Source organism: Lissotriton helveticus, chromosome 1_1, assembly GCF_964261635.1.
Source record: "Lissotriton helveticus chromosome 1_1, aLisHel1.1, whole genome shotgun sequence".
NCBI classification, from domain to species: Eukaryota; Metazoa; Chordata; class Amphibia; order Caudata; family Salamandridae; genus Lissotriton; species Lissotriton helveticus.
The window spans coordinates 1,320,535,023-1,321,688,455 of record NC_136057.1 but is presented as its reverse complement, the minus strand read 5'-3'; the positions used below and the strand labels follow the sequence as shown (position 1 = coordinate 1,321,688,455).

The window sequence follows — 1,153,433 nt, the reverse complement described above, 5'->3', positions numbered from 1 at the left end:
AGAGGAGTGGCCAGCCAGCGGCCTGCCTGTGTTTTTTCTTTCCTCCTACATGTTTAGTGATTTTCAGTGTCGATTTAGCATCATTGCACATGTGGCCTGTCCCATCTAATGTCACCTTGAGTTTTGCTGGGTATAGCAGGGCGTAGGGGATCTTGGCATGCATCAGAATGTACTTCGCTGGCAGCAACTCCCTGTGTGCCACCTGCACCGCCGGTGTAAAGTCTGGGTAGAAAGAGATGGAGTTATCTTTAACATTGATCATAACACGCTCTCGTGCTAGTCTCAGATAATTCAGCAGTTTGGATAAGATCGGCCTGGGTGTCACTCCAACGGGAGGTCTGGGTTCCAGCGCCCAGTTATCCCTCTCAACTGCGAACACCGCAGACAGGCCAGGCCCAAACAGATCCTTCAGGAGATCTGACACATAGGTCTCCATCTTGCCCGTGGCCGTCGTCTCGGGGATACCAGTGATACGGAGGTTGTTTCTCTGAGATATAGACTCCAAATCATCGTTCTTTGCCCTTATGAGGGTTAGAACCTTGTCCATCTGCAGTAGTTGCTCTCTGGTTTCCACTTGAAACTCATTATTTTCAGAGCTCCTGTTTTCAAGGACATCCAGCCTGGTCTCGTGTGTGTCCACTTGTTTTTGACAGCATCAAGTTGGGAGGTGAGGACATCCAGCTAGACTTGATCTCATTTCCAGGAGTAGCGAATGCAAATCTTCCCCTTGTTCTTCTAACTGCGGCACAGATTGACGATCAGCATCTACCTCCCCCTCAGTTTTTGTCAGTCTAGTATGTCTTTTATTTTTGAAGTTGAATTTGGGTTGCTTTGCATCTGTTTTACCCATGGTACTAGAGGACATATAACAGCACCACCTGCGGTTGCCCCATGTGTTGCGATGTTAAATTATTGTACACCTCGAGGTTTAAGCTTTTTGGTTCTCATGTGTCCGATGCAAAGCAATCAGTTCTGCTCACAGCTTATTGTACCCAATATGCCGAAGCTCCACGTCGTTGTTCAGCGGATTCCAGGCCCAGCCCTTGTACCCGGCTTAGTTTGGAGGCAGCGGCTGACCAACGTCTACTGGGTCCCTCTGACTGAAGAACAGCACCGGCTCGTGCGCTACGGGACCAGGCCTCCCCCTGTCAGCGCCCTCCTCAGCAATGTCACCCCAGGCCTCTGAACCGTCCGCCTCCAGTGGGTCACCACGACCAGAAGGGAGCCCCCAAACTCCTGCGCTCCTCACCAGGGCACATGCCTCCAGGGCCACATCGCCTTGCTCTCCAGGATCTGCCTGCCAGCCTCTACGGGGCCTGATTAGCAGCTGCTTCTGCAATGGGGCACACAACAACTTAGGAAAGCCCCGCCAGGGTCCAGGTCGCCACTGCGCCCTTGTCATATCCAAAGTCAGTCTTGCCTGACCTCAGTATGGCGGCTCATCTTCATGCACCGGGACCTCCCTACCTTCTGCGCTGTGTCTGGAGCCACCGGGGTCGTCAGCCGGAATATGCAGCCGCTCACCTGGAAACCACCCAGGGACTCAGGGTCACCTCCGTGGAACACCCGCGCTCAGAACCAAGCGCGCCTGATCCCAAGATGGTGGCTCAGTCTCAGCAGCGTCGGATAGAATGGTCCCGATCCACCGGAGTCAGCCTGTTCCCCGCGAGGGTCTCTTCTCCCGGCAGGATCTTCTGCCCAGCGATTATCAGGGTCAGCCCCAGTCCAGATGTCTCCACCAGTCGCGGAGCGCTCCGATTGCCACACAGCGGGCACACAGCGCTGCCTTCTGTCCGCTGCCCAGGGCACCACAAATTCGGCCACCTCTGCTGTTGCGACTCTGGAGCTCAGGTGAACTGTGTCTCCACACCGTTATTTTCCCCCAGAGGTCCTACTATTACTGCAATGACTCTTCAGGTTTGAGGATTAAAGGAGGATCGTTGCAAGGCCGGCGCAGCTCGCTTACCAGGCGGTCATTTCGCAGCTCGTTTAAGCCCGCTCCCTCCAGTCTAGGTTTAAAAGAGCTCTCCTAGGCTTGACACACAACAGTCTAGGACTGTTAGGGCCCAATTCACAAAGGCAAACTTAGACCTGAAGTCTAACTTTAAACCTGAAGTCTAACTTTAGACCTGAAGTATAACTTTAGACCTTAAGTCTAACTTTAGACCTAAAGTCTATTTTTAGACCTGAAGTCTAGGTTTAGACGTGAAGTCTATCTTTAGACCCGAAGTCTAACTTTAGACCTGAAATCTAACTTTAGACTTGAACTCTAACTTTAGATCTGAAATCTAACTTTAGGCTTGAAATCTAACTTTAGACTTCAGGTCTAAACTTAGACTTCAGCTCTAAAGGTAGATTAGGTCTAAACGTAGACTTCAGATCTAAATGTAGACTTCAGGTCTAAACTTGGACTTTAGGTCTAAACATAAGGGCAGATTTATGAAGGCCTTGCGCCACGTTTACGCCGCTGTTGCGTCACGCAAGGCGGCGTAAACGTGGCGCATCCCTACGAATGATTTACAATGTGACGCATCTAGGCAGATGCGTCACGCTGTAAAGCCCTGCGCCGCTTGTGGGCGTTCCGGCGCAGGGTGGGTGTTCCGGGGCAGGTGCGCCTCGCAAAAGTGGCTGAGTGAAATCTATAAGATTTCACTCAGTCACTTTCAGGCCAATGCTGCGTCAAAAGCCTGCGCCTGCTTGAAGCAGGCGTAGGTCTTGATGCAGCATTGGTCAGATAGGGCACCCCCGAGCCTTGCTGGAGCTGCGTTGCGCTTGCGACGCAACTCCAGCAATGCGCCGCCTTTACGGCACAGATGCGTCACGCATCTGTGCCGTTTTTGCCCCATGGTGCGCCGCATTGTAAATGCGGCGCACCATGGGTGGCGGAGCTGTGGCGCACTGTGGCGCACATTAACTGGTGCATCCCTGGGGATGCGCCAGTTAACATAAATCTGCCCCTTAGACTTTAGGTCTAAACTTAGACTTCAGGTCTAAGTTTACCTTTGTGAATCGGGGCCTTAGGGGGTCATTAGGATCTTGGGCGGATCGCCACCGCCATGCGGGCGGTGGCGATCCGCCAGAGATCCGTCCCCGCCCGCCACCCATTTCCCCCTGCCATATTACTATGGCGGGGGGACCGCGGCGGACGGAAAGACCGTCCACCGCTTTTCTGCCTGGTCAACAAGTCGACCTGGCGGAAAAGAGTCTGTTAGACACCGCCAGCCATATTACTATGGGGGCGGAAACATGCCTTGCGAAAAAGAGTCTGTTAGACACCGCCAGCCATATTACAATGGGGGCGGAAACATGCCTTTCTATGGCGGCATTGCCGCCACAGAAAGGCATGCGGGAATTGCTTGCGGGGGCCCGTTGCGGGCCTCCTGGGACTCTGGGGGGTGTCCATAGAGGTACCTATGGTACCCCCCCTGCATTTCAATAGACAACATGACAGACACCGTATGGTGCCTGTCACGTTGTGCATTGGAATGCGTAACATGCATTTTTCAGCACCGCAATGTTAAATATGCGGGATGCGCCCGCCACTGTGGCGGGCGAATCCTAATTGCCCCCACGGGACCCCCACCCTTATGACGGGCGGTCCCTCTTCACGTCAGGATGGCGGGCGGAACCATCCTAATGAGCCCCTTAGTGTTTAAATTATGTGTGCACTCTGAATCATGTTTAAGCTGCCTGCCCCTGATATAGAACACTATGTATAATGTTGTTTCTTTCTATAGCTGACTTTCTCCAATTGCTTGCTACCTCTGAAAGCCTTCTCCCAGAACAGTCCTAAAACCCTGCATGAAAATTTTACTTTGACGTACTGTCTTTCTTCAGAGTGACCCTCTTCTTACCTTCCATCCTCCACATACCTTCTATTTCTGAGTATAGCCTCCTCTTGTAATTCTTCAATTGGCTGATACCTCATTTCATATATCATAACCTCTCCTCTTCAAAACACTATCCTTGTAATCTAACATTACCTAATCTCCACCAACCTATCTATCTCACCAACCATTTACCTGAAAACACATAGCCCCCACAAATGATCACACCTACTTATTATTAATATATCACAAAGTAACTAGAGTAAATAAATGCAATTTTTTCTTGAGAGAAAATGACTAATCGCAATAACCAATAATACCACTAAATTAACCACTAATCTTGGGTTTCAGAGTAGCGTACTACTCAGTTTCAAAATGCTTTATTCGGTTTGTACAAGTACAACCATATAGCAACATTCATGGATACAATTGAAGTTACTTTTATAAGAGATTAAAGAATGATGAAACTTGCTAAAACAATTACATTAATTCAGCCAATCAAGTTAAAACCAAAAAAATAGAAAATAATCACTAAATATAGCGTCAATTTAAACATAAGGTGCAAGGCATGCCAAGGGCGATAGTACTAAACAAGAAACCTATGCTGGACATAAAGTGCAGTAATATGTGCAAAATGCAAAATTTGGACATAGTATTTTAGCAGCAATTTAGCAAATAAGTACAAAGCATATCACATTAGTATACCATAAAATCACTTATATGTAGCAGCCGTTTTAAGCATTTAATGCAGAGCATGCAAGTAAGATGGTACTAGACAAAAGGCCTATGCTGGGCATAAAGTGCAATAGTATGTGCAAAATATACAAAAAATTGAACATTGTATTTAGCAGAAATTTTAAAGTCTAGTGCAAAACAGGCTAATTGAGGTAGTACAAGTCAAAGAGAGGCCTAAGCTGAGCATAAAGTGCAATAGTATGTGCAAAAATATGCAAGGGGAACTAAAGTGCAATGTCTATAAAATCTCTTACGTATTTTAGCAGCAATTATGTACAAAAAGCACGAGTCCAGAGAGGTACAGAACCAAGGGAACAATCGATACCCGGATGTAAAAAACATAATAATAACCAAAGTTCGTGTATAAGAGAAATGCAAAAGGTTTGGCAATAGCTCACAGTTGGTCAATAGGTGTCTTTCCCAACGGAGATCATATAATGATTGATTTCCTGTGCCCGATGCATTTGAGAACATAAGTGGCTACACGGTAACACACATTTGGGGACGACAGGTCAAACAACAGTTGCATTGCAGCTCTTATATCACACGTACTATATTCTAAAAATAGTTGCTTTAGGTAAAACTTTCTAAAACCAGTATAAAAATTACAAAGTAGTAAAAAGTGGCAGATACTCTGTTTCGATTTCCCATCGCATGGGCACGGGCAAGACCCCGGCTTCTTTACAGTAGGGAAGGCCACCAGATGGTGGACTATACCCAGCCTCAGGCGTGCCAGAACAAAGCGATGGGAGTTAATACTGACAAATGTAAGGTATGATGGGAATCCTGTGCTTAAATTGTGTTCCAGATACAATTTAAAAGTACTTTGTGTAGCATACCCCTTCATTCTAATCCCTTTTGCATGATCCATGTAGATGGATTTAAGGTCACGCTTCGATAAAACTGATTCTGTTGGGGTGTCTTTAAAAATATCTTGACCAAAAAGGGAATTATACCAGTGAAAAATGTGTTTTAGCCAAGGGATTTTTAAGTGCTGGTCCAATTTAATGCAGTCTAAAATTATTTCCTGGGTAAACTTGGTTTCATTTTTGGCCCAAATGGATCGCCAGAGGGAGAGGGGACGAAGTGCAATCAAGTCTGTGGCTTGGTGAATGCCCAGCTCCCTATGAATGATTTCGTTGGAGGCTGAAGCAGGAAGACATAATAGGCGTTTAAGGTACTTATTTTCTTCCTGCTGAATGGAGAGGGCGATCTGCGAGTTATATCCCCATATCCCTGCTCCGTATAGAGCAGAGGACATACACCTGGAGTTATAAATAGAAATCATCTCCCTTATTCTACGCCCCCCTAATTTGGAAGCGAATCTGAAGATGCAGTTTGTATTTCTAATCATCTTCATGCCTATACAGGATTGCTCGTTTACCCATCTCCCATCCCCTGAGAAGGTAATGCCTAAGTAACAAAAATGTTGCACAGACTCAAGTTTATCCCCATCAAGGAAGAATGACTTACTTTTCTTTAATTTCTTCCCACAGGTCATAGTCATAGTCTTGCCCTTATTGATTTTAAGTTTTCTTCCCTTAATAAAAACATTAAATTTATCAATTAGCTTTTGGAGACCGTTCGCGGTCCTGGAAATCAGAACCGCGTCGTCCGCGTATAAGAGGACAGGTATTTGTTTACCATTTATCATAGGGGCATCAGCAAAAGACTCTTGTAGCGACTGGTCGACCTGGTTTATAAAAAGGGAGAACAGCAAGGGTGCGAGAACGCACCCTTGCCTAATCCCTCTACCTATTTTAAAAAAGGGGGTGCATTCTCCGTTTGGTCCGAATCTAACTTTACTTGATAAGCTGCTATACATTCTAGCCAGCAAATGAATGATTTCGGGGGGTGCGCCCATAGCAAGTAATGTTGGCCAGAGCAGTGTGTGTTCCACTAGATCGAATGCTGAGCTTAGATCGGCAAAGCACATGAACAAATTCCCTTCCTTTGCTTTTGTGTACTTGCCGATAATAAGCTCAAGGTTCACACACTGCTCCATGGTTCCTATGCCCCTACGGAACCCGTACTGGATTGGTGACAGGACATTATTATCATCGACCCAGGACTCTAATCTTCCCAGAAGCACGCGACTCAGTATTTTTAGTGACGAGTCCAAAAGGGAAATTGGGCGATAATTACGTGCTTCAGCCCTTGAACCTTTTTTAAAAAGTGGCACCAGTATAGATTGACCCCATGAGGTAGGTAATTCATCCTCAATAGCAGCATTGAAATAGCGTGTTAAAATAGGGGCCCATAAATCAATCTTGGATTTAAAAAAGTCCACAGGAACCCCATCTGGGCCCGGGGCTTTCCCCCCCTTGCTTTTCTCTATCGCATCCCGCACCTCATTTAAAGATACTGAAAACAATAATTTCTCCCATTTAAAATTGATTGGCATTACGGTTAAAACATTAGGATCTAAGACCAAAGTACAATCGAAAGAACAATCAGAGTTAAAAATCCCAGTGAAGTGAGTAATCCAGTCTTGACAGCTGACATGCGAAGTAAGTTCGGGAATGTTGTCGTTCTTTAAGAACGGGCTGTTTACAGTGTCCCAGAAGAGTTTGTGGTCTTTTGTTTCTGCAGCCTGGTCTAATTTAGCCCATGCCTCGTCCTGTAATTCTCTCTTCCGAGTGGCTAGTGCGATTTTGTAATTGCAACGCTCTTCCCTTATCTTACAGGGGTCTCTCGGTTTGGCATCTAGCGAAATTTTTAGCCTTTTTAGTGACTGGGCACAATTATCATCAAACCACACTGTTTTGACTTTTCTTGGCTCCCGTGATTTGCATGTCAATAATTTCTCGACGGTTTGTGTAATGATTAGAAATTTAGACAGCAAAGTTTCTGAGCATGGTGTTGGGGATAGACAATACTCCACTTCTCCATAGCAGTTAGTAATTACATTGGTGACAATTTTGGCAGGGTCAACTTTTGTCCATTTCACCCTCATCCCATTTGGCCTTCCTACGGAGATGTTCTGAATAGGTTGACCATAGGAGTTCCTTTTTGACCCCCAGCCCAATAATTCGACAGATACACTGTTGTGGTCACTGACCGTTTGTTCAATTACCCAAACATTTATATATGTTGCAGAGCCGGATACGATGATGTGGTCTATAAAGGATTGGCTATTCCTTCCATGGAATGTTGGACATCTGACATTGTTTGCATTCATGTTGCATTCAAGAAGTTCCAGATCATATTTAGCCAGTAGGTTATTCAAGGCACTGCCTAGGATGTTGTGCGAAAAATGATTGAAAACACATGTAGTTTCCCTACCTGAATATTCCTCCCTATGACCACAAGCCCCTTTAAGTGCGTAAGTGCACGTTTTGATGTTGAAATCTCCGGCCCATAGGATTACAGCCGGTTTGGAGGAGCTTAATAACATTGCATCGATGGCCTGCTCGATATCAGAGATAAACAACCCCTGTCTGTGGCCAACAATGTTGTTATAAAAGTTCACAATTATTAAGTCTTTAAGTCCGTTATGGGCCACACGCAAAACAGAAGCATAGTCTCCCAAAACTGCATGGTTACTGACCCAGAACTCGGTCAGTGTTGTGGATAGCAGGGTCACTAATCCCCCCTTGGCTCGGCCAGCCTGCGAAGCCACAGCCAGCACGCTGAAGGAGGTATATCCCTCGACATATACTTCAGCTATTACTATGGCGGGGGGACCGCGGCGGACGGAAAGACCGTCCACCGCTTTTCTGCCTGGTCAACAAGTCGACCTGGCGGAAAAGAGTCTGTTAGACACCGCCAGCCATATTACTATGGGGGCGGAAACATGCCTTGCGAAAAAGAGTCTGTTAGACACCGCCAGCCATATTACAATGGGGGCGGAAACATGCCTTTCTATGGCGGCATTGCCGCCACAGAAAGGCATGCGGGAATTGCTTGCGGGGGCCCGTTGCGGGCCTCCTGGGACTCTGGGGGGTGTCCATAGAGGTACCTATGGTACCCCCCCTGCATTTCAATAGACAACATGACAGACACCGTATGGTGCCTGTCACGTTGTGCATTGGAATGCGTAACATGCATTTTTCAGCACCGCAATGTTAAATATGCGGGATGCGCCCGCCACTGTGGCGGGCGAATCCTAATTGCCCCCACGGGACCCCCACCCTTATGACGGGCGGTCCCTCTTCACGTCAGGATGGCGGGCGGAACCATCCTAATGAGCCCCTTAGTGTTTAAATTATGTGTGCACTCTGAATCATGTTTAAGCTGCCTGCCCCTGATATAGAACACTATGTATAATGTTGTTTCTTTCTATAGCTGACTTTCTCCAATTGCTTGCTACCTCTGAAAGCCTTCTCCCAGAACAGTCCTAAAACCCTGCATGAAAATTTTACTTTGACGTACTGTCTTTCTTCAGAGTGACCCTCTTCTTACCTTCCATCCTCCACATACCTTCTATTTCTGAGTATAGCCTCCTCTTGTAATTCTTCAATTGGCTGATACCTCATTTCATATATCATAACCTCTCCTCTTCAAAACACTATCCTTGTAATCTAACATTACCTAATCTCCACCAACCTATCTATCTCACCAACCATTTACCTGAAAACACATAGCCCCCACAAATGATCACACCTACTTATTATTAATATATCACAAAGTAACTAGAGTAAATAAATGCAATTTTTTCTTGAGAGAAAATGACTAATCGCAATAACCAATAATACCACTAAATTAACCACTAATCTTGGGTTTCAGAGTAGCGTACTACTCACTATAAAGCGCTTTCACCTCGTCAGGTGTAGTAAGCGCTATATAAATCCAATAACAATTACAATTTTTGGTACACCCTTTTAGGTTACAAGAAAGGTCCAGGGCCTCACATGGTTAATGACAGGCTGATGTATCTGCACTCATGCTAGATTAGTGTGATGCCCGGGCCAAAACAAAAGTCAGGATACCAGTTTCTTATGCAGTCGGGCACTCACAGCAGAGGTACATGCAACTATACTGGGTAGAGAACATTAAGTCCCAACATTTATAACGCCCTTCCCCAGGGAAATGTAACAAAAGCAGAGCAATTGGTAATAAGTGCATTTATGCTTGAAATTCAGAAACAAAGGTGGAATTGCAGCATAGGCTTTAAACATCTTATTATTGTTTTTTTGCAATTTTAATGTTAGAGCTGTGGAGGCTATATAGGGTAATGAAAGAAAGAGCTGCCTGAAAGATTCCAGAGGCAGATATCCATGGCCTAATTATAATGCTACGCGATCTGCAGCCCGTCATAGAGCAATAGACCAAGTCTACATAGAAAGACCATGAGGCTTTTCAGGAAACTGAAAGAACAGGCAACACTCTTGACTTCAAATCAGAGAGTACAAGATATGCCCATTCTATGCCTTTCTGACATTATATCTAGTGTGAGAGTTCACCTGAATGTACATGGGATAGTCCTACAAAAATATCAGGAAGGATATGATCCCGATTATTTTTTTGTTAATTTCGAAAGGGTAGCTACAACCGCTACTTGGCAACAGGAGAGATGGGGCCAGTATATATCACCTCTATTATCTGGTGAATTACAAGCTGCTTACCAAACAGCTTATCCTGCTGGGGTCACCCCATATGAAGACATAAAAAAGCTATTCAAGAAAGCCTGGGATGTGACCAGGAGTATTATTGGAATCGTTTTCGAAAAGAAAATGGAATACAGGAGATCATTCTAGGTCTTTATACCACCGTATCTGAGACATAGGTAATAGGTGGCTCCAACCCTCCTCTTCGACTATGGAAAAGGTCACAGAAAAAATATACTTGAAGAATATTTGGAGGCCCTCCTGAGTAATACCAGATCCTAGGTAAACAGCACCCTAATCTTACAGTACAGTCAGCAGTAGATCTTGCTTGTTTCTGCGACCTCTCCCCTGATTTCAAAGTACACCCGGTATGCCCTGTGATTCATTTCACCAAACCATTTCCCACGGAGGGGGAATAATAGAGGTGACCAAAGTCTCAACTTTCCCAGTAGACCCCGGTAGGTAGAACGGTACCACCCCTTGGCCCACAATACTTCCAATGTGCCGAGTGTGGGCATATTGCCTGAAATTGCCCCTTAAAATTAACCCGGAGCAAACCTACGAAGAATGGGTCCATTAAAAGTACAGTTTTATTGACAGGGAAGGAAGAACCTACATATTTTAAAAAAGTCTGTCTCAATGGTCACCCCATTGTTGCTTTGTTAGACACAGGGTGTCACCATACCATGGTTAGCCAGGAGCTTATACTTTTTTTTTTAATAATGTTTTTATTGAGTTCTTGACAATCCATTCATAACATACATTACAGAAAATCCATAAAACAGAATGATAAGCTGAAGAACAAATAATCTATTATTACATCATCTCGAAAAAGAGTTAAGCCTGAAGGGGGAAATTTCACATTGAAAACATACATAGGAATTTAATCAAAATACGCCCCCCATATTTTTTCGAATTTGCGCAGTCCCCCAATCCTTTGTGCATATATAAATTCACTTTTCCTTACTCTCTTCATTTTCTCATACCATTCATCTATAGATGGAATTACATCTGACTTCCAATACTTAAGAATCAGAGATCTAGCCACCGCAACTATAATATACACCAGGTTTGCCAGTGACTCAGCCAGATTAAGCTCTGGATCAACACCAATTATAATTAGTCTTTCAAAGTTAATAATCGTACAGTGCAGATGAATTGAAAGCAAAGAAAAAATGCCCTTCCAAAAGGCCCCAATTCGGGGGCAAAAAGCTACTATGTGGGACCAATTAGCCTGATCTGGTCGAGAGCATCTAAAACAGATGGACGGCGTGTTGCTGAACATTCTACACAGGTGTATAATATAGCAGCCATTTACTAAAAAACAGCATTCGCCTCCAGTTAGCGCCTCTCAATACCGAAAAATTTAACTTATTTAAGGTTTTCCACGTATTGACTGTAAGGTTAAGATTTTCATGTTTCTGCCATTTTTTAGTTGCTTTGATACTCAAGTCCTCCTCTCTACTCTGCGCTAGACTTCTTCTCCATTTGCCTGGTTTCATAGATAGTGAAGACCAAAAAAGATCATTGGATAGATCTGAGGCATGACTAATCTGTGCAATGTCAGTTTGAGCAAAAACTTTATATAGTAAATTATATGAGCCCATTAGGAGAAAATTTCCCCCAGTTAGAGAAAGCATCTCGTTAGGAGTTAACCAGGCTTCATTTTCTACAAAATTCACTAGTGATGAAAACCCTGATCTGACCCAATTTTGTATAATTTCTGGCCCCATTTTTATACCAAAGCATAAAATAGCATCACTAAATGGTACAAGAAGGTAAAGAACATACATTAAAATATGTGTTGGAGGAGGAGCCTAGCCTGCGACGGAGATGGCCGCCTAGGATATCGGCTCCGCCGTCCCTAGCGCTTTTCTTTATTATCCTGTTCTCTATCCTGTCCTTCTACCCAGCGACTGCAACAGGGATACTATCCTGACTACGCCGGTGTGTCTCCCGGCGAAATCCGAGTCGTATTGGCGGTGACCCGCCCTTGCTCCTTTCCCGGCCCGGCGCAGCTGGGGGACCGGGGCTTTGTTTGTTGGTTCGGCCGGCCTCGGCCACAGCGGTGGCGGTCAGCGCGGAGGAGGAGGAGCCGGTCGGCTGGTGGGAGGCTGCCGAGTTGTACTCGTCGCTGCAGCGCCTCGTCCCGCTCTGTGATCCTGTGCTCCTAGATACATTGTATCTATGCCATTGCCTGGCTTGGAAGATGTCGGAACAGTTTCTTTGTTTCCTCGGCCGGTAACGGACGCCATTTTCTGCACAGCCCCTCGGCTTCCGACAGTGGAGTCCTCGGAGCTCATTTGGGGGTCCTGATGTTGCCTGAAAACGACTGAGCCTGTACTGCGATGTCCACAGTCGCCCCCATGTCTCTGGCCCGGTGGCCACTGGCGAAAAGTCGGCGCAGTGATCTGTGGGCGGCGAGTGACGATGGCGCTCGGCTTCCCGGGCTGCCTTTCATTAGTGAGCCTGGTGTGGTAGAAGCTGCTCTACTCTCTCTGCCTGAGAAGCCGCTGGGGACCGGTGCTGTCCTGTGTGCTCTGGAGGCGGTTGGGGCTGCTCTTCGTATCCATGCCCGAGATCTGGGGTGCAGGCTTGATGCTATTTCTCCTGTGGGCTGTGGTTGCCCCCCAGTGCTGCACACTGCGCCACACCCTGAGCCGATTCCTGTTGATCTCCATGCCGAGGTGCCTATTGAGAGTTTGGCGGATTATGGATCTGATTTTGCTGAGGTGCCGACCACGATGATCCGGAGGAGATCTGGAATTTGTGGTTTCGTACGCTGGCTGGGATGTCGTCCCTGGGCGCCATTTTCATCATCTCCTTTGTGTGCTGGTGGCGTGACTTTACATCCATTCCTGGGACTGTTGTTGTCGCTCTGGCCGGCTGCTTCCGACTTACAGTTGCACTGCCCTGTTTTTGTTTGTACCACTCCCGGACATGTGACTGTGTTTGGCGTGGACTTTTGTGGGCGACCTCCTATCCTCTGCTGGCTGTTCCGGGATTCTTTCTTATCCGCGGCACTGGCCGGACGGCTGGACTCCATCAACCAACATGATCGCAAGGGGCAAGGTTAAGACAGCTTTTTTGGGTCGCTATTCCTTCCGTTGCTGGGACTGTATTGCGTGAGCGGGACATTGATTACACCGGCCGTTGGTATCCTGTCGGGTGTGGGAGCCGGTAGCGGGCGGCCGGGTACATATTTGTTGGTGGTCTTCTTCTTCTTCTGCTGATCCTTACCACCTTCGTTGTCTCATTCTCTTCTCCTCCATTCTTTGTACTTGTTGTACTTTTTCCCTTCTTTGGGGCAGTTCCGGGGCGACAGGCACGCTGTTTATGGGCTAGGCCGTAGCCATCACAGGGGTGCAGGGTGGCGGGTGTGGGGGGGGGTTTGTTATTTTAGTTTTTTTTGTTCTATGGTCCCTTTCGCTCTTTTCTAGCTTGGGAGGGTTCTTTCCTCTTTTGTAGGGCTGGCTGTCCCTTGGTTTTGTGCCTTCTTTCTTTCTCGGGCGTCTTCTTAAGCCCCTGTCTTTCTCTTACTGGGGTGGGACTTCTGGGGTGATATCTGGGAATGTTGTTTATTGTATTGTGACCTGTTAATTGATATTACCGTCTCGGTTGTCTTGCTTATTTGGTAGTTATAGTCATTGCCTGCCTCAGTTCGCCATCGGGGTATGTCCCCCATGTCTTTTGGTTTTTCTCCTTTTTACGTGAGGTGCAATATCCTTGTTGTGACAGCCCCTACTCTCCTTTGTAATTTAAAAATGAAAACCTAATATCCTTTGTTTTAATCCCCACGACCGGATTTGGTGTTTTTTCACGTATCCTGTTTGCCGATTGGTATGCCTTTCTCCTGTTTATGATCGACTGTTTTGCGGCCGGCCATGATGGTTGTGGGCCTGCGCATGTATCTCTTTGTTTTTTCGAATAAAGGTTTTAAAAAAAAAAATTAAAAAAAATAAAAAATAAAATATGTGTTGGACAAATTCTACTGGTCAGGAGTATATCGAGAAGAAGCTTGTTCTAGGTGCCGGCTGGTTAATCCAGCAGGCCTAGCTAAGGCTCCCCTTCCTATCATTGACATACCTTTTCAGAGGGTTGGAATTGACTTAGTGGGGCCCTTGACTGCATCCACTGAGGACATCCTTATATACTTGTCCTCGTAGGCTATGCCACCCGTTATCCTGAGGCAATTCCCTAAACTAGTATGTCCACCAATGCCATTGCCCAAGCCATGATCTCTTTCTTTGCAAGGGTAGGATTCCCTGTGAACCATTAACATATCAAGGTACACCCTTTATGTCAAGGTTGATGAGTCAGATATGTAAGGTGTTGGATATCCTTCAGATTCACACACCAGTTTATCATCCACAAATTGATGGATTAGTGGAACAGTATAACCGAACCATTAAGACTATGTTAAATAAAATTGTCAGTGACAACAGTAAAGACTGGGATGGGAAACTGCAACTGGTTCTTTTCCCTATTAAAACACACAAACAAAAGTCAACAGAGTATTCTCCTTTTAAACCTAAATTTGGATGAAAAGCTTGCATATTATTAGACTTGGCAGCAAAACTATGGACAAAAGAAGAAGCTGAGGGACAGCCCCTACTGCAATATAGCTACTCCTTAAAGGAGAGGTTGTCGACGCTATGGGAGGAAGTACACCAGAACATGGAAAAAGCCCAACTGATCCAGCAACAAGTATATAATAAAAATATGAAACTAAGAAAGTTCCAAAACGGAGACAAGGTCTTAATCTTACTTCTAACCTTCCAAAGAAATTGTTAGGTCTTCACCAGATACAAGAGAAAATTACACCTGTCACGTATCGAGTGGCTGTACCACACAAGGGTCAGGTGGGTCAGATATATAATGTTAACTTATTAAAAGCCTGGGCAGAATCTATTGCATGACATCTAGATACTGGGAAACCAGTACAATACATAAATACCTCTGAGACCTTAGATATTCCTCTTCAATCTACTCAGAAAGACTGCTTAGACCAAGTAGTTACCAGAACCAAGATTACCTCTGATCAAAAACAATTGCTCACTATAATAAAAAACTATCCAGGTCTCCTATCGGGTATACCCGGATGGACATCTTTGATTTCCCATAACATTATCATACTGGAAAAGCAATTTGTGAAATTGAAGCCATACTGTATCCCAGAAGCTCACAGAAAGACCATAGAACAAGAGGTAGAAGCTATACTTAAGGCTGATATCATAGATACCTCCTGAAGTACCTGGTCATCCGCCATAGTTTTAGTACCAAAACCGGATGGGAACCTTAGATTCTGTATAGACTTTCTCCAATTAAGTGCCATATCAACAATTAATACCTATTCAATGCCAAGAGTAGATGAATTGGTAGAGAGATTAGGACAGGCTCGAGTAATGTGCACAAAAGACCCAACAAAGGGGTATTGGCAGATTCCTCTTTCTCCAGAAGCACAAGAAAAAAAAGCTTTCATAAGTCCCTCCTGACTATACCATTTCAAGGTCATGCCTTTCGGCCTGCATGTGTCCCCTGCTCCTATCCAGACACTCATGAAGAGCCTACCAAGACTATGCAGGAGCGTATCTAGATGATATAGCTTTATATAGCCCAACTGGTAAACCCATATACATCACCTTCAAAATGTTTTGAACTCCCTACGGCAAGCAGGTCTTACAGTAAATCCCCAAAAAATACATTTGTCACAGATAAAATAAACTATTTAGGGTTTACCATACAAGATGGGGTAGTTCTTGGTAAAATAGAAGCCATTCAGAAAACTCCTCATCCAACAAGCAAAAAACAGATACAGTCCTTCCTCAGTCTGGTGGGATATTATCGGAGATTCATACCTAATTTTTCTGAAATTGTAAGTCCTCTTACAGGTCTACTGATACAAAAATACCCTGGAAAACAAGTTGTATGGATTGACGTGCATGAGAACAGTTTTCCACTTTTAAAGAACACTCTATGCCAAGACACCATTTTAATCTGCCCAGACTTTAAGAAGACATATGTGTTTAAAACTGATGCCTCAGGTTAAGGACTAGGAGCTGTGCTTTCTCAGCCTGATTCCCAGGAAGAACTAAAGCCAATATTGTGCCTTAGTCATGTTATTTCCTAGAGAGACCCATTATGCAACAATAGAGCAAGAATGCCTAACCATTAGGTGGGCCATGGAAGCACTACAATATTTTTGCTTAGGCAGACACTTTATCCTTCTAACCGACCACGCTACCCTCAAATGTCATGTCCAACTTAAAAACACTACTCAGAAGGTACTCTAGTCGTTTCTTGCCTTACAATCTTTTTCTTTCCAGCCCTTTCATGCTCCTGGCAAACTTCAAGTCACTGCAGATTTTCTATCCAGATATTTAACCATGGAATGGCCTGATCGTCCATTCTTGACGGGAAGGCAGTGTAGTACGACATAAGATATTCCGGTACCACCTAATATGGCCACCATGGATACACCTGACACATCAACTAATTGCACTCTAGATGAACGGGATACCATTGTCATAGCAGTGGGTGGCATAAAGGAAGGACAGCAGACTTCCAAAGTCCTCAACGGCAAATCAGTAAGTGACGAGGCGGGAGCGGAGACGCCAGAGTACGTTAACAGGAGAGAGGAGTCTTCCGAGTATAAAGACCATTAAGTGGCAACTGATGGAGGAAGAGTGGACCATGTGGACACGAACAGTGAAGGAGATAGCTCTGGAAGCACTGTTCAAAAGTCCAGCGAGCCCTATGTAGGAGTGGACGCTGTGACCTGAGACGCCACGTTCCAGGAGGGTTGTGGTGGCAGGCAAGTCCAGTCGCCCCACGTGGGCTTCTTTAAATGGTGGTTTGGCTGGTTTACAAGGGCACAGAGAGGGGTAAGGTGAGACCCGTACATCGTGAGAACACCAAACCCTAAGCACTCTAGAGGAGGACACTTTACCCTGTGCACCTAAAAGCAATATTAGACATAAGTAACACTGATACGCTGTTGTCCTTTTGTTTGTTTTTGTGGGTCACAATGACGCTTCCAGAGGGACTACCAAGAGAGTAGAGAGAAAATCAAAACCCTGGACTTACAGCTTGAATGTTTTCAAGAAGCTCCTGAAGAGCGGGGCCGATTTGATGGACTGTCTTCTATTTTGATTTGAACTAGTTAACCTATTCACTAACTACTGTAATGCAGAAATAAAGAACCTGGGGCCAGATATACAACTGTTTTTTGCAGTTGCAAATGGGTAATCGGCCCGTTTGTTATATGTTATGTTATATATATTCTTATATAGCGCACGGCTGCCCCAGCTAAGGGGCGTCCCGGCGCTGCTAAGAGAGGCAGAGGAGTCGGCCACATCAGATGGAAGATGTGATAATAACATAACAAAGCAGTCTAGCAGAAAAGGTGAGTCTTGACGGCCTTCCTAAATGACAAAAGGTCATTTAAGTTACGAATTTGCAGTAGAAGGGCGTTCCATAGTTTTGCCGAGAGATACCGGAAGCAACGTCCTCCCAACTGAGCTTGCTTGATACGAGGGACTACTACTAGGTTCTGGCCTTCTGAACGCAGTGTCGGCCGAGGAATGTACGCAGTCAAGAGGGGACAGAGCATAGGCGGTGAGGCAGTTTTCAGGATTTTAAATACAAGGCATAAAGTCTTAAATTGGATCCTTTTTTCCACCGGAAGCCAGTGGAGTTTGGTGAGGGTGCTTGCAACCGCGTGACAGCAGGGGAGCCCCGTCAAGGCTCTAGCCGCTGCATTTTGCACACGTTGCAGCCTTCCCCTCTCAGCCTGATTGGCCCCCAGAAATAGGGAGTTTGCGTAGTCCAGCCGTGAAAGAATGGCAGACTGTACCACGAGTTGCCGCGTGCAGGGATCAAAGAACTTTTAAATCGGCTTCAGGTTCCGGAGGATTCCGAAGCACGTGGCGGCAACTTTTTTAGTATGATGGATAAAATTAAGAGATGAATCGATCCAAACTCCGAGGTTTTTTACCTCGCTTTTAGGCTCAGGGGGTTTGCCGAGAATCTCAGGCCACCAAATGTCTCCCCATGCCGTGGCCTCCTTTCCTACCAGCAGGACTTCAGTCTTGCCAGCATTTAGCTGAAGGTAGTTAGCTGTCATCCAGTTGGTTACTGCTGTTAGGCCCTGTTTAAAGTACTGCGCGTGTAGCCCGGACTCGTCATTCAACAGCTCCACTAACTGAGTGTTGTCCGCATATGAGACTATTGATAGCTCCCATTGTTTGGCGACCTCAGCCAGTGATTGGACGTATATATTAAATAACGTCGGACTAAGCGCAGATCCCTGAGGCACTCCTTGTTTGATTAAGCGTTCTTTGGAAAGGAACGAAGGGCTGGAGACCCGAAAGGATCTTCCAGTGAGGAATGCTTTGAACCAGTTCAGAGCCTGCCCCATAATCCCTGCCTCCTCTAACCAAAGCAGCAGAACCTCGTGTGAAACCGTATCGAAGGCAGCACTGAGATCTAATAGAATCAGTGCTGCCGTCTGACCAGAATCCAAAATGGTCCGAAGGTGTTCCGTCACACTCAGGAGTGCTGTCTCGGTTCTATGGCCCGCACGGAAGCCATGCTGGGAGGCGTCCAGAGTGCTATTGGAACTAAGGAATTTTGTCAAGATGCTATTGACGTGGGACTCGGCCACCTTGGCGGGCCAGGGGAGCAGTGAAATGGGCCGGAAATTCTCGGGCATAGTGGGGTCCAGTGTGGGTTTTTTAATAATGGGGGATACCCACGCCTGCTTCCATCTGGTGGGTATTGTGGCCGTTGTGAATGACGAGTTTATAATATCTCGAAGGGGATTCAGCACCAGCCTATCTGCTGTTCTGAATTGCGCTGGTTTAAGAGGATTCGCAGGAGAACCCGATTTGATTTTCCCACAGAGTCGAAAAAATTCCTCTTGGCTTAGGTCAGGTATGTTCATGAGTTTGTGAGTTGGTACCATGGTAGAAGGAGTAACACATGGTGTTGCTGGAAAAGAGTTGTATATCTTCCGCACTTTATCTATGAAAAATGAGGCCAAATTCTCACAGTGAGTATAGGAGGCAGTTGTCTCCTTAACAGCTTTTTTAGCGCTGAGATCCTTTAGGATTTTAAAAATAGTTTTAGAAGGATTCCGACTAATACTAATCTCATTAGTATAATATGCAGCGCGCACCCTACAGATATTTCTGTGATCATTTTTTTGGACAAGAATGTATTGGGTCTTGAGCGCAGGGTCGTAGGTCTTTCTCCATTTGCGCTCAGCGACTTTACATTCTTTCCTGAGGATGGTAAGTGCCTCATTATACCAAGGGCTGGATTCATGGGAGCGAGCCCTGATCCAGTCTCGCGGGATCAGTGCATCCAGAGCCTGGGTGATCCAATTACAAAAGTTCTCATACCCCCGTTCAGTGTTATCCCCGACTTTGGGAGGAACATCTTTAAGCAACGCATAGAAGTCTTCAAGTCGTAGCTTCCGCCAAGGGCGCTTCAGTACCCGTTGGGCCTGGCTCATATTAGGTGTGCCATGAATAGGTACTGACATGATCACTAGCATATGGTCAGTCCAGAACATTGGAATATGTGCTTCTACCACGCATCCTCTAGATTGGAGAAAATGGGGTCTAAAAGATGGCCTCCTCTGTGAGTAGGGCCTCTAACTAGCTGGTCGAGTTGGAATGCGGCAAGATCTGCTAGTAGGCCCCTTATCTTTTTATCCATTGTTAGATCAAAATGGATATTTAGATCCCCAAAAATATTAAAATTGGCTGTTCCAGTTACCAGTGAACATACAGTTTCAAGGAGGGCTTTGATAAAGCCACTATCCTGTCCCGGGGGTCTGTATATCAAGATCCCCGACAAGGTTAAATGGGGATTTATCTTGATGTTATAGCGAGCACATTCGCTTCCCTCGATGTGCAATTTAGTGAAAAGGCATGAGTATTGGGTCTTAGCCATCACTGCGATGCCTCCACCCCTAGATTGTCTATTTAGCAGGTGGGTAGAATATTCTACTGGGGTAGCTAAATTGATGACAGAGTTCATGTCCTCTATCAACCAGGTCTCCGTGAGGAACAAGATATCTAAAGAATGTTTCTCGAGTAAGTCGTGAACTTCCACGTGATGTTTTACCAAAGATCTAATATTAAGATGTGCTACCTGGATTTGTTGTTGAGGGCAGGTGGTTGTCAAAGACGGGAGTGTCATAGGTTTAGGAAGGGTATGCCCACAGGTACATTTTGCGCAGCCCCTCAGATGTTGTAGGGATTTATTTATTTTATTTAGTGTATCTTGATATAGCGCACAGCTACCCCAACTGGGTGTCCCGGCGCTCCTGTATGATCATATGATAGCTCGATGTTATATAAAAGAGAGAGGTTAACAGAACAAGTGAGTTTTTAAGGCTTTCCGGAAAGATAGTTCTTCCTGAATCAACCGGATGGAATCTGGTAACTTATTCCAGAGGGCCGAGGTGAACACTTGAAAAGTTCTTCCGACAGAACGAGTTTTCCTAAATCTAGGAATGGCAAGTACGTTTTTTGACGAGGAGCGGAGAGTCCGGAAGTTGTTGTAAGGGACCAGACAGGTGGAAAGATATGCAGGACCTTTGCCTCGCAGTGCACGGTGTGCCAATACCAGTGCCTTGAATTCCGCCCTCTTTTGTATCGGTGGGATGTCCTTGTACATGAGGCTCTGCCATATTAAGACCCAATAGCGCATCCCTGGTATAGATTATACTATCCCTCCCCTCCTGACCAGGATCCCTGGCGAGAGGCGACGAACTGGCGCGGACGGGCTTGTCTTCGGCTTGTCTTCGGCGCGTTGAGAGCGCGCCCGCTGCGCGGGTCCGCTGCGCGCATGGGAGGGCATCCTTTTAGCTACTAAGGGCCCGTCTGACTAGTGCAGGATGCACAGCGGAAGTCTTAATCACTTCCGGTGTGTTCCTGTGCTCGGCTTCCCTCCACAACAAACTGACCAAGTCAGCGGTGGACCGGGGAAGCGATGGTGAGTGAATTAAAAAGATCGTCGAGTGAACCAAACAAGTTTAAAAATTACAAATGCCCCACTGCTTAGTCGCAGTAAATACAGTCAAAGCGCTGCGCGCGTCTCCTTACTCTCATTTAGCTTGGAGAGCGGGCTTCTGCTGCTTATGTAGTGCCGGGCCCCTGACTGGTGCAGGATGCACTGCGGAAGTCTTAATCACTTCCGGTGTGTTCCTGTGCTCGGCTTCCCTCCACAACAAACTGACCAAGTCAGCGGTGGACCGGGGAAGCGATGGTGAGTGAATTAAAAAGATTGGCGAGTGAACCAAACAAGTTTAAAAATTACAGATGCCCCACTGCTTAGTCACAGTAAATACAGTCAAAGTGCTGCGCGCATCTCCTTACTCTCATTCAGCTTGGAGAGCGGGCTTCTGCTGCTTATGTAGTGCCGGGCCCCTGACTGGTGCAGGATGCACAGCGGAAGTCTTAATAACTTCCGGTGTGTTCCTGTGCTCGTCTTCCCTCTACAACAAACTGACCAAGTCAGCGGTGGACCGGGGAAGCGATGGTGAGTGAATTAAAAAGATGGCAAGTGAACCAAACAAGTTTAAAAATTACAGATGCCCCACTGCTTAGTCACAGTAAATATAGTCAAAGCGCTGCGTGCGTCTCCTTACTCTCATTCAGCTTGGAGAGCAGGCTTCTGCTGCTTATGTAGTGCTGGGCCCCTGACTGGTGCAGGATGCACAGCGGAAGTCTTAATCACTTCCGGTGTGTTCCTGTGCTCGGCTTCCCTCCACAACAAACTGACCAAGTCAGCGGTGGACCGGGGAAGCGATGGTGAGTGAATTAAAAAGATCGGCGAGTGAACCAAACAAGTTTAAAAATTACAGATGCCCCACTGCTTAGTCACAGTAAATACAGTCAAAGCGCTGCGCGCGTCTCCTTACTCTCATTCAGCTTGGAGAGCGGGCTTCTGCTGCTTATGTAGTGCCGGGCTCCTGACTGGTGCAGGATGCACAGCGGAAGTCTTAATCACTTCCGGTGTGTTCCTGTGCTCGGCTTCCCTCCACAACAAACTGACCAAGTCAGCGGTGGACCAGGGAAGCGATGGTGAGTGAATTAAAAAGACTCAAAGTAGGTCTGTGCAATGTAACGGTAACTTATTACCAACTCGCAAAATAGGGTTTGCAGCTCGCTATTAAGAAGGGGTGTGCCAAGGGCTTCCCTTCCTATTAGCGAGTCACACTTCCATGTAACATTGTTTTGCGACTGCAATCACGGTTGCAAAACACTCGCAGTTTACCACCTACTTCAAAAAGGTGGTAAGCCACTCGCAAATGGGAAGGGGTCCCGAGGGAACGCCTTCCCATTCATGACTGGCAGCGAAAACATTTTTTAAGAGCAGGCAGTGGTCCCACGGAAACATTTTTATTTTTTATATGCATCCTATTTTCCTTTAACCACATCAATGCTATGCATTTTCCCGCTGTGTGCTGGAAAATGCAAAAACACATGTACCATGACGAGCTGGGCTCGTCATGAGCGTGCGAGGAGGCTACCTCATGACGAGCCCAGCTCGTCATGAGCGTGGAAGGGGTTAAGGAAACTGGCTGCATTTTTTTTTAAACTGCATAATTTAAAAAGGAGTCACAGACATGGTGGTCTACTGACCCCAGCAGGCCACCATCCCTGTGAGTGCTGTCCATTTCCAATGGGGTCGCAAATTGTGACCTGCCTCATGAATATTAATGAGGCAGGTTGTTTGCGACCCCATTGGGAATCGCAAACAGTGTCTGAGATACTGTTATACATTCCATTTTGCGAGTCGCAAATTGTGAGTCGCAAAAGGAAGTAATTTGCAACTCGCAAAATGCAAGGGTCGTACATCCGGCCCTGGTTTTTTATATACAATCTTGAGTGTGGTCCTTCCGACACAGGTAAACAATCACACTTACTTTCCAGTCTGCCAAAACAGGTTGCCAGTCTGTCGCGATCGGGGTGCAGCAGTACAGGGGGCCTGGACGAAAGAGAAGTGGAGGGAACCGCAGCCTGAACCCCCCAAAAAAGGTGAGCATTCATGCCTTTTTGTTCATATTCCCCGACTCAAAGTAGGAGGGATTCCTGTTGGAATTCTCTCCAAAAGAAGTCAGAACTAAATACAGATGAAGGTAATCGTGGCTGGAGCACCTGCCGCAATGTCAAACTGCGGAGTGCGACCGCCAGGGTGGCGGTCGCATCCTGATTTGCGGTGCGGGACCGCCGCATGTCTGGCGGACGATCCCAACACCGCGGGAATGGAGGGCAGGCTCAAGTCTGACCGCCATCCTAATCACCCCCATAGTTGTTAAAAATATAGTTTTTTAACTAATGTTATGTATTTTAGTATTTATTTTATATGTATGTGTTGTATGTTTTTTTGTACAAGAATTGTTTGTATTTTTAATATATATGTTAAATATGTTACATGTTTATTATTTATTAAAAAAGAAAATTGGGAACTTTGTGTTTTTAGCTCCTTAGCGGGTTGTGGGTTTATAGGGGAATAGGGTAGGAAGTAATTTGATTATATTAAATGTATTGATTAGTTTTTATGCATTAGCATTTGCGTATTTGCGATGTTATAGTGTTAAATGTGTTAAGTAATTTATTAATAATTCATTAATAATTGATTGTTAATTAATTTTAATTAATCAATTGGTAATTAATTATGGTAATTGTGTAATTAAGTTCAGGTGTGTGTTGTGGTGTTTATAGGTGTAAGGTGTGGGAAGTAATTTATTTTTAATTTATGAATTATTAATTGGTTGTTATTTAATTTTAATTAATTGGAAAATAATTATGGTAATTGTGTAATTCATTTTTGCTGTGTTGTGGTGATTATAGGAGTAAAGGGTGGAAAGCAATTTATATTTAATTAATGAATATATAGTTGTTAATTAATGTTAATTATTTGATATTTTTTTGAGTAATTGTTTATGTTTGTGTGTTGTTTTTACTTTTAAAGGGGTAAACGGTGGGCATTAAATACATTGTAATTACTTAATTATTAGTTGTTAATAGTAATAGTATTTAATATTAAAATACTTTTTAATTGTGTTTTATTATTTTATAGTTTAATTTAGGTGTGTGTTGTGGATATTATAGAGTTAAAGTGGGTGTAGTCAATTAATGGGTATTAGCTGTTTTTATTGATAATATTTTTTAATTGATTATTAATTATGTTAATTATGGAAGCAAATGTATTAAAAAATGTTGAAGTGTTTTGTTATTAGTGTGGTGTTATAGGGTAGGAAATAAAATAAATAACAAATTTTGATTGTAAATATTTTCTAGTTTAAAAAAATCATTTTTTATACATTTCTTTATTATTTTATTTTTAATACTATTTGTATGTGATTGTTATATGTGATTAATATTATAATATGTTTTCTTCTTTATATATTTAATATACTCGATGTTTCATGTTTTATTTGTATGATTTTTTAAAGTTTTAATTTTTTTTTGTTTTAACTGTTTGTTTGAATAGTAATATTTGTCTCTCCACTATCCAGTACTTTCCCTACTGTTGCACTTACCAGAGTGGGAATAGTAATTTCTACCCTTCCGCTATCCAACACTTTCCCTACTGTTCCACTCACTGGAGTTGGAATAGCAATTTCTACCCCTCCGCTACCCAACACCCTCTCTACTGTTGCACTCACTGGAGTGGGAATAGTAATTTTTACCCCTCTGCTATCCAACACTTTCCCTACTGTTGCATTCACCACAGTGGGACTAAAACATTTTACCCCTCCTTTATCTAACACTTTTCCTACTGTTGCATTCAGTGGAGTGGGAATAGTAATTTTTACCCCTTTTCTAGCCAACACTTTCCCTACTGTTGCACTCTTTGGAGTGGGAATAGTAATGTTGCCCCTCCGCTATCCAACACCATCTCTACTGTTACTCTCACTGGAGTGAGAATAGTACATTTTACCCCTTTGCTATCCAACAATTTCCCTATTGTTGCACTCACTGGAGATGGAATAGTAATTTTCATCTCTCTGCTATCCAGCACTCTTCTTACTGTTGCACTCACTGAAGTGGGAATAGTAATTTTTACCCCTCCGCTATCCAACACCGATCCTACTGTTGCAGTCTTTGGAGTAGGAATAGTAATTTTTACCCCTCTGCTATCCAACACTTTCCCTAGTGTTGCTCTCACTAGATTGGGAATAGTAATGTTTACCTCTCTGCTTCCCAACACTTTCCCTACTGTTGCTGTCACTAGAGTGGGAATAGTAATTTTTACACATCCGCTGTCCAACACTTCCCCTACTGTTGCACTCACTGGAGTTAGAATATTAAATTTAATTCCTCCGCTATCCAACACTTACCCTACTTTTGCACTCACTGGAGTGGGAATAGTTATTTTTACCCCTTTGCTATCCAACACGTTCCCTACTGTTGCACTGATTGTATTGTGAAATGTAAGTTTAAAATTTTTTTAAATAATTTTATGTTTTCATTTATTATAGATTTCTGTATTTTTATATTTCAAATCATTAATATATATTGTTATTTTTTTGTATTATTAAAAACTTTTAACAAATTAAAAATAATAGTTTATGAATTGTTTTTAAGTAAATATATATGTATAAAGTATTCTGTTTGTGTTTTTATTTTGTTATTAAGTTTATTTGTTATATTTTCTCAAAATGTATATTACATTTATTTTAGTTTGTTAAAATAATATTTAATATTTAACATATTATTTTATTTTATATTTATATAAATGTCGATATTTTATATATCAATATTTTTTGTCGATATTTGTGTAATTACCTGTTCAAATGTAGGAGTTGATATTTTTGTTGTCTATCTTTTTTAGTCGATATATTCTTTACATCGATGTTGTGTCAGTGAACCGTGTATTGGGCCAGTCTGCAACCAAAGAGATTGGGAGCTGAGCACTAGTTCCCTTCCCTCCTCTGGACACCAGTTTCAGGCTCAGTGATTGGGCCTGAGCCCAAAGTCACCTGAGCTGGTCTTCCTCCTCCCCTCACACCTTGTACAGCTCCTTAAGTTAGGGGAAGGAACCTCAAGGTAGTCATCACCGTTTTGCTAATATGAGCCCTGAGCAGCCCAGAGAGCAAGGCCAAAGCAAAGGTGGGAAGAGCAGACAGTTTCTGTTGTGCAATTTCACTTCAAATCTGTTGTGTATTTTTGTGTGTGCACGACTGCTTTACTTTCTTCCCTTGTTTTCCCTAAACTGTGCTGAGGTTACTAAGGGCCAAGCTTCCCCAGCCCACCCACAAACACAATAAAAATGGCTAAAAAACAAAATACAAACCCTAGTTTGAGTGTGTAAAGACTGCTTATTCGGTTTTCGGTGGTTTGAGTTGTGCTTGGGAATGGGTTTAGCACTCATTTTGGGGTGGTAAGAGAAGGTTTTTTAAATGTGTAAAAATCATTATTTAGTTGCTTTACATTTGGCCTTACCTGCGAGGTGGAACAGAAACTGCTAAGTGTGTATTGACCGAGTCTTCAACCAAAGAAAATGTGAGCTGAGCACCACCTCCCTTCCCTCCTCCCCCTCTGCACACAGGCTTCAGGCTAATCGAATGGGCCTGGCACCAGAGTCACCTGACTAGACATTTCTCCTCCCCTCACACCTTGCTAAGCCCATTAATTTCAAGTCATATGCTCTTAAAGTAAACATTCTATTGGCTGCTGCACCTGCATTCTGTTTGGTTGCTAGAGCTAGAGTTATCATTGGACCTAGAACTCAGATCTTGGGTTCTGATTGGTTGATAGAGTTAGAGTTATCATTGGACTAGGACTCAGATCTTGGGTTCTGATTGGTTGATAAGGCTAGGAGTCTGATTGGCTCCCAGGGCTGGATTTACAAGTGGACCTCGAGCTTAGGGCTTGGAGTTTGATTGGCTGATGGGCAAGAGCTCTGATTGGCTCCCAGGCCTAGGTTTACTAAGGCACCTATGGCCAGATGTGCAATCGTTTTTTGCGGTCAGAAATGGAAAATTAGCCCTTTTGCGACTGCAAAATAGGTCTGCCCTATGTACAAACCCTATTTTGCTAGTCAATAACCTAGTACCGACTCACAAAATAGGGTTTGTGAACCGCTATTAGGAAGGGGCGTGCCAAGGGTGTTCCTTCCTAATAGCGAGTCATACTTCAATGTAAGATTGTTTTGCGGGCGCAAAACACTTGCAGTTTTCCACGCATTATAAATGGGTGGTAAGCTACTCGCAAACAGGAAGGGGTTCCGAGGGAACACCTTCCCCTTTGTGACTGGCAGCAGTGAAAATGTGTTTTAAGAGCAGGCATTGGTCCCACGGACGACTGCCAACTCCTAAAAAATTAAACAGAAACGTTTAGTTTTTTCTTTTTTAAATGCATTTTTTTTTTCTTCACAGAAAATGGGCAGCATTGTTAAAAAAAACTGCTTTATTTAAAAAGCATGTCAACAATGGGGGGAACTAGAAGGGCTATTTTTAACGGGGTCCAGTGTATGAGCCCAAGTACTATAGCAACAGAAGATATACACTGTTCCCCAGAAGTGAGTGGTATACAAAGTAACCAAGCGGAGAAAGCAGCCGGGGGAATCCCCTTTTCGGAACTGAAACCCTCACACACCCAGCAAGCTAGGTGTCATGCTTCATCATTTGGGTTTTGCTCCTCGTCAGACTGGCGCTGCAATGTCTGATGGGCTCCCATAAAGGGGCTCTTTGCCGGAGATCTTTTGTTCCTGCCAGTTGGTGCATGTGGGTGTGAGGGCTTCAGGGGAAGTGGAGACGTGTGCAAAAGGTAAAGATTAAAAAAGGTTAGCAAATCCACTGCAACTTTTTGATGATGGGGTTAACTACCTTACTAAAAACAGTGAGGAGAAAATACATGCTAGTACAAGGATCCAGCAGTGTGTGTTCTACCTAAAGGTCGACATGTTTCATGCTTGTGGAGCAATTCGTCAGGACCTACAAAAAATTAGTGCTACACAGGGAGGAAGGGGCAAATACTACCTTCCTCTTGAAGTAGGAACGCAGGCCGGATGGTCCTGCTGTGTCTTAGTGGGACCCTACTAAAACCAAAGACGGGCTTCACCGGACTTATCAAGTGTGCTGGCACCCAAGTGGTAGGTACCTGTCCGCAGGTGGGACCACACCGCAACACCTACCCGCACGTCAAGGTCAGGGAGAAGCCGGGGCCATTTAAAAAGCAGTCACAGACATGGTGGTCTACTGATCCCAGCAGGCCACCATCCCTGGGATTGCTAGCCATTCCCCATTGGGTTGAAAATTGCACCTGCCTCATGAATATTAATTAGGCAGGCAATTTGCGACCCCATTAGGAATTGCAAACAGTGTCTGAGACACTGTTTTAAACTCCAATTTGCGAGTCACAAATTGCAAGTCGTAAAACGACGCAATTTGCGTCTCGCAAATTGGAAGGGTCATACATCTGTACCCTAGTTCTTAGGAATGTAGTATATTAGCATAGTGACATACTTGGGGGGCAAGTGTATGACAGTGCTTGCACCTTGTGTGAGTCTGGAGCCATTCTGGAGAATATGTGCCCAGAAAACTTGAGTTTGTTTTTGTGAAATTCACACTTTGTGACATTCAGAGTGAGACCTGCATCAGCAAGCAACTGGCACAATTGGGTAAGAGCTTTGTCATGTTCTTTCTGTGTTATCCTAAAACCCAGGATATTATCACTGTAATTGAAAGCTACCATACTATCCTTTTTTGGTACTACTACTATGGGTGCAACCCATAGCGTGGGGCCTGTGGAGTGCTCACTGATGTCATGTTTTAAAAGTGCTTCCAACTCTTCCTCTACAGCTTCTTGTAGATGAAAAGCAACTCTATGATGCCTCTGACCAACAGAGTGTATGTCTTCATTGATATGAAGCAGAGTTTCCCCAAGCCATGGAACAACAATGGGAATCAGCTTATGAGCTCTGACTGAGCACAGAGGTTGTAGTTGAGGGATATCAACTCCATGCCAGCCGCGGTGGCAAAACCTGGCAAACAGGTACTCAATAAAGTCCCTTGTAGAACATGAATGGTGGTTGTGTTGCATTGTCGCTGTAAACATCCCTTGGCTTTGCAATGGCTCAGAAGCTGCCCAGGTATATACCTTTGTGCCTGATGGAGAGAGGCACGGCACTGGACTGTTAAACCTTTCCACTAGCATGATATTAATTGACACACCACTGTCTATGATGAAAGTTATTGGTTGATCGTTCGCTTTCAATGTGAATTTGGGAAAGTGTACAAATGAAGTTTGTTTGCTTTTTTGGTAACATTTCTTTGAATTGTGATCTTCTGTACAGGCAGCTAACCTCATATGTGCACGCCGTCCTTTGGTAAACATCATCATCGCACAACAATCTTCTTCAATGTTACTCGATAGTGACATTGAAGAACCCTTGTATAAAGTGCATGACGACTACTGATTTTGCTTGGTTTCTACTTGTAGCTGATGTCACTTTTAGGTTTTAGTGGAGTGGCTAGAATTCTTCTGGAACGTTCTGGTATACATCTTCTCTAGCCATCATGATGCACTTGATTTTTTTTTAGCTCAGCACACCGTTATGAAATGGGTCTCTTTCCCACAACCGTTGCAGACTTTTCCAAAAGGGCTGGATATTTACCTTCATGGGGAAATGAAAATCCACATCAGAAGTATAGCTTTATTTTCTTTGACAATGTCGGCTTACGTGTAACTTGTTTATGCTTGTGTATGCTTTTCATGGTCAATGCTGATTCATTGTGCGCAGTTCCTGCTTCCACATCAGCAGCTTGTCGGTCTGCTCATTCTTCTACTCTCACAGTTATCAGCATTGTCTCTAGATTATGTTTTTCTCTCAGCATGGGCCTACTAAATTAATCTGAAAGAGGCTATAAATGACTCTGAGGTGCATGGCTTCTTTGTCGGTGAAGTCACAGAACCTGCAATGTTTGATGAGTGCCTCAAGTCTTTCAACAAACTCATCTATTGTTTCACCAACCTGCTGTCATGCTTGGCTGAAGATACAGCTTTCATAGTGGACATTTGCCATTGGATTGAACTTGGATTCCAATGCTTCTTTTACCTTTTGGTATGATTTTACATCAGTCTGTGAAATGTTGTTTCCGCACTTCTTCTAGTCTATCACCTGTAAGTTTTCTTAAATTTTTGATAATTTTCTTTTCATCTTCGTCCTCTAGTGCATCTATGAAGTCATTGAATGTTTCAATCCATGCTGCCCACCAGGCACTAATGTTCTATTTCCTGAAAGTGTCTGAAGGCAATTTTGGCTTCAGTAACATGGCTGCATTGTATTTTGCGCTCCCTTCTGCCGCCATTGTGTTGGCACATGCTCGTCAGACGATTTGGGATGCAGGCTGGCTCTGAAAACTCCTGAAAGCAGAAGTTGCTCGCTGTATGCTTCAATCAACCGTGGTGGTGAGTAAGTTCTTGTGCCTTGCTGACGTGATCATTACTTCTTGCTTTGTCTGATTAGCTGCTCTGTATTTAGGGCGCGGGCCAGCATCTCAGTCGACTGCCTCGTCGGAGGGTTTGGCGGGCGTTTTGAATATGCCCCTCTGTAGGGACTTTAATCTTTACTATGGCCATGTGTGGGCTGAAGCAGGGCTTTAACTCCACATGTGCCAGTTGCTAATTGCTCTGCACCGATTCTGGACACACATGGCATGCACTAGCAGTTTGCTGTACTGTTTCAAACTCTCAGGAAGAGAGGTCTTGTTTTCCTCATGTACGTATCCCCTATTCGTCACCAGTTGTAGCTTCTTCCACAGTCAAGGAGCATGCAGATGAATTACACCACATGGGAGCTGGGGTCAAGCTTTATTTTAATCTTCAGCATACACTCACACAGTACACATTACATCATACTTTCCGTTAACCACACCTTAACACCACTCCGCATATTACATACTTTCCTGTTCAGGGTCCGCCCAGGACCGTGAAGGTCTTAGAATGCATTATATCAATATGCTTCAGTAGGTAGGGTAGGGTTCTGATTGACCTCTAGGTTAAAGGCTCCCATTGTCTCTAGGGTCTAGGATTAAGTTATGCTTTCTTAGGGTTAGGGCTAGGGTTCCCATTTACCCAAGGTCACCTGATCCCTAAAACTATTTAGCCACAAGGCTCAGGGCATCCAGCTAAGGCATCCAGGTAGAGGGTGGCATTTTAAGGGTATTGCCTGGTAGGGCCTGGAAAGGGCCTTGTACCAAAACTCAACATCTCCCTCATAATCAGCCACTCTTAAAGTCTTTATATATTAATACTCAATAAACTCCAACAATACTAAATAAACATCCCTCATATACAATTGCTGAGTGACTTTAACTATTAATTAATCTATCCACCAACCTTCTAAATTTTCCAAAACCCATCACAAAACTAACTCCATGCAATCTATCATACACAATACACCAATCAAAAACCACAACCCAAAGAACTTACAAGCACAATGTCACTTGCCAGAAGGAAACTATAAATCAAGGAAAGGCGCAGACATATGATCAAGAAGTTCCCTAATAGTACCTTCCTATCACAACTCCCCACACGTTACCAAATCACCAGACATAACAGCAGTTAGAACACCACTACCCACCACAAAAAGCCCCCTGACACAAACAGACATATCTCCAAATTCGAATTTCTCTAATCAGACAACCTCCCGTCCATCTCCACCAAAATCTCCATGCAAAATACACCCCAAGCCAGCTACATCACAATGCCCTATGTGCCTGAGTCTCCACCCAAACTACACCACACATCCCCCTCAAAACAGCACAAAATGAAGAACAAAAAACAAAAAAAATGCATACTCTTTAACTCAAAATCCATGAACAAAGATTGCTTTAACATCTTTACCCTACTCTCAGAAACAACACCAGACCTCGCCTTCAATTACAGAAACATGGCTCAACAAAGATTTACAGCCAAATGCCACAAAACCATCCCACTTGAATCTCTCATCATAAACATAAACTGGCAACATTGGAGGAGGTGTGGCTGTCATAAAAAAAACAATACAAATAACAATAATTGAAAAACCTCTCCAGGGACAGTGGTAAATCCTTGATAATAACATGTCACCCCACTCCAACTATAACGGGTTCCTTCCTCTTAATACATAGACTACTACATACCAACTTTAAAGGTGTCTTACTAGGTACAGTGACCAACACCCATTTGGACCACCCAACATATAGTTTGACAAGAAGAATCTAACCAAAACCACAGTTATCAAAACCAACACTTAAACCTTCAACCTCCAACAAATCATTCCTGGACCAAATCACTTGTTCAGGACACACTCTTGATGTTATATGTATACCCTTAGAAGAAGCCACAGTTACAGACAACACCTCCCTAAGCTTGAATGAGTATAACACCATCATGTTTAAGACCAACACACCTATCAATGACAACACTTTAAAGACACTAAAATCCAACAACAACAAATGCTTGTACAGGCAATGGAAAAAACTAGACATCCACTAACTCAACATCCACCATGAAAGAGCTCCAAATAAACATGCAGTTGAAAGACAAACAACCTTCTACAACTAGATCTCCCCTGCACTGGACAAACAGATACCAACAAAAACCACATCAAGGGTTGACCCCAAAAAGACTACCACATGGGTTACTGACATCATCAAAAGAATGAAAATAGGAAAACATTAAAACAACTCAACGCATCACAAATGGAGAAAATCAAGTGACAAAACAACAAAAGCACACTATGCCACTATCACTGAGTCATCACAAGAGCCCTCAAAGCCACAAAAAGACACCAGTGCTCCACACGCAAAATTGAAGCATACTGCCCTCCTAAATCTCTCCATAGCATTATAACAGAATTCCACAAACCAGAGTGCTAAAACACAATACCAGCATAATTACAAGACTTCTGTAACAAACTCTCCAATTAATTGATCTAAAACAAAAAAAATACCTTAAGAAAAACACAGACAACACCACAACACATGACCTAACCACTATAGAAAGAGACACTAATAATCCACTAATGCATATGTTCAGTAAATTGTCACAAACAGATTTCCTCTATATTATTACTGCAGCTAGACCAGCAGGATTACCTTCAGACCAAGCACTGCCAATAATCATTAAAGATACCCTTCACTTAACCATTGCAGGGTAGATGGCCAGATGCCTACTCAACAGATCCCTAGAACTTTGCTCATTCACACCTGAGCTGAAAATCTTCTGCATTAGACCTCTCTTCAAGAAGAAAAACTCCAACACACCTGACCCAGCAAGCTACAGGCCCATATCAAATGGACGATTCTTAGGAAAATGTTTTGAGAGAGCAGTTACTCAACCCTCTAACTTTACAGAACATAATGACTTAATGTCAAACCAGGGAGAGGCACAAAGTCAGCCATCATATCCATCTGGGATTATCTAAACATCATAGTGGACATGAATGGAGAGCTGCCTTGTTGATTCTGAATGTATCAGCTGCATTTGACACTGTCCACCACAGCACGCTACCACAAAGGCTCCACTATCTCAAAGTCCTTTAAAATGCTCTAAAATGGATTGCTTCTTATCTCACAAGGAGACAAAGTGTAGTCTACCTTTCACATGACCTCCTCACAAACAACACTGTGGCGTTCCGCAGGAGCCGATTATATCCCCTCTATTATTCAACATCTATCTAGCCCCCTTATCAAACCTGATTAAATCATTTTACCACACCTGTTATAACTATGAAGATTCCACCAAAATCATATTTTAGAAATGGATAGCCTCAAAGACCTTTATAATTCAAAACGTGATTGACTGCCTTTGTGCCATAAACACATAGATGATGAATAACCATCTAAAGCTCCAAGCCGCAAATACAGAGATTGTGACCTGCAGACAATGACAAGAATACCAGCCTATTGTTGTATGGCTTAAATAAATGAAGGCCCCTCCAACAACATCAAGAGAAATTAGAAATCTAGGGTTACAATGGATTCAGACTTATTTTGAATACCACCTTAACAACATCACAAAAGTGCCTTCTACACAACAAAAACTCTGTGTTGCATTTTCCCACACCTTGAATACCCACATAAACTGCACACTCGTAACCTCTAATCGCCACTATGCTAACATCCTACACCTTGGCACACCTGGATTCATCATACCCAAACTACAACTTGGTGTGTCGTGCTACCCATGTAAAAACAACAAGTGATGGACTGAATGTGGATCAATGTCACACACTCCCCCAGTCAAAAGATCTGGGCCCAAATCCATCGTTTTTTTGCACTCCACACCACCCTGGGTTAGACAATGGCAATATGCAAATCAGCTCTGACCCTGTTGCCCCATGGGAACAGTCCAGTCCGAACTACAAAAGCCATGTCCTTCCCAGAACGGAATCAAGCATCCGAGGACCGGACCGGTTTCGAGGTAACACCTCTCTTCAGCCCGGCTAGCTTGATTCCAGTGGTGTGGAGTGCCTGGGACCCACGTCTGGGCATCCCCAGCGCACTTAGGGCGGCAATTGCAAAAACAACAAGTGATGGACTGAATGTGGATCAATGTCACACACTCCCCCAGTCAAAAGATCTGGGCCCAAATCCATCGTTTTTTTGCACTCCACACCACCCTGGGTTAGACAATGGCAATATGCAAATCAGCTCTGACCCTGTTGCCCCATGGGAACAGTCCAGTCCGAACTACAAAAGCCATGTCCTTCCCAGAACGGAATCAAGCATCCGAGGACCGGACCGGTTTCGAGGTAACACCTCTCTTCAGCCCGGCTAGCTTGATTCCAGTGGTGTGGAGTGCCTGGGACCCACGTCTGGGCATCCCCAGCGCACTTAGGGCGGCAATTGCAAAAACAACAAGTGATGGACTGAATGTGGATCAATGTCACACACTCCCCCAGTCAAAAGATCTGGGCCCAAATCCATCGTTTTTTTGCACTCCACACCACCCTGGGTTAGACAATGGCAATATGCAAATCAGCTCTGACCCTGTTGCCCCATGGGAACAGTCCAGTCCGAACTACAAAAGCCATGTCCTTCCCAGAACGGAATCAAGCATCCGAGGACCGGACCGGTTTCGAGGTAACACCTCTCTTCAGCCCGGCTAGCTTGATTCCAGTGGTGTGGAGTGCCTGGGACCCACGTCTGGGGGGCATCCCCAGCGCACTTAGGGCGGCAATTGCAAAAACAACAAGTGATGGACTGAATGTGGATCAATGTCACACACTCCCCCAGTCAAAAGATCTGGGCCCAAATCCATCGTTTTTTTGCACTCCACACCACCCTGGGTTAGACAATGGCAAATGCAAATCAGCTCTGACCCTGTTGCCCCATGGGAACAGTCCAGTCCGAACTACAAAAGCCATGTCCTTCCCAGAACGGAATCAAGCATCCGACTCAGACATGAGTCCCTTGCTCATTGCACCATCAGGATTCAAGCAAGCCGGGCCGAAGACGGCTGTAATGCCAGAAACCGGTCCCCGGAAGCTTGTTTCCTTCCCAGTGTAAGAATTGGCTTTTGTAGTCTGGTCTGCCCTGTTCCCATGATGCACTGGGCCAGGGACAGACTAATTTGCATACAGCCAGGTTCTGAAACTGGGATGGTGCAATGAGCTAAAAAACGGTGTTGGATCTAGCCCTGATCTCTTGACTGGGTGAGAGTACTCTGCTTAATTCAGAGACTCTGTCCATCACCACCCCTTGTTGTAAATTATTTTGTCCACCCTAAGCGTGGAAGGGTATACTCAGACATGAGTCCCTTGCTCATTGCACCATCAGGATTCAAGCAAGCCGGGCCGAAGACGGCTGTAATGCCAGAAACCGGTCCCCGGAAGCTTGTTTCCTTCCCAGTGTAAGAATTGGCTTTTGTAGTCTGGTCTGCCCTGTTCCCATGATGCACTGGGCCAGGGACAGACTAATTTGCATACAGCCAGGTTCTGAAACTGGGATGGTGCAATGAGCTAAAAAACGGTGTTGGATCTAGCCCTGATCTCTTGACTGGGTGAGAGTACTCTGCTTAATTCAGAGACTCTGTCCATCACCACCCCTTGTTGTAAATTATTTTGTCCTCCCTAAGCGTGGAAGGGTATACTCAGACATGAGTCCCTTGCTCATTGCACCATCAGGATTCAAGCAAGCCGGGCCGAAGACGGCTGTAATGCCAGAAACCGGTCCCCGGAAGCTTGTTTCCTTCCCAGTGTAAGAATTGGCTTTTGTAGTCTGGTCTGCCCTGTTCCCATGATGCACTGGGCCAGGGACAGACTAATTTGCATACAGCCAGGTTCTGAAACTGGGATGGTGCAATGAGCTAAAAAACGGTGTTGGATCTAGCCCTGATCTCTTGACTGGGTGAGAGTACTCTGCTTAATTCAGAGACTCTGTCCATCACCACCCCTTGTTGTAAATTATTTTGTCCACCCTAAGCGTGGAAGGGTATACTCAGACATGAGTCCCTTGCTCATTGCACCATCAGGATTCAAGCAAGCCGGGCCGAAGACGGCTGTAATGCCAGAAACCGGTCCCCGGAAGCTTGTTTCCTTCCCAGTGTAAGAATTGGCTTTTGTAGTCTGGTCTGCCCTGTTCCCATGATGCACTGGGCCAGGGACAGACTAATTTGCATACAGCCAGGTTCTGAAACTGGGATGGTGCAATGAGCTAAAAAACGGTGTTGGATCTAGCCCTGATCTCTTGACTGGGTGAGAGTACTCTGCTTAATTCAGAGACTCTGTCCATCACCACCCCTTGTTGTAAATTATTTTGTCCACCCTAAGCGTGGAAGGGTATACTCAGACATGAGTCCCTTGCTCATTGCACCATCAGGATTCAAGCAAGCCGGGCCGAAGACGGCTGTAATGCCAGAAACCGGTCCCCGGAAGCTTGTTTCCTTCCCAGTGTAAGAATTGGCTTTTGTAGTCTGGTCTGCCCTGTTCCCATGATGCACTGGGCCAGGGACAGACTAATTTGCATACAGCCAGGTTCTGAAACTGGGATGGTGCAATGAGCTAAAAAACGGTGTTGGATCTAGCCCTGATCTCTTGACTGGGTGAGAGTACTCTGCTTAATTCAGAGACTCTGTCCATCACCACCCCTTGTTGTAAATTATTTTGTCCACCCTAAGCGTGGAAGGGTATACTCAGACATGAGTCCCTTGCTCATTGCACCATCAGGATTCAAGCAAGCCGGGCCGAAGACGGCTGTAATGCCAGAAACCGGTCCCCGGAAGCTTGTTTCCTTCCCAGTGTAAGAATTGGCTTTTGTAGTCTGGTCTGCCCTGTTCCCATGATGCACTGGGCCAGGGACAGACTAATTTGCATACAGCCAGGTTCTGAAACTGGGATGGTGCAATGAGCTAAAAAACGGTGTTGGATCTAGCCCTGATCTCTTGACTGGGTGAGAGTACTCTGCTTAATTCAGAGACTCTGTCCATCACCACCCCTTGTTGTAAATTATTTTGTCCACCCTAAGCGTGGAAGGGTATACTCAGACATGAGTCCCTTGCTCATTGCACCATCAGGATTCAAGCAAGCCGGGCCGAAGACGGCTGTAATGCCAGAAACCGGTCCCCGGAAGCTTGTTTCCTTCCCAGTGTAAGAATTGGCTTTTGTAGTCTGGTCTGCCCTGTTCCCATGATGCACTGGGCCAGGGACAGACTAATTTGCATACAGCCAGGTTCTGAAACTGGGATGGTGCAATGAGCTAAAAAACGGTGTTGGATCTAGCCCTGATCTCTTGACTGGGTGGGAGTACTCTGCTTAATTCAGAGACTCTGTCCATCACCACTCCTTGTTGTAAATTATTTTGTCCACCCTAAGCGTGGAAGGGTATACTCAGACATGAGTCCCTTGCTCATTGCACCATCAGGATTCAAGCAAGCCGGGCCGAAGACGGCTGTAATGCCAGAAACCGGTCCCCGGAAGCTTGTTTCCTTCCCAGTGTAAGAATTGGCTTTTGTAGTCTGGTCTGCCCTGTTCCCATGATGCACTGGGCCAGGGACAGACTAATTTGCATACAGCCAGGTTCTGAAACTGGGATGGTGCAATGAGCTAAAAAACGGTGTTGGATCTAGCCCTGATCTCTTGACTGGGTGAGAGTACTCTGCTTAATTCAGAGACTCTGTCCATCACCACCCCTTGTTGTAAATTATTTTGTCCACCCTAAGCGTGGAAGGGTATACTCAGACATGAGTCCCTTGCTCATTGCACCATCAGGATTCAAGCAAGCCGGGCCGAAGACGGCTGTAATGCCAGAAACCGGTCCCCGGAAGCTTGTTTCCTTCCCAGTGTAAGAATTGGCTTTTGTAGTCTGGTCTGCCCTGTTCCCATGATGCACTGGGCCAGGGACAGACTAATTTGCATGTAGCCAGGTTCTGAAACTGGGATGGTGCAATGAGCTAAAAAACGGTGTTGGATCTAGCCCTGATCTCTTGACTGGGTGAGAGTACTCTGCTTAATTCAGAGACTCTGTCCATCACCACCCCTTGTTGTAAATTACCCATGTAGGCAAGCACTTCAGCTCTCCACATGGGGTATTAAGCCATAAAGTAACATGCTTTCAAATAGTGTGCTCCCATGAGATTATTGAAATCTTACAATAGTTGCAAACACATTGGGTGCGATGCTATTTAATTGGCATCCAACCCAAACAAGGTGCGTGTTCCCTTGCCGCTGCAGTTTAGCGTTGGACAGCTCCCTGAATCCCGATCGGCACAAAGGTTGATATTCAGCACTGGACAGCTCCCTTCAGCTTCTTCCTTGTAGATCCCACAAAAGTTACCCTGGTGAACCTAGAATTCCTGCAAAGGAAAATAAAGACGACAGAGTTGTTTTTTAAGCCGTAAACTGATAACACGTTAGCTCCTAGTTGGCTATTGTCTCACCTGTCGAACAAAAGGAATCCAGATTTGGCTAAAGACTTGCCACAGCAAAGACGTGCTAATAAGTTAATTTGTAAATGTGTTTAATTTATGGTAAGTGTTATGTCATTTTGAAATACGAGATCGTGATTGAAAAGGTATCTCCTTCAAATGAACAGCTGCATTTTCAGGTCATCTAAGGAAGATAATGCCAAAAGAAAAGAAACTGAAAGAGAAGTGAAGTGTGACTAGGCCAGTGATTACGATTTTTGTTGCAGAACTTTTTTTTGACTTTGGTTGACACGACCATAATAGAACTTGGTGTTTGCTGTGAGGGAAAATAGGGAACGACAAGTTCATTGGATATTGAGTTAAAGACCTATAATCAAAAGTCGAGATTGTTATACGGAACTCTCAATAATCAATCCTTTCCAGTTGAAGCTAGGCTAACAGAAATGCTAGTGGATAACTCGGTGACAGAAGAACCTCGAGCAGTTATGCTCTCCGACTTCACAACTGACGTCTCCATGCTCTCTTTTTCTATCCTCTTTCACTTCCCGTTTCCCCTAGTGGGTAACTCGTGACCAACAGCTATTGAGAATACAGTGGGAGGTTCAGGGTGGAGCTAGGAGCCTTAGCTTGTCTAGCGGAAATGCTGGTGTCCTTGCAAAAATAAACTAGCCTGTTTCTCAATGATTAGCTAGTTTACAGGAGTCAAATTCGATTAGGTCAGATAATCAATGCGGACACCATTCTGTATTTAGCGCAAGACCTATCTATCCTTAAACCAGGGGTGTTTTCACCTTCCCGAAGTGGAGCTAGGCCATAGGCATCACCAGCAGGGTGCGCAAACCCAAGTTCGTGTCACTCCTCCAATGATACCACTGGCTCATCTGGATGTTTTCTTGATGAGACTGCACACTTAACTACTTTTCGGAATCAGTACCAGTTGCACTTCATGTGTCCAATATACTTTCCGGATGAACAGTCCAAGGTGGCCTTCATCCTGCCTTGTTTGCGAAGTAAGGTAGCCTCCAGGTCAATTCGCTTAGTGGAAGGGAACGATCCGTTGTTATACAACCTCCACAATTTTAAGGCCCGGATGGAAAAAAATCTCTGATAATCATATATGTATGTGGTCAATCAATTCTGAGTTACGAAATTTGAAACAAGGCAACATAGATCTATTTTGCTTTTTAAAATCTTTCAAATGATTGTTGGCAAAATCTGAGTGGCACAAGGAGAAGAAAGCATCTCTCTTTATCATGATCTAAAAGAGTACTTGGAAGTTCTCTTGTCCCAGGTGGTAGACCCTCCAAGATCATGTCTACACCTGATAGACCTCATAGTCAAGTTGGACGATCGTTTGTCAGAAGGTTGAAATGATAGTGGTAAGGCGGAAACTAATGTGGTAGTGTTTAGGGACAAGAAAAATGAAGTGAGGCCAACGATGACTCTAAGCTCATGCAAATTGCTGGGGTACAAGGAACATTGACTAATGGAGCCCAACAACAGCGTAGAGATCATACATTATGCATGTATTGTGGAAATGAGGGTCATTACTTGAAGAAGTGTCGTACCAATTAGAAAGTGAAGCTGGAGGTTCTTATGATTTCTAATGACAGGGTGGAGTTGGAAAATGAGTAATCCTGGTTACACAGAAGACAGCTTTACTAGGGTTGTGAACTGTTGAGTCTTCCATAAGTTAGCATAGAACAGTCCAGATAACATCCATAGACACTCTCATTTGCCAATAACCCTGTCTTGTGCTGGGAATAAGAGAGTTCCGGTTGAAATGTTGTTAGATTCCAGAGCCATCAGAAATGTCATGGGCATCTAATTTGCAGAGTCACTAGGAATTCCTATTATGAGCAAAAGTAAACCAAAAGATGTGTGTACAATAGATGGGTGTTAGACCTGTCAGCCTAAAGGTGGTCTTCCCCAAATGTTTTGCCTTCCTCCTCCATGTTTTTTGCTGATCTCGTTTTAGCATGCCCTAGGTCTCTGCACACTTTACCAGTGCTAACCAGTGCTAAAGTGCATGTAATCCCTCTTTAAAACATGCTAATATTCTCTCATCCCCAAATGGCACATTTAATTTACTGATAAGTCCCTAGTAAAGTAGTACTGCATGTACTCAGGCCCTATAAATTAAATGCTGTTAGAGAGCCTACATATACCTTAAGACAAATATTCACATGGAACTCATTTTCAAGAAAACAATATGGTAATGAAAGAAACCCTGGATAGACAAACTCACAAAGAACATTACTACTTTTAAAGAGAATACATCCTGTTCTGATTTAATCTTAATAGAAAAAAACAACTAGTATTTACAATAAATTAAATTCAGCCAAATCAAAATTCGTTGTTTCATCAATATCAAATCCTGAATCACAAAGCAAAACAGACAATGAGTGGTAAAGAGATCTTCTACAAGAACCCTAGGTGACAAGAACCAAAGCCATGAAAGAAAAAGGTGACAATGTAAGTGAGCATAAATGGTATATTGGTTATTTCTATACAAGGCAGCCAAAAGTTATCACAACTTCTTTAAAACACAGCAGGTAGTGTCCTAGTGTTAATTCACACAGACGTTGTTGGTGTCAACGATTTTTCGACCCTTTGCAGATATCAGAGTCGCATGAGGACAGAGATGAACCTGGGTAACTAACGAAATACTTATAATACTAATCAGGAGTCATAATGTTAAGGGGAGAAAGTCTAATTGAAATTAAGATGGTACATACTAGTGTTATTTTGAAAAGTAGTCTAGGAGCCACTGGAGTTGGCATAACATGCAGCTCCGGCTCAAACACCAGAGGAAGACCTCGAACTGAAGTATGTGGATTGCAAGGACCAATAATTTTGTACTTTCGGGGTTTAGTACATCACCCTGAAAACTTACAGAAGAGGGAAAATTAGAGTCGGGAAGAACAGAGATGAAAAATGAAAGGAGTTGCAAATAAAAGATTCTTACTTAAATGCGAAGACCAATACTGAAATTACAGCGAGGGTATGGTTGCCAGTTTCCTGTGCTGAACCCTGTAAAAAAACAAGGAGGGCACATTCAGAAGGGAACAACAACAGACACTAATAAAATAGTGAAGATCGTTAAAAAGCATCGGTCCATTCTGACCACATAGGATGTTGCATATTTGGGAAGTAGTGAGACCTCTTACTAATATTATACTCTAAACATGTATGCAATAGTATCCCTGAAGCCAAGCACCTTTTGGGATATGTATTAAATATGCTATGTCACATGTAATAGGGCTACCGTTGCTTCATCCACATTAGTGAAGGACCATCACACCTGACACAATAAAGACTAGTATCCTGTTTGGTACAACTATCTCCCATGACATCAATACATTTGAGGTATTGGAGAACCTGACCTTATGGGCCAGGCGGCGCAGGGCACGCCTAAGATCTCCGAGTTCACCTGCCTCGACCGACAGAGACACGGGACACTCTGTTAGGCGTAGAAAAGTAGTTTTATTAGCTGCAGCTAAGCACAGTTATCTAAGAAGTACCACACAGGTAGGTTCTCAAGAGACTGCCACTTCAATCCGTGGCGCACAGTCTATTATATAATCCACATTTGTAAAGCGCACAATCACCCGTAAGGGTCTCTAGGCGCTGGGGGCCGTCGGGAAGATTAAGCAAGCTATTGCCCAGAGTCACATGGTGCTGGGCTAACCTGCCGCCGGAGCCGGGGATCGAACCCTGATCCCCATATTCCAGCGTCAGTCGCCCTGGCCGCGGCGCCACATTATGCAACACAAGTTTACAATGACAACTCCCAATATACACAAAACTGACAAATAGGAATAGTTCATAAACAAGCTATCGGATGTCTAAAACACACCCTCCTTTCAGACCCCGTGTGCTCTCCTCCCATCAGGTTAATCAACACTAGTGCCCGTAATTCAATTTGCACGTGGCAAAACATGTGTAGAATGCTTCAAAAGAAGGGCTATGTAACAAGAGAACACAGAAAGAGAATAGTGAAGGCCAGTTAAATAAGCTAAGGTAGAGAAGAATGGTGGGACCCAAACAGTGGAGTAAGTCACGGATTAATCAGTCTAGACATGGCTTTGCGAACTCGGCCAGACCCTGACATCAGCATCGTACACAAGGACAAAGTTTGTCTTTTAGCGAGAAAAACATGGAGCAGCTGAAAATAGCAGAAAGACCATTTTACCGCGTTAGCCGTGCTGCCTGAGTGAGGCAACATAAAATGGCGACTAAACACGACATGGCGGCTATAGTGAAGCGGGGCCGAAAACTACGGAACCTCAGTATATGTGGAGTTGAGGAAGACAGGTTTCTGCACAGAATAGCCCATTGGTTGTGGCCATGAATCATGTAGGATCCTTTCCCAAAAACAATAGACAAAGCACACCATCATAAACCTTGTACAAAACTTACACCTTCAAGAACTCTCCTTGAGCGTTGTACACAGGGCACCATTAATAGGGATTAGAAAAATCCTGGTTGTAACAAAAAAAGGGGTCTTGTAACATGTAAAACTCTGAACAGAACTTACCCCCTTGTTGCTTCTGTTGGGTCCTCAACTGCTCATCAAGCTCTGGATAGGCCACTGCAAGGATGCAGGCAATTGGGGGGGGTCAGGGTGCGTGGCTGCCCCACACACCTTGGGAGGACATTCCTAGCTGGACTTCTGTGATCTTCCAGGTCTAGTGTCTTAGGTCCTCCCAATTCTTGCGATTTGCCACTGATCCGCTTATAGACCCCAGGGTCCACACCTGTATAGATAGAGAAATAGGAACAAAAAAATATATGATAATAGTTATTCTGTCTCTATTGTTGTTACTTACAATTTCTACAGTTATCAGTACCATAATGCATGAGTTAGCATACAACATGTGTATATTCGCATGCTGGCCTAAACCAATACCCTCACACCCACTTTTGGTTTGACCTGTTGTCCATTCTCCTCCCATGTCATGGTCCATATACACCACGGGTACTCATAGTACGGCCCGGCAAGCCTTCCCTGGTGGCTGCGGACCTTGCAGACATCGTACCTGTGTTTTTTACATTTTCTTTAAAGTGTGTCAGCAGACATTGCAGGTTGCAGCAGCCCAGTCCGACTCTCTCAGAGACTCTGCTCTGTGGGGGCCTGGAGATTCCAGTGATTGTCAGAGTGGAGCTGCAGGGGCACTGAGAAGAGGTGAAATACAACAACGCTTTATTAACATGTAAATGGACTTTTAAAGACCTGTGAAGTACTCGGATGGGGCTGTGTGTGCGCGCGCCGGGGATGCTGTCTCAGCCCTGGCTGCCACACATGTGGGGTGAGGTGACAGAGGGTGACAGAGGAAGGGAGACAGAGGGAGAGGGAGGGAGACAGAGTCAGTGAGACAGAGGGAGGGAGGGAGACAGAGATGGAGGGAGACAGAGGGTGACAGAGGGAGGGAGACAGAGGGTGACAGAGGGAGGGAGGGAGAGGAATGGAGACAGAGAGAGAGAGACAGAGAGTGGGAGAGAGAGAGAGAGGGAGGGAGACAGAGGGAGGGAGACAGACAGAGGGAGGGAGGGAGGAAGACAGAGGTTGACAGAGGGAGGGAGACAGAGAGAGGGGGAGAGAGGGAGGCAGTCAGAGGGAGACAGAGGGAGGGAGACAGAGTCAGGGAGACAGAGTCAGGGAGACAGAGGGAGGGAGGGAGGGAGAGGGGGGAGACAGAAAGATGGAGGGAGACAGAGGGTGACAGAGGGAGGTAGGGAGAGGGAGGGAGACAGAGGGTGACAGAGGGAGGGAGAGGAAGGGAGACTGAGAGAGAGAGAGACAGAGAGAGGGAGACAGAGAGGGATTCAGAGAGGGAGGGAGACAGAGAGATGGAGGGAGACAGTGGGTGACAGAGGGAAGGAGACAGAGGGTGGGAGAGGGAGGGAGACAGAGGGTGACAGAGGGAAGGAGTGGAAGGGAGACAGAGAGTGGGAGACAGAGAGAGAGGGGTGCAGAGAGGGAGGGAGGGAGAGGTAGGGAGGGACGGAGACAGAGGGAGGGAGACAGACAGAGGGATGGAGACGGAGGGATGGAGGGAGATAGAGCGAGGGAGAGGGAGAGGGAGACAGAGGGAGGGAGATGGAGGGTGACAGAGGAATGGAGAAGAAGAGAGACAGAAAGATAGAAACAGAGAGGGAGACAGAGAGATGGAGGCAGAGAGGGAGGGAGACAGAGGGAAGAAGGGAGAGGGAAAGAGGGAGACAGGGGGAGGGGGCAGAGGGTGACAGAGGGAGGGAGACAGAGGGCGACAGAGGGAGGGAGAGGGAGGGAGAGGAAGGGAGACAGAGAGAGAGAGAGAAAGAGAGAGAGACAGAGAGAGTGAGACAGAGAAAGGTAGGGAGAGGGGGAGAGGGAGGGAGAGGGAGACAGAAGAAGGGTGAGAGAGGGAGAGAGACCGAGGGAGGGAGAAAGAGAGCGGGAGACAGAGAGAGAGAGAGGGAGACAGAGAGAGAGGGAGACAGAGATGGAGGGAGGGAGACAGAGAGGGAGGAGACATAGAGGGAGGGAGACAGAGAGAGGGAGACAGAGAGAGGGAGACAGTGAGAGGGAGACAGAGAGAGGGAGACAAAGAAAGGGAGGGAGGGAGGGATAGGAAGGGAGAGAGAGAGAGAAACAGAGAGAGAAACAGAGAGAGAGAGAGACAGAGAGAGGGAGACAGAGAAAGGGAGGGAAAGGGGGAGAGGGAGGGAGAGGGAGACAGAGGATGGGTGAGAGAGGGAGAGACACAGGGAGGGAGATAGGGGGAGGGAGATAGAGGGAAGGAGACAGAGGGAGACCGAGAGAGGGAAACAGAGAGAGAGGGAGATAGAGAGAGAGGGAGACAGAGAGGGAGAGAGACAGGGAAGGAGGGAGACAAAAAGGGGGAGACAGAGAGAGGGAGACTGAGAGAGGGAGGGAGAGAGAGGGAAGGAGAGAGGGAGGGAGGGAGAGAGAAGGAGGGAGAGAGAGGGTGAGAGAGAGAGGGTGGGAGACAGAGGGAGGGAGACAGAGTGAAGGAGCAAGATAGAGAGAGATATGTGTACGCCGGGTCTGGTGGGACAGTGGACAAAGGCGTCTGCTGCAGGGACCTGTGTTCAGCCTCATGGTCACCGTTTTTTTTCTTCTTTAGCCCCGCCCCCTCCCCCTCTGACTCTGCCCCCAACGGTGCGGCCCTCGGCCACAAACCACACTGTAAATTTGGCCCCCGATAGAAAGTTTGTGAGTACCCATGATATACACTAATCCAGGCCTGTGACATCATCTAACCCGAGCCCCCTACATAATGTGTTATGAGGCATACTTCTGATCAGTGCTGAGGATTGATAACTACTGAATGATACACATTCATAAGCAAGTCACAGTGAATAGTGGCCACTATGGATAAGGGCCCTGCAGTTTGGACACTTAAGTTTTTGACATGTGAGTCAAATGAGAAAGTCTGAACTGAAGAAGTCCAGTAACTCTCCCTTTCAACTGTTGTCCATTTAAAAGCATTCAAGGGCCTATTTCAAGCACACCTCACAATTCTTGCTGAAAAGATTTTATGTTCTGGACAGCTGTACCTCAGTGCTTCAGTTGTATGACCCAGTGACTCAGTCCCGGCCTAGCCCAATATGCTGACTGAGCACTGCTTATTGTCAGGCCTTGCTATCTGTAGCCTGATGGTCTGGATGTCACATAAACACCTCCTTACATCTACTTTTTACATTCAAAGGGTCACCTTGTACCCACCCAATAAGTCACTTCAAGGCAGTGTGGTCCTCTGACGGGGTCTGGAAGGTGCTCGTAGCTCTCAAATTACATAATGGAGAGGCCTGATCTAGTAGTTTGTGGGAGTATAGACATAGCTAACATCATTTACCTTGGCTGCTTTACAGAGCACATCCATATCTCCAGTTGTAAAGAGTACAAAATGTGTTTCACATTGACTATGATGGTATTTGACAACTTCTCACACATATATCAAACGTAACCATGGATAGAGCTCTACATACACACAAAATGGCATCTAGGGCTTACTACACACTACACATATTAGTGGTGTTCTGTATTCAACATTGCAGAGTGCTAACTACTCACTGCCATCATTGCCCTATGTCAGGACCACAATATGTGACACTTAGCAGCAATCAGCACACTACATTCTGGAACTCAAAGGGACTTTGGAGCCTGTGAAAAAGAAAATAGCCAGTTAGACTGTTTCACATAGATATTTCTGAGATGTACCTGCTCCTCTGGTGAGCCACAGAGGTGCCTATACAGGGTCAGGACCTCCTCAGTCAGCATATCAGCTCTTCAGTTGAGAAGGCATGGTCCCTGTCACAAGTTTGCACAGGCATCCTTGATCCCAGAGGTCAGTAACAGCAATCAAAGTGGAGGAGGTCTTGATGCCAGCAGCAGTCTCAAGAGGCAAGTGAGGTATTTTTCTAAAAGCTGTGTACATGTACATGATGACACACTCATCAGCGGAGACAAGCGTTGACGCTGGCCTTCGTATTTTGCTTTCACCAATGTTAGCCTATGGCTGTGTCTTTCGTGGATTTCACTTCCCATCTACAAGCTCAAATTCAGCAGAGGCCATTTTATTTAAAATGTCCTGACGGCAAAGTCAGGCTGCCTCCATTTTCGATGGTTTAATCATGTGTTTGTGACTGTTAGAATCGTATCCTCCACTCAAAATGGTGGTTAGTTTGTGTACATGTTCTAACTGCGAGGGACACTCAATTTAATAGTACATATAAATTGTGGTGTGTTACTGTGGATGAATGTGAGAGTTACGCTGTGTTGCCAACACCTTCGCTGATGGTATTTTGGATGGATAGAATTAATACAATAAAATTGAGTAAATAATACATATGAAATTTATTTTGGACACAATGTTTTCTATTATAATAATTGAAGGTGACCATTATTCATATGTTAAGAATGAAGGACAAAAGCAAAAGTGCCTTTAAAATGTGTTGTCAAACCATATATTATTTTTGAACAACATGACATATGTGTTCGTAATCATTTGTGGCACTGTTGAAAATGTTTAATGGGTTCAAATTATCCCCACTACAAACATTTGAACCCTAGGAGGGAGAAGAGATGACAGGCTGTGGTGTACCAGCATTTTCCAGACCTTGCCACCTTGGAAGAAAGACATATCATCAAGATGTTCAAATTGAATAGGCAGACTAAACTTGATTTATATCAACTGCTGGAGCATGATCTTCGGCCTCATAATAGGAATCCCACATATATTATACCAATTGTCAAACTCCTGGCAGTATTTGTTTTGTGGCCATAGGTTCTTTTGAGTACACTGTGGTACACTGGTGGTATGTCACAACCAACTGTCAGCGGTGTGCTACAGCAAGTACTTTCAACAATGTTGAGACACATCGACAGCTACATTTCAGTTCCCACGAGATCAGGATTTGGCCAATGTGAAGGCTGATTTCCTTATTTTTGCATGCCTACCACATGTGGTTGGAGCAATTGATGGCACCCATATTGCCATAGTTCCACCACATGACAAGGAACCAGTCCACCGGAAAAGGAAATACTTCCATTCAATCAATGTGCAATTTTCCTGCTTACCTGACTTATACATCTCAAGCATCTGTGCCCGGTTCCCTGGTTCAGCCCATGATTTCTTTGTACTATGGAACAGCACCGTCCCCCTGCAAATACCACAACTTGAACCTGAGTGGGCCTGGCTTGTTGGTAACTACAGTCTGCCATGACACTGTTTGGGCAATTTCAAGTGGTATGATATGTTACATTTTGTGGTTCTTCTTGTGTCTTCCATTTAGGAGATTTAACCTATCCCAACCGACCATGGTTGTTGGCATCACTGAGGAATCCAACAACACCAGGGGAAGTCCACTTCTATGAGGCCCATGGAAGAACACGGAGGCCAGTGGAGGGGGTTTCTAGGCTCCTGAAGGACAGGTTTTGGTTTCTCAACAAGACTGGTGTAGCCCTCCTCTACTCACCCACTAAGGTGTTCTAATCACCGGGGTTGCTGCATGTTCCACAACATCACCCTGCGACAGAACATCTCTTACATCCCAGATGATGGAGACCATGAAGAGCCACCACCTGAGGACCCTGACATGCCAAATGAAGATGATAGTGGTGATGAGGAAGGAGTTGACTCACGTCAAGATATCATTGACAACTTCTTATCATGCCTGTAAGTATATCTGTAAATTTACACACTTTCACTATTACACCAACTATTGATGTGATGAACAGTGAAGTATGTGGTGTTAATTAGTTAGGAAGGGCAAGCTTAGGGGAATCCAGGTCCAAGGTGTTTGATGGCCCAAGTTGTGACACATTGACTACTGTGTACATTTTCATTGTTTATCTCTGAATGTTTAGTGAAATTGTGTCCTCCAAAAGTTGACTTTGTCATGCGTCTAGTCTGTTATATTTGATCGGTAATATTTTTGTTTTGATCTATTTTAGATTTCACCACCATTGTCATCTTCATTTGGTCATTTCAGAGTTGTGACATTTGCTGGTATATGGTGCTGTTTCAACGGTCAAAGGGAACAGGGAACATGATTCTCGGAGTGTCAGGCACAGATTTTGGGTATTCAAATCATGTACCAAGACAACTTGTACATTCATTGAATGGGAGATTTGAGGACTCAATAGGACTTGTTGTCTTTCAAGTTGTACTAAGGCAAGATGTATTCCATCATTAGCTCAAATCACATGTGGTGGTGGAGGCAAATAATGCTAATCTCCCTTCACATTGGCGAATTTCTCATTGTGTGTAAAGTGTATATAGCTATTGATGACTCATCATTGTAGGACATACCTCTTGTGACACACCTCTGCAACTTGGTTGTGACATTCCACTGGATACTAGAACAGTGTATTTGAATTATGCTGTTGCCACAAAATGGACTACTGCCACGTGTTTGCTTATTGGTGTATTAGATGTGGGATTCATATTGTGAGACAGTAACTCTGATTCCAGCTGTTGATTTCACTCAATGTTAGTTTGCCTATTGAATCTGACTGTTTTAGTGTCCATCCCTTTGCTCCATGGTGCAAAGGTTTGGAACTATATATGTGCAAATGGCACCAGGTATTTTGAGTTATGCATGTGTTGTAATGTTTTGGAACACTATGACAACCAAATATTTGCTACAGTAAAAGAAAAACACTAGTGGTTGAACTATGGTTTGTTTATGTCTGACATATGTGTGACACATTACCTACAGGAAAATCATGTTGGAATAGGCAAACACTGCATTGGTTGACATTACAAAATGTATGATAGCAGATAAACTGACAACAAATTGAGAAGAGGAATACAACAAGTCTTTAATGTTGGTATTTTGGGGATTTATTGGCCAAAACCAAAGCAAATGAGGAGGGTAAAAGAAATAACCAAACAAAATACGGATTTGTCAGTCATGCTAGATGAAACTATCATTGTGGAGCCAGATTTGTTTGAAGTCCAATGTCCAATATACACCTGGCATCAGAAAAGGTAAATATGCCCATGAATAGTTCACAGAGTGAGTGTTAAGCACACACTGGAGGAAGTTAGGTGTGGCATTTCTTACTGATGGTGGAGATCTGGCCTCTCCCTTCTGCTGATAGTTTGGAGTGGACGCCCCCTCCCACTGTGGATGGCAGGGTTGAGATCCACAGTTGCTGCCACTGGGATGGTTGCAGTTAGTTCCTCCTGTGGCAGAGCCTCCCTTTGTGTGGCTGCCACAGATGTACTTGGGCTGGGGGAAGATGGTGATGGGCCACTGGAAGGGCTAGAGGGTGCAGGAAAAACCTGCAAAAATGGGTGAGGATGTCCCGCAGCACCCCAGTCAGGGAGACCAAATTGGAGTTGTGTTACCCCATATGGAGATAGTGCTCCCTTTGCATCTACTTCCCCTTCAGTAGCTCGGTAATGAGCTGGCCTATCATGTCTTGGGACTGTTGGCTGGCTCCCAAGACGTGGTGAATATTGGCCTGGGTGATAGTGGTCTCAGTGGCCTCACTGTCCTGGCCCACAGGTTCCCTCCGGTGTTCACCATCTGTAGCGATTTCAAGCAGCAAATTTCCTTGCAGGGCAGGGTATCGCAATAGCCGCCGCACTACATCTCCCAGAACACCCTGGGCTCTGGCGGTCCGGAGATCACAAACGGATGCTGGTATATAAGCGCCTCCCAGGAAGGGGTGGGTGCTTGTCAATCCTTCCCGATCCCTTGACTGAGGCTGTTGTTCTTCGTGTATCGCAGAGACCTGGTTCCGCGGATGCTTTCTTTCCCGCTGTCTGAGGACGACGCTGCTGGGTTCCACGGACGCTTTCCTTCCCGCTGCTCGAGGACGACGCTGCTGGGTTCTGCGGGCCCTTTCCTTCCCGCTGCTCGAGGTAGGATCTAGTGTGATAGCGCGGCCGTGCTATCTAGACTGCTCCTTTCATTTCGTACATTTACTTTTACTTTCCTTGAAGCCTTTCTTTGCGTAAGGAAATTACCACTCGCCAATTAGACATTTCTTTTCCCAGAAGTGATTGTAACTTCACTTTGTACCCAGGAAACTATTCGAGACGCTCAGAAAACATTGCCTTCCTCTCATTTGGTAGCTGTGATTTAACAGCAGAGGATGGTTGCGGGGTAATTCGTGCTACGGACCGTGTTACCGTGGGGCGGTTCCTAACTCAAACATTGCTGGGCATCTTGTAAGTGTTCTCTAAACTAATCTTGTCTGTATCTGTATGGGTCAGCCTATTGTCCTAGTAAACCAACTCTCCTTTTGTCTCAATAGCTGCTCTGTGCCAAGAAGAATTACATACCTTAGACCAGACCTAGACGGGTGCCCTATCAGCAGTGTATTTAGTTTTTTGTCCCCTTCCCTTTTCCCTGGAGTGCGACCTGTCCTAATTGTGTTTCTCACATTGGGGGAGTTGGCGCTTGAGGGAACTGGGAGGCCTCTCTTCAAGCTGTGGTCCCTGCTGGCTAGAAAGAAAAAGGTTAGTGGCATGTGCGTTTCTATTTTGGGCTACTAACTTTCTGATAACCATGACAGATTGACAAGCCCAAGTTAGACGCCTAGCCTGGACCATGGACCCGGTGCGGTATTAGCCTCACTGCTTGAGAGCTTTAACGCACTACAGCAGGAAGTGCATGCATCTAGGTTAGAAAACCAAGAGCTGAAAAGAGACATGAACACTATGCGTAGAGAAGTCGCAGGCATAGTGCGCAAAGGCCCAGGAGTGGGGTCTTATATTAGGGAGGCTACGCTTCCTCCACCAGGACAAACAGCACCCCTTCCCTCATCCCCGATTGCATCAGGGGGTGGGTTCTTTACCGCTACTACCATTCCCCCGTCCTCCACTGACCATACGCCTACAGTTCATGCGATGCAAAACACGGGTATACCTTTGGCCCCTCCTGAACGGTTCTATGGGGATCCCAAGAAATTAGAAATTTTTTTGAATCAGTGTAGACTCCACTTTCTTTGTAAACCCGCTGTATTCCAAGATGATTCAGAAAAGGGGGTGGTGATGAACAGAGTGTCTGAATTAAGCAGACCACTCTTACCCAGTCCAAAGATCAGGGCTTGATCCATCACCGTTATTTAGCTCACTGCCCCATCCCAGCTCAGAACCTGGCTATATGCAAATTAGTCTGTCCCTGGCCCAGTGCATCATGGGAACAGGGCAGACCAAACTACCAAGCCAATTCTTCACCAGAAAGGAGACAAGTTTCCGGGGACCGGTTTCTGGCATTACAACCGTGCCCTGTTCCCATCATGCACTGGGACAGGAACAGACTAATTTGCATATAGCCAAGTTCTGAGCTGGGATGGTGCAGTGAGCTAAAAAACGGTGATGGATCAAGCCCTGATCTTTGGACTGGGTAAGAGTGGTCTGCTTAATTCAGGCACTCTGTTCATCACCACCCCCTTTTCTGAATCATTTTGTCCACCATAAGCGTGGAAGGGTATACTCAGATGTGAGTCCCTTGCTCATTGCACCATCAGGATTCAAGCAAGCCGGGCCGACGACGCCTGAAATGGCAGAAACCGGTCCCCGGAAGCTTGTTTCCTTCCCAGTACAAGAATTGGCTTGGTAGTTTGGTTTGCCCTGTTCCCATTATGCACTGGGACAGGAACAGACTAATTTGCATATAGCCAAGTTCTGAGCTGGGATGGTGCAGTGAGCTAAAAAACGGTGATGGATCAAGCCCTGATCTTTGGACTGGGTAAGAGTGGTCTGCTTAATTCAGGCACTCTGTTCATCACCACCCCCTTTTCTGAATCATTTTGTCCACCATATGCCTGGAAGGGTATACTCAGATGTGAGTCCCTTGCTCATTGCACCATCAGGATTCAAGCAAGCCGGGCCGACGAAGCCTGAAATGGCAGAAACCGGTCCCCGGAAGCTTGTTTCCTTCCCAGTACAAGAATTGGCTTGGTAGTTTGGGTTTGCCCTGTTCCCATCATGCACTGGGACAGGAACAGACTAATTTGCATATAGCCAAGTTCTGAGCTGGGATGGTGCAGTGAGCTAAAAAACGGTGATGGATCAAGCCCTGATCTTTGGACTGGGTAAGAGTGGTCTGCTTAATTCAGGCACTCTGTTCATCACCACCCCCTTTTCTGAATCATTTTGTCCACCATAAGCGTGGAAGGGTATACTCAGATGTGAGTCCCTTGCTCATTGCACCATCAGGATTCAAGCAAGCCGGGCCGACGACGCCTGAAATGGCAGAAACCGGTCCCCGGAAGCTTGTTTCCTTCCCAGTACAAGAATTGGCTTGATAGTTTGGTTTGCCCTGTTCCCATCATGCACTGGGACAGGAACAGACTAATTTGCATATAGCCAAGTTCTGAGCTGGGATGGTGCAGTGAGCTAAAAAACGGTGATGGATCAAGCCCTGATCTTTGGACTGGGTAAGAGTGGTCTGCTTAATTCAGGCACTCTGTTCATCACCACCCCCTTTTCTGAATCGTATTCCAAGATGAAGCTGCGAAAACCGCTTTCATGATGTCGTACATGGGTGGGAATGCTGCAAGCTGGAGGATACCCCTGATGGAAAGGAACGATCCTTTGCTTTACCAGTTCACCAACTTTTACTCCGCAATGAGGAAACTGTTCGACCGCAAGTCACACATGATGACCCTGGATCGGGAACTCCTTAATCTGCACCAAGGGTCACAGGACCTGTTATCCTACATAACGTCCTTCAACTGACTCGTGGTTGAAACGGATTGGCCTCCAGAAAAGAGAACCACCTTGTTCTACCAAGGCCTGAGAGGAGAACTGAAAGATGTTCTTTCCCAAGTAGTCCAGCTACCACCGACCTGCGAGGAGCTGATCGACCTAACGGTTCAATTGGACCATCGTTTACTGGAAAGGCGAGGGGATCGGAACAGGGGAGAGATACGAGGATGGTACCCAAGACCGAAACCCCTTGCTGAGGAACCCCCCAAAACCGCAGACGGGGCCGAACCAATGCATATCGGTGGAATTAGGGGCCCCCTTACGATGGAAGAACGTGACCGCAGGAGGAAGATGAAGCTCTGTTTGTATTGCGGCAAGGGTGGTCACTTCATAAGAGAGTGCAAGGCAAGGGCCCAACAACCAGAGAGAAACCCGGCTCCTCGAAAACCCACCGTTCTGGGAACAAAGGAGGCGTCAGAAAACTGAAGAGTCCGAACCAGAAGGAGATCACTGGGTTGGGAGAACGACGTACTTCGATCTCCTCACTAATAGCCAATACGTTAATGCGAGCTGTGGCTCATATTAACATGACTGTGTCTTTGTGGGTTTCTTCGGAAACTGCCACCCAAGTGGATGCCCTGCTGGATTCTGGAGCCACAGGAAACTACATGGATATTGAGTATGCGTCCTCCTTGGGGGTCGCATGGGAGAATAAGGAAGAACCAGAGAACGTGAAGGCAGTGGATGGTTCCGCTTTAACTTCAGGACCAGTAGTAAAGCATACCCTGCCACTTTGCATGCAAAAGGGAGCGGAACACTCCGAGTATATCCAGTTCGACTTGATAGCAGCACCTCAATTCCGCCTAATCCTAGGTATGCCCTGGCTGACCTTACATGACCCTGCCGTGAGTTGGACCGCTCGCACCGTGTCCTTGAACTCTGCCTATTGTAAGGAACACTGCAGACTTCCTCTCCCCTTATCCACAGAAGCAGAAGAAGAAACCACCTGTGCATGCTACTTGGCCTCTGCATGTGCAACAGAAAGTACTTGTAGCGCTACCACCCTGCCAGACGAATATTTGGAGTTCCAGTCTCTCTTCAATAAACAGAAAGCCACTCACTTACCCCCTCACCGGGTCTATGATTGCTGCATTGAGCTACTTCCCGGTGCGGCCATTCCCTGCAGTCGGGTCTATGCCCTCACAGAAAAAGAAAATCAGTATTTGAAGAACTATATAGACGAAAACCTGGCCTCTGGTTTTATTCGTCATTCCACGTCTCCAGCCTCCTCGCCCCTATTTTTTATTCCGAAGAAGGATTGTGCCGAGTTAAGAACGTGTATCGATTACATGGCCCTAAACAACATCACGGTCAAGAATCGGTACCCCCTTCCCTTAATTACGGTCCTAATGGACCAATTAAAAGGGGCTCACTACTTTACGAAGCTGGACCTAAGGGGGGCCTACCATTTAGTCAGAGTCAAACATGGAGACGAATGGAAGACTGCCTTCCGGACCAAGTTCGGCCTTTTTGAGTACAGGGTGATGCCGTTCGGGCTCTGCAACGTCCCGGCAGCCTTCCAGTATTTTATGGACGAAGTGTTAAGAGGATTGCTAGATACCATCTGCATGGTTTACATCGATGATATCCTCGTCTACTCTCGTACTCTCCAGGAACACGTGGAACACGTCAGAGAAGTACTGGTTCAACTACAGCAACACGCCTTATACGCTAAATTGGAAGAATGCCTCTTCCATGCTCAAGAAGTGACCTTTTTGGGATACGTGATTAATGCCAACGGCTTTCAGATGGAGAACGGTAAGGTGGAGGCCATCACAAGATGGAAGACCCCTCAGTGCGTCAAATCCGTGCAGAGCTTCTTAGGCTTTGCAAATTATTACAGACGTTTCATCAAAGATTTCTCCAGGATAATACATCCCTTGTCCTGTCTGTTGCATAAGAATGTTCCTTTCGTCTGGAGTGAAGAAGCTGAACAATCGTTCCAATACTTGAAAGAAAGATTCACCCAAGCTCCAATCTTGCGTTATCCTGATGCTCAGCTCCCGTACATACTTGAAACCGATGCTTCCCAATACGCTTTGGGAGGGGTCCTGTCACAACGGCATCCCACAACAGGACAAATCCACCCGGTAGCCTACTACTCCAAGAAACTGAGCCCTAGTGAAATCAATTACTCCATCACTGACAAAGAGCTGCTGGCTATCAAGAAAGGATGCGAGGAGTGGAGACACTACCTGTTGGGAGCCCGTCACACCATCGAAATCTACACGGACCACCGGAACTTGCTGTTCCTGAAAACAGCCAAGGCCCTAACACCTCGACAACTCCGATGGACTCTCTTTTTTTCGGACTATGATTTCGTCATCAAGTACCGCCCCAGTCCACAAAACGGAAAAGCCGACGCCCTCTCCCGGAACCTGGACATCCGAGAACATCAGACAGCTGACAACATCGAGCCACCCTCCATCTTGTCTGAAATGGCTTTTCCGAGACACACTATTGCCTTGCTCACGTCCTCGGACTTCCTTGAGGATATCAAAGTGTCATTGGCGGATGTCGATGTCAAAGCCTGGCTCCAGGAAGAGCCCCAGTGGCGGCCGCAGAACGATGAACTTTTGTACTTTCGTCACGCCTTGTATGTACCTGACCCTGGTCTACAGATGCAAATACTGAATTGGGCACACAACTCCGTGTTAGGAGGTCATTGGGGTGTGTACAAAACCATAGCCACTATAGAGCGCTCCTTCTGGTGGCCTTCCATGAGAGACGACACAAAGAAGTACGTCAGAAACTGTTCTGTGTGTGCCCAGAGCAAGGCGCGACCCACCAGGCCGACAGGGCTGCTCCGCCCCATACCCATTCCACCCAAACCGTGGCACACGGTCTCCATGGACTTTATAGTGGAAATGCCCTTGTGTCAGGGAAAAACCGTGATCTTAGTGCTGGTGGACCACTTGACCAAAATGGGTCACTTCATACCATTGGAGGGTTTGCCGACGTCAGCGTAATTGGCACTGGTTGTATTGCAACATCTCATTAGGGCTCACGGCTTTCCGAGTGTCTTCATAATGGACAGGGGGTCGCAATTTACTTCCCGTTTCTGGAAGTCCGTGTGTAAGACTTTGGACATTGATGCCAGGCTCTCGACGAGTTATCATCCCCAAACGGACGGTAAAACAGAACGCCTCAACCAGACCTTTGAACAATACTTGCGCTGTTTTTCCCTACAAAACTCCGCAGACTGAGTTACTCTCTTATGGTTGGCTGAGTTCACGTATAACAACTCCGAACATTCGACCTTGGGTTGTTCCCCGTTCTTCTGTCTTTGGGTATCATCCCAACATCCTACACTTCGAATGGCCTGTTACCTCCAATCTTCCTAGCATGCAGGAACATCATGCTCATCTACAGGCGGTTAGACTGGATGCAAAACACCACTTGTCGGCCGCTCAGGCTTCGCAGAAACGTTTCGCTGACAAAAAACGCAGTCAGGAACCGATCTACCAAGTGGGGGACAAGGTGTGGCTATCTACCAAACACATACACCTTAGGGGCATTAACAAACTGAAGCCTAAATACATAGGCCCCTACAGTGTGGATGAGGTCATCAACCCCGTAGCAATGAGACTGGCTATCCCCGCTTGTGGCACATACACCCTGTTTTTCATGTGTCCCTGTTCCAACCCTGTCCCTTAGACACTAAATTGCCCGATCATCCCCACCCGGTGCTAGTGGAGGGTTTGGAGGAGTACGAGGTGCATGAGCTGTTGGATTCTAGGTTACACCGTGGCAGGGTCCAGTACCTAGTGAGTTGGAAGGGCTTTGGGGTCGAGGACAGAACCCGGGAACCTGAGCAGAACCTCCATTGTCCTGACCTATTAGCGCAGTTCCATCAGACCCATCCGGGAAAGCCCGGTCGACCGCCGAGTCGGCAGTCCTTGAGAGGGGGCTCTGTAGCGATTTCAAGCAGCAAATTTCCTTGCAGGGCAGGGTATCGCGATAGCCGCCGCACTACATCTCCCACAAATGATCCGGAGATCACAAATGGATGCTGGTATATAAACGCCTCCCAGGAAGGGGTGGGTGCTTGTCAATCCTTGCCGATCCCTTGACTGAGTCTGTTGTTCTTCGTGTATCGCAGAGACCTGGTTCCGCTGACGCTTTCTTTCCCGCTGTTTGAGGACGACGCTGCTGGGTTCCACGGACGCTTTCCTTCCCGCTGCTCGAGGACGACGCTGCTGGGTTCCGCGGGCACTTTCCTTCCCGCTGCTCGAGGTAGGATCTAGTGTGATAGCGCGGCCGTGCTATCTAGACTGCTCCTTTCATTTCGTACATTTAGTTTTACTTTCCTTGAAGCCTTTCTTTGCGTAAGGAAATTACCACTCGGCAATTAGACATTGCTTTTCCCAGAAGTGATTGCAACTTCACTTTGTACCCAGAAACTATTCGAGACGCTCAGAAAACATTGCCTTCCTCTCTTTTGGTAGCTGTGATTTAACAGCAGAGGAAGGTTGCGGGGTAATTCGTGCTACGGACCGTGTTACCGTGGGGCGGTTCCTAACTCAAAAATTGCTGGGCATCTTGTAAGTGTTCTCTGAACTAATCTTGTCTGTATCTGTATGGGTCAGTCTATTGTCCTAGTAAACCAACTCTCCTTTTGTCTCAATAGCTGCTCTGTGCCAAGAAGAATCACATACCTTAGACCAGACCTAGACGGGTGCCCTATCAGCAGTGTATTTTCTTATTTTGTCCCCTTCCCTTTTCCCCGGAGTGCGACCTGTCCTAATGGTGTTTCTCACATTGGGGGAGTTGGCGCTTGAGGGAACTGGGAGGCATCTCTTCAAGCTGTGGTCCCTGCTGGCTAGAAAGAAAAAGGTTAGTGGCATGTGCGTTTCTATTTTGGGCTACTAACTTTCTGATAACCGTGACACCACCCCCCAAACATTGTGCTCTTGAGCCTTTGTGCCCACTCCCACTGGGTCCTGGCTGGATGTTAGTTAGTGTTGGCTGAATGCCAGTCAGGACTAGGGGGGCATAAGATGGTGGTGCTGGTGCTTGGGACACAGGATGTGGAAGCAACAATTGTCTGTGGTGTTGTTGCAGCTGGGGTTGGAGGTGTAAGTGTGGCTGAGTGAGGCTCGCTTGAGCATTCCACCCAGGCTGACTAGATGAGCCAGTGTCCTCCTGCTTGTCCAGACTATCAGTGGAGTACTCGCCGGGGGCCTTGATCTTGAGTTAGGGTGTGGTCACCTCAGCTGCAGCTGTATGCCCATGTGGTCTTGCAGTGGGACCTATTGGGTATGAATACCACAAATTTGTAAAACTCAGGATTTTACATGTAAAATATGTGTAGCTAATACCAAATGCAATCTAAAAGGAAAATAATGTAATGATGATTAGTGGTATTGCAATGATTTACACAAACAGTTTGAATTACATGCAACAAATTTACATCAAGAGGTGAGAAGAAGTTCTATATATGAAAATGGTAGTCCGTAAGTATGCATAAGATATTCCAAACATGTGACACAACGCAGTTGAGGTGAGGATTATGAAAAAAACATTCCAAGGCCTAGCATGCTAGCTATCTGGCAGAGACCCAACTAATGCAGATGTTTGTCATTGATCTTCAAATGAACATTGCAGAGTACAATTTTGGAGGCCACCACTTGTATTCAACATATCAAAGGGAGTACTTTACATGCCCTCAAGAGTCACCTACAGCCTCGCAATCCCAGGTACGACCGTCAACACCGACCCCCACGCATTCATAAACATGCCACGAATTCTACGTACCTGTCGTGCGTGGCCACACCCAGCAACCCTCTGACACCCAGACACATACCAACAACAACGCCCGCTATGGGCTTATGCCAGACGACCTGAGAGCACGAACTCTGTGCTTCGACACGGTGACCTAGACCCCCCTCCTCCCGCCTTTCCCTTACTTCCATCCCTCTCCCAAGTTAATCAGTTCACCCCAATAGTTCCTGGGTAGGATGGCAAACTCAACTTAGACAGAGTGTTACCCTTACATATTGTTCACTGATCGAACTCCCGAATAACGATACCACGGTGCCACATGTTATCGCGAATCACGCCCACATAGTCGGTGCCCCCAGCACCATCCCCATAGTGCCCAAGGCAACACGAGTTCACCCCCCCACGGGTGCAGTTGACAGACTAACACGATCAGGACGGTCCCCCCCCTGGGGGGTGCATACGCTATGATGGGACGTCACGTGGTACATATTACTGTGCACACAGAACGGGGCGATCGACAGACAACAACCCCCGAACTGAGAAGTGCCAAACAGAGACTACTCCTAAAATTGTATCTCTATGACCTCATTTTGTAATGCTCGTTTACCTTGATTGATCATTGTCATATTGTTCATGTAAATGCAACCTAAAACCCAATAAACAAATTCAAACAAAAAAAAAATCAAAGGGAGTACTTTAACATTTATATATCAACACAGTTTGATTAGTGGAACACGTAATCATTTCTATTCCATAACAGGCGATAAACGGGAAAAAAGTGGTTAAAGGAACTAGTAACAGGGAGAAAAAAATACCACAGGGTCCTGTGTCCTCTGGGCCGTCTGCGGGGTAGTGCTGCTGTGGAGTGGCAAATTATCATTGTCTGCTATGGGGTGTGTTTTAGTGGGTAGTATGCTGGTGAAGGAAATTAGCCAACAGACATCAGGTGACTGTATTTTGCAAACATTCACTGGCCAGAGTTATAGTACATTTGGACTGCGTTCCATGACGGCATCCTGCTGTTGGGAAACGGTTATCTAAATAGCCTCGGCGCAATCCAGCCGCTCTGATGGCGATGGACTACCAATCTCCAGCTGAGGAGTCTGCTTTGTCGGCGGCACGTGAGCCGCAACCTTTGCGGGTAACACTGTTGACGCGATCAGCGGCCCAGCCTGCCTGGATCTAAAGACAGCAGGTGGGGGCACCACCTACTCAATGGTGTTTTTGGGACCGTCGCTGTGGCGGTCCTGTGTTAAGATCACCAAGAACGAAAATCGGCCCTTAGTTGTAAATGTGTTAGAATTTATTTGAATGTTTAACAAATCTGTAAAAATATGTAGATACATATATAAAATTATTTTTAAAGTTAAACATTTGTTTTATCTTAAATATTACATATTAAAAAGCAAACGAATTTGTAAAGAAACCCTGTTTTATATTTATTTTGTTTAAGTTATAAATTGTTTAAAATGCTTCTTAATAAAATATTTTAAAACAAAATGAACTGTGTTATCAAATCAAAAGGCTTTATTCAGTTAAAAAGATAACACAACCACAAAGGCATACTGAAAAAGAATAATTATGATCCTCTTCTCAATTCATAATAATCGATACATTAAAACATATCAGAAGTTAAAGATTTTTCTGTACATGAATAAATACAATGAGCATGATACAGTAAATATTTATACCAGAAGATAATTTGTACATAAAGTGCCAAATGCAGTGTATATAGTACATCAGCAGACACAACACCCCTGAGCATTGCAAATCAGTACCTATCCTATCATCTTCATAGAGTAGAGCCTCTAAGTATGAATTATACTTTCTTCTTTTGATTGCCATTTGAATATAAACCGCCACCACATTACAAATTCTTTCGTTTTCTAAATTGCAAATAAAATCAAAAGCAATTTTACATGTGAACAATTTTCCGTTTAAAAATAATGGATGTAAAGTTCTCTTCCTGATGTCTCTATAGAAATCACAGGATAAAATAAAATGTAGTTGTCTGATCCGAGTTGTCATCACAAGGGCACTTAGGAAGATTTTGTTTCCAATTGCCCATTGTTGGAAAAGCTATAAAATAATTAATGGTCCCCACTCTTAACCTGGTAAGATAAAATCTATGCTTAATATTCGAGACTTGGAGTACATAACGCTGTATCCCTAGTCCAGTGGGTCTATCACAGTATACCCTAGTCAACTGTTTTGAGTTTGCCTCAACTTCTCTTAGACATTCCCTAGATTCTATGAGCCCAGTTTTTAGTTCCTTTTTGCTATAACTAAGAATTTGTAAAGGATTATTAAAATCAATATTCTCAGTACATTCTTTTAAAAGATTATGAATATACATCAGTCAGGGAATTTTTTTTCCATGCTCAAGAGTGAGCCAATCCTTAATGATATCCTGCGCAAATTTAGTTCCCAAAGCGGTTCAAAAGGGGGTGGTGAATGTATGACATTGTTCTGCATTCTGTCCATCAACTGTTGTTTTTGCTTTTTTCAAATTTAGTTCCCTCCTTACTCCAGATCCCATGATAAATGCTAAGACATGCACTACTAATACTAATAAAATCATTAATATATGGGTCAGCAGGCTCTTTGGAACAATATATATAGGGGTGGAGTTGGGAACAGCTAATAATCTTCTTAAGAAGATATTTTTTTGAGTCTGAAGGATAGCATAGTTAGCAGTTCCGCAAAGCGCAGCGCCATAACAAATTCAGCTAAGGCACTTACTCTTATAGAGGGTCAATATTTCCCTAATTGGCTTATTCCCCATTTTTTGGGAGAACCTAAAAATTGCCTCTGTAATCAGTGTATATTTTGATTTGCAATTATTAATATGGCATCCTCATAGGCCGTTTGATGTAAATAACAGTCCTATAAACGAGAATGAATGTGTTTCTACAATAGGGACCCCATTTACATGGTGTGTTCTGTTCTTTGGCTACCCTTTTACCGCAGACCATCGTAAAGGTTTTTTCAAGTTGAGAATTAAATCCTTTTCCTGCATATATTCTGCAAACTTCTCAATTAGGCACTCGAGCCCATTAGCGCTTCTGGACAATAAAACTGTGTCGTCCGCATAAAGCATTGTGGGGACGGCGCGGGTACCAACTCTAGGGGCATCAGCCTTTAGCTTTTTGTAGGCATTCATCAACACCGTTTATAAAGAAAGGAAACAGGAGTGGGGCAAGAATACAACCATGCCTGATTCCCAGTGTTAATCTAAAACGGATAGTACACTCACCTCTTGTCCCATATTGAATTCTTGTTGTTAACCGTTTATATATTTGTGAAAGGTAGACAACAATATCACTAGGGGCGCCCATGAAAACCAAGGTCTGCCATAATTTTTCATAATGAACTAGGTTGAAAGCACTTGTGAGATCGACAAAACACATGTGTAAATAGTCTTTTTTTGCAACTATATATTTATTAAATATTATGTGAAGGTTGATGAACTGCTCAACTGTCCCTATCTCCCTTCTAAATCCATACTATGTATCTGTAAGGATTAGGTTATCAGTTGCCCAGGTTTCCAGTCTCTCCAAAAGGATTCTACCCATCATGTGTCAAGAAGGGAAATGGGGCGATAGCATTTAGCATCACCTCTTTCGCCCTTCTTGAAAATCAGTACTATAATACTTTCCGTCCATATTCTAGGCACCAAACCACCCGCTGCAGTATTCCATACTCTTTGTAAAATTGGGGCCTAGAGGCCTATATCAGTCTTAAAAATATCTACTGGGACCCCGTCGGGTCCAGGTGCCTTACCATTTACACATCTGTCTAAGGCCACTGTAACCTCATTCAGAGTGTTTGGGGCCAAATTGGGAGAATCCATGATTATAAAATCTCTATTCTCTGGTAATAGAAAAAGTTCATTGTCTGGATTAAAAACCTGTCCAAAATACTTTAACAAGTCTGAGGGCTGGACCAGACACTCAACTTTTTCTACTGAATATTTTTTTAAATAGTGGTGGTTAATTGTTTTCCAGAATAGGGAGGCATCCTACGTATTAGCTGCTTGGGCTAATTGTTACCATGTCTGGTCTTGTATCTCCCTTTTCCTTCTATTACGCATATGTTTATATAACATCCTTTGTGTTTCTATTAATTCATTATCTCTTGGTCTAACGTTTAGGGAATTTTTTAAGACTTGACTGTCTTTAGTACATTGACAGTCAAACCAACTAATATTTTTAGAAACTATCTTTTTATTACTGATTTCAGCCTCCTGAGATACAGAAGTAATATTATAGAAGGCCCTAATAATGTGCCACTCAAAAGAGTCTCCCTTTTTGAGGATATCAATGTTGTATTGACATTCATGCACTATTTTATCTAAATAGTCAATTGGGTTAACACCTGACCATTTAATTCTGACTCCATTCTCTCCTTGTGTTACAATATTGTAAGCTAAACAAAGTCCCTCCTACGGAATCATGTTAAGTCTGAGGGTCAGGAATAATGGGTGGTGATCACTAAAATGACTTTCTATCACCTCCAACTTCACTATCTGCCCTCATCCAGATTCTGAAATAAGTATAGGGTCAATAATGGAGGGCTGTCCATGTCCCTCAAAAGTTGTTAACTGAGGTTGTCCCTCCACAGTAAACTGTAAACAGTAAACTGCTCCAGTTATTCTAAATTGTATTTATGCAGAGCAACATTAATAGTATCTCCATACAGATTATGTGGAAAGTTGGAATAATTTTGCCATACTCATTCCTGTACCCGCAATGTTCCCCTTCCAGTATATCACATTTCTTTCTTCGAATCCAGATAAAACAAGCATTTGCAGTGCAGTAGGTCTCGCATTTGTTGGAGTTGGAGCTATTGACATTGTAAATGGCAATGTTTTTCAGTTATGTTTTGTAAGTGCAGTGATAATTTAAAGAAACTAGGCTATTGCTGGTGTTTGTAGGCTGGAATACCAAAGTATTGCTGCCCTGAAATCTGTGCTCAGAAGGGATACCCATTACAAAATCAGTTTATTTTTTGCAGGCAGACTATCAATGTTGTCGTTTCTGAATACTTTTTAAAACTTTCCAAGGTATCTCCATCACTTGACGAAATGGGTCATAGCAAGACAGAAAGTCTGTTGTCTTTTATTTACTGGCCGTACCACCCATATTTAGGGATGCCGTAATGCATGTGCTATATATACATGCTTGCTCTTTCGCACTAGTGCAGGTCCCCTCTGTTGTATTCTTCAAGTAAATGTTCTAGCGAGTCTTTAAAACCACCCGATCGGAAAAGGCATCTCTGGTAATATGTGCTGTGGAATTTGTGATATGCCATGCCATGTCTGCACCAGACTCGAATCCTTCTTCACAGTTCCAGCTTATTTGTTTTCTTACCATGGAGAGGGCTCCTGCAGTGACATTGGGGCTTACAGGTCTGTTACAAGTTATACTGTCTATAGCTTAAAGACATGACGTGAACTAATGTAAGAGAAGGCTCGTGGGGCTGAACAGTATTTCTGCTTGAATCTGGGGACTATTGATCTTGCTGCACCAGTGTGGATGCTGCCATACATCTTCCACTGCGATAACTGCACAGTGGCACGAACAGGGCCATTTTTTGCGGGTTTATATTCCGCAAACTCGAGCAAAAGGTATTGGAGTATTTTACATGAGCACCAGTTGCATTATGCAAATTCTTTTTTTTATGCACGTGGCAAATCAGTGGCTTGCCCCTAATCACAGGAAGTTGAGCCAACGGCGATACTTGAACCCAGTTCCACAGTTGGCAGATGTGGTCGTTACGCCACATCCTGTCCCAATGCGGACACGGACAGACAGCTGCGGTACAAATGGGAAGACCAATCTCCTGTTGTGGCATTATAACTGGACAATAATACTACTACTGCTATAAATGCATTGCTGCTTCTGAAATGGAAACGCTCCTGCAAAGGTAACTTACTTTTGCGGTAGCACCAACACCCACGCTAAACTGAAGTAACAAAAAAAAAACACGACTACTCTGCCTTTTGTCTGCCCCGGGAAAAAACAGATTTACATCCTCCGTTCTTTTAACTATCGTGGCATGTATACACTGTACCTGGAAATGATGCCATGTAATCGATCACACCGATTATCGACTTCTAAAGGGTTTCAACTGATGAAAACAAACATGCAACTACCGCCGCATAGCGTTTAGGAGCAGAGATTAACAAACAGAAGTAAACACAGATATAAAGGTGTTTAACAAACTTTGCAGCTAGAAAAGGTTTCCACAATGGCTGCAAGATCGTTAGCACCTTAAAACTAGAACCAGTGCCAGACCTAACGAGACGTAAAAAAGAAGTCACGTATTGAAAAACTCACCGCCACAGCCTGGCTTGGATAGGAAGCCAGGCAACCTGTGTTGGGACTGGGGCGGGGCCAAAAAAAAGACAGGAAGCAGACGGAAGCCTACCCAGCGCTGCTGTGCCCGTGAAGCCAGCTGGAAGTGAGCGTGTGAGCTAGCGGGGCTCCCGTGCTCGTGGAGAGCCCCGCCTGTTGCCGAGACTGACCCGCTGCCGAGGGAAAGAGGGACACGCGGAAAGAGCCCAGTGAGTGGGGGGATGTGTGCATGTGTGTGTGTGCGCGTGTGTGTGCGCGCGCGTGTGTCTGTGTGTGTGCGCGTGTCTGTGTGTGCGTGAGTGTCTGTGTGTGCTTGAGTGTGTCTGTGTGTGCGTGTGTCTGTCTGTGTGTGTGTGTGTGCGTGTGTCTCTGTGTGTGTGTGTGTGTGTGTGTGTGTGTGTGTGTGTGTGTGTGCACGCACGTGTGTCTGTGTGTGTGTGCGTGCATGCACGCGTGTTGATCCATTGTGACTGAACAGCATGCCGGAATCGGAGCGCGTGTTCACGCGTGCAACCTGATCCGATTCCGGCATGCTGCGTGTGCCCATCTCTTGTCTCCTGGGAAGCACAGGCGTTGACTGTAGGTCTCGCGGCGAGACAGCGCTTTGCGCTGTAATCACCAGGGCGAGACCTAAAAACAATCACCTCTAAGTGAATCTAAATTCTTTTCAAGTGCTATTATGACCTTATTTCTGGTATTAAAGGGTATGCTCAGACGTGAGTCCCATGCTCTCCACACCACTGGAGTCAAGCTAACCAGGCTGATGACGGCTGAAAGCCAGAAACCGGTCCTTAGGTGCTTGATTCCGTCCAGGAAAGACATGGCTTGGCAGTTCGGGCTGGATTGTTCCCATGAGGCACAGGGTCAAGGCTGATTTGGCTATGGCCATGTCTGACCTGGGGTGGTGTGGAGTGCAAAAAACGATGGATTTAGGCCCAGATCTCTGTACTGGGGTGAATGTATGACAATGTTCTGCATTCTGTCCATCACCTGTTGTTTTTGCCTTTGTCGCCCCGAGTGGGAGGGTATGCTCAGACGTGAGTCTCATGCTCTCCACACCACTGGAGTCAAGCTATCCAGGCTGATGACGGCTGAAAGCAAGAAACCGGTCCTTGGGTGCTTGATTCCGGTCCAGGAAAGACATGGCTTGGCAGTTCGGGCTGGACTGTTCCCATGAGGCACAGGGTCAAGGCTGATTTGCATATGGCCATGTCTGACCTGGGGTGGTGTGGAGTGCAAAAAACGATGGATTTAGGCCCAGATCTCTGTACTGGGGTGAGTGTATGACAATGTTCTGCATTCTGTCCATCACCTGTTGTTTTTGCCTTATTTCTGGTATTATCACAAATGTTGTTATAGAAATTAATTATTAAAAAAACACTGATTGTCAGAAGTTAAAACCCACAAAAATTGGAAAAAATGTGAGTCAGTATAGGCTTTCTTTAAAAATAAGTCACATGTAACAGAAACCAGAACAGATAGTCCTCCTTTAGCTCTTCCATTCAGAGTGGGAATCGCTGAGGTAGCAGTCATGGAAAATCCATCCATATAAAAAGATTCTGTATGCCAGGTTTCTTGTAATCAAATAATATGACAATTTCTAATTGATTCGAGCCATGCTTCATCAATCATCTTATTTTTTTATGCCTGCAATATTCCATGTTGCCACGGTCACTTTTTTGTGTAGTGGTACTTCAATTGGATCTAGTTCTTGGTTAATTAGATGGTTGATGTTTTGTAAATTATTGTTAAAAGAAGGATTCTGCTCTGCGACCTGGTGAAGTCAGTCAGGATGGCTGCATCTTCTGAGGGGTGAAAATCTATTAGTAAGTGTTAAAGGTACATGCCAATCCGCTGGAGGTGGTCCGTTAACTTTAAGGGTGAATTGGTCGACACCTGGTTTATAGAAAAACCACAAGGGTACTGCAGTAATAATATCATCTTGAAGTCTTATTGGCATTGCCCCTCTGGTGCTAAGTTCACTAATCAATCTTCGTACCTTTTCTGGGAAATAGAAAGTTACCACAATGCAGTCCCCTTGACAGAGTTTTGGAGATTCCCCCACCAAGTTCACTCTTCTTACCAAAATAATATTTTGGAATAGCAGTTTTTAGTAAACCAATGTACAACCTTATTCTTCAAGACCCCCCAGTCCTTGTTATTCTCATCTACTAACTTTGGCACATTTTTCAAAATGATTGTATAAGGTGTTGCCTCGGGGGGAAAAATGCAAGGGCGTCTAATAGTTTTTAATAGTCGAAGAATGGGAGGAGGTTAATCCGTTTGTGATTTATTAACTTTCATAGTGCTTGCTTTGTTGGAAATCTGCAACACAAATGGCCTTTGACACTCATCCATAGTGTCTCTTACTCGGCAGGGTACTGCTGGGTTGATGAAATGACGTTAGCAGTTACCTGCTTGTTAAGTTCTACGACTATACTGCCAATTCTGCCCTTCAGATGAGTTACACAGGGGTTTTTCTTGGGTAGTAATGACTCTGTAAGCTATTTTACAATCTGGGCTACATCACTTTTAATCCCCGTAATTTCAGACAATAATTTCCTTTCTATTGTGTCAATTTTTCCATGTAATTTCTTAAATTAGGTTTCCAGGTTTTGTGGGTGGTTAAAAGTTGATACTCCTGCTGTGCCCTTACATCCCCCTTATTCTTTAATCCATTTTTTTAAATTAGTTATCATCAAATGTAATAAATTGAAATACCTGAGTATTTAAATACTCTCCAATACGCCCCACTGATTTACCATGTAAAGCTAGAATCCATGTCCCTAAAAATACATTTCTATTGACCTTTTTTCATATTATATTGGGTGAGTAAGTCCCCACCAACTCCCCTTATTTTTTTTTTTTTTTTTACATTTATTGTTTTGAAAATAAAAATAATTTGAATACCTTGGCATTAAAATACTCAACATCCATTTCCTCTACAATTCTAGCATCCTTTTCCTTGAAAATTAATTTCTACAGTAATATTTCACATTATATCAGGGTTAAACCACCCAACTGGCCCCTTATTTTGATATGTTATTTAAAATTTATTATTTCTATATTTAATTAATTTAAGTATCTGGCTATTAAAATACTCCCCAAACATTGGGGGTCATTACGATTGCGGAAGGCCCGCCACCACCAGCAATGCAGTGGCGGGACCTCTGCCAACGGAAAGCAATTTTCCCATGCCACATTACGATGGTGGGGGGAATCGCTTTCCGACCGAGGCTGAGGCAAAGACCGCCGCCACAATTCCGCCACAGGCAATCGTACCGATTGCCTGGCAGAGTGGTCAACATGCCTAAAATGGTGGTGGTGCCTAGATTACGATGGTGGCTGCAGCCAGCCTTTCCGTGGCAGGTAAACTGCCATTGAAAGGCTGGCAGAGATTGTATTCAGGGACCCGTTGCAGGCCCCCCTTGTGTTGGGGGGAGGTGGTGGTGCACTGGGGGGGGGGTGGGTACCAATGGTACCCCCCTACATTTCCATGCACTAAGTGGCAGGCACCACGTGGTGCCTGCCACGTAGTGCAGGAATACACACTGCACACATTTTATCATTGCGGCGGGTGCTGCAGCCAGCAGCACCAGCCGCAATGGTAAAGATGCAAGATGTGACTGCCACAGTGGTGGTCACATTGTGATTCTACATGCGGGACCACCGCCATACAGGCGAGTGATCCCAAGCACCACCACGATGGCAGGTGGACTCAAGTCCCCCCCGCCATCGTAATGACCCTCATTGTTCCTACAATCCTAGCATCCTGTACATAAAAAATGTATTCCACAGTAATATTTCATATTATATTTGGCACTAAAGTCGCGTTCAATAACCCTATAATTTATTTAAAGTACATTTTTCCCAAATGTAACTCTTTTAAATATCAACCCTCCATCATTTTTCTATTTTAATTTCAACTAAGTATTTCTAAATTTAATAAATTTAAATACCTGAGTACGGGAGGAGCTACGCTACGAATCAAGATGGCCGCATAAGCTCCCGGCTCCGTCGACCTCCGCCAACAGCTCGATTATCCTGTCTTTCATCCTGTCTGCACACCTGATTTTCTTGTCTATGAAGGTCTACTGCTTCCAGAGGTGCAATCCCGAGATTTCTACCTTATCGGCTGACGAAGATACGCCGTGTTTCTATTCTCGGCCTAACATCGTGTTGAAGCCGGGGCCTCGATTTCTAGACTACCCGAGTCGGAGTTGAACAACATCGGCCGTGAGACCTGGACTGAGCCCGGTCTCCCGAAGAGTGCCTGAATTGTTGATTTTTCTGACGATCCTTTGAACGATCCACACCCGGGACACGCCAGTGTGCCACGCCGGCTGCTGTGGTGGAGGCCCAGCGCCCGGAGCCCTTTCTGCCCCGTGGGGGTCGACGGGCTGGGTCCTCCCTGACGGCGAAGGTGTGTTCTATAAGACGGGAGCGCCCATTATTTGTGATCAGATTTACGTGGCCTGTGACTCCGGAGCAGCCGGCCTCCGGGGTCCGAACCCGGCTCTGTCACCTACCGAGAGGAGATGGAGCGGACGGAGGGCACGCCATCACTACGGGCCGTTGTGGCCGCCATTGGGGCGCTCCATTCGCACACAGTCGCTGTGTTCCGGACACTGATGGTGAAAGTGGACGGTATCCTGGCACCTGAGGACGACACCTCGTTTGGTCTCCAGCTGGAGATGGTACCAGCGATGCATGGCATCTCAGAGGTCGGGGTCCCTGTGCATCGCCCGGACTTTATGATTCTCGACGGTCCCTTATTGCCGGCTAGCCAGCCCGTGCTTCTCACTAGTGTCTTTTGCCTGACCCTGCTGCCACCCATCACTTCTATGGACAAACTTCCATGTGGCCACGAGTTACTTGCTGATGGTTTCGGATGCTCGCTGTTCTTGGACATCTTTCCTAGTTCGAGCCATGTACTTTTATCCTGTTTTCGATCCTCTTATGCTGCAAAGAACTTTTATGGACGCTCTGCCTTTTCCATCAAAATGGCGGCTCGAGTGGCAAGGACTCTTAGGACGGACCGTACTGGCCAGGGCTGAACTTTATCGCTGGGTTCCGATATAATAGCTTTTCTTAATGCCGGGGTTGTGCCTATATTGTGATGGGAATTGGGTGGCTGTTATTTATCCTACCGTGACTGGTTTGTATAATTGCTGAATATTGGTTTTATTGTGTCTCCGGGTGGTTGCTGTTGGCGGTGGGCATGGGAGTCCGGGAGTGTGTCTGCTTTCTCCTCCTCCGCTTTCTCTTTTCTTTCCCTCTCCTTTGGGGCAGTTCCTGGGCGACAGGCACGCTGTTAGTGGGGTAGGCCGTAGCCATTACAGTGGTGTAGGGTGGCGGGTGTGGGGGGGGTTTGTTATTTTAGTTTGTTTTGTTCTATGGTCCCTTTCTTCTTTTTCCGTCTGTCTCTGGGAGGGTTCTTTACCTCTTTAGTAGGGTTGGCTGTCTTTCTTTCCCTTTTTCCTTTCTTATAAGGCTTCTACACTCAACTATGCCTTTAGGTTACTGGGAGGCGAGTTTTCAGAATGGTGCTCTGCTTTATTGTTTGCTGTCGTATTGTTTTTGCTCTAGGTCCACCTCGGCGACTGTATTGTTTTGACAACTGTGTGGTTCATCAACTGATTCTGTTTGCTCTGCGGGGTACGTCCCCCCCTTACCTCTTCTTATTTTATTATGTGGTGTGACGCCATTGCTCCTGCAGCCGTTCCTACTCTACATAACTTTAAAAAAACGAAAACCTCATATATCCTTATGCTTTGCAGTGCGCACTCACACATGACGTATCTATGATATTGCTTTTTTCGGTCGTGTTCTTGTTTCTACATCCTGATTCATTTGATACGCTTGCGGCCGGCCCCTGTGGTTGTGGGCCTGCGCATGTAATACTTTGCAAGTTCCAATAAAGGTTTAAAAAAAAATATATATATATATATAAATACCTGAGTACTACCATACTCCCCACCGATTTACCCTACAACTCTAACACCCTTGTCTGCAAAAAATAATTTCTAGAGCAATATTTCATATTATATTGTGCGAGCATCGACCCTATATAAACCCCCCATATTATTTTATATTTTAATTTGAATTTATTATTAACTAGCAGCCCGTCCCGACCTTGTCTGGGAGCAATCAGGCTTCCCCGACCCCCGCCTACCCCGACATTGGCCAGCAGCCCGGGCCCCCGTCCGCCCCGTCCCCCGGCTGCCCCGACCCCAGCCTGCCCTGACATTGTCCTCCGGAGGCTTACCTCACACAATTATGCCAGAGGCCCAGTGTTGCAGTAGTGGCCAGCAGCAGCGCCTGAGGCACTGGGGAGCTTTCTGGGTAAGTGGGGCTCTGGCGCTCTGTTTGCAGGGAGGCGAGGATGAGCAGAGGTTGCAGGGATAAGAGTAGGAGTTCAGAGAGTATGGAGCGTCCGGCGGGAGTCGGGAGCTTGAGCACAATTATGCCAGAGGGTCCGCCGCCTGTCCCGACCCCCGCCTGTCCCGACATTGTCCCCCGGAGCCTTTTTGTTGTAACTCCCCGTCCCCCGCGTGCCCCGACCCCCGCCTGCCCCGACATTGTCCCCCGGAGCCTTACCTCAGCCGCCGCTCCTCAGTTCGGTGCTCCTCGCCGGTCCGCTGCTGCTCACCGCCTGTGTGCCGCTCGTCAGTGCTCCTCCCCCGAGCTATGTCCACCGCTCAGCTGCCGCTCCTCAGTTCAGTGCTCCTCACCGCTCCGCCGGTCCGCTGCTGCTCACCGCCTGTGTGCCGCTCTTCAGTGCTCCTCCCCCGCGCCATGTCTGCCGCTCCTCCTCGCGTTCCTGGACGCCGCTCCTCCTCGCGCTCCTGGACGACGTCAGCACGCAGGTCGCGGCCGGCGCTACTTCGAGGGGACTACTTTTTTTTAAATGTAATTTTTTATAAATATAACGTATTTTTTAAATTTATATAGCCTATGTCCATCTGCACACCCTGAGGATTCCAACGATGTATCGGGTGTGTGGATTGGCGCTGTGGTTACCGAGTTTACCCGCCTCAAAGCCTCAAAGTTCTTCCTTTATAGTAGTAGTATAGATTAATTAAACTATTCCCACCCACTCCCCCTAAAACTCTAGCATCCAGTAGCTTAAACATTTATTTCCATAGTAACATTTCAAATTATATTGGGGGTAATTTAAAAATTAGATTAGAAAAAGAGTAAAAGCATAGGGGTAAAGGCACTCGGGGTAAAGCCATGCAGGGTAATGCTAATGCAGAGTAAAAGTTGCAGGGTAAAGGTAACATACCATCAAAAACAGTTAAGCATGTGTCTGTATTTTTGTCACATGCATCCTACAATGTGCATGTCCGGAAACCATGGTACCTGTTGTCACAGAGTAGGGTGATTCCTGCCTCTTTATGCATTTCGACCTATCTGCAGCATTTTAACCAGTAACATGCTTATGTACTCTATTGGATGAGGTGGGCATTGGTGAAATGGCCCTCAACTGGTTCATGTCACACCTAACAGACAGATCACAGAAGTTAAAAATTATTCCAGTTTTTCAAAACCAGCTGCCCTATCACAAGGGATCCCTCAGAGATGTATTCTTTCCCCCATCCTTTTTAACATGTATACCAAACCTCTTGGAATCATTCTAAAGAGCTCTGGATTCCTTATCATTAATACACATATGACGCACAGGTATATCTATAGGTCTCCTCTCCAAATAACATCTCCCGCTTAGCCCCTCACTCTGAAATCTATTCAAGAATGGATGACCACCCATCATTTAAAACTGAGTCCATTTAAAACAGAATTTCTTTTTTTCTTTATCCCATTCTCTGCTGCCAGTACTATCTTGAATTGATGCAATTAGTATCCACAACTGCACCTCTATCATTTTGGACAATGCCAAATCCCTAAGAGCCATTTGTGACAAAAAACGAAATCTACAAACACAATTCAACACCATGACCAAAAATGCACCCTTTGAACATCTGATTTGGGGAATTTATCATTTAATTCCAGATCAATATCTTAAGACTCTGGTACAATCACTGGTGTGGTCAAGGTTTGACAACTGCAATTTTCTTCTGATGGATCTTCTCAAAACACACCTAGCCCCACTAAAAGAAGTACTACATGCTGCAGCACGATTTGTATTTGCCACCAAAAGGACTGACCACATCTTACGAATACTTTTAACACTGATATGGCTCCCCATCACAACTAGAGCTGTATCCAAAACAACATACATAACTCACAAGGCCGTACATCTCTCCACGCCACAATACTTCATCGCCATTTAGGGAAATCTGGCAAGAGCAGTCCGGCAGTTGTGCTGAAACCACCAATCTTTAACAAGGAGCACACAATTGTTCAATCTTTTTAGGCAGTTCTGCCATAATCTGGAGCTCCTTGCTTTTGAGCTTACATTACAGTACGTCACTGCCTATTTTAAAATCTGACCTGAAAGCCCTTCTATTTGAAACACATTTCAATTAGTTTCCCTTATACCGAGCAGCATTTTTTGGACTTTGATTTTGAACTGAGCTTTGTCTTGCAGCTTACCTCCTTGATGATACTTTACTTAGCACTGAGACTGTCCTTTGAAAATTGTTTATGAGTCACTCAACATCCTCAAATCCGGCTTCTTTTTTACTGGTGCTCCTTAGTATCTTGGGAACCTTCAAAATTGTCAACCACCACTTCCTGATCAACAGCTTGAGAGATCTAAGATCAAAGTTTCAGTAAAGTCATTCCATAAGGATCGATCATTTCACTGACCATGTTCAACCTGTATCTAGAACCACTAGGTGAAATGCCATGCATTGCACACCGGCCCTTGTAGAGAATGCCAAGTCTCTGACTTTATCCATAATATCTAGCTTAACCTTCAGAGGCAAATCTCTGGCATGAGTAAGAGCGCCTGGTTCCAACTAAGGGTCCGATTTAGATCTTGGGGTTTTACCGCTGTTTTGCCACAACGGCGGTGCCTGGTACTCCGCTGACTCGATGGTCTTTCACCTGCCGTATTTAGATGCATGCATGCTGCCTCCCCGTTCATGTCGACAGAGTCTCCCAACACCAATTGTTGCACACCGCCACCGACGTGGTGAACTCCAACGCTGGCAAATATTACTCCATCTGCATATTTAGATTTCATAGTTGTGCTGCCGATCTACTAGTGGTGGTTCCCAGATGGAGTGGGTCCGTCACGGTTGGCTCTCAACAGTGCAGCATCACTGTGGTCATTGGATGGATGCTTGTAGAACACACCTGATGTCCATTGGCAAAATGGAAACACCTGCATACCACACTACAAAACATTTTTCACTATTTTAGACCATGATCTTTTTGCTTTTCCAACTCCACCACTACCTTTTCTACCAGATGCTTTGCCAGTTAAGTGAGGTTTTATTTATTCATTGTGCCTGTCTCCTGCCCCTTTATTTCCTTTCATTTAGTACATTGTAGTCAATAATTTAATTAATTCACATTTTTGACAAATACCAGGCCTCAAAAATCCATGTTTTACTGAGGGAGAATTGTCAGTGATGGTGGATGAAATCCTAAGAGTAGACCCACATTTGTTTGAAGCCAAAGTCTAAAATACACCCCTATACCAGAAAAGGCAAATGTGGTCCAGAATAGTCAACAGAGTGAATGCTGCAACAAACAACCTGCACACACAGGAGGACATTAGGAAGTGGTGGAACAATCTGAAGGGGAGGGTGCATTCCTTGGCCTCCAAACATCACATGGATGCCAACAGGACTGGTGGTGCTTCTCCCAGGCCCTCAATTTCCACTGCATATTTTCCACAGGTATGTTCCACTAACAATTTTGCAAGTGTTGGGAAGTCGTCTTTGAAATGACTACAACTACCATGATGCCCTGTTTCTGTTTCTCAAAATAATATTGCTATGTCATATTGCTCATTCTCTCTTGTCTAACAGATTTCAACATATGGTAATGAACAATCTCTATTCAATACTTTCTTCTGAAAATGGTTTGTGTTGTTTTCTTAATGTTGTCCTCCTGTTCTTCTCAAACAATTAAATAGATGTCATGAGTTTCACAAATCAAACTGGGTTGACACAAACATTGTCTTATGTAAATTACTATGCTGCATATAAGTAGTACTTGCAAAAATTGACCCTGTTCTGTTCACATGATGACTAATGTCAAACATCCCTCCAAGTTGTGGAAATATCTGTTTTGAAGTCAGCTATGCCTTGGAATTGCCAATTACACATTTCACCTCTCCAATGTGTTGGGATGAATGGTTGGGAGATGTTAGGTATACTCCCTAATCACTTCATGAACATTTCAGGACATCTTATTTCCTGCTCATTTGAAGTTGTACTGTTTGAAACGGATAAACGCCAGGTTAATATGTGTAATACCACTGGAAGCCATCATCACAATAATCTCTATCAATTTTGTCTTCTACATTGTTTGGCTCTAAAGATTTTAATGTGCAATACATACTTTTACTAATACAATTTTTCTCAATTTATCAATAGGTCTAACTGGCAGAGCACATGGCCAGGTTCCCACCACTGACCTTCACTCCAGCCAAGGATCAAGCCGTCAGTGATGATAACACTCCTGGTAATATGGAGGAGCTTGATGAACCTGGTACATGCGGTCAATCTGTGCACACGGCTCCTGTGACAGAACTTGCTCCCATACCAACACCTTCCACTCCAGCTGTAACACCTCAGCAAACTGAAGACTCCACTTCCTGTGCTCCTCCCACTGTGACACCGATTGTGTGCCCCCCAAGTCCTGGTTGATGTTAAGACCACACCACCACCAGCTTTGAATCACCCAGGAACCAGTCGGAAGGGCACTCTGGGGCAGGAGCACAGGGTTGTGGGGTTAGTGGTCATGGGATTATATTTGTGAGTCAGCATACTGAGTCCACGGGGGTCACTCACACCCAGACCACCATCGACCAAGTCTTGAGAGCCTACCATCAGTTTCCTAGACATGATGGGTCAGGGACTCACCAACCTTTGGGAGATGAAGCAGTTACAGAGGGAATAATCTTAGAATGAGTGTGTTCATGAATTATGTACACATCCCTGCTGTGGGCACTCCACTAGGGTTCGTCAAAGACAGACTCCACTATGTTTTGAAGTATATTTATTTAGTGTTCATCAAATGTTAACCTTCATGTTTATTTGATTTCCTTATCCATTGTTTTTAACAGTATAATCTTTTCAAAACGGTGCTCCGATGCATTTCGGGCACGAATCGCCCTTTCTCAAGGAGCCCTGGAATTAAAAATACCATTAGTTTCCTACATGACCCATCGTCCTAACGAAATACATGAAAACATACATAAGAAACATTTATAACATTTCATAACGTTTCTATCAGAATTGCCAATGTTCACAAGTCGTTTTTCGTGCATAATATACAGGGTGAATGTTGTTGGGGTAATGACGTGCTCGCCCAAGTGGAAGTAGCCGTTCGTCTAACACAAGTGTTAAAAGTGAGGTGGGGGGCTGGGGGATACCCATCGTTCGTGTGGAATAAATAACGAAAAAAATGAAAAAACTCACATAATCTCTAGATTCGACATATTCAGCCGTGCTGTAATAGAAAGACCAAGTAAAAATCGGTTCCACTATCACCTTTTGTTTTAATGGCAAAAAAGAGTTCATAAACATTAATACGCAGGCGGGAAAACCCGACTTACTGAAATTGTTGCGGGGTTCCGAATTTCCTCCTTCGGGTTTAGTCAGGTTACGAAAACATAATTCGGCATCCGGGTGTCCTAAACCTGTTTAACGTTGCGATGTGAAATGAACGAAGGACTGTTGACCGAGGGTTCAACCAAGTGTGGTAACATCAAAGATGGACTTACAACCAAAAAACAGTGTCGGCCATCTTGGAAGGGTGCTCAAAGAAAGAATAGCGTGAATGGAGTATAACGTGAATGTGTATTAGACAAAACGATCGCTGAAATGTACGTGATATACTATTGGAAACACTTAATGTGACAATATGAAACATTGGATTCGAAATGTGTATAAATATCATTAACAGTCTCACAATCGAATAAGGTGTCCATATGTACCACTGAGGGTATTTATAAGAAACAACTCAGTTCAATCCGGTCATTCAGACCAAATGGCTTCAGAGATTGCATTCGATATATCCATGCTGTCTCTTTCTGTAACAAAATCTTATTGTTGTCTTTGCCTTCTTTTTTCTCGATTATTTCCAAAACCATGAATTTTAATTGCGCCACATTGTGGTTGTGTTCTAAGAAATGCATTGCAATGCTAGATCTTTCTTGCTTGGTCCGTATGTTAGACTTGTGTACGTTTAGGCGAATTTTTATTTTTCTCTCAGTTTTTCCAATATAAATTTTCCCACACGGGCATTTCAGCAGGTAAATTAAATTGGAAGAATCACATGTCGCATTCACCTTGACTTTGATCTCTGTGCCTTTCATGGGATGATTGATTTTATTACCCTTGATAATGTTGTTGCAACTATTGCAGTTAAGGCATGGTCTTGTTCCTTTGTATTCAGTTTGTAGGACACTGTCTTTGGATAGAATCTCTTTGAAATTGCTTGCTCTGGTGTATGCAAATATTGGTGGGTGTTTGAACAGATTTTTGAATTCGGGTTCAGATGCTAGGATCCGCCAGTGGTTCAGTATGATTTTTTTGTATCTTCCACTCATTGTAGAGTATTTCGACACTAACACCATCCTGGTGTCTTCATTTTTGGTTTATCTTGTTCATGCTTTTTCACGAGTGATGTTTGATACTTTCTTCATAGCGTCATTGATTGTTTTTTGTGGGTATCCTCTCTCTGCGAATCTGATGTTCATTTCATTCATGCGTTTGATGCAGACTTCTGGATTTGAAACAATGCGTTTGACTCGCAACATTTGACTGTAAGGCAAGTGTCGTTTCAAAGAGTTTTGATGGAAGCTAGAATGATGCAGTGTATTATTCCGGTCCGTTTCCTTTCTGAATAAATCAGTCTCCAATCCTTTTTCGGTCCTTGTAATTGATACATCCAAAAAAGTTATCGTGTGCTCGTTCATATTCCAAGTGGTTGGATCCTATTGTCTTTGGTATTCAGCTCAACTAGGGCCTTCTTTAGATTCTCCTTGGTGTCTTTCCAAATGAAAAATAAATCGTCTATATAACGAACGTATATGTGCAAATTTTTCATCCACTGAGGGTTGTCGTAGATGTTTCTTGATTCAAACTCAGCCATGTATAGGTTGGCGTATGTCGGCGCGGCGCAATTGCCCATGGACATCCCAGATAGCTGTTGGTACCACTGTTTTTCATGGGTGAAATAACTATGATATAACGTGTATATCATAAGTTCCATGAGGAAGGTTTGCATGGGGCTAGAGATCTCACTGTTTAATAGGGCTTTTTCCACTGCTTCAATTCCTCCGCCATGAGGAATGGATGTGTAGAGACTTTTAACATCCGCTGTACACAGAATCAGGTTGTCATCTTCTCTAATGATCACTTCAAAAAGTTTGAGTAGGAATTCGGTGGTGTCCTTTACATAAGTTCTAAGTTTTTTTACTACTGGTTGTAAACACCGATCCAAAAATTTCCCTATGGGTTCGTGAAGAGAACCCCTTGTGGAAACTATTGGCCGGAAAGGTGGATCCAACAGGCATTTATGTATTTTTGGTAACATTGTTATTGTTGGACTTCTAGGATGTTCTACCACTAGAAATTTCTTGGTGCGATCATCAATTATCCCTTGCTCATGTGCGTGTGTTATTAAATCCGTTAAAATTGCTTTGAATTGGCTTGTGGGATTGGTTTCAAGTGGCATGTAGGTGTTCGAGTCCGAGATGTGTTCAAGTGTTTTCGATTGATACATGCTGGTATTGATGATGACTAGGGCACCACCCTTATCGGCTTTAATGCATTTTATTGCTTTGTTTCCTGCGATTTTTCTCAGAGTGTCTTGGTCTTTTTGGGTGACGTTCCTTTTTATTGTTTTTTTGTAGTTGATTTTCTCCAAGTCTTGTTTAGCTAACGTTTCAAAAGTATCGATACTTTTGTGGCTGCTTGCTGGCATGTATGAACTCGAAGGACGTAGGCCAAGAAGTTGATCTGGTTTAGTTTCCAATTGTGGTGGAAGAACATTCTCAAAAAAGTGGCGTAACCGTAGTTTACGTGTTAGTTTATACGTGCTGGTTTCTAATTCCAGAAGATTCGTAAAGGTGGTAGGAATAAATGATGTACCTTTCTGTAGGAGACCAATTTCATATAGTGACAGTCTGGTGTCTGAAATGTTTATCACTAGTGAGTCCCTTTCTTTTTGTTGTCCTTTTTGGTACTCCTTGTTGATGGAGCCCCTCTTTCCTTTTCTTTTGCTCCGCCTGGGTCGTCGGTTTCGCTTTGGCCTCTCTAAAAAAGGACCAGATGATGTTGTGTTGTCCTCAAGTGAGCTTAGTGTCTGTTCCTTGTCTCTGTTATCTCTAGTGATGTTAAGATCAAAAGTCGTTTTTTTTGGTGGGCGGCCGGAGGTATCACTTCCTGAGGAGGAAGTATCAGTCTGCTGGCTGTGTGGTTTATTCCGCCGACGCTGGGCGTATATGTCAGTCCAGGTGTACACTTCACCTAATTTATAATCGAGCGTATCACGTCGAAATTTGCAAATTTTTCTTTCATTGATGTCTTTAGTGTGTTTCTCAAGTTGTGTTTTTATGTCTTCTAACATCCCAGATAGTTCCTCTGGTGTGATAGATTCTTCGAGCTCTTTTTCGACTTCTTTGATTTCCTTGGTTAATTCATTGAGGATGGTCGATAGTTCCTCTATAATGAGAAGAATGAGGTCAAGGCTGCACTTGTTCAATATAGCATTCCATTTTTCTTGGAAGTTTTTTGGAATTTTGCAGAGGGAAGGTTTCAAAGCAATCCTGAGTCCTCGGGGTATGCGCAAAGCTCGATGGTACTTAATCAGAGTGTTGGCATGGAGTTGTTGATTTATCCTACGTTTAGATAAATATAATAGGTGTTTGGCACATTGTTCTCCTGTGCGACTGGTAGTTTCCTGTGTTAGATCGTCATTAATTAGGGCATAGATTCGTTCTTTTTCATCGTTTCCATAGGCTAGAAGACTGGCTCTAGCATCAGTGGTTTTTGAAATTTCATCGTACTGCATTTTCTGTTGCATTGCGTGCAACCCACCTTGAGGGCGGAAAAATCAATTGAGTACAAATTCAGTAGGTGCGGTGCACAGCTTAGTTAGGTTTGTATTTTGGAGAGTTTATTGAGAGGTTTACTTATGTATGGGTGCTCCTGCAGGAGGCGTAACCGTCCATTTACGCTGGTGAATAATCTTAGAATGAGTGTGTTCATGAATTATGTACACATCCCTGCTGTGGGCACTCCACTAGGGTTCGTCAAAGACAGACTCCACTATGTTTTGAAGTATATTTATTTAGTGTTCATCAAATGTTAACCTTCGTGTTTATTTGATTTCCTTATCCCTTGTTTTTAACAGTATAATCTCTTCAAAACGGTGCTCCGATGCATTTCGGGCACGAATCGCCCTTTCTCAAGGAGCCCTGGAATTAAAAATACCATTAGTTTCCTACATGACCCATCGTCCTAACGAAATACATGAAAACATACATAAGAAACATTTATAACATTTCATAACGTTTCTATCAGAATGGCCAATGTTCACAAGTCGTTTTTCGTGCATAATATACAGTGTGAATGTTGTTGGGGTAATGACGTGCTCGCCCAAGTGGAAGTGGCCGTTTGTCTAACACAAGTGTTAAAAGTGAGGTGGGGGGCTGGGGGATACCCATCGTTCGTGTGGAATACATAACGAAAAAAATGAAAAAAACTCACATAATCTCTAGATTCGACATATTCAGCCGTGCTGTAATTGAAAGACCAAGTAAAAATCGGTTCCACTATCACCTTTTGTTTTAATGGTAAAAATGAGTTCATAAACATTAATATGCAGGCGGGAAAACCCGACTTACTGAAATTGTTGCGGGGTTCCGAATTTCCTCCTTCGGGTTTAGTCAGGTTACGAAAACATAATTCGGCATCCGGGTGTCCTAAACCTGTTTAACGTTGCGATGTGAAATAAACGAAGGACTGTTGACCGAGGGTTCAACCAAGTGTGGTAACATCAAAGATGGACTTACAACCAAAAAACAGTGTCGGCCATCTTGGAAGGGTGCTCAAAGAAAGAATAGCGTGAATGGAGTATAACGTGAATGTGTATTAGACGAAACGATCGCTGAAATGTACGTGATATACTATTGGAAACACTTAATGTGACAATATGAAACATTGGATTCGAAATGTGTATAAATATCATTAACAGTCTCACAATCGAATAAGGTGTCCATATGTACCACTGAGGGTACTTATAAGAAACAACTCAGTTCAATCCGGTCATTCAGACCAAATGGCTTCAGAGATTGCATTCGATATATCCATGCTGTCTCTTTCTGTAACAAAATCTTATTGTTGTCTTTTCCTTCTTTTTTCTCGATTATTTCCAAAACCATGAATTTTAATTGCGCCACATTGTGGTTGTGTTCTAAGAAATGCATTGCAATGCTAGATCTTTCTTGCTTGGTCCGTATGTTAGACTTGTGTTCGTTTAGGCGAATTTTTATTTTTCTCTCAGTTTTTCCAATATAAATTTTCCCACACGGGCATTTCAGCAGGTAAATTAAATTGGAAGAATCACATGTCGCATTCACGTTGACTTTGATCTCTGTGCCTTTCATGGGATGATTGATTTTATTACCCTTGATAATGTTGTTGCAACTATTGCAGTTAAGGCATGGTCTTGTTCCTTTGTATTCAGTTTGTAGGACACTGTCTATTCGATTGTGAGACTGTTAATGATATTTATACACATTTCGAATCCAATGTTTCATATTGTCACATTAAGTGTTTCCAATAGTATATCACGTACATTTCAGCGATCGTTTCGTCTAATACACATTCACATTATACTCCATTCACGCTATTCTTTCTTTGAGCACCCTTCCAAGATGGCCGACACTGTTTTTTGGTTGTCCATCTTTGATGTTACCACACTTGGTTGAACCATATACGCCCAGCGTCGGCGGAATAAACCATACAGCCAGCAGACTGATACTTCCTCCTCAGGAAGTGATACCTCCGGCCGCCCACCAAAAAAAACGACTTTTGATCTTAACATCACTAGAGATAACAGAGACAAGGAACAGACACTAAGCTCACTTGAGGACAACACAACATCATCTGGTCCTTTTTTAGAGAGAGGCCAAAGCGAAACCGACGACCCAGGCGGAGCAAAAGAAAAGGAAAGAGGGGCTCCATCAACAAGGAGTACCAAAAAGGACAACAAAAAGAAAGGGACTCACTAGTGATAAACATTTCAGACGCCAGACTGTCACCATATGAAATTGGTCTCCTACAGAAAGGTACATCATTTATTCCTACCACCTTTACGAATCTTCTGGAATTAGAAACCAGCACGTATAAACTAACACCTAAACTACGGTTACGCCACTTTTTTGAGAATGTTCTTCCACCACAATTGGAAACTGAACCAGATCAACTTCTTGGCCTACGTCCTTCGAGTTCATACATTCCACCAAGCAGCCACAAAAGTATCGATACTTTTGAAACGTTAGTTAAACAAGACTTGGAGAAAATCAACTACAAAAAAACAATAAAAAGGAACATCACCCAAAAAGACCAAGACACTCTGAGAAAAATCGCAGGAAACAAAGCAATAAAATGCATTAAAGCCGATAAGGGTGGTGCCCTAGTCATCATCAATAGCAGCATGTATCAATCGAAAACATTTGAACACATCTCGGACCCGAACACCTACATGCCACTTGAAACCAATCCCACAAGCCAATTCAAACCAATTTTAACGGATTTAATAACACACGCACATGAGCAAGGGATAATTGATGATCGCACCAAGAAATTTCTAGTGGTAGAACATCCTAGAAGTCCAACAATAACAATGTTACCAAATATACATAAATGCCTGTTGGATCCACCTTTCCGGCCAATAGTTTCCACAAGGGGTTCTCTTCACGAACCCGTAGGGAAATTTTTGGATCGGTATTTACAACCAGTAGTAAAAAAACTTAGAACTTATGTAAAGGACACCACCAAATTCCTAATCAAACTTTTTGAAGTGATCATTAGAGAAGATGACAACCTGATTCTGTGTACAGCGGATGTTAAAAGTCTCTACACATTTCGAATCCAATGTTTCATATTGTCACATTAAGTGTTTCCAATAGTATATCACGTACATTTCAGCGATCGTTTCGTCTAATACACATTCACGTTATACTCCATTCACGCTATTCTTTCTTTGAGCACCCTTCCAAGATGGCCGACACTGTTTTTTGGTTGTAAGTCCATCTTTGATGTTACCACACTTGGTTGAACCCTCGGTCAACAGTCCTTCGTTTATTTCACATCGCAACGGTAAACAGGTTTAGGACACCCGGATGCCGAATTATGTTTTCGTAACCTGACTAAACCCGAAGGAGGAAATTCGGAACCCCGCAACAATTTCAGTAAGTCGGGTTTTCCCGCCTGCATATTAATGTTTATGAACTCATTTTTACCATTAAAACAAAAGGTGATAGTGGAACCGATTTTTACTTGGTCTTTCAATTACAGCACGGCTGAATATGTCGAATCTAGAGATTATGTGAGTTTTTTTCATTTTTTTCGTTATTTATTCCACACGAACGATGGGTATCCCCCAGCCCCCCACCTCACCTTTAACACTTGTGTTAGACGAACGGCCACTTCCACTTGGGCGAGCACGTCATTACCCCAACAACATTCACACTGTATATTATGCACGAAAAACGACTTGTGAACATTGGCCATTCTGATAGAAACGTTATGAAATGTTATAAATGTTTCTTATGTATGTTTTCATGTATTTCGTTAGGACGATGGGTCATGGAGTTCTGGACTTTTTGGTTCCGTCCAGAGGTGTCAGGGATAACACCCGAAGACCCCGGAGTTCCACCTGTCTCGGTGCACAAACAAACAGAAACACGGGCTTCTCGATGGTGGCGTCAAAGACCAAAGGTTTATTACTGCAGGGACACAGAAGTCACAGAAACTACACATGGGCAGTGTCTAGGAGCCTGTTCGATTTGTACAAAGAGGGTTGCTCCTTATATACTAAATATTGGGCTTCAGGCGAATTCTTTACATGTTACCACAGTTCTAAACATTCGTGTCTTAAACAATAAATATTTGGCGTTGCACAGGAATCGTCAACAGTATCTGATGTCAAAACATTACAAATGAGGGGTTCCCACTAGTCCATCATAATCCCATGTCAATTCTTCATTCAAGACCCGGACCGCCTCATCGTAAATTTCGTTACCTCCCCCTAATAAAGGCCCAGAAGGAAAGGAGCAGAGCCAGGTGCAGAAGATAGAAAGACAGGATAAGAAATGTTTGTGGGTCGTAAATGGGCACGGTTACCAGCTTCGGCCGCCTAATCATGATCAGGCCAACGAACACAAGAACCAGTATAGCAGGACTGGCCTCAGGCTGGGGAGGCAGTTCTTGCCGAGTCATGCTGCTACAGCGTTGCTGGCCTAAGGTGCACGTGTCACTCGCAAGGTGAATCGCCGGTTAAAGCCTACGTGTCCTTTAATGAAAAGAGGTCATTGCGTGTCCATTGACTATGTGAGGGCAAGGAATACAAAATGGCTTCCGTGTTCTAAGATGGATGCCACGGGTAGAACAGAAATGTGTTGGTAACCGGAGTGCTCTTGTTCGTAGCATAGCGAAAACACCAGGATATACTAAATGGATCATTTGCGGTTCACTGATACCAAAATTATGTATTTACGACAATGTTACAAACACGAGTAAAATCGTCACGGAACCTCAGACCCTCCTTTTGCCCTTACATAGGCAATTACTCAGTCTATATCAGAGTCAGAGTCTAATTCTATGCTCATTAGGTGAGTGACATGTTGTTGTATCATCATCCTGTCTCGTGCCTTTTCTCCTAATGCAGGTGGTTTTCTGAAACAGGTTGCAGCACAGAGGCTACACAGAGCGGGACCACATTGGATAATAAGACAGCACGAGAACAGAAATACTAGGATGACACCAATGACCATCAGAACCTTCCATCCCCACGCTGATACCAGAGTCCAAAACCACTCCATGAAGGACCAGTTTCCCTTATCTACGTGTATAGAGTCGGAAATCTTATGTAGCTTAGAGATTGCTTCATAGACTGTTGGAGCATTATTTGGAATAAAGACACAACAGCTCGATTGGATCATTTTGCATACCCCACCTCGATCTGCAAGTATTACGTCTAGAACCATACGGTTCTGCAACGTCATGAGACGATCCGCCTGAAGCTCAGCTGTTAAGTTACTAAGGGCACCAGCAGTTTCTGTAATTGTAGATTCAACTACCCGTGTTAGTTGACGAAGGTTTCTACTATTGGCCATAGGCCCCCAAAACGGAAGAAAACCTTTGAAGAAGTCTCCAGCTTCTTGACCAGCGGCATCTTCCTTGCTGAAGACACCTCTTGCTACTCTGGGTTTGTGATAATCTGAAGAAGCAGTGTATGTCGGGGGTAACAATCGAGCAATATAACATGAACCTGAAAAGTCAGCAGGCAGCCATGTATATGCTCTGTCCTGACAAATGAAGTAGGTACCCCTAGCAGTCAGAAAGGCTGGGGAGGAGTTAGACGGAAATACGTAAGTCTCAACGCACTCACTCCTCTCTAGCTGAGCTCTCGGATTTCTCCCATTTCCTTGCAAACAGACCTGACCTCGGTGAGGCACGACCCAAACTGAAGTGGAGCTTTTACGCTTGCTTTCTCCCAAACTAAGGCGATACTCTGTAGAGTTCCAACTCAAATACACCAGTAATTCATCTCTAGGATAAGATGGAGTATTATTGACGTCTTTAATCATATCAATAATTCCCTGGACTAAAGCTTTGTTGGCTGAGTTGTATTTAGTGGACCGTGGTGGACGCGAAGGATAGGTCTCAAGGGCATATGAGAAAATGGTCTGAAAGGCCTGAAATGATCCATTATAGCTGAAAGGCAAGACTAGATAGGGAATGCCTTTATCCATAGTGTGAGGTATCAAGCCACACACCCAGCAGTCTGTAGTATTAACTATCAGTTGGTGTTGATGCAAGAGCTGTACAAATGTATTGTTAATAAATTCTGAGCGTCGAGCTTGTTCGTGTTCAGGAAATGAGTAAAAAGAATGCATAGAAGAAACCGTAGAAGTAGTAGGATCAAGGGAAGGTACTGTAGTTACTGGCATAAAAATCAAATGTACACCAAAGACGATTCCACCCACCAACGTTATCAAAACAATTAAAAATGTAACTGCACATTGCATTAGAAAGCATTTGCTGTGTAGTATTCTGTACAGTCTATTTCTGCGAACATAAATTACATTTTCTCGTTGTAGCTCAGGAAGCTCCATCTTCTACGACCGTTCGCGACCACTGATGATGTGTACGTAGATGAAAATGCCTCTATCAGCCCTGGGAGTTCCCAGAACTAACAGAAAGATCGACCTTGTGTCTGACCCCCGCAGATTCAACTAGGCACACAGCCACGACCCTACGGCTACCCAGACGGCAAGGCAATTTTAAAACAAAAAACAATACAAAGTATTAGCAAACTTCCTGGCCGGAGGCAATGTATAGCAAATTCAAATCTGAAAATAGGCAGTTTCCTGCTTTATTTGTCCATATTGCGAGAACGTAAGTTGTATCTCAGTTTTGCAGGAGCTGTCTGATCTGGAAACAATGTATTTTCAGCTGACGTTGCAATGTTCACGTTCGCAGATGGCAAATGTTCTTTTGGTGCAGATGGCAAACGTTCATTGGGTGTGGATGACAAATGTTCAGGGTTCAAAAGAGCAGTTTCAGGAGGAGAGTCAGAATTTGGTGAATCCGTGATCAGTTCTGCATCGCTGAAAGGTATGAACCTGGGGACTTGTTCCGTTTCAGAGGCACCGATTCCTTTCTTTACCCAGTTGTCGTAAGGAAGTGGCAGAGGCACACGTTTAGCATGTGTCGTATGGATCCAATTTCTCCTTCCGGCCACACGAATAGCAGTTCTCGTTGCTAGCAGGACTTGGAATGGGCCAATGAATCTGGGCTGAAGATTTTTTGTTCTTGCAAAATTTCTGATGACCACCTGATCACCCGGTTTCAGCTGATGGCCTGGACTCTCCGGTGGCTTTGGTAATGCATCGAAAACCTGTTGGTGAATAAGACTCAATTTAGCAGTCGAGTCGAAAAGGTAATCAATTAACATTGGGTATTCCAGCTGCTTAAATTCTTTCGGTCTAGGTACCCCCCAAACATTTGCAGGACGGCCAAAAACTATTTCGTAAGGATTAAGCCCTACTCTAGAATGTACAGTTGCTCTTGTTGATAGCAAAGCCAGAGGCAATGCGTCTGGCCAGGACAAACCCGTGGATGCTTGTATCTTAGCGAGTTTCAGTTTAAGGGTGCCATTGTAACCCTCGACTAAACCCGCGGACTGGGGATGATTCGCACTATGAAATTTCTGTCTAATCCCTAGACCGGCACACACACTCTGCATAACTTTCCCTACGAACTCACTTCCGTTGTCTGACCATACAATCCGTGGCATTCCGTATCTGGGGAAGTATTCTTTAAGAAGAATTTTGGCGGTGGATAAGGCAGTATTGTCCTTTAGCGGGTATGCTTCGATCCATCTGGAGAAAGCACAAACTACCACTAGGACGTATTTCAGATTATTGCAACGATCCATGTGAATGAAGTCTAGCTGGATCACCTCAAAGGGGCAGGAAGGAGGAGCGAAGTGACCTGCAGGTGTGGGGATTCCCTTGCCAGGATTATGCATCAAGCATACCATACAATTTCTCACCACTCTCTCTGCACACTTACTAATCCCGTCATTCTTCCAGACCGGGGCCAACATCTTACAAATCCCTTTTGAACTGATGTGCGCTGTTCCATGTGCCATCGTTACTACTGCAAGCACATACGCATCAGGCAACATCCAACGCTGTTGTTCCGACAAGTCAATCCAACACCCACTCGAGTCCAATTTACCCGTGCTCTCTCTCCATGCAAGTTTTTCCTCCTCAGTCGACTCTTTCTGAATTTCCTTCACGCTTTCCACTGTGTCCTCACACATTCCAGACTCAGAAATCCATCTTGCAGACGTTGCAACATACATTCTACTCATCATATTTCTAGCTGTCTGTTTTGCGATCTCATCAGCAAAAGCATTCCCACGACCAACATCATCCGTGATTGCTTTATGAGCACTGCATTTCACAATCGCAACTTCAGTCGGCAAGGTTAGAGATTCCAACAAGTCATTAACTAGCTGACCATGTTGAATCTTAGTCCCATGGGACGTAATGAAACCTCTTTCTTTCCACAAACGGCCAAAACTATGGGCCACGCCGAACGCGTACTGACTATCTGTGAACACATTCACTCTCTTTCCCTTAGCTAAAACGCACGCTCTTGTTAGCGCGATCAATTCTGCAGCCTGGGCAGAATTCTGACTCACTCTTGCAGTCTCCACAATCGTATTCAAAGTTGTTACTGCATAAGCAGCAGTCACATCACCATTCTCCAATTTGAAGCAAGACCCGTCAACATACAACGTGCCATCTGGTTCTGACAACGGAGTGTCTTTTAGGTCGATTCGTCCTTTTGTTTCTTCCTCAGTTTTGAAACAACAGTCGTGTGGTTCGGAATCACTCGACTCTTCGCTAGTCGGCAACAATGTTGCTGGATTCAATACATTGCATCTTTTGATCTGAATATGACTAGCTAACAGTGTCAGTTCATAACCTGATAATCTAGCACTGGTAAGGTGTTGCGTCTTGGTTCGGTTCATGAGTGTATCCACAGCATGAGGAACCATGACTACTAGCATGTTGTTCATTACTAAACCAGCAGATTGTCGAATGGAAACTGCAGCTGCGGCTGTAGCTCTCAAGCAACTAGGCAATGCTCTAGCTACTGGATCTAATGTTGATGAAAAATACGCACAAGGGCGTTGTTTATCACCAAATTTCTGCGTCAAAACACTCAATGCACAACCTTCTCTCTCGTGGACATAGAGTGTGAATGGTTTACTGTAGTCGGGTGTACCCAATACAGGTGCTGAACACAGTGCATTTCGTAACTCAGAAAAACTCTGCTGACATTCAGCAGACCATGGTACCGGACTCGGAACACCTTTCCCAGTCAAGGCTACCAATGGTTTTGCTAGAAGAGAAAAATTTGGGATCCATTGCCTACAATATGAGGTAATACCCAAGAAGGCACGTACTTCTCTCTGCGTGCTAGGAACGTTCATCTGTGTAATTGCTTTTATTCTCTCTGGGGTCAACTTCCTTCCCTCCTTTGACAAGAGATGACCTAGGTAGGTCACTTCTTGGCAGCAGTATTGCATTTTTGAAGGTGACACCTTGTGATTCAAATCTGACAAGTGATGCAATAAAGAAATTGTAGCTGTTTTGCAAGTTTCCTTGTCATCGGCAGCCACTAGAAGATCATCGACATACTGTACTAAAGCAGAACCACGAGGAAGTACGAAGGAATCTAACTGGCTTTTTAATGCTTGACTGTAAATGGATGGGCTTTCACAATAACCTTGTGGAGCGCGTTTAAATCTAAAACTTCGTCCTCCTAGAGAGAAACCGAAGATATCTCTGCTTTCCTCGGCTATCGGAATGCTGAAAAAGGCATTTTTCAAGTCGACAACTGAAAACCATGCTGCTGTAGCAGGAATCAACGTTAACAATGCAGTAATGTCTGGAACCACAGGAAACTGTGGGATCACAATTTTATTAACCTCTCTGAGATCAATTACGAACCTATATACTGGAGGCTTTGTAGGGTCAGTTCGTTTCAAAATAGGCAGTACAGGACTATTACAGACATTTCCTCTAGTCTCTTCTACAACATCTTTCTTGATCAGGTCTTGTACTATCAGTAGGAGCGCACGCTCGCCTTCATTAGAGATTCTGTATTGTGGAATTCGCGGAAGTTTGACATTTGCTTTCAAAGTTACTACATAGGGTGGAATTTCCAATAGACCTACATCATTAGGACCAGTCGCCCAAAGAGTATCAGGGAGTGAACGCAGCTCTGGTGGGAGCGCATCCATCGACAGGTACATCGGGGATATTATTCTTTTACCCAACGTAAGCTGTACTCCTGCTGGAGAACAGTACAATGTCGCGTACAGGCGTTTTAACAAGTCTAAACCAAGCAGATTTTCGTTACAACCTGTCGTCAAAATCAGGGGTGCTTTCAATTGACGGGGTCCAACAGAAATAGACAAAGGACCAGAAACAGGGTTGTGAACAGGGGCGCCCGAAAAACCTACTGAAACGTTTGTTGAGCCAGACAAAGGTGCGCCAGGGAGTTTCGCATGTATGATAGAACTTTTTGCTGCACCAGTATCCAACAGAAACGGTTCGACTATACCTGATGTTGCTACTGCGACATAAGGCCCACTCTGATCTACTGGAACTGATACTACTCCCTCTCTTTGTCCATGGCTGTCCTAGTACTCACTTTGCTGAATTTCCTCACTAGCTTCATAATAGTCTTCGACATGATACTGTGGAGACCTATTCTGTTGGGCAGATTGTCCATTTCGCTGGTCGAAATAATTAGAGGGGCGATCACTCGTCTGCGGAGGCATAGCACCTCGTCCTCGACCTCTAGAGTTTTGCATAGAACTACCATGACCTCTCTGAGCTGCCGCAGCATTATTTTGCGTTCGAACTGGACACTCACTTTTGTAATGACCTTCCTTTTTGCAATAAGCACATTGATTCCATTGGTATTGTGGCCTTTGAAAATTATAATCCGTTCTTTGATATGACCCTTGCTGCATATTCGTCTGATTCATGCGAGGCGGATAAGCTTGCTGTAAAAGTACTTTAGTTTTTAAATCTTTCGTCTTTTTATCTGATTTTTCCTTCTCTTCTTTATCCCTATTTTCATAGTACTGAGCAGTCGCAAGTATTTGCGCAGTCGTAGAGACAGCCCACGCACTTTCAGAATTCTTTAATTTACCACTAAGTTCTGGCAACAGATTGTGCACAAATTTATCAACAAATAATCTCTGGCCTCCTTCTGTGCTCATATCCTGACCACTATGATCCACGAAAGTCTCCTCGAATCTTGTGAAAAAGTCGGAGACGCTTTCGTCTTTCTTTTGTTTGCACGCGGACAATTTGTCCCAGTTAACGCGTAATGCTGGCATCAAGGTTTTCATTAAATCGATTATTCTACCAGGCAAATTAGCAATTAAAGGTTCAGGTTTGGAACCACCTATTTGTTGACCATCCGCTGCAATTATAGCTGCCCAGTCACCACCTAGGGCAACTGGATGATTCTCTTTACGAATTTTAGCCCAAATTGGTTGCGGTACTACATTACCAAATAGCAGATCTATGTCAGCAAGATTCAATACACAAGCGTCAACTGTTTGAGCCAACTCTTTGTAGTACCCTGCAGGATTTTTACACGGATCTGGCAAGGCCTGTTTCACTGCTAATACTTCAGCTCGCTTCCATGGAATATGTATCCAGACTCTCTGGAATTGGGCCGGAGCGGCTGCAATACCAAGGTTTGCATTAGCTTGCACAGCTTCACGCCAAATTGGTGGAACCTCTCTCATTGGATATTGACGATTTCGTTTCGTACTACGTTTCTCTAATTCCCTCGGTGAACGAAGGGATGAGTCATTCCTATAACTTAAAATCAGTTCCATCGCTTCTTTTATATTTTGTCCAACTATCATACCTGCAGCAAACTCTTTTTGAACATTAATTAATTCTCCTAGATTTGATTCAGGGTCATCCTCTTCCAATTCCTCACGTAGAAGGAAACACATTTCATCGAACACATATCGTTGTGTCGGTTCGTTCCATTGCATAAATGTATCTAATACATTATGTACATTATATCTTCCAACTTTCGAAACCCATCTAAGAGCAGTGGAATCTAATATTCCTTTTTCTTCAGTACTGGGAAGCTGACTACGTCTCTGCACAGAGTCAGAGGTAGGAGTCTTAATCAGAGTTTTATAGAAGGGAGATAGAATATTAGAGACAGAATCAGTGATTCTTCGACGAACAGAAAGCGGAGTCATAATATTAACAGAGGCAGTGAATAGAGTAGCAGTTGGAACAGATAGATCAGGAACAGTAGGAGTAGCAGGAAAAATAGCTTGCCCCGGAGTAGCAGGTGTGAGCGACACAGGCATAGGTAAAGAAGCCGGCAACCCTAGAAGAGGGGTTGTCGAAGGAACATTAATATTGACCACAGGAGGTACAGGAACTTGATTCAGGGGAGCGGGAACAGGGACACCAGGTTGTCCAGCAACCGGTAATTGAACATTCGGTATAGGTGGAGCCGTAGCACCCGGTGCATACGGTGGGGGTGATCGTAACAAGTAAGACAACAGGGGATCCTTTTCAGGGTCCTCTACTATCTTAGCCGTACTCGATGGCAAAACAGGATAGCATTTGTCTATCGCTAAATTACGCTCTCTATCGGCCACCTCCATCGCTTTCTCAGACTCGTTGAGTTGCAGCTGTCTAGCAGACTGTTCTAAAGTCAACTCTTGCTCTTTCTGTTCTTTCTTCAACTTTTTAATTTCTCTCTGTTTAGATTCTTTTCGCCAATAACGGAAAGAATCAAACATTGCCGGCCGGGCTTTCTTCTTAAACAACCTTCTTTCTAGATTATCGAGAACTTCAGGTTCAAAACTACCATGTAGTGGCCAACTAAGGACACCATCTTTCTCTGTGTAGCGGATCCATACCTCGTTATAAGAGATAGGGCCCACACCAAACTTGCAATATAGATCATAAAGGGGAGTTCCAATCGGAGGAACCAAACACGAGTCCTCCAACTGGGAATCACTGTTGCAACTAAAACAAGACAACCTACAATTTTTCCGACTTACCATTTTATAATCCGGAACACAAAACAAACAAGACACAAACAGAAAAGATGCGCACTCGAACCAAGAACTTAGGCCTACCAGAACTGACAAATGTATCGATACCTGAACTGAACAGAATGATTATCGTAACCAGAATAACCAGTGATAACCTTACAGAACTGAACTGAACTGAGAACTAAAAGGATTATCCAAATAGGAGCAACCCTTACAAAATACTTAACTGAGGTACTGAAGACGTCACCAAGGAGAAACCCGTCACGTTTCGCCGTACTGAGGACTGCACCTCGGGTCCAAGACAGGGCGACGGTCAAGGCAACGGACCACTGCAGCCGTCTGAACGGGAACCCTCGTGGAAGAGAACGTCGGGGCCACTTTTGCGATATGCCGGGATCGATGAAGTGGGGCGCCTCCCTCTGAAATCTTCACACGAAGCTCCTCGAACTCTTCAGGCTTTTGGACCGGTACCGAATGACGTCGCCCCACGTTGGGCGCCAATTGGAGTTCTGGACTTTTTGGTTCCGTCCAGAGGTGTCAGGGATAACACCCGAAGACCCCGGAGTTCCACCTGTCTCGGTGCACAAACAAACAGAAACACGGGCTTCTCGATGGTGGCGTCAAAGACCAAAGGTTTATTACTGCAGGGACACAGAAGTCACAGAAACTACACATGGGCAGTGTCTAGGAGCCTGTTCGATTTGTACAAAGAGGGTTGCTCCTTATATACTAAATATTGGGCTTCAGGCGAATTCTTTACATGTTACCACAGTTCTAAACATTCGTGTCTTAAACAATAAATATTTGGCGTTGCACAGGAATCGTCAACAGTATCTGATGTCAAAACATTACAAATGAGGGGTTCCCACTAGTCCATCATAATCCCATGTCAATTCTTCATTCAAGACCCGGACCGCCTCATCGTAAATTTCGTTACCTCCCCCTAATAAAGGCCCAGAAGGAAAGGAGCAGAGCCAGGTGCAGAAGATAGAAAGACAGGATAAGAAATGTTTGTGGGTCGTAAATGGGCACGGTTACCAGCTTCGGCCGCCTAATCATGATCAGGCCAACGAACACAAGAACCAGTATAGCAGGACTGGCCTCAGGCTGGGGAGGCAGTTCTTGCCGAGTCATGCTGCTACAGCGTTGCTGGCCTAAGGTGCACGTGTCACTCGCAAGGTGAATCGCCGGTTAAAGCCTACGTGTCCTTTAATGAAAAGAGGTCATTGCGTGTCCATTGACTATGTGAGGGCAAGGAATACAAAATGGCTTCCGTGTTCTAAGATGGATGCCACGGGTAGAACAGAAATGTGTTGGTAACCGGAGTGCTCTTGTTCGTAGCATAGCGAAAACACCAGGATATACTAAATGGATCATTTGCGGTTCACTGATACCAAAATTATGTATTTACGACAATGTTACAAACACGAGTAAAATCGTCACGGAACCTCAGTCATGTAGGAAACTAATGGTATGTTTAATTCCAGGGCTCCTTGAGAAAGGGTGATTCGTGCCCGAAATGCATCGGAGCACCGTTTTGAAAAGATTATACTGTTAAAAACAATGGATAAGGAAATCAAATAAACACGAAGGTTAACATTTGATGAACACTAAATAAATATACTTCAAAACATAGTGGAGTCTGTCTTTGACGAACCCTAGTGGAGTGCCCACAGCAGGGATGTGTACATAATTCATGAACACACTCATTCTAAGATTATTCACCAGCATAAATGGACGGTTACGCCTCCTGCAGGAGCACCCATACATAAGTAAACCTCTCAATAAACTCTCCAAAACACAAACCTAACTAAGCTGTGCACCGCACCTACTGAATTTGTACGCAGTTTCAGAGGGAGCACAATCAGCAGATGGAGGTCCATAACTCATATATGGGCTCCCTGGTTGGGGTGCTGCAGGTCATTCACACCCATATGTGCAGGGCTTTCCCAGCTCCAGCTTCCCCTCCCTGTGTTCCTACAGCATCAGAGCCATCTACATCTGCCACAGCCATAGGAAGGAAAGCCCTGCCACCAGAAGAACCACCTGCAGCACTGCCCTAGTTCCTGCAACTGTGGATCCCCCATCCACCACAAGAGGGGATGTCCACTCTTATTACTAGGAGGTGAGGATGGTAAGACCTCTAACATCAGCAGCAAGAAACACCAATCCTAAATGTTTTCCATTGTGTGCCTAACATTCACTCTGTGGACTATTTCTGGACACATTTACCTTTCTGATTCTACCTGTATTTTGGACTTCAAACTATTTTGGCTTTCCAAGTATGGTTTCAACCACCATGCCTGACTTCTTCACTTTTTAATTTGATATCTCATTTTGACCCAGTTTGTTTTTTCATGTTTAGTGCATTAAAGTCACTAATCAAAAACTCGTAGACTTTTCTGGTATATCACAACTTTATCAATGCATCAATTTAATTCCATCATAACCTTACAATGACAAAAATCTAAGGATTATGTACACATAAATACTTGCCAAGTACGTTCTGTGTTTCTTAAGTTCTCAACCATGACTCCCAAAAAAGGAATACTATTACATCATCTACTGCTTGGTTCATCCCATTTGACCAAGAATTGTCTGTCAGTATTTGCACTTACATAACAATCCATACTCATTACTAATACTCAGTGCCAGTTTTCACATGCCCAGTTCCAAACCAGTCTCTCAACTAACGAGGATTAAGAGGGTTACATCAGACACAGAAGCCTGTACAGGGTTGATGCATGAGCAATTGAAGCGATACAAGACCAGAGGCTATTCTGAGCACATTTTGTCACAGGCAACACAGAAGGTAGCGTTAAAATCCAGAGAAGATTTATTAAAGCCAGCTGAGAAACAACCCAAAACCCGTGAAGTTTTCGTTTTGAAGCATTCCACACAAGCACCTCAAAATTAAATCTATCATTCGAAAACGTTGGGAAATCATAGATCAAGAACCTGACTTTTTAAATCTTTTTCAAGGCCCTCCGATATTTGCTCATAACAGACCAAAAAATATAGGTGAATTACTGAAACCTACTGCCAAAGTTGAAAAACAAGCGACTAAGGGAATGAGGAAATACCACAATTGTGGTCAATGTGGTAATGCGACTGTAGGGGATGTTTTCACGCATACGCATACAGGCAGAAAAATGAAATTACATCACACATCAGACTGTAACACAGATATGGTAGTATATTCCATAAAGTGCCCATGCAGACTGGTTTATGTGGGTAGAACTAGCCAAAATGGTAGAGCATAAGAGTAGGATTCGGAATAAAAACACAAGTTCTTCACTGGTTGCCCATTGGTTACAGGCCTCACATACTATTCCACAATTGAGGTTTACTATCTTAGAACAGGTAGTTGTGAACTCAGTTATAGATATTAATACTGCATTGGCGCGCAGGGAGACACATTGGATAAAATTACTGGGCACAGTGATCCCTGGGGGACTCAATGACCACTATGAGTTACTGTGCTTTCTTTGAAGACATATCGATCCCTTAATTTTCAGACTTTTGTAAAGGATTTGCACTCTTTCTCCCCACCAACTTTTGATTATTGCACATCACTCACATTTAGCACACTTGCTCATCTTTTCTCTATATTTCTTCAGGAGCTTTTATATAAGCCCCAACAGTCAAGTAACATTATTTAGATTTTTCGATCTCTGATGACTAGAATACATTTATTTTATTCATATATGTATTTCGGTAATTATGTCAACATTGACCTAGAACTTGATTCAGATTATTTTTAAGGACGGCAGTCTGTATTGAGGCAAGAAACTTTTTGCTTGGCAGCATGAGTTAATGTGTAACACAAAAAGTTAGGAAGGGGGGGGCGTGGCTTGGTGGGCAACGATGGCGGTCGCAGCCTTGTAGAGCTCCCGTCGGCCCGGACTTGATCCTTCCATTTATCCTGGCCCCCGAGCCCGCTGTTGATACCCAGTGCCTGGCGCTAACCTGGTGGAGTCCCCTGCCTGCTCCGGTGTCCCGATCCGCTGCCTTGCTCGATCCTGTGACTGCGGAGAGGAGACGGCGACGGGCGGCCCAGAGACCAGCTGGAAGCCGGGGCCCTTGAGTTTCGGGACGCCTGGTGGCGGTCGTGGACTGGCGGGTGGCGGTGGCGTCCGCTGCGCCGCTCTTGGGCCCAAATCCACTGCAGCGGTAGCCTACGGACGGCTGAGACGCTGATTATCCCTGCACCCGGGGCGAACACTTTCCTCTCTCCTTGGAGGTCGGGGAGAGGCGACGGAGACTTGAGGCCTGGTTCCCGGCTGGAGACCGGGGTCCTCGATTTTCGCGACGCCCGGCGGCGGCTGCGGGCTCGCAGGTGGTGGTGGTGCCTGCGACGCCGCGCTTGCCTCAGCTTCACGGCTACAGTTACCCACGGGCCATAGCGGCGCAACCCTTCCCAGTGGCTCAGTCAGCTGCTAGTGGTAACGAGGGGTGGTGGAGGCCTGTTCCGCCTTGGTGAAGCCGGGGCCTCGATTTTCGCGACCCCGGGCCTGTGCTGGCCTGCCCACTTGGGGACTTTGAAGTCGGTGCTCCGCCCCGGGGCCTGGAGCCTCCAGTACCAGTGGCGGTGCCCAGGAGTTCCTGAACCTGGTCGGGAGTGGTGCCCATCCTGCCTAGTGTGCGGTCCCGGTGAGCCCGCGATCGGCCATGACCAGAGGAGGCGGGCCGCCCAAACATGGCCCTATAGATAAGTTCACGGGGCCTAGCAGTGGCTCTGGGGCGGCTGGTGGCAGCGGCGGCCCTGGGCCGGATAATGCAGCGATCCTGGCGGCCATCACCCAATCCCGGGACATGCTCGATGCCAAAATTGGGGCGATCGGAGCCGACGTTACGCTGCTGCGCCAGGACCTCCGCAATGCAGTGGAGAGGATCGCCGGGACCGAATCCCGCATCACAGTGACTGAAACGGACGTGGGCGCCCTGAAGAAGAGGCTGGCGGAGGTGGAGGGTATCCAAAAGACACTGGCGGCCCGAGTGGAGGACGCCGAAGGGCGCGCGAGGCGGAACAACCTCCGCTTCATTGGCTTTCCGGAGCGGTGCGAGAAGGACGACATGGCGCGGTTCTTGACCCAGTGGTTGGAGGGCTGGCTCCCCGAAGGGACACTGTCCGCGTGCTTTGTTATCGAGAGGGCACACAGGGCCCTGTTTCAGCGGCCACCGGAGGGTGAGCGTCCTCGACCAGTCATCGCCCGGCTGCTCAACTATCATGATCGCGATGTCATTCTGCGGGAGGCGAGGAACAAAGGCTCGCTCACCTTTGAGAATCATACCATCATGATCTTTCCTGATTACACGAAGATGGTGCAGCAGCAGAGACAATCCTTCGTGGCCGCTAAGGCCAAGCTGAGGGGTCTGAAGCTTCAATACTCTCTCCTGTATCCGGCCCGCTTGCGAGTGGTGCACCAATCCCGGACGCACTTCTTCGACTCCCCCGAGGAGGTGTTCCGCTGGACCGACGAGACGGTACGCCTCAGGCCACATGCCCAGCCGGGGCTGAACCCGGGCGGGTCTCAGGGATCGTCGCCGGAGCGGATGAATGGCCCGAACAGGAAGGGTCGCCATCGGAGGTCCCGCTCTAGGAAGAGGTCGGCCTCCGCCAGTGCATCGCAGACGGGTGGTGCGGGGGACTCGGAGCACTCTGATGCCGGCAGCTGAACAATGCTGGGACTGGACCTTACTTGCCGTGTGCTGAGTCGCCCTACATTGGCTGGTGAGACTGTTCTATTATGACTTCCTGATGCCAGTCGGTTCTCCTTGAGGACTCCTGTTACTCTTTCTGGGTACGCGGTGGGGCTCGGGGGGCGCCTTTTCTGGGCCTCAGACCCCCGCGGTTGAGTGAGTTGGGGGGGGGGGTGGTGAGTGTGTCTTGATTGGGATGTTGGGATCCATTGGTATGGCGGGCCCTGGGTTCTCGGTTCTGGACCCGGGTCTCTCCATGCCGCGACAGATACTTCAATGTTCTCTGAGGTATTGGGGTGGGGGGAGCGGGGCGAAGGGGGAGGTTTGTTTATTGCTGATGTTTTGGGGGGTTTGGGTCTGGGGAGGGTTGCTGAGTGTTTGGGTTGGGAGGGTGGGACCGCACGTGTGTATAGCTTTTGATTCTGTTGCCTTGTGGGTTGCGCCAGGGTGGGACGAAGGGCTGGATGCTGGACACTGTGTTGGTAATGGCTAATAATACGACTGTGTCTCCTCAAAAGACCCTGCGCGTTGTGACATGGAATGTGCGGGGAATTCTGGATAAAATCAAGCGTGGGGCTGTACTGCGCTGGGGGAAAAGAGAGTTGGTGGATGTCCTGATGCTCCAGGAGACCCACATGCTGGGTACCAAGGCCCTCAGCCTCCAGAGGTTCGGATTTCAGCAAGTGTATCATGCAGGCTTTACGAGGGGCTCGCGGGGTGTGGCTATTCTGGTGCACCGCAGAGTGGCATATGTCCATGAGAGGCAATGGGTTGACCCCCAGGGCCGTTATATCTTCATCAAGGGTCTATTAGTTGCTGAACAAGTGGTGTTTGGCAGTGTGTATGCCCCTCCCCCTCTGCAGTGGGCCTTGTCTGAGCGGCTGTTCGCGCTGTGGGATGAGATTCCGGAGGTGCTGACTGTGGTGGGGGGTGATTGGAACGAGGTTATGGACGTGGGCTTGGATCGCTTGAGGCGGGGGCCTGTTGCATCGGATCCCCCCCCTGCTGTTGCTCTTACCAAACTCTGTGCGACTGTGAGTGGCCTGGGCTGGGTTGATGTGTGGCGACACCTTCATCCCACGGTGCGTGAATTTACATATGTGTCGGCGGTGCATGGGTCCTTTTCGAGACTAGACTATCTGTTTGTGCCGGGTGCCTGTTTGAGTCGAGTCAGCGATGCAGCGATACTTCCTAGGGGCCTGTCCGATCATTCCCCGGTCCTGGTTGCCGTGACCCTCCCCTCCAAAAGACAGCCGTTTCGTTGGCGGATGTCATCTTGGCAGCTGCAGCAGCCTGAGTATGTGCGTCACCTGCGTGAGGCAATTGATCATTTCTGGTGCGAGAATCTAGTGGGGGGTGTGGACGCAGTGGTGGTGTGGGAGGCGCTGAAACCCACGATTAGGGGCATTGATATAGCTTGGTGCGTGGCTTCTCGGCGACGACGTCGGGAGGCTATTGTGGCGGCAGCGGCCCGCGTGGAGGAGCTAGAGCAGCGTGGTCGGCTTGGGGGCGAGGAAGGCGTTGTGCGGCAGCTCCTGCAGGCCCAACAGTTGTACGCCTCCGTCCTTTATGAGGAAGCCCGGCAGGCGTGGCTCGCCACGCGCAGCAGGGTGTATCAGTGGGGCGACAAGTCCTGTACCATGCTGCATAGATTGTGCCAGGCGACCTTCCAGCCCCTGGCGTTGCCGGGTCTCGCGGCGGGTGACGGGTCGATCATGACCGATCCGGATTTGCTGGCGGCTAGCTTTGCCCGCTATTACGAGGCGCAATACGCTCCGAGCGATCATTTGGGGACGGACGAGATATCTGCTTATTTTGACGACCTACTACCGCAGGCCGTCCCTGATGAGATCAGGACCGCCCTGGATGCCCCGCTTACGGCTGAGGAACTGGGGGACGCCCTTGGGCAGTTGAATACTGGTAAGGCGCCCGGCCCGAGCGGCTATCCAAGCGAATTCTATAAAAAATGTCATGTTCAGCTGGGACCCCACTATCGCCGTGCCCTGGAGGCGGCGCGGGTTTGGGGAGAGCTGCCACCAGACTGGCGGCATGCGGAAATCGTGGTCTTCTTGAAGCCGGGCAGGATGCCGGACAGACACGACTCGTACAGGCCGATTTCCCTCCTTAACATCGAGGCCAAGATTTTGGCAAAGGCCTTGGCGAACCGCCTCTTGCCCCACATTGCTGACCTGGTCCACCCTGACCAGGCCGGATTCATGCCTCACAGGGCCACCCGGCATAATATCCGACGGGCACAGGCGGCGGTGGATGCCATGGGTACTAGAGATGAGCAGGCGGCACTCTTTCTGGCGGACATGGACCGTGCCTTTGATTCGGTGAGTTGGGTGTATCTGTTCACGCTGTTGGCTCGTCTCAACCTAGGGCCGGTCTTCTTGTCGTACGTTCGTCTTCTCTACACCAACGTAACGGCCTCGGTCCGCGTGGCCGGAGCTACTTCTGGGCGCTTCCATATAGGTCGTGGTACTCGGCAGGGTTGCCCCCTGTCCCCGTACCTGTTCGCCCTCGCCATGGAACCCCTGGCGTCGCGGATGCGAACAGATGCCCAGGTGCGTGGCTTTGTCTGGAATGGGGACCTGGTGGATAAGATTGCACTGTATGCTGATGACGTCCTCCTCTTCCTTACTGATCTGCGGCAGTCGGGTCCCCGGGTTCTGGAGATTATGCGGGTGTTTGGCGAGGTCTCGGGTCTCCGTCTTAACTTGAATAAATCAACCCTGTGGGTGCTAGGTGGCGGAGTGGTTGCCGACCCCTGGGCGGCAGAGTTGCGAGTGGTAACGGACGGCCTGAAATATCTGGGCGTCTTTCTCTCAGAGTCGCGGGCCGTGGCCTGGGCGCGTGGAGTCTTGCCGGTGTGGGAGCGGGTCCAGGCTGACGTTAAGACCTGGTCTAGAATGCCGCTCACTATTTTCGGAAGATCGGCCATCTTTAAGATGGTGGCGCTGCCACGGCTCCTATACCAACTCCAGAATTTCCCTCATCCCATCGGCCTGGAGTGGTTCCGCCAGGTTAATTCGGTGTTGGGCCGCTTCTTGTGGGCTGGCGGTGCGGCCAGAGTGGCGTTGAAGACGTGCTTTCTATCCACATACTGTGGTGGCTTGGCCACGTCGGACCTCCTCTCCTACTACCAAGCTTCGCAATTACTGGTCCTTAATGAATGGTGGTATTGTGATAGAGGTGATCCGGCCTATGCCTTGGAACGATTGCTTATGGGTGATCGCACGCTCCACACCATCCTTTATTCGGCCCGTCTGCGCCGTGGGTTGCCATCTGTCACCAGGGTGGTCTTTGCGGTGTGGAGACAGTCGCTACGCCGTATGGGATGGTGGGGCAGATTGACGGCTGAGACGCCGCTTTGGCATAATGGTCTACTCCCGGAATTGGCGGCCCTGACCGGCTTTGAGGGCTGGGAGGCCATTGGGGTTACACAACTGGGCCAGGTCATGTCCGGCGCCACCCTCAAGTCCTTCGAGGAGCTCCGCGCGGAGTTCCAAATGCCTCAGTCCCAGTTCTTCCGCTACCTCCAGCTGCGACATGCCCTCGCCCCGAGCGTCGCGGGCCTCGACTCCTTGCCGGAGTTCAGCCCTATCGAGGCTAAGGTGTTTATGGGGGACCTGGGGGAAAAAAAGGTCTCTAAGATTTACCAGACACTTGTGATCCATTGCTCCTCCACCCTACACTCCCTTCGGGAGACGTGGGAAGTAGACGTGGGCCCCCTTGATGAGGACGACTGGAGGGAGGCACTGGAGTCCCCGCGCGGAACCGCTATTGCAGTCCGGCTGCGGCTAATTCAATTTAAATACTTGCACCGCGCCTATTATACGCGTGAACGGCTGTGGAAGGCTGGATTGATTGCATCTCCGGAATGCCTGCGCTGTGGAGCGGTGCCTGGCTCCTTGTTGCACACGGTGTGGTCGTGTGGCCGGCTGACTGGATTCTGGAGGGGTGTGTGGAGTTGCCTGGCTGAGGTTCTGGGCTGGGACCTCCCTCGTACCCACCGGCTGGGCCTACTGCATGTCATGGAAGGGATTGGGGGTAACGTTTATAAGCGCCACCTGTTGCTCTTGGGGCTGGTCGTGGCTAAGCGAGACCTGGCCCGGGCGTGGAAGTCAGTGAGGGCCCCCCCCCTGTCTGCTTGGAGGGCTGGGCTGGATTATTTTATGGGTCTGGAGAGGCCGATCTTTGAAGCTCGGGGCTGCCCGCGCAAACACTACAAAATCTGAAAGCGTTGGGCTGACTACCGTGGCCTGTTCTTGGATCCCCCGGCGGAGCAGGAGGAGGACACTTGATCACAGTGACATTTCTGGCCCGAAGCGGTAAAGCCCTGGTGGCATCACATCTACTTTCTTTTCCGTTGCTTCTGTACATGTGTGGTAGGGGGGGGTGGGGGGGAGTGTTTTGAGGGGGGGGGTAGAGTTGTGGGTTAGGGTGGGTTGCTGGGGAGTTTCTATACTGAGCATATTCTGAGTCTGTTTTTACCGTTTTTTGCTGCCTATGAAACTGCTATATTGATATTGTTGTGGTGATCTTCGAGTGTGGAGTCGCCACATTCTTGGTGCTCATTTGCTCAATAAAATTGGTTGTGAAAAAAAAAGTTAGGAAGGGTTCAAGGGGAAAAAATATATATTTAGAGACCACAAAAACCAGTCTACACCCCCAGTTAACGTGTAGCAAAACAACAAAAGACTAGTGGTGGTCTATATTAAAGAACGAAGACTGAGCAAGAAGACAGAAGCAAGAGCCTTTGTGTCAGAAACCCTATGTGTGTAAATGAAAGGAAATGAATCCCATCAGCCCACCCATATGGCGGAGCCTCATCATCTGGGATTATAAACGGTCAAAGTCTAGATAAGGAGACACACCTGATGATATTGTGTGTATTTCTCCAATTCTCCAAGACCTCCAGTGATGGATCCGACCCAGAATGTTGTGTGTGGGTATGATGGTGTGGGAAAATTAAATTGCAGTGAAGAAGAAAAGTGTAAACAAAAATCAAATGTGCTACTTAAAATTGGCTACCATGATGTAAGGAAAAACTTTAATGGGAATAAATCATGGTGTCAAGATTAAAAAGAAGTGTATGACAGTCCGAAATAATGACTGCCCAAACAAGATGGTATGGTGGACACCATGATTTATTCCCATTAAAGTTTTTCCTTACATTATGGTAGCCAATTTTAAGTAGCACATTTGATTTTTGTTTACACTTTTCTTCTTCACTGCAATTTAATTTTCCCCCACCATCATACCCACACACAACATTCTGGGTCAAATCCATCAATGGAGGTCTTGGAGAATTGGAGAAATACACACAATATCATCAGGTGTGTCTCCTTATCTAGACCTTGACCGTTTATAATCCCAGATGACGAGGCTCCGCCATATGGGTGGGCTGATGGGATTCATTTCCTTTCATTTACACACATAGGGTTTCTGACACAAAGGCTCTTGCTTCTGTCTTCTTGCTCAGTCTTCGTTCTTTAATATAGACCACAACTAGTCTTTTGTTAGCATGAGTTAATGGTCTACAATTTTTAATTTATCACCCGCACATTATTCTTTTGGGTGTTTATTCCGCTTTTTTATCGGTATTGTATTTTTTGCACCTTTGAGCACTTGGGTTCCGTTCCCGGTGATTTGTTTTATAGTAGCAGGCATTTGAGGTGTACGCTATTGTTACCTCCAGTGTTCTACTGAAGGGAACAATAAAGTTTGTTTAACACCAGCATCGGAGTTAGGTATGTGTTTCTTTCACATCTCCTGGATGTTTCTTTGATGTTTCTTTAGATGCGCGCTGCATTCTTGGTACGGCTTCGTACCACGGATACTGGCGTTTGTTCCAACTTTCGGCGAGAGACTTTGTAAGTTCGTCTATCTTTTTTCGGTGAGAAACACAAGGTCGCATGTTTTTGTTTCATGCCTCGAATTTGCCCCATATTGTATGATTCTAATCAATCCTTTTGCGTTTTTATCAGATAGAACCCATTAAGGATACAGAAGTCATTGGTGCATGGTTTTTGCCGGCCGCGTAGCGAAGTAAGAGATTACCCACCGGTTCTCGGTTGTCTTTTTAACTATAGGATTTTCGGGTGTTGATTCTATTGTGTCATACTTCACAGAGACTTGTGGATTTTTATCATAAGGACCTGTGTAACGGGAACATTGATTTTCTCGCCTTATTTGCAATCTTGGGTAAGACCCGCTTTAAGGATATGTTCTATTGTTTACATGATATTTTTGAAGGACTCGTTTGAGTACCATATTGAAATCTGCCTTTCAGCGATACATTGAGTCCTTTGCTTATTGCGAAGGGTTGTTTAGGACATTCTTATGGGTCTTCAGTTACCACGAGGTTTTGAAGGGAATTCACTGAGACTCTATGTTACACGACACTGTTTGGGAATGGCTGCACTTTCTGGTCTACCCCTTTGGGTCTCTGAGTATGCGTTCTCTCGCGCTTCACAAGCGACTCTGCTTACCATTTGCACACTTTTCTGTTCGCGGAATGTTTACACTTTTCAAGTGCAAATCCTAGTCACTTTTATGCATTCATTTGTATTTAACCCGAATGGTTCAATATACATTGTGTGATGAGTTTATATCTATTGTGTTGTAGATTCCGAAGGAGGACTCACAAGACTTGGCACAGTTATTAAATGATGCAATTGATCCCCTGAAGAATGGTTCTGAAAGAACCTGAAATTTATTGGGAATGCTCTTTTTTTATGCTCTTGATTTTGTAAACACGGAGTTGAATTAATTCTTTTTGTGTCAATACAATGTAAATTCACATTTACATTTTCTAGTATAGAATGTTTTGCTTGAGTTAAAAACGAACTGTTTTTGTCAAAACCAACTGTATACATTTATTATCTTTACTGATGAAATTAATACTGATCACATTTTCTGAATATAGTACATTTGTACACACGATTGTTGATGTAAGTGTTTAAAGACATTTCTGTCCTCAGCTGTGCTCCACATAGGCTGTGGTCTTCCACAGCCTCCTTTCGTTTCATGTACTAAGAGGGATTGAGGGATTGAGGGCCACATCCCTCGCCAACGTGGGTGCACGCAGAACTTTGAAAAATTCTGGTTAAAGTTTAGTTTACATTTTTAATTAATTCTTTTGAGATTGGTGTGCTAGCTCACTGTAGGTATTGGCAGTTCCAAACCTTGCCAATATGGAAGAAGGTTGTATATTCAGAACAATCAGATTGAATACGCAAATGATCATTTGGCCATGTCATCAGCTGGAGCCAGATCTTCTGCCTCACATAAGGAAACCCACGTCAATAACACCAATAGACAAAAATGTGGTAGTCCTACATTTTCTAGGCACAGGTTCATTCGAGGCCACTGTTCCAGTATCTGGTGGAATCTCACAACCATGTTTCAGTGGTGTGCCACAAGACATATGTACTACAATGGTGACACACATCAACAGCTACATACACATTATACACAATGAGGATTTTGCTGTGAAGGTGAGAGTAGCATGATTTGGCTCCACTACCACATGTGGTTAGACCCAATGATGGCACACATATTGCCTTATTGCCAACATACAACAAATTACAAATCCAATTTAAACTTCAAATCGTCCATTCAAGCACAGTGGTGCAAAATGTGTACACCCACAGTCTGTGTCTGTCTTTCCTAGGAGCATCCCATGTTCCTTTTTGTAATCATGAAGTGATTAGGGAGTATACCAAAACTGCACTGTATACCATCAAATGTCAAAACTCTGAAATGTCAAAATGAAGTTGTCATAGCAAAGGAGCCTAAAATAGATTAAAACAGAGATTAACCATCAAAATTAACAAGATAGACACATTACAAAGTCTACTTTTGGAGGGACCACTTTTACAAACCAACCAGAGATAAACAATGTAACTAAACACGGTAGTCGATATATCCAAGCGATTGACCTTGTTTCCTCCAGTAAGACTCCTGGCTCAGACGGCTTCCCTCGAGAATACTACATTTATTATTATGACAGTCTCACTCCACACTTGGCGGGGCTGTTTCGGGAGGAGGTTGAAATGGGCTCCTTTCCGCAAGAGACTTACCTGGCCACCATTGTGGTTCTCCCCAAGTCTCAACCACCCTCGCCACGGTGTGCGGACTACCGTCCCATTTCCCTCATCAACACTGAGATCAATCTGTTCACCAAGATCCTTGCCCAATGACTCAAACCACACTTGTCCACGCTGGTTCATCCCGACCAATGTGAGTTTATGCCCTCACGTGGCACTAGGTATTGTGTTCGCAGACTGCAAGTCGCCCTAGCACACCGTCATCTCCTCACTCCCTACCTTGCAATTCTTCTGGTGGACTTTGAAAAGGCCTTCGACTCGGTGTTTCGGGGGTTCTTAGAAGCCGTCCTTCCTAGGATGAGAGTTGGTCCCCGATTTTGTGCAATGGTTAAAGTTCTTTACGCTTCCCCCATGCCCCCGTCTTAGTGAACGGGGTTCTATCGGAGCCCTTCCCGGTTCGTAGAGGAATGAGACAGGGTTGTCCCCTGTTCCCCCTGCTTATCGCCTTGGTGATGGAGCCCCTGGCATCTATGATGCGGTTGTGCAAGAGTGTGTGGGGATGGGATTGGTCCAACACTGAACCGGACAAAATTGCACTCTATGCAGATGACGTCCTCATCTATTTGGCAGATCCTGCCGGGTCAGGCCCACATTGCCTCCGTATTCGACACCTCTTTTAATGGGCTTCGGGCCTAACGCTTAACCCGGATAAGTCGACCTTGGTTCCCATACACTTGTCCTGCGAATGTTTCGACTGGCAATCTAACATTCCTCTTCGCCGTCAATCATTCCAATACTTGGGGATATGGATGACCTTGCTTCCGGAGCTCAGCTGGGCTCTCAACGTGGCCCAACTGGTGAAGCGGTTAAGGCAGATCTCCAGATGTGGCAAACATTGCCCCTGAACCCTATGGGAAGAGCCGCCCTATTTAAAATGATGGTGCTCCCCCATTTTCTCCACATACTACAAAATACCCCCATCGGCTTTTCCAGAGCCTGGTTCCATGAGCTTGACAGCATAGCCAGTAAGTTTTTATGGGGAAAAGTTAGGGCCCGGTTGGCACTCAGCGTGTGTAGGATCCCCTCATTCATCGGGGGTGGGGATGACTCACCTCTACCTATATTATTTGTCCACATGGCTTCTCTCCATACATGATTGGTTCAATGGGGGTGGGTCAGACCCGGCACACAGGCTCGAAGTCGGAGAATTGGGTTTTGCTAGGCTCCAGGCTATGCTATATGGGGCCCCTATTCCCTCCCGCTTGACAGAGGTGACACGCTCTGCGCTGTTGGCCTGGCGGGCTGCTCTGCGCCACACCAAATGGACGCACACATTAACCCAATGTACACCCTTGTGGCAGGCGACCTGGCTCAGAGACGTCAAAGCGCTACAGGAGACGTCAAAGCACTACAGGGGTTTAGAGCCTGGGACTTGATAGGCATTTCGCAGCTAGGCGATGTATGGGTGGGGGAATCACATGAGGACCTTTGAGGACCTTCAAGGCAGGTACTCCTTACAACGGTCACAATTGTATAGGTACTTGCAGTTACACCATGCTCTTCACACCCACCTTGTGACTGGCACGCCCCTTCCTGATCACAGTCCACCTGAAGCCCAGATAATGTTCGGTGACCTGGGGAGGGGTGGAATTTCCTGTATTTACCGTACATTGATCAAAAATGCTCCCACTTTCTTGGATCGATTACTGGCTCAATGGGAGGGTTGGATAGGCTACTTGGACGAAGAGGGCTGGCGCGATGCCCTTATGGCTTATAGGACGGCCACGTCCTCTGCTAGACTGCGCTTATGCAATTCTACTACTTACATGCTGCGTATCTCACCCCGACACGTCTCCACCGGGCCGGACTTAGCCCAACCTCCACTTGTGCCAGCAGTGTTGGACTGTAAGACTGGTGTAAGTTCGTTATTTTGTCAATCAATAAACCCAAAAATGTGTTTATCAAAACAATGGTGGGCCCAATGCAGCCCCATGGGCAGGGTACAGTGTATTTAAAAGGTAGGACATGTACTGGTGTGTTTTACATGTCCGAATAGTGAAAAACTGCTAATTTCTTTTTTCACTATTGCAAGGACTATCTCTCCCATAGAGGAACATGGGGATTGCCTTGAAATATCTTTTAAGTGCATTTGCCCATTGGGAGCAGATACAGATTTGGAGTTTGAAGTATCTGAACAGACAATTTAGAAGTACATCTTTTATTGAAGTTGTTTTTTAAATTGCATGTTTGAAAATGCCACTTTTAGAAAGTGGGGGGAAAAAGACAGCTTCTGTTGCACTCAAATTTTTAACAATCAACATGTAAACCAAAGAAACTACTAGTATAAACTTTTAGTCTCAGTAAAAAGTCTTGGTCTGCAATTGGATCAAAAGCTTACAATGACTCGTGCTTCCCTCCCTCATCATACATGACGACCAGTCCGGTGTCCTCCCGGGACGTAACACGGCACTAAACCTACGGAGGGTTAATAATGTCATGAGTCGACAATCTATCATACAACAATACGCCGCCATTTTATCCCTCGATGCCACAATGGCATTTGACTCGATCGAATGGCCCTATCTCTTCGAGGTCCTGCTTCGATTTGGCTTCGGGCACAATTTCATTAGCTGGGTGCGGCTCCTCTACACAGACCTACTGGGCCAAGTCCGGGTCCACACGTCTCGACAATTCCGCCTCCACAGGGGAGCCCGACAGGGATGCCCCTTGTCTCCGTTGTTGTTCGCCCTCACCCTCGAACCCCTAGCCCACTGGGTCCGCACGGATGTCTCCATCAGGGGCCTCCAATGGAATGATGAGATAACGGACACAATTTCCCTCTATGCCGAAGACATCCTGGTATATGTAGCTTCCCCCGGTCCTCTATTAATAGTTTATTCCATGTCCTTACTAACTTTGGGAAATACTCGGGCTACTCGATCAATTGGACTAAATCAACGTTGTACATGCTACATGGCCCCCCGCCCCGTCTGCCCCGGGGATTTTCCATCGCAGTGGCTCCAGATGGATATAAATACCTTGGTATTTATGTCACGTCAGACCCCAAGATGTTCCATGAACGCAACCTGCTGGGTCCCCTGCACAGACTACACAGTGATGTGGCCCACTGGCGGTCCCTCCCACTCTCCCTTCCCGGCAGGGCGGCCTTGTTCAAAATGCGCTTCCTGTACGCTCTGCAAAACTGTCCTTTTATGATCTCGGACTCCTATTTTAGCACAGTGGAGAGTGAACTCCATCTTCTGTTGTGGGATGGCGGGGCAGATCATATCGCCCTTCACAAACTCTTCCAAAGGTGGTACGACGGAGGCATTGCCTTATCTAACCTCCGCCTCTATTATTGGGCGTCGCAATTGGTGGCTGTTAATCACTGGATTCACGGTTCGCCCCTGAACCCGGCCTTCCTCCTTGACAGATGTCAGACTGGACTGGAGGGGTACCTGGGGGCCCTCTACAGCAAACCAGCCAGGACTAGATATGTCGGGCCCATGGCACACACGGTCGCAATATGGCATAGGGCCAACAAGAGTTTGGGGTGGTCAGATAAACTCACTGAGGCAACACCCTTATGGTCGTCGCAACGCCTGGGCTCCCTGTGCTTCCTTCAGGGTTTCGACAAATGGGACATGATTGGGATATCGATGGTGGGAGACCTTGTTCACAGGGCTAAACTACTGACATTTACAGATCTTCAGGCCAAATACTCCCTTGCATTGACAGAATCTTTCCGATATCTGCAAATCAAACACGCCATCCTTGCCGCCATCCCAGACCTTACATCCATACCCGAGACTTCCCCCTTAGAGGACAGGCTACTATCAGAACCCCTCCCTGTGAAAGCCATCTCCTACACTTACCGCAAGCTCTGTAACAATCTTCCCGATCCCTTCCAGTCCCTGTGGAACAAATGGGAGGGAGACCTGGGCCCCTTAGATGAAGAGAATTGGCGGGAGGCCCTAATGTCCCATAGAGAATCGGTTATCTGCCACAGGTTTAGATTAATCCAACTGAAGGTTTTACACAGAGCCTACATGTCCACTCCTACACTGGCCAAAATTGGTAGACGCCCTGACGCATTGTGTCTGCGGGGCTGCGGCTTACCTGGCATCTTCTATCACATCCTATGGGAATGCCCAGTGGTGCAACACTTTTGGGGTGGGACGATCCCTAAAATGAGCAGTTCTTTGAGTAAGCCACTCCTACCGTCGCCAAAAGAATGTGTTCTCAATATATGGGGGGCCACGGACTTGAATGAACTGGAACTGCAATGGGCGGCAGTGGGTTTTCTACTAGCTAAACACTCCATTGCGATGAAATGGGCTCCCAAGAATAGCCGCTAGTGGTGGGTTGGATGGCTGAGATGGACCGTTGCATGATCGCCGAGAAGACGGTGTACAAAATAAGAGGTTGCCCCAAGAAATGGGACAAGAAGTGGGGACATTGGAACAAGTATCGAGGTGAACTCTGCGAATCTCCGACAACTGAACTAGCCATGGTCCGAGCTGGACCCGTAGGACGAATTGTACGCTAATTTATTTTTCTGCTTGATTTGTACCTTGTCTCAAATGTATCGTGTTGATGGTGACTGAGTTCCTGACTCTGTTTTTCTCTTTAATAAAATCTTATGTTAAAAAAAAAAAAAGCTTACAATGAAGGATCACATTAAAAACACTATAGGCTCTTGCTATTACAGCCTTCGCCTCCTACCTGCCGCTAGAATATCGCAGAACGGTGGTCCAGGCGATGGTTATGAGTCGCCTCGACTACGGGAACGCACTAATGGCAGAAGTAGGTGAGACCCTACCAGCTAAGCTGCAAGTGATCCAAAACACTGCAGCGAGGATGGTATTAAAGCGCCCTCCTGGGTCCCCATCTCTGCCTCTGCTCAGAAAGCTTCACTGGCTTCCAGTGAAAAAAAGATCTTTCTTCAAGATCTGCTGCCTTACTTTTAAGCAATGAAAGGAACGGGTCCCGCCTATCTGCAAAAGAAGCTTTGTAAGCAGGTCTCTGGCAGCAATCTAAGGTCGCATTCCTTAGCTCTTCTGAAGACCCCCCGCATTCGTCTTACACGTACGGGAGGCAGAGCTTTCTCTTATGTAACCCCCTAGTATTGGAACTCGCTACCAGCGGCCTTGCTTAAATCCACCTCTTATCTGGTCTTCAGGAAACAACTAAAGAATTTTTGTTTTAATCCGTTCTCCTCTACATGACCTTCCCATCCTGACCTTATTGTTATCTTCTAGGTAAGCGCTGAGATGCCCCCGGGTGATTTGCGCGTTATATAAGAACCCGCTAACGTAAAGCGTCATTCAAAATTACCCGCTATTCTAGTAATAAATAATACGACAACGCATTGTTAAACAACATTCACATGCAAAGTATCAATAAATTGATCTGACAATTATTTGAAGTGTCGTCAATTCATTCCTTCATGAATCTTTGTTTATTTTCTTAGATTCCTTACAAAAGGAAAATCATGAATAATGGGCGTAAGTCACTTTATCCCAATGCATTTCCGGTGCTGAGTACACCCTTCTTCAGGGGAATCTCCACACCCATATTTCTGTGCGTCAACCGACTTAGATAGGAATCATGTAGGTTCGCCGGGTTAAATTCATAAGATAATATGCCCACTATCTGTAAAGGAATAGAGATGCTGGTGTGAACACTAACTCAAGTTCCCAGCTTTTGATACTAGAATTTCTGGAGGATGGTTCTTATAGAGTCAATATGCGAAACTCAAGGTATCCTTTGTATATCATGAGTTCAGAGAAGAACCTGGAAGTACTCTTGAGCCGTGAGATAGTAGAACCTGTACCAATCTGCCATAAAAGGCATATTACATAATCAGTTGACGTGATACCTGGTGAGTACTCCTAGTGGTTCCCCTTTTAGAAAGTGGGCATTTGTTTGCTTAACCATTCTGCACCTCTGCATGTTTGTAGTATCCATGTCTGGGTTAGGATGACAGTTGGGCTCTTGTGCATTCACTCTACAGTTTCTTCAAAGGGAGCTGAGGTGTGCCTTACATATCCTGATGGGCCATCACCAGGCTGATGGGCCTTCCTGATTTAGAGTGGTGGGAGGAGTTGTCACTGACACCTGAATAGGGCTATGGCTCTCCTCATACAAAGCTGTCTCCACCCCCCTGAAGTGTGTCTGGAACTTTGAAGTTTGCCTTCTTCAAAGGCAGAAAGGGGCATAAGTATTGGGCCTCTGACAACCAAAACTCAGATCACTCCTGAACTGAAGACATTCTGCCAGGAAGAAGAGTTGGATGCTGTGGGAGGGACTGCCACTCTGCCTGTTGCATTGTTGTGCTGGCCTGCAGCTTGCTGCTTCTGTCCTGGGTCTCCAAGGGCTGTGTGTGCTTGCCTCCTGTTAAAAAGTCTCAGGGCCATCAAATACATCACTTACCAAGTCAAGTCAAAAACCACTTTATTCGATTTAGTTAAAAATCATAAAAGCATTCTACATTCACAAAGAAGGGGCAATACAAATTCATGAGAAGTTACAAAGTCAGTATGACAATAATATTTACATATTCACAGTATTAAAAGTGATGCAAAGCATCAATATAATCAATATAATATAATATATTTACAATTTAAAAATACAGCTAAAAAGGAGGAACCATTTCGTTAAAAAAATTTACAAATACACAAAACAATTTACATCACTTACCAGTGCCTGGGCTCTTCTGCTGAGAGTCCCGACTTGCCAGGTGGTGCCAAATCCAGTTTCTGGGCCCTTGGAAGTAGAATTTGGTGAACTGAAGGAGAAAATCAACGCATTGATTCTAGGGGCATAACAAACCCCCCGCAGCCCGCGTGGTGCGGGGGCCACCCACTCTTCAGTATGTGAAGAGAGCTGTGAGAGAGAGGGTTGCTCTAAAGTAGCTGCAGTGTGCAGCCTGCTCTGAGCTCCTCGCACTGAGCCAGGACTGAAGAGAAACAAAGTAACAAGTTACGTTGTTTCTTTTCAGTCAGAGCGTGCCAGGCCCCTGACAAGGGGGGCCTCAGAGGGAGCATTCTTCACAGGGCACAGCCCCTGAGAAGGGACGAGGCAGCCCAGAGCTGGCAGGGGCAGGAGAAGGATTGCAGGATACCAGCTCCAGGAACAGGATCTGCTGGGACGCATTGGAAGGAAAACAAGCATTTGCAAAAAATGGTTTTGCAATATATGCATTTGCATTTGCATAATTGTGGGGAGTGGTATTATGCAGCATGTTGCAGAGTTGTTTTGTGGAGGGTAAGGATGTGTTTTGGAGTAGAGTTTAAATATGTTGTGTGATATATAAATAAACAGTTGAAGTGGAATTATGTGTAGTTGAATTGTGTTGTGTGGAGTGTAATTATGTGGTTTGGAGTGGTATTAAGTTGTGTGGAATGTTATTATGTGATGTGGAATTATGTAGTATGGAGTGAAGTGGAAATATGTGGTTTTTAATTTTTAGGATTGTAATTATGTGGTATGGAATGTTGTAGGGTTACATTATTTGTAGTTGAATTGTGTGGCATGGAGTTATGAGATGTTCAAATGTGCTGCTTTGTGTGGTAGAATTAGCATAGCTGCCAAGGTTTCAGATTGCTATGTGTGACATTTTCATAATTTCAGTGTAATTATGAGTGACATTTCACCGACTATGAGTGACACTGATAGAGCGCGCCGGTCACCCGGCCAATAATTTCACCATACATGTACCGGGCCCATATACTTTTTTCTATTTATCCCATACATTAATCGGGTGACCTTACACTCTACTACCAGTAACCCTGGTTCCTTCCTATTTATTTCTATCTGTGCCCGACTTACCAATCCACCGTTACGGGTACCTAATGACCACAATGGATCAGGGAGCTAGCTGTGAAAGAAAGGTAAAAATACCAACATATACTCTTTTATACTTTCATTAAAATAACCACAGACTACTGGGAAGTTTTAAAGTTTTATCTAAGATTCAGATTCGGAAAGCATACAGTTTACAACCAAAAGGCAATCAATAATCAAGATAACGAACAGCACATAACCATAGAGAAAGTAAATTAGGGCAACCATTTATGAGTTCAATAGGAAGATAAGGACATAAGAAAATGCTAAACAGATTTTCAGGAATGGGACTTAAGAAAGTATAATTATAAGTGGGCAAATTTATGCACGTACTAGAATTTCACTACGGGAAATACTTCAACAGTTGGGTGAGAAGTTAGAAATCCTATACAGCTATAGGAAGGGAAAAAATTGGAACATGCTATAGTTCTAGAAACCTTACTTCAATCAATTCGAGAGGAGAAAATTATAAACCACATCTATATTTCATAAACGGTATGAAGAATTGTGCTTAAAGGAAGGGTAACATAGGAACATGCTAGAAAACGGCGGTAACGTATGAGCTTTCTTACAGTAGTTTTGCGAAAGCATGGAAATCAATTATGCGCAAGAGTATGTCTTTATTAAAGCAAAAGGCAGAAAAATAGAAAGTGCAATATAGAGTTTCAGCACTATATATTTACCTAGAATGGTGTGAAGACCAACCCTGGCCACGGATCAGTCAAGGACAGGAAAAACCACAAGGAAGGACAGTCATCAATGGGACAGCAGGTGCAGAATGGACACCCCAGGACAGGACAGGAAAACCAGATTAGGATCAGGACAGGACCACCAAGGCACGACCAGCACCCGCAGTTTGGAAGCAACGCCTGCGCTCCACCCTCTCTGCAGCTATCGGCCAGAACCCCGATTGGGTTATCGAACTCCCCAGCAAAGTGCTTCGCCAGCACTTAAGGTTTAGTAAAACCTCTTGAGTCTATGGTATATTTCGGACAGAGTGCTCCGCAGCGCACTGTATTCAGTCACCTATTGAGTGCGTTGGGTCAGTGACAGGTCAGCTATTCGGACAAGTCGGACAATTTCTCTAGCTAAACCTAGGCTAGTTATACTGTTTTAGGGTCAGTGTACCACCCCCCTAATGTTGCAAGTGTCAGAATCCCCAATTTCGATTGGTCCCCAAGTAGGATAGGTTAACACACCAATCAGAACAAACTTCTACAAGTCTAAATTACCATTTCTGGGACCGCCTAGCAAGTTTGGGGTTCCCATGCGATATTATACCGAATACAATGAAAACATTACAAATGTAACAATTGCGGTACATTGCAGCACCATCCTGCTGGGTCGCAGGTCACGTTCTCAGGAGCATCTTGACTGTGGCTGCCAGCTGGCTGCGTTCCACTGTTCAAGGTTGTCTTCCCTCTGCCAGGGTGACATGCGCAATAGAGCTTTTCAAGATGGATTCATGTGCGTCTTGCAAACCCTCAAGAACGTGGTACATGAAAAGTAAGCGAAAACAAACTAAAACATAGAAATCAATGAATTCACTGTATACCATGGATAGCTACTCTATACCCCTTTATTTATAATATACTAATGCGTGATTGTTTTAGTGCAGACAGACAATAACATAAAACATCCGCGCAAGCTTCACCATGTGAATACACAGACAGCCATCTTAGAAGCAAGTGCGCAAGCGCAAAGATTCCCACCAGAACTGCAAGTACGTCACGTCACGTGAGTGTGACTAACGCATGCGCAGAAGAAACCCCGCCAAGCAGCGGCCATTTTTAGTTACGAGGGTTAGTGCGTTAGTAAACACATAGGCAAGCGTCACTAGGACACCCCAAATGTCAGAATAAAGGGAGATTAGTAAGACGAACAGGTTGAATTACATGGTTATAAGTTATGCGAGGGTCATGAGTACGAGCAAGCCGCGTAATATGCGAATTTCTTGCTCCATCAATCCCCTCTTTGATGATATTTACTATCATCACAAAATAATGGAATCAGATGCCAACTTTTCTTTCACACTCTGTACATTTCAATTTCTTCCAACATTCGATGACATTTTTCTTTAATGTCTTTGGTAGGGTGAGAATTTTTCACCCTTTTGTAAATTTGATTATTCTGTTCTTCTAATTCAAGTTCATCCACACTCCGTTTCACAACTCTTTTATTAACAGTATATTTCTTTTGGTGTTTGCGACATTTGCAACAGACAAATATAAGGAACATAATAAACCCTATTATGGCAATTGGCATCAGTACCTTAAACAACAAACCTCTACCTAACTGTGCAAACCAATGACCTACAGCGGAGAGACCATCAGTAAGTCTTTTCCAGGCACTGTCAACCTCCAGTGGTTTAAGTTCTTTTCCCAAATTTGTAATGTTCCTTACATACCTTTGGATCCCTACACTTTTGTCAGGGATGTAAGTGCAACAATGTTGCGCTTTCAACATTCTGCAGACTCCGCCCTCTTTCGCTAATAGAGTATCAAGGGCAAGTCGGTTCTGTAAAACCATAGATCTGATCGCAACCATTTCGGTGTTGACAATTTGCAAATTTTGTTTGAGTTCAGAACCACTCCCACTGCAGGTATTATTGCGCTAAAAATATCTCCTACAATCTCTCCAGCAGTTTCTCTTCTAGTGCGTACTACTGTGTTAGTTTCTTCATTGCTTCCAGTGATTTTCCCGACATGGTATATCTTTGGAAAGACAATACCAAAGTAGCAACTGCCATACCAATGGTCGGGCAATTTGAAGTAAGCCTTGTTCCCACAAATAAAATAAATTCCAGGGAACACAGGCTCTGTCCCATCTTTGAAACCCCAACCTCCAATTACCTTGTAATTATGCTCACATTCACTGGAACCGATGAAAACATTGTTATAATAACTAGTCATTTCCCTTTTAAGACAGAGCTTCCCCTTCTTTTCGAAATCAAGGAGCATAGCAGCAGTAGCTCCACCATCTGAGGTGCTCCCTATACTTTCTGCCCATTTAGGAACTTTATGGTTCCTATCTTTAGCTTTCTTTTGGAAACTCTCTCTTCTTTTCTCTACCATGTCCAGAAATTCTTTTTCCTTTTCATGTAAAGAACAGGTCAGGTTATTTTTATGTGCATCATCTATATTAATTTTTCCTACTGTTAGAAAATAATCACTCATGTATTTAGCTACATCTCTAGTCGTCTGTACAGGGTTTAGGTTTCGTCGAACAGGAAGTTCAGAAAATGTCACGTCATAGTTTGAATAGTAATACTGTAAAGGTCCTCTTTTGTAAAATAAGCTAGTCAGTATACTACAGGAAATTCCATAAGTCAAGGGCAAGTGATGATAAGTCACGCCTTCAGCTACAGAAGTAGGTAGCTTCATGCAGACATAGCAGCCGTCTATTTCCATAGTTTCTACGTAATGCAATAACAGGTTTGCGAAAACGTTCAAATGAGTCTTGTTCTTAATTTTGTTAAAGTGTAATGCTTCCTCATCTGGTGCTTCTAAATTTAATTGTCTCAGTTTCAGGCTCAGTGGTTTGTTGTGTGTGACTACTCTTCGTGGTGTCGTTCTAGTGTGTGATTCTACAGTGTCGTCAGGTAAGTTATTATTCGGGTACAGGCTTGGATTTTTACTTATCAGAGAAGGAAGGGTTACAGTCAGTCCTATCCACAGGATCAGTACTATTGCTACGCTACATATACATACTTGGCAGCATGTTTTACAACAACTACGTCTAGGTCTTCCATTCACATTTGAATCAGACATTTATGCTCAGAAGAAGTTCTCAACCCCTCTTTGTAACTTTGCCCAGGTAGCTTACACTGAGCAACTTCAGGTTGGTTCGTCTTCTTCAGCAAACGGATCAGCTGTCTGTTCTTCGTCACTTTCGTCAGTTATATCAAGATCCTCAAATTCCTCCAATATCAAATAAGTCAATTCAGGATCCTGATATTTTTCGTTTAGTCTTTTTATTCGGTCACTCCTTCTTTTGGAGCTTTCTCCAGACTGTTCTGCTATACGAGAACTTCTTCTTTCCTCAAGTTTTTCTTCTACGGTTTTTAGTCTCAGTCTCAGTCTCTTAATATATCTTGGTTCGATATGTTTCTTTTTCTTGAGTCTTTTAGCTGGCACTGTAGTTCGGCGTTCTTCTAATGCTCTCTTATTTTCGTTTGTTTGTGGCACTTCTTCTTCTGCTTCTTCCCTTCCTGGCTGACTAGTCCCAGGTCTTTCTTCAGTTTCTTCTGCCTGGTCACTAAGCTGGCCTTGTTCAGGTGTATATTGGATTTGGCTTTGGGGCGTTTCTATTTCTGTGTCCTGAACACGTTCTTCTAATTCTATCTGGTCCTGTTCAAGCACTTCGAACCTTTGATTTTCTTCCGCTTGAACTTTCGCCCTAATGTCTGTCTGTCCCTTTTCAGTTTCAGGAGTTTGTGGTGGAGTGTCGATCACCTGTTCTGTCCCTATCTGATCTTCTTCTCCCTCAGATTTGACATGGATTTCAATAATCTGATTGTCTTCTCCTATTCCTGTCTCGTCCTCACTATTCCACTCTCTGTCTGCGTAGGTTTGACTTCTTGTTCTGATTGGGTCATCGGTCAGGTCGATTATGGGTATCCACTCATCTTGACTGGTGCTCGGTTGTTCTTCATCAGCTACTTCGGAACCTACGTCTGGAGACTCCTCAGCTGGGCAACCTTCAGCGTCAGTCTTCTTTTCGTCTCTTATTACCTTCTTGGTATGGCTGGCATGGATCCACTTCGGGACAACGTCACACTTCACCCCTGTCGTGGTCACCAGTATCACTTGGCGTTGTTGTCCCCACTTCGGTGCAAGGCAATCTGAACGAGTATGCTTCCTGATTACAACCCAGTCGCCTGGAACCAATTTATGGACTGGAGTTGTTGGATTGGCGACGGTGTCCTCCCCAATCTGGCGAGAGATAGAACGCACTTGGTCACCTAGTTGCTTGCAGTATTCAAGTACCAAATCATCAGAAATGCTTAACAGTTTGTATCCTGGTACCCATGCCTGTCTCATCACTCTTCCCATCAGGATTTCATGGGGGCTCAGGCCTGTTTTTCGGTCTGGAATACTTCGGATTCCCATCAGAACAAGAGGCAAAGCATCTATCCAGTTCATGCCAGTAGATTCACACATCTTTCCTAATCTTGGTTTGATGGTGCCATTTATTTATTCCACCACTCCAGAAGCCTCTGGACGATATGCACAGTGCAGCTTTTGTGTAATCTTGAATGCTTTACAGAGCTGATCGATTACCTCATTCTGGAAATGCCCACCTCTATCTGATTCAATTGTGACTGGAACCCAGTACCTAGGTATCAGCTCTCGTAGTGATTACTTGGCTACAGTCAATGCATCATTCTTTTTGGCTGGTTAGGCTTCCACCCATTTTGAAAACAGGCAGACAATGACAAGGACGTATCTCATTCCTTTACAAAGGGGCAGCGTGATGAAGTCTATCTGTACTCTTACAAAGGGACCTCCTGATTTCCCAATTTTTCCCAATTCAACTACTGTTCTCTTCCCAGCATTATGCTGCTGGCATGTCAAACACCTCTGGCAGAGTGACTCTGCTACCTTCCTGAACTTCGGGTTGTACCATGTTTGTTGGAAAACACGGATCATGGCATCCCTACCAACGTGTGTATCGCCATATATCAGTCTGGCCATAGAAGCAAGCAAGCGTCTAGGCAACACAGGCATACCATCAGGGCCCACAATGATACCATCCTCACTTCTCTGTCGACAACCAAGCTTTCTCCATTTTTCCTTTTCCTTTGCTGGCGCAGCATGCTGCCAGTCTCTCAATTCTTCCCATGTAGGCACATCCTCAAACACCATAAGTTGGCAGCTGTTTCCATATCCCCCCAACTTAACATTAACAGACATTCGATGTCTGGCACAATGTTGGGCCACTTCATCTGCATATCTATTTCCCACTGTCACATGATCAGTGCCAGATTTGTGAGCAGCGCATTTGACCACTGCCAATTCTTTTGGTAATTGGATTGCGTCCAGTAATTCTTGTACAACTTTTCCATTTCTGATAGGAGTACCTGAAGAAGTCAGGAACTCTCTTTGCAGCCACAATTGGCCGAAGTCATGCACAACCCCAAAACAGTATTGACTGTCAGTATATACTGTTATTCTTTTGTTCTTCCCAATTTTACAGGCCCTTGTCAATGCAATCAATTCGGCTACTTGTGCAGACTTCACTCCAAATAAACAGGATGCTTCTATAGTGCCTTTTACCGTGACTACAGCATAAGCAGCACTTAGGCCTACAAGTTCGTGTCTCAGACATGAGCCATCCACAAACAACTCGCTATCTTCTACTGGCAGGGGTACTTCCTTGATGTCTGGTCGTGGTTTAGTACTGAACTCTGTTAGGTCAATGCAATCATGCTCGACCTCTCCCTTTGCCTCTGCAATCAGCGACTCAGGCAACAAGGTTGCTGGATTCAATATGTTACACCGAGTAATGACTACATTTGCAGCACCTACAAGAATCCTCTCGTACTTAGTCAGCCGACTAGGTGTGAGATACTGGGTCTTTGTTCTGGTCAGTAGGATTACAACTGCATGTGGAACATACACAGTTACAGGATGTCCCATAACAATGGACTCGCTTTGCTCAAGACTTGTGCAAGTTGCAGCGACAGCTTTCAGACATCAAGGTACTCCAGCAGCCACTGGATCCAAAGTGGCAGAAAAGTATGCCACTGGACGTCTCGTCAACCCATGGGCTTGGGTTAAGACTGACAGTGCACAATTGTCTCGTGTATCACAAAACAATGAAAATTCCTTAGAATAATCAGGCATGCCTAAAGCAGGGGCTGTACACAGACATTCTCGTAATTTAGTAAATGCTGTCAGGCTCTCCTCATCCCATTCCACTGGATCCTTTGCTCCTTTCTTTGTCATTTTGATCAAAGGCTTAGCTAGGACTGCAAATCCCACAATCCATTGCCTACAGTAACCTACAACTCCAAGGAACATTCTGACTTCTTTCTGAGTATTGGGCAACTGCATATTCTGAATTATTCTAATTCTTTCTGAAGTAACCTTTCTGATACCTTTTTCTATCTGGTGCCCCAGATATTTTACTGACTTTGTACAGAACTGCAGTTTGTCAGGTGATACTTTATGTCCTCCTTCACCTAGATGGTTCAGTAGGGCAATGGTGTCAATAACACAGTCTTTCTGACTCTTAGACGCCACTAAGAGGTCGTCTATATATTGCACCAAAACTGAGTTTCCAGGTAAAGTTAAAGATTCAAGGCATTTTTTCAAAATCTGATTAAAGATTAAGGGGCTTTCTGTGTACCCCTGGGGGACGCGATTCCAAACGAACACATGGCTGTCGAAAGCAAATGAGAAAAGAAATTTGCTATCTGGATGCAAAGGGATCGAAAAGAATGCGTGACATAGGTCAATCACAGTGAACCATTCAGCATCCCAGGGGATCTGATACAGAATCACTGCTGGGTTCGGAACAATAGGACAGCAAGGAACAACGATTTTGTTCACCTTTCTCAGGTCCTGTACTACTCTGTACTTGCCACTAGGTTTCTTGATTCCAATTATGGGTGAGTTACATGGGCTACTCATCACTTCTTGTATGATGTTTGCTTCTAATAATCTTTTTATTTCAATGGCAACTCCAGCTCTAACTTCTGCACACATTTTGTATGGCTTGGTATTGGGGTAAACTGCATTTTCTTTCATGGCTATTTTTATTGGGTCAACGTTTGCCATCAGGCCTACATCTTTTCCCGTAAAGTCCCATACTTCTGGTTTCGCTGTCTTTTGAAGTTCTTCGGGTAAGTCTTGTATAGTCAATTGTTTAATTTCTGAGTCAGGTTTTATTAACATTAATTTGTATATTTCATCTTCGTCTGGGGTTTGAATTTCGACGCCTTTTGGTGTGCAAAAGATGGTGCAGTTCATTTTGCACAACAAATCACGTCCCAACAAGTTTACTGGACTGGTGTCACAAACTACAAATCTATGCATTTCTTTGAAATTCCCTATTGTAATCTCCATGGGCTCAGTAACTGGGGTACTAATCAATTGATTAGATACACCCACTACTTGGATTGCTTCTCCCGAGAGGGGTAGGTTTGGAACGTCTGCTGTTCTCACAGTAGAACGGGTAGCACCAGTGTCCAATAGAAAGGTGACATCATTGCCTTCAACCTTTCCTTCGATGTATGGCCCTGACTTGTCTACCGGCAAGGAGGCGCCAAGTACGCACTCCTCGTCCTTCCCTCTCTGGCCCCGTCAGTAAGGTTCATCACAGAGAAAAGTATCATTCAATAAAAATTGCGAAGTTGCTGCATTTCTGTCCTCGTTTCCTCCCCAGATCTCTATGTCATCACCCTGCGGTGTTTTTCCCTTATAATTCGGTTTAGGTGCACGGGGCAACTGACTTGCCTTTACCTGTTGCTGGGTCTTTCTTGGCCTTTCATTCTGCGTCTGTGGATTTAAATCAGTGTTTTGGAGGTTACCATTCTGTAAATATGGACACTCGTCTCTCCAGTGCCCGATTTCTCCGCACTGATGACAGGGAAATTTCTTTTTAGCTTCTTCTCTACTCATTTTTACTCTGAGCTTCCCTCCTCCCCCAGAACCTTGGTTTTGGGAATTCTTATTCATTTTACCTAATTGCTTTTCCTGTTGTTCCGCTAGTTTTACTTGTGCCCACATAACTTTTTCCTTCAGAGCCTTTCGCTTGTCTGCCATCTCGTCCTCGCAATACTTTGCGTATCGCAAGACTTCATCTATTTTCTTAGACTGCCAACAGATTTTATTGTCTTTGATCCACTGACAAATTTCAGGTCTTAAACCGTTTACAAACCTGTAAATGAAGTGGGTCATATCCTTCATCTCGATGTTATCTATACCGCTGTACATTTTAAACACCTGTAACAGTCTTTCATAGAAGGAATGCACAGTCTCATCTCTTTCCTGTGTAGTTCTATCTATTCTGGTCCAATCAGTTTCCTTTGCAGGCACTTTTCCCTTCAAGTGTAACATCACTTGCTGGTATTTTTTCATTACCTCATCAGAAGGGGCTCCTGAAACAGGATCCCTCAGGTATTCCTCACTAGGCCAACCAATGGCAATTTTACAATCGGTCCATAAATCTACAGGAACAACTATGTCGAAAAACCCATCCAGGTCTTTCCACAGGCATTTTTGCACCTTTACAAACCTTTCCACTTGCCTGTACCATTCCACAGGCTTCTCTCTCAATTTTGGAAAGTCATTTGTAAAGGACACAATATCCTGTCGGGACCATGGAACGTGCACATATTTTCCACCTGGCACTTCTCGCATGGGGTATAACTGTTCTGGCTTGTCTGCTTCCCTTAAAGCAAACTCAGAAGACGTCTGTTTAGATCTAGCCTCATCCTTTTTCTTTGCCCATCTGGCTTTCCACTTGTCTACATCTCCCCATTTTTGCAACACGGTCAACAATTCTCTGATCTGGACCTTCTTTCCTGACACATTCATATTCTCCAGATCTTTGTCTGAGAAATCTGCTCTGTAGGGTTTTTGTAATGGCTTTGATTTTGAAATATCTATTCCCATACTAGCTGCAGTATCTGTTAATTTCTCATGGAACACTCGGGTATCACGGGTAAGTCTCTTACAGGTAAATAGAAGCTCTTCCTCGGAATAGGTATTTAATCTGTCTAACCCCACATTTCCTGCCATCAGTTCTTCTATTTCTATTCTCAGCTTGTAGATGTCTAAAGGTTTTGACTGAGGAGTCTGTCTCTCTAATTCTCGACTCCATCTTTCAATTTCTTCAGGAATCACTAATGTGACACTCTTGGTACCTGAAGTCGATTCCATTTGAATCTCTCTCGTATTGAAAGGATTATGTCTCTTCTGCAGACTCCTCCCTGAGTTCCTGATTGGTAAATCCATTAAAGAAGCTTCAGATTCACATTCACTTGTCTGATCATCTACAATTAAGGGCTCTCTTCGGGGCTGTACTATAGTCGGGGAAATAATTGGGGCTTGTGGACTCAGGTTTTTCAGGTTTTAAAGTCTTTATTTCGATAATAAAATCATAAAAGACATATTTTTTTTAAAAACATGAAGTTTTTGGACATACAAATTATTATAAGAGTTGGTATTACAGCAAACATGATTATAGCTTCAGTTACTGTATACAGATCCGAATTTCATGAGATTCATACATATAAAGTATAACATTGTTTTAAAATTACAATTAAACAGCCTAACAATACAAAGACAAACCTGACCTAGAAATTGAAGAAGATTGGAATTAAAAACATTGGAGTTAAAAAAAAGACAGGATCATAATCATTTCTGCTTACTTCTCATTCTAATCCCCCATGCCCACCCCAAGAATTTGGCTACGCTCACAACAATTACGTCAGAGGTGTTAGTTCTAAGTGCCCAAATAGCCTCAGCGCACCCTTTGTATTTAAGTCTCTTGCAAAGGGGTTTTATCCATTTACTTCGAGGGGCTTGATAAATCGGACAGGCAAATAGAAGATGTCCCACACTCTCCTTATGTCCCGGGCACCAGGAGCAATATTCGCTCACTCCATTAAACCAGTTTTTAGTGAACGAATTCAAGGGCAAGGATCCCACACGAAACTGGTGGTAAAGTTTCTTGTCAAGTGGCCTAGTGATAATGTCCCAATAGTTCTCTAGGAAGGGATCCAACTTATGAGTCAGGAACCTTCCTGTTAAACTAACGGAACCAGAAGCAGTGACCAAAACTTGACGAACAGAGGCCCAATAAAGTGCCTTGGTCTCCTGTTTTGATGGAAAAATATTAGATCCCGGGGAAATCCACAACTGTTCAAGGCCCATTTCAACCAGGATCGATTTTACTGTACGCAGCCATGGAATACTACCGGACCCCCACATTGATCTTACTTCAGCAAGCTCTTTAGCAAAAAGACTAAGGTTGGGAGAGGTCCAAATACGTCTCCAAAAAGCCACCAGTCTGTACCTTGCCATTTCGTTTATTGGGTTACAGCCCATATCCAGACAAAGTGGTTTAGATGGAGAGGATTGGGGTAGACCTACAAGTTTCCGCATGAACTTGCACTGCGTTTTCACCAGAGCAGAGAGATCCATATGTCCCCAGAGATCTGCCCCATACAAAATTGCAGCGTTAACCTTGGTGGTATAGATCCGAAGTGCAGGTTTAACTCGTTTAGTAAGGGACCTTTTTTGCTCTTGTAGGAGACAACCTGTGAGACGCGCAAATTTTAAATGTAATGTGTCCACCTGCGCTTTCCAACGGAGATGATAGTCCAAGGTTACTCCCAAATAGGTCATAACCTCGACTTGTTCCAAACTCTCTCCCTTCATAGTCACTACACTCCTTAGGATGACTCTTAGTGAGCACCATGAATTTCGTTTTGCTCACATTAATCTTAACCCCTTCCACGCTCATGACGAGCTGGGCTCGTCATGAGGTAGCCTCCTCGCACGCTCATGACGAGCCCAGCTCGTCATGAAACATGGGAATGATCAAATCCCAGCACAGGAGGGGAAAATGCATAGCATCGATCTGGTTAAGATCGTTGATGCGACAGAACTCCTCAAACCGGTCCAGTGCTAACTGTAAACCGCTACGGGTCTTAGAGAGGAGTAATGTGTCATCAGCGAAGATGAGCATAGGGACCCTGGTCCCCCCCAGGGTGGGTGCATCAGTGGGGGTACTGGCAAAAAACTTAACCACTTGATCAATGAACAATAGAAAGAGCGTGGGCGCCAGTACGCACCCCTGACAGACGCCCCGTGTTACGGGGAAGCAGTCCGTCACCTGTCCTTGGCCTCCCCATCTAACCCTAGCAAAATTTCCCTTGTGTAATCTGACAATCAGATCTAATAATTCAATTGGCAATCGCAGGTCTCTAAGAACGGACCAAAGTTTGGCCATTGGCACCAAGTTGAAGGCCGACTTCAGATCGATAAACGCGGCATAGATAGTTCCACCGCCCAGCAGCACCACCTTCCAGTAGATCAGACAAAATCTGAAAATCTGATCGATGGTACTTGTACCAGATCTGAAGCCGGCCTGCATTGGGGACAAAATACCCTCTAGCTCCATCCAGCCCTGAACTCTTGCAAGGACCATCCTTGCTATGACCTTTTGAAAGGAGTCTATAAGGCTAATTGGACGGTAATTCCCTGGGTTCGAACGATCACCTTTTTTGAAAATTGGGAGTATCTCAGCCCCCTTCCATGACACAGGGATCCTGGCCCCCTTAGCAATAGTGTTTGCGATCCTGGTTATATAGGGAACCCAAAGTTGGGGACTGTTTTTATATAGATCAGCTGGAATTAGATCCATCCCCGGTGCTTTCCCCCGCTGGGTCAGGCCGAGTGCAATCTCAGTCTCCTGTTCTGTGAAAGTCAGCTCCTCTGTAAGGGCAAACATGGTTTATAACCTAGGTAAACCTGTAGTGGGTTCTAAATTCAAATCCTTGAATTGACTGGAGTAGAACTCCACCCAGGCTTCTGCGGATACATGGTTAGTAGGTATTTGGGAGTCGGGATTTCTGCCCCACTTTACAGTTTCCCAGAACTTAATCGGGTTATTGGAAGTGCAGGCATCCAGAAGGTCAGACCAATAATTATCTTCCCACTCTCTTTTTGCTTTCCACTGGATTTTTTTTATACTGTGCCCTGGTTTCCTTTATGTCACTCAAAATCCTGGACTTAACTGCTTTCACTAATCTACTGTGGGCCTCCCTGCATTGCTTGTTGTACCATTTCTGCCGGGAGGTGTGCACCTTTGGGGTGCCTTTGGTTGGCGGCAGCGTTAGAAGGACCTTGAGCTGGGCGAAGCATTGTTCATGAAGTTCACAAATAATATCAATATCACCCCTAGTGGTGACAAGGGTCGAAATGTCGTTAGCAGTCTTGGAAACCACATTCGTAATGCTATCCAGAATAGACTCGTCCCCCACAATCCTTGTCCATTTGAGCCTTCTTCTATCATTGGTCAGGATAGTGTCCCTGTCGGGTGAACAGCTGGTGGAATCCTTCCACATGTACCCGGAAGTCTCAGACTAGGTGACAAAGGATTATGATCGCTTTCAGGGCGGGGTACTACCTCCATATCTATCAGAAGTGGCCAATATTCCATCTTCAACAAGATATAATCTATACGACTTTTCCTTAGCCCATTGTCAAAGGTGGGATTGCCTCCTTGATCAGAGGCTGTACGGCCATTTGTAGCTCTTAGCCCCCAATTCAGGCACAAGCCCATCCAATGTAGAGCTGCCTCAGTCCCTTTTGTGATTTTATCAACAGACAGTTCTGGGATCTTCCAAACCACATCCTCTGCTAACCCCCAATTATCCCCTACAGCATAGAGGGGCTCAAAAGTACAGTTGAAATCCCCAGCTAGGACAAATATCTTGTCTCTCCCTATCCCTTCAAGATATATGTCCACAAAGTCTACAATGCTAGGGCAACGGCCACCCGGTTGGCCGCGTGCATAGATGTTGATGACTAAAAGGTCCTGGTAGCCATCCTTGCTTAATTTAATGCCCAAGAGATCTGGGTGATCCGCAAGTATTTCAGTTGGATGGTAACCTATAGCCTGCTTAACCCATGTCACAAGCCCTCCTGATGCCCGACCTTTGCTGCCCCTTATAGCTGGTTTGTAAAAGTTTAAAAACCCAGCCCTATAAATTGGATCCGGTGCCCAGGTTTCTTGAAATAATAAAACATCAAATGTATCAATATATTCTAACCAATCCTCAGAATCCATCCGCCCCTTAATCCCTGCCACATTCCAGGAGGCTAGTTTGAGTGTTTCCTGTATTGTTGTTGTTACGCTACGTGGCCCACTCCGGTCCACTGCCATGGGTGCAACTAAGCTCACTTGATGACTCTCCACCCTAGTCGCATCTCGAGCCACTACCACCTTGCTGGTGTCCCCCTGCTCGAACCCCACCCCACCTGCACCTTCTATCACTCCTCCTATAGGTATTTCAGAATTATCCCCCGGATCCAACACCTCCATTCTCTCTTTCCCAACAACCCCCTGTGGCATCTCCAAACCAGCTCCGTCTTCCGGCTTGTGGACTCACTTGTCTATCCCCATACAAAGGAACAACAGGTCCAATAGTTACTGGGATTGTCAAGGCTTCGGGACTTGTATTTAACTGGGAAAGTTTCTGAATTATTTCAGTTCTCTGTTTAGCTAGAGCCTCTCGCTCTTTTTCCTGCAGCATTCTTTCCAGGCTTATTTCAGGTACTATTTGCGGAGTTAATGTTGGGGCAGTCGGATGCGTCATACTTGGTCCTTCACCATAATTAGGTTTTGGGAAACAGCTTCCTGTGTTTAAGGCTCTCGGTCCTTCCTCATAAGGAGGTCTTGACCCAAAATCTCTTTCGCCTGAATATCTTGATTCTCCACTAAATGGAGGTCTTAGACAGGTATCTCTGGCACCTATAAGTCCTAGGCCCTCGCTATAGGAAGGTATTTGACAGCTATCTCTTGGGTTTCCAGATCCACTCCCTTCCTGACACGGGGGACGTTGGGAGGTATCCCCTACACTAGATGATCTGGGTCCTTCATTATAAGGAGGCGGACTTTTCATAAACATGTCATCTAATAATTCATCATCTGACTCCCCAAGGGGCACCCAATGTTTGCATTTTTCTGTCTTTTTCTCTCCCGCAGGACCATCTATTGCCATCATTGGAAACAATCCTTCCACAATCATACTCTGCCTCCACTGTTTCATCTTTTTATCACGGGTCTCTTGTTTTAACTTCGGATAAAATTTTGTTAACCCCTTGTCCAATCGGGGCTTGTCTCTCTCAAAAGCCTCGATCTCCCATTCCTCTAATGCTTCGTACTGCGTTAATCTAGGTCTGGGATGTAAATCATTCATTCGGGTTCTCAAATTAAATAGAATTCTACCATTAAATGTACCTTCTAACGGAAAAGCCAAAATTCCGTCGTCTTTTGTGTATTCCGCCCAATTTTCCAACCATACACACGAGTGGTACCCTTTATCAAACATCATGAAAGATGCGGGGGTATTAGGTGGCGGTATGACAACACCTTCTCTGGTTTTAATAGGTTTGTCCTTTTTGAAATAATTCTTCACTTTATTTACAAGGGACAATTTTCTCTTATTTCCGTACATAATACTAGTGTTATGCCCTTTCCACTGATCGTTTTCAAACCCCAAATGTCATGGATCAGGTCTAGTATTCGGCCTATAAGTGTGCCACATACGACTTCTGCGAGCGACTTTATTTACAAATCACTCCCAATCCAAATGCGCCTTTTATTTTCTTGCAACCAATGAATGCACGGGTTCAAATAATCTCGACCAATGGGTGCGCGGCCTTTCGCGAGACAAGTTCTCACGCTCCGGCACTCACCCCTCCTTTACAATTTCAGCTCCGCTACTCGCCCGCTGTTTCGACCAATACCAGCGCGGCACAGAGTGACATCAGAGCAGCTCCACGACTGACTCCCTCCCTCACAAGGTAACGGAAACTAAATTTCTCTCTTAACGTGCAAGTGCTTTTAGTTATTTAACAACGAAAACACATTCGCCACTGTACTCGAGTGTCTAGAAAGGAAAGATACGTTTTACTGCAAGTAAACCTCTTCTGTCTACTTTTCACACACTACGGATAGATCTCTTCCGCCTATCCTTCACTCAAGCATTAGGGAACCTACTACTCCTTTTGACTCATCCACTTCTTTCCGGGATATATACTAAGTCTAAAGTTTCACTAGCGAACCCCTTTGCTTTCACTCAAGCTCCGACGAACCTGCTACTCTTTCCGGTGTGACCCTTACTAGGTTATATCACAATAGAAGTTTTGCCAGCGAACTCGTTGCTATCATTTATTCAAACATATATTCAGAAAACCCTAATTAGTGCTTCCAGTTCTGCCTAACCTGCACTAATTTTCCTAGAGCCAGTGACCTCAAAGCAAAGTGGATTCTCTTCACCACTCGCTTATTCAATTCCCCGGGATTCCAGACAAACATTTAACATTTACTAACGAGTGGGTTAATACATATATCAGCATATCCGCAGAAAAAACAATTTAAAACATTTCATAATTTCCAAAGCAAAACATTTCACGTGATTGATCAATTCACAAAAATGTTCACCGTTTTAGCAGCAATAAAATTTTTAGCAGCATCTGACCTACCTACTTATCTTAACTAGTCCTACCTAACTTTAACTAGTCCCTAACCATAGCTCTGCTACCAGAAAATTACTGATAGAGCGCGCAGGTCACCCGGCCAATATTTTCACCATACACGTACCGGGCCCATATACTTTTTTCTATTTATCGCATATAATAATCGGGTGACCTTACACTCTACTACCAGTAACCCTGGTTCCTTCCTATTTATTTCTATCTGTACCCGACTTACCAATCCACCGTTACGGGTACCTAATGACCACAATGGATCAGGGAGCTAGCTGTGAAAGAAAGGTAAAAATACCAACATATACTCTTTTATACTTTCATTAAAATAACCACAGACTACTGGGAAGTGTTAAAGTTTTATCTAAGATTCAGATTCGGAAAGCATACAGTTTACAACCAAAAGGCAATCAATAATCAAGATAACGAACAGCACATAACCATAGAGAAAGTAAATTAGGGCAACCATTTATGAGTTCAATAGGAAGATAAGGACATAAGAAAATGCTAAACAGATTTTCAGGAATGGGACTTAAGAAAGTATAATTATAAGTGGGCAAATTTATGCATGTAGTAGAATTTCACTATGGGAAATACTTCAACAGTTGGGTGAGAAGTTAGAAATCCTATACAGCTATAGGAAGGGAAAAAATTGGAACATGCTATAGTTCTAGAAACCTTACTTCAATCAATTTGAGAGGAGAAAATTATAAACCACATCTATATTTCATAAACGGTATGAAGAATTGTGCTTAAAGGAAGGGTAACATAGGAACATGCTAGAAAACGGCAGTAATGTATGAGCTTTCTTTCAGTAGTCTTGCGAAAGCATGGAAATCAATTATGCGCAAGAGTATGTCTTTATAAAGCAAAAGACAGAAAAATAGAAAGTGCAGTATAGAGTTTCAGCACTATATATTTACCTAGAATGGTGTGAAGACCAACCCTGGCCACGGATCAGTCAAGGACAGGAAAAACCCCAAGGAAGGACAGTCATCAATGGGACAGCAGGTGCAGAATGGACACCCCAGGACAGGACAGGAAAACCAGATTAGGATCAGGACAGGACCACCAAGGCACGACCAGCACCCGCAGTTTGGAAGCAACGCCTGCGCTCCACCCTCTCTGCAGCTATCGGCCAGAACCCCGATTGGGTTATCGAACTCCCCAGCAAAGTGCTTCGCCAGCACTTAAGGTTTAGTAAAACCTCTTGAGTCTATGGTATATTTCGGACAGAGTGCTCCGCAGTGCTCTGTATTCAGTCACCTATTGAGTGCGTTGGGTCAGTGACAGGTCAGCTATTTCGGACAAGTCGGACAATTTCTCTAGCTAAACCTAGGCTAGTTATACTGTTTTAGGGTCAGTGTACCACCCCCCAAATGTTGCAAGTGTCAGAATCCCCAATTTCGATTGGTCCCCAAGTAGGATAGGTTAACACACCAATCAGAACAAACTTCTACAAGTCTAAATTACCATTTCTGGGACCGCCTTGCAAATTTGGGGTTCCCATGCGATATTATACCGAATACAATGAAAACATTACAAATGTAACAATTGCGGTACATTGCAGCTCCATCCTGCTGGGTCGCAGGTCACGTTCTCAGGAGCATCTTGACTGTGGCTGCCAGCTGGCTGCGTTCCACTGTTCAAGGTTGTCTTCCCTCTGCCAGGGTGACATGCGCAATAGAGCTTTTCAAGATGGATTCATGTGCGTCTTGCAAACCCTCAAGAACGTGGTACATGAAAGTAAGCGAAAACAAATTAAAACATAGAAATAAATGAATTCACTGTATACCATGGATAGCTACTCTATACCCCTTTATTTATAATATACTAATGCGTGATTGTTTTAGTGCAGACAGACAATAACATAAAACATCCGCGCAAGCTTCACCATGTGAATACACAGACAGCCATCTTAGAAGCAAGTGCGCAAGCGCAAAGATTCCCACCAGAACTGCAAGTACGTCACGTCACGTGAGTGTGACTAACGCATGCGCAGAGGAAACCCCGCCAAGCAGCGGCCATTTTTAGTTACGAGGGTTATTGCGTTAGTAAACATATAGGCAAGCGTCACTAGGACACCCCAAATGTCAGAATAAAGGGAAATTAGTAAGACGAACAGGTTGAATTACATGGTTATAAGTTATGCGAGGTTCATGAGTACGAGCAAGCCGCGTAATATGCAAATTCTTGCTCCATCAACACTTTCTTGTGAACAAAATCAAGCAATGAAGAGGAGGGAAACATAGTAATATCAGAAATTGCTCCAATTTGAGCAACTAGAAACGCTAAGAAAGTCACTGAACTTAAGTGCGCTAACAGCAGGCTACTGAAAACTGAGCAGAGTCAGATTGTATGAATGTCACCCATTATTACAGTTAAATTATGAAAACGTCACACTTACCAATCTGAAATCTTGACATCTATGAGTGAATCAGTGTGAAAATGTGCTCTAATTGAGGTGTATTCCTCTGCACCCTCATGGTGATCAGCCTGTCAGGTGTCTTTGCAAATTTGAAAGCGCCAATCAGTTTTCCATCAGCTACTTGTTAATGTAACTCTACAAAATAAATACATAGGGTGTTCTTTGCAGAAATCAGAGGTTTGCCTGCGCCAGGTTACACTTACTCCCGCACTTTAAAAGTGGCAGTTCATTCAAAGTCCAATCAGGCCTCCCAAAATGGCTGGTTACTCTGTGTAGAAAAATACTGCAAAGTTTTTTTTTAAGTGACAATCTGTGGTCAGATTAAACCTTCCAAAAAGAGCTGCTTTTATCTATGAGTAATCAGTCCGTTTCTGGGATGCTAAAATCACGCTAAGACCCAGTGACCTACCCTCTAATGCCTCCTCAGTGATCTTCTGTCTGAGGTAGGGTGCAACTGGGATCTAACGTGTTTTAGGACTATGTAGTCTAGAATGCCCTGGGCTGAAGTGTTTTGTCCATTTAGTCAGGAGTGTGAGAGGAGGGGAGATCCGAGCCTGAAGCAGTATGTGCAATGGTGCCTCTGATGCTCCCAGACTAGAGTTAGGCCACAGCTCCCTGCACCACGGTAGGCACCAAGACCCTCGGCGCAATCAGCTCGTCTGCAGAGCAAGGTCTGTAGATGCATTAATACAACACCTGCTGGATGGAGGGGCAACTAAGGCCTCTTCTGTGTGTGTGTAAATTGGGCCTCACAGGCCTGCGACTAGCAGACAGAGGCACGAACTTGAGAGGCTGGTTGAGGCAATATAGTAGGCTGTTAGAGCATGACTCTCAATGGACTCTAAAAGAAGAGCATTGAGGACCACAGGATGGCCAACAGGCATTGGATGGCTGTGAGGTGACTGACCCCAGTAACAGGTGGAGCTACGAGAGATGACTGGAGGTGCTAACCCTCTGAGGAGCAATAATTCATGGCAGTAAGGGGAAGGGAGGTTATGTCTATGTACTCCGAGAGTGTATTGTGCAGTATCAGTACAATGTCACCTGGGTACAGTAATGCTTTCGGAAACCATTGTCACACATTTAGCAATTACTCAATGTAACACCACTAATAAGTGCAACTATATATCTATCTTGCATCTGAAGAAATCAACGCTCTGACCCAGATAAGAGTTACCAATACACCTAGGTCACCGGAGCTACAGGACCTTCACAATTAAAATGTTTGTTTTTTATTCCGTTATGTCTGCTGCTGAAAGTAGCGTTTACTGCCATGTGAAAGTTTCAAAGAAAACAAGTAGGAATCAGCCTGGAAACTGACTCCCGCATGTTATTCCTTTAAAACTTACTCCTCGTTATTTCCGGTCCCCCAACATCAAAACAGCAATGAAATTGGGCACTTCAGCGCTGTGGTGTCATCGTGTTTGAATCTTAGATGCCGGCTCCTCCATGCAGAGCGGCTGTTTTTGCACATCGCTCCCCGCAGGGAGGCGGAGGTTATCCCGGGTTACAACATCACCCAAACCTATAAGAACTCTCCCTCACGACCCATTTACTTTAAGGATCTATGTGAAAGATTCCATCTAGGGCACTACAAATCACCAAAAAGACCAATTATTTATTTTTACTTTATTCTTTCATTTTATTTGTTCATCCTTTATGGTTCTTGTAAACTCTTTTTCTCTTTTTTCTATTTTTTAAAACACTATTTTCTTTCAAAAGACAATTGTTCTTACAAATCAGATATAATTCCTTTACAAAATTTACAATATTTCAAAGTTATTTGCACATAAAACCTTTAACAATTAGCATCCATACCTGGGTAGAGAAAACATGCAGCCAGCCTCATACATACATACTACATGCACACACAACATACTCAATCTGCACGAGTTGGCACGTTACAGTTGTTTGTCTATAGATCACAATAGATTCACTACATTCCGTAGGATTCAATAATAGACTTGGTCAATGCGTCTCGGTGGAATAGCGATATTGACAACCACCTTCTTCAGGACCCGTCAGAAAATTGCATAGGGATCTCTAACCCAGGAGTATTCTTGTCTGTGTCTGACGCTTTTATCTTTACCCAGCTTAAAGTTCTGTTTATATTTTTTCTTTTTTTCAACCTTATGTTCCAATAGCTCTTTTCAGCATGAATTAAGTGTAGATTCAGTGTGGTTTTTTATTTAATTCGTTGTTCACTCTTTTGTCAGAATTTCTTCCGTTACACTGGTGTTCGCCCAACCATCTGATAATTATCTTGGGATTGTTCTACCTTCTATCTTTTCCTTTTCTTTGGTTGTAAATCCAAAGCTTCTCCAAACTGCTTAATAATTCTTCTTATTCATTTGGTCATCAGAGCCCGTGACACAGCATCCGTCCACATCCGTCCATGCCTATTTGCATGAGGAAAATACTATATATTTTTTTGCTATCCTTCATTAGTTATTAGTAAGGGAGAAGGAAGAGAAGCGTTCACCGACAGCATTCGGTTAGTCTTAGGGAGACAAAGAATGCTGTGGTCTGTGGTAGATGCCGCCCAGAAGTCATAGGTATATGTATCAGGAGCTGCCATTGAAAGGAAGTGGAAATGCGCTTTAGATGTTGCCGGTATTGATGGGTACTGTGTGTTTGCCAACTGCGCTGGGCTGACAGTGGGTGGGGAAATGCTACGTTGTCACTGAAGGTTTAATTACATGAATTGCGCATTCTCTCTGGTGTTTGTCCTTGGGGTACTTAATGACTGGTGCTACACATGGGATCAGGTTTGCCTTTGACAGGAGGTATGGTTTAGTGGGGTACATAGTGTAAATTAATGTTGGTGTGAGCAAACAAAAATCGGACCCTTTGTACATTTAACATTATTGTGTGCATCATGCAGAGTATGAAAAGTAGCAGGAACGGCTTTGATGCCGTAGAGGCTAGCAGGAAGAACTGTTTTGGGGTGGTCAGTTGAAGAGATTGTTTAACATGTTTTAAACTACTACAGTGGCATTGGGGAGGGCGCAACTGAAAGGCTCTGTCTTTACTGGTAGGCAGTGGTTAGACGGGGACCGGCCATCAGTCTATCTGTCGGTGGTGGACAGGGGAGCAGTGGGCGGCAGTCACAAGTTCACAGTGACACCCGAGGGGTGGTTTTAAAGGCGGGCGGAAAAACATAACTGCGGGTTTCCTAGGGCTGAGAGTAGAGTTAATGGATACGTTAGTAGCAGGCACGAAGGCAGTGGTCTATGTTTGGAGGTGGTCAACTGAGAGGGCTTTGCTTCAAGGTGGGTTATCAAGTAGGAGGATGTGTATGGTGGGCCGGCTGGAGGCAGTGTTATGTAACTTTGCTGGAGGGCGTAGCAGCAGCATTTACCGATGTATGGAAATCGCCCGATGAAAGGGCGGATGTGACCAATGGAGGAACCAGAATCCTTTTTTATGGCTGGGGTGAACCCCTGCAGTACGGTGGGTTGCTGGCCTGAGAGCTCTTGACTGACGCAGAGAATGGGGGGCCCCCTCCATGTACTTGCAGGGGGGGCCCTCAAGTTTCGTTATGCCACTGATTGACTCCCACCATCTGTTTTTATTGATGCATAGCACCAAACTTCAAAGCATTACCACTACCAGCACCGGAGCATGGTTCCTGATTGCCACTTCAACCATGGCTTTCACCACAGGCCCCAGCTTTCCATCGCAGTGTGACACAAGAACTGCTGCAGTGTGAGTTTTGACTGAAGTCCGTGACACACCCCTCCAGCTCCGATGCAGTGCCTGCTTCATTGCTGTGGAATCGATGCAGGGCATCTGGATTTTCGTCCCTGGGCACCGTTTTCTTCATCGATGTTGCCCAGCAGTGAGGAACTGAGGCAGTGTGTCCATAGATTGGTGCATCACCTCCCCTTCCAGTAAGTAACCGATGCATCACCTCCCCTGACAGTAAGGAACCAATGCATCATCTCCCCTGGGAGTAAGGAACCAATGAATCACTTTGCTTTTCTGGTGCCTCACCTCTCCTGCTCCAGTTTTGTCTTTGAGTTTTGACGCATCTATTGATTTCCATCGACTGAACTAGCTTAATCTTTTAAAAGTGATATCTTTACTGGTGTTTGCTGGATTTTTGTCTTTTTGGCCTTATTTATTCAGATAAATATTGGCTATTTTTCTAAACTGGAGTTTACTCCTTTTGTAGTGTTTTCACTGTGTTACTGTGTGTGTATGTACAAATGCTTTACTCATTACCTCTGAGTTACGCCTGACTGCTCGTGCCAAGCTACCAAGGGGGAGAACAGGGGTTATCTTAGCTGAGCGACTCCCTTACCCCGACTAGAGTGAGGGTCACTACTTGGACAGGTACAAACCACTGCCAGCTAGAGAACCCATTTCTAACAACCACTATCATCTTCATTTGACATATGAAGGTCCTCACCAAGTGGCTCTTCATGGTCTCCATCCTTTGGGGTCAAAGGGATGTTCTGTTGCAGGGCGATGTTGTGGAGCACAGGCATGGCCCTTGCAGCTAAGAACGGTGCGGCGAGTGGGGCTGGGTGCGGGTGAGTCAACATAGGAAGACGAGGGAAACTTAATTTTATTTAAGTTTCCCTCGTTGTCCTAGGTCGAATCCCCCCCAACCCCGCCCCACCGTTCTTACCTGCCTGGCCGCGCCAGGTGAAGCATGCAGCAGGCCACGGTGATTTGGTAAACCTTATCGGGTTAGCAGAGGAGGGCTCCACCAGTTTTGCCCAGACAGCAAAATCTGGCCTTTAGGAGCCCCAAAGCCCGCTCCACTGGCCGCTGTGTTCTTCCATGGGCCTCATTGAGGCTGACTTCCCCTGGCGTTTTTATATTCCTCAGCAGTGCCAACAACCAATGTCAGTTGGGATAAGCTGAGTCTCCTAGAAGGAAGACAAAAAAGGGCCAAAATATGTAACACAATTTCAGATTATCACTCTAGAAATTACTCAAACAATAACCTGACAGATTGTACTTACCATCAAGCCAGGAACTCTCAGGTCTACGTTGTGACATTTGCAGGGGTATAGGACTGTTCTGTAGTACAAAGAGCTCATGGACAAAGCCAAGGAAACAGGCACAGACGCTTGTGATGTACAAATCTGTTAAGCAGACAACTTGCACATTGATTGTAGGGAAGTGTTTCCGATTCCGGTAGACCTGTTTTCTGGTGTGTGGTGACACTAAGACAATATGTGTGCCATCAATTGCTCCCACCACTTGTGGTAGGTGACCCAAACCGTAAAAACCACCCTTCACATTGGCTAAATCCTGCTGATGGGAAACTGGATGCTATCATCTTCTTACTCTCCCTGGGTTCATATGTCTGCATTGCAAAAAACATGACATTTCTTTACATCATCTACAGCAACCTTTGATGAGTAACACACAAGTTATGTATTTTGTCAAAATAAATATGGTTTAATACATATTTTGAACCAATATTTGCTTCTTGTCCGTTATCCATCACAAATTTTAATTGTGGCCTTGATATGAATCTTAAAAATAAGTGTGTAAATAATACATTTCAAATGTATTATTTACACATTTTATATGTTTTAAAATTTTTACCTCCAAAAATCCCATCAAAGGGGTGTAGACAACACCATGTTAATATCGCGTTTCAGCACAGTAACACACTACACATAAATGTTTCTTTAAAAAAAATAAGTGTTCATCGAAGTGTGATTATATGAACAAACTAGCCCCCATTTGGAGTGGCAGTGATGCACTTAACTGTCACTAACACACTAGTTTGAACTCCTAAAATGTCGGGTGCCTGACCTCGCTGGTAGGGCATTTTTCAATCGGATGGCGGCAGCGGAAGTCGACTGCACAGTGTGCGGTAAACTCCACAATGGACACAGCCATAGGCTGATGTTGATGAACGTAACCGTAGAAGGCCAATGGCTGTGCCCGCCACCGCTGAAGAATGCGTATGCTGCTTACATGTACGCGGTAGTTGGGGGAAAATGCTCATCTGCCTCCTAACACTGCTGCTATTAATACCTCCTCCACTTTTGCTGCTGTTTGTGACCTCTGGGAGCAACCATGCCAGGTCAAGTAGGTGAGAGGGCCCCTGCCTCCATGCCAGAGGTGTTGGAGTGGCTGGCAAAGGAGGTCCTTTCCTTGCATGGCCAGCTCTATGGCTCACAAGTAGAACAGGTATGTGTCTGGAATACACATGTGAATCTGTCTAACTGGCTCATTTCCATTTACACAGGCTACAATGTCCCTTTGAGTTCCAGAGTGAAATGTCAAATAAACAACACCATCAATATGTGTTGTGTGTTTAAAGCCCTAGATTCTATTTACTTTGTATGTAGAGATATATGCATGTATCCGTTTGATGTACTTATGATAAGTTGCCAAAAACCATCCTGGTAAATGGTAAACACATAATATACTCTTTTTACCTGGCAATATGTATGTGCTGTGTAAAAAACAATTGAAAATTATGTTAACTATGTGTATAGTCACACAAATCACTCAGCCTAGATCATGGCTCTCCAATGTGTAATTTGTGAGCTACCAGAAGCTCCTAGGCCCCTTCAGAGGAGCACATGCCTTTGCAGTCACTTATTGGATGAGCACAAGGTGACCCTTGTAATTTAAAAGTAGAGGAAAGGCGGTGTTCATGTGATATCATGATGATCAGGATGCAGATATCAAGGCCTGTCATTGAGCAATGGTCATTCAGAATCATGGGCCAGGCTGAGGCTGAGTCACAGGGTTATAAAACTGAAAAACTGAGGTACAGCTGTCTAGAACATATATATTTTGCATCTCAAAATTTGAGGTGTACTTAAAATATGCTACTGAATGCTTTTAAATGGACAAAAGTTGAAAGGGAGAGTTCTCTGACTCCTGTAGCAAACGCTTCTTTTCAATTTACTTATGTTTTAAAGAATGTCATGTCCAAACTTCAGGTCCCTTATTCACAGTGGCCACTATTCATTGTTCCATAATTATTCATGTTTAGCCTTCAGTAGTTCACAATCTTTTGCACTGATTAGATGTAGGTCACATCACAGATTATGTAGGGGCCCTTGGGCTAGATGATGTCACAGGACTGGGAGCCTGGGATGTCACCAAAGGAGTGAACTTCTAACTCAGCATCCTAAGGAAGTTCAAACCCTTTCTCCCTGCTCATGACCTAAAGGTTACAGTGCAAGCATTAGTGATCGCAAAGCTGGACTATGGCAGCGAAACACTTTGTGGCTTGCCCAGAGTGAAAACAGCTCCTCTTAGGGTGGCCCTCAATTCTGCTGCTAGACTCTTAACTGGCACTAAAAAATACAACCACGTCTCTCGCGACCTGCTGGCTCTGAAATGGCTCCCATATGAAGCTTGGATACAGTTGAAAATTGCATGCATGGCACAGAAAGCCATCCACTTCGAGACCCCGATGTACCTCGTTCAGAAACTGGAGTTCTCATGTGGTTCAAGAGCCTCCAGAAGTGCCAGCAACCTTTTACTCAAACCACAAAAATTCAAGAAAAAAAGACCTATAAAAGAGCCGTCTCAGGTATGGCGCTGAGGATATGGAACTCTCTCCCCCCCCAAAGTCAGGGAGATCATTTCCACTGTCTTCTTCAAAATAGAAGTTAAAGGGCTCTTGATGAAGAAATATCTGCCTCAGTCTGCCTTCCCCACTTGACTCTGGGACTATAGACGCTGTTTTGTCGCCCAGTGGCTTGGCTCGCGAGATTGTTGGACATTTTAGGACTATGTACTTTTTGCTATGTTGAATCTGTTTGTTTGCCTCTACCCTTCCTGCTGCATAATCTGTAAAGTGCTCTGATACCCTCTGTGGTCATGTTCGCGCTATATAAAACTTTCTAAATAAATACATTAATTGTTTCTAGAGCATCTCTGACCTCGATTTCTGTCACATTGGGAGGATGGTTGTGTTCCCTGACCTTAACTACATTTGTTTCTACTGTTGTGGCTCTCCCGTAGCAAGAATTGGAGTAGTATTGACTACATTTCCAATGTGTTTTGTTTCCAGTTATTTCTTCTTGCGAATAAGTGTAGCCCATGTAGCACAGAAGCAGTTTTTCCTTTTATGATGTGATGACATTTTTTCCTTCTGCCATTTGTTTTGTCTATCTGTGAATATATGTGTATATATGTATATATATATATATATATATATATATATATATATATATATATATATATATATTATATATATATCTATACTACTATAATAAAGTAAGAACTTTCAGGCTTTGAGGCGGGTAAACTCGGGAACCACAGCGCCAATCTACACACCCGATACACCGTTGAAATCCTCAGGGTGTGTAGATGGTTATAGGCTATATAAATGACAAAATAAAACGTTATTTGCAATATTTATATTTTTAAAAAAGTAGTCCCTCCCAAAGTAGCGCCGTCCGCGACGTGCGTGCTCACGTCAGCACGGGGAGGAGAGGCTTCCAAGGAGCGGTGGACATGGCGCGGGGGAGGAGCGGTGACGTGAGGCCAGCGGCGGTAGGAACAGCGGAGAAGCGGACATGGCGCGGGAGAGGAGCGCCGGCGGACAGGCGGTGAGGAGCAGAGCGGCGGAGCGGAGAAATGAGGACCGGCGGCTGAGGCGCGAGGAGCGGTGAAATGAGGACCTGAGGCTCAGGTAAGGCTCCGGGGACAATGTCGGGGCAGGCAGGTGTCGGGCCAGGCAGGGGACGGGAAATCGGAGCAGTGAAATCAGGACCTGCGGCTCAGGTAATGCTCCGGGGACAATGTCGGGGCAGGCGGGTGTCAGGCCAGGCAGAGGACGGGAAATTACTAAAACAATGATCGGGGTCGGGGCAGGCGGGGGACGGGGCGGGCGGGGGCACGGGCTGCTGGCGGGGCGGGCGGGGGCACCGGTTGCTGGGCAATGTCGGGGCAGGCGGGGGTAGGGGAAGCCTAAATGCTCCCGGACAAGGTCGGGACGGGCTGCTAGTATATATATATATATATATATATATATATATATATGTATTAATTATAAGGCCTTGAATAGTAAACATGTTTGTATAATTATTACATTTGAAATAAAAACTTACATTTGTCTTGCTTTAATTTTCTTGTTAGATATTTTATCGATGGTCGTGGTTGATTCACTGGTTTCTTTTTTTCTGTTGGTTTAAAAGCAAAATGTTATTTTTATCAAAGTGTTACATTTAATTTGATTATTTTGTTTATTTAGTTTCCATTTTTATTTAGGTGAGAGAAAAAAGACTTACTATTTTTAGTTGATTAAGTTTAATTCGTTGATGTATGTTGAAATTTGTAGAAGCTGTGAAAAGAAAAGTATGTTAGTATTATTTTTTAATTTTTAATTTTTATTAGTCTGTTCTATTTGTTGGTTAATTTATATACGTATTTAGTTTTATATTTTTGTTTAAGATTGATTTTGTCCTTGTTTTCAAAGTTAATCCTTGTTTTGAGTTTTATAGGTGGAGCTTTAGTGAAGTGTAAGCTGTGAAACATAAAAGAAAACGTTATAGTTTTAGTTAACTTGATTATTTCGATTATTTAGACTCTATTTTTATTTTGTTATAAAAATAATATGCTTACTATTTTTAGTTGATGAAGTTACTTTCGTTGATGTTGTGGTTTTGTTGACTTCTGTAGTAGCTGTTAAAAGAAAAGTATTTGTTAGCTATGTTTTGCTTATTTATTACATTTATTAGTTCGAAATAATTTACTTTATGTGTTGGTTAAGTCATATACTTACTTTGTGATATATTTTTTGTAATGTTGATTGTATTGTTGCAGCGGACGTAACTCTTTGCATTGAATTTTCTAGGTGTATTTTTTGTGAAGTTTAATCTGTGACATATAAAAGAAAACATGTTATAGTTTTAGTAAGACCATTTTAAAGCTCCTTTTATTTATTTAGTTGCAAAGTGGCTGATTACGAAGGCGGTGAACCTGCCACCAGCAGGCTGCCGGTGGCGGGGGGTCACCGCCATCGTAAGGCCAATCACCAGCCACCAGATTAGGATAGTGGACAGTGTGCCTGGCGGGCGGAAAGCCCGTCTGCCATGAGTCCAACAGAGGCAATCTGTATGACCCGCCCCGCATCCACAGAATGGTGGTGGTGCCTGGCACGCACCATCCGCCAGATTTGGATGCTGGATCCCCGCCAGCCTTTACATGGCGGTTCTCCTGCCATGGAAAAGCTGGTGGGGATTGACTTCAGGGTCTGTTGCGGGCCCCCCTGTGCAGGGGCACTTTATTGTTACACTTGGGGGGCACCATACCATTTTCCTGCACCATGTTGCAGGCACTGCATAGTGCCTGCCACATAGTGCAGGGAAATGCAAATCCTGCATTTTTTCCATTGCAGCGGGTGCTGCAGCCAACAGCAGCCATTGCAATGGAAAACATGTACAATACGACCGTCACAGTGGCGGACTCATTGTAATCTGGCCTGTGGGACCCCTGACACTATCGGCCCAATTCCGATCTCGCTAGGAAAGCCATCCGTACGACTCGGATCCGGAGGGCTTTCCGAGCGAAACATGCTCCGGAAGTCCAAACGAACAAGTATGATCCTGCCATATGCTTTTGAACTTGGTTCGCCCGGACTCCCATTGAACTCTATGGGAGTCTGTGTAAAGACGCCTACACAGGCTCCCATAGCAAAAAGGGGTGGGTGGGGGAAAAGCGTAAACCCTGTGGCGGGTACCCCATGGTCCTTACCCCACTGTACATGCCTGGATAGGGGGGACCCATGGGCACACCACGTGCCAGATTCGAAGGGCCTCGGGTGAAGGGGGGCCTTCTATGGCCCCCCTAAGTACAATTCCGACAGCAGTTTCACCTCGCTGAGACCGAGGTGAGGTGGCTGTCTGAATCATGCATCGTATTCGCTCGGTCAGAATTCGGCTCCATTGCGCTGCACGATTCGGCTACAAACGAGTTGTACGGACAGGCTTGGGTCCCGGAAATGATTTGGTCGACGCAATCTTTTGATCATACTTGGTCGTTCAGACCTGTGTGCGATTCTGTCAGAAACAAGGGCTACGAAGAGGATCCGGAAAAGTCAAATCCAATTCAGAGGCCTTCCAAATGACATCGGTATTGGGCTCTATGTTGAGTGGTCCACATCTCTGTTAGGGTGGCTGTCATCCTAATCAGGCCCAAAGTTTTGTTCTTACCTTTAATGAAAGATACTCAGAATAGTAGTTTGTGTAGTTTTTTTTCGTGTTATTTGTTTTGTAAAGCTTTGTTCTTCCTCTGCGTTTGTCCGTTATACAGTGAATGCTGTGTTAATCAATTGATTGTTTTCATAGTGTTTATTTAATTAGTTAGAGTTTTCTATTGGTTTGTGTTGCTGCAGTTTAAATGTATTGGTCGAGATAGCTTTTTAATTTTTTTTAGCAGTTACCTTTTAATTTGTTTAATATTTATTATGTTTATTTAATGTTTGTTTTTATTTTGTTTATTATTGTTATGTAAATATATATGTAGGTAAATGGGATATATTTTTATATATGACTAGCAGCCCGTCCCGACGTTGTCTGGGGATGAATGCGTGTGTGATTCACGCTGGTAGTTTGAGTGCTTTTAGGCCCCGCCTGAGCCCCGGACTGAATTTCAATCGTGAAGTGGCTTTTATCGTGTTTTACGCTGCCTACCTTGAGTCTCTGCCGGAGCCGTTGTAGCGTCAATAGCGCGCTGAGTGAATGGCGCGCTTGTGCGCCCCTTTATTTTTTTTTTGTGCAGCCCCCTCTGACAAAGCTGACGGCCAGAAAGGAGTAAAGGTTTGTATTTGTTTCCAATTTGCCACGCAGTATGGCAAGGTCCGTGAATATGGCGCACGTTGGTGTGTGGAGACGGCTGGGTCAGTAGTCAGCAGAAAGCGAAGGTGGAGCGTGAATGTGCACGCACATTGCTTGTGAAAGCCGCGCCCCCTTTTTTTTTTTGTCCAGCCCCATCTGACAACGCTGACGCCCACAAAGGTTGTGCCGCACTATATATGAGTAATGCCGCCTGAATGTCAATGGGCGTGAATGCAGCGCACCTTGGTGTTTGGAGACGGTCATGTGATAACTGAGCACAACGCCAACGCACAACATTGCTTGTGAAAGCCGAGCTACTGAACTCCGCTGCCATTTTTTTTTTATATTTGGTCCACGCCCCTCTGACAACGCTGCACGCCCACAAAGGACTAATGTGAAGTGTACTTTGACACGCCCACGCCAACTTTTTATTTGTGCCACGCCCCTCTGACAACGCTGCATGCCCACAAAGGAATAATGTGAAGTGTACTTTGACACGCCCACGCCAATGCCCACAAGGGACTACTTTACCCCTAAGGTTCTTTGACCTTTGTAATGTATATGGTGGGCAGCTGTATAGCCTATGTCCATCTGCTGCAACTCCCCTTTACAATGATGTATTTGGTGTTGGGATTGGTGCTGTACTTCTTGAGCTTACCCGCCTCAAAGGTTTCAGCTCTCTCTTTATAATAGTAGTATAGATATAGATTGTATATATATATATATATATATATATATATATATATATATATATATATACATTGATACCCCTCAGTTCCTTTTCGCCAGAATTTGCAGCGCTCTCTCACCGGTTCGTAAATCCCCGCGGCAGAACCACGCTGCATTTAAATCCACAACCAATTCCCCCAGCTGGGAGAAAAACGGGACAAACTCGCATTTGTCTTCACTTATGTGCTTTTTTATTTAATCCTCACAGCATGGAGTTTCTCAAGCAGGCAGGCACAAATCTACGTGTTTCGGGATAGCATATCCCTTGTTCACGATCAATTTGGCTCCAGGCTCTCAGTCTCAATATAGTGAGTCACATTATTACATCATTTCCTGTTTGATGTTATTTTGGCCCTCGGCCTTCTGGATGATGTAGTTTTTGGCAATTTTTTAATACATTTTTTTATCCGTCTGCATAGCCTATGTCCTTCTGCTGCAACTGCCCTTTCCAACGCTGTATTGGGTGTTGTGATTGGTGCTGTGGTTACTGAGATTACCCGCCTCAAAGGTTTGGGCTCTCTCTTTATAATATTAGTATGGATATATATTTATGTGTGTTTATTTTTGGTAGTTGTGATTGTTTTATGTTTTTGGATTTTTTGTGTATTTGTTTTAATTAATGTTAATAATTTTGTAATTTTTTAGTGTATGTTTAAAATGTTTGGAATATGTTATGTTATTACATTATTGAAATTAGTTTATTTTTATGTCTAAATTTTATTTCTGGTATAATTTATATGTATGTTATCCATGTTTGTGCTGTCGATATTATTTATATCGATGTTTTTGTTGTGTTTCATTTTATTTTAATGTGATCAATATTTTTGTGTTCTTTATTTCTGTTGTTGATATTTTTGTAATCGAGATTTTTTAATCGATATTTTTTTATTTATGTTTGTGTAATTACTTTTTTATGTATTGGGTGTCGATATTTTTGTATACGATATTGTTGACTCAATATTTTTGTTCGATGTTATAGGAGTCGATGTTGTATCAGTGATCCATCCACAATCAATGAACTGTTCTTAACGAACAAATAGTTTCCTAAATTACACATAAAAATCATGTTTTATGATGTCATGGGGACAGTTGTACCAAACAGGTAATAATCTTTATTGTGTAAGGTGTTATGCTCCTTCACTGATGTGGATGATGTATTGGTAGCTTTAATACAGGTGACATAGTATACTAGGCACTAACGATCTAGTGGAGGTACCAAACGTCACTTTGGTAAGTTGGGATTCCACACAAAAAGGAGTGAGCATGTGAGCCAAAATCACAGGTGACATTAGTATTAGTACCTACATATTGGATTCTAAACATATCTCAAATGGTGTTATGCATCAGACCTTCTGGTTGATACATGTTTAAAGTGTCAGATTAGTATGATGTCTCACTTTTTCACAAATATGTGTGTGTAAGCCAGTCTGTGTTTTGACAAATAATTGTGATAGGTATACAATTATTGTGGTAACATAGACAAGGAATGTGTACACTTTGGTGACAGAGTAACACATACGCTAAACCATTTCACAATGTCCTTTGTTGTGTCCAGATGATGAAGCAATGATAGAGATAAATGACGTGCTTACAGGGATTTTGCAAGATGGAAAGTCCCATCACATGTATGTAGGCGTATTCAATCAGGTAAACTCAAAATCATGCCAGACTCATGAATCATTAGGCCACTGTTGACATGCATCAAGGTGTAATATGTTGCCTACTCTGAATTATATGGGAGTGTTTGAAGTAAGTATTACATGGGAATTAGTGTACGTAAAAACCTACTGTGATGTTCTAAAACATTTTAGACTAAGCAAAAGGTGCCATATTTAATGGAACCATTTCACTGAGATGCAACAAACTTCAAATAACTATAGACATGAAAGGTGAGAATATATTTGCTCTGTACTGAAGTGTATTGGGAATGTTTCTAGGGCTATATATTTACTTATGCTGTAGAAGTCATTTGTCAATCCCCCAAATGGTTGTTTCTGACTGTCTTCAACAGTCTAGGTATCTAAATAGTATGTGATACATTGCTCTCATTCAGTGTAGAATGCATTAATCAATTTGACAGAGGACATATACTTTAGTGTTTTAGAGTGAGTGTTATTGTGAAATGTCCACTCAAAGGTAACCTGTTTTCAGTTTATGATAATATTGGTACAAAATTTCAGTATTTCTTGACCCACATTTAAAGATAGTTTACTTTTTGAAAAAGAACAGTATGCAGTAATAACATAACTGTGACAAAATATTTTCAGAAAAGGTTGCAAAAATGCACTAACACATGCTAATGTTGAAGCAAATTTTGAGACCCTTGAAGCAGGTGAAATGTGAAAACTTTGAAACTGTTTTGTGATCAAAGGTCATAATCAGTTGTGTTTAAACAGATTCAATAAACGTATTGTATATGTCTTTTCAGCATCATCTGGGGCAAGCGAGTGAGAAAGGACCAACATTGGTAGGGAAGCAGCTAGCCACAGTGGTTCTGGTGCTGACAACACTGACACCGAGGGAGCCAGTGGCCCGGAGGGTGAGGGGGCTGTGACGAAGGATCTTTTTCTGAGACATCCTCCAGCGAGCACTCCATTGTGGTGGAAGACCTGAAAGGAGGTTTGACAACTACATCCTTGTCCGCCACCCCCATTAAAATCACCACCCTCTCTGTTGTCTCCCACCCAGTTGTTGCACCCCTAAGAGGGCTGTTGTCTCCTTCGCGCCAGGCACCCCCCCACCCATGTCCTCCTGGCTGTGCTGAGTGAGGAGGGTATTGACCTATTCAGGAACATCTCTCTAGATCAGACTGTCCTACTGAATGCTATCCAGGCTGCCATATTTAACAAATGGTAGCCTACCTGGAAGGCATTCACAGTGCAATGTCTTGCCTATAGAGGTCTTTTCAGAGTCTAACCTCCTCACTCACTGCAGCCTCCCGCCCATCCCAACCTTGTGGCTCACCCCTTCTTCATCCCAATTCTCTATTTCCAGACCTGTCCCAAGCACACACACACACAAATATGCATGCACCCACTCAAACAGACACAAGCACACACCCACACAGAAACACAAACCCCACAAAAAAATGCAACTATCAAAATATACAGACACCACACCCACAGTTACCACCCCCACCAACCTATCATCCACAGATTGCACTGTCCCCACCATGGCCACATGCACTACCCTCACCCCAGCACATCCACAGCCACACCCACATGCACCACCCATGCTCCCAGCACAACCACAGACACCACCACACCCCTATACCTCACCCACGTCTCCAGAACATCCACAGACACCACCACACCCATCTGCACCACTCACATTCTAGCACATCCACAGATACCACCACACGGACATGCTCCACCCACGCACCCAGCACATCCATAGACAACACCACACCCACATTCACAAACCCATACACACAGCACATCCACAGATGACAGATGCCACCACACCCACATGCACTGCCCACCCCCCCAGCACACCCACAGACAACACAGACACATTTACACCCACGGGCACCACTGCACCCACTTGCACCACACCCACAACCAACACCTCTACAGCGCACCCATCCTCAGACACACCTACCTTACTGTACACACCCAAAAACACACTCACAATCAAGCACACAATAGAGAACTTACGACACATTACACACCCAAACCTGCCCAAGATACACCACACCCACAGGCAACTGCACTCACAACAGACACATGCACATCAGACACTGTCACTCCCTCTACTTACCAAACCCCACTCCCTCCCACACAACCTACCAGGCTTTCCATCCAAGATCCCTGTTTTACCCTTGCCTCTAACCCCTCCCAACATCCAACCACCCCTACCAAACAGCAATGTATCCCTCCCACGCCACCAACCCCCATTCCACATCCCAAACAACCCCCTAAAAAACATCAATGCACCCCTTCCACTTCCCAACCCACCCCTTCCAAATGGAAATCCACTCATTCCACTTCCCAACCCACCCCTTTCAAATGCAAGAACGCCCCTCCCAAACCCAAGACCACCCCCAAACCCAACCTGCCTCCTATGTAAGGTATGTGAGGTGCCTATTCTATCTACTGGATGCCCCTTCCTGAGGTGTTTTTCCCTGGCAGTGTATTAGGAGGCACGCTTTATGCCACTGCACAGAAAATTGACAATTGTGGAGTGCTGATTGGCTTAAAGTTTAATTTGAGAGACGTATCTCATGGTATTTAATATATTCATTATTTAGATTTGACAGAATTTGCAAACTTGCTTTTCTTCAGCCTTCAAAAAGTCCACTTGGCTACTCTTAGAGCAGTTCTGCATACAGCGACTCATTTTATTATAGGCCATAGGATTTTGACCACATCATTCTCATCCTGCTTACCTTTGAATGTTTCCCCGTTAAATCCAGAGCTCAGTTTAAAACTGTTTGCATCAGCACAAAGCACTACATGACTTCCTTCTACTTGTCTGGAATACTGAAAATGTCTGGTGATCCAAGCACTTCAAGAAACACAGAATCCTTTCTGGCACATCCCACATTCAAGCAAGAACTTTTTTTCCTTCAGTTTTATATAATGCAAACATCGTCCAAGGGCTGTAGAGTGCCTTACATGAGAACAAGATTACATTACACGTTTTTAGATAGACTTGGGGAGATTGAGTGATTTGCCAACAATTATAGGTAGTTGAGTCGAGGCCTGGACCCAGTTTCAAGGTCTGGAGCTCCGGTCTTTAGACGACACCCCTTACTCAAAAAGCCTAAAAGGATTTGTAACTCCTTCCTCTTTGCACAACACCATCATGCAACATTTTATTAAACAAACTAACAACCAAAATTTTTAAACGTGCCTTTCGTCTGCCAAAATCAGCTTCGCCAGCCCAAGTTTGGCTCGAACTGGGCCTACTGGATCATCACGGCGTAGAGGCTGGCGCGTTTATAAAGTTCAGAAATAGACTGCGCCATCTAAGAGAGGGCTCCCTGGAGGCCAGACTTTGGCAAGAAATAGCGAAATACCAGACCAGCCAGACGTTTCGGCAACACCTGGATCACAGCCTAAAATTCCTGGGAGTCAAAGAACTCTGGGCAACAAATTCCTCCCAGCGGGTGCTAAAGGCTGCTATCAAGAAGAGTGTCAGATTGTGGTCTTTTCATTCAGACAGGGCAACCATGTCAAAACGGAAACACGCCTGGGCAGTAATTTCCAATTTTAAACCAGGTGTTGAGTTGCCCACTTATCAAGCACATTTGTACTTTATTGGAAACAAAGGTTTTTAGCTCTGAGGATGGGCGACTGGCCATTTTTAAAGAACCTGCCTGAATGGTGCCATTCAGGTAACAACAATGAATGCAATGGAACACATAGTTTATGCATGCCCCGCTATGCTCACAGACATACTGTTACTATTGCGGGGCGAAAGGATCAGGCTAGGAGTTCGATCATGCCGCCAGGCCATAATAGCTGCTCTAAATCCTGAAAACCTCAAGCTAAACATTGGGCTTACCAAATTTGTTAACAAGGCGTCAAAACTGTTGGAAGACATTAGTGCCGCCAAATCTCCTTTACTTCTACAGGGCGGCAGCCAGTCAGCCGGCTCAACATCAGAACCCTTTGCTGCTAAATATTAGCCAATCCTTTCCAGATCCCCCAAGTGAACATTATCTACCTGATCCAGTAGCCCTATAGAAAATATGTCATAAGCTACACTACCTAACTCCACAATACTCACCATTAATCATAAATCAATCACAAGGCCCATAAACTAACATAACATATTTTGAGCAACTGAATCATGTGACCTAATTAATAAACCTATTCACAAAATATATACATCTGCAGAAAAACGACTTCATCACACTTGATAAACCCTATAATTAATTAAGCCACTTTGGCAATAGATCTGCTAATGGTAACCTAGACACATGAAATAACAAGTCCAGCTTGTTTTTCAAAGATTATTATTTATTCAAAGTAAGTGCATTAGAAATCTTTTTATTCAAGCTTTATTATTAAAATTTTAGCAAAGGTAATGACAGTTTCAAGCTAAATCAAATAGCATAAATCAAATTGGAATATAGTTTGGCATCATCTAAACCCTAAGTCCCTAGCTACACTTGCCCCATTAAGGAAAAAGGGAGAAAGTCTTTAAGCCTAGAAGGTTTCTTACGTGCTCCAAGTAAAGACCAACAGCACGATACGCCCTTCTGGAAAACAGCAAACAGCAGCGTTCCCCCTCCCAGAGGGACAGTTTTTATACCTTTCTGACTAACTAATCTAAGTAAAATTAAATACTTTTCTGCCACTCAGAGTTCTCATTGGCTGTCAAATGACAGACCATAGTGTCACCACATTCTTTGGAGCCCAGTCCGACTCTTTCTTAGAGTCTATTGTCCTTTATTTACGAGTCACGTAGCTTCCTCCAGTTTGCAACATCTAAATACAAGTGTCCGCGACTTCCTTAGCTTGTCAATCGCTCTACCGGTTCCTGGCCTTGGCGACGCTGACCAAAAGTACAGTCAGTTGACTTGAACAATCACGTTTGTATTTTTCTTCTTTTAAAACTTGGCAGGGATTTTTCCACACTGGGCTCTCGCTTTCTCTGAGCAAAACTTTGCCAACTGCACATTTAGACGAACTAGGCCTCAAGCCTCTTTTCCAGAAACGAGTGCATAAACAAACACAAAAGAATAATTAATGCAAGAAATAAAGTTCGTTCTGTTACCCACCCACCTTTGCTAATTATTAACCCATTAGTCTATGTTACCTAGCAGAAGCAAATAAAACAACAAACAGATTCGTGCAACATTTAAGACAGGAAAGAATAAAACATGAGCACATAGAAATAAGCACGTGCCATTAATAAACAGCCGCATTTAGTTTTGAAATGACAATAGACAGGATTAATTCATTATTTTTTACACACATGCAAATGCAACATAATGCACGTTTATGAGCACAGATATTAGTTTCCCACGTGTTCATGTAAATGCAAATTTTAATCTAGGTTGGTTAGCACTTTTCACCACACACTTTATTAATAATATTAATTTATTATGGAAGTTTAAACTTCGCGAGCTGAACTAAATGTATTTCCAAATCTCGCTCCATCAACTCCCTCATCTGGTGATTTCAAAATCACCAAACCACACCCAAAAATTTAACAAAATTTTTATCTAAGATGAACATGATTTGTTTCACTGTGTTAGTATCCCTAGAGACTTGTCTCAGCTGTCTGTTTACAACTTTCATATTGAGCTTTACGAAACTCTTCCAGTTCTATCTCTTTCTCTTGTTCCTTTCTGATCTTGTAAATTCTCTTCTTTTCCCTCATGTATTTCTTTCTCTTGTGTAACATGCAACTGATCTTCAACAAAAGTATCACAAAAACTATTACAAATAAAGGTGTTAGAATCTTGCCAAGAATTGAACCACCAATCTCTTGAAACCAGGTTTTGATTGCCTGAAATCTTTTGGATAGACGTTCTGAAAAATCATCCTCTTCTAAAGGAACAATTTCTGAATGCATCTCTGTAATATTTTTGATGTACATTTCAATGTTTCTACTCTCATCAGGGATATATGTACAACAGTGACATCAATTGGATTTTGCTGCGGGTCCTGTTGCTGGCGCACCTAGCTCTCACCTCTATACCTCGCGGAACCCGCTCCGCAGGTCCCGCAGCGCCGTGTCAGCCTTCCTTGAGCCTGGGTTTGTACCTGTGGGTGTGTGTGCGCGTGCAGGGCTGCGAGCGTGGGACCCGGACTCCATATCCCAGGAGTCCTGGTCACCGGAGCCGCCTGCCACCTGGCCGCTCTCCCTGCTCGCCCCATCCCACCAACAGCCTGAAAAGACACTGCCTGCTAACGGACCTGGGACATTAATTGGATTTTGCTGCGGTTCCTGTTGCTGGCGCACCTAGCTCTCACCTCCATACCTTGCGGGTCCCGCAGCGCCGTGTCAGCCTTCCTTGAGCCTCGGTTTGTACCTGTGGGTGTGTGTGCGCATGCAGGGCTGCGAGCGTGGGACCCGGACTCCATATCCCAGGAGTCCTGGTAACCCGAGCCGCCTGCCACCTGGCCGCTCTCCCTGCTCGCCCCGCCCCACCAACAGCCTGAAAAGACACTGCCTGCTAACGGACTTGGGACATCAATTGGATTTTGCTGCGGTTCCTGTTGCTGGCGCACCTAGCTCTCACCTCCATACCCCCCGCAGCACTGTGTCAGCCTTCCCTGAGCCTGGGTTTGTACCTGTGGGTGTGTGTGCGCGTGCAGGGCTGCGAGCGTGGGACCCGGACTCCATATCCCAGGAGTCCTGGTAACCCGAGCCGCCTGCCACCTGGCCGCTCTCCCTGCTCGCCCCGCCCCACCAACAGCCTGAAAAGACACTGCCTGCTAACGGACTTGGGACATCAATTGGATTTTGCTGCGGTTCCTGTTGCTAGCGCACCTAGCTCTCACCTCCATACCTCGCGGAACCCGCTCCGTAGGTCCCGCAGCGCCGTGTCAGCCTTCCTTGAGCCTGGGTTTGTACCTGTGGGTGTGTGTGCGCGTGCAGGGCTGCGAGCGTGGGACCCGGACTCCATATCCCAGGAGCCCTGGTAACCCGTGCCGCCTGCCACCTGGCCGCTCTCCCTGCTCGCCCAGCCCCACCAACAGCCTGAAAAGACACTGCCTGCTAACGGACTTGGGACATCAATTGGATTTTGCTGCGGTTCCTGTTGCTGGCGCACCTAGCTCTCACCTCCATACCTCGTGGAACCCGCTCCGCGGGTCCCGCAGCGCCGTGTCAGCCTTCCTTGAGCCTGGGTTTATACCTGTGGGTGTGTGTGCGCGTGCAGGGCTGCGAGCGTGGACCCGGACTCCATATCCCAGGAGTCCTGGTAACCCGAACCGCCTGCCACCTGGCCGTTCTCCCTGCTCGCCCCGCCCCACCAACAGCTTAACTGCCTGCCTATAACTACAAGCATCACTCCCCGCGGCGCGGGAGCGGGCGGGAGCGTCCCGGGAGAAGCCCGGGACTAGGGCGGGACCGTCTGTGGCCGTCAGGAGCCGAAGGAGGCTGGGCTGGGCCCGGTCTCTAACATCTACACTCTGCCAACTGTCGTATTCAGGTCAGCCGGTCTCCGGGGCACCTAACATACTAAAGTCTTCCATAGTCATGTCTAGTTCACTACCCTCCTGTGTTGGGGCCTCGATCCTCGGGCCCCTTGACAAATATTTTGAGAGGGCAAACAAGGAAATCGACAAAGAACTCCTACTAGCGGAGAAACGTGCTGAGCGACATCGAGCAATAGAACAACTGAAAAAAAAACACCGACTTCCCCGCTAGATTTAATTACCACACAAGACTCTGGAAATATTGGTAGGTTGGATAGAGATACTGATCTATTCAGTACTGACCATATCCCCAGTATTTTTCGTGACCATAACACATCTGCTATTAATTCTGGTATCACTAGTGAGGACAATTGTAACAGTCTGCCTATTGTTTCTAATAGCCTTATTGACCTTAATACCCCAGTAGCCCCAACCATAGCCCTACAACTCCACTCAACCTTGTCTAATCACTCAATAGATACAGTAGCACCCACTGAGATTATTCCGACACATAGCAAAAGTGGTACCGGAACTAAGCCCATGAATCTACGCAGGGTTTTTCGCTCTCCGCCAAGGAAGAAAAGGAGAAAGGGCGGGGCCAAAAGAAAAGGTCCTGACCACCTGGGCTCCCCACCTTTACTAGTAACCCCCAAATCCAAACCAACTATCCCTTCTGAGAGGGAGGTTTCACTAGGTATCCATACCCATTCCTCCTTACCCCCTCTTGAAGGAACTTCATCCATGTCAAAAAAAGAGTCTATAGAACTCTTCGAACAAATTATAAAATCCTATATGCTCCCACTTATGGAGAGAGTTAGGATTCTGGGGGAAAAAATGGATTGCCTTCTAGCAACTGCTGATCCGACCAAAAACCCTAATTTAATGAATACTAAGGATCAGTCTCAATCGAAAGGCAAACCGAGGGGTCGATTAGGATGGCGGACGGAAACGGGTACTGTCCGCCATGTTCGGGGAAATTTTACTCCCGGCCGCGCCGCGGAGAATCCGCGGTTGCGATTAGGATATTCATGTCACGAAACTCCGACCGCGGCGGACGGATCATAACAAACACCGTCCGCGGTGGACAGAACACATCTAACTCCGTCCGCGGCGGACGGAGCCTAATGAACAGCCACGGGCGCGGACGGCAATGACCGCTGAAAAATACACATCTACCGCCATACCTGTGAAAACTCCGTGTCCGCAATTAGGATAAATCCGCCTGTACCACGGTACGCACAGCCATCCACGTCCGCGGCGGAAAGAATGTAACGATAAACAGTGCATCACTGCGGAAGGCCAATACGCACAACATCCCTAACGTCAAACAAATGTCAGAAAGTGTACCGCAAGTAATTAGCAAACACACGAAAATTGACAACCCCCCCACCTGATACACCAACACCAACCACAAGCCACCATGACACCCCCCAAGTACCCAATAATGCACACCAGTCAACACGCCCACCTACCACCTGACTGCCAATCAACCATTGAGACACGACTATAAAATGACCCCCACCCACTACCACAATCCTTTGCATCACAGCATTGCTGCTAGCAAGAGGCCCTAATCGATATACAGCTCACTCAAATAGAAGAAAAAACAACCACCACCCTACCACACCCACCACACAAACACCCACCACACCATTCCTACACATCACACACCACACACCTGCACCCCCCAACTCACTCAACCCACACACTGAGCACCACACACCATGGCACCCAAAAAAAAAACTACATTCACGGAGACGGAGTTGAAGGTAATGGTAGATGAAATCATCCGTGTTGAGCCCCACATCTTCGGGGCCCAAGTCCAGCAGACTTCCGTGGCGCAAAAGAATCACATGTGGGACAGAATCGTCAGTCGGGTGAATGCGTCAGGGACCGTGCCAAGGACGAAGCACGAAATTCAGAGGCGGTGGCATGACCTGAAGACCAGGGTCAAAGGCATCCGCGCCAAAAACTATGCAAGAGCCAATCATATTGGCGGTGGAACACCCCGGAGCCCATACCCTACACCGATTGGGAGGAGAAGGTGCTGGTGATACTTCACCCAGAGAGCCTAGACGGACTTGATGAAGGAGAAGAGGCTGGTAAGTACAAACCAAGCACCACGATCAGTACGACATGGTCAGGCTCACAAAACTGAGAAGACACATCTCCTGCGCCTCAACCCATGCACGTCGGACACATACTCACCAATATGTACATGGCTACCAACATGCCCCCATGTTCACAGGGAGGTCGGTGGTGGTGGTGGGTGGGGTGTGTGAGAGCTCACAACTACAACTCCCAACAGGCCCCCATGTTCACGGGGATGGCGGTGGTGGTGGTGGGTGGGGTGTGTGAGAGCTTACAACTACAACTCCCAACAGGCCCCCATGTTCACGGGGATGGCGGTGGTGGTGGTGGGTGGGGTGTGTGAGAGCTCACAACTACAACTCCCAACAGGCCCCCATGTTCACGGGGATGGCGGTGGTGGTGGTGGGTGGGGTGTGTGAGAGCTCACAACTACAACTCCCAACAGGCCCCCATGTTCACGGGGATGGCGGTGGTGGTGGTGGGTGGGGTGTGTGAGAGCTCACAACTACAACTCCCAACAGGCCCCCATGTTCACAGGGATGGCGGTGGTGGTGGTGGGTGGGGTGTGTGAGAGCGCACAACTACAACTCCCAACAGGCCCCCATGTTCACGGGGATGGCGGTGGTGGTGGTGGGTGGGGTGTGTGAGAGCTCACAACTACAACTCCCAACAGGCCCCCATGTTCACGGGGATGGCGGTGGTGGTGGTGGGTGGGGTGTGTGGGGTGTGTGCGACAGGACACAGAAATGTTTACAAATCGATATGAACATGTAATATCCACATCACTGACCAGTTCAATCTTGTCCCTCAGGTGATCGTGAACTGACTGGGGAAACCAGCACCCGGCCGCAAGACTCGCTCCCCACACATACCGGACTCTCTGGGGACGATGACACAGGCAGCTCCGGTGCGGAGGATGGTGCGGGGCCAAGCAGACAGCCAGGGCCATCTGGCTCACAGGGACTCCCGGGCCCGACAACCGTCGCATGTGTGACTCCAGCGACACCTGCCTCAGTGATCTGCAGAATCCCCACCACCACCACCACCACCAGTACCACCAGTACCACCAGTACCACCACTCCTGCCTGTGCCACCCTGCCTAACCCAGCGCACGACGCAGGTCCATTGGCCTCACACCCAAGCAGGGTGAGTGGGCCACAAAGGAGAGAGGCGACGGCACATCAGGCAATCAGGCGACCCACACTCCGCCGTACAGAGGAAGGACAGCTACCCCATCCTGTGGGAGAGTCTCTTCAAGCCCTAGCCAGGTGCCAGGTATCATACGACCGTTCCCAGGAACATGCAGATCGTGCACACCAGGACTCGGTGGACAACACGAACATGTTGCGCGAAATTTCGGGGTACCTTGGCCAGATAGTGCACATCATGGGCCAGCAGACAACAATGTGGAGGGAATGGATTGCCCGGAACAACCCCACCCCCCCTCCACCAATTGTCGTTGCGCCACCGCCACCGTCACCTCCACCTCCAACGCCAGCGTCACCTCCACCTCCACCGCCACCGCCACGGCCACCACCACCTGTGCCCCTGGCGACGGATGTGGCCCATGAACAACCTGCACCCCCAGCTGACTCAGTTCCACCTCAAAGACGGAGGGGCCGGCCGAGGCTGGAAGTGTGTGAGAGCAGTGTTGGAGCGCCATCCACACGATCCAAGAGGGGCCGCCAATGACTTTGTCACTGCCTGTGCCAGACATTCACCCTGCAAAGTATCCTGTCCTACATAGACAATCATTGCCACTGGTCTGCTGGACTCGCCTGACACCCCCCAATGTGGTGTCAGCACGGACATTTCATCTGCCATTACCTTCAACTCCAACTCCCCCCCCACCACTTACTTGTAAATAATCACCTGCACAAATGCACAACCTGTAAATAAATGTCACTTACACACTCAATGATGTTTAGCCTCCATGTTTAATCACATGATTGCCTTCCGAAACAGACCTAAACAGGTGCAGGGATCCTAGTCGTACATAATCATGGCGCTGCGGGAGTGACCTAGGGAAAACAGAGACAGCAAACACACATCATGAAACAGATTCTCACACATCACAACACACTGCACAGCAACATTCCACAAACTACACTCATCAAAAAAGCATGGGATTAGAGGACACACATCATGGAGACATGTATGTCCAAAGAAATGAAGACACACATATGCAACCATCACAAACCAGAAGACACAGCTGATGCACCCCACATCCACACAACACCAGCAAACATACATAAGGCATTGTCAACCGGCACAAGAGGTAGTTACTCACATTCAAGGGAAGTAGCGATCAGTGAGCTAGCGCCTCTGGTCCACACCTTCCTCCTCACCACTATCCTCATCAGTCGACATGGGTGGGATGGGAGGCCGAGGAACTTCTTCGTCTTCAGGGTCCAAGAGCAGTTCAATGTCATTGCGCACGGCCAGGTTGTGGAGCATGCAGCAGGCAATCACGATCCTGCATACTTTGCCTGGTGAGTAAGGCAGGGCCCCTCCGGTCTTATCCAGGCACCGAAACCTAGACTTTAGCAGTCCGAAGGTACGTTCAATCACTCTCCGTGTCCTTCCATGTGCATCATTGTAGCGCATTTCACCCGCTGTTGTAGGATTACGTAGGGGACTCAGGAGCCAGGGCCTGTTTGGGTACGCCGAGTCGCCTATGTAGGGGGATGACAGACACAAATATCACAACAAGATATGGTGGGTACCCCATGCCACACAGAGATCACAAAAGTCCCCACTGCACACTCACCAACAAGCCACGCTTGACCGGGTCGCAGATTTGCCATCAGTTGGGGGACAATGCTGCTCCGCATGATGTGGGCGTCATGTGCGGAGCCTGGAAATCTTGCACACACATGGGAGATGATGTTGTTTGCCAGGCACACCACCTGCACGTTCAGCGAATGGAAGTGCTTGCGATTCCTAAAAACCTGCTCACGTGCCCGTGGTGGAATGATAGCGATATGTGTGCCATCAATAGAACCCACTACGTGTGGTATCTGGCCCAGTGCATAGAAGTCTGCTTTGACTGCTGGCAACTCTTCCGGCCGTGGGAAATGGATGTAGTCATTCTTGTACAGCATCATAGCTCTTAAAACATCCCGAAGTACCGTGCTGAACATGGACTGTGACATCCCCCCGGCATATCCAACTGTGTACTGAAAGGTGCCAGTAGCAAAGAAATGTAGTGCCGCCATAAACTTTGCTGTGGGTGTAATAGAACCAGGATACGTCCTTCGTGGCTGCAGATGAGGAGACAATTGGGCAACAAGCTCCATCAACCGACGTCGATCCAGCCGGAATTTCCTAATCACCTCCTCGTCAACCATGTCCTCCAGCACAGTGTATGGCCGATGCACATTTGGAGCCCTCCTGTGTGGGAGAGAGATGCAACTTGAGTCAACTTACAAACGACGCATACGTGTGCAACTCCATCACATGTAAGCCAACATTAGCAAGAACAAAAATGTTTAGGAGAATGGTCATATGTGTGACATCTCTGATAGTTAATACAATACGGAGTGGCCCTTTAACAATGTGCAGCCACTTGCAACAGGAAGTGTGTCAACACGTACAACGCAACTTAGTAAGATGTGAACATTACTGACAATACGTGTGTCTTGACCCTAATGTTTAGAAGCCACATCACAGACACACATGCAAGTGCATGCACACTAACGATAATGATACACACACACCATGTCATCATGCACCAATGCCAACACCAATAATGTTGAGCATACGGTAATTACATGCATGGTGACACAACATCCAAGACACATACACTGAATGCATGTGTACCACCACCATTGTAGTCACCTCGCCAGAACCACACACTGACAACAGATTCCTAATGTGGCCATACAGCCGTGATGTACTGTGTAGTTGTGAAGATGTAATAACGTCTGTAGGGTCACACCCGACGTCAACACGTCAAAATGCACATCTGTTGCACATTGTGTGCCCACCGATGGGCATAGTATGGACACACATGGAATAGTGAATGACATATGAGGTTTCCCTATCACGCTTACAACCCTCATGACGCAACTGCAGACAACACATCACGGTGCAGCGTCTGACAATCTAAAATCATTGGCGCCGCCATGGCGGTGCACAGCTTCCGCTACTTTCCAATGGCCATACGCGGCCAGCGGCCCTCTTCCCATTGGCTGCATGTGCACGACCGTCACGGGCACACATCGGCAATCGCACGTGCAAGCTTCAGGCACGGATGCTTCAGTTGCAACAATGTTCTATCACTGGCGCCACCATGGCGGTGCACGTACTCAGCGGGGGAGGTGCAGGCCTATACACCCTTTAGATGTACTCAATGGACATGGCAGTTCATGTCCCCTCTTACAGTCACATTGCATCATCCACCGTACAGCGGCCGGACCGGCCGGGCCTAGGACGGCCGTGCCGGCCATGTCCACAACCGCCGTGCCAGCCATGTCCACAACCGCCGTGCCAGCCATGTCCACAACCGCCGTGCCGGCCATGTCCACAACCGCCGTGCCGGCCATGTCCACAACCGCCGGGCCTAGGACGGCGGTTGTGGACATGGCTGGCACGGCGGTTGTGGACATGGCCGGCACGGCGGTTGTGGACATGGCTGGCACGGCGGTTGTGGACATGGCCGGCACGGCCGTCCTAGGCCCGGCCGGTCCGGCCGCTGTACGGTGGATGATGCAATGTGACTGTAAGAGGGGACATGACCTGCCATGTCCATTGAGTACATCTAAAGGGTGTATAGGCCTGCACCTCCCCCGCTGAGTACGTGCACCGCCATGGTGGCACCAGTGATAGAACATTGTTGCAACTGAAGCATCCGTGCCTGAAGCTTGCACGTGCGGTTGCCGATGTGTGCCCGTGACGGTCGTGCACATGCAGCCAATGGGAAGAGGGCCGCTGGCCGCGTATGCCCAATCGAAAGTAGCGGAAGCAGTGCACCGCAACACCAGGGCCAGTCATTGGCCCTTTTACGAACACGCATCCAGGGCTGACCAATTGCTGGCGACGTATGCCACTGACACGTGCTGAGGGCCCTATATATGTGTGTTGTCCAAAAGCACACATCCTACCCTGGGAACCAGTGCTGCCTGTTCACCTCGACCTTCTGCTGAGCTGACCACCGACTGCTGCCTGTGACCATCACCTCGACCTGCTGCTGAGCTGACCACCGACTGCTGCCTGTGACCATCACCTCGACCTGCTGCTGAGCTGACCACCGACTGCTGCCTGTGACCATCACCTCGACCTGCTGCTGAGCTGACCACCGACTGCTGCCTGTGACCATCACCTCGACCTGCTGCTGAGCTGACCACCGACTGCTGCCTGTGACCATCACCTCGACCTGCTGCTGAGCTGACCACCGACTGCTGCCTGTGACCATCACCTCAACCTGCTGCTGAGGTGACCACCGACTGCTGCCTGTGACCATCACCTCGACCTGCTGCTGAGCTGACCACCGACTGCTGCTCTAGTGCCATACTCCGTGATCTTGCCATGTCGAGAGGCAAAGAGATCCGGTCTCGTCCCTTCACTGCCGCAGAGCTTGATGTCCTCGTGGACGGTGTGCTCCGCAACTATGGACGGCTCTACGGCGCACCCGGACAGGTGGTAAGTGCAGTGTGGGACATGTTGGTGTGCATGAGGGGGCCAATGACTCCTGGCTACTGCAATCTTAGCTGTGTAGTGTGGGCTCCACATATTTTCAGGATTGTGCATGGCGGATGACAGATACGTGTTGCCCCTATCTGTGTGACAGGCCGACTGTCCACTGACTTACACCCTTTTGTCTCCCATCATGGTAGGTCAAGCTGCACCTTCGCAAGGACGTGTGGAGGAGCATTGCACGTGAAGTACGGGCATTGGGGGTGTGCAACAGACGACATACACACTGCCACAAACGCTGGGACGACATTTCCAGGCTGAGCAAGAATGTAGCGGAAGTGACACTGGGGATGATTCCAAGGACGCCACGTCTGGCCCGACGCTCCATGACCCCTCTCATGCACCGTATCATTGCTGTGACGCATCCTGACCTGTCCGAATGGCTGAGTGTCGATCAACAGCAAACTAGCGGTGAGAATACTGTCTGTGTAGGAATCTTGTGAGTGCAATGCAGGTATTGGTGCACAGACACAGTATTGAGTTCCGTGGTGCGTATGTATCACTGCGATGCCATGTTGGTCCCATTGGGTGGGTGTAATTTGACATCCAGGTCCGGCATGTTGACACGCCACTTGCTTAGTAGTTGAGTGTTGAAGCACATGCCGTAGTGGTCCGTGGCCCCATGGCAAGACATGTGTGCAGATGTACGTGCTCCTGCCCTATCCGCATGCTGTACATGTGTCACGGCCACCAACGCTTATGTAATGTGAGGATGACTGGTAGAGGTGGGCCGTGTGCAGGATGGGGGCTACAAGAACTTTGTGAGCTATGGAATTAGGGAATCCTTGTCCTTCTGTACGTGAGTGTGCCCATGACTTACACCTCTTTTATGTGCATTTCAGCTATGACAGAGGACACTCAGCCACAGACGGAGGAGATTAGTCGAGGCAATGAGTCTGGGTCAGACTACGCACACACGCAGACTGACACAGAGGAAGGCAGCGCCGGAGAGGGGGACAGGACCGTCCCTGAGGACTCGCATGTGGAGACACCATCGTCCTCATCTTCGGAAAATCTTGGTGAGCCAGCACTGTTGTCACAGACTGGGAGTGGGCAATCAACACCTTCTGTCGGAACACAGCACACAGGGCCCACACTTCCGCCAACTGCACCATGTACTGTTCGTGCACGCAAGAGTAGGGGGAGCAGAGTGGCGTTCGGTGCAGGCACCGCTGCCCCTGCCACGGTGAGCCAAAATGCACTGTGTGCTGAGGCCGTTGATCTGCTGCGACAGCTGTGTGTGGGGCAGACCAATATGACAAATGCTTTCCAAGACCATGATAGGAAGTTGGGGCAGTTGGTGGCATTCATGGAAGAGATGCATGGCGATCTTGCTGCTCTACACAGGACAGTGCAGTCATTGGCAAGCAGTGTGTCGTCTGCAATAGTACAGTCGCATGGACAGGGTGCTACTTCTGTTTCCCCATCTACACCACTGGATGTCTCAGGGGGTAGTGAATATTCTGAGCAGGACTCTAATACAGGTTATTGCACTAGAAGCAGCGTCAGACAGCACGTCAGGGCACCGAGGCCACAGATGGCCTTCTCAGATGGTTATATTTGTGAAGATGAGTATGTTTTTCTCAATAGAACAACTCCCACCACTTCTGTTCTGTATGGTCTCCCTAAGACCCACAAGTCAGAAATCAACCCACCAATGCGACCTATTATTTCGACTATTGGTTCTTGTACTGAACCACTGTCAAAGTATGTGGATAGATTCTTGTGCCCATTAACTCAGAAATATGCCTCTTATATCCGTGACACCGGGGATATAATTAACAAAATAGAGGGCCTGCCATTCAACCCCGACACAGACATTCTAGTGACGCTCGACATTGAGGCGTTATATACTAACATCCCTCAATGTCGGGCGCTACAGGCGGTGTCCAACCTTCTCATGAGACACCCCTCCGATCGGCCTGATGCTTTCATTCTCCAATGTTTGGAGATTGTACTTATGAATAACTTTTTTGAATACAATGGGAAGATCTTTAAGCAAATTCAGGGTACCTCTATGGGGGCTTCCTGTGCCCCGAGTGTGGCCAATACATTCATGGGGGAATGGGAACTAACTAACATTTACAACGAACTGGCTCCATTTTTTGAGAATATTTCTGTTTGGAAGCGTTTTATTGATGATAATTTTTTTTATTTGGAAAGGACCAGAAGAACAACTACAAGCTTTTTTCCTTTGGCTCAATGCAAGTGACACCAACTTGAGGTTCACTATGAACCGTAGTAGTCTAAAAGTTGACTTTTTAGACATCAGCATTGCAGGGACCAATGGATTCCTCACAGTCAGTCTATTTAGGAAAAGCACCGCGAAAAACACCATTTTGGAATTTGGCAGTTACCATCCGACCTGCCAAAGGGAATCGATACCTTTCGGCGAATTCTTACGAATTCGCCGTAATTGTACAGATATTGGCTCATTCCATCAATATGGAGATGCACTCAAAGAAAGACTAATCAAACGGGGCTATCCACATCGCCTTGTGCGTCAAGCCTACAAAAGGGCCAAATATTATGATAGATCTGCACTCCTGCGAGGTAATTCCCGAACCAAACATGATCGAATCACATGTGTGATCAATCATTCCACATTGAACCACAAGGTTCGTAATATCATCAATAAAAATTGGAGAATTCTGAACTCGGATGAGAACGGCTCTCCACTTCCTCTCCCCATGTTGGCTTATAGGAGGAACAGAAACCTGAGGGATATGCTGGTTCATGCCAGACCCCCCTCGAGAAATTCTCAATTGAACAACCAGCTTTCTATTACTGGACTTCCTGCGATAATGGGTAATCACAGATGTGGCTCTTGCCACGCCTGTGATTCAGCGATTACATCTGACACAGTGACTTACAATGATAAAAAGATCAAGCTGCGCTTTCTCACAAACTGTCGCAGTAGCAACATCGTGTATATTCTATTCTGTGACTGTGGTCTGGCTTATGTCGGTGAGACGGGTCGTGAGTTTCGCGTCCGCTTCAGCGAACATAAGTCCGCTATTAGGACCAATAAGTTGTCAGCTCCATTAGTCCAACATTGCATTGAGAAATCTCATGGAGAGAATGAGATTAAATGGTCTATCCTTGAAAAGGTTACAACTAAAATGGGACAATCGAGCGAAATCACGCGTAAAAAACGTGAAACGTTTTGGATTTACCATTTGGATAGCGTCAAGCGAGGGTTAAATGAAGAGTTATCCTGGTATGTGACCAAGTAATGAACCCTTGCCTTAACTCTGCATGTGCCACCTTGGCATCTGACATGGAACACCTAGAGTATATATTCTGCCCCCTCATTTTGGGAGCGTTCGCTGTAACAATTGGTTCAGTAGGGAGTGTACGATATATGATCTCTACCTCCCTCTCTTTAGTGAATTTGACTTCTGACATGCATTGATTCATTAATGATACATGTTATTTACTTGATTCATGAAACCTTTTTCAATCTTTCCCATCTCATCTAGATGGTGGAATTACTCCATCTCTTATGATTCCACACTGGTTAGATGGACGTTACTTGGGAGTCTTTTCTTTTTCTTGTATAGTATATTGTCCCTGTCTTTGATGGGAGATTCTTCTAAACTATTACGTATTTTTCATTTCCTTTGAATTATAGATGTTTTGATCCAAACTTCTTTAGTATCTTTATATATTTAAATTTTTTTATTTCTATTGTTGTTCGTGTTGACCTGATATTCTGGCATGCTTATAATTGTGGCTTGATCGGCACTTATTGTCAAGCATTAGTGAGATGGACGCTATCTTGCAGTCCTCCTTCTATGACTATGATGGGAGACTCCCACTATCTGTTACGCACCTTTGGAAACTTCTCGCGTGATTTTAGGACCTATCGCGGAAGCTTTAAAACATGACGGGCCTCTGTGATCTTCCGCTGAGGGCCTCTTCCGACGTAGAGGGTTCACGTCGCACTGCTGCGAAACACCAAGTAAGCAAGCTAGAGTTTCATATTTTTGGATGTAAGAATTTGGAATAGTTATCGCTCTCATATTAGCGATATGGGTTTAGATTTGTCCAAGTTGTTAACATGCCCTGTCGATTTCAAATGAGCCACTCGCTACCGATGTGTTCTTCTTGTAAATGCGCACGCACCCGGGGGTTGTGTAAGTTGTGTAGATCGCAGTCACCATTCTTCATCAGGGCTTGGACCGCCATATGTTTTAATATGCTTTGGTATGTGTTCTTGGCCGAGGTTATTTCTGCAAGTAACAGCGCATACTCCTCCATAGTAGACCCTTGTTGTATGCGGCACGCATTTAACGCCCGTACTTCTTTTTAACTTTCAGGGTCGCTGGTGTTGGAAACCATACCCTACCTACGGATGGCTTACTGACCATACTCAGAAGTAAGCTTATTTACCTGTTGCTAGGGTTTAGAAGTCTCGAAACCGTGTACCGGTACCGGCACTAATAGGATTTTTCTATACATTTTTTTTCATCCATATTTAGATCGAGATGCAACAGAAATTATCTCCCTCGCCGCCCTTATTTAACTGAGATACCCGTTTTTGATAAATATCAAGGATACTGATACATTGAGAATCATTATCAGCACGGATATCCTGTGACTATTTGGGTATGTCAATCGGTTAACCTGACTATCAACAGTATTAAATGAGGAGTGATCTGTTAGGAGGCATTTACACAAATCTTGGTGTTTTCCACATATGTCTCACACCAAGTATGACCCCCTGGCCTTGTATGCTTTTTCTGCAGCCAGCAACACGGAACAGTCTGATTATCCAATCCATTATTGGAAGCGTTCTAGCTTTTCTGTTCCCTGTTTCCAGCGTGTGTGGAACCATTGGTAAGCTTTCCAATTGTGGAATATACATGAGCTTCAGCCAGTCCCTTGAGCAAACTTTATTCTAAAGGCCTTTTTTAATTTTATGTAGAAGCTGTGCACTGGATTTCATCCTACTCTTGATTTTACTGACTATATATTCCCTTTGGAAAGATACCCGTATGTTACAGTGTAAGTATATCATTACGTGCCATGATGTGTCACTATTAGTTTAAATTTCTTCGAACTAGATCAGGTTATGCTTTGTGGCCCACTTCTCTTTCTCTTTTTTGTATATATGGTAAATCTTTGGTTGTAATCTTATCCTTGCCTACGTAGGGATCACCAATAGGGTTTAAGAATGATTGGTTACTATTGACCTTTTAAAATAATGTCTTCCTTTTTGCCACAGTTTTTGTGAATGTTTGTCTCGTTTCTTGTGAAGAGTCAGACTTATAGAAATATTTCTTGTGAGATGTAGGACTCTTTTTCTATGGTCACGTTGATGAGCTCCCAGAGTCTTACCTAAACAGTGTATGCCTAATGTTTTTGTATATATAATCTTTGTGTATTTTGGAGTGACAGACTTGTTTTCTCCCCTTTTCCTTAGGTTATTTTTTCCTTTGTTTGTTCTGATCCCCTGGTATCTGCACTTGATGATGTACAAGGTCCTGAGGAAGGTGGCTTGAACCACCGAAACGCGCGTAGACCTGCAGCAGGGGCCGACTGTTACATCTGGTGGCCCTTGTGTAATATTAGCGTTGTTATCTAGCTAATTGGAATCCAGTTCCTTCTCCTCATCTTAGTATGTGGTATGGTTGTGGTATGATTGGTAGCACGTAAGTGAGTTGTTTGGTTGATTTTTACCTAGGGGTATTATTAATTTCCGTTTACTTATATGATTGTAATACATGACTTGTGATCTTTTGTAATTATTTGATGTATTTTCTATGTAATTTTCTAATTCAAAACAGTATTTATATGAATTTATATATATATGAAAAAAGAAAAATAAACACAATTTTTGAATTATCAGTATTCTTTATTAACTTGTTACTGTCACTCTATCTGGACATTTAGAGATGCATACACATTATTGATGTATATGGCCATTGAAGGAACGTTTCTCATATTTTGTGTATTTCTATTCCCCTCTGTTCCTTGGCCACAAATTATTCATTTGAGGGGGTCCCATTATACATGTTACCGAGGCCACAGACACCATCCCCTAGGTCAGCAAAATCTGTTCACGAAGACAACGTCAGATACACTGGAGTACACACACAGGATCCACAAGTGTTGTTGGGGGACATGCCTTCACATGCTACACAGGCATTCAACACAAAAGGTACTCCTAAGGCAAGGGATACTCACAAGTCCATGGACAGTCCCTTGGACAAGGCCACTCAAAAGACAAAGGCACCTCTAAAGAGCAGGGAAAGTCCCAAGGGCAGGCCCACAACTGAGGAAAGGGCCACTCCCAAGGACAGGGACAAGGACAGTCAAAAGACAAAGGCACCTCCTAAGAGCAGGGAGAGTCCCAAGGGCAGGCCCACAACAGAGGAAAGGGCCACTCCCAAGGACAGGGACAGTCAAAAGACAAAGGCACCTCCTAAGAGCAGGGAGAGTCCCAAGGGCAGGCCCACAACAGAGGAAAGGGCCACTCCCAAGGACATGGACAGTCAAAAGACAAAGGCACCACCTAAGAGCAGGGAGAGTCCCAAGGGCAGGCCCACAACAGAGGAAAGGGCCACTCCCAAGGACATGGACAGTCAAAAGACAAAGGCAACTCCTATGAGGAGGGAGAGTCCCAAGGGCAGGCCCACAACAGAGGAAAGGGCCACTCCCAAGGACATGGACAGTCAAAAGACAAAGGCAACTCCTATGAGGAGGGAGAGTCCCAAGGGCAGGCCCACAACAGAGGAAAGGGCCACTCCCAAGGACAGGGACAGGGACAGTCAAAAGACAAAGGCACCACCTAAGAGCAGGGAGAGTCCCAAGGACAGACACACAACAGAGCATGGTCCATCTCCCAAGGGCAGGGACACACACAGAGAGCAGGTGTCTACTGGAGACAGGTACACCACAGACGACAAGTCTGCTGGCAGGAACAGGGCACCGACCAAGGCACAGGCAAAATCCAGAGACAACACTCCACCTACGGATAAGGCACTTCCTACGGACAAGGCTCCTACCATGGACGATGGCGCAGTCAAGGACAGGCATACATCACCCCTGGCTGCACTGCGGCTGATGTTTTCGAATGAACACCAAACAGATGTCTCCGCGGCGGAGTCCCCCTATACCTCCACTCCCATCCAGGCCAGTCAGAAGCAGAGGAGGGAATCCCCTGTTGTTGCATCCCCCATTACACATGAATCTGAGTCCAGGCGGCAGGCACACAGCAAACGACAAGCATGCTCCAGCACGTCCCCAGACACCCGATCCCCGGCTGCAGATGCTCCACCTATGGTGGGTGATATTTGTTTAGAGTCCCCACCACTTGCCAGTCCTGTCCTGTCCAGGGTGCACTCACATATCCCTAAGAAACGCAGACACACACCATTGACACATGCCCACCCCGATGTAGCTCAAGGTCAGCTTTCCCCAGCTCCCAGGGCCACCCTGCCTCCTGGCCCATACAGCCCTGTGGCTCATCATTTCAGTGGTCCCAGTGCCGCAGGTGCTGTTGACTCTCATGTATCAGATAGTGCCACTGGGTCTGTTGTTTGCGGTCATGCATCATGTAGTAGCACAGTCTCAGTTGTGCCCTCTCCTGTTGCAGGTCCTGGCAGTGTATCTGGGTCTATGGCTCATGTGTCAGTGAGTAGATCTGTGGCTGTGTCGCACACTCCTGTTTCTGGTGCTGGCAGTCTGTCTGGGTCAGTGGCTCACGTGTCAGTCACTACATCTGTGGCTGTGTCTCACATTCCTGTTGCTGGTGCTGGCAGTGTGTCTGGGTCTGTGGCCCATGTGTCTGTCACTCGGGCTGTGGCTGTGTCTCACACTCCTGTTTCTGGTGCTGGCAGTGTGTCTGGGTCTGTGGCCCATGTGTCTGTCACTCGGGCTGTGGCTGTGTCTCACACTCCTGTTTCTGGTGTTGGCAGTGTGTCTGGGTCTGTGGCCCATGTGTCTGTCACTCGGGCTGTGGCTGTGTCTCACACTCCTGTTTCTGGTGCTGGCAGTATGTCTGGGTCTGTGGCCCATGTGTGTGTCACTCGGGCTGTGGCTGTGTCTCACACTCCTGTTTCTGGTGCCGGCAGTGTGTCCGAGGCAGGTAGTTCACGCAGTCCACCTGATTCTGTGATGTGAGGTGCTGATCACTTCACTCACATGTTATTTCACATGGTGTGTCCATTGTCTATTGAGAACAGCCTTGCACTGTTGTGGTCCCTGGGACGGGTTGGTTGGGACACGTACTTGTGCTGCCTCTGATGGACCTGCTCTGTTGGGCACATTGCCCTGTTGATGCTCTGATACTGCATTCTGCCCTCTTGTTTACTGCCTCTGATGTACCTGCTCTGTTGGGCACAATGCCCTGTTGCTGTTCTGATACTGCATTCTGCCCTCTCACGTGCTGCCAATGATGTACCTGCTCTGTTGGGCACAATGCCCTGTTGCTGTTCTGATACTGCATTCTGCCCTCTCACGTGCTGCCAATGATGTACCTGCTCTGTTGGGCACAATGCCCTGTTGCTGTTCTGATACTGCATTCTGCCCTCTCACGTGCTGCCTCTGATGGACATGTTCAGTGCTATGGACTGTTGATGCACTTAGCCCCTCTCACGTGCTGCCTCTGATGGACATGTTCAGTGATTTGGACTGTTGATGCACTTAGCCCCTCTCACGTGCTGCCTCTGATGGACATGTTCAGTGCTATGGACTGTTGATGCACTTAGCCCCTCTCACGTGCTGCCTCTGATCGACATGTTCAGTGCTATGGACTGTTGATGCACTTAGCCCCTCTCACGTGCTGCCTCTGATGGACATGTTCAGTGATAGGGACTGTTGATGCACTTAGCCCCTCTCACGTGCTGCCTCTGATGTACCTGCTCTGTTGGGCACAATGCCCTGTTGCTGTTCTGATACTGCATTCTGCCCTCTGATGTGCTGCCTCTGATGTACCTGCTCTGTTGTCCACAATGCCCTGTAGCTGTTCTGATACTGCATTCTGACCTCTCACGTGCTGCCAATGATGTAACTGCTCTGTTGGGCACAATGCCCTGTTGCTGTTCTGATACTGCATTCTGCCCTCTGATGTGCTGCCTCTGATGTACCTGCTCTGTTGGGAAAAATGCCCTGTTGCTGTTCTGATACTGCATTCTGCCCTCTCACATGCTGCCAATGATGTACCTGCTCTGTTGTCCACAATGCCCTGTTGCTGTTCTGATACTGCATTCTGCCCTCTCACGTGCTGCCAATGATGTAACTGCTCTGTTGGGCACAATGCCCTGTTGCTGTTCTTATACTGCATTCTGCCCTCTGATGTGCTGCCTCTGATGTACCTGCTCTGTTGGGCACAATGCCCTGTTGCTGTTCTGATACTGCATTCTGCCCTCTCACGTGCTGCCAATGATGTACCTGCTCTGTTGTCCACAATGCCCTGTTGCTGTTCTGATACTGCATTCTGCCCTCTCACGTGCTGCCAATGATGTAACTGCTCTGTTGGGCACAATGCCCTGTTGCTGTTCTGATACTGCATTCTGCCCTCTGATGTGCTGCCTCTGATGTACCTGCTCTGTTGGGCACAAAGCCCTGTAGCTGTTCCGATACTGCATTCTACCCTCTCACGTGCTGCCAATGATGTACCTGCTCTGTTGTCCACAATGCCCTGTTGCTGTTCTGATACTGCATTCTGCCCTCTCACGTGCTGCCAATGATGTAACTGCTCTGTTGGGCACAATGCCCTGTTGCTGTTCTGATACTGCATTCTGCCCTCTGATGTGCTGCCTCTGATGTACCTGCTCTGTTGTCCACAATGCCCTGTAGCTGTTCTGATACTGCATTCTGACCTCTCACGTGCTGCCTCTGATGTTCATGCTCTGGTGCCCACTTTGCCCCTGCTCACGCATACACTGTGATTATACCCCTATTATGTGCAATAAAGGTAGTCTATCAAGTCTCGTGGTTTGTCGTTGTCATTCATGCTTGCATACTACAAATGTGTATTTCTATTTGCTTCTCATCAGTGGTTTGGGTAACATGACACTCCCCCTCCCTACGTCACGACCCTTGCAGGTATTCCCCTCCATGCAGCCAATGGTTTGTGCCTTACCTGCGTCGGCGTCCATGGTGGGCCAAGACTAGGACGTGGTGGATCGCGAAGAGCATCGGGAAAGCGTGTAGCGCTGGGTCCATGGTGGCGAACAGCTTGTGGTGGGTATCTCTGCTATGTATCTTATCTTCGCTGTGGGGAACCCGCCGTGTTCAGACAGGTTGTTTTTCCGCTGCGGTTTTATGTGTAATTTCCGCCATCTTGTCTTGGGGGACGGTCTTCGACGTCAGTACGTACGGCGGAGTCTCAGGATGTGTTCCGTCCGCCGCGAGGTCGGGTGTAGTTGGGCGGCGGTGCGTGCTTTTCCGTCGCGGACGGAAATTTGACACTGTTTCCTATCCTGATATGGCGGACGGAGTGTCCGCGGCAGGCGGACACGGAAAAGGCATTTTCCGCGTACTCCAGGGCCGCGGTAGCTCCTCCGTCCGCCATCCTAATGAGCCCCTAGTTCCACAACTTTGATTCCAAGTAAACCACCCAAAACCAATGGAAATGTAACCGTTAATAATTCTAATGCTCTCCCAACATCAACCAAACCGACGCCAGTATTTAAGACAGCTAAAGTGAAGTCTGTGCCGGCCTCTAACAAACCGCCCCCGACTATAAATAAGCCAACTACGCTCCCAGGGGTAGATAAAACCAAAATTGTAACCCAAAGTAGATCCTCAAATCGTAGGAACACAGTGGACCTACCTCCAGAATCAGCAAACTTTGTGATCCTTTTAACTGGCGTTCCCCCGATCACAAAGGGAAATCCCGAACTAAATGCAAACTTGAAAAACAAAGTCATCTTTTGGCTTAGAACAAACAGACCCCTCCCAGCTCACTTAAATGGTGAGATTATCTCAGTAAGAAGATGTAATTGGGTGGGTCTTCGTCCGAAAGATATAGATGGAGACATTGTGATCATTAATTTTAAGGACCACAGAGTCGTCTCATACATAAGTGACTGGTTCCCAGGAAATAAGGAAGGAGTTGTTTCAACTCGTAATTTGAGCTATTTTTACCCAGAGGCCCTGCTTAGACCTCTTGTCCACTCCAGCTCTAATAGAAATACTTTCTCCCTGAACATGCCAAACTATACACCCATTTTTTCCCATCCCGCCAACAATTCCAATATATCCTACCCCCTTTTTCCCCGCCGTCATCCTTCCAGTCACTTCCCCATATCAAACAACTTCACTAATTCCAACCGTTATAACGAATATTGGAACATTCCGTTGCAAAATCTGTACGAACCATATTCGGGGTTGGACTTTAACGATTGACTTGTTTCTCCATTCCTAGACCCAAAGGCTAACCTAGATTGTACGCGTATTTCTTTCACCCCAGAAAAGGTTTCCCTTTATGGTGTAACATCAAATGACAAGCCACCGCATTGTGGAAATGGGAAGTATGATCTTACTGGTGGGGCTCGGGGAGGGAAATTGGAAACAGAGTTGGTGGTAGCCCAGGTTGTAGCGACAGCAGAGGCTCATGACAAGGTGATTAGCTATAACGGGGGGTCGCCTAATGGTTGCCGGGTATCTGTGTTGGCAGTTTTTGGTGCGATTGAAACTGTTAAAAGGAGTGGCGATGTACCCCTACAGGATAGACGAAACATCAGGGGTACTTCTGATGTTAATGTAGCTCCATTTTCACAGGATGTTATACCCCCTCTTTCTAAGGCCAGTTCCACTGTCTTGGTGGACTCAAGCGGCACCAAGTTTGGTTGTTGGAACATAGCCGGTCTTGAGTCTCGCATGTGTAACCCGGACTGGGTGGAATGTTTGGTCATTCCAGGAAACCTGGGCACTCTCATCAGTGTTCTCTGTTGGTTACTTAAACTTCAGTAAACCAGCAATTAAAGGTCACAGAGGGCGTGCTATGGGAGGCCTGACTACATGGGTTCGACAGTATGAGGGAGTTAGAGTGGAGGAGGAACCAATTGATAGCCTTGACATATTAATGGTTAGAATAAGATCCTCTAAAGGCCTTAATATTTTATTGATCAACATATATGTTAGGGGCATCCAGGGCGGAAGGGTTGCTCCAACCCTCCGCATTTTGGATGATTTCCTATCAGGTGCCCCAGTAAACGGGTTCACAGTTGTAATGGGGGATTTTAATTCCTGTTTCGAACCCCTGAATGTAGATGATGGATTTCTCACAGAGGTTGAGGATATGACCTGGGGGATTCCCCAGCTTGAGTTAGCCCCGATTGGGAAATGGACGCAATCTGCTACATTTATTAAAGGGCTGTGCCTGGACCAGGGTTTGCGCGCATTAAATGGTAGAGTGCGATCCGATAGGTCGGGTAGACATACCTTTAGCAACGGCAGATATAGTAGCCGCATAGACTATATATTAGTTGATGTAAAGATGTGGGCTGTAGTTGAGGACATGGTGGTCACGACCCGTCCGGAAAGTGATCATGACCCGCTGGTGATGGAATTAAGGGACCACAGCTTTCTTGGGTCCGAGAGCTGTAGGCTAAATGTCGTTCAGGACGAAGTCGAACTTAGTAACGACATGAGAAGGGTACGTTGGCCAAAAGTCTCTGTTAATGTTGAGGCACGCAAGGAGATTAGATCCTTGGTATCTAACTCACTGGAAGAAATCTCCAGTTGTGGGTCTCGGGACGATATTAATGCAATAATCACTAATATCCACACTAGTCTATTTTTGGAACTGAAAAAGTTGTTTGTGAAGACCATCTCAAAGCATGGTAGGAGGGGGAAATTGAAAACTATATCCTGGTTTGACGAGGAGTGTCGCCGAACCCACAGGGATTTGTTTAGATCAATAAAGCAAAAAAACTATAGCCAAATTAGGTCTTGTAGGAAGGCATATAAAGATGCAAAGCACAAAGCCAAGTCCAACTGGGATGAGGAACGGTGGTTATCACTAACCGAAGCATGTAGCTTTCGGAATATGCAACAGTTCTGGCATCTATTAAAATGGGGCAAATCACAGGAAGATCGCCCAAGCCCTGCATCGGTTGGTCAACACTAGTGGGTTTTCTACTTTGAGGAACAATTTAGGAACTGTAGTAGTGCTCAGGTTGACATCCCAAGTCTTGTTCCGATTGCTCCTCTTAAGTTCACGAGTTGTGAAGTGAAACATATCCTGCAATCTATTCCAATGGGCAAGGCACCTGGTCCGGATTGCATTCCAGCTGATCTTTTTCAGCAGGATCAGGATCTCTGGGTCCCCTACATAGTCCATCTGGCTAATGCTTTAGCCTCCGGTGCCAAGGTCCCTGACTCCTGGTTTGGGGCAGAAATCCTGCCAATTTACAAGAAAGGCGATCGGTCGGTTCCCTCCAACTACCGACCGATCAGCCTTATAGATGCGGTACAAAAAATCTCTGCCCGCCTTGTTCTTGGCAGGATTCAGGACTGGATTAGTGAGTTTAATATTCTTACTCCACTCCAGGCTGGCTTTCGGTCGCATGTGAGCACCTTAGACCAGGCCTTTCGGTTTATTCTTCTCTACTGGAAGACTGTCATCCTAGGCAAAGGTATCCTTTACGCAGCCTTTGTGGACTTAAGGTCTGCATTTTACCTTGTCCCAAGGGCAAAGTTGTGGGATTGTCTAGTGAAGCTGGGTATGCCAGCCGCTCTCATATGCCTCTTGGTGAATTTACACGCCCAAACATTCGCCCAAGTACGTTGGGGTAAACCAGGGGAGGTAACAGATAGATTTCCAGTTGCTAAAGGTGTATGGCAAGGGTGTGTTTTAGCTCCTACCCTGTTTTCTTTTTATATAAATGGGGTCACAAATTATTTTGCCAATCACCCTACTGATGCCCCGTCCCTGGCTGGAATGAAAATCCCCTTGCTCATGTTCGCAGACGACACTCTTTTAATATCCAAGACCAGACAGGGTCTTCAACAGGCCCTAACAAGGTTTGAATTGTTCTGCTGCGAGCATGAGCTTGAGGTAAATGTGTCGAAAACAAAATTTATGGTACTACGAGGACACACCCCGATTACAGCTAGGGTCACTATGGGAGGCACATCCCTGGAACAGACCAAACTGTTTACCTACCTTGGAGTTACGTTTAGTGAGACCCTTAGTTGGTCCCAACAGTTTGATCTATTGGCATTAAAGCATGCGCAGATAGGAGGAGCCTTGCTAAAAGAACATAAAAGCTCCTTTACCAGGCCTATGTCCCCTTTAATGAAGATCTATGGTACGAAAGTCCTACCATCTGTCTTGTATGGGGCGGAGCTCTGGGGATACAGTAACCTTGATCCCTTGAAAGTTGCCCAAAATAGATTTCTTAGGATGGCCATTGGCCTCCCTCAGTCATCACCGCGGATCCCACTTCTGTATGATCTTGGGTGTCAGCCTGTGGAGGACATGGCCAGATTGCGACCACTAGCATTTTGGCGTCGCCTCTGGACAACGCCTGAACTTCAGCTCTATGCAAGAGCATGCATTGAGGTTAGGGATCTTCCTGGCTCCCAGAACATAGGTTGGTTTAAAGACTTAAGAGCCACGTTGTGTGCCATGGGGCAAGGAGAACTATGGTTAAACCCCGATAATGCTACCTTCCCCTCCAAAAAGGACTTCAAGTTACAGTATTGGGACTGGGTGGTAAACAATAGACATTCGGGATTGACTGCTAGTAACCTTACTGGTACATTTATTGTTATGAAAGATGCCCCCTGCTTCGAAAAATATTGGGATGTCATAACTAAACCCCAGGACCACAAACTATATCATCAATATAGGAACGGTTCACTGCCTTTAAGGGAGCACACTAAAAAGTGGGGTAAGGGAGGTCCTGGGCACTGTCCTAGGTGTTCAGGACAGGGTGAAAGTGTAAACCATTTTCTTTTTGTTTGCCCTTTGTATACTGCCCCTAGATCAAAGTGGTTAAGCCCAGTTTGTAGAAACTTGGGAACACGCTCAGCAGCCAACGCTAGAAGGATATTAATGACAGATCTGTCACCCATGATTGTAACTGGTGTAGCGAAATTCTTAGGCTGGGCCTGGATCCTAAGAGCAAGATTCATCAAATCGACCGAGGTCCCAGCCTAAATCTATAGGCTTTCCACTGACTATGTGCAAATGTGTTTTCACCTATTGTGCCCGGACTACTATGGTTATTTGACCAAGGATTTATTGTAACTTTTAAATGAACTTTCAATGAAGTTTTGTACAAATGATTTAATAAGGTTTTAGATTGTTTTTATATTACCTTATTCTATTTTTAGAAACTACATGTATTTTAGTTATTGTATATTGTGATGCATGTCTTTTATGATGTAATAATCAAATAAAGAATTCTTGAAATTGAAAAATATGTACAACAGTGTTGGACATGTAAAATGCCACAGACTCCTCCCTCTTTTGCTAGGAGTATGTCTAAAGCAAGACGGTTTTGCATTACCATAGTTCTGATTGCAATAACTTCAGTATCCACTAATTGGGAACCACCAGCTGTGTCAGTTGACAATCTGTCAACAATTGTGGACAATTTTCTGATTCTTCCTGCATTCAGGGTTATTCCTACCAAAGGTATCACTGCCTCAAAAATGTCTCCCAAGGTTTCTGTGAAACTTTCTCTTTTTGTACCTATTTACATGATTACTGATTTCAAATGAGCCTTCTGCGTTTCTGTCAACATGAAATATCTTTGGAAAAACAAGTCCAACAAAACACGTTCCATACCAGTGGTCTGGGAGGTTATAATAGGCTTTGTCTCCACAAACAAAATAAATAAATTCCAGGAAAAATTGGGTCTCTACCACCTTTGAATCCCCAACCCCCCATGATTTGGTAAGTGTCCTCACAATTGCTAGCCCCAACAAAATAATTATCAAAAAGTGTGTTATCTCTTCTAATGCAAAGCTTACCACTAATTGGTTTGTCTATGTGTATTGCAACATTGTCAAAAGATTTGCCATTAAGTTTTTCATCCACCCTTTGCCAGAATTTTGATTTGGTCTGCTTGACCATCTCATTTCTTTTATAAATTGCTCTTCTCTCTTCAACAAGGTTCAGAAAAGTCTTTTCCTCAGTTCTCAATCTGCATGTTAAATTATTTCTAAAAGCATACTCGTAGGTAAGTTCGTTAGTTACTATAAAGAATTCCCTCATCTGTTTCGCTTGCTTATGTTTATTTAAGCTTTTCTTAATTTTCAGGTTTGCAAAAATCTCATCATAATTAGAGTAATAATACTCTAAACGACCAGTCTGGTAAAATAAGCTAGCTATCACACTGCAGGTTATGCCATAAGTAAGAGGAAGCATATTGTACGTTACTCCCTCTGAAACAGAAGCAGGCAACTTCACACAGATATAGCAATCTTTGACTTCCATAACCTTTACATATTCAGCCAGAAGTCTTGAAAAAGTATTGCTAGAAAAATCACCAACAGACCTATCTTGATGAGTCTCTGGTCTGTGATTAATAACCTTATTAGCTTTGCCTGTTGCACTATGTTTGTCTTGTTTAACTGAGGCTTTGCTTGTCATATTGACCTTGTACATCTCCTTATCGATCCCGAAAGGAAAGATGACAGCTAAAACTAACCAGAGCAGAATTATCAAGAGCACACATATCAGAGACATCTTACAACATCTTTTAAAGATGGAGCATCTTGAGCTCTTATTTACGAAAACATTAGGCATTTTCACTAAGTTTGCTACAAAAAGAAAACAAAAATTTTAAAATATCTCAAAAATTCTCTAAATAAGATTCAAATTTTAATCTTTAACACCCCCCTATTTTAAGGTTTTTTTTTTTTTTTTTACTTCTTCAACCCTCTAACAGCTTTTCTTCGACCTTGCGTCACCATTTGTTTTTCAACTGACACAATTTCTTCGACCTTGTGTCACCTAACGGCCTTATGCCAAAAACAGAAAACCTAAAATTTCAACAGGTAAGTATTTCAATCATTGTCACTATTGTCTTCAATCTCTTCCTGACTGCTACTGTTTATCTCAACTACAGGCGGAATGATTATGTATGTCCACTCAGGCAATTTATATTTTAGATTTGGCTTTAGCGTTCTCTTTGTCTTTCTAGAAATAACTTCTATTTTCTTCCCAGTCTCACTTTTCTTTTCAGGATCCTTTTGGCTAGTTATTTCATTGATCTGTTCCATTGATTTCTTTATCAACTTAAATTTCAGCCCTTCATTCTCACTCGGCCAGTTATCACCTTTTCTTGGTAATTTCTTCTTTGGCTCAGTCACATTACATTCTGTTCTCCAAGCTCTTTTTCTGAATTTTCTTATCTGAGAATCTTCATCACTCTCATCAGTATCAGTGTCAGAAATTTCAATTCTGGACTCAGGTTCTTCTCTACTAGGCAGCCTCACTCCGTTAGGAACATCATCTCTATAACTGGTACTTGGCAATTCGTCTTCCTCCTCTTCTTCAATTACCTTCAACTTCCCAGCTTCGGATTTCTTGTTCCTGTATTCAGAGCTTCTTTTCTGCTTTTCAATACTCTCCTGGTCTTGATACTGAGCTTGATCAGACTCTTCTGCTACTTGTTTCTCTAGCAGATCTTCATTATTTTCAGAGTCTACAACTATGATCTCCAAATCCTTTTCATTTGTTTCTTCATTCACAGTTGAATTTTCCAGATGTCGACCAGCTTGTCGATCTTCAGAATCTGGATTTCTTTCTGACTCTTCTTCAGAATCTGAATCAGCTCTGGTATCACTTTCTTCATCAGAATTTTCAGGTGTAGGCACACGAATGGTATGACTAGCATGAATCCACCTTTTTATGCCTCTACACTTCACTGCATTTGTTGTCACGAGAATCACTTGTCTTGCTTTCTGCCACCTTGGTACCAAACAGTTTCTTCTTCGGTGAACTTTTGTCCTCACCCAGTCACCAGGTGACAGATCATGAGCTTGCTCTTTTTCTCTTGACTGTACTTCAGTTCCCACCTGATTAGACACAGAAGTCACGACATCAGAAAGTTTCCTGCAATACTCTAAAATTGCACTATCATTAATGGTCAACAATTTTCCTACTGGTATGAATGCTTGTCTTATGACTCTGCCCATGAGAATATCATGAGGACTTAAACCTGTCTTTTTATCTAGTGTACTTCTTAGAGTCATCAGAACAAGTGGAAGAGCATCTGTCCACTTAATACCTGTAGCTAGCCACATCTTTGCAATTCTGTTCTTTATCGTTCCATTAATTTGCTCAACAACTCCAGATGCCTCTTGTCTGTATGCACAATGCAACTTCTGCTAAATGTGTAAGGCTTCACAAATCAATTTTAACAGTCTGTTTTCAAAATGCCTTCCTCGATCACTCTCAACAGTCACTGGGAAACCATACCTTGGTATAATCTCCCTCAAAAGTAACTTTGCAACAGTAATTGCATCGTTGTGACGTGTGGGAAACGCTTCAACCCATCTTGAAAACAAACAGACAAACACCAAAACATAATGCAGTTTGTTATGAGATGGCATCTCAATGAAATCCATTTGTAACCTGGTGAATGGACCACCCTCCCGTCCTATGGTTCCCATTCCCACAACGGTTTTCCTTATTGGGTTCATTTGCTGGCAAGTCAAACACCTCTGACAAAGAGATTCTGCAATCGTTCTGAATTTAGTATTAAACCAAGTTTCTCTGAAAAGTCTGACCATTGAATCCCTACCAATATGTCCCAATCCATGATACATCCTGGCCATGTCAGCAATCATACAATTTGGTAAAACTACTCTGCCATCTTTGTAAGTCCAAACTCCATCCTCATCTCTCTGTCTACATTCTGCTCTCAACCATGTGTTTTTCTCCTCATCATCAGCTTCATCTTGTAAATCTTTGACTTCTTGCCATGTCTCAACTATTGAAGTTAGCATTAATTAATTCAAAGCATGCTCATCATTTCTTTCCCGGTTAATTGCAAAATCGTTTCTCGCGCAGAATTTGGCTATCTCATCTGCGTAAGCATTTCCTTTTGTTATGAAATCGTTTCCTTTCTGATGTGCTGTACATTTCACAACAGCAATTTTCTCTGGTAACTGAATGCCATCTATTAATCTTTTTATTAATTTTGCATTTCTGATTGGTGATCCTGCAGATGTCAAATAGCCTCTCTGAGACCAGAGCTGTCCATAATCATGTACAACTCCGTACCCATATTGGCTATCAGTTATTATTGTGATTTTCAAATGTATTGCTCTTTCACATGCACGAATTAAAGCAATCAATTCTGCTACTTGAGCTGAACGAATTCCTTCAAGACATGATGCTTCCACAACATCTGCAACTGTGCAGACAGAATAAGCTGCTCTCAAAAAGCCCTCCTCTATTCTCAGACAAGAACCATCAACAAAATAAACACGATCTGAAACAGGCAATGGAGCATCCTTAATGTCCTGCCTTGGCTTGGTACAATATTCCAAAACATCCAAGCACTCATGATCAACATCAATTTCATTTCTGATTTCAGTAACAGTACCATCAGGCAATAATGTGGAAGGATTTAAATTCACACATCTTGCTATTGAAACATTATCTGATCCCAGAATAATTTTTTCATATTTGGTAAGTCTGTTACTGGTTAAGTGCTGCGTTTTACTTCTGGTAAGAAGAATTTCAACTGAATGGGGAACATAGACTTTCACAGGAAATCCCATTATGATTCCTTCACTTTGTTCAAGACTTACACTAGTTGCAGCTACTGCTTTTAAACAGCCTGGTAATGCCTTTGCAACTGGATCAAGAACTGCCGAGAAGTATGCTATTGGTTTTCTCAATTTACCATGTCTCTGTATCAACACAGACAATGCACATCCTTCTCTTTCACTGCAGTACAGCTCAAAATCTTTCTCATAGTCTGGCATGCCCAGAGCAGGAGCTTCACACAAACTTCTTTTTAGATTTTCAAAAGCTTCCATCTCAATTTCTGTAAGGACAATTGGATCTTTTATGTCAGATTTTGTCAGTCTCTGCAGTGGTTTCGCAATTACCAAAAATCCACTAATCCATTTACGACAATAACCAACCATTCCTAGAAACATTCTGACCTGTCTCTGTGTTTTTGGATGCTGCATTCCTTGAATCATTTTAATTCTCTCAATTGTCACTTGTCTTATTCCTTTTGCAATTCTGTGACCAAGATATTTTAATTCTTGTTTACAAAACTGCAATTTTGCAGGTGACACCTTATGTCCCTCATCTGCCAAGTGATTCAAAAGAGTAATTGTATCTGTAACACAGTTATCTCTCCTTTTTGCTGCAACAAGAAGGTCGTCAATATACTGGACCAATGTTGATCTTCCAGGTAAATTTAGATTTTCCAATGATTTCTTTAACAATTCATTAAAGATAGAAGGACTTTCTGTATACCCTTGAGGAATACGGCACCATGCTAGTGTGCGACCTTGGAACCGGAACGCAAATATTTCCTGACTCTCTGGATGTAAAGGAACAGTAAAGAATGCATTGCACAGATCAATGACAGTGTACCATTCTGCATCATGTGGAATTTGGTAAAGAATAACTGCTGGGTTTGGGACAACTGGACAACAAGGAACAACTAACTGATTAATCTTTCTCAAATCCTGAACTATTCTGTATGTTCCATTTGGCTTTTTGATCCCCATAATCTGTGAATTACAAGGACTACTTTCAATTTCTTTTAAAACACCTTGCTTTATGAATTTTTCTATCACAGGAATGACACCTTCAATTGTTTCAGTTTTCATTTTATATTGAGGAATGTTTGGAAATTCTATTCCTTGTTTCACAGTAATTTTAACTGGATCAACATGTTTCATTAAACCCATTTCACTTCCTGACAAGTCCCAAATTTCAGTTTTAACTGTCTTTTTTAATTCTTCAGGTACATTTTCTTTGTCAAAAACAGGAAATAATTTTGTTTTCTCTGCTTCGACCATTAACATTGTTAATTTATAAAGCCCATCTTCCTCCATAGTTTGTAGCTCAATACCCTCCGGTGAGCAATATATTTTGCAGTTCATCTTGCATAGGATGTGTCTTCCCAGCAAGTTTACAGGACTGCTGTTACAAACTACAAATCTGTGTTTGTCTTTAAAATTCCCGATTTCTATTTTCACAGGCTCTGTCAAATCTGTTTTAATATGCTGATTTGTTACACCAACTACTTGGATAGTATCCCCAGAGAGAGGCAGGTTTTCAATTTCCACTGATCTAACAGTAGAACGGGTAGCACCAGTGTCCACAAGAAAAGTGATTTCTACATCATTCACTTTACCATTTACAAATGGACCAGACTGGTCAACCTCAAGAGTGGCTCCAAGTACACACTCTTCCCCCTCTCTCAGGCACCGTCATAAGTAGTCATCAGAATCACTCCCTTGATTTTCTGTTAGCAAAAATTGTCCAGAAGCATTTGACACATTTACTCTTTGTGTTCTAATTACCTGATCACCTCCGCAGAATCCTGTCTCAGAATTAAACCTTTGAACACCTGCGCAGTTTGGGAGAGGAGGCTGTGGAATCTGACCCTGCTGATTCGCTAACTGTCGCTGTAGCTGTTGCTGAAGACTCAATTCATGAAGTTGTCGCTGTAGCTGTTGCTGCAGATTTACATCATTCTGCATCTGTGGATTTAATGATGCATTTTTTAAATTTCTGGGCGGATTTTTACACTCGCGCTTGCAGTGTCCAATTTCGCCACAATTAAAACAAGGCAATTTTTGTTTCAGCTCCTCAATATTAACATTAAATTTAGGTTTATTAAAGTTTCCTTTAAACTTTCCCTGACCCTGATTCTGGTTGAAATTCACATTTTTATTTTCTAAGTTAGCAATTTGATGTTCAGCTACTTTCACTTGTGCCCACATTGCTTTCTCTTTTAATTTCTTCTGTTTAGCTTCTAACTCATCACTGCAGTATTTTGCCTTTCTCAAAATATCATCAACTGAGTTTGATTGCCATCCGACAATATTATTCCTAATCATTTCACCAATTTCAGGTCTAAGACCATAAACAAATCTGTAAATGAAGTGGCTCATATCCTTTTCATTTAATTTTTCATAGCCACTGTATTGTTTGAAAACTAACAATAAACTTTCATAGAATGAATGAACTGATTCTTTTGGCTCCTGGTTTGTTCTGTCTATTTTTACCCAATCTATCTCTTTCCGAGGAATCTTTTGTTTTAACCAGTAAATCACTTTGTCATATAGTCCCATGACCTCTGATGATGGAGCACCTGTCTCTTTGTCTCGAGCTGGTTCTACCTTGGGCCAACTCACAGCAATTTTACATTCTGTCCAAAGATCTGACGGAACAACAATGCCAAAAAATCCATCAAGATCAATCCACAGAACCTTTGATACCTTGATGAATCTATCCACCTGTCGATACCATTCCACTGGCTTTTCTCTCAGCCGAGGAAAATCATTTGTGAATAACAAAATGTCTTGTCTTGACCATGGAACATGAACATAACCACCACCAGCAATTTCTCTCATTGGGAACTGTTTTGCTAACTTCTCTAACCTTTCTTCTTCCTTCTTTTTTGTTTACTTCACCCTCCATTTACTCAAGTCACCTAATTTTTTGATGTACACAATCGAATCTTTTATATGCATAATTCTTCCCATTGCATTGAAATTTCCAATGTCCTTTTCAGAAAATTCTAATCTGTAGTGTTTTCCCAAATTCTTTTGTTTACTAATATCAATTTCTAATTCTGCCGCTAATTATTCCAATTGATCATATTTATTTTTTGTTTTCCATTGAATGCTTTTGCATATGAACAAGAGTTCATCATCTTGATAAAGCTTCAAACTGTCAGGACCAATTGTGCCAATTATTAACTCTTCTAAGTCTGCTTTTAGTCTCGCAACATCAAGCTTTGGAATAGAATCTGTTTTCTCTGGTAATTCAGTATCTGATTCTGCACCCATTGGTGTTCTGCATGATGAATCAGGATTAAAGGTTAAATCAGGCATCCTCGTTTTTTCTCGATGTATTTCAGTTAATTCTGAATAAAAATTTTCAGCTACTTTCTGAATTTCTGCATTTAATGGAATTGTCAAACCTGTTTGCTTAATTTCTCCTTGATCAAAAACAGGTTGAACAGGACCAATAGTTACTGGAACTGTCACTGCTTCCATGCCTTTAGTTAATTGTCGAATTAATTCCTCTTTTGATGGTAAATATTCTGAATTGTCTGTAACGTCCTCATTTCCACTAACTCCCATTATATTTCCAGAAGTTTCTTTTCTCAATGGGGTTTCAGAAAAATGTCTGCTTTCTTCGTAAATACTAGAATTTGTTCTTGTTTCTAACCTTATAGGAGTTTCAAAAGATTTAGAATTATTCGGATATAATCTGGGTGTTTCTTCATTTAATGGAGGAGCACTCGGTGTGGTTCCAGTAGAAACCATCGGAGTAGACCAAGAACAAGCTGGTTTTAAAGGAGTCTGTTTTTTATTTACTAAATAAATATCTTCTAGAACTGGGCCTTCTGATTCACTTTCAACAACAGTATTATTTTTCTTTTGGATATTCTTTTGACCTGGTATTTCTGTAATCATTTCTCTCTCTATATAGAGACCATCACACATGTCTGCCTGTCTCCATCGACGCATTCTATCTTCATGAGTTTCATGTTTAAATTTTGATGAATTTGGAGGTCTTATCATGCCATTTGCTTCCCGCTCAAGTTGAAACATCTCATCCTCCCATTCAACTAAAGCTTCAAATTGAGTTGGTCTAGGCTTCGGTACAAGAGCTGTCATTTTCTCTCTTAAGTTTTTCAAAATTCTCATATTAAATGAACCATCTTCTGGCCAAGCTACAACGCCGTCATTTTTAGTGTACTGCATCCAAGCATCAAACCAAAGGCAAGTATGATAACCATATTCACCTTCCATATAAGCTGCAGGTGTTTTGTATTTATGAAGTAACTTTCCACCTCGCGTTTCAATTTTCTTATCTGGTGAAATAAAAAATTTAAATCTTTGGAGCAATGTAAGCTTTTTCTCCTCTTTTTTATAATAATAACTCATGTTTTAATCAAATTTGTTAAATTTAAAATGATCGTAAATGTTTTCTGGATGTTCCGCTAAACCAGCCAATCCGTGCGCGAAACACACCAACAAGCCAATCAGGTTAAGCCACGTCACCACTTTGCTCAACCAATAGAATTACTGCTTTCTTAACGAACCAGTCAACTATCAGCTAGTCAGAGTCACGTGAACCAATCAGTACGCTAGCTGTGACGTATGTTAACCAATCACAGCGCGGACCTTGTGACGTACACAGCCGCTGCGGCTTCCCGTCTCTCACTCTCAGAGCTCACCCCTCCTTCACAAAGCTTTTCACAGCGCCATTTCAAGAACGCTTTTATTTAATGAAACTCAATTAATAACGACAAAAAGAACAAACCATTCGTCTGTTTCGCTAAAATAAAGGACAGTTTTTACAATTATGCAAGTATTCTTTGTGTGGAATAGACGACGCTACTCGCACAGAATATACATTCGTTGATAAAGTAAACCTTTACTCTACCCTTCAAACAAGTAATAACGATCTTGTTTCCCTTTGAATGCACATAAAGTAGCAATTCAAAATTTGACTCGAACAGAATTACAAAATCATTTACGCACTTTCAAAATGGAAAGTCTCCCTAACCACATATACATGAAATCCTGGCAGGACTTTAACCCACCATAGAAATCCTGAATCGCTAGTAAAATAAACGACGTTATTTTACCCTTCACTCAAGTTTGAATATAATCTATTACTCTTTTCACAGTGAGTTTTAAAAACGGGCTCTCAGTCCCTAAACTCAAAGCTACGATTTCATAGACAATCCTCACTATACATTTTTCCCTAACGCACCTATATCCCTAACACGTGTTGTACGACCACAACACTAGTGATAAAATAATACCACTATTCTGAAACCGATCAAATGTACTGTGAAACTTCACTCATGTCACACCACTCTGTACCGGTACAACTAGGTTTTTTCACACTACAGGAAAAAACCTTTCGACTACATATAACAAGTGAACAAACCGGGCTCTGTTGTTGCCGTATTGCTAAATCGCCGTGACCCGTGACCCTTGACCCGTGACCCCAACGTGATGCGACGCGCCAGAGCGCGAGGAGTGCAAGGAGAAGCCGGCTGCCGGAGCAGAGCTGCGGGCCGCCGAGAATTTCAGCACTGAATGCCGAGGGAAATATCGAGCGAAATTAAAACCAAAGAACCTACATTAAGAGGAACGAGACGAGCGAGGAGCGAGTAGCAAGGCGCCTGGCGCCTGTGGGACCCGTGTGTCCAGGCAGCGCCCTCGCCCTCGCAGGAGTATTGAGCTCGGAGAAATAATTTGAACAAATTGAATAATTAAACAAATAGCCATAAAATCGGCCACAGTCCAGCGAGTACGCAAGCTGGTAAACCGCCCTTTTCCCCACCCCCCCTCCTGCCTGAATTCTAACTGTGCTGCGGAGTTAGAGTGTGGATAGAGGAAGTTGGTGGAAGCTGGTGGAAGCTGCGACGAGATAAGAGGAGGTGAAGGGAGCAGACTCCTGGGTCTAAGCAGTAAAAACAGCAAAAACAGTAAAAAGAGTCATTCCTTTTCCCCTTTGGCTATATCCTCGCTAATCACCATGAAACCTCATGTGAGCTAAAGCTCAGGGTGTGGAGGTAGGAAACTTGGACTAATTGGCAAACCGACCGGCCCAACCCAGGATAAACAACCTTCCAAGGAGAAGCTGAGAAGGGCACGGGGTCACGAGCGCAAGTACATGGCACAACAGAGGTAAGTGGAAGCAATTTTGTATTAAGATTTAAGTTTAATTAAACTAAATTGTTTGTAAATTGAAGCACTTGAGGGATAGTGCTTAAGGACTAAAATGGCCCCACAGAGAAATTAAAGCACTTTAGGAACAATAAGGAAAGCAAAGTCCAACAGCGAAATTAGACAAGATGACCAAGATGACCAAGAGAGATTGACATCACCCGGGGTAAAGGAAAAAAACAAGCGTACACAAAAGAACAAAGAGAAAACCCCTAAAGAAGCCCAACAGAGAGGAAGTAAGGGGAGTGCAGCGTCCCATACAATTAAAGAATTTGTGGGAAAGCACTTTAAAATGGTTTTTTCACCGGCCAAAGCGACGGCTACCGAAGAAGAGGAGGATTTATGGAAAGGGGGCACGTCTTTGATCTTTGATGACTTTTTGGTAGATTCAATAAACCTGGTCGACTGATCAGTACAGTCTCTGCCAGGCCAAAAGGGGACAATAATGTCACCGCGACTTTCATCTTCTCCACGATTGTTTCGACAGACGCTGGAGGAGGTAATTAGTCTGGGCTCGAGGCACAGTGACGAAAGATCACCAAACCCAGATGAAAGTCTTGATGGATCAGAAAAGCTGGAATTAACAAGAAGCAACGATCTTGTAGGTCTGGACAAAAAGGGTGACACAAATGGCGAAAACCAGCACTCGGAGATAAACTTGGAGTCGGCAGAAACTCCAGCATCCTCAATCTTGGAACTGATGTTAATGGTGCAGAAATCGCTGCAAGAACTGTTAGAAGTAACAATGTTAAACCATTATATTCTGAAAAGCCAAAAAATGCACCTGTCTAAAATTGAGGGAGAATTACATGGTATTAGGGATCAAATGCCCTCAATGTTAAGACCCGTCGTAGATCCGGCAGTTACGGGTCAAGGGAGGGAAGGGGTAGAGGAAGGTGGAATTAATAATCCCCCATCTGCAAGTCAAGCTGATTTAGTTCATTCGGGGGATAAACAAGTCTATGTGTCAAGATGGCCAATGCTGGTAAAAAGAAGAGGCGAACGTAGGAATTATGGCTTATCAAATAAAGTAAGAGTGGTAAGAAGGGGTGTGAAAGGAAAGATGAGCAAAAGAATGACAAATAATGATGAAGAAAGCTATGAGTTAACTGAAGCAGTGGTACATGATCCTAAGTTCCAGCCTCATGAAAGGGTAAGAGATTCCAGATTAATGAGAACAAGATCAGAGAATTGGGGCAGGAGGCTATCAAAAGAGGAAAGTAGCTGTAAGAAGCAAACCCACCAGAAAAAGGTGATAAAAAATATAAGACAGGTGGTCCCAGAGCAAGGGTGTGCAACTGCCCGGAAGGCCCCAGCTAAAAAGAAGGTATACTGGGAAAGTAGCATGGAGGAGGGCCGCAGAATTAACATAGAACCACATCAGCGTGAGGCTAAGTCTGGAGAAGAGTTGGACAAAGGGAATAAGGCACTCTACTTTGAACAAGTAAAATTGGGAAGGGGTGGGGAAAAAACAAAAAAGAGCGCTTATTTAAATAGGTCCCACCTACTTAACATATTTGCGCACTGCCCAAATCTAAAAAGCATAGGTACAGAAGACTTGAAACAGGTTGGATTCCAGATAAATGGTGATGGTAAGGAGGTTACTAAGGTACAGTTCTACTCTGCTCTGGTCTTAACGGCAATAATAAAAGCAGAGCAGGAGATCCAAAAAGAGGGGATTAGACTAGTGCCCAAAGAAGAGTTAGTACAAGGCCTGATGGGGCCTCAGCAGAGATCTTTTTTAAAGTACCATGCAGGGCTAGGTAAGAGACAAGTGAAGCTACGAGGAAGAGAAACGGAACAAGGACGGGAAAACTTCAATATAGTGATAAATAATTCGGACCTAGTAGAGTCCTGGAAAAATTGGAGTAATATCGAAAGCCCGGCAGGCCCCTCACAAAGCTATAGGGAGGAATCTGTAATAAATGATTCCCTAAGCGATGTAGAATAGGTAAGAGGGCAGCCACGGAGCACATATATGGTCTCTTGGAATATAAATGGGATGGGTACCCAAGTAAAACAGGAAGCCCTGAAAGAACTTGCAAAAAAGTGTGAAATAATTTGTATTCAGGAGACCTGGCTCTGTGGTGAACCTCCGGTAGTGGAAGGGTTTAAACAAATGTACCGTCCCGCAGAAAAATCTACCTCCGGCCGCCCAGCCGGTGGATTACTTTGATTTCAACATCTTTACTATCTATGGTTTTTCAGATACCCGTGACGTCTAAGTGGCTATTGGCTTGTAGAATACAAACATCATTTGCTGATAAAAAATATGAAAATATGTTGATTCTAAATGTGTATATGCAGTGGAGTTCACGGAAGGAATATGGGGATGAAATGTTATATTTTAAGAATGATATGGATACACTGTGTGATAAGTATGGAAATGATTTGATGTTGTTATTGGGAGATTTTAATCATAAATTAAACCCAAAATTGTCTGATCAGTGGTATACAGAAATTCTAGAGGCTTGTGAAGTAAAAAAAGCCGAATTTCTGGAAATTAAAATACCGACCGATGCAGCCAACTTGGGCAATTTCTTAGCGACAAAAAGTTTATTTTGTCTAGATAGGAGGACAACTCAAGATTGTCCTGCAAAGAAAACCTTTAAATATGGGACCCAAAATTGCCCGATAGACTATATTTTTATGTTGGCTTGGAATTTTGAGTTGATAAAAGATTTTAGGATTGACCCCGCAGAATGTAGCGATCATACAATGTTAAAATTAGAGCTTGTAATCGCCCAACATTTAGAATGTGATATAGTTATCCCTCAAGAGATGGATTATCCAAAGTGGATAACCACTCGGTTAACTGAAAAATATATCAAGAGGTTAACTAGCCTGCAACAAAAGGTTCAATTAGGTCGCCTGTGCGGCCAAAATTTACCTTGGTATGTTGAGAAAATAACGCAAGTAGTGAAAAGCATAAGTGTAGAATTAAGGTATGATGGAAGCGCCAATAAGAATAATGGAAGGTTACAAGCAAAGCGAGGAACTTGGTTTAACCAGGAGTGCTTATTAAAGAAAAGAGAAGTTAGGCGAGAAGAACGTAGCCTAAGGAAAAAATTTGTGCAAGCGAGGGCAGAAAATTTAGTAAAAATAAAGAGGGAGTATACTGCCCTAATCCGCAATGCTAAAAGGACCTATAAAGAAATGTGTTGGGGCAAATTATTGGAAGCAATCGAAGCTAAAAATACACAGTAGTTCTGGAAAATAATCCAGTCAGCAACGGGATCTTCGGTCGCTCCGATGATTTGCGTAGTGGAAGAGGGGGCGTGGGTAGAGTACATACAACAATTATACGCCCCTGGGAGCGGGACTGGAAATGAAGCAACTGGGGACTGGCAAGGTCTAGTAGAGGATCTAAAACAAGAATGCTCAAAAATAAATGTCCTTAGTACAATAAGGACATTGAATTTAACCAGAGCCGCAGGCCCAGATAACCTACCAGCCCTGATATTAAATTCAAACGAGACTTGGTGGGCGGAATTCTACGCAAAAATGTTTGCTTTAAACTTAGATCAAGGGACGATGCCCCCAAACTGGAAGGGAGCCATAATAAGACCACTACATAAGAAAGGGGATGTATATGCCCCGAAGAATTATAGGCTAATCAACCTTTTGGATATAGGAGAAAAAATGTTCTCCAAAATAATCCTCAGTAAGCTAAAAGCTTGGGTGGAACACAGATCTATCATTCCGGTTGAACAAGGTGGCTTCAAAGAAGGCCACTCTATGATAGACCATTGTTTTGCACTGTGGGCATTGGCCAGGAAATCGATGGAACAAAACGGCAAATTATTTTGCTGTTTCGTCGATTTCCGGGCGGAATTTGACACAGTGGACCGAAATAGCCTTTGGGAAGTATTAGAAAACTATGGAATGCCACAGGGTATATTGAACATCTTAAAAGAATTACATAGGGGCAATTGGGCCCAGGTCATTAGAGACATAAAGGGCTCATTAACACATAAAATTCCAGTAAAGAACGGTTTGAGACAAGGGTGCGTTTTGGCACCCTTGCTCTTTTCAATCTTCTTGGCAGACCTCCCAGCGGCCTTGGAAGTTGAAAAAAGTGCGAGCCCACGAATGAATAGCAATAAAGTGTCATGTCTCTTATACGCTGATGACCTTGTGATCTTGGATCAAACAGAGATGGGCATCCAAAGGAAACTAAATGTGTTCAAAAAGTACTGTGAGAAAAAGCTCTTAACTGTGAATATGGAGAAAACAAAGATCCTTTGTTTTGGAAAGAGGGTAAACAATTTTAATTGGTTTTTAGGACAGGATAAATTAGACGTAGTAGGTGAATATAAATACTTAGGCCTTTGGTTTAATAGCTCATTAAAGTGGAATACCCACCTGGAGGCACAAACGGCAAAGGCTTACTCATCGGTCTGTGGTCTGAAAAAATTTAACAAAGATTACGGTGATATGTCACACAGACCGCTTCTAAAGGCTTTTGAAGTTATGATCCCCCCACAAGTGCTTTATGGAGCAGAGGTGCTTTACCTGAGTGGTAAAAGAGGATGGGACAGGGAAGAAGGAAAAATTCTGAAAATGTTGTTGTCCCTACCAAATAGCTCCATGATTCAAGCAATTAGAATGGAGGTGGGATTGATATCATGGGATGTAAAGTCTCAAATATCTTTAATAAGATTTTGGAACAGACAGGAGATTGGTGGTGAAGAGAAGGTTTCAATTTGGTGTAGAGAGGAAATTCGAGTGAGCAGCTTCCGCTGGGCACGAGACGTGAAGAAAACCCTCCAGACGGTAGCTGCGCACTTGAAATTGAGCCTCTCCCCTCCATTGTTAAATATAGTCTGTACAAAAAAAATGCTTAGAGACCAAGGGCTTGAATACTCCAGATCACAAGACATGGACTACTTGAGGCTAAAAAAATCGGTGAATTGGGTAAAGAATGAATGGGAAAAGGAGGCCCAGTTCCCATACTTGGATTTACTGCCCAGTAGATGGTTAAGACATGAAATCCTGAAGGTTCAGGTGGGCCTAAATCCATGGAAGATAGAAAGAAAAATAAGAGCGGCCCTGATCCATCCAGACGGAACTTGTAAATGTGGTCTAGGAGTAAGAAATGATATTTTACATATACTGTTTGACTGTACATGGATTTTAGTAATTCAGAAAAAAAATTTACGTCCAATTTTTTTTAAATATGAGGTGACCTCTCGTGCTGACGCCATTAACCTCCTTACAGAAATGTCATTTTTGGATATCACAATTGCGTTGGGGAAATTTCTGAAAGCGACAAGAGAATACGTAATGGAGGCAACCAAGGAGAGTGGGAGAGTTTAAAATTATAGAGTATCCCAATTTTATGTTTTATGGTTTTTAAAATGTTGTAAATGTTTAAAATGAAATATGGTTTTAAATATTTTATCACTATGTGTGATCCATTGTTCTATGTATGGTTTATAGACTAATGTCTAAATAAACTTTGTTATCAATCAATCAATCAATCAATCAAGTGAACAAAACTCAACATGTGTTAAACATCGATCCTATGTAATTACTATGTAGCATGTTGGTTACCATAGCAACCGTATCTCTGCTACCAGTTAATTGATTCAGCGGCCCTATAGAAAATATGTCATAAGCTACACTACCTAACTCCACAATACTCACCATTAATCATAAATCAATCACAAGGCCCATAAACTAACATAACATATTTTGAGAAACTGAATCATGTGACCTAATTAATAAACCTATTCACAAAATATATACATTTATATACATCTGCAGAAAAACGACTTCATCACACTTGATAAACCCTATAATTAATTAAGCCACTTTGGCAATAGATCTGCTAATGGTAACCTAGACACATGAAATAACAAGTCCAGCTTGTTTTTCAAAGATTATTATTTATTCAAAGTAAGTGCATTAGAAATCTTTTTATTCAAGCTTTATTATTAAAATTTTAGCAAAGGTAATGACAGTTTCAAGTTCAATTCAATTCAAAGAATCTTTATTCGGTGATTAAAAAACACCATAAAAGCACACTCAAATATACATAGTAAAAAGTCATTAAACATTTCAAGGTTCTTTGTACAGTAGATTTACAAAACATAAATACAACAATATAGCCATATTTAACACTTAAAAGTTAGAATAAAAACATTTCAATCTTCTCCTCTAGTAAGCCTTAAACGAAGTGCTACCTTGATAAAATTCATAATGCTACACAGTATTAAGGGTTCCGCAGCTTTCTGTAAGAATACTAGTGCCTCCCTAGCGTGGACCAAATTAGCTTTTTTCAAAAGGTTTACAAGATATCTGCATCTGGGCATTGAGTAAAAGGGGCAGAGTAAAACAAGGTGAAGGGAGTCCTGCGGAGACCTACTGTCGCAGCCGCAGGGCCCCTTCTGTTCTACTGATGTAGCAAATCCCGCTGGTGATGCCAACATAAATGGGAGTAGGTTCAATCTGAAACGGCACATCAAGAACCTATCCTGTGCATTATGCATGAGGTACAAGTATGGCTCCATACCTTCCACGCTCTTCACTAGGCGATGGGCCCTCACTGTCTTTTTGCACCCTTCAGCCTCATCTCTGCGTAGGTTTTTCCGCTCTAGAAAAATTCTCCCTACCTGCAGTTTGTTCTGGGCTACAATAGTTGCAGGATGAGTAAAGAGGTTCCCAAAACCTAGCCCCTCTAGGGTGTTCTTCACATAAAGGAGCCAGGGGATGCGCATACACTTGTCCCTCTCTAGGCAGTCCGATAAGATTTCTCTACTCAGTGTCGCATCAGGGTTGACCCAGATTTTTAACCAAGCAATAATGGGCCTCAGTTTTATCAGATCTTCTATATATAGTCTCCCTAACTCCCTGTGGACAATCAGACCAGCAGTACTTTGTGGTGCCCTTAAGAGTGATTTCAAATATTTATTTTCTTCTCGTTGGATACTAGTGGTATTGACAAAGCCCCATACTTCTGCCCCATAGATTACCTTGGAGCATGATACAGAGCTGTACAGGTTTATCACCTGTTCCGGGGACCATCTTCCTAGCCTCCTGCCATAGCTAGCAATTGCCCCGTTAGATGCAATCATTTTACCACAACGTTCCTCCACCAAGGTATCAAACCGCAGGGCACCATCAAATGTTACACCAAGGTAGGGAAACGTTTTAACCTCTTCCACGATGTGGCTCCCTATTGTGTATGTAAATTTAGAGGTGGTTTTTTTCCCCGCCAGGAGCACATAAGATTTACTCAAATTAACAGAAAGGTCCAGGGCACCCATGAACCTAACAAATCCATCAATCAAGATTTGTAGGCTCCTTGGTGTGCGTGCGATCAGTACCGCGTCATCTGCATAAAGCAGAACAGGAATATGACGCGACCCAACCCTTGGGCAATCTGCCTTCAGACCTAACAAAAACTGCTCCAGATTATTAATATAAAGGGAAAACAAAAAGGGAGCAAGAATGCAGCCTTGTCGGACTCCACTCATACAAGGAAAAGAACTAGTCAGTTCCCACTCCCTATTAAAGCGGACCTTAGCGGTGGTGTAACTGTGCAGTTCCCTCAATATATTAATTAGACCACTCTCTATCCCCATACTAAGCATCATACCCCACAATTTTTCCCTATTGACGTGATCGAATGCTGCTGCCAGATCCATGAAACTCATATAAACGGATTCATCACTAGCCATGGTATACTTGGCAGTCAGCATATAGAGGTTGAGGCACTGGTCGCTAGTGGACCTCCCTGCCCTAAATCCGTATTGAGTGTCCGAGAAGATGTTTTTTTCCTCGGTCCACTCGGACAGTCTATTAAGAATTGCCCTCCCCAAAAGTTTTGCTGACACATCGATCAGGGAGATCGGGCGGTAGCACTTTGGGTCATCCCTGTTGCCCTTTTTGAAAATCGGCACAATTACTGCCGTGGACCAAGACGGGGGCAGGCCACAGGTAATAGCAGTATTAATAACCCTTGTCATTAGAGGAGCCCAAAGTTCGATTTTACTCAGGAACAGATCTGGGGGGATTCCGTCAGGCCCCGGGGCTTTATTTTTAGTCAGGCCCTAAATCCCTGCAGTGATCTCCTTAATGGAGAATTCTACCAATGGAGCCTCAGTTGGAATGGCCGGTAGCTCTACAGTAGAACCAGGCTCATGATTATACAGGCTCCTATAGTGGGTAACCCACTGCTCTGGGAGAATGTTGGCCCCTATATCCGGGGTATCTTTTTCCTGGAAAGTTGGATTATTAATTATTTTCCAGAAACCTGCTAGATCCTTTCTTTCCCCTGCTTCTCGTAAATCTGCCCACGCTTCCGCCTGCAAGGCAAGTTTCCTTCTCTTAATCTCCTTTTTGTAAATATCTCTACACTCCTTAACTTTGTGGGGAACCCTTGGTTTAGTTTTAAGGCAGCTTTTCAGCTCCCTCAAAGCTTTGGAGCAGTCTTTGTCGAACCATCGGGGATTCCCGTGGTTCTTGAGTGGCACACTGGTCTTTAGTAAACCATCGACCAGATTAGCGATCTGGTCGAAAGCTTCCATTATCCTCGACCCGTGGACTTCTGTGTCCAGACAATCATTGATAGCAAGTTTGCCTGCGTCCACCAGGCCCTTGTAAAACTTTTCCCCATCTATTTTAGCCCATTTTAATCTCCTGCCCTGGTCTGTTGCTCTCTCAGTAAAGGTGCGTTGGACTCTGATACTTAGACCCACCCTGTACAACAGCTCCAGGACAAGAGGGTTATGGTCGCTAAAGCCACTCCATTCAATCCCTGCACTGGTTGTCTTATTAATTAGGGACCTTGAGACCAGAATGTAATCTATAAAGGAAGAGCATCCTCTACCCTTAAATGTAGGGGGGAGTGTGCCATCCTCCTGCGTCCCTACCATGTTAATGGTGTGTTCAAGGTCATACTTAAGCCGTAACGTTCTAAAAGCTGAGCCTAACGGCGTGTGAGAGAAGTGCGGTCCCTTCTCCATGGGGCATCGGGACCAATCTGTATTTGTTTGGACCAGTACCGGGCACAAGTGGCAATTATAATCTCCCATGACCACCAACCCATATGACTGCCCCTTTTTTTGGCCTGTTATAACCTGGCCCAACCTATTATCTAATTCAGTGACAAGAGAGATGTTAAATCCCGCTGTCTCATTGTTGTAAAGATTTACTGCAACAAATCTAAGACCTTTCCCAGAGAACATGACTGCCTGAATCCTGTGGGAATTCCAATCAAGACAAGTATAACTTCCCGGAAGGCACAGATCTATATAAATAGCTAAACCTCCCATGGCTCTCCCTGATCTTGATTTTTGAGCGGGTACAAAGAAACACTTGTACCCTTGCAAATGAAAGTTATTCTCCTGGGCACAGGTTTCCTGCAGACAAATCACATGGAATTCTCTGATATAGTCAAGCCACTCTTTATTATTAAATTTTCCAGCCAGGCCAGCTATATTCCATGAGATGATTTTTATTGCCTCACCCCCCTGGACCCCTCCTCCCTGGGGCCCTCCTAGTATTTCACGCCCTTGTTTTCCCCTTTCCGGTCCCTGTGCATCTCCTGTACATGCAATTTCTACAACCCTAGGTTCATCCAGCGCATGCATCCGGTCACAACTCGATGACATTTGCATTACCTCAGGGCTGTGCTTCTCCAGCTCATCATTTAAAACCCCTCTACCCCCTGCTCCCCATATACCACTATCTGTTTGTCAATCTACCCCCTCAAGACCATCCAGGCAGTGAAACCGATTAAATGTGTGAAAGGGTGACTCTGGGCGGCTAAATAATGGCCTGGGATTGAACTTGTGATGAACACCCCTCCAACCCACCCTTTCCCAGTTGTCATATGAACGGGTCACGTGTACAGGGGCTGGGATGGGGGGAAAGAAGAAGGACACATGAAGTGTTTGAATTGTTGACACCTGTGATCTATTCTTTCCCTGGCATATATGAGCGACTGTTCCAGCATCCCTAAAGCTCACCAATATGCAATCCCCTGTGATGGATTTGCGTGTTCTCCCTACCCAAGGCACCCTTCTAACCATTATGATCTCATTATTTAAGTGTGCTGGTAAAGGTCTATTTAGATTTAACCACTTAATCACCCTGCTTTTTAGGACACAGAAATCCTCAGCTTCATCTACCTCTAGCGGTGGAACACCCGCCATGACTACTGTAAAGTCATTCGCCTCTGGTGGTAAATTGGGTCTGCGTGGCCTAGGGGGAAGCTTCATTAGTGGGGTTGGTGCAACACTATCTATAGGCTGTACTGGGGGAGCAGTGTTTGCAGGGGGGATAGGTCCTATGGGGTTAGATGGCTTATTTGGGGCAGGGTTATTCCTCTGAGTTTGTAGTGGGGCGGCCGCAGTTGCAACCTGTAAGGGAGCGAGATGCGTAACACTTTTTGGAGCTGTTGGGGTGGCAGTAGGCTTAGGAGCCCTTTCGTGAGAATTGGCCGGAATTTTCATACTACTTAGTGTAGCCTCAAGAATGGTTAATCTAATTTCCACTTTTTTGATGCTTTCACTAATTGGTAACAAAAGTGACCTGAGCAGAAATTCCAAATTGCCCAACGGGGCAACAGAGAGGGGGGCATTAGCAGTGTTGCTAGCCGGCTCTTTAGTCAGGGCGGGGGCCACACCATCCTGTGCAGCGGGTTTAGGATGTAAGTCATCCACTGTTGTCACAGACGGTATGGAGGGTTTACATGACTTCCCGAAGTCAGAATGGGGGATCTTGGGTTTGTTTTTTGCCTGAGCACACCTCGACTTCCTCCTACGTTTGTTTGGGGGGGGCCCAAATACCCCTTGTGCTCCAGCTAGTTTAGATTTGATTTTCCTAGGCTTCGATGCTGGGAGAGGTTGAGAAATTAGATCAATCGTCCCCCTACTTGGGCTTGTACTACTCACTGGGGTAGAGCTCATAAGTACCACTGGGGGCGTTTTTGTAAGATCCCTAAGCAGGATCGGAACATCTTCAATTAGTGTCAAATCTTCGCTGGGTGTGGGGGGATAATCTCCTAGAGGTCTACCTTTCAAGTTATCTATAGAGCGTCTCCGCTCAGCTCTGAGCCGGTTTAGTGTGTTCTCCTTGTCCCCATCTCCCCCAGCCCGAGGAAAGTAATTCTCTAGAGTCATGTTTTTTGCTCCTCCCTGCCTTATGGGGGTACTTTCCCTTGCCGGGGACGGCATGGTGTCTTAGAATGTAATAATGACTATGGGGCAAATAATCAGCTTATTGTACTAGGGTCCTGATGGCGGACGGCAGAACCAAGAAGGTAGGCCCAGCCCAGCCTCCTTCGGCCCCTGACGGCCACAGACGGTCCCGCCCTTGTCCCGGGCTTCTCCCGGCCCGCTCCCGCGAAGCGGTAACCCTAGTGACTATTATACACAATGCCGTTCTATGATAGGTTGATAGGCGGGGGGCGTGGCCAGCGGGGAGAGCAGCCCAGGTGTTGCTAGTTGGGCGCGCAGGGACTCCTGGACACTGGAGTCCCTGCCAAGAAGCTCGCAGCCCCGCCGACTCACTTGCCTGCCCCGCGCTTTCCTCTCCCAATGTCCAGGCACTCGGTCACAGTTCAGGGCGCTCCACAAGCGCTGCGGGACCCGCGAGGCGGGTCCGGCGAGGCACTAGACGGCTCCCTCACAACGAGCAGGACACAGCAATCCGCAGGCTTCCCACAAGCAAAGGTCAGTTCCACACGGCTCCCAAAGGGTCCCAGTAAGCAGTAGGACAGGTCCGGTTTTACTCCGTTGGCGGGGGGCGTGGCCAGCGGGGAGAGCAGCCCAGGTGTTGCTAGTTGGGCGCGCAGGGACTCCTGGACACTGGAGTCCCTGCCAAGAAGCTCGCAGCCCCGCCGACTCACTTGCCTGCCCCGCGCTTTCCTCTCCCAATGTCCAGGCACTCGGTCACAGTTCAGGGCGCTCCACAAGCGCTGCGGGGCCCGCGAGGCGGGTCCGGCGAGGCACTAGACGGCTCCCTCACAACGAGCAGGACACAGCAATCCGCAGGCTTCCCACAAGCAAAGGTCAGTTCCACACGGCTCCCAAAGGGTCCCAGTAAGCAGTAGGACGGGTCCGGTTTTACTCCGTTGGCGGGGGCGTGGCCAGCGGGGAGAGCAGCCCAGGTGTTGCTAGTTGGGCGCGCAGGGACTCCTGGACACTGGAGTCCCTGCCAAGAAGCTCGCAGCCCCGCCGACTCACTTGCCTGCCCCGCGCTTTCCTCTCCCAATGTCCAGGCACTCGGTCACAGTTCAGGGCGCTCCACAAGCGCTGCGGGACCCGCGAGGCGGGTCCGGCGAGGCACTAGACGGCTCCCTCACAACAAGCAGGACACAGCAATCCGCAGGCTTCCCACAAGCAAAGGTCAGTTCCACACGGCTCCCAAAGGGTCCCAGTAAGCAGTAGGACGGGTCCGGTTTTACTCCGTTGGCGGGGGGCGTGGCCAGCGGGGAGAGCAGCCCAGGTGTTGCTAGTTGGGCGCGCTGGGACTCCTGGACACTGGAGTCCCTGCCAAGAAGCTCGCAGCCCCGCCGACTCACTTGCCTGCCCGCGCTTTCCTCTCCCAATGTCCAGGCACTCGGTCACAGTTCAGGGCGCTCCACAAGCGCTGCGGGACCCGCGAGGCGGGTCCGGCGAGGCACTAGACGGCTCCCTCACAACGAGCAGGACACAGCAATCCGCAGGCTTCCCACAAGCAAAGGTCAGTTCCACACGGCTCCCAAAGGCATAAATCAAATTGGAATATAGTTTGGCATCATCTAAACCCTAAGTCCCTAGCTACACTTGCCCCATTAAGGAAAAAGGGAGAAAGTCTTTAAGCCTAGAAGGTTTCTTACGTGCTCCAAGTAAAGACCAACAGCACGATACGCCCTTCTGGAAAACAGCAAACAGCAGCGTTCCCCCTCCCAGAGGGACAGTTTTTATACCTTTCTGACTAACTAATCTAAGTAAAATTAAATACTTTTCTGCCACTCAGAGTTCTCATTGGCTGTCAAATGACAGACCATAGTGTCACCACATTCTTTGGAGCCCAGTTCCGACTCTTTCTTAGAGTCTATTGTCCTTTATTTACGAGTCACGTAGCTTCCTCCAGTTTGCAACATCTAAATACAAGTGTCCGCGACTTCCTTAGCTTGTCAATCTCTCTGCCGGTTCCTGGCCTTGGCCACGCTGACCAAAAGTACAGTCAGTTCACTTGAACAATCACGTTTGTATTTTTCTTCTTTTAAAACTTGGCAGGGATTTTTGCACACTGGGCTCTCGCTTTCTCTGAGCAAAACTTTGCCAACTGCACATTTAGACGAACTAGGCCTCAAGCCTCTTTTCCAGAAACTGGTGCATAAACAAACACAAAAGAATAATTAATGCAAGAAATAAAGTTCGTTACCCACCCACCTTTGCTAATTATTAACCCATTAGTCTATGTTACCTAGCAAAAGCAAATAAAACAACAAACAGATTTGTGCAACATTTAAGACAGGAAAGAATAAAACATGAGCACATAGAAATAAGCATGTGCCATTAATAAACAGCCGCATTTAGTTTTGAAATGACAATAGACAGGATTAATTCATTATTTTTTACACACATGCAAATGCAACATAATGCACGTTTATGAGCACAGATATTAGTTTCCCACGTGTTCATGTAAATGCAAATTTTACTCTAGGTTGGTTAGCACTTTTCACCACACACTTTATTAATAATATTAATTTATTATGGAAGTTTAAACTTCGCGAGCGGAAATAAATGTATTTCCAAATCTCGCTCCATCAACTAAATGCATTTGAAGGTTTTAAGCAATTTACAAGCTCTGTGTTTCTTTTTTTTAAACGAATCAATTGTGTTGCTAGTTGACCATCATCTGTCTACAATGCTATTGTGGGTTTTTATTCAGCGGTCCTTTTAATGATTGAATAGATCAAGTTTTAAATTGGAAAGGTTTTAACAAAAAAATAAATTCTATAGCAGGACAGGAGGCTCAGATTATGCTTTCTCGATTTCTTTACTACAAACAGCAGCCAATAGGAACATAGTAAAGAAAAACAGGAACTACAACTCCCATGAGCCCTTAGGCAACCATAGAGACTATAAGGTATATAAGGCACCATAGAGGACAACACTTCCTCTTTCTTTGCTGCTTCGCAGCCAGTTAAGTGCTTTTCTACGTTTCTTGTATTGCTTGCATGGTTAATTGCCTATTACCTTGCTGTCCTGTTGTAATTGCTGTACGCCGCTTTCGCTTTGTGCCTTCATTGCTGCCGCTTTGCGTGGGCGCGTTGTGCTACCGCTGGCGTTTTCATTGTTTTTCAGGACATTGTGTTGTGGTTATTGGAGAGCGCGTGTTCGCCTCTCTGGACTTGCGGGCGCCTTGTGCCCGTGTCGGTGTTTCGTGGAGTGGGACCGGAGCTCGGGGACGCGCGCGCGAGTGTCGCGCGTTGCTCCTCTTCCGGGTAGCAGACACGCCACCGCGCATGTGCGTTGGTGACTTTGAAGCTCCGTGTGACAGGAGCCCGGAAACGCTACGGGGCGGCGTCATCTTGCCTTTGCCCACTTGTCTGCCGGAGAGCTCCTTCTGACGCCCTCTACCTCACGGAAGGTTTTGGGCTGTATAATCTATAGAGGCGGTGCCTAGGGTGTATTTTGACGCGAGCTGGTCCCTCCACATTCAATTCTAGTTGTTTGGTCGAGTTCTTGCTCTACCACATTAGCTTGCGTGGGGCTGTCACCCCCCCTGACAGGGTCGCTTGATTGTGACCTGACCTTTGCCTTTTTGGTTTTCTGTGGGCATATAGATATACTTCTGTATATTTGTATATTTTTACCTGTTTTTCCTCAGTGGTGTGCATTGTTTTCGACACCATGGCAGACTACGTCGACGCTGAGGAGTATTATTATGACGAGGAGCAGGAGGAATCATTTGAATATGATTTAGTCGATGCCCTTGACCAGGGCGTTCACCATTCCGTCAATACTGCGTTGGTCCGAGCAATTGGGCCACTGAAACGTCATTTGACTGACTATGCCCAGCAACAGGGTTGGATTCCATCCTCTGCTTCCAAACATTCCTCTAAGTCACCCAGTAACCCTCACAGGTCGGACTTTGTACGATTGGCCAAGTCTTTGTCTGCTCCTGCTACAGTTTGTCACTCTCATCTTCCGCCTCCTGACACTGAGGATACCTCTTCTTCGTCATCTTCAGGTCCCTCTGGTCCCCCTCCGGCTAAAAAATCCCGAAAAGAACATTTTGTTGACGCCTCCTCCCATCCACCGGTCCTGACCTTTGAGCCCAATGATATCATACACCCCAATTCCAAAACTTGGTGCCCTGCTCCAGAGGTTGCTGATTACATCCAGGCACATATACGTGCTTCATTCGATCAGGAGGTGCGTTCTCGGTTACGCTCCGAGTGCCCTCGCCCGGAGTTGGCGGATAAGTTGGCTGACACTCCGGAGGTCGATCCAACAATTTTGACCTACCTTAAAAAGTTTTCTAAGGATCCAAAAAAGGGCATCGATCGCTCTTGGCGCCTGTGTCAGGACAAGCTGCTGGATCTTCTTGGTCCCCTGACAAAGATCCTGGATTTAGGTTATCAGGCCCAGGGGTCGGCGTCTGGCATTGACCCTGATGAGCTTATTGGTTGGGCCCAACGGGCTGTTTGTCTCCTGGGGAACGCAAACTGTGCCCTATCCACCGAGCGTAGACGTTCCATCTTGTTGAAGATGGATCCAAGGTTATCTGAACTTGCAACGTCTGAGTCAGGTCCCCTGGCTCAAGGTCTCCTGTTTGGTCACCCATTTTTAAAGGAGTTGACGCAGTTCGTGGCGACCTTTAGTGGCCTTGACAAGGCACAGTCTTCATTGCGCAGGGCATTCCGCCCGGTTTTTGCCAGGGCCGGATGATCTGGGGGACGTTCGTTCGGCCGCGGTTCTGGTCAGCAACGTGGCCAACAGTCCCACCAGGGAGGAGGCGGACAACGTCAGCAACAACAACAATCTTCCTATTCCGGTTCCAAGACGACCTTCTACCCCTCCCGTAAAGGTCGTGGTCAAGGCAACAAGGGTGGCTACGGTGGAAACCAAGGAGGTCGACAAGATTTCTCCTCTACAGGTGAGCTTGATTCCTTACGACAGTGTTGTTCTGGGGGGCAGGGTGCAATTTTTTCTGGAGAATTGGCGCACGATCTCCAACGATGCATGGATATTGCAGACAGTTCAAGGGTTCCACATCGAATTTTATCACCCTCCCCTTCAAGGTCCCGTCCCTTCTCCCCTTGTTTTTTCCCAACGCGATCGGGAAGTGATCTCCGCGGAAATAGATTCACTTCTTCTCAAAGGGGCCATTGTGCGCACGACTCTGCATCCACAGGGGTTCGTCAGCAATGTGTTTCTGGTGGAGAAGAAAGGGGGAGGGTCTCGCCTTGTGCTCAATCTCAAGGAGTTCAACAACGGAGTGGTTTATCGCCACTTCAAGATGGAGGGCATCCATCTGCTACGAGATCTTCTTCGCAAGGGCGACTGGATGGTTCGCCTCGATTTGAAGGACGCTTACCTGTCCGTCCCCATCTTTCCGCCTCATCGCCGCTTTTTGCAGTTCCAATGGTCGGGGGAATGGTTCGAGTACACGGTTCACCCGTTCGGTCTCTCGTCCGCCCCGTGGTGCTTCACGAAGCTCCTGCGGCCGGTTATGGAATCGCTGCGCGCGCGAGGGGTGCGGCTGATCGGGTTTCTAGTGAATCCTCAGAAGTCTAATTTGCAACCCACTCAGTCGATAGAGTTTCTGGGTTTCCTGATAGATTCGGTTTCTTGCCAACTTCTTTTGCCTGCCCAGAAGGTCAGGGCTATCAAGCGGGAGTTGAAGTCACTGTTGTCCGCACAGAACGTGTCGTTGCGGTCGATCGCTCGAGTTGTCGGACTTTTAGCCTCTTCCATTCAGGCGATATTTCCGGGTCCCCTACATTATCGGGCCCTGCAGCGTCTCAAGATCAGGCACTTGCAGAAAGGTCTTCGTTATTCCGACCTTGTCCCTCTGTCCCAGGATGCGAAGTCGGAAATGATGTGGTGGCTCCATCACATGGAGGCCTGGAACGGGAAAGCCCTGTTCGGCTCAACTCCGGACTTGATTTTGGAGTCGGATGCGAGTCTATGGGGCTGGGGAGCCCGTTGCGGGGACTTGACGACGGGCGGCCGTTGGTCTCCCGACGAGTTGACACTGCACATCAATTGCCTCGAGCTCCTGGCAGGGTCCTTTGCGATCCGCAGCCTGGCCCATCAGGCCACCAGCTGTTGCATTTTGCTCCGTATGGACAACATTTCAGCGGTGAGGTATGTGAACAAACTGGGGGGGACACGGTCGAAATTGCTAGCAGAGATTGCGAAGGACTTCTGGCATTTCTGCCTTCAGAGGAAGATCACGCTTATTGCAGAGTATCTCCCAGGTCGCCAGAATCAAGTGGCCGACTGGAACTCTCGCCATCTGCTGGACTTCAGCGACTGGCGCCTTCATCCTCGGGTCTTTCGCACCCTGTCTCGCCTTTGGGGTCGCCCGTGGCTCGATCTCTTCGCCTCTCGCCTCAATGCTCAACTGCCCAAGTTTTACAGCTGGCGTCCGGATCCGGAGGCTCTTGCCACGGATGCCTTTCTCCAGACTTGGCCTCCTCAGCTTTGCTATGCTTTTCCGCCGTTCGCGATGATTCCGCGAGTCTTGGCCAGAACGAAACAGTTTCTATCGGAGATCATTCTGATCACTCCTCTTTGGAGAGCTCAAGCGTGGTTTCCGGATCTTCTGGAAATGAGTTGCTCGACTCCATTCCTGCTTCCTGCGAAATGGAACTTGCTGTTGGATCCTCTGCTCCATCCGCATCCTCTCATTCTGTCGGGCCAGCTCCGTCTAGTGGCGTGGCGTCTTTCGGGGAACGCTGGAAAGTCCCGGGCTTATCTGGAGACGCTGAGAAGTTTCTCAGTGAAGCTTGGGCCCCCAACACGCGCAAGCGTTATGCGTCAGCTTGGCGTCGGTGGTGTGATTGGTGTTCTGAACGAGATCTGGATCCCGCTTCAGCAGATGTCTCTCTAGTTGTTAATTTTCTTGCTTCCATCGCTTCTTCTGGTTCTGCTTACAGGACCGTTAATTCTTTTCGCTCCGCTCTCTCTGCGGGCCATACTTTAGTCGATGGTAAGCCTATTGGAGAACATCCTCTCATCTCTACATTACTGCGTGGGGTTCGGTTGGCTAAACCGCCATGTCCGAAATATGTCGCTTTATGGGACGTCTCAGTAGTGTTACGTTTTCTGGAAGCTTGGCCTCCCAACGCTTCTCTGTCTCGTAAGCAATTGTCTGCGAAATTGACCATGCTGTTATGTTTAGTCTCTTGTAAGCGTGTTTCGGATGTCCGCGCTTTGGATCTCGCGGGTCGTTCTTTTTCCCCCGAAGGAGTTACCTTTACGGTTTCCAGACGTACCAAGACTAATCTGTCCACTGTCACTTACCCGGCGTTTCCTCACAATCCGCAATTGTGTGTGGTCCGCTGCATAAAAGCTTATGAGGTGAGTACTGCTCCTTTTCGTCAAGATTTATCTGGACAGTTATTAATTGCTTTGCAAAAGCCTTTCAAGCCTGTTGCGCCAGCTACTTTGGCTCGTTGGGTGCGCTGGCTTATGTCTGAGGCTGGAATTGATGTCTCCATTTTTGGAGCTCATTCCGCGAGAGGTGCCATGGCCTCTAAGGCTTTTCATGTTGGTGTGAGTTTGCAGGACATTGTGAAGACGGCTGATTGGTCTTCTGAAACTGTGTTTAAAACATTTTATTTCAAACCTGTAATGACTCTTGCCTCTGTTGTGGTGGACCAGCTTTGAACAAGCATAATCTGAGCCTCCTGTCCTGCTATAGAATTAAAAATTTGCAAACATTCGTGACAAGAATTTTCAATTCTATTAAGGACACGGAGGCGAGGATTATCCCACCCATTTGTCTTTTACTGCATTGTTATATTGCTTCTCTGCTCTCATATGATCTGCATTGTTTCTTGCATTGCTTTCTTCCCCTCCCTATGTGCTGTTACCTTTTCAGGTTTGGGGATATGTGTTACGGCTCTGTTTTTCTTTCAGGTTCGGACCAGAAGTAATCCTTCCTCTTGGTCTTCTGCGATGTTTCCGTTCCTTGGACACTGGATTTGTTATTTCTCCAGCTGCATCTTCTTCGCTGTGGATGGTTGCCTGTTCCTGTTGGCCTCTTGTGCGGTTTACCTTCAGACTTTTCCTTCCGGATGGTCGGCGGTATTTTCCTTCAATGACTTTTGACTGTTTGAATTTCCTGGACAAAGAAAGAGGAAGTGTTGTCCTCTATGGTGCCTTATATACCTTATAGTCTCTATGGTTGCCTAGGGGCTCATGGGAGTTGTAGTTCCTGTTTTTCTTTACTATGTTCCTATTGGCTGCTGTTTGTAGTAAAGAAATCGAGAAAGCATAATCCTCGCCTCCGTGTCCTTAATAGAATTGAAAATTCTTGTCACGAATGTTTGCAAATTTTTAAGTATATACAACATTTAGAAGTAATTCAAAATGTTTAATTTTGAAAGCCAATTTGGCTAAAACTATATTCGCCCTTAAACTTAAATTTCGTGGGCGTAGTGTCTGCCTGTTTAACACTTTTGCATTGTTTTGCTTATATTATTATCCTTGACAGTTATTCACCATCGTTCTCTTGTAAAGCGCTTGAATGCCCATGGGCTACGTTTGAGCTATATAAACCTGCAAGTACAATAAATCATCTGATATTGCATGATACTCGTAATCGTAACTGCTTATTTTTTTATCACTCAATATGTAACACTTGCAAAATGCAGTATTCCTATGTAATGTGCAATTTCTGTTTTAAAGGGCTCTGACGGCTATAGGTATCAGCAACGCCAAATAAAACCACATAACTAAATAATAAATACGACAACTTAGGTCTCGCGAGACCTCGCTTTCGAGTACACTGAAAATGGAGGTTAGCGTTCTAGGCCCTGAGACTGGAAGTAGTTTTAGCAATGCCAACTAAACTAACTGCAGTGGTCCTTCGTCTATGTTTGATTATGAACTGTTCGTCTACGCTCGTCTTAGCGGCACTAGCCACCCCGTACATTTTCATTGGGTAAAGCAGCTTAAACCGCCCCCTCGTGATGATTGACGTGGTGCATTGTTCAATCGCAAACCAATTCGCTGACGACCCAGCGGTTGTGCGGACATGCAGCGCGCGTGCGCAGCAGAGAGGGCTGCTTCATGGGCATTTGGAGTTTGTGAGGCCGCGGGGAAATAAAAGGAAGATGGACCAAGGATACGTGGGTGAGTGTCTCCTGCGACGGGTGAAGAAAACCTGAACCTTTCTAAGTGGAAGTGATTTGACTGAGTTGCTGTTCCTCGACCCCCACCTTATAACACTGAGTGGCTGAAATCCGGCACAGGTCTTATTGTGATTGGACACCCACCCCCGTAGCTTTCCCATGCATTGGCTTTCAGTTGGTCTGTCTGGCCGTCACGTGGTGTGCGGCTTCTGTTGGGACGCGTTTATCTAAAGCTTGTCTACTGTCACTTGCGAATCTTTACAACGTCATTCTTGGTGGAAATGGTGGAGCTTGCGGGTACTTTTTCCGAGATTTGTTGATTGAATATTTATTTATGAATTTTTATATAACGAATGTTACAGTGCTTTAAAAGAAAACAGGTTTCGTTATGAGCGGTAAAAAGTTACAAACAGTTGCTAGTTACAATCATTACAAATGGCACAAAGTGGCGGGTAGATACATAGGGATAGTTGCTCCCGTTACAATGGCACAGACTTACATATTGTTGGAGGATGTACACGGTGTTACATGTGGAGCACGGGGGGCCTCGCGGGGGCATGCTCGCTTGGCAGATGCGCAGTGCTTATGATGCGACACTCGCACACTGCTCAGGTTGGCGGCAGAGCAGACTGCCTAACGCGGTCACGCCCGGTTTATTATAACTATGCTTTCCGCCTTCTGGTGCGAGTGCGGGGCCAGATATTCCCGGCGCGTGTGGCAGGATCAAAGGCTGGCACGCTAACTCACCACATCCAATATGTCTCATAGTTCACTTACTTGGCAGGCAAAGTCTCAGGTGAGTGCTTGGCTGGGGGTAGTTCCTCCAAGCATAACTGTGCTGGCCACGGCAGGCATGGGGGCTTCACGGCTGGCTCACTGGGTGGGGGCGGTGCCTTTGGGTCGCTTCTGGGGGTCTGGGTGGGGAGGCATACTCTGGGTGGTAGTCCTCTGCCTCACCAGATTTCTCTGGTGTCACCCACGGCTCTCCGGGATCGTTTGTTGCTTTGGGATAGTGTGGTGGGTTGACCACCTGTTTGAACCATGGGATGTTGCGGGTTACGACTTCCCCTTCCATGTCGTCTGTCACCATGGTCCCTTCATGTCGGTCACAGTTCAGTATCCATGTTCATATCGGGTACGGAACTCTCCTCCTGGCCTCCGGTCCCTCATGATGACGGTGTCTCCCCGTTGCAGCTGACGAGACACAGCTTTTCTAGTTTGGCTTGCCGTGACGTTGCGTTGTTTTCTCCTCTGGATGGTGCCTTCTTCATCAAAAGGAGGGGGTGTCCATCCTGGCGCGATTGGGAGGCCATTGCGGTGGGAATCATTGAACATTAGTACTTCATCTCCCTAGTGGCGATGAAGTAATTCTCCAGGAGGCCGAGCCAGACCTGCTACACCAGGGAAGGTGTTGTGTGGCAGCCCTCCCTGGTGGTTGCGCCCTTTCTCCCCGGTCTCCCATAGTGCAGGCTAATGGGGTGTCTGTATGTCCGAGCAAGGAAGTAGTGCCCAAAGGAATGGATCTGGCATGTGAGCTAGAGAGAGTGGCACTGTAATGGTCTTGCGCAGGCAGCTCCTGTGGGCGCAGCTTTGAGGCATGTGGGTGACCTCTGCCACGTGGGGTAATGCCTGGGTGCGTCCCTTGTGCGTCGTGCGCAATTTCCCACCGTTAGCGTGTCGTGCTGCCCCCTTGTCAGGTACTCTTCGAGGGCATGTGAGAGGCCCCCTACCTCTTGGCGTCGTCAGAGGTGTCTGGCCTGGTTGATGGTGGTCCTCATTGTGGACTGCACACTGTTGGGGACGTGCTGTAGCAACCCTCAGCAGGGTGCCTTGGCGCGTGGGACGTTACACTCCTCGTTGCCAGTGTTACATGTGGAGCTTGTTGGGGGGCTTCGCTGGGCCGTGCAAGCTTGGCAGACGTGCAGCGCGAATGATGCGACACCCACACACTGCTCAGGTTAGCGGCAGACTGCCTAACGCGGTCACGCCTCGTTTATTATAACTACGCGCTCCGCCTTCTGGCGCAATCGCAGGGGCCGGGTATTTCCCGTGCGTGCGTCATCGTCAAAGGCTGGCAAGCTAACTCACAAAAGCGGTCGCTCCTGACGCTGCTCCCCGGTCTGCCTGGATCCTTTGGTATCGTAGCGCCAGTCTGCTGCTTGCTGCCTCGCTCACACAGCTGCCACTGTCTAATTTAACAGCGCATCTCAGTCGTAGCGCGACATTGCACATTCACCACTAAATTTATTTAATTTATTGACCATTTCGTATCGTAGCGCAAGATTGCCTCAGTGCTTATTTAATTATTAATTGACTGCTCGTTTTCGCATCAGGAGCGCTGGACTGCCCAAGTGCGCTTAAAGTAGATTCATTCATTACTGTGCCGCGCTGCCTGCGATATTGATTAGAACCCTGCTTTGCTCTTGGCGTGCTGCCATTCTGTTTGTCCTCATCTCTGTTGTTGTTGTGCCTCCCGGACCGGATATCCACCCCGCTCCCCGCCTCCCAGCTGACCCTCCCTCGCCCCTCCCCCTACACTATCCACATATGACAGATGCATTTCCGCGCAGCGGTCGCGCCCCATGCGTGCCGAAGGTGCGCCAAAGGTAAGCCCGTCTGCGCCCGTCCGCGCCTGGACCGCGCCCAGCGCTAGACCCCCTGGTCCACGCAACCCCCACTCCACCCACATAACGTACGACGCAGCCACCCTCCTAGCCCTCAACCCCGGACGCACAACGCCATGCTACGAAGCGGCCCCAGGACGTACCCACGGTCCCTTCACTTGTCACTCCTGCAAATTCACCAGCATCAAGACCCACACCAATTCCGCGAACCCCAAAAACAGCTCCGACTCCAACCACCTAAAATGCATCCTGCTAAACACCCGCTCGGTCCACAGACACGCCTCTGAACTCTGGGATCTACTGGACACTACATCACCGGACGTCGCCTTCCTTACTGAAACATGGATGAACGCATCATCAACACCTGACATCGCCATAGCCATCCCGGACAACTACAAGATCATCCGAAGAGACCGCTTCGTCCAAACAGGAGGAGGCATCGCCATCGTCCATAAAAACACCATCAAAATCACTACCAGATCCGACGATATACTTACAACCGCCGAACACCTCCACTTCCAGATCCACACCGACCCTAGAACCACACTCAGAGGCACCCTCATCTATAGGCCTCCAGGAACCCGTATTCAATTCAGCGAAGAAATCACTGACTTCATCAGTCCACATGCCCTCGCCTCCGAGAACTACATTCTACTAGGAGACCTCAACTTCCACCTGGAAAAGAAAAACGACAGCAACACCACCACCCTTCTCGACAACCTGGCCAATCTCGGCCTCAAACAACTGGTTGACACCCCCACCCATGTAGCCGGACATACGCTCGACCCAATCTTCACTTCCAGCAATCACATCTCCTTTGATCACACCACAGCTCTCCATTTGACGGACCACAGTTGTTTACTTCAGCTACAAAACCACCTCGACCCACAACCCCCCTCAATCGATTCCCCGAAGAAAATGGAATAAAATCACCACCAACCAACTCCTAACATCGCTCTACCAAAACCCACCCGCCCTCTCTTCGGACCCTAACCAAGCGGCCATCGAATTCAAACAATGGATCACTCACAGCGCTGACGATTTAGCACCCTTGAAAAACCATCACACCAAACCAGACAGCAAAAAGGCCCCCTGGTTCAACGACGACCTTAAAAAATCCAAGAAGCTATGCCGTACTCTCGAGAAAACATGGAGAATAAACCCAACCACGACAACATGTCCACCTTCAAGGCAGCCACCCGCAAACACCACCAGCTGATTCGATCCACCAAGAAACCAGCTTTCAAGAATCGACTCGACAACAACGCCCATAACAGCAAGTAACTATTCAACATCGTCAAAGAATTCACCAATCCCACCGCAGCCTCAAACGACATCACCCCCTCCCAAGACCTCTGCGATTCGTTATCCTCCTTCTTCTACAACAAAATTGCAGATATACATAACGGTTTCGAAATCTGCTCCAACGAACAATCCTCTCCACCCCCCTCTGAACCTAAACCGCCCTCTAACAACCTCAACTCATGGAACCCAATCACCACTGAAGACACCATCCGCCTAATGAACTCATCCATTCCGGCTCGCCAACAGACCCATGCCCCCACCACATCTTCAACAAAGCTGACTCCATCATTGCACCCCATCTCCGTGATGTCATCAACTGCTCCTTCAACTCCGCTACCTTCCCAGAAAGCTGGAAACATGCCGAAGTCAGCGCCCTCCTGAAGAAACCCACCGCAGACCCCTCCGAACTTAAAAACTACCGCCCCATATCCCTCCTCCCATTCCCGGCCAAAGTAATTGAGAAAGCCGTCAATAACCAACTCGCCGCCTTCCACGAATCCAACAACTCCCTCGATCCCTCACAGTCCGGTTTTCGAGCCAAACACAGTACCGAAACCGCCCTCATCGCAGCAACTGACGACCTCCGAACACTACTAGACAACGGTGAAACAGTAGCCCTCATTCTTCTCGACCTCTCCGCCGCCTTCGACACGGTCTGTCACAGCACCCTCATACAACGCCTCAGCAACATTGGCATAGAAGGAAAAGCCTTGGACTGGATCACCTCGTTCCTTGCGGGGAGAACTCGGAGAGTCCGACTCCCCCCGTTTAAATCAGAGGCCACCGAAGTCATCTGCGGTGTACCACAAGGATCATCACTCAGTCCCACTCTCTTCAACGTTTACATGAGCCCACTCGCCTCCATCGCGCGTCAACACAACCTGAACATCATCTCCTACGCTGACGACACCCAGCTGATCCTCTCCCTCACCAATGACCCCAACACCGCCAAAACCAATCTTCACGAAGGCATGAAAGAAGTAGCCATATGGATGAAAAATAGCCGCCTGAAACTTAACTCAGACAAAACGGAAGTGCTCATCCTAGGATCATCCCCCTCTGCCTGGGACGACTCATGGTGGCCTTCGGATCTGGGCTCAGCTCCCACACCCACAGACCACGCACATAACCTTGGCTTCATCTTAGACTCCTCACTCTCGATGACCAGACAAGTCAATGCCGTCTCATCCTCCTGCTTCAACGTACTTCGTATGCTCAAAAAAGTCTTCCATTGGATCCCCGCCGAAACAAGAAAGACTGTCACCCACGCATTGGTTACGAGCCGACTAGACTATGGAAACACCCTCTACGCCGGAATTACAGCCAAATTACAGAAAAAACTCTCAACGTATACAAAACGCATCAGCAAGACTCATTTTGGACATCCCTCGCCAAGATCACATTACCGGCCACCTGAAAGACCTCCACTGGCTTCCCGTCAACAAGAGAATAACATTCCGTCTCGTCACCCACGCACACAAGGCCCTCTACAAAATAGGGCCCGAATGCCTCAACACTCGACTATCCTTCTACACACCCACCCGCCAACTTGGATCCTCCAATCAAGGCCTCGCCGCTGTCCCGCGCATCCAAAGATCCACGATGGGAGGTAGATCCTTCTCCTACTTGGCTGCCAAGACCTGGAACTCACTCCCCACTCACCTCCGCCTTACACAGAACCACATCTCCTTCAGAAAAGAACTTAAAACCTGGCTATTCGATAAATAATAATTCCCCCCTCCCCCCCCCCACTAGCGCCTTGAGACCCACTGGGTGAGTAGTGCGCTATATAAATTCCTGAACTTGAACTTGAACGGTAGGATGTATGATGTTACAACGCGATCAAAATGATTGCGGTACATTACATCGCTGTTTTTACAACGCAAGTTGTTACACTGACTTGCGCTGTAAGGCGCTGGACTTAGGAATAGCATGATTTACTATTCCAACTCCAGCCTACATACAGTAGGGAATGTGTTGGAATAGTAAATCACACCATTCCTTAGTCTAGAGCGCCCTCCAGTGCAAGTCGTGGTAATGACTTGCGTTGTAAAAACAACAATATAAATGTATTGCGGTGTTTTGACCGCGTTGTTAAGGTCGTTTCCCCACACGGTACAGATTGTAGCAGCAAGGTTAGGTTAAGTGAGAATAAGGTAGTGCAACTAATCGCAGTCATAGGGGAGGTTGGCTGCGCGGCAGCTGGCCAAAATGTATGTGTTTGAGAAGGACTTTCAGCTCTGTTTTGAAGATTGGCAGTGAGGTGGTGGTGAGTAGTTTCAGGGGTAAAGAATTCCATATTCTGCTTTCACTACCCGAGAAAGATTGTGCCTGAGTCGTTGCTTTGTAAAGGTTGGAGGCTCTAACAACATAACTTCAGCATTTCGAGATAGTGGTGTTGGATTCAGGCTCTGCTGGTAGCTAGTGCTCAAAGTCTCACTGGAGCATGTGCTGGTAGGTTGGATGTCAGCATGATACGCCGACATCGGACTCTAGGTTGGCCATAGTCTGAGAGAAAAAAAATCTTGCGTGGAATCAAAGGGTGGTGGGGTGGGTTGCGGGAACGCGGAAGGGATTGTGCGAGGGGCGGTGGTGTTAGTAATAATATGTAAAAAAAAAAACACAAAAACTTGCCTCTATCCACCTCCAGCGTTGCGTTCCTTTTCCTGGTCCTAGCAACCCATAGGACAGACTCCCATGCAATCCCTGTGCTGCACGTGGATTGGCCTGAGGGAGCTAGCAAGAGGAGCTGGCAAGACACACTGTTCAGGCCAGAGAGTCTGTGGGGTTTTTCCCAGCCCGGCTGCTCAATGCAGGGCAGGAGAAACCTAAGTGTGCATGTGTGTTTTGGTCGGCCTGAGACGGCCATTCAAACACATGAACACTTAGGGAGTGCATGTAGTACTACCCCCACACCCCCCTTCAGCACTGGCTCAGAGCCTTCAAATGTAAAATAAAACTATGCAAGAACATAGTTTTATTTTTCACTTTCTGTCTGTGAGCCAGGCAGTGGAACAACGCTCCTCCTCCATTGCAGAGGAGCCACTGCTGGTGAGAAATGTCCCTTTAAACTAAGTACACACAATATGAAGTAGATCGTCTGTTCATGGTGTTGGCTTGAGTGTTACTTTCAGGATAAAGAAAAAAAATGTTAAGCATACTTATAAAATCCTTGAATAGGTGTTTTATTGAGGGATTATATTTTGTCAGGTTTAAAGCAGCTTCTTCTTTTTCAGGCCATGCATCCTACACATGGTACGAGACCTATTGTGGTCTTACCAAGAAAATACAGGGGGGGGGCTGCTCATTGCTTACAATTGGTTGATTTTCCTGTCACTCCCATTTGCGTACCTCTTAATTGTGTCCTAACTTGTCAGTCTAGTGTGTGTTCCTCCCATTGAGCATATCTTCTTTGCCATCTCTTTTAAGCTTCTTTGCTTCCACTGCTTACTCTTCAAGCACTATTTTTTCATTTTTGATTCAGCGATTTTGCACTCAACAAGAGTGCATGTGTTTTCCAGCAGTCTCCATTGTGTATTTCTCTCCCCTTACACGTAGTGCTGTTGTCTATTGCCCATGCAAGATTCCCAGAACCCAAGACAAGTATTTGCAATGCAATAGGTCTCGCATTTATTCGAGTTTCGCTATTGACATTGCTAATAACAATGCCTTTTGTTTTCGTTTTTAAAACACAAATAAAAGGCATTGTAATTTACAAAGCCAATAGCTTAAACTCGCGTAAATGCGAGACCTATTGCATTGCAAATGCTTGTTATATGGGCTAAGAAGCTAGCTAAAGCTGTGTCTAGACCAGTTCTAAAAATTATGTTCTATAAATCTCTCGCAATGCTTTAAAGGGCAATTCATGATTTCACAACTAACCTGCAGCACACACATATAAACAACATGAACCACAACCAAATGCAATTTCAAGTGACTACTTTGACTCTGATAAATGAGTACCACAGATTAGTAAAGTGTGGCCAGTTTACAAAAGTGCTGTAAATTCATACAATGGATGTGAAGCGTTATTAAAATGAGTAACATACATGTGTTATATATTTCAGGTAAGTAATATCCGTCTCTGTTTCACCCATCCTGACCTTTAAGGCCTAGATGCAGTACAGGTTGCCCAAGCGGATTTTTTGCAATGTTCTTTAAATCGACCCAACGCTTTAATCTGTTTACGCCATACAAGCGCACATGGAACGCGTTAAAAATACTCCCCATATAATTTCACCCAATCTTAAAAGCAGTCTTATTTCTGGTCATATCGCTATATAAAGTATTTCTTTTTAAAACCATACAAGACTGCTCCAATAAATAAGAAACCCCATGAAACAGTATGCCAGCATTACAGAAGAAACTACTAGTAACCGCACAATTGGTATTTTCACGAGGAAAACTTTTAATAAGCAAATGTAAAATGGATGCATAATTACTCTTAAAACAAAGGTCGACTATAAAGATAAGGGCCGGAAAACGTGAGCGATAAAATAAGAATTTGGTTAAATGATTATACCATGAAGGAAAAGGAAAGGGACACAGTAACAACTGTAAGTGAGCAAATGAGAGCAAATAAAGCAGGACGGGGTGTGGGATGGAGAGCAGACTGCAAGTTGAGGACAAGACGAGGTGCTTTGAAGGAAGGTAACTTGCCATTTGACGCCAAATAGTTATCGTACTCCACTGCTGCTTCCAGACCTATTCAGATTGGTTCTCCCAGTAAAGAGTGTTTAAAAAAAGATTTAGAAAATTCCTCAAACTCCCTTCAGCTTGCGTGCGCCCTGTGCATCTCCGTCGGTGAGTGACTGATTAATGACATCATGTGTTCCTGATACAGTGTTAAGCTGTGCTCTGTTTATGGACAGTTTTGTAGTACTGTCTGGGCAAAAAATACACAAGATACTGGACTGAGCTGGAACCCGTCACTAGTTACGGAAGGAATACTTTGGTGAGAGTCTGCTTTCACCCTAATGAGTTATACTAACAACCAATGGACACAATCGGAGTTAACCTTCCTGAGAAGTGGCTGGTCTTAGCATAAATATCTCATCTTACAGCTTCTGTTCTCGACTCGTGTAGTCTTTATATCAAACGTCCTGCGTTGGAAAGTGTCTTTTATTTCTTGCTTAGTAAAAGCAACACGTGTTCCTTCACGGACAAAGTCGTGACTGTGAACATACGAAGACTCAAGAAGGTGGCGAGCACAGAATGGCCGTTTCCCTTTGTGACACGCTATGTTTGTGCACGTCAGCTGCTCCGGGGTATTGCGACCTAAAATGCTCAAGCTGGAGCCCACTGGAGGATAAAAAAAGCTGTTGCCATTGCCCGAATGAGGTAAAAAAAGTGCGCATAGACTAGTTAAACGTCTAATGCTGCCAGTAAAAGATCCTCTCCTGGTGGGCGGGGCTAAAAGCAGACAGAGCGGTAACAAGGAGGGATTAAAAAGCCTCCTTCCCAATAGAAAGGCTGCTTTTAGCATAAGCTATGACGCAAGCCAATGGAAAGAAGGGGCGGGGCTTCAAGTCCCCTTCGGAAATTGTATTGATTACAAAAAGCCCTCAGAGCGAGGAGCGCAAGTGCGAGACCTAAAAAAGGGAGCACCTACTTGACCTGTATTTCTTCTACTGTGCTGACTAAGTGCTATTGGTTGTGATCCACTTGTAATATAGTATTACGTATACATAATTCTTTATTAGATCAGGCTTATTATATATTTTTTCCCAAAATCTGAAATTCCATATTCATTGATTGAAAAACAGCATACATATTTGGACTGTCTACAAATATATTTCAACAATTCTTTCTATGTATTGTGATGTAACTGTTATATATCAGAGATAGAAATCCAGTTTTTTAAATTTCTATAAAAGCAAATTCTCATCATTGTAAAACAATTGCCCTCATAACCAATCCTCTCACTCTAGTATCCAGTATGTATGCAGACTCTTTGCCATAGAAAGCGGAACAGAACTACAATCCACAACAGGACATTCAGTATTAAGCCCAGAAGCCTGCCAAATTGACTTGAAGTCTGTAAATGATGACATTTACACAGATATGATTCTAACCTTGTTAGAAATAAAGGTCAAGTGGGTGTTCCCTTTTTCTCTATAGTGTTTCTTTCCCCCTGTACCCGGACCTAGAAGTATTATTCTTAGGAGGTCATCTTTTTTATATTATATTCCCTGAACCCACCTGCCATGTTACACTCATCCTGTGGTCTTTCCCCTGTTGCTTGCTCGCCTGTGTGCTTGCTCGCCTGTGCACTCTACTTTGCTCTGCCCATTGCTTCTTCTCCCCATCATTTGTTGCTCCCTCAGCACCCTCTTTCTCTATTGCCCAGCACTTCCTCTTCCCTCTGTATTGTTTCTGTTCCTCTTCCTTTCCTTCTCCTCTTCCCTCTGTATTGTTTCTGTTCCTCTTCCTTCTCTCTTGCCCGTGGCTTTTCATCCCCACCCCCTGATACTTCACACCATTTGTGCCATCCTCTGTCCGTCATTGCTTCTCCTTCCTATCCTTGCCCTCTGTGTTTTTCTGTCCTCCCTCCCTCCATGTTGCTTCCCCCTCCTGTGTTACCCGTTGCATCTCCTTCCTTTCCTCTGTTACCCCCACCACCCGTGCCCTCCTGTTGCTTCACACTCGGCGCACTTAAAAAAACAAAAATAAACACTTTTATGCATTTTGTTGTTCTAATTGCTGCCCCAACTCAGATTGACAAATAAGGGGGAAAAAGGGGGTTGTCATTTTGTAGGAATGCGCCTACAAAATGACACAGCTGGATGCATTATGGCCTTTAAAAACATTATTTAGCCATGGTGTACAGCTTGGCTAAAAACCGTTGACAAAGTTAATAATGCTTAAGGCGAGACCTACTGGCTTTGCCATTGCTTGTTGTAAGTAGTATCTCCATCTGTGGTAAACTGTCTGGTATTTCTTGTTTGTGCATAGAAACCATATTGGTGCATGAACGATTTTAGTTCTCACATAATGCTAAATTTCTTGTTTTCCCTCTTACAAGCTGTAAAGACTACTAAGCACGTGTATGAAAATTTCTTCATCATGCAGCGAACTACAAATTAAAATTTGGGCACCCAGGAACTGAAACAACATGGCGACCATAGTGTCGTTCTTTGCGTAACCCTTTTTTAAAATATAGAATTGTGCCTACCAGACAGCGCAAGCAGCCCTGCTGAGTATCATGGATTGGGGTTTAGACTAAGGCATTTTATTGGCGGTGTTCAGATCACTGCAATAAAATGCTAATGTCATGCATAATTATAGCTCATTTATACACAATTGTGTGCTATAGCTCTGTGGGGTTTGATAAACTCAGCAGCCACCGTGTTTGCTGCCCCAGGCAGTTATGAGCTGAGCCCAGGTTGAAGAGAGGTGTCTTATTACTAAGTAAATTGTTCTGGCCAAATTGTTCACTTTAAAGTCAGTAGAAGTTGGTTACTTTTCTTGTTACTCGGTCATAAAGTTATTTGACTACAGGGTAGTCGGATCCAGCAAGATGGGATGGCCCTCGAAGAAAAACTGTTTCCCACTATGGGACATCGGAAGAAGGAGGTCTCTATCTCAATAATTTATTTTTAAACCTTTATTGTACAGAGAAGGCTCACAAATACTGGCCTACAACCCAGCGGGCCGGCCACCACAAATAAGAAACAGAGTCAGCAGCACCGAAATGCATACAGAATATCACAACAAAGCAGACAGGAAATAAGGGCTAAAAGCCACATAGGAACCAGCAGGGGCAGGATACGTGAAGGTTGATTTTCTAATATAGAAACGGGAGTAACAGAATAATAACAGGTAGGAAGTCTCGGAGGGCCGTGGTGGGCCGCGAACAAGCTGCGATGGAAGATACAGGATAACGCTATAAATGACATACACATATCGATAAAGGCAGAATAGGAGTCCCGCCAAAAAACAGTGGCAACCGCCGTTCAGCGCCCGCCCACCACAACAAGAACATATCAAATCAAACAGAATCGAAAAAAGCCCTCCGTCACACAACCCAGAGAATAAGGAAACCCCCCCCCCCCACGAGAGGGGGGAGAAAAAAAGAAAAAGAGGGAGAAGGGGACAAAAGGGGAAAGGAAGAGCGCCACCTCAAACACACGCCCCATGTCAAACTAGACCGGAAACCACAAATCTGCATACAGAACCAGTAGTAACCGGAGCAAAATTACGTAGTGAGCCAAAGTCACAGTACGACCAAACGGCTAGTGCATCAAAAATAACCCACCCAGGGGGACATATGCTGAGACCGCGCCCCGAAAAAGAGGACACACAAGAGCCATAGAACCAAAGAATAAGAAAAATGAGGTGAGAAAAACCTCAAAGAAATGACAGGCCCACCCTGCACCCCTGCAGAAGGCTATGGCCTACCCCCCAGCAGCGTGCCTGTCGCCCTAATCAGAACCCGAAATATAGAAGAGCTAAAGCAAGATTGAACCATAAAGACAAAAAAGGGGGGAAAAGAAGGAAGAAGGAAGGAGAGAACACGGGAGAGGGCATCAAAACAGAATCCCAGGCTCCCACCCTCCCGTCCGAAATATCATTGCCCACGGGAAGACAAAGATTCTAAGGACACATTACAGGAATACGATAAAAATCCGACATGTTCATACCGTTACCAACCGCTCATCCAACCATTACAAAACACCAGTCCACAAAGGCAAGATCGTCTCATCCCTGTCCTTGTTTTTCCAAATCTGTGGCAGTCCGCCTCACGAAGAACCAGACCACGAGGAACAGGAGGCTGAGAACAGGGAGGTCAAACTTCAATCCGCCGAAGATGTTTCGCGTACCACTTGGATGACCTGGGACAGTCAGAAACCATTGTACACAATGCAGGCACAGTTCCGAAGATGATCTGAGGAAAGCCGACCCAGCGGAGTCAGCACAGGATCTACGTTCGGCCATTCGAGGAGTCGAAGCACAGGAAGAACCACCAATGCCGGTCCGGACAGGACCCGGCCTACCGACCCACAGCACAGGAGAGGACACATCACGATGGAGGGCAGCGGAACTCCGCAGAAACGGCAGCCACCGGGTCCATTATTTCCAGGATAGTTCCAGTCGCACCCAGTAGCGACGCAGCCGTACACGCCAGGGGGGGCCCAAACGGCCCAGCGAAACGAGCCTCCTCCAGGTCATCAGCGGGTGCGGCCACAGGAGCACCCCAGGAGCGCAGGGCGGCGAGGATGTCGGCAAGTGTAGGAACACCTTTACAGTATCCGGCTTCTGTGCCACATCGTGGACCACCGCCGCCCATCTCGGCCCGGCTGAGATATACAGGGTCGGCCGCCATTTTGGAAGCCCGGCAGGGTCGCAGCGATCCTCGACCCCGGCCCGGGCCACAGCAAGGCAAACGGAATGCAGCCAACCACCAGCAGAGGCACGTCCAGAGCAAGAAGGGGGGCCACCAGAAGGAGGGTCGCAGGCCCCCCAATGCCACCGGCCCCGTTCTCCGAGTCCGGGCGGAGGCACTCAAAATGGCCGGACCGGAGAACAAAGGGGGGGAAAGCCACATCTACGATCAGCCCCGTCAACGGAAGGCAGCACCGCCACCTCAGGCCGCGGGACCGCCTGATCAGGCCAGAAAGCCGCAACCGGCCTCTCTGCACAACCGCCTCGTCGGCCGAGCCCACTGCGCCATCAAAGGCCGGCCATAGCGTAGCGCCCCGTCCGGGCGCCGCCGAAGAGACTCAGGCCAGTCCGCTCCGGAGGCCCCGAAGCGAGCGAAGGCACAGTTCCGGAACCACGGCACCCAGAGACAACTGGAACAGACGGTAAGTGTCTAGAGATCGCCGCAGATCCACAGCGTAGCAGAAATTGTCTTCCCGGGGCAGGATAAAGGCAGGATTTATGTTTCGAACAGGAAAGTAAACGGAGCCGAGCTAAAGCGCGGCCATCTCGGACGCGAGCTTGGCTCCTCCCCTCTATCTCAATAATTAAAGAGTTTTGCTATGATAGCCCGAGGAGGTGCTCCAGGTTTGGGCGGCGGCACCAATGCTCTATGCGCTCTTTCAATGTTGAAAAATTTGGATAATTTCTTGGCTTATTTCTCGGGTTATCCAATCTTCCAAGAACAGTTCTGGTGAGGGGCCCTCTGCTTTTTCGGGAAACCCAACGATTCTCAGGTTGCATCTTCTTGACATCCCTTTGGAATCTTCTGCTCTTTCATCTAACTTTTACAACCTTTTTTTAGGTCTCGCCTGTCAATGCGCATTGAGCGGAGCGAGACTATAGGGGCTTAAACAGACTTTAACTAGACTGGCGATTTGATGCTGTGCCCGTGCGCTTTTAGGTCAATGCGCAAGCGCATTTAGCTAAAATGCGCGTGCACAGCATCAAATCGCCAGCGATCTGTTCCCCAGCTTGGCGCCTCCGCTCCTGCTCTCTCCTGGCTGCTCCTCCCCTAATTATTCACGGCCGGCCGGCCGGCCGTACTTTCACTGGCCGTGTCTCTCGTTTCTGCCGCGCTGCGCATTGGGTCACATGTTGGTTCCTTGTCAGAAACCATTTACCACACTGACCATGTTGTACATCTCTCCCCACCAACTGTGTTCCTGCAGCCCTTCCACTGGCTGACAGGCTTTTTTCTCCATTCACTGGCTTAATTGTCTAACTTGTCTTGTACCAAGGTTTCGTTTTGTTTTGCTTGACAACATTGGCTCAGACCTCCTCTTTGCCTTGATCCCTCGCCTGAGACGTCCTCCGGCCCTCCCAGCTCCCTCCCACTCAGCGCTTACCCCCCCCGATCACGCCCATTCCCACACGTAATGACCATTCTTCTCCACTCCGACCGCCGTGCCAAACGCGGAAGTCGTTTCCAGCCCCGATTAGCTGCTGGGATCGCATACCGGATTAACTCCATACAGTGACAACGATTGAACCAGGTAGGCTTACTGCACCCCCTTTGCCCACCAACCCTACTCGTACCGCTCCGTTTTCCCTTGTACACTAATCACCCCCTGTCTTCCTCCCGCAGGTCCTGTTCGCTCAACTCCACGATCAACCCGATCGCCATCGTATTCAGAGACGTCCGACTCCGGCGCTCCGATCTACATACCCATAAGTTACTACCCCTGCTGCGACCCCTGCGCCCCACCCCCTGCCCCACTCTTCGTACTTGTTGCCGACCAGCACCTTTCTCATTCCAGATCTCCCCAGGAAGACGCTTGCTCGCTTCCCTTTTTTGGATCCATTTTGCCGATCCACTACCCCGCCTTGACTTCCTACCTCCAGGTATGATGGTTCCCGCATCCCTTCAAACCCTTCCCTGCCGTCTCGCTTTCTCATCCGTTGCTACTGAACGATCACGTACACGGCACCCCTCGGTCTCTTAATCTGCCAGCCTGCCTCCCTCCTCCACCCATTTGCACGCACGCCACCTCACTGCCCTCCAGCCTCCTTGCCCGCCGCACCATCACTTCACCCAGTAGCCTCCTTGTATAGATGACACGCCACCCATGCTCCATTAGCGGCCCCCTAGCACTTGGTTCCCGCATCCCTTCAAACCCTTCCCTGCCGTCCCGCTTTCTCATCCGTTGCTACTGACCGATCACGTACACGGCACCCCTCGGTCTCTTAATCTGCCAGCCTGCCTCCCTCCTCCACCCATTTGCACGCACGCCACCTCACTGCCCTCCAGCCTCCATGCCCGCCGCACCATCACTTCACCCAGTAGCCTCCTTGTATAGATGACACGCCACCCATACTCTATTAGCGGCCCCCTAGCACTTGGCATTTTGTCACCCCATTTCCCCTGTGCGCTACCCCCTTGTTTAATTCAACCACCGTGGCAGCAGGACTATTCTTTTAATTTTGCAGGGTGCACACATCTTTCTCTGTAGTGGACACTCTCCAAGACTTTCCTCAAGTCACATCGCAACAGGCTTTCATCTATGGCTACTGCATCTATCTTTTGTATCATATCATCTCTGGTTGTTTCTATGGCCTGTATTACATCAGTTAATATGGGCGTGTATTCTGTGTCCCGCTCAGTTTGGGCTTGCCCACCATTAGCGTCCTCTTCCTTTTTTTCTGGGCCATGGACTATAGGCTGGGCGTAGTTGGAAATTTTGTTAGTCTGTGCCTTGTCTTCTTCATCATAATTGCTTGTGGTTTCATTGCCCCTGTTATTCTGCAAAGGTTGTGCCACCCTACAGGGGACCGCCGGGGTAGGTCTCCAATGTTCCTGTGCATTCATTTTAGGGAGGTATTGGCATCCGCCCTCCTGTGGATTGTTATGGCCTGATCGAGCTGAAGCGCAACCGCGCCCAACATTTCTGACCACCTCTTCTCGGTACCCGGGGTCACTGCTATTTCTGTTGTGGTAGTTTCCACTTCTGTGTTTTTCTTGTGTTCTTGTGCCTCCTCCCTGCATTTCTAGGGCCTTCACTTCTCAAATTGTACTATCTCATAGGGGTCTCACCTCCTACAGCTCACTACCGTCACTACAGGCCTGTTCGGCCCCAATGGATGTTCTCAATGAATAAGCAGGCCCAGGTGCACCGCAGGGTCTGCAGGCCCCCAACCCAGCCGGGACAAAAACTAGTATGGAGCTCTCAATGAGACGCGCTGCAATCCAATGCTCACTCCACTGATGACATGCTTGGCAGTCCGTCCCGCAGGGGCGGCAGGATATCTATTGTCCTTTCCCCGCTTTGACTCGGCTCACACTCTGGTGTCTCACTCAGGTTCCAGCCACAGCGAGGGCCAGAATAATTCTATGCCACCCCTGGGGCTACTACCAGGAACCTGGTACCTTGCGTGTGCTTGGCGACCCTCGTCCGCGGGATATCTGTATCTCTTCACAGTGGATTATGCCTCCGGGATATTTTTCTTCCCCGTTTCTCTACTACTGGGTGGGGTCGGAAGAAGCCAGGATACTTATTGTCCTTTTCCCTGCTTTGACCTGGCTCACACTCTGGGGTCTCACTCAGGTTCCAGCCGCGTCGCGGGCCAGAATAATTCTGGGCCACTAACAGGAATCCGGTACCTTGCGTGTTCTTGGGGACCCTCGTACGTTGCATATATGTATCTCTTCACAGTGGACGTTCGCCTCGGGGATATTGTTTTCCCCGTTTCTCTACTCCGGGGTGGGGTCGGAGGATGCACCAGTTCTGCGGATTCAGGCCTCCCTGCCGTGGCGCCTCGCTGTTGTCGCGGCGGCCGCCGTTTCCGATCACCCTCGGGTGCAGAGGTGTCTCAGTGGGCCCCTCGGTCCTCTTCCTTTTCACTGTTGGCCCACAGAGGTGGGCGGCAGGACTCTCCAATCTCAGCTCCTCCCGATGTGCCTCAGCTTGTTTCCTCAGTATTCATGATGGCGCCGTTAACTCCTCGGTGACTACCGAGTCAATTTTGGTGTTTTTTTGCATTGCTCTCGACTCCGTGATCACGGATTTTGTTGCGTGGGAATCAAGTTCAATCAGGACGTAATGTAGGGCCAGGATGACAAAGGATTTTCTTCACCCACAAGACAAAGCCAGAGGAGTTAAAATGGTGGGCATGGAAAGAACAAAGTTACTCTTGGAACAGTCAACAACTAACCTTGTACTGGCCGGGGATTTCAATATGCATTTAATAGGACCACAATCGAGGGATAACGAGCTGGAGGAACAACTTACGGCGGCGAAGATTCCCATCCAGGTACAGGGCAAAAAGATACATTTGATAACCCAGTCTAGGAACTTTATACAGGATATGGAGCACATAAGCCTTGTGGTACTCAATGGTCGCTTTCCGGGAGACCAACCGCCTGCGGCAACTTATCACAAAGCCATGGCAAGCTCTACAATAGATTACACGCTGGTTACTCTACAATGGTTTAGCAGGATTTCTAGTTTCAGGATTGGAACAAAAAGCAGAGGCATATAGTAATGCAAAAGCCTGCTGGGAAACAATGACTAAACAACTAGGGGAACAAATTGTCAAAAGATCAGGGGGCCCTGTACCAGACAGACGACCACCCAAAATACAGATTGTTAGATCCCAATCTGGAAACCAACTCAACCACCTACCAATCTAGAATATACAAAACCTGAGGGCCCTTAATAAAGATATAAATAAAACTTTACAAAAGCTAAGACAAAGGGGAAACAAAACGACTCTACAAAAAACCCTTGCGCAGTTAAAGGCTACAAAGAAGAAAATGATCTGGCAAAAGGGCAGCAGAAGATACTTTGTGGGCTAAGCTCTTGTTTGACGCAAAGACAAATCAAAGTGCAAAATTTTAGCGAACAATAAATAACTTAGATAATACCTACATGCAGGGCATCAATTCCTACCTAACAGAGGAAATTTGGGCAGGCCATCTTCTGGAACACTTCAATGCAAAAGGGGAAAGCCCTGTTACAGCACAACCAGGGCCAGGACAGCCAGACAAGCTGAGCCCCATGGAAACACCAGCAGGAGGTCAACAAGAGATCTGTATTTCACGATTTTGCAGATTAAAAACAACCGAGTAGCCAGGGTAGGCCAGAGGGGTCACCTGGCCCCAAGGGCACCCCCCCCCCCCCAATATTGTTTAAAACTGATCCGAACTACTGAGCGGCTGCATTATTACCAGTGTTTAATTCCATGGGAGAAGGGGCTGGTATCCCAGACTCCTGGAATGGCTCCATAATATCGGCAATCTACAAGAAGGGAGATAAGAATAAAGCTACCAGCTACAGACTGTTATGCCTAATTGATGTTGAGGCGGAATACTATGCCGGTCTCCTTCTGGACAAACTAGCAGCATGGGCAAATGAAAAATCCCTCATCCCCATCAATCAGACAGGCTTTTCCAAAGGCACAGGGACCATCACAAATCTTCTTGCCCTGACGCTACTGATGGACGGCGCCAAAACAGCAAACCTCCCGCTATTTTTCTGCTTCATTGATTACTCAGCTGCTTTCGACAGTATAAACAGGCACAAACTGTGGGCTAAACTAGCGACGATGGAAATCGCAGCAGCGCTATTAAAGCAGATAATCCACCTACATACTGACACTTGAGTTCAAGTAAAACCAGGAACCGGTGAATATCTGTCAAGGAGAATACCAACAGCTAGTGGACTGAAGCAGGGGTGCGTGTTGGCCCCCCATGCTTTTTAACCTGTTTATGGCAGACCTTTCTTCAGAATTAAACAACAGTACCTCTCATGCACCTAGGCTAGGTGGGCTGCCACTCTCTAACTTACTGTATGCTGACGACGTCGTCCTAATTAGCCAAACTCCAATTGGGCTTCTGCACTTGCTAAATACAACTGTCAATCATGCAGCATCTAACGGTTTAACCATCAACCTAGATAAGTCAAAGATCATGCTCTTCAACCCGAAAAAGAACACAACCAGGTTTCACTGGAACCTGGCAGGTGCACCCCATGGAAGTCGTGGCAGAATATAAGTATCTAGGGGTGATACTTGATGGGAAAGATACTTTCAAGCCTCAAAAAGAAGCCATAAAATGGAGAGGAAACTCCATAGCAGTAGCTCTAAAATCTCTGAAACTTAAAACTGCTGGGCCAAGCTTTTACCCCTTACTACAAGTTCTACAAGCAAAGTTAATCCTAGCTATTACATACGGGACCGCGTGCCTCAGGTGAAAAGATGAAGACACTTTGGAACAAACTGTGCTAAGATCAGTAAGAATAATCTTTAGCCTACCAAATTATGTCACCCGCACAAATCAGGCTGGAGCTTGGTCTACAGTCACATAAAATAGCTCGAAATGCTGCTTATGTGAATTGCTGGTTTAGGATCAGAAGCTCCGATAAGTGCTCTCTGAATTTCCATCTATGGAAAGAGATAAACTTAAGCAGAGCCTGCACCCCAAGAAATGACCGCATCCAGAAACCGTCTAGGCCTGAAGGAGCTCTGGGCAACTATGGGAACGCAGAACTGTTTAAAATCTTTAGTAAATAAGACAGTAAAAAAGCTCTCAGCACTCGAAGACAAAAAAGCGCTCAGGAGAAGGGCTCACGGTGGGTGCGTGCTGCAGAGCTATACAACACCTGGCCTGCAAAACTACCTGCGTGCTGGCTTCAGCAGGAGGCTAAAAGAGAAATATCACCGGTTTCGACTGGGAATACTTCCTGACCTCCAGCATCTTCCACCATAGAAGCGATACGCAGAAATAACTCAGTGCCGCCTCTGCTGGAAAGCAGAAGAGAGCATTATGCATGTGCTATGCATATGCCACGGTGTGGACCTAGAACAGCGCTTGTTTTTTAAAACAATCTTTAACACCAAGAGGATAAGAACCTGCAGGCAAGCAGTGAAGGCTTGCTTTGGTGGAGGAGACATACAGCTGGCATGCCGGTTTGTACAATTCATGGGTTTAGTAGATGAGAAAATGGAGATCCAGCTCCAATTAAGGGCTTACCATCCCTGACCTGAGATTGTTTTTTTTTCTTTTTTATACCAAAATCTTTTCGCCATCACTTTGAAAACTATTGGGCATTGGGAAGGTCCGGTCCTGTAGTATCTCTATTATAAAAAAATTGATACAAACCTGATAAATGAAACTTTTAATTCTGCGACTTTTAAATATAAATGCAATTCATGAACTCTTTTAAATGTTTTTATATCGCATGTTTCGGACTAAGGATTGACCATAGCTCATTTGATGAAATAGACACTCAGTCGGAGGAAGGCACAAGCCAGCTGAAAAGGAAACGCTGGGTTAGGCCAAATTCTCCCAAAGCTCTTTCCTTTTATTGTTTGCATAAATGATGAAATTGCAGTGCATTTTCTTTGAGTTCTTGACTTGAGCAATTTCCCTTTGTAAAGGTTTTTATTAACTTATACAATAAATTATTTACTTTACTTACTGATGTCGTGATGCAGTAACGGAAAACTCGGAGAGGCCCTGAAATGCTGGTAATTGATTTGACTTACTAGCAAGAAGGAGTCTCTGAAAATGTCCTGTTTGACCATATCATTTTACTCCTTTGACAACTGAAACCAAAGGAATGCGACAAGCAATCATAAACTTGGCAGCTATGTGCAAGCTATCGGTTTGCTAAAGATCTATTGTGAATTTACAGTTGGCTTACATCCCGTCCATTCCTTACCATTGGTTGGCCTTATTTTCAGACTATTTTGCTTGCTTCTTATTCAGTAGCATCTTGTATTTGTTTCTCCCCTGGTGCATAGCCTCTTTATCATTCTTTCCTTAGATGACTTGTAGACTTCCACTGTTCACTTGTCTTTTCCCCGTCATACCTCCTGCATTTCTTGTTGCTCTCTTCCAAGTGTGCCATCCCCCGCCAACCCTTCCACGTTCTGCTATTCTTGATTATGTGCTCCTCACCCTGAAAACCACCTCACCCCTGTGCTCTGTATGGCTCTCTCCATGTGCTTCCCCTGCCCCACTCTGTTGTTTTCTGACTTGTACGTTTCCCCTTCCCGTAAAATGCCCCCCACCCGCCCTTTCACTTGGGTGCTTCTCCTGCAACAGTGCAATCTGTGTTGGTCTCCAATATGAGCTCCCCAAAAATACCCCCATGCTGCTCTCTCCCTTGTGTACTTTTCCCACAAAACTCCAGCCAAAAAGGTGAGACCCATTGGTTTTGCAATGCTTGTGCCTATGTTCTTACCTCTGACCTGTTCCTGTATCAAATCATCGTTAGGTGGCTTAGAAGTTCTAATGCTTCAAAATACAGTTAGAGTAAAAAGAAAGTGGGGACACCCAATATACCCTTGGATGCTTGGGAAATATAATTATAGAGCGTTAACTGTGCCTACAAGGGATTTCATTCACAGAGTTAAGTTAAACCATTTATAATACTGACTTCATTGTTGAGTCCCAAAGAGTGGCTAAATCTTGAACAATCTGTACGTCAATTAGCTTACTTGCGTATTGATAAATCATCAATAAACAATTTCAAGCACAGGTGTAAACTTCTCAAATTATAAACTCATTTAATATGAATGGACAAATGAAGGGTACACAGAATATACTGATAGAACACAATGACCGAGGTTGATGGATTGTTTTAGAAATATTAAACCTTCAGGTCATTAGTGTTAACATCTATTCCAGAACAATAACAAAATAGAGAATGAATCTGAAACCAACAGAAAACAATTCCGTAGGTGATAAATCTCTGAATGAAATAGATGAGCTTGTTGACGTTTCGGTCTTGGTGGCAAATATGTCCGTTAGACCATCTTCAAACTATGAAAGAAGAGTAATAATTGACCCTTATGTCTGGTCAAACAAATGTATAAAGCCAGGTGGATCACAGAAATCTGGACTTCCAGGTCACAAACACAGGAGTAAAGACTTATTTGAAGTCTTGATAAGTGTCCCTACTAATGGACATGAAAAACGCAGTCTAAATGGATCTGCTACAGGTGGTATTCGCTTCCGTCAAGCTACACGTGCAGGGCAAACGCTCCTCTAGGATACCGCTATGACTTCAAAACTGGAAACTACTGACTATTCTTATGAAATAGAGGTGGTCTAAATGGGCCTTCGGAATATCCACAATGATTGTTCATGCAAGAGATTTGCATACACATTGGAATATGAGTGGTTAATTGCATATTTATGTGTTCTATTCAAAATCTGATGGTATGCTGTTTCAGAGGAATGTTGGTGAGTGCCTGTAGTTTGGAAGAGTCTTCATCTTTTTGTGTTGACACCAACCACCGGCTCACTTAGATGAACCTTTAATAATGTGCTTTGGTTCTTGTTTTGTTCATCACCTCTACAGCATGGTGGTGTAGCATTCATAGTACGTTCTGTACATAATGCACATATTGTTAGAATTATTGGAACTTACCAGAGTGAGGTTGATTGCATGGAGTATTGAGATGAGCATTTCAAGTTATGGTCTTGCATATAAGACAACTAGTTTAAGCGCTGCTGTTGCCTCTGGCCTCCTGGAGCACCTAGCACCATTAAAATGGCCCACACTGTTGTGCATAAGAACTATATGGGCCGAACAGTTTCATAATAGCTCCTCAGGGAGGACGACTTCGGTAGGTGAAATAATAGGATCTGATGTGTGACGGGTCTTTGTCTGGTAGGTCTGCATGGTTCTCTGCATGCTTCCTATATATTTTGTGCTCATTGTCAGCTCTGGGGATACAGCCAGACTAACCTCGGATGTGTTTAGCTTTGCATTAAATTAAGGCTTCCCTAGGCAAACTCCGTGTCCCATTCTGTGTTTCCCTTAATCGTGAGTTCAGATGAAAATACAGTAATACTTCTTTCATGTGGTTAGTATTAAAAGGAACCTTTAACCATTAAGGAAAGATGCATTTTCAAGTATACATATTTCCTTGACTACTCAAGTAAAGAACGTCTGCATTATATCTTCCGGTAGGGGATTTCTTATTCATTAACATAATTGCGCAGATAGTCACCTGGATCTTCAGGAGGGTCAACTGTGACTAGTAGCACTTTGAAAATACTTTATTTCAATACATTTAAAGGATTGTTTTTTCATTAGCAGTTTGATAAAGTACTAGCTGCCTCTTAACAGTACTTATCAGCGAGGCTGCAACACATTTGTTTCCTAAAATACTTACTGAGCTGGCACTCTCCGGGCAGTGCTGAAGGATGATTTGCCTGTTTGAGATAACGAGGTGCCTTGATTTCCCAAAACTCTGATGTTGCATGGCCTGGATGATGGAGTTAAGGAAGATCCAGTTTATTCACCTATCTTTATTTGATGTCTGTTCAGGCACCTGTTGACTCTTACAGACATCTACCTCAAGGAATTTAATATCACAGAGCATAGTGTGTATGCACAGGCTGACTGACCCTAAATGATTTAATAGTCGTATAAAACATTTGTTTGTTGCCCAACTCAATGGTACTCATTTTGTTGGACTCTAGAGGATGAAAGGCTATTTGAATCCCACAGGACTTGCCCCTGTGGAAGTTCTATTTAGAGGCACCCCACTGGGTCAGTGAGCCAAAGAGGAGTCATGATTCCCATCTTTGAATTCATAGGGCTATATAAGTAAAAGCTGCAAAAAGAATGCTGACTATTTGTCTGTAATGAAGATCTTTCTTATGCCACATTCTTTGACACTCCAGTTATCTGCATAACTGTGATGCAAGGCATATGTGTTTTCCATAGCTAGTCAAATAGGGATGGTGTCTGGGAGAACGTGTTGGTGTCACGTGAAACCAGTCAGTAAGCATGAAGGCAAGAGAGTATCACTAAATCTTTCAAGCGGATACCTGAAAAGGTGTTACTTCTAACAGGAGCCTTACTCTTTTTTGTGCTTAAAATTCTTATAACCTTCAGCAACAAATGTATATTTAATTGTCCTAATTTTGTTTCAATAACGTTACCTCTCTTATAACAGTTCTTGAAATGTCACATATTCTTTTTGTGGCATTGATGTTCCGTAGGTCAGCAGGGAGGGCTTTAATAATTTGGGTTTAAGTTAATGTGTTCTCGTATTGTGAATTAATAGATTCTATTTTGCCCACTAAAGCGACCTCTAGGTCTCGTCAACCCCAGGGATTTTGCTAGTAGGTAGTTGCTTGCTATTAACAAGTATTTCTTGCCCAACTACACGTATTTGGTGCAGTGATTGCGTGATGGCTCACCCGTAAGGACTGTATTTTTCTTCCTCTTGCATGCATTTCAAGAACACAGTTATGCTATAAGCATTTCATAATTGTGACCATCTCAATGGCTGTGTGGTCCCAATCAAAAATTAAACATCAATTAAACATGGATGCTGAAAATATGTTTGGCGACTCAGAAAGATACTTGCTTGTTGCTTTTTATTTGTTATTGCTGGTAGCAAATTTTTATGATAACTTTACAATATTTTCTCTTTGATATTGCACAAAGACATTTTTTACCCCTCGATTTACTTAGCAAGGTTTACTTATATATCCTCATCATAATTGTTTTGTGTAGCCAATTAACGTGTTTTTATGTCAATTGAGATAAAGTAGGACTTGAGGTAATCGGGGATGTTAAAAAAGACAAATCGCTCTCCAGAACAAAAAGAAACTACTCATGTATTGTATGTTATATGTAGGGCTCGTTCTCTGCATTAGGATTATGACGCCTGAAATCTCATATAAAGACTTTTATTGTGGGAATTAGTATTCAGGTTATGGTAGTCAAAAGACTGGTGTGAGAGGTGGGATGGCTGACTAAGTGCTGGCATGTCTTGATGAACAAAACCTTTATGAAAGTTGTCGGGAATTGCGACTAATCAAATGGTAATATGTATGTGAAATGTGGTTTTGTTGCGTATCTTTATTGAAAGGAACTGAAATGTGTGGATTAATGGGGCAACTCACAGGTATCCACAATGGTGTATAAAACAGGCGGATGTTATTTAATTAATAATTTTAACAAGCAATTTTGTGTTGCCTAAAATTGTGGTAGTAAAACTTGAGTGTTGCTATATAACCCCATTGAATATGTTTGCATCGCAAATTTGATGTTTGTGTGTGATTACAGCAAGATTGCAGTAATCATAATACAAGTACATCATTTGCTATTTTTTGAGGGTTAAAGAAGAATGTGATTGTCATTCAAATTGTTAGGGAAGTGTCAGTTATCGGTTTCCCTTTGCATGAATGTTGGTGGTTTGAAACTGTATGCTCCCAACAGTGTTTCTGAGACACGAAGGTCAAAGATCACATTTTGTTAAGATGGGCTTGTGCTTATTTGGTGAATTGTAATATTTTTTTTCTGAATTGACCTAATTTGCAGACGGACAATTATAGTAAATTATCTGCTTGTTTCATCATATTTGAAGCAGTGCTACAGTAGTGAACACTTCAATCAATTTGCTTTGTACCTGCATTGCAAGCGAAGAACATATTGGTGACTTCATTGTGGATGAGTTGTGGGAAGGAGTTTTTTTTAGCTCCAACTGCCCCTTCTCCATCCTTTGATCACATGGTGCTGGGCCATCAAAATAATGGGCAACAAAGGTTTCGTTTATCGAAATAGTTTGCATTTTCCTGGCTCTGTTACAGTCCTAACAGGTGCACCAACATTTTATTTGTGCATGTATTGTGGAAGGTAAGTTTGAGGGCACCATGGAGGGATTCCTTTTTTCCCTCTTGTATTGAGTTGTCAAAGCCTTTGCCCGATTAAGTACATCCTATATTTGGAGGTTACAGGCCATTGGCCTATTTAGATGGAAGCTCCATTTGACTTCCTCGAAACATGATTCTAGCCGTGTTTATTGATGATCTCTTGTTGTTCTCTTATCTTTCACCCTTGAGCATTCAAGGAACAGCACTTTTCAGAAGGACTTCTAAATTGAAGAAGTCAAGAGGGCAAACTTAAGCTCTGTACTTTCACTTCTGACCTGGAAATCTGTGTTGTAAAGCATTCTTTCCACTGTGAGGGACAGACCTATACCTCTCTTGAATGCTTTCAAAGAGCCAGATATTCCCTTTGTAAAACCCCACCCTCTTCTTTGCCTGCCTCCCAGCTACTGATCGTTGGGTTATGAACAGACCTGTACAAAGTCTGTAATTAAAGCTCATTTCCTTAAGAGGTGCCCCTTATCAGGAAGGTGGCGACTAGAGGAATGAGTATAGACACAGTGAATTAGTCTGTAGTATTCACTTCCTGAAGTGTTACAGATCACTTCCCGTCTTTTTAGACAGTACTTTGGGAGTGAATTTTCAGCTACCATGGATTCACTCAGGCTTCAGAAAAGCCGTAATCTTATGAATGACACATTATTCATCCCTCCCAACGATACCCACCTGTGGTGGAAAACATGTGGGTGATTCTGTCTGTTCTCTTACAGCTGAAAAAGGAGTGTGTCACGCGGACTGCAGACAGAATGATCTGAGAGGAGCATCATCTCTGGGAGTTACTTGAGGACGCCACCTTACCACGAGTCTAACCGGAAAGAGCCAGTACTTCATCTTAGGAGCTGGGTTCTTTTGTGGACATTGATCTCGGATGAAGAAGACGATGGCTGCTACTTTCTCCCTTTTATAGTTTTGGGTGGGTGAATCATATGTGGGTTGGTGGTTTTGTCCAGTGGACGATTTTGATTTTAAAAATGTTTGTTTTCTTGATGCATTGGGAGTAATATTCATCTACTTTGCTCTATCTGCCTCTTTGTCTCTCATTTCATTCTTGCTTCATTTTCTCTTCTGTTTATAGTAGAATTGGACCAGTACAGGAACCGTGGTTTAGTCTGGGAATAGCAGGGCATTATACATTAAGGTAGTGGCTCTACTTCAGAAGCATACATTCTCAATTGTATGCTGACATAACATTGATTAAATAGTTATGAATGTATAATTTGATAAAAAATACATTTAGGGGCATAAGATCTGCTGCGGTATTTTGGTACAACTGATGTTAGTGGTCTATCCCTATATAGCCACATTATCAATGGATTTCTAGTAGATGTAATCCTAATGAATTTCATTGAAACAACTTTGATATTTGGGGAAAAGCTGTTACGTCCACCAGATTGTACTTTTTTTCTAGCTCTCTTCTTGTGAGGTTAGTAATTAGGTGTGGCTCTTGCTCTTAGCTTATTGGTTCTTGCTCATAGACTTATATATCCATAAAACCTCAAATATGGTGCAAAATTATTTTCGGCTACCGTAAGATACTAAAATGAATGGATAAAATGGCTTAAGGCATTTTAGAGCCTGCAACCTTTTGGGTACTGAACTACCTGCTCATCTTATGTATGGTTCTTTTTCAGTTTGGACTGCGCCTTTGAGTGGAACATTCAAGGCAATCACCAGTTACCCCCAATACAGACTAATGATAACAAAGTCTCCGGTGTTGTTAGGCAGCAAACTTGTTTTGGAACACGTAGATGTGTTTTGCCTGGGGTTCTTATAGCACAACCAGAGAAGAACTGGTGTCTTGACAAATTATGTTTTGAGTTGGCAGGCGAGTCGAGCAACACTTTTTAACTTAACCAAATGGAACATAGTCAGTTGGGGGTGGGGAGTGGGTGTCGGGAAGGGGGCTGAATTGTACCTTGCTGTATGTCAAGTTGTATTTTTATCAAGCATCTATCCTCTGCACGTGCCAACACACGTGAAATACATGCCTGCTCATAAAATTATTGCTTTTGTAGATGTGTGAGCTTGTTAATCTGACTCAGTGGATGTGTACAGATATTTTTCATCCTCATACCCTGATCCAATTAGGCTCCGTTTTTATGATCACTCATTTATTAAATTATTGATGTTCGTGGCAGCTGTTTAAGAGCCATGGTTTAGTTTTTCAACACACAAGAATAGTGTCCTGCACACTTTTTGTGTTTTACCATATTTTTGACAGGGTAATTTTTTACCCTTCTTCCTCATTTTATTTGATGTGATGTTTATTTGTAGTCTTCATAGAATGTAAATAGATTATCACGAAAGAGACTATCATGCTTTCTCTGTGAATTGACCCATTTGTGAAAGGAAGCAAGCAAAAAAGCTGCATACAGCTCCCCTAGTCTGTGTGGTTTGGTTGCCGAATTCCCACACACGGGAAGACTGTCCTTTGTATATGAAAATGTTTGCAAGAACCTTGACGGTGCCTGGTTGAGTGGAGGATGATCTCAAGAAATCAGGATGCAGCAAGACATACGTGTGAAACTACAGCCAGAGAAGAGGCTCTTTCAGCAAGCAGTGCTCTCTGCTCCCTCAGTTGGACATCCAGGGAGAGCAGTCAGTGCAGGAAGCACTGCTATTCCAGACACTGCCACCCTCTTTCAAGGTCTAAGGCTGATACCCTTCCAAAACTTAAAACCCATCAAACTTGAGATGAAGTTTGGACTACCATTTAATGTTGAGAGCCCCTTCCATGTCAAGCAATTGCCAATTCATGTTGCATCCCTTTGGATATCTGAGCACTCTGCCTGAAGCCTCTCTTCATTTACATCACAGTACTTTGACATTGAAGCCATAGTGTTTGCCAACAATCTTTCAAGATCCTCCCTTTTATGGTAAAATGTACACCCTCCCTAGAATTTGTATACCAAGAGATTAGGTCATTGACTTCAATCCAAACAATGAGAAAAGTATGTCATCGTGCATCTTGTCATGCTTTCTTCTATCGAAAAAAATTATATTTGATGAAGACATTTTATCTGTCAGAGGTTCACAGGTTATTATGCGAGGAACCATAGACACGAAAATTCTATTCATATATGAAAACACCAGTAATGGTTTAATATATATTGCCCACGCCTCATGGAAATTATTGGCACTATCTTTAATCTCCTATGATGGATCACAATGACAAAAATCATTGTACAGAGTATAATCATTATTTAGATAAAGGGCAAAAAATGAAGACGCTTGTCATTAAATCAAAAAATCTTTCAATGGTTGCTTTAACACATTAACACCCCTATTCTGACTAGACTGTATCCTTGTTTAGTCTTATTAATGTTAGTAACCCAAGGCAGAAAAAGTACTTAATGACACACATTTACACATACCTGGAACATTGCTAATAGTCAAGTTTGTCCACTGAAGTCGGTAATTCCATGTCTTTCGCATCTTATAAGACTCTGCCCATATCACTCCCCAGAGACATCTTTCCCTTCTCTGGCTACAGATGTGCAATTCACGCAAGTCAAAAGGTGCATGTGCTAGCTGCAGACTTCTGCATGTTCTTCTGGCACTGGTCCGGCGTAAGCATCTCTGTCCACCCTTCAGATCCCGCCCTTCTCTGCCTTTGAAAGCAATTGCTTATATAGACTTAATCACTCCCCTTAATTAAGCATTAACTCCCCCGAGTTTCACATTGGTTAAGCTCCAGTTAACAATGATCTCACCTTACAATCTGGACAAACATGACTAGACGGGAACCCATTTTGTGATGCATCTTTTAATTCCTGACTCTTCTAGTTCAGACTCGGGTCATGGTACAGTTCAGACTAGAAATGTGACATGTGATTACCTTCTCTGTTCCAGCGTTTGTAATTGTAAAATGCACCTGTACTATCTCAATGTTTTGAACATATCCAAGAATCATGAGAAGCCATTCATTCTGAAGGATGCTTTATGCATAAGCTCTGGAAACCACATTTATAGTATGGTTTACATCAAAAACCTAGGCTGTTGTCCCAGTCCTTCCATGGCTCCAGTTATTACGGATTGTAGTTAAAGCCCTAGAATTCAGAAGGATACTCTAAACCAACTCCGAAATCACTTTGTTGTCATTCTGTTAACCAACTAATATTTTAGTCACGCATTAGTGTTCGGAAAATAAAAACATTTTGTTATTGCAGAAGCTCGTGTTAATACTGGGTCCATAATGCTAAAAGTAAATTTTATAATCGCTTCACCATGCTGTTGTAATGCATAAAACCCCACAGTGTTCTGAAATTTTGCAAGATCTCTACTTGTCCATGGGACAGGATGCTTCATAAATCTAATTGTCCTGTCTGTAGGATAGTTTATCAGCAGGGAGGGATGAGGAATTGAAGCGTCCGTTTCTTTCCCCAAGGGTGAATAATGGATTAATCAAAATTAAAACGGACACTTGTGACACTCCTCGACCATTGGCTAAGAAGTATGTTAGAGTACCCTCAAAAACTCAATGTTGTTGGAATGCGGTGTATATGTTTCCTCTGCCCCACATTGTAGTTATGGCAGTTATCATAGGGTATTCCAATAAGTAGTGATTTGCCAGCCTCATCCAGAGGCACCTCTGGTCTTAAAGTGCAGTGTCCAGAGATAGAAGAGGAAAAAAGTGTGAAATCAAATTATTGGAAAAAAGGAAAAAATGTTGGGAAGGACACCCAAAGTTTTTTAATGGAGGGTGAATTTCCACTGTTCTAAAAATGTTATTACTACATAGAGATCAAGTTACTGGATCTTAGGAGTATTGTGGTAAAATTGTCGACATGTTTCAGCTCCTACGGCCCGAGGGGTCTATGGAGCTTTCGTCAGGACTAACAAAACAGGAAGTGTTACTCACACAATTTGTGTAGTATCTTTTGTTGTGGTCGTTATTCGGATATTTGTTTTGAGTAAAACTGTTCCTCCAAATTCTGTAATGAGAGGAAGACATACATATACATATACACACTTTTCATTTGTATCGTATTGCAATCAAGTGAGGCTGGAAAGAAGTAAATAAACTTATTCACAAAGTAAACATTATGTTACAAAAGCAGTTGGAGGAAGGCGACTACGCCCTGGATTAAGGTAAGTATGCTAAGCAAGGACCCCTGATTTATGGTCCGAATTCATTATACAACATGAATTGATCAAAGATCTTGTATAAATTGGGGGTGACAGTCAGTGTGAAGGCATGCACTTAATCGCTACATATTCGTTGTTCACTGTGTTCTAGGTGATATCGTAGCAGTGATTACTCGGAAACATTCTCGATGGTTGGACAGAATAGGAGAACGAACTAGAGTAAAATATATAGTGACTCTTATGCTAAACACTGTAGCTCATACACCAAGTCATTTTTGAGAGGTTAAAAGGTTCAAAGTCAGCCGCTCGCAATTGTGCGCTAGTACGCCACTTGAAGTAGTTTAATAAGCGGGTTAATCGGGAAAACATATCAAAAATAGGAAGAAAAGGGGAAATCCTACCTGGGTCAGTAGAGCCAGTTTCTTCATCGGGGATTCCGCTAATAATTAGCCAGAGCTGTTAGAAAGGGGTGGGCGAGTTATTATTGGAGTGACTTGCTCGTCTTACCGGTATTGATTGGGAAGGATCTACGCCGCCATTACCCGCGTGTTGGACTTCTTCCAGACTTGTGCTGGCTCTGCCCCCGGATGCAGAGTCTGAACTCAGAGTACGGATTTAAAGGGCACTCGCTGGCGCGCGTGAATGTGAAGTTTTTTATATATTGTCATTGAGACAGCTTTATGTTTACTGAAGGCTGTTAACATTGAAAGACAAACAAGCCTTGTTCAATGTCATATAGCAACGTTGAATTTTACATATTGAAGATACATTAAAAGGTTGCAAAGCAACGTTGACACCAGCTTGGTATGTTAGTGTAGGCAATGTTTTTATTTAGCAAATTGATGCCAGGCGATGGAGTCATTCAGACCTTGTTCATAGGTTCTAAGACGATTTACCCACCTCTGTTCTTTTTCATATAGTATTTTCTCAGAGTTATGGGATTTGTCTGTCAGCATTTCTATTACAGTCCAGTGAAGCTCATCGCAAGAATTATTAAGTTCTGTAAAGTGGGAACATAATTTGGTGGTGGTCTTTTTTTTAATCTGATGTTGCTTCTATGTTCTCCAATTCTTATTTTGATTTTACGGCAAGTCATCCCGATATATTTCTTTTTGCAGGGGCAACTCACCATGTAAATAACATGTGAGGAATTACAATTAGTATGCTGTTTCTGTGTCCATACTAAGGTCTCCGACAGTTGCAGTGTTTTGGACACTGTTGTTGTCTTACATGCTACACACGAACCACAGGGGTAGTGCCCTGTTATTGGTGTCATCTCTCGTTCTGGCCAATTGCTGTATTTTCTGAGGTCGTGTGTGTACTAGGACATCTTTGAGGTTTTTTGTTCTGCGGTTGGCGAATCTTGGTTTAGGCCAATTAAAGAGCCCAGTGTTCAGGATATGCCAGTTCTTATTGACCATTTTTTGCACATCGTAGGAAGATGGGCAGAAGGTTGTGACACAGGTAGTTAGGTCTTGTATCTGTGCTTTTGGATAATTTTGCAAAAGGCATTCTCTCGGTTGGCTGTTGGCTCTTTTTTTGCAGTACTTGATTGTTTTTTCGGTATAGTCTTTTTTCCTTAGTTTTTCGCTCAATTCTTTGGCTTGAATTTGATAATCTTCATTTTTTACTGCAGTTTCTTTTGAGCCGCAGAAATTGGCTATAAGGAAGGTTATCTCTGAGTGGCTTAGGGTGGTAACTTTTATACGAAAGGAGACTGTTCTTAGCCGTTGGCTTAGTGTAGGTTTTAGTATGGAGAACGTTGTTTTCTACAAAAATTGTAAGATCTAGGAAGTCTAGTCTGCTGTTACTAGCTGTATGGGTGAATTTCAGCCAGGGATCTAGCCTATTCAGCCAAGTCATGAACGGTTCCAAATCGAGTGCAATATTCCAAATAAGTATGATGTCATCGATATATCTCTCCCAGTATATAATACTGGAAGAGAAAGGGTTTGTTTCATTTTGGACATATTGGGTCTCGAAATGACTTACATAAAGTCCTGCCACCGAAGGCGCGAAGGCACTGCCCATAGAGGCGCGAAGGCACTGCCCATAGAGGTGCCATAGGTTTGGAGATACAGTGTGTCATCATAAGCGAAAAAAAATTATTTTAGTGCCAATTTGCAACACTCGAGGATAAAGTGTCTGAGTGTATTGTATTGCCAGTCTTCCATGTAGAGGACATCCTCCAAGACCTGGATCGTCTCGTCTTGTCTGTAGGATGCCGCACAGTTTGGTGACAAATTGTGACAGTGTTCTTGTTATATAAAAGCTCTGATGATAGCTTCTCTGATTAAAGCAGGACTCTTATAGCAGGGTTTTGATTGTAGCAAGGCCCTTTTTTTAATAAAGTTTCTCAGATCTTCTTGCTGGTGCTGGCAGTAGTAGGTAGTGGTAGTTCCAGGGTTGGAGTTCCCTTTTGAGTAGGAGCACATTTACAAACTTGAAGGTTCAAGGGTTTTCACCAACTGTTCTCGAATCTCTTCCAGCATTGGGAAAGGTTGGTTTCCAGGTCTACTCCTGTAAATTCTTGTGACTACATGGAAGTCGTAAATCTGCGCTAATGCAAGAACATCTACAATGTACTTACAAGTCCCTAGTAAATTTGTACATGTGTCCAGGGCCTGTATATTGAATGTTACTAGTGCGCCTGTAGCAATTTAAAACATGTTTCAGGCTTGCCATTGCAGCCTGTGTGCAGTTGTAAACTGCCAGTTTGACCTGGCAAGATGAACCTTTTGCTGGCCCTAAACCCTTTTTAATACACATTAGTCGCCTCTAGGACACGCTCTAACCATCCCATAGGGTAGGGTGCAGTGTAATTTAAAAAGTTTGACATGCACTTTTACGTTTTATATGTCCTGGTAAGGAAAATCTCCTATACTTTATTTTCACTACTGTGAGGCCTACCTCTCCCAAAGTATAACACTAGGTTACCTTATTACACTTAATAAGTGCTCCCTTTTGATTAGGAGCCAATAGAAAAGTAATGTTTGGTCATAAAAGAATTGTAATTTAAAACAGTCTTTCATGGTAAAGTTGGATATTCAGTCTGAAAATTACACTTTTAGAAAGGTGGCCCTTTCCTGTCCTAACCATTTGGTGCCTAAATCCTGGGTCACATGACTGCGAAAAGTTGGCAGTTGGCTTTTGTGTATTTGTCACGGACAGTGAGAAAATGGGGGGAATAGGTATAGGCATTTCTCCCACTTCAAAGGCTAGTTTGAAGTATAAATATTGGACCCAAGACCAACTCTTCAGTTCACTCTTGGACCTGCTGTTGACCCACTGGAGGACTGCCCTGCATCTTAAAGGAATGCCCTGCTGCTTGAAGCCTGTCTTGTACTCTCAGAAGATGGCCCTGTTGCTTCAGGCTTGCCTTACTGCTTGATTCCAGGATTACCAGTGTGACTACAATGATTAGTTGGCGGCCTCTTGTTCTAAGCTACAGGGACTCAACAAGCTCCAGTAACCATGAAACTGGACCTTTCCTGAAGGGGGTCCTGCCCTCCAAGTGGTGCCCCCCTAACCCTGGACCCTTGGAAGTAGTGCTAAAGGTGCCCAAATAACCAAAAAACAAAACCTGGGACGTAACAAGTGGTCTAAGAACTGACATGGGACCGGGACCTACCTGCTTGCCAATGTGCCCTAGGTGCATCCCTGGTCTGCCTGACTTTATGGAAGCTTCCACTATGTTCTTCTCTGTGGCATCAAATCCTGTACAGCGGCTCCTCTCTGGAATGGTATCTGGCCTTGTGAAGCCCTCGTCTGCTACAGCCTGCAAATTCGTCCCACTGGAGATTTTCAACTTCCAAAAAAGAGATAAAGTCAGAGCATAGAGCATGACTCCCTGCTCCTTCTAGGATCCTAGGACCACTGACTGTTTTTCCCTGCTGAACTTTATCTTCTCAGATGTTTTCTTTTCTCCTTAACTTTTGACTTTTTACTCTGGTCTCGTGTGACTGGATGTTCTTGGTTGGCGCTCGATTTTTTAAATTTTTTTTTAGCTGCTATATTTCCTTAAAAACTTTTCAAGCATGATGGCCGCCTGAACCCTCGGCTCTGCCGACCCTCTCGTTTCCTCCCGTGTTGCTACCTATCCTGCACGCTATCCTGCTTCTGCACCGACTTTTCGGATCCGGGAGGTGACCCTGATTTCAACGTTGTGCTTCCCGGTGTGTTCTCAGCGGGGGAAGCGAAACGGCGCCCTTACCTTCTCCTTTGCGTTTCATGGCGGCGACCGGGTCCCTCTTCCTCGGGGACGGTCGACCCTGATACAACGCCAGCGGCCATTGTGGCTGGAGCGGAGCCGAACGGTGGATCGTAGCTGCTACACTGTGCTGTCCGCTGCACTTATCCTGCTTGCTCCGCAGCGCTCCATGCTCCGAGATTCAGACGGCCGTGAGTGCTACAAAGTATCCTCTCCCACGGCTTGTAGGAGATCTTCCCAGCTTTCTTGCTGCCCAGTGCTGTGGTGGGTGCCATTTTGTATCGGCCACTTGGCACTCGCAAGTGACGGCCCCGGGCTGCTCCCGAGTATACGAGCGTGCCCCGTTTCTTCGCGGAACTCGTGTGGGTGTTGGTATGGAACCTGCTGCCCCTGTGCCCCCGGCCCGGCTCTACTGTGCGGAGTGGCCGCGAGAGGCTCGGCTGTCCGCGGGGGAAGTCGGCGGCCGGTCTCGAGGTTGCCTCCATGTTTGTGTGCCTGGCGTGCAGGGAGCTGCCGCATCCCCTTTTCCTGGTGAACCGCTGCGGACTGGCGACGTTCTAGGGGCGCTGGGCGAATTGTGTGCTGCCCTATGTGTCAATGCCCATAAACTGGGGGACCGATTGGACGCCCTTTTGTCCGCTATGCCCTCGACTGGCCATGTTTGCTGTCGGGTGCGGGACACTGCGCCACACCCTATGATTACATGCCGTGAGTTGCCCACCCGGATGTTCACGGAGGCATTGATGGTACAAGAGCCTGACTTAGCCGTGGAATTGCCTGTTGTGGCTGGGGCGAGCCCTGAGGTTCGTGGACTTCTGCGCTGGCTAAGGAATCGTCTCTGGACATCCTGTTCGGCGGCTCCTTTGTGGTCTGTTCGCATGACTCATTATCTTCTCCTGGGACTGCCAATACTGCTTTGTCCGGCCTCTCTCGGAGGATTGTTGCGCTGTGTTTTTTCCTTCTGTGTTAACGTGACACACTTGCTTTTGAGTTGTGCGGACTTTGGTGGACAGTCTTTTATTCTGTTGTACTCCTCCCGTCCGCTCGCTCTCTTCATGATGGCCATTATCCAGCTGGACCTTGTCTACACATCGTACCGTAAGGGGCAGGGTTGATGAAGTTTTCTCCTTTTGCTTGCTCACGCTTGTATTGTGGGGACTGTACTGTACACATGGGGTAGTTACACGTTGCTTTTAATGTTGGGTTGGGGGTCCGGGGATGGCGGCCATGATTACGTAAGTTGTTTATTCTGAGTATATTCGTTTGGCCCTCCTCCGGTTCGATATGCTTCCTCCTTTTTTTTCTTCTCGCTTTACTGTCTCTTCTATATTTCGGGTAATCTTTTTGGGGCGACAGACACACTGTTAGGGGGGGGGTAGGCCATAGCCTCTGCATGTGTGTAGGGTGGGAGGTGGAGGGGGGACTTTCTTTTGTCCGTTTTTGTTTCTATGGGCCTTCTTTCTTTTTGCGTTCTTCCTTCTCTTCTTTTTTGCTTTTTCTGGGTCAGTGGGCTCGGTTGGGGTTAGGTGGGTAGCGCTTGGCGTGCTATGTCTTTTGTTCCGGTTTATCCTTTTGTTCTGTTCTTATGCCGCCATTTTGATTATTTCTCATTGCTTGCTCGCAATTCTTCTGAGGTACGTTGCCCACGCATGTCGTTGGTGGCTTATATGTACTCTGGTCCTTCCTGTTTCGTATGCTTTCCTATAATTTACTTATGAAAACCTTTAAAAATGAACCTTGCATTCTCCTGTATTCTCGGTAGTATTTGCATATCCGGTGTAATCTAGATTGATTGTTCTTCTGTACTCTGTGCTACTGAGTTGCGATATAGCTTGCTATAATGCTCGTAAATGTGTCTCGGCCGGCCAGATGGTTGTAGGCCCGTATTTGTTTCTTGATACTGTGCAATAAAGGTTTTTAAAAAAAATAAATAAAAAAAAACTTTTCAAAATCCTAACTCTGGTTCTACTGATTAGATTTAATTAGTTTTGGTGGTGTTGATTTGTTAAAATGTACCCTATTTTTCTAACTTGGCGTGGGATTTTTCTTGTATTGTTTTCACTTTATTCCTATTTGAGTGCTGTGTAAATACTTTAAAAATATATATTTTTATTAACCAAAACAGAAGGAAACAGAACATTTGTTTAAGGAATCATTACAGCATATACTGTATTAAGATCCACATACATAGATGCATTGAGAGCGAGGCAAATCAGATCCCCCCCCCTACTGTCCCATCTTCCCCCCAGGCAAGCAGGCACATGGCTGCAAAACATATATCTTAGGGTATCCACCATGTTCATATTATGGTGTGGGCTGATCAGTTCTGTGTAGGCCATCCTGGCCTTCCATATCATCTCCCATTTACGCGGGCACCCCCTGCTCTGATATGCTGTCTGCTCAGCCCGCTGGCACCAGTCCAAATTGTTCTCCCAGACTTGCACTATTGGGGATGTCTTTGCGCCCCATGCTCTGGCAATATTGCGCTTTGCCACTGCTCCCGCAAGAGCTAGCCATGTTGTGGGCCATTTAGGCCAGACTACGTCCCCAGTCACCCCTGGATATGCCATCTCTCCTCTACCGGGACTGGCTCACCCACCACTGTCGCCATTATTTGAGCCACCTGTCTCCAAAATGTTCGAATCTTCGGACATTCCCACAATATGTGAAAAAACTTTCCTGCTTCCCCACAGCCCCTCACGCATTGGTCTGACGTGTAATGGCCCATGTGGTACTGCGCAGACCGTGAAGCATAGGATCTGTGCAAAATATGGAGCTGAATCAGTCTAAACCTGGCCCGTATAGCTATCTCTCTGGGGCTTTGCATGGCCTCCCTCCAGTCATCATCCTTCAGGAGGCCCACGTCCATTTCCCACGTGGCCCGCAGGGGTCCCAGACAGTCGGGGGTATTATTTATAAGCTTTTTATACTTCAGGGATATTGCTTTGTCAAACATTGGGTCGAGGAGGAGTCTGTCCTCAAGTGGCGGGTATTCCGGCAGCCACGTGCCACAACTGCAGGTACAGAAAGTGCTCAGTGGGTTGCATCTGGAATTCCGCCCGTAGACTGTCAAATGGTATCATTTCCCCTTTTTTCCAGATGTCTCCCAGGAGATCAATACCATTGTTGCTCCAACACTGGAATCCCTTCTGATGGCGAACCTCGCCCAAAAATTCTCCCTCCCATAGGGGGTCTGCTCAGTCAGCCGAGCCTCCCATCCAATCATTTCAGTCGCCTTCTGCCAGGCCATGACCACGGTCTGCGTGCAGGATGGGAGGGACGAGAGCCTCTTTCTTCCCCCATCTAAGACTGAAAGGAAACCACCCTTACCCAGAGCCTGACGATCTACCTGGTAGGCCGGTTCATCAAGTGGTGAGAAGACCCATCCACTGACATTGACCAATTGTGACACACAGTAATACTTCCTTATATCCTGAACCACCAGTCCTCTGTCGTAGACCCCGCCCCCCCCCCCCCCCTTTGTAGTTTCTTCAGAGCGTTCCTGGGACTCCCACCGCCCCATATTAACGTCCGTTGTTCGGATTCGATCACACGGAAGAAAGCCTCGGGAATTAGGAACGGGGTGTTTTGTATGACATATAAAAGACCTGTTAAGGCCATCATTTTAAATAGCACTGCTCTCCTCATCATGGAGACTGGCAGGGGCCGCCATTGAGCAACATCGCCTTTCTAGCTGTGAGTGTACATTCAGACGAAGAAACTCCTCTTTCGTTGTAGTGATCCATATGCCCAAGCAGTGGCGATTCCTCCATGGGGGCGTTTGGGTGCCACCCCCCCTGCTTTCTCGCCGTGCGAGAAGGCAGAAGCAGAATGTCCTGGTTTAGAGTTACTCGAGGGCAGGGGGGAGTGGCTTGCCCACTGTTGTTAATACTGACTGTTTGGGCAGCCTGAGGCCGCCCAAACAGACAGTATTACCAACAGTGGGAAAGCCACTCCCCCAAGCAACTCCCCCTGCCCTCGAGTAACTCTCCCTGTTCTCTCTGTATGCTGCAGCAGCAGAATACAGAGAGAAAATGACGTAGCCTGGGGCAGCCGGCCGCACCAATCAAAAACGCGGCGCGGTGGTGGAGGGGAGGGAGGCTGCCTGCCGCGCCGCCTTCCTGATGACGTGCTGCCTGCAGGACTTGAACCAGGACGGCGGGAATCGGAACGGAGTCTCTATGGACGGTACGTTTATTTTAGTTTATTTATATTTGTTTTCGTTTAGTTTCCAAACCCCTCCCGCCACCCCCTCATCCCCTCAGGTCGTCGCGAGTGGGACCCCATTTCCAAACCCCCCACCCGCCCGTAATGCAGGCCGCGACTGGCCCTTGCTCTACCAGGTCCTCGCCCACACTCCCACCCCACTTCTGTAACACTTCAGCTCCAGCGCGCTCCATTTCGCCCTCAATAGCCTTATCTGTGCGGGTGCCCCACAGTAGCCAAGCCCAGCCCTTCCTAACCGAATGGACGTGCCCTACCCGTTTATGAAATGTTCTTTTCTTTCAATAGCTACTGCTAATAACAGAGGCGGGGTGAGCTATCAGTTCCCATGGGTATGCAATGTTAGCTAAATGCTGCACTGGAGGAAAGCGCTGGTTCCGAATCCATACCATGTCTCGATGCTGGACTGGGGCGCGGCAAGATTTTTTAACCTATGATGTCATTAAGGGCCTACCATAAAGTAAAAGGAAAATAATCAATGTGTCTGACTCTGCACCCAATCACCAACAAGGAATACTGAATGTCACCTGAGCTGCAGCAGCAGGTGCATTAACTCTCAAACCAATTCGCGGCTCGCTCGAGTACTGTTTTTTTGTGCATAATTTATATAGCGCGAACTCGACCCTGTATTTACATTACACATTCAGGGACGGACGGGGAGATTAAGTGATTTGCATGCCCAGAATCACAGTATGCATGTGGACGCGACCTCGAGGCTCGAACCCTGGTTTCAGCACCAGAGTCGGCAGCTTAAGCCGATGGGCCACATCCTCTCACCACGCACAGGGCCTGGGGCTGAGTGTGTCAACACACCAGGGGCTCTGGCAGGAAGCGCCAGGGCTCCATCATTAGATGGTGCGCAGCAGGTGGTGCCGGGGAAGGGTCGCGGCTGCTTTAAAAAGCAGGAGGCTGAGAGGGCCTCCCCCTAGACATCAACAACTACACTGGTGTCGTAGACACTTTACATTGGCTGCCTGAAGTCCCACTCCTTTGTAGTAAGTAGACACTTTGAACAAGATACCAACCATCGGTCTCATTACCGAGTTGAAAACACTGTTTCATTGGGTATCTGTGTCATGCCAACTGCTCTGCCTCAGAGGGCCTAGTTCTTCAACGTGCTGCATGGCTTAAAGAGTAAACAAGTCACTTGGATGTTATTTTAGGCTTCAGAGTAAATTTCCTACTCGAAGTGACTAACAAAACTACAACCACACTAAAAAAAAACACACAGTGCATGCATGTTGTCTATATGGGCACGTCCTATTTTAAAAATATCAAAATGAATTTCCACAAACTGAGGAGTGTTGCTTTAGAATGGGGTTCGCATTATTTAAGATCATGATTACTTCAGCTCTGGTTACATACACAAGTTCCAATCATGCACACCGCAAACCCCCATCGGCTGCAGCCACACACAAAACAGCACCAATCTTTCTCACACACACACCCTTGATTTTAAGCACAAAGCTGAGGCTCGCAGGCAAGGCAAAGTGCACTTCAGAACAAGTTACTTAAGCACAATAGAAGTGCCCCCTCATCACGCATTGTTCCTGGTTGCCTGTTATGAAGGGCTAAGAACAAGAGGAACCCAGCAGGCAGTACAGGCGGCTTGTGGGTATATTTTCTACTTGAGGAGAGCAACGTCAGCCCTGAAGAATTTGTTTGTGTGTAAAGGGCATGCGTACAGTATACATTTTCTTGCCTGGTATGTTGCACAGCAGGGTCCTGGGCACGAGAGACTGAGGTAGAGTGGGGGCTTGGAGTTGGAGGAGAGAAAGGCTGAGCAAAAACTCGGAGGTGAAGGAAAGAGAGGGTGAGCAGAAACTTGAAGGGAGAGAATGAGAGAGAGCAGAGACTTTGAGTTGAAAAGAGAGACTGAGAAAATTCAGAGCCTTAGTGGTGCAGGAGAAAGAGGCCCAAGGGATAGCTGAAACTTGGAGGTAGAGGAGAGAGAGCAGAGGCTTGGATGTAGAAGAGAGAGAGGGGCTGAGGGATAGCCAAGACTTTAAGGTGGAGGAGAGAAACGCTGAGGTGCTTTAGTAACCTTCTTTCTTTCTCAGATTTGCTTAAAAATTTACCATTTCAAATTTTCATAAGGTGGAATCCATTATGCCAGTAGGGCTCGCACGCTATGCTCGCTCGCCACAGGCCACTCGTCCCCAACATTTACTCCTCACCACTTTCAAATGTCACCAGCCGCCACTGTGCCCAAGTATTTGAAGAGATCCCTGTAAACCAACTCCATACAAGCCAACGTTAACGCTGGTGACTCCCCTGCTAGGGTGAACACCAAAGACTTGTCCCAGTTGATGCGGTAACCAGAATACTGCCCAAATGATCGTATGATATAGATTAATCTATGAAAGATCTGTCTGGGTCTATGGGCATACAAGAGGATATTGTCCGCGTACAAGGAGATATGTTCTTCCCACCCCCACCACCCCCAAATCAATCCCCCCTATATGAGAGGAATTCCACACCCTGCCCCATTTAGAACAGACTTTATTCAGCAAATGAGGATAAAGCCCCGTCTTCTGAAGAAAATGAGACAGCAGTGATGTATACGAGTATAAATGTAAAATACAAAAAATATATCAGTCTTCATCTGGCAATAATGATGCCAGAGTTTGCTGCAAAGTCTTGAGCATCAGAGCAATGAATTTCCAAAGCAACTCTGTAGCTTCATCATCAATGTGGAGACAAGATATCTGTGAAACAACATTTGGCTCGGGCAGATTTCAATCTTTTTAAGAAGCAATTGCCATAGAAGTATAATTTACTTGTACTGCCCAAGCAGCAAAGCCAGTTGTTGGGTTGCCATTCCTTGACCCACAACATTTGTTTTAGTTGTGAGTAGCGATGAGAGAATTGATAAGTGGACTGCAGTATCCAGCCTGAAGAAAATCGTTTTTGCCGGAAACTCTTAGGCACCCCAATCTCCACATCACAATGTATTTGCCATAGCGAATTGAATCTCTATTACATTGAATACTATATAAAGGCACGCCCGCCTTATTCTGGCTAGCCATTTGGAAAAACCCAGCGGCGACCCTCACAATGGAAATTATAGGAGATGGCCTTAAATGTGAAAAGGAAATGGATATCCCGTGATTAGCAGTTGTACGCTCAAGTTTAAGCAGGGGTACTATGAACACATTTTTGCAAGCCCAAACGAGGCAGACACTGTTAGCAAAAAAGAAGCTCGAACAGCACTTTACACGCACTACAATAAGGTTAGACTAGACAGGTAGTCCAAGAAACCAACTGTAGCTGCTTTTATGTCAATCGAGAATACCTCTTATCAGTTGGCTAGCTACCTCACAAACCCTATTGGTCGTTGGGAGAGGGGACTCCTTTTTCGCTTAAGTGCGGGCACTGTGAAATTCTTACTTTGTTTCCCCCTCGGTTTTCATGTTAATCTTGACCTCTTGCCTTGCCAGTGTGACGGCCGGAGTGAGCAATCCATACTACGCTTTCTATTCTTCTGCAAGTTCTATATAAAGTACTCTAAATGGCTTTTGATGCCTTTATTTTAAAAACAATTCACCTCGAATTTGCATATAGACCTATTCTCCTCCTGGAAGACAATGAACTGGCTTTCCGTGAAGGCGCTTTTTAATAAACTGCTGTACGAGCCTGTGATACGATGTGCACTTTATGAATAATGTTTTGCTGTACCTGATTTTATATATTATATTATGATGCATTTGTGTATTTTTTATGTTGCAATGTGATTTGTACTTTTATGGATATGCTTTTATCCGAATAATAAGTAATTGAATTGATCAGTCATTTAAGCCTGAATTTGAAGCAGACCCATTATGGATGCTGTCTCTCTGTATCAATCTGGAGACACCTGCATTGACATCACCTCTCTGAGGTGTCAATTCCAAACCATCTCTCACTGAAGTCCTTAGCACAGCTCTTATTGGCTGCACTGCATGCGCACCAGTGAGTTTTTTCTGCTTTGTGTTAATGAAACACTTGTGCTGATGCTAAAGTAGTGGTTCAGGAGTTAACACCAGATTGAGGTACATTCTGTATCCCAGATCCTGCGGCAAATTCAACATTTATCTTATCACACCTTGAGCACCTGAAAATAAGGCTTACCTGTGCTGGTTCAATTCGTTGTAAACTCCGAGCATAGAATTGGACAAGGTATTTTATACATGGGAGCCTGAGGTCCTATCCAGTCCTATTTCGGTATTCACCAACTGATTGGAAGTTCATTTTCTTAGGAATAATAATATTATTATAGTTCTAGCAGTCAAGATGGCAGTGAGTAGTCCTATTGTGTTATGGCAATTCTGTTAAAACTGTTGCTGCGGCCCTAGATATGAAGCGGCTTCCCTTGTGTTGGATTCAGAAATGTAATTAAAGGCTTAAGTCATTTGTAACAGTGTAGTACACTAAGAAACAATTATATATCTTCAGATATACAATACATATCCTATTTAAAACTCAATTTGAATTGTACTGTGTTCTTTACATTTACTTGAACCAACCTGGATTTTTAAAATTACAGTAATTACATTCTTTAGAAATTATGTGTAGTTTAAACCGTGAATCAGAAAACACATTAGGGATATCACTTTGATATGACTGGACCTGGAGTGCTCTGACTCGAAATTAAAAACCCCTGTGATCAAATCTCCCACAGCGATCCAACTCTGCTTGCTTGCTGTAAGGCTCAATTTATGTTCAGAAGGAAGATAATGCTATTTCTAAATCGACTTTCTCCTGTTTTTGTTTCAGTTGTGGTAATTACACTTTACTAAGTTGGTGACTTTGTTTTTGATCCATTACATAAATACATTAATCCATGCAAACTCCATTTATTTCTTGATATTCAACAAAATTCAGAAACAAATGAAAAAAGTTATATACTCCTTGTGTTCTAGAACTAATGTATTTAATATCTTCGGTGCCTCTTATTACAAAATTGAGTTTTCAGTGCTTTTGGCACATCATTGCACTTCAGGAGAATAATATATGAAGATTCAATGATAATTCAATAGAACATAAAATATCTGTTTTCAACGTTCTTCGCATATGATGCATGCCAAAACAACTGCCATTGTATTAATCCGTATTTACTGCATGTGACCAGTTATTTACAATAACGTGTACAATTGTGACCATTATCGATGTATTCAATAATATGACTTCTACATATTCCACACACTAAATTATGCCCAAGCGACTCCGAACTTATGAACATGTTTCAGTTTCATTAACTTTTATTCGATTATCAAGTAAATAATCATAAAAAGTACATAATAAAAAATTTTAGACACATGATTAAGAAACACAATATTAAAAATAAAATTTAAATAGAAAAATAAATTTTAAGATACAGTTCGGTTCCAGAATTAGCTAGAAATGCTGCGACGTGTTATCAAGACTGCTTTAAGAAAGGTCGCTATGTATTTAGCGTCATGCATTGATTTTAAGGATTGCAAATAAAGATATGCTGCATGTGTTTGTCTGTGACCAATGGCTCGGAGAATCGGAATAATCCACTTTTTCCTTGATATTTTATAATATTTACAAAAAAGGACAACGTGGATCGTAGATTGAGGAGAAATTCCGTCACAGGGTCAGTTCAGCAAGTTGGGCGACCAATTATTCGTTTCAGGGAATGTAACTAATCGGAAGAAAATGTTAAAGCGAAGTCTTGTTAATAGAAACCTTTCGTGATTGGATAAAAAATACATCAAATAAAGCTGCATGGATTTTCCAGTTTGTTGGGCGCCAATTTTTTCATTTGATAGTTTAATGATCTCTGTCTGATTCCGTAAATCCCTTAGGTGGTCCAGACACATTAATTTTAACTGCTTCCTAGAGATGTCTTCCATTGAGGGTGGTTCTTCAAAGTAGGATTCACGATTCAAGTCTTTAAAGAAATTAGAAACATAGGTTAACCAGGGGATTTTCCGCCAATTTGCCAGGGTTAAACAGTCAGCAATGAGGGAGCGAGTTAGATGACATTCAGGTTTGCACCATATTCGATGCCACAACAGAATGGGCTGGCATCGGATGGTGTCAATAATATATTCCATACCAAGCTCCCGATGTGAGGCTAATGTCGGAGAACTTTGGGGGAGGGCTAGGATATACTTTACGAAGGCGTTTTCAGTGACCTGTAAGTGGTCGATACGTCCATGACCCCAGATTCCAGCACCATAGGTGGCCACGCTATGGCATTTCGCATAGTATATTGTCAGAAGTTCAGATGGGGCTGGTTTCCCCAGTTTCCTCGAGAAAGATGTTAATGCTAAAGTTGCACGACGAAAGTGGAGATTCCTGGCCTCGATTGCCTTCCGCCAATTCAAAGCATCGTCCACTAGGATACCTAGGTATGGATAGACCCGGGTTTTTTCCAGTTTGGTGTTGTCAACCATTATTGGTTTTGTGGTTTTAGTCCTTGGGCCGAGATGCATTACGAAGGTTTTCTTGATGTTTATTTTGAGACCGAGTGAGTCCATAAAAGCTGTGTACTTGTTGGTTTGGATCTGAAGTTGGTTTAGTGTCCGTGCTAGAATCACTGAATCATCAGCATACAACAGCGTAGGTATTGGGCGATGACTTATCTGGGGGAGGTCCTGACTCCCGTCCAGCATAGCCTGTTCAAGTCCATTAGTGTAAAGATTGAACAGGAAGGGAGCCAGGACACAGCCCTGTCTTACTCCCTTCGTTATCTGGAATGGACGTGACAGTTCGCCACTGATACCATAACGAACTCGACCTTCGGCATTTGAATAAAGTTCTCGTAGGAATGTTGTTATCGGGGGATCCACACCCAGGTCAGTTAGTATTTGCCAGAGTTTCGCGTGCTGGACGCAGTCAAATGCCGCACTTAGGTCGACATAGACGAGGTAGATGTTGCCTCCTTTGGCGTGTACATATTTACCAGCCAATAGAACAAGGTTCAGAGCCTGCTCCACGGTCCCAAGCCCCTTCTGGAAACCATATTGCAGGTCGGTTATGATGTTATTCTCCCGGGCCCAGGATTGTAAGCGGTCCAGGAGTACTCGACCTGCGATTTTGCCCATTGAGTCCAGAAGGGAGATTGGACTATAACAAGCAGGGTCGTTGCGGTCTCCTTTTTTAAAAATGGGCAGGAGGATGGAGGTAGACCATGAGTGGAATAGGCCGATCTTGGTTACTGCTGACATGACCCGGGTGATTATCTGCGCCCAAAAGTCTACATCATGGAGGAACAAGTCCATTGGAACACCGTCAGGGCCAGGGGCCTTGCCAGGTTTGGAAGCCCTAATTGCCTTTATAATTTCATTAAGATGAAAACATATCTTAATTGGGTAGATGTTATTGCTTGTAGGCTGGACCTCGTGAGTTGTGTTTTCTGTTACGGGACCAGGGGCTGTTCCAAAAGTTTGGGCGAAGTGGGAAACCCAGTTTTCCTCCGGTATAGCCACATCAAGATGATCGATATCTGTTTTGTTGGCCAGGAAGGGCGATCTTATGGTTTGCCAGAATAAGGTGCTATCTTTTCTTTGAGCACTGTCGTGTAAGCGCATCCAGAGGTCTTTTTTAATTTGTTTTTTGCGATCTTGCCTTACTGTATTGTATATCTTCCTCAGATAGGAAATTTCTTGAGGATCCCTAATAGGTTTATGCAAGGCGTCTTTAAGTGATGAGAGGGCCTTTCGACATGCGGTGTCAAACCATCTCGTGGTGGGATGCTTAGTCTTGTTTTTTATGATAACGAATAACTCGCCCCTTATTGTTTCCTGGATGCTTTGGAAACTGCTGACAATCGTCTGCGGTGATGCCTCCGGAGACGTGCATTTGGATAGCCACTGACCTGATTTTTCAAGAACCCTTTGTGTCACCTCTTCAGGATCTATCTTGGTCCATTTTACTGTATACCCATTTAGATTATTCATAGAAAGTGTTTGTTGATTGAGGGAGCTCAGTTTTATGGGATGGACTCTTTCCCGTTTGATGTCAATTTGTATACTAAGCGGGTAATGATCACTTATTGGGTTTGACCCAGTTACGAAATTCGCTAGTTGCCCTTTAAGTGAATTAGAGGCTATTATGTAATCTATGATTGTGCAGCAGCCTCGCCCATGGAATGTGGGCTGGAAATCCTGCTGCGGATTAACCAGTTCGTTCGCGTGGGCCATATCAAAAGAGAATAAAATTTCATTGAGTTTATTACCGCAGAGCGAGTGGGCGAAGTGAGGTATGGGGTTCCCAAGTTCATTTTGGAGGCCGCAGTTTCCGTTTTTATAGTTTGAACACAGAGGAAGGTTAAAGTCGCCACCCCAGATAGTGTAATTTGAGGTTTTAGTGTTGTCATTTTGAGACACTGCTAGGGCTGTGGCGATCTCCTCTAAGTTTGACCAGCAGTCCGAGGTACCTAAATTGTTGTAGTAGTTTATGAGAATGTAGTTGTTATTGTCTTTGGATGATGACATCTGAGAGATTTGAAAAATTTGAAATGTTGATGACTCCTTTAATAATTTCATTTTGAGGGGGAGGGTGTTGGCTACGTACGTCATGAGCCCCCCTTTGGGTCTGCCCATATTTCCCTGTACTGCTGTGGTGAAGAAAGTTTTGTAACCCGCGAGGTGGAGTGGGATTGAACACCAAGTTTCTTGCAGGCATAAGATCTGATGTCCTCTGGCCATGTCTAGCCATGGCCCTAGTGTTATTTTTGATAATAAGCCTGCGATGTTCCAGTAAGCAATAGAGATGCTCAGGTTTGTGGAGTCTGCAGGGACAGGAGGCGATTTTAGCAGAGTATTTGCAGGAAAGATGACTTGAGAGTGGTGGAATTCAACCTGCGGGGAGTTAAAAGGAGGATTAGGAGCTAAAATATGCTGGTGGTGCAAACCAGTGTTGATTCCTTCTGAAGCTAAGGAGGTAATCTGGGTAACCTTGTTAGAAGTGTTTGTAGGAACAACTAGTGTTTCCGGAGATAGGTCGTCGATAGTAACAGTATTGGAAAAGCTAAGGGAACCGGTTGATAATTCTTGGCATACATTCCTAAGATTGCAAGGAACTGGCTCCAAAGAAGCTCGCTGCTGAGTGAGGTTCATTTGCGATAAGATGGAAGTGTTTGTGTTCCTAGGTTCGACCCTGGGTGGTCAATCGACCATCTCCAGGCAGTCAAAGCGGTTTTGCGTTGGGAGGCCCTGCCAGCCTTCATAGGATTGTATGGGCCTATCTTGCCAGTATTGCCTTGGCCAGTCTCTCGGGGGATTTCTGCCTCCCTGATCATAAGTGTACTCCTGCTGATTCCAAGGTTCTCTTGGGGTCTGGCGCCAGGATTCCCTAGGGGTCTGGTGCCAATTCCAGGGTGGGGTATATCGATGTTGTCGCACAGGAGGGTAAAAGAAAGAAAGGTGACGAGCGTCAATTCCCCCCTTTTTTTCCAGCGCGGGCCAAGCACAAATATGATCCACTACGGAGGGATCTCTGCAGGTTACTATTACGCAGTCTCCGCGGGTCGTTTTTGTTGTTTTGCCAACCCATACTACCCTGCGGACTGTGGATATCCCTCCCGAGTGGTGGGGTTCTAAAGGCCTGTTGATACTTAACCACTGCATGACCTTGTTTTTAAGGAACCATGCGGTTTCAGGTGTATCATCGGTTAGCTCTGGTACACCGGTGAGTACTAGCGTATATGGAGTGGCTTCTGGGGGCAAGTGGACTGAACGTCTGGTAGCTGATGTTTTATTGGGGTTATTTTTGGACGAAGGCTGGGGGACGGCTGATTTTGGTGACAGAGGTACTGACTTTTTTGATGAGTGGGGTTTGCTGGGTTTGCTGATCACCGGTCCTGGTATATCTTGGGTTACCAGGCCTGTGTTAGATGTTTGCCGATCTAATACCACAGTGGATTTACTCTGCTGCAGTTGGGGCTCTAAAGTTTGTGAAGTTTGATTTATGACACTTTGCGTTTGATTTTTAGGGGGTAGAATAGTCAAATTTGATCGTTTTATTGCTATAGATGATTGTGGATGAGAATGGTTTTTGATGGACTGGGGGGCTTTTCGCTGGCCCTTTATTTCTATGGATGTATTGGTGTCAAGAAGTGTTGCCGACACTATGGTCATCTGGGCTTCCAGATTTCTAATACTGAGTTGAATGGGTTTTAAGTACTGGTACAGCAAATCTTTTACGGTGGTCAGGACTTGCGAGGTCACGTTACATGTTCTGCAGAGGTTAGCAGTCGCCTCGTTCAGAGTTGTTTGATGGAAAGTGTTGACTGCCGGAAGGAGTGAAATGTTTTGTTGGAGGGGATATACTGCTTGGTTTAAGTGATCTGTGGCATGAGCGGGGATCGGAGCCATTTTTGCTACACTATCAATAGGTTTTGTGCTGCCTTGTTTTGAAATGGCTCCTTCCCTTTCTCCTTGTGAGAGCAAGATGGAATTGCACTGGGATCCTGCCTGAGTTAGGGTTTGGCAGACCGCTAAGTCAGGGGTTGCCTCAAGATTGTCCGAAGTTAGTGAAAGGTCAGACTCTGACTGAGTGACAGAAAGGTCTACTGTAGATGGTACTGTAATGATTTCAGAGACTGACATAGTCACGGGTAAAGAGCAGTTTTGGGAAATAAGGTGGATCGGGGATGCGGCAGTTGCTATGGTGCCTAAAGATGAACGCTTCGCGTTCATAAGATCCAGTGACACTCTTTTTTCGAGTAGGGAGATACTCTGGTTTATTACCTCATGAGTACAAGTGATGAACAGATCAATGGGGCCGGTTATTTGTGCTACCTCCTGTGCGTTTTTGGACTTGGTCTTTGTAGTGCTCCTTGTCTTCGGCGGCATATTTGTAATCTGCTAGGAATGGATGCTGGGGTGGAAAAAGGGGTGGCCCGGTCCGGTCTCTACCGGGCACTAACGGGCAACAACGGGCCCGCCCTTGGCCCGGGCTTAGCCCCGGGCGCTCCCGCGCGCTCCCGCGCAGCGATGTGCGCCGCTTCTTATAGGCGTCAGAAAAAGGGCGGGGCGGTCAGGGAGAGCGGGCCAGGTGACTTGGCCTCGGGGTAGCCGGGACTCCTGGGAGAGCGAGTCCCGGTCCCAGCGCTCGCAGCTCTGTCACTCACACACTCACCCAGCAGGGGCCAACAATTGGATGGGCAGCCTCGGCGAAGCGGGACCCGCAGGGAGCGGGTTCCGCAAGCTGCTGGTAAGTCCTTCCCTTCGACGGTGGCAAATCCTTCCTTTCACAACAGGGCAGAAGTCAGTGTGGCGTCCCGGTTTGCTAAACAGGCGGAATCCTTTTCAGCTGTTCTGCTGGGCGGGGGCGGTCAGGGAGAGCGGGCCAGGTGACTTGGCCTCGGGGTAGCCGGGACTCCTGGGAGAGCGAGTCCCGGTCCCAGCGCTCGCAGCCCTGTCACTCACACACTCACCCAGCAGGGGCCAACAATTGGATGGGCAGCCTCGGCGAAGCGGGACCCGCAGGGAGCGGGTTCCGCAAGCTGCTGGTAAGTCCTTCCCTTCGACGGTGGCAAATCCTTCCTTTCACAACAGGGCAGAAGTCAGTGTGGCGTCCCGGTTTGCTAAACAGGCGGAATCCTTTTCAGCTGTTCTGCTGGGCGGGGCGGTCAGGGAGAGCGGGCCAGGTGACTTGGCCTCGGGGTAGCCGGGACTCCTGGGAGAGCGAGTCCCGGTCCCAGCGCTCGCAGCCCTGTCACTCACACACTCACCCAGCAGGGGCCAACAATTGGATGGGCAGCCTCGGCGAAGCGGGACCCGCAGGGAGCGGGTTCCGCAAGCTGCTGGTAAGTCCTTCCCTTCGACGGTGGCAAATCCTTCCTTTCACAACAGGGCAGAAGTCAGTGTGGCGTCCCGGTTTGCTAAACAGGCGGAATCCTTTTCAGCTGTTCTGCTGGGCGGGGCGGTCAGGGAGAGCGGGCCAGGTGACTTGGCCTCGGGGTAGCCGGGACTCCTGGGAGAGCGAGTCCCGGTCCCAGCGCTCGCAGCCCTGTCACTCACACACTCACCCAGCAGGGGCCAACAATTGGATGGGCAGCCTCGGCGAAGCGGGACCCGCAGGGAGCGGGTTCCGCAAGCTGCTGGTAAGTCCTTCCCTTCGACGGTGGCAAATCCTTCTTTTCACAACAGGGCAGAAGTCAGTGTGGCGTCAGTTCATTTGATTTTGGGGGATATCTTAATACGCTCCTAGCAACTTGTGAGTCCAGTCCTGTCCCTGTTTAAAATATTCCTCATGGATCCACAAAACCTTTTCTTCAAGGGGCTGGTTCCAAACACAGTGCCCATTTGAGTCAGAACTTGATTCTTTCAAAAATGAGACTGGTTTTGCTTATCACTTCAAAATAAAAAAAACACATAAATGACTGTTAATCAATATTCTTTTTTAACACAAACTCTTTATTTTCAATGTTACTAACCTCTTTGCTTTTCAACGTCCCTCCAGGCAACTCACAAATGCTTCTCACAACAGGCGTTTTAAGTCAAACCTCTCTGTTTATAATGGACTGTATTAATGACACTCTATCACAGTCTTTCACACAGCATGTACGCAACTTCTGTGTGCATTTGCAAGACCCAGTTAGTCACCTAGTTCATCAAATGGTCCCAGGCTACCTACATCCATCACCTATCTATCTCTATTGCAACATACTGGATGTTTTTTGGATAACCTGCAGATAAATGTAGTCTAGTTCATCATATTTGCAACTGCCTATTGATAAACCGAATCTGTTCGACCCTTAGTGACCACTAAATGTAACATGCTTATTTCAGTTACCACTTCTCTCAATGCCAAAAAACTAAAATCTGTTTTCAATGTTTTGAAGCATGTCAAAACCGCCTTTATGCCATGTTATTAGTCAATCTACATTAATTTAGTGACTACATAATCTTCAATTAATTACATAAATACATTTCAGTATATTCCTACATTCTACCCAAATGAACATGGCCCTTAATTTTGAAAGTGTTTATGATGCGCTCATTTCTTGCGATGTCCTAATATATATATATATATATATATATATATATATATATATATATATATATATATATACATACTCCCAGCACTCCATGAAAGTTTCTGCTGCTTAAATATTTCTGCTTACCATGGGAATCCATAGCACTTTTTCTTCAATAGGATGGTTCCTTAAACAAAATCCTGGTGTATCTTGAGTTGGACTTAATTCTTCTTGAAACCACACTAGTGTGCTCATCACGTCACATAAAAAAGACCATCTCTAACTGTTTACCTGTATTTTACATCTTTGCCTTATCTAATTTCCATATGATAAAACATCAATACCACACTACTTACGTCTGCATTAGACACCTTAGAGGCTTTCTTCCTCAAACTCAAATCTATTAATATAATATTGTATTAATCACATTCCTTTTTACCATCTTGCTCAGAGCATTTACTTGGCTAATCACCTAATTCTTTATTTGCCCCTGGCATCAAAGATCCACTTCCTGTCCATCTCGGTTGCAACGTGTTGAATATTTTGGCCCTGGCCACTCCAATTTTGGGAATTCAGTTTGTACTGGCAAACCATAGCACTGGTTCAGAATCCAAAAGAGACACCTTTTGCCCAAATAGAGCAACTGACTGACAGTAGCTGAAACAATGGGATATATAGAGGAACAAGCGAACATCGTATTATCATTGTCACTTCGACAGAGCCTACCAAAGAACCAGGAATCTATTTAGCACAAAAGTTAGGCAAATTGGAGGTTCTAAGGAAGAAAAGTACTCAACAGATATTTACATGCAACAACACTGGCAAAATATTGTAAGGTAAGAAGGATTCCCCCTGGGTCTCAGAATAAAATGAAACCTACTTTGTACTGATCAAAAACACTTTGTAAGAAAATGGAATGGAATTGTCAGTAAATGTTCATTGGATCTAGTCATTTCAAGAGTAATTGATTAACTGCTTCGACACTTTAGAGAAAGGACGACACCACGAAAGACATACCATGGAAAATGAGTGGAGGAAATATCTGGAGGACATTATGAAGAGTGTGGACAAATACAAGGACACAGAAGCAAGAAAGATTAGGAAATTCAAAAGAGATACTTTGTACTGTAAACTAGATATAGTATACACAAGGCAGGAATACTATGGTAAAAGAGAATACAGCAACACACGAGAAGCAATACAAATAGAAGCAGTAATGACTAGTCAAAAACAAAACAACATAGTAGAGCAGTCCTTAGATTAAGAAAATCCATCAGGAGTTAGTGAGCGACATACCATAGAAGATGTTTCATAACTGGGATGCAGCGAACAATGTGGAATACACACCGCATAAGAGAGGGTAAAACAAAAATGGAAAATGTTTCCCAAAGAGAGAACTCACCAAGTACATTGACCTAGGCCTTTTTTTTTAAAAAACTGTTTTATTTGGATAAAAGCCAAAATATATACAATATGTGAGATGAGAAAAAACACACACAAATTAGTAAGACCAGCTTGTGATTGACATCTCGCTGTAAACCTCATTTCAAGAAAAACATTCTGCGAAAAGGCTCCTCCTGTGTACTATCGTGTGATACAACATTGTTTGAAAGAGAAATGGGAATGAACAGGTAGGTATATGAGAAAATTAAGGCTAAAATGTTTCCTCAATCATTTAAAAAAAAAAAACACTACAGAATATGACCGCCTAGTAGAACAAATCATGTATAGGGAAGTCATACCAAGATCCACATTTAAGGCTCAAATTTCACATAAAACTTTGACCTCTTTGAAACCCGTGTGAAGGAGTTGTAAACAATCTGTTTTTACAGAAAAACTGTGTCCGAACATATTTGTATAATCACGTCAGATGATGGATACTTCTGCCTGTGGATTCCTTACCTTTTGAATATCCCCTGCACCAGCATTCCACGGAAATTATTTCCTAGCTCTCCTACGTCGACGAGGACGTCATAATAGCTCTGCTTCGCTCGCGACTCCCAATGACATCATCGGAGCCATAAGAAGACCTCGTCGGCGTGCTGACGTCAGTTCCCTTTTTTTCACGCCGTCGACTCGTAACGGTTTTTCTAGGACCTCTCCATTTTCTGTGTTATTACTTTGTTTCCTTGAAGATTTCTAATGGCTACTTCTAGGAAGTCTGAATTTAAACCCTGCAAGGAGTGTGGCGGTCACATGTCGATCACTGATCCCCATGAAGATTACCACTGGTGTTTATCTTCTGATCATGATGTCGGAGAGTGTCGAAGCTGCAGGAAGATGAATCCTAAAGCCCTTGAAGAACGTGTGGCAAACTTTATATGGCTAAAGCTAAAAAAGAGAAGAGGGGTCGAAAATGTGCAAAGTCGCCGTCTTCTCACACAAGAAGTCAAAGAAGAGACCTGGTTCTCTGCGCAGTTCGTCGAAGAACAGGGCTTCGAGGTCGCCTTAGCCAGCTAAGCGGCTTCAAAGGAAAGACTTTGTTTCTTCATCTTGTACTCCATCTCCTCGAGCGACTCCGGTTCAATCTCTGGCTCATAGGTTGCCGGCGTTGAAGGGCCCTTTGGCGCCTGAAGGTTATCTGGTTCCAAGTAAGTCTCCGACGCCCAGGGAGTCGCCTCCACTTCGTGTGGCTTCACCTGTGCGGGTGCCGTCTTCTCCGGCTCCGCAGGTTCCTGATCAGCCTCAGGTGATTCAGGAAGATACAGATCCATATCCTCCTTTTCCTGCTACTGGAATAGACCCTACGCATTTTTTAAATGCAATGTTTGGCATGTTTGCCAGGGCTTCTCGTCCATCTGGTGAGCCTTCGGGCCCCGTGGGTCCTTTCGCTTACAATCTGGGTATACCTCATCAATCTGCCCAGGCGCCCTTTGTGCTATTCTTGTCGATCACTCCAGCTTTGCATTTTCCGGCGCCGAGGTCCTTCACTCTGGTTCCTCGGACTCCTTCGGCTGTCAAGTCGACGTAACTTCGGATTCCTTCAACGCCGAGAATTGAAGCTGAAGGTCCTCAATCGATGCTGCTGCCTTCACCGGCCCCGCGTCTGGCGCCACAGTCGCCGATTCTGAAGCCGCGCTCTAGAAGGGAGGCGCAGAGGCTCATTGAAGAGGAGGAATATAGACCGGATCAAGAGGAAGGCGAGATTGTTGCATCTGTGGACGAGTTTGAAGTCTTACAAGAGGCCAGTGGATTAGATACTTCTACTGAGTATGAACTCTCATCTCCAAAGACTGGGGTATTGCATGATGTTGCTTCTTATCATGTCATAATAAGGAAGGCTGCTGAGTTGCTTGAACTGCAATTACCTTCAGCTGAGGTAAAATCCAACATCCTGACTGAGGTTTTAAATACATCTTCAGCAGTTTCTGAACCACTTCTACCCTTCAATGAGGCTTTAACAGAGCCTATTTTAGAGGTCTGTCAAAAACCTTTGATTGCTCCGCCCGTTTCACGGTCCATTGCAAGAAGGTACAGACCTGCTCCTGGGGATCCGGCGGTTCTATCTTCACATCCGTCACCTGAGAGCTTGGTGGTCCAGGCTTCTTGCTCGAAGTAATCTTCTGGTTCATTTCCTAATATACCAGGGGATAGAGATTCTAAACAAAATGGAGCGAGCGGCAAATAAAGTATTTTCTTCTACAAGTATGGCACTAAAGTACACTAATGCTAAATGTCTTCTTGGGAGGTATATCCATGCTCTGATGGTCTCAGTCAGGCAGTTAGCTCCAAAATTACCTGAAGATGACCAGAATAGTTTCCTTGAGGCCCTTTCTGATTCACAGGCTGCAGCCGGTCAAATGATACAATTGGGTCTGGACACTGCTGTAGCTCGTGTAATGGGGTCTTCTGTAGCAACAAGAAGACAAGCTTGGCTCAGGTCATCCGGATTTTCTCCTGATGTTCCGGCAACTCTGCTGGATTTGCCCTTTGATGGGTCGGGACTGTTTTGCACTAAAGCTGACTCTGCCTTGCAACTCGTTAAGGATAGCAGAGCGACTGCAAGATCTCTTGGCCTTTAAAGCAGTCTAGAGGGTACGGCTACACGCGGTATCGTGGTTTTGGAAGGTCTGCTTCCTTTTGTGGCCGCCAACAACCTCAGTAGATCCAGCAGCAGAACCCTTTGTACATATTGTACAGAGGCAAAAATAAAGGACGTATTAGGGGATCTGCCCGGCAGCAGTCCTCCTCCTCTTCCCCCCCCCCCCCCCCCCCCCCCCCCCCTTGCCACTGGTGGTGCCTCAGGGAAGCAGTTCTAGATCCCCCATCTTAGAACATGTTGGTCCTGTAGGGGGTCGGGTGTCCCACTTTCTACAAGTTTGGAAATCGATTACTTCAGACCGTTGGGTTTTAAATCTTGTAGATAATGGGTACGCCCTTCCTATGTTAGAGTATCCTCCTCCTTACCCTCCTTGCCAGGGTTGGTGTTCAGAGGACCACTTACTGCTTTTGTAGCAGGAGGATCTTACTTCGTTACAGAAAGGTGTGATAGAGGCGGTTCCAGAACAGGAGAGGGGCAGGAGATGGGTTAGGGGAGTTACTCCCGGTATTTCCTGATCCCCAAAAAAGACGGTCGATTGAGGCCGATCTTGGACCTCAGGATTTTGAATCTTTACCTCAGGCAGGAAAAGTTCAAAATGTTGACCGTGGCTCATGTTCTTCTTGAGCTGCAACAGGAAGACTGGGTGGTGTCTATCGATCTGCAGGCTGGCAAATTCCCCATCCTGAAGTCGCATCGGAAGTATCTCCGGTTCACGATGGGTCACAACATTACCAGTTTGCGGTTCTTCCGTTTGGTTTGACTTCCGCACCTCGGGTCTTTACAAAGGTGATGGCGGTGGTGGAAGCACATCTCAGAAGGTCAGGGGTTCCTGTTTTCTCCTATCTGGATGACTGACTGTTGAAAGCAAAGTCTCCGGAGATGGTGTTGCGCCACTTGCAAGTGACAATGCAACTGTTGTTCAACTTGGGTTTCTTGATAAATGTACCCAAATCTCACCTGGTGCCTTCTCAGTGCAGCCTGTTCATAGGGGCAATACTGGACACTACTGTGTGTCGGGCATTTCTGCCTCCACAGAGAATTCTCGACATTCAGGAGATGATTCCTTTATTTCACAGGCAGTGGTATCAACACAACGGCGATCTCGGGGAGAAGGTCAGAATCTCCAGAGACGCTGCAGCGGAGCTGACTTGGTGGAGTGTGCAGGGCAACCTGTCTCAAGGCAAGCCCTTTCAGCCTCCTCCGCCGGTGGCCACAGTGATCACGGATGCCTCCACTCTAGGGTTGGGTGCTCATCTGGAGGTCTAGGGTCTTTGGTCTCCAGAGGAAAGGTTGCTTCACATCAACCTTCTGTAATTGTGGGGGAAACGTTTGCACTAAATGTTCTCCTTCCTTCCCTTAATGGTCACTCGGTTCAGGTCCTGACGGACAACACTACCGCAATGTGATACATCAACAAGCGCGGAGGAGTGGGGTCGTATCGTCTGTCGAGAGGCTCTGCGACTCTGGTCTTGGGATCAGGTCCATCAGATTTGTGTGTTTGCAAATCATCTAGCTGGTGTACTGCATGTTCGTGCGGTCAGTCTCAGTCGGTATTTCTCGGCCGATCACGAGTGGCGGCTTCATCCGGAGGTGGTCCATCACATCTTCGAGATGTTGGGGTCTCCTCGGTTGGATCTATTTGCCACATACGAGAACGCATACTGTCCTTTGTTCTGCAGTCTCCAGTATCCGATGCAGGGGGCGATGAGGGACGCATTTCAGTTGGATTGGAGCTCGCAGCTCCTTTACGCTTTTTCTCCCATACCCTTGATTCCTCGGGTTCTGAGGAAGATTCGGCAAGACCGGGCCCAAGTCATATTGATCGCCCCCGATTGGCCAAGAAGGGTGTGGTACACAGATCTACTTCACCTTTCATCGCACCCTCCGTTCCGTCTCCCTCTCAGGGCAGATCCCCTCTCGCAGTCGCAGGGGCAGGTTCTACACCCCCACCTCCAGAGCTTGCACCTTCATGCCTGGAGATTGAACGGGGCAACCTGAGTTCCTTCTCTCTCCCACCTGATGTGGTGGATGTTATTTTATTGTCCATGCGACACCCTACTAAGTCTATTTACTCCTCCAGATTTATTAAATCGTGCGAAGAGAGGTCCATTGAGTCTTTGAAATTCCGTTTGTCTAATATTCTGGAGTTTTCTTTCTTTAGACTAGCAAGGTTGTGCTGTGGCTACAGTAAAGGGATATTTGTCGGCTTTTCTATGTTTGCCAGATCAGCCGTCTTTATTGAAGTACCCCATTGTTATGAGGTGCATTAAGGGCCTTACTAATAGGTTTCCTCCCACTCCCTATATTATGCCCCAGTGGGATTTGAATCTCGTTCTCACCTTTTTAATGGGTGCTCCTTTTGAGCCTCTTCATAGTTGCCCATTGAGGCTTCTCTCTTTCAAGACGGTTTTCTTTTTTTTTTTTTCTTTTCAAAAACCTTTATTTGAGCAAGCATAGAAAATTACAAGAATGGGCCTACAACCTCACGGGCTGGCCGCTAATAATAAGGCACAAGGAAATAAATAGAAATGTACTCCCGTGGTCAGGCACAAATCAAGTACCAAGCATTACTCCAAACATATCACAGAGCATATTGATTTTCTGTTTTATACATAAACACAACAAACAATAAAAAAGGCGAATGCATAGTAATCAAGGTCAGCCCAAAGAACGGAGGGGATGGTCAGCAATCAGGAGAACATAATAAGAGCCCTGAGACTCTAATAAGGTTGGGGGGGGGGGGGGGGAGCAGCGGGGAGAACCGGAAATGCACAAGACAGAATGAAAAGGTTCCGGGAACGCTCGCCTAGGGAGATAGAGTAACATCAGTAGTGCCAACAAGGGGAGGGGTACAGATATCCCCACGATATTCATTCCACTGGCCCCAAATCTTCGTCCACGCCCTGGGTCTGCCCCTGGCCACATATACAGTCTTCTCACGAAACATGGACCAGTCCATGTTGTCCTCCCATTTCGAGACCTCAGGGGGTCTGGATGCGCCCCAGAGTTGCGCAATATCCCGTTTTGCAATCATGTAACCCAAGGTAGCCCATCTGGTCTGGGCTACAGAGTAGTCAGTGGGTTCCCACACATTCAACAGACACCGTCGTGTCTCCGGCCGCAGGGCAACACCAGTCACAGCAGTCATCACCTCAAGCACAGCAGTCCAGTAGGCCGCCACCACTGGGCACTCCCAAAGAATATGTAAAAAAGTAGCACTTGACCCACAACCACGCTTACATAACCCATCCGGGGAAAAGCCCATTGTCACCAGACGCGGACCAGTGACATACACTCTATGAAGGATTTTGAGTTGAACCAAACGGAGACGGGCAGGGATGGCTACTTCTTTCGGAGAAGAGAGTGCCGATTGCCAATCCTCGTCGTCCAGTTCCAACCCATCGCCGACCCAAACCTCCCGAAGTCGGACCAATAAGTCTGCCCGATTATTGATCAGCTTCTTATAGATCAGGGAAATAGTGCTATCAGGCAGGTGGCCATCAAGGACACGATCTTCGAGGGGGGAAGACTCGGGCAGGGTCTCATCAGGAGTCGGGACCGAGGCGAGGGCGTGTCGGACCTGCAGATAACGAAAAAATTCTCTACCATTCAAACCGTATTCCGCCTGGAACGACTTCACACTACCTTTCGAACAGACATCACCCACCTTACATATCCCAATCATATCCCAGCGGTCGAAGCCCTTAGTAGACCAGAGGCACCCCAAACGTTCAGAGGCATAAAGCGGCGTCGCCAATGTCATTCGATCCTCCCATCCCAAACTCACATTCGCGGCTCGCCACACAGTGACTGCAATCCTGGACGGACCCACAAGATGGCGCCCGGCTGATCGAGAATAAAGCGCTCTATTAAAGTCCCCACCCGGCAGCTGGAGTTTATCCATCTCAAATGCAGGATTTCGACCCGGTGAAAACATCACGTGATTAATAGCAGACAACTGGGAAGCCCAATAATATCTCTTGATGTCGGGGAGCGCCAAGCCCCCGTCGTACCAAGGGATGGTGAGTTTCGCGAGGGCAATACGTGGACGCCCGTCCCAAATCAATTGCCTTTGAAGACTCTCGATCTCTCGGAAGTAGGTCTTGGGGATGTCGTCATAGGAATTCTGGAGCGCATAGAGGAACAGCGGCAAGGACATCATTTTAAACAGAGCCGCCCTGCCCAGAGGAGACAAAGGGAGCTTACGCCAACGAGCCACGTCCAGTCGCAATCTAAGCAACGGGGGGAGGAGATTACGCTCAAATCGGAGCGGGGAGTCCAACGTAATGAAGATCCCTAAATATTTGAAGCCAGACTGGACCACCTGTATAGGACGTCTGCTCGGCAATGGGGGTAAAACACCCGAAAGAACATACACGCAGGACTTGGCCCAGTTAATAACGAGGCCTGAGTTGGCTCCAAATGAAGTAAGGACATCAAATAAAACAGTCAGAGATTTACGCGGGGAGGTGAGATATAAAAGAATGTCGTCCACGTAAAGCGAGACGCGGTCCTCAAAGTCCGGTGACCAGCGAATCCCCTTAAGCGAAGGCTCCCACCGAAGCCATGCAGCTAACGGTTCCAAGGAAAGTGCAAAAAGCAACGGAGACAAGGGGCAACCCTGACGGGTTCCCCTGCCAAGGGTGAAAGGGGTCGAAACTCTACCGTTTACCACTACTTGTGCTAGGGGTTCAGCATACAATAACTTGACCCAACCAATAAACTCAGGCCCGAAACCAAATTTCTCAAGAGCCGCCCAAAGATAAGGCCATTCCACAGTGTCAAAAGCCATCGAGGCATCCAACGATGCCAAAATGGCCGGCTCCGTCAGAAGCCCCGCCCTCGCAATCGCACCGTGGAGACGACGTAGGTTAAGAGCCGCGTTGCGATGCGGGATAAATCCGGATTGATCTGGATGGACCAAGTCACTAATGACCGTCAGAAGGCGGGTCGCCAGGAGTTTCGCCAATACCTTGGGCTCAACATTCAGCAGGGATATGGGTCTATAGGATGAACAAAGGTCCCGCGGTTTACCATCCTTGGGGATAACAACTATCGTGGCCAGACGCTGATCATATGGGAGAATACCCCGTTCCCGGGACTCCAGAAACATGGCGCGAAGATATGGCGCCACTCTGTCGGGACGTAGCTTGTACAGTTCAATTGGCAACCCGTTCGGGCCCAATGCTTTGCCCGAACGGAGTGAACGGATGGCAGTAGCTATCTCATCAACAGTAAAGGGGGAATCCAACGCTACACGATCCAAATCGGAAACACTGGGCAGAGCTATATCACGCAACAGAAGGCGAGAGTCAGCCACATCCCTCACAGACACAGGGGTATAAACCACGCGAAAATACTAAGCAAAACAGTCAACTATTCCAACCGGGTCCGTCACACTCTCACCACTCGATGACTGAATCACGGGCACCACACGATTAGCTCTCTCCTTCTTATCCAACCATGCCAGCAATTTACCCGCTTTGTCCCCCACATCATACAAACGACCCTGTTGCTCCCGAAACATCAATTTAGCAGCATCCGTGACCATAGATTTATAGGCAAATTGTTTCAGACCCAGGGCGTGGAGCTTCGCAGACGTGACCCCCAATTCCAAAGCAGCCTCCAATGCAGAAACCTCCCCCTCAAGGTCCACCACCTCCCGATTCCTCGCCTTCTTAGCTTCCACAATAAGGGAGAGGGCCTGCCCACGAATCACCGTCTTAAAAGCCTCCCACAGGGACACCGCAGAGGAAACCGACCCCTCGTTATCCAGAAAATATGCGTCCAAAGACTTAAGCAAAAGGCTGCGGGTCTCGGGGGAGGTAAGGTACCACGGGTTGATAGGAGCCACCCGGCCCACCGCCTCCACTCCAACCTCAAAACGGAGCCAGAGTGGAGAGTGGTCAGAAATGCCCCTGGGTAGGTGTACAATCTCACGCACCGCTGGCGACTGAGCCGCAGGCATCAGGAAATAATCCAGTCTAGACAGACTCCCATGGGCCCCAGAGTGAAAGGTGTATTGAAGCTGAGTAGGATGTAAAAGCCTCCAGCAATCCACCAAGCCAAATGTATCCAAAAACCCACCCAACCACTGTTGGGCCGCAGGAGCATCTCTAGGGGGGTGGCGATCGTGTAGACCGGAGAACACCGAATTAAAATCACCAGCCAGAAATAGAATACTATTAGGGAGGTCCAACAACACACGGCCCAAATCAGAAAAGGTAGAAGTCTGCAGGCCGGGGGGCACGTAAACCGTAAATAAGGAGAGGGCACGACCCTCATAGCGACCCACAAGGACAGCATATCGCCCCCGATCATCCAGAATCACATCATCAATAGCTAGGGGGGGGGAAGCCTGAACAAGGATACCCACACCCCTAGAACCCGAGGTAAACCCCGAATGTGCTACGAGGTGATAGCCCCACCTATTCATCGCATGACAGATATTGCCCACCAAATGAGTCTCCTGCAGGAAAACAATATCTGGAGATAAACGTCGTATGCATTTCAACACCACACTCCGTTTGATACGGTCCCCCAGACCGTTAACGTTCCACGAAACAAATCTCAACCCGCTACCCCCCATCCCACCCAACAACGCCAAAACCCCCCACCAATGAGCATGACACAAGAAACATCATCAAATACAGGATAGAGTCGCCTTGAGAACAGAACACACAAACAACGAACTGCCCAACCGCCCACCCCACAACTAACAAGAGAACACCCCCCACCCTGCACCCCTGCAAAAAGCTAAAAAGCCACCCCAACCTGCAGTGTGCCTGTCGCCCAAGAACCCCCATTCTACACAAAGACCCCGGAGGAGGAAAGGCTCCGTCCCACCCGCCACCCCGATCAAGACCACTAACGAGAAAAAACATACATCAAATCACATAAGCAGTAGAGGAACGTAGGCATACACTCCTGGAAAAAGTTATTCAAGACAAGGCACCAGGCGAAGACGAAATGCTCAGCTCTCTACACCACCTTCAGCACCGCCCGGGTGGGCATCGGACTCAGTTTCAGGAGGTCGGTCAGGCAAGGAGTCCAGCCAGTCATTCACAGCATCCGGCCGATCAAAGAAAAAAGTTCGGTCATTGTACTCAACCCGCAGCCTGGTCGGAAAAAGCATAGCGTAGCGCATCCCCATGTCCCTAAGACGCTTCTTGGCACCACGAAATCCCATTCGCTGCTTCTGGACCTGTTGGGAAAAGTCCGGATAAAAGTTCACCGTGGCATTCTCAAAGGCCACCGGGCCCTTCACACGTGATGCTTGCAGGATAGCGTCCTGATCCCTATAGTGGAAAAGTTTTGCAACAATAGGTCTCGGCGGGGCGCCTGGCTTACCCTGGCCCCCCGGAACACGATGTGCACGCTCCACTGTGAAAAATTTACTCAGTCCAGATGGAGAGAGGTGGTTTTGGATCAGGTCTTCAACCAGGAGATCAACCGAGTGGGGCTCTGGATTCTCCGGAACACCAACCACGCGAACATTACAGCGACGTGCCCTGTTCTCAAAGTCTTCCAAGCGCCGGGTCATGAAATCGTTCACCCTACGGAGATTGCCAATCTCCGTCTGTATCTCAGAGACGTCTGCCGTGAGGCTGGAGGATTTGATGTCCAATGATTTCACCTTTTCATTGGTTTTTGATAGATCGGCTCGAATGAAGTTCACATCAATGGCCACGGTGTCGATTTTATGGGCCAAGGTTTCATATTGTTGGCCTATCGACTCCCTCATGCCAGAAATGGCGCCCATGATGTCCTGCAAGGAAGGCTCCGTCGACGCATCCACGATGTGGTCAGACGCGCTGGAACCGGGCAGGGCAGCTCCGGGGGACCCCTTAGAGTGGGTATAACGGTCCATGACGTTAGATTGGACCGGACCCCCGCGCTGAGGTGTCTTCGTCTTCCGTGTCTCCCGGTCCCCTCTGCCCGCCATTTTGGAGATGCGTCACAAGGAGATTCACCAGAGTCAACGGACCGGGCACCAGAAAGGGAGGCCTCGGGACCAAAGGACCGCCACAAGGGTACCGCTAGGATAGGGACAGCCAAAGAGGAGAATAGTCCAGCCAAAGGCCCGACAGCCGACTAGTGCCCTGGACCCAGCTCTGGCCCGACTCTCTAGCCGATGTCTCAGCCTGAGGCAGAATCGAAACCGAAACTTAAGAGGGGGACCCACAAGTCCAATCCCCCTGCCGTTGTTGTTCAACTCCAAGACGGCCACTGAACCTCACCCAGTCCCGGGCGCACCTCAAGGGCGGAGCCCAAAAGTTCGAGCACCGTAACTCCGGCACCCGGTGTCGAAATAAATTTCTGAAAGGTCCAGGTAGATCAGCCCAACGTCCCCTATACAAATCCTCGTGGAAAATCAGGATTTGTTCAGGATATTATGCCGGGAGTGGCGGGGGTCCGGGGAGCGCTGTGCTCACGCGGCCATCTCGGATGCCCGCCAAGCTCCTCCCCAAGACGGTTTTCTTGATTGCCATTACCTCAGCTAGGAGGGTAAGTGAGCTTCAAGCTCTTAGTTCTAAACCTCCTTTCTGGACTATTCATGTAGATAAGTTGGTTCTAAGGACCAACTTATTTTCCCCTGTGCCTAACTTGCTTTCTTGCCCAGACTTGTTTTTATTCCCCTGAGACGGCTCCAACGCATCCAGAACGCCTCTGCACGCCTGATCCTCGACATCCCTCGCCGCAGCCACATCACACCCCACCTGAAAGACCTGCACTGGCTTCCAGTCAACAAGAGTATAACCTTCAAGCTCCTCACCCACGCACACAAGGCACTCCACAACACCGGACCAATGTACCTCAACAGACGACTCCGCTTCTACACCCCCACCCGCCGCCCTCGCCACAGTCCCCCGCTTCCGAAGAGCGACCTCCGACGGCAGATCATTCCCCCCACCTCGCCGCCAAGACCTGGAACACCCTCCCCATCTACCTACGGCAGACCCAAGCCATACTGACCTTCAGAAAACTCCTCAAGACCTGGCTTTTCGAGCAGTAGCAGCATTCCCCACCCCAGCACCTTGAGACCCTCACGGGTGAGTAGTGCGCTTTACAAATGATATGATTGATTGACCAGGGCGGCTTTCCTTGCTAAGGTGGTTACTCCTTTCCATATGGGACAGTCCATTACCTAACCTACCTTCTATCCTCCCCCCTCACCCTTCCAAGGAGGAGGAGAGACTTCACTGTTTGGATCCTAAGAGAGCTGTCCACTTTTATTTGGACAGAACAAAAGATCTGAGACTGGATGATCAGCTCTTTGTGGGCTACATTCGGAAGATGAAAGGCAAGGCTGTGCACAAGCGCACTCTCTCAAGGTGGATTATCTTGTGCATCAAGATTTGCTACGCCTTGGCCAAGATGGACCCTCCTGAAGGTATCGGAGATCATTCCACGAGAGCTAAGTATTCTTTTTCTACTTTGGCTAGAGGTGTTCCTGTCATTGATATTTGTAAAGCAGCAACTTGGACCTCCCGCCATACTTTTGCAAAGCATTACTGCTTGGATTCGGAGTTTAGGAGGAATGGCCATTTTGCTCTATCTGTTTTGCAAGATTTTTTGGTCTAGTCAGGTGGACACCCTCCTCCGGGAGAGTTACGGCTTGGGGATTCTATTCAAAAGGTGAGGAATCCACAGGCAGAAGTATCCATCAGAAGAACAAGTTACGGGGGCGTGGCCAAGATAGCTAACATGGCGGACGCAGCTTAGAAGAGCTCCGTCCCGCCGATTCACTATCCGCTGAAACATCCTGCCTCTCCCTCACCCAAGGGCGTCCCGACGAGGTGCCGTGCAGCGGAAGGGGGCCGGCGGACCTGGAGCGAAGCTGGGCCGCATCGGAGGTGCGGAAGACCGAAAATCACATTCAGGGGTGGAGCGGCCTTTATTGAGACGAGGCGCCGGGGACCTCGAGTTTCGCGGCTCCCAGTGACTACAGAAGGCCAGCGGGCGCAGTGGTGGGCCAGCGGCGCGGAAGTGGAGTCGCTGACAGTGGCCGATGCCTGGATGGCGCGGACTGCCCCTCGATACGGCAAGACACTGAAGCACACACGACAACAGGGACCGGCTGGTGGACCCGAAGACGCAGCGGTGGAGAGGCCTGGGAGGCGCCGCGCAGCTTGGCCCGGAATTTCGAAAACAGTCTGGCCAGAGGCGGTCGCAGCATCCACGAGGTGTGGCTGGGGCACGACGGAGCTCTACGAACGGTGAGCCGGCCAGGGGAGGACAGAGTGGTGGCCCAGAGGAGTGGTGGGAGCAGAGGGGCGACTAGCAGGGACCCGGCGATTGTGTCGGACCGCGGCGAATGGGGCCTGTGGCGGCTTGCGCTGTGGTGACCCCCCCTCTTCACCCCCACCTCCTCGCTACAAGGAGGTGAGTGGGCCTTTTGCTGGAGGGGCAGTGCGCTGAGCCGGTCGGCGGTTGGAGCGGACTGCGGTGCAAATCTGAGAGAATGCCCTGCAAATCTGAGAGAACGCCCTGCTCGTGGCCAAGTGGCCTGCACGGAACGTAGCAGTGGTGCAATAGACTGGACCGAGCGTGCAGGGGCAGCAGCAGGGCCCGGGGGCAGTGAGTGCGGATCCCGAGTCCAGGGGACCAGAGACGCTTCGTAGTAGGAACCAGAAGAGGAGCTGCGTGGCATCACGAGAGGGCAGAGCAACCTACTGAGACAGACATTTGCGTCTTTGAATCACTGGGTGAGGCCGGAGACAGCAGCCGCTTGACCGTCTGGGACCCGTCAACTGCTGGAGGGGTGGCAGGCGGGCCCGACTAGGCCTTGGAGGACGAGAAATACTGGCGAGGAGCCCCCCCCCCCCCCCCAGTGGAACGGTACTGGGAGTCAGGAGATACATACGGCGGAATCCGGAGGAGCGACCCCAACCGTCCTAGACCATGACCAGAGGCGGGGGTGGTGGCGGCGCTTCGAAACAAGGGACAATTGACAAGTTCACCGGCCCGAGTGGGAGCACGGGAGCCTCGGGAAGTCACCAAGCGCCGGGGCAGGACAACGCAGCACTTATGGCGGCAATTACACAATCTAGAGACATGCTCGATGCAAAGATAGCGGCCGTGGGGTCAGACGTTACCCTATTGCGCCAAGATCTGCGGAATGCTGTGGCCCGTATAACGGAGGCTGAGACCAGAATAACGGGAGTAGAGGATGATGTGGCGATCTTGAAGAAGAAGGTGGCCAGCATGGAAGGGATTCAGAAGGGCCTGGCGCTCTGGGCAGAGGACGCGGAAGGGCGGGCTCGGCGCAACAACTTAAGGTTTGTTGGATTTCCGGAAGGATGCGAAAAGGGCGACATGGAGGCCTTCCTAACTCAGTGGCTGGAGGCCTGGCTCCCGCAGGAGTCCCTCTCTCGCTGCTTTATAATTGAACAAGCACATAGAGCGCTTACACAGAAGCCGCCGGTTGGCGAGTGCCCTCGGACGGTAATAGCCAAAATCCCCAATTACCACGATCGTGACACTATCCTGAGGCAAGCGCGACTGAAGGAGCCCCTTATGTGCGACAACCAGAGAATTCTGATATTCCCACACCACACAAAACTGGTGCAACAACGGCAATCCTTTACAGCGGCCAAAGCTCGCCTCCGGGACCTCAAAATTCAATATGCCTTGCTCTACCCGGCCCGTTTGCGGGTAGTTTATCAGTCCCGTACACAGTTCTTTAACTCTCCTGAGGAGGTATTCACCTGGACTGATGAAACGGTTCGAATCAGGGCGCATACTCCGCCTGCTCGAGACTGTGACTCGTCCTCATCGGCGGCACAGCCGCGGACCCACAGACGCTCACGGAGTAGGAGCAACTGGAGATCCCGACCGTCGAAACGATCTCCCTCAAAAGAAAGGGGAGCTGGGGAGACCGAAGCTCCAGACGCCCAGAAGTTGGATCCGTGAAGGATGGAGAAGTACTCATCGATTCTGTGGCATACTGTGCGAGAACCTTGAGCGGCTGTAAGAGGCCAGGCTGAAAATGGTAGTAGACATTGAAAATCACGGTCAGAGTGGTGTAGAGGTCTATGACTTTGCAGACATGGGATGCGGGTATGGGTGGGGGGGAGCGAGAGGGAGGGCGGATGCATTCCCCAGGTTTAGAGGAGTTCATATCTTAGGGGGGTAAGTTGGGGATTGGGGGGGCTGTTTATGGGGATCCATTGGGATAGATGGTCTCCAGCCTCCCGTTGGGGGTTGGTGATAGCCTATGCCACGACAGGTACTTCAACGTTGCTGAGGTATGGGGGGGAAGGCCGGGGGGGTGCGGAGGAGTTGGGGGGGGGGACGGGGAGGACACCGGGTCCAGAGTTTTGGGGTTGGGGGCTGGGTGAAGGGGGTGGAAGGGGGGTGAGGGAAGGTGGGGGGCGGGTTGCACTGCACACAATTGTCTCGCTTGTTGCTTAGGATGTGTTTATGCCTACTATGCCCATTGCTGAACCCAATGCTATGCTTGCGATTAGATGGCGATTGAGGATCCTGGACTGAGGCTGCCTGCAGCCTCAATGAGAGTGGAATGTGAGGGGGATGTTAGATAAGATTAAGAGAGGCGCAGTACTAAGACTGGGGAAGAGAGAAAGAGCAGACATTCTCCTGCTACAGGAGACGCATCTGTTGGGCAATAAAGCGCTAAGCCTGAAGCGATACGGCTATGACCAGGTCTACCATGCCGGGTTTGTAAGGGGGTCGAGAGGAGTGGCGATTCTGGTGCATCGTAAATTGTCCTACATTCACTCCACGCAATGGATTGATCCACAGGGCCGGTATGTGTTTATAAAGGGGACGATAGGCACGGAGTCGCTTATACTTGGGAGTGTCTACGCCCCGCCTCCACTACAGTGGGCATTGATTGAGAAATTGTATACCATATGGGCAGAAATTCCAGAGGGTCTGGCAATAATAGGAGGCGATTGGAACGATGTTATGCAATGCCGACTAGATCGCTGCAGACCTGGAGGTGAGCAACTTGCAGACACACCCACCAAACCGGGACAATTGGTGCAGGGAATGGGATGGGTGGACACGTGGCGCTATTTTCATCCACATGATCGGGAATACACATATGTTTCTGCTGTACATAAATCCTTATCTAGAATCGACTACATCTTTGTCCCTAGTGCCGCAATGGGGAGGGTTGACTCTGCGACCATCTTACCACGTGGGTTGTCGGACCATTCTCCCGTCACAATAGATGTAACATTGGATAAGGAGAGACAGCCATTTCGGTGGCGCCTCTCAACTTGGAATCTGCAACAGGAAGCTTACCAGCACCATATGGGGAAAGCCATCGCCCACTATTGGGAGGAGAATGTAGGCACGATGACCGACGCGAGAACGATATGGGAGGCCCTGAAGCCCACGCTTCGTGGAGTAGATATTGCTTGGTGCGCGGCGGCACGGCGGAAACGGAGAGAGGAGCTGGTGAAGGCCGCAGCGACAGTGGAACTGTTGGAGACTCGGTGCGGGGCTGCGCGGGACTGGGGGGAAGTAGGACAGCTGCTTCTGGCGCAGCAGTCATATGCGTCCCTGCTACTGGACGAGGCCCGACAAGTATGGCTGGCGACAAGGAGCAGAATTTATCAATGGGGGGGACAAATCGAGAACGATGCTGCATAGACTGCCGGGTCTCAGAGATGATGCTGGGGCACCAAATTTGGCCCCGAAGAAGCTGGCGGACAGCTTCGCCCACTATTTCGCGGTCCAATATGATCCACAGGAATGTCTCCTGGCGCTGGACGTTGACAAATTCATAACCGACCTCCCGCCCCGCGCACTCCCACAGGACGTGCGGGACCGCCTTGAGATCCCGTTGTCGGCCGAGGAACTGGGCACGGCCCTGGGGGAGCTGAATACCGGTAAGGCCCCTGGGCCCAATGGGTTTCCGAGCGAGTTCTTTAAGAAATATCACCTCCAGTTAGGGACACATTATAAGGCAGCCCTGGAATCGGCGAGGGAACATGGCCTCTTGCCGGCGGACTGGCGACACACAGAAATTGTGGTGTTCTGTAAACCTGGACGACCCCCAGACAGGCATGAGTCCTATCGACCAATTTCCCTTTTAAACATCGAGGCCAAGATACTGGCCAAGGCGCTTGCAAATCGACTCCTCCCCTATATCACGGAACTGATCCACCCGGATCAGGCAGGGTTTATGCCTCGTAGGGCGACGAGACACAACATCAGACGTGCGCATGTGGCGGTAGAGGCAATGGGGAGAACTGGGGCCCAGGCGGCGCTGCTACTAGCGGACATTGACAGGGCCTTTGACTCTCTGAGCTGGCTCTATCTGTTTGCGCTCCTCCCGCGTCTTAATCTAGGGCCGCATTTTATGTCGTATCTAAAGTTGCTGTATACCGATTTGACGGCCTCGGTGAGGGTGGCGGGAGCGATATTGGAGGCCTTCCCGATAGGGCGAGGTACTCGACAGGGGTGCCCCCTCATGCCATACCTGTTTGCTCTCGCCATGGAGCCGCTGGCCGCGTGGGTTCGGATGGACGCGCAGCTACGGGGATTCGAATGGGAGGCAGGACCGTCGGACAGAATCGCACTATATGCAGATGACGTCCTGTTTTTCCTCACAGATGTGAATCGGTCGGGACCTAGAGTTCTGGAAATAATGAAAGTATTTGGTGAAGTCTCGGGACTGTACCTGAACCCGCGGAAATCCACCCTTTGGGTGCTGGGTGACCGCACAGAGATTGGGACATGGGCATCGATACTGCAAGCGGCAGCGGGGGGCCTCAAATACCTGGGAGTGTTTTTGACGGTCTCGCCGACGATTGCTTGGGAACGAAACATAATGCCGGTCTGGGACAAGGTTCAGAATGAGATGAAGTTCTGGTCCCGCATGCCCCTCAACCTTTGTGGCAGGTCGGCTATTTTCAAAATGGTTGCCCTTCCACGCCTTCTATACCAGCTGCAAAATCACCCATACACGATCTCGTCGCAATGGTTCAAGCAGGTTAATTCGGCTCTGGACCAGTTCCTATGGGCAGGGGGAGGCGGCGCGAGTGACCCTGCGCACCTGCTTTCTATCCACGTACTGCTGAGGACTGGCGACGTCCGATATGTTGTTCTATTATCAAGCATCCCATTTACTGGTCTTGAATGAATGGTGGTACGGAGACAGAGGGGACCCAGCATATGCCCTTGAGAGATACTTGATGGACCCGGATACGTTACACACTATTTTATACTCCGCAAGGCTGAGGAAGGGGCTGCCCAGGGCACCCCAGGTGGTCTTTCAGATCTGGCGACAGTCGCTGCGTCGTATGGGATGGTGGGGGGAGACTGACGGAGGAGACCCCGCTCTGGCATAATGGGCAGCTTCCGGCGCTGGCATCGCTGCGGGGCTTCCGTGGCTGGGATTTGATAGGAATCTCCACATTAGGGCAGGTACTGAAAGGCACGACACTTGAATCCTTTCAAGAACTTAGTGCAGAATACTGTATGCCCCGAACGCAGTTCTTTAAGTACCTACAATTCAGGCATGCCCTCACGCCCGCCCTGGAGGGACTGGACTCCTTGCCTGAATTCAGCCCGATAGAGGCGAAGATATTCATGGGAGACCTAGAGGACAAGAAAATATCCTGCATTTACCAAACACTAGTCACACATTGCTCTTCCAATTTACAGACCTTACGGGACCGCTGGGTGGGGATTGTGGGGGAGCTAGAGGAGGAGGATTGGCGAGAAGCCCTTGAGGCCCCTAGAGGAGCGGCCATTGCCATGCGCCTCCGCTTTATACAATTCAAGTACCTACACAGGGCTTACTACACCAGGGAGCGATTGTGGCGGGCTGGTTTGATTGAGTCTCCAATGTGCCTGAGATGAGGACGTGAGGTGGGTACCTTCCTGCATGCTGTGTGGAGCTGCGTAGGTTTAGCTGGATTCTGGACTGGAGTGTGGGACTGTCTATCGGAGGTGCTGGGCTGGGACCTCCCTCGTACCCCCAAATTAGGACTGCTCCATGTTCTCAAAGGGGTGGGTGGTAACATCTACAAGAGACACTTACTTTTGCTGGGTCTTACAGTAGCTAAGCAGGATGTAGCTCAGGCTTGGAAGGATCCCAGTGCTCCCAAAGTGGCTGTATGGAAAACAGGCCTAGACTTCTGTATGGGGTTGGAGCGGCCAATATTTGAAGCCAGGGGCTGCCCTAGGAAACATCACAAAATATGGAAAAAGTGGGCGGACTACAGGGGTCTTTGGTTTGAACCCCCAGCACCGTTGGAAGATGAAGCGGGGTTGGTGTGATGGGGACATGGAGGCGATATCATACACACTGTGTTATGAAATGAAATGAAATGAAATTGGGTTTATAAAGCGCATGGCTGCCCTCGAGCGTCCCAGCGCTGTTAAAATAATAAACAATAATAATAATAGCAGAGAACTCAGGAGGGGAAAGATCTAAGATGTATTAGGGAAAAGGAAGGTTTTAAGTGCCTTTCTAAATTTCGGATAGGAGGCTTCCATCCGGAGCTCCCTAGGAAGTGCATTCCATTTTTTTGCCGCATTCAACGAGAACCGGCGACCTCCTGAACGTGCTTTCCTCACTCTGGGAGTGGTGGCCAGGTTTTCTCCCTCGGACCGCAGGGATCGGGCTGGTTTGTAGGGGCAAATCATGTCTCTCAAGGCCGGAGGGCCTTTACCTTGCAATGTCTTGTGTGCGATGCAGAGTGATTTAAAGGAGACTCGCTCCTGAATTGAATATGTATAGACTACAAATTTATTTAAGAATGTAGAGACATTGTGCAGGGGGGGAGGGGGGAGGAAGTGGGCCACAGGGGTGGGGGAAGGGGGTTGGGGGGCAGGGGTTACGTATTATGGTTCGCTGATTATGCTATGATGTACTTGTTGCAGCTCCTTCGGGGTACGGAGTGCTGTGTCTAATGTGCGATCTGTCAATAAAAAGAGTTTTGAAAAAAAAAAAAGAACAAGTTTCTTACCTTTTGGTAACGCTTTTTCTGGTGGATAAAGTATCTGCCTGTGGATTCCTCACTGTCCCACCCGCCTCCACCTGTTTCTACCAAAAGATGCTTTTATTATTTAACATGAGTGTTTGTTTTTTAATATGTCTTAATTATGCTTATGTTTTAATAGTGTGTAATGCTTGGTATTTGCTTTTGCTCCATGCATTTATTGGTTATGCATTTGTATATATATTTACTTCGTATACACGTGAAAATGTGTCGGTCCGCCCGTTTGCCTCGGTGGCACAGAAAAAATGGGTGGAACTGACGTCAGCTAGCTGACAAGGTCTTCTTATGGCTACGATTTAATTTAAAAAAATATATATATTTTTATTGGTTTTTCAAAAAACAAATTGAAATAAAAAGCATAGCAAAATCAAATATTTGACATTTTAGGAAATCTCAAGCTGCGTGTCCCCTTATGTATGTATTGCGACTTATATAGCGCACGTATCACCCGAAGGCATCAAGGCGCTTGCTTAGGGAACCCGTCCTGGTATTCCCCTGTGAGATACCCCGGCAGGGTATCCACAAGGTGAAAGCCAGGCATCCCGCCGCGAGGGGCCGTAGGGGAGATTAAGCAAGCTATTGCCCAGAGTCGCAGATTGTGACCCCGTGAGTCGAGTAGGCACCGGAGCGAGAATTGTCGAGTCCGTGGAATTTTTTAGCCCGAGTCCCGCCGAGGCGGGGAATCGAACCCTGGTCCACGGCCGATCTCAGCTTCCGGGTCTGCCGCCTCTAACCACTGAGCCACACTTCTCCTCTCCCGTCACCCCCTCCCCCCGCCACCAGTGTGCCTTAATTGCTCGCATCATAAACATTAAAGGAACATCTGAGTCTCCTGAGGCAGCCAATTCAACAACAGTAGTGCAGTACAGACAACATACTTAAATTGGAGCTCAACACTTGTTCCACAGTGCATGCACAGATTTATTCTCATAGGCGATGGCATCAGTTGCCCCCTCTTGACCTTCCAAGGCCGAACCCGCCTCCGAACCCATCTCAGGTGCCTGTAGCAGTGCAACTTATGCCTCCCACGCCCTCGCTGCTTCCAGTGCCTTTTCATTATTAGTTTGCAGGGCCTGTTGTAGCCTAAGTGTTCCTTCGCTCAGTGCCCATTTGAGGAATTCCGCCCTCCATCTCCCCATACTGGGCCCTCTCGCTGATTTCCAGTGCATTGTGATCTCTCTCTTAGCTAATATGAGGCCCAGGTCTATAAATTTGCTCGTCACATAAGTTTTAGAGGTATGCGGGAACCAGTGCAATAAACAAACACCCAGGTCTGGTTCTATGTTAAAATCAGTTATTCCACACAGCAAATCCAGCACTTCCTCCCAATACGTTCCCAAACAGGTACATCCCCACATCATATGCTGGAAGTTGGCCCCCTCCAAACTACACCTCGTGCACTGAGCTGCGGCTGTATTAAAGTATTGGTTAATCTTAGCGTGTGTTAAGTATGTTCTAAGCAATATATAAAATTGCACCAATTGAAATCTGGCATTCGTCATGCTTTTCCAGGCCCTTCTAACCAGCTGGGTCCATGTCTTCTCAGGGATTTCCCTGCCGAGGTTTGCCTCCCATTTCCCCTGTAGCAAGCGCAATGGGTCCAGCGCTTCAGTCAGCATGCGCCTATAAAGGCACGTGATAGCCTTAAAGGTTCCTGCGGCCATTACCACATATTCGCATGCCATTGAGGTCTGTGGTTCCGACAACCCCGTGTTCCAGTATTGTTGTATTGCAGAGACTAGTGCTAAATGCAGCAAATAATCCCCCGAGGGAGACCATATCTATCCTGCAGAACCTGAAAGGACAATAGGATTCTGTTTTCATAGAGGTCTCCCAGTACCTGAACTCCCAGCACCTCCCATTCGGCTAATGCTGTCCAGTCCCTGCCATGCGGCAAGGCCGTACACATACCCAGCGGAATCTCCCGGGCATACGGGAGAGCTAACCCAACTCGACGCTGGCTCCGATTCCATCACGATCTCAGCACATAGACCGGTAGCGTCCTAAAATAATACAATAAGCGGGGGAGCGCCACCATCTTCAGGAGCGCCACCTGACCCGCTACCGATAGCGGCAAAGTACTCCAAAACGCAAAGCTGCCCCTAAGCCCTCTTATGGCCCGACCCAAGTTACCTTCCAGCAAATCCTCGGGGAATGATAGATATGAGTGCCTAAGTAAGGCAACCATCGAGGTTCCCAGCGAATGCTCACCACCTGGGAAGGGTTCACCTCTGATGGAGCTATCGGAAACAAGCAAGTCTTTGCCCATTTCACCCCCAGCCCCGAGTACCGTCCAAAGTCGTAAAGCAATTGCCGCTCACTCTCCAAAGCTGTTTCCGTGTTTGCGAGAAAGATTAGCAAGTCGTCCGTATATAGGGAGATAAACAGCATATCCCCGTGAGTTCCAATCGAGGATAATGCCTCCCGAACCTAGCATGGGAGGCCAAAGGCTCAATGGCTAAGGCAAACAACAACGGAGAGAGCGGGCATCCCTGCCTTGTACCCCGCTCTACCAGACAAGAGGAGGAAATCGTCACACCCGTCTGCACTCGAGCAGTCGTTGATCTGTAAAGGATCTCTGTCCTTCCTGCAAAGGATTCCCCAAGTCCGAACGCATGAAGGACCTGGAACAGGTATGGCCACTCCAGGCTGTCGAAAGCCTTCTCGCTATCTACATAGAGAGCCGCTGCAGTGGGGGTCTCACTTTGATCCTCCTCCAGTATTCGGAGAAGGCGGCTCACATTAGTCGCCGTAGTGCGTTTCGGGATAAAACACGCCTGGTCGTGATGGACCAGTTGCGCCATATAGGGAAGGAGCCGGGTCGCAAGAATCCTACTCAATATTTTATAATCAGTTGTTAACATTGATAATGGGCGATAGGCCGACCTAGTCAAGGGATCTTGCACCGGTTTCAACAACGGGATCATAGCTTCTCAAGTGGAAACGCCCCAGGTCCCGGGCCTCTTGATAAACCGCCAGCAGCTTGGGGGGCCAAGATATCAACGTATGTCGAGTAAAATTCAATCGGTAGGCCATCAGCCCCTGGGGTTTTCTTGCTCGCCATATGTTTTATCGCACCAGGTATTTCTCCCACTGTAATCTCCCGCCCTAGCGTATCCGCCTGGTCCTCCTCAATGCGTGACAGTCGCACCTCAGCTAAGAAGTCCTCTAACCCATCACCCGTTTCTTGCAGCTTACTCTCGTATAGGGCCGCATAATATTCCAAGAGCATCCCATTAATCCCCTGCTGGAAAACTACGGTACCCCCTCAGAGGAGGTCAAGGCTAGGATAGGCGTCCCCCTCGGGCCAGGTTGGCCAACTGGGTCAGGAAGGTACTCGCCTTATCCCTTTCCGTTTGCGCCCTCAAAGCAGTGCAACCTCTCCACTTGCGTCGCCACTCCCTCTCTCACAGCCAAAACCTCACCCTGCACCTACGGATTTTCAGGGCTGGCTTTTTCCACCTGCCGCAGCCGCAGTTCCTCCTTCTATATCCTGAAAAAGCGTCCTCCGCACACCCGCCGTTTTAGCAATGCATAAGCCCTGCACCACCACCTTAAAGGCATCCCATTCTAGGGCAAAGGTCGAAGCTTTTCCCTCATTCTCGAGGAAATACTGCTCTATACCCTCCTGCACCTCCGCACAGAATACCGGGTCCTCCAAGGCCTCCGGGCGTAATTGCCAGGTAGGAATTGCAGGCCTCCCTCGGGACCAGTGCAGCGCCAGAAACAGCAGATTGTGATCCGATTTTGTCCTCGCCAGGTACTCACTATGTCACACAATCGCATGAACGTCCGAGGTGCACAATATGGCATCCATCGTACACGCAAGTGATGTAGGGCGGAAAAATAAGAATAATCTTGCTCTCCCATATGTTGCGCACACCATGTGTCTATCAGCTCCCACTCAGCTTGCCAATCCCGTCGGACTTTCGAGAGCCTATTTATAGGTGCCTGTGGCAGTGGCGGGTGTGACCTATCCATCTCCGTATCTGTGATAGAGTTGAAATCACCTCCCAATATTACTGGACCGGTCAAGTAAGGTGCCAATTTCCCTGACAATCGAGCAAAATAGGTAGCCTGTTCCTCATTAGGGGCATACACGCTGCATAATGTCACATCCCTCCCATCCAAACGCTCCATGACAGCCACAAACCTCCCCTCAGTATCCACTATCTGCTGGATTGGCTGGAAGGAAACCCTTACCCTAACTCAAATCAGTGCACCCTTAGCAAATGCAGAGTACGTGGTATAAAAAAGCTGTCCCCTCCACCTGCGCTGTAATGCCTGACCTTCAGCTCGGTCTACATGGGTTTCTTAGAGAAAGGCAATCTGCACTCCTTTACGACCAAATAGGCATGAAACCCTGTGGCGTCTCAACATCGTATGCCTCCCCCACACATTCCACATAATGCATTTTAACTCGGGTGATGTCCCCATTGTGTTGACTATCACTCTTCCATAACTGCACTCCGGCACACCGGTGGCTCCAACTACCGCAAAACAGCCCCCAAACTCTCCCAACTACCCCTTCCCAGAACAGGCTCTAAACAGCTAGTACCCATCCAAATGATCCACTAACAGTCCCTCTGGTACTCAGAGAGCGAAACTAAGGGGGGAGCCCTGGTGCTGAGAAGATCTGGTCTGCAGCCTCATAGAGTTGAAACACTGAACCCCACTATGAGAGAGTCTTCAGTACACTGCACACGCCCCGTGGCCGAAGCCATCACAACTACAATCCCCCCCCCCCCCCATTACCTTCCCAAGGGCAATAACATCAGGGCTAGCCAACCCCTCTTACTGGTCTCATGAATTACAGCGCAAGTTGAGGCATCAATGAGCTCGTCTGCGGTCCTAGGCGTGACGTGCGGCAGAGAGACACTCCCTGCATCCGTCCCGTCAGAATCCGATCTAGCTGACCCGTTTTCCGATTCCGTCGCCCCATCAGCATCGTTCCGCTCGCCTGGGATATCTCCGTCACAGCCTGCAACGCCGCCGATCTCTCCTTCTCCATCTGAGTCGTGGAAGGCTTCCGTGCCCCAAGGTGACGTCGTCTGGTGCGCCTTGTGCGGTATGGTTGGGGCCCCTCTGTTGTCTGTCTCGTACCACCTCCTGCCTCGCCCAACCCTGCACGGTAGGATTCCAACCAGCTCCATGCCTCCTCAGGCTCATCGTGAAAGAACCTCTTGCCATCCAGTGTAACGCTCAAGCGAGCCGGGAACATCAAGGAGTATTGGATGCCTTCGTCTCAAAGGGCCTTCTTGACCTCCAGAAATGAGGCACGCTGGTGCTGCACATAACAGGTGTAATCCGAGAACATCGACACATTGTTATTATCCACTCTATACGGGCCTGCGGTGCGTGCCTTATGCAGAAGAAGATCCCGGTCCTTATAGTGGAGTAGGCGGGCCACCACAGGCCTGGGCGGCCTTCCAGGCGCCAACGGTCTGGCCGGCACCCTGTGTGCTCTCTCCAGTGTGTAGAAAGGTGTCCGGCCCTCCGGAGCAACCTCAGTTGGCAGCCACTGTTCCAGATAGTCTACCATATTGCCCCCCTCCACTCCTTCTGGAAGGCCCATCACCCGTATGTTGTTCCGCCTATTACGCCCTTCGGCCCTCCTCTCCAGTAACTGCAACCTGCTTGTGACTTTTCCCATCCGAATGTCCAGTGCTTTCTGGGAGGGTTCCAGGACCTCCAGGGTGGTCTCAGCCTGCTTCACACGATTGGCCAGCTTCACATGATCTGCCCGTAAGAGACCTAACCCCAGCAACACCTGGGCAATGTCCTGCTGGAGTGCGTCCCTTGTGTCCGTGATAGCTTGGAGGATTTGGTCCACCTGTTGCTGCACCAACCCTTCGGTTGCGAGCCAGCCACGTCCTGCTTCCTTTGCTCCACAGATTCATCCTCCGGCTCCTGGTGAGCCCTCCTTGTCGGCCTCTTGGTTTCCCCATGAATGTCAGGCTATCAGGCCCCTAGTCTAAGTCCCACCACTCGGCGCTTCCTGTACCTCTGCGATCGAGGGCCCCTCCTTCAGCTGGGAAACGGGGCTCTCCAAGTCACCAGCCCCCGCTGTCTGCCACGCCCCGGGGGCTCCATGTCCCTCTACTGTACCCTGTAGTGGCCCAACGGATCTGTTCACTATGGGGCTAATCGTCCAGCAACTAGGTGAGGGTGTTCCAAGCTGCCCAGGCCCAATTCCAGCACAGTTGCCTCGCCGGTGTCCCCTGGGCCGGACTCAGTTCACCAGGTTCCGCCAGTTCAGGGCCCCCAAAAGTCAGTTTGCGCTGTGAGGAAGGCCCGGCAGGCAGTCTCGGAGCAAGGGCCCCAAATCACTACGCGAGGTCGCTGCAAGCTGCTGCAGGTTTTTCTGCCCTGGTCCGCCAAGGCCCCCGCCCACCAGGCCTGCGTTTAGTCCCCGGTCTCCTGCACCTCCGGTGCCAGGGCTCTGCAGGCACTGCCTCAATCAGCCTTTGTATCGCCCACTAGTCCTCAGCGCCTCACCAGGCCCTCACCTCAGGCCCGAGTCGGGCTCCGCTGAAGCCGTCCACCCCCATAAGGGCGCCCAGCAATTCTCGTCCTCGATCTGCCGGCCAAGAATGCGGCCGCCTCCAGATCCACACCGCCAGCAACCCCCGGCTTCTCCACAGTCAAACGCCTGCAGAGTCGCGCAGGGGCCTCCGCCTCACTCACCTGTCCCAGGGGAGATCAGGGCCCCACAGCAGGCAGGCGTAGCTCCCCAGCCTCAGCCAGTCAGCAGCGTCACTTCAGGCCCTCAACGCCAGGTCCAAGGGGCCGATCCCAGTCTCCGATGCCGGTGTCGTAAGGCAAGGGCACTCTCGAAGCGGCTGCAGCGGCAGGAACTCCAGCCAGTCCTCCTAATAAATCCGCCGGGCAAAGCTTTGTCATCCCCAGCGCTCCACCTTCTTCGGCCTCCCACTTTGCTGCAGCTGGGTGCTCCCGGGGATCACATAAGGGCGCAGCGCCGAAATCTTCACCGCCACCCTCTTCGGCCGCAGGGGAGAGCAGGGCCGCCAACAAGCATGCAGTGCCCGTCAATCTCCAGGAGGGTTCACTTGCTCCTCCAGGCCCAAGCTGACACCGCCTCCCAGTCTCCTCCAGCGGACCTACCAGCCGACACGGCCGCCATTTTCTCTATGCGCAGGTCGGACCTCACACTTCCCGGGTCCGTAGAAGAGCGCCGGAGGGCCAATAAACACTTGATCTTGGCCGTAGCAAGCCTCCGCACCTGCATACACCTCCCCAGGCTTACAGGAGGGCCAGTCCGGCTCTCCGTCCTGGATAAATGGTGGGGTCGGCACGGAGCTCTCAGCTCACGCGACCGTCCTCATCTGCTCCTAGGCCACGCCCCCTTCTTATGGCTCCGATGACTTCATTGGGAGTCGCAGGCGGAGTCGAGCTATTATGATGTCCTCGTCGACGTGGGAGAGCTAGGAAAGAATTTCCGCGGAATGCTGGCGCAGGGGATATTCAAAAGGTGAGGAATCCACAGGCAGATACTGTTTCCACCAGAAAAAGCGTTACCGAAGGTAAGTAACTTTTTCGTCCGAACATGTTTGTATGATCACGTCAGTAATAAAAAAGCAAAAGGCAATAAAATGGCAGACAAAGGAAGTGCTGTTGCACTTCTGGGAAGGGGATATTATGAAAAGTTAATTAGGAACATATAGAAGGCACAAATACATATAAAGCACTGTATACAGAACTGCCTCATACGTCCAAACTTAGGCTCCAAACTCAGTTGGAAAAAGCAGTAGAGGATCAGTGGATCACAGAAAATACAAAGTAGTTTATCATAGTAACCCTAGAATACCAATACTATGTATATTACCTTATATCTACAAAAAAGCTGAGATGCCTTCTCTGGAGAGACCAGTCCTCTCGCAGCTTGCTCCTTCCGGAAAACAGTGGTTACATCCAGTAAACAGTGGGACAATATATGGATACATTTCTCAGAAGTTGCTGCAGGATTTCCCAGTCTATGTAAGTAACAAAGTATTTTCAAAAAGAACTTTGGTTATGTACATAAATTAGATGGTTCTTTTTTTTAATGTATATTCATCCTACCTGAGGAAGGATTAGACGCAGTGGAGCCCTAGCTACTGAGAAAAAACCCAGAGTAAAGTAAAGAGTAATATAAACATGACGGAACTAAATATAGAGATTGAGGAGAAAACGCTACATTACCTAGATGTCAATGTGACCCTAAAAGAGAGAGCATGAACCACATCAACATTTTCAAAGTACACAGATCAAAATAAATTGCTACATTCAGAGTCATCACCCTACAGGTCTGATTGAAAACCTACTGTATTATCAACTTCTGAGAGTTAAAAGAATAGTTTCAGTTCTATAAGAATGTGTGAAATTAGAATTGGCAATGTTAAAAAGTTTTAAAAAGACGTTATTCAGAGGAAACGGTAAAACAAACTCAAATGGATGTTGCCAAAATCAAGCAAGCAACCTGGCTTAAAGAACATCAAGGAAGTATCATGGAAAATTGTCTTTTGTTAGCAAGTTCTTGAGCCAAATTATCAAAATTAGACAAATTGTCTTGCAACATTGTAAGTTGATATAAAGTGACGAAGAGTTGAATAAGTTGCTTTCTGTAAAACCAACATTTGCTCATTCCAAGAATAAGAAGATACGTTTTTGTTTATTATTGGGGTGGAAGTACCAGGAACCGTAACACAAAGTACACTCAAAGTACTTTGTAATTTTTCCTTAAGTTGTGTTTATTGTAAAAATTGTATTTAAGGTGCCAATGTGACTCATACAGTCACAGTAGGAGTAATATCCCTGAAACAATTTACCACTTGTGATGCAATAAACTACATATATGTCACATGTTCTTGCGGTAAAGTATATGTGGGTAAAAAATCACGGAAAATCAAAAATAAGACCAAATGAAAATAAGAATAGTATAGAAACCAATAACCCTAAAGCATCAGTAGCAGTCCTTTGGAAGATATCTGAACATCAACCAAATAAGATTTCAGATCCTAGAACAAGTTAATGCACCAAAAAGAGGCTAGGTTGTAGAAAATATTGGTGAGAAGAGAACATTATTGGTTCCAACGTTTAAAGGCTTAATCCCAATGGGCAGAAGGACAACATTTAACTGAAATGATTTATATAGACCTCTTTGAAACTTCGAGGTGTTGACTAAGATTATATACATAATACTTCTATACCAAGCTGAGATGTAAAAATAAAACAAAATACCTTTATTTGGGATTGAGGGAAGTGATAACTGGATTCAGGGGTCACTAAGGGCTGAACAGATTCTGGTTATTTACAGCCTATGGATGGTTGGAAATATGATGACCTAGACAAAATATATCTGCAGAACACAATTCACCAAGCTGCTAGTATATTGTTGTAGATAAGGATAGTTGGTGTATGAATGATGCTTTGGACCGTTTGACTAACTCAGTCTTCAATATACACACAGATGTTGCATGAGCGCTCTGTGAAAGAAGATAAGAGTGTCCTTAATACAGTCCATTATAAACAGAGTGGTGTCTGATGTACAGATTCTGGTGGCGGATTCAGCATGAGTAGTGTGGATGGATGTTGGAGAGAGCACCAATGCATCACATGGAATTAAGATAGCACAAAGAGGTTAGTAACATTTAAAATTAGGAGTTTGTGTTAAAAAATAATATTTACAAATGGGTAGTGATTTTATTTAAAGTGACAAGCAAACCATCTGGTTCTAAAAGAAGTTGACTCCCACTCGAGATACACCAGGACTGTTTAAAAATACAGTCCCTTGAAGAACAAGTGCTGTGGATTCATGTGGTAAGAAGAAATATTTGGACAACAGGAACATAAATGGTCTCCGGGTGTAGAGCGTGTTTTAGGAATTCACAAAAATCAAATGGGCTGACTATAAACAAATTCATAATTGAGTGGCAGATTCATTTGGGCATAAAATAGAGAGGAATATGTAGAACTCATAATCGTATTGAATAAGTTCATAATGATGACAATTGTTCAAATGATGTCAACAATTGAGGAACACATGCAATGAATATGTTACTAATAGCAAGGGAGAAATATTGTTTTGGCATGTATAACATTAATATTATTGAAAACAGATTGGTTTTTGGTCTTTTGAATTATTTAAATATTTTGTTTTTGATTTCTGGTCTTTTGAGATTTCTGTAAATATTTAGTTTGCTGTTTTGTAAAAAAGCAAATTTGCCTTAAATTGAGTTTCCTCTAGAGTGCGACTGAAGTTTTAAAAAATGTGTTTAAAGTATTACACTCCAGTTAGACTACACAGAATTAAGCCCACACAAAGTGCAAATTGCTGGTGGGGCTGCGGGGGAGGGGGACTTTGAAACACTTACTGTGGGACGGCCCTCAGCTACAGCAGTACTGGTCACAGGTATTAGACGACCTAGACAAACACCTGGATACCCAGCTGCTGCATTTCCAGGCCTATGTGTTTCTCCGTCTCCTAAACTCACTCACATTTTCCCTAAAATCTAGAAGAGGATGCCAGATAGACATGACACTGGGGCCGCAAGTCAAAACATTCTCAGTCATTGGGGCTTGGCACACATTCCTACCCACACTCACTGGTTACACAGGCTATGGCACATTTTAGGAATGGAGAAGATAACCATGTCCCTAGTAGGGAGGGGCTCTGAGTTTTCCGACCTGTGGAGCGCATTCGTGTCACTGCTTTCGTAGGAATTTCGAGAACTGACATGTTTAAGATATCTCCGACTATTACGTCTGTCTGAGGTGTCCTCATCCGCAGAACCCTCAGATCACTGAATGAATCTAAGAGTATTTAAGAGTTATTGTCCTGTGTGCCGGTGAGGTGGTGGGGGAATTGTTTTTCAGCACAACATATCGCTTTGTCAGGCGACACCCAGGGTGGTTTGCCCTCTGTGGTTGTGGTTCTGCTGCTGGTACTGTTTGTTTTATCCAAAAATGCTAATAAAAGATTTGGACCATGAATTAATTTAAAAACAGAAGACATTTCAGACAGTGATCAGGCCTCTAAAAATCTACTTGCACTCTTGCTATGGCGAGTTGAATTTGATCAGGGTAGCTATTTTGAGGACTTCTTGGGCAAGCCTGGCTTGAGAGCTTTTGCTGGCAAAGAACAGGCCTCAGTAAAAGAGTGAGCAATATAGATGCCTTTACATTTTGTCATGTTTGATATGTGTTGAAAGACGGAGGTGAAATGTCAGCTTATATCTTCTTACAAATTGCTGCTTATTTTATCCTGGCGATTGGCGTTTGCCTTTTTTTCTATGTCTGGAAAGGTAGTGGGTTTTATAAGTGAACTGTCTGACAGGCGTGCTGGATCACAACATTTAAATAGTTTAATGAACTCTACAAATATTTGAAAATATATTCTAGTAGTTAGGAAAGCCCCTTTTTCTAATTCTGAAGTGAGATGGAAGCCAAGGTTTTAATAGGATCAAAACAAATCAGAATACTTTATTTGGTTTGTAAATAATAAATGGTTGCTGAAACTCTATTTCCGTACATTATGGTTTAAACACTATATAGTTTTATCACAAAAACTACATGTCAGTGGGGGAGATTGTGACCATTTCAATGGCAAATGTCTGTCTATAAATTACACTTCACTACCACATCATGCGTTAGTGATATATTAAAAGTGAGTTTTAAAATATGAACTGAAAATCATCCCAGCCCCCCCCTTAATGGCAATACTATTAGTGAACAAAGAGGCAAGTCAGCTGACATGTGTACCCTATATGTCAAATAGATTTTTATTATATATGGAGCAAACGTTTAGTCTATTAATTGAAACAAAATCATTGTTTGTACAGCCGACATGCTGAACACTCCTATTTTAAGGTGCTCTTGTATGTGATAATGAAGAAAAAGGTGCTTTGGTGAAATAAAATTTGCCTAGGATCAGACCAGTACATTTTTCAAGTCACTAGACCTGCAGTTCTGGTAACATTTTTCTGATTTTCCAAGGTCTGATGAGTATAAATGCCCATCGGTTTTTAAGACCTCATCAATAAAAAGCTCTTTCCTTAATTCTGTGCCTGAATCTCGAAAATGTTCTGTGTAGACTCTTTTAACAGAAAAGTCATGCTTTGCATAAGGAACCAAACTGAAATTTCGATAATTTCATGCCAAGCTGTCATTTTGATAATTTCATGTTTAGACCATTTAGATTTCTTTGATTCATGCAAAAATAACAGTATTCCCATTTTTATTTAGTGAATCGCTGTGTTCGATAATGGAATGTTCTAAGTTATCATGAAACCTCTGTTAGCATAGTTTCCCAACACTGAATGTGTTAGTTCAATAGGGGGCCAGAAAGACACCGGATTTACCTATCAAGGCCTTATGGAAAGAATACAGGACAATGATTGCCAGGTGTGTTCATCCTACACTTGCTCCCATTTCCAATCTCCAAAATGATCTTAACTATCCTGTGGTATTTCTGGTAGAGTGAAGGCTTCTGTTGCAAAGCCAGAATAAAAAGTGTGGAAATTGTCTACTTAAGAGACACAGAATCTTGTGTTAAAAGATTAACAGGAAATAATGTTTCAGAATCTCTTACCTGCCACCTCTCTGATCCCCAGAAACGTCTTGAGTTTTATTGTGCTATTTTATAATTTAAACCCAGAATTTACATAGTCCGTTAACTCTGAGAAGTATATACATTTTTTGTCTAGTGAACAAGGCATTCTTGAAATATGGAAATTATCTTAATACTTAACTCACTCTCAGGTACAGGCACACTGCAGTAACAGTGTTCTAACAGACATGGACCAAGGTAAATCTGTGTAGCAAAAATGGCCTATGTTTTTGTCCGCATTCACATTTGGATACCTTTTAGGAAATGTTGCATATGGCTGAAGATTCTTAAACAGTAGTAGAAGTATCTGGCAAGTATGATGTCTTCTGGGTTATTCCTGAATGCCTATAGAATTTCAACAGTCTCCGTGGGTCCCAGGATTTAAAAAGAAAACTTTTTCCAATAGACACCATCTAAGAACGAATATGCTGTTCAGTTCCGTGTTCATATGTTGAAAATACTGCACCTTGTGTAAGGTAATAAATAGTAGGGTTGCAGTTAAACACTGCTGGGTCCAGCTCATCCAAACCTGAAGAGTATTGTCCATATACTTTTTGAATAACAAATATTACCAGTGTAATCCATATTATGATTCCCATTAGAGCCAAGCTCACTCACCTTCCTCCACGGGGGTTTCGCCTAGAGATAACACAATCTCTTTGATGATTTACACACTCTACTCTGAAGCAGTCTGTTGTTGCTCAGTTCCTCTCTTTCCTCAGGAGTCAGAACTGTTTTCTATTGCTAGCTCGCTGTCAAGTTTTTTCAGCGCAAGGTTCAGGACGTTGTGCGGTTGCTTTTAGAAGTTGAAGATGTTCACCTGGCTGTACATTAATATTCACTTCCAGTTCTTTTTCCATCACTTGATCCAGTGAAATAGACTGCTCACAGATAAGGATTGGTTCTTGAGCAAACCTGTGGAGTTGCTGTTGCTGGAGCTGTCCCACCAAGGAGTAGCTCTGCAATATTGTTAGAACTGCCCATGTGGTAAGGCTTCACTTTGTCAATAGAATATCTCTCTTCTTACTGTTATAGGTAGGGAAGGTAGAACTACTGTTTATGTACTCTTTACAGCTATTATTATTACCTGTTCTCTGTTTGATGGACCACTGTTATTTTCCTGCAAGCTTTTCACAGATTGGTCACCAGCTTTTCGTAGCCACCCAGCAACCTTGCTGCTAACTTTTCTCACATTTCTTGAAAATCCTCCCAACAATTTAAACGTGGTGCTTCACAAACCTCAGTGAGACTGGGAACATTTGGAATAAATATCTTGTTTCCAAAAACATTTTAACAGGTTTATGGTCAAATAGTACTAACTTCTGTAGGTTAGTAATAACATGCTATGCACTTTATAATTATTAGTTAGTGCCATTGCTTATGACCCGTGAAGTTTATATTTGCTTAAGAGTACTGTTGCTTCTGCCAATCAATCCATTATATCCAGGAGAGAAATTGTAGTTCCCTTCACACTTCAGACAAGGCATTTGCTAACACCTTTGAGGTGAATGTCGCTTCCTGATCTATGTGAAAAGATGCAACTCCTTTCATGGCAATCCGATATAATAAATATTTTGAAACAGCGAGGCCCATTGCCTTGCACTCAAGCCATATCCACATAATGATCTCACAACAGCTGCAAATATATATTTACTTTGACAACTGGCACAGGGCCAATATCGATATGATCAGCATAAATCTTGTAAAATGGTTTTGTTTAATTTATTAAAGGAACTTGAGGTGGCCTTGAAATAGCAGAAAATTTAGTAAAATCACAAATTCTTCAATGAAGCATTCTGTAACCATCTTAGGGAGAAATGACCACCATTAGTGATCAGTCAACATCTGAGGGTTTACTGAAACTCGTGTATATGCAGCTCCAGTTCCCAGGATCTGGCTTGATTACATCTAATTTTACTGATTCACTTGGAAGATAACTATCATAAGATCCATTAATATTTGCTATTTTATTTCCTTTAATCCCTACTTAAAAGTTCTATTTCACTTCCAAGTCTTTAGGAAATGTCTTACTCTGTTCAGAAACCGATGCTTTCATTGCTGGTATTGTGTCTCTATCTTAGTCTGAGACCAACAGCTGGATATATCAGAGTACCTGTGCTCTGAATGTATAGATTTCCGCTGACCCAGCAGCCAGCTGTAGTCATTGATCGGGACCGCTGTTTCGAAGCTAAATGTTTCTCATACAGTACTGTCAAAATGGAGATGCAGCCTGTCAAACCTTTAAACTGTTTTTTTCAAAATCAAATTCCCAAAGCGGGATTTTGTTTTTGAATAACCAAAAACAAATGACCCCTACACCATGTGAGTTTTTTCCCAAGATGTGGGGGTCATTTAAATGTTTTTACTGTCCCTTACCCGCCACATTTTCCCCTGCTCTGGGTGAGCAGTTAAATTGCCAAACCTTCGACATCCCTTACTCCATCACTCTGTTTGAGGAGTATGCCAGTCCCACTGTAAATCAGATGGGCAAACCTTTAATTTGCACAAAAGGATACTCTGTCACCATTACGATTGAGTATCCTCTCAACCAAACTCTAAGTTTGCCTCATGAGGTGATAGCGCGCTCTATAAGTACAATAAATAAAATAATAAGTCAGCCCACTAGTTACAGCTTTAAACCTTAATTTTAGCAGCATATTTTTACCATCTTTTTCTGCAACTGCATTACCTTTAATTCATTTTGTCGTGTAATGTGCCAGTGTATGTACATCTAACAGTGGACCCTGACTTAGCACAGAAATACAGTTAATTAGTTGTCTATTCCAAAGTTGTTAAAATGTTATTGTTTTATCTCTTGAATTTATATATCCATTTGGTTTCCAATGGTCTAAGTGTTGTAATATTGACTAAAGAAAGAATAATCGAATTCTACTACTGTAACAACTTTTGTGAGGCCAACTACAAACCCTAAGTGCTTGTGAGACGAGAGTAGAGAAGGCATTCATAATTACTTCATCTCCTCCAGGAGTTTCCATCACTACTTGTGGAGGCTTGTTGTCATTCAGCAAGTATAATATTATATGCTTGGTAAGATAGGAGCAGTAGATTATCCCAATAGTCTTGTTCACTCACATATTTCAACTTGGACTTATACTTTAGTTGTGGTTGTCTTCAGCAGGCACTTCTCGTTGGACAGTTGTTACCTTGGTTGCTCTGTCTAGCACCGCTTTAGCCCATGTCTTGTTTGTTAGAAGAACTCTGTACCGAAGGATTCTTTGCCTGATTCACAGCTAATTTCTTCTTATTAGAATAGGCTTTGTTTACTCATTTTCCCCTTATTATTTTGTAAGCCTCCCTTTAAAGTTCCAGATGATTACGTTTTTTGAGAGTCTTGTTGATGTCATCATCATCATATAGCTTTAGTTCGCTGAATGAACAACAGCAAAAAAGTTTTCAACAAAAAGTGCATTCCAAGTTATTTACAAGATAAGTCATTTATAAATATCATGCATAAAATACAATTAAAAGCACAATCAATAAAAAAAGTTCATTAATACAGAAATAAGTCGATTGACTCTGATCTTACTTATACAGTTCACACTAGTTAATCCGGCTTCTTGTCTTTATAAGAACGAGGCCAAATAAAAACATACCAGGGGATCCAATAATTGCTGAAGGTGATAAAGTGCTGGGTGACATTGTCTAGTATTTAATTTACGAATAAGTGGGAGGATGTATCTTTTCCGTTTGTTCATATACAACTTGCAAAAGAAAACTATATGCAAATCATTCTGAGGAGAATGATTACTGCATGGGCATAGTGAAAGGGCATTGATAGAGTAAGATTTCGGGATATATCCTAACATTAGTGGAATATAATTTAGTCGGAATCTCTGTAATATGTATCTGTTAGAATCGGCTGGTCTCTAGTTGGCAGAGGTATACACTTCTGACAAATAGGGACCAACCTCCTCTAGTCAGGGCAAGGGGATCACACCTCAGATAACCCCTGCTCACCCCCTTGGTAGCTTGGCAGAGCAGACAGGCTTATCTCAGAGGCAGCGTGTTAAGCATTTATGACCACATACAGTAACAAAGTGAATACACCACAAATGGACACAACACAGAAGGTATTAAAAAAATAATGATCTTTATATAAGGCTTAGCACAAGACCAAATAACAAAAATATACCACAATCTCAATAAATACTCTTTGGAAGGAAAAATAATAGTTCAGGTAAAGTCTCTTCTTAGTAAACCGTTCTTTAGCAACAAAAGTAACTCTTCTTCTTTAAAGCACAGTTCTTGGCAAAAATGTAACCCCCACAGGAGTCACACGACGTCGAGGCAAAGCTATTCCAAAGGTTAAGCGTCCGCGGGGAGCGCTACGTCGAGCCCGGAGTCGAAAAAGACCCCCCAAACACAGTACCTTGGAAAATGAAGCAAACGATGATCCACGGCGTCGAGATGTACCGGCGTCGAGTGCTCAGTGTCTGTCGGGCCTCGAAGTCGGGGCGATCTGCAGCGGCGTCGACAGGTGTCCAGCTGGAGCAGCGCTCACGGTGGCGAAGCAGGATACGGCGTTGTCGTCTATGTCGTTGTTGCAAGAGTGAGCAGCGCTCACGGCGGCGAGAAGGGCTGCGGCGTAGAGGCGAACAGCAGCGGCGTTGCTACTGGCGTCGATCGGGCCCGGCGGCCAGCGTCGAAGGTGCGGGACACTGGAGCCGTTACTCACGATGTCGAGCTGGATTCGGTGGCGTCCGACGACGTCGAGATTGCTGGTTTCTTTCAGATGCGCTGGACTCCCAAGTTCCAGCAGCAGGCAATTTTGGCGGATGATGAAGTCCTTTAGCCCTGTGACTTCAACAGGAGGCTTGGCAAAGCTTGAGAGTACACACTCAGTTCCTCTCTCCTTGTTCCTTGGCAAAAATAAAGAAGCAACTGCAGGATTCCCCCCAGCAAACAGCACTCTGGCAGAAGGGGTAGGCGAGTCCTTGGATCAGCAGGCTTCTTGTCCTTGGTATAGGTTTCCTTGTCAGAAGTGATCTAAATTCTTTGGTTCAGGGGTCCTTCTCTTATACCCCTTTTCTGCTTTGATCCCTTTGTCCATACAGGGTAATTTCCCCCATCCTGGGTTTGTTGTGGGTGTTGCCAGGCCGAGGCACCTGACCTTTTCACTGTGCAGGGCAGGGTCTTCAGCCGCCCAGCAGGAGGTGGAGCCAGTATTGTCACTGGCAGGGGCAAGGCCATCAGTCGCCCGGCAGGAGGTGGAGGCCAGTAGTGTGTCAGGCAGGGCAGGCTATCAGGAACTACTCTTCCCCCACTCTAAACCCAAATGCCTCATTCACCCCACACTGACTCATTCAGACCTCTGGAGCCACCCAGCTCCTGTCACACACACCAAAAACTAGCAGAGACCGGTAGACAGTTAGACAAGAAACTAGTCACTTTCTAAAAGTGCTAGTTTCAAACTCAGAATCTAAAAACCATCCATCCTAAAGGATGTGTTATTAAATTCTGAGTTCAGGGATACTAAACTCGACTTTCCACCATGCTCTCTGAGTCTGTTAGGATTATATAGTGTAATAATCCCAGCAGCCCAGACTGGCCTAAGGAGAGCAGGTAGCCTTACAATAGTGAAAAACGAAAATGGCTGTAATTCACTATTAGGACATGCCATACACATCAGGGCTTGTCCTACCTTATGCTTACAATGTACCCTGCCCTTGGGCCTACCATAGGGGTGACTAACATGAAGTTAAGGGAAGGTTTTAGGGACTGGCAAGTAGGTGTACTTGCGCAGTCAGCATGGCAGTACCAGACTGCACGCAGGTTCTTCAATGGCAGACCTTAGACATATTTTTCTAGGCTGCTTCTGTGGGTGGCACAACCAGTTCTGCAAGCCCACCAGCAGCATTTGTATTTACAAGCCCTGGCACTCCTGGTGCACTATACTAGGACTGACAGTAAACCAAATAAGCCAAACATGGAATCCAATTAATGTATCAATTTAACATAGGGAGCACTTGCACTGTGGCACTGATCAGCAGTGGCACAGTGCCCAAAGCAATATTCCAGCAAAACATCGTAAACAGAGGAGGCAAACAGACAAAAAATGGAGGAGAGACTCATGCCAATGATGCCAGGTCTAACAGTATCTATACTAGAGATTCGTTACAAAAGACTGGTATGAGGTCCGAGTATTGTTTATAGTAGGGGCTAGGAGATAATGTCTTCCTGTAGTCAAATTGCAGTTGCTGTCATACCATTTCTTTTCAAAATGATCTAATAGGCGACACTTCAATTCATTGTTGGATACGGTCAGGCATAAATTTAGGTCCTCTTATAATGTATGTAACCCAATTGCATGGAGATAGACCTCAACATATTTTAGCCATTTCATTTTTTGTACCCCTTCTAAATTCAGACAGTCCACCAAAATATGTCTAGTTAGACTTAGGGTTTCTTTCCTCCATGCTGAGTGCCGCAACGGAATTTGGGCACTACGAATTTTATCTATTATATAAGGGGCATTCAACTCAGAGTGCACTATATAAGAGGAACAGGATTGCGGAACACCTAGCAATCGTTTCAGAAAGCCGTCCTCTATAGTCTGCAACTTGGAAATATCCGATCAGCCCCAAACAGCTGCCCTGTATGCAGCGATAGATAATGTTTTTGCCTCTTAGATCTTTTTTACTACATTTAGTGGCTTTGAACAAACTTTCTTTATAAATCTAAAAAGCCCTCCAGTACTTTTTCCCATTAGGATTCCTCTATTTAACACCATATCCACCCCATTATTGTTCCTATTTAGAATGATCCCAAGATAATTAAATGAATTCACAATCTCAAGTGTTTGGCCTTCAATAAACAAAGCAGAGAGTTTCTTTAAGGTTGTGCCTGCCACAAGTACAAATGACTTAGATTGTTAATCCTCATGTCCAGATTGTTCATACATTTTGCATAGTTCTCTGAGTCTCTGCAGTGCGTTGTCAGTTTGCGCCAATAGCACTGCATCGTCTGTATAGAGGAGTATCGGGACAGGATAAGATTTAATGCTGGAACATCTGATGTCGAGGCTTCCAAGGCAGACTCCCCCGCATTGGAATACAGAGCAAATAAAAAGGGGGCGTGTATACACCCCTGTCTGACGCCGCAGGTGACTTTAAAGTAACATGTACATTCTCAATTAATTCCGTAGCGTACACAGGCCATAGCATTAGCATGGATCTCTCTGATTAAATTAATTATCTGGGTCTCTATTCCCATGTCCTCCATTATTGCCCATAACTTGGAATGGGCCACGAAGTCGAAGGCGGCTGATAAGTCCATAAATGCCTTATACAGATGGGCATTCTTGCCCTCTGTATATGTTGCGGTTTTAAGAGTTAAATTGAGGCACTAGTGCACCGTCCCCTTTCCTTTTTTAAAGCCATATTGGCCAGGGATTATTACATTCTTTTCAGAGGCCCACTCTAATCTTTTCAGAAGTACGCGCCCCATTAGTTTTGCTGTCATATCCAATTGGGAAACAAGCCTATAATTTTTTGGTGCTGCCTTATCCCCTTTCTTAAAAATCGGATTTTAACCGACATTTTCCAGGATGCCAACAGGCCTGTACGAACTATGGTGTTAAAACCATTTGTGAGTAAAAGAACCCACACGTCCTGGTTATCCAGGAAAAAGTCAATTGGGTCCTGGGGCCTTAGATCTCTTAGACTGATTCAAAGCGTGTTTAATTTCATCCAACCTTTAAGGGATCTCTAGAATCAGAAATTGGTAAGGCTGCAAACCGGGCTTTTAGTTGCCCTAGATTCCCAAAGAATGCTCCAAAATGTTCAATCCATTCGTCCTCGCCCACAGGAGCATTAATTATGGACCAAAAGTCCCTGCTGCTGTTTAATACTGCTGCTCTTTGTAAGTTCTCCCAAGTCTCCTCTCCAAGAGAATCTTTCTAGTCTTGCTTTTTTGTATTCCAAACGTAATGACTACACTAAATTCTGATCTCTGGGTTTTGACCTTAGGGTGTCATGTAGATTTTTAAGAGCCTTTACACAGACCTTATCAAACCAGCGAATCTTCTTGTGAGTCCCTTTCAGACCTGACAAAACAAGTTATCCTTGATCTGCAATAGGATCCGCTCAAAGTCCAAACAGGTCATAATCTCCTGCTCCATTTTGCCCACAATGCATCCAGTGAACTCTATAGTATCCACTCTTTCCCACTTCAAAACAACTCCGTTTTTTCTTGCTAAAGAGAGCTTTGGTATTATTTTTTCTGATGTTTTGCGCCTTTGAGCTATTGTTGTGCAGTAGGTAAGCGCTGCATGATGGCTAAAAGCATGAAAGTGGGTCTTGGTGTTAGTAAAAAGAGATTTGATAGATTCTGTAACTAAAATATAGTCTAAGGTCGAGAAATAGGATCCAGTAGAAACAGTGGGGACCAACTGGCTAGTCATAACATCATATGGGTTATTTATCTCGAGGCTAATAGCCATTCATGTCGTATTTAGGATATTTCCATAATTGTTATGAGAAAAATGAAAAAGAGGGTCCCCTTCGACATCTGTCAGACCACAAACAATTGTGCCCCCTGTAACAGCTATGATCCAGCCCATCCAGATGATACCACAATTTCTATGTGTTTTTCCCAAAATATCAGTAATGTCTGTTTCCAGGGGGTCCAAGACAATCGCCTGGTTAACTTCGAAGTTATTATTGTAAAAATTAACAAGGATCCAATTATGGCCTTTACATGCCTCGAATAAGCGAACTTGATAATAAGGAGTAGTGTTTAAAATGTTATGACCTTTAATGTTAGCGTATTAGCTACTAATGTTACTAACCCTGCTCTTGCACGTCCAGCCCTGGACCGTAATGCGGGTGTTTCAAAGGACAGATAACCATTTATATCAATCTGGTCAATTTCCCATGTTTCCTGGAAGCATAGTATATCAAATTGGGTCACCAATGCCAGCCAGTTGTGATTAGACTTTTTCTGTTTGAAAACTGCTATATTCCACACAATACCTTTTTATAGATTCTGATTCTCTACCTCATCCCTCACACAGAGGATCCAAAGGAACTTCGACAGGCAGAGATTCTTGGGCCCTAGAAAGGGAAGGGGTTATCCTTTTCTTTGGGGATGCCTGGCGCCGATTTACTCAATCGCACACATCAATATCCCCTAATACAGCAAGAACTGGAGCACTTTTTTGTTGGTTATAAGTGTTCAAGAATGGGGCAAGAATAGCAAGGGGAGCTCCTCTTTAAATTTGCCGTTGTGTATAACCTCAGATGTTTATAGAAGAAACCCAGAGGGAGGGCGAAAATATCAGTGTCAAGGGAAGGAGCATTTGCTAATAATCTCAGCAAATCGCCTACAAGTCGATGGTCATTAAAATTCACAACTATGTAATCACCTCCTATGACCTTTGGTGCAGATCCCACCCAATGGACTCTTCTCGCCATAATAAGATGTTGGTATAGGTCAAACCTTCCTTTTGAAAATTTTGAAAGCCAAAACAAGGCATTATGCATTAGCTGCTCAGTAGATCCCTCTGGTCAGATTTTAATATAGGAATATTCGCTAAAACAATGACAAAAGGGCAAGCAGCCGGGGGGAGATCCAACCTTTCTCATTGTGCAAATGCCATGACCTCCTCACGCCTTAGATGTCCTTTGCCATGCCTTTGAGGGGGCTCAACTGTACCTCTTTCACCAATTCGCCTTAGATGCCCTTTGCCATGCCCTTGAGGGGGCTCAACTGTACCTCTGTCACCAACTCTTTTGGTAACTAGGGTTGGCACAGTACCAGTAACTACCTCCCCCAATCGAGCGCTTTTGTTAGTTACAATGGGGGTGAGCTCTCCGTCAACCAATCACCCATTCCCCCATGTCGCGCAATTATAGTGGGTGCATGAGATAACCGTGTAATGTCAGTAGAGCAGTCCAAAGAATCCGCAGTAGATGATGGAAGCTGAGTTTGTAAAGATCTGGAAGCAGTAACTCCTCTTGAACTGTTAAGCATAGTAGGAATTTTATTACAAAGTAGAGTCCGAGTGACCTCTATTTTATAGACTTTGTTTAAAAGCGGTTGAAAAAACGATGCTAGGATTTGTTCCAAGTTTTGGGAAGGAGCTTCAGTAGTAGAAAGTACAGAGGCTATCGCAGGGGTTAGCAAGTGTGTGTCTACAGGGATGCCTAAATTGAGATTTTTGTCAAGCTTAAGTTTAGGCTTAGGTGCAGACTAAGTTTTTCTTTGGTTTGTTCTCCCTCACTTTCTTTTTTCCGGCGGTTCTTTTCCTGGGCTGCCCTAAGTTTCACATACATGAGCTGTAGAAATGTCAAAAGGGGGGCGGGGGTCATAGTATGTACTGGATTATTGGTTGATAAAGGTGTAGGTGCACACTCCCCTTCTAATCCCACAAGGGGTCTTACCTCCTCCAGGGAGAGGTGACACTCTGTCAACGCAGTTTCCTTAGACTGGACATCAGCCGCCCTTAGTAAGGAGTCCAGTGTATTTATGATCTCTCCTCCTGTCTCCGTTGTTTTAAACTTTTTTGCCATCTATGAGGAGAGGTGTACCGTATAACCAATATTCCAGATGTCAGAGGGGGTCCCAGCCCAGTCTCTCCCGGGCGATGACGGGCCCGCCCTTGACCAGAGCGTGTCCCGCCCCGCCTTTATGCGCAAGTGGCAGGGAGGATGATGGGCGTTTGAGTCCCCAGCAGTGCGGGCAGGAAAAGCACAGCTCTTCCCCCTCAGGTAAGTCTCCATCAGTCACCAATTGCGGCTCCTCTGAATCCCATTTGGATATTCCTTTCCTGATTTTCATTGTAATATTCCTGGTAAAAGGTTTGCTTCTCAAATGTATGCGACTGCAGAGTTTGGGGGACAGACAAGGCACATACACACAGTCCCCAAGCGCAATTTTTTACAGAGGGAGACCAAGATAGAAACAGGCAAAAAAGGTTATGGTTACCCTCTCACTATGAAAACCGATGAAAGAATAGAATCCTTGTGCACTGCACTATCCCTTGTTGAAGAACAGTCCAGGATGATAGAGACGAAACAAGGCAAGGGAAACACAGCACTTCTCCCTCGCTCCTTACAAGCAGACTGGGTACACACAGCAGACGGATAAACAGGCAGAGAAGAAAAGAGCAAACACAGGAGATGATGGACGGAGCGCTGAAACTTTTCAGACACTCACCCCAGTCACAGATCTGGGTGAAATCCATCATCATTCTTTAGCTCACTTCGCCACCACAGTTCAGACCCAGCTATACGCAAATCAGTCTTGACCCTGTACAGCCTCATGGGAACAGTCCAGCCGAATTGCCAAGCCAGGTCTTCCCTGAACAGGAAACAAGCTTCCTGGGACCGGTTTCTGGGTAACACACTTCATCAGCCAGGCTAGCTTGAACCGAGTGGGAAAGTGAGAAAGGGACCCACGTCTGGGCATACCATGCCAACGTAGGGCGAACAAAGCAAACACAAGGAGATGATGGACGGAGCGCTGAAACTTTTCAGACACTCACAAGAAAAGAGCCCTGAAAGCAGCACATCTTAATCCAAAACGACCCTAAAAGTAACACAGTGATGAGCTGCGGAGTACAATCTGTAGGGCGGAATCGGATTACGTTTTTTGAGAGTCTTGTTGATGTCGTCCTGATTTACTTGACGCCTCATAATGTTGACTTGGACATCTCAGCTGCCTTAGAAAGACCTTCCCACCCTAATCCACACCCACAAGCCTCAAATGGAATTCACTGGCAACGTATTTACCAGATTTTTTTCCCCTGCCTTTCCAGTTGAAACCTGCTTGTTCACATGGGCACCTTGAGATCTAAATGATCCTGATCACTTGTGGAGCCCCCGAGAGTCCCATACAATCTCCAGTCATCTTAAACCTCTCTGTGGAGCCCATTGGTTCTCTACCCGCAGATAATCGCATCAAAGTTCACCAATATGTCATTGATATTCAACTCTAATTGAAAGCCTTCTTTGTTCGCAACATCCGAAGGCTCAAACACTATCGGCACCTCATCCAGACCTGGATTTCTAGTGGGTTCCTGAAACTCAACCATCAAGGTGGAATCCCTGTCACTTGCCAATAACAGGCAAGAAATAGTAGAAACCTTGATCAGTGACATGAACCTTGACTGTTTTGAACCCCCAATTTCACCGAATGCCAATTCACTTATCTTCGTTTTCAACAGTAACTTCAACCTCAAGGAACACATTGCCAAACGAAGCCAAAAAAACCAAGATGCTCTGGTACCATCTCTCTTCCTGAAAGAAAGTGAATCAGTTTCTTCCAGACCGTAACTTTCAATCCCTTCTACTCTCACATCTGGATGGAGGCAACGCCAAGCTTCATGGTCTTCTAAATGCCAAATCCCACCACCCCTCCTCCTTGAGGGCATTTTACTTGCCATAGAAGGCTTCATTCAGGGCCTGAAGAAATATGATCACATTATCCACAGCTTGATTGAAATCTGTCATCCCTAGCTGATTTGCACCATTTTCAAAACCAGCTGCATCATTTAAAAAGCCATCACAACCTGCCCACTCACTATCTTGCAGACCAGCTCAACACCAGCTTTCGACACACCCACACCTAGGTCACCATCAGACTAAGACGCTTAAAAAAGAAAAAAACAAGGCAGTAGTCTTTTCCCATCTATATACCTATAATCTGGTACAAAATCTTTTTATCCATCAGGACTGTCCCAAAGCTGCTCCAATTTATAAAAGAGTTGAAGACGAATCCTTTCAAGAACACTACATCACAATGCAGTAACAGTACACTTCTGTTCCCAAAATCCAGCTACAGCTGCTATCAGTCATCTGTATGCTTTGCTTTGACACATACAGTGCTTCACTGACTTTTGGCTAGACACGCTGTACAAATGCCACATACATGCCTCTGATTCCTCGACCATGTGTAGAATAAGAGTATTGCTCATGAGAGTGATATCTTGCACGAGGATTTATTGCCCTCCTACCTCTAAAATGATTGTCACTCTGAGTGGTGTCATCTCTATATAATCTGGTTTTCCTTTATAGATTTCCCTGGTAAGTTTACATTTTTGCTTTTCAGAAGACTTATTTTCCTGTTTCTTAGATTTCAGTTGTGGAATGAACACCTTCTGACCAACCTCCCCCAATTCCAATGAAGGTGAAATTCTCCTAGTTTCCGCTGTTGTGGAGCTAGATATACTCTTGTTTAATAAAGGACCAAAGAGATTATTCTGAGAACTCCGAGAAGTAGAGGCATATATTACCAGTGTTTCTTACTGCAGACGACGGCCCAAAATTAGGATTACAGACCAATACTGGATCTGAGACGATCCAACAAGTAGATACAGCAGGAGGGATTTTTACTGTTTTAAAGTTTAGTGGACCACTGATCTTCGTCAACAAAAGAACACATACAGGATTTTTATACTCACGCATTTCCACACAGTTAATCACTCATAGACTTTAATGCAAACAAATATGAAAGCACTTATGTCTGCCTAACTTTGCGTCCTATTTTGATTCAAAGTAAACACCATTTACGCTGAAGTGAGAAATGTTATCCTGCATCTTAAGGCTGTAACTATGTGATTTTCATGTCACACCAGTGCGTTTGTTCCTTTTAGGAACCCTATATTTAGTATTGCATAGAACAGTCACATTTCGACCAAATCTGAGATACTCTAACATACTGGAGGCAGTTATTAAGCATACTCATAAGGTAGACTGACTTCTGTCCCTCAACATAACTTAAGGTGGAGCCAGCTCTTTTGCACTTCTTACAGTCCCCTTTTTAAAATTGTCTACCAAGTTATCTTAAGAATTTTCATAATTTAACAAAGTACATTGATTCTTTTAACAACCCAATAGTTCCATCTGGTTTAAGCTTCCCATAGCTGACTTGGTCAGTTTATTCAATAGCCCCACTATACACTTAGTAAGCATAACCTCAGCTGTGATGTTGAAAGAGCAAAGTGCTCTAAGCAGAGCGCTTCTACAACTTAAGTAAGTTAGAACACCTGCAGCAGCCATTTGTCCTCAAGTTGCAGATAGTCAAATGGTTTAACCAGTTAGGTCAAGGAGCATCTAGCAATATAGGACAATTTGATACTAAATATTTTTTTTGGGTGCATAAAGACCACCATAGACATGACTACATTTGATTAAGGTCCCCATTTCCCCCATTGTGCGTCTTATAATACGACTAAAAGATGGTGCCCTAGATAGGTAATTGCTAAATATCATTTCAAGGTACTTGTATTGCCTCACTACCTAAAGACACTGCTTATCTAGTGCTTAAATTGATTTGGAAGATTTTTGACCGAAAACTAAGATTTGCATTATGGACATATTTATGCTTAGTTTATTTTCTTAACAATATTCTGCTAGTCTGGTGTTTTTGGGCTGCATGCCAAAGGGTGTTAATCTGGTGGCAGTGGGTTGATCTACATACAGTAATATATAGAGAAAGGTCTCTTTTAATGTTGGACGGAAACACCTAGTTCTCCTCAAAACATCCAGAATGCCAGCCAGAAATATGGAAATACAGGAGTGCAAGAACACCCCTACTTTAATCCATTAGTTACAGTAGTCCTGCCTGAAAAAGCATGTTGATCATCAAGCTGGACACAAACTCTAAATGCAAATGTTTTACCAGGTATGATGCACTGTATGATGTACTCCAACCATAAAGTTTCTTCCACACGGGGCATCATACAGCAGGATAAACACAGCATGAAGTCCATAGAGCGATGTGAACTTGCTTGCCACTATTAGAGTGTAAAATCATGGTGGTCAGTGTTAATTCCTACGCTACAACCGTGCTTGATCTACTGGAATTAAATTATTGTTCTGCGAATTCCAAAGCTTGCAATACAATTAGGCAAATAACTTGCCACTCAATCTAACAAGTGTATACATTTGTAGTAGGTTGGGTCATATTGGTGCAATTTATACATAGGATTAATATTAAACCTCCACATCCTGGTTATGACTAGGATTACATTACTGGTGCCAGTGATAAATCTGAATAGTGGTAGGAAAACAGTAGCCCACCACCTAGCAGATCTATGTATCGCAACACTTAGCATGCCATCCGGGGCTGCAGCACAGATAGATTTCAGGATTCAATTATTTTTGTTATACTACTTGTAGAATAGTACTTTTTTTTATTTGCATTATGCATGCATACATGAAAGACAATGGCACTAGACCTCCTCTGGGAAATAGATATGAAGGGTACAAGAAAGTTTAGTAATGTCCCTTGCCAACAATGTCCAAAACACATCAGCATAATTTCCCTGTATACCTTCTTCTGTTGTCTGCCAACAGCTTACAGTGTTGAGCTGTCTTGCTCAGTTTTATCATGTGTTTAGCATCTGTACAGGACTTTGTGTGCCACAGCTGAAGGTAACTTCTGAAAAATATGATCTTTCAGAAATTCTCACTTAACAGTGCAACGTTCCCTGTCAAACAAAAGAATGCATTGTTTTCTTCCTTCATCTGTATAGCAAACACTAATTCTGAAGGTAGTGACCCAATTCGGGCCACCTGGGTCACCACCCACCTCCTCTCAGCCTTCCATGCTAAATGAAGAGTCAGAGAACCAGTGGAGAATATACCCCAATAATCATTTATTGTATACGCTCAGAGCAGGTCCCTGTCTGCACAGACTCGAGAGAGTGCTACAGAAGGAACTGAGGAACTGTAAGCATAAAGAGACATTATATGCATTGCATTGTCAACTAATAACACGCCCACAATGGAATATTCCAAACAGATGTGGATGAACAGTGTAAAGACAAAAAAAAAGGCTTCTACTCTCGTTTGTTACGCAGCTCAGAACACTTTCAAGGCCGTTCCACCCTGGGCTGCGACCAAACTGCCGGACAGGTGGTAGAGTACCTTTGCAGAGAGAAAGCTATACACTGGCACAGACGATTCTTCATTGTAGAAAAGAAACTTAGCAAGGGGTATTTCTCGGAATCAAACAGGATAGGTTTCGAACTTTACGTAAAATGACGCAAGAAAATGAAAATGACGTAGCGAATGCTAACTTATTCATGACATTAAAGAGCATCTGCGAGCATAATCTAACAATTCTTCCACTGATGTAATCAGTTTTTCAAAACTAACTCTTTTGTCATCGGTCCTTAATGTTATGTTATAGACATTTGTATCGCGCACGGCTACTCAAGAGTGTCCCGGCACGGAAGCCAAAAAAGGAGAGGAGCTGAAAGGCAACTGCAGGTTAGATAAAAAGCAGGGTTTTTAGCCGTTTCCTGAACAATTTAGGGCCCTGAGTATCACGCAACTCGTGGGGAAGGGAATTCCAAGCCTTAAGCTTTAAATGTACTTAATCAGAATTTTCTACATCCTTTAGGGTTTGCTCATTATGTCTGAAAGACGTCTTTAGTGATTTGTGATAGAATATAGATGATATGAAACTGAACATACTGGAGGCAAAATGGTTATTGCTGATCCATGACATTGCTTCAAAATCCTTTCAATGTGGAAAAACTTTGCAATCAATTCCCATGTAATCAATTTTCCATTACAGAAGGCCAGAGCTAAATGATAATCTTGCAGGATAATCAGTCCGAAAACGGCCATTCTGCATACACAAATGACATGCCTTCAATAGAGTCCTAAGAATGCTACTCTCTTGCAAGCACATTTAGTGGAGAATAAGGCTAGAGAAAGGCCTAAGACCTCTTTTGTGGCATAGCTGGGTTGAACAGCTCAATGAATTAATGCATCCACTCCAAAAATGTCTTTCTGTTCGACCTCATGGTCATATGTATGAATCCTGAATGGTCTGCTCAGTTTTTCATCCTTCTGAGGCCAATAAAATGGGTACAGTTCAATTGGGTAACCAACAAAAAAAATCTGCTCTCCTTGCATAGATGCACCAAGAGGAGAACACAATTGAGTAAAAGATATCCTCAAATTAAAGTGTGCCGCCAGAATGTTTTCCATTTGCATTGCAGCTCTTCCAGAATAGATAGAAGAACATTTTTATATATCTTTACCTACTCTACTCCATTGGCTGACCAAAGTCAGCAACACTCAGTGTTGAAGTGTTTTCAGATCAGGCTGGGACTTCTCAGGCTTCAGGATCTTTAAGTCAGTTTCCATGATTCTACATCCATTTTAATTCAAAGGCCAGTGTATCAGGGGGATATTCTGGACACAGCATAAGGAAAATGTTTTGTCTTCGCCTTCAAAGGATACACACTGTAATGGAAAATCAAGTTTTCACTCACCTGGGATCCATGGTTTCATGCAACTTTTAGAATACCAAATGCTAAACTGAACATGAGACTCCTGCAACAATACTTTAGGGTCTTGGAAGTCGGAAGCGGAAGAGTTATGATTGCATCTCCTTCTCTGCAGGAAGCGATCCAGTGTCGTCTTTAGTGACATAGTTTATACAGCCTGATGCTGTCCACTGTCCAATATGTTTCTTTAACAGTTTGCAGGGAAACATCTAGACAGGGGGTTCCAGGTGTGTACCCCAAGAATGAGTCTCAGTCTGCTGGATCTAAGGACAGTTTACTTAGCCCTTAAAACAATTCTTCTTTGATGATGGGTGAGATTCTGATTCAAACGGACAGTACAGCTTCAACTTATTACCTCAAAAAGCAGGAGTGACTGCTCCCACACCTTATCCGGAACCACGAGCTATCAGATGGCTGATTCCAGGTAGCTTGTCTATCAATGTGATACACCTCCCTGGGGATACAAAAAAGGTAGCTGATCTTAGTATGGAAAAACCATAGATGGATCTTACAAGTTTTTACATAACGGAATACATCTTAAATAGGTCTATTTTCAACAGCAGGAAACCTCTAAAGCAGTGATGGAACAATCATGTCCTTTTCGTTAACTTTTTAATACGTTTTCAGTATTACTTCCTCTGATTGCTATGGCCCAACAGGTACATCAGTCAGAGATATCTCACAGAAAGGTCCAGTGGAAACTGAATCTTTTACTCTGTAATGAAAGTGCCTGAACCAAGTATTCCATCCCATTCTGATGTACTTAAGTGTGGCAGCATGTCTTCTGAATATAGCGAATACACTCAATAGGGCTTATTGATCTTATTTTAAAACTACGCGGACTTGATTAAAGAGGCTAGAAAACCTGCCACCAAAGTGACTAATGGTTTTTTAAAAGAGGCCCTTCCATTTGTGGGGCCAAAAGTAGAACATTGACTCCTGTTGCCTGCCAGGAAAAGGTGATGTTGCGTACCTGTTGTAGTTAACCAGCATGGCCGTTGATTTTCCTCTGTTTCTCCTCTATATGTGGCAGCGTCCAAAATAAAATATTCTCGAAAAATTGCAACTATTGTGCAAATTTAAATACAATTTCTCTAAGGTATCATTTAGTAAAACATGATTGATGCATGCCAATACATTAAAAAAATCTTAACAAAGAATCTGTGCAAAACAAATTATTTTGGGAAGCATGAAAATACATGTGGGGCCAGATTCTTACAGTGGGTCACAAAAGCTGGAGATATATGTCCTTACATTGGTGCAGATTTTTGACTTTCAGGATTTCAGAAAAGTTTACAGAAATGTACTTTTTTACTTTCTCCCCCCTCACCCCCTGGAGTTTTATACAGGGCAAACTTGACCTGAAGGTATCCGAGCGCTTTACATGAGCACCAGTTGCGTTACACAAGGACTTATTCATTTTTGTTTGGCATGGGGAGATTAAGTGATTTGCCCAGAATGACAGGATGTTGAGCATCCCTGCAGAGACTCGAACCCGGTTCTCCAGCATCAAGGTCAGCCGCTCTTGCCATAAGGCCACATCCTCTCCCCTTCTTGAAAACTGTACTCCAAGAAAATTTTTATGAATTCCATTATATCCTGATCAAATGTAGACATGTATATTTGTTCAAGCAAAATTCTGGTGAGTGATTCCAAATTGACTTTACCAACATCCTCTCTGTTCTCTATACTGGTGATCGTTTACTGTTTCCCTTGTCTTGGGTACATTTTCAACCTTTTCCAGTGTAGAAAGAGATTGGAGAGGAGTTGGTGAATACCCTTGAACATGTTAGGTTTGTGGGTGCACAGCGACTCTTATGGCATTGCATTGCCGGATCTATTGGTTCCTACCTACTTCCAACCCCTGTATTCAGATTTGCATAAAGTTGCATAACCAGAGCCTTGATTATAATTAAAGAGGCTAAAATCTGAGTTCAGATATAATGAAAATGATGCCATAATGTCTCCTCACTCCATGACACCAAAATGTAGAAGTAGTTATTTTTTTTACGGTACAAGTAGATTTCAGAGCCTTCCACAGCCCTAGTAATTTGAAGTGCCCTGAACCCCACCCTGCTAGTGAGAAGGGGCACAATACTAACTACAGCAACAGAAAATGGAGACAGATGGTGGGCCTTCTAAAATATTTGAGAGGATATCTGCTTAACTGTAATCAATGTGGTCCCATTGGCCCGACTAGTTTGGGTCGACAGAGGGTAGAGTGAGTCAGAGATGTATCTATTGTCAGTGGGCTCAATTACAAGCGTACCCGCAGTGTGAAGTTGGTGAAGAAGGCTCTGCAAAGCAGTGTGTTTGGACAAGTACCAGAGATGCAGGATTGCTATCCTGCTACACCATACAAAAAGAAAGCAATTGGGGGTAAGGCATAGCTCTATATGCCATTGAACCTAATAGAGAATCGGAGAGAAAAAGTGACAAAAGTGAAGATGCTCTGAAAAAATCGAAAAAGAAAAAAATGTCATAGTGGTGTCCAGATCCAAACAGATGAAGAAGAGATTAACTAGGATGGAAGTCATGACATTGGCATTCCACTACAAAGTGCAGGATATTGGGTAGAGGAGTGGGCAGGTTTGGAAAAAGAAATTGGAAGCTATCTGGATTTTAGAGCAAGCTCTTCGAGGTAATACTAGCCTGGACAACAGGATGAAATTATAGCAGATAAGGACAGCTAGTTTTATTAGCAAAACCATCATGGTTGAGACTGCTTGAGCAGACTGTCCCCCAGACATTGTTTTCCCCACTGTAGAAGGCATTATGGTTCCATTTCATTCTATTCACAAATTACTTACCTTTAGAATATCACCAGGTGCCTGACTGGTTTTGGAGAATTTTTCACCAGTGCTCATGTGTGCTGCTAGGTGGTGCCGTAAGGCTCCACAGTGACTTGTACCACCCGAAGTGAAAGAGCAGAGCCGTATATAAGAGCAACATCTGATTTCAGTTTCTTTCTTTTTGCACCCTTTGACGCAGATCTGGAGCTCTGCTCCCTTGTAGGTGTTCCAACAATGATCAATTCTTTTATTGTGTGCAAGGAAACTGTGTCCACTCTGAAAATACATCATTCAAGCCATACTTCTACTATAGGAAATAGATGCTGTGCACAGACCTGTATAAGGTCTGCCTCTTGTGCTTGGACTCCTCGTACGTCTCTGTTGTGTGATAAGTATGCCCTCATGCACCCAAAGGTCATTTTCCGACCAAGAGTCAAAACTACATCCCCGAACACTAGAAGGGGTTGTAGTCGAAGCCCAAAGTGTGGTCATTGTCGAAGTCTTTGTCCCTGTCATAGCACCATTCTTGGGACCTTTTTCACAAACATCCCACTTGCTGCTCGAATTAGAATCCAAACATAAGCATAACAACACAAAGGCTTAACTATGAAGGGTCCTGGGACAAGTTTGTAATTTCTTAATGATAATGCCCTTTGAGCCGATGAATAGCTGCTTCTGAAGGCATTTGTAGTCTTCCTCATTGCCGTCACATCAGCAAGCCACACCACGTACACTGTAGACGCTGTCAGTGTCATTTTTTTCTTTAACAAATTGCTGTTGTCAACATGGGCCCCATTGCTTCTGAAAGATGTGACACCCTTTCACTTTAGACAATCGATCGCTACCAGCATGCTTTGCTCTGCCTCGTCCCTCAAAGGAGGAAGAGCTACTTCATCGTTTTGACCTTAACAGAGCACTTTAATTTTTGTGCAGTTGATGTAAAAGTTTTTTCATTGCGAAAGAAGGCTAGGCAGTGGGAGTCCTTGTCGAGGTTATTAGTCCTTTGCATCAAAATCTGTTATGCACTAGCCAAGAAGCAGCCCCTAGAAGGCCTGAGGACCCAGTTCACCAGGACTAAGGCTGCTGCAACATTGTTGGCAAGGAACTAGATATCTGCCAGGCTGCAGTGTGAGCATCCGTGCAATGTTTACGAAAGAATATTGTTTGGCAGCCAGGTCCAGTAGAAAGGTCACTTTGCTTGCTTGGTTCTGCAGGACCTTTTGGTCAAAGTCTTCTCTCCAGATCCTCCACCTTTGGAAGATATGTCTATGGTTACTATTATAAAGGTGACTAATCTGTGGTTAGAAGTATTAGAAGAACAAGTTGTTTGCATTCGGTAATGCTCTTACTGGTGCATACTCTTATCTAATTGCAGATAACTCACAGCCCTCCCACTTTCATATCAGTGAAGCGGCCTTTATGTTCTAAAGACGTCCGAAGTTGAAGATCCGCATTCCGTCAAGATCAGTTAGTCTACGCTTTGGGTCTTTGGGCATAGATGCAGAAAGATATAAGAAATTGATATTGTGCAAAAGTGAAACTTATACCATGACGTTTGAGATCCGCTTTTATAGACTGTAGCAATAGTCAAACACAATTTACACGTCTAGGCGAATCCTCCTCAACCCAGAACTCAACGCTAGCAGCCATGTGAAGAGGAGGGGACGCTTTTTGTGTCCTGTGTCACTTTCCTCTTGCATGTGGTCTCCACAGATGTCTGCTGGCAGTCATTATAACGCTGTAATTCCTTTTGGTCAGGTAATTTTAACTGCACAAACCAAGTCCCAGGTGATAAGTACCAATTTAAAAAAACTTCTACCTACAACAGGAATTTGGTGATGAATATCTCTACTATTCAAGCCCTTCTCACAAAGGCATTTGGCGCCTGCAGAAATAAATTGCATTTTTCCAAGTGAAAAAATACATACAAATTTGTAAACCTTTATTCTTTGCAGAGGATGAAAAACTCTCACAACTCCTGCCCACTCCGTGAACTGGAAGCAGCAGGCTAACATTTCTATTAACCAGAGCCGATCATTGAAAATGCGTGAGACTTACAGAGCATCTGTGATCAATTTGTTGATATTTTGAGGTGGCTCTACAGCTGTAAATGATGTAACTCTAAAGAGTCTATTAAGCTGAATAGTATTAGTCATAGAAGACCACGATAATCTAGCTCCCTCCCTCATTTATAAATAAATAAATTAATTAATTAGGTTGAAATCAGAGGTAATAATTACAAATAAAGGAAAGTCATTTACATGAGAGTTAGGAATTCCGAAAACTATGGATTGTATAGACCAGTTTTGCTCATGCTGATTCCACGATTTTTCCAAAATGTTTAGCTAGATCGAAGTTTGCCTAATTTGGTATGTGCACATCAGATAGGCTTTGTTCAGACTTTGTAGCAGGCAGCGGTAGCTGTTTTCCAGATATTTTACCTTATCAGAGCCATAAGTCATGGCTTTGTGTTTAGATTAGAAAAGGGCATTTGACAGGTCTGATGGAACTACATTCACTCAAAACAAATGCCTTTGGGAACGTGGGACCTTTTCAACAAAGAATGTGGATGCCATACCCTAATTATTGCATCTCAGTTTGGATTGATGGAGATATTTATACTTTTTCCTCCTATCGATTACACTGAGCAGGGTGGCCCTCCATTGATAATTAAACCCTTTAACTCCGAAAGTAGACAGACACCTCTCTTCTCAGGGATAATTTGTGAAGAAGTAGTCAATACATTATCCAACTATACAAGTTGCAACATTTTGGATAATTCCATCACTTGCAAAACTCTTACAAGTATATGCTAAATATCCACTTACAGAATTTAAATTAAGTTTAGTAATACTGAACATGTGCCTAGCAACCCACACAAAGATTTGGCATACCTGCATGGTTGCAGTTTTAAATTTCAAAAGTCCTCCAGTATCTGATCATTGTCATAATAAACGAGCTAGCAACTATTTATATACATTTTTTAACTAAATCGAGGCAAATAATGGACAGTTTTGCAATGTGAAGAATACTGCTCCGGCAAGTGCGCCAACTTAATTATCTTAAGAGGAGTGCGGTGCCTAAACTACCTCCAGAGGAAGAATCATCAAAAATATTTCATTATCTAGATGGTATCTACATCACATTCTCCTGAAAAGATAGGTAGGCTACAACTCCCTTCTCTTAAATACAAGCCAAGAAATTGCGGCTTGAAAAAACGATGCTAAATGTTTTATCAATCAAGCTGACAGGCCAGCAAGTAAGATTCTATAAAAGCATCTATGCGCTCTCGTACATATAGAAGCCAACAGTTTTGTGCTGAAGTCAATGATCCTTCATTATATCAATAATGTGCTAAATGTGGGGTGGGCTGCAGACCTCTGGGTGGTTTACCCGCACCAATGTTGTCACGTTGACGAAATTGGGGGTGATGGGGGTGCCTGCAGAGCGTGGGAAGGGGGATACAATGGACTTTGTTAAATGTTTTGGATTATGTTCTTCGGGAAGAGGGAAGGGTAATTTGCATGAATACTGATACGGCGAAGAACTGGCATTGTTTGGACGGTGCTCGGAGACTTAGGTGGGCGCGGTAAGCTTTAGTTTTTTTTTTATACAATGGCTATCAGTGGGTACAAAGCGATGACGTGGAACGTCAATGGACTAGGGAATAAAATCAAGAGGGTTCGTTCTAAACTATCTTTGGAGGCTTAAACCCGATATCATACTACTACAGGAAACACATCTTATGGGGCTGCACTGTTCTTTCCTGGGTAGGGGACACTACACCACCCTGGCACACACATGTTTTACCCGACGTTCGCGGGGAGTGGCAATCCTCCATAAAAAATCACCCCCCTTCTGGGTCACCCGACGCTGGGTGGACCCGGACGGCACAAACTTAGCAGTCCAGGGCATCTGAAATCACACACATTGGCTAATTATTAGTGTTTAAGCTCCCCCTGCGTTTCCAGCAGCGTACGCTGGATAAATTGTCCGGCCTACTGTTACAATCTGGCCCCGCTACACATACCATAGGGGGGTGACTTCAATGATGTGAGTGATCCCTCCTTGTATCATACATTGACGCGACCGGGGCTATATGAAACTACCGCATTGGCTCGGTTCCAGGCGACCTTGGGGCTCACCGACCTCTGGAGGAGCCACCATCCATCCATCCATCCACACATGCATACTCATATTTTTCTGGGCCTTGCAGGGTGTTTTCAAGGATGGACTACCTCTTTGCCCCTAGCTTGGCTAGGGGAATCTCGGGCCACTCGCCACTTTATCCACGGGTGGCTGGGAGACGTAGAAGTCAGGGCACAACATGGAGACTGAACGCTTGGGCACTGAAGGACGAAACGGTGGCTAAGGAAATTAGGGTAGACACCAAACTCTATTTTAAAGAAAATGGAGTCTCTGAGCAATCGGCGGTCACCCTTTGGGAAGCCTTCAAGACCGTGTTATGCGTCATGAGCCCAAAATATTATCGCCCACAAAAATTGACGGGAGCTTAAGGAGATTTTGGCGCTGGAACATAAGCTGGTAGACCTTGAAAATGAGGGTGCCCCATCTTTGAGTGAACACACTCTTCGTCAAATTGACATTACTAAAAGGGAATACCAGGTGATGGTTACCAAAGAGGCACTGGCACACCAGCTCGCTGTCCAACATAGGCTGTACGAGACCGGGGATCGAGTGGGTAAACTGTTAGCGTGGTTGGGCAGGGAGGAACAAGAGTCAAGGTGGGTCACTTCTATCAGGATACAAGGCAGGATTTATACCACACCCCAGGATATTGTGGGGGCCATTGCCTGATATTACTCAACACTTTACGCAGCCCCGACACAATCAAATGAGGAACAAATAACCCAATATCTTGAAGGGGTCAAGCTCCCCGGCCTAGCCCTGAATGATCGGGACAGGCTTGATGAGGATATTATTCTGGCGGAGGTCATAGAGGCCATTGGTCGACTGAAGACAGGGAAAACCCCAGGTTCTAATGGCCTCCCAGGGGAATTCTTTAAAGCATATAGTGCCCTGTTGGCCCCACATTTACTTAAGATGTTTATGGCCTCTAAAGAGGACGGGGTACTCCCGGCAGATCTCAGACTGGCAACGGTGGTGGTGATTCCCAAAGCGGGGAAACACCCGGAGGAGTGTGGGTCGTATCGCCCCATCTCACTGCTAAATAAAGAAACTAAGATCATAGCCACTATCCTGGCGACACGTCATCTAACCGTTATTACCTCTCTGATCCACAGAGACCAGTCTGGCTTCATGCCAAAAAGAGCCAGACGCTACAATCTACAACGAGTGGCCAATTGGATGGATGTTGTCAGAGACAGAGAGGAGGCTCATCTCCCACTCTCTTTGGATGCTAAAAAAAAGCGTTTGACACCATGGCCCTTTATGAGACACAGTCTGTAGAAATTTGGATTTGGCCCGGGGTTCCGGGACTGGGTGGCGTTGTTATACAATGCGCCGGAGGTCAGGGTTAGGGTCAATGGAACTCTTGCCGGGACCTGGCTGATCCAGCGGGGGACTAGGCAGGGATGCCCACTCTTCCCCCTTATTGTTCGCCCTTATTTTGGAACCCTTGGGCTGCGTCATCGGAGCCTTCCTAGTGCTGGGTGGTTTTGCAGATGATTCCCACTTGATAGATGAAGAACAAATTTCTTTATATGCGGATGACATTTTACTATATGTGACAAACCCGATGGAGACTCTCCCTCAAATCCTAAGGCTCGTTGAAGATTATGGGAGCCATGCGAGATATAGGATCAATTGGACTAAATCTACCCTATACCGGGGGGGGGGGGGTAGGAGGGAGCCCCACAGTTTCCTTAGCTGCATGCACTGGTCAACAGACAGATTTACTTATCTTGGTCTTTATATCACTCAGGATTTGGCAACTAGAATAGTTCGTAACATTAGGCGGGTCTTCTAAAACTTTCAAGAAGACGTTAAGAGAGGAAGGAGACTTCCCTTGACCATTATGGGGCGGGCTGCCATGTAAAATGGTAACGCTCTCGCAGTTGCTCTATGTACTGAAAAACACCTACATTAAGATTCCAGACACTATGTTTAACAGCGTTGACAGTGAATTGCGCCTATTCCTCTGGGATGGGACTCATCCACACATTGCACTTCAACAGTGCAGAGGAATCTGTATAATGTGGGTTTGGCTTTGCCAGACATTAGATTGTACTATAGAGCGGCCCACCTTATTGCCATTAATGAATGGATCCACACACCTGGGGATCACCCAGCATATAGGCTTGAAAGGCTACAGTTTAGAGACCGTACCCATCTTCATAATATCTATGGCGGTAAGGGGTGTAGTAGATTGTTCCAAGCGACCCAGAGGGCGCTGGAGGCATGGAAAAGAGCTGAGCACCAAATGAAGTGGGACCACAAATGCACCAGAGAAACCCCACTATGGGAGGGGACCAGGCTAAAAGAGATTGGAAAGCTGAGTAGCTATAGGCAGTGGGACTTGATAGGTATTTCTAAAATAGGGGATGTCCTGGAACATGGTGGGTTGGCCTTTTTCAACACACTCCCAGTCAGATATCCACTTCATAACACTCAGGCATATGGTTATCTCCATTTGCAACACGCATGGGGTGCGGAGGGGTTAGACGGGGAGGCAATACCGGAATATTCCCCGCTGGAGTGTCGTCTCCTCCAGGAGGAAATCCGGGCTGAAGCTATTTTGTTTACCTACAAAACATTACTTAATACCATGCCCAATAACCTAGGTCCACTCCGAGCAAAATGGGAAAAGACCACTGGTGTAATGGAAGATATAGATTGGGAGGCCGCTCTCATGCATCCACGGGAAGTGGAAATCAAGGTTGCGTCTCATTGAAAATACAAAATATTACACAGCACTTACTTTGATAAGAGTCAAATTGCATACAATGGTGAGAGCCCGTATTGTCTTCGATGCCACACAGAACATGGGACATACCCTTTGGGAGTGTAATAAAATACAAGCCTATTGGGGAATGATTGTGGGGGAGTTCAACCATACAATGGAGATCCAAATAGAACTGGAGCCAAGGTTTCTCCTTTTGGAAATTTCGACAGATGTAGACATCCCAAGGTGCAAACTTGTACTAGCCAACTTGGGGCTGGTAGTAGCCATACTGGATATAGCTAAATATTGGGGGGACCCGCAAGTACCTATCCTTCACTAATGTAGGGCTAGTCTTGACTTGTATGTGGTTGCGGAACACGTTACATATAAGGCCCGGGGCTGTCCTAGGAAGTTCCGGAAAATATGCACCCCATGAATAGAATACTACGATCTGGATGTGGAGGGAGACACAGAGGGTGGGAATTCTCTGTTCGAAGGACCGGGGGAAGAGCTTTGAAAGATGTACTGTTTGTTCCCACTGTTTGTAGCCTTGAGAAATGTAACTGTGATCCTGTTTCTTTCTGCGCCCAGGCTGCTCAACCCCATTCGCAGATTCAATTCAGACAGGGCCGTTAGAGGACTCGCCCATAGCTCAGAATAGCCTATCTCATTTAGGCTTTTCTTGATGTACATAAGCCAGGGTAACTTCCCTGCCCCCGGTAGGCTAAGCACCTCTTGCAATTCGGCTCTGTACTCCGACAGCTCATTTGTTGCCCACAGACGTCGCCAATACAGGAGCGGACGCCTTGCAAATTTCTTGTGCAATGGGTCTCACCCCCAGGTCCAGGGGCAGCAGGGGGGAGCTTCGCGGGAGCCCTATCAATTGCCTCAGAAAGTTGTTTTCCTAGTTGGTAATTGGCCTAAGATTCGTATGCCCCCAAAGTTCAGCCCCATAAAGAGCTGAGCTTCTGGCCTGTGTTTTGTAGATCTCTATAACCGGGCTCAGGGGTTTATGGTAGGACTTTCTAAAATGTTTAGCCAGACCCCCAGCTGTCTGTATTAATTTCAGATTAGATCTGACCACCTGCGGTTTCCAAGTCATGTTTTCATTTAGAGTGAGACCCAGGTAGTGAAATTCTGATACCCTTTCTAATGGTACACCATTCATACAGAGATTAGAGCTGACATTCTTACTGGGGTTAAAAACCATGAATTTTGTTTTTTGTATGTTGATTTCTAAACCCCTACCCCTACAGAATTCGCAAAAGGCATCCAAAATGTTTTGCAAGCCCATTGGGGATTTTGAGAGGAGCAAGGTGTCGTCTGCAAACATCATTGCAGGTACACTCTTGCTTGCTAGCTTAGGGGCATCAATGTTCTGACATTTGTTTATAGCATCTACTAAGCCATTAATGAAGATGCAAAACAGTGTGGGAGCTAACACGCATCCTTGCCTCACTCCCCTATTAACCGGTATGCGATCGGTATGTTCCCCGTTCTTCCCAAATCTAATTTGGGCAAAGTTTCCGTTATGTAGTTTCCTAAGTAGGGATAAAAGATAACACGGAAGTCCCAACTCCCTGAGCACTTTTCAGAGTGCCTCCCTAGGGACCAGGTGGAAGACACTTTTAAGGTCAACTAAGACCAGATACAGGCTACCGCCCCCCATCGTCACTATCTTCCAATAGAGGAGCTGCAGCCTGAAAATCTGGTCTATCGTTGACTTTTTGGCCCTGAACCCTGCCTGGAGGAGGGAAAGGATGTTATTATCCTCCATCCATAGTTGTAGGCGATCCAAAATGATCCTAGCAAACACCTTCAGGGAGACGTCGATCAGACTGATCGGTCTGTAATTGGTTGGGAGAAGAGGTGAACCCTTTTTAGGTCTCGCCTGTCGATGCGCATGCGCATCGAGCAAGGCGAGAGTATTGGCACTTATCCGCTCTTTATCCACACTGCAAGGAATCGTGGCGATTCCTTGCAGTGCACGAGAAATTTAAGCTCAATGCGCATGCGCATTGAGCTTAAATGCGCGTGCACATGCCCCCAGCCGCCTACTCTCTCTCACAGCCTCCCCCAGCTCCGCCCCTCACTACTTGATTGCACGGCCGCTAGGCCGTGCCTCCCCTACTCTCCTCCCCCCTCCTCCTTTCCTCCCCTGCCTGCCTGCCGCTAGGCCGTGCCTCCCCTACTCTCCTCCCCCCTCCTCCTCCTACTCTCCTCCCCTGCCTGCCTGCCGTGTCGCACCTCTCCCCTCTCCGCCCCCTCCCCTGCCCGCCCCCTCCCCTGCCCGCCGTGTTACGGTGAAAGGCTTGTTTCCGTTTGTCTCTCTCCTTTCAGGTATTCCCTTCCTGTATTCTTTTTCCTCGAGCTTTACAATATTTCTCCCAAGTGCCCCCACCTTCTACCTTTGTCCCTCAATTTAAACATTTTCCTTCGGCCTCCTTTTCAATTATGCTCCTCAATTTTCTGCCTTGAGGTTCAGTCGCCCCCTTCAATGGCCTTCCTCTCCTCGTCCTTCCTTCCTCTTGCCTCTCTCCTCCGTTCCCGGTTCCCACGCTGCCTGTCCCTGCTTCCTGCCTGTCTTTGGGGTCTCCGTCTTCTTTGGTTGTCCCTCCCCTTCCCGCCGTGTCGCATTTCTCCTCCCCCCTCCACTGGTCCCCGCAGCCTCCTCGAGTGAAGCCCCTGCCTGCGCCAGCCCTGCCTGTGAGTACCGCGTGCCTGCAGCAGCTCTCCGAATTCGACTGCCTCCTGCAGGCGACCCCTCCCTTACATGTTACTGCTCCATGTCTGTGACCGCATCGTTTCTCTCCGCCTGTGACTGCTCCTGCCTGCGATTGTTCGTTGACTGTAACTGGTCTCCAGTTCTGTGTGTGCGCTCTGTAACTGCTGCACACATGAGCCTGCTCCTGCGATTGCTTCCTGTCCGACTGTTTCTTGTGTTTGTTTAACAGTTTATTCTGACCAATTGATTTACAGTTCACATTCGGGATTTCACACGGTTTGCGAAGTTACCTGGAAACTAAGTATATGCTGGGGCTTTGTCAGGTACATGCAAACGAGAGCAAACTTACTCAAACACAACTCCAGACCTTCCTGAAGTAAAATCCTTGTCTGACTGGCGCAGAGTTAAAAGAGGCGAACGCGCTGTCGTCGTTTGCGTTCCAACTTAAATATATCGCGCCAAAAGATTAAAAGCAAAGAAGAGCTCACTCACGCGCACACACGCAAATAGTTGTAACTTTTACAGCCTCTTGAATTTACGTAGCAAATCTCGCGTCATTGTTGATAAAAAAACACGTGCTCAATTATACTATATCCAATCCTGGCTGCCCCGCTACAGTATTTGCACTGAATTATTGCTCGCCCATGTCAGGCTTCGTTTAGCGCTTGCAAACGGATGTAGATTTAATATAATGTTACCCGTCTTCAGCCATGGTTCTTTCCTTCGCGTTTTGCCTCGTTGACTCTGCGAGAACCCCTTTAACTTCCACGGCTCAGAACCGGAACGCAGCAGCCAGTCGGATACCAAAAGCAAACGAAGCCATAATCGTTGTCGCCCCACCGTCGCTCTCTTCCACAGGTTTCCCATCTCTTCGGACATCCGCTTCCAGGAACATACAGTTTCCTCTTTTGGTCACCATATAGCAGTGGGAGTCTAATGCTAAGCCTGCCGCTGCGTTTGGGTTTGAAGTCGAGCAGGCTGTGATGTCCTCGCTTCCAGGCACTGTATCTGACCCTCGGGCGCTCTCTGCTAATAGCCAGTCAAGCCCCAGCACTGTCTGCTCTTATTTTTTTCTCACTCACCCTCACTCACCCTCACTCACCCACCCTCACTCACCCTCACTCACTCACCCTCAACCCCTCACCCTCAACCCCTCACCCTCACTCACCCTCACTCACTCACCCTCAACCCCTCACCCTCACTCACCCTCACTCACCCTCAATCCCTCACTCACCCTCAACCCCTCACCCTCACTCACCCTCAATCCCTCACCCTCACTCACCCTCACTCACCCTCAATCCCTCACTCACCCTCAACCCCTCACCCTCACTCACCCTCAATCCCTCACCCACACTCACCCTCAATCCCTCACCCTCACTCACCCTCAATCCCTCACCCTCAATCCCTCACCCTCACTCACCCTCAACCCCTCACCCTCACTCACCCTCACTCTCACTCACCCTCACCCCCTCACCCTCCACCCTCACTCACCCTCACTCACCCTCACCATCACTCACCCTCACTCATCCTCACCCTCACTCACCCTCACTCACCCTCACCCTCAACCCCTCACCCTCACTCACCCTCACTCACCCTCACCATCACTCACCCTCACTCATCCTCACCCTCACTCATCCTCACCCTCACTCACCCTCACCCTCACTCACCCTCACCCTCACTCACCCTCACCCTCACTCACCCTCAACCCCTCACCCTCACTCACTCACCCTCACTCACCCTCACTCACTCACCCTCAACCCCTCACCCTCACTCACCCTCACTCACCCTCAACCCCTCACCCCCACTCACCCTCACTCACTCACCCTCAACCCCTCACCCTCACTCACCCTCACTCACCCTCAACCCCTCACCCTCACTCACCCTCACTCACCCTCACTCACTCACTCACCCTCAACCCCTCACCCTCACTCACCCTCAACCCCTCACCCTCACTCACCCTCAACCCCTCACCCTCACTCATCCTCAACCCCTCACCCTCACTCACCCTCAACCCCTCACCCTCACTCACCCTCAATCCCTCACCCACCCTCAACCCCTCACCCTCACTCACCCTCAACCCCTCAGCATCACCCTCACTCACCCTCACTCACCCTCAACCCCTCACCTACCCTCACCCTCAACCCCTCACCCTCACTCACCCTCAACACCTCACTCGCCCTCACCCTCACTCACCCTCAACCCCTCACCCTCACTCACCCTCACTCACCCTCACCCACCCTCACTCACCCTCACTCTCACTCACCCTCAACCCCTCACCCTCACTCACCCTCAACCCCTCACCCTCACCCACCCTCAACCCCTCACCCTAACTCACACTCACCCTCACACTCACCCTCACTCACCCTCAACCCCTCACCCTCACACAGTGCAATAGGTCTCGGAGCATTTGAGTTAGAGCTTTTAGAAATGTTTATGGCTTTTTTTTTTAATTCTTTAGCATTGGCTACAGGAAACAAAAATGCTAAAGATTTACAAAAAACCCATAAACAATTCTAAAAGCACTAACTCGAATGCTGCGAGACCTATTGCATTTCCAATGCTTGTTGAATATTGGTATCACCTCTGCACCCAGCCAACTCTCAGGGAGGTCCATCCCTTCCAGAATGGCATTAAAGACTACCCACAAATAAGGGCCCCAGATCTTGGGTTCTGCCCGGTACAGGTCGCCAGGAACCTTATCAAGGCCAGGTGCCTTCCCAGGCACTATTCTTTCTAGGGATTTATACACTTCCTTCAGGGTGATCTTTGGGGTGTCTGAATCTGTTTCTAAAAGAGCTAAACTTTCCTGCCCCTGACCAGTACATTCTTCAGGACTTTGGGCATATAGGAGTTTATAATGGGCTTCCCATTTTTCTGCTGCTATATTGGGTTCGACAGCCCCCTGTCCTCTTGCAGTTCCTGAGCTCACTAGATTCCAAAAGGATTTGGGGTCTTTACTTTACAAAGCCTGTTTAAGATTTTGCCCGCTGTTCCTCTCCCCAGGAAATTTTAGCAGCGTGAATGGCGTTTTTGTAAGCAAGCCTTGCCATTTTTATAGTGGGACTACGCTTTGATTTTATGGCCTCTATCAAGGCAATTTTCATTTTCCTGCAATTAAAATCAAGCCAAGATTGCCGTGATTTAAGGGCACCGGTCCTACGACATTCTTTCCAAAAGACATCTTTCAGTCTCAGGAAAACTTGGTGGTTAATTTCAGTTACCTTGGTCACATGGGGTTCTAAGTTATCATAGTTCACATACTCTAACATAGTTTCAAGGTCTGAAATGAACTCCCTATATAATGTTGCAATTTTTTCCTGGGAATTCTCTAGCCATGACCATTTTGCTCTCCTCCTGTGACTGACTGAGGAGTAGCCCATCGTCTTGGTTAGTGTGACCCGGGCTATGTTCGGCCCCAGAGGAGGTTGGAAGGCTGACCATCAGCGCATTGTGGCCACTGTCCTCACGTGGTACAACTTTAAAGTCAGAGGCTAACGACCATATTCTAGTTTCCAAGAGTATGTAGTCTAGAATTTAGGAAGCTGCTCTCCGCTTTTCAAGCTCCTCCTGGCGCTTGCTGCTGGTGTCGGTGGTGGGTGCCGCAGGGGGAGTGTTGGGACTTGTAGTCCTTTGTTCCCTGGTTGTGGCGGCTGTAGGCGTGGGAGCTGGAACTAGAACAGCAAAGCCCCCGGGTACAAATTAGCAGCACGTTGCGGTCTCCCAGACCGAATTATGGCGCGGTAAGTGTCTTCCTTGATTTATAATCAACCCCTGCATTGACACTGGGTCCCAATGGCTGCCCCCTTTTCAAAAGAAAAATCCTGGCCATTCGTTCAAAGTTTAAAAAATTGGCAAAGGCCCAGGGTTGGATTGGGATCAAAAATAGTCCCGGGCACCCCACAAACACTACGGTTCAGTGTTTTTAAGTTGTATGGACAAGTGGAGGGGGTCCTTCCTATAAAAGAGGAGTGGCCAAAAATTGTAACTGATTTATTTCCAAAACGCACTGTGTATGTAATATAGGATGTTTAAACATGTGAACCAAAGCCCTGTGCCTGACCAGTATTTGGAGAGCTGGCTGTGGGTTTTGTGTTATTGCAGTCCAATAGTGTTCCCATGTTCACCATTACAAGGTGAGCAGAAAATGATTACCAACACTATCAACTAGTCAAGCTGCAATTGGAGAGGGAGCAGTAATCTATGCTCCGTTTAACCCTTCTGTCAGGGTATCAAAGTCCCGGCACAAAAACATGTTACTTAAAAGCCTCAGAATACCCATCGCCTGAGAGCGGACTCGACACTTGCGAGTGCAGTTAACATAATTATAACACTGCCAGTATGGGGGTCTGAACCGAACCAGTGACATTTTTATGACCATCATCATGCAGCAACTGCATTAACATACTGGGCTGCCAGTATAGCTGTAAAGAACCCTCAAGCACATGTTGACTTTTAGCATTTGTTTTTGTAGCCTCACTGAGGTAAGCGCAATCGTTGTCAGCACGCATGCTTGTGCATGGATAGGTTCACACTGGTGAACCCCATCTAAACATCAGCGAGGAGATACCAGCATGGTCAGCCTATAGCTGTAGGGAGAGAGCACACCTCTTCTGGGTGCCGCTTGCAGAGCTCTCCAGTTTTCCTGGCCAGCTCATGAATAGCTCATCCAGTATAGATTTATACTTGGCATTCTGGTACATGTAGCCCTGATTGCATGCTGGGATCAGCAGGGCCAGTAATCTTTTAAGGCAGAGATAAAACCTGGACTGAATGACCTTCTCAGACACTCGCTCACAGACACTCGCTCACAGACACTCGCTCACAGACACTCGCTCACAGACACTCGCTCACAGACACTCGCTCACAGACACTCGCTCACAGACACTCGCTCACAGACACTCGCCCACAGACACTCGCCCACAGACACTCTCACACACTCACAGACTCTCACGGACACACTCTCACAGACAGACTCTCACAGACTCACAGACACTCTCACACTCTCACAGACACTCCCCAAAAGGCACTCTCTCACAGACACTCTCTCACAGACACTCTCTCACAGACTCTCATAGACACACTCTCACACACCCTCACAGACTCCCTCTCACAGGCTCCCTCTCACAGACTCACGCGCTCTCACTGACTCTCACGCGCTCTCACTGACTGACTCACGCTCTCTCACTAACTGACTCACGCTCTCTCACTGACTGACTCACGCTCTCTCACTGACTGACTCACGCTCTCTCACTGACTGACTCACGCTCTCTCACTGACTGACTCACGCTCTCTCACTGACTGACTCACGCTCTCTCACTGACTGACTCACGCTCTCTCACTGACTGACTCACGCTCTCTCACTGACTGACTCACGCTCTCTCACTGACTGACTCACGCTCTCTCACTGACTGACTCACGCTCTCTCACTGACTGACTCACGCTCTCTCACTGACTGACTCACGCTCTCTCACTGACTGACTCACGCTCTCTCACTGACTGACTCACGCTCTCTCACTGACTGACTCACGCTCTCTCACTGACTGACTCACGCTCTCTCACTGACTGACTCACGCTCTCTCACTGACTGACTCACGCTCTCTCACTGACTGACTCACGCTCTCTCACTGACTGACTCACGCTCTCTCTCTCACTGACTGACTCACGCTCTCTCTCTCACTGACTGACTCACGCTCTCTCACTGACTGACTCACTCTCTCTCACTGACTGACTCACTCTCTCACTCACTGACTGACTGACTGACTGACTCTCTCTCTCTCACTGACTGACTGACTGACTGACTCACTCTCTCTCACTGACTGACTCACTCTCTCTCACTGACTGACTCACTCTCTCTCACTGACTGACTCACTCTCTCTCACTGACTGACTCACTCTCTCTCACTGACTGACTCACTCTCTCTCACTGACTCTCTCTCACTGACTGACTCACTCTCTCTCACTGACTCTCTCTCACTGACTCTCTCTCTCTCACTGACTCTCTCACTGACTCTCACTGACGGACTCTGTCTCACTGACGGACTCTGTCTCACTGACGGACTCTGTCTCACTGACGGACTCTGTCTCACTGACGGACTCTCTCTCACTGACGGACTCTCTCTCACTGACGGACTCTCTCTCACACTGACTGACTCTCTCTCACTGACTGACTCTCTCTCACTGACTGACTCTCTCTCACTGACTGACTCTCTCTCACTGACTGACTCTCTCTCACTGACTGACTCTCTCTCACCGACTGACTCTTTTCACTGACTGACACTCTCTCTGACTGACCGACTCTCGCTAAAAGACCGACTCTCGCTAAAAGACTGACTCTCGCTAAAAGACTGACTCTCGCTAAAAGACTGACTCTCGCTAAAAGACTGACTCTCGCTAAAAGACTGACACTCGCTTAAAGACTGACTCACTCTCACTGACTGATTATGTCACTAACTCACTCTCTTTCACTCACTGACTGACTCACTCTCTCACTCATTCACTCTCACTGACTGACTCTCACTCTCACTGACTGACTCTCACTCTCACTGACTGACTCTCACTCTCTCACTGACTGACTCTCACTCTCTCACTGACTGACTAACTCACTAACTCACTCTCACTGACTGACTGACTCTCTTACTCACTCTCTGACTGACTAACATTCACCCTCCTGTTATTTATGCCCCCCATAACAAAATAAAACACAACAAGCAACCATTGGGACAGGCAGATGCAAGTTGCCAGCATTGAAAGGACAAATAAAACCTCAAGACATTATTTGTAATACTTTTTTAATATGGTCGTTTAGTTGTACATTATGCATTTTTGGTCATATCTAAGGTAACACAAATGCTTCTGACACTTCTTTATTATAACTTTTCAGCATGCTGCAAACCTTTGTACAGCACAGCTTAAAGACGTAGGTAAAGTCAATGGGCCCGATTCACAGAACTAACTTAAGTACCTAAACTTACTACCATTTTGGTATTCACAGAAGGCACTTACTTATTTCGGTATTCACAGAAGTTAGGAGTCCTAGCTTTAGGACTCCTAAATGCCTTCTGTGAATACCAAAAGTCTTGAAGCTAGGATTTTTCTCGGTTTAGGAGTAGTAAATTTAGGAGTCCTAACTTTACTACTCCTGAACTGAGAAACATCCTAACTTTACTACTTCTAAACTGAGACAAATCCTAACTTTAAGACTTTCGATATTCACAGAAGGCATTTAGGAGTCCTAAAGTTAGGACTCCTAACTTCTTGTAATACTGAAATGAGTAAGTGCCTTCTGTGAATACCAAAATGGTAGTAAGTTTAGGATTTTGTCTTAAGTTACTTCTGTGAATCGGGCCCGTAATCTCTTGCTAAACACTTATAAGTTCCCAAAGGCGAGACCTATTGGCTATGCCAATGCTTGTTTTTTTTAAACAATGAGACTATAACGATTAAACATAAGTTGCAAATATTAAATGGATTAAGTACGAAAAGCATATTTCAAAACAAATGCTTACATAGATACTATCTCTGAACAAAAGATAACAAATCCTGTTGGCTATAGGTTTGTGCAAATACCAATTTAATGGTCTTAGTTTGCTGAGGCACCATTTTCCTCAAATAATGCCCAGTGCTTCAGGGCTGGGCACAGCACTGAATCAACCCTTCTGGGTGTGATAGATCATCTCAGGCAATATTTGGATGAGGGAGGCACTGCTGTGCTTTTCCTATTAGATTTGAGTTCGGCTTTTGACACGATGTCCCACTCTATCTTGATTCATAGACTGGAGTCGATGGGCATAACATATTCAGCCCTTGGGTGGCTCATCTCCTTCCTAAAGAACCATAAGTTTCAAGTTTTTTTATCCAGTGTAAAGTCACAAACACAAGCCTTAACTTCTGGTGTCCCCTCAGGGATCTATTCTAAATCTCTTGATGTTCAACATCTATGTTCGCCCTTTAGCGAACCTAATAGGGGGCTGTGGGCTCACGCTCTTTTGATACACAGACGATACCCAAATCAGAATTCTTTTTGTTGTGGCTTATTCTTGCAGCACAGAGGACCGTGATTCATGCACTAGTTATTTCCCGCCTGGACTATGGCAACATGCTGTGCTTAGGAGCCAATAAGGCGTCTTTACAGCACCCGCCAATTAGCCAGAATTCTGCTGCCAGACTGCTTTATCACTTACCCAGATATGCTTCTGTGTCTCATTTACTGAAAAATACTTCATTGGCTTAAGCTGACCAACCGCATTGAATGCAAAGCATTGTGCTCTATGTTCATGGCCAAATTTAACCTGGGACCACAGTGCATTCAGGAACCTAGTATCCCTCTACCAACCAACTCGGCTACTAGGATCTTTGACCCAGGCTCTGTTCAAGGTCCCCATGTTTTGATTAACCTGTATGAAGGGTCACTTCTTACCTGGTTCCTAAGCTTTGGAACTCTTTACAGGAGGACTTAAGGAACTGTAAATCCTTACTCTATGTCCGTAAGTTGCTGAAAATTAGGATATTTTGAACCTGCATGTTTGGGACAGTTATCGGGACCGCCTTGTGTCGGGAAACCCTGTTTGTTTTGTGTTTTTTTTTGTGTGGATTTTTATACAGCGCAAACTAGACCCGAAGGTATCAGAGCACTTTACATGAGCACCAGTTACGTTACAGACGGACACATTCATTTTTGCTAGGCAAGGGGAGATTAAGTGATTTGCCCAGAATCACAGTATGTTGAGCATCTCTGCTGAGACTCGAACCGGGTTCCCCAACTCCGAGGTCAGCCGCCCTAGCTGTTAGGCCACATCCTCTCCCCTAAATAAATGTTTTTAAATTTCTGAAGGTCATTTGTTCTGAACGGCAAACCAATATGACGACTAATTTGTCTCTGTATTTGCCCACAAAGTAAAGGTGGGCGAGTGTATCAATTTCCGATTTGTTGTATAATCATCTTCACGCAGAAGCAATCTGTCAATTATTTGTTGACTGATAATAATACTACAGTGCTGGCCATAAATAAGACAAAGCCAATCTACAAAAAAAACTTCATGCTGAGAGACATGCTAACTACTTAAGGACGAACTACCCCCGCCCACACACACTTCCTCAACTCAGATATAAATTCATATCTACTGGATTTAAACCTATGGATCCATGAGAAAGTGTAATAGAGAAGCTACATGATAAAATACACAGCAGAGGCACCCCCCCCACATGGTCGCACCACCAGAGTCCCAATAAATTCAGACCACATCCAGTTTCTGTGTATGGAAGAATTGAGGCCGCAGTTTATTAGGCATTTCCAACTTACAAGCGATCCTTTACACACCATTAATTTTTTGTCCAGCGAGCCTGTGTCCTTACCCCATCAGCTCTGCACTGTGCCCTACATTCAGTGCAGCTCCCTTTGCCTAGGTGACCTATCACCTGGGGACGCAAACCTTCCCTCCGGGCAAGCTTCTGCTTCCAGCCCGACCAGGTAACCTTTTACTTCCGGTTGCCACACATTCCTTGGGTAAGCGTCTGCTTCAACCCAACCGGATGACCCTTCCACTTCCGGTGTCCACACACTCCCGGGTAACCAGCCGATTCCCACCCGGCTGGTTGACCTTTTCACTTCCGGTGTCCACACATTTCCTTCCGGTAAGCGTTTGTTCCCACCCCAACCAGGTGCCTCTTCACTTCCAGTGTGTGCCCTCTTTGTTACCTGGGCAAGCCGATGTGCTTCCCGCCCACCAAACCTGGTTGACTGTTCCCCCACCCATCTCTGCGAAGGTGACCCAGTAACTGGTACCCAACTTCCTCCCTGTCACAGGCTCTGCCCTCAGATTTGTAATTAATCGTTTACTTCTGGTGCCCCCTAGGTCCTGACTGCCTCATTTGCGGTCTGTGCCCGCTTGGCAACCTGCTTTTTTGGAATTCCTCTTGGATCACTTTGTAAGTACAGCCATGCCTCGCTGGGAGCTATCGCTGCCAGTGAGGCCCCCCCATGCCATAACTGCGGCCCCATTCTTCAGAACTACCAACAGCCCCTTGCTTTCAATGCTGCTAGCATATTCCGTAGCAGGACATCTGTTCCAGTGTGCAATAGGTACACCCCATCTGCCCTGTAATAGTGCGGCTGCCGTAAGTTAATCAGGGTGCGCCTGATGCTGCCTAAACCTGCCCCCCCCCCCCCAGAAATTTGGCCATGAGGCTGTTTAGCCTCTTTCTTGACAACTCCATGCCGTTTTGGAAGCGCGCACCAGCCCAGAACCTTCTAGGAATGATCTCGGACCATACAACTTATGTGGTATCCATGCTCCTGGCTAAATAGGTGAGATCCTTCTTTAACATGTGAAGTAGTTTACCCCGCCCTATCACTGGAAGGTCATTTGCCCCTAGATGAATTACTAAAACATTCAGGTCTTTTGAGCAGGTGCGGAATTCTTCCATGACGCTACCCAATTCTCTCCACTGCAACCCTGGCTTTCAAACCATCGCACCCTTGTACGTTGAAACTGGAAAGTTGCATTCCACCCAATGGTGTGAGCTCTGTTAGCAGCCATGGACACGTAAGAGTGCCTGATGACCCACACTGTTTTGTATTCTGTGGAGTAGAACAGAAGCACAGAAAGGTTGAGTACGAGTCTTCCATCAGCCTTTTATTATACGTGTAACTTGGTGTACATGAGTTTAATCAAGACCCCTACAACTGAAACCCCGCAACACCTTTCTTTTTTTTTTATTTTTATTTTTGGTGTTAAAGACTTTTATTGCAATCTGCATCATTTACACAGCATGTACCTACAACCCGGAGGCCGGCTGCTATATATTGACATTTCGTTACATATTTCAAACTTTATTCACTTTGCAGTGTCTTCGGCTTGCATTGTACATTTTAAATCAGCAGAAAGTATACGATGAATTTCCCAAATAGTTTTGTAACAGTCTTATTTTTATATTTTATAACTTCAACTAAACGTGTGACTCAGCTAGTAGAGCAGATGTTCGTCTTTTTGACACTCATTACTTCTCATTGCAGTAATCGATGCAAGTGGCTAACATTCCCAACTCGAGACTCCCAGATCTCAACAGTCCTATTACGGGATGAGCGACCAACCCATCAGCGCTGTAACAACTCTATTTGTATGTGTCCAATCAATCTAATTGCGGCTCATTCGACATCTCCCCCCTCCTCAGAACTATCCACATCTTCTGCTAGGGGCTCACATATATCCCCTCTATAGGTGTTCCATGGCAACCATAGCTTGTTCCATTTCCTGGGGTTTGCTCTCAGTTTATATACTGCTCTTTCAATCACTAATATTAAGTCCATGTTTCTACACCATTGTGCCAGTGTCGGTGCCTCTACTGCCCCCCACTTTTGCGCTATATCCCGCTTGGCCACCATTATCCCTATGATTGCCCATTGCTGCCCCTGACGAGTCAAATCATTCTGTTTCCAGACATTCAGTAAACATACACGAGGGTCCGGTGTTAGGGATACTGCCAATGTTTGTGAGATGGTGCGCAGAACCTGTCGCCAATAGGAGGCGATAATCGGGCACTCCCAGAGTGTGTGAAAGAGTGTGCCTGGCTCTCCGCATCCCCTCAGGCAGGTGGGACGATCAGCCCTGTGCATTTTGTGTAGGGCAGTTCTCGTATAGTAGACCCTATGCAATATTTTAAGCTGCACCAGCCGATATCTCGACGAGATACCCGCTTCTTTTGGCGAAGCCATCGCTGCGTTCCATTCCGCGTTGTCCATCACACCTAGCTCATCCTCCCATCTGGCCTTCAATTTTACTAGTGGGTCCTGCAGGTTATTCATTATTTTGCGATAAGTCAAGGAAGTCGCACTGGCTTCCATTTAATCTGTTAAAAGACGGTCCTCCAGTGGGGATGAGTCCGGCACCTTTGTACCGATCTCGATGGCTGCCAGTAGCGCATGTCTGATTTGTATGTATCGGTATGTTTCATTTGGGCTCAACTGGTATTGCCGCTGGAGTTGTTCAAACGGAACAACTCCATTGTTTGCCCACAGATCTCCTACTGTGGAGATTCCAATGGTATCCCACTGCGTGAAGCCCTTACTGTGTCTTAGCCGGCCCAGTTCTTTGACATCCCACAAGGGAGTCATTTTGGTTATGATGCCTCCCCATTTGAGTCTTGTTTGCGCTTTATGCCACAGTGCCACCGTGTGGTGCGTGGGTCCTATTAGTTTTGCAGCGATGCCCTTGTTGTATAGCGGGGCCAATAAGCTGTGGGTACCCAGCTGCGCTCTGTCTGCCAGGTATGCCGGTTCTCCCTGTGGGGCGTGGATCCATTGATTTACGATCTTTAGATGCGCCGCCCAATAATACATCTGCACATCCGGCAGCGCTATCCCCCCGTCACACCAATCTCGGACCAGCTTCACGTTCGCTATGCGGGCGGGTCGATTGCCCCATAGTAGACTTGATATCGCAGCCGTTACTTTTCTAAAGTATTCAGGCGGTACCAGGATTGGGGTGTTTTCTAGGACATAGAGAAAGCGCGGTAGTGCCTTCATTTTGAACAGCGCTGCCCTTCCTAGCAGCGTTAGCGGAAGTGCCTTCCAGTGCTGCACGTCCGCCTTCAGTCGTGTCAGTGGCGGTATTAAGTTTAGGTCGTGGAAAAGACCTCCATCTTTTGTAACATGTATCCCAAGATATTTAAAGGAAGAGTCCGCCACCGCCAGTGGGCAGTTCGCGACCATAGGTGGGAAAGGGCCTTTTAGTACATAGATGATGGATTTCGTCCAGTTAATTGTATATCCCGACGCTCTGCCATGTTTGTCGCAGAGTGCTAGCAGTGCCGGTATGCTCCTCTCCGGTTCCGACAGGTAGACTAACATATCATCCGCATAGAGGGAGATTCTGTCCTCCCAGTTATCTCCCCATGATATTCCCTTCAAAAGCGGGGAGGTCCTAATAACGGCCGCCAGCGGTTCTAAAACCAATGCAAATAGCAGAGGAGATAGGGGACATCCTTGTCTTGTACCTCTAGCCAGTGGTATCTCGCGCGATATATGTCCATTTGCTGTGACATGCGCCACCGGGCTCGAGTATAGGAGTTTTATCCAGGAGAGAAATCTGGGGCCAAACCCCATGTGTGTCAGCACCGCGAAGAGATACTGCCATTCCACCATGTCGAACGCCATTCTGGCGTCTAAGGACAAAATGGCCGCCGGTCCAGTCAGTAGAGGGGCCCTAGCCAGTGCCCCGTGTACTCTTCTAAGGTTAAGAGCCGTACTCCTATGCGGCATGAACCCTGACTGATCTGGGTGAATCAGTTGTTCCAGGTGGGGCGCAGTCTGATAAGAGCTTCGCCAGTATTTTGGCCTCTGCGTTCACCAACGATATCGGCCGGTACGAGGTACACTCTTCCGGCGGCTTGCCCGGTTTTGGGATAGCCACGATCGTTGCCATTCTCTGGTCATAGGGTAGGACCTTTTTTTCTAAACTGTCAGTGTACATAGCCAACAGTGGCTCACTTATGACCTCAGATACGGCCTTGTACCATTCAATGGGGATACCATTAGGGCCTGCTGCCTTCCCGGAATGGAGCGCATTAATTGCTAGCTGTATCTCCTCCTGCGTTAATTCCGCCTCCAGCTCCTCTATTGCTTCTCGGTTCAAGGATTGCGTCGGTACATTGCTAAGGGCCATCTCCGCCATCTCAGGAGTTACCCTGGTTCCAGGCGTATATACCTTTAGGAAGTAGTCTGCTAGAATTTCAACTATTTCTGACGGTCGCGTATGTAATTCACCATCATCACTACGCAGCTGCAGGATATGCCTACCTTCTGCCTGCTTTTTGTCTAGCCATGCCAGAAGTTTGCTTGCTTTGTCCCCTATATTGTAAACTCTATGTGCCGTGTCCTCTATATTTCCCGCTACTCTGCGCTTCAGATGATCAGTGTGGAGCCGTTGAGTCAGTTGCAATGTGTGTAATGTGTCCACCGTCGGGTTACTCATGTGAGCTAGGTTTGCACTGTGTAGTCGTGTCTCCAGGTCAAGTAATTCTCTTTTCTGTTCCCTCTTGTGTCCCGTGATTGTTGCTATGGCCTGACCCCTCAGCACTGTTTTATAAGCCTCACACACTATCGTAGGTGATGCGACTGAATTGGTGTTTTCTGCAAAGTAATGTTGAGTCGCCTTTTTCAATTCTCTTCGTATGGGCCGTACCTGCAAGTATCCCGGGTGAATCGGGTAGATTCTCTTACGAGTTTTTTCTGGGCAGATCAGTGTCATTGTGAGCGGCGAGTGGTCCGAGACGCCCCTAGGTTGAATGTGAACGTTGTCTATGGTGAGTGAGCCCCCTCCTAACGTGAGGAAGTAGTCAATACGTGACATGCTATTATGTACTGTAGAGTAGTATGTGTATTGCTTATCATCTGGGTGCAACTTTCTCCAGACGTCCACCAGTCCCTGAGCTTCTAAAAAATCATGTAGTTTAGAAGGTCTCACCGATTGCACCAGATTCGGGAATCTGTCTTGTGTGTCTTGTGCTACTGCATTGAAATCACCCCCTATGATGAGGTCCCCGTCTGGCAATTCGAGTAGGAATTTCCCTAAATCTGGAAAGGCAAGTGCGTGGAGCGCTGGAGGGAGATATACCGAGACTATATTGACCTGCTTACCCTCCCAGTATCCACACACTGCCGCAAATCGGCCTTGGTCGTCTGTCTTTGTGGAGTGGACAATGAAGGGTGATGACCTCCGCAGCAGGATCCCTGACCCACGTGACCCGGAGGTAAAGGCTGAGTGTCCTATCATCCGGTAGCCTCTCCGATTTAGCTCCTGTGTAGCTGGGCCCTGCAAGTGTGTCTCTTGTAGTAAGGCTAGGGCTGGGTTACTCCTTCGGATGCTTTGCAGGACCAACCCTCTCTTGATTTTATCCCCCAGACCTCTAACATTCCACAACATCAGGGTTAACGGCGTTATCAGTCCCACGTGTTGCTCAACATTTCTATCACTAACCTGTGAATCTCGCGCCATGTTCCCTTTGTGTTAAGTGACGTGTGCCTATCAACCCTTCCTGTTCTAGCGTCGCTTGCCGGCCTACCCCTTCCTGCCTCTCCAGCCCAACCCTTCTGGCTTCATGCTCTTCAGGAGTCGTTGCCGTCGGGCCAAGTACGCCCCGAGTATCATAAGAAACATTACTATTGCATCGTGCGTGAATCTTTCTGGATATCAGTGTGCCTGTGTCCCTCCTCCCACCTATCTGAGTCAACAATGCAAGAAAGAGAAAAACATACCCGTCCCCAACTCCCCCCCTCCCTGCCCCCCTGCTGTACGGGCTCCCAACCGCCCGCCCCCCCCAACTTAGCAGAGTGCTTGACCCATCCCCAATACAATTTACTTGCTCGTCGGGGTGGAAGAATCTCCGGAGTCATCGGCCCCTTTCCTCCTCCCTGGAAGACTTCTGCCCAGTGTCCTTCGGCAGTCTGTTCAGGCGGGCATACTTCTCAGTTATCTTTGTGGGTGCCGGGCGGTCATTGGTCAACAAGTACCTGTTCGTTTACGTTCGAATCATCTGGTGCCGTGTCTTCACTGCCGCTCCTTGACTGTCGTGAGGTTTGTTGTCTACCGTTGCTCTGTGGTCTTCTAGTCCCATTCGATCCACGATGTCTATTAGCTGGTCTCCATCCCTCCAGCCAGTCCTGGGCGATCTCCGGGATGTCAAAGAACCAGGTTTTATTGTCCGCTACAACACGTAACTTGGCTGGGAAGAGCATCGAGTAGGGAATCTCTCTTTTCCGGAGTTCTTTTTTGACATCTATAAACGTTCTCCTCTTGCGCGCGACTTCTGCCGTGTAGTCCGGAAAGAAGGACACCGTTGAGTTCAGGATCTTGATCGGAGGGGAGACTCGCGCTGCCTGCAATATCGCATCCCTGTCGCGGAAGTTAAAGAGGCGAGCTATGATAGGTCTCGGGGCAGCGCCCGTTTGTGGTCGGCCTCCAGGGACACGATGTGTCCTTTCCACTGAGAAAAAGGAGGACAGCCCTTTAGGTTTGAGTTCTTGCTTAATGAGATCTTCGATATACAGGTCCGTCGCCCTAGTGCCTTCCGTTTCTGGAATTCCAATTATGCGGACGTTGTTCCGTCTCGAGCGTCCTTCCTGGTCGTCCAGCCTTTCCCTCAGCACCTTGTTCTCTGTTGATAACTTTACCATGGCTGTCTGCAGTTCCGACACGTCTTCCACTAAAGACTTTGTGACCACTTCCATTGAGCTGACTCTCTCTGACATCTTATGGAAGTCAGCCCTGATCAGTGAGATTTCGGTAGAGATCGTTCCGACCGTGGTCTGTACCTGCGCCAGCGCTGTCATAACATCGTCAAGTGTCGCCTTCCTCCCCCCACCCGCCTCTGTAGATTTGTCGGCCGCCCCTTTGCCGGCACTCGGGGAAGTAGTTCCTTTGTCATATGCAAACTTTTCAAGGCGAGATTGAGTATTGCCTCCTTTGTTGCTTCTACCCGCCATCTCGATTATTGTTTCCGAGTCGTGCCCAGCAATATATGCAAGGGTACCTCTAAGGGTGAGTCCCGCCGTCCTTGTACAGTTCTTTTAGGTGTCTCTCCGCCCACTTGTCATCCGGCCGTGTCTGAGCCAGTGTGCAGGTCGCCGCTTTGTCTTGCCCTTCCTACCGCCCCTGTGGCCGGCTATCGGAGGGGGTCCGAACGTAGTCGTCCTCGCATCACTCCCAGACATCCATGGTGGCCTGACGTAGACGTAAATTCCCTCTTTAGGGCCAGTGTCCGTGCCCCTCACTCGACCGGCTCCGCCTCACAATGTCTCCCACAGCAGTTCGCAACGCGGGGGGAGGAGGGCAGGGGGCCACGGGGTAGCCGGGGTCAGCTGTGTTGTCTCGGAATCTGTCGTCCGGTGTCGCCGTCTCGCTTGACTACCCGCCGTCCACCACCAAAGGTCCGAGGTCTCAAGGCGCCGTTGGTCGGACTCCGGTATTACATGGGGTCATCATCGGTTAGTCGGGCTGCAGCCTGATGTGTGTTGTGCGAATCCTTTAGGCTCTGTCTGTTGCCTGTTGCCCACACTGCTTCAAAGAGAGGGGGGGGCCTCGCTACACCCCGGCCCTCCGTCCGGTCGTTGCCCGATGGTCAGGGTGCATACGGGGCTCTCCTAGTGGAGCTCGCTCTCGGGCCGTTATACTGGGTCCTGCTGTGGGGACATGCAGCTCCAGACGGTCCCAACCGGGGGGGCAGTTCTCCGCCTTCGTGGGTCGATCGCTGGTTTTGCAGCGCAGGCTATGCCCCTCTGTCACCTCCCGGGGTCGGCGCCGGAGAGTGCACTGCCAAGATGGCGGACGCGCATCGGTGAGGGATGCCCTTCCCTCGCGTCCACGGAGCCTGCTGCCCACTTTTTACATGCCTATGCAGAGTGTTAGGCACTTAGTCTATTCCCCCGTGTATCTCGGTGTGGGGTTCCGGAGGGCCTGGGTGCTGCCGCAGGTCGCGGCCGGGTGCTTCCGGGGAGTCTTACCCGGGCCGATTTCACTTCCTGTCGGGTCGCGCTGACATGCAACCTCCCGGCTTGCTGCTCCGGCACTGGCCTCTCTTCCTTGGATCTCTTGCTTCGCCTCCCGGCCTCGGATGAAAGCCGGAGTCACCGCCCTCCGTTCCGCCTGGTTCTGGGCATCAGTCTCTCCAGTGTGAGGTGTGTTGTTGCTCGGATTACTGATCGGATTGTTTCAGGGGCCGTTCCGACTACGGAGCTCCTCTCTTAAGCAGCCGCCATGGTTGGCTGCTAGCCACGCCCCCCCCAACACCTTTCTTTTTTAATCCTTTATCTGTTGGGTGTTGGGCAAATGTAAACCTGAAACCTGTCTGATTCCCATCTTCCTATTTGTTTTATTGCGTTTGCGGACATACCCTCCTGGAAGGCTGTGGTGGCTGCTCCAATGCGAAAGGAATGTGTAGTGTACTGATACCCTTGGAGCCCAGCTATTTGGACCATTGCTGCTAACACCCTTTTAAACTGATAAAGTGTTACCGGGGACCCATCTTTGTGGGTGAGAAGGTAGTTGTCACAGTTGACACCTCCCCGTTCCTGCATGTACCTTGCCAAAAGCTTAACTGGGCAATACGAGCTGTACCCCTCCATCCTATTCAGTGTAATTTACTGTCCCCTTCCCACTTGATCTGTCTTAGAGTGTCGCACCCGTAGGGATACTTGGTGTGTGCCTAGGGATATGTCCTTCACCAACAGGGCCCTTGCTACCAGTTTGCTAATGCGAAAGGCCCCAAAGAAGGCCAGGGAAAACGTTACTCTAAACCGAGTACTTTCAAATTCCGAGTAGCACACCAAAGGGGTGGTCCATTAGAGTTTTAAGTGTGTTAAAATCAATTGGGGACCTGTGATCCTGCTTTTTGCTTTCCCCTTTGGCCCAACCTTTCAAGGCTGCCCTAAGAACAAAACCTTGAGTAGGATCTTCAAAGCCCTTTAGCTTTGAATGGTATGCTATTGCTGATAGGTGCTCTCCAACCCATGGCCTAGATTAACCGGCTCCCCTGGCCCACCCCACGAACTGTTTGACCCGCATCCCCAGTTGCTGAACATTGTCTGGAAGCTCGGAAACATCTGCTGTAAACTTTCGAAAAGTGTCCGCACAACACCGATACCATTGCCTTGTTCCCACCGCTAAAGCCTCTTCAGCCATATTCTGTAGTTGACCTTCTAATGCATTAGTCTTCAATATTCCTCTTTGAAGGGCGTCATTTCCTGCTGCGCCTCTGGCCATTCTGCCCGGAATCTTTCCCACTGCAAGTGATAAAGAGCATCAGATGCCTTGTTCTGAACCCCTGGCAATTAATTGCCTCGACGGCTGCCATGCTGTCTGACCGGATGACCATATTCTTGTTAGCCAAAGTGTCCGACCAGAGTGACAATGCCACCAGAATCGGAAAGAGTTCTAACGCTGTGATATTGTTGGTGAGGCCACATTGTCGCCAAGCAGGTGGCCACCCTTTGGCACACCACGCCGAACCCAATATTGCCCCAAAACCCCTTGCCTGGAGGCATCTGTGTACAGTTGCGACCTCTCATCAGCTGTCCATAGTGATTGCCATATTCTAACCTCATTGAAACCTTTGAGAAAAGACAACCACATCTGCAAGTCTTGTTTCAGCCCCTTATTCAACCTTACAAAGTGATGTTTCTAAGTAATGCCCGCTGTAGCCCCTGGCAGCCTCCTTGAAAAAACTCTCCCCACCTGAATGACCCTGGATGCAAAATTGAGCTTCCCCATTAACTCTTGGATATTCCTTAATGTTGCCTTATGTTTTGCCAATACTTTTTCAATAGCTGCTGCAAAGTCCTGTACTTTTTCCACTGGGAGGCGTGACTCCCCTTCTACTGCATCCAACTCTATCCCCAAGAAAGTTAGCTTCGTTGTGGGGCCTTCCGTTTTCTCTGCTGCCAATGGTACACCCAAGCCCTACGACATGACCGTGAAGGCTGCCAATGCCTGGACACACTCGGGGGGAGTTAGTCTCGCCTACAAACTAGAAGTCATCCAGATAATGGAGCTTGCCACCAACTGGCTGGACCTTGTTTGTTGCCCACTCCAAAAAGGAACTAAGGGGCGTGGCTTGACCGGCGATGTGAGCTGTCGCACTGCTGCGGAGCTCTCGCTGCCGTTGGGCCTTTTATCTGCTATTAGTGCGGAAATCGGGGGTGCCCTTTCCCGCTACACACTTCCCCGGAGCCCCTGACAAGCTGGACGACACCTTCATGAGTGGTGCCTTCGTGAAACGCCTTGTGGGAGGCAGAAACGGGCGGACGGCTTGAACCCGGCGGGGCCTGCCTGTCCGTCCGCCATCTTGCGACCCCTGGAGAGCGGCCTACGGCGGGGTCCGACAGACGCTGGGAGTACCGGCGGCCGCCCATTGCAGGGAGACTACTGAGCCCTTACCTGGGGCTGCGGCGGTGAAGAGGCGGGAACAGGCTGCAGCCCCTGAGTGTCTACCGCGACCGGCGAGCTCGGCTCCCCGCGTCCCAGGGCGGAGCTGCGCGGCGGCGGACACTGCTGACCGGCCTCAGCGGCGACCGGAGGTACTCCGGACATCACCTCCCCCGCGTGCTGTGGTGGAGAAGCGGAGCTGAGGCGGGGAGCGGCGGAAAGGACCCGAGCAGAGCTCCGGCGCGAGCGGTGCCCCCGGGGCGCCTTGGAGAGCAGACGTCGCCCTGCATGGAGGAGCAGTAACGGCGAGGCGACCCAACGACTCCTCTCTGTGGGGGGGGTGAAGAATCGGGGGCTACGGTGGATGGCACGGTCCTGTGCTGGCCCCCTCTGGGAGATTGCTGTCTCCTCTGACCGCTGCCGGCAGGAGCTGAGTGCGAGCAGTGCGTGCTGGAGGCAGGCCTACATGGAGGGGCCGAGATAAGGCGGCAAATCAACGGCACCTCTCTGTGGGTGAGTGGAACATCGGGGACTGCGGCGGGTGACGCTATCCTGTGCTGACCCCCCCCTGGGAGATTGCAGACTCCTCTGTCCGCTGCCAACAGGAACTGATTGTGAGCAGTACGTGGGTTCCCCCTGGTGTGTGGACTCTGTTTCCTGGCCTGGCCGACCTCTGGGACCTGAAGCACTCCCCAGGGCTGGACGGCTACAGCGGAAGGTTTGCTCCGCGTCGGCGCGTTCGACTGCGAGATTCTGTTAACTGGCGATCCCTGGTCTACCTACTCTGCTGTGGGGGGTGTGCTGGGGGCTAGCTACGGCTGGGGGTGAAGGTGCCGAGCCCAGAACCCTCGGGTGCGTTGAGATTTCGCGCCAGTGCCCCCTCCCCCCCTTCGGGCTTTGCTTACACGATCTACCTCGGGCAGGAGCCCTCACATGACCTGGGCGGCCTTCTTTAAACCGCACGGAAGATGACGCGCACAAACAGGGGCAGCAAGGCGGAACCGGCGCCAACCCCCAAGGGTAACCCGGTGACGGCCATGTGGGACAAAGCGGGAGCGCCAGCGGCCAGTGGAGGCTCGCCTGCTGAACTAGTGGATTCACCTCCGGTCACACAGGCGTTCATGGCTGCCTTCATGACTGACCTTAAGACCGAGATCGGTTCCCTACGGACAGAGGTCCACTCATGCGTTACGGAACTCAGGAGAGAGGTCACGGAACTGGGAGACCGCGTGGACAGTCTGGAGCGGACCGCTGACGCACGCACCGAGGACCAGGGACATCTATGGCAGCGCCTGACGGCCCTAGAAGAACAAAATATCGAACTCCAAATCAAGCAGGAGGACTTGGAGAATCGGGGTCGACGGAACAACCTTCGCATCCGCGGCGTGCCACTCGGTGAAGAAGGGGAAGACGTAATGGACTTCGTGGCACAACTCCTCCACGAGGTGCGAGGCGACGAAGATGTATCGCCTCCTACACTGGACCGGGCTCACCGAGTGGCGGCCCCTGCGGGGAGGTCGGGTCTTCTCCCGGACATCCTCACGCGGGTGCATTTCTTTGTGGAGAAGGAGGAGATCTGGAAGCGCGCCCGAGACAAGCCGGATTTACAATACAAGGGCCATAAGATTCAAATCTACCAAGATCTAGCGCCTAATACTCTGAAGCAACGACGCGCTTTTCGTCCGGTGACGGAGAAGTTGCGGTCCATGAACATCTCGTACCAATGGGGCCACCCCTTTGCGCTTGTCTTTCAGTGGGAAGGGAAGCGCAAATCCTTGCGATCCTACAACGAGGCGGCGCGGCTCCTCAACATAGCGGGCTCTCCTCCGGGAAGCCCCTCTAGACACCCTCCACGAAAGAGAACACCGCTTGCCGGACTGGACCACGGTGCCGAGGAGGCAGCGCGCGTCACCTGTTGACGCACCATCATCCAGCCAAGCCAGACAGGACGTCATCGCCCACATTAAAGCGCTGGAGGAGGCGGAGACTGACCATCCGAAGCGCTCCCCGGCGGAGCGGCCCTCTACGCCGTGAGATGGACACCACGCATGTGGCGTGCTACGTGAGGTACTGTTCCCTTGCACCCCTCCGACGGGCAGGGGATAGACGTGTGGCGGGGAGGGGTTGTTTGGGCTCCTGATCCCCTTGTGCTGGGCCTGGGAGGGTGGGGGCTCCATACCTCCTAGTGTTTCCGGCCAGTCATGTCCCACCCGAACTGTCTCCTGGGGAGTGACATCCCGATGGACATTCAAACCCGTGGGTGTAGGGTGCCCTACTCTGGAGACAGTGTATTCTGGCCACACCTTAACGGCCTATGCCGTCAGCCTTACAGGCTGCTGAATGTTTGGTTTCTTCAATTGGCTTTCTTTCTTCTCTTCTTTCTCTCTTTTCTTGCTTTTTCTGTCTGCTGTAGGGGGCTGGGTGGTGGGGGTGGGCGGGGTTGGGAGGGGCATTTGGTTGGTGGGTGCTCTGCTGCGCGTAGCTATGCATGCCTAATCCAGAGATCCCTGCAATGGCGAGTGATGTGACCAGACCCCTTAAGATCTTATCACTTAATGTTAAGGGCCTTAACTCACCTAATAAGCGCCAACAGCTCTGGCACTATTTCCTGCGGCATGACCCGGACATCATTTTTGTGCAGGAGACCCACCTTCTCCAGGCTGATACAAAGCGTATGGCGCACCCTAGATACCCCCTCCAATATTGGGCGGCCGCAGACACGAAAACGGCAGGGGTGGCAATTTTGTGCAAAGCTGGCATCAGGCGGGGTACTGGCAAGCTCTTCCGGAGTGGTGATGGCCGTTTCCTCAGGGTCTCGATCGAGGTGGGGTCTCACCGTCTTACACTGTGTAATGTGTATGCGCCCAACCTGGCACAGGATCGCTTCCTTCGGGATCTACTGCGCGACCGAATCCCCCGGGGTGGGCCCTCGGTTGTTCTCGGGGGCGACTTTAACCTGGTGTGGTGCCCTACGATGGACCGGAGTGGGGGCTCCTTTCATGGAGCGGGGGCGATGTCCTCGGCACTTCGCAAGCAGATAGGCGACCTGGGCCTATTCGACGCGTGGCGCTATTTCTCCCCGGAAAAGCAGGAATATTCTTTTTACTCTAGTGCTCACCGCTCTTACTCCCGCATTGATCATGTGTTCGTATCTCACGATCTGCTTCGCGATGTGGTGGATGCTGCGATGTCAGACATATCCATCTCGGACCATGCGCATGTGGAGCTGCTCCTTAGGGATCCTCGGAGTGGCCCTCCTAGGGAACGGAAATGGCGCCTGCCCCCGCACCTCCTCAGGGATGCGACGTCGGTTGAAGACATCCGCGCGGCCATTACCTCCTACTTTGAGTTCAATGACCTGCCGGAAACGCCATTCCCAGTGGTATGGGACGCCTTTAAGGCTACAATCCGGGGCCATATCACTTCCCTTGAGATAGCGAGGACTCGGGAGAAGAGGGCGGTGGAGGAAGGCTTGGTAAAGGACCTACAGGCGGCGGAGGCGCAGAATCAGGAGGAGTCCACGCTAAAGACGCGTAGACGCCTGGCTAATCTGCGGGGTCAGTTGCGCCTGCTGCGGGCAAACAGAGCGGAGAGCTCTCTCTTGGCCTTGAAGCGCTTGCACTTCGACGGAGGGGATAAAGTGGGGAAACTTTTGGCGAGACGACTGAGGGTCAAGGCGGCCAGATCCCATATAGCGAACGTGATGCTTCCGGACGGGTCTCGAGCATCGGCGGCGGAAGCTAAACTAGAGGCGTTTCGGGACTATTACGCCTCCTTGTATGCGGCGACTCCGCCGGCCCCTGCCCAATCGGAGGAGGTTCTGGAGCACTATGGCGGGACGCGCTTACATCCCGATGCGGCGGAACGGTTGGAAGAGCCAATCTCGCTTGATGAGGTGACCGAGGCCATCAGAGATCTGAATTTGGGGAAGACGCCGGGCCCCGACGGTTTGCCGCTCTCCTTCTACCGCCTTTTCCAGGGACAACTGAGTCCCTATCTTCTCAGACTCTTTGCCTTCTTCGATACTGGCCAGGGTCCTTCCCCGGACATGGGGATGGCGGAAATAGCCCTGGTTCCTAAACCTGGGAAAGATCCAGCGCTCTGCTCGTCGTATCGCCCGATTGCGCTGCTCAATACTGATTTTAAAATATATACGAAGGTCCTGGCTAAAAGGCTCGATCCCCACATGCCGGACCTTGTTGACCCTGACCAAGTGGGCTTCATCCGGGGCCGCCAAGGGGCCGATAATGTGCGGAGGATAGCGCACCTGGTGGGGAAAGTGCACCACTGGCACATTCCGGCGTGCCTCCTGTCATTGGACGCTGAGAAAGCGTTTGATCGCGTGGACTGGGTGTTCCTCCAGGCGGTCCTCTGTAAGATGGGGCTCGGTCCAAAGATGATTGCCAGGATCATGGCGCCTTATGTTGCGCCGCGGGCGCGGGTCAGGGTGAATGGGAGGTTGACGGAACCATTTGCCATTGAAAGAGGGACGAGGCAGGGCTGCCCCCTCTCGCCGCTGCTTTTCGCCCTGGCGATCGAGCCTCTAGCGGACTTGATCAGACGAAACTCGGACATTTGCGGCGTTACGATGGGTGGGCAAGTCCATAAGGTAGCATTATATGCAGACGACTTCATCCTCACTCTCACGGAGCCCAGACAGTCCTTACCGGCGCTCCATACAGTGCTCTGCTCCTTCGAAGGCGCCTCCGGCTTAAAAATTAATCACGAAAAGTCGTGGGTGCTCAACCTTACGATCCCCCAAGCCGATATTCCTTTCCTAGAGCGGTTGTGCCCCTATCGATGGACGGATCAACATATCCGGTACCTCGGTCTCTCCCTGACTCCCTCCCTAGAGGGTTGGTCGGCACTCAATTGGGCAGAATGTCGCAAATCTGTACACGATGATCTGCAGCGGTGGAAACCTCTCATCCCCTCGTGGCTGGGTAGGTTGAATGCGATCAAAATGTCTATCTTACCCAAAATACTCTACCTATTTCAATGCCTTCCTACACCTATCCCTCTCCCGAAGATTAGGGCTTTGCAAAAAGACTGTACTACATTCATCTGGGGGGGAAAGAAACCCCGCTTTTCACAGGCACTCCTTTTGGCGCCGCGCGATCGTGGAGGACTGGGATGCCCAAATCTGGTGGACTACTACTGGGCCGCTCACTTGCGGTTTGTGATTGAGTGGGGCATTAGGCGGAGTGAGAAGGGATGGCTGCATCTAGATCGGGCGGTCACGGGTCGCACCATCTGGAACTTGGCTTGGATCCATAGGGCGGGACGATCCCCTAGTGCTTATTTGGCGGTCCCGACGAAGACGGTTCTGAACGTGTGGGACGCGGTGGCGGAACGGAGAGGCCTGACGGCTTTCCCCTCACCACACACCCCCATAGAGGACAACCCGTGGTTCCCGCCGGCCAACCGCACTACCGCCTTTCGCAGGTGGACGCAGGAGGACTGTAAAGTCCTGACGGATCTTTTTGATGGAGGCTCCTTTAAGTCTTTTGCTCATTGTCGGGACGAGTTCCATCTTCCCCCGGAGGCAGAACTGCAGTATCTCCAACTGCGTCATTGGGCCTTGTCGGATGCGATATACCCAGGGGCCACCCGGGCCTTCACCTCGTTTGAGCGGCTGGCTCGCTCCGGCGCGGGAACGGCGGGCCTCATCTCTAAGATCTATCGAATTCTGCAACATCCGCACACTCCCTCTGCTCACCCGTATCAGCGGCAATGGCACGAGATGCTGGGCACTGATATCGATCAGGCCCAATGGGCCCGCCTCTGGAGGGATGTCCCCAAGATATACCGTAGCATACCACAACAGGAAAATGCGTATAAGGTAATGACACAATGGTACTACACGCCGCAGCGTCTGCACAGGATGTTTCCCTCTGTGCCGCCCAGTTGCTGGAGGTGCCATCATGTGCCTGGAGACTTCCTACACATCTGGTGGACTTGCCCCGTGATCGCTATCTTTTGGAAAGAGGTGCTGAGCCACATTCGGGGGGTGTTGGGATTTCCTCTGCCTGATGCTGCTAGCACAATATTGCTGGGAATTAAACCTGTTGAATTGCTGGCTCTGACCCGCAGTGACTGGACCATAGCGATTCAAATGTTGGGTGCCGCCAGACAACTTATTGCCCTGTATTGGAAGAAGGTGGAGGCCCCCCCCCTAGCTGTATGGTTTGGCAGACTTTGGCAGGTCATCACTATGGAGCTGCTCTCGGCTAGGCTGCAGTCCCGCACGACCCGTTTTGATAAGGTTTGGCGGCCCCTGGTGACTTATCTTTGCAGGAGCGAATATGCTAGGAATATGCCCCCGGCGCTGCGATCGTTGCATCTAGTGGAGGACGCGGTGGTCCCCTTTACTCCTCGCAACCTGTGACATTGGAGTGGACCTCCTGACGGGTGCTCCGCTGGCTGAGCCCTCCCACCCGGGCTCTTGCGTATCCGCTGCCCTGGCTGTCCCCCCTAGCTCCCTCTTCTCTTCCTCTCTGCTCCCTCTGGTTTCTGTCTCTATTCTTTTTTTCTGCCTTCTGACAGGCTCCCGGTTGAGTGTTAGGCCACTATGGTCCGTTGCTTGTTCCTGTTTGAATTGTTGGTGCCAGCCCACTTTTCGGGGTGGTGTTGAATGCGGGGTATTGCTGGGGCATAGTGGACTGCGCCTACTGATCTCCCCTCTGAGCGACTTATTGAGGCTCTGGACTGACCCTGATGGGCACGACGGCGAAAATAACTACACATATCAGCTCACGCAGAGTCTGCGCAACAAGTTATATAACGCGGCCGGCCCCAAGTGGGTTGTAGGCTTATCGCTGTGTCAATGTGAACCCTTTCTTCTGTGTGTCTCTGTACGAGGCTTAATAAAAATAGATGTTGAACAAAAAGGAACTAAATGCCTCAAAATAAGCACGTGAAACGGAACATCCCAGGGGCATACACATGTCGTAGTACAGCTTTTCTCTGAACTGGAACCCCAGCAAATGAAAGCTGTCGGGATGCACTGGTAACAGCCTGAAAGCTGATTCAATATCTGCTTTAGCCACGAGGGCTCCTGTCTCCGCCTGCCTGACTAACTCGATGGCTTCATCAAATGTTGCATAGGAGACTGTACAAATATCCTGGCTTAGTCATTCATTTACTGAGTTGCCTTTGGGATAAGAGAGGCGGTAGATCATTCTGTATTTGCCTGCTTCCTTTTTTGGAACAATACCTAGTGGAGAAATAATGAAGTTGCTTAAGGGGCAGTGGGGGGTGTCAAATGGGCCTGCTATTCTTCCTATCTGCAGCTCTTTTTGTAACTTTTCCGCAACTATTTCCGGAAGTCCCATCGCAGAGCGAAGGTTCCTAGATGACCTGCCTGCTAAAGGGCACAGTAAGGTATTTTAAACCCTTCTTTGAAACCCCAAAAAAGTGATTTCCTCTCCTCATCTTTTCGGTAATGATTCAAAAGTGTTGCCAGCAATTCAAAGTTTATTGGGGATGGGCCTTTTGTTACCAGGCCCAGACTATGCCTGCCCCATGAAAGTGGCGACAGGTGCCATTCCAACGAGGGCTTTGCATGCCAAAGCGGAATGGTCTCCGCTACACCGGAAGCACCCATGCCGAAATCTGCATTGCATCCCCCAGGTGGAATTGCCTGCATTGAACAGGCGACAGATATTATCCCTCGGTTTACGCTGCAGCAGCTGCTTGAATCCGTCTGCCATTTTTGGCACTCGAAATGCCTGCAGCTGCTCCTGGAGTGGCTGCTAGTGCCTCCCCATGATCTGGCATGGCACTGATCCTGGGGCATTTTGTGTTGTCACCATGCCGCCCTGACCTTGTTCCCCTTGCTGCCCCGCTGTAATCTGCCCCATGCCGGCTGAGAACCCCACTGCCGTCAAGGGCTGATGACCCCTTCCCCAGTTGAATTGAGCACTTGATAGCCCATTGTTGCCCTGTGGTAGCTGCCCCCCAGGCTGCATGACGGAAATTGGAATACCCGTGCCTGACTAATGGCTAGGCCCCATTTGTGTGAACTGTGGTCCTGCTGATCTCAATTGCTGTTGTAGTGTTTGTCCTCCAATTACCTGTTGCTGCATGGGACCTATCCACGTAAGGTGCTGCCCCCGCCACCCAGATGGGACTGCAGACACGGCCCAACTACGGCACCTTGATGCTGGGACCCCTCCCTCGTTCCATTCCCCGCATAGATGATCCCGTGTTGAAACGGTACCTGTCCCACTTGCTGCTGTAGGAAGCTTGCCCCTAGTTGTTGACCCAATCCGGATTGACCATTCGCCAACAAATGTGCCTGTGTGTTGTTTACCTGCCAACCCTGTTGTGATGGTTGTGCGACCCACTGCTGTACCCCACCCCCTACCCCCGCTAATCTTAACCCATAACCTGCTTTGGACCCCATCTGTTCCATCCATTCATTCGCCTCTCTTTGATTCCAAGACATCAAGGGTGAGTCCTCCATGCGTTGGCGGAAGTTTAGATCATATTGCAGCCACCCCATGCCTCCATGGCGCCTTAACCTGTCCAGGATAGCTTGGTTGTATCTACTCAATGCTGTTCCTTGCTCCGGGAACTTCTCTAACATTATGGCTGCCAGTAATGCAAAAGCGTCCAACCAGTTGGTAATATTCTCCTCGGGCCTGATCCTCTTCCTATCCTTGCTCTCTTTGCTGGGCCCGGATACACGTAATGTGTCTACCCCCCTGCGCAAATGCTCGAGTAGAGAGAAAATGTCAATGAATTCTCTCTTTCAAACTCTCTCTTTAACCTCCAGTGGGCTATGCCATGCTTCTGACCGTGTCCAGTTCAGTCCCCCTAGCCCTACCTTACAAGATGGTGTGGTGTTTGTGTCACTATCTTGGGTTTCATTTGGCAAGAGAGCTTTTCCCAGTGTTATGGTGTTACTTTTTACGGACTGAGCCGAAACTTTCCTTCCTGCCCCCTCTTGGACCACATGCTCCCTATTCCCCCTTTCCCAGACTTGTATTGGGGACCCATCCTGCGCTCCGCCTGCTGTGATCCCTTTATCACCCACTACCTCCTCCCCATTGTTTTTGCCATTGTGCTTTTGCCAATTATTGACGAGTCTTTTAATTACTTCCGATAACTCACCCAAGGAACCACTTTCCGTTGTTAGTGCCCCTTCTTTGCTTGACTGGTCTTTATCCTCTCCCATTTGCCGATTTGGCACAAACACCCGCAAAACTGCTGCTGCTGCCTGTGAATCCTCCCCCATTATTGCCTTTGTTATGCCCTCTGTAGGCATCCTTGCCTTTTTCGCTCCTGCAACAGAACATCCCGCCCCTCGCCTTCTTTTCCATACCCCGCTTTTCCACACGTGTTGCTGCATAAGTATGGCCATTAATAGGAAAACCGTCCCCTTGCCACTCTTTCCCGTCCTTGCATTGTCCACCACCTTCGGGCCAGGTGATTGCATTTGAGCCATTGCCAGCTCCCACCCTTCCCAATTCTTTTCTGTTGCTGCAAAGCTGGCCCAAAGCTGCTGCGCATCCTGTCCGCCGCAGTACTCCAGTCCTAGGATCACCCGCTAGGTCCAGCCTCTTCATTTGCTGCTAGCTCCAGTGCACCACTGTGAAACAGACCCTCGTCTCCCATCATGCTCGGGCACGTCCTGGAGCAATCCCCTTTTCGTGGCTGACCGAAAATTGAAAATGGTATTAACCTTGCAAGCGGTGGTTGTGAGTACCTTTTCCGTGTGGGGTAGCTATTAAACCCAAACTAGTGCCAGTGCCCTGGCCCAAGTGGTGCCCAGGCTTGCTACGGTGACCCCCCAGCCTCCTCCGCGGTGTTCCTTATCTTTGCATCGTACCGCCCCCCTGTCTTTTGTAAACTTACCTTCCGTCAAGTCCCGACCCCTTAGGCTTGTTCCTGCCCCTTTGCCCAGTCCGTGACATCCACCACTACTGACAACTCTTTGCTCGTTCACTCATCCCTTGACCGTCCAAATGTATACAGTCCTTGCTCAACTCTCACACTCTGTAGCCGCAGCACTTCTCTTCTCCTGACAAAATTCCCCGGAGAAAGAGGGCCTTGTGCCCGGTGCCCAACTTTAAATACCCCTACCAAATTCCTTCCCTTAGATTTACGGCTGAGCTGGCCCAGCCCTATTATCTGGTGGTCCCGCTCTTTCCTTGTCTCCCTTCCCTTATCTCTAGCCAATCCTGTACCTTGGTGTTCGGGCTCTGCTCCTCGGGGTGGCCTCCACTGAGACCCCTGGTCCAGCCACTATCTCCCTCCCCCTGGGGAGTGGGGGGCCGAACCAAGGGGCATTGCATTCAGCAAAGACTCGGACCCCATGCGCAGGAAGAGGAAAAATGACTAACAGGAAGCCATTATTGTGGGCTTACTTTGACCTGCACTTCCCCTCCTGGCTTTACAAAACATAGATCGTGAACTTTCAAGTGTGAAGCTCCTAGGCCACATTTACTGCTACTGCGATCGTGGCCGGTGAATATGTGGTATTCCAACACGGGTGGGGGAAGGGGACCAGGACACTCTCTGGCATATGAACACGTTTCTCCCAGATACACTATGGCAAATGCAGTGAGTGCATGATAACAATCTCTTTAGTTTACTCCCTCTCGGGCCTTAATGATTGCGACTGACTGGGTGGAAACCCATCCAGCGACCCCTCTCATGACGGTTCCAGCACCTTGCACGTACATCCCTTACCCCCGGTAAGTTTGGCGAGCGGTTTTTATAACCTTGTTGTTGACATCCCCAATAACACTGCACCACCAGTAGATAAAGGTTCCTGTGAGGTTAACCACGTTGGAACAACTCAATTTGATTCACCTAGAAAGCCTGTTCGGGTGACCACAGAGGTTAACTCAGAATTTAATGTTCTCTCATGGAATGTTGCGGGGTTGTCGGGAGAGGTTTTAGACCCCTTATGGGTGCAGTTCGTAAGCAAATACTCTAACATCTGTCTCCAAGAGACATGGGCCACTAATTGTAATACTTCATTGGTGGGTTATAAATCATTTTGTGTTCCAGCAACAAGCTCAAACAGCGGCCGTGCATCGGGAGGATTAGCTATCTTTACCTCCCTGGCATTAAGATGCAGCATAAGGGTCTTTTCCTCAGGTAATAGAAACATCCAGGCCATTATCTTGGGGAAAAAAGATAGCAGCCTGTGCGTTATAAACTTCTATAACGCAAGTAACCAGGGCGAGGGATGTAGGATTACAGAACTGCACAATTTTATCACCCAGTGCAGCGGACCAACAAGAAGGAACCTGCTACTTGCAAGCGACTTCAATGCACACCCTTGCGGCGACCCTATGTTAAACACTCTAGCGACTATGGGTTGCCACACGACAACGGGGTTACACTTTGAACACACAAAACAGGGAAATGCGCTGAAACTTATGCTAGATGAGCAAGACCTTTTGTTTACCATGAGTATTGCACCACCATTATCCATACAAAAGGAACCTACTTTTAAGGGCAGAAGTTCTGGGACTATATCTTAGTTTCTAGAACTATTATGAGCCTCCTTTTGGCCTTTTGTATAACACCGAGCTCATACAGCGATCACAAACCAGTCTGTGTGCTGTTAGGAGGGAACCTTATGAAGAAAAGGGATAAAGTTGTAGGAGGAAATATGCTGCAACCTATAAATGGAGGGCGACGCATTAAATGCAATCAGGTCACACCGTCCGATTTCCTTGATAGACTTAAAAAAGATTGCGCTGCTGAACTTTCAACCTGCATTAGCACATAACCCCCATGTGAAGGAGTACTTAAAGCTTTCGAAAGCATAGCCCTTCATGTAGAAATGATGTTACAGGACCCGGGGGGAAAAACCCCATCTGGAGACCCTAAATGCTTCTGTCACAATTGCTCTAAAGCAGCCAGAGACTTAAAGAAGGCCCTTAAAATAATTCCCCGGGACAGATCCATGATCCACACACTTTGATCTATCTATAAAAGTGTGCTGGCTAATAGGAAGAAGGAGTTGAAAAATGAGCTCTGGAAGGAGCTCTTAGATCCTGTGACCCTGGGAAACTGCTCTAGATTTTGGTCCACAATTAATCGTTCACCCTTTTTAACGTCAGGGGCCAAAGAAGTGGGGTCAAATATCACGGAGGATGAATGGGTGTCCCATTTTTCCACAATTTTAAAGGATACCGTTATATGTACAGCCCAACCAAAAGAGGAGATGGGGTTGGCACCTATGGTGTTCTCAGTTGTGGATTTGGTGGAGGGAATTAACAACCTCTCAAAAAAGAAGGCCCCTGGTCCAGATGGCACCCCCCTGATCTATTTAAATTTAGCCCCCTATTCTGGGCCCCAATTCTGACAGCAGTGGGAAACGCCGCAGCGGAAAAGGGATGCCCACTATCCTGGGGATTATCAACAATTGTACCCGTATTCAAGAATGGAGACCGAAACAGTACTTTAAACTACAGGCCTATCTCCTTAATTGATTCTATTGTAAAAGTCCTAGGGGGCATTATATTAAAGAGGTTGACTACCTGGGCGGAGGAGAAAGAGATAATTTCGGACACCCAGTATGGGTTCTGCACAGGGCACTCAACCTTGACGCAATGCCTAAATCTCTATCTGATTTTGGGCAAACCCACCCTTTCACGCCCTGGGACCATCTACATGGCCTTCATGGACCTTTTCTCGGCTTTTGACTGTGTCAACCGGGGACAGCTGTGGCAGCTGGTGAATTTCCTAAAAGATCTACACAGAGACACAAAGATACACCATGGATCTCAAGGTAACAAGAAATTTTAGAACTAGTCAGGGGGTCAGACGGGTGCATCCTGGCCCTCTTTCTTGTAAACCTTTATATAAATGACCTTGAAGAAACATTGGTTGACACAGGGGCGGACTACCCCTATGTGTGTCGTCTGGGACTGCCTGTCCTACTGTACGCGGACGATGCTGTCCTTTTAGCCCGCACCCTGAAAGGGCTACAAACATTACTTGACGCCTTTCACGGATTTATGGCCAGTCGCGACCTATCCATAAATAATACAAAATCCTACGTGATGCAGGTGGGACAAGCAGCAAAAAAATAGTACCCATTTAAAGTAAATGGCATCAGGGTGCCTTTGTGTACCTCTTTTTCCTACCTGGGTGTCTACTTGGATCACCAGCTGAACTGGGCCCCACTCTTGAATAAAAAAAGGGGAGAAGTTATAAGGGTGTGGACTGGGGGTTGCGGCGGACCGGAATAACAGGCGTGGAGGCCGTATGTATTGGGCTATGGTAGATGTTTTTATTATTCGGTGGAACAAGGAAAACCGGAGTCAGTACAGAGGGTTGGGGTGAAGCTGTAGTCGCCTTTCTGGTATACACCGGCTGATGGATCGTCCGGAGGTCTTCACGTCTTCCGGGCGTTGGGATAACCTCGGAGGGAGATAGAGAAGCAGGGGTTAGTCCTTTCAGTATGGACTATACATGTACCGTTACCAACACCAGGGTCGTGCGGGACTAAAGAGGACCGTGAGGATGGGAACGGGAAGGGGGTAGACGGGAAGGGATCAAAGTAGGAGGGGAAAGGGTATAGACGAGGTGCTCCGGTGATGGGTCGGGGTGTAGGGACTATGATACAAGGTCTAAGTGCAGTGTCTCTAAGTTCTAATATATACAGTGCGTAAGGGTGCTCTATCAGTGCATGCAATATCTATACAATTTACAAGTAGATACAGCTATATACAAAGGGGACACGGAGACGGTAACAAGGTACTCACGTGCCCCGCCGTAACTCTCCCGAGAGTTACGGCCGCTCTCCAGCCACCTCCAGAGGACTCCACCACTCCTCGGTCCAGACGTCCTCCAACTCTCCGTCTTCTATCCTCTCACTCCTTCCACTCTCCGCCAAGGGTTCGCTGCGCGCTGTCTCCTGCCACGAGTCGGCTATCTGGAACGTTCTCCTCTCTTCGTCGTCGGCTCTTGTACGTCCAGGTCCTGGGCAGGGGGAGGGACTTCCGGTTTCCCGGTGGACTGCTTCCGGTTCAGGACTTACGGTTCCCCTGTAGGCTGTTTCCGGTTCGGGTTTTCCGGGTTCCGGGTGTTCGGGGTTCTCCGTTTCTGGGACGGGCCGGTGTCTGTTCCTCTGGTCTCGTACCTGCACAGGACACAAAGAAGAAGGACTCCCGGTCGTCAGAGACGCGGGAGGGTTAGAGGTCGTGGTACCCCCACACGGGCGTCGCCCGGTTGAGGTAGGTGGTATCCCCCTTCCACAAAGGGCTAACGCAGCGCTCTTTGATTTTGCTGCGAGAATGGGCAATAGACCAGTGGGGGCCATGCTGAAGGTTTATCGTGCAAAGAGGATCTCGATAGCTAGCTACGGAAGCGAACTATGGGGATACTGTACCTAGAGGGTCTCCAGGTGGTCGAAAATAAATTTCTAAAACAGCTCCTGTGTGTCCCACAGGGGACATCGAATATGTCTGTGCATGAAGAGACTGGTATGCCTTTTATTAGTGACACCCTGTCCTTGCGTCCCCTTATTTTTTGGCTACAATGCTTGCTCAATAAACAGCTTGTCTTAACCCATAGTCTCCTAAAAGAGACATTGAGCCTAGATATGTTCTCCTTATAATTATCGTTCTTGGTTCTAGGTCCAGATTTTATTGTCTTCTAAATCAAAGCTTTGTCTTTTGTACTCGCACTAAAAAAATGACTGGTTGTTGATTAACAATGTGCATAAATTGTGCTTACAAATAAAGTGAATGGTGCCTAATAAATAAGAAAATAGTGATTTAAAAGCAAAGGGGAGACATTGTAGCACATACAGTAAAATTACTCAATGCAGCTTTGCTGGAGCTTGACAATGTCCAGGTTGTGTCTCAATATAAATGTTGTAACAATCCCTCATTTTAGACTGCTGCATAGCTCCTAGCGAGGTACAGAGGCAGGCGCTTTTCCTAATTACGCCTCTACTGTCTGTTGCTGAACATATGCTGCCAGTTTTACAATTGTTTTTTAATTGATCTTAAATACTGTGTTTTTAAGTTGTGTTTTTACTTTCCCTGAAAAATTTAATTTCAAGCCGATTTTTTGGGCTTTTTTGCACTTACCTGCCTTACCGGGATACTCGTGGTTCACTTGGTCATTGCTGCGTGTTGCAGGGTGCCTCAAGTCCACATCTAGCTTTGCACTATTCACTTTGGCGGCCATTTGCTTTGTTTTCACTGGGGTAGGACAACTTTGGGCGCCATCTTGGTCAGCGGTCTAGGTTGCCGCTTGACCTAATTTCCATTGCCTTCTTAATGGCACCCGCGACGCGGACGGCACCCGCGACGTGGACTCGCAGCGGCTCCAAGCGAGGTACAGAGGCAGGCGCGTTTCCTATTTACGCCTCTACTGTCTGTTGCTGAATGCATGCTGCCAGTTTTATAATTGCTTTTTAATTGTTCTTAAATACTGTGTTTTTAAGTTGTGTTTTTACTTTCCCTGAAAAAATTAATTTCAAGCCGATTTTTCGGGCTTTTCTGCACTTACCTGTCTTACCAGGATACTTGTGGTTCACTTGGGCATTACTGCGTGTTGCAGGGTGCCTCAAGTCCACGCCTGGCTTTTGCACTTTTTACTTTGGCGGCCATTCGCTTTTTCACTGAGGTAGGACCTCTTTGGGCGCCATCTTGGTCAGTGGTCTACTTTGCCGCTTGACCTAATTTCCATTGCCTACTTGATGGCACCCGCGACCCGGACGCGCAGCGGACGCACGCAGCGGGCTTCCCTAAGGCAAGCCCGTCTGCGCCGGATCGCGGCCAGCTCCAGCCACGCTGCCCTTTTCCCTCCCCCATGACAGAGTGACTTAGTCCAGAGAGCAACTATGCGACCTGAAGGGGGTGAGTTTCCCTATACCTACATGTTATGATTTCAGTGGGCAGGACCACGATCAGTTGCCTTGCTGTAGCCAATGCTCCTTTTCTATAGGGGGTTCTGAGGGATTAATAAAGGGGAGGTCACCATCGGTCAAACCCTCAATAGCAGGGACAACAGATACCTCTTCCAATATCAAGGCCTGTTTGATCAATTGTAGGTACCTGCCTAAACACACAGATGACATTTGGCTCACTCTTGATTCCGGATCGTGGGACCTTATTTTCCTTACCAAGACCTGGTTAAGGGACTTCTCCAACCCTGATCTACTCCTGGCCATACCAGAAAGTTTTAAGATCTCCACAGTTAACCAAGCTAACAATAGGCTGGGGGAGGGTCTTGCGATTATTTTGAGAGATGGGTGGGAGATCTCTTGCAAAAGACTTGAAAACCTGGGATTGATTGAGGCCATGTCCTTTTCTATTAAAGTTTCCCCCTGGCTTACCATTGCTGAAATTTTGGTATATAGACTCTGTGTCCACTTATATGCTGAAGCTTTTTGACATCATTGCCGACCTGTTGCTAAGATATGCGAATTATGGTGCTCGGTGACTTTAATGTCCATATGGACATGGACAACTGTTCTCTGGCATCACAGGTAGCCGACACGCTTCTGGGGCTGAATCTGACCCAACAGGTTACTGAACCCACTCATTAGGCGGGTCATATGCTGGACCTTATGCCATTAAACTGGGCTGATCACAGGTTAATTCCATTTAGTTTGCCCAGGTCACGAGGAACTAATAGGACCCGGTCCTCTTAAGAAGAGAGGAGAAATTGGAGGAAAGTCTCCATCAAATCCTTGGGTCCTGTTCTTAACAGCACTCCTCCTAAATCGACTGGTGACCCAAGCACTGATGCAGCACTTTTCAATGACTGGGTTATCTCTGCTCTTGATATAATTGCTCCGGTTAAAACCACCAAATCAGCCAGGAACAAGCCTTATGCCCCATAGTTTTCGATAGAACTTCGCAGTGAGAAAAGTGCCTGTAAAAGTTTAGAACGTTTATGGCGCAAAAACTATGACTCCGAAGATAAATCTGCCTATAAAGCTGTTTTAAAAAGAATTCATGGCCTCAAGCGATCAGAAACTGTTGCAAACCAAATTAAGGCTTCTGACAACTCCCCCAAGGAAGTTTTTAAGATTGCACAGGGTTTTATGAAACCGCAAGCAATGAAAAGCACTTTTGACCCCTCTGCCTCTCTGTGAAAATCTTTCGACTTTCTTTCAGGAGAAGGTCCAAGCAATTTATTCTGCCTTTACCAGGACGAGGTCTGACGCTACTACTATAGTGCCTATTACCCCTGCCAAGGGTTGGGATGAATTTCATCCATACTGCTTAAAATCCTCGCTATCAGATCTGAAGAGAGTTAAGTGGGGCTCCCCCTTGACCCCTCTCCGGCAAGCTTTTTAAAACTGCTGGCCCCTCTGCTCAACCTCCATCCCAACTCAATCTGGAACGCCTCTTTGTCAACTGGGTGTTATCCGTCAGCATGGAAACAGGCATATGTATTGTGCATATTCCTAAAAAAGAGGAGGCTGACTCTGCTATACTTAAAAATTTCAGGCCCATATCTTTTCTGCCTGGACCCGCAAAAATCTTAGAGAAGGAAATTCAGCGGCAGTTATCTGACTTTCTGGAGGCCATTAACCACCTCAATGACTCTCAATCAGGCTTTATGGTGGGTTACAATACAGAGACTGCCCTATTAGAAGTGGCGGAAACTATACGCGAATCACCAGGGTGCCTGTGCCATGTTAGGACTTGTCAGCAGCATTTGACACGGTATCACACCAGATTCTGCTAGAAAGACTGGCACTGCTTGGAGTTATGGGAACTCCTTTAGCCTAGTTCTGTTTCTTTCTCACTACCAGGTCACAAGAAGTTTTCCTCCGCCCTCATGTTTCCTCTTCCAGCCCTCTTGTGTGTGGAGTCCCTCAGGGTTCGGCACTGAACCCCACTCTATTCAATGTGTATCTTGCCCCCCTGGCATCAGTAGTTTAGTCCCAATGGTTTCATATGCTGATGACACCCAGTTGGTGTTCTCCTTCAAAGATCACACAGAGGTTGCTTTTGGAAGATTTAGACAATGCCTGCTGGGCATTTCTTCATGGATGACTGACAGTTGCATGAAGTTCTGAAGTTGAATACCGATAAAACTGAGGTGATGTTTTTTAATCAACTGTCCCCACCATGGGCAGATCTATGTTGGCCAGTAGAGCTTAATCCCCTGCCATCCCTGTCACATCTGCCAGAAATTTAGGCTTCAAATGTGACTTTTCACTTTCATGCAAGGTCCAGATTGGGCATGTCTCCGCTTCCTGTTTTTGGAAGCTGAAAGCCCTGCGGAGATTCCTGCATCTTTTGCCGATGGAATGCAGAGAAACGGTTGTTCGCACTCTGTTACATCCCAGCTGGATTATGCCAATAGCTTGTACCTGGGTCTTCCAGCCTATCTGATGAGAAAATTGCAAATCATCCAGAATGCCGCTGCTAGGCTTATTAGAAACGTGCCACCCGTCATCATATCTCCCCTCATCTGCGCAGCCTGCATTGGCTCCCAGTTAGGAAAAGAATAGAGTTTAAGGCTCTGTCTCTGGCCTTCAGAGCCTCTAGAGACAGAGGCCCAGGATACCTGAAGGTGAGACTCCAGAAGTACAGCCAGACTAGGACCCTGCGATCCAGTTCTCAGGAATTGCTCCGGATTCCTTGCTTTTCCAAAACTAGGATTTGTGGGCGAGCTTTCACGGTGAGAACTGCTACCCTCTGGAATTCCATGCCTGATAATTTTTGTAAAGCCGAGTCGGAGACTGTGTTTAGGAAGGCCTTGAAAACTTGGCTATTTGATCTGCCTTAGCGCATCTTGTTCTCTCTGTTCTTCGCTGGGTTTTCTTTTCGCTGATTAGCGCCGAGACACCACCGTTGGTGGTAGCCGTGCACTCTACAACTGAAATGGAATTTACATTCCATGAAAGAACCTGTAGATTCACTCCTACCCTTGTTCCGTGGGCCAGCCCACCCTGCCCAGTGCTGCGCCTGCTGCCATTCAATGCCTGTCCATCCCTGTCTTGACCTAAGTAACCGCTCTTTGTTTTTGTGTGTACCCACTCCCCAACAACAAACCCCATCCCCACATCCTTGTGCAGTGAGTGTGGTACAACCCCCCTCCCCGAATGCTTGAGGCGTCTGTCTCCCCTGTTCATAGGTTTTGTCTCAGCCTGTCTATGTGGCTCAGCACCAGGTAGGCGCTAGGGCTAGCTTTGGTCCCACAGAGTCTCCTTTGCGGCCTCGCACAATCATATCTGCAGTCATGGGGATCACCACAGGCGGTCTCCCCTCATCCGGTTTATCTGCCGTTGCCAAGGTCTCCCCATGAATAGTGTCCTTATCCACCTCCAGTGCTTGCCATTGACTGCCTGTGGCACAGGCCTGGTGGCACTGAGTTTCGGCTCTCTCAGGCTCTGCCTGAGTTTTGGTGGGGTAGGCCCTGGCAAGTGCGGTCGTCCTCTTTTTCATCTCTGCTTTCTCCAGCCTTTAGTGCATTTGCCTTTGAGGTTCCAGTGTAGAGGTTGACCCATTGCTTCCAGTCAGTCCCAGGCCTCCGCTGCAGTCTCAGAAAAGTGTGAGCCCTCTGAGTCAGTTATTTGCAGCTTCACAGGAAACAAGAGTGCATATTTTAAGTTCAGTTGCTTCAGTTGTCACTTGACCTCAATGTATGTTTCTCTTTGTTTCTGCACTTTTGTAGTAAAGTCTGGGTATATGTTCACTTTCCCCCCCGATCCAGCTCCATGGGTGTTCGCTACCTGCACAATACGGTCCCTATCCCTGAGGTTGAGCAGCCACGCCACCATAGCTCGCAGTAGAGTCCCCGGAGGTAGAATTCTGCCCGGCACTAGGTGCCCCCGCTCCACCAAGGAGGGCTGCTCATCCAGGTACATTATAAGCAAGTCAGGCGATGGCCCCTCAGCACGCATTGAGATTGTCACTATCCAGACGTTGTTGCAACATGAATGTTTCTCAAAATTCTCCAGCTTTGCCGTCAAGGCCGCATTTTCCTTTTCCAGCATCGCAAGGCGGCCTTGTCCCCTCCTTGACTGAGGGTGTCAGCTGTGCTTGCTCTACGGCCTGACCCTCTCCGCTGGTTTCTAAAGATCCTCCTGGAGTAGCCCCTCCTTTTGGATCACTGTTTCAGTCTTGTGTTCAAGAGTGGTTTTGTGTCTTTGATGGCCGCCGGGATGGCCGCCTTGTGGGCCTCATGCCTCTGTTCAACGACCTCTGGTGTTTGTTGCCAGTACCACCCAACAACTAGAGGAAATCCTTATTCTGCTCCTGTTTCGCCCCTTTAGTGAGGCCAATCTTCTATTTTCATTCTTGATGTTTGCAAATACATGCTTTCTCTTTCATATGAAGAGCTACGCACCAAGTATTAAATGGTTTGTGGGAAACGTGATGGTGTGACCATATATTGTAAGGAATAAAGTATCTTTTAACGTGCACCTCGGAATTCCATAACCTTATAAAGGAACTTGAACTTCTGCTCTGTTCCTCTTTATCATCAAGATACTCATCAGTGACTTGAAAGTATCCTTATAACATGTGGCGGGGATACGTTATTCTGTCTATCGGAGTTAAAATATTACTTTCAGGTGTTAGTATTGTTGTAGAATTGTTATTAATTTTTTGTAGTATAGTTTATGATTTCAAATGTTTAATTCTTTTGTTTTAATTGAGGTAGTAGTTTATAATGTTGGTGTTAAGTTAGTAGGGTAAAAAATTGGAAGTAAGTTGAAGTATAATGTAATGTTATTGTTAAATAAGTTTGTATTGTAAATTAAATACTTAATTCATTAATAGTTATTTGAATTGTTTAATAGTTCTTTTATGTATTTAAGTTTAAATAGTTATTTTTAATGTATATTTAGTTTTTTTTTACATTTTGATTATTTGTATTGTAGTAGAAGGTTGTTGATTGTTGGTTTGGTAATAAGGTGGAACGTTTATTAAATTAATTTATAATAATGCTAATTTCTTTTATAAATCTTTTTATTGACAGTTCAGTAAAAAACAAATGAAGCATAATTGTGCGCTGACATTTCTTTTGGTTGTACACTCATTTCAATATCCAACTTTCCTGGTAATACTTCCTCTCCATCACATAACTCAGTCGACACTGGCAAAGGATATTGTTGGACCCGATGGCTATTCCACCAGGCCAGTAAAGGTGAAATAATGACAAATGCTACCCCTGTAAACATTCCATTTCCCCCCATTTTCGGGTGAAACCCGACCCTCATAGACCACCCTCTCAGCCAACATACACCAATCTAGATCACATTTCCAGTACCCCAACTGCAGTCTCTGTTCTGCTCCCTATAGTACTGCGTTTTGTAACCAACAGTCCCAATGTCCACCATATTTGTTCCATATTTTCAGGCCTGTTGTGCTCCAGATGTTGAGGAAGCACCATTTCGTAGAAGCGGTCATAGTGCACTTGGTTATAATGCTAATCATTTTTTAATTGTTATTTATGTTACTGATTATTAGTTATTTACAGTGTTTATTTTTTTGTTGTATTGTTTTATTTTTAAACTATTACAGTATATTTAAATATTTGTTTTTGTTGGTAATTAATATTTTTGTAGAGTGTTGTTGGTTTTAGGTTGGGAAGTTAATTAAATTATAAAACAAAATTACATTGATGCTAATCGATTTTTATTTGTAGTCATGTAATTGATTAATTATGTAAATGTTTTTATTTTATTTTCTGATTGTTCTGTTATTTTTTTAACATTTTAAAGTTTACAGTTTTGTTATTAATATATTTTTTAGTATCGGGTTGTTGGTTTTGTAAGGAAATACCGTATTTAAATTAATTGTAAATAATACTTAATTGATAATTATTCATAGATCTCTAATGTTGAAAATATGATGTACATTTGTTTTATTTAATTTAGTACGAAGTGTTTTAATGTTTGTAGAACTTATTTTTTGTATTGAAATGTTTTTTATGTATTTATTATATAAATAAAGGTTTCTTGGAGTGTCCTGCTTTTTTGAGGTAAAGAAGAACATTTCATTGAAATTTAAAAGTACATTAGTATTATGTGTATTGTTTTTTTAGTACTATATGTATGTATTTTTCATTGATAATGTGATTCTTTTTTATTTTCATGTTTTGTGCAAAATGATTAAGAGGTGGAATGTTGTTTGCTGTTCCTCCAAAGACCTAAATATTGCTTAGACTAGTGGGGAATAGTAAATCTAACTCTCCTGACGTCCAACACTTTCCATATTGTTGTGTAGACAGAGTGGAAATAATTAATTTAACTTCTCTGGAGTTCAACACGTTTGACTGTTGTGTGGAGTGGGGTTAGTAACGGTAACCCCTCTGGGGTCCAACACTTTCCCTACTTTCACATACATTGGAATTGAAATAGTAAATCTCATCCTTAGTGTCTAACTCTTTACCTATTGTTGCGTAGTCTGGTGAGGGAAAAGTAAGTTTAACTCTCTGGTGTCCAACACTTTCTCAAATGTTGCATAGACTGGAGTAGGAACAGTACATGTAACCCCTCCATGGTCCAACACTTACCTGAAGTAAGGATGAAGTGGGAATTCTAAAATAATTAATTGCAAGGTAAATACTTCATGTAATGTTTGTTAAACTGCATTTAGAGTATTTATTTTGCTATTTAATATTGTATATTTATATTTATTTAGTTCTATTGTTGGGGTGTATATTATTTTTAGGAAAATGTTTATAAACCAAATTATTTATATTTTGTTATGTATGTTTTTATAATTGTGCTCTTAATTGCTAATTGTTTTTTGAAATTGTTAATATGTTGGTATTTGTTAATTTTATATATGTGTGTGTGTATATATATATATATATATTATTTTGTGTGTCCCTGTTAATATTTAAAATTGCTTATTTTTTATTGTTTTTCAGATTCTAAATGAGCTTTACTTTTACTATTTAAATTTTCATACACTTGAAAAATTATGTATTTACCATTTTTTATATATGAATAACTGAAATGCAGGGGGCCACGCAACCCCCTGCAGCTCCTGGGACCGCCACCTTCCCGGGGCTATATGTTAATGAAAATGTATTGGTGGGGGGGGGGTCTCCAGCCCCACCACGCAGCCCCAAGGACTACCACCTCCCAGGGGCTATTTTTAAGATGGGAGGGGGGCCACGGGGACTGCCACCCCGGCACATTGCAGTTTGCTATGGGGTGGCGGAAGCAGAGCAAACAAGTGTGCTCCACTTTGAGCAAACAAGAGCATTTTGCTCGCGTTTTTATTAAGCGGAGCAAACTTTGCTTTTTACACCCAGGAAGCTGCATGTCAGCAGCTCCCTAGGTGTAATAAGAAATGCGGGAGCCGACTTGAACTGCAGGGGCTTCAGGCTCCCCCCCGTGGTCGCCAACCAACTGGCCATGCCCCGGGGGATGGAGTCCCCAGGCCAAAATCAGGCTGAGGAAGGGGTACGTGCAGCCCCCTCCTTTAAAAAAAAAAAAGAAAGGACTGCTTCTCGGGGGATGGGATCCCCGTGGCCAAAATCGGCCTGAGAAGTGTAGCCACCCATTTCCTTTATATATTATACATAAATAAAGGCCTATCTCTGGGGATGGGGACTCCGGGGCAGAAATCGGCCTTGGGAGGAAGGCCGTGCCCCCCGTTTTATTTTAAATGTAAAAAAATGGGTCAGGTCCTGGGGGATGGGGTCCTCGGCGCCCAAAAAGGTCAAGGGAAGAAGGGCCATGCAGCCTCCCTTCCTTAAACAAAAACAAGAATCAAAAGCCGGCAACTCGCCAGAGGCCCAACCCCTTTCTCTATGACTCTGCAGATGCGCCTCCTGTGGCGCTCTTGGTTGGGGGATGAAGTCCTCTTCGCTGCTGAGGGTCCTTAGGGGGCCCACTAGCCCACCTGTTACTTCCAGTAAGCCCCACACAGTAGGATTGCTGAGAGGTGGTCGCAGGCCACACCCCTTTCTCCACCACTCTGCAGACAGGTCTCTCGATGCTCTGCTGGGGGATAAGGCCTCCTGAGGGCTGCAAGACTAAAGTGGACTTCAACCCACAAGCAGCAGTACGCCAGGAGGCGCGTTAGCAGAGTGGGGACCTGACCTCTGACCACCTCTCAGCAATCCAGCTGTGTGGGACGTACTGGAGGTAACAGGAGGCCTAGTTGGCCCCCAAGGACCCTCAAGAGCCAAGGGAAACTTCATCCCCCAAATAGTACTGTACCAGAAGGCGCGTTTGAAGAGTGGATGAGAAAGAGCGTTTGTTCACCGAAAACCTCTCAAACCCACTGTGTGGGACTTGCTGGAGGTAAAAGGATGGGTAATTGGCCCCCAAGGACCCTCAATAGGGACTTAATCCTCCTACTAGTATATTGCCTTATAGTTGAAGTCCCTATGGCTCCAGCGGGACCTTGGTGGCCAAGAATCCCTCCTGGTACTTCCTGTAAGTCCTACGTAACGGAATTCTTGAGATCTGGTTGGAGGCACAGCCCCCTTTCTCCACCACTCTGCAAATGTGACTGCTAGTTAAAACAAGCATTTGCAATGCAATTGGCCTCGCCTTTGGAACCTTATATGTATTTAGCTATGCAGCACATTAACCTGTGTGCTGAAACATCTACTGTTCTTTAACATAGAGGGAAAGTAAGCACCAAACTGCGTGACACACCAGGTATGGGAACACATGTAGAGGAATATTGCCTTTGAGCTGGACATGGTATAGTCAAAAGCTCTGTTTTTAATATAAAAGCAGGACCTTCGGTGGTCATATCACTGAAAATACAAGATTTGAAAAAAATATTATTGACTTCGGGTGCGAGTGGAAGACAATTTCTTTGGACTGACAGGACGATTCATCTGAAAGGTCCGCAGGCGTGACCTGTGGCCGGATTTACCCCACCCCTAAATACTTGCCGTACACAAACAACGTCCTATCACAATATATCCTGATATTAGTACAGGGCAAAGAGCACACTGTAGCACTGACCGTGAACATAGGCATCCCTCTGTGTTTTCTTCCCCTCAGTAAAAATCCCCTTCCTGAATTCTCTGGCCCAGGGTAGCATGGCGTGTTAACATACCCTGACTTCTGTCGGTGAACTGTGGATGGCTAGCAGTGCCTGCACAATATCTGATGCCCTTCTCCCGCCTGAAGCAGGCACAAAATTATGACAGGTTTACAGATACATTGACATAGAACATGCATACAGGCACGGTGGAAACACAGGCTCGTGTGCATTAGAGGTGCATATGGGTGCACAGATTTAAGACATGCAACAGACACACAGACCAGATATGAGTAGAGAGGCACACACATAGGCCATGCATACAAAACCATGAAATACATGCAGGCACAGAGACATAAGGCATGCATATGGAGACACAAACTTGAGATATATACAGAGGCATATAACATACACTACCATTAGGTCAGAAGCAAGCCATGCATACAGAAGACACACAGGAACAACCAAATGCAAGATAGGGACACCGAAGAGCAAATATAACACATGTAAAGAGATAAAAAGACATGAAAGAAGCATACAGACAAACCTGCAAAGAGACGAATACACGAATACACAAAACAATGTACCCATGGAGCATGTCGATACAAAGTATACACACAGACAGCACCAACATACGCATATATCCACAATGTACACAGGCACGGAGATAACACTTAAACACGGAGAACGTGCAGTCAGACGTTATTCAAAGAGACACTATAGACACTGGGTTCATCTGTACAGAGGGCTGTCCATTGGCACTGCTTGCAAGAGACTGTGGGTGGGGAGTCGTCGTTAGCCCCCACCTTTCTTTAACATTACTCTATAATTCTGCACAGGACAATAAAACAATGCTACTGAGACACAAACCTTAAGTACCCCTTGTGTTTAGACGAGTATTGGTGTTACTACCCAGTTAAGTGGCGCTGTTTTTATTGACCTCATTAGAATGAAGGGCTGAGTAGGCCCTGTTTGGGATGCCCCACTGACCAGTAGTGTACTATAATACACCTACCACGTACTTGCTCTGGACCACTACTGCTCCAGTCTGTGAGGACGCCCAGACTGGAAGTGCTTCGAGTTGTAGAAAGTGCTAAATACAAAAGTCGATAACATAACGTCAAACAACATGACAATCTTATGAGCCGGCAGATACTGGGGCCCGTCGAAGGGCGACAAAGCGCATAGGAATGTGCTTGTCTAGGACAGCGCTACAATCATACAGAGCGATTTCCAAGTGGTTTTTCTCTGTTCGTCCTTTCTAATGAGACCTCTGAAGTCCAAGGGGGTGAAAGTGGGGGTGCGCATCTGCCGTAGGGGTTCGGAGGCCCCCACCTTATTTCTGGTCGGACATGGATTTACAACGGGTAAATAGTAGAGTTTGGCGATGGCTTCCTATTCACAGCCCCCTGGTTACGCACACTCATCTACAGCATGTGCATTGACCTGTGCATGCAGGGATCGCATCCACGAACCCTGTAGCGCTGCGACGCCCCAGGATATCTTGGCACCAGAGACGCCTCTTCTACATTCCAGCCATATCAGTTCGACGAGATTGCCATATAATCCAAGCACTCGAACAAAAAAAAAAGGAAGCTCTTTAAAAAACAAGCAGTGTTAAAATAATTGACACATGTTATTGTTGACAGCGCTTAAAAAGGCAGGGGTGCATGGAGCGCTATGGTGCCCTGCGCAGGCTGCACGTACTTTCCCTTGTTCCCTTTGCGTGGACGCTCAGGCTTCTGCCTCCCCTCGGTAAAGCGCACCGCGGGAAGCACATTTGCTTTACAGCCGCCATGCTACTGCTGACATTCACCCTTCTGCCTACTTTTAGACGCGCTTCCGCTCCCAGGAAACGTCTGTATTGCGCATGTGCTGAGGACAAGTCAGGCAAAATAGAGTGTGAATGCACTCAGCCAATCCCAGGTTCAAACAAGCATTTACACATGCAATAGGACTCGTATTTACGCGAGCCCTATTGCAGTGTAAACAATGTGCAGGCGCCCAAAAAGGCACGAACGGGAGGGGGGTTGTGGTGGGCAGAGAAGTGATGGACTGTGAGAGGGAACGGGGGGAGGCAGGGGAACAAAAGAGTGTTTAAAGTAAAGGGGCTGATAGCCATGGATGGAGAAAACTGACGACATGGTCTTCAGGAGGCGGGACTAACTTCCCGAAAACCAATCACAATGCAGAACTTAATATTTTGGCCAATTAAAAAGGTACACTAGGAGGAAAGTGGACGGAGCTTCCCTCATCATACTATATACAGCATCTCTCGACTAGACAGCGCTTGCGCTGCCTAGCCGAGACCTAAAAAACTTAGAAATTCACAAAAAAAAACAAAGGGTACAAGGACATTATAGTTAGCAAATAGAATTATAAAGAAATTAGAAATTCATTAAAAAAAAAGGATACAGAGACGTTCTAGTTAGGGTCAGATTTTACTCACAAAATTAGAGAAATTCAGCCGTTATAGTTACCCGAGTTAACTATAACCCGCGCCCCTGCAATGCACTGCTTATGACCTCACATATTACATCACTCATGACATGGTCAGTGACATCACTGATGACATTACTAAAGATATTTCAAATGACCTCACTGATGACATCAGTGATGACATCATCCACAGCATCTCTGACGCACCCACTCACACCCCTATAGAATCGTTTCTAAACCCGCTGCCAATCCGACACAGCCCTTCACAACCCCATTCACAGAGCCATACCAACACCTACTCACTGATTCTTATATCTACACACACATCCACTCTCACCCACACTGCCACTCATACACCCACTCACTCACTAATACAGCCATTGACATATCCACTCATACACCAATTGACATATCCACTCATACAACCATACAGGCACTCACACACTGAGTGAGTTGGCCATAGAACTACTCGCACACCTAGACACTTACCCATACAGTCAATCACACAGCCACTTACTCACCCAAACAGTTACACACACACTGACACTCATACAAATAGTAACACATACTCACTCACCTATGCAGTTAGTGACAGAAGCGCACACTCATCCATATAGCCACTTTCATATTCAATCACTCAAGCAAACAGTCACACATATACCCCATCATTCACCTATACTGCCTTTCACATACTCAGTTACTCTCCCATATTGATACATGCACTCAATCACCGACACAGCCATACAGACACTCACTCACCCTTACAGCTTCTGAGATGTGCGCACAGTACCCCATACCGCCACTGACTCACCTACTCGCTCATCCATACAGGCAGTCACAGACCTCTTCACCCACATACCGACAAGCATAGAGGTAGTCAGACAACCAATCAATCACCCATATAGCCATTCATGTACCCACTAACACACTCATACCCCCACGTAGACATCAACTGACACAGATACTCATTTACACAACCTATACATTCACTGAGACACCTAGTCACTCACTTATACAGTCAGTCATGCACCCACTGAATCATCCATACAGACACTCTTACACCCACTGATTCAGCAATACAACTAAGTATATATATTTAAAACTCATAAACTTTTAAAAACAGTCACTGTATGTCATCACTGATGTCATTTGAGATGTCATCAGTGATGCCACTGACCATATCATAAGTGATGTAATATGTGAGGTCATAAGCAGTGCATTGCAGGGGCGCAAGTTATTATCTGACCCTAACTATAACGCCCTGCAACCTTTTTGAGTGCATGCATATTATGTGTGTGTGTTTGTGTGTGTGTGTGTGTGTGTGTGTATAAATCTCCAACCACGCAGGTAGCCCCAAACGGAGTGAAGCCTCGGACACGAAAAATTGCTCTCTTCATTTATTTATTAGCGACTTGCATGCAGGCTGCTGATAGTGAAGAACATCAAAACTCAATAAAATGCCAAAAACGTTTCAGGAGTCTTATCCCTTCGTCAGTGGCGTGTGCTCTTGAAGAAAATCAAAGTTGATCGCACACCTGTCCATATTTAAACAACCCGCCTCAATGGGCGTGGCCCTCCCACGGCCTTCTGGTCGTTGTAGTGTGAATTTTCAATGTCCCCAATGGGCATGCTTGTCTTCACGAAAAAAATCCACTATAGTTCATTGCCCAAGTGGGTTGATGTCATCTCCTGCCAGAAACCTGCTCCGCTTCTCAGGCGCTGATGTGAGTCTCAAGGCGGCACCACCCTGCAAGTAGCACCGAAGCTTGCGTGTGTTCCATAGAAGTCGGCGCCTCATGGAGCCATCAGGGACCCGCTGCCAGCAGTAGGCCTCACTCCACGGCTGGGCATCAGCCGTACATATCCAACCACGCAGGTAGCCCTAAGCGGAGTGCAGCCTCGGACACAAACAATTGCTCACTTCATTTATTTATTAGCGACTTGCATGCAGGCTGCTGACAGTGAAGAACATCAAAAGTCAATAAAATGCCAAACGCGTTTCAGGAGTCCTATCCCTTCGTCAGTGGCGTGTGTTCCTGTAGAAAAGCAAAGTTGATTGCACACCTGTCCATATTTAAACAGCCCGCCTCAATGGGCGTGGCCCTCCCACGGCCTTCTGGTCGTTGTAGTGCAAATTTTCAATGTCCCCAGTGGGCATGCTTGTCTTCACGAAGAAATCCGCTATAGTTCATTGCCCATGTGGGTTGATGTCATCTCCTGCCAGAAACCTGCTCCGCTTTTCAGGCGCTGATATTCACTAAAAAAGGTTACAACGACATTATAGCTTAGCTCAGATATTACTCTTACAAAACCAGAGAAATTCAGCATTATAGTTACCTCAGTCAACTATAACTCGCACCCCCACAATACACTGCTTATGACCTCACATTGTGTGTATGTGTGTGTGTGTGTGTGTGTGTGTGTATATATATATATATATATATATATATATATATATATATATATATATATATATATATATATATATGTATTTATGTGGAGAGAGGGAAATAAATTAAAACTATTTAGTTTGCATTGTATTGTGTACCTAGAACATTTAAAAAATATTTCTTTACAGTTCATAGTTATAAAAAAAATCAACATTCTAACCTTGATTTGAACAAAATTCCCATCCACAATATCCTTGTCACAACATTTTTGCCACAACATTTGTATCAGTCCTATTATGAGTAAAGGTAGACCATATAAAGTTAAACTATTTTGACGTGATATTAGGTGTGTCAAGAAACCAACTGTCAGTCTCCCCATAGCCTGGTGCCTGGACAATAGACACCTTCCACTGTTGGTGAGAATATGCTTTAGGTGTACCCTAGGTCCAGTTGAGGCGTGACTGCTGGTTGCGCAACAAATGCATGGAGCATCTCCCAGATTTTTTGAGTTGTGAGGCCAATAGGTACAAAATATTGAGGTAAGATGAGCCAATGGCTATCCATAAGATATCCTAATGAACCCTGATACTATTTTAGTTTCCATTCCTGGGATATAATGGTAGACCCGATCTTTGGATCATGAGCTTTCTGAGATAACAAAGTCTTCCAGAATGGGTAAGGAACTATTTTGGGCTGCAAGTGAATACACAACTGTTGGTTGCCCCAAAATGTCCTTCACTTCAGTCTCCTCGAAATAAAGCTATATCTTCTGATTCAGAATGAATTGAATAGCATTTATAACATGCATGCTTATCAAAAAATATCACTGAGTTGGGACCATCAAGAAATATGACAGAAACTCTGAGGCTTTTGCTTTATGCATGTCCTCTTCAAATCCAATCCAATACCACTGCAGAGTTATTGATGAATAAAAAGGGGATGTGATCCTCCTTCATCCCAAGTTCAAAATAAGCAAGCAGACAATGTTGAGGCTGGTGCATGATCATCAAAGTGGGATCATCATGAGGAAGCAATTGTAATGCTTCTGTGATGCAATCAACATTCTCAGAATGAAGCTCCTTGCCTCCAATATTAACATTTTGACTTGTAAGTGAGGAAGGACTCAGATATTTCTGTATCCCTACCCCTTCAGTTTCCCTGATCTTGAAATTCTCGATAAGAAAGGAATGGCATTTGATTTTTTTTGTTTTTCTCCAAGGTGAAGCAACCCTTTTATGTAGGACATCCTCGAAATTGCAAGGGCCAAGCTCATGCAAATTTAAAAAGGGGCTACTGGTCTTCCATCTCTGTATTCACCTTGAATTGCTGACCTGATGGCTTGGTTTTGCATCATAAGTGCAGATTTCGATTTACGACTCTCTAAAAAACGAATTCTGGGAAGACTTTTTTCTGTATTTGTAAGCGCAGAATCACCATGCCTTTACTGTTTGGGAAATGCCTTTCATGTGGTAAGTAGATATCTGAAAAGATTTCACACTTCATGTGTATCTTGTGCCTCCCAAGACGTCATGCCCCATTTGCTTAACAATGTCAAGAAAGATGTTGAGACAAAGAGAGGGAACCTGACTTAGAGGTGCATAGCATTTCAGAGGAGACAGCCATTTCAGAGCCTGGTACTGGTTCTCAGTCTACAAAAAGTAATTCTGAGGCCCTTTTTCACATTGTCAGCCGCATGTGGTTTCAAAGAAAAGAGGACCATTTCTGGCATTCCCTAGTCAAAATTAATATCGAAAGGTATGATGCCTGCCTTCAGTGCCAATTCCATTTGAAATGTCATGCTGTCAAGAATGTCAAGACATTCAGTGTGAAAGAAGAGGGTCTTGTACATGTCGGACTTAAAAATATTTGTTACTGAGAACATCACAATTAAACAGATACACAAATTTAAAGTCTTGTACTTTGAGGGGAAAGCACGGAAGATATAGACGCTGATTTGTTCTACACCTTCTCCTCTACTGCCGATGAATAACACAGGCTCTATTTAAGCCCGCCTTGAGGGGTAAATAGAAAAGGTTATGGAGATCACAAGATCCATTCCTCAGTGACTGAAAAGTAGTACTGTGTCTCCTCCATATGTTATCTCCAAATAAAACTCAACTCTAGTTAGGAATGTCCCAAGAGAGCTGACACCCATTATTACACAGAAGAAGCATCATACTAGAAAAAACCTTGGGGTCATCATGGTAACCCTTCTGTAGCCACCTAATCCACCCAGTATATCTACTTATGGCTTATGGCACTGTACATCATTGGAAGAGAACATTATTAGGCTTTTTGTGATGCCCAGGGTTGTATTTCCGACTTCATTTTCACTAAATCAACAAACTTCTCCTATTTAAAACATTCAGCAGTAAGACTTGCCTTTTCTCAGGGTGCAGTGAAGAAATATGACATGGCATCTGGTGTCATCTTCAACAATTGGTGTGCAGAGGTCTACTGGAGTCCAGCTAGGTCACGATTTACCACTATATGGCTGATGGTACAGCGTTTCAATGCATCATTTGTCATGACTCAGATAAACAAACATTACAATTGATTTGCAGGAAATTTTCTTGACACTCCTCTTCACAGAGAGTTCTTTCTATGGCTTGCAAACCAATCATTAATTTACTGACTGAAAGCATTTGTATGTCACCCACTAGGTCAGGGTATGTCTTGGTGCTGATCTTAAAAATGCTGACCTAGCCAACCAAACTGACTAAATAAACTGGCCTTCAACTTTTCTTGACGCTTGTTGTTGAAGATGATAGGAAAATTGCACTCAAATGGGGAGTGGCTTTGGCAAAGCGCAGAGTTCAAATACTTGGATTTCCATCTCGATAGCATAGACACTTTCAATACCCACAAGAGCTTCCTAAAAACCAAAGGCAAAAGCCTTTTTATTTGACTTCATGACTGTGTAACTGTGAGGTCCGAGCCTACAGCCTTTACTTCAGGTGATGAAGGCCAAGGCAAGACCAGTGCTTACTTACGGGAGCAGAATCACCCTGGGTAAAGAGGCTCTCCTGCTAGACAAGATCATTATAGAATCTTCAAAGTAGTATTCCACCTGCCAAAGAGAACGTCACCTGGTCAAATAAGGCTTGAATTCCTCTCACCAAGCACATATGGGCCAGGAGCAGTTCCTATCTAACTTTCTGCAGTACACTCACTCACCCCACAAGCCTACCTGAATGGCCTAGTCTAATAAGACCTAAACGGCTTTAGCCCCCTACCACCTTTAATCGCCACCTTCAAGACAAGCGGAGCTAACTTTCACTTAAAGATGCATGGGAAAAAATCTTCCGCAGTTGGCATTCAAACAATTGTCAACAACTAGTGCAAAAAATGTGGCATGGCTAGATGATAAGGCTGTTCTAAGCAGGTGTTCTTATGCCTAAGTAGTAATCAATTCCTACGAACCATGAATACAGCAGCCATATATCACCTGTACTTACCTGGGGTGACTAAAGTCTAGGTTTGTAGCGCAAAGTTTGGGAGATTGAAATTTGCAGAGTCAGACTGTGGAATGGCGAAATCCCACAAAAAAACAATTAATGTGCCGACTCTGTAATCAGATTAAGGAAACTATCACCCACATTTTGTGCATTTGCCCCTCTGTATTACAGTTAAGGAAAGACCTACTTCGAAGAGACTTTAACCGTCTGGGGGTCCGAACCTGCCGCCAGGCTGTAATTGAAGGCCTAAAGTCTGAGAACACCATGCTAAATGTGAGAATTTTCATGTTTTTAGGTTGAGCCTGGGCAGCTCATGCGCTGCTAGGCAAGCTATGCTGTATTTGAGTATGTACTTGAAGCCTCGCCCACTCTCCGCCCATATTTGTCATTGGTTCGTGTCATTGTCCTTCGTAAATGATGGCTTCTGATTCGTTATTAGGCTTGTTAGTCCCTCCTTAGTACCGCCTTGTCTTCATTTGTAGCCTCCCATGAGGACTGTCCCTTTTATTTTTGTTTTAAAAACCATAAAATAAATAAAAGGAATTGTCATTTACAATGCCAATAGCTGAAACTCGCGTAAATGGAAGCCCTATTGTATTGCAGATGCTTTTTTCAAGCTGTTGCAGCAAAACTAGACACAACTGATAATAGTTCTGATTTGGAAGCTACATTTAAAAACTGATTTGCCAATCTTGTGGCCCTGCGAGGTTGCTCCCATATTATCCTGCCTCCTCTGTTTGCACCTAATATTCTGGGTTGCTGCCACCTTGCTGTCTTTTGCACTTTATATATCAAAAAACAATGGTACCTGTGGAGAAAATCAGACAGTAACAATAATATTTATAATGATGATATTTGTTTAGCACAATGGCACTAGATAGGGAAAAAGATGCTCAAACTCAGAAAACCACTCATAGAGCCCAACAAGTAAATTGCTTTCTTATTTATAAATTCAGTTAAAAATAGAGAGAAGGTGTAAGGTGTCCCAAGTGAAATTAGAACCTATATATCGAAATGACAGTTTACGATATGCATTGAGGTTTCCAAAATACAAACAACTGCCATTTAGTCAATATACAATATTCAAACACAACCTTGCATGATTGGTTCATTTTATAAGCTTGTCGACAGCGTTTCAACCTCTCATGGGGTAGGAGGTCTCATCAGGACCTTACAATGAAGGACACCTGAAGTCAAATAATTTAGGAAAATGGATCAGTGTTCTCAATAGAGTAGGAATGGTAAAAGTTGAGAATTGGCAAAAGGAAGGGCATACTCCATTACTTGGATTTAGAATGTTACTCTGACAGATAAGTGAGTTTCACACCCATACAAAAGTGACTCAAAATGAGTTGTAGGGAGGGAGATTACTTACATGGGGCCCAGCCGGGCCCAATTTGAGAGGAGACACAAAAAAGACACATGGAGTGGTTCGCTGCGGGTGGTAATACCCATGTGAGATAAAATGTTTTGCCTTATTAGGAAGGATAAACTCACCCCTGTAAGTGGGAGGTGATCTGACAGTTTTTCCAGCATGTATATATTTACACGTCTTAGATATAAAAGACGAATCCTAATTCGTATATTACTTCTAGGAAAATTGATCTGTGTAACCACGTTTGGCACTGTCTTTAATCCGATCCGTAGGTTGATACAAAAGAATTGGCACCTCATTAAGAGTATTGATCCAACCATTGAAACTCCCATGTTCGCATACAAACAATGCAAAAATATCAAAGACCACTTGGTGTACTCCTCAACACAAATGAAGATTGGTCAAAAATCTGGAACTTTAAATACCATCAGGGATTTTGCACCTGTTAAAGGCCATTATCGCTGTAACAATTCTGTTGCCTGTGATTTTTCCTATGACTCAAAGGTGTTTGAGCATAACAATATTAAGCAGGATTTACATTTCTTCTCAAATTGTAATTCACGGTATGTGGTATACTGTATCTGGTGTCCGTGTAACCTACCATATATTGGACAAACATCACAACCCATCAAGACAGGCATCTGCCAACACCGAAGCAGGATAAGATGCACGGTCCTGAATGCTCCCCTAATCACTCATTCCACAGAAAAAAAACACCTGGCATAAATAAGATCTAAAATGTCAGTTCATTGAAATGGCCACCATCCCAGAAAGAGGAGGAGACATGGGGCAGATTTTACAAAGGATGGAATGTAAATTGATAGAACGGGTCAACTCAATTGCCCACTGTCTTAACACTTCAGAAGAGAGGCGTGGCTTTGTCTCTACACTAATAAACTAACTTTGCAAATTATGAACATTCTAGAACATGATGCCTCTGGCTGTGACTCTTGGTCCCGGGAATTTAAAATATGAAAAGTGATATATGCATAACGACCTTGTCACGCACACACAGTCATTTTCAGTTTGTATATATGTCTTTCCCTTGCAGAAAAAAGAATAATATCCGTTCCTGTAGGTTGGGCAAATTGAGAATCCCCACACTGAAAATTACTTGGTCTGCCATATGCATACCTATAATTGTATTAATCAATCTAAAAGCGTACAAACTGATCCTTTCCCCTGGTTTTACTGTCTACCCACTAAAAGCACTCACATCCCCTCCGTTCTTCATCCCCTATCAATAGCTGAAATCATGACTTTCATTTTACGAGTATTATAAGAACAGAAGCACATGTATTTTTCACTGTGCCTTCTTTACACCTTGAAATCGCCAGGTAATTTTGGCTTTTCACTGTGCCCGATAACTTTCAAAGATGACAACTTTATTAAGAGAAAATCCGAGTCACAGAGCACAATGTACTGCTAGATTGGCACTCCTGATCGTAGCATGGCCTAGTGAATCGGTATTCTGGATTGCACGCTTGGTCTGCGACCAGCTGCCTACACCATGGTACTCGCTGCAATCGAGTCAGTATTCTTACGGAGGAGGACGGCAGACGTCCTCCCCACAGTGGCACCGTTATTTGGCAACAGCAGTGTTTGTCATTAACTATCTTGATGTCCTTGATGACTTCTATTTAAAAAGCAATCTTCACTTGCGCTAAGAGTCCTCTACTTTAAGTGGATAACGCTAGCAAAGAGTACCTCACTACCTGCACCTCAGACCGATTTTTTTTGCTTATATCTACCTTTTAAAAAAAAAAAATTCTAGAAGTAATATATCAATTATGATGATTCCTTTACACCTAAGACGTGTATGGATACACGATGGGAAAAACTGTCCAAACACCTCCCACTTACAGGGGTGAGATTATTCTTCCTAATAACGCCAAACAGTTTTCTCACATGGGCTTTACCCCCCGCAGCTAACCATCCCCTGTGTCATTTGTGTCTCCTCTCAAATAGCGCCCAGCTCGGGCCCATGTAAGTTATCTCCCTCCCTCAACTCATTTCATCTTGGGCGACCTGAACTTGCATTTCGACGCCCCCTCTAACCTGGCGGTCCGTAGCATCACCGCTGACTTAGAGGCCTTCCAGCTTATTCAGCTAGTTTCGCAGCCTACCCACATAGGGGGTCACATTCTTGACCCCTTATTTACCAACTTGCCGGGGACTAACATTATATCTATCTCCCCAGTAGCATGGACTGACCATTTTCTGGTGACCATTCTGTGTCCCATCCCGGCGGCTCCTCCCACTCCGTCGGTGAGATGTGCTCCTAGGAGGTTGTGGAATCAACTTAAGCTAGAGGATTTGCACCACCTTCTAGCGGAAGATCCGCTGGGTCCGCTGGTAGATGTTGAGGATGGGTATGACCGCTTCTGCTTATGGACTACCAGGGCTCTCGACACTCTGATTCCTATTACATCAACTAAGGTCAGTACTAGAGAGTCGAGCCCCTGGTACGACAGTGCCCTGCGTGCCTTGAAGAGCCTGTAGGCGGGCTGAAAGAGCTTGGCGAAAGACATATGGGGCCGATTTAAAAGCTGCAAATGCCGCATCTACCAAGACTTACCATCGGGCAATTTGCCGAGCTCGGGCAGCTTATTATGCTGCAGAGTTTCGTTGCAGCCCAAACCCGTCGAAGACCATCTTCAAGGCCGTGAAGGATTTGGTAGCGAAGCGAACTTCCTCCGCAGTGGTGAGTTCTATCTCCCACTGTGAATCCCTGGCTGCCTATTTCTTGGGGAAAGTGCAAACAATCTATCAGGCATTCCCCGATACAGGGATTGACTTGGGAAGTTCTAATGCGACACCACACTCCACCACTCTGCTTTCCTTTCCCCCTCTTCCACTAGATGGGTTTGACAAACTCGCTTTGCGAGTTAAATCTGGCTCTCCATCCGACCCAGTTAGGTCTGCTCTGTTTAGAGAGCAGGCCTTTATGGGGCGCACTGCGGTGTGTTCCCTTGTCAACCTATCCTTGGAGACAGGGGTGGTTCCAACTAAGTGGAAACAAGCGGTGGTGTCTCCCATCCTCAAGAAATCTTCCCTTGACCCTTCCAAGCCCGAAAACTATCGACCCATTTCGCTGTTGCCTTGGCCGGCGAAAATCACAGAGGCCCATGTCAACTTGGCCCTGTCGGAGTATCTCACACGAACCAATGCCCTCGATCCCACACAGAACGGCTTCCGTGCTGGTCACAGCACGGAGACTGCCCTTCTTGTGATGGTGGAACATCTCCGTGCGGTGCTGGATGCTGGACAGACGGCGGCGCTGATATTGTTAGATCTCAGCGCCGCTTTTGATACCGTCTCGCACAGCATCCTCCTGCATCGGCTCGAGGAGATAGGTGTCGGTGGACTGGCCCTGCAATGGTTCCGCTCCTACCTTGGCGACCGTTCCTTCTGTGTTTCCATCTCTCCCTTCAAGTCCAATTTCCAACCACTGGCCATGGGGGTCCCACAGGGGTCCTCGCTGAGCCCCACGTTGTTTAACCTTTACGTGAGACCGCTAGCTGATGTCGCGAGGCAGTGGGGCCTAACATTGGTCTCATATGCCGATGACACACAGCTGGCGGTTACTCTCAGCGGGGACGCGGAAGTGGATGCCCCCAGATTTCAGGACGGATTGAAGGCAGTGGCAAGCTGGCTGACAGGAAACTGTCTCCAGCTGAATGCCACTAAAACAGAGGTTATGGTTGTCGGTAGGGGAGCGGAACTCTGGGGTGACCAATGGTGGCCACGTGAGCTGGGACCATCCCCGGTGCCCGTTCTGGAGCTGAAAAACCTGGGTGTGTGGATAGACTCGGGCCTGACTTTTGTAGGGCACACTAAACGAACAGCGGCTTGCTGTTTCGGTCTGTTGAGAGGCTTAAGACCTGTTCTTAAGTACTTTGATGCCCCAACTAGACAGCTTGTAATCCAGGCTACTGTCATCTCTCGCTTGGATTACGCGAGTTCTCTTCTCGCCGGGGCCAACCAGGCCGAACTTACTCGATTACAACGAGTACAAAACGCTGCAGCTAGGGCAATCGTCGGCCTCCCTAAATTCTGTTCGGTCGCGAATGTTCTCCGTTCCCTACACTGGCTCCCAATACGGAAGCGGATTCTCTTTAAGATACTCTGCCTCGCCTTCAAGATCTTGAGAGGCATGGGACCTGAAATTCTGTCTGGCTCTCTTCTTTTCTATGTCCCCACGCGCACTCTTCGCTCCCAGGGCCAGGCCCTGGCGGTAGTTCCTAGATATAGGCTTTGCCGTATGGGTGGCGGTTCCTTTGGAGTAAAGGCGGCATCAGCCTGGAACTCCCTCCCGGTGGAACTGCGCCTGTTAGAAGATCTTATGGCTTTTAGGAAAGCCTTGAAAACATTCCTGTTTTAGTTTTTTAGCTTCAGTTTGTGCTGTGCATTTATGGTGGTCCCTTTGGCTCTTTTAGCTGTGTTATGTTTCTCATGCTACTCCTCGTCAATGCGCCAGGACGCTCCTTAGCTGGAGTAGCTGTGCGCACAATAAAAATCTATAACATAACATAACATTTTGAGTCACTTTTGTATGGGCGTGCAATTTACTAATCTGACAGAGTAACATTCTGAATCCAGGTAATGGACTACTCTATTGAAACCACTGATCCGTTTTCCTAAATTATTTGATTTCAGGTGTCCCTCACTGCAAGATCCTGATGAGACCTCCTACCCCATGAGAGGTCGAAACGCCGTCGACACGCTTATAAAACGAACCAATGTACTCAGCCTTCATTATTGTCATTGAAGGCTGTGTTTGATTATTGTAGATTGACTAAATATTCTTTTTTTTGTATTTTCGAAACCTCAATGTATATCACAAATTGTCACTTGTGTATATATAGGTTCTAATTTCACTTGGGACACCTTACAGCTGCTCTCTATTTTTACCTGAATTTATAAATAAGAAAGCAATTTACTCATTGGGCTCCGAGTGGTTTTCTAAATTGGTTCAACGTTTTCCCTATATATTGCCATTGTACTCAACAAATATAATTATTAGTATTATTGTTACTGTCTCATTTTCTCCACAGTTACCATTGTTTTTTTATACATAATGTATACCCTGGTTCCCTGTAAGTAGGGGTGATCCTTGTCTCTCCTGAACGTGTCTTTTGCACTTTGGCATTAGGCATTTTTCCATTAAGCCTGTCGAGTGTTGTGGCGTTGCTCTTCTTACTGTGTTTTTCACTTTTGCACTTTCTCCACTGCATTTTAACGTTTTAGCCTCCTGTTATTCTGCTGCAATTTTGCTGCTACCCTGCTCTCTACTCAGGGGTGAATGATCTCAAAGTGCGTTAACTCCAGCACTCAATCTGGTTTGGGGTAATCTCACTTGTTTTTGCCATACTAAAGCGTTTTGTCTCGCTGCTAGTCTGTTGCTAAACTACATTTGCACCTCTTATCAAACACTTCATTTACTGCTTAGGGGTGGATGATCTTAAGGTGCAGGAAGATGGTGATAATCGCGGCATCTAACCTGTTTAGAGGTAACTACTTTTATCCCTGCCAAATTAAGGCATTGTGTTCTTCTGCACTTTGCCTCTGGTATTTTAATCAACATCCTTATTCAGAGGAGCTTGAACTTTTTAACTTTTTTTATTATGTTAGTAAATTGTTGGCTATGTTTCTGCAAATATTATGTTTTAACTATTTAATCTTGTATGGCATAGACTGGCTGCGTTTTTTTAAAGGTTTTAATTAATTGAACAATAAACAACTCATTCATTTGTTGAAGATGATAGCTTAATATCTATTGTCATTGCATTGCAAACCAGAGGGGCTTGTACCAAGAGGAGATGGAGAACTTGGGGATGGTAAGAACGGTCTTAGTTTAGCTCCAGAGGACTTTCTTGGGGTTACATCCAGAGACTAGAGGGCAGGTGATGAATGGCACAATGGCTAAGGCATTTAAAGGCCAGCCAAGCACTTTTAAAAGTAATAGTGTGCCACTAGCTGCAGCGATCTTAGACTCCCAAATCCATTATCTCTCTTCTTTGGGCCTCTTTTATATCTAATCGTGTATTTGTGCTTGGTGTAGCAGCTCCACTATAGACTGTTGTAGTCCAGCATTTAAGTTGTTAAAATAATTGAGCAGGGAATTAAGTAGGGCTCTAACCACAACAGCTCAATATTATTTTTATTGCAAACCAGGGCAAGATGGATTTTACATTCATTAGATTAAAATAGCTGCTCGCCACCGCTCTGATCGGGGTAAAAGGAAGACATCAAAGAGAAAGTAGAGGTTTTTAACCTCTCGTGGTTGAAAAGAAAGGTGAAATATGTTAGGAGGAACTAAGGAAAATAACAACCTTCCTTTCTGCCAATGACAAACGTAGATTTAATGAAGGCAGAGTTTGGCAGCTATAGAAGCTGGGGCCTTAAGAACAAAAAAAATGCCTGAGGCTCTAATTCGGGTATTTGGAAAGTTGCTACTAGCAGGGTGTTAACCAGTCATTCGGTCAGCCATTGTCAAAGTGGAGAAGTGTCCTCTATCCAAAAACATGAATTCCTACATCAGTCCTTACCCATTCTGTTAAATGAACAGCCAGGTCAGTTAGCTGGTAGGTTAAAAAGAAATAACAAACACAAATGTGTCTTATCAGTTGTGGTGAGTTGTCAATGCCCCAAGGCTCAGATCTCCAAATGTATCACCAACAATGTCCTAATAATTCCATCTTGACTAATGTATACAGGCCCATTGCGGAGCTTAAGTAGCCAACAAGTGGTTGAAGAAGAACTTTCAGGATGTTACCATTGCAGCAGATTTTGCTCAACTCTAACATCATATGGTGCTTATTTTTGTATTTCTTTTTTTTATGAAGTATACAATCAAGGAGGTTGCAGTTATTTTAACATAACAGCTAAGTATTTCTACAAGTTAAGTCACAATACAAATACACAATACAAACTGCAAATGGCCATTGACCTCATTCTTCCCACAGTGCTTAATCTACTGAACTCCTCGTTAGGTTCAGGTGTGGTTCCAACACCCTGGAAACAAGCGATGGTTAGGGCCCTTTTAAAAAAACCAAATCTCGACCAGTCCGAGCTAAAAATCTATAGGCCCATCTTGTTGCTTCCTTGGATAAGCAAAGTATTGGAAAAACACGTCAACGCCACCTTGGTAGATTTCATCGAATCCAACCATCTACTCGATGTTTCCCAAACAGGCTTTCGTCCCAGGCACGGAATAGAAACTGCGCTTTTGGCAGTGACGGAGGAGGCACGAAAGATCATGGACCAGGGAGGAGCAGCGGCCATAATCCTCCTGGACCTCAGTGCCGCTTTCGACACTGTCAACCACAGCACACTTCTTTCACGGCTTTCTGATATTGGGATTGCGGGCACGGCCATTTCTTGGCTTGAATCGTTTCTCACTGACTGCTCCTTTCAGGTGTTTGAGGGTTCTTCCATCTCCCGAAGTAAATCTCTTCCTTGCGGTGTCCCTCAGGGCTCCTCTCTGAGCCCCACATTGTTCAATGTTTACATGGGGTCACTAGCTGAGGTAGTCCATCCATTTGGCATCAAAATTATAACATACGCGGACGACACCCAGCTGGTGGTCTCCCTTAATCAACCTGACACAAACTTGGACAATTTGAGGACCTGCTTGGAAGAAGTCTCAAACTGGATGACACAATCATACACGAAATTGAACGGTGACAAAACTGAGTTAATGTTTTTAGGCAATCCTTCACCCACTGGCTCTCAGCTCATTCTGGCCCCCTTCTTTAGCGGCGCCCCCCCCTACCTAGGAAAAAAATTAAGAGTCTGGGCATATGGCTGGATAAAACCCTGAGCTTTATTGCCCAAGCCACCATACTCTCGGCAACCTGCTTTGGCCTTCTTAGGCTAATCCGGAAGATCCTTCCTTTGCTTCCTTTTGAAGCAAGGAAAATGATGGTTCAGGGTTTAATCCTATCCAGATTGGATTTTGGGAATGCCCTGTACCTAGGTGCCCCCCAACTTACCCTTAACATTCTACAGGTGACGCAGAAGGCTGCAGCCCGGACTCTCCTTCAAATTCCCCGGCGTCTCTTAATAAAGGCCGGTTTGCGTACTTTACACTGGCTGCCAATTATGCGCAGAATTGAGTTCAAGGCCCTCTGCATTTCCCACCAACCCTACTGGAAAATTGGTCCCCTCATAATCCATCTTCTGATTTCCCCTCACAAACCAGCAAGACACCTCAGGTCATCTTCCTCTTCACTGGCCACAGTCCCTAGGATTAAAAAATCCAGAAGTGGAGGCCGCTCTTTTTCTTATAATGCCCCTAAACTTTGGAACTCCCTTCCTCTCAATTTACGTTCAGAATCTAATTTACTCCGTTTCCGCAAACAGTTGAAAACTGTACTATTCTCTTACCCTGACTAAACTTCCCTGTATCCAGCTTGCACAGTCTGTAGCGCTGGGACGCCTCAGGGTAACCACCACGCTTTATACATTTTCTTTTCATTTCATTTAATTTCATTTCATACAATGCTCCTTGTTCAACCTTAAACTTAATTCATCCCTGTTGTCATCTCAATTACCTAGTAACATGGGAAGTTTTTGTGGTTCACGATGAATAATTATTTGAGTTTCATGCCATTTTTACTAATATTTCCTCTGAAGGCTCTATGTAACGGCATTGCAGTAGTAACATCTTACCTCCAATTAAAAGCAATCTTCATATCCCCCTCATAAAAAACATAGCCACACAAAATACAGTTTGGCAAGACAATGACCTTCATCTGTCTAAAGAAGGAATTATCTGGAAGTGTTGATAGATTACAGTGAGGCAGAAGGATATAATTTTTAGAGGAGTGGGATATCCATTAAGTAAACAAGTTTAATGTCTACTTCTCCCTCATCTAATTGCTCTCATTATCTTGTCAAATGTGAGACTTGTATAAGACCTCTGCAGAAGAGCAATGAAAACCTGTGGAGCCAGGGCTTTGGGATATTGGGATGGCAACGTTTAAATTTGTCACATTTTGCTGTCATTCTCATGGCGGATGAAGGAAAAAAGAACATAAAGGGTTTTGTTTCCAGCGAAGTGAGCCATCCATGTCCGTTATAAAATATGCCTCTCTTCTAGGGTTACGTCAGGGAATCTAATGTGAATATTCAAGGGACGAGAAGCAAGAATCATTGGTTCAAAACTGGGTATCTCACCAGCAAAGCAGTTCATGTGCAAGAGGTACAAAACAAGAAAAGCAGTACTCCAAGAAGAATCAAAGCTGAACTTGAAGAACCTTGATGAAGTTCTTGATCTGGTCTTCCATTTCTGAGGAGAGCCACAGACCTTTTCCTGATGGCTGATAAATACAAAATGCCAATGATTTGAATCTAATTATCTAGACACCAGATGTGAGAAGATGCATTGTAGTTGTCTTTTTAATTTTCCCACTGATTATACGTGATATTGAAAAAGATTATGAAGGGAAAATGCAAGGCACAATTGATTTTAACTTCTGATTGGCCTCACAAATGGTGTTTCTTACATGTGATTGACGTCGAGAGCAGTCACACACAGAATATTGGTGCACAGAAGACAGCTTCTATCCTGTTTGAAGCCAAGATCCTACAGTACTTTGTGTGGTTGCCAAGCTTGGCAATCCGCGCCTAAATTCTTTCAGTACAGGCATATGAGGCTGCCACCATACGACATGAATATTCTCAAGAAAAACAAAATGTATTCTACCTGAACATTATACAGGTTCAAGCAGAAAAGGGCTTGTATCTGGTGTCCAAAGGAGTCTTGTACCTCAATGGAATGTCAGCAAGAAGCTGGATTGCCTTTCCTTGTACATTTTGCAGTATGATTTGCAGTTTGCTATGATAAGGATTCACTTGTGGCTATCTTTTCCTAGAGGCAAAGTCCTTTGAACGGTTCTTTCTTCACTCCCAATGTTAAAACATTTTTGAACGACCTTAAAGTCTTCCCCATTTAGAAAACCTGCTCCCCTTTGGTACTTGAAAATTATTTTACTAAATCAACTGTTTCCACCTTTTGAACCATTTACAATTTCAGTTTAAAGAATCTTTCTTGGAAGGTGGTTGGCCTCTCTTCTTCACAGTTGGTGAGTGAGGTTCGGGGTATCTGTTTTAATGAGCCTCATTAGTTATTTCATAGAAATCATGTTATTTTAAAAATTACCCCCAAAGGTCTTCCTATCCTGATAACAGACTTACATGTTGATCAGAGTTTATCGTCCCTAGTAATTTTTTTCCTCTGTAGCAGAAGGATACCTAAAAACCCTGGGTGTGGAAATGGCTCTTCATTATGACGCAAGCAAACCTAAGGAGATTAGAAAGTCTCGCTTTCACTGGAATATGTCTGTATGAAAACTTGCCACTAAAAGACAAAACTTTCAGGATACCTAGGGCTCAGTATGTGAATGAAAATTCCGACTTTAAGGAGAAGTTACTTGAAATCCTAGTTCCCATCATGATGATCTTAAACTAAGTTATGAACTATTATCCTGCCTCCATGGTCCTTTTAAAGACCTTAATGCAGGCGGGGTGTTGTGGCTGAGCTTCGTGGCCTATTGTGAGTAACATTTCAGAGTTCCAGCGTGGGGCCTGTTCTATCATTCTGGTAGAGGAAATACGTGTACAATAAAAACAGAGGCTCAGACACATTTTGTGCCCTTGAAGTTCACTGCTCGGAAGATGAGTTGGAGACGTCCTCTGTGTGGAACATATGAGACCCTAGACCTCCCATGGCAACCAATATGGTATCAGCCGCACTACACCTCAGTAGGGAAGGCAACTGTGTAACTGTGAACTGGTGGCCCTTTGGTGGATGGGTTACAATATCAGGATAATACTGTTGGAGCCAACAGACAGAGTTTTTGCCAATGGAAACCTGGTGCTCCATCTGACTCCCAATTGAGTGTGGAACTGCAAGTTTGACAGGGCAGTGTGGCCCGCTGACTTACTATGCTCCTCCCTTGCCGCCAAACTCTAAATTAGACTCTAACTTTTTGACACCTTCCGGTTGATCCTCCTCACCAAAATCCTATGTTGTCATATTGGATATTATTTTAATATGTAGCAGTAGAAGATAACTGCAGTGATTCATTCTAGAAATCATGTTGATATATAGAAACTCTATGAATACGTTCTTCGAAACACATGCTAGTTGTCTTTTCAAATGGATTGCTGAATGTGAATTTTGACAAATGTAATAAAACTAGTAGTACTTAACAATTAAATGAATCTTCATTGAAGAGAAATGAAAGTGAAGATTTTGGAAAAAGTGAAGATTCATGAAATTCTTATAGTTTTGATTTTTTTCTGCTTATGCTTGTTTGTAAACTATTTAGGAGTGCTTTGATATATTTTTCAGAGTAATAGATTGGTTCGGGTCTTGGATGATATTCCATTCAGTGCCAAAAATATGTTGACGACAAATGCATAGACTATAAATTGAGGGAGAGGCTTCACAATCCTCAGGAGAGCAATGCTTTTTTAGAGTACGTGCCAAACAGTACACCAGCCCTATTTTTTTCAGTTGGTATTTTCGGTGATCATAGCTTTCATGGGAGAACAATACAGGGAGAGGTGTGGCGCCGCGGCCAGGGCGACTGACGCTGGAATCTGGGGACCACGGTTCGATCCCCGGCTCCGGCGGCAGGTTAGCCCAGCACCTTGTGACTCTGGGCAATAGCTCGCTTAATCTTCCCGACGGCCCCCAGCGCCTAGAGACCCTTACGGGTGATTGTGCGCTTTACAAATGTGGACTTTTACTTTACATATAACAATGCTCTGCAAGCTAGGAACATGAAGGAAGCGCAAGAGAGAGAGAGGCTAACCAGAAGAGAGTGCATGGAAATAAAATGCATCACTGCAGTGGATCTAGGGGACTTTTGTGTGGAGTCACTATGTGATTAGTCTGGCTGTATGTGATGTTGCAATATCTTGTCCTCTTGGTAGATCATGGAGTTTCCTTTGGTTCTGTTTTGAGCTCCATGGTTTGTTGGTCTTGCTATCAGTGTTGGTGTTCTTTGGGCTGCCCGTGCCCTTAATTTAATTACGTCCATGCTAAACCGGGCCATTATTCTGGAGACCCCCTGACTCATGTTGGTTTGAAAAAAATAACCTTGGCTTTTTTTCCCCAAGAGGCATTCTTTACTCTGTACTGGATTCATCTTACATTAACTCCCTGTTGCCATTTCGGGAAGATGCAAGAGAAAATGTTCCATGTTATCTGTCACGTTACCATTGCAGGTGTAACGTTTGATGCCTTGCCTCATAAAAACTTTACATTCCCTACTTTAGGTACTTTTGCTCTAGTATTTTGAAATGTGTATCTTTTATTTTGTTTTTAAACAATGCTTTACAAGCAAGCATTAGCAAACCCAATATCTTAGCTATCGCATGGCAAGACCTATTAGCCTTGACAATGCTTGTGCGACACGGTGCTCTCAAGAAGACATGAAGTGCATGTGAAAAGAGCATGATTGGAATACTTACTTCTCCTGAGTGAGACTATTTGTGAAATGCAGTTCACTATCCCCTTTCCCTTCCTGTGCAATAGGTTTTATTCCTGGTCAAAGGTAATACGCTGAGAACTATGAATGAATGTTTGCATACTTAGAATTTCTAACAAACAGATTATTGTTATGGGAATTACATTTGTGGGTACAGGGATCTGATGATAAAGTACTCTCTCTTAAGATTCTATGATTTCAAGTATTAAGACATGTATGACCTTCATCTAACCTTCACCAAGTCTTAACAGTATATACATTTAACCGTATGGGACATTTTACACACTCATTTTGCTTTGTCATTCATAAATAAAAATAAATTGCCACCATTCTTAAGCCTTTGGTGAACAAAATCTACCCTTACTGCTTCCTTATCTGGTAACAAGGTAATTAGAATCAGGTGGACACAATTGCTCGCACTTCTCTATACAATAACAAATAAGCAGTTTGATCTGCAGCATTTGCTTTGTTGCAGCACATCATGCCTTGGTCAAAATATATTTCTGACAGTGTTCAGAAAGTAATTGTTGATGCTTATCAGCCTGGTATCGGTTATGAAAAAACAACAAGACGATGAAAGGAACGCTGAAATTAATCTCAGCCAGTGCCAGTCAAACTGGGGCTGCATACCAGGCCATAGTTTGTCACTAATTATGCCACTCTAGACAGAAACCAGCCTTATGCAAATCATTCTTGGTTCTGCTCGAATAGGAACAGTCAGCCTGAATCACCACTGGTTTGCATATGGCTGAGTTTAACCTCAGGTGGCTTGTTGGGCTGGGATGCAGCCAGAGTAATTATCAGAATGATTCAAGCTTTCCAGCTATCATTTTTTCTGTACACTTCAATAAAACTCCCTAAGTGCAATGGGTATGCCCCGATGTGGTCCAGTGCTCACTGTATCACTGCAACCAAACTGCACCCAACCGAAGAGTCCCAGATAGGCAGAGACCGGTCTTGGGTTACTTGTGTTCCAGTTTATAGAGGACCTGTCTTGTCAGTTTAGGTTGGACTGTTAGTATTGGAGCAGGACCAAAGCTGATTTTTATACGTCTGGGTTTAATACTAAGGTGGCATTGTTGGCAAAAAACAGTGGACCGGGATGCAGCCCTGAGTAATTGCCAGTGGCTGAGATTATTTCAAGCATTCCATCCATCACTTTTTGTATTCTTCATTGGGGAGGATTATGAAGACATGTCCACATAGCATGCAGTTCATCATTCCACAGTGAGAAAGATAATTTAGAAATGAAGTAAGTTCATGTTGTTGCGAATCTACACATGATTGGGCATTCCCGTCAAATTCACTTCAAGATAAGACCATTTGATGCTCCTAGAGATCACACCGAATACCATAGCAGCATCCAAAGATGTACAGGCTCCTCTCAATACAGTACTGTTTTGTAGTGTAGTTCCTATCATCCCAATAGGCTCTGCGCATTGGAATAATACCTACAGCAGTAAAGGCCTAGACAAGACGTTAACTAGGTCTACTACTGTCGATACTAGACTTAAAGTTTTGGGTTTGCCAGCTTAGCTCAGAGTTCACTAGAAACTTTCTCGAATGTTCAAGGAGGACTTAACTTCCCTGATTAGACAAGAAGGGATTTAGTTTCTGACAACCATAGAACATGACAACTTTGCTCTCCCCTAATCAAGAGTATATCTCGAGAGTCGTGTGAACAAAAGGCAATTTATTTTACTCAGTCAGTACGTGCATTCTTAGTCTCATCAGATTGTAGAGAAAAGGAAGAGACGGGCGTGTTCAATAAAAAGGTGTTATTTATTGATCAGTCTCTTTTCTCATACAAGAGAAATGGATCGATATTATTGCAATACTTATAGTTAAGTAAAGTGCATACATTAAAAGCAATAGTATAAAATAATACTGTAAAAACATTGATATGGTTTCTAAGCCATAAGATGTTTAAAATGAATAAAATATATTACATACACATATACATTTGACTAAACGTACTCAACTGGTGTTTCTAAATACGCCTACCCCGTGTACCTGACCTAAGTCTAATACGTGGGCGGGAATAGAAAGTTACAGTTTAAGTTAAGTTTGTTTTTGCCAAGTGAATAACTAAAGAATTCTCTGTGAGGGGTTATTCAGTTCTGTACCTGGAATCTAGGTTGAATGAGGGATGGTATCTCTCTCTCTGGTCTCGATATTCCAGGCTGCCTGCGAGGGCTACCCGGAAGCGCCGGTGCACGATCTCTCGGCAGGAGAAATCAGTGCGTCTCGTTCTCAGCGCGTCAGGAAGGCGGGGCTGCGCCAGCGGGGTCTGCTCTGCTCTTCGCTTCGGCAAGTATGGCTGCTCCGTCTCGTCACCACGCGTGTGTTTGCATAGGGCAATATCGGTAATATTTATACCTTTAAGGTGCCGAGATTGACGTAAGGATGGACATAGATACGTCAATAAGGATGTCATACGACTTGCTCGTTAGCACATTCTTTTACTGAAGTTCTCGGTGAAATCAAAACAATGGCCGCAGGGTTTTGCCCAGGTTGTCATAGGTTTGATTTGTTATGAGAACTCCGTATGCCTTATCAGGGGCTGGAGGAATATCGCTTGTCTAATTAGATCGCAAGCGTTATGACCTAATCAGATAACACGTTCCTGTGCCGTAGTGTGACTGCGGCAGATAACGGTATCTGCATCATGGGGGTTTTCTGCCTCATGGGCTGATTGCTAGTTAACTTGTTGGTTTGTTTAACCAGAATAGGGTCAGGAATAGGGGGATCGATTCAGAACCTATAGGAATACATCACACCCACTCCAGCTAACTATGGTCATATTTACTAATCTATGCATAGTATAACATAGTACAACATACTATAGAGTATAGTGTATACCTTACCACCCCAAAATACATAAATGCATTTTGAAATTTTCAAATATACGGAAAAATTGCAGTCATATGTATTGTATGCACTCAAGCTGTAGAAAAATGCCAAAGTAATCGCATTTGTATACATTATTGCTATTTCGTATATGAGAATTACACATGAAATGGCTCTTAATACAGAAAAAAAGTTCGAGACCATTCCATCACAGAATAAAATATTTATGAACATACCAGCGGGCAGCTAATGTCTATAAGCTATGTCTATAAGCTATCTAAAATTTAGAAACCTTAGTTCTTTAAGAATAGTTCTTACTTTAAGCAGAAGATAGTGTCCCGAAAAATATGTAAAAATATTTTGGGGCTGCTGAAAAATTGCTGTCCGTGAACTGGAGGGAAAATTGTTCATGTGACTTTATTTTTAAAGTTGAAGGCCGAATTCAGGGAACGCCGTGTGCGAGCTTGTTCAAAAGTCTCTATTTCTGTTCTGGCGAGAACATCATATCATTTAGGCTTTCGAAAAAACTGTCAACAGCTTCCTGGGAAAGTTCCACTAACTCGGATATAGGTGTAATCATGCATTCGTGCGCATGATTGTCTCCATTGACATTCTGATTCACATTGCTGACAGAAGGTCGTACCTGATCGATGCTGCTTTCATCTTGAACTTCACTACCCATCAATCGTAGTGGTGAAGCTTCCACGAATGCCGTCATCAGGATTGGTAGCCTTTGAGGGCAGCACAAAGCATGAACCTTGATCGGGCTCAACAATGTTTCTGCATCCATTGGCGCATCCGATTGTAGCGTCAGACAGGTGTCTAACACGCATTCTTCTCCGCATAGCAGACACCTTAATACAGGTAAAACACATCTTTGCCACATTGGTCGAAATGATAGAAACCAAGTCATGTTCAGGTCTCTAAGCCGGGAGAGTCCCAGGATTTTTGATATCCGGTCCCGGTATCCAATGGCTAGGATTGTTTCTTCCCTTGTCGCAAGAGTTTTGTCTGTGACATGGGTTGCCATAACGAAAAATAAGGACTAAGAATAGGATTCCTGCAATTAGTCCCAAGATCAGGGGAAGTCCGCCAAAAATCGAATGGACGAAATCTGGAAAAATACCCAGTATGGCTTTGAATGGTGTTAATGCCATCGAAAATACTGTCTTAAATACCTTTGAGACCCCATTGGTATCAGAAATATTTAAGATTTCGTTCAGAATTTCCGCGTAATGTATGGGGGAATTAGTTGATAACAATGAATGTATCTCTGCAGTCGTCCTTGCGACTTGTAGATCATACGTTTCTTTTGATGACGTGAGCCTAGGAGGCGTCTGAAGAAGCACTGTTTTCATTCTGCTTAAAGTATCTATTCGAATAGAAGTAATTTTCAAATTGGGCCATGCCCTTGCCTCCCTGTCTGGAAAGGAGCTGGGGAACAATGAGCGTCCACAGCACTTGACCTTCGCAGTCGTAGTTACTAGATAAGGAGTCCCGGGCATAAGACTACAACATCTGCGATCTACAATTAGAATGTAACTCCCATTATAGAGTCTTTGAAAGAATGGTTCTATTTCTGTTGCAGGTGTGCCTTGCTGGTGACATTAAAGGTTGTATGAATTCCCTTCACAGGCTCCATGCAAACTAATTCCGTTACACAGAAGTGTGCCACTTAGTGACATCGCACAATTGTTGCCACTAAGAAATACTTTCTGTCCTTTATTACTGACACATGCATGTGAATAGGGCAGGTTCCATGTTGTTTTAAGGTACCCCTTTCCCAATTTCTCGTACATGCCAGCCTGTATATATTTTTGGCAGTATTGAAACCTGAAGGTTGAGATTGGAATATTTATTATCCCATGTATTATCCATTCACTGACAGGTCGTTCTGACATTGTCACTGGTAATCTTTCGAGTTTTTCAATGCTCAAGATTGTATAATCAGCACCCTTTTGCGCCATACTGATTTGTCTATCAGTAAGGTTAAAGATTTGGAATAGTGACGTTGTGTTGATTAAACGCCAAGGCACATAGCCTGAACGTAGATTTTGTAACGTCCAGCCAAGCTGTACAATAGAGCGCAATTGTGACTGACCGTGTTGTAATAACAGTAAGTCTTGCGACAATATGTCGATTGCTGAAGACACAATGCTGTCCAAAGAAAAAATTCTGGAGGACAGAGTCATTAACCCATTGTCCACTACAGAAAGTGATTTTTCCAAATTAATACGGTCAATTTCCCGTATTCTCTCTGCTGTTTCAATTTGAGTAACCTTCCAGGCCTCATTGTATGCTGCATATACAGAGGCTGCTATGAAACGTTTTTGACGCTGTTTGCGCGGTCCCATAATGAAATCACGCAAGTCAGCACCATCAGTAAGTAAAGTTAGGTGTTGTTTAATTTCTGCCAGTGTGGAAGTTTGTAGCCATTGAAGGCATAATTTGCCCACACTGTAGGTTGTTATTATCCCTGGGTGATGTCTTTGGGGATATCTAGGGTCTGGCCTGGTCATTTTGAACCCCTGTGTTTTGTTCAGGAATCTGTCTTGACAGTTATTAGTATCTGTGGGCCAGATCAACCATTGTTTCCAATCAGGATGTGTTCTGTTTTGGTTTAATACATAATTTACGTCTATCTCTTCATCTGTAGAGCTATTGCTGAGCATTGTTGGCTTTGGAATAGACGGTTTATTTAAGTCTTTGATTTTGGCTAGGCCAAGACAGGTGGTTTGTTGAACAGTGTCATTTAAAAATATCATTTGTTCTGGGATCATGCAGGCTCTAAACAAAGATTCTATACCCTGCACTTGCCATTCTTTTGTACCCCAAACACTTTTCAATTCAACATTTTTGTCCCAATAATCAAAACCAAAAGTATTCATTTGTTCAAAAAATGAGTCTGAATATATAAATTTTGTGTTGGTTATCATGGTCTTTGTCCCTGTCTTGTTTGACAATTTAAAATAGAATGCTTCAGCATTACTTGTGTTAAAACCTGAAAAGTATGAATATTTGTCATAGAAGGTCCTTGAGCTTTCTTTTGGAGGGGTTGCACAATGTTCCCATTGATTATAATTTAAAACATTTCTAGGTTGTGCAGATCTATGTAAAAAATGGTTACCATAGTGGTTATAACAGTACATACTATCATAATTTGTAGAACCCTGCAAATAATCATGTTTGGTAAATTTAGCAGACATTACTAAGTCAGACATCATATTAGTGCTTTCGAAGTCCCAATCATCAGCAAATGAGCTTGGTTTTGCAAAGTCACTCAAGGAGATCTTAATTTGGTGTGGATATTTCAGGATTTCGACCGGACCATAAATTTCATAGTCAGTGTTGTCCCAGGCTACCCCACCCGGTATCGGATTGGCTGTGAAGTTGACTGAAGAAAGTTCTCTTTTCTCGATGTGTGAAGATGTGTGTGGTTTGAGGATCAAGTTGATTTTCTGACTTGCTGTGTCCATTTTTGCATATTTTCCCTCAATGAAGCGTCCCAAAGTTAGGGGCCGATTAGGATGGCGGACGGAAATGGGTACTGTCCGCCATGGTGGGGGAAATTTTACTCCCGGCTGCGCCGCGGAGAAACCGCGGTTGGGATTAGGATATTCATGTCACGAAACTCCGACCGCGGCGGACGGAACACAACCAACACCGTCCGCGGTGGACGGAACACAACCAAGTCCGTCCGCGGCGGACGGAGTCCAATGAACAACCACTGCCGCGGACGGAAATGACCGCGGAAAATAAAACATGTACCGCCATCCCTGAGAATACTCCGTGGCCGCAATTAGGATAAATCCGCCCGTACAACGGAACTCACAGCCATCCACGTCCGCGGCGGAAACAATGCAACGAGAACCACAGCATCAGGGCGGAAGGCCAACACGCACAACATCCCTAGCGCCTAACAAATGTATGAAAGTGCACCGCAAGTCCTAAGCAAACATACGAACATTGACAAGGCCCCCCCCCCCCAGCACAAGCCACCATGACACGTCCCAATTATCCAATAATGCACACAAGTCAACACGCCCACCTACCACCTGACTGCCAACAACCATCGAGACACGACTATAAAAAGACACCCCCACACAACCACAATCCCTTGCACCACAGCATTGCTGCCAGCAAGAGGGCCATTCGAGACACTGCTAACTCACATAAAATCACATAGAAGACACCCACCCACCACCCTACCACACAAACACCCACCACACAAATCCTACACATCACACACCACACACCTGCACCTCCCAACTCACTCAACTCACACACTGAGCACCACACACCATGGCACCCAAAAAAAAACCCAAATTCACGGAGACAGAGTTGCGGGTAATGGTAGATGAAATTATCCGTGTGGAGCCCAACATCTTCGGGGCCCAAGTCCAGCAGACGACCGTGGCGCAAAAGAACCACATGTGGGACAGGATCGTCACTCGTGTGAATGCGTCGGGGACTGTGCCGAGGACCAAGCACGACATTCAGAGGCGGTGGCATGACCTTAAGACCAGGGTCAAGGGCATCCGAGCGAAAAACCACGCCAGAGCCAATCTTACTGGCGGTGGCACACCCCCGGAGCCCATACCCTACACCGATTGGGAGGAGAAGGTGCTGGTGATACTACACCCAGAGAGCCTAGACGGCCTTGACGAAGGAGAAGAGACTGGTGAGTACAAACCAAGCACCACGATCAGCACGACATGGTCAGGCTCACACAACTGAGAAGAAACATCCCCCACGCCCCAACCCATGCACGTCGGACACCAACACACTAACATGTCCATGGCTCCCAACAGGCCCCCATGTTCACGGGGAGGGTGGTGGTGGTGGTGGCGGTGGTGGAGGGTGGGGTGTGTGAGAGGCCCAAACTACAACTCCCAACAAGCCCACATGTGCACGGGGAGGGTGGCGGATGTGGAGGGTGGGGTGTGTGAGAGGCCCAAACTACAACTCCCAACAGGCCCCCATGTGCACGGGGAGGGTGGCGGTGGTGGAGGGTGGGGTGTGTGAGAGGCCCAAACTACAACTCCCAACAGGCCCCCATGTTCACGGGGAGGGTGGTGGTGGTGGTGGCGGTGGTGGAGGGTGGGGTGTGTGAGAGGCCCAAACTACAACTCCCAACAGGCCCCCATGTGCACGGGGAGGGTGGCGGTGGTGGAGGGTGGGGTGTGTGAGAGGCCCAAACTACAACTCCCAACAGGCCCCCATGTGCACGGGGAGGGTGGCGGTGGTGGAGGGTGGGGTGTGTGAGAGGCCCAAACTACAACTCCCAACAGGCCCCCATGTGCACGGGGAGGGTGGCGGTGGTGGAGGGTGGGGTGTGTGAGAGGCCCAAACTACAACTCCCAACAGGCCCCCATGTGCACGGGGAGGGTGGCGGTGGTGGAGGGTGGGGTGTGTGAGAGGCCCAAACTACAACTCCCAACAGGCCCCCATGTTCACGGGGAGGGTGGTGGTGGTGGTGGCGGTGGTGGAGGGTGGGGTGTGTGAGAGGCCCAAACTACAACTCCCAACAGGCCCCCATGTTCACGGGGAGGGTGGTGGTGGTGGTGGCGGTGGTGGAGGGTGGGGTGTGTGAGAGGCCCAAACTACAACTCCCAACAGGCCCCCATGTGCACGGGGAGGGTGGCGGTGGTGGAGGGTGGGGTGTGTGAGAGGCCCAAACTACAACTCCCAACAGGCCCCCATGTGCACGGGGAGGGTGGCGGTGGTGGTGGAGGGTGGGGTGTGTGCGACAGGAAACAGAAATGTCTACAAATCAATGTAACCATGTACTGTCCACATTACTGACCTGCTCGATCTTGTCCCTCAGGTGATCGTCAACTGACTGGGGAAAGCAGTACCCGGCCGCCAGCCTCGCCTCCCACACCTACAGGACTCTCTGCCGACGACGACACAGGCAGCTCCGGGGCGGAGGATGGAGCGGGACCAAGCACGCAGCCAGGGCCATCTGGCTCACAGGGACTCCCGGGACCGACCAACGTCGCATGTGTGACTCCCGCGGCACCCGTCTCTGTGATCTGCACAGTCCCCACCACCACCAGTACCACCAGTACCACCAGTACCACCACTACCACCACTACCACGAGCACCACGACTCCTGCCGGTGCCACCCAGCATGACCCAGCGCGCAACGCTGGTCCAACGGCCCCACACACAAGCAGGGTGAGTGGGCCACAAACACAGGCAACGGGACAACTGCCAATCAGGCGACCCACACACCGCCGGTCAGAGGAGGGACAGCTACCCGAGCCAGTGGCACAGTCCCTACAAGCTCTTGCCAGGTGCCAGGCCTCATACGACCGGTCCCAGGCAAACGCTGATCGTGTTCACGAGGACTCAGTGGACAACACCAACAGCCTGCGCGAGATCTCTGGCATCCTTGGCCAGATGTTGGTGATCATGGGCCAGCAGGCAACGATGTGGAGGGAATGGGTTGCCCGGAACAACCCCCCCCCCTCCACCATGTGTGTCAGCGCCACCGCCACCGTCACCTCCGCCTCCCCCGTCACCTCCGCCTCCGCCTCCACCGCCGCCACCACCACCTGAGCCCCTGGCGACGGATGTGGCCCATCACCAACCTGCCCTCCCAGCTGCCTCTGTACCACCTCCGAGACGGAGGGGGCGGCCGAGGCAGGAAGTTGCTGAGAGCAGTGTTGGAGCGCCAGGCACACGCTCCAAGAGGGGACGACCTTGACAATGCCACTGCCTGTGCCAGACATTCACCCTGCAAACCATCCTGTCCCACATAGACAATCATTGCCACTGGTCTGCTGGACTAGCCTGACACCCCCCAATGTGGTGTCAGCACGGACATTTCATCTGCCATTACCTACAACTCCAACTCCCTCCCTCCCACTTACTTGTAAATATTCACCAGCACAAAAGCACAACCTGTCAATAAATTGCATTTACTCACACAATGATGTTTTGCCTCCATGTTTATTCACATGATTGCCATCAGATACAGACGTAAACAGGTACAGGGATCATAGTCGCACATGATCATGGCGCTGCGGGAGTGACCTAGAGAAAACCAGAGACAGCAAACACACGTCAGTAAAGAGATTCACACACATCACAACACAATGCACAGCAACATTACACAAACGACAACCATCACACAAGCATGGGATGGGAGCACACACATCATGGACACTCCTATGTCCAAAGACATGAAGACACACATGTGCAACCATCACAAACCACACCCAGCTGAATAACCCCATATCCACACAACACCAGAAAACATACATGAGGCATTGTCAACCGCCACTAGAGGTAGATACTCACATTCAAGGGAAGTAGCGATCAATGAGCTGGCGCCTCTGGTCCACACCTTCCTCCTCACCACTATCCTCATCAGTCGACATGGGTGGGATGGGAGGCCGAGGAACTCCTTCGTCTTCAGGGTCCAACAGCAGTTCAATGTCATTGCGTACTGCCAGGTTGTGGAGCATGCAGCAGGCAATCACGATCTTGCATACTTTTCCTGGTGAGTAAGGCAGTGCCCCTCCGGTCTTATCGAGGCACCGAAACCTAGACTTCAGCAGTCCAAAGGTACGTTCGATGACTCTCCGTGTCCTTCCATGTGCCTCATTGTACCGCATTTCACCCGCCGTCCTCGGATTACGTAGGGGACTGAGGAGCCAGGGCCGGTTTGGGTAAGCCGAGTCGCCTATGTAGGGGGATGACAGAGACAAACATCAGAACAAGATATGGTGGGTACCCCATGCAACACAGAGATCACAAGAGTCCCCACTGCACACTCACCAACAAGCCACGCTTGACCGGGTGGCAGATTTGCCATGAGTCGTGGGACATTGCTGGTTCGCATGATGTGGGCGTCATGTGCGGATCCAGGAAATCTTGCACACACATGGGAGATGATGTTGCTCGCCAGGCACACCACCTGCACGTTCAGCGAATGAAAGTGTTTGCGATTCCTGAACACTTGTTCGCGTGCCCGTGGTGGAATGAGCGCGATGTGCGTGCCATCAATTGAGCCCACAACGTGAGGTATGTGGCCCAGTGCATAGAAACCAGCTTTGACAGCTGGCAACTCTTCCGGACGTGGGAAATGTATGTACTCATCCTTGTACAGCATCATAGCTGTTAACACATCCCGAAGAACCGTGCTGAACATTGCCTGTGACATACCCCCGGCACCTCCAACTGTATACTGAAATGTGCCAGTAGCGAAGAAATGTAGTACCGCCATGACCTTTGCAGTGGGTGTAAACGAGCCAGGATACGTTCTACGTGGCTGCAGATGAGGAGCCAATTGAGCCACAAGCTCCAGCAACCGACGTCGATCCAGCCTGAATTTCCGAATCACCTCCTCGTCTACCATATCCTCCAGCTGAGTGTATGGGCGATGCACATTTGGAGCCCTCCTGTGTGGGAGAGAGATGTAACTTAGGTCAACGTACAAACGACGCATACGTGTACAACTCCATCACATGTGTACCTTACTGACATAACTCCAGTCGTCACCCTAATGTATCGTAGACACATCACAGACACTCATGCAACTGCATGCACACAAACGATAAGTTTACACACGCCATGTCATCAAGCACAAATGCCACCACCAATGATGATGTGCATACGGTAATGACATGCATGGTGACAGAACGTATAAATCACATACACGGAATGCATGTGTACCACCACCACTGTAGTCACCTCGACACAACAATAAACCGACAACAGATGCATGAATTGGCCACACAGCCGTGATGTACTGTGTAGTTGTGAAGATGTAACAACGTCTGTAGGGTCAAACCCGACGTCAACACGTACGAATGCACATCTGTTGGCCATTGTGTGCCGACCGATGTCCATTGTATGGACACACATGCTATATTGTATGACATATGACCTTTCACAATCACGCTCACATCCCTCATGACGCAACTGCACACAACACATCACGGTGCAGCGTCTGACAAGATCACATATTTGGCGCCGCCATGGCGGTGCTCAACTTCCGCTACTTCCCAAAGGCAGAATGCGGCCTGCGTCCCTCTTCCCATTGGCTGCATGTGCAGGGACCGTGACGGGCACACATCGGCAACCGCACGTGCAAGCTTCAGGCACGGATGCTTCAGTTGCAACAATGTACTATCACTGGCGCCTCCATGGCGGGGCACGTACACAGCGGGGGAGGTGCAGGCCTATACACCCTGCAGATGTACTCAATGGACATGCCAGTTCATGACCCCCCTTACAGTCACCTTGCATCATCCACCGTACACCGGCCGGAGCGGCCGGCCCATGAACAACCGCCGTGCCCGGCCATGAACACAACCGCCATGGCCGGGCACGGCCATGAACAACCCCGGTCCCGGCCATGAACAACCGCCGTGCCCGGCCATGAACACAACCGCCATGGCCGTGCCCGGCCATGAACAACCGCCGGTCCCGGCCATGGCGGTTGTGTTCATGGCCGGGCACGGCGGATGTTCATGGGCCGGCCGCTCCGGCCGGTGTACGGTGGATGATGCAAGGTGACTGTAAGGGGGGTCATGAACTGGCATGTCCATTGAGTACATCTGCAGGGTGTATAGGCCTGCACCTCCCCCGCTGTGTACGTGCACCGCCATGGAGGCGCCAGTGATAGTACATTGTTGCAACTGAAGCATCCGTGCCTGAAGCTTGCACGTGCGGTTGCCGATGTGTGCCCGTCACGGTCCCTGCACATGCAGCCAATGGGAAGAGGGACGCTGGCCGCATACGGCCAATCGCAAGTAGCGGAAGCTGTGCACCGCAACAACAGGGCCAGTCATTGGCCCATTTCACGATCACGCTTCCAGGGCTGACCAATTGCTGGCGACGTATGCCACTGACACGTGCTGAGGGCCCTATATATGTGTCTTGGCCAACATGAAACTTCCTACCCTGGGGACCAGTGCTGCCTGTGACCATCACCTCGACCTGCTGCTGCTGCTGAGCTGACCACCGACTGCTGCCTGTGACCATCACCTCGACCTGCTGCTGCTGCTGCTGAGCTGACCACCGACTGCTGCCTGTGACCATCACCTCGACCTGCTGCTGCTGCTGCTGAGCTGACCACCGACTGCTGCTCTAGTGCCATACTCCGTGATCTTGCCATGTCGAGTGGCAAAGAGATCCGGTCTCGACCCTGCACCGCCGCGGAGCTTGATGTCCTCGTGGACGGTGTACTCCGCAACTATGGACGCCTCTACGGCGCACCGGGACGGGTGGTAAGTGCAGTGTGGGACATGTTGGTGTGCATGAGGGGGCCAAATGATCAGGCCTATTTATATCTTAGCTGTGTAGTGTGGGCTAGACATATGTTCCTGATTGTGCATGGCTGCTGACAGTAACGTCTTGCCCCTATGTGTGTGACAGGCCACCTGTCCACTGACTTAAACCCTTTTGTCTCCCATCATGGTAGGTCAAGCTGCACCTTCGCAAGGACCTGTGGAGGACCATAGCACGGGAAGTACGGGCATTGGGGGTGTGCAACAGACGACATACACACTGCCACAAACGCTGGGACGACATTTCCAGGCTGAGCAAGAATGTAGCGGAAGTAACACTGGGCCTGATTCCAAGGACGCCCCGTCTGGCCCGACGCTCCATGACCCCTCTCATGCACCGTATCATTGCAGTGACGCATCCTGAACTGGCCGAACGTCTGAGTGCCGATCAACAGCAAACTAGCGGTGAGCATACTGTCTGTGTAGGAAACTTGTGAGTGCTATGCATGTATTGGTGCACAGACACACTATTGAGTTCCGTGTTGCGTATGTATGCCTGTGATGGCATTTTGGTCCCATTGGGTGGTACTCATTTGACATCCAGGTCCGCCATGTTGACACGCCACTTGCTTAGTAGTTGAGTGTTAAAGCACATCCCCTAGTGGTCCATGTCCCCATGGCAGAAAATGTGAGGATGACTGGTAGGGGTGGGCCATGTGCAGGCTGAGGGCTCATGAACCTTTGTCTGCTATGTGATTTGGCTATCCTGTTCCTTCTGTACGTGAGTGTGCCCATGACTCACACATCTTTTCTGTGCATTTCAGCTTTGACAGAGGACACTCAGCCACAGACGGTGGAGAGTAGCCGAGGAAATGAGTCCGGCTCAGACTTCGCACACACGCAGACTGACACGGAGGAGGCCAGCGCCGGAGAGGGGGACAGGACCGTCCCTGAGGACTCGCATGTGGAGACACCATCGTCCTCCTCGTCGGACACTCTTGGTGAGCCTGCACTGTTGTCACAGACTGGGAGTGGGCACTCATCACCTTCTGTCGGAAGACAGCACACAGGGCCCACACTTCCGCCAACTGCACCATGTATTGTTCGTGGCCGAAGGAGTAGGGGGAGCAGAGTGGCGTTCGGTGCAGGCACCGCTGCCCCTGCCACGGTGAGCCAAAATGCACTGTGTGCTGAGGCCGTTGATCTGCTGCGACAGCTGTGTGTGGGTCAGACCAATATGACAAATGCTTTCCAGGATCATGATAGGAAGTTGGGGCAGGTGGTGGCATTCATGGAAGGGATGCATGGCGATCTTGCAGGTCTACACAGGACAGTGCAGTCATTGGCAAGCAGTGTGTCGTCTGCAATAGTACAGTCGAATGAACAGGGTGCTACTTCTGTTTCCCCATCTACACCGCTGGATGTCTCAGGGGGTAGTGATTATTCAGAGCAGGACTCAAATACAGGTTATTGCACTAGAAGCAGCGTCAGACAGCACGTCAGGGCACGCAGGGCACAGACCCCATCCCCTAGATCAGCTAAATCTGTTCACGTAGACGACGTCAGATGCACTGGAGTACACACACAGGATCCACAAGTGTTGTTGGGGGACATGCCTTCCGGAGCTACACAGGCATTCAACACGAAAGGTACTCCGAAGGCAAGGGATACTCACATGTCCATGGACTGTTCCTTGGACAAGGCCAGTCAGAAGACAAAGGCACCTACTGAGAGCAGGGAGACTCCCAAGAGCAGGCCCACAGCAGAGGTAAGGGACACTCCCAAGGACAGTGAGAAGACTAAGGCACCTACTGAGAGCAGGGAGACCCCCAAGAGCAGGCCCACAGCAGTGGATAGGAACACTCCCAAGGACAGTGAGAAGACTAAGGCACCTACTGAGAGCAGGGAGACCCCCAAGAGCAGGCCCACAGCAGTGGATAGGAACACTCCCAAGGACAGTGAGAAGACTAAGGCACCTACTAAGAGCAGGGAGACTCCCAAGAGCAGGCCCACATCAGTGGATAGGAACACTCCCAAGGACAGTGAGAAGACTAAGGCACCTACTAAGAGCAGGGAGACTCCCAAGAGCAGGCCCACAGCAGTGGATAGGAACACTCCCAAGGACAGTGAGAAGACTAAGGCACCTACTAAGAGCAGGGAGACTCCCAAGAGCAGGCCCACAGCAGTGGATAGGAACACTCCCAAGGGCAGCGACACACACAGGGAGCAGGTGTCTGCTGGAGGCAGGTGCACCACAGACGACAAGTCTGCTGGCAGGAACAGGGCGGCGAGCAGGGCACAGGCTACATCCAGAGACAACACTCCACCTAAGGATAAGGCACATCCTACGGACAAGGCATCTAGCATGGACAATGGCGCAATCAAGGACAGGCATACTTCACCCCTGGCTGCACTGAGGCTGATGTTTTCTACTAAACGCCAAACTGATGTCTCCGCGGCGGAGTCCCCCCATACCTCCACTCCCATCCAGGCCAGTCAGAAGCAGAGGAGGGTGTCCCCTGTTGTTGCATCCCCCATTACACATCATTCCGAGTCCAGGCGGCAGGCACAGAGCAAACGACAAGCAGGCTCCAGCACGTCCCCCGAAACCAGATCCCCGGCAGCAGTTGCTCCACCTATGCTGGGTGGTGATTCTTTGGAGTCCCCACCACTTGGCAGTCCTGTCCTGTCCAGGGTGCACTCACACCTCCCTAAGAAACGCAGACACACACCATTGACACCTGCAAACCCCGATTTGGCTCTAGGTGAGCTATCCCCAGCTCCCAGGCCCACCCTGCCTCCTGGCCCATACAGCCCTGTGGCTCATCATTTCAGTTGTCCCAGTGGCGCCGGTGCAGTTGACTCTCATGTATCAGATGGTGGCACAGTGTCAGTTGTGCCCTCTCCTGTTGCAGGTCCTGGCAGTGTATCTGGGTCTATGGCTCACGTGTCAGTTAGAAGATCTGTGGCTGTGTTGCACACTCCTGTTTCTGGTGCTGGCAGTCTGTCTGGGTCAGTGGCTCACGTGTCAGTGACTACATCTGTGGCTGTGTCTCACACTCCTGTTGCTGGTGCTGCCAGTGTGTCTGGGTCCGTGGCCCATGTGTGTGTCACTCGGGCTGTGGCTGTGTCTCACACTCCTGTTGCTGGTGCTGCCAGTGTGTCCGAGGCAGGTAGTTCACGCAGTCCCCCCTGATTCTGTGATGTGACGTGCTGTACACTTCACTCAAATGTTAATTCACATGGTGTGTCCATTGAGAACTGCGTGGCACTCTTGTGGTCCCTGTGACGGGTTGGTAGGGACACGTAGTTGTGCTGCCTCTGATGTACCTGCTCTGTACTCTACAATGCCCTGTTGATGCTCTGATACTGCAACCTGCCCTCTCGTTACCTGCCTCTGATGTACCTGCTCTGTAATGCACAATGCCCTGTTGATGCTCTGATACTGCATACTGCCCTCTCGTTACCTGCCTCTGATGTACCTGCTCTGTAATGCACAATGCCCTGTTGATGCTCTGATACTGCATACTGCCCTCTCGTTACCTGCCTCTGATGTACCTGCTCTGTAATGCACAATGCCCTGTTGATGCTCTGATACTGCATACTGCCCTCTCGTTACCTGCCTCTGATGTACCTGCTCTGTAATGCACAATGCCCTGTTGATGCTCTGATACTGCATGCTGCCCTCTCGTTACCTGCCTCTGATGTACCTGCTCTGTAATGCACAATGCCCTGTTGATGCTCTGATACTGCATACTGCCCCTCTCACGTGCTGCCTCTGATGGGCCTGTTCTGTGCAATGGACTGTTGATGCACTTAGCCCCTCTCACGTGCTGCCTCTGATGGGCCTGTTCTGTGCAATGGACTGTTGATGCACTTTGCCCCTCTCACGTGCTGCCTATGATGTACCTGCTCTGTACTCTACAATGCCCTGTTGATGCTCTGATACTGCAACCTGCCCTCTCGTTACCTGCCTCTGATGTACCTGCTCTGTAATGCACAATGCCCTGTTGATGCTCTGATACTGCCCTCTCGTTACCTGCCTCTGATGTACCTGCTCTGTAATGCACAATGCCCTGTTGATGCTCTGATACTGCCCTCTCGTTACCTGCCTCTGATGTACCTGCTCTGTAATGCACAATGCCCTGTTGATGCTCTGATACTGCATACTGCCCTCTCGTTACCTGTCTCTGATGTACCTGCTCTGTAATGCACAATGCCCTGTTGATGCTCTGATACTGCATACTGCCCCTCTCACGTGCTGCCTCTGATGGGCCTGTTCTGTGCAATGGACTGTTGATGCACTTTGGCCCTCTCACGTGCTGCCTCTGATGGGCCTGTTCTGTGCAATGGACTGTTGATGCACTTTGCCCCTCTCACGTGATGCCTATGATGTACCTGCTCTGTACTCTACAATGCCCTGTTGATGCTCTGATACTGCAACCTGCCCTCTCGTTACCTGCCTCTGATGTACCTGCTCTGTAATGCACAATGCCCTGTTGATGCTCTGATACTGCCCTCTCGTTACCTGCCTCTGATGTACCTGCTCTGTAATGCACAATGCCCTGTTGATGCTCTGATACTGCATACTGCCCTCTCGTTACCTGCCTCTGATGTACCTGCTCTGTAATGCACAATGCCCTGTTGATGCTCTGATACTGCCCTCTCGTTACCTGCCTCTGATGTACCTGCTCTGTAATGCACAATGCCCTGTTGATGCTCTGATACTGCCCTCTCGTTACCTGCCTCTGATGTACCTGCTCTGTAATGCACAATGCCCTGTTGATGCTCTGATACTGCATGCTGCCCTCTCGTTACCTGCTATGTTGTACCTGCTCTGGTGCCCACTTTGCCCATGTTCACGCATACACTGTGATTTGACCCCTATTATTTGACAATAAAGGTAGTCTATCAAGTCTCGTGGTCTGTCGTTGTCATTCCTGCTTGCGTACTGCTAATGTGTATTCGTATATGCTTCTCATCAGTGGTTTCGGTAACATGACACTCCCCCTCCCTACGTCACGTCCCTTGCTGGTATTCCCCTCCAGACAGCCAATGGTTTGTACCTTACCTGCGTCGTCGTCCATAGTAGGCCATGACTAGGACGTGGTGGATCGCGAAGAGCATCGGGAAAGCGTGTAGCGCCGGGTCCATGGTGGTGGTCAGCTTGCGGTGGGTATCTCGGCTGTGTCACCTATGTTCGCTGTGGGGATTCCGCCGTGTTAAGACAGGTTGTTTTTCCGCAGCGGTTTTATGTGTGTTTTCCGCCATCTTGATTTGGGGGACGGTCTTCGACGTCAGTGCGTACGGCGGAGCGTCCGGATGTGTTCCGTCCGCCGCGTGGTCGTGTGTAGTTGGCCGGCGGAGTGTGTTTTTCCGTCGCGGACGGAAATTTGACACGTTTTCCTATCCTGATATGGCGGACGGAGTATCCGCGGCAGGCGGACACGGAAAAGGCTTTTTCCGCCTACTCCAGGGCCGCGGTGGCTCTTCCGTCCGCCATCCTGATCGACCCCTTAGTATCATGATGAGCCAAAGTATGAGGATAAATGCACCAAAACCCACCCAAAATTCAATCCATGGGGAAATCAGATATGTTTCTTTCAGTTGTTTCAAAAGTTCTTTAGCTTTATCTTTAAAGGTTTTTGATGATGGCTGTGTCTTTGATTAACTGAAGCCTTCAGAGGAATCATCGAAGTTCATGAAGTAGCCAGATGCTGTTCTGTCAATTGTTCCAATTGCTTCAGGATTACTGTTTCTTGCATTTTCACTTGGTACTTCATTATAGATTGGTGTGTCTCTGCTAAATGTTTTTATTTGGGTTTTCAGAGGTCTGAGTTCTATTGCATTGTTGCATAGTCCTTGTTGTTCTTCTGTAGGCGTTTCGAATGTGATGATCCTCTTCGTTAGGACCTCTGTACTGGTAGCAAACCTTGGTGTTCTGCTACTTATTGGGAGTCCACTTGGCCTACTGTTTGTTATCGGCCACATGTTGTGGTTTTACCAGGTCGATGGATACAACTCGGTTCTCCTTTTTTCCAGCAAGTGGCGGTAGTACAACTGATCTTGTCCCGTTGACAGACAAGACAGGAACTGCTTTTCTGTAAGAAGGCCCAAATTCCTTCTTTACCGCGATCTTTTCCCTGACTAGATCCCCGACTTTTGGAATCCAGACAGGTCTTGCTGGGACAGGTGGTGGTTCTTCAGTGGTTGTTGGCTGTTGTTTCAACTTTATGTTGCTCAGGTCTTTTCTTGTTTTGTTTAAGTCCTGCAAAATAGCCCAACGGTCTTTGATATCAAAGCTTTTTTCTTTCACCACTGAAGTCTGACTATCAATGTCAGAGATCAACATCCTAGTTCCAAATAATAATTTGTACGCACTGAATCCCTTCAGAGAATTTCTTGGCAAGTTATTTAGACTACGTTGGACACTTATTAGATGTTTGACCCACCCAGCTCCCGAACCTAATATCCTTTCCGCTATAGATTGCTTTATGCCTTGGTTTTTTCTTTACACCATCCCGTACCCTCAGGAAGGAAGTGAGAAGATTCCCGCTGGGCTATGCTCATTTGGTCATGTTTCCCCTCAGGCTGTTGGGCTAGAGTGAAGACAATGGTCAAACGTAGCATGCTCTTAGCGTATATGCCATTTAGACTTGCAAATCTTTGTATAACAGTCCAGACGTCAGCCGAGTGCTGGTGATCTACATTATAAGTGGAACTAGCCTGTATATGTTAATCGCAACCCTTCCTTTTTACTCCTGATTTTTCCTGGAGTAAACCGACGAGGTATTAAACTGTTTTTCTCCCCACTGCGATCTCTGTTGCAGTTTGGGCAGTTTTTTACAAACATGGTGTGACGCAGGCTCATGCCTGGCCACCAGTACCGTGATTGTAATTCTTCCAGAGAATCTTTTAGTTTGAGGTGTCTGAGACCCTCGCCCATATGTGCGTCTGCGATTAACAAGTTTCTCCTGTCCATGTTTGGAATCACCCTATCCCCCACTCCAGGGATTCGAGCAAAAGGGACGGAGTTTGCATCGATTATGTATGTATAATTGAGTGGATAGTTGATCGGTAACGCTGAGCAGTCGCCTTTTGATGACGTTTTCACTGCCAGCACTGTTTCACCGTCAATGTATTTTAATGTACGCTTTTTTCGAACTACGGGAGCCGATTTAGTGGCTGCCGCTGTGCCTGTTTCAGCCAATGAATTCCCTGCAGCGTGAACGCCATCACGCTGATGACTCAGTGAGTGTGTCACGTGAGTCTTTGGTAGTTCTTTTTGTAAAAGAGCTATTTGTTCCCAGAGCAGTTTCTGCTTTATTGGTGCATCTGTGTCATCTTTGTAACCGTTTCGAATCCATGTCTGCAAATCCTTGTTATATGATTTGACGCAGTAATATGAATCTGACACTATAAGTGTCGGGAATTCGCGATCCGCATTATCTAGCGCCATTTTCAAAGCTAATATTTCAGTTTGTTGTTCTGAATTAGTTTCTACTGAGTGTGTTTTTGTTAATAGAGGTTTTAGTTTACCCCCGCGCCACACTTCTTTTGTAATCCCACATGTGGGGTTGTATGCCTGTTCGCCCCAAACGGGGGGTTGAGCATGTCCGTCTGTATAAATTACACAGGCGTAATGTCGTAAAGGCAGAATGTCGATTGGCAGAGGATATGTTTTTTCATATTCTAGATTTTTTAATTCTTCTAGTTCTGGATCAAAGTAGTAGTACACTTTGTCCGTTGTGATTGAATTCACCCATTGTATCCATTCCGGATTCAATGTTGTTGTTGGTAAATTACACGGTGTTGTTAGTGCCTCAAAGGCTGATTCTGCTGTTCTGACTGTGATATGTCTTCCGTCAGCTTGATCTTTTTCTCTAGCTATTGCGGTTTGAACTGCATGAACAATTTTTTCTTTGTTGCTGAATTTCTGTTCAGCTTCTGTGTACAAGTGTGATTTGAATGCAATTGGTACCTTTTCTCCCTCATTAGAGGTCAGGTATGTGAATCCGCATCTCCCTGGGATGACTCGAATCACAAGATTGCGTGTGTTATCACGTGTTTCTAATTTTGTTTTAATTAGCATGTCTGTTTGTAGGGATCTCAAAATTTCTGTGTGTATTTGAGTCCAATTTGGATCTTTTAAAATCTGGTTTTATCAGATCATAAAGGGGTTTGACCCTTTCTGCGTAATTTGCAATGTATGTTCTTCCGAAATTTAGGAAGCCTAGAATTGACTGTAAGTTTTTTAGTGTTCTAGGTGCTTGGATTACGGCACATTCAATTGTCAGCCAGGCTTTTGCCTTCACTTGATAATTCATATCCTAAGAACAGGACTGTCAGATGGGCGATTCTGGATTTTTTAAAGTTGAATTTGTAACCCTCTGCAGCGAACCCAAGTATTATGGTGTTCACTCTTTTCAAGTGAGTCTCCAAGTCATCATCTGTTAAGTAAATGTCATCGACATAAGATAATGCTTCATCATCATATAGTTGTAGTAATTCTGTTACTCTCGCTGAGAATACTCCCGGGCTGTTCTTGTACCCCTGGGCTAACCGACAGAATTGTTTTTGAGTGCCATTTATTGAAAATGCAGTTAAATATCTGCTCTCTGGTGCTATGTTTTGACAAAAGAATCCATTAGAGATGTCTAATGTTGTTTTGTATTTTTTGCGCACTATGTTATTCATTAGTGCAGCACTATGTGAGTTTTGCACTGCAAAAGTTTTGCAACATGTGTTAAGGTGTCGGTAATCCAAAACTAGACGATATGAATTGTCTGGTTTGGAGACCGGAAACAAAGGGTTGTTCATTTGTGAGGTGCAAGTTTCAATCACCCCCTGGTATTCTAGCTGATCTAGTATTTCATTTACCTGTTTTTTAGCTTCTTGCTTAATTGGGTACTGCCTTTGTGCAGTAGGTTGTGATTTTAACTGGATTTTGTGAGGAGGAGAGTCCTCATCCCATCCCACGTGATTTTTATATAAAGCAGGAGCTAGAGCTACTGCCCACTTTCTGGCAAGTGTGTATTTTTTATGAATTGGGATATGATTTGAGAAGGCAGGCATAATTACTTCTTCGCCATGAGGGCACTCCCTGACAAACTCTGGTGGCCAGTCTTTTTCAGCTAGAAGGATATCATAGCCCTTGGAGAGATTATCCCAAAATAGTCCCCTTATTTTCCTAGTCTTATCTCCCTCTATACGCAATGTTATTTCGTATATTTTGTGAGGTTTGCTAATTCTGGTGTCCGCAGTTTCCACTTGAAGATATTCATTCGTGTCCACTGTCTCCAGATGATTCATAAGGACTTTGCGAGCTATGCTCACTTCTGCTGCGCTGTCTAGCATTGTCTGAGCCCATTCTCCGTTTTTCAGTTGTGTCCTCAGTATTCTCGGCATTGTTAACTACCTTGATACTGGCTACCTTCTTTTTTGGAAATTGTAATTTCTGTTTTTTAGCTGAGCAGGTTCCTTGTCTTTGGACTTGGTGTGCTCTTCTCTTTGTTCTGATCGTCCTCTTCTTTCCGATTTCTGCGAGGAAGTCTGAAAAGATTGAGAGGGACGTGTATCAATGTCTTGATATCTATCAGGCTTTTTAATATTATCCCTATTTCTAAGGTTATATCTTTTCCCAGAGGGGTCACTCTGAGGTGACCTGTGTCTTTGGTTCGGAGATTTTTCTCTTCGCCTAGGAGACCTTCCTCGGGACTGGAATTTCTTTTCTTTAGGATTGGATTGTTTGTTTCCATCCCAGTTCTTTTTTGGTGATGTAGAATTATTATTAAAAAATATTTTTTCAGGACTTTCAATTAGTTGCGGTTTTACTGGTATTCCACCTAAACTATCTCTACCTAGTTCCTCATAGGATTTTTCTATGATTCTGGCAATTTCAGCTGGTTGGTCTGCTATATCTGTCTCTTTTAACCTCTGGCGGATCGCCACGTTTGCTGCTTCTCCTTTCATGTTGGCTAATAGTATAGCCGAGACCTGCTTGAAGTCTTTTAGTAATTTCATACCAAGAGTTAAAGCGGGTTCAGGACCATATTCATCTTGAATTTGTTTTAGCACATCTGGTATTACTGAAATGGATGGAACACCGTGCGTTTTTGTGTAGATGGAAGCAAAGACTGTACCCCAAGTGTCACAGTCCTCAATGTGTGGTGCGATTCCCATTGGAAGACAGATAGTCAGAATCCTGTGCTTTTCTAGCGGGGTGGTGTCTGGAAACACCGCCTCTATTTGGGTGATTTTCTGCGCTAGCCAGAATGGTATTTGTTCCCGTTTAGCCGGTACTTTACCTAGGCAGGACTGGATGTTCTGTGGTGTAATTTTATTTGTGTTCCCCTGGTGAGGGGTCAGCTGTGGGAGTTTAATCGCTGGCTGAATTGTTGAAGTCCGCATCACATATTGGACTAATTGTCTGTGTATTTTTATTAGTTGTTTTAGCTGTGTTAACAGCTCTGCTGCAGACATCCCATTGATGTCTGGATGTGGTGTGTATCCGGCTAGGACCGGCCACGTTGCTCCTGGTCTACCTAAAGGACCGAGCCTGGTGATGTGATTATTGTGTTTTAGGGCGCCATCAAATAAGAGCAAATGCTCTTGAAATTTGAGTGGTACTTCCACCTCCTCGAAAGGAGTGTACGTTTCAGGAGGTTCCTCTATTTTGTAATAGTGGAAGTACTTTGTTACAGGATTTGCTGCTGGAAAATTTATCCATGAATAGTATACCTCTGTCTGCCGATATTCGTGTGCCTCAATTACGAATATGACTGTACCACCTCTAGGTGTCAGTCCATTTTCTATAAGTTTTATGGTTATAGATTTCCTTTTGATGACCGGGATGAGTATTATATCCGGGTCTGCGTCTTGCATGGTAGCATCAGCTGCTGCGAGTTCAGTTGCTAATCTAACTGCCTCTCTTTCATCCTCATTGTCTGACATTTTACTGTCCAAAAGGTTTTTTCTTTTGTTTGCAGATCAGGTTTCTTATGGAAACAAAGATTAGATGCACAATATTCTGGAACCGTGTATCCTTCAACGTTGACTTGTACCAAGAACCATACATAGGAGTTCCCTCCTGCGAGGTCTGGCGGATATAACCTTTCACCCACTCCAGACGTCTTTGGAGTATTTGGGAAAAGGGGTCTGAATGAGAAAGCACGACTGAGTTACTCTAAATGTCTTACGTTAGTTTTATCGCCCTTTCCAAACGCGTTGGGCGCCATGTAGTGTAGTTCCTATCATCCCAATAGGCTCTGCGCATTGGAATAATACCTACAGCAGTAAAGGCCTAGACCAGACGTTAACTTAGGTCTACTACTGTCGATACTAGACTTAAAGTTTTGGGTTTGCCAGCTTAGCTCAGAGTTCACTAGAAACTTTCTCGAATGTTCCAGGAGGACTTAACTTCCCTGATTAGACAAAAAGGGATTTAGTTTCTGACAACCATAGAACATGACAACTTTGCTCTCCCCTAATCAAGAGTATATCTCAAGAGTCGTGTGAACAAAAGGCAATTTATTTTACTCAGTCAGTACGTGCATTCTTAGTCTCATCAGATTGTAGAGAAAAGGAAGAGACGGGCGTGTTCAATAAAAAGGTGTTATTTATTGATCAGTCTCTTTTCTCATACAAGAGAAATGGATCGATATTATTGCAATACTTATAGTTAAGTAAAGTGCATACATTAAAAGCAATAGTATAAAATAATACTGTAAAAACATTGATATGGTTTCTAAGCCATAAGATGTTTAAAATGAATAAAATATATTACATACACATATACATTTGACTAAACGTACTCAACTGGTGTTTCTAAATACGCCTACCCCGTGTACCTGACCTAAGTCTAATACGTGGGCGGGAATAGAAAGTTACAGTTTAAGTTAAGTTTGTTTTTGCCAAGTGAATAACTAAAGAATTCTCTGTGAGGGGTTATTCAGTTCTGTACCTGGAATCTAGGTTGAATGAGGGATGGTATCTCTCTCTCTGGTCTCGATATTCCAGGCTGCCTGCGAGGGCTACCCGGAAGCGCCGGTGCTGGATCTCTCGGCAGGAGAAATCAGCGCGTCTCGTTCTCAGCGCGTCAGGAAGGCGGGGCTGCGCCAGCGGGGTCTGCTCTGCTCTTCGCTTCGGCAAGTATGGCTGCTCCGTCTCGTCACCACGCGTGTGTTTGCATAGGGCAATATCGGTAATATTTATACCTTTAAGGTGCCGAGATTGACGTAAGGATGGACATAGATACGTCAATAAGGATGTCATACGACTTGCTCGTTAGCACATTCTTTTACTGAAGTTCTCGGTGAAATCAAAACAATGGCCGCAGGGTTTTGCCCAGGTTGTCATAGGTTTGATTTGTTATGAGAACTCCGTATGCCTTATCAGGGGCTGGAGGAATATCGCTTGTCTAATTAGATCGCAAGCGTTATGACCTAATCAGATAACACGTTCCTGTGCCGTAGTGTGACTGCGTCAGATAACGGTATCTGCATCATGGGGGTTTTCTGCCTCATGGGCTGACTGCTAGTTAACTTGTTGGTTTGTTTAACCAGAATAGTGTCAGGAATAGGGGGATCGATTCAGAACCTATAGGAATACATCACAGTTTGAGTTAATTATTTTACAATTTACAAAAAATAGTGACGAGCTCATGACTTCTGTCTAAGATAGCAGTGAAGCATTAAGCCCAATCAACCGCTCTGGGCCCCCCACCTGGACTTGACCATCCCTAAAGCAGCCTAGGCCTGAGAAAACCCATGTTGACCACCAAATAACCTCTGAGAAACAATTCAGGGGATAAGAAGTCCCTACCAAATTATCTGACCTTCTTTAGCGAAGAATTCATGGTGGGCCTCTGAGAACAAAATGGCAGCCTCCAGTTGAATCCAAGAAGACTGCTGTTTGACAGGAGGGTGGACCTAGGGTCTACCTTTACCTGAGGCCCCACAGGGGTGTGGAATTTATTAAAATATCTACTTGTCCATGGGGCAGGTCGATTCCTAAATCTACTTGTCCTGTAACAAAATCCACTTGTCCCATTGGTGCCATGTTGTGCAGCGACAAATTATGGCAGCAATCTCATTATATAAGAGCTCTGATATAGCCTCTCTGATTATGCCAGGGCTCATACAATAGTAGTGTTTAAATACTAGCATTCCCTTTATGTTGCTACGTTTCCGCAGATCTACATTCTGGGACTGAAGGTAGTGGTAAACAATAGTTCCAGGGTTGGAATGTCCTTTTGAGTCTCTGCACACCTACTAACTTGCATGTTTTAAGGGTTTTCAACAACTTTTCTCTAATCTTTTCCAATACTGAGAAATGTTGGAAATTTACTCCTGACAATGGCAGACGTAAACCTTCTTCCAGAGTTGGGGAAAAAAGTGGTTGGAGGGAAAATAAACTTGCAAACACTCAGGTTTTTTCGCATGAGCAAATCTACATATGCATATTTGCTCATGCTAAAATGCAGTTCACAAATATTTTCTAGGAGTACTATTTCTTGCCCTACTGCTGTAAATTTTTGTGAATTCACGAAAGCCATATAGCTGCCCTTAATGCAAGGACATATACCAAGGGGGCACTTTTGAGACTTTCTTTAATAATTGGGCTCCTAATTTAGTCTGGCGTTAACCATGACCTTTTGTGTTTATTAAAATTCTCTCTCTGTATCGGCTGGCTTCACGGTGAGTGACAGCATTCTGCTCTTTCACAAGGAGCATATCGGCACACAAAGTAGTTTTGTTCAGTGCCAGTAACTAATGTTGCAGTGTGTGCGCTTTGGAACCCAAAAACAATTTTTGCTTTTGCCAATGTTTGTTATAATGGTGAGGGTCCGGCAGCTCTCACATCAATAAGGTTTTACAAAAACCATGCCAAAACAAGTCACGTATTTCGTAAACTAAAAAGCAGACCACCATTTCTGACCTACTGGCTTTGCCAATGCTTGTTTATTTGTATGTTTCCCAAAATCTTATTGAAACTGGTTACACTGATTTTCTAATATGAATATTTTGGGGAAATACTAGCATGCATTCAACACGTTACTAAATGATGCTGCAAAGAAATGGTACCTGAAATTTTACAGTAGTTTAACAAAAAAAATGTTTTCCTACTTTCATCTTTTAGGAACATTTTATATTGAAAGCAAAGAATCATCAATCTTGCTTTCAAGCTTCTGCAAATATTTGCATCTAATCGGAGAACATTCTGGGAGCATTATGCATAGCCTCAAATTGCTAAACTTTGAAACCGTGTGTCCACATTTTTATACTGGAACCACTGTCAGTAGTGCAGACAGAACTTACATTTACTGAGAGCGCTCAGCCTAATAACAAAGGCTCTCAATTAATGAACCATAAATACAAGTTTGAACAGCATTAACATATGCACATAAATATTAACTTAACTGCAGGCAGTGCCCTTCCCTGATCCTTAATGTGGTACTGCAAACTGGCAGCCAAAGGGTTTGTGCTGCAGGGGGTTGGGCCTGCTTGTCCCAAGGACAAAATGCACATTAAAACTTAATGCCCTTGACCCCAAACAATGTGTCTTGGGCGTCGGGCTATAGGAATTCCACATCCCTGCCCCAGCCGGGAGATCAAGTAGCACTTGATGGGAGCAGACCCCTGATTGAGTGTGAGGCTCGAGCTGCTGCCCATGGGAGCTGCGCTGGTCGGTGGCGGAGGAGGCGAACAGGTCAGCAGCAGAGGAGGCGAACCTGGGAATTATTGGCCAAGTCGGGTGACTGGGACCTCCATCGGACTGTAGGAAGTGTACAGATGAGGTCCCCATCCTGAGGTAACCTATAAATGGCAGGAAATTAAATGAAATGAAATTTGTACTTGTAAAGCGCACTTATACCCCAACTGGGGTGTCCTGGTGCTGTAACGCATACCGCTGTGGAACCCTTCCTGGCTTTTCCCTGTGAAATGTCCACTCCTGGGCACCCCCAAGGTGAAGCCAGGCATCCCAGCGCTGTTGGGGCCGTTGTGGAAATTAAGCAAGCTATTGCCCAGAGTTGCAGAGTGGGACCCATGATTAGAATAGGCACCGAGGTGAGAATTATTGGGTCCGAGGAAATTGAGCCCAAGACCCGCCGAGGCGGGAATTGAACCCTGGTCCCAGGCCAGACCTCTGCATCAGGGTCTGCCGCTCTAACCATTGAGCCACACTTCTCCATCTCACAGTGCCCAAATTTGGTGGGGGGCAAAACCAGATTTGAAGTAATAACCGAGTTAGCGCCACATGAAACAAAGCTGAGATTGTGGGTGCTTCCCACACTTTCCCGTGAGACTCGTCCCGAACCCCAACAAAAAATCTAGCAGGCATGTAATTCACTAATAAGGTGGGAGCTGCATAAACTGAGCTGGGTAATGACCTTCAGTTCAGCCACCACGCCACTCAGGTCCCTACACAACAGATGAAGATCCCAGCTTGACTTAGGGAACATTTGGGGATGGAACAGAAAATCAGTGGATCATATCCTCCCCCACCCCGCCCCCCAACATTAGTAACACAGACACAGGTAACATTCATACATTCATGCAGAAAGAAGTACAATGTGGTAGAGGAGAAAGGGAAATCAACTCTTGTTACTGCGAGGTCAGGACCAGATGCCTCACAGACCACTGGAAATGTCATAAAAACAAGAAATGACCCTGCAACAAAGTACATATGTATATAATGCATGTCAATGTTCTAGTACAGTAAATCTCAAAAACAACACAGCATGATAATGAATGACTTCCCAAAGATAAGTAATTTCAGAAACGTGATTGAAGGTGTATTTCATTCTTTATTGTTCAAGATTGTTTAAAACATTACAGAATTGCTTGCTTTGAATTTTGGTGCAGGGTCACTTCTTGTTTTTTTGACTATAAGTGATTTTTAATCACTACTTGGGGATGTATATGGGTCACATCCCAGACTCCATGCACAGAGAATAGAATAAAATAGGCTAACATTAGTAGTGATATTTTGTGCTGGTCTCGTATAGCTCTGACCCTTTGTAGTGCCTTTTTTTCACTGGAAATGTCATCCCTGAGACAAAACAGCTAACCAAAGAAGACTGGAAGGCATGTCCGACAGACTTGGAGAAAGCCTTGGCAGATGGGTTCTCTGAGAACTCAATCAGTGAAATATGTTGCAGATATTTGACCAGACATGCAATCCTTGAATCAGAGACGGAAATCCACAATCAATTAGAAGCAAACTAAGCTGCTGCCCAACTTTTTTATACCTGTTCAGCAGCTCCTGGAAACACACACCAAACTGCTGCAGGATAAATGCATGGACAACAGGTCGCGTTTGCAACATAAAAGATGGAGTGACTGGAGAGTGTCCACTTGTGCCTGGAAAACATCTTCAGTGAAATACTCTAGAACTTTTTTGGAGATGAAATATCCAATTTCGGAGCCCATTGAGTAGGAAGGAATAATAAAAGTTCCATGAATTACCCTAAAAGCATAGCCACAAAGATGCCTGGCTACAAAATAAAGGAGGCAATGATGAAGAGAGCATGGAGAGCTAGAACAGATCCAAGTCCAAGGCACCAAAATCATTCTTTATCCAAACTGGTCTTCCACAGCTTTTGAGAAAAGAAGCCTTAAACATGTAACTCGACTACTTAATGACGGAAAGCTAAAGTACCAATGGAATTTGCGGACAGCTCTACTGTTACTTGAATAGTCTCAGGAAAAAAAACGTATATGACTTTCAGGAAGGCCTTAAACATTTGAAACCTGAGAGCTCATCAGTAGGAGGAGATATACAATCCTCTCTGAGGTTGGAAGGAGAAGAGAGCTTCAACACACATAAGACTTGATTTTTTTTAACGGTTTTTATTGCAGAACCAAATACACAGTACATCATTCAGCATGGGATCTGTTCAAGCAGATTAGTCGCCCTCTGATCTCTGCCCACCTGCATCATACACAGCCTTTCAGCCCACATCCCGGAGGCCGGGCGGCGTCATTTGTTTCGTGGCGCGACTGTACATTGTCCAGCAGTTATAGTCAGTATATGAGGCAATCCGCTGTCTGCTTTTCAAGGTTTCCTCCCCGTCCCTCCCCACTGCTGAACGATAGTCCTCCTGTACATCTAGAGCTATCAGGTAGACATTCCCCCCCCCCCCAGGTGTCGTTGCCTGCGCCTATCGCTGTGATATAAAGCCATGTGGTGGTGGACAGAAGCATCTTGCAATTTATTGGGTGTGTGTGTCTGGTGGGGGTATCAGCACCGTGGTAGTCCCGGTCAGGCCCTCAGGTTCCTCTTACTCCTCCTCCTCTTCCACTGAGCTATCTCGCAGCGCCTGCACCAGCATCTCCCAAGCCATCGCTGCCTCCTGGGCCCACTCGTCTGATCTGCGACAGGCTAGTTGGTATCTGACCGTACTCTCGCCTGCCGCCCATTTTAGAAATTCGTTCAGCCATCTCCGGTGCGTCGGGCTCGTTTTCGACTTCCATCCCTTAGTTAGTTCCCTCTTAGCTAAGAGTAGGCCCATGTCAATGAATTTGCTCGATAGTTTATTTTTGAGCGTGTGTGGGAACCAGTGTAATATACTGACCGCTGTGTCATACTGCAAGTCCCTATCCGCCACTTCATTCAATGTGTTGCCTATTTCACTCCAATACATCTGTAGGTGAGGGCAGTCCCTCAGCATATGCGCTAGGTCCGCACCTATTTTGTTGCATCTGGGGCACGCAGCGTCCTCCACTCCGAAATATTTTATGATTTTGTTCGGGGTGAGGTAGGCCCTGTGAATAATGTAGAAATGAATCAATTGGAAACGTGCGTTTCTGGTGCTCTTTCTAGCCCTCCGTACCAGTTGGGACCACGTGGTCTGGGATTTCCATCTGCAGGTCCATTTCCCATTTGGCTTTCAGTGTCGCCAGGGGCTGTAGGGTCTCGCTCAGCATCCTTGAGTATAGGCACGACACCGCCTTAAAGGTGCCCGCCGCCATCATAGTATACTGGCAAGCCAGTGTAGTCGTTGGTTCTATCAGTCCTTCTCCCCAGTACGCCTGAATGGCTTGCACTACCGCCGCGTGCAGCAAGTAGTCCCCCCTCGGGAGGTCGTAGCGCACTTGCAGAGTCTGGTACGGGGTCATAACTCCGTCATCGTATAAATCCCCCACCATCTGCAATCCCGCGTCCTCCCATAACCGTAGCCTCGACCAATCCCCGCCGTGTGGGAGTGCTGTCACCATGCCCAGTGGGATCTCGGGAACACACATAAGACTGATATGCCACTTACACAAAGGGACAAATCCATGAAGAATAGGAAGTTATTATGTGAAGATAGGTGCATTGATGAATTCTGGCTGCACTAAGGAGGAGCAGGGAGGAGAAGACTGAAAATGAGAACAAAGGCGAAGGGGTGTGGGCTGTATGGGTGGGGTAATACTTGACAGTTAAAGGCGTGAATTCATTTATTGTGGAGTCCGGTTTGGAATTTGTGGGCCACAGGGGACAGGTAAAACAAACTCTTACAGATATAGTCCACACATAGTATTATATAAATCATACAACTTGGGAAATACTAGGAGTGTTAGATTCTGTGGGTGAAAAGAGTAGAATGAGTTGCTCTTTATGGTGTTTTTGTTACCTCCGGTGATACAGAGGGCTCCTCATTCATTAACAAAGCTTCTGAACACCACAGGTCTCAAGTGAAATTCAAATAGACAAACATATTCATGTTAATCTCACCAGATATCAGATGTTTAACTCTCTTTACAAGAGGTGAAGATTTTGAGACTATATAAAACTGTATAATCGGGACCTTCTTTTCCTTCAGGAGACTTCCTTACAACATAAATACCAATTTAGAATAAACCATCAGACACACCTCATGCGGTTTTGGGCAGAGGAGCCTTTAAAATGGTAGGGTGCAGGGATACTGGCTAAGTGCAGTAAATAGGGAAAGAAACTTGTAGGGATTAGAGATTGGGAAGTATATTACTTAAATGTTCAGATGTAGAGAGCCCACCTATCCACTACCTACATAAATATATGCACCTAGTACAGGCCAAGACTCATTCCTAAGAAATACTATTAAATGTATGGAGGAAGCAGCAAGCACAGTGATACTGGGAAGAGAATTTAGTCTGGCATGGCATCCCAATCTTCACAGGCCTAACCCAGTTGGTCAAATTATAGAAGAGGCTTTGAAATAGCTGAGAAAACTAGTGGCAAATTAAGGAGTGGAAGAGGCATGGTGACCCTCACATATAGATCTAAAATATATTTATTTTTCTCCCATGTTCATAGATTGTACATTGACTTTATCTTTATGTCTCAAACCATGATGCGTAGGCTGCTCTCTGCAGATAAGTCTGATATTTAAATACCCGACCATAGGCATGTAGAGGTTACGTGAGACCACAGATCAGAGGGTGAATTAGGGAATTACTGACTATTTCCCACTTATTTAGAGACCTGTCCTAACACGGGACCGAAAGTAAAAAATAGTTGAATTCTTGAAATTAGTGTTGAAAATAACACAATATTGGCAACCTGGTAGAACATCTTTAAGACATCAATAAGAGAGAAAGCTATTGCAACAAAAGCTGCAAAAAGAAGAGAAAATAGATTACTGGAAGGCAGGTTCGTTGACAAGTTTAAACCTCTAGAAAAGCTTGATAAACAGAAATCCCCCTCAACAATTGTAGACAGCTAGGAATATTATGAAGGCACCTGAACATCCTAAGATCAAATCAAGAGGACCAGCAGGCCAAAGATACATAAAAAAGTTAAGTTACCAAGGGAATCACTCATTTGGATAGAGGATGAATGAAAATAATTTTACCAAAAACTATACTCGTGAGTTAGCGGGAAACAAATGAGAGAACACTACCTAAAAAACTGCAGAATCTCCCAATTCCACATTTTTCTCTCTCCCCAAATGGGAAGAAGAACTAGATCAACCTACTGGCATTTTGGAGATTAAAAAAGCAATAAAGGAAATGAGTGCATTTGAAACTCCAGGCCAAAACTGATTTATCAATCTGTTCCATAAATCCTTACTCCCATGCCTAGTGAAGTCTATGGCATCCCTCTTTAACTGGGCATCAGGAGTCACTGCTTCTCTGCTTCAATCCAAGAGGCATATATAACCAATATCCTTAAACCAGTAAAGGACCCTAAGCAGTGCACAGTATGTATGACAATTGGCCTGCTAAACATAGATGTCAAAATCTTTACCAAGGCTCTAGCGAATAGGCTGGCAAATGTTATGACCTTCTTGGTGGACTTGGCTAAGTGGGTTTTATCAAACCTATGCAGATGAATGATAACGTACAACGAGTAGCCCACCTGGTTAAAAAATCCACCTGTAAGAAAATCGCTACAGTCCTAAGTTTGGGCGCTGAAAAGGCTTTGACAGGGTTAGTTGGAAAAATATGGACATTTTATTAAATAAGTCCGGATTTGGTCCTTAGCTAATTATAAAAGCTATGAAGCAAACGTTAGTTAGTTAGTTAGTGGAATCCTCAGAAAAAAAAGTACATTTCAAAGGAGAATGAGGCCAGGATACCTCCTCTCACCTAGCTGTTATAGTTTTTCAATGGGGAGAGCTCCAAGAGGTAGCATTCAGAGGGGAACAATATAAAATCTGCTAGGATGCAGATGATATTTTCCTTACCTGGTCAATCCAAAGGAATTTGATTCTTTACCGTTAGAAGTTAATATATGGGGTGAATTTAAGTGTGTCTCCGATTGTGAATTAACCAAGATAATCCAAAAATGCTGAATCTGACACTCTCTGGAGAGGAAATGCAATAAATAACTGCATTACACCCCTTCAGGTGGGCTAACAGCTCAATTTTAACTATTTGAGAGTCACTTGTGTGTATTTTATTCACTTACCCCTCTCCCCCTCCTGGCACCACATCAGGGCACCAGCTTGCTCCTGGCCACGCCGCGCAGCGGATCTCAGCGCTGCCGCGGTAGAACCATTACAACTCTTGCCGCCATTTCCACGCCTTATTTTCAGAGGCCACGCCCCCCTGTTGCCGGTCACTTCCTATAAAAAATGTGCATCTTCCGTACGCGCAGCGGGCGCGACGTTTGCGCGCCGAAGGCGCGCCTAAGGCAAGCCCGTCTGCGCCAAGGTAGGGCCATGGGCCAGTTATGCTGCCTGTCATGGCCCACACCTCTGGTTCAGCTTCCTTCTGGTCCCCCCTACTCTAGAGAGGAGCTCATACAAATAGGTAAGCACCATGTGGAAAAAGGAACATTTTCCTTGTTACACACGTCGCATCCAAGAGCCGACTTTTTGTGCGATGACCTTTTAAAATGTGGGCTTTTGAATGTTAGGTCCCTGCCTAAACACAGTACGGAGATCCAACTCTTGATTGACACTCATGAATTAGACATCCTTTTCAGGACGGAAACTTGGACTCGCCCTGATTGTTTGGTCGACCCTGGCTTTGCGTGCCCTCCTGGGTTCAAATTTCTTCATTCTCCTAGGCCTACTGGAAGAGGTGGGGGGGTGGGAGTTATTTTTAGAGCACCCTGCAGCATTAAGGTCCTCACTTTAGACCCCACTATAGGTACTGAGCTTCTAGGTCTAGCAATTCAGGCCCATTCCGGGACTTCTGTCACTGGGATAGTTTGCTATTGCTCGCCAGGGGCGTTTAGTCTTCAACAGCAACAAGCGCTACTAACTACCCTGACTAATCTCACCTTTTCTCATCACAAGCTACTTATCCTTGGTGACTTTAATCTCTGGCGCAATGGTACCCTTGACATGGGTCTTGGTAACCTACTTCAAGCCTGCGAAAGTTTCAGCCTCTTTCAACTGGCTAGTAAACCCTCCCACAAAGCGGGTCATCTCCTAGACTTGGTCTTTGCGGCACCCGACCTGGTGGCGATGGGGAAAACCTTACCTATGGACTGGACAGACCACTCACTCGTTAAATTTCTTATTCACACGAACTGCGGTCCCCACAAGGCTCCGGTGTTGATTAGGGATTTTAAGTGCAGAGACTGGAGGGCTCTTACTCGTTTGCATTCCACCGGTGAGGTGTTCCATATGGCTCAGCTCTTTAATGAGAACAAGAAAATTGACGAAAATTACACCTCTCTCTGTACCAAAATCACTGCGGTCCTTGATGCCCATGTCCCTTTAAAAACCCGCAGCTGTAAGGGTAAGGACTCCTCCCCCTGGTTTAACAACGACCTAAAAAACCTAAAACAGGGATGTAAACAAGCAGAGAGAAAGTGGAGACGCGATTATAATGATACCTTTAAAGAGGTGTGGAAAAATAAGATCCTCGCTTACAAGAATCTGATAAAAAAATCCAAAACAGAATACTATTCCTCCCTGATCTGTAATACCACCAACAATTCCAGGAGTATTTTTAATATACTAAATAGCGTCACCAACCCGGATTGTTCCAAGAATGCGATCGTCCCGTCCCAAGATCTGTGCGATAACCTTGCTGTCTTTTTTAAGGAAAAAATTGAACTCATCCTTAAGGACTTGGAAATTCCCCAGGATCTCGCCCCTCCCTCCGACCTGAGACCTGGCTCTTCGGTGGACCGGACGGCTGGCCCTGTCACGGCTAAGAAGGAAATGCTACGCTAGTTTCCACAACTTACATATGAGGCCGTCACTAAGCTGGTCAGAGGGATTGTCTCCGGGTCTCCTCTGGATCCGGTGCCTCCCAAAATTTGTAAGGAGTTTAAGGATGAACTATTCCCCTCTCTCCACCAAATTTGTAACCAATCCCTAGTGACTGGCACCGTTCCAGCCCAATGGAAACGGGCGTTAGTCTCTCCTTTGTTAAAAAAGCCTTCCCTAGACCCTGACTGCTCAAAAAATTATAGGCCCATCTCCCTGCTGCCTTTCCCTGCCAAAGTAGTGGAGCGGTTAGTTAGCAACACCCTCTCCGACTATCTGGAATGTCATCAAGTACTAGATGGAGACCAATTTGGTTTTCGGCCTGCCCACGGAACCGAAACAGCCCTTATCACTGCTATGGATGAGCTTCAAAGGCGTGCAGACAGAAGGCAGGCAGCGTTCCTGATCCTGCTTGATATGTCTGCCGCCTTTGACACGGTGAACCATCAAATACTACTGAGGCGGCTGTTTGAGGCAGGAGTAAGAGGCACAGCACTGCAATGGTTTCAATCCTTTCTGCAGGACAGGCAGCAGGCAGTATCCATGCCACCTTTCCAGTCAGCCTTCTCCCTGGTAACGCATGGGGTACCTCAGGGCTCAGCAATTAGCCCAATACTTTTTAACTTATACCTCAGACCTCTAATTTCACTCGTCAAAAGTTTTAACATCAGGATCATCAATTACGCTGACGACACGCAGATGGTCCTCTCCTTGGAAGGAGAGGACTCAACTTCTGTGGAGGTCCTACACAACTGTCTGCGTGACACGTCTCGGTGGCTACAAGACAATTCCCTTCAGTTCAACGCAGGGAAAACGGAGGTGCTCTTTAGTGCCGGAACTAGGATCTCCCGACCGTTTCCAACTAACTTTTGGCCCCCAGAAATAGGGTCCAATGTACGGCCGGTGGAAGCAGTCCGCAATCTAGGGGTTATGCTGGACCATAGGCTCAGTATGGAGACGCATGTTCAAAAGACGTCTGCCTGCTGTTTTGCTATCCTTCGTTCTCTAAGGAAAGTTCTGCCCCTCCTACCCACCCATGCCCGCGCCCAAGTAGTTAGATGCACCATCCTTAGCAGGTTGGACTATTGTAATGCCCTCCTGCTTGGGTCCCCTGAGTTCCTGCTGGACAGGCTCCAGAGGGTCCAATCAGCAGCTGCTAAGCTGGCTCTGGGGCTTCCAAGAAGATCTCATGGCCTCTCCGCCCTGGCAAAACTGCACTGGCTGCCCATAAGACAGAGGATACAATTCAAGGCCCTCTGCATAGTCTTTAGAGCTCTCCATGGAACTGGCCCAGCCCCCTTACAATCGAAATTTGCCTGGTACACTCCTACACGACAGCTTCGCTCCTCCGAGGCTAAATTGGTAGTCGTGCCCAGATTCAGGAAAGTCCGAGCCGGAGGTAGATCCTTTGAGGTGGCAGCTGCCAGACTATGGAATACTCTCCCTGTTGAGGTTCGGCACCTCACTGAACTCCTCCCGTTCAGAAGAAGGATTAAAACTGGCTATTCCCCTGTTAACTCACCTGTAAGCTCACACTCCCTGTGAATTTTATTTCCGTCTCCTCTGATCTTATCAGCGCCAGGATGCCTGCAATGGTGACAGTTGCGCTTTACAAATTCTCAAATAATAAATATATATCTAGGCCTGGACCTTACTAATAACTTTGAGACATGGTGTAAAGCAAACTGGCCGTACCGAAGAAGACTTTAAAAAAAGGGATTTATAGAAGTGGAATTATCTTTATATGTCCTGGTTGGGCAATGTACTTGTCCTCAAGAGGACTGTTCTGCCAAGTCTTTTGTGCTTGTTGCAGACCTTTCCAAATCTAACTTCTGCAGGTGAGTTTAAATCCCTACAGAGGGACTTAAGAGTCTGGTTTAGAGTTTGGCAGATAGGATGCTCTGTCACAAACGTGACGGATAGCCCGTCTGCTATATTATATGTGCCTATATCCTATGTCACTTGTAATAAGGTGGGCGGGATATCCGTCATGTTTGTGATGGAGTAATCCATCAACGGAACTCTAAATAAAAGCCCATAATGTTCTACGTGCGGGCTGGTAATGGAACCAGATTGAATGTGTATAAGCCACTTGAGATACAGGGACCTTGACCTGCCTGATAATATTGCTTTTTATAGAGCAGAAGTCTCAAACCTTTTTTGTAATAAGAGCTACATATGTTGTATGAAAAATCATCCTGAGCTAGTGACCACAACAGGTCAAATTACATTAGTGGCCACTATATGCAAGATTACTAGCATCGGTCATCTCTGTGCAGCAGAATGAGTTGCCAGCAGTAACGTTGAAAATGCTTTGTCAATTTGGAGTGCCTCTACATTAGTAATACGTATCAGCATTATCTGCAATGCCCCTGACACCAAGATAATAATGATAGTAATACATCTTCCAAATTCCACATCATTTATATCTAAAATGTCAGTTTTAAATATATTTTGCCATTTTTCGATAAACATCAGCTTATTAGTTCTTAAAATCCAAATATTCTGTTTCTTGATATCACTCAATTTTCGTACTCCTATATTAATTCATCCACACAAAAGCTCAACATTTTGTAGGCTGGGCTGCACACAGGATATCAACTTGTGAGCCTTTTGTTGGAGAAACCTGCTACAGAGCAACCAACTTAGAGTGATTGTTGAATTGACTGCCAGACAAAAGAAATGGATCCCTATTAACAGTGCAGTTGTGGGTGGCTATCGCTGTGATCGTGTCTAGTTAGCAAAAATCAATGAGCAGCAGACCTAGATTAGGATCTGTCCCTTAGGTCAAACGGGGGGGGCAAGATTAGGCGTCCCGCTTTTGTTGAGGGATTGTATTATTAGCCCCTGTCTACCCATTGAGCAGGCCCCTAAGGTTACCCATCCCACCAGCCCTAGCTGTACGGCCGTTGATCTAACTTCTCAACCTATCCCAGCATCTAAAGCTGGGAAAGTTAAGCCGAAGCTAGTTGCTGTGGTGTTGCATGGCCCCCCCCCCTAATAAGCGAAGAAGGAAGACGAGGGGAGGGCAGGGTAAAACCAAAATCCCCCACTCCGATTTCGGGAAAGCCTCTAAGCCCGCCTCAATTCCCGACAGAATGATGGTGGATGTGCGTAATTCTCCCCGATAAGGGTAATAATATTATCGATCTTGCTGATGCCCCTGGGAATAATCCGTCTAATGCACTACCCTCTGTTGCTCCTCTAGGGAACCTGGAATTCTTACTTAGATCCTTGCTCCTGCCCATCAGCGAGAGCATAAAGAAAGTGGAGATTAGACTCACTATTCTAGAGGCTACATTGAGTAGTATGAAACCACCGGTTACTACCCAAGGTAGATCCTCTGAGTCCAAGCCCCCTTCCACCATTCACCCTATTCCACAAACCCCCCCAGGTAACTTGGGACCTCCCTTGGTGACTACTGCTATCCCCCTTTTGCAGCCTCTTATGGCTAATCCAGCCCCGACCCATCATAGTAAACCCATCATCCCATCATCACAACCTTCAGGTCCAGCCCCCCCTGTGACAACTTTCGGTGGGGCTACATTCACTGACCGTATTCCCCCCCTACTCCCTGAGAAACTTGCCCCCAGACCCCGAAGACCTGACCTTCCCCCTGAGGCTAATGGTTTTATGGTAGTCATGGCCGGTGTTCCCCCTCTTGAAGTGGGTGAAGGGGAAAATTTCTGCTCACTTAAAAGCAAAGTCATAAAATGGTTGAACTGGAACAGACCCCTCCCAGTGCATCTTACTAATGAAATTATCATGGTGAGAAGGGTACCTTGGCTGGGTAAAACCAGAAAATCAATAATAGGGGATTGTATCATGGTGAGTTTTCGAGATACAAGGACCGTTTCCCATATATGTGCCGGGTCGAATAGATCTTTTGAATCTACCATTCGGACTCTGCCAGTGTCTTTTTTCTTCCCCCCTACACATATGTACCATGATCAAGTCCAAGGTAATTGGACGAGGGTTGATCGGGGGGGGCAGACAGTGTGGGTATACAGTACGACCGGTTTTTCAACCCCCGATGACACCCTTCTATGATCACAACCGTTTTAGTTGTTTAAACGGACTGGATGGTGTAGACTGACTGCCTCCAGCACTAGATCCCAATCTTCCCTCCTCTGACAATGGGTCTATTGCAACATCTGGCAGTAGTTCCTCTCCTATTCCCAGCCCTGCTACGTCCTTTATTGTCCCGGCGCACCTACCCCACCAGGGATTAGGTACCCTAAATATTAACCCAGCTACAGATTTGGGCCAAGGTTCGATAGTTGTATTACCCCCCACTCTTTCTCAGGTGCATATAACTCCGCAGGGTGCTATAACAAAGGTCCCTGCTGTTTTTCCTGTTTCATTGGTTCCCCTAGTTGTCAACAAACCTTTAATTATCACTGCACCAGCGCCCATTAAACCTTCCCCTTGTTTATCTGGTTTTAAGTATGCTAGTTGGAATATTGCAGGATGGAGTCGGCAAACGTCGTCCTTAGGCTGGAGTGAAACCCTTTCTGACTTTGACATCTTATGTTTGCAAGAGACCTGGGCAACTACTGACATTAACCTGGATGGGTTTGTGTCATATAACAATTTGGCACTAAGGTCAGGTATGGGTAGGGCTAAAGGGGGGTTAGTGATTTTATTGTCTGTGAACCTCCCAGTCTGTATGAAATCACACCAACCTGTGGGTCACCACTCCCAAATCTTAATATTAGAACATGTAAAGGGCCATGTAATAATGGTGATTAACCACTATAATAACTTGTTCAATGCTTCTAATACTTCGGTGGTGGACGAGCTGGGTTCCGCCTTGAGCAACATCCGAAGAGATATTCACAAACCAATTGATATCATATGGGGTGGGGATTTCAACCTACGTACCTGTCCCCATTCATTTACTAGAATTTGTGGCTACGACGGGGACAATGGGGAAAATCGGTCACATTTTGTTCACTCACCTTATGGTGATTCTCTTAATTCCCTTATGTTAAGTATGGACCTTATGATTCATCCCCCGGCTGTAGATGCTGATGGCAAACCTGCTCTAACTTTTGTAGGACTAAATTTGGCTTCTGTTATTGACCACCTATTGGCCTCTACGCACCTTGTTCCCTTTTGTACGGTCCCCATTGTCGTCGACCTTGGAAGTAGCGACCACAATGCTATTACCATGTCCATTTCTGCTTGGGGGTCACCAGATATTAGTCATCACCTGTTAATTGAAGATGTCACCCCCTGTAGACGGAATGGTATCCGTATAAAGTGGTGCTTGGACAACTCTGAGAAGTTGCAAGCTAAAATCCTAGAAGCTGGGTTTGCCGAAATTTACAAATGCCTAGATTCTGAGGCCTTTTGTGGGTGTATCATAGCTAATTTTGTGGAACTCGGCATTGTTATAAAAAGGTGTCTTACTATTATAAAGCCCGAATTAAGAAGCAAAATGTGGGTTGGTTTGATAGCATGTGTACCAAATCCCTGCGGGAACTCAAGCAGGCTTTAACTAAACATCCCAGAGACAGGGAGGCTATTAAATCCCTTAGACTTACCTACAAAAACAATCTTGTACGTAGGAAGCAAGAGCTTAGGGAACTAGCCTGGGATGCCTTGAATCAAGCATCGGTATTACGTGACAGTAGGCTTTTTTGGTCTACGGTCAACAGTCCCTTTCTTGCTAATGAAGAGGTCCCTTTACTGTCAGCCCAGGTTAGTGAAGCAAATTGGGTTGCCCACTTTTCTGGAATTTTTAACCCGCCCAGGGAGGACTTTGTCAGTTCCCCTATCTCGATGTCTGAAAAGAGGCTACCCTTGGATATTACCCTACCAGAGGTTGTTATTTCCATAAGTCGGAGTAAAGGGGGAAGGCACCGGGACCCGATGGGGTCCCGGTTGACCTGTATAAATCCAACCCGACTCTTTGGAGCCCACTCCTGACGCAGGTGTTTAATGCTTCAGTCTTGGAGAGTACACCACCTACCTGGAGTGAATCTATAATTCTACCTATTTACAAGAAGGGAGATAGAGGAGAGGCTAAGAACTACCGTCCTATCTCCCTTCTTGACTCCTCCCTGAAGATTATGAGTAGGGTTCTCCTGATGAGGCTGGAGGAATGGGCAGAGGAAAATAAAATTCTGTCTGAATCCCAATATGGCTTCCGCAAAGGACTGGGGACAACAAAGCAGTGCATTAATCTTGACCACCTTATTGGAAAGTACACGAGAGCGAAACAGGGGCTCTTTATTTCTCTGTTTCGCTGATCTTTCGAGTGCCTTTGACCTTTCCACATTATTGGGTATGGGTGCTCCCCCAGCAATCATTCACTGCCTGGCCAGACTTTACAATAAGTTATCAGCCCAGATCCGTTTTGGCCGGGCAGGTGAATGTAGAGAGAAAATTAAGGTTAAATCAGGCATAAGGGAGGGCTATGTGCTGCCCCCCCTGCTATTCTCCCTCTTCATTAATTCTATAGAATCGGAACTGAAGATGGTACAGGCAGACTCTCCCCAGGTTGGTGGCCGCTCTGTACCAGTCCTGCTTTATGCCGATGACACGGTATTGCTCTCGCGCACTCCAAATGGGCTTAAAAAATTAATGAATATCTTTTATAATTTTATTAATGAGCGAAAACTGAAAGTTAATAACTCCAAGACTTTTATTATGGCTTGTGGTAAACGGATGAAATCTTTAATGCCGTTCCATTTTAATAATCATAAAATTGAGGTGGTGGACAGATTCTGCTATCTCGGAGTTACTTTTAATAATAAAGGGACTTGGGCACAAGAGATTTTAAATGTTAACGGTAGGATGGCTAAAAGCTCCTCTGGAGTTTTTCGATTCGCAGCCAAGCTTGGTAGTCGCCGCATACCTGACATGTTGGATATCTATAGGCATAGGTGTGTATCTATTGCACTTTATGGTTCTGGTATCTGGGGCTACTGTCAGCATAGGGAACTGCAAGTCACGGAGAATGGGTTCCTTAAAAGACTCCTTTGTTTACCCCCCTCGGCATCCATTGAACTGTGTCATAGCGAGGTGTGCATGAATTATCTAACGGACTTGATGGGATTGAGACCTCTAATGGTATGGAGGTCAATCTGGGCTAAAGCCGAGACTGACTTTACCAGGCAGATTATTTTAGATTGCCTTAAATTGGACAAAGCCCACAAGATTCCCTGGTTAAACTATGTCTCTTCTTCTTATAGTGATGTTTTTAACATGGACATCGTTAACAACCCCCATTGTGCTGTTACTGTATCCAAAAGGGAACTAAAAAATTTCTTTATTGGGACTAAATCTGACTTACGCAGAGCGAAGTGCAGCTCCATGTCTACTCATGTATTTTATTATTCTAATATGTTGGAAGACAAGGGCATGCCTATGTACCTTAAATTTATAACCAAGCAGTCACATCAATTTGTTCTTACGAGGTTTAGACTTGGTATTGTACATAACTTAGTGGCCTTCCCAGTGATGAAACTCCATAGTCAATCCCCCTGCCCCTGTGATGGCCAATCTAGGCAAAGCACTTTGCACTTTATGCTTATTTGCCCACTTTACATGCACCTTCGCCGTTACTACCTCAGACCTGTGTTTTTAAAACACTCTGTGTATACTACAGCCCAAGCCCTGAAATTGTTATTTGCACTTGATTCTGCAGATATCTGTTTTTTTACCGCTACCTTTTTACTCAAAGCTGTTTCGCATAGGAAAAGTCTGGTGTTTTAATACTTTTTAAATTCTCACACTGTTGAGTTATTGTCCTCACTGTAATGTTTGTATCGTGTGTTTTTATATTGTATGCTTTTGTGATTGTTTTTAATAATCGAATAAAGCTTTGAAATTGATTAGGCTTGTTGTCTTTGAATAATATATGAGCAATCCAAAAGGCTGTACACAAACTTGATTATTGCAGAAGTTTAATTTTCCAAGATATTATGTAACTTGTAGGTTATCAAATCATATCTGAATCTGCAGTGATATTCATGTTCAATCATAAACAAAAAGCTCCCGATGCATTTCGGGCAAAAATATGCCCTTCTTCAGGGGAATATCTGAAAGCCAAAAAGAACAATGCGCAATGTTTCAAGATTATCTGTACATTGGTCAATTGCTGACACCATAGCACCAGTGTGAGGCGAAACATGTGTGTTGGCCATAGAAGTACAAAATGAAAACAAGGAAGTTATAAAGCCCAGTACTTGTGATAAGGAGGTATCGTATGTCAAGCTGTAAAAATGTGAGTCAGGGATTACACGGAGTGACAACCAGAAAAACACGTGGTCGTGTATGGTGTTAGATGGCGACATTATATAGTGCTGTACATCGGTGTGTATATAGAGAAAATTAGGAAAAATACAAGATAGTGATTTGTGCTTAATCGTGAACATATGGTGCGATATACAAGGGGCTGTCCAAATATAGGGAACCGTAAATCTAACTGACCTCACACTGGTGCTATGGTGGCAGCAATTGACCAATGTACAGATTGCTCATATATTATTTAAAGACAACAAGCCTAATCTTGGCCTCCCCGCTGTAACCTAAGGGACAGATCCTAATCTAGGTCTGCTGCTCATTGATTATTCAGTTACACTCCATGGTCTGGAGAGTGATACCTTAGGAGCACGCACAAAATTATCATTATTTTGAACTATTGATACTCCAGCTGTGCGTATCTCTACCTTCTTGTGATACTAGTTAGCAAAAATCCCAGAAACTGTAAAATGCTTAGATAACCTGGTAACGAAGAAGGAAAAAATAAGAACTTTTCTGGCCCCTCCCCCGCATTACGACCATTTATGATAACACGGTCTTCTCTCCAGCTGCTCAGTGTGACACTCAAATGATGGAAAGAGGGACAATTTTGCACAAAATAGCCAATATTTTCAAACAAGGTGAATAGTCTTTTTAGCAATGTAAAAACAGACTTTAAATCTCAGAGAGAGACAAATTGCAATACCTCCAACTGTGACATTTGCTTATGCACTGTTTGAGCAGACTAGCTGCTACCAGAGATCTGACTCCTGAGGAGAAATTCATAAGGACAATTTTAGGACCTAGAAATTTGATCACTGGTATGTATTAAGCTCCTTAAGGACAATCCAGATGGAGTACCTTGGAAGTTTCAGGAAAGGTGGTCACAAACGCTGAATACAGGGATATCTAAAGAAATCTTGGTGAAGACATGGTCAAATATACCTAAAATATATAAAAGTAGTGCGCATAGGGATTTTGCTTATGTAATCCTATTTCGGATTTATGCAAGATATACCCATATACATCTGACGCTTGAGGGTGATGCTCAACAGAAAAAGGCACTTTCATTCATATTTGGTGGGAGTGTCCAAACATCCTGCTTGTAAAAGGTGGCACCAAACCACATAAAATGGGGTAATCGCCTATCATTGCACAGTGGTTTGGTAAGCTTTAACTATTAGCCTATGAAAGATTCATCCATGACCTTAAGTATACTGAAAGTAAAATGTCTAAAAACGTTGTCTCCCTTGTTCACATACATCTCGAAAATAAAACATCAGTGCTTTCTGCCGTGTATTGTACGGGTGCTTTGATTGCCATGATCGTTGAATACCATGAAGAGACAGAGTTGGATGCTGTAAGCCTAAGCTTTGTCATTATAATGGATGCTATGATGGTGCAGCTCAGAGTCCTGAGGATCTAGGGGATAGATGTAGGAAAACTGCAAAAATGATTTCTCTATCTGTTTAATAATATTTTATGTATTTTATATTTTTAATATTTTATATGATTGTTACTATTCTGTATACTGTAGCCTCAATAAAAAGATTAAGGCAAAAAAAAAACTGCACTAGCACTGCTTTTGTGAAAGGGTTGTGAGGAGGAAAACCCAGTTTTCTACAAAAAGAACATTGTGACAAAGCTTAGGTTGTAAGGCCTGGAATCGCTAGATATCCAGGACTCCAGCGTGCACTACAGTGAGAAAGTTTATCAGTCAAGCGTTTTCACAATAACATTTATCAATGATATACCAAAAAAAAGTATTCATTGCAATACATATGCTTTTTATGCGATCATTCAAAATAAACATAACATTATATCATGTACATATGCTTCATAATACAATCAATTCTTTAGAAAAACCCAATGCATTTCGGGGTCCAAGCCCCTTCGTCAGGGGTTTGCATGATTTAAGGGTCGTTTACAGGAATTTGGTGAATATTCCTTTGTTTTCCGGCCAGCCTGGAGGCTTGAAAACATACACGGTGCGAGCATTTTTGACAAACGACACTGAGGCGAAGCGTTGCTAAGCGAGACCATTGGTAACAGCGTAAAGGCTCGCAGATTCACAATCATACCGGCAACTAATAAAGACCCGTTGATATATTTTTTGTAGATACCCTGCAATTACGGCCCAGATTGGCCGGAAAACAAAGGAATATTCACCAAATTCCTGTAAACGACCCTTAAATCATGCAAACCCCTCAGGGGAGCCCATATGTCCTTGGGTCTGTGAGAAACCGGAAGTTCCTCGGCATACAGTTCAAGTTGTTCACGGCAATAAACCATGTCCTTCAGTCACAAATCTACCTTAGGGCTCAAACGACTGTCCCATGTGAATAGCACCCGTCTTTTTGCCAACAACAGGGCCACTCTCACAAACCTCCCCAACACAGCTCGTACATGGGGGACATATCCTAGGAGGCACGACAGCGGTGCGCACTGTATCTCCAATCCTGTCATAGTGCCTAAGAGAGCGAGAACCCCTTCCCAGTATTTGAGCACCAGTTCACATTGCCATGCTAGGTGGTAAAAGTCTGCACTAGCCTGCCCACATCGCTTACAACAGTCCGATTCTCGCAACCCCATTCTGTGTAATTTTTTAGGAGTATGATACACCTGATGTATAAACTTCAAATGGATAATCCTCAAGTTGTTGTTGGATGTCCGTTGCCACGTCAGTTCACAAATGTGTCCCCAGGCTATATCTGTAATGGGGGGGGGGGGGTGACCACAGAGTTCCAGCGCTCCAAGCTGCGGTCGCCCCCGATGGGAGTTTCATTCTGTATTGCCCTGTAGAGTTTGGTAATCAGTTTTTTCCGCTATCACTAATTGTAATGCCTGCTGTGGTATCGGTTTGTCAGGGAAAGAGGTGTAATGATCTTGTATTGCCCTACGTAACCTCTAACAAGTGTCAGTTCTCCTATACGCGGATGACGCTGTCCTCCTTTCGCGGACCGGGGTAGGACTACAACGGCTGCTAGAAGTGTTTGGGAATTTTATGGGCTCCCTGGACCTTAAAATAAATGCTAAGAAGTCCCAGATTATGATTATGGGGAGAAGTTCTAGGAAGAGGCAATCTAAAACTTTTTTCTGTGGTAAAGAAGAACTCTGCAGAGTGTCAACATTCCCTTATCTGGGGGTTACCTTTGATGAAAGAGGGAATTGGGGTCCGCAGCTTAAAAACAGAAACATTTCACTCGCAAGGACCACTTCTGCACTCCATGGTTTTACAAAAAAACTGGGGGCTAGGCCTATAGCAGCATTAATGAAGATCTATAAAGCAAAATGCCTAGCAGAGGCCACATATGGTAGCCCAATTTGGGGCTACATTGCCCCGGACTGTTTACAGATTACCGAAAATAAATTTTTGAGATCTGTCCTTTCAGTACCACAGTCTTCTCCCTCATACACTACTCACTCTGAACTTGGGGTAGGCTACATCTCAGACACGATAAAAATGGCTCCGATAATATGTTGGTTGAAGACCTGGTTAAACCAGGAAATTCCCTTGAATCATATCATACTGAAAGACTGTCTCCATTTGGATAATAACAAGATTCAATGGTTGACATATATTAAAAACAGTCTTTTTAAATTAGGGAGACCAGAGCTCTTTTCGTCACCAGAGTCAATAACATCAAAGGACATTGCACTGATTAAGGGTGCCATGGGTCAAATGTTGAGCCTGGAGAGAGAAGAATTGGAACTGAAAAAACCCACTGTGAGGGCCAACTTTATTATGTCTAACCCACCAGGACCTGAACTTCATCTTACCCTGGTGATAGGTTCCTTCTAACACGCTTTCGTTATAACATGATTCATTTGAACATACAGTGAAACCAGCAGTCTCCTTTAAAAAAAAAAAAACGAGCAAAGGGGGTTAACTTGGGATCACTCACCCACTACTGTGCTCCAGGGGTCACCGAACCAAACTCAGGATTTCGAATCCACTCAACGCTCCATGTTGGAAGCAATCCACCAGGAAATAATCGCGCATCGGGAAGAGACCAGGCAGGACAAACGTAAATCCCAAGCAGCCATGAGGAAGATTAAGACTGTCGTTAGGAAACTTTCAAAGGCATGCGCGACAGTGGACGACAGAGTCTCAAATCTTGAAGAAAGAGTGGTTTCCACTGAAGCTGAATCTGCTGCTGCCACCAGTAAGGTGGAATCATATGGGGCACAAGCTGAGGACATACAGTGGAAGCTCGAGGACCTCGAGAATAGGCTTAGGAGAAATAATCTTAGGGTCCTGGGGGTTCCGGAAGGTTTGGAGGGGGGGGACGCGAGAGCCTTCATTGTGAAAGTATTTGCTAAAGTATTTCCCGAATTGGAGAGCTGGTGCTGGGATTCAGAGGTTCAACGAGCACATAGAACCCCGTTTAAGAGGAATCGAAATTTCAGGGAAGGAGATAAACCTAGGGCAATTTTAATTTTCCTGGGGAATTTCCTTTTGCGCCAGTCTATAGCAGAGAAGGCTAGACCGGACACTTAGAGAACATTTGAGGGGTTTTCATTTTTTGTCAGACCCGACTTCTGCCATGTGACGGTGGAAAGGCGCTGGAGGCTACGACAATTGATCAAACCTTTTCAGGACAAAAAAGTTCAAGTCTATCTTATTAACCCAGCCCAACTCAAGATAATTCATCATGGAAAGACCTTATATTTCTCATCAGAAATTAAGGCGAAAGAATTTTTAAACTCTGTATAGATCTCAGCCGGCGGATCCATTGCCCCTGCAGAACGGTGCTGGGGGGGGGGGGTAGATTTACAGCTATTAGTATGTATCAGCAGTTACCTAGAAATGAAATGAGTTGGTATTTGTGAATGTATAACTAAAGGATGTAGGTATCGCAAGGCTGTCTTTATGGTCTAGGCAATGAAGTGAATTGTCAACCAAGGCATTCTGTTATACTAACTGATCTGTATCTGGATCTAGGAAATTTGAGCTCTGTGGCCAAGCCCATTTAGGCTACTAGGCGGTTTAAGTAGAGTCCTCGCTGCAACGCTGCTCCCATCGTATGCACAGACCTAGTCTGAGCACCCCACAGTGGTGGGTTTGTGGCCAGGGGGCCAGCAGGGGAGGGGGGCGGGGAGCATGGGCAGAGTGGGTGGGGGGAGGCTTGGAGGGTGTGGGGGGTGTGGGAGTTAACAAAAAAAAAGAGCACGTGTCACTAATTTACATATAAATTCAATTCGAAAAGGACAAATGAAGAAAAGTTGTAATTTTGTTTCAAAAAAGTTATTTTGTTGTTTGAGAAGCTGGGAAGGGATGGTCCAGAAAAATGCCTAAACTTAAGATAGGCTCCATAAACATTAATGGTCTGAACGACTGGAAAAAGAGGCTCAGATTCGAAGAATACCTTAAGGGAATAGATATAGATATTTTGGCAATACAAGAGACTCACCTGCCGTGGAAGAATAAGCACTGGCTCAAGTTAAAAGGGTTTGAGATCCTGTCCTGTAACTCTCAAACGTCTACCATAAGGGGTGTGGCTATTATCGGGAAGGTGGGCCTTGGTGGAGCTAAGCGCTGTAAGGCAGATGCCCTCGGTAGGTGGGCTATATGCGAACTGAACCTGGGTTGTACTATCTGTTCAATTTATGGAGCTAACTCGGATGATCCTGGCATTTTTGATTCTATCGAGAAAGAACTGATAGACTGGCCAGCTCCATTAATAGTCTGTGGAGATTGCAATATCTCGGCAGACTTTATTAACGATATCCCATACACCGGACCCAAACGCAGTGTATATAGGTCCATATCCGCGTTACTGCTATCACATGGGCTAAGAGATGTCTGGGGCACTAAGGAACCATTGGACACTGGGTTTACTTACTTTTCACATCCTTTTAACAAATATTGCAAATTAGACTACTTCTTTGTTTCAGCCACAGAAATAAATAAGGTTAAAATCAGTAAACTCCCAATGATAATGTCTGACCATAACCCCTTGGTAATTATAATGGACGTTAATCGACCTACAAAAGGACCAAGACCATGGACTTTTGATAGGAAATTATTAACTGACAATATCTATATTGAACATATTAGAAACTGGTCAAGGGCTTTTTTCGATGCTAATAGATATAGTGCTTCCAGGGGGGTAGTCTGGGACACTTATAAGGCCGGGTTAAGAGGGGAAACTATTAGCTACACTACTAGACAATGGAAAAGAACCAAGTTGGAAAGGGAGCTATTACTGGAAAGTTTGAGTAATGCCGAAAGGCAGCACCAAAGGGACATAAGTCAGGGGCGGCAAGGACTGGAAACTCTTGAGAGGATTAATGCTATAAAAGCGGGTATACAGACTCAATTGGCCAAAAAATCCGCGGCGGAATATCATACCAACAGAACCAGGCTGTATGAGACTGGGGAACAGGCTGGAAGGGCATTAGCGTTGCGTATCAAACAAGTTACGTCAAAAAATATAATCACAAAAATTGAGGAACAAGGGAGACTATATGAGGAGCCTGCCGAAATCTTGGAGGTTTTCAGAAGGTTTTATCAAGATCTATACCAGGAGGAGGTGGTAACAGATACCCCAATTAACAGCTGGGAAAGTATAGGTCAAAAATTGGGTCAGCAGGAGAGGGAGGAGCTGGAACAAGCTATAACCATTGAGGAGGTAATAGGTGGATTGCAAGATCTGGCAGCAGGGAAGGCTGTGGGCCCGGACGGGTTACCACTTGAAATATATAAATGCTTGCGGGAGGAAATATCCCCTCTTCTCTTAGACTTATTTAATGGGATTATGATTACTGGCAAGATACCCGAGTCATGGAAGAGCACCAATATTGTGGTGTTCCATAAAAAGGGCAAGCCCAAAGAAAATCCAGGGTCTTACAGGCCTATTTCCCTGGTCAATGCTGATAATAAGCTGTATGCCAAGATATTGGCTACTCGTCTGGGGAGGATCATCGCGGCCCTGGTTTCACCCTGGCAGCATGGGTTCACTCCAGGAAGAGGTACGACGAATCATATTAAAAGAGCGATTACCATATTTGATATCTGCGCTGCCGGGGGGGAGGGGGCCGCGATGGTCCTCCTAGACGCAGAAAAAGCATTTGACCAGGTGAGCTGGTCTTTCTTATGGAAGGTTTTAGAGGAGAGGGGGTTTGGGCCAAGGTTTCGACAGGCCTTACAGGCAATGTATACTACTCCCTCAGCTAAGATTCAGTTGATGGGTGGGAGTTCTGGGAAAATTAATATAACGAGAGGCACTCGGCAGGGTTGCCCCTGCCCTCCTATCTTATTTGCCCTGTATATAGACCCACTAATTATACAGATATTATCCAACACAGAGATACAACCAGTAATTATAAAAGGATTTCAAACAAAATTGCTAGCATATGCAGATGACCTAGCCGTTATCACGAAAGATCCGGAAACTGCTATGAGGGAAATCGTGAGCATGACAAATCTGTTTGGGAAATTTTCAGGATATCGACTGAACGAAGCTAAGACCCAAATTCTGTGTTCTGAGAATATAACTAAAAAGGATGCTAGGTATGTCAATTCAGTGGTGTATCTCGGTATAACACTTAATTCACAACCAGGGAACATAATTGGAGATAATTTTACACCCCTCTTGAAATCAATGGATCAAGAGCTAAGGAGATTGAATACACTTCATTTATCAATAATAGGCAGGGCTAACGTCATTAAAATGACTATGTTCCCCAAGATGCTGTACAAACTTAGATCTATCCCATTTAAATTGGAAGATAAAATAATAAAGGAAATTGAAGCAATCTTTATGAAATTCCTGTGGCAATATGGCAAGATTAGAAGATCAAACAAGTATATGTCTTTACCTCAGGAAAGGGGAGGGTTAGGCATGCCTAATATCAGGAATTACCACTGGTCCTGCCTCCTCACAGAAATGGCAATCCTCTTCGATCAAGAGAAGGCGACTCAGGAAAGGGGCCCTGATGATATTCCATCGATATTTCAATTGGCATTGGGTGATCAAGCATTTGGGATACTTTTGAGAAAAACGGAAAGAAGGTATTATAAGAAATCACGGTACAAAATACTCGAAGGTATAGTTGGGGTCTGGGCATCTGTGCAGAAAGTAATGGGTATTCCAAGGTATAACCATCATACTCCTTTATGGAATTCCGGTCTTTTCCCAAACCTGTGTATGGATGGTCCCTGGAGACACTGGGAGCAGCAAGGCATTGTAACACTTGGGCAAATAATGGTGAAGGATGCATGCAGATCATTGTCCGATTTAAGGCTGCGATATACATTACAGGAAGGGCAAGAATATAAATATCTTCAGGTGGTAAACACAATCAGATCAGTAAGACCACGGATTATTTTGGAGAAAAGGAGTAATCTATTGGATTATCTGAAGGGAGGTGGGCGGAAAATCAATGGACTCCATAAAATCCTCATGGAAAGCTCTCCAGATGACATGCTTAAGACCGAGGCAGCCTGGGCTGAGAATTTGGGGGATCCAGAGATTGATTTGGATAGAGCTCTTACTTTTGACAAGAGATTTCTGCGCTCCTCTAACCTTAAAGCCCAACACTTTAAAACCCTATTTAATTTGTATTATACCCCATCCAAGTTGTTTGAGTGGGGGATGAGGGCTGATAGTGATTGCCCCAGATGTGGTAAAGGTCCTGCAGACACTGTTCATATGTTCTATGGGTGCGATAAACTCAACCCTATTAAAACTGAGATATTGGCTTTCTTAGAGGGGCTTCTAGAAGTTAAAATAACTTTATCCCCAACCCTATTTATTTTTGGATGCGATATTAATTTAAAATTAAGGATTGAGGAGGAAGCTTTAATTTTTATAGGAGTTGCAGTATTCCGGATATTAATAACAGCTGCCTGGAAAGATTTAGAGGCCCCAACATTTCAAATGTGGATATGTAGGCTGTTGGGCATCCACAACATTGAGGGTGCGCTATATGAGCATAAGGGCTTAAAAACAGGAGAGATGGGGTTACGATTGTGGGCACCAGTGGCCAGATGGAGAACTATAAGGATGAGTGGTCAGGGGAATGAGAGTTAACCCCTTCAGTGCTAATGACAAGGGTAACTCGTCATGGAGTTTCCATTGATTTCAATGGAAAGTCAATGGAAGTGCATCATGTGCCTTAGCAGCCAAGTGGTTAATATCAGTACTGGTTAAGATTTAAAATGACTTAATTATGAAAGTTCTTCTCCTATTGGATGGCATATTTTATTTTTACATGTTTATAATCTGTTTAGGTTTGCTACTTTTTGCTATATTGTATGTCCAAATCTGGAAACAAATGAATATTGTTTTGTATTATGTATACACGTACTCTTAAAAAAAAAAACAAAAAAAATTCATTTAAACCTTGGTTATTTTCCTAATTGGAGTACCCCTGAAAATGCTATGCCGTGTTCATGTGACAATTTTTCCATCCAGAACACTATGCATTTTTTAATGTTCTGTGGTCACTACACGGAATTAAGGTTGAAATACTTGGTTCCAATCCTAAAGGAGACTGGGTTCTTGCAGGTTAAGCCTGCCCTCTTTTACTTGCGATTACTTCAGACCCCGAGGATTATCTTTCATGTTGCTAGTTTTTTAGTGGGTGCTGCTAGGATTAGAACTAGGATAACGACTGATTGATTGCTTCTTGATGAACCCCGATGTAGTTCTATATAATGCTTGTTTAGTGATAAATGGTAGCCAGGGTAACTAAATTGACTGTCGTTTTTATTCTTTTAACTATGATCTTTTTAGATGAATCATTATGGAGCATTTTTTAGGTTCAATATTCTGTTTTTACCGTGTATATTTAATGTATATTATTCTGTTTTTATCGTGTAAAATTAATGTAATTTATGCATGTTTTTGTATAGTACTATTGTCTTTTTATGATATTAATTTATCGAAATAAAGTATTCTGACTGACTGACTGAACAAGTGTATTGGAAAAGTGGGGTGGGATGTTGTATATAATCCATATCTTCCCCTGTGATGTATTTCCCGTCAGGGTACAAATCCTTCAGTGACGTAATGGCCACTTCCACAAAGCCCTGATGGGGCCACGCTCTTGCGCTACAGACAGAGCGGCGTGCCCCGCTATGGGCATCACAGGCACGTATAAAGGTAATTTCTGTGTGCACCGCCCAATTTCCTGCCATGCTGCAATAGTGACATCCAATGTGTTCATCTCAATTCTGGGTGTCTGTCTATCAGTATGGGTGACAATGCCACTCAGTGGTACAGGGTGAGCGGCCCCCTCTTCCACAGCCACATGCGGAATTAAAACATGTGGCTTGAACCAAAAATAGGCATTTTGCACCTGTACGCATATATAGTAAGTGTAAAGATCTGGGGCTGCAAATCCCCCTCTCTCAAAGGGCAATGTCAGAGTACGCCAACTAAGTCTCGGTTGTTTATTCCCCCAGACTAAGCGTAGCAATTGTGTTTGACTTGTTTTAAAAAAATGTTTGGTCAATGAAGTAGGGATATTACTTAATAAATACAGAAACTTTGGAAGGACGATCATCTTGATTATAGCAATGTGGTCTGTTAGGGATAATGGTAAGCAAGCCCATCGATCAATCTGCTGCACCAAAGTAGTGTATGCTCGGCCGCAATTTTCCCTGATCACCACCTCAGGATCGCAGTGTATCTACACCCCCAGATATTTAACAGGGTCTACAGACCACATCAGTGGGTATTCTACTAGAGGTGAAGTGGTAATGCTTGTTAGGGGGATGATAACGGATTTGTCCCAGTTTATTTGAAGACCTGAAAATAGACCAAATCTAATATATTCCCGCAGCACCTGGAATAAGTATCTCTGCGGTTCACGAATATATAGGACCATATTGTCCGCATATAAAGAGATTCCAACTTAACGATTATTAAAATTTAGAGCAGCTTCCCTATGACCTTGACGAATTCTACATGTCAGGGGCTCTAAGGCAATAGCAAAGAGCAAGGGGGACAAGGGACACCCCTGTCTTGTGCCACAGTCTATGAAAAATGGCTCCGAAGTGAGTCTCCCCACTCTAAACCTCGCCGAGGCATCGGTATATAAGATCTGTATCCACCGAAAAAAGACAGGAGGAAACCCCATCCGGCGAAGGATGTGCCACATATATTCCCGTTCGATAGAATCGAACGCTTTTGCAGCATGTAGAACCACCGCAACTGCCAATAGGTCCGGGTTAAGCACATGAAACATACCAAATATAGTCCTCAAATTTAGGGAAGTGGAGCGGTTCGGGATAAACCCGGATTGATCCGGGAAAATAAGAAGGGGCATTAGGGGCAGTATTTGGAGGCCAAGATCTTCGCAAGGATTTTTGCGTCTAAATTAATCAAGGATAAGGGACTATAAGATTCGCATTGTGTGAGTGATTTATCCTTTTTTAACAAAGTGATAATAAGGGCCTGTCGCAATGATGGAGGGAGTGTGCCAGTCTCGTGAGCCTCAGCGTACATTTCCAGCAGGTGTGGCACAAGAAGGTCGGCGTAAGCTTTGTAAAATTCTGCTGTTATGCCATCTGGCCCCGGCGCCTTATTGTTGGGCAGCGACAACATAGCCCCTCTAACATTTTCCTCAGTAATAGGCAGATACAGGTATTTCCTATGTATATCAGACAACCATGCACATGCCGTATCCTCTAGATAAGCATCCAAGGCTTCACCCGCAACCTCCCCACAGGAAGTGTATGTGGAAGCATAAAATGCTCGAAATTGTTCTACTATTGATTGCTGAGAATAATGCAGTTCCCCGTCAGCATCTGTAATGTGGTCTATTGGAGGGTTATCAGATCTGTCACGTAACCGATCAGCTAGTATCTTACCTGGCCTCCCACCCGCGCCATAGGCCCTAGCCACATGTCACTTGGATAAATATTTTATTTCCACTTCCGCTAGTGAATTATATTTGTCGACGTGTTCTTGTATTTGGGCCAGTGTATCTCTGTATGGTGTAAGGTTATATTGGTTTTCAAGGACCTCAAGCTGTCGTTCAATAGTCTGCAGTTGCCTCCTGAGGTCTCATAGGATCCCTGCAGAAGTGCTGATACATACCCCCCTAATTGTCACTTTAAAAGCTTTCCAAAGGACCGCCTGACTCTCAACCGACCCCACATTAAGCTTGAAATATTGTATGATGGCAGTCCTGATAGCTTCAGTATAAGTCGGGTCTGTAAGCGCGTCCGCCCTGAAGCGCCACGTGAACGGTCTGTGTGGATTAGATGGTATAGCTAACTCTAAAAGCACAGGGTTGTGATCAGAAAGGGTACGCGGAAGTGTGTTAACCCCTTCCACCCACATATTAGCCTCGTCACTGAGCAACCAATAATCTAGTCGTGACCAGCTGTTGAATGCAGGAGTAATATGCGTACCCTACAGCCTCCCCACATTACGCAAACGCCAGGCATCCACTAGACCTAGCTCCAACATCAGGTCATTAATGCATTTTGCTATTTTAACCATACATGCACCTTTTGGATTTGATTTATCCACCAATGGATTGAGGTGAGTATTGAGGTCACCCCCTAATAGGATTGCCGCTTCCGGCCAAGTGCGTACCACAGTAAGCATCTGTAAAAAAGGTGAGACATCGTCTACCACAGGGCCGTACATATTGATAATCGCCACAAGGGCCATTCCCAGCTTGCCCTGCACCATCGCCCAGCGACCCTCTGTATATACACTGGTTCGTATAGCTGGAAACTCTACCCCTCTTTTAACTAGGGTGAGTAACCCTCTGGCATAGATGGAGTATGACAAAGCTAGCCTGTAGGCCGCCCATCTGCACGCTATTGTAGCTTCAGTATGTTTACTCAGGTGAGTTTCTTGTAGGAGGGCAATTTTCACATTATGCCTGTCAAGCTGAGCTAACACTTGCCTGGTCTTTTTGGGCGTATTTAACCCTCGTACATTCCAGGTTATACAGTTAAGCTTATCACCTGTCATCTACAATCGTGTTCAAATCGACAGACACGATATACTAGAACCGAACAAACAGGTGTATCTCTACACTGACCATACCATACCATCCATTCCAATCACATCGCAAGTGCTATCGGCTGTAAAGAAAATAACAATCCTTCCCCCCCCCACCCACTTCAGCTTCCCCAACGTACCAAAGGTGCAGCCCGCATGAAACTCCTACCCCATCAAAAACAGAGAAAAAGGGAACATCAGCTGGGGAATACCCATGGGGGATCGTAGGGGCGAATCCACTCCCCGATCTAGTAGGGAGGGGGCTGCCCAAATAATATGTCCAACAGCCCAGCCGCCATCATGATGTCCCTATATATACCCAGCGGAGGACAGTCGGAAGTGACCCCAATATCTCTAGAACAAGCATATCAAAGCATAGAGCAATATATCAATACAATAGCATTACAATCCCACAGCGTGACACTGTTTGTTTCTTACATACTAAAACCTAACTGAAGTGGCTGAATCCTTGTGTACACAGCGCCCGCTATAGATTTCAGCTCACCCAAGTGTGCAGATTATACGCATCACATGTAGATTAACTGACCCCACTTTGCTCAACATGCAAATGACTGTGTGGCCTCCACTACATGTAAATACAAGCATGAGAAACAAAGGTATAAATCCTGGTGCTCACGGACACTCAATCGTCCATATCCGAAGTGTGAGCTGGAGGGCTGTTCCGACGGCGTAGCGACTTGGCTTGATCCATCGCCAGTTTAGCTCTTGTGAAGATCTTGGAATTGGCTGCCTCTCCGATTCGCAACCGCGCAGGGTAGAGCATGGCGTACGGAATCTGTTCCTTCAACAACAACTTATTCACCCACTGGAACTCTTTACGTGCTGCCTGTACTGTGGCCATGAAGTCTGGGTAGAACGTGAGCACATTGCCTTTATAGTTGATGATGCCCTATTGACGAGTGGTTCTTAAAACAGCGTCGCGATCTCTGAAGTTTAGCAGCTGGGCGATAATCAGCCTCGCCGGGGCCCCCGGGTAGGGGCGCGCCGCCAGGGATCTGTGCGCTTGCTCTACCGCAAACATGGGTGACAGGGCATCCGCACCGCTTATGTCCCGCAAAAGAGTCTCAACATAATCCTCGAGGTGCCCCCGGTGGTGGACTCCGGCAGGCCCAAAATGCGCACATTTTTGCGCCTCTAGCACGCTTCGATGTCCTCGTTCTTGGCCTGTATGACCGCTAGAAGTTTCATGATGTTCGCTTGTTTCGTGTTCACTTTCTGCAAGCCATCCTCAGCATCAGAAATTCGCTGCTCCGCTTCCCCCAGTCTCGCGCTGCTTGTCCAGCTTGGAGGAGATGTGGTCCATTCTACCATTTAGAGCCTCTATTTTCCCATCAATAGCATGTAGGCTTGTTTGAATGGCGGCCAGCGACTTCTCCAGTTACATGGGCGCTGGGGCCGACGACTCCAGCTCCAAATCCGAAGCCGCATTATGCAAGGACTTGCCCCCCTTGCGCAGTTCAAACGTTAGTAGAGGTTGTTTTTTTTCCGGCTTGCCCATGACTACCACACCAGAAGAAGCAGCGCGAATCCGCGAGAAATGGCAGGTCCCCGAAAGCAACAGTCTTATATGCCCATGTGCCGCTATTCACGTCGTGTTATGCTCTCTGTAGGCGCTCCGATACCAATGCAGAACCGCTGTGAAGGCTCCAAGTCCACTGAACCGCTGCTATGAGCCGTGCGTCACCACTCCTCTCCCAGCGCTTTTCAGTCTCAACACCCACAGCAGGCGCGGCCCAGCCTTCCCAGCAGCAAGGCCCCGGGCACTATGTCCTAAAGCAAGGGAGCGGGGGGGGGGGGGGGCAGCAGTGCAGTTGGCTCCCACACATCTACTCACAAACTCTGTAGGTAAGGGCCGCCTCACCCCTCACTTCTGTCCGCCAGATATTGGGCTTCGCACTGTCGGTTGCGCATATTCTCCTCCCTGCTGTGCTGATGGGCAGGTGTCCAGGCTGCACCCCTATGCGAAGAAGCCGCCAGTAAGGCCCCTGAGCTGCGACGCTCTGCCTTCACCTCCCGCGGCCCACAGCAGCGCGGCGCTGGTCGGTTGCGGCCTACCGGTAACACTGGAGCCGGCCGCTCACGTAGATTCCACCACAGCAGATGTCGCCGGAGGCCCACCGGAGTCCGCAGCGCCAGTCAAAGGGAGCCGCCGCGCTCACTCGGCCGCCCCCCACTGTGGAGATATCAGGGCCGCCTCTGAAGTGTCCACCGGCACGAAGTGCCGCCGTCGTCGCTCTCCAAGAACAGCTTTCCCTGCTCAGTAGCCTCCGCCGCAGTCCGCCACCGTTTCACGCGGCCGCCATTACCACGCGCGCCGCAGTAGTCAACGAAGATCACCCACTCTCCGGGGGAGCACACCGCCAGGAGAGACCTCGGCAGAGAACTCTCGTCCGCGCTCTGTCAATCCACCGCCTCTACACGCTGGATGGCAGGATTTTAAAAGGCAGCCAGCAGAGCTACACTAGCATGCGGCCATCTTGCCGAGTGCCAAGCCACGCCCCTCCGAGACCAAAATATACTTCAATTGAATTGAATGAGACCTTGAACTGGAGAATGATTTCTGGACTTGAAGATATGACAAAATGTATCATTTTAAGATGGACCAATGCCCTTTCTGGGAATTTTAGTATGAGACCATAGGACAAAGTAAGGAGTGACCTGAGAAAAGCATGGGTTTGGTATTGTGGTTTGTTCATAAACTTGATAAAACAATATAATTGTCCTGGCTGTGTGTGGATGTAAAGTAAATGATCTTTAGATCGTCTTTGAATGTTAGATAGTTCATAAAATGATTTCTAAATATTTTATACACTCCCTTCATTTTACAGCTGGATATGGAGCTTGGAATACTGGGGCCATTGACAACACTGCTGTTCAAGGTAAACGTCCAGTCAGTTTATTGCATCAGTTTTATAGTTTGCTTGTGACACTCAGCTGCTTGAAAGGGAATACAAATAGGCCTTTTTGGGGGCAAGAATGTCCCATGCTTGGTAAACTGGCATGTTTCCCTGCCCCGAGTGCCTGACAGCAGGTGATACTTGTATCCTGATTTTTAGTTTTGGTCCTGCCGTCACACAAATCTGGTGTGTGCGTATGCGCCATGTATGGTAGTCTATGTATGGTAGTCTATGTATGTGTGTATGTCTTAGTACTGAAGCCAGGGTGGTCTGTTTAGGATGCCCCTGAGTGTTGCATGACACAAGATAGAGGGTAAGGATAGCTTCCCTAGACAATGGAAGTGTATTGCCTGCATTCGTGTGGCTGGATGGCGGAGACCCATGCTTAAGTGAGGGGAGTGGAAACAGGGCTACCACAAGGTGTTTGTTACCAAGGGGTCCTTATTCATTCTTTCTGAGCACTGCCATTTAATAGATCATATGGTGAAGACGAGACTGCAATTTCTCTTGCTCAAGAGGAGGGTGTTTCTGGGCCAGGCCTGCTGCTGGAGCTGAGGCAGACACTCAGCTCTTGCTGCAGGAGCTGAGTGTGCCTCAGGAGCCTAGAAACCTTTCAGCACTCTGAGAGAGGGAAGGAGTGTGTCTGGCCCTACAGGAGGACAAACTGTTGAGTGGTGAGGTCTATGTGTTCCCAGGTCCCCCGGTCTCTCTATGTAGTTCATGAAGTGAGCTGTTACCATGTTTGTTCCAGAAACCTCCCCCCCCGTGGCTGCCTCGGGGTTTGACCACCTGGAGCTGCTGCTGCCAGTGATGAGCCCGACTTGCCCAGGAGCTGCCACTGCCTGAAATTATCAACGCAATAAGTTCAGCCTGCGCTCACAACTACCTCCTACTCGTAGCTAGCCCCATTTCAGGTGTGGGTCCATTATTCAGTCCTAACCTTTTTGAAAACAGCACTTTGAATTTTTGGGGTTGGGAGCTTCGCTTTTTCCATCATCTGTACCCTGACATATATATGGCTGTCGTCAGGGCTCTGGCTTACTCCTTCGAACATGCTCTGTGATTACATGCCATTCCACTGCCAGATTTTCACATATTCGGATACCCAGTAGTTTTAGTAAGTTTTTATTTTCTTTAAATGATTGATTACTTTTTCATGGTAATTTTAGAAGTAAGCACAGTTTTTGAAGAGGTTGCAGTTTGTGATGCTTTTCATAACCAATTGCATGTTTCAAAATGTTTACAACCTTTTTGTTCTCAAATAATACTTTTGTGAAAGTGTTCAGAGCCTCAGGGAAATCGTTTGATTGTCATGAATGTGAAAAAGGCACATATGATGAAAGAATTTTGTGATGGTAATTATGTTTTAACAAAAAATGTATTTTATGCAAGGGAATGATACTGCAGGTTTTGCACACATCTACCAACCTTGGCTATCAACCAGTGCCGACGCCACCACCTGAATAAGTGATACTCTGTAGCCACACACCTCTAGCAAAAGGTACCAACCCTGGCTTATAATTGAGAACCACTGGTCTAGTACTGTAGGGAGGTTGTCAGAATCCATGCTAATGAACAACTCTTTTATTGCGATAGCAGATAGATTAGCTCTTGAGCTCAAGCGCTGACTTTGGTCTGCTCGCCATTAAACCTGTCATCATCAGAACTGTTTGAGGCTATCTGGTTGCAGGGCAATATTAAGTCGCCCTCTGTCTCCTGAAAATTATTTGGAATAGCTACACTAGTCATCTTGCATTTGAGATCTCAGGCTGGCCATGACCCTGGCACCATCACTTTTCAGTTGTTATGTGATCTTCATTCGGAATAGTGTACAAGAATTTGCATTTATGCTTTCCGATTGTGTAGATTTGCATAATTTTGTAACGTTGTTTGATTGCTGCCAACATTTCGCACATTTTATAACTTTAATTCGACTTTTTTACATAAGAAGAATTAAGCCGCTCTCTTTCCTCTTTCAAGGTGCTTATGCAACAGATACAGCTAGCTGGCAAGGTAAGCAGTATGAGTGAGGTATTTTAAGCTCATCACAAAGCGATGATATTTGTTTTTTCAGTTGTTATCCGAAAGGTCTTGTGCTCTGCCAGACTCTTACACAGTGTGTTTATTTAAGGGAACAGAATGAAGGAAATGTAGTTTACCATGTGTAATGTCATATAAGTCTAATCGTGGGGAAGTTCTGGCTGGTGAGGGGTCCTTTGTAAGTGAAAGAATTCATTTTGGCATCTAGTCAAGTGGAAGCCTACATCGGGAGCTCAGACCGGGCAAAGTGCTAAAACATAAGAAGCTTGTATTGTTCTGTTCATTGTATCTTCACCAGTAGGCTATTGAAATATTTGCTGAGGGCTTTTCTTACAGTTCCATTACCAGTGTATGAGAACTGTAAGATTCGTACGGAAGTCTCTTCCCTTTGAACCTGCCCAGTCTGCATTCCTTTTCAGGCCTCTCCTATTATAGAGTGCATGTGCTGCCAGTTGCAAGTCATATTGTTAGCTTACAGTGGGCTTAGAACCCACCCATTGCTTACCATTGGTTGTTTTCATTGTCCCTCTTATTTGCTTGCTTCTTATTCATCAACTGCGTGGGTTTTTCTTTCTCTTGTTGTGTTTATCCGCTCTGGAGCGTGGACGCATTAATGTGTCCTTCCATTGCTCACTTTTTCAGGTACTACTTTTAAATTTTTGTTCAAGCATTCTACGACAGTGCATGTGTTTTCCAGCTGTTTGCTATTTCCCCACATCCACCGTGCTTCGTGTTCCATTCTCTCGCCTGTGTGCTTCTGCCCTGTCCCCTAGCATTGTCTTCTTACCCACGTTCTTTCTCCCTGCCAGCTCCACCTTGCTGTCTCTCATCCTTTTCATCTCCCAAACCACACCGCCCTATTGCTTCCGCCCACCTGTGGCCCTGGTTTTGCTTCCCTATCGCCAGCCGTGTCTGACCATATTGCTTAAGCCCCTTGTCCCTTTTATTGCTACCACACCCCACCCTCGTCCCCATGTTGTTTTGCCCCCGTTTTGCTTCCCTTACACCCACTTTAAAAACAGAAGGGTTTCATGCAGAACTAAAAAGAAAAAAAACAATTCTTTGCAAAGCAGTAGGTCTAGCCTTCGGCTTTGCCATTGGTTTTAGCCATGCAGCACAGGATTCCTGATGTTCTGCTATATAGCAGAAGAATTAAACAAAAATGTTTTAATGAGGCTGGCAAAGTAATTTTCTAGGCATGTGCGCCAATCTTGCATGAATCTGCCAAATGACATTTTTCTTTTAATTTACCGATTCGAATTGGTTCAGTAAGTAAAATGGAAAAAATGTAGGAAATCATTCTTTTTTAAAGCTCGTGGGGGGGAGCAATCCTATGAAGGGAAGCAATGCTGTAGTGGGAAGCAACACGGGTGGGTGCGGAAGCATTATGAGGGATGAGAGGTGGAAGTAACGCAAGGGCACAGGTAGGGGGGAGAAGCAAAGCAAGGGCACACGGGCAAAGCAACACAGGTGCTTGCATGAGATAATCAAATAAAAGACAGCAAGGTAGAGCTGGTAGAAAGCACATGGGCAAGAAGGCAAGCTATGTAAATCCGGGAAGAAGCACAGAGGTGAGAGAGAGAGAGACATGGAGCATAGTGGAGAGAGGAGAGAAACGCACGAGGGAGACAGTTGGAAAATACAACCACTCTCGTAGAGTGCTTGAAAAAAGGAAAATAGTAGCGCATAAAAAAGAGAGCTGTGGAAGGACACAGTAATGTGTTCATGGCTCAAGGGGACAGACAAACACAAGAAGAGGAAGGAAATCCCACACACACTAACGGATAAGATGCTAGCAAATGAGAGTGACAGTAAAGCCAAACAATGGTAAGCAATGGATGGGCTCTAAGCTAACAATATGTCTTGCAACAGACAGCACATGCGCTGTCATAGGTGAGACCTAAAAAGCGGCCACGTCATTTTGTAGGCACATGCCTTCAAATGATGTTGTTGGCCGTGTCTAAACCTTATTTTATTTTAAATTCTTTAGCGATGCAGCTCAGCATTGCTGATGCTCTTCCACATAGCTAAACAATCTACGAAGAAAAATCTTTGGACACAGCTGGCGTCGTCCTTTTGTGGGGGCATGCACCAGACATGTGATTGTGTGCAAAATGACATAGTTGTTTAAAATAATTTGCAAAGCTAATAAGTCCCAAAGGTGAGACTTATTAGCTTTGCCAATGCTTATTTACTTATTGGTCAAGCTTTTTGTAACCGCTCTTTTACAAAAACGTGCTTCCGTCTAAACCGGATACGTCTCCACAGAGGTTCATCATTGGAGATACCTTGCAAAAAGTGCCATACTCAGGATGTATGCAGGTTTTGTCCACTCTTAAAAACATCAGTATGATGACTGCTGATTGTAAATTGATACTTGTATAGCGCACTACTCACCCGCAAGGGTCTCAAGGCGCTTGTACGAATACCGCTGTGGAACCCATCCTGGCTTTCCCTGTGAGGTGTCCACTCCTGGGCACCCCAACGGTGGAGGCCAGGCATCCTTAGCGTTGTGGGGATTAAGCAATCTATTGCCCAGAGTTGCAGAGTGGGACTCCATGATTGGAATAGGCACCGAGGCGAGAATTATCAGGTCCGTGGAATTTTTTAGCCCAAGACCCGCCGAGGCGGGGAATTGAACCCTGGTCCCGGGCTAGACCTCTGCATCAGGGTCTGCCGCTCTAACCATTGAGCCACACTTCTCTTGAACCCTGGTAACCCTGTTTGTTTTCAATGCTATAAGAATGGAGAAGTGCATGGCTGTTGCATGTGTACATGTTGGTAATATGAATCGATTGCAGTAACCATCCTTGTCTATTTATGCAGGCTATGAAGGCTATGATTATTACAACACCCAGGGCCTTGCGGCCACTCAGGCAGCCACGTATAATTACAGCACTGGTGCGTGGGAGGCAACCCCTCAACCTGTCACAGTGAACATGCCACCGCCACCACCCCCTGTCCAGGCCAACCTTCCTCCCCCACCTCCACCGAACACTATGAGCAGGGGTGAAAGCGACAGCAGTGACTCCATTGTTGCGAAAATAAACCAGCGTCTCGACATGCTGTCGAAGGAAGGGACGGAGCCACAGGAAAGGTGACCACCTGAACTCATGTTTCTCTCTATATCCTCTTTGCAGTGCTAGAAGACAACATTGTGCAAAACCGTGTACAACCTTAAGCTTAAGAAATGTAACCAGCCTCATTGTTTCTGTAGCTGACAAGGTAGCAATTCTCATTCTATTTAAAAAAAAACTAGTGAAAACTGGTGCTACAGTTTGTGCACTGGAATAAAGTCTCGTGAGTCGTCCCAGGTTTTTAATGGAGCCTGATCTGTATTACTGAATTGCAACAGTATTAGATGCCTTTTCTCTTTGGTTGTACTCAAGCTATTTGTTGAGTCATATTCATTCTTTGATGAAGACACAAAGGAAAGTGAGCTGAATGTAACTTTGAATTTCTTCTAAAACTAAGGTTCTGCATTTTTTTTTTGAAGAGTGGGCACTTCCTACAGTAATTACCATACCCGATGTCAATACTTCTGTAGATGTTGCTTTAGCTTCCTTGTTCTTAGACAAGTCTGAATGTAGCATTATGAAGCGCATGTCTTTGTAACTACCTGTTGACCCATATTTTATTTCCTCTGTGGTGAGGGAGTTTGGATTTGTTTGAATTGAGACAACTAGCAGTTATCAAGTAGATTCTTCAGTAGGGGGAGCACCTCACTTCAGGTCATTACGGACATTGTCTTCAATCTATAACTTTATACATACAGAACATTATTTTTGGTATTCTTGTCTAATTAATTAAATGGAAGCAAAAGAAGACCACAACAGTCATAATGCCTTAAGTTGTCATACGAAATACCAGGACTGGAAACCGTGTCCGTAGTGACATGGGGAGGGGTGGCCACACTCTTCTTCAGATTTAAGGATGTAGTTTAAAAACATTTTTATTATTTTATTATCGATACTTTGCTACCAACATGTTTTATGGATTAATTATTCTATTATAATACGTTAGTTTTTGTATTGCACCTGACCTTCAACGTATCTTTTTATAGTTTCTGTTGGTAGGCTTAGTTCTGTATCATGTTTGGTTTGTCTGATATTCTGTTGTAGTTGTGTTAATTAGCAGTAGAAATAAAGGAATGGTCCTAATCATTGGATTCTTTGCCTACTATTCAGCTCTTTCAGGTTTGACGCTTTCGAATCCTACGATGCAAGGCCTCCCATGAATAACTGCGATATGTTCAGTCCTGGCTTTAATTACCCTGATTCTGGAGCTGGTCATAACAGTTCCTTCGGCAGCCACATAGACCACTCTGGGAACCGCAGGGATCAGTCTTTCAGCAGAGGGCGTGACCGCTTCAATCCTGGTAGAGGAAGGGGCCAGATGCGACCCCGCAATCGTGGAAATGCTTTCAACCGCAATGAACGTTTCATGCCATCTTCAAGTTCAGAGCGACTGTCTGCACGCTGGAATGAGCTGAACTTCATGGGTGGACGTGGCATGGGTGCACATGGGCTTAGTCCAAGTAGGCTCCCATCCTTGTTCTCAAAAGCCATTGGCCCTGATTATGGCAGGATGGGAATGCAGGGAGTAGGAAGGTTTCCTAGCAACATGCCATTTGGAGGTGGCAGACAACGAAACAGGATGCGGGACAAAGACCAAGTGAGTACCTCATCAATTTCATACCTCTCTATTGCAGAACGAGTCTGGGAACAAGTTTCCTTGAATTGAATGGACCTTGAAGATTTAACTATTTTATCCAATAGGATAGGCACCATTAAGTCAGTTGGATGTCTGCAAAGATGTGAATAGGAAAGCAGTTGCTGGGCTGATATTGGTGGGTATCCTTGGTTTTATTGTCTGATTCTCTTTAAACCTGTAGAAGCGGCAAGGTGCTCCATGTTTTCTAATTTGAATAATGTCATTACAACAGAGAATTTGATGTGCTTATTGAGTTGTAGATCAGAATGACTGGGAGAACACCTCTGTAAACCTGAGAGGATAAACACTCTAAATTATGCAGTATGGATGTGGTGCATCCATGTTCTTGCGTTCGTACATTGCACACAAGGGAACTGTTATGTTATCTTTTGTTACATTAGACTAGTTTATTTCTATCACATGCATGCATCCCTTGGTCTTCTTTAGGACATGTGCCTAAAACCTGTGCTAAAGTTAAAGTAGGACATTTTGGAATCCTGCTTATCCGGCCTTGATCGGTCAGTGTTGATAATTTTAGGTGCAAAGCCTTCATTCAGCAAAGCATTTAAACATTATAAGTAATTAAATAACGCACAGAATTTGGTACAGTACAGTTAGTTAAAACACCGTGAAATAACATGTGTAAAGTATCTGATTAATAAAGCACCCAGTAATACAATAAAACTAACACCTCAATTAAGTACAAAATGCAAATCTTTTATTAAAGAAATAAAGATTATACACCATAGGAGCACAGCTGACCCTTTATTAGAAATAAACGAGTATAGTACATTAGACAAATTCACAACATTCCACACTAAACTAGTATTAATGAAATCTACAAAGCATTCTGCATAATGCCCAAATGCAGTTTTCTGCCTGAGAATGTTTGGACTGCGAATGGTGGAGGCCATAGGACGAGCAACAGTCCTGTCTGCCCACTGCCCTTCTTTCTATTCCTGATAGACCACATTTTAGAAGCATTGGAGCTAATCCTAATACCTTCTCCGTTCTACTAGAAGGCAAGCATACCTACTTGGTTTACTAATGAGCACAGTCTGATGAACCAGGGTTTTTTGCTTTTTACTAAAAGTGTCCTAAAGATAGGCAAGTATGTCAAGCTTCTGAACTTGAGCCAGTGCAGGTTCCCTCTGCTCGTCCACACACTCAATCTGATTTCCTACATAGTAGGATCTTCATCTGTGGTCCTAAACGTTAAAATAATTATCATATGTTTCTAATATATAATATGACTATCAAGATGTATGCTCCTGAGTCAACAAAAGATTGTGAAGAGTTTAACATGTCCAGATGTTGCGGATCATCCTCCAAATGCCTATCGCAGGCAGGATTTTCTTAATGTTACAATTTTTGCACCAACAAGTTCTCAAAACGACATTACAGCACCCATGTCATCCACTGCTGCCTATTCATCTAAGCAGTAAGGAAAAGTGCAGCTGTATAGCCATACATTAGAAGAGAGTTGCCTTTAAAGCTCCAGGGTCTACCACTAGCCTTGATGCCTTGTACTTGCAGTTGCCTCTGAGTTAATTCTTTTTCAAGCAAAACAGTGGAGACTAGGATGACGGTTCTGCTGGGCGTCTAAGAAAATATGTCAATGTTTATGACTTCACTATAGATTCCTGCAATGCTGAACCAGGTCTACAAGTAAGTAAAGATTTCTTCTCAAATCGTAGATCTTCATTGATAATCATAAACAATAGAATAGAGTAGCAACCTGAAAACGCCATAACTATTGCAGCTTTTTGGCTTAAGGATTAAAAAATCTATCTGAATTAAACAACTCTTAGGAATTTGCTTGGAGTAGCTCACTCAACACTTCAGTTTGCTTTTATCTCATAATCAAGACAGAATGGACGGATTTCCAAGTGGCCACTTTGAAAATTTCTGAAAAGGTAATGCTTGTCAGCCACAGTGGGGTGGCTTCTTTCTATGTAGATAGACACTAATAACTCCTGACATCCACAGAGTGTAATCAAGTCTCTGGTGGTTTAGGTGGATTGTTGAATTAACTGAGAGAATAAGGGCCTGATTAGTATGAAATACTGATACACTTTAGAGAGCACAGAAGGGTAGACTCTTATTACTATGCCATTTGCATGAAACAATGAATAAGATAAAACTGATATAAGGGCTTGAATCTCACAAGCCCAAAAAGATCGTTATAGTCCATAAATAAGAAATCGTCCAAGAGTAATGCTGCAGTGAAGCTTTGAATTGTTTCAAGTGGCGTGCCTATTACTCTTGACAATTCCAAATTGAGCTCCTAAGGAAGAGAACTTTCTTCATGCCATCCTGGGATTTAAGAAAGGATAATTGATTAGGCCCCTTCCTGTAAGCTGTTATAGCAACAAGATGATCTTTTATGTAACAAAACTGTAACTTTTATTCAATCAATCAGGGGTTTGTAGAGCACAGCTAAAGGGGGGGGGGCTGATCTGTCTGGGTGTGGAGGTTCAGTCGAATAGCCAGGTCTTGAGGTCCTTCCTGAACTGTGTCAATGACGCTGATTGCCTGACGTGGAATGGCAGGGTGTTCCAGGTCTTGGCGGCGAGGTTGGAGGATGATCTTCCTCCGGTTCTTGTTTTGTGGATCCATGGGATGGGGAGGCCAGGGCGAGTTGGGCGGAGCGGAGTTGTCTGACAGGTGTATGGAACGCGAGGCGGTGGTTCAGATATTCTGGTCCTTCGTTGTGTAGAGCTTTGCTGGCATGTGTTAGGAGCTTGAAGGTGATTCTCTTGCTGATAGGGAGCTGGTGGAGTTGTCGGAGTTGTTGTGTCATGTGGATGCGGCAGGGGATGTCGAGGACCAGTCTGGCTGTAGCGTTTTGGACGTCCTGTAGTTTCCTGACCTGTTTCTGAGTGATGCCGGCGTAGAATGCATTGGCGTAGTCCAGTATACTGTTAAGTGCGTGGGTGACCATCTTTCTGTATTCTGTGGGGAGCCATCTGCAGGTGTATTGAAGGAGGCGGTGAGTGTGGAAGCAGAATGAGGGTACTGCATTGATTTGACGGTTTGTTGAGAGCAAGATTTCCAGTTTAATGTCAAGGTTACGTGTGTGGTCTGGAGGGGTGGGAGGGGTTCCTAGTTCAGTCGGCTACCAGGAGTCATCCCAGGCTGAGGAGGTGGGTCCCAGGACGAATTATTCGGTTTTGTCCGAGTTGAGCTTGAGGCAGCTGTCTTGCATCCAGGTAGCGATTGCCTTCATTTCGTTGTGAAAGTTGATTCTTGCGGTTGCAGGTTCATTGGTGAGGGAGATAATCAGCTGGGTGTCGTCTGCGTAGGACACAATGTTGAGCCTGTGGCTTTTGATGGTGGCTGCGAGGGGAGCCATGTAGATGATGAATAGGATAGGGTTCAGGGAGGAGCTTTGGGGCACTCCGAAGCTGATCTTTGTAGGTTCTGAGAGGAACAGGGTCGTCTGACTCGCTATGTTTGGCGGGTAAGGAAGTTGCCGATGCTGGCGTCGTTGAGTCTCACGATCAGAGTGTGGTGGGAGATGCTGTTGAAGGTGGCCGAGAGGTCCAGTAGGATGAGGGCTTCAGTTTCTCCCCAGTCGAGGAGGGAGCGGATTGTGTCATGGCAGCGAGGAGTGCGGTCTCGTTGCTGTGGTTGCTTCGGAAGCCCAATTGGAGGTGTCCAGGATGTGTTTCTCTTCGATGAACTCGGAGATTTGGGCATTGATGACCTTCTTGATTACTTTGGCTGGGAAGGGGAGGAGGGAGATGAGGTCTGTCCGGTTGGTGGACGATTTCTTCAGCAGGGGGTTAATCTCTGCATGTTTCTAGTCGTCTGGGTAGGTGGCGGTTTGGATGGAGCAATGATGGTGCGGCGAAGCTGGGGGGCAATGCAGGCGGCTGCTCTGTGGAAGATGTGGTACGGGCAGGGATCATATGGGGCTACTGAGTTGATGCTCTTCATGGTCTTGAGTGTGTCGTCTGTGGTGAGCAGAGCTCAGTTGAGCACGATCCCCTGGGGTGCTGCATGGTTGCGTGCAGTGCTGGTGGGTGTGGTGGCGCGGTCTTTGGTGTCAAAGCCTGATCTTCTGGTGGAAGCAGGTGCTGAGTTTGTTGCAGATGTCTTGGAAGGGTGGGACGTCTGTGGTCTCAATGTTAGGCCTGGCGCACTACTTGACAATGGCAAAGAGTTCTTTGCTGTTGTGTTGGTTGTCATTTATTCTTTTGTGGAAGGCCATTTTCTTTGTTGTTTTGAGGAGAAGGTGGTGTGACTGGTGTGGTTGAATCGCCTCCTCTTGGTATGAGATAGGGTTGTATTCTTTCTGGTGACAACATAAGCAATTTGTTTTCCATTTTAAGGAATAGAAGGTCCTAGTCGAGGGGCATTTAGCCTACCATAGATCCATGAGGCAGATTCATATGCAAATATGGTATGATCTCAGGAGCCCTACCATGAAATTCAGGTTCGAGTGGAATTTCTGACCCTATAATCTTGTGAGTAGGTTCAGTTTGCATCACCCCCACTTGGGTGGCTTGACTGAAAATCCTAACTTGTCTGGGTGCCGACACTGCCTTGGCCAGTTTGGCAGAAGGAGGATAAATGTTACTCAGCCAGTTCAGAGCTTTAGTATGGCTGTTGGTATAAAAGGGATCAGTGTAAAAGCCCGAAGTAATATCCACTGGAGTAATATCCAGTTACCCCAGGTCCAGTAACCTGAGTGTGAAGTCTTGCCAGTTTTTGTTTTGATATGTTGCAAAGAGTTGTAGTATTTGATAGCCCCATTCTAGGAAAATTCACAGAGAAATGCAAAAGTCCAGAAACCATTTGTTATTTTCTTTGTAAAATCAATTCAGGGAATCTGCGTTTGGGTTTAGGATTCCCAAAAAGTAAATTGCCTTTAAAGTGCCTGACCAAGACCAATGGCCAGATCTTTTGCCACTCCAGTGATAGGTGTCTTGGTCTTGCACTTTCTTGAGAAAGAATGGAGGAGGGGTGACCTTCGGAATAAGATAAGCAAGGCTTGAAAAACAAACATTCCTCTGGTGGTAGAGGGGGAGACCTACCCTTCACACCATACTCTGGACAGGATCACTAGTTCCTCGGTGGTCCCCAGGGAACTCTACTCTCTACCTTCAACGAGGTCATCAGTCTAATTAATCTCTGAGTGACACATTCCTCACTACATCAATACTCCTAAGCTTCTAATCACAAGTGATCCCTGTCACACCTTGACTACATCCTGGTACCAAGTTGGCAGCAGGGTAGACATAGAAATATGGAGTACCTTCCAAGAGGCATCTTCGACGACTCCCCCGTGGTGCCAAAACTCTGAACGCCGGCACTGCGATCCTGCCCTGCTTGGGTATTAGACCCCTTGGATTTAACCAACTGGGCCACAAGAAAGTTTTTCCTGGAGATGACAGACCTCTGTTATGGGTAAAACAATTAATCAGTAGCATCATGTGTTGACTTGTGGGAAGCTTAGGAGGCGGTGCACAGGGTGAAACTGATAGCCCACGTCACCAGGAATGGTAAGGGATAATATGAGAAAAGCTGTGAGATGGAACACAGACTACCGAATGGGAGGCTGATTATAAGCAGATTCCGTCTGCTGAACTGGCCACTCAAATAGAGATGGCAAAGGAAGACAACAAATGTCACGTGATGCAAGACGTTAGTGCCTATTACCAGGCACAACACAAGGCTATACGAAGTGGGAAAGAAGGCAGGGAAACTCCTCATGTGGCTGTTCCGTGGAGAGAAGGGACATAGATGAGCAGAATCCGTCATCGTAGATGGGGACAGGGTGGTTCATTTGGCCGGAGACATCGCACAGCCCTTTGCAGGCTATCTGGGAGACCTGTGTTCCTCCAGGACAGTTTTGGAAGCCAGTGACCTAGACAGTTTTGTAAGATATCTCCAGGATCTCACACTAGGGGAAGACACCAGGGCCATGCTGGACAAAGACGTTGGAGACCCCTCGCAGCTAAAAAAACAGGAAATCCCAGGCCAGAACAGGTTTCCCCCAACATATTTCATTTGCATGAAGAGCCGCATTGTGGGACCCCTAAGGGCAGTGTTTTACAACAATAGAGCCAAAGGAATCCTTCCAGGGGACATTTGGCAGGTAAACATTGTACTCCTGCACAAAACGACGGAAACTGCTGGAGGATTGTGCCTCATGCAGGCAGGGTTCGCTCCTCAGTATGTAGACGAAGGTTTTGGTGAAAGTCTTGGCCAACCACCTTGGTCAGTTAGTAGATACCCTAATTACGCTAGACCAAACATGCTTTCTGCCTTACAGGGCAACCAGTCATAATCTCCGATGGTAATTTGGCTGCCTGACCCTCCGCAACCTCCTGAGAGAACCATGGAGGTCCTAGTGCTGAGAAGTCATTTGACTCCATTGAGTGGCCATACATATAGAAACTTCTTGGGAAGATGGGCTTTGGCCCCTCCTTTGTGAAGTGGGTGAAGTAACTGTGCAACCAGCCGCTGGCTAGGGTCAAAGTTAACAGTACCCTCTCAGAAGCATTTAGAATATGTGGGGGTGACCGCAGGGATGTCCATTGTCCCCTATGCTCTTTGCAGTGGCGTTAGAGCCCCTGGCGGCCTGGGTGAGTTGTGACGCCCTGATCCGGGGTCCGAGGTGGTATCCAGACTAGTAAGCCATTATATTCCAGAATGCAGGCAATATTTTATTGTATCTGATTGACCCAGGTTCTTGATATCCTGGGGTTGTTTGCCAAATGTTCAGGGTACTTATTAACTGGCATAAATCCATCTTCCACCCCTTGACACAGTGGAGGCCCCATACCCTCCACTGCGTCACTTCAATGGGAATGCTCACTGAAATGGGAAAGTAGCAGGTTTACCTACCTGGAGATCTGCATGACAGCCAATCAAGCGCTGTTTTACAGCCACACCCAAATAGAATACTGGAGGAATACCGGAGGGATGTGGGACACTAGAGACTCCTAATACTGGTGGAATACCGGAGGGATGTGGGACACTAGAGACACCTACTCCTGTCTTTATTTGGTAGGGCAGACCTTTATAAAATGATATTCCTGGCAAAGTTTTTATATATCCTACTATCTATTCGAGATTTCCGATCGCTTCTTTCAGTCGGTGGACAAAGTGTTGAGGGTACTGCTGTGAGATGGGGGGAGCAGAGGATATGTTGTCCACACTGAGCATGAAACCCAAGGACGGGAGGGCTGGGGTGGAGCTACCGAACCTCCGCCTCTATTATTGGGCGTTCCTGCTACTGGTCGTTAATGACTGGACCTTTGTCCTTCAGCAGGTACTCTTGCTCCTGACAGACAGGAGGGCAATGGACCTGGAGGGATTTATATAGTTACTGTATGGTAGTAACCGCTTAACGAGACTCTCAAGTCAGATGGCCGTCATGATCCTCATTTCGAGAACAGCCAAGAGACTCCTGGGCTGGGGGGATAGTGATCCTGGAGACACCTCTGTGGGAGACTGAATCCTTAGAAACCTTGAAAAAGTGGATGGCCACCGAAAATGGGACCTCCACTGCATTTCTAAACTGGGAGACATATGGACAAGTGACAGACTTCTAGCCTTCCCTGACCTACAGAGACTCTATGACCTCTAAGGGAGTCAACATCTACGATATCTCAGTATTGACCACATCCTACGTGGCTATGCAGATCTACAGGATATAGCAGAAGACTCCCCACTAGAAAATAAAGTCCTGAGGTTCTCCTGATGAAACATACAATTTTTCAGATCTACAACATCCTGCTGCCACACAGCTTTCCCCCACTGACCAATTTGAGAGACAGGTGTGAACAGGACCATGGGACTCGAGAGGAGGATGCATGGGGTGAGGTATGCTGATACCCCAGAGTGGTGGCCATAAGGGCGGGCTTCTGTCTGGTTCTGCTAAAGCATACTATATGAGAACGAGACTTTACCACCATGGGAGGACAGATACTGAGCTGTGACTTTGCGGCTGCAACCAGAAATGGACACTACTACACACCTTTTGGCACTGTCCCTGAATATAGTGATACAGGTGAGCGGTCACATGCAGCTTGTCATCAGCAATCGGGTAGGATCTGGTCCTCAGCCTACGATTGATGGCTCTGGGAATTTGGGAAGAACAAACCTTAAACACACACACCTGTAGTGTAATATGGTGCTAGCAGTGGTGAGATGAGATGTCATCCGATGCTGGGGGTGGCCGGGGGGGGCTTGTAATTTCCTACCCTAACCCACCGGGAGACTAACATGGAGTGCTTCATGAAGGCAGAGATTTATGTACTCTGCTCAGGCTGCCCCAAAAATTTGCTATGGGTATTGGGTGTGGAGGTGAACTGGCCACTCTACGGTCCTGACGGTCCCTAGGGTTTTTATGAGGGCACTTAATAATTTTATGCATGGCGGACCTTTTTAGTTAACCATGCTGCTAAAAACCCTGCATGTTACCTAGGCCTTAGATTTGGGCCTTCTACTTGAGGCGAATAGTGCACCTTACGGTTTTAGGTCAGACTATAAATCTTCAAAGTAGGCCTCTTAATTTAACATGCTGCCAGAATATCACACCTTAGCTTTACTTGCACTTTATCTAGGCCTTAGAATTGGATTTCACAGCCAAGACAAAGCCTGCACTTTAGGTTTTGGTTGTACAGGGTTTAAAAAAAAAGACTGCTGTTTTTATTTTAGCTCTCTTAATTTTTTTATTGTTGTCCTTTTTATCTGTCTTTTATGTATGGCTTTTTAGATCCTGCATATCAGCACTTAAAGTGATATTGCACTTATGGAAGAACAGGGGAACCTATTGTAATTATTTTAGTAAATTGTTCAATAAAAATAATCTAGCTGCTAGAGTATGGGATCCATAGCAAACACTGGAGGGGGCATCGAGCTGAGGGATAGACAGAGCTGGAAGCGACTTCCTAGGGATTACCATGAAGGGGGCACATACCCAAGTCCAATCACAAAGTAACCAGCAATAAGGCATGTATCTGAGGAGGGGGGACGTCCACTAGTGAACAATATTCTCCCTGAATGCACTCTGCGAGGATCCTTGAAGTGTGTCCTGTCTTTCACGCTTATTATTGGTGATGGCAAATGTAGGTTGTCTGGGACATGGTTATGCCCACTTCTTATAGCAAGTGGTCATATAGGGGGATAGTGACCACAGAGGTAAGTTGCCCATTAGCTACTCCCCTCCCCTAATGCCCCTAAATTCAGTATTTAGAGGAACCCCTAGCACTCAGAAATCAGATCCTGACAACCTACGAAGAAGGACACCGAAGAGCCGCGAAAGCAAAGACTGAAGAAGAGCAACTGACTTGGCAGCAGCTCTGCTGGCCTGTCTGTTGTTCCCCATCAAAGACGTCTTGTCCTGCAAGCTGTCGCGTCACCAAAGCTTGGGAGGCCTACCTGCCTTCAATGAAGACTCAAGAACTCCTGTGGAGTAGCGGAGCTTCTCTGCTACATTCTGCAGGCACACCAAGAAGAACTGCTAGGACTCTGGAACTGCCAACCTGAAGCTGCCTAGCACCACTGTAGCCGAGCCCCCAAGCCTGAGTCAAAATAGGCCAATGGTGACAGCATGGTCCCCAAGTCATCAAGAGACAGAGTCCACTTTGGTTTCAGCCCTTGTGAACTCCCCGACATCGCCTGCAGGCTCCGTTTGCAGGCCTTCTCAACCGTGAAAGCTTTTGGACAAGGAAACCCTACACCTCAAAGACCCTCTGCACCCGGCCACCCTAGTAGATGAGAACCACTGGTGTGCCCAAGTTCCCTAGCAACGCAAGACTTGAATCTTCTGGTTGGTTCAGCCTGATGAACCTCTCAGTCGGAACCTGCAGTCTCTTTTCCCACAAACCGGTCCCAATTGACTAACATTGGGGACCTGGTGCTGTATTGCACTACTGCACCCTGCCACCCTAGTGCCAATGGAGGTGAACTGCTGGACTGCGTTGGACCTTGCTCCATACTCCCCTTAAGTCCCGGAGAGTGGTCTCGTAAGTCATTGTATTGTACTGGAATGCTGTACTTGTTTTTCCTCCCAAAGGATAACATTGCATCTTCTGAAAAATGCACTTAGTGCCGACTTTTTAAATGCAAGAGTATTTCTCTTGAAAAACATACCAGATCGTATTGATTCTGGCACCTAAATAAATATAAAGATACGTTCCATTTTTATAAATTGGTGTGGCTCTCCTTATTGAATTTCAATTTTAATTCAATTAGTCTTTATTCGATTATAGAAAATCATAAAGACACATATAAACAGACCGTATTAAAATACAAAAAAAGATAACTTTTGAATTTTTTTTTTTTAAAACAGACTTTATTCAATTTTCGTATTTCGCACAAGTGCAGCATACGTAGAGGTGTGGCTCACTGGTTAGAGGCGGCAGACCTGTAAGCAGAGAACGGCCCGGGACCAGGGTTCAATTCCCGACGCGGCAGGGTCTTGGACCAGGGTCAACGGACTCGATAATTCTCGCCTCAGTGCCTACTCTAACCAGGGAACACACTCGGTAACTCTGGGCATTAAGCTTGCCTCATCTCTACAACGGCCCCCCACAGACGCCGGGGATGCCTGGTTTCACCCTGGAGATACCCAGAAAGAGACCATCTCACAGGGAAAACCAGGACGGGTTCCCCAGCGGTCTACAGCGCCAGGACACTCGGGTAGAGTAACAGTGCGCTTTACAAGTATCCCACATTTACATTTACATACATATAATCTTATAAAACACATTATAAATGCGGAACCCAACAGTCGGTTGTGACCACATCATGACATAGCCCGCATCTCATTAGCTCGTCTAGACCGACCTTTTCTTCTTCACGAGGAGAGTAGTCCATGAAATGTAGGAGTCATATCCCGTCCGGCTTGTGTCATAGCCCTGAGGGGCTGAACCGTGGTACCCCAAGATTATGCGAGCACTGTCGACACCTATTCACCAGATCAGATAACAAAGAACGCAACCCCGCCCCAACTCACTCCCCCCTACCCTGGTCCGCTCCCATTAGCCCCACCTCCCCTCAGACATGTTGCTCTCCCTAACAGCGCACTTGTTGCACAATATTTATTCCGCACGCTCCGTTGAATTCCCTATGTCAGAGATCCATGTCCCACCTAGGAGGATACATCCACGTTAGTTATCTCCTCACCTACCCTCTCACCCTGCGGCCTATGGTTGTGTTCTCATGTAGTAAAGGGTGACACCCATATCCGGAAGGATCAGTCATCGTCATCAGTCGGATTTTTGTAAGGCTCTCGCCGTGTCCCACAATTTGTCATTGTCAGTTCTCTGAGCCAGCTGGAGCCGGAGGGTCCCCTCGCAGTCCGCCCACTTTATAAATTCCCGCAGCCAGCGAGCAACACTGGGGGCTGTGACCGCCTTCCAATGGCTAGTGATTTGACGTTTGGCTAGGACTAACCCCAGATCCAGGAATTTACTGGTGGTTTTGTTGCGGGCAGTGTGGGGGAACCAGTGTAACAGGCACACCCCTGGAGTAGGCTGCAGCTCCCTTTCCGTCACCTCTGTCAGTTTGGCCAGAACCTCCCCCCAATACCCATGGAGCAATGGACAACCCCAGAACATGTGCATAAACGCTGCGTTTTCCAGTCTGCATCGTGGGCAGGCAGTGCGGGAGCCAAAGAATTCATTGATTTTGTAAGGAGTGAGGTACGCCTGATGAAACACATAGAATTGTATGAGTTGGAATCTCGCATTTTGAGAGCATTTCCATGCTCGTTCCAGTAGCATCTCCCAGGGTTTTGCATCTATAGGCGTTCCCAGATCAGTCTCCCATTTAGTGCGCAATTCCTCTACTGGAGCCCTTAAGCCCTGCGTCAGTCTCTGATACAAACCCGTAACTGCCTTGATTTTACCCACGGAGGTGACCACGTATTGGCAAGGGAGGAAGACCTGTGGTTCCTCCATCCCTTTTTTCAAGTGTTTGCGCACAGCCGCCGTCACTGCTGCATGCAGAAGAAAGTCCTGAGCAGGCAGTTTGTGTCTTTTCATGAGATATTGAAATGGTAAGAGGGTACCATCCTCGTATAGATCCCCAATGGAGGAGATCCCCCAGCTCCTCTCATTCCTGCAGTCGCTGCCAATCCGCTCCGTGAGGTAGCTCCTCACAGAACCACACCGGAATCTCAGGCGCATACGCAGGGCTCACTTTATTTCGTCGCAGAGCCCTATTCCAACATTGCTGTAATACCCATAAATCTCTGGGCACCTCCCTTTCACGCACCAGAAGCTGTAACAGAATACGAGTCAGGTGGCGAAGCCCCAGGTCTCTACCTCGACTCCCAGGTTCCCTGCCATTCGTTGTGTGAACCATTGGAACTGGGCCGCATGGTAGTAAGCCTCAAAATCCGGTACTGCAAAGCTCCCTCCTGGTCTTGGACACATCATAGTGGTCAGCGCCGCTCTACGCCTCCCTGATCCCCATAGAAAACTTGAAACCATTGAGTTGAGTTGGGCAAAGTACTTCCCAGGCACCCAAAGCAGCAGTGTAACAAAGTAATAAAGCAAACGTGGCAGGGTTATCATTTTTAGTAATGCCACTCGTCCCGCAACTGATAAAGGTAGAGACCCACAGAATCCATGATTACTCTTGGTAGTTCGCAGGGCCCGCCCTATATTACCCTCAAATAAATCAGCAGCCTCATGATAAATTCGGACCCCCAAGTAAGGCAAGCAACTGCCTTCCCATCGTACATCGAGCCCCTCCGGAGGATCGCCTCACCCCCCACGCACCGGAAACACACAGGTCTTGGCCCAATTAACTTTGAGTCCTGCCACTCGCCCCAGCCTCTCCAGCAATTCCCGGGCTCCCCGTAGCTGATCATTAGCATTGGCAAGGAACATTAACACATCATCAGCATATAGGGCAATATAGTGCATCTGACCCATCCCCTCTAGGCCCCTATAGTGTCTCCCTGTCCGTGCGCGAGCCGCCAGCGACTCCATTGCCAGGGCAAACAGACGGGGAGATAGCGGGCAGCCCTGTCTTGTCCCCTTGCCTACGTCACAAGCCGCCGAAACCCCCCCCCCGTCCGAACCCTAGCCTTCGAGCGAGTGTAAAGAATCTTCGTCCAGGCCACAAATCCCTCACCTAAGCCAAAGGCCCTAAAACCCAAAACAGATACGGCCACTCTAAGCTATCCAAGGACTTTTCAATGTCTTATCGACAGTACACATGCCTCATCACCCCCTGCCGCCGCCTCGCGCATCAATTGACACAACCTCTGAATATTCATGGCTGTGTTCCGGGTAAGAATGAACCCAGCCTGGTCCTCGTGCACCAGAGTTGTCATGTGCACCATCAGGCGACTGGCCATGATACCGCTCAGGATCTTATAATCAATGTTTAACATTGCCAGGGGGTGATACGCTTTACGGTCCCACTCCGGCTTACCCAGTTTAAGGAGCGGCACGATCACTGCCTCTCTTGTCGAGCTAGGTAAGTAGCCTTTCTGTTTTGACAGATTATAACGGTCACCAGCTGCGGAGCCAGCACGTCGATATAAGTGACATAGAACTCTGATACCCATCGGTACCCGGCATTTTGTTCATGGCCATACGATTGATAGCTCCTCACCCAATTCTACTGGTCGTCCCAGGCTCTCCGCCTCTTTTGCTTCAATCTGAGGTAACTCTATGTCAAGGAAATCCCCTTCTTCTAGCTCTCTAGGGTCCAACTTGCTGCAATAAAGGGTGGAATAGTATTCCAGGAACTGCGTGTTAATGGCCTGCTGTCCGTAGTGTACTGCCCCCCCCCCCCTCTTCCCGTAGTTCAAGAATCGGTGTGCCTCTGCGCGCTGGATTTGCCAACCAAGCTAGGAGCGCCCCAGACTTATCTCGTTCCGCGTGCACCCGTACCATGTATACCCTGTAATCAAAGCACCTCAGCCTCTTCACTTGCGTTGCCAACTCTTCCTTCGCCCTCAGTAGTCCTTCTTGTGTGTCATCCCGTCCCGGGCTCTCCCTTTCTTTCTCCCTGAGCTGTCGTTATGCCTGCTGTACCTCACTCAATAGAGTTCTACGAACTCCCACAGCCTCCCCAATGCACCGTCCGTGTATCACTACCTTGAATGCGTCCCACTCATTATGCAGACTGGAAGAAGCGCCCATGTTGTGCTGGAAATAGTTCTCTATGGCAGTACCTATGGTGGTTCGGAAGACCTGGTCCTCCAAGACCTCAATTCGGAGACGCCAATTTGGAATCACCGTTCTAAGTCGAACCCAGGGGGTTATGATCAGAGGTTGTCCTAGCCAGATACTCACTCATCGTGATCATCATGTGGACATCAAGGGAATACAACACAGCGTCCAGCCTGACATGCAACTCATGGACTGCTGAAAAATAAGAGTAGTCTCGGTCCCTGGGGTGATGGGCCCTCCAAGTGTCCGTAAGCCCCCAGCGCTGCTGCCAGTCTCGCCTGATGTCTGCAAGCCTGCGGGTAGGGGCGTCAGGGAGCTGTGGTTGGGAGCAGTCCAGGTCCACATCAGTCACACAATTAAAGTCCCCCTCCCAGAAGAACAGGGCCCATTAGTTCCCCCGCCAATTTCTGTGAAAGCTCTGTAAAAAAGGAGGACTGTTCGACATTGGGGGCATATATGCTTCCTAGTGTAATGTCCCGCCCATCAAGTCGCCCTGTGACCACTGTAAACCTGCCCTCTGGATCAATCACCTGCCTCACACATTGAAATGGTATCCCTGCCCGCACCCGAATCAATGTCCCCCTGGCATAAGCCGAGTAGGTAGTGTGAAACACCTGCCCTCTCCAGCGACGTTGTAATGCCACCCCCTCCGCCTTCGTCAAGTGAGTTTCTTGAAGCAGTGTGATTTGCACTCCCCGCTGTACTAGGTAGGCGTGTATTTTGTGTCGCCGACACATGGTGTGCATCCCCCGTACATTCCAAGAAATAACTTTAAGGCCTATGGAGGTGTCCATGATTCCAACGCATGCACATGCTCTTCTAAACCCCCCCAGCGACATGTCTGACCCTCCCCCATCCCACCCAACTCCCACACCCCAGGACAGGCACACAAGAACAGGTTCCCATCCAAACCAAACTGCTGATAAAAAGAACCGTAACTAGGAGGTAACGTGTGGCTCGCGCACAATGCCCACCAGAACACCCCTCCCCCTCCTTTTTAGGGACCTGCATAGCTAGCTGGGTCCCCGGCATTCCTGGAAAGTCATCTTCCGCCGTGCTGTCCCACATCAGACTGGCCCCTGAGCCCAGTAAGCGCAACAGACCTTGTAACATTTGCCCCGCATACCCTCTGCAGCCCCATCACCCAAACATCCCATCGGCTGTCTGCGGGGTGACGTCTGGCATCTCCATGTTCGAAAGTCCTTGGGCGCTACCAGATCTTGGGCTCTCTGTTCTGCTCTCCTCAATGTCGGTATCATTGCTCACCGGGCTAACCACTCCTCGACTGATGGCCGCAACCGCCCACACCGCACTGTCGCGCTCCTGACGCTGATCCACCGGAGAGGTGGGCATCCCCCTCAGCGCAGTAGTCTCCTGTCGTTCTCGGGGCGAGGCCTCCCGTGAGGTGCACGCAGCTGCGCCACCGCGACCCTCCAGCCAGTCCCACGCTGCCTGCGGTGTAAGAAAGAAGTGGGTCTCTTCGTCTGCAGTCACCCGCAGACGTGCCGGAAATCGCATTGCGTAGGGGAGACGGAGCGGACGCAGCTTTCTCTCAACAGCCAGAAAGGATGACCATTGACGTTGGACCTCCCTGGTGTAATCCAGGAATATCAGTACCTTCCTGTTTCCTATTTCCAAATTCTGTTGTTCGCGAGCCCTCTGCAGGATAAAGTCCCGGTCGTGATAATGTAACAGTCTCGCCACCAGTGGTCGCGGTGGAGCCCCAGGTTTAGGCGAACGAGCCGGGACCCTATGCGCCCGCTCCAGCGCATAGAATGGGGATAGGCCTTCTGGTGCGACCTCTGTTCTCAGCCAGTTTTCCAAGAACCGGACCGCATCTGCTCCCACCTCGTGCTCCGGGATCCCTACTATGCGGAGATTGTTGTGCCGCGAGCTCCCCTCACTGTCCGCCGCTCTTACTTCCAGCACTTTGACTCTGTGTTACCTCATTCAAAGAGTGGCGCCGGGCTACTACTGTATCTGGGATGTCCTTCATAGTGGTTTCGTGGGTCGCCACTCTCTCCTTGAGTTTCCGATGGTCTTCCTTCAGTAAGGTGAGATCCGAGCCAATGGCGTCCAACCTTTTCTCGAATGCCTCTCGTGAGGCCACAATGGCCTGCATTATTTCACCCAGTGTAGGGTCCAGAGGTCTTCCTGGTCTCTGTCTCCCAACGTCGCCATCCTCGTCCTCTGTGTGCTGCTCCGACTCGTCTAAGCATAACACCTCAAATCCCCTTTTCTTTGACACCCTGCCCATTGTGATAGTCACGCACTGCTGATACTAGTAGCGCCAGGGGAGCCCAAGGTCTCACTCCACACCAGCAAGGCACCGCCGTCCCTCGATGTCCGCTCCGGAACTCTCAGCCCCAGACTCCACTCCGATCATGTGCAGGACCAACCCGTCTGTCGCCAGCCCACCGCAACCAGGTTACTCTGTCACAGATTTGCACCGTGCGTCCTTCTACCAATGCAAGGCTCCCAGAGCAAGAGCGTTGTCCCCGCAGCAGCTCTCCAGGCCAGTTCTGGCCCCCACCGCCGGTGCAGTCAGTAGGGCCTTGCAGGTCGGTTATCGCCGTCTATCCACCCTCCGTCTGCCGTGCGTTAACACCCTTCAGAGAAGATTCACAGTGCCGGGCTGTCTGGCATCAAACAGGAAGTCTCCACGCAGTGTCTCTGGTACACCGCCTGGTAGGAGGTGGCCCAGCCCGCCTCCCCTCTGATCCCACCACAAGTCCGTCACAGGCGCAGGAGCACCAAGACGCACCACCAGCACTGTGTTAGTCCCGCTGTCTCACAGGGCGCAGGCGTCCCACGGATTCGTCCTCTAGGACCACCTATCAGTGGATCCCCCAGCCTGGTGTGCCATCCTCTCCCTCACCGCCATAGTCCGTCCGCCAAGGAGTCCGCAGGAGTGTCCCACCTCGCTCTCCCCCTCTGGCGCCCAAGCCAAGCAGTTCGTGGGAGCTCACACATTTTTATTACAGCCGTCTCTGCCGCCGATCTCGGCTGCTCTTTGGAGCCCCCTCCGCCGCAGGCAGACACAGGGGGGATGCGCAGCCACCGCCACAGAGGCAAGAAGCAGCACCCCCAGAGTCACTCGGAGGTCCAGCTGGCAGCAAGGGGGGGTGCAGCGTCCGAGCAAGACGAGGGCCAAGGGTTCACCCCACCACCCCACTCCGGGGGAACCCGCAGCGGAGGCCCAGGCAGCAGAGGCGCCAATAGCAGCGCAGGCGGCAAAGATGCAGGTCTGTGCCTCGAACTCCGTCCTCCCCTCCTCAGTTCCGAGCCGCTCCGCAGTCCGCTCTGGGCCGCCCCGGCCCACCGGTCATCAGGCGCCAATCTCAAGCTGCAAGAATTAATGTGATTTGCAGGACACATTGACCTTCCAACACTTCAAACCCATCTTGCGGCCTTTTGTTACCTCGGGCTACATCTATCTGACTGTTGCTTGAACATCTGTCGCCCTGAAAAGCTTGCATGGCCCAGGGCATGTCTTGGGCTGTCCCTTCACCTCCCACCTTGGGTCAGTTCCCACATCCCCTGTCCCAGGGGTTGCCACCTGGTGCTAGTGCAGAGTTAAGCTGCCAGTGTGCCTGACCTTCCAGGCTAGCCAGACTGAGTACTAGTTGTGGCTGTCTGTGGTGTCCCATAGCTGCCTACGCTCACTGGTGTCGGGCACTTGTCTGTGCTCCAGCTAGAAGCGATCCCCAGCCTCTGATCTGGGAAAAGATATGGTGCCAGAAACCTCTGTGTGCAAAAGGCCTATCTCTTCCTTGGAGATCCCCTGTGCATTAGGTATTTGCCCAGCTCCCCATGCTTCGGCATCCAACTACAATCCCATATCGGAAATGGTTATCCACTGCATTTAAGCAGTAAAAGAAACTAAACTGAATTCCCCAAGTAACAGAGGTTGAAGAGGTAAGAGCCGAGCATTGGTTCTGTGGCCAACACTGGCTCCGGGGAATGTCATGTACAGAAGACTAACTACCTGGTGTTGATCAGGGGGTCCAAGTCCTTCTGATCGATGCTAACCCTGCAGATGATGCTAGGCCGGTAACAGCCCCTAACATGTTGGATTGGGTCTTCTCGGAGTTGGGTTGCTTGGGAATGCAGCCTAAAGCAGGGTGTAAACTCCATCTAAGGCTTAATACGTCAGGAGACCAATAGTCAACAAGTACCATAAGGGAAAGGTGAAAAGAAATTTGAAGAGATAGTTCAAGTGGCCACCTAACATTCGAAAGGAAAATGGGTAGGGCCTTGCAGTCCACTCAGAGGACTCAACAAAGAGGGAAGACTGGTCACAAAGGTAGGGTGGTTCCTATGCATAGAAACTCCGCCTAGGCTCCCATAGGATGTATTTCATCTGCTCCAGCATGCTGCAGCTGGCTCTGTGTCAACAGGGAATGATTTGGGGTACATGGTGGCTCTCTCCACTATTTAAATCAAAAGAGTTACCTCGCCCTGGCAGCAGCATTGCCATATCTGTGGAGCTCAGTCAGCTTGACTCCCTCCATGCTCTCCCCTAGCAACTGCCCTCACTTATCTCGGGGGCTGTTGGCCGCAGGCAGTACTCTCTGCGCAAATATTGACTGGGGGGGACTTTGTTCAGTGTGCCCAGCCTTATCATGCCAGGCGGTGTGGAGGCTCACACCGGGTGTTTGGACTCTGCAACAATGTCGGTTACCCACCTGTCTTGAAGCATGAACAAAGCACATGCACAAGATGGAGATCTAATTGAAAATCTTTTGCGCAATGAAGGTGAGCCAGAGCAAGCCGGCTGAGGTGGGATCCCTCAGGGACACCAGCGCTGGTTCCCATCCCACCCAATCAAGTGAGGGAGGTGGTGCATGTGTGTGTGTGTGTGATAGGACCCGAAGTATACCAGGGTAGGGCAAAGCCTAAGGAAACTTTGGTGGAGGTCTGTAGCTGTCCTGACATGCAAATTGGTGTCTGGTCTGGGAATGGGGGTGAAAAACAAATCCATCATCTATTAAATGGTTCCCTCTGAGGTTTCCTTAAGGATATCTAGTGCTCCGAAACCCCATTCTTTATGGTAAAACAAATTATTAAACGTCTTTGAGCAAACACAATCTCAACCTATTCTCAAACTTTAAATGACTATGAAGCCCAGCTCGCTGGCGTAGAGCTGGACATTGAATGTGTGTGCCTATTGGGTCACTTTTGGCAAGCAGAATTGATGCTGCAGGATGAATGAATGCCGGGTTAAAGCTATTGTTTGATATAGACTGCAGGACGGTGGCCATCAAAGAGGGAATCTGCTAATGAGTGTACAACAACTCACCTGCTGAATCAACACCCACTGGAAATGGATGGATTGTCAGCCCTTAACCAGTCATCCATGGCTCTGAGAGCTGCATGGGTAAGTTGCAAGAAGTAGTGGGGGTGCTGAGATGTGCATAGAAACCTGGGTGGAGCTGCTGCAGGTTTACATCTTGATAATAGTAGCAGATATTCAAACAAGAATTTTGAAGGCTGAGGTGGAGAAAGGTTTCATGTGCACAGAAGTTGAAAATGGGCCGCTCTGTCATAAGAGATGAACGAGTGCCTTTTAAAAGTGGTGGGCGATGGCCTCTGTTGCTTTTGGCTGATACAAAGGCAGTCTGCTTCAGATCCCCAAACCCAGAGTAGTGGATACTGGTGCCCTCGTGGCATCCAGTACTGTAATACAAATGATCCTGGAGAAGCTGACAGGAGACCTGGGGACATTTCTCTTTTCTTTGTGAGGGCAGCATGCTGAAATTGGTTTTTTCCAAGTGAGGGGTCCCAAGCCTTTGAAAATGTTGCTGTTCTGGTGATGTGTGGTGAGCTCTAACTGGTCCTTGAAAATACCAGGGAAATAGTGTACATTTTCCACAGGGCCGTACTCCTAAACATAACATGTGTATTTGTAAAGCGCACTTTCACCCAGAGGTCTCTTGGTGCTGAATAACAGATGTTTATTGTTACCCAACTCATTGGTACTCTTTTTATCGACCTCAGATGGATGAAAGGCTGAGTGGACCCACCAGGATTTGAACCCGTGACCATGAGGTGGAACACAGGACCCTGTAGTGGATGCATTAGTCCACTGAGCCACCAGACCCGTCATATCCACAGCAGGTCTATCAATTCATATGGATCTCGAAATCCAGAGGTCCGTTATATATTTGCGATCTAATGAAAGACCTATACACAGATTAATTTACCTATTTCAAGGGGAAAAAACTATGAATTAACACCTGGAAATAATGGCATCAGGAGACAAATAAGGTGATTCACTATCCCCGCTATTATTTAATATTGAAATGCATTCTTTACTATGAGATTTTAATTTGGCTCACATGGATTTACCGAGCAAATCACAGCATCTGAAAGAGACAATAAGTAATGGGGTCCTCACCTTATAATTACCCCCAGGCGTCAGACTGGATCCAGAGAATTTTTTATTTCGCAGTACCCCTGTGCGTCAGTAGTTGGTGTCGCCCGACTCCGCATTTTTCGTTGGCATCGTGGTCGCCGCAATGACGTTGCAGTATCTACTTAGATGCCGTCCCTGCACACTGACGTCCGTTCTTTATTTTTCCACGCCAGCCAGCGCAGATCCGGAGAGAGCAGTACCTCAAGTCACTTTTTGACTGTTTTTGCGACTTTTTTTGACCTCTTTTCGAGTCGTTCGACTCCTGGTGCACGCAGGGATGTCCTGTCCTCAAATTGGCTTCAAGGCTTGCAACTCCTGTCACAAATTGATGTCGGTAGCGGACCCGCACCTTGTGTGCCTTTGGTGTTTGGAGCTGGGACCACTACACGAAGTCGTGCTCCGACTGCCGGACCATGAACCTGAAGTCGTTGCGTGAGTGGTCCCGAAAGCTTCTCGAGGCCCGCCAGTCTGCTCCGTGCCGCTCGAGGTCCCGGTCGAGAGGAAGGTTGCGGGACCGGTCACAGAGTCATCACGACCATTCCTCATCGAAGTCTTAGTCTTCGGGTAAGTCGAAACACAAACAGAAGCTGAAGAAGCACCGTCGATTTTCGCGTTCTCCCTGTCCGTCGGCACACATGACGCGGGTTGAGAAAGGTTGTCGTTTCGCCTCCGCCTGCAAAGCCTGCTGGGTTGACCCAGAGCATTCCTCCTTTTCCGGGAGCCCGGGCGACCCCATCCCAACTTTGTAGTTGTTATGAAGACCTCCATTTGATGTTTAGGCAGCCCGACTCTGCCGGCGTACCTTCGGGCCTCACGGACTTGGCTGGGGGCTCTTCGATGCCGGCAGCTCCACAAGGCCCCCAGGGATCTAGGCCTGGATCCGGATCAGCGCCGGTCAACCTCGTGACATCTCCGGCGCTGAATCCCGTGGCGACACCTGCATCTCCTCCGATGCTGGTTGTGTCCCCAACCGATGTCGACCCCAGTCTCTCCCTCGATGTGGACATGGAGCTGGACCGACGTCGACCAACGTCGGTACCTGTGCCGACTGGTACTTTGTACCACTGTTCTCCCCTGGTGCTCCCTATCGCCCTGAGTGGCTACGAGAGGAGGGTGAGGAGCCCTGGGAGGGGTCTAGCAGACCATTTGGAAGAATCGGACTGGAGAGAGGAGTTGGGTGAGGCCAGTAGTCTGGACACCTCCCAAGACCTTGGAATGCTATATTCCCTTATCGTGGCTACGGAGGAGGGTGTGTCATACGCAGTGGTGTTGCGTAGGGCGGCTGAGGCCTCAACATTGAACTTCATTTGGTAGCGGTAAGGACTAACCTTCTGGCCTAGGTGCTTCGACCGGCTGCGGCCTCCTTGGAGCCCCTGCTGTCATTTAATAAAGCCCTCATGGACATCCTTCTGGGCACTTGGTCCAAGCCCAACAAAGGGGTTCCTGTGGATAGGATGATTGCCTGATGCCACCGCCCGGCTCTGGGTGACCATTTTTTCCTTTCCCAACACTTACTCCTGGTTGAGGTTCACTGGCTTTTCGGGTGATGTCCAAGCTACACTTTTGGACATGCACTTTGATGGCCGTCGCTTGTTTGGCGACAAGGCAGACAACGCGCTTGAGCACTTTAAGGACTCCAGGGCTATGGCCAGATTCTTGGGCCTCGCTTCCACCTCCTGCCCAGCGCAGTCTGCTTTTCGTCCCTTTCGTGGCTACGGAAGGAGTGTCCCACCACGTTCCGCCCAGAGCCACAGGCCTGCGCAAGCTGTGCATCTTCTGCGCGACTGGGGAGTGGAGCTCACCGTAGTGGGTCCGGGGGCCAGAGGTCGGGCTAGTCCACCAGCACCCCCTCTGCAGCAGCCTCCAAGCTCTCCTAGTCTGACTTTTCAGGCCCGCCATTCGCTAGTGGGCGGCAGGATCCGCCTTCACCTCCCCACTGGTTCAACATCACGTCGCACAGATGGGTTTCGCAGATAGTTTGAAGGGGCTACTCCCTCCCCTTCAAGACTACCCCTCCACCCATGCTACCTCAATTCCATTGCATGTCGGAGGATTACCTGACCCTTCTCCAACAGGAGGTTACGGCTCTCTTGGCCAAGGAGTAGGTTGTGGTTGTTATTCCCATTACTTTCTGGTGCCCAAGAAGGACAAGGGGCTGGGTCCTGTCTTGGATCTCAGGAATGTCAACCACTTCCTCCGGAAGGAGAAGTTCAAAATGTTGACACTGGTTCAGGTCCTGTCTTCCCTCGACCCTGGAGACTGGATGGTAGCGTTGGACTTGCAGGATGCTTATCTTCACAACCCTGTCCTGCCGGCCCATCGGTCCACAGTAGGTCACAAGCATTTTCAGTTTACCGTGCTCCCATTCGGCCTTACCAGCGCCTCTCAGGTTTCACGAAAGAGATGGCGGTGGTTGCAGGGGTTCCAGTCTACCCCTATCTCTACGACTGGCTGTTGAAGGTGGGCTCCCACCTACAGACTAGGGCCGACCTCCGCCATTCGCTGGGGTTCACCATCAATGTACCGAAGTCACACCTGATTCCCTCTTAGAAGCCCGATTTCATCAGAGCGGTTCTGGACACAGCGCAGTTTTGGGTTTATCCTCCCGAGCAGCGAGGCGGGTTATTGGGGCTATGATTCCGAACTTTCAGCCTCTATCCCGGGTTTCGGTCAGAATGACCCTGAGGTTACTGGGCCTCATGGCCTCCTGCATCCTGCTGGTGGACTATGCCATGCGGCATACGCGGGCTCTGCAGTGGGACCTGAAGTTCCAGTGGTCACAGCATATGGGGAATCTTTCCGATTGCATCCAGATCTCAGAGGGCACTGCATGCCAATTGCAGGGGTGGCTAACGAGCCAGGATTGGGTCAACAGCAGGTCCCTCTCACTTCCACAGTCAGAGTGCACAGTGGTGACAGATGCATAATTTCTAAGGTGGGGCGGCCACATGGGAGAGGCGGGGATCAGTGACCTCTGGTCTCCGGCGGAGTCCGGGCTCCACATCAACCTTCTGGAGCTGCAGGAGATCAGTCTTGCACTGAAGGCATTCCTTCCTGCTGTCAAAGGGAGAGTAGTGCAGGTGTTCCCAGACAACACCACTGCCATGTGGTACTTTAACAAACAGGGCCGGGTGGAGTCGTGGACCCTATGTCAGGAGGCACTTTGTCTCTGGAAGTGGCTGGAACATCAGGGCATGACCCTGGTGGTTCAACACCAGGCAGGTTCTCTGAACGCCAGGGCTGTTGAACTCAGCCGCCGGTGTATGATGGATCGCGAATGGCGTCTTTACTCGGAGGTGGTGCAAGGTCTCTTTCAGCAATGGGCAGAGCTTTGGTTAGATCTATTTGCCAAGGCAGCAGTCGCTGGGCGATGCTTTTCTGATAGATACATCTGCCGTGTGGATTCCTCAACTTGTGAATATCCCCTTGCGTCGGCAACAACTCTGGACTGGGCACGAAGAGTCTGGTATCCCGAGCTTCTGCACATGGCCATCGATCCTCTGATTAGACTGCCTCTTCGGGAGGATCTTCTGTCACAGCAGCAAGGGATGGTCCTCCACCCGAACCTGTCCATCCTCCACCTCCTTGCGTGGAGATTGAGCTGCAACAGTTGACCGCTTTGGACCTTCCTTCCCAAGTCTGTAACGATATCTTGGCAGCCAGGCGTCCCTCCACCAAAACGGTATAGGCCTGTTGATGGGACAAATTTGTGGCATGGTGCGCAGCAAAGGCTGTGGATCACCTTTCTGCACCCCTTTCAGAGGTTCTCCTCTTCATTCTTTCTTGGGCCCAGCAGGGCCCTGCTCTGGGCACTCTAAATGGCTATCTTTCTGCCATTTTGACCTTCCTTCGGCTTCCTGACCATCCTTCTCTTTTCAAATCCCATATTGTAAATCGCTTTCATAAGGGCATTACTCACTTGTTTCCTCCCATCCCTTTCATAGTGCCCCAGTGGGACTTGAATCTGGTTCTGACATAATCTTATGTGCGCCCCTATCGAGCCTCTACATAACTGTCCTCTCAGACTTTTTACAGTAAGACTGCCTTTTTGTTTGCCATCACCTCTGCTCGCAGGGCGAGTGAGCTTCAGGCTCTTTCTTTTAAACCTCCTTTCCTGCATTTCAAGTTGTCCTTCCCACTAGGCCTTCTTTCCTTCCCAAAGTAGTTACCTCTTTCCACATAGGACAGACCATCACTTTGCCCACCTTCTTTCCGCCCCTGCATCCTTCTAAAGAGGAAAGGAGGCTCCACCGTCTGGATCCAAAACGTGCGCTTTCGTTCTACCTGGACCGCACAAAGCAATTCTGGGTGGATGACAAGCTTTTTCATGGCTGTGTGGGCGCCAAGAAAGGTAGGGCAGTGCAAAATGAACCATCTGATGATGTGTTGTTCTTTGCATCAAAATCTGCTATTCCTTAGCGAAAAAGGAACCTCCAGTGGGGTTGCGTGCCCATTCCACCAGGGTGATGGCAGCCACAACTGCTTTGGCACATGGGTTCCCCATTTCATGACATTTGCCAGGCAGCTACATGGGCTTCCTAGCACACATTTACTAAACACTACTACCTGGACAGCCAAGTCCAAGAGAGACTGCTTCTTTGGCCATTCAGTTCTTCAGGACTTCTGGTGTGAACTTGGTTCGCAGACCCACCACCGGGGTTGGTATTGCTGGGGTATCGATTCTAAGGTGTGGAATCCATAACTAATTGTCTCTTTCAGATGAACAAGTTACTTACCTTCGGTAACAATATATCTGTAAAAGACATAGATTAGTTATGGATTGCTCACGGCCCCACCCATCCTCCCCGTTCTGTGAACTGACTTCTAGGGTAAAGGACTTCCCTTCAGGGCCCTAGTTGTGTGCACCAGTGGTCCGTGTCTTGCATGGCTCTGCACTTCTGGTGTGGAATGCCGTGTAAAGAAATGACGTCAGCGAGCAGGGGCGGCGTCTAACTATATACCGCAACATCATTCCGGCAACCATGACGTCAATGACAAATGCGGAGTCGACCGACGCCACCTACAGAGACGTGCAGGGGTACTTCTGAAGAAAGATTCGCTGGATCCAGTCTGACGCCGGGGGGGTAATTAGAAGGTGAGGAATCCATAACAAATCTGTTTCTTACAGATATATCGTTACCGAAGGTAAGTAACTTGAATTTCATTAAAAAAATCAGCAAAGCAACAGGCCTAAAATTAAATGTCAAAAATATACAGGGGTCGTTAGTCAATACAAAGGCACAATTCTGGTGAACAATTGCACACCAAGACATTTTGAAAATAAAGACATCAGAAACACACCTAGGTGACAGTTTGATTGAACTTTAATCCTCACACAGGTCATACAAAAACACCAAAATAATGATAAGAATGGGTTAAGAGCTAAAATAAAAATAGATAACATTCTGTCAATATTTGGTTTCTAAACTGTCATTCAAACTGGAAATGGTAGGACTCTCATTGCACTATACCAAGCTATAAAAAATATGTTCAGTATTATTTCTACCTATCTACAATTATAGGCATCAATAAAGTGAACAACCGATTGTATCTAAGACAAACTCCCCACTTGTACGTTGCTCCCTCCTACATATATGCAGGATTTGTAATAAATTATAGAATCGATGAAATTATCAAAAATCACAACCTAAAATGAACAGACAGATCCCTGGACTTCTTTTTGCAGTTACTAGCACCTTATGACTTGTGAAATGATGAGTTTGAAATTTAATGTATGTTTCACATGAAAGGTTAATGTTCGGAGCTGTTGGAGCCCATTAAGTTTATCATTGGAATATTTGTACAGAATTTAGATAAATGTTATTGTAGATTATTAGGGTTTAATAGAGATATGTGGAGTCTGAAGTTGAAAAATAGCGTATCAAATATAGTGAAATGTTAATGTTGATGTTAGGATCTGTTAGTATAGTAGAGCGCGACATTAGGTTAGAATAGGAAATATTGAAACACTCACTGCTTGATAGGATATGTATAAGAATGCTTGGTCAAGATTCTTATTAGATAATCTATACACATTTAGAATCTATCTATATATAATCTACCTACAGGTCAGCTTATTGTATGCTAATTATATGCTAATCAAATTTTACTCTGCACAGGACTTTGATGATCAGAAGATCTAGAGGTGTAATTAGAAATAGTCAATATTAAATTGCTTGGGAGGTACTAGAGCGTGTACTGTCTCTATTCGATACGATATATGATTCATGTTTCCATGAGGTCAACTTGAATTGTAGTTATACGCCAGAACGATTTTTGTGTTGTTGGAAGCAAGACTGATTTGATGGTAATGGGCAGCAACAATAACTCTAAATAAGCGACCATGTGCTGGTAGAAGACTAGCCAAATGCCTCATCCTCTAATTAGTTATAACTATGAATGGATGAATGAGATTCCCACTGTCCCCTCGTACCATCTAGGGAAACCACAACCAAGGGAATGCACTTAGCTGAATCAGTGGGGAAAGAAGTCTCTATTGAATTTAACTCTAGTCTGGAACTGTGAAGAGACGTGAGGGGTTTAGAATAGAGGGAGGTCCTTCGGACACTGGTAGAATACCACTACTCTTATTGTTTTTTCACTTACCAGGTGAAGTGGGGGCGAGGGCAGTGGGGTTCTTAATTTTGGCTCAAAGCACCCAGCACTCACTGGGTGCAACTCACTCAGGACATAGTGGCAGGTGGGAGTTTGACTGGGTCAGTACACATGTCCAGCAATAATCGAGGTATCCTATAGTGAGTTTAGGGAGGCCAAAAGCCTCACGGAGCAGAATGTATTTAATTTATCTATATCATTTATAGACGGCGACTGGTTTCCTGGTGCTAATGAGTCAACAGAGGTGCATATTATCTATCCTCAAAACATGGAAGACCTTTTTTGGGGAACAGGCAGGTCTTCAAGGCTTTCTGAAAATGCATCAATTCCTTGATAGGTCGTAATGATGGTGAGAGATTATTCCAGATTTGTGCGCAGCTTTAACTGAAAAGGCCTGGCCACCTTGTTTTACCTTCTGTACCTTGCTAACATATACTAAGTTTGCTGTGCAAGAGAGCAAGTATCATCCAGGGTTATATCTTTTCACTTTTTGTCTTAGAAGCACCGGCCCAGAGCCTTGTAGTGCCTTGAACACAATGCACAGATCCTTGAGCACAATCCTCTGCCTCAGAGGCATCCAGTGTAGTACCATCTGAAAGAAACAGGTTAGTATTAGATTCCTTACCTTAGAATATCCCCAGGCGTCAGTCTGGATCCGGAAACTTTTGCGTAGCAGTACCCCTGCGCGTTGGTAGGCGTCGTCTGCAGGCGTCCCCTGCGGCTCCGCGTCCGTCGTTGGCGTCGTGCGCCGTGATGACGTCGCTGGAGTATATAGACGCCGCCTCCGCGCGCTGACGTCAGTTCTTCTTTTTTCCGCGCCAGTTAGCGCAGATCCGAGAAGTGCAGTACTCCGGTCTTTTGACCAAAGTTTTTTGTGAATCCTTGATTCTTCTACGGTGCCGGTAGGATGCCCGGTTTTAAGAACTGTGACGACTGTGACCGCACGATGTCGGTCACGGATCATCACCGACTCTGCCTCCGGTGCCTCTTAAGACGTATTTTATTGGAGTCTGAGTAGCCAATACAAATGCATGATTTCATCTAAGTTTTTGATGATCCCTTGCTCGTAGGCTAGGCAGTTGTCCTCAACTAATTTCCAAGTATCAAAAGTACTAGGAAGGTGAAGACCGGCTCTTATGTTAGGTCTGCTCAACTTATACCAAGACCTTCATTTACTTGTTGGGCCTAAAACTGGTCTGTTGGAGCAGAGATGTTGCACCATTATGTGGAAAGATATGAGAGTCTGATCTGTCCAGTGCAAAGTTTCAAGACGTCCTCCAGTTAGCTTTTCGGTTTCAAAATCACATTTTGGCTAAAATGTCACCATGATGATTAATTCTGAAACCTGATCCAGCCAATGGATCAGCTCAGACTCCCATCCATGAACCATGTCACCATCCAAGTAGGCCTAATTATAATTTCACATAGCCCTATTTATAAGGCTTCCCTTGTCTTAAGTATAGTTGATACAAATGAAGAGCCATATTCAAGCTCCCCAGGATTCACTGGGTTCTGTGAGTCACTCTTAGAATATGCCCTTGGTATCCTTTGCTTCAAATCCTCAGAAGTTGGAGCAGGGGAAGGTAGGGCTGACAGCTTTGTTTCCCAGAACATCAGAAGAGCGGAAGTGGAAGGCTCCTATACTCTCCTTTGGTACCGTTTTTTAAAATACGTCATGAAGGAATTAGTATTGGAATCAAGCTGTAGCCTGCCCTGACACTAGGTAATTGAAAACTAGTGTCCTCTGTCTTTGGAAAGGCCCCCTTAGATACCAATGGAGCTTGCCTGTGGGTTAGCTCTCCTCGCTCAGTCATCCGTGCCAGTAGCATCAGCAAGTGGATACCGCACTTTCCCGGCATTGGATCTTTCATAGATTCACATGCTTGAAACATTAACCGTCATTAGGCTGAGTATCCCTAGTACTTTAAAATAGTAATAAAAAGTGTTAAAATGGTCAGACGCTCAAAAACAGTGTTTATTTAGTAGCTCATCCACCTGATTTCGCAACAAACAACCCAATAAGATGGATTTTTCTCCCATTAAAGACCATCGTAGCTCAGATGTCTACTGCACATCATGTGTGAGGGAGCTTTGCTTCATAAATCTAATTATTATGGACTTTCATAATTTACCTAAACTTTCATGAACCACAACCAGCCCCAATTTAGCTCCTACCATTGATGAGTTGTTGCTGGGGTACTTTTCTTTCTATCACTGGCCCAGGAGAAGTCCTTAAGTCCTTCCAACTGCTGTAATGGAAGTAAAGGGGAACAAATCGCTCTTTACAGCCTGTTCAAACTGCAGACAAAGATATACGTTGATGATTCGCACTTACAGTGCGTCTATCCTCAATACTCTTTTCAGAAACCTTCCATATGCATAATTTGCTGAACTTTTCCATCTAATACCCCGAAGTACCTGGCACATAGACTGGCCTTATATCTCTTTGAAAGGAAGTGAATTTTCCGCTTTAAGGAAATGTCCCTCGATCCAGGTATTATTTTGTGTAAAGTGCTTACCTAAGAATCTCCCAGAACTGAAGTTCACCAAAGAAGTCCTTTTCAGAAGGGGAACAGTGTGCACCCAAAACGGTGTAGAAAACTGATGCTTCTAAGGCCATGTCGGACCTCCTGCTGAAATGAATTGCAGATGAAGAAAATACCCTCATTAACTTCTACACCATCGAAGACAACAACTGCCCTGTTGACCACATCATCACCTGTGAATGTCATCCTGAGGAGCATTCCATCGATTAGCAAGAAGACCTCTTCGACAACACCACCACTGAGCATCCTGTCGGTGGTGGCACTCTCGATAACCTATGCACCAAAGTACTCTTTACCAACCACTACAATGTCAAGGATTCAATGACGGCGAAAAATATTGTTTCACCAACCGAGAGGCCTTATTCACACTTGCGCTAAAAGTCTTTGCACACCTACTAGTCCATATTCTAGATTCAGAGATGGAGCCAGTTGTCTGTGACCAAAAGCAGGCTTCAGACATGGCCTCCAACTCAACTCAGCTGTATGTTAAATACATTCCAGAGTATGAAGAAGAAGATTATGGGCAAGAAAAAGGAGGAACTTTTCTATAAACCACAGATTTTGTCGGGTAGAATCCTCATAATCGCCACCAGAAGTATGCAGATTCAAATGCATTATCCACTGTGGACCCAGATACCACCACACCATAAAGAATCATCTATGATGCAGGTACCAGTTACTTTTATGAACAGCTTGCATAAGATGCTGGAGACATTCCAGAGATTAGTATCTTAACCACAGCTTAACAGAGGCTTTCCCAAGGTCATCCTCAGAAGCATCTTCCAGTAGCATCTCCACCTCCTCTCCACCCAGCACTCAGCAGGAACCACCTGTGCCACTGAACTCCTAGAGCCATGGGCAAAGAAGATTGTTGTAACAGGTAATGTTATGTTTGAGGCATATAAGCTGCAGAATTCATACTTTTGCATAGATCGCCATCTGGTGTTGGGCTCGGATGCTTGCACCTTGTTGTTGTCTTGGAAGAAGTATTTGTAGTCACGAGATGGGTGACTCCTCCCTTGGACGATAGTGCGCATGGGCATCGACTCCATCCTTAGATTGTTTTTTTCTGCCATCGGGTGCGGATGTAACTTCAGCGCTCCGGTACCGTGTTTCCAGACTTCTTCGACTCGCAAAACATCACAAATCTACGGTATTGTTTTGTTTGCGTGCCTCGACCCGATAACTCAACAATCCCCCGGTTCCAGTCGTCGGCGTGGGCCGCTAGGCCTATCGACGCCATTCGGGCATACGGCTATTGGAAAGGACTCCATTTAAAAAATGCCCCTCGTGTGGTGCTAAATTTCCACACAGCGACCATCACAAGGTCTGCAACCTTTGTCTCTTGCCTGAACACGAAGAAAAACATTGCCAGGCCTGCGCCTCTTTTCGATCCAAGAAAACTATCCGTAATCGCCAGGTGCACCAATCGCCACCGGTGCCAGAAGATATCTTCAATGAAGACCCCGTCGTCCCAGAGGCATAGGACTCAGTGGAGCTCGATATCGTATCCGAGGCCGAAGATGACAACTCCAATGGCCACATCACTCCAGGTCAACGAGTGAATACAACTGCCCCTGACCCTACCCCACCCAAAAAGAAGGCTCCGGTAAAAAATTTGCCTGAAGGCCTGAGTCGAGACTGAAACAACACTTCAGAAGCCCCGGGTCCGGCTCCGAAGACAAAAGAAAAGCCTTCCAGTGGCTTGGGACCGAGCAAGCTGCACATCAATGCCCCAAAAGCACCGTCGGTACTGAAAGCAGGAACATATCCTGCTGCCGCTAAAAAGGCCTCGGCGCCAAGTACTTTGGCACCGAAAAACCAAAAGGCCTCGGAACCAAAGACACCTCCGAAACCTTCGGATCTGAAAAAGATTTCGGACTCGACACCGAAGCCGAAGGATATAAAAACCCCATCAAAGGCTCCAGACAAAACTAATCCACGTCACAAACCGAAAAAATTGTCGCCGAAAGTACACACCAACGAAGAAGAACTGTTTTTACCAGATCCCATCGACCCAAAACAGAAAACACTGCACATGGACCCTAAAACAGGCCATATTATCAGTACCTCCTCGAACAAAAGAAAATTAGACACCCCACACATTCCTGAGGTGCCTGTGAAGAAAAAAGACTGTGCAACTTCACCATTTAGACCCTCTTCTCCTGTTCTTCCTACTGAGCCTTTCTCTCCTAAAAGGCTCCTATACTTCCTCCATACTCACCACCACCACAGGATGATGAAGACCTAGGGGGTGGGGGTGGAAATAAGGACCCCTTCAATGATCCTGATGATGACACTGATCACACCTTGTAGATCCTCCAGACCTCCTGATCCAGAGGCATACCCAACCAGACCATCTCCCCCAGATGACAGCATTGGCTTTAGTCCGCTCATTGATAGGGATGCCCAATATCATGGCGTGCAAATGCATTCAGACCCCACAGAGAAGGACTTCCTGGTAGACACTTTTGCACAGTCACAAAGGACAGTACAAACATTATCCATACTTAAAGGTATCATTAAACATGCTCCAGACATCTTCAAAGACCCCGTCAGGACCAGTATTCTTAATCCTCGGATTGATAAAAAGTGTAAACCTGCCCCTAATGATCCCACCTCCATTAAAGATCAACTCCCCTTAGATGCCCTGGTAGTGACCAATGCTAGGAAGCGGGCCAACTCCCAAACCTCCGGTGATGCCCCGCCTCCAGACAAAGAGTCAAAACTGCTAGACGCTTCTGGCAAACGAGTTGCCTCCCAAGCAGCTAATCACCGGAGGATAGCTAATGCTCAAGCATTACTTTCCAGATACGATAGGGCTCACTACGGCGAGCTTGAGGGCCTAATGCAGTATTTGCCTGTAGAATACTAGGCCAAAGCCAATGATTTGATTCAGGAGGGCAAGTTATTAACAAACTCATCCATTAAATGTGCCCTCGATGCAGCAGACACTGCATCTCGATCAATCAACACTAGTGTGTTGCTGAGAATACATACATGGTTGCGCATTTCTGGCTTCAAACAAGAAGTGCAAACTACTATCCTCAATCAGGCGTTCAATCAGGAACAACCTTTTGGCCCAGCTGTAGACACATCATTAGAGAAAATGAAAAAAGACACTGAGACTGCAAAATCTATGGGTGCATTACAGTCTCCGTCTACATGAGGCTCCTTTCGTCGCTCCTTTTATAGTGGTGCATCCAAAAACATCAGTACAGACACTGCTTCCTCCTCCTACCAAACTTCCACACAAACATCCCCCAACAAGGGATATTTCACAGGTGGGTACAGGGGAAATAACAACAAAGGGAGAGGCCGAGGTAACAATACTCGCACCTCCCCCACTAACAAACAGTGACTTCCCTCCAACTCCCTCCAGACCATTCCACTCCGGTCCGAGGGAGACGCTCACAGTTCCTACCTGTCTGGAATTCCATCACTACAGACAAGTGGGTAAGACAAATTATCCAGTATGGTTACTGCCTGTAACTTACTGCAACTCCGCCAAACAGCGTCCAATGTCCACGGAACATCTAATGCTCCTCAAACGGGAAGTTCTCTCACTGCTTCAAAAGCATGCAATAGAACCAGTTCCCCTAGAGCATCAAGGGACGGGAGTTTACTCCTTATATTTTCTAATTCCCAAAAATGGATGGTACTCTCCGAGCAATACTGGACCTCAGACCTCTCAACTTCTACATACAGTCAGATGATTTTCATATGATCACTCTTCAACAAGTCCTTCCATTGATTCAACAAGGCGACTTCCTTGCAACGTTAGATCGCAAAGACGCCTACTTCCATATTACCATACACCCTGCTCACAGGAAATATCGAAGATTCACAGGGGACAGCCAACATTAGCAGTTCAAGGTTCTCCCATTCAGGGTAACCACAGCACCCAGGGTCTTCACAAAGTGTCTCGCGGTGGTAGCTGCACACTTGTGAAGACAGTAAATCCATGTGTTTCCATACCTGGACGACTGGCTTATAAAAGCCAAGTCACACAGTCAGTGTGTTCATCACACTCACCAAACAATTCTACTGCTACACCACTTGGGGTTCACAATCAACCAGGCCAAGTCACATCTACTGCCCTCCTACCTACATCAGTATCTAGGGGCCACAATAGACACTTCCAAAGCTCTAGCATACCCCAATCCAGCCAGGATAGCAAGTATGCAAACCCTCATCACAAAATTTCAACCACAACACTCCCTTCCAGCTCGAGTGTTTATGCAGCTCATGGGAAGGATGGCTTCTTGCATTTTTATAGTACCTCACGCAAGACTTCAGATGTTCCCCTTACAAGAATGCTTAGCACGTCAGTGGAATCAGGCTGAAGGTCAACTTACAGATCTGATGTTGGTGGGCAGCCTCACACATTGCTCTCTGCAGTGGTGGAACACACAAAACCTTTCCAGAGGGCGGCAGTTCCTAGAGAAAATTCCACAAATAGTGCTAACACCAGACGCATTACTCACCGTCTGGGGAGCCCATCTCTTAAACCATACAATTCAGGGCAAGTGTACCACCCAACAAAAACTGCTCCACATCACCTAGAATTACTAGCAATATTTCTAGCTTTAAAGTCGTTCCAAGCACATCTTCTCAACAAAACTGTCCTAGTCCGCATGGACAATATGTCAGCAATGTATTACATACAAAAACAAGGAGGAACACACTTGTTGCAGCTGTCTCAGCTAGCACAAAGTATATGGAGATGGGCCATTCCACAAAATATATATCTTCTGGCAGAACATCTTCCAGGAGTGCACAATCAGATTGCGGATTTGCTCAGTCGTCAGACACAGCAGGTCCACGAATGGGAACTTCATCCTCACGTTCTTCAACCTTTTTTCCACATGTGTGGCCACCCAGACATACATCTGTTCGCCACACACGCAAATGCAAAATGCCCAACCTTCGCTGCCAGGTTCCCACTCCCATTGTCCAAGGGCAATGCGATATGGATGAACTGGTCAGGCAGATTTTCGTACGCTTTTCCGCCACTCCCACTCATTCCACGAGTAGTACGCAAACTCAAGCAACAGTCTCTCAAAATGATCCTAGTTTTTCCCACATGGGCACGGCAACCATGCTTCACAACACTCGTCGAACTTTCAGTAGTTACACACCAAAAGTTCCATCTCTCCCCAACATTGCTAACGCAGAACCATGGAGAGATAAGGCACCCAGATCCAGCACAACTGAATCTAGGGATCAGGCTCCTGAAGTCCTAGAGTTTGGTTACCTTAAGATCCCACCAGACTGTATGAACATTATCAAAGAAGCCAGACGCCCTACTACTAGAGCATGCTAGGCAGCCAAATGGAAACGTTTCGTCATTTACTGCAATCACAACAAAATTGACCCGGTAGATGCTTCAATTCAGAACATCATTTGCTATTTACTGCATCTACAAAGATGTAATCTAGCTTACTCATCCATATGATTACATCTGGCTGCCCTTGTCGCCTACCAGCAAAACAGACAACATTTGTCATTGTTCAGAGTACCTGCTATCAAAGCTTTTATGGAAGGCCTTAAAAGGATAATTCCTCCCACACTCTCCAGTGTGGAATCTAAACATTGTACTTACTTGGCTCGTGGGTCCTCCATTTGAACCTTTACACAAATGTGAACTGCAGTTCCTTACATGGAAAGTAGCTTTCCCTGTCACAATCGCATCTCTCAGAAGAGTAAGTGAGATCCAGGTTTTAACCATACAAGAACCATTCTTACAAATATATCGTAACAATGTGGTTCTTCGTACCAATCCAAAATTCCTTCCCAAAGTAATCTCTGCTTTTCATCCTAATCAATCTGTGGGGTTACCAGTGTTCTTTCAAAACCCAGATTCCGTAGCAGGGAGAGCTCTTCACACACTAGACGTAAAAAGAGCTCTACTTGATTACATTGATCGGACTTTTAGAAAGACAAACCAACTCTTTGTAGCCTTCTCTCCACCACATAAAGAAAACCCCATCCCTAAAGTTAGAATTGCCAGGTGGATAGTTAAATTCATTCAAATATGCTACCAAAAGGCAAAACGCATATTAACATTTCCCCCTAGAGCACAATCAACACGTAAATTAGGGGCATCCATGGCATTCTTAGGGAACATTGCCCTAGAAGACATTTGTAAGGCAGCTACATGGTCTACTACACACACCTTCACCAAACACTATTGTGTAGATGTGCAGGCAAAGCAACAGGCTTCTATAGACCAAGCTGTTCTTAAGACACTTTTCAGAACCACTGCAATAGATACAGGTGACCACCGCTAAGGAAGACACTGCTGTACAGTCTATGCAAAAGTATGAATTCTGCAGCTCATATGCCTCGAACAGAAAATGCTACTTACCAGTATGCATATGTTCTTGGCATGTAGAGCTGCAGAATATCATATGCCCACCCGCCTCCCCGGGACCTGTATCTGTGCCAGTGTTATCCTACTTAGATACATTCACATGGACATCTTTTCTGTTTCTTACAAACTCCATAATTTCCCATCATGGCGAAAAACAATCTAAGGATGGAGTCGATGCTCATGCGCACCATCGTCCAAGGGAGGAGTCACCGACCTATCTTGTGACTACAAAGACTTTTTCCAAGACAACAACAAGGTGCAATCATCCAAGCCCAACACCAGATGGCGATCTATGCAAAAGTATGATATTCTGCAGCTCTACATGCCAAGAACAGATGCATACTGCTAAGTTGCATTTCCTTACCTGGGCTTGGCTGCGTCCAGCCCCATGTTAAACATTTAGAATGTATATATTTCATGGTGCAACAGTTTGTTTTACAGTTGGTGTTGCGAGTTGGAGTCTGGTGGGGATGGTGACCGGCGCTGTAAGGACACACCCTATTTTGGCGACGACCGGACCTGGACTCAAGCGTTCTAAGGATTTAAAAGCTGTCTACTTATGGTATAGGAACCAAGAGTATCAACAACAACCTTCTGAAACCTTGTTAACAAAGAGAATTTAACCAAGTATTACAAAGTAAAGAGTGTCTTGTTGGAGCTACAGGCAAGCCAGTCCCACCAGTGTCCGTGTCAACAGACGGCCCCAACCACCATTGCCCAGCCTGGACATGCTCCATTGAACTTTTAAAATGTTTTTGTTGCCAGTGTGTAAGTGGTGTAAGGCACGCTACTGCCACACGTGGGAGATCAAGCCACATCGTTTTGTGAGATCTACAAAGTTTGAAGAATAAGGCAGTTTAAGTTCACCAAAGTCATCTTTACGTTTTCTACAGAACTGCGCTTTAAGTGTCTTGGTGTGTGCACTGGATCAAGATGTTTTATTACACTGCGACGAGTGAGTGCACGTAACTATTATCAAACTGTGTACGACTTTGATCTGTGGCAAGTTGAAATCAGACCCAACGGGAGGACGTCCTAGGGGCCACACTGGAACGGTGTGGTTGTGTTCATTGATTGCTTTTAAAGCGCTTGGAAAGTTCAGGAACTAGGTATGAGGAATGTTCTAGTAGTGACTAGTTTAATTCTTCGTTGTATGTTCCATGCAGCGTGTCTGCTGTGCCGGCAAATGAAGCAGAACTTACGTGGTGAGGAAACTTTAATTCTTAATGCTTAATGCTGTATTCTTTAAAAAGAAACATCTCAGCTGGGAATATTTTCTCACGTAGTTCCTTACAAGGAAGCCTGTCTGTTGTGTGAGCCGTCTGGTGCACGGTCGTTCTGCTCACAATTTACTTTTAATGTGATTTCACTGCTGACTTTCATCGACTCGAATTATGCTTCCTGTGGTTTTGGAGTCAGTCATGTGACCTATTAGAAGACGGGAAATTGTAATCGTGTGAGCCTCCTGCTGGCTGAGTTTAGAACAACAAGCCTGTAAAACTGTTAATTTTGTTTAACTTGCGAGTTCAAACAAAGCTTATGTGTATATGCTTTGCCCCAGCTAGTCAACTATAATCTGGCACAGTTCTTTCAGTTTAAAATCGTTGGTGTAGTTTTCATTGATTTGGATTTTGTGCATTTGATTGTACGTTCCTTTACAATATGGCTGTCTCATCCATAGTTATCCCTCTGTCCTTCTTTGCCCAGCCAGGTCAACCTTCCATGCCATGAAATTGCAGTGGATTGACTTTTTTGGGAACTACATTGTTGCTCTAGATGGGCTTGAGTTTTCACCTGAAAGGAAAAAAGCACTCCTGCTCGGAATGATTGGAAAAGAGGCACATCGCATTTTAGTACCTCCCCCAGATGCTTGGTAGGAGCAATCAACCGGTTGAAGATGTTTTATCAGAAGCAAAGCAACGCCTTGAGAAAAGATTTCCTAAAGAAGCGAACATTGTGTTATCCGCCTCCCCCCGTTTCGCTCCGAGGCCACCGGTCATCTGCGGCGTCCCGCAAGGATCTTCACTCAGCCCCACCCTCTTCAACATCTACATGAAACCTCTCGCAGCCATCGCACGCCAGCACAACCTCAATATCATCTCTTACGCCGACGACACCCAGCTGATCCTCTCCCTCACCAGAGACCCCGACACCGCCAGAACCTGCCTACACGAAGGGATGAAAGACGTCACCGAGTGGATGAAGGACAGCCGCCTGAAACTGAATTCGGACAAGACGGAAGTCCTCATCCTGGGATCTTCGCCCTCCGCCTGGGACGACTCCTGGTGGCCCCCAGCCCTGGGCACCGCACCCAAGCCAACCGACCACGCACGCAACCTGGGCTTCATCCTGGACCCCTCCCTTTCGATGACCAGACAAGTCAACGCCGTCTCCTCATCGTGCTTCAACACCCTGCGTATGCTTCGCAAGATCTTCCGCTGGATCCCGACCGAGACCAGGAAGACTGTCACCCAGGCACTCGTCACCAGCCGACTGTACTACGGAAACGCCCTCTACGCCGGAACCACAGCCAAGCTACAGAAAAGACTCCAGCGCATCCAGAATGCCTCCGCCCGACTCATCCTGGATGTCCCCCGACGCAGCCACATCTCCAGCCACCTGAGGAACCTGCACTGGCTCCCCGTCGACCAGAGGATCGCGTTCCGGCTCCTCACCCACGCACACAAGTCTCTCCACGACCTGGGCCCCAAGTACCTCAACGACCGCCTGACCTTCTACACGCCCACCGCCAGCTACGGTCCACCAGCCTCGCCCTCGCAGCCGTACCACGCATCCGAAGAGCCACCGCCGGAGGAAGATCCTTCTCTTACCTGGCTGCCAAGACTTGGAACTCCCTCCCCATCCACCTTCGGCTGACCCAGGACCATCTCGCCTTCAGGAAACAACTCAAGACCTGGCTGTTCGAGCAGTAGCATACCCCTCCCCCCAAGCGCCTTGAGACCCTCCCGGGTGAGTAGTGCGCTATACAAATGGCATGATTGATTGATTGATTGATTGATCATGATACAAGTTCTATACCAGACCACAAAGGGCTGACGAGTTTATGGATTTGTTTGTCTCTGTTTTGTGCCAATTATCTATAAAATGCAAATTTGGACAAATGGCAGATGAACTCATTTTAGATCAGTTGATAGTTCACTGCCATAGCAAGAAGGCACAAGAACGACTTTGGGTGGCTAGGAACCCCACTTTAAAGGATGCCATCTCTATTGCCAAAGTGGTTGAGGAGTCCGAGCGGTGCATGCTCGCCATGGGCAAGAAAGACAGTGCTATGGATGATGTAGCTGCTGTTGGATAAAAAGATATTGCAACAAAATTTACAACCGACAAGTCTAATCCAAGGGTCTTTAGAGGTGCAAAGTCCAGGGGCTGCTTTAGGTGTGGGAGTTCATTCCATGCAAGTGATTCAAACTGGTGTTTTGTGACAAAACAAGAATGCAGGAAGTGTGGACGCAGGGAACACTTTGCACGGATATGCAATGCTACAGACAGGTCAAGATTTGCATTAGCAGAGGACTCTAGCACAGACGGTGACAGAGAAGAGCGTGTGTTAATGGTCCTTCCCAGCAGTGGTGCTGAAGGGGAAAAAGCGGCGACCAAAGGCTGTTTTCGGAATCCAGGGAAAACAAGTAGAATTGATGGTGGACTGTGGTTCTCTATACACCATCGTACCAAAGTGGATGTGGAAAAAAGAGTGGTCACAGGTTACTCTCCTGCCTAGGGTCATCAACCCAAGAGGGTCTATTAATGTGCTTGTGGGTTGGAACCGGCTGACTTTTACCATATGGTATGGACGTGTCCGCATCTTACCCCATACTGCAGAAGCACAAGGCTTTACCTACGCAGACTGTTTGGGGTCCTACATACAGTATCCACTAATGCTTCAAACCTGACTGCCCTTTTATCCCTAAACTATAGTAAGGGCGTTGCACGCAGCAACTAAATCTTTGGGATGGGAGGCGGAAGTTGACAGAGATTACCCCACTCTGGGACAGCAAACCGCTTCGAAAAGTGGGCCAACTACGCAACTTCGGTAAATGGAAGTTACTAGGCCTGGACAGATTAGGGGATATTTGGAGAGAACACGCATATATTATGTTTAAAATTTTGCAACAGGAATATGAGTTGGGTCAAGGGGAATGGCTGAAATATCTCCAACTGAGACATACCCATAAGAATCATATTTGTGAAGGGACGACCCTGGTGGAAGCGTCCCCGCTAGATGACAGACTACTGACAGACCCTCTAACAGAAAGAGCCATATCATGTATATATAAGAAAATCCTCAACAACTCTCCTGACCCCTTGGGAGCACTGAGCTTCCTGTGAAAATGACCTAGGACAGTTGGTCGAAGAAGAATGGACAGAACCCATACAAGGACCGTGGGAGATAGCAATTTGTGCCAGATTCTGACTGATCCAACTAAAGATCCTACATAGGGTACACTACCCCCGGACTATACTACATCATTTAGGGCGCATTGAAAGTGGTCAGTGCCAGAGAGGATGCGGGCAAGAAGGGTCCTTCTTCCACTTGTTGTGGAACGTCCTGTGATACAAGTACAATGGTAAGAGATAGGGGAATCATGGCAGAAGTAATGGGGGTGGAGGTCCCAATTGACCCAAAATAGTCACTGTTGATATCGAGCAAGGAGGCATGGCCCACATAGATGAAATTATTGCTTTCACTGGCTGCAGTAATTGCAAAACGGAATATCTCCAAATACTGGGGGCGGTGGCTCCCCCAAGGGTGTCAGACTGGATCTCCGACCTGGACTGGTTCCAGCAAGCAGCTCACAATTTCCGTACGTAGAGGGTGCCCAAAGAAATGGGAGAACATTTGGGGGTTTTGGTGAGCATTTTGGGGCCTATAGAGGTAGGGTGAGGATGGGAGGGTGGTAAAGGGGTCCATTAATGAAGCTTCTGTTTAGTTGCCTCCTGTAAAAGCCTTACGGTGGTTAACTGCATGACTTGTGGATTCAAATCAAAAGTATGTAACTGACATGCTGATTGCTGAGCACGATCAATAAAAGGGGTTAAAAAAAAATAATGACTCAGTGGAGGTACTCTGATTGCAATAATGATTCTGTGGGAGTCCCCGGATTCCAATACTAATTAAGTGAGGTTCCACAGCAGTCAGTAGGTTGACAACCACTACTCTAAGAGATTGACCTAGAGAGACTCTTCTGCATTTGACCTGTCAGGATCTCCTTCTGGGTGCTTCTCCTTTCTAACACTGATATCGCCCTTCAGTGTAACAATGATACGTTTGAATATTCCAGCAGAAAGTCCTTTTCAAGTGCCTCTTGCTCTTCTGGTCATTCCACCATGGTACCCTAAAGTATATTATTGTCTCCTTATGGAGATGCCTGTATGCCCAAAACTTAATTCTTCATTGACTGCCCTATTGCATCAGCCAGCTCCTCCTCAGTCATCACCCGGGCGCTGGAATGGAGGAGATCTCCATCCATCTTCCCTTCATCATTGAAGCATCATTCTTCAGATTCCTATTCTTCATATGCTCCCACATTGCCAGTAGCTTTTTCTTTAAGTTATTTGTCTTTGGATGACATCACCAGGATTCTTGATGTGTATATTGAGAGGTGGAAAAACTGAACATTCAAGTTGAAGTTCCACAGTCCATGGTTTCAATGATAATAGGGAAATTGCAGCCAAGGGCCATACAAAGCCCCCTAGTGCCCTTGGTACCAGACTTTGCTTAGCTCAAAGAGGAAAATATTTTAACTCTGGAAACCATGAAAATGGTGGTTCTCAGATTACTGAAGAAGTAGAAACATTCAGACTAAGTCCCAGTGTCCCTTGGGTAGAAGCCAAGACTAGATTCCGTGATATTGTCAGCGATCTGGAAGAAACACTCTTCTGCACCAGAAACTTCAGTACTATCAGAGAGAGTAAACTAATTGACGCTGAGGGATGTTAAGTGCGTGCTCTGTGGCAATGATCTGTTAGTGCCTTTGCCTTACTAGGACGTTTTGATAGAGCTTTATTGCAATATCCAGCCGCTTTTGCAGGAGATCTACCAAGAGACTGGAGACAGTACTTCTTGGAAACACTGCAGGAGTGTCAGTTGGTTTCCAATCAAGTGATTGTTTGTGTGGCCTTTGACTTGACAGAAGTAGTTGTTGCAGAGTGTTGCCACTGCATCTCTCTCAATCATGCTTCCTGGTACCACTTAACACACCCTGAAGGCAGGCACACAGATAAATCATGAATCTCCATTCAGTTCTTCAGTTCTCTTTGGATCTCATGCTGATCATGAGATGTAACGCATGAAGAAAAAGCTTGAAACTTTAAAGATGGTGAGATTGAAGGAAAAGGAGAGATTTCATAGATCTCAGTACTGCTGCCGAAATCACAGAAACCAACAGATACAGAGGGTTCAATCCCCTCACTGGTCCTACCACCAATAATTATGAAACAACCAAAACAGCCCTCATACTAAAGATATCTACCCAAAGGTAGAATGCAACAACTACAACTACATCAGTGGTCCTCGCCTTTAGAGAAATCCCAATCCCCCAAAAAATAATGGCATCCACAGTGCCTCCCCTCTGTTCGCATCTCTGATAGGAGTGAGTGTTCGCATCACCTTGCAACGTAGAGATTAATAACAACTTACAGATGAGTACTACAAATCATTCAACACAGTAAAACTGCAATGCCTACAAAACGTGTGTAAAGTCTCCATCTGTGCTTATTAATAATGGAAGCCACATCGCTCCTTCACAAATGAGCTTTAAAACCGGCATGTATTCCCGGTATTTTTTCGCCCTCCAAAAACGTCTCAAGAAATAATTCCAACTGATACTTGGACCTGAAACAAGCCAACAAAAACATCAGAAGGTAAGAATGTTCGCTTTGCATCAGATATATTCACAATCTGTGAAAGGAGATTGGATGTGGTCTTTGGATTTACAAGATGCTTATTTCCTTATTGTTAGAACTGGGTGTCTCTAGTTGGCATTGGTATACACCTTTTGACCAAATAGGGACCCTTGCTTCTAGGTCAGAGAACGGGGATTACACTACTGGATAACCCATGTAAATCCCAAAGTACGGCGCCGACCGTGAGATGCTCGGCGTCGGGCCCGGAGTCAAAACAGACCCACAAAGAACAGTACCATAGAAAAGCGGAAACAAAGACAGCTCATGGCATCAGGGAGATGTGGCGTCATTGGCACGTTGTGGCGTCGGTCCTTGCTTTGGGGGAGATGATGCGTCGGGACCTGGATGCTTGCGCAGGCAGGGGAGGCATCGGTTCCTGACCGGAGAGGAGGTGACGTTACGATGGCGCCGAAGCCACAGTTCCGCACGATGTCGATGGATTCTGGACTACCCGCGTTGATGATCGGCTCAGCGATGATGTAGGCTTCGGAGTCGATGCGGCACAGCAGCAGGCGTCGGACCTACGTCGCAAGTCGGAGCAGCGCTCACGGCTATGGCAGGCTTACGATGTTGGCTGGCGTCGATGTAGCACGGCGGCCGGCGCCGGGTCTACGTTGCTAGTCGGAGCAGCGCTCACGGCTTCGATGCAGATAACGGTGTCGCTCGCCGGCGTCGGTGTTGCAGAATTCCTTCTTAGCAGCTAGAACAGCAAGTTCCAGATGCAGGCAAACAGAAGGGGTAAAGTCTGGTATCCCTGAGACTTCGGTCAGGATGCAAGCTCAAATCAAGCCCTTGGAGTAATATTCTGCAAGATGATGAAAGTTCTTTAAAAGTTCCTTCTCCTCTCCTTGGCACTGAAGACACTGCTGTAGGCCAACACAGCACACTGCAGGGGGAGGAGGGGGGGACAGTCCAACTCCTACAGCTTACTTGGTTCTTCTCCTTGGCAGAGGTTTGTCTTGTTCCAGAAGTGATCTAAAGTCTTGGGGTCTAGACCCCATATTTATACTGCAAAATCCTTTGTCCTCTGAAGGCAGAGGGACCTGTACTTAGTCCAAGCCAGTTCTGTGCAGTCCTGGAGCACTTGGTTTACATGACTCCTGCTTTCCTTTGGCAGGGTGGGCCAGGGTCATCAGACACACCACAGGAGGTGGAGCCAGTATTGCGGAAGGCAGGTACAGCCCTATTCAGACCCAAGTGCTACTCCTCCTACCCATCTGCATGCAGATAGGTATATTCAGCCTTTTCAGCCCTTTGCTGACTCACCCCGTCTCCTGAAATCCCCCAGCCCCTGTCACTCACAAAACCAGACACACAATACACACTCTAGCAGAGGCAGGCTGGATGGTTAGGCAAGAAAATACCTACTTTCTAAAAGTGGTATTTTCAAACACAGACTGTTAAAACCAACTTTACTAAAAGATGTATTTTATCATTCTGAGTTCAGGCATACTAAATTAGAATTTCTACCATGTTCCCTGGGTCAGTTAGGTTTATAAGATGTTATAATCAAACTGCCTATTCTGACCTACGGGGACAGGTAGCCTTGCAATAGTGAAAAACTAAATAGGCTGTAATTCATTATTAGGTCATGCCACACTCATCAGGACATGCCCTACCTTTTACATACAATGCACCCTGCCCTAGGGCCTACCTTAGGGGTGACTAAAATGTAGCAAAGGGAAGGTTTGGGCACTTGCCAAGTCGACATGGCAGTACTAGCCTGCACACAGGCTCTGTAATGGCAGGCCTGAGACACACTTAACAGGCTGCTCCTGTGGGTGGCACACCCAGTGCTGCAAGCCCACCAGCAGCATTTGATTTACAAGCCCTGGGCACACATGGTGCACTGTAATATGGTCTGACAAGTAAATCGAATAACCCAATCATGGAGTCACAAATCCATACACCAGTTTACAATAGGGAGAGCATATGCACTTTAGCTCTGATCAGCAGTGGCAACGAGCCCAGAGTCATAAAACCAACAAAAACAGCTCATAGAAAATACAGGAGGAAGGCAAAGAGTTCAAGGATGACCCTGCAAGAAGGGCCAAGCCCAACACTTTTCCACAGAACATTTCTAGAATTCATGCAGCAAAGCTCTCTATCAGTATACAGTACTAACCTTCTGCTTAAAATCACCCCCTATGATGTTTTAAAGTGCATGGCTGTAGCAGCAGCCCATCTACAAAGGCAAATAATGTATACCTACCTTTACCTTGCCTCAATGTATAATCCACTGAACAAATACATCAGGATTTCAACACTACAGCTCCGTTATTAATCTGAGTCCTAATATCAAGCTTGAGAAAATCTGTGTCTACACCTGTGCAAGTTCTGTAGTAGGGTATCTCTGTGTATAGTCATAATCTAGTGAATAGTCCCGCCCATGTGCGTGGACTCTGGAGCAATCAAAAATAATCTCTTAAGCTGTCCTCAGTGCAGACCTGCATAGACACTTAAGAGAAAATGAAAGACAATAATGCAGCCTATACCTACAAGGCTACACTGTCCAGTACTTCAACTAGAAATGCAAAGGATATTCCACCAACATCACATTTAACACAGTCTGTTAAGTTTCACCCATAAAGAAACTTCCCCTTCACAAAATCCTTGGAATGATAGAGAGGATGGGATGGACAGACAAGCCCCCATAGGCTGCCATTATATGTCTGGAAAAGGGATACCGTGCCTTTAAGGAACTCTCCAGAGACCCTCGGTATCCCATGATGCACAGCAAACTCCTTTTACTTTCAGTTCTTTTTTCCGGCTCCTGCTTGCAGGACCCTGGAGCATTGAGCTCTCCCTTTTTGGGTGTTTTACAATTGTTTTGCAATTTTAAAGTGTTTGGAGTGTTTCACTAGACGTCTGACTGCTTCTTCTACCTGTTTCTGGAGTTTTTGGCCAGTTTTGCCCACTCTTTTGTCGAATATGCCAGCCTTGTTCGACAAGTGCCCGGAGTGTGCCAGGAAGAGGGCAAAGTAAGACCCTCACAGGGTGTGTATCCTCTGTCTCCCATCCTCTCATGTCCCTGAAGACTGTGAGATTTGCCAACAATTCTCCAGGAGAACCCTGAAGGACAGAGAGAAGATCCGGCTCCAAGGACTGGAGTTCAGGAGACAGCAAGACCAAGGTGGGTCTGGGCATGGAGGGACTTCGTCCTCTGCCCGTGCTTCGGCCTCTGGGGGGCTCCCCAGTCAAGACAAGGCCAGAAAATGGCACAGAACTCTGTCAACGTCGATAGCCTCGGCGTCGAGGGGCTTGACCACCATCTGTTCCCCGTCGTCCCAGGGCTCTGGGTCGAAGCGACGTCACCGTTCGACGTCGCCGTTCGACGTCGAGTGGACCGACGTCGAGACCTCGGACGAGATCGACGTCGAGGACTGTGTCGAAAGGGGTCCGGGAGACACCGGAGCTCGCCGTGGCGGGGCGACACCGCCGTTTGTCGTCGTCGTCGAGGAGGAGAGACTCGACGTCGAGGGATGTATCGACGTCGAGACGTTTCACGTCAAAAAAGAGGTCGAGGAAAGAGAAGTCGAGGTCCAGGGGACGTTCAAGGGGCAGGACGGTGTACCATGACTCTGTAGTCACCCTGTCCTCTGCGTCCACGAGGTCGCGGCAGCGCCGGCGCTCGTCTAAGAAGAGATCGGCCTCTAGAGCAATCTCATCAAGGCCTGCACAGAGGAAGAAGAGAAGAGTGGTGCGGTCTGCGGACTATTCTCAGACCTATTTGCCATCTAGGCCCAGGACGCCTACGCCTCCTCCGTTGCCTAAGGATCCTCCGTTGCCTAAGGATCCGCCTCCTCGTAATCCTACTCCTCCTCCGCCACCTCCTCCGCCTCATCTTCCTCCTCCTCCTCCACCACCGCCTCCTCCACGATCTGTATCATTGCTGCGCCTTCTATCGCCTCCTACGGGGCCTCCACATCCTAGGCTTCCGGTTCGGCCTCCGCGGCTTACCCCTCCAGTACGGCCAGTGGATCGCTCTAGACCTAGGAGGTCACGGTCACGGTCCAGGTGGAGACACCGTTCAAGGAGTGACCGTCGCTCTTCAACGCGGTCCAGACACCCTCACCGGAGGGACAGGTCCAGGTCCCGTCACACGGACTCTTCCAGTGCCCCCAACTACTCACCCACCTTATCGGATTCACCACTTATGAGGGTGTCACCGGTGGATGACATTGTGTCATTCCAAGAGGTGTTGTTGAGAGGGGCATCGAAGCTGGGAGTTATGCTGACGGTCCCCACACCTTCTACGTCAGTGATTTTCGAGACCCTGCACATGAAGCTGTTGTCTCGGCCCTTGTTGCCCTTGGTGCCAGGGCTGGAGGAGCCAGATATGGAGCTTTTCCTGATTCCGGCGTCGACGAAATCTGCTCCGTCCCGGCTGCAGAAAAAATACAGACTCCTATCCTGCGTTCCTTACATCGTACCCGGTGCCAGATTCAGTGATCGTCACGGCGGCTAGGAAGCAGCACGCTACTGCCCCGTCCTCTACGGTGCCTCCGGACAAGGAGAGCCGTATGATGAATTCCGCGGGAAGAAAGGTGTGTGGTACGGCAGCAACGTCAATGAAAGCCGCTAGTGCCATGGCTGTCCTGGTTCAGTATGACGTGTCTTTATGGGTCTCCCTACAACAGTTTCTGGGGCACCTTCCGAGGGACAAGAGGGAGGATTTTCAGGAAATCATCTACGAGGGCATGATGGTATCCAACCAGATGATCAGCTCGGCTGCAGATTCCTCTCTCCTGGCGGCTCACGGCTTCTGCCACGGGATTAATCTGAGGCGCCATGCCTGGTTGCGCCTGACTTCGCTAAAACCAGAGAGAGGCGCAGCAGAGAGTCGCCAACCTGCCGTTCTCTGGTGCTACGCTATTTGGAAAGCATGCGGATGAGGAGATGGCCCGCATGAAGGCGGAGGCTGATACCCTGACGGCCGTCGGGTTAGAAAAGCCGCAAGAGAAGAAGACCTTCCGCCCATTCCAGAGACGTTTTGATGCCCAGGGTAGAGGGCAAGGTCGTCAAGCTGGGCAGCAGCAACACAAGCGGCAGCAGTACCAGCGGCGTCCATTCCTGAAATGCCAGAGGGGTAGAGGCGGCCAGCAGTCCTCCTCGACGCCTAAAGGCCCGGCCGGGTCTAGGGCCTGAGGTGCTACTTCCCCCTCGTCCGTTACCCGCTCCGGTGGGGGGTAGCGTACAAAATTACTTGGCAGAGTAAAGAAAAATTACTCCGGGCAAGTGGGTGCTGAATATTGTTTGCAATGGATAGAGTCTGCGTTTCGTCAGTCCGCCTCCGGCAATTCCACTGGTTTACTCGCAGTTCCAACTGTGCGAGTTTCAAGTGGAGGCCGATACCCTGTTAAGAAAAAGGGCGATCGAAGACGTCCCTCTGTCTCAAAGGGGAAAGGGTCTTTACTCACGGTTCTTCCTGGTACGCAAGAACGAGTTCAGGCCCATTCTGGATTTGCGACAAGCAAACAAATGGATTCGCAGAGAAAAGTTTTGCATGCTGTCTTTGCACCAGATTTATCCTCAGCTGCAGAGAGGAGACTGGCTTTGCGCGATAGATCTGCAAGACGCGTACTTCGATGTGCCCATTGCACGGAAACACCGGAAGTTCCTGCGCTTCCTAGTCGGCACCAATCACTATCAGTACACAGTACTACCGTTTGGACTGAAGTCTGCAGCCAGGACTTTTTCGAAATGCATGGCTGTGGTGGCAGCGCACCTGAGAAAGAACAAGGTGTTTGTCTACCCGTACCGGGAAGACTGGCTGATCAAAGCCTCCACCTTCCAGGACGCGCAATTGCACTTCAACAGGACGGCCGTTCTGTTGAACCAGCTGGGTTTGCACATAAACATGTCCAAGTCTGTCCCGACTCCTGTCCAGTGCCTACAGTACTTGGGAGCCTCCATCAATACGCTGTCAGCAAGCGTGTCTCCTTCAGAGGAGAAACGCTTATCGATCCTTCGGAAGGCTCAGGCTCAGGCTCTAGCTGTTCCATCTACAATAGCGAGGACGGTGTCTATTCTACTGGGGTCGACGGCCTCTTGCATCTTCCTCACGCCCCACGCACGCCTACACATGAGGCCGCTGTAGGAATGTCTGGAGGATCAATGGGACCAGAAGAGGGGGAGCTGGGACGACAATATCAAACTGTCCCTTCACTCCCTACAGTCCCTGAAATGGTGGTGTTCAGCGGAGAACATCCTCAAGGGGGTTCCATTTCACAAGGACATTCAGAGTCAGACTATCGTCACGGATGCGTCTCTCCTCGGCTGGGGAGCGCATTCAGACCAGCTACAGATTCAGGGAACGTGGTCCCCAGTGGAATCCACGTGCCACATCAACTTCCTGGAACTCAGAGCTGTGCACTTGGCACTGAAGGCCTTTCATCCGTCCTTCCAGACCAACTCCTTGCTTGTGCAGACGGACAATACGACCACAATGTATTACCTCAACAAGCACGGGGGCTCGAGATCGCGCACCCTATCTGAAAGAAACAGGTTAGTATTAGATTCCTTACCTTAGAATATCCCCAGGCGTCAGTCTGGATCCGGAAACTTTTGCGTAGCAGTACCCCTGCGCGTCGGTAGGCGTCGTCTGCAGGCGTCCCCTGCGGCTCCGCGTCGTCGGCGTCGTGCGCAGTGATGACGTCGCTGGAGTATATAGACGCCGCCTCCGCGCGCTGACGTCAGTTCTTCTTTTTTCCGCGCCAGTTAGCGCAGATCCGAAGAGCAGTACTCCGGTCTTTTGACCAAGTGTTTGTAAAACTTAATCTTTCTACGGTGCCGGTAGGATGCCTGGGTTTAAGAGCTGCGACGAGTGCGACCGCATGATGTCGGTCACCGACCACCATCGACTCTTCCTCCGGTGTCTGGGCGCGGACCACGACGTGGAGTCCTGCGTCGACTGTCGGGCCTTGACTGGAAAAGCTAGGCGGGAGCGGTCCCGCAAGCTTCTCGAGCTCCGAGTGTCGGCCCCGCGTCGAGAGCGGTCCCGGTCCGGTCGGAGGTCGAGGGAGCGGTCGAGGGAACGATCGCGGAGCCGCCATGGGCGCTCCGGGAGTCACCACCATTCCTCCGGTTCGTCAGGTAAGCACAAGAAGTCGGGGCGTCGCCATCGCACCCCCGACTCCCCCCGACGCCCGCGTGATGCGGCCGGGATCTCGGGTGGCCCCACCCCCGCGGGCCCGCGTGGGTCACCGACGCCGTCTACCCCATACCCGTCGGTCCCTGGGGAAGGCGCGTCGCGTGAGGAGATCGAGGCCTTCCTCATTGCTATGAGGGCGAGGTCTCCTCCGGCGGGGCCTACGGCGCCTGCGGGGCCGTCGGTCCCGTCTGGGGGCCCGAGCGGTTCGGGTGCTTCTGCCCCGACGCCGCCGGTGGCTCCGGTCCCGGCGCCGCTGGGTCCCTCAGGTTCGTCGCCGGCTGGTCTCCCGGCCTCTCCGGCGTCGGTTCCTTTGGGCCAACCCGTGGTACCGCCTCCGCGTGGTGCAGCGACTCCGCCGTCGGCTCCGGCCGGCGTCGGGTCCCCGGCACCGACGCGGCGCCACCCCCATTCCCTCCCCGACTCCGGACACGGAGTCGGACCGGCGTCGGCCGACGCCGGATCCGACGCCGATGGGGCCCGTTGACCCCGATGTCTATATCGTCGACCCAGAATATGGGTATGATGAGGATGAGTATGGAGAGGGTTGGGAGGGGTCTGAGGACCCTTTATCCCGTGCCTGCCAGTATGATGTGGACTGGGTAGGTGATCTGGGTGATGCCAGTGGCCTGGACGAGTCGCCCAACCCTGGGTTTGTCTCCCCGTCCCCTGTGGCGTCTGAGGCAGGTGCTGCCTATTCAGTGGTCCTGATGAGGGCTGCCAAGGCCTTACACCTTGAGCTCCCCGTCGCGAAGGTCAAACCGAACATTCTGACCGAAGTGTTTAAACCGCAGTCATGCCCCCAGGAGCCTCTGCTGCCGTTTAATGAGGCCCTGACGGATGTCCTTTTGGGCACCTGGTCCAGGCCCGCTTCCGGTGCACCGGTTGACCGGAATGTGGCAAGGCGTCACCGTCCATGCTCGGACGACCCTGCCTTTTTATCCACCCATCCCTCCCCGGAGAGTCTGGTGATCCAGGCCTCCACTTCGCAGTCCGCATTTCCGTCGGCTCCGCCCGATCGGGAATCAAAGCGGTATGACCAGTTTGGTAAAAAGGTCTTTTCCTCTTTGAGCGCTGGACTGCGGTCTTGTAATACCGCGTGCCTCTTGGGCCGCTACACCCACTCCCTGTGGGATACGGTCGAAGAGTGTTTGCCGCAATGCCCCCAGGAAGTGCGGGACAAGCTCACCCGGGCCTTGGTTGAAGGCCGGGATGCGGCGCGGTACTCGATCCGTTGTGGTCTGGACACGACCGACTCCCTGGGACGGGCCATGTCCACGACGGTGGCGATTCGTCGCCATGCTTGGCTGAGATCTGCCAACTTTTCGCCAGACGTCCAAAATACACTCATGGACATGCCATTTGATGGCAGTCGCCTGTTTGGTGACAAGGCGGACCACGCGCTGGAGCGCTTCAAGGACTCCAGGGTTACGGCCAAGTCCTTGGGTCTTTCGACCCAGCGCCAGCAGACGGGTTCGTTTCGCCCCTTTCGTGGCCAAGGGAGGGGCGGTCCCACACGTGCTGCCAGCCACGCGCCGCAGAACGCTCCCCAGCGCGGTGGCGGCCGTGGTTTCCGCCGTGGTGGCGGTAGAGGCCAGCGGCGTGGTCAGTCCACGCCTCCCTCCGCTGCTGCATCCGAGCCTTCCTAGTCCGAGCTTTCGGGCTCACGTGACGCCAGTGGGTGGCAGGGTTCGCCATCACCACTCCCGCTGGCGCGCGATAACATCGGACAGGTGGGTGCTGCAGCTCGTTCGAAGGGGCTATGCCCTCCCCTTCGAGTCCACTCCTCCAGCCATGCCACCGCAGAACCACCGTGTGTCGGGGGACCACTTGACACTTCTGCAGGAGGAAGTTACGGCCCTCTTGGCCAAGGGGGCCATCGAGCGCGTTCCTGGGCCAGAAGTAGGGTGTGGTTGCTACTCCCACTACTTTCTGGTACCCAAGAAGGACAAGGGAGGCCTGCGTCCTATCTTGGACCTGCGGAACGTCAACGGCTTCCTCCGGAAGGAGAAGTTCAAGATGTTGACTTTGGCTCAGGTCTTGGCTGCTCTAGACCCACAAGACTGGATGGTAGCGTTGGACTTGCAGGATGCGTATTTTCACATCCCCGTCCTGCCGGCCCACCGGCGTTACCTGCGGTTCACGGTAGGCCACGAGCACTTTCAGTTTATCGTGCTCCCATTCGGCCTTACCAGCGCCCCACGGGTGTTCACGAAAGTGATGGCGGTGGTCGCAGCTCATCTGCGCCGGTTAGGGGTTTCAGTCTTCCCCTACCTCGACGACTGGTTGTTGAAGGCGGGCTCGCCCCAGACAGTCGTCCACCACCTTCAGACGACGGCAGACCTCCTGCACGAGCTGGGGTTTTCCATCAATGTGCCGAAATCACACCTGTGTCCCTCTCAAAAGCTCCTTTTCATCGGAGCAGTTCTCGACTCTGCGCAGTTTCGGGTTTATCCCCCGGAACGGCGGGTCCGGGATATTCAGGCTCTGATTCCCGTCTTTCAGCCGTTATCCCGGGTTTCGGTCAGGTTGACGCTGCGGCTTCTGGGGCTGATGGCCTCCTGCATCCTACTGGTGCATCACGCCAGGTGGCGGATGCGGGCTCTGCAGTGGGACCTGAAGTTTCAGTGGGCCCAGCATCAGGGCAACCTATCCGACCATGTCCTGATCTCGGAGGGCACTGCGAGACAGTTGCAGTGGTGGCTTACGGACCGCGATTGGGTCAGAGGCAGATCCCTCTCCCTTCCCCAACCGGAGCACGTGGTTGTGACGGACGCGTCCCTCCAGGGCTGGGGTGGCCACTTGGGAGAGGCGGAGATCAGAGGCATCTGGTCTCCGGCGGAGTCCCGGCTCCATATCAACATGTTGGAGCTACGGGCGATTCGCCTAGCACTGAAGGCATTCCTCCCCTTTGTCAACGGGAGTGTAGTGCAGGTGTTCACGGACAACACCACCGCCATGTGGTACTGCAACAAACAGGGCGGTGTGGGGTCGTGGACCCTTTGCCAGGAGGCTCTGCGTCTCTGGCAATGGCTGGAACGTCAGGGCGTGACTCTGACGGTTCAACACCTGGCAGGTTCTCTGAACGCCAGGGCGGACGAACTCAGCCGTCGGTGCTCGGTGGATCACGAATGGCGTCTGAACTCGGACGTGGCGAGAGGCCTCTTTCAGCAATGGGGAGAGCCTTGGTTAGATCTATTCGCCACAGAAGAGAACGCGCAATGTCATCAGTTCTGCGCGTTGGAGTTTCCAAGACGGCACTCGCTCGGCGACGCCTTTCGGCGCGAGTGGAGTTGCGGTCTGTTGTACGCCTTTCCGCCTATACCACTTCTGCCCAGAGTGCTGAAGAAGATCAGGCGCGACCGGGCCCAAGTTATCCTTGTGGCTCCGGACTGGGCTCGAAGGTACTGGTATCCCGAGCTACTCAGCATGACAGTCGGTCCCTCGATCCGCCTGCCCCTTCAGGAGGACCTTCTGTCGCAGCAGCAGGGGACGGTCCTCCACCCGAACCTGTCCAGTCTCCACCTCCATGCTTGGAGATTGAGCGGCGACAGTTGAGGCCATTTGACTTGCCTCCTGAAGTCTGTGATGTTATTCTGGCAGCCAGGCGTCCCTCCACAAAGTCGGTATACGCCTGCCGGTGGAACAGATTTGTGGCATGGTGCACAGCAAAGGCTGTGGACCCCCTTTCTGCCCCTCTGTCTGAGGTTCTCCTCTTCCTTCTTTCCCTTGCCCAGCAGGGCTCTGCTCTGGGCACTATCAAGGGCTATCTTTCTGCCCTTTCCGCCTTCTTAAGGCTACCTGATCAGCCATCTTTATTCAAGTCCCCTATTGTATTACGATTCTTAAAAGGCATCACGCACATGTATCCACCTGCTCCGTTCGTGATGCCTCAGTGTGACTTGAACCTGGTTCTGACTTTCCTGATGTGTGCTCCCTTTGAGCCTCTTCATTCCTGTCCTCTCCGTCTTCTCACTTTAAAGACGGCCTTCCTGGTTGCCATCACCTCTGCCAGGAGAGTGAGTGAGCTCCAGGCCCTTTCTGTTAAACCTCCTTTCTTGTCTGTTCATCCTGACAAGGTGGTTCTTAGGACTAGACCTTCTTTCCTGCCCAAGGTAGTCTCTGCTTTTCACATTGGGCAGTCCATCACCTTGCCCTCCTTCTTCCCGCCTCCGCATCCTTCAAAGGATGAAGAGCGGCTCCATCGTCTGGACCCAAAACGTGCGCTTTCATTTTACATGGATCGCACACGCCAGTTCCGGGTGGATGACCAACTGTTTGTTGGCTACGTGGGTGAGAAGAAGGGAAGGGCGGTACAGAAACGAACCATCTCTCGGTGGGTCGTCCTGTGCATCAAAGCATGCTACTCTTTGGCTCGGAAGGAGCCTCCTGTTGGGCTGAGGGCCCATTCCACTCGGGCTACGGCGGCTACTACTGCCCTGGGCCGGGGAGTCCCTTTGCAGGACATTTGCCAGGCGGCTACGTGGGCCTCGCTGCACACCTTTGCGAGGCACTACTGCCTGGACAGTCAAGTCCGGAGGGATGGCTTCTTTGGCCGTTCGGTCCTCCAGGACTTTCTGGTGTAGGTTGTATTGGTTCGCAGACCCACCACCGGGGTTGGTATTGCTGGGGTATCTATTCTAAGGTAAGGAATCTAATACTAACCTGTTTCTTTCAGATGAACAAGTTACTTACCTTCGGTAGCGATATATCTGTAAGAAACAGTAGTTAGTATTAGATTCCTTACCGCCCCACCCATCCTCCCCGTTCTGCGAACTGATACCTAGGGTTAAGGACATCCCTTTCAGGGCCCTAGTTTCAAATGGCACCAGTGTTAGTTCTCACATGGCTCTGCGTGTTCTGGCGCGGAAAAGCTGTGTGCAAAGAACTGACGTCAGCGCGCGGAGGCGGCGTCTATATACTCCAGCGACGTCATCACGGCGCACGACGCCGACGACGCGGAGCCGCAGGGGACGCCTGCAGACGACGCCTACCGACGCGCAGGGGTACTGCTACGCAAAAGTTTCCGGATCCAGACTGACGCCTGGGGATATTCTAAGGTAAGGAATCTAATACTAACTACTGTTTCTTACAGATATATCGCTACCGAAGGTAAGTAACTTGTTCGTCACTGCAAGCGCAGGCGATCTGGCACTGGCTGCTAGCCAGAGGACTGACGATAACTGCCACCCATCTGCCAGGTGTGCAGAATGCTCAGGCGGACGCACTCAGCAGGCTCGTGCAAGAAAACCACGAATGGGTTCTGAACGATGAGGTACTAGAAGACATCTTCGGGAGGTGGGGCACTCCAGACGTAGATCTGTTCGCCACCGCCGAAAACAGAAAATGCAGAGACTTTGCCTCCAGGTATTACCAACCGGGGACTCTGAGGAATACGCTATCTATCAGCTGGTCGAACAGCTTTCTGTACGCTTTTCCACCCATTCCCCTGATTCCGGCGGTGGTCATCAAGCTGTCCCGGTCCAGAGCACGGATGATCCTCATTGCTCTGGAGTGGCCCGACAGTGGTGGTTCACGGATCTGCTCCTCCGGTCTCTTCAGCCTCACATGCGACTGCCGTGTCGGCCGGATCTTCTCACGAAGTTCGGGGGGCAGATGGTGCACCCCAACCTCTCATCGTTGAGTTTGGCGGCATGGCTCTTGAGATAGTGCAATATGGACACCTGAATCTGCCTGAGGATTGCATGAACATCCTCAAGGAGGCTAAGCGGCCTTCCACTAGGACGTCTTATGCCTACAAGTGGAAGAGGTTCTGTATCTGGTGTACTTCCAAGAACTATGATCCGACGACCTGCAAGGAAGATGTTGTCCTTCCATATCTCTTGCATTTGGCTCAGTTCGGCCTTCATTTTCAATCTATTAAGGTTCACCTCGCAGCGTTAACTGCGTACCGGAAATGTCCTTCACAGACTTTCTTTTTCCAGGTCCCTGTGATTAAGGATTTTTTGGAACGATTGAAGAAAGTGTTTCCTCCTGTTCGGAGTCCTTCGCCTTCCTGGGAGTTGAATGTGGTGCTGTCCAGATTGATGAAGGATCCTTTTGAACCCATTCATAAGGCTTCACTGCAGCACTTATGGTGGAAGGCGGCTTTCCTTGTAGCCATTACATCGGCCCGAAGGGTGATTGAGATTCAGGCATTATGTTGTCAAGAGCCTCATACTATTTTTCATGCTGCTAAGGTTGTGATGCGTACTCACCCTAAGATCCTTCCTAAGGTGATCTCAGATTTTCATATTAATCAGACTATAACGTTACCTACGTTTTTTCAGAATCCTTCCACTCCAGCGGAAAGGTCTCTTCATCCCCTGGATGTGAGAAGGGTATTGAAATTATATCTGGATAAGACTAAGGACATTCGTAGGTCGAACCAACTGTTTGTCAACTATGGGTCGGTCAGGACGGGTCTTGCTACCTTGAAACAGTCCATCTCTAGGTGGATTGTGTCCTGTATCCAGTTATGTTACCAGAAGGCTAATAAGACCTCAGGAGGTAAGCCTAAGGCTCATTCCACCAGGGGCAAAGCGGCTACAACGGCTTTGCTACGTAATGTTCCCATTGCAGAGAGCTGCAGGGCTGCCACGTGGACGTCGGTCCATACCTTTGCTAAGCATTACTGTCTAGACTCTGATGCCAGAGCAGATGCTCAGGTTGGGCAGGCTTCGTTAAGAAATCTGTTTGCACAGTAATGGTGTTGTCTTTTTTTCCACTGCCGGTTAGATTGTTGGGATGGGCTTGCCATTCTATTCACTAGATTATGACTATACACAGAGATCCCCTACTACAGAAGGAGTAGTTTCTTACCTGTAACTCCAGTTCTGTAGTAGGAGTATCTCTGTTATAGTCATAAGCACCCGTCCCCCTCCCCGGTGGAGAAAATGGTACTGTAATGTATGCTACAGGCCTTGCTTTATACACCTTCAAAAAGAACTGAAAGTAAAAGGAGTTTGCTGTGCATCATGGGATACCGAGGGTCTCTGGAGAGTTCCTTAAAGGCACGGTATCCCTTTTCCAGACATATAATGGCAGCCTATGGGGGCTTGTCTGTCCATCCCTTCCTCTCTATCATTCTAAGGATTTTGTGAAGGGGAAGTTTCTCTATGGGTGAAACTTAACAGACTGTGTTAAATGTGATGTTGGTGGAATATCCTTTGCATTTCTAGTTGAAGTACTGGACAGTGTAGCCTTGTAGGTATAGGCTGCATTATTGTCTTTAATTTTCTCTTAAGTGTCTATGCAGGTCTGCACTGAGGACAATTTAAGAGATTATTTTTGATTGCTCCGGGGTCCACGCACATGGGCGGGACTAGTCACTAGATTATGACTATAACAGAGATACCCCTACTACAGAACTGGAGTTACATTTAAGAAACTACTCCTTCTCTACTATCTGGGAGCAACAGTAAACTCAGAAAAGGGACATTATGTTTGCCATTTTGCAGCAGTGTCTTCAACTACTTAGAACACCTTATCCTACAGCATGTTAAGTCTCAGCTATGTTGGGATCAATGACCTTATACATCTGTCATGTACCCAGTGCCTGTCTCCATATTGGACCTCTCCAACAATTTAGGAAGATCAGCGCGTTCAGTGGAAAGACAACTACGAAGACATATTGACCCTATCAGCAGAGGCCAGGGCACCCCTCAAACAGTTGTGCAAAAGATGAACTCTTCTGAAAAGAATTCTTTTTCATGAAGACCTGACCTCTCAAATGCCTTGATGCCTGTGGACATTTGCTGCACTTTATAAATCCTGCTCACATCAATCAAACCATTGTAACAGCTGCATGCCTGTTGGGACTGGGACTGCAAGTATAAGATTTGATTGTGGTCGGCGAAACAACAATTAAATTGTATAAATGTCCTGGAGTTGAAAGCGGTACATCTATCCCTGAAGACTTTCCACCATTCATAACAATAAAAAAACTTCTGATCCAGGCAGACAATATGACCATAATGTGCTACCTAAATAAGCAGTGCAGAACCAGATCTCTGGAGGATCAAACAATTTGGCACTGGCTCATAGCGAGGAAGTTCTTCATCCAAGCAGTAAACCTTCCAGGTCTCCAAAATTGTCAAGCAGACTTCGTAACCAGATACTACACTGACTGTCACAAAATGCCCTATCTTTGCCTTAAGTGTATGAGAACTAGGTTCTATAAGCAGTACCTTTTCAATGAATTGTTCCAACGAATTTCTTTACTCTTTCGTCTGACACCACTGATTCCATTACTGCTGATAAAGCTGAGACATTCCAGTGCCATGATGATACTCAGTGGCTGAGACAGTGGTAGTTCTACAATTACTTCACCATTCAGTGAGACTGGACAAGAAACTGCTGCACAGACCATATTTGCTAATAGGAAAATACTTCACCCCAATGTACAGTCCTTGAATTTGTCAGCATGTCCCTGAAATAATGCTATATTGTCATTTAAACGTGGCGCAGGATTGTCTGAATATTCTCAGGGAACCTAAAATTCCATCTACCAGAATTTTCTTTGCCTTTAAAGAGATTTGTAATATGATGTTTCCAAAATAATAACTCAATTTCTTGTGTACCTAGACAGTGTTCTTCAGAAAACCATTAATAAATCACATTCTGGAGGGTTTAAAGAAAACATTTACCTCAAGACGGCAGCCTTTTCCCCGAAAGGAACTTAATTTGCTTCTCTCCAAATTAATCTTTCCTCCTTTTGAACTTATCCATGTTAGGTTCTGTTGGTTTGTGTAGTGCACTAATCACCCAAGAGGATCTCCAGGGTTTTGGGCAGGTGTGTAGGTGTGTGGTCCCTAAGGTGCTTATACGAAGAACCAGGTCTTCAGCTTTTTGCAGAACAAATGAGGAGGAGGCTCTGATGTGTTGAGGGAGGTTGTTCCATGTTTTGGGTGTGATGTAAGAGAATGCGCGACCTCCAGTTTTGTTCATGCAGATGTAGGGAGTGGTTGCAAATGAGTGAGACAAATCATAGGTGTCTGTTGGATTGGTGAAAGTGTGTGCAGTTGTTTAGGTATTCTGGTCTTGTATTGTGTAGGGCTCTGTATGTGTGTGTGTGAGAAGTTTGAATTGACTGCGCTTGTGAATGGGAAGCGAGTTAAGTTTCCTGAGGTGCAGTGTGATGTCGGTGCAACATGAGAGGTTTAGTATGATTCTTGCAGTGATGTTCTGGATGGTCTGGAGTCTGTGTAGGAATTGTTTGGAGATTCCATTGTAGAGAGTGTTGTAGTCCAGCCTGCTGGTGATTTAGTGCTTGTGTGACAGCCCGTCTGGTGTTCTGAAGCAACCATTTGAAGATGTTTCGCAGCATGCATAGAATGTGGAAGCAGGAGGTGCACACTGCGTTGTCTTCAGCCATCATGTTGAGCTTGTCATCCAGGATGATCCCTACATTTCTTGCATGGTCTGTGGGTGTGGGAATTAGTCCTAGCTTTGACAACCACCAGGTGGAGTCCCCGAGGGTGGTCTTGTTGATGAAGATCAGTTCTTATGTCTTGTCGGTGTTGAGCTTCAGGCAATTAGTTCGCATCCATCATGCAAACATGGTTATGCAGTTGGTAAAGTTGGTTCTAGTGATGGTTGTCTTGTTTGTCAGGGAGAGAATGAGTTGGGTGTCATCAGCATAGGAGATGATGGTGATGTCTTGTGATCAGATGATGTTAGCGAGCGGAGTCATGTATATGTTGAAAAGGGTGGGGCTAAGGGACGATCCCTGTGGGACTCTTAAGTATCAGTTTCTAGTCTCTGATGTGAAGGGTGGAATCTTAACCCTTTGGGTTCTTTCTGTGAGGAAGGAACATATCCATTTGAGAGTGGATCCTTGCATGCCAATGTTGTGGAGTCTTTTGAAGAGGGTGTTATGGGAGATATTGTCAAAGGCCTTGGAGAGGTCGAGTAGTATGAGGACTGCTGTTTCTCCTCTGTCCAGGATGACTTGAATGTCGTCGGTGGCCTGGATGAGTACATAAGGCCTAATTGCTCCATTTTTCCTGTAAGACAGCCATCAAGATTAGTGAACTTTAGGCTTTGTCTGCAGTGCAACTCCAATCTTCCCCCATAATAGTCTTTTGGTGGGCACATCCTTTCTTTCTACCTATGCTCATTTCTGACTTTCACATAAACCAAACAATATCTCTCTTAGTATTTTTAGTAATACTTATACCCCAGTAGTAAAATCATTTCTGATAGATACATCTGCCGTGTGGATTCCTCACCTTGTGAATATCCCCTTGCGTCAACAACATTCGGAAATTCTTTTCGTAGCCTCGCACCGACGTGGACTTGGACGTCATAGAGACACGGCATCGCAGGCGACTCCGCTGACCTCACCAACGCCTATAATAGGCCCACGCCGGCGTGATGACATCAGTTCCCTTTTTTCCGCGTCGTCGACACGAACGGTTTCGGGAATCTCAGTAGCCAACTGGTACTTTGTTGCCTTTTTGTTACCACTTTCTGCTTCTTTGTTTTTTGTCTCTTCGACGATGTCGACTAAGAAGACCGGCTTCAAACCCTGCAGGGAGTGCGGGAAAATGATGTCCATACTGACCTGCACGAGGACTGCATTTGGTGTTTGAGCTCTGATCACGATGTGGATGGATGTTCGTCTTGTCGGAAGATGAACCCGAAGGCCCTGAGGGAAAGAGAGACCAAACTCCTGGTAGCGAAGCTGAAGGCTGGAAAAGGAAAATCTTCGAGGTCTCGTTCTCGAAGGTCGAGGTCGAAGTCGAGATCCGGATCTCGAGAGGAGTCGTCTTCGAGATCCGCTTCAGACCATGCTTCTAAGTCGAAGAGGAAGCATAAGAAGAGGAGGCATGAGTCCCGACGTCGTTCCGGTAAGGAGTCTGGGTCGAGGTCACCGAAGAAGGTACGTTCTAAGGTGGTTGCGCTGGATGTCTCAGATCCTGAAAGTGAGGCCTCGCCTTCGGAGTCGCGGGCGCAGTCGCCGACTCCGGCTTCGAATCCGTCTCAGGCGCCGTCCCTGGCCCGAGATGAGGAAGAGGTTCAGGTGGATGTGGATTCTGCGCCTGCCGAAGAGCCGAATCCGAACCCTCCACAAGACCAGCCTGAGGGTTTGCAGCCTCCCTTTCCAACCCCAGGCCAGGACCCATCGGCGTTTTTGAATGCTATGTATGGCGTCTTTTCAAGGGCGTGGTACCCCTCTGGCGCACCTTCGGGTCCCATGGGTCCTCTGGCCTTCAATCTAGGAGTTCCTCACTCCTATCCTCCTGCTCCATTCATGCCCTATATGCCGGCTCCCACGCCGCCATGGCAATTTCCGGCTCCGCCGAGGTCATTGCCCGCTCCAGATCGACCTCGAGAGCATCCCACTGGGCCATCGGATTCGATACCGATGTCGATCTCGGCTCCGTCGGAGCCGTTGGTGGATCCGGCTGCGAGGCGTGTGAAGGAGAGGTCCAGAAGGGAAGCTCAACGCCTTTTGGAAGAGCGAAGGTATATGGAGTCGCATCCTGATGTGGAGGAAGGTGAATTGGAGGAGGATTGTTTTGATGAACTGGCTGACGCTGGTAGCCTGGATTTCTCTACGGAGTGGGAGTTACCATCAGGCTCTGATACACCTTCTAAGGACGTCCTGCCTTATCATGTTGTGATGAGAAAGGCTGCGGAACTTCTCCAATTTACTTTGCCAACAGTGGAGTTTAAATCCAATCTTCTCACAGAGGTTTTGCATTCGCCTAGTTATGTGGTAGAGCCATTGCTTCTGTTTAATGATGCCTTAACGGAACCCATATTGGAGGTGTGGAAAAAACCACTGTCAGCTCCTGTAGTATCTAAGAGTGTGACAAGAAGGTACAGGGTTGCACCTGAGGACCCTGCTTTTTTGACGTCTCATCCATCACCAGAGAGTCTAGTCATTCAAGCAGCCTGTTCCAAAAAGAATGTGAGTGCCTTTCCTCAGGTCCCCGGTGAAAAGGAGGCAAAGAAACAGGATCAGGTGGCTAAAAAGACCTTCTCCTCTGCAAGCATGGCGTTGAAGTCTACTAATGCCACTTGTCTGATGGGGAGGTATGTGCATGCCCTTATGGATACTATGCATACTTTAGCTCCTAAGATTCCTGATGCCAACAGGAAGGATTTTGAGGAGGTAATTTCGGATGCACAGGCAGGGGCTCACCAAGTGATACAGAGTGATCTGGACACTGCGGACTCGGTGGCACGTATCATGGGCACTGCTGTCGCCACTATAAGATCAGCTTGGCTGAAATCCTCAGACTTTTCGGCAGATGTTCAGGCGACTTTGCTGGATCTGCCGTTTGATGGATCTGGTCTCTTTGGGAAAAAAGCTGATACGGCCCTGGAGAGATTTAAAGACAGTAGGGCGACTGCTAAATCTTTAGGTCTCCAGATCAGAGGTTCTTCGGCCAGGAGATTCAGGGGTTTTGGTCGCTCTTCCTTTCGGAATTACCGACAAGGTCAGCAGCAGCAACAACAACAGCAGCAGCAGCAAAATTCCATGTACAGATCTTACAGGGGAAAGCAAAGAGCGCGTCCTCGTGGACGTCAAGCCTTTTCCTCCTCCACTTCCTCCAGCCTCAGAAAAGCAGTCCTAGATCCGCCATTCAGGATCATGTGGGTCCGGTGGGGGGTCGGCTTACCCATTTTCTACAGGATTGGGAATCGGTTACATCAGATCTTTGGGTTCTCAATCTTGTAGAAAATGGGTATGCCCTTCCCTTTCGGGAATTTCCTCCCAATTACCCTCCTTGCCAAGGTTTTTGCACGAAGGCACATCTGTTGCTTCTACAGGAGGAAGTGCAGACTCTATTAAAAAAGGGTGCGATAGAGGTGGTCCCAGAGCACGAAAGGGGTCAGGGATGCTACTCCCGTTATTTCCTGATTCCCAAGAAGGATGGCAGACTTCGTCCAATCCTGGATCTCAGGATCTTGAATCTCTATCTGAAACAGGAGAAATTCAAGATGCTCACCCTTGCTCAGGTTCTTCAAGCGCTGCTAGAAGAAGACTGGATGGTGTCGCTCGACTTGCAGGATGCGTACTTTCACATCCCAATTCTGAAGTCGCACAGGAAGTATCTCCGTTTTACCGTGGGATCGCAACACTATCAGTTTGCGGTCCTTCCTTTTGGAATTACTACTGCACCTCGAGTCTTTACCAAGGTGATGGCGGTGGTGGCAGCGCATCTCAGAAGGTCGGGGATTCCTGTATTCCCCTATTTGGACGACTGGCTGATCAAAGCAGAGTCGTCAGAGAGAGTGCTCCATCATCTGCAAGAGACAACCCAGTTGTTGTACAGGTTGGGTTTTTCGATAAATGTACCCAAGTCTCACCTGGTGCCCTCCCAGCACATCCTGTTCATAGGTGCCGTACTGGACACAACTGTATGTCGTGCATTCCCTCCTCTTCAAAGGATTCGCGACATACATGAATTGATTCCTTTATTTTACAATGGAGCGGCTGTTCCAGTCCTGAAGGTCCTTCGTCTGCTCGGTCTGATGGCTTCCTGCATTCTGTTGGTCAGCCATGCACGCTGGCACATGAGGGCGCTCCAGTGGTGCCTCCGCAGGCAGTGGTATCAACACAACGGAGATCTCAGTGAGTCAGTGAGGATCTCCAGAGAAGCTGCGGCGGATCTGTCTTGGTGGGGCGTGGAAGGCAACCTGTCTCAGGGGAAGCCTTTTCAGCTGCCTCCTCCAGTGGCCACAGTAATAACGGATGCATCCACTCTAGGGTGGGGTGCTCATCTGGGGGATCTGGAGGTCAAGGGTCTTTGGTCTGCAGAGGAAAGGTTGCTTCATATCAACCTTCCAGAGTTGCGGGCGATACGTCTGGCGCTCAAGGCCTTCCTCCCTTCCCTTCGCGGTCGGTCGGTTCAAGTCCTGATGGACAACACGACCGCGATGTGGTATATCAACAAGCAGGGAGGTGTAGGGTCGCAGTGTCTCTGCAGAGAGGCTCTGCGTCTCTGGTCCTGGGTTCAGGACCATCAGATTTGTCTGATGGCAAATCATCTGGCCGGAGTTCTGAACGTACGTGCAGACGTTTTCAGTCGGCAGTTCTCTGCCGACCACGAGTGGAGGCTCCATCCGGAGGTTGTTCACGACATCTTTCAGATGTGGGGGACTCCTCGGTGGACCTGTTCGCCACTCGCGAGGATGCTCACTGCCTGTCATTCTGCAGTCTCCAGTATCCGATGCAAGGAGCCTTGGGGGACGCGTTTCAGTTGAGTTGGGGAAGACAACTCCTTTACGCGTTTCCTCCCATACCTTTGATTCCTCGGGTTCTGAGGAAGATTCGCCAAGACCGGGCCAGAGTCATATTGGTCGCCCCGGACTGGCCAAGAAGGGTGTGGTATACTGATCTTCTCCACCTCTCCTCTCACCCGCCGCTCCGTCTCCCTCACAGGGCAGACCTCCTCTCTCAGATGGAGGGGCAGGTTCTTCACCCCCACCTCCAGACATTACACCTTCATGCCTGGAGATTGAACGGGGCAACCTGAATACCTTTTCTCTCCCGCCTGACGTGGTGGATATCATCTTGTCAGCCAGGCGTGACTCCACTAAGTCCATCTATTCTTATAGATGGTCAAAATTTGTCACTTGGTGTGGGGAGAAATCTATTGACCCTTTGAGAGCCCATTTGTCTGATGTTCTCCAGTTTGCCCTCTCTCTGGTGCAGCAAGGGCTTGCTGTTGCCACAGTTAAGGGCTATCTTTCAGCGCTGTCTGCATTTCTCTGCTTGCCTGACCAGCCGTCTCTTTTTAAATCCCTGTAGTTTTAAGGTTTTTGAAGGGCCTCACAAATAAGTTTCCTCCTACTCCTTTTATTGTGCCTCAGTGGGACTTAAATCTTGTCTTGACCTTTTTAATGGGTGCTCCTTTTGAGCCTCTTCACAAATGTCCTATGAGGCTTTTGACTCTTAAGACAGTCTTCCTCGTTGCAACAACCTCAGCAAGGAGGGTAAGTGAGCTTCAAGCTCTTAGTTCCAAGCCCCCTTTCTTGACCATTCATCCTGATCGAATGGTTCTTAGGACCAGGGCTGCTTTTCTCCCAAAGGTGGTGACTCCTTTCCACCTTGGTCAATCCATTACCCTCCCTACCTTTTATCCTCCCCCACACCCTTCCAAGGAGGAGGAGAGATTACACTGTCTGGACCCCAAAAGGGCGGTATCCTTTTACCTGGACAGATCTAAAGACTGTTGATTAGATGACCAGCTCTTCATTGGGTTTGCTGGCTGCAAAAGAGGAAGAGCGGTCCATAAAAGAACTTCGTCAAGATGGATCGTCCTCTGTATAAAGATCTGCTACTCTTTGGCCGGTAAGGAACCACCAGAGGGTATAAGGGCTCATTCTACAAGAGCTAAATCTTCATCCTCAGCATTGGCTAGAGGTGTTCCTGTAGAGGACATTTGTAGGGCAGCAACTTGGTCTTCCCTCCACACTTTCGCGAGGCATTACTGCCTGGATACCGAGGTGAGGAGGGAAGGCCACTTTGCGCGTTCTGTCCTCCAGGATTTCCTGGTATAGCAGAGTGGACACCCTCCTCCGGGAGTGGGGACTGCTGTGGGACTCTATTCACAAGGTGAGGAATCCACACGGCAGATGTATCTATCAGAAGAACAAGTTACTTACCTTCGGGAACGCTTTTTCTGGTAGATACAGTATCTTCCTGTGGATTCCTCACTGACCCACCCGCCTCCCCGTTGTCCACTCTTCTATACCAGAATATCTGTTTTGTATTTGTTTTATGGTCAAGAAAATGTGTTATTTCAAATGTTTGCTTTCATTTGCTTCACACTGTGTGTGTTATTTTGACTATCGTGTACTGTGTATACTACGTACATTTCTACTGTCATTGGTCCGTCCGTGTGCCTCGAAGGCACGGGAAAAAGGGCGGAACTGATGTCATCACGCCGGCGTGGGCCTATTATAGGCGTTGGTGACGTCAGCGGAGTCGCGTGCGATGCCGTGTCTCTATGACGTCCAAGTCCAATGTCGGCGCGAGGCTACGAAAAGAATTTCCGAATGTTGCTGACGCAAGGGGATATTCACAAGGTGAGGAATCCACAGGCAGATACTGTATCTACCAGAAAAAGCGTTACCGAAGGTAAGTAACTTGTGCTTCACTCACTTGATGTAAGGAGAGTTTTAAAATTCTATTTAGACAGGACTAAAGATATGTGTAAAACTAATCAACATTTTTCAGTTATGGGCCTGTCCTTACTGAATGTTTATTTCCAAATAGGCTGTTGCTATATGGATAGTCTTATTAGTTGGCTAACAAACACTTGGCGCTCCATGCTAGCAAAGCAGTGTGCATTACACTAAATAACATTTGAAAAAGGCCATAGACTACACACAACTAGCAAATATTCACCATCAACACGCTCACTTTCACTGATGCTGGTGCCACTATCTACCAAGCAATTTTCACCATATGTGTTTAAAATGGAAGATTTACAGCTGCTCTTTGATGACTTAACCAATGGCAGACGTGCTCAGACAGCCATTATTTTTGTAATGCCTACAGTAAATGTTTCAGTGGTGTTGTCATCTTTGGCAGTTTCCCCATTACTTTTGGTTATGCTACTCCAGTCGTTACAGGTCTCCATAGTGCTGTTCGGCCTCCTGCAAAGTTATTTCAATATCCTACTTCAGGTCAGGAGGGAGAAGATAAAGAGGAAGAGCCTGACCTGGATCAGATTGTCTATAGTATATGCTGGATGGAATGCTTAAATTAATCTCAGCTACTTGGAATCACTCAGGGCCGCATCCCTCTCATTATTTTGCACACCATGCCACTTCTGTTTGGGCCCAGCCATATGCAAATTAGTCTTGACCCTGCTCTGATGGGAACAGTCCAGCATGAACTTCCAGACAGGGTCTGGTGCGCCCGGACGTGGGTCCTGTGCACCATGTGTCACTGGAAGCAAGTTGTTTTTGGCTGATGAGCCCTAACCCGTATTTCTTGGCTTCATTCCTATTCTTCCCTTATCCTACCAGCTGAAAGACCACTTGCTGTGCTGCCCCTACTGGTATTTATTGCAGAAACAATCCTCCCTGACCATTTCTCTCATCCTCTAACCTGCTGTGTCTCTCTCTAGCGTTGCTTGATTTAAAGATGAGGCTAATTTTAAAGGGTAAAGTGTTACGTTTGAAAGTATCATTTTTAAGTTCTGTTTTTACGGATATGTGCATGTTTTATGGGATTGTAGTGTGTTTGTGGACAGGGGACTGTTTATGTTTTTGGATTCCAAGGTTAAGACTGTTTGACATCCCAGAGTAATTTGTTTTTCTGAGCTTTTTGGTAATCCTGTTTCATGCACAATATTGACTGCTTATGATTTGTTGGGCATTGATCATGGGTCTTTGAGACTCCAGGACAAAAACATGTAATTTCTTGTTCAGTGGCTGGTGGTTTACCTTTTGTGCACTACTGCAGCATGTTTTCTAATCCTTTGCACAATATTTTGGTCAAGACATTGTTGGGAATCCAAGGACGGAGAGTTATAACCAATTCCTTATCTGCTGCCTACTTCTGTATTTTGTTTGTAGGCAAAGCGAAGGGTATTCCGCATCCGTGGGGCAGGACGTTCAGATTTTGAACAAGGCCAGAAGCGGAAGCTCACTCCAGGTGGTGGTGAACCAGAAAACAAAGTGTTCAAACCTGATTTTGAAGGTGCTGATTCAGATACTGGTATGTATAAGATATTTAAAACAGCCTTCTTCTAGGTCCCAATTATTTGAGGATATTTTGAATACCATTGTACATGTGACTGTTCCTACTGCAGAAAGGAAAATAATTTCTAACTTTAAAATGTACATGAGAATGAATGTCTCCTGCTATCTCTGTCCATTGCCAGGCAGTCTTTCCGCTTTACATTTCTCCTTCCTTTTATGAGTTATCTCTTCCCTTTGGTATGCCACATGCGCAAATAAGTTGAAGAACTTCGAAGGGCCCATAACTTTATGCCAAGCAAAGTAGTTGATGAACCAATGGGCCAATCACAGTTGTCCATTGTTGTAGCTTTTTTAAAGGGCATAAATACTTAATATATTTACAGCAGTGTACAGGATACTGGATTCTCACATGTGGATGGAAAGATAAGTGATCATAATAGATAACAGTGAAATACAGATTTTTAAAATAGAAATTACTGAAATTTGAAATGTTAGTTAATAAAATACTAGTTATGTAAATATTGTCCTTACTGGATGTCATCATTTTTGTACCTCTTAATTTTATGTTTAAAATATTAACATTCTAAGATTGCCGCATTAGTCTTAGCATCAAGACTTTGAGCTAGACTTAGGCTTAAGGTTAACATTAGGTCAGGTTCGGGGCTTCACTGTTCGAATTAGTCCGACAGTCAGGCCACAGGGCTAAGATTAGTATAATGGTTAGTATTAGGCTTAAGGTCAGGACCAGGATTAAGCATAGTGTTGGTTTACAGCTTATAAATAAATGTATCCGTATTTGTAAAGCGCAAACTACTCACCCTTACGGGTCTCAAGGCGCTGGGGGCCGTCGTGGAAATTAAGTGAGCTATTGCCCAGAGTCACATGGTGCTGAGCTGAGCTGCCGCTCGGGATCGAACCACGAACCCTGTGCTCCGATGTCAGCTGCCCTGGCCGCTGCACTACACCTCTCCAGCTTAGGCTCCAAAGTAGGCATAGGTCTAGATGTAAGGTTAAGATTAAGCTTAGGTTTAGTGTTTAAGTGATCGTTAAGCTAAGCTTGGATGTAGTGTTGACTAATTCATTTGACCTTTTGCCAGTTTTTAAGCATTTTAGAATGACTTTTTCAGAATCATAGCCGTACATTCTAATCCGGATTTAAAGTATTTACATTTTAATATGTTTTATGTTCAAGTATATTTGTGTTAGGCATGTGTAGCTGGATGTAAAACCTTACACTACAGTGTAGATTGTCCCGATTTTCCAGAATCGAGCATGGAATTTTCTTCAGCTGTTCGGGTTAGAGAAGGTTTCTCCTCTGAAGGCATTTGTACCGTTAATTTGTTGTTTTTTTCACATGAAAATATAGGTTCTAAAACTGTTTCAAGTTCTATTGTTTATCAGAGATAATACCATGACTGAGAACTAGGATTACAAATCTGTACCTTTTCCTTCTTCGCCAAAGGAAATGGCTCCCATCAAACTCTCCAAAGTTTATAGTACTGCTGATTAGATTTTTTCCCATTTATTTTGCAGATGATCCTTCAGGAGAAGAAAAACATATTGAAGGCGATACAGCTGTAAGTAGATTGACCACTGTCAAGGTTGTCACAAGTGGTTTCAACTTGCATGGACCCACCTTAAATTAGATAATGCACTGGAACACAGTGTCTATCTGTTGCTCATCACAAGGTGCACCTTTACTTAACAATATGGAAGTGATCACAAGATCTTCTTGATGCATTTATTTTCCAGCGTTTTTAGTAGCCATACTGATGGAGTCAAGATTGCCCTGACTAACAACGTGGATGCGCTCATGATGTTATGACTGGCACCAATAGCACCAGAGTTCCCATGTGCTATTCTGCCTTGCACGTGTTTTTGTCAAGTATTGGTGCTTTATCAAACCCTAATACAGTGGTCTTCAAACTTTTTAATTCCGGCACTCCGTGTGCAAAAAAAATTAAATAATAATTGGAACCCAACCGCCCCCCCCCCCCCCCCCCCCCCCCCCAGGATTTATAAACACATTTAAACATTGCAGTTAAGTTCTGTTATCCCTTTTAATAATGCAATCAAATACATGATTGCCAAAGGTACTTCTCTGGTCAGCCAGGCCTTACGCCACAGTGTGATAATCAGAAATGAGGGTGGGGGAGGTTTGACACCTGCCCCCATCCAGGATATAAATGACAAACTATGTTGGTGAGGGCCCATTACAGAGTAGCTTACTGATGTTCATTTCTTTTCATTTAAAACAAAGCATTGTTCTCGGCATCATGCATCTCTTGGCCAGAGCTTGATACCCTCCTTGGGGTCAATTAAGGCCCCCCAGGGGGTCCAGCCCCCAGTTTGAAGACCTCTGCTGTAATACAGATAGACTGTCATTCTTCTGTATTTGCGGGGCTTAACCAGAGCAAACTAGTCCCATTTCCTGTAGTTTTAACATAATATTTTGTTTCTAAGTTGACACATTTTATCGAATTGTTCAATTGTTTATTTCTCCGTTATAGGATCATCTTTGAAAAAGAAAAAACATTTTAACATAAAAAGCCTTTATTTTTCTTCTTCAATATATGAAAAGCAATTGTCTCATAAGAATGGAATACTGTATTGCCTGTTAAAGGTATCATGAGAGCTCCTCTGCAGCAGTATGCGATGAATTGACTGTGAATACCAATTGTCTTTTCTGCTGTGTGAAGACAAATGCTTGTCACTATGCTAACATATTTGTTTTTGATTGAAAATTTATTTTTGAATGGGTATTTATCTTTTATTTATTTAGTTCTTCCTTTTTTAAAGAGTTATGTTTGGTATTTTGTGAATGCTCTGGCTTTTTCGAAGGTCTGAACTTTCACTCTGTTTTTTGGTCTTGCCAGAGGCACCAACGTTTTGTGTGGTATCTATCAGGGACTGGCACAGCTGTGTTACCTGTGATTTTTTGAGGCCTCACTTCATGATCCATTCCCCTTCTGTGCCCAACCTGAATGAGGGCACTTTCAGAGCGTTGCTGTGGTTGCTGCCCTATGGTATGGTTGTGCTATAAAAGCACCATGGATCTCCTCCGTATCTCTCACCGAGGCAAACCAACCTCCTGATGCACACTGATGACCTAACATAGGCCCCAAACTGCAAGAACATGGGACTTTTAGGGAGTGTACCTTTTGCTTCTTCAGATATACATCAAGAAAGCACATTTGACGAGCTAAAGTCAGACATGTATGTATTTATGCAAATAAAATGCATATCCCTGCTTTGCAATACCTTTTTTGCAGCTGCAGAAAAATAAATCAATAAAACACTGGAGATACTCATCCTTGAGGATTGCTACACGGTGGAAGTATTCGTTCTGTCAAAATATGAACAAAAACAAACCTGAAAAAAAAGCAGGATTTGTAATGAAGGTAGAGCATTGGAACACTGGTTTCTACCCGAGGTCAAACTAGACTAACCAATGTTGGTCTGGCTCTACTTCAGGCGTAGTGAAACGCGACACTACTTGCATGCTACTGTACCATTTAGGGTCTGACTCATGCGATCTATATCTGTGTAGAAGCCTCCCTTGATGTTGACACCTTTGCTGTCAGAGGGCACCACACTGTAAAGACATTAAGAATCTCTCTACAGTCAATCAAATGAGACAGAAAAAGGAGACCCTTCTACCAGATTTCGGACTGCCATCTCTGAGGACTCCTTAATATTGAGATCACAAAGGGAGACATCCCCATGAAAAATAGTGTAATTCCCTCTCGAGATCCATAACATCGAGGCAAGAAATAGTGGGAACCTGTTAACCTTTGAAATCTGGATTGCGGTCAAGGGGGCATTCAACATTGACGAAACAGACAGACTTTCGATATCGAAGGAGTCCTCAACATTGAAGTATCACTCAACGTCGAGCCGTACAGAATCATCTGCTTCCTTGTGTCTGTCTGCTGAACTGCATATTGAAATCCAGAAGTGTGCAGTCTACTTCAGACTTGGAATTTTCAAACATTTACTGTTCTACCGGGGAGGTATCACTAACAGTAGAAATGCCAGATTCACCTTTGCCATGAACTCATTGCCTTCGCACTCAGCTACAACAGTGGGCCTCCCCCACCAGGGTCAGCCTCTCTGCTTATTTGAGCACTGTTGACACCTCTTGTAGTTTCATGGGGGCCAAGCACCTCACCTGATGCAGGAACAAGGAGAAAGAGTCCTAGTCAGAGATTATGTCCTTCTCTCAGACCTCAGTTGGAACATCAGAGTAAGCATCACTCTCACCATTCCATGCTGTCTAGGAGACCTTTTCAGTGCTTAATTTGATGAAGAATAACTGCTGGTGGCCAAAGCTCAGCTTAGATGCCCTCGGCTGGCAGTGATGTGGCAAATGCCACGGCTGATAGCCTTAAAATCCCTGTATGCTTCTGTAATCCCCTACCAGACGCTCTCTTGCCCTTTATATCACTAAATAAGTGCTTGTGGCCAAACAGGTAACCACCAAATGAAATTGCAGAACTTATTACGTTTTATCATCCGTTTGATCATGAATATATTTTTCTTTTCCAGATGTTTATCATACATTTGATCATAAATCAATTTTACTTCATAATGAGTTGCGTAAAAGGTGAATAAGAAAGTGGTGTAAGGGGGTGCTTGTGAAGGAAATCAAGTGAAGAACAAAAATATATAAAATCAATATATACAAATTCATATGTAGAAAGCCTATAGGGAGTTGTTTTACAATACTTAACATTTCCCTTAACAATGTTTAGTGTTATTGGCAAAGAGATCAGACAAAAATTTGTTTTCCAGGAATAGGCAGTAGATATGTGTTGACGTTTCGACCCCAAGTAAAAGGTAGGTCAATCAACTCCTTAAAAGGGGCTCTTCATCATGACAGGGTGAAGAGCAAACTATGTAATGAAATGAGATAGGGGAGATAAAATCAATTACCTAAACTTACAAGTGTCTGTGCGGAGTACTATGAAAGGTGGAGTGACTCACCTAAAGGACACCAGTCAAAAAACTGGTGATGGGTCTCGTATGAGGGCCAGCCGGCTCCTGATGGCCAAAAATTCAGTATAGCCAAAACTTCATAAATTCTTTAGAACAATACGCCTACGTTATTATTTCAAAAAGGCGTATTTAATTTCAATCTACCTCGAGCAACGGTTTACGCAATCCTTCCTTTTTCACGCCACCTACACATCTCATGTCCCATAAGATAAACACCTATATACAGGCAGTGATGAGGGATTTGAATAGGGCGATCTCACAAAAAATACATACAGTATTACACCATGAAGGGCCATATGCAAATCAGCCTGACCCTGTGCCTCATGGGAACAGTCCAGCCCGAACTGCCAAGCCATGTCTTCCCTTGACCGGAAACAAGCATCCTGGGACTGGTTTCGGATTCATAAATCTCATTAGCCAGGCTATCTTGATTCCAGTGGCAAAGTGAGCAAGGGACTCACGTCTGAGCATACCCTGCCAACTTAGGGCGAATGAAGCGATACAAAAGAGGATGATGGACGGAGCGTTTGAGCAAATCAAACACTCACCCCCAGTCAACTGATCTGGGTTTAATCCATCACCATTCTTTAGCTCACTCCGCCACCCCTGTTCAGACATGGCCATATGCAAATCAGTCTGACCGTGTGCCTCTTGGGAACAGTCCAGCCCGAACTGCCAAGCCATGTCTTCCCTGGACCGGAAACAAGCATCCTGGGACCGGTTTTGGATTCATAATCCTCATCAGCCAGGCTATCTTGAATCCAGTGGCAAAGTGAGCAAGGGACTCACGTCTGAGCATACCTTGCCAACTTAGGGCGAACAACGCGATACACAAAAGGATGATGGACGGAGCGTTTGAGCAAATCAAACACTCACCCCCAGTCAACTGATCAGGGTTTAATCCATCACCATTCTTTAGCTCACTCCGCCACCCCAGTTCAGACATGGCCATATGCAAATCAGTCTGACCCTGTGCCTCATGGGAACAGTCCAGCCCGAACTGCCAAGCCATGTCTTGCCTGGACCAGAAACAAGCATCCTGGGACTGGTTTCGGATTCATAATCCTCATCAGCCAGGCTATCTTGAATCCAGTGGCAAAGTGAGCAAGGGACTCACGTCTGAGCATACTTTGCCAACTTAGGGCGAACAAAGCGATACAAAAGAGGATGATGGACGGAGCGTTTGAGCAAATCAAACACTCACCCCCAGTCAACTGATCAGGGTTTAATCCATCACCATTCTTTAGCTCACTCCGCCACCCCAGTTCAGACATGGCCATATGCAAATCAGTCTGACCCTGTGCCTCATGGGAACAGTCCAGCCCGAACTGCCAAGCCATGTCTTCCCTGGACCGGAAACAAGTGCCTGTTGAACTGTTGAAGGCAGGCTCATCATAGTCTGGGTCAACCTTTGGAGGACACTCTGGCTTCTATTCTCCCTGAGATTCTCCATCAATGAGCCGAAATCCCACCTCTGCCAGTACAGAGGATTCCATTCACCGGGTGAGTTCTGGACAAAGTAGCTTTCAAAGATTCTAAACCCTCACCCTCACTCCATCAGTGAGTCTAAAACATTTAGAATATAATCCAAATCTTTCAAGCTTTGGACGTATGTTCAGGTGTGGACGGTTTTGAGGCTTCATGGTCTCCGGACCACACATAGCTAGTTGGTGCTTTATGCCAATTGGCCCAAGTCTTGCCTTGGGTAGCTCTTCTGACTACTGCTGATAATTCTTATTGTTAAACCTTAAGGTGCGATGTCCCTTGGATAGATTGGTTAAACACGGATGCACTTCTTTCTCTAGTGTAGCAAGGCTTTGCTGTGGACACCTTTGGAGGCCCTTTTGGCCTTCTTACCTTTTTCTAATCTGATCTCCCTGATTAAACCACCAATTCTGATGTTTTCTGAAACAGCTTATATGATTTTCCTTCTATGCCTTTTTGTTATGCTTTAGGGGAACCTCATTTGGTTCTTAGGTTCTTGCGTATGCTGTTCCATAAGGCTGTTGAACCTTAAGACTGTCTTCCTCACTGCAATTGCTCCTGTATGCCCTGTCAGGGAAATGAAGACATTCTCAGTGCAATAATCATATAACACCTTCTTTAGGGCAAGCTTGTGCTTTGGCATCATTTGCACCAAAGGTGGTATCGCCTTTCCATGTGAGGCATTTCACCACTCTCCCTGCTTCCATCTCTTCCCCAGTCCCTTCTAAGAAGGTGAAGCTGTACTGGTTGGACCTAAAGAGAGCCCTTGGCTTTTAAATTGATCTGACTGCAGAGCACAACGTAAATGACCAACATTTTGTTGGGTTATGGTTCTAACAGGTGGAAGGTAGTCTTGGGACAGGCTTTATCATTACGGATGCATCTCTAAAAAAATGTGAAATGCCTTTGGCAAAAATGAGCCCCTGAGCTGCTCTTTCAGGCTCATTCCTCTACTACAACCTTGGCCATGAGTTGTCTGATGCTGGATATCTGCCAGCTATGGGTGACCATCCACACCTTTCCAGGCATTACTGATTTGTCTCTCAGGTCCTTAGGGAGGATCATTTTGTCCTCTTATTCATGCAGGATTTCTTGGTGGGAAATCCACTCCCAATGACACTACACCTTTTGGGAAGTACTGCTTTGGTATCTATTCACAAGGTGAGGAATTTGCTGTTAGATGTATCCATCAGAAGAACGAGCTACGTACCTTTGATATCAAATTTTTTGCTTGATACTCTATTTAACTTCAGATTCCCTACTGCCCCTCTCAACCCCACTTAAGTATAGTGGACTTCCTGGAATTATTAAGGATCCATGTTAGATTTACTACACTTTTGCAGGTATCATTGTTATTGACACTCGACTTCTAAGGGCTCAGAGCTCTTCAATATAAACTGACATCAGGGCACAGTGGTGCGCCTATACTTGACCCGCACTGTCCCTCCTGGAGGTGGGTTTAAGCAAATGTCTAGTCCGATAGTACCACCTATCAGCTTGTGGAGGCAATTGCTAAAACGTTTCCAGTCTGGTACTTATGTGAATTCAAGCATTCAAAAGGTGAGGAATCTATGGTTAAACAGAGGGTCCCTCAGAAAGAACTTTACTCAAGGTAAGGATCTGTTTTGCCTGGAAGACCAATGGTGACAATAATCCGCAAGATGGAAGAACAGACTTATCCTGACATCTCATGCAGCCCAGTCTTTTCACTGGTGCTGCCAACCGCAAACTCTCCTAGAAAATATGGTAGCCCACCAAGATGTCCCAATGCACACAGTTATGACAGATACCTTCCTGGGCAGCTGGGGAGTGCATGCGGATTATCTTCAGTTGGTAATATGGTCTGGCTAGGAGATGTCCTGTCATATAAATCTACTAGACCTGAGAGTTGTACACCTGGCCCTCAAGGCTTTCCATCCAGCTGCCAGAACAAATTTTCTTCTGGGTCAGATTAAGAATGTGCCATCTATCCACTGTCTGGGAGATGTGATCCAGGGCGCTGTCATAGGAAGTGCTGAGGCTCTGGAGTAGTCCACAGTAAAGAACGTGCAGAATACAGAAGTTCACCTGCAAGTAGTGGGCTCATTCAGTAGGATCTTACAGAAGAGCCATTGGTGAGTTTTGAATGACAGTGTTGTGCACAACATCTTCTGCAACTAGAGTTCTCCAGTATTAGGGGTGTCTTTCATAGATTCACATGCCTGAATCATTCCCCGTCGTCAGAGTGGGAGTCCCACGTACATAAAATAGCAATAATATGCCATAATATCATAGTAAAAACCAGTAATTCCCAACCAGGAAGTAAAGTAGCCCAAGCTACAGGAGAAAAAACTTCCACACTCATGACTATCCTAGTCATTTTGTATAGACCAAACTGTAGCCAATCAGGCGACAGCACCCACCAGAAGGTTCTCCCCAGAGGCTCAGTCTCTCAGTTTCTGCCGCACGTCGTGTGAAGGGAGTCTCCCTGAGCTCTGCTCAGTACTTCTCTATTTTCCTTATGGTATCTAGTGTTTTGAAGATGTCTACCAAGAAATCTCTATTCAGGCCTTGTGACTCTTGTGGTAAGCTCCGGCATTTTAAAGAAGACCCCACAAGAAGTGCATTTACTGCCTGTATCCTGAACATCAAGTGAAGGACTGCAAGATCTGTAGGACCTTCCCTCAGAAGACCCTCAGGGACAGAGAGGGCCGCCTGCTTTTGTGGCTACAAAAGCTCAAGGATTCGGATTATCCTGCTTCTGAGGTAGGCAGTATTGCCTCTGGGTCTACTTCAGCCTCTAGGAAGAGAGCTGCTGATGAGGTTTTAACTTCTCCTGGGGCTAAGGTTGTGAGGAAGCAACAACCTGTTAAGAGGTCTGAGAGGCCTTCCACATTTAAGGCTACCCCCCCTGTTAAGGAGAAAAGTGGTTCATCTACGCCCCCGAGAAAATCCACAAGGAAGTTACCTCAAACATCTTCTGAGAAGACTTTACCTCAGAAACAGACCCTGTCGTCGACGATGCCGTCGTCGACTCCTTCGTCGATGAAGATCTCCGTTGACGCTACATGTACGTCAACGGTAACTTTTTCCTCTCCTAAGCCTGAGATGATTATGTCGACCGCGTCTTCATCGCCGACGATGGTCTATGTTACTGTTAGACCTATCTCGTCGACGGCAGAGTCTTCATCTTCTGCCTTCGTTGGCGCCTCGTCGACGGCTAAACTAAAGAAGATCCCGTCGACGACACCATCGACGCTTGTTCTCCCGTCGAGGAAGAAGCCACCGTCGACGGGATCGTCGACGACTACCACACCGTCGACGAAGACACCATCGTAGACGAAGACAACATTGTCGACGAAGACACCACCATCGACGAAGACACCACCGTCGAAAGAAGCCATTATTGTCGACGATAACTGTACCGTCGACGACAACCTCATTGTCGTCTACCGCCAAACCCAAGTCGACGAGTCCTTTGGTAGAACCCCCGTCGACGCCACAGCTATCTTCTTGAACCACTTTGCAAGTGTGGTCGCCGTCTACGGCTTTTCTGTTGACGCCAAAACCGTCTTTACTTCAGAGACGTGGTTCAGCCTTAGAACCTTTATCTCCTCTACATATTTCACCGCAGAAAATACCTCTACAAGTTCCAGACAAGCTACTGGATTCTGAGGACAGTGATGAGGATTCTTTTATTGAGGAAACCTTTGGAACGGCGACAAGTCCTTCCGAATTGAATATAAAATATCAAGAGGACGACCCAGAAGATCAGCATTCGCCTGAGCAAATGACATCAACTGTGACAAATGTCCCTTCAGCTCAGGTGCCAATAGCATTGCTCACCAATCTTCAATGCATGCTAGATGACTATTACAGGCGTTTTCCGCCATCAGAGTCGGCAGGCTCTGTACTTCCTACACCTGTGGTTTAGACGCCTTTGCCTGACCTCAGACCTCCAAGGTCTCCTCCACCTGAATCATCCAATCATCCGGACGAACAACGTTCTTCAGATGAAGAAGAAAGAGAAGAAGGAGAAGTCGATAACGAGTCATTGATGTCGGAGTGGGATGATTACCAGGTTCAAACTCCTCCGTCGCCACTGGCTACTTCAGATTCTTCTAGTAAAAGTGGGTGGATTCCACCTTTTAATGGAGCGTGCCACGAAACGCTTCCGCCATCATATGGAGCATACAGAACAGGAATGCTTCCTATATGATTTTAAAGACCAGACAAGGAAGCAAGCAAAGTCTATATCTATTATAGATTTCATTTGGAAGGAGGGGATTAAGGTCATGTCTAACCCGGGTTCCATTCCTCCGGTCTTGCCAAGGATTGATAAAAAGTATAAGGCTCCAGAGAAGTCCCCTGCTTGCCTTATAGGACAACCAAAACTGGATTCAGTAAACGTTCAAGCTGCATAAAAGAGATCTAGGAACCCTTCATCTCCAATCGCGGCTCCACCTGATAGAGACGGTAGGCGCCTGGATGCCATTGGCAAGCGTGTTTCAATGATGGCAGCTACCACGGTCCGAGCTGCTAACTCATTGGCCATCCTGGGCAGATATGACCGGCAAATGTGGTCAGATATCTCGCCATACATAGACCAACTTCCAGAACCTTCTAAATCTGAAGCACAAAAGATCCTACAGGAAGGTGAAAGAATCTCGGCTGAGATTATTGGTTGTGCTGTTGATGTGGCCTCAACTGGCTTCAGGCAATTGGCAGGTGCTGCTGTCCTGCGTAGGCAAGGTTGGCTACGCTCCACTTCGTTCCGTCAAGAAGTGCAAACAAAGGTATTGGAAATGCCTTATGACGGAGAGTTTCTGTTTGGTCCGCAAGTGGAAGAAGCCCTGCAGGCAATCAAAAAGGGTGCAGAAACCGCTAAATCCTTGGGCACCCTGCAATTTCGTAAGCTGCCCTTTCGAGGAGCGAGAGGACGTAGATCGTTCTCTAACCGAGGCAGATATTCACAACAGTCCTCTTACAGGCAGGGAAATCAACGCTATCAAACACAGCCTTATCAATCCTTTTATCAACGAAACAATAATTATTCCCAGAACAAGAGGAGACTGGCCTACCGCGGAAAGGATAAACGACAATGAGCCTTATCACCTGCCACCACTTCTGTCCCAATGTCATGCAAAAATTGGAGGACAAATATCAAAATTCTACTCAAAATGGTCATCGATAACATCGGACAGGTGGGTCCTGGACATTGTGGCCAAGGGCCATGCCCTCGAATTCGAACAGTTTCCTCCGAACGTTCCACCAAGGGGACCACCTCCACCTCATCTAAAGGAGCTGTTTATCCAAATCAATTTGATGTTGAAGAAAGGAGCAATCGAGAAGGTTCCTCAAAGGCTGAGGGGGACAGGATTCTATTCCAGATGTTTTCTAATAAAGAAGAAGTCCGGAGAATGGCGTCCAATTCTGGATCTCCGTGCCCTAAACAAATATCTGAAGAAGCTAACGTTCAAAATGTTATCGCTACAGGAAATACTGCATCTCCTTTCGGTTGGAGACTACATGGCCACCTTGGATCTCCAAGATGCGTATTTCCACATCCCCATCTTACCTCGACACAGAAAGTTCCTGCGATTCAGAGTGGCTGGCAGGGATTATCAATTCAAGGTCCTTACCTTTGGACTGCGCTTGGCACCCAGGGTCTTTATAAAGGTCCTGGCTCCAGTAGCAGCACACCTCCGGCTGGAGGGAATACAAATATTTCCATATTTGGACGACTGCCTTATCAAGGCCAGTTCTTACGCAGACACAGACAACTATTTACAACAGTGTCTAGCTCTCTTTCAGTCTAAAGGCCTTTCCATCAACGTCAGCAGTCCCAGTTGGTACAATCCCGAAGACAAGCTTTCTTGGGGGCGACCCTAGACACCCAGCTGCTCCAAGCCTTCGTGTCGGACGAAAGACAAGTCCGAATACAGAACATGGCTCGACATCTACTTTCAAAAAAGTCAGTTTCAGTCCGACGGTTCAAATCTTTTCTGGGGATGGTATCGTCTTGCATTCCGTTGATACCGAATTGCCGTCTCAGAATGTGGCCTCTTCAAGAAGAACTCAGCTTACAATGGCTGCAGGTCTCGGGTTCATTTGAGGACCTCATCCAGATCACCCCTCGCATGCGGGGTTCCCTTCTCTGGTGGATGCAAAGAAGGAACCTGCAACAGGGCTGCGCGTTCCTTCAGGACGCACCAAACTTTACGACCACCACGGACGCATCCCTCGAAGGCTGGGGAGATCATCTTCAGGGACTGACAATGAGGGGCAAATGGAGCCCTCTGCAGAAACGTTTACCCATCAGTCTGTTGGAGCTGAAAGCCATCTTCCTTGCCCTCAAATCATTTCGAGCAATCATTCAAGGAGCCACTGTATTGGTTCGCGGACAATACGACAAGTATGCACTATGTCAACAAACAGGGAGGGACAAGATCGTCTCTCTTGTCTCAGGAAGCCCAGGAGCTATGGACATGGGCAATACGGTACAGAATCAATCTTCTGGCGGTTCATGTACCGGGAACAGAGAATGTTCTTGCAGACACTCTCAGCAGGACAACAGTGTCCACTCACGAGTGGGAACATCATCAGCAGACGGTGGATCGGCTCTTTCGGCAGTGGAGTCATCCAGATCTAGACCTCTTTGCGACCAAGAAGAACAGCAAATGCTGGTTCTTTGCAAGTTGGCATCCCCACAAAGATTCTCAGGGGAATTCGTTTTCGATCAACTGGTCTCAAATATATGCCTACGCTTTTCCACCGATAGTTCCCAGAGTCCTGCGGAAGATGAAGAAAGAACCGTGTCGGCTGATTCTTATTGCCCTCAGATGGCCTCGCCAATATTGGTTCACCGAGCTCCTTCTCCTATCGGAGTGCGAACCAATCCAGTTACGTTCAACTCCGGACATGCTCTCCATCCAGGACGGTCAGATTTACCATCCGGACCTGACAACTCTGAAGTTAGCGGCCTGGAGCCTGAATACCTTGAGTTCGCTCACCTAAACATTTCTGCAGATTGTAAGGAAGTACTAGCCAAAGCAAGAGCACCTGCTACTATAAAGACGTACAGTCTCAAATGGAAACATTTTTGTATCTGGTGTCTTTCAGCTGGAATTCATCCTCTTTTGGCTAAACCAGAGCAAATCATACTTTTTTTCTTACATCTGGCGAAATCCGGATTGTCTCATGCAACCCTAAAGGTTTTCCTGCCAGCGATTTCAAGATACCGACAAGATGGGACCACTTCTCTTTATTCTTCAAGAATTACACAACAATTCTTCAAAGGTCTTTTCAAAATGTTCCCTCCGGTACGTCGTCCACCACCATCGTGGCATCTTAATGTAGTGTTAACGCAGCTCATGCGCCATCCTTTTGAGCCTATCCACAAAGCTGATTTTAAATTCCTTACGTGGAAGGTGTCACTTTTATTGGCTTTGACTACCTCTAGGAGAGTCAGTGATATCCAGGCTTTCACAGTTCATCATCCTTTCTTACAGTTCACAAATGACTCAGTGGTGCTCCGCACGAATCCAAAATGTATACCTAAGGTGCCTTCGGACTTCCACCTTAACGAGCCTGTCACCTTAAAGACATTCTTTCCTAATCCACAATCCCCTGCAGAATGGGCATTGCATACACTGGACATTAAGAGATGTTTAATTTGCAGAGAACTTCTATGTTGCGTAAACCTGATCAACTATTTATCACCTATGGTACGATTCGTAAAGGCCAAGCAGTATCTAAGCAAACAATTGCGAGATGGATCTCTGCAGCTATTGACTTTTGCCATACGCAAGCAGGACGACCTTTGCAAGCAGCTCCTAGAGCGCACTCTACAAGGGCAGTGTCTTCCTCAACTGCTCTTATCGCTGGAGTCCCTCTCCAGCACATTTGCAGAGCGGCGACCTGGGCCAGTCTGCATACTTTCACCAAACACTACTGTTTGGATGCAGCCAGTGAAACCGATTCTTCAGTGGGTCAAGCAGTTCTGCGTAATCCTTTGAAATAAGGTGAGCCTCTGTTTCCCACCTCCTATTACTGCTGTCAAACGCTTGTTATGCTTATTTTGTTGTGCACATGCTCAAGTATTTGCATTTTATCATGCTTGTAGTGATGTGACTAATATATATATTTCTAGCATAGTAATGCTTAACTTCTCCACTAAAGCGCGCTCACCTATCTATAGGTTAGATAATGTTTCATTGTAACCATTATGAACGGTGTATATGGTAGATTTTGACCATTACAAGATGGAGTCCGGACTTGTGGGGAAGTACATAGTCCTCTGTCTATGCTCTCTATGGGGTGTACACGTCATGCGATTTGAATGCTTAACAAAATAAATGTATCTGGTTGGGTGTGTGCATTCACACACTGATGAAGGCAAACTGCCGAAACGCGTCTGTGGTGTAGCTAGCCTGTGAATAAACTACTCCGTGTGAAGGAACCTCCCGAGTGCTGTTTTCTTTCCTGGGGATTGTTGCCGGGATTTGACGAGCGCAGTGTTTCGCGGCTTCCTTCGAGCCGCTGACAGCACCCGCCCACGAGTGCATGGGATTTCGAGGGAAAGGAGCGTTGGACTTAGCGCTGAGACGGTGCACAGGAGACTACTATCAGGAGGATCTATAGGAGGACGGTCCACGCCCACCGTGTCAAGTACGAGAGGACGCCTGGAGGACGCCGGCTCACCCCGGTCTCCGCCCGGAGAACATTCGGAACAACGCGGCGGGTAAGCAGACTCGTCTAAGATCCATGTACCTGTGTTCCTCGTCTAATAACTGAACGAGTATAGCGGTCATTGGGACAGGGCGACAGGGAGAGTTCACTGTCCACGGAGTTATCGCTAGCCACACCTATTTGATTAATGTGCCCGGATTCTACTTCTTAAACGGGCACTTCCCAAACCAGTGCGATGTTTTCTGAAACAGAACGCCGCAATGCGGCGCAGGACATGTTCAAACATCGTGATAGGCGGGAGGAGGTCGGCGACAAAGCGCCATCAGCTGATCCACAGAAAAAGAAAATAATTGAAACGATGGTGAAACTTGAAAAATTGCATGAACGCGAGACGCGTAGGTGGTGGGAGGCCACTAGCCTCACCAGTTACGTGGAAGTTAAGAGGGTGCCTCGCGGTCTCAGGGTCCACACTGTACCTTCATATGAGAACCCTGATCCGCAGCTGCTAGCAGATTGGGAGACGCATACAACTGCATACACGGAAGGAACACTCAAGATATTAATTAAATATGCTTGGAGTGACCGAGATAAAGCGCTGGAAGAAATCAAAAATTTGGAGGATATACTGGAGAAGGAAACGGATAAAGAGCTGGTGCTACAACTAAGAACGCAGATGAAATCGCGTCTTACAAAGTATGAACAAAAAATTCGCACAAGAAAGCAAGAGAAATATGAAAGAGATGAGGCGGACTATATGCAAGGGCGCATATTAACATATGCCAAAAAATATGATGCCTCACGCCTAGCACTCCAATCCAGCGCGGCGCCGACAGTTGAAATCGCAACGTCAGAGTCTGACGCAACTGAGAACGAATCTGGCGATGAACATCAAAATGCAGGAGCGGCGTCTACATCGCGACAAAGAACAAGCACTAGCGCTCCCCACGACAGCGAGAAAACCCCTTTTCATCAAGAATTCGATGTCATCAAACGGGCCTGGCTACGAGGCGGCAAGACAAAACCGCCAGAGATAGTTCAACAACATACAAAAAAACAAGGCGCACAAGGAGATCAGGTGGTGGCAAGCGGCGGCGGAAGGGGCAGAGGCAGAGCGAAGCCCAACAACTGGGGCAACCGAACCCGCAGCAACAAAAAGTAAACCCCGATCAGGATACTAACAAGAGCCACAATCTTACGGTGGTTAATCTGACGGACAGAATTTTAACGAACTGCGAAGAGAATTTACTCAGCCTTGGCCTCACCTTTTGCCCCAACTCCCCCCTAGAGTATACCCAAACTCGGATCGATCTTTTTCGATTCACACGCAAGCTCAAACTACATAAACATTTCAAGTTACGACCTCATCTGAAAGCCACTGGAAATATGGGCACAAGACTTACAGCCACGGATGCCCTAACAGGCAGAGAAATTGAAGCCCTCGAGACACTTGAGGAACTACGCGAAGAAAGATCTACACATGACTGTCCAGTGACTACCAACAGAGCATCGAGGGCACAGGCACTTGGAATTGAGCAAGATCGTGAAGAGAGTGGGTATAAACCTCCTTCAACATTTATCCCCCAGATGCCGTGGGATGCAATTGACGCCTTCTCCGAGGCCATGACTCAAGAACTAATGCAATATAGAAAGGCTAACCATCCTATGAAACAAAACATCACTGAGCAACAGAAACTGGCCCTACACAATCTTATGGAGGATAAGAACATAATAATCAAACCCTCGGATAAAGGGGGGAACGTGGTGCTGTTAACAAGAGACTATTACAGAAACGAAGCGCTACGCCAGCTTTCCAACACTAATTTCTATACGAAATGCACCAATGCTCTATATCAGGACAGTATTCGGAGTTATGACAAACTAATAGGGAAATGGCATGAATGTAACATGTTGAGCAAAGATGAATTTCTCTTTCTCCGAAATAGCCAACCACTTACACCGACATTTTACCATCTACGCAAATTACATAAAGACAATGAACGTCCACCAGGCCGCCCCATCGTATCATCAATTGGCAGCCTTACAGAAAACATGTCACGATTCATCGACAAGTTTCTATTTCCTTTGGTACTAACTTTATCCTCCTATGTTCAGGATACCAAAGATTTTCTGGACAAAATCCGGAATGTAAAATGGGATGATGAATGCCAATTGATTGTGTTAGACATCACTAGTCTGTACACAGTAATAGAACACCAGCATGGCTTGGAAGCGATACAGCATTTTCTGAAATCCCGACAATTGAGATTTACTCAACACAACAATATGATCCTCGAATTCATCGAGTTCTGCTTGTGTAATAACATTTTTCTATTTGAGGATCAATTGTACAGGCAGGTGTCTGGGACGGCGATGGGTACCTGCTTCGCTCCCAGCTACGCGAATCTATTCGTCGGCTGGTGGGAGGAGCAGGTACCCAGGAGCTGCACAGTGGACGGTTCAGAGGGTAGCACAATAGGTTGGTTCAGGTACATCGATGACCTGTTCATCGTGTGGCGTGGCACGTCTGATACAGCACACGCTTATATCAAACTTATGAATGAGAATGATTACAATCTACACTTTTCAGGAACAGTAAGTCCGGTGGCAGCGGAATATCTCGACCTAAAAGTGTTCTCAGATAAATGCCACATCCATACAGCCCTTAACAGAAAAACCACGGCTGGCAATTCTACACTTTTCGCCAGCAGCAGCCATCCTCCGCAGCTCATTAGGAGCATTCCTTATGGGGAGCTACTCCGCATCCGGAGAAACTGCTCAAGATCGGAAGATTTTGAAGTAGAGGCCACCAAATGTATTGGTAGATTTGTTGCCAGAGGGTATGGAGAAGTCTTGCTTAATGACACCTTAAAAAGAGTGAGGGCTATCCCGAGAGATTCCCTACTGACACCCAGATCTACCATGAGTAAGGACCCTAAGAAACTAACCATTGACAGTGGAAAATTCAGACTAATAACTCCTTTTTCCGCTGGAGCTGAGGATTTGAGGGCCATGCTTCGCAGGAACTGGCACATTCTCAAAACAGATACCATACTTAAAGATGACTTACCCACCCATCCGCTTGTCACCTTCAGTAAAGCTAGATCCCTTGGGGATCATTTGGTGACCAGTCACCTAGAGAAACCTCCTCCGAAGAGTAACACCTTAAGAACCATGAGTGGGTTTTATCCCTGTGGTAAATGCAAGGCCTGCGCAGGAAGTAGGAGGGTGCTTTTTATTGAGGTGCCCGAAACTGGTAAGAGGTTGCGGATCAAACAGTTCATTACTTGCAGTACACCTTTGGCAGTATATTGTCTGACCTGCCCGTGTGGCCTTCGCTACATAGGGAGCACTGTAAATATGTTAAAACTAAGGATCCTGGAACATCTAAGGGCGATCGATAAAGCTGACCCATCTTACACAGTAGCTCGGCATTTTGCTGAAAAGCATAATAGAGATCGCAGTAAGCTACAATACTTTGGCCTTGACACTATTAAACATAACGTGAGGGGAGGAGATAGCCTACGACGACTACGCAGGCTCGAATCACGCTATATTATAGATCTTTCCACAAAATGGCCTAAAGGCATGAATAGCGGAGAGGAGATGATAGTGCATCTAGGTAAATGATGTGGGTATTGTGAATAATTCTCCGTAGAGGACCAATTTAAATCTGTTGTATATAATATTTGTATATATGATTGGATCAACTGCAGGATTTGAAAACACTGTATATATTATATGCACTATAGACAATTGATAATTTAGACTGGAGAACTGTGGCCACACTGAATCTAGGCACATGAACGAGGACTCTAGTCTATAGCAATTGGAATGTTAACTTGTAGGTTCAAAGGGCTCTTTGATCCCCAATATAATTGTGCATTTTTGGTTAATTTAATTATGGCGCCTTGGATATTTCTTTTCTTTTCTTTTCTTTTCTTGCTAACCTTCTCCTAGTCTACACATGCGGACATAGATAACTTTCATTTTACTATTTGGTTACACATTCCTGTATATGTATGAGTTGAATTCACCACAAATGAGCTAGAATAATTTTGGAGGACAATTGCCGATCCACGGCTCTTTTTTTTAAATGCATTTCTAGCATAGTAATGCTTAACTTCTCCACTAAAGCGCGCTCACCTATCTATAGGTTAGATAATGTTTCATTGTAACCATCATGAACGGTGTATATGGTAGATTTTGACCATTACAAGATGGAGTCCGGACTTGTGGGGAAGTACATAGTCCTCTGTCTATGCTCTCTATGGGGTGTACACGTCATGCGATTTGAATGCTTAACAAAATAAATGTATCTGGTTGGGTGTGTGCATTCACACACTGATGAAGGCAAACTGCCGAAACGCGTCTGTGGTGTAGCTAGCATGTGAATAAACTACTCCGTGTGAAGGAACCTCCCGAGTGCTGTTTTCTTTCCTGGGGATTGTTTCCGGGATTTGACGAGCGCAATATATATATATATATATATATATATATATATAAATATATATATAAATATATATATATATATATATATATATATATATATTATTTTTTTTCATGGTTCTGTACATCTTATATTACCAGCTTATGCTACAAAGAGCGTCTTCCAGACACGGATGTTTACTGTTATCTACTCTGATTCAGGCATGTGAATCTATGAAAGACACCCCTAATACTGGTGAAGAACAATAGTTACTTACCTGTAATCTATGGTTCTCCAGTATTGGTGTCTTTCATAGATTCACATGCAGCCCGCCCACCTCCCCTCAGAGGCTCTTAGGATACATTGGTTTATCATCACTCCTTGCGAGAAAATCTGAGATCCTGAGCCTCTGGGGAGAACCTTCTAGTGGGTGCTGTCGCCTGATTGGCTGCAGTTTGGTCCATACAAAATGACTAGGATAGTTATGAGTGTGGAAGTTTTTTTCTCCTGTAGCTTGGGCTACTTTACTTCCTGGTTGGGAATTACTGGTTTTTACTATGATATTATGGCATATTATTGCTATTTTATGTACCGTGGGACTCCCACTCCGCCGACGGGGAATGATTCAGGCATGTGAATCTATGAAAGACACCAATACTGGAGAACCACAGATTACAGGTAAGTAACTATTGTTCTTTTCCTCAGTAAGACCTTTCCACAGGTTCAGACAACAAAAAATGGTAATACTTTGACTCTAGAGATTGCCAATTTCGGAGGAAGGGAAATTCCCATCGATTGATTGGTCAGAATGGGTTTTCTTTACATTTCCGTTGATTCCCCTGTTACAAGTAATTATCATCAAGTTGTTGTACTCAAGGGCCCAGATGATCCCAATAGTACCTGAGCGACACCAGCAATGGTGGTTCTCCAACTTTCTTCATCTGTCTAAGACTGCTGCTCCTAAACTCATTCAAAATGGACCTTTAAAACTTCATCCGAAGAGTAGTCATGCTGAAAGGAGTCTAAAATCCATCATTAAGAGGTTGTTATTTGTTCATAAGGCAGAGATCTTGCATTTGGTGTGTATAGATTGATACAAATCCCATCACAAGTCAACAACAAGCGGTACAGTCTTATTTTGATAAGATGTTCTGCAGCTTTTGTCCATGGAGGTACATTTTGCAGCTAATAATACTTGTAGGGAATGTTCTTCACAAATCACTGTTTTCAGAATCCCAGCCATCAAGGCTTTTTTTCAGGGTATTGAAGTATTTTTGCCAAGCACAAGAACTTTCCCTCCTAAGGAACTGAATATTGTTCTTTGGTGTTTCCTCTAATCACCTCACCCATCACCCCACCCCTCCAGCGCTAATAGTATACTGAAGCACGGGAACAGAGCATGGCAGTAACTCTCACCTTGAGCGAAGAGAACAGCCATGGCAACATTTAAAAGGCATCATGCCGTTTCAAAGGGAATATGTGCAGCCTCATACTTAAAATAAGGCTGTGGAAGCTTCAAATTATAGATGTAAACAAGACTGTGAGGCAATAAAACAGATACATGGCGAAAGCCCTTGTCCCAGGTTTAAATGGTGTATGCTGAAATGGCATAACCTGAAACATCCTTCTGTTTTTATGAAAGCACCTCTAACATCCTCCTAGCATGCAAAGACATGACAGAGGTCATTTGGAGGCCCTGAAATGAGCTTGTATGTTATACATCTGGCAAATGATGGAGAACAATATGAATGTGCAGCCAGTAAATGTAACTGAGAGCATGGTAAAACTTAACAGTGGGAAACTAAAGTAGATTCATATGCATTGCATTATTTTGCCACCTTGTTTTGGGTCCAGAAGTATCTCTATAACAGCAAAGTTAACTGGGTTTCGACCAGAGGCCAAGCCTGTTTGACCCATTATAATGTCAGCTCAGCCATATACCGATGATGCACCACTATATAACTACCATTTTCATTGGTGGGTTTCTATGTGTTTTTTAGTAAGCTGCCAAATAAGTAAAGGATTTTTTGAGTGGAACCTCAATTTGAGACAATTTGCAGTCTGAGTTGGAGTTGCAGATGAACTGCCATTGACAACGATACAATAATATTTAGGCATGGACGTAAAATCCGTTCCGCTCGCGGATTTTTTCGGATTTTCGGCAAATTCGCAATCCGCGAACTTGCCGAAAATTCGTAAAATCCGTGCGAAGCGGATTTGTTGCTTGGTCGCACTTGCCAACTAGAATACTATACAATTTCGCGGGAGTAAACACTTGCGAACACGTAGATGCGGCGGGCAGCGACAATCTCGCAATTGCGAGATTACAAAATTTGCAATTTCGCACAAGAAATCCACCAGCAGGCAGCATAAACCTTGAAAATTATGATTTTTATCAGAATAACTCCTCAGGTTGACATTTGCCTGCACTTTTTCTTTGCAAGGAGTCCATTTTGGGGGGGGGGGTGGGAGGAAGGAAGTGCCCCACATTCTCCAACTTCCTGTTCCTGTCCAGAAGGCTCCTCCCAGTGCTTTCTTCATGTGCTGGTCACTTTGATTTGGATCTTGACCTGGAAGGGTTACTTTTTGTGGATGCTGCTGGATATTTGGATTTTTGCAAAACTCTAAGCACTCAGCAGGTGCAAAAGTTCAATCTTATCATTAGTAACCTTTCCCTGTAGTGCTTCCTGAGGGGCCCCTTCAGAGTTCATTTGCCTACTTGCAACTATTCTATGACCCTGCTCTGACCCTCACAGCAGGCTCAAAGAATAGCTACAAGTATACACAAAGGTCCTGTTAAAAAAATTACACTGCAACAGAAAGCAATTACAGACAAAACTGAAAGCACTCAGCAGGTGCAAAAGTTCAATCTTATCATTAGTAACCATTCCCTGTAGTGCTTCCTGAGGGGCCCCTTCAGAGTTCAGTTGCCTACTTGCAACTATTCTATGACCCTGCTCTGACCCTCACAGCAGGCTCAGAGAATAGCTACAAGTAGGCCACAAAGGTCCTGTGAAAAAAAATTGCACTGCAACAGAAAGCAAATTACAGATAAGGAAGCAGGTGCCAGCCAGACTGGAAGTTTAAATTCAGTGACACATTAATCAACCCCAAATTAATTCATGTCAGTTGAAGCAGGGCAGGTGTGCTTGCTTTTTTTCACCCCCATAATCTACAGTGATAAACCAACCAGAGGGTGGCAGTGATGTACCAGAGGGTGGCATGGGTGTACCAGAGGGTGGCAGTGGTGAAACAGAGGGTGCTGTGAACCTGTGATGATGAACCAGACGTAGAAACAACATAGTCGCGGCCGTTGCGAGCCGACAAGTAAGTTCGCAATTGCGAACTGGTACACAACCCTCGCGAACTGGCAGAAACCCTTGCGAACACAAAAAAAAAATTCGCGAGAGTTCGCGGATTTTGCGGATTGCGAATCCGTAAATACGCAAGTTCGCGGATTGCCAATTCGCAAAATCCGCCCCTGCTTAATAATATTGCATAGTCAAGCAGAACATGTTTTATTCTTTGCTGTTTGACCACATCTGAGAGTGTTTACTCTGGAAATTGCTTCCTTTGGGTCACTTAAGCACCATATTGACTGGGTAAGAGATGGAGAAAGCTTTTTTCAAAGTCTGTCCTAATTGCCACATTTCATTTGCTTCCAACGGCAAACACCCTATGTGTGTTAAGCTTGCCCAAGGACCATAAGTCTGAAGACTGCTATGTTTGCTGTTTATTCAAGCCTAAGACTTTAAAGAAGAAGGCAAAGTTAATGCTTGCGTATTGGTCAAGAGTAGAATTGTTGGGGACTGACATTTCAAATTCAAAAAATCAAGTCTCATTGATGCTAGAAATGGGATTTTCAAAAGAGAGAGAGATAAATGCTGAGGCTGTATAAGAGGCTAATGGGAAACAAGAGAATGCATATTGAAAAGGTTTCCTTTTGCAATGCAAATATTGAAAAGTGAATCTCATACAAGTGTCTACATATGTCAGCAAAAGACCCCATGCCACTAGTGCCAAAGTCAAAGAATTCAATTGTGAAATAGTCAGCATCAAAGTGTAGAGAAATATCTATGATGTGGCAGGCTATCACAGGAGACGAAAGAAGTGTTAAAAGAAACTCAACATCAAAGTCATTAGTGGTTGGGTAAAAAAAGAGTGATAAGTCACATTCCTCTGTTTTGAAATATACATACTCCTAGTAGGGATAAGCCAAAGTCCAGCAACTTTAAGATTTAGATGTTAAAGTCATGGCTGAGCTGTCACCTTTGAACTGTAAAGGGAAACCTTTAAAGCCCTTCACATTTCAGAAGCCATTGAGGGCAATCTAGGCATAAGATAGTAGCTACTGAATGCTGAAATTGCTTCACTAATTTTAAAAAATGTGACAGAACCTTATAATGTTTGCCTCTGGTTCCTGGGGTCGAATTATGACTCCAAGGCCAGTAGTTGATGAACCCGAAGAGGATAGGGTACAGTGAGTTAAAACTACGTCACCAGGCAGCGGAAGATTTCACATCGTGACTGGTTCAAGTCTCGGCCTGGTCCAGAAGTCACAGGAGTCGATCTCGAGGTTAATTGTTGTCACACACAAAGTCTTTAGGTAAGTTAAAAAAAAACTATAAAAATCCAAGCAAAACTTGGCTCCTTCGCACCCCTCTCATACTCTTGAGAAGGTGCAAGAGTATCACCATACGTCTCGATCTTGCACCCAAAGTTGATCAACACCAGAGCCCATCCCACAACTTATTTCGGCACAACCCGAGTTTCTAGGGCTGTGTGCGACACCAAGACAAATCCAAGAATTCTGCAAGGCCATGCTCCGACTCTTCATATCTCTTTTGATTCCCTATGGTGTGCCTGCAGGCCCAAAGGTGCAGAGAGACCCTCCATCTGGGATACCACGGGCAGGTTTATCCTCAGCAGCTGTTTGACCCTCTGAGCTCATCACTGGTTCTCTCCTGACTCTCGTACAGACTCAAGCTCCATAATCCACGCTGGCTCCCAGAGCGTCAATGCTGACTCCACTGACACCAGAGGACGATGTGTCCATTGTGCTCTCCGAGTCTGCGCCTCTCTGACCTCGACCAAGGCTGTGATCGGTTTCTGTTGAACCTCATCCTTCTCCATCTGACACAATTAACGTCCCTCCTTGGCAAGGCAGATCTCATACACTACATTCTTTGTTTGGGATGGATTCAGATAATGAGTGTATTGCAGTAGATGAAATTAGTCTACTCTACCACGAAGAAAACTGGTAGTATGACCTCATAGATGCCAGTGGTCTTGGCACCTATCCGGATTCCAGCCTAGTTTCAGCATCCAGGTCCTGCCATTGAATAAAGGGATTCCTTTGCAATGGTCTTACAGAATGCAGCCAAGGTTCTCAACTTTCAGCACCCCACCCTACACGTCACAATCAATGTCCATACTGAAGTACTCCAGCCATGGCACACCACTCCTAAGCCCCTTTTAAAAAAAACAAAAATTGTTATTTCCATTTGAGATAGACAATGTGAATATACAAGTTACATCAGGAGTTCGATTTTGTGGGCCTCATCTATGAATATCTATTCAACAAACATTGCTACAGTAATAGAGTATCGACATTCTGCCAGACAATTATCGAGTTAGCGCCATAAATGGATAGGTACCATCACCTATGTGTTGGCAATCTCTGAGAACATTATCAACTGTATTGGTGTGCACAATATGAGAAGAATCATGTTGTGATCCAACTTAGCCTGTACTAGTGCAACCTCATGCGTCTGTGTGTTTGACCATTCATTATATCTTGGTGCTCTGGGAGCCATGATTGCATAGATAGGCATATTAATAGTGCCTACAGTGTATATATTAGTAAAAAAAGGTTTGAATTCTATTTCCATAGAACAAAATTACAAATAAATCATTGAAGAAACCATAAAGTCACCCGACGCGTATGTCGGCCGGTATTCGGAGGAATGCCTAACAGGATAATTGACCATGGTGTGTAAGTGTCAAGCCGGGGGAGAGGGGGATTGTAAGTCAGCAGATTCTAGCATGTCAACTCAGTTAATCACTACTCTGTCTTGCACTTGTTACTTAGGGTAGACTCCACTGGGGTCCCCGCCGATGAAGCTTTTTTCTGTGTTTCATTTGCCTCATTCTAATGAGGTGTGTATCCCAAGCCCGGAGCATCTCCGTCCACAGCTCCGCTACTGGGCAGCGTCGGAGTCCTCGGGCGCCTTCCCTAATGCGCCTCTCCACTGCCCTGGCCCAGGCCTGTATATCTTTCTCCCATGCAGCGTTTATGGGATTCACCCTAGACATGCACCTTAGGACTATGAGACTTTCGCTAGTATCAATGCTAGGTCTATGAATCTGGTGCCAATCTTGTATACTTTGGGTCTAGGGAACGGGCCGAGCAGACACACCTCTTCCGTATATGAGAAAGAGCATTCCAGAACCCCATTGATCGTGGCAATGACCGCCTCCCAGTAGCCCCTCAGCCCTGGGCACTCCCATATCATGTGAACAATTCCCACATCCGGTACCCCACATCTTGGGCAACTCCTGGGTTCCCCTCCATACATAACCCGGAGTCGGTGGGGGTCGAGTATGTCATGTTTAGGAAATTGAATTGGATATACTTGAAACTGGTGTTCCTAGATACGCTTAGGGCTTTCAACAATTCTACTCCACTCTACATCTGTCGGGTTCCTGTCCAGCAATGATTTCCATTTGGCAGTTATCCCCAACAGCTGCCCTGTTACCATATACAATTGCGCTCTGTAGAGCCATTTCAAAAGATGTTGTGCTGAGCTCTCTGAGCACCTGTTACTTTTTATTGAGGCACTCACTGATACCATTCCACGTGACCTGGACCAAACCTTGCTCTGGTCCCACAGTAAATTGCCAAATTGAGAGGCACCATCGACCTGCTCCCAGTGACCCCACCTATTTGTCTACGCACCCTTCTCCTTAGAGCTTGGTGGTGCAGGCCTCCGCCAGTCAGACAACATCCCAATACTTTCCCCACTGCGTACATGAATAAAGAGTTCAAAAGAATGGAGATCTTTGGGAGGAGGGTATTTTCTTCCACAAAGTGACGGCACTCACCTCTTTGGGGACAAGGTAGATTCTGCTGTGCAGCTTTTCAAAGAGAGCAGAGTTACAGGACGCTCTTTGGGCTGATCTGTCCCACCTTGCCATCCACATTCTCCCTACCATTTCTTTCGCAGTTTCGGCAGTGGTACCTCATACTAACAGCCACTCCAGCCTCTGCAAGTTGCCTAGTGACAGTGACACCCTACAGTGCTCCAGTCAGCCTGCTGCCCCCTCAGCTGCACCTGGCGAACATCTTTAACGTGTCCTTAGTGGAGCGCAGTCACCTGGTTGGAGGCAGGAACAATTTTTTCTGAATTGGCAAGTCATTAGATTGGACAAGTAGGTCCCTGCGACCCCCCCCGCCCCCACTACAAATATTGGAGGACATCCTTACCACTGCTTCATTACACAATTTGGTTACCCGACTCAACTTCACCATGCAAGCCACAATGCCAATCCATATGTCAGCAGTGCGCAACACCTGGGAGACTGACACTGACCCTTCTATCACAGAAGCCTAGTGTCTCTACCGCTGTGGCCAGACTGATGCTCTCTTGCCTAATTAGGACTGCAACCTACACACTTCAAGTTTCTCCATCAGCTCTACCGCACGCCGATACAGCCCCTTGACATGGTTTTGGTGACAGATGCTCGCTGCCTTAGATGTGCTGCTTCTCGAGCTTCTTTCTTACACTTGGCATGGGAATATCCACGAGTTGTAGACCACTGGGCTGGGGTATTCTTCACCATACACATCTTCGCGGGTCACTCTCTCCCACAACCCCATCTGGCTTCTGGTCATAAAGGACATGCCTAGCGGAGACCGCTGACTAACAGCCATGCTCCTACTCATGGCCATGCACTGGGGAATACGACCAGCCCCCACTGTGGAGGTTTGGCTACAAGACGTAACATACTGTCAGGAGTAACTATTTACTTACTAAGTACTCATGCCACTGTGCAATCATCCAAAGGGCAGTTGGTTACATGGTCTCTTTCGCAAATAGGGAGAACCTTGGATCAGTCTGTTAGCACTGCCAAGAAAACACAATGTCAGCAGTTCTGCACGTTGAAGTTTCTAAGCTCCCGATAGGAGACGTGTTCCTCTTAAGGCTGGAACTCTGGACTCCTGCATGCCTGTACACTAATACCTCTCCTGCCCTGGTTCTGAAAAAGATCAGGACCGACTGAGTCCTAGTCATTCTAATGGCCCCGGATTGGGCACAGAGAAAATGATATCCAGGGCTCTTTGACATGAGCATCTGTCCAACACCTGGCTGCCCCTCCGGAACCCTGAAGGATCGGTTTTGCCGTGACTGGCCAGGGTCCTGCACCCAGGACGTCATATTCTCTACCTTCATACTTGGAAATTAGGCAGTGACAGCTGAATACCTTTGACCTTCCTCTAGAGGTGGTTGATGTTATCTTGGCAGCCAGTCCTTCAACAAAGACAGTATACACCTTTCATTGGGTCATATATGTGATTTAGTGCGGCACACAGCAGACTGAGCCCCTCCAGGCAAAGTGATCTGATATTTTGCTCCTTGTGTTGTCTCTCGCTTGGCAAGGGTTTGCTCAAGGCAAGAGTTAAAGGATAGGTTTCGGCTCTTTCAGCCTTTTTGAGGATGCCGGATCAGCCCTCATTATTTGACTCTCCTGTTGTGTTGTGGTTTTGACAGCCTACAGTATATGTTTCCTCCCTTTCCCGATGTCATAACACAGTGGGATCTTAACTTGGTCCTCACATAATGTTTGACATATGCTACATTTGAGCCGCTTCACAGTTGTCTATTGCGGCTTATCAGTCTCAAGGCTTTGTTTCTTGTCCCCATAACATCGACATAGCTGTCAGCACCTCCGTCTTCTCCTTCAATTCAATTTCTTTTTGGCAATGCTTCTACAGTCTCCATTACAATGCACATGGCCAAAAATGCGGACCAGACTCAGAAGGATGCTAGTGTATTACTAATCCCTCAATCTTGTCTTCACAAAATAGAGAGGCAGAGGAGACATGGAGGACAAAGTTAGAAGTTGGACATAGCATGTAAGTGAGCTTCAAGCTCTCTGTGTCAAGCTACTGTACACCCCCTCCTTTCCAGACAAACTGGTTTTGCTGACGTGAGCATCCTTCTTGCTGAAAGTTGTAATGTGTTCTACGCAGTCAAAATATCACCTTACCGGCATTCTTTGCTTCACCTCACCCTCAAAGGAGGAGGAGAGACTCCATTGCTTGTACCCCCAAAGAGCACTGAGCTTTTAAATAAATCGTACCAGAGAATACTGGGTGGACAATCGGCTCTTTGTGGGGTTCCCTGGAGGAGAAAAAAGGCAAGCCAAAGCTACTAGCACTGCGTTGGCATTTGTAGTGCCTGTCCTGGTCATTTGTCAAGTAGCTATGTGAGTGTCATTCTATACTCTCACAAAGGGCTACTTTCTGGATTGCCAGGTTCGCAGAGAGGGGCATTTTGCCAGCTCGGTCCTACAGGACTTTTTGGTTTGAGTCCATTCACACAGATCCACCTCCATATAGGTAGTGGTTTGGTATCTGTTCAAAAGGTGAGGGATCTGTTGTTATGTCTCCCAAAAGAAGTCTCTTTTCATTATATGGGATGACGCATGAGGGGCCAGAACTCTATCAACAAAGTTAATAGCATAGCTTTCAGGTAGAAAATGGCCATTAATGAGTAGGAAAAATACAGTCACAAATCCGATCCACATGAAGAGGAATATCATCGTAAGCACCATCCAGATATATGTCCAGGGTGGGAACAAGTAAGTCTTTTGGAAACAGGAGATAAAACGCTGGTATGGTTATGGGTTCTCTAGGACGGAAGATGACGAGAAAAATGTGTCAGAGGAATAGCTATTGCTAATAACCACTGGACCCCATCTGGAACAATGGACCCCAGCTGGAACAATGGGGGATGTGCTGCATCGGATGTTTCAGGTATGGTACTCTCAGGAATGTCAATTATGACTTCAACTGGAGGAGAAGCATACTCCATATCCACAGATGTGGATGTAGAAGGAAACATGGGCAATAAATCAATTGAAGTTTCCCTCTCCCCTTCTGATTGCTGGGGAATAGCCGAAGAAACAGAAGCCATCGGATTCAGTGAAAGATCTCAACGTGGAATGCTTGGAGGCATACTATTCAGTATTGACCAAATGGTGTAGCTTGACATGTTCAATTGAAATGTAACAATTATTCTTACAACCAGGTAAAGGAGGCAGGATCACAGCGCGGGTGCCTTTCAAACCAAGGACTCTGACCAGTGCACAGTGTGACAAACCAAATTCTTTTTTGCTCTCCACCTTTTCTCGGACCAGATCTCCAACTTTAGGAAGCCAGTCAGAAACAGGATTCTGCACCGCTGGATCTGCGGAAGAGTTCAACTGGTATCACAAGCTTTTTGTAGATCCTGTAACATAGCACAATGATTATCTATGTCAAAGGTTGCAGCAGCCACCACAGCGTCTAGACCATCAAGGTCTAGCACAAACATTTTAATGCCAAAGAGCATTTCATATGGGGTCGTCCACCTAAATATATTCTAGGGAGATAATTTAGTGCACGTTGGTCTCCATATAAATGAATCATCCAACCCCTGCCAGTACCTAGGACACTAGCTGTCAAAGATTGCTTTAAGTCACTGTTCATCTGGTCCACAACTGAATTGCCCTCAGGCCGGTATGGAGACGAGAATTCCACCTGCAGCCCCAGAGACTTCATAGCATCCCGGTAAGCCTTAGGGGCAAACGCATGACCTTGGTCAGAATGGGAGGTGCCACAGGCAAATGTCCCAACAAAGACACGCAAATCCTTAATGACAGTTTGAGCGTCAGCACTACGTTGCGGCCAAACCCAAAGGAATCTAGTGCATAAATCCACTGCAACTAAGATGTGTTAAAAAGCAGTGTTAGATGTCACAGGACCGTAGTGATCAAGATAAATACAGCCACATGGTTGATTAGAGATGTAAAGCTGAGTATGTGGAGGGCATGCAACAGTAGAAAGCTTAATTTGTTGACAAATGTCACAAGAAAAAACATATTTACGTGCCTGTTCGTATAAACCATGCCACCAAAAACGTTGCTGCAAAAGGGAGACAGTCACATTTACACGCCTTCATGAGCGGCAATTATCAAAGAGTCTGCAGTCCTCTTTGGGAATCAGCCGATCCCCAACAGACGGAATAGTTGTAAATGGAATTTGATCAGACAATAAGTGGTATATATAACGTGAAGGAAATCCTTGGGGAATTCTGTCCCCTCCTTTGTCGCAGCTATAGCCCCAAAAATGTCATAATCAATTTTAGTCATGGACCTTGTGACTGCTGCTACAGAACAAGTGACTACTGCAGATTTGGCTGCCTCATCAGCCAGTGAATTACCAACAGCGTGTGCTCCACACGTTGATGGCCCAAAATATGGATAACATGTGTGAGTGGCAAACGCTCCTTAAGAGTTGTATGCTTAATTGCGCTACCTTTAGAATCACAGAAATAATTTTGTTTCTAAAAGAATTAGTTGTCATTGAAGGATTGCACACAGTAAAACGAATCACACACTATAAGCGTGGGAACATCTGGATCAGCAAATTCGAGAGCCAAAACTAAAGCACGTAGCTCCGCCAATTGAGCCGTGCAATCACCAAGAGACTATCTGCGCACCAAGGAGGATTTAAAATCACCATTAACAATTTTCCCTGCCACAATTGCGCACGCTGCCGAATAAGCATGTTTAGAAACAATGGCTGGCTACCCAGATCTATCAGTGTAAATAATGCATTTGTACTGATCAAGAGGAAGCAATGACAGGGAAGGCAGGTGAACATGTTCATATTGTAAAAACTCCTGCTTCTGTAAAGAAGGATCAAAGATGAAATTGATACCAGCCGACGTCAAAGAACTAACCCATTGAATCCAATGTGGATGCAAGGCTTTAGAATTTGGAGCACTAGCCTTTGTAACTGCTTCTAAAGCAGGTACAGGCGAGACCATGAAAATGCGTTTACCCTGAGCCAGAGAGCGTTCTTTCAGAATTGCCACCTGGACAGTTGTCACATTTTTTTCTTTAGAAGAGAAATGCAATTCAGCCGAAGTGTACAAATGCGATTTATAAGCAATGGGAACCGTGTCCTCCTCATTGAACATCAAGTATGTGAAACCCGACGCTCCTGGTACAATCCTTATGACCACATTTGTAGAATTGTCACATGTTAACAGGAAGTTGGTCGCAAGCAGGTCAGACTGCGGAGACTGCAGAGCTGAGCATAATCAGGAATGTAAGTCCTCCCGAAATTCCCAAAACACAGCAAAGATTGTAATTTGTTAAGAGTAGAAGGAGGTTGCAATTGAGCAAATTTCTCCAGAAAGTGGGGGGCCAACCCCCTACCTTCATTGGTGAGTTCGTAACCCTGAAAAAGAACTGTCAAACAGGCAATATGCGACTTGGCAAAGTTGAATTTGTACCCCAAGTCTGCAAAAGACATTTTGATGCGGTCCACACGCACAAGATGCAGTATCAATTCATCATCCTTCAAATAAATGTCATCGACGTACGAGAAATCAGCAGGGTCAATTTCATGTAAAACAGACACTATGCGTGCCGCAAAAGCACCGTGACTATTTTTATATCCCATAGGCCAGAACGTATACCTTTTGTGATTGACGAGGGCGCTGAAGTCTGTCAAGTCACGGCTATCAAGAGCCAAATTGTGACCATAAAACCTAGTGGAGATATCAAGAGTTGTTTTATATTTTTTACAAACATTGTTATAGACGAACGCAGAGCTATGGTTGTTCTGTACTGCAAAGGTACGAACAAGACTGTTCAAATGCCGGTAATTCAAAGCAATACGATATGACCCATCTTGTTTCAATATCAGAACAAGAGGATGATTATTCATGGATGAAACACAAGGCTACGGTACACCCTGATATTCCAGTTGGTCCAAGATTTCTCTTACAGATGCGTCTCGCTTAATTGGATATTATGGTTGGGGTTGTGGCATTGATCGCAAAGGAATTTCATGTGCCGGCAAATCTTTATCCTAACCCACCTGATTACGATATACAGCCAAGCTTGTTTAGCCTCCTCCGAGACATAATGCAATAAACTCGGCAGAATAACATCCTCCCCTTTAGAAGAAGCCAGAACAAATTGGGAAGGCCAATCAACCTCCGCCAACAAAATATCAGAGGAAGAAGTAAGGTTATCCCAAAAGACCACCTTAATTGTGCGTTTGATATCACCTTCAATTTGGAGGCCTATCTCATAAAGCTTATTGGGGGTGCAACTCTTGTGTCCGCTGTTTCCACTGTAATGAACGTGTCAGTTGCTCTCGCCTCCAGACACTGGTGGAGTGCCTCCCGCAGTATGGTAATTTCCGATGCGCTGTGAGGAGTGTTACCGCGCATCTCCAATCGAGGAGCAGGGTTGTCAACATCTGAGGCATACTTTGCAGTCAAAGCGGCAACGTTTTTCTTCTGAAATGGGGCACGATATTGAGGTGGTCCCTCCGATTTGGCTTTTAGGTCAAACTGGCACTGTGGGTCATGGCTCGATTGCGCAGACTCGCCTTCTCTGCGATCCTGATGTCCTCCCCCGCCGTACTGCTGATCCGATGAAAGGAACGAGAAGAACGAGAATCAGCAACCTGAAACCTCTCGGGTGTTTTAATTTTAGGGAGGTCATGCACATTATATCTACTGTCAGAAGTGTCCCGTGGTGATGAACCTGCATGAGACCCAGGCTTCTGCTGTTGCTTCCGCTGATTTTTATTCCATGTCTTTTTAGGAAAGACCGGACGACCCTTCTTTTCCGGAGTGGGCTTATTTTGTACATGAGTATAAGGTCTTACTCCCAAACTATTACGACCCAATGATGTATACACATCCGCAATAAGGATCGTATCTGCCGCTGCCGATCAACGTCTGCCACCGCCAAAAGGCATTAACGCACTTGCAGGCTAACTGCTTCACCTTTGACATTGGCTAGAATCATATCGGAGACAATAGGGGACATGCCCACTAAACCCATCCCCAATCCCAGGGCTGGGCCAGCCCAGTGTTCATCTTGTACCTTCTTTAGAATGCTCTGTAGAACGCTCAAGGAGGGGGTGCGAAAGCACAGTGTATACACCACAGCAAACACGGTCCCCCAGGTGGTGCAATCATCTAAAGTGGGAACAATACTACTCGGTAAACTCATCATAAGAATCCTGTGTTTCTCAACAGGAGTAGGATTATGGAAAAACAGCCTCGAGTTGCTCACATTTTTTTGCCTACCAATATGGCAGATTATCTCTATTTTGAGGACGTTTGCCCATCACCAAATTAATCAGAATGGGACTAATGACAATACCACCACCATGCCCAGGTGGCTGAGGAGCGGCTACAGCCGGACGGAGCCAATTGAATATTATGTGACATAAATTATATGATACTTCTGTGTATATGAAAAGCGCTCTGTTATCCCTTGGGGTCTTGTTCGCGCTATATAAAACTTTATAAATAAAAAATACAAAATTAAACCAGATGATATGCTCCCAGGCTGTCAATGGAACTTCAAGTAATCGTTAAGGGCGATAATTCCACAAAATCGCGGCTGCTGTATATTCATGAGAGAGATTATCATTCCCATCCACTGCTGGAAATGTAACCCAAGAATTGAAAACCTCGAAGCGGTAAGCTGCATCCGCCTCGACAACAAAGATAATATCAGCCCCCGCATTAGGGACACCACGTTGGGTCAAGTAGGCTGTGACCGCGGCGCGGTTATGAGCCGAAATAGCGACTGCCATATTAAAAACCAAATAAGAATAAACCAGTAGGACATTAGTGCCAAAAGAGGTCAGAAAGAGAAGAAAAACATTTACATTTCTAGCTTGAAAAACCTAGAAAACACCAATATAGGATGCCAAGCCCTCACACCAGAGACGTCTCCAAAAACCGGTGTAAGGGGATTGTGCACAAGCACTACTCAGGGGTCTCACGAATAAGTACCAGACCAAACGTTGGTGGCGCCATGTTGCAGGGATTCTAAACAAATATAGGACTATGCACAGGAGTATGGGATCTTTGTGTATAGGGACTGGGTCTTCCTACCACCTTAGTACCCACAAACCCAGGACCAACTAGCTATAGTGTCTCACTTGCACTCCTACTCACTCACGGAGAAGCAAATGATTAAACACACCAGAACAAAACACTCCCAGATCTCTCGGGAATCACGGTAACAAGACACACCCTTTCGCTCGCTCTCTTGTACTTGTCCACAATAAGATCTGACAGAGACACAATACAGTTTAAAATATTTATTTTAACTAACGTGCCCTAACATGCAGTATACGTGCCACAACAAGCAGAAAAATGCATACTACAAATACAGTCAGCATGGCAGCTAGTCCATAAATCATGAAGGGAGATGTCATCTCAAAACGACAATGGAGAAAGGGCTATAGTGCCTAACCTCCCTCCCCTTGCTAAGAAGAAGTATTATTATATAAGAGAAGATCTCTGGGCTTTGTCAGCAGACCCCATACCTTGGCCTATAGATGGTAGATGTACAACATAGGTGCTGTCTCACTCTTCTCTCTGGAAAGGTCCCTCTCCAAATGTGTGTCACCTATTCGTGTACCCCACTAAAAAAAAAAAACTAAAAAAAAACCCAAGTACACTGTCCAAACACCAGCTGCAACGGTATGTTTTGTTTAAGGGCCAGAACAAAATAACAAGGGGCTTTGTTGTTCGACCTTGCACATAAGGTTCAGTCAAAATCCCAGGAACATGCAGGGAGCAAACACAGGGATGAGTTCTTATGTGAAAGTAGGCATGGAAATTATTGCACAAAATAAAGACTTGTAGTAATATGCGCAAAACAGCCGGCAAGCTGTAACGTACTCATGCAAAGTTAGTGAAAAACGACAATGTCCCAATGGGCCACGTGACACTAATGTAACTTTGTATTCCAGGCATACCATGGTGCAGACCACACAGTGATTGAACTTGTGATGCTGTACATGATTTTCTATCTCTCTGAATTTTGCTTCCACTGCTCTTCACTTTTTATTCCTCTTAGATGCTCTCTACAGAGGAGACGTTGTGGACAGTGTTCTGTGTAGTGGTCATTCAGCAGCCTAACCTATACTGATTAGGCCCTGGTTTGGACAGTCTAAATGTGGAGCATTTGACCTCTCTTTGTCACAGTGTTACTGGTGAGAAAATGCCTGCTGTCCAATAAAAAAACTTTTCTATTCCTAGGCTCAAAATTTTTTAATTCTCCAGTATTGTATTTTCTATAAATTCACTTGCTTGAATCTTGCCCGTCGTCATGGTGGGACTCCCACGGTAACAGCAAAATAGCAGTATGAAAATCAAACTATGAAAGCCCATAGAAATGTATACACTTTAGTAACTTGTGACCATTGTTATAAAACATCCAAACTCCAGCTAATCAGAGCTCAAACCATAGAATCTTCTTCCCCTGCAGGACCACCATACTCTCAAATCTCTTATCGCACTTCTTGTGCTGGGGGTCTCCCTGAGCTCTGCTCAGTCAGTGTTTCTTCTACTGCCCTTTTGAACTACAGCTAAAGATTTATCTCTGCATTCTTCTCTCATCTGAGGCACCTGTCAGGAGTGTGAGTACTCTATTTTCTTCATCATTTCAGAGTCTAAAAAAGGTTGTTTAGGCCCTATAAGACTTGTGGAAAGTCCAGACTTTTTCTGAGGACCCACATAAAGAATGCCTCTACTGTCTTTACCCAGAGCATAAGCCCAGAGAATGCAAGTACTGCCGTACTTTCTCCTCAAAGACCCTTAACCCCTTCTCTGCGGGGGTAATTCCCCCGCTGTTCTGGGGGGCGGGGGGGGCACGCACAGCACCCCGGTGCTGATGACGAGCTCAGCTCGTCATCAGCCACAGTGCTCGTGTGCTGATGACGCGTTGACTCGCCTTCTCTGCGATCCTGATGTCCTCCCCCACCGTACTGCTGATCCGATGAAAGGAACGAGGAGAACGAGAATCAGCAACCTCTCGGGTGTTTTAATTTTAGGGAGGTCATGCACATTATATCTACGGTCAGAAGTGTCCGGTGGTGATGAACCTGCATGAGACCCAGGCTTCTGCTGTTGCTGCCGCTGATTTTTATTCCATGTCTTTTTAGGAAAGACCGGACGACCCTTCTTTTCCGGAGTGGGCTTATTTTGTACATGAGTATAAGGTCTTACTCCCAAACTATTACGACCCAATGATGTATACACATCCGCAATAAGGATCGTATCTAACGCTGCCGATCAACGTCTGCCACCGCCAAAAGGCATTAACGCACTTGCAGGCTAACTGCTTCACCTTTGATAGTGGCTAGAATCATATCGGAGACAATAGGGGACATGCCCACTAATCCCATCCCCAATCCCAGGGCTGGGCCAGCCCAGTGTTCATCTTGTACCTTCTTTAGAATGCTGTGTAGAACGCTCATGGAGGGTGTGCCAAAGCACAGTGTATACACCACAGCAAACACGGTCCCCCAGGTGGTGCAATCATCTAAAGTGGGAACAATACTACTCGGTAAACTCTTCATAAGAATCCTGTGTTTCTCAACAGAAATAGGATTATGGAAAAACAGCCTCGAGTTGCTTACATTTTTTTGCCTACCAATATGGCAGATTATCTCTATTTTGAGGACGTTTGCCCATCACCAACTTAATCAGAATGGGACTAATGACAATACCACCACCATGCCCAGGTGGCTGAGGAGCGGCTACAGCCGGACGGAGCCAATTGAATATTACGTGACATAAATTATATGATACTTCTGTGTATATGAAAAGCGCTCTGTTATCCCTTGGGGTCTTGTTCGCGCTATATAAAACTTTATAAATAAAAAAATAAAAAATTAAACCAGATGATATGCTCCCAGGCTGTCAATGGAACTTCAAGTAATCGTTAAGGGCGATAATTCCACAAAATCGCGGCTGCTGTATATTCATGAGAGAGATTATCATTCCCATCCACTGCTGGAAATGTAACCCAAGAATTGAAAACCTCGAAGCGGAAAGCTGCATCCGCCTCGACAACAAAGATAATATCAGCCCCCGCATTAGGGACACCACGTTGGGTCAAGTAGGCTTTGACCGCGGTGCGGTTATGAGCCGAAATAGCGACTGCCATATTAAAAACCAAATAAGAATAAACCAGTAGGACATTAGTGCCAAAAGAGGTCAGAAAGAGAATGAAAAACATTTACATTTCTAGCTTGAAAAACCTAGAAAACGCCAATATAGGATGCCAAGCCCTCACACCAGAGACGTCTCCAAAAACCGGTGTGAGGGGATTGTGGACAAGCACAAGCACTACTCGGGGGTATCACGAATAAGTACCAGACCAAACGTTGGTGGCGCCATGTTGCAGGGATTCTAAACAAATATAGGACTATGCACAGGAGTATGGGATCTTGGTGTATAGGGACTGGGTCTTCCTACCACCTTAGTACCCACAAACCCAGGACCAACTAGCTATAGTGTCTCACTTGCACTCCTACTCACTCACGGAGAAGCAAATGATTAAACACACCAGAACAAAACACTCCCAGATCTCTCGGGAATCACGGTAACAAGACACACCCTTTCGCTCGCTCTCTTGTACTTGTCCACAATAAGATCTGACAGAGACACAATACAGTTTAAAATATTTATTTTAACTAACGTGCCCTAACATGCAGTATACGTGCCACAACAAGCAGAAAAATGCATGCTACAAATACAGTCAGCATGGCAGCTAGTCCATAAATCATGAAGGGAGATGTCATCTTAAAACGACAATGGAGAAAGGGCTATAGTGCCTAACCTCCCTCCCCTTGCTAAGAAGAAGTATTATTATATAAGAGAAGATCTCTGGGCTTTGTCAGCAGACCCCATACCTTGGCCTATAGATGGTAGATGTACATCATAGGTGCTGTCTCACTCTTCTCTCTGGAAAGGTCCCTCTCCAAATGTGTCACCTATTCGTGTACCCCACTAAAAAAACAACCAAAAAAAACCCCAAGTACACTGTCCAAACACCAGCTGCAACGGTATGTTTTGTTTAAGGGCCAGAACAAAATAACAAAGGGCATTTTTGTTCGACCTTGCACATAAGGTTCAGTCAAAATCCCAGGAACATGCAGGGAGCAAACACAGGGATGAGTACTTATGTGAAAGTAGGCATGGAAATTATTGCACAAAATAAAGACTTGTAGTAATATGCGCAAAACAGCCGGCAAGCTGTAACAGACTCATGCTAAGTTAGTGAAAAACGACAATGTCCCAATGGGCCACGCGACACCAATGTAACTTTGTATTCCAGGCATTCCATGGTGCAGACCACATGGTGATTGAACTTGTGATGCTGTACATGATTTTCTATCTCTCTGAATTTTGCTTCCACTGCTCTTCACTTTTTATTCCTCTTGGATGCTCTCTACAGAGGAGACGTTGTGGACAGTGTTCTGTGTAGTGGTCATTCAGCAGCCTGACCTATACTGATTAGGCCCCGGTTTGGACAGGCTAAATGTGGAGCATTTGACCTCTCTTTGTCACAGTGTTACTGGTGAGAAAATGCCTGCTGTCCAATAAAAAAACTTTTCTATTCCTAGGCTCAAAAATGTTTAATTCTCCAGTATTGTATTTTCTATAGATTCACATGCTTGAATCTTGCCCGTCGTCATGGTGGGACTCCCACGGCAACAGCAAAATAGCAGTATGAAAATCAAACTATGAAAGCCCATAGAAATGTATACACTTTAGTAACTTGTGACCATTGTTATAAAACATCCAAACTCCAGCTAATCAGAGCTCAAACCATAGAATCTCCTTCCCCTGCAGGACCACCATACTCTCAAATCTCTTATCACACTTCTTGTGCTGGGGGGTCTCCCTGAGCTCTGCTCAGTCAGTGTTTCTTCTACTGCCCTTTTGAACTACAGCTAAAGATTTATCTCTGCGTTCTTCTCTCATCTGAGGCACCTGTCAGGAGTGTGAGTACTCTATTTTCTTCATCATGTCAGAGTCTAAAAAAGGTTGTTTAGGCCCTATAAGACTTGTGGAAAGTCCAGACTTTTTCTGAGGACCCACATAAAGAATGCCTCTACTGTCTTTACCCAGAGCATAAGCCCAGAGAATGCAAGTACTGCCGTACTTTCTCCTCAAAGACCCTTAACCCCTTCTCTGCGGGGGTAATTCCCCCGCTTTGCTGGGGGGCGGGGGCACGCACAGCGCCCCGGTGCTGATGACGAGCTCAGCTCGTCATCAGCCACAGTGCTCGTGTGCTGATGACGCGTTGAGCTCGTCACGGCCACGCCCGTTCCTTAGAACGCTCAGCACAGCAGGGTAATTATCCCCGCGTATGAGCGTTCTAACGGCCATGACGAGCTCAGGTCATCATCAGCACACGAGCACCATGGCTGATGACGAGCTGAGCTTGTCATCAGCATGGGAGGGGTTAAAGATCGTGAGGGTAGGCTGCTTCTCTGGCTGCAAAGGAAGAAAGCAGCAAAGGACTCTGAATCAGAGGCTGACAAGAAGCCACATACCTCCTCCAAGAAGAGAAAAGAAGAACGTTTTTCTTCATCTCTTAAAGATGCCAGCCAGAAGAACCAGATCCCAAAGTAGGGAGAGTTGAGAAAAAAGGAGGTAAAAAGAGCAAGTCTAGCCCCTCCTCATCTCTTCAGAGGTCAGGATCAGCTCCTCCGTCGACGCCTCACAAGGATTCCTCTGGTGACAAAAAACGTTTGTTGATGGGCCCGTCAACGAACAAAATCACTGTCTACGACTTCCTGGTCTGCTTCCGTGGGCATTCCGTCGACCGCTTTGTCAGAATCATCTACTAAGGCGACCGTTAAACGACGACAGCTAGTGCGTCGACGACACTGGTGATGGTTTCACCGTCGACGACCTCACAGGGTCTATCCCTGTTGACGAGAGTTTCACCGCCGACGAGCCGGCAGGTTACATCACAGTCGACGGCTATCCTTTCGACGGTTGTTACGTCGACGATCCTGTCGACGTTCCCAGCGACAAACCCGTCGTCGATCTTGGCGAAGATGCCGGCTACGATACTGTCGACGAACCCGTCGACAAGGGTGAAGATTGGTCTGCTTCTAAAACCGCCACCTTCCCAGATGCAGGATTTTTTAAACAGTTCTCCTCTGCTCTCTACCCGCCTCCTAGACTTTCAAGTCTGAAGATGAAGGACAGTTTGGTCCTGCCTACAGCCCTTCGCCACTCCAGGTTAAGTGCCAGGACTCAGAGGATGAAGAGAAGATGGAGGATCCAGCTGCTTATATGGAAGGAAATTACTCCTTCTCGGATAGGGACCATCCTGTTTCTCATCATATGGACGCTTTCCAGGAACACTATCTGGATGAAGAGCAGCAAGAGCAAACTCAGGAGCCCTTCATTAATGTTCCGATTTCATTAGTGTCTGACCTCTGTCTAATGCTCAATGACTATTATAAAATATTTCCAGAAGCAAGTTCTGCTCCTCCTCCACCTCCCGCACAGGAAGTTCCCACTCCAGCACCGTGGGTACTAAATCCACTGCAGAAGAGCAGTGTTATTTCAACTCCTGCTCAGGTTCCGGCGCAAAGTCAAGATGACGATGACCAGCAGTTGGAGGAAGGGGAATTACGTTTGGACCAGGATATCCAGCATGAGTGGGATGATTATGTGATTCCCACTCCACCTTCTCCTACTCCACCTTCAGCCGACTCTCCGCCCGCAGATATCAGCGGATTCCACGATCTGCTAGAACAAGCTTCCAGGCTTTTTGATCTTCCCATGCCGGTCAAACAGATCAAATGCTTTTTATATGATTTTAAAACCACTACACAACGCTCATCTCGTTACATCCCTATTGTGGATTTCTTGTGGCAAGAAGGCTTGAAATTAATGAAAACGCCAGCTTCTATTCCTGCTTTAATACCGAAGCTGGATAAAAAAATAAAAGGCACCCGAAGATTCTCCCAAGTGCCTAATCAGACATCCCCGGCCTGATTTTTTTTTTTTTATAACATCTTTTTTATTGCATCACCAGTATAAATGTACAGACAGGGTATGCATCAGAAGTAGCATGACAAGAGCCGACATCATCAAAGACAATTGTTCTCCATCCGGGGAAGTCATCCCGCTCTTGAAATGTGTGGCTCCATAACCATTCTGGTTTCGTTCCTTTTACAGTGTCCGACCGCTTCATTGTGCATACATCCCTGGAATGCTTTCGCAATTTACTCCCCCCCACCATTCTTAATTTCGGTACCCCAACAACCCTCCAATCTAGCTTCCTACCCGCCCTCCCCCGTGGTCGCGTTGCGCTTGGGTAACCATGCATTAGTGCCCGGTGTGTCAAGGAGGAAGCAAACATTCACTAAGATGTGTTCTCCTGTGTAGTGTCAGGGTCCGCTCCATCTAGGTCGCTTTCGCCTTCCTGCCCCCCATCGTCTACATCCCTGAGCGCCTGCACCATCACCTCCCATGCAGTCGCCCTTTCCAGCGCTTTCTCGTCATTCGACCTCCAAGCCATCTGGTATCGTAAGGTACTATCACATGCGGCCCATCTCAGACACTCCCCATACCATCTTTTATACGTGGGCCCCACTTTGGACTTCCAATTACGTGTGATCTCCCGCTTGGCTAAAATAAGCCCTAAGTCTATGAATTTACTCGACAGCGTATTCCTAGGTGTGTGTGGGAACCAGTGAAGGATGCCAACAGCCTTGGTATAGTGGATATTCCTGTCCGTCGCGCCGTTAAGGGCCCGCCCAACTTCCTGCCAATAGTCGCCCAACGTAGGGCAGTCCCACAGCATATGACACAGGTCCGCCCCTGCTGTAGTACACCTGGGGCAAGCAGCGTCGGTCGTCCCAAAGTACTGGCGGAGTTTCCCGGGTGTGAGATACGCCCTGTGGACAACATAAAAGTGGATCAATTGAAACCTTGCATTCCTCGAGCTCTTCCGCGCCCTCCTCAGCAGTTGGCCCCAGGTCGTGTCTGGTATCTCCATCTGGAGGTCCAGCTCCCACTTGGCTTTGAGAGCTGCTAAAGGCTGTAGGGCCTCCCGCTGCATTCTCGAGTACAGGCACGTGACGGCCTTAAAGGTTCCAGCTGCCATCATGGCGTACTGGCAGGCCATCGCGGTGCCCGGTTCTCTCAGCCCATCCCCCCAATGGGCTCGCATGGCGCCCGTGACTGCCGCGTGTAGCAGGTAGTCGCCCCTCGGTAGGTCAAATCTCTCCTGCAGGTCCTGAAATGGGAGTAACACCCCATCTTCGTAGAGGTCTCCGAGCACGTGCACTCCCGCCTCCTCCCACTCTAACAAGCGTGACCAATCACCTCCATGTGGGAGGGCAGTGACCATTCCCAGCGGTATTTCGGGGGCATACATAAGGCGGACACCCGCCCGTTTACGGGCCCGATCCCAACATAGACGGAAAGTCCGTTCCTCTGTCGTCAGGTCTCCCACTCGGAGTTTCTGGTGTAGCGTAATATAAGCTAGAACGTGTCGTGGGGTGCCTACGGCTCTCATGTCTTCGGGGCCTCTATACGCTCTAGCCACTTCCTGAGTAAAAGTCTGCAGCTGCGCGGCGAGGTAATAGCCCTCGAAGTCGGGCACTGCCATACCTCCCTCATCTTTGGGGCGCAACAGCGTATCGAGCGCTATGCGTCTCCTACCCGTGCCCCACAGGAACGCTATAACCAGTGACCTCAGACGTTTGAAAATCGAACTCGGGATCCATACCGGCAGTGTCCTAAAATAATATAGTAGCCTGGGTAAAGCTACCATTTTAAGCAGGGAAATTCTACCAGCCAGGGAGAGCGGTAGAGACGCCCAGAAGTCCATAGACCCACGCAAGGCGTTAATACAGCGAATTATGTTGCCTTCTAGCAGGTCGGATGGGGTGTGGTAAACATAAACCCCTAGATAATGTAGGCAGCGCGGCTCCCAACGGAGTTCCTGAGCAGTGAGTGGGCACAGCTCTCCCGACCTCAGGGGAAACAGACAGGATTTGGGCCAGTTGACCCTCAGTCCCGACAGCCTACCGAACTGCTCCAGTAGCTTCCGCGCCCCCTGAAGGTCGGCGCCGGCATCGGCCAAAAACATCAACAAGTCATCCGCATATAAGGATATGAGGTGTGGCCTCCCCCTAAAAGACAGGCCTGCATAGTGGCGGCCCAGTCTGGCTACCGCAGCGAAGGGTTCCATTGCCAACGCAAACAGCAGCGGGGACAGGGAGCAACCCTGTCTAGTACCACGCCTAATCGGGTATTGGCTCGAGATCAGTGCACCCACCCGGACCCTAGCTACCGCCTCAGTGTAGAGTACCTTGGTCCACCGTATATAACCGTCACCCAACCCAAAGCGACGCATCACCTCATACAGATATCCCCATTCGAGGCTGTCAAATGCCTTCTCAATGTCGATGGATAGGACAAACGGGGAGACGGTGTCCGGCCACTCCGCACCCATCAGTCTCGTGAGTCTACGGATGTTATGAGTGGTATTGCGCGTTGGTATGAAACCGCACTGGTCACCATGAACCAGGCTCGTCATGTGCACTAGTAGTCTGTTGGCCAGAATTTTACTGAGGATCTTATAGTCCGTCGTCAACATAGATAACGGACGATACGAGGACAGTGCCGCACTCTCCCTGCCCGGCTTTAATAGTGGAATCATGAGGGCCTCGCGCATAGAGCCCGGGAGTCGGCCTATCTCCTGCGCCTCATTATATACCTCGCGCAGCCGTGGAGCAAGACGTTCTAGGAATTTGCCATAAAATTCGATCGGTAGACCGTCGAGGCCCGGGGTCTTGTTTCTAGCCATCTGTTTTACAGCACAGCCTATTTCTCCGAGGGAGATGGGCCGTCCTAATTCTTCTGCCTCCGAGTCTTCCACTCGTGGCAACTCCAACCCGTCTAAAAACTCCTCAAGCTCAGCCGTCCCACCCGTTTCACCACTCAGATAAAGCCCTTCATAATAAGCTCGGAACTTGTTCAGGATCCCGGGTTGGGAGTGGCAAGGCTCCTCCCCTGGTTCCTGGATCCTCATGATCGGCCCTCCCCCCCGGATAGGGTTAGCAAGCCAAGCCAACATCGCCCCCGCCTTATCACCTTCCGCATGCGCCCTCGTCACGTACGCCTTATGGTCGAAGCTACGCAGCCGCTCCAGCTCCACCGCCATCCCTTCCCGCGCTCCGCTAAGCTCCTCCTGCAGTTCAGGGTGATTCGGGCGCCTTCTCTCAAATTCTCTCAGCCGCGTCTCAGCCTTGTCTAAATCATCCAACAGAGTCTTTCGCGCTCCCGCCGTGTGCCCAATACAGTGTCCCCGCACCACCACCTTGAAAGTGTCCCATTCAACCGCCCTCGTGGAAGCCGAGCCACCGTTCTCCACAAAGTACCCCTCAATACGTTCACTCAGGGCCTCCCTGAACAACAGGTCGTCCAGGGTATCAGGTTGCAGGCGCCAGGTTGGCACGCAGTTAACAGTCACCATCCATTCCAGAGACATCAACAAGGGGTTGTGGTCTGATATCGTCCTGGCCAAGTATTCCGCCCCTCCCACCGCTGGGAGCACACATTCCGCACAAAGAAACGCATCCAGCCTCACATGCAAATCATGTAGGTGCGAGTGAAAGGAGTAGTCCCTAATGGTGGGGTGCAACGCCCTCCATGCATCCGTAAGGGCCCAGCTCTTCCGCCATTCCATTCTACGCTTGGCGATCCTATGTGCCGGGGACGCGCGCAGCGGGGGATGGGATCTATCTAGTAGCACATCCTCAACTGAGTTGAAGTCTCCCCCCAAAAGGACCGGCCCCGCCAAATAACCCGCCAATTTGCCCGATATGGTAGACAAGAAAGCAGGCAGATCTACATTAGGAGCATACACATTACAGAGAGAAATCATCCTGCCTCTCAGCCTTCCCTCCACCGCCACATACCTGCCCTCTGGGTCTATCGACGACTTCGATACCTGGAAGGGGACCCCCGCCCGTATCCAAATCAAAGTCCCCCTCGCAAATGCCGAGAATGTCGTATAGAATAACTGCCCCCTCCAGCGCCTTTGGAGAGCCGCCCCCTCTTGCTTATTTAGGTGCGTCTCCTGCAGGAACGCTATGTGAACCCCCCTACGTTTGAGGTACGCCTGAATCTTATGTCTGCGCGTCATGGACTGCATACCCCGCACATTCCAGGTCACACATTTCAACGCTCCGGTACTAGCCATTCCCCCCTACACAACCGGACCAAACAGTAAAGAACAGTGGTCGTAGAAATCCCGCGACCACGGGCCCTCCCCCCCATCCCCCCCAAACAGGAAGCCATACCCCTCCAAGAACTACAACCCCCCGAGCAACCCCAACCGCTCGCAACTCCCACCCCCCCAGGACAGGCCCCCCCACAGCTGGAAGTACCCCCATCCAAACCAACACTCCCGACCACCTCTCAAGGAAAGGTGGTAATGTTCGCAGTCTCCACTGCGATGACCTTAGGGGCCAGTAAGGCGCGGCTCAATGCTAGAAAACCTCCAACAAATCAGCCCCGCGATCTCCATCCCACAATCCCCACATTACAGCCCCCCAAAACCTCAGTCAACATCCGATGCGGGTCCATCGCCCCGGTGTCCAACCCGCTAGTCCAGTCCGCCAAACCAGTTCAGCACGCCTCCAGGATTTCTCCCGAGGTCTGCGGCGTCACACTAGGGCCCCGGGCTCCACCAAATTCCGATTGTCCTGTCTCTGAGCCCGTGCCCGGGGCCTCCGAGTCTGTACCCTTCTCAGACTGAGTTCTGGCGGCTCTGGATAAGTCTACCACCGCCTGCAGGGCCGCCTGCCTCTCCGCCTCCGTCTGCGACATCGATGGTTTCCCGGTCCTCTTGCGGTTCCTCCTGATCCGTTGTGATTGCCTGATCGGCCTGTCCATCTTAGCCTCTTCCTCCCTGGCCTTAGCACCGTCCGTACCAGCCTTATAAGTGTCCCACCATTCCCATGCGTCTGCGGAGGACGTGAAGAATAAAGATTTTTCATCCACCACCACTCTGAGCTTGGCAGGGAAAAACAGGGAGTACTTGATGCCTTCCTGGCGGAGCTCCCGCTTGAGGGACAGGAAGTTTGCCCGGAGTCGCTGAGTCTCAAATGTGTAGTCCGGGAACATGGTGACTCTGCTATTTTCCACTTGGAAGGGCCCTGCCTCTCTCGCCCTCTGCAGAAGCCAGTCCCTGTCCCGGTAATGGAGCAACTTGAACACCACCGGGCGAGGCGGAAGGCCCAATGCTGGCGGACGCGCCGGAACTCTATGCGCCCGCTCCAGGGAGAAGAAGGGGGACAGACCTTCAGGCGCCACCTCCGTCCGCAGCCAGTTATCTAAATAGCCCACCATGTCGTCGCCCTCAATTTTCTCCGGCAGGCCCACCAGGCGTACGTTGTTGCGCCTGTTCCTGTTTTCCGCATCCTCGGCCCTCCTTTCTAACACCTTCAGACGGTCCATCACGTCGGCCATCTGGGCCTTTACCGTTGCCTGGGCCGGGGCCAAGTCTTTGATCGTAGATTCCACAGATTTCACCCTGTCCTTCAGTTTGTCGTGGTCGGCCTTCAAGAGACCCAAGCCCGTTGCCACCTGAGCTATATCTCGCTGCAGGGCATCCTTCGTGGTAGCGATGGCTTCCAAGATACGGTCCTGCATCCGCTGTAACGCCGCTTGGTCTCTCTCCGCTCCGTCCGCCGTCTCAGCGTCAGTCACGCCATCACTCTTCCCCTTCGGCTTCCCCATTGGGGCCTGGACGGGTGACGGTCTGCAAGTGCGCACCAGGTCTTCCTCCGAACGTCGCCGGGCACCGATCTCCGGCCTAGTGCTCAGGCCCAGAAATGTCACCAAGAAGCAGGCAGCACCAAGCGTCCGCGGCCCAGCCCGCGCCAGTCGCGCTAGAGGGCCGGGGTCCTCTCCTCCGGGTCCCTGTCGCACCGCTATTGCCCCAAGCCTGAGACGGTCCTCAACCACCGTCCAAGGGCGCGCCTATTGTCCAACTGGCACCCGGGGAGGGGCGCGATGCAGCCACCAACGCCTCTAGCGTGGTTAGGAATGATCTGCGGTGGGTCGCCAAGCAGATGTCTCCGTCTCTAGCTATCTCCTGCCCTCGCCGCCATTTTGGGGTCCGCGACTTCCCGGCCAAGTTTAGCTTTCAGAGTCGAGTTACTGCTGTGGGAAGGCTCGGTGTCGCCCTCCGTGGGTTCCGGACCCTCCGCAGTATCGTCCAGTATCGGATTATGTGCTTTATCTCGGGGTTCAAATGAATTATCAGGATATTATCCGGGATCGGGCACGGAGCTCCGAGCTCACGCAGCCTACCTCCTCGGCATCCAAGCCACGCCCCGTCATCCCCGGCCTGATTCGGTCATTATGCAGGCAGCTCAAAGGAGGTCAGAGAACCCTTCCTTTCTGTGCTCAGCATCCTCTGACAAGGAGGGACGTTGTTTAGACAACATTGGCAAAAGGTTCTCTGCTATGTAAGCCACTGCCATCAGAGCCTCCAACGCTTTAGCTATCCTGGGGAGGTATGACCGCCAGATGTGGTCCGACATCTTAGCTTTCCTGGAATTCCTTCCAGAAGATAAGAAAGGAGCACAGGAGGTGTTGTTGGAAGGAGAAAAGGCTTCCTCTGAAATGATTGTCGTGGCCATGGACATTTCATCAACAGCCTTCCGGCAGATGGCAGGAACTGTGGTTTTGAGACAGCAAGGGTGGCTGAAGGCTACTGCCTTTTGTCCAGAAGTTTAAGCAAAAATTCTGGATATGCGATTTGATGGCAAATTGCTATTTGGAAAGCTTCTGGATGAAGCCTTGCAAACATTAAAAAAGGATACAGACACAGCCAAATCCTTGGCAAATCTACAACAAAAGAGATTTTCTTCTTGCAGAGGCAGGGGTCAAAATCTCTCTCGCCCCCAGCTTCAACAGCGTTTCCAACCCTATCACCAACAAGGTTTTTGCTCTCAGTACTTCTCTCAGCCCTTTCGGCAAACCTCTACATCGACCTATTCTAGACCAGCAGTACGTTGACACCAACCTTCAGGAAGAACTAACGAGTCTTAACAGGAGACAATGAGATTCCACAGGCCCCTGCTACCGCAGTCCCACCTCAATTCGGCTCCACTTACTCCATATTCTTCAATCAATGGAAGCTTATATCTTCCGACAAGTGGGTGTTGGACGTATGTCTCTACGGTCACACCCAAGAATTTGTTCAACGCCCCCCCAACATCCTACCACGAAGGACGTCTCGCCGTCCCCTCTGTGTTTTCAAGAAAGAGGTCCTGTTGCTCTTATCCAAGCAGACGATCGAGGAGGTACCGCCTGATCATCTCAATCGGGGGTTCTATTCCCACTTCTTTTTGATAAAAAGGAAGACCGGAAAATAGAGGCAGATAATAGATTGAAGTTCACTGAACAAGTTCATCATATCCCAACCTTTCAGGATGTTATCTCTCCAGGAAATTCTGCTTCTAATTGATGCAGGAGACTAAATGTCTTCTCTGGATCTGCTAGATGCTTATTTTCACGTTCCTGTATGCCCAAAACATTGTCAATTTCTGAGATTCAAAGTGGCAGGGTGCCATTACCAATTTTGAGTACTTCCTTTCGGGCTGAAATCTGCCCTAAGAGTCTTCACCAAGTGCTTAGCTTCAGTTGCGGCTTTCCTATGGCGAACTGATCATCAGGTATTCCCTTAGCTAGACGACTGATGGGTCAAGGCCCCATCGCTTCAAGCCGCCAAGAGATCGATGGACGCTTGTGTCCAACTCTTTCGGTCCCTGGGGCTCAGGATAAACTGGGAAAAGTCCTCCCTGGTTCCCTCCAGGTCAATAGTGTTTCAAGGAGCAACTTGTACACTTCAATACAAATGTACAAATCAATGCTGGGGATGGTGTCATCTTGTATCCCGCTGATTCCAAATTGCCGCTTAAGGATGCGACCTCTCCAAGAGTAGCTCGACGCTCAATGGAGGCAATCTCAAGGCTCATTCAAGGACGTCATATCAATCACCCTGAAGATGATCTCAGCAGTGACTTGGTGGACGGTGAAAGACAATATTTCAAAGGGTCTTTCTTTCCTCATGAAAAAAACCAAAAATGGTCATGACGTCCAATGCATCCATGGACGGATGGGGTGCTCACCTGCAAGGATTGCAGGTCCACGGAAAATGGTCTTTTCAGGAAGCTCAGTATCACATAAATTTCCTAGAACTCAAAGCGGTCTTTTTGGGTTTTCAAGTATTCCTGCCAAAAATCAGGAAATCCTCGAACCTGATAAGTCCGGACAATACCACCACCATGTTTTATCTGTTAAAGCAGGGAGGGACGAGATCTACAACCCTCTCAGTCCTGGCTCAGCAGATTTGGGAATGGCTAATAGCCAACGAGATATCGATCCAGGTTCAGCATGTGCCAGGAGTCCAGAACGATTTGGCAGACTCACTAAGCAAAGACACAAAGTAATGTCACGAGTGGGAGCTAACCAACGAACAGTTACAAAAGGTTTTTCACTGCTGGGGGTTTCCAACCCTATATCTGTTTGCTACATCTCTCAACAAAAAATGCAGATCCTTCGCCAGCAGGTTCCCTCAACCAGGCTCTTTGGGAAATGCCTTCCACTTCTCATGGGAGGGAGCATTCCCCTACGCATTCCCTCTGTTTCCTCTCATACCAAAAGTTCTCCAAAAGATCAAACGAGAACCTTGCAGTGTCATTCTAATAGCCTTGGCAAAGGCGCAACAATACTGGTTCACAGAGCTGTTTAGCCTATCAAGGTGTTCACCGATTCACTTGCAACCAAAAGAGGATCTCCTTTCCATGAACCAGGGTCAGGTGGTTCACCCTCAGATTCGCACATTCAACCTGATAGCCTGGCTCCTCATCACACAGAGTTTGGCGGATTAAACATTTCTGTGGAATGTCAATCAATATTGCAGAATGCTTGTTCTCCTTCCACGATAAAATGCTACTCAGCCAAGTGGAAAAGATTTTGTATGTGGTGTGCCACAAACTCTCTTGATCCGCGTTCTTCGTCACATGAGGACATTTTGCCTTGACTATTATCTCTTGCTAAGGCTGGTTAGGCGCACGCATACATCAAGGTACACTTAGCAGCTATCTCCAGGTACAGACGGCTTTCCGGTTTCTTGTCCCTATGGTATGATAGACTACAAAAATAATTTATGAAAGGACTTTTTAGGCTCTTTCCACCTGTAAGGCCTCCTTGAGTTCCATGGCAATTAAATATCGTGTTGTCGCAGCTCATGAAATCGCCCTTTGAAACTATTTACAATTGCGACTAAGTATCTATCTTGGAAGGTAGCCTACCTGTTGGCTATCACGTCAGCAAGTTGTGTTAGTGAGAATCAGGCTTTTACCACAACAGAGCCTTACCTTCAATTTTTTCCAGACAAAGTAATTCTTCGGACAAATTCATCTTTCGTACCTAAAGAGCCTTCAGTGTTTCATCTAAATGAGCCAGTAGTTTTGCCCTCCTTCTTAGCAGCTCCTTCGTCACCAGCTGAGAGGGCTCTTCATTCTCAGGACACTAAAAGATGCCTAAAATTCTACTTACAAAGGACTCAGTCTTTCAGAAAGTCTACTCAACTACTAGTTGCCTTCTCTGCCCCCAGGAAGGGTCAGGCTTTGACGCGGGCATCGATCGCTCGTTGGATCTTATCAGTTATTGTTTTTTGTCATGAGAGGGCTGGCCGCACTCTGGTTGCCAAAGCCACAGCGCACTCAACATGTAAGGTGGCTGTTCTGCCCTATTTGCTGGAGTGTCCTTGCCTGATACCTGCAGGGCGGAGTTACTGCTTGGATGCCTGGCAAAAAGCGGATGTAGCAGTTGGTCAGGCTACACTGAGGGGGTTATTCGCTTAAAGGTATGATGTTTAACCCTGTTTATTACTGTATTAGTTAACTTTCTTAACTTTCTTAAATATGTCGCGAATATTTTTTTCCGTTTATTTATATCTATCTATATATATATATATATATATATATATATATATATATATATATATATATATATATATATATATGGGCCAATAAAAAAAGTTAAAAACACGCTGAGCTTTTGCAGTCAGATGCACATATTTTATCGGATGTCCGTGAGGCCTCTGAGGAAGGAGGGAAAATTTACTCTGAAACGCGTAAGGCCGCAGGATTTCACGAAGGAATTGGAAGCTGCCTGTTTTTCGTAAATAAAGGATGTTCCTTTTTTGCTGTGGTGTGCGGCCTCAATTGCTGGGCAATGTTTGGAATATATATATATATATATATATATATATATATATATATATATATATCGCGCTCACAAATCCTTATCCGCTCCGATAAGAAAGACAGCACTCCAGCAGTTAATAGGACACAGCTTTATTCTCAGCAAACAAACGTTTCAGCAATAGCCTTCTTCAGTGTTTCTTACCGGTACCATGCAGTTTTCGAATTTAAATGCAAGTTCGCTAGCAGTGGTAAACAACAACAAGGGACTTTCCCTTCCTTGCGCCACAATGGGCGCCATCTTGGAATGGGTTTAATATCTCCGAAAATCGGAGTATTCTCAAGACAGAAGGGTCTCAAAAGCGATAAAGCCGTGGATCGGCTTGTGTCCCTTTCAGAGTGAGTACCCACTAGCAAACAAGGATCAGGCATATAAAACTGCAAATAAGTGTTCAGCATATTTCCTAACTTGATTATGGAAATTCATTTTTCATTTTTCCTAAATTATTAGATGTACACATAATTACAAATTACGAAATATCCACCTTAAAGCGAGGGCTGTCATACCACCGAAACAACAGAAAGAGAAACGCATATACTAGGAGGCAAGAAAAATTATATGAAAAACATAATAATGTTCATGGTCAAATTTTAGCAGAGAGACTGGATAAAAGAGTGTGTTGTTACTTGCAAACATAATTGATACGTCCGTTCAACAGTTAGACTACAAGACTGCTTAATATGGGAGAGCCCAATCATTCAACGATAAATGACACATATCTCTTTTGATCATAACTTAGTGCAGTATATTGGTATAGAAATACCGATTATATGATTGACATGTTCTCAGGTACATAGCTAACATAATTTGGCACATAGCAAATAACAAAGATGATGGTTGCTACTTCCCCAAGTGTACTGCCATCTCTTCCCCGCTGTTCATACCTTTCGGGTACCTGGTGGACAGATCGATAATGTACCTTGACTCAAGGCGTCGTAGCCTTCTGAGTCTATCTCCACCACGTGGATTGTGTGGAACATGATCTATACCAAAAAACTGCAGTTTGTTGCGATCTTTGTTATGATATTCCGCGAAGTGTCGCACCACTGGGTACGAGGGGTCGACCTTGTTGATCGCCCTCAGGTGCTCCAGCACTCTCAATTTCAGTTGGTTGATAGTGCTCCCGATGTAGCGTAAGCCACACGGGCACGTGAGACAGTACACAGCATAGTTGGTACTGCACGTGATAAATTTCTGGATTTTATTAGTTCTGCCTGCATCAGGGATGTCGTAATGGAGTACCCTACGGCTGTTGGCGCATGCCTTGCATTTGCCACAAGGAAAGAAACCACTCATAGCTCTTAAGGTGTTAGTTTGAGCAGAGGGTACTTCCAAGTGGCTGTGCACCAACATATCCCCTAAGGACCTTGCCTTGCTAAAGGTCACTAATGGGTGTGGTGGAAGATCTTCTCTCAGCACTTCATCTGTTAACAGTATGTGCCAGTTTTTACGCATTAGAGCTTTAAGTTTATCTGCCCCCATGGAGTATGGTGTGATCATCCTAAAGGTGTCTTTTTAAGGGATGCTAATTTCCTTGGGCTTAGCTCTAAGCAAATCGCTTCTAGGGATCTTCCGGACTTTTTTGAGAGTACTCTGCAAAAGTGGCTCATCATATCCTCTTGAGCGAAAGCGTGCCAGGCAATCAGAGGCCGCCGCCTCGAATTCCCGGTCCTGGGTACTGTTCCTCTTCAATCTCAGAAGTTCCCCATATGGGATACTTTTGATTAGCTTAGGTGGATGTCCACTTTTAGCATAGAGGATAGAATTGCCCGCTGTTTCCTTGCGGTACAGCGAGGTCTGGACATGGCCATCTTCAACATACACCCTGAGATCCAAGTAGTTGGCTGCCACCCCACTAATTGTGCCCGAAAGGTGTATGTTGTAGTTGTTGTCATTGAGAGATCTGATGTACTTCTCTGCCATGTCTTTGGTACCCTGCCACACGATGAATAAATCATCTATGTAGCGGTACCAATGTACCACCCTTCCGCTATATATATATATTTTCTTGAGGCATATGAGCTGCAGAATGTACACTATGCATAGATTGCCACCTAGTGTTGGGCCCGGATGTTTGCAGTTTCTTTTGTTGTAGAAATGTCTTTGGAAGTCACAGGATAGGTGACTCCTCCTTTGGATGGTACTGCGCATGGGCATTGGCTCCATCCCCAGATTGTTTTTTTTCCGCCACCGGGCTCGGATGTGTTTCCAGCGCCCCGTGTTGAAACCGATTTCCTTCGGCGCGCAATCCTCACCAACTTACAGGAAATAAGTTTCGAACGCTTTTCCACTCAACGCTATTCTTCAACATCGAATACTTCGATTCCAGTCGTCGTCGACGGCCTTCGGGCCTAGCTAGGTCTCAACTCCAGCTCATGGAAAGGACGCCATTTAAAAAGTGTCCTCAATGTGGGTCGAAGTTCCCCCACACAAACCTTCATGAAGTGTGTAACCTCTGCCTCTCCCCGTAGCATGAGGCCAAAGATTGTTCCGCTTGTGCCTTTTTCCGCTCCAAAAAGACTATCCGGGACCGAAGAGCGAGAAGAACTATGGCTCGATCTTCAACTTCCATTCCGGACGACATCTTTGAGGAAGGCGTCAGCGTCCCAGAACAACATGACGTCGACAGCGGTTCCGAAGAAGAAGAAGAAGTAAATTCGGAAATCGAGGACATCACTCCAGCGCAGCGGGTCGTAAGTAAGACCGTCAACCCCAACCCTTCCTCGACACACCCAAAGAAGGCCCCGGTCACACCCTTGCCCTCGGGCTCGTGCTCGGGTGCACACCTACAAACTGCTTCTACTGCCCCACCTACAGGATCACCTGACCCATGGGATGATTATACCACCCCAGATGTCCCAAATGTCCCTCAGGATGACTTGTACCCCTCAAGGCCTTCCCCACCAGAAGACACTATAGGGTTTAACGAATTAATACACAGGGCTGCACAATATCATGGTGTAGACATACATACAGACCCTGTAGAGGAAGACTTCCTAATGGATACCTTTGATAATGCACAAAGGTCCACATGCATTTTACCAATGCTTATGGGAGTGATTAAGCACGCTTCTGAAGTCTTCAAAGACTCAGTCATAACTCGGGTCATTAACCCTCGTATAGAGAAAAAATATAAAGCTGCCCCTTCAGACCTGACATACATTAAATGTCCGGTACCACTAGACTCACTTGTAGTTTCCAACGCACGCAAGAGAGCAAACTCGCAACCATCGGGTGATGCAGCACCACCAGATAAAGAGTCTAAGTTACCTGACGCATCAGGAAAAAGAACTGCGTCTCAAGCTGCAAACATGTGGCGTATTGCCAATACACAGGCATTGTTAGCCAGATATGATAGGGCACATTATGACGAGTTAGAGTCACTAATGAGACACCTCCCTGACAGGTACAAGGATAGAGCTAACAAACTCATCCAAGAGGGTAAACACATTACAAACACCTCCATTAGGTGTGCCCTGGAGGCAGCAGATACTGCGTCTAGGGCTGTTAACACCAGCGTTTTACTACACAAACACGCCTGGCTACGTATATCACGTTTCAAACCTGAGGTACAAAGTGCCATTCTTAATCAACCGTTTGATGAGCAACACCTATTCGGACCCAATGTCGATGTATCTCTTGAAAAAATGAAGAAAGATACAGACACCGCCAAATCTATGGGAGCCCTGCAGTCGCAGACTCCCAGACGTTCATTTCATCGCTCATCCTATAGAGGTGCCACTAGAGGATATTCCTCAGACACAGCTTCTACCTCATACAAAGCCCTCTCACAGTCCACTTATGGCAAGGGATACCAAAGGGGTGGTTACAGGGGTAACAATAACAAGGGCAGAGGTAAAAATAACAACTCCCGCTCTACCTCTACCCCTGCCCAATGACTCCCTTCCCCTTCCCCCGTCCCATTCCACTCCTGTCAGGGGAAGACTCCAACAATACCTGCCAGCATGGGAAAACATCACATCAGACAGGTGGGTGTTACAAATAATTCAATCAGGTTACTGTCTGGAACTAAAGTCTACCCCCCCAAACATACCACCCAGGCAGCGTCCAATGTCACAGGAACATTTAACATTGCTCAGACAAGAGGTAACATCCCTCCTGCAGAAAAATGCAATAGAAATAGTTCCAGAGCATCAGAAAAACAAAGGAGTATACTCGCTATATTTACTAATACCAAAAAAGGACGGATCTCTAAGACCCATCCTAGACCTCAGACCTCTAAACATTTACATACAGTCGGACCATTTCCTTATGGTCACACTCCAAAAGGTCCTTCCACTACTGGTACTAAACCACTTCCTTGTCACTCTAGATCTCAAGGACGCCTACTTTCATATTCCCATTCACGCAGCGCACAGAAAATATCTCAGATTTGTGCTACCAGTTCAAAGTTCTCCCATTCGGAGTCAGACCAGCACCAAGGGTGTTTACCAAAGGCCTAGCAGTAGTAGCAGCGCACTTAAGACAACAACATATTCATGTCTTCCTGTATCTGAACGACTGGCTCATAAAAGCCACCTCATACAGCCAGTGTGTACAACACACGCACGCTACCATTCAACTGCTTCACGACCTAGGATTCCCAGTAAATCACACCAAGTGGCATCTACAACCCTCACACATACAACAGTATCTCGGTGCTACAATAAACACCCAACTAACACTAGCTTATCCCTTTCCAGCCAGGATAACAAGTGTACAAACTCTCAAAACAAAATTCAAACCGCAACACTCGTTGCCAGCTCGAGTGTTCATGCAGCTCATAGGAATGATGGCATCTTGCATATTTATAGTACCTCATGCAAGATTGCAAATGCGTCCACTGCAAGAGTGCCTAGCACGACAATGTAACCAGGCTCAAGGTCAACTGACAGACCTAGTGTTGGTAGACGGTCGGACTCATCGTTCTCTGCAATGGTGGAACACCAAAAACCTTTCCAAAGGGCGACCGTTTCCTAGAGCCAGTTCCTCAAATAGTCATGACAGCGGACGCATCGCTCTCAGGCTAGGGAGCTCACCTACTGCATCACACCATGCAAGGCAGGTGGGCACCGCAACAAAAGCTACTCCACATCAACCACTTAGAGTTGCTAGCTGTGTTTCTAGCCCTAAAAACTATTCAAACTCAAGTGTCAGGCAAAGCTGTCTTAGTCCGCACAGACAATATGACTGCTATGTACTACATAAACAAGCAAGGAGGGACACTCTCTGCAGCTCTCTCAGTTAGCACAGCAGATATTGAAATGGGCTATACCACTAAAGATCTTCCTATTAGCCCAACACGTGCCAGGAGTACAAAACACTATGGCAGATCTGCTAAGTCGACAAACACAGCAAATCCACGAGTGGGAACTTCATCCACAAGTTCTTCATCCGTTATTTCAAATGTGGGGACAACCTCAAATAGACCTCTTTGCCACCCACGAAAACGCAAAATGCCCAAACTTTGCCGCCAGATACCCACACCCATTGTCCAAAGGCAACGCGATATGGATGAACTGGTCAAAACTATTTGCGTACACTTTTCCTCCTCTCCCACTACTTCCATTAGTGGTACACAAGCTACAGCAACATTCCCTAACGCTCATCCTAATCGCTCCAACTTGGGCCAGACAACCGTGGTAGCCCACGCTGTTACAAATGTCTGCTCAGCTCAACCTAGCGATCTGGCTCCTGAGGTCATAGAGTTTGGTTACCTCAACCTTCCCCCAGAATGTATGAACGTTATCAAGGAAGCTAGACATCCCAGTACTAGAGCATGTTATGCTGCTGAGTGGAAAAGGTTTGTCATATACTGCCAAAACAACCAAATTAATCCTTTAGACGTGTCTATTCAACATATCATCGGATATTTATTACACCTTCAAAAGTGTAATTTAGCCTACACATTTATTAGGTTACACCTTGCAGCCATTGCGGCATACTTGCAAAATAGGTAACATCTATCTCTCTTTAGAGTACCAGCTATTAAAGCTTTCATGGAAGAACTCAAAAGAATAATTCCTCCCAGAACACCACCGACACCAGTGTGGAATTTAAATGTGGTTCTCACAAGGTTATTGGGACCTCCCTTTGAACCATTACATAAATGTGAATTGCAATTTTTAATCTGGAAAGTAGCTTTCCTAGTAGCCATTACTTCCCTCAGGAGGGTTAGTGAACTCCAAGCATTTACCATTCAAGAACCCTTTCTACAAATGCATCATAACAAAGTGGTTCTTCGTACTAATCCAAAATTCCTTCCAAAAGTCATTTCACCATTTCATCTAAATCAATCTGTTGAGCTGCCCGTATTTTTCTCGCAGCCTCAAACAGTCGCAGAAAGAGCTCTACACACTTTAGATGTCAATAGAGCATTACTGTACTACATTGAAAGGACGCAAGCTTTTCGTAAGACAAAACAACTTTTTGTGTCTTTCTCACCACCACATAAAGGCAATCTCATATCAAAATCAGGGATCGCTAGGTGGATTGTTAAATGTATACAAATATGTTATAAAAAAGCCAAGCGTACATTAACAATCCCACCAAAAGCCCATTATACCAGGAAGATAGGGGCTTCAATGGCATTCTTAGGGAACATTCTCCTAGATTATATATGCAAAGCAGCTACATGGTCTACACCGCACACATTCACAAAGCACTACTGTGTAGATATGCAAACTAAACAGCAAGCCACTGTGGGCCAGGCTGTACAAAAAACTCTGTTTCAAACAACTGCAACAGATACTGGTGGTCGCCGCTAGGTGTGGGAACTGCTATGTAATCTATGCATAGTGTGCAATCTGCAGCTCATATGCCTCGAACGGAAAATGCTACTTACCAGTGTGCATCTGTTCTTGGCATGTAGCGCTGCAGAGTTGCACACGCCCACCCGCCTCCCGGCTACCTTTAGCTGTTCCAGTATTATCTTACTTAGATACATATCACATGGACATCACAATCTCTTATACAGCTCCATCACTTCCCTAATGGCGAAAAACAATCTGGGGATGGAGCCGATGCCCATGCGCAGTATCATCCAAAGGAGGAGTCACCTATCCCGTGACTTCCAAAGACTTTTCTACAACAAAACAAACTGCAAACACCTGGGCCCAACACTAGGTGGCAATCTATGCATAGTGTGCAACTCTGCAGCTCTACATGCCAAGAACAGATGCATACTGGTAAGTAGCATTTTCCACATATATATCTGACACCACCTTCGGTCCACTCCGAACCAAAGAAAGGGACACGGCGGGGCTTCACAGGACGTTTATTAAAAAATTCGGCATGACCGGTTTCGGCAATCGGCCTTTCTCAAATTCCTCAGTCCGGCTCAGTGTCCCAGTAAATGTTTATAGAGCTCCTCCCACCGCAATAGTGAAGGGCCCAGCTGCAGCTCGTTATTGTGCCGACACGTCAGTAGTTCTATCCACGAACCACTGGTACCATCATGTACTTCGCTGGAATACCTCGAGCTGCAGTGGGAGAATCCGGTGGATTTGCTAGGGAATGTGTGTGTGTATATATATATATATATATATATATATATATATATATATATATATATATATATGTATATATATATGTATGTTCTTTATTATTTACAATTTATATGCATTATTCTGAGTTCATGTTAAAGGATTAGTTATTCCTTGGGTCGCATGGTGGGCTGGTTCACCTTCCTGCCCTCTTCGGCCAATTTTTCCTATAAAAGTACTGCTTGCTATTCTGATTCAAGCATGTGAATCTATAAAAGATACAATACTGGAGAGAAAACAAGCTACTTACCTGTACACTGTGCTTCTCCAGTATTGATACTTTTTATAGATTGACATGCGACCCTCCCTCCTCCTCTCTTCAGGTTCACCTTCCATACCTTTTCATTACCTTGGGCACTCATGCTCGAAATCAGAGATTATGGTGGCCCTGCAGGGGAAGGAGATTTTATGGTTTGAGCTCTGATTGGCTGGAGTTTGGATGTTTTATAACAATGGTTACAGGTTATTAATGTGTATGAATTTCTATGGGATTTCATTGTTAGATTTCGATACTGCTATTTTACTGTTACTGTGGGACTCCCACCATGACGACGGGGATGACTCAAGCATGTGAATGTATAAAAGATATCAATACTGGAGAACCACAGTGTACAGGTAATTAACATGATTTTTTTTCTTTAGACTGGACTAGCTTGTGTACACCTGTGTGTGTAAAAATGTCATTGAATGCCCAGGATCAGGTCATTATAATATATATATATATATATATATCTCTCTCTCTCTCTCTCCAAAAGTGCACTAACTCCGTGCACTCTCGAACTGGTGCTCTTGCGCGTCGGTGAACTGAGTCCGTGAATACATTTTACTGTAACTCACCCACAAGTGCTCTCTTTTGTACTTTATTTTATGCAAAGCTGGGAGTGGTGATAAATATATATATATATATATATATATATATATATATATATATATATATAATTCACTGAAAAAAACCATAGGTTTAAGGGACGTTATACTTAGTTGGACATTTCACTCGTATAAATCCAGAGAAATTCCGCCGGTATAGTTAGTTCAGCTAACTATAACTCGCGCCCACGCAATGCACTGATGATGATGTCACATATTACATCATTCATGACATGGGCAGTGACATCACTGATGACATCATCCAGTGACTGTGTGTTTCTGTAAAGTTTAAATATGTTTTATATATATATGCCAAGGCGTATTGAAGAATGAGTGGGTGTATAAGTGTCTGGATGGAGGATTTAGTAGGTGCGTGACTGACTATAAGTGAGTGATTAAATTTGTCTTACTGAAGACATGGTTAGTGGCTAAATTGTGTGACTGTCTGTATCAATCTGTCTGTTGTGTAAGCTGCTGCATGGGTTGGTCGGTAGCAACATGAATGTCTATTTGGGTTATTGATTGGTTGCCTGAGTATTTGTATGGAGACTGAGTGTGTGTGTGTGGGTGGGTGGGAGATGTGTGACTCTGTGCATAGATATGTGAGTCGTTGATTCACTGGGTGTATGGGTTCAAGAGTGCATGTGGAAATAGCTGTATTGGTGGGTGAGTGTGTGTATGGATGTATTGGTGAGTGAATGGATGTCTCAGTGGTACATGTCCAAGTAACTACATATGTAAAAGGCAGTGTATGTGAGAGTTGGAGAATATAAATGGCTATACGTGAGAGTCAGTGATTGTGAGAGTGGTTGTATGGATGAGTGTGCACTTGTATCAATGATTATATAAGAGAGTAAGTATGTGTTAGTATCTGTATGAATAAGTGAGTTGGTGTATGTATAACTGTATAGGTGAGTAATTGGGCGTGGGATTGATTCTTTGCATGACTGACTAGGTGTATGAGTAACTCCATGGATGAGTGGCATTGTATGAGTGTCTGTGTAGGTGTATGAGTGCATATGATAGTGTTGTACTTGAGTGACTGCATGTATGAGTGATTGTATGGGTGAAAGAGTGGATGTGTGTGTAGACCCAGGAATCAGTGAGTGTGTATGTAATACCTGTATTGTTATGTCAATGGTTTCGAAAATGGTAGTCTATATTTTACAGTGGGTGTATCAAAGGTTATGTTCGAGTGTGAGGAGGGGCATCAGATTATCACGTGGATGATGTCATCAGTGATGTCATCAGTTATGTCATTTGAGATGTCATCAGTGATGTCACTGACCATATCATGAATGATGTAATATGTGACGTCATCAGCAGTGCATTGGGAGGGCGCGAGTTATAGTTAGCTGAACTAACTATAACGGTTGAATTTCTCTAGTTTTGTACGAGTAAAATGTCCAACTAACTATAACATCCCTGAAACCTATGGTTTTTCCGTGAATTTCGAAGGTTTTTTAAATGCTAATTTCTAACTATAACGTACCTGAAACCTATGGTTTTTTCAATGAATTTAAATTTTTTTTAAATGCTAATTTCTATCTATAACGTTCCTGAAACCTATGTTTTTTTGAGTGAATTTCAAAGGTTTTTTAAATGCTAATTTCGAACTATAACATACCAGTCGCATATCAAGAGTGGTGGAGAAAGTTGAGCATGGCCTCCGAAACACCTCTTAGCAATCCCACTGTGTGGGATTTAATGGAGGTAACAGGACGAGTAGTTAGCCCCCACGTCAGCCTTGGGGGCCAACTATCCCTTTTATTACCTCCAGTAAGTCCTTCACAGCAGGATTGCTAACTACTTTATTCAGGCCCAGCCCCCCTCCCTGCACAACTGTGCAAACGTGCTCCCTAGCATGTTGTAAGTTGGGGGATTAAGTCCCCTTGAATCCCGAGGGTCCCTGGGGGCCAACTATCCCACCAGGTACTTCCAGTAAGCGGCACAGAGCTGCTTTGCAGAGAGGTGGTCCAAGGCCACGCCTCTTTTTACACCTCTCTGCCCCCGGGGCCAGCCTTTCCTTTTCTATTTTAATTTTGGGGGGAGGGGGGGGCCATGTGGACCCCCTCCAGGGCCACTTCTAGCCCCGGTGACCCCATCCCCCGGGGCCTAGCCACTTTGTTGGGGACCTTGGGGGGAGCCCGAACGCCTCCACTGTCCCGCTGGCTCCCCGCCTCCTGCGGGAGCCGGCATTGCTTTTCCACAAGGGGAGCTGCTAACATGCAGCTCCCCTTGTGGAAAAGCAATCTGCTTTGGATTTTGGAAGAGAGAGCAGGAAACCTACTCTCGCTTCCAAAATCCAAACCATTGCTTGCTATGACAGGGCAGGGAGGTCCATAACAGACCCCTGCTTTTCCATATTTAGTGCTGCAGGGAGGTGGTTGTCCCTGGGGCGTGTGGGGGGCTCGAGCCCCCCCACACAGGTTTTAAAAAAAGAAAATAGAGCCCCGGGGAGGTGGTGGACCCCGGGGCTGCGGGCCCCTGCAGGCCCCCGCTAATTAATTGGCAGTGCCCCCAGGGCTTTTTGAAAAAGAAGCGCCGGAGCCCGTGCTTCATTTTTAAAAATAATTTCAGCCGGATCCGCGACCCCATCGTGATTTCCGCAGAAATTATTTTTAAAAAAATGCTTTTTTTGGCCCTCTGGGACCCCCGGAGCAGGACTAGTGGGTCAGGGTGTTTCTACCCTGCCCCCTTTTATTGTTTTTTAACCTATTTCTTCTGTTTTCATGTGACTCGGTTTTACCGAGTCACAAGATGGCTTCCAAAACTTCCTGGTTTGGAGTGTTGACAGCCAATCAGAAGTCTGCTCGTGCTCGGCAGGAGTTGTGAATCCTCGGTGCTCATATATCGATATTTTTCATTTTTAAATTTCTCAGCAACTACTGAACGGATTTACACCATTTAAAAAAAGGACTCTTTCTGAACCAAGGGCTGCCTTTTTGCCAAATTTGGTGTAATTCCGTTCAGCAGTTCTGGCTGTAGCCTGTGCCAATTTTTCCTATGGAAATTAATATGGGGAAAACGCATTTTGGGAACCCCTTTTTTCTCAGCCCCAGCTTGACGAATCTCCCCGAAACTTCCAAGATAGGAGCTGACGAGAGCGGGCCATTAGTTTTGAAAATTCAGCGATGATTCGTCAACCGGCGCCAAAGATATTGGGAAAAGAAAAAACTTTATTTGAATAGAAACGAGATCCTAACTATAACGTCCTGGAAGTGATGAGATTGTGCTTATTTGAAGTTACGACGGAAGTGGGTTGTCTCCGACGACGGTACGCCCTCCCTTGAAGTGGCCTCCGCCTACAACCAAATGCTGTGAGGATTCCGAAGAGGAATATTGAGCAGCGGCCCCCTGCAGCTGTGGAACAGTCTACGGAAGCCAATCTGGGAGCAAGGACGACTGGGTCGGAGGACCCGTTGGCAACGCATACCAGCGGTGAGCAGTGTAATCATACAGCGCGCAGGTTGGGAGGTATCGACTCATAGGCAGGTTGAGGAGAACAGCGGACGCCGACTCTATCAGACGAATCCTTTCCACACCGAACGACAAAAATGTCAGCCAGTTTGGAACGCGAGCTGGAGGCTGCAGCGGAAGAACTGTTTGGCAACTTGCCGAAAGCTAGCACGAACACAAATGGAATAGCTAGTTATAAAAGTAACGCCAATCAGGATACAAGACATTTGTTAAAGACATTGGAAAAGAAAATGAAAGGAGAAATCACGAAGTAGTGGGAACACAAATCCCTCACTAAATACGTGGAAGTTGGACGAGTGCCCAGGGGGCTTAGAATACTGCTGGTGCCCAGCTTTGAGGAACCTAAACCCGCAATGCTAAGAGAGTGGGGAGAAAGCAATTTGTTGGCGTCGATGAATTTGGTCAAAATACTGATTAAATATGCAGCAATAGATTGCCATACCCTGCTGGAGGAAATTGCTAAAATAAATGAAGAATCGGACAAAGTGACCCATATTGAGCAAAAAGATTTAATAACGAAAACCCGTAAAGAGATCAGCGAAAGATTGCGCAAACACGAGGAGAAAACAAAAAATCCGCAAGGCACACAAATTTGCTCGAGACCAGAGAAACTATGAACAAGGGTAAATTTATACTTTTTCTCGTAAATTTGAACACGCAAAAAAGCGAAAATTCAGCAACAATAACAACACAAACACAGCCACAAAAAAGCCGCAATGAAGCTATATCTGACACTGAAGGTGATACAATGTCACTATCAAGTGCGTCAGGCTCAGAGTTCAGCAGTAATGAGGGGCAAAAATGTAATTTGGTGCTGTATCTAAGCGAGGAAATTGATTTTTTAGTGGAGGATCGGAGGCAGACACTCCGCCCCAGAACTCGGAACAACAAAACGGGGAAAGGCGAAATGCGAGGAGAAGAGCAAGGAGAAACTAGTACAAAAAGCAAACCGCAATAAAAGAAAAGAACCTGGTACAGGAAGAAGCGGTAAAGGACTTTACTATCACCAACCTGTCTGATGTAACGTTAACAGCAGCAGAAGAGCAACTCCTCTCATTGGGCCTCAATTACTGCCCAGAAAGTACTTTTAATTATACTAGCACAAGGGTAGATATTTTCTGTTTTATTTGAAAGCTCAAATTAAAGAAGTTCTTCACAATTAAACCGGGCAATACCATCACCGACGATGCCATGAACCAACCCATGGAACCACAAAGAGATGTGAATTTAACACCAGTGGTTCCAGCCTCGGATGCAAGATTATTTGTAACCCTTAACGAGTTAAGGATCAAACTCCAATATGATCCCACCATTGAATGCGACAAATGACATCAGCACACAGAACAACTTGGCAAGAATAGATATATCTCAAAAGGGAGCAGGAGAAAGTCCTTTTAAATCTAAAAGTACCTTCGTCCCCATGATGCCAAAAGACGCCTTGGACATTTTTCAGGAATGCGTAGTCGAGGATTTAAATAAATTAAATCGGAAGGTAATGAACCAAAGAACCAAAAAATCGTACAATGAATTACAATATGCGAACTTAATGAAAAAGCTCAGCGAGAAAAAAGAAATAATAATTAACAAATCCGATAAGGGAGGAAACATTGTTTTATGGCGGAAAAAAGAAAAGAGAGGCTATGAAACAATTGAAAAATGTTGATTGCTACAAGAAATCAAATTTGACTGAATACAGGAAAGCGAAAGAAAACTTTAAAAAACCAACTGTTTAAGTATAAGAGGGAAGGTTTAATATCATCTACGGAATTTGCGTTCCTACATGCAGAAAATCCAGTTATTCCGATTATGTATTTAATCCCAAAAGTGCATAATATGACTGTGCCAACACCAGGTAGACCGATCATCTTGGTGATCAACAGTGTGAGTGAACATATCTCCCAATATATCGATTATTATTTGCAAGATTTTGTTAAGAACATTCCCAGCTACATAAAAGACACTGGTGACTTTATAAATAAATTGAGTACTGTGAGGTGGCAGGAGGGCTGGTGTTTGATAACGTTGGACATCGAGTCACTGTACACCAGTATCAATCATGAAACGGAAATGAGAGCTATCCCGTACTTTTTAGGTAAAAGATCTTGTGAATATTATAGTCATAATCAAATGCTATGTGAATTGGTGAGCTGGTGTTTAAATAACAATTTGTTCATGTTCGGGAAATATATCTGGAGACAAATGAGAGGTGTGGCTATTGGATCCTGTTTCTCCCCCAGCTACGCATGTTTACATGTTGGCTGGTGGGAGGAACAGGTCCTAAAGGCCTCTCCAAATTTTAATCATGTACAGCATTGGTTAAGATTTATTGATGATGTTTTCGGTGTGTGGGAAGGGGATGATACTAGTGCCCATGAGTTTTTTAAGGCACTCAACATCAACAGTTGTAACCTCTTTTTTACATCCAACATAACTAAAGTTGGAACCGAATTTTTGGATGTTCAGATAGCTGTGATAAACCACACATTAGAAACAACTCTGTTCCAAAAGGCCACTGCTGGCAATAGTATTTTGCACCTTATAGAAAGCATCCCGTACGAAGAGCTTTTGAGATTAAAACAAATATGCAGTTCTCCTACAGAATTTGAAAAATGTGCCAAGGAGATGGTAGGGCGATTAAAAGCAAGAGGGTATAGCCAAGTAACTCTTTCCAGGGCACTTACCAAAGCACAAGAAAGATCCAGAGAAACCCTATTGGTGCCAAAAAAAAACACCGAGACAGATGAGGAAGGTATTCCCCGACTCATCACAACATCCAGTAAACAGGAAAGAAAGATCAAGTCAATTATTAAGAAAAATTGGCCGATTGTGCTTGCTGATGGGGTACTGGGCTGCAGACTGCCTGAAATGCCTACTATTACATATAGGAAAGCTAGATACATGCACAGTCAACTGGTGAAAGCAAGTCCGGAAATAGGCATTGGCAGTACTTGGCTCAAACCTAAAGAGGGTTTCTTCAAATGCTCATCCTGCCAAGCCTGTAAGTTCGGCAGAAATACAACCCATTACAGCACTCCATTTTCCGACAGTCAGATAGCCATTTAGGGCAACAATGGCTGTAGAACTGAGTTTGCTGTATATGTTCTGGCGTGCACCTGTGGCTTACATCTGAAAGAGACACGTTAGTGATAGATTCCTTACCTTAGAATATCCCCAGGCGTCAGACTGGATCTGGAAAATTTTGCGTAGCAATACCCCTGCGCGCCAGCAGGCGTCGTCTGCGGCTCCGCGTCCGTCGTCGGCGTCGTTAGCGCCGTAATGACGTCGTCGGAGTACTTAGACGCCCCCCATGCGCGCTGACGTCAGTTCTTTTTTCCGTGCCAGCTAGCGCAGATCCGGAGAAGCTCTACCCCTTAGTAATTTTTTGACTAAACTTTTTTGATCTTTTGATCATTTCTCTACTCGAGTCTTTGACTCCGACGGTGCCGGTAGGGATGCCCGGGTTTAAACCCTGCTCCAAGTGCGACCGACTGATGTCGGTTACCGACCCCCATCGCTGGTGCCTTAAGTGTTCAGGCCTCGACCACGACGACCGCACCTGCTCCGACTGCCGGGTCCTGACGTCTAAAGCTAGGCGGGAGCAGTCCCGCAAGCGGCTCGAGCTCCGGCAGTCGGCCCCGCGCCGCTCCAGGTCCCGGTCCCACAGGATGTCGAGGGACCGGTCGCGGGGTCGGAGTCCTCGCAGCTCCGGGAGTGGACATCGGGCGTCAGGATCCAAGTCCTCAGGTAAGAGGCATGAGAGGTCGGAGAGACGTCATCGTTCCGCGGTCCCACCCCGACGCTCGCACGATGCGGCCGGGGGTTCAGGTGACACCACCCACGCTGCTCCGACGGAGTCGCAGGCGTCGCCGCGTGCCCCACACCTTCGGGTCCCTGGGCATGACGCGACGCCAGAGGAGGTCGAGTGGTACCTCATGGCCATGAGGTCCCTCCCTTCTCCACCGGGTCCCGTGGCGCCCCTGGGCCCAACGGCCCCGGTGGAGGGCCTAGCGGGTCGGGTGCTTCGGCTCTGACGCCGTCGGGTGCTTCGGCCCCGGCGCCGCAGGCGACTTCGGTCCCGGCACCGCAGGACCTCACTGGATCCGCTTCCGGATCCGGTTTGTCGCCTCACGACCTCACCGGCGCCGGCCCTGCGGGGGTCGCCCCTGGCACCCACTGTGGACGCCGACACCAATCCTGCCTTCGGTCCAGCTCTGGCGCCGCTCCCGACGGCCTTTGGAGATTTCTATTTCCATGAACCGGCCCAGTCTGTTGACCCTGATCTGCAGGAGATGGGTTACGAGGGTGATTGGGAGCGGTCTATGGACCCTCTGGCACAAGAATGCCAGTCTCAACAGGACTGGACATATGAGCTTGGGGAGGCCAGTGGAATTGACACTTCGCCAGACACTGGATTTGTCTCCCCTCCCACCGTGGCTATGGAGGAGGGGGCTACTTACAGTGTAGTGTTGACGCGGGCGGCCAAGGCCTTACATCTTGAGCTCCCCGTCGCGGCCGTGAGGACTAACCTCCTCACTGAGGTCCTTAAACAGCAGGCAAGCTCCACTGAGCCTCTGCTGCCGTTTAATGAAGCCTTGTGTGACGTTCTTGTGGGCACTTGGTCCAAGCCCGCCACAGGTCCGCCTGTGGATAGGAACGTGGCCAGACGCTACCGCCCGGCCCCGGGCAATCCTTGCTTTTTGTCCACCCATCCCACCCCCGAGAGCCTGGTCATCCAGGCCTCCACTTCCCAGACCGAATTCCTGACGGCTCCGACCGATCGGGAATCCAAGAGGTATGAACAGTTCGGGAAGAAAGTGTTCTCGTCCCTGAGTTTGAGACTGCGGTCTGTCAATACCGCATGCCTCTTGGGCCGCTACACTCACACCCTATGGGACACGGTCGCGGACGTGCTGCCACAATGTCCGGAGGAGGTCCGGGCTAAACTCGCCCAAGCCCTTGCGGAGGGTCGAGATGCAGCGCGATATTCCATCCGATGTGGGCTTGATACCACAGACTCACTGGGCAGGGCGATGGCAACGACGGTGGCGGTTCGACGCCACGCCTGGTGGAGGTCCGCCAACTTTTCGGCTGATGTCCAGGCCACTCTTCTGGACATGCCGTTCGATGGCCGTCGCCTCTTTGGTGACAAGGCAGACCATGCGCTTGAGCGTTTTAAGGACTCCAGGGCTACGGCCAAGTCCTTGGGCCTCTCGGCCAGACGCCAGCAATCGGGTGCCTTTCGCTTCTTTCGTGGCCACGGAAGGGGCGCCCCTACACGTGCTGCCAGCCACGCACCGCTGAATGTTCAACAGCGCGGTGGCTGCCGTGGAAACCGCCTTGGCGGCGGTCGGGGACAACGGCGAGGCCAGTCCACAACTCCCCCCGCAGCATCTGCCTCAAAACCTTCCTAGTCTGTGTTTTCAAGCCCATGTGACGCCAGTGGGAGGCAAGGTTCGCCATCACCTCTTCCACTGGCGCACTATCACATCGGACAGGTGGGTGCTGCAAATCGTCCGAAGGGGCTACTCCCTCCCCTTCTAGGCGACCCCTCCAGCCATGCCACCGCAATTCCACCGCGTGTCGGGGGATCACTTGCAACTTCTGCAAGAGGAAGTCACGGCCCTCTTGGCCAAGGGGGCCATCGAGCATGTTCCTGGGCCAGAAGTAGGGCGTGGTTGTTACTCCCACTACTTTCTGGTACCCAAGAAGGGCAAAGGGGGCCTACGCCCTATCTTGGACCTCTGGAACGTCAACGGCTTCCTCCGGAAGGACAAGTTCAAGATGCTGTCTTTGGCTCAGGTCTTAGCTGCCCTGGACCCTGGAGACTGGATGGTAGCGTTGGACTTGCAGGACGCTTATTTTCACATCCCCGTCCTGCCGACCCACCGGCGTTACCTGCGGTTCACGGTAGGCCACGAGCACTTTCAGTTTACCGTGCTCCCCTTCGGCCTTACCAGCGCCCCACGGATGTTCACGAAAGTGATGGCGGTGGTCGCAGCTCATCTGCGCAGGTTAGGGGTGTCAGTCTGCCCCTACCTCGACGACTGGTTGTTGAAGGCGGGCTCGCCCCAGACAGTCGTCAGCCACCTCCAGACTACGGCCGACCTCCTGCACTTGCTGGGGTTCTCCATCAACGTGCCGAAGTCGCACCTGTGTCCCTCTCAGAAGCTCCTCTACATCGGAGCGGTTCTAGACTCGGCGCAGTTCGGGTTTATGCTCCCGAACAGCGGGTTCGGGATATTCAGGCTCTGATTCCGATCTTTCAGCCTTTATCCCGAGTCTCGGTCAGGTTGACGCTGCGGCTTCTGGGGCTGATGGCCTCCTGCATCCTTCTGGTGCATCATGCCCGGTGGTGGATGCGGGCTCTGCAGTGGGACCTGAAGTTTCAGTGGGCCCAGCATCAGGGCAACTTGTCCGATCATGTCTTGATCTCGGAGGGCACTGCAAGACAGTTGCAGTGGTGGCTCACGGACCACGATTGGGTCAGTGGCAGATCCCTCTCCCTACCCCACCCGGAGCACGTGGTTGTGACGGACACGTCCCTCCAGGGCTGGGGAGGCCACATGGGAGAGACGGAGATCAGAGGCCTCTGGTCTCTGGCGGAGTCCCGGCTCCATATCATCCTTTTAGTGCTGCGGGCGATCCGACTAGCACTGAAGGCATTCCTCCCCTTTGTCCGGGGGAGTGTAGTGCAGGTGTTCACGGAAAACACCACCGCCATGTGGTACTGCAACAAACAGGGCGGGGTGGGGTTGTGGACCCTAAGCCAGGAGGCTCAGCCTCTGGCGGTGGCTGGAACATCAGGGCGTGACCCTGGTGGTTCAACATCACCTCAGGTTCTCTGAATGCCAGGGCGGACGAACTCAGCTGTTGGTGCATGATGGATCACGAATGGGTCTGAGCTCGGACGTGGCGCAAGGCCTCTTTCAGCAGTGGGTAGAGCCTTGGTTAGATCTAATCTGAAAGAAACAGGTTAGTATTAGATTCCTTACCTTAGCATATCCCCAGGCGTCAGTCTGGATCCGGAAACTTTTGCGTAGCAGTACCCCTGCGCGTCGGTAGGCGTCGTCTGCAGGCGTCCCCTGCGGCTCCGCGTCGTCGGCGTCGTGCGCCGTGATGACGTCGCTGGAGTATATAGACGCCGCCTCCGCGCGCTGACGTCAGTTCTTCTTTTTTCCGCGCCACTTAGCGCAGATCCGAAGAGCAGTACTCCGTTCTTTTGACCAAGTGTTTGTTAACTTTAAATCTTTCTACGGTGCCGGTAGGATGCCTGGGTTTAAGAGTTGCGACGAGTGCGACCGCATGATGTCGGTCACCGACCACCATCGACTCTGCCTCCGGTGTCTGGGCGCGGACCACGACGTGGAGTCCTGCGTCGACTGTCGGGCCTTGACTGGTAAAGCTAGGCGGGAGCGGTCCCGCAAGCTTCTCGAGCTCCGAGTGTCGGCCCCGCGTCGAGAGCGGTCCCGGTCCGGTCGGAGGTCGAGGGAGCGGTCGAGGGAACGATCGCGGAGCCGCCATGAGCGCTCCGGGAGTCGCCACCATTCCTCCGGTTCGTCAGGTAAGCATCACAAGAGGTCGGGGCGTCGTCATCGCACCCCCGACTCCCCCCGACGCCCGCGTGATGCGGCCGGGGGCTCGGGTGGCCCCACCCCGCGGCCCCGCGTGGGTCGTCGGCGCCGTCTACCCCATACCCGTCGGTCCCTGGGGAAGGCGCGTCGCGCGAGGAGATTGAGGAGTTCCTCATGGCTATGAGGGCGAGGTCTCCTCCGGCGGGCCCTACGGCGCCTGCGGGCCCGTCGGTCCCGTCTGGGGGCCCGAGCGGTTCGGGTGCCCCTGCCTCGACGCCGCCGGTGGCTCCGGCCCCGGCGCCGCTGGGCCCCTCAGGTTCGTCGCCGGCTGGTCTACCGGCCTCTCCGGCGTCGGTTCCTTTGGGCCAACCCGTGGTACCGCCTCCGTGCGGCGCTGTGACTCCGCCGTCGGTTCCGGCCGGCGTCGGGTCCCCGGCGCCGGCGCCGCGCGGCGCCACCCCCATTCCCCCTCTGACTCCTGACGTGGAGTCGGACCGGCGTCGTCCGACGCCGGATCCGGCGCCGATGGGGCCCATTGACCCCGAAGTCTATATCGTCGACCCAGACTACGGCGATGAGGACGAGTATGGAGAGGGTTGGGAGGGGTCTGAGGACCCTTTATCCCGTGCCTGCCAGTATGATGTGGACTGGGTAGGTGACTTGGGTGATGCCAGTGGTCTGGACGAGTCGCCCAACACTGGGTTTGTCTCGCCGACCCCTGTGGCGTCTGAGGCGGGGGCTGCCTATTCGGTGGTCCTGCTGAGGGCTGCCAAGACCTTGGGCCTTGAGCTCCCCGTCGCTAAGGTCAAACCAAACATTCTGACCGAAGTGTTTAAACCGCAGTCATGCCCTCAGGAGCCTCTGCTGCCGTTTAATGAGGCTCTGACGGATGTCCTTTTGGGCACCTGGTCTAGGCCCGCTTCCGGTGCACCGGTTGACCGGAACGTTGCCAGGCGTCACCGTCCGTGTTCGGACGACCCTGCCTTCCTCTCCACCCATCCCTCCCCGGAGAGTCTGGTGATCCAGGCCTCTACTTCGCAGTCCGCATTTCCATCGGCCCCGCCCGATCGGGAGTCAAAGCGGTATGACCAATTTGGGAAAAAGGTCTTTTCCTCTTTGAGCGCTGGACTGCGGTCTTGTAATACCGCATGCCTCTTGGGCCGCTACACCCACTCCCTGTGGGATACGGTCGCGGAGTGTTTGCCGCAATGCCCGCAGGAAGTGCGGGACAAGCTCAACCAGGCCTTGGTTGAGGGCCGGGATGCGGCGAGGTACTCGATCCGGTGTGGTCTTGACACGACCGACTCGCTGGGACGGGCTATGTCCACGACTGTGGCGATTCGGCGCCATGCTTGGCTGAGATCTGCCAACTTCTCACCGGACGTCCAGAATGCCCTCATGGACATGCCATTTGATGGCAGTCGCCTGTTTGGTGACAAGGCGGACCACGCGCTGGAGCGCTTCAAGGACTCCAGGGTCACGGCCAAGTCCTTGGGTCTTTCGACCCAGCGCCAGCAGACGGGTTCGTTTCGCCCCTTTCGTGGCCAAGGAAGGGGCGGTCCCACACGTGCTGCCAGCCACGTGCCGCAGAACGCTCCCCAGCGCGGTGGCGGCCGTGGATTCCGCCGTGGTGGCGGTAGAGGGCAGCGGCGAGGTCAGTCCACACCTCCCCCCGCTGCAGCCTCCAAGTCTTCCTAGTCCGAGCTTTCGGGCTCACGTGACGCCAGTGGGTGGCAGGGTTCGCCATCACCACTCCCGCTGGCGCGCGATTACATCGGACAGGTGGGTGCTGCAGCTCGTCCGAAGGGGCTACTCCCTCCCCTTCGAGTCCACTCCTCCAGCCATGCCACCGCAGAACCACCGTGTGTCGGGGGACCACTTGACACTTCTGCAGGAGGAAGTTACGGCCCTCTTGGCCAAGGGGGCCATCGAGCGCGTTCCTGGGCCAGAAGTAGGGTGTGGTTGCTACTCCCACTACTTTCTGGTGCCCAAGAAGGACAAAGGAGGCCTGCGTCCTATCTTGGACCTACGGAACGTCAACGGCTTCCTCCGGAAGGAGAAGTTCAAGATGTTGACTTTAGCTCAGGTCTTGGCTGCTCTAGACCCGCAAGACTGGATGGTAGCGTTGGACTTGCAGGATGCGTATTTTCACATCCCCGTCCTGCCGGCCCACCGGCGTTACCTGCGGTTCACGGTAGGCCACGAGCACTTTCAGTTTATCGTGCTCCCATTCGGCCTTACCAGCGCCCCACGGGTGTTCACGAAAGTGATGGCGGTGGTCGCAGCTCATCTGCGCCGGTTAGGGGTTTCAGTCTTCCCCTACCTCGACGACTGGTTGTTGAAGGCGGGCTCGCCCCAAACAGTCGTCCACCACCTTCAGATGACGGCAGACCTCCTGCACGAGCTGGGGTTTTCCATCAATGTGCCGAAATCACACCTGTGTCCCTCTCAAAAGCTCCTTTTCATCGGAGCGGTTCTCGACTCGGCGCAGTTTCGGGTTTATCCTCCGGAACGGCGGGTCCGGGATATTCAGGATCTGATTCCCATCTTTCAGCCGTTGTCCCGGATTTCGGTCAGGTTGACGCTGCGGCTTCTGGGGCTGATGGCCTCCTGCATCCTTCTGGTGCATCACGCCAGGGGGCGGATGCGGGCTCTGCAGTGGGACCTGAAGTTTCAGTGGGCCCAGCATCAGGGCAACCTGTCCGACCATGTCCTGATCTCGGAGGGCACTGCGAGACAGTTGCAGTGGTGGCTTACGGACCGCGATTGGGTCAGAGGCAGATCCCTCTCCCTTCCCCAACCGGAGCACGTGGTTGTGACGGACGCGTCCCTCCAGGGCTGGGGTGGCCACTTGGGAGAGGCGGAGATCAGAGGCATCTGGTCTCCGGCGGAGTCCCGGCTCCATATCAACATGTTGGAGCTGCGGGCGATTCGCCTAGCACTGAAGGCATTCCTCCCCTTTGTCAACGGGAGTGTAGTGCAGGTGTTCACGGACAACACCACCGCCATGTGGTACTGCAACAAACAGGGCGGTGTGGGGTCGTGGACCCTTTGCCAGGAGGCTCTGCGCCTCTGGCAATGGCTGGAACGTCAGGGCGTGACTCTGACGGTTCAACACCTGGCAGGTTCTCTGAACGCCAGGGCGGACGAACTCAGCCGTCGGTGCTCGGTGGATCACGAATGGCGTCTGAACTCGGACGTGGCGAGAGGCCTCTTTCAGCAATGGGGAGAGCCTTGGTTAGATCTATTCGCCACAGAAGAGAACGCGCAATGTCATCAGTTCTGCGCGTTGGAGTTTCCAAGACGGCACTCGCTCGGCGACGCCTTTCGGCGCGAGTGGAGTTGCGGTCTGTTGTACGCCTTTCCGCCTATACCACTTCTGCCCAGAGTGCTGAAGAAGATCAGGCGCGACCGGGCCCAAGTTATCCTTGTGGCTCCGGACTGGGCTCGAAGATACTGGTATCCCGAGCTACTCAGCATGACAGTCGGTCCCTCGATCCGCCTGCCCCTTCAGGAGGACCTTCTGTCGCAGCAGCAGGGGACGGTCCTCCACCCGAACCTGTCCAGTCTCCACCTCCATGCTTGGAGATTGAGCGGCGACAGTTGAGGCCATTTGACTTGCCTCCTGAAGTCTGTGATGTAATTCTGGCAGCCAGGCGTCCCTCCACAAAGTCGGTATACGCCTGCCGGTGGAACAGATTTGTGGCATGGTGCACAGCAAAGGCTGTGGATCCCCTTTCTGCCCCCCTGTCTGAGGTTCTCCTCTTCCTTCTTTCCCTTGCCCAGCAGGGCTCTGCTCTGGGCACTATCAAGGGCTATCTTTCTGCCCTTTCCGCCTTCTTGAGGCTACCTGATCAGCCATCTTTATTCAAGTCCCCTGTTGTGTTAAGATTCTTAAAGGGCATCACGCACATGTATCCACCTGCTCCGTTCGTGATGCCTCAGTGGGACTTGAACCTGGTTCTGACATTCCTGATGTGTGCTCCCTTTGAGCCCCTTCATTCCTGTCCTCTCCGTCTTCTCACTTTAAAGACGGCCTTCCTGGTTGCCATCACCTCTGCCAGGAGAGTGAGTGAGCTCCAGGCTCTTTCTGTTAAACCTCCTTTCCTGTCTGTTCATCCTGACAAGGTGGTTCTTCGGACTAGACCTTCTTTCCTGCCCAAGGTAGTCTCTGCTTTTCACATTGGGCAGTCCATCACCTTGCCCTCCTTCTTCCCGCCTCCGCATCCTTCAAAGGATGAAGAGCGGCTCCATCGTCTGGACCCAAAACGTGCGCTTTCATTTTACATGGATCGCACACGCCAGTTCCGGGTGGATGACCAACTGTTTGTTGGCTACGTGGGTGAGAAGAAGGGAAGGGCGGTACAGAAACGAACCATCTCTCGGTGGGTCGTCCTGTGCATCAAAGCATGCTACTCTTTGGCTCGGAAGGAGCCTCCTGTTGGGCTGAGGGCCCATTCCACTCGGGCTACGGCGGCTTCTACTGCCCTGGGCCGGGGAGTCCCCTTGCAGGACATTTGCCAGGCGGCTACGTGGGCCTCGCTGCACACCTTTGCGAGGCACTACTGCCTGGACAGTCAAGTCCGGAGGGACGGCTTCTTTGGCCGTTCGGTCCTCCAGGACTTTCTGGTGTAGGTTGTATTGGTTCGCAGACCCACCTCCGGGGTTGGTATTGCTGGGGTATCTATTCTAAGGTAAGGAATCTAATACTAACCTGTTTCTTTCAGATGAACAAGTTACTTACCTTCGGTAACGATATATCTGTAAGAAACAGTAGTTAGTATTAGATTCCTTACCGCCCCGCCCATCCTCCCCGTTCTGCGAACTGATACCTAGGGTTAAGAACATCCCTTTCAGGGCCCTAGTTTCAAATGGCACCAGTGTTAGTTCTCACATGGCTCTGCGTGTTCTGGCGCGGAAAAGCTGTGTGCAAAGAACTGACGTCAGCGCGCGGAGGCGGCGTCTATATACTCCAGCGACGTCATCACGGCGCACGACGCCGACGACGCGGAGCCGCAGGGGACGCCTGCAGACGACGCCTACCGACGCGCAGGGGTACTGCTACGCAAAAGTTTCCGGATCCAGACTGACGCCTGGGGATATTCTAAGGTAAGGAATCTAATACTAACTACTGTTTCTTACAGATATATCGTTACCGAAGGTAAGTAACTTGTTCTTCGCCACCGAAGAGAACGCGCAATGTCTTCAGTTCTGCGCGTTGGAATTTCCAAGGCGGCGCTCGCTCGGAGACGCTTTTCGTCGCGAGTGGAGTTCCGGTCTATTGTACGCCTTTCCGCCTATACCACTTCTGCCCAGAGTGCTGAAGATCAGGCGCGACCGGGCCCAGGTTATCCTTGTGGCTCCGGACTGGGCACGAAGATACTGGTATCCCGAGCTACTCAGCATGTCAGTTGATCCCCCGATTCATCTGCCTCTTGGGAGGACCTTCTGTCGCAGCACCAGGGGACGGTCCTCCACCCGAACCTGTCCAGTCTCCACCTACAAGCTTGGAGATTGAGCGGCGGCAGTTGAGGCCATTTGACTTGCCTCCTGAAGTCTGTAATGTCATTCTGGCAGCCAGGCGTCCCTCCACAAAGTCTGTATACGCCTGCAGGAGGAACAGATTTGTGGCATGGTGCACAGTAAAGGCTGTGGATCCACTCTGCACCCCTTTCTGAGGTTCTCCTCTTCCTTCTTTCTCTTGCCCAGCAGGGCTCTGCGCTGGGCACTATCAAGGGGTACCTTTCTGCCCTTTCCACCTTCTTAAGGCTACCTGATCAGCCTTCCTTGTTCAAGTCCCCAATTGTAAATAGGTTTTTGAAGGGCATCACACACATGTTCCCTCCTGTTCCTTTCGTGATGCCCCAGTGGGACTTGAACCTTGTTCTTACTTACCTAATGTGTGCTCCCTTTGAGCCGCTCCATAACTGTCCTCTCCGTCTTCTTACCCTGAAGACTGCTCTCCTGGTTGCCATCACCTCTGCCAGGAGAGTGAGTGAGCTCCAGGCTCTTTCTTCCACACCTCCTTTCCTCTCTGTTCATCCGGACAAGGTTGTGTTGCGGACAAGACCTTTTTTCCTGCCCAAGGTTGTCACGGCCTTCCACATCGGGCAGTCCATTACCTTGCCCACCTTCTTTCCGCCTCCACATCCCTCGAAAGAGGAAGAGATGCTCCACCGTCTGGACCCAAAACATGCGTTCTCTTACTATCTGGATCGCACACACCAGTTCCGGGTGGATGACCAACTCTTTGTTGGTTACGTGGGCTCTAAGAAGGGAAAGGCGGTGCACAAGCGGACCATCTCTCGTGAATCATCTTGTGTATCCAGGCATGTTACTCCTTGACTAAGAAGGAGCCCCCTGTTGGATTGAGGGCTCATTCCACTCGGGCCACGGCGACAACCACTGCCCTGGGCCGGGGAGTGCCCTTGCAGGACATTTGCGAGGCAGCTACGTGGGCCTCGCTGCACACGTTTGCAAGACACTATTGCCTGGACAGTCAAGTCCGGAGGGATGGCTTCTTTGGCCGTTCCGTCCTCCAGGACTTTCTGGCGTGATTATTGGTTCGCAGACCCACCACCGGGGTTGGTATTGCTGGGGTATCTATTCTAAGGTAAGGAATCTATCACTAACGTGTCTCTTTCAGATGCAGAAGTCACTACTTGTGTAAAGATATATCTGTAAGAGACATTAGTTAGTTATAGATTCCTTACCGACCCACCCATCCTCTCCGTTCTGTGAACCGATATCTAGGGTTAAGGTCATCCCCTTTTAGGGCCCTAGTTTCATGGCACCAGTGTTGGTTCTATCATGGCTCTGCGTATCTGGCACGGAAGAGCTGTGCATCAAAACTGACGTCAGCGTGCATGGGTGGCGTCTAAGTACTCCGACGTCATTCCGGCGCTAACGACGACGGACGCGGAGCCGCGGACGACGCCTGCCGGCTCGCAGGGGTATTGCTACACAAAATTTTCCGGACCCAGTCTGACGCCTGGGGATATTCTAAGGTGAGGAATCTATCACTAACTAATGTCTCTTACAGATATATCGTTACACAAGTAGTAACTTGTGCGTTACGTGGGTAGCACAAAGTTGCAGGTGCATGTCAGAATTTTGGCAGCATCTCAGGGAGATCGTGAACAACGACAACTCATATCCGGTTGCCAGGCATTTCAGAGCCAAAAATGGCAATGAACTGGGATGCCTTTCATATTTTGTTATTGACGCAGTGGCACCCCTTAGGAGGGGTGGAAACTGAGAGAAACTTTTGAGGAAATTGGAGACACGCTATATTCTGTAACTTGATAGTAAGAATCCTAATGGGTTGAACACAACAGAAGATCTGCATCATTTCTTGTAATTATATAGCGATGGAAAGAGACCCTATAGCAGGAATATTTTATCATAAATTAATAACTAAATAGTTATTTTGATGGTTCTTTATTCTTGTCTCTATGGATATTTTGCGCTGTGCAGATGATAAATGTACCTGAGGAAATTAAGTGTGAAGTAGCTACATTCTAATGAGTTAACAACAATAGAGGATTAATAGCAACTTCCCGTTTGCACAAGCTTTTTTAATCACTTTTTTAAAATTTTGTACACAATGTGGGTTTTGGAAAAAGAAAGATTTTACAACAGTCCTAGATATAATGAGCACTGTTAAGCACTTTTTTCATATTGATCGCAATTTTTGCATGTAGCGGTTTTTTGTATAGGCTCATGGATGAATGTTGGAAAGAACGTCAACTGGAAATTTGCCAATTTTGCATTTATGCAGCTTTAAAAGAATAGTATTCAGAAGTTATATATACATTGTTCATTGATGCATTAACTAAGATATGTCCTTAAGTGGATGGACAAAAAGGTTTTATTAGGACCCTGTTCTTTTGCAAAAATGTGCACATTTAGACAAAATTTGCACAAATTACAATATTTTGCACAAATTATTCGTTGCAATAATTCATTTTACTGCACTGATTTTTAGCAATGTGGTCGGATGATGTTATCCTCACAATTTATGAGATATGTGATTCATGAATTGCTGTGTTAAATTGTATATAGATAAGTATATTGTATTCATATGTAACTATTTATTTATTCAAGCATTTATGCTGCAACAATAAGGCTATTGAATGTTTTCTTGTGAATGCTGTAAACACTCAGACAACATGAGAAGTCTTCATTGAGTATTTTCTCTATGTCCATGTATGTGATCATGTGACCCACACCGGGGTGGTACACTAAGCAAACATAAAAAGAATGGCTGATGCAGTATTCGTTGTGTGAACAAGGGCACTTGGTGCTCGAAACACGGCATCAAGAGAAAAGGTCAAAAGAATAAAGAACATCTACCTGTCTGAGCTGCTGGGTCCGTGTTTCTCATTTTGCCTTCCTGGAAGTGATGAGATTGTGCTTATTTGGATATATATAATATATATATATATATATATATATATATATATATATATATATATATATATATATATATATATATATACACACACATATAGGTAGTTATAGTTAGGACCTAGTTTCCATGGTAAAAGCGTTTTTTGATTTGCCAATATCTTTGGCTCCGTTTGACGAATCTTAACGAAATTCTCGAACCTAATGAGGCGCTCCAGTCAGTTCCTGTCTTGAAAGTTTCGAGGTGATTCGTCAAGTGGGGGCCGAGAAAAAAGAGGGGTCCCAAAACGTGTTTTCTCCATGTTAATTTCCATAAGAAACCTTTGTTGTGGCTACAGCCCGAACTGCTGTACCGAATTACACCAAATTTGGCAGAAAGGTAGCTCTTTGTCCAGAGTGCACGCTTTCTTTAAATGGTGTAAATCTGTTCAGTAGTTCCTGAGAGATAAAAAAAAAAAGTAATTATATGTCTGGTGACCGCGGTGGATCCACGAACCCTCCTGATCATGAGCTTAACTCTGATTGGCTGCCAACAGTTCAAACCAGAAAGTGTTGGCAACCATCTTGTGACTCGATAGAACCGAGTCACTAGAAAAAAGGTAACACAAACAAGATAAGGGGGTAGGGTAGAAACACCCTGACCCCCAGGCCTGCTCAGCATTTTTCTTTTTATATTTTTGGTGGAATTCGCGTAGGATCCGCAAACCCCGCTGGAAAAAAGTTTTAAAAAACAAAGCGCGGTCTTCTGCGCGTCCTTGCTTTTAATCCCCAGGTGGACCAGGTCCCGGGGTCAATGTATGATTGTTATGCAGGGGCCCCCGGAACCCCGGGGCTTTGTTATTAACGCGTGGGGGCACGTGCCCCCCCAGACCCAGGACTGCAACCTTTCCGGGGCTTTTCTTAAAAAATGTGTGGGGGGCTCCTGCCACCATCCCGGGACATTATGTAATTATGAGCAAGGGCCTTGCGGGCTCCCCCAAGCCCCGGGGATCACCACCTCCCCGGGGTAAACTTTAATTACGACAGGGGTCAGTTGCGGACCTCCAACCCCGGGGACCGCTACATCCCCTGACCTTTAAATCAGTTGGGAGAAGGAGCCCTTCATGGCCCTGGGGACCGCCACCCCCGAGGGCCAGCTCCAGGAATTTCCTGGGGTGTCTGCCCTGCCACAGTATACACTGCTTTGCTTCGTCGATGCGAGAGCAGGAAATCTACTATTGCTTCCATGAAGCGAAGCAGAATTGCTTTTGGGCAAAGGGAACTGCCCTTTTCCCAAAAGCAATACTTGCTCCCACCTGAGGTGGGGAGCAGGCAGGTATCATGGGGGATTGGGGCTCCCCCCACAGTCTCCATCATTGAGGCCAGGCCCGAGGCCAAAAGTGACCCAGGGAAGGGGGACTAGGCGGCCCCCCTCCCATAATCATATGTATTTTTTTAATTAAAAGAGGCAAGAGTAGCAGGTAGGCAAGATGGCCGCAGTGAGTAGTCGCACTCTTTCTTCCCCCTCCCTTCTGATCTTCGAGGATACTGTAGAATGCTGGTTGTTGCCATTTGGTTAAAGCGAGCACCTGGCTGGGTACTGGGGCACGAATAGTTGCAGTACAGGCTACCCCAACGAGTTACATATTCACTGTCCCACTTATTGAGGTTACGTGCCTGCCGGAGGGCCGATAGCAGAATGGCGCCGAGAGGTCTTAAATCTCAAAAGAAGTAAAAGAAGTCGGTCGATCTGAAGGATTCGCAAAAAGAGGCTGTAACACCGGCACCGGCTCCATCTCTCCGGGGTACAGCGCAAACTCGTAGATTGGCCGCTTAGAACACAGAAGCCTCCGAAGATGCTGTCACTGGCAACTACAGGAGTGGAAACAGAGCTCTCATTGCTGGCGAGAAGGAGTCAGCAGCCTGTGGTACCGTCCGGAAAGAATTGAATCTGCAGGACTGCGACATCAAAAGTAAAGAGAACCCGTTGCGTCAGCCTACCCTGAATGAGTCCTTTGCAGCGGTGTCCGCGGAGCCCTCAGGAACCCTCGAGACGGGAGACGCTGGAAACATAGTACCTCGGGATGATACGTTGTTGCAACACTACGCTGGGCCTGCGGTAAGCCAAAGCAAGGCTAGCGGGGAGCTAACGGATGAGCAGGATGAGCTGAGCTCCAGTGCGGGGGCGGAGGCACAGGTACGATCCGCAGCTCTCAGTCACCCGAAAAGTGGAGATGGGGGTATTGTTCTGATTGAGGCTGGGGGCACAAATGGAGCAAGTAGCGACTCCCGTACAAACATTGATAGTGCTCATGTAGTAGACCCTTCAGGAACTCACCCAGCAACCCCTCTAGCAACCTCAGGGCGGCAATTGCAATTCCAAATCAGCTGCAGCAACAGTTGGATTACCCTAAACCGGTTACTTGGCTTTCCTGATGGTGATTGCTTTTTCCCCCTCAATGAGGAATCAGGGCCGTCGCTTTCAAGTGAGGGCAGTCTCGCCGGGGACTCGGACTCGGCAGTCTCAGCAAAAAACTCTTCAGTTCAAAGGGCACCTGCCTCCCACAGGGCTAAACTTCAGAAAACCAAGTCCAGGTCTAAATCCAAGACTATGGGGAGTCCATCTCATGTTGAGGCTGCCAAAAACTCTTTTGGGACTATTCAGCCACGTCTCAGCTGTATCAGGAAGATGGCGCTGCGAATCCCCAACATCAGCAGAATAATCCGGCTAGCCCTCCACAGACTCCCTCTATGGATCTATTGTACACTACCATGAAGCAAATGCAGGGGCAAGCTAGGTCGGAGAGCCGGAGGGCAAAGCAGGCAACAAAAAAAATTCAGGGTTGTCTCGGGTAAATGAATAAATTGTATGAGAACATGGCTGATAGAGTTACCCAGGTGGAGGAAAGGGCAGGAAGACTCGAGGATGATGTCAATAAATGGCAGGCATTCAAGGAAACCCAAGAGAGGGCCGTAGAGGATGTACAGTGGAAGCTCGAATATTTCGAGAAGCGCCAAAGACGGAACAATGTCAGACTTCTAGGGGTGGCGGAAGGGGCTGGGGGTCAGGATGTCTGGGCTTTTGTTGTCGCATTGCTGAAGGGGGCCTTTCCTGAATTGGCTTCATGGAATTGGGAGAATGAAGTGCAGCGCGCACATCACTTTCCCATGACTCAAAAGAAAGGCTATGTGGCATCTCAAACTTATAGACCTTGAAAACTTTTCGTCTATGTTGGCAATTATCTTTTCAGGCAGGAGCTTATGGACAAGGCAAGACCTGCAGGCTGGCGGTCCTTTGACGGTATGACATTCTTTGCTCGTCCAGGCTTTTGTCACGCTACCGTGGAGAGGAGATGGCGGCTAAGGCAACTGATACCCTCATTCCAGGGCCTGGGCTGCTACGCCTTTTTATTGTATCCATCTCGTCTTAAAGTACTGGTTAATGGGCAAGTTAGGATGTTTTTTTCTGAAATTAAGGCCCAATTGTACTTAACAGAACTGAGGGAAAAGAAGGAAAAAAGAATATCTAGCTCTGCGATGTAAATAGGAATTGAGGGACGGATGTCTCGTTGGTTTGGTGCATTGAGCTTATTTAGTAAAAACAGTATAAAAGATTTTGCAGGGTACAAACAACAGCACAAGCACAGGGTTGGTTGCAAGGGGAGGTGGGGGGACCTGCGACTTGCTACGGGCTCAAGCTGTCACACATAGGTCATGACTGACCTATTTGTCTGTAAGGGGGAGGGAGGGTTCTGGGGGGGTGGGCTCTGAGGGGGGGGACAAGGGTTGGTTGGGGTGGACACAGGGAACAGCACAGTTTGGTATTCGGGAAACACAAGTGAGCACAGGATGTGTAGCATGCCAAATAAACTGATTAAAAATAAAGAAGCCAAGAACTTAGAAGGTATTAAGAGGAATCTGAGCATTGACTTGATGGATATCTGGTTGGGACAGGCACCTGACGTGTTTTAATGAGTATACGAATAGTCACGTTGAATGTATGTGGGCTAAATGATCATCTCAAAAGGCAACGTGTCTCAGCAATCTTAAGAGCAATGCTTTTAGACTTTATATGCCTGCAAGAGACGCATATTGAGGGGACAAAGGGTTATTTATTAGAGCAATAGGGGTTTCATTTAATAGCTTATTCAAGGCAGGGGGCAAAAACTAGAGGGGTGGCTATACTCTCCAGGATGAAGGACGTGGTAGTTATACAAAAACTGGAAGGTCAATGGGGTAGATGGGTCTTGGAAGAATGTATGATTAATGGTGAATGGGTCACCTTGGGTTTAATTTATGGATCAACTGAGGATGACCCTGATGTATTTGAATTTCTGGATTTAGAATTAGCTTCATGGTCTGCACCGGTTATTCTCTGCGGTAATTTCAATATAAATGGGCTTGGAGGTTTGGATATGGAACCAACAGATCAATACCGGGGCCCAAAAAAAAGAACGTGTTGAGCAATCGTAAGCCTGGCAAGGAATAATTCTTTAGTAGATGTCTGGGCAAAGCTGAAACCTGATGACCTTGGTAGCACCTACTATTCCGGCCCACAAAAGATCTCGGTTAGGCTTGATTATTTCCTTATCTCTAACTGTTTTTTGTCAAAAAGTCAGATTGAGAAATTGCCTTGGATTATTTCTGACCATAACCCGATAATCTTAACCCTCGATATTCCAAAGCTAGTAAGGCATGAACGTATATGGACTTTTGAGCGGGGATTATTAAAAGATGGAAACTATGTTCGGCATATGAAGGAGTGGATTAAAGGGTATTGGGAAATTAATAGAGGGAGCACTTCTTCAGGTGTCTCCTGGGATGCATTTAAGGCAGGTATCCGTGGTGAGACATTGAGTTTTAGTTTGTATAGACAAAGGCTGGAGCAATTAAGATCTAGAAAACTGGCCAATGCAGTTACAGATGCTGAAGAGGGGCTGAATTCAGCAATTGTATCTGGGGCACCTCTGGACCAGGTACTTCTTAAAGTTGCTTGTGCAAAAGCAGAAGCGGCGGAGAGTATATCTAGTAAAGTGGCCGCTATTTACTTGGCAAGAAGGGAGCAATGTTACGAATTGAGCGAGCGCTTTGGGCATACCTTAGCAGTTCGCGCAAGGCAGAAAGCGGCTTTAGGCGAAGTCAAAGGAATGTCGGACGGGAGCGGGGGAATACTCACAGATCGAGATGGGATCCGAGAGGTATTCAGGCAGTTTTACGCTGTGCTGTATGATGAGGATCAACCAAGAGATCTCTCGGGAATCCAGGAGTATCTTAGGGACATTTCTGTTTCACTTCTCTCTGAAGATGACAGGGAAGCGCTAGATGCTCCTTTGGCTGTTGAAGAGATTCTCACGACTTTGGCAAGCCTCCCATCCGATGAGACGGCGGGACCCGATCAGATCCCGATTGAATTTTATAAAACTTTTCAGGATGTAATTTTCCGAGATTTGATAGACACAGTGCAACAAGCTCAGCTAGGGATTTCTGTTCCAGGCTCCTGGGCAGGTGCGGACATAGTAGTTATTCTGAAAAAGGGGAAACCATCTACAGAACCAGGGTCTTACACACCAATAACCCTGATGAATTCTGATGCAAAAATCTTCTCTAAGGCTATAGCACTCAGGTTATGTAAGGTTATAGGTGCGCTTGTTAGCTCTACTCAGCATGGATTTATCCCTGGGAGAGGCACCACGCAGCATGTACGCAGGTTCATTACTCTTTTTGATGCCATGGAAGTCCCAGAAGACCCTAGGGCAGTCATGTTACTGGACGCCGAAAAGGCATTTGATCGGGTCGCCTGGCACTATCTTTGGTCAACTCTAGAATGGTCTGGCATCGGAGAGGGCTTCATTAAGGCTATTCAAGCTTTGTATATAGCTCCTACAGCTCGAATTCAAGTGAATGGTGGATATACGGCGCCTCTAAAATTCAAGCGGGGCACGAGGCAGGGATACCCATGCTCGCTATTGCTATTCGCGTTGTATATCGATCCTTTACTTCGCAAGCTGGAGGCAAATAATAGGATTCCTCCTATAAAGACCCACAGCATGGAATGTAAAATATTGGCTTACGCAGATGCCATGGTAGAAGTGGAGTTGGAAGCTTGGCATTTGGCCGGTTGTCAGGATACGCCTTAAACGGGCCTAAGACACAGATAATCAAGAATGATGGGGCGGTGTGCTCCGATACGCGAGTGGTGGACTCTGGTGTCTACTTGGGGATTAATATCCCAGCAGATCTGGATAGAGTGGTGGATAGGAACATCGAACCTATAATAACCAAGGCTAAAAAGGACTTGGATAGATTGCATAACCGTCATCTCTCTATAGTAGGGCAATGTAACATAATTAAAATGATTCTGTAGCCAAAGTTTCTCATTTCAGGCAAAATGGTTCACATTATTAGAGCAAATGATTAATAGATTTATATGGGCACAGGGGAAAACTAGAAGGGCTTTACGCTATATGGCATTGCCTAGGGATAGAGGAGGTTGGGCCGTCCCGGACTTTAAAAGGTATTATTGGGCGGCAGCCCTTCAGTATATGTCTGGCTTACAAGGGGGGGGCGGAATCGGACCCGGAGATCAGCCCAGGGTCTATAGGTATATACTCGTTATTGCTCGGTGGAGAGGCAGAGAACTTTTTTCTGAAGTATACAGATCCCAGCTATTTTAAAAGAACTAAATTTAAGACCCTGATAGCCGCATATAACAACTGGATTTCATTTAGAAAAAAAAGTGGATCGGGCAGGTTCAAAGCTTATACTCGATTGTGCAAAAAATACATTCTCCCAGGAGAACTATTTGCAGACTCTGTTTTCTTAGAATGGGGGTGACGTGGAGTAACGAAACTGGGGGATTTGATGGGCCGAATGGAATATCTCAGTTCTCTGTTATTCAGGGGGTTTATGGTACTGATATCAGGATTTTTTTTAAGTATTTACAAGTTAGGAGTTTTCTAGCAAATAAAAAGGGTGGGCCTGCAGGGTTTGGGAAAAATAAGACAATGGATGTTATCGAGGGCAGTGCAGATTTTACTATTCGAAGGTTTTATGCTGAGCTGTCTCCGATTAGAGGGGACGATCTTGGAAAATACGAAAGAAAATGGTCTGAGAAACTGGGGATTGGACAAGACTGCTTTCATTTCTCGTTAGAGCTAGGGCGAGCAATCCTATGCTCGGCGGCATTACAGGCCCAACACTACAAAACAATTTACTCATTGTATTACACGCCGGCAAGGATTGCACAGTGGGGAGGAACAACGGGCACTAGATGCCCCAGCTGCGATATCTCAGATGCTGAGATAGTTCACGTTTTTGCTTCTTGTCCGCGCTTGCAGCCACTGCACAGGGCTGTAGAATCTTTTCTAATCTTCCTACACCATCTATAATACTGCTAGGGGTAAATACCGCTGATTTGCAATGTCCTCCATGTCATTTTATATTTTTGGGTATGGCAGTCCTTCGAATTTGTGTCGCAACAGTATGGCTTGACAAAATCCCACCAACATTCCAGCAATGGTTGGCTAGATTGCTCTCTGTTCATAATCTTGCGAAGGGGATATATGCAAGGAAGGGTAAAAAAGGGGGAAGATTAGGGCTAGGTATTTGGGAGCCTATTTCTACCTGGAAAGAAAAGCAATAAGTATGTGCTTTTATTCCTTTTTTTTTTTTATATCGTCCCTGGTTTTTGCTTTATCTGGATTTACTTTCTGTTTTGTTCTTTGTGCAACACGAGTTTCTGTTTCTGTATGCATTACAGTTGTTATACTGATTTCAGTATGCTTAATTGGTATGTTGCTGTGCTCGATAAAATGAAATAAAAAATATTTTTTATAAAAAAAGAAGAGGCAAAACCCCGGGGATAGGATCTCCGGTGCCAATATTGGCCTCAGGAGGGGCCCTCCCTCCTTTAAAACAAGTTAAAAATATGTGCCCATGCCCCGGGGGATGGTGTCCCCGGGGCCGAATTCGGCCTCAGGTGGGGCACCGCGCGGCCCCTTCCTGTTTTTTATAATTAAAAAAAAATGTTGCAGGCCCTGGGCGATGGGGTCCTCAGGGCCCACAAAATATTTAGAGGAGTCCACCCCCCCCTTCTAACAAAAAAAAGAAAAAGCCGGCATCTCGCTGGAACCTCCTGGCGCGTTCTGGGTTAGGGGTTTAAGTCCCCTAGAATCTTAAGGGTCCTTAGTGGCCAACTAGCCGTTCAGGTCCCTCCATTAAGCCCCACACAGTGAGATAGTTGAGAGGTGCTCCGCGGCCACGCCCCTTTTTACACTACTCTGCAAACGCTCCTCTTTACGCTCTGCTGGTTGGGCAAGGATGTCCTCTTGCGTCCTGAGGACCTCAGGACTAAAGTGGACTTCATCCGCCGAGCAGCAATGCGCCAGAAGGCACGTTTGCAGAGTGGTGTAATACGTGGGCATGGCCTCGAACCACTCTCAGCAATTCAGTTGTGTTGGGCTTAATAGAGATAACAGGAGGGCTAGTTGGTCCCAGGGACCCTGAGGAAGCAAGGGGACTTCATCCTCAAACCAAGAGCGCTCCAGGAAGCACGTTTGCGGAGTGTTACAGAAAGGGGGCGTGGCCTGGGGCCGCCTCAGCAATCCCACTATCTGGGGCTTACTGGAGGTGTCAGGTAGTCTAGTTGGCCCCTAGGGACCGCAGCATTGAAGGGGAATTTAATTCCCATCCAAGAGCACGCCAGGGATCCCGTTTTCTGAATGGTGGGCAAATGGGGTGTGTCCTGCTATGAGAACTTACCAGCGCTGCTGTGTGGGACTTACTGGAGATATTAGGGTGAGCAGTTGTCCCCCAAGGACGTCCTTGGGGGCCAACTACCCCTCCTGTTACCTGCAGTAAGTCCCACTCAGTGGTATTGCTAAGACGTCTTCGAGGCCATGCCCCCCTTTCTCCACCACTCTGCAAACGCTCCCCCTGATACACTACGGGTTGAGGGATGAAGTCCACTTTTTTTTTTTAAACTTTATTTTTCAATTTTGTAGTGTAATAGTTACAAATTAAAATCCCCCCCAGATGGCATCATAAAAACACATATATACAAATCGACAGCTTATTATGGCACTTTTTGGGCATAAGCTACACTTGGGTATACTGAGATCCATGAGAAAGATTCAATTGACAATTAACTGAATAAATATGCGTTATCGTGAGGAAATAACCAGGGCCCGCACCATGCACTACATCAGACACCCCTCAGGAGTCACCGCCTGCCTCAGACTCCGATCCTGGTGCTGAAAAAAGGTAGTCACTAGACACTTCGGAATCACTGTGGGAAGACTGCTCTCCCATTGTTAATCCTGAGATGCACATGGCTCGCCAAGCTAGCAGGTCCTCTTGCAATTTCCCATCCCGCCTTGTACTCTGCATATGTGTTTCTTCTGCCAGGGTCCATTCTCTGACGTCCTTAAGCCATGCGGGAATCTCTGGGGCCCTCTGTCCCATCCACGTTATAGCTACCCTGCGCCTGGCCAGCACTAACATCAGTTGCAACAATTTATAAGAAAGTTTCCGCTTCCTCGGCCTAGGGACTAACGCCAGTAGGCAGTGTAAGGGTGTCAGCGTAATCCGGAGGCCTGTAGTAGCCGTTATGTGATCTACAACGCTTGCCCAAAAACGCCCTATTAAGGGGCAGTCCCAGGCTAAATGCAGAAAGCCCGCCCCCTCTGCGCTACATCTGGGGCAACTGTTCCCTCTGTTCTCCGAATAGCGACTCAGCCGAATCGGTGTGAGGTAGGTTTGGTGCAAGAAATTAAAATTAATTAGTTTAAAGCGTGCATTGCATGTTACCCGACGTGTCAAAGCTCCTATGCGTTTGCGCTGCCCCTGGTCCAGGGGCGTACCCAAATCCGTCTCCCAAGCCGCCCAGGGCGGAGGGACCGGCAGGGCGGAATCGCATCTCATGGCTGCGTATAGTAAGGAGATCAGCCGGCGTCCCCTGCCGCACTTCAAAAGAATATAAGGTGTGAGTCATTGGGGGCACCACCGGACACTGAGGTCAGACCGATCGTATTAAGTCGCGCAGTCCCTGGTAATGTAGATATTGTCCCCCGCTAATGCCAAAGGTCTCCTCGGCCTGTTCATAAGTCAGGAAGGTCTCCGTGGGGTACAAAACAGCCAGGACCTCACAGCCCCCCTCCCTCCATTCACGAAAGGACATATGTTGTTCCATCGCTACCATGGGTGCCAATATCCAGATCGGGAGTTCCCTATGAAAGGGCGCAGACAGTAGGACTAATGGCAGGGTATTCCAAAAGGACACAGATTGCTGCAGGGACTTAAGCACCCGCTCAATATTGCGTGCCAATAATTGAGTCTCTGTAGAGGCCACTAGAATACGAAAATAATGAAAGCCCTCCAGTTCCCAGCGCAGCCCTAGGTCCGGCAAGTCCTCTAGGGGCACCGACTCAAGACCCGACAACGGAAAGATCAGGGACTTGCTGCGGTTAAGACTCAATCCAGACGCCTCGCCGAACCTGTCCTGGTGATGCAATAATATTGGAAGTGCCTCCCTAGGGGCCTTCAAATTAAACAGGGCGTCGTCCGCATACAGAGAGAGAAGCGGATCCTCAAGGCAAAGGGCTCTATGGCCAGAGCAAACAGGAGCTGCAAGAGGGAACACCCCTGTTGTGTGCCCCGTCCTAGCAGCCACTCCTCTGATCTTGCGCCGCCCAGGCGTACCCTAGCCCGAGGGGAGCTATATAGGATACGAATCCAACTGCAAAAATTAGGACCCAGGCCCATTTCTCTTAGAACCTCCTGCAAATAACCCCAATCAACCGCGTCAAACGCTTTGGCGTGATCGATGGAAACCAGAACCGTCTGTTCCTCACTACCCTGTACTTCATGTTGAATGTGATTCAATCGCCGCAGGTTCATAGCGGTGTTACGCCCTGGAATAAACCCACATTGGTCTGGGTATACCAAATGCTCCATGAAAGGTGCCAAACGGTAGCTAATAGCTTGGTCAAGATCTTGACATGCGTATTAATCATAGTGATCGGGCGATACGAAGAAGGATCATGTTTATCACCCTCCGGTTTGAGGATCATAGAAATCTCCCCTCGTGACATACTCCGACCTGTTCTCGAACACTTCTAAAAAGATTTGTAATAGGAGACCAGACAGTGTACCCCCGAACTCCTGATAAAATTCCAGTGGAAATCCATCACTTCCAGGCGATTTAGCACAGGGCAGGCGGGCCACAGCCGCTCGTATCTCGGACAGCGTCAGGGCACCCTCCAGGTCCTCCCGAGCCGATTCAGAAAGGGTCGGCAGGATCAATCCCTGTAAATAAGGGAGATAAGTGGCTTCGGAGATATCTGGGTCTGCAGTATAGACTCGTTGTAAGTGGGACTGGAGAACCCCTAAGATATCCCGTTCCGAATGAACGATGTCCCCGCTCAGGTCCCGCAGGGCCACGATGCGCTCGGGAGTCTGTTCTTTCCTAAGGATCCAATCCAAGAGTCGTCCCAACTTGTCTCCCTCCCTATGCAATCTCTGACTATATTGGCCCAATGTGTATTTATCGAGCTGATCAAGGATATCATGCAGCTGAGTTCGGGCAGTCAGCTCCTCCTCCCCCTGTAGGGAGTCGGGGGCCACCGAGGTTTGGACATGCAGAAGCGTTTCCTCTGCCTTCTGGAGGTCCTGGAGGAGCTGCATCTGGACCCCGTAAGTGAGTCCCATACAGGCCCCCCTCACCACCGCCTTCAGGGCCTCCCACTTAGTGGCCAGTGAAATGTCTCCTACCTCCCAATTAAGTTCCACATAGTCCCCAAGTGCCGATTCCACGTGGGCCCTCCCCACCTGATCCCGAAGGATATCCACTGGAAGCCTCCAAGACCGCGGGCGACTAACCGGGGCTCCCCACTGCACCGAGCAGGCGACTGGAGAGTGATCAGATAGGAAACAAGCCTGGTGGGTAACCTCAATAGACAGATCAAGCCCCTTGTTTGCTACTAATACCCTATCTAGGCGACTGTACGTATTGTGGGTGGGGGAAAAACAGGTGTACACTTTATGCTTTGGATTCTTCTGGCGCCAAATATCCACCTCCCCTATGTTATCCATGACCTCCTTGGGCTGTGCAGTCATACGGGGTTTTGTGCCCACTCTGGGCGGAGACCTATCAAGGAGTGGGTCAATCACACAATTAAAATCCCCGAACCAAAGGACTGGGGCCTTCAAATCATGTACCAGGACGTCCTGAAGGGTCTGGAAGAAGACTGGGTCATCTGTATTAGGTTCATAAGTGTTCAATATGACAATTTCCCTACCATCTAGCTTTGCCCTAAGGAGCAGGTATCTACCGTGTATGTCCGCTTCCACATACTGAATCGCAAACGTAACCCCAGGTGCCACCCAAACCAAAACTCCCCTGGCATAAGTAGAAAAGGATGAATGGAACAGCTGGCCTCGCCACTTTTTCCCCAACCCCTGTGCTCCCTCATCCACCAGATGGGTCTCTTGGAGGCACGCAATTGATACTCCATGTCTACGAAGAAAAGAAAGAACCCTATACCTTTTCGTGCACGTGCCCAGCACCCTCACGTTCCAGCTCATAAACTTATACCCCATGTCTGACAATGAAGCCTACCCCACCACAATATGAAGTCCACTTTACTCCTGAGGGACTTTGGGGGCGAAGAAGCCCTCCTGGTACCTCCTGTGAGTCCTACGCAGCAGAATTCCTGGGCACTGGTTGGAGGCCCAGCCGCCTTTCTGCACCACTCTGCAAACTTGTCTACTACGTTATACTTATAAATTAGCATTTAAAAATCCTTAGAAATTCTGTGAAAAAAAACATTGGTTTCAGGGACGTTATAGTTAGTAATTAGCATTAAAAAAACTTTGAAATTCACTGAAAAAAACCACAGGTTTCAGGGACGTTATAGTTAGTTGGACATTTCACTCATACAAAACCAGAACAATTCGCCCATTATAGTTGAGCTAACTATAACTCGTGCCCCTCCCCCCCATAATATCTGAGGTCATCAGCAGTACATTGCGGGGGCGCGAGTTATAATTAGCTCAACTCACTACAATGGCTGAATTTTTCTGGAGTGAAATGTCCAATTAACTATAATGTGTTTTTTTCAGTAAATTGCTAAGGTTTTTTAAATGCTAATTTCTAACCATAATGTCCCTGAAACCTATGGTTTTTCAGTATATTTCAAATGCTTTTTAAATGCTAATTACTAACTATAACGTCCTTAAAAACTATGTTTTTTTTTCAGTGATATATTCATATATATATCTCCAAACACCACCGTCCAAACTCTGACAGAAAGATAGGGTACGGATTCCTCTTTTCGTGCCAAACTTCTGTTTAACCGCTCCAGCATGTTTTGGCGCGTTTCGGTCACTGCCGTGACCTTGATCACATAAGGAAGCGTCCATACAGCAGAGTTTAAAACCTTTACATATCCTGTCGCATGGTTTCCACTTGGAGTGAATATGGACAACAGTCTATTCTCATACTTTTTTTGTTGTATTTTAAAGCTCATTTCATAGTGTGTTGAGTGTCAATAAAGCAGGGTTAATTCTTGTGTATTTTCATTACATTCATATCAGTATAAATACATTAGGATTTTGTAACATATTTCATTAAACTTGGACATGAGTTTAGTCTCATTAGGTCTCCCTCACAATGAGAAATAATGCCCAGAGAATGAAAATCCATTACATATCATATATGTGTATATATATATATATATATATATATATATATATATATATATATATATATATATATGAAGTGTACCATAACTTATATAACAATATGAGTATAAATACATTATAAACATATAAATATATACAAAATTGCCAATATACAAGTGTCATAGTGTCATAGTAGATGGATATCCTCTGTATAAAAGTAACTTTGAAGCTTCCAATATACGTAAAATATGTAAATCAAATGACATCAAAGCCAACATCCCACTCCCTTCCCCTACTTTTGCTGAGCCCCTTCCCCCGGCTGTTCACTGTTCTCTCTCTTCTATCCCCCCGCTTACCGAAGAAGTGTTCCTTGCAATACTTCCCAAAGTAAAGTCTGGTTCTCTGGCGGACATCTGTCCAGCCCATATTTTGCAACAGATTTTTTCTGCTTGCCCCAAACCGCCAATTTCTCTTCTCAATAGCTCGCTGGCTCAGGGGGTGGTAATCCCAGCACTTAAATCTGCCACCATAGTGCCCACCCTGAAGAAGCCTGGCGTGGATCCTTCTGCTCCAGCCAATTACCGCCCCATCTCCCTTCTGCCCTATTTGGGCAAGGTGCTGGAGCGACACGTAACATCGGTCCTCAGTGCCCATGTAGAAGCCAATGGGGGCCTAGCGTCCCGCCAGGCAGGCTTCCGGCCTAGGCACTCCACCGAGTCCGTCGTGGTGTCGGTCCTGAATAACCTCAGGGAGGGCATGGACCAAAACAACTACCAGGCTCTGGTGCTCCTCAATCTCTCCGCCGCTTTCCACACGGTGGATCATTCCATCTTACTTTCCCGTGTCGGAGCGGCGGGAGTCGAGGGCTCAGCCCTGGTTTGGCTATCGTCCTTCCTGAGGGACCGCACCCAGGCGGTCCGGTTGGGGGATTTTTCGGCCACCCAACTCAAGGTCACATGTGGTGTTCCCCAGGGTTCTTCTCTTTCCCCTCTTTTGTTTAATCTTTACATCAATCCTTTGATCTTCGCACTTCAGCAACTGGAGGTCACCGTTTATAATTATGCGGATGACCTCCAGCTTATCTTTAATCTTTCTTCTTCTTCTCATTCTATTTCTAATTTTCAGACTATTATGATTTTCATCAGGGACTGGATGAACCACAACCACCTGAAGTTGAACCCCGATAATACAGAATTGGTCCTTACGGGTGGTTCCTCCAGTCCCTGGAACTCTTCATTCTGGCCTCCTTCTTTAGGACCCCCTCCCACGTCCTCTTCCTCAGTTAAGACCTTGGGCATTAAAATCAATAATCACCTTAATCTTCATTCACAAATAAGTTCTGTTGTCTCTTCTTGTTTTCTTGTCCTTCGAACTATCCGCTCTATTTCTCGTTTTTTTTCTCCCCTTGCACTTAAACTAATCATGTCCGCTCTGGTGATTTCCCGGCTGGACTACGCCAACGCCCTATACAACGGCATTCCAGCGTATAGTTTGCGGAAGCTCCAGCTGGTCCAAAACCAGGCGGCCAGATTGGTGTATGGTCTCCCCCGTTCCCATCATTCCACCCCCTTACTGAAGGCATTACATTGGCTACCTGTCAGGGAGCGATCCCTATTTAAAACTGGTTGTATGGTTTTTCAGGCGCGCCAGGGTACGGCTCCTGCCTTCATTTCTTCCCTGCTAAAAGAATATACCCCTGCTCGTGAGCTCCGTTCATCCACCCAATCTCTTCTTCAGGTACCCCGTTACAGACGTAAGAAATGGGGCGTAGCCAATTTTTCATTCTTGGCACCATCCTTTTGGAATTCCCTCCCCGATCACTTACGTCTGGCCAGACATTACTCCGTCTTCCGAAAAGATCTTAAGACTTTCCTGTTCACCCAGGCTTTTCCTAATGCAAACTGATTTTATTTTCTGCTCCCCTCACTAGTATTCTCGTTCCTACTGCTAAATTAGTCTCCACAGCACCAAGAAACCGTGCGGTGAACGTAGCGCTATATAAATATTTTAAATTCAAATTCAAATGAATACCCCTAATAGATGGTTTGCACAGTGAGCCTAACGGACTTTAAACTTATTTTCAGCTCAATACTTGTATCGTCACCTCAACCCTGGGTATACATAACTGCTTAAATGCTTTTATACTTTGCAGATGTATGTTCATCTTACTCCTGCATAAGATTTTGTAACACAAATAAAACCCATATAAAAAGTGCTGTATGTGCAATATCTCCCTAAAGTTCTCAGTGCATACAAAATATATAAATACTTAAGTGTAAGTGTACCCATGTAAAAAATGAAAAGATTTAAAAAAGAGACTTGTCTTGCTTCAGGCAGCTCTACTATTGATGTCATACAAAACTAATAGTATTTCTTATCTCTTTTCAAGGTTAAATCCTGAATAATATTATGTGTATGATCTATTTTTTAGTACTAATGTAATGTTAACACAAAGGATACATAGTACCCTGTGCATGTCACAAATCTTACACATAATGAGACTATTGAGCAACAATTAAGACTACAATGTTCACAGGGATCAGTGGAGTAGTGAACATAAAGTTTTTTTGAACATAAAGTTTTTCTGAGAGGCACTTAATTGTCTATAGCCTTACCTTGACATTACATTTTCTTGAAGGAATTGTGACCACATAGATATAATATGCTGAATCCAATAAGTACAATAAATACAACTAAATACAATAAAGACAACCATAAAAGCCACTCTATAAATGAATGACCATTTCTGGAATATCAGTGAATGATCAAGAACATGCCCTCATAATTATTAAAACATGTAAAAATTGATCCATAATAAAATTCCTATTGTAAAAATCCTCAAAAAATTCTTATAAAATGTATTTTCTTATAATAGAATAAATACAATAAAATTCCCCTAAAAGAGCGCTTTAAAGGTGCAATATTGTAATCAATGTGTACAGTAGGCAGAAACTATAGGAAGTTATACATCTCATCACTTGTTTAATCCATTTGGCATCTTTGAATATAATATGATTATCATACGTGACTCTTTATCAATTCAATTTCCAATCTTTATTTCGACCATTTGGTCATAAAAGATACACAATACAAAGAAGGAAAAACACATATTCGCTTATCTTTACATCTAAAATATGAATACGTAAAAAGGGTTCAGTACAGGGATAAACAACTTTATAGTAAATTTAAAAAAAAAGTTCAGTCACTACCCAACATTTTTTAAAAAACGGTTTCGTATAAACCACACATTGGTAAAAAACTTAGAAAGTGCAAAAACAGTTGGGCCAGTAACATCAGTTTTTAAAACCCTGTACATTGGTGCATATTCCCTACCACCCATGTTCCTTATCAACGGCAGCAGCCAATACTTTCTAGCTGCCCTGTAGGCTGGGCAAAAAAAGACCACATGCAGGTCGTTCTCCTCCCTATCCTCACACACAGGGCAATACTTGCTGGGGGCAGCCGGCGACCAACGACTAGTAAAAGACCGGAGGGGTAGTGTACCATACCGCCACTGGAGATACAATTTTCTTGCCAGTAAGGGAAAAATAGGGTCCAGAACCTTTTCAAACTTATAGGTGTCCTTACTTTGCAGGAACACGGCTGACAAAGACCCGTCTGGCTGGGCAGCTATAGCCCCTGCCAATTTATGTTCGTGGTATAAATTCGACAGAGACTTCTTAGAAATATTGGGCGCTGCCGTGGCCGGGTCTGTCCATAGATCAGGAAGCCCCAAATCCATGCAGATGGCTTGAATATTTTTAACCCAGGGGACACTAAGCACCTTGGGGTGTTTCAGTATTTCGACCAATTCTGCCCTGTAATCCGTAAGATCGTTGCTACTCCATAGTCTGCGCCAGAAGGCTATGGGTCTCAGGCCTATCTCATCAGCTAGTGGTCGTAATCCTAGATCAAGCCTCAATGGAAGAAGCGGAGTGCTCGGGGGGAGAGCAGCCACCCTTCTTATGAACTTGTTTTCTGTTACAGAAAGGCTATGACAAGGCATGTGCCCCCACAGTTCAGCCCCATACATGATTGCTCCCCTCGCCTGGGCCTTATATATCTGAACTAAGGCGCCCAACGGCCGGTACGTCGAGCCGGTCATAATTCGTGCAATGCCCCCAGTAGTTTGCACGAGTTTAAGATTTGCCCTGCTCTGATGGGATCCCCAGGTCATAGTTTCATTGAGGGTTACACCCAGATATTCGAAAGTGGCCACTCTCTCGAGCCGCGCGGTTCCCAGTAACGGACTCTGGCGCAAATTATGACTCGGGTTTAAAACCATATATTTGGTTTTAGTGGCGTTAATTTCTAACCCTCTATCCAGGCAGAATGCGGTAAAGGAGTCAAGTATCCTTTGAATACCCATAGGGGTGACTCTTTATAGTTAGCTCAACTCACTACAATAACTGAATTTTTCTGGTTTTGTATGAGTGAAATGTCCAATTAACTATAACGTCCCTGAAACCTGTGTTTTTTAAGTGAATTGCTAAGGTTTTTTAAATGCTAAATTTTAACATAACGTCTCTGAAACCTATGGTTTTTTCAGTATATTTCAAAGGCTTTTTAAATGCTAATTACTAACTATAACGTCTTTAAAAACAATGGGGTTTTTTCAGTGATATATTATAATCACAACAAAATCCCAAAGCATGACCATCCAAAGGAACGGCGCAACACCAGGATACAGACTACATGGGCAATGTTCAAAATAAGTGTTGATTATTCACACATCAGAGGTCCAAATGACGAGTTTCGGCCTCCAGACATGCGGCCTTGTTCACATATATAATATAATATTTGTATTTGTCTCACCTGGAAGTGGCTATGTCTCATGGAGCCACAGCCTAGTCCTGCCCATTGCAACTCTGTCATCGTACATCAATACCACACATGGGAGGTGGCAACAGAAGTGACACCCCATGGATTCAATCCTCAGTGGAAACCTTTAGATTTATGATGGCTGGATCCTGTTCCAACCTTCGGGTGATGGTGCTTTCTTTGAAGGTGTGTTTTTGGTCAAGCAAGCCACACCATAAGGCTGCTGTACAAGAGAGAGAGAGAGACCCTGTTACCTTGTGATTTGTGTGCTCAGCAAGTGACTTCAGAGCACACAGACCTGATTGTACTGTGTATAAGCGATTCCAGACTCGAAGTTTGAAATCGCTTCTGCACCCACTGCAATCACTGTCCCTGATCTGGGAGCTGCATGAGAGCACAATGGGGACACATCAGTCTGGGCGAACATCAAGCATCCCCATACCGTAAAAGGTGTGTAAATATTGCCTTTAAAATGTCTATATTGCTGGATAGCTGCCACCTATATGGAAGGGCAAAACTGTACAGAACATTTTATCAGCACAACTTAATTATAAATAGCATTTCAAAAGTTTCCTGTTCTCCTTGTTTAATTTTGTTGTAAATGTGTTTACATTTAAGTACCAAAGGGTTTTTACAGGACAAAACGTTTGTGTTATGAAATTATTTCATACATTCAATACACCTCTTAATCTTATTCCCTTCTGTTCATTATGTTTAAGGGTATTCAGGAAGGCACCAATGAAGTAGAAAACAAAGGTAAATAAAACAATCTCCTGCTTGTTTTTGTCTGTAATGCTCAAAACCACTATCTCCTATTTGACATTTGAATTCACTTAGTTGGTTGTATGTAAGATTTTGCTGCAAGCGAGGTCTAAAACTATGCTTGCATGGCTATATGTCAGCTAAAGGCATGCTCATGCAAGTTCTACTTACTTTGACTCTTGGCAAGCGGCCCTTGCTCCCTTCATGTACCAGAGGCCCTGGCTTCTTGACCCAGAAGTACCAGAGATCCCAAGTCAAGGGTCTGGGAGTTCCGAAGACCCCACCTTTCATCCTAACGAAAGCACATGCCCTGATAATGGGATTGTCATAGGCCCTTCTGCCTCAGCCCTGACACTGTCAGAGATCTGGATGTGCTAGATGTCGTCTCCGAAATTCTGTAGATGTCAGTAGACTGGCACATGGAGCCTACATAGGGGACATAGGGCCCTAGGTATGGAATTTTGGATTTACGATTTCCAATCAGCGAATCCATAGAAATCACTATTTGGGAATTGTAAAAAAGTATGTATGTAACCGCCGATTCAAAAAAATAGCGATTTCTATGGGTTCACATTTGCAAATCGCAAAATAGGAAATCACAAAATTGCGATTTCCTAATAGGAAATAGCAAATTAAGAAGCAGAGCTTTCTGGATGCTGAATGATATTAGATCAGGAGGATTACAAATATAGGGTGTGGCCACAACCAAGAGGCATGTCCTGGAAGTAAGGAGTGATCCTGCATCACAAGTGCCAGTTTATTACACCTTTCCTGGAGAACACCATGGTTACAGAAGAGGCGAACAAGGACTCAGGGAGAAGGAAGAGGAAGATAACAGAGAGGGAGCTGGAGCTCCTGACAGAAGAATGTCTCTCCCATATGGATCAACTGTTTGGGAAGGCCACCTTCACAGTTCCTGAGAGCCAAAAAACAAGAATCTGGACTAACATTCTTCAGAAGGTTAAGTCCCTAGGTGTCACCCAGAGGACCATCCCAGAGATCCTCAAATGGTGGTATGAACTGAGGTCTTGGATGAAGGGGAAGGTGGCCAGCAGGATGGCTTAGGGATGTGGAACATGTGGAGGACCCTCAAAACACACCCCTCCGACTCCAAGGAGACATGCATAGAGGTGACACCGGAACCAGAGAGTGTGGTGGGTGTAGCAGACATCGACACCGCCAATCCAGCAGGCAGTAGCCAGGGTAAGTCATCTTCCCTTTTCTTACCTAGCAAACACTAATGTTAGCAAATCCATATATCATACATCACAGCAAGAATAACTCCATTGAGATGCTTGCCCAACCCTGGCAATGCATCATGGGAGTTGCTTGCTGTACTGTGTGTGGATGACTACACCAAACATATCTGTACAGGGCATACATTTAGTTACACAAACTCTTAACCTGTATTTCCACAGGTCACAGTCCAAACGTGTCAGGAACCATAGCAGCTGAACGTGCTACTGACACTGATGTGGTCATCAGGGACACAACACCACCATCCCCTCAGTCCATCATCCTTATTGCAACTGTCAGGAGAACAACAATCTCACCACTGCCAGAGTTTGTGGACAGTGATGAGGGACAATTGCCTTACAGGACCTCACAACATCAAAGGGCAGGATACACAGTCAATACAGAGGCCAAACATCATTAGCTTGTACTGATAACTTGTCAGATGACATGTTGGAGAATTCCCCTATGTATGGTGTATTGGAGCGGTCCATCGTCTCAATGAAGCGCCTGCAGAAAAAACAAATACAGACTCAGTAGACATCTGCTATGAATGTCTAGGTTGATGCAGAAATTGGAGAAAGGGAAGGACCAGTGGCTAACCGCAATAGAGAAGGAGCACCATGTGCAGGGACAGAGGCACAGGCCGTACCTGGCAAGGTTTGATTCATTCACCCAGTCCATCTACCGCTTGGCAGTAGCCACAATGCCAGCAAGGTGGGCTGTGAATATTCAGACTGACATCGGGCACAGCTGTAAGGACGTTGTACATGGGCTAGTGCAAGTGACCACAGCCCTTGGAAATATCCAGACCCACAACCTCAGCATCCCCAACATCCTGCCCCCACCTGAGAGCAGAGAGGGCTCTAGCCTCAGTAGCACATTCATTCAGGAGGCATGCTGTTCCAGAGGTTCACTCCGACACACTTCTGGGACTGACATGTCGACAATCCCACAGCCCAGTGTTACTGACAAGGCACCCAACTCCCAAGGCCTAAAGATGTGAACCACTGTGTACACTTGGTCCAGGCCCAACACAGGAGCTCCTGTGGATAGGATGGTTGCCGACACCGCCTGGCCCTGGGCAACCCCACTTTCCTCTCCCAACACCCTACCCCTGAGAGCTTGGTGGTCCAAGCCTCTACGTACAGGGGCGCCTTCCCTACAGCTCCACCTGATAGGGAATACGAGAAGGTGGACCAACTTGGGAAGAAGATATTTTCTTCCTCCAGCTTGGGACTGAGGTCGGTAAACACTGCATGTCTGTTGGGCCGTTATTCCCACTCTGTGTGGGATACAGTGGCGCAGGTGCTGCCTCAGTGCCCGAAGGAGATCTGGGCCGTGCTCTCCCGTGCTGTCACCGATGGGAGAGATGCAGCAAAGTTTACCATCCGCTGTGGGCTGGATACCGATGATGCACTGGGCAGAACGATTGCCACGTCAGAAGCCCTCTGGCGCTATGCCTGGTTGCGTTCGACTTGCTTTTCTGGGGATGTCCAATCCGCACTTATGGACATGCCCTTCGATGGCAACAACACGCTGTAGCACTTTATGGACTCTCAACCTACAGCCAGGTACTCTGGCCTCTCTACCACCCGCCCTGCACAGTCTGCCTTTTGCTCCTTTCGTGGCTACGGAAGGGGTGCCCCACTATGTCCCGCCCAGAGCCACACGCTGTTCAGCCCCAGCGCGGCCGGGGACGTGGGAACCACCGGAGTGGTTCTGGGGGCCAGCGAGCGGGCCAGTCCAACTCAGCCCCCCCTGCATCAGCCTCCAAACCCTCCTAGTCTGACCTTCTAGGGCCACCAAACGCCAGTGGGCGGCAGCATCCGCCATCACCACCCCCACTGGCGCACCATCACGTCGGACAGGTGGATTCTGCAGATAGTCTGAAAGGGCTACTCCCTCCCATTAGAGACTACCCCTCCCTCCTTGCCACCTCAGTACCATCGCATGTCGGAGGATCACCTGGCCCTTCTCCAGCAGGATGTTTCAGCCCTCTTGGCCAAGGAAGCCATCAAGCCCATTCCTGCCCCAGTGGTAGGTTGTGGTTGTTATTCCCACTACTTTCTGGTGCCCAAGAAGGTCAAAGGCCTGCGCCCTACCTTGGATCTCAGGAACGTCAACTGCTTTTGCCGTAAGAAGTTCAAAATGTTGACGCTAGCTCAGGTCTTGATTGCCATCGACCCTGGAGACTAGTTGGTAGCGTTGGACTTGCAGGACCCTTATTTTCACATCCCCGTTCTGCCGGCCCTCCGGCGTTACCTATGGTTCATGGTAGGCCATGAGCACTTTCGGTTAACCGCGCTCCCCGTTGGCCTTGCCAGCGCCCCTCGGGTGTTCATGAAAGTGTTGGCGGTGGTCGCAGCTCATCTGCGTAGATCAGGGGTTCCATTATTCCCCTATCTCGACGACTGGCTGTTGAAGGCATGCTCGTCCCAGGCAGTCGTCTCCCACCTCCAGACTATGGCCGTCCTCCTGCATTTGCTGGGGTTCTCCACCAACGTACCGAAGTCGCACCTGATTACCTCTGAGAAGCTCCTTTTCATCGGGGCGGTTCTGGACATGACGCAGTTTCGGGTTTATACTCCTGAACATCAAGTCTGGGATATTCGGGCTATGATTCTGATCTTTCAGGCTCAATCCTGGGTTTCGGTCAGTATGACCCTCTGGCTGCTGGGCCTCATGGCCTCCTGCATCCCGCTGATCTATCATGCCAGGTGGCCTATGCAGGCTCTGCAGTGGGACCCGAAGTGCCAGTGGGCGCAGCATCAGGGGAATCTGTCTGATTGCGTCTAGATCTCGGAGGGCACTGCACGACAATTGCAGGGGTTGCTCACAAACCAGGATTGGGTCAACGGCAGATCCCTCTCCCTTTCCCAACCAGATCACACGGTGGTGACAGACCTACTGGGAAGGGGCGGCCACATGGGAAAGGCAAAGATCAGAGGCCTCTGGTCTCGGGTGGATTCCGAGCTCCACATCAACCTTCTGGAGCTTCAGGCGATCCGTCTTGCACTAAAGGCATTCCTTCCCTCTGTCCGGGGAAGAGTAGTGCAGGTGTTCACGGACAACACCACTGCCATGTGGTACAGCAACAAACAAGGCGGGGTGGGGTCGTTGACCCTATGTCAGGAAGCCCTGCGCCTCTGGACATCGCTGGAACATCAGGGCATACCCCTGGTGGTTCAACATCTGGCAGGTTCACTGAACGCCAGGGCGGAGAACTCAGACGCAGGTGTGTGATGGATCACGAATGGCGTCTTCACTCGGAGGTGGTGCAAGGTCTCTTTCAACAGTGGGGAGAGCCTTCGTTAGATCTATTTGCCACCGAAGAGAGCGCGCAATGTCAGCAATTCTGCGCGTTGGAATTTCCAAGGCGACACCCGCTAGGCCACACTTTTCATCGCGAGTGGAGTTGTGGTATTCTATACGCCTATACCACTTCTGCCCAGAGTGCTGAAGAAGATGAAGCGAGACCAGGCCCTAGTCATTCTTGTGGCTCTGGATTGGGCACAAAGAGTCTGGTATCTAGAGCTGCTCAACATGGCCATCGATCCTCCGATCCGACTGCCTATTTGAGAGGATCTTCTGTCGCAGCAGCAGGGGACGGTCCTCCACCCGAACCTGTCGAGCCTCCACCTCCTTGCATGGAGATTGAGCGCGGCAGTTGACGTCATTTGACTTGCCTCCTGAAGTTTGTGATGTAATCTTGGCAGCCAGGCTTCCCTCCACTAAGACGGTATACGCCTGTAGATGGAATACATTTGTGGCATGGTGCACAGCAAAGGCTGTGGATCCCCTTTCTTCTGAGGTTGCTCTTGTTCCTCCTTTCTTTGGCCCAGCAGGGCTCAGTGGGCACCATTGAGTGCTAATTTTAGGCCATTTCTGCCTTTCTAAGGTTTCCTGATCCGCCTTCTCCCTTCAAGTCCCGTGTTGTAAATCGTTTCCTAAAAGGCATCACTCATCTCTTTCCTTCTATTCCCTTCATGATGCCTCAGTGAGACTTGAATTTGGCCTTGATCTATTTGAGGTGCGCTCTCTTTGAGCCGCTTCACAACTGTCCTCTATAACTCTTAACTCTTGAGACTGCATTCCTGCTAGCTATCACATCTTCCAGAAGAGTGAGTGAGCTCCAGGCACTTTCATCCAAGCCTCCTTTTCTGGCTGTACATCTGTACAAGGTTGTCCTAAGAACTCGTCCATCCTTTCTTCCCAAAGTGGTCACCTCCTTTCACATCGGGCAAACCATCACTTTGCCCACGTTCTTTCCGCCTCCGCATCCTTCATAAGAGGAAGAGAGGCTCTACCGTCTAGACCCAAAACGTGTGCTTTCCTTCTATCTGGATCACACCAAACAGTTCCGGGTGGGTCACCAGCTCTTTGTTTGCTACTTGGGTGGCAAGAAAGGTGGGGCCGTACACAAGCAGACAATCTCTAGATGGCTTGTTTTGTGTATTAAAGGCTGTTATTCTCTGGCTAAAAAGGAGCCTCCAGTGGGGCTACGGCACATTCCACCAGGGCGACGGCAGCCACTACTGCTTTGGGACAAGGAGTCCCTCTAAATCACATCTGTGAGGCAGCTCACGTTAACAAAACACTACTGCCTGGACAGCCAAGTCAGGAGAAATGGCTTCTTTGGCCATTCTGTTCTCCAGGACTTTCTGGTGTGATCTTGGTTCGCAGACCCACCTCCAAGTTTGGTATTGCTAGGGTATCTATTCTAAGGTAAGGAATCTATAACTGACTGTTTCTTTCAGATGCACAAGTTACTTGCCTTTGGTAACGATATATCTGTAAGAAACATAGGTTAGTTATAGATTCCTTACCGCCCCACCCATCCTTCCCGTTCTGCGAACTGACTTCTAGGGTTAAGGACATCCTTTCAAGGCCCTAGTTTTGTGCACCAGTGGTCAGTGTCTTGCATGGCTCTACATTCCTAGCGCGGAAAGTCATGTATAAAACTGACGTCAGCACGCGAGGGCGGCATCTTAGTGACCTCCGCGAGGTCATCCCGGCGACCACGACGCCGACGAGGGACGTGGAGTCGACCGACACCACCTACCGAACTGCAGGGTTGGTAGGTGGTGTCGATCCAGATCCAGTCCGACACCTGGGGGATATTCTAGGGAAAGGAATCTATAACTAAACTATGTTTCTTACAGATATATCGTTACCGAATGAAAGTAACTTGTGCGTCAGGTACAGTGTGAGTATCCAGGGACATAAGGCATATGCAGGGGCGGTTCCTCCCTTAGGGCCGAGAAGCGTTGCCCCACCTGCTGCGAGTGCAGCAGCTGTAGCAAACTTGATTCTAATAACATGGTCAATGGCCATTTGAAGTGTACTGTGTCTCTCGCAACTTGGGGACGAGGGTATTCCTTCTGGTGATTGGCAGCATAAATACTTGCTTTCGGTCTAAAGTACGCATGTCGGATTGGCCGGCTGCTCGTCATGCGCACTTCAGACACCACCGATATCAGCTGTGTAACAACTCAACAAACTGCAGGCACAGACTCCTAGTCTGAAAAGGAGCGCTGTGTCAGCCTGCTCAGACCCGTCATGGTACTGCTCTCAAGCTGAGAGCAGAGCTCTGATTGGTTTGTTTGTTGGCTTTTCACTTATTAGCCAGGCTCGTGGTTTCTATGAAAATTGAAATGCCTGAAGACACCAACACCATCCTGCATCTTGAGTGTCTTCCCTGATGTTGGTAGGTACTTTTACTTTAAATTATTTTATTTTTTTAAGGACATTTTTCCTAGTTCTGACTGTTTGTAAGAGTTCCATTAATTACGACAAACAGCCCAGCTTAGATTATGTAAAATGTCCCCATGGCAGACTGTAGAATGCACTTTGACCCCATGTGCACATTGTACATAGTAATAGGCATTGATTTTAAATGTTAGTGAAAACATTTAGAACACGGCTCACTACAATTCGTGAGATGGACCACATTTCCTAAAACATCAACTACAACACTACAAACCCACCAGAGCTTTACGATCAGCCACTCTCAATCAACTGGTCGTCCCCCGCACCAAAACAGTCACCTGGGGTGACCGACGCTTTCTGGTGGCGGCCCCCAGACTCTGGAACACCCTGCCTCTTAACATCAGACAAAGTGCCACGCTCCTCCAGTTCCGTAAACTCCTGAAAACTTGGCTGTTCACTCAATAATCATTTCTTTCTTACAGTCCGTATTAACTAACTGGTTCCTAATCTCACATTTTGTACTTAAATAAATGGTTTATCAGCGCCAAGACGCCCACGGGTAAATGCAGCGCTCTACAAATATTAAAAATAAATAAATAAATAAATAAATAAAGATGGCGCTGAAGCCTTTTTTCTTTTTAGAGGGAATTTTGGTAGGTTCGTTTCAAGTGATGTCATTATTTTCAGTATTTTACCAGTGATTTCCTCATTTGTGTTTATTGGGTCCAACCTTCGTTTTAATTTATTTACCATTCTTAGGTTTAGTGTTGGGAGTGGAAACTTTTAGGTGTAATGGTCTTTCTCAGTCTATGAGTCCTAGAGGCCCTAAGACACTCCTTCCCAGATATTCAGTTTGAATGTCCAAACACGAGATTCTTCTTGTTTCCAAGGTAGTAGGTGAGTTTGTTTACTTTAGCAAAGCGAATACAATTGTTTTGGAGCAGTGAGCATAACTTAGTAAGGCTGAATGCAGTGCGTAACAGTGACTAGCTCATGCCTCCTCCACGACATCTATCCCATAGCGTCTAGCACAGTTCACTGTTGTTTTTATTGTTAATGGACTCATACATTATATGTGCGGGTTATCAACGCTAAGCCACTGCATATGCATTACACCGCAAAAGTTTTCAACTCAAAAACGTGCATTGTAGTCTCACTGAATACCCACAGGCACAGGTGTTTTTAATCGGTTTTTAATTGTTTTTATACCAAATCCTACACCGAGTAACATTTGGTTTAACTTACCCATTCCAATTAGTTTGCTTTTCACTTGAGGCGTCCGCTTGTACACAGGGGAGTGCACATTGAACATTAGCAAAATAAGGTATATTCATGAGCCTTTGATAACCAGGCGTTTTCGGACTTACTCTGTTCACGACAATTCAAATATGTTTGTTTTATTTTCCATACGCTTTTAGTACTTTCACAGAGAGTTATCATCAAGATAAGTTTTCGCAGATTTTGATTGATGTACGATTTCAGTTATTTTGATGATTTTATCACCAGTAAAGGGGTGGTTGGGTCATGCTAAAGCCTGTTACCATAGATCTTGTTCTCTGTGCTTTTTTATTTTAAATATAAATATTTTTATTTTGTTTTGAAAATAAAACAAAACGTCAAACAAAGTATGACTACATGATACACAATGAATGGCAGTCCATAATGTTTTTGTAAGGCAATTATAAGAGCGATATGTCTTTTGCAGGTGAGTCTGTAGATGGGCTCGTACGACCTGGGCGCACAAGGATAAAGGGTCACATTTACATTGTTCGTGATTGGCAACAGTAGGGTTAAACATTACATCTTTCAAGGCTCCTCCCCCAATCTTTCTGGCAGCAGTCCCCTTCCCTCTTCTCCCCTCCCCCCACTTCCAGACCATGGTATTTTATCCATGGTGCCCATATCTTTCGAAGTTTCTGAGGGCAACCCCATGCCTTGTATGTCACTTGTTCCGCAGCCATATACAGATCAAGACTTGCCCTCCATTCATTAAGTGTTTCATCTTTCATGGCCAGGCATTCAGTCTTCAAGTAGTACCTTGACCTCCCCTTAAGAAGAGGGGTGAGATGTCCGAGATACCTCTAGCCAAATATTCCATCTCCTCTACCTGCTTAATCTCGCCAGCGGGGGCAAAGAGGTAATCCAGCCTTGAAAACACCCTGTGAGCCCCAGAAAAGTTTGTGCTTGCACGTGTAGATGGGTGGTGGCGCCTCCAGAGGTCAGTTAACCCAAGGGCCGCCTGGTACCTTCCCGTTATCAGGCCAAAGGTCCCAAATGGCCGCCAGGCCTCGGGAATCTCACAGCGTCTCTAGGCTGGCGTCTGGCCCCAGTTCATCATTCCTCTTCGCCATTGCTGTGAAGCTGCAGTAGTTGAGGGGTTTCACCCGTAAGGCTATGGCCTGAAGCCTCCAGCCGCTGAATGCTCTCCAGAAGACTCGTCTCTCTCTGACTGGTCAGAGTCACCATTGTCGCTTGATCTCCGAGAAGTTCTAGACATTCGTTCCTGGGTAGTATCGTCATCTGTGTGCGATATGGTGGCTTTCTGTTCCCTAAGCCTCAGGGACCTCCCCGGTGTAGCCATGGTAGCAATCCGGTGTTTTAGCACTCTTCTCCGCCACTTTTCCTTAGGTCGTTCCTGACTGGAGTTTGGTCTTTTGTCGATAGGCAATGCAGCAGCCAGGGTCGACCCACGCCTCAGCTGAGGCCGTTCTTCAATCCAGGACCACACCTCCTCCAGTATCTGGAAGAACTGCATCGTACCTTGGAAGATAACTTCAAGTTTGGCTGGGAACAACAACTTGTATTGGATCCCGAGGGCTTGAACTTTAATTTTAATGGGATCAAAGATGCTTCGCAGTTTTTGTACATCTCGTGAATAGTCTGGAAACACCATCACTCTTGTGTTTTCATATTTAATTTACACCTTCTTTCGTATCTCCCTGAGTATGAGATCTCGGTCTTGAAAATTCAAGAACCGGGATATCAGTGGCTTATGGGGAGCTCCTGGTGGCAGTCGGACATTAGGCATCCTGTGCACCCTCTCTATGACAAAGCATGACGAAAACTGTGCCTCCGGGAGAGCATCCTTGAGAAATGTCAGAAGAAAATGTTCCGGGTCAGAACGTTCCGCATTTTCCGGAAAGCCTATGAATCTCAGATTATTCCTGCGGGCTCTATTTTCGGCATCATCGACTCTCCAGAACACTTCCTTCACTGTAGCCAAGAGTCCCGCCACTTCTTTACATGTGGTTCGTGAGGTGTCTTCTAATTCCGAGACTGGTTGTTCTGCCTCTATAACTCTTTTGAAGACTTTTTGCAGGTCTTGGCGCAGGAACGTAACCTCAGTCCGTATCTCTGCCATCTTACCTTCCAGGCTTTCTCGGGACGCATGAATTGCCTGCAGTATCCTAGCAGTGTCTGGGAGGTGGGCTGGACCGCCCTCTGCTCTCCCGGGAGTAGGAGGGACCTTGGTAAATCGGTCCAACTTCTCCTGTTTCAGAATTTTAGGCCTCTTGTCCCTCGCCATCTTAGCCAATCTGTTGGCAGGCCGCAGCCATGCGCCTCTCCCTATTCTCGCGGCCACCGCTGCCACTAGTGATAGGTTCCCTGCGTCTTTCCCCCTAGAGTGCCATGGGGCTCTTGGTACAACAGTGTCAGTGCCAACCAGGCCGCCATGACTTCTGTTATTGTTTCATTATTTCAGATACTGCATCCCCTGATAAAGGGCTTTGGCTCGAAATACATTGGGATGGTTTATTGAAACGAGATGTTGAGGACTGATGTCCTAGTGGAATGATAATTGCGCATTATAATTATAATAGGAACACTTCCCCCCACATGCTTGGGAATACCCTCTTTAATTGGAGCAAACAGTGAAGCTGCAAATGGTGGATGGATGATAAAGTGTAATGTACTGGATGCATGAAACTGGTGGATTTGAAACAGTTATATCGAGACAGGGACCTTAGTAGTGCGCAAGAGGACGTTCTTTCTTTCCCATTTTGGGAGAACGCACACTGAAACATGTTGTACATGTGCCAGTCTGTAGGAAGCTGGGGTTTTGTTGCAGTAACTCCCCCACTTTTTGCCAGGTTTATGATGCACTTTGACTTGATGTGCCCTTGTTCACTGCCAGTCAGGTTCTCAGGGCGTGTGTTCTTTCCCAAAACTGTACCTTTGTGCCCCCAGATGGCAACTCTGGCCACATGTAAGTTCCTTGTAAAAGGTACCGTGGGTACCAAGGGCACTGTGACCAGGGAAGGCCTCTAAGGGCTGCAGCACATATTGTGCTACCATTCGAGGTCCTGTACCTTAACACAAACCCACACTGCAATTGCAGGCTACCTGTTTTGGTGCAGAGAAAGTGAAGAGTCAACATGGCACTCATTCCTGTGTGCCATGTCTGCAACCCACTGCCTATGTTATAGGTAATCATTAGATTAATGGGGTGTCACCCACAAAATCAAAAAGGACCTGGGTATTTATGATATAATAACAGTGGTCCTTGACTATAGATTTAAATTGAATTCATCAGTAAACCAATTTACAATAAACAATGCGAATCGATCTGCATTTTTGAAGACTGAATCTGTGTGGGAGAAAATGTAACTAATTGTTAGGCTCTGTGTATGGCTTACAGAGACAGTACCCAAGGTGAACAGCTATATTTACAAGAAACGAACCAAAAAGTGAAGGTACAATGTCAATTTCAAATTTTATCAGCAGAAAAACAATCACATTTATTTACAGTACCAACAGGAACAGTACTGTTGGTATCCGGCGCAAGTGCTAAGAGGAAAGAAGAGGAAAGAAGGGTGCTCAAGTGTTTAAGTAAGAAATAAAGAATTCATGCTAAAAAACATTCCAATATTTACAACAATATAAACAAGCGATAGCTTTCCACAATTAATAATACAACCAAAAACCTGTTCACTTCCTTCCAGGATAAATAATGGAAGGGGGGGAAAGGGCGGGCTAGACTATGATACAGGCAATTAACAAAATGGGCGTCGACGTTTCGACCCTATTGCACGTGGGGAATTTACTTCCTCGGCTGCGGGTCTTCTTCAGGACATGGGGGGGGGGGGAAAGAAAGACTTGGCCACAATTCACTAGGATTCTGGATGGTCACCAATTAAGCTTATTTGGTCCAGATTCCGTAAAATTGACGGAATCTGGACCAAATAAGCTTAATTGGTGACCATCCAGAATCCTAGTGAATTGTGGCCAAGTCTTTCTTTCCCCCCCCCCCCCCCCCATGTCCTGAAGAAGACCCGCAGCCGAGGAAGTAAATTCCCCACGTGCAATAGGGTCGAAACGTCGACGCCCATTTTGTTAATTGCCTGTATCATAGTCTAGCCCGCCCTTTCCCCCCCTTCCATTATTTATCCTGGAAGGAAGTGAACAGGTTTTTGGTTGTATTATTAATTGTGGAAAGCTATCGCTTGTTTATATTGTTGTAAATATTGGAATGTTTTTTAGCATGAATTCTTTATTTCTTACTTAAACACTTGAGCACCCTTCTTTCCTCTTCTTTCCTCTTAGCACTTGCGCCGGATACCAACAGTACTGTTCCTGTTGGTACTGTAAATAAATGTGATTGTTTTTCTGCTGATAAAATTTGAAATTGACATTGTACCTTCACTTTTTGGTTCGTTTCTTGTAAATATAGCTGTTCACCTTGGGTACTGTCTCTGTAAGCCATACACAGAGCCTAACAATTAGTTACATTTTCTCCCACACAGATTCAGTCTTCAAAAATGCAGATCGATTCGCATTGTTTATTGTAAATTGGTTTACTGATGAATTCAATTTAAATCTATAGTCAAGGACCACTGTTATTATATGTTATAGGTAAGACTCCCCTCTAGCAGGGTGCACTATATCACCGGTGTGTTGCATGAACACTGTACTACTGTAAAAAATGCCCCCCCCCCCCCCCCCCCCCGCTCAAGAAGATTTCTTTAAGGCCAGGGAGAAGAGGGGAAGTGACAAACATGCAATGAGAACATATATTTGAAGAATTAGAGTTAGTCTCTTGGCCTAGAACATTAATATTATGTGGGGATTTTAATATCTCACTGGGGTCTACAGGGAAAAGGCAGACACCTATACATATACTGGACGTAAACCGAACGTTTTTAGAGCCATTAATCAACTTAGAAAGAGCTATGATTTAATAGATATTTGGGATTTTAAACATAAATCGGATCCCGGATACACATATTTTTCTCATCCCCACAATAAATATGTGAGGATTGATTATATATTGACAACAAGAGATTATTCTGCTGAAGCAGAAATTAATAAATGTCCAAAGACAATCTCAGATCATAACTCATTGATCCTCACAATTGATTTAGCCAATTTCAATAGGCCTCGTTCTAATTGGTCATTTGACAGACAACTCTTGGCTAACAGAGACTATATAAAATATATAACTGCCTGGACCCAAGGATTTTTTTTACTGTACTGTAATCGATATAGCGCATCTAGGGGAACAGTATGGGATTGTTTTAAAGCCGCCCTTAGGGGAGAGACAATTAGTTTTGTGGCCAAATGTAAGAAAGAACAAGACAAGACCAATTACCAACAGATGCATGAATTGGCTAAAGTAGAAGAAGAGCATACCACCCTAATAATGTCGGGGGAAGATGGTGGAACCACTTTACGTAAAATGCTAGTTCTCAAAACCGAGCTTAATAGCAGGCTTACCCAGAGAGCAGCAGAAATCTTTCAGTCAAACCAGAATAAAATCTATGAAAATGGGGAAAGGGTGGGAAAACAGCTAGCTTTACGTACTCGCCAGAAGCAGTCTTATAATATGATTCCTGCTATTGAATTAGACCGTCAGGAACATACAATACCGGGGGATATTGTGGAAATTTTCCGACAATATTATCAAAAGCTATATCAAAATGAAGATATGACTGATCAGAATGAAATTAAAGAGGCTCTGAAGGCATGGCTGATTGAGACTGGATCGAATAGGACCATCGATGACACTACCAGAGAAGATCTGGAAAAATATCTTGCGCTCACTGAACTACAACTGGCCCTGTCCGGCCTGGCCTCAGGGAAAGCCGCGGGCCCAGATAAGCTTCCATTAGAATTATACAAAATCCTCGGAGAACATATAACACCTTATTTATTAGATCTATTTATAGGGATACAATGGAGTGGTACCCCACCTGAGTCATGGAAGGAAACAAATATAATAATTTTTCCTAAAAAGGGAAAGCCTCCAGAACTTCCATCCCCATACCGTCCAATTTCACTAATCAACTCAGATTCAAAGCTATATGCAAAGATTTTGGCCATTCGGCTTGGGAGGGTCATCGAACATCTGGTTTCCACCTGGCAGCACTGATTTATTCCCGGTAAGGGTATTACAGATCACACCTGTAGGGTTCTCTCTCTGTTTGATATCATGAGTGCGACGGGGAGCCAGATGTCGATGATCCTCTTTGATGCCGAGAAGGCTTTTGGAAGTTTTTATGGGCGGTGCTGGATCAAAATAACTTTGGGCCCGGCTTTGTTAATTCAATCCAAGCAATGTATCAGGACCTAAAAGCCAAATTGCAAATGATGGGTTTAGAATCTAGATCTTTTAATATACTAAGAGGTACAAGGCAGGGATGTCCATGCTCCCCGATACTGTTTGCCTTATATATAAATCCCCTGATCCTAAAATTAATTTCAACTCGGGCAATAGAACCCATTACTGTTGGTATTCATGAAACTAAGATCTTGGCCTATGCTGATGACGTGGCGGTAGTAAAACCTAACCCTGCTGAGGCAATTGCAGAAATTGAATGCATTACTCAGGCCTTTGGTCATTATTCTGGGTATTCACTCAATCGAGATAAAACAGTGGTTATATGCACTGATAATATTGAGTATGAGGATCCAAAGAAGGTAGATAATGCCATATATCTTGGAGTATATATATCCCCTAGGGTAGAAAACATCAACAAACTTAATTATGAACCCCTAATGAAGGCCATAAAGAATGATCTTATTAGGGTTAACAGTCTTCATCTCTCAATCATTGGCAGGGGGAATTTTTTTTAAATGAATATTCTTCCTAGGTTATTATACCTATTCCGTGCTATTCCTCTAATAGTTGAAGATAATATCATTAAAGCTATAGATTCACAAATGTCCAAATTCACCTGGCAATATGGGAAAAATTAGGAGGGCTATGACTTATCTATCTTTACCTCAGCACAGAGGCGGGTTGGCGATTCCGAATATAATGCTATACCTGTGGCCACTCTCCTTCAGCAAACGACACCGTTATTTAACTCAAATTCACCAATCGAAAGCACTCAGAATAATGAGATACCATCAATATATGAACTAGCAATTGGCAATAAAGCAAAAGTTATTTTGTTAAGACAGTTCGAACCGTCGTATTATAAGAAAGTTAAATTTGAGATCATTAATAGTGCCTGGAAAATATGGAAGGAGTCCCCCAACACCTTGCAATCCCAAAATTTTATAAATATACACCGCTATGGCACTCTTCGGTATTATCAATACAAGCTAATGATGACATTGCCAAAAAATGGGAACATTTGGCGATAGCAACTGTGGGGAATTTCCTGGATGGAGATCCAGACACTAGGTTTTTGAACCTTCAAAGAAATTTTGCTATTCCGAATACTGATTTTTTTAAGTTCATTCAAATTAATACCACTCTTAATTTAAAAACTCCAAGAATTACACTGGAGGGCATTCCCTTTCTTGGACATATAGGGAGAAGATCAACCAGGATAGGCACTATATATGACATGCTAATGGAGAAACAAAGGATGATTTAGAACACATAGAGACTGCGTGGGCGGCTAAACTCAATAATCCCAATGTTGATATTGATATGTCTAAGTTATTTCTGTCATCTAATCTAAAGGCTCAATTATATAACACTATATACAACTTATATTATACACCAGCCAAGTTATATACCTGGGGGAAAAAGAGCCAATGATGAATGCCCTAGATGTGGAACAGGCCCTGCAAATTTGGTTCATATGTTCTACGAATGTCTCAAGCTAAAATCATTTAGAAAAATGCTATCTGAATTTTGGTAGGAAGTATTTGGCCATAAAGTAGCGGAATCACCCACACTCTATCTACTTGGCTATGATAGTACTCTTAGACATAATAAGGAAGAGGAAACATGTCTATTCCTGGGCACAGCGGTTTATAGAATAATATTGGAATCTCGTTGGAAGGAGGCGGATATCCCGAATTTTCAAATATGGCTAACTCGCTTCCTGGGAATCTATAATCAGGAAAAAGCCATTTATGCAGCTAGAGGGAAAAAATCCAGAATACATGGCTGCAAAATTTGTCTGCCAATTGCTGCTTGGAACAACGATATAAGAAATGTTTAAAGATGAACTGTTTCCTTTTATTCTGGTTCCTCCAATAATTATGGATTTTCAGCCCTATGATGTATGATATTCTATGTAATAATGTAAGGTTTTTGCTTCTTAAACTAATATTCATATTTATCATTGTTGATGTATTTGAATAGCTCTATTATCTTTTGTACAATTATTGGAGTTGCTTAATAAAATATAAAAGAAAAAAAAGAGAACACTCCCTCAGGGCCTATATTTCTTTTGTATTCAACATTAAATTCAACAAGGGCTCAAAAATCTGTTAAATCATTTCAATGACATTAACATGCTTGATTTCACCATCACTGTTTATTTAATTTCTTTATATATTTCATAGCATTTAATTTTCTTTCTATTTCATTTTTAAAGTTTTTTTTTTATGTATATAATACAATAAAATGAGACAGTATTTCTACAAAGAATTCAAAAAATATTTACACTGTACTATTTAACAAGAAAACCCCCCGGAAAAGTAAACATACATATGTCAAAAATACAAAACTCATCCAAGCACATACAGACTCGTACAACATTCATGAAAATTGCATCTGGAAAGAAAGGGGGAGACTACGGATTACAAAGTCTCCACGACCAAAGTAGGTGTATATGTTCAAAAGAGACTGAACATGGGGTCGGGGGCGACGTGCGTTTCGGTGGCTTGCGGAGAGTAGATTAACCGCCTTCTTCAGGGCCTATCAAGATACCAGGGGACATAGAAAAACATAAAACAATGAATATTATGAGCCCATGATCAAAGTTTTATTAATTGATTGGACCTTGATTCAAAGAAATATAAAGTTATTTACATAGAAACACCATGATGGCTTTACTGAATTCTTGGAAGTTTGGTAGCAAAATTTCTCATCATAATAAACCCACACTGATGCCAGTGTGAGATTTATTATACAATGCACTCAGAGGGCAACTTAGAACCAGCCTCTGGTGGGTTCCTTGACTAATACACACCAGCCTGCCACCACGAGACATGTGTTTGAGGCATATGAGCTATAGATCGCATACTTTAACATAGATCGCCATCTGGTGTTGGTCTCGGATGTTTGCCCTTTGTTACTGTAGAAGTCTTTGTAGTTACGAGATAGGTGACTTCTCCTTTGGTTAGTAGTGCGCATGGGCATCGACTCCATCTCCAGATTGTTTTTTTCCGCCATCACGTTCGGATGTAATTTGCTGCGCTCTGGGTCGGTGTCGTTTCAATTCCCCTTCGACGCGCAAAGCACACAACGCTCGACTTTATTATTTCAATCGCGATCTCTCGACGTGCATCTACTTCCCAAACAGATTTTCTAGTCCGGTTGTCGATGTGGGCTGTTAGGTCGATCGGCAGCAGCAACCAGCAAATGGAAAGGACTCCATTTAAAAAATGCAAGTGTGGGGCTAAATTCCCACACACAGATCTCCACGAGGTCTGCAACCTTTGTCACACGCCAGAACACGAGAGTCGACACTGCCAGGCCTGTGATACTTTCAGGTCCAAGAAGACTATACGTGATCGCCCAGCTCGACGTCACGAAATATCCAGATCAACAGTCTCAGCACCAGAAGGCATCTTCGAGGCAGGCCCCGACGATCCGGAACCGGAGGCAGGAGATGAACAAGCCAGCGTCTCCAAAGCCGACGAATCAGACTCAGAAGAGCAGTTGATTACTCCAGGTCAACGAACCGTGAGTACTGACGTAGACGCCCCGGCCCCGAAAAAACATAAGGCTCCAGTAACACCATCACCTTCGGGTCTGGGTCGAAACCGTGATACTGCTTCAGAAGCCCCGGCTCCGAAGCACACTAAGCCTTCAGGCAGCTCGGGATCGAGCCAGCCACATCACGGTGCCGAAAAACCCTCTTTGGCACTGAAACATAAGCCCAAGGTACCGTCGACTCCAGACTCTTTGGCACTGAAACCAAAACCCAAAATACCAGAAACTTCGGCACCGAAGCAAACCCCACCCAAAACTTCAGAACCAAAAAAACAGCCAAAAACATCAGAATTGAAAACTCCACCTAAGCAAAAGGGCACACAAACTCCTCCTAAAGCTAAGGAAGATAGACCAAAACACCACTCGGAGCCTAAATCCTCGGCGCCGAGAAAAGACAGAGAATCCAAGGAACTTTTCCATCCAGATCCACCGGATCCTAAGGAAAAGACACAAGACACTGCATATTGACCTCATTACTGAGTAAGGTATCTCTATACCACCTAAAAAGAGGACATTGGACACCTCAGAAACACCTGAGTTACCCTCAAAGAAAAAGACTCCGCTACCTCACCTATGAGGCCTTTTTCACCACTTCCACAGCTTCCAGCCATTATACCTTCTGCAGCACACTCTCCAGTACCTCCTCTATCACCCACACCACAAGATGATGATGAGGATTTAGGGGATGGGGATGAAAACGTAGACCCACCACATAATGATACCGATACTGATGATGACACCCACAGTATTCCACCTCATGATTCTTGGGAGGATTATAATGTCCCAGATGTACCTGAGACAGATTTATACTCCTCCAGACCATCCCCTCCAGATGACAACGTAGGGTTTGTGCAACTAATAAATAGAGCTGCACAATATCATGAAGTTCAACTCCATTCAGACCCCCTGGAAGAGGATTTTTATTAGAGACATTATACAGCCTCAAAAGACAACTAACACTCTCCCTATGTTCAAAGGGATGATTAAACATGCCCCTGAGGTTTTTAAAGACCCTGTCAGAGCTAGGGTTCTCAATCCTAGAATTGAGAAAAAATACAAACCAGCTCCAAGTGAACCAGTTTACATTAAAAGTCAACTTCCTCTGGACTCATTGGTAGTGGCGTATGCCCGTAAACGGGCAAATTCCCAAACCACAGGTGATGCACCTCCACCAGACAAAAAGTCTAAACTACTAGGTGCATCAGGTAAAAGAGTTGTGTCCCAGGCAGCAAACTTCTGGCGTTTCGCCCACTTACAAGCCTTACTAGCAAGGTATGACAGGGCTCACTATTATGAGCTTGAAAAGCTCATGCAGCATCTCCCAGACCAATATAAGACCAAGGCAAACGATCTTATACAAGAGGGGAAATTAATTACAAACATCTCATTTAAATGTGCCCTGGATGCAGCAGATACAGCGTCTCGCACAGTTAATACAAGTGTATTACTTCGCAGACATGCGTGGCTACGCATATCTGGTTTCAAATAAGAGGTACAATCTAATATCCTCAATCAGCCCGTGGATCAGGAACACTTGTTTGGACCTACTGTGGACACATCTTTAGAAAAGATGAAAAAGACACAGAAACAGCCAAATCCATGGGGGCTCTACAAGCAACAACTAGTAGAGGTTCCTTTCGTCGCTCCTCTTATAGGGGCGCCTCCAAAACAACTGGCACAGAAAACACCTCTTCCACCTACAGCCGCACTCAAACTTCCCCTAGCAGAGGATATTTTAGAGGGACTTACAGAGGCAATAACAGGGGCAGAGGACGTGGTACTAATACCCGTAACTCCCCCAACACAAAGCAGTGACTTCCCTCCACTCCCCCCAGACCACTCCACTCCTGTCGGGGGAAGACTATCACAGTTCCTACCTGTCTGTAATTCCATCTCCACAGACAAGTGGGTAAAGCAAATTATCCAGTATGGTTACTACCTGGAACTTACTTTTACCCCCCCACAAACCTCCCAAACCACGTCCAATGTGCACAAAACATCTAACACTTCTCAAGCAGGAGGTTTTCTCTCTCTCTTGCAAAAACATGCAATAGAACCGGTTTCCCTACACCAGCAAGGTACGGGGGTTTACTCCCTTTATTTCCTCATTCCCAAAAAGGACGGCTCTCTCAGGCCAATATTAGACCTCAGACCGTTAAACCTGTATATACAATCCGACCACTTCCACATGGTCACGCTACAACAGGTCCTCCCACTGCTCCAACAAGGCGATTTCCTTGCCACTCTATATCTCAAGGATGCCTACCTCCACATTCCTATTCACCCGGCTCACAGGAAATACCTACGGTTCATAGTTGACGAACAACATTATCAATTCAAAGTCCTTCCATTCGGGGTCACAATAGCACCAATTGTCTTCACAAAATGTCTCGCAGTGGTAGCAGCCCACTCAAGAAGACAACACATTCATGTGTTTCCTTACCTAGACGACTGTCTCATAAAAGCTAAGTCATGCAGCATTTGTGTACAACAAACACACAACACAATCGATCTGCTGCACAATTTAGGATTAACAATAAACCTCACCAAGGGCCCGATGTAGGTAGCCAAATACCAGTCGGTAACGGCCGAAATTCTGTATTTTCGGCCCTTACCGACCGGAATAAGAGTTTCGAGATGTATGTGGAAAAAAAGTGTCCGAATCGGTAAAAACCAGTCGGTAAAATACCGACTCGGTATTTCACGAATCGGAATATACCGAATTCTTATTTACCGAGTCGGTAAATAAGAAATAGGTATTTTCCGAATCTGAATATACCGAATTCTTATTTACCGAATCAGTAAATCAGAAATGGTAAAAATGGCATATCGAGATGTAGGAAACCCAAAAAATACCGAATACCATGAAAATCGGTATTTAAGAGTCGGTATTTACCACGGAATGAAAGCAGGTGGAAACCAGGTGCAGAATATAAAAGAAGGCCCCAAAAAGCAACAGTGCAACCACAATGGCGGCTTTCTACATAAATGACAAGGCGGCTACGGATACAGGCAGCAGGAGAGAGGGTCTGGCTAAGGGAGGAGCAGATGTATAGGCAGATGATCACCCTATTCCAACTGACTGAACCAGAGATCCTGCAAAGGTACAGGCTGCACCCCAGAACCATCCTGGACTTGATCAGGGACCTCCACGCATATCTGGAACACCCAACCCCAAGAGCACACGCCATCCCACCCCATGTGCAGGTGCTGTGCTGCCTACACCTTCTTGCTTCTGGGAGCTACCAGAATGTGATTGCTGTGGCAGATGGGGTGTCCCAGAGCTGCCTGTCACGTTTATTCAGGAAATTCCTTGACGCCATGATGCAGAGGATGGGACACTACATTGAGTTCCCTGACACACCTGCTGAACTAGCAAAGACCAAAACCAATTTCTACCAACTTGCACACTTCCCGCACATCATAGGCTGTATTGATGGCACGCACATCCCACTATGCCCACCTGCAGCAACAGAACGCATTTATAGAAACCGGAAACCTACGCATTCAATCAATGTGCAGGTGATCTGCAACGCTGCCAACATCATTACTGACATTGTTGCCAAATTTCCAGGGAGTACCCACGACTCCTACATCTTCCAGAATAGTGGAATATACACACGCCTTGTTGCTGGTGATTTTGGGGATCGATACCTGCTAGGTAAATAACTGCGAGACACCCTGATAGTCAATGCAGAAGGATCAAGCATGAGTATGTGACTAATCATTATTTATCCAGTATTATAGGTGTCTTTTATAGATTCACATGCCTGAATCATTCCCCGTCGTCGAGATGGGAGTCCCCGGTACATAGAAAAGTAATGTCCTATAGACATACATAGAGAAAAGTAGGCCTAAGGGCCTTGCCTTAGTAGCCTATCTATGTCCTTTTGTAAAAAGGACCAAACTCTAGAAGGTAAGCCAATCAGCTACCACCTCCCTCTAGAACCTTCCTGTCAGGAGCCTCAGTCTCTCAGATTTTCTACCGCACGTTGTGCTAGGGAGTCTCCACCTGAGTTCTCCTCAGGTTTCCTAGATTTATCTCTTTTCCTCACAGAAATTGGATATTTTCTTCAACAAACAACAATGGCTGATCAGCAGAAGAAAGGGCTTTTCAGAGCCTGTTCATCTTGTGGTAAGAAGAGGCTGCACGTTGATGACAAGCATGAAACTTGCCTCTACTGTCTTTATCCTGATCATTCTCCTAAAGAATGTAGAATTTGTAGAACATTCTCTACAAAGACACTTAAAGACAGGGAAGGAAGACAGCTCCTCTGGTTGAACAGACTCAAAATCAGAGATGATGCTCTGTCTTCGGAGGATGGTGTTATGGCTTCAGTTTCATCAAACTATCCTTGAAGAGGCCAAGGGTTGCTTCCCGTAGCCCTACAGACGTTCCTCCTAAAAAGACTACCACAAAGTCTTCTGAGGTACAATCCGTCATGTCTGAAAAGGAGGTTTCCACCTTCAGAAAGCCACCTCAGTCATCGACGACGAGTTCGTCGACGCTTTCTTCAAGAAAAACAGCCTATGTCTCCACATCGACGACCACGGTGTCAACGACGATAGCGTCGTCGGCCTCTTCATCGATGAAGCCACTGTCATCGATTATACTTATAAAAAAGCAATCGACGTTGCTTAAAGTTCCGTCGACGGCATCGTCGACGACGACACCGTCGATGACGAAACAAAAACCGTCGACGCCTGCACCGACGACGAAGGCGCCATCGACATCTGGCGCACTGTCGACGAAGACATCGACGTCGGTAAAGGCATCGTCGACATCGAGGACACCGTCGACGAGCATGCCGTCGACGACGAAGGCCCGTCGACGGGCACACCGTCGACGACTAAGGTACCGTCGACAACCACACCGTCGACGACGAAGGTACCGTCGACGACCACACAGTCGACGACGAAGGTACCGTCGACGACCACACCGTCGACGAAGGGACCGTCGACGAAGGGAACGACGACGACCTCACCGTCGACAATCGAAACACAATCGGCGTCAGCACCGTCGGCGTCAGCACCGTCGACGACAACATTGTCGACGCCATGGAAAAAATCAGATTTGATTCCGCCAAAAAAGAATAATAAAAATCCTATTACGCCAGATCTAACATCTCTAAGTAGGGTACAAAGATTACCCCCATCTTGTCTCCTACAGGATGATGAATCAGAAGATGACCAGTATGATCAAACTACTAGTCCTTCAGATCTCATTGTAAAGTGCCAGAGCACAGATGAAGATGGAGATGATGTCGTTTTTACGGAGGAGACTGTACATGCACAAGTCCAGACACAGGTCACTCCTATGGTCTGCCTTCCAGTATCTATAGTCTCTGATCTTCAATTCTTGATCCAAGACTACAAAAACGATTTCCAGAATCACCAGCGGCCCCTTCAACGGAGAAATCTCCAGCATCATCCAGACCGCACCCATCTCCAAAGACAAGACCACCACCTTTGGATATCCCTCAGGAGAGAGAAACGGTTCATAATGTTCAGTCCTCTGACGACGAGGGCGAGGAACCAGAAGGAGAGGTACGGGACGACCTATCCAATAACAGAGATGATGAGGATTATATCGCTCATTCTCCGGCCACACCTGAACCCCACACTTCGGAATCCCCACGAGTGGACATTGGCGGATTCCACAATTTGGTGGAAAGAGAAGCCACGAGATTCCACATGACTATGGAATCACATGAAACAGACTGTTTCCTATATGATTTTAAAGATCCGATCAAAAAGACAGCCAGATCAATTCCCATAATTGATCACATATGGGAACAAGGTCAGCAATTGATGCAAACACCAGCATCGGTCTCCATAGTGGTGCCCAGACTGGATAAGAAGTATAAGGCACCAACAACAGCACCTACTTGCCTTAATGCACATCCCAAACCAGATTCTGTAGTCACCCAGGCGGCTCAAAAGAACTCTAGGAATCCGTCCTCTCCACTGTCAGCACCACCAGACAAGGAGGGCAGGAAACTAGACGGCATCGGCAAACGTTTTTCAACCACGTCAGCCATGACTATCAAAGTAGCTAACGCCATTGCGCTACTAGGGAGATACAACAGGCAACTGTGGGAAGACATTGTCCCATACCTGACAGAAATACCTGAAGAATTAAGGGAGGAGGTTCAATCGCTCCTAAAGGAGGGACAAACGTCAGCATCAGAAATCATCGATTGTGCTGTAGATGTCGCAATGACAGGCTTCAGACAGCTGGCAGGTGCAGCAGTCTTGCGAAGACAAGGGTGGCTCAAAGCAACATCCTTCCGCCAAGAAGTCCAAACTAAGGTCCTAGACATGCCCTATGACGGACAACACCTATTTGGTGAGAAAATAGACGAGGCCCTACAGGCAATCAAAAAAGATACAGACACGGCACGAGCTCTTGGCACGTTACAGTTCAAAAACCAGTCCTTTCGAGGGAACAGGGGTAGAGGTCAGCCCTCTTACAGAGGATCATACCAAGGAAAATCCTCATACTCCTATAATCAAGGCCGATCACAATACCAGCAACGGCAACAGCAGCAAGGTCGCCAGACCTCATACGGGAGATCAAACTTCAGAGGAAAAAACCAGAGGAAACCAGCCGGCGGACGCCAATGACCGTTTCCAACAGCCAGTCCCCCCACCATCTCGTTCTTTCAAAATTGGAGGCAAACTGACACACTTCCTCCACAATTGGAGATCAATAACAACGGATCGGTGGGTGCTCCAATTAATCCAATACGGACACTCATTGGAATTCAGTTCAATCCCCCCCGGTACCTCCTCCTCGCAACATTCAACACAGACACCTACAATTACTCCTTCAAGAAATTTCATCAATGTTGAAGAAAGGAGCAATAGAGCAAGTCCCATCAGCTCAAAAAGGGAAGGGATTTTATTCCCGCTTCTTTCTAATACAACAGAAAAGGAATAAATGGAGGCCCATACTAGATCTCAGGGCACTCAATACATTCTTGAAGAGCCAATCGTTTCGGATGGTGACCATTCAGGAGATCTTGGGATCTCTAGAGGAAGGAGACTTTATGACGTCTTTAGACCTGCAAGACGCATATTACCACATCCCAATACACAGGCGCCACAAAAAATTCCTAAGATTCGCAGTAGCAGGTCAGCACTACCAATTATGTGTCTTCCCATTCGGCCTCAAATCGGCACCTCGCATTTTCACAAAGTGCCTCTCTCCAGTGTCAGCTTTCCTACGTCAGCAAGGACACCAGGTCTTCCCCTACCTGGACGACTGGCTGGTGAAAGCACCATCTATGGCAGGCGCACAAATGTCTTCCAACGCCTGTCTCAATATTTTCAAAAAGCTGGGCCTGACACTCAATCACGAGAAGTCAACCGTACAGCCCTCCAGAGTTATAACATTTCTAGGGGCAACTCTAAATACGACATCTTCAAAAGCATTCCCATCTCAGGAAAGAAAACACAAACTAATTACTCTGGCCACCGCAGTAACTTCGAGGAACACCATCCGAGTCCGTACTTTCAAGTCCCTCCTAGGGATGATGTCCTCGTGTATACTACTCATTCCTCACTGTCGGCTCAGAATGCGCCCCCTCCAAGAGGCCTTGACCAAGCAGTGGACTCAGTGTACAGGCTCTCTCGAGGATCACATCGTGATTACTCAACAAATCACCAAGGCCTTACTCTGGTGGAGGACACCCACGAACCTATCGCAAGGACTAACGTTCCTGCTGCCTGCAATTCCACATGTCATAACTACAGATGCCTCTCTAGAAGGATGGGGAGCAGTCCTTCAAGAATTGCAAATCAGTGGCAAGTGGACAGACCAAGAGAGGAAACTCCACATCAACCTCCTAGAACAGAGGGCAGTTTTCCTATCTCTCCAGGCCTTCCTCCCGTGCATCAAAGACTCAGCAGTGCTTGTAAGAACGGACAACACAACAACAATGCACTACTTGAACAAGCAGGGAGGGACACGTTCGCTGACACTATCTCGCAAATCGCAAAAAATTTGGAACTGGCTAGTATGTCCCAGGCAAGGACAACGTCATAGCGGACGCTCTGAGCAGAAAGAGTTCTCTGTCCCACGAATGGGAACTCAACCAAAAAGTGCTGAACGACATTTTCTCGAAATGGGGGAGACCGCAGATCGACCTCTTTGCCACCAGGGAGAACGTCAAATGCCACAACTTCGCAAGCTGGCATCCCCAATCGCGGTCACTAGGAAATGCATTTTCCATCGCCTGGCGCAACATGTTTGCGTACGCATTTCCTCCATTTCCCCTGATAACAAGAGTCATTCGGAAAATGAAAACGGAGCACTGCACACTGATTCTCATTGCCCCACACTGGCCGAGGCAGCATTGGTTCACGGACCTCCGTCGCCTCTCAGTCCCAACCATCAATCCATCTGGGCCAGCATCCATCCCTACTCACGATGTCCAAAGGCCAGGTACTCCACCCGAATCTGAAATCTCTCAGATTATTGGCATGGCTCCTGAGTACCGAGAGTTCTACCAACTAAACATTCCGCAGGAGTGCAAGGATGTCCTAGCGAAGGCTAGAGCAGACAGCACAAACAAAACTTATTCCTTGAAATGGAAACGCTTTTGCGTTTGGTGTTTGGACAAAGATCTCCATCCCTTTCGGATCACTCTGGAGCAGCTCCTACCATATTTATTACACCTGGCACAATCGGGACTTGCCCATGCCTCTATCAGAGTTCATCTGGCAGCAATCTCCCGCTTTACCAGAACTTCCAAAGGACACTCTCTCTGGTCCCACAGATTAATAAAGCAATTCCTTAAAGGGCTCTACAGATCCTTTCATCGGCCACGCAGAGTTCCACCATCATGGCAAATTAATGTGGTACTCAACCAAACGATGAAACACCCGTTTGAGCCCATCCATAGGGCTGATATCAAATTCATTTCATGGAAAACAGCCCTACTTTTAGCTCTGACCTCAGCGAGACGGGTCAGCGAGCTACAAGCTCTTTCCATACACGATCCCTTCATGCAGTTCAAGGAAGATAGAGTGATTTTAAGGACTAATCCTCGCTTCATTCCTAAGGTCCCCTCGGACTTCCCTTTAAATGAACCACTAGTCCTCCGATCATTCTTCCCAAATCCTAGTACTGCAGCTGAAAGATCCCCTCACTCTTTGGACCTAAAGAGATGTCTAAAATTTTACCTGGACAAAACAAAGCATTTCAGGAAAACGAATCAGCTTTTCATCGCTTTCAGCAGACCAAGAAAAGGCATGCCACTTTCCAAACAAAGCATTTCACGATGGATATCCTCTGCAATTGCCTTTTGCCATGACAAAGCCGGACGAGCTCATTCCACAAGAGCTGTGTCCACATCGGCGGCACTATTCGCGGGGGTGCCAATTCTGGACATTTGCAGGGCAGCGACCTGGAAGTCGCTGCAAACATTTACCAGGCACTACTGCCTGGATACGGAACTGATGCAGGATGCAGCTGTGGGCCAGGCTGTACTTCGCCATCTATTCCAGTGAGATGAGCATTCCTCCTTCCCACCATCCTTTGCTGGTATGCACATTTACTTCTTTATTCTGTTTACTTGTTGATGGTTGCTAGTCGCATGATATGTATTATCTCACACTGCTTATACTGTCCCATCACAAATGTGCATAATGTATTGCTTGCTACTCTGATTCAGGTATGTGAATCTATGAAAGACACCCATAATACTGGATAAGAAATGCGTTACCTGTAGCTGCAGGTATCCAGTATTGGTGTCTTTCATAGATTCACATGCAACCCTCCCGCCTCCCCAGGAAGGTCTCATCTCTCTCCCTCTATCATATATTACGCCTACTTAGCTTGGTGCGTACGAAAATCTGAGAGACTGAGGCTCCTGACAGGAAGGTTCTAGAGGGAGGTGGTAGCTGATTGGCTTACCTTCTAGAGTTTGGTCCTTTTTACAAACGGACATAGATAGACTACTAAGGCAAGGCCCTTAGGCCTACTTTCTCTGTGTATGTCTATCGGACATTACTTTTCTATGTACCTGGGACTCCCATCTCGACGACGGGGAATGATTCAGGCATGTGAATCTATGAAAGACACCAATACTGGATAACTGCAGTTACAGGTAAGTAACACATTTCTTCATTTTCCACCCAGGTGACAGTGCATATGCCCTGCGTTCATTTGTCCTCACCCCCTACCTGAATCCATCCACCAGGAGTGAAAGGCGTTACAACGTGGCACACAGAACACGTTGCGTGGTGGAACGCACTTTTGGACTGCCTAAAAGCAGATTTCGCTGCCTCCATAAGAGTGGAGGTGCACGGCAGTACACGCCAATGATCTGTTGCAGAATTATTGCGACCTGCGCCATGCTGCTCAATCTTGCCACCAAGGAAGGCACAGAGGTAGAAATCACATATCATGAGGACATAGATGATGGGACAGAACAAGCCGATCACAATGCAGCAGGAGCAGCGCCAGCAACAGATGGCAGACTGAGACGCGCCGAAATCACAACCAGATATTTCTAATAGAGTGAGGAGACACAGGCATGTTTAGTTCCTGAAGCACTCAGTTTAATATGCACTACTGCACTTCACATATACCAGACCACATGAATCAAACAACATCCGCATTTCACACTTGGTGGCCAAAGTTCACATTACTGTGACCTGTCCTGTGTTCAGGATTATTTGTTAATGCCTGCGCTTACGCAATATGGTGTGGGAGCTACGGGGCAGGGGGTCAACTTGTGCAGTGGTGCCAGGGTCTTCTGCATGGAGCCTGCTGCTCCGACGAACGTCCTGTACAGGCGTGCTGGATCCACTCCTGCTTGTGGACTCCTCTGTGTCCCCGACACACGTGTTACCAGCAGTGGCTGTCTGCTGTGTCAGCAGTACCTCCATAGCAGTGGTCACTCTCCCCACCCCCCTGGACAAGTCACTGCAGCAGTGCACAATGTCAGTCTGCATGTTCACTGACCGGCGGCATAGCAGGGTGGTTACAGTTGCCAGCCGGTTGATGGCCTTATTCTGCTGCTTAAGTACGTGCCTATTCCTGCGCCTTTCTGTCTGGTCACTCTCCAGCTTGTCACACAGGGAACCCATGCGCACACCCATTTTCCTCACCCCCTCTGCCATGGACTCCATTCCTTTTGCCATGGACTCCATTCCTAGGGCCATGGAGCATATCCCCCGATCAATGTTTGACATCCTGCTGTTCAGGATGCGCACCCGTTTGTGCACTGCCATGATCCCTTTGGCCTGCATGCGCTGGATCTTCACCATAGTGGTTTCCAAACCAGCAAAGACCCCCTGCATATCCTGCCCCTCGTCTCGCTCACGTGCCCTATGACCACGGACACTTGCACGCACAGATCCTGATGACCCCTGTTGCCCTGCGTTGCCAGCCAGTGGTGGAGTGCTAGGTGTGTGAACCTCCACCTCTTCTTCATCAGAGCTTTCTAGGATCCTGAGTGGTGGAACATCCTGCCTCCGTGGCCTCACATGCACAGAGGACCCTGAGGTTGGTGTTGTGGCAACTGCAGGTGCTTCCGGAGTCTGTGTCACAAACAGCAGGGGTGACAGTGGCTGTGCTGTGGTGTCTTCCTCCAATGCTCTGGGTGCCTGCGCTGTGGAAGTGTCCTCAGGGACAGTGCTGGGTCCTGATGTGTCTGAGGGCTTCTCCCTCGCAGCCGTTGCTGGTGCACTCGCCTCCCCTCCCTGCGCTGCACTGCGCGATAACTCTCCTGTGGGCAGACATGGACTATGATCACCTGTGTCTCTTCATTAAACACATTCCTATCACACAATTTCCTAAGTCTCAACTGCTTGTGTATGGGGAGTGTGGCATGGCATGCTGAATTCTGTGTTGGCTGCTTTGATGTATGTTCCTATGACTACGACTACCATAATGCATTGCTGGTGAGTACTGACATGTGTTCTGGATTGTGATTCAGTCACCCACATTGGGGAAGGGGCCAGGGAATGGGTGGGGACTCATGTCCATGCATCTTACCTTTCTTTCTTGCAGCTCTGGCTGAGCTGTCAGCATCCCCAATCCTGTGTATGCATTCCGGCTCCATGGTGGATTCCACCAGCTGCTCCAGTTCAGTGAGGCTTGATGCACAGCCCTTCCCTCCACCTGTGGCTGAGGATTCTTGCCTCTGGGCTGCAATCTTCTTTTTGGTGGTGATCCTCAGATCATACCACCTTTTTTTGATATCTTCAATTTCCCGATGTTTGACCCCTAGGGCATTTACTTTGCTCTGGATCACCAGCCAGGTGTTTCTTATGACAGACTCTGCTACTTGCAGGGACTGTCTCCCAAAAAGCTGGCTGTAATGTTGCACTACCTCCTCCACCAGCACCTGGAGCTCAGTTGTGCTGAATTTTAGCTTCCTTTTTCTTTCACCTCCATCCTTCTGGCCTTCCTGGGACTCCATGGTGATGCTCTGCTGGGCTCAGTGCAGCCTGCTCCTCTGTCTCCCCTCCAGCTCTCCAAACAGTTCTGTAGCTCTGCACCTGCATGAATGTGGCCACCTCCAGGTACTGGGGTGTGGTACATGCATCTGATTGGTTGATTTCTCAGTTGCTTTGTTGTGGGGTGTGGTGGGTGTCCCTGATTGGTTAACTGGCTCACATGTCTTCTATTCGAATTTTCGAGATCGGATTTTACCGATTCGGTAATCTCTGAATCGGTAATATCCGATTCGGTATCTCCCATTCATTCCTATGGGCCTGGAGGCCCATAGGGTTGAATGGGTGATACCGATCCGGATATTACCGATTCGGAGATTATCGAATCGGTATTTACCGAGTGTTGATTCCGATTGTTACCGATTCGGTATTTTTTACCGTTTTTTTTTTTTTTTTTTACCTACATTCAGTTTTCCGATTCATAAATACCGATTCGGTATGAATCGGTATTTAAGAACCGGAAAAATGAACTTACCTACATCGGGCCCCAAGTCACATCTCCAACCGTCCCACACCCAACAGTACCTATGTGCAACAATAGATACTTCCAAAGCCCTTGCATCAATTAATCAATCAATCAATCATAACACTTGTATAGCGCACTACTCACCCAGAAGGCTCTCAAGGCGCTTGGGGGAAGGGGTTTGCTACTGCTCGAACAGCCAGGTCTTGAGTTGTCTCCTGAAGGCGAGATGGTCCTGGGTCAGCCGAAGGTGGATGGGGAGGGAGTTTCATGTCTTGGCCGCCAGGTAGGAGAAGGATCTTCCTCCGGCGGTGGCTCTTCGGATGCGTGGTACGGCGGCGAGGGCGAGGCTGGTGGACCGTAGCTGGCGGGTGGGCGTGTAGAAGGTCAGGCGGTCGTTGAGGTACTTGGGGCCCAGGTCGTGGAGAGACTTGTGTGCTTGGGTGAGGAGCCGGAACGTGATCCTCTTGTTGACGGGGAGCCAGTGCAGGTCTTTCAGGTGGCCGGAGATGTGGCTGCGTCGGGGATGTCCAGGATGAGTCGGGTGGAGGCGTTCTGGATGCGTTGGAGTTTTTTCTGTAGCTTGGCTGTGGTTCCGGCGTAGAGGGTGTTTCCGTAGTCCAGTCGGCTGGTGACGAGTGCTTGGGTGACCGTCTTCCTGGTTTCGGTCGGGATCCATCGGAAGATCTTTCGGAGCATACGCAGGGTGTTGAAGCACGAATAGGAGACGGCGTTGACTTGCCTGGTCATCGAGAGGGAAGAGTCCAGGATGAAGCCCAGGTTGCGTGCGTGGTCGGTTGGCTTGGGTGCGGTGCCCAGTGCGGGGGGCCACCAGGAGTCGTCCCAGGCGGAGGGCGATGGTCCCAGGATGAGGACTTCCGTCTTGTCTGAGTTCAGTTTCAGGCGGCTGCTCTTCATCCACTCGGCGACGTCTTTCATCCCTTCGTGTAGGCAGGTTCTGGCGGTGTCGGGGTCTCTGGTGAGGGAGAGGATCAGCTGGGTGTCGTCGGCATAGGAGATGATGTTGAGGTTGTGTTGGCGTGCGATGGCTGCAAGAGGTCTCATGTAGACGTTGAAGAGGGTGGGGCTGAGTGAAGATCCTTGCGGAACGCCGCAGATGACTTCGGTGGCCTCGGATCGAAACGGGGGGAGGCGGACTCTCTGTGTTCTTCCGGCGAGGAACGAGGTGATCCACTCCAGTGCCTTCTCTTGGATGCCGATGTTGCTGAGGCGCTGAACTAGGGTGCGGAGCAGACAGTGTCGAACGCAGCGGAGAGGTCCAGGAGGATGAGTGCCACTGTTTCCCCGTTGTCGAGCAGGGCTCGAATGTCGTCGGTGGCTGCGATGAGGGCGGTCTTGGTGCTGTGGTTGGCTCTGAAACCAGACTGCGAGGGGTCGAGGGATCCGTTTGTCTCGAGGAAGGCGGCAAGCTGTCTGTTTTTTTTTGTTTGAATTTGTTTATTGGGTTTTAGGTTGCATTACATAAACAATATGACGATAATCAAAAAAGGTAGAAGAGCATTGCAAAATGGGATCATAAAAAAAATACAGTTTTAGAAATAGTCACTTTGCGGTTCCTCTCAGTTCGGGGTCTGTCGTCTGTCGATCGCCAGTATCCGTGCGCTCAGTAGCGTGTACCACACGGCCTCCCACTAGAGTGCGTGTACTCCCCAGGTGGGGAGCCGTCCTGTTCATGTAAATCTGTCAAACGGTATCAGTGAGGGGGTGAGCTCGTGATATGTCGGTCACTGTGGGGGTGGTGCTGGAGGCACCGATTGTGTGGGTTTGACCCGCGATGACATGTGGTATCGTGGCGTCATTATCTGTGAGGCTGGCCAGTGAGCCATGTGCAAGGGTAGCACCCTGTCAAAGTCAAGCTTCCTAACCTACCCAGGAACTGAGGGGTGAACTGAATAACATGGGATGAGGGAGAAAGTTCGGGAAAGGCGGGAGGGAGGGGTCTGGGTCACCTTATCGGAGCACAGTGGCAGTGCTCCTTGGTCGTCTGGCGTAAGCATGTGGCGGGCGTGGTTGGTATGTGTTCGGATGTTGGGGGCTGCGGGTTGCGGTCACTCACGACTTTTGTGCAGTATGTGTGGCATATTCATGGAGGTGTGGGGGTTGGTGTGGCCGGTCGTGTTTGGGATTGCGAGGGGGTGGGTGACTCTTGAGGGCGCGTCGTCTGTGTGAATTTATACAGTAGCTGAGTCCACTCCAGGGATATGGGATGCTTGCGATGGCCACGTACCTCCTCTTCCCGGAGTATCTCCTCCTCTGCCTTACCCCATTTATTTACCGCGCCAATCCACGCTGCCTCTGGCGGTCCCGTGGGGGCTCTCCAGTGCATGGCGATTCCCCGCTTCGCCAGGAGGATGGCTAGTGATAAGAATCGGTATTGTGTTTTCTCGGCTTTCCGTCTACGGAAAATTCCGAGTGCGCACGCCTCCCACGTGTTCATGGTTGCAATGGCCGTGACCTCCTCTAGGGTTCGGTGGACTGTGTCCCAGAAACGGCGGAGGGTGAGGTAATCCCAGAACATATGTCTGAAATCCGCTCCCGGGGTTCGACAGCGAGGACATTCGAAGTGGGTGTCCGGAAAGAACCGCTGGAAGTGGCCTGGTGTGAGATAGGCTCTATGGAGGATGTTGAATTGTATATTACGGAACCTAGCGTTTCTGGAGACTTTTTTCGGAAATTCCAGGGCTTTGCTCCATTCCCCATCGTGGACCACCCTGCCGAAGTCCATCTCCCACTTCTGGCGTAGAGATTGAAGAGATGGGAGGAGTAACGAGCGCACCGCTCTGTAGAGCCATGTTACCAGGTGTCTCCCTACACCCATGTGTATGATTGTGTGAATCACTGGATGTGTCTTGGGTTCACCGGTATCTGGGTTCCAGTGTGTGTGACTGCTGTCCAGTAATTGCCTATGGAGCAAGAACTGCCCGGGGGGGGAGGTCATATTGGTCCATCATCTGCGCAAATGTTTTTAACTGTCCGTCTTCGAAAAAGGAGTCGATCTCTGTGACTGACAACTCTGTCCAGACTCGAAGTGTGCCCGGGGAGTAATACGCATCTTTGCGAGGGAAGCCCACTAGCGGCAGCAGGGGCGAATATGGTGGCTGCGTTTTGGACATGCGGTGGATGCGCATCATGCAAGCACCGGCAATGGATACTTGCATGGGCCGAGTCCGTAAGGGTTTAGTGCCCGGCAGTAGAAGTCGGACGATCGCGGCCTGCGACATGGGACCATTAGCTGTGATGGTTTCCCCTGTGTGACGTCCCGCCGTCCAGTAGGATAGCCACTGGAGCTGGGCTGCTAGGAAGTATGCTTCAAAGGCCGGCGCAGCCAGTCCCCCCTCCGTGGTAGGCAGGTAGAGCGTGGATAGCGCCACTCGTCGACGGCCCCCTCCCCATATCAGTTCTATCAGGAGAGTGTTTAGTTCTCTGAAGAACGACCGTGGTGGGATCACTGGGAGGTTCACAAAGTTATACAACAGTCGGGGGACCATAACCATTTTTGCTAGGGCCACTCGGCCTATAGGCGCCAGTGGGAGTGTCTTCCAGAAGCCAACCGCTGATCGTAGGCCAGCTAGAGTTTTGCGGTGATTTCCTGCGTACATGTCCTCCGGGGTGTGATACAACCGGACTCCCAGGTAACAGGCGCAGACGGGCTTGCCTTTGGTGCGCCTTTGGCGCACAATCGGCGCGTCCGCTGCGCGTGCTAGGGGGCGTCATAAGTAAGGAGCCGGGAGGGAGGGTCAGCTGGGTGGCGAGAGCGGGGCGGCGAATGGGCAGGAGGGGGGCGGGGCCGCAGGGAGGCAGCGGCGGGAAAAAGGTGAGTCGGGCGGCTCAGCGGCGGCTGGGTCGTCCGGCGTCAGGAGCAGGAAGCAGGCAAAAAGAGCGAGGCAGAGAGCAGTGGTGCGTGGGGGGGCGACCTCACCTGGAGGGCAGGCTCAGCGGTCAGTCCAGCCAAGATAGCCAGTATGCAAGCCCTCAAAGCAAAATTCCAACCGCAACACTCACTACCAGCTCGTGTTCATGCAATTAATAGGGATGATGACCTCTTGCGTTCTTACGCAAGACTCCAAATGCGTCTGTTACAAGAATGTCTAGCACAACAGTGGAACCAAGCTCAAGGTCATCTTATAGATCTGGTGTTGGTGCACAGCCGCACATATTGCTTCGCTCTCTGCAATGGTGGAGCACACAAAATATTTCTAAAGGGCGGCTGTTCTTAGACCCGGTTCCACAAATAGTATTAACAGCGGAAGCATCGCCCACCGGCTGGGGGAGCTCATCTCTTGAGCCACACCATTCAAGGTATGTGGACCACTCAACAGAAACTCCTCCACATCAATCACCTGGAGTTACACACTATGCAGATTTCACGCCTAGCACAAAGCATTTGGAGATGGGCTATTCCTCAAAAGATATACCTCTTATGAGAGCATCTACCTGGGATACACAATCAAATTGCGGCTCTGCTCAGTCGTCAACAACAGCAGATTCACGAATGGGAACTTACGCACGTTCTTCTTCCGTTTTTTCAAATATGGGGCCACCCAGACATAGATCTGTTTACCACACATGTAAACACAAAATGCCCAAACTTCGCCTCTAGGTATCCACACTCATTGTCCAAAGGCAATGCGATATGGATGAACTGGTCAGGCAGACTTGTGTACCCTTTTCCGCCTCTCCTGCTCATTTCCTTAATGATGCGCAAACTCAAACAACAGTCTCTTACAATGATCCAGGTTGCTCCAACATGGGCCCGACAACCATGGTTCACTACACTGCTGGAACTCTCAGTAGTTCCACACCAAAAGCTACACCTTTCCCCAAAGCTTCTTACAGAGAACCATGGAGAGATAACACATCCAGAACCAGGTCAACTCAACCTAGCGATCTGGCTCCTGAAGTCTTAGAGTTTGGTTACCTCAGTATCCCACCAGACTGTATGAACGTCATTAAAGAAGCTAGACGTCAACTGGGGCATGCTATGCAGCTGAATGGAAAAGATTTGTTATTTGCTGCAATAACAGCACAATCAATCCAGTAGATGCTTCAACTCAAAACATTATCTGTTATCTCCTGCATCTACAAAGAAGTAATCTTGCATACACATCCATACGATTACATCTTGCTTCTATAGCAGCTTACTTACAAAACAGACAACACTTGTCATTATTTAGGGTGCCTCCCATCAAAACATTTATGGAAGGCCCGAAAAGGATAATTCCTCTCAGAATTCCACCCTCTCCAGTATGGAATATAAACGTTGTCCTTACTAGGCTCATGGGACCCCCATTTGAACCTTTACATAAACGTGAGTTGCAATTCCTCACATGGAAAGTGGCTTTTCTTGTGGCCATCACATCTCACAGAAGAGTAAGTGAACTCCCTGCATTAACCCTACAAGAACCATTTTTTCAAATACATCATAACAAAGTGGTTCGTAGGACAAACCCTAAATTTTTACCCAAAGTAGTTTCAGCTTTCCACCTTAACCAGTCTGTTGAGCTCCCGATTGTTTTTCCCTCAACCAGACTCAGTAGCTGAACGAGCTCTTCATACGCTGGACATAAAAAGAGCTATTCTCTACTACATTGAAGGGACAAAAAGTTTCAGAAAAACAAAACAACTTTTCATAGCTTTCTCACCACCACATAAGGGCAATCCTATATCAAAAGCTGTAATTGCCAGGTGGATTGTTAAATGCATTCAGATAAGCTACCAAAAAGCAAAGAGTACGCTATCCATTCCCCCTAAAGCGCATTCCACACGCAAAATAGGGGCATCCATGGCATTCTTAGGAAACATCCCCATGGATGACATTTGCAAAGCCGCAACATGGTCTACACCGAACATTTCACAAAACAGTACTAGGTAGATGTGCAGGCAAAACAACAAGCTAGTGTGGGCCAGGCTGTACTTGGAACACTTTTTCAAACTACTGCAACACATACAGGTAGCCACCGCTAATGGGGTAACTGCTGTATAGTCTATTCAAAAGTATGAGATCTACAGCTCATATGCCTCGAACGGAAAATGCTACTTACCATTATGCATCTGTTCTTGGCATGTAAAGCTGTAGATTCACGTACGCCCACCCGCCTCCCCGGACACCTATATGTGTTGCAGTACTATCTTACTTCTAACTAACTCCATCATCACCCTTTATGGCGAAAACAATCTGGAGATGGAGTTGATGCCCATGCGCACTTCTAACCAAAGGAGGAGTCACCTATCTCGTGACTACAAAGACCTCTACAATAACAAAGTGTAAACATCCGAGCCCAACACCAGATGGCGATCTATGCAAAGGTATGCGGATCTACAGCTCTACATGCCAAGAACAGATGCTTAATAGTAAGTAGCTTTTTCCTTCTGGAACCCTGGGGTGTGAGCCTTCGCTCCCTGAGCCCAGAACAAAGCCTTTCCTGGGCGGAGGTGGTCACATCTCCTCCCCCAGGCCAGGAATAGCCATCTGTGGCACGGGAGCTTCAAAGGCCTTTCTGCCTTTGTAAGGCAACCTCTCCTACTATCAGGAGCAGGCCTCCTTCCTGTCTCCCCCCCTTTTCAGTGGGAATACAGGCAGGAAAAATTAGCACATCCCAGAAGGTGTGCCCATCTCTACCAACCCCACCCATCAGATGGGGGAGGCGAGGTGAAGCCTACTCTTCAGTACCCGCCATCTTGCAGATGGCAGGAACTCTCCAGTCAGGATTAGAGATCTTGCCCACTCCCCCACGTGGGGTGAGCACACCAAAGCTGTAGTCATCCTAAGGCCAGTAGCCTATTGTCTACTGACCTCGAGACCCCTAAAACGCCCTCTACATACAGTATTTAGGGGGCAGCCTTGAACCAAGAAGACAGATTCATGCAACCTACAAAGAAGAAGGACTAAAGAAGATGTCCAGCAGAGGAGACTGCAGAGAAGAACTGACTTGGCTCCAGCCCTACCGGCCCGACTGCAGTATCCAGAGATCCTGTGCCAAAAGTCGCCTTGTCCTGCTGCCAGCGACCTCCAAAACCCCTGGGAGGACTGACTGCCTTCAACAAAGACCGGATGTCTTGAAAACAGCAGCTCTGTTCAAAAGAAACTCCCAAGACAGACTCTGAGCCTGCTGAGGACAAACAAAAACAAAGCCTGGACCCACCACTTGATGCCTACAGTCTGAGTCTGTGTGGCCCACTGGTCCCAGCAAAGTCACCCAGCACAGCAGTGTCCGAGTCCACCGTGGCTTGACCCCACCAGATCTCCCCTATGATGCCTGCAGTCTCTGCATGGAGATCCCCCAACCGCGAGTGGCCCAGTTAGGTGAAATCCAACCTCAAAAGACACCCATGCATCCCTGCGCCCTGGAGAAGAGAACCCAAGGTGCACCTAATTACCTGAGCCCTCCAGCTTACCTGCCCAGCTGTTTGTTCCTCTTGGAAGTCTTCCTGCAGTGAGCCTGTAACCAAAATCCCAAACAGGCAACTCCTATTGAAAACAATTGGGCACCCGATGCCAAAACAGCACCCTGCCCCCAGCCGCTGCAGGTGCACCTTGTGTGCTAACTCGGATCCCCCTTTGCCCTGAGCCTAACACCAGGAGCTTTTCTCCCACAACCTTGTGGTCTGCTTGTGAGCAGCCACCAACCGGAGGCCACCTATCCCCCATTGGATAAAATTGGGACAGCACTCTGCACCTGACTGCCCTTAAGCAGAGGGTGTTTTGAGAGTGCATCCTTGACCCTGGTGGAACCCTGTTTCTAACCCCAGAAACCCAACTCTCACAAATAAGTACTTACCTGTAAACCAATAAGAAAATGGGTTACTTACCTGTAACTACAGTTCTCCAGTATTGGTATCTTTCAATGATTCACATGTTTGAATCATCCCTGTCGTCGTAGTGGGAGTCCCACGGTATACATATAAAAGCAGTAGATAGAATTACTATAAGGTACCATGCAATGAAGAGTCAGTGCAATAGCCTAGCCACTTTCTTTTGTAAAAAAAAAACCAAAAAACTTAACCAACAGCTAATCAGGCAACAGCACCCTCTAGAACACTCCCAAGAGAGGATAGGATCCTCAGATTTTCAAGCACAAGTGTGCAAGTATAAACCTTAGGGAATAAGGGAAGCTTCTCCGGGGAGGAGGGTGGGTCGCATGTGAATCTATGAAAGATACCAATACTGGAGAACTGTAGTTACAGGTAAGTAACTCATTTTCTTCTCCAGTATTGGATCTTTCATAGATTCCCATGCTTGAATCAGAGTAGCTAGCAGTTTCATAAACATGCATGTTTAACAATACTGTAATATATGCCTTTTTACCTCCGAGGATGATGGGTTATAATATACATGCCAATTTAAAAACATTAAGGAGCTACCACATATCAATATATCAACGATATAAACATATATAAATGTATAAATGTATATCAGATAAGAAATAATACCTCTAATAATAGAGGCTTACCTTATTGAAATAGATGACACAAGACTGCCTGTCCCATTGCTGCTTTGCTATAAGATGCCATGTCCAGGCAATAGTGCCGCGTGAAGGTATGAACATTCTTCCATGTAGCGGCACGGCAAATCTTGTCTAGTGGAACACCAGCGAAAAGAGCAGCAGAAGTAGACACTGCTCTTGTGGAATACACCTTGGTCTTGGTTGTAAGTGGTTTCCCTGCCTTTATATGACATAATTGAATAGTAGCAGCAATCCATTGTGCAGCGGTTCTTTTTGTAACAGCAGATCCTAGTTTTATAAGCCCATAAGATAATAGAAGTTGATCCATTCTGCGCAGTTGCTTTGTCCTTTGCAAACAAAACTTAAGGCATCTTTTTACATATAAAGAGTGAAGAGATTTCTCCGCTGGAGATGAAGGATGCGGAAAAAAGGTGCGCAGAATTACAGGTTCATTAAGGTGAAACTGGGAGGGCACCTTTGGTATAAATTTAGGATTTATTCGTAGCATCACATAATCCTCTGTGAAATGTAAGTAAGGTTCTTTAATGGTGAAGGCTTGAATTTCGCGTACTCTTCTGACAGATGTAAGCACGAAAAGCAAAGCCACTTTCCATGTGAGAAACTTGAGCTCTATTTTATGGATTGGCTCAAAAGGTGGTTTCGTTAACTGTGAGAGAACCCCATTAAGGCTCCATTCTGGTGGAGAAGGCCCAATAGGAGGAAAAGTCCTGAAAAGGCCCTTCATGAACTGCTTGATGATGTGAGCAGAGCAAAGAGAAGAGGCGTCCGACGTCCGTCTATATCGGTAGAAGGCCGCAAGGTGGACCCTTATTGAAGCATGCGAGAGACCTGATCTTGCCAGAGATAAGAGATAAGGCAGGATTTGTTCTAGTGAAGAGGGTGAGTGTCATTGCGAAGGCACCAAGAACAAAAACCTTTCCATTTCAGTCTATATGTTTTAGTAGTAGACTCAGCTCTTGCCTTGGACAAAATATTTCTACAATCCTGAGAGATAACTAAATCCTTGTACTCATTGAACTCAGGTTCCAGGCATGGCATTGTAGAGAAGCTGGGTGCTGTTGCAGGATCTGTTCCTTGTTAATCGTTAGCAGGGTGGCTGACAAAGGAAAGCGCTAAGGTTGGGATTTGCGACAGCAGGAGCACCTCCGTGAACCAGTGCTAACGTGGCCAACATGGAACAATGAGAATGAGTTGGCACGGTTCCCGTTTCATTTTCATCAACACCCTGGAGATCAGGGGATATGGGGGAAAAGCATACACAAAGATTCCTGACCATCTTATCAAAAACGCATTCCCTCATGACCCTGTCTGAGGTTCCCTGCTGGCAAATAATTGGCATTTTAGGTTCCCCTGAGACGCTAATAGGTCCAAGTTGGATGTGCCCCATTTATGGAAGATGTGGTTGAGAGAAATTTGGTTGAGTTCCCACTCGTGATTTGATTGACTTAGCCTGCTCAAGGTGTCTGCTAGGTTGTTTTTTGTTCCTGGTAGATGCTCCGCTTTGATAGGTATTTGATGCTGTAATGTCCATTCCCATATCTTTTGAGCTTCCCAAGATAGGCCCGGAGACCTCGTTCCTCCCTGATTGTTTAGATAATGCAGGTGGTGTTTTGTGTGCATATGAGGACTGAGGATGCTCTTATCCTTGAGAGGAATGACTGAAGGGTTAGAAAAATGGCCCGTAGTTCCCCAAAATTTATATGCATTTTGGACAGAGAGAGTCTCCATTTGCCGCTTATTTGGAGGGATTGCAGATGTGCTCCCCAGCCTTCTGTTGTCAGAACGAACTCTGGACGAGGAGAAAGGAATGACAGTCCCAGAGAGCGATTGTGGGGAGATTGCCACCAAAGAAGTACATCCTTCATTATCAGAGTTATCCGAACTGTCTTGTCGAATGATCCTGTTATTTGAAGCCATTTGGCGTCCAACTGCTCTTGAAATGGTCAAATCCTTAGACGAGCTTGAGGTACCATGAGAATGGCAGAAGACATCCTGAGAAAGGATTTGAGGAGACGGACAGAAGCGCACTTTCTTCTGTAAAGATTGTGGTCCAGAGATAAGATGGCGTTCAGTCTTTCTGTTGATAAGTATACCTTGTTTTGGAGAGTGTCTATTAGTGCTCCTAAAGACATTAACCAATGAGAAGGAGCTAGAATGGATTTTCGAGATTGGCTGCCAACCCTAGAGAACGGATTAGTTACAGGCAGAAAGAGATGGCTTCTGAAGCCTAACGAAGAGAAGGGACATTCACCAGCCAATCGTCGAGGTATGGGAAGAACTGTAGGCCTTTCAGCCGTAGGAATGCTGCCACAAGAGCAAGGCACTTGGTGAAAACCCTTGCAGGTGAGCGAAGGCTGAAGGGAAGGACCTTGAATTGATAATGCACGCCTGCCACAGAGCAACGTAGAGATTTTAGATGTTTGGGGTGGATAGGGATATGGAAGTAAGCGTCTTCCAAACCCAGGGTTGCTTAAAAATCTAAATGGTTCAGAAGTTGTAAAATCTCCTGAAGAGTATCCATTTGAAAGGATTTCTTTAGTAGGTATTTGTTGAGCTCTGGAAGGAGATCTAAGAAATGAGCATTGTCCGACCACATCTGTCGATGGTACCTGGCTAAAATCGCAAGAGCGTTGGCAGCCCGATCAGTTGCTCCTGATGTGGTTGTGAACCTTTTCCCAATATTACCTAAGCACCTCCCTTCTCTGTCAGGTGGAGCAGTAATGGGCACTAGAGGGTTCCTCGATCTCCGTTGTGCGGCCTGTGAGATAATGGAGTCAGGCTTAGGATGACCTATTAGACACGCTGGAGCATCATCCGGAGCTTTGAACTTTTTTTCAATCCTGGGCAAGACAGAGATAACTGTAGCTGGTGTCCTCATTACTTTTAAGCCTTCTTCCCATATGTGGTCAACAATAAGGTATAGACCTAACAGATTTTCAAGATGGGTCTTTAAAATCATGGAGAAAGCAGTCTGATTGCTTTACAGTTAAAGACAGTTGGAAACACAGTGCTGCTCTTTCTATTAATATATGAAAGCCGCCGATATCCTCTAGTGGAGACTCTTATCATTTGTGGAGAGTGAGGCGCCGGTGTTAATATGACAGTCATCCCATTCATCTTTTGTTTGACCTTCCTTCTGAGGTTGATTATCCTCAATGTTCGAGGCATGTGGGCTGCTGAATTCATATCTGTGCATAGATCGCCGCCTAGTGTTGGGTCCGGATGATTGCACTTTGTTGTCCTGGAAGAGTCTTCGAAGTATCACGAGATAGGTGACTCCTCCCCTGGACTACAGGGCGCATGGGCATCTTCTCCATCCTCAGATTGTTTTTTTCTGCCATTGGGTTTGGATGTTATTCCTATACTCCAACTTCAGAATTGAAACTAACCTACTTTCTAAGGCCAAAAGGCCTTCTACCTCGACGGTATTGTTCTCGTTCAGTACTCCTTGACTCGATCAAACTTTCCATCTCGATCCGGTCATCGACGCGGGCGTTGGGCCTTTTCGACGCCACGTGGGACTGCTGTCGATGGAAAGAAGTCCGTTCAAAAGGTGCCCACAATGCCACGCAAAATTCCCGCATACTGACAAACATACAGTATGCAACAGGTGTTTTTGGCCAGACCACAACAAGCAAACTTGCCCAGCGTGTGCCCAATTCCGTTAGAAGAAAACCATCCGGAATCGACGGGCCGCTAGGCAAGAGATGTAGCAGCAAGCACCGGAACCGGAGAACATCTTCGAGGACGAACACGACCTCCCTGAAGCGGCGGACTCAGATCTAGAAATCGTCACCGTTGAGGACCAGTCGGACTCCAATGACCAGATCACGCCGGGGCAAAAAGTGAGTACTCAGTCCCCGACCCCGCTTATCCCAAAAGAAAAAGCTCCGGTTGACGCATCTCCTAAAGGCTTTGGACGAGATCGACAAGTTACTTCAGAAGCCCCGCCTTCCGGCTCGGCTCAGAAGCCAAAGACTAAGCCTTCTGATACACCAAGGCCAAGTAACACTCTCCCCAAAAAGGTTGTCGACCCATAAAAGGTTGTCAAACCGAAGGTCGTCGACCCGAAGACGGTTGTCGACCCAAAAATCGGCGAACCGAAGAAGGTTCTCGAAAAAAAGGTCGGCCAACCCAAAAAAGTTTTCGAGCCAAAGCATGTAGAGCCGAAAAAGAGCTCTGAGCCGCAGAAGGTCGTTGATCCAAAGAAGATACTCGACCCGAGGAAAAAGCCCGTCAACACAAAAAAGGCCGTAGACTCGAGCAAAAACATCGAGCGGAGAAAGGTAGTCGAGCACAAGAAACAAGACAAACGTATCGAACCTAAGACTCCGGTCGATCCGAAACAGGTCGTCGATCCAAAGAAGGTCGCCGAACCAAAAGACTGTTAAAATACCAAAGAATGTCGACAAGGACAAAGTTGTCTAACCGAAAAAGGTCTCCAACCCTAAAACAGTCGAACCAGAAACAGCTCCACGACCTAAGGCTCTCGAGCCAAAAAGTCATGGACTAGTCACTAAGCCAAAAACATCGGCACCACGGACAGTGAGGTAGAGTTCTTCCATCCTGATCCTGTGAGTGAGCAACAGTCTAAACTGTATATAGACCCTGCAACAGGAAAGCTTACAGTTTATCATCGAAAAAAGAGACCATTGGACACGGACACTCCTTCCCCTGTTCCTCCAAAGAAAAACGTCTTTAGGACATCTCCCTCAAGACCTTTTACCCCTCATCCTTTCTATCCGAATATGCCTTTTGCGCCTCACTCTCCTACACATTCACAGTATGCTGAGGAAGAGAACATGGGAGTAGATCCTCATGGCAATTTTGATGAGCCACAAGATCCTGATGCACAAGATCCTGATGCACAAGACAACCCATGGGATGACCAAAACGATCCACAGCCCATCCCAGACACCTCCACATACCCTACAAAACCGTCGCCTACTGACGACACCATTCTTTTCAATCAATTAATAGATAGGGCAGCAAAATATCACAATGTGGACAAGCACACTGACCCCATAGAAAAGGAATTTTTATTTGACACCTTTCCTACCTCTGTGAAACATGTCAGGACACTTCCTATGTTAAAAGGGGTACTTAAACATGCGCCTGACATATTCAAAGATCCTGCCAGAGCGCGTGTACTCAATCCCAGAGTAGAGAAGAAATATAAGGCGGCCCCTTCAGACCCTGCCTATATCAAATCCCAATTACTTTTAGACTCTCTCATAGTGGCAAATGCCAGAAAGAGAGCCAACTCGCAAACAACAGGAGATGCTACCCCTCCTGACAAGGAGTCTAAGATCTTAGAGGCGTCAGGAAGAGGGTGGCCTCACAAGCTGCAAATTCATGGAGGATTGCAAACACACAGGCTTTATTAGCACGCTATGATAGAGCGCATTACGGTGCACTTGAAGGTTTGCTGCAACATTTACCAGAACCTTTCAAAGCTAAAGCTAACGACCTCATTCAGGAAGGCAAATTCATAACTAATGCCTCTATTAAATGTGCGCTAGATGCAGCTGATACAGCAGCAAGATCCATTAATACTAGTGTATTACTACGCAGGCAAGCGTGGTTACGCATCTCTGGTTTTAAAAACAAGGTGCAATCCACAATCCTCAACCAACCAGTTAACCGAGATTTCCTGTTTGGTCCAGCAGTTGACTCAATCTTAGACAAAATGAAAAAAGATACAGAAACAGCTAAATCTATGGGCGCACTTCAGTTTCAACAAAATAGAGGTTCCTTTCGTCGCTCCTCCTATAGAGGCTCCGCAAGAGGCAACACATCACAGACTTCCTCTACATACAAGAGTAACACCCAGAGTACTTTTAATAAAGGCTCCAACAGAGGTGGTTATAGGGGAAACAATACCAAGGGCAGGGGACGTGGCGGCAATAACACCAGAGCCTCCACTGCCGCCAAACAGTGACTTTATCACACTCCCTCCAGACCACCCAACACCGGTCGGAGGCAGAATACAACAATCCCTACCAGTCTGGAAAGCCATTACCACAGACAGGTGGGTGGGACAAATTATCCAGTATGGTTACTGCCTGGAACTCACTTCTACTCCACCCAACATACCACCCAAACATCGTCCTATGTCCAAAGAACACATCACACTGTTACAACAAGAAGTCGCGTCCATGCTAGAAAAGGGAGCCATAGAGCCAGTCCCTCTTCAACATCAAGGGACAGGAGTATACACTCTATACTTCCTAATTCCCAAAAAAGATGGGTCCCTCAGACCCATTCTAGACCTCAGACCGCTAAATCAATACATACTCTCAGAGCACTTCCATATGATTACTCTACAGCAAGTACTCCCGTTACTCCAGCAGAACGACTTCCTTGCTACAATGGACCTCAAGGACGCATACTTTCACATACCTATACACCCAGCTCACAGAAAATACCTTAGGTTCACTATAGAGGGGCAACATTATCAATTCAAAGTTCTCCCATTCGGAGTAACTCGAGCCCCAAGAGTTTTCACAAAATGCCTAGCGGTTGTAGCAGCACACCTCAGAAGGCAACACATTCACGTGTTTCCATACCTCGACGATTGGCTCATAAAGGCCAACTCGTACGCGCAGTGTGCAAGCCATACGTCCCAGACACTCCAGCTACTGCACAGTCTGGAGTTTTCCATAAATTACCCAAAATCACATCTACAGCCCTCCCACATACAACAATATCTGGGAGCCACAATAGATACCTTAGTAGCAAAAGCATATCCAAATCCTGCCAGGTTAGCCAATATGAATATACAGGAGGCATGATGGCCTCCTGTATATTCATTGTCCCTCATACCAGACTTCAAATGCGTCCACTGCAGGAATGCCTAGCAAAGCAGTGGAACCAAGCTCAAGGGCAATTAAAAGACCTAGTGTTGGTGGACAGTCATGCTTACAACTCTCTGTAGTGGTGGAGCCCACAAAACCTTTCCAAGGGACGACTGTTCCAAGAGCCGGTTCCACAAGTAGTACTAACAGCGGACGCATCACTGACAGGTTGGGGAGCCCACCTACTTCAATTCACAGTTCAAGGGCTCTGGACAATGAAACAGAAAACACTGCACATCAACCACCTAGAGTTGCTAGCAGTATTTCTAGCACTGAAAGCTTTTCAGAAATACTTGTACAACAAGATTGTGTTGATCCGGACGGACAACATGACTGCCATGTATTACATACAGATGCAGGGAGGGACACACTCTCCACAGTTATCTCACCTAGCACAGAGCATATGGAGGTGGGCAATTCCAAAGGGCATCTTTCTCCTAGCAGAACACCTGCCAGGGAAAGACAATCTGGTAGCAGATCTGTTAAGCAGACACAGCCAGCAGCTACACGAATTGGAGATTCACCCCCAAGTTCTCCAACCATTCTTCCAAGAATTGGGCATCCAGAGATAGACCTATTTGCCACAAAAGAAAACTCAAAATGCCAGTACTTTGCCGCCAGGTTCCCACACCCGTTGTCACAGGGCAATGCAATATGGATGAACTGGTCAGGCAGATTTGCGTACGCTTTTCCACAAGCCCCACTGATTCCGCTGGTGCCCCGCAAACTGCGCCAACAGTCACTCACAATGATCCTGGTTGCTCCCACATGGGCAAGACAACCATGGTACACAACGTTCCTAGAATTTTCAGTGGTTCCCCACCAAAGACTGCGCCTCTCACCACATCTTGTAACTCAGAACCATGGAGAAATCAGGCAACCAGATCCCAATCAGATGAACCTAGCGATCTGGCTCCTGAAGTCTTAGAGTTTGGGTACCTTAATTTGCCCCCTGATTGCATGAATATTATCAAGGAGGCGAGATGTCCAACTACTAGAGCATGCTATGCAGCTAAATGGAAGAGATTTGTAATTTATTGCAAAAATAAGCAAATCAACCCATTAGATGCTTCCATCCAAAACATTATCTGTTACATGTTGCATCTTCAAAGATGCAATTTGGCATACTCTTCCATTAGACTACATCTTGCTGCTATTGCAGCTTACCTCCAAAACAGACAACACATGTCTTTGTTTAGAGTACCCCCAATCAAAGCTTTTATGGAAGGACTCAAAAGAATAATCTCTCCAAAGCACCCACCTTCACCAGTCTGGAACTTAAATATAGTACTTACCAGACTTATGGGACCTCCGTTTGAACCACTACATTCATGTGAATTACAATTTCTAACTTGGAAGGTGGCATTTTTGATTGCCATTACCTCCCTCAGGAGAGTAAGTGAGCTACAAGCATTAACCATTCAAGAACCTTTCATGCAAATACATAACAATAAGGTAGTGCTTCATACTAACCCTAAGTTTATGCCAAAAGTTGTATCCACTTTCCATATCAATCAGTCCATAGAATTGACAGTTTTCTTCCAAAACCCGCAATCAGTGGCTGAGAGAGCTCTACACACGCTAGATGTAAAAAGAGCTCTGCTATATTACGTTGACGGAAGCAAATCCTTCAGAAAAACAAAGCAATTATTTGTTGCTTTTGCACCACAACATAAAGGGAATCCCATCTCAAACTCAGGAATAGCTAGATGGATAGTCAAATGCATTCAGATATGCTACCACAAAGCTAAATGCACTCTAACAGTTCCCCCAAAAGCACACTCAATGCGTAAAATGGGGGCATCCATGGCTTTCCTAGGAAACATTCCCCTAGAGAAATATGTAAGGCAGCTACGTGGTCTACCATGCACACTTTCACTAAACACTACTGTGTAGATGTACAAGCAAAGCAGCAAGCTGCTGTAGGCCAGGCTGTCCTTAAAACTCTTTTCCAAACTGCTGCAGCTGCTACAGGTGAACACCGCTAGAGGAGCTACTGCTACACAGTCTATGCACAGATATGAATTCCGCAGCCCACCTGCCTCAAACGGAATATGCTACTTACCAGTATGCATCTGTTCTTGGCATGTAGAGCTGCTGACATTTATATCGCCCAGCCTCCTCCCTGGTGCCTGTCACAGCTGCAGGACTTATTCTACATACATTTACATGGACATCTCTTACTTTTCTATACTCCATCTCTGCAACAATGGCGAAAAACAATCTGAGGATGTAGAAGATGCCCATGCGCACTGTAGTCCAGGGGAGGAGTCACCTATCTTGCGATACTTCGAAGACTCTTCCAGGACAACAAAGTGCAATCATCCGGACCCAACACTAGGCGGCGATCTATGCACAGATATGTATGTCAGCAGCCCTACATACCAAGAACAGATGCATACTGGTAAGTAGCATATTCCTTCTCCCTCATCAGAGCTTTCTTGAAGATCCTGCAGCCCACTAGTATCTCCGCCAGCAGGGGAGAATGCAGACATAGGTACAGAGGTACGAGGTGGAGATATCGCAAGCGGTGGTGTCTGTTGAGGGGGAGGAACAGGCGCTGAAGGAAATAGTGTACAATAGTCTCGTAATAAATCTTGAAGGTCTTGTACCAAAGCAACAGGAAGGTGGACCATAGGTTCAGTAACTGGTTCCATATATTGAATTTTTGCATGAGAAGGGTGATATTCTTGTTGATAGTATCCCCCATAATCGTCGTCATCTTCCTCCTGATATTTGACATGTAATTAGGAAGGACTATCAGCAGGCCCAGTCATCCCATCATCATCAGATTTCTCCAAGAATTTTGAAGGAGGTAAAGGTGAAACTATTGCTGGATTCTGTAAAAAATTGCCTTGTCGACGGTGTCACGAGAACGCCGTCAACGGATACATTGGCTTAAGCTGCAAGGTAGATGGATGCTTACGACCAGGCGTGGGATATAGCATCGTCCGCTTGGTCGACGGTAACCGCGTCTATAGAATAGGATGAAGCCGTCGTCGGCATCGTTGATGAAATTGTCATAGCAGTCGTAGACGAGGTCGTCGACGGAACCACAGTCGTCGACGAGGATGCCGACGAAAAAGTTGTAGTCCTCATCGTTGCCGTCAACGATGAGGTCGTCGGCGGTGTAGCAATCGTCACAGGAAGCGTCATCGATGGGACCGTCGCCTAGTCCGTCGTCGACAATGTAGATTTTTTCAAAGATGAGGAAGAAGAAACTTGCTCAGAGGGTGCTTTTTGCATTGACGGTGATGCGGAAGTTAACACCTTCGGTGATCCAAGCTTCTTAGAGACAGATATTGTCATGGATTGGATTGACACCTATTTTTCTTTCTTATGGCTTTTTTCCTCAGTAGGAAATTGAAACTTTCCTTTTTGTGAGGTGCCTTCTTTTCATGAAGAGACCTTTTTGACATCTTCTTTTTGGATACTTCAGGAGATTCAAGAGATCTCTCTCTCCTTTTAGGTGTTTCCTTAGAAGTCAGTGAGGTAGAGCACTCCTCCTCAGAGACCTAGGATTTTGATTTAAGTTTATAAAGCCAAATCAATAATCTACTCTCTCTATCCTTGAGGGTTTTTGTAGAGAAGGTTCTCCAGATTTTGCAGTCTTTTACCTCGTGTTGAGGGTAAAGACAGTAGATGCAGCTCTTATGTGGATCCTCCGCATACAGCCTCTTTTTTCCACATTATCCACACCATCTGAAGAGACCTTTCTTTGAAGATTCTGACATATTTGGAGAAAAAACTGCTAGAAAACTGGATAACCAGATAAAACTGAGCAGAGCTCAGGGAGACTCCCTTTCATACAACATGCGGTAGAAAATCTGAGGAGCCTAGCCTCTCTTGGGATTGTTCTAGAGGGTGCCGTCGCCTGATTAGCTGTTGGTTGAGTTTGGTTGTTTTTTACAAAAGAAAGTGAATAGGCTATTGCACTGACTCTTCATTGCATGGCAGCCTATAGTAATTCTATCTACTGCTTATGTATACCGTGGGACTCCCCTACAACAACGGGGATGATTCAAGCATGTGAATCTATGAAATATCCAATACTGGAGAACTTAATTTCCTCCCATAGGATTGCATTAACTGATTTTCTTTGGAAATTCTTTGAAGTGTGGACTTGGTTTGTATGAAACCTTGAAAAACTGCAAATGTCTAAAAACGGAATTACTTACCTTTTCTCTATGTTATGGCCCAGTGTGATATCTAGGCGTATCACACTGAGTAGAAAAACAAACTTAAAAAGTAATCTGTTAACTAACGTGCAAAGTAATCTCAAAAGTAACTGTAAAGTAATTTTGACTGTGTACTTACCTGTAAATAAACCAATTGCATCCAACTGCATTCCAATTGTAATAAACTGCATCATTCTTGCAAAGTATTATTTCACTTACCTGCACCAGGCCTGGCTTGGTTCTAGAAGTGAAATATAACTAAATAATATTTTTATACAAACAAATTGGTCTGAGTTCAGTCTTTGAGTGTGTGACATATTTTCTTGACTGAGTGTGTACAATAAGTGCCCTCTGATAAAGCCTTACTGCTCGCCCACACTGCCACAAATAGAGAGTAAGGTGCTATCTACCTTTACCTCTGTCTGCCTTTGGTGTTTCACTGGACTGTCTGCACACTGTACCTCATTTGGTATAGTATATACAGAGCCAGCTTCCTAACAGTCACTAGCGTAGCTGGTGACTTGATTTTGTATTATTATGTTTGTTGTTCTCACATACTCCTGGCAGGCCTGGCCAATAACTCTTTGTGTGCGTTGAGGAGACCTGACTAAGCCTCTCCTCGCAGGTAATATTGCTGCAGTCATGGTGCAAAGATGTGTGTTAACCCTAGACCAACATACCCTGGAAGAGTAAGGCAAGGTTGGGAGCAGCCTTTGCTCCCCAGGTTTGAATAGGCAGAGTGGATAAAGTGAGACTAATCCTCTTTCATGAAAGGGTTAAACATCTGGGCTTATGGCGCCTTCTTGATCCAAACCATAAAGTAAACAATTATTCATCAAAGTGGCTTCCGTTCTATTAAGAACAGGGGCTCTACAGTGTGGGAACCTGTGAACATTATTTTAGTGCACCAAATACATTTTCGATTTTCTGCACTTATTTTTTCAGTCCAATTATAGATGTTCTATTTTTCCAAAATGAATCCTTTTATCCCACCTGACCCTACCTGCAGACAGTCTGTTGAACAGTTCACCGCTCTCATTGGAAATACAAATATTCCCTACCTATGTCAGCACACCTAAACAGTAAGGTTTTGATAAACCGATTAAAAAAACTTTGCGTTTCTGTGGCCAGGAATTGTCAGTTGCAGACCTCTACTTGCCATGTAATCTTTTCTCTTGTTGTTTGAACTGAGTCTACTTCAGGCGTTTTTAATGGGCCACCATTGAGAGCTCTGAACAAAAAGCTGAAGGCAGTGTCAGTTTCTCACAGTGTATTTCAGTGGGTCAAAACATGTTCAGAATACTTGGTCATCCAATCCTTGGTCTCTCTGCTGAACAAACAGAGCAGTGGTCACTTATTCCAGTTGCAATTGTGATTCTGTGCAACTGTGTGTGAAGGAGGTACAGAGTTGCCAAAATGGGGGGGCGGAGCTTGGCAAGCCTGAAGATGGACACTCACTGAACGAGCTCCTTCAGCCGCATTTCAATCATAAATAATCCTGCGCCAAAAAAAGCCAGATTTAACAAGCTTCACATGGACACCACATAGTTGCAATTCAGTGTCGCCTGGGAGGTTAGCCCGGCCCAGAATACTGAGCCCTGTGTACTGGCTGGATCGTTTGCAGTTATGACAGCGAGGTGAGGCCTAGCGGGAACGAGCGGAGAGACGGGGGCCCATTGCCGAGTGCAGGCGGAGTCCGATGCAGTAGGAGAGGTCACCTTCTCCCCCGCCCTCCCAGGCAGGCAGTCTTGGGGCTTGAAAGACACCGCAAACATATAACTCGTAGCCACGGAACAGATGATGGGTTGCGGTTAGGGGGGGGGGGGGGGGAGGCGCAAAATATAACCCAGGCACCAAGACCACAAGACCATACAGTGACAACTAGGAGTATACAGACAAGCAGCACATACAATGTTCTCTTTTATATTTTTCCTCTTTGTTTGAGAGTGCGACTATGAGCTCTGGTCCCGCCACATCGTAAAGACTAGCACTCCAGAAGACAGCTACCTGGACCATCTCCCCACAAATTATGGGGAAAATGGACAAAATGCAATCTAAGCTACACTTCAATCAACGAAAAAAGATGAGTCTGCGCTGAAAGGGCAGGAAGCCGCGGACACCGCCGCTTCCACCGCGGATGTAGAGGTGAGCGGTGAACTAAAGCAAATTTTAACGGCACTGCAGACCACCCAATCCCACATTGATGGAAAAATAGATGCATTAAAATACTGGGTAGACCGTATGTCAGAGCGCCTGGATAAACATGCGGGACGCATCGATATGATGGAGCGCAGGGTGTTGGACACTGAAGATACCCAACAGCAGCTCAGTGCCAAATGTGAGAAAATGGAAAAAATCCTGACAACACTCCAAGCGACGATAGATTTGCAGGTGCGATTCTCCAAAATAATCTTAGAAAAATGGGGATTGCGGAGACGACGAACACCGGCAATATGGAAAGATATATAGAAAAGCTCTTAACAGACTTGCTGGGCAGAGAGACATTCTCGGAGGTGTTCATAGTAGAACGTGCGCACAGATCCCTGGCGCACCCCTCACCACGGGAGCCAGACCACGACCCAGCATAGCAAAGTTGCTCATTTACAGAGACCGAGACGCTGCTCGTCAAGTACCCTGGAAACAATGCTGGCAGAACCAATACCCAATACTCCACAAGTATGCTTTCTAGGGTGACATAAAATAAAACAGGCTCGGAGGCGTAAACTACTGGTTGGGGCATTATTATTAGCCAAGAGATCAATTGCCATGAAATGGGGGAATAAACAGATACCGCAATTTAAAAACTGGATCACAGAATTGATTTATTGCAAAGAGCAACTAGACACCTATGCAGAAGAACTACCAGTGGCATCTCGCCCTAAAGGCTTTTGGGACCCGCTCATGCAGTACTTAAAATCTGTACAAACTGTTGAATAGTTACTCGCTGTCGAAGAAAATGTATGGGTGACTGTTCCACACTTCGGCAAGCGTAGCAAGTATAGTAGAGGTCACAAATGGAGATATATACTATGAGCAGATGCATATTAGTTAAAACTGAAGATGCCGAACAGGACGTGAAAACCAATAATGTATTACTGTGTCTTGATGCAGAAGACATAGACTCTAAATAATGTATATTTACCTATTTTAATTATGTTTGCGCTGTGCTATGTGTCTGATCATTAATAAATACAGTTTAAAAAAAAATAGTTGCCAAAATATTGATAAGGGAAAAGTAAATGAAAATACTGTGCTTACAAGTGAGCTGCTGCGCTGTCAGTTTGGGGGTTGTGAAGTGAAGGAGATGAGAGAATGTGCATTCAGGAGTCAGTGAAAGAAGGCTACTGAAGATAAACTATGCAGATGGACGAGATGTGGGGAGAAAAGGCTGCACGTTTAACATAGAATGAGCATAACAGGCATGAGTGGCGCCACCCCGAACTTCCGCATGGCAGTCGGGCTCCACAGGGCACTGATCCTGAACTCTTACTCCCATCACTTTCAAAGGTCACCAGCGGCCACTGGGCATATGCACTGTCACCTTAAGAGAATGAGAAGGAACACCATTAGATCACATTACACACACTGTCTTGGTCACTGTATTCATTAAGTCTGGGATTCTCTTACCTAGTTGGAAACCATCGCCAAATTGATCCTCACACAGTTAGTTTTGTATGCCACTTTGGTGAAACATGAATGAGTTGTGAGTGCTGCCTCAGAATCTGGCTCCAAAGTCTGTTATGATACAGGAGGCAAAAACACTACCTGCACATTGAAGGAGTGTAAGCTTTTCCTGTTCCTGTAAATAAATTCAGTTGCTGAGGGGGACATATGGCAGTATGTGTGCCATCAACACAGCCAATGACATTTGGGAACTGTGCTACCCTGTAGAGTATCAGTTTGGTTTGTTGCAGTAATCAGGGGTATTGATATATATTGGTTAACTTTGCTCACCATGATGTCAAAAAACCTTTGAAAGAACCTGGAAAAGGCACTTTGTGACACCCCCTGCCACTCCTATGAGCCCCTGGCAACTGCCTAAAGCTAAGAGGTGTAGTCAACACAATACCTGCACATGTGGTGGAATTGCGTTGCTTCTAAGTGATGGGGCCTGTAGATGAGGTTGTAACTCGGCAATTAAATCAAGTATTCAGTCAGTCAGTCAGTTCAACTTTATTCGGATACGATAGTACCCATAAAAGTACACAAAACAAATACATTGCATCAATTAATACAAAAATGTAAAATACTATATACAGATATCAGAAAGTGACTTGAGCATATGTCCAGCATATCAGTATAAGCGATTGTTAAAATAGGTAACATTTCACAGTTTATAACAAACAGTATCAATGGTCCATCATGGCTCTCCGCGCCCTTATTGCTGTTTTTAGAAAAGTACTAATACGAAACATAAGTTCAACATCATCCGAATTTAATATTTATCGATATGCTGCCTCCAGGCTCATTGGTCTCCTTCTTTTAAAATAGGGACATACAAACTGTTTAAAATATTTGATATAGTATTTGCAGAAAAATATAAAGGGCATAATAGTTTGCTCACTACTCCCATCACAAGGGCACAAGTTAAAATTAGAATTTGGGCTTTGTCCAAGAGAGAAGCAAAGAGCAAATCGAATTGTTCCAGCTCTTAGGCGAAACAGTAAACTCGTCTCCCATCGGCTCATTGGTAAAGATAAGTACATGTGGAGCGGGTAACTATACCGTTCAATAGCCATGTAGTTGCGCACAGTTGTTTTCCTGGCCTCTACCATCTCCCGGTCGTTCTTATTTAGGGAGTGCAGGGTGTTCTGCAATTCCTTTTTTGCGACTAAGGTTGCTAATGTAGGGTCCCAGAAAACACTTTCCCTATTTATACTGCGCAAACTACTGCGCAAACTAGTACGCCGCTCAGCCATGGGATTTCTAAGCCCTTATCACAGCGTAAACAGTCCTTGATAATATGTTGCGTCAGAGAGGCTGCTTTCGTTCTTCCACACTGCAATCCACATGAGTGCCGGACGTGCCCGAATAAAATCAGTTATAAAATTAATATTGAGTTCTTTGTGACATATGTATTGGGAGATAGAAATAGGGGTGCTCAAGTATTGCTTGAGTCTGTACCTCTCATAAATCTCCTTCCCAGTCTATTCAAACAGGGTGACCCTCACCCTGAATATCCTCTCCTGTCTCCTCTTCCTTCTCTGCCTCCCACCCAAACTCCTCATCCTCATTTTCAGAACATACAAAGCCACCATTGTGAAAGAGCCTGACACATTTTGGGTGCGTTTTTAGCTTTCGCCTGTTTGAAATCTATTGTATTTCATCTAAATCTTAAAAGGGGCTTACATCCCGTCGTCACTTTTCATTGGTTCATCTGATTGCTGCATTCTTTTACTTCGCTTCTATTGGCTGTTCCATGCCATTTCCTGGTGTTCTTATCAGTAGCCCATGGTCAAAGTACTCTCATTCATCCTTTTTAGTTCTCCTATAGCAATCGCGTTAGCAGGCGGATCGGATACAGTGCATATGTGCCGGGCACGCGCATCATTTGCCCGCCTGCTGATCACTTTCGCGGCCGCTTTGATGTTCTCACTGAGCAGCGCGGCCACTGAGAACATCAAAGCAGCTGCGAAAGTGATCACCATTTGCCATCCGAAGCCCTCACTTTACTGCTTTGCTTGTTTTTATTGGTATTTTATTTATGAGATGTAATACGAGCATGTGTGGAAAGCGATGTGAAGGGAGAGACGGCGGCCACATGGGAGAAGGTTGCTTGCAGCTCCGTTTTCATTCTCTACTAAATGCTGGCATTTTTCATAACTAAAGTCTTATAATTTTGGACCGATCTTGGCTTTTTATTCAGTGCGCGCGGCTGAAAACGTAATGCGAGATGTTGCTGTCCTACACATGTAGATTTTACTTTTCTACTGGCTGTAACTATTTGTAGAAAGAAATGATTTATTTGCATCCGCAGCCCAGCAAAACTCTGCATTTTTTACTGGACAGATTGCAATGGATGGTTTATGAGATGTAACACGAGCCTGTGCTTAAAGCGATGCGAAAGGAGAGACGGCGGCCACGTGAGAGAAGGTTGCTTACAGCTCCGTTTTCATTCCCTACTAAATGCTGGCATTTTTCATAACTAAAGTCTTTTAATTATGGATCGATCTTGGCTTTTTTGCTGCTTGTAAGACACTATGCAAAGGATATTCTTTTGTTCTTTTAAGCACCAGTAGTAGCTTTGCCGTTCACAGTTCATTTGTATTGTGCGGAATATAAATGCTTCTTATTTGTATAATAGCACACCTTCAACTACTTATTATACAGGCTCACGTGTAGGGGGCTCGCACAGACCTACTTCTATATCTGCATTCACAGCTTGATAGAGTATAATAATTCAATATGTAAGTTTATCTTTTGGTCCCCTTGTGAAAGGGCAAGCAGAGCATATCTTTGTTGTCTCTGATTATCGGCTGAGTCTGGAGGCAAGGTGTGGCAGAGGCTTTCGTTGCTCCCTTTGAAAACCTGCTGGCTTTCAGGACACAACTCCAACTAAGGAATTCTTAAATGGAAGCTTTTGAACAGTGTTTGCTAGCCGATGGAAAATGTAGCTCCAACACCACCACCGCTCCCTGACCTAGGTAGGTTGCTGCTTGGCACAACACCGCACATGTAGAATGACCTTGAGCAACAGTAGCCACTATGCATCTTGATGTCGGCACATTGCACGTGGAGTCATTTAGAACAATTCAATGGGGCCGGGACCATGAATACGTGCCAGAATCAACATTTATCCTGTGTGGGCTATTTGCCAACACTGTTATACTATAGAACAGAAAAAACAAGTTCTGGTTTACAATGGTCACGGCCGTCCGACAGAAGGTATTTTTTTGTTTTGTTGTTTTCTTTTCTTTCCTCTCCAGACATCCGCTGCCTGTTCCTGCTATGTTTTCCTCCTATCCCCTCCTCACTCATCCCTCACACCCCCTCCTCACTCATCCCTCGCTCCCCCTCCTCACTCATCCCTCGCACCCCCTCCTCACTCATCCCTCGCTCCCCCTCCTCACTCATCCCTCGCTCCCCCTCCTCGCTCATCCCTCGCTCCCCCTCCTCGCTCATCAGATCTGCAAAGCTACACAGTGTGTTATTAATGTAGCAGTACCCTATGGGAAGTATACCAACGTCTGTTTGACCAGCTGCTGAGCTGTAAAGTATCCTGAGCACCACATAGAAGATGACGCTCGCGGCCGACCGAGTGTATTTATTTATATATTTATCTTTGGCTTCATTTCTTCCCTCCCCAGACTTTTGCTGCCTGCTCTCGGTTTCCCTCTCGCCCTCCCTGCTCATCAGGTGTGCAAAGCTACAGCCAGCTGCTGGGCAGTAAGGTTTCCTCCCCCAACCATGGGAAGTCCCTCCAGTCAAAGCGCCAAGGCATAGAGGGGGTCAGCCCCTGATTTTCCACACTGTTCTCTATCAAAACGCCAATACTTATTGTGTCCGTTTTAATAACCTGCTAGCAAAATATTTGTTTTATTAAAAGTTTCCATAACAATTTTGCTGAGATTTAGTTTGTTATGCAAACGCCAGATATAGATTTCTGCCCTGTTTTCTGTACCACAGTTTTTCTGTTTTGCCACTATTTATCTACTTCTGACCACTGCCACTGTTGCCGTGTTTCTCTTTTGCCTCTTTTTCCTTGTTCACTTTGCCCATATTTCTTTATCTGGCTTGACCTATTTCGCCACAGTCTCTCATTTTCCATTTGCTGCATCGGAGTCTGTAGCGTTTCTTCCACTATTGCTGCTCCCTTTTGCCTCCTCTCCACTGCTCCTTACCAGCTCATTGCACCACTCGCCTTTCCGGCGCCCTTTCCCAACCGCCTGCCGCCTTCTCCTTCCCATGACCTACTGATGGTAGCTGCGGCGTCGAGCAGCCATTAAGCAGGTGAACAGTCCTAGTCCTAGGACTTCCCTGTCTGTTCCCCTCTGTCAGTTTTCTATGATGTGGCATTAACCCAGGAGTTTGAGAATGGAAGAGAGGCCACGCATAGGGCTAGGAAAAAGTCACCTTTACATTGACTCTATCTCTCCTATGTAGTCTGTGGCTAGTGCTTAATTTTAGCCGGTCGTTTCCGGTGCTAGTCACCATCACTTGTCAACATTGGCGCGTGTGACAGTTTGCCACAAGGTGGCACGGTCTAGCTGATTTAGAAATTAACATAAGAGGTAATTATTAATTCAATTTATATTTAAAATGACAATTACCTGCTGGCCAAGCCATTCTAATAGCTCTGGGGGCTGAAATGGTCCGAATTGTCACACCTGTATCAGTGTGATGGTTAGTATTTGTGTTGTTGCTATCATTGACAGCATGGTAGGGGCAATGGGTAGTCAAGCTGCAGTGTTCTCCTGATGAGAGCCCTGGCACTCCTCCCAACCCCCCCAAATTAATCAGTCTGTGTCTTATTACCTGCCCCTCCCACTACCCCTGAGCCATCAGAAGGAAACAACCACTCAGTGACTCCTCTTATCAGACGAGTGCACTGAGAACCTGTGCAGGTGAAGGTATGTGTTTGCTTATGATGTACACCAGCATGCATTGGACACGTCATGCAAAGCGCTAGTAGACATGTAGAGTAGCGTTTTCTACTACTTGTGCCCCTAGATGAGTGGAGGCTATGGAATCAACAATGCTGGTGCTCCTGGATCTATCTGCTGCTTTCGATACTGTCGACCATGTCAGACTTTTACAGAGATTGGAGGATGTTGGCCTGAAAGACAAGGCGTTGGCCTGGCTACACTCCTACTTAAGCGACCGCTCCCAGAAAGTTGCTTTAGGTCCTTTCTCCTCTAAACCCAAACACCCTTGGTGTGGGGTTCCCCAGGGATCAGCACTTAGTCCCTTACTTTTTCATATTTACTTAGCTCCACTTTTCACGCTGATTGCTAAATGGGGTGTCAAAGCGATCTCATACGCAGATGACACTCAGTTGGTCTTTCCTTATTCAGAATTGTCGGTGGAAGCATTTAGCAATTTTAAAGGATGCCTTCGCGACAGTGCTATATGGATGAACACCTACAAACTAAAATTGAACGCAGGAAAGACGGAGGTGGTTTTCTTTGGAAAGGGCCTACGGCCCCCGCCTGATTTGTGGTGGCCGTCTGAAATGGGTCCTCCGCCTCTCCCCAGTAGTAGTGCAAAAAATCTGGGGGTGAGATGGGATGACAGCCTATCCTTTTCTGCTCATATTCAGCAGGTATCAGCGGGGTGCCTAAACAAACTTCGAAATCTCCGAAAATTTCTTGATCTGCTGCCGGAAGGCTGCCGCAAAGTTGTAGCCCATGCTACTGTTACATCGAGGCTGGACTACGCTAACGGCCTCTATCTTGGCCTGCTAAAGTATTTGATCCAGCGTTTACAGTCCGTGCAGAATGCAGCTGCGAGGCTTATTAAACATATCCCTTTCAGACACCATGTCTCTCCACATCTGCGCGACCTGCACTGGCTGCCAGTGGCCAGCAGGATCGAATTTAAGGCTCTGACCCTGGCTTTTAGGGCACTACAGGGAAACTGCCCTAACTACCTTAAATTGAGACTTCCCCGATACCAGCAGGGGAGGTCTCTTCGCTCAAATACACTGAATCTGTTACATGCTCCCCGAGCCCTGAAGGCTCGGCGGTAGGACCTTCTCCGCTAGGACGGTAAAACTGTGGAATGATTTGCCGTTCTCTATCCGGTTTGTAACTTCAGAGATCTGTTTCAGGAAGCAACTAAAGACATGATTTTTTACTCTAAAAATGTAAACCACTCCATTTCCCTGTACATCCAGCTGCTCACTTAGCGCCGGGACACCTCCGTGTGAGGTAGCTGTTCGCGCTTTAGAAATATCAGTATCATTATTATTATTATTAATATGAACAATAGCGCACCACAGGTAACTTTATCCTATTCATTGGCTTCTCTGTAAACTATTTCACTTCCCTATGGCTATATATAAACCCTTATATATGCGTCCGGTTACAAAGGATGTTTCTGCCATATGGTGCAGAGACACACACCTAAATCAGGAGCTGAGGCTAGGTGGTGCAAGAGTGAATCTTCCACTGATGAGTATGGCAACCTCAGGGCATTTTAAAAAGTTATCCTGGCAAACAGAATGCACCACACCCTGACGGTGGGGTCCATTGGTCTGTTGTTGTGTCAGTCATGTCTTTCTTCTGCCCCCTACAGCTTACAACATTGGGCAATAGTTCAGCCCACTTCAGCCATTACCTGACACTTCACTATGGTGACCATGATTTTTTTCCCAAGAAACGCATCTAAACACAAAGAACCTCCCTTTATGCTGGAGGCTACAATGACAGAATGTGCTTTTTGAGTGTATATATCTATAATATGTGTATGTATATATGTATATATCACAAGAATGCCCCTCTCTGGGCAAGTAGAGAGGAGGTGCACTCTGCTGGCAGAGCTTGCCAGACAATTTAAGGAATCCAAATGATCGCCCTCACTCTATTTATCGCCCTCACTCTATCTATCTATCTATCTATCTATCTATCTATCTATCTATCTATCTATCTATCGCCCTTACTCTATCTATCTATCTATCTATCCATCTATCGCCCTCACTCTATCTGTCTATCACCCTCACTCTATCTATCGATCGCCCTCACTCTATCGATCACCCTCACTCAATCGCCCTCCCTCTTCTTTTGTCCTCACTCTATCGATCTATCGCCTTTACTCTATCTATCGCCTTCACTCCATCTATCTATCTATCTCCCTCACTCTATCTATCGGCCTCACTCGATCTACCTATCTATCGCCCTCACTCTATTTATCGCCCTCACTCTATCTATCTATCGCCCTCACGCTATCTATCTATCGGCCTCACTCTATCTATCTATCTGCCTCATTCTATCTAACTATCTATCTATCTATTGCCCTCTATCTATCTATCTATAGATCTATCTATCTACCTATCGCCTTCACTCTATGGCCCTCACTCTGTCTATGGCCCTCACTCTGTCTATGGCCCTCACTCTGTCTATGGCCCTCTCTCTGTCTATGGCCCTCTATCTGTCCATCTATCACCCTCACTCTATCTATCGCCTTCACTCTATCTGTCTATCTATCGCCTTCACTCTATCGCCATCACTCTATCGATCGCCCTCACTCTATCTGTCTATCTATCTATCGCCCTCCCTCTATCTATCTATCGCCTCTATCTATCGCACTCACTCTATCTATCGCATCACCACAGTATCACTCATCACCACCACAGCATCACTCAACACCACCACAGCATCACTCAGGGGCACCACAACATCACTATGCGCTACCACTGCATCAGTCTGTGCAACAATTCAACAACAACTGGTTCAAATATGTTCTCTCAATGTTTCAAGCTTTATTACAAATGTCACAAAAAGATGTTAATATTTCACTTCTGTTCTTTGATTTTCGTCACTATAAAACACACTGAACATAATCTTCACAAAAGTTATTTACAAAGGTTTAAGCTATTGCCATTAGAAATTACAATAACTTTTATTTAAGTATTAATTATTTAAAAAAATTAAGAGCCATTGTTATTTGTAATATCAATACATCTAAGTCACGATACTACTACAAATATTGCATTACAAATGCCATAGGTGTCACATTTGCGAAAGTTAAAACTATTGGCATTGTAAATGACAAAGCTATTAATTTCGCTATTTTCAAAACCAACACATAAATAAAAAATGTGTAATTTACAATACCAATAGCTCAAACTTTCCCAATGCTAGACCTATTGCATTGCAGATGCTTGTTTTTTTTATGTCTGCCGCCCTGGAGCTGCATCCATTTGAAGCATCTTTGTTTCTCTGACGTCTCCCCTCCCGTGGCACACTGACATGAATAATTAGAATACTGGCAATTGCGCTCATCTGTTAGAGAGGTGGAGATGTTTCTTCCGGGGCAGAGGCACTTCTCATCTGTGCCCTCTGCGTTGCTTAACCCCATCATCCCGAGACGCTTTCCATTTATTTTTCAAGTCATCGGCGCCTTAAACTAAGACATGTTTACTCTAACCCTGGGCGAAGCACTACGCTACGCTCGCGGAGTTTGCGAAGTTTTCGCAACTTCGCACTACGCGAGCGGCATGTAGCACAGTGCGAACATGCGTAGTGCAGCGTAGCGTAGTGCAGCGGTCATTTTTTGCTTGTTCGCGGTCCTGAACGTCATGTTTGCGACCGCGAGCAAGCAAAATGACATCCCGGCGAGATTCTCAACGCGAGGAGGTCAGGTTTCTCATTGTGAGTGGTTGCGCATGCTCGCGACCGCTCTCAATGAGAAACTACCTGTTCGCGTTGAGAAAGCTGCCGCTCGAATAATAATCTACTCGAACAGCAGAAAACTACAGCTCGCACTGTGCAAGATGCCGTTTTCAATGCTTGCACAGTGCCGGATGCTTGTCCGCACTGTGCAATCATTGAAAACGCATCTTGCACAGTGCGAACATGCTACTACGCAGCTCGCGTAGTGCTACGTGAAGTTCGCGTAGTGCGAAGTGCACTTCGCGTAGCGCTAATTCGCGAACTACGCCCACCCTTAGTTTACTCTGCCAGTGCTTGTATTCACTCATGCTCACTCACCCACACCCCCGTGACAGACACACTCTATGAGCTTCCTCCGCGATACAACATTCAACCCCCGTTTCTTTATATATGTCTCCATTTCAGGCACTTAATAACTGAGCGTGGATTATATAGTTACCTTTACAATCCAGCAGCAATGTGTACTAACATACAATGTGACAAACGCACCCTATCAGTTTTAAAATTGCCGGGCTTCACCATCTAAACCGAAAATAGCTCAGGACTCCAATAAGTAAATTAAGCTATGGCTTTCAGCCTATCACTTGGGCCTAAGACCCATTCACGAACCACGCTGTGTAACTGCCATCGGCCATGTTGGTATAGTTCATTCCTTTGTGTTTGTGTGTACAGAGAGGAAAAAAAAGTTTGTGCTTGGGCTACCTCAGCAGTTTCTCAAACTGGAGCCAAAAGGGCCAGGAAGTTGTTTTATATTTGCTTTTCAGTGAACAAGCTGAATTGGAAACAGCCAACACTGGTCTTTATGCAGCAAAAAAAGAGTAAGCGTTTCTCTCCCATCCTATTCTAAACACGCTTCCCAGAGATACAAGTTTATTAAAATACTTTCATTTTGGTGGCCGTCGTTCTCATTTGTGGAACGGATAGCCTTTTGTAGTGTGCATAGAAAGTTGAGTGGGGACTGACGCTATCAAAGGGATGTTTCAGAACATGGTGTAAGAAGCAGCATGACTTTTGGTGCCGTTCCTCTAGTTTGATTGAGGTTATGACGTGGAGAGGGAGGAAGTCTACTCTGTGAGCTTTCACTGGAAAAAAAATCAGGGGAAGGGGAGAGGAAGAGGGACGAGGAAAATATTGTGCCCTTTCCAAAAGAAGTTTTCATGGATGCCTCCAGGCACTTTCAGCTGGGGTATCTAGTGTGCATATAGTATGCAGAAGACATGAAATGTCAAGCTTGGTTTCTGTGGTTGATGAAACATTTACATTTGATCTTGAATGCGAGGTAGCTAGTAGTAAAGGCTGCAAGGCATTTCTGAATGACGAATTCCACCCAACACCCTTTTATGGGGTTTCAGCAGTCCACTATTCAAATCCGGTATTCAACTCTCTTATTTTTCCAGTTTTATCTTCTGTCACTTTTATTCCAACTTTAACAGCTGACATTTAAAAACGTTCTCCCTTCTTGCTTGGCCTGACTCAAACAGGCACATTTCTCTCTCTCTCTCCCCTTCTGTTTGGTTGCAGTGCTCCACTTAAAGTAACACAATCTGATATATCTGAAAGAGACACGTTATTGATAGATTCCTTACCTTAGAATATCCCCAGGCGTCAGACTGGATCTGGAAATTTTTGCATAGCAATACCCCTGTGCGTCAGTAGGCGTCGTCCGCGGCTCCGCGTCCGTCGTCGGTGTCATTAGCGCCGGAATGACGTCGTCGGAGTACTTAGACGCCGCCCATGCGCGCTGACGTCAGTTCTTCTTTTTTCCGCACCAGCTAGCGCAGATCCGGAGAAGCTCTACTCCTAGTCATTTTGTTACTAAACTTTTTGATCTTTTTGATCATTTCTTTACTCGAGTCTTCGACTCCGACGGTGCCGGTAGGGATGCCCGGGTTCAAGCCCTGTTCGAAGTGCGACCGACTGATGTCGTCACGGACCCCCATCGCCGGTGCCTGAAGTGCTTAGGCCTCGACCACGACGACCGCACCTGCTCCGACTGCCGGGCCCTGACGTCGAAGGCTAGGTAGGAGCGGTCCCGCAAGCGGCTCGAGCTCCGGCAGTTGGCCCCGCGCCATTCCAGGTCCCAGACCCACGGGAGGTCGAGGGACCGGTCGCGGGGTCGGAGTCCCCGCATCTCAGGGAGTGGACATCGGTCGTCGGGATCCAAGTCCTTATTTAAGAGGCATGAGAGGTTGGAGCGGCATCATCGCTCCTCCGACCCACCCCGACGCTCGCATGATGCGGCCGGGGGTTCGGGTGACACCGCCCACGCGGCTCCAAGAGAGTCGCAAGCATCGCCGCCTGCCCCACACCTTCGGGTCCCTGGGCACGGCGCGACGCCGGAGGAGGTCGAGCGGTACCTCATGGCCATGAGGTCCCTCCCTCCTCAGCCGGGTTCCGCGGCGCTTCGGGATCCGGGGCGTCGCCGGTCGACCTCACCGGCGCCGGCCCCGAGGGTGTCGCCCCGGCGCCCATTGTGGACACCGTCCCCAATCTTCCCTTCGGTCCGACTCTGGCGCCGGAACGGCGCCGTTGGGCGCCGCTTCAGACGGCCTTTGGAGATTTTTATTTCCATGAGGAGGCCCAGTCTGTTGACCCTGGGTTACAGGAGACTGGTGATGGAGGTGATTGGGAGGGGTCTGAGGACCCTCTGGCACAGGAGTGCCAGTCTCAAGAGGACTGGACATATGAGCTTGGGGAGGCCAGTGGTATTGACACCTCGCCAGACACTGGATTTGCCTACCCTCCCACCGTGGCTACGGAGGAGGGGGCTGCTTATAGCGTAGTGTTGACGAGGGCAGCCAAGGTCTTGGGCCTTGAGCTCCCCGTTGCGGCCGTGAGGACTAACCTCCTCACTGAGGTTCTTAAACCGCAGGCAAGCTCCAGTGAGCCTCTGCTGCCGTTTAATGAAGCCTTATGTGACGTTCTTGTGGGCACTTGGTCCAAGCCCGCCACAGGTCCGCCTGTGGATAGGAACGTGGCCAGACGCTACCGCCCGGCTCCGGGCGACCCTTGCTTTTTGTCCACCCATCCCACCCCAGAGAGCCTGGTTATCCAGGCCTCCACTTCCCAGACCGCATTCCAGACGGCCCCGCCCGATCGGGAATCCAAGAGATATGAACAGTTTGGAAAGAAGGTGTTCTCGTCCCTGAGTTTGGGACTGCGTTCTGTCAATACCGCGTGTCTCTTGGGCCGCTACACCCACACCCTGTGGGACACGGTTGCGGACGTGCTGCCACAATGCCCGGAGGAGGTCCGGGCTAAACTCGCCCAAGCCCTTGTGGAGGGTCGAGATGCGGCACGATACTCTATCCGGTGTGGGCTGGATACCATGGACTCACTGGGCAGGGCGATGGCAACGACTGTGGCAGTTAGACGCCACGCCTGGTTGAGGTCCGCCAACTTTTCGGCCGATGTCCAGGCCACTCTTCTGGACATGCCGTTCGATGGCCGTCGCCTTTTTGGCGACAAGGCAGACCATGCGCTGGAACGCTTTAAGGACTCCAGGGCTACGGCCAAGTCCTTAGGCCTTTCGGCCACGCGTCAGCAATCGGGTGCCTTTCGCTCCTTTCGTGGCAACGGAAGGGGCGTCCCCACACGTGCTGCCAGCCACGCACCGCAGAATACCCAGCAGCGCGGTGGCGGCCGTGGAAACCGCCGTGGCGGCGGTCGGGGTCAGCGGCAAGGCCAGTCCACACCTCCCTCCGCAGCACCTGCCTCAAAACCTTCCTAGTCCGAGTTTTCAGGCCCATGTGACGCCTGTGGGAGCCAGGGTTCGCCATCACCACTCAAACTGGCGCACTGTCACGTCGGACAGGTGGGTGCTGCAAATCGTCCGAAGGGGCTACTCCCTCCCCTTCGAGGCGACCCCTCCAGCCATGCCACCGCAATTCCACCGCATGTCGGGGGATCACTTGCAACTTCTGCAAGAGGAAGTCACAGCCCTCTTGGCCAAGGGGGCCATCGAGCACGTTCCTGGGCCAGAAGTAGGGTGTGGATGTTACTCCCACTACTTTCTGGTGCCCAAGAAGGGCAAGGGGGGCCTGCGCCCTATCTTGGATCTACGGAACGTCAACGGCTTCCTCCGACAAGAGAAGTTCAAGATGCTGACTTTGGCCCAGGTCTTAGCTGCCCTGGACCCCGGAGACTGGATGGTAGCGTTGGACTTGCAGGACGCTTATTTTCACATCCCCGTCCTGCCGGCCCACCGGCGTTACCTGCGGTTCACGGTAGGCCACGAGCATTTTCAGTTTACCGTGCTCCCCTTCGGCCTTACCAGCGCCCCACGGGTGTTCACGAAGGTGATGGCGGTGATCGCAGCTCATCTGCGCAGGTTAGGGGTGTCAGTCTTCCCCTACCTCAACGACTGGTTGTTGAAGGCGGGCTCGCCCCAGACAGTAGTCAGCCACCTCCAGACTACGGCCGACCTCCTGCACTTGCTTGGGTTCTCCATCAATGTGCCAAAGTTGCACCTGTGTCCCTCTCAGAAGCTCCTCTTCATCGGAGCGGTTCTGGACTCGGCGCAGTTTCGGGTTTACCCTCCCGAACAGCGGGTTCGGGATATTCAGGCTCTGATTCCAATCTTCCAGCCTTTATCCGGAGTCTCGGTCAGGTTGACGCTGCGGCTTCTGGGACTGATGGCCTCCTGCATCCTTCTGGTGCGTCACGCCCGGTGGCGGATGCGGGCTCTGCAGTGGGACCTGAAGTTTTAGTGGGCCCAGCATCAGGGCAACTTGTCCGACCATGTCTTGATCTCGGAGGGCACTGCAAGACAGTTGCAGTGGTGGCTCACGGACCACGATTGGGTCAGTGGCAGATCCCTCTCCCTACCCCACCCAAAGCACGTAGTTGTGACGGACGCGTCCCTCCAGGGCTGGGGTGGCCACATGGGAGAGGCGGAGATCAGAGGACTCTGATCTCCGGCGGAGGCCCGGCTCCACATCAAACTGTTGGAGTTACGGGCGATTCGTCTAGCACTGACGGCATTCCTCCCCTCTGTCCGGGGGAGTGTAGTGCAGGTGTTCACAGACAACACCACCGCCATGTGGTACTGCAACAAACAGGGCGGGGTGGGGTCGTGGACCCTATGCCAGGAGGCTCTGCGCCTCTGGCAGTGGCTGCAACATCAGGGCGTGACCCTGGTGGTTCAACACCTGGCAGGTTCTCTGAATGCCAGGGCGGACGAACTCAGCCGTCGGTGCATGATGGATCACGAATGGCGTCTGAGCTCGGACGTGGCGCAAGGCCTCTTTCAGCAGTGGGGAGAGCCTTGGTTAGATCTATTCGCCACCGAAGAGAACGCGCAATGTCTTCAGTTCTGCGCGTTGGAATTTCCAAGGCGGCGCTCGCTCGGAGACGCTTTTCGTTGCGAGTGGAGTTGCGGTCTATTGTACCCCTTTCCGTCTCTACCACTTCTGCCCAGAGTGCTGAAGAAGATCCGGCGCTACCGGACCCAGGTTATCCTTGTGGCTCTGGACTGGGCACGAAGATACTGGTATCCCGAGCTACTCAGCATGTCAGTCGATCCCCCGATTCATCTGCCTCTTCGGGAGGACCTTCTGTCGCAGCAGCAGGAGACGGTCCTCCACCCGAACCTGTCCAGTCTCCACCTCCATGCTTGGAGATTGAGCGGCAACAGTTGAGGCCATTTGACTTGCCTCCCGAAGTCTGTAATGTCATTCTGGCAGCCAGGCGTCCCTCCACAAAGTCGGTATACGCCTGCAGGTGGAACAGATTTGTGGCATGGTGCACAGCAAAGGCTGTGGACCCACTCTCTGCCCCCCTTTCTGAGGTTCTCCTCTTTCTTCTGTCTCTTGCCCAGCAGGGCTCTGCTCTGGGCACTGTCAAGGACTACCTTTCTGCCCTTTCTGCCTTCTTGAGGCTGCCTGATCAGCCTTCTCTGTTCAAGTCCCCTATTGTAAATAGATTTCTTGAGGGCATCACACACATGTTCACTCCTGTTCCCTTCGTGATGCCCCAGTGGGACTTGAACCTTGTTCTTACTTTCCAGATGTGCGCTCCCTTTGAGCCACTTCTCAACAGTCCTCTTCGCCTTCTGACTCTGAAGACTGCTTTCCTGGTTGCCATCACCTCTGCCAGGAGAGTGAGTGAGCTCCAGGCCCTTTCTTGTACTCCACCTTTCCTTTCTGTCCATCCGGACAAGTTTGTGTTGCGTACCAAGCCATCTTTCCTGCCCAAGGTTGTCTCAGCCTTCCACATCGGGCAGTCCATCACCTTGCCAACCTTCTTTCTGCCTCCGCATCCCTCTAAAGAGGAAGAGCGGCTCCACCGTCTGGACCCAAAATGTGCGCTCTCATTTTACTTGGATCGCACACGCCAGTTCCAGGTGGATAACCAACTCTTTGTTGTTTGTTACGTGGGCGCTAAGAAGGGGAAGGCGGTACACAAGCGGACCATCTCCCGGTGGATCATCTTGTGTATCCAGGCATGTTACTCTATGGCTAAGAAGGAGCCCCCTGTTGGATTGAGGGCTCATTCCACTCGGGCCACGGCGACTACAACTGCCCTGGGCCGGGGAGTGCCCTTGCAGGACATTTGCCAGGCAGCTACGTGGGCCTAGTTGCACACGTTCGCACGATACTACTGCCTGGACAGTCAAGTCCGGAGGGATGGATTCTTTGGCCGTTCTGTGGTTCTGAAAATCTGGATTCATATAATAGTACTGGACTCGAGAATAAAAACTTCGTCGAAATAGGACGAATTTGGTATCAAGAGAATGACGAGTACATCATGTACATGTATTTTCGGCGTATTCGAGTGATTTCACCTCGAAATAGTCATTTACATTCTAAACCCTTAGCTCCCATTTACATGTTGCCCTTTACATAGGTCTTAATCCAGTTGAATTTGATTCCACAAGGACACATACTCCTTAATCGACTTCTCCCTGACCTCAGTACAAGTTAGAACCATTGCCCCAGGCCGGACTCGTTAGGTCAGTTCCCTCCCAGTGGCCGAGCAAGATAGCATCTAGGCTCAACCAGCCATAAAACCATTTCAGCGCACACACCTGCCATATCTCGCTCACATCTTTTCTCCACTCCTTTTCTTCACTTGCTTTATGATGGGGAGGTGACCGTTTTTATTGGGGGTCCAGCGATATCTGATGAAATGTTGGGCCTTGCCGGATGATTTGTTATGGGCAGCACGACGTGAAATATGTACATGTCATCATGACTCTGCTTTTCTTTTGTAACCAGTAACTATAAATGAAATACCATGAATTCAAGGAATGTTTTGCCCAAGGCTGAAAATCATGTATAAAGAGAGAAGCCTGACTTCGTGAAAGTGCGCAGTCTCCTGAGAACATACCCGTATTGTACTTCTAGGACCCTGTTACCTTGGTTGCAGCCAATAAACTAATCTTTGACTTCACCTAGAAGACTCTGAGTTTCTGTAGGTCTGACTCAGGAGAACCCGAGGTCTCTGGGTGTTGATTCCCTGACACCGCTGGGTTACCGGTTCTGTGCCGGTTCTTAAAAACCCAGTACCTCAATTGGCGCCCAGCGTTTGGGGCGATTCCAGTGGTACCAGTCAGCCTGAAGATCGTGAGGAGCTTCGAGTGGAAATTCCGGAGGAGGGCCCACCACCTCATCGACCCCGCATGTCGACGTGGTCCGAAGGTCTTTGCTGCGCGGTTCCCCGCTTCCCGACGGCTACGAGGACTGCTGCCCTGGCTATCGCCCTGATGTTGGACCCTTGAAATTTTCGGTAGAGCGAAACACTGGCACGAGTCTTCTGGTGACGCCATCGATATTTTCAGTTAAGTATAAGTGGAGCGTCTCCCAGTCCTTAGTTGGACTTACTTTGTGGTATCTTTGGGATACAAAAGGTTTTGTATTGGTACTTGCAAGCACCGTAACCGAAGGACTCGTGTATTCACGAGAAATATCGTAATCGATAAATCCTTTGAAGTTTTGGAACTAGACTAGAGAGCGAGGATGCCTAGTCTTAGACTTGGGAATTTGTTTTGTCTTGGTAGTAATAATAGGGACTCCCGATTGGAGGACTCATGTCCGGTTCCTCCAGTTGGAACTCCGACTTACGAGCTATATGTTAAACATGGGGTAGGCCCCATCGTTTACAACGAAGTATGGATTAAATACACTAGGAAAGATGGTGTTTTAGAATGGCCCCAATATGGTAGCTTTGATTCTGAAGTCTTAGACAACCTTGAAGTTAAACTCTTTAAAAAGAAAGCCCGGCCGGCGATGTTTGACTCTTTCCGCTTATGGCGCAAAGAAGCCAAACAAAAAGAAATTAAATTAGCTAAGAAAAATAAAAGAGAAGGAGGACTTTCGGTAATGCAAGCTGCCGTGCAGTTTAAAGATAATGAGGAGGAGCAGATAAATGAGCAGTTGCACAGGCAACGTAAATTGGCAATAGATAAGTGTTATCCAGTTTTGCCGTCTCTTCAGCAAGAGGCAGCAAAAGAGCGTGAAAAAGACCCATTAATGTCGCAATTATTAAATTCACCACCCCCCTATGCGCAGAATGCCACAGCACCCCCGCAACCTTTAGTTGCACAAGCTGCGCCTCCTGCTCTTCCACAGCACCCACCAGCTGTTCTTCAGCTGGCTCCTACTTCTTCGGTGCAGCCTCCTCCAGGCCCACCGACCACTTCTGTTTCACCTGTGTTTTCTACGATTTTGCCTACTGTACTTTTTACGTCTCCTAATGCTCCCTCTACGATTTTGCCCAGTGCCCCCTCTATTTTTCCTGATACCTCTTCTGCCATCTCTACCCCCGTCTTATCTCACCCCGTTTTTCCATCTGTTTGTCCTTCAGTTTCACCTTCCATTCGGCAGAAAATGGCCAGCACTGTTACTAATCTTCTTTTACCTCTTTTCGGGTCGCCTGCCACGACCCCCAACATAGGAAGAAGACAGTTGCGAAGTCAATTGCCCGATTATCAAGAAAGAGATTCCCTGAATAGTTTAGCTCGGAAATGGGTCATGGACACTGCAAAATATGATGTACAGTCTGTCATGGAAGTCTTCCATCAATGGGAAGCAGCGACACAGAGATATGTTTTCGAACAAATGTGTGTCTTTCTTGGCGAGGATTTAGAAGACAATGATCAAGAATGCATCCCACAAGAGATGTGTCGTGTACGATTTAAGTTTGGAGAGGGTATGATTGTAGGTCCCGATGTGGAAAAGGCAGTTGAAATGTTATTATCATATCGAAGTAAGGGAAGCAGTTCTGGGTCACCATCGGAATCTGGTGCATCTAGTAGGAAAAAGGCACGACAATACCCTATGAGAGAAGTTCCCCCACAATGGAGGGAAGGTGACACAAACGCTAACCCACCTATTCCGCCACATTTCCAACGTGTATGGGTACATGTCCCATGGAAGCGAGCTGAAGTTTTAGCACTCAAACAAACGTTACCAGATCCGCGTAAAAATCCTGCAGGGTACTATAAAGAATTGTCACAAACTGCTGGGTCATGTATACTGAATTTAGCCGATATCGACATGTTATTTGGGAATGTTGTTCCACAGCCGTTATGGGGTAAAATTCGTCATGTAGATCATGACCAGGAATTAGGTGACACGTGGGCTAATATTACTGCTACAGATGCCCGCCAAGTTGGTGGTGCCAAGCCTGAGCCTTTGATAGCAGAACTCCCTGGTAGAATAGTAGATTACATGAAAACGATAATGCCTGCAATACGCGTAAATTGGGATAAGTTATCTGCATGCAAGCAAAAGAAAGAAGAAACTGTTTCAGATTTCTTCACCAGATTTGAAGAAACATTCATTGACCACAGCGGTCAAGATATGACCACAGAAGGTGGTCAGAGATTGTTTGTCGATAAATTCGTGCACAATCTGCTTCCAGAATTGTGTAGAAAATTAAAAGATTCAGAAAGTTCTTGGGCAGTCTCATCTTCAGCGCAGATATTAGCTACTGCGCAATACTACGAGAATAGAGACAAAGATGAGAAAGATAAAGTAGAAAAGAAAACTAGAGAACTCAAAACGAAGGTTTTGCTACAGCAAGCCTATCCGCCACGTGGTGGTGGTAATCAAAATAGTAATGGTCAGAATCACTACCAAAATACTTTTCAGCAGCCTCAACAGTATCAGAGAAACTCGCAAAGATTCGAGTATGTTCAACCCCGTGTAGGCCCCAACCAGTGTTTATATTGCAAACAAGAGGGTCACTACAAATATAATTGTCCTTCCCTGCCACAACGTACGAATGGAGTTCCTGGCGTTAGAGGTCGTGGCAGTCAGCAAGCACCTAGAGGTAGAGGACGTGGAAACGCCCCTCAGGACACGCGCCCCCTTCCGCCACAAAACTCTATGAACAGGTTTGATCAGCAGAATAACGTATCTGACAGGACCACTCAATACTATGTTGATGAATATTACACAGAAAATGAGCAGTGGGAGAATAATGATTGCTAGGACAGCCATAGACAAAGAGAGGGAGTTGTTTCAGTTCCAGTAGATCAGAGTGGACCTTACGTTGAGGTGATTACATCAGGTGTGTCAGAACCTTTTCTGTTGGATACTGGTGCTACAAAGAGTTCTATTATGCACTCCAAACTCCCTGGCGCACCTTTGTCTGGCGAAATGAACGTTTCTGTAGGTTTTTCTGGCGCCCCAGTTAGAAATCCGATTTCTGACCCTTTATCTCTTTCTGTTGGTCCTTGTGAATTCGAAGCACCCCTTATTGTGACGACAGGTTGTGGTGAGAATCTGCTAGGATTGGATTTGTTAAAAAGATTGTATGCGACTTTGTATTGTTCTCCTTCAGGAGTACAACTTACTTTAGGTGAGAAAGTGGTTTCTCCCATGTATTTGTCGAGAGATGCACTTCCAGCAGAATTGTCACTTCTTCCAGATATTCTTTGGGCTACTGGTCCTAATGATGTAGGTCTTTTAGAAATTCCACCATATGTTGTAAGATTGAAGTCGAATGTCAAAATGCCACGAATCCCCCAATACAGAATATCTAATGAGGGTGAAAAGCTTTGCTAGCGATTGTTTACGAGTTGATTGAAAAGGATGTGACTGAAGAAACACGAGGCAATGTTTGCAATAGTCCTGTTCTGCCTGTTTTAAAACGAACTGACCCTTCTCAGCCACCTGTGTACAGATTCGTGATTGACCTTAGAGAGGTGAATAAAATAGTTGTGCCACAATTCCCAGTTGTCCCCGACATTACCACATTATTGACTATGATTCCAGCCTCTGCCTGCTGGTTTTCGGTGATTGACCTGAAGAATGCTTTCTTCAGTATACCGATTGCTGAGGAAAGCAGGGATATTTTTTCCTTTAGTTTAGGAGGTCGAAGCTTCCGCTTTAAACGCGCTCCTCAAGGCTACTGTGAAAGCCCCTCAATATACAGTCAAGCTCTGAAAAATCAGCTTGACACAATGGTTTTGCCCAAAGGTGCCACTCTCGTACAGTACGTGGACGATTTGCTCATCGCTGCGGATACTGAGAAAATTTGTAAAATGGCCACGTTGTCATTATTGCGTCATCTATGTGATTTGCATCACAAGGTGTCACTTTCCAAGCTTCAATATTGCCGACAAGAGGTGACCTACTTAGGTCATCTCTTATCGCAGGAGGGAAGGAAACTGACCCCAGAAAGAACTCAGGCAATAGCGAAATTGAGTGTGCCAAGAACACAGAGAGAAGTACGTGCTTTCTTGGGCATTACATCGTACTGTAGACAGTGGATTCCAAATTTTTCGTTATTGGCCAAACCCTTGGTGGCATTAACGTGTACAAATACACCCAATCCCATTCCTTGGTCTGAAGAATGTCAGAAAAGTTTTCTCGACTTACGCACAGCATTATGTTCGGCTCCTGTGTTAGGTACCCCCAACTACAGTAAGCCTTTCACATTGTATGTCCACGAGAAGGAAGGCTGTGCATTGTCTGTGCTGACTCAGTTATTCGGAGATAGACAGCGGCCATGCGCCTATTTTTCGTCAACTTTGGATCCGGTAGCACGAGCATTGCCAAGTTGTTTGAGGGCCACAGCAGCAGCAGCTGTTTCTATTCGACAGTCTGCTGGTCTAGTAATGAATAATACACTAATCGTGATGGTCCCGCATGCAGTAGACACATTGTTAAATAGGACCAAGACACAGCACTTAACTAGTGCTCGACTGTCCAGCTATGAATTGACGCTGCTAGCGAGCCATGTGCATATAAAAAGGTGCAGTACCTTGAACCTAGCCACATTGTTACCAATTGCAGAGGAGACAGATGCTTCAGAACAGCACGATTGTTTTCTTAGAACAGAGGAAGAGACGAAAGGGAGAGTTGATTTGTTCGACACTCCTCTTGCTGAATGTGATGGTACATTATGGGTAGATGGTTCATGCTTTAAGCTCCCAAATGGGAACGTGACTACAGCATATGCTGTCACAACTTTGCACACAGTCGTTGAAACTGCGCGAATACCACATGGTTCAGCTCAAGCCGCAGAACTCGTTGCACTGACGAGAGCATGTGTGTTGTCTAAAGGAATGAAAGTGACTGTCTATACCGACAGCCAGTATGCATTTGGAGTGGCTCACAGTTTTGGACGATTGTGGAGAGAACGTGGGTTCCTGACTTCGCATGGAACTAAGATTCAGCATGGTCAGTTGGTGAATGAGCTTCTTGAATCACTGACGTTGCCCCTGCAAATAGCGATCGTGAAATGTAGTGCTCACAAGAAAGTGACTGATGATGTTGGTCGTGGAAATGCATTTGCTGATGAAACCGCTAAGGAAACTGCAAAGAATGTGATGAGCCGAATGTATGTTGCGAGCCCAGAAAGATGGACTGGTGATGTTGGAATATGTGAGGACACGATAGAGAGCGTGAAGTCCACCCAAGCTGAGGCCACAGAGAAAGAGTTAAGCACGTGGAGAGAAAGTACAGGAAGAATGGATGCAAATGGTTGTTGGATTGAATTGACAGAGCAACAGAGATGGTTGTTACCCGATGCATATGTGCCTGCAGTGGTTACAATGGCTCATGGAATGGCCCATATCAGCGTGAAAGGGATTTGCGAGTTGTTGGCCCCAGTGTGGAAGAATTCGGGGATTTCCAAGTGTGCAGAGAATGTTGTCAAGAATTGCATGGTATGTCTGAAGCACAATTCTGGTAGGGGAACCCCAACTCCAGCTGGTCATTTTGCACCTCCTACGTATCCGTTCGAGGTTTTGCAGCTAGATTTCATACACATGGAAAGGTGCAACAACTTAAAATACGTGCTCGTGGTTGTTTGTGCTTTCTCAAGATGGGTAGAAGCCTGTCCCCTAAAAGACAATACTGCCTTGTCCACAGCAAAAGCCCTTGTGAAAGAGTTCTTCCCCAGGTTCGGAATGCCTAGAATGGTCTGGTCTGACAACGGAAGTGAATTTGTGGGTCGTGTGATGAAAAGAGTGTGTGAAGGGCTAGGCATTAGGCAGAAGTTCCACGCTGCAAATCACCCCCAATCAGCTGGATTAGTAGAATGTGACAATGGCACGCTTAAACTTAAATTGGCCAAAATCCAAGCGAGCACAGGTCTTAAATGGCCTGACGCTCTACCCTTAGCACTCCTATCCACCAGAATGACTGTGCATTCGCGAGTGAAACTGAGCCCCTATGAAATCATCTTTGGTCGGACAGCCAACATATGGGGAGTGCCTAGGCCCACGAAATTCAGCGAGCTGCAACACCCTATTTTGCTTGATTACTTGTATGAATTGACGGCTAAATTGCGTGTTTTATATCAACAGGTCCACAACACCTTGCCTCCGGTCACTGAGACTCCGGGTCACTCCATTGAACCCGGTTCATGGGTCCTAGTCCGCAACTTTCAAAGAACAAGAAACGACCAGCCCAGATGGACCGGGCCTCACCTCGTCCTCCTGTCTACAAGGTCGGCTGTTAGGGTGGAGGGGAAGGCCAATTGGGTCCACGGGATCCATTGTAAGAAGATACCCTTCCCTCTGCCACATGACCAATGGGTCCAGAAAGGAGGCACTGACTCAGAGCGCACAACTGATGAACGTGTAAAAGAAACTAACCCTGACTGTGAAAGCGAGAACATTTTTCGAGAAACTGTGCCACCACCAGAACAATTGAACTCTGTGGAACCTGAACTACTATTTCTGGACCAGACAGTACCCGGGAAAAGACGCTACAATTTACGACCAAGAAAAACAGACTAAATAAAAGTCATTCCTTTTTGTGATCCGAGAGAAAACCCCATGAACTAATAAAATGTGTCTTTTCCCCAAATCCTTTTTTTTTTTAAAAAGTGCAGATCTCCCATCTAGGTAACTTGCTTATTTTTGTTTTTTTCGAACCGCCATCCGGGTTCCGCTGCTAGGGTTGCGGTTGATTAAAGACTTTTGGGTGCAGCTGACGACGTTAGGTCGTTGGTTCTGGTTGGTCCAAGGGAGTTGCCCTAGACTGACGGAAGCATCCTTTAGCAGAGGCAACCTACCACCGCGGGCAGCACCTTAGAGAGGATGGAGTTTCCTGATGTGGAGAGGCCTGCCAAACAAATGAACTTTAAGCAGAGACTTTTTAACACGATGACAAAGAAAAGTTTTATAGTAGTGTGTATTTTTATGCTATTCAGCGTAATGGTCTTTTTGATAAGCTATGTTTTATTCTCTTTTCATGTGACATTTGCGCCCACTACATCACCCATACCTCCTCCTACTGTTTCCTCTCATTCTTTCCACCCTCTGCCTGACCACGAATCAAATAGGAGATTAGAGTTCATTAATAACTCCTTCGTTCAGTTATTACACCAACACCAACTTGTAATGAACACGACTAACTGTTGGGTGTGTGGTCTCATGCCCCACACCACGGATAAAGGTATCCCCTATTTGGTCCTGCCATTTAGTCACAATGGTTCAGTCTGGGCATATAGGACAATGTTCATATATGCACGAGAAATCCAACCCCTACGTTCTGTAAAAGACAACCTCAAGACTAGCGCCCTAGTCAAAGGTATAGTTGACATGATCAAGGAAGTAACCTCTTACGAAGATACCCCGGATGATGAGATACTTGCATATGTAGGTTGGAACGTGACCGGATATGGCACTACATTAAGTGAGAAACAGCAAGCCAAAAGATCGTCCCCTATCTGGATCGTACCTCATCAAGGTCACCTGTGTCTGCAAGGTATTGGCAGGAATCCCAGAGCTCAGCTAGGGAAGAGTGTCTGTACAGAAACGTATGTTTTTGGATCTCAGACTTCCCCTGCGTTTTTAGCTGCTAAGGGTACTTATTTCATCTGCCATGATAAAGCCTATACATGGTTGCCCCCTGACTTCTCGGGCTCATGTTTTGTTTCATTCCTGTTACCTCCCACCTACACAGCAGCGGCGGATTACCATCGGACAAGGGTAGTTAGAGGTGTTTTGAGTAAAGAAGACACTGCAGGTCAAGAATTTGGTGACTTTGCAATGGGTTTTCTGCCGTTCTGGGGAGCTATGGCTAACAGCAGGCACATAAGGCAATTGACAAGGGTAGTTGAATCCACCGTGACTGAAACTGCCGGTGCCCTTAGTAACTTGACTGCTGAGCTCCAGTCGGATCGACTTATGACCCTTCAGAACCGGGTCGCTTTGGATGTAATACTTGCGGACCGAGGTGGAGTATACAAATTGATCCAGTCTAGTTGTTGCATTTTCATCCCAGATAATGCTCCGACCGTGTACAGGGCCATCTCCAAACTACATAAAATTTCTGAATCCATTCATGTGGATAAAGGAGATTGGTCGTTAATGGGATGGGTCTGGGAACTGATATCTGCCTGGGGATGGAAAATTCTGATGGTGATTGGGATGGTCTTAGCCATTCTTTTCCTGTTCTGTCTATGTATACAGTGTGCTCCTGCAATATGTGGCCTCTGTGCTACATCATGTGTGAGGAAGCCTGTGTCAAGAGATGAACTAAGCACTAGAATGATGTTACAGCAACATCTCAATGACTTTAGGAATATAGATCTGGACTCAGACTAACATGAGGATAGATTAATTGCCTATGTAAGGGCAAAAGGAGGGTCTGTGGTTCTGAAAATCTGGATTCATATAATAGTACTGGACTCGAGAATAAAAACTTCGTCGAAATAGGACGAATTTGGTATCAAAAGACCGAGAATGACGAGTACATCATGTACATGTATTTTCGGCGTATTCGAGTGACGATTTCACCTCGAAATCGTCATTTACATTCTAAACCCTTAGCTCCCATTTACATGTTGCCCTTTACATAGGCCTTAATCCAGTTGAATTTGATTCCACAAGGACACATACTCCTTAATGGACTTCTCCCTGACCTCAGTACAAGTTAGAACCATTGCCCCAGGCCAGACTCGTTAGGTCAGTTCCCTCCCAGTGGCCGAGCAAGATAGCATCTAGGCTCAACCAGCCATAAAACCATTTCAGCGCGCACACCTGCCATATCTCGCTCACATCTTTTCTCCACTCCTTTTCTTCACTTGCTTTATGATGGGGAGGTGACCGTTTTTATTGGGGGTCCAGCGATATCTGATGAAATGTTGGGCCTTGCCGGATGATTTGTTATGGGCAGCACGGCGTGAAATATGTACATGTCATCATGACTCTGCTTTTCTTTTGTAACCAGTAACTATAAATGAAATACCATGAATTCAAGGAATGTTTTGCCCAAGGCTGAAAATCATGTATAAAGAGAGAAGCCTGACTTCGTGAAAGTGCGCAGTCTCCTGAGAACATACCCATATTGTACTTCTAGGACCCTGTTACCTTGGTTGCAGCCAATAAACTAATCTTTGACTTCACCTAGAAGACTCTGAGTTTCTGTAGGTCTGACTCCGGAGAACCCGAGGTCTCTGGGTGTTGATTCCCTGACACCGCTGGGTTACCGGTTCTGTGCCGGTTCTTAAAAACCCAGTACCTCAGTTCGGTCCTCCAGGACTTTCTGGTGTGATTATTGGTTCGCAGACCCACCACCGGGGTTGGTATTGCTGGGGTATCTATTCTAAGGTAAGGAATCTATCACTAACGTGTCTCTTTCAGATGCACAAGTTACTACTTGTGTAAGGATATATCTGTAAGAGACATTAGTTAGTGATAGATTCCTTACCGATCCACCCATCCTCCCCGTTCTGCGAACCGATATCTAGGGTTAAGGTCATCCCCTTTCAGGGCCCTAGTTTCTTGGCACCAGTGTTGGTTCTATCATGGCTCTGCGTATCTGGCACGGAAAAGCTGTGTATCAGAACTGCGTCAGCGCGCATGGGCGGCGTCTAAGTACTCCGACGACGTCATTCCGGCGCTAACGACGGCGGACGCGGAGCCGCAGACGACGCCTACCGACGCGCAGGGGTATTGCTACGCAAAAATTTCCGGATCCAGTCTGACGCCTGGGGATATTCTAAGGTAAGTAATCTATCACTAACTATTGTCTATTACAGATATATCGTTACACAAGTAGTAACTTGTGCGTTATGCCCACAGTACCAAGGTGAAGGCTGACAGTGTAATGCTGAGTCTTGCAAGCGGTGCAAGCCTGTTTAGTGTGAGGGGTCAATGCACCTTAAAATACCTATTTAATAAAAGGCTATACGGCTTAAATAATGCTGGTAAAACTAAAATATAGTCAAGCGAGAACATCTCACAGTGGGTTTGGGAAAGATCTGCCAGGGAGCAGTGTCACATGCTGTCATTGACTGGTTTTATGTAAATCTCTCTTTGCTCTGACATAAAACTCTATTTTCTCACGCAGAGTTTATAAGTGCGTTCTCATATTCTGTAGAGCTGAGGATACTTCTTACGGGATTAGCACAAACACTGCATTCTATAGATGTTTGAAGGTTAAAATCACTGTTGGGATCCTCTGAGACACTTTTTCTTCTTTTGGATATTAATACTTATACAGTTACAGACCAATTGGTCTATTCTAATGATCCAGCAACTCAACTCGTTATTTTTACATTTATATTTCAATTTTATAGTGTTTGGCAAGCCTCCACCTAGGAATGTAATAACAAGTAAGGGGGACAAAATAGAACTAGAAAACATAGTGGCACTAGGTAGAATATCCTAAAAGTTGAAGGGAAGGCTGACTTACACATGCTAGTGGTTGAATGCTTTAAAACATTGTTTTCATCTGTTATTATGTTGTTCAAAATATTAATATGCAGTTTACTACTTTTTGTATGTACAATACTCGAGGCAGTGCATCCAGTCTCAGGCATGGGCATCTTAACTTGTTGCACTCTGAAATCACCAACTTTAAGCCCCGCTCCCCCCCCTGAACAAACCAACTGTTTCATCGCATGGGCACCTCTGGGAGCCTCAATCCCCTGTCATAGTTGGCCCCCTGATGGTTGAATGCTTGAAGAAAAAATCAACTCCCCTGGTGCTGCTGTCAAGGACGTACTGGTTTTTACCTTAGCCTTTCACAAAGTACAGACCTGAGATGACTGGCTAGCGCTATAATATCAATCGCTAGACAGCACAATAATGATGGGTGGAATGCTTGAATTAGTTTCGGCCACTAGTAGCCATTCTGAGACGCATCCTATTCCACTGATTTACTTTGTATGTGCCATTACGGAGACCAGCCACATGCAAGTCAGTCACTCTTTTGCCCCAGAAAGGATAGTCATGTTCAAACTGTTAGGCCACTTCCCTACTGAATAGGAACACAGGCCATTCAAGCTTAGTTTCGGCTTTATTGGGTCTCATCAGAGGGGTGCAGCTTTAGTCCAGTGGCACAACGCTCTTGGGCCTCACCTCTGGGTATAGTCCTGCTAATTAAGGACACCTAAGTGGAGTAGGACTGCACAGATGTCTTTGTATTCAAAGTGCATCTTATTGAGGTTCAAGAAGTAATAACCTTAGATTGTTATTGTTCCCTTCCAAAGGGGTCTGGCGCTGATCCCTTTGAGGTAGACTTAAGGCTGCTTTTCAGGTGGTTGGTACCCTTTTGTAACTGCACAGATGAGCTAAAAACAGCGGAATGTAATAGCACTATTTTTATTTCCAGTTATTCATATTGATTCACTCATTTTCATTGAACACTTTTTGATAACTTAGTTGCCTTAATGCCATATGATGTCTATATAACAAAACGGCTAGATAACGCTTTTGCAGGAATTGTACTGTTCTAAATGGCTAATCCCTTTTTAGGGTTGAGCGTGCAGTAGCATGAATTAGCGCATGCGTATCACGTGTAAAACGGTGTTGTTAACAAAGAGGGCTTGGAGCCTGCCGTGTTGCTTACAATTTTTTGACTTGCGTGGCACTCTTCTTCACAGCCTCGTAACTGGGCACTGCAGGCTTAACAAATGTTCCGTTCCTTTGTGTGGAGAAGGGAACAAGCACTGATAGATTCAACTTAATCAGTGCCCGTCCACTGCACCCGACGTGATTGAGGTAGTATATTGTGCTTTTTAACTTCCAGTGTCCTGCAAACAGAAGGCGTGTGACTACCAAAAAAGTGCCCAGCAGCACTAACACATTTGGAAAGTTTTATTTTCTACAATTAACTTTCTTTTATTTTGCCAATTCTTTTCTCACTTTGCACTAATCTTTAGGTTTCGCCTGCAGAGCGTGTGCGCTGTGCTTGTGAAATCTCTTGTATTAAATATATCTTAAAAGGAGGTTACATCCCACCCCCTTGCTTTCCTTGCTTTTCATCAGTTCCTGTGTTCGCCACTTACTTTTCCTCCAGTTCTGTTGATTGTTGCATACCTCTTCCTGCATTTACCGATGCTTGTTCCAGTGTTCCTCGTGTACTTCTCTTATCAGATTTCTATTGCCAGACTACTATTTCCATCTACTTTTTGGTATGTCGTAATGTGAGCATGTGAGGGTTCTCTGTGTGTGCTGAAGAGCACAGATCTGCCACCCAGCAGCAGCGCCATGCGGCACTCGTGGTCCCTCACTGTTTACTTAAGTTCCAATTTTAGGATATGTGCTGCCAAAGGGAGCATAAACCTGAAGCTGATCTGCGCTGAGCCATATAGCGCTTCATGATATGTCTCCTTCTCTGAATTCAGACTGCACCCCTTCCTATTCACCCCCTCCTCACCTCAACCTGCAAACCACCGGAAAATGTCAGACTGGTAGAATGGCCAGCATGGCTGTGCCTACTAAAAGATAAATGAAAAAAGTAAAACAAAAGGTTGGATCTGAGACAAATAAATTAGTTAAAATAAATCACCAATATAAATCACCACAGGACTATATGATAATCAGAGGTTTGTGAACTTACCTAAAATATACTGGTGTCAAGTGACATATGGCAAAAAGAAAATTGAGCAACCTCAATTATTCATCTTCACATTTTAAAAGCTGCAAAATCAATGTGTGATCATTCTCTTGACAGATAGTGTATGTGATCTACTTCAAGATAATGAGCGCCCTCTCGTGACAGTTTGCCATTGTTGGACCTGTCAGCCTTAGGGTGGTCTTCCCCTACCTTTTTGCCCTTGTGCCTCCCATTTTCACTGTACCTTTTGTGACAGTTTGCCATTGTTGGACCTGTCAGCCTTAGGGTGGTCTTCCCCTACCTTTTTGCCCTTGTGCCTCCCATTTTCACTGTACCTTTTTGCTGGACTTAGGACTCTGGGTGCCTCACCACTGCTAAACAGTGCTGAGGTGCAGGTGCTCTCTCCTAAAACCTTGTGACACTGGCATATCTGCCACAAGCCCCTGCTACTGCAGTAAGGCTTAACTCTCCATAGGCTAGCTTTGGGAACGCCCCTTATGGGATAATTTCTGACAGGGACCTAATAAATCTGTCATGTTTGGTCTTGTTGGACTCGGGGCGGGGAACCCTTTCCAATGATATATGGGGTTTGGGCACTACTACGCTAGGGATCCCACTTTTAGAAAGTGGACCCTTTCCTTCCTGCACTTAGCCTGGGCACTGTAGACTCCCCCCTCCCCTCTGCATTCTGGTAGCCTGCCTTGGTTGGGAGATGCGAGTGGTGATTCACACCTTCTTCCTTGGGATGGGCTGTGATGGGCTGCCCACTGTAGCCTTAATGGCCTGTCTCTAGACAATGTGACAGCTAGGTCAGGGAAGGCAGGGAACATCCCAGAACTCCCTGGACTCTTCCAGAAGCCCCTACCCCTGCCCCCAGACCCTTCCAGAGACTTCTACCACTTTCTAGCCCCTAGACTGAAAGATATATACGGGAGGGTCCTGGCCTCACTTCTTTTGTTACACTGCTGGACCACGACGACACCCTGCTGGAGTGAGGACTGCTGCGCAAGAGGATTGCCATTGGGAAGGAGGTTGACTGCTCCAAGGAACTGTTGCCCCACAACCTGCTTAGCTGCCCTACTGCCTGCGGATCCTGCACTGCATGGTAGAGCAGAAGTAACATCCCCAGAGTGTCTCCACCACGAGCTACAACGATTGCCACTGCCACACTGTGCGCAAGGGACTGCTGTCCTTGTAAGCTGCCTCTGCAAAGTTGGGTGCAAAGATCTACCCCACCTGACGTTGTGCCATGCTTAAAGTGGACTTCGCCTGCAAAATCAGTGATCACACAGCGTGTATGAGGCTGTGCGTGGGGGCCTACAACCAACCTGGAAATTGCCTGTCTGGAACTGCAACCTCTGTCTTGTAAACAGCCCCTGATGTGTTTGGGAACCACCACCACCCAAGTCGCTGTGTAGCGCTGTGAGGAAAAGCGCTGTTGCAACCAACATCACCGTTGCCAGCCCAGACGCTCAACTGCACGGTGTCATGAAAGTACTCTGAAACACTGCGCGCGGGTGCCTGGCTCTTCCCGCTGACTGCATCTGAAATTGACCCCAACTACACCGCCGTGGGCCCGGGTGAAGGCACACCAAAATCGCCTTCGAAAGCACTGCCGGAGGCCCGGGAGACTCGGGAGGCTGTTGTCTGCCCCACTGATGTAACCTCTGTGCCGCGCTGTAATTGGCCGTAGACTCTGAGAATTCCCCTCGCGTCACTGGAGGGCCATGCTCTGATTGGTGGCTGCCTCAAGGGCTCCCCAGCTTCGGCCGGGACAGAGAAGGTTGCACCGAAGACCGGACAAGAACTGCTGCCAGCCCCCGTCCGGCTCCCAGGTAAAGCCTGTGTTTGTGCAGAGCCTCCCGTGCCTATCATTGTCTTGGGCGGGAGGCCTCCTGGGAAACTGTTCCACTGGGAAGCGGGCTGCGGGGAGCTGTTTTCGGGGCATAGCGGGCCGGCCAGACTGTTGCGCCTGCATTGGGGGCATTTCAGGAGTACCGCATTTCCTCTCCCTCACTCGCGGCAGTACCGTGGGGGAGGCCCGTTGGGAAGGATTGTGCAAGTGCCCCCCCTGAGCTGAACTGAGGCCCCCGAGGACCGGTCTTGGGTTACCGCATTATTTGTTATTTACCACACCACTCAAGCAGCCTTCAAGGGAACGGCTGGATGTACATGTAAAGTCCTGGTTTGACCCAATAGGAGGGACTGAGGAATCCCTGAGCCCCAAGCTCATTTTTGTTAGTGTCTCCAAGAGACATTTCAGTGGAAACTTATAACTGTGTGTATTGGAGTCTTACCATTTTCTCTGACCTTGCATAATTTTTAGATAAAGGTATTTTTTTTTTCTTATATAAAACCGGTGTGGTGTCCCTTTTTTGAGTGTCTTTACTGCGTCACCATTGTTGTGTGTTGCACAAATACTTACACATTGCCTCTGAAGTTAAGCCTTCCTGCTCTGCGCCAAGCTACCCTGTCGGAAGCGGTGGTCCCTACTTGGACTAAGGTGCATACCCCGGCCAACTAGAGGCTCTGGTTCTAACATTGGTGATCGAGCGGTGGGATAGGACTTGTGCACCACGCAGTGACTCAGTGTACACCACACCCCTACACCTGACTCCACTGAATTTTTTGTCTACCCTCTCCAATTGGCATTTTTATTTTTAAATTCTCCCTGACTGGCTGCTCTTTTGCCAAGTCCCATTGGTTTTCTCTACGAACGTCTGAGGTCCTACCTGGCAAGATGAAATTTGAGCTGGCCAACCTTGAAACTTACACGGCGGCGCAGCTCAAGGAATTCTGCGAGGAGAAAAGAGTGCCCTTCAAGCGAAGCGCTAAGAAGGCAGAGTTCAGAAAGCCTTGAGGACATGGGTAATGGCCCACCCAGAAGGAGAAGGAGAAGGGGACGGGCAGGGATCGGAGCACGGCGCTGCAGGAGAACTTGACCTACTGCCCTTGGTGGAAAATGGAAACTTGTTACCAGGTACAAGGGTACCTTCCAGGGAAGGCTGTAGTGTGTCAGTAAGGACCCTGTCCTCAAAGGAATTGGAGGACAGGAGAGAGGAGAGACAGTTTAAATTGGAACTCGCCAATTTGGAAAGGGAGCGTGAGAAAGAAAGGTGGGCCATGGCGGAGAGGAAACTTACCCATGAGCTCAACCTGAAGGAACTGGAAATTCGAGCCCTACAAGTAGGGACCAACAGCAACAAGAATGGTGGCAGCATACCTATGGAAGCTTCACGTGAGTCCAGTGTCTTTATGCCTAAAGATATGATGGCTAGTTTTAAGGTGGGGGATAATATTAATAAGTGGTTAGCAGCCTACGAGGTGTCCTTGGGAGCGCATGGGGTCCCAGAGAGTTACTGGGGGGTGGTTTGTATAAGTACATACCTCCAGAAGTTAGGGACACACTGCTTTGCCTAGAAAAGGAAGACCAGACTAACTATTCTGTCATGAAGGAAGCATTGCTTGACACATCAATTGGGGGGCGTGGCCTGCTGAGCTGCGGAATGGCCGCTCTCTAAGCGTGCTCTGCCGGTCGGGACACAATCCTTCATTTATCCTCCATTTCGGAGAGCCTATGCTGCACCTAGATCACGTGCATATATAGCCGACTGGACTGGGTGGTGCTCGGAGAAATCCTGCTGATCGGCTGGTAAGGAGCGGAGAGGGACGGAGGGTGTGCTGCGGAGGACCAGTGTGGGACAGAGGCGCCGGCCGTGTGGATGAGCAGACCGCCGCATGCAGTGGCGGTTGGTGGGAAACCCGCGACTGCAATCCCTACAGAACGTCTTGTTTGTCGGCTGTGAGCGGGCTGTAGCGGGATCGCTCGGACGCTGGCTGTGAGGGCTGCGGAGCCCCAGGTTGGATCTGGCAGGTGGACCTGGATGCCGGCAGTCGGTATGTGGTGCGTCGGATGAACCCTGATGAGGCCACAGGAGTTATAGTGTGGAGGCTACCATTTTGTGTGTTCGGAGCGGCAACACTTACTGCGGCGCAGCGGGCGGCTGGTGGTTTACACCCGTGGAGACTTGGGGAGCAACTGCAGATAACTCGTTGGATGCGGAGTGTCTCTGCATACGGAGCATTGTGGTATGCCCCCGGGGCTGACTGGAGATCATCGCGACATCACACCCGCCATTTTGCATTGCATTCCCTGCTGACGAGGGACAGAGGGGTGCGGAGGCATCGGGGGAGCTGGCGCAGAACACTGAGGCAATCTATGCCCTTTGACAATTGAGGTTGAAGGTGGGCTCGTGTGCCGCTTCATCTTGAGACAGACAGGCGAGTCACGGGTGAAGGCCTTAGTACCCAGTGCTGCCCCGCATCCTGGCCAGCGACAGTGGTTAGGTTGGAAGTGCAGTGGTGCATGATCAGTTGCTGCCTGCCCCCTCAGCCAAAGTTACACGGCGGGTCTGGGGGCTGACGGCATCGCCGCCATAAGGGGGAAACAGGACGTCAAGCAGCCTAAAATCACGTTCGAGAGAAGGCGCACTGCCAGGCAGAGTGAGACTGAGCCGGACATGCAGGTGGAGGGTTTTCAAGGCCGGAATGCAGATGACCAGGGGCCAGATCTCCGGACGCTCATGTTAGACATGCGATCAAGCCTTCGGAACATAGATGCTAAGCTTGATACCCTAACCTCTCAACTGGATGTGGTCAAGTCACAGGTAGTGACGCACGAGACACGCTTGGATGCTCTTGAAAACCGCCAAACGGGGTGTCACGAATTCCAAGTCGAGACCAAGGAGCAGCTAATTCAGATGGATAAATTGCTGGGGATCATAAGGGCCAAGAATGAGGACTTGGAAGCCAGATCACGACGCAACAACCTACGCATCACGTGGATACCAGAAACGACAGCCATTACCAAGATGGAGCCCTACATCCCTGACCTCATCCGGAGCTGTTCGATCCGCATCTGTCAGCGGTTTTTGCAGTGGAAAGAGCACACCGGTCTCTGGGACCGAAACCTCCTGTCGGGGCGACACCTCGGCCCATAAAAGCAAAGTTATTAAACTATCAGGACAGGGATTTAATCCTTCGGCTGGCCAGGGAGAAAGGCCGCATCACACACAAGGGCAACAACTTGTCCTTTTACCCGGATCCCTTACTCTCTGCTTTACCCAGCCAAATTGAAGGTCTCCGTGGATGGGACGCCACATTTTTTCACGGATGTCAAATCAGCGCTTAAATTTGCAAAGCATATGGGGGGACAGGCGTCCAAGAAGCAGAGTTGTGGAGCGGCGACGGCAGAAAGCCAATTGAGTGACAATGACTGACATGGGTATCGTATAATTAATGTGTAGACTCTATTTTGTCACGACCCTGGTAGGCAGGCCATGTCCGCCTGCTTTGGACTTGGGGGGGCTCTGGGAAATAATCCTACAGAGATTTATTGTGGTCTTTCACCACCCTGGGGTCTCCCCCTTTTTGTTTTATTCTTGTTACGAGTTGATAGGGGCTGGGATGCGCTGTGGCATCTGTAGACTTCCCGACCACCTTGTATAATGCAAGGTTGGGTGCCGGTATTGCTACGCCCCAAGGGAAGGATCCCGAACTTTCACGCCTATTTGTTTACTGTTTAACTCAGGGATGGGTATTCTGCAACCTGATTAGGGGGTTGGAGTGGGTGGGGGTGGAGGGGAGGTGCTGTTTTGTTTTTTGTAGCTAGTCACACTGGAATTTGGTGCATGGCTGTGGTTGTGTCTTGTAAAGATTCTGTCTTGTTCTGGGCTGTGGCCATCCAATTGTATGCTATAGCTGATCGCACAACCTGATACAACGTTAAATTTTATTACCTGGAATGTCCGAGGTTTGAATGATGGGAGGAAGTCGAGATTGGTTCATGCGTATCTTGTCCGCCATAAAATTGATATCTGCCTGTTACAAGAAATGCACTTAAATGTAGTACCATCCCCTAGGCTTCGCCACAACAGATGGGGGCATGTATATTCGGCCATATATTCTAACTATGCCCGGGGTGTGGCGGTTTTTGTCCGGGGAGGGCTGGACTGGAGGGAAGGCTGTGTACAAGGGGATCCGGAGGGGCGGTATGTTTAAGTTCAAGGTACATTATGTGGTCACTCCATTCTTATTGTGGCAGTCTATGGTCCAAATACTGACTCTCCCGATTTCTTTCACGCAATATGGTCTAAGATTAAAACGATTGGATGTGACACGCTTATATGGGGAGGTGACTTCAACGCTGTGATTGATGATGTGGTGGATAGGAAGGGAACTACAAGGGCTCTACACCCGGCAGCGAGTATAGTCCTGCGGGAGATTATTGCAGAGGGTGCCCTAATAGACATATGGAGAAGTAGACACACATTACTAAGGGAGGGGACTTGTATTTCTGATCACCACACTGCATGGTCCCGCCTGGACTTTTGGCTCTTGTCCCGAGACATGGCTACCTGCACCACTGATGTTAAACACTTACCCCGAACATTGTCTGACCACGCCCCATGCCTGTTGCAGATTTCGCTCCCTAACGTGCCCAGGAGCGCGTTTTCCTGGCGACTACCTCCAAAGGCCCTACTTGATAACGCCTTTAAAGAGGAGATTCGAAAAGATATTACAGATTATTTCCAGAATATTACAGGGTCCGTAGACACCGAAGGCACGCTGTGGGAAGCCTTTAAAGTAGTAATGCGTGGCCAATGCATAGCTCGGCAGGCAGGTGTGCTTAAGTCTATACGAGGGACATTGACATCCCTAGAATCTGATATCAAAAACCTAGAAACACAGTACTATAATGCGGAAGACCGGGAAGCTGCCTGTTTATTGGAAACCAAACTACTAGAATATGTTGAAGAGGCACAACGGGAGGTAACATTTATGGACAAATATGCGGAGGCCAGGCGGTACGGGGAAGGGGATATACCAGGTAAGACATAAGCACAAATGACCAGGCCCTCCAGAACGGCGACATACATACACGAGATACATGATGTGTCTGGCACGGTAATCAGGGGCCAAGGGGAGATCTTAAAGCCCTTCTCCGACTTTTATTCTAACTTATACACTGCCATTCAGACTACTTGTCCGGAGGGCATGCAGTCATTTCTTGATTCCATCGAGCTCGCCTGGTTCAACGACACGTATAGGAAATATATGGACTTCCCAATCACCACTGACGATGTTGCGACGGTCATTAAGGGTCTACCTCTGGACAAAGCACCCGGTCCGGATGGCCTCACTACCGCTTTTGATAAGGCTTATGTAGAGGATCTCGCTCCCAAACTATTGGCGCTGTACGAGAAGGCATTGGAGATGGGGAAATTGCCTGCCACCATGAGAGAGGCCATGATCGTCACACTACTAAAGCCTGGCAAATCAGAAAACGAACTGGACTCCTATAGGCCCCTTTTGTTGATTAATGTTGACGTTAAAATTTTGGCAAAGCTCATAGCAGATCGGCTACAACCTCTGTTGCCCCTAATAGCCCGCCCCGATCAGTCGGGGTTCATTCCAGGATGCTCCAAATCGCACAACTTGCGTACCATCTTTTCACCACTGCATTACCTACACCCCCAGTGTCCACGCTGGCGTGGTATTCTTAGATGCTACAAAAGCATTTGACACTTTAGAGTGGCCCTATTTGTTTGCCATTTTGACCAGAATGGGTTTTAGTCCGCTCTTTATTAGTAGGATCCGACTGCTATACACGGCTCCAAATGCCCGGATAAAAGTGAATGGTTTGGTTTCTGACCCCTTTCCTATCACGCGGGGTACGCGACAGGGCTGTCCCTTATCTCCGCTGCTTTCGCCATTGCAATGGAGCCTTTAGCAGCACGTATCCAGCAGCACTATACTGCACGAGGGATAAGATTTAGTTCCAGGAGCCGGTTGATTTCCCTATACGCGGATGATGTGTCCCTCTACCTAGTCAACCCAGAGGACAACCTAGACCCGGTGCTGCGCAAGTTCATCCGCTTTGGGGGTTTGGCTGGAGTGTGTATTAACTGGTCAAAGTCGGTTGTGTTTCATCTTACAGATAGCACTCTGCAGGTTCAGTCTAAGTTCCCCCTGAGGTGGGAAGCTGAGGAAGTGAAATACCTTGGTGTGTGGATATGCAGGGATCTGCAAGATATATGGAATTTAAACTATGGTCGGGCTATGACATGGTTGGAGGAGAAAGTGAAACTGTGGACACGACTGCCCCTGTCACTTACGGGGCGGATAGCACTGGCGAAGATGTTTGTCTTACCTAAATTCCTGTATTTATTCATAAATATCCCGATACCCCTCACGGCCCATTTTTTCGCGACACTGAAATCACATTGGTTGGCCGAATGCACAGCTGAAGTGCAACGAAGAAAAATCGGAAGTACTCCTGTTCTGTTCGATTCCAGGGGATTTCAGAGATAGGCTGTGGCCTCCTGACTTTCCCCGCCCCATGGCATGTAAGGGTTCCGCCAAAAATCTGGGGGTTTGGTTTGATGAAAATCTGAACTTTTCTACACAGGTGAAGAAGCTGACAGGAACCTGCTTCGGCATTCTGAAAATCCTGAGAAAGTTTCTCCCCCTTTTGCCAGTCAGCGCCAAAGAGACGGTAGTCCGGGCTCTGATTTTATCCCGATTAGACTACGCAAATGCTCTTTTGGTGGGTAGTCCTGGATATCTGACGAGGAAACTGCAGGTAGTTCAAAATGCGGCAGCTAGACTACTTCTGGGACTCTCATCTAGACAGAGTGTCCGGACTCATCTACGCAACCTGCATTGGCTCCCATTTGAGTCCAGACTCAAATTTAAAATGCTGTCCATTGTTCTTCGGGCCCTCTATGGGCTAGGCCCGATCTACCTGCAGAATAGATTTGTCTTCTACAAACCTACTCGACAACTGCGATCATCTTACCAGCTTCTAATACAGAACCCTCGCTTTTACCGCCATAGGCTTGGTGGGAGCTCTTTTACTCGCAAAGCAGGTTTGGCTTGGAATATGCTACCGCTGGCGCTTCGGAGTCTGCATGACCCTTTGATCTTTAAGAACAGACTAAAAACTCTGCTTTTTTTAGCTCTTTAATCTGAGTGTGGAATGATTTTTCTGGAGTTAGCGCTGGGATACTTTGAGTAGCTGTGCGCTGTATGAATAGAATATAACATAACATAACATAACAGCTAGTGACGCTGGCATGGACAAGGGGGACAAGCACGAGTTTCCTGGGACACACTCACTATGCCATTGAAAAAAGGGGGGTTGGGAGCACCAGATATGCGCCTATATGCACTATGCGCACAAGCTAAATTTTTGCATTTCTGGACACATCCGACCCCGTTCCAGCCGCATGTGGCTGTCGAACAGGACACTGCAGCGCCGATACCGTTGCAGGTGGCTGTGTGTGTGAAGGCGAAACATCCTAGAGGTGAGGTGGACTCGTTTGAGACACTTCGCTGGGCGTGGGAGGAGTTGAGATGGAAGGCGGGAGTCCCATTGATGTACGCTCCCTCGTTGACACTGGCACAAAACCCTCTGCTGCCATTTTTGAGAGAAGGCAATATACCACTACAGCGTAGATTGGGACTCCACACCTTTGCAGATCTGTTCCCAAATGATGAATTCCTCCCCCCCCCCCCTCCCGGTGGCTACAGATGAGCGGGAGGGGCCCTTCTCAGAGCGGTTCTTATATCATAAACTAAAATCTGCCTGTCGGGAGCTGACTGCTGATTTCCCGCAGGCCCCCCGACCTTCTCCGCACTGGAGGCCGTGGTTAGCTCCTCGTCCCCTTGAAGGCTGGTGACTAGAATATATAAACGCATGCCGAACGATACACCTGTAGCACAACAGATAGCCCTGCGGCGATGGAATGGTGAGCTTCCGGCTCCACTTACGGAGGAACAATGGGATTTCTGTTGTGCACAGCTTGCAGAACTATCTCCCAATTACAAACTGCGCTTAATACATTTTAAATATTTACATATGTACTACAGAACACCGATCAGTCTCCACAGAATGGGGTTGAGAGAAGAGGATCATTGTTGGAGATGAAGATACTCCCCTGCAACTTTTTTGCATATGGTTTGGTCCTGTCCTAGGCTGGAAGAATATTGGTCCTCAATCTTAATGGAAATTAATCAGATCTTGGGGTGAACGGATGTCCCGTCCCCTGAAATGGGTGTGCTGGGTTACGTTAAAGCTACTCCACCAAAGTTGAGAAAATTGCATGCGTTGCTATTATTATATGCTAAAAGGCAGGTGTCAATACATTGGGGGAGAAGCAGAATACCATCGCTCAAAGGCTGGCTTGCGGATGTTGTGTATGGGCACATGCAGTTAGGGACGTTCTGGGAGCACATGCCACTTAATTCCAGACCCCGGGACATCTGGGAACCATTTACAAAATGGAGGAGTGGTCAACCATCTGAGGAGGGGGAGGGTACGGTTGTGTGAAGCCTAAGTAATGCCTTTGCCAACGGGGCAGTGTGCACATTGGATCAGCACTACTTCACGAACGATGTCTCGAGCCTGTTGTACACCGAAGTGGGGTATGTGTCATGGATTGGGTTCAGGCAGGTAGTTTTCAGAGAGAGTTGTTTGCATTGTGTACACCCGGGGGGCGGAGGGATACAGACTTGCGGTACTCGGACTACTGTAATTGAACAAATGTATGTATCGCCGTTGATGGGGTGGCATGACAGCCATTCACGCCTTTGCTTGTATACTATGAATGTAAAATGTAAATCTGTTTTTGTAAAGCGCGAACTACTCACCCTTACGGGTCTCAAGGCGCTGGGGGCCGTCATGGAAATTAAGTGAGCTACTGCCCAGAGTCACATGGTGCTGAGCTGAGCTGTCGCCGGAGTCGGGGATCGAACCGTGAATCCTGTACTCCGAAGTCAGCTGCCCTGGCCTCTGCACCACACCTCTCCACTCATGATACAGCTATGCTTCAGTTTAACCTTGATTCGTACATACAGTGACTGGCATCAGTTGTTTTGGAAATGTTTTGTATGTTGATTGAAACTGCGACTAAATAAAAATAAAAAAAAGGAAGCATTGCTTAAAAGTTTCGGTCTTACCCCTGAGAGTTATAGGCAGAGGTTTAGGAATAGCCACAAACTTCCCACTCAGAACTGGGTAGATTTCCTGGACTACGCTAGTAAAGCTTTGGAGGGCTGGGTGCGGGGCAGCAATGTGCATGACTATGAACGGTTGTATGACTTGTTTTTAACCACTTCAGCGCTAATGACAAGGGTAACTCGTCATGGACTTTCCATTGATTTCAATGGAAAGTCAATGGAGCTCGTCGAGGACCCTTAGCAGCCAAGTGGTTAAGAAAGCACTTTCTAAAGAAATGTTTTCCAGAGCTGCGCCAACACCTGGTTGACTGCAAGTTGACCATTCCTAGGAAGCTTGCGGAGGAGGTGGAAACCTGAGTCAGTACCAGTGTGTCCAATAGGGGTTCTGGGGGGGACTCCTAAAGGGGTGGTCAGGGTTCCCACCAGAAGAAAGGGGGGGGGGGAGATAAAAAGAAAGAGTTCTCCAAAGGTCCCCAAAACAATTCAAAAGGGAAAGGGTCTCGGTCCCAGCCCCAATCTGGCCACCAGAAGCCCACATATCCTGACAAAGGTCAGCAGCCCAGAATTGTCCGGTGCTATGAGTGTGGTGAAATTGGACACTACAAGGGGGATCCCAAGTGTCGTAAAAGAGCACCACAGCCCACTGGAGGTAAAAATCCCGGGGTGGCTAGTGTAGTGCTTGGGTAGGAGCTGTCCCTAGATAATGGGAGTGAGGGGGCAGGGCTTGTCCTAGTGTCTCTGGGAGACAGTGACATGGTTCCTAAGGTCCACCTGCCCTCCAATACTACCAAGTATAGGCAGTGGGTCATCCTCAATGGTCAGGGGGGGGGAGACCCTGAGGGACACAGGTGCCAGCATGACTATGGTAAGTAGTCAGCTCGTGTCCCCAGAGCAAATAATTCCTGATGCATTCCATCCAATTGTGATGGCTGACAACAGGGAGGGTCACTATCCCGTAGCACAGGTTCCATTTGAGTAGGGAGGGGTTTCAGGCCTGCTGAGAGTTGCTGTGAGCCTTGCCATGCCAGTGGACTGTCTGTTAGGGAATGACCTTGAGCACACTGCCTGGAAGAAGGTAGAGCTCAAAGCGCATGTGGAGATGCTGGCGTTACCAGAGTGGATCTGTGCTACCACACGTTCCATGGCTGCCCGGAAAGGGAGTCAACCAAGGCTGGAGCCTGGAAAAATAGCCCAGCCAGCTGCTAGAAAGGGAGGAACCCGAGGGTGAGGGAAACCCGCCCGGGGCAGTCACCCCATGAGATGGATGGGGCACCTGAGGAGGTCGTACCGGAGTCCACGGAGGGGGATGTTGCTCCCTTGGGGGACCTACCTACCCCTGCAGAATGGCAGGTGGAAGGAGGGCTCACCAGGGAGGAGTTTTGCCGGGCACATAAGGAGTGCCCCACCCTTGAGGGCATGAGGCGACAGGCCGAAGCCCAAGCAGTAGGCAATGCCTCCGCGAAGTATCATATTTACTGGGAGGATGGGCTCCTTTACAGTGAGCCCAAGGCTCCTGTGCATGGGTTATCAAGGGCCTTAGTGGTCCCCCAGTGCTACAGGGCCTTTTTTTTGGAATTGGCTCATGAGATCCCATTGGCAGGACACTTGGCCCAAGATAAGACCTTTGCTAGGCTTGTTCCACATTTTTATTGGCCGCAGATGAGGATCTCATCAGATACCTTCTGCAGGACCTGTCTGACCTGCCAAGCTAGTGGGAAAACAGGGGCTAAGCTGACGGCTCCCCTGGAACCACTGCCTGTCGTTAGCACCCCCTTTGAGAGGGTGGGCATCGACATTGTTGGGCCTATGGATCCACCGACTTCTTCTGGTCACAGGTTTATCCTGGTTCTGGTGGAGCCCGCCACCCGGTACCCAGAGGCTATTCCTCTGAGAACCATCACTGCACCTGCAGTGGCCCGGGCCCTGATGGGGATTTTTTCCAGAGTGGGTTTCCCCACAGAGGTGGTGTCCGACAGCGGCACCAATTTTATGTCTGCCTAATGCAAGCCATGTGGAAGGAGTGTGGGGTTACTTATAAGGTCTCCACCCCTTACCACCCACATACCAATGGTCTCGTGGAGAGATTTAACAAGACCCTAAAGGGCATGATCAGGAGTCTGCCTGAGGGCCTGAGGAAAAAGTGGGACATCCTATTGCCCTGTTTGTTGTTTTCCTACAGGGAGGTACAGCAGAAGGGGGTGGGTTTCAGCCCCAGGAAGCTCTTGTACGGTCACCCTTTTAGGGGACCTCTCAGTTTAGTGAAGGATGGGTGGGAGAAGACTCCAAGTAGGCTTCCCAAAGATGTAGTGAGCTACATGCTGGCCTACCGCAGCCAAATGGCTAAGTTGTGGAAGCAAGCTTCTGACAACTTAGAGGCCATCCAGGCGGTGATGAAAGAATGGTGCAACCAGAATTCTCACCCTGTGGAGCTAGAACCTGGACAGAAGGTGTGGGTGATGGAGCCCGGAGAGCTCAGTGCCCTCCAGGACCGCTGGACAGGCCCTTATGAGATCATTGAGAAGAAGGGCAAGGCCACCTACCTAGTGGACCTTAAGACCCCCAGGCAGCCCCACAGGGTACTACATGGCCGAGCGCATCAAGTTGAACCCCCAGCCCTCTGCCCCCCCCCCTCCCATCGTCGGAGAGGCATCACAAGACTCTAAAAACTTTCATCTGTGGATTGACAGAGTGGTTTCTGCCAACTCCAACTCCACCAATCAAAAATCAGTTCAATGTAAAAGGAAGCCCAATGCCCCCTGGTACACCCAGGCCCTTACTGAGTGTCATCTAAAGTGCAGGGTCCTCGAAAGAGAATGGAGGAAAACATACAATCCCACCTCTAGATCCATATACATCCTGCAGAGGAAACAATACCTCTCCAACATAAAAAAAGCTAAAAAGGTATTCTTCACCTCAGCAATAGAGGAAGCCCAACAGAAACAACATACTATTTTTAATATAGTAAAGTCCTTCACCCACCCAAAGGCACTGTCACTCGAAATTCCCCCCATCACAAACCCTTTGTGACCAAATAGCAGATTTTTTCATCGAAAAAATCAACAACATTCATAAGGCTTTCCCCCCCCCCACCAATTTATATACATGATATCGACACCACCATACCCTCTGAGTAACTTCACAACAGTTTCCCTGTCACAATCACAAAAGGCTATTATGACCTGTAGATCGGGAGCCCCCACGGATTCTTGTCCCCCGAGTATTCTACACCACCTTATTGAGGTCGTCAACCCGTCAATCAATGCCATTGTTAACGAATGCCTCAACTCAGGCATTGTCCCCGCTGAATGGAAGAAGGCCATAGTTAAGCCCCTTATGAAAAAACATAATAAATCCCCAACCGATCTATCCAACATGCGCCCCATCTCCCTACTCCCAGCACTAGGCAAAATCACCGAGCAGTTAGTTCACCAGGAACTAAACATTTTTGTGGAAAACAATTGCATCTTGCACCCTCAGCAATCTGGCTTTCGCCCGGGCCATTCCACAGAAACTGCGCTGATCGAACTATCGGATACCATTAAGTTCTTGCAGGATGAGGGAAGACAGGCTGTTCTCATCCTGCTAGACTTAACCGCAGCCTTCGACACCATCTCACATGCCATTCTCATTAATAGAATGCGTGAGATGGGTGTGACGGGTACCGCCTTGGCCTGGATAACATCATTCCTATCCAATCGATCACAAACTGTTTCTTTAGGCCCCTTCCTTTCTGGCGAAAGACCCACCATATCAGGTGTGCCCCAGGGGTCCATACTGAGTCCTCTTTTTTTTAATATATACATGGCCCCCCTCCTCACGCTGATTGAATCCCACGGGATCCTCGTGACTTCCTATGCTGACGACACTCAGCTTGTCGTCACCATAGATAAAACACACCCTGACGCGGCCCTGAGATTTCAAAATTGCCTTTCCCAAGTTTTTTCTTGGCTTAACCTGAACCACCTCAAATGCAACAGCGCCAAAACCGAAATAATACCCTTAGGCAAAGGCATCCTCTTCTCCCCTAAAGACTGGTGGCCTCAAAATTCTGAAGCTCCACCGAGTGCGGTCTTCTCAGCCCACAATCTTGGGGTTCAATTTGACTCGTCCCTTAGTTTTGACGAGCACGTGCGCATTACCGCTGGGTGCTGTTTTAGCTTGATCAGACAGCTAAAGAAATTCTTTGATTTCCTCCCTATCCCAGCCAGGAAATCAGTCGCGGTGGCTCTTATTCTTTCCCGGCTGGACTATTGTAATGGCCTCCTGGCAGGCATAAAGAAATCCTCCCTCAAGAAACTGCAAAGTGTCCAACACGCAGCGGCCAGGCTCGTGCTTAAACTCCCCCGAAGGTCCTCGGCCTCGGCAGCCCTCAACACTCTTCATTGGCTGCCCCTCCACAAAAGAATTCTCTTCAAGCTCCTCGTCACAGTCTACAAATCCACCAGGAACACTGGCCCTTCCTATCTGGCTAAGCGCTTCCTGCGTTACATTCCATCTCGTTGCCTGAGGTCATCAGGAGCCAATTTAGTCACTGTACCCCGAATAAAACTAAAAACAAAAGGTGGAAAGACCTTCTCATTTCTGGCCTCCAGGGCATGGAATTGTCTCCCCCCCCTACCTTAGGCATGCCCCCTCAGAAAGCCTTTTTAGGAAACTTCTGAAGACCTGGATTTTCCCTCAGTCCGACTCATCGGTCCTCGCAGCCATCTGATTCTCGCTCTCCACTGCGGGTTCTCTGTTTGCTCAGCGCCAAGATGCTCCTTTCGGAGCGATAGTCGCGCTATACAAATTTCAATAAATATCAAATATCAAATATGCCAACCGCCTCAAACCCCACTATGAGAGGTCTGAGCTCACCCTACTGATGGTAACTGATGGGGCTGTGGAAGAGGAAAGTGAACCTCTCCTGGACCTCTTTGCTTCCAAAGAGAAGGAAAGATCGGTGGAGGGAGTGGTCCTCTCTCCATCCTTGACTCCTGAGCAACAGAGGGACTGCCGCCAGGTCCTGGGCAGTTCTCCTCAGTTTTTTCCCTTACCCCTGGGATTACCCGCCTGTGTACCCATGATGTGGACACAGGAGACAGCCTCCCTGTCAAGTTGTGGAAAAGTAAATTTTGCCATGTTCTGTGTCCCTACGTGTCATCCATCATATGTTATGTGTGCATGATTAAATATGCATATGCATTCCCCATGTCTGATTAATGACGCAATTACAGTTGTGTCCCCCTCTAGTATGCCAGTTTCCAGTCCTCGTGAATAATACGAATATCAGGCCTATGTAAAGCTACGTTGCCACGTTTCTCAGTGTGCACGTTATTCCATTATAAAGTCCCCGTTTCTAGGCCTCAAAAGGGCCCGGACACCAGATTCAGCTCTTGTCTCCTGAAGCCTCGCTGAGGAGGGATACAGCCCCCCCCTGTATCCTCGACCCTTCACTTACTTCCTGCCTCGCAGTGCCCGGCCCAGCCTGGCTCAGTCTCTGAGTCTGCCAAGAATATGTTATGATTCCAGTTATCAGTTCAGTCCTCCTTCTCTGCATTCCTAAGCTACTGAACTGCATCAATAGTTTCCGTCATTGTCTAGCCTTCACGTCTCCACGTTAGAGAAATACTGCATTTAATGGTCATTTCATATTCTTCATATTCTTCATCACGCACTACATGTAGAATAATGCATGGTCCAGTCTTAGAATCAAGTTAGCCTTTCCCCTCCTAACTTCTAGTTCCTATCAACATGTTCCCTAAACATCAGATACTAGATACTGTTTAGGTACATGTCGCTCCGACCCTCCAGACTTCAGTCTCTGCTCCTAGCACAGAGTTCATAGCCCCCAGCTTCTCCTAGTGATACGTCATTGCTAGTTTGCGCGCACCATCAGGTTAGAGGTCCCGGCTCCTCAGGTAGCCCCCTCCATGGTTTCCGCCCCATTCATGACATATCCTGTTACGTCTGCACCACATGTCTATGTATACGCCCAGTTACACCTACTTTTGCCCTTATCTTTCGCGACTGCTACGCGTCACACCTATTGCTCCACCCACTGCTACGCCTACTGCAATGTAATGCTATGTGTTTGCGTTATGTATATATGCTCATGTATTGTTATTAAAAGCCAGCGCGCTCATCCCAGATCCAGCCCCAGCAGCTGCTGGGCCCTGTCACCCTGTCATCCTATTCCCATGCAGGTTGTCCTGTTCCTGTCCTTATGCTGTATTAAACCTGCAAAACTCCTACTACCTCGAATCTTGACTCTTATTTATTGAGCTATCTGTTATGATATATGTCTAGTCAAAAATAGGGTATTATTTATTTATTTACCACATAATGGCGCCCGAATAGGGACTTGCCCTTTCCCCACGCGTCGGTGAAGCCACGCCGACCCCCTGACCCTCTGCAGTCGGGACGGAACTCTTCTGCGCAGTGGCAGATATTTCTGCTCAAGTATCCCTCAGGCCCACGGAGGAGACGGAGGAGGCGGTCCAGCATCCAGACGAGACGGTGGAGGAACGCGGCGAGTCCCGACCAGAGCCCAAGCCAAGAGTCCAAGGTCCGAGGTATCCGGAGGTCCACCCGTAACTGAAGTCCGAAGTCTGAAGTTCGTCGTCCGTCGTCGTAGCAGTCCAGTCCAGTCTGAGGCTTTCCGTTCTTGCTGCCCGGTGAGTACCGTTACTGGGGTGGTATCTAGACAGGGTCAATTTAATTGACTCTGGTCTGTGGGTTGGTGGTACACAGTCCCACAAACGAAGTGTCCATTTCGGTGGATGCGGGTCCTGACGTGTCTCTTTATGAGACCGGTAAGTTTCGTACTGTTTCAGCAGTGCATCTAGTTTCTGTTCTAGTCAGTTTCTGTTCTCGAGAAAATTTATGTGTTCTGTTCTCAGTATTCCAGGTAGTATTCTGTTCGAACTGTTATTTTTAAATGTTTTTCATGTATTTTAATGTCGTGGTATGAATGGGGAATAAGTATCGTGTTCATTGTGTATTGTATTGTGTCTAGATTACAGTTCAGTCATGCCCATATTTTCCAAGTTACGTCAGTTAAAAACTAGAAAGGGTCTGCTGGAAGCAGCAGTTCCCGTCCCGCCCAGGGACAGTCCAGGTCACTTTATGTATCAGAAACATGGCATAAGTGCCATATTGTATCTAGACTTATGGGTAGAGTATACCAAACAGTTAGAAGAAAAGTATAGATGGCCCGTATCGGGTACATGGGATGCCGAATGCATCATGCGAGTAGAAGAAGCATTATGGAAAAAGAAAGCCAGACAGTCACAGAAAGATGCCATCGAGTTATGGCGCAAAGAAGCTCATAAAAGAACTGAAAAAGAAATCAGAAAGTCAGAATTAAGTAGAGAATCCTTAGAGCGAGCCCAAGAAAAAGAATTAATCGAGATAGGTGAACAAGTCAAAGCCGAACAGTCAGACAGACAGAGGCATGCCCTTATTAAGGGTATGTATCCTCTTCTTGCCGAGGGTTTGCCAAAAGCGACCCCAGAGGCATCCAGTAATTTCCCGCCACCACTAGTTCCGACCAAGCTACGTCACAAACCGACCGCAGCTGATATTTTTATTTCGTCCTATTTGGACGACACAGTCCCAGAATATGCAAATCCTGTTCGCGCTCCGCCAGTTCCCGTAAATCAGGCACTTCCCGCTCCTCCAGACTCCGGAGTACCTGTTACGGTACCCCCGGTCCAGCCAGCATTTCAATTTCCCGCTCCGCCACGAAGAATATCAGTCGACGATTCTAGTCTAGGGGCCGCAGGAGGAGGTCCTCCTCAAACCCCGCCGCCACGCAAGCGTTTATCAGCACTCGAATTACATGCTCAAGCATCACAGCGTACTCCCAAGAGTAATAAGTCTGTTGCAGAAATCAGGCAAGCCCTTGGCGAATGTGCCTATGACCCAGTCCCAGGCGAGAATAATATGGTTTTATATTCAGTACGCGTAAGGAGGGTGACCGAGTATCTAGTCACCCTACCCAGTATGAAAGAAGATCTAGACAGAATATATCGTTTCATCCGTACAGGGGATGATCCAGAAAGTATTAGTGATGCCATGTCTCAAAGGAAAGCTGAGATCCAGCGTATGATATTAAAGTTTTTAATTAACTGTCTAATAAGAGAACAAGATTACCCGTCTAAAGATCCGGCCGAAATGAAAACCCTGACATTCAGCACCAGAACAAGGTTCCCTAGAACAAGTGTTTCAAGCTACCGATCACATTCTGAAATCACGAATCGGTTACAGTGAGTTAAGTACCATGCATGAACAAGAACTAGCCCGATCAGCAGTCCGATGGATTACTGATTCTACCACTTTTCCAGACGAAATAGTGGCACAAATGTTACTGAAATTGCCCCCAGCCGAACAACGACTGGTGGGTATGTATATGATCCAGCACCTCATTACTCTGTATGAGGGTCAGCACTCTGATCCAGGTCCGTTACACGATATCCTGAACGAGTTACTCCAGTATAGATGGAAAGGTCTAGGTACCGATTTAATTAGTGTCATTCTAGAGCAGCGCCACAAATATAGAACGTTTCTGAACCCGCATTTTGTTCATGTCTCACCCCCAGAAAGTAAACCATTTTATATGGAAAGACAGAACCCGTTACGAGAAGTGCATCCAGTTAAGACAGAGGACGGTGAAATGCAACGAGTGTTTGTTTACACCCCGATTACAAAGATGGAACTCCTCGAAATGAAGAAATTAATTCCCTGTCATGACAAAGATCCAGCAGGGTTCCATAGAGAATTAAAAGACATGCTCCGTATGGGAGAATACACTTACCCAGATATCATTAAAATGTTAAAGGTCCTGTTGCCCGCAGGGGTGTATGAAAAGCTAAAGGAAAAAGAATGGGAGGTGGGAGAGAAAAAGATCGATTGGGCAGTTCTAGAAGCTGAAGACAAGGCACGGGTACCAGGTACTGGTCTAGGAGAGAAATGTAAAGAATTACCAGAATTATTGATTCAAGTTTTACCTAGATTATTGACAACTAGAAAAGAAGACTGGGATGCAATCTCAGCCTGTAAACAGAAGCAAGATGAGGATATTAGTGATTTTTATTCTAGATTTGAAAAATGTTTCAGCATCAACAGTGGCCTCAAGACAAGTAGTGAGTCATACCCTCACCTTTTTGTTACTAAATTAGTCGAGAATTCAAGCCCACAAGTTAAAAATCGAGTTTTGAAAGTCGAAAGCACCTGGCAAGCTAATACTCCGTCCCAGATGCTCCAGATGCTCCAGTACCACCAGAATAGAATCAGGGAAGAGCAAGAACACGAGAGAAAACGTATGAAAGACACGAAAATGAAAGTACTAGTTGCACAATCTGTTCCTCAAGACAGTCAGAAGAGGGGTCCGAATCAAGCCAGTCATCCTGCAGCTCCCGTTAAAGGGAACTGCAATTATTGTAAACAGCCAGGTCATTTTATAAATGAGTGTGCAGTTCTGAAACACAACATAGCTACTGGTAAGACTAAGGAAAGACCACGTCCGCCTAGACAAGAGCAAGTTTCACAGACTCCTCAGCCACAGAATGCACAACAGATAGTTACAGTACCGCAGCCTATCGCTGCAACACAGCATGTTACATCGCAGATGTACCAGTATGCACAGTCTGAGTATCCAGAGTACCAGCAGTATTCATGAAACAGCCTAGAGAGGGAGGTAGGCTTGCCTCTCATCGAGATACCTGTAGATCAAGAAGGTCCCTATGTTCACAGTCAAGTATTAGGGAAAGACAGAAAGTTTTTGATTGATACAGGGGCAAGTAGGACCACAATTAGTCATGCCGAAGTTCCAGGGGCTCCGCTCTCAGGCTCAAGAAATGTTTCCCTTGGATTTTCAGGAAAACCTATCGTAAATGAGATTTCAAAGCCAGTTACTCTAGAAGTAGGTCCATTGTCCCGTACTACTGATCTGTTACTTACTAAGTCATGTCCAGAAAATCTATTAGGTATTAAGACACTGAAAGAGTTAGGTGCAGTTATATGCTGTTCCCCAGAGGGAATACGATTGTTCCTACGTGACTTTAAGGGTCACTATGTATTACGAGATTTTGATTCAAGACTGTCTAATGTTCCACAGCATTTATGGGCGCAAGGTCCAACTGATGTAGGTTATATGCAAATCACACCTTATCGCGTGACTCTCAAACCAGGTGTAGTGTTACCACGAATCAGACAGTACAGATTGCCACCCGAGGCTGTAGCAGCCTTATCCAAAATTATTGACGAGATCATCGCTCAAGGAGTGGTTGTAGAAACTGACTCCAACGTATGCAATTCTCCGATCATTCCAGTCATGAAACGTACTGATCCAAATGCACCCCCAGTATATCGATTAGTGATCGACCTACGAGAGCTTAATAAATGTATTATTCCGCAGTACCCAGTTGTCCCAGACATCTCTTCCCTATTGATAGCCATTGATTCCGAAGCCATGTTCTTTACAGTAATCGATTTCAAGAATGCATTTTTCAGTGTTCCTATTCATCCAGACAGCCAGTTCCTTTTCGGATTCTGTTTAAATGGAAGGAGCTATATGTTCACACGCGCTCCTCAAGGTTTCACAGAAAGTCCTAGTATTTACAGTCAAGCACTCAAGAGACAACTAGACAACATTCACATGCCAACTGATACTGCCCTGCTCCAGTATGTCGATGATCTACTGATCACAGCCCGTTCTGAACGTGCTTGCGAGCAAGCATCCCTTACAGTCTTGTATTTCCTAGCCGAGATGGGGCACAAGGTGTCCCCTTCTAAACTTCAATTCTGTGTCCAGCAAGTGGTCTACTTAGGACACTTACTGTCCAAGAGGGGTAGGCAGTTGACACCAGACCGTATCCAGTTAATAGCGAGTCTTCCTCAGCCCAAGACCCAGAAGGAGGTACGTGCTTTTATCGGCCTCACTTCTTACTGCAGACAATGGATTCCCCAGTATGCATTTCTAGCCAAACCACTGATACAGTTAACGACACAGGAGGCAGCCGTATCGACTGTTCTCCCTTGGACATCTGAACATACACTTAGTTTCAACGAGTTAAAGAAAGCTTTATGCCAAGCTCCAGTTCTAGCCACACCGAACTACAGTAAGCCTTTTACACTTTTCGTTACTGAACGTGAAGGTACAGCATTATCTGTTCTCACACAAGATCAAGCAGGACAATACAAGCCCTGTGCTTATTTTTCGAGCACATTAGATCCTGTAGCCCAGGCTTTGCCTGCGTGCCTCAAGTCAGTTGCAGCCACAGCACTAGCTATCAGACAAAGTGATTCCATAGTTTTAGGACACTCTCTGACAGTACAAGTTCCACATTCTGTGGAAGTTCTTCTGAACCGAACACAAACTCAGCACTTGACAATTGCACGTTTAACAGGTTATGAATTGACACTGTTCCAGCCACACATAGAAATCAGACGCTGCAACATTTTAAATCCTGCTACACTGTTACCATCAGTTACTTCGAATCCTGACCCACATGACTGTGTGGAAGTAGTTAACATTACGACAAAGCCAAGACAAGATCTGACAGATACTCCGTTACCAGACCCCGACCTGACACTTTATGTAGATGGTTCATGTATGAGAACTAGTACAGGAGAACTAGTAGCCGCGTATGCAGTGACTACTGACACTAAAGTTATTGAGACACACCGTATTGATACTCTGTCCGCTCAAGCAGCAGAGCTAGTTGCTCTGACACAAGCCTGCATACACGCCAAGAACCTGAAAGTTAATGTTTACACAGATTCACGCTACGCATTTGGAGTTGTACACGACTTCGGAGTGCTCTGGCAGGAGAGAGGTTTCATGACTTCTCATGGAACCAAGATTCAGCATGGTCTCCTTATTCAAGCTCTGTTAGATGCCATACACTTACCGACATCTATCGCTATCATGAAGTGCAAAGCACATACGAAGGTCACTGACATTATTTCCCAGGGTAACGATCTAGCAGATCGCACAGCCAAGCTTACAGCACAGACTCCAGACATTCAAGTTAACATGACACATACTCCAGATCCGACTACATACATGACAGTTAAGGACCCTACTCAAGATGTCATAGATATCCAGTTACATGCTACTCCCGAAGAAATCAAGAAATGGTCCGAACAAGGAGGGGTCCAGACAGATCAGGGATGGGTAACGAAGGGTAAAGCCACATGGTTTCTCCCCGACTCTATGGTTCAAGTCATTATTAATACCGCACATAGTCCAGCACATTTAGGAGAAAAAGCTATGTTAGACAGTATCCAGAACATTTGGTTCAACAAGCATTTACGAGCTGCAGCTAAGCAGAAAGTCCGTACCTGTATGATATGTTGTCAGTTTAATCCAGGTAAAAGTGTCCCGGTGGAACAAGGTGGTTTCCAGCCCCCTGACCACCCTTTTGAAGTCCTCCAGATGGATTATATTCAGATGGAGCGATGTCGAGGTTTCAAGTATGTCCTTGTAGTTGTATGCGCTTTGTCCAGGTGGACAGAAGCATATCCAGTCCCAGATTACACAGCCGCGACCACTGCCAAGCAGTTGGTTCATGAGTTCTTCCCCCGTTATGGACTCCCTAGAGTCGTATATTCTGACAACGGCCAGCCATTCTCATCTGAACTCATGAAGCATGTTTCCCTTTTGTTAGGGTACCAGTGGAAGTTCCATTGTGTACGCCATCCTGAAGCAGCCGGTCTCGTTGAGAGACATAACCAGACTCTGAAAGTCCGAGTCGCCAAAATATGTAAAGAAAAAGGTGTGGACTGGCTAGTAGCCCTGCCAGTCGCTTTATTTTATATGCGCATGGTCGCACATTCCAGATCAGGTCTGTCCCCGTATGAGGTCGTTTTCGGCCGCCCCCCTAATATGTGGGGTACTCCTAGACCCCGAAGTATTACCGATGTTTCAAGTAATATGCTGACAGATTACCTAGCTTCCTTGATGTCTGCCCTCAACTCATGTCGTTCACAGGTTGCCGCCGCATTTCCAGACAATACCGAGGTGGCACCGCATGAAATCGGTCCAGGATCCATGGTGATGGTCCGCAACTTTGACAGATCAAGTCCGCTGGAGCCTCGATGGAAAGAGCCCCGACAGGTCCTCCTCACTACCCGTACAGCCGTGAAGTTGGAAGGACGCAAAGGCTGGGTACACCTTTCTCATGTCAAACTTTTTAATGGACTGAAACCCGTCTTAAAGAACATTTCCCAGGATTCAAAGGATTGCCAGAATATTGTTCTCAAGGACTGTCCCGCAAAAGACATTGTTACAACCCCTCCCCTGTTAGAGAAAACTCCGCAGCAGGAGTATAAACAGAAATTAAGGTCTAGTAAAATGAGTCAGTCAGTTTGATTGTCTAAGTCCTCCCCTAGGTGAAACGGTTAGACTGTTTCTGACATGTATAAAATAGACCCCCATAGTGAGAGAGTTAGTCAAAACTCAATCCGATGTATCGTTTTTCTATGTTTTGTATTGTTTTCCAGCCTTATGATTTCCTGCACCAGTTATGCATTTTACCTATGTTTCCCAGTTTCACATGTAAATAAGTCTGCTAATACTACAGTAGAGCACACGTTTAGTGATCTGCCCCCTCATGAACTCTCTTACCGCCTCGCTATGCGAAATAACTCATTTATCCGCATGTTACATTACTCACACCAGACCAGCAATGCCACTAATTGTTGGGTGTGTGGTCGACTCCCCCCTTTCCAGACCCCGAAGGGAGTTCTGCCACTTTTTCCTTATCCTTTTTCACATAATGGTTCGTGTGGAGCATGGTCCACGTTAACGTCATCCTCAACAGATATGTTTTTTCTTAACAGTACATGTTTCCCAGACAAGCAAGGTCTCCCTCACCGAACAGGTTTAGATCTAGAAAATGAAGTGTATAATTTAGGTAATTATTCGTCGAATTTCATGGTCTTGAATGTTCAGTCTGATACTACTCCAGACTTACCTGCTATTTCAGTACTACCAGTCAAAGGCGAATTATGTGTCCGAAATAATGGTTCCGTACATGTAGGACATAGTGATTGTACTACTATTGTCAAGTATAGTGACAGTGGGAAATCTATTTTCAAAGCTTCACGTCATTCATATTTTATTTGTGGTCAAACCGCATATATTCGTCTGCCCCTCGATTGGGAGGGAACCTGTTACATTGCCTTCCTACTGCCACCAGTTTTCCTAGCCCCACCTGATTATCATAGAAATACACATCTAGTACACATTAGACATAGAAGGGAGTCCCCAATTGTCGATTATACTGAAACTGCTCTAGAACAGTATACAGATTTCAATAGAGGTTTCTCTTCTTTTTAGGACCTATCCAGAATAGTAAACTAATCCGTAGGTTAACCAGAACCCTTGAAGCTGTAATAAATGAGACTGCCTCTGCTCTAGGTAACTTAACTGAAGAGCAATCTGCTATGAGATTTGTCGTTTTGCAAAATCGTCTCGTCCTTGACGTCATACTGGCCGATAGGGGCGGGGCCTGTAGAGTCATCGGATCTAGTTGCTGCATTTTTATTCCAAATAACGCGCCGTCTGTTTATTCAGCTATAACCAGACTCCATAAAATTGCCCATCTGATACACCAAGATCCAGGCACCTGGACATGGTCCGGTTGGTTCTGGAATATAATTTCCGCATGGGGATGGAAAATATTGTCCTTTCTAGGTATTGCAGTAGCGATCATATTCAGCTGCTGCCTCTGTATACAATGTGGCCCTGCGATTTGCGGCATTTGTGCTACCTCTTGTATTCCTAGTCCCAAGCCCAGTTCTAAATCCCGTTCCAGGATAATTCGAGACGAGCAAATGATACTGTATGAAATGATAGATGGTATCATGAATATTGATGTTTCCTGATGGAAACGTAGTGACAAGGAGGGAATGTGGAAAAGTAAATTTTGCCATGTTCTGTGTCCCTACGTGTCATCCATCATATGTTATGTGTGCATGATTAAATATGCATATGCATTCCCCATGTCTGATTAATGACGCAATTACAGTTGTGTCCCCCTCTAGTATGCCAGTTTCCAGTCCTCGTGAATAATACGAATATCAGGCCTATGTAAAGCTACGTTGCCACGTTTCTCAGTGTGCACGTTATTCCATTATAAAGTCCCCGTTTCTAGGCCTCAAAAGGGCCCGGACACCAGATTCAGCTCTTGTCTCCTGAAGCCTCGCTGAGGAGGGATACAGCCCCCACCTGTATCCTCGACCCTTCACTTACTTCCTGCCTCGCAGTGCCCGGCCCAGCCTGGCTCAGTCTCTGAGTCTGCCAAGAATATGTTATGATTCCAGTTATCAGTTCAGTCCTCCTTCTCTGCATTCCTAAGCTACTGAACTGCATCAATAGTTTCCGTCATTGTCTAGCCTTCACGTCTCCACGTTAGAGAAATACTGCATTTAATGGTCATTTCATATTCTTCATATTCTTCATCACGCACTACATGTAGAATAATGCATGGTCCAGTCTTAGAATCAAGTTAGCCTTTCCCCTCCTAACTTCTAGTTCCTATCAACATGTTCCCTAAACATCAGATACTAGATACTGTTTAGGTACATGTCGCTCCGACCCTCCAGACTTCAGTCTCTGCTCCTAGCACAGAGTTCATAGCCCCCAGCTTCTCCTAGTGATACGTCATTGCTAGTTTGCGCGCACCATCAGGTTAGAGGTCCCGGCTCCTCAGGTAGCCCCCTCCATGGTTTCCGCCCCATTCATGACATATCCTGTTACGTCTGCACCACATGTCTATGTATACGCCCAGTTACACCTACTTTTGCCCTTATCTTTCGCGACTGCTACGCGTCACACCTATTGCTCCACCCACTGCTACGCCTACTGCAATGTAATGCTATGTGTTTGCGTTATGTATATATGCTCATGTATTGTTATTAAAAGCCAGCGCGCTCATCCCAGATCCAGCCCCAGCAGCTGCTGGGCCCTGTCACCCTGTCATCCTATTCCCATGCAGGTTGTCCTGTTCCTGTCCTTATGCTGTATTAAACCTGCAAAACTCCTACTACCTCGAATCTTGACTCTTATTTATTGAGCTATCTGTTATGATATATGTCTAGTCAAAAATAGGGTATTATTTATTTATTTACCACAAAGTCCAAGTCTTACAGGCTGCCAGATAAGGTGAAGGCCAGCATCCAGAGTGAAGTCACTAAGATGCTGGAGTTGGGGGTGATAGAGCCCTCCAACAGCCCTTGGTCTAGTCTGGTGGTTCTGGTACCAAAAGCTGCCCCACCGGGCACCACCCCAGAACTTAGGATCTGAAAGAGACACGTTAGTGATAGATTCCTTACCTTAGAATATCCCCAGGCGTCAGACTGGATCCGGAAAATTTTGCGTTGCAATACCCCTGCGCGCCGGCAGGCGTCGTCCGCGTCCGTCGTCGGCGTCGTTAGCGCCGGAATGACATCGTCGGAGTACTTAGACGCCGCCAATGCGCGCTGATGTCAGCTAGCGCAGATCCGGAGAAGCTCTACCCCATAGTCATATTTTGACTAAACTTTTTTGATCTTTTGATCATTTCTCTCCTCGAGTCTTCGACTCCGACGGTGCCGGTAGGGATGCCCGGGGTAAAACCCTGCTCCAGTAGGACTGACTGATGTCGGTTACCGACCCCCATGGCCGGTGCCTCAAGTGTTTAGGCCTCGACCACGACAACCGCACCTGCTCCGACTGCCGGGCCCTGACGTCTAAAGCTATGCGGGAGCGGTCCCGCAAGCGGCTCGAGCTCCGGCAGTCGGCCCCGCGCCGCTCCAGGTCCCGGTCCCACAGGAGGTCGAGGGACCGGTCGCGGGGTCGGAGTCCTCGCAGCTCCGGGAGTGGACATCGGTCGTCAGGATCCAAGTCCTCAGGTAAGAGGCATGAGAGGTCGGAGAGACGTCATCGTTCCTCCGACCCACCACGACGCTCGCACGATGCGGCCGGGGGTTCGGGTGACACCACCCACGCGGCTCCAACGGAGTCGCAGGCGTCGCCGCCTGTCCCACACCTTCGGGTCCCTGGGCATGACGCGACGCCAGAGGAGGTCGAGCGGTACCTCATGGCCATGAGGTCCCTCCCTTCTCAGCCGGGTCCCGTGATGCCTCCGGGCCCAACGGTCCCGGCTGGAGGGCCTAGCGTGTCGGGTGTTTTTGTCTGCGACGCCGTCGGGTGCTTCGGCCCCGGCGCCGTCGACAACATCGGTCGTGGCGCCGCAGGACCTCACTGGATCCGCTTCCGGATCCGGGTCGTCGCCGGTCGACCACACGACCTCACCGGCGCCTGCCCTGCGGGTGTCGCCCCCGGCGCCCACTGTGGACGCCGTCCCCAATCCTCCCTTCGGTCCGGCTCTGGCGCCAGAGCGGCGCCGCTCCCGACGGCCTTTGGAGATTTCTATTTCCACGAACCGGCCCCGCCTGTTGACCCTGATCTGCAGGAGATGGGTGACAAGGTTCATTGGGAGGGGTCTGTGGACCCTCTGGCACAAGAGTGCCAGTCTCAACAGGACTGGACATATGAGCTTGGGGAGGCCAGTGGAATTGACACCTCGCCAGACACTGGATTTGTCTCCCCTCCCACCGTGGCTACGGAGGAGGGGGCTACTTACAGTGTAGTGTTGACACGGCCAGTCAAGGCCTTACACCTTGAGCTCCCCGTCGCGGCCGTGAAGACTAACCTCCTCACTGAGGTCCTTAAACAGGAGGCAAGCTCCACTGAGCCTCTGCTGCCGTTTAATGAGGCCTTGTGTGATGTTCTTGTGGGCACTTGGTCCAAGCCCGCCACAGGTCCGCCTGTGGATAGGAACGTGGCCAGACGCTACCGCCCGGCCCCGGGTGACCCTTGCTTTTTGTCCACCCATCTCACCTCCGAGAGCCTGGTCATCCAGGCCTCCACTTCCCAGACCGCATTCCCGACGGCTCCGCCCGATCGGGAATCCAAGCGGTATGAACAGTTCGGGAAGAAAGTGTTCTCGTCCCTGAGTTTGGGACTGCGGTCTGTCAATACCGCATGCCTCTTGGGCCGCTACACCCACACCCTGTGGGACACGGTCGCGGATGTGCTGCCACAATGTCCGGAGGAGGTCCGGGCTAAACTCGCCCAAGCCCTTGCGGAGGGTCGAGATGCAGCGCGATATTCCACCCGGTTTGGGCTGGATACCACGAACTCACTGGGCAGGGCGATGGCAACGACGGTGGCGGTTCGACGCCACGCCTGGTTGAGGTCCGCCAACTTTTCGGCCGATGTCCAGGCCACTCTTCTGGACATGCCGTTCGATGGCCGTCGCCTCTTTGTCGACAAGGCAGACCATGCGCTTAAGCGTTTTAAGGACTCCAGGGCTACGGCCAAGTCCTTGGGCCTCTCGGCCACACGCCAGCAATCGGGTGCCTTTCGCTCCTTTCGTGGCCACGGAAGCGGCGCCCCCACACGTGCTGCCAGCCACGCACCGCAGAATGTTCAACAGCGCGTTGGCGGCCGTGGAAACCACCGTGGCGGCGGTCGGGGAAAACGGCGAGGCCAGTCCACACCTCCCCCCGCAGCACCTGCCTCAAAACCTTCCTAGTCCGTGTTTTCAGGCCCATGTGACGCCAGTGGGAGGCAGGGTTCGCCATCACCTCTTCACTGGCACACTGTCACATCAGACAGGTGGGTACTGCAAATCGTCCGAAGGGGCTACTCCCTCCCCTTCGAGGCGACCCCTCCAGCCATGCCACCGCAATTCCACCGCGTGTCGGAGATCACTTGCAACTTCTGCAAGAGGAAGTCACGGCCCTCTTGGCCAAGGGGGACATCGAGCGCGTTCCTGGGCCAGAAGTAGGGTGTGGTTGTTACTCCCACTACTTTCTGGTACCCAAGAAGGGCAAAGGGGGCCTACGCCCTATCTTGGACCTCCGGAACGTCAACGGCTTCCTCCGGAAGGAGAAGTTCAAGATGCTGACTTTGGCTCAGGTCTTAGCTGCCCTGTACCCTGGAGACTGGATGGTAGCGTTGGACTTGCAGGACGCTTATTTTCACATCCCTGTCCTGCCGGCCCACCGGCGTTACCTGCGGTTCACGGTAGGCCACGAGCACTTTCAGTTTAGCGTGCTCCCCTTCGGCCTTACCAGCGCCCCACGGGGGTTCACGAAAGTGATGGCGGTGGTCGCAGCTCATCTGCGCAGGTTAGGGGTGTCAGTCTTCCCCTACCTCGACGACTGGTTGTTGAAGGCGGGCTCGCCCCAGACAGTCGTCAGCCACCTCCAGACTACAGCCGAACTCCTGCACTTGCTGGGGTTCTCCATCAACGTGCCGAAGTCGCACCTGTGTCCCTCTCAGAAGCTCCTCTTCATCGGAGCGGTTCTAGACTCGGCGCAGTTTCGGGTTTATCCTCCCGAACAGCGGGTTCGGGATATTCAGGCTCTGATTCCGATCTTTCAGCCTTCATCCCGAGTCTCGGTCAGGTTGACGCTGCGGCTTCTGGGGCTGATGGCCTCCTGCATCCTTCTGGTGCATCCCGGCCGGTGGCGGAAGCAGGCTCTGCAGTGGGACCTGAAGTTTCAGTGGGCCCAGCATCAGGGCAACTTGTCCGATCATGTCTTGATCTCGGAGGGCACTGCAAGACAGTTGCAGTGGTGGCTCACGGACCGCGATTGGGTCAGTGGCAGATCCCTCTCCCTACCCCACCCAGAGCACGTGGTTGTGACGGACGCGTCCCTCCAGGGCTGGGGAGGCCACATGCGAGAGGCGGAGATCAGAGGCCTCTGGTCTCCGGCGGAGTCCCGGCTCCATATCAACCTTTTAGAGCTGCGGGCGATCCGACTAGCACTGAAGGCATTCCTCCCCTCTGTCCGGGGGAGTGTATTGCAGGTGTTAACGGACAACACCATCACCATGTGGTACTGCAACAAACAGGGCAGGGTGGGCTTCGTGGACCCTATGCTACGAGGCTCTGCGCCTCTGGCAGTGGCTGGAACATCAGGGCGTGACCCTGGTGGTTCAACACCTGGCAGGTTCTCTGAATGCCAGGGCGGACGAACTCAGCCGTCGGTGCATGATGGATCAGGAATGGCGTCAGAACTCGGACGTGGCGCAAGGTCTCTTTCAGCAGTGGGGAGAGCCTTGGTTCGATCTATTCGCCACAGAAGAGAACGCGCAATGTCATCAATTCTGCGCATTGGAATTTCCACGGCGGCACTCGCTCGGAGACGCTTTTAGTCTCGAGTGGAGTTGCGGTCTATTGTACGCCTTTCCGCCTATACCACTTCTGCCCAGAGTCCTGAAGAAGATCAGGCGCGACCGGGCCCAGGTTATCCTTGTGGCTCCGGACTGGGCACGAAGATACTGGTATCCCGAGCTACTCAGCATGTCAGTCGATCCCCCGATTCGTCTGCCTCTTCGGGAGGACCTTCTGTCGCAGCAGCAGGGGACGGTCCTCCACCCGAACCTGTCCAGTCTCCACCTACAAGCTTGGAGATTGAGCGGCAGCAGTTGAGGCCATTTGACTTGCCTCCTGAAGTCTGTAATGTCATTCTGGCAGCCAGGCGTCCCTCCACAAAGTCGGTATACGCCTGCAGGTGGTAAAGGGTACCTCTAGAAGGACCTATATTACTTTTACCATAGGAATATATCCTAGAAACACTCACATTGGAAGGATGCTAAACATAGAAGCCAAAACATCAAGATATTATTAAAACATATTTTTATTTGTCTTTTTTATATATTTTAGTTTGAACTATTAGTTTATAAAGATGTGTGCATCTATACATTTCATTTTAACGCATAACATCACTGACATAAGTTCATACACGTTCATTGTTTAATTTATACAATTGAATTAAGTGCAGATTAGAAAAAGGATGTGCCCCTAACAGTGTAATATATTACTAACATACATACACTCTCACATACCAGTCATACCTATACATTGATTTAAAAGTACATGACAGCATATAAACAAAACTAAATACAATAAAACAGTAACCCGAAGTTATAATTGGTGGTTCACAGTTGGAACATAGATTTAACAGTTCTACCTATTAATCATTGATCTGTGTGTCGTTGACCAATGTTTGATTCGTTGTCCAGATCTTTTTTGGATGTACGGCCTACGTACGTTTCGGGGATAAAATCACCTTCCTCAGGGCCAGAGAAAATTTAAAGAAAAGAAAACGAACTAACAAATATACTAAATCTCTACATAAGTTAAAAGGACAGGGGCAGTGCAATGTTTTTCTTTTTTTCTGAAAATAAAAGAAACATTTGTAAACGTGATCATTCTATGAATTTTACAAATATGTCTTTTAACATTTCAAAAGACTAGCATCCTATACATGCAATAGTCAATTAGATCAATATTTGTTATACTGTTTTGATTTACACAGACTGCTAAGTTATAGCACCTATAACTGTATAACTTTATAACCTTATAAATGAAGACTTAGAAAGTAAGGAGAAAAAGTAAGAAGTTAACCCAAAAGGTTTAGAGCAAAGTGCACCCAGTGCGGTCATACTAGTCTACTAGTGAATGGTGGTGTTCTATTTCCCAAGATGGTAAATATGGTCCATCAGAGATTGTGATAGTACAAAAAAGGAGGGGTTTTCTTTACCTATTTTTAGTCACATGGGTACACATAACGTGTACATATGTAAAAAAGGCGGAAGTAATGAGTCCCTCTGACTGCTACCAGTAGATTGATTTCTGGAAAAAAGAAATTTTTATAATAAGCCTAGTGAGATGTCAAGCAGGAGGGTGGATCTATAAGGAATATTCTAGAGAGTATTACCTGTAATACAAAAGAGTGCGATATGTAACAAGGTCCAAAGATTGATATTATGTAGCAACTCCGGATAATATTGTCAGAAATAGAGTGCTAATATGCAGTTATTGCATCTCACGTCGTGGTTCTGCATTGAAAAAATGGGAGATCTATTGATGCGCACAGATTCTACAGATCTTTAGCCACAATTAACTAAGATACATAACTAAGATACACAAAGGCAGAGAGTGCTGGATTTACCTGGCTATAAAACTTTGTATTGACAGTGCCTCAGATTTGATGGCGAGGGGCAGCCTCTACATCTGTAAAATAATAATTTATTGTAAGGATACTGCTAATGATTGCAATGTGGAGGAGTTAGCATTAGGTATTGGCCGGCATAAGAAATACAGTGAGAAATCCGTTAGTTCTGCTCGCTGTAATGGTATGATGTGCTAAGCATTTGGAAGATAATAATAGATGAAAAGCGCTGGGGCTTAGACGTATTTAAAAAGCTTAGTAGTACCATATGTAAAGGGGCTACAGGTAACCCATTAGAGACGCAATGTAACTAGAGCTGCGCACGCGTCCTCACATGGAGAGAGCCTGACTGTAAGCGAAGCTACAGCCTTAGGAGATGTTGGCAAGTGTGGATAAATTTCGGACCCATTGCAAATAGACGCTGATTGCTGCAGAAGATTTAAGCGTGAAATGCTCTGTTAGGGTGCCGAGCGCATGAGGGAGGCTTGGTGCAATATAACTAAAGCTGCGCATGCGTTCTCACATAGAGAAAGTCTTTCCAGTGGCTGAGCCACAGCTGTAGCAGCTGCTGGCATGTTGAAATAAGTTCTAGTATCAGAGCAAAAAAGCGCTGAATAATACTAAAGACTGAGAGCACGTATCTCCGTCAGGATACCGGATAGCCGATTAAGACACTGGAGGTCTATATACGCGAGTGTAAGGACGGCATTTACGGCGAGCGTTCACAGGCGGCGAACGATTTACGAAGACGGGTAGTGCCCTGCGCTAAAAGTGCGTGGGTGGCTAGCTAAGCAAGAATCTTACCTTAGTTGATGGATGCTGACGACGTAGCAAGGGGTTCCTGAGTGTATCCGCAAATGGTGCGAGGTACTGCTGAGAAGATGCCGATTTAAATAAGGCAGTTCCCGCCAGCTTGGAGTGAATGAGCTGCAGCTGGGTAAGCAAGAACAATAAGGAGGGACTAGTAACTCGGCAAGGGAGCCCACAAGCTCTGGTTGTAATGGCACAAGACACAGAGGAGGGACTGCTAGAGCAGCAGAGCGTATCAGCCATTTTGGATGAGAGTAGATGCCCGTAATGAGTATGTGAAGACATTAGCACGGGGAGGGCGAAAAGCACCTTTTAGACAACAGGTAACAGTAATAAAAAGGTTTGTAGTAAGTGTCTTGGAGAGAATAGCAAGAAAAAATAAATAAATAAAAAAAAAGGGGGGGGGTTTGTATTTGTAATTACAAAAATAAGAAAATGAGTGGAAAACCTGTGGTCTTTGTGGAGATTCGCAGTCAAATGATACGCCGGTCAATCATCGCACTACACTCTCAAAGTAGGTATGTATGCAGAGGTCGTATTATACATACACACTAAGTACTGAAGGCTAGATATTTGAGCTAGATGGCACAAGCAGTTATAGGGTAACTATCCAAGAAATCTCTTCATTGTGGCCATATCGTACTGTATCTAGACAGTATATCCAGAATGTCTCGCGTTTTTTTCGTACACTCATGGAGTCTTTTCCTGCTGGTACATGAATGCGTTCTAGGATCTGCCATCTCATATCTTTCTCAGTATGGCCATATTGCAGAAAATGTGGTACCATAGGAGCATTTGTTTTTTGTGTCCTGACTGCAGACTTATGTTCCGAGAATCTCGTCCGAAATTCTCTCAATGTTTCTCCTATGTACCCTATCTCACATGGGCACATGATGAGATATATGACATTTGCTGTTCTGCAATTGGTCATTTCTTTTAGGTTTCCTTTTTTTTGGCCGTATGTCCATTTATCACCAGGGATTATTTGATCACAAGCGTGGCAATTGCCACATTTGTGATTACCTTTGGGTAGGGGGGTTCCCATCAATTGTGCTCTGTCTGATGGTATCTTTGTTTTTCCATCTGCTGTGCACCAATTTGTCCCTAAGGTTTTGGTTTCGTCTAAATGCTATAGTTGGTTTACTTAGTTCTCCTTCTTGGTCGTTGGTGTTAAGAATCTTCCAGTTTTTGTTAATCACTTTTCTTATCTTATTATTGACAGTTGAATGATTGAGAACACATACAAGCTTTTGGTCCGGAGACTTTGGTGTTGAGTTAAGCAGGGCGTCTCTGTTGTAATATTTTGCTCTCTTCATGGAGTTGCGTACCAGTCGTTTGGGGTACCCTCGTGCAAGTAAGCGTTCTGTAAGCTTACTTGCATGTGTCATAAAGTCTTTCATGGTAGTGCAATTTCTTTTTATCCTTAAGAATTCTCCAAAAGGAATAGAATCCTTCTGACAGCTGGGGTGAAAACTCCTATGTTCCAGGATGGTGTTTTTAGCTGTCGGTTTTCTGTATAGGTCGACAGTTAATTCTCCTTCTGTGTGTCGTATCCATATATCAAGGAATTCCACTTTGTCAGGTGAGAAATTGCAGGTGAATTTTAAGTTTGTATCTGCCAGATTAAGCCACTCGATGAATTCTTTGAGCATGTCCTCTGTCCCAGACCAGATGAAAAAGACATCGTCAATAAATCTATGCCATCTGGAAATATTTTCAAAGACTGGCGCGATCTCATTGAAGATGTTCTTAAGCTCAAATTCTCCCATATATATGTTAGCTATGCTGGGGGCACAAGAGGCCTCCATGCTGACTCCTTTGACCTGGTGATATAGGTCCTCTTTGAATTCAAAGAAGTTGTTTTGAAGGACTAATCTGAGACACTCCAATATGAACATGTTGGGTCTGGATCCTGGTGTTCTGGCTAAGAGTGCTGCCTCCGCCTCTATGGCTTTATCCTGTGGTATATTAGTATATAAAGATTCAATGTCACATGTGACAAGCAACTGTGTGGCATTGTTAAAAGGGGAGTGTTCTAGGACTCTGATCATGTGTCCGGTGTCTTTAATATAGGATGCATAGGTGGTGGTAAGTGGACATAGAAAGGAATCCAAATATTTCGACAGAGGTTCCGTACTGGAGTTAATGGAAGCAACAATAGGTCTGAGCGGGGGGTCAGATATACTTTTGTGTGTTTTGGGAACACCGTAGATGGCAGGGACCACTGGGTTGGTATTGATGAGATAGTCCATTTCTTTCTGGCAGATGTATCCTTCGGTGAAGGCATTAGAGACTACTTCTTTTATTTCTTCTTGTAGAACAACTAAGGCTCGTCTGTTGTTTTTTTTATAGTGTTCTTCTATTCTTAACATCTGGTTAATTTTATCCGTGTAGTGGGTGGTGTTCATTATTACAATTCCTCCCGCTTTGTCGCATGGTTTGATTATGATGTCTTCATTTTCCTGTAGTGTTTTCAAGGCCAGTCTTTCTTTTATTTCGAGATTGGTGTGGGGTTTCGGAATATATTTCAACATTCTGTCCAGTTCTTTGAGTACGTTTTTCTCAAAAATCCCAACCTCAGGACCAAGCATGTCTAAGGTTGGGGTAAATGTGGAAGGCGGTTTGCATCCTGACTGATTTTCTTCTACTTCTCTTTCCTCAATTTTGTCAAAATATTTCTTCAGTCTAATCTTTCTAAAGAAAGAAAAAATGTCCTGATGGATTTTGAACCTATTTGCTCCTATACTGGGGACAAATGAGAGCCCTTTACTTAAGACTCTGATTTCCTCTGTTGATAAAATATGCGAGGATAGGTTGAAGATAGGTATGGAGGTATTATTATGATTTTTCACTGTTTCCAATATTGCTGTCGTCTTGTTTGTACATATGGTTCAGGATGTGGGGGGTTCGGCTGTTGGTATTGATTCGGATTCACCGTCGGGTATCGGGGTCTTCCTCGTCCTCTGCCCCTCGATAAAAAAGGTTGCCGTGGGCCTCTGTTAGGTCTTCCAGAAAAATGGCCTCTTTGGTTGTTATTTGGATAGCCATAATCATAGTCATCCTCAATCATTTGTCCTTCTTGGTCAGAGTCTGACGAGTTGGTTTCTGAAAAGTTTTGAATTCTGACTCTTTTGTTATGTCTTGGGTTATAGTGAGTCTGATCATATGATCTAGCTCCTCCAGTTATATCTTCTTGATGTTGTGTGTAAAAATCCGGCTTTAAGTATGGGTAAATTTTCTCCTGTGAAAACCATCGGACATCTTTTTTCAATTTGTCCATTTTCTTTTTGGTAAGGTACGTGTCAAATTCTTCTATCTCTTCATTTATTTCTTGGAGCGTTTTTTTTTGCTTCTTCTAATGCTGGATTTGCCTTAAGTTTTTCTTCTAATTCTAGAATTTCTTTTTGTAATACAGCTAGCATTTCTCTCACAGTATTGATAATGAGAAGCATCCAATCTCACGAACAGCGATTTGCGATGAGAGACCAGCGCTTCAAAAAACTACGCACCTCCACAAATAAGGCCGGCATATTTCTGACTCTTAGCCCTATGGGGATTGCTCCTGCTTTTAGTATTCTCCCATGAAAAAGGCATGGGATTCCATGCGCTTGGCTTTCTTTTTTAAATTTAAAAGTTTGAGCCAATCGCTGTTAGTGTTTGGTGTACCATTGGAACTGGTTTTATTACCACCTGTAATTTGGTCCATCATGTTTAGGAAGTCCTCATCGGAGAAACCAAAGGTTTTCAGATTGTCCATGATGATATAGTGGTGTGAGAAGATAAGTAAACAAATTAAGAAAAAATCTAACGAGGGTGACAAAGTGAGAGAGGTGGACTAGATAGAGGAGATTGACAGAATAGGAAGTAAGATAAAGAGTGTGTGATAGAACTACACTATACTAGTTACTACTAAGTCTTCAAGGAAATGTGTGCTATAAGCAATACAGTGAAAAGGAGGAGAAATAACTCTACAGTGAATACTGTTGAGACAAATGAAAACAAGAAAGAGTTCTCCCAGTTAGTTTGAGGTCCAGAGGGGGGAGACAAAAGTGAACTAGGCAATAAAGGGTACCTCTAGAAGGACCTATATTACTTTTACCATAGGAATATATCCTAGAAACACTCACATTGGAAGGATGCTAAACATAGAAGCCAAAACATCAAGATATTATTACAACATATTTTTATTTGTCTTTTTTATATATTTTAGTTTGAACTATTAGTTTATAAAGATTTGTGCATCTATACATTTCATTTTATCGCATAACATCACTGACATAAGTTCATACACGTTCATTGTTTAATTTATACAATTGAATAAAGTGCAGATTAAAAAAAGGATGTGCCCCTAACAGTGTAATATATTACTAACATACATACACTCTCACATACCAGTCATACCTATACATTGATTTAAAAGTACATGACAACATATAAACAAACCTAAATACAATAAAACAGTAACCCGAAGTTATAATTGGTGGTTCACAGTTGGAACATAGATTTAACAGTTCTACCTATTAATCATTGATCTGTGTGTCGTTGACCAATGTTTGATTCGTTGTCCAGACCTTTTTTGGATGTACGGCCTACGTATGTTTCGGTGATAGAATCACCTTCCTCAGGGCCAGAGAAAATTTAAACAAAAGAAAAGAAAACGAACTAACAAATATACTAAATCTCTACTTAAGTTAAAAGGACAGGGTGCAAGTGGAACAGATATGTTGCATGGTGCACAGCAAAGGCTGTGGATCCACTCTATGCACCCCTTTCTGAGGTTCTCCTCTTCCTTCTTTCTCTTGCCCAGCAGGGCTCTGCTCTGGGCACTATCAAGTGGTACCTTTCTGCCCTTTCTGCCTTCTTAAGGCTACCTGATCAGCCTTCCTTGTTCAAGTCCCCAATTGTAAATAGGTTTTTGAAGGGCATCACACACACGTTCCCTCCTGTTCTTTTTGTGATGTCCCTTGTTCTTACCTACCTAATGTGTGCTCCCTTTGAGCCGCTCCATAACTATCCTCTCCGTCTTCTTACCCTGAAGAATGCTTTCCTGGTTGCCATCACCTCTGCCAGGAGAGTGAGTGAGCTCCAGGCTCTTTCTCCCACACCTCCTTTCCTCTCTGTTCATCCGGACAAGGTTGTGTTGCGGACAAGACCTTCTTTCCTGCCCAAGGTTGTCACGGCCTTCCACATCGGGCAGTCCATTACCTTGCCCACCTTCTTTCAGCCTCCGCATCCCTCGAAAGAGGAAGAGAGGCTCCACCGTCTGGACCCAAAACGTGCGCTCTCTTACTATCTGGATCACACACGCCAGTTCCGGGTGGATGATCAACTCTTTGTTGGTTACGTGGGCGCTAAGAAGGGAAAGGCGGTTCACAAGCGGACCATCTCTCGGTGGATCATCTTGTGTATCCAGGCATGTTACTCCTTGGCTAAGAAGGAGCCCCCTGTTGGATTGAGGGCTCATTCCACTCGGGCCAAGGCAACTACCACTGCCCTGGGCCGGGGAGTGCCCTTGCAGGACATTTGCCAGGCAGCTACGTGGGCCTCGCTGCACACGTTTGCAAGACACTATTGCCTGGACAGTCAAGTCCGGAGGGATGGCTTCTTTGGCCGTTCCGTCCTCCAGGACTTTCTGGTGTGATTATTGGTTCGCAGACCCACCACCGGGGTTGGTATTGCTGGGGTATCTACTCTAAGGTAAGGAATCTATCACTAACGTGTCTCTTTCAGATGCACAAGTTACTACTTGTGTAACGATATATCTGTAAGAGAAATTAGTTAGTGATAGATTCCTTACCGACCCACCCATCCTCCCCATTCTGCGAACCGATATCTAGGGTTAAGGTCATCCCCTTTTAGGGCCCTAGTTTAATGGCACCAGTGTTGGTTCTATCATGGCTCTGCGTATCTGGCGCGGAAAAGCAGTGTATCAGAACTGACGTCAGCGCGCATGGGCGGCGTCTAAGTACTCAGACGACGTCATTCCGGTGCTAACGACGCCAACGACAGACGCGGAGCCGCGGACGGCGCCTGCCGGCCCGCAGGGGTATTGCTATGCAAAATTTTCCGCATCCAGTCTGACGCCTGGGGATATTCTAAAGTAAGGAATCTATCACTAACTAATGTCTCTTACAGACATATCGTTACACAAGTAGTAACTTGTGCTTCTGTGTGGATTACAGAGGACTGAATTCTGTGACCAAGACCGATGCTCATCCCATCCCAAGGGCGGATGAGCTCATTGACCGGCTGGGGGCTGCCCGTTACCTGAGTACTTTTGACCTCATGTCAGGGTACTGGCAGATCGCCCTGCAGACAGAGCTAAAGAGAGGTCCGCCTTTTCCACCCCAGAGTGCCACTACCAGTTTAGAGTGATGCCCTTTGGACTGAAAAACGGTCTTGCCACCTTCCAGCAGCTGGTGAACCGGGTCCTCTCTGGGTTAGAGGCCTTCTCTGCTGCCTACCTAGTTGACACAGCTGGCTACAGTAGCAGCTGGTATGACCATCTGAGTCACCTCCAGGAAGTGGTCAGGCCCTGCAGCAGGCAGGCCTGACCATCAAAGCCAGCAAATGCCAGATAGGGCAGGTGTCGGTAGTCTACCTAGAACACTTGGTGGGCGGGGGCAAGGTGCAGCCCCTACAGGCCAAAATAGAAACCATCTTGGCCTGGGAGCCACCCAAAACACAGACTGAGGTCAGAGCATTCCTGGGCCTCACAGGATACTACCACAGATTTGTCAAGGGTTATGGCACTATTGTGGCCCCCGTGACGGAGCTAACCTCTAAGAAACACCCTAGAAAAGTGATCTGGACAGACTCTCTAAAACAGGCTATGTGCACAGCTCCTGCGCTCAGTGCCCCTGACTTCTCCAAAGAGTTCATTGTCCAAACGGACGCCTCAGAGCATGGCATCGGGGCAGTACTTTCGCAAGTCAATGAGGAGGGACGTGACCAACCAGTGGCTTTCATCTCCAGAAGGCTACTCCCCGGGAACATCGGTGAAGTGCTACAGAGAGAGAAGCCTTTGCGGTGGTCTGGGTTGTGAAGAAGCTGAGGCCATACTTGTTTGGCTCCCACTTCCTGATTCAGACTGACCACCGGCCTCTCAGGTGGCTCATGCAAATGAGGGGTGAGAATCCCAAATTGTTGAGGTGGTCCATTTCCCTACAGGGGATGGACTTCAGGGTGGAACACAGACCCGGAATAGACCACGCCAATGCTGACGGTCTCTCTGGGTTTTTCCGCCTTAGTAATAAGAACTCCCTAGAGGTTGGGTAGTTCTCCCCACTTTCAGCTGAGGGTGACACGTGTTGGACCTGTCAGCCTTAGGGTGGTCTTCCCCTACCTTTTTGCACTTGTGCCTCCCATTTTCACTGTACATTTTTGTTGGACTTAGGACTCTGGGCGCCTCACCACTGCTAAACAGTGCTGAGGTGCAGGTGCTCTCCCCTAAAACCTTGTGACGCTGGCATATCTGCCACAAGCCCCTGCTACTGCAGTAAGGCTTAACTCTCCATAGGCTAGCATTGTTTCTGGCAGGGACCTAATAAGTCTGTCATGTTTGGTCTTGTTGGACTTGGGGTGGGGAACCCTTTCCAATGATATATGGGGTTTGGGCACTACTACGCTAGGGATCCCACTTTTAGAAAGTGGACCCTTTCCTGCCTGCACTTAGCCTGGGCACTGTAGACTCCCCCCTCCCCTCTGCATATTTATAAGCTGCCAGGGTTGGGAGGTGTGAGTGGTGATTCACAACATCTTCTTCTGGGATGGGCTGTGATGTGCTGCCCACTGTAGCCTTAACGGCCTGTCTCTCGTCAATGTGACAGCTAGGTCAGGGAAGGCAGGGAACATCCCAGAACTCCCTGGACTCTTGCAGAAGCCCCTGCCCCAGACCCTCCCAGAGACTTCTACCACTTTCTAGCCCCTAGACTGAAAAATATATAAGGGAGGGTCTGGCCTCACTTCTTTGTTACACTGCTGGACCACGACGACACCCTGCTGGAGTGAGGACTGCTGTGCAAAAGGATTGCCATTGAAAAGGAGGCTGACTGCTCCAAGGAACTGCTGCCCCACAACCTGCTGAGCTGCCCTAGTGCCTGCTGATCCTGCCCTGCATGGGAGAGCTGAAGTAACATCCCCAGAGTGTCTCCACCACGAGCTACAAGGACTGCCACTTCCACACTGTGCGCAAGGGACTGCTGTGCCCCAAGAGAACTACAACGGGATACTGTCCTTGTAAGCTGCTTCTGCAAAGTTGGGTGCAAAGATCTACCCCACCTGAGGTTGTGCCCTGTTTAAAGTGGACTTTGCCTGGAAAATCAGTGATCACTCAGCATGTATGAAGCTGTGCGCGGGGGCCTACAACCAACCTGGAAATTTCCTGTCTGGAACTGCAACCTCCGTCTTGTAAACGGCCCCTGAGGTGTTTGGGAACCACCACCACCCAAGTCGCTATGCAGCGCCATGAGGAAAAGCGCTGTTGCAACCAACATCACCGCTGCCAGCCCGGGCGCCCAACTGCACGGTGACCTGAAAGTACTGTGGGGAGAAACGCTGCATGTACCAGCTTTACTGCCGCCAGGCCGAGACCTGAAAGCACTGTGAAACGCTGTGAGCGGGTGCCTGGCTCTTCCCGCTGACTGCATCTGTCCGCTCTATAGAACCATTTGGAGGCAAGACTCACCACGCTTTTTGGCAGTCCTTTGGCCGGACCCTTTGGCTTGTTTCTTGGTTTCCCCCCGCCGCTGCTGGACACCGCGAGCGGCCGCCGAGCGGGGGAAACCACATTCCCCACAAGCCCCGTGGACCACGCCCACTGCAGCACGCGCCCAGTGGGGCACAAAAGACCGCGAGTACTGCAGCAGAGTGGATTTCTGTCCGCTCTATAGAACAATTTTGAGGCAAGACTCACCACGCTTTTTGGCAGCCCTTTGGCCGGACCCTTTGGCTTGTTTCTTGGTTTCCCCCCACCGTCGCGGCTGCTGGACACCGCGAGCGGCCGCCGAGCGGGGGAAACTAAATTCCCCACAAGCCCCGTGGACCACGCCCACTGCAGCACGCGCCCAGTGGGGCCCAAAAGACCGCGGGTACTCCCGCGTCGCGGGACGCGCGCGGGTGTCTCTGGGAGAAGCCCGGGATAAGGGCGGGCCCTCTGAGGCCCTCAGAGACGGCAGGAGACCGGGCTGGGCCCCCCCCTTTTACCTGAGGACTGATATGAGATAAAGACTCCTCGCATACTGTAGCAGTAAGCTGGTTAACTAAATTAGCCAATTTGGTTGTATGTAAAGTTAGATTTGACCCGTTGGGGCTGACAATAATTGTATGGTTCTATTAGGTTCCAACAGCGATTTGTGATGTCGTCTCCTATTAAGGATAAGCTAGCACCAGCAGTAGGAGCTAACCAACGTACATTGGATAGCTATATATTTAAGGTTTCCACAGGTACAGATAAGGACATCGCTCCTGCGGAGCGACGGGCAGAGAGACGTCGCTCTATTGAATTTATTAAAAACAAGCGATCGTCCTTGGGTTCACTACAATTAGTGATCTCACCACTCCACAGTACCCCAGTAGCATTCCTTAACAATAGTATTCCACTCCTTCTGCAAGAGAGAACATCCGCACTAGGCACAACCAATGAACTGATTGTAAATGGTTCAGCTTCTCTCCTTAATTTGACACCAGAGTTAGAAGTCCTGCCTGATACCCTGTCACCGCGAGTAGATTCAGCCCATACATTAAAGGGAACTTCTAAACCCCCCAGAGCCCAAGGCCCCCCGCCCAAAAGAAGAAAAGGGGGGAGCCCATCATGGAAAAATAAGTCTACTCATTATAACTCTGGGCACACTAAAAGTTCTACACTTAATGTACCTACATTTTACACAATAGTTAATTCAACATCTATTCCAACTATTGATCCATCTAGCACAAATCTAATGGGCAGCATAGAATCTTTAATGAAATCACTTACACTGCCATTAGCAGAGAGGCTAAAAGGATTAACCCACCAACTGGATATTTTAGAACAAGCTATTGGGGAAATTAAAACGGCAATTAAGGACTTATCTAAACCAACATTAGTGTCCCCAACCTCCGTGTTGCCCCCAATTACTATTGCCCAAAATGGCTCAAAAACGACTAATTTACCAAAACCTCGGTAAATATTGCCCCCCAATATAGTAGGGTTAAATACTAAAAATAAAGAGAAGGAGGCACCGGATTGTGCAAATTTAAATTTCCTAGGAAAAAACCCTAAATCTAATGACTACGAAAAACCAGCTAGGGCCCTATCACCCAAAAGGCCTAGAGTAGATCTGCCACCGGAAGCAGTTCCGTACGTAGTGGTCCTTATAGGAGTGCCAGTCTTAGAGGAGGGTAGTGGTGAAGATCAGCATCAGCTGAAAAATAAAGTCATATATTGGCTGAGGCAGAATTTCCCACTACCACCAAATATAAATGGGGTAATTCTTAATGTCAGGCGCCTCCCCTGGCTGGCTCAAAGAACCAAGGACATAATGGGTGATATCGTTATAATAAATTTTCGAGATGACAGAGCAGTCAGACACATTGTAAATTGGTTCCCCCAAAATATTAGTAACTCAATTACCGTACAGGATTTGACTTGCTTCTATCCTAGAGGAATAGTGGCTCCGACATTTAACTTTAGGCCCCGGTTTCATTACCAGAGTAATCGCACTGGTACCCTACCTCAATATGAGAATGCTGGGTTTGGCCCTTCATTCCGAATGCAGGAAAGCAGATCTAGACCATTCTTTTACCAACAGGTTGATCACTCCTTACCCACTTACAACCGTTTTGCGGCTCTAGCGGGCATGGAGGGAGTAGACTGACTTTTCCTAGGGGCTATAATAGATGATGACGCCGTTGGTTCACAAAAGGTGTCCTCTATAATTGAAGAACCAATCCATAAAGGCAATGTGTATGTCCCCCCCATTAAAGCTTACATGCCCTCAGGATATATTGACTGACAACGTGGCTGCAGACGAGGGGCAAATCACTCCTTTACAAGTTTTAGGACTGGGAGGTAAAATTGGGGAAGCAGATGATGATGTAGTCAGAATAGTGTCTGGGAATATAGCCGGATTGGCAGCCAAATTTAACAATAAGGAATGGCGCCAGTATATAAGCAGATTCAATATTATCTGTTTACATGAAACTTGGGCAGTTGATAATAGTTCCCTACATATTCAAGGGTACAAGTGTTTCTTTGTCCCCGCAAAGAAATCTAGATCAGGTAGGGCCAGGGGAGGACTATCTTTATATGTAGACCTGAGCCTCCATGGCACATGGTCAACCACAAACTGTGACTCACATGACATTCAAGAGGTACAGTTTAATGGTAAAGGACTAAAACTGACCATGTTCAACGTTTATAACAATGTAGCAGGCGGAGGTTTTAATGCACTGATAAGTGAATTGGAGTGCAGATTGTGCCAGGACTCTGTTGGAGGAACTGGGACCCACGCTCGAAACACTTTGGTAACGGGGGACTTTAATTGTAACGTCTGCCCGGCTCTCTTCCCACTGGATGAGGCTTGGTTGCGCTGCCCAGAGGACAACGGAGCTCATTTTGAACATTCTGTAGAAGGTGATGCTTTAACAAAATTTTTGTATAACCAAGACCTGGTTCACACCATGGATATGGTGTATATACCGCAGGATGGCATCTTGCCACCAACTTTTAAGGGCAGGGGATGCTCCACATATATTGACTGTATCCTTGTTTCAAGGGCTTTTAAAAAAAGAATTTCTAGAGTCGGGATTGACTGGAGCCCGTTCAGCGACCATAACCCCCTGGTACTAGATGTATTTTATCCGGCCTGCCGTAGACGGGGACAGCCCGATGCGATAATTGAGAGGGTTACTGATCAGGGCAGACGCCTTAGGTGGTCTAAAATTGATGCAGAAAGGTTTTATAGATCTCTGATGGAGAAGGGGAAACCAGCTATTGAGGTGTGTTTAGACACGACAGTTGAAGGGCAGCAGCTACTCACAGCATTCAAACAGATTGCTGGTCTGGTAGAAGGCCTGTTAAAAACTAGTGCCCCTGAAAAAATAACTAGCAGTCAGCCGCGGTGGTTTGACCGGGATTGCTCTAAGGCCTTGAGGGAACTTAAAAATAGCATTAAAATGAGGCCAAGGGATGTTCAACGAGTCACGTCTTGTAGGAAAAAATATAAGAGTGAGCTGAGTAGGAGGAAATAAGCTCTACAAGCAGAAGGATGGGCAGATCTAAGGGAGGCGGGGGGAAAAGAGGGACATGACAGAATTCTGGAGGATTATTAATAGACCTACTTTCCAGGATGATAAGGCCCCTGAAATAGGAACAAACATCATGCCTGACATGTGGATTACTCATTATAGGGGTTTATATAATCACGAAGCGGGAACATCTGATGAACAAGGGAATGTTGACCAGGGCCAGCCCATAGCCTTTACACTAAAGGAAATCAATGCGGGGATTGAGGGCTTGTCTAAAAACAAAGCCCCCGGCCCAGATGGTATCCGGCCCGACCTGTTCCTAAGCTCTGTGGAATTATGGGCCCCTATAATGACCAGGGTTATTAACACAGCAATTTTCTGTGGCTTGCCGCCCTCCTGGTCAACGGCTATCATTGTCCCTATTTTTAAAAAGGGAAACAGGGACGACCCCCAATATCGCCCGATCTCTTTGATCGATGTATCTGCCAAAATCTTGGGAAGGGTGATACTAAACCGTTTGTCTGAGTGGACAGAGGCAAACAACATTATCTCAGACACTCAGTACGGTTTCAGGATGGGCCGGTCCACGAGTGACCAATGCTTGAACCTCTACATGCTAGCAGCCAAATACACAAAGGCTAGTAATGAATCCATTTACATGGGGTTCATGGATTTGGCAGCTGCCTTCGACCATGTAAATAGGGTCAAGCTTTGGGACATGATGACCAGAATGGGGATAGAGGTCGGCCTTATTACCATCCAAAGAGAATTGCATAGCAGCACCTCAGCGCAGGTTCGGTATAATATGGAGGGTGGACGCACTGACTCCTTCCCCTGCAAAAGCGGGGTACGTCAAGGTTGCATTTTGGCACCCTTCCTATTCTCTCTCTATATTAATAATTTGGAGCAGCATCTTTTACAGCTGAGATCCGATTGCCCACGAGTAGGGTCGCGTCATGTCCCTGTGTTATTTTACGCTGATGACGCGGTCCTCCTCGGACGCACACCAAAGAGTCTACAGATTTTAACTGATGGTTTCGTATCTTTTATGGGCTCATTAGACCTGTCTGTCAATTTGGGTAAATCTTATGTCTTATCTGTCGGCAACAAACCCTGCAACAAATGTTCCTTCACGATAGGGAGCCATAAGATAGAGAAAGTTAAATCATTCTCGTATCTGGGGTTACTATTTGACGGGTCATTAAAATTCAACTGCCTGGTGGAAGAACGCTGCCGTAAGATGAATGCCACTAATGGCGCAATTGCAGGTTATGGACGAAGGTTGGGGAGATGGTGTCCTGAACAGGTGCTTAACCTGTATAACTCCATGTGTTGCTCTAAAGTCACTTATGGGGCAGAGGTGTGGGGCTTCGTGAATACCTGCCAACTGCAGCGGGAGGAGAACAAACACTTGCGATCCATCCTGAAAGCCCCACAAAGTCTAGCTGCAGTAATTGCACACAGGGAGTTAGGGAATACCCTACCTTGAAGATCTAGTGAAGGTTAGGCCAATTTTAGCCTGGCTAAAAATATGGGTTAACTCAGGGACGACTTTAAGCAGGGAAATCATGAACGACTGCCTGGGCAGAGGTAAATGGATGCGAATCCCGTGGCTCATTTATGTTAAGTCTGCATTAGACCCTCTTGGCTTCAGGAATCTCTTTGCCGACCCGGCAGCGATTATTCCTCAGCATAAAATGATTGTAAAAAAAGCGTTTTTGGCACACAAAGTTACTCAGAGAACAGAACTGGAAAGGGCTAAAACGACTGTGTGTGCTTATAACCTTGTAAAGATCACAGAAGGAATGGAACCTTATTTATATTTGGTACACAATGCCCAGGACAGGTTTTTAATGAGTCGTTTTAGGCTCAATCTTTTACCGTATTTATTGGCGTCACCACTAGGGTATTCATCTACAATTGAGCAGAAGGGAACCTGCGGCTGTGACAATAGGTCTCCGCAGGATTCCCTTCATTTTGTATTGTTATGTCCATTTTATTCAGAGCCTAGGCGTAGATTTTTGGTTGATATTTTAAAACAATCTAATATGAAATGTGCACAAGAGGCGTTGATCTTTCTGCAACAAGCGACCGACCCCCTTACATTGTGCTGTATCATTAATGTTATCAAAGTAGCGGTTCGATTAAGGGCAACCAGAGGGGGGGGGAACTGTGAAACTTCGATGATAGGTTTTAACGGCTAGTAACGTCTTTTTTTTTTTCAAATTTATTTTTTAACTAGTAACGTCTTTTTAATATATCGTGATTTTGTCTGTATAAATGTTAGGATTCATGTTGTTTAATTGTATTTTAAAAGGAGCGTATATTATATGTTTGTACTTTCATGGTGATTTTTAATCATCAAATAAAGAATCCTGACTGACTGACTGCATCTGAAATTCACCCCAACTACACCGCCGTGGGCCCAGGTGAAAGTGCACCAAAATCACCTTCGAGAGCACTGCCGGCGGCCCGGGAGACTGGTAGGCCGTTGTCTGCCCCGCTGACGTCACCCCTGCACCGCGCTGTCATTGGCCGTAGACGCTCAGGATTCCCCTCGCGTCACTGGAGGGCCGCGCTGTGATTGGTGGCTGCCTCGAGGGCTCCCCAGCTTCGGCTGGGACAGGGAAGGTTGCACCGAAGACCGGAGAAGAACCGAACTGCTGCCAGCCCCCGTCTGGCTCCAAGGTAAAGCCCGTGTGCGTGCAGAGCCTCCCGCGCCTATCATTGTCTTGGGCGGGAGGCCTCCTGGGAAACTGTTCCACTGGGCAGCGGGCTGCGGGGAGCTGTCTTCGGGGCATAGCGGGCCGGCCAGACTGTTGCGCCTGCATTGGGGGTATTTCAGGAGTACCGCATTTCCTCTCCCTCACGTGGCAGTACCGTGGGGGAGGCCCGTTGGGGAGGATTGTGCAAGTGCCCCCCCTGAGCTGAACTGAGGCCCCCGAGGACTGGTCCTGGGTTACCGCATTATTTGTTATTTACCAAGCCACTCAAGCAGCCTTCAAGGGAACGGCTGGATGTACATGTAAAGTCCTGGTTTACCCAAGCGTTGCAGCCTCATACAAACTGGGAACAGTATCTAAATTCCACGCATTTGGGGGACTGTTGGCTCTCAGGGTCGGTCCTCAGAAAGACAGTCTATACCAATATTAGAGATTGGCTCTGACCCAATAGGAGGGACTGAGGAATCCCTGAGCCCCAAGCTCCTTTTTGTTACAGTGTCCCCAAGAGACATTTCAGTGGAAACTTATAACTGTGTGTATTGGAGTCTTACCATTTTCTCTGACCTTGCATAATTTTTAGGTAAAGTACTTTTATTTTCATATATAAAACCGGTGTGGTGTCCCTTTTTTTGAGTGTCTTTATTGCATCACCATTGTTGTGTGTTGCACAAATACTTACACATTTCCTCTGAAGTTAAGCCTTCCTGCTCTGCGCCAAGCTACCCTGTCGGAAGCGGTGGTCCCGGCCAACTAGAGATCTCGGTTCTAACAGCCATGTAGTCTCAAACAGCAGCAAATTCCCCACATGCTTTCTTCATCATCAGACTTCCTCCTGCTTTTTCTGTCTTCTTCCAAAATGCAATGTAGTAATCGAACTGTAATTTTAATTTAGCGACTGCTCCCTCCTTTCTGTGGAGATATAAGAACATTGCACAATTAGCTGTTATTTTTCAGCTGCAACAGACTCATGTGACGTTGGGCCTTATCGCGAAAAATACTCTAGTGTGCAAAAATAGATGTGCTAACGCCTACACCTCCATGTGAACATATACAGAAGCTTTTCACTGAGGAACATGCCCAACAGCAGTTTGCAGAAATCTCCTTTGATATGATTCACGTATATTTGCATAATGTCATTGAAATCCAATATTGGATCTTACATAGATTCACATTCTTGAACCATTCCCCGTCATCGAAGTATGAGTCCCAATATATGATAGTTACATAGGCTATAATGCAATGAAAAATCCCCTTAATAGCCTGTCCATGGGGGGCGTGGCCACGGCGGCAACCGTAATGGCCGCACCGCTGTGAGGCTCCTCCGGGCGGGCGCCAGAAGCGGACGGAAGGGAATGTAATCCGCATCCCCGCGGTCTCCAAATGCTGTGCCCTGCCTGCTGATGACTCGGAGCGACCGGCGAGGGGTTGCCGGGCCGCGGGAGTGGCTGGCCGCGTCGATACCGGCAGAGGAGATCTGAGGCCTCCGGACCTCAACGCCATCTTCCCTGAGGCGCTGGTGAGCTGGGTGAGTGCGGCTCGGCCGACTGCGGCCGCGGCGCTGCCCTTTAGACTTCCGCCCCTGGCGGCCTCGCGCATTGGTTCCCCCCTGCCGCTCGGTCCCGTCTTTTCCCTGGTTTTTCAGGGCTCTCGGGTGCGGCTGGGTCATTGGGCCCGTTAGAGCACGGGAGCCGGGGACTGGATTTTTGGACCCGGGCGGTGTCGGGGGACCGGTGGCGGGCGCGGGGGAGGGGAGATCCGCGTGCCTGCTGGGCGGCCCGGGGGCGCTCCCTGGACACCTACAGCTGCCCCGCCGTGCAGCATAACACCGAGACGCCTGCCATTGCTGCCACGAGGTTTCTGCCTGCTACGCCACGACTGGGGTGGCTCCCTCCTGCAACCCGGAACGCCATATTGTGCTGCCTGCTGCCGACTGGCCGCCCCGATTTCGCCACTTAAGTCACAATCTGACCACTTGCCGGTCACACTACCCACGATATCCGGTCCTTGGTGGCTTATTGATCGGCCTGCTTGACCATTGATCCCTGCTCACCGCCACTGTCGCGACGCTTGCGGCCTCGCCACGCATCCGCCACAATGGGGAAGAAAGACCCTGCTTAGAGAACCCTTAACTTCGACAAACCTCCTCTCCCTACTGCCGACCCCCCCCGGGTGCGGCATCGGGGGCTCCGATGGCACTGGACAGTGGCGATGCAACGTCTCTGATGTCCGCCATGATGGGGGAGATGCGTGCAGGCTTCAAAGCCCTCGATACCAGATTCGACAGTCTGGAACAGAAGCTCTCTGCCATCAACTCTACTGTGCAAGCCCACGATCGGCGCCTGGACCTGGCGGAGTCTAGAGTGTCCGATCTGGAGGACGGGTCCTCCAAAGCTTTAAAACGACTGGAGAGGGTGGAGAAGATCCTTAAAGATGTTGCCATCAAGAACGAGGATTTGGAGGCTCGCAGCCGGCGAAATAACATCAGAATCCTTGGTGTGGCAGAGACCACATCCACTGGCCGGTTTGACACCTTCGTGGAGAACCTCCTCATTGAGCTGTTCGGCAAAGACACCTTTACATCTGGGTTTGTGGTAGAACGGGCACACAGATCCTTGGGGCCCAAACCACGTGCTGGACAGCTGCCCCGACCCATCATTGCCAGAATAATGAACTTTCGGGACCGTGACGCCGCGCTCCGGGCGGCACGAGAGATGGGTGAGGTGAGATGGCAGGGGAGCAAGTTGTCCTTCTTTCCGGACTATACAGTAATGGTGCAGGAGGCTCGGAGAAAATACACCAGCGTCAAAGCGGCACTTCGTAATCTGGGCCTTAAATACAGCATGCTCTACCCAGCCAGGCTGAAGGTGGAAATCCATGGCCGGTTCCGTATCTTTGACTCTCCAGCTGAGGTGCAGGAATTCTGCCACTCGTACAAAAAGGGGCCTGGATCGGCCGCTGGCTCCAGACCCACCTCTCCCCTACTTCATGACACGCAGGCGAGCGATGATTTGTTTACTGACGCTGGGCAGGGCTGACTGTCCCTATCGCTCTAGTTCTAGTTCATTCTTCTCTTTGCTGGGATGACTTACAGTTCTTCAACTACCATACGTCCTTGACATTCCCAACGTTCCTTTGGGTAGCCCGCTCGGGGGTATGCGTTGCTTCCCCCCAAGGCGCGGGCCGTGATGTTCTGTTTCCTTTTCTTGGATGTACTAGATTGCATTATGCAGCCAATTTCGTATGTTTTTCCCATTTTGCACTTGTTGTTCTGCATTGCTGATTTGCAACTGGTGGGATTTTGCCTCTCGTGGGGTGCTGGGAGGCTGGGTGGTGGGTGGGGGGGGGGGGGGTGTTTTTTCCTTGTTTTTTTCTTTTTTTGATATCTGATTGTGAGACACATGACACTGGTTTGCTCAATGGCCTCTTCTTGCCCACGATTCTTGATTTGACTCTATGGCCCGGATAGGATTGCAGACTGGCCCTTCTAGTCTAACATTAATGACATGGAATGTCCGTGGCTTGAATTCCACCCGGAAGCGGAAACAGGTTCTACAGTACGCAGCGAGACACAATGTTGATGTGCTTGTTTTACAGGAGACGCATATGGCTCAGTCTGACGCACCTTCGTTCGCACGGGGTTGGGGTGCCCACAGAGTGTTTTCATGCTTTAGTCGATATGCACGGGGTGTGGCAGTCTTGGTACACAAACGTATTCCCTTTGTCTTGACGGGTAGCAAGGTCGATGGGGAAGGGCGATATGCGATTCTACAGGGGATGCTCTTTGGTTATAAGATTGCCATTGTTGGGGTGTATGGTCCTAATATAGACTCCCCGGCCCACCTCGAGGAACTGCACCTGTCTCTACTACACGCAGACATTGACCTGCTGGTGATGGGGGGGGGGATTTTAATTTACTGATGAACCCCGGCAGGGACAGCACATCTATCTCCCCTGACCGCAAACCACTATCCCGCGCTGTGATGGCGGATATTTGCTCCCACTTTTCACTTCAGGACATAGAGGCGACGCGTCACACTGCCTCCCCTTCCTTTACGCACCATTCCGGCTACCACAACACGAGCACCAGGATTGACTACTGGCTCCTTTCTCCAGGCCTGGCGGGCTGGGTTACTGATCTCTGCACCCTGCCGCGCACAATCTCTGACCATTCTCCTGTAGTCCTGGCGCTTGCGATTCCTCGGTTGGGTGGGTATGAACGGCAATGGCGATTTCCCGGGCGTGCGCTCGCGGATCCAGTTTTCACTGAGGAGATCCGCTCTGCGATCGACGACTACTTCGACCTCAACACTGGTTCGGTGACAACATGGGCCACACTATGGGAGGGGTTGAAGGCTACCATAAGGGGGGTCTGCATTACCAAACATGTCGGTGCGCTGCGCGAAATTCGAACCTCCCTGACCCGCCTAGAAACTGACCTGTTGGCTATTGAATCCCAAATCCTTGTTGATCCCTCCCCAGTCAACGAAGCGAAACGCATTGAGCTCCTTTTAAAGTTCAGGGATGAGGCGGACAGAGAGCTGAAATATCTGGGCAAGTACCACAGGGCGCGCCAGTACGGTGAGGGAGACAGACCGGGCAGACTATTGGCCCAATTGCTGCGCCCACCTCGGCAAGCTGCGTACATTACACAAATAGTAGCTGACGATGGCACACCACGCTGCACTACTCCTGCCATTTGCAACGCATTCTTGACTTACTACAAGCATCTTTACACATCTGCCCTTTCCGACGAACACCGTGACCCCGGCCCCTATATTGACGAAATAGCTTTGGTCTTCTTGGAGAAGTATATGCAGGATTTCTTGGCGCATCCCATCACGCCCGAGTTGATCACGGAAGCGATAGACTCGCTGAAGGGATCTTCGGCACCGGGCCTGGATGGCTTTACGGCCGATTTCTATCAGACATACAAAGAGGAGCTGGTGCCCATTCTGGTTGAGGTCTATGCCGAGTCTCTGGAGTCCGGTATTCTCCCTCCTACGAGGCGGTTATAGTCTTGTTACCCAAGCCAGGCCGCGACCCAACGGTTTGCAGCTTTTACCGCCCGCTGTCCCTCCTGAACTTGGATTATAAAATCCTGGCCAAAGTACTCGCATTGCGGCTTGCGCTGCTGGTGAACTCTATTATTTTGCCAGTACAGTCTGGCTTCGTCCCTCAGAGATCAACTTCCCTTAACCTTCGCACACTTTTCTCGGTTCTGCACAGAATTGACCCTGACATCCCGGCTGCCGCGGTCTTTCTGGACACCGAGAAGGCTTTTGACACTCTGGAGTGGCCCTTTTTTTTGGAGGTAATGCGTAGGATGGGCATGCCTGCAATGTTTGTGGCGACTGTTGAATTGCTGTACACAGCTCCCACGGCACGCATTCACCTTAATGGCACCGTCACAGATAGGTTTACCCTGTCCAGAGGTAAGCGACAAGGGTGCCCCCTGTCCCCCTTACTTTTTATACTGGCTAAGGACCCCCTGGTCCGACACTTTCAAGAGAAACATTTGCACAGGGGGCTCCAGTTCCGCACCGGACCTCTTCTGGTGTCACTCCCTGCAGATGACATGGTTCTTTATGTCCGCACCCCTGAGATCAACCTGCAGCCTTTGCTTTCTGAAATTACGCGATTTGGTGACTATTCTGGTCTTAGGGTTAATTGGCACAAATCGCAACTGTTCCCTCTCACCCTCGCCACGGCGAGATGGCCTTGCTCCCTCCCGTTGGAATGGTGCGAAGACTCCATCAAATACCTAGGGATACATATACACTTAGATACTACATCCATTATCCGCCTGAACTATGGCCACGCCCTTGATTTTTTGGAGGATAACACTGATCGCTGGCTCCGCCTTCCTTTATCGATGGCTGGGCGCATAGCCATAGTGAAAATGGTGGTTCTGCCCCGGTTTTTATATCTTTTCAATAACATCCCCATCCCTCTCAAAAAGTTTTTTTTCACCCAATTGCGCACAGCCCTCCTCAGACTGGTTTGGGGAGGGAAACGCCCTCGCCTCGCCTGGAGCACGCTGACACTGCCTTACGAGAGGGGCGGATTTGGGGTGCCGGACTTCCACCTTTACTACCTGGTGGCCCAATGCTCGTACTCCCACCCCTGGTACCATCCTGATGCCAGGATCCAACATTTAAAACCCGAAGCGGACGCAGCGCTCCCAGTGTCTCTAGATGCAGTGCTTCCCAAAGGCATCCCTCGCGACCCACACGACATACTCCCTCTCACCACAACGACTTGGGCTTGGGACAAACTCAGACGCTTGTTGCGCGTAGACATACTGTACTCTTCAGCCCTCCCGCTTCCCAGCCCACATTGGCTCCCCATTACAGGCGAAACACTGATTAGTTGAACACTTTCTAAGTACCAACTGCACACGATAGGTGACTTATTCCCAGATGGCCACGCTCTTTCTATTACCGAAGACCCCCGCTTCACCGACCGCACATTTATGGACGCGTTTGTGTTTGCAAGACTAAGGGCACTGATGCGGGCTACATTCCCCACTTTCCCGTTGCCGCCTGATGACACTCTGGCCCTCACGTCCATCATCCAGAACTCTTCTGGGGCCCATGTCGTGTCCAAGCTCTACAAACTCTGCCTGTCCTCTCTTCCAGTGTCTGATGAGGCGGTGCGAGCCGCATGGGGGTTGAATCTGGGCACCCAGATAACTGACGACCAGTGGGGAGCATGCTGTGCCATGACCAGGGAAGTTTCAATGAACAGCAGGCACAAACTTATACATTTTAAATTCCTTCGTAGGCTGTATCACACCCCCGCGTTGGCCCACAGAATCGACCCGACCCGTCCCCATACCTGTCCTAAATGTAATGCCCCTCAGGCTGACTTTGCTCATCTTGCCTGGACTTGCCCGAAGCTGCACTCTTATTGGGTTGAAATACACGACACACTGGGTGCGATGTTGGGACTGTCGCTATCGGTCCTTCCAGAGATTGCCCTGATGGGATATATGTCCAATTTTCCCCGCACGCTCCGCAAACTGGCATCGGTCTGCTTCCTTCTAGCCAAGAGGGAGGTCGCGCTGCTCTGGTGCTCGAGGCGTGCTCCCTCAGCTGTCGCTTGGCTAAGAAGTGTGGCATTCTGCAATTTAAATAGTGTGGAATATTCTGCCCAAATCCCGGCCTCCTCCCGCCCTACAGATATTTGGGGTCCGTACCGCCAATACATTTCACGGAAGACACTAGAGGCTCCCTCCCAGTCCCTGCATCCCAACACGCCGACCGGGGTGGGCTAGTCCTTGGATCCCACATTCCACACTTCCACACTGGCTGTGCCTCTGCGACTGTTGGCCACTACCCCTTTGATGTGGAGACGGGGCCTGATAGACGGGGGCCCGATGCGGTTCCCGATAGTAGGGGTCTTCAGGCCGACGCAGGTGAATGTCCTCGCCACGCTAACACAGCCAACCTTTCAGCTTTTTCCGACGAATCGGCACTGTGTGAACTCATGCAGCTGGCCCAACTCCTTCCTGGGTGGAAAGGCTCCTGGTGTACATTTACTGTGCTGTGGTCATTGGCAAGGATGCCGCTTAATGTGATACTGATAGATTTACTGTGCTAGTCTTGCAGTCTGATTATCATTATTGTCGCCCCTTTTTATTCTTTCTTTGGTTTTGACCTATTGGTATTTAAGTTGCTTTATTGGAAAAATTTTCTACTGTAACAGTTTTCCTGCTGTATGGTGCAAACCGGATGATCGTTTTGCTGTACTCATCAATCTGTTGATTAAGCTACTTACCTGCCTTACGTACAGACTCTGTAACATGGCACTGTTTTCTTCATATGATACTGTGGTTTGCACATCTGCCTCAATAAAGTGTTTATAAAAAAAAAAAAAAAAATAGCCTGTCCATGCCCTTTTATAAAAAAAGAACCAAATTTGAACTATAATCAATCTGGCGACACCCCCACTAGAACACTCCTTTCACAGGCTGATTCCCTCAACTTGTTTTACCACACATCATATGAAAGTAGGCTCTGAGCTTTGCTCAACAATTTACCAACTAGTAAGTTAGAAAAAAAAGTATTTCATTATTATTACAGTCACGAACACAGCTTAAAAATGAAGGGGCTCTCTGACACTGTGGCTACTTTGGAAAATATTTGTCTGCATACAGATACTCTTTTCAAGGATTAATACATCCATTGCCTCTACCCTTGTCATAAGGTAAGAAGAAAGGCTACTTTTATGGTGTCTAAAGACTTCTATGGAGCTTTGAAATGAGCCAAACGTCAAAGGAGCAAAGAACGCCAGACGCTCTAAAAAGGTCCTTAAAAAGATTTGTCTCGGGTCTCAGAAGTACAGTTCATAAGAGAAATGCAAAGCCCTTTCCTCAGGAACTTCGCTGGCAGAGCCTATAACTCCTACTATTTCACCTGGAGTTTGCTCTTCCTAAGACTCCATACATCAACAGCAAAGCCTAAATATATACCAGTGACTATATTTACGGCGTCGAAAATGACATGACCATCACCTCATCGTCATCAGCCTAACTGAAAATGCACCCCTCCTGTTGACTGGGGTTTTATTGACACCAGTCTCTGTCGCGACTGCCCTTACTGGAGATAAGCAGTCCATGCTCCCTCTATTTTCAGCACCAGGGCTCTGATTTGTCAAATGTCAACGGTTCTTATATAGCACCTTATCACCGCAAGGTCTCAAGGCGCTTGCTTTGGGAACCCGTCCTGGCCTTTTCCCTGTGAGATAACCCCTACTGGGCATCCCCAAGGTGAAAGCCAGGCATTCCTCACTTCCTGAAACAATGTCCCTGGTCTCAGAACTAGCCTCCCTTGGTCTGACCTTATTAAATCACGAACCCACCCATATAGGTGGACACACCCTGGATTTGGTCTTCACCAATTTTCCTAGGGTGCACTGTCTCCCCCCAACTCAAATAATTTGGTCTGACCACCACGTTGTGGAATTTTCTATATCTAAGGCGGCCAAGTCCTCCAATAGAAATCCCCTCCCCTCTGTGTGGCGTCGGCAATGGTATAAAGTCACAACAGAGGAATTGCAAAAGACATGGAAGCAGCCCACTCTTTTAGAGACTGACAGCACAGAGACAGTTCTAACCAATCTTAACACGTCCCTCAGAGGAGCAATTGATCTTATAGCTCCCTTAAAATTACACAAACAATACCCTGCAACCAAACAGGAATCATGGTACACTGAAGAGCTTAGAACAGAAAAACAAAACTGTAGGAGGTTGGAAAAAAAGTGGAGAAAGACTCATTCCGAAGAAAATAAAAAAGTATATCAGGAGTCGCAAGCCAGATATTACAAAAACATCAGACTTGCTCGGAGGAATAGTCTTTCTCAACGTCTCGCAGAAGCGGGAAACCGCTCCAAGGAATCATTTAAAATCCTTCAGGACTTTGTTAAACCAACAGCTTGTAAAAGCCCTGATGAATTCTCCCAACAACTGTGCAATGAAATCTCCCTGTTCTTCGAAAATAAAATCAACTTGATCTATGATAAATTTCTATCGGTTCCCATCCTACATAACAATAGCAATAATTTACCTTCCTCATCCACTGTGCCCACTCAGAGTAAAGCAACACTCACGGCATTCCCTGCAGTCCATGAATCAGAACTTATCTCCCTAATGAATCATATAAAATCTGGATCTCCAGATGATCTCTTATCAGCCAAAACCACTGTTTCTTTGCAAAATTTGCTTAAACCCCATTATTTAACACTGATCAACCACTCTCTCAGGGAAGGATCCGTACCTAAAGAATGGAAAAAAGCAGTGGTGAATCCAATCCGAAAGAATGCAGCAACTCCATGGACTGATCTCTCCAACCTCCGACCCATTTCCCTCCTACCCCTTCTCAGTAAGATGACCGAGAGACACGTCAACATCCATTTATCCAAGCATATCGAAGCAGCGGAGGGCCTGGACCTCTCGCAATCTGGATTTAGGCCAAACCACAGCACTGAGTCTGCCCTCCTTTCAGTGACCGATAACATCAAGATGTCACTGGATGGAGGGAACTCAGTGATTCTAGTGCTGTTGGACGTATCCGCTGCCTTCGATACTGTTTCCCATGAGATACTTTGCGGTCGTCTGAAGGAGAGGGGAGTGGAAGGGATGGCCCTCTCTTGGCTGGAGAGCTTTCTTTCGGATCGCCAACAAGAGGTGAGATTGGGCTCCCACAAGTCTATCTCAAGGGAGCTCACCAAGGGAGTACCACAGGGCTCATGCTTGAGCCCCACACTTTTCAACGTGTATGTGGCTCCCTTGGCAGACATTGTAAGATCTTACTGGTTCACCCCTGTGTCGTACGCTGACGACACACAGCTTTTGTTCCCTTTTAAAACCTTAACGCCCGCAATAAAAAAATCTTTTGCGGAAGGAATGAGGGCAATCTCCCACTGGATGGCCAGCAATCGCCTCCAGTGTAACGTAGGCAAGACTGAGGTAATGCTGTTTGGGGAGGCTTCAACTTTGTGGTCTCCGGACTGGTGGCCCTTAGATTTAGGACCCACCCCAAGCCCCAAACAAACTGTTAAAAACCTTGGGGTACGCCTAGATAGAGCACTGCTCTTCAAATAACACATAAACCAAGTAGCAGGCTCCTGCTTCCAAATCATAGGTCTGCTACGGCGTGTCTTCCCATTCCTTTCCGACTCCTACAGGAAGACTCTCGTTCAGGCCCTAGTCATAAGCAGGATGGACTACTGCAATGGCCTGCTGATCTCTGCAAATGAGGAACAACTGCAGAGATTGCAGGTGATCCAGAACATTGCTGCAAGACTAGTCCTCAATGCCCAACCAAGATCTGCCCCACTCCCCTTGCTGTCAAAACTCCACTGGCTGCCAATTAGACAGCGTGTCAAATTTAAAATATGCTGCACTATTCATAGATGTCTATTTGGCAAAGGACCTAAATATCTGGAAAAAATATTCAATCCCTACATTCCCAGTCGCACTCTGCGATCTAGTGGTCATCAACTACTCCAGGTCCCTAGGATAAAAAAAGCCAGGCAGGGAGGACGAGCCCTGTCCTACAAAGGCCCCATCCTCTGGAACTCTTTGCCTTGCGATCTCAAAAGAACAACTAATTTCCAATCCTTCAAGAAGTCCCTGAAAACATTCCTATTTGTAGCCTATTAGTTACGCCTTTTATACCTTATCCCAGTTATCAGTCTTTTGGCTCTTTTGGTAATAATCAAGCGCAGAGATATCCTTTCGAGGATTGACTTCCTGCGCTATACAAAAACATAAATAAATAAATAAAATAAATATCCCGCCGCGGGGGTACTGTAGTGGAGATTAAGCAAGCTATTGCCCAGAGTTGCAGAGTGTGAACCCGTGATTCGAGTAGGCACCGAAGCAAGAATTATCGAGTCCGTGGACATTTGGGCTCAAGACCCTGCCGCGTCGGGAATTGTACCCTGGTCCCGGGTCTGACCTCTGCTTCAGGGTCTGCCTCCTCTAACCAGTGAGCCACACTTCTCCACTATACTTCCCTCCGTCTTCGCTGACGGTTGTTGAGGACGCCATCTACAGTGCTCATCCACAGAAGTGGTTGGCGGTGTCATTGATTGAGATTCCTGGACTCGTCCTCGTTGAGCACAGCTCATCGACAGCTGTCCTTACTGGTCATTAGCAATCCAATCTCCCTCTAAGTTTAATATCCGGGCCAAGATTTAAATGCTTGCGTCCCTCAGTCATTGCTGAAGGTCGTAGTTGAGGACTTCATCTACGGCGCTCATCGATTGTGGTGGTTGGCAGCGTCGTTGAATGAGGTGTCTCCACTCATCCTCATTGATGGCGGCTCGTCGGCTGTCACCCAACGGGAGGCGTCATCAACGGCAGTCGTCGGCGGTCATGCAAAGGCTGGTTGACGCCATGCAATCTACAGGGGTAGCAGGGTGGTTGTCCCAGGGTGAAGCTATTCACACCTTATTGGGAGTGCTAAGCCTACAAATACTATATATCCATCTGCATAGCTCTAGGTGGGATGTTAAGACATGTGCATAACCTTTGTAATTATGAAATTTTAAAGAAAACTGTTTTTTTTTGCTGTTCCCCTCAGACATTAAACTGATACAAAATATATGCTCTTCAACTATCAAATTTCTTCCCAAGATCAGTGCCCTCACCGATGGTACCTTCTTGTATTTCACACTCTACAAAGGAAGACCCTACGTCATCATATGTTAAAAAAAATGCAGCAAAATTACTGGTCATCCATCCATTTCTGGAAGGCAACAGCTATCTACCCACTGCCCCACACTGGGTCCACGCTGGATTTGCCACCAACACAAGATACATGACTTTCTAAACAGCCTCCTTGAAACAATCACCAGGACTTTTCAACTGCAGTCACTGCCAAATGTATATATTGTTTCTTAGACTATAAGGAAGTCTACATATGTCATTCCCGTAGGGCATTATGTTTGGGGATAAGGTGTGACAATACTGTAGAACCTACCCACGGTTGTAGCTGAATTGTCGCTAATAGTTACAAATTAGAGCAGCCTTTTTCTATCAAGTCACCCTGTGCCGCAACTTCTAATTACCGAAGTGGTTCAAAGTCACCCTATGATTCCCTTACATCAGACACAACACTAGCTTGTAGGGATACTTACATGAACACTGTCGCAAAAGGTTCTTCACGATTGGGGTTATCACCTTCCATTTGGTTATTTCTTTTTCCAATTTCGGTACTACTGGCCAACTGTTGATATCACACATGGGTTCACTAATAGTTTTCCTGCCCTAAGATAAACTTTGGAGACTACAAACATTCTAATAAAGCACATTGTGCCTTGCAAATCCTGTAAATATGGTCAACAATACAGAAAACAATACACATTAGCAGCTTGAAGTACGCACAAATCTACCTTATCCGGCAGGTTTCTTTCTACAATAACAGGGTTTCTGACACCCATTGAAAGCATCACCATAGTCAAATTCTTATTTATCTTCCTTCTGTTACTAACTCAGGAGCAGGGCTTTTGTCTGTTATTTATTTTGCAGCAGTTTCTACAGACGGATGTTCTCCTATATCTCTTTCTCTCTATATTTTTCTTTCTCTCTCTCTCTGTTCCACAAGATTTATCCAGCACTCCTTCTGGAGTTCTTTGACCTTTCCCACACCTCTATAGTAAAAGGTTACTTTTCTATGGACCCTCGCTTTAGCTCGCACAAGTCTCTAAAAACAAGCTTTCACTACACAAGAGTTTCGTTATGTTTCTTCAAGCAATATTTTTCCTCAGAACAAATGTAAATCTATACCCAAGTTTCCATTATCATTTTATTTCGATTAAACTATCGTAGTTCATATTTTTATCTTAATTCCATTATCGCATGCCCAAAATTGGCTCTATTCCTTAGTTATCAAACAATGTTTTCATCGTCACTCAGGCATTTCCGTTTATATCAGAACAATCAATTAGGGTACAGGGATCTACTATTCATGTTATAAGGAGTAACCACTCTAGGTAGTCCTGTAATACGTGCAACCATTGCCAGATGTTTTCTGCAACTATTCACTTTCACTGCTCCAACGCTGCAGGTTTCTATCTGTAACATGCTATAACACACTATCCAAAGGTACAAGGTAGGTGTACACCCTGGCTAGCCTTGTTTACCTATGGTTCTTTGGAAAGGATCTTCTAAGCTACAGTGTAGAAGAGTTCCTACATGCTCGCGTACAGCTACAAACTGGAATTATCATACTGCAGTAGTACAGCTATAGGACAGGTAGGTCAAGGCATCTATTCCTACAAGGTGAGCCTTTATTTTTGAGCTATTGAGGAGCAGCGTTACTTATGCCTATATCCGCATTATATAATTATATCATAGAAAGCATACTACTTCCGCCATGCTTACAGTATTTATACAATCATAGGTATATAGTATTAAATACGCATGTGGCTTTAATGTATGTATATGTTTGTTATCCCTTTTTAAGTAATGTTTCATTATATGAAGATTACAGATGTGAATGCTTACATTTTTCTGTGCCTATGGTTACTTATGTTTATAGATCTATTTTCTACGTATATTTGCATTTATATGTATGTGTATGTATGTAAATTACCTACTGGCTGTCGCCAGTAGGTAGTTCTAGTTAGAACCTAGTTTCCATAGGAAAAGCGTTTTTTGATTTACCAATATCTTTGGCGTCGTTTGACAAATCTTTGTGAAATGTTCCAAAGAATTGGGCCGAACCGCTCAGTTTGTGTGTTGAAAGTTTCGGGGCGATTCACCAAGTGGGGGCAGATAAAAAAGGGGGGTCTCAAAACGCGTTGTCTCCGTGTTATTTTCCATAGGAACTCAGCCCGACCTGCTGAACAGATTTACACCAAATTTGGCTAGAAGGTAGGTATTGGTTTAGAGTGTGCCCTTTTTGTTAAATGGTGTAAATACGTTCAGTTGTTCCTTAGAAATAAAAAAAAAAGAAAAATAACGATATCTGAGCACCAAGGAGGAGTCGCGAACCCTCCCGAGCACGAGCTTCATTCTGTTTGGCTGCCAGCACTCCAAACCAGGAAGTGTTGGCAGCCATCTTGTGACTTGGTAACCGAGTCACAAGAAAAGAGTGGAAAAAAAGGTTGAAAAACAAGAAAAGGGGGCAGGGTAGAAACACCCTGACCCCCTAGGCCTGCTCAGGGGGTCCCACAAGGACCCCCAGGGCCAAAAAAAGCGTTTTTTTAAAAATGTTAAAACGACAGAATTCGCTAATCCTGCTGATAAAAGAAAAAAGCGTTGCCTCCCGCGCTTTGTTTTTCAGAAAACCCCTGGGTGGGCCAGGTCCCAGGGGCAATCAGTGATTAATTTGTGGGGGCCCGCAGGGGCACCTGCTGCTCCCTGGAACCGCCACCTTTCCGGGGCTAATTAATTTGAATGCTGGGGGCACGCCCCGGCAACCTCCACCTCCCCGGGGTTGAAATTAAAATAAGTGTTGGGGGGAGGGGCTACTGCCCCGGGGACCACCACTTCCCCAGAGCATTAAATATTAAATATTTAAATACAGGGATCCGTTGCAGACTCCCAACCCCTGGGACGACTACCTCTATGCAAATGGATGGAGCCCTTAATTGCCCTGGGGACCACCACCCCCCAGGGCCGGCTCCTGCAGTATCCCTGGACATTGCTGTTTGCTATGGCAGGGTGGGAGCCGTGTGGCTCCCGCCCTGCCATATCAAACTCTGCTTTGCTTCATTGAAGCGAGTGCAGGAAAACCTGCTCTTGCTTCAATGAAGCAAAGCAGGATTGCTCAAAAGCAATGCCGGTTCACACAGGAGGCGGGGAGCCGGCGGGACCATGGGGTCATTGGGGCTCCCCTCACTGTCCCCAGCGGTGAGACCAGGCCCCGGGGGATGGGGTCCCCATGGCCAGAAGTGGCCTGGGAGGGGGGTCACGCGGCTCCCCCTTCCCAATAATTATAAAATAAATAATAAAAAAAATAAGGAAAGGGCAGCCCTGCGGGATGGGGTCCCCGGGCCTATAATTGGCCTTATGAGTGGGGCCACACGCCCCCCTCAAAATATAAATATATAAAAGGCCATGCGTCAAGGGATGGGGTCCCTGGGGCCTAAATTGGCCTCGGGAGGGGGGACATGAGGGCCCCTTTCCCCGATTTTATTTTTTAATGGTGTTCAAAAGGGGTCAGGGCCTGGTGGATGGGGTCCCCAGGGCCCTAATTATTGTAAACAAAGGGGGGCCACACAGCCCCCTTCTTAAAAAAAAAAATAATAATAAAAAAACAATTAAAAAAATAAAGCCGGCATCTCGCCGGAGGCCCCTGCCCCCTCCCTGCAGCACTCTGCAAATGCACCCCCTGTCATTTGAGATGTCATCAGTGATGTCACTGACTATGTCATGAGTGATGTAATATGTGACGTCATTAGCAGTGCATTGCGGGGGTGCGAGTTATAGTTAGCTTAACTAACTATAACGGCCTAATTTCACTGGTTTTGTATGAGTGAAATGTCCAACTAACTATAACGTCCCTGAAACCTGTGGTCTTTTTCAGTGAATTTCTAAGGTTTTTTAAATGCTAATTCTAACTATAACGCCCCTGAAACCTGTGGGTTTTTTAGTGAAAAAAGAAATATATATAGATAGATAGATAGTTAAATGTCAAGAGTATATATATTTTTATACATTTTCTATCTAGATCTGTATATATGTCCTCCAGAGTACCGGAATCTGTGGTATCTGTCGCCGGCAAGAAACTTGCACTCCACAGTTCTAATTTCCAAAAGATTTATTCACAGCAACGCGTTTCACCCTCTTGGGGGCTTCGTCACAGTCAGTACAAATAAACACTGTGCCCCAAATTAAAGAGTTACATCTTTGGTAGTGTGACAGTGCAAAGTATTTACAACACTATCTGTATACACAGCATAATATTGCTTTCAGCACTTTTCTTTTCATAAGAATATATATATATATATATTTATATATATATATATATTACCTACTGGCGGTCGCCAGTAGGTATATATAGTTAGGATTTTTTCTCTATGGGATTTTTGAAAATTCTATGTCTAATAACTTTGGCGTTTGTGGACGGAATTGGCTGAAATTTTCAGGAAAATGGAACATTTTGTTTCTGAGCAGCCCCTGAAAATTTGGGGGGGGTTCGTCAAGGGGGGGCCGAGAAAAAAGGGGGGTCCCAAAACGTGTTTTTAACATTGAGTTTTCCATAGGGCGGTTGGCCTCACTTTTAGCCCGAACGGCTGAATGGATTTGCACGAAACTTGGCAAAATTGTAGGGACTGGTAGCCCGATGTGCCTTTGCTAGGTCTCAATATATGTGTTCCAGTGGATTTTGAGAAATAACGTTCAAAAAAAGATATATATCTGTAACAGCGGACCAGGCAGCGCTCCGGTTCGCGGACTTTACGCGTTACGGAGCTTTGTGAAGCGAAGCTGATTGGTTCTCCGGCGTCTGTAAACATTCCAAACAGTCCGTAGCGGCAGCCATCTTGTCTCTCGGTAGGATCGAGAGACAAGAGGAGGCCAAAGCGAAGGGGCAAATGACCATAAGGGGGCATAGTAGATCCTCCCTGACCCTCTAGGTTTGATGTGGAGGTTTTAAAAGGGCCCCGCGGGGCAAAAAAAATAATAATAATAATAATCGAACGGCTGAATGGATTTGCACGAAACTTGGCAAAATTGTAGGGACTGGTAGCCCGATGTGCCTTTGCTAGGTCTCAATATATGTGTTCCAGTGGATTTTGAGAAATAACGTTCAAAAAAAGATATATATCTGTAACAGCGGACCAGGCAGCGCTCCGGTTCGCGGACTTTACGCGTTACGGAGCTTTGTGAAGCGAAGCTGATTGGTTCTCCGGCGTCTGTAAACATTCCAAACAGTCCGTAGCGGCAGCCATCTTGTCTCTCGGTAGGATCGAGAGACAAGAGGAGGCCAAAGCGAAGGGGCAAATGACCATAAGGGGGCATAGTAGATCCTCCCTGACCCTCTAGGTTTGATGTGGAGGTTTTAAAAGGGCCCCGCGGGGCAAAAAAAATAATAATAATAATAATCAAACGGCTGAATGGATTTGCACGAAACTTGGCAAAATTGTAGGGACTGGTAGCCCGATGTGCCTTTGCTAGGTCTCAATATATGTGCTCCAGTGGATTTTGAGAAATTAACGTTCAAAAAAAGATATATATCTGTAACAGCGCTCCGCTTCGCGTACTTTTCGCGTTTCGGAGCTTTGCGAAGCTGATTGGTTCTCCGGCGTCTGTAAACATTCCAAACAGTCTGTAGCGGCCGCCATCTTGTCTCTCGGTAGGATCGAGAGACAAGAGGAGGCCAAAGCGAAGGGGCAAATGACCATAAGGGGGCATAGTAGATCCTCCCTGACCTCTTAGGTTTGATGTACCATTTTGCCAAGTTTGGTGTAATTCCGTTCAGCCATTCAGGCTGTAGACGTATCTAAATGTCCTATGGAAAATTGCATGGGGAAAACACATTTGAAAGTGTTGAAATTTAGAACCAATTAAAATGTTACTTTGGTTTTGTATTTGTGTGTGATGAAAGTTAATTGGTTATGTATATATCTAAAATGAGAGGAAACCACAGCCATTTTGTGATACTACTGTCTGAGGTACATTTGTGAGGAATTTTTGGTGGTCAATTGCTGGTGTTTGATTTACACAGTACTAACACTTCTCCTACTTTTAAAAAGGTGAGTCGTTAATTTGTAAGGGGAACTATGTTGTACACTTGAAGATAATTTGAAAAATGTTTTCTGTTATTTATTTAGAGTCCTTCTGTTATACTAAATACTTGATAAAGTTAGTTTTATATTATGTATTACTAAAAACGATAAATGAAAGTGATTATTTTTTTCTGCAATTTACAGTAAGCAATTTCAAAATAAAATGGCTCACAATGAAGAGACCGTGGCAATTTCTTTTGAATTATCCACTACATGTATTGAAATTGAGAGCACCAATAATGAAATATTGTCACAAGGAGGAGATGACTTGAATGATTTTTTGGATCAATCTGTTGATGGCGAATTTATCGAATGTTTGGAGACCATAGAGTTAGAAGAATCATCATTGCAGACTTTTCATGAGGAGATTCCAGATGAGATGATTGAAGAGGAAATTCCTGATGAGGACATGTTACTAGTTCTTTCAAATTTTGAAAATTCAGAAGAATAAATTTATATTTAGAAATCAAAAATTGTTTGAGACATTATTCATTTTTATTTTTAATTTATGAGGTTGTAGCGAAGTGATTGTAGTATAAAATGAGACTTATAGTATAGAGTGCAACATTTTTATGTTACATGGTAAGTTTACTCATATTTACTTTCCTTCTCCCACTATATTATCTCCAATGTGTATTTGACATCTCTTCTTCATCTCCGGCCTCCTTTCTCTCACTGTCTGTCTCTGATGCATCTTATCGCTGCCATTTTGTGTAATTACAGAAGAGAGTAAAAAAAAATAGTTCGGAACGTGAAAAGGGGGCAAAGTAGAGTACCCCTCACCTCCTAGGCCTTCTCAGGCGGTCCCAAAAGGATCAGTTTCTGCTTTCCTGAGAGATTATGGTATGAGTTCCATATACCACAATAACTTGCATTACAACATGCAAGATATCTATCTCCTATTACCAACTTTTGGAGATATTCGCGCTAAGCGCGAATATCTCCAAAAACTAACACCTGCCCTGAGCAGTTCTTAGCCATGTTATCCAATGGGAGGTGGATAACATGGCTAAGAGCATTAGCTCGGTAATGCATGAATATCGCTGACTTTTTAGCGATATTCATGCATTGCGGCCGTTTTTTATCGCATTTGCGACAAACCTTGATAATAGCAAGGTTTATCTTCGATAATTTCTGACGATGCTTAGCGGTAAAAAATTCGTTGCTAAGCATCGTTAGCGATAAATATCGCTTAACTTTGGTAATATGCACCAACGTCTGTTAACGTTCGATTCGAAGGAAATGAGGAAGTGTTGAAAAACATTGTCTGCGCCATCTTGCCTTTTTTGAAATGCCACACTTTTGTCGTGCACGGCAGCCATTTTAGATGCCTTGACCAGACCCACTCTCTGCACGCTGTCGATCCTTAGCATGGCTCCCCACCTTCGCAAGCATCTTCCCCAGGCACTGGTCACCCCCGCTCTCTGTGTTATGCATGGGCAATAAATCTCCCCCCATCTGCGCTGCTCTTCCTTGAGAATCACACTCTGTGCCCGCCCGACACCTCCCTTTCGCCCTATTCACTACCGCACCCTCTGACACTCCTCTTCCTCTGTGTCCGATTGTCCAGGCTATCAGCTAGCCCTCAGATGTAGTTTATGGCCCCAGCTGTAAAGAATCACCCCTCTTCAAAGGAGTTATAGTAGATCAAGGCCCACACCCGATGAGATCCGTCACACCACACGTGTTCCTACTATCTGAAAACCATCCTGTATTGTGATTGGGGAGGGGACCGAGCCTGAAGCGGAAGATTCCAGGGATGACTCTTTGTACATCAAAGTTTTTACAATTATGTGTCATATTAAAAATATATAGCACTACAACAAAGTAGTAGGATTATAAAACTTTAATAACTTATAAATATATACAACAAAACAAAAACAGTAAAAACATTTAAACAACGAAGAGACCGTGGCAATTTCTTTTGAATTATCCAATACATTTATTGAAATTGACAGCACCAATAATGAAATATTCTCACAAGGAGGAGATGACTTGAATGATTTTTTTGATCAATCTCTTGATGGCGAATTTATCGAATGTTTGGAGACCATAGAGTTACAAGAATCATCATTGCAGACTTTTCATGAGGAAATTCCTGATGAGGACATGTTACTAGTTCTTTCAAATTATGAAAATTCAGAAGATGTTGCCTGGGTGCCGCACTGATTTGGGTATCCGGCGTGGGGCGTCCCGGGGGGTGGATTGTCAGTAGCGGTCTGTTGTGCGAATAGTTCCAAGGCAGCAGAACGCGCTGAAATCTGGATGTCACGAAGGTGATGTCTAGGAAGTTGCCGCCCAGCAAATAACGGCGTGGGGCGCCGCGGGGGTGAGTGAGTCCAGTAGGCACCACAGCTATACTTATCGGCATTGCAGAATTACTGCTGGGGACAATGCCTGTGCTGTAGCAGGGTCACAGCAGAAACAAAAAGGATTCTGTTGAAGATGTTGTTGGTTTTCAATTTGAAAACAGTTCTGGTGTCAACTGCTATGCTAATGTAGTGGTTAATGTTTTGTTTTCTCTAGAAAATGTAAAAGAGGGGGAGGCAGTCCATAGTTCCGGTAAAAGGGCAAAGGAAAGGATCGGTGGTTTGAACTATCAGTCAAAAAGGGGAGGGGGTGCAACAATTTTTCCTACCGGGTCACACTGTGCTTTCACCGGAACTGAGGTCTGCAGGATTCTAGTCATTCAAACTGAGGCTGGTGGCAGCATGGGAGCGCCGACGTCTCGCGGCTACAGTTTCGTCACTCCACGGGCGATCATAGCAGTCATTCCCCATCGGGGGTGTCTGCGGGGGTCGGAGACTCCCGCGGCTCCTCTAGAATCTTCAAGGTCGTGGAGGACTACGGTGGTGGAGTCAACCAGTGACCGGGCCATTTCTTTATGCTGGGCCCGCTCTTGCCAGGTCGACCGCCATTTTGAGAGTTCGGTAGCTACTGGCGATCGCGGGGTCAAATGAGCGGACGGGCTCCACCCTGCCGGGCGAGACGTTGCAGCATCGCCACAGTGGAAGAACCCTTTTCCGGGCGCCTGGAGCGCTGAGGGTGCAGCTGGGAAGCCTTCACCTGGGGAGGCGGGAGAGGCCTGTTCGCATCGTCTCTCCCTCCCAGTGCACCCCACGGCGTCTCGCTTGAGATTTGTTATGGCCGGACCAGGCGATGAGGACGAGGGGGGGGGGGTCGGAGGCATGTGCAAGACATCCCCCCCAGTGTTGTCAAAGCCATTATTGAAGAAAGAAGAAATGTCCCGTCCGTCTTTGGGCCGCACCTCCGGTGGATGGCGGCCGGACGCCCTTTGCTCTGGCCCCATGAACGGGTTCCTTGGCTCATCGGCTGCAGCCGGATCCCGTCGGCCCCAGCCCCCGGCCGTTGGTGGCCGGACCGTGAGAGAGTGTGGAGGGACAACCTGCAACTCTCAAGGGCCACCGCGGCCGGACTGGGAGAGAGAGGGGAGGGTCGAGGAGAGGGACATTCCCCCCCCTGAAACTCTCCAGTGTTGTCAATCCCCCTGGCCGGGTCCCGCTGGCCTCGGCCTCTCCTCCGGCTACACCCTACGTGATGATCTCCTGGCCGAGGCGTGGCAGCAGGACCCGCCTTATATGTGTTGCTTCCGGCTGGGCGTAGCCGAAAACCTGTTGCCCTTTGGAAGTTTCTAGAATGGGGCGGATGTCTGCTGACTTCTATCTTTCCCAGTTTGCCGTTATTTGGCCGTGGCAGGCGGTGGGACAGACACGTTTTGGGGCAGTGAGGGGCGATGTTTTCAGGTTTCTTATTACGGGCTTACTTCTAACGTTTCTTGTTTCTAGGACAATAATAGGTTTTATCATTACGTATTGTTATCGTTTCTTTGTTTGTTATTTAATAAAAAGTTCATCAGTGGCCTACTGATTTTCGTTTTCCTATTCTTTTCTTTCCAGGTTGTTTCATGCTAAAGTTTCTGTTAACAGGATACAGTGATCACTTCGTTATTATTGCATATGTCCTTTTCACTAGGGGTGCTCTCTGGTCGGGCCAGATGACCTATCTCTAGTAAATGGTCTGGGTGAAACAGGTGCATCAATCAGTGGGGAGTAGATAGGCATGACAGATTACAACGGGGGAGAAAGGTCCGCATTACGTACCCTTTCACTACTTGCAAAGATTTTCCTACGTTTATTTGCAAACAGGGAATACCTCCAAAAAGAACTAATTCCCAAACAGTCAATGTTCGGACAATCAATCAATCAATGAGGAATGAAATAGGTACGACGTGTTAAAGGCTTGCCTTACCTACCCTTCACTATCTGCAAAGGGAGAGAGAATATTCCTATTCTTCCTCGTTTGCAGGCAGAGAAGATCCTTAAGAGAACCAACTTCGAACAATTCAATGCTCGATTCAAACAATCAACAAGGGGTACTGTGAACAGAAATGAACGCCGCTTATGTACATACACATTGCTATTTTCAACAGGTTGTTCCTAATGTTTCTATTTTAGCGAGGTCAAAAAGAGATCCCATTAGTGGCCTACTGATTTTGCTCGATTCCTTTTGTTTTTTTAACACGATTTTTCGCTATCTGCAAAGACTAAACAGAGTATTGCGACTCTGTGCTTGTTTGTAAATAGAGAATGAACCAAAGAGAACAATCAATCAAATGGAGAGAGAAGCAGGCACGACGGATTACAACGGGGGCAAAGGCCTGCGTTAACTACCCTTCACTATCTGCAAAGAGAGAGTACTCCTAATAGAAATGAGGGGTGGGGGGCAGCATTCAAAGCAGATCAGTGTGCATAAACACGAAAATGTTTTTAGTTACCACGTACTTGACATTCGACAGTGTATGATATTTGCTATTAAAAAATCATTGAAATTCACTGAAAAAACCATAGGTTATAGACCATATATAGTTAGGAATTAGCATTTACAAAACCTTGAAAATTCACTGAAAAAACCATAGGTTATAGACCATATATAGTTAGGAATTAGCATTTAAAAAACCTTATTTTACTCACACAAAACCATTGAAATTCCATATATAGTTAGTTGCACTAACTATATATCGCACACCCGCAATCCACTGCTGATCATGTCACATATTACATCATTCATGACATGGTCAGTGACATCACTGATGACATCACTGATGACATCTCAAATGACATCACTGATGACATCTCATTTGACATCATTCTTGTGCTAATACGATAAACCTCTTCAGACTCTAATATGACCTTAGATACACTGAGTGTATACAGACACTCATACACTGTCACTCATCCATGGAGTTACTCACACACCTAGTCAGTCATGCAAATAAACAATCTCACCTCCATTTCTTCAACTATACAGTTATACACACCTTACTTATTCAAACATATACTAACACATATTTACTCTCTTATACAATCCCTGATACAAGTTCACAATGATCCATACAACCACTCACACATTCAGTGGCTCTCATGCACAGTTATTTATATATGCCAACTCTCACATGGACTGTGTTTTACATATGTACTTACTATGACATATAGCATTGAGATATCCATTCACTCATCAATACACTCATGCAGACAGTCAACTGCCCATGTAGCGGTTTCCACATGCACTCTTGAACTCATACACCTAGTGAATCAACTGCTCACACATCTATGCACAGAGTCACACACCTCCCAGCCACCCCCACACAAACTCAATCTCCCATACAAATATTTGGGCAACCAATCAATAACACATATAGCCTCTCGTATAGCTAATGATCAACACATGCAGCAGTTTACATCACAACAGACATTATGATGCACAAATTAAGACAGTTTAGTCACTAACCCATGCATTCAGTGAGACACATTTAATCACTCACTCATACAGTCAGTCACGCACCTACTAAATCCTTCATCCAGACATCCACTCATTCTTCAATATGTAAGACATATTTTAACTTTACAGAAACATACAGTCACTGGATGTTGTCATCAGTGATGTCATCAGTGATGTCATTTGAGATGTCATCAGTGATGTCATCAGTGATGTCACTGACCATGTCATGAATGATGTAATATGTGACATGATCAGCAGTGGATTGCGGGTGCGCGATATATAGTTAGTGCAACTAACTATATATGGAATTTCAATGGTTTTGTGTGAGTAAAATAAGGTTTTTTAAATGCTAATTCCTAACTATATATGGTCTATAACCTATGGTTTTTTCAGTGAATATATATATATATATATTTACTTACATATTTATGTAGGCTTTAAGACCTACTACAATGGTACATTGTTTTTTTACCCACCACCCGCTAAGGGTACTTAAGTTACCTGCAACACTACTTGCTATAAGGGGAGCCTCTTAGGAGAGGAGGGTGGTTTGCATGTGAATCTATGAAAGATCCAATCCTGGATAAGAAAATAACTTACTTACCTAAACTGCGGTTATCCAGTATTTGTATCTTTTATAGATTCACATGCAAACCACCCTCCTCCCCTAAGAGGCTCCCTTTATAGCTCAGGAATATTTATCCCCATTTGTGCTTAAAAATCTGAGACATTCAGCCTCTGATGGAAGTGTTCTCGAGGGTGCTGTTGCCTGATTGGTTATAGTTCAAATTTGGTTTTTTTTGCATAAAAGGACATGGACAGGCTATTAAAGTGATTTTTCATAGCCTTACATCCTATGTTACTATCATGTACTGCTTTGTTATGGTACCGTGAGACTTCCACTTTGATGAAAGCTTGTGAATCTATGAAAGTTACCAATACTGGATAACAACAGTTACAGGTAAGTATCTTATTTTTCATTTTAACTAAGTGCACATTTAAGGAAGTTGTTTCTAACTGAGAACATAATTTTACATAATGGAAACGCCCTGCTATAAATTATGTTCTTGGTTAGGAACAACTTCATATAAAGTGCACTGATAAAAAAAAATGTACCATGCGCATATGTGCGGCTAACCAGACAATACGGGAGATGCACTGCCTATGTATTAGCTAATTAATTTCTACCAACATGGCTGCATGTGTGTGGCGCGCAGCCCATTTCCTTGCACCGGCGCGCATTATGATATGGGGCTTTTGTTTTTGCTTGACTCCAGTGAGTAAAATTGAGGTACCTTTATTTGATTTCTTGAGCCATTGAGAAATGTTTGATCCTTCCTATTGTTTTATCTCCATTTCTATTCTAATATATTTTTTACTATGCTCTGATTGCTATGATAAAATATTACTTTTTGATTTTCCTCTGAGGGTTCTTAACATGTTGCTAGAACTCTGCTCGTAATGGGAGAATCAAACTCCACCTTCTCCTTTAGCACACCGTTCTTGTGATGAAAGGGTACTCTTGTGACGCTCTTTCCTTTTCACGTGACTTTGAACCCAGGGTGAGAGAAAATGTCAGTACTGCCTTTGCAGCCTCGCTCCCCCATGTCAGCAGAGCTATCTCCACGTTTCTCAGAGCAAACATGCACAGGTCTCGGATAACTTTACTTTGGGTTTCACATACTACAGGCTCAGAGGTTATACAGCAGATCCCAGGTTACACAGGCCTCTTGCAGTAAACTATCCTCCCACCCTGAACTTGTACCTCTCATCTTGTACTTCTACAATTAATATAACTGCTCACCTTGTACGCACACACCTCTTACCTTGTACAGGGTAACCACTCTCGCCCTCTATACTAACACAATTCTCAATCTGCACTGAACACACATCAATCACACTGCATTGAGGCACTTTCACCCGTCGCTCTGACAATTTTCAACTTTCATTCATGGACCACTAAGCCTGCACAGAGAGCACTCACACCATTCTTCCTGCACTCATACACTGCTCTCACTCCTCTTGACGTATTATTAATTCCCCCGGTAAAATGTAATAATTTTACCAATCGTAATCCCAACCAATCAACCAAACTTCCAACTCCAATCCAAAACAATCTGCCCCACTCCAATCAAAAACAATCTGCCTCACCCCAATCCAAAACAATTTGCCCAACTCCTAACTGCTCCACTGCAATCCAAAACAATCTGCCTTACTCCAATCAAAAACAATCTGCCCCACTCCAATCCAAAACAGTCCGCCCCACTCAATTTGCCTCACTCCAATCCAAGGCACTCTGCTCAACTCTAGTCCAAACTAATCTTCCCCACCCTAGTCCAAAACAATCTGTCTCATTCCAAAACAAACCAATCTGCCCCACTTCAGTCACAAACAATCTTCCCCACTCCCATCCAGAACAATCTGCCCCACTCCAATCCGCCCCAATCCAATCCACCTCACCTCACTCCAATCTGCCCCACTCCTATCCAAAACAATCGGCACCATTCCAATCCAAAGCAATCTACCCCACTCCAATCCAACGCAATCTGCCCCACTCCAATCAACACAATCTGCCCCACTCAAATCCAATACAATCTGCCTCATTTCAATCCAAAACAATCTGCCCCACTTCAACAGAGAATATTCTGCTCCACTCCAATCCAAAACAATCTGCTTGACTCCAGTCCAAAGCAATCTGTCCCACTCCAATCCAAAGCAATCTGTCCCACTCCAGTCTAAAATAATCTGCCCTCTCCAGTCTGCCCCACTTCAATTAAAAACAAATCGACCCTACTCCAATTCAGAGCAATCTGCCCCACCCCAATCCAAAACAATCTGTCCCACCCCAATCCAAAACAATCTGCCCCATCCCAATCCAAAACAATCCATTCTAAACAATCTCCCCCTCTCCAATGCTAAATAATCAGCCCACTCCAGTCCTAAACAATCTGCACCAATCCAAAACAATCTGGCCCACTCCAATACAAATTGCCCCCCACTCCAATTCGCCCCACTCTAAACCAATTCACTTCACCCAATTTAACCCATCTCCCCATATCCAATCTACACCACTCCATCCCAATCCTACCCACTCTAATTCAATCTACCCCACACCAGTGCACCCAATCCAATATACCCTACTCCAGTCCACCTCACCCAAATCCAATCCACACCACCCCATTCCACCCCACTCCAACTCACCACAATCTACCCACTCTAATCTGGTCCACTCCAGTCCAATCCACCCCATTCCAGTCCAGTCCACCAAATTGCAATCCATCCCACCCTACTCCAATCCACCCCATTCCAGTCCAACCCACCCCACTCCAATCCAATCTAACCCAATCTCTGCACTTCAATCCAGTCCACCCACTCAAATCTATTTCAATCACCCCACTCCAATCCAATCCACCAAATCCTAATCCACCCACCCTACTCCAGTCCATGCCACTCCAGTCTAATCTATTTTAATCCCCCCCAGTTCAGTCCACTCCAGTCCACCTTAATCCACTGGATTAAGGTGGACTGTCCAATCCACCCCACTCCAAACCACATTAATCTATTCCAATCCACACCGCTCCACACCAATCCATCTTAATAAACCCCAATCCATATCACTCCACACCAATCCAACTCAACCCACTCCAATCCAACCTACACCAGTCCAACCCAATCCACTCCAGTCCAACCAGATCCAGTCCAATCCAACCTAATCACAGACCAATCCACCCCATTTCAGTTCAATCCGCTCAAATCCAGTCCAGTCCACTCCAGTTCATCCCATTTTAATCCATCCCACTTTAATTCACCCCACTCCACTGTACTCCACCTCAACTAATCCACCCTAATCGAATCCATCCCACTCAGTCGAATCTACCCCACTCAATCCAGTCCACCTCACTCCACTCCACCTGACCCTAATACAATCTACCCCTATCAAGTCCAACCCACTCCATCCAAACCAGCCCAATCCAATCCGACTCACCCCAGTTCAGTCCAATCCACCCCACCCCACCCCATCCCACTCCAAACCAATCCACCCCACTCCACTCTACCCCACACGATTTCGATCCACCCCACCCCATTCCACTTTACTCCAATCCACCCCATTCTGCCCCAGTCTAATCCACACCACCTCAGTTCAGTCCACCCCACTCTACCCAATACAATCCATGCACCCCACTCCAACCCATCCCACTCCAATCCAGTTCCCCCAATTGACCCCGCTCTAGTCCATTCCAGTCCACCTTGATGCATCTCCTCCAATCAACCCCACTCCAAATCACCTTAATCCACCCCAATCCACTCCAGTCCAATCCATCCCACTCCAGTCCACTCCACTTCAATCCACCCCACTTAAATCCAGTGCACTCCACTCCAATCCACCCTTTCCAAAAAAACACCCCACCTCAATCTACTCCACCTCATCTCTATCCAATCCATCCCAACCTTTCTCCACTGAATCTTGTCCACACTGAATCCAGTTCGCCCTACTTCAGTCTGTCCTACTCCAGTCCAATTCACCCAATCAACTCCTCTAAATCTAATCCACCCCAGTCAATTCAATTCCCCCTACTCCAATCCATCCCACCTCAATGGAGTCCACCCCACTTCACCCCTGTCCAGTCCATACCACCCCACTCCAACATAATCCACCCTCTCCAGCCCACCACCCCCTGTCCAATCCACCCCATTCAGTCCAATCCAGTAAACCACACTCTAATCCACCCATTCCTCTTCACTCCACTCCTACTCCAATCCACCCCACTCAAATCCATGTCATCATATCCCATCCCAGTTCAGCCCACCCCATTCTACTCCACCCCACACCAATCCAATCCATCCAAAGTCCTACTCCAATCCAAACTGCTCCAGTCCAGTCCAATCCACCTCACCTCACCCCAATCCAATCCATCTCACCCTAATACAATCCACCCACTCCAATGCTCCCCACTGCAGTCCAATCCACCTCACACCAGTGCACCCAATCCAATATAGCATACTCCAGTCCACCTCACCCAAACCCACCCCACCCCAATCCACCTCACTCCATTCCACCCCACTCCAATCCACCACAATCTACCCACTCCAGTCAAATCCACCCCATTCCAGTCCAACCCACTAAACTCCAATCCAACCCTCACCACTCCAATCAATTCCAATCCAACCCAACCACCACACTTCAATCCAAACCAGTCCACCCCACTCAAATCCAATCCACTGCAACCCAATCCACCCACTCCACTCCAGTCCATCCCACTCCAATCTAATCCATTTTAATCCCCCAGTTCAGTCCACTCCAGTCCACCTTAATCCACTCCACTCCAATCCAAACCTCTCCACACCAGTCCAACCCACACCAGTCCAACCCACTTTAGTCCAACCCTCTCCAGTCCAACCCAATCCAGTCCAATCCAACACAATCACGGTCCAATCCACCCCATTCCAGTTCTATCAACTCAAATCCAGTCCACTCCACCCCACTTTAATCCATCCCACATTAAGCCAATCCACCCCAATCCACCCCACCTCAGTCCACTCCACCCCACTTTAATCCATCCTACTTTAATCCAATCCAATCCACCCCACTTCAGCCCAGTCCACTCAACCTCAATGCAATGAACCCCCATCAAACCCAACCCACCTCATCCAATCCATCCCGCCCGAAACCAACCCACCCCAGCCCACTTCAATCCAATCCACCCCACTCCAATCCATCCCACTCCAGTCTACCCCACCCCATTTCAATCCACCCCACTCTAACCCCCCCATTCCAGTCTACTCCAATCCACCCCACTCTACCCCAATCTAATCCACACCACCTCAGTTCAGTCCACCCCACTCTAGCCCAATCCAATCCATCCAGCCCACCCTACCCCACTCCAATCCATGCACCTCACTTCAACCCATCCCACTCGAATCCAGATCCCCCTAATTGACCCCACTCTAGTCTATTCCTGTCCACCTTAATCCATCCACATTCTATCAACCCCACTCCAAACCACCTTAATCCACCCCAATCTACTCCAGTCCAATCCACCCCACTCCAGTTCACTCCACTCCAATCCATCCCACTTGAATCCAGTGCGCTCCACTACACCCCACTGCAACCCTTTCCAAACAAACCACCCCAATCTAATCCACCTCATACCAGTCAGTCCGCCCTACTCCAGTCCAATCCACCCTACCTAATCAACTCCTCTAAATCCCATCCACCCCACTCAATTCAATTCACCCTACTCCAATCCCCTCTATTTCAATGCAGTCCACCCCACTCCACCCCAGTCCAGTCCATACAACCCCACTCCAAACAAATCCACCCACCACAGCCCTGTCCAATCCACCTCATTTCAATCCACCCCATCCCAGTAAACCACACTCTAATCCACCCCAAACCACTTCACGCCAGCCCACCCCACTCCTACTCCAATCCATGTCAATCTACCCACTCTATCCCAATCCACTCATCCCAGTTTAGCCCACCCCAATCCAATCCATCCCACTCAGTCCAATCTAATCTAATCTACCCCATTCTACTCCACCCCACTCCACTCCCCACACCCAAAGCCTTACTCCAATCCAAACTGCCCCAACCCAATCCACCTCACCCCAATCCAAACCATCTCACCCTAATCCATGCCACCCCACTCCAATCCAACCCACCTCACACCAGTGCACACAATTCAATATAGCCTACTTCAGTCCACCTCACCCAAACCCACTCCACCCCAACCCAATCCCCTCACTCAATTCCACCCCACTCCAATCTACCCACTCCAGACCGGTCAAATCCACCCCATTTCAGTCCAACCCACTAAACTCCAATCCAACCCATCCCACTCCAGTCCACCCCATTCCAGTCTAACCCACGCCACTCCAAACCAACCCAACCACCACACTTCAATCCAAGCCAGTCCACCCACTCAAATCCGATCAATCCACCCCACTCCAGTTCAATCCACAGCAACCCAGTCCACCCACGCCACTCCAGTCCACCCCACTACAATCTAATCCATTTTATTCCACCACAGTCCAGTCCACTTTAATCCACCACACTCCAATCCAATCAACTCCAAACCATCTGAATCCACTCCAACCCAAACCACTCCACTCCAATCCAATCCAACCCACCCCAGTCCAACCCAACCCACACCAGCCCAATCCAACCCAATCACAGTCAAATTCACCCCATTTCAGTCCAATACATTAAAATCCAGTCCACTCAAATTGTTTCCACCCCACCCCAATCCACCCCACTTTAATACACCCCACTCCAGTCCACCCCACCTCAAACCAGTCCACCCCAATTGAATCCACCCCTCTCAATCCAGTCTATCCCATTCAATCCAATCCACCTCGCATCACTCCAGTCCACATTAACTACAGGGGCGTTCCTTTCCTAATAGCGACCACAAAGGTATGTACCAATGTATTGCGGCCGCAATTGTGGTCGCAAAACACTTGCAAAACCCTTCCACTTTGTGACTGTCACCTAAAATATTTTTTAAGGGTAGGCAGTGATCCCAGGGACCACTACCTGCTCTTAAATAATAAAATAAAAACGGTAAAAAAATGTTTTTAATGCATCACGTTTTCCTTTAAGGAAACAGGCTACATTTTTTTTAAGAAAACTGCTTTATTTAAAAGGAGTCCCAGACATGGCGGTCTGCTAAGCTCAGCAGGCCACCATACCTGGGAGGGCCTGCTGTCATTCCCAATGCTCTCGCAAATTGCGAGAGGCTCATTACTATTAATGAGCCTCGCAATTTGCAACTCCATTGGGAGTCGCAAAAAGTGCTAAACACACTGTTGTACATGGCAAATTGCACCTCGCAAATTGCGACTCGCAAATGAGTCGCAATTTGCAAGGCACAATTTTGCTGGTCGTAGATCTGGCCCTTTACTCCTCCCCTCCAAAACATTGTACTCCAACAAATCCACTCTACTCCCCCACCCCACTTTACGACACTATATTCCACCACTCCACTCTACGAGACTATGCGACTAACTTTTAGCCTGCTGGACAGCAGCCACATTGGTGTAAAACATCACAAAAACACATTGCCAAAGCCAATAGCTATTGTATAAGTATTGGCTTTGCCAATGCTTGTGTATTACTTGGTGTCACTCCATGTAAGAAAACTGGAATTCTCAAGCATTGAATCTTTCATAGATTCACATGCTTGGATCTTCCCCTTCGTCATGGTGGGAGTCTCACGGTAAAGGAAACAGATAGCAGTAAAAGAAAAAACTGCATGGGTACCATAGATATTATAGACTTTGGTATCCCATCAGAGATAAACAAAAAAATGGTCTACCTGAGAAACGGCGGGCGGATCACATGTCAATCTATGAAAGATATCAATACTGGAGAACCATAGTCAACAGGTAAGTAAGTTGTTTTTTCTCCAGTATTGAATCTTTCATAGATTCACATGCTTGTATCAGAATAGGAAGCAGTACTCTCACAGCACCCTTTTTTCCTCAGGCTCTGCCTCCTGTTTGGGAAATTAAAATACATACTCTAGAATATAGAACAGATTTTCTGTATCAGCATGCATCAAAATGCAATATATTACATAAAACTTAAAGACACATAGGCGAGAGCAATTCAATGTAACAATTAAGAAAAGATATTCAACAAGAACAGAAAAAACTCTTTTTAGAAATTGTAAGATAAATACCTTAATGAAACCGGTGACGTAGCACGGCTTGTTCCACTGCTGAATCTTCCTTCCAAGCTGTGTCCAAACAGTAGTGCTTGGTAAACGTATGGACATTCTTCCACGTTGCCGCTCTGCAAATTTCCAGAAGGGATACTCCCGCGAACAAAGCAGCTGAAGTAGCCATTTTTCTGGTTGTGTGGGCTTGAACCGTCGAGTGTAAAGGACTTCCGGCATTCTTGTGACATAAAGTAATGGTAGAGTTTATCCATCTGGATATGGTAGTCCTTGACAAAGCCAGACCTTTTGTGGGAGCAGCATATGCTATTAACAACTGAATTGTCTTTCTAAAGGACTTTGTCTTATCAATATAAAATGTTAAAAATCTTGTGACATCTAATGTGTGCAAAGATGTTTCTGCTGCCAACAATGGGTCTTTAAAATATGTTGGTAGAACAATAGGCTCATTGAGGTGAAAATCCGAAGGGACTTTCGGAATGAATTTAGGGTCCGTTCGTAATATCACCTTGTCGGATTTCAATTGAAGAAAAGGCTCTATGATGGAGAAAGCCTGAATCTCACTGACCCTTCTCGCTGACGTTAGAGCCAGGAGAAGAGCTACTTTCCAAGACACAAACTGTAACTCAGCTTTGTGAATCGGTTTGATAGGTAGTTTTATTAGTTGCGCCAAGACCGTGTTAAGCTGCCATGGAACTGATGATCGTCGAATTGGAGGAAAAATCCTGAACAATCCCTTCAAGAATTCCTTTATCACTCTGTGACCAAAGAGATGGATGATTTGGTTTCCTGCGATATCTTGAAATGGCAGCAAGATGCACCTTGACTGATGCATGAGAAAGGCCTGTCTTGGCTAGATGTAATAAATAAGGGAGAACCTGCTCCGGAGAAGAGTGCAAGGGATGAAGAGATTGTGTCAAACAAAATTGGCCAAACCTTTTCCACTTTGCCACATAGGTTTTATTTGTGGAAATTGCACGAGAGTGAGAGAGAATGTCTCGCCATTCTTCATTAATGTTTAAGGACTGGAATTAGAGCTCATGAGGTTCCATTCCGAAAAGTTCAGCGAGGCCAACTGGGGATGAAGAACTTGCCCCCTGTTCATGAAGATCAAATCCTGGATTAGAGGAAACTGCACTCTGGGAGTCACTGATAAGTGAAGAAGCTCCGAGAACCCGAATTGTCTCAGCCATGCCGGGGCTATAAGTATTAAGTGACACGGTTCCCATCTCATTTTTCTGAGCACCTTTGGGATCCGCGGAAACGGGGGAAATGCATAAGCGGACATACCTGTCCAGCGTAGTTGAAGAGCATTCCCCCAAGATCCTGGCAGACGGAATCTGCTTGCAAACTGTTTGCACTTTTTGTTGTTTCGAGTGGCAAACCGGTCCAGAGCTGGAGTGCCCCATATACTAAATATTCGAATAAGTTGATCCTGATTCAGCTCCCACTCATGGCAAACACTTGTTGATCTGCTCAGCGAATCTGCTCTTATGTTGTGTATTCCGGAAACATGTTGAACTTGCAGAGATATTGTGCATTAAAAGCCATTTCCAGATTTCTTGAGCTTGCGCTGATAGGGGCTCCGATCTTGTTCCTCCCTGCTTTATTAGATAAAACATCATTGTTGTACTGTCTGTCCTGACTAGTACTGGAGAATTGTGAATCCTGGGGAGAAAGGCTTTGAGGCCCAAGAACACCGCTTTCACTCCAATAAGTTGATGTGTAATTGAGCCTCTAGTATGTTCCAGTGTCCTTGTATTTCTAGGTCTTGAAGACCCTGTAATGAAGCATCTGTTGTCATTATAAAACTGGGTGTTTAAAGTTCGAAGATTAACCCTTCGGATAAGTTCTGTCTTTTTCCCCACCATGACAGCGCCTCCCTTATTTGAGGATTGATGAGGATCAGATCCTCGAAGGAACCTTGATGTTGCACTCATTGCAGGTCTAGAAGTTCTTGTGAAAGGCCGCATGTGAAGCCGACAGTTTGGAACTAAGGGGATGCAGGATGATATCCTCCCCAACAAGGATTTGAATATCCTTACTGAAGTGGACTTTCTTTTCTTTAGATGTGAAGTTAGCTTCAGAATCTTTTGAATACGTTCCTCTGAAGGGTACGCATTTGCTTCTGTGGTTTGCAATAAGGCTCCTAGGAATTGAAGCGCCTGGGACGGAATTAGAGAGGAGTTTTCCATGTTTATCCGTAACCCCAGAAACTGGAAGAGATTTATGCAACAATCCAAGGACTCCCGAGTGTCATGACACAATACGCACTTTATCAAGCAATCGTCCAGATATGGATATATCTGATGACCTTGCTGTCTCAGATATGCTGCATCCGGCGCCCTGCATTTCGTGAACAATCTTCGTGCAGATTGGAGACTGAAGGGTAACACTCTGAATAGGTAGTGGCGCCCCACCACTGCGAATCTGAGATACTGTCTGTGTCGTACGTGTATTGGAATATGGAAGTATGCATCTAATAGATCTAAAGATGTCATATATTCCCCTCTTCTCAACATCATCAGAATTTCTTGAAGAGATAGCATACGGAAAGATTGTTTCCTGATGAACTTGTTTAAGCCTCTGAGATCCATTACTTGTCTCCATTTGTTTGATTGCTTTTTCCGTATGAGGAAAAAAATGCGAGTAGAATCCTTTCCCTCGCTGTTGAAGAGGGACCTTCTCTATTGCTCCTTTCACCAGAAGAGATAGAATTTCCGCCTTGAGGTCCGAGAGATGTTGCTGTTTCCTGTGAATGGGATGGCAATCTGGTGGTTTGCAGAAGAACTCTAGGGTGTGACCCTGACAAATTATATCTAGCACCCATCTGTCCGATGTTATAGACAGTCGTTGATGGTAATAGGAAGAAAGGTAATGGTTTTGATGGAGGCTGAGAAATGACGAGGTGGTCGGCGCCTTGGAACAGTCACTGCCTTTGATTGACGTCCTGTACTTTTCCTCTTGTTGATGACTTGCGTCTGGACTGTTGTTGGTAAGAAGTATTTGAGAATCAAAAGTGCTGTGTATTTGCATACTGACGGTACCCTTGTTGATGGTACTGCTGGTACCTATTGTACTGATAGGACGATCTTTGATGAAAATGTCCTCTTGATCCTCTGCCCTGAAAGGACTGAAATCTGCCTTGCTGCAGGGAACCTAATGTTCTCACGGTATCTGTGTCCTTCTTAATCCCCTGTTGTTGGTAAGAAGTATTTGAGAATCAAAAGTGCTGTGTATTTGCATACTGACGGTACCCTTGTTGATGGTACTGCTGGTACCTATTGTACTGATAGGACGATCTTTGATGAAAATGTCCTCTTGATCCTCTGCCCTGAAAGGACTGAAATCTGCCTTGCTGCAGTGAACCTAATGTTCTCACGGTATCTGTGTCCTTCTTAATCCCCTGCAGGGCATCATCTACGTGGCTTCCAAATTAATTTTCTCAGTCGAAGGGCATATCTACTATCTTAGTCTGCACTTCCGGTCTGAATGAAGTAGCCATAAGCCATCCCTGCCTGTGAAGTGTTATGGCTCCTGCCATTTGTCTGAACGTCACAGCGGAATCGTCCATAGCTATGTCAAAGGAATCTGAAGCCGCTCTAGCTCCGTCCTGTAAAATTAGTGTGGCTTCTTCCTTTTTATCCTCCGGTAGATGTGATAGAAGAGGAGCTATATCCGACCACATTTGCCTGTTGAAATGGCTAATTATATTTGACGCTTTAATAGAAGCCGCTGCCTTGACTGCAAAGGTTTTGCCTATTCCATCAAGTTTTCTTCCTTTCTTATCAGGAGGAGCTGAACATGTAGCAGATGGATTCTTTGATCGTATTTGTGCAGATTGCATCACCACAGACTCTCGCTGGGGATGACCAATAAGACATGTCGGAGAGGTTTCAGGAGCTCAATACTTTTTCTCAATTCTAGAAACCGAGGCTGCAACGGAAGCTGGGTTCTTCATAATTTTCAATCCCTCCTCCCATATATATTTTACCATGGGAATTGTCCTTATTGGTTTCCTAGAAGACTCTTTAAAATCATAGAGGAAACAATCTGTTTCCTTAACTGGAAGAACAAGATCAAACCTCTTAGAAGCTTTTTCCATGAGTTCATGGAATCTCAGGATGTCCTCTGGACCAAAATATTGACGGTTTAACAGTGTGCACATGCGTAGTCCTTTCGTACCAGGACCACGGGTCGTGCATCTTGTGTGTGCTTGTGTCGTCAATTTTTGCAGCATCTCTGATGTGTGCAGTAAATAACACCAACTTCTTTGCGATAGAGGCTTGTTTTCGTGACCGCCAGATGGTCGCTGCTCACATGGCACGTGTGGTAGAACAAACAAACCATCCCTCACCAGGAGCCGGGTGAGCTGATTGGCGCCCAGGCAGCTGTTTCCGGCATATTGGGACACAGCATGGTTTTGCCTCATTTTGGAACTTTGCACAACACTTGCATACCTTTCACTTACTCTCAGACACCACTCACCCTGCATAATCGCCCACCAATTACTCTTCACAGTCACCCTGACATTGAACTGGCAGTCAAATACTGCTCACCCACCACTCACACAGTGCTGACTCTGCACTCACACATCATTACATTCCTCTCACCCTACACTCACATTCCTCTCACCCTCCACCCACACCTCTCAACCTGAACTCAAACTGCTCATCCCACACTTATACTCATACTACACACCCTATATTCGCACACCTCTTACTGTGTACATGGTAACAACTCTCACTGTGTACACTCACACAATTCTCATTCTGCACTGAACATACATCAGTCACACTGCATTGAGGCACCTTCACCCTTCGCTCAGACACTTCTCTACCTTCATTCATGTATCACTCACCCTGCACGTAGAGCACTCATGCCATTCTCCCTGCACTCATACACTGCTCCCACAGCTCTTAACGTATTATTAATCCCATACACAAAACTTAATGCATCTACCACCTGGTTACCACCTGATCCTAATCAATGATAATTGCATTTCCTAAATGGTCATTTTGCAACTAGTTGGAATTACGAAAACCGTTATAGATGAGGTAATCCCTATTTGCGGTTTCCAAAAGGAGATTTGTACTAGGTAGGAATCTCACTCTTTGCCACCGCAAATGCCTTTCGTACATTCGGAAAGGGCATATTTCGTTTCCTAACGGCTCGAAATTGCAATTCACACCGTTACGAAATGCAAAATGCCTTTGCACATATGGCCTCTTGTATCCCATTCATTTATAGGACGATATACATAACATGTGAATCAGTACTGCTTAATTACTGTTACAGGCATCAAATCTTTTTCTTTGTACCTTCTACTCTTTTAAATGCCTCATATACTGCTGTATTTTCACTTACGTTTTGTTAGAAATTGTATAGCTGTTGGATATTAGTTAAGAAGGGTAGCCAAAGTTAAGAGTTATTGAAAAAAAATAATAATCTGTATTGTCTTTATTAGGAGAAGAGGATGATGAGGAATCAAAAAAGAAGAAAAAGGAGAAGTTGCGCAAAAAGGACAGATTGCGAGATCGCGCAATGGACAGGTGCAAAACTCATGAATATTGTGCATATTGCTCTAATACTCTAATAGCCTGTTTTCAACTGCACCCATTGCCCAGTTTGTAATTGTCTAGGGCTGCTTACTTGTGTGTTTGAGTCTACCTACCTTCCTCACAGTGTGTTATCCTTCCTTAACCACTTGGATGCTAAGCTACTTGCAGTGCTTCCATGTAATTTCCATTGAAATCAATGGAAACTCCATGACGAGCTGGGCTCGTCATGAGCGTCGAAGGGGTTAATGAGTCACTCGCGCAGGGTAGGGTCCCTTCTGCTTTTAAGAATGCTATAGTTATCCCCCTACTTAAAAAAACGGGGACTGACCCTGTGAACCTCTCTAATTATCGGCCCATTTCTCTTCTCCCCTTCTTGGCTAAGATCTTAGAGGCTCTTGTGGCCAAGAGCCTATCCAATTTCATAGAACAGACAGAATACTTAGGGCCGCATCAGGCAGGCTTTAGGCCTGCCCATTCTACTGAGGCTGTAATTCTGGCTATGTTGGATACTATGAGAGCCAATGCCGACAAAGGTGACGCCCGGGTGTTAGGGTTGTTAGATTTGTCGGCCGCTTTTGACACGGTCGACCACAATATTTTGCTGGACTGTGTCAAACAGGCCGGCATCTCAGGCGCTGCCTTCAGCTGGATCAAATCCTTCCTCGAGGGTAGAACCCAAGCTGTTCATCTCGCCTCCTTCACTGCTCCTAAACTTGCGACTTCATGTGGAGTCCCCCAGGGCTCGTCCATTTCCCCACTCCTCTTTAATTTGTATCTCCGGCCTCTGATTCACTCTTTAAAAAATATGAAGGTTACCACTTTCAACTATGCGGATTATCTCCAGCTGGTCTTTACCCTGGTTAGTTCTCCTGACTCCATTCTTCAATTCCAAACTACTATGCTCCACATTCAGAGCTGGATGGACCTAAACCACCTGAAACTCAACCCGGGCAAGACTGAACTAATCTTGCCTTCGAAGAGCTAACTTTCCTGGGGCCCTCACTATTGGCCGGTGGAGCTGGGTCCCCCTCCCGCCCCCTCCTCCTCGGTAAAATGTCTCAGGGTCATCATTAATGTTGACCTCTCTCTGAGAGGCCAAGTGGGGGCAGTTGTTTCATCCTGCCTATTTCAGCCTCGCAGGATTAGGAAGATTGCCCACTTGCTCGCCCACTCTGCTCTGATACAGGTTGTGATTGCCCTAGTATTATCTCGCCTAGACTTTTCCAATTCCATCTATCTCGGCCTTCCTTTGGGCCTACTTAAGCACTTCCAACTGGTACAAAACCAGGCCGCTGGGTTAATTCACTGGCTTCCTATTGCCCAACGTATCGCCTTCAAGTCAGGGTGTATAGTTTTCAAAACCCTGCATGGCAGTATCCCTAAATTTATCAGCTGCCGAATAGTTAGGCATGTACGTCTTCGCAATCTACGGTCCGCCCATCTCCAGTTCTTGTCTATCCCTACCTTCAAGCTCAGACGCCAGGGAGGGTGTAGGTTCTCTTACCTTGCCCCAAAATTCTGGAATTCCTTGCCACTAGCAATCCGGACGAGTAACAATCTTCTGTGTTCAGAAGAATGCTTAAAACATGGCTGTATGAGCAAATTCTTGGGTAACCTCCCTTTGATGTGATATCTGCCTGATCAGCACCATGAAACCTCCAGGTGACCGTGCGCTTTATACATTTCTATTAAGATAAGATAAGACATATTTATTAGGCAGTCAAATGCAACGGTTGTGCCAATAAACTTTCATAGCTCTGTAACCTCAGTGCAGTTGATTCTGTATTTACAGAGAACTGTCGTCGTGCACTGCACCAGTGGCGTAACAAAACTTGAGGGGGGGCCCCTGCAAAGTACATGCAGGTGCCCCCACGCCTGAACCCAGTCCGAAGCTCTCAAGCCAGGGATCTGCCAGTGCCAGAGTGGCCCGCAGTGTTAAGCCACAGCACTACACTTGTAACACCAACTTAACACTCCAAAGGAATATTACAACAATGTCTCTTACTGGAAGCACTTGCAGTTCTTAGTACTTGGAGTGTTGTACACATTTAATATTGACAACTTAAATCTGGTAATTTATACTTATTTATTAGTTTTTGTCTTTAGAAACATTGCGTTTGGATGAGCACCCAAGCATAATTCTTCGTAAAGTGATATTTTAGTTCATTGCTCCTGCACTCCATTCTGCAGCACTTTGCTGATGAAATAAGTACCTCAGCAACAGATGTGTTTCCTCAACCTTCCAAGTAATGTTTTGAGATTTCAAGTCACCTTTTAAAAAGGGCAATAATGATCAGTACATCTTGTTACCGCCATAGGTTTATAATCTCTTTGGGAGCCCTGAACCTATGAGGGAGCAGTTTTTTTATTTTTTCAGCTGAAAATTGTTTGTTTTCCTTGTAGTTCAGTCAACAGTGTCTGCTGGTAATGCATGTGTGTACCATCTGGTGCCACCACCATGCCAAGTCTGTTTGTTTTACTGCCATATGGCTCGGGTGAAATCTGCAGTCCAAGCATTACGTAGTTTTGGTGCAACATCAGTGACTTGCTTTCTTTCAACAGGTTCCTTTAAGACTTCACAGCTAGAAACTAGGAAAAGATAAAACAAACAGCAGGAATTCATGAGGATCCATGATTTTCTGCAATTAGTTTTTTCTGCTCTTAGGACCTGATTACAATGGCAGTCAGACCGCCACCGGCAGGCCATCAATGATAGTCCGACTGCCGCATTACAATTCCTGTGGTTGGACCCACAGCTGTCGTAGGGAAGACCGCCACCTCCACCAGGACCAGAGATCCCAATGGGGCGGTGGTTAGAGTAGTATCTCTGAATGGCAGCAGTGCTGAGGCAGGCACCGCCATCCGGATTACAATATCCCTTTCCGACAGCCTTTTCATGGCTGGAAGACCTCCTTGAAAAAGTTGTCATAAAGTGATAAGGGGGCCCACAAACAGGGCCCTTGTCCTTCAAGGGCAACTGTAAAGTGGCACTTGAGGGACATGTAGTGCCCCCACTCACTTCCATGCACTGTGTGCCATGCACAACATGGTGCATGGCACATGGTGCATGAACATGCAGGAGTTACTCTGTACCACAGCAGCTTGTGCTGCAGCCCTTTTTCTTGGCCGCAGCACAAGCCACCGTGATACGTAGCACTTTCCAGCTGCCAGCACGGCAGGCATATCGGAACGTGGTGGTCGGACTGCTGCCTACTTGTCATGCGGTCTCCTGTCTACCCCTATAGGAGGATCTTCTGGCGCAGGAGCAAGGGAGGATCCTCCACCCAAACCTGTCTACTCTATGCCTTCTTGCATGGAGGTTGAGTGGCGACAGCTGATAGCTTTCAACATTCTGAAATATACAATGTTATTCTGGTAGCCAGGCATCCCTCCACCAAAATGGTATGATGCGCCTGATGGTGGAACAAAGTTGTATTATATTGTACAGAAAAGTGTGGTGTCCTTCTTTTTGTCTTTACCCTTACCCTTTCCCAGCAGGACTCTGCCCTGGGTGCTCTAAAGTGTTACCTCTATGCTCTGTCTTCCTTTTTGCGGCTGCTTGACCAACCCTCTTTATTTATGTCCCCTATTGTGAATAGTTGTCTTCAAGGTCTTGTAAATCCCCCCCTCTCTCCTTTCATTATGCCTCAGTGGGACCTTAATTTGGTTCTCACTTTCTTAATGTGTGCTCCTTTCGAGCTTCTTCATAATTGTCCCCTCTGGCTGCTCACCATCAAGACAGCCTTTCTAGTGGCAATCACACCTGCCCGGAGGGTGATTGAGCTGCAGGCTTTATCATCCAAGCCTGCATTCATGTCTTTATTTCCAGACAAAATGGTGCTTCGCACTAGGGCCTCTTTCCTGCCGAAAGTGGTAACACCATTCCATGTCGGCCAATCCGTCACCTTGCCCACTTTCTATGCTTCTCCACATCCTCCAAAAGAAGAGGAGTAACTTCACTGTCTGGACCCAAAAAGAGCGTTGATTTTCTACCTTAACCGCACACAAGAGTTCCGGGTGGACAACTACCTCTTCGTGGGCTATGTTGGAGCGAAGAATGGTCAGGCGATATAGAAGCGGACCATTTCACGCTGGATCATACTCTTTATTAAAATCTTCTACCTACTGGGTAAGGAGCATTCCCCTAAGGGCTTAAGGGTTCATTCCACCAGGGCTAAAGCTGTGACCACTGCGTTAATATGTGGAGTTCCAGCCTTGAACATCTGCCAAGCAGCAATGGGGGCATCCCTGCACATGTTTACTAAACACTATTGCCTGGACTGTCATTTCTGCAGGACGGGCACTTCGTCTGTTCGGTCCTGAAGGACATTTTTAGTTTAGAATTTGTCCGCAGCCCACCACAGGGGACAGTATTGCTTGCATATCTATTCAAAGGTAAGGAATCTGCAGCTTGAGGTCTCTATCCGATGAACAAGTTACTTACCTTTGGGAACTCATTATCTGGTGGAGACAATATCTAGTCTAAGATCCCTTATCAACTGACTCATCCTCCCCGAATTTCTATGGTCAGGGTTTATCCCTTTCAGGGCCCTAGTTTGGACACACCAGCGTCAGTGCACTTCATGGCTCTGTCTACTGACATGGAAAGTCGTAAAATGTAACTGAGGTCAGCGCGCTGAGGTGGCGTCTCCATAGGCAATTTGGACGTCACTTGCGGCGCGACAAATCTATTTGAGGCATCCTAACTCGATCAGAAGACAAATTGAAACAACTTGAAACCCGAGGGGCGCTAGGTGGCGCACTGGTGAATGGCGGCCTTCACGTGATGCTCCCACCACCCGGCGTACGAAATCCGAATAATTATCCTCTAAATGGTGTTTCCCTGAGTTGAGCCTTGGCCCATCTGTGCAGCATACTCTCCGACGACCGTCCTGTGAATCTGAGCCGAATCGGTTGCTGCCTGGGACCGTGAGGAGCGACGTAGTTCCCAGCACGATCGACCACTGGAGGAGGCGCTGCTGCAGACCGGCTGAGTGACCCAGGCGAGGCCGCGGCTTCGCCGGAAACCTGAGGCCGCATTTGGCGCGAGACGCACTCGGGGCTGGCGGGCACAGGCTGTGGACCTGAATCCCCGTGTTACTCACCGGGGGGCTTCTGAAGGAGAGCTCCGATCCTGCCAGCAATCTCCCCCCTATGCTACCGGCATAATCGCTACACTCACAGAAGCGATCGACGTGACGCTCACCGCCGATCAGGCTGCCCTGGATTGCAGGCCCTGATACTTGACTGAGGGCTCCGTGAGGACAGCTGGAGGTAACGGTCTGACTGGCTGACGGCTACTACCAACGCCGGAGAGGTACCGAGGGCACGGCTACTGGAGGTGGTGAGGGAATATTTGCACAGTGACCTGGGATAAATACACTGCAATATTGGGCTCACACGCTTGCATTCTTTTGAACTCTCCCCAAAACTGCTGTGTGATCTACCCCTGCGCGCTGAACGGTGGTGGGGTGCAGGGCGATTGCCTGGCTAAGCATCTGAGAACCCACGAGAGGACGTTCACTGTGCCTCTACCGGTACTGGACAACTACACTGCGCTATCTTGCCAAAGCGGAGTGACCTGCAGAGGAAGCGGAGGCTGGCGGTACGTACTACATGCATGGATGTGGATCGCGGCCTGGGTTCCAACTATCCTTGAATGGCGTGGCAAGACTGAGTTGGTTGCAGGGCGGAGCGAGACAGGAGGATTGCTCGGGGGTGTATACGCATGAACTAGGCAGCCTGGGGTGGACTCCCCCGAATTATCCGGTCCTCTGCCACATACAGCGCCGGGCAGAGCCTGAGGAACCTACGCAGGACCTGACGCTGCACAACCGCTGCCTATACTCCTACCTAGAGTGGTATACTCCTACCTAGAGTGGTGTTTCATACGGCGGAGCGAGCGATTATCCACCTTGTTTGTCCCTTATTGAAGATATAAAGGCTGCTCCCTGGCGTATTGGCATCACAAAGGTCACAGCCGGTGGCACGGTGCGCCATTGATTTTGGGTGGTAACTACCGGACTTCGGCTGAGGTAGGAATGGGGAGACTGGACGCAAAGCAACCAAAGATCACGTTTGAGGCGGCCAGGAAGTCGACACGTGCCGGGCCGGACCAACAACATCCGGCCGGCACTAGTGGAGACTCTGGGGGCACATCGGACACTTCCTCGGATCTCAAAGAAGTTCTCCGCGAAAGCTGACAAGGTGGATAGAATGTCTTCACGCATGGACGCGGTGGTTCACAAATTGGATGCACATGAGGATCGATTAAAGGAAGCGTAGCAACGTATCTCGGATGCAGAGGATACCACTACGCGACACACGTCGCAACTCTCCAGAATGGATAACCTGCTACGGATTATAGCGGCCAAGAATGAGGATTTGGAGGCGAGAAGTAGGCGCAATAACATTCGTATTATACATTAGTAGGTATTCCGGAGACGACCAATGTGGGCAAGATGGAGGAGTACGTGTAAAAGTTATTGCTTGCGGCGGTGGGATCTGAGGCCTTCTCGCCCCAATTTATTGTAGAGAGAGCGTACAGGTCCTTGGGCCAGCGACCCAAGTCAGGCATGACCCCGAGACCCATCATCGCCCGCCTGCTTAGTTATAGAGACAGAGATGCGGCCTTACGTGCGGCCCGGAGCACCAACTCACTCTCATTTGATGGCAATAGTTTCACCATATATCCTGACTTCACCCCACTGGTACAGGAGGAGCGCCGGAAGTTTCTGGAGGTTAAGGCCAAACTCTGAACTATGCAACTGGACTACGCATTGTTATATCCAGCTCGCCTGCGAGTAACCTATCGGGGGCGGCAGCAGTTCTTCACGAAACCGCAACAGGTGGAGGACTTCATCAAACACTACAAACGTACAGCACAGCATGATGGGGATGGAGAGGAAGTCCCTGACCTACCGCGTGAGAGGATGGATGAGGAAGAACAATAACTGTACTGGGTTTGAGACCTTGTTACTGTGCGAGGCACCTGTACGTGAGTACTGAACCGTTTCAAAGACTGCTAATGCTATGCTGTGGGCGGGAGGTCGCTTGTTCCTCTTCATTATTGCCTATTGCATGGATGTGGTGGGTCTTAGCTCGGGAGATGCCAAACTGCTGATCACTGGGCACCCCCTCTTATCGATGTTCGGGCTACATATCCCTATGTGGCTCCGGCGCGTGTGAGGGGTTTTAGTGTTGCCGCCTAGAATGCTACCCAGCGGGAAATACCCTTCTTGTTTGCAATTTGTTAGGGCGTGTTGTTGCCCTGGTCCTCTGGGAAGCTTGGGGAGGGATGGGGAGGGTGGAGACACTGGCAGGTTGGGGTTGCTTCAGTGGGAGGGGGGTGGGCATTGGGAGAATATGTGGAGGGTGATGGTGTTGAATGAGTATGATGTATATGAGCGTGCTTTGAGCTCTTTTGTGTTATATTGGAATGTGCTATACTGGTTCTTGATGCAAAGTATTATACTGGATGCAGCTTCTATTTGGGATTGGCGATGCGGTATGGAATGTATTGTTGTTGCAGGGTGAACAGACCAAACTTACAGTGGATACTTGTAGGAAGTATACAGGGCAATGTCAATGGGGGATGTAGATGTTAACAAATGCACTTTTCTATCGTGGAATGTACGTGGACTAAAAGATGCTCGCAAATGTAGACAAATGTTGGCTTACTGGGACAGACATAAGGTGCAGGTGGTCATGCTACAAGAAACGCATATCCCCCCTCAGTCTACCTCAAACTTTGGTAACGTAACCCTGGGCGTAGTGTGCGGAGTGGGGCTCCGCGGAGCTACGCGAAGTGGGCGCACAACTACGCCCACCCGCGCACTCCGCGTAGCCCCACTCCGCGCCGCCCGCCTCCCTCCCGCCCTCCCTAAATACATAAATAAATGTATAAAAAGCTTTTTAAAACACTTACCTTGTCTGCCGCGTCCCCGGGGCTCCCTCTCGCCGTCCCGCCGTTCGCGCCGCCACCGAATCGGATCCTAATGCGCATGCGCGGGCGGCCGCGCATGCGCATTCCTCACGAGAAATGCGCATGCGCGGCCGCCCGCGCATGCGCATTAGGATCCGAAATGGCGGCGCGCATCGCGGGACGGCGAGAGGGAGCCCCGGGGACGCGGCAGACAAGGTAAGTGTTTTAAAAAGCTTTTTATACATTTATTTATGTATTTAGGGAGGGCGGGAGGGAGGCGGGTGGCGGCCGGCTACGCTCCGTCTGCGGAGCGCGCGTAGTGCCGCCTGGCTACGCCGGCTACGCAAAATGCGTAGGAGGCGGCACTCCGTGCACGGAGCGTAGCTGGCCGCCCAGGCTTAGGTAACAGATGAGCGGGAGTCAGAGCTTTCTCGAATTACTCATCTTATGCTAGAGGTACAGCGATTCTTATACACCGAAATACTCCTTTTGTACTACTGGAACAACGTATAGATAAGGCAGGGAGATATGTTGTCTTGTGGGGCCGACTGGGCAGGGACACTGTCACCTTTGCTAACTGCTATGCACCTAATGTGGATACGCCTGAATTTTTTGCTATGTTATGGGGTATTGTATTTATTTTTATTTATTTATTTTAGGTTTTTATAGAGCGCGTAGTCACCCGTGGGTATCCCAGCGCTGAACCCAGACCTCCTAAGGAGAGAGGAAGATGACGATTCAGGGAAAGAGAAGGGTTTTAAGGGACTTCCTGAATCGTAGGAGGTTTGGTTGTGCTCTGAGATTCGGGGGAAGCGCGTTCCATTTTTTTGCTGTATTGACTGAGAAGCGCCAACCGCCTGCGCGGGCCTTCTTCACCTTAGGGATTGTGATAAGGTTTCCATGTTCAGACGAAGGGCTCTCGCTGGTCTGTAGGGTATGATCCAGTTGTTGAGGATTGGGGGGCCAGCGTTGTGCAAAACTTTGTGGGCCAGGCAGAGGGCTTTAAAAATTACTCTTTCCCTAATAGGGAGTCAGTGTAGTTTCCTCAGTGCGGGTTTGGCTGAGGTTGTGGCTGGGGTATTTGTGAGTAATCGGGCTGCGGCATTCTGGGACTTTTGCAGTGTTTGGAGGGTGGATTCCGGTGCTCCGAGGTAAATGGCGTTGCTGTAGTCCAGCCTTGATAAAATTAGGCCTTGAATCAGCAGGAGTCGGGACTGGAATGGTAATAGGGGGAGCACCTTTCTACATGATCTGAGTAAGCCATAGCATATGCTGGCCGTTTTTCTTGCCTGTGTTCTAAAGGTGAGATCTGTCTCCAGCCATACTCCCAGACTCTTAACCTCCGTCTTGGGGGTAGGGGGGTCACCCATACAAGCGGGCCAGATGTTGGGGGGGAGGGTCATTGCTTTGCGTCCTAGGAGCAGGATCTCTGTTTTTGATCCGTTCAGTTTTAGGGCTGAGTCACTCATCCATTGATGGATATTGGAGAGGCAGTCATGGAGATTGGAAGGCTCTAGCTTGGGGTGGGAGAGCGTCACCACCAGCTGAGTGTCGTCAGCATAGCTGACGATGGTGACTCCAAATGGTGCGACCAGCTCCTCCAGTGGGGCCATGTACACGTTAAACAACGTGGGGCTTAGTGATGAGCTCTGTGGTACACCACACCGGAGGGGGATGGAGGGGGAGCGACTTTCACCTTCCCAGACTTGAAAGGAGCGTCGGGAGAGAAAGGACGTGAGCCATTTCAGCGCGCTGTCTTTCACTCCGATGTTGTCTAGACGTTGGGTTAGGACCTGGTGACTGACCGTGTCAAAGGCTGCACTCAGGTCTAGGAGGACCACTGCCACTGATCCTCCTGTGTCGATGATTTCCCTGGTCTTCTCAACTGCTGCAAGGAGGGCGGTGTCAGTGCCCTGACCTGGTCTAAAGCCTGTCTGTGAGTTTTTTAGGAGATGATTTGTTTCTAGAAAGTGTGACAGCTTTTTATTTGCAAGCTTCTCTGCGACCTTCCCTATCCAGGGGAGGAGCGAGATAGGTCTGTAATTGGATAGATCAGCTGGGTCTAGCGATGGTTTCTTGAGAAGCCCTTTTACGACTGCCTCCTTCCAGCTTAGCGGGACTTCTCCTTGGGCGAACGAGATGTTAATGAGGGTAGTGAGAATGGGCGTTATGGTCCGGGTGATGTCTTTAACGAACCGTATGGGGACTGGGTCACTGGGGGCGCCACTCTTGGTAGATGCCAGGGTGGCTGCCACTTCCTGTTCGGTGACTGGGCCGAATGCCGCTAGGTAAGGCATATCGGGTTTGCCGGGGGAGATATCAGCTAGAGGGGATGGGTCATTGACTTTCTCTGTGGTGTCAAGGTTGGCCACAGGAAGGGAGGCCAGGATTTTTTTGATTTTTTCGTCAAAAAAGGTGGCCAGATTGACGCATTTTTCTTCTGCTGCTTTGGGATCCATGGGTTTCTGCGGGGGGTCCGGTACATGAAGGAGCTCTTTGAGGATAGAGAAAGTCTCCTTGGAGGAGCAAGAGGCATTCTTTATTTTTTCCTCGTAGAAGATACATTTCGCGTTATGGAGGGCTTGTTTGTAAGCCTTCATAGCTGTTAGGTAGGCGACTTTATCCGTCGTCAATTTGTTTTTTCTCCAAATGCGTTCAGTCTTTTTGCATTCCTTCCTTAATGCATTAAGGGGGGGTGTGTACCAAGGGGCGGGATTGATCCTTTTGACGTGCTTGAGGGAACTGGTTAGTGGAATGAGGTCATTTAGGTGGTGAGTGAGCCAGCTGTTGAATTCTATGTCAGCTGTGTTAGGATCGGAGGAGAGAGGGCCAGCCGATTCCTGTAACTTGGCTTCCCATTCCTCTGGTATTAGCTTGTGCCATCGTCTGGATCGTATCTTGGTTTTCTGTTTGAGGGTAGGGATGGACTGGTGGGACCACTGCATAGGGACCAGAAGATGGTCGGTCCATGGAAGGGGGATGGGGTCTTGGGTTTTGAGATTCCTGATATTGGTGAAGATCGGGTCTAAGAGCTGCCCTTTCTCATGAGTGGCTTTAGAGTTTAGGAGATGAAGGTCGGCTGATATGAGGTCTGCTAGTAAGTTAGCTGCAGTGTTGTCCGCCGGGCCTAGGAAGTGCAGGTCAAGGTCCCCTAGGAGGAGAAAGTTGGGGGCTGAGATTGTTTTTAATAGAATGTGGTCCATCAGGGAGTTTGAGAATTCTCCTAGCGGGCCTGGTGGTCGGTAAACTATGAGTCCCGATAGAGAGGTAGTTGGGGAGATCTGAAGGGTGAAATGGCAGTTTTCACAGTTTTTGACCGTGCCACATTCGATCCTGCAACTGAGATGATCTTTATGAAGTATGGCTAGCCCGCCACCTCTTCCGGTTGGTCTGTTCAGGCAGCTGATTTGATAACCGGGTGGGGCTGCAATGACCATGTCGAAGTTACTGTTGGAAGTCAGCCATGTTTCGGTCAGAAACAAAGCGTCTAGCGTGAGGTTTTGGGCGAGAAGATTAATTTCATGGGCATGTTTTACCAGGGATCTGCAGTTCAGCAGGCCAAGGCGCAACGTTTGGCTGCGTTCCGATTCCTCTGAAGGGTAACAGCGGATGCATCCTGTAAATGGGGTGTCATCTTTAAGGATGAAATCACACTGTGGATGTTTTTTTGTGTTCCAGGCTCGGAGCGTATCCTGGCTGTACGATATACGTTTTTGCAAATTGGGCATAGTGTCTGGGCCCGGGGCCGGCTGTGCCCGGACGGGCCCAGACGGGCTTGCCTTTGGCGTGCCTTCGGCGCGCTGACGGCGCGCCCGCTGCGCCCGTCTGCTGCGCGTACGGTGCAGGCACATACTATCAAGGGGAGACCGGGATGGGGGGCGTGGCCTCGAGTGGGCGTGGCCTCGCGTCTCGCGGTCGATGGCGGCGAGAGATGTGAGGGCAAGTGATTCTCACTGACAGCGCTCCAATCGGCTGTACAGCGAGTGACTTCTCCGCAGTATTTGTCAAGTGCCAAGAGCGGCGTGCTGTTAAAATACACAAGTAATAGTGACACCAATTTTTAAAAAGTAAGAGCAAACAAACTCCCGGCTACTTTGCCTCAGGAGGAACAGGTTCTGCCTCAGAGCGCTCGTGGTCAGCGCTTTAAGTGCGGGATGGGGGGCGTGGCCTCGAGTGGGCGTGGCCTCGCGTCTCGCGGTCGATGGCGGCGAGAGATGTGAGGGCAAGTGATTCTCACTGACAGCGCTCCAATCGGCTGTACAGCGAGTGACTTCTCCGCAGTATTTGCCAAGTGCCAAGAGCGGCGTGCTGTTAAAATACACAAGTAATAGTGACACCAATTTTTAAAAAGTAAGAGCAAACAAACTCCCGGCTACTTTGCCTCAGGAGGAACAGGTTCTGCCTCAGAGCGCTCGTGGTCAGCGCTTTAAGTGCGGGATGGGGGGCGTGGCCTCGAGTGGGCGTGGCCTCGCGTCTCGCGGTCGATGGCGGCGAGAGATGTGAGGGCAAGTGATTCTCACTGACAGCGCTCCAATCGGCTGTACAGCGAGTGACTTCTCCGCAGTATTTGTCAAGTGCCAAGAGCGGCGTGCTGTTAAAATACACAAGTAATAGTGACACCAATTTTTAAAAAGTAAGAGCAAACAAACTCCCGGCTACTTTGCCTCAGGAGGAACAGGTTCTGCCTCAGAGCGCTCGTGGTCAGCGCTTTAAGTGCGGGATGGGGGGCGTGGCCTCGAGTGGGCGTGGCCTCGCGTCTCGCGGTCGATGGCGGCGAGAGATGTGAGGGCAAGTGATTCTCACTGACAGCGCTCCAATCGGCTGTACAGCGAGTGACTTCTCCGCAGTATTTGCCAAGTGCCAAGAGCGGCGTGCTGTTAAAATACACAAGTAATAGTGACACCAATTTTTAAAAAGTAAGAGCAAACAAACTCCCGGCTACTTTGCCTCAGCAGGAACAGGTTCTGCCTCAGAGCGCTCGTGGTCAGCGCTTTAAGTGTGGGATGGGGGCGTGGCCTCGAGTGGGCGTGGCCTCGCGTCTCGCGGTCGATGGCGGCGAGAGATGTGAGGGCAAGTGATTCTCACTGACAGCGCTCCAATCGGCTGTACAGCGAGTGACTTCTCCGCAGTATTTGTCAAGTGCCAAGAGCGGCGTGCTGTTAAAATACACAAGTAATAGTGACACCAATTTTTAAAAAGTAAGAGCAAACAAACTCCCGGCTACTTTGCCTCAGGAGGAACAGGTTCTGCCTCAGAGCGCTCGTGGTCAGCGCTTTAAGTGCGGGATGGGGGGCGTGGCCTCGAGTGGGCGTGGCCTCGCGTCTCGCGGTCGATGGCGGCGAGAGATGTGAGGGCAAGTGATTCTCACTGACAGCGCTCCAATCGGCTGTACAGCGAGTGACTTCTCCGCAGTATTTGCCAAGTGCCAAGAGCGGCGTGCTGTTAAAATACACAAGTAATAGTGACACCAATTTTTAAAAAGTAAGAGCAAACAAACTCCCGGCTACTTTGCCTCAGGAGGAACAGGTTGTGTCAGATGTAGGCTCACGCCATGTTGTTTGGTGCGGGGGATTTTAATGTAGCCATGGTCCCGAGGTTGGATAGAACAGATGGACAGTCGAACTATCACCCTAGGGCAAGGGCCGTCTTAAGGGGCATAATGGAAGATGAGGGACTTGTAGATGGCTGGAGACATATGCAAAGAAAAACCAAAGGTGGTGATGGACGGAGCGTTGACAATACAAACACTCACCCCCAGTCAACTGATCTGGGTTTAATCCATCTCCGTTCTTTAGCTCACTCCGCCACCCCAGTTCAGACATGGCCATATGCAAATCAGTCTGACCCTGTGCCTCATGGGAACAGTCCAGCCCGAACTGCCAAGCCATGTCTTCCCTGGACCGGAATCAAGCTTCCCAGGACCGGTTTCTGGCATTACAGCCGTCTTCAGCCGGGCTTGCTTGACTCCAGTGGCAAAGTGAGCAAGGGACTCACGTCTGAGCATACCCTGCTGTACGGGGGTGGTGCATAGCCAAGAGTGCTGGGGTACTGCGAGATATACAGCGCACATTACACAGGCTGGAAGGGGAGCTGCGTGCACTTGAGAGGGGTAGGTTGCAGGAGGATGCAGGCAGGCTACAGCAGGAATTTAGAACTAAGCTGTCAGAATATGAGTCAGAGGCGCAGCGAGAGGTCCACTTTAGGGACAAATACTGGAAAGCTCGTATATACAATGAAGGAGATAGGCCAGGCAGGGCACTGTCTGCAGCGATTCGTACTGCTCGTGGCAATAACATCATCTTAGAGCTTGAAAACGCTGAGGGAGAGATGTGTAAGGACACTGATCGTATATTGGCCACACTTCAGATGCACTACCTGCACCTATATACTTCTCAGGTCTCAACAGACATCGATTTAGAGGGCTTCCTAGGCGATCTAGCGTTGTGCTGGCTGAGCGATGTCCACAGACAGTTCCTCAGAGCTCCGTTTGAACTGGACGAAATCCGAGCTGCCATAATGTCTCTGAGTAATGGTAAAGCACCTGGCCTTGATGGGCTTCCGGCAGAATTTTATAAATGCTATATCGACATCATGGCGCCGGTTTTGAAAGAGGTCTTTGAGGATTCGCTAGATGTGGGCGTACTTCCTCGATCTATGAGGGAGGTGGTCATCACTTCTCTACTTAAGCCGGGCAAAGATTCCTCACACTGCGACTCTTATCGCCCACTATCGCTACTCAATTGTGATGCTAAAATCCTCGCCAAGGTCTTAGCCACGAGACTTTCCTTACTCATGACTAAAATCATCCTGCCTGATCAGTCGGGTTTTGTACCCATGAGTCGACTTCTCACAACCTTCGTACGGTCTTTTCACTGATTCAGACAGTGGCCCCAGAGGTTTCTCTAGCTGATGTATTCCTTGACGCGTCTAAAGCGTTTGACTCCATGGAGTGGAGATATCTCTTCACGGTATTACATAAAATGGGTTTCCCCCCAATATTTGTGGAGTGGATACGTCTGCTATATACTGCTCCAACGGCGAGAGTACTTGCGAATGGTCGTCTAACTGAGGCCTTCGCGATTACGAGAGGCACTCGTCAGGGTTGTCCATTATCCCCCTTGCTATTCGCCATAGCAATAGAACCATTGGCATGTCGCATTAGGCAGTTGCACAAGAGAAGTGCCTTTAATTGTCTTCATAGGCAACTTTCTATATCATTGTATGCAGACGATGTTACACTCTATGTTAAGGACCCTCAGGCACATCTGAATGCACTCTTACGGGAATTCGTGGCCTTTGGAGGGCTATCTGGCGTCTCGATAAATTGGGGAAAGTCTCAGCTATTCCCATTAACGGCTGCTGTGTCTGAGTTCCCCTTGGACTACCCCTTGGAGTGGTGTCATGCAGACTTGCGCGACTTGGGAATACAGATTTCAAGGGATAAGGAGGAGACTATTCGACTGAACTACGGCACCGCTATTACCAGATTATCGGACCTGGTGACACGGTGGATAAAATTGCCGCTATCTATAGCAGCCAGAGTCTCTCTTATCAAAATGGGCGTCTTGCCCCGATTTCTTTATTTCTTTCTAAATATTCCGCTTTATCCAGGTTCTTTTTTCTTTAATACATTGAAGTCTGAACTTATCCGACTGGTTTGGGGGGGTCGGCAAGCGCGTCTTAAATGGACGGTGATGGCGCAACCTTACGATATGGGCGGCTTTGATATACCGGATTTTGAAATCTATTATCTGAGCACACAAGCGCACTACATGTACCACTGGGTGAAACCTACTAGATTCATGCCGCAGATAGCTGCCGAAGATTGAATTGCCCATCCGCTACCGCTAAATGGAATTGTTTATGCCCCCAGAACTGAGCTGGATATCCCGTCCAACACTGTGACGTGCTCCATAGATGCATGGCAGAGGATAGGCGATGGTTGCAGGTATCACTATTGCATACGCCCCGTATGCCACTGTCATACCACCCTCGGATGGCGATATTTCAGGAGACGGGCTTTCGCAATATGTGCCTTCGGCTGAATATACACACATGGGGCGACCTATTCCCTGATGGCTCGTTTCGTTCTCGGGATCTGTTTTTTGGGGAACATACCCCCAACCCGCTGGAACTTTTTTATTACATACGGCTGCGGGAAGGGCTGAAGGCCTTGTTGCCTGAAAATCCACATGAACCTCCCATTGTGGCTCCTCTTACAGTGGTACTACAAAGCCCCGACGGCACACACCTAGTGTCCAATATATATAAGAGTTTGCGTAGCACTTTACCGATAGTAGTGGGTACGGCCAGAGAGCGGTGGTCACAGGATCTAGGCAGGGATTTTACAGATGATCAGTGGGAATATTGCTGTGAACTGTTGGGCATGCTCATGTCCAGCTGTCGTTTTAAAATCATCCACTACAAGTTTTTGCACAGAATGTACTATACCCCAGCTTGGAGATTTCGGTTTAAGCTAGCGGATTCCGATTGTTGCGAGCGCTGCGGGCAAGGGGGTGCAGACTTCCTCCATCTGGCGTTGGGGTGTCCGCAAGTTCAGGAATATTGGTCACAGGTCCACAGGGCCCTAGAACTTATGACAGGGGTTACGTTGGAAATGGATCCACTGGTGCTTCTACTGGGTTACACAGCGCAAATCCCGAAGAACAATAGAAAATACGCCAACGTAGTATTATTGTTAGCAAAAAGACGACTGGCGTGCAGATGGGGGAGGGGCCGGTCTCCCAAATTTAAGGACTGGATACAGGACATGGTGCACTGTCAGGAACAGTATGGCTTATACTCAGAAATGCAACCCATGGCGTCTAGACCGGCAGATATATGGGGTCCACTTCAATCATACTTTATACAAACAGCAGCCCGGGAGCTGACAGACACGGGGCCTGGCGAAGCAGAAGGACTACCCCCCACAGGCATAGTAGAATAGATGGGTATAGGACACTCTCAAGGAAAAGACACACGGTGGGCTATTGGCTATTCCGAGAGGATCGCATTGACAGCACTGAGTGATGGGTTTGTGAAGCCCCCTCAGCTCCTGGGATAGGCATATTATATTGAAGTCATGAGAGCACTAGGCTGCTGCCTCCCACAGATTACACACGATATCGGTAAGGCACAACATGCAGTGTGGTACCGTCTTGTCGCAGTGGTAACGCCCCCTGCTATATCCTCATATGTCTGCAAAGAATGTACATAGGTGGCGGAACAGACAAATCTCCACCGCTGCTGTGGCGGAGATAGAATTATACTGTTATGTCCTCTAGGTTGAGATTAGGTATAGGTCTCATGCCGGAAATTTGGTTTACTTACCACAGTAATGTATACATGTCACCCCCATCGATGATTCTAGGAAGCTGGCCTATTGTAACCTGCTGATATGGTTGATAGAATGTTGTACGGCCAGCCCGTTACGAGTTGACAACAGAGTAATGCATCACTATGTAATTGCCTATGGCACTTTCATGCTCCCTTTTTCTTCAAAGTAAAATTGCTGCCGGACAGATTTGGTTGTAGGCATGAAGCTGTGTATTTGAGCACGTATGTTAATAAAGGTTTTTGAAAAAAAAAAACAAGAAAAAAAACAACTTGAAACCCAATAGAGTGCAAATTCCAATACTGAAACACACCTGCAGATCCAGCTGATACTACATGAGTTCCATGATGAGGCGGATAGAGAATTAAAATACTAAGGAAATACACCGCTACATAGCAGAACAGGGTGGGAGAGAGACCGTCCACACATTGGTTAGACTACTGAAACCCAAAGGGTTGCAGATCATATAGCTCTAATAATGACTAACTGAGGCAAGGAAAAACCTGTGAATTAAATATTCTTGCGGAATTTATTGTTATTGTTAAGGATATTTATAGAGCTCATTGCTACCCAAAGGCGTCCCAGCGCTAGCAGAGATACAGTTCAGATCACACCAGCTTAGTAGGTGGGGTTTTGGAAAAACAAGATTTTCAGAGATTTACGGAAGGAAAGGAGATTGGGGTCTGAGCGTAAATGGAGGGGGAGAGCGTTCCAGAGCTTAGCAGAAGTGAAATCGAAAGACCGGCCACCACTTCTCCTCCAATTGATTTGGGGAACTGAGGCTAGGTAGAGACTGGATGATCGGAGGCATCTTTTAGAACGGTAGGGGGAGATGATGGATCGAAGGATGGGGGGCCTTTCTTCAAGAAAGATTAGTGAGCAGTACATAGGGACTTGAATTTTATTCTTTCCACAATCGGGAGCCAGTGCAGGGTTTTCAGGGCTTGTCTTTGCGGAGTGGCTGTTGGGGATCTTAAGAAGCAAGCGTTCTGCACAGTTCTGAATAACTTGAAGTTTGTTTGTGGTCGCCCCTGGAGCTCCTAGATACAGAGCATTTCCATAGTGAGGCGGGAGAGGTTCAAGGCTGGACCATGAGTCACCTTGCTGAGAAGGGGAGAAGCAGAGGACTTTATGGAGCCTCCGTAGGATGCCATAACAGGATGCGACCAGTTTCATCGCCTGATGATCAATGTGAGTGACCGATCTAGCCATATACCAAGACTTTTGATTCGGTTTTTGGGCATAGGCGGGGAGCCGAGACAGCTTGGCCATGCTGAACTGATATCAAAGGTGGGTGAGTTACCCAGAAGCATGAGCTCAGCTTTTTTCTCCATTCAATTTAAGAAACGAAGATTCCATCCATTTGGCAATTCTTTCCAGGCAGGGGCCTAGGCAAGGCGAGGTGTTTTCTGGATGGCTAAGGCCACCACTAGTTGGGTATCATCAGCAAGGGTGACAATTTCTATCCGAAATGGGATGACAATCTGTGCCATTTACATTGTATTATCGCACGTTATACACCACTGCACAGTGCGCAGATGACAAGGGGTCACAAGATATTTAGAACAGGTCAAACGGCCGTGGGTAGAGGCGGCAAAGCTAGAATTGTTTTGCTGCCCGATTACAATAGACCATTATCTGCGCTATTAAGGATCTCACAAATGACAAGGTGCCGGGTAGTGATGGATTGCTGGGAGATTTCTATAAAGACTATGGCAAAATCCTGGCCACTATGCCTCCTTGACCTATATAATGAAGCCCTTCAGAAGGGCAAACTCCCACATACAGTGCGAAAGATGGTGGTTACCACACCCCTTGATCCCAGAAAGCCTGTGCAGGAATGAGGCTCATATAGACCTCTATCCTTAATAAAATGATAATAAAGGTTTCCAAAAATCTTAGCAGCCTGACTAGTACCACTGTTACACGGCTTCGCCTTGCTCGAACAATTGAGGTTCATATCATGGCGCTCTACTGCTGACAATCTCTGCATGCTGTGTGCTGTTCCCTATCAAATTTTACCCGGCTTTGAGGGTGGTAGCGGTGTTTCTTGGCGCTGCCAAGGCATTTGATTTTTTGTAAACTATATTTTTATTGCAGATTTATGGGGTATACAGGCAATCATTTCGGTACATTGGCGTCTGGCAGTTACTGTCAACAGAGCATACTTGAAACATTACACAGCCATTCAGCCCACACCCCGGAGGTCGGGCGGCGTCAGCCATAAGATGCCAAGGACAGAAGAAATATAGGAGAAAGAAACCATGCAAGAAAGTCATCGTTGTCAGGCAGTTGAATGATCCATTATCTGCTTTTCTGTATCCCCGCAGTCATTCGTCTCCGCAATTACACTTCTAAAAGAATCCCGATTCCCCCTCCCACCACCCTCCCCTGTGTCGCTGTTGGTGTGGGCCTTATCTTAAGCATATGTATCAATGTTCAGAAGAGATCTGGGGGTCAATAGTCTCAATTGTGCCTCACAGAACTTTATAATGATCTCTCATCCCTTTCGTCATCCGCCAGCAGATAATCTTTCAGCGCTTGCACTAGCCCCTCCCACGCCCTTGCCATCTCCATACTCTTCTCATTGGCCGTCCGAGTGGCCTGCTGAAACCTGATCGTACTTTCACTACGGGCCCATTTCTGTAGTTCTCTCGTCCACCTCCTGCTGGACGGGCCCTCCCTTGATTTCCAGTGCCAAGTGATTTCCCCCTGTGCTAAAATGAGGCCCAGGTCGATAAATTTACTAGTGATTTTCGTTTTCGCCGTGTGGTGAAACCAAAGCAGCAAACAGGTTGCCATGTCATATTCCACTTGTCGATCTGTGACTACCTTAAGGAGCTCTCCCACCTTCAACCAGTAGGTCCCCAATATCAGACAGCTCCACAACATGTGGTCTAGCTCCACATCAGGTGCCAGGCATCTAGGGCATGCCGCCCCTTGAACCTGGAAGTGCCTCCTAATCCTCCCCGGGGTAAGGTAGGCTCTATGCACTACAAAAAAGTGTACCAGCTGAAACCGAGCATTTCTGCTCCCCTTCCAAGTTCTTCTTAGTATGTGGCCCCAGGTCGCATCCGGTATGGGTTTTCCAATGCTCTCCTCCCACTTCAACTTCAATATTGTAAGTGGTTCTAAGCCCTCAGGCAACATTCGGGAATGGAGGCAGGTGACCGCCTTGAATGTGCCCGCCGCCATTACCACGTATTGGCAGGCCATGGTCGTGCTGGGCTCTGCCTGTCCAGTTTTCCAGTGTTTGCGTATTGCCGTTGTTACGACCGCATGTAGGAGGAAACCACCATCCGGGAGGCCAAAAAGTTCCTGCACCGTCCGGAATGGTAGTAATTCACCATCAGCATATAGGTCGCCCACCATATTGAGTCCCAGATCCTCCCAATCCATGAGTGGGGACCAGTCCCCACCATGCGGCAGCGCCGTCAACATACCTAGTGGGATTTCAGGAGCATAAGGGTGAGCTACCCCTGCCCGCTTCTGGCTTCTGTTCCAACACAAACGCAGGGTCAATTCTTCTAACGTTAAACTGCGTAACTCGAGTTTCTGCTGCATGATAATATAGGACAGGATATGTCTCTGTATGCCCCCCCCCCTCTGGTCTGGACAGGGCCTCTAAACTCCTTCGCTACATTCTGTGTGAGGATCTGTAGCTGCGCCGCCAGATAATATAGTTCGAAATTAGGAACCTCTAGTCCCCCCCCTCTGCTTTTGGCCTCTGCAGCGTATCTAGGGCTACCCGGCGCCTCCCGTGGCCCCACAGAAAATCCGTCGTTAGGGTGCGTAACTCTTTGAAGAACCTCTGTGGAATCCACAGTGGCAGCGTGTGAAAATAGTAGAGCAGCCGAGGCAAAGCCACCATTTTTAGCAGCGCCGCCCTGCCCTGTACCGAAAGGGGAAGGGTAGCCCAGAATGCCATGCAGCCCCTCAGGGCCCGTATGCAACGCCCTATGTTTCCTTCTAGCATGTTATCAGCCCCGTGGTAGATGCGGACCCACAAATAGGTGAAGCATGAGTACTCCCAAATGATGTCTCCGGTCAGCTGCGGCCTGGTCATGGCCTTCTGCAACGGGAAAAGGCAGGTCTTACTCCAGTTCACCCTAAGGCCTGACAACCTCCCAAAGAGCGACAGCATCGCAGTCGCCCCATCCAGGGCTTCAGGCGTGTCCTCCAAGAACACCAGCAAGTCATCCGCATAGAGTGAGATGTACTGCGGGATCCCGCCGCACAGAATACCAGCATAGACCCTCCCTGTTCTAGCCTGGGCCGCTAGCGGTTCCATCGCCAGCGCGAATAGCAGCGGGGAGAGTGAGCATCCCTGCCTCGTCCCTCTCCGCACCGGATAGTCGGAGGATATTACCGATCCTAGCCTCACCCTGGCTGTCGCCGAGGAGTAGAGGACTTTCGTCCAGCGTCCAAAGTGTTCGCCCAAACCGTACTTCTCTAGCAGCTTGTCAAGATATCTCCATTCTAAGCTATCAAAAGCTTTTTCAATATCTATGGACAGCACTGCCGGCATCTGGTCTGGGTCCAATGAACTCTCTAACACACGCACAAGGTGGCGGATATTGGTCGATGTGTTCCTGGTCGGGATAAACCCGGCCTGATCGTCATGGACCAGTGCGGTCATGTGAGGCAAGAGTCTGGTAGCCAGAATTCGACTCAGAATTTTATAGTCCACCGTTAGCATGGACAACGGTCTATAGGAGGTCACATCACTACTCTCCTTTCCCGGCTTCAAAAGTGGGACTATCAGCGCTTCTCTCATTGACTGAGGCAGGGGTCCCAGCTCCATCGCCTCGGCATATACCACCAGCAGCCGAGGTGCCAAAACATCAATATATTTAGCGTAAAATTCCACCGGTAGGCCATCTATACCCGGTGTTTTGTTCCGAGCCATCTGCTTGATTGCCCCTCTTATCTCGGGAAGTGTTATCGCGTGACCCAGATCCTCAACACTATCCTTATCCAACTGAGGGAGCTGAATCTCTGCCAAGTAACCCTCTATATCGGGTGTCGCTGCCTCCAGTTGGCTTCTGTAAAGGGTTGTGTAATAACCCAAGAAGCGGGAAAGGACAGCAGTCTGGGAGTAAACCATCTCTCCCGTCGCTCCGCGCACGCTCAGGATCGGGCAGCCCCTGGGCACCGGGTTGGCCAGTTTCGCCAACAGCGTTCCCACCTTGTCCCCTTCTGCATGCACTTTTGTCGTGTACAGTCGGTAATCATAACTTCTCAGTCTTTTTGTCTCTGTGGCCACCAGTTCCCTTGCCTCCAGTAACCGTGTGTGTAGAGTCGGGTGTTCCGGCCGCCGCCGCTCCAAGACCCGCAGTGCCCCCTCCGCCTTGTCTACGGCAGCAATGAGTGCCGTTCGCACACCGGAGCACTTCCCAATACATAGTCCTCTGACGACCACCTTGAACGCTTCCCATTCTATAGCCCTAGTGGTAGCCGTTCCGTCATTTTCAGTAAAATAACCTTCAATGCCCGCACGGAGGTCAGCACTAAAACCCTGATCTTCCAGAGTCTCCGGCCACAGCCGCCACGTGGGAACCGCCGTTCTCTCACGCTGCCACTTGATGCGCACCAGATGGGGGTTATGATCTGATATTGTCCTAGTCAAATACTCTGAGTGCGTCATCAGGGCCGCTATCGTGTCACTACATAGGATCGTGTCAATCCGAACATGCAGCTCGTGGAGTGCAGAAAAGAAGGAGTAGTCCCTATCAGTAGGTTGCTGTCCCCGCCATACATCGATAAGGCCCCATTGGTCCTGCCATGCTGTTCTCTGTATAGCTAGCCTACGAACCGGGGAAGTATGCAACGGCGGGTGCGACCTATCCAGCAGTGGGTCCGTAATTGAGTTAAAGTCTCCCCCCAGCAGGACCTGTCCCGCCAGGAAATGTGCCAGAGAACCCGACAGTTTCTCAAAAAAGCGGGCCTGATCCGAATTTGGGGCATAAATACTGCAAAGTACTACATCCCGGCCATACAACCTTCCCTCCACCGCCACATATCTACCCTCCGGATCCATAACCTGGTTTGTGACCTGGAAGCGGACCCCCACCCGCACCCACACCAAGACCCCCCTGGCAAACGCAGAGTATGTCGTGCCAAACACCTGGCCACGCCACCTCCTCTGCAAGGCAACGCATTCCAGCTTGGTAAGATGGGTCTCCTGAAGCAGCGCTATCTGGACTCCACGTCGCACCAGGTATGCATGCACCTTATGGCGTCTCGACATAGTTTGCAAACCACGCACGTTCCATGTGAGACACTTCAAATCAAGTGACGTCCCCATTGTAACCGCCCCTCAGCTCTTCCATCTCCCCATTCATTCCGCCCACACCAAAACAGCTCTGACCCCCAAGCACAGCACCCCGCACAACTCCCCTATCCCACCCCCCCAGAACAGGACCCAATAACAAATTATCAGTCCCCATCCAAACTCCCATAACAATGCACACAATTCTAATCTGTGGTAGCCACCACAGAAAGCCTTAAGGGCAATAAGAGGGTGGGTCTGGGCCAACGGGCGGCATGCATCGCCACCACCCCTAGCCCTAGATCCCATGTGAAAGTGCGTCACCTGAAATCCAGTTCCATTGTGTGTCTGTGACATCCGCTCCGTCAGGGCCAGTTCTCAGGAGGCATAGCCTCGAAGGGGTTAGTCACCTAAGATTCCGTCTGCCGTTTGGGGTGTGACCACAGGGCCTCTGGCACTGTCCACATCGGAGAGCTCCGTGCCCGATTTCTCCTCCGCCTCCTCAGATTCCGACCCCAATGCTGATCCACTTTTCTGCGAACCTGTGATCACCGCTGTCGCCGCAAGGGCTTCCCGCTTGTCGGCGGCCATTTTGTCAGATTGTTTCTTCAGCTGAGCTCTGTTCCGCTTGCGGAGGCGCTGCGATTTGCGCACCTGCAACGGCTTCGGCTTGCCCCACTCTTCTCTACCTCTGCGGTCCGTGCCAGCTCTATATGATTCAAGCCATGTCCAGGCCTCCTCGGGCGTCAGGAAAAAATGTGTAGATCCGTCCATGATGACCCTCAATTTAGCCGGGAAGAGCAGAGAATATTGGATCCCCTCATCTCTAAGCTCCTTCTTCACCGATAAATACGAGGCCCTGCGCCTCTGAACGTCCTGAGCGTAATCCGGGAAGATTGTGACCGTGCTATTCTCCACTTGGAAAGGCCCCGCTGAACGAGCCCTCTGAATCAACAGATCTCTATCTTTAAAGTGCAACACTCTGGCCACCACCGGCCGAGGAGGGCGACCCTGCAAAGGCGGTTTAGCCGGGACCCTATGAGCCCTCTCCAGGGTGAAGAAGGAGGAGAGGCCCTCCGGGGCAACCACAGTCCTGAACCAGTTCTCCAGAAACGCAACCATATCCTCCCCTTCAAATTTTTCCGGCAGACCCACCACTCGGACGTTATTGCGCCGGTTGCGGCTTTCGGAGTCCTCGGCCCTCTTCTCCAGGACCGCCAGGTGGCTCAGCACGTCATTCAGCTTATGTTCCGCCGTGACCACCGCCGGTTTCAGATCTTGAAGTACTAGCTCGTTTTTTTTAACCATGTCCACCAATTTGGCATGGTCCGCCTTCAGGAACCCCAGTCCCGTCGCCACTTGCGCTATATCCTGGTGCAATGATTCTTTCGTCGCTGCTATTGCGTCCAGGATACCGTTGAGGCGTTTATTAAGCCGTTGTTCCTATGCAGATTCTTCAGGGCGCCCATGAGACTCCTGGCTATCGTCTCGTCCCATTTCGCTCTCAGGTTTCGATTTTGGTTTCATCACACCGGCAATTGCGGCCTCCCGCACCCGCAGAACACCACCTCCGTGGGAGATGCGTCGGGTACGTACTCCGTGCACCCAATCGCCACTCAGCGTCGTGGCAACAAGGGCAGGCCAGCACCCCGGACAACTTGTGACGATCTGCTCCGCTACCGAGTCCTGGCCATTTGTGAGGTGGCGCTGCTGATCACAGTCCGGTTCGAAGGCTCTCCGCCACCTCCCCTCCTGCAGGGGTCTCGGTCTGTCCATCCCTCCCTGCTCGGTCGTAAGCGATCTAGTAGGCCTCCAGTCTGCCAGCACTTTTCCCGGCCGCAGGGACCATACCAACGGCCGTCCAGGGATGCAACTATCCCGGATGCTCACACCCGGGCAGCCAGGCGCAGGCCCAGGGTATCGACCCTCCTATCACACTTGTTGGGCTCCATGCAACAGGAGGTCTGCCTCAGCTTGCCGCCATCACCCCCCGCAGGGGCCAGCAGTATTTACAAGCTCCTCCACAGCGAGCTGCCACTCAGGTCCAGGCGGCACCCTTCAGGGGTCCAAGCAGTGCACCTTGGGCATCACAATCCGCTGGGGGGCCCTCCGGGCCAAACGAGTATCCCCAATAGCAACCGCCCCCAGGGAAAAACAGTCACTGGGCGGGTCCGCTAACCACAGGGCCCAGCAGTAGGCCCCCGTCACCACAGCCGTGTCACCCTCTCTCCTGGCCGCTGTCCCAGGCCACACAACCACTCCTCAGCTCTTGTCTGTCGTGCCACGCCGCAGACCCGCCCCAGCTCCGAACTCCAATACCGGGCGCAGGCCCGCAGCGCAGCACTCACCGGAGTATCCAAGGACGCCGCGCCCCCTCACGGTCCGCCACTAGTGGTCGCCCTCCCGGGGTCTCCGCGGGCCGCCGTCCTCCGCAGCGCACCAGGGTCCTTCCCGGTCCAGGCCAATACCGCACCTCCAACACCACTCGTGGCTCCACCACGGCTCTCCTGATGAATGCGGGCTTCTGAGTGCCGGTTTCCGCTCCGGGGCCGCACCGCCACGGTCAGTGTCCGGGGCTCTTCCGCCCGCCAAAGTGCCCCGCAGTCGCCGATTTAGGCGCGGTACACTTCCCGGGGTGTCGTCCCGCTGGCCGCCATCTTAGACCTCCAGTTCAGGTCGGGACCACGTCAGCGGCGCTGCCAGCAAGGGGGCCCCACCACCAGTCCGCCAGTTGGCGCCTCCAGAGAGCGGGCCCACAGCGATCTCGGCTTATGCCTCGTTCCGGTGCCACCTCCCTGATCGGGCCCCGCCGAGGGCCTTCCGGCTACAGTCCTACTGTACACCCGGAGGTCGCCGCCATTTTGTCATCACCGCCGAGCTCCGGCCAGCTCCGCCGACTTTCGCCGTCCGGCAGAGCCCTCGGCTGCCTCTAAATGGGCTGCAACAGCTGCCCTAGGTACTCCGACCTCCGGTTCCGTGCCGCAGGTGACGTCCAGGAGATTTAACAGGAGATTATCCAGGATCGGGCACGGAGCTACCGGCTCACGCTGCCTCTCCCATCTGCGTCCAAGCCACGCCCCCCCTGCCAAGGCATTTGATTGCATAGAATGACCATACTCATAAGTAATGTTGGAAAGAATGGGGTTTGATGTGGCAATGTCAAAATGGATAAAACTGCTCTATACTAACCCGGTGGCACGCATTCCATTGAATGGCTGTATCTCTGACCCTATCACTTTACAATGCTGGATGAGGAAAGATTGTCCACACTCCCCGATCATTTTTGCCTTCGCATTGGAACGTTTAGTTAGTACACATAACGAAATACACAGCAGCAAAGTCTACCAGTTTGGGACATGGAGGGTGTTGGCATTGCTATTTGCTGATGACATTCTGCTGTTGGTGCGAAACACTAATACTAGCTTGAACTCTATCCTTTCTGATATTACCAAATTCAGTTGTTGGTCAGGCCTTGCCATAAACTGGTCCAACTCCCTTATGATGCCCCTCACAGACATAACAACACCGCCATCTTTGACGTACCCATTACAATGGCAGGAAGACCCTATTCATTACCTTTGGATACTGATCAAAAAAGACCCAACAGTAATCCTGAGAGTATAACTACGGCACTTTACTGGATAAAATTTATCAAATGTTCACAAACAGATTAAAGTGCCATAAAAATGGCAGGCTGTATTGCGATTATCGAAATGTTGCTGCTTCCTCAGCTCGTCTACCTTTTCCAAAATATCCTGATACCACTGAACTGGAGTTTTTTCAACCACTTACATCCCTCACTAACTAAACTCACATGTGCAGGTAATCAGCCACAAGTCAGCTGGCAACTGCATCAGAGACCACATGATGGGGGTTTGCTATACCAGATTTAGAAATATACCACTAGATAGCTCAAGTACATTTTGCCGCACACTGATTCCATAACTACAGCCAAGTACCACACCAAAACCTAGAACTGGGCTTAGCAAAACCTCACGTTTAACACTGTTATCATGCAACCTCCAAGGAGACCAGGGCCTGTTATTCACGTAGTGCATTGCACAACACAGGCATGGACACAACTTGCTAGACTTACTGCCATAGACATTGTATACTCACCGCACATTGCACTGTCCCTAAATCCCAAACTGCCAATAACTAGTGAACTATTGATGGTACAACACCTGCAGGGTAGACAAATCATGAATCTGAAAGCGACACGTTAGTGATAGATTCCTTACCTTAGAATATTCCCAGGCGTCAGACTGGATCCGGAAAATTTTGCGTAGCAATACTCCTGTGAGCCGGCAGGCGTTGTCCGCAGCTCCGCGTCGTTAGCGCCGGAATTACGTCGTCGGAGTACTTGGACGCCGCCCATGCGCGCTGACGTCTGTTCTTTTTTTCCGCGCCAGCTAGCGCAGATCCGGAGAAGTTCTACCCCTTAGTCATTTTTTTATTTTTTTTTATTTTTATTTTTTAAAATATTTTTTTATTTTATATTAACAATGCAAACGGGATAGTTCTGCACAGAATTATTACAACCGTTACATGAGTGCTTTAGCGGGCATATCACAATTACATTCAGTTTTGAACACAAATATTGAATGACATTTTAAACATATCGGTACCTCAACTGTATATCCTGACCAAGTTCTACTAGTCCCCAGTGGTATGTGGTGGTTCGCGGATGTTACCCCTAAATGTGTTCCAGGCCCCCCATATTTTACCCCATTTTCCTGGGCAGCCGCGGTGGACGTATACCGCCTTCTCCGCTACCATCGCCTCATCCATGTCTCTACACCAATTACGAAGTGTTGGCGGTTCTGCCGAGCCCCATAGCCTGGCGATGTTACGTTTTGCCATCAACATGCCCAACATTACCCAGTCTTGTTGCCGATGGTTCAAGTCATTAGGTTCCCACACATTCAGTAAACAGCGACGAGGCTCTGGCAGCAGGGAGCTGTCTATTGTTTGAGAAATCGTGCGCATCACTGCCGCCCAGTATGTCGTTATGAATCTGCATTCCCAGATGGTGTGGAAAAATGTTCCCACCTCCCCACAATCACGTAGGCAGAATTTATGCGTGGCTTTTCTTATCTTGTGTAGGACAGGTCTAGTGTAGTATGTACGGTGCAGTATTTTGAGTTGGACCAGTTTCAATCTTGAGGGGATCGCGGCCTCACTGGGTGAGGCAAGCGCCTCTTGCCATTCAGAGTCTTCAAAGGGGCCCACCTCCTCAGACCAGTTCTGTTTCAGTGTGGCAGTCACATCCGGGAGGTTATTAATGAGCTTTCTGTATGTGAGGGAAGTGGCCTTGTCCTGCATGTGTTCAGTCAGCAGTCTATCTTCGAGAGGAGACGACTCCTCCAGGACAGTACCCGTCGATATGACCGGCTGGAGCGCATGCTTAATTTGCAAGTATCAAAACTTCTCTGTCTGCGACATCTCATATTGTGTTTGCAGGTGGGCAAAGTCTATCACCCTTCCCTTCTTCCATAGATCACCCACCACCAAAATACCGATGTTGTCCCAGGCCTGGAATCCCTTACTATTCCAGAGGAAGCCCAACCTGCTTGAGTCCCACAGCGGAGTCATTTGGGTAATAGCTCCCGAGCATTTAAGACGCCTGTTACCCCTGTACCACAACTTTATAGAGTGCTGTGTTGGGCCTATCAAATCTGGAGGCGGGCGAGGGCTGTAAAGATTACTCAGCAGTCCCCAACCTTCCAAAGAGTGTCTATCAGCAAGGTATGCCGGCTCAGTTTGTGGGGCGTGTAACCAAAAGTTGATCTGCTTTAAGTGTGCCACCCAATAGTATAATTCTATATTCGGAAGTGCTGTCCCCCCGTCATACCAGCTTCTAGTTAGCTTTTCCTGCGCGATTCAGGGCGGCTTCCCGCCCCACAGTAGGTGGGATACTGTTGCCGCAACAGTTTTGAAATATTGTGGAGGGACCAGTGACTGGGTATTCTCAAGCACGTAGAGGAAACGGGGAGCGCCATCATTTTATACAACGCTGCTTTGCCTAAAAGCGTGAGAGGGAGTTTCTTCCACACCTTCCCGTCGCGTTTGAACCGCTCCAGAAGGGGGCTGAGAGTGAGACTATAAAATTCGTCGGGGTCTGGCGTTATAAAGATCTCCAGGTATTTGAATCCTGTTGTAGTAGCCTTCAAAGGGCAGCTCATGGGCAGAAAAGGTGGGGGGCCAGCAAGGACAAACAGGATTGATTTAGTCCAGTTAATCATATAACCGGACACTCTACCGAACTTTTCGCACACATTTAGCAATTCGAGAATAGATTTTTTGGGGGAGGTGAGATACAGGAGGATATCATCTGCATATAGGGATATACGATCCTCCCATACATCAGTCCATTGAAGCCCTCTGATTGAGGGTTCCCATCTGATCCAGATCGCAAGTGGTTCCAAAATCAATGCGAAGAGCAACGGAGACAGTGGACATCCCTGTCTCGTGCCTCGGCAAAGCGGGAAGTCTCGGGAGATGTGCCCATTTGCGACAACATGCGCTAGGTGTTTAGTATATAACAAACGGACCCAGGCGCAGAATTTGGGACCAAACCCCATATGCTGGAGTACTGCAAATAAATAAGGCCATTCGACTGTATCAAACGCCATAGTAGCGTTAAGCGAAAGAATGACAGCAGGTTCTTTGAGGCAGGGTGCACGTGCCAGGACCGCATGAAGCCGTCGGAGGTTGAGGGCCGTGCTCCGATGTGGTATGAAGCCAGATTGATCCGGATTAACTAGCGTCGCAAGGTGAGGAGTAAGCTGTAACACCAGCAATTTGGCCAGTATCTTAGGCTCCGCGTTGATGAGGGAGATCGGACGGCGAGAGGCACAATCTGTCTTCGGCCTACCAGGCTTGTGGATCGCGACAATTGTGGCTAGTCGCTGATCCCACGGCAGCTCCACCATTTCAAGGCTGTCAGCTAACATACTTAGAAAGAAGGGGGCTGTCGATTGCACCAATCTCTTGTGCATTTCAACTGGGAGCCCATTTGGCCCCAGCGCCTTGCCGGACGCCAGTGCGTAGGTAGCTGTCTGCACCTCGTCAGTGGTAATGTCTGCCTCCAACAGAAGCGCTGCCTCCGGGGAGAGCTTAGGTATGGATAGATCCTTAATATATTTGTACGCCTCTGTGACCGTATAGGTTGCCCGGGGAGAATAAATTTGCTCATAGTGGTCAGCTAGGAGATTGACAATACCGTCAGGATCAGAAACCGAAGAGCCTGCAGGTGATGTCAGTTGTGCAATGACTTCGTTCGCTCTTTCTTTCCTATCCAGCCAGGCTAACATTTTCCCTGCCTTATCTCCCAGCTCGTATACCCTATGCCTAGTAGCTTGTATCTTGATTTGCGCCATTTCTCTTTGGCGGGCCAAAACATCCGATTGTTTTAAGCGAACCGCACGGGCGGTTCTCGGAGAAGGGTGTGCCTCCTGCTCTGCTATGGCGATGGTCAGTTCAGCTTCAAGGCTGTCCAACTCTGCACGACGCTCCAGTTTGTGACCCAGGATGGCAGCCATCGCCTGTCCCCGGAGGACCACTTTATATCTGAAAGAAACAGGTTAGTATTAGATTCCTTACCTTAGAATATCCCCAGGCGTCAGTCTGGATCCGGAAACTTTTGCGTAGCAGTACCCCTGCGCGTCGGTAGGCGTCGTCTGCAGGCGTCCCCTGCGGCTCCGCGTCGTCGGCGTCGTGCGCCGTGATGACGTCGCTGGAGTATATAGACGCCGCCTCCGCGCGCTGACGTCAGTTCTTCTTTTTTCCGCGCCAGTTAGCGCAGATCCGAAGAGCAGTACTCCGGTCTTTTGACCAAGTGTTTGTAAAACTTTATCTTTCTACGGTGCCGGTAGGATGCCTGGGTTTAAGAGCTGCGACGAGTGCGACCGCATGATGTCGGTCACCGACCACCATCGACTCTGCCTCCGGTGTCTGGGCGCGGACCACGACGTGGAGTCCTGCGTCGACTGTCGGGCCTTGACTGGAAAAGCTAGGCGGGAGCGGTCCCGCAAGCTTCTCGAGCTCCGAGTGTCGGCCCCGCGTCGAGAGCGGTCCCGGTCCGGTCGGAGGTCGAGGGAGCGGTCGAGGGAACGATCGCGGAGCCGCCATGGGCGCTCCGGGAGTCGCCACCATTCCTCCGGTTCGTCAGGTAAGCACAAGAAGTCGGGGCGTCGCCATCGCACCCCCGACTCCCCCCGACGGCCGCGTGATGCGGCCGGGGGCTCGGGTGGCCCCACCCCCGCGGGCCCGCGTGGGTCACCGACGCCGTCTACCCCATACCCGTCGGTCCCTGGGGAAGGCGCGTCGCGTGAGGAGATCGAGGCCTTCCTCATTGCTATGAGGGCGAGGTCTCCTCCGGCGGGGCCTACGACGCCTGCGGGGCCGTCGGTCCCGTCTGGGGGCCCGAGCGGTTCGGGTGCTTCTGCCCCGACGCCGCCGGTGGCTCCGGTCCCGGCGCCGCTGGGTCCCTCAGGTTCGTCGCCGGCTGGTCTCCCGGCCTCTCCGGCGTCGGTTCCTTTGGGCCAACCCGTGGTACCGCCTCCGCGTGGTGCAGCGACTCCGCCGTCGGCTCCGGCCGGCGTCGGGTCCCCGGCACCGACGCGCGCGGCGCCACCCCCATTCCCTCCCCAACTCCGGACACGGAGTCGGACCGGCGTCGGCCGACGCCGGATCCGACGCCGATGGGGCCCGTTGACCCCGATGTCTATATCGTCGACCCAGAATATGGGTATGATGAGGATGAGTATGGAGAGGGTTGGGAGGGGTCTGAGGACCCTTTATCCCGTGCCTGCCAGTATGATGTGGACTGGGTAGGTGATCTGGGTGATGCCAGTGGCCTGGACGAGTCGCCCAACCCTGGGTTTGTCTCCCCGTCCCCTGTGGCGTCTGAGGCAGGTGCTGCCTATTCAGTGGTCCTGATGAGGGCTGCCAAGGCCTTACACCTTGAGCTCCCCGTCGCGAAGGTCAAACCGAACATTCTGACCGAAGTGTTTAAACCGCAGTCATGCCCCCAGGAGCCTCTGCTGCCGTTTAATGAGGCCATGACGGATGTCCTTTTGGGCACCTGGTCCAGGCCCGCTTCCGGTGCACCGGTTGACCGGAATGTGGCAAGGCGTCACCGTCCATGCTCGGACGACCCTGCCTTTTTATCCACCCATCCCTCCCCGGAGAGTCTGGTGATCCAGGCCTCCACTTCGCAGTCCGCATTTCCGTCGGCTCCGCCCGATCGGGAATCAAAGCGGTATGACCAGTTTGGTAAAAAGGTCTTTTCCTCTTTGAGCGCTGGACTGCGGTCTTGTAATACCACGTGCCTCTTGGGCCGCTACACCCACTCCCTGTGGGATACGGTCGAAGAGTGTTTGCCGCAATGCCCCCAGGAAGTGCGGGACAAGCTCACCCGGGCCTTGGTTGAAGGCCGGGATGCGGCGCGGTACTCGATCCGTTGTGGTCTGGACACAACCGACTCCCTGGGACGGGCCATGTCCACGACGGTGGCGATTCGTCGCCATGCTTGGCTGAGATCTGCCAACTTTTCGCCAGACGTCCAAAATACACTCATGGACATGCCGTTTGATGGCAGTCGCCTGTTTGGTGACAAAGCGGACCACGCGCTGGAGCGCTTCAAGGACTCCAGGGTCACGGCCAAGTCCTTGGGTCTTTCGACCCAGCGCCAGCAGACGGGTTTGTTTCGCCCCTTTCGTGGCCAAGGGAGGGGCGGTCCCACACGTGCTGCCAGCCACGCGCCGCAGAACGCTCCCCAGCGCGGTGGCGGCCGTGGTTTCCGCCGTGGTGGCGGTAGAGGCCAGCGGCGTGGTCAGTCCACGCCTCCCTCCGCTGCTGCATCCAAGCCTTCCTAGTCCGAGCTTTCGGGCTCACGTGACGCCAGTGGGTGGCAGGGTTCGCCATCACCACTCCCGCTGGCGCGCGATAACATCGGACAGGTGGGTGCTGCAGCTCGTTCGAAGGGGCTATGCCCTCCCCTTCGAGTCCACTCCTCCAGCCATGCCACCGCAGAACCACCGTGTGTCGGGGGACCACTTGACACTTCTGCAGGAGGAAGTTACGGCCCTCTTGGCCAAGGGGGCCATCGAGCGCGTTCCTGGGCCAGAAGTAGGGTGTGGTTGCTACTCCCACTACTTTCTGGTACCCAAGAAGGACAAGGGAGGCCTGCGTCCTATCTTGGACCTGCGGAACGTCAACGGCTTCCTCCGGAAGGAGAAGTTCAAGATGTTGACTTTGGCTCAGGTCTTGGCTGCTCTAGACCCACGAGACTGGATGGTAGCGTTGGACTTGCAGGATGCGTATTTTCACATCCCCGTCCTGCCGGCCCACCGGCGTTACCTGCGGTTCACGGTAGGCCACGAGCACTTTCAGTTTATCGTGCTCCCATTCGGCCTTACCAGCGCCCCACGGGTGTTCACGAAAGTGATGGCGGTGGTCGCAGCTCATCTGCGCCGGTTAGGGGTTTCAGTCTTCCCCTACCTCGACGACTGGTTGTTGAAGGCGGGCTCGCCCCAGACAGTCGTCCACCACCTTCAGATGACGGCAGACCTCCTGCACGAGCTGGGGTTTTCCATCAATGTGCCGAAATCACACCTGTGTCCCTCTCAAAAGCTCCTTTTCATCGGAGCGGTTCTCGACTCGGCGCAGTTTCGGGTTTATCCCCCGGAACGGCGGGTCCGGGATATTCAGGCTCTGATTCCCATCTTTCAGCCGTTATCCCGGGTTTCGGTCAGGTTGACGCTGCGGCTTCTGGGGCTGATGGCCTCCTGCATCCTACTGGTGCATCGCGCCAGGTGGCGGATGCGGGCTCTGCAGTGGGACCTGAAGTTTCAGTGGGCCCAGCATCAGGGCAACCTATCCGACCATGTCCTGATCTCGGAGGGCACTGCGAGACAGTTGCAGTGGTGGCTTACGGACCGCGATTGGGTCAGAGGCAGATCCCTCTCCCTTCCCCAACAGGAGCACGTGGTTGTGACGGACGCGTCCCTCCAGGGCTGGGGTGGCCACTTGGGAGAGGCGGAGATCAGAGGCATCTGGTCTCCGGCGGAGTCCCGGCTCCATATCAACCTGTTGGAGCTACGGGCGATTCGCCTAGCACTGAAGGCATTCCTCCCCTTTGTCAACGGGAGTGTAGTGCAGGTGTTCACGGACAACACCACCGCCATGTGGTACTGCAACAAACAGGGCGGTGTGGGGTCGTGGACCCTTTGCCAGGAGGCTCTGCGTCTCTGGCAATGGCTGGAACGTCAGGGCGTGACTCTGACGGTTCAACACCTGGCAGGTTCTCTGAACGCCAGGGCGGACGAACTCAGCCGTCGGTGCTCGGTGGATCACGAATGGCGTCTGAACTCGGACGTGGCGAGAGGCCTCTTTCAGCAATGGGGAGAGCCTTGGTTAGATCTATTCGCCACAGAAGAGAACGCGCAATGTCATCAGTTCTGCGCGTTGGAGTTTCCAAGACGGCACTCGCTCGGCGACGCCTTTCGGCGCGAGTGGAGTTGCCGTCTGTTGTACGCCTTTCCGCCTATACCACTTCTGCCCAGAGTGCTGAAGAAGATCAGGCGCGACCGGGCCCAAGTTATCCTTGTGGCTCCGGACTGGGCTCGAAGGTACTGGTATCCCGAGCTACTCAGCATGACAGTCGGTCCCTCGATCCGCCTGCCCCTTCAGGAGGACCTTCTGTCGCAGCAGCAGGGGACGGTCCTCCACCCGAACCTGTCCAGTCTCCACCTCCATGCTTGGAGATTGAGCGGCGACAGTTGAGGCCATTTGACTTGCCTCCTGAAGTCTGTGATGTTATTCTGGCAGCCAGGCGTCCCTCCACAAAGTCGGTATACGCCTGCCGGTGGAACAGATTTGTGGCATGGTGCACAGCAAAGGCTGTGGACCCCCTTTCTGCCCCTCTGTCTGAGGTTCTCCTCTTCCTTCTTTCCCTTGCCCAGCAGGGCTCTGCTCTGGGCACTATCAAGGGCTATCTTTCTGCCCTTTCCGCCTTCTTAAGGCTACCTGATCAGCCATCTTTATTCAAGTCCCCTATTGTATTACGATTCTTAAAAGGCATCACGCACATGTATCCACCTGCTCCGTTCGTGATGCCTCAGTGGGACTTGAACCTGGTTCTGACTTTCCTGATGTGTGCTCCCTTTGAGCCTCTTCATTCTTGTCCTCTCCGTCTTCTCACTTTAAAGACGGCCTTCCTGGTTGCCATCACCTCTGCCAGGAGAGTGAGTGAGCTCCAGGCCCTTTCTGTTAAACCTCCTTTCTTGTCTGTTCATCCTGACAAGGTGGTTCTTAGGACTAGACCTTCTTTCCTGCCCAAGGTAGTCTCTGCTTTTCACATTGGGCAGTCCATCACCTTGCCCTCCTTCTTCCCGCCTCCGCATCCTTCAAAGGATGAAGAGCGGCTCCATCGTCTGGACCCAAAACGTGCGCTTTCATTTTACATGGATCGCACACGCCAGTTCCGGGTGGATGACCAACTGTTTGTTGGCTACGTGGGTGAGAAGAAGGGAAGGGCGGTACAGAAACGAACCATCTCTCGGTGGGTCGTCCTGTGCATCAAAGCATGCTACTCTTTGGCTCGGAAGGAGCCTCCTGTTGGGCTGAGGGCCCATTCCACTCGGGCTACGGCGGCTACTACTGCCCTGGGCCGGGGAGTCCCTTTGCAGGACATTTGCCAGGCGGCTACGTGGGCCTCGCTGCACACCTTTGCGAGGCACTACTGCCTGGACAGTCAAGTCCGGAGGGATGGCTTCTTTGGCCGTTCTGTCCTCCAGGACTTTCTGGTGTAAGCTGTATTGGTTCGCAGACCCACCACCGGGGTTGGTATTGCTGGGGTATCTATTCTAAGGTAAGGAATCTAATACTAACCTGTTTCTTTCAGATGAACAAGTTACTTACCTTCGGTAACGATATATCTGTAAGAAACAGTAGTTAGTATTAGATTCCTTACCGCCCCACCCATCCTCCCCGTTCTGCGAACTGATACCTAGGGTTAAGGACATCCCTTTCAGGGCCCTAGTTTCAAATGGCACCAGTGTTAGTTCTCACATGGCTCTGCGTGTTCTGGCGCGGAAAAGCTGTGTGCAAAGAACTGACGTCAGCGCGCGGAGGCGGCGTCTATATACTCCAGCGACGTCATCACGGCGCACGACGCCGACGACGCGGAGCCGCAGGGGACGCCTGCAGACGACGCCTACCGACGCGCAGGGGTACTGCTACGCAAAAGTTTCCGGATCCAGACTGACGCCTGGGGATATTCTAAGGTAAGGAATCTAATACTAACTACTGTTTCTTACAGATATATCGTTACCGAAGGTAAGTAACTTGTTCATGCCTCCCAGAGCATACTGGGTGAATCCACCGAACCCTGATTTTCTTAGAAAAATTGTGAAGTGGTTCGTATGAGGGTCGACTGAATGGGTGCCACCAGGAGGAAGCCAGCGTGCACCAGGAACATGCGTCTTCTGCAGACCTGGTAATGGGTATATTTAAACAGTATTGGGGAATGGTCCGAGATGCCCTGGGGCGGATAGTGACCTCCTCTATACCCTCCAGGGCATCTGCGGATACCAAGAAATAGTCAATGCGTGTGAGACATTTATGCACTGCTGAGTAGAAGGTGTAGCGTGTTTCATTCGGGTGCTTGAATCTCCAGCTGTCTGTAAGACCCAGGGCCTCTACTAGACCAAGAAGACATCGCCCACCCTGCGTCTCCTGCCTGACAGGGAATCTGTCCTGTGTGCCATCAAGTATGTCGTTGAGGTCGCCCCCCATCAGGAGTGTCGCCTCCGGCAGTGTCAATAGAAACGCTGTAAGGACGGAATGAGCCTGTGCATGGAGTGCAGGAGGTATGTAGACAGAGACCAAATTAAATAACTATCCTTCCCACTGACAGGTCAGCGCCGCAAAGCGGCCTTGTTCGTCAACTCGTGTTTGCTGCACCACCAGTGGGAAGTTTTTCCTAATAAGAATCCCCGTACCTCTGGAGCCCGAGGAAAAGTCTGCATGAACTAACATCTGGTATCCCCATCTGTCCATAGCCCGAACCGCTGACCCAACCAGGTGCGTCTCCTGCAAGAAGACCACTGCCGGGCCACAACGTTTCAAGTATTGCAATATCAGGCCTCTCTTCACTTTGTCTCCTAATCCCCGAACATTCCAGGTAAGTAGAGTGAGGGTTGTCCGTGGAGCCTGTAGCCCCTGGTTCAGCCATCATCTACATTGAGGTGTATCAAGTATCTAGAATTGCATTTTGCCCGTAAAGCTAAAGTATCAATCCACAGTGCTGTCGCATCCAGATTGTGTTTAACAATACAAAAATAAACAATCATATACGTAACAGAGTTAGCAGAAGTTAGTGCATCAGCTATCAAATGAATAGGAATGGGGACCCCCTCCCAAATATACTTAAAGGTCAGAGAGTAGAGGGGAAAAACAAACAGAAGCAAGAAAAAAACTCCCTCTTGACCTATAACCACTTTACTACTGGGAGTAACCTCTAATGTCACAGGCATACATAAACCACATATTTATCTATTTTTGTTTGTTTATTCGTTTTTATTTTTAAAGTCTTTTTATCATTTCTTAAATCATTTTTTCCTTTATTTTTTTAATACAAATAATTATTCACTGTTTCATATAATTTTCTTTAAATACATATACAAAAATTCATTTTATAGTTCCATTGTATAAAGAAACATACATATCTTTTTAAAAGCGAGACAGTTATTATGACCCAGGTCGAGAACCACAACCAAACACGCTCACTCACACATCCTAATCATGCATAACTCCACTACAACAAAAAAGCATCCTGTTGTTTTGCATCAGTTGTCCATTATACAACCAAGAGGTTGGATCTAAGTAAAGGAATGGCCGACGTGTTTCGGTGGAAGAACTGCAATTAACACCACCTTCATCAGGACCAGCCAGAGGCAATTCAACAGTGTGTCTCACAACCTGGAGTTCGTGTCTCTTTGTTAAAATGTACTATGTCAACATGCTAGTACAAGCCTTCTTCCCACCTCGACTACCAGCCAGAGGTTTAAACCATTTCAATTTGGCGACCGAGGATAAATATTATCCACCGTCCTCCACAATCTCAATCAGGGAAGGAACCAGTCAAGAGAATTCTCGACTCCTGTTGTATATCGCCTTGGGAAGATTTTGACAGAACAAACTTGCTCATTCATCCAGAATGACCTTCATAAATACTATTAGGTAGATCCCGGTTTCCTTCTTTGCTCCTGATCACCGAATTTTATGTTATTCTGCATGGATCCTTATAGTTCTCTGGTACTCCTCTTCAGACGCAGTAGCTCTGGTAAAATTTATAGTGCTATCATCTGATAGAATGCCGAGTTACAAGGGTCAGCATACGTCCCAGAGCTCCGCCAGCATACCAGCTGTAATTTCCTACTGCAGCCAATGCAGAATCGGGTCGCTGGGCATGATGCGACGCCTGAGCTCCACTGAGCCTCTGCTGCCGTTTAATGAGGCCTTGTGTGACGTTCTTGTGGGCACTTGGTCCAAGCCCGCCACAGGTCCGCCTGTGGATAGGAACGTGGCCAGACACTACCGCCCGGCCCTGGGCGACCCTTGCTTTTTGTCCACCCATTCCACCCCCGAGAGCCTGGTCATCCAGGCCTCCACTTCCCAGACCGCATTCCCGACGGCTCCGCCCGATCGGGAATCCAAGAGGTATGAACAGTTCGGGAAGAAAGTGTTCTCGTCCCTGAGTTTGGGACTGCGGTCTGTCAATACCGCATGCCTCTTGGGCCGCTACACCCACACCCTGTGGGACACGGTCGCGGACGTGCTGCCACAATGTCCGGAGGAGGTCCGGGCTAAACTCGCCCAAGCCCTTACGGATGGTCGAGATGCAGCGCGATATTCCATCCGGTGTGGGCTGGATACCAAGGACTCACTGAGCAGGGCAATGGCAACGACTGTGGCGGTTCGACGCCATGCCTGGTTGAGGTCCGCCAACTTTTCGGCCGATGTCCAGGCCACTCTTCTGGACATGCCGTTCGATGGCCGTCGCCTCTTTGGCGACAAGGCAGACCATGCGCTTGAGCGTTTTAAAGACTCCAGGGCTATGGCCAAGTCCTTGGGCCTCTCGGCCACACGCCAGCAACCGGGTGCCTTTTGCTCCTTTCGTGGCCACGGAAGGGGCGCCCCCACACGTGCTGCCAGCCACGCACCGCAGAATGTTCAACAGCGAGGTGGCGACCGTGGAAACCGCCGTGGCGGCGGTCGGGGACAACGGCGAGGCCAGTCCACACCTCCTCCCGCAGCACCTGCCTCAAAACCTTCCTAGTCCTTGTTTTCAGGCCCATGTGACGCCAGTGGGAGGCAGGTTTCGCCATCACCTCTTCCACTGGCGCACTGTCACGTCGGACAGGTGGGTGCTGCAAATCGTCCGAAGGCGCTACTCCCTCCCCTTCGAGGCGACCCCTTCAGCCATGCCACCGCAATTCCACCGCATGTCGGGGTATCACTTGCAACTTCTGCAAAAGGAAGTCACGGCCCTCTTGGCCAAGGGGGCCATCGAGCGCGTTCATGGGCCAGAAGTAGGGTGTGGTTGTTACTCCCACTACTTTCTGGTACCCAAGAAGGTCAAAGGGGGGCCTACGCCCTATCTTGGACCTACGGAACGTCAACGGCTTCCTCTGGAAGGAGAAGTTCAAGATGCTGACATTGGCTCAGGTCTTAGCTGCCCTAGACCCTGGATACTGGATGGTAGCGTTGGACTTGCAGGAGGCTTATTTTCACATCCCCATCCTGCCGGCCCACCGGCGTTACCTGCGGTTCTCGGAAGGCCACGAGCACTTTCAGTTTACCGTGCTCCCCTTCGGCCTTACCAGCGCCCCACGGGTGTTCACGAAAGTGATGGCGGTGGTCGCAGCTCATCTGCGCAGGTTAGGGGTTTCAGTCTTCCCCTACCTCGACAACTGGTTGTTGAAGGCGGGCTCGCCCCAGACAGTCGTCAGCCACCTCCAGACTACGGCCAACCTCCTGCACCTGCTGGGGTTCCCCATCAATGTGTCCCTCTCAGAAGCTCCTCTTCATCGGAGCGGTTCTAGATTCGGCGCAGTTTCGGGTTTACCCTCCCTAACAGCGGGTTCGGGATATTCAGGCTCTGATTCAGATCTTTAAGCCTTTATCCCGAGTCTCGGACAGGTTGACGCTGCGGCTTCTGGGGCTGATGGCCTCCTGCATCCTTCTGGTGCATCACGCCCGGTGGCGGATGCGGGCTCTGCAGTGGGACCTGAAGTTTCAGTGGGCCCAGCATCAGGGCAACTTGTCCGACCATGTCTTGATCTCGGAGGGCACTGCAAGACAGTTGCAGTGGTGGCTCACGGACCGCGATTGGGTCAGCGGCAGATCCCTCTCCCTACCCCAACCGGAGCACGTAGTTGTGACGGACGCGTCCCTCCAGGGCTGGGGGGGCCACATGGGAGAGGCAGAGATCAGAGGCCTCTGGTCTCCGGCCGAGTTCCAGCTCCACATCAACCTTCTGGAGCTGCGGGCGATCCGACTTGCACTGAAGGCATTCCTCCCCTCTGTCTGGGGGAGTTTAGTGCAGGTGTTCACGGACAACACAACCGCCACGTGGTACTGCAACAAACAGGGCGGGGTAGGGTCGTGGACCCTATGCCAGGAGGCTCTGCGCCTCTGGCAGTGGCTGGAACATCAGGGCGTGACCCTGGTGGTTCAACACCTGGCAGGTTCTCTGAACGCCAGGGCGGACAAACTCAGCCGTCGGTGCATGATGGATTACGAATGGCGTACGAACTCGGACGTGGCGCAAGGCCTTTTTCAGCAGTGGGGAGAGCCTTGGTTAGATCTATTCGCCACAGAAGAGAACGCGCAATGTCATCAGTTCTGCGCGTTGGAATTTCCAAGACAGCACTCGCTCGGAGGCGTTTTTCGTCGCGAGTGGAGTTGCGGTCTATTGTACGCCTTTCCGCCTGTACCACTTCTGCCCAGAGTGCTGAAGAAGATCAGGCGCGACTGGGCCCAGGTTATCCTTGTGGCTCCGGACTGGGCACGAAGAGATTGGTATCCAGAGCTACTCAGCATGTCTGTCGATCCCCCGATTCGTCTGCCTCTTTGGGAGGACCTTCTGTTGCAGCAGTAGGGGACGGTCCTCCACCCGAACCTGTCCAGTCTCCACCTCCATGCTTGGAGATTGAGCGGCGACAGTTGAGGCCATTTGACTTGCCTCCTGAAGTCTGTAATGTCATTCTGGCAGCAGGCGTCCCTCCACAAAGTCGGTATACGCCTGTAGGTGGAACAGATTTGTGGCATGGTGCACAGCAAAGGCTGTGGATCCACTCTCTGCCCCCCTTTCTGAGGTTCTCCTCTTCCTTCTTTCACTTGCCCAGCAGGGCTCTGCTCTGGGCACTATCAAGGGCTACCTTTCTGCCCTTTCCGCCTTCTTAAGGCTACCTGATCAGTCATCTTTGTTCAAGTCCCCAATTGTAAATAGGTTTTTGAAGGGCATCACACACATGTTCCCTCCTGTTCCATTCGTGATGCCTCCGTGGGACTTGAACCTTGTACTTACTTATCGGATGTGCGCTCCCTTTGAGCCACTTCATAACTGTCCTCTCTGCCTTCTTACTCTGAAGACTGATTCCTGGTTGCCATCACCTCTGCCAGGAGAGTGAGTGAGCTCCAGGCTCTTTCTTCCAAGCCTCCTTTCCTTTCTGTCCATCCGGACAAGGTTGTGTTGCGGACAAGACCCTCTTTCCTGCCCAAGGTAGTCACAGCCTTCCACATCGGGCAGTCCATCACCTTGCCCACCTTCTTTCTGCCTCCGCATCCCTTGAAAGAGGAAGAGATGCCCCACCATCTGGACCCAAAACGTGCGCTCTCATACTATCTGGATCGCACACGCCAGTTCCGTGTGGATGACCAACTCTTTATTGGTTACGTGGGCGCTAGGAAGGGACGGGCGGTGCACAAACGGACCATCTCTCTGTGGATCGTGTTGTGCATCCAGGCATGCTACTCTTTGGCTAAAAAGGAACCTCCTGTTGGGCTGAGGGCCCATTCCACTCGGGCCACGCGACTGCTACTGCCCTGGGCCGGGGAGTCCCCTTGCAGGACATTTGTCAGGCAGCTACATAGGCCTCGCTGCACACGTTTGCAAGATGCTACTGCCTGGACAGCCAAGTCCGGAGGGATGGCTTCTTTGGCCGTTCCGTCCTCCAAGACTTTCTGGTGTGATTATTGGTTCGCAGACCCACCACCGGGGTTGGTATTGCTCTGGTATCTATTCTAAGGTAAGGAATCTATCACTAACGTGTCTCTTTCAGATGCACAAGTTACTACTTGTGTAACGATATATCTGTAAGAGACATTAGTTAGTGATAGATTTCTTACCGACCCACCCATCCTCCCCGTTCTGCGAACCGATATCTAGGGTTAAGGTCATCCCCTTTCAGGGACCTAGTTTCATGGCACCAGTGTTGGTTTTTATCATGGCTCTGCGTTTCTGGCGCGGAAAAGCTGTGTATAAGAACTGACGTCATCACGCGGAGGCGGCGTGTAAGTACTCCGACGACGTCATCACGGCGCCGACGACGGACGCGGACGACGCCTACCGACGCGCATGGGTGCGGCTACGCAAAAAAATTCCGGATCCAGTCTGACGCCTGGGGATATTCTAAGGTAAGGAATCTATCACTAACTAATGTCTCCTACAGAGGTATCGTTACACAAGTAGTAACTTGTGCGATACATCCAGAGTAAAATTAAAAATCCCATTATCTGAAAGAGAAGCAATGTGCAGAATCAATGAAGAGAGATCACAAGGCAGTTCCTCCACGGTTTCTTTTTATGTCTCGCCTAGCGACGCTGCGCATGCGCTGTTCGCTTGTGAGAAATATATGTCGTTACAACGCAAACCATTGCTTCGCATGTTTTTAGTTCAGCGTTTTTACTTTGCAAATACCATTACTTCACAGTTTTGTACTGCACATGCTTTTATTTCACAACTGCTTTGAAAAGTACTAAAAATGCCTTTTCAACGCATTTTATTACTACGCATGCCACTGAAACGCTTTTTTTCCTCGTAATAAGTATAATTTTTTAAAAATATTAACCAATCCCCTGTGTTTTAATGACAAGGAAATATGGGTTTTGGGTGGGGGATTAATTTACGAAATCAACTATTAATTTATTATTCGGTAATAAATACAGTTCGAGGCATGTGGGCTGCTAAATTCATATGTTAGCATTAGATCGCCGCCTAGTGTTGGGTCCGGATGATCGCACATTGTTGTCCTGGAAGAGTCTTTGAAGTATCCTGAGATAGGTGGCTCCTCCCCTGGACTACAGTGCGCATGGGCATCGGCTCCATCCCCAGATAGTTTTTTTCCGCCATTGGGTTCGGATGCGGTCTCGACTTCTCTCTGTCGGAACCGAGTAAAACTAACTTTTTAAGGCCAAAAGGCCTTGTATTTATAGCGTCGGTATTGTTTGCGCACGGTCTCGGGTTCTTCCGTCTCTTGGAGTCGGATTCAGCGGACATCGAAGCCTTCTCATCGCGACACGACCGCTACTTTTCAACATGGAGCGGAGTCCGTTTAAGTTCTGTCCGCTCTGTGGGTCTAAGTACCAACATATAGACCTGCACCCGGTCTGTAACAAATGCCTTTCACCGGACCATGACGACGGCAAGTGCGAGGCCTGCGCACAATTCAGGTCTAAAAAGACTCTCAAGCTTCGGCGCGCGGTGCGCCTAGAGGCCAGACAAGCGGCCCCGGATCCCGAAAACATCTTCGGCGACCAAGAAGAAGATGAACAGGGTCATCATCTCCAAATATCCCCACCCGAGACGGAGGTCGAGGCGGATCCGGTAGACGACGACGGAGTCGTGGGTCAAGGCCTTGAATATGTCGACGAGGTAGGGGACGTCGAAGAGATTTATGGGGCCGCGGCTGATAGCTCAGGGGACGAGCTATGCCCCGAAGGTTTCGAAGATCACGATCGGGTCACGGGATCGCCAGTTGGCCTTACCCAAGACCCCGTACCGCAAGCCACGGCCCCGCCTTCAGGCCCGGCCACGGACATACTTGCTGGGCAGGCTGGATCGAAACCGAAACCTACGGTATCGACTGCACCTAAAATGGCCGACCCGAAAACGAAACCGAAACTTATGGACTCGAGTGTCCCTAAAATGGCGGCCGGGCCACAGAAAACTACTGCTCCCGCTGCCGCATCGGCTCCGTCGGCCTCCGGTCCACAGAAGTCGAAGAAATCGGTCGATTCCACAGGGTCAAAATCAGCGCCAGAGGAGGGCTCCTCTAAAAAGGGTGGTCGGCACGGATCAACCGCTGCGACACCGTCCAAGCACGCCAAGGCCAGCGGCACGGCTCCGGTTCCGACTGGGTCTCCCTTAGTCGGTCGCGTAGTGGAGACGGAGGCGACACAAGCACACGGATCGAAGGCTGGCACATCTGCGCATCGATCCAAGGACTCTGGGTCGGCGGCAACTGCATCAGCGTCCAAGACTCAGAAAGGCCACCATGAAGTCGGATCCGAGGGGAAGGTCAAGACATCCTCGTCAGCACCGAAATCCACTGAAAGTGAAGCGTCCCTCATCGCCGCTTCGCTACAGAGAATCAGGGAAAAGGACGCTGCTACGTCGGCTCCGATGCCATCGCCTCAGACGCCGAAGGACACTCCGGCAAAGCCTAAGAGTAAGCTTCTCTTCCTTCTGCCGCCGAAAGAGGCTCCAAAAGCCTTTTCTACGAAATCGACGCCAAAGCCGTCGGATTCTTCTACGGCAGGGGTACCTTCAAGTCGAGTACTCGAATCAGAGGACGATTCGGAGCACTTCATCGACGCCAACACCGGCAAATTAACCCTATACAAGAGGAGGATCACTTCAGAGCCTTTGGACTCCTATGTCATCCCACTAAAAAAGAAAAGGTTTCCTCAGGACGCTTCTAGCCTCATAGAACCTACCCAGCCTCCTCCAAGAAGGAGCCCTACTCCCTCACCAGAACACTCTGAGGGTGAGGGATATGATGAAGATGACCAATACACCTTCCCCATCAATGAACCAGATGCACATCCAGATTCATATGATGACATTGGTGACCAAGGCACCCAAAGTGTGGGGTAAGACCCACAGCCTTTCAGTGCTCGTGCATCCCCAACGGAGGATTCTGCAGGTTTTCATGCACTCATTGAAAGGGCAGCTGCTAATCATGATGTGGACATGCATGCTGACCCAGTGGAAGAGGACTTTCTCTTTGACACTTTTTCAGTCTCTGAAAGAACTGTGAAAACGCTGCTTATGCTCAAGGGAGTCCTCAAGCATGCAGCTGACATCTTTAAAGAACCTACCAGAGCGAGAGTGGTCAATCCACGTATCGAGAAAAAGTACAGACCAGCACCTGCAGACCCTGCATACATTCGGGGACAGTTGCCACTAGACTCTCTTGTGGTCGCGAATGCCAGAAAACGGACCAACTCCCAGACTACGGGTGAAGCTCCTCCCCCAGACAAGGAGTCCAAGGTGCTAGAGGCAGGGGGCAAAAGAGTAGCTGCACAAGCTGCCAATACCCTAATGGCCATGGCTCAACCAAACCAAGTCAGGATAGACAGCATGCAGTCTCTAATCCAGAAGTTCAGACCACAACACTCGCTTCCAGCGAGAGTGTTCATGCAATTGATAGGCATGATGGCCTCCTGCATCTTCATAGTCCCTCACGCACGGTTACATATGCGCCCGCTCCAGGAGTGCTTAGCAAATCAGTGGACACAGGCTCAGGGAAATTTAACAGACCTAGTGTTGGTTACCAGTCGGGCATTCGACTCTCTGCATTGGTGGACTCCACACAACCTTTGCAAGGGCCGACTGTTCCAGGAGCCAGTGCCACAGGTTATCCTAACAACGGACGCATCTCTCCAGGGATGGGGAGCTCATCTGCTCACTTACACAGTGCAGGGACTATGGACGACGCAGCAACAAAAGATGCACATCAACTATCTGGAACTGATGGCAATCTTCATGGCGATCAAGTCCTTCATCGTACATCTGTGCAACAAGGTAGTGTTAGTCCGGTCGGACAACATGACCGCGATGTACTACATTCAAAAGCAGGGAGGCACCCACTCGCCACAGCTGTCTCATCTGGCTCAGAGCATGTGGAAGTGGGCCATTCAGAGGAACATTTTCCTCATGGCAGAGCACCTCCCGGGAAAGGACAATCAGATGGCGGATCTGCTCAGCAGATACAGCCATCAAATGCACGAGTGGGAGTTACACCCATCTGTACTCCACCCGTACTTCCAGCAGTGGGGTCATCCGGAGATAGACCTGTTTGCCACAAAAGAAAACGCAAAATGCCAACACTTTGCCGCCAGGTTCCCTCACCCACAGTCGCAGGGGAATGCGATATGGATGAACTGGTCAGGCAAATTTGCGTACGCTTTTCCGCCAGCCCCTCTGATACCGCTGGTGGCAAGAAAGCTAAGGCAGCACGCGATGACTCTCATCCTGGTTGCTCCAACGTGGGCTCGCCAAGCATGGTACACCACGTTCCTCGAACTCTCAGTGGTGCCGCATCAAAGACTGCGCCTCACGCCCAGACTTTTAACGCAGAACCATGGAGAAATTCAGCATCCAGATCCGCAACAGCTCAACCTGGCGATCTGGCTCCTGAAGTCCTAGAGTTTGGATACCTTAACCTACCTCCGGAATGCATGAACATCATCAAGGAGGCAAGGAAGCCAACTACCAGAGCATGCTATGCTGCGAAATGGAAGCGTTTTGTCATTTACTGTACAGCCAATGACATCAACCCGCTAGATGCATCTATCCCTGACATCATTTGCTATCTGTTGCATCTTTACAAGTGCAATCTAGCGTACACTTCCATTCGGATACATCTATCCGCCATAGCGGCTTATCTTCAGAACAGGCAGCATCTCTCTGTCTTCAGAGTGCCTGCCATTAAAGCTTTCCTTGAAGGTCTGAAACGTGTCATTCCCCCAAGAACACCACCAGCTCCGGTGTGGAACCTCAATGTGGTCCTCACCAGACTGATGGGACCACCTTTTGAGCCACTGCACTCGTGTGAACTCCAGTTCCTAACGTGGAAAGTAGCTTTCCTAATAGCTATTACGTCACTGAGGCGTGTTAGTGAGCTACAAGCGCTCACAATCCAAGAGCCTTTCATTCAGATTCATCCAAATAGAGTAGTGCTACGCACTAACCCCAAATTCCTTCCGAAGGTGGTGTCACAGTTTCATCTCAACCAAACTATTGACTTACCGGCATTCTTTCAAAACCCACAAACAGTGGCGGAAAGAATGCTCCATACCTTAGATGTACGGAGGGCGTTGATGTACTACATAGACAGGACACAACCCTTTAGAAAAACAAAACAACTTTTTGTTGCCTTCGCACCACAACACAAAGGCAACCCTATTTCCAAAGCAGGAATAGCCAGGTGGATTGTTAAGTGCATCCAAATATGTTATCAAAAGGCCAAGCGCACTCTAACGATACCCCCAAGGGCGCACTCCACACGCAAATTGGGGGCGTCCATGGCTTTCCTGGGGAACATTCCTTTAGAGGACATTTGCAGAGCAGCCACGTGGGTTACACCACATACCTTTACAAAACACTACTGTGTTGATGTGCATTCCAAGCAGCAAGCTGCTGTAGGACAGGCTGTTCTCAAGACACTCTTTCAGGTTTCTGCAGCTGGCACGGGCAACCGCCGCTGATGGAGGGACTGCTATGTATTCTATGCTAAGATATGAATTTAGCAGCCCACATGCCTCGAACTGAATATGCTACTTACCAGTATGCATCTGTTCTTGGCATGTAGGGCTGCTAACATTCATATCGCCCACCCTCCTCCCCGGTGCCTGTTGCAGCTGCAGATATACTATTGTATTCAGTCATTAGCATGGACATCCTTTACACTTTTCACTCCATCTTCTGCCACAATGGCGAAAAACAATCTGGGGATGGAGCCGATGCCCATGCGCACTGTAGTCCAGGGGAGGAGCCACCTATCTCAGGATACTTCGAAGACTCTTCCAGGACAACAATGTGCGATCATCCGGACCCAACACTAGGCGGCGATCTAATGCTAAGATATGAATGTTAGCAGCCCTACATGCCAAGAACAGATGCATACTGGTAAGTAGCATATTCAATTCATGACTTATTTTGTTACATACACAAATACACACACATTTCAATCTTTTTTCAAAATTAATATGTCCGTCATCTTTTAAATAATTTTTAAGTCCGATAATCAAACATTTTTTTTCTTTAAAAAAATTAATTCAGAGCTAAAAAACGAACATTAAACGCATATAACATTTTTTAACAATCGAATTTTGTTTAATGTTCTAAAAACAATATCTTTTTAAACTAAATTGTACCAGCATATTGTCATTTTTATCAAATAATATCCTTCGACTATTTATACACATTTTCTGTAACTATTTATATCACAACACTGCCCTAACCCTCAAACCCTACACTACCCTAAACACTACCCTACACATACACCACTACACTACCCTAAAACACTAGCCTACACTACACCACTACTCTACCCTAAAACACTACCCCTACACGTCCCTCCCCTACCCTCATTCCTGACCCTACACTCTAACACTACCCTGCATGACCCTAAACCCTAAAACACTACCCTACACTACCACTACAACACTACCCTAAACCCTAAAACACTAACCCCAACACAACCCTACCCCAAGTCCATCCCCTACACTGAAACACTACCCCACACGAGCCCCCGACACTACCCTAAACCCTATAACAATACCCTACACTACACAAACACTACAACACTACCCTAACCCCTAAAACACGACCCTACCCCCAGTCCGTCCCCTACACGGATCCACTGCCCTTCACAACACCCTTACACTACCCTAAACCCAAAACACTACCCTACACTGCACCAACACTACCCTAACCCTAAAACACTAACCCAAGAACGACCCCACCCCTACTCTCACTCTTGTATGCTTCCTACTCTTAAACACTACCCTTCACAATCCCCTACACTACCCTAAACACAATTACACTACTGTACACTACACAAACAGAACACTACAACCTTAAGCACTACCCCCCTCCATGAACCTGAAAACTACACAGCCTCACTTACCTCTCTCTCCTCGTGGTCCCTCTCGTCTCGAGTGGTTCCTCTCTGCTCCTGCTTCCTGCCTCGTCTGGAAACGGATACATCTGGAAACGGATGCACCTTAAAAATAACGATGGCGATAGCGCATACAATTACTACGCATGCGTTGTAACAACGCTTGCGATGTAACTGCATACGTACTAATAGTATGCATTGTTACATCACAAGCATAGTAACGCTTGCGAAGTTATGGCATGCGTACAAACACCCGCGTACTAATGGCTGTTCACCCTTGCAAGATCTATTGTCGCCGATTTTGCTTCCGAAGGGGGGTGGAAGCTCCACCCATGCTTCTGATTCGCGCGGGTCCAAAACGCGTTCTTTTCATTGGAAGGAAGGCATGTTTTGTTCCCTCCTTGTCTCCTGTTCGCCGTGCCTACCCAGACAGGAGATGTGCACACGTGCGCTGTGCGCACATGGCGCGCTTCCACTTTCTTCTGCATTGTATTCTCCCCAGTCCCGCAGGCGTCTCTTTTCATCACAGTGTTTTAGCACAGCGCACACATGGCGCGCTTTCACTTTCGCGCGCTTCCTCTTTCTTCTACTCCATATTGTATCTTAAGCTTAGCCGCAGTGCTACGAAAATGATCTTCTAACCATTACCCCATGGGTGATTAAACGACAACTTGTAACACCGCACAAAGACAATTGTGTTAAGAAGAAATTGCCCACAATCAGTTGAAATCATCGCTCTGTACCCGCACCCCCTGCCAGTGGTGCCCCCGCGCAACCACTTCTGTAGTGCGCCTCCATGTTTACCCCCTTCATCCTTCCGAATCCTGGGCCCAGGTCAGCCCCGCATCCTGTTAATATTCCACTGGGGAGAGTGGCTGGGCGCCTGGGGCTGCCCAGGGCAGAGGAATGCTGTGATGTCAGGCTGCAGGCAGCTACTTTTCATGCCAGCTCCTAGCAGGCTGGGGACACCAACAAGGCGCCTGTTTAACCAATATGAACGAATGTCCATTACCTTCCCCCTCCAGATGTGGTGAGAAGGGACCCCCGGCTTCAGTGCAGCTCCGCAGACATCTCAGGAGAAGCAGACGTTATCCGCAGCAGAGCCCGGCTCCCCTTCTTCACAGCGCTGCGCAGCCGTCTCCCAGCGCATCCTCTTGAGTTGAGCAGTGATTTTTCTCGGGCACCCATAAACCACTCCCTCACAAACACACAACAATGGTAGCCCGGCAGTGACCCACTCCCTGCCATAAATCAGGGACGGTGGGAAACCGCACACTGACTAGGGGCCAGAGTAGGCATATTCCTAAAGAAACTGCACCAAAATGCCTGCACGGGATAAAACACACATGCAGACTGCACTGCCCCTGTGAAGAGAAATGTCCCCCAATGAAGATGACCATTTGTCAGATTTTACGACAATAACATTAATAACAAAGAATTAATTTCCATGGACACACAGGCACGGGATTTATTTATTTATTTAAAAAGTTTTAGAGAGCGCGGACAAGACCCTTGCGGGTATCAGAGCGCTTTACAGTACATGGGGATAATAGCGTCATAAGTACAAAACTAGTACGGGAGTGATGTTAAAACAGTAGCGGTAAGTAGATCAGAACAATAATAACATCAAAGGGACTGAGAAAAGCGGACTAGTACGATGACAGATAAAAACGAGCTGCGGAGCCATGAAAACAAGAGATAGGGTGCTATACATTGATAACAAATACATAGAAACTCAAGGAAGCAATGTCTGTGTTTAAGAGAATTTTGCCATGAGAATGTCTTTTACTTCCTGTTTGAAAGCTACAGTGGAAGGGTTCAGTCTTGTTCCCGGGGGGAGGGCATTCCAGATCCTGGGCGCCATTCCAGAGAAGGAGCGCTTATACTTTTTTTTCTTATAGAATCTTTATGGCTTCAGAAGGAGGTTTTCCGAGGTTCTCGTGGATCTTAGTCTGCCTGATAATGTACGTTTCTGTGTGAGATAGCTGGGAGCCTTATGGTGTATGGCCTTATGCGTCATGCATGCTATTTTCAGGTGAATTCTGGCTTCAAATGGCAGCCAATTTAGAGATTTAAGGTCAGGAGAGATGTGGGTCCTTCTTTTTTAGCCAGTGATGTGTCTCGCTGCAGCATTGGTAGAGGCTCTTAGGGGGGCAGTAGTAGCTGCAGGGAGACCGCAAAGCGAGACTGTTGGAAGGGGCGCACTCAGAGGGCCAGGTTATGCTCACCCAGTCCTCCCAAGACCCACCTCTTCCACAGAACTTGCCGAATCTTGATTGTGAGGTCCTCACCGGGGAGGACTTCGAGTCTAGGATCGTACACACTGAGCTCACACCACACTATGAACAGACACCACACCGTTGGATTCTAGTAACAAGTTCTTTATATAAGCAATAAACGAAGGAAGCACTCTTATATACACAGCGGTCGAGGGACCACCAAGTCTTGGAGGACTCGGGAAGGGGGAAGCGGGTCAGTCTTTTAGTCTCTGGGTCAGTACGGGGCGTACCCTACGCACAGCTCTCAATCCTCGAGCCGGGGGATACGGGAGGATGGTCGTACTGGCTGCTTCGCCTCCGTCGAGTCGGCGCGGTCGTGATGGTGGTCTCGATGGTCCAACCGGACCAGAGTACTCCTCCAGCCGCGACGAGGTCAGCAGGGCTCGATCTGGAGAAGTTCGTGAGGAGCCGCGACAGCGTCAGCAGGGCTCGGATGGTCTTGGAAAGGTCGAGCCGCGACAGCGTCAGCAGGGCTCCGATGGTTACAGTTCAGCTTGAGCCGCGACAGCGTCAGCAGGGCTCCGATGGTTCAGTTCAGCTTGAGCCGCGACAGCGTCAGCAGGGCTCCGATGGTTCAGTTCAGCTTGAGCCGCGACAGCGTCAGCAGGGCTCCGATGGTTCAGTTCAGCTTGAGCCGCGACAGCGTCAGCAGGGCTCCGAGGTTCCAGAAGAGTTCGTCTTAGGGTCAGCCGCGATCAGATCAGCAGGCTTCAGGTCCAAGATACCACTGCCCGCTAGTTGTCGGGCGGGCCCAGTTATAGTCCTTTTGCTCTTTGATCTTCGGACCTTCGCAGGCGGAGGTCTCCTGCCCGGGGGGGGTGGTCGTTGGCGGGGTCCGGCGGTTGGCTCTTTGATCCCTTTGAAAGATGGGCCCGGGAATTCCCAGACGCCCAGCGGGTCTGGAGCCAGCCCTTGGGGAGGCCAGAGGGGTGATCGAAACTGGCCCATAGGGGAGGGCCAAAGGTGTGACAGATACCGGCCCCTCGGGGGAGGCTGGAGGTGCCATCGAAACTCCCTGGCTTATCTCACTCGGGGAGCCCTTTACCCCCCATCCGGGACTGGCGCGCCTTTGGAGTCTGGGTTTCGCTGGGGCCGGGGTCACGCTAGGCCCAGGGAGACAGGGATCTCGGGAAGGGAAAATGGCGTCCGGGCCTTGTGGGGCATGCATGGTTAGGCGCTCGGAGCCGGGCGTGGAGCGGGAAAGGCAGGCCTGGTCAAGGTTCTCGGGGATCTAGGTTTACTTGGAGTAGGACGACCAGGCTCGGGGTGCAGGCTACACTAATGGGGAGGCTGCGCAGGGGACTCGGGGTACAGGCCTACACTCACAGGGTGGGGAGGGACAGAGGCGAACCACGCCACGAGGCCGGGTCCAACACGCGTCCCCCCCAGCTGAAGGCAGGGAGAACTACCCATCCTCTTGGGGGTTCTCTTCGCTGAGGCGGAAGAATCTGGACAGGCCGTCTGCGTTGGCGTGGTCAGAACCAGGCCGGTGCTCCACAGTGAAGTCCATCCCCTGGAGGGAGATGGACCAGCGCAGCAATTTGGGATTTTCCCCTCTCATCTGCATTAGCCACCGGAGAGGTCGGTGGTCGGTCTGGACCCGGAAGTGAGTACCGAACAGGTAGGGCCTCAGCTTCTTCAGGGCCCAAACCACCGCGAAGGCCTCCCGCTCGATGGTGCTCCAACTTTGTTCTCGAGGGAGTAGCCTCCGGCTAATGAATGCCACTGGCTGATCCAGGCCGTTCTCGTTCAACTGGGACAGAACGGCTCCGATGCCATGCTCGGACGCGTCCGTCTGGAGTACAAACTCTCGGGAGTAGTCGGGGGCCTGTAGGATGGGGGCGGTGCACATGGCGTCTTTCAACGTTTCGAACGCCTCTTGGCAGGTGGGGGTCCAGCTGACTTTCTTCGGCTGGTTTTTGGAGGTTAACTCCGTGAGGGGGGCTACGATGCTGCCGTACCCCTTGATGAACCGGCGGTAGTACCCCGTGAGCCCTAGAAACGCCCGCACTTCCGTCTGGGTCGTGGGGGCCGACCTGGCCACGATGGCATCGATCTTGGGCTATGAGGCCGCTTCCGACCTGGTGCCCGAGGTAGACTACGGACCCTTGTCCGATCTGGCACTTGCTCGCCTTAATGGTGAGACCAGCCCTTCTCAGGGCCGTCAGCAACGCCCAGAGGTGCTGGAGGTGCTCGGGCCAGTGGGTACTGTACACTGCGATATCGTCCAGATACGAAGCGCTGAACTCTTCCAACCCAGCCAGTACCTGGTTCACCAGCCTCTGGAAGGTGGCGGGGGCGTTCTTCATCCCGAAGGGCATCACCCGGAAATGGTAGTGACTATCCGGGGTGGAAAAAGCGGATCTTTCCTTAGCTCCCTCGGTGAGGGCGATCTGCCAGTTTCCACTGGTCAGGGCGAACGTGCTTAGGAAGCGAGCAGCCCCGAGGCGATCAATAAGCTCGTCGGCTCGGGGGATGGGATGCGCATCGGTTCTGGTGACTGCGTTGAGCCCGCGGTAGTCAACGCAGAACCTCAGCTCGGGAACAGCGCCTGGGGCGGCTGCCTTCGGAACCAGGACCACGGGACTAGCCCATGGGCTGTCAGAGGCTTCGACCACCCCGAGAGCTAACATCTTTGATACCTCGGCCTTGATGCAGGCCCGGACTCTGTCAGGGACGCGGTAGGCTCTGTGCCGTACCGGGGGGCTGTCCCCGGTGTCCACGTCGTGGACGCACCAGTTTGTGACGCCAGGGGTGAGGGAGAAGAGGTCCGAGAACTGTCCCAACAACTGGCGACAGTCCTCGCGCTGCTCGGGAGAGAGGGAGGAGGAGAGACTCACCCCCTCTACGGAGCCATCTTTTTCTTTCACGCACAGGAGGTCGGGGAGAGGCTCCGTTTCTTCTTCTTCTCCATCGTCCGTGGCGAGGAGCAAGCTCAACTCGGACCGGGCGAAGTGGGGCTTGAGGCGGTTCACGTGAAGGACCCGCAAGGGGTTCCTGTGGGACTCTACATCAATGAGGTAGGTCACCTGACTCTTACGTTCCACCACCTTGAAGGGCCCTGTCCACTTGTCTTGCAGGGCACAGGGCTCCACGGGGGCCATCACCCAGACCTGTTGTCCAGGCTGAAACTCGACCAGAGTGGCATTCTGGTCATACCACCGTTTCATTTCTTCTTGACAGGCCTCGAGGTTTGCCTCGGCCAGTTCTCGGAACTTCCTTGTCTGGTTCGGGAGGGCCAGAATGTATCGAAACACATTGGGAGGGGGCTCTGGAGCCGCCGTCTCCCACCCTTCCTTGACCAGGCTGAGGGGCCCCCTGACGGGGTGCCCGTAAAGGAGTTCGAAGGGGCTGAACCCCAGGGACTTCTGGGGTACTTCGCGGTATGCGAAGAGGAGACAGGGAAGGAGGACGTCCCACTTACGCCTCAGGGGCTCTTCGAGACCCATGATCATTCCCTTGAGGGTCCGGTTGAATCGCTCCACCAGACCGTTACCCTGGGGGTGATAGGGGGTGGTAAATTTGTATGTCACCCCACATTGTTGCCACTGGGACTTCATGTATTTCGAGATGAAGTTGGTCCCTCGGTCGCTGACGACTTCTCGGGGGAATCCCACCCGGGAGAAGATGGCCATGAGGGCCCGCCCCACTACGGGGGCGGTCACCGTTCGGAGGGGAATGGCTTCGGGGTAGCGGGTGGCATGGTCCACCAAGACAAGGATAAAACGGTGCCCCAGGGAGGTCCGGGGGTCGAGGGGGCCCACGATGGCGATTCCCACCCTTTCAAAGGGGGTACTGACCACGGGGAAGGGTTGGAGGGGAGCCTTGCGCTTCCCCCCCGCTCTTTCCGCTGGACTGACACGTGGGGCAGGACTTACAGTGGGCCTCCACATCGGAGCGCATGCCCGGCCAGTAAAAGTGGGTGACTAGGCGGTGATATGTTTTGTCTTGACCCAAGTGTCCCGCCAGGGGCACATCGTGGGCCAGGTTCAGGAGAAAGCCGCGGAAGCGTAGGGGTACCACCAGCACTCGGGCTGACCCTAGCTCGGCAGACTTTTGCTCGCTGTACAAGAGGCCGTTTTCCCAATAGACAAAGTGGGAGCCGGACTGGTCACCGGCGGCCTGCTGCCGCGGCCCAACCAAAGACGGACAGGAGGTCTGTTCTAGGCAGAATTCTTCTCGGGACGGTCCTCCTTCCTGGCGCCACTGGGCCAGCTCGGGAAGGTCGTCCAGGCTCGGGGTCGGTTCGACGCCAGGGCCGAGGGGACCTGCGTCGGGGGGGAAGCTCTCTCCGGGGAACAGCTCAGGGGTCTCAGACGGTTCAGGGACCTCAGGGTCCTCGGGGGTCGCCGGTGCCGCCTCTAAGGTCGCCCCTTTGGGGGTGGCCCTTCAGGTGGTCATCGACCGGGTACTCACACAGGCCCACTCGGGCAGGCCCACCATCTCCAAGTGGGTCCTTTTCTCAACCCGCTGCCATGGGGAGCTCTCTAGATCGTTGCCGAGCAGGCAGTCCACGGGCATGTCTGAGCGGACCGCCACTCGTAACTCTCCGGAGACGCCCCCCCATTCGAACAGGACTTGAGCTATTCGGCAGGTGCGGACGGAGTTATCGGCTGCGATCACCCTGCAGGAGATGTGGGGAACAATCTGGGCTTCGGTGACGAGGTGCCGTTTGACGGCGGTGATACTGGCCCCAGTGTCTCGGAGCGCCCCTATGTGATGGCCATTGACAGTCACCCGCTGTCGGTATTTCTCGGTGTTGTCGGGTAGGGGGGCTCCTGGGACCATCTCCCTATCTCCCAGGGAGACTAACATCATGGCTGCGGGGTCAGCTCCCTCAAACTCCTCTTCCTCCTCCTCTTCTAGGGCTACTGAGGTGATGTGGCGCACTGGGGGCCCTGCAGCGGCAGGCTTCTTGAACAAAGGGCAGCGGGGGTCATTGGCATAGTGCCCGGGTTGCTGGCAATGGAAGCAGGCTTGGCTGACTCGGGGCCCTGGCTTAGCTGGGTGGAACCCTGCGCGCGCTATGGGAGGCGATGTGCCAGGCTGGTTTCTGGGGGGGCTGCGCGGGGACCCTCCCTGGGATCCCCTCTGTCTATTCTGATTCCCCCCTCCCCTTGGGCGGGAAGGTCCCTGTTCATTTCGGCCAGAGTCTCCCCCGGGCCCCCGGGGTACTCTGGTGCTCACCCAGCGATTGGCCTCGACGGCCAGTTTCCGTGGGTCAGCCAACTTGCTGTCCAGGAGGTGCTGTCTGAGTTCCACAAAGCAATTCAGGGACAAATGTTCATACGCAATGAGGTCGATGAGTCCCTCGAAGGTGGATACTTTGCTGCCCTTGATCCACCCTTCCAGGGCCCGGCTGTAGAAATTGACATATTCTACCCATGTGGTGCCAGGGATCTTCTTGCATTCTCGGAAGCGTTGGCGGTACATTTCTGGGGTGAGCCCGTACCTTGTGAGGAGGGCCTCTTTCATGTGGCTGTAGGAGGTCTGCTCGGCAGACGGTAGGTCAAGTAGGGTGTCTCTCCCCTCACTCAGGAATCGCCCCCATAGCCCGGCTCCCCAATCCTTCTGCGGAACTCGGTGGGAGGTCATGGCGACCTCGTAGGACGTGAACCATTGCTAGATGTCATCGTTTTTGTAATATTCCTTGACCACATCCTTGGGGATGTGGACCTTGGGTTCCACCGGGGGAACGGACTCTCGGGTCGCTGCTGTTCGGTTGTCTTCGTTCCGGGCCTTTAGTTCCATTTCCAATATGCTGCGCTCGTGCTCCAGCTGGAGCTTCTTTCCGTCATGTTCTCGCTGGAGTTTCTTCTCCTCCAGTTCTCCTTGCAGCCGTAGCTGCTCGATGGCTAGCTTTTTCTCGGCCAGCTTGAGGTCTACCTCCATCTTCAACTGGGCTAGTTCTAGCTCGTGGCTTCGGTTGCGTTCTCGGTCGGTCATCTCTTCTCGAGATAGACCTCTCTCTGTGCTGTGAGTCCGCGTCGGGGACTCTGCTCTTTCTTGCTCTGGGGCGGGGTTTTCGATCCGGGTTGCTCCCCCTCCATCGGCTTCTGTCGGTGCTGGAGGTTGGGCTCCGGTCTCCATCCAGGCTGTTAGAGCTTGTTGAAAGTCCTCTTTGGTGTTTAGTCCCGTTGTCGGGATTTGGCGATTTATGCAAAACTGCTTCAGCTGCCGGCGTGTATAATCTCCCAGAAGTTCCATCTGGAAGGTGGTTTCGTCGTTTGTGATGCTCATGGTTGCTCTTCGTTCGGGTAGTGTGTCAGTGCTGCACGATCCCTAGACATAGGTTCTTATCGCGACGCTGCCACCAATGTTGGAAGGGGCGCACTCAGAGGGCCAGGTTATGCTCACCCAGTCCTCCCAAGACCCACCTCTTCCACAGAACTTGCCGAGTCTTGATTGTGAGGTCCTCACCGGGGAGGACTTCGAGTCTAGGATCGTACACACTGAGCTCACACCACACTATGAACAGACACCACACCGTTGGATTCTAGTAACAAGTTCTTTATATAAGCAATAAACGAAGGAAGCACTCTTATATACACAGCGGTCGAGGGACGACCAAGTCTTGGAGGATTCGGGAAGGGGGAAGAGGGACAGTCTTTTAGTCTCTGGGTCAGTACGGGGCGTACCCTACGCACAGCTCTCAATCCTCGAGCCGGGGGATACGGGAGGATGGTCGTACTGGCTGCTTCGCCTCCGTCGAGTCGGCGCGGTCGTGATGGTGGTCTCGATGGTCCAACCGGACCAGAGTACTCCTCCAGCCGCGACGAGGTCAGCAGGGCTCGATCTGGAGAAGTTCGTGAGGAGCCGTGACAGCATCAGCAGGGCTCGGATGGTCTTGGAAAGGTCGAGCCGCGACAGCGTCAGCAGAGCTCCGATGGTTACAGTTCAGCTTGAGCCGCGACAGCGTCAGCAGGGCTCCGATGGTTCAATTCAGCTTGAGCCGCGACAGCAGGGCTCCGATGGTTCAGTTCAGCTTGAGCCGCGACAGCGTCAGCAGGGCTCCGATGGTTCAGTTCAGCTTGAGCCGCGACAGCGTCAGCAGGGCTCCGAGGTTCCAGAAGAGTTCGTCTTAGGGTCAGCCGCGATCAGATCAGCAGGCTTCAGGTCCAAGATACCACTGCCCGCTAGTTGTCGGGCGGGCCCAGTTATAGTCCTTTTGCTCTTTGATCTCCGGACCTTCGCAGGCGGAGGTCTCCTGCCCGGGGGGGGCTGGTCGTTGGCGGGGTCCGGCGGTTGGCTCTTTGATCCCTTTGAAAGATGGGCCCGGGAATTCCCAGACGCCCAGCGGGTCTGGAGCCAGCCCTTGGGGAGGCCAGAGGGGTGATCGAAACTGGCCCATAGGGGAGGGCCAAAGGTGTGACAGATACCGGCCTCTCGGGGGAGGCTGGAGGTGCCATCGAAACTCCCTGGCTTATCTCACTCGGGGAGCCCTTTACCCCCCATCCGGGACTGGCGCGCCTTTGGAGTCTGGGTTTCGCTGGGGCCGGGGTCACGCTAGGCCCAGGGAGACGGGGATCTCGGGAAGGGAAAATGGCGTCCGGGCCTTGTGGGGCATGCATGGTTAGGCGCTCGGAGCCGGGCATGGAGCGGGAAAGGCAGGCCTGGTCAAGGTTCTCGGGGGATCTAGGTTTACTTGGAGTAGGACGACCAGGCTTGGGGTGCAGGCTACACTAATAGGGAGGCTGCGCAGGGGACTCGGGGTACAGGCCTACACTCACAGGGTGGGGAGGGACAGAGGCGAACCACGCCACGAGGCCGGGTCCAACAGAGACACTTCCGTAGTCCAAACGAGGTAGAACTAGAGCTTGCACCGCCATTTTGAAGTCGTTGGCCGGTAGGAAGGGTTTCATTTTCCTCAGTGAGTTAATCTGGAAGTTAGCTCCCTTAGTGGCGATCCCATTGTGTTTCTGCATGTTGAGGTTGCAGTCCAGTGTTATGCCCAGTGATTTCGCGGAGTCCACAATAGTTGGCTGAACGTTGAATGCCATGAGGTGTTTGATCCATTCGTGCATTATGGGGACTTTGGCAGGAGGGGCAATTAGGAGGAATTCAGTTTTAGAGGCATTCAATTTGAGGTGATTCTCTGCCAGCCATGTTTGGGTGGTCTTAAGGGTCGCGTTGAGAAGGTTGATGTCTTGAAGGGTGTTGATCTTAAGGTAGAGTTGGGTATCATCAGCGTACATGTGGAATTGCACGTTGGACGTTTGAAGCATATCTTGGAGTGGTTCCATAAATAAATTAAAAAGTGTTGGTGATAGCGAGCAACCTTGTAGCACGCCTAGCGAGACTGGCAAGGGTTTGGAGAAGGACTTGTTGACCTTGAATTTCTGGGTCTGGTTTTGCAGAAAAGAGGTAAACCAGTTGAGCACTGATCCAGACAGGCCCATTCTAGAGCTCAAAAGATCTGACAGCTTCTTGTGTTTGACAGTATCGAAGGCTGATGAGAGGTCTAGGAGGATAAGCAGGCATGAACCATTCTGATCCAGTATCTGGAGAGCATCCTCAATGATATGAGTCATGGCTGTCTCCGTGCTGTGACCTGCTCGGAAACCGGACTGGTGTTTATTAAGAAGGTTAAAGCGTTCAATGTGTTTAGTTAATTGGTGCTGAACACATTTTTCCAGAAGTTTGGCCAGCGTGGGAATATTGGTGATAGGACGGTAGTTGTTTAGGTCCGAAGGGTCCGATGTGGGTTACTTCAGGTTGGGAGAGACCTGCCCAACCTTAAGGGAGTCAGAGATGCAACCTTGTAGGAGTGAGCTGTTAATGATTTTGGTCCAGAGAGGGAGAAGCAATGGGGTAAGTTCCTTAACCGCATTTGCGGGAAGAGGGTCGGTGAGGTGATTGGAAGGATTCAGGGCCATGAGAAACTCGCCTATAGCATCTTCAGAGTAGAGGTGAAAGGTAGACCATGCTGCATTGTTTTTTAAAACATAGTTTGCGGGTGCTTGAGGTGTTGCACTTATGGGTAGATGGGAGGTATTGGTGGGTGGACAGGAGTGAGCGAGAAGATCATTGAAGAGATCTTTCTTGATGTTCTCAGTCTTCAGATTGAAGAAGGCCGAAAAGTCTTCACATGTGGGTTGTGGTTGCGATAGGTCTGGTGGACGCTGAGGCGCGTCTTTAGATCGTGTTTTGATTAATTCAAAGAGTTTTTTTGGTCGGTTTCTTGCTTGGTGAAGTTGATGCCTGAAGAAGTCTGCTTTAGTGCGCCTGATCTTACGAAAGTACGCATTTCTCTTTTCTTTTAGGATCATATGGCGGATGGGACTGATCTTCAGTTGCGTTCGGCAGTTCGAAGAGAGTGCCTATCATCGTTAAGTGAGCCATTGAACCATGGTTTGGAGTCTTTTGTTGCAGCTCTCTTAAGTTGAAGGGGGGAAAATTCGTTGATTATGGTAGTCATGGAGTTGAGATAATGGTTGGTGAGATCATGTACGTTGGAGGCATCAGCGGGTGGCAGGAGTAGATTGTGGCTGGAGATGTGTAAGATGTGTGGGTTGAGTTTTTTCCAGTCTCTTTGCAAACTTTGGGTTTTGTGGGTTGAGCAGAGTTGAGTTTAATAGTTTCATTGATAAAGAAGGTGATGATGTGGTGGTCCGACCAATCGCAGGGGAGGATCGACTCAAGGTGAGTGGAATCGCTCTTGGAGATTATTAGGTCCAGAGTTGCGCCTTTATTGTGTGTTGGGCTGTTGCAAATTTGGTTGAGGTCCAGGGCGTTGAGGAAGTTTTTAAGACTGTTGACCACAGTATCATTAGGGTCGTGCCAATGAAGGTTGAAATGACCCAGAAAAATGTGGGTGTTTTGTCGTCCCGTGTATGTGGTGACCACGTCCATGAGGCGTTCTATGAAGATGGGGTTGTCTCCAGGAGGGTGATAAATGGTGTGTAGCGTACACACAGGTTTACCCTTGCTGTTGATGCCTAGGCAAATGTATTCGCAAGAGGGGGGGTGCAGGTGATATGGCTCTATTTACGGTGATGTTGCTCCGGTGGATGCATGCAATTCCACCTCCTGACTTGCCACTCCTGTCTAGCCTGATGATGTCATAGTTAGGTGGAACAAGGATGTCGATGAGAGGCGGAGAGGATTCACTAAGCCAAGTTTCAGTGAGGATTAGCAGATCCAGGTCAGTGGAGACAATGAGGTCTGCTATGTTGGTTGCGTGCTTAGAGGCCGATCTGCAGTTCAGAAGTGAGCATTTAAGTCGGGGAGTAGCAGGGGTGGAGCGGTCCTGCATGATTGGGACTTTACTAAGGTTGTTTTTGTTTATACCTCTATTGTTATGGGTAGAGGGCCTGTTAGGGTCGGACAGGATAGAGGGGATGGGGATGTGTCTGAGGGGGGCGAACTAGCAATGGAAAGTTCGTAGGAGAGAAGAAGAGTGCGTAAGTCGTTCTCCGTCAGAGGGTTGGAGGGGCGCCTTGGGTGGGAGGATGGATTACGGTAAGGTATTGTTTCCCAAAAAGGACCATAACGTATGGGGGTGATAGGTCGGCGGGCGGGGGGCTTGCTAGGTGACCATGTTCTGTAAAGACTAGGTAGCCCTGGCTGTCTGGAGAGCATCTCTTTAAAAACACAGAGATCCTCTTTGATTGAGTGGAGAGTGGACATGATCTCATCTAATCTAGTGTTGGATGTGGTAGGTAACATAGAGGAATGTGTCTGAGGAGTGGGTGTAAGGGCCGAAGCAGGGTGTCAGGATTAGTCATCTTATTTGCGTGTGTGTGTGGGCTAGATCTTACTATGGGTGGTTGCGTAGAGGGATGAGGGTGGGTAGGGGTGTGTAGTGACGAAGGGGGCGGGGCATTTTCTGAGGGTGGAAAGTTATTAGAGAGGTCGGGGGTGACTCGAGAAGTACAGGCGACTGCGTTAGGGGTGCCTGGTTGGCCTGGAAGGGGTCATTGTTGGGTGTGTTTTTGTGGGGAGGGGTAGAGGTATAGGTAGACTGGTTGGACTGGGAGGGGTCCTTGCTGGGTACGTTTTTGTGGGGAGGGGAAGAGGTAGAGGTAGAAGGAATGCGGATAGGAGGGGGGGTTGTGTTATAAGGATAGGGAGCTACAGCATTTTCCGAAATGGGTACTATTGCCGTATTGGGGTGGGGGGGCTGTGAGCGCTCCAGTTAGGGGTAAATTAGCTGTGGGGGGAGTGCTACTTACAGTGTTCCTGCCCACGGTCTGGGCTCGGCTCCCAGAATCGCTTTATGGCGCTGCTCCCCCCTCTCCCCTTCTCCTCGCTCTCTCTTCCCCCTGCCACAGGCTTTTTTTCTTTAAAGGACAGTTGAATTTCACGTCAGACACTGGGAGACCGTGTCTGCGATTTTCCTGACGAATACATATCTATTCTGCAACCTCTGCATTAATTATTTAATGTATCACGTGTTCTTGGGGAGGGGGTGTGAGGAGGTTGAGGGGGGCTCTCACTTTCGTACTCGAAGGACCACTATGACCTTCCACAGTAGCGTTTGTTCTTGTCAAATCTGCCAAGAACATCGCTAACTATCGCTAACTCGAGAACCCCACGCCCCCACCCACCCCTGCCCCAGACCCTCTCCTTATCTGGCGTTCCTCCCACCTTTTGTCTCAATATCACAACATTTTACACACACCCTGTTCCTGGCCTCTTAAATTCACTCTGAAATAAACTTTATTGGCATTCCAAACCACAGCCTTATTTTTTTTACTGCATGCCATGCATCAAAGTGCACCGAGTGCCTCCAGTTCTACACGCATGACTCGGTGCGGGTATCTTTAGGGTGCCCAGATAGCAACATACCAAGGGGCCAACGTTGTCGCAGCCATGGCCTTTCCTCTGTAGGTGGATTCATTATCAGGTTTGTTAAATCGAATTGGTTCCTTTCAACCAAGGAAAGACTCCATCTCCCAGAATGCCACGATATGTTAGAAGGCATACGCATACAGGAAGCATGCTGTCAAGGTGACATAGAGTATATTAAACGGGTTCACCCAAACATAGTCACTGGGACCTGGGTATTATCGTTACTGAGAAAAAGGGGTCCCAGTGTATATTCATTAATTACCACAATTTAATAAAGAAAAAGAAACAGTGAATGGAACTTCACCGTTTTAATTCACAATGTAGGCATATAATGAATATCATATCTTGAAATAAACATTCAAAAAAGGCTGTGGAGTGCCCCAAGGGAGGTGGGAAGTGGTGTGAGGTGAGGATGGTGTGGATAGGGAATAGTGACAATAAAAACAACTAAGTGGCGAAAACGCATCTGTATATTAATCAAAAAAATGAACAAACAACAGACCATAGGTTCAATATATTACTTGATTGAAATCAAACTTCACAAAATACATAAATGTCAAAATTTTGGCCTGAAGCTGATAGCCAAACAACAAAGTCGTCAACGTTTCGACCCTCTATTAGTTGCAGGAATTAGTTGATCCCTTGCTGCGGGGTCTTCATCAGGACGGGATGGGGGCAGACAACCAAGTTAATTGTCGCTCTTCTTGAGATCGATAATAGGAGTGCAATTCAATTCAATTAATTTATATAGCGCGCTACATACCCAGAGGGTCTCAAGGCGCTTGAGGAAGGGTGGGGAATTACTTGTCGAATATCCAGGTTTTATGTTGCTTTCTGAATGCTAGGTGGTTCTGAGTGAGGCGAAGGTGAATGGGAAGTGAGTTCCAGGTTTTAGCCGCCAGTTAGGAGAAGGATCTTCCTCCCATGGTGGTTTTGTTGATGCGAGGGACAGCAGCAAGGGCTTGGTTGGAAGAGCGTAATTGGCGGGAGGGGGTGTAGAAGGAAAGTCGCGTGTTGAGGCAATTGAAGTTCCAAATTAATGAACAAGTGCCTATTCGCCAAGGCACAGATAATTAAAAAAAACTCCTGAAGCGCGAGGCATTTTGGATAAAAAAAAGTTGAATACCGTAGTACATTATGGGCTCAATGACCGATTTGAGATGGCCTGCTTTCTTTAATCAAGGATTCATGGAGTGACGCGAGCATACCGAGAATTTAAAAACATCCCTTACATACCCCACGCAGACACAAGATTTTTGTTAAGTAACATGGTATCATCTATGAAAGTTCACGTGACACAATTAGATTCTCAATGTGTAAATAGCTAGTTAGATAGTGATATGAGCAACTTAAACATTGTTGCAAGAAGTTTCATGTAATCCTAGATGCGTAAAAAGTATTTATGTATATGACTATGGTGTGAGTTACATCATGTTTTAAGCTCAGTACTGATATATTTATTGACATCACCTTTTTTCTGAGCAATGGCACATTTTTAGAGCACTTTTGGAGCATCCACATACTAATCAACATCTAATGTATTCTAGGTAATAGCCCTCTCTTCAGCTATCTGTACCTTACATTAAGTATTTCACCATTTAAGATGGCGTTCGTTTAGCGGTTAAGGATCGTAAAGTACCTGGTTTATTTAAAAAATAAATGGTGTTAAATAGAGGTATATAGGTAGGAGAGCATAATCTTATAAATTGTCCTGCTTCGTGGTTGTTACAATTGTATTGATGGTCGGGTTGAACGGATTCCGGTGATTAGACGGTTCTGTTATGCTCTTGGCGTAATGGTGGCTATTTTATCCTAACCATTATAAACAATTGGGTATTCCCAAATGGTCCCTGGGTATAAGTTATTATAAAGAAACAATGGTCCTGGACCAATTATTCAAGGAAGAGTTAGATTAACAGAATTATCAACTTATTTGAGCTTACATTAATCAGCTCACAAACATCTGTAAATCGTGAAAATAATTCAAACAAACAGATGTGCAGAAAAACCACCAAGTATTATAACAATATATTTTTTTAGTCATTTAAAGGAACAATCATTAGAGGGTCAAGAAGGTAGAATGTTCTAGGGAACGTGTAAGTACGAGTGCTCAAGTGTATATATAGGAGTCAAGAGAGCTCAAAGCGTGTAGAAAAGTAAAGGGCATATATTTACAAGACTGTACAAAACTGATATCCAGTAAACAGTTAGATGCAACCTGGCAACATGCAAAGTATTCCTTTGAATTATATTTTTAAAGTTGTAAGGAGAGTTTCCTTAAGGCTGTAAACAGGGGTAATGCTAAAGGGGAATTGGTCCAGGTGCCGTAGGGGGTAGCGTTGACATTTATATCCGGTTTATCAGCAACCAAGGGACTTTAATACCTCAGCCATGCGGATCTTCCTCAGGACAAGGGGTCAGGTGAAGTGACCCTCATCAATCTTGCAATGCTCAATTGGTGTCCAAAACCCAGTTACACCAATGCCCGTAAAGTGGCAAGAGCCAACAAGGACAAATCCCGTTATTCAGTAGAAACCATGACTGTGGTGCCCAGACCTTCTCCAGTATTTGGGGTGTCTTTCATAGATTCACATGCCTGAATCATTCCCCGATGCCCAGACCATCCATGGAACGTAATATTCAGGCCCGTATGTGTGGCAAGAGTTTGCTAAACGAATCAGGCAATCCGGGGCACAGCATAATTTATACGACTGAATACGATCTGATCGACGTCCTTACTCTATGGCGATGGAATAAGGACATCGATCAGATCGTCTCTTATTGAATTTTTTTTTAGATAATTTAATTGTTTTCTATTAGCCCTTTCACTACCCTTATGATGTATCAATATATCATAAAATGCATAGAAACCGCTAACGATGAAAGGACAAAAATGTGCTGGTGCATGCGGTCATTAGGCAAGATATTCCAGTGTTTATGAATTTAGTGGTGTTTCCATGATGGAATGCATTTTAATGTTCATAAGCACTAACTGCCTCAGTCTCTCTGCGTTATGTCAGAACCCTTGGTTTGGAGAGCGATAGAAGGATTGATTACAAATGTCTTCTTAAATTGCAGCTATGCAGAGACCTGTTTGCTGAGGGATTGTCATTGCAAGTAATAGTATAAACTTCACATCTTCACCGTTTACAGTTTGCCAGTTCAAATCTGCCAAAATGTATTAGATAAAAGACCCCAGAAATACCCAAATATGCACACTTTGGTGTAGAAATCACTAAAATCTGCAATTGTAGGCACAAACTCATCATTGCTGCTAATTATTGGATCTGGTGAATTCCGAACCCCCTGGTTATTTGATTTCATTGGGTGCGATAAATAACACCAAATCTTGCAGGCCTGTCAAAATCGAGCCCTTATCATTCATGAATTGAATGTCGATTCCCACGATGTAGGACTATGGTTACATGTAAGCAACTTCTCCACCAGGAGGCATCTTCATTATTATGCATATACATTACGGGAGTTGACCTTTGTGTTGGATGTGATAACCTGCAAATAGGAAGAGTTATCCAGTATTCATTAGTTCATTATAGATTCACATAATAGAAAACACGGATGATATGAAGGTAACCTTCCCTTCTGAAAGATATTTCATTCATTATACCGATTGAAGATTCTTCACTCGTAAAGGGGTTCCCTAATAGTTTTCATAATTTGGATTGGTTATTATGGCTTGAGGCATGCTTAAAACAAAGCGTATGTTTTCTTACATTATGACTTCACACCAATGCAATCCATCCATGTAGGGTGTTGTAAGTTCTTTCAATGCAGGTTAAGCGTTACCTCAGTTTAGTGGGCATGTTGGGTTTCAGTGCTCTCGGAAGCCTTTGTTTGAATTGATAAATTAGATTTCAGTGAAATAAAATCTTTAAGCAACCAAAGTTGGAACTGGGTTCTTAATTATAAGTTGTAAACTCCACAGTACAAAATCTTGGAAATCAAATCCATTGTGTGCTTTGTTGAAGGTGTGGAACGCTTTGTACAGTAAATTCCTGTCGCAATGGGAATGGGATTGTGGAGTGAATGCAGTTTAAAACCCAGAGGGGAGCATTCAGTCGTTTTGCACAGTCTGATCTGAGAGAGAGGTAGGGACATTGAGTAGATTAAATATTCCTTACAAAATGCATACATGGTGCTTCGTTTTATCTCGACTGTCAGAACTTGCACATTAAAAAACTTGGTTTGGGGGATAAGAATAGATAGATTACTGCATTCTAGTTTCAATATTTTATTGCATCCCTGCCCCAGTTTTAATGCATTTTAATGCATCTTTGTCCCAGAATTCAATTCACCTGCTCAGTCTGCAAGTTCCGCACCATTTCAGAGGAAGAAATACAAACACATCTGCGAAGTAATTTCCACAAAGAAACTCTTCAATTCATTGGTACAAAACTTCCAGAGAAAACAGTCGAGTTCCTACAGGTATGTATGCAATCATAACATTTGACTTTTAAAGCAACCCATATTAATGTTGTTATTTTTGCTGTTTGTTGGCAGTCTTTTCAGTGATGAAGGACCCCCATGTTTGCTACAGAGTTATACTTTCCATCACCTAGATAGACTATTTGTAAAGCTTTCTACCTTTTTTAAAACTTTGCTAAAATATGAAAATCTTCCTAATTAGTACAATATTTAGGTGAGGGGGTTCCAGTAATTAAACAGTGGGCTTTATGGCTTAACTGTGAGAAAGCCAACCAGGTATTGGATTTGAGGTTGGTAACAGAGAAGGGAACAGGTTTACAGAAAAGCTAGGAAATCAGTCAGTGGCTTAGTACTTGAATCCATAAGATCAACAGTGCAGGTTAATAGTGACAGCTGGTGTTTGCTGCTAATAAACTACAGACCTGTGTGATGAAGTACTAGTTAATGTTATAATAAAAAAAACTGAATATTGAAAATGCTAAAATGAAATATTAAAAGCAAAATAAAAGACAGAACAATAAGACAATCATGTGTAAATATTAGTTCTCCAGCATTGGACTTCTTGCTTGCAAAGTGGAAATAAAGAGCACTAAAACAAAGTCTGCCTTTGACTTCTTAGGCGATGAAGGGACCCTCCTGAGCCTGTTTCTAAGGTACAGACAAAAGGTTAGCTTTTTTTCTGCCGTTCCTTAGACTTCCAGTTTGACTCCTGACCTCTTTATAAGCACATCTGTAAGACATCACCCAAAAGGTCATGGTCTACTGCTCCTAAAATTCCTGTCAAAATATGTATGTCAACACCTGGTGACTTCCTAGTCAACTGTTTAATTTAATGTTAAACAGTCTACTGCAAAAGTGTCAGTTGCTGCTCACTATTTGCCTTTTGCTCCAGTAGCGAAGGTGCCTCCATGGGCTGTTGATCTAACCATTCTGATATATCAACACAGGTATGCAGTTCCTTAGAAAAAGAAAAACAGGGTGGAGAATAGTTGATCGGGAAGTGTCTAAGGAGATGGACAGGGGTCAGTTTAATTAGGAACTGGGGCCCTCACATACCCATAGGGGTGTCATGCTTCATCATAGGATGTGCTCCTCGTCGGGCTGACACTCTCCCGAGGCGGAAGAGATTTGGTAGGTTGTGCCTTGCATCTATCACTACGTCTCTCACGCTAAACTAGCATTTACTCTGCCCCCACTCGAGGAGGCTTAATAGCCACCCTAATTGGGTCCGTGTTTGAGAAATATTCTAAAAAGGTACACCCCAATTAAGTTTATTTGTGATTGGATTATACTTGACACTAGCCCGGATTCCAACCATTGTGTAGATGAGAATTGTTTCGGTTCTGACGAATTGCCATCTGATCTTTTTTGACAGACACGACAAGAAACATGTGACCTTTTGACTTTTTCTAGTTACCAGAGATCATTGCCTCTACTGCTCGCCACCACTTTTTTAATCAGACAAATAGTCTCACCTATTAAAACTTGTTTTAGAGAATACTTAGTCTATTTTAACAACACTATTTTTACACACAAACACATCGCTGCACCAATCTACACTTGATGGCCCTACACCCCCATTTTACATACAGCTTTGGAACAAAAGATCACTGATCTCCGAAGGGGTCCTGTAGGGCATTGCAGCACGGCCCACCGTGGAGCATGCACTATGATGAAGCATGACACCTATCTGGGTGTGTGAGTCCTTTACGGACCCCCTCATCTCCTTAGACACTTACATACCAACTATTCTCCCTCCCCTCCCCCTTTTTGCTTTTTTTATTCTTTTTCCAAGGAAGATCAAACACCATTCTGGAAAGCCATTCTCTCTGTGCACCACACCTTCTGGTCGGGGTAAAGGTCTTGTGAGATCTTATGGACAAGTAACCTTAGAAATTACTGTGAATGCCTCTGCCAATCCTGCTTAGGAAATACATGCAATTACTCAATGACTTCTGCATTATAGAATCTTTCTGGATTATTATGAATATTAGAATAATTTCCTAATGCTTGCAAGGACATTGAACACTTTATATGCAATATACATAAATATATACAGATATTCAAGTGCCTGATGTTTGCAGCTGGGAGCTGCGCTGGCACTTAGCCATGAATAATACAACAGTAAGCCCCGCACACAAGGCTTACTCTTCTGAAGAATACAGAAAGTATGAATCACCTGTCAGGAGTTACCAAGCACTGTGCTGTGTTTGTACATTTAAGCAACAACTCAACTACAGCGAGTAAAATCTGTTTTTGACTACATGTACCATCATACATTTGTGGAAATTGGTGCAGTCTTACAAGCTAGTGTGCAACCTCACCCACTTTAATTATATACTGAGAGAGGTGAAGAGTACAGCATGTTCATAAGGAACACCATCCATAAAATATCAAGGCAAATTTAGAAAGAAAAAAAAACTTCCCTAAAAGGACATTGCTGTACCTATAGTATGACTGCTGCCTAACATGTGTCATTAGTAACAGAGCTGCTTGATATACTTCTTTTCCTGGAAATCATAAAGAACCTTAAAATGCAAGGGAGTTTCTCAAAGAAGAAAAGGTTGAGAAGAAAAGAGAAGGTCATCATTGACTTTTCTCTCAATGGGGCGTGGCTAACCACCGTACATGGTGGCTGCCTGATCACCGAGCTATTGGCCAGGGGTCCCGATTGGAGCCGGAGACTTGCACTCAGACGGCACCCAATCCCTCGCAGAGTACTGAGGAAGTGTGGTGGGGTCCCTGCTCTCCTCCTACCTGTGCTGGAGCCCCGTGGACCGCCTGGAGGGGCTCGATTTGCGAAGATGTGCAACAGCCGGATGTGGGACAAAATGGTGGCTCCTGTCCCCCTCTCCTAGGATTTGGCTGATGGAGAGATCATGGGATTGCTGGCGTTGCCCCGTGTCTGCCCCAGGCGATTTCTGCCCACTGTGAGGCGGATTGCTCCCCTGCTTGCACTGTTGGGACCCGAGGAGGGACGCCCTGCTCGGCGCAGCGAGACGCGGTTCCGGAGATTGCAACATCCATCGGCGTGCGCCGGGGTCTGACTGGCGAGCGGCGCAGCCCCGAGCTGACCGCCAGCTTCTTTTTTGGATTTATGCTGCTTGTGGTGTGGCGCCTATTGAGACTGGCGGCGCTGGTGCGGGCTCGAACTGACGCGCAGACTCCTCGCTGAGCCACCCTCGGTGAGTCCGCTCTGATTCCTGCCCCAGCGCATAGGGGTATGGAGTAACAATTTGCGGAGGCAGGACTCCTGTGCACTCTACTTCTGTGGGGGGCGCGCTGGGACTTGTAACAAGCGTGCCCCCTCCCCCACTACTGATTTGGGCCTGTACCTACCCCTGGGGAGCGGACACTGTGGGGAAGTCCTGGCCAGCTGCCTTGGAGCAGCCCCCTCATTTTGCGTGGTGGTTGCTGAATCCATTTGAGCAGGGTGCAGTGCGCGCACGCAACCGGGAACCCTCAAGTTGCTCTTGTTTCTGCTCAGACTGTTGCCGGATGGAATCCCTTCTGGCCGTTAAACCGCAGAGTTACCTTTTCGGCGGAACAGCTTGTAGCTATACTTACTCATGGGTGCACCACAGGACAGATACTACGTGGTGCGGTGTTTACGTGGGGTTGGAGCTGGCGGGGGCGCCGCCCTTATAAATGACACCTTTATCTGTCCCCGGCTCATACACTAATAGCTACTCAAGGACTACTCCTCTATCTGACAATTCACTGGTGCTTTACTGACAAGCTTGGTAATGGTGAATTGCTACGGCCGGTGGTTTGCGTTCGCATGCAGATACCCTTCTGGCATTGAACTGCGGCAGTGTAACGCCACTCGAGCCTGGCCTTACTACCACTTGATCGAGGCGGCAGCCTACAGCGAGGTATCTGGCGAACCGGAGGCTCCTGTTTTTTTAGGGGATTCGGAGTACCAGCTGCCTGTGAGATGCTAATCGTATCTGTACTCGCTGTGGTGCAACCCACAACAGCCAGGGACCGCTATCTCTTTATCCCTCCCATTGACCCTGCTACACCTCTTGTGATAAGATGGGTCGGACAAAGGGCAGGAATCAGGACAAGGAGGGCTCTAGCCCTGCTTCAACTGCCACCTCCACGGAGATGGTGCCGCCCAAGGCGGGGGACGCCCAACTGGACAAGCTGGATTTAATCTTGCAGGAAATTCGCCAATCTCGGGCGCTGATGGAGCAGCAGCTGGGGACTCTTGACAGCGGACATCGCTCTCATTCGGAATGATCATAAGAAATTGTCCGACAATGTTTCCGCAAACAGGATGGCAGTACAAACCGTAATCCCAAAGCAGAAATAACATTCAACTGAGCTGGAGCGGATGCAACACCAGATAGTACAGCTTCAAGAGAGGATTGAGGAAGCAGAGGGCAGAGCACGTCGCAACAACAAACTCACATTATTAGCTTGCCGGAGGACGTGGAGGGCCAAAATGCTACGCTCTATATTGAAACTTGGCTTAAACAGGCATTGAAATACACGAATACTCTTCCCGCATATTCGTCGAATATTCCCTTACTAGGCATCCCAAACAAATCAGGAACACTAACCACTCGCAGGTTGGACCCCTGGACGCAGGCTGGAGTGACGACAATTGGGGACCTATTTGGTGATAAAATGCTACTTACACACTCTGATTTCATAAATGAGAGGGGTGTCACAGACTCACTGTTTTTGACCTACGCGAGCCTGACACAGTATGTTTTGGCCACCTGATGGTGCAGAGCCCAATACCCATGAGTTGGTTCATCACATGTATCTTATGGGGAGTGGTAGCCACTTAACCAGATGGTTCTACTGGGGCATACGTGCTCACCGTCCTACTCCGCTCGCTGCGACTCGTACCAAATGGGAACTGGATTTTGATAGGCCATTGTCTGACAAGGAGTGGGCAACAGTATTAGAATACCCAAAATGGGTCCCTGTAACTCTCGTTTTAAGTTAATTTAATATAAGATCACATAAAGAGCGTACTTGACCACCCCATCGCCTGCATGCCATTTTTCCTGCTCTCCTGCCACACTGTCCTTGGTGCCCCGAGCGAGACACCAATCTGTTACATATGTTGTGGGACTGCCCTACCTTGCGGACATATTGGGGGGGTATAATCACGATCCTACAGGAGGTAGTAGGGAACATGGGATGGCATAAAGTAGAAAGAAGTATATTAGGTCTATACAAAAGACGTAAAGAACTTAAAGTACAAACCAGGTTTGCGGACTTAGCTTTACTCCTTGCAAAACATGGCATCACTAAGAGGTGGAAATCGGGGGCGTGGCTTAGCAAGCCACGATGGCGGCTGTGCTCTGCTGAGGCTCCGCGATCGGGCTAGCATCCTGCCCTGTCCCAGTGATCGCCGGGAGCCCCAACTTCAGAATTCGGCACACAGGGTGCCCCCACATCCAGCGGCACCCCCCTGGTGCGAGGCAGACTGCGCTGCCGCGCGGAATCCCCAGCGACGCCTCACGCCGGAGCCGCGCGCCGAGCTGTAAAACGGCAGTCGCGGCTCGGCTCCGATGAGACCGGCGCCACTGCATGTCTGATCCCCTTGATTGGGAGCCCTGCACGGTGCGACCGACCGGCCGCTAAGGAGACCCGGGTCGGGAGACGTGGCCAGCCCTGTGTGGCGTAGACTCGACCTGGCTTCATACCGGAGCTCCTCGAGCGAACCCAAGATGGCGGCCGCCGCTCCGAGACCCTGCATTGCCTGCACCTAGTCCTGGAGGGGAGTCTGACCCGGCCTCCACGCCTCCACAGCTTGACTGTGCCGGGTCCGCAGCGTCGGACCCGGCGAACCACCGCGACACCTACAGGGCGGTGAGTGCCTGCCCCCCCCCCCCCCTGCCCGAGGAATTGGCTCCGGCGCCCCAGCGGCCCCCTGCATTTTCCGGGATCCATCGAGAGACGCCTGCCCTTCCGTCCCCCGGGCGGAGGGACCGAAGCATCACTAGGCCTGGAGGCGACCCTCCGGACCGCAATGCCTGACCTCAACATGGCGCCCGAGGGGACCCCAGCACCGGGCTTGATGTGTGGTGCCACGCCCCCACTGCAGGAGCAGCGACGCCCTCAGCTCAGCGTCGGCCGCCCGCCGCATCGAGGACGACCCTCCAACACACTAGGACTCCTGGATTTTTGCCGCTTCGCCCCAGGCCCAACATCAGCTCTGTGCACCGGTCGGAGGGGCGGGGCTCTGCCACCCCCCACACAACATTACCGTGGGTGACAGGGGGGGGCCCCCTACCTCGGAAGAGGCCTGCCGAAAGGGTACGCCTCCCAATCCATCTGGGCCCACGGACGGATGTGCACTTAACCCCCTACCACCTCACCAACACCACCAGTAACTGCGGACCACCAGCCCGCTCCGGATCTGGGCCCTCCCGGTCTTCACTCCCCCCCCGGGCTCCTGGACTACCGGGTACACGGAGCTGCTAGACCACGTATAGGCACCAGTTGTCTTCACCATTGACACTTGTCTGCTGCTCGACACCCCACCGGGGCGGGAACACTACACGGGTGGACCCCCTAACCACCCCCGCACCGACACCAGCTACGTGACCAACCCCTGCAGTGTTGCCGACCGCCCCAGCGAACTGATGTCCGGCGGCCCGCTGTTCCCCTAAATACACGGTGCTACAAGTCCCATCCCAACGGCCCCATGGGGAAACCAAGAGGCCAGCAGGCGACCGCCGTCCCTGAAATGGCCCCTGAGAACATGCCGCAAACGCGGGCCTGGACGCAAGTCAACACCCCACATACGGACCCCACACTGTCGGCGTAACTGGACCAGGTGCTGGCAGCTATTGAATTGTCCCGACTCTCGATGGAGGAACGACTGGATGTCCTGACGACAGACATCAGCCTGATTCGCGATGACCACCGTAAGCTGGCGGATAGAGTGAAGGAAGGAGAGCAGATGGTGTCCGCGCTGCAACCCAAGGTGAAAACTCAGGCGACGGACATGCAGGAAGTCTTACGCCGCGTGGCAGCCCTTGAGGCGCGTGCGGTTGATTTGGAGGGACGCTCGAGAAGATGCAACATCCGCGTCCTTGGACTGCCGGAAGGTATTGAGAACTCGGACCCCCTGACCTACATGGAGTCGTGGACCAGCTCTTTCACCCCCGAATCGGAGCGCTCGGCATTCTTCTCTATTGAAAGAGCCCACAGGGTCCCCGCCCGGAAACCTAAGCCGGGTCTCCCTCCTTGTCCCATGCTGGCCAAGTTCCTGCACTTCCGAGACCGCGATGCAGTGCTTCGAGCAGCCCGGGCAGCGGGTCTCCTGCAGGTAGAAGACCAACAAGTCATGGTGTTCCCAGACTACGCCCGGGAAGTCCAACAGCAGAGGTCCACATTTCTGGATGTTAAAAGACGCCTCCACGCGAACGATATCCAATACTCCCTCCTGTTCCCGGCTCGCCTCAAGGTACTACACAAAGGAAAGGCCCTATTCTTCACCAATGCGGATGAGGCACATGATTGGGCTGAGTTCCATTGCCCGCTGATCCCAAAAGCCAGACCCCAACGGGAACACACCAGCAACTCGCGCCGAGCCCGGCGACGAGGCACGAAACGTACCCAGGCGGGCTCGTCCAAAAGCCCAGCTTCCTCCCCCTCGGGCTCACCCAACCTTACGCAAATCATGCGGGAGAGACGGGACGCTTTGAAAGCGGTGACAGATTTACACCTCTCTCCCCTAGCACCGGACCTTGAACGCCAACCGCATCTGTTCACCCCTGAGAAAGACCGAGACAGCGATGGCACAATGTCTGGGTTTGGCCCGATTTCCTCCCCTCTCATTGTCACACACATGGTGGACGCTACCCTGGTTGGACAACCTGGCGCCCCTTCTTGAAGGGCGGACTAACTACTACTGTATCCTCTTTTCTTGGTCGCTCTATGTGCTATTTGTGGACCAATGCTACATAATTGATTAACTGTGTGCGCTCGCGCGCGATAGACACATCTCCTACAAAAGCCCGATTCGCGCACAAGCCCAGCGATGACACATGCTGCCACCCCCGCAGATTCCTGTTATATTTCTCCCCTAGTGGGACATTGGTTTGGATATGCCACCCCCGGTGATATATCCCTGGTATTGGGACTGTTTCCCACCCTTAGTTATACCTGTTTTTACTCCCGACAGTTCCCCTACCAAACCTTTGGAAGCATGGCGCGCAGGACCACACACGAGTCACACAACCACACTGCCCTTGGGGACTGACACAGGGGGGCTCTGCTCACGAACACAATCCCTTAGTAATGATGGCTCCACGTTCGGACGTTAATGTCCTCACACTCAATGTACGGGGCCTCCACACGCCCAGTAAACGTTACTCTGTCTACTCATACATAAAGCGAATGTCAGCTAATATTGCTCTTTTACAAGAGACACACATTAATGCTACTGAATTAGGCAGATTACAAGCCAAATGGCGAGGGACCTTCTGTGCCATGACATACTCCGCATTTGCGCGCGGCGCCTTAATATGGGTTAGGCCAGGAACCCCCTTCCGAACACTTAGACGGGTGGTGGACAAGGAAGGCAGATATGCACTACTGGAGGGGCTCTTAGACGGACAGGGGATACTCCTGGGTAGCATTTACGCCCCTAACACTGAACAAGACAAATTTTGGGATCACCTCACAGGAGTATTGGCCCAGTTCACTACAGTCCCGTGGGTCTTAGGGGGCGACTACAACTGCACGCTGGACCCTTCTTTGGACCGTTCCCACTCCCCTCCTGCGCGTTCCCCAATCCCCAGGCAGGCGGAGCTATTCAGAGCGTGGACCACACACTGGGCGCTTACCGATGCTTGGCGGCACTTATATCCCCATGCCCGCATTTACTCATTCCACTCGATACCCCACAACCTTCAGGTCCACCTGGACAGATTCTTATGCTCGGCACCGATCCTCCCTAAACTAATCTCCTCAGACTACCTGGGTCGGATCATCTCGGACCATGACGCCCACATACTGCGCCTGACCTGGTGGCCCCCACACCCGCCTGTCCCCACTGGCGACTCCCTACGGACTGACAGACCCGGTGTTCAGGGACGCACACAAAAACAGCATACAGGAATACTTCTCACATAATGCGAACACAGCAACATCGGCACTAGTAGAATGGGATGCGTTCAAGGTGGTGGCCCGAGGGGAATGCATCAAACAGATCGCAGGGGTTCGCCGCACATTGGAACAGACACTCTCAACCACGGAACAGCGTCTAGCTGCACTCACTAAACAAACCAATGACTCGGAGGAGCACGCAGTGCTCACAGCTAAGGCGCAGTCAACGTTTCAGGCAGCCTGTGCTGATCTCAGGAAATATAATTTCAGGGCCTATGCCGCCAGAGTTCACAAAGACAGGGACAAAACGGGAGCGCTGCTAGCCTGGATGGCGAGGCAAGACACTGAGATCAAACCGATCACGGACATCATCAACCTAGAAGGTGTGCTTGTGCGTTCTCAAGCAGAGATCCTTCTGGCGTTCCAACGCTATTATGCACAGGTATACGGGACCCCGACACAACTCTCTCCGTCGTTTGTGGACCACTTCCTCGATCCACTGTCGCTGCCCACGATATCGGATGCAGACAAGCGTGCGCTTGACGCTAAAATAGCACCCTCGGATATCACCCGCGCATTGCGAGCCCTGTCTCGTAATAAAGCCCCAGGCCTAGACGGCTTACCGCTAGAATACTACTTGACATTCTCCCCCCTGGTGGTCCCTCGCCTGGCTCAGGTATTTGCAACAGCCCTTGACCTAGGAGTGCTACCCTGTTCCTTGCGAGAATCAGTGATCGTTACTTTCCCCAAACCTCACAGAGACTCGCGCCACATGGGTTCGTATCGCCCCATCACGCTCCTATCAGCGGACTGTAAGGTCCTCGGGAAGATATTGGCCGACAGATACGCCCAGGTCATATGCCCACTGATCCACCCTGACCAGTGCGGCTTCGTTCCTGGGAGAAGCACCTCACAGAACATCCGCCGGGTCTTTCATGTCCAGGACCAGGTGCGGGATAGATTTCCTCGCGCCGCCTGCCTCATTTTAGATCTAGAGAAGGCATTCGACACCCTCACCTGGCCGTACCTTTTCTCGGTCCTACGCCGTCTCAACGTTGGCCCGATACTCACAGCATACACGCGCCTCCTATATACCGATCTGAAGACACGTGTCAGGATTGGGAAACACATTTCCCCTGCATTTGAGGTCCGGCGGGGCACCAGTCAAGGGTGCCCCCTGTCACCTCTTCTTTTCGCCCTAGCGGTCGAACCGCTGGCGATCAGACTGCGTCAGGAGGGAATACATTGGGGCATCCCGCTTGCGGACGTCACACACTGCGTCTCGATGTATGCAGATGACCTCCTCATCTATGTCCAGGACATCGAAATGGATCTTACCCCTATTGGGGTGGTGCTCGCTGAATTCGCAGATGCGTCGGGACTCAGAGTAAACTGGGACAAATCTACGATCTACCCCTTCCACCCGGAATTGCCACCCTGGGACGTTGAGCTGGGGACCCATAGACTTGCATGGTCCGCGGAGGCCCCCCGTTACCTCGGTATCCGTCTAAATCACTCTCCGACCGACATCTTCGATGGTAATCATCGTAGAACACTAGCTAGCCTTCGCCCGATCGTTGCCTTCTGGACCAAGCTTCGGCTCGCCCCGATAGGGCGGATAGCCCTGGCTAAAATGGTAATGTTACCCCGGCTCCTCTATCATTTTACCAACCTACAAGTGGTGCCACCTGGGTCCTTCTTCCGGGACCTCAACTCTCTCTTGGGCACCCTTGTTTGGGGCTCGGGTAGACACAGAGTGGCTCTGAAAACCCTCCAACTCCCCACGACACAGGGCGGGCTGGGAGCTCCCTCCTTTGAGTCCTACTTCCTGGCGGCGCAGCTCCAATGGCTGTCGTACTGGACGGCGGACCGATATACCCAGGAGACCGGCACCCTGGCCGGTAGAATTACGAACCCGGAGCTGATCCGTCTTCTCCTCCCGGGCACTAAACCACGCCGAACGTATCCCCTCCAAGTCGCGATAGCGCGTCGATGCATAATGCGGATCCACCGGATATCCCCCGGGAGGATTCCGTACTCCCCGTCACTAATGCTGGTTGGCTGCCCCAGACGGGAACGCTATTTCTCGGCTCCTATGCTGGCGGAATGGACGCACTGCGACATCACGGACATGGAGACACTCTTTGAGGAGGGTCAACTGAAGTCGTTCGACCGACTGGTCGCTGAGTTCGAACTCCCCCCGGGTAAATTCCTCGGATACCGACAGCTGCTCGAGGGTTTCCGCCCTTATCATAATCTTCAGGCCTGCGAACCAGACACGCATCCAGTTATACACACTATCTTTCGCATGGGTGTGGGACGCCATTTAGTCACCTGGCTCTATAAATCGATCAGAGAACTCTCGTACGCCCCCCCTGACGGCCCTGCGGGCCACATGGGAGGAAGACATCGGACGCGCATTACACGATTCGGAATGGACCAAGGCGCTTGAGGCCCCGAAACGAGTCTCCAGGAACGCCCGTTTCAAAAACATCCAATATTACATACTAGACAGGGCTTACCTCACACTGTGGCGACTGCAACAGTTTTACCCCACAACACAATTCCTATGCCCCAGATGTCATTCCCCCGATGCAGACTTCCGCCACATGTTTTGGAGCTGCCCCGGCCTCCAATCCCTGTGGCGGACGGTACACGACACGCTGACAGATCTCACGGGCCTCACAACTCTAGCCACTTGGGAATCCAGCGCACTAGGTATTTTTCACATATCTAAACGGGCCCCAACGCACAAACGCTTTGTGTCCTTGGCGCTGCTATTAGCGAAAAGATGTATAGCTATGCATTGGCGATCCCCGGAAGGTCCCCCCATAGCGGCATGGACAGGGGCAGTCTGTAAATGGGCGGCGGCCGAAGAAGACGCCCTCCGGGAAGAGGAGGCCAAGGGAGCGCGTAAACATCCCATTTCTATGGAATGGGCCATACTCCTCCACGGCTTCCGGCAGTCCATGCGCGCGGATGTCCCGCCTACGCCTACCCCCAACCCCTCCTTCCCCCCACTCCCGCCCACTCGAGTGACCCCATAATCCCTGACTGCCACTACTACCCTCTTTGCCTGTGCCGATCCCGGTGCTCCACGCCCCCCGTCGACACAGCCCCCCCCCCACGCCGACCGTCCCGCTGCCCCTATACACGAGACGATTCCACCCTCTGACCGCTCTACTCCACTGTGAGTGAATACTGCGGACCCCCCGCTACCCATGGCCCGACTTCTGTCTCCTCCTGCTATGCTCTTGCTACCGCCTATATGCTCCCCCCCACAGTTCTGTCCCCCCAGTTACCTGGCACCACCACTTTGCGAACTGTACAGACCCCTATCCGACGACCCCCATGGCGGAGACTCGCATGTCTACTGATCATTTCCCTCTCCTATGCGGAGCTTATTTCCTGTATCCTAGCCTGAATAATTCTTTGAATGGTCTGTGATGTTCGGTGGATGAAATGCCATATTGACTAGGTTTATGCGCAGAAAAGTTGCGCGAATTGCTGACCGCGGCTGAATGTTGACGCCACGCCAGCTGATGGTTCATTCTCTTTTCATGCTTGATGATGCAACAATAAAAAACAAGTTTAAAAAAAAAAATCACTAAGAGGTGGAAATCCCCAAGGTCCCCTACAATACTTAGTTGGATAGATGAAGTAGAGCGGTGGGGTCTAGCAGAGAGTGTGGTGATCCTCAGGGAAGAGAAAAGAGGCCTGAGGAAGGAACCGATCGCTATGAGTTGGGACCAATAAGACCTTTATCCTGGCACTAGGCAATTATCAATTAAACTGGACACGATATGGTGTGGCTTGTCAGCGCGGGTGGGGGAGGGGAGTTAATCCAAAGTATGTTATTGTCAGTTTATTTACATAGGTACTAAGCTAATTGCTACACAACACGACATGAGGATATGATCTGCTCCAATGACTGCTGCTCCACTGATTGTCCGTGTAGGTGGGACCATGTTTGTTTTACGTGAATGCGCACTGATATGTCTTTGTCTTTTTCGGGTGTTGTTACCACAATGGAAATTTATATGGTTCTTTTATGAAGAAAATAACACTTTTATGTCTTTTCTACCTGAACTGTAACTGGAGACGATGAATAAAGTTTGTTTTAAAAAAAAGACTTTCCCATCAATGTCGTCCCAGTTCACTATTGAAGACTTTGATGGCCTCAAGAAGTAACAACACTGATATGTTTGCTAGTGGCGGCTCCACCGCTAAGGCGGAGAAGCGTCGCCCCACTGCTTGTTGAGCTGTGGAAAATAAAAATAAACTGATAATAAGAAGAAGTTATTATCATTGTATTTTTTCTTGCAGGACTCCAGCCAGATTAGGTGCGGCGGGGTTAGGCTCCCCGCGTCAGAGGGCGCTGGAGTGGTTTGCACTCCCTACTTAAGTGTGCATGATGGCTTGATCAGCCCTCTGGGGCCTGCCAAACAGTACTGCAAACTTGACTTGTGGAGAACGTGCTCAACTTCCAGGTACTGCCTGAGCAGCCAAACAGGCAGTTCAGACCAGCCGGAGCAGCGTCGTGATTGGCTGGGAGAGTCCGGGAGCCTGGATGCTTCCGGTGCTGGTGCGGACAAAGGAGAGACATGCAGCGGCGGGTGTGGCAGCGAAGAAAAAGAAGATAACTTTATTTTGAATTTTTTTCAGCCCTCCCCTCCCCGCTTGCTTGCCCGTCCGCTGCACCTTCCCCGTTACGAGGCAGCCGCTACTGATGTTCACTTTCAAAGAAAGGCTTACACTCAGTCAAAACCCCAACATCATTCAGAAAAGTTAACAATTTTGTAAAAGTTGCGACCGACACAGAAGATGCACTCGCTGTCTATCCATTCGACATCTCCACAACTTTTGATGTCATATTTATCAATATCAGGACAGAACTCAACTTCACACAAGTCAACGCTAAGGTTTTCATCATTGATCCAGTCTTCACATATTGTTCATTTACCAAAGAAAGAAGGCTGCGCTACGCATTGCCTATGCATTCACCTCAGCCAATAGGAGCTTGGCAATTCATCATTCCAGCAGATCTTTTTCACATGCCTTTAAAATCTCTTTTCCTAATTCTGAATCTCAAACTTGTGGTCGTTTCAAGGCATAGTTCCATGTCTCCAATTAGAAAGGAACAGATGACTCCCAGTCATTCTCCAGTCTAATGGCGCCACCTCCACGAAGGGGTGTTGACTTTGATACGCCTCAAGGAAGCATAAGAGAGCTAAATTTCATTCTCTTGCAAGACCTGTTATTCTGCTTTCTACACTGAGACATCCTTGCGTGGGTCTCAATCTAGGGTTTCAACAGTGGACAGAATTATTACTTTTCAGCATGTCCTAGATCAAGGAGCTATGAAACTGAATATACATTTTATAACAACTCTAACATTAGTTTTAAACAAAGAGGAGACTCTTCAACCCAGAGGCACAACCCAGACCTTTGATTCCCCTAATTCTACATAACATAACATGTGTAATTGTAAAGCAGACGTTCACCCAGAAGGGTATCTTGTCGCTGAATGATAGATGTCTATTGTTACCCGACTCAATGGTAGTTATTTTATCGACCTCAGAAGGACAAAAGACTGAGTGGGCCCACCAGGATTTGAACCTGTGACCATGAGACTGAACACAGGCCTTTACAGTGGACGCATTAGTCTGCTAGGCCCGCTGGAGATTGCAGAAGATAAAATCTTGACTGTGGCAATGGTTATGGCTGCAGCACCATTCTACAATAAGCTCCTGATTTCATAAGAGCTGAGTGAATGGCAGCCTCTGGATGTAGTGGGCAGGAAAGTGTGCGGAACTGCAGATATGGAAGTAAAACAGTTAGCACTCCTGCCTTGCTAGGCCTCTACGACCAGATATATAGTATTGCCTGAAAAAAGTCTTTAAAGGTCTTTCTTGAGTACAAAGGTGGGATTTCACCGAGATGTTTCATGAAGGTTTATTGATGTTGGACCAGGTGATCAGTGCTAAAATCGATGCTTCAGAGCTAGCAGCTATTGGCTATTACCATGGTATCCCAATAAGAAACATGTCATGGTTAAGTCTTACTACTCTCAACCGAGTCCTTAGATGAAGAGACTAAATCATCCCTTCTCGTGTTCTTCTCTCTTCGGTCATCACACAGAGGAAGAATTGTTCAGAATGAATAACAAAGCTGAGACTCTGAAAGCAGTTGGCCTGGAAGAAAAAAGAAAGTACTGGAAGTCGCAGTTTATGCTAAGGGTCCAATGTTGCATTTCTTATCATAGGGTTAAATTTCTCACTGGCCTGACTAACAACGTTAGCAGTAATAGAGTCAGAGCTGTTCTGTCACCTACAACGCGTTTCAAGTACCAAGTCTTTTCAGCCCTGTGAGAGATTGAGTTGTTGGTTGACAGGGGTGTGTGAACCCTGGTTAAGCAAAATCCACAATCCCTTGCAGAGTGTACCACAAACATCACAAAATTAACCTGTGCTTAACCCTGAGTAGCTTGGCACAAAAAGCAGTCAGGCTTAACTTAGAGGCAATGTGTACAGTATGTATGCATCACACTATCAATCAGTAACAAAGTGAAAACACAACGTAAGAAAAATCTAAATGTGAAATTGCTGCTTAAATAAATGTAATAAGAAATCTCCAATGTTATCCTACAAAAGGGGTAGACCTCAGAGTAGTGAAAAACAAATGTAGGTGTTTTTCACTACCAGAACACGTAAAACTTAAAAGTACATGTGCAACCTTTTAATTACACAGCTCCCTGCCTCATGTGCTATATGGGGCTTACCTTAGGGGTTACTTATATGTAATAAAAGGGTAGGTTTAAGGCTTGGCAAGGAGGTTTTAATGCCACGCCGACATGGAAGTTTAATGCTGCATTTAGGCTGCAATGGAAGGCTTGGGACATGCTTTAAGGTACTTCTTAAGAAGGTGGCACAATAAGTGCTCAGGCCCACTGGTAGCATTTAATTTACCGGCCCTAGGTATATGGTATACCCCTCTATATGGGCTTACAAGTAAATTAAATATACCGATTAGGTAAAAGCCAATGTAACCATGTTTTAGGGAGAGAGCACAAGCACGTTTGCACTGATTCAGCAGTGGTAAAGTGCACAGAGTCCTAAGGCCAACAAAATTGAATTCAGCAGAAAGTGGAGGGTAAAAGGCAAAAAGTTTGGAGGTGACCCTGCAGGGAGGGCCAGGCCCAACCCAACCCCAGTCCACCAATGCACAGGAAGACCAACATAAAAATCACTTCTTCCACCTCCCTCTCTCCCTTCTGTTATCCACTCCTGAAGGGGATGCAATATCTCTACGACAAAATCACTAACAGAAATGTGCTGGCTGTTATGAAAGATGGCTAGTTGCTATGTTTCAAGGCACCACCTGCATTATTCCTGCAAAACCATAGCTAAAACTGAATCTGGAGGATTTACTCATGGAGTCGGCCTTCATTATTGCACAAGTATTTCATAGAAGTATTGCCTCCTATCCCACAGGGAAAAGGCATTCATTCAAAATATTTTCTTGTTCAAAAGATAGGTCAAAAGAACGAGTTCAGGCCTGTTCTAGAACTATGATCAATCAACAAGTGAATGGGCGAGAAACATGTTCTATGCTTCTGTTACAACAGGTATCTTCCCATCTCAAGCAAGGAGGAGGGGACATTTCTTATGCAGTAGGAAAAAAGCACAAGAAATTCCTCCAGTATGTAACCAACCTAGCACACTACCAGTATACAGTGCTTCCCTTCGGTGTCCTCTCCTCAAAACTTTCTCAAAAGGCATGGTAATAGTAACATTCTATCTTTGTCATCAAAAGGTATTCATCTATCTTTACTTAGACTATTGGTGAAAAAAGGCTCATAATGCAGGGAAAGCGACACACACAAGGCATATGCACAACAGTTTGTCTTTTGCGTTGGTTGGGTTTGCAGATATATCTTCAAACACCAGTCACATCCCTGATTCTTTCTAATATAGGTGTAATACAGGATACTCTGGCCACAGGGATTACAATTAAAGCTGTTAATCTGTAAGGAGTTCAGAACTACTAATCAGATTTTCAAGCGGTGTTTTACAAAGAAAATCAAGAGTGAATTCTCAACATCGATGTATGGCAGGAAATTCTCAGAGTGGAGTCATCCACAAATGGATCTAAAAAGCTTGCCTTGACAGGATTGAGTGGGTCCGACATGCTGCACTCTTCACCCTCTCTATAAATATTTTAGATAAAAACGGTTCATGGTTCCCTCGTGCAGTGCAGAATTACTCTGTTTGTGACCTTAACAAAGATTCAGAATCCGGACTACAAGGAAGAAAGCGTTTCATCTCTCATTTCATAGATAGACTTCTGGAAGAGGACATACTACTGGTTAAAGCTATCCTGAAGGAAGGCTAACTTAACTACTAATACTACAATGATTGATACAACCATTGATTCAGCCTCCGATAACGTTCGACGATGTGGCAGTCCTATGTCTTTATGGATGGCTGAAGTAAAATGTTTCCACCATGAAGCCTCGACTAGAATTGGGGCCATGCCACTTGACTGCATTGTATATTCCAAAGCATGTTAATGACACTACAAATAGTCAAGAGTGACACTAAGACAATAGAATCTTTGGGGGACCTCCAAGGCACTCAGTGATATTTTGCCTACACATGGCTGACTTCTCAAAGGGGCTACAGGCACCAAGGCAGTAGTTTTTGATCACACCATCAGTATGGTCTTTATGGATTATATTCATCCTACAACCAGTCTCAGAAAGAGCAAGTGGTCTGAACAAGAAGGCCTGCAGGAGAACGGAGAGGAGAGTGAGCTTGACGTCTTTGAGCTTTCCTCCTCACATCTTAACTTGCTTGCCATGGACAGAATTGAATATAGCCTACTTATTTAGCTGGATTACAAACCACAACTTCATTTGATGGTAGACAGGCAACACTACCAGTTAAAGGCACAGCCTTTTGGACTAACGTCAACTGCTCATCTATTCACCAAATGCAGGGCATCAGAGGTGGTGCACCTGAGAAAACAATTGATCTTTATTTAGACAACTTGTTCCAAAGTGCACCAACAAGCTGAGAGGTCTCCCACTTACCGATTGTCATCAGTAAACATCCTTTTCCTGTTGCGATACGTTTCTTTTGTCTACATTGTTACGTCAGACCGGAGGGCCTATCCCTCTATGGAAACTGATGCAAGCAGATTCTTGTTGCAGCTTACCTGCAGACCAAGAGTTTTGTCCTGGGCAAGAAACTCAAATTCCTGCATGTTGATTCCTTGATATGAACAGGAGCTCATCTCTGGGACTTACATGCTAGTGGTTTGACCCACAACAGAAGCCTCTCTTCAATTAACTTAGTGGCATTGGGGGAGGAGCCAAGCTCGCGATCGTAATGGTCGCTCTGTAGCTCGGCTCCGTCAGCCTTCCGGCCTGACTCGCAAATCCTGCCATATATCCTGCCCCGGGACGATACACTCAAACAGAGATTGAAACGCAACGTGTTGCTCTTACTCACCGTCTGACCTGGAGGCTCCTACGTGCCGCGGCTCCGAAGTTGTGCCCCCTGAGGACCAGGGCCTCCGTGGTGATGAAGCCGGGGCCTCGCCTACTGGACCCAGCCTGGCATTGGTGTACGCGTCGGCCCCGGCCGAGAGAGTGAGCCGCTGGCGAGAGATCGTTGTGCGAACATTTCGGTGGTCCTGATCCGGACTTGCCTTGGCGGCCGTGGAGCTGGTGTGGGGCACGGTACACCGAGGGCTGATCGTGTGAAGGAGGCCCCCCTGCCGCGGCTCAGTCCATCCATCCTGGAGCCTCATGCCCGGGATCTGCTCTTCGAACACGCCAACGGTATTGCAGACTGCACCCCGACTTTGGCGGCTCCTTTCTTTCACTAATAAGGAACTCTCATGTTATGATATGCACAGACAATGTGACAACCTTGCACTGCTTTCGAAAGCAAGTGAAGTCCAGGTTGCTTCCTCTTGCTCTAAAAGCTCAGCATCTATGGCACTGGGCTCTTAAATTCAATCCAAATATTTTAAACTAATGTGCTCCTGCAATTGATAATATCCATGGAGATTCCGCAAGAAGGTAGCACACCAGCTAGCACAAATGGGAGGTCAACAACAGGAAACTTGTATTCCTGAGATGGGAAACTCAAAATCAAGATACCTTTTTAAGGGACCAGAATACCAAATGTCCCCCTTTTTAGGTCTTGCGTACCGATGCAACGCCATGCGCTGCTCGCGGAAGCGAGACTTATTGTTGCCGGGGAGCTTAGCGAAGTGGGACAGGAGAAGTGCACGAGCGTGGAAACACATTGGAGACATGACCTGTGAATGCACGCTTTTGGAGACATGAACTGTGAGCGTGTACGGCGGCGTTAGCAGCGTCTGTTCTCGCACTCCCTGCGCTTTCAGTTTGGCTCAAGCCGATGTGCATGCTCACGGCTTGTGCTCACATGTGAACTCGTACGCATTCAGACACGGACACACTTGCACCACTCGCGGGACGCTGCATTTTTTTTATCCCACTTAAAGCCCTGCATCTACCTACACGGACTGACCCCACTGATACTCCCTCTTACTATTATTGTCTCCTCGATTTCAGCGCATCATGTCCCAGGCCTGGCGCCCCACACAGAGCGGGATCAGTGGAAGGAGGGGACGGGCTTGAAGTCTGTCCTGTCAGCTATCCCTCCTCCCCTTTGGGATTCCAGTCCAGGTTTCCTCCCAAGTGCCCTGGTGAGGAGGTGCTGGTGCTGCCATCCCTGCCTCTGAACTCGGTGGGCAGCGGCTCCGTCAAGTTCAAGATTTCACCCCTGCTCTACAGGTGAGCTGCTCGCCTCAGTTTCCCTGGTTGTTCATTCTCTCGCGTCTCCCAGTGCGGCGTGCTCCTCACGCGCTGCGGTCCCCGTGTGCTGAACGTGGCGCTGGGCTCACGTGCAGCTCCTCCTCAGGAGAGGTGCCCGCTTCCCATGTTTGAGTGGCTCCGGTGACTCTCCTCCTAGAAAGGGCAAATTAAGTCTTTGGATTTTTAAATACTGAGTCGTTGTGAATTTTCGGTTGCCGTTGATCGGACTGGATGAGTGTTTTGGAGAGGTGCCATACAAAAACGGTCTTTTGTTTTTTAATCACGCGCATGAGATTAGGTTAGATTCTCCAAATGAGGGTTCATAAAGAGTCTCTAGCCCCGACATTAATTTACTATCAACATTTCAAATTCTCACAGTGGTTAATTTGATGATGAAAAATAGTTTTTTCCTTCGCCAGCCCACTGACTTCCGTTGAAGTCAGTCAGGACAGTGGATGAGAGAAGGATGCAAAACGTAACAATCGTTGCAGAGCGCGTTTGGTTTCGTCCTCATAGCTGGAGTGTTACTCTCAAATAGGGCGAGTTAGCATGTGTGCCTCACAGTGTTCTTTGCAGTCCCTCGTGTGTTGTGCTCCATCATGGCATGCTTCTTGTTTCTATATTTCTAAGTCCCATAGTCTTGTCTTGAACCCTTCCCACAACTCCAGTTTCAGCCATTTAACCCTGAACTGAGGCAGACCCTGTATGCGTGTCCGCGATTTTCCATCCTGAAGCTTCTTGAATCAAAACGGCTATTTCAATCGGAGCTAGTTTAAGTATTATATTGCAAAGTAGACTGACATAGCTCAACTATGTTTATCAATCACAGACACGATTTCGCCAAGTTTGCCCAGATCAGTATCCATACAATCAGCCATTTGAACCCATCACACTCGACCTTTAAGGTTTCTTGGGCCACTTGGGTTTTATCTTTCCCTATAGGAATACTTGTGTAAGCACAACCTATTTTGTAAACAGTAGGTGTCAGGACTGTCCATTCTCCCCGTGTCAGTTCATCCTTTATGACATTCTCCTTCTTGCCCAACAGACACCAATGCCATAAACTGCAAACCATCTGAAAATGTATCCTATGTATACAAATTCATAACTTTTTTACATTACTTTTATATAACACCATACTTACCTACTTTGTCAAAATGCCAATGCATGTATTAAAAATACTTTTACAACGCAAACCACTTTCTATTGCAATATTATTGACTACACCAACACTCAAACATATCTACTGCTTGACCTATTGCATAGCAAATACTTGTTTCAGTAGCATGCAGACTTGTCCAGGGTCTCAAGGGGGACTCTGCAATGAACTGATTTATCTAGTTTACCTTCAAGGGGTCTGCATGCACAGTATCCCGGATAACTTTTTATATGCAAGCATCGAGCAATTAATTTTCCCAAATGTATGAAAACAAACATTTTAAATGCAGAACCCTGTCCGCAAAAAACTAAACGCACTGTTCCATTCTACATTTTATTTTCCCATTGTCAGTCTTGTTAAGCCTACTGTATAGTATTGTTACAGTACAAAAGAAAAACACATACTTAAATGCATATTTTTAATTGCCTTACAATGCTTCTTTACATTTAAAATATGACTTGTAATAATATATATTGTTGAATGGAAACACATTTTAAATATTGACACATCTGTAACTCAACAAAAACACACATTTAAAAAAAGTTTAAAATATATATCCGCAATCACAGGTAAACCATAAATACTAAATATTAGACTGAGGATGACGCTCAAATGCTCCGAATCCTTAAGAGTACTAAAATCAATTCATAAGTCATGTAATCTAAAATATACATAGTGAGTAACGTTTGTGGTTCAGATCCTTTTTATAAACCACTCAGCGTTTGCCTCAGGGTTTATGAACACTGCTTTTGAACCTCGTTGATGCACAAGCATCTTGATGCACAGCATGAGGGATAATTTACTGCTGAAAAATGAGAAGAAGAGGGACTCTGAGGCGATGCATACATCTTCGGCAGCCATATTGTATGCCATTCCTGCAGGAGATCGACTGGCAGAAGTAATTTTACCGGTGGAGCAGGAAACCATCAGCCCCTGCAATCAGTCTGTGGGATTGCATTGTTTAGTTTGTGGCTACATGGCACGGTTATCAGCTGTGGTGGGCTGAGTCGCAATGTTCAGCTGAAACAAGCCAAAGAACACAAGAGGATTAGAAACAAATATTTTTTTCTTAAGTTGTCCCAGTTTTTTATTCCCTTTTTTTATTTCTTTTTTTTTAGAAATGCTTGTGTTGTTAAACTAGAACTGATTTTTTTTCCCCATAAATTAAAATCACCAAAAAAGTCCATAAAGAGGTTTTCACAGAAAATGTTCTGAAAAATTAGAAAATGTGGTGTTTGTTTTGTATATGGGTGAGTGAGAGGAAGCAGGTGACCAATCCTGATGTGTATGGCTGTTGGTCATGCGCAGTGGAGGTTGGCCTGCAACCAGGCCTTAGTGGGGTTGGCACCAGTCCTAAGCCAGGGTGAAGTTTAGCTCCACAGAACTCCAGAAAGTCCCAGAAAAACTCTGCTGCGCTCCGCTGAGTTCCGCCAGTGGCAGAGTCTGTTAAGTTGTGCTGCTCGCACTGATTTTTAGTGCCAGAAGTTTGTCCCACGCTGTAAAAATCAGCACGAACTGCAGTATACGTGACGTCAGAGGGCGCTGCTGCGTTCTGCCACTTGAGTAGACATTCTGCTCGAGCGGCAGCTTCCTCAACGCAAATGGCATATTTCACAATGCGAGCGGTCGCGACCTCTCACGATGAGGAATCTCGCCAGAAGGAGGTTTCGCTCGTTATTGTTTCTTGCAAGCGTTTGCAAACTTACCATTGGCGAGCCGCAAAAAAATAAATCTCCACTCCACGTCATTTTGCGGAGTTTTTCCGAACTCCGTGCGGAGTGGGCAAAACTCTGCGAACTCCACTGCCAGCCAGCCAAGCCCTGCCTCCAAGCCTTTGCAGGTGCCCACTGTGCATAGCCCCTGCTTATGTGCGGTGGGGGTGAGTAGCAGAGCCTGACCTCTGGCTGGGCACTGCACCCTAGTGTGCATGGGTGCTACCCAGGAATCCTGAACAGCACAGATATACAAAAGTGTTAACCTTTTAAAGTCCACTTGGCAACGTTTTAAAACACGGTATCTCAAAAACTAATGAACAGATTTGGTAGCTAACCAACAAAAAGCATGCTTTCTGGGTTAAGTTGTACTTTAATGCCAGGTTTGGTGTAAATCCTTTCAGCGATTTTTGGCTTCAGAGTAGAGTAGAATTTCCTGCTGGAGCTAAATGGAAAATGCATCTTTTTCACACTCTTTTAGAAATGGTTTTCTTGTATGGATCTGCATGACAGTTGACATGCCAGATCTTAGCTGACTATGCCAGACAATTTCCAAATCTGGATTTCTTCAAGAAAAGCCAAATTGTATAAAACTATTTTTTGACAGCCCATTTATAGGCTCTGTTGTCCACGTTGCAAAAGTTTCTTTTTAAAAATAAGTACATTTTAATTTTAAAAAGTCACTATATTGGTGAAACAAGAAGACATCTTTCACAAACCTTTTTAAAGTGCCAATGTAGCTACTTAAACTGCCACCCAGAGAGGCTGGGAAATGGGCACTGCTCCTTTAAGGAAGCACACTCAACCAGTATTCCACCATGCCTTATCAGTGGTAGTTGCTTCAGTTCTTTTTCTGGCTCATGCCAATTAGATCCGAGAACACAGAGCCGTACCCATTTTCATTTTCATTTGTTTTTTTAGAAAATTATTTTGAAACCTTTCAAAGCTTACTTCACTTGATGTCTTCGGGGGCATAAGCTGTATCTTACATGTTTTCTGACTAAAACATGTTCTTTTCTGCTTTAAAAATACCCACACCTTTTGACTAGTGCTCATGCTGTGATGGAAAAAGGCTAAAACTGACCCTTCCTTATTGTGTATCCTTTGCCATCCTGACACACCTCTTCTAATTATGTGTACATTTCGACAGATGTCAAGAGGAACTCTGAGGGACAAACATAAGCTTAGACATCACAGCAAATAGAACACTGGAGTCTCAAAGAATTGCTGTCTGGAAGATCTAGTGAGTGTGGAAGAAGGGATCATTCTACCTTTGCTCAGCCTACCATTTATGTGGACTCCCCCAGAGGAAGACCCACACAGAGCTCAAGGCACCACGGTCATTGTCCCATTTGACATGCAGATTATCGATGTTGAGGACAGACAGAGTTGTTAGTTGTTCGCAGAGAAGAGGTAGTTTGGCATCAACGCACTCAGTGCTTCAAAGAGGCCAAGACCATTGACATCAAGGTATCCTACCAACCTGCGATTCAGAGTACCCGAGGATACACTCAAACAAGAGATGTCTCCCTTGTAATCGTGGTTTCTGATTCTTCTCTCAAACAAAAATACTTGTGAGGTATTCACCCTTCGCTCTAAAAGAGATGGTACTATCACTCTGCCGACTTTGCCTGCACAGGTAGTAGTTCCTCCATCGTCTCCAAGACCTAATCTTCCCTGTGATTAATCTGAGTGGCCTTACCTTTCCACTAGCACGTACTGTTCTAGCTTGTTCTCTTCATTCTATTCAAGGAGCAATTATATAGTGCATGGCTACTCATAGGCATCCCAGGGCTGTTAGTGCTGCACCAAAGGAATTACAAGTCTGCACCAATGGAATTACAAGGATATGTCCTAGAAGAGCCAGGTTTTTCAAAGATTTGTGGAAGGAAAGTTCCTTATTAATAGAACAAAGAGAGGGGGGGGTCTATTTCACAATTTTGATGCATTAAAGGAAAAGGATCTTCCTCCCCACTTTTCTCTCCTGATGATCAGGATCGTAGCCAAATAGGCATTAAAGGAGCGCAGAGGTCTGCCTGGTCTATAAAGGGAGAGCAGAGACTGAGAGATCAGTGGCCCTTTAGCAACAAAATCCCTACAAGCGATGAGGAGCGATTTATATGTTATCATCTCCGCCACCGAAAGCCAATGAAGGGGTTTGTTGCGCAGATTGGTTTCTTTGAATGTTATATTGAGTTTGTTCAGCAGAGTTCTGGACCACCTGTAATTTCTTTACATTAGCTTTAAGCGCTCCCAGGTAAAGTGAATTACTGTAGTCCAGGTGAGAAAGGATAAGCGCTTGGACTACCAATCTTTTTTAGGTAAAGGGGAGGAGGGGAAGAACTTTGTGCATCATCCTCAATATACCGTAGCAGGAGGCAGCTAATTTAATGGCTTGGAAGTTGAATTTAAAAGACTTATCCAGCCACATCCCTAGGCTCTTAATGACTGATTTAAGAGTAGGACTCAAATGGCTTGGCCAGCCCAGCCCAGATGTAAAAATGCATCAGCTTTGTCTTCCCCCAATTAAGTTTGAAACATGAGCTCTCCCTCCACTTAGCGACCTTCCCTAGACAAGGACCTAGAGAAGGGGAGGCGAAACCATCGGTCTGAGACAGCGAAAATATAAGCTGTGTATTGTCTGCATATGAAATCATTGAAAATCCCGAAAGGTAGAACGATGTCCGCCAGTGGTCTCATACATAAGTTAAAAAAAGTGGGGCTCAGTGATGAGCTCAGGGGAACTCTACATTTGAGGTGGAAGAATCGCCTTCAAAGGTTCTGTCTTTCAGTAAAGGTTTAAACCAGGCTAATGATGTTCCACCGATTCCAGCACTTCCTAATGTCTTCGCAAAAGTATAATGGCTTATGGTGTTGAAGGCTGAGCTAAGATCTAGGAGGAGGATTGCAGCTGAACCTCCCTATTTAGGAGCCTATTGGCGTCTTCCACCACTGCCAATGAGACTGTCTGTCTCATGAAATGGACCAAAGCCTGTCTGCGTAGGGGGCAAAACATCATGGTTCTCAAGAAATTCTGAAAGAACCCAATTTGAATGTTTTTCTAAAATTTTACCTGTCCCTGGCAGAAGAGATATTGGGGGGGAGAGGGGGTAATTTGCTAGATCAAGTTGATCCATATATATATATATTTTTTAGAGTGCTTTTACCATGGCGTGTTTTCACACCACTGGAACAATGCCTATGGATAACGAAAGATTTGGCACTTCGAGCGAGGTAGATAGAATTACCTCTGCTCGTCTGGAGCCCGGTGTTATTTTACTCCAAATATCTGAGAGGCTCGCCATAGTCAAAGCTGGCAACTTTTTCAGCATGGCTGACGTAATGCCCACACCCTTTACTCTGGGCCCATTGTTGTTCTTGGGGGGGCAGGTTGAAATGTGTTATAGATGTTCAGAATTTTCCTCAGAATTTTTTATGCCAAGTCATTCCATCAGGAGGGAGAAGTTTCAAAGTGAGATCCTCTTTTTGAGGACTGAATGAGACGTTTCACAACTCAAAATATTTCGCTCAGACCATTGGTAGCACTATTAAGTTTCTCCTCGAAATAGAGGGCACAGCCACAATTCATCATTATGGAAACCTTCTTACAAAATGTGACATACTCCCAGACATCACTGTACTCCCATTAGACACAGATCCTACTCTCCTCCAGCCTCTTTTACTCCAAAGACTCCTTCTTTATGATTTTCCTTGTCATCAGCCTCTATCTGAAGATGTCCAACTATTTTGTTAGACTTACCTCCAGTTAGAGTACCTTGAATAAACAATGTAAACCATTTACATGAAGTCCTAGTCATAGAGGCAGCTACATTCAGTATACCTATGCCTATGAACAAGACCACAGTAATTTTTGAGAGATGCCACTACTTCTTTGCCAACGGTTTGTCCAAATACTTCTACCTGTAGATTCCTCACCTTTTGAATATTCCAGGGGCTATATTCGGAAACCTTCTACAGTAGATCACCGGGGTCGGTAGGTAGCAATGACTTAGTTTTGACTGCAGACATGGTGCCATGATGACATCACCAGGACCATCACTACAACGTTAATTCCATTTTTTATGTGCTTTTCGATGCGATTAACTTGTGAGGGGATTCTTTCACAGATAACACTATTTTCTGTTTCAGTGCAATAGTGGTAATGTCAGGACCTAAGCACTCGAGCTTTAATCCTTGTTGATCTTGTGATGGACAAATATCCATGACAGACCTGCACAATGACTGTTTGTGGTGCCTCGGTGCGATACAGAAAACGAGAATACGTATTTGTCAACATCGCAGTCATATCCGTTGCAAGGGTCCCACTTCCCCATTAGCAGAGCATTTCATTACTGAAGGTCACCCAGAGGATGATGTAAAATGGCAAGTGATCAACGTCCTCTGACGCCCAGAGAGAGGCCAAAGTATGGATCAGCTGCTCAACAAGGTGTAAATGAAGTGGATCCTAAAGATGGATATGGTGAGGACCAGTTTAAACTGCCAAGAGGAATGGATTAACCTAATCTGAGCAAGTAGCTCACAACAAAATCCAAATGAAGACTTTCTGAACAGACTTGTCTAAATTGAACTGTATCTCATACAATTTCTAACATTCTCATTTGTCTTCACAATAATTATTTTATGAAAAATCAATTTGTTTGGAATAAGTAGTCGATGTATCTTTTATGCCCACCCAGACATGGGTTGTTGTGCCTCTGGAGTATTATATCTGTTATCTCTTTGTACTTTACTACTACTCCCTTACTGTTTATAATTAGCTATCTTGACTGATTGCATTCAGCCTCCCGGCAGAATTCTTTCCCCCTTTAAACTCATTCAAGATTATGGCCGCCGTCTCCAGTACAAAAGAATTGACCTTTTTTCTATTCTCACTGCCGCAGGGAAGCTCCTGCTCTTCCGATCACGCTTATTCCTGTGTGCCCTTCCTTGGTTTTACTTTCATCTGCGGGTATGATCTATGCACTCTAAATGCACACCGCTCACTATTGCTAAAAATAGCTGCTGTGTCTCCCGATCTCAGTCCTAACTGTGCAGTACTCCTCCGGAGACCCAGACCTTAACACAACGCAGCTGATTTCGCCCTCCGTGGTACTTCTCTCCAACAGCCAGATATGGGCCTCAGTGTGTAGTAATTCCCAGTATCTTCTGTTGTGTGCTGGCTTGCTCTAAAAGTTGTTAGGCTATATTTTTTTCTCACACACTCTTAAACTCACTACTCACTGGTAGCACTGATTTCCTCCGCATTTGGGACTCCCATACTCAGGTACTTTGTGATCTCCTCATTCCAATAATGGTTCATAATACATATCCTTCTAGGGGATTGAAACATCGACTACTATTACAGACCCTAGCACGATTGTACATAAAAAGAAATGGATTGTGTTGTTTCTTGATACACACTCTTGTTTACGATGTTGTCACGTGTGCATCACGTTCCTAAGAGCAGCAAGCACACACCAATTTGCCATCACTATTGTTTTTAAATTATCTATATGCAATTAATTAAAGTAAACATTTGGTATATTAAAAATTGATTGCAATATTTTTGATCAAGAGAGACAAAACCCGGGTTCCCTTGCTATTTCAGTTTGAGACATGACATGCCATTGTATGACCTCTGGTGACTCTCAGGCCATCAAGGAGTATGGGGTCAGACTCTTTATGGTATGCTCTGAAGAAGATCATAGAAGACATCAATGAACAAGGTCACAACCTTGGTTGCAATCAAGGTACAGTTGTCCCTCAAGATCACCCTCAATCAAGTCTTCGCTGGAGAAAAAAGAAGCGTTGCAGAAGAAAAAACACTCTTCTGCTCACGTCCCCAAAAAGAAAGACACCTCTGGCTCCATCTACACCGGAGCCAGAATTGGTAGAGATAGCTCCAATGACTTATTAGTAGAGATATCTCTGACGCCATTGTCCCAGACCCGACACCATCTCCCCCATCCTATCGCCTCATCTTCCACTGGCCCCAGCATCCATCTGGTTCCTGGTATTGGGAGTGGATTCATCTATCTTCTTTCCATCCATCTTGGATCTTTCTTTTTTAGGAGATTGTGTGCCATCGATCCCGTGAGACAGGTGGGTGGACCTTTTGGTCTACTTCCATCTCTGCTCTTCACTCATAGAGCGGTGCTCAGACCCGTCTCGACATGGACTATGGTTCAACTATCAGCTACAATAGACTCCCCACCTGAAGTTCACTCAGAGCTGCTGCTGTTGTGTATAACACCATTATCAGCACTGACACCGCAGCCAGCCCCGGAGACCTTACTGGGTGTTAAACTACACAGGTCCCTTCATTTACTAGAAGGTTGTGCAGAACCCTGCCACATCCTCGGGGGAGAGGATATGGCCTAATGGCTAGATCTATCGACCTCGAGCTGGGGAACTGGGTTTGAGTCTCAGCAGGGACACTCAACATCCTGTGATTCTGGGCAAATCACTTAATCTCCCCGTGCCTAGCAGAATTAGTGCGTCCGTCTGTAACGCAACTGGTGCTCATGTAATGTGCTCCGATACCTTTGGGTTGAGTTTGCGCTCTATGAACTAGTATGATCAATTTCAGAAAGGAGATCATGTTAAACATCCCTTTTCAGATACTCTTGCTTTTTAAAACCCCTGTGGGATGGGCATGTTCCTGTACTTTTGACGTATATCCTACTCTAGGTCCCACTCCACTTGAGATGGCCGCCTGCCATTCTGTTTTCTTGAGCTGCCCTTGCCTCCAGAAGATAATCATCATATTCTTAGGAATGTTTTACAAATGGCAACCTCCAGCAGTGAGCCTTCTCTTCTGTTTAATGAGTCATTACTGGAGACTTTCAATGAGTCATGGTTTGTACCGTCCTCGTATCCAGAGTTCCACAGAATTATGCTAGACTGGTACAGATGAATTCTGGGGTATCCAGCCTTTCTTTTGTCACACCCATCCCCAGACGTTGGGGTGGTCCAAAGTTTGTCCACCTCAAGACTCGCTTAACCCAGGTGTATTCCTGAAACTCCCAACAGATGGGATATCCTGGAAGAAATCCTTTTGGTTAGGAAGTCTCACCCTGAGATCTCGAAACGCGGCCTGTTGGCCTCTCCATCTTTTTCTTCCCCAACACCACTGGGGAAACAGCAGTAGCTCAATTGTGAAGGAGCACGTCATGCCAGTGAGAGGAAAGTGTCCCTTTTTCTACAGGTCTGCAACACCATTACTTCAGACCACCGGGTCCTACAGTCTGCTCTCGCCCCCCCCCCCCCCACACACACCCCCGCATTGTGCACCCCTCCTGCGATCCCGAAGAACATTGGCAGATCCTGCTGAAGGAAGTGGCTGTCCTGCGGCAGACATGGTCAGTAGAGTTAGTTCCAGAACAGGAAATTGGAGACTGTAAGCATCAGCTACAGGCATGCCTGTGGTGGCCATATGCACGGTGGCTACAATCTCTTCTCTCCACACCTCGGTCAAACATTATTGTCAGAATTACGAAGTTAGAAGAGACAGTTATTTTGCCTGCATGTACTTTAAGATTTTATTGTCTAAATTTTTCTAGACCAAATCATTTACGGTATTGCTTGGGAATCTATTAAAGTTGGGGAATCTACAGATAGAAGTAGCCAGCAGGATTAAAAGTTACTTACCTTAAATAATGATTATTCTAGTGGGCACTCTACCTGCAGATTCCTCACCAACCCTCCCACAATACCCTGTGCTGATGAAAGTGTTAGTGCCCTTTTTAAAAAGATTCCAAGAAGTAACACAGTTCACCAATATACAAGATTCAGTCTTCTCGAATACACCTTGAAAGGCGCAGCAAAAACACAGTAGAACTCACAATATGGTACCGGGTTCTGGTGTTATATGGGTCTGCCGACCAAATCACGGCTCTACGTCTGATGTCGAAAGGAAGTCCATCCCACCTGCCTGCATTGGAGAGATACAACAAACGTTTTCCAGATCACAATGTCGACCCTGAGGGCCGGTATATTCTATTTGGAACCTCAGACGGTAGGGAGATTTGTTTTTATCAATGTCTGTTCTCCAAATATTGACTGCCTGGATTATTATGTTGAGGTTGCAACAGCAGCTTCCTCATACTTAAACGCACCTGTTAAACTAGCTGGAGACTGTAACTGTGTCCTGGATAACGTACTAGATCCACACACCCCGTGAAACCACACTAAACCCCATTTAACTGCGGCACTTCATGACCTGATACAAGGCTTGCACCTCCAGGATGTCTGGAGAGACAGATGAATGGTTGTTCTCCTGTTACACCCCAGTGGCCAGCACCCATAGTCGGCTTAATTACTGTTTTGTCTTCCCTGACCTGATACCCTCTGTCCATGATGTCTCCTATCTTCCCAGATACCTAGCAGATCACTCCCCAATCCTAGAGAGCTTCAGAGGTCCGCCTGGATGTCCTGTGATCCCTCTCTGGGACCTCCAGGCTGAGGCCCTATCAGATCTCCCATTTGCGGAGTCCCCTACTCAAACTCTAGAGCAATATTTTGCCAACAACTGGTGCTCTGGGAGAACTAGGTCCCTAGATATGGAGGCTATGAATGTTGTCATACGAGGCACCTGTATTAAGACCTACTATGGGGTTCGTCGCCAGCGGGAAAGCAATATTGATACACTGAGTGGGAATTAAGAGATTGTAGGCGCTATTGCCTTCTCAGCCGCTGCCAGTGTGGCAGGAGGTCAGAACCAGAATCTTGGAGAATTGTCGCAGGCTGGAAAACATACTTACACTGCCTATCACGAGAGGCTCCATATGGAAGGAGATACAACGGGTGCATTACTGGCCTGGTTGGTCAGACACGAAGCCCCCGTGGTCCCCTATCCTGATTCTATATAATAATAAAGGGGCTCTGTTCTGTACTCAGAGGGATAGTAATGTGTTTTTTTCACTCCCATCTTTGTAATACATATGATGAACAGCTGAACCCCTCCACAATAACTTTACAGCAGTGCTTAGCAGATAATCCCCTGCAGTGTCTCCTCCTGGAGGATAGAGAACCCTGGACAGTTCACTCTCCAAAAAGGAGATACTTGCCTCAACCCAACGCCTTAAATCAGCAAAAACTCGGGATAGTGATGGGTTACCTTCTGAGTTTTATCACAAATATGCAGAGATGATGGCTGACAGGCCCTTGGAGGTATATGAAAAAGCACTGCTCATCGGTGGCCTACCAGCCACGATGCATGAGGCACCGATCGTGATGGGGCCTCAACCTGGTAGTGATCCCACGAGGGCATCAGCATACGGGGCAATATTATTCCCAATCATCGATGTGAAACTACTTAGTAGTATGCTGGCAGCTCGCCTATTTCTGTTGCTGTCTGGTTTGGTCCATGCTGAACAATCAGGTTTCTTCCCAAAGCCAAATACTCTCCATAATCTCGGACGCCTGGCTCATGTTTATCACGCTCCACAGCTCCTGGATGACCCTACGCCCTAGCTTTCTTAGACAAACACAGGCATTTGATCCTTTCAATTGGACTTATTGGCATGTGTTGAGTACAATGGGCTTTGGCCCTAAATTTATTCATTTGGTCTTTCTTCTTTATTCTGATCCCTATGCCCGTATACACTCGGGTGGTGTGGTGTTTGAGTCCTTCCTGCTGAGAAGGGGCACAAGGCAGGGGTGGCCTCTTTCCCCCCGGTTGTTTGCCCTGGCCATGTGCCCCTTAGCGGTGGCCCTGCGATGTACTTTGAGTCCTTGGGGATTACACTAGCGGCGATCAATTATGTTGTGTCCCTTTATGCTGACGATGCCCTGGGGTACCTGTGACGTCCAGCAGAGTCTGCGGCGGTCCTCCTGTATGTGATGCATGAATTCAGAGAAGTATCCGGACTCCGCGTCAATCCGAAGAAATCGAAACTGTTTCCATTAGGGACGTTAATCGGGGTCCCACTGGAGGAGCTACCGAGATTGGAATTTCCTTGGACAACGGGGACTGTTTGATATTTTGGTGTTCATATAACACTAACAGCCCCAGCTTATCTAGCTCTAAATATAGGCAAGGGTGATTGAGTGGCTCCAAGCATCCGTCTGCTTCTGGAGGGACTTGCTGCTTTCCCTCATGGGCAGAGTAGCCATTGCTAAGATGATAATTTTACAGTGATGCCGCTATGCCCTCAAAAACACCTTATATTCTATTGACAGACATTATTTCTGTATGTTGAATTGTGTTATTGTGGACCTTCTCTAGGGTCCTAAACGCAAGCAAGTCAAATTAACCGCACTCCAAAGACCATGGGTTTAAGAGGGCCTCGAGGTCCAGCATCTAGAACTGTATTACATGGCTGCATACCTCCAGCACGCGATTCATTGGCTCAACCCGGATGACAACTGGGAAAAGCAACTTTTGCAGGGCATACTTGAATGGTTCATAGGTTCTTTCTGCCTTTCCCCGCGTCATTCGATTGTTGGCAGATGCTTGGGAGGGAGTGGTTCGCGAGTGCTTCATCACGCCCCTTATATGCCACTGAGAGTTCTACAACCTTTCCTACAAATTGCAGATTCACTGTCGAAACAGAGGTGGTGAGATGGAGACTGTGCTACCATTGGGGACCTTTATCCTGAGTGGCAGTTTATCACCAGGGAGGAAGCGATAGAGACTTTTTCTTTGGTTATGGGAAAATATTTACTATACATTAAAATTGTGACTATGGCCCGTATGCTTTGACCGACCTTTCTTGAGGCTGGCCTCAATCCCCACCCTGGTCACGCTATTGGAGGTGGCACAGGGCCGCAGACTAATCTCCCACCTCTATATAGTGCTCCAGAATGATCTGCCACTCTCACCACTTCATGTACAGGTCAAGTCGGAGGAGGAGGAGGCCCATTATCTACTAAGGAATGGATTAAAGTACATAAGGAAGTGAAGACAGTTAGTTCTAATGCACGTTTCAAACTTCTGCAATATAACTCAATACATCAAACATACCTCACTCCACAGACCTTGCATTCTATATATGCCCCCACGCGATCTTACTGCTGTCCATGCTGTAAGGCCACAACGGCGGAATTTATGTTTATGGAATGGGCATGCCCCTTCCTATCCTCTTTCTGGAAGGATGTTATACACAATCTGAATGGGGCTTTGGGTTGGACTGTGCCATTGGAGATCCATCAGTTGCTCCTAGGACTGCTTCCTTCTGTAAAAAAAAAAACGAAAAAGAAAATTTGTTCTACTCTGCTTGGTTTTGGTGAAACGCTGCAAGGCGATAAGTTGGCTTAGCCCCACTCCTCCTAACTATTAGGCATGGTTGAGAGATTGCTGAAGATGACCTGAGAGCTTGGTCATACAACTTGTATGATTTAAGATTTCACAGAATCAGGCTGCTCCTGAAAGCAGGCTCACCGAAGGTACCACATACAATCCCAGATGGTTGTGATAAATGCTTAGTACACTCTGGTTGACGGAGTATTGCGTAACAAATACTCAGTCCTTTTTTATGGTGATATTATGTGATATTGAAGACAGGTGTCAGCACGGCGGGTTTGCTAGTAGTTTTTCCTTTTGTTTTTTAAAGGTTGTTCTATAAACAATTGTCAGTCATACATCACCAGTGATGTTCAGCTTTGCCTATTACTAATGTCATCCTGGGATCCTGCTCATTTAGTGCTGGCAAATTGGAGCCTGTAAATGGTGGTGCATGTCGGATTACTTTGAATCATTTCCATTACAATGTGCAGACTATGTGTCTCACCTGTATTGCACTCAAGATCTCAGCTTACTTTTTAATGTTTATACTACCTAAGCTGTAGAATGTGACACTATGGTTCCAATTTTGAGTTTGGCGGTGCGGTGCTGGGCTCCCACTGCCGCCACACTGCCAAACCTGTGGTGAGGTCGCCCGCCAGATTAGGAGTTTCCTGCTGTCTGGCCGGCTTTATTTAGGCATTCCCATGCCAGGTCTTGCACGACATGAAATGTGCATGCCATGCAGGAACTGGTGTGCATGCATGCACACAGGTCAGCACATGTTGTGCTCCCCTGTGTGCATACACTAGGCGCAGATGCAAAGGGGGGCCTTGAAGGGCCCCCATTATTTCCTCTCTACCAGGGTTTTCATGGAGGAGGAAGCACCATGCAAACCCCGTTTGGAAACTAAGGGCTAGATGTAGGTAAATCATTTTTACCGATTCTAAAATACCGAATTTTACAGATTCGGTATTTTAGAATCGGTAAATCTGATGTAGGTAAATTTTCGGTATTTTTTACCGAATCGGTAAGATTCGGTAATTACCGAATCGGTATTTACCGATTCGGTAATTGACATTCATTTCTATGGGCCTTGAGGCCCATAGGAATGAATGTCAATTGCCGAATCGGTAAATACTGATTCAGTACTTACCGAAATATTCAGGGGTGGCAGGGTGTCAGTTTGACACCCTGTTGCATCCCTGATTAGTGCTTGTGTGCCATGTGGCACACATACATGCCCTAAGGCAGAGGTCTTCAATCTGGGGGGCTGGCATCCCTAGGGGGACCTCAAGTGATCCCAGGGGGGGCGCCAGGCTCTGGCCAGAAGAAACATTAGGCTTTGTTTTCAGCCTAAAAAAATGAGCAGCAGTAAGCCCGTCTGTAATGGACCATCATTAACATCCTTTGTCATTTAAATCCTGGCTGGGAGAAGGTGTCAAAAGGGAAGGGACTTCAAATTTTCTCCAAGATCCACACTACCATTTCGAATAACCACACTGTGGATCCTTTGCACATTAGCAAGGCCTGCCTCACCTGAATAGTATGTTTGGAAATCATGTATTTGTTTGCATTTCTAAAACAGTGACAGAACTTAGCTGAAAAGTTTAAATAAGTGTAGACATATTTAAACATTGCCAGTTAAATAAAATAATTGTGAAGTATTTTGAAGGGGGGCCCGGCGAATTGTTTTTCTACACTGGGGGGGGGCGCGGAATTAAAACGTTTGAAGACCACTGCACTAAGGGCATGTATGTGTGCCACTTGGCACAGGTGTAAATGCACATATTTGCTTTTACATAGGAATTAGTTATTTACCACCAACTAATAGTTGGTGGTAAATAATGAATCCTCAAAGCCCTGTAGCACTGTTTAAAGTGCTACCTACATGTCAAAATACAGATTCGGTAATTTTACCGAATCTGTAAATTTAGCGATTCGGTAAATTTACCGATTCGGTAAAATTACAGAATCTGTATTTTGACATCCCCTACATCTCAGTATCCAAATACCGGTCGGTAACGGCTGAAAATCGGTATTTTCGGCCGTTACCGACCGGTATTTGGATACCTACATCTGGCCCCTAACTCCTAATATGATTGGTGGGACATTGAAGAGCTACACCGCAAGGGAACCGCAGTACCCTGGTGGCTGGGGTGGGCTGTGGCGGTCCCACCGATCAACTCACAATAGGGCAGTGGGGAGTCCTCGGACCGCCAGACTCTTGATCAGCCCCTAATTGTTTCAGTGAAACTCCTAGGTTGTACAGCTTGTATAACAATGCCTAAAAAAATCTATTAAGTTTATTAACTACAAAAAAATGAATGATTGGGCCTTGTGTCTTTTAGATATCAGGCAGGCTTTTGATACGGTTGAATTGGGGTATATCTGGGCAGTGCTTGCTAAAATGGGATTGGGAGACGAATATTTGAACTGGTTGAATGATCTTTACATTAGGCCAACAGCTCGGATCCTGCTGCGCAACCAGTTTTCAGGCAGTTTCGAACTTCAGAGGGGTACTCGGCAGGGCTGCCCCCTGTCGCCGTTCCTCTTCGCCTTGGCGATGGAACCATTGATGACTGCATTGCGACACAGGATGGCACAGTGGGGTGTTCAGTTGGGTCCAACAGTGCACGGGGTGTCAGTGTGTGCCGACGATACACTGGTATACCTCGATCATCCCGCAGAGGCAATCCCTGTGCTCCTTCGGCAGTTCAGTACTTTCGGTGTTGTATCAGGCCTTTGCCTTAACCCAGAGAAGTCTAAGCTCTTCCCTATGGGAAACCTGAGGGACACGGCGGAAGATGAATTGCCCAATGTGGGGATGAATCGGATCACTGATTCGGTCCTTTACCTGGGGGTCCGGTTGATACACACACCGGATGCTTACTTTACACATCAAGTCAAGTCAGAAACACTTTATTCGATTGTTTTAAAATCATAAAAGTATGCTACAGAACAATAATCAATCATACAGACAAGTTTTTAAAACAAGTTAAAAAGTTAAAAATTGCTATACACATGAAAATTCATATAAAAATCATCTTTACAATACATATTTACAATAATCACAGTCTCATAATCTTTTAGCAGTAATCGGGTTATAAATACAGTACAAAACTAGAAAAAATCTTTACAGTTTTAAATACAGAGGATGCTAGCCACCAAGAGCAAAGTGCAAAGCGTGCAGTTTTTAAAATCAAATTTGATGCGACTGAGGGTTACATAACCAAAGGTCATTTATTCAATACAAGCAATTTAAAGTATGCTAATTACTTGATTTTAGTCTTGCTTGCTTTGACCGAATTGACGTAATCAAGAAATTTGCCACCCCATACATTACTACTGTAGTTTCCATAAGTTGCAAGTACAGTAGGGCTGGTTTAATCTGCACGAAACCTCTCAGAATTGGTTTAATATATCTTTCTCTCCCATTTTTATAAAAGGGACAGAAGAACAAGAAATGCAATATGTCCTGATCTGAGAAGTAATCGCATTTGCAGGGAGCATTTTCGTGAGGCTTACACCATTTTTCAAATTCACCCAACAGAAAATGTGATTGATCGAAACGAAATTTGGTGAGGACCCACCTATGATAAGGTTTATTTACTATGGTTAAATAGGATTGCATAGATAACGAGGCAATCGTCATATAGTGAGCCCTAACAGTTGGTTTTACAATTTCGATAGCCTCTCGTTCTAAGACCCTTTTCTCGATAAAATTTTTCTTTACCCACTCAATATCCTCTCTCATGATACTCTCGGGGCATGTATATAACTCCGGGCGGCCTAGGTATTCTGTTGTTATTTTGATGTATTGTAGCCACCCGATCTTAGCCACGTTTTCTCTCCCCATGCAGTCCCTAATAATCATATGGTTTAAAATTAAAGCTGGATTAAGCCATATCCTAATCCATGACATTAAAGGGGCCAGAGTCAAAAAGTCCTCAATGTACCCTATCCCCAACTCCATATGTACGGGAAATGCTGGGGTGGTTTTCGGGAGGCCGAGTAGGGATCGCAAAAATATATTTTCTTCTCTTTGTATGGGGTCCAGATTTTTATAACCCCATATCATGGCACCATATCTTGCAATGGCCAATGTTTTAGCTTTATAGATTGCTAATATAGCCTCGGGTGGCTTACCACCCAGCCTTTTTGCAAAACCTAGGATAGCGCCAGCCGATCTTTTTACTGCCGCAGCCTTATTTTTGATTTGTGGGGCCCATGTCCCGTTCTCATCGAACACCACACCTAGGTAGGTAAACACTTTTACCTTAGATAACACTGAACCATTACAAGTAAGGGTTTTCATACCATTTTTGCGACTACCTACGGCCATGACGTGGGATTTTTCAATATTGACTGCTAGATCTAGGCCTTGCATAAAAGCCCCAAAGGAATTTAAAAGGCGTTGTAAACCATTTGGGGTTCTAGCCAGCAGTACCGTATCGTCGGCATAAAGTAAAACCGGCATTAAGGAGTCACCCATACGTGGTACATCGATGGAGGCCGTTTCCAATGTCTTCCCCAGAGAATTTATGTACAGCGAAAAGAGCATTGGTGCTAAAATGCACCCTTGGCGCACCCCCCTTCCTGATTTAAAAAAGGCGGTGCAATTACCTTCTTGTGACATACGTACTGTTGCCCTCAGATCGCTATGCAGTTGTGCCATAAAATTCACCAGTGCTTTGTCTAGCCCCAGTTCCAGGAGTATTGTCCACAGCTTTGACCTATTTACTAGGTCAAAAGCTGTGGACAAATCCATAAAAGCCAGATACATCATGCCCTTTGACGCTACAGTGTATTTGCCCAGGGTAAGAAGTAAATTAAGGCACTGATCCTCTGTGCCTCTCCCGGCGCGAAAGCCATACTGGGCTTCACACAAGATGTTATTGTTTGTCGCCCAGGCTGAGATCCTTTCCAAAATAACTTTACCCAAAATTTTAAAAGAAGAATCTAACAAAGAAATGGGTCTGTAGCATCTAGGGTCTCCCCTCTGTCCCTTCTTAAAAATGGGAATTATAATAGATTGCGACCAAGTAGTTGGTGCTTTTATTCCCTCTAGACTAATAACATTGAAGACATTTGTGAGAACCACGGTCCACATGCCCGCATTTGATTTAAACATATCGGCAGGTACGCCGTCAGGGCCAGGAGCCTTCTTTCCTGCCGTGTCCTCTATTGCCTTCTGCACCTCTTTGATGGTGAAACTGGCCAGACCCTCTTCTGTTTGTAGCAGTTTTGGATCTATAGGGTCTGTTATAATGTTGCTACCATAGATGTTTTGGAAGTGCTCCAACCAGTCTCGTTCCGCGATGTTTACTTCTAGCGGTGCATTTTCAATCCCACTAAATAGGGGGGTGTTAACAATTTTCCAGAATTTGGCACTGTCCTTCAGGGTGGCTTTGTCATATAGATCTTCCCAAGCATTTTTTTTTATTTCATTTTTACGTCTTTGGATGCTTGCCTTATACTCTTGCCGTTTACTGGCTACTTCCTGCTTATCACGTGGGTTCTTGTTTAGGGCTTTATGTAGTTCCCTATGGGATTTGGAGCATTCTTTATCAAACCATCCCATAACCCTTTTCTCCTTCTTTTTTGTGTTACTTTTAAGGTCTTCCGATACCTGACAACAAATTTTTTCAAAAGACTGGATTATATTCCCTTCATACCTAGTAGGATCCATACAGATATTAATTTCTTTACCCATCTTACAATTAAGAGAGTAGAGAAAGTCCTCAGGGATAATATCGCTCCATTTGACCCGTCTCCCCTGGTCCTTAACAATCAGATTGTTAGTTCCTACTGTGATTAAATCAGAATTGTTTACATTTGAGAATAAAAACAAATTACTATTATCTAGTTCTAGTATGACCGGATTATGGTCACTGAAAGTCGTCTGTACAGCATTATAAAACAAAACATTTTCTAATATGCCCAATGAAGTGAAAATGTAATCGATTATAGTGTTGCTATCCCTGGCACTGTAGGTAGGCACCCGTTCCTTTCTTTACACATGATATGGGACAATATATAGAAGGTGTCCGCAAATCGGTGGGCAACAGGGGGACTAGAGGTTCCACGATTACATTTCTATTATAAGGCGGTTCAGCTCCAACGCGCTGTACACTGGCTTGATGAGACTGATGATTGGGAGAAACAGTTATTGAGGGATACTCACCAGTATATTCCTCTCCCGGACCTCCTAAAGAACTAGTTACTTACCTGTACACTATGGTTCTCCAGTATTATCTTTCATAGATTCACATGCTTGTATCTTCCCCGTCGTCATGGTGGGAGTCTCCCGGTAAATGATAACCATAGCAGTAGAAGAAAAAACTGCCTGGAAGCCATAGAGAAGTGAAATCACTAGGTAACCTCTCCTCCTCATTATGTGGCCCAAACTACAGCCAATCAGCAGCCAGCACCAGCCTACACCATTCCCAGCAGAGCCACCATACCTCAGATTTCCTACCGCCCAAGAGTGAGCTATGCAGGAAACCAGAGATAAAAAGGTGGTCTACCTAATGGAAACGGGGAGGCGGACGGGCGCATGTGAATCTATGAAAGATAATACTGGAGAACCATAGTGTACAGGTAAGTAACTAGTTCTTTCTCCAGTATTCAATCTTTCATAGATTCACATGCTTGTATCAGAGTAGATAGCAGTCCTTGTAGTTAGAGCGTTTCTAGGCTAGACCCCTTTCTTTTCTCGGGCTGTGTGCCATAAATTCCTTTCGGAAAAAAGAACTCATTACGAATTAAAAGGTACTAACAATCAAACCTTGCTATTCCAGATATTAACATAAAGGAAAAAAAAACACATTATATAGAAAAAACAGTAGAATAAAATTCATAAACATGTACCTTATTTAAAGAGATGTCGCAGAACTGCCTGTCCCACTGCCGCATCTGCTTTCCATTCCGTGTCCAGACAGTAATGTTTGGTGAATGTATGAACATTCGACCAAGTTGCTGCTCTGCATATGTCTGGAAGGGGTACTCCTGCTAGCAATGCAGAAGACGTCGCCATCTTCCGTGTATCATGGGCACGGACTTTCATGTTGAGAGGCCTTCCTGCTTTCTCTTGACAAAAAACAATGGCGGATGCAATCCATCTGGAGATGGAGGAACGTGAAAGGGCCAGACCTTTTCTGGGCCCAGAGTAGGAGACAAACAGTTGGTTTGATTTGCGAAAGCTTTTAGTCTTTTCAATGTAGAACTTTAGGCATCTGCCAATGTCTAAAGTATGTAGAGCTTTTTCAGCCGCTGTAGAAGGATTTTTAAAATATGTAGGCAGGATCACCGGTTCATTTAGATGAAAAGACGAAGATATTTTAGGCACAAATTTCGGATTAGTCCTTAGCATCACCTTATCTGGCCTGAATTGTATGAAGGGTTCCTGTATAGAAAAAGCTTGGATCTCGCTGACCCTCCTGGCTGATGTGAGTGCCAGCAGTAATGCTACTTTCCATGACAGGAATTGCAGCTCAGATTTGTGGATCGGCTCGAACGGAGCTTTCATAAGTTGAGACAAGACTGTGTTAAGCTGCCATGTGGGTGGAGGACGCTTAATTGGAGGAAACCTTCTGAATAGTCCTTTTAAGAACTCCTTGATTAGTCTGTTAGACCACAGAGATGGGCATCCTGGAGATCTTCTGTATCTAGATATTGCTGCTAAATGGACTTTAATAGATGAGTGCGCAAGCCCTGATCTGGCTAAATGCAGCAAATAAGGAAGAATTTGCTCAGGAGAAGACGTCAAAGGATGCACTGTATGAGCAAGGCACCAAATACAGAATCGTTTCCATTTCGCAGTATATGTCTTGTTGGTAGACAGCGCTGCGGAACTTTGCAATATTTCACGACATTCCGGAGTGATATCTATTGACTGGAATTCGTGCTCAAAAGGTTCCAAGCTGACAATTTTAGAGATGTCAATTGTGGATGAAGTACTTGGCCTCTGTTCATGGAAATCAAATCCCTGGTTGTTGGGAGCTGTATTCTTGGCTCCACCGACAATTGAAGAAGCTCTGTATACCAAAACTGCCTCGGCCAGGCTGGGGCTATTAGTATTATTTGGCAAGGTTCTGATCTCATTTTCCTCAGTAATCTGGGAATTAGGGGAAAGGGAGGGAAGGCATAAGCAAACATCCCTGTCCATCGGAGGTGAAGAGCATTCCCTCTCGAACCCTGTTGAGGGAACCTGCTGGCATAATGTCTGCACTTTTTGTTGCTCTGAGTTGCAAACAGGTCCAGACTTGGCTTGCCCACACATTGAAAATCCGATTCAGCTGGACTTGACATAGTTCCCACTCGTGGCAAATGTCGGATGACCTGCTTAACAGATCCGATGTTGTGTTGTCTACCCCTGGAACATGTTCCACTTGCAGCATTATGTTCTGACACAATAGCCATTTCCAGATCCTTTGTGCCTGATTCGACAGGGGTTTTGATCTCGTGCCACCCTGCTTGCGCAGGTAAAACATTGTTGTTGTGCTGTCCGTTCGCACTAAGACCGATGAACCTTGGATCCTGGGAAGGAAGGCCTGAAGGCTCAGGAATACGGCTTTCAATTCCAAGAGATTGATGTGAAGTTTTGTCTCTTGAGGAGACCAAAGGCCTTGAATCTCCAGGTCTTGTAGATGTGCTCCCCAACCTCGTAATGAAGCATCTGATGTCATGAGGTAGCTTGGAGATTGAGGTTCGAATACCAGGCCCTTTGTTAGGTTGCTCCTGATACCCCACCATGACATTGCACATTTGATCTGACAGGTTATGACCAGCTTGTCGTCGAAGGAACCCAGGGCTTGGACCCATTGTTTGTCCAGGGCTTCTTTCAGCGGTCTCATCTGTAAACGGCAGTTGGGAATCAATGGGATACAAGAGGACATCATTCCCAGTAATGACTTGAATATTCTAATGGAAGTGAACTTTTTTGTTGCCAGAGATGAAGTCAGATTCAAGATTTTTGTTACCCGTTCTTCTGATGGGTAAGCTTTCATTTCCTGTGTTTCCAAGATTGCTCCTAGGAATTGTAGAGTACAAGTCGGAAGAAAAAATGATTTTTCTTTGTTTATCCGAAGGCCTAATCTTTGGAAGAGATCCGTGCACACCCGTAGAGATCTCTGTGTTGCCTGGAACGATGGTCCTTTTATTAACCAGTCGTCCAGGTATGGGAAAACCTGGAGACCTTGCTGCCTTAAATGCGCCGCTATTGGAGCCATGCATTTTGTGAATACTCTGGGGGCAGACTTCAGGCCGAAAGGCAAAACTCTGAACTGGTAATGGCGCCCCGCCACCATAAATCGCAGATACTTCTTGTGTTTTTTGTGTATCGGAATGTGGAAGCATGCATCCAACAGGTCTAGAGAGACCATGTAGTGTATGTGTTCAGATCTCTGAGGTCCAGTACCTGCCTCCATTTTGATGATTGCTTTTTCCTTATAAGGAAGAAGTGTGAATAAAAACATGTTCCTCGCTGGTCTGATGGGACTTCCTCTATCGCTCCTTTCAGTATGAGTGATAAGATCTCTGCTTTGAGAGCTGCTATATGTTGATGAACTCTGCAGAGAGGTGGACGATTTGGAGGCCTTTGTGAGAATTCCAGGGTGTGACCCTGTGTAATGATGTCTAATACCCATCTGTCCGATGTTATGGACTGCCAATGCGGGAGAAACTGAGAGAGGTAGTGGAACTGGTCGATCAGAAGCGGTATTGGAGGCGCCTGAGAAACATCACTGTCTGCGACCAGAGTCTTGCTTCCCTCTGGCGGTGGACTTTCTTCTTCCTTGTTGTTGGAATGAAGTGTTCGAGGACCGGTATTGCTGGTTGGAGGAGTACTGACGGTATCCCTGTTGGTTGTAAGGTTGGTACCGATTAGATTGGTAAGAGGAACGTTGCTGTTGAAAGCGTCCTCTGGATCCATGGCCACGAAAGGACTGATAACGGCCTTGCTGTTAAGATCCCAAGGCTCTAGCAGTATCAGTATCTGCTTTTATCCCCTGCAACGCATCATCGATCTGTTTACCAAAGAGGCTTTCGCCATCAAATGGCATGTCCAAGATTTTAGACTGGACCTCCGGTCGAAAGGATGTAGCTTTGAGCCATCCTTGCCTCCGTAGGGTTACCGCCCCAGCCATCTGGCGGAAAGCTATAGACGCTATGTCCATTGCCACGTCTATGGACTCCGACGCTGCTCTGGCTCCATCCTGCAGGATGGTAGTCGCCTCCTCTTTCTTGTCCTCTGGAAGGTGCGACAGGAATGGTGCGATGTCAGACCACATCTGTCTATTGAACCGGCTCAGAAGGGCCATTGCATTGGTTGCTTTGATGGAAGCTGCTGCCATGACTGCAAAACGTTTACCTATGCCATCCATCTTCTTGCCCTCCTTATCAGGGGGCGCCACACATGTTGCCATTGGGTTCTTGGAGCGCTTCTGCGCTGCTTGAGTCACAACCGAGTCCGGTCGAGAATGACCAATAAGACATGCTGGAGCCGTCTCTATAGCGCAATACTTTTTGTCCAGCTTGGGTATGGATGCTGGGACTGAGGCTGGATTCTTCATCAGTTTGAGTCCTTCATCCCAGATATGGTCAATAATAGGAATGGCTCTTACCGACTTCCTGGAGGACTCCTTGAAATCGTAAAGGAAACATTTGCTTTCCTTGATTGGCATATCAAGCTTAAATCTTTTAGCCGCTTTTCCCATCAAATCGTGAAAACTGGCTATGTCCTCTGGAGGAGAGCTTGATTGAGGCAAAGGTGACACCGGGGACGTTGGAGCAATATATTGGTCCCATTCATCTCCAACCCCCTCATCCTGAGGAAGTTCCCCTTCCTCCTCTTGATCGTCCTGATCGGAATCATTTAAGTCATCACGAATTGTAATAACATTTTGGACCTCCGTCCGAAGAGGAGGAGGCGGCTGAGCCAGGGGTGTCTCCTTTGCAGGTTGAGAGACTTTTTCAGCGGCCGCGGAAGCATTATCTCCCGGAAAGCGACGATAATAGCTATCGATCATGCTTCTTAGGTCTGATATTAAAGAAGTAGGCACCGACATGGCCTCTTCCCGCACAGGCGTATCCATTTCCTCTTCATCCTCATAGTGGTAGGCCTGGTAATATGACTCGTATCTCATCTGGCCTTTGACCGGCCGATCTGTAAAAGAGAAGTGCTCCTGGGCCTCCTGGTGGTCTTCTTCATCGGAATCCTGATGTTTAATATGGAGCTGCGAAGGACTGTAAGCAACACCAAAGGATCCTTCCTCCTCTGATTCCTGGCAATCCAGAATGGTAGAGGGCAGTAGAGGTGAAATCTTTGGCGCGGAAAACTCCCCTTTTTTGCTCGTCAACGCTCCCGTCGACGGAGCAATCCTCTTTATGGAAATATAGGTTGAAGTTATCTTTGTTGGAGATGGCATCGTTGACGAATTTTTCATCGTCGACGGGGCCGTCGACGGGACAATCATCCGCATCGTCAACGGTATACTCGTCGACGAAGATCTTGCCGTCGACGAAGGTCTGGCACTCACCGTCGACGGAGTCGTTGTCGACGAAGCTGTCGTCGTCGAGATTGTCGTCGGCGACGGCCTCGTCGGCGATCTGACTGGAATTTCGGTAGATTTTGTCGACAGAAGCGACGACGGAGCCTTCTTTTCTGAGCAAGGCTTGAGAGGAGTTGGAGGGAGTGAAGTAGAAGGTTCACCTTCCTTAGTTTTTCCTGCTTTTTGTTTCCTCACATCTCCCTTTTCCTCAGAGGACCCTCTTTTTAATTTCTTAGAGGTGTGTCCTTTGGCTTCTCCCTCAGACTCCGAGTCTTGAGTTTTCCTTTTCTGAAGCCATAATAAGAGGCGCGCTTCTCTATCCTTCAGTGTTTTGGCAGAGAAGGTCCGGCAATACTTGCAGTCCTTAGGAATATGCTTAGGGTACAAACAGTACAAGCACTCCTTGTGAGGATCCTCAGAAACCAGAGCTTTCAGACATTTTGAATGAAATGATGCTTGATAATAAAAGAACAGTACCTGTCTTCCAACTGTGAAAGGTCAAAAGTTCAGTGAAGAGAGAATAAACTGAGCAGAGCTCAGGGAGACTCCTTCTCACACGAAGGCGGTTGGAAATCTGAGGTATGGTGGCTTTGCTGGGAATGGTGTAGGCTGGTGCTGGCTGCTGATTGGCTGTAGTTTGGGCCACATAATGAGGAGGAGAGGTTACCTAGTGATTTCACTTCTCTATGGCTTCCAGGCAGTTTTTTCTTCCACTGCTATGGTTATCATTTACCGGGAGACTCCCACAATGACGACGGGGAAGATACAAGCATGTTAATCTATGAAAGATTGAATACTGGAGAATGTTGGGTTCACGCATGCCCAAGGAACTCCCGTATATTGTGAGACACGTGGCCTCCGTCTGGGATTCTGCAGTTAAGGTGGCGATATGTAGTGTGCCCTATGCCCAGAGGCCACGCTGTGGGCAGTTGTCCCGTTTGGACAAATTGGCTAAGTTATGTCCGTCTCCAGATGGGTGGAGGGAGGCTGTAAGTTTTTTTTTTTTTTTAAACAAACTTTATTGAGGAACCTTGACATCGTAACAGTGTAGAAATTATTACATTAAGGTCTTTTTTTCCCCTGTTTTGAGGCAAGCATAAACAGTACAGTGCATGAAGCCATTATACAGTGATACATATAATGTAGATGGAGAGGAACTGTAATTACTTATAAATGCAGATAACCGTTTCTGAATACAACGCAGCTTTGGTATTTGAGCATCGATATCATAAAGCATACATTTTCTCTTTAACTGAAATAAACAATCCCAACAACATCCTCCCACCCTAACCCTCCCATCCCATGCTCCTTGTCTGATTTATGGTATTGCCATTGGTATCCAAGGGGGTCTGAACGGGATTTACCTGGGGGTCTATATTTCACTAAAATTACCGAGTGGGGTTCAGGGGCTTCCATTCAGGTGGTCGAGAAGTAGTTTATTAAACTATGGTGTTGTTGTACCTTGTAGGGGCAGGGGTTCAAGTAGTTCGAAGTCGTGTAGCATGACATCCCAATCCCTTGAAATGGGTTGTTTCCGTAGTCCTTTCTCTTGATCCCTCCGAAGGGCTACGCTCTCAGCTTTCCCCCACTGTATCATGTCAGCGTGCCAGCTGTACAACGTTGGGCACCTATGGGACTTCCATCTGATGGAATGAGCTCTGACTGCTAGGTTGAGGGCCAGATCTACAAATCTCAATTGTACCTTCAGTGTACTTGTGCGTCTGCGAAGGCCCATGAGGCAGTCCAGAACATTATCTGCAATGGGAATGTGTGTGACCTCACCCAGGTATCTACGGATGCCATTCCAGTAGTTCTGGAGGCGGGGCATGACCACAGCATGTGAAGGAAGTCAGCCTTGTCTCCTTTACAACGAGGGCAGCTATGTTATGGTAAGCCTCAGGGAATATGGTGGATCCTTTGTGGGGTGAGTTATGACCTGTGTAGAACCATTGTTTGTATGAATTTTAGTTCGGCGTTACGGGACACTCTTTTGGGGTGTTCAAGTATACACTTCCAGGCTTTATCCGAGATTTCAGTAGTGGAGTCCTCGGACCATTTTGTTCTAAGGGATACAAGTGTGGCTGCGGCATGTGTTCTTATACCAGTATATAGCCATCTGACTAAGTGTCCTCCATTCCCCTTATAATGTAAGAGGTGGACCAGGGTATACTGTGGGGGATCAGTACGCAGCGGGGCCCAATGTGTTTTTAATGTAATAGGAGACCGCAGCATGTAATAGGTATAAATGTGCGGGTGCACCTGTGGCCTCTAAAAAGGATTTGTGATCCTGCAGAGCCCCATCTCCGAAAAAAGCCCCAACATCTTCCACGCCATTCTCCACCCAATCGCGGCTCCTGTTTCTTGTGAGTGTGACCTGTGGTGTAGGAATACCCAATAAGGGAATGTTCGTCGAATATGGGGTCGCTGTAGAGGTATATGACAATGCCTTCTTCCAGCAAAATAACGCTGTCTTCAGGAGGGGCGGACTGTCAGCGGGAATCTTAACTTTAGGTAGGAGCAGGGCATTTAGTGTGACCCGGTCCAGGTGCCTAGGCGAGTAGCCAATTTCCTGCAAATTTCCACCAGCCTTCCAGTACGACAGCCATTGTAGTTGGCTGGTGTAGTAGTAGGCTCTGAGGTCGGGAACCCCTAAGCCTCCACAGGGAGGTTCTAACTGGAGTTTTTGTAAACTTACTCTCCTACGGCCTTTTCCCCAGATGAGCTCCACTAGTATAGTATTCAGGGTGTGAAAAATAGGCTGATGGACCACAATGGGCAGATTCACGAAGTAATACAATAGGCGCGGAAGCATTACCATGATTGCGTCCCATGACCAAGGCAGCGAGGTCCAAAAAAACACACTACTTTGAAGGGCTGTTATGGCCTTCCCTAGATTGCTATCAAGTTGATCAGTCTGTGTACGGTAGACCTGGATACCTAAATATTTAAAGGTGGTGGGGGCTACTGGCAAGGTATAAGCAATAAACGGTATGTCGTCAGGGTAAGGTATTTCCTGGAAGAAGTAGAACAAAGATTTCCTTGGACTGTGGAAAAGTAAATTTTGTCATGTTCTGTGTCCCCCCTTTTTCATCCATCATATGTTATGTGTGCATGACCAATATGCATATGTTATTCCCCATGTCTGATTAATGACGCAATTATAGTTGTGTCCACCTCTAGTATGCCAGTTTCCAGTTCTCGTGAATACTACGAATATCAGGCCTATGTAAAGCTATGTTGCCACGTTTCTCAGTGTGCACGTTATTCCATTATAAAGTCCTCGTTTCTAGGCCTCAAAAGGGCCTGGACATCAGATTCAGCTCCTGTCTCCTGAAGCCTCGCTGAGGAGCGATGCAGCCCCCACCTGTATCCTCGACCTTTCACTTACTTCCTGCCTCGCAGTGCCCGGTGCAGCTTGGCTCTGCCTCTGAGTCTGCCAAAAGTATGTTATAGTTCCAGTTATCAGTTCAGTCCTCCTTCTCTGCATTCCTAAGCTACTGAACTGCATCAATAGTTTCCGTCATTGTCTAGCCTTCAGGGCTCCATATTAAGAGAAATACTGTATTTACTGGTCATTTAATATTCTTCATCACGCACTACATGTAGAATAATGCATGGTCCAGTCTTAGAGTCAGTTAGCCTTTCCCCTCTTGACTTCTAGTTTATATCAACATGTTCTCTAAACATCAGATACTAGATAGAGTTTAGGTACATGTCGCTCCGACCCTCCAGACTTTAGTCTCTGCTCCTAGCACAGAGTTCATAGCCCCAGCTTCTCCTAGTGACACGTCATTGCCAGTTTGCGCGCACTACCAGGTTAGAGGTCCCGGCTCCTTAGGTAGCCCCCTCCAATGTTTCCGCCCCATTCATGACATATTCTGTTACGTCTGCACCACATGTCTATGTATACGCCCAGTTACACCTACTTTTACTCTTATCTTTCGCGACTGCTACGCGTCACGCCTTCTGCTCCACCCACTGCTACGCCTACTGCAATGTAATGCTATGTGTTTGCGTTATGTATATATGCTCTTGTATTGTTATTAAAAAGCTAGCGCGCTCATCCCAGATCCTGGCCCCCGGCAGCTGCCATCCTATTCCCGTGCAGGTTGTCCTGTTCCTGTCCTTATGCTGTATTAAACCTGCAAAACTCCTACTACCTCGAATCTTGACTCTTATTTATTGAGCTATCTGTTATGATATATGTCTAGTCAAAAATAGGGTATTATTTATTTATTTACCACATAATGGCGCCCGAATAGGGACTTGCCCTTTCCCCACGCGTCGGTGAAGCCACGCCGACCCCCTGACCCTCTGCAGCCGTGACGGAACCATACCGGCCACGTGCAGATATTTCTGCTTCAAGTATCCCTCAGGCCCACGGAGGAGACGGAGGAGGCGGTCCAGCATCCAAACGAGACGGTGGAGGAACGCGGCGAGTCCCGACCAGAGCCCAAGCCAAGAGTCCAAGGTCCGAGGTATCCGGAGGCCCACCCGTAACCGAAGTCCGAAGTTCGTCGTCCGTCGTCGTAGCAGTCCAGTCCAGTCCGAAGCTTTCCGTTCTTGCTGCCCGGTGAGTACCATTACTGGGGTAGTATCTAGACAGGGTCAATCTAAATTGACTCTGGTCCGTGGGTTGGTGGTACCCAGGCCCACAAACGAAGTGTTCACCTAGGTGGATACGGGTCTTGATGCGTCCCTTTATGGGACCGGTATGTTCCGTACTGTTTCAGCAGTGCATCCAGTAACTCTAGTCTGTTCCGTTCTCGAGAAATTCTTGTGTTTCTGTTCTCAGTATTCCAGGTAATATTTCTGTCCGAACTGTAATGTTATGATGTTGTTCAATGTATTTCCAATGTCGTGGTATGCCTGAATTGTTTTCCCAATTGTTATTGTTCCTCGTCTATTGTATTGTGTTCCGATTCAAGTTTACAATGTCTCTCTTTTCGAGATTACGTCAGTTAAAAACTAGAAAGGGTTTGTTAGAAGAAGCAGTTCCTGTTCCGCCTAGGGACAGTCCAGGTCACTTTATGTATCAGAAACATGGCATAAGCGCCATATTGTATCTAGATTTATGGGTAGATTATACCAAACAGTTAGAAGAAAAGTATAGATGGCCCGTATCGGGTACATGGGATGCCGAATGCATCATGCGAGTAGAAGAAGCATTATGGAAAAAGAAAGCCAGACAGTCACAGAAAGATGCCATCGAGTTATGGCGCAAAGAAGCTCATAAAAGAACCGAAAAAGAAATCAGAAAGTCAGAACTAAGTAGAGAATCCCAAGAACGAGCCCAAGAAAGAGAATTAATCGAGATAGGTGAACGAGTTAGAACTGAGCAATCAGACAGACAGAGGCATGCCCTTAATAAGGGTATGTATCCTCTTCTTGCTGAGGGCTTGCCAAAAGCGACCCCAGAGGCATCCAGTAATTTCCCGCCACCATTAGTTCCGACCAAGCTACGTCACAAACCGACCGCAGCTGATATTTTTATTTCGTCCTATCTGGACGACACAGTCCCCGAATATGCAAATCCTGTTCACGCTCCGCCAGTCCCTGTAAATCAGGTAATTCCTGCTCTTCCAGACACCGGGGTGCCCTTAACAGCCCCCCGGGTCAGCCCGCCATACAAGTCCAGCCCACGTTACAATTACCGACCCTGCCAGGACGAAAAGCATCAGTTGATGATTCTAGTTTAGTGGCCGCAGGGGGAGGTCTTCCTCAAACCCCGCCGCCATACAAGCGTTTATCAGCACTCGAATTACATGCTCAAGCATCACAGCGTACTCCTAAAAGTAATAAGTCTGTTGCAGAAATCAGGCAAACCCTTGGCGAATGTGTCTATGACCCAGTTCCAGGCGAATTTAATATGGTTTTATATTCCGTACGCATAAGGAGAGTGACCGAGTATCTAGTCACCCTGCCGAATATGAAAGAAGATCTAGACAGAATATATCGTTTCATCCGTACAGGGGATGATCCAGAAAGTATTAGTAATGCCATGTCTCAAAGGAAAGCCGAGATTCAGCGCATGATATTAAAGTTCTTAATTAACTGTCTAATAAGAGAACAAGATTACCCGTCTAAAGATCCAGCCGAAATGAAAATCCTGACAAAGTGGAGTGATAATATAGCCGAAGGAAAGCACAATACCATTAGTGCCATGGAAAGTATGTACAAGAAAATCCGTAGAGAAATAATAAAGATACACGAACAGCGTAAAGCAGCACAAGTAAGCGAGAAAGAAAGTACCTCCGATCCTGAAGAGGAAGACGACGAGAATACTGCCAGAATAGCGTATGTAGGGAAACCTAGATTTCCAGATCGCCATTTACGTCTAGAACCCGTCTACTTTCCATCATCCAGCACCAGAACAAGGTTCCCTAGAACAAGTATTTCAAGCTACCGATCACATTCTGAAATCACGAATCGGTTATAGTGAGTTAAGTACTATGCATGAACAGGAATTAGTGCGATCAGCAGTCCGATGGATTACTGATTCTACCACTTTTCCAGACGAAATAGTGGCACAAATGTTTCTGAAATTGCCCCCAGCCGAGCAGCGACTGGTGGGTATGTATATGATTCAGTACCTCATTACTCTGTATGAGGGTCAGCACTCTGATCCAGGTCCGTTACATGATATCCTGAACGAGTTACTCCAGTATAAATGGAGAGGTCTAGGTACCGATTTAATTAGTGTCATTCTAGAACAGCGTCACAAATATAGAACATTCTTGAACCCGCATTTTGTTCATGTCTCACCCCCAGAAAGTAAATCATTCTACATAGACAGACAGAATCCGTTACGAGAAGTCCACCCAGTTAAAGGAACGGGTGGAGAAATGCAGCGAGTGTTTGTATACACTCCAATCACAAAGATGGAACTCCTTGAAATGAAGAAATTAATTCCCTGTCATGACAAAGATCCAGCAGGGTTCCATCGAGAATTAAAAGACATGCTCCGTATGGGAGAATACACATACCCAGATATCATTAAAATGTTAAAGGTTCTGCTACCCGCAGGGGTGTATGAAAAGCTAAAGGAAAAAGAATGGGAGGTGGGAGAGAAAAAGATAGATTGGGCAGTCCTAGAAGCAGAAGATAAGATACGTGTACCAGGTACTGGTCTAGGAGAGAAATGTAAAGAATTACCAGAATTATTAATTCAAGTTTTACCCAGATTATTAACAACGAGAAAAGAAGACTGGGATGCAATCTCAGCCTGTAAACAGAAACAAGATGAAGATATTAGTGATTTTTATTCTAGATTTGAAAAATGTTTCAGTATCAACAGTGGTCTCAAGACAAGTAGTGAGTCATACCCTCACCTTTTTGTTACTAAATTAGTCGAGAATTCAAGTCCACCAATTAAAAACCGAGTTCTGAAAGTCGAAAGCACCTGGCAAGCTAATACTCCGTCCCAGATGCTCCAGATGCTCCAGTATCACCAGAATAGAATCAGGGAAGAGCAAGAACACGAAAGAAAACGTATGAAAGACACGAAAATGAAAGTGCTAGTTGCACAATCTGTTCCTCAAGACAGTCAGAAGAGGGGTCCGAATCAAGCCAGTCATCCTGCAGCTCCCGTTAAAGGGAACTGCAATTATTGTAAAAAGCCAGGTCATTTTATAAATGAGTGTGCAGTTCTGAAACACAACATAGCTACTGGTAAGACTAAAGAAAGACCACGTCCGCCTAGACAAGAACAAGTTTCACAGATTCCTCAGCCACAGAATGCACCACAGACAGTTACAGCACCGCAGCCTATTGCTGCAACACAGCACGTTACATCGCAGATGTACCAGTATGCACAGTCTGAGTATCCAGAGTACCAGCCATATTCATGAAACAGCCTAGAGAGGGAGGTAGGCTTGCCTCTCATCGAGATACCTGTAGATCAAGAAGGTCCCTATGTTCACAGTCAAGTATTAGGGAAAGACAGAAAGTTTTTGATTGATACAGGGGCAAGTAGGACCACAATTAGTCACGCCGAAGTTCCAGGGGCTCCGCTCTCAGGCTCAAGAAATGTTTCCCTTGGATTTTCAGGAAAGCCTATCGTTAATGAGATTTCAAAGCCAGTCACTCTAGAAGTAGGTCCATTGTCCCGCACTACTGATCTGTTACTTACTAAGTCATGTCCAGAAAACCTATTAGGCATTAAAACACTGAAAGAGTTAGGTGCAGTTATATGTTGTTCCCCAGAGGGAATACGTCTGTTCCTACGTGACTTTAAGGGTCACTATGTATTACGAGATTTTGATTCCAGACTGTCTAATGTCCCGCAGCATTTATGGGCGCAAGGTCCAACTGATGTAGGTTACATGCAAATCACACCCTATCGTGTGACTCTCAAACCAGGTGTAGTGTTACCACGAATCAGACAGTACAGATTGCCACCCGAGGCTGTAGCAGCCTTATCCAAAATTATAGACGAGCTCATCGCTCAAGGAGTAGTTGTAGAAACTGACTCCAATGTATGTAACTCTCCGATCATTCCAGTCATGAAACGTACTGATCCAAATGCACCCCCAGTATATCGATTAGTGATTGACCTACGAGAACTTAACAAATGTATTATTCCGCAGTACCCAGTTGTCCCAGACATCTCTTCCCTATTGACAGCCATTGATTCCGAAGCCACGTTCTTCACAGTAATAGACCTCAAGAATGCATTTTTTAGTGTTCCTATTCATCCAGACAGCCAGTTTCTTTTCGGATTTTGTTTAAATGGAAGGAGCTATATGTTCACACGAGCTCCTCAAGGTTTCACAGAAAGCCCTAGTATTTACAGTCAAGCACTCAAGAGACAACTAGACAACATTCACATGCCAACTGACACTGCCCTGCTCCAGTATGTCGATGATCTACTGATCACAGCCCGTTCTGAACGTGACTGCGAGCGAGCGTCACTCACGGTTTTGTATTTCCTAGCCGAGATGGGGCACAAGGTGTCACCTTCGAAGCTTCAATTCTGTGTCCAGCAAGTGGTATACTTAGGACACTTACTGTCCAAGAGGGGTAGGCAGTTGACACCAGACCGTATCCAGTTGATAGCGAGTCTTCCCCAGCCCAGGACCCAGAAGGAGGTACGTGCCTTTATCGGCCTCACTTCTTACTGCAGACAATGGATTCCTCAGTATGCATTTCTAGCCAAGCCACTGATACAGTTAACGACACAGGAGGCAGCCGTATCGACTGTTCTCCCTTGGACATCTGAACATACACTTAGTTTCAACGAGTTAAAGAAAGCCCTATGCCAAGCTCCAGTTCTAGCTACACCGAACTACAGTAAGCCTTTTACACTTTTTGTCACTGAACGTGAAGGTACAGCATTATCTGTTCTCACACAAGATCAAGCAGGACAATACAAGCCCTGTGCTTATTTTTCGAGCACACTAGATCCAGTCGCCCAGGCGTTGCCTGCGTGCCTCAAGTCAGTTGCAGCCACAGCACTAGCTATCAGACAAAGTGATTCCATAGTTTTAGGACATACTTTGACAGTACAAGTCCCACACTCCGTGGAAGTTCTTTTAAACCGAACACAAACTCAGCACTTGACAATTGCACGTTTAACAGGTTATGAATTGACACTGTTCCAGCCACACATAGTAATTAGACGCTGCAACATCCTGAATCCTGCTACACTGTTACCATCAGTTAGTTCAAATTCTGCCACACACGACTGTGTGGAAGTGGTCAACATTACGACAAAGCCAAGACAGGACCTGACAGACATTCCGTTACCAGACTCCGACCTGACACTTTATGTGGATGGTTCATGTATGAGAACTAGTACAGGAGAACTAGTCGCCGCGTATGCAGTAACTACTGACACCGAAGTTATTGAAACACACCGTATTGACACTCTGTCCGCTCAAGCAGCAGAGCTAGTTGCTCTGACACAAGCCTGCATACACGCCAAGAACCTGAAAGTTAATGTTTACACAGATTCACGTTACGCATTTGGAGTTGTACACGACTTCGGAGTGCTCTGGCAGGAGAGAGGTTTCATGACTTCTCATGGAACCAAGATTCAGCATGGTCTCCTTATTCAAGCTCTGTTAGATGCCATACATTTACCGACATCCATTGCTATCATGAAATGCAAAGCACATACGAAAGTCACTGACATTATTTCTCAAGGTAATGATCTAGCAGATCGCACAGCCAAGCTTACAGCACAGACTCTAGACATTCCAGTTAACCTGACACACACTCCAGATCCGATTACATGTATGACAGTTAAGGACCCTACTGAAGATGTCATAGATATCCAGTTACATGCTACTCCTGAAGAAATCAAGAAATGGTCCGAACAAGGAGGGGTCCAGACAGATCAAGGATGGTTAACGAAGGGTAGAGCCACATGGTTTCTCCCCGACTCTATGGTTCAAGTCATCATTAATACCGCACATAGTCCAGCACATTTAGGAGAAAAAGCTATGTTAGACAGTATCCAGAACATTTGGTTCAACAAACATTTACGAGCTGCAGCCAAGCAGAAAGTCCGTACCTGTATGATATGTTGTCAGTTTAATCCAGGTAAAAGTGTCCCGGTGGAACAAGGTGGTTTCCAGCCTCCTGACCACCCCTTTGAAGTCCTCCAGATGGATTATATTCAGATGGAGCGATGTCGAGGTTTCAAGTATGTCCTTGTAGTTGTATGCGCTTTGTCCAGATGGACAGAAGCATATCCAGTCCCAGATTACACAGCCGCGACCACTGCCAAGCAGTTGGTTCGTGAGTTCTTCCCTCGATATGGACTCCCTAGAGTCGTATATTCTGATAACGGTCAGCCATTCTCATCTGAGTTGATGAAGCACGTTTCCCTGTTGTTAGGGTACCAGTGGAAGTTCCATTGTGTACGCCATCCCGAAGCAGCCGGTCTAGTCGAGAGACATAATCAGACTCTGAAAATTCGAATTGCAAAAATATGTAAAGATAAGGGTGTGGACTGGCTAGTAGCTCTGCCAGTCGCTTTGTTTTATATGCGCATGGTCGCACATTCCAGATCAGGTCTGTCCCCGTATGAGGTCGTATTCGGCCGCCCCCCTAACATGTGGGGTACTCCTAGACCCCGAAGTATTACTGATGTTTCATGTAATATGCTGACAGATTACCTAGCTTCCTTGATGTCTGCCCTCAACTCATGTCGTTCACAGGTTGCTGCCGCATTTCCAGACAATACCGAGGTGGCACCGCATGAAATCGTTCCAGGTTCCATGGTGATGGTCCGGAACTTTGACAGATCAAGTCCGCTGGAGCCACGTTGGAAAGAGCCCCGTCAGGTCCTCCTCACCACCCGTACAGCCGTGAAATTGGAAGGACGCCGCGGCTGGGTGCACCTTTCGCACGTCAAGAAATTCTACGGATTGAAACCGGTCTCTAAAAACATTTTCCAGGATATCAAGACTTGTCAAAACATTGTTCCTAAGGACTGTCCCGCAAATGACATTGATACAACCCCTCCCTTGGTAGAGAAAACTCCGCAGCAGGAGTATAAGCAAAAACTCCGGTCTAGTAAAATAAGTCAGTCAGTTTGATTGTATAAGTCCTCCCCTAGGTGAAACGGTTAGACTATTTCTGACATGTATAAAATAGACCCCCATAGTGAGAGAGTTAGTAAAAACTCAATTCAATGTATCGTTTTTCTAAGTTTCATATTATTCATCAGCATTATGATTTCCTGCACCAGTTATGCCTTTTTCCTATATTTCCCAGTTCTTCATGTAAATAAGTCTGCTAATGCTACAGTAGAGCACACGTTTAGTGATCTGCCCCCTCATGAACTGTCCTACCGCCTCGCTATGCGTAATAACTCATTTATCCGCATGTTACATTACTCACACCAGACCAGCAATGCCACTAATTGTTGGGTGTGTGGTCGACTCCCCCCTTTCCAGACACCGAAGGGAGTTCTGCCACTTTTTCCTTATCCGTTCTCACATAATGGTTCGTGTGGAGCATGGTCCACGTTAACGTCATCCTCAACAGATATGTCTTTTCTTAACAGTACATGTTTCCCAGACAAGCAAGGTCTCCCCCACCGAACAGGTTTAGATCTAGAAAATGAAGTATATAATTTAGGTAATTATTCGTCGAATTTTATGGTCCTGAATGTTCAGTCTGATACTACTCCAGACTCACCTGCTATTTCAGTACTACCAGTCAAAGGCGAATTATGTGTCAGAAATAAGGGTTCCGTACACGTAGGACATAGTGATTGTACTACTATTGTCAAGTATAGTGACAGTGGGAAATCTATTTTTAAAGCTTCACGTCATTCTTATTTTGTTTGTGGTCAAACCGCATATGTTCGTCTGCCCCTCGATTGGGAGGGAACCTGTTACATTGCTTTCCTACTGCCACCAGTTTTTCTAGCCCCACCTGACTACCATAGGAATTCCTTCCTAGTACATACTAGACACAAGAGAAACCTCCCGATTGTCGATTATACTGAAACTGCTGCAGAACAATTCATTGATATTGATAAAGGTGTGTTCCCTTATTTAGGTACAGTTGTAAACAGTAAGCTAATCCGTAGGTTAACAAGAACCCTTGAAGCAGTAGTAGATGAGACTGCCTCCGCTCTAGGTAACTTAACCGAAGAGCAATCCTTTATGAGAATTGTTGTGCTCCAGAATCGTCTCGTCCTTGACGTCATACTGGCCGATAGGGGCGGGGCCTGTAGACTCATCGGATCTAGTTGCTGCATTTTCATTCCAAATAACGCGCCGTCTGTTTATTCAGCTATAACCAGACTTCATAAAATTGCCCATCTGTTACACCAGAATCCAGGCACCTGGACATGGTCCGGTTGGTTCTGGAATATAATTTCCGCATGGGGATGGAAAATATTGTCCTTTCTAGGTATCGCAGTAGCGATCATATTCAGCTGCTGCCTCTGTATACAATGTGGCCCTGCGATTTGCGGCATGTGTGCTACCTCTTGTATTCCTAGTCCCAAGCCCCGTTCTAAATCCCGTTCCAAGACAATTCGAGATGAACAAATGGTACTGTATGAAATGATAGATGGTATCATGAATATTGATGTTTCCTGATGGAAACGTAGTGACAAGGAGGGAATGTGGAAAAGTAAATTTTGTCATGTTCTGTGTCCCTACGTGTCATCCATCATATGTTATGTGTGCATGACCAATATGCATATGTTATTCCCCATGTCTGATTAATGACGCAATTATAGTTGTGTCCACCTCTAGTATGCCAGTTTCCAGTTCTCGTGAATACTACGAATATCAGGCCTATGTAAAGCTATGTTGCCACGTTTCTCAGTGTGCACGTTATTCCATTATAAAGTCCTCGTTTCTAGGCCTCAAAAGGGCCTGGACATCAGATTCAGCTCCTGTCTCCTGAAGCCTCGCTGAGGAGCGATGCAGCCCCCACCTGTATCCTCGACCTTTCACTTACTTCCTGCCTCGCAGTGCCCGGTGCAGCTTGGCTCTGCCTCTGAGTCTGCCAAAAGTATGTTATAGTTCCAGTTATCAGTTCAGTCCTCCTTCTCTGCATTCCTAAGCTACTGAACTGCATCAATAGTTTCCGTCATTGTCTAGCCTTCAGGGCTCCATATTAAGAGAAATACTGTATTTACTGGTCATTTAATATTCTTCATCACGCACTACATGTAGAATAATGCATGGTCCAGTCTTAGAGTCAGTTAGCCTTTCCCCTCTTGACTTCTAGTTTATATCAACATGTTCTCTAAACATCAGATACTAGATAGAGTTTAGGTACATGTCGCTCCGACCCTCCAGACTTTAGTCTCTGCTCCTAGCACAGAGTTCATAGCCCCAGCTTCTCCTAGTGACACGTCATTGCCAGTTTGCGCGCACTACCAGGTTAGAGGTCCCGGCTCCTTAGGTAGCCCCCTCCAATGTTTCCGCCCCATTCATGACATATTCTGTTACGTCTGCACCACATGTCTATGTATACGCCCAGTTACACCTACTTTTACTCTTATCTTTCGTGACTGCTACGCGTCACGCCTTCTGCTCCACCCACTGCTACGCCTACTGCAATGTAATGCTATGTGTTTGCGTTATGTATATATGCTCTTGTATTGTTATTAAAAAGCTAGCGCGCTCATCCCAGATCCTGGCCCCCGGCAGCTGCCATCCTATTCCCGTGCAGGTTGTCCTGTTCCTGTCCTTATGCTGTATTAAACCTGCAAAACTCCTACTACCTCGAATCTTGACTCTTATTTATTGAGCTATCTGTTATGATATATGTCTAGTCAAAAATAGGGTATTATTTATTTATTTACCACAGGACTTATAGCTCGGCCTGACACCATTTCAAACTGCGCAAAGATATCTGGAAGGGGAGCATTGTTGGCCGTCAGATCACGTAAGTATAGTATAATGTCATCCGCATAAATTGAGATGAGATGGGTCACGCCAGCAATAGGAATCCCAAGCTGGTCTGCTGACTGCCTGAGCAATATTGCCAGGGACTCTAGTGCAAGAACAAACAGTAAGGGGGACTACGGGCACCCTTGTCTGGTGCCCCTATGTATTGTATACTGGTTCGAAATATGTCTGCCAGTACGGGCCCCCGCTGTGGGGGAAAGTATATAATAGACGCACCCATTTAAGATAAGTGTCTGGAAATCCAAAACGTTGGAGTGTCGCAAACATGAAATCCCAGGAGAGGGAATCAAAGGCCTGACGGAGGTCTACTGCCACGCATCCCGCGGACTGGTATGCGAGGGGGTAGCCCTCATAACATAATGCAGTCGTCTCGTGTTAAGGAATGTGCTACAGTTCGGCATGAACCCGCATTGATCTCTATGTATGAGTGTATTGAGGTAGGGTTGTATGCGTTTAGCAAGGGCCTTGCTCAGGATTTTGTATTCTGTCGCCAGTAGGGAGAGGGGTCTATAGTTAGAGATGTCAATGCACTCCCATCCTGGCTTGGGTATCGAGGTAACCAAAGCTTGCATGGTAGATTAAGGTAGGTGGCCGGTTTCCATAGGGGTCCTATATACTGTCTCTAGTGTGGGTACTTATGTGTCTGAGTACGTATTATAGAAGAATTTGATAGGCAACCCGCAAGCCCGGGTGCTTTATTACGATTCAGTCCTTTAATCACAGTTCGGATTTATTGTTGCGTAATTGGACCGTTTATTTCTTTTTGTATCGTATCTAGGAGTACAGGGAAAGTAAGGTCCTGCAAGAATTCTGCAATAGAGGCGCCCTTCACTATTGTGGGTGCCACAAAGAGGGTGCTAAGGTGAGTTTAGAAGGCTAGATTTATCTCCTGTTGTGTGTGGGCCATACTCCCATCAGGTTTGTGAATCTGTGTTATTGGCGGTGGATCGGGCCTATCTCACACTAGGCGGGGTAATAATGTTCCTGTTCTATCCGCTTCTGAGTGTTTTCGCTGCATGTATGCTCTATGATCAATAATCCGTAGAGATTCTAATACCGCCTCATGGTCAATACGTGCATCCTGTAGAGCTGCTTTTTTATTTGGGTCTGTCGCTGCCTCCTGTTCTAATGTGGTCATTTGTTGCTCAACTCTGAGCAAGCGTTGGTGTGTCTCCTGCCGGGCCCCCACTATCTGTCTTATTGATGCCCCCTGTACCACTACCTTTAATGCGTCCCATTCTATTAAGTTAGATGAGGCTGTGTTTCCATTGTCTGCTAAGTAATTCGTAATGGTAGTGGAGAGTGATGTCCTGAACATACTCGCTGTTGCCCCTCCCCCAGTGCACTTCGGGGGGGCTGGTAGTTCCCCAACCCTGACCCTGGGCTCTACCACTTCACGCCTGATATGGCTAGTTTCCAGGTTATGACATGGAAGATCAGCAGTCTGCTGGACTGGAACAAGCATGCTCCTGCCCTTCGCGACACTCTGAGAACATGTCCAGCGGTCTTGATGCTGCACGAGACTCCTCTTCTTGGCATGTATTGTCCCTTCTTGTGCAGGTTCGGTTATGACAGGAACTTCCACGCGGGACACGTCAGGGGCTTTAGGGGTGTAGCTATCCTTCTACACAGATTATTTCCCACGTGACACGTCCCAAAGACCCTCGGGATACTAAGTCAATCAAGTTTCCATAGGGGACTACTATTCTGGGAGGAGAAATCAATGCAATGTCCCATCCTGAACTAGATACCTCAGGTCATCGACAGTGGGGAGTACAACAGCTGGGCTCTTGGATGGAATCCCTGAGTCTTTGTGATGCCTGGTGGGTTTGGCATGCTACTGACGAGGAGTACACACACAGCGGTTTGACTATGACTGGATTGACCTCCTCCTTCTACCGTTCATCGATATGCTCTGTACGACAGTGGCACGTATACTCCCTTGGGGCATTCTGACCAGTCTCTGGTGCGCGTTTGTTTTGGGGTTTCTACCCGGTCTAGATGCTCGGTGTGACGTCTTAATGTCTGGTGTCTCACGGATGAGCTGTTCCCGAGAGCACTGCCAGACAGAACTCAACTTCTACTTTGAGACCAATGCGGGCTCAGTGGCCTCTGCTGGTTCCCTATGGGTGGCTAGTAAGGCCATGATTTGGAGTGTCTCTCAATCTTACCTCTGCAGGACAGAAAGGCTCAAAGGCGTGGCGCTCATGTGCCTTGAATCCCACATCCTCGCTCTTGAAAAGCGCTGCTGTGCCGGGCCCTGAGGGGCTTCACCAGCAGCTTGAGGTCGATCGGACCTTGCTGCGCCAATTGGCTTTTAGAGAGGCACAATAGTGCTGGCGGGCATCCTCTCAGAGGCATCAAGAATGGGAAACTCTTCTACTGGCTTGCAACGGGCAGGATCATATAATCCCTGTCAGGGATGCTGCGGGTCAAAGCCTCACCACTTTGGAACACGGCGACCCGGGAGACAGGATTGTGATTCACGTCGGAAAACGACCTTACTGCGAGTGATCCCCTCCGGTGTACGGTTGACATTACCTACTCCCGGGCATCTAATATTGGAGATCGCCGCACGAGCGCGACCCCTTACCGGTACCGCTCATCTTAGCAACAATACTTGAAGACACCTACCAGTGGTTATAACCACTCCAATTCGTACATACTGTGCGACCTTTACCCGAGTCGCCTGTTTTTGAGTTGAAGAACAATTTTCTTCAGCCTGTTCTGGTCTCGTTATTATTACAAAAGGGGGGTTTTACCCAAGCAGTCACGGGGACCTGGGCGATATCTGGTACATGTAAAGGGGTGTTGTGTCAAAAAACCAACAGTGAATTATTCAGACACTTTCAAAAGCAAGGAAAAACATCAGAAATTTCTTTCAAAATAGGTACTGTAATTTATTAACAATACCTTACAGTGGTACTTTAAAGGAATTTTATGCAATTGTTGCAATTTGTGCCCCGGAAATAGGGGGAGGGGGTGAGAAGAGGGGAAAGGGAAGTGCTCAGGGGAGTGTAAGGAGAGGATGAACACAGTTAAAGAAACAAGTGATAAATACAAAAATTACCAACATAATCAAAAGGAATACAAATACATACGCCAAAAAATTCTGGGCATACAATAATTAATTATTTTACATAAAAACTTTCAACGGACACACAGTCAGTACACAACTGTAGAGGGCAGGTGCCGGAAGTTTTCTGAGGAACACCGTCGACGTTTCGACCCCTATATGTAGGCTGAGTTCAGTCCTTAAGTGGGGTCTTCATCAGGACATATGCGACAAGGGGAGTGAGGGGCAATCCTGTCAGATAAATTAATAATAATAAATTAATAAATAGTACAACATAGCCAGTATATTCCGACTATGATGAAGATTGGGATGATGATTGAAAAATAGTTACCATGGGGTCGTGGCCCAACAGAGCTCGCGACGTGGAACAACAATGGACTGTGCATGAGTCACAAGTCGATCGCAGAGGGATGAATCTCAAAACTACAGAGGAGAGAGGACAACCAGTGAAGGAAAACTAAAGCATTTACTTATAACAAGCAGTATAATAATATGACCCACACTAGTATGGCATCAACTGATAAATAATATTAGTACTGATAGACAACTCCACTACGTAAGTGTGGAAAAAGGAACCTTTGACAGTGATGTGGATCAGTGGTTATTTAAAACCTATATCTGAATAGGTGGGAGGGGGTCTATGCAACCCATGAAATAAATAGGCTAATGGATTAAGGGCACTGGGTGGAGGAATTTTGAATAATCCACATAATTCAGTAAGGAATGAAAAACCGACACATCTGTCTGGAAAACTATCTCAAAAGCAAATTGGTCAGTATCAACCGTCAATTTCAACCGTTAAATGTCAAACGCTCACTGCGCTGTATTGAAGGTAGGTGGCTCAAATATCAATATGGGTCGTACTGTTATTTATCGGAGCCAATACAGGAATAAATCTAAAAGAAATCGAGGGTGAGCGAGTCAGGGGCAGGGGAGTTAAACTGCCGCTGTCAATTAAATGGTTACCGCTTAGCAGTCACGTACCAAATTTTAAATAATCCACATAAATCATTAAGGAATGAAAAACCGAAACATCTGTTTAGAAAACTGTCTCAAAGCCAATTAGTGAATGTTGATGTTAACGGAAGCACGACATACCTCTGCTGAAAGAAATGAAGCGAGTCAGTTTCAGCCGTAAATTTCAACCGTTAATTGTCAAACGCTCACCGCGCTGTATTGAAGATAGGTGGCTCAAATATCAACATGGGTCGTGCTGTTATTCGTCGGAGCCAATACAGGAATAAATCTAAAAGAAATCGAGAGTGAGCGAGTCAGGGGCAGGGGAGTTAAACTACCGCCGTCAAATGAAGGGTTATCGCCTTACAGTCACGTACCACTTAACTGCTGGTGAGGCCATGGACAGGAGCTCCGCAAGCACTGATTCATCAAATGTTCCACCTGTTGTTCAATAGATGTTCCCCATTTTCCAACATGGGTTTTCACTAAAGTAACTCTTCCTTTTCCATGCCTGGCAGACGTTTCAAGTTAGGCTCCGCCCACTGAAACTCCGCGTAGCAGTGCTTGCGGAGCTCCTGTAGTGGAGTTGTCTATCAGTACTAATATTATTTATCAGTTGATGCCATACTAGTGTGGGTCATATTATTATATTGCTTGTTATAAGTAAATGCTTTAGTTTTCCTTCACTGGTTGTCCTCTCTCCTCTGTAGTTTTGAGATTCATCCCTCTGCGATCGACTTGTGACTCATGCACAGTCCATTGTTGTTCCACGTCGCGAGCTCTGTTGGGCCACGACCCCATGGTAACTATTTTTCAATCATCATCCCAATCTTCATCATAGTCGGAATATACTGGCTATGTTGTACTATTTATTAATTTATTATTATTAATTTATCTGACAGGATTGCCCCTCACTCCCCTTGTCGCATATGTCCTGATGAAGACCCCACTTAAGGACTGAACTCAGCCTACATATAGGGGTCGAAACGTCGACGGTGTTCCTCAGAAAACTTCCGGCACCTGCCCTCTACAGTTGTGTACTGACTGTGTGTCCGTTGAAAGTTTTTATGTAAAATAATTAATTATTGTATGCCCAGAATTTTTTGGCGTATGTATTTGTATTCCTTTTGATTATGTTGGTAATTTTTGTATTTATCACTTGTTTCTTTCACTGTGTTCATCCTCTCCTTACACTCCCCTGAGCACTTCCCTTTCCCCTCTTCTCACCCCCTCCCCCTATTTCCGGGGCACAAATTGCAACAATTGCATAAAATTCCTTTAAAGTACCACTGTAAGGTATTGTTAATAAATTACAGTACCTATTTTGAAAGAAATTTCTGATGTTTTTCCTTGCTTTTGAAAGTGTCTGAATAATTCACTGTTGGTTTTTTGACACAACACCTTTTTCCTTACGGGGATCCCCTGTTCTGGTCTCGTGCCCTGCCGGGGCGGAATTATTACCGGTGGAGCGCCCTGAGGAGTCGCGTGGGATTTGTACCAACACAACGAAACACGTGTCGGCTGGTTGTGGAACCATTAAACATTCCGAAAATTTATCAACGATTGCTTCATACTTCTGATTACTTTTGTTGTCTTGGACATTGTATTTACATGTTTATATAATTTCTACACTACTGTATAGTATACTACTGGTGTGTGCATAGGCATTTGAGTGGTTAAAGGGTTTTTCCACTCGCCAGTTGCACCACACACTAGAGTTTCGCTGTTACATTCTTGCGTACAGGCAGAGCGCCCCTTCTATACTCTGTGCCTTCCAAACCCTGTTCTTGTAACTTTGTCAAAGCCTCACCAGTGCTGAGGAAATGGCATAAGCGTTTGCTTCCTACTACCCGGCCCTATAAGCCTACCACCCTTGATCCGCACCGAAGTGGGCTAGCCCGCTTCTCCATTATAGGGCCCTGACCAAGCTCACTTCGCCTCGAGTCTGCCGTCTTGACGGACGAGGTGGAGACGTCTATATGGGACATAAACATGGTCAGACACCTTGATGGGTTCCCTGTGAAATATTATTGAAGCATCGGTTCCGTACTTAAGCCGCACTTGGCAGATTGGAACTCTGAGTCCGAGCAGCGGGGCTCCTTTCCTCCAGATTTGGACATGACCACCCTAGTGAACTCCCCAAAAAAGGGAAAGCGGCCTACAGATGTACCTCCCATCAGCCTGTTTCACTGATTAATGTGGAGCTTAAGATTTTCGCAAATGCTTTGGTGCGGGTGCTGCCTCACCTTATTTATGCCATTCAATGTGGCTTTATGCCCCACTGAGGTATCCGTCATTGCATTCGCCAAATTCTTTTTTAAATTAAAAAATATATTTTTTTATTTATAACTTGTTGGCAATTATACACACATTAGATGCAGGGTAGCTTGAATGGCAGGGCAGTTACAGCAGAGACACAACTGAAACTCGATATCATAAAAGGAAGCATCACCAGGGACACACAAGATCCACTTGTGTCCCATTTCTCATCTCCCCCCCCCCCCACATCACCCCACCCAATTAAACATTACATTTTTGCCTTCAAAGAACCTCCAGGGAGAGCAACAAAAACAATCGTATCACAATTGGGTTCGTGTTGGGGGGTGTGTTATATGGGAAAGGCCTCTCAGCAAGACTCTCTAGGTTCAAGGCGAAGGCTCCATTTGGCGAAGGTAACTGATAAAAGGCTCCCAGATGTCCCAGGGGCGAAACCTCTGGGGCAATAGGTCCCAAAAGTTGGATAATTGTTCATAGCAATAGATAGTGTATTAGACCTTTGTCCAATAAGCGGCAATAGTGGGGCACTGCCAGGGAAGGTGGATAAATTCTGCTGAAGGGGAATTACAGCGTGGGTAGTGAGAGTGTGGGGACATACCCATTCGGTGTATTAGCACTAGGGTCCCGTAAATGCGATGTAAGAATTTGAAGTGGATACGCCGTAATCTACAGTTAGGGGACAGCAATTCAAGTTGAACGCAGCACAATGGCCATTACGCATTGGTGAGGGGTAGGGCGAGGTTCCTTCCCCAAGCCTCCCGAGCTGATGTGATTCCTGCGGGTGCAGTGTGCTGCATGTGATTGTATAACAATGTGATTAGTTTGCGGGGTGAAGAAGTTGTGTATATGTAGCCTAATGCTGTGAGTGCCTTCAGAGGAGCTGGGACCGTGTCGAACAGCGCTCGGCATGTCACCAGCAGTTGGTAGTATAGAAAGGTTTCTAGAAGTGTGCTAAAGGCGGCGGACTGGGTCGGGGGAGAGGAATTGGTCATCGGGGAAAAGTTCTGCAAAGGTGTAAATGTTCAGCTTGTTAGTACAAATGAAGGCGCCCCCGTCGTGCAAGGGGGTGCAGCATGGGATTCTTCGTCACCGGGATCCATGGGCAATAAAGGTGTTGGCTTGCATTCGGCAAATTAACATTGCTCTTGCCCACCATCATGAGATTACTGACATCACTGTGCTGTTACTGGTTGATTTCTAGAAGACATTTGACACAGTGGACTGGGTCTATCTAGACCTGGTTTTGCATCGCATGGGCTTCGACCCAAAATACCATGGGCAAATCCACCTCCTCTTTAAGAAACCCTCCGCCGAGTTCCTTGTCAATGGATCTCTCTCTGCACCCTTTCTAGTCCGCAGAGGTACTGGACAGGGGTACCCCAGATCTGCCTCTCTGTTTGCTCTAGCCATAAAACCCCTAGCTACGATTTTTCGGTGTGGTGCTCAGGTGTGGTGATGGCAATGGGGGAGGGCATGGAAGATACAATAGCCTTATTCGCAGACAATGTGCTCCTCTTCCTGACCCAATCGCAACTGTAGGGCCCTCCAGTACTGCATATTCTAGGCGTGTTTGAGTAGATCTCTGGCTTCCATGTGGACTGGCGAAAATCTCTTTTAGTCCTGCTGAAGGCCAAGTGATAGTGAGTTGGTGGAGTACTATCCCGGTCCAGCACCAAAGTTTCAAGTACTTAGAGTTTCATATATTGTGCATACAAGACTAGGCTCAGACCCTTAATCTTGCTCCTCTGCTCGGCGACACAAAATGGGAGCTGCAGTAATGATCCAGTCTCACACTAAATGCATTAGGTAGAGTGACCCTGTTCAAAATGTTGTTGCTCCCAAAGGAACTCTACCTCCTACAGAATTATCAATTCCTCATCCCTGCCTCTTGGTGCACACAGCTTAATGTTCTCATCCGCTCCTTCATTTGGCAGGGGAGACCCCAAGCATCACCTGGACTAAGTGCTGCAGTTCAGCATTTGATGGGGGATTAAGGCTGGCTTATATTAGCTCTATTACTGAGCATCATATCTTTTGGTCAACAATGACTGAATGGTGGTGGCTGGAGGGGACCTCACCTGTAGAGCGGAACTGTTCCCATTGGGTCTGGACAGGGTCCTGGGATATTTGTATGGCAGCCCCATTCCCACCACCATGCTAGAACCCACTAAAGTAGTGCTATTCTGAGGGCATGCAACGCTCTGCTTCCTGGATTAGGATCGTAAACACACACAGAAGACTCCTCTGTGGAGCAGACGCTGGCTATGTCATGCAGTCTAACTTGAGGGGCTTGGTCAGTGGGATAAGATTACATTACGTCTCTAGGCGATGTGTGGAGCGGTGCTCACTTGAGGTCCATTGCTGATGTTCAGGTCCTCTTCCAGCTTCGCTACACACAACTTCACAAATACCTGCAGATCCTTCATGCACTGACCTCTCACTGTGCCTGGGCATTTTGCCATTCTGGGAGTGCATAGCCAGAGCAAATTCACAGGTGTTGGGGAGACACATTGAGCTCACTCCCACGCTGGTACTTCTGGGCATCCTGGTGGACATAAGTGGAAGTAGGGGTGACCGGATGTTGGTTAGTGTTGCCTCAGCCTTGACCAAGCACAATATAATGCGGAAATGGAGTTCCTCGGTCCCGCCCACGATTGTGGACGATGGATTTGTGCTTCAAAGTGGCAGAGACCATGCACAGAGCACGGGGATGTCTACAGAAGCATGCCACAGTCTGGGGCAAATAGTGGGACTACTGTGGACTGGGAGGTTTTACAGCACTGGAGAACTGATACAGGTTCTTGTACAGCTTCTGTTGGATTGGGGTTGGGGTGGTGGGTGGCGAGCGAGGTGAAGAAGATCGTGTGCACGGGTGTGTTAAAAATAAAATTTGGTTTATAAAAGAAACAAATATTGTTGTAGTTATGGAGCTGTGTTGTTCTTACGGTGGAAGAGTGTTCTTAAGAACAAATTACTCATAAATGAAGTTAAAATATGTCAGCCGAGAAAGGTTATTTCTTTATGACCTTGCATTCAGGAGGATCTCTCACTAAAAGCCTCAAAGGAGCACGATTTTATTAGAAGACCGAAGAATCAATGATAACTGGCATAGGTATGCTTGTAGACCTTATGTAACCTGTGTAATATACATGAAATGCCTTATCTGCCTATGATTATTAGATGCTTCTCAGTTCACTAGAGATGGTAAGTCAGCATTTTCAAGATATTAAAGTTGGGGAGCTCAAGCTACAAGAACCTATCTCTTCCATCAAAAAATGTGTCTCAAGCTAGTCCATTCTTAAATCCCAGCTTAGTTGACATAGCTTCATTTTGTTTATCACAGTTGCTCACAATTCACGTTTCTCACAACTTCTCTTAATTCACACAGGAATATATTGTAAACCGGAATAAAAAGATTGAGAAACGACGTCAGGAGATCATTGAAAAGGAGGGTGTAAAACAAAAAACAGACCCTTTCAAAGGTGGGTGACACTGACGTCTGCATTTATCCACTCATTGGTAATAACCTTGTGGATTGTTTGCTTAAGTTTGAACATTTTCAACAGGGTTTGCAGTAACATGTGCATCTTAATTGGTTCGTAATTGGTTCTAATGGCTTTAAGTGTTTAGTCGCATATGGTTGATCTATGTGTAGCTGCAAGCTTTTTCTTTGAAAAATGGGGATACTCAAGATTGAACTGTGGCTAATTTGATGAAATATACACACCCATGTAGTCCATGTTGTGTTAAGAGTTGCTTGGTTTGGCTTGATTTTGGTTACCTGGGATGTAGCCTTTCTGTTTAGCCTGTGAATATCATGTTTGGGGCTAATATTGCTCCTGTCTTTTTTTGCTAGGTAAGGTATGTTTGCCTTTTACACTTATACTAGTTGATTGTTGTTTATCTGCATTTTTTATTGCACTCACAAATGTAAGTATTACATTCCACCATTTCCTTTCTTTCTACTAGTGAGGTAAAAGATATGTATACACAAATGTGTATTGTATGTTTCTGTAATTAAATAGGATTTTGTTTACTTTTATTAGTTAATTGGTTGAAACAAGGTTGTATAGGTGTAAAACATTCCACTAGAAAGAGACATGTGATCATCACAAACTTTTTAGTGCTGTGAGGAACATTGGCATGAGAGTGGCTGCTGCCCGCCCACCACCATTTACTTTTGTCAGCACTGGGGACTTAGTAAAGTGAACAAATATTTGTGCACCTTTTTGTAAGGACTGCCGTTTGAACTGTCTCTTTTAAGGTGGAAATTAAAAACATGTGTACCTAGTTGCTGACATGCCTCAACGGTCTGCTTCCTGTGAATAACTGAATCACTTTGCACCAAAACCTTAACTAGAATAAAAACTTGTTGGTCATATTTTTGGGAATGCAGACAAAGTTGTAAAATAGGCATTATATTTAAATCACCTGTTTTCGCCTTTTATTTTATTTCATTTCATTTTATGAATCGCTCTTGGGGTCAACTGAATCAAATTAAGTTTAAGAACTGGTTCGCTTGAGGTTCCGCCTAATATCACAAAATGTATTATATGGGCGCTCATGTAAAATATTTTTAAAGCTCTCGAGAACTCAATGAAACAGTTCTTAAATCTATTTCCACTTCTGGGAATAATCCATGGCACAACTACTTGATCACTGCTGCAGAAAATGTAAATGTGGCCACAGAAAATTGGGGCAAAGATTCGATCTACACAGTGCAATTAAATTCTCCATAAAAAAGCAACTTCACCAACTGTCAAAGGCATCCGACATCAACGCTTCATTGGCGAAAGGGGTCATACGATTCACTTGCAATAGCTCACATAACTCTTAACACTCAACCCTTCTTGCATCAATCATCGGGAACACGCTGCCTAAAACACATGTTATGGGCTCATTTAGTTCCTTCTCTGATAAAAGAAATCCACATTGGCTGGAAATCTCTTACCAGCATTGTACGTTGAGGGCTATGTAACTATAAAAAAAAGAGTCACTGATGCATCTGATATGCCGGGTGTCGCCCAAAGCCGGCTTTTAAAGCCCATCTGTTTACGTCACAGGAAGCGCTGAATCTCCTGTACTACTCCTATCGAATCTCGCAGAATTTGGCAAATGCATGCATCAGATGCGGTCTCTGTTAAACTACACGAGACAGATACACCCCTCTTATCGTAGCACATACCTGTAACGGTCCCATGGAACACAATTAAAAGGCCACAAACTGCTTTAGGTTGAGCGCATCTGTATGCACACATGTGGGGGGACGGGGGGGGGGGGTGTATTGGCTGGATAAGGCACCTGCACTTTAGATCAAGAGTGGCATGCTGGAAGTACTAACATGTTCCTAAATGAAATGCATTTGTGTTTCTCGTTTTTATTGTTAACTAAGATAAATGTACTTCTTTTAACTGCACAGTTGTAATATTGTTTTGAATGAGACGGTATTCCTTTATTAATGTAATGATTTTAAGTAATCATACAATAAATGATTCATTCATTCAAAGTTTAACAACCGACTCCTTTCTGATAGCTTCCTCCTTTGGAACAATAACTGAAGGTCTATTAAGATGTCTTCATTAATATTCATAAACAATGAATAACCCCACCCCAGTGCGAGATCTTGGAAAAATCACTTACAACAAAAGATATTGAAAAAATGCCTATATACTGGCAACTTCTGATGGATTCTCTAGGGTCACATTCTCCTCAACAGGATCTTAAATACTAGTCCTAAGCACTGAATTGCCCCCCCCCCCCCTTGTGCAGAATCCCAACACTTTTTTTTTTTTTTTTTTTTTTTTTTTTTTTACAAAACACATAGAGATGCTTTACATTTTGAAAAAACACGTATTTGAAGAGCCTTTGAAAAGGTTATAGGTTATAATGGTCAACTTTCACATATTTCAATTTTTTTTAAAATGCAAATAGTCAATTGAAAAGCCTAATAGCAGAAAGCTTTTTTAAAAGTTAGGAGAGGGAAAACGGTCAGTGTAGCCTAAAGGCTGACGTCAGAATGGCTGGGAAAATTGTTGCCGATTCTTTAAGGAATATCACACTGCCAATATCGCATCTTGCCTTTTAGGAGGCAGTTGAGTCCGTTTGTGTTTTTTACCTCGGCTGAGAGGGGCCTGGAGTACTGAGCTCGACTTTTCAAAGTTTTTTTTCTCAGAAACCTTTCCAAACTTGTAAAAATCAAATTCGCACAACATCTTTAGCAGAAGCAGCACGTGCACATAAGAGTGGTGGGGCTGGTTTGAGGGAGGCGGGGGGGATTCAACAGACAACCACAAGGGAAAATTAAATAAATAACTCATTTTCCCTTGTCGTCATCTGTTGAAAATCCCCCGCCCCACCTCCGCCAACCTGGCCCCACCTCCGCCAACCTGACCCCACCACCCCATGGCTCTTACCTGCATGGGCCGCTGCTAATCTTTAGAGACGGAGAGTACATTTTCTAACAGAAAAAGTATGTTTTTTCACAAATGCAAACATGTTTTTTATTTGTTGGAGAAAAAAGCTCAAACAGCCCCTCTTGCAAATTGTGCTTAAAGATGTCCAGGAGGGCTTGGAAAGACAGAGAAAAGATCACATTGCAAGGGCTGCAGGAAGATCAGGCAGACATGAAGAGGCAGTGTCTGCAAGATCAGAGACGTGCAGGTGGTACTCCCTCCGCCACAGCTCTTTCATCCATTAAAATGCTCACCATCTAGGTCTGCCTCGATGTTGAGAAATGATATGTTGGAGTCTGTGAAGTTGAAAACTGTGTTGTTGGATACCTCACCAAGCAGATGCTTCCAGCCGTCTCTGGAATTTGTCTGTAAGTTGAAGATGAGAGTACCAAGCATTCCGGACTCAGACTGCTCAACGACTTACCAGCCAGAGCAGCCTCACCAGTCTTAACTAAAATCTACGTCAGCTCAACGATCTCCATAACCAAAGCAGAAATTCTCTCCGGTTCTGTCCCCTGCTGGACCAGTTCTACCCTTTTCTCTGGTAGCTCATTCACCTCACCTGTCATGCTTGTGGTGGTGCCTTAATCTGCACTGCCTCATTTAGCTTTGCCGCCCACATCTACTGATTCAACTTTATCACCTATCAGGAGTGCTAGCACTTCAAGAACAATATCTAGAACTCCAAGGAGGCATTCTAGGAGTTCTCACCATAGGTGGCATCATCAATGAAGGACATCAATGCATCACTCTTCATCTCATCAGTGCTTATCAGTGAAGATCTACACAACGGTCTAGTTCTTCTTGTTGCTCACAATATCCTCATTACTCATTCACTTTGAATCCTTATTTTTCATTAGGGAGTAGTACTTCTCAACTCTCTCGGATTTTTCGCCAAGGATAATTTCTCTCATAGATGATATCCCAAAATTCAAAGAAGCATTGGTGAGAGGTCCTGCAAAACTTAACATAACCTATTCCAACAACCCAGCGAAAGACTTTAGTCATCCTTAATGCTCTGCACTGCTCTTCTTCTGTATGCCATTTGTTTACCCTCTGTTTATCTCCAGCCAAAGCAAAGTCTGCTCCAGCACGCTGGCATAATAAATAAAAGCCACCTGAAAAAGACCCTTTCTTCCCGTGTGCAGAATCCACCACCTGATTTCATAATTTTGTCTGTTGCAAGGAAGTATGTCTACTCCAAAATAGAAAGGGGATAGTCCTTAAGTAATGTGAATCATGATACATTAGAAACGATGAAAAGGAAAAGGACAATGAGTGAGTTGATCATCAGTTATTTAATTGATTTATTTTATAATCATACAATTACATTCTTGTTATAAGAATCGTACACAAAAAAGCCTAAAAAACTAGACAAACCACAACAATATTCTTGCATGTCAAGCAATGTGATAAAAATGTACCGTTTTGATCTGTCTAATTTATCATGATTGATGACAACACACACGGTATCTTTTTTGTTTTTTATATTTGCTGCAAGGGAGTATCATTCCACTTCTACCCCTTCAACTGTGCCTCCCAAAAAGGAGTCTTGCTCCTAGATACAAAACCGGCTACAAGGTTGAGGGTGGGAAGATTTCACTTGGAAATGTGGACACTCATCAGGGGTGCCCACTTTCCCCTCTTTAATTCGCATTGGTGATAGAGCCGTCAGCTATTTTGGCATGCTGGAAACTACACGGCTGGGGCATATGAGTGGGTTAGGTACAACATATCATTTCCCTTAAGGCTAATGCTGCATTATTTTACCTTTCCCCCATTAGGGTCGCCTTACCACGGCTTTTTACAACTGCTAGAGTTCAGAAATATCTCTGGCCTACGTCTAAATTGTAACACGTCCTTAATATTCCCATTGCCTCTCTGGTAGGCACGCCGGTGGATCATTTACCAGTTTAGAGTCTGCATTGGGAATTAAAACAGTTTCTCTATTTGGGAATGGAAGTTGCACACTCTAGAACTCAGCAGCTCTGCTTAAATGTGGAGAGGGTCCTGGAGTCCTTGCAGACCACAGTAACTTTCTGGAACACCCTGCCCCTTTCCCTAAGTGGCCGGATGGCTATTGCAAAAATGGTCCTGCTTCCGCGATGTGTCTATATACTGCAGAACTCACTCTGTCCCATACCACGCACAATATATTTAAGCAACTTGACTCCCATTTAACCACACTCCTTTGGGCGGGTCGCCAAAGCATGGTGGCTTTGACAACTTTAACAAACGCTATGAAGATGGGGGATTAGAGAATCCATGTCTATTTTTATATTTCTACGCTGCACACCTTTAACATGCAGCCAAATGGCTTCGCCCAGGCAAAAATTGGGAAAGAATGGCTACTGTCGGGCAGCAGGCAGATTACCGGATTTGTTGATGGAAGGTGCTGGGACATCGGCAGACCCCCCCTTATCCAGTATTATGGGTATCTTTCATAGATTCAAATGCCTGAATCATTCCCCGTCGTCGGGGTGGGAGTCCCCGGTATATAATAACAGTAATGTCATATAGACATATACATACTAATAGGTCAGAGGCCTCACATTAGTAACCTATCCAAGTCCTTTTGTAAAAAGGACCAAACTTTGGCCAGGAGCCAATCAGCTACTACCACCCTCTAGAACCTTCCTGGAAGGAGCCCTAGTCCCTCAGATTTTCTACCGCACGTCGTGCTAAGGGAGTCTCCACTGAGCTCTGCTAAGCTATCTGGTATTTTTTGGATTTATTCCATACTTTGCACTTCAATATTACTCTTGTGGAGGAGTGCTAGAGAAAGCTATGTCTACCACTCCTAAAAAAGGGCTCTTTAGACCTTGTGCCTCGTGTAGTAAGCTGAGACTACATGTAGATGACAAACATGAAGACTGCCTCTAATGTCTCTACCCTGAACATTCTGCCAAGGATTGTAAGGTCTGCCGCACTTTCTCTGTCAAGACTTTAAAAGACAGAGAGGGTCACCTGCTTCTGTGGCTTCAGAGACTAAAGGACAAGGATCAAACAGTCTCCTCAGGTGAGAGCGAGTGTTCCTTCAGGAGCTCACACTCCTCTGCCAAAAGGCCAAGACAGACTTCTCCAGGTCCGTCTGATGTGCCAGCCCAAAAGAAGACGCCAAAGTCTTCAGAGGGTCGTCCAAAAGCCATGGCAGTTAAGACTTCTCTTCAGGAAGCCACCTACAAGAAGCCTGTGCTGGTGTCTTCTGCCTTGCCTGTGACAGCGTCGACAGTTACCATCTCTACGACGACAGCATCAACCTTCACCACCTTGTCTACGACTACGACGGGTAGGTCTATTACCTCAATAATTCCTGTCAAAAAAGCGTCGACGACTCCTCCGTCGACGATAGTTTCCGCGTCGACGATGTCGAAACCTTCGTCATCGACGAAGGTCCCGTCGGCGACGACCTCGTCGATGATGTCATCGTCGACGAAACCATCGACGAAACCATCGACATCGACACCAGCTTGTCGACGACGAAGCCGTCGACGAAGCCATCGACGACAGCTCCAGCATCGACACCGCCGTCGACGAAGAAACCATCGTCGACGACGCTACCGTCGTCGACAAAGTCGACAGAGAGGTCTGCTGTGGCTGACAGCATCCCACCGCTGATGACCACCCCGTCGACGGGCCCGTTGACGAAAGAATCTCCTAAGCTGAAGTGTATCTATACACACTTCAAGATGTCATCACGTATGCTGACGCCAGAGACTACGTCTCCTAGCAAGGTCCAGCCACTGCTACCGGTCCACTTACTGGAGACTGAGGATTCTGATGATGGTGCCTTGTTCCACACTGCAACAAGTCCTTCACAGCTCAATGTAAAGGTCCAAGAGATTTCGGACTATGAAGACCTTGGTCAGGCAGAAGTGCCATGCCAGGAGGAATATCAACCGCCTCCTCCTTCACAGCCTATGGTGTGCCTCCCGGCCTAAATAGTCACTGACCTCCAATTCCTCATAGCGGACTACAAACAGCGGTTTCTGCCTACTCCGCCTCCTTCGGTGATGCCTCCAAATCTTGTGACACCAGCTCCTCCACCTCGCCCTAGACCACCACCGCTGGTTATTCGTCAGGATCCTGTGACTTTGCCTCCTCTACCATCCTCTGAGGAGGAGGAGGAGGAAGCAGTAGGAGAAGATTAAGAAGGTCAACAGGAGGAGGGAGAAATACAGAATGACGAGTGGGATGAATATGTCATTGAACGTCCGGCTTCCCCAGAACAGACTCAGGCGGATTCACCCCCAGAAGATATCGGGGGGTTTCATAATATTGTAGAGAGAGCAGCAACAAGGTTCAAAATAGAGATGACCATGCAACCTCAGGATTGCTTCCTATATGACTTTAAAGAGCCATTCAAGAAGACGGTTTGGTCAAACCTTATTATCGATTACATCTGGGACCAGGGGGTAAAAATAATGAAAAATCCCTCATCTTTACAACCAGTGCCGATCAGGCTTGATAAGAAGTATAAGGCCCTGGACAAATCTCCGGCATGCCTTACAGGCCATACCAAACCGGACTCTGTTATCACCCAGACCGCGCAGCGGAAATCCAACAACCCATCTGCTGCGCTGACTGCGCCTCCGGATAAGGAAGGCCGTAAGCTGGATAACATCGGGAAGAGATTCTCGTTGATGTCGGCCCTTACGGTCAGGGCGGCAGACTCGCTAGCGCTTTTAGGGCGTTACAATCGCCAGATGTGGGCGGATGTTGCCCCATATCTAGGCACACTGCCAGAGGAGCAGAAAGAAGAGGTAAAGAAGATCCTCCTTGAGGGAGAGCGGTCCGCCTCAGAAATGATTGACGTGGCAATGGATATCGCCTCAACAGGATTTCGGCAGCTGGCGGGGGCAGCGGTCCTTAGGCGCCAGGGATGGCTGAAGGCTACATCCTTCCGGCCGGAGGTACAGTCCAAGGTACTGGACATGCCGTTTGACGGAGAGCTGCTCTTTGGGGAGCATATTGATGAAATGCTACAGGGTATCAAGAAAGATACGGAGACCGCAAGAGCCTTGGGTACCCTCCAGTACAAAAATACTTCCTTTCGGGGCTCCAGAGGAAGAGGCCAGCAGACAAGAGGTGGCTATCAGGGATACAAATCCTCTTACGGCTCGTCCCAGCAATACAAGCCTCAATACCAACAGAGGCAGCAACAAGGCCAGTCCTCGTACAATAAGTCTTCCTTTCGAGGGAGAGGAGGAAAGAAAGATTCCGCCAGAAGACAATGACTTCTTTCTCCAACGGGCCTCCACTTCTTCTCCACATTACGTAGTTGGAGGGAAAATTTCCAACTTCCTCCACAATTGGCAAAAAATAACGACGGATCGTTGGGTTCTCCAGCTGGTTCAGTTTGGCCATACTTTGGAGTTCGTGGAAACTCCTCCTTCGAACCCCCCAGGTCCCATGCAGCACAAGAATCTGCATCTCCTTCAAGTGGAACTCTCACTAATGCTCCAGAAAAGAGCCGTAGAAAGAGTTCCCAGAGGTCAGAGGGGGAAAGGATTCTATTCCCGGTCGTTCTTCCTAATACGGAAAAAGGAGAAGAAATGGAGACCTATATTGGATCTAAGGAACCTCAACAGATACCTCAAGAAACAATCGTTCCGTATGGTATCCATTCAGGAGGTGTTACAGCTTCTCAATTCCAAGGATTTCATGGTGTCCTTAGACCTCCAGGACGCCTATTTTCACATACTCATCCACAAAAGTCACCGGCAATACCTAAGGTTTGTAGTGGCGGGCAGACACTACCAATTCAGAGTGTTGCCATTTGGCCTGAAGTCGGCGCCACGCATTTTTACAAAATGCCTGTCTCCAGTGGCAGCGTACCTTCGCCAGCACCATCACCAGGTATTCCCTTACTTGGACGATTGGCTCATCAAGTCTCCTACTCTAGAAGGCGTACGTACATCTTCCAACGCCTGTCTTCAGCTCTTCGAAAGCCTGGGGCTTACGCTCAACCAGAAAAAGTCAGTATTGCAGCCCTCTCAATGCCTCACTTTCCTGGGAGCAACTCTAGGCATGCATCAGGAGAAGGCCTTCCCCTCAGAAGAGCGTCAGGTCAAACTGAGGTCTCTGGCAGCCCACATTCAGGTCAAAAAGACCATCAAGGTGCGACTCTTCAAGTCATTGCTAGGAATGATGTCCTCCAATATCCTCCTAATACCACACTGCCGCCTCCGTATGCGTCCCTTACAGGAGGCGTTATCCTCTCAGTGGAGCCAGTGTATGGGATCCTTCGACGATCTTATCAGGATCACTCCGTCCATGGTGAAGGCCCTGCACTGGTGGCTTCAAACAAAAAACCTAAACCAGGGCCTTCCATTCCTACTTCCAATCTCCCCACACGTGATAACAACGAATGCATCATTGGAAGGATGGGGTGCGTTCCTGCAGGAACTTCAAATTCACGGTCAGTGGTCGCTGGCAGAAAAACAACTCCACATCAACCTGCTAGAGCTGAGGGCAGTATACCTGGCACTTCGAGCTTTCCTGCCCCGGATCAGGAACTCCCGAGTGCTTGTGAGGACGGACAACACCACCACAATGCACTATTTAAACAAGCAAGGGGGAACTCAATCCATGACATTATCTCAAGAATCACAGCGAGGGGGGAGGAGCCAAGCCGGAGACTGAGATGGCCGCCTCGGCACTCGGCTCCGCCGACCTTGTTGCTTTGTGTACCGATCCTGCATACTATCCTGTCCCCGAGCCGCATTCCTATGGAGGGGAAGTGTGGCGGTGCTCGGTGATGTGCTCCCGACCTCTCCATCGGCCGTAGATCCGGAGATATGCTCACGTCTCCTATCCGGCCCTCCGCAGCGGCTGATCCGGGGTTTTGCGTACGGGGAACGGCCAGCCCCCGCTATCCTGCTGGTGATTCCCTGTGACGGGGAGGAGTTGGCTGCCCGGAGTGATCCGCCCGACACGTGTGCCTCTTGCTGCGATCTCCGGTCCATCTCGTGGGTTGCGGGCCGGTGGTGCGCTGAGGAACCGGGGGATTATATTTCCTTTGGGACTTTTTTGTCTGTGTATGGCTCGGCCGTTCCCTGCATTTCTCCCGAGGTACGTCTGAGCGCCATCTTGTTCACCGAGGGGTCGGTGTTTTGAGACTTGAGGGCACTGGTGTGTGATTGATACCCTGACACCGCTGAGGCTGCCTTTGTGTCCTTTTCTGTGCACATTATGAAGTTTGCCACCTTCGCATCTGTGATTCACCTTTGCTCTGGTGGGGGGCGAGAGGATGCCCGATCAGATGTGTGGGTCAGTGACGCCCCGACTAAAATGGCGGAACCTGCTGTAGAGCCTATGGAGGAGGTGAGCGCCGTGGACTGTGCTCCTGGGATGTCGCCAGGGGTTCGGGATGTTCTGATTGCCCTCGGTGCCCTTCGTGGCGCCATGATCTGCAATGCTCGCGATCTGAGACGCAAATTGGAGGCCATTACTCCCGTACCCGGGCACGTCTTGCTCGACTATCCGCGCTCGGGGCGTTATGCCACACCCTGAATCGGAGCGGTCTGCCGAGCTCTCACCGGTGGATGTGGCGGCTTTAGAGGGCCAGTCTCCCGCGATGACAACGGAACTATCGGCTCTCGCTTGGTATTGGGGACTGGTACTGTTCGAGGAGCTTTCATTTGACGCCCTTCACAGAACACTGTTGCTGACGGCGGATGTCAGAAAACAACCCACTGGCATCTCCTTGTCGCCCACATTCCTCATCTTGGTGGCTGGTTGGATGTACTCAACTGGTGTGACCGAGCGCACGGGACAGGGCTGAGTCTGCTTCATTGATTGATGGTGTTGGTTTACCTGGTGATAACGAGGGACACGATTTGTTTTGCTTGCCACTGCTCTCGCTTCGGTGTTGACTTTGTGGTTCTGGGCTCCGTGGATGGATGATTGGATGCTTCCATACTGATTTTTCTCCTCCTCCGCTTTCTTTTTCCCTTTTTTATTAACTTTTCTTCTATATTTCGGGTTTAGGGACTGGGCGACAGGCACGCTGCTAAAGGGGGGTAGGCCGTAGCCATCTACAGTTGTGCAGGGTGGGGGGTAGAGGGAGGGGTTTTTCTTTTTATTCCTAATTTGTTTCTATGGCCTTTTTCTTCGCTTTTCTGGTATTTCTTTTCCTTTCTTCTTTTTCTGGGTTTGGGGTCAGCCGGCTGGGTTATTCCCGAGTTTTCACTGAATTTTCGTAAGCTGTGTCCTAGCAGTTGCTGCATTATTGGTGTAACTGGGTTGGCGCTTGATTGATGTGTGTAGCAATTGTATGCATATATATCCTATGTCTCTGCTGCGTTACCCAGGTCTTCCTGGTGGTCGCCTTCATTCTGCAGGACTTATTGTTTGGCTTGCCTATGATATGACCGTTACTTACGGCTCGGCACCTGATTCCCACCTCCTTCTCGCTATATAGGAGCTTTTTCCGTTCCTGATGTTATCCTGAGTTAAACGTAAAATTAAACCTCACTTATCCGACAATATGATCGATGTATGCCGTGATGCTATGTCTTTAAGTTGCTGCCGTGCCCCTGGGATGTTCGGCTAAATAGCGGTGTACAATTTTGCGTAAATAAAGGTTTTTTTAAAAAAAAAAAAAAAAAAAAAGAATCACAGCGAATTTGGAAGTGGCTACTCCAACACAACATTTCGCTGAGAGCGGAGTATGTCCCAGGAGCAGACAACACCCTGGCGGACTCACTGAGCAGGCAACGCTCCATTTGTCACGAGTGGGAGCTCGACCAACATGCTCTCAACGCAGTGTTCTCCCAATGGGGCAGAACTCAACTGGATTTATTTGCGACGAAGATCAACGCAAAATGCCAACATTATGCAAGTTGGCATCCCCAGAAAGGGTCTCTCGGGGATGCATTTTCGATGGCATGGTGCAACGTCTTCGCTTACGCTTTTCCTCCATTTCCCCTGATCCCCAGGGTCATCCGGAAACTGAAAGCGGAGCGTTGCACCCTGATCCTGGTAGCCCCAGCGTAGCCGCGCCAACACTGGTTTACAGAACTACACATTCTGTCGCTGGAGCCTCCGATTCCATTCAGGCCTTACCTGCATCTCCTCACTATGAACCAGGGGCAAGTCCAACATCCAGATCCGACATCTCTCAGATTATCGGCTTGGCTCCTGAGTTCAGAGAGTTCCAGGACTTAGATATTCCTCAGGACTGCAGAGTCGTCTTAGCCCGGGCCCGGGCGGACAGTACCAACAAAACGTATTCCCTTAAGTGGAAGAGATTCTGTTTGTGGTGTAAAGCTAACAAACTGCACCCATTCTCGTCATCTCCGGCACAACTGCTGCCTTACCTGCTTCACCTGGCCAACTCTGGATTGGCCCATGCCTCAATCAAAGTCCACCTGGCAGCCATATCTCGGTTCAGGCGCTCTTCGTCTGGAATTTCCCTATGGTCCAATAGACTGGTCAAGCAGTTTCTGAAAGGCTTATTCAGGACTTATCCTCCAATAATACCTTTACCACCTACATGGCAACTCAATGTGGTCTTGGCTCAGTTGATAAAACTCCCCTTTGAGCCAATGCATAAAGCAGATCTCAAATACTTGTCATGGAAAACAGCTCTTTTGCTGGGTCTCACGTCCGCAAGGAGAGTAAGTGAACTGCAGGCTTTCTCTATTCAAGACCCGTTCCTTCAGTTCAAACAGGACAGGGTCATTCTACGGACTAACCCCAAATTCATACCAAAGGTTCCGTCTGCTTTTCATCTAAACAAACCTATTGTCCTGAGATCTTTCTTCCCGAATCCATCTTCAGCAGCGGAGAGATCTCTACATTCCTTAGATCTAAAAAGATGTCTAAAATTCTACATTCATAGAACGGAACAATTTCGCAAGTCCAAACAATCGTTTATTGCCTTCAGCAGGCCCAGGAAGGGCCTACCACTGTCAAAGCAGAGCATTTCAAGATGGATCTCTGCGGCCATTGCCTTCTGCCATCAGCAGGCGGGACATCCTCTGCCCTCCAAAGTTCGGGCTCATTCCACTAGAGCGGTTTCCACCTCCATGGCGCTCTTTTCTGGGGTGCCCATTGTCGACATTTGCAGAGCGGCGACATGGAAGACACCACATACGTTCACCAAGCACTACTGCTTGGATTCTGAACTTATGAAGGATGCAGCAGTGGGTCAGGCGGTGCTCCGTCATCTATTTCATTAGAGGTGAGCATTCTTTCTTTCATCCCACCTTTCCTATTACCTAATTGCACATTTCTTATCCTGCTTCTGTTTGCAGTTTATTGCGTTGCACTATTGATAAGTTATTATCAAGTGTCTTACATGATATATTATGCGAAATGTGCTGCCTATTGCTTGCTACTCTGATTCAGGCATGTGAATCTATGAAAGATACCCATAGTACTGGATAAGAAATGCGTAACTTACCTGTAACTGCAGTTATCCAGCATTGGTATCTTTCATAGATTCACATGCAACCCACCCGCCTCCCCTGGAAGGGCTCACCTTAGTTCTCTCAGTAGGTACTACTTAGCACTGTGCTTACGAAAATCTGAGGGACTAGGGCTCCTTCCAGGAAGGTTCTAGAGGGTGGTAGTAGCTGATTGGCTCCTGGCCAAAGTTTGGTCCTTTTTACAAAAGGACTTGGATAGGTTACTAATGTGAGGCCTCTGGCCTATTAGTATGTATATATCTATATGACATTACTGTTATTATATACCGGGGACTCCCACCCCGACGACGGGGAATGATTCAGGCATGTGAATCTATGAAAGATACCAGTACTAGATAACTGAAGTTACAGGTAAGTAACGCATTTCATATATAGTACGACAAACAGCTTTTATCTGGCAGTGTTTTAGAGACTGTCCTAAAGCGGGCGCCGTTCCACAGGGAACTTGACATATGGATATTGAAAACGATTAGGCAGTTATTGGATAATGTCCTTTCAGGCTTGGCAGGAGGGCGAATGCGCACTTTTGGGTGATTTGTACCCAGGAGAAACCTTTGTTACTTATGAAGAGGCACATCTAGATTTTACACTCTGCCCTGTCCACTTCTTGCAACTTGCCAGCTTGGCTGGTTTGGCCAGGAATACCTGGTCCTCATATCCTATGGCCCCCCCATTCCCATACGAACACTTGAGATTTTACTGAATTATGGCACAGGATGTCACTTGATATCCTTACTATACAGAGCCATGTTGGCAGAGGCTGCTGGGGCTCTTCCCCGGGCGCGTCTGGTGTGGGATCTGGACCTCGATACACCTCTATCTGACAGGGATTGGATGCGGGTTAATGAACTAACTGATACTGTTTCCAGTAATGCCCATTTTTAGTTGGTACATAACAACTTCGTCTACAGGACTTATTCACACCCAGGGTTTTTCACCGTTTTTATATACCTGATGGCTGTCCCCGATGTGTTGTGGATGATGCTGACTTTTTGCATATAGCTTGTCGTTCCCGGCTGGGCACTGAGGTTCAATCGAAGAGTCAGGTCTTGAGATCATTCCTGAATTGGGTCAGCGACAGGGATAGCTTGTGGGTAGGCAGGGTATTCCAGGTTCTGGCAGTAAGGTAGGAAAAGGATCTTCCTCCGGACCTGGTCTTACGGATCCGAAGGACGTTGGCAAGGGCTAGTTGGGTTGAGCAAAGGTGTATGGTGGGTTCGTGGAAAGAGGCAGTGGTTCAGGTATGCTGGTCCGGCGCCGTGGAGGGCTTTGTAGTCATGTGTGAGGAGCTGGAATGTAACTCTTTTGTTGACTGAGAGCCAATGGAGTTCTCGCAGGTGTTAGGAGATGTGGTGGATGTCAAGGATCAGTCTGGCTGTAGCGATCTGAAAGTTCTGTAGTTTACTGAGGAGTTTCAGGGCAACGCCTGTGTAAAACGCGTTGCCATAGTCAATTCTACTGCTGATGACTGTGTTGGCGACTGTCTTTTCTGACCTTAGTGGCAATCCATCTGAGGGTCTTTCGACCGCAGTAGAAAAACGTGTGGAAGCATGAGGAGACAGTGTTGATCTGGCGGTTCATACTGAGGGAGGAGTCCAGTATGATGCTGAGGTTTAGTGCATGGTCCGTGGGTGGGTGTTGGGGTGGTTCCTAACGCGGCAGGCCACCAGGAGTCTTCCCAAATGGAGGTGTTGGTCCCCAGGATGAGGACTTCGGTCTTGTCCAAATTGAGCCTGAGGCAGCTGTCTCTCATTCAGCTGAGTATGGCCTTCATCCCATGTGGAGGAATTGATGGATGGAAGCTCCCCACAATAGGACATGCAAATGGAGAGGTGGGGTACGGGTTTAGTGGTGTGAGACCTGATGTCCTATTGAGGCACCTATTGTAACTGGTGCATTCCTCAATGTATTTATATAAAACTCTGTATGGTATTTGTGTGCATCTTTCCCACCATATACACCAGAACTTGCTTCCTGTTTTTTATTTGTATTGTACTATAAAATGAAAAAATAAAGTTTAAAAAAAAGTGTGAAGTGTGCTTCTGCTAAACAGTCTGTGTATATAAATAGTGACTCATCCAGCATGCAAAAGTGGTTGGTACACATTCTGACACCGAGTGAAAGGCTCCAGAATCCCATAAAAACAGTACACTCTATTGTGCCAACGTTTTGACCATATTCATACAGTTTAAACTGGGTCATCATCAGGACGCTGGATTAGAAAACACCTGCCCAATTTATAGAATGGAGGTGGAAATATTTCTGAGGGGTACTGACACATAGGCTGGCATAGGAGTGGCAGGGAATTATTCCCAATGTATGTTGTCTGGTCCCCAGTCAGAACATGTGTGTAAGAATTTAAAATTGTGGTCCCGAACCGTTCCTTATGCAGTTGATAGCCCTCTGGGATTAGGTTTTGTCGACAGAAGTAAAATAAGATAAAGGCAACTTCTTAAACAAAGTTGCCTGAAAGCGCTGTACTGGATTCTCTGAATGTAGAAACCTCAATAGAGGGCATTGATTAATCAGACCATTGAGAGTGAATGTAGCTCATTAAAATGCTTGAGGAATGAATCCTTCAACTACCACACCGATCGCTTGTCTGCGGAGTCAATTGTTTCGTGTGATTAATTCAAAGCGCTCCTGTCCACACGTCTGGCTCTTGGGTCCCAAAAACCTAACAAGGCATCTGCATGTTGAACTTTCCAAGATCTCTTTCTCGGAGAGGCGCTCTGCCTCGAGTGTCCTCGGGACTCCTGTATACCTTTCCACCAATACCACTCCTGCCCTGAGTTCTGAAGAGGACCAGTAGTAACCATTCTAGTAGATCCAGCCTGTGTACAAACAAGTTGGTATCTAGAACTACTGGGCTTGGTCAGACTGTCCCTCTGGGAAAACCTACTGTTGCAGCAAGAGGGCAGGGTTCCCCCACCCGGCCCTTCTCAATCTCTGCATTGATGCTTGGAGATTGAGCAATGACAGCTGAACACCTTCGAACTTCCGGAGGTGGATGAAGTCACCTTGGCAGCCAGACGTTTCTCAACTGTGTACGCCTGTCGTTGAGACATATTTGTGGTTTTATGTGACACATGCCAGATTTACCTTTTTTCATTCCAAGTTATCTGACGTTCTGTTTGTTTTGTTTCTTGTCCGCAAGACTTTGCTTTTGGCACAGTTAAAGGTTATATTTTAGCACTCTTGACCTTCTTACAGTTGCCAATCAGCCCTCATTGTTGAAACCACCAGTTGTGAGGCGATTTTTTAAAAGGGCTACAATATGTTTCCTCCTCTCTTTGTAATGCCCCAAAGGGTCCTTAATCTGGTACTCACTTATTTAATGTACACCCTTTTGGGCGCCTTACTATTAAGACAGTGTTCCTCATCGCCATCACCTTGGTATGAGCTAGCTTCAGACTGATTGTGGCAATCCAACATACACTACTGTCTTCCCAGACAAACTGGTTCTGCGGACACAAGCATATTTTCTACCAAAAGTTGTGACGCCCTTCCACGTTGGTCAAACTACAATCCTGCTCTGTTCATTGTTCCTCCTCACGCCTCTAAGGAGGCAAAAAATAGCAAGTAATTGCAGAAGAGAACCATCTCCCGCTAGATAATACTCTGCATTAATATCTGATACACATTGGCCAAAAAGCAGACACCAGAAGGACTGCATGCTCTTTCTACTAGGGCCAAAGCTGCTATCACTGCTTTACCACAATGAGTCCCTGTCCTAGAAATCTGCCAGGCAGCTACTTGGACATCCCTGCATACATTCTGGAAGCACTATTGTCTAGACAGTCAGGTTCGCTGAGAAAGGCATGTTCGAGGCATTTGTGCTGTAGATACACATGCTTGGCATTCTCGTGCCATGTAGTGTTGGGTCCAATGTTTGCAAGTTGTTTTTCTTTGAAAAAGTATTTGCAGTCACAAGGTAAGGTGACTCCTCCATTCATTGATAGTGCACATGGGCATCAACTCCATTGTTGGTTTCTTTTTTTCTCCCATCGGGTTCGGACGTGTATTGCTCCGCTCCGATTCGAAAGTCAATCGGGTTCCCTTTGGTTTGCAATTCACTCCACCCTCATCGGTATTGTTTTTGATCACGTTACCATCTGCTGTGTGTTGAAGAACTTTGGAAAACTTTTGTTATCTATAAAGAGTCTGACCGTGGCCTTCGGGTCTAGATCTTCTCCGGTTTCCACTCGAAGATCCGGCATCCAGTCTTATGCCTATGGAACGGACGCCATTCCAATTCTGCCCTAGGTTCCATTCTAAATAGCAGTGCACAGATCTTCATAAGGTCTGTTACCTTTGTCTCTCCCCAGAGCATAAAGAGGATGACTGCAACTTGTGTATGTCATTTAATTCGAAAAAGGCTCTGAGGCCGTCACTCTCGACGAAGAGACATGCAGCTACAGTCTAGCGAAGAAACTTTGATATGATTGGCAAAGAGGCCAAACAAGAAGAGATGGAAGCATCGGCGGCAGATGAGGAAGAGACCTTTTCTGTTCAGGACTCTGATTCAGAGTTGGAGATCGAACTCGAGTCCCACGTTGTTCCTTTTGGACAGGGTGCCATGAGTACCAAAGCCCCTTTGCCCTCGAAACCCACTCCAATCAATCAAAAGGCTTCTGGGCCAGCACTACCATCAGGCCATGGTCGGCACCGAGACTCTGGTTCCAACGCCCCGCCTTCTGGCTCAGCAACAAAACAGAAAGTCAAGCCTTCCGGTTCGAGATCGAACCGAGATGATACCTCCTTGATGCCGAAACATTCAACATCCAAAGATAAAAGAGACAAATCGAGCTCAGCACCAAAAAGTTCGACACTGAAAGATTTAAGATGCTCCTTTGAAGCCACCAGAGCCAATTCTGGAGAAAATGCAGCACAAGCTGGATCCTAAGCAGAAGATAATCCACATTTACCCCAAAACTGGACACATTACCAATACACCAGTTATACCACCTCCAAAAAGGAAGAGAGATATTGAGTTTAGAACCAATCGCTAGAAAAGATGAAAAAGGACTCGGAAGTAGGAAAATCAATGGATGCTCTTCGGTCTCCATCAAATAGAGGTTCCTTTTGCCGCCCCTTCTCCAGAGGGGGCTCCAAAAATAATACCACAGATGCTTCCACATCTTCATACGAAACACAAACACAGTCTCCTTCCTCTAGAAGATTTTATGGAGGTGGATACAGAGGTAACCACTTCAGAGGTAGAGGTACACCATCACATACCCCACCCGCTAATTAACAAACAATGACTTGATAACTGCTCTCCTCGAACATTCATCATCTGTAGTGGGAATACTACATCAGTTTCTACCCATTTGGCAGTCAATAACAACAAACAAATGGGTGTTGGATATTATCCAACATGGTTACTGCCTGGAACTCACAATCAACCCTGCTAACATCCCTCATCATGTTCACAAACTGTCTTTAGAACACAAACAACTACTCAAACACGAAGTACAAGCTCCTCGAACAAAAGGAACTTTAGAACTTGTCCCATTACAATAACAACGAACAGGAGTATATTCACTATACTTCATAATTCCCCCAAAAGACGGTTGGTTAAGACCAATATTGGATCTCAGACAATTAAACTTATACATATTGTCAGAACACTTCCACATGCTCACTATAGAACAAGTACTTCCACTTTTGCAACAAAGCAACTTTGTCAGCGCAAGACTTAAAGGACACATACTTTCATATACCCATTCACCCAGCACATTCAAATACCTCAGATTTGTGATAGGGAACAATCATTATCAGTTCAAAGGGCTTCCGTTTGGAGTAACAACTACACCTAGAGTGTTCACCAAGTGCCTAGCAGTATTAGCGGTACATCTTAGAAGACAACAAATACATGTCTTCCCATACCTAGACGATTGGCTCATAAAAGCCAACTCATCTCAAATGTGTGCATCACACTCCGATTACCTTAAATCTTCTACATCGGTTGGGATTCACAGTCAATATACAGAATTTCCAACTTCAACCCGATCAGACTCAACCATATCTAGGAGCCATTCTAAACACTTTCTTAGCTCTAGCATATCCCATTGCAGTCAGGATTCACAATTTACAAACACTGTTACAACAGTTTCAAGTCAACCAGTACCGCTCAGCCAGGACATTCATGCAGTTACTAGGAATGATGGCATCATGCATTTCGATAGTGCCTCATGCAAGACTCAACATACACCCTTTACAAGAATGCTTAGCACGTCAGTGGAATCAGGCACAGGGTCAGCTGACAGATCTAGTGTTGGTAGACAGCTGCACTCATCGCTCTCTGCAGTGGTGGAACACACAACATTTATCAAAAGGGCAGCAGTTCATCGACCCTATTCCACAAGTCGGGCTAACGGATTCATCTCTCACATGGTGGGGGGCACACTTACAACAGTTGACAGTTCGGGGTCTTTGGAACTCCAAACAGCCAAACTATCATATCAACTATCTAGAGCTGCAAGAAGGTCAACTAGCGTTGTAAGCTTTACTACAGCACCTGGTAAAGAAAGTTGTCTTAATCTGGACGGACAATAGGACAACAATGTACTATATACAAAAACGGGGGAGGGGACACGCATTCTCTACAACTATCACGCCTCTCTCAGACCATTTGGTATTCGGCAATTCATCACAAAATCCATCTACTATCAGAGCACCTTCCAGGCACAGACAAAAATTTTGCAGAAAGAAACAATTAATACACAAATGAGAACTTCACCCAAAAGTTCTCCTTCCATACTTTCAAAAATGGGGATTTCCATAAATAGACCTCTTTGCCACAGCACAAAAATCAAAATGCCCTGACTTTGTCTCCAGGTTCCGACACCCTCTATCCAAAGGCAATGCCCTATGGATGAATTGGTTAGGGATATTTGCTTATGTTTATCCGCCTCTCACACTCCTTCCATTTCAAGTTCAGAAATTCAGGCAGACATCTCTCACACTGCTTCTCGTAGCTCCCACTTGGGCTCGTCAACCATGGTTCACCACACTGTTGGAACTGTCAGTGGTTCCACATCAGAAGCTTCACATAACATCACATTTTCTCACACAGAACCGTGGAGAAATCAGACTTCTAAATCCCAAAGCCCTCAACCTTGCGATTTGGCTCCTGAAGTCATTGAGTTTGGTTCCCTAAATCTACCGCCAGACTATATGACAATCCTCAAAGAAGCAAGAAGACCTACCACTAGAGCATGTTATGCAACAAAGTGGAAAAGATTTGTCATATATTGTAATAATAATTCAATTGATCCGCTACATGCATCTATACAAAACATTATTTGTTATCTTTTGCATGTACAACACACAGGATTAGCCTACACATCTATTTGACTACACCTTGCAGCAGTAGTTGCATGGCTTCAGAACAGGCAACATTTATCTTTATTGAAAGTACCTGTGACTAGAGCTTTTATGGAAGGCCTTAAAAGAATAATACCACCCAGAGTACCACCTGGACCTGTCTGGAACATTAACATTGTTCTTACAAGACTAATGGGCCCACTGTTTGAACCATTACACAGTTGTTCACTACAATTTCTGTCATGAAAAATGGCCTTCCTAATAGCTATTACTTCACTAAGACGAGTTAGTAAGTTACAGGCAATAACCTTAGAAGAGCCCTTCTTTAAAATGCATAAAGAGGGGGCGTGGACAAGATGGCGGCGAGGTAGGACGTGTTCTCCAGAGCTCCTGCCCACCGCCTGCCGGATTTAGCATCTACGAGCGTCTACGGGACCCAGGAATAGCTGGTGACACCGGCGTGAGGCTCCCCCGGTGATTCTCTGCCCTCGACTGACCTGGCGGTCGGCCGCGGACAACGTCAGCAGCGGCTCAACAAGGGCGGTGGGGGAAGCAGTTCGGCCTCACCCCCCCCCCCCCTGCCGATGCTTGGCAGAGGCTCCAACAAAGCAGCGGCCCGATACAGCACACCGCCTGGACTCCAGTTTCTCTTGCTCCGGAGGTCGAGGGGGCCTGCGCTTTGGAAGTGGCGCGGACTCTGCTAGACGCACTGCTCCCGGAGAACGCAGGGCACCCCTGGTACTCCATACATCCTCGGAAACACCCAGCTGGGATTGAGGTAAGAGCCCTCTCTCTCCCACGCTGCCCGCGGCTGTCCCATCGAGGGGTCATCACCACCCACGGCGGACGAAGCCACTGGATCCCCGGCCTCAATTTTGTTGACAGCGGCCTATAGCACGACCAACTGGGCCCAGAGGGAGGTGGGGCCGCTTGCGCACCCAGTAGTGCGGCCTGGAGTGGAGGCCAGAGACACTGCAACATAACCCGGACACCCGCTGGAAACTCCGGAGGCGCTCTACGCCCCAAGGAGCGATTTGAAGAGACTGCAACAGCTCCCCTCCCACCCCGCATTGGGAGCCACCATCTTGCTGCGGGGCCAGCGAGGCTAGCATTCTCCTGGGCCGGACCGCTGGTGCTGAGGGTGGGGCATAATGGGGGGGGCCTTGCGATTTGGCCTCATTCCTTTGCTGCCCAATGAACTTTCCATTGCTGTGGCCCCTGATAAGTGGACCCTCTGCTGGGGGGCAGAAAATCATCCAGCCAGCACCCCGGTAGGAGATCAAGCCCTGTTCTGTTGCCTGAGAGGCGGCCACGTATGCCGAGAGGGAGTCGCCATTGGTTTCGTGTGGGTGGTGTGGTCATCGAGGCTGCCATTGGACCTGCCACGTGCTGCTGGCTGCTATGGGGTGACCCAGCCTAGCACAGGCTATTCAAAGCCCAACTTGTATACCTTCAAGCACTGCGAGACGCGCCTTTGCCGATCACATCTGCACACCGGAGGCCGTTGTACCCAGACGCCCCCCCCTGCCTGGAAGCGGGTAGAGCCCTTTCTGTGGCCTGCTTCGGCAGAGACACGTAGGGACGCCCGCTCTGCACTCAGAGTCGACGCTTCACCACATTTCACTGCGCCGTGCCCAAGCTGATTCATACCTCCCCTCACTGACCGGCCGACAGGGGCTCCACAACTATGTCCTCTTCCAGGACAAGAAAGCCGAAACCTCTGAAGGACATTTTCAGACGCTCACATTCCATTTCATTCCAACATAGCAGCTGTGACTCCCAAAATGGCGGCCCTGCAGCAGTCTCCTAGTGCTGGTGATGAGCTTATTACGAAGGCGTTTTTGGAATCGCTGTTCCACACACTCAGAGCTGACTTGCAAACTGTGAAAGCAGATCCCACGGCTGAGATAAAAGAGATCCGCAGAGACGTAGATGAGGTGGGGGAACTCGTTGCGACGTTGGAGGAGAAGAGTGACAGTACAGCAACCGAGGTGACTATTCTCCAACAGGAGATTCTTCGCTTACAGAATCAGCATCTTGATGTCCAAACCCACCCAGAGGATTTGGAAAACAGGTCGTGCAGGCATAACATTCGGATCCGCGGAGTGAAGGCATCGGACGACACAGACCTTTTTGCATTTGCAACGGGCTTGTTCCGCCATACCTTGGGGGCTTCTGATGACGCTGAGATCTTAGACCGGGCTTACAGGGTTGGCCCACCCCACACGCCCAATGCTCCTCTTCTTGGTCACACTATGGCCCCCACCCTGACGATCTCCTGGTCATTCCAGTACGACGGACAATTTCCTTGGACTTGGATTCTTTTGTATGTTCTTGTTTCTGCTTTTCTGGTTGGGACTTTTGTTTTGGGTGGGGGTTTCTTGGGTCTTCTTGGGTATGGGTTCCCTCGTCCACCCCCCTTGTTGCACGCCAGGGGCTCTTTGACATTAGGCTTGGGGGCCCGCTTTGTTGCCCCGCTTTGTTTAATATAGTAAGCAGTCTGCACCGCAACCCTTACTACCCCCTGACCTTCGATGATGCACAACTCTCTTAAGATTCTCACCCTAAATGTGCGGGATTTGAATAACCCAATCAAGCGCAGGGCTGTCCTTCACTTCTTAGAGCACTCGAAAGCTGATATATGTCTCCTTCAGGAGACTCATCTCCTTGCCAAGGACCACCATAGACTGAGATCCCGAGCCTTCCATACCCAGATGTTCTCTTCTAAAACCACCAAATCAGCCGGGATAGCTATACTAGACTCCCGATCCTTTTCTGGCAAGGTTTTAGAGAAGGAGGCAGAGATTAAGGGCCGTTTACTTAAATATCAGTTCTTATTGGGTGGGTGACCTTTAAAGTGGGCTCCATATATGCACCTAATGAAGGGCAGAATAAGTTCCTCCTCAATGCACTCACTGAGGCAGCCGCTGCCTCGGACCGCCGCTTATTGTTGGGAGGTGATCTAAACCTTGTCTTTGATAACAATAGTGACCGTACCTGTCAGAGGACGAGCCAGACTGGCGTTCTTTCGTCTGCTGGATGGGCTGTCCTCCATGACCTGGAGCTGATAGATCTTTGGCGCCACTTCCACCCCTGCTGTCGAGGCTACACCTTCTATTCAGGGGCGCATAAAACATACGCGAGATTAGACTACTTCCTTAGCTCTTCTTCACTTCCGGCACATGCATCGAGCACTGACATTTTAACGGCCTCCCTCTCGGATCACTCCCCGGTTCTCGCCACCTTTCAGCTCCCACCATCACCACAGCCTCTCAGACACTGGCGCCTGCACGACACCTTGCTACACCACTCTTCTGTAATTGAGCAGATCCTGGAGCCCATCACAAACTATGTCACCTTTAATGCTAACCCGGACACATCCCTAGCGACACAATGGGTGGCATTGAAGGCAGTCATAAGGGGGGGAATTTATAGCCATATCCTCGGCCCACAATCGAGAGCGTAGTCGCAAGCAGGCGGAACTTTCCCAGCGAGTCTCGGAGCTCGAACAGATGCATCAGAGAACCGGCGCTTCTCGTTCTTGGCGTCAGCTCTGTATAGAGCGGAAGCAGCTTGCAGCCTTCGACCAGGATAGGGCCGAATATGCAGCTCTCAGACTCCGCCACTCATATTATACGGGAGGCGACAGATGTGGTCGCCTTCTAGCACACAAACTATGTGAGACTAGACCGAGACCGGGTGTTCAAGCTATCCAATCTTCTGGAGGCGAGTCTGTTACTGATGATGCGGCTATAGTGGAAGTCACCGCAACTTCTATGCAGATCTCTATACGAGTGACATCCTAGATGCCCAAAACAGCGCCAACTATATAGCCACAGCCGTAGCTTCCCTAACTCAGGCGCAGGCTGATCACCTTGATAGGGCCATTCAGACGGAAGAGGTCATCTCCGCCATCTCCCGCCTCAAGCTAGGCAAATCACCCGGACCAGACAGCTATACGTCTGCCTTTTATAAAACATTTTGCAGACAGGTAGCCCACTTCTGACTGGTGTATTTAATACTTTTGAACAAGTAGGGGCTATTCCGGAGGAGATGTTGGAAGCAGCAATAGTGGTCATCCCGAAACCCGGAAAGGACGAGACGGCTTGTAGGGCATACAGGCCAATCTCCCAATTGAATGTAGATATCAGATTATACACTTGCATTCTAGTGGCTCAACTAGCGCCCTACATGACTCTCTGGTTGAGCTGGACCAAGCGGGCTTCATCCCACAGAGGCAGACAAGTGATAATACTAAGCGCATCCTTCACCTGATCGAAAAGGCGTCACGCACCCACGGAGAAGACATGCTCCTGGCCATCGAATCGGAGAAGGCCTTCGACAGGGTGCACTGGCCTTACTTGGAGCTGGTCTTGATGAGAGCCGGCCTTGGTGAGAAGCTACGCACCCGGATCCTTAACTGCTACCATTCTCCTATAGTAACGGTTCGGGTTAACGGTCACACATCCTCCCGCTTTCCCATTGGAAGGGGCACTAGGCAGGTGTGCCCTCTATCACTCCTCCTATTTGCGCTCTACATGGAACCATTGGCACTCCGAATCCGACAGCATCCCCTTATTTCTGGGATTAAGTTTGGGGGAGACGTCCATACTATAAACCTCCATGCAGACAATATCTTGCTCACCCTCTCGGACCCGATCCCAGTTCTGCGTTCCCTCTTCATTGAATTGTATGGCTTCGCACAGGGATCGTGTTTTAAAATCAATATGGGCAAATCGATAGCGCTCAACATATCGCTCTCCCCGTCCAGGAGGTGCATCCTATACAACGGGCATCCGCTTCGATTCCCTACTTAGGAATCCACCTGGCTCTCACCATTCAGGCCACCGGGAGAGGTGTGGCGCCGCGGCCAGGGCGACTGACGCTGGAATCTGGGGACCACGGTTCGATCCCCGGCTCCGGCGGCAGGTTAGCTCAGCACCATGTGACTCTGGGCAATAGCTCGCTTAATCTTCCCGACGGCCCCCAGCGCCTAGAGACCCTTACGGGTGATTGTGCGCTTTACAAATGTGGACTTTACTTTACTTTACTGACATCAACTTCTCTAATCTCCGCTCCCACATACGCAAAGAGTTAAACCAGTGGAAGCATTGCACAATGTCCTGGCTAAAGCGATACCAAAGGGGGATGATGGACGGAGCGCTTGAGCAAATCAAACACTCACCCCCAGTCAACTGATCTGGGTTTAATCCATCATCATTCTTTAGCTCACTCCACCACCCCAGTTCAGACATGGCCATATGCAAATCAGTCTGACCCTGTGCCTCATGGGAACACAGGGTCAAGGCTGATTTGCATACGGCCATGTCTGAACTGGGGTGGTGTGGTGAGCAAAAAAAACTATGGATTTAGGCCCAGATCTCTGTACTGGGGTGAATGTATGACATTGTGCAATCTGTCCATCAACTATTGTTTTTGCAATGTCCTGGCTAGGCAGGATTGCAGCTACCAAATTAACCATCCTTCCGCAGATCCTGTACCTCTTTCAGACCCTTCCCGTTCGTCCTCCGACGGGCTGGATCCAGCAGACCCAAGCGGACCTATCGCGTTTTATTTGGAATGGTCGCAAGACCCGGTTTCAACACAAGATTGTGATTCTCCCTCTGGAGAGAGGGGGGAAGGGGTGCCTGAACTCCAACTCTATATCCACGCCTCGCAGATCAGATATATAGTGGAATGGCACCGCTTGGAATCGGAGAAACATTGGCTGTTTCAAGACCAACCTGTGGCAGCCAGGCCCTTACAGGGCATTCCCTTTCTCCGTAAACAGCACAGACCACCTAACCTTTATACCTCATACATCACAAGCACTATTATGGAATCCTGGGACCGCACTAATATTGCCCACCAGTTGACCACCTTTCCATCCCCCCTCACACCATTGTTTGAAATTCCGGAGTTCAATTCAGGCATGGATGCTCGGCCTTCCACGCCTGGGGCTCCTCCACTTGTCGGTCCTTAGGCCACCTTTTAGACTTGGATGGGATCATCTCCTTTACACAGCTTAAAGCAGATTATGGCCTTCCAGAATCAGTGCGCCTGCCCTATCTGCAAATCAGACATTGGGCACTTCACCCTCTTATCCGACCTCAGGCTCAGCGTCTTCTGACCCCTTATGAAAAATGGCTCATAATACGTACTACCGATAAGAAAATTATCTCCGACCTTTACAAAATGCTTTTAGCTACTGCCACGCACACATACAACGCAGGCCGAGCCCGCTGGGAAAGGGACCTGGGTAGGTCTTTAAGCCACAAGGAATAGGAAGGCATTTTTCATAGGGCACGGCATTCGGCATACCATATGGGACTCACTGAGACCTTGACCAAGATTGCCACATATTGGTATTACACACCGGTGCGCTTACATCGATTCGACTCCCACCAGAGCGCCCTTTGTTGGAGGGGGTGCGGGGAGGTGGGTACTCTGTAACACGTTCTTTGGAGTCGTGTCTATATACAACCATACTGGTCCCAAATCCTTGATGAAATAGATCTCCATTTTGAGACACAGGTCCAGAGATTCCCTACTTATGTTCTCCTTGGCTTACCCAACCCATTGACATACCCACTTAGGTCCCGGAGGGGTCGACTGATCGCTATTGAATTAGGCACAGTGACACAAAACATCCTGATACACTGGCGTTCTACCCAACTTCCAACGCACTCCGGATGGCTTCAGAGACTCTGGCTGGTGTTAGGCATGGAGAAACTAACTCTCACATTGGCAGGCAGAGAGTCTGAATTCCCAGAGTTGTGGCGACCCTTCTTGACCTTGCTTGTGTCCGAATTCCGTGAGGTGACGTGTCCTCTATACCTTCGACTTCTTCGCCTTCCAGACACACAGTTCCCAGGCAGCGTTTCCCCAAAATGTCTCAAACAACAGCGCCGATCCCTAGAATGCTCTTTCCTGTTAAAGGTGGACGAGGGGGAGGGAGGGAGGGGGACGGGGTAATGTTAGACCTCGGTTGTTTGTTTTGTTTCTTCCTTCATTTTCACAGGCCCGCTCCACTCTTATTGCCTTTGGTAATGATGTGTCTTGCGGCCTCGTTGTCTCATTTGCACTGTCCTCAAGGAGCCGAGGGTCTTGCTTTTTGTACTTGTTTGAAAACCAATAAAAGATGTAAACCTTAAAATGCATAAAGATAGAATTGTTCTTCGTACAAATCCAAAATTTCTTCCAAATGTTTTCTCTGCTTTTAAGATGAACCAATCGGTTGAGTTACCTTTATTCTTTCCTCAGCTTGATTCCGTAGCCGAGAGAGCTCTACACACACTGGATGTCAAAAGAACATTAATGTACTACATTGATAGGACAAAGGATTTTCACAAAACAACTTTTTATAGCGTTTGCTCCAACCCATAAAGGAAAACCATTTCAAAATCCGGCATTTTGAGATGGATTTTAAAATAGTTTCAAACTGGCTATATTAAAGCTAAAATAACTTTAATAGTACCTCCTAGAGCACATTCTAGTCACAAGATAGGAGCATCTATGGCCTTTTTAGGTCACGTACCCATAGCTGACATATGTAAGGCAGTTACATGGTCTACACCACATTTACAAAACATTATTGTGTAGATGTGTTAGCATGTCAACAGGCTAAAGTCAGACAGGCTGTGCTAAAGACACTCTTTCAAACAACTGCAACACCCACTTGTTAGCCATCGTTTTTGGAGGGAACTACTATACGGTCTATGCAAAGCATGTGTATCTACAGGGTTGTACGTTGGTTCAACGGAGGTAATTACTTTGCATGCCTTTGCCACGCATTTTTGTGCGTGCATGTTTTTACTGTGAATATATATTTAGAACGCATGTCAATACCACTCATTGTTTTTAGATTTAAAAACAATGTATGTGGGAGGGGGAGACCCCCCACACCTCCAAACTTACCTTAAACGAGTGGCATTGGCATGCGTTGTAAATGCACATTTGCGGTAAAAATGTGTGTGCTAAAAATGCGTAGTAAAGGCACAACAAAGAAAAATCCTTGTTGTAAAGGCTGTTTCCCATCTACAGCACACATGCCTCGTAACCAATTGTTACTTCCCCTGTAAGAATCTGTTCTTGGCAGGTAAAGCTGTAGATTCGCATGCGCCCTCCCTCCTCCCCGAACACCTATGGATGTTGCAGTTCTTATTATTGACTATATAAGCATGGACAGCTGTATACTACACTTACTTACTCCATTCTCACTCTCTTGCGGGAAAACAATCTAACAATGGAGTTGATGCCCATGCACACTATCATCGAAAGGAGGAGTCACCTTACCTCGTGACTGCAAAGACTTCTTAGAAGAAAAACAACTTGCGAATATCCAGAACCAACACTAGATGGCAGAGCAAGCAAAGTGTATGAATTTACAGCTCTACATGCCAAGAACCGGTGCTTACAGGGTAATTAACATAATCCTTTTCCCACTTGGTCCTGCAGGACTTTCTTGATTGAGTACTTCCAAAGATCCTACTCCAAATAGGTACTGCTTTGGTATCTATTCAAGAGGCCAGGATGCTGTAGCTAGAATTCTTTATCGGAAGAACAAGTTACTTGTCTTTAGCAATGCTCTTTCTGGTAGAGACTCTTCAAACAGATCTCTCGCTGACCCTCATTTCCTTCCCGTTCTGGTATTGGATTCTATCCATTGATCAGATCCCAAATCTAGACATCTGCACACTGGTCACAACCAATTTATTCTTGGAGCTCTGTGCCTGGAGGCACTGACACCCTCAAAAGAATCTGATGTAAGCGCACTGAGATGGCGCCTATGTAGGCTCAGGAAGTAATTTCTGGAGTGGAACAACATCTGTGCGTAACTGGATGGTGTCACCTGATGGTATGCTGAGGTACTGTTGAAACATTTCTGGATCCAGTCTGACGTTTGGGGAACATTCAAAAGGTGAAGAATCTGCAGCTAAGATAGATTCTCTACCAGAAAGAGCATTACCCAGTGCTTAAGTTGAGCCGGTGGTTGCTGGTTACTCATTTATAGGGACCAACACTTATTATTCCTCTTCAGAGATTTGTGGAGAGCAAAGAGAGGGAAACAAATAAAGAGGAAAGGAGTGGGAAGAGAAAGACTGAAAAACGTTTCAAAGGGAGAAAGCAGGAACCTGGAAGTGGATTAAAGAGGCTTCAGGTGGATTCCAGACTAAGTAGCCTTGGTATTCAGCATGCCAGTGCCAGCCCCAGGTGTTTGAGCAGAGCTTTGGGCACCGGCACTCATTCTTTTACAAATTTAGCCCTGGCGGTACAAAAGGTAAATAATTTGTTCTTCTGTGCCAGTGGTGAATCACCTCATCTCTAGGTGCCATAGACTTCCTCTTGGTGACTGTAAATTATACTACTGATGACAGTGATGCTTGCCTCCACTCGCAAGATAAACCCCAAACTCCTTTCCTGTGACTCCTCCAGACACAGAATCCAAAGGATTTAATGCACTGGGCATTAAAAAAAATTCTTTAGGCCATATGACACTGCATTTTGTGAATGCTGTCTTTTGAGTCACCACGGTCACATTCTCTGGGACATTGGAAGTGAGGTTCGGTTTTTCCGGTGCTACCTGAAGACCTGTGTAAAGTCTTGGGATTGATGGTTCAAGATGGACAAAATGCAGCTAAACAGATTTCAAGTTCTGGCCTGGATTTTACAGCACAGGCTTAGGGCCTGATTTAGATCTTGGTTGAGAGGTTACTCCATCACGGCGAAGATGGATATCCGTCAACTGAAATATAAATTCCATTATATCCTATGGGATTTATATTTCAGCGTACAGGATATTGTCACGTTGTGATGGAGTAACCTGTCCATCAAGATCTAAATCAGGCCCTTAGTTGTTAGTGGAAAGGACACCAGTGGTAATGTCATTACCAGACAACACAGCTGGGTGCGTTCAACTGGATATTCTAGGGGGCCAAGCTTTATTGGTCAGTGTGGTCTTGGATGGGGCTAAACATTTTTTTTATGAAAAGGTCAGTGTTGCTGTGAAGAATTCTAAATAGCACAGCTGTGCCTCACTATTTAGGTTTGCTTCCCTAGCCTGCCATTCCACCAGAAGTACAGGCAAATCCTGGGTTACTCTGGGGTGCTCTCTTTCCACCTGTGGTCATCTGTCATAACCCATCCAGCAACCTGCAAAGACATTTTCTGGTGTTAGAGGTAGTGCCTAGGGTTAGGGACCGAAGCAGCATCAATCATCTTCTCTTCATCTTCAGGCAGCACTTCCAAACTCCTTTAGTTTACCCTAGAAGGGGCATCTGGGGCCGATAGGGGGCAGGATAAGACATTGCCTACCTACTGCCACTCAATTACTTAGGATCTGTGTGTCCTCCAGATTGTCCAAGTTGATTATGCTCTTTCCTTGTGGTCACATTCTCCCAGTTTTCACCCAGATATCAGCAGAGCGTTTCCTTCTTAAGGAAGTATTAATGTTACTCTTCAAGAGGGATATCATGTTTGTTCCCAAGATGGGGCGCAGAATTGGCTGTTACGTGCGTTACTTCCTAGTCCCTAAAAAGGATGGGGTCTGGAGACCGATGTCAAACCTCAAAGTTCTGAGCTCATTCCTCCAGAAGTTGAACTTCTAGAAGATGTCCTTGGCGCAGGTTCTGAAGTTCTGCTGACTTTAGACCACGAGGATTGGATGGTGTCACTGAACTTGCAGAACACATACTTTCATGTACTAGCTCTGCAATCACATGAGAAGTATTTCCATTTTGTTGTGGGATCTAGACACTTTCTTTATAATCATTCTGATTTTTGACCTATCTCGGCATCTCAAATCTGTATAAAGATCATTTGGTGGATGCAGCACATTTTTGCAGGTTGGGTTTACATGCATTTCCATACCTCAAAGTCCGGTTGGTGAATGCAGGCTCTCCTCAGCTAGTTCAGATCACCTGCAGAAAAATATGTAGTTGTCTTAAAATACAATCTTTCCAAAAACCCACACTCTCTACATATTTTTAGCCAAGACTAGGAGGATAAAAGGGATTTTAATAGTAATTTATTGACAACCTTTTGTATTTCTGTTAGCAGTTAAAACATCAGCTTTTTCAGTAATAACAAAGGAAAGTCCTTTGTTTAAATGGAAAATCTCTGTAGAGAACAGAGTATCTTTGGATAAATTAAAAATCGGGATGGTTAGATCAATGCCTTGCAACTGACATCTATCAACCTTTTTGGGAGCAGTGCCAGCAGCGCCACTTGAGAAACAAAAGAGAAGCCCTGACCTGAAATGACCACTGTCCTTGAAAAGCGACTGCTGTTTTCACCTGCTCACACCCTTTATACATACTGTTGGTAGTGCTCAGGAAGAGACAAAAGGCAGGATCCCACCCATCGCTTCTATACTAGTATCTTGAGTCCTTCCTCCATTCTCCTACACTTCAGACACTGCTGTCTATCAAAAGTCATACTAGCAATACCGAAGGGTAATGTGACACACTACCTCCATGCTTTATTTAGCGTAGCCTACAGTCAGTGGGTATCCAAAGTGGATTCCACTGACAAATACTCATACAGTCCACACACTCCACTGTCTCCCACTACCATTCACCTATTATCCTACACATGTTCTAGTCATGCACAATAAATGCACCAAACTATTCATAAAGCAGCTAAGGCAACCAGTCGACAACACATCCAAGTCAGTCACCATAATTATCAAAGAGTGCACATCCTGAATACCACGAGCTGCAAACAATGCTGCTGCCAAGGCAGAAGGAACAATGCACATTAATCAGGAAGCATTCCATATAAGTCAGGTATGTCAAGGTCTCACCACAATGGCAATACATGATTAATTCTTTAGTCTTCTTTAATGGAAATCTTCATAAAAGCGATACAGCCACAGTCACGCGTTTCTTTCTGAAGAGAACTTCTCCAGTGCATCAGTGTTCATATATCTAGACAAGTTCCATCCATAGGTGAGTGGAATTGTACAAGTGTCCAAAACATGCCCAATGCTTACTGACAGGTATTCATATCCATCAGTCCACATGGCAGATGTAAACAACAGGATCCGTCGCTGACACTGTCTATCCAGAGTACACACTGAATCTATCACAAGGATGTAGCTGCATAACTTGGGCAGAACTTTAGGGGCAAGGATGGAAAGCTACTTCCTCCTCCTTATGTTAATCCGGGAGGGCGGGGGAAGCATCTCAAAATACCTGCAAGAGTGGCAATGTATCACAGATGACGGATGAGTGCTGGATATCGTGCAACAAAACTATTGTTTGCAGTTCACATCATGGTCTTCCGCAATGTCTCCAAAGAAGGCTTCCCAAAAGGAGAGAGAATTTACTCCTGATACTTTCTGGTTAAGAAAGTGGAACCAAAGCAAGATTTCTGGCCTATTCTCAATTTGAAAGTATACAACAAATGGCTTAAAAGGAAAAATATCTAGATTTAGTAGACACCAAATCTACTCCAGATCAGATAAGGAAATTGAATGTGTGTAGTAAATCTTCAGGATGCAAACTTTCATTTATCAATAACACAAAAACATTTAAAGTTCCTGAGGTTTGTGCCCGAAATCAACACTACCAATGCAGACTCATTCCATTCGGTCTCACATCCGTCCCAAGGATATTCTCCTGCAAGTGCTGGTAAGACAAAGAATGTTCTCTGTCCAAACTTAGATGTGTGGCTGATAAAAGCGTCAATATCGCTATAAGTTTTGTCTCATTTCTGGAGAGCTCTAGACATTCTAAAGAAACTGGGACTCATAACTAACCACACAAAGTCCACTTCAATACCAGTACACTAAATTCTTTACTTGCGCAGTAAAAGTATCCTCTGCAGGAGAGACTATTTTTCTGATTTGTTAAAATATTCTTAATACATTACATGTAACCGCTTGCCAGATTTCTTCTCTTCTGGGATCCATCGCATCTTGAATTTTCTTATTACCTCATGCTTATGTACCTTATGAGGCCTCTTCAACATTGTCTGGATGATCAGTGAACCAGTACTCTGACAGCTGGGAATACATGGGCACCCATACCCTGGCAGCAAAATAATTCTTCCATGATAATGGAAAGCAGACAGTCTATTCAGAGGAGTCTCATTTCATCAAGACAGTATGACACAGAAAGTTGTATTAGATGTCTCCTTAATTAGGATGGTTGCTTATATAGGTTGTCTCTGAATGCAAGGCACTTGGTCCCGCAGAGGTACAATATCAACCTGCTTCAGTGCAGTCCCATGGCGTTTAAATCTTACCTTTCTACAATAACGACCAGATCTTTTTTCTTTAAACAGACAGAATGGCAACAGTGCAGGGACTAGGTCCAGTAACTGTTTCTCAAAGCAAAGTTCAATATTTGGGGGCAGACTCACTCAGCAGGATTATCCATTGCGATCACAAGTGGACCATAAACGAAAATGACTTTTCAAAATCTTCAATGCTTGGGGGGTATCTGCAACTGAATATGTTTGCAGATGCAGAAAATGCTCAGAACTCTCATCCAAGTACTGCCGGCCAGTAATGAAGGATTTCCCTTTTGAGCGACTGGTCAGTGTAGTTTCTATATGCATTTCCTCTGATACCACTGATTCCACCAGTAGTCATCAAACTTACTTATTGCAAAACAAGAGTGACCCTCATAGTTCCAGAATCGCAACGCCAGTTGGTGTTAGGCAATCTACACTTTTTGTATTGACACACAGAAGGCTTTTGAGTGACCAGATCTCCACAAATTCAGTGGCCAGTTCCTGCACCCCAACGTACCACCTTTGAATGTGGTCTTGTTGCTTCTGATCTCATATAGTAAGGACATTGAAACCTTCCTCATGGCCATAGTGTAGAAAGTCAAATGTCCATCTAGTGGAGCTTTCTTTTTCTTCAAATTGAAGAGCTTCTGCATCTGGTGCAGTGAAAAAAATATTTACCTACGAAGTTTCAGAAAGAAAAGAGAACTCCTTACCTTCTTGGCCAGAACGAGCTTGTAGTTCTTTACATTACTTCTTGCTGCTATTACACCTTACAGGTAATGCATTTCATAAACCTCTTTCTATATGGTGCCTATACTAAGAAAGACATTAATAAGGTCTATCAACCAGTTAAGACACCTTCTCTTATCTTGGAACTTTGTTGAGGGCTTCTTTCGTGGTAACTATCACATTGGCATGCCAAATTAGTGAAATTCAAGCCTTGTGTTCTCATGAGCCCCTTGCTATCTTCTTATAAATACAAGGTGGTGATGGAGACACACCAAATATTTCTTCCGGAGGCAGTCTCTGACTTTCACTTTATTCAAACTTTCTCTCTCTCTCTCTTTTTTGCTCTCTCTCTTTCTATATATTATACATCAAAAGAATACCCTTGCAGGCATAGAGTGACACATAAATTATGCAAAAAAGAAGAGAACTCTGGGTAGTTCCCAAGTTTAGGTGGAATGCAGCTTTTGTATAGAGCACCCTCAACACCAGCGACATTCTAGATTTACTCACCTCAAATGTTTGATTTTCTATCAAAGTTTTTAAGCATAAGATTAGCACAGTGCTATCCACGCCGAGCTAGAAAGGGACAAAGTCTTTTGCCATTTCTACAGCAAAGTCTTTAAGCATAGGAATAGCACAGTGCCATCCATGCTAAACTGTTAAATGACAAAAGCCATTTACCACTCCAGGCACAGTATTTTATTTTATTTTTTTAATTTGTATTTATGAAATTTTACAGTAACAGCAAACAACAACATGCCATGGTACGATGCCACACATATTCTCTCTTGTAATCCACATCAAGCACTAAACAAGCTTCTTACACAACCGTTATGCCAACAACCCAGTCCGGGCAGGTGGCTGAAGTTAGTAAGTTCCAGAGTCGTTGCAGCAAGGGTGTAAACTAACTGATCCCCAGATGTATTGCTCGAGAGTACCCCACAGTGCGCAAATTCCCTTGAAGAAACCAGTGCAAGCTACCCTCACATCAAAACCTACACCAGTTGCACCCACACTCAGCACATCCTCCTGCACAGTATTTATATAACATCCCCTACCTCAGCGTCCGTACGAGTGTCGCAGAGAAGCACAAGACGTGGAAAGCTCCAAGCACCCTAAGGAGTGCTGCTGGCCACCGCTGCGCCCCCGACATTTGTATCAACTGCATCTACCCCCTGTCCTCCCGTAGTGCTGAGCATGTATGTAGTATATAATCCCCAAAGGTTCTTTGGGCGGTTCCTAGGCGGGAGCAGCTCACTGTAATTCTCAGACTGCGTGGAACAGTACAGCATGTCCCGGGACCACTGCTGTAGCGTCGGAACCAGGCCCCTCATCCAGCAGATCGCAACTCTTCTCTTGGCCATTAGGAGCCCCATGTCTACCAGCCTACGCATTGCCTTGAGCAATGACTTGGTATACCCCTAAAGCGCCAACAGCGGGTCAGGTGCGAGATCTGTATCCACCACCCACCCCAGCTCCCTGGATATATCCTCCCAGAATTAGTGTATTCCCGGACACAGCCAGGCTAAATGCAAAAAATCAGCAGATGGGGGAAGGCATCTCTCACAATTAGCATCCTCACGCAAGCCATATCTGAATAGCCTCTCAGGGGTGTAGTAGGTCCTGTTAAGGAACTTGAAGTGTACAAGCCTGTGCTTGCCGTGGAATGATATTTTCCTAGTGTTCACACAGCAGTAGGACCATTTAGAATCCTCCAGTTGTACGTTCAAGTCCCATTGCCATGCTAGCCTGGGCGCCGTATATGTAGGCTCCCTATGTGACATGGCGATCTTGTAAAGGGCGGTGATCATCTTACAGGGTGACTTAGTCTTAATAACACGCGTTAATTCCCTAACTTCTGGGGGCTCTTCCATGTCATCACCCAGCAGTTCCCGGAGGGTCCTGCGCACCTTGTGGAATTGGAATTTACTCAGCAGTGAGCTTCGGCCCGACGCCCCTAAATCTGCTTAAAGGTCCGGGCTGTCCCGTCCAGGAAGAGATCCCCAGACACAACCACTTTCAGTGCACATAACTCCTGAACCACTCCCCTTTCCGTACACGGTCCGAGCCATTGCATCCACTCGATTGGCATTACTGGAGAATACAGCAACGCTCCGGCCTGGTTCTGCAATAAACAGTGCCATGCATGTCTAGTAGAATTTAAGGAATCCAAAATACCCGTCCTGCGATCTACTGGTTCAAATATCGTTGCAGGTAGAGAGATCGGTTCCACAAACAGTCTCTCCATGCGTAGAAAAGGGATATCCGCTTCCCCGTGAATCCAGGCGTGTAACTGAGCACCCTGTGCCGCCCTGTAGTACAATTCAAAATCCGGCGCTCCCAGACCTCCTAAGTGGTATGGAAGCGTGAGGATGCACCACCGCACCCTCGCCTGCTTACCAGCCCAAGCTAGTTTTAACATGGACTGTCTAAGCCTGTGGAAAAAAGTATGCGGCAACACTATGGGTATGTTCGTGAATAAAAATACCAGCCTGGGCAAGACCACCATCTTCATGATCGAAATTCGTCCTATGACAGACAATGGGAGACGAGACCATAGCTCCACATCATCCTCCAGTTTATCAATGGCAGTGCCATAGTTTTGTTTGAATACTATCTCAGAGTTCGTGTGAAGTCTAATACCTAAATATCGCACCGAGTCAGTGGTCCATTGTAGAGGATATTCCATAGCAAATTCAGTAGTAGCCGGGGTGAGCAGGAACACAAGCGACTTTGCCCAGTTAACTTTCAGCCCCGACAGCGCCCCAAAGTACACCACCTCCCTAATGATTGAGGACAGGTTGCTTTTGGGATCCCGCACATAGAGCAGCGTATCGTCCGCATAGGTCGACATTACTTTCTTGTACGTCGGAAATCCAATACCCTCGTTGCCATGATACTCTCGCATGGCGCAGGCCAAAGGTTCCGCTACCAGGGCATACAATAGCAGTGACAGGGGACAACCCTGCCTGGTACCTCTGGAAATGGAAAAGGGGTCCGTGACCAAGTCACCAATGCGGACACGGGCTGTAGGCTTATAATACAAGATCCAATCAACTGTAAAAAAAAAAACCCTAATCCCATTCTCATCAGCACTTGCCTCAGGAACGCCCACTCCACCGAATCGAATGCTTTTTCCATATCTAGGAAAACAGCGACCGCTTTATTCTCCTGACAAACATGCTGCATAGTGCCAAACACAGTGCGTATAGTATAGGTTAGGTTTCTAGACTGTATAAATCCCGACTGTTCAGGGGCAACTAGGATATGGGACATAAGAGCTAGCCTAGCGAATATTTTAGTATCGACGTTAAGAAGCGAGAGGGGGCGGAACGAGCTACATTCATCTGGGGGTTTACCCGGCTTATGGATGGCGACAAGTAGGGCCTCCCTCATAGACAGTGGGAGAGTGCTCGTAATACACATATCCTCAAACAGGGCTGCAAGGTGAGGGAGCAGCAGATCTAAGAATGCTTTGTAGAAGGCTACAGTTAAGCCATCGGTCCCCGGGGCGCTACCTGCTTTCATACCACCCAAAGCCTCAGTAATCTCGTCTCTCACTGTGAGATGCATTAGAAGTTCTCTGTGCGTATCAGGGAGGAACAGGAGCCGTATATGGTCCAAATACTCCGTTATCTGCTCGGCCACCCCTTCAGACTGGGATCTACACTGGTCAGAGTAATATTGTTTAAAGCGGTCAGCAACATCCGATTCTTCCGTCAGTAGTTCCCCGTCTGCTGCCCTGATTTCCGAAACCCTCGTCTTACCACGCCGTGCTTTCATCAACCGAGCTAAAACGGAGCCCGACCTATCACCCTCTCCATATGATCTAGCCGTAGCATATTTTCCCAAATGCTTCACCTCACTATCGGCAGCATCATTATATTCCTCCAATAATGACTTGATCTCCCCGTCCAGCGCCTCACCCCCCAGTGAGCTGCAGCCTCTCGAGATCCTTCAGTTTATATTCTAAATCAGCCAACCTTTGCCGTATGGCTTTAAGCACTCCCGAGTGTTTTGACATCGCTGTACCTCTAATGTATACTTTAAACGTTTTCCAAATAGTTTGGAAGCGATCAACAGAGCCAATATTGGTATCAAAAAAGGTCTCTATGGTGTCGGCCATCTCCTCCTTAAATAACGGGTCTAGCAAGGAGTATGGGGGAAGCCGCCACGTGAATGGCGGCACGGATTTCGAAGGGACGTCCAAAGCCAGTACCAGTGGGGAGTGGTCAGAGAGAATGTGCAGCAGTATCACACACTGCCGCACCTGATCCATCAATGAGGTAGAAGTAATCCAATAGTCTATGCGCGTGTGAATGTTGTGATACGCGGAGTAGTGTGTGTAGCCCCCCTTTCACTGCTGCGTGTCCGCCATACATCACATACATCCAAACAGACCATCACTTCCTCCAGCTTTCTCGCAGCCGCCACAGGGTTTCGAGGAGGGCCGGCCGATCTGTCCAGCTCCGGATGTCTAACCAAGTTGAAGTCGTCCCGTCCCCCCCCCGTCCCCCCCCACAGGATCTGAGTATCCCCATAGTGTCTGACAATATTAGCGATGTCCCCAAAAAACGGCCCTGCAGGCAACACATCCAGCGCATGTGCAATGCGATAGGGAGCAAGTAGGGAGGTGGGGAGTGAATCACTGCCCCCCGCAAAGAAGTTCCAGGAAAGGTTCAGGCGATCCACTCAGGGTGTGTTCCCCAAGGCCCTCCACAAACTGCAGCTCGTGTCACCGCCCTTCACTACCTCTCCATGCACAAATGGCGGCCACCAGAAAACCCCAGCCCCGGGCTCATATCTCCGAGTTCGAATTACTGTCTGCGCGTGCCACTCTCCAAGCCCCCGATAACCCCTGGCCCTGGGAGCTGTATTCTGTGCCCCTTTCTCACCGTCCTCCGATGCTTAAGGGCTCCTCTAGGAAGTGCCTCTCAATGATCAATGCGTCCCCCAGCCGCCCAGGCCGTTTGCCAAGCCCTGTTCCGGTGCACAACACACAGGGCAAACACACAGCAGGGCGGCACCGGGTCTCTCCGAGCTACCGCGTCTCTCTTGCTCACTGGCGCGACATACTCCGCTCTTCCGGCCCTATGGTTTGACGTCCTCCGCAGCGCACTCCGAATGAGTTGGGCGCCAACCGCACGTCCAGTTATGCCCCTCAGCGCCAGCGATCACTGTGGCTCGGGGATTCGCGGCCCAGCCTCCGCCGCACTGCTGCAGCTCAAAACTCCCACTTGCAGGTAGCCGATCGCAGTTTAGAACGGGTCACCGGCCTCCACACACCCTCTGCTTCCAAGGGCACGACAGGGGTGATCGTGGGGTCATCAATGCTGCAGGATAAATTCAGAATGGTTCTATGGCACAAAGGAGCTCTGGGCTCAAGCGGCCATCACGGTTGTGAGCCGCTTGAGCCCCCCCTCCAGGCACAGTATTACAGCTTTGGATTGGTAAAAAACCATCCAACCCAACCTGAAACGAATAAAAGCAACTCCTGACACTTGTTTCGCTGTCATTACAGCTCTTCAGAGAGGTTTAACTTTGTCCAGATACAAGGGAGCACCCGGTATGTTATGTTATGTTATGTTAAAACCGCACTTTTTGAGCGCACGGCTACCCGGAAAGTGTGTCCCGGCGCTTTAGCAAAGAGGCCTGAACAGAACTAAGAAGACCCAGAGGCGGATACACTAAAGGCGCACAAGTTATGCAGAAAAAAGGACGGTCTTCAGCTCCTTCCTGAAGGCCAGAAGGTTATTAGCCTTGCGAAGTGAAAGAGGGAGCTCATTCCAGCAACGGGCTGCCATGAACTGAAAAGACCAGCCTCCCATCCGCACTCGTTTGATCACTGGCACCTCCACTTTCGCCAAATCAGCAGATCTCAATTTCCTCCGGGGAACGTAAAAAGCAATACGCTTCCTGAGGTAAGCAGGGCCCATAGAGTGGAGGGCTTTAAATGCCAGCGTGAGGATTTTAAACCTGATTCTGCAAGGGTATAATTCAAAAGAATACCCTTGCAGGCATAGAGTGGCACATAAATTATGCAAAAAAGAAGAGAACTCTGGGTAGTTTCCAAGTTTAGGTGGAAGGCACCTTCTGTATAGAGCACCCTCAACACCTCTCTAGATTTGCTCACCTCAAATGTCTGCTTTTCTATCAAAGTTTTTAAGCTTAGGATTAGCACTGTCAGGTCTGGTCAGGCAGGACACTCAACGATACTTCCAGTTGTTCATAGTTACCCTCTGAAACGTTATGGCAGTCTAAGGAAACTCCTATGTAATCGATGGTTCCCCTGTTTGTTTAAAAACCTATTGGGTGGTTCGCGGCGGAATCCCAAGATGGCCGCGGTTTGCGATCTTTATGGTTGCCGGTCTAGTGTTTTCCACCGTTCCGAGCGCAGCTGTGCTCGCGGCTCCCTGACAAACTAACTGCGCAGTTCAACTGAGAATTTCAGAGGAACGGTCGCATAATCCAAGTGACGTTCCTTTTTTCTTGAAGACTGGGTCCGTGAGTATTTTTGTGGAGGTCAGGAGACTCTGCATTCCTCTACCGCGGCTGAGGTAAGTCGATCTTCATTATTTGTCAGAAGGCGTCAGGAAATCTTTAATTCTGTTCCTCAGTGCTACGAACTATCAATACAGAGACTCCTTAGGAATAATGATAGAGAGAGAGTGAAAGCATAACTCCTCATAACAGTTTGTTATTCCTGGAGCGTAGTGTATATTACTTGCTGCCAACAGCACAGAGACATTCAGTTATCTATTATTGGTTAATTGTGGTATGTAGAATATCGTACTTTGACAAGAAAGCTTTTCTTTGGATATCAGCACAAGTCATTCCTCAAGACAGGCATAAGAAGACATTGTGTACTAAGTCTGCAAGTATGTGTAGTTATATATATATATATAGGCCCGCCTCGAGGTTTGGGGACATAAAGGGCGGTGGTGAGGAGACTCTGCTTCACCCTGGGCAGCATGCATTAGCGTCGCTGCCCCCGCCAAGGACGTTCCTGCGCTTTGGGGCTGAAGCGGTGTGGGGACATAAGGAAGTGCTTTGTAGCAGTATCACAAGCAGGAAGATTGGGCATCTGACAACATTCCAGCCCTGCGAACCGCCCAATTAATTGCTGTTTCAGCTCTTCCACACAGCACTTACCTGGCAGCAGAACACTGCATTCTGGGTGTTGCAGTCCACGACTACATCGGAAACTGCAACAGGTGTGAGAACATCGTGTAGGGCGGAGCCTAAATCAAATTACTAAAGGCTGCAGGACTGTGATGGTATTTTGAAGGAAGCCTCCTGAAGTCTTGGGCGCTGAGGAAGGCATTTTATGCAGAAATGCATTCGCCATGATATTTTAATAAAGTTGCTTCCAGACCGTCCCCCGTTGTGGCCTCTGCTTCTTCGAGAGGAGGAGGGTGTGTTCATATATATAGTGCCCATAATTGATGTGGATATTTTGCCCCTGAATACACCCCCGAAACGTGTGAGACGGCATATTTTCAAGTTTTCCTTTTGTGCAATATACTGTCGAGTGACGTACGCAGAGCCCGTGAGCTTGCTGCAGATGAGATGTTCTCGGATTCACTAGAAAGTGAACCAACTCATAATGGAGAAACAAATACTGTGAGTGGTGCTGATACTGCCAACCTAAGGGATTCCTTTAAACTACTTGAAAAGTATAAACGACAAGAACAGTCAAAATGGTGGGAGGCGCGCTCATTAAAAAGATACTTGGACGTCGGTAGAATACCGAGAGGGCTGCGTAGCACTCTGGCCCCAAGTTATGAGGCACCTAACCCCCTAATGATGGCGGAATGGGGGGATTGCAATTTGGAGTACTCGAGACGCCTTGTTCAAATTTTGGTGAAGTATGCTGAAATTGATGGTGCAGACCTCCAGATTAAAATAGATGCCATGGAGGAAAAAATTAAGCAACTAGTTGGTACAAACGAGGTAAGCCAAGAAAAGAAGTTAAGGGATGACATGATTGGCAGGTTGGCTAAGGAAGAGGACAAAATAAAAATATGAAAAATATATAAATTTAAGAGGGACAGGGATGACTATGCCAATGGACAAATTTTTACTTTCGCTCGCCGCTATGACAAACTAAGAGCGGTTACTGCTAATAAGCGAGGGGCTGGTATTGCTCAAAAACAAATGGAGAAACAGCCAAGTGAACGTTCGTCAATCTCCAGCTGTGCTCATGAGAGTGAATCTGAAAATGAAGGTACAAATAGAACAAATATCAAGCTGACGTTGGGGGAAGAATTGGATGTTTTAAAACAGAGCCGCAGGGACACACTAAGATCCCGGAATCCAAGCACAGTGGCAAAACCAAATGCCAGCGGAGAAGGGGGAGGCGCCAGGCCCGCGAACAGCGGAGAACCAAAGAAGAGGGGTCGGGGGCGCTCCCGGAAAAATCAGTAACAACAAATGATATGGCGCCACTGTCTGATGGTGTATCTAAGATTCAGGACTGCAAATCCATTATTCATCTAAGCACCCTGGCTCTAACCAATGCAGAGAAACAACTATTGAGCCTGGGATTAAGTTACTGTCCTGAATCCAGATTTAACTATACCAGAACGAGGGCGGATATTTATCAATTTATCCGAAAGTTGAAACTGAAGAAAATGCACCTTCAAAGACCGGCAATGTACAAACCAATGGAAACCAGACCAGACACAAATCATATGGGTATATTGGTTTCGGATAATGATATTTACCAGGATATTTGTCAATTAATGACAGGAGATTTGGCTACATCTCAGGAAGGGGTAACCATGAATGGACAGAGGAAGCCTAATACCCCTTTCAAACTGAAATCCAAGTTTGTTCCTCTCGCAGCACATGATGGTTTGGATACCTTCAGTGACCACGTACAAATTGGCACTCTCAACGAACACTAAGAAAAAGAAATTTTCTAATCAGGACAGAAAGTTTAACCAGCTAATTAACAAATTGAGGAATCAGGATCTGATATCCGGAATTCGGACAAGGGCGGAAACATAGTCCTTTGGCCAGTGGTAGACTACTTAAATGAAGCATATGGACAGCTTAACGATACACGATGTTACAGAAAGAGCACTCCAGTTAAATACAAAACATCCCAGGAAAACCTTTTTAAGAGTCTATTAGCCTGGAAGAGCATGGGCCTCTTAAGTTGAGATGAGTACAATTACATCAAAAAGGAACATCCACTGGTGCCCTACATATACTTTATACCAAAGGTCCATAAACATTTGAATATGCCACCCGGGAGACCAATAATTTCGGCTTGTGATGGACCTTTGGAAAACCTCTCCAAGTATATAGATTATTTTTTACAGACTCACATGAAAAAACTGGAATCATATATACAAGACACTAGTGATTTTATTTCCAAAATTGGAAACATTGTGTGGAGTGCTGACTTACTACTTGTAACATTAGATGTGAGTTCCCTATATACGTGTACTAAACACAGGGATGGTCTACGTGCATGTGAATATTATTTGAGCACTAGACCACTGGAACTCACCCAGCACACGAAAATGTTGTTAGATATGCTGCTGTTCTGTTTAGAAATTAATTATTTTCTTTTTAATGGCCAATTTTACCAACAGATCCAGGGTGTAGCGATGGGGGCCAGTTTTTCCCCCAGTTATGCCTATTTATTTATGGGCTGGTGGGAAGAACTGGTCCTCAAACGCGAATATGAATTTGAATGCAAACACAACATAGTTTCCTGGATGCGCTACATTGATGATCTTTTTATTGTTTGGCGTGGGTCAGAGGAGAGTGCGCGGAAATTTGTAAATGAAATTAATGTAAATAATCTTAATCTTGGATTTACTTCAGACATCAGCAGACATTCAGTAACCTTTTTAGATGTACAGGTTTTTATAAATGAGAATATCTTAACCACTACCCTTTTTAGAAAACCCACTGCGGGCAATACATTGTTCCATGCGACTAGTGCCCATCCTCCGCATTTAATTAAAAGCATACCATATGGTGAGATGCTTCGCATCTCACGCATATGTAGCAATGTGGAGGAGGCCAAAGCAAAACAGCTGGAGAGCTGTGCTAGATTCATGGAAAGAGGCTATAGTCCCCAAGTGGTAGCTTCCGCCATGAGGAAATCCCAACAGAAACCAAGGCAGGAACTCCTCCAGTACAAGTCTAAGACTACACCAGAGGAGGGAGCATCTAAATCTACCCCTGTCCGTGTGATCCTCACCTACTCTAAAGAAGAGAAAGAGTTGAGAAGTTCTTTAAGGCGGAATTGGCATTTCATTCAGTCTGATCCGATAATTGGGGATCAGATGCCAGCCAATCCATCGATAGCCTTTCGGAAAGGAAGAAGTATGGGTAACATGCTATCCAGGAATAGTCAGGAAGCTTTTAAAAAGGATATTTGGTTACCCTCCAGACGGGGCTTTTATAGATGTCTGACATGCAAGGCCTGCCAGTTTGGGGTCAACACTAAGGAATACACTACAGCATTCTCAGGGGCTAAAAGAACCATAAAACAACATCTGACCTGTTGTGTTTATGTCCTGGAATACGACTGCCATCTCAAATATGTCGGCAGCACCAAACTGCAGGTGCATAAACGTATATTGCAACACCTGCGAGCCATTGCAAACAAGGATAAGAATTATCCAGTCGCCAGGCACTTTGAGGCTGTTCACAACAGTAACCCCAAATTCCTCAAATACTATGCAGTTGACTCTATCCCATTTTCAAAGAGGGGAGGGGATAGAGAATCAAGCCTTAGGCGATTGGAGACGCAATATATTCTAGAATTTGATTGCATGTGGCCAGGTGGGCTGAATGCGACTGAAGATTTGCACACATTCATATGAAGTATAACTATGAATAGTGATATAGTAATTTTTATGATTGATTTTAGGCAAAATGGGTAGTTTTATCTGTTTGTCTTTTAAATCAATTGTTTTAAAACTTGTCTTATAGCTATGAATTATGTCTGCTGGTTATGACCTATTTCGTATTTTGCACATCTGAGATTTTGCACATCTGACATTTTGCACTTTTTCCCCAGATCCATCCCTATTCCCTCGAAAAAACTGTAACCTTGACTCCTCTTGCACTTTATTCAGAGCACTTTTTTGCGTTGTTGCACTGAAGCACAGGTCACTTTAGATGAACTAATATTGGTAGACCTGTTAAACAACAATATGCATCGACAATTCAACTTTGTAAATATGATTATGTCCTCGCTTATGAAAAGGATGTTTTTTAACATATGATGAATTTTAGTTTTGGTTTTATTATTTTGAGAACAGTGATTCTCTAGATTAATCTAATCTTGCACTTTGTGGTGAGCACTTATATTTTGAGAAAACATTTATGATGTGTATCAAATTGGTCTATGATTATACGGTTGTTGAGGTTCTATAGCACTTCGGTCATCAAGAAAAAGTATATGTAACATGTAAGAACATCCACCGTTGTGTTTTTGCTTTTGCTAGTTATGAAATACCAAGCATTTATGCGGTTATCAAAATTCTTCTATTTTGTTGTAACTTATTTAAACGGTTATATACAAAATATAATATATGCAAAAGCATCTTTTTAATACATATGTATTTAGACATGATAGTATTTTTTCGATGTCTATGACAAAATTTGATGCATGTGCACTTTAAAAGGGGCTTGTCAGACTGCGTGGGTTATGTGATCAAGGCCGCTTGGACGGCCGAAACGCGTCTTGACCTTTGCAAAAAAGGAAATAAAATAATGCACAAACAATCGGGTCCACGCTCGTGATTTCGCATGCATGCGAGGTTGATCTGCGAGGTATTGCAGCTATATATATATATATATAGCGGAATGGTGTTGAGCAAATAAAAAAATTCACAAGCACTAAAACTGGGTTTGCCTCGTCTCTTCAAGGTGGAAATCTGCTGTAAGACTTTTGTTTACCTTATATATATATATATATATATATATATATATATATATATATATATATATATATATATATATATACATATATATATGCCTACCAACTCTAGAGAAGCGTTTCTGCGGTCTTGAGTGAAGTTTTGGACCTGCCTCATTTCATTTTGCCTCATATCTTCTCAGTTCTAGAATATATCAGACAATAAAATTTAGGTTGCCTTAGGTAAGGTTCAAGAAAGATTTACATTTGTTATAGGAAATACTTGCAAACCTGTGATCCCAATATAGTATTTCTAATTACAGTACTCAAGAAAGATACCATAGTAGCAGTCAACAATTAGAAGACACATCAAGGGAAAAGTTAGCCACTAGCTAGGACAGGTAATTACTCCAAAGGTAGCAAAGAGTTTTAGACTAATTGCATAGTGGGTATTACAAGAGTTTTGTCTTTTCACAGGAAGAATATGCAAGAACAATAGCAATCTAGTCCAGCAGATAGAAGACGTGGCGTTTTTTCTCTTTTTCTCCCAATCCCCTTTTCCCCCTCTCTGCTGCCAAGATCTATATGACCTTGGTATCTTAGTTTGGGAATAGAGGAATAAGCATTGGCTCCTGCGGAAGATCGAAGTGTATGGAACAGGTACTTGACAGATTGAAGTGCCCTCTCAAACTACTTCCGCCTGAGCAGGATGGCTGAAGGGATAGATTTTAAGACCTTAGCGACCGTTTTGGATGGGATACAGGTCCAATTAAGTGATGCTATGTCTGAGAACAAGACCCTTAGAGAGGAAGTTCGAAGATCTAGTTAGGAGACTCAGTTTTTGAGACAAAGAATAGAAGAGTTATCTGTTAGCTCTGTTTCCGGAATGAAGGAGAGTAAGTCACCAACATTTTCACCTGCACCATCGGCAGCTGAGTTGACCACCCAGGTTATTCATGCCATGTCTCCGACCATTCCATTAGCAGCTCGCGAGAGGTTTAGTGGGGATCCCCATAGGGCCCAAACCTTTCTCACGCAGTGCTCCTTCCATTTTCTTTGCCAGCCAATTATATTTAAGGAGGATCAGTCAAGGGTGGCTTTCATGTTGTCCTAGCTGAGCAGTGATGCTGCAGCTTGGTCGATGGCCCTGGTAAATAACAATGACCACATCCTGTATGATTTTGACGAGTTTAAAAAATAACTTTTGAGAATTTTTGACAGAAGATCAATCTCACAAACCATCGACCATGAACTGTTGGATTTAAAACAGGGAAATAGAGACTTGGTTGCATATTTGGCGCAATACAATAAGTTAATTGTGGAGACCAATTGGCCTGTAGCCAAGAGAGCTTCAATTTTTTATCATGGCCTCAAGGATGAGCTAAAGGATGTTTTGGCACAAATACCTAAGAGACCAACAGAGTTTTCAGAATTAATAGACTTAGTTCTACAAATTGATCAACGTCAGAGTGAGAGAAGAAGTGAGCGGCGGAAGGAAGTTAAGTATTTCCCTCCTCGTTTTGACCGAATCAAGTCTGAAAGTATCAAGGGTAAAGAAACACTTTCTGAAGAAGAACCTGTGCAGATCAGTTCAGTGCGTGGTCCTCTTTCCAAAGAGGAAAGAGAGAGAAGACGAAATGTCAAGTTATGTATGTATTGTGGCGATGCGTGGCATTTTGTGAAGGAATGCTCCAAGAAACCCAGAATTAAAGCGCCAGTAAAAGACAGGCTCCACCAGTAAAGGGAGTTGCCCTGGTGGGAGCTAAGGAAAAGCCAACTCCTGATCCTTAATTAGTTGCTAATACTGTGCAATCTTCAGCTCCTCATTTAACTATTGCAAGCTCCATAGAGTTCAGTGGTACTAATGTGGATGATATCTCTGTAATGATCGACTCTAAAGCCACAGGGAATTTTTGTGACATTGGATTTGCTAATCAGTTAGGAATCAAGTTTGTCAAAAAGGAGAGACCAGAGGCTATTCGTGAGGTTGATGGAACCAATATATCATCTAGTCCGATAATGCATGAGACTGAGGTGATTAGATTAACAGGGCCAGGTGACCACGTAAGTACGTTGAGTTTTAGCCTCATAGATGCACCCCCAGTTTCAGCTGATCTTGGAGTTACCCTAGCTTACGGAGCATAATCCCCGGATAGATTGGTCTAAGAGAACCATCGAAATGGATTCAGAATATTGCCGTAGTCATTGTCACCAGAGGGGGTCTGAAAACTCGGCAGTTTCATCGTCACAATATTTGGCAAGTCAATCCAAGTCGATTTGTGTGATGGAAACTCAGGAGATCCCCAGTGAGTACCTGGATCTGGCGGCAGTCTTTGATGAGAAGGAAGCGAATAAGCTGCCTCCACACCGAGACTACGACCGTAAGATCGAATTGGAACCTGGATCCTCTTTGCCTTGTAGTCGCATTCATGCTCTCTCCGCAAAAGAGAATCAGCATCTTAAAGAATACCTCGAGCAATACCTGGCAAAGGGCTTCATTCGACCTTCCCAGTCCACGGTATCTTCCCCTCTTTTTTTTATTCCAAAAAAGGATGGAAGCTTGAGAACCTGCATCGATTACCGAGCCTTGAATTCTGTTACCAAAAAGAATAGATATCCCTTGCCCTTAATTTCTGAGTTGTTGGATCAGGTTAAAGGTGCACGAGTGTACACAAAGCTGAATCTGAGGGGGGCATACCATCTCGTTCGGATGGCTGAGGGTGACGAATGGAAGACAGCCTTTCGAACGAGATTGGGCCTATTTGAGTATCAAGTCATGCCTTTTGGTCTATGTAACGCTCCTGCTGCCTTTCAGCATTTTGTAGATGATGTCCTGAGAGAGTATTTGGACCGTTTTGCTGTCGTCTATATTGATGACATTCTCATTTTTTCTGAAAATGTGCAGGAACATATTCAGCATGTGCGAACCATCTTGACGAAGCTTTTAGAGCATCAACTATTTGTGAAACTGGAGAAGTGTGTTTTTAATTCCAGTCAAGTGGAATTTTTAGGTTTCGTTCTTTCACTTGAAGTAGTTTCCATGGATGAAACTAAAGTGAAGACGATCAATGAATGGCCAGCCCCTCAAAACGTGAAACAAGTACAGAGTTTTATTGGATTTGCCAATTTCTACAGACGTTTCATTGAAATAATTTCAGAGAAGGTGTCTCCATTAACTCGGCTTTTGAAGAAAGGAGCTAAATTTGTCTGGACCCTTGATACTGAAAGAGCCTTTTGTGAATTAAAGAATTTCTTTACCTCAGCACCAGTGCTTATGCATCCCAATCCTGAGGAGCCTTTCTTTGTTGAAACTGATGCTTACCAATTTGGCCATTGGGGTTATTTTATCTCAGAAGGATAGATCTACCGGTCAGCTTCATCCTGTTGCATATCGATCTCGTAGATTAACTCCAGCTGAGTTGAATTACTCCATCGCCGATAAAGAGCTATTGGCAGTCAAAGATGCTTTTCAGGAGTGGAGGCATTACCTGTTGGGAGCATGGCATGAGGTTACTGTGTTCACAGACCATCGTAATCTCCAATTTTTGAAGTCTGCCCGAACTCTTACACCCAGACAATTACGTTGGTCTTTATTTTTTGCAGATTATAATTTTGTGCTTACGTACAAACCTGGGTCTTTCAATGGTAAGGCGGATGCTTTATCTCGCTTAAATGCTGGAGAAGAGTCTCCAGTATTGGAGAAGGAACTGATTATTCCAAAAGAAAAAAATGTTGGTGTGATTCTGTTTCCAGAATTTGAAAGACAATTGGATCAGGAGCTGGCTTCATTCAACTTAGAAGAATGGGTAGAACTAGGTGATAACCGCGAGGTGAGGAATGGTCAACCGTATTTTCACTGTAAACTTTTTATTCCTAATGAGAAACTTCAAACTATGATTATTCAACACTCGCACGATGATTTGATGGCTGGACACAAAGGAGTGAAGAAGACTTTGGAGTTAGTGCAATGTGAATTTTGGTGGCCGTCCATGGAAGCTCAGTTGGGACAATATGTGGCCTCTTGTGAACAGTGTTTTAAAGGTAAATCAGTTAGAATGGCTCCACAAGGTTTACTGCTTCCTTTGCCCCCGGCTCCTTATCCTTGGCATACAGTTTCCATGGATTGTATTGTAGAATTACCGTCCAGTCAGGATTTCTCTGTTATTTGGGTGGTAGTGGATCATTTCACCAAGATGAGCCATTTTATTCCTTTAAAGTCTCTTCCTAATGCCATTCAGTTAGCCTTGCTGTTCACGCAACATGTAGTTAAGGCACATAGAATTCCAAAGATTGTCATTTCAGATCGGGGCCCACAATTTGTCTCTCATTTTTGGAGGGCTTTCCTAAAAAGATTGGATATTGACTCTCGTTTGTCCTCAAGTTTCCACCCAGAGACGGATGGTCAAACTAAAAGAGTTAATCAGGAATTGGAGCAGTATCTGCGTTTGATCCTGATGGATCATGAAGGAGAGTGGCCTGATATCATTTGGGCAGCAGAGTTTGCTTATAATAATGCAGAGCATTCTTCTACGAGTTACACTCCATTTTATTTAAACTCTGGTAGGCATCCAAACACATTTGTGGAAAGACAGGAGAGTGAGGTGCCTGCAGTTGAGGAAGTAGTTCAGAATCTACGAAAGGTTTATAAAACGGCTACAGACAATATAATCAAGGCTAAGACTTCCTATAAGAAACAGGCTGACAAAAAGAGACGATCTAGTCCAAACTATGAGGCAGGGGAGGAGGTTTGGATTTCTACACAAAATTTGCGTTTAAAAGGGAGCCGGAAATTTTTGCCTAGGTATATTGGACCTTTCTTGGTAGAGAAGATGATAAACCCTGTGAGTGTTAAAATCAGACTTCCTCCGAAGTTGCGAATCCATTCTGTGTTTCATGTTTCTTTAATAAGAAAGAGTCCGCCAAGGTTGAGGAAGAAGGGTCCTCCAATGCCAATTCAGGTCCAATCTGAAGAAGAGTTTGAGGTCAAGCGAATTGTAGACTCTAAGCTTAAAAAAGGAAAGCTGTTCTATCTGGTGGACTGGAAGGGTTTCGGTCCCGAAGAAAGAACTTGGGAACCAAAGAGTAATTTGCAGGCCCCCCGATTGATTAGAGAATTCCACAAGAGACACCCTACTAAGCCAAAAGAGGTGGAGAGAAGAGTTTTGGTGGGGGGTACTGTCAGGTCTGGTCAGGCAGGACACTCAACGATACTTCCAGTTGTTCATAGTTCCCCTCTGAAACGTTATGGCAGTCTAAGGAAAGTCCTATGTAATCAATGGTTCCCCTGTTTGTTTAAAAACCTTTTGGGTGGTTCGCGGCGGAATTCCAAGATGGCCGTTGTAGGACTTGGCCCTTTCCCCAGAAATTTTTCGCTTTTTGCTCCCCTTAATTTAGGATGTCCACCATTGTAATAAAAGGGTATAGGCCTTGTGTAGTGGAGATCCCTGCGTAATGTTAAACTAATGTTAAGGTGCAGGTGCCCTCTTCCCCTAACATGGCTGCCGCTGACCCCTGCTACTGCAGCGTGGTCTTTTATGGACGCATTCTAGTGGTCAGGAGCTGGCTGGAACCCTCCAAACAATGTATCAATACTAGCCTGCCCATAGCCAGAATAGTGGAACCTCCTAAAACCTCCTGGAACCTTCTGGAACAGGTGAGGTGACACCAACTGCCACTGCCAACTGTCAACTGGCACTATGTAAGGAAAGGGAGGGAAACTTTCCTGTCAGATTGAGGGAGCACAGACCTGGGGAAGAACCTACGCAGGAGTTTTAGGCAGTGGGGCCTAGTCAGGGACTTATGATACTGGGAGTGACAGGGCTTAGATGTTGCCTTCCAAGTGTTGAGGAATCCTGAACTTACCCCCTGATCTGGCCCGGCGGGGGGGGGGGAACCCAGAGTCCACCTGAGGAGACCGGCTGAGGAGATTTGATACCAGCCATCAACTCCTACCCCCCCCTTCAAGGAACCCAGAGACTGCTATTTACAAGGGCGCAAGAAACATGAAGCGCCGAGAAGAAACCAAATCACCACAGGACTATTGAGAAATCAACCAGGTATTGGCGCTGTGTCGCTCCCCGCGCTCCCTGACGCCACCTGGGACCCTTTTTGCTGGTTTGCCACTGTTGTGTGGCCTGTCCTGTTGGTCCTGCTGATCTGTTTCCAACTTAAATAAACTGACTGCTGGCTAAGCGCTCTTATTCCCTAGCGCTAGCACCCTGAACTACCTGTCCTGCTGGCACTGCCTACACCATCTGATCTGCTCTGATTTAAATAGTCTACCTGAAGAGTGCCGGCCCTGCCTACCCAGCGCTCCCCTGCTGTGCCCCTTTGGAAAGCGCTGAGGTTCTAAAGACTGACGTGCCCTGAGAAGCGCTCTTCCCTAGCACAGTGGCCCAGACCGGTCCAATTGCTCAAGAGCTCCCCTGGGTGCCACCAGAGAACCACTGGCCTTCCCCGTGCAGCGGCGCCCTTGCAAGCGCTATCTCTCCCTAGGCGCTGGACTGCCACATGTCACTGTGTCACTGAATTGCTTTTCCCCCCGCGCCTGAAGCGCTGTGGCGCCCGAGACTGTCATTGCCCTATGAAGCATTGTACCTCGCAAGCGGTGTGCTCTTTCCTCAAGCGTGGGGCCTCTGACATCTGACACGGGCCTGAGCGCCTTGAACGCTGATGTCACTGCCCTGTGAACCACGGCTGCTGTTCCCCCCCCCGCTTCGAGACATAGTGCAGCGGCCCCCGGTGTGAAGAGAGGGCCGCCGGAGCACGGAAAGGGGCGCGCTAGGCCCGAAGAGGCCAACCTCCCGGCATCACGTGACGGGGCGTAGGAAGAGATTCCGCCCCCGCCGCGCTCTAATAGGCTGCCGACGACGCGCCCCCGCAGGCCGCGCTGCCATAGGCGGCTGCGGGAGCGCCCTCTCGCCTCATTGGTCCCCCATGCGCTGCTGGGTCACGGAGGCCCGGGAACCGAGGAGAAACTTGCGCCGGGGCTCAGAGGGAGCCCCCACCTGCCAGAGCAGGCCAGGGAGGGCCTGCAATCGACGAGGGGGCTCCAGAGTCAGCGTGAGCCCCCCCTCCCTCTACTGGCAGGCTGAAACCTCCGCAAGGGCCCCGAGGGGGCCGAAGAGAAAGGTAAATCCCCGGGGGAGGCCCAGAGATCGCCCACCTAGACTGTTGTTGGGCCCCGTTGGCCCCCGTTGTGCCCGCAAGGCTTCTGGAGCTGGGCAGAAGGCCAGTATTAACTGGAGCGCCCACAAGCTAACCCCTGACTAGGGGAGTGGTGAACACTGATGCAGAACTGCTTTTAGGGGGTCGTCTAGGCCCCTGTTCTAATGATTGCACTGAGGTCCCCAGCCATGATTGGCAACAGTTAAATGAAATGTTGATTCCGACCTCAGGCAACAGGTTCACTCCTGCTTAAAGACATGGTCATCCTTGCCTGATGAAGGGTTTGTTATTGCCTGCTGAAATGCTCAATCTTGCTAAATGAAATGTTTATTCTGGCTTAATGGGATGTTCGTGCTCCTGCAAAAGGAGATGTTCTATTTACATAAGGAAAGGTTTTACAGGCGTAAGCCAAGTCCTCTAAGCTCAGGCTTGCCTGTTGAAATGTTTAGGCCTGCATAGGGGTCTGTTTCTGTTTTCCATAAAGGTGGTCTGATTCTTGATGAAATGTTCTGACTTCTGCCCATTGAATGGTTTACCCTCATTCAAGGCACTGTTTATTCCTGCGTTATGGAAATGTTATTGCTGAGAAATGCAGTGTTTGTGCTCCTAATGAAATGCATAAGGAGTTAAGACTGTAGTAACTTTGGAATTGGCTTAAGGAAATGCGCATATTACAGTAGGCCTGTTTATTACTGCTTTGAGGGAATGCTCTGCATAGGCCCAATTAAATGTGCAGGGCTGAGCCATGAAATGGTTGTTCTCACTTGTGAACATGGTTATTCCTGCTGAAATGTGCTTCCATGATTAAGGAGATGTTTACCCTCGTATCGGGCTGTTCTAGAGGTCCCCAAAGACCCACAGTTTATAGGCCTCAAGTCATAAAAAGCTAACCTCTGATGAGAGGCTGTAATAGAATGCCAACAGTACTAGGATGAAGAGTATTAGCGAGGGCTAGGCCCAAACCCAGGGATTATCCATATTTTGCCTAGTGCCCTGCTCAGCCTAGGCCTTATGCATGGTTTACCTGTTAATAAATGTTTACTTCTGCTCAGAGAAGTGGTTACTTCCTGGATGAAATGTTGGTGCATAACTAATGAAAAGTTCTACTTCTACTATGGAACTGCTTAATGCTCATTCCTGCTGGGAGTGATTCTTAAAATGGTTAATCCTGCACAAGGGGATGTTTATCCTTAATGAAATGTTTTCTCCCCTTTAGTGCCGCATTTACTGGAAGCCTTCAGTTATTTATTTACATGTTTACTGCTGTGAAACGCTCACCCTTGCTTGGTGAGAAGTGGGTAAAATGCCTACAGAACCAATAAGATGCAATGTCATTTAGTTGCCTTTTGTAATGTATTTCTTACAGGTTCTGACAAGGAGCAAGGCTAAGGTCAGGCCTGTGGTTATCTATCCTTAATATCATTTAATATTCAATATTTATCTGATATTTAATATTTATTCTTCTGAGTATTTATTACAAAGTGTTGAAACATATGTATTCTGAAGGAAAACTAATATGTAATTGATACTGTAATTTTTAATTACCCTGACTCTGCTCTATATAAAAGTTATCTAATTTTTATACAAACTAACTGGAGTGGCGCCACTCATTGCGTGCCCGTTTTTACTGTCTCAGTGGTTGTGTGTGCTGTATGGTCGCTTTACACGTAAGCTTTCGGATGCCTACCCGCTCGTGCCATGCTACCCTCGGGGAGCTGGTGACCCCAGTTCCAACATATTGGTGTCGAGCGGTGGGATCCAGGACCTGTGACCATGCAGCACCCTCCAGTGGGACAGGGTGCACTGCAATTAGGCTACACACCTATTGTGTGGGCAAGCCTAAGTAATTGACCCCTCCAATGTCTAGCCTGTAGAGTGTATCAAGATCTGTTAGACCTAATCCTGTCACCCACGTCCTGGTATCTTTTCCCAGATTTATCTGAGTCCCCACCTGGCATAATGAAGTTTTGTCAAGGGATGGGGGTGCCTGTTGGGCGGAGAACCGGGAAGAAGGAACTCCGTACCGCTTTGAGGGCATGGGTAGGAGCCCACCCAGAGGGGAGAGGGGATGGGGAACAGGAGGGGCAGGTCACACCCAGGGAGGCGGGCACACCAGAAGACCCAGGCCTACTCAACATTGTTGTGTCTGACAATGTGCTACCGGGAAGATGTTCTGGGGCAGGGAGTAGAGTATCTCAGGGGTGTGCGTCGTCGAAGATGCTAGAGCATGAGAGGGAGAGTGAGAGTCTTGCAATGGATGAAAGGAAGCTGGCGCACCAGCTTCAGCTAACAGAGTTAGAGCTGAAAGCCTTGGAATTAAGTGCGCCATGTACTCCTAATGGTGGCAGCGTACCCGAGGTTCGGGGTTCAGACCAGTCACAGGGTGTAGAACCTGGACTGGGGTTTCAGGTTCAGGAGTTTCCTGACCTGGAGGGAGGGGTACCGGTAACTAAGGACCCTATCGGTGTGACTTCCAGGGGTACCTCTCCGGGTAGGAGGGTGCGGAACCCTGGGAGGGGGTGCGGAGGGAGGAAGGACTCTCCTCTGGCACCGGACCAGCCACAGGGTGCAGATCCCGGGTTGGGTGGCCAGGTTCAGGGGTTGCCTGACCTGGCAGGAGGGATCTCTGTAATCAGAGTCCCCCCAGTGGTGACTCTCAGGGGTACCACTCCAGTTGGGAGGGTGCAGAACTCTGAGAGGGGGTGCAGGGAGAGGGAGGACTCGCCCCAGTCACCAGTTCAACCTAAGGGTTTAGACTCTAGGTTGATAAGGAGAGTGGTCCAAAGGTACCACGGGCCTGGGGCTGCTGCCCCCCACTCTGAGAAAGAGCAAGGGCCAGAGGCCTCTGGATTGTCTAGAGGTCAGTTCTGGCCGCATCCCACTAGGGAACACCAGTGGGGTGGTAAGATTAGTGAAGAGCTGGCGGATGCTATTGAAGTAACGGGCCTGCGTCCACCTTTTTCCGCCCCAAGCAGGGAAGCCCATCAAGGTGATGATCGGTCTACCCTGGCTTTTGGCTGGGGGGGAGACGTGTAGGACTTGGCCCTTTCCCCAGAAATTTTCCGCTTTTTGCTCCCCTTAATTTAGGATGTCCCCATTGTAATAAAAGGGTATAGGCCTTGTGTAGTGGAGATGCCCTGCGTAATGTTAAACTAATGTTAAGGTGCAGGTGCCCTCTTCCCCTAACATGGCTGCCGCTGACCCCTGCTACTGCAGCGTGGTCTTTGTGGACGCATTCTAGTGGTCAGGAGCTGGCTGGAACCCTCCAAACAATGTATCAATACTAGCCTGCCAGCCTGCCCATAGCCAGAATAGTGGAACCTCCTAGAACCTCCTGGAACCTTCTGGAACAGGTGAGGTGACACCAACTGCCACTGCCAACTGTCAACTGGCACTATGTAAGGAAAGGGAGGGAAACTTTCCTGTCAGATTGAAGGAGCACAGACCTGGGGAAGAACCTACGCAGGAGTTTTAGGCAGTGGGGCCTAGTCAGGGACTTATGATACTGGGAGTTACAGGGCTTAGGTGTTGCCTTCCAAGTGTTGAGGAATCCTGGACTTACCCCCTGATCTGGCCCGGCGGGAGGGGAACCCAGAGTCCACCTGAGGAGATTTGATACCATTCAAAGGATGGGTGGTGCACAGCTTGTTGAACAAAGTCTTAAATAGAAGTTAAGGAAGATGGGTGCACTCGAGGGTGGCGTTACCGTCAAACGCCTGAAATTATGAGACCAGTGGTGTACGCATGGATATGCATGTACATCCCCAAATGAGGCACTCCGTGGGGGATCAAAAAATGATTCCAAAATTAGTAAGTTGCTGTAGATATGTTTTATTTTTCAATGCTGGTCATATGAAGAATTCTCAATGATATTTACGTCATATCAATGATGATATATCAAAGCATAAATTGTCAATGCGCACTCCAATGCATTTCGGGCGGGTTGCCCTTTATCAAGGAGAGCTGAAAGGAAAGACAAGCCCGTGTCAGCGAAACAGGTAATAAATGTAAATTACATGTAGAATGTTACGTGCCGATCAATAAGTGCGAAAATGGAAGGTGGACGTGAAAAGCGTGACGAAGCATGTTACGGAGGAAAGGGGGTCGGGTAACGGGTTAGGAGTGATGGGAGTCTAACGCCGGTGAAAGAAAAGCTGAAAGAAAAGATAAAAGATTATCGGGCGGCCCTGTTAAGTGGCAGGGTACTTACTTTAGCGCGGAGCCGGTGGAAACCGTTACTTCGAGAAGCGTGTCTACGTGTTCCAGTCAGGTGAAATCCGGTGTGTGACAGCGAGTAAAAGTACGGAAAGGTGAAATAAAAGAAATGAAAGAGGGGCTGACTGGTGTGCAGAGACGTTAACTAGAGCGGTGGCCATCTTGGAAAGGTGAAAGAAAGTGGAGGGTGTGGGAGGAAAAGGTAAAGGTGGATGGAGGAATAAAGAGCAATGAATCTCATAATATACATGAATGGAGAAAATAGCAATGATTACAAATGACCGCTATATTCCACACGATCATTGAGTCCGTGCGGCTTAAGTGTCTGTAAACGGTATGTCCATTCAAGTTCCCTTCTCAGTAGTGATTTGCGATTGTCAATCCCCTCTGTGGGGGTGATGAGTTCCAGAACTACAAATTGTAAAAGTCTTCTGGAGCTGGGCAGAAGGCCAGTATTAACTGGAGCGCCCACAAGTTAACCCCTGACTAGGGGAGTGGTGAACGCTGATGCAGAACTGCTTTTAGGGGGTCGTCTAGGCCCCTGTTCTAATGATTGCACTGAGGTCCCCAGCCATGATTGGCAACAGTTAAATGAAATGTTGATTCCGACCTCAGGCAACAGGTTCACTCCTGCTTAAAGACATGGTCATCCTTGCCTGATGAAGGGTTTGTTATTGCCTGCTGAAATGCTCAATCTTGCTAAATGAAATGTTTATTCTGGCTTAATGGGATGTTCGTGCTCCTGCAAAAGGAGATGTTCTATTTACATACGGAAAGGTTTTACATGCGTAAGCCAAGTCCTCTAAGCTCAGGCTTGCCTGTTGAAATGTTTAGGCCTGCATAGGGGTCTGTTACTGTTTTCCATAAAGGTGGTCTGATTCTTGATGAAATGTTCTGACTTCTGCCCATTGAATGGTTTACCCTCATTCGAGGCACTGTTTATTCCTGCGTTATGGAAATGTTATTGCTGAGAAATGCAGTGTTTGTGCTCCTAATGAAATGCATAAGGAGTTAAGGCTGTAGTAACTTTGGAATTGCCTTAACCCCTTCCATGCTGATGACGGCCCCCAGCCGTCATGCACTACAGTGCTCGTGTGCTGATGACGGCTGGGGGCCGTCATGACCACACCCGCGCTGAAATCTTCAGCACAGGAGCAGAATCGGCCCAGCATGGAAGGGGTAAGGAAATGCGCATATTACAGTAGGCCTGTTTATTACTGCTTTGAGGGAATGCTCTGCATAGGCCCAATTAAATGTGCAGGGCTGAGCCATGAAATGGTTGTTCTCACTTATGAACATGGGTATTCCTGCTGAAATGTGCTTCCATGATTAAGGAGATGTTTACCCTCGTATCGGGCTGTTCTAGAGGTCCCAAGACCCACAGTTAATAGGCCTCAAGTCATAAAAAGCTAACCTCTGATGAGAGGCTGTAATAGAATGCCAACAGTACCAGGATGAAGAGTATCAGCGAGGGCTAGGCCCAAACCCAGGGATTATCCATATTTCGCCTAGTGCCCTGCTCAGCCTAGGCCTTATGCATGGTTTACCTGTTATTAAATGTTTACTTCTGCTCAGAGAAGTGGTTACTTCCTGGATGAAATGTTGGTGCATAACTAATGAAAAGTTCTACTTCTACTATGGAACTGCTTAATGCTCATTCCTGCTGGGAGTGATTCTTACAATGGTTAATCCTGCACAAGGGGATGTTTATCCTTAATGAAATGTTTTCTCCCCTTTAGTACCGCATTTACTGGAAGCCTTCAGTTATTTATTTACATGTTTACTGCTGTGAAACGCTCACCCTTGCTTGGTGAGAAGTGGGTAAAATGCCTACAGAACCAATAAGATGCAATGTCATTTAGCTGCCTTTTGTAATGTATTTCTTACAGGTTCTGACAAGGAGCAAGGCTAAGGTCAGGCCTGTGGTTATCTATACTTAATACTATCTAATATTCAATATTTATCTGATATTTAATATTTATTCCTCTGAGTATTTATTACAAAGTGTTGAAAGATATGTATTCTGAAGGAAAACTAATAAGTAATTGATACTGTAATTTTTGATTACCCTGACTCTGCTCTATATAAAAGTTATCTAATTTTTATACAAACTAACTGGAGTGGCGTCACTCATTGCATGCCCATTTTTACTGTCTCAGTGGTTGTGTGTGCTGTATGGTCGCTTTACACGTAAGCTTTCGGATGCCTACCCGCTCGCGCCATGCTACCCTCGGGGAGCTGGTGACCCCAGTTCCAACAGCCGTGGTTTGCGATCTTTATGGTTGCCGGTCTAGTGTTTTCCGCCGTTCCGAGCGCAGCTGTGCTCGCGGCTCCCTGACAAACTAACTGCGTACTTCAACGGAGAATTCAGAGGATCGGGCGCATAATCCAAGTGACGTTCCTTTTTTATTGAACACTGGGTCCGTGAGTATTTTTGTGAAGGTCAGGAGACTCGGAATTCCTATACCGCGGCTGCTGTAAGTTGACCTTCATTATTTGTCAGAAGGCGTCAGGTAAACTTTAATTCTGTTCCAAAGCGCTACAAACTATCAATACAGAGACTACTTCGGAATAATGATAAAGAGAGAGTGAAAGCCTAACTTCTCATAACAGTTCGTTATTCCTGGAGCGTAGTGTATATTACTATAGCACAGAGACATTCAGTTATCTATTATTGGTTAATTGCGGTATGTAGAATATCGTACTTAGACAAGAAAGCTTTTCTTTGGATATCAGCACAAGTCATTCCTCAAGCCAGGCATAAGGAGACATTGTATACTAAGTCTGCAAGTATGTGTAGTTATATAAATATATAAAAATGCTTACCAACTCTAGAGAAGCGTTTCTGCGGTCTTGAGTGAAGTTTTGGACCTGCCTCATTTCAATTTGCCTCATATCTTCTCAGTTCTAGAATATATATCAGACAACAAAATTTAGGTTGCCATAGGTAAGGTTCCAGAAAGATTTACATTTGTTATAGGAAATACTTGCAAAACTGTGATCCCAATATAGTATTTCTAATTACACTACACAACAAAGATACCATGGTAGCAGTCAACAATTAGAAGACACATCAAGAGAAAAGTTAGCCACTAGCTAGGACAGGTAGGGGGGGGCGTGGCCAAGAGCCGTTCATGGCGGACGTGTAGTGCTGCAGCTCCGTCTCTAGCCCTTTCATACTCGCTATTGATCCTGCATACCCTATCTGCAACCACCCCAATCTTTGGCCTCCACCTGAGGCAGACGAGCGGCGGACAGTGGCGACTCGCTAGCCTCCTCAGACGCTGCCTGCCGCCTGGACAAGCCGCGATGACCGCTGAGGCCTAATACGCAGGGAGAAGCCGCGGCCTCGATTGGCCCCGAGACCTGCCCGTCGCTGACTTCCGGCTAGCCGCCACCGAGACACCGGAGGGGCGTCGGGGCACAGACCTGTACACGCTGCAATCGGACGACCGGCGACTCCTCCTGCACTCCCCGGACCGGCTCCCCGGCCACCGGTGGACAACCGTGACCCGCCCTGTCCTGATTGCCCAGCTTGGGCTGGAGAGGTGCCGAGCCGCGCTGCGCATTCTGAACCACAGCGAGGGCGCCTGCGGCCGGCGCGTGAGACTGCTGAGCGGGCTGGGAGGGGGTCGCTGGAGCCCTGGTGCTGCTGTGGCTGCGTGAGCCATAGGCGGCGGCCGGCGGGCCTTGACACCGAGGTGACGACACGGGCACCATTCCGCCTGCACCCTGACCGACGCGGAGGACATCAACACCACCGGCGGTCCCCTGAGAACGATGGAGGAGACGCGGATCTGAGGGGGAGACGCAGCGCCCGCACAACACTTGCAGCCGCGCTACCACTGGGGACTCGGAACAGCGTGGAAAGGCCCAGATACGTGGGTACCCACGTGGCACACTACTAACTGAGAAGGCCGCCATCACTGGGGCAGGTGAGAGGCGCCATAACACTGTTCAGCCTTTGGCGTTTCCCCCCCCCCCCCCCCCCCCTCCTGCAGCCACTTACTCATACCTAACGCTACTCCGGGTCCACTGCGGCAACTACTTAAGGGGTTCCCCACAGTACAACGGTGAACGGACCGGGTGTGCCGCTTCTTCTGCAGCGCGCTGACCCTATCTGACGACAGGGGGACACCTCTCCTACTGCCTTTCACACTGGGATACTGGTGACCACGTGGGGATTCACGGTACACAAAGCGGTGCCCTGAGGGCTTTACCATCAGAGGACGGAAACGCGACCACCCAACACCGCTCTGCATACTAGGTCGATGGGACGACACAGGGGCAGAGGTCAGGACCCCGGTGCATCGACGGACATGCACTCTACCGGATCAGAGGACCCTCTTTCCTCCTCAAACATGGACGTCATACCGCCGACTGGGAAGGGGTCCCAGGACGCCAAACTAGATCTTATCCTCAACGAAATCCGAGCCACGAGGGAGGCGCTGGAAACGCGTATCGACAATATGGCGACGGGTCTCTCTTTGCTTCGAGCTGACCACAATAAACTTGCAGAGAGAGTCTCCGAACAGAAACTCGCATTGAATGACCTTATACCCCAGCAAACGGAACACTCTACGAAACTGGAGGGCGTAGAAAAACAGCTCAAGCAACTGTGGGACAAGGTGGATGATGCGGAAGGACGCGCCCGCCGCAATAACGTCCGCTTTTTAGGCATTCCAGAACGCAGCGAGGGGAGGAACCCCACCCAATTTGTGGAAGACTGGCTCCGTCAACTGGTAGGTCCGCAGGATCTTACCCCCCTGTACAGCGTGGAGAGGGCACATAGGATTCCGTCCAAACCACCGCAGCCTGGAGCGCCCCCGCGTCCTTTGATCGCACGCCTCCTCCACTACAAAGACCGCGACACTGTGCTACGTGTGGCCCGAGAGAAGGCACCGATTCGCTATGAAGACAAAAACATCTCCGTATATCCTTACTTCACGCCCACGGTACAGCGTGCCAGATCCACCTTTTTAGGAGTGAAACGCAAGTTGCGTGAGAGAGACTTAAAGTACGCCCTTCTGTTCCCTGCATGCCTTAAGGTACTGCACAGTAACAAATCATACTTCTTTGACTCGCCGGAGGACGCGGCAGAGTGGATGGAAGTGAAATTGACCCCGCCGTCCTCGCAGGACCCTTTTCTGGCCACTGGGGGGAAAGACCGCAGACCTCATTCAGATCGGCGAAGTACCGCGTCGGACACTGGACATGCCCCACCGCAGAGGACGTCGCCAACGGATGCAGCTGCTGCGGACCATCCAGCAGACCCCACACCTGTGATGCAACTAACGAAAGAGGCGCTCGCCGCCCATGATGCGTGAACACCTAGAGACCTGATTAGCAACTCCGACACGCATACCGAGGTGTCGGGGTCAGCGAGCAGCGTACAACTCTTCCCGAAGATCACGGCACAGACAGCAGAAGACTTTTAACATCATCATCGTGACCGCACTCCAGGTGGTAACGTATTGACTGTATTATTCCTTGCCCTCGGGTGGGTTGCTTAAGGGGTTGCTTTACTAAGGGCCGCCACATCACCGCAGGCCAGTACAGGTACGGCGATAGTAGTCTGCGCCTCCCACCGCAGGCACATGGAACTGTTTGACTTTTGCCCCTGTTGGGCATCATGGTTTGGACCTTGGGCCCGTTGGCCTAGGGACCTTAGCATTCAGGGATCAACTGTTTGTTTGACACTCCTCCTCTGCAATAGGAAGTACCAGGCGCGTGCGCCCACATATTCATTTTTGTCACACTGCATGACCGGACATGGGGCCACTTAATGTGTATAATTTGTGCACCTGGAATGTGCGGGGAATGGGCTCGGTTCATAAGCGGCACAGGATACTCGCCCAGCTGAACCGCAGGGGCGTCATGATGGCCTGCCTTCAAGAGACCCACCGGAACTGTGATGAAAGTTTGAAACTGCATAAGAAGTGGAAAGGCCAACTTTTCGCCACGTCCTATTCCGCGTTCTCTAGGGGGGCTGCTATTTGGCTCCGTAATTCTGTCCCCTTTAAGCCACTGGAGCAAAGAATAGATAAGGAGGGTAGATATGTGTTTGTAATGGGGTTACTGGATGGGGCTGCTGTTGTGCTTGGCTGTGTGTACTCCCCGAATTCGGGACAACCTGATTTTTTAATCACTATCAACAGGGTCATTGCGGATTGGGCGGAGCACTACTGGGTGGTGGGCGGGGATTTCAATGCTGTATTGGATATTGCTCTGGACAGGTCACACCCCCCCTACATGCCACGGAAAGCAGGCGACAGGCAGATGCGCTGACACAGTGGGCAGAGTGATGGGACCTAGCAGATACTTGGCGCAGTACACATCCACAGCACAGGGAATATACCTTTTACTCCCCCCCCACACAGACTCCACACCAGGATAAGACCGTATTTTCTGTTCCCGTTCCTTACTAGGATCGGTTATTCAAGCCCAGCACATGGGGAAGACCCTGTCTGACCACAATCCAGTTGAACTGACTTGGCAATGGGGCCGACAGTCGACCCCAATCCCGACCTGGAGATTACCCACGGAGCTCCTGGAAGATACGGTCTTCAAGTCCACTATGGCGGATGCCATTGAGGGTTATTTTGCCACAAACACTGACACTGCCAGCTCCCGACAAATGGAATGGGACGCCTTTAAAGTTTTCATCAGGGGGGAAGCAATGGCCACTAAAGTGGGCATGAGAAGAGCCGTCATTGCAGATCTGAAAGATGTGGAGGGTAGACTAGCAACCCTGGAATGTGAGGCGGCGGGCACGAACACACATTTCACACCACTGCAGGATGCACATATAAAGCACGCTGAACTACTAGAAGACTTGAGATTGTTGGACTACAGGGAGTACACACTAAGGCAGCACACACAAGCAGATAGGGCGGGTGCACTACTGGCCCGTATCTTACGTGACTCCCCAATACACCATCCCATCCTAGAAGTACTAGACCAAGACGACATACTAGTTTCGACACAAGCAGGGATCAACGCCGCGTTTGAGGACTATTACATCACGCTTTACAGCCCTCACAGCTGCCTCTCACAAACTGCATTTGAGGATTTCATGAGGGAGCTCGAGCTGCCCAAACTCACTGACGGGCAAAGCGACGATCTAAAGCGTACCATTTCTGTCGCGGAGATTAGGCAGGCAATGCGCGCACTCCCGGGAAACAAAACCCCTGGGACGGACGGCTTGCCGTCCGAGTTCTATACCGCGTTCATGGATCTGTTGGCCCCGCGTCTCCATGCCCTTTATTTGGAGGCGCTACGGACTAACTGCTTACCGCAGTCCTCCCTCCAGGCTTTGATTACCTCCCTGTTAAAGCCGGGTAAGGATGGGCTGCAACTTGCTAGCTACAGACCCTTATCCCTACTTAACACCGATTACAAGATACTGAGTAAAGTACTAGCGACGAGACTGGCACAATACATACCGCATTTGATTCACCCTGACCAGTGCGGCTTTGTGCCGGGCAGGAGCACGGCCATGAATCTTAGACGCTTGGCCCAGCTGATGCTGCGAGACCCGATTGGCCTAGGCTCGGAGGGATGCATCTCGTTAGACCTGAAGCAGGCTTTCGATTCCCTCAGATGGGATTACATGTTCGCTGTGTTCGAGAGGTTCGGAATCCCTAAAGAGTACATAGCGTGGGTCCAGCTGCTATACACACGCCCCACGGCTCGGGTGCGCACATCCAGGTACATCTCGGGTCCCATAGCTATAGCAAAAGGCACGAGACAAGGTTGCCCCCTCTCCCCGCTCCTCTTCATTCTAGCGCTCGAACCACTGCTCTGTAAACTACGGACTGTGGCCCCCCAATGTGGAATTAGGAGGGGTGAGACAACGCATATAGTGTCCGCCTATGCTGACGATATTATCCTATACCTGCATAACCTGAGAGGCGACCTGGACCCTATCCCTTCCATATTTGAGGACTTTAGAGCGTTGTCTGGCCTCACCATAAGCGAGTCTAAGTCCTACGGGTTTACCTTTGCCGCCGCTGTCCCGACTATGCTACTGCCCTTTGCGCCACATACGTTTCAGATGGCGGATACTACCTTCCGATACCTCGGGATACAGGTTTACAGGGATGCCGAAATGATGATTGACGGCAACCTTGGAAGAGCTATGAGGGCACTGAAATCCCAGATACAGTTCTGGTTGTCTCTCCCCCTCTCAGTGGCCGGCAGGATTGCCATTTCCAAGATGGTGATGCTTCCCCATCTCCTTTACTACTTTACAAATTTACCGTTCCTGATCCCTGCCACGACGTTTAAAACACTTGACACGCTCCTCACGGAACTCATATGGGGACAAGGGCGGAGGCGCATAGGCCTCGCTAAGTTGCAACTCGCAACCAGTGCCGGGGGTATGGGAGTGCCAGACTTCAGGGCCTACAACTTTGCATGCCAACTGCAGTGGCTGGCCTACTGGCTTGCTGGCAGAAACCTCCATGAGATTAACATGGTGGAAAACGATCGCACTAAGGGGAGGATACATGTCCTGCTCCTGCCCCGCTCTGACCTGGCGAGTGAGGCCCCGCCGCTTCTCCGACTTGCAGTGCTGTACTGGCGGAAGGCGGTGAGATACACGACCCCTCTGTCATCTTACGCCCCCACAATTCCACAGCTAGGTCTGCCCTTGGGGTTGTGAACCCTCACGGCACAAAAACTAGTGCACTGGCATGACGCAGGTGTGACACACGTAGGAGACCTTTTTGCTGAAGGGCGGATGCTGTCATTTGAAGACCTCAGGACCGCGCATGACATACCTGGGTGTTCGTTCCTTATGCATGCTAGCATCCGCCGCTACGTTCTAGGGAAATGGGCACCCGGGGGGTAGAACCACCCACAAACCCTTTGCTGACAATGCAGTACCTTATGGGAACTGGAAGTCACCTGACAAAATGGCTCACTGCTAGCATTAGAGCGGGACGAGCGGTTTCACTATCGCCTCTCAGGACCAAATGGGAGGGAGATGTAGGGAGGCCATTCCGAGACAAGGAATGGGAGAGGATCCTTCAATTTCCCAAAAAAGTGGCCCGAAACCCCAAATTTAAATTCATCCAACTAATTGTCCTGCATAGGGCTTACTTAACACCGCACCGTTTACATGCAATGTTTCCCAATGCCGCTGACACCTGCCCTAGATGTGCTTTGGATGATGCGTCACTGACACATATGTTGTGGAGTTGCCCTAAATTGGGTTATTTCTGGACTACTATTGATGGCACACTTGCGGACGCAGGTGCATTGATGCGGCCACTCACCATGGAATACACACTTCTGGGGCTGGGTCCAGCAGCGCGTAAGAGAAGCGTAGCAGCACGTTTTACTGATATAGCAGTGTTGCTTGCGAAGCGTGCCATCACGATGAGGTGGAAGTCTCCCAAGCAACCTGATCCTGATTTGTGGAAAGCGGATATGTTACGCTGGGGCAAGGCGGAGGGCGCAGCGCTGCAACGCGAAGAACGTAGAGGCCTCAGGAAAACACCGATCTCCTTAGACTGGTTTACTATACTAGGGAGGTTTGAGACAGGGAGTGATGAAGAGTCTGATATCTCAATACCGTAATCTGTATTGAGTGTAGCTGTTGAGGGTCCCCCATGAACCTCGCATGACCATGCTGCACTGAATTGTGACATGAGATACCCTGTGATACTGTTGCTTATGCCACTGTCTAGTTGTGTAACATGCACATCTATGCATACTTGAATTGTTCTGTCTGTTGGGGGCACCCTGGTACTAAATACTGTTTATATACGTTCAATAGGAGTGTCTAGGGTGGGTCTGTTCTGTGGGTGGAGGGTGGGATGTAATTCTTAAAGGGATTGTTTGGTTTCCTAGAAACTCAACGGAAAATCAAAATGTATACTGTTCGCATTATTGCCGAGCATGATGGAGCTGCCTTAATCCGATATATGTACTGTGTTACTGATACTATATGACTGCTCTAGCTACCCTGCTAATAAACAGATTTTCAAAAAAAAAAGCTAGGACAGGTAATTACTCCAAAGGTAGCAAAGAGTTTTAGACTAATTGCATAGTGGGTATTACAAGAGTTTTGTCTTTTCACAGGAAGAATATGCAAGAACAATAGCAGTCCAGTCCAGCAGATAGGAGGCGTGGCGTTGTTTCTCTTTTTCTCCCAATCCCCTTTTCACCCTCTCTGCTGCCAAGATCTATATGACCTTGGTATCTTAGTTTGGGAATAGATGAATAAGCATCGGCTCCTGCAGAAGATTGAAGTGTCTGGAACAGGTACTTGACAAGCACAGTGCTATCCACGCCGAGACAGAAAGGCACAAAGTCTTTTGCCATATCTACAGCAAAGTCTTTAAGCATAGAAATAGCACAGTGCCGAGCTGTTAAATGACAAAAGCCAGTTCGAGGCATGTGGGCTGCTGAATTCATATCTTAGCATAGATCGCCGCCTAGTGTTGGGTCCGGATGATTGCACCTTGTTGTCCTGGAAGAGTCTTCGAAGTATCACGAGATAGGTGACTCCTCCCCTGGACTACAGTGCGCATGGGCATCTTCTCCATCCTCAGATTGTTTTTTTCCGCCATTGTGTTCGGATGTTATTCCTCTACTCCAACTTAGGAATCGAAACTAACCTACTTTCTAAGGGCAAAAGGCCTTCTATCTCGACGGTATTGTTCTCGTTCGGTACCCCTCGACTCGTTTTAACTTTCCATCTCGATCCAGTCTTCGACGCGGGCCGTTGTGCCTTTTGGACGCCACGCGGGATTGCTGTCGATGGAAAGGAGTCCGTTCAAAAGGTGCCCACACTGCCACGCCAAATTCCCGCATACTGACAAACATACAGTATGCAACAGGTGTCTATCACCAGACCACAACGAACAAACTTGCTCAGCGCGTGCCCAATTCCGTTAGAAGAAAACCATCCGGAATCGACGGGTCGCTAGGCAAGAGATGCAGCGGCAAGCACCGGAACCGGAGAACATCTTCGATGTCGAAGACGACCTCCCCGGAAGCGGCAGACTCGGATCTAGAAATCGTCACCGTTGAGAACCAGTCGGACTCCGGTGACCAGATCACGCTGGGGCAAAAAGTGAGTACTCAGCCCCCAACCCTGCTTATTCCAAAAGAAAAGGCTCCGGTCGACGCATCGCCTAAAGGCCTTAGCCGAGATAGACAAGTTACTTCAGAAGCCCCGGCTTCCGGCTCGGCTCCGAAGCCCAAGACTAAGCCTTTCGATACGCCCGGCCCGATTAACACTCTCCCCAAAAAGGTTGTCGACCCGAAAAAGGTTGCCAAACCGAAGGGTATCCAACCAAATGCGGGTGTCGACCCAAAAATCGTCGAACCCAAGAAGGTTCTCGAACAAAAGAAAGTCGGCCAACCCAAGAAAGCTATCAAACCGAAAGCTCTAGAACCTAAAAAGAGTTCTAAGCCACAGAAGGTCGTTGATCCAAAGAAGATACTCGACCTGAAGAAAAAGCCCGTCGACATGGAAAAAGTCGTCGACTCGAACAAAAACATCGAGCCGAAAGAGGTCGTCGACCACAAAAAACAAGACAGACGTATCGAACCAAAGACTCCGGTCGACAGGTTGTCGATCCAAAAATGGTCGCAGACCAAAAAAGACTGTTAAAGTATTAAAGAATGTCGACAAGGACAAAATCGCCGAACCGAAAAAGCCCTACGACCCTAAAGCAAGTCGAACCAGACACAGCTCCACGACCTAAGGCTCTCGAGCCAAAAAGTCAAGGACTAGTCACCAAGCCAAAAACATCGGCGCCACGGACAGTTGAGGAAGAACTCTTCCATCCTGATCCAGTGTGTGAGGAACAATCTAAACTGTACATAAACCCTGAAACAGGAAAGGTTACAGTTTACCATCGGAAACAGAGACCATTGGACATGGACACTCCTTCCCCTGTTCCTCCAAAGAAAAAAGCCTTCGGGACATCTCCCTCTAGACCTTTCACCCCACCTCCTCTCTACCCTAATATGCCTTTTGTGCCTTACTTTCCTACACACTCACAGTTTGATAAGGAAGAGAACATGGGGGTAGATCCTCATAACGATTTTGATGAGCCACAGGATCCGGATGCACAAGATCCTGATGCACAAAATAACCCATTAGATGACCAAAACGACCCATATGATCCACAGCCCATCCCAGACACCTCCACATACCCTACAAAACCGTTGCCTACTGACGACACCATTCTTTTCAACCAATTGTTAGATAGGGCAGCAAAATATCACAATGTGGACATGCACACTGACCCCATAGAAGAGGACTTTTTATTTGACACCTTTCCTACTTTTGAGAAAAATGTTAGGACACTACCTATGTTAAAAGGGGTACCCAAACATGCGCCAGACATATTCAAAGATCCAGCCAGAGCGCGCGTACTCAATCCCAGAATAGAGAAAAAAATATAAGGCGATGTGAGAAGTTGGCCTGATATGCAGTGCTCACTATTCTAGTGAACACTATGTATCAGTCCAAACAACCCTTATTGATGATTGGTTGTAAGTCAACCTGATAGACCAGCTATCCTAGTAGCATGGATACGAGCAGTCTAAGGCTAAGACTCTAGAGGGCGTGTTAAGCCAGCTGTTTTACCATCACATTACCCCTTGAACACCAAGTGAAAGGACACCACACAAGTTGTTATGAAAATAAACAGATATTTATTTATAACAAGTCTACCCTGAACTCTTTATGAGTCAGGGAGCTAAGCACACAACAAAACTCTTACGAAAATACTTTAAGTCGCACAATTTACACAAATGCCCGAGGGGCACGAAAAACCATATACTCAGTAAGTGGAACGCAAACTTGCTAGCAGGTAAGTAGTACTTTTCTAGACTTAGGAATCGCTAGGCCTACAATTCTAAACACTGGGATTAGATGCAGGAGGCCTGTGGACGTCGTGTGCAGAGTGGGAACTCTCACGCGTAAGGCGGGAAAAAGTCTATGGAGGCTAGCAGTTACAAAGTTACTGTCTCGGGCGAACCCGACTAGGTGGGTCGAAAACAAGAGTGGATCCGAACACTTAGGGTGTTGGACTATGCTGGAGCACCGGAGTACTCAGGTTACCTAGCCCAGGGGCTGCGGCTGCATAGGGTTGAAGTTGCGTCGGAAACCCTCGTTGAAGATCCAGGAGCCTGAAGAAAGAGTTGCTGGCAGGCGGCCAGTGAAGAAAGTTCGGAGTGATCCAAGCCTGGATCAGGGAAGAAGAAACCTGTAAGCAGAGGGGACCAAGTTCTGAATCACTAGCCAGTGATTTGAGTGGGCACCAGGATGGCACCGGACGAAGTCACCTCAGCCAGGTGAGTGGGCGCTGCTGGGCTCTGCAGTCTCTCGGACCAGGAGGCGTTGTCGGCGACCAGGATGGAGGGGCGAGCTGTCCCACGAAGGTTCTTGCTGTCGACGTCGCTGGACCCAGGATTGGGCAACAAGTCTTGGCAAATGCAAGGCCCACGCGGTGGACCTAAAATGGCGTCTTGAGTGGACCAGGAGGGTCCAAGGTGCTCCTCTTTTGGAGGGGAGCAAGGGCTAGTCTGGAGCAACCAGACCAGCAGTAGTTGTAGTCGTGGAGCGTCGTGAGAGGGCCACTAGCCAACGGGCAAGCGACCTGGACAACGCGGTGAGCAGCAAAAAGCAGAAGGGCCCCACGCAGATCTCGTGGATGCAGGGGGGCTGAACTTCGGTGCTGGAGCTGCTCAGGGTCGGGGCTTATCTTACCCCAAAGCACTCAGTCGAGGGTCACTCGGGAGTCGTGCTGGACAAGCGTCGTGCAGTTCTGAAGATGGCCGGTCCCTCGAGGTCTCGTCACACCCACGGATCACAGCTGGGCTGATGATGCAGGTTGAGGTCAGAGGTGCCAGGGAAGCCGGTTCTCGTCGTGCTGGAGCAGTCTTGATCCGAAGGAGAGACTGGCAACAAACCGCGATACTTGGTTGGTGCCTGCTGCTGCAGGGTGACTACTCCTTAGTCACAAGGGAGAAATCTTGAGAGGAGTCTTGAGTTCCTTCTTGTAGAAAGTAGTTTCAGGATTCAAAGATGATCTGATTTGGAAGGGGGCCAGTTCCTACCTTTATCCTGCAAAAAGGGGCTGGCACGTGACTAAGTCCTGCCCTATGGGTGGGACTAGGAGGGGGGTGGTTACTCCCCTCTCCTTTGGCGGGCTTTCCCCAGGCCAGGGGCTGGAGTGCCCCTGGAACTGGTTTCAGCCGGCCTATGCACAGTGAGCACCGGGGTGCCACTTGCAGTCACCTTCCTCTAAAGCCCTGCCTACCTAGGATACACAAAATCCTGTCTGGGACGGTGCTGGCACCGCCCCTGGCAGGAAACCCTTTGTCCTTGCCTCCTGGGCTGGGAGGACTCCCAGCAGCAGGAGGGCAGACTTGTGTCTCGGTGGCAGCATCCATTTTGTGGAGCTAAGGCTCTGTTTGACTTTAACCGGGGTTACAGGCTACATACATGTCGTGTCCCTCTAGAAGGGTGGAATGCTAACCCCGTCGCCAGAATTGGCGAGGGGTTAGTATTCCAATTCGTATGACACCTTACTCGACATGTTTTGATAAAGCGATACCAGAGTTGGCATATAACCGCGAGGATTATAATGCACTTAAGAGTATATGGTATGCGATATCATGGAAACGGCTAAGGGATGGATCCCGAAAGCCGCAGACAGGCTCAGCTCATGCCAGAGCACCATCTCACACGATTCCAAGCACTCTGCCTTCAGGATTGTTAAGGCCTGCCATAGGAGTGACTGATAGGAGATCTGTGTGTCCATTTAGGTTTAGATATAGGAATACTATATCTATAGCAAAGGGTGATTACACCACCTTGCCCCAGCTTTCGTGCAGCTAGTTGTGTCAGATTTAGTTAGTCAGTCCAGGGGTGGCATAATACATGCTGCAGCCCCTGGGAGACTTCTGGGTGCACCTCAGCCCTGGGTACAGGGACTTGAGAGGGCCCAGTGCCAATTCAGTACCTGGGTACAAATTGGATTAGAGAGAACAGCTAGGCTGCGGGTCTGATTAGCAGGCCCACAGCCAGGGAAAGTCGTAAACCAGTGAAGCAAAAAGCAAAAATCTGGGTGATCATAGGATTGCAGACCCTACTCTCCTACAGCGGCCCCTTCCGACCCTGCCTATATTAAATCCCAATTGCCTTTAGACTCACTAGTAGTGGCAAACGTCCGAAAGCGAGCCAACTCACAAACAGGAGATGCTCCCCCTCCTGAAAGGGAGTCTAAGATCCTAGAAGCCTCAGGTAAAAGGGTGGCCTCACAAGCTGCATATTCATGGAGGATTGCAAACACACAGGCTTAATTAGCACGCTATGATAGAGCTCACTACGATGAACTTGAAGGTCTGCTGCAACACTTACCTGAACCTTTTAAAGCTAAAGCTAACAACCTCATTCAGGAAGACAAATTTATAACTAATGCTTCCATTAAATTTGCGCTTGACGCAGCTGATACAGCAGCAAGATCCATTAATACTAGTGTATTACTACGCAGGCATGCGTGGTTACGCATCTCTGGTTTTAAGAACGAGGTGCAATCCACAATCCTCAACCAACCAGTTAACCCAGATTTCCTGTTTGGTCCAGCAGTAGACTCAATCTTAGACAAAATTAAAAAAGATACTGAAACCGCTAAGTCTATGGGCGCACTTCAGTTTCAACAACACAGAGGTTCCTTTTGTCGCTCCACTTACAGAGGCTCCGCAAGAGGCAACACATCACAGGCTTCCTCTACATTGAAAAGTAACACCCAGAGTACCTTTAATAAAGGCTCCAACAGAGGGGGTTATAGGGGAAACAATAACAAGGGCAGGGGACGTGGAGGCAATAACACCAGAGCCTCCACTGCCACCAAACAGTGACTATCACACTCCCTCCGGACCACCCAACACCGGTCGGAGGCAGAATAAAACAATTCCTACCAGTCTGGAATGCCATTACCACAGACAGGTGGGTGAGACAAATTATCCAGTATGGTTACTGCCTGGAACTCACTTCTACTCCACCCAACATACCATCTATATCCAAAGAACACATCACACTGTTACAACAAGAGGTCGCGTCCATGCAAGAAAAGGGAGCCATAGAGCCAGTCCCTTTTCAACATCAAGGGACGGGAGTATACTCTCTATACTTCCTAATTTCCAAGAAGGATGGGTCCCTCAGACCCATTCTAGACCTCAGACCGCTAAATCAATACATACTCTCGGAGCATTTCCATAAGATCCCTCTACAGCAATTACTCCCGTTACTCCAGCAAAACGACTTACTTGCTTCATTAGACCTCAAAGACTTATACTTTCACATACCTATACATCCAGCTCACAGAAAGTACCTCAGGTTCACAATAGAAGGGCAACATTATCAATTCAAAGTTCTCCCCTTCGGGGTAACTACGGCCCCAAGAGTTTTCACAAAATGCCTAGCAGTTGTAGCAGCACACCTCAGAAGGCAACACATCCACGTGTTTCCATACCTCGACGACTGGCTCATAAAGGCCAACTGGTACGCACAGTGTGCAAGCCATACGTCTCAACCACTCCAGCTGCTGCACAGTCTAGGGTTTTCCATAAATTACCCAAAATCACATCTACAGCCCTCTCACACACAACAATATCTGGGAGCCACAATAGATACTTCAGTAGCAAAAGCACATCCAAATCTAGCCAGGATAGCCAATATGCAGACTCTCATTCAAAAGTTTCAGCCACAACTCTCCTTACCAGCTCAAGTGTTCATGCAGCTCATAGGCATGATGGCCTCCTGTATATTCATTGTCCCTCATTCCCGCCTTCAAATGCATCCACTGCAAGAATGCCTTGCAAGGCAGTGGAACCAAGCTGAAGAAGAATTAAAAGACCTAGTGTTGGTGGACAGTCGTGCTTACAACATCTCTGCAGTTGTGGAACCCACAAAACCTTTCCAAGGGGCGACTGTTCCAAGAGGCGGTTCCACAAGTAGTACTAACAGCGGACGCATCACTGACAGGTTGGGGAGCCCACCTACTTCAATTCATAGTTCAAGGGCTCTGGACAATCAAACAGAAAACACTGCACATCAACCACTCAGAGTTGCTCGCAGTATTTCTAGCACTGAAAGCTTTTCAGAAGTACTTGTACAACAAGACTGTGTTGATCCGGACGGACAACATGACTGCCATGTATTACATACAGAAGCAGGGAGGGACACACTCTCCACAGTTATCTCACCTAGCACAGAGCATATGGAGGTGGGCAATTCCAAAGAACATCTTTCTCCTAACAGAACAGCTGTCGGGGAAAGACAATCAAGTAGCAGATGAATGAATGAATGATTACGCATTTGTATAGCGCATGGCTACCCGGAGGCATCCCAGCGCGTTAAGTACCTAGTCAATTACTCCAGATCAAGGAAACAGAAAGGTTTTAAGCCGTTTCCTGAAACTAAGATGGTCAGATTCCAGTCGAATAGCATCCGGGAGCTGATTCCAGAATTTTGCAGCCTGTAGGGAGAAGCGTCGGCCACCCATACGTGTCCTTTTTATCCTAGGGACTGTCAGAAATGTCTTATGGTTCGATCTGACGGTCCGGGGAATATGATGGAGTTGAAACATAGGTTGGATCAAGGCAGGTCCAGAGTCCGCCATGGACTTATGGACAATACACATAGCCTTGAACCAAATCCTTTGCTGCACTGGGAGCCAGTGCAGTTGGCGTAATGCAGATTTAGCTGAACTCAGTTTAGGCACGTCCATTAACAATCGTGCAGCACAGTTTGTACTGTCTGCAGGATCTTAATGGTTCCCTGAGGAGCACCCAGGTACACTGCATTCGCGTAGTCAAGACGCGACAGAATGAGTGATTGGATCAGCAAACATCTGGCTTCAAAAGGGAGGAGAGTTAGGATCTTTCTAAGCAGTCTAATCAGACCATAGCAGGTTGCTGCAACCTTGCGAGATTGAACTAAAAAGTTAAGGTTGGGATCTAGCCAGACGCCAAGGCTCTTGATTTGCTTCTTTGGGTTCGGGGGCGGCCCGAGGCAACTAGGCCACCAAGGGCCTAGATTGTTAGGGGCCATATGCCCCAGCATCATTATTTCGGTCTTGGAGCCATTCAATTTAAGAAAGGACGCATCCATCCATTCAAGTACTTTACTTAGGCATGAAGAAAGGTTAGTGCCAGAGGAGCCACGTCTGGAAATGGAGGCTGCCAGCTGGGTATCATCGGCGTAGGTGACCAGCTGAACCCCCCCAGGGAAGAACCACCTGAGCCAGTGTCCTCATGTAGATGTTAAACATGGTAGGACTTAATGAACGCCGAACTGCAAGGGAATCTGCTTTGAAATTGCCTCCTCTTCAAAGACAGCATAAGTTCTGTCAGTGAGAAAGGATTTAATCCAATTAAGAGCCATCCCTGATACCCCGGCATCACTCAGCCTCTTAATCATTATCGAGTGATTTACCGTGTCGAAGGCTGCGCTGAGGTCTAACAAGATAATGGCAGCGCAGCTTCCAGAGTCCACTATTTTCCTCGCTTCTTCGACTACGGTGACGAGAGCCGTCTCAGTGCCTTGCTTACATCTAAAGCCAGTCTGGGTGGGATGTAATACGTTATTGTTTTCCAGAAAGGTGGATAATAAGCAGTTGACATGCTTTTCGGCCAATTTACTTATGCCTGGTAACAAAGAGATGGGACGATAGTTTGCCCAGTCCTCCGGATCTAAGTTTGGTATCTTTAAGAGTGCCTTCACTCTTGCCTGTTTCCAGGAAGATGGCACCTGCCCAGCTGCCGCGGAAAAGTTAATTACATCCCGTATTACTGGAGAAACAGTCTCTGAAACCATATTAAGGGTACTGGGGGGGGGGGGGGGGGGGCGACATCTGCCGGAGATCCAGACTTAAGGTTCCCCAGCAGTTGCTGGAGAGTGGATTAGTCCAGGGGCGCAAACTCCTCCAGTCTGACCAACCCATCAAAGGGGGCAGGAAGTACTACAGGTTCTACCTGTTGAAACAGCGAGTAGATGTTAGAGACTTTAGACGCAAAAAAATGTGCTAGCTCATCGCAACGTTTCTGTGCGTCTAATGGTTCAGTGAGAGGGCCTGGAGGAGAAACCAGAGATTTAAAATTTTAAAAAATTTCTCTCGGAGAATTGGAGGCGGAGGCAATCTTATCTTGATAATAGCTGGATTGTGTCGTTTTTATTTTATTTTTATAGGTCCGCAGTGCGGATCTGTAATTGCTTTTATTGAACTCTGAGAAATCCTTCCTCCATTTTCTTTCCAGCTGTTTGCAGGACTGCTTGAGAGTTTTTAATTCAGGAGTATACCAAGCTTTTTTATTGGCGCCAATATGGTGGCAGAGTTCTCTTTTAGGCAGGGTGAGGTCCAAAGAGGACTCCAACCAATTATTAAGGGATGCATTTGCAATTGTAGGATTCGCACTAAGAGCCGGAACAGACAGGTTAAGATTCAAGACCCATTCTTCCAGTGGTAGCTTGGACCAAATACGACTCAATTTTTTTGTTTTTCAAACGGGGTGTGCCTGATCGGAGGGGGACCAAGAAAAGGATAAGAGAGCATGATCTGACCAAGGAACTACCATAGATTCCTTCAAACTGATGTTATCCAAGTTAGTGAAGAAGTGGTCTAGCAGATGACCTGACGACATCAGGGTCGGACGAAGCATTCATTGAAGTTTCCGTTAGAAAGAGCACATCGGGGCATCTTTCTTCTAATAGCATGCATAATTCAATCGCATGTTTGGGGAGGGAGCGGCAGTTAAGTAGTGCTAGGGAGTATTCCTTAATATTACAAGTTAATGGTTGATAAGATATAAGGTCAAATTTACAGTGGGGACAGTAGTTTTCTCCCCTGTCGTGGGGGAATGATATTCAAGCATCTAGTGCTTTCCTTTCCCCTAAGTGCCAAAAGCTGTTCCTTCTTCTACCTATACTTCCCTGTAGGGGTTTGCACAGGATTCTGGCCCCTGTGCCCGTTCTGGCGCGGACGGGCGCAGACGGGCGCTCCTTCGGTGCGATGACGGTGCGACCGCTGATCGCGTCCGCTGAGCGGAGGCATGGCTGTCTGTTTTTATACTGACGCAGAGCGCGTCCCAACCACTAGTCTGCTACCCTGAATGCCTCCCAATATGGCCGCTCGCTACTCCGGCTGCCTCCGTTGGGTGTAAACACTCGGCACATATTCGGCTGAGTGAGGGTGAATGCGGCGGTGAGTTTTAAAATGGTAGCAAATTGCCAAATGAATAATTTTAAGTTAAAAAATGCAGAATACAACACAGCTCCCGGCTTTCCGCCTTAGGAGTGACTAAGTCTCGCGCTCGTGACGAGATTCCCTTTTTTATACTGCTGCAGAGCGCGTCCCAACCACTAGCCCGCTACCCTGAATACCTCCCAATATGGCCGCTCGCTACTCCGGCAGCCTCCGTGGGGTGTAAACACTCAGCACCTATTCGGTTGAGTGAGGGTGAATGCGGCGGTGAGTTTTAAAATGGTAGCAGATCTGTTAAGCAGGCACAGCCAACAGCTACGCGAATGTGAGATTATCCCTCAGGTTCTCAAACCATTCTTTCAGCAATGGGGACATCCAGAGATAGACCTGTTTGCCACAAACGAAAACTCAAAATGCCACTACTTTGCTGCCAGGTTCCCACATCCGTTGTCACAGGGCAATGGGATATGAATGAACTGGTCAGGCAGATTTGCGTACGCTTTTCCACCAGCCCCACTGATTCCGCTGGTGGCACGCAAACTACGCAAGACAACCATGGTACACAACGTTTCTAGAACTTTCAGTAGTTCCCCACCAAAGACTGCGCCTCTCGCCACATCTTTTAACTCAGAACCATGGAGAAATCAGGCACCCAGATCCCAATCAGATGAACCTAGCGATCTGGCTCCTGAAGTCTTAGAGTTTGGGTACCTTAATTTGCCTCCTGATTGCATAAACATTATCAAGGAGGCAAGACGTCCAACTACTAGAGCATGCTATGCAGCTAAATGGAAGAGATTTGTAATTTATTGCAAAAATAACCAAATCAACGCATTAGATGCTTCCATCCAAAACATTATCTGTTACCCATTGCATCTTCAAAGATGCAATTTGGCATACTCTTCTATAAGACTACATCTTGCTGCTATTACAGCTTACCTCCAAAATAGACAACACATGTCTTTGTTTAAAGTACCCCCAATCAAAGCTTTTATGGAAGGACTCAAAAGGATAATCCCTCCAAAGCACCTACCTTCACCAGTCTGGAACTTAAATATAGTACTTACCAGACTTATGGGACCCCCCGTTTGAACCACTACATTCATGTGAATTACAATTTCTAACTTGGAAAGTGTCATTTTTGATTGCCATTACCTCACTCAGGAGAGTACGTGAGCTACAAGCATTAACCATTCAAGAACCTTTCATGCAAATACATAACAATAAGGTAGTGCTTCGTACTAACCCTAAGTTTATGCCAAAATTAATATCCACTTTCCATATCAATCAGTCCATAGAATTGCCAGTTTTCTTCCCAACCCGCAGTCAGTGTCTGAGAGAGCCCTACACACGCTAGATGTAAAAAGGGCTCTGCTATATTACGTTGACAGAACCAAATCATTCAGGAAAACAAAGCAACTATTCATTGCTTTTGCACCACAACATAAAGGGAATCCCATCTCAAAATCAGGAATCGCCAGATGGATAGTTAAATGCATTCAGATATGCTACCAAAAAGCTAAACGCACTCTAACAGTTCCCCCAAAAGCACATTCAACGCGTAAAATGGGGGCATCCATGGCTTTCCTGGGAAACATTACCCTAGAAGAGATATGTAAGGCAGCTACATGGTCTACCATATACACTTTCACTAAACACTACTGTGTAGATGTGCAATCAAAGCAGCAAGCTGAAGTGGGCCAAGCTGTCCTTAAAACTCTTTTCCAAACTGCTGCAGCTGGTACAGATGACCACCACTAGAGGAGATACTGCTATACAGTCTATGCTAAGATATGAATTCAGTAGCCCACATGCCTCGAACGGAATATGCTACTTACCAGTATGCATCTGTTCTTGGCATGTAGGGCTGCTGACATTCATATCGAACACCCTCCTCCCCGGTGCCTGTCACAGCTGCAGTACTTTTCTACATACATTTGCATGGACATCTCTTACTTTTCTATACTCCATCTTTGCCACAATGGCGAAAAACAATCTGAGGATGGAGAAGATGCCCATGCGCACTGTAGTCCAGGGGAGGAGTCACCTATCTCGTGATACTTCGAAGACTTTTCCAGGACAACAAGGTGCAATCATCCGGACCCAACACTAGGTGGTGATCTATGCTAAGATATGAATGTCAGCAGCCCTACATGCCAAGAACAGATGCATACTGGTAAGTAGCATATTTCTTACCACTCCAGGCACAGTATTACCGCTTTGGATTGGTAAAATACCATCCAAGCCAACCTGAAATTAATAAAAGCATCCCCTGACATGTGTTTCGCTGTCATTACAGCTCTTTAGAGATTTAACTTTTTCCAGACACAAGGGAGCACCACATTTTGATAGAAAAGCAGACATTTGAGGTGAGCACCCTCAACACCAGCGACACTCTATATTGTTCACCTCAAAAGTCTGCTTTTCTATCAAAGTTTTTAAGCATAGGACTGGCATAGTGCTCTCTACACCAAGATGGAAAGGGACAAAGTATTTTGCATTTTTTCTGGAGCAAAGTCTTTAAGCATCCCCCAACCATGAGCTCGCCAGGAAGCATGTTTCCAGACTGGTGGACAAAGGGGGCGTTGCCTGTATCCATCTCTCAGCAATCCCACTGTGTGGTGCTTATTGGAGGTAAAAGGTAGGTTAGTTGGCCCCTAAGGACCCCCAGCAGTAAAGGGGACTTAAATCCCCATCGAAGAGCGCGCCAGGGAGCTCGTTTGCGGACTGGTGGGCAAAGGGGGTGTCGCTTGCTCTGAGACCTTACCAATGCTGCTGTGTGGGACTTACTGGAGGAAATAGGAGGAGGAGTTTGCCCCCAAGGTTGTCCTTTGGGGCCAACTACCCCTCCTGTTATCTCCAATAAGTCCCACACAGTGGGATTGCTAAGAGGTCTTCGGAAGCCATGCCCCCCTTTCTCCAACACTCGGCAAATGCGCCTCCTGGCACACTACGGGTTGGGGGATGAAGTTCTCTTTTATCCTGAGGGACTTTGGAGGCCAAGAAGCCCTCCTGGTACCTCCTGTAACTTCCTCCACCACTCTGCAAACACGACTACCATTTAAAGAAGCATTTGCAATATAATAGGGTAGTGTAGTTCCTATATTCCCAATAGGCTCTGCACATTGGAATAATATAAACAGCAGTGTAGACGTAGGACTGAGGTCGACTCGGTCTCTACTGACTATATTAGACTTAATTAGTTATGCCAGCTAGCTCAGAGGTCACTAGAAACTTTCTCGAATGTTCAGGAAAGAGTTAACTCTCCGGATTTAGACAAGAAGGGATTAGCTTCTGACAACCGCATAAACATGACAACTTTGCTCCCTCAGAATAAAGAGTGTATCTCTAGAGTCGTGTGAAAACAATAGACGGTTATTTCACTCCGTCAATCGTGCATACTTAGTTTCACCAGAGTGCAGAGAAGTAGAGAGACGGGCGTTTTCAATAAAAGGTGTTATTTATTGAGCAGTCTTCTTTCTCATACAAAAGAAATGAATTGCCACAATTGCAATACTTAGCATAAAGTAAAGTGCGTACAGTAAAAGGAGTATTATGAAATAATACTGTAAAAGCATTGATGTGGTTTCTAAGCCATATGATACTTTAAAATGGATAAAATATAGACATACATAAAAACATTGACTAACGTACTCAACTGGTGCTTCTAATCTACGCCTACCCCGGTGTACCTGACCTAAGCCTAATACGTGGGAAGGAGTAAGTAAGTAGCAGTTTTAAGTTAGGTTGGTTTTTGCCAAGGAATCTGAATCAAGAATTCTCTTAAGGGTTTAGTCAGCTCCGTACCTTAGTTCTAGAATGTAGGAGGTCTTGTATCTCTCTCTCAGGACTCGATCTCCCAGCAACCCGCAAGGGTGACTGGAAACACTGGAGCTGGATTTCTCAGCAAGAGAAAAGACAGCGTCTCTCTCAGTGCATCAAGGGAGGGTCGGCTTCCTTCGGCTCCTCGCATCAGCTGGGTTTCCGGGCAAGTAGATAGCCGCTCTGCTCCAAACCACCGTGTGTTTGCTTAAGGCAACGTTGGTATATTTATTCCTGAAAGGTGCCGGGTTTGAAGTAAGGTTGGACATAAGACGTCCCCAAGAACTAACCGTTCTTTCTGACTCTAGGAGTTCTTGTGCAAATCAAAACAAGAGCAGGGTGATTTCCCGGGCTGCTGGAGGCTTGGTTTGTTTAAAGAACGCGTTGTACTTTCTAGGAGTCTAGGGGAGTAGCCTTGCCGTGTTTGGACTGCATGGGCTATTACTAAATATGGATATGATTCTTATGCCTCTATAAGGATATTATTTATTATAGCCATATAGGGCATACATCGGGAATATCGAATTAGGGGCCTAGATAGAAACACAACAATAGGTCTCGCATTTGCGAGAGTTAGAGCTATTGGCGTTGTAAATGTGAACTTATTTTACTAATGTGTTTTTTGTGGTGGATGTATGTTTTGTGTAGTGTAATTATGTGGATAGAAATTATATTGTATTTAGTGTATAGGAATTATGTAGAGTGGGATTATGTGTTATGGAGAGTAATTATGTGGTATGGTAGTCTGTGTTGTGGAGTGGTAACCTCAGGCTTAGTCTTCCTCGTTTCCATAGAAGCTAAACTATAACCTCAATGAGACAAAAAAAGAAGGAACCACTGACGAGCACTTCTGGACCTAATCAGAGGTATGAGCAGGGCCACTGGACTTATGCAGCTATTTGGCTGCACCAACTTTTTCACTATTCTACATTTTCTGCATTTGCCACACAATCCATCATCTGCTGCATAATCTGCAGATTGGAACAAAAAAACATTGTTTCTAGCTTAAATGGCACCAAAAATACAGCAACATGTGGTAAAGCGTAGGGGAAGGCCTTTTACAAACCTAGAATGGTCACCTCCTACTTATTGCTAAATGTGGGTGTTAGATTGGTACTGATGGTGTGCAAACCACTGTTGCTGGTTTCTATGCCTCTCTTGCCTCTTTCTGCATTTCTCTAGCTTCTTTCTGTACCTTTCTTCCTTTTTCTGCATTTCTCTTGCCTCTTTCTGCACTTCTCTTGCATTTTTTCTGCACCTCCCATTTCTTTCTACACCTCTCTTGCCTCTTTCTGCACCTCTGTTGCTTCTTTCTGTACCCCTCTTTCCGCACACCCCTTGCATCCTTCTGCGCCCCTCTTTTTTCTTTCTGCACCTCTCGCCTGTTTCTATACTTCTCTTCCTGCACCTTTCTTGCCTCTTTCTACACCCCTGTTCCATCTTTCTGCACTTCTCTTGCTTCTTTCTGCACTTCTGTTGCTTCTTTTTGCATCCCTCTTGCCTCTTTCTGCACCCTTCTTCCCTCTTTCTGTACCTCTCTTGCCTCTTTCCGTACCCCTGTTCCCTTTTTCTGCAAATCTCTTGCCTCTTTCTGCAGTTCTCTTGTCTCCTTCTGCACCGCTGTTGCTTCTTTCTGCTCTTGCTTCTTTCAACACCTCTTTTGACTTTCTGCACATCTCTGGCCTCCTTCTGCACCTATGTTGCTTCTTTCTGTACTTCTCTTGCTTCTTTCTGTACCTCTCTTGCTTATTGCTATACTCCCCTTCCCTCTTTCTGCACATCTTGCTTCTTTTTTGCACTTCTCTTGCTTCTTTTTGCACTTCTCTTGCTTCTTTCTGCACTTCTCTTGCTTCTTTCTACACTCCTCTTGCCTCTTTCTGTACCCTTCCTCCCTCTTTCTGCACCTCTTACCTCTTTCTGCACCACTGTTTGCTTTTTCTACACCTCTCTTGCCTGTTTCTGCCACTCTCTTTCCTCTTTCTGCAGTTATGTCTTCTTCTGCACCTCTGTTGCCTCTTTCTGCACTTCTTTTGCCTCTTTCTGCACCTCTCTTGCCTCATTTTGCACCTCTGTTGGTTCTAAATGCATTGCTCTTGCTTCTTTTTGCACACCTCTCTTGCCTCTTTCTGCACCCCTGTTCACTCTTTCTGCACCCCTGTTCCCTCTTTCTGCACCTCTCTTCCCTCTTTCTGCACCTCTCTTGCCTGTTTCTGCACCACTCTTGCTTCTTTCTGAACTTTTCTTCTTTCTGTACTCCAATGAGAAGTGCAAGCTGTCAGGTTTTAAGGTCTGCGTGCTCTCGTGACTAAGGTATATGTCTACTTGTATATGTATTCCTACATGTGTTATGCATCTGAAAATGGTCTCCTAAAAAGCGGGTAACTTCTCCTATAGGTGGTCAAATCTTCTCAGTTCTGAATCATCATTCGGTTGCACAGGCAGACATGTCTTATGTATTTATGTGTTATAGAGCCCCTCAAATATACTATTGAATACCCATGTATCCTGTGTTGTAAGCAGAAAGAAATGTATACACCTTCTTTTACACAAATTTACAGAGTATGCTGTTTGAAACACAGGTATTCAAGTGTTAGTATGTTTATTTTCATTTAACATGTCACTAGGTAAAAGCATAGACACGCATGCACCCCTTCACAAACTTGGTCGGACTTACAACAGTGATATGCTTAGGACTGCTGTTTTATATTTAGTATACCAAAGGGGATGATGGACAGAGCAAATCAAACACTCACCCCAGTCAACTGATCTGGGTTTAATCCATCACCATTCTTTAGCTCACTCCACCACCCCAGTTCAGACATGGCCATATGCAAATCAGTCTGACCCTGTGCCTCATGGGAACAGTCCAGCCCGAACTGCCAAGCCATGTCTTCCCTGGACAAGAAAAAAGAATCCTGGGACCAGTTTCGGATTCATAATCCTCATCAGCCATGCTATCTTGAATTCAGTGGTAGAGTGAGCAAGGGACCCACGTCTGGGCATACCCTGCCAACTTAAGGCGAACAGAGCGACACCAAAGGGGATGATGGACAGAGCGTTTGAGCAAATCAAACACTCACCCCCAGTCAATTGATCTGGGTTTAATCCATCACCATTCTTTAGCTCACGCTACCACCCCAGTTCAGACATTGCCATATGCAAATCAGTCTGACCCTGTGCCTCATGGGAACAGTCCAGCCCGAGCTGCCAAGCCATGTCTTCCCTGGGCCGGAAACAAGCATCCTGGGACCGGGTTCGGATTCATAATCCTAATCAGCCAGGCTATCTTGAATCCAGTGGTAGAGTGAGCAAGGGACCCACGTCTGGGCATCCCCTGCCAACTTAGGGCGAACAAAGCGATACCAAAGGGCAAATCAAACACTCACCCCCAGTCAACTGATCAGATCAATTGACTGGGGATGAGTGTGTGATTTGCTCAAACGCTCTGTCCATCATCCCGTTTGGTATCGATTTGTTCGCCCTAAGTTGGCAAGGTATGCCCAGACGTGGGTCCCTTGCTCACTTTATCACTGGATTCAAGGTAGCCTGGCTGATGAGGATTCTGAATCTGAAACCAGTCCCAGGATGCTTGTTTCCGGCCCAGGGAAGATATGGCTTGGCAGTTTGGGCTGGACTGTTCCCATGAGGCACAGGGCCAGACTGATTTGCATATGGTCATGCCTGAACTGGGGTGGTGGAGTGAGCTAAAGAATGGTGATGGATTAAACCCAGATCAGTTGACTGGGGGTAAATGTTTGATTTGCTCAAACGCTCCGTCCATCATCCCCTTTGGTATCGCTTTGTTCGCCCTAAGTTGGCAGAGTATGCCCAGACGTGGGTCCCTTGCTCACTCTACCACTGGATTCAAGATAGCCTGGCTAATGAGGATTATGAATCCGAAACCGGTCCCAGGATGCTTGTTTCCGGTCCAGGGAAGACATGGCTTGGCAGTTCGGGCTGGACTGTTCCCATGAGGCACAGGGTCAGACTGATTTGCATATGGTCATGTCTGAACTGGGGGGGTGGAGTGAGCTAAAGAATGGTGATGGATTAAGCCCAGATCAGTTGACTGGGGGGGGAGTGTTTGATTTGCTCAAACGCTCCGTTCATCATCCCCTTTGGTACCGTTTTATATTTGGTAGGCCTAACATTCTCAGCAGTCGATTAATAGTGAACCTTCAAGAAAAAAAGTGAGGTTTAAGACTTTTTCAGAGAAGAATTAGTGATTAGGGTACTTTGTATGAGCCTGTTGTAAGGTACAGTCTCTCTTTTTTTTCTGCACCTCTGTTGGTTCTTTCTGCACTTCTCAGCTTCTTTCTGCACCTTTCTTCTTCTTTCTGGACTTCTGTTGCCTCTTTCTGCATTTCTCTTGCTTCTTTCTGCACCTTTCTTCCTCTTTCTGCACCTCTCTTGCCTCTTTCTACACTTCTCTTGCTTCTTTCTGCGCCTTTCTTCCTCTTTCTGCACATGTCCTACATATGTAGGCATAGTTAGAAGTTAGCCTTTAAAAAAACGTAGAAATTCACTGAAAAAAACACAGGTTTCAGGGGCATTACAGTTAAGGATTAGAATTTTAAAAACCTTTGAAATTCTTTGAAAAAAACCACAGGTTTCAGCGACGTTATAGTTAGTCAGACATTTCACTCGTACAAAACTAGAGAAATTCAGCCGTTATAATTACCTGAGTTCCCCTGCAATGCACTGCTGATGTCACATATTACATCACCCATGACAATGGTCATTGACATCTCTAACAGAAAGACTTACCTAGATGCCAAATGTAACAACATGCAAGTGTGTGTGTGTGTGTATATGTATATGTATATGTATGTATGTGTATATATATATATATATATATATATATATTCTTGCTACTCAATCCAATCACAATCCTGTGAAATTAGACACGGCACTCGCAGGGGGGTATAAAGCCAACAATTCTTTATTTGGCTACCAGCACAGACAAGACGCGTTTCGGCGATGAGCCTTCGTCAATTGCAAAAGTGAACGCGCCGCCATTGCATTTAAAACACACAGTGTAATCGTCACAGTGAGTCATGGCATCAACATGAAAAAGGGACTAACCGATGGCTAAAATCGCGCCATCTTGGAAGTACTTTTTACATACAGAAAACGAAAAAATCTATATCATTTCATTTTCATTCGTGATATAAAGTATGGGTACATTAAGTGAAGTTCATACTTCACTCCATTCGTTATATTTGTATATCCAACAAACCCCATACATGGAATATCGCCCTGGATGGGCACATTTTGTCACCACTTATCTTGCCCTCAGATGGGCTACGCCATGACAATATCCATTTCTGACATGATTACATACTAGAATATAAAATTTCAGAAAAGGCAGTTCATGAAGCAAACATTAATATGCTAATAAGTAAATTTCAGAGGTGAAAAGAGAAATTTTCAGAGGTGAAAAAAGAAAAGAAACGAAAAGGAAGGAACAGGAAAGAAAGACAAAGCAATTCATATTAACATATGATGATCAGAAATACAGCGAATTGAAATGTCTACAGAGTATTAGTATACTAAATGGACTGCTAAATCTTCATGTGTGTTGAGTCCCAGAGGACTCTTACTCTGTAGGTCTATAATGTAGCGTGACTCGAGCCGCCGTAATTTTTGTAAGCGGTCTCCACCACGTGGTAGAGGTGGCACACTATCCAGACAAAAGTAGGCCAACAGATCCCTGTTGTGTCCATGCATTTTGTCGAAGTGTCTGGCCACAGGGTAGGATTCATCTAAATTGCTGATGGCACGCATGTGCTCCAGTATACGTAATTTTACGGGATTGATGGTACTCCCGACGTATTTTAGTCCACATGGACATATCAGACAATAGATGGCATAAGGTGTTGTGCATGTCAGAAACTTTTTAATACTTTTAGGGGTTTTTAAGCCTGGAATTTCATAGGTAAGGGTCCTTTTGCTGATTTTACAGGCCTTGCATCGGCCACATGGAAAGAAACCATTGAGGGGTATCTTATTGGATACATTGGATTTTACCGTTAGATGACTATGTACTAGATCATCTTTCAGAGCTCTAGCTTTACGGTAAGTGACCAGCGGATTGGCAGGTAAATCCTCCCTGGGAGCAACTATATATATATATATATATATATATATATATATATATATATATATATATTCATATATGCAAATAATCAAATGCATGCATAATAGAAAAGCAGATAATGGTAAAACCTACAAATATTAATAATGAAGCACTCACAATTCAAATGATGATGGGTCATTCACAAGTAAAATGCAAAGGAGCAAAACATAAACTGATAATAATAGTACATGTAGGACTACACCCTCCTTCCTCCCCAGTGGAAGAAGAGAAATAGTGAATAATAATAGTAGACTAGATCCTAAGTCTCCAATCAGAAAGAACGGGAGCAATTATCACTGACAGTGCGTGATGGGATACTCCCTTAAAGAAGCAGTTACAGATTTCTGTCATCCTTTGGCTGCAGTCCGTCTGCCTGCATTGCCCTGCTTTTCTTTATTTTCTTTTGTAAAACGTTTTTGAAAAAGTTATTCTGCCACTATTCTTTACAGCCCTTATTTTTTTTTAAAATACGCTTTATGGAAAGTTTTACATTTCTAAAAAAAAAATAGCAATTTTTTTTTTAAGTAAATATTTTTATTTTGTAAATTGCTTGCGGATATCTTGCTTGAGTAGTGCAATTTAGTGTCTATGACTCCAATCCTCCAAAGGCAAACTAAAATTACAGGTAATCCGCTAATCCTACTCTCTTATAAATCTCAAATCCTCCTTACTTCTCTTCCATATTTCCCAGAATAACAAATGAATGTGTCTCAACATTAGGAATCTGATAAAAGATTCAAGTGTTGACCTTGTTTTTGTGAAAGAAACCTGGCTAAGCAATGACACGCCATCCATTCTAGATGAAACTATTCCTGTTGGGTATAGGATACTCCATAAAAAGCATCCATCTGAAAAGACTGGAATTGTGCTAGCCAAGATTCACAAAGTTGCCTTGGAAGTTGCTCAGTGTGAATCAGTAGTGATCCAATGTTCACTATCATCAGCCTTCATTTGTGCATCTCTCCTTATAAACTGAGGGTTATCTCATAATCCAGTATATGTTAAACCCTTTCTGAACTCCACTGCAGGATTACCTTAAAATACTCTAGCATACTTGTAGACTTCAGTTCTTGGTTCAATAAGCCAAAATACATTTCAGTCAAAAAGCCTTCTTATAAACATTAAATCAATGACTTTTTTTAAAATGTACAGCTTGTTTCTGAAGTTACGCCCACAGCACGATATATGCAATGCATCATTTGCTTATCTTGTATCCATCTCAGTAACTGAGCAAATACAACACCCAATTCCAACATTCAAATATTGGAAGACACTTGTTATTTTCTCCTTCAGCTCTGCCCTTTCTTTCGCCCTAGTTGATAGCACACTTATAACAATTCATCACTTCTGTTGTTGCTGCACAGGTGATTTAGATGATGTAAAACACTAATAGACCCAGACAATAAACAGCTGACTCCTGAGGAAAAATATCTAACGTGAACAGAAGAATTCTCTAAAAACCTTGGAAGGAGTCCAACATCATCCCAGGATCTAAATGTCAGCAATGAAGAAGACAAATAGAAATTACTACTCTTACCCCTTCTCAGTAACCTCATGCCCAACAAAGGAACTGCATAAATTCTTCAATGGATCCAAGAAAGTACTGAAATGAAAGTGGTATTCACTTTAAAAGCTTTGAAGCTATTTTGTTCTGTGCTATAATCAATCATACCTAGGGACTGCAGCCTTTCTAAATCAATAAAGGACCCATTCAAAACACATTTAAAGAGAAAAGCCCAGGGGGACAGGTCTTGTCAGACTCTGGAATTTGCTTCCTTCTGTGAAACTGTGGCACATCTCCCTCACTGAATTCCCTTGCACTCGGCACTTCAACCTGTGTGACCCATACAGACACTGTCTCTTTTGCCAGTGTCCAATTAGACTATCAACAAGGGAAACATTTCCATTCACATTTTCACTGGCACAAAACGTTTAGCCTTTGTACCCTTTTGAGTGTCGGCAGTCCCTATCACAATTAAGCAATGGCTGAGTATGCAAGTTTTATTCAGCATTACCCCCTCCCCCCCTTTGTATTAATTGCTCAATACAGTAGTCTTTCTAAATCTTCCTACATTCTATGCACTACACAGAGATCAGGAACAATAAGGTTATTAAATAGATCAGTAGTTAATTAGAAAAATAAAAAATCTGTAGCTGGAAGCTTTTGTCCCTCAGACTTGGCAGTAGCTAAGATAAGCATTTCTGATGGATACATCTGTCTGTGAATTCCTCACCTTATGAATATCCCCTGCGCCAGCATTCCTCAGAAATTTTTCCTAGCTCTCCACGCCGACGAGGTCGTCACAATGCCATGGCTCCGCACGCGGCTCCGCATGACGTCACTGGAGCCAAAAGAGGACCACGTCGGCGTGATGACGTCCGTTCCCTTTTTTCCGCGCTGTCTACGCGAATGGATTTTCTGGGACTCTCCATACTTTCTGCTTGAAACTTTGTTTCAAGTGTGTTACTGATTGTGGTTTTGCCATGTCTGTTCAGAGGAAGTCGGGTTTCAAGCCCTGAAAGGAGTGCGGAGGTCATATGTCGATCACTGACCCACATGATGACTGTCTTTTGTTGTTTATCATCAGATCACGATATCGAGGGCTGTTCTTCCTGCAGGAAAATGAACCCGAAGGTCTTGAAGGAAAGAGAAGCCAAGCTGTACATGTCTAAAGTAGGAAAGGAGAAAAGGGGTCGAAAGCGTTCGAAGTCGAGGTTGTTGACTTCACATGGCTCGAAGAGAAGACATAAGAAGAAGTATTGGCATGAGTCTTGATGCCATTCGTCGAAGCCTCGAGCTTCGAAGTCACCTTCTCCGGCTCCTCGGCGGCGTGTTAAGGACTTTGTCTCACCTCCGCCATCAGAGTCTCCGCAAGCGACTCCGGACCGTTCACCATATAGGGAAACTCCGGCGCAGTCTCCGGCGTTAAGAGTGTCTCCAGCTCCGGATGGTTCAGCGAAGCCGGTCGATGATGAGATGCCTACGGCTCCTGTGGCTCCACCTGTGACCCCAGTGGTTCAGACTCCGGAGGTTCCTCGATCGGATGTCGAGCAGGTACAATATCCTTCGTTCCCGGCTCTGGGTTCCGATCCATCACATTTTTTTAATGCAATGTATGGCATGTTTGCCAGGGGCTTATGCCCCTCTGGTGCACCTTTGGGTCCCATGGGTTCATTGGCATTTAATTTGGGTGTGCCTCAAAATTACCCTCAGGCCCCCTTTGTGCCATGCATGCCGATGGCGCCGTCATGGCAAATTCCAGCGGCGAGGATGTCAACGGCCTATGGGCAGTCCCCGGCTCCATCTGGCGTGCCTTCTTCCCGGATTCCTTCGACTCAGGTTGCTGTTACGGATCTGCCTTTGACGCCGCTCCCGGAGCTGTCGACGCTGCAGACGAAAATGCGCTCTAGGAGAGAAGCGCAGAGGTTGATTAAGGAGGAGCAATACCGGGCTGGTGATATGGAGGAAGGTGAAATTTATGAGTCTGATTACTTATTTGAAGACTTGTGTGAGGCAAGTGGACTAGACACTTCTCTGGAAGGAGATTTTGCGTCTCAGAAAGCCCCTTATCATGTTGTGATCAAGAAGGCAGCTGAACTTTTGGATTTACAGCTCTCTATGGCTGAATATAAGCCTAATCTGCTTACATAGGTGCTTCATTCTCCGTCCTTTGTGGTTGAGCCTCTCTTGCCCTTAAATGATGCCCTGACGGAACCGATACTTGAGGTTTGGCGCAATCCTCTTTCTGCTCCTGCAGTTTCTAGATCTATGTCCAAGAGGTATAGGCCTGCTCCAGGGGACCCTGAGTTTCTTTCTTCTCATCCCTCACCTCAAAGTTTGGTGGTGCAGGCTTCATGTTCAAAGCAGTCTGTGGGTTCCTTTCCTCAAGCTCCGGCTGTCAGGGATTCCAAGAAGCTTGAGCAATCTGCGAAAAAAGTCTTCTCATCAGCAAGTATGGCTTTGAAATCCACCAACGCTACCTGTTTGTTGGGTAGATACATTCTTGCCTTTATGGAATCTGCCAAGCAGATTCTTCCTAAATTATCCGAAGAAGACTGGGGTAATTTAAGTGAAGTTTTGGCGGACTCTCAGGCTGCTGCTCGCCCAGTTATTCAGCCGGACTTGGACACTGCAGATTCAGTGGCAAGGGTGATGGGTTTATCTGTTGCTACTAGGAGACATGCATGGTTAAGGTCCTCTGGATTTTCACCGGATGTTCAAGCTGCTCTTTTGGATCTTCCCTTTGATGGCTCTAAGCTTTTTGGGGAAAAGGCTGACTTCGCTTTGCAGAGATTTAAGGACAGTAGGGCCACGGCAAAATCCTTAGGTTAACAGTCTCAGGCAAGAGGCTATGGCTTCAGAAGATACTGTGGTTTTGGGAAATCTTCCTTTTGTTCCCGTCAGCCGCAACACAACAACAGAACCCTTTGTATAAATCCTACAGGGGTAAAGGCAGAGATCGCCTTCGTGGAGCCGGACGGCAGCCCTCTTCCTCCTCCTCCTCTACCTCCCCAACCCCTCCCGGTAATGCAGGAAAGCAGCCCTAGATCCACCATCCTGGCTCATGCGAGTCCTGTGGGAGGTCGGCTTACCCATTTTCTACAGGATTGGAAGTTAATAACTTCAGTCCTTTGGATTTTGAATCTTGCTCAAAATTGGTACGCTCTTCCCTTCTGGGAAATCCCTCCTTGTCAGGAAGTTTGCATGGAGGACTATTTGCTTCTCCTTCAGAAGGAGGTTCTTACCCTGTTGCAAAAAGGTGCGATAGAGGTGGTTCCGGAGCAGAAGAGGGGCCAAGGTTGCTACTCCCGGTATTTTCTGATCCCCAAGAAGGATGGTAGATTATGTCCTATCCTGAACCTCTGAATCTTTAATCTGTTTCTCAAACAGGAAAGGTTCAATATAATCAACTTAGAGCAGGGTATTTAAGCACTGGAACAAGAGGACTGGATGGTTTCCATCGACTTATACGATGCGTTTTTCCACATCCCAATCCTGAAGTCGCACAGGAAGTATTTCCATTTTACGGGTGGATCGCAACACTACCAGTTTACGGTCATTCCTTCTGGTCTTACTACCGCACCTCGAGTCTTGACCAAGGGGATGGCAGTGGTGGCTGCCCATCTCAGGAGGTTGGGGATTCCAGTTTTCCCATACCTGGACGACTGGCTGTTGAAGGCAGTCTCCAGAGATGGTGCGTCGTCGTTTGCAGGTTACAACCCAGCTGTTGTACAAATTGGGTTTTTCAATAAATGTACCCAAGTCTCACCTGGCGCCCTCTCAGCGCAACCTGTTCTTAGGGGCGGTACTGGATACTACTGTGTGTCGAGCTTTCCCTCCTCCGCAAAGGATTCTCGATATTCAGGAAATGATTTCCTTGTTTTACAATGGAGTGTTTCTTACAGGTCTGAAGGTCCTTCGCCTGCTCGGTCTGTTCGCTTCCTGCATTCTGTTGGTCAACCATGCATGCTGGCACATGAGGGCGCTCGAGTGGTGTCTCCGCAGGCAGTGGTATCAGCAAAATGGGAATCTGAGGGAGTCAGTCAAGATCTCCAGAGAAGCTGCAGCGGATCTGTCTTGGTGGAGCGTGGAGGACAATCTGTCTCAAGGAAAGCCCTTCCATCTTCCTCCATCGGTGGCCACAGTGATAACTGATGCCTCTACCCTAGGGTGGGGTGGTCATCTGGGGGAAATGGAGTTCAAAGGTTCTTTGGTCTCCAGAGGAGAGATTGTTTCATATTAATCTTCTGGAATTGCGGGCAATACGTTTGGCGCTCAAGGCCTTTCTCCCTTCCCTTCGCGGTCAGTCGTTTCAAGTCCTGATGGACAACACTGCCGCGATGTGGTATGTCAACAAGCAGGGAGGAGTATGGTCGTACCGTCTTTGCAGAGAGGCATTGCGTCTCTGGTCCTGGGTTCAGGACCATCAGATTTCCTTGATGGCAAATCCTCTGGCCGAAGTGCTGAACGTACGTGCGGACAGTCTCAGTCGACAGTTCTCCGCCGACCACGAGTGGAGGCTTCATTCGGAGGTAGTTTAACTCATCTTCCAGACGTGGGGAACTCCACGGGTGGACCTGTTTGCCACTCTCGAGAACACACACTGCCCGTCATTCTGCAGTCTCCATTTTCCGAGGCAGGGAGCGCTGGGGTACGTGTTTCAGTTGAGTTGGAGCTCACAACTCCTTTACGCGTTTCCTCCCATACCCTTAATTCCTCGGGTTTTGAGGAAGATTTGCCCAGACCGGGCCCAAGTTATATTAATTGCCCTGGATTGGCCAAGAAGTGTGTGGTAAACGGACCTACTTCACCCCTCATCGCACCCTTTGCTCCGTCTCCCTCTCAGGGCAGATCTCCTCTCTCAGATGGAGGGGCAGGTTCTACACCCCCACCTCCAGAGCCTGCACCTTCATGCCTGGAGATTGAACGAGGCAACCTGAATTCTTTTTCTCTCCCGCCTGACATGGTGGATGTTATTTTATCGGCCAGGCGACACTCCACCAAGTCTGTCTATTCCTTTAGGTGAGCGAAATTTGTTAGATGGTGTGGAGAGAAATCAATTGATCCTCTGAAGGCACATCTTTCTGATGTTCTTTGTTTTTCACTGTGTTAGGCTCAGCAGGGTTGTGCTGTGGCCACTGTTAAAGGATATTTGTCGGCAATTCTTTGTTTGCCAGATCAGCCTTCTCTTTTTAAGTCTCCAATAGTCTTAAGGTTCATTAAGGGGCTTACTAACATTTTGCCGCCCACGCCTTTTGTTATGCCCCAGTGGGATTTAAATCTGGTGTTAACTTTTTTTTTTTTTTAAACAATTTTTATTATTTTCAGCAAAGTAAACAGTCACATTGACAATCAGTACGACAATAGCTCAAAGAAGATGTGAGTGCGTAGTTTTGCAGCATCATAAGACATAAGCTCATTATTACTTGAAATAGCCCAGCACGTCTCCCCTTATATCTAGCCGTTTCCTTAATCACAGTCCCATTCCCCCCCTCTCATCCTCATCGGAGCTATCTTCATCATTTTCCGGAAGTGGGTCACAAATCTCCCCCCTGTACACATTCCAGGCAGCCCAGACCTTGTTCCACTTACGAGGGCATGCCCTGTTGACATACACCGCTCTTTCAGTAACCATTAATAAGTCCATGTTCTTGCTCCATTGCGCCAATGTCGGCAGGTCTGCAGCGCCCCATTTTTGTGCTATATCTCGCTTTGCCACCATGAGTGCCAGAGTGGCCCAAATCAGACCATAGCGAGACAAATCGTTTGGATCCCATACATTCAGGAGACATTTGCGTGGTTCTGGTGTTAGTGAGACCTTAAGTGTCTGTGAAATAGTACGCATCACTTGTCGCCAATAAGCCGCAATGTGAGGACAGTCCCAGGGGGTGTGGAACAGGGTACCTTCAATGCCGCAATTTCGAAGACAATAAGGATGCGGGGCTCGCTGGAGTTTGTGCAGCGTGGCACGAGTGTAATATATACGATGAAGGATTTTTAATTGCACCAGCCGAAACCTGGCGGAGATGCCCACCTCCCTTGGGGACGCCAGCGCTTCGTTCCACTCAGCGTCGTCCATTTCGCCCACCTCCTCCACCTCCTCCACCCATCTCTCACGCAGTTTTAATGTGGGGTCTATCAGGTTATGTAGGAGTTTTTTATAGGTAAGGGAAGTGGCACTATGTTGCATAAAATCAGTGAGTAATCTATCTTCCAGTGGCGAGGATTCTGGGACCTCAGTGTCTGCTGGTAGTGCCTGTAATAGTGCGTGTTGAATCTGCACATACCTATAGGTTTCATTCGGGCTTAGATCATAGTGCTGTTGGAGCTGGGCAAACGGAATTGCTGTGCCCTTATCCCATAAGTCTCCCACCGTGGATATTCCTATGTTGTCCCACTTAGTAAACCCCTTGCTCTTTCTCAATTGGCCTAGTACCTTGGTGTCCCAGAGCGGGGTAAGTTTGGTAATTGTACCCTTCCAGCCCAGCTTTGCCTGCGCTGCGTGCCAGATCACAGTTGTTTGTTTCGTGGGCCCTATCAACTTCGCTACTTGACTTCTGTTATAGAGCGGTGAAAGCATACCTTCCGTACCCAGTTGGACCCAATCAGCTCTGTAGGCTGGGTCATCTCGGGCGCATGAATCCATTGGTTGATAATTTTGAGTTGGGCCGCCCAATAATATAACTGTAAGTTTGGAAGCGCAATTCCCCCCTCATACCAACTCCTGTTTAGTTTGGTGTGGGCGATACGAGCAGGTTTGTTGCTCCACAGGAGGTTAGACACCAAAGCCGTCACCTGGCGAAAATATCTTGGGGCAATGGGGTATGGTGAGTTTTCTAAGGCATATAGAAACCTCGGGAGGGCCATCATCTTGTATAGCGCTGCTCTACCGAGCAGCGTCAGTGGCAGCAACGCCCAATGCTTTACATCGGTTGGTGTTAACTTTTTTAATGTGTTCCAAGTTTGAACCTATGCATAGTTGTCCTTTGAGACTTTTGACATTCAAAACAGTCTTTCTAGTGGCTATCACCTCAGCTAGGAGGGTGAGTGAGCTTCAGGCCTTGAGTTTAAAGCCTCCTTTTTTGACTATACATGCTGAAAGAATGGTCCTCAGGACCAGGGCTACTTTTCTGCCTAAGGTGGTTACTCCTTTCCATTGAGGTCAGTCTATTACCCTCCCTACTTTCTATCCTCCCCCTCACCCATCCAAGGAGGAGAAGAGGGTTCATCGTTTGGATCCAAAGAGGGCGATTAGCTTCTATTTAGATAGAAATAAAGACTTCGTCAAGAGGATCAACTCTTTGTTGGATATGCTGGTCGTATGAAGGGCAAGGCAGTGCAAGAGTGCACTTTATCCAGATGGATCATCTTGTGTATCAAGATATGCTATTCCCTAGCTGGTAAGGAGCCTCCTGTAGGCATTTGAGATCATTCCACCAAGGCTAAATTGTCTACTTCTGCTTTGTCCAGGGGTGTTTTGTATTGGAGATCTGTAAAGCAGCAACTTGGGCCTCCCGCCACACCTTTGCGAAGCATTACTGCTTGGATTCGGAAGTGAGGAGGGACGGCCATTTTGCGCGCTCTGTTTTGCAAGACTTTTTGGTATAGAAGGGTGGACACCCTTCTCCGGGGGTTGGACTGCTGTTGGATTCTTTTCATAAAGTGAGGAATCCACAGGCAGATGTATCCATCAGAAGAACAAGTTACTTACCTTCGGTAATGCTTTTTCTGGTGGATACAGTATCTGCCTGTGGATTCCTCACTGACCCACCCGCGTCCACACTTTTATACCTTTAAAGAGTTATTGATTAATATGGTTGTTTCATATTGAAATTTATATTGCCTGTTTGACCTTGTTAGGTTTATAGGAAATGTTACTTCTTTTGATTTCCTATTTCACTTTACACTGTGTGTATTTGTGTGAATACCGTGTACTTTGTATGCATTGTCTCTATGGTCAATCCGCCTGTTTTGCCTCGGTGGCACGGAAAAAATGGATGAAACTGACGTCATCACGCCGACGTGGTCCTCTTATGGCTCCAGTGACGTCATGCGGAGCCGCATGTGGAGCCATGGCATTGTGATGACTTCGTCGGCGCGGAGAGCTAGGAAACATTTCCGAGGAATGCTGGCGCAGGGTATATTCATAAGGTGAGGAATCCAGAAGCAGATACTGCATTCACCAGAAAAAGCGTTAACGAAGGTAAGTAACTTGTTCATTACCTACTTTTGGTTTTAAAAGCTAGGCCCTATGGCAAGTGATTGTGTTGTAGAAACTTTATTGACTACAAGGGTCCCTGCTCGTTTTTACACTGAGTTTTTTAAATCTTTTTAACTATTTCTTTTAACTGATTCTTGATTTAGATATTGTGATATTTTTGTAGCTTTTATGATTCACAATGTGATTTCGAAAAAAACTTATTCGACCGTGTTGTACAGGTATTTTACACTCTCTCTGAGCTATTTAGGCCCTCAAAAATGACTTTTCACAAACTGCTGAATGTCGTCAACCAACAATGGACGGAGTGTAATGATATGATGCTCAGGCTTGTGAAACATTGTTACATGCTCAGGTTGTGAAACATTGTTACATGCAAATAACTCTTGCTGTCTTCCTTTATATTCCAAACATAAGACTTAATAGACTATCCTATGTAACCAGGCTCAGCATGTTACTTCAGTTCAGTCTTCTGGTAGGTAACCAATACTTCATGTTCCAAAATGCATTGTGTTGGTAATTGAAACTGGTATTCAGTATTCAGTAAGGAATCGTCTGAGAACCAATGCAGAAATTTGCAATACACAATTAATATAAAATTCCAAATGTGAGCAATGTTTCCTTTCTCTTTATGAATACTCTTTCCTCACCTTCAAACATGCAACTTCTTTTTGGCAATATAAAATAGTCGAACCATTCCAATCTACTGAGAATAAACACCTTTGAAAGTTTGTAAAACAATGTAAATCCTCAAACCTGAATTTAAATTCCCATCAGGTATCAGCCACGAACATTTCTTCCGCAAGATCGAAGCAGCTCACTGTGTCGCCTGTGATATGCTGATTCCTGCAGTTCATCACCTTCTCCAGAGGCACCTGAGGTCTATAGATCACAATCGGAACCGGAAAGTACGTTTTTCATTTATTAATATCTTTTGAAAATTAAAGTGCAGTAAGGGAGGTTATCAAGGGCCTCCATAAATTCATTTTATATGAAGAAATCTGCATCTTGGTTGCATGGAAATGCTTTGGTGTGAGGTATGCTTCAAGACGTATGTATAACTGCTCTCACAAGCGACACCTGGTTTGTCAACTTATTATGGCGAACCCACCTCTGACAGTGTGTTTTTGTCTGCTGCATAATTGTATTGAGCCATTTTCACTTTGTATGTTTTTTTAGTATCTACCTCACACAACAAAGAGAACACTGCCAGAGTTAAAATGGGCCTAATTCTACTTGTTTTGTGAGGAGTTGACTTAGTAACAGCACACTGTGTATCAGTGAAAAAGATGCAGTCACTATTGCAGACATCTTCGGGGTTTCTTATGGCAGTGAAATTGAATATCCTAAAACTTCTGCCCATTGAAAAAATGCCCACATTATTTTATGGACTTTTCTTTAGTGCTTAACCTGACATTAAGTATGGTTCTTGTCCTGCTTTCGGCAGTCTTGGATAACTTTCGACTCATTTCATTTCAATCTAGACACTATTTCAGTTCCTGATGATGTTTCGGATACTGTGCTATGGTATTTCTTGATTTTTGGTTGCAATGTCCCTATGTATTGAGCTGTATTTATATGATTTTGGTGTCAGAGGTATAGCCAGAGTGTGAGGTAGTACCATTCTAGCTATATTCCTTATATTCAGACACAATAAAGCATGCACACATCAGTCCCTAGAAAGGTTTTAGAATATATATTTTTTTATTATACCAGGAAGACATTTCCATGTGTCAGTTTTTGCTGAGGATGCTGAGCAATATCGATTCTGTGTGTTTTTGTGGTGCAGAATATGCTCAGTATGAGATCTCTGCAGTCAGTACAAGGATCGCAAAGGGCTTGCTTTACAGGAAAAGCAATGAGATTTTTTGTCAGTGGTGGTGAGGCGAGGATAACAATGATCCAGTGGGTAACCAGCAACAGGTAATCTAACACCACATACTCACCTGTGCCCATAGATTAATTCACAACACTCTGGCAATATCCGCTGGGGTCATGTTTTTATAATTCACTAGATTAGTTATCTTTTTGGTCCCTAACTAATCTTTCACTGATCAAAAGTTTTTTCCTCTGGTCAATGAACCAATAGATAGAACTAGTTGATGGTAAAATGACATAAGATTTCAATATACTTACACATTTGGAAATGATCACAGAGTCTGGATGTCTTTTAAAATGTTATCTTAGATTAAATTCATGTGAACCACTTACACAGTACAGAACAAACTCGGTTTCTCACAGGAAGGAAGATTCAAGTAATCAAAATTTGCATTCAATTATACTTTGCAATGACACTGCATGAGAGAGAGAGAGGATAGAGAGAAAAGTACATAAGCACATATACAGATATAGATATATTTACCAAGTGTGGTGTGGAAACCAACTCCCAGGCCTAGGAATTGGAAAAGGTCCCCCAGGAAAGGTCTGGCAAACAAAGACTTCAGGACAGGATTCAGGACTGGGCAGATGACCTCCCTATCACCGACGCTTGCGTAGCACCCCTCTCTGACACTCACTTCCTCCTCGAGATTCTTCCGCGATCTTCTTCTAAATTAATTTTCTCAAGATAATTGGTTCAGCAATTCAGCATCTCTGTCTGGGATTTCACTGTGCTCTCTGACAGCATCCCGGTCTCCCGACTTCTCTGAACTCTCCTCTCTCTAACTAACTAAAACTACCTCAATTATACCTTTCTGTATGCTAGTACCACCCATTAATGTCTCAAATGTATGAAACTCCTAACTCTGATTGGACAGGCAAGGGGAGGTGATCATCTCAAAATGCTTATTTTCTATTATTTTCTTTCAATCCTTTGTTTGAAATCCCACCATTAAGGTGTATACATCAGTCTTTATTCCCACCCGTATACACAATATAATTGTCACATATTAAAAGAAAAAACAGTAGTTCTAATGCATTTCAATGGACTGTTCCGGTTCCCATGAACGTTGCAACTTGCAGCCTTAGACGAAGTTCTAGTTAACATCACGTCTTTCAATTCGGGTTCACTGCACATGTTCGGTAAAACGAGAGGGAACAGACTGTAGTTCTAGACATGAGGCCCATAACAAGCACTATTGAAAGACAAATGTTAAATTCAAAAGTAAATGACTTCACTGCATATCACCTATCTCTACTCTAATCCCAATTACTTATTTTGATTCTACCCGCATTAGCATTAGTACAATAGCCAACTTTAGTTTTTCAGCAGGCAGCTGGCAAGCATGTTAGTTTCAAGCGGCCATTTTATTATCTACTGCGCAAGTGCAGAAAGTTTCCCTCCAAGCATAGTTACGTCATACTACGTAGATGTAGTTGGCGCATGCACACTAAAGAATTTTGGTTAGTGGCCATTGTAGCATCACTCCCAAGTTACTGGTTAGTAAGACACATATGCAAGCTTCGATCTTATACTTAAGTGTCATGTAAATGCATGTTATTTCTGTGAGAAGTTAGCCTGGCATATGATGTCCACTAGTTCTAGTGGGCACCTTGCACCAGTCTAATCGACCCTTATTGATGGTGGTTGTAAAGTCAACCTTATAGAAAGCTATCCTAGTGGTAGCATGGACCAGCAGTCATCAGGCTAAGACTTCAGAGAGCGTATTAAGCAAGTTGTTTTACCAATTATAATCCCTTGAGTACCAAATGAAATGACACCACACAAGGTATATATCAAATATATATGTATTTATTCTAAACACAACCCCTCTGCACTCTTTATGAGGTCAGAGGTAAAAGTACAATACAAGTTACTCAATTAGCTTACGATAAGTTGCTCAGTATACTTTTTGCCCTAGGGGCCTCACAAACCATATACTAAAATAGTGGTATAAGAACCATGTCAGAATTAGAAAGCAGGCCTGGGGCCTGTGGAATCGCTGGGGCTACTCTAAACAACCAAAGGTTAGGATGTAGGAGGCCCACGGGAGATGCGTGCAGTGTCTAGACACAGCCACGGGTTACCATTGACTTTCTATGGGAAACGAACGAGTTACAATTTTACAATTTAAGGATACTTCCGAATGGACTACGGTGGAACCCTTTTAGACTTAGACACTAGGAGGGCCAATACCCTCGAAACTACCAGAGTACTCATGTTACCTCACCCACGGAAGCCGGGTGCATAGGGTCTTTTGGTTTCGTCATCGATTTCAATGGAGATCTGCAAAGAAGTGCTGCAGGCGACCAGAGGAAAAGTGTCCGGGTGGATCTAAGCGTGGATCGAAGATCTGAAGAACCTGAAAGCTGAAGGGACAGAGTCTGGGTCACTTGCCAGTGACCAGGATGGGGATGGAAAGCTGACAGCCAATGTCGGGTGATTTCAGGTGAAAAGGTGAAGTTTATCTCTTCAGCCATGAGGTCCAGGAGGCGTCGACGACGACCAGGAGCTAGATTCGAGTTGTCTTACAAAGGATCTAGTTGACTGCGGTGTCGGTATCCAGATTGGACCCAACAAGCCATGGCATACGCAACCCACGCAGGATGTCCAGATCGGCTTCGGTGCAGACCAGCAAGGTCCGGGGAACTTCTCCTTTAGGGAGAAGTTAGAGCAAGCCTGGAGCAACCAGGAAAGCAAGTTAGATTCAAAAGAAAGTCTTCGGGGGGCTCACTAGCCAACGGACTAGGAACCGCGAAGACGCGTCAAGCTGAAATGCAAAAGCCGGGCCTACGGGACACTCGTGGAGTGGGGGCCTCTGAACTTCGGTGCAAATGGTGCTCTGGTCTGGGGCTTCAAGCACCCCAATGCACAACTTCGAGATACCTCGTGAAGTGAGTGCAGCTTGCAAAATGCAGGATGTTCAAGAGTTCCGGTCCCACATCTCTCGTGTCCGCCACGGGTCTCAGCTTTGCTGTGAGAGAAGGTCGGGTCAGAGATGTCAGGAAGTCTGTGTCCTGTGTCGCAGATTCTTCGGGATCCGGCGGGAGCCTCTAAAATGCAGACCGGCAAAGTTGCTATTGGTGCCTGTTTGAACAGGGTGGTCACTCCTTGACCACAAGAGAGATGTCTTCCGTTGAAGGTCCAGGAAATATGTTTCAGAGTTTCGTCCAGGGTAATCTAAAGTCCTAGGACTGGGTTCCTATACTTATACTAAGTTTATGGGCTGGGCTACCTTTAAGGTCCCTCCTATGAGTGGACCTGGGAAGGGGGTGGTTACACCCCTTTGCCTTTGTCCAGTTTCCCGCCAGAGCTGGGGCACAGTGCCCCAGCAACTGGTTTGAACTGGGAAATGCATGGAGCACCTAGTGTGCCCCAGGCAGTGTCTGGAAAGCATTAACTGAATGCTGCTTTCCCTGCCCCAATACACAAAAGCCTGTCTGGGGAGGTGTCAGCACCTCCTTGGACAGGAAACCTACTGTCCATGCCTCCCCTGCCAGAGTTTCGTCCAGCAGCATGAGGGCAGACTCGTGTCTGTGGCAGCAGCATCCATTTTGTGATGCTGAGGCTCTGTTTAACTTTAACCGGGTAAACCAGTAACTACATGTCTTCTCCCTCTAGAAGGGTGGAATGCTACCCCCGCCGCCAGAACTGGCGGGGGTAGTATTCCAATGTGTTTGACACCTTACACGACATGTTTTGATAAAGCCAAACCAAAGTTAGCATTAACCGCGAGGATTATAATGCACTAAAGAGTATATGGCATGGCTATATCATAGAACAGCTATAAGGAGATGGTTCTGAAAGCTGCAGAGGGGCTCAGCTCATGCTAGGGCACCCTCTCACATAAAACCAAGCACTCTACCTCCAGGATTGTCGATGTCTGCCTTAGGAGTGGCTTATAGGTGTATATGTGTTTTTATAGGTATATAGATATAGGTATACTATATCTAAGTATTTGGTGATTATACCACCTTACTCAGGCTGTGTGAACAGACCTGTGGTGTCAGTTTGGAAGGCAAACCAGGGGTGGCACAATACATGCTGCAGCCCCTGGTAGGCCTAATGTGCACCTATGCCCTGGGTACCTAGGGTACACTATACAGGGGCTTACAAGGGTGACCCAGTAACCAATCTGGTATGTACCTAAAGTACATGGTATCAATTTAGAGAGAGAACAGCTGGACTGTGGGCCTGATTAGCAGGGCCACAGCCACCCTAATGTCGAAAAACCAGCGAATCACAGCAAAAAGTGGGGTTAACCATAGGAAGCAGACCCTACTCTCCTACAATTTTCACAATACAAAATTCAATACAGGGTTAGCAGTTTCCAGAGAGTATTGTTTCCAAGCAAGTCTCTTTTTCACGAGTCCTTGCTCCATCAACAATATACTGAAAAGAGTGCCTTTCAGATAACTGTCAATAGTTAGGGAAACCCAATATACCCTCGGAGGCTTGGGCAATGATATAAATTGTAAAAGGAGCCTTCAAGGGATTTTGTTTACAACAATCTTTTGTTATTGAAAGATAAATCAAGGGGTTAGTCCTACCGGAACAAACACCAAAGTGTCTTTAGACATCAAAAAGAGAAGAAATATCTTAATAGAAAGCACACGGGAGAACCTAGTAGTTTGAAAAATACATCTTAATTTATATGTTTTGTTTGCAAATGAAGTACAAATAGATCAAAACAATCAGCACAAAATCAAATAGAGTTGCAGATGAAGCACTATCCAGAAAAACAGAATAACAAAACTACGTCCTTATCAATGATTGGTCTTGAGTGGCATTAGGCTATTAGCAAGCATGCCTAGCATGCCTATCCTGAAGGGCAGTAACGTGATGTCTTGCAATATATAACTGTCACGGTCATGATTCTCTAATATCTTCGCAACGTCTTGACAAAATGTTAAGTATGTATGGTATTTACTTTTGTTCACAGAACAGAGACATAAATAAATCACTGTACAGCCATCCGTCTGTATTCCTACAGACCCTGGCTCAAGAAGCTAACATAGGAAATTAATTTCCCTATCGGACAGGTATGCCTCCCCCCCCCCCCCCTTTTTTTGGGGGTTAAAATGGCATGATGGTGATTTACACATCACAGATTCACAATGTAGTTTTGTTGTTCTGTTTTTCTGGATAGTGCTTCATCCGCAACAGCAACCCCTATTCCAATTTATGGTAGTAGGCCAGTCTGTCGCCATTAAACAAGTAAGCGACACATCATTCACTGCTATGTCAGCACAATCAGGTGAAGGTGGTGGCTGCTTTGGATTTATTTCGGGTGGTGCACAAATTGGATAACTGCACTATGTGACACATTAGTCACATTTTGTTAGACACACAGGTTCTTAGTTTTTGGAATGATGTTTCTGTAAATACAAATCTGTTTACAATTTTAAGGTAACATGTTGTATTATGTTTGCATAGGAGTCTTTCTTCTCAGCCATAACTGTGTTCGTCCTGAAGATGGTCTGATGGACTACAGCCGAACAGACCGAAACGTCAACCTCATCTTCTATTTTGAAGAAATTTTTTCCTTCTGGAGCAATACGTATTCTCATTAAGAGATCCGTTGCTTATGATTTATAAGGAATAGTTGTCAAGTCAAATATTGCTAGGCCAATTGGATTTCACTTCTCGATTTGATTTTGTGCTGACTGTTTTTATCTATTTGTATTTCATTTGCAAACAAAACATATAAATTAAGATATATTTTTCAAACTTCTAGGTTCTCCCGTGTGCTTTCTATTAAGATAGTTCTTCTCTTTTTGATGTCTAAAGACACTTCGGTGTTTGTTCCGGTAGGACTAACCCCTTGATTTATCTTTGAATAACGAAAGATTGTTGTGAACAAAATCCCTTGAAGGCTCCTTTTACCATTTTTTCAGATAACTGAGCACCTAAAGTTGGTCCTAGAGGCTGCTCTCATGTCAGACTGAAGCCGCCCATGACCTATAGATATAAATATTGCGGCAGGAATGACGTGAAACTCATCAGTCTCCTTCCTGTTGAGAGTGCTGAACATGTTCAAGACTGTGCTCTGTGCTGATGGCGAAGTCAGGTTAAAGAAGATAGGCATATGATAGAAGCCATACAAGAGATGTCATTGGTTAATAGTAACAGAAAATGTCTCAGCAGGTAAAGGTTCTCTCAGATTTTCTGCAGTCTCTCACAAGTGACAGCTCTTTTTTATAGTAAGTAGAATACAAGACTAGTGTTACTCTCTGCTCCTACCTCAATATAGAATGCATAGTTTTTACATAGATTTAGCATGAATGGTGATATTCTACAGCAAATGAGACATACCCAAGATATACACAAGATTATGGTAATCTCCTCTGCCAACTAGGGCAGACTGATACCTGCCAAATTAAGAGGATACTGTTTGCCGAGGGTTTGGTGAATGTGGGAGCATATATGGGATATTGAACAACTGTTCTTTGTGTTGTTGTCTTTATTGTGATTTCATGAATCCTACAGCTGTAAAAACCCTGGCTTTTGCAGTTAGGCTGAAGAGGGTAAAAGTCCATGAACTGTGTATTCTTGCCAGCTTTCCCTCTTTCTCAAGAACTGAAGAATTAGGTAGATGAGAGGTAGCGAAGAAAGGACAACAAACAGCAGACGTTGAAAGCACATCTGTCCTCAGCATTGTGACAATGTATTCATACTTTGATTAGATTCCTGTCAATATTTTTTCTGATAGATACATCTGCCGTGTGTATTCCTCACCTTGTTAATATCCCCCTTGCGTCAGCAACGTTCGGAAAATTCTTTGTAGCACGCCGGCGTAGGCGACGTCATAGGAGCACGGCTTCGCGCGCGACTCCGTCTGACGTCACTGACTCCTTATTAGGCCCATGTCGGTGTGATGACATCAGTTCCCTTTTTTCCGCGTCGCTGACGATAACGGTTTCTGGGATCTTCTGTGATTCAGAAAGCAACTTGTTTCTATTTTGTGTTACTGTTTCTCTGTCGAGTGTCTTTTCTTCGTCGAGGAAGACTGGGTTCAAGCAGTGCGGATCGTGTGCCCGGATGATGTCTATTACCGATCCACACGACGATTGTTTGTGGTGTCTTGGTTCAGACCATGATGTCAAGAGCTGCCGATCCTGCATCAAGGTGAACCCCAAGGCTCTACGAGAACGTGAGGCGAAACTTCTACTGGCCAAGATGAAAGGAAAAAAGTTGGTAGGTCTTCGAGGTCAACATCTAGACGCTCGAGGTCGAAGCAGAGGTCGCGATCGAAGTCGAGGTCTAGATCGGCTTCGAGGTCCAGAGTGAGGTCGAGGTCCAGGTCGAAGCCGGCTTCGGGTCATGCTTCGGGCTCTTTGAGGAAGAAGCATAAGAGGAGGAAGCATAGCTCAAGACATCACTCTGGCAAAGAGTCTTCGGACTTGAAGAAGAAGTCTCGAAAACATCACAAGGACTTTGTGTCACCTTCACCTGAGCGACCTCGTGAGGTTTCCCCGGATCTGGAGCAAGAACCGAATCCGGATTCACTTCATTCTTCGGAGCATGAGGAAGACGAGGAGATTCCTCGGGCACCGACTCCGGTGGAAAACCCAGAGGGTCAAGAGGGTTCAGGAAGAACCGATGCCGGAGCAGCCTCCTTCGGAGCAGCCGATGGGTTCGTACCCTCCCTTTCCTGGTCCTGGTCAGGACCCCTCGCATTTTCTAAATGCCATGTTTGGAGTTTATTCAAGGGCAATGTACCCCGCTGGTGCACCGGCTGGTCCTATGTGTCCGTTGTCCTTTAACTTGGGTGTCCCTCAAGCTTACGCTCCGGCACCTTTTATGCCGTTTATGCCGACGCCTTATACACCTTGGCTCGGTACGGCGCCGCCGAGGTCATCGACTCCGCGCACGGCTTCGCCGACTCCGGAGCGACCTCGAGAACTGGATCGTGGTAAGGCGCCTGTTCGAGATTCTCGTCCTCCAGCTGTTCCGGTTCCTCGTTCGACGCCGGCTTCGGCTCCGTCGGAGTCGTTACCGGATCCGACGACTTCGGTTCGTCTGGAATGGTCGAGGCGCAAGGCTCAACGCCTTATGGAGGAAAAAGAGTACGAAGCTCCTGAAGTCGAGGAAGGAGAACTTCTTCTGGATCAAGGGGACTGTTTTGAGGACCTGCATAGTGCTAGTGGTCTGGAACTCTCTCCTGAGTGGGGTTTGCCATCAGCTTCTGATACACCATCTAAGGACGTGGCACCCTACCACGTTGTCATTAAGAAGGCTGCGGAGCTGCTCAATCTGTCATTGCCTACCGTTGAGTTCAAGCCTAACATCCTCACGGAGGTTTTGCATTCGCCTTCCTCTATTATAGAGCCTACACTTCCATTCACTGAGGCGTTGACTGAGCCAATAATGGAGGTCTGGAAGAGACCATTGACTGCTCCTGCGGTGTCCAGGTCAGTGGCAAGGCATTATAGGGTGGCACCTGGTGACCCTGACTTTCTTTCTTCGCATCCTTCTCCGGAAAGTCTGGTTGTGCAGGCCGCTTGTTCCAATAGGTCTGCAGGTTCTTTTCCACAGGTGCCAGCAGATAAAGATTCTAAAAAATTGGACCAGTCTGCCAAAAAGATTTTCTCATCGGCTAGCATGGCACTTAAATCCACCAATGCTACTTGCCTGCTGGGGAGGTATGTTCATGCTTTGATGGACTCTGTGAAACAATTGTCAGCTAAGCTTCCAGAGGAGGACAGAAAAAATTTCAATGAAGTGGTCTCTGATACTCAGGCAGCGGCCCGCCAGGTAATTCAGAGTGGCATGGACACGGCGGACTCTGTGGCCAGGATAATGGGCTCTACTGTTGCCACGAGGAGGGCCGCATGGCTTAAGTCTTCTGAGTTTTCAGCAGATGTACAGTCTACTTTAATGGATTTACCATTTGACGGAACTGGCCTCTTTGGGAAAAAAAGCGGACGTAGCTTTGGAGAGGTTCAAAGATAGCCGGGCGACGGCAAGGTCTTTGGGCCTGCAGCCTAGAGGCTCTACTACCAGGAAGTTTAAGGGATTTGGTAGATCCACTTTTCGTCCCTACAAACAAGGCCAGCAGCAGCAGCAACAGCAGAACCCATTGTATAGGTCATACAGAGGTAGACAAGAGGGTCGTGCTCGAGGACGCCAAGCCTCCTCCTCCTCTACTTCCTCCTCTAACAATCATCCACCACCCGCAGCAGCAAAGCAGCCCTAGATCCGCCATTCCGGATCATGCGGGTCCTGTAGGGGGTCGGCTTACTCATTTTCTACGAAATTGGGAATCGGTTACATCAGATCTTTGGGTTCTCAATCTCGTAGGAAATGGGTATGCTCTTCCTTTTCAGGAGTTCCCTCCCAATTACCCTCCTTGCCAAGGTTATGTTCGGAGGACCACCTGCTTCTTCTGCAGGAAGAAGTCCTGGCACTGTTCAGAAAAGGTGCGATAGAGGTGGTTCCAGAGCAGGAAAGGGGTCAGGGGTGCTACTCCCGGTATTTTCTGATTCCCAAAAAGGATGGCAGGTTACGTCCGATCCTGGACCTCACGGTTTTGAACCTCTATCTCAAACAGGAGAAGTTCAAAATGCTCACACTTGCACAGGTTCTTCAAGCGCTGATGGAAGAAGACTGGATGGTGTCGATCGATTTGAAGGATGCGTATTTTCATATTCCCATCCTGAAGTCGCACAGAAAGTATCTCCGTTTTACGGTGGGAACGCAACACTACCAGTTTGCGGTCCTTCCTTTTGGGCTTACTACTGCGCCTCGAGTTTTCACCAAGGTGATGGCTGTGGTGGCTGCACATCTCAGAAGGTCGGGGGTTTCAGTATTCCCGTACCTGGACGATTGGCTGATCAAAGCGGAATCTCCAGAGACAGTGCTCCGTCATCTGCAGGAGACAACTCAGTTGTTACACAGGTTGGGTTTTTCAATAAATGTACCCAAATCTCACCTGGTGCCCTCCCAGCGCAACCTGTTCATAGGTGCTGTACTGGACACAGCTATGTGTCGTGCTTTCCCTCCTCCTCAAAGGATTCGCAACATTCAGGAAATGATTCCCTTGTTCTGCAATGGAGCGGTCGTTCCAGTCCTGAAGGTTCTTTGCCTGCTCGGTCTGATGGCTTCTTGCATTCTCCTGGTCAACCATGCACGCTGGCACATGAGGGCACCCCAGTGGTGCCTCCGCAGGCAGTGGTATCAGCACCACGGAGATCTCAGGGAGTCGGTCAGGATCTCCAGAGAAACTGCGGCGGATCTGTCTTGGTGGAGTGTGGAAGGCAACCTGTCTCAAGGGAAGCCTTTTCATCTACCTCCGCCGGTGGCCACGGTGATAACGGAGGCATCCACTCTAGGGTGGGGTGCTCATCTGGGGGATCTGGAGGTCAAGGGTCTTTGGTCTCCAGAAGAAAGGTTGCTTCATATCAACCTTCTGGAATTGCGGGCGATACGTTTGGCGCTCAAGGCCTTCCTCCCTTCCCTTCGCGGTCAGTCGGTTCAAGTCCTGACGGACAACACGACCACAATGTGGTATATCAACAAGCAGGGAGGAGTGGGGTCGCAGTGTCTCAGCAGGGAGGCTCTGCGTCTCTGGTCATGGGTTCAGGACCATCAGATTTGTCTGATGGCAAATCATCTGACCGGGGTTCTGAACGTTCGTGCGGACACTCTCAGTCGGCAGTTTTCGGCTGACCGCGAGTGGAGGCTCCATCCAGAGGTAGTTCACGACATCTTTCAGATGTGGGGAACTCCTCGGGTGGACCTGTTCGCCACTCACGAGAATGCTCACTGCCCGTCTTTTTGCAGTCTCCAGTATCTGCTGCAAGGAGCTTTGGGGGACGCGTTTCAGTTGAGTTGGGGAAGACAACTCCTTTACGCGTTTCCTCCCATACCTTTGATTCCTCGGGTTCTGAGGAAGATTCGTCAAGACCGGGCCTAAGTCATATTGGTCGCCCCGGATTGGCCAAGAAGGGTGTGGTACACAGATCTTCTCCACCTCTCCTCTCATCCGCCGCTCCGTCTCCCTCTCAGGGCAGACCTCCTCTCTCAGATGGAGGGGCAGGTTCTACACCCCCACCTCCAGATATTACACCTTCATGCCTGGAGATTGAACGGGGCAACTTGAATTCCTTTTCTCTCCCTCACGATGTGGTGGATGTCATTCTTTCTGCCAGGCGTGACTCCACTAAGTCCATCTATTCTTATAGGTGGTCTAAATTCGTCTCTTGGTGTGGGGAGAGAGCTGTTGACCCTTTGAAGGCTAATTTGTCTGACATTTTACAGTTTGCACTTTCTCTGGCGCAGCAAGGATTTGCTGTTGCCACAGTCAAGGGTTATCTTTCGGCTTTATCGGCTTTTCTCTGTTTGCCGAATCAGCCTTCTCTTTTTAAGTCTCCTGTGGTTTTAAGATTTTTGAAGGGTCTCACTAATATGTTCCCTCCTACTCCTTTTATTGTTCCTCATTGGGATTTGAATCTTGTGTTAACCTTTTTGATGGGTTCTCCCTTCGAACCCTTACACAAGTGTCCCATGAGGCTTCTTTCTTTTAAAACGGTCTTCTTGGTTGCAATTACCTCGGCAAGGAGGGTAAGTGAGCTTCAGGCTCTTAGTTCCAAGCCCCCGTTCTTGACCATTCATGCTGAAAGAATGGTTCTCAGGACCAGGGCTGCTTTTCTTCCTAAGGTGGTAACTCCCTTCCATCTAGGACAATCCATTACCCTTCCTACCTTCTATCCTCCCGCTCACCCTTCCAAGGAGGAGGAGAGGCTTCATCGCTTGGACCCTAAGAGAGCAGTCAGTTTCTATCTCGATAGGACTAGAGACTATCGTGTGGATGATCAGCTCTTCGTGGGTTTTGCTGGCTGCAAAAAGGGCAGAGCGGTGCACAAGCGCACACTTTCCAGATGGATAATCCTGTGCATCAAGATTTGCTACTCTCTGGCCGGTAAGGACCCTCCTGAGGGTATCAGGGCTCATTCAACTAGAGCAAAGTCTGCATCATCTGCTTTGTCTAGAGGTGTTCCTGTTGAGGATATTTGCAGAGCCGCGACTTGGGCCTCCCTCCACACTTTTGCAAAGCACTACTGCTTAGATACTGAGGTGAGGAGGGATGGCCACTTCGCGCGTTCTGTCCTCCAGGATTTCCTGGTATAGCAGGGTGGACACCCTCCTCCGGGTGTGGGGACTGCTGTGGGACTCTATTCACAAGGTGAGGAATCCACACGGCAGATGTATCTATCAGAAGAACAAGTTACTTACCTTCGGTACCGCTTTTTCTGGTAGATACAATATCTGCCTGTGGATACCTCACTGACCCTCCCGCCTCCCCGTTGTCCACTCTTCTATACCAGAGTTACTGTAATGTATTTATTTTATTGTCAAGGAGTTGTTTTATTCAAATGTTTTATTGCATTTGCTTCACACTATGTGTGTTTTCCTTGATTTTGTACTGCGTGTACTGTGTATATGTCTACTGTCATTGGTCCGTCCGGGTGCCTCGAAGGCACGGAAAAAAGGGCGGAACTGATGTAATCACGCCGACATGGGCCTAATAAGGAGTCAGTGACGTCAGACGGAGTCGCGCGCGAAGCCGTGCTCCTATGACGTCGCCTACTCAGGCCTGCTACAAAGAATTTTCCGAACGTTGCTGACGCAAGGGGGATATTCACAAGGTGAGGAATCCACAAGCAGATATTGTATCTACCAGAAAAAGCGTTACCGAAGGTAAGTAACTTGTTCATCTCCGCTTAACTTGCACAATCTATTATGTGCATGTCCGCCTCAACTATTTCAATATAGATCATTAATGTCCAATGTTACAAGTAGATTGCACCAGCTGTTGCTGGCAAAGTATACTTGGAAGTTGAAATGCTGTGCATCTCTAGGCTTAAGCCAAAATAAATGCCCCACCATGATGTGCTTGATTGCTGTCTCTCATTAACAGACAAGTGTACTTGATTTGTGCGTTCACACGGACAGGGTACTCCATCATGTTTTTGATGGAGTACCCTGTCTGCCAAACTCTAATTTAGACCCTTAGGGCCAGATGTAGGTAATTGCATTTTACCGATTCTTAAATACCGAATTTTACCGATTCGGTATTTGAGTCTGTAAATGCAATGTAGGTAAAAAATCGGTATTCTTTACCGAATCGGTAAAAATCGGAATCGGTCATTCGGTATTTACCGAATCGGAATTTCCCATTCAATCCAATGGGCCTTTTGGCCCATTGGAATGAATGGGAAATACCGATTCGGTAAATACCGAATCCGAAACCAAAGAAAAGTGAAACTGATTCAGGCAGCCAATCAGGTGCCATCACCCTCCCCCTCGCTATCAGGACGTGGCTACACAGGAAGCTGAAACTAATTAGAAGCTTCTGGAGAGGCAGTTGGAGCTGAGCAGAGACCCTGAGCAGCAGAAAGAGTTTTGTGTACTTTTAAATTAGAAAAATGGCAAGCAGCACAGACTAAGATCAGCCAGAGAGGAAGAGGAAACTGAAATTCAGCAGCATGGAGCTGCAGGTCCTTGTTGAGGAGGTGGTGAAGGAGTACAGAAAACTGTTTGGCAGGCAGTCCCTCACTGTGGCTGAGTCTGCAAAAAGGAACATTTGGCTGCACATTCAAGAAAAAGTTAATGCAGTTGGAGTGACTCCTAGAGACGTAGAGGACCTTAAAAAGAGGTGGTACGACCTCAGGAGCCTGACCAAAAAAAAAATCTCTGAACACCACAAGCAGGCAAGCAAAACTGGTGGAGGGAAGAACCCAGCACCCCCCCTAACTGACCTGGAGGAGATGGTGAGCTCAACCATAGAACCTGAAAGCGTCTGCGGACTGGGAGAAGTAGACAGCTCAGCCAGAGCTGCCAGCAGAAAAGGTAAGACGCATGCACAGCAATCCCCCCCACACCATCATTCTTCCCTTTACCCTATCTGGCTAAGTGAACCCCAGTCCAGTACAGCTAGCACTACACAGGAGCAATGCATTATGGGACATGTATGCAGGAAATGAAAGTCAATGTCATACAGCATAGCAACAAGCAAGTTAGGGAAATGATTCCAGACAGAAAGAAGCACAGGCAACATGTACATTGTTCAAGTGAAAATTATTTATTTGTAGTGGCTGTGAGGCAGTAGCACTTAGCTAATGTACGCTCATATGTCCCCCATATTGTGGGACACCCCCGCGCCGCACAGCCACCAGCTGCTGCGTGTGCCCCTTGCCCTGCCACCTCTGCCTCGCTGACGCTGACCACGCCCCCTCCGGCGTGCTCCGCGATCGCCTGCCGGCTCTCCTGTTACTGCTGCTAGGTGTTGTCTTTTGCCTTGTTTTTGCCGCCATTTGTGCCTGTTTTTAGTGATTTTGTTGTGCCTGTGTTTACGTTTTCCTTCCTGGTTGTCCGCCTACCTCGCCGCCCTCCGCTCTCCCTTCCCGCCACCACCGCTTTCCCACGCCCCTTTTCTCTTCTGTACCCTCCCCGCTCCCGCCTCCCAGCTGCTCCGCCCACCCGCGCACTTGGCCTTAAATGGCGACCGTGCGACGCAGGTGAGTGTGACCCACTTGTGGGACACCCCCGCGCCGCACGGCCACCAGCTGCTGCGTGTGCCCCTTGCCCTGCCACCTCTGCCTCGCTGCCGCTGACCACGCCCCCTCCGGCGTGCTCCGCGATCGCCTGCCGGCTCTCCTGTTACTGCTGCTAGGTGTTGTCTTTTGCCTTGTTTTTGCCGCCATTTGTGCCTGTTTTTAGTGATTTTGTTGTGCCTGTGTTTACGTTTTCCTTCCTGGTTGTCCGCCTACCTCGCCGCCCTCCGCTCTCCCTTCCCGCCACCACCGCTTTCCCACGCCCCTTTTCTCTTCTGTACCCTCCCGCCTCCCAGCTGCTCCGCCCACCCGCGCACTTGGCCTTAAATGGCGACCGTGCGACGCAGGTGAGTGTGACCCACTTGTGGGACACCCCCGCGCCGCACGGCCACCAGCTGCTGCGTGTGCCCCTTGCCCTGCCACCTCTGCCTCGCTGCCGCTGACCACGCCCCCTCCGGCGTGCTCCGCGATCGCCTGCCGGCTCTCCTGTTACTGCTGCTAGGTGTTGTCTTTTGCCTTGTTTTTGCCGCCATTTGTGCCTGTTTTTAGTGATTTTGTTGTGCCTGTGTTTACGTTTTCCTTCCTGGTTGTCCGCCTACCTCGCCGCCCTCCGCTCTCCCTTCCCGCCACCACCGCTTTCCCACGCCCCTTTTCTCTTCTGTACCCTCCCCGCTCCCGCCTCCCAGCTGCTCCGCCCACCCGCGCACTTGGCCTTAAATGGCGACCGTGCGGACGCGCAGCGGTCACGCGCAGCGGGCGCGCCGATTGTGCGCCAAAGGTAAGCCCGTCTGCGCCCGTCCGCGACCGGATCGCGACCAGCGCCAGGACCCCTGGTCCCCACCGACGGAAGCCGACCCGACGAACCTACACCGCCGCCGATCTCACCGCACTCAACACCGGCCGCATCCCAGGATGTCATCGAACCGCCCCGAAGCACACCCACGGACCCTTCAGCTGCCACGCCTGCAAGTTCACCTGCATCCGGACCTTCCCTGCACCCGCCAAGCCGAACACCAGCAGCAACCACCTCAAGTGCATCCTGCTCAACACCCGCTCCGTCCACAGACACGCCGTAGAACTCTGGAACCTCCTCGACACCACCGCCCCTGACGTGGCCTTCCTCACCGAGACCTGGATGAACGCCTCCTCAGCCCCAGACATCGCCATCGCCATCCCGGAGGGCTACAAGATCATCCGGAGGGACCGCACCGCCAACCAGACGGGAGGAGGCATCGCCATCATCCACAGAGACACCATCCGCATCACGACCAACACCGACGACACCCTAACCACCGCTGAACACCTGCACTTCCAGATCCACACCAACCCGAAGACCACCCTCAGAGGCACCCTGATCTACCGACCCCCGGGTCCACGCACACGATTCAGCGAGGACATCGCCGACTTCGCCAGCCCGCATGCCCTCCCCTCCGCCGACTACATCCTCCTGGGGGACCTCAACTTCCACCTGGAGAACAACAGCGACCGCAACACCATCAGCCTGCTCGACAACCTCGCCAACCTCGGACTCAAGCAACTGGTGACCACCCCCACCCACCTCGCCGGACACACACTCGACGCCGTCTTCTCATCCAGCAAAGACATCACCTTCAGCCACACAACAGGACTCCACTGGACGGACCACAGCTGCGTCCACTTCAGCTTCAAAAGAACGACGATCCACCAACACCAGCAACAGGTTGCCCGAAGAAGCTGGAACAAGATCACAGCTGACCAGCTCACCGCTTCCTTGAGCCAGCACCCCCCCGCCAGCTCAGCGAACCCCAGCCAGGCCGCCGACAACCTCACGAAGTGGATCAACAACAGCGCGGACGAACTCGCCCCTCTGAGAACCCCGCCCAGCAGACCCTGCAGCAGAAAAACACCATGGTTCACCGACGAACTCAAGAGCTCCAAGAAGAACTGTCGAGCCCTCGAGAAAGTCTGGAGAAGGGAACCAACGGCGGACAACATGACCACCCTCAAGCTCGCCACCCGGAAACACCACCAACTGATCCGCGCCACCAAGAAAAATACATACAAGGACCGGCTGGACAACAACGCACACGACAGCAAGGAACTCTTCAACATCGTGAAAGAGCTCTCCAACCCCAACGCCGGAAACAATGACATCACCCCGTCGCAGGACCTCTGCAACTCCCTCGCATCCTACTTCCACAACAAGATCGCGGACATACACAACAGCTTCAGCAACCAACCAACGCAAGCCACAACCGCAACAACGCCACCCACCACCACCCTCCGCACCTGGACGCCGATCAGCACCGAAGACACCATCCGCACAATGAACTCCATCCATTCCGGATCTCCGACTGACCCCTGCCCTCACCACGTCTTCAACAAGGCCGACGCTGTCATCGCACCCCACCTGCGGGACATCATCAACACCTCCTTCGACACCGCCACCTTCCCTGAGAGCTGGAAGCACGCCGAACTCAGCGCTCTTCTCAAGAAACCCACAGCAGACCCCACCGACCTCAAGAACTACCGTCCCATCTCGCTCCTCCCGTTCCCGGCCAAAGTCATCGAGAAGACCGTCAACAAACAGCTGGCCGCCTTCCTCGAGACGAACGGATCCCTCGACCCCTCACAGTCTGGCTTCCGAGCGAACCACAGCACCGAGACCGCCCTCATCGCGGCCACCGATGACATACGAACTCTGATGGACGACGGAGAGACAGCGGCCCTCATCCTCCTGGACCTCTCCGCGGCTTTCGACACTGTCTGCCACCGCACTCTAATACAGCGCCTCGGCAACATCGGAATCCAGGACAAGGCACTGGAATGGATCGTCTCCTTTCTCGCCGGAAGAACACAAAGAGTCCGCCTACCACCGTACAAGTCAGAGGCCACCAAAGTCATCTGCGGCGTCCCTCAAGGATCCTCGTTGAGTCCCACCCTCTTCAACGTCTACATGAGCCCCCTCGCGGCCATCGCACGCCAACACAACCTCAACATAATCTCCTACGCCGACGACACCCAGCTGATCCTCTCCCTGACCAACGACCCCGCCACCGCCAGAGCCAACCTGCACGAAGGGATGAGAGAGGTAGCCGAATGGATGACGACCAGCCGCCTGAAACTGAACTCGGACAAGACGGAGGTCCTCATCCTGGGCTCCGCGCCCTCCGCCTGGGACGACTCCTGGTGGCCCCCCGCCCTGGGCACCGCACCCAAACCGACGGACCACGCACGCAACCTGGGCTTCATCCTGGACTCCTCCCTCTCCATGACCAGACAAGTAAACGCTGTCTCCTTGTCTTGCTTCTACATCCTGCGCATGCTACGCAAGATCTTCCGGTGGATCCCCACCGAGACAAGGAAGACGGTCACCCAGGCCCTCGTCACCAGCCGACTGGACTACGGCAACGCCCTCTACGCCGGAACCACCGCCAAGCTCCAGAAGAGACTCCAGCGGATCCAGAACGCCTCGGCCAGACTCATCCTCGACATCCCCCGACGCAGCCACATCTCCGGACACCTGAGAGATCTGCATTGGCTCCCGGTCAACAAGAGAATCACCTTCCGTCTCCTCACCCACGCACACAAAGCCCTACACAACCAAGGCCCGAGCTACCTCAACAACCGGATCAACTTCTACACCCCCAAGCGCCTCCTCAGATCAACCAGCCACGCCCTCGCCGCCGTCCCCCGCATTCGAAGAGCGACAACAGGAGGAAGGTCCTTCTCCTACCTGGCCGCCAAGACCTGGAACTCACTCCCAACCGACCTGCGCCTGACCCAAGACCACCTCTCCTTCAGGAAGAAGCTCAAGACCTGGCTGTTCGAGCAGTAACGGCACCCCCCCATACCAGCGCCTTGAGACCCTACGGGTGAGTAGTGCGCTATATAAATGACCTGATTGATTGATTGATTGATTGATATGTCTACAGGTGAGACATCTCGCAGGCGTTCCCGGGAGACTGAAAGCACGGCACCAGAGAGGGATGGGAGTCAGGAGTCAGGTCCAAGTGCACAGAATGTATCAGAGGACACAGGTGCACCAAGTACACAGCCACCATCCCAAGACACAGAAATGGCTCCAGAGTTGCAGGCGTCCCCAGAACGTACACAATCCCCTCTGTAACTGTCATCCCCAGAAATGCCAGCCTCACTGCCTGTGACAACACCTGCCGCACAACAGAGCAGGAGGCATGTTGTTTCCCCACTATTGGAAATGGAGTCATCAGCAGGTGACATGTAGCGGGAAGACACACACACCTTGCCTGGTGAAGGTAGCACTGCCGTCCAGTGCAGAGGTGTCCCGTAATGTTTCCAGTCGCCGCAGGCTCCGAGAAAGCAGTGTAGCTGCACGTGTGGAGGGTCCCAGTGTGTTCCGTGGCCTGGAGGGGAGCATGGTGAAGATCCAAAGGATGCAGGGAAAGGCCATCATGTCTGTCCAGCGCCAAATGAGGACCCTAAACAACAATATCGAAGACATAGGGAAGGGCATCAGAGAAATAGTTGATTTCAACAAGGATATTGCTGCAGGGATGCATGATATGTCACAATCGGTGCAGCTTCTGTGCACCAAACTAGATAAGGAATTTGCATCAAGGTGCAAGGAGAAGCAGCGTGCACAGCAACAAAATAAAGCCATCAACCGCCTGGCCACAGCCACTTCCCTGCTATGCAGGGGGTGCATTAACATGCAGGAGGGACTCATGCAAAATAGCAATGAGGTAAATAGGGGCATTGCTAGTCTGACCAGTGCTGTTGAGGTGCTGATAAATGCACAAGCAGCAAAAACTGCTGCTCTGGATGTGCCAGAGGGTGAAGGGAGCACAAGTAGGAGCAGCATGGCAAGCGCCCTTGTCGTAGAGACACGGAGAAGCAGCAGGTGCCAGGGTGAGGCAGCAGCCCAAACGCCAAGTGAAGACAGCCAGCCACAAACATCTGGCACTGGTAGGCGTGGACGAAAATGAGTAAATCAGTTAATGGGGAAGTGACCCAGGACTAACATCTTTGAATGTATACTGTTTGAGTTGCACAATTGTGCTTTTGGAACCTGTGTAGTGACAAAATTAAACTACGTTGGGTGCATACTCCACCTGTCTGTGTCTCTTTACTTACTTAAAAGTAGTTGCGTGTGATCTCTTCCCGTCTGTGTCTGCCATCTGTTGGTATTGCAACTCCTGCAGTGTTGGGTTCAGGCAGTGCTTGTTCGTCATCATGGTCCTCATAATCTGATAATTCCACCTCGGTGCCCTTCTTCATGGCAAGGTTGTGCAACATTGCACAGGTTGCAATTATCTTGCAGCAGGTCACTGGTGTGTACTGGCGTGCCCCTCCACTTTTGTGGAGGCAGCAGGACCTGCTTTTCCACAGGCCAAAAGTTCGCTCCACAATGTTCCTGGTGGATTTGTGTGCCCTGTTGTATCGCCTCTGGCTGAGGGTTGAAGGGTTGAGGTAGGGTGTTAGGATGAAGGACCGGACGGCATATGCACTAGCCCCTATTTAAAAATGAGACAAACGTTACACACATGCACACATTAACATACATCTGAAAAATGTATCAAGGGAGTGTCACACACTGTTTTACCTAGCACGTAGCCTGCGCCAAATTCCCCCGCAGTCAGGCGTGCGTAGATCCCACTGTTCTGGAAAATGTCGTGGGTACTGCCTGGAAACTTGGCCACTATATCCGTGATGATGTAGTTGGCATCGCAGATAACTTGCACATTTATGGTGTGGGTTGATTTTCGGTTCCTGTAGATGTACTCTGTGTCAGAAGGTGGGCAAATTGGAATGTGGGTGCCATCAATGCAACCGATGACGTTGGGGAAGTGCGCTATTTGATAGAACCCTGTCTTTGTCCTGAGCAGTTCTGCGTGCGTTTTAGGAAAGGTGATGTAGTTATGCATTCGCTGAATCATGGCCTCTAGGAACTTCCTAAAGAAGCGGGACAGGCAGCGCTGGGACACCCCACCTACCGCAGCAATGACGCTCTGGTAACTGCGAGAGGCAAGCAGGTGTAGGCTACACAGCACCTGCACATGGGGTGGGATGGCGTGTGCCCTTGGGGTTGGATGCTCCAAAAGTGGGTGCAGGTCCCTGATCAAGTCCAGGATGGTTTGGGGATGTAGCCTGTACCTTTGTTGAATCTCTGCATCAGTGAGTTGGAATAGGGTAATCCTCTGTCTGTAGACCTGCTCCTCCCTTCTCCAGACCCTCTCTCCTTCTGCCTGTAGCCGTAGCCGCCTCGCAATCGCATAGAATACCGCCATTCTGGTCAAACTGTTGCATTTTGGGCCCTTTTTTTATAGCCTGCACCTGGTTACCACCTGCTTTCAATCCATGGTAAATAGACTCTTAAATACCGATTTTCATGCAAAATCGGTATTTTAGAGGTTACCTACATCTCAAGGAGAGGGATAGGGGAGAGGGGTTGGCCTAACGGCTAAGGAGCTCGACCTCGGACCTGGGGATCTGGGTTCGAGTCTCCGTAACGACGCCAAAAAACCTCCTGTGATTCTGGGCAAATCACTTAATCTCCCCGTGCCTAAAAAAATGAAAGTATGTCCTCATGTAACGTAACTGGTGCTATGTAAAGCGCTCTGATACCTGATTCGGTTAGGGTCTAGTTCGCGCTATATAAAACCCTGCAAAAAAAAATTTTAAAAATCTCAAAATGCATTTTTACCATTTCTTATTTACCATCTCGGTAAAGTTTCCGACTCTGTAAATGTACCGATTCAGTAAATTTACCGATTCGGTAAAGTTTCCGACTCTGTAAATTTTCCGATTCGGTAAATTTACCGAATTGGTAAATTTACAGAGTCGGTAAATTTACAGAGTCGGTAACTTTACCGAATTGGTAAATTTACCGATTGTGTAGTTTTTTGAGCCCCTACTTGTCGAAATGCAAATACCGGTATTTTCGTCCGTTACCGACCGGTATTTGCCTACCTACATCTGGCCCTTAGTCTACTAACATATGCACTATATTACAAAAAATAAACATGTCACTAGCACTGTACCTTTATGCTGCGCAAGCCAAAAGAATAGTCATAAGACCGGTCTTGTTCCAGTGTCCTATAACAGTTATTAATGCTTCATAACTTGAGACCGAAGTTAAGAAACAATTGTTCAAACAATATTTGCATATACTAGTGCATAGGCCCAAGGTGCCATATTGGGCTCTCGCCCATGCTGTGGGTATCTATGGAGTCACAATGTTCATAGGACTTTTTCTGGTAAGCCGACAACAATTTGACAAGGGGTAAAGCAGCTACTGCTGCATTATATACAAATGTTTCCATTTATCTTGTATGCAAAGCGGCTACTTGGAGGTTGAAGCATATCTTTTTTTTTTTTTTTTATATGTTTATTGTGGACACAGAAAAGACCCGGGCCGACAAACCAACCACAGGCCGCAGCAATTATTAGTAAGACATATGTATCAATCAAACCATACACAGCCTCACGGCCCACATCCCAGAGGCCGGGCGGCGCGATAACAGTGGAAAATACACTCAAAAGCATATCTAGTCGTACACTGTACATATCTCCAGCGTCCGTTAATTTTCAGGCATGGTCTCTGTCGTATCCTCCTGGGCCCTTGATCGTTGTCCGCGGAAACAAACACATTTGTACTAATTATACACTGAACATGAACCAAAAAACTCACCCCCCCTCATACATGACATCAATAATAGGGTACGTACAATAATTAAGTCATCCGATACTAGGCCTAGTAAGGTGTGGACATCATATGTAGTAACAATCACTTGGGTATCCCGGCAAATCACATCATCACATAACAGGGAATATCAGTGCGCGCTCACTAGGGCACACATTCGAGATCAGATCCCTCCCCCTCCCGTCTCCCCTTCAGAATCCGACCCCTCAGGGGTAAACAAATCAGCACTAGTGGCATCTGAATCCTCAGACGGTGCCCCCTCTGCACACATCAACCGCCATGCCTGCAAATCATCCTGGAGTTTGTCATCTAGGCGCGTGCGCTGCATATGCGTCTCCTTGGCCAAGGTCCACTCCTTGATGTCTTTAAGCCACAGGGAGACCTCAGGAGCCCCCCCCCCCCATCCATGTAATGGCCACAGTTGAAGCATATCTTTAACTAGATATTATTGTTTGGACTCTGATTACAGGGCAGATGCTTGGAAGGGCCACATTCATTACTGAATTATTTTGGAAAGTGTGTTTCATGCCTTTTTCTCTGTCTTTTGTAACTTGGTTTGCTAGTCTATTCGGTATTTATGACTATAAATGAAAGTCCCTGCTTGAAAAGGGATTGTTATATTACCTGTATTAATTGCTCTGCTCCAGGTAAATCCTCATTATAGCTGCACGCAATACTCCCTGCTCCTCAGAGAAGCAAAAAGAAAGTTTAACCACTAGTCTCTCAGGATCCTCTGTCCTGTAAAAAGAGAACTGACCTACCTACCTGCCCTGGCAGGGCAGGATGGGATACAGGTGGGTCACCCTTCCTAAAAGAAGCTACAAAAGCTTAAGGATTCTGATTATCCTGCTTCTGAGGTAGGCAGTATTGCCTCTGGGTCTACTTCAGCCTCTAGGAAGAGAGCTGCTGCTGAGGTGTTAACTTCTCCTGGGGCTAAAGTTGCTAAGAAACAACTACCAACTAAGGGGTCTAAAAGGCCTTCCACATCTAAGGCTACTCCCCCTGTTAAGGAGAAAGGTGGTCCATCTACGCCCCCGAGAAGATCCACCAAAAAGTTACCTCAGACATCTGAGAAGATTTTACCTCAGATTCAGCCTCTGTCGACAACGCCGTCGTCGACGTGGATGTAGCGTCGACGGAGATCTTCGTCGACGCTACATCCACGTCGACGGTAACTTTTTCATCTCCTAAACCACAGATGATTCTGTCGACGGCGTCTTCATCGCCGACGATGGTCTATGTCACTGTTAGACCTATCTAAAAAAGATCGACGACATCGCCGACGCTTGCTCTTCTGCCGACGAAGAAACTACCGTTGACGGGCTCGTCGACGAGTACCACACCGTCGACGATGATGTCGACGAAGGCACCGTCGACGACGAAGGCACCATCGTCGACGAAGATAACACTGTCAACGAAGCCAATACCGTCGACGAAGCCAATACCGTTGACGAAAACACCACCGTCGACGGAACCATCATTGTCGACGCCGATTTCTGCACCGTCAACGACCTCGTCGTCGTCTAAACCCAAATCCAAGTCAATGAGTCCTTTGGTGGACCCACCGTCGACGCCGCAGGTATCCTCTTGTACCACTCTGCAAGTGTGGTCGCCATCTATGGCTCTTCTGTCGACGCCAAAGCCGTCTTTGCTCCAGAGACGTGGTTCCACCTTGGAGCAGTTATCACCTCTGCATTTTTCACCACAAAGGGGGCCTCTGCAGGTTCCAAACAAGCTTCTTGACTCTGAAGACAGTGAGGAGGATTCTGTCATTGAAGAAACCTTTGGAATGGCGACAAGTCCTTCCGAGCTGAACATAAAGTATCAGGAAGACGTTGCTTACCAATCTTCAATGCATGCTGGACGACTATTACAGGCGTTTTCCGCCATCAGAATCTACAGGCTCTGTGCCTCCTACACCGGCGGTGGAAACGCCTTTACCAGACTTCAGACCTCCAAGGTCTCCTCCTCTTACACCGTCCAACCAGCCAAACGAACAACATTCTTCTGACGAAGAAGAAAGAGAGGATGGAGAGGTTGATGACAGGTCCATGATGTCGGAGTGGGATGATTACCAAGTACAAACTCCTTCTCCATCTCCTCCGGCTACCTCGGATTCACCACCAGTGGACGTGGGTGGATTTCACCTACTTATGGAGCGGGCTAAGAAGCGCTTCCATATAGACATGGAACATACGGAGCAGGAATGCTTTCTGTATGATTTTAAAGACCAGCCAAGAAAGCAAGCGAAATCTATACCTATTATAGACTTCATCTGGCAGGAGGGTGTTAAGGTCATGTCTACCTCAGCTTCCATACCTCCGGTCCTGCCACGGATCGATAAGAAATATAAGGCACCTGCAAAATCTCCTGCTTGCCTTATAGGACAACCAAAACTGGATTCAGTCATTGTTCAAGCGGCCCAAAAGAGATCTAGAAATCCTTCTTCTCCAATTACAGCCCCACCGGATAGAGATGGCAGGAGCTTGGATGCTATTGGTAAACGTGTGTCAACGATGGCAGCTACCACGGTCCGGGCTGCTAATTCATTGGCCATCCTGGGCAGATATGACCGACAGATGTGGTCGGATATTTTCCCATACATAAATCTACTTCCTGAGCCTTCGAAATCTGAGGCGCTGAAAATCCTGCAGGAAGGGGAAAGAATCTCGGCTGAGATGATCGACTCGACGGTTGATGTTGCCTCAACTGGATTCAGGCAATTGGCGGGTGCTGCTGTCTTGCGTAGACAGGGGTGTACGATCCACTTCATTCCGTCAAGAAGTACAAACGAAGGTATTAGATATGCCGTATGACGGAGATTTTCTGTTTGGCCCGCAAGTGGAGGAAGCCTTGCAAACTATAAAAAAGAATACAGAAACAGCGAAATCCTTGGGCACCCTGCAATTTCGTAAACCGCCCTTTCGAGGAGCGAGAGGACATGGATCGTCCTCCAACAGAGGTGGATATACACAACAATCTTCCTACAGGCAGGGAAATCAGCGCTACCAAACTCAGCGCTATCAGTCCTACGGCCAACGAAGAAATAATTATTCCCAGAACAGGGGAAAACCGGCCTACCACGGAAAGGACAAACGTCAATGAGACTTATCACCTGCCACCGCTACTGCCCCACTCTCAAGCAAAAATTGGAGGACAAATATCAATCTTTTACTCAAAATGGTCATCGATAACATCGGACAGGTGGGTCCTGGACATTGTGGCCAAGGGCCATGCCCTAGAATTCGAACAGTTTCCTCCAAACGTTCCCCCGAAAGGTCCACTTCCAGCTCATCTAAGAGAGCTCTTTGTCCAGATCAATTTGATGTTGAAAAAAGGAGCAATCGAGAGAGTTCCTCAAATTCTGAGGGGGAACAGGATTCTACTCCAGATTTTTTCTTGTAAAGAAGAAATCCGGAGAATGGCGTCTGATTCTGGATCTCCGTGCCCTAAACCAATATCTAAAGAAGCTGACGTTCAGAATGTTGTCGCTACAAGAAATACTGCATCTTCTAGCAGCTGGAGACTACATGGCCACCTTGGATCTCCAAGACGCGTATTTCCACATCCCCATCTTACCTCGCCACAGAAAGTTCCTGCGATTCAGAGTGGCTGGCAGGGATTATCAATTCAGAGTTCTTCCCTTTGGGCTGCGCTCGGCAGCCAGAGTGTTTACAAAGGTTTTGGCCCCGGTGGCGGCGCACCTCCGGCTGGAGGGGATACAAATATTCCCATATTTAGACGACTGCCTTATCAAGGCCAGTTCTTACGAGGACGCAGACAATCATGTACAGCAATGTCTAACCCTCTTTCAGTCTCTGGGTCTCTCCATCAACATCAGCAAATCCCAGTTGGTACCGTCACAAAGACGGGCTTTCCTGGGAGCAACCTTAGACTCCCAGCTGCTCCAAGCCTTCATCTCGGACGAGAGACAAAACAAGATACAGAACATGGCTCAGGATCTACTTTCAAAAAAGTCAGTTTCAGTCCGACGGTTCAAATCCTTTCTGGGGATGGTATCGTCTTGCATTCCATTGATACCGAATTGCCAACTCAGAATGAGGCCTTTTCAGGAGGAACTCAGCTTACAATGGCTGCAGGTCTCCGGCTCCTTCGAGGATCTCATCAAGATTACCCCTCGCATTCGGGGTTCCCTTCTCTGGTGGATACAAAGACGAATCTTCGACAGGGCTGCGCTTTCCTTCAGGATGCGCCAAGCTTTACGATCACCACGGACGCATCCCTCGAAGGCTGGGGAGCTCATCTTCAAGGGCTGACAATCAGCGGCAAATGGAGCTCTCTGCAAAGATGTTGGCACATCAATCTGTTAGAGCTGAGAGCCATCTTCCTTGCACTCAAAGCATTTCGCGCAATCATCCAAGGAGCCACTGTGTTGGTGCCCACAGACAACACCACAAGCATGCACTATGTCAACAAACAGGGAGGAACAAGATCAGCTCTGTTGTCTCAAGAAGCCCAGGAGCTGTGGGCATGGGCAATACGACACAGAATAAATCTTCAGGCGGTTCATGTTCCTGGAACAGAGAACGTCCTTGCAGACACTCTCAGCAGGACAACAGTGTCTACTCACGAGTGGGAGCTTCATCAGCAGACGGTAGATCGGATCTTCCAACAGTGGAGTCATCCAGATCTAGACCTCTTTGCTACCAAGAACAACAGCAAATGCCGGTTCTTTGCAATTTGGCATCCCCACAAAGACTCTCAGGGTAATGCGTTTTCGATAGACTGGTCTCTGATATATGCTTAAGCTTTTCCACCAATACCACTGGTTCCCAGAGTCCTGAGGAAGATGAAGAAAGAGCCGTGTCGGCTGATTCTCATTGCTCCCAGATGGCCTCGCCAATACTGGTTCACTGAGCTCCTTCTCCTATCGGAGTGCGAACCAATTCAGCTGAGTCCAATTTCGGACCTACTTTCCATTCAGGACGGTCAGATTTACCATCCGGACCCGACATCGCTGAGATTAGCGGCCTGGCGCCTGAGTACCTTGAGTTCGCCCATCTAAATATTCCTGCGGATTGCAAGGAAGTTCTGGCCAAAGCAAGAGCGCCTGCTACCATAAAGACGTACAGTCTCAAATGGAAACGTTTTTGTATCTGGTGTCGTTCGGCTGGAATTCATCCTTTTTCAGCTAGTCCAGAGGAAATCTTGCCTTTTTTCTTACATCTAGCAAGATCAGGATTGTCTCATGCAACCCTGAAGGTTTTCCAGGCAGCGATTTCAAGATACCGACAAGATGGGACCACTTCTCTTTACTCGTCAAGAATTATACAACAATTCTTTAAGGCACTGTTCAGAATGTTCCCTCCAGGACGTCGTCCACCTCCATCGTGGCATCTCAATGTAGTGCTAGCGCAAATTATGCGCGTATCAAGAGAGAGAGAGAGGACTAGAAAGCTAGTCCGAGTCCCCGTGGTTTATATGTGTTATCGAAAGAGACTAGCTTAAATATGACCAATATTGTTAGGACTCTGATTAGATTTGTCATGGGCACCTCGTTGGTGAGTTCATGAAGCCCTCACCCACCAACCTGGTTGGTGGCATGCTTCATCATCGGGCCCACCCAGTGACACCTAATGTGTCCCGGGTGTGCTGCGACGCCTGATTACAGCGGAGCAGGTATTTTACTGAGAGTGCAGTGTGAGGTGTAAAATGAAGTGTGAGTTAAAACGGCTTGGCGAGGGTCCCAGTACCCGAGGGTAAATTAAATTTTAATAACTGGGCCCCCGTCAGCGGTTAAAATAAGGCTTGGGGATGTTTAAGGGAGGCGAGTTACTACCTCCTACATCCATCAATTGGTCGACATGTTTCAGCCAGTGCCTTAAACCAAATCTGGCTTTCCTCAGGACCTTTTTAAAATAGAGTTGTGGGAAAGCCCCGGTACCTGCCTTAACGGAGATACTTCCTCGCGCGGGGAGGAGTCCGTATGCCCCCGAGGATAACATGTTCCCTCTCCATAGGACTTCTTCTCTCTCTCTCCCTCTGCAGGCACGCCGAGGACGGAACCCGGAAGACGGACAACCGGAAGCAGTCCTTCCTGAACCCGGAAGTCCCGCCCCTGACCACGACCCGGAAGAGAGAAAAACCGGCGAACCCCAACGAAGGGCGTTCCAACCCGCGGACTTGTGGCAGAAGGCAGCAAGGAAGGAACCGGAGCTGAGAGAGAGAGACGGGGAGTCGGAGAACCAAGCGGAAGAAGCGGAGGAGGACGACGACGGCGACGTGTGGTCTGAGGACTGGTGGAGTCCTCAGGAGGTTGCTGGAGAGCGGCCGCAGCTCACCAGGGAGTTGCGGCGGGCCACGTGAGTACCCGTCATCCGTCTCCGTGTGCCTTTTGTAGATAGCTGTAATTAGTGTAAATAGTAGAGCGCTGCACCTAGCTGAGCACGAGAGCACTGTATATATATATATAGATAGAACCACCCCCCCTTTTCTCACCACGAGCACCCTGTCGACCCGTTCCCCCCCCCCCCTCCTAGTTGTCGGCCTCTTACACCTCCCCGTTTTACCCGTCCCTCACTGTCCGTTTTTCCGTTCCCTCACTTCCCGGTGTAGGTGGTTGTTACCACTCTGGAGAGGAGCAAAATACTAACGGCCCTCTGTTTCTTCTCTCACCCCAAACCTCCGAGGCCCACCGACGAATGTCAAGGACCCTACGGCACTGAAAAGACGGAAGACGCACACCTTCCTGACGACAGCAGCCCAGCGGCCGGACGTCTTCCCCTTTCCTCCCGGACCAGACTTCGTCTCTACCTCGGACCGGACCAAAGGACCCCAAGAGCCCTTTGTACAGAGACTTGTTATCACCACCTACCTGTGTCCACAATAAATCTCACTAAACATAGCGCACTATATCTGGCCTTCCCGCCTGTCATTCCGGCCCGCTGAAACCCACACCCCACAAGAGTGTAGTGCAGGTTAAAAAGGAGTGTAATCCAGGCTATGTGTTACACTCACTAAGGTGTTTCTCTAAGTGTGAGAGGGGGGATTCCCTTCTCATATATGCCTGTACCGACAACATTGAAGACATAGACAAAACATGTAAGAAGAGGAGAGTCAAATAGGCGTCTTCGCCACATAGTCATATACATAGAGTGCCGAATCTACAGTGCTCAGTGGGTAGACTACAGTCGGCAAAAGTGTAATGGCACTGGTGGTACCATTATTGTGATTATCGCTAATAATTGGGGGTGGTGTCGCTAAAACACGGGTATCACACATATGCATGAGATATTAAAATTTAATTTACCCTCTGGTACTCGGACCCTCGCCAAGCCGTTTTAACTCACACTTCATTTTACACCTCACACTGCACTCTCAGTAAAATACCAGCACACCCGGGACACATTAGGTGTCACTGGGTGGGCCCGGTGATGAAGCATGCCACCAACCAGGTTGGTGGGTGAGGGCTTCATGAACTCACCAACGAGGTGCCCATGACAAATCTAATCAGAGTCCTAACAATATTGGTCATATTTAAGCTAGTCTCTTTTGATAACACTGCGCAAATTATGCGCCATCGCTTTGAACCTATCCACAGAGCCGATTTGAATTTCCTTACGTAGAAAGTGTCACTTCTTTTGTCTTTGACTTCCTCTAGAAGAGTCAGTGACATCCAGGCTTTTACGGTACATCATTCTTTCTTACAATTCACAAATGACTGTGTTGCTCCGCACTAATCTGAAATTCATACCCAAAGTGCCTTCGGATTTTCATCTAAACGAACCTGTAATTTTAAAGACATTCTTTCCTAATCCACAATCACCTGCGGAAAGGGCATTGCATACTCTGGACATTAAGAGATGCCTAAAGTTCTATTTGCAAAGAACATCTACTTTACGCAAATCTGATCAACTGTTTATCACTTATGGTGCAATTCGTAAGGGCCAAGCAGTTTCTAAGCAAACAATTGCAAGATGGATTTCTGCAACCATTGCTTTTTGCCATGCACAAGCAGGAAGACCTCTGCAAGCAGCTCCTAGAGTGCATTCTACAAGGGCAGTGTCTTCTTCAACGGCCCTGTTTGCTGGAGTCCCTCTTCAGCACATCTGCAGAGCAGCAACCTGGGCCAGTCGGCATACTTTCACCAAACACTACTGTTTGGATGCGGCCAGTGAGACCAATGCTTCAGTGGGTCGAGCAGTTCTACGTAATCTTTTCTACTAAGGTGAGCCTCTATTCCCACCTCCTATTACTGCTGTCAGACGCTTGTTATGTTTTTATTGTGCACATGCTCAAGTAACTGCATTTTATCATGCTTTTAATACTGTATTATTTACATATTGCATGGTTATGTGTTACTCGTATTGACAAGCTTAAGCTACTATTAGCGTCTGCCAGGCATGGATATGTTCTGCTATCTACTCTGATTCAGGCATGTGAATCTATGAAAGACACCCCTAATACTGGAGAAGAACAATAGTTACTTACCTGTAATCTGTGGTTCTCCAGTATTGGTGTCTTTCATAGATTCACATGCAAACGCCCACCTCCCCTCAGAGGTTCTTAGGCTACATTGGTTTACCATCACTCCTTGCGAGAAAATCTGAGAGCACGAGCCTCTGGGGAGAACCTTCTGGTGGGTGCTGTCGCCTGATTGGCTGTAGTTTGGACTATACAAAAGGACTAAGATAGTCATGAGTGTGAAAGTTTTTTCTCCTGTAGCTTAGGCTACTTTACTTCCTGGTTGGGAATTACTGGTTTTTCCTATGTTATTAAGGCATATTATTGCTTTTTTGTGTACCGTGGGACTCCCACTCCGACGACGGGGAATGATTCAGGCATGTGAATCTATGAAAGACACCAATACTGGAGAACCACAGATTACAGGTAGTAACTATTGTTCATATCTTTATCTTGTGGTATTCCTCACAGTGATGGCAGTGTACTTGTCTCCATACCATATGTTAATCACTAGTCATTATTTTTTTTCTCCATAGGAAACTGCTGAACAGTTGAAAAGGACAAGTCTCCATGTTGCAAAGAGTGTCCTCAATAATCAGCACATTGTGAAAATGTTGGACAAATATGTGAAGGTATGTTATGGGAGAATTCGAGTTATGAGGTTGTGCATGCAATGCTATGGCTTGACCCCGCTATCTGCATTTGACCTGCCCGAGCCTTATGACGCCGTACTCCCCCCATCTAGTGTGTAATTATGTGGCAGTGGTGTGAAGGACAGACAGACCATACAGGTACTACAAACAATGAACAGCAATAAGAAATCTGCACACAAATCTCAAGTCCATTACAGTGTAGTGGGGCGTGACAGTCCGTGGGTAATGACATCCGACCACTCAGCCCATCATATGACCTTAAGTGCCCGCCTCTCGCCTTGGTCCAACCCTTCCCCAACAGGTCCCCAGAAGCATGCCTGGCTCATAAGAGAAGGTGCAGGGCTCACCACTCATTGCAACCAGAGCGCATCACAGCAAATTGTCCCCCAGACTGGGCTCAGCATTAGGAGAAGCCTTTGTGTCATTAGTGTCCGAACCAGTGTCAATGGCACGGCCAGATCACTGAACTGCAAAGTAGTTGTGAGACTGCTATAGCATTTGCTCCCCCACACCTACGCTCGTTACTGGGCAGTCAGCCCGGTTGTGGGGTGTCCTCGCACCATCCTGTTCCTCCTATGGGTCGATCTTGCGTCAACCATTTACCAGCGTCCAGTGTATCAGCCAGCCACTGCACTTGGCCTTTACCATGCAGCCAGGTCTAGGCATCCTCGGGATGAGTAAAAATAGGTGAATCCTCTTCAACCACCCAAAGTTTAGCAGGAAATAGCAATGCATACTTCATTCCAAGGTCCGTAATTGTTGTTTAACAACAGTTAAGTAGTTCCGGCGATGATGTACTTCGATGGTGAATCATACTCCCCTCGTACTTACAAAGCCCCTTCAAATTAAAAAGCTGAAGGATTAGGTCTCTGTCTCTGTATTTGAGGAGCCTCGCAAATATGGGTCGTGGGCTAGCGTCCAGCTGAAGGTCTGGTAGTCAATGGACATGCTCAATGGAAAATAATTGGTGTCTTCACAGTCAACACTGTGGATAGCAGCCAATTCTCAAGGAACAATCCCATGTTTGGGTCCTCAGCACACTTCGAAAAGCCCTCATCCCCTGGACCTGAGTCTGCAAGTCCTGCAGTGTGGGGCGCATCACAGTCAAGGAGGACTCCTGTCATCCACCCTGCCTTTAATCGCTGATGATCTACCCACAAGAGGCCCAGGGAAACTGCATCTCGTTTGGGCTCCAGGGTGGCTTTAGTGTACATGGTGGCTTGCAAAATCTGTTCAAACTGCCCAGTATACTTAACCAGGGTAGATTCGAGATTGCACAGTTCCCCATTGCCACCAACCTGCTGAGCCTTTCCAGCCGCTATAGCTCCTTCAGCCGGGGGGGGGGCAGTTTAGAAGGCCTCTGTTTCACCATGATCTCAGGATAATGTGGAATGGTATGTAACACAGGAACAGGATGCCGGGTCTGCCTTCTCTAAGCGATGCCCTAATCCACCACCAGCTCAGGACCTTCCAGGCCCTCAGGAAATGCCTAGCCCTCTGAGTAGGCGCGGGGAAGGTCACCCCAAGACAATGTGCCTCTCGCACAACCGCTTCAATGACCTTGGCACGTCGAGAATGATAGTTTCACATACTCAGCGAGTGGCAGCCAGATCCCCACAGGCTGACATCACACTAAGACTCCTTTCATGTCCGGGGACACCCACCATAGACACCCAGCACCTCATGCACTCACCAACAGTCTGATGACCCAGGTGCAACAGTGATTCTACCAAGCCAGCTGCCTCCACTGCAGTCCGAGAATAAGTCAAGCCAGTCTCACTCTCCAAGGACTTCAATAGCACCAGGTCAAGCTAGCTGCCGGTCACATCGCGTTTTTCAGATTCCCCTCGAGATCCCTTGTTGCAGCACCGCTCCTCGAGTTACCTCATCCATGTCTTGCAGTAGTACCTCCAGGCCGCAGCAGCCCTAGGCTAATGAAATAGGCAAGTCAGCCCCCTCCACCAGGGCTGTCAGTAGGTCACAACAAAACTGGGGGCTCTCAATCACAATGCCCCTTTTAGGAGCATGGCAGGGCCACCCAATGCACCTCCCGTTGGTCAGTCTCCCACCTCTGGGCCTGAATATGCTGCAGGTTTCAGTCGCATCAATCCGAGGGCCGGCTGTCCCTCCTCTTCCTCCAGGGTCCTGTTGGGGGGGCCCCTGGCCTCACACCACTATAATGTCTTCACCAGTGGGGGGTTGTCGTGCGAGCACCACCTTGCTCGGCACCACCAGTGTCTGCAATTTAGGAGACGGCCCTCTGTCACAGGGCCATAGGCCCCCAGGCACTCATGAAGCAGGCTGCTGTGGTCTTCCTGGCCAGTAATCGCCGGCACTGTCGCACTACCAGCAGGAAGAGTCTGCAGACTCCCGACAGGAGCAGTCAACACCCGTCAGTTCCACAGTCACTCCGGTGGGCTGCGGTATCGCACCTCTGTAAGTCCGCAATCAGAGGATTTATGCAGGGAGACTGCCGCACTCATCTGTAGTCAAGGCCACTCTGCAGAGCTGGCTCTACGGCAAAAAGCAGCACTGGGGTTTCGGTGACACCCCAGCTCAGGTCCACTCACATCAGCACGTAAGAGAATGGCGGAGTACTTATAGCTGCCGTCTTGGTTACACCCCCCCACTATATCCAGGTACTTGTTGTAATCGGGTATGCAGTTGGGTGAATGATGCTGAATTCTCATAGAAATGCACAATACCATGCAGATCTCTTATCATGACTGATGTAAAGCTAGGTGTTGCCCAAACCATTCAAGTTGATCAGTAAAACTATACAGTTGGATTGTGCACAATTCCCATGATGAGTGTAAGGACCAGAATTTTTTTCAAATGTGAGTCCACAGGTTTTCCCATAGAGTGAGGCACCAGAGTACCTCCATACTCCCTCACAAACGAATCACATGCAGATATGTTTGGTGCGCAATTTCTTGAAGGAAAATATATTTTGCAGGAAAATTTGGAAGTAGTCAAAAGGCAAAACAATGTGCACTATATGTGGTATTTCTAGATGAATTCTATTAGAGAGCTGCCAAGTGAACATTTTTCCTGTGTACAGCGTGGTACCTCCATGCAGTTTGGATTGGGCGGCACAGATCGTGACTGTGAAGGGACATCACAGCTGCCTTGGCCGTATTCTTCAGAATCCCTGGAAGACCAGTCATCATCAGATGGAGCTCTACCAACCTAAAAAAACACTTCCAGATTCTGATCCATAATCCCCTCCCTCAGATGCGGTCTCAATATCAGAACCCGCCACCAAGCTCTCCTCCATTATTTCAATTAGGGTCTGGGCAGCAGTTATCCAGAGAGACGCCCTCTCTTTTAACAGTCTAAAACTTTCTACCTCAAATACTGTTCTATTAAAAATGAAACTGCACTAGTTGAAATATCTGCAAGAGACACGTTCGTGATAGATTCCTTACCTTAGAATATCCCCAGACGTCAGACTGGATCTGTATAGTTTTGCTTAGCAGTACCCCTGCGTGTCAGTAGGTGGCGTTATGCGGCTCCCGTCCGTCGCTGGCGTTGTATGCGCCGAGATGACGTCACGGAGACTACTTAGGTGCCACCCATGCGCGCTGACGTCAGTCATCTCTTTTTCTGCACCGAAAGCGCAGATCCGGATTGAGCACATACCTCAGTCATTTTTTGACTACTCTTTTGAGACTTTTTGTCTCCCCTTATGCCTCCTGGTGCTCGTAGGGATGCCCGGCTTAAAGTCTTGTGGGTCATGTCACCGTAACATGTCGGTGGCGGACCCCCACGATGTGTGCCTCTACTGCCTAGAGACTGACCATGACTCCCGCGACTGCCGAACCATGGCTCCAAAGGCCCTGCGGGAGCGGCGCCGGAAATTGCTGAAAGTCCGGCATTCCTCTCACTGTCGCTCCACGTCTAGGGGGCGTTCCCGGGACCGGAGCCATCACTCCTCTGGCTCCAAGTCTTCACGTTCAGATTCCGTTAGGCGACGCCATAAAAAGAAGTCGAAGAAGCGCATTCGCTCTCCGACGTCCCCCCGTCGCTCCCCAGAGGCAGACGAGAGGGACAGGGGCTCCGCCCCTGCAGCTCCTTTGGAGCCTGGAATCCCGCGGCCTACCCGCTATACCCGGGTTCATTGGCGATTCCCGAACAGGTGCAAGAGCTTCTTGGTGCCTTAGACTGCCTTTACAGGCCCCAGGCTCCCGCTGGCGTGCCTTTGGGCCCCGCGGTCACGTGTCCAGATCCTGCTGGCCCGGCGACTTCGCCACCAGCTCGGGGCCCGGCGCCACAGGATCCTGCACCTCTGGCTCCGGCCTCGGCGCCACGAGGTGTAGTGCCGCCGGCTCCACCCTTGGCTCTGACCCAGGCGCCACACGGAGTGCCGTTCCTTCCACCCCTGCCCCAGTTCCTGGACCATTTTGTTCCGGCCTGGGATTCGCATTGGGAGGCGGATCCAGACCGGCGCCTTTCCCGACGCCGTTTGTCCCTTCTCCGGCTCTGCCACCGCCACCGGTTACACCTGAGCCGGATGAAGACTGGGGTGGGTCCGTGGACCCCCTCGCTCGGCAATGTGACTCCGAGCACGATTGGGTGGACAACCTTGAGGATGCAGGCGTACTGGATGTGTCTTCGGACCCGGGGATCTGAAAGAAACAGGATAGTGTTAGATTCCTTACCTTAGAATATCCCCAGGCATCAGACTGGATCCGGAAAGTTTTGCTTAGCAGTACCCCTGCGCGTCGGTAGGCGTCGTCTGTGGCTCCACGTCCGTCGTTGGCGTCATTGGTGCCGGTATGACGTCGTCGGAGTACTTAGATGCCGCCCTCGCGCGCTGACGTCAGTTCTTCTTTTTTTAGCACCAGGAAGCGCAGATCCGGAAAAAGCAGTACTCCTTAGTCACTTTTTGACTAACTTTTTCGATCTTTTTGATCCTATTTTCGAGTCGTAAGACTATCGGTGCCTGTATTGCCTTGGGGCCGACCATGATGCCAAGTCGTGCCCCGACTGCTGGGCCTTGATGTCGAAGGCTCGGCGGGAGCAGTCCCTTAAGCCCCTCGAGCTCTGGCAGTCGGCCCCGCGTCATTCCTGGTCCAGGTCGAGGAGGAGGTCGAAGGACCGATCGCGGGGCCACAGTCACCGAAGCTCGGCGAGTCTACACCATTCGTCGGACTCCCAAGTCCTCAGGCAAGAGGCACAAGAAGTTGAAGAGACGACATCGCTCTTCCGACTCCCCCCGACGCTCGCGCGATGCGGCCGGGGGTGTGGGCGGCTCCACTGGAGCCGCAGGCGCTTCTGCGAGCTCCATACCCGCCGGTCCCTGGGCTGAACGCGACGCCGATGGAGATCGATGCCTTGCTCATGGCCATGAAGTCGCTCTCTCCTCCGTCGGGTCCCACTGTGGCGCTTTCGGGCCCCGCGGCCCTGACTGGGAGCCAAAGCGGGCCGTGTGCTTCAGCCCCGGCGCCGTCTGGTGCTTTGGCGCCGTCGACGGTCCCGACGCCGCAGGGCCCCGCCGGATCCGGTTCTGGATCCGGGTCGCCGCTGGTCGACCTTACGACCCCCTCCGCCGGCACTGACTCCCAGGGTGTCGCCCCCGACGCCGTCCCCGGTCCTTCCCCCGGTCCGGATCCGGCATCGGAACGGCATCGCTCGACGCCGCATTCGACGCCGAGAGAAGAGCAATTCTTCCATGACCCGTCCCCATCCTTTGAACCTGAGTATCAGGAGATGGGAAGCGAGGGAGATTGGGAGGGGTCTGAGGACCCTCTGACACGAGAGTGCCAGTCGTATCAGGACTGGGCAGTGGATCTAGGGGAGGCCAGTGGTTTGGACACTTCGCCCGACACTGGCTTTGTCTCCCCTCCTACCGTGGCTACGGAGGAGGGGGCTGCTTACAGCGTGGTGCTGACGAGGGCGGCCAATGCCTTGGCTCTTGAACTCCACGTCGCGGCCCTGAGGACTAACCTCCTCACGAGGTCCTTAAACCGCAGGCAAGCTCTTCGGAGCCTCTACTGCCGTTTAATGAGGCCCTTACTGACGTTCTGTTGGGCACTTCGTCCAGGCCCGCTACAGGTGCCCCTGTAGATCGGAATGTGGCCAGGCGCCACCGCCCAGCCCCGGGCGACCCTAGCTTCCTGTCCACCCACCCCACCCCCGAGAGCCTGGTCATCCAGGCCTCTAACTCCCAGACCGCATTCCCGACTGCGCCACCTGATCAGGAATCCAAAAGGTATGAGCAGTTCGGTAAGAAGCTGTTCTCCTCACTCAGTTTGGGGTTGCGGTCGGTCAATACTGCTTGCCTTTTGGGCCGTTATACCCATTCTCTGTGGGACACGGTCACGGACGTGCTGCCAGGTTGCCCGGAGGAGGCCCGGGTCAAACTCGCTCAAGCGCTTGCGGAAGGGCGAGATGCAGCACAGTTTTCTATCCGATGTGGACCGGATACCACGGACTCGCTGGGCAGGGCGATTTCCATGCCTGGCTGAGGTCCCCCACCTTTTCGGCTGATGTCCAGAATTCCCTCATGGACATGCCGTTTGATGGCGATCGCCTCTTTGGCGACAAGGCAGACAGTGCGCTTGAGTGTTTCAAGGACTCCAGGGCTACGGCCAAGTCCTTGGGCCTGTCGGGCCAGCGCCAGCAAACTTCTGCCTTTCGTGGCCAAGGAAGGGTCGCCCCCTCACGTCCTGCCAGCCACGGGCCCAAGACTAACATCCAGCGCGGTGGCGGATGTGGTAACCGCCATGGTGGTGCCAGGGGACAGCGGCAAGGCCAGTCCACATCCACCCCCGCAGCATCCGCATCAAAGCCTTCCTAGTCCGAGCTTTCAGGCCCATTCGACGCCAGTAGGGGGCAGGTTCGCCATTACCTCCTCCACTGGCGCACCATCACATCGGACAGGTGGGTACTGCAAATCGTCCGACGGGGCTACTCCCTCCCCTTCGAGGCAACCCCTCCAGCCATGCCACCGCAATACCACTGTGTGTCGGGGGATCACTTGCAACTTCTCGTTCCTGGGCCAGAAGTAGGGTGTGGTTGTTACTCCCACTACTTTCTGGTTCCCAAGAAGGACAAAGGGGGCCTACGTCCTATCTTGGACCTGCGGAACGTCAATGGCTTCCTCCGGAAGGAGAAGTTCAAGATGCTGACTTTGGCTCAGGTCTTAGCTGCCCTAGACCCTGGAGACTGGATGGTGGCGTTGTACTTGCAAGACACTTTTTTCATATTCCCGTCCTGCCTGCCTACCGGCACTACTTGCGGTTCACGGTAGGCCAGGAGCATTTTCAGTTTGCCGTGCTACCCGTCGGCCTTAACCGGTGCCATTCGGGTGCTCTCAAAAGTGATGGCGGTGGTTGCAGCTCATCTGCGCAGGTTAGGGGTGTCAGTCTTCCCGTACCTTGACAGGCGGGCTCACCCCAGACGGTTGTCACCTACCTCCAGACTACGGCCGACCTCCAGCATTTGCTGGGGTTCTCCATCAACGCGCCCAAGTCGCACCTGAGACCCTCTCAAAAGCACCCCTTCATTGGAGCGATTATGGACTCAACACTGTTTCGGCTTTATCCTTCCGATTCAGGCTATGGTTCCGCTCTTTCAGCCCCTATCCCGGGTTTCCGTCAGGATGACCCTCCGGCTTCTGTGCCTGATGGCCTCCTGCATCCTGCTGGTGACACACGCCAGATGGCATATGCGGGCCCTGCAGTGGGTCCTGAAGTTCCAGTGGGCACAGCATCAGGGCAACCTGTCCGATTGCGTCCAGATCTCGGAGGGTGCTGCACAGCAGTTACAGTGGTGGCTCACGAATCGCGATTGGGTCAGTGGCAGGTCCCTCTCCCTCCCCCCAACCGGAGCACACAGTGGTGATGGATGCGTCCCTTCTGGGATGGGGAGGCCACTTGGGGGAGGCGGAGATCAGAGGCCTCTGGTCTCCGGCGGAGTCCCAGCTCCACATCAACCTTCTGGAGCTTCGGGCGAACCTACTTGTACTGAAGGCATTCCTTCCCTCTGTTCGGGGAAGTGTAGTGCAGGTGTTCACGGACAACACCACCGCCATGTGGTACTGCAACAAACAGGGCGGGTTGGGGTGGTGGACCCTATGTCAGGAGGCTCTCCGCCTCTGAACATGGCTGGAACGTCAAGGCATTACCTTGGTGGTTCAACACCTGGTAGCAGGTTCTCTGAATGCCAGGGTGGATGAACTCAGCCGCAGGTGCATGATGGATCATGAATGACATCTGAACTCGAACGTGGCGCAAGGTCTCTTTCGCCAGTGTAGAGAGCCTTGGTTAGATCTATTCGCCACCGAAGAGAATGCGCAGTGTCCTCAGTTCTGCACGTTGGAATTTCCAAGGCGGCACTCGCTCTGAGACGCTTTTCGTCGCGAGTGGAGCTGCGGTCTGTTGAATGCCTTTCCGCCTGTACCACTTCTGCCCAGAGTGCTGAAGAAGATCAGGCGTCATTCTTGTGGCTCCGGACTGGGCTCGAAGAGTATGGTATCCCGAGCTACTCCGTATGAGCGTCGATTACCTGATCCGTCTGCCTCTTCGGGAGGATCTTCTGTCCCAGCAGCAGGGGACGGTCCTCCACCAGAACCTGTCCAGTCTCCACCTCCATGCGTCGAGATTGAGCGGCGGCAGTTGACACCTTTTGATCTTCCTTCCGAAGTCTGTGATGTCATTCTGGCTGCCAGGCGTCCTTCCACCAAGACGGTGTTCGTCTGCAGGTGGAACAGATTTGTGGCATGGTGCACAGCGAAGGTATTGTATCCCCTGTCTGCCCCTCTTTCTGAGGTTCTTCTGTTCCTTCTCTCTTTGGCCCAGCAGGGCTCTGCGTTGGGCACTAACAAAGGTTATCTTTCTGCCATCTCCACCTTTCTACGGCTTCCAGATCAGCCTTCTCTATTTAAGTCCCCTGTTAGCCGCTTTCTCAAAGGCATTACACACACGTTTCCTCCTGTGCCTTTCATAATGCCTCAATGGAATTTTATTTTTTTTTGGTAGAGTTTTATATAGCGCGAACTAGACCCGAAACGAATCAGGTATAAGAGCGCTTTACATAGCACAAGTTACGTTTTTACATGAGGACACAACCCTTCATTTTTTAGGCACGGGGAGATTATTTGATTTGCCCAGAATCACAGGAGGTTTTGGCGTCGTTACCGAGACTCGAACCCAGATTCCGAGGTCGAGCGCCTTAGCCGTTAGGCCAACTCCTCTCCCTTAAGACTTAAATGTGGTCTTGACTTTTCTGATGTACGCTCCCTTTGAGCCTCTTCATAACTGTCCCTCAACGTCTTCTTACTCTAAAGACGGCTTTCCTGGTAGCCATCACCTCTGCCAGTAGAGTGAGTGAGCTCCAGGCTCTTTCTTCCGAACCTCCTTTCCTTTCTGTTCATCCGGACAAGGTGGTTTTTAAGATCCGTCCTTCTTTCTTGCCAAAGGTTGTCACGCCCTTCCACATCAGGCAGACCATCACTTTGCCCACCTTCTTTCCGGCTCCGCATCCTTCCAGGGAAGAGGAGAGGCTCCACCGTCTGGACAACAAAACGTGCGCTCGCTTTCAATCTGCAGCGTACACAACAGTTCCGGGTGGATGATCAGCTCTTTGTTGGCTACGTGGGCGCCAAGAAAGGTCGGGCTGTGCACAAACGAACCATTTCCCGGTGGGTTGTGTTGTGCATCAAAGCATGTTACTCCTTGGCCAAGAAGGAACCTCCTGTGGGGCTGCGTGCCCATTTGACCAGGGCACTTGCAGCCACTACTGCCTTGGGACAGGGCGTTCCCTTGCAGGACATTTGTCAGGCAGCTACGTGGGCCTCACTGCACAAGTTTACAAGGCACTACTGCCTTGACAGTCAGGTCCGGAGAGACGGCTTCTTTGGCTGCTCTGTGCTCCGTGACTTTTTGGTGTAATCTTGTTTGCAGAACCACCACGGGGGGTGGTATTGCTGGGGTATCTATTCTAAGGTAAGGAATCTATCACTAACGTGTCTCTTTCAGATGCACAAGTTACTACTTGTGTAACAATATATCTGTAAGAGACATTAGTTAGTGATAGATTCCTTACCGCCCCACCCATCCTCCACGTTCTGCGAACTGATTACTTGGGTTAAGGTCATTCAGTTTAGGGCCCTTGTTTTATACACCAATGGTCATTATCTCACATGGCTCTGCATTTCGGCGCAGAAAGTCTGCGTGACGTCATCTCGGCGCATACAAATCCAGTGACGGACGTGAAGCTGCACGACGCCACCTACTGACGCGCAGGGGTACTGTTAAGCAAAACTTTCCGGATCCGGTCTGACACATGGGGATATTCTAAGGTAAGGAATCTATCACTAACTAATGTCTCTTACAGATATATCGTTACACAAGTAGTAACTTGTGCATTAATGCTCTGAGAATGCTGTGCTGGTGATATCAGCTGAAAGTTAGAATTCAGTGCAATGCTGTAAGAGTGTACTACAAATGTAATAGACTAGAAAAGAAAAATATTGCATCAATAAAAAGAAAGCAAACCTTTTCACTGTTACGACTGCATTACAAAGAACCTCTTCACAGAAGGTAGAAGAGGAAAAAGAAAAACATATTACTCCAACTTACAACACAATCAGTAAGGCAAATTAAAATATTTTTTTACTGCAATAGTAGTTAGTCCATTACACTGACAGTAACTACTTTGTATGAGGTTGTGCTCCCTGTGCAAGGGCAGAATGACCTCCCTCACAGTAGTGGTAGACAATGGCTGAAGTGAGGTGTCCCATTGCCCCATGTTGTATGTTGAAGTGGGCCAAAGGCAAAACTCAATGACACACCAATAGAGGGTTGCCTAAAATCTGCTTGCCCTAGCTCTTGTGTAGTAACAAGACAGTGGCTGAAGTAGGCTGACCCATTGTCCCATGTTGTATGCTGTGCTAGGTGGAAGCAACATGTGCAAAAAGAGCCAAGACTAGGCAAGTCTTGCAATCCAACACCCGCGGGCCGATAACTCTCCACTGCACATAACCTCTGCACAGTGAAGGTTATCCAGAAACAGAGGCTGAGGTCCAAAAACATTTCCATGTGGAATATAAGCAAAATCCCCGCCCCTAAACTTCACTGAAAAAAGAGGATAAGATGAAGTCATGGTTAGGTGGAAGCAACATGTGCAAAAAGAGCCAAGACTAGGCAAGTCTTGCAATCCAACACCCGCGGGCCGATAACTCTCCACTGCACATAACCTCTGCACAGTGAAGGTTATCCAGAAACAGAGGCTGAGGTCCAAAAACATTTCCATGTGGAATATGAGCAAAATCCCCGCCCCTAAACTTCACTGAAAAAAGAGGATAAGATGAAGTCATGGTTAGGTTTCATTATAAAACCGTAACACATGTTTACAAAACCACTGAAATCCATTTCACTACACTTGCTACCCCAAATGAGTCTCTAAAGAGCTTATTACAGCTTCTGAGTGCACCTAGCTAGCACCCTCTCAGTCAACAGAGCAGATATCCTTGGGACTGCAAACACTTGTGCATACTGCCACCGTGGTATATTTGCTGTGAGTCAGCCGGTCAAAGTACTTTATTCCACTCAATTTGAGCCATAAAAGTGGGCACACAATCTAATTTATTTTCATCCATTTACATATAAAATTCATAAATAAATACATATTACTTTCACTAAAAAAGAGCGAATATGGTGCATGTTTATTAGTTACTCCCTATCCTAAGAACTGTTAAAACATAATTAACAACAGAATATATAGTATCCATGTTATCTAGGGATAATAGATAAGCCAGAGCTGTCTTGTGATCCCTGATTTTCTCTGCTAATAAGAACGGCAGAGGTATTGTCTTCTTTGAGGGGTATAAAGTGTGCAAATTAAAATAAAGTGTTTAGTGCTTTGATATGTTGAGCCATCACAGGGGCAAGGTGGGAGTGAGGAAAACCACGTACCTTGGGTGGGAAAAGCTGCCAGAAAATGTATTGTTTTAAGGCGTAGCCTAGTAAATAGGAATTTCTGCCTCTCATTTAAATTTATCTGTGGGTAAAGTGCAGGCTGTGCTTTGGGTTGGCAGTATAACTGCCCGTTCAAAAGAGATATCAGCAAGAGAGTGTATCTGAGAGCAATGATGGAAAAAAAGAGAATTCTTTTGGAAGAGACATTAATAAGGATATCTGGATTAGAAAAATACTCAGGAGTGCCAATCTTTAAAAAGGTGGATTTAATATACCTAAGCCATGGGGTCTCTAGGCAGTTGTCTAGATTTATACAATTTCTCAGTATGTCTCTGCAGAATTGGGCCTTCGGTTTTTTCCAGATTCTTGCCCACAACAACAAGGGTTGCAGTTTTATATATTCATCTAAGTAACCCAGCCCAACTTCCTTATGACAAAAATATACAGAAGTACAATGCGGCACTGCCAGCAATCTCCTAATAAATTAGTTTTCAATTTTTTTACAATGTTTTACAGTTTATATATCCTCAGGCATCAGCCCCAAAATAAACAACAGACAGACATTTGCTTTTAAACACATAAAGCAATTCCTTGAGTGGCTTATGCCCAATTCTTTTAGAAAATCTAAAAACAGCTTCTATAGACCTTTGAACTTGCATTGCCCTAACACTAATTAGACACTTCCCATCAAAATCCTTATCAAAAGGAACACCCAAGTATGAAAAGTGTTTATTTCCCTAATTTCTTCCCCTCCTTACATAAGCTTTTTTTTTTGGGGGGGGGGGGGCACATTTCATAACATGATTTTGTGTGGTTAGTTTCAAGCCCCAAATCAGTCATAAAAATATTAAAATCATTAAGGAGGCATGAGAGTCAGTTGGCTGTTCTCACTATGAGAACAGAATCATCCACATATAGGAGAACTGGTATTTGGCGTGCTTTTACTCTTGGTGTATCCTTCCCCTTCTTACACAAATACTCACCCAGCCTATTAATATGAATCAAGAAGTGGAATAGTGGCAACACACATCCCTGTCTGACCCCAACAGTAGAGAAAAATTCTTCTGTTAGGTCACCATTCCTGTTGTAACGGACTCTTACTGATGTTTGATTGTGAAGCCTGGTAAGTAGTGTAAAAATTGCTCCTTCATCCCCAGCGCCCATAATTTGAGGCGGTCCACTGTGTCAAAGGAATATGTTAAATCCATAAAGGCTACTGTGAGTCCCAATTTTGTGATTGTGATATCATGCATTTTGCTCAAGTAGCACTTTTGCTTCGTAGGGATCCTCAGAGATATTTTATGGCATGGACAAAGTGGGCTATGACCCAAAGTTCTGCTGGGAGTCTTGTCCTGATGACCTTTAATAATTCTTAAACAGATAGTCTTACATACTTTGTTCCTTTAATTTATCTTTTTATGTGGGTGATGTGTGAACGTCTATTACAGACATTTTGCAGAGACGTGTGTTCGAGGCATATGAGCTGCAGATTACACACTGTTACATAGATCGCCATCTAGTGTTGGGCCCGGATGTTTGCACTTGTTTTTGTCGTGAAAAGTTCTTTGGAAGTCACGAGATAGGGGACTCCTCCTTTGGATCATATTGCACATGGGCATCGGCTCCATCCTCAGATTGTTTTTTCCCACCATCGGGCTTGGATGTGTTTCCTGCGCTCCGGTGTGGAACCGATTCTACTTTCAGTGCGCAATCCTTCACCCGTTTCGACGCATTCCCCTATCGACGCGAGTCTCAACAACTTCGACTCCTAGGCCTCATCTTCTAGCTCATGGAAAGGACGCCATTCAAGAAGTGTCCTCAATGTGGGTCAATGTGGGTCAAAGTTTCCCCACACCAATCTCAATGAGGTGTGCAACCTTTGCCTCTCACCGGAGCACGAGGCCAGGGACTGTTCAGCTTGCGCCTCCTTCCGCTCCAAAAAGACAATTCGGGACCGACGAGCTAGACGGACCATGGCTTGCTTGTCATCTTCCATCCCCGACGACATCTTTCAAGAAGGCGTCAACATCCCAGAACAGGAGCGGGCCGAAGAAGGCGTCAGCGACTCCGAAGTCGAGGCCTCAGACGCCGAGGACATCACTCCGGCACAGCGGGTCGTAAGTACACATCGACCCCGGCCCTTCCTCGACACCCTCGAAAAAGGCTTTGGTTACACCTTCGCGCCCAGGTGCACACGAGAGAATACTTCCCATGCCCCGCCTTTGAGCTCAGTAAAGAAGCCTACTAAGCCTTCAGGTGACTCGAGCTCGAGTCAGCCTACCCCCGGTGCCGACACACACCTACCGGAACCGAAAAAGAAGCCATCCTCTTCCTCATCCACGCCGACCTCTGCTTTGACATCCAAGCACTCGGCGCCGAAGACTGGCACTGGCTCCTCGACGCCGAAGACAAACTAGGAGCACCAAAGGGCCCGACTCCCATGCGTCGGAGCCGAAAAAGGCCTCAGAACTGAAAAAACACGTTCCGCCTGCCAAAGATGCTGCAAAAGGTCACGGTTCGAAGCCAAAAGAACCTAAAACAACTACCGAGTCAGTGCCGAAAAAGCCTCTGGAGCCAAAGACCTAGAGACCGAAGGATCTGCCTTATCCAGAAGAACTATTTCTGCCAGATCCTACCCAAAAGACTCTTGTGAAAGATCCTACAACTGGTCAATTGGCTCTTAGCTCCAAAAAGCGACCACTAGATGCGCCTGCACCGGCTCCTCATCCTAAAAAGAGAGACACTGCAACCTCTCCATTAAGGATCCCTTCTCCTCCTCCTCCTCCTCCCCCACCACATCACTCTCCTACACCATCCCCTACTCCAGTAGAAGATGATGATGATGTGGATAACACCTCTGATGATACAGGGGGGGTGCTGATGAACCACTAGGGAACCCTAGCCCTCCTAACTCCCCTAACCACTGGGATGATTATAGCACCCCAGACATCCCTATTGTTCCTCCGTATGGTATTTACCCCTCCAGGCCCCCCCCCAGAGGACACTATGGGCTTTAACCAACTTGTCCATAGGGCTGCCCAATACCATGGGGTTGACCTACACACAGACCCAGTGGAGGAAGATTTTCTCATGGACACTTTTGACACCACACAAAGGTCCACTTCAATTCTACCCATGCTTAAGGGAGTCATTAAGCATGCACCAGAAGTATTTAAAGATCCAATCAGGGCTTGAGTACTCAACCCCCGAATCGAGAAAAAGTATAAGGCTGCCCCTACACATCCAGTCAACATTAGAGGCCTGCACCACTAGACTCCCTCGTAGTCTCCAATGCGCGCAAAAGGGCCAATTCCCAAACATCAGGTGAGGCACCCCCACCAGATAAGGAGTCTAAACTCCTTGACGCCTCTGGCAAACGAACTGCGTCACTGGCAGCAAACATATGGCGCATCACCAATACTCAAGCGCTGTTAGCAAGGTATGACAGGGCACATTATGATGAGCTGGAATCCATAATGCAGCATCTCCCAGACAAATGTAAAAATAGGGCCAATTAACTCATAGAGGAAGGTAAAACTATCACCAATACCTCCATCCGTTGTGCCCTAGATGCGGCAGATACTGCTTCAAGGACAATTAACACCATTGTCCTTTTGCGTAGGCATGCCTGGCTACGTATTTCAGGTTTCAAACCTGAAGTTCAGTGTTCCATCCTCAATCAACAATTTGATGAGCAACACCTATTTCGTCCTAATGTTGACGTATCCCTTGAGAAAATGAAAAAGGATACTGACACAGCTAAATCTATGGGAGCCTTGCAGTCGCAAGCTCCCAGACGCTCCTTTCATCGCTCATCCTACAAAGGCACCACCAGAGTCTACTCCTCAGATAGCCCCTCTACTTCTTACAAACTCCTAGCCAGTCCACCTTCACTAGGGGCTATCAAAGAGGTGGTTACAGGGGTAACAATAACAAAGGCAGAGGTAAAACTAACAACTCCCGATCTGCCTCCACCCCTACCCAATGACTTCCCTCCACTTCCCCCACACCATTCCACTCCATTTGGGGGAAGACTGCAACAATTCCTTCCTGTCTGGACCAACATCACATCAGACAGGTGGGTGCGACAAACAATTCAAGAAGGTTACTGTCTCGAACTAACATCTACCCCCCAAGCGTCCAATGTCACAAGAGCATCTATTACTGCTAAAGGAGGAGGTAATATCCCTCTTACAAAAAAATGCAATAGAACCAGTTCCTCTGCACCAACAAAACAAGGGAGTTTACTCCCTGTACTTTCTTATCCCAAAGAAGGACGGCTCTCTAAGGCCTATTCTAGACCTCAGACCCTTAAACATATACATACAGTCAAACCATTTCCACATGGTCAGACTTCAACAGGTCCTTCCTCTCCTTTCACAAAAAGACTTCCTTGCTACCCTAGATCTCAAGGACACCTACTTCCACATTCCCATTCACACCGCTCACAGGAAGTATCTAAGGTTTGTAATAGACGGTCGGCACTATCAATTTAAAGTACTCCCATTCGGAGTCACAACAGCACCACACGTGTTTACCAAGTGCCTAGCAGTAGTGGCATCACACTTAAGAAGACAGCACATTCACATATTTCCATATCTCGACGACTGGATCATAAAAGCCAGCTCATGCAGCCAGTGTGTACAACACACTCATGCCACTATCAAACTACTACACGACCTGGGGTTTACAGTAAACCACAACAAGTCCCATATGCAACCGTCCAACATACAACAATACCTCAGTGCCACAATAAACACCTCAAAAGTGCTAGCTTAGCCCTCTCCTGCCAGAATAGCAAACATGCAAGCTCTTCTCACAAAATTTCAACCAGAACACTCTCTTCCAGCTCGAGTGTTCATGCAACTCATAGGGATGATGGCCTCTTGCATATTCATAGTGCCTCATGCAAGACTCCAGATGCATCCCCTTCAAGAGTGCTTAGCATGCCAATGGAACCAGGCTCAAGGTCAGTTAACAGATCTAGTGTTAGTGGACGGTCGTACTCACCGCTCTCTGCAGTGGTGGATCACCAAAAACCTTTCCAAAGGGTGACCGGTCCTAGAGCCAGTTCCTCAGATAGTCTTGACAGCGGACGCATCGCTCTCCGGCTGGGGAGCTCACCCACTGCAACACACCATGCAGGGCAGGTGGACACCACAACAAAAGTTACTCCACATCAACCACCTGGAGTTACTAGCCATATTCCTAGCCTTAAAAGCATTCCAAAAGCAAATATCAGGCAAGACTGTATTAGTCCGCACGGACAACATGTCAGCCATGTACTACATACAGAAACAAGGCGGGACACGCTCTGTACAACTCTCTCAGCTAGCCCAGAACATATGGAGGTGGGCGATACCTCAGAACATTTTCTTCTTAGCCCAACTTGTTCTAGGGGTACAAAACACCATGGCAGATCTGTTAAGCAGCCAGACACAACAGATCCACGAATGGGAACTTCATCCACAAGTGCTTCAACCATTCTTTCAGATGTGGGGACAGCCTCAGATAGACCTCTTTGCCACCCACGAAAACGCCAAATGCCCAAGCTTCACCGCCAGATATCCACACGTACTGGCCAAAGGCAATGCGATATGAATGAACTGGTCAGGCAGATTTGCGTACGCTTTTCCACCTCTCCCACTCATTCCACTAGTAGTGTGCAAACTACAGCAACATTCCCTAACCCTCATTCTAGTTGCTCCTACTTGGGCCAGACAACCATGGTATACCACATTGCTGGAACTTTTCGCAGTACCGCACCAAAAGCTATACCTATCTCCACGCCTCTTAACCCAGAACCATGGAGAGATCAGACACCCGGACCCAGCTCAGCTCAACCTTGCGATCTGGCTCCTGAGGTCCTAGAATTCGGTTACCTTAGCCTTCCTCCTGACTGCATAAACGTCATTAAAGAAGCTAGACGTCCAACCACTAGGGCATGCTATGCAGCCAAGTGGAACCGCTGTGTACTATATTGTCACAACAACAGCATCAATCCTATAGATGTGTCTATTCAACACATCATAGGCTACCTACTACACCTGAGGTACAAAAAAAAATCCGGATCCAGTCTCACGCCTGGTGATAATTCTACGTGAAGGAATCTGCAGCTAGATTCGTCTCTACCAGATACATTGTTACCGAGGTAAGTAACTCGTACATCTCTTCCAAAGAGAGCAATAGGTCTAGCTCATCCCGGTCAGTGGGGAAGAGTGCCTGTATGGTTAAATAGTTAGTGATAGGGTTGAACACTTCTAGCTGGGTTTATATCTTTGGTATAGCTCCTGGTGGAAATCTGCAAATAGCGCTGCAATTGCTAGTAATCTTGTGACACTTCCCCCTCTGAGTTTTGTATTGAGGGGGCAGTTCTCGATTCAGTGCCTCTGTTTTCTAGGTAGTAAAAATATTTGCCCACTTTATTACAGAGGTCATAGATTTAGTATTGGGACATTGTCCACACCAGCCTAGCTGTGTCCATGAGTTTTTGCTTTAGTGCCAGGTGGAGCTGCTCAAGCTGCCGGAGTATCTCCTCTGTTAGCTTACTCAGCTGCTGCAGTTCAGGCGTCATGATTTTCTTTTTGGCGTCATAGGAGAATGCCCTGCCTCTGGTCAAGCCTTGTAGGTCACTCACAAGGTAGCCAAGGATGATTCTTGAGATGCATAAAGCTTAAAACAATTGTTGATGGCATCATGTAGAAGATGGGTAAAGGTATCATCCTTTCGTCACAAGGCATTTAGGTGCCAAATATTAATGATAATGTGTTGTCAGTGGTGGAGCAGTATCTCTACCAAATCTTTATCAGACAAATCTCTAGGCAACATGTAGGCTCCCAGGGTGGTATTGAGGTTGGCGGCTGAGTCAAATAACGAATCTTGTTGTGAGAAACATCGATGGGAGACTAAGTAATGTATGAATTGTTTCTTATCCAGGTTCCTCTTCCGCTACGCATCACCCAACCCCTGAGAGGCCGCTCTTTTAGTAATGACTGCGTTGTTGGCTGGCGAGGGGGTGTCTACATCAAGCATCATATTTATGTTAGCTTTGAAATTGATTCTCACTACTGTTATCCCCATTGACGTATGAGGTAGCACATTGAAAACTGCCTGATTCACATTAACAAGAGTAGGAGGGACATAGACCCTGCAGATTGACCATGGTATCACCTTCAGTGTCCCATTATGTTCACAAACTTAGCTATGTCATCCGTGTGTATTGTGGAGACCACGCAGGTGAAGGTTTATGTAAAAGTATTGCCGCTCCCAAGGAGCCTTTAGTAAACCCCACATGCTAAACTCTGTTTTACCCGTGCCTTCCCAAGAAATTACAGGAGAACATCTGATAGAGACATCTAGTGGCAGATTCCTTAACTGTTGAATTCTCCCCAGGCACCAGTCTGGATCTGGAAACTTTTCAGCAGTTCCTCTGCGCGCCGGGGGACAGCGTTGTACGATTCCACGACTCTGGTAATGACGTCAGTGGAGCCATGTAAGTCCCCTCCGGCGCGTGGATGTCAGTGTCTTCTTTTCCAGGCTGTAACGAGGATCCGAAGAAGCTGTCTCTCTGGTCAATTTTTGGACCTGCTTTGACACTTTGGGTCCGTGGAACAGTGTGCCTATGACTAATGTCTACAGGTTTCAAACCTTGTGGGTTTTGTAACCGATATGTGTTGGTGACGGACCCGCATACAATTGGTATGTGGTATTTAGACAAGAACCACGACACCAAGGATTGTGTCTCCTGCCAATAACTAAAGCCAAAGTCATTAAAGGAGTGGTGTTTGAAGTTGATGGTGCGCATGTTTAACGATCCCCATAGACTTCCCAGCCTCAGTCTTCATCACAGAAAGAGCATTTGGGGGTTGTTCTAGGAGTCAAAGCCGTTCTGGAGGATGTGCTGTTCTCCAGGGAAGTCAAAAGTTAAGCGGATGAAGTTGCGGCATTCTCAGACTTCACTGCGTGGACTCCCATCTCCCATGGCTCCTCCCGTTCAAAGGTTGAGGAGGCTGTACAGGACTCCACACCGTGTCTCCCCGTGTTTCCGGGAGCCGGGACGTTGATGGCTCAGATAAGGGAATATTATAATTCCTTGCACCTCATCTTTGGCACCCCATCTCCCTCTGCCACTCCTTTAGGCCCCAGGGAGGTGAGTGGGGCGCCGCTCGAGGGTTTGCCTTCGGTGGCAGTTGAGCCGTTGGAGTCGAGGGGTTGGTGTCGGTCGATGTCAGATGGCACCTCTTTGGTGCAGGTGCACAGTCTGGGATCTCAACCTACGATGCCGACTCCGACACTGATGGCGGCGTCGGTGGAAGTTGCTTCTCCTCTTCCGTGTAGGCATCGTACAACGTCTGATGCGGAGTCGACTATTCAGACTGAGGGGAGTATGTGGGTTTTGAATCTTCCTCAGAAAGAGATTGTGGAAAGTCAGCCTGTGTCGATTGAGACAGGGCCCTTGCAACCCATTTCTGATATTAATGTGCCTCAGATGGAGGAAAGCTGGTTGTCTGCTCTGGGAGAGGCTAGTGGCCTGGATTCAACACCAGCTTCAGGGTTGCTTTCTCCCCCTGGCCTTACTAAGGACGCAAGTTCCTCCTTTGCAGACATACTAAGAAAAGTGGCTACAGTTTTAAACTTGTCACTTCCTACAGTGCAAAGGTCCACAGACCCTTTAATTGAGGTCCTTCTTCGGGGACAGACAGGGAAAGAACCTGTTCTTTCGTTTGGGGCGGGCCTATTTGATATTTTATCAGGTGCTTGGCCCTGTGGTAAATAAATAAATAATACCTCTATTTTTGAATGGATAAATGAATAACAGATAGCTCAATAAATAAGAGTCAAGATTCGAGGTAGTAGGAGTTTTGCAGGTTTATTACAGCATAAAGGACAGGAACAGGACAACCTGCATAGGAATAGGATGGCAGGGCCTGACAGGGGGGCCCCGACAGGACTAGCGTGGCCCGGCAGCTGCCGGGGCTGGATCTGGGATGAGCGCGCTAACATTTAATAACAATACACAAGTATATATAGTAAAACAGTTGCATTACAGTACATATGATAGGCGGAGCAGTGGGTGGAGCAAAGGGTGTGACGCGTAGCAGTCGCGAAAGATAAGGGCGAAAGTAGGTGTAACAGAGGCGTATACATAGACATGTGATGCAAACGTAACAGAACATGTCATGAATGGGGCGGAAACATGGAGGGGGCTACCTAAGGAGCCGGGACCTCTAACCTGATGGTGCGCGCAAACTGACAATGACGTGTTACTAGGAGAAGCTGGGGGCTACGAACTCTGTGCTAGGAGCAGAGACTGAAGTCTGGAGAGTCAGGGCGACATGTACCTAAGCAGTATCTAGTATCTGATGTTTAGAGAACATGTTGATAGAATCCAAAAGTTATCGGGGTAAAGGCTAACAGACTCTAAGAATGGTGCATGCATTATTCTACATGTAGTGCGTGATGAAGAATATTAAATGACCATTAAATGCAGTATTTCTCTTACATGGAGACGTAAAGGCTAGACAATGACGGAAACTATTGATGCGGTTCAGTAGCTTAGGAATGCAGAGAAGGAGGGCTGGACTGATAACTAGAATCATAACATACTCTTGGCAGACTCAGAGGCAGAGCCAGGCTGAACCGGGCACTGCAAGGCAGGAAGTAAGTGAAGGGTCGGGGATACAGGTGGGGGCTGTATCGCTCCTCAGCGAGGGCTTCAGGAGACAGGAGCTGAATCTGGTGTCCGGGCCCTTTTGAGGCCTAGAAACGGGGACTTTACAATGGAATAACGTGCACACTGAGAAACGTGGCAACGTAACTTTTAAATAGGCCTGATATTCGTAGTATTCACGAGAACTGGAAATAGACATACTAGAGATGGACACAACTGTAATTGCGTCATTAATCGAACATGGGGAATACATATGCATATTAATCATGCACAGATAACATATGATGGAGGACGCGTAGGGACACAGAACATGGCAAAATTTACTTTTCCACATTCCCTCCTTGTCACTACGTTTCCATCAGGAAACATCAATATTCATGATACCATCTATCATTTCATACAGTATCATTTGCTCGTCTCGAATTTTCTGGGAACGGGTTTTAGAACGGGGCTTGAGACTAGGAATACAAGAGGTAGCACAAATGCCGCAAATCGCAGGGCCACATTGTATACAGAGGCAGCAGCTGAATATGATCGCTACTGCGATACCTAGAAAGGACAAGACTTTCCATCCCCAAGCGGAAATTATATTCCAGAACCAACTGGACCATGTCCATGTGCCTGGATCTTGGTGTAACAGATGGGCAATTTTATGGAGTCTGGTTATAGCTGAATAAACAGACGGCACGTTATTTGGAATGAAAATGCAGCAACTAGATCCGATGACTCTACAGGCCCCGCCCCTATCGGCCAATATGACGTCAAGGACGAGACGATTTTGCAAAACGACAAATCTCATAGCAGATTGCTCTTCAGTTAAGTTACCTAGAGCAGAGGCAGTCTCATTTACTACAGCTTCAAGGGTTCTGGTTAACCTACGGATTAGCTTACTGTTCTGGATAGGTCCTATAAAGAAGAAGAAACCTCTATTGAAATCTGTATACTGTTCTAGAGCAGTTTCAGTATAATCGACAATTGGGGACTCAATCTCCCTTCTATGTCTAAGGTGTACTAGATGTGTGTTTCTATGATAATCAGATGGGGCTAGAAAAACTGGTGGCAGTAGGAAGGCAATGTAACAGGTTCCCTCCCAATCGAGGGGCAGACGAACATATGCGGTTTGACCACAAATAAAATAAGAATGACGTGAAGCTTTGAAAATAGATTTCCCACTGTCACTATATTTGACAATAGTAGTACAATCGCTATGGCCTACATGTACGGAACCATTATTTCGGACACATAATTCGCCATTGACTGGTAGTACTGAAATAGCAGGTAAGTCTGGAGTGGAATCAGACTGAACATTCAAGACCATGAAATTCGAAGAATAATTACCTAAATTGTAAACTTCATTTTCTAGATCTAACCCTGTTCTGTGGGGGAGACCTTGCTTGTCTGGGAAACATGTACTGTTAAGAAGAGACATATCTGTTGAGGATGACGTTAACGTGGACCATGCTCCACACGAACCATTATGAGAAAATGGATAAGGAAAGAGTGGCAGAACTCCCTTCGGTGTCTGGAAAGGGGGGAGTCGACCACACACCCAACAATTAGTGGCATTGCTGGTCTGGTGTGAATAATGTAACATGCGGATAAAAGAGTTATTACGCATAGCGAGGCGGTAAGAGAGTTCATGAGGAGGCAGATCACTAAACGTGTGCTCTACTGTAACATTAGAAGACTTATTTACATGAGGAACTGAAAAATACAAGTAAAATGCATAACTGGTGCAGGAAATCATAATACTGAGAAATAAAACGAAACATAGAAAAACGATACATCGGATTGAGTTTTGACTAACTCTCTCACTATGGGGGTCTATTTTATACATGTCAGAAACCGGTCTAACCGTTTCACCTAGGGGAGGACTTAGACAATCAAACTGGCTGACTTATTTTACTAGACCTTAACTTAAGTTTATACTCCTGTTGCGGAGTTTCCTCTAACAGGGGGGGGTTCGTAGCAATGTCTTTTGCGGGACAGTCCTTAAGAATAGTACTTTGGCAGTCCTTTAAATCCTCGGAAATGTTCTTTGAAACTGGTTTCAAACCATAAAATTTCTTGATGTGTGAAAGATGCACCCAGCCTTTGCGTCCCTCCAACTTCACGGCTGTACGGGTGGCCAGGAGGACCTGTCGGGGCTCCTTCCAGCGAGGCTCCAGCGGACTTGAACGATCGAAATTTCGCACTAGGACCATGGATCCGGGAACGATTTCATGCGGTGCCACCTCGGTATTGTCTGGAAATGCGGCGGCAACCTGTGAACGACAAGAGTTGAGGGCAGACATCAAGGAAGCTAGGTAATCTGTCAGCATATTACTTGAAACATCGGTAATACTTCGAGGTCTAGGAGTACCCCACATGTTAGGCGGGCGGCCGAAAACGACCTCATACGGGGACAGACCTGATCTGGAATGTGCGACCATGCGCATATAGAACAGGGCAACTGGCAGAGCTATTAGCCAGTCCACACCTTTCTCTTGACAAACTTTTGCAATTCGGATTTTCAGGGTCTGATTATGTCTCTCTACGAGACCGGCTGCTTCAGGATGGCGTACACAATGGAACTTCCACTGGTACCCTAACAAAAGGGACACGTGTTTCATTAGCTCGGATGAGAATGGCTGGCCGTTATCAGAATACACGACCCTAGGGAGTCCATAACGGGGGAAGAACTCACGAACCAACTGCTTGGCAGTGGTCGCGGCTGTGTAATCTGGGACTGGATATGCCTCTGTCCACCTGGACAAAGCGCATACAACTACAAGGACATACTTGAAACCTCGACATCGCTCCATCTGAATATAATCCATCTGGAGGACTTCAAAAGGGTGGTCAGGGGGCTGGAATCCACCTTGTTCCACCGGGACACTTTTACCTGGATTAAACTGACAACATATCATACAGGTACGGACTTTCTGCTTGGCTGCAGCTCGTAAATGCTTGTTGAACCAAATGTTCTGGATACTATCTAACATAGCTTTTTCTCCTAAATGTGCTGGACTATGTGCGGTATTGATAATGACTTGAACCATGGAGTCGGGGAGAAACCATGTGGCTCTACCCTTTGTTACCCATCCCTGATCTGTCTGGACCCCTCCTTGTTCGGACCATTTCTTGATTTCATCGGGAGTAGCATGTAACTGGATATCTATGACATCTTGTGTAGGGTCCTTAACTGTCATACAAGTAGTCGGATCTGGAGTGTGTGTCAGTGTCATGTTAACTGGAATGTCTGGAGTCTGAGCTGTGAGCTTGGCTGTTCGATCTGCTAGATCATTACCTTGAGAAATAGTGTCAGTAACTTTCGTATGTGCTTTGCATTTCATGATAGCGATAGATGTCGGTAAGTGTATTGCATCTAACAGAGCTTGAATAAGGAGACCATGCTGAATCTTGGTTCCATGAGAAGTCATGAAACCTCTCTCCTGCCAGAGCACTCCGAAGTCGTGTACGACTCCAAATGCGTAACGTGAATCTGTGTAAACATTAACTTTCAGGTTCTTGGCGTGTATGCAGGCTTGAGTCAGAGCAACTAGCTCTGCTGCTTGAGCAGACAGGGTGTCAATACGGTGTGTCTCAATAACTTCAGTGTCGGTAGTCACTGCATACGCGGCTACTAGTTCTCCTGTACTTGTTCTCATACATGAACCATCCACATAAAGTGTCAGGTCGGGATCTGGTAATGGAATATCTGTCAGATCTTGTCTTGGCTTCGTCATGATGTTAACTACTTCCACACAGTCGTGTGTGGCAAGATTCAAAGTAACTGATGGTAACAGTGTGGCAGGATTTAGAACGTTGCAGCGTCTGATTTCTATGTGTGGCTGTAACAGTGTCAATTCATAACCTGTTAAACGTGCAATTGTCAAGTGCTGAGTTTGTGTTCGGTTTAAAAGAACTTCCACGGAGTGTGGAACTTGTACTGTCAGGGAGTGTCCTAATACTATGGAATCACTTTGTCTGATAGCCAGTGCTGTGGCTGCAACTGACTTGAGGCACGCAGGCAGAGCCTGGGCTACAGGATCTAATGTGCTCGAAAAATAAGCACAGGGCTTGTATTGTCCTGCTTGATCTTGTGTGAGAACAGATAATGCTGTACCTTCGCGTTCAGTAACGAAAAGTGTAAAAGGCTTACTGTAGTTCGGTGTAGCTAGAACTGGAGCTTGGCATAGGGCTTTCTTTAACTCATTAAAACTAAGTGTATGTTCAGATGTCCAAGGGAGGACAGTCGATACGGCTGCCTCCTGTGTCGTTAACTGTATCAGTGGTTTAGCTAGAAATGCATACTGAGGAATCCATTGTCTGCAGTAAGAAGTAAGGCCGATAAAAGCACGTACCTCCTTCTGGGTCCTTGGCTGAGGAAGACTCGCTATTAACTGGATACGGTCTGGTGTCAACTGCCTACCCCTCTTGGACAGTAAGTGTCCCAAGTAGACCACTTGCTGGACACAGAATTGAAGCTTCGAAGGGGACACCTTGTGCCCCATCTCGGCGAGGAAATACAAGACTGTAAGGGATGCTCGTTCGCAAGCATGTTCAGAACGGGCTGTGATCAGTAGATCATCGACATACTGGAGCAGGGCAGTGTCAGTTGGCATGTGAATGTTGTCTAGTTGTCTCTTGAGTGCTTGACTGTAAATACTTGGACTTTCTGTGAAACCTTGAGGAGCTCGTGTAAACATATAGCTCCTTCCATTTAAACAAAATCCGAAAAGAAACTGGCTGTCTGGATGAATGGGGACACTGAAAAACGCGTTCTTGAGGTCTATGACAGTGAAAAATGAGGCTTCGGAATCAATGGCTGTCAATAGGGAAGAGATATCTGGGACAACTGGGTACTGAGGAATAATACATTTGTTAAGTTCTCGGAGATCAATCACTAATCGATATACTGGGGGTGCATTTGGATCAGTACGTTTCATGACAGGAATGATCGGAGAATTACATACATTGGAGTCAGTTTCTACCACTACTCCTTGAGTCATGAGCTCGTCAATAATTTTGGATAAGGCTGCTACAGCCTCAGGTGGCAATCTGTACTGTCTGATTCGTGGTAACACTACACCTGGTTTAAGAGTCACACGATGGGGTGTGATTTGCATGTAACCAACATCAGTTGGACCTTGCGCCCATAGATGCTGCGGAACATTAGACAATCTTGGATCAAAATCTCGTAATACATAGTGACCCTTGAAGTCACGTAGGAACAATCGTATTCCCTCTGGGGAACAGCATATAACTGCACCTAACTCTTTCAGTGTTTTAATGCCTAATAGATTTTCTGGACATGACTTCGTAAGTAACAGATCAGTAGTGCGGGACAATGGACCTACTTCTAGAGTAACTGGCTTTGATATTTCATTTACAATAGGTTTTCCTGAAAATCCAAGGGAAACATTTCTAGAGCCTGAGAGCGGAGCCCCTGGAACTTCGGCGTGACTTATAGTGGTCCTACTTGCCCCTGTATCAATCAGAAACTTTCTGTCTTTCCCTAATACTTGACTGTGAACATAGGGACCTTCTTGATCTACAGGTATCTCGATGAGAGGCAAGCCTACCTCCCTCTCTAGGCTATTTCATGAATACGGTTGATACTCTGGATACTCTGACTGAGCATACTGGTACATCTGCTGTGTAACATGCTGTGTTGCAGCGATGGGCTGCGGTACAGTAACTGTCTGTGGTGCATTCTGTGGCTGAGAAGTCTGTGTAACTTGTTCTTGTCTAGGCGGACGTGGTCTTTCTTTAGTCTTACCGGTAGCTATGTTGTGTTTCAGAACTGCACACTCGTTTATAAAATGACCTGGCTGTTTACAATAATTGCAGTTCCCTTTAACGGGAGCTGCAGGATGACTGGCTTGATTCGGACCCCTCTTCTGACTGTCTTGAGGAACAGATTGTGCAACTAGTACTTTCCTTTTCGTGTCTTTCATACGTTTTCTCTCATGATCTTGCTCTTCTCTGATTCTATTCTGGTGGTATTGAAGCATCTGTAACATCTGGGACGGGGTATTAGCTTGCCAGGTACTTTCGACTTTCAAAACTCGATTTTTAATTTGTGGACTTGAATTCTCGACTAATTTAGTAACAAAAAGATGAGGGTATGATTCACTACTTGTCTTGAGGCCACTGTTTATAATAAAACATTTTTCAAATCTAGAGTAAAAATCACTAGTGTCTTCGTCTTGTTTCTGTTTACATGCTGAGATTGCATCCCAGTCTTCCTTTTTAGTTGCTAATAGTCTGGGCAAAACTTGTATTAACAGTTCAGGTAATTCTTTACATTTATCTCCAAGACCGGTACCTGGTACTCGTGCCTTGTCTTCAGCTTCTAGAACTGCCCAATCGATCTTTTTCTCTCCCACCTCCCATTCCTTTTCCTTGAGTTTCTCATATACCCCTGCGGGCAACAGGACCTTTAACATTTTAATGATATCTGGATACGTGTATTCTCCCATACGGAGCATGTCTTTTAATTCTCGGTGGAACCCTGCTGGATCTTTATCATGACAGGGAATTAACTTTTTCATCTCTAAGAGTTCCATCTTTGTAATCGGGGTGTAAACAAACACTCGTTGCATTTCACCACCCGTTCCTCTAACTGGGTGGACTTCTCGTAACGGATTCTGTCTGTCTATGTAAAAGGGTTTACTTTCTGGGGGTGAGACATGAACAAAATGCGGGTTCAAAAACGTTCTGTATTTGTGGCGCTGTTCCAGAATGACACTAATTAAATCGGTACCTAAACCTTTCCATCTATACTGGAGTAACTCGTTCAGGACATCATGTAACGGACCTGGATCAGAATGTTGACCCTCATACAATGTAATGAGGTGCTGGATCATATACATACCCGCCAGTCGTTGCTCGGCTGGGGGCAATTTCAGAAACATTTGTGCCACTATTTCGTCTGGAAAAGTGGTAGAATCAGTAGTCCATCGGACTGCTGATCGGACTAGTTCTTGTTCATGCATAGTACTTAACTCGCTATAACCGATTCGTGACTTCAGAATGTGATCGGTAGCTTGAAATACTTGTTCTAGAGAACCTTGTTCTGGTGCTGGGTGATGGAAAGTTGACTTGTGTTCTAGGCGTAAATGACGGTCTGGAAATCTAGATTTTCCTACATACGCTATTCTGGCGGGATTCTCGTCCTCTACCTCTTCTGTAGAAGAGTCATTTTCTTTCTCGCTTACTTGTGCTGCTTTACGTTGATCATGTAACCTTATTATTTCCTTACGAATTTTCTTGTACATACTCTCTATACTACCGATAGTCTTGTGCTTACCCTCGGCTATATTATCACTCCACTTTGTCAGGACTTTCATTTCGGCTTGATCTTTGGTCGGATAATCTTGTTCTCGTATTAAACAATTAATCAGAAACTTTAATAGCATGAGCTGGACTTCAACTTTTCTTTGGCACATGACGTCACAAATACTTTCTGGATCATTCCCTGTACGGATGAAACGATATATTCTGTCTAGATCTTCTTTCATATCTGGTAGGGTGACTAGATACTCGGTCACCTTTCTTACGCGTAATGAATATAAAACCATATTATCCTCGCCTGGGACTGGATCATAGCCACATTCGGTAAGGGCTTTTCTTATTTCTGCAACAGACTGATGTCTGGGCGTACGCTGTGACGCTTGTGCATTTAATTCGACTAACGTTAAACGCTTGTGTGGCGGCGGGGTCTGGGGTGGACCTCCCCCTGCGGCCCCTAAACTAGAGTCGTCTACTGATGCTCTTCGTCCTGGCAGAGTGGGAAATGGAAATGCAGGCTGGACTTGTATGGCGGGCTGGACCGGGGGTACCGTAACAGGTACTCCGGTGTCTGGAGGAGCGGGAATTGCCTGATTTACAGGGACTGGCGGAACAGGATTTGCATATTCCGGGACTGTGTCGTCCAAATAGGACGAGATGAAAATATCAGCTGCGGTCGGTTTGTGACGTAGCTTGAGCGGAACTAATGGTGGCGGGAAATTACTGGATGCCTCCGGGGTCGCTTTTGGCAAGCCCTCGGCAAGAAGAGGATACATACCCTTGATGAGGGCATGCCTCTGTCTGTCTGACTGTTCGGTTTTGACTCGTTCACCTATCTCGATTAGTTCCCTTTCCTGGGCTCGTTCCAAGGATTCTCTACTTAGTTCTGACTTTCTGATTTCTTTTTCGGTTCTTTTATGAGATTCTTTGCGCCATAACTCGATGGCATCTTTCTGTGACTGTCTGGCTTTCTTTTTCCATAATGCTTCTTCTACTCTCATGATGCACTCGGCATCCCATGTACCCGATACGGGCCATCTATACTTTTCTTCTAACTGTTTGGTATACTCTACCCATAAATCTAGATATAGTATGGCACTTATGCCATGCTTTTGATACATAAAATGACCTGGACTGTCCCTAGGCGGGACAGGAACTGCTTCTTCTAGCAGACCTTTTCTGGTTTTTAACTGACACAGTTTTGAAAAGAGCGGCATGACTGAACTATAATCTGGACACAACACAATACACAATAAACACGATAATTACTTCACACTCATACCACGACATTAAAATACATGAATAACATTCAGGATAACAGTTCGAACAGAATACTACCTGGAATACGGAAAACAGAATACATGTATTTTCTCGAGAACAGAACTGACTAGGACAGAAACTAGATGCACTGCTGAAACAGTACGAAACTTACCGGTCTCATAAAGAGACACATCAGGACCCGCATCCACCGAAGTGGACACTTCGTTTGTGGGTCTGTGTACCACCAACCCACGGACCAGAGTCAATTAGATTGACCCTGTCTAGATACTGCCCCAGCAACGGTACTCACCGGGCAGCAAGAACGGAAGGCCTCGGACTGGACTGGACTGCTTCGACGCCGGACAGACGAACTTCGGACTTCTGTTACGGGTGGGCCTCCGGATACCTCGGACCTTGGACTCTCGGCTTGGGCTCTGGTCGGGACTCGCCGCGTTCCTCCACCGTCTCGTCTGGATGCTGGACCGCCACCTCCGTCTCCTCCGTGGGCCTGAGGGATACTTGAAGCAGAAATATCTGCCGGTGCGCAGAAGAGTTCCGTCACGACTGCAGAGGGTCAGGGGGCCGGCGTGGCTTCACCGACGCGTGGGGAAAGGGCAAGTCCCTGTTCGGGCGCCATTATGTGGTAAATAAATAAATAATACCTCTATTTTTGAATGGATAAATGAATAACAGATAGCTCAATAAATAAGAGTCAAGATTCGAGGTAGTAGGAGTTTTGCAGGTTTATTACAGCATAAAGGACAGGAACAGGACAACCTGCATAGGAATAGGATGGCAGGGCCTGACAGGGGGGCCCCGACAGGACTAGCGTGGCCCGGCAGCTGCCGGGGCTGGATCTGGGATGAGCACGCTAACATTTAATAACAATACACAAGTATATATAGTAAAACAGTTGCATTACAGTACATATGATAGGCGGAGCAGTGGGTGGAGCAAAGGGTGTGACGCGTAGCAGTCGCGAAAGATAAGGGCGAAAGTAGGTGTAACAGAGGCGTATACATAGACATGTGATGCAAACGTAACAGAATATGTCATGAATGGGGCGGAAACATGGAGGGGGCTACCTAAGGAGCCGGGACCTCTAACCTGATGGTGCGCGCAAACTGACAATGACGTGTTACTAGGAGAAGCTGGGGGCTACGAACTCTGTGCTAGGAGCAGAGACTGAAGTCTGGAGAGTCAGGGCGACATGTACCTAAGCAGTATCTAGTATCTGATGTTTAGAGAACATGTTGATAGAATCCAAAAGTTATCGGGGTAAAGGCTAACAGACTCTAAGAATGGTGCATGCATTATTCTACATGTAGTGCGTGATGAAGAATATTAAATGACCATTAAATGCAGTATTTCTCTTACATGGAGACGTAAAGGCTAGACAATGACGGAAACTATTGATGCGGTTCAGTAGCTTAGGAATGCAGAGAAGGAGGGCTGGACTGATAACTAGAATCATAACATACTCTTGGCAGACTCAGAGGCAGAGCCAGGCTGAACCGGGCACTGCAAGGCAGGAAGTAAGTGAAGGGTCGGGGATACAGGTGGGGGCTGTATCGCTCCTCAGCGAGGGCTTCAGGAGACAGGAGCTGAATCTGGTGTCCGGGCCCTTTTGAGGCCTAGAAACGGGGACTTTACAATGGAATAACGTGCACACTGAGAAACGTGGCAACGTAACTTTTAAATAGGCCTGATATTCGTAGTATTCACGAGAACTGGAAATAGACATACTAGAGATGGACACAACTGTAATTGCGTCATTAATCGAACATGGGGAATACATATGCATATTAATCATGCACAGATAACATATGATGGAGGACGCGTAGGGACACAGAACATGGCAAAATTTACTTTTCCACAGCCCAACCCTGAGTCGGGGGCCTCAGTGGACAGAGATATTGCACATAGACACCTGCCTGCACCTGGGGACCCAGTTTGTCTTCATAGACACCCTTCCACCTGTAGCTTGGTGACTCGGGTTGCAACTTCTTCACGGATGTAGATTCTGTTCCTAAAACTCCAGTGGGTAAGGAGTCTAGGAGTTGTGATGCATGTGGTAAACACATCTTTGCTTCGGCAAGCTCAGCCCTGAGATTCATAAATACATCGTGTGTGCTGGGGTGATATTCCCATGCTTTATGGGATTTGCTACAGAATATGTTACCATCTCTTCCGGATAACCTCCGCTCAGAGATTGGTGATTTGATAAAGATGGTCAGCAGGCTGCTAGGCTTACCATAAGGTGTGATATGGACAGTACGGACTCTGTGGGTTGCACCAGGCCACCGGCAGTGGCATTAAGGCGTCCGGCTTGGTTGGCAACTTCGGGTTTCTCAGAGGCTGTCCAGTTGACTTTGGTCGACATGCCATCTGATGGTGCCCGTCTTTTTGGGAGTCAAGCTGATGCAGCGTTAAGACCCTTCCGTGACAGACTGAGGTCTTGTTGATTGTTACTGGGTTACTTGTCTTTATACTTGAGATGCAGACTATTTATAAGCGAGTCCGCTTTGTTAGGGCATTTTAAAAGTCCGTTGTTGGTTTGACCACTTTGTGTCCTGCGAGAGCAGATGTTTTATTCTCAGTATAATTTTTTTCCTTGTTTAGGATTGGTTTAGATGACCGAGGAAAGTTTCCCTCTGGCCAGTGAGGATGAGCTATGTGCTCAAGAGGTTATTGTCAAGAGTTGTGTCTTCTTGAATAGAAGATTTTCTGACGAAAGCTTCTTTGAAGCACAGTATGCTAAAATGTGCATGATTTCGACCCTTTGTTGTCTCTCAAAGGAATATGTTGGTATGCTAGTGGTAAGTCTGGTATATAGGGATGTGTTGGCCTTTACTCGTTAAAGTAATCCGCACTATATATCCTCACTACTCGTGTGGTGTGCATTTTTATTATAGCGCTGACGGATTTTGGGCCAACGCTTTGTATTCTTATGAAAACATGTTCTTATGGTTCATCCTTCATTAAACTCCTCTTGGACAATGTGTTTTATGGTGCAGGTTGTTTCCTCCTTTTGAGCGGATTGCATATCTAAATTTTTATTATATGTGCTTCAGTTTTTGGGAAATTGTGTGAGTTAACTCAGTCGATGGTGTAGTCTTTGGAATTTCCGGGTTAGTTGCCTTCTTCTCTATAAAGGGGATAGGTGATTCATTTGATCAATCCTAGAGCATAATGGGGTAAATTCTGTATCTTAGTTTGTGCCGGAAAGAATCTGATGGGGACTTCTAGCTGTAGTTTCCTTACCAGTGTTCGGTCATGAAATTGATGTTTAGAGTTTTTAGGCTTTATAGGAAGCTCTTCTTGTTATTCTCCCACAATGCTTTTTGCATCTGTATGGAGGATATGTATTACCTGTCTTTTTAGGTATGTATCTATTTTCTGTGTTTTGCAAGTCCTTGGGAAAACATGGCTGTTACTTCTTGAGGAAGTCTTGAGATCAAATTGTGTTTCATATCACTAGTGTTGCATGCGCTTGTTGCTAACAAGGATTCAGTGATAAGTTTTCTTTTAATGTTTTGTTTTTTCCTTATTTAATATTTTGATACAGCACTAATAGGTGCGTTCCTTTTTCTTATTTCGCTTGTCTTGGTATTTTGAGCCTGCTCACTACTCGGAGTCATGTTCAGACTTTCGGGCCATGATAATAAAGGCCATGCAGGCTTAGGCTTTGAGAATTTCTGCGGCTTTCAGCAAATGTGGCCAGTGATGCTCTGTTTTGTCAGACCACTCAGAGTCTATCGTGACACAATTTTATATATATTATGCATTGTCCAGGTGATAGAACTTTGTGGCAGTTTGTTTTTACAATGGGCATAACTGATGAATCTCAATATTAAATTCAAACCTATTAGTGCTATTGTAGTCTCTTCACAGTGCATTATGTAATCTTCGAGTGGTCATTTTGTTCTAACAAAATTCTCTATACCATGGAGGTATTATTGTTTATCTTTCTTTTGGTGTTCATTCATCTTGGTATAATAGAATAGGTTGTGAGAGTCCTTCTTTTGGATTTTATCAGGACAGTTCTTTCTCTGACATTTCTTTAATGTTGTGAAGAATGCGGATTACAGGACTTTTGTCTTGCACTCTGCCCTTTTGGTCAACGAGTTCTCTTTCCCCTTGGAGGATAGAGTATAATGTCTGTTAACTGACAGGTGGTTCTTTGTTTTTTTCCCTTTTCCTTCGAGGGCCGATTCTCAGGCATGTAGGGTTGTTTTTTATTTGTATGTTCTGTGACAGTGATCATGGATTCTATTAAGAGCCAAGCTCTTGTTCTGCTATTCCTACGTACATATTTAGTTATGACTGGCTGGTTCTCTTTAAGAACTTTTTGGGATTTGTTTGCAGACCCTCCTCCAGTGGGATATAGCTATGGTATTTAATTCAAAAGTTAAGGAATCTACGGCCAGATGTCTCTATCAGATGTAAAAGTTACATACCTTCAGTAACGTAATATCTGGTAGAGATTCAGTCTAGCCGCAGATTCATTAACTTCCCCCCGCCCTCCCCACACTGCGAATGACCTATGATGCAAGGGTTATACCCTTTTTCAGTACTGGTTTTATATACTGATGATCACTATCTCAACTTATGTTGAGGCTAAACAGACCACTTAGCCTGGCCACGTAGGTTTTGTTTAGATGTGGCCATAACATCCATTTTCAAATGTAGGTGGTCGGTAGAGTGCGGCGTGTTTTCTCTTTCACACTGGATTGCCCACCAGAGGGCAGTATTGATTTATTTGTTCTTTCTTTGAAAGTCTTTGGTATCATCATACCTCATATTGACACTATCAATATGTCACGTAATGGTGTGAGTCAACAAACAGCTTGATGTTGCTTTTATAGGTTTAGTTTGCTGTTATGCCATTTATTACCATTGATGAATGGTCTAGGGAGTGTAAGGGTTTCTTCCTTTACATGATGGTTATTCACTGGGGTGCAGGGTTTCACGTAGGCCTTTGTTATGTTGATTCTTTTGGGGTTTTCTTTAAACTCCATGTCTGGTATTAACATACCATTTGATGTTTCATCTTTATTAATGTTTCAAAGATTTTGGATCTTTTTGGCACACTGTTTGTATAGTGGCTCCGTGTTCTGGCGCGGAAGGTTTCACAAAAGAAATTGACGTCTGCGCGCCGGAGGGGGAAGTTATATGGCTTATGACTTATAAGCCATATAACTTATGACCTAAATGGCTCCCCTGACGTCATGACTGGAGCCAGCATCATCGCAGAGCCATACAACTCCATCCCCCGGCGTGCAGAGGTACTGCTGAAATATCTCCAGATCCAGACTGGCGCCTAGGGAGAATTCAAAAGTTAATGAATCTGCGGCTTGACTGTGTCTCTACCAGATATTATGTTACCGAAGGTAAATAAGTTTTACATCTGGATTATGTATTTAGGTGTAAACCAGGACCGCGCTTCTTTTGATTTTGTTTAGGAGCCCATTAATATTCCATGTCACAACCTTATAATGCCTCTAAGTGTTGCTTGTTGTCAGTTTGAATGCTACATGCCTGCTTCACCGTCCTGCCCCTGGTACCCCTTCATGCCACATTGAACACAACTATTTTCAACCAAACATTCCCATAATAACCCCAAACAGTGACGGCTCCTCGAGGGAGGGGGCGAGCAGGGCGGGGAGGGGCAGGGACGGCGGTAGTAAACTCCGGAATAGGGCCTAAAGGAGTTGAGTAAATAAATAAAATGAATTACATTGCGCACGCTGCAGCGCCAAGTCGGCGTTGCAGCGCACAATGTAATTTATTTATTACTCAACTCCGTTAGGCCCTATTCCGGAGTTTACTACCCCCCACTCTGGCCCTCCCCTGCCCCGCAGCACTCCCTCGAGGAGCCGCCACTGATTCCACAGCCCATATTTCTTATCTTTAAGCATCTGTCTCCCTAACTTTTGCTAAATCCTCAACAGTGAAAATGTATGCACAATACACATCAAGCTCAAGAGGAGTGGTCCTCCTCTTAAAAAAGTCCCTGACCTTTCACATCCTTCGCACTTGGTTAGATACCACATGCTTCTACACTGCTACAACACTGGGGGAATGGGAGGGAGAGATGGTGCCACCAGGTCTCCGAGCACAGATGCTACAAAAAGTAGGGTGGCTCCTGGCGGGTTTTCTGAGGGCTATTAAGATCATAGGGGAGACTTCAATCTTTTACACAACACACATCTGGATAGAATGAGTACCAAGCCAGAAGGGGATGAGTGATAGGAAATCTGGAGGGATTTGTGCAGACCTTGGGACTGATGGATGTCTGGCGGACTCTCCATAGACAGGAACAGGGCTTCTCCTTTTACTCGCATTCCCATGACATGTCCTCTAGTCTAGACTATATCCTGACACCCAGGGACACCATGGAAAGGTTCTCAGACGCCAAATACGTAGCCAGGGGGACCCCTGACCATGCCTCTTTACAGGCTACCATAACCACAGAAAGGTGTAGAGAACCCCAGAGTTGGAAGATGTCCACATGGAGACTACCTAACAGAAAGCTGGTAAAAGCACTTGGCAAGGCTAATGAGTTCTATTTTCTGCAAAAACAAAGACACAGTAGATCGTGCCAGTGTAATGTGGGAGAAATATAAGGCCACACTCAGGGGAGTACTGCTAGCTGCAAAAGTGAGAAACAAAAGGGAACGGATGCAGCACCTACAACAGCTGGAGCATGACATAGAGAACCTTGAAATTCAATATGTCTCCCACCGACAGCGTCACTCGGTCAGACACTGGAGCATAAGCGCACTGAGTACAGGAAAGTAGTGCGAAATGAAGTTAAGACATTCTTTTTACTCAAACAGAAGCTCATTTATGAACCCGGTGACAAGGCTGGTAAATTAGTGGCCTGGATAGGTTGCAGGGAAAGAGAATCCAGGCATGTTCGGGAGCTGCAGTTGGAGACTTGATGGTGGTAAGAGGCAGCAAGCAGATTTCAGAGACCTTTGCAACATATATGGCTGTTTTCCACACACCCAGGGCTAGAGGTTTAGAGGATGAGATTAGGGCATTTGTGAGAGACTGCCCGGCCAGAACCCTGACCTTGGAACAGCGGGAAAAGCTTGAGGAGAACCTAACAGAGATGGAAATCACAGAGGACCTAACCCAGATGCTAGCTGGGAAGGCTCCGGGCCCCAGCAGCCTACCCATAAAATTCTTCCATAAAATGGCAGGCAAGGTAGTTAAGCTGATGCTCCTAATGTACCAAGACGCCCTTCGTGAGGGGGTCCCTACCGGATGATTTGCGAACAGCTACAGTCGTGCTTCTACCTAAGGCAGTAAAACCTGTGCAGCAATGTGAATCCTATAGACCGAATTCACTGCTCAATGTTGATAGCAGAATTCTGGCAAAAGTGCTGGCTAACAGCTTCGCACAGTCGTGGCTGACCTGGACCAGACCGGTTTTATGCCCTGCTGCTCGACCTGACAAACTCTGCGAAGACTCCACATAAATATAATGCAATCATTCATGGGGGAGTACTGGTTAGGGTTATCCCTGAATGAATAAGGCATTTCATCGGGTCGATTGGCCTTTCCTGTTCCTGCTCCTGGAAAGAATGGGATTTGGGCCCTGTTTCATCAGTTGAATCAAACTATTGTATCAGAAAATCTGTGCTAGAATAAAGGTTTGAGGATTTTTGTCTAGGAGCTTCCCTATTGGGAGGGGCATGAGACAGGAGCCCTCTCTCACCAATGCTCTTTGCCTTGTGGTAGAACCATTGGCAACCCTCATGAGACTGGAGCCTCGTGATGGGTAGAATAAATATCATTATGCGCGGATGATATTCTGGTTTATATGACCCGCACTGCCAATCGCTGACCCGAATTTGTGAAATTTTCCAAATATTTGGGCAGCTCTCTGAATTTACAATTAATTGGTAGAAGTCACTCCTGTTCCCAATGGGAGTTTGGAGCCAAGTGTACCGGCTACCACTGATGTTGAATCTGAGAATATGGATAACCAGGGATGCCGCTTTCCACGCTCAGGCCAATCTTGAACAATTAATTTAGAGACTGGACGGAGACGTTAAATATTGGAGTGCTCTGCCGCTGTCGGACAAAGCAGCCATGTTTAAAATGATAGCTCTTCCCAGACTGCCTAATGTGCTGCAGAGCTGCCCATATAAATTAACGAAGCCATTCTTCCCAAGAATAAACAGCTTAATGAGGAGGCTGCTCTGCGGGACTGCCTCGAATTGCAATGCAAAACCTGCAACCGTCTAAATCTGATTGAGGCATAGCATTGTCTAATCTGCAAAAATAGTATGAAGCTGCGCACTTTGGAGGGATGAATGATTGAGTACATGCAGATAGACATGACCCAGTAGTGCGAATAAACAGATGGGGGATGGGAGATCATAGCTGCATAGGGGCTGTGTACATGAGCTTGCATGCTTTGCCCCATCCACTGTTCTAGAAATATGGAATCATTTACTTATTCCCTCCGGGAGGGCACTCAACTGCGACAAGTGGCCAGTTTTAAGGGCTTCCTGGGGTGGGAAAGGATAGGCCTCACCACACCGACCGAAGTGTGGGATGCTAATGAAGTCGTCCCCTTTGAACATATACAGAGGGAGAACCAAATGTCGTCCACATAGTGGCTCAAATACAGGCAGCTCAGACATGCCTTAACTCGTAGCATAGAGAAAGATGGGGAGACTCAGAAGGAATCCCTTTAAAGAAACGCTTATTAGATAGGCAGATATGTCATAAACTGAGATCATTAACATTTGATACACTGATGCGGAATGCACTCCTCAAAGATAGGTGGAGCAGGATCTTGTGGAAATTAATAATGAAGGTTGGCAGGAAGTGCTGACCTTCCTAGCCGAACGGGCCATCAAGGTTAGCTTTAGATTAATTCAACTCAAAGTGTTGCATATGACATATTACACCAGGACACTACTCCACAAAATTGGGAACATCGAAAATTCCCTACGTCTCTGAAAGTGTGGCACTGAGGGAACCTTTATCCATACTTGGTGGCATTGTCCTGAGATACATCTGTTCTGGGAATGAGTGACCAAATCCTTGGAGGAGACGATATGGGCTACTGTTGATTTGTCGCCCCGGAGAGCCCTGTTTGGTATCTGGGCACTTCCGACCTCACAAGATATCAGACATTTGGATGAACATGGGGTTTATGGTGGTGAAAAGGGGCATTGCACAGAAGTGGGGATGTGGCACAGTACCACTGTTCCGGAAATGGGAAGAAGTTATGACACGTTGTAAAACTATTGAAAAAGAGGTCTATAAGGGCAGGGGCTGCAAGAAGAAGTACGAGAAGGGCTAGGGGCCCTGGGATTCAGGGGACATAATGGACTAGATGGGTTAATATCAGTTAGTATGCTAAAATAATAAATAATAAATCCACATTTGTAAAGCGCACAATCAACCGCAAGGGTCTCTAGGCGCTGGGGGCCGTCGGGATGATTAAGCAGGCTATTGCCCAGAGTCACAATAGCCACAGGGCTAATCTGCCGCCGGTGCCGGGGATCGAACCATGATCCCCAGATTCCGGAGTCAGTCGCCCTAGCCGCGGCGCCACACCGCTTCCGTTGCTTCTAAAAGTAACTCATGTGATGGGGAGGGAGGATCGATAGATGGGGAGGCATGCAATGGGTAAGAGGGCTGACTGGACTCTGTAATTAGGCCAGTGTAGAAGGTGAATCCATCACAAGCGAGGAAGGGGTGAGGGACATAGGTAGAATTTACCAGAACTGTGCTGTTCAGATGCTAATGTATTGATGTGGTGCCCATGCACTTTTTGTCTGTTGTATATGAAAGCATTAAAAAATGTTTAATTAAAAAAAACTGTGAAATGGTGAGGTGCCTACTCCCTCCTCCTGTTGGCTTTGCCTTGGAGCAAACCTAGAAGCACCAACTAAGCAAGTATCTTTACCTGTACATTAGCTAGTTACACACCACTTCCTACAAATGCCCGGAATCAGGGCTGGGTGCAGGATGACCGCTCATCATCTTCTGTATGCAGGATGGCCTCTCATCATCATCTGTATCTGTAGTTTCTGTACTTAGTTTGTCCTTGCTGCCCTCTGTCGTCTGAGCTACCATCAGCACAGTCAGTCTGGGTTTTGCTCTATGATGGTGCTGGCGTTAACTGTCCTACAGACCTTGTGTTGTCCTCTCCTGTTTCTTAGCTGGTCACAACCCCAGGCATAATCCAGCAGACAGATGGGTACGCTCTTGCACCCACGCCCTGACCTTGCAATTTTCCTTGATGAATAACTTTTAGTTTTAATGGATATAGCAGCATATATTTAATCTCCACTACACAGAGCTACTGCTTTACCAGCTCATAGGTTCTCCTCTCCTTCTGCTCAATTTTAATTTAATCTGGGAAAATTCATTCATTATGTGAGCAATGCGTTACCTCGCCCATACTTGCCATCTCAAGAAATAAATCTCTGTCCCTGTAGTTGAGGAAGTAGGCGATCCTGAGTCTAGGTGGGGCTCCACATGGCAGCTTTTGTGTGAGGGCACAGTAGGCCTGCACAGTCACAAAACGAGATGAGATCTAGTCTGCCGGCATGAAAAAACTGGGTTTTGCTCCGGGTGTGTGCCCTCAAGGCCCCCTGGGGGCCTCACAAATCAGAGGTTATTGCATCATGAGCAGCACTCCACATCTTCAACCATCAGCCAACTCACCTACTTAGCTTTTCTACTTCTGGCTAGTTGGTGAAGATCTTTGATTGTGTGTTCCAATGCCGATACGTGGCTTTTGACTTCTGTGACACAGCTCTGTGTTGCATAGATCTTGTCCTAAAAGGGCCACACATCTGCGCCAATCTTGTCTGTTAGCTGTGAGTGCTTTCTGAACGATTGCATAGCTTGGAGGATGTCGAACGTACTGGAGTGATCACCCTGTAGAAGGTCTTCATGCGCAGTGTTGTTCATGCTGCCAATGGGTTGTGCATTTCCAGCTTTTGGCGAATTTGTCCAGTTTTCCCTGCTTTGAAAGAATTTGATCTTTAGCCATTATAGTGTTCGGGTGGGTGGGGGACAGTTGCAGTGTTTTGCAGGATTTTGCAGCCACTGTGTTGCAGCTCATGAAACACGGCTTAGCAGAATGTCCTACTGTTTGTGGGGTTCACCCTGAGTGAATTGAGATGAAGCCCTCCTCCATTTCATCAGGGTGCCAGTCCCTATGGTAGTAGCAGGGCATGAGTGCCTCCTTGTTTGCCTGCTTGGCATCCCACTGGTAGCACAGGGATGCCCAGGGGCGAGTCGGGCCTGTCAGAGCAGCAGTGCCTCCATTCGTCACCGGTGATTGCTGACATTGGCGCTCACTTTCTGCATGTGTGCACTGTCAGGGAAGTCCAGTGAGTGCTCAGGATCTCGACCCATAGGGTTTCATACCTTGCTCTTCTGCTCGGCTCTACTCCAGTGGGCAACACCCCCTGTCAGCTGGGTTTGAGGTCCGATGCAAGCAACAGTGTCCCTATAGCCACTGCAAGGGCAGGTCTCCGAGCTGACAGCCATTGCCCTATCTCCTAACCTGGACCTCACAGAAGCCGCCGCAGCCCTCGTGGATGGAGTCGCCACCCCTTACAGCCCAGTCATCCCACAACCCCATGGATAACAGGATGCAATGCAGGAGTAATCGGAGCACTGCCTCTATCCTCTGGTGCTCTCTGCTTCCTCACAGCCTTAGGTGGGGGAAGAGACCCAGGCTCACTGCAGTCACCATGTTTATTTTGTGCCTGGCCACAGCAGGGCAAACTCAGTGTTTGAATCAATGAATCAGGCTCAACCTAGTGCAAGTATGGACAGCTGAGCTTTCCCTCCGACATCTGCCAGCTTCCCCACATGTTTGAAGTTGCTGGTGCACCACCAGCGGCAGGATGATGGAGGGGTATAGGTGCTAGTGTGGGAGTGCTAAGAAATAAGGTCTGTCATCTTGCATTACAGACCATGCTTAGAATTGGCTATTCCAGAGGGAACATTCAGTAAAAGCATTCTATGGATGTGACCTACATAGTTGGAATTTTAAGGTGTCTCCCTCTAATGAAACTTTAATCTGTCACATGAATTAAAGTGTTCCAGGGTTTAGCATGCTGGCGGGAATATGCTACATTTATGGCTTCAGTGAGTATTCTTATGATGCAGAACCGAGATTAAAAGTGCATTGGACAAACTTCTGCAAGTGTTTTGGAGGCTTGTGAGTCCGGTTCTCTCCTGTAGTCCCAGAGGGAGGCTGTGATGACACTGATTCCTAAAGGTGGAAAGGATTGGTCTCATATAGACCGTTATCAATGCTAAATACGGATCTTAAGCTGTTATGTTAAGTGTCAGCAAATCGACTCCTTCGAGTTGTTGCTATTCTTAGAAATCCTGAGTGTAAAGAGTTTATCCCTGGGAGGAGCACAATGTTTAATATCACAAGAATGAGAAATGTCATATATTCATTGGCGGCCTCAGAGGACAATTGTGCCCTGTCATCGCTGGATATGGAGAACGCTTTTGATACTGTCAGCTAGAAGTATCTGTGACAGTATTGCTGCATATAGATTTTAGCCCAAATTGCATTAGCTGGGTGCAGTGATTGTATACAGCTCCAACAGCCTGAGTATCCATGTGAGGCATAAATCAGATGCAGAGGTCTTGGAGAGGGAAACCAGACAGGGGTGCCCACATGGTATTTGCACTGGCAGTGCAGCCACTGGCCTATTGTCTGAGAGCTCAGCTTTTTTCATGAGGGATTCATATTAGTGACATGATGTATCTTACTATATGCTGATGATGCACTGGTTTATTTCAGAGACCCTATTAGCGTCGTGCCTCACAAGACATGATGGAGCAACTGGAGATGTTTTGTGGGGTCTCGGGTTTACAAACAAATGGAAGCAAAACCAATCTGATTGGGCCCCAAATAGTGACACCTCCCCCCCCCCCCCCCCCTGAATTCAGGTCTGCAATGGGAAGTACAACACTTCAGGTAGCTGGGGATTTGGGTGAGCTGTTGCCCGGTAATTCAATATGATCTTAATGTGGGACGGATGTACCCCTCTCTACCATGGGCTGAATTTCTGTGGCCAAAGTGTTGTTCATTCCCTTATGTCTATATGTACTGCAAAATATTATATGCAGGTTCCTGGCAACTGCCTTTCTCTGACTTGACAATTTGATGTGTACTCTGGTCCGTGCTGGGAAGCGCATCTGTGTAAAACTAGAAATGCTAAAGTTTCCCGGATCTTTATCGATTTTATACTGCAGCCAAGATCCAGCATATGGTTCACTGGTTTGAAGATGGCACCAATTGGGAAACATTGCTTGTGGCAGGCATGCACTGAAATCACTCTTAAAGCTTTTTATGATGTGCGGGGGGGGGGGGGGGGTAATTCTGCCAGATAGCGGAGACCTGGCACTAAGTGGTGATCAAAGCCTTTAAAATAGTTCCATTTGTGTTAACCCTCCCTCTTTAGTACCTAAGACCCTTCCAAAATATGTTAAAAGATTTGTCCTATTTTAAGATGTCAGGAGGGAAGCAGTGAAACGGTGGGGGACCTGTTCACCAACAATCATTTTTTTTTTTTTTTAAATCGCAGGAGCAGTTTGGTGTGGGAACAAGTCAGTTCCTGCAGATTGTAGGATGGTGCTTCCGGCATGTGGGATTTGGGACTCCTTTCCAGAGGAACCCCCGGAGCACGTTGTTGTGCTGCGGCTATTCAAATTGGCAGGATGCAGAAAATGAATCAAAAACGTATACACAGTGTTGGTATTAGATAGGGTTGGTAACACGGATAGACTGAGACATCGTGGGCTGCGAACTGCCCTGATGAGTTGGTTATGCTGAGTGGAAAAGACCATGAAAACTGTTTAAAAATATGTCCCCCAACAGCCATATCTAAGTTAATACAATTTCATTTTCTGCATAGAACATATCTTACATCAATAAAATTAGCACTGATCTATTCTGATACTACATGTCAGTTGTCGTAGATGTGGGTAGATGTGGACAGGCTGCAGTTGATTTTTTGCACATGACCTGGACCTGTTTGTAGTTGGACAGTCTTTGGGGAGTAGTAATTTGGTGATGCTACTGGTATGTTGATGGATAAGTCCATAAAAGTGTGTTTGCTTGAAATACTGCCAAGACGAAAACGAGGTAAGATAGCTTTCCAAATGTTGGCACTGGAAACAATGCTCACAAAATGTAGGATTGCAGTACACTAGGGGGCCGCTTACGATGCAGTGGTAATGGGCCGCATCGTAATGGGCTGCATCGTAATGGGCCGGTCAGTTTACTTTATGACCGTCTCATGATTTCTTAATTACGATCGAGGCGGTCGAAAAGTAAACGTGCCGGTCATTCTGGCTGGCTTCCGACACACTCCTAGAGCCCGCCGGCCAGTCAGAATCCGGCCTGCGATCTCAAGGATGGGCCTTTCCGCCCTTGAGATTACAATGTCCGGTTTCGACAGCCTTTCTGTGCTGGCCTTTCCGACACAAAAAGGTTGTTGGAACTCGACTTTTGTGGTCCCTAGCAGGGCCCCCTTGGGTACACAGCCTCCGGTTGGAGGCCGTGGGTGCACCGACTGTGCCCCCCTGTCGATCCCTGCACCCTGTGGCAGGCACCTTGTGGTGCCTGCCACGGGGGCAGGGATAAACTGCACCTCTCATTTTACCATTTGAGCACGCGTTCTGGGCGGTTTACGGCCGGAATGCATGCAGCATTGGTGAAATGTAGGAGTGCGACTGAACAGTGTTTGGTCACATTCTAATGAGGCGGTCAGGACCACCGACCGGGGAAAAAATAAATAGCATTGCCTTTTCTCCCATAAAACCCACAAAATGTGCTTTGCAGTGCAATGTCTTTTCCTGATTGTCGTCCCTTCTTGGGAGATACTGGTTACCACATTTACAATGATCTGTGAACCAGCACCTGACCACAGAGAAAAGGCATTAGGAAAAGCCACCTCTACATCATAATTTCCACATTTCCCCTGCCTCCCTGTCATCACCCAGTGCAACATACACACAACTCTGCTGGGTGAAAATATAGGGTTGCCTCTGGGTAGTTATAGTTAGTACCACTTTCCCATAGGAAAAACGTGTTTGAGGCATATGAGCTGCAGATTACACACTATGCATAGATTGCCACCTAGTGTTGGGCCCGGATGTTTGCAGTTTGTTTTGTAGAAAAGTCTTTGGAAGTCACGGGATAGGTGACTCCTCCTTTGGATGATACTGCGCATGGTCATCGGCTCCATCCCCAGATTGTTTTTTTCCGCCACCGGGCTCGGATGTGTTTCCAGCGCTCCGTGTTGAAACCGAATTCCTTCGCCGCGCAATCCTCACCAACTTTCAGAAAATAAGTTCCGAACGCTTCTCCACTCGGCGCTACTCTTCAACGTCGAATACCTCGATTCCGGTCGTCGTCGACGGCCTTCGAGCCTAGCTAGGCCTCGACTCCAGATAATGGAAAGCACTCCCTTCAAAAAGTGTCCTCAATGTGGGTCGAAGTTTCCCCACACCGACCTCCACGAGGTGTGTAACCTCTGCCTTTCTCCGGAGCACGAGGCAAAGGACTGCTCAGCTTGTGCCTCTTTCCGCTCCAAAAAGACTATCCGGGACCGAAGAGCGAGAAGTACTATGGCTTGATCTTCAACTTCCTTCCGGATGACATCTTTGAGGAAGGCGTCAACGTCCCAGAACAACAAGACGTCGACAGCGGTTCCGAACAGGAAGAAGATTCGGATGTCGAGGACATCACTCCAGTGCAACGGGTCGTAAGTAAGACCGTCGACCCCAAACCTTCCTCGACACCCCCAAAGAAGGCCCCGGTCACACCTTCGCCCTCGGGCTCGGGTGCACACCGACACTCCGCTTCTACTGCCCCACCTTCGGGCCCGGCGAAGAAGCCAATTAAGCCTTCAGGCGACTTGGGCTCGAGTCAGCCTTCGCATGGTGCCGGCGCCAACTTACCGGCACCAAAAAAGACATTGACGCCTGCTTTGCCGACGCCGAAACCATCGGCACCGAAACACACAACTCCTTCAGCACCGAAACCCAGGTCAGAACCAAGTAAACCTTTGGTTTCCAAAAAACAATCGGAAACGAAAAAAGCATTGGATCCGAAGAAACTACCGGATCCGAAAACAACACCCGACCCGAAAAAACATCCTGAACCGAAAAAACATTCGGAGCAGAGAAAGACTCCGGCCTCCCCGATAAAGGACGTAGTCAAAAAACCAAAGCAAGCCGCTTCTGCGCCGAAACATTCTCCAGCACCTACAGATCGGCCTCCTGCAGAACACGTATATTATCCAGACCCTGCTCAAAAGACTCTGGCTAAAGACCCAATCACCGGACAGTTGATTTTGCCCCCGAAAAAAGCGACCACTGGACAAACCAGCCCCAGCTCCGCATCCAAAGAGAAAGGACATGGCTACCTCGCCTTTAAGACCGCCTAACCCTTCTCCTCCACCTATGCCATCACCACAAACTCCCATACCACAGCATTCCCCAGCATCCTCTCATAGGGATGATAGTTCTGATGATATGGGGGGTAACATGCCTGATCCAGACACACCTGCAGGATCACCCGACCCATGGAATGATTACACCACTCCAGATGTCCCAAATGTCCCTCAGGATGACTTATACCCCTCACGGCCTTCCCCACCGCAAGATACCATAGGGTTTAACGAATTGATACACAGGGCTGCACAATATCACGGGGTAGACATACACACAGACCCTGTAGATGAAGACTTCCTGATGGATACTTTTGATAACGCACAAAGGTCTACATCCATCTTACCAATGCTCAAAGGAGTAATTAAACACGCTTCTGAAGTCTTCAAAGATCCAGTCAGAACTAGAATCATTAATCCTCGTATAGAGAAGAAATATAAGGCCGCCCCTTCAGATCCAACATACATTAAGGGACCAGTACCATTAGACGCACTTGTAGTTTCCAATGCACGCGAGAGAGCAAACTCGCAAACATCAGGTGATGCTGCTTCACCTGATAAGGAGTCTAAGTTACTAGACGCATCAGGACAGAGAACTGCGTCTCAAGCAGCAAACATGTGGCGTATTGCCAACACACAGGCATTGTTAGCTAGATATGATAGAGCACATTATGATGAATTAGAGTCAATAATGACACACCTCCCTGATAAGTACAGGGATAGGGCATACAAACTCATCCAAGAGGGTAAAAACATTACAAATATCTCCATCAGGTGTGCCCTCGACGCAGCAGATACTGCGTCTAGAGCAGTCAACACCAGCGTCTTACTACGCAGACATGCCTGGCTACGTATATCAGGATTCAAACCTGAGGTACAAACTGCCATTCTTAATCAACCTTTCGATGAGCAACACCTATTTGGACCCAATGTGGATGTATCTCTTGAAAAAATGAAAAAAGATACAGATACCGCCAAATCTATGGGAGCCCTGCAGTCGCAGGCTCCCAGACGTTCATTTCGTCGCTCATCTTATAGACGTGCCACCAGAGGATACTCCTCAGACACAGCCTCAGCCTCATACAAAGCCCCTACACAATCCACTTATGGCAAGGGCTACCAAAGGGGTGAGTACAGGGTTAACAACAACAAGGGCAGAGATAAAAATAACAATTCCCGCTCTGCCTCTACCCATGCCCAATGACTCTTCCTCTACCCCCGCCCCACTCCACTCCTGTCAGGGGAAGACTCCAACAATACCTGCCAGCCTGGGAAAACATCATATCAGACAGGTGGGTGTTACAAATTATTCAATCAGGTTATTGTCTGGAACTAAAATCTACCCCCCCAAACATACCACCAAGGCAGCACCCAATGTCACAGAAACATTTAACATTGCTCAGACAAGAGGTAATATCCCTCCTGCAGAAAAATGCAATAGAGATAGTTCCAGAGCACCACAAAAACAAAGGAGTATACTCACTGTATTTCCTGATACCAAAAAAGGACGGATCACTAAGACCCATCCTAGACCTCAAACCTCTAAACGTTTACATTCAGTCGGACCATTTCCATATGGTCACACTTCAACAGGTCCTTCCACTACTGGTGCTAAACGACTTCCTTGCCACCTTAGATCTCAAGGACGCCTACTTCCATATTCCCATCCACACGGCGCACAGGAAATATCTCAGATTCGTGCTAGACGGGCAGCACTACCAGTTCAAAGTACTCCCATTCGGAGTCACAACAGCGCCAAGGGTGTTTACCAAATGCCTAGCAGTAGTAGCAGCACACTTAAGAAGACAGCACATACATGTCTTCCCATATCTGGACGACTGGCTCATAAAAGCCAGCTCATACAACCAGTGTGTACAACACACCCACGCTACCATTCAACTGCTTCACAACTTGGGATTCACAATAAATCACACCAAATCGCATCTACAACCCTCACACATGCAACAGTATCTCGGCGCTACAATAAACACCCAACTAACACTAGCGTATCCCTCTCCAGCAAGGGTAACCAGTGTACAAACTCTTTTAACAAAATTCAAGCCGCAACACTCACTACCAGCTCGAGTGTTCATGCAGCTCATAGGAATGATGGCATCTTGCATATTAGTAGTTCCTCACGCAAGATTGCAAATGCGTCCACTGCAAGAGTGCCTAGCACGACAAAGGAACCAGGCTCAAGGTCAACTAACAGACCTAGTGTTGTTAGATGGTCGGACTCATCGTTCTCTGCAATGGTGGAACACCAAAAACCTTTCCAAAGGGCGACCGTTTCTAGAGCCAGTTCCTCAAATAGTCTTAACAGAGGACGCATCGCTCTCCGGCTAGGGAGCCCACCTCCTGCATCACAACCATGCAAGGCAGGTGGACACCGCAACAAAAGCTATTGCACATCAACCACCTAGAGTTACTAGCTGTGTTTCTAGCCCTAAAAGCTTTTCAAACTCAAGTGTCAGGCAAAGCTGTCTTAGTCCGCACAGACAATATGACAGCTATGTATTACATAAACAAACAAGAAGGGACACACTCTCTGCAGCTCTCTCAGTTAGCACAGCAGATATGGAGATGGGCTATACCACTAAACATCTTCCTATTAGCCCAACACGTCCCAGGAGTACAAAATACCATGGCAGATCTACTAAGTCGACAAACTCAACAAATCCACGAATGGGAACTTCATCCACAAGTTCTTCATCCGTTCTTTCAGATGTGGGGACAACCTCAGATAGAGACCTCTTTGCCACCCACGAAAACGCAAAATGCCCAAACTTTGCCGCCAGATACCCACACCCATTGTCCAAAGGCAATGCGATATGGATGAACTGGTCAGAACTATTTGCGTACGCTTTTCCTCCTCTTCCACTACTTCCGTTAGTGGTACGCAAACTGCAACAACATTCCCTGACGCTCATCCTAGTCGCTCCAACTTAGGCCAGACAACTGTGGTACACCACACTGTTGCAGATGTCTGTAGTACCACACCGAAAACTAAACCTATCTCCACGCTTATTAACACAGAACCATGGAGAGATCAGACACCCGGACCCAGCTCAGCTCAACCTAGCGATCTGGCTCCTGAGGTCATAGAGTTTGGTTACCTCAACCTTCCCCCTGAATGTATGAACGTTATTAAAGAAGCTAGACGTCCCACCACTAGAGCATGCTACGCTGCTAAGTGGAAAAGGTTCGTCATATACTGCCAAAACAACCAAATTAATCCCTTAGATGTGTCCATTCAACACATCATTGGATATTTATTGCACCTTCAAAAGTGTAACTTAGCCTACACGTCTGTCAGGTTACAACTTGCAGCCATTGCAGCATACTTGCAAAATAGACAACATCTATCTCTTTTTCGAGTGCCAGCTATTAAAGTTTTTATGGAAGGACTCAAAAGAATAATTCCTCCCAGAACTCCACCTGCACCAGTGTGGAATCTAAATGTGGTTCTCACAAGGTTAATGGGACCTCCCTTTGAACCATTACATAAATGTGAATTGCAATTTCTAACCTGGAAAGTAGCTTTCCTAGTAGCCATTACTTCCCTCAGGAGGGTTAGTGAACTACAAGCATTTACCATTCAAGAACCCTTTCTACAAATGCATCATAACAAAGTGGTTCTTCGTACTAATCCAAAATTCCTTCCAAAAGAAATTTCACCATTTCATCTAAATCAATCTGATGAGCTGCCCGTATTTTTCTCGCGGCCTCAAACAGTCGCAGAAAGAGCTCTACACACTTTAGATGTCAAGAGAGCATTGCTGTACTACATTGAAAGGACAGAAGCTTTTTGTAAGACAAAACAACTTTTTGTGTCTTTCTCACCGCCACATAAAGGCAATCCCATATCAAAATCAGGGATCGCTAGGTTGATTGTTAAATGTATACAAATATGTTATCAAAAAGCCAAACGTACATTAACAATCCCAACCAAAAGCCCATTCTACCAGGAAGATATGGGCTTCAATGGCATTCTTAGGGAACATTCCCCTAGATGATATATGCAAAGCAGCTACATGGTCTACACCGCACACATTCACAAAGCACTACTGTGTAGATGTGCAAACTAAACAACAAGCCACTGTGGGCCAGGCTGTACTAAAAACTCTGTTTCAAACAACTGCAACAGATACTGGTGGTCGCCGCTAGGTGTGGGAACTGCTATGTAATCTATGCATAGTGTGCAATCTGCAGCATATATGCCTTGAACGGAAAATGCTACTTACCAGTATGCATCTGTTCTTGGCATGTAGAGCTGCAGAGTTGCCCACCCGCCTCCCCGGCTACCTTTATCTGTTCCAGTATTATCTCAATTAGATACGCATCACATGGACATCACTATCTCTTATACAGCTCCATCACTTCCCTAATGGCGAAAAACAATCTGGGGATGGAGCCGATGACCATGTGCAGTATCATCCAAAGGAGGAGTCACCTATCCCGTGACTTCCAAAGACTTTTCTACAAAACAAACTGCAAACATCCGGGCCCAACACTAGGTGGCAATCTATGCATAGTTTGCAACTTTGCAGCTCTACATGCCAATTACAGATGCATACTGGTAAGTAGCATTTTCCTTTTTGGTTCGCTTATAACTTTGGCGCCAGATGACAAATCTTCACATCACGGCAATTTTAGAATTGGGATGATTGGGCATGCACCACCCTCTCCCCGAGTCATACCATGGACCAGGCTCAATCACAATGTCCCTGAGAGACCAGGACGATTTTGAATAATCACTCTTTGATAAATAATCCCATTTTGAAAGATTATTTAGCTTACTTAACTTTAGAGGGCACATACAACATCCTGATACATGTTTCATAGAAAATTGCTGATATTCATGGCCACTGGATTTCTTTTCACGATCAAGGTAATCCCATTTCAAGCGGGCCTGAATTTGGAGCCGTGAATTCTCACAAAGTGTACATCCTTTCGTAGCAGCCTTTTAATGGCGAAAAGCATATACAGATTATGTGTACTTGTACAATTCGCTGAGTTGAGCAACAACTTCTCCAAAAGCCAACAACATGCTGCAAGAAATCATTCAAATATCTGGACTAGGGCTTGCCAACAAAGTCAGGAAATCTGTGCTTCGTCTGTCCACTGAATGGAATCCTATCACGTCAAGTGTTTCTATGCATGAAGAAAGGACACAAATTAATGTGTCTGTCTGTACATATCCAATCAAAGGCATGTACAGCATTACAGAAACCTACAGCTCTGTTAGGAAGAATGTCATACTGCTGCTTCCTCAGTTCTGTTTGTTGATAAAGACAATTCAAGAACATTTGCAGTAGCAACCATTGACTGGAGGTGGGACGATCTATTGTTCATGCATCAGATGAAAGAGACCTTGGAAGGGTGGAAGATGGAGAACTTCTTAATAGGGCAAAGTCTGAAGCCAGATACACCACAGCTGTTTCTTACAACAAACACTCCCTGCTGGGATCAGCTGCGCTTCCACCAAAGCCTACACATCAACAGTCTTTAGTTGGAAGTAGAGGCAATATTGCACATCTACTTGTTGGAACAAATGGCAGTTAGGCTCTAAAAACCTTCCACCCAAAGATGAGAAATTTGTATTTGGGAACAGGTAGTCACCTGGCCTCTCATGCTATCACAGGAACCCCAAAAGCAGAGACTTTGGGTGTTGCGGTGTATTGAGGAGGACAGCTGCAGTCTAAGGTTGCCAGCTTCCATCAGTGGAATTATCCACAGACCTTTTGGTAGGTGTTCCTCACCAAGGTGAGATGGGAGTGGAGCGTTTACTCCCTTATAATGAGTCTCTGTTTGACCTTTGAGAAGCATGGGCAAAACTTGTTACAGGAGCTCCAGTTGACCGGGCTGTGACCCATAGGCATCGACCGCACCTGGGGACCCAGTTTGTCTCTTGTGACATCCCAGCTGGTGGTTCAGCTGCCACCGCTTCACCAGACCCTCGTGTCCTTACCTTGATTCCACCAAATAAAGAATCCGGATGGCTAGAACATTGTCGGAGGAATATATTCTCTTCTGTCAGTTCAGCATTGAGGTCGTTAAACACGGCATGTGTTTTGGGCAGATTTTCTCATGCTTTATGGGACTCTGTGGCGCACTGGCTGCCTTCTCTTTCAGAGGAAGCCAGGAGTGAACTCCTGCATGTGTTACAAGATGGCCGGGAGGTGGCAAAATTCGTATAAAATGTGGTATGGACACCACCGATTCCGTGGGTAAAGCTATGGCTCAGTCAATTGCACTGCATAGATATGCATGACTGCGTCAGTCTGGGTTTTCAGAGCCTGTACAGGATAGCCTGAAAGATATGCAGTTTGATGGTGTACATTTATTTAGTGAACATGCTGATTTGACTTTACGGCGATTCAGAGTTGGTCGATGTGACAAAGACATTTAGACATGTCTTTGAATTTTCTGGCTGAATTGTTTCTTTCTGACTTGTTCATAAAGAAGTGTTTATATGTGACTCAGTTGGAATATGTATTTTATATGGTGACAGCCAGGATGATGGTTGTTTAGATAACCTTGTGGTTCTTTACAAGTTTTTTCATGACCCTTACTTCCAGTCAGTCAGGATTATAGGAAAATTATGGGGCAGCTATTCTGCAGAAAAGAAAAGTCTTAGGGCCATATGTACGAAACTTAGATTTTGCGATTCTCAAATAGCGATTTTTAAAGAATCGCTATTTGAGAATCGCAAAATGGTCTGTATGGAGGATTTGCTAATCATTTTGGGAATCCTACATATTCCTTAATTGCTAATCGCAAATTTCAATTCACAAATAAGGAATATCTCCCCATTTATTCCTATGGGCCTAGAGGCCCATAGGAATGAATGGGAAGAAATTTTCAATTTGCGATTCTCAATTAGAGAATCGCAAAGTTAGAATGCAATTTCAAGGGTGCCAGGCTGTCAAAAGGACACCCTGTTGCGCCCCTGAAATGTGCATGTGTGCACATGTGGCACACATACATGCCCTAAGGGCATGTATGGCGCACATGGCACTTTGAAAAATGAAAAAAAGTGCATTTCTCAAAGAAATCGCAAATTACCACCAACTTGAAGTTGGTGGTAATTTGGATTCCTTAAGGCCAAATTCCTCTTTTTCTGGGCTTCTTACATTGCATTTAAGGAATAGCAATTTGCGATTCCTTAAATGCAATTGCAAAATAAGGAATCGCACATTGTGGGATTCCTTATTTTGCGAGGCTATTTTGCTTTCATACGTACCATTAAGCCTAATTGCGATCGTAAATGCCGAAATATTGCGAATTTCGGCGTTTGCGATCACAATTTGGAATGATACATATGGCCCCAATTCTTTAAAGTATATTCCACAATAAGTGGCTTTCTTGATTATTATTTACTGCCTGGTGCAGAAGCAGTGACTTCTCCTTCAGCGCTGTCGATTACAGTTTTTAAGCTTTGTATTTGTGTGGGTTTTTTAATTGAGGCCTGGTATAAAGGTCTTGCCGTTTGTTTTACTCCAAAGAAGAGCTCAAGAGTTGATACCTTCTACCTGGATTACCTTTTGTATGCTATGGTGAGCATTTCGAAATATATATATATATATACATGTGTTGAACTGGGATGGCTCAGCTTAGTGCTGTTAGTCTCACAGTTGAGTGTGCAGTATTCTACCCTCTGTTATTTGTCTGATGTATGATATCGTACATTTGAGAAGTTTGGTACACATTGTTAGGTACTTTTGAAATGTGTACCCCATGGGATTCTCAGTGTATACAACCTGCCTTTTGATGAGAGGTTCATGGCCAATGACACTCTTATTAGTTTTGGTAATTATGATGGTGTCTCTTATACTTTTATACGGTAGTTGTGTGACCTTATGCTTCATGTATGGCCATATGTCAATAGACTGAGGTGCCGTTGGTAGGATAGTGCAGCACTGAGGATGTACATCCCACAATTCCTGCTGGTATTTTCACAGAAAGTAGCTGGTAGCCTTCATTATTAGTTTATGTGGCTTCCGCTTGACCCCTTGTACTTGCCTTAGATTTAGGTGATAAAAAAAATATATATATATACATACATACATACATACATACATACATACACACACACATAGGAATAAAATAATTAAACCCCTATGCACCAACAAAAGAAAATTTATATTAAAAAATACAAAAATAAAGCCAAATAATCAGCAGACAATACTGACATGACGTAATATTGAACTATAGTGGGTTCATACCACTTAGCAAAGCAATAGGCATCCAACCCATCATAGTAATGCAAGTTGCCTGGGACATCATGATTAAGCAATGGTAATATAGAGTTGAATAAGGTATTAGGTATGGAAAAGATATGATAGCCTAGCGAAAACCAAGGTTAGTACGTGACCTTACTTTCATGAATCGAGACCCATCTACAGATGATCTAGAAAAATGTCCCCCAAAATGAAACTGGATACTTTAAAGGATTCCATGATAAAAGAATCTGACTGATCTATAAAATAAACATCAAATTGGATATGTCATCCAGGGACCACACTTCGCAAAGTGTGAACCTGACCACCAGCAACTAAAGACAGGTAAATAATGAAAAGAGGTGCCCCAGAGGAGTAACAATCCTGTATGATAGGAATAAGAGTCTTCTACAGAAGGTAGAAGCTATGAGGTCAACTCCTCTTCCCCTCCAGGACCACCACACATGAACACCTTAATTGACAAGAAAAGGTTTATCATTAGAGGGAAATATCCTTTAGAAAAGAAGAAAATATTTAGTAATAACGCAGTGTTGCGTTATACCAATCACAAAAAAGTCAAAAACATTAAGTATTCTTCATAATAGAAGGAATAGAATCACTTGAGAGACATAATCCCAGAAAAACCAAACAATCATGCTCAAGAAAAATGTACACACGACATGTCCACACGAAGGGGTAGAAAAGTCAATCAAACAGCAATGGCTACAAGCCAGAACCTGAAGAGCACATCACTTACTGTCTTAAGGCTCATAAGATGATAAGCTATTGGTTAATAATGTTCTACATCTAGCAATAGAAGAGAACTTTCAATACTGATCATAAGTAACATTATATATACACATATATATATACATATCAGCCGCAAGCGACGCACCACCAGCAAAGAGTGCCGTGACTGCCCCGCAGTGAACCGCCCTGGTAGAACGTGAAAGCGATTAAGGGACAGTGGTTGCCGCCGAAGACTGACTTTGGTTTTGGACTCTATGCATCCTTTAAAATGGGTAATGCGACGCAGCGATGATGAACACAGCAATGAAATGATTTTTTTTAAAACGGCAACCCATTGGAGGGTGTGATTCTGGAATTAGCGCACTACAAGTTCCAGCATGCTTGGTAAAAAGGTTCCCATTAAGACGCCCACCAGAGAGCTTAATTGGAGCAGGTGACTTAATGGTGCGTTGACTCAAGATGCCGGGGCTTACCTTCGAAAAAGGTCACGAAGACCGAAACGCGTCAGGACTGCCCACGCTGTAAATAAATGGATTTGACCCTCATCATCGTGTGTGCGGCTATGTCTTTCCTATAAGGAGAGAGTGGGTGTGATATTTAGCGGCGTGGTTCAGCCGCAAGCGACGCACCACCAGCAAAGAGCGCCGTGACTGTCCCGCCGTGAACCGCCTTGGTAGAACGTGAAGGCGATTAAGGGTCAGTGGTTGCCGCCGAAGACGGACTTTGGTTTTGGACTCTATACATCCTTCAAAATGGGTAATGCGACGGAGCGATGATGAACACAACAATGAAATGATTTTTTTTAAAACGGCAACCCATTGGAGGGTGTGACTTTGGGGTTAGCGCACTACAAGTTCCAGGATGCTCGGGAAAAAGGTTCCCATTAAGACGCCCACCAGAGGGCTTAATTGGAGCAGGTGATGTATTGGTGCGTTAACTCAAGATGCCGGGGCTTACCTTCGAAAAAGGTCACGAAGACCGAAACGCATCAGGACTGCCCACGCGGTAAATAAATGGATTTGACCCTCATCATCGTGTGTGCAGCTATGTCTTTCCTATAAGGAGAAAGTGGGTGTGATATTTAGCGGCGTGGTTCAGCCGCAAGCAACGCACCACCAGCAAAGAGCGCTGTGACTGTCCCGCCGTGAACCGCCTTGGTAGAACGTGAAAGCGATTAAGGGACAGTGGTTGCCGCCGAAGACTGACTTTGGTTTTGGACTCTATGCATCCTTTAAAATGGGTAATGCGACGGAGCGATGATGAACACCGCAATGAAATGATTTTTTTTAAAACGGCAACCCATTGGAGGATGTGACTTTAGGGTTAGCGCACTACAAGTTCCAGCATGCTCGGGAAAAAGGTTCCCATTAAGACGCCCACCAGAGGGCTTAATTGGAGCAGGTGACTTAATGGTGCGTTGACTCAAGATGCCGGGGCTTACCTTCGAAAAAGGTCACGAAGACCGAAACGCGTCAGGACTGCCCACGCTGTAAATAAATGGATTTGACCCTCATCATCGTGTGTGCAGCTATGTCTTTCCTATAAGGAGAAAGTGGGTGTGATATTTAGCGGCGTGGTTCAGCCGCAAGCGACGCACCACCAGCAAAGAGCGCTGTGACTGTCCCGCCGTGAACCGCCTTGGTAGAACGTGAAAGCGATTAAGGGACAGTGGTTGCCGCCGAAGACTGACTTTGGTTTTGAACTCTATGCATCCTTTAAAATGGGTAATGCGACGGAGCGATGATGAACACCGCAATGAAATGATTTTTTTAAAAACGGCAACCCATTGGAGGGTGTCACTTTGGGGTTAGCGCACTACAAGTTCCAGCATGCTCGGGAAAAAGGTTCCCATTAAGACGCCCACCAGAGGGCTTAATTGGAGCCGGTGACTTAATGGTGCGTTGACTCAAGATGCCGGGGCTTACCTTCGAAAAAGGTCACGAAGACCAAAACGCGCCAGGACTGCCCACGCTGTAAATAAATGGATTTGACCCTCATCATCGTGTGTGCGGCTATGTCTTTCCTATAAGGAGAGAGTGGGTGTGATAAATATATATATATATATATATTCATGTTCACTGAAAAATCCATAGGTTTCAGGGGCTTTCTAGTTAGCTGGACATTTCACTCGTACAAAACCATTGAAATTCCACCGTTATAGTTAGTTCAGCTAACTATAACTCGCGCGCCCGCAATGCACTGCTGATGACGTCACATATTACATCACTCATGACCTGGTCAGTGACATCACTGATGACATCTCAAATGACATCACTGATGACATCATCCAGTAAATGTGTGTTTTTCTGAAAATTAAATGTGTTTTATATATGTATATCTCAAGGTCGATGGAAGAATAAATGAGTATATAAGTGTCTAAATGGTTATTTTTTTGTAAAATTGATTGTATAACTGACTAAGTGTATCTTAGTGAATACATGGGTTACTGAGTAATGTTTAAATATGTACATTTCTGTATCAGTCTTTCACTTTGTGTATCAGTGACTGCATGGGTTGGTGAGTAGCTACATGAGTGTCTATATGGGTTACTAGCAGTCCGTCATGACGTTGTCCGGGAATGAATTGCTGCCGGCCAGTAGTATATTGTTTTGTAGGATTTCGTTTTGATAGCATTTATCTGTGACAGGCCTGTGAAACGCTCCGATTGTGCGCGTTCAGTAGTGTGTGAACTCGAGTTTCTCTACTTTATTTTTCCTTGCAATATTATATAGCGCGAACTCGACAACATGGCATGAGCACAATTTACATTACAGAAGAACACATTCATTTGTGGTAGGCACAGGGAGACAAAGCGATTTGCCTGGAATCGCAGGATGTTGAGCTGATGCCGAGATTCGAACGTAGCTCCCCAGCTCTAAAGTTCGCAATTCTAGAACTTGTGGTGGGAGCTGTGTCTAAAAGTGTATGTGGGTGCTGGCCATCAATAAGAGAGACCTGTGCATTTTTCAAATCGGTGGTGAAAAAATATGAGTATGTTGCTGGAGATGTGGGCCGCCGTGCCACCAATGTACTTACCGGGGGAGGGTAAACACCCAATATTCCGCAACTTTCTTTCCGCATACATCACTCCGCATACTTTCATTACGAAAGTACCATGACTCCGTAATGCCATTATAACGCATGGCATTACATTTTATATGCTTTACCACGCAAACATTTACAACGAAATTCGTTGCAAATGCATGAATGGTAAAAGCATGTTTTTTTGAATGTTTGGATAAGGTAAGTATGGGTATAGGGGTATATGTTTGGGGTGTTTGGGTATTTTAAGGGTTCAGATATAGTTTTGGGTTATGGGGTAAATGTAATGTAAATGTAATGTAAATTGATACTTGTATAGCACACTACTCACCCGCAAGGGTCTCAAGGCGCTTGTACGAATACCGCTGTGGAACCCATCCTGGCTTTCCCTGTGAGGTGTCCACTCCTGGGCACCCCCAAGGTGGAGGCCAGGCATCCTTAGCGTTGTGGGGGCCGTTGTGGAGATTAAGCAAGCTATTGCCCAGATTTGCAGAGTGGGACTCCATGATTGGAATAGGCACCGAGGCGAGAATTATCAGGTCCGTGGAATTTTGAACCCAAGACCCGCCGAGGCGGGGAATTGAACCCTGGTCCCGGGCTAGACCTCTGCATCAGGGTCTGCCGCTCTAACCATTGAGCCACACTTCTCCACTCCGTTCAGGGGTAGTTTTAGGGGTTAGGGATAGGTATGGGTTTTGGGGAACATGGGTATTTTTAGGGTTCAGGGCTATGTTTGGGTTTTGGGGTATAGGGGTATTTTTAGGGTTCAGGGGTATTTTAAGGGTTCAGGGCTAGGTTTGGGTTTTGGGGTACAGGGGTATTTTAAGCGTTCAGGGCTAGGTTTGGGGGTACAGGGGTATTTTAAGGGTTCAGGGCTAGGTTTGGGTTTTGGGGTACAGGGGTATTTTTAGGGTTCAGGGCTAGGTTTGGGTTTTGGGGTGCAGGGGTATTTTAAGGGTACTGGGCTAGGGTTGGGTTTTGGGGTACAGGGGTATTTTAGGGTTCAGGGGTATTTTAGGGTTCAGGGGTAGGTTTGGGTTTAGGGTTATTTTTATGGTTCAGGGTTATTTTTATGGTTCAGGGCTAGGTTTGGGTTTTGGGGTACAGGGGTATTTTTAGGGTTCCGGGGTGGGTTTGGGGGTACAGGGGTATTGTAAGGGTTCAGGGCTAGGTTTGAGTTTTGGAGTATAGGGGTATTTTAAGGGTTCAGGGCTAGGTTTGAGTTGTGGAGTACAGGGGTATTTTAAGGGTTCAGGGCTAGGTTTGGGTTTTGGGGTACAGGGTATATTTATAGGGTTAAGATGGGTTAGTGTTTAAGGGTGTTGGGGTATTTTAAGGAGTACGGGTGGGTTATGATTATGGGGTGCAGGGGTATTTAAAGGGGGCAGGGTGGACACCCGGAGCTGGAATGTGCAGAACATGGGAAGAAAAAACAATAAAATATTGGGCACGCGCTCGCTTTTTTCCGTAATCCCGCGCCCTGCACACGCCCACAGCACACGATATGAGACATGGCATGAAGGGCGGAACGTACCACCCGCCCCCAGCGTTTGTCACGCCCACAGCATAACGCAGACACGCCCACAAGGGACTACTTTGCTGGCCCACAAGGGACTACTTTGTTGGCAGCCACAAGATGGCTGCCAACACTTCCTGGTTTGGAGTGTTGACAGCCAATTAACATGAAGCTCGTGCTCAGGAGGGTACGCGGATCCTCTGCGGCCATAGATATCACTAGCTTTATTCCTTAATTTATCAAAAACTACTGAACCGATTTACACCATTTTTAGAAAGGTCGCTTTCTGAGCCAAGCAGTACCTTTTGGCCAAATTTGGTGTAATTCCGTTCAGCTGTTTTTGTTTAGTGTCTAAAATTTCCTATGGGAAAATTATTTTTTCACCAGTATTTTTTTAATTTCTCAGGAACTACTGACGGATTTACACGATTTCCAAAAAAGGGCGCTTTCTGAACCAAGGTCTACCTTTTTGCTAAATTTGGTGTAATTCCGTTCAACAGTTCAGGCTGTAGCCGTGTCTAAAACATTGGGAAAATGCGTTTTGGCCCCCCCCCCCTTTTTTTCTCGGCCCTCGCTTGACGAATCACCCCCAAATTTTTAGGATAGGAGCGGACCGAGCGCTTCATGAGTTTAAAAATTTCCCGAAGACTCGTCAATCGGCTCCAAAGTTATTGGGAATAGAATGTTGCGGATTTCCTATGGAAAATAGGTCCTAACTATAACCACCTACTGGCGATCGTAATATATATATATATATATATATATATATTCCTATTGCACCGTTTACCAACGCTTCCTATTCCTCAGGAACAAACGGAGACAAACCCAAAACTTCGTGCAGGTAATGTGATTTATTTGTCCACACGACAGTCAGAACCGCCATGACGCGTTTCGGCCTCACTCGGCCTTGATCACATGACGCGCCCTAGGAGTTACCTCATTTCTTTTAAAGTGGCAAGTGCCTCACTCGTGCAAATCAAAATTAGATAAACATAGAGAAAATACTATCACAGGTATCCTTCACAGAATCTGTGCAAATTCAGCAAATAATGACATTATATTCATGCATTATAAGGGAATATACCCTATATTGATATTCATACTGAAACCCATTATTATATATGTAAATTACATAAATAGGTATAATATAAATAATTCAACACTATAAAAAGACATTAAATATTTCAAATATCATAAACTATTTTTAATATTTTAAACCTCTGCATAAAAGCCAATAATTATACTAGTAAAATACATATATAAAAAACATCCTAGAGGTATTTGTATAATCTCTAGTTCTTTTTCCAATGCAAAGACTGCTTCTATTTCAGTAGCTGCTATTGTTGTCTTCGACTTCTTTTTAATATGAACATTCGTTATGTTTTTTCCACAGGAGTTGGATTTTTCTCTGTGTAATTTGCAGGGAATTCCTTACTAGGACGGGACCACTGTTGCATGGTGTTGGAGGCCTCCTCCACCTGCAGCCTCCTGCCTGTGCCTCATCCCTTGTGGTCCAGTGGGAGAGCACTCGGTTCTTCTGTTGTTCTGCATCTGCTTCTCTTGCCTCTTTCCTCTGTGCCCTCTCTTTCTCTTCTCTTTCCTCTGTGCCCTCTTTTTCTCTTTCTTTACCTTTTCCTTAGTTTTTTACAGCATTTTTCCACTGCTGCTGCTACGCCCGCTGCCCCACCCCCAATTGTGTCCTCCCAGCTGACCCGCCCTCCCTCCGATCCCTACTTAATGGCACATCTTCCAAAGGCAAGCCAATCTGTGCCATTAAGAACCCTGCTCCTCTGACCCATCTCCTCTACAACTCCAGCACTAGCCACGATACCTCCAAACGTAACAACTGCCAGCTGTCAATTCGGAACAATACCCAAGGCCCTTTCTCCTGTCTACACTGCTGCCGCACCTTCACCCACCTTCATATCCTGAGGTAACGGGTTTTTAGGAACCCGTTTGGTGCCAGGGGATAACACCCGAAGACCTCTGAGTTCTCCCTGTTCCGGACCACAGAAACACGGAGTCTTCTAGTCGAGTCAGAGATCGAGTTTTATTGATAGCTACCAAGTAACAGGTGTCCTAGAAGCACGACAAACACGGGTCATGTGTTCTCAGGAGACTGTTTGTTTTTACAGAACCAGCCTTCTCCTTATATACAGAAATAATAGCTGCAAGCAAGAATTCTTGAGTTTATGATATGGCTATACACCTATTTCTACAATAATACGAAAGAGCGAAGTCATGTAGGCAAGCCCGTATTTTAGATGTCCAATGCGTGATAGATTACTCGGCCAAGCCCGGAACTCCCATCAGATATCGATGAAACCCCAATAAAGGAAGGCACCTCCTAGTCATAAAACTGGCCATAAACAGGGAACAGGACAGGTGTGTGTTTGTAGAAAGCATGGTTTGTATGTAGTGAATGGTTTAAGGAATGTTATGTATCGATGCTATCGCATTTGGCCACTGGGCGAGGGGCTGCCCAGACAGGTTTGGCTAAAGGCGATGGAGTCAGTTGGGACAGGTCAGGGGGGAGTCAGGGAAGGAGGACGTGTCCTTTTAGATCAAGCTCGACCTTTAATTGACTTATCATGAGGGCAAGACGTAAGATGGATGCCGTTCACAAAATGGAGTCTAAGGGGTTGGGACGGAAACTATGATTTGGGGGTGTTGGCGACCCTCGATTATGACGCAAATGCATGGCAATGATGCCCTAATCATTATCGGTTCGCTGACACCAAATTCGTCATGGTACGTTGATATTTTGTGACACGGGTATTGGACCTCGATATCGGGATGACAACAGAGTCCAAATTTTCAGTACCACAATCCCAGCAGCATCTCCCAGCCTACCGGACATCACCGCTCACAAACCACTCAACTACTTCCTCCTCAATGTACGTTCCCTACACGAGCACGCCATAGAAATCTGCGACCTCTTGAACACCTACTCGCCCAATGTCGCCTTTCTCACAGAAACCTGGACCAACGCCAACTGTGCACCAGACATCGCCACCACCATTACTGGTGGATACAAGATCTTGCGCAAGGACCGCTCCATCTGTCCAGGGGGAGGTATCGCCATTGTTTACCAAAGCACCCTTCGCATGACGCCCGTCCTGAACGACACAACGACCCTCATGGATCACCTCCACGTCCAGATCCAGACCAACCGTAAAACGGCTCTCCACAGAACCCTCATCTACAGGCCGCCCGGCTTCGTGCTCCCTTTACCGACGACATCACCGACCTCATGGCACCCCACGCCTCCACAAACTACATCCTACTCGGAGACCTAAACTTTCACCTAAACAAACGACGACTCAAACACCACCTCCCTCCTAGAGAACCTTGCCAACATAAGACTGAAACAACTAGTCACTGCCCCCACGCACACAGCAGGACAAAAACTTGACATCGTCTTCGCCATGGGAAACAGTGCCTCCTACAGACACACCACAGAACTCCTCCGGACAGATCATCACTGGATCCACTTCTCCTTAAAAAAACACCGTACACAAGCACGCCCACCGCCTCCCTTGCAGAAGCTGGAACAAAATCACAGAAGACCAGCTCACCTCCGCCCTCATCAGCACCCCACCAATGACTACGCCAGATGCAAACACCGCAGACTGCAACCTCCACTCCTGGATCACGAACTACGCAGACATACTCCTCCCCCTCAAGAAAGCCACCGGAAGACACATCAAACAAGAAAGCAAGCTGGTTCACCCCTGCACTCCAAGAATCCAGACCCTCCTGCAGACAACTCGAAAAAAAAAATGGAGGAACAAAACCCCAAAAACGCACATCGCCTAAAAAGCAGCAACCACAGCACACCACCATCTCATCAAATCCGCAAGGAAGAAACCCCTATAAGACAGAATACTCACTAACGCTCACAACACCTAAGAATTCTTCTCCGTCATCAAGGAATTCACCTCCAGCAAAACCACAGACGTCCCACCCTCCCGAGACCTCTGCAACAGACTCAGCACCTCCTTCCACCATAAGATTAAGATGAATTACGACAAATTCGACAACCAAGACCACCTCACAGCTCCATCTCCCCCTCCATGCTACGCCACCCAACAGACCTTGCTCAGTGGACCCCACTCACGACAAAAGACACCTTGAAGACCATGAAAAGCATCCCCTCCGGAGCACCCTCAGGCCCCTACCAGCACCACATCTTCCACACAGTGGCGTAGCAAGGGGGGCAGAGGGGGAGGTCCGCCCCGGGCGGCACGAGATTTGGAGGCAGCGGCGACTCCACCCCATCCCACGCACTTAAATGCATTTGCCGATCAGCTGCGCTCTCTCTGGCCACCGTCCCACTAATCTACAAGATCAGAACGGGAGGAAAGTACTTCTCCTACTTGCAGCCACAGCCCGGAACGACCTCCACCTCTGGCAAGCTCCCACATCGCCCCAGTTCATTAATGTCCTCAAGACCTGGTTCCTCGGATGACCCAGCACTCAACAGAACCACACTTCGGAAGACCCCAGCAGTCAACGGAGCCGCCCTCCTTCCCCAGCAATTTGAGACCCTCACGGGTGAGTAGTTGCCCTTCACCAACCCTGATTGATTGATTGATTGAGTTATTGTGAGGTGAGAATGCATGCTTCAGATCCCGTTCGGGGTGCGAATAGTTTTATACTCATATTGTTGATTGGCTTCTGACACAGATTTGTCATACTAACGTGGCCATTTTGTTCCCATTGTTTAAATATCTTGTGACTTTACTTACCTGTGGTTCCTTGGCCAGCTTTTTATGTGATGGAGAATATTATTACTCACCTAAATTACTATGAATGTCTGGTCTTTTTCTCTTGTTCTAGACCTGGTTTGTTATAGAAAGAGACTCTTCATGGTCTCAGTTCAGAGACCCTCCTCCGGGGATGGTATAGCTTTTTCATTTGATTCTAAAGTAAGGAATATGTGGCTAGATGTCTATCAGATGACCAAGTTACTTACCTTCAGTAACGCATTATCTAGTAGAGACAGGATCTAGCCACAGATTCCTTAACAATCCTCCCCACTCTGCAAACTGAGTCTTCTTTTGTCTCAAAGATTTCATTATGGTCATTCTCATCTTGAAAGAAAAAAAGGGGAGAATTCAGTGATTGTTTGACACACGGGTGACTTTTATTTTAGCACACTGTTTCTATAGGCAGTTTCTATATGTGGCTCCACGGTTTGAGCATGGAAAATAGTCTTGGTAGAAACTTAAAGTCAGCGCGTCGGTGAGGGAGTTATATGGATTATGCCAACATCATATCCAGTGGACTACATCTATACAGAATCCACGCGACACCCTCTACCGATGCGCAGATGTGCTATGGGAAAACATTTCTGGATCCAGTCTCGTGCCTGGGGACGATTCAAAAGTAAGTAATCTGTAGCTAGAGTTCGTCTCTACCAAAATAATGGGTTACCGAAGGTAAGTAACTTGTTCATTTGGGCTCTTTTCTGAAATGAAGTGGTTGAGATTGTGCGATATAAATTCTTGAAAATTTGTTTGAGGTGCCAATTATCACTAACAATGCATTTGTACTGTTGGAACTGGGGATTCATCCCCTAAATTACATTTTTGAGATTAAACTGCAATGTTTTGTCTCAGACCATGGAGATCTGATGAAAACTATGCGACGACAGTAAGATTGATGATTAAAGATCGCTCTCATTGTAGACAGTACTTGAAAATCCAGTGGTTTATTCTGTCCCAAATCTATTTTACAATGTAATATTATGAGAGATGCACTAGAAGTATTTAGTGAAGTTTGTTATGAATGTAGACAGAACATATACCTAGCACGTTTTCAGATTTATTAACTTCATGGCAGCATTTAGACCTAAAAGAGGCCCATCTTCAAAAAGCTGGCGCAACCAATTAACCCTGCGACCTGGTTAACACAAATAATATGGACAAAAGTGGTCCCTATGGGGAAAGTGTAACCCCTGACTTCCACGGCAATAGTTGTAAAGAACCCTTCTCACAAATAAGATTTATTATGCGTTCAGTGCATTTATTATTTTCTCATATATGAATCCTGTATAAAGATACTAGAATTCTCAGTAGTTTTAATGGTATATCAAGGTGCTCCTAATTGGTGAAGGTGCAGAAACTGAACAAAATGAACAAATACTGCGCAGGTGTTATATACAAATATGTACATGTGACTGATATGGATGGTGTGATGTTATACGCAGCACTCATAATAAAATTGTCTGGGTTCCACATTCCAATTAAAAAACAGTCCACTGTAGAAATGTTGGCGGCGTTTCGACCCTCAGTGTTAAATTAATTAGAGAATGGTCATCATCAGGACAAAGTGTTGTAGGAGGCACCAGACTGGGTGTGTCTGATTCGATAAGGACACGATCTGGCTTGTTACGATAGACAAGCTGCTAATGGTAAGACAAAGCACTATATCAAAGTAGTGAGAGTTCAGGTTATTGTTCCCTGTGCGCTAAATCATATGAGTTGAGTCCGTGCCTAGACATGCGCCGTCTTAGGCATCGGTGGTGCATTACTTGGCAAACCAACGCCCTCAAGCCGGATTTCTCAGCTGACACACTATTTGTCCACTTTGTTTACTTTCACTGCATTACCACCAATTAGGAGTATCTTGTTATACCATTAAAACTACTTAGAATCCAAGTATCTTTATACAGGATTCATGTGTGATAAAATAATAAATAAATCTTATTTGTGAGGAGGATTCTTAACAACTTTTGCCATGGAAGTCAAAGGCTACACTTCCCCCCCATAGGGACCACCATATTAAAAGAAGTACAGGCAGTTGAATTGAATTTGAAATATAATTTCTGTAAAAAGGTAAGACTTAGAAAACTGCTGCTACAGGACTATAGAGTCCGGTGGCAGACGTTTGTCACCGTTCTGAAATGTAATACGTGCCTCTGTATCTGATAAAGAAATCTAGCCGCAGATTCCATAACTTTTGAATTCTCCCCAGGTGCAAGCCTGGGTCTAGAAATCCAAAAGAAAAAGGAATCTGCGGCTAGACTATGCCACTGCCAGATAATGCGTTACTGCAGATTAGTAACTTGTTCGTTTTGTGCAAATCCAAGGACCTATGACATGTGATTGAACTTCAAGAGGGACAGTTGCATCTGTTGTCTGAGAGCAGGCCAGGCAGTTGCTGTATGCTTAATGTGTCGATATTAGAAGAAAAACATGACAGAACCTCCATTTTCTAAATGAACTACATTTCATTGGGGGATCGTGTTAATTTCCAACAAGATCCCACAGGAAATGACCAATGGAATAGCAGTGTCATTTTAAGACATTTTATTTTCATTCTCTAAGGTCCTTTAAAAATCTTAACAGTGTATGAACATTGTATAATTGAGTTTGTGTGATATGATAATTCATCTGAATAAAATGGAAATTGAATTGTATAGCAAAGAAAATTGTACAATGGAGAATTAAGTTTCAATTTTCCCCCTCCTTTCCTTAAGGGGGAAGATCCATTTACAGATGAAAACGTTGACCATGATGTGGACGTGGACGAAGCCTTGGAGGGTGGAGGAGACAGCACAGAGTCACATGAGTGTGTTGTGGCTGAGGAGGACAAAGGAGAGGCAGCCGTGGATGACGTCCTTGAGTGCGAATCAGAGAAACCCAATGAGGATGTAGGCCAAGAGAACGAAATGACAGATCTCTTGGAGAAACCTGTAGAAGAGGCCATTCCAGCGCCGGGCCCTGATGAACCAGGCGCCACGCAAGAGCAAGCACCTCAGGCCGCTGCAGCCACAGATGCTGCTGCTGAACTTGCAGTTCTTGCTGCTGATCCTGCTGGTGCACCAACTGATCCTGCTGGTGCACCAACTGATCCTGCAACTGCACCAACTGATCCTGCAACTGCACCAACTGATCCTGCAACTGCACCAACTGATCCTGCAACTGCAGCATTAATAGTAGAGGAGGAGGAGCGCCAGCCAGCGAGTGTTGAGCAAACGGCAATACAAGATGCACATGTGGAGGACACTGATCAGCCGGCAGCATGTTAAGAAAATTTACTTTTGTAAATACAATTTGCTACTTTATTTTTTCACCAAGAGATATGTTTCACCTCATCGTGCTTAACCATATGTGCTAGCGCCGCTTTTTCTTTCATGAGGCGTTTACTCTTGATATGAAGTGAAATCGCTGTTTGCCAGGTGTTGTTATGGGGGAAAAAACACATTTAACTGTCCTGATCACTATGTTTTGCAAGCCTGTTTTTATTTGAAGAAGTTGGAAATAAACATTCCGCAAGAGACTTCATGCACAACATGAATTATGCCCTCCTAGCTGTAATGAGAATGAACTAGAACTCAGTTATGAAAAGTCGATAAGACAGCAGCTTGCCTTTTTCGAACCATTGTGAATAGTGTACAGTTTATGTGCAAGTATGTAGGCTATTTTACAAGCTTGCTAGAAAATCCAGTATTAGAATTTGCGATTTTAAACATTAAAGTGGGGGAGAGTTTTATTGCCAATGCCTAAACTTCGGTGACCGCAGCTGCATTTAGCAATTTACATTTTTTAATTTAATAACTTTGGTCACAAATCAACCGCATGCTTAGCTAGTGCCTGGCTCAAATGATGGGCTAAAACAGAGAAGTAGTGTTGGTTGCAGTTTATTTCATAATTTTTGTTTGGTCAACCTTGGCTTTTTCTGTTTCACTAGGACTTTTGAAATAAAATAAGTGACTGGTAATCATATCACCTATAGAGAAAAGCACTGCTAATCTATCAGCAAATGTCCTGTCTATTGTAATTTGTACAGTGGAACCATAGCCATCGTTTGTGTAATACCTTCGTTTGAAAAAAGTACATCTTATCTTTGTTCAGCAGGATGCAACTGATCCTCATTAAACACCTCCTTTGCCCGCCAGATATGTGTAAAGGGAACTTGGAACTATGTTATATTGTTAAGTGTGTGTCCTGTTGTTTGATTTTTATTTATATACCCTGGAATCCACTTTAAAAAGCTCTGATCGCCACAGCTGGGAGCCTACACTGCTTTAGAGGAGTCGCTTAAATGTCTGAAGCAAGGTTTCTAAGGAGGGTGTCATCATAGATTAGCACTTCACAAGCCTCCTCCGTATATAGATGGAATGTGAGTGTAATGCATAGGGTGGACTGATCCTGTTAATGTCGACCTTGGCACATATTCTTGGAAGTCAATCCACACACCTGCTGAAAGCGCTGTAAATGCAGGGCAATTTCCAACGTAATAATTACAGCTAAATTAATTTCTCAAAAACTGGAAAAGAAACTTTGGGCATGTCTTAATGAAAAGGAGGCTTAGCACTTGAAACAGAAAAACAATGGTGGGAGATCTCTTAAAAATGTTTCTGTTGTGGTGAATGGGGTAAGAGGATGTTTACATATGCATGTTTCAAAATAATGAATGTGCAAACCTGTAGTTGAAATGAATTATTTTATTTGTCATATTGTAAAGACAAATATGATGGGCACATATGAAACAAATAGCACACAACTGTGGTATACAGAGTAATGTTTCTCACTGGAACATATTGGGATGAATCTAGGCGGTCCTACTTCTTGCACACAGACCCTACAAACTCAATGGAAACCTGTGTTAAAGCCTCAAGTTAAATAAACTTCTGAATTTATAACAAGACATGGTTGGTTTGAATTGTGCCTTGCGTATTGGTATTTTACTTGTTTGGAATTTTTTCATGTTGACTGTTAGAAATGGAGGTCTCTTGTTGGGACCTTTCCTTCTAGTCAGAATAAGGGAGTTACACACCCAAGATAACTTCTGCTTATACTGTGTTAGCTTGGCCCAAAGATATCTCAGAAGCAATGTGTAACGTAGTTGCACATAAACCACACAGTAACACAGTGAAAACACTACAAAAATGGACACCACACCAGTTTAGAAAAATGAACAATCTTTATCAAAACCAAACAAGACCAAAATGACAAAACTCCACTATGCAGAACTTAAGATATCCATTTTTAAAGGTTTTAAGCAATACTGTCCATTCATAGAACTCTATAGATGCGGTGTTTCTACACAAAGGACCATAAATGTATCAAAATCCACAAGGAAAAACAGCTGCAGAAGGAGGTAAGCATCGGAAAACACATTGATGCGTCAGTTCCTGGGGAAGCGATGCGTCAGCTCAGCTACATGCAGGAGAAGTGTTGCATTGGTTTTGGACAGAAAGGGAAGCACGACATTGAAATCCAAGACGTTTCTGGTCTGCGGTGATGTGGTGGAAAACTTGGTGAGATGTGTGGAAATCTGGACCCACGGAAGGTCGGTGTGGCGGTAAACAGGTGCTGCATCGATTCTTTCAGCTGCGGTCCAATGATGCGGCGATTCTTTCAGCCACGCCACAGGCCTGCGTCGGAATCAGTGCGGTAGTCTCAGACTTTGGCGACACGGTGCGCTGAACTCAGGCTGCAACAGTCTCTTCAGCCACAGGCAGGTGCTGCGTCGATTTCTTCGGTCTCACTCCTGGCGGTGCTGCGTTGGAAAAACAGGCACTGGAAGGCTGAAAGCATCAATTTTGAAGTCTTTTAACAACAGGTACCACCTCCAAGGTCCCAGAACTGGAATTGGCACCACTTGGCTGGTCAGACCTACCAGCAGTGGACTTCAGGGATGCTGCAGGTGAAGTCTTTGATGGCCGTCAGACTTCTTAACAGTAGGCAAGCACACACAAGCCCTTGGAGAAACTTCTCAAATAGGATACACAGCAAAGTCCGGTCCATTTCCTCACCAAGACAGAAGCAGCAACTGCAGGCCAACCCAACAAAGCAACACACAGCAGAGGTATGGTACTCCTCCTCACAAGTCTTCAACTCTTCTTAGCAGAGTCTCCTCTTGGTCCAGAAGTGTTCTCAAAGTCTTGGGTTTTAGGTCCAATACTTATACCACTTTTAGCCTTTGATATAGGCATACTTCAAAGGAGAGTCTTTGTAGTGCACAGATCCTGCCTTGCCCTGTCTTGGCTCCAGGGGTGGAGACAGCATTGTGAGAGGCAAGGCACAGCCCCATTCAGGTGTATGTGACAATTCCTCCCACCACTCTAGCTCAAGAAGGCCCATCAGCCTGGTCACTATGCTGTACCAGGGTCAGTGTTGGGGAGAGGTTCACACCCTCACATACCCATTCTTCTTTCTGGCAGACAGGAGGTCAGGAATAGGCTTACTCTCCTCCTCTATCCCATCAACTGTAGCCAAGAGCATAGTCACTTCAGACCTCTCAAAGTGTGGCTTGAGGCACTTCACATGTATCACTGCAAGTTCACCATGTAGGTGACATCACTCTTGCGCTCCACCACCTCAAAAGGCCCAGTCCACTTGACCTGTAAAGCGTGCAGCTCCCCTCGGGCCATGACCCACACTTTCTGACCTGACTGAAACTGAACCAGAGTGGCATTCTGGTCATACCAGCATTTCGTATCCTCCTGGCTGACTTCTAGGTTTGCCTGAGCGAGTTTCCTGAAGTGTGCAGTCTGGTTTCTAAAGGAGCTTCCTCCCAGCCTTCCACCAGACTAAGAGGTCCCCTCACAGGGTGCCCGTACAGCATCTCAAAGGGGCTAAAGCCAAGTTTCTTTAGCGGAACTTCCGTTTAAGCAAAGAGAAGGCATGACAACAGGACGTCCCTCTTATGCCTCATGAAGTCTGCCAGACCCATAATCATGTCCTTCAGGGTACGGTTGAACTTTTCAACCAACCCTTTACCTTGTGGGTGGTAAGTCGTGGTGAACCTATAAGTCACCCCACACTGCTCCCACTGAGATTTCATATATGTGGATATGAAGTTGGTACCCATGTCGTACGCCACCTCCTTGGAGAACCCCATACAGAAAAAGATCCTCATCAATGCCTGGCCCACTTTGGGCACCGCCATTGTTCTCAGAGAGATAGCCTCCAGGTATCGGGTAGCATGGTCCATCAAGACCAGGATAAACATGTTGCCTATGGATGTCTTGGGGTGCAGAGGCCTCACAATGTTGATGCCCACCTGCTCAAAAGGGGTGCTCACGACAGGGAAAGGCTGGAGGGAAGCCTTACATCTCTTTCTACTCTTGCAACTTGCCGGCAAGTTTGGCAAGACCTGCAATGTGCATCAGAGTGCCTTCACATTGGGGGCCAAAATAAGTGGGTGACGAGCCTTTTGAAGGTCTGGTCTTGTCCTGTCCCAAATGTCCTGCCAAATGCATATCCGGAGCCAGACACAGTTGGAAGGCTCTGAAGCATTGGGTGACCACCAGCCCACGGGATGCTCCAGGCGCAGCAACCTTTGACTGACTATACAGGAGACTCGAGTCAATAAAGTGTACTCCAGACTCCTTGCCAGCTGCCTGGTTTGCAGCCATCTGCTGCAGCCACTGAAGAGTAGGGCATTCCTTCACCTCCTTGGAATTCTCCCTGGTGGGACCCCCTTCTTGCTGCCAATGGGTCAGCTCGGGTAAGTCCCACAGTTCGGCCACTTGCTCCCCTTTAGGTCCAGGGCATCCCCTCAGGGTCAGCCTCCTCCCAGACAGTGGGAACGTCCGGGATGGGTTTCCCATGCCCCCTGCCTCTCCTCTTTCTGGCAGGGACCTGGACCACTCTTTCAGGCTTCAGGTCCTTCTCATCACTCTTACCAGCTGCCAAGGACTGAGTGGTTATGCATGCCCAACGCAGGCAACCCCACCATCTCCATGTGTGACCTGCATTCCACCTCACCCCAAGGGAAATCCTCCAGGTCATTACCCAGTAGACAATCAACAGGCATGTATGTGCTCACAGCTATCCTCAAAGAACCTTAGACCCCTCCCCATTCAAAGGTAACATGCACCACCTTGTACTGACGCTCAGGGTTGTCCACTGCAACTACTTGGTGACACACATTGGAGACTATTGCTTTTGAGACACCAGGTAACACCTTATCATAGTCACACTGGCTCCTGTGTCTCTCAGAGCCCCCACCCTGTCTATTGATGATCACCCACTGCCTGTACTTCTTAGTGTTCTCAGGCACGAGGGTTCTCTGCACCATCTCACTGTCCTCTAATGAGACATGGACTTCCCAGCTGGCTCCCACTCTTCTCCTGGGACCAACTCCTCCCCAAGCGCTACACTGGCCACCCCCATGACTGCGCACCAGTGGGTGCCGGTGTCCACTTGGGACACTTAGACCCCCCCTCGTGTCACCCTCCTAACCATGTGTATAACACTTGTGGGGACCCCTCTCTGCAGGCTTCCCTGTAGAGATCCAAGGATTTTTCTCACATGGGGCAAGGGAATCCTTAGGTTGGAGCCCTTTGGTGGACTCCCTCTGTTTAGCCTGGTCCCCTCCACTCTTCTGCTGGGGACCCTGCCCACCCTTGGCAGAGTCTCCCACATACCCTTTGTGGACCCTGGTACTCATCCAGCGGTCTGCCTCTTGAGCAACTTTCTGGGGTCAGTCAGCTTGCTCTCAATCAGATGCTGGTGCAGCCCTGGAAAACAGACTATACAAGTGCAATCAAATTATACAACCCCTGATAGTCTGATACCTGTCTGCCCTTTATCCAACCATCCAGTGCTCTGCAAAAATTTAGCAACACATTCCAACCAAGTATGGTATCAGATTTCTTAAAAGACCTAAACTTGTCCTTGTACTGCTCTGGGGTGAAACCATACCTAGTGGTCAGGGCATCCTTCATGACATAGTAGATGTGATGTGTGGCTGCCCCAGGGCTGTCGAAGTGTCCCTCCCCTCTACTTCAAGTGCTTCCACAGACCCACCCTTCACTGTGTGTCAGGGAGCTGATCCACAAGAAAGGCTGCCTCATAATGCAAATCCAACCATGTTTGTACTCCTGCCCCTTGTAATGTTTTACCAACTCTGTGGCAATGGGCACTTTCCCATCAGACTGCACTGGGCGCACACTGCCACCATTTGAACTGGACTCTGTCTGCTTGGCCTTGATGTCTAGCTCCTTCAAATGTAACTCATGAACCAAAAGCAATTTCTTTTCCTCCAGAACAAGGGTTTTCTCCTTCTCTTTCTGCTGTTGTTTTGCTCCATTTCAAACCTTTGCTCGCCTATATGAGCTTCTCCAGCTCCCGCTCATTCTCTCTGGCCAGCTCATCTGGGGACAGATTCCTGGATGACACACTGCTGCCACCCCTGGAAGATGCTTCCATAGGCAGATCCTGAGCTCTTAATTCCGCTTGCTGGCTCGCTCTGTATCTCTAGATTCACATGCTCATTCCCAGCTTCTCTTGATACCCAAAAGGACATCAACACCTTCTGCAGTTACTCCTTCCTATAAGCGCTTTTTACAGGGCAATTAGGATCATTACAGATCTGCTTCAGTTGAGACACTGAGCAGGACTTCCACTTCCCAATTTCAAACACAACCTCCTCAATTTCCACTGGCTCACCAAGCTGAGACATGACTTGTAGATAACTTCAAGGGTTGTCAAAAAATAGGAAAAAGTAGTATGTGGTTGCTTAATGGTCTGCCCTATGCAGTAGTGTTCACCAATCACTGTATGTTAAGTAAAAACACAAGTCCTATCCTCACCGCTGACACCAATGTTAGAAATGGGGGTCTGTGGGGGCGTGGCCTTGAGGGCGACGATGGTGGACGCGGCTCTTTAGAGCTCCCGCCAGCCCGTACCTGATCCGTCGCATTATCCTTGCCCCCGAGTCCGACTCCCGACCCAAACTTGCAGCGGAGGTGGAGTCCGGCGAGGGGTGCCCTCCGGTGCAAGAACCGGAGCACTGGCTACATCCGTGGCGGAGTTAGTGGTGGCGACGACCTGGGGCCTACACTAGCCGAGTGACGCCGGGGCCTCAATTTTGGTGATCCCCGGCCCGGGGCTCCGGGCTCGGCGGGCGGGGCCGGCGGTGCAGCCCGCGACCAGAGGCTTGATCCTGCAAGAGGAGCGGAGGTGCCAGAGGCTACCATATCCTGCATCTGGGGGGTGAGTGCAGCCCCCCAGACCCTGAGGGCGGACAGTACCTGCTGCGGGGCCCGGAGACCGGGGCCTAGATTTTGGTGCCTTGCGCATTGCGGCGCTGGGGCGGCTGGTGCTGCGGCCCCCCGGAGTGCGATCCTGCCTGCTCCTTGGCCTGAAGCCTTGGCGATTGTCTGCCTTCTGGTTGGCTGGGGGCCCCCCCTCTGTCCCGGACTTCTCTGGAGGTGGTGCCCGGCCTTGGAGTTGCTGGAGGGCCCTGGTTGCGTCGACGAGGTGAGCTGTTGGCCCGCTGCCGGGGGCTTGGACCTGCCTCGGGGCGAAGGTACCGGGGGTGGCCTTATCCTGCGACTGGGGGTGAGTGTGGCCTCCCGGACCCCTGGGGTGCCCCGGATTTGCCTGGAGGTGGTGCCTGACTTCGGGGTGGCTGGCGATCCCTCGGCTGAGACGACGGGGTGTACAGTCGGCCCGCTGGAGCCTGCTCCCCTGCTGGACGGTGGCCTAGCCCTGGGAGCTTTGCGTGTGCCCCCCCCCCCCCCCGCGGACGGACTGTGGCGGTCTGCTGGCCTGAGATTGGGTGCCACACTTGGTGGTGAATTGCGGCGCGGACAGCCCGGCTGTGAGGACAGGTGCCTGCCCTGGGGCTCCGGTCACCTGAGGAGAGTTTCACCATGACCCGAGGGGGGGGAGGGCCCGCCAAACAGGGCCCAATTGACAAATTTACTGGCCCGAGTGGGAGTCAGGGGGCGTCCGGTGGCCAGGGTTCGGGCCCCGACAACGCGGCGCTCATGGCGGCGATCACCCAGTCCAGGGACATGCTCGATGCCAAGATTGGGGCTGTTGGAGCGGACGTCACCCTGCTGCGCCAAGATCTGCGCAACGCCGTGGCTAGAATTACTGAGACCGAATCGAGGATCTCTGTCGTGGAGGACGATGTTGGGACCCTGAAGCGGAAAGTGGCGGCGATGGAAAACATTCAACGTGGTCTGGCGCTTAGGGTCGAGGATGCCGAAGGGCGGGCGCGCAGAAACAACCTACGCTTCGTGGGTTTTCCGGAGGGGTGCGAGAAGGGCAATATGGAACGGTTCCTGACTCAGTGGCTGGAGAGTTGGCTCCCCCCGGAGGCCCTGTCCCGCTGTTTCGTGATCGAACGCGCCCACAGGGCTCTGACGCAGAAGCCGCCGGAGGGTGAGAGGCCCAGACCTGTGATCGCCAAACTCTTGAACTTTCATGACAAGGACACCATTCTGCGGGAAGCGAGGGCCAAAGACTCTCTTCTGTTTGAAAATCAAAAAATTATGATCTTCCCGGACTATACTAGGCTCGTGCAACAACAGCGGCACTCCTTTCTAGCCGCTAAGGCGAAACTCCGGGGCCTAAAGATCCAGTACTCCTTACTCTATCCGGCTCGCCTACGGGTGATCTTTCAATCTCGTACCCATTTCTTCGACACCCCGGAGGCCGTGTTCAAATGGACGGATGAGACGGTGAGAATCAGACCGCACGATCAGCCTGGATTGAACCCGGGACGTTCACGGGAGCCGTCGCAAGATCGGGGGGACCAGGCTGCCAGGCCCCGAAGGGATAGGAAGTCACGATCGCGGAAACGGACCGCTTCCCGAGGTGGATCTCCTTCTGCTGCGCCTACTGACTCTGATCACTCTGGAAGAGGCCGCTGACAGCCAGTGGGGACATAGGCCCGTATTGGTCTACCATGATTCCCGGCTGAGTGGACATGCTCCGCGGGGTCCCATTTTACCGCCTGGCTTTGCAACTGTTCGTTGATCATGAGGGGGTACTGGGAGTGGGGGCTCGGGGGTTGCATGTTAGGGGCTGTTGTTCTCCTACGACTGTAGGAGGTTTGGGGGGGGAGGGGTGTGATTACTGTTCTGGGGGAGTTGGGATCCATTGGTATGGATGGCTCGGGGCTCTCTGTTCTGGACCCTGGGTCACCCATGCCGCGACAGGTACTTCATGGTTCCTTGAGGTATAGGGTGGGGGGCGGTGGGGTGTGGGTGGCTGGAGACAAGGCCACTAAGTTGGGACTGTACTTTGATCTGGACTATGCTGACGTTCTATTGTTGGTTGGCCCTGAGGTTTGGGGTGAGACGAGGGTTGCTCGTTGGGTTTTGTTGGGGTTCTGGGACGGGAGGGTGGGACTGCACGTGTGTTTTGCTGTATTGTTCTTTGCTGTGTGTGATGGGTGGCAATGGCGAGGACGCCCTGTTGATCTAGTCCCGCTGGATTATGGCTGATGGGACTCATAGACTCCCCGGGGAGTCATTGCGGGTGGTCACGTGGAATGTCAGGGGGTTGCTTGACAAGATCAAGCGTGGTGCTGTGTTGCGTTGGGGGAAGCGTGAGAGTGCTGACATATTATTGCTCCAGGAAACGCACATGATGGGTTCGAAAGTGTTGGGCCTGCAGAGGTTTGGCTACCACCAGGTGTTCCATGCTGGTTTTTCCCGGGGATCTAGGGGTGTGGCCATTTTGATTCATCGCAGGGTGGCATACGTCCATGAGGAACAGTGGGTTGACCCGCAGGGTCGGTTTATCTTTGTCAAGGGCATGGTGGGTGCTGAAACTGTGGTCTTTGGGAGTGTCTATGCCCCCCCCCCCCTGCAGTGGGCCCTGGCTGAGCGACTCTTCACTGTGTGGGAGGACATCCCTGATTCCTTGGCGATGGTTGGTGGTGATTGGAACGATGTGATGGATGCGAGTGTGGACCGCTGGCGGCGCCGGGATGTGCTGGACGTTGCCCCTCCCTCTGCTCGCACTAGATTGCATGCTATGGCTGAGGGACTGGGTTGGTCGGATACCTGGAGGCATATGCATCCTGCAGCTCGTGAATATACCTATGTCTCTGCTGTGCATGGCTCCTACTCGAGGTTGGACTGTGTGTTTGTGCCCAGGGGCTGCTTGTGTAGAGTGAAAAGTGCTGATATTCTGCCTAGGGGTCTGTCCGATCACTCCCCGGTCTCGGTTAGGGTGGAACTCTGCCGAACGCGCCAACCGTTTCGATGGCGGATGTCCTCATGGCATCTGCAGCAGCCGGCCTACGTGACGCATTTACGGGAGGCGCTGGACTTCTACTGGCGGGAGAACCTTGTGGGGGACGTGGATGCTGGGGTGGTGTGGGAGGCCATGAAGCCCACTATCCGTGGAGTGGACATTGCGTGGTGCGCCGCGGCGCGTCGGAAACGGCGGGAACTGATCATAGACGCGGCTACAAGGGTGGAAACGTTGGCAGGGCAGAACCGCGCGGGGGGAGACGACGCCGGGTTGCGATTGCTTCTCCAGGCTCAACAGTCCTATGCGTCTGTCCTGCTTGATGAGGCTAGACAGGCGTGGCTGGCCACACGTAGTAGAATATACCAGTGGGGGGACAAGTCGTGCACGATGCTTCATAGACTCTGCCAACGCCATCTTCAGCCGCTTGTGCTGCCGGGGCTCACGTCTGCTGACGGTGAGGTCATTACCGATCCAATTGAACTGGCGGCGAGTTTTGCCGCTTACTATGCTGCCCAATACGCCCCATGCGGCCGCCTGTCCGCTGATGAGGTGGTTAAATTTATTGAGGACCTGCCCCCCAAGGCAGTGTCTGACGAAACCAGGACAGCCCTGGATGTGCCCCTTTCAGCTGAGGAACTGGGCGATGCCCTGGGACAGCTTAATACTGGGAAAGCCCCTGGCCCAAGTGGTTACCCGAGTGAGTTCTTCAAAAAGTTTCATGTACAGCTGGGGCCCCATTATCACCGTGCGCTTGAGACTGCACGTGAGCAGGGCACACTGCCCCGGGACTGGAGGCACGCCGAAATAGTGGTCTTTCAGAAGCCGGGTAGACCCCCGGAGAGGCACGACTCCTACCGCCCCATTTCGTTGCTCAATATTGAGGCTAAAGTGCTGGCTAAGGCTCTAGCGAATCGCTTGTCCCCACATATAACAGATCTTGTGCATCCGGATCAGGCCGGGTTCATGCCTCATAGGGCGACGCGGCACAACATCAGACGCGCGCAGGCGGCGATTGATGCAATGGGAGCCACAGGGGAGCAGGCGGCCTTATTGCTGGCTGACATCAATAGGGCCTTTGACTCTGTCAGTTGGATGTACCTGTTTGCACTCTTGCCCCGGCTCAATCTCGGCCCGGTCTTCCTGTCCTATATTAAACTATTGTACACCGACAATACGGCCTCGGTGCGGGTTGCGGGGGCGGTATCGGAGACGTTTCCAATTGGTCGAGGGACCAGGCAGGGATGCCCACTCTCCCCCTATTTGTTTGCTCTCCTTATGGAGCCGCTGGCTGCCTGGGTCCGTATAGATGCGCAAATGCGGGGGTTTGTGTGGAGCGTCAGTTTAACTGATAGAATTGCGCTTTACGCGGACGATGTCCTTTTCTTTCTTACCGACCTGCGGCGATCGGGACCGCGCGTCCTGGAAATCATGCAAGTCTTTGGGGAGGTCTCCGGTCTCTATTTGAATCTGCGTAAATCCACCCTTTGGGTGCTGGATGGCGGTGATGTGACAGATCCCTGGACGCTGGGGCTTCAGGTGGCTACACGTGGCCTGAAATACTTGGGAGTGTTCCTGTCGAACTCGGCGGACGTTGCGTGGGAGCGCAATGTAGTGCCGGTTTGGGATCGGGTGCAGTCGGATGTCAAGACTTGGTCTCGAATGCCACTCTCTATATTTGGCAGGTCCGCTATTTTTAAGATGGTGGCCCTCCCGCGTCTCCTCTACCAGTTGCAGAATCATCCCTATCCAATTGCACCCCGGTGGTTCCGACAAGTCAACTCGGTTTTAGGCCGTTTTCTGTGGGCGGGGGGGACGGCCAGAGTGGCTCTCCGTACATGCTTCTTGTCCACCTATTGCGGGGGCCTAGCCACCTCGGATCTCTTATCCTATTACCAAGCCGCTCATCTGCTTATCCTGAACGACTGGTGGTATGGTGACAGAGCGGATCCGGCCTATGCCCTGGAGCGCTCCTTGATGGGTGACAACACGCTCCACACGGTTCTCTACTCGGCCCGCGTGCGGCGGGATCTGCCGAGGGTGACGTGCCTTGTTTTTGCGGTGTGGAGGCAGGCCTTGCGCCGCATGGGCTGGTGGGGTCGCCTGACCGCTGAGACGCCGCTTTGGCATAATGGCCTCTTGCCCGAGCTTTCGGCCCTGACGGGATTCGACGGATGGGATGCGATCGGGATTTCGCGACTGGGTAATGTGATGTCCGGTACGACTCTCAAGTCCTTTCAGGCACTTAGCGCTGAGTTTGATATGCCCCAGTCCCAATTTTTCCGATATTTGCAACTTCGCCATGCGCTGATGCCCAGCATTGTCACCTTAGCTTCCCTTCCAGAGTTTAGTCCCATTGAGGCAAAGGTCTTTATGGGTGATTTGGGTGATAAGAAAGTCTCTCGCATCTATCAGACTTTGGTCACTCATTGCTCCTCCACCCTTCTTTCGTTGAAGACGGCTTGGGAAGCTGACGTTGGCCCCCTTGACGAGGATGACTGGAGGGAGGCTCTGGAGTCCCCTAAAGGTGCGGCCATTGCCATGCGGCTTAGGCTAATCCAGTTCAAGATTCTCCATAGGGCCTACTTCACCCGTGAACGACTGTGGAAGGCTGGCTTGATTGAGTCCCCTGAATGTTTGCGCTGCGGGAATGCAGTGGGCGATTTGCTTCATACGATGTGGTCGTGCCCGAGGCTGGTGGGGTTCTGGAGGGGTGTGTGGGGCTGTTTGTCGGAAGTGTTGTGTTGGACTCTTCCTCGTACCCATCGCCTAGGCCTCCTACACGTCTTGGAGGGGGTTGGTGGAAACATATACAAACGGCATCTCCTGCTCCTGGGTCTAGTGGTGGCCAAGAGGGACCTGGCCCGAGCGTGGAAGGATGTGAGGGCTCCCCCCCTGTGTGCGTGGAGGGCCGGATTGGACTTTTGCATGGGCCTGGAACGGCCGGTATTTGAGGCGCGCGGTTGCCCCCGCAAACATTTCAAGATCTGGAAGAGGTGGGCTGAGTATAGGGGGCTGACACTTGACCCTCCAGCGGAACTGGAGGAAGATCCCTAGAAGTCTGTTATTGGCGAGTCCTTGCATTTTGCCACGAATCCTATCTCATGTTGAAACGTGCAGCAGTTGTTACACGCGTGCGAGGGGTGGGGTGGGACACAGGGGTGGGGTTGGGAGGAGTGGGTAGTTGGGGTTTTTGAGGATGGGGGAAGGCATCGTGCTGTTAATGTTTATCTATCTTTCATGACTGACTGGTTGGTCACTTGGTCCTGTGCTGTCATGCTATCATGAAGTTTGGTGGTGTTCTCCTGACTGTGGGGAGCCACGCATATTACTTGCCCGATCCTGCCAATAAATAAAAAATTTTGTTGTGAAAAAAAGAAATGGGGGTCTGTAGTTGGCAGTGGTTTGCACCCTGTCCAAGTAGGGACCTGTCCTTCTAGTCGGGATAAGGGAGTTACACACCCAAGATAACCCCTGCTCACCCCCTTGGTAGCTTGGCCTGAGCAGTGAGGCCTATCTCAGAGGCAATGTGTAACATATGTGTACATAACATACACAGTAACACAGTGAAAACACTACAAATTGACACCACGGTAGTTTAGAAAAACAATCTTCATCTAAACCAAACAAGATCAAAACGACAAAAATCTAACATAGAGAACTTAAGATATCACTTTTTAAAGGTGTTAAGCAATTCTGTCTATAGAACTTCCCAGATGCAGTGTTTTTACATAAAGTACATTAGATGTGTCAACATCCACTAGGAGAAACAGCTGCAGATGAGGGAAGCATTGGAAAAGACAGCGTTGGTTGCGTTGGTTCCTGAGTCCCTGGGTAAGCGGTGCATCAGTTCTTCTGCACGCAGGAGAAGTTTTGCACTGGTTCTGGACTGTAAGGGGAAGCGAAGCATCGAAATGCAAGACAGTTCTGGTCTGCGGGTGATGCAGTGGAAAACTTGCCATACAGGTGCGATGCTTTGGAAATCTGGACGGGCTGGAGGTTGATGCGGCGGCAGCAAACAGGTGCTGTGTTGATTCTTTCAGCCACGGTCCAACGATGAGTTGATTCTTTCAGCCACACAGGGGGGCATGTGTTGGAGTTAGTGTAATGGTCGGACTTCGGACACATAGTATGCTGAACTCGGGCTGCAGGGTTTCTTAGGCCGCGTCAGGCGCTGCGCCGATATCTTCAGCCGCACGGCAACAGTGCATGGAGTTTTCTTCTGCACCGCGGTGCTGCATTGGAAAAACAAGCGCTGAAAGGCTAGAGCGTTACTTTTGAAGTCTTTAAGCAGCACACACCACCTCAAAGGGCCTAGAACTGGAATTGACACCACTTGCCAGGTCAGAACTTCCAGCAGTGGAGTTCAGGGATGCTGCAATTGAAGTTTATGATGGCCATGAGACTTCCTAACAGGACACAAGCACACAAGCCCTTGGAGAAACTTCTCAAGCAGGATACACAGCAAAGTCCAGTCTTTTTCCTCCCCAAGACAGAAGCAGCAATTGCAGGCCAACCCAGCAAAGTAACACACAGCAAAGGGGCAGTACTCCTCCTCACAGTTCTTCAGCTCCTCTTAGCAGAGTCTCCTCTTGATGCAGAAGTGTTCTCAAAATCTGGGGTTTTCGGTCCAATACCTATACCCCTTTTGGCCTTTAAAGTAGGCATACTTCAAAGGAGAGTCTTTGTAGTGCACACATCCTGCCTAGCCTTGCATTGGCTCCAGAGACACTCCAGGGGGTGGACACAGCATTGTGGGAGGCCAGGCATAACCCCAATTTAGCTGTCAGTGACAACTCCCCCCACCACTCTAGCTTAGAAAGGCCCATCAGCCTGGTGATGGGCCATCAGGATATGCAGGGCACACCTCAGCTCCCTTTTTGAGACTGTTTAGAGTGAATGCACAAACAGGCCCCTGTCATTCTAAACCAGATGTTGATTCCACAGGCAAGCAGAGGGGCAGGATGGTAAAACAAGAAAATGCTCACTTTCTAAAAGTGGCATTTTCAAACACACAATTTAAAAACCACCTTCACTAAAATATGTTTTTTATATTCTGAGCTCAGGGTACCCAAACTCCAAATCTCTATAGCTTTTCCAAATTGAAAGTTACACTTGGAAGCTGTTACAAGGTAGCTCCAATGATAGCCTTTGGGAGAGCTAGTCCTTGCAATTGAATTGGCACTATTTCACTACCAGGACATGTAAAACACAGCAGTGCACGTCCTACCTTTCACAAACACTGCATCCTGCCTATAGGGTTACCTTGGGCCTACCATGGGGTGCCTTACACAGAGTAAAAGGGAAGGTTTTGGCATGGCAAGTGTGTGCACTTACCAGGTCTTCATGGCAGTTTAAATCTGCCCTCACAGACACTGCAGTGGCAGGCCTGAGCCAAGTTTACAGGACTACTTGTGGGTGGCGCAACAACCAGTGCTGCAGGCCCACTAGTTTTTTATAAACGGAGAGATAGGTCCTGGGACGTAGGGTCAGCTGGACCATATGTAAATTCTTGAAAAAATATATTTTGCTGACCATACACACAATTTGTAACGTCTCTTTATTTGGAGAAACAAATCAACTTTAGTTAGAGATTTGTTTGGTATTATTTATTTATACCCTTTTATTTGTTGATTTTTAAGTTAGAATATAGTTTGTACGACAAGACATACCTTATACATACACTTACTCAAAAAGACATACTTACCAAAATTACACTTAATTATAAATACATCATATATACATAACAAAAACATTCCATATGTACATTTGCACAATAATTTGTGTACCAACACAAATATTCGGTATCTGCACTTTAGATACAGTTTGTTTATGATCAAAAAATGAAGAAAAATCAGATGGAGAAAAGATAAATGAATCTCATGTACAATATAAGCAAGACTGAAGGGCTTAATCAATATTCCAGTCGTTCAGAGAGCAATTTGTTCCCAGATATTTATACAGTGCTTATCTCCATTTGGCCGACGCGTTTCGAACTCGCTATATTAATTTGCGTGTTCTCCTCAGGGCTTTATGACTTTTTCCTGCATAGTTTGTGCAAAAAATAAATGGAAAATAAATTTATATCAGTCCTTCTTGTATACTAGCTAGCCTCATTTTATCGCTCAGATATATACATTGACTGCAAGGTCATTACCTTACATGAATCGTCGCAGTTTAGTAGGGTTCATTTATTGTATACGGGGGTCCCTGCCGTAGTTTCTAGGAGAGGGAAAAACCAGTGAAATTGGATCAATTCAATGTTCCAATAGCGAGTTGATTACCCGATACCAAAACCATATGCACTCCTAGCTCATACCTTGTTCGTGTTCCTTGATGTGATCAAGAAATAGTGGCCATCCGGCGTTTAAAGCGTTTCTTCAAGCACCCACACGATTCTCGTTTGCCTGCCTGGGAACATGAATGAGCACAAATTGTAACCCGTCCTCATTCCACTTAAGGGAACTTCCCTGATCTTAACAAAACACAAACGTGTACCTGTGCTCCAAGCTCGGCGGTGTTAATTTTCGCTACTTCAGGCGTCTAGGGGCGGGGTCGGCTCGATATGAATTCGAGCGGTCCGTATCCTACTAGAAAGACAAGCGTTCAGTTAGACACTGCTTGTCAATTCTATCGTGTCAAAGAAAAACTTTGCGGTATGATGTTCACCTACCCGTTGTCTTCTCATCAAAGCTACACACCTCACTCGTGGTGGCTTTCCATCAATGCGCCATGTTGGAAGGGGGCGTGAGTGTTTTGAGCGAATCACATGGTATAGGGGATTGTGGGATATGTAGTCTCATTCACTATATCCCTCGTGAAGGTTCATGAGCCAAGTTGAATTTCGCATTTTCAGGACATTTACAATCTAGAAATTTCAGACATGGAATTCCACCCGGTCTGAAAGCTGTTGAATCGCAATATTAGATAGGCTTCTTTTTTCAATAAGGCATCATCAACATCTTGGACCCTTTTGGTATGCCCTATCGTATACAGGACTGTCCATTTGAAGTCCATTTCTGAGTGACCTTGTTCAATAAAATGTTGAACCATGGGCGCAGACACAACTTTATTTTTAATACGTGATCTGTGCTGTGTGACACGAGTATTAATTTGCTGATTCGTTTTGCCTATGTACAATTTGTCACAACTACAGGTGATTGCATAAACCACATTCCTGGTTTTGCAGTTACTGAAGTTCTCATTTTTCCATCTTATATTTCTGTGAAGGAATTCACTCCCCTCCATTGTTGTCACATGACACACAATTACCACATCTGTGGTGGCCCTTGATCTGTTTTAAACCCCATACAGAAAGTAAATCATGTTTGGGCCCACTAGTAGCATTTGATTTACAGGCCCTGGGCCCACATAATACACTTTACTAGGGACTTACTAGTAAATCTTACATTTTTTGTCCTACAGTTTGAGAAACTCGAATGTTTCCATTTCACATTCATATGTTGAAATTCCTTGCCCTCGATAGTATTAGGGCATGCGACACAGTTGCCGCACCTGTGATGGCCTTCCAATGGTTTCATGTTCCAGAGAGAGAGGAGGTCGTGTTTTTGTTTCGGCTTTGTAATGTCAGCTCTGACAATTTGTTGCCCTAAGCTTTTGTTCTTTTTGTAAGCAAATATCGGGTGGGGGAAGGGGCATTCCAATCCCTCCAAGAGGTGCCAATTCTTCAGCACTGTTTGTCGCATTTTGTGAGTGTCTGGATCAAATGTGGTCACACAGACTGGACGATCCAACTCTTTTTACTCTCTAGTTTGTAAAAAGCACTCCCGTGGTGTAAAACGGGCCATTTTGTATGAATGTTTTAAAAGCTTTTTCGGATATTCCCTGTGCTTCATCTCTTCACAAAAAAATCTGTGCATGGTTGTCATAGTCCCTTATTTTGGTACAATTTCTACGAATCCGTAGTAGTTGCCCGTAGGGCAAGTTTGCTTTAAGATTTCTTGGATGGTGGCTCCTGTGGTGCAGAATAGTGTTTTTATCCGTGGCCTTTCTATACAGGGAGGTTTTTAAGCACCCTTCGGTGCAACTCAATTCGACATCCAGAAATTTCATTCGAGTAGTACTCGCTTCCATTGAGAATTATGTCTTTCGTTAATCCAACCATGGAACGCCAATAGATCGGTCTAAAAACGCTGCAGCGTATAAAAGTGGCTGCAGCGCAAGATCGCTAGCGAGGCATGCCGCCTGAGTGAAAGCGAGCCAATCAGTAGAACAAGGATTTAAGATACACGACGAGCGTGAACATAAAAACAGGTACGATGCCCTTACAGGATATCAAAACGTAGGGTTTTAACAAACTCTGGTCTAAAACGCTGACCACATAATGATGCGTATAATTTTTGGGCAGGTTGTCCATATAGGCAAGCTGTGAACATTGAAATCGCCTAAGATGAAACATCCTAGCAAAAAAGACGAGGTACGTGATACTCGATGCTATATATCTCTCTTTGTAATGGATTAAGAGATTCTCAATTGACAGTGATAGTCGCTTTTACTTTTAAACACAGGAGCAACAGCGTTTTGACAAGCTCACGTCATCCGGTGCAGTAGAAAAATAGGAATGTTGTGTTCCTGGAAAGGCTTGCGCACATAATCCCCCCTTTCTGACTTGTAAACCACAGGTACAATTTGGTATCTACTGAATCAATAAACAAGGGTACACAAGAGGCAAACAGGTTTTCAATGAAATGTTATTGTTTTTCTTACATCCTATACAGATTATTCATAAGGCCTTGATGAGAGTTTGGGAACTTTTTGCCCGAACTCGAAACACGTCGGCACATCAACGGGAACAAAATAGTATATTAAGTATACACTAGAAATAGGCATAAACTTGAATGTTCCTGGGACTTGACGTTGTCTTTGATAATCTTGAAGTAGATTTTTGATAGAGAAAACGATAATTGAAATGTTTAATGTTTATTTGGATGTTTTTTGTTTGATTTGTGAATATTTGTGTTGTATAATATGTATATATATGTGTAAAAAGTAAGTCAAATGTCAATGTGTATCAATTTTCTGCCTAAAAAACAGATGAAATTTTGCTAAAAAATAAAAAATGAGTGGTACAAATAAAAGTACCTGACCAAATGTAATTAAGTATTGTTTTTGGTCTCAACTGAAATAACAGTGTTATAACAAATAAGGAGGGTGTGGGCATTATTTTTGTGTTTTTGATATTTACAAGGGTCCAGCCTGCCCCCCGTCCTGTTCAAGGACCTAACTCCATTGGGTTAAAAAGCTTGTAAAGCATGGCATTAGGCCAAGGGTTTCTTTGCACTAAAGCATTCAAACATTGAGCTGCTACAACCAGTAGCGCATCAACGATGTTGTGTGCCTTGGTGCAAGCAAGGAAAATGGCAACTTTGACTGCTGTTTGGTTAGGAAAATACAGCAGTTATCAGGGTTCAGAGGGCCCCTCAAGGCTTTTGGCCCCGATGCACAGCACCTGCTGCACCAATGATAGCTATTCTACAGGCTACAACTTTGTGCGAGAGAGGGATAGGGCACCCCGA

At 47.1% G+C, this 1,153,433-nt stretch overlaps 1 protein-coding gene, 1 long non-coding RNA gene and 1 pseudogene across 3 annotated transcripts; all 3 read left to right on the top strand.

Moving 5' to 3' along the window:
* The first annotated feature begins 209,983 nt into the window (after positions 1-209,983).
* On the top strand, positions 209,984-1,135,597 carry AKAP8 (A-kinase anchoring protein 8). Of its 2 annotated transcripts, none has more exons than XM_078681924.1 (14): positions 209,984-210,195; positions 452,731-452,781; positions 454,780-454,812; positions 457,666-457,936; positions 459,027-459,513; positions 527,291-527,432; positions 528,950-528,993; positions 626,504-626,540; positions 796,625-796,709; positions 864,822-864,963; positions 934,635-934,728; positions 1,033,401-1,033,531; positions 1,065,684-1,065,779; positions 1,133,424-1,135,597. In XM_078681924.1, exons 1-14 carry the CDS (start codon positions 210,033-210,035, stop codon positions 1,133,973-1,133,975), a joined length of 2,328 nt encoding a protein of 775 aa, XP_078538050.1. In that variant the 5' UTR covers positions 209,984-210,032; the 3' UTR covers positions 1,133,976-1,135,597. The 2 variants fall into 2 exon arrangements, with proteins under 2 accessions (XP_078538050.1, XP_078538059.1); XM_078681933.1 differs by lacking the exon at positions 209,984-210,195 and adding an exon at positions 210,419-210,491.
* On the top strand, positions 210,787-240,354 carry LOC144823436 (uncharacterized). Its single transcript, XR_013608793.1, has 2 exons — positions 210,787-210,990; positions 236,894-240,354. It is a non-coding gene; the product is annotated as an uncharacterized LOC144823436 (long non-coding RNA).
* On the top strand, positions 477,541-479,641 carry LOC144778769 (28S ribosomal RNA; annotated as a pseudogene).
* Positions 1,135,598-1,153,433: the final 17,836 nt, after the last annotated feature.

What these genes read in the sequence shown, in the direction of transcription:
- AKAP8 (XM_078681924.1), top strand. Translation starts at nt 210,033, where the DNA reads ATGATTGACGTGGTGCATTGTTCAATCGCAAACCAATTCGCTGACGAC. An exon ending in GGATGCGGGACAAAGACCAA is followed by an intron (nt 459,514 to 527,290) that starts GTGAGTACCTCA and finishes TTTTGTTTGTAG; the next exon opens with GCAAAGCGAAGGGTATTCCG. An exon ending in CAATGAAGTAGAAAACAAAG is followed by an intron (nt 626,541 to 796,624) that starts GTAAATAAAACA and finishes TGTCTTTATTAG; the next exon opens with GAGAAGAGGATGATGAGGAA.